The sequence below is a fragment of the Chroicocephalus ridibundus genome, chromosome 5, assembly GCF_963924245.1.
Source record: "Chroicocephalus ridibundus chromosome 5, bChrRid1.1, whole genome shotgun sequence".
Classification (NCBI taxonomy): Eukaryota; Metazoa; Chordata; class Aves; order Charadriiformes; family Laridae; genus Chroicocephalus; species Chroicocephalus ridibundus.
Window position 1 is genome coordinate 67,037,729 of NC_086288.1, and position 1,085,817 is coordinate 68,123,545.

Genomic DNA, 1,085,817 nt, shown 5'->3' on the forward strand with positions numbered 1-1,085,817 from the left:
ATGATATATTTTACAGAAAAAAATCCAAAATATTTCACTTAGTAAAAAATGTTACTGCTGTTAAAAGATTATCAGATAATACACGCATGCACATACATGCATGCACATAAATAAAAATTAAATAAAATTGAAAGGGAGCAAGAATACCAACACTGAAAATTCAGGAAAAGTGATTCAGGAGAGCCAAAACAAGAAGAGACTATCCAAATGGGATCTCACATTCCAATTTTGAATTTCTTTGAAATTTTCCCATTCAAAAAGCCAGTTGTTTTCAACACTGTGCTTCATGAAGTACATTTTGCACCCAGCAGAGCAGCATTTTCCAAAGGGAAATTTCCATTTCAAAACTTTATATCAGTTCTCTTCAGCTATTCTTCTACGAGGCAGTATCTTGGAGGAGTATGGGCTTTCTTCACTGATACAACCCTATTTTTCCTGAGCCAGGATTTTTCTTTCCTCACAATAAAGCAGTGAATTCTTCATGTTTGTTACACATTCCTGTACTGTTTTACAAAAAGACGTCTACAAATTTTAACTAACTGCCCTGTTTCTTTCCGGACCACCCTAAAAAACAACTTCTGCTTTATTTTGAGAATTAGCCTTTCTTGATGGCTTTTATTTTCCTGTGCAGCCCTAACATGATTTACTGTAATTCAGATTTAACTATTAGTTTGCTGCACCATACACCTGATGCTATGGCAAAAATAAATACCTCTTTCTCCCTCTTTCTCCGCAGGTAATTCATGTCCCTCATCACTTAGGCTATTTGAGTACCCCAAATATTGACAAACAGAAAGAAGATAAATAATGTAACTTCCTCACTTCCAAGTGAAGAGAAGAGGTAATACGATTAGCTTCCCAGCGATCCTAGCAATCGGTCCTCCCTGCATGAAAAGCTGTGACACTGTGCATTGTGTTCCTGGGTGTAAGAATATAACATTTACGGAGGTGAGTTACGGCCAAGAAAGGAGGTTTGTACTTCTAGTGGTATAAGGCACCAAAGGTCATGTTAGAAAAACTGAAAAACTCTGTATTACAAAGTTATAAGGAACCCTCATGTTTCAAGCTGACGGCAGTGAAAAATGAGACTGGGGCAACCGCACAGTTAGTGTGTGATGCAGCCATTGCTCCACAGTCGGTCAGGAAAAGGTTAAGATTTTCTGGAAGTGGCGTCTCCACAGATGGCAGATTCCTCTTTCTGTTCAAATGAGACTGTCAAAAACAAAACAACCTCTTTCCCAGAGAAAGAAAACTAATTTTCCACGAATTCAACCCTTCCTTCTTCCACCATTTCCTCTGCTGTTGGTTCACTGCCAGCTCGCTGCACCCTCAGCCCTCAGCTCCCTCTGCTTCTCCGAAAAGATCGTGTTTGCTGCTTGCTGTTGTTTCCCGGCCCCGGTTACCCTACTCTTGCCGGAGACATTACATCCCCCTTTCCCCTGCTCTCACTCCTGCTTTTCCCTCTTGCCTTTCCAGTTCCATCCCCGGTTTGCAATGTCATGTGCTGTCGGGGCAAAAGGCACCACCTCTCCCTATAAACCTGACTCATTCACACCTCTGAGCTCACAAAGTTAATTGCCTCAGGGTTTTTTTCATCTTGACAGCATCAAGCTAAGCCCATTCTCCTGATGATTCGGTTTCAGGTCTATGTATTAGCAGCTGGTTTTTTTCCAGATCTTGTTTTTCTTTGACAATCTTCATTACCTTCACCGGGATCTTCTTTAACCTCATCAGACTTCAGGAACTGTTGTTGGTGGCCTTTTTTTTTTTTTCTTCAGCCTTCCTCCAAGGCTTGAAAGGCTTCTCTTACATTCGCCCTATTTATTTATTTTTCCTGTCATGTAAGAAGAATTAACTGTACATCACAACTAGTAGGAGCTCAACCATCAGAGTTAAATGTCTTAACTAACCCCTGGATCCTTCTCTGAATGCCTCTGAACGCTCATCCCTGAGAATGTGGATGTACAAATTGGCCATTTTTATGAACTTGAAACTTTCTCAGTAGCAGGCCCATTTCTGCAGTAGGGATTCTAATTCTGTTCATATTCTTCAGCTTTGTGTCGTCAATAACTTATGCCTGCACTTCCAGTCAAAGTTTCATACTTTCACACAGTTACACGAATAGTTATTTTACATTCTAAGGAATTCTATAATTCCATCTGCGCAAGAACATGAATAGCCTTTATTAGGTGAATTTGATGTGGAGAAACACATTCATATGACAAGGCCAAATTTTCTAGGAATTTCCATGAAATTCCTGAATCTCAAACTTTTCTGTACGTCTTGGTCGCACGTGCACGCAGATGGGCACTTAGCTCACATGGACATACATGAATCAGATGGCAAAATGAATCAGAGCTGCACACTGGTGTGGCAAGGCTAGTGGCACGGCTGCCACCATTTTCAAGCAATACAACCTTGTGTAATCGCTTCGCCTTGAATACATACGAAAACTGCAGCAGAGATGAGGTAGAAGAAGGTAGAAGTTTGGCCTCTGAACAGCCAAACTCTTTGTGCAGCTGGATCCCTCCAGCTCCTGCAAAGGAGACACAGCAGACAGTAATCTACAGAGCCTTTCAACCCACCTGATGTCAGCGCTGTGCTAATCCATTGGATATGCCACTTGCAAGCATTTATTCTGCCTGTAATTCCCATGCACAACACTCACAGGGGCTCCTTTTCTAGTCTCTCTCTCTCTCCAGCTTAGTATAGTCAAATCACAGAGTCAAGGCAACTCTACTATACGAACTGCTCAATGGGTACGCACACAAACCCTTATCATTTGGTTTAGCTCTATGTCGTAGTTGCAGAAATTCAGTAATGATGAGTAACTTGGGAAAGGACGTTTAGAGAGGCTACGTGGGCTTCAGAGGTGAACCAAACAGGAGGACCTCTCCAAAAAGTTGTGCTCACAGTACCGGGGGGACCAGGGCTAGCTTTGGTCTTAGAGCACGTAAGACACTTGTAGAAGAAAGTCACACTTCTGTGAGAAGATCCTGCACAAAACACCTACATCCAGGAAAAGATAAATACTTTCCGTAGAAAAATTGTGAAAGTCTTTCGTGATGAAATATTATTTCTAAGTATACGGTACATGAAAATTATTACTTCATCACCTTTTCCTACTGTCTCTCTATGCTTTTAACTCCGCTTCCACTCCCCTCCTAATTCTCACCCTCCCTAATCAGCACCTCTCCCAAAATCAGTGACCTCTGCCGGTGCCCAACCACCCCGAGTGCTCCATGTACAGAGCCTTGGCTGACTGTTCACTGATGCCGATGATTCACGATGGGAGAGGGCTTCGTGGGCAAAAGGAATGGAAAGCGATCTCTCGTTTTGCTGATCGTAATTCCAATTATGCAAGCAGGATCCACCATCGATTTTCTTCCACCTGTTTTCATGGTAGTAGCCATGAATTTTCACATAGTCTTTGAGTAATCTGTGCTGGCTGGGTAAGTTCTTTCCTTATAAATACTACCTAGAGCTGTTGATACCTGGGCTTTCCCAACTCAATCAAGGGTGAAATCTGGCTTGCTCAGTCTCTGATAAGGAGCAACCTGTTTCTCTAGCACCCAAATGAAGTCAAGCCAGTCAGTTTTTGCATCAGGAAATCCTTACAAAATATGTCTCTAGTAATTCCAAGGGGTTTCTTGGTTGTTAAATCAAACTATGCCACGACAAACTGGCACTTTTAAACAAAATGCAGTCTCATAATTCTTGCATTTCTGTAGATAAATGTTAAATGAGAACAATGTGGCAAAATTTCAGGCAGCTTTCTGGAAAGCAGAAAGGTCAATTAATCCTCAGTGTAGTTTCAACCATGAACAAACACGAACGTTTAAAGAGCTCCAGGGTTTGTGGTTCAGCAGAGGCTGCTACGCATACAGCAAGGTTACAATATTCTTCATCAGTGTCTGGCGCTCCCCACAGATTTTTCTGTATAAGTCCCACAACTTAGGATTTGAGTTTTATTCACATAATGGGGCTTAGGCTGAATGGCTGAGAAAAGCTTACCAGGATGTCAGGGCATCCTTCTAGCTTCAGCTCCCCATTTCTTCCCTCTTTCTCCACCTCTCCAGCCTCTGATCTCTTTTCTTTTCCCTTCAGAGATCACTGCTGTCAGTCCTATGCCAGAGGCAAGCCACGACCCCCAGCCTGGCATTTCTTCCTACTGCAGACCCAAGGGTGTGCTCCATGGTAGGAATTTGCCTGTTAAACACTGTGTCCAAAGAGATCTGTGACGTGAAAAAGCCTTACTCACTCTTCTGCCATGGTTTCCCATTCTAGGCACCATATTTTCCCAAAAGTCTGACTTTTTCATTTATAGAAAAAATAATGAGGCATTTTGCTCCTTATTATAATTGGATAAACGATTAGTGAGAGATCACCATTTAAAGGAGAAGCCTGTATTGATAGTTCTGATCCTGCATCAACCAGAGGAGCTTTTTTCCCATGACTTTGGTGGGAATCAAATCAGACTCAAAACCACCTGAAAGATGCGTACGGGCAAGTCTGTATTTACTGCTGGCTCTTCTGGAGTGTGGCATATGAAAAAATCAGTCCTGCAGCTCCAGTACCGGAGACCTCAACACCGAGTACGTGATTCAAAGACTTGTGCAGCGAGCGTGACAAGCACAATGACTTACAGAACAAGGCGGCACACCCAGTATCAATGTTTAAAGAGCTGAAACCTGATCTGATCCCTTTGCAGAAGGACAGAGAGGTAAAGGACTATTAATACATATTAGGAGAGGGATGTAAATTTGAGCTGTGAAACAGTCCTTACGGAATAAAAATGTGAGAGAGGCCACAGCCAAAACCATAGATCTGAGTTTCATATTTCTCTGCTACGGGAAAATAGAACCTCAGATACAACTGCACCTAAATCCAGGGATTAGGACTTTGGACCTGGATCTAATCTTTCCATCCTCACAGGTTTTTCAAAACGATGTTCAAATATGGTCTAACATAAATTCAGAGTCAGGCCCAAAATCTCAATTCAGACTCAACTCTACTGAAAACGAGTTATCTAATTTATGCCATTCAAATCCAAATTTGTCCAAATTCCTAGGAAGTTCAGCCTCAGGTAAACTGACTCTGAAGTTCTATGGTGAAGTTCAGAATCAGATGCCTGAAACATCTGGAGAAATTAGGATACCTAGAGTAAGAGGAAAACACAAGGATTGAAATCAGAAGCAAAACAGTGAGAGGACCAGCTGGCTGCCAAGAGAGGAAAGACACACTGAGAGGGGAAAGGAGACACTGTTGCATAGCTCTGTTCACACTTCTATCAGATAGGATGTGGAAAACCAGTTCTCGTGTGGAAGCCTTGGAGATAGGTCAACATGCAATGTGTCTATTCCAATAAATCTTGCTTTTCAGGCAGACTTGCTGGAATGGGAACACTCCCGTCCTAACCAGCGATGCAGCTCTGGGACTAGAGTTGACTTGAACTTCTCTTGGAAGCAATGGCACCTGACTGCTTCCACCTTGTGAGCAGGTACTTTGTATTTTAGATAGCCGACATACTGACATGATGGTGTAGACATGACATGAGTCTGGGGTAACAGGCCCAAGCAGAAGTAACTTAAATCAGTACCAGTGACATCTCTTCAGCTGTTAAAGACCCTCATATTAAAACCAAACTCTTGGTGTAAATGTGGCACTTCCTCTAAACTGAAATGGTAAAATTCTTACTCCAGCCCTGAGAAGGTCATTTCCATAAATGGAGCCACATGTGGAATATTACTGTTGCAGCTTTGCTATTCTTGATAAAGAAGGAAACCACAAATCCTTGCTTGCTCTGTACTACAGAAAGGCAGAAGGAAAAACAAGAGGCAACTGTAAGCGACCACTTGCCGTGCAAGCACAATCTGAGGTGAATGTAAAAGCTGGTAAGAAACAAACCTGAAATAAACTCTCTTTCATCTTAGTGTCAAGGGTAGTGACGTCGCAGAAATTCTGCAAAATTGTCATGCCAAACTCAACGTGATTTTGTGGGGTTTGTCCTCTTCTATTATTTTCACATCTCTGGTTTTGTTATCACGTGCACGTGTGAAAACTGCACATACAGCCCCAGGTGCAGTTGTTGCTGTTCTGTTTTGCAGCCAGCTCCATGCAAAGCGTCGACACACGTGGGCCAAGGACAGGTTCCAGCAAGACCCACACAGAGCAGTGATGGTTGTGTGGCAGAAACACTCAGGGACAAGGGCAGGGCCGTGCGAGGAAAGGGAGCCCAGACTAAGTGCCAGAGATGCCTGCTTGATAGGGTAAAGAGGTTGGAAACTGCAGGCTGGTTCTGAAATTCAGCTAAGGCTTGCATGGGGCTGCAGTGAACAGAAAACCGGACTGAATGGGGTCTCTCAGAAAACAGAGAGGAAATCCTAGCAGTGTTTAAAAACTTCATGAAAAGGAGAAAGCAGGAGCAGGAGCTACAGAAGCAACTGAGATCAAAGATGGAGATTTTTTTTTTACAGTGGAAAAGACAAAAGCTTGCTTGCATTATGGGGCAAAAAATGGCAGAGCAAAAAGAAATGAAAGCAAATGAGAACAGGGAGAGGAGGGTTTCAGCCAGAGATAAGCCTCCAGCAGGGGTATATTCCCTGCCTCTCACCCCACACACCCCTACTACCAGCCATAGGGTGCCCACAGCTTGTGCAGCACAACCATGTTCCCTAGAGAGCAGCTTGACTGCTGCCTGATCATATTCCTCAACTAACCATTCTGGGATGCGCTTTTAGGACCTTTTTGGCTGGCCAGACCTACCTATGTGACATGGCTGCAGTGGGCCGAGGAGCTACAATGACAAATCTGAGCTGACCTCTTGCACCTATGAGCATGGGCACACATGGACTTTAGGCATGACAGCAGGCCCAGGCCTGCGCTCAAAATACACTAGATTTTTTGAAGCATTTTTGCCCAAAATTGATAGCATAGCCCAGGAAATGAAAGCCGGTCTCCAGAGCATTATGCTGGGACCTACAGCGCATTTTTGATTCCATGCCCCAGACATGGCGATTTGTGGATCTATGCATGACTGCTCACATAGTGAACTGCACGGCAACTTGACATTACCCACACAGCAAATTCTGGGAAGTGTCTTCTGAATTAAAACATTAACCAAATTCTTTGACAGGCCTGGAAGAAGTTAAGTTAAGGTGAAGCTTTCTTTTTTTTTTTTTCCTCCTTTTTGGGAGACATTCGGCCCTTGGCTCAGACCCAACATTATGTTAAATGTACTTGGTGCTCACTTGGGTATACAAGAGTTTCAGGATGTTGAGCATCTCGGAGGATGGGGGACACAAGTCCAACAATTGACTTTTCTTAGGAAATCATTTCAGGTTACCTTTAAAATTATAGGTCAAATTGCAACAATAAAACAGGTAATAAATTACTATCACAACCAGAGCCCCATATCTCCTCATAAGCAAACATCTGAACCAGACCAAACTACCAGCAGTGCAATAAAACATAAAGGGTGTGGAGTTTGTGTAACATGAACACATAATTTCTGCTTCATGAATCTACTTATAGAAAGAGGAATGAATTTCTGGGAAGTAAGCAAGTTTGTTTAAACAGAAAATAAACTTCAAAGAAAATAATAAAAAAGGGAGGGTAAATGCAGAGATGACTTTGTTTTGAACTCTGTACAATTGCTCAATAAAAATGTCTGCTATTCAGATTTCATTTTTTGGTTTAAACATTATAGGTTCTTTTGCTACTCTTGGCAAAATGCTGTCTTATCCTGGAGGCACTTCCGTCATTACTCTTTTCCTTAGGCTCTGACCTTGAGGCTCCACCAGGACACCAGAATTCATCCCCACAGATTAGCCTCCAGGACTGGGGGTTGCTTATAAAGCTTATCGGAGGGAGTGGAGTGATGTTTTTCAGATATGGACACCAAGGTTTTCCTGCAAAAAACAGTACAGGTTAGCTCAAAGCTGGAGAAACCGGGCGTGTTACTACTGTAGAAAAAAACACATAAAATCACATTCTTTGTTATTTCTTTTCAAACTGTAGCATAAATTTCAACTATAAGGAACTACTTCTGATTTTTGACTGAAAATTGCACATTTTTAGAGCACTGTGGGGGGGGGGTAGCTGGCAAGACAGCCGCTGCTTTTTCTCTGCCTCTGATCCCCGTTCCTCTTTTAAAAGACTCTTTGTGATCCTCTTCAGCGAGGTATATCAGACATTTACCAACAAAAAAAAGAGACTTAGAAGTGAAAGATGCGGTTTCTATTTACTCACATGCTGTCTTTGAGAAGGAGAAGGTGAGACTCCCTGGAAGGAGATATGCTTCAGCAATACACACTCATAAGTCCTTATTTTTAAACTGATACGATTTCAATTTTTACCAAACGCCGTAGCCGAACTCTACCCACAATTTCCTTATTCTCCTGAGAGCTGAACCAGCTGACATTTATGGCTTTAACTGTGAGCGTGCTACACGTGATATAACTGAATTCACATATGCACACTGCACACAGTGGCAAGGATTGCCAGAAGAAAAAGCAATTTTTAACAGTTAAATTTCCTATGCCTTTTAGTGGACCTAGCTCCCTTTGGGGACCTACCTGCTTTCCCTGCCTTTGAAAATCCAAACCAATATTAATATTTAACAGCTTTTATAGCAACCCTTATACCAGGCTTTTAATGTTCTTTAAACAGATTAATGAATCAAACATTCTAATACCCAAGAGAGACAAGCGGTATTTGCATACGACAGAACCCAAAGACCTCAAGAAGATAAAAATAAAACCCAAAGCCCACTGGAGCCAAAGGAAAGGCATGGGCTGACACCAGGGATGTCGGGATCATGGTTTCAGCCAGCCGCTGCGCTGAAAGCTGAGCTAAAAAAAAGGAAGTTCCCTATTTCCCCACAGGCCTGTCCTTCCCTTGTGAACATCAAACTCACTTGGAGCATGAAATGTTTCTGGAGACTATGGCATTGTTTTGGTCTGGTTAATATTTCTTTTTATAAAGCTTTTTATCACGCTTTTCAAACAGTGTTAGCACCAAGATGACCTGCCACCTTTCATTTTTAAAGAAGTATGACTGGTCAGATTCCTAGGAATAACTATAAAAGCCAGAGGGCATGTGGTAGCCAAAGATCCTCTACACTTATAACCAAGTACTTCTATAAAACATTGCTTCAAGCAGAGAAAATGCGGCAGATAAGGCGTTGCTGGATGACAGTTACATTTTCCTCAAAGTAGGAAAAACAATGTCGTAGCTCCCAAAGGCCCCATCTCTGTAGGCTTGAAATAGAGAAAAAAAAAAAAAAGGAGAAAGAAAAAAAAAAGTAACTGCTGTTTTCCATTTCTCAAGAACAGCCAGTAATAAAAAGACAATGGATAAGCCTTTCCTGCACTGCATATAATATTTTTGCATTGTCATGAATGTCATGTATACAAAGTATACATGCACACAAATACACAGAGGTGTCAAGAAAAAGAACGCCATTAATGCAAGCACAGAGCTGAGAAATCAAGCATTTCAAAGGCAGGGCAACACAGCCTTAAAACAAAATGCTCTCCCTGAATTTTACACTCCTGCACTTGTTCTAAGATATGCAACTTGTTATACAAAGAACAGGAGAAATATTGGTGATTCCAACGGCACAAACAACATAAAACCACTTTTGGTACAACTCAGCATAATATCCTCTACCAAAAGTAATGTTTGGCCTTTCCAGATCTATAGGCTGGAGAACTTCAGCTCGGCTAGTTTTCTGCAACCTTGTCATACTTGAATTGCCAAGGTCTATTAATTAAACCAACTGGTTAAACTGTCTTTTTGCTCAGCTATCCTTGCACAAAAAAATGTGTGGCTTTATGTGAGGAAAAAGTTATTTAATGCATTTGGAATGAAAAATGCAGTAAATGCATTCTCCGCGCTGCAATGGGGCAAACTATGAAATCCAATTAATTTTGGTAAAATTGTGCACGGTTGGGACAAGGATTTAGCAATCTAAACTAAAGATCTCCCTTTAGTACCCAATATTATTACTAACCCACCCAAACACTTATGCACTTATAAATTAGGCAACACACAATCTGAGTACATCCAATTTTTCTTTGTTTTATGTGAAATAAAAGTAATAATAATGAATTAATTAAATCTCTGCAGTGATGTCAAACACTGACATTTCATGAAATGCTTTCCAAATTCACCATTGAACAAAGTGTTACTGTAGGTTAAAATTAAATTAAATGCAATGTTAATTCCTGCTTCGAGGGATTAGAAACAAGAATTTTCACAGCATGGTGGAGGTTATCAGCTGAAACACAGAAGAAAAGTCTGAGGACGCCAGGATCACTGGATTCCTATTAGACCCAAATGTAATTATGAATTAAGTAACGTGGTCCTGGGATATCTCGGACAAAATGTTTCCATTAGAAATGGAATAATATTCACGGCAGTGTGCAAAGCACTGCTGCACCTTCATCTGAAATATTTTGTATACAATTCCGATCACCCATTGTTCAGGAGGGATGAATTCAGGATGCAAAGACAGTGCAGATGACTGGCATGAGCCAAAGAACGGGTAGGCTACCATGCATAAGAATACAATAGCCTCATTTGTTTAACCTCATGAAATGAAGGTCAAATAGGGATACAGCATAAACACCAGAAAGCAAAAATAACTTATTCAGCTACTGGATAATGATGACACTGACAGAAGTCAGAATTATGACATTTTCTCCATAATTTAGATTTTTAAGCAGCAAAGAAATAGAGTTCTGAAACAGACAATAGGAAAAGTGGAAATAGAAACCTAACTGGTTTTACAGAGAAAGTCGATTAACTTGTGAAAGGGACTGTATGATACAATTGTCTGCAAAAGAGAGACACAGACTTGATGATCCTAAAGGTCCTTTTGTATTGTATCATCCTACCTGACAGTTATTACTCCTATAGGGATGGTATACCCCACAGGTTTTCTGGGGTTCAGCCACCCATAGAAGACCAGGCATCACTAATGTTTCGAGGATTGCAAAAGATGACAGGAACCACCACCTCAAAATCACTTTTTAATTTAAATCGAGAGCTGTCAGGCAATGCCAACTCATGTTTACTTTTTTCCTGAAAACACTGTGGGTTGCTACAGCTACAGATGCACACCCGGGGTAGCCACTGCCGAAAGCACCGTCAAGTTCATAGGCTGTCCCAGCCCATGCTATGGGGTCTTGGCCTCATCCCTGTCCAGGCTCCTCTGCCGAGCGCTGCCCGGTGACACGTCCCTGCTGCAAACGGCCACGCGTTGAGCACGAGCACTCAGAGAGCTGGAAACCCTGCACAAAACATGCAGTAAACCCAGAGGACTGCATGAGGGACTAGCAAGCGCTCAAGCAGCCAGGATTTGGAAATTTTGGCTCTCAGCAAGAGGACAGTTTGTTAACATGAGCTGCGGATCCTGGAACGTTCCAAGCCTGGCTCTTTGACTTCAGCCTGTTTTCATCCAAGACCAACTTTTCAGATGGATGGAGTGGTCCCACCCAGGGGTTGCTTTCTGGTCCATCCGCAACCTTGTGACCGCGCATGATCTGGAAAACTGCGGCTATTGCATACCGAAAAGAGGCCTTCCCCACCTACAGCCCTCACCTGCCATTCCTCCTGCAATCTCATTAAGCCGTGTTTTGCTTTGCTGACACCAACGCTGCCAAAGAGATCGGTTGGCGAAGGAGACTGTGTTAGTAATGTGCCTGGCATTTCGCCTCCTGGAGTTGAGATCACTTCTGAGCACTGACTCTCTACTGGTCCACTCGGATGGATGGCCCAAAAACTCTCTCCCTCTCTTCAGCTTCCCAATGATGTAGTGTGCTTGCAACTGGGCTATTGCACTGCCCTTGTTCCACAGCAATGATAATATCTATAATTACTATTTTTCATGCCTTGTATCTTCCCTAGCCAGCCACCTGAGTTGTTGAAATACTTGGTGAGCCTGTGTCCCCTTTCTGTCCCTAACGCCCCAGGCAGCCCCGCAGCCCATTCATCTTAACTCATGGCAACAACTCTACTTTGCCAGAAGATTTTACTTAAAAGGTTTCTAATTTTGGGATAGAATCTTTCTTTTCCAGGTGTTCCCTCGTGAAACACTCATCCCTCTTGTTCACACAGATCTTTTAGTTTCAGAGACCAGAGATGCAAAGTGTAAACTCCATCTTCTTTGCACAGAGCATAAACGACTCTAAATGTAGCATCCAGGATGGGGTTCATTTCACCTCACCTTAGCCACCTAAAAGTCAGCCACACTCAATCATCAGATATTCCCTCTATAATGACTGGAAAGAGGAAATTTCTTTTGGAAGGAAAACTTCTCTCACGCTGACACATGGGGAGGTCTCACCCTCTGGAGAGGTCTCCCTCCACCAAATGCAGAGCATGTCTGGGACACACAATACTCAGAAAACTAAAGGTAGATGAGACTGATGATTGATGTTTCATGTCTTGACAGTATTTTGTAAACAGAAGCAAATTATTTCTGGCTCTTAAAAGCTAAGTCAAACTTTCTAGCCCATTTCAGAGAAGGTAAACAGAAGCACATAGAGGATATATGACCTGTCAAAAGACAGACTGGCAATCACTGTCAAAGCCACAGGGAGAACACAGGAGACCCTCAATCATAATCCTGTGCTAAGACCATTAAACCATACCTCTTTCAACAAACATCTTTCTACTTGTTTCCAGCAAACATCTCCATAGCAGTTTTACACGGGTTATTAATTGCTTATAGTGCCTTGCCTTTGAATAGCAATAAAAAGTAGTCACACACAAAGGATTCTCCAGAACTGGGTGGCAGGTTCATGTCTCAACCTCTTTGAGCTGGTTTGAAAAAAGAAGCCAAGTGCAGCATCCAGAGGGTTCCAAGTGATCCTTGCTGCTCTGGATTCAGCAGAATTCTAGCGGAGACAGCTGCACCAGAAAAGGGTGGTCTTTTTTCCCAGGAAAGACAGGGTATGAGCAAAAGCAATCTTTCCTCCAATCATAACTGTGGAAGGCTTGCGAGCTCCACACACATTTTCTAGCGTAGAGCAGACCTCCGGCCTTCACAGGTACTGTATCATCTCCCATCCATTAAAGCCAGGCCAATGAACCTTACAGTTCATAGGTTATCCAAGTCATTATAAATATATATATATGTGTGTTTGTATCTGTATTAATATATGTACGTTTACATATTTGGGTGTACCCAGGAGTGTTTGCATGTGCACACACACTATTTTAAATTTTTTAGGAACTAATTCTTGATATTTAAATATTTTGTCTTACTAACAATGTATACAGCTCAGCAAAAATGTGTATGTACCTATAGGGGAACCCTAGAGGGTTTTTTTGCACTTTATCAGAGCACTGAAGAGATCCACGGGACCAGGAAGGGAGAGGTATAAAGCCAGGGTGAATAATTAGTGGTGCAATGTAGTTGTAAAATCGCTGGGTAAATACATACCCGCCGTGTCTCCAGTCCATCGAGCTGCTGAACTCCCCATGGGCTGGGGAGGGCATGCCGTGGAGCAGCTCAGCTCTGTCGCAGAAGAGGCTGCATGGGAGTCCCGAATTCTTACTGCCAGCTTACCGGGAACAGTCGTAAGACAAAGAGAAGGATTTGCTCTTTTTCAAACAGTTCAGTAACTGAGGGCAGAATATAGCGGGTTTGTTTGTAGTGAAGGGAGCCCTATATCCTGCACTCGCTTTGCTGCTGTGCAGAAAGAGAAAACGTAAGAATGCAAAGCAATAGCATTTTAATTTCAGGTTGTAAATGCTATATCCTGCTCTTCACGCCCCATGCTTCACGCCGAGGAAAAGCTGCAGCATGCCAGAAAGGGGATCTTTTCAATGAGCAGAAACTAAATTGAGGAAACTGGAAATCTACATTATTTACTGCAGCTAAACCTTTTTCTTATGGTAAGCAACAGCCCCGGCCAGCAAGCCACAAACCAAAAGACACCTTAGTGGTCCAGGAAGTTCAGAGATCTTTGAGTTAAATATTGAGCAATGCAGGTGCAGGCTGCAGATGGGAGGTTTGGGTGTGAAAGCATGCCAAGTGCATAACAAAACTCGATTGAAGGAAGCCAATTTTAAGATCTCCGCCTGAATTCGTTGCACATAGATGGCAGGAATTCCACAGATACCCGGTCTGAGAAACAAGAGTTTTCAAGGTTCCTCAGTGCGCAAGACACTGGCATCAAAAGGGACTTGCTTTGTTTTGCTTTGCTTTCTCGCAATTAACAGTTATCACTAGGCACGCCCAAGTATATCTTCTGTAAAATATGCAGGGGCAAATAACTTCTTGGTGTAACTCATCTGAAATGAGCAGGGAATTTAGTCTGTATTCACAGAACCAATGCTTTTTTCAAGATTTGTGTCTAATTATTTTATAATTAAGAACTGAAGATTTTGCTGAAAGCAAGGAGGCAGGTCATCTGTATTTGAATTATTTCCACCTTACCTCTTCCACTCATCTTGTGTGCACTTTGTGTTCCCCTATTCACTGGGATATAGGAACCATTTTTAAGATTGAAAGAAATCCTGTTTTGGTGTGTTCCTCTTATCCATCTATAAAGAAACAGGAGCTCTAGTCTGTAAAATTGACAGAAGTTCAAGCAATAAATGAAATTATAAAGAAAAACAAATATATTTAAAAAAAAAAAAACAACACCAAATAAATGTTGGTAAGAAGCTATTTGGAAAGAAATCAGCTTAGCCTGAAAAGACTGGGTGCTGATGGGCAGACAGACTTTACCATGCTTTGAAGCCTTGAATTCTCACCAGCCCAATTAATAGTCCACCATCTGAGGAGACGAAGGTGTCACAAAGAAAGTACAAATGATCCTTGCTTGGCTACACAGCAACGTTCAAGTAATACCTACTGCAAGTCTTAAAACAGTGGCAACCACCCAAGAGAAATCCACCTTGCATAACACGTTCCACTGAAGGCTCAATAGGCTTTTGGTGAACCTACTGGCTTAGAGTTTCCTTGAACATGATCTTTAAAGAAAAAAATAAAATCTGGACATTTTCTTCTTCATTAGGCTTGCCACCTTCATGATGTATCTCTATTTAACATGAATTTTAAAGTGAGAAAGGTGTAACACCACCTTGCCTTACTAATGCTTGGCTACAGAGCTACATAATAATGACTTGTTTGATTCCTTAAGGTGTTTTCTCCTAGCTTTGTTGAGATGTTTATTAATACAAAAAAGAAGCAAATACCTGGTTCTTACTCTACCATGCTATTTCATCTGTAAACTATAGGTGATAATAACATAGGTGACTCTGCTGCATGTAAAGTTTAGTGATGAGCAACCCCACCACAGTAGCTCCTTGGAACTATTGACATAAATATTGGCATTTTGGATCTGGACCACTGTTCATACAGTGCTTTTGATATATAAAGCCCTGTGTGTATGCTAACTACTCTGTTACTGTTGACAGATACTTAAAAGGTCTTATGATTTCTTCTTTATGTCTTACATTTCTTTGCTTAAATCCTAATTCCACCTAACCTTTTCAGTCAGCATTTTAAGTTTACACATTATTATTTATTGTATCTGAAACATTTGCAGTGTATCAGGTAAGGCACAGACTTAAGTCTTTGCAGAATCCAGGATACTTACTAATTCACAAAGACTGAAATTCTCTCTTCTCAAGTATGTCTTTGAAACTGCTCCTAAACATTTACTCCAACTTAAAGATGTAAATGGGATTTATGCGGGAAACGGGCCGTTACTGGCTGTTTACACATGGGTGAATTTTGTCCAGTGGGTGTGTATGTTGATTTTCCATTCTACAATTTCTGATCCTTCCAATTCTTCATTACTACCTGCCAAAATCACTGTTGTTAGTTTTTGGGTTTTGTACACTTGAAGTCAGATTTATGACCTTTCTGGTCAAAATATTCCACATCTGATCCTTTTTCCATTCACCTTTAACTCTCTTCTCCAGCCCTGATCATAACTGCTTAAAAAAGTTCAAATGGATCGGTGACCTTTTTATTAACTACTCGTGTAACTAAAAGCTAGTTTGTTAACAGAGGAAGTCTTGGTTTCTGGAGTACTGTGGAAAAAGTGTGTCACTGAGGACTTCTCTAAGTCGATGCTGCCTGTATAAGAAGCTCTAACCTCCAGTGCTTATTTCTGAGAACTTCCACTCCCAAAGGACTGATGTTTATCTTTGCAAGAATTTTCTTTGGGAAGATTTGTGAGTTTAAAGACTTCAGACTTAGGGGCAAATTTTGCAGGAAGTACATGGCCCTTATTGAGAGAAGTATTCATGTGCGTTTTTAATTATATAATTATTTTTCCCAAAGCAATAAAATTCAACTGCTTTTGAATATCAATGTTATTTTACCTCTTATATATTTTTAAAATAATATTTCCTTAAAGCTTGACCCTTAAATTTAAGCAGCTTTTCTATTTTCACTTTACATCTTAAATAACTGACACTTTTAATTATCCTGTTAGAAACCCAGTAAGTAAAAAATCTTTGAGACTTCTGTATTCTGAATTTACACTTCTTACCTGCCATAAGCTCATCTCCCAGAAGAGATGTAATTTTGTGCCAGAATATAACCCTACAATTATAACACATTTTCTTTTCAAAAGTCAAGCATTCACACATGGTAGAACAACAAAAAATGTTGTAAATTGCATTAGAAGCGAGAGCCATTAGAGTTATCCTAGAAATATACATATTTTATGAACAAATCTGGAAGGCCCACAAGCCCCAAACTCTAAATTTCCCACTATTCATGGAATACATGGCTGACCAGGAGCAGTCTGTCCAGGCCTTTTATTAGAAGCATGCACAATGCATTGTCCTTTCCTGATGCTCTCTGCAAAGGCTCATAAAGAGGAGAGATGGCAACAGGCACCATGGGAACAGGCCAAAGGAGGATTTTGGATACTCTATGCCCCAAAGAGATGACAAAGGAGATTGGATGCCTGCAGAAATAAATACAGCACAAGCCCCTCGAAGTATGATCACAGAATAAGCATGAAGAAATGTGAAACGTGAATGGACACCTTTTTGTGCTCAAGAATGAACAGCAAGCATTTACAAGTACTTTAAATCAAGCTTCAGAATTGCCACAGCAGTTTTTTATGATGGTATCTCTAAGTAACTTTCACCAAAAGCAGAATTTCTCCACTGATGTGAACCTGCTTTGGCCATGCTTCACCAGAAGGTTTTCCTGAGGGAGTTCTTTTGAGAGGTGATCACCATAGGAGCAGCTTTGATGTTCATAAGGGATCCAAAGGAGCCTGAAGAAAGCATGCCTTCCGTGTAGGCAGAGGAGAATAAACTTGACTGAAAAGACATCTTCATGTTCTCCTGATCTTGGTCTTCTCAGTCCCATGTAATGCAGACATCCCAGGCAGATTCTTCAGCTGGCACGTGAGCAGCAGTGCTCTCCCAGCATCAATAAACTTTGAAGTGCAGCCATTATTAACACTCACATGGCTCTTCACACACCCATCCCTAGTAAAACCCTCTTACCAGGTTTCTGAAAGCATCTCTGGAAAGTGGCCACACGGCTGTTCTCCCCCGTTCCCGGTCCAGGTCAGTTGTCTCCTTTCTGAAGACCTCCTCATCTCTTCTGTCTCTCTTGCATACTGTGAAAGGAGACAATAGGGATAAGGATCTCATCTACGTCTTATATAGATTCATCAGCCCACATTTTGCTGCCTGTGTGACCCAGGAGAGGTAAGATCTCATTCCTGGATAGTTTTCAGCAACTTTTTCCTGTTTTGGGAACTGTTTTATTTCTGTTTAAGTGTTACTATAGATACTGGGATTCCGCCTCACAGAGTTACACAACCAGGCTCTGCAGAGGGGAGGGCAAGGATGCCAGGAGGGACGCAGCATCCTCCGGTGCGGACCCCACGCAGAGGAAAAGTCTTCGGTGCGAGAGCGCTGGGAGGGAAAGGGACCCCCGACACCTCTCCCCAGGTGCAGGAGGCTGCCTGCCTGCCTGCCCTCGGACCCACAAGGGACTGAATGCGGCCGAAGCATCTGGGAATGATTGGGTGAAACGAGTCATAGGACAGCCATTAAAAATATTTAAAGGGTAACAGCAGATTTTGTTCAGACGTCAGCAACACAAACAAGCAGACATTCCACAACTTGGAAACAGGAATGAAGGTACACTGCATTTGTCCGGACTATTCAGGACAGGGATGCACAGAGAAACCAACCCACCTTGGAAGAAGCAAACTCCAGGACCGGAGTGCCAGTGTGGCCACGCACCCAGGCTAACTAGCCCAAAAAGCAGAGCTAGCCAGCCGTGGTGTCAGCGCTGTCTCCGTGCCCGGGGCCTGCGGTGGTGGCTGGCGAAGCACAGTCCAAAAGTCACCAGCTTGCTCACAGCAAACTCTGAGCAAAGTTACCCAACCACGGCGGTATGCTCACGGCCTCAGGCGTTTTTCTGTTACTCAGGAATATTTCTTTATCATATGGTAGGGGAAAAGAAGTTTCTAAACCAACTTGTAAACGCTGAAAGGCATTTGGCTTTTTCACCAGCTCGTTCACAGTTTTGGAAATTACTTAGAAAAAGTGCACTGTCCTCAAAGCCTATCAATTCTCTATTGCTCCACAACATACAACAGAATTCCAGGTGGACACCTGCATGTAAGAAGAGGAAGACTGGTTCACGGATTTCCCAATGTTCCCCAGATTCCCAGTGTTTTCAAGAAAGCCGGGTTCAGCTCTTGACCCCTTGAAACATCAAAGTCTAAGTCCGTATTTCCAAACTGAGATAGACATTTGAACATTCAACAGAGAATCTACTGATTCCAACACTGCAATTTTCACCCTTCCCTGCTAATACTACCCGTTTTCCACGAGTGAAATGATCACGCTTCCCTATTTCACAAAAATGCAGCACAGAGAAATCCCCTCAGCCAGTATGTGATGCTTACTATCAAAGTTTGAAGAAAAAGACAGCTGAAATGGAGATTCCCTGCATCGCAGGCATATAAAACACCCAACTGCTTTTTTATTTAAACTAGTGTCAGTTGTAATCTCGCCTTTCTTGCCAACTACCACGAATGCTCCTTTTACAACCCGTACAGATGCTGCTGCTGCTGCTTCAGTGAAACAAGGAGAGAGAGCAACAAGGCAGCGACACAGGGCACAGTCGTTCAGGACCAGAAGCAAATAAGAATTAATTAACATCACAGCAATACAGGTAGGCAGATCTTGCGAACAGAAGCCCGTTTCACCTTCCCTGGTTTTTGCATCTATCTGCCACCCCAATTTTATACCTCACAGCTCCTCAAATGCTCCTCAGTGATACTGATACTGGAGGTTTTAACCCACATGCAGTTTTTAAGTAAACTAAGGTCATTTAGATACTCTTCAATGATCCAAATATTCACAAGCTGCATGTGCAGTACTGAACTTGGAACAGTCTCTGACACCATTCTAAATAAGTCTACAGTTAGTCCACTTCAGTTTGTAGTCTTCCCAAATCATGTAAAACAGGTCAGACACGGGTCCATTGCATTTGCACATTTAAAAGACAGGGTTTATGTAAATATAAAAACGGATATTAAATGATCTGGCACTGAGAAGGCAAGTAGGTGGTCACAACTCCAGTGCTTCTAGCGCATAGATATATAGAATAACATGTCAATTCTATTTCCTTTTTCTGTCACCAGCAACAAAATTAAAATAAAATTAAAAAACAAAACAAAACAAAACAAAAAAAAAAAACCACAACACAAAAAGCCCAGTTTGCCTTGAGAAATGCCAACAGAGAACTATCTCTAGGATGTACTGACTCCTCCACTTCTTGACATTCTGATTCCTTCAAAACTGTCTCAAGCTGCACATTGAAAAGCTGAGGATTTGAAAAGGACCTGGTCGTTTTTGACAATATAATTCTAACATGAAGGGTTGTAGGTTAAGGAACAGAAATGGTGAGTCTTCCCTTAAAGCTTAGACTGGAAAATGTTTTTCTGGTGCTAGCTTTATCTTATTCATGAAAAATTACGAAGGTGTTTGGCGAAACACACTGTACAAATGCTTTTCCTATTGTATTGAAAAAACTATGAGCACAACTGGAAGACTTGCACATATTGTGAAATCGTTTCTTTGCTTTCACGTCATTTTAGTGTCACTCGATATTTCTTAATGAAATCCTGAACAATAAACTGAGCTGCAGGCAGGATACCTATGTAGTACCCCCCCACACCATGCCTTTGGATGCTCTGAGTGCCACATCCCCTTCTATCCCAGTACCTTTTCTGTTACAATCCCACAGACTTTGCTTGAATTCTAATTACTATTGGAGTATTTCAAAGAAATTCAGGCCACTTTAACCGATCAGTTCACTGTGGTTCTTTGCTCAGAAATGCCAGTGTGACCTTACCATTTGCTGAATCTGTAAATAAGTAATTATTTGGCTTACTTATTAAGGTAACACACCCTAGCTAGGATGAAAAACCAGACCTACAAGATAATCCTCATCTCAAGTTCCTGCTGGCTGTACTGTCTTAAAGTATTCGCCCATACTGTATTAACAAAATTTCATCTACCCTTCATACTGTAGTTAGAAGTGTGAGGCACAGGGGGTCAAAGCAATAGCCATCTAACAGGTGATTTCTCATTAATTTATGAGCTTAGAATCCTGTTCTGCAGATACAAAAATATATTTTCCTTACTATAGAAACTGTATTGCTAAGCATGTAATTAAAACTTTCTGTCAAATCACTTTTCATTAAAATAGGTGGATCAATAATGATATTACTAGGCGTCTGTGTAGAAGGCAAACAATTACATTTCATACAAGGGTACTATAGTTCACACTATAGCTCATATCACCCAGAACATTAATCTTTTTGTTTATACATTGAAATTCTAAATAATATTGCTTTCCAAAAGTAATTTGGAGGTATCATGAAAACAGTAGTTATGTTAAAAAATTAGACATGCTGATATAAAAAAAAAATTTTTGTTTTGAAAGGATGTGAAGCTGTATTTTCCCAAACACTTGTTTTGCTTTTAATACTTAGAATATGCAGTAAAGGAAAAAACAATAAAAATTGATGGTATTCCTGGTAAAACAGCACTTGTTCTCTCTTTTTAACCAACAGATACCATTGTTGCTGGAGTATATAGTACCACACACAAGCACGGAAGATGGTAGCCACTGGCTATTCCTTTATTTTGATGTTAATGTCTGCATTATGGTAATTTTAACTTGCAATTTGTTTCCATTCAGGTTTTCTATTTAACAAGTATAACATTTTATAGGTAGTGGCTGCCATGAACAGCCTGATTTTAAAGCACATAATGATCCTTATCTTCCCCTAAAAGTGGTACTTAATGCAGAATAACAGCATTGGTCAGGTTGGAAGGGACCTTGGGATGTCATTTAGTCCAGTCCCCTGTTTCAAGTAGGTTCAGCTCTGAATTCAGAACAGATTAGTCTGGGCTTTGTCCAGTCAGATCCCAAAAACCTTTTGAAGAGATGTAAGAGCCTCTCTGGGCAACCTGCTCCAAAACTCCATGGCAAAAGCCTGCTTTTTCTTCTTTTGGCCGGACCTCCCCTCTTGCCCTCCATTCCCTCATTTTTATGACCACTGTCTCCCATTCTCACACTGTGCTCCTCAGCTTCAGCTTCACCTTCTCAGGAACCTCCCCATAGGTACTGGGGGGGCTGCTGTTAGGTCCCCCTGAAGCCATTTTTTCTCCAGGCTGTCATAGCCTTTACTGAAATATTTTTTATACATCCTGATATTTTTAATATATGGATACGTATTTTTAATATACGGATACATATTTTTAATATACAAAAAATTAGCTAAAGATGGCAGCTAGTCGAAACCAGTCAGATTCTGCAAAATCTCAGACAAAGGAATTAAATTCTATGGTTTGTCTGGTAAGTCATTTCAGGACCTCACAAATCAGTGAAGAAATGTGCTAACTTTTCAGTAGGTATTTAATGACATTAGAGTAACAGAGATACAACATTTTTCAGTCCTACATTAACTTCTCAAATTGTGCTAGTATACATTTTTCATGCAATGCCAGCTTTGCAAGAAAAAAAAAAAAAATTGTTTCCCCAAATTGCATGCTTTTGGAGGCTGTTTTTGAATATTGAGCATTATGAGTCACTTGTGACTGTGGAAATTCCAGGAACTCAATGGAGTTATGTCAGACCTGAATTGGATTCTTGAATTTCTGACAGTACATCCTAAACTACAGAAGCAAACAAACTCCCCAAATGTGAAAGGAGGGAAAAAAATGCAAAAATGGGTGTTAGCATCTTCCATGTCCTAAGACAACTCTCTCTCAATAGCCCAAATTAGATCCAAAGGTGTTCCTGCATTCTAGGAGGACACCTAAAAACCTGTGCTCTCTGGATATATGAGACCTCCAAAGGTCAATCTGTGTCCTACTCAAGTTATATAAAGATGAAACAATACATAATAAAACATGACAAAATGGGGAAAGAAATGCTTTAATTTTTAAAAAAAAAAAAAAACAGAATAACTTAAAATGTATCTATTTTCCCATCAGTCAAACAAATAAATAATATCTGGAGGTATAGCAGTCTTAACTATAGGCTACTATAGTTAGATAGCTTTAACTATCTCCTGGAAGATCCAAGATCTGCTTCTCTCCTAGGAGTAATCTGGCATTGCATCCATTGAGCTGCCCGACTGAGCAAAGTCAAAGTGACTTTTACATTATATGGACCCTCAACAGATATAAACAGATACATCTAAATTACTTTTTGCACCGCAAAGTCAACTTTCATCTGCTAACAATTCGACTTTCTGCCTAACTGGCGCATAACAAGATTTTTTGAGAATATCAAAGAGCAGAATTACTTCTCTGGACTTCCCATCCATTCAAAACTTCCACAGCGTATTTTGGAAGACAGAGCAAATCTTTATGCAGTGAAAGTCAACATCTACGTAGGCAGACTAGTTTACATTTTATATCCAGTGAGCTGAGCTGAACAGAGTAACTCACTTCTTAGCCACGTGTTTCCCATTGCTTTCTGTTGGGGAGGAACAGTGGACACAGACTAAAAGCAACACAGCTTTGATAACCAAACCACTGACTGCATATATTTTTTGTATGACCAAATCACATCATCTTTCTGTTTCCTGTTCTTCCAGTCCCAGTACGGAGGAAAATATCATTATAGGAATAAAGCTCAAGAACAGTAGTAAGAGACAGAGCACCTACACAGATGGCAAGACCGTGTTCTCAATCATGTCAACATCCACACCTCCTCTTGAGTTCATGTCCACATAGATTTGATAATTTGGTCTCCAGACCCAACAATCTTTACACGTACGTATCTGCTATTACTTCCAAAATTGCTGCTATTCTTTCTGCTGTGGAAATCTCAAGTGTCCCTCAGCTACATCTTGGACATCAGTACTTAATATAAGGATCTTTCTACACTTCAAATATTGAAATTCAAGACCCACAGCCTTCAGTAGCAATTACACCTGCAACAAAAACATGCTTGTTCTCAAAAATACCAACAGGTAACAGGAAATTCAACACACACCCACACCCAGACCCCAGATGTTGTCTCTGTAATTTTGGTTGCTGCAGTGGATGTGAGGGTTGACCCTCGGAGGGCTGGTTTTTTTATTGAAAGCACTCGTGTGCAACTTGGTGGTTTTAGCGAGAGAGAACAGCCAGCCATCCTTTCCTTGTGTGAGGCGGTGAACACAAAAGAGCCGTGTGTTGTGGTGTTTGAAATTTGCTTCTGTGCAAAATGAGAATTCATTTCAAGGGGTGAGGAACTACAAGCAATTGCCTTGGTCCTCAGGCCATGGGCAGGGGCAGGCGGGGAGGAACATGGGCCAGATCAGGCAGCAGGACTCTGTCCTCCATCCAGCGCGTGGGTAGGAGGAGGGTGGCAGGGAGGGGTTCAGGCGTTTGCCTCTGCCCCAGGCTCCATGAACCTCAACACCAGCCCTGCCCAAACTCCTCCGGTGGTTTCCTCTTGCCCGCCGCACCTGCGCGACAGAGCTGGGGAGCCTGGCTGCTCGCCGCCGCCTTGCCCTTCCTCCCAGCAAACCATAAGGTCCCAATTATGCAAACACGCTGGTTGACTCACTTGGTTGCTCACGTGCCCCAGTGGCTACAAGACGAGAGCCCACCGTTTCAATCTGGTAAGTTTCAATGCAATAAAAGCTTATCTTGTGTTGCACTGTGAGGTTTTTAATACCTGCAGAAGCCTTTCCTGGGGGACCGGTGAGTTGACGCTACCCACACAGCTCCCAGAACGGCATGGAAATCGTCTGCCAAAAGATGGGGCTGAGTCACAGAATTCACGGGAGGGTATGTCTATACGATAGTCACAACTGATGTGACTGCAATACAGTGTAAACATAGCCGGGCAAGCTGTAAATTAGCTATCCTGGGCACCAGTAGTAGTCTGGCCATAGAGTTCAGGCCAGCCTAACCACGCAAGTATTTACACAGGTTTTTGGGCATGTTTTCCAGTCGGCTACGAGTTCCACGCTGCCACAGCTGGATTGCTACCAGCTCCCCAGTCAGATAGTTTAAAACCAGCTCAGGTATGTCTGTGACTGCAGCATAGACATACCTAAGATTCTAAATCATTTAAATTCCTATTTAAACTCCTACTATCTCATCTTCCACACTTCTGAAATCTTGGAATTACAACACTGGCCTGTATCATCACTGTACTGCTGAGATTAAACATTTGGGGTGCAATAAATAAATACCATTTTTAAGTGTGAAATTTATGGTTCTTCCAAGATGTGAACTGTGTTTAACGAAAATAATGAATATTGCTGGCTATGCGACGACCTTGCTCTCATTCATTCCAGAAGCAGTTCAGTGAGTACCAGATGTATGAGGTGACTCTCTGACCTGAAACTCTGCAGAACACAGTAAGTTTATAGACAGATATCCAAATACCTCAAACACGTCTGGGCCTTACCCTGTATCTGTGGACTGAGGGAAAAGTCCACCGATTCCAGTGGACATTTTCCCTGCATAAATACCGCTCACTGACTATATAATAGCACATTTTGTTACACAGAGCACCTCGGAAGAAATGCCAGCTTAACACTTGCATTGCTTGGCACCAGCAAACCACTAGTACTTCACTCCATAACCTGAAGCTGAATTAAGGACTGAAAAGGTACACAAAATTCTCAGCTACTTCTTTTATTTTTAGCTTCTATTTTTAACTAACTTTTTTTTAAAAGGCTTTTGCCTTTAAAAGCCATAAATTTGTGTACAATTTAAGTCACACTCATCACAGTGGTAATTTAGCTGATTATAGCAAGGGTTCGTTTCACCATGGCTGGATTTAGTCTTTTATCAGACACATGAATATTTCATACCTGTTAATTTAACATTTTAATACCGATTTGTTCACGCCAAAGATCCATATGTTGCCCTCCACCCACTCTACGTACCACCTCCTGTCTCTTTATACCAGAAATTTGTATCTGCTGAATGCTTGGGAGTATGGATCCTCAAGGCCCCATCATGCCAAATGCTCCATGTCATGGCAAGGGTTCATGCCATGTGCTACAAACCAAAGGACACCCAAGCAATATTCTTTATTCTTTCAATACCAAGGACCACATACCACTGTTCCTCCTTCTGGTTTGAGAGAGAAGTCATTCAGCACATCAACGTTTGAAATGATGGGGGGATGATGGGCAGAGCAGGGATGGAGGAGGTGTTGTGCTGGAAGATGTTAAGGGCTGCCATCAGCCAGTCCTTTGATCTAGAAACACTTTCAGACCTGGTTAAAACTGCTGGGTCTGCTAACCAGATGGCAGGGACTCTCTCTGTGTTCCCAGCTTCTCCCTCCTGGTTTTTCAATTCCCATTAAAATCAATGAGATTCTGCTCCCTTCAGAATTTGAACATCCCTACAGATTTTTGGATCGTTAAAGTACGAAAACCAAACACAGGAAGGCAACGAAATGCTGACAGGTGTACAATCTTGCTCGTCACCACAAAAAGATCATTCACAATCCTCCCTCTCCTCTCATTTGCCAATACAAATCCAAAGTGACTTCACGCGAAGACAGTAACATTACAATGGATTAAAATAGGTTCATCTGAGGCCAGAACTAGATAATAGTTAGCAGGAAACCCCAGTGACTTTACTGGGAGCAGCATACTAGTTACTACCAAGTATTTTGGCATTTCTTATGATTTGACATCAAAACAGCTCTGCCTCTGACCTAAAGGTTCTATTAGCTGTGTAACCTCTGCTAGTTCCCAGAATAAAAGAATGCAAAACCAGGACACATCTACTTTACCTTCAGCATGTTCACGCAAGAAAACTACAAGTGCCTTTTCACAGCCCTAATGAAATGTTTTGTGTCCATGTGTATGTTCTAACACAGTAATTCTGTTTATTTTATAGGCTTATAATAAAAAAATGACACTTTATGAGCTACATGATAGTATTTCAACAATACCTTGTTGTGACATGATACAGTGTAATTACTTAGCAGGAGATACTACAATGTATTGTTATGTCATTGAGTCATACCCTTCAGGGCTTCAGACTGGTGTCTTAGTTTGCTTTTTAAAGCCATACAGACCAGCACATTAAGTCTGGGGATGCACTAAAACATCCTCGAAATAAAGACATGGCCTGAACATGCGCCTGCACACAGCAGCATGTTTGAGAACACTTCCCACACCTTTCCCCTTTCCCGTTTGTTTTGATTTTACAGCATTATTGACTGGGTGAACAACAATCAAAGAAAACAGAAATTTCAAGCCAAACATGCAAAAAAACAGCAGGTTACATTAGGGTCCTATTGAGGCAGTTAAATACACAGCTCCTACGGAGCTGGAGACGCTTAGCACCTACCACTGACTTTACCCACAAGATGAAGCACATAATGGGAGCCTGCAGGGTGACCTCCCCATCCACAAGAAGCATCGCTGGCTTTCTATCTGTCCACACAGTTTGTGCTGCAGCACAGGGCCTTGCTGAGCACAGCATTTGCCTCTTCCTTGGGGTCATTTTTAGGTATATCAATCCCTGGAGGTGTTCAGGGCCATGACGGATGGGTCTTTGAGCAACCTGGTCTAGTGGGAGGTATAGCTCTCTACAACTATCTGAAAGGAGGGTGTAGGCAGGTGGGGGTCGGTCTCTTCTCTCAAGTAACAGACGATAGGACAAGAGGAAACACCCTCAAGTTGTGCCAGGGGAGGTTTAGACTGGATATTAGGAAAAATTTCTTCACAGAAAGGTTTATCAAAGATTGGACCAGGCTGCCCAGGGAAGTGATGGAATCGCCATCCCTGGAAGTATTTAAAAGACAGGTAGACATGGTGCTGAGGGAGATGGTTTAGTGGTGGTTTTGTCAGTGTTAGGTTGATGGTTGGACTCAATGATCTGAAAGGTCCCTTCCAACCTGGACGATTCTATGATTCTGTGTCCCTGCCCATGGCAGGGGGGTTGGAACTAGATGATCCTTAAGGTCCCTTCCAACCCAAACCATTCTATGATTCTATCAATCAGGAAAGGACATGAATTTACACGGCACACTGTTAACAACTGCAAGCACGATACAGTGAAGTAGTGGCAGCGCCTTTCCCTGACCGATGGAGCTGAGACAGCAGGACAGGATGTATTTTTTTCTCTAAAAAGCATTGCTTTGAGTTAAGTCCCTGCTCCTGCCCCTCCAGCTTCGAGAAGCGCGCAGGCAGGGGGAGGACCGGGACACACACCCCCGCCCCGGGCCGGTGCGGGGCAGGGGGAGCCGAGGGGAGCTGGCAGCGCCTGTCCCCGCCTGCCCCTTCCCCCCCGGCGCGGAGCCGAGGCACGCCGGGACGATGTCAGCCATAAAACCACCACCCCGGCCGGGGCCTCAGGCAGCCAGCAGTCCCGGCGGCCGGGGCGGGCCAGCTGCCAAGCCGGGGCGGAGGCGGGCCGACACCTCTCGCCCCACGCCCGCCGCGCTCCGGCCCGCACCGCCGGGCCTCGCCTCGCCTCGGCCCGCCCGGCCTCGCCTCCTCCCCGGCGCGACGGGGCGCGGCGCGGGCAGCCCCGCGGCGGCAGGGCCGGGGAGAAGGGGGTGAGGAGCGGGGGGGGGGAGGTGGATCGCCGCCCGGTTCCGCGCCGCCCCGCTGCCTTTCCCAGCCCCCGCCGGCGAAGCCATCGCCCCAGAGCCAGCACCTCCCTTCCTTCCCCCCCGGGCGCTGGGTGTTGCTGTTGTTTTGCCGCCGCGGGTCGGCCGGGGTGGGCGCGGAGGGAGGGCAAGGGGGTGCGCGGCGGGGCCGGGTGCCAGGCGCACGCCTCTGCCTGACACACGGGCGGGGAAGGAGGAGCTGGACGGGCAGGTTTGTCAGCGGGGCGGCCCCGCTCCCCTCCCTTCCCTTCCCCTCCCCGGGCTGCCGGGGATAATGAGTGTCTGTGCGAGTCCGTCTGCCCCCGGGAGGCAGGGCGGGCGGCGGGGAGTCGCTGCGTGCCCGCCCGCCTGTTTGTGCGCGGTGACTCGCCCCGGCCCCCTCGGCAGAGCCTCCACCCCGCGGGCGGGGAGGACGGGGGGGGGGGAACCGCCCGGCCCGCCCGAGCCGCACTCCCCGCCGTGTGACCCTCCCACCGCCACTCACCCCGCCGGCCCGGGGAGCCGGGCAGGGCCGAGCGGCGCCGGCGTCATGTGACAGCGCGGCCCGGTGCCAGCAGCCCGGGGGGGAAGGCGAGCGGGCGGAGGGCGGGAGGCAGGGCGGCGGGCAGGGCGGGCAGCTCCTCCTCGCACACAGTACCCGCAGCCGCGGCGGAGGCGCCTCAGCCGCGGGACACGCCGGCCTCCCGCCTCGGTGCCGCCCGAGTTCCGCCCCCCCTCCTCCTCCTCCGCCACCTAGCGCGACCCCCGGCGCTGCGGGAGCCGACGAAACCTCGGCGCTCTCCGCACCGCCCGCCGAGCGTAAGTGTGAGGGCGGCACGGGGGGGGAGGGGGGGGCCGTGGGATGGCTGCGGGGTGGAGGTGCCGGAGGAGGAAAGTTTCCAGGCACTGCGAGCGACGGGACGCCACCGGCAACCGGGAGAGCGGGAGCCGCAGCCGGGGCGGCGGCGGGGCCGGGGGGTCTCCGTCGAGGGCGGAGGGAGGAGGACTCGCCTCAGGGGCTCCCCCCGCCGCGGCTGTGAAACTTCCTGCGCGGTGAGGCGGCGGGAGCGGAGCGGGGCTGTGAGGTGAGGGGGGCTGCCGCCGTCCGTCGCGCCCGCCCGAGCGGGCAAGCGCACCTGTGTGGCCGCCGGCGCCGCTCCTCCGGGCCGGGGCCGCCTCCCCCGCCGGCCGCGCTGCCTGGCGCCGGGGAGCGGAGGTGGGGGGGGGAGCGGGGGGAGCCTGGGGCCTCCCGGCCGCCTGCCCCCGGCGGGAGGGCCTGCGGGCAGCCCGCCCCTCAGCCCCCGGCCGCCCGGCGGGGCGTGACAGGCTCGGCTTCGGCGGGGGAGCGAAGTGTCACCGGATCCCGGGCGACAGCGAGGGGAAGGGGACAGCGGGTTCCCTGAGGGCGGTGGGGGTAGCGCCGGGGCCGGAGGTCGCCTCTCGGCGGTGTCCCCGCTTTAACTCCCGGAGAAGTCAGGGATGAGGCCGGCTCCCAAAAATCCATCCCTCGTGTTGCCATCAGACCGCTCAGCCCGGAGGTAGGCGAAGTTAAAACGCCTGGGACAGCACCTCGGTTACGCGTGGAGTTAGAAATTGCCACCGTAATTAGCTTCCCTTTTCTGGATGCCTGCTTGTTGGGTTGTTTTTTGGGTTTGTTTGGTTTGTTTTTTTAAGCCGAAATGGGAATAGGAGTTAGTTGCTTTGGACGTTTGTCAGGTGAGTGCCTGGCACAAAGGAAGGAAAGGAAAAAAGGAAGGTTCATCAACAGGATCCCGCGCTGGGAGATCACAGCACCTCGCCGGAGGCTGGGAGAAATAGGTCTTCTCTTTCAGAATAGCTCTGGTGGTCATTCCAGAGTTACATGAAAAAGAAAAAAATAAAGTTGCTTTGTATACTCCCCCGGTGATTTGGGTAGCGTACCTGCACTGCCTCCGGTGTGTTATTTGCTTCCTCACCTTTGAAAATTCAGGAAGTGTCACTATTTGCGGAGCTGAACTCTGAAGGTTTTATTGTTGAGTAAAGCTGAATTTGGGTGGCTGATAGGAGAGCTCAGAAGTCTTGGCTTTATTTACACTAACATCCATAAATGTTCATTACCTGTATTGAAAACAAAGGATTACACGGCTGCTCACTAGTGACTTTTCCATAGAATACTTTTAAGATACACTGTCTTGATAATCGCATGGGGAGCTATTTCTTGCGTGAGAGGAATTACATCTGGATTCGATAATCCTGCCCGACCCAGAAGAAATTTATTTCAAACTAATTTGTATTAGTTTAAATACATATTTCCCTTTGTATTTTTAAGAATATTTTGTCTAGTATCAAAATACAAAAAAACCTGAAAATGACTTGAGTGGCCTTTCTTATTTTTTCCCAAGCAGGCGATCACTTCCCCCCCCCGGCCCCGCACAGCCCTGTTATAGCTATGCTATGGACCGCAAGGGAGACTGGGGGTAAGGTCAGGAGGAAAAAAAAAAAGATACTAAATGGTCTCTCCCTTCCCTGAGAAACCATGCAAAATTTCCTCTAAGTAGCAGAGCCACGGGAGAGCCCTTAGGTACTGTGAGGATTTGACCTAGGCAACACCTGTTTAGCCAAAAGCAAAAGTCTTCAGATAAATAATGATGTAAATGCGAATGAGATTAGTCGAAGGCTCAGAGATAATAGAGGTGGGAGTTGTACAACCACCAAATTACTTACATTTCCAGATATTCAGTATGAGGAAAGTAAGGAACTGATACCATCGGCATAAAACCTACACCCACAGGTTGCTGTGTAGATGCTGTAGCAGCCAGTTGTCACCTCATGCGTGTTGTTAAACTCCAGCCGTGAAACCCCACAGTAATTATTAGTGTTACTGTGGCACTCGTCCACATAATTCGCAGTAGCACATTCTCACATTGGATGATACTAGATGTCCCACCCACAGTATATAAATAACTGATGCAAAGTATGTAAGAGAAGAGACAGTATTCAAAACCATGGCTTTGAAGGAAAACAAATGTTGAAGTTATTCTATTGCATGACATCGAGGCAAGCTAGTGCCTTTCCTCTGCCTTGTGTCGTCAGCTTATTTCATTTATTCAGCTGTATATTTGGGTGCTTCAAAAATAGAAGTACTATATCCACAGAAAATCGGGTCCTGAGATGAAGCCTGAGTGCACGTGAAGCAGGGATGTAGAAGGCTAAGCGTGCGATGGCCTAGAAAAATGTGCTTGGGTGCACTGAGTGATGTCGGTCCTCAGCTGTTGAGCAGTACTGACCAAGAGTGAGATGCTGTCCGGGACAAACCCCTTGGTTTGCGAATCGCGCCTGCAATGGCCTCATCCCCCTGGCTCTACAAAGAAGGTGGTTACTGGCAGGCTGGGCGCTGCCTCTTTGATGCCATGAAGCTGTAGCTCTGTTTCGCTCCTGGCACTCTGTAAATACAGTAATAAACCAACTGGTCCCAGGGAAGGTTTCAGCTAGTTGTCATGACCTGTGGTGTCTAAAAATCTCTCGCTCCCTGATGTTGAGGGAGCCTGTTTGTAAATAGGGCAGGTCCCCTGCATTAGGACAGTGTTTTTATTCACACCCAGTGAACAAACACCTCCACCCACTGTTGTTGTTTTAAAAGACTCCAGCTGCTCATGAATATAGGGTCAGGGAGGGCCGCCTAAATGTTTCTCTGTGCTTTCTCCCCAGCGCAGCCAGCAGAGCTGTTTCCTGTTCTTTGTTTCAAGGCTGGGGTTTGCGTCACACATTCCAAGTGGCATATGTGGTGCTCTTTCCTGTTTCAGGCTGTTTTCTGGCGGATCAGTAGCCTCGTCCAGGCCCCTTGTCACTGCCCCTCAACTCCCAATCTCCACCCAATGAGTTATCGTGTCTCTACACACTCGCGATTGCTTAAGATGCCTGTCTTATGTCATCATGAGGTTTCCAAGTTAACCTTTAACGCACGCCCTCGACTCCACAATGTAGTTTTGGGGGTGAGCTGGAGAGCTTCCCTTCCTTCACTGAAAACTTGTGCTCCAGTCCCCAGAAAGTTGTGAGCCAGTTTTCTGCTCTTGCTTGCTCAGCAGCTGACCTGGAATAGCTCCATTAAAGTCACGGAGATACACTGGTGTAAAAAAGAGCGCGAGAAGAGGATCCACATCTGTAGGCTCACACTTGTAAGAGGGTTTTGGCTTCTGCCCTTACCCAACCTGAATGGCCCACCGTAAGCATTTTGTATTTCCAGATCTCAAAAGGAATAGGTATTTTCTCCTTATACAAACTAGAAGATTCACTGTCTTCCAAATGTATTACAGAAAATGAGGCACTGCTGGCTAATTTTGCTTTGGAATAAATAGGTATGGCTGTCCTACAGTTTGCATTTTTGAAGGCATAAAAATAAATTTTTTACTCTCGTTTTTATATTTATCTTTTCCCCCCACCCTGTTGCAGGCAGACATAGAGAAACATTGAGAGGAAATTCAGAGAGAGAACATAAATCTTTCTGTTGCTTTGGATCTGACAGAAGAAGAGCTAGAGGACCCAAGCCAAAGCTCATTGAAATCAAGAGAAAGACTTGCATTAACTTCAATGGGCTTTGAATCAGTCCCTGGATGAAAATGCAAGATGGAGTGTTTATTCTTCTCTGTCACTTATGGGCCGGAATATGCATAGTTCTTGTACACACAGAAATACTTCCACCCTTTCATTTTACCCCTTTTTTTATTTCACTCATTTTTAAGTAATCTTCGCGTTCCTGACGTTGCTCTTTTGGATGCTGAAAGTTAGCTGTTTGTGATCATTGCAGGTATCTTTTAAGAAGTATCTGAAATACATGGTTTAAACTTCCTCTTTCAGGGCTAATTGTATGTGAAAAATAATTTTTACTGAATTACGTGCACATCCTTACATCAGCTTGTTTTTTGTCTGTTCAGAAATCCAGAGAACAAGAAGTATTTGGCCACACAGTTTTGGTAAGTTGTTTCTTGATTATTTTCATTTGTTACTCTCAGTTGTTTTTACTTAGTTGTTTTCCTGTTCCTTTTAGAATATCATGGATGAGTTTATCCATTAGAACCCGATCAAAAATCTTAATTCTGGTACTGTTAATTTGCACAGGATTTCAAACGTATTTGATCTTTTTTCCCATGACAGAGGAAAAGTGTTGCATTTAACTGCATTTAATATTGGAAACTGTTGTATAATAAATGCAGTCAGTTTTGTGGTTCACACCTTTTTGTAGCCAGAAGTTCTACAAAATCAGGGATGAGATTAAAATTATAATGGTTTTGTAAACCAACTTTTTAATATTAATTAACACCGCTAACAGGAGGTCTTTTAGAGTTCTTTTATGCTGTCAGCATTGAAGCTTTGTGTTTTCATTCCAAGGCTAGTTGCTTCCAATCCAGAATATGAAGTTTGGCAGAGCTGGTTTTAGGAGAGATTTAACCCTTCCCTGTTAAGCATTCACTTGATGCCGAGGCTTCTTTTGAGGGTTTTGTAGCTGTAGTTGGTATCTCCCAGGGGAAGGAAGTGTAAGTGTAGATCAAACAACTGGAAAGATAAAGTTCTAACAGGTTTTTAATAGTAAACTAAGTCAGAATGGAAAAAAAAAAAACAACACAACAAACTCATGGTCTGCCTGTCATTCAGTCAGCATGTGTTACCAACAAACTAACTTGATCCATGAAGGATGACAGACTTTTAAAGAGTCTAAGCTCCTTTGATCACTGTTTCATTTGTACCCACTACACTATCCATCTCTTCTCCCTGTTTGGTTTTTTTTTTCCACTTCCGTAGGTACATAGAAGTTCATCGACATTTGCCCTGTATTCAAATCCTCATTCAAATTAATCGTTTAGGCTATTATTCATAAATCTACACTTCTTTTCTTCAGGATTAGATTATTTTTTTCTTCTTCCCCATACTATCAAAAATGTTGAATCTCTGCTTCGTACGTTTCATGAAATAGGAGAACCCTTTACCTAAGAGAACGGTGTTTTCTGTCATTCTTCCCTCATAATAAAAGGATAGAATTTCTATTTCTCCTTTTAAATTATCTTCAAAATTAACCTCTTAAGAAAAACACAACAAAAAAACAAAAGTTCAGTTTGGAAGGGAAAGATTATCATACCATTCCACATACTTCACTTGTTTTCAAAAGTCTGATCTTTTATCCTTACTAGACTGTTTCTCCTTCTAAGAACTAGCTTGAGACAGGAAACCAGACAGCAGTCTGCCCTGATAAGGGAGAATATTGTCTAATGGAGGTGCCTCAAGAGCTTTTCTTTCTCTCCCTCTTAGGTTCAGTAAATGTAGAACTGGAGGTTGAATGGGGTTTAGATGGGCTCCATTTTTCCTTCGTAAAGAATGTATTTTCTTAATGAGCACTGCAAGAACTTTTCTGCCCAAAACTTTTACCTGCAAGAAAGCCATTTCCAGGCATGTGGCTTCAAAGAGCCTGTAACAGTATTATCGTAAATTTAATGGAAATACTGATTAGTCTGTTACACAGCTGATAAGTGATTATGTCAAAACGGTTCTGGGTCAAACGAAGTGGCATCAGCAAAGTTAGGATGCACAAGTTGTGCAAAAAACCAGATTTTTCAGCCTGCTTGCAGTTCTGACGGAAGATAAAAGATTTTTCAAGTCAGTAAAAAGAAAAAATAGTCTGAAATACTAAATAACAGAATCCTACGGAAATACTCGTTTTCTTTGTGCCTATCAAATAAAACTTCCCGCAGAAAATTTTTGCCCAGATACCGTTTTCTTTTTACATGATATCCTAACATTTTCAACAGTTATTGTTGTTTCCTGGTGGAAATGCAGTGAATAAACAAACGCAGAAGGCTGCTGATCAGTGAACCGTTTTCTTGGTATAGGAGTTCTTCACAGATTTTTCCCCCCGTGCTGTTCTTCATGGGCTGGCTGCTCTGGTCCATTCCCCCAGCACCGTGTCTGGGTCCCCTGCTCTTGCTTTGCCTGAGCCCGACGGCTGTGCTGAGCTGCAGAGTTTCTTTGCCTGCTGCTATTTTGGGGCCCAGTGCAGTTAGGCGCTTGCTTTACTTCCCATTAAAGTCAATGGAACTTTACCAACACTTTTTTTGCTGACTCAGGTCTTGATGAGCAACTGGTACAGTAAGTGTAAACACATCTCATTACTAGCCCTGGAACACTCTTTGTTTTCTAGCCTATCCAGGGAATCCTGGTCTCAGAAACTGGTTTTTCTCTGTCAAGCTCTGTTTCAAGGTTTCACTGAAGAAGACTTCTCACCCAGGTTCAGAAAACCTCCCCACCCTTTGGATTTCATCAGTGGAGAGTCTTCTGATATTATCACTTCTCCTTAGTATCAGGGGAAGTTTGACTTAAGGCTCACAGAAGTAATAGTTTCACAGCAACAGCCCAAGTCCCAAACACCAGTTGTCCCAAATTGGAATGAAGAACTTTGGCTGCATGACTTAACGTTGGCTGCTAGATACCACCAGCACTGCAAGAGCAGCCATGTCTTTGCAGAGGGCACTCTTGGCAGTGCTAATTTAGCAGATATCATTACATTATTCTGTAATTATACCAACAATAACAATCATACCTTGAAGCTTCCAGACAAAGCCTCACTGTACCTCGGGGCAGCATTCCTTGCTTCCCCCAGGCACAAAGATTGAGAAAGCAAACCCCTCGCCTGCTTCCATGTAGGGTGAAGAGCGGGAGAATTCATGGTCACCACCCCCCTGTCGGCAACAAGTCAGGCCACTGTCTGCTCTTCCTGGTATTTAATGAGAGCAAAGGCTGTATGCTAGAGGGAGGCTTTGTTGTCATTGGATGTGCGGAGTCAAAACTGGCTCTCCACCCCACCCTTTCCTTTTTCCTTTCACAGCAGGTCTGCAAAGTTGGTGGACCTCGAAGGTAGATGCACAGAGCTGCCAGGAGGAGCTGCAATGCGGCTGCTCTCCTCCAGCTGCTCTGCAGTGCAGATGTGCAGTCTGGGCGTATTCTTTAACCGCTTTGCTCGTTTCATCAGGCTAAATAATCTGTACAAGTCCTTGTTGTCAGAATACAAGTTAAGTACCTTTAAGCTTTCATTTACTCTTCATTATGTCTCTGAAACAGTAAACCGTACCTGTCAGGAAGTTAATATCAAGAAATCTTCAATCCTGACAAGGCGATGAGCTCTCCTGATGATGAACTTCCCTTCTGGAAGGGGTACTTCACTGCATCTTGGATCATAAGGGCAGAGTTTGTGTTTTTTCTGGCTTTCTGTCTTCACTGGACTTCAGATAGGAAAATACCGAGGGACTTCGCCTGGACTTTACCTTGCACCTGCCCTTATTTGCATACAAAACCCCATTGCTTCATTTGTCTTTCTGAAGTACAGGGTGTGAGCAGAATCTTATCAAAAGCCGTGTCCTGTTTGGACAAGTTGGACTGACTTGGCAGAGATCCACAGGGTGGAGTGAATGGGAGGAGGCGAGAAAGTAAAACCGGGTGGCTTGTTAGCAGAAAAAGAGAGGGAGAGAGAAAAAGAGAAAAAAAAAAAAAAGAGGGTGGAATGTTTGCCTACCGGATTGTAGTTAATTATTTAGTTTCAGATTACATGCATGTTAAATTCTTTTAACCCACATGAAAAAAACCCTTTAATGCAAAATAGTTTATCTAGTAACGTGAAAGACAAAGGCCCTTACTTTTTAATAGGCTTAATATGAATCTATTGTTGTCTTCTCACTGTTTTTCTAGTGTACCTCAGGAATGAGAGGCGGTATTTTGATTTTCCAGAAATTAGTTGTATTTACTAAACAATTTGTGGGCTTTCAAACAAGTACGTTATGAAGTCAGTGTGTAAAGTAGAACCCAACTGTTTTTTCATTCCTCTGTAATAGAAACAGATTAGGCTTTTTACCTTCCCTATTGCCCCCTTCTCAAATGTTTAGGAGAGAGAGTTTTTGAGTTAGTAGGCATGATTTTGCTAATAGACCAGGAAAAAATACTGACTTCTTACTGGAAGTAGCGTGCTTTATTTGTGTGTGAGTGTGCGTGCATTTATTTTATTTGTGAGTGTGGCCCAAGCAATCGATTTGGAGCATTTTTTTAAATACAAAGAGAATTGGTTTTTGAGTTTGTTTGCAGTCTTGGCAAAGTGTTCTTCTGCTGAATTTTAAATGCCAGACCCAAAGCTGGTTTATATTGGCTCTGTAGCAGCTCTACCCGTTTCCACCAAATGAGAATCTGACCCTCTGGTCTGGACTGACAGGACCAACCGTTACGTATTAATTAATTTTCTTGAAAATTGGTTTCCAGTCGCTATCAAATGGGGAAAAGAAACCTGCTGCTCAAGAGTCTCAAGTGATAAGTGCTCAATTTCTGTACTATGATGCGACAATAAAAGTAACGTTTTTCTCTGCTGTTCTTAGATAACTGCGCCTGATAAAGACTGGGAATTACTTTTCACTTTTATTCAGAGCATTGCACTTTTTGTTGGCTACGTGAGTCTAATTCCTGCACAGTAATTGAGAGCCTTCTCAGGAAACACTCAAATGTAGCATGACATGTGAAATGTGTATCGAGTGTCTTTCACACACTTTCTTGAGGTAAAAGGTGAAAAGGAGTAAATCGTAAACGGAAGAAATTCCTCCTTTCAAACAAGAAAAGTGACAAAACGAGTAGCCTCGGAGTGCGACTGCTTCCGTAGAACAAACTCTCTCCTCTCTCTCTCCCCCTTCCTACCCCCTTGCTCTCTTTCTTCTCTTTCTCCCTTCTGTTTGTCTCTTCTCTTTCCTTCTTTCTTTTCCTTCGTGTCAGCCTGCCTGCCTTGGTGTGTCACTTTATCTATGCACATATAAACTAAAATTTAATGCATAAATACGTGGATATATTTCCGGGAAGACGGTCTTCTGAAACATTAATTCTAGCTATGTGAAGTGTTAAAAACCTGAAAAAGATAATAATTCAAAGAAAAATAGTATAGTTAATAACGTCTTCACAGGCATACCTAAAGTATTTACAAAATTATTACAACTTTCAGCAGATAGTGCCATCTTACACAATTGCTTCTAAAATAAAACTACTTGTTAAGTTTAAACTGGAAATTGCATTGAGCTGCTCTGTTTCACTTTTTTTTTGCAATTTGGTTTTTTCAGGCCTTTGACTTCCGTAAGGAGAATTAGAATTATGAAGATACTTTAATTTACTTTTGATACTTGTTTGTTTCAATTATTCAAAATCTACACAGTTTTAATAGATTTACATAAGTCTTTAAACTTTATTCATATACCTGAATAATTAATGATAGACTTCTAAAACTCATTCTATCTTTCTCTGGCAGCTCTTAACAAATTTTTATCTATTAACACACCTGATAGTTAATTGCAAGATTGTTCATTAGTGTAGGCTTATTAGAACTGTTTTAATGTGAGCAGGTACATCTTAAAAATTTCATTTAAAGTTCTTGGAGAATTTTCCAGCCCCAACTACAAATCTGTTGTTGAGCCTTTAGCCTACTTCCGCAGGGTGAAATTCTCTGGATGGTGTAGTCTGGCTGTATTCCTTTCTTTCCAGTGCCATCTACTGGTCGAAATTGAATTTGTGTAGTTGTTTTTGGCTTGTTTTTTTTTTTTTGTCCTGGCATCTTAATAGAGGTCATGCCCCTTTCAGGCAGGGCTGTGCACTGTACAGTGTATGGTCAGAACTTCCTCCTTTAACGTCAGTCGTGTAATGTATAACCTGAAGTGATTTATCAAAGCTTGCCAACATCTAAATGTCATGGAGAACAACTTCCCTTTGCTTCTCTTGGTTTTCACCCTGTACCTTTATGGCTTACCCCAGAAGAGATAGCTCCTCCTTTCCTTCACAGCATCTTTCCAGGTTGACTATGGCAAATGTGTAGTATGGGAGTTAAGTTATGACATGCTTTATGCTAAGTACTTTTATTTCAGGCAGTTTGTGATAAGTCAGATGTGAGGTTGAACACTCTGTAGAAAGAACAACTGAAGCTGCACAGAATACAACCAGATTTTTTTGAAGAGCTTTTCTTTTGCACAGTTAGCGCAAATTGTTGTTGAATTGTCACTAAATCTATTATCTCAGGGAAATAGCTGATATATTTTTTATGTTAAGTCATTACAGCGTGTTGAATCTACCTGTCAGTTAGTCCTGGATTTTAATCTTTCTTTAGCATTGATTTCAATATCAGTGTACGTGGGTGTTTCAACTTTTCTATCAGGACAAGAAATAACCTCTCCAGAATCAGTTCACTGTATTATCAGCTAAACAAGATTATTCTGAAGTTATAATGCTGATGAGAAATACATAGTCTAAACCGTGATGTGTTCACACACTAATGACAGCTAATGAAAGTGACAACTCTGTGATCTTGGTATGCTGACATGCACAATAAAAATTCAAATTAACTTTCATTGAAGTGAGCAGATGTCCCTTCGCTTCAGTAGCAATAGGGAAAGAATAAACTTTCAATAACTGAAATATTTAAATGAAACTCAGTCAAATATTTAAGAGCTGTGTTAGAGATGGATAAATATTCACATTAATCTGACAAAATAGTAAGTTCTTTAGAGTTCTGAAAGTTGATCAGAGGGTTTTCTGCAGCTTTCTAACACCTTGTCTTTCCCTTCCAGGCCAGAACATCAGAGGCATCAGAACAGGTGAATAAAAAAGATGCTAATGTTTGACCCAGTCCCCATCAAGCAAGAAGCCATGGAGCCTGTTTCAGTGGTAAGACTTTTAAAATATTTTAGCTTTTGTGATGACTCTATAGTTTTTCCATGTTTAAATTCTTACCAAGTTTTCTCTAAACTTCGGACTAGCCTAGGGAAGGCTGTGAAGTTATAGTTGGGTTTTAGGGCAATCAAATTTACATTCTAGGAAAACTTTTTCTGTAGTATGTGAATTTATTGGCTCTAAATGACCTACCCCCTTGCCTCCGCTGGTGCTCCCATCCCCAGAGCAGAAGAGGGAACATCCAAGTACTCCCCAGCCACTATGGTGCAAATATGATCCCTGAAGCTCAGGCTGCTGATGGAGGTGGGTTGAAATTAGGTTGCCAGACTTCACAGTGAAGTGGCGAGAGCCTGTGGTTTCAGTGTTTCTGAACCTTTGAACTAAGCGAACAGCCGCTCACCATCCCCTTTTCTGTTTCTGTCTTGGTCTTGAAAACCTGTGCCTGGGGCTAACTCTGCGCTCTAAGCAGCAAAAAAAGGAGTGGCTTTTTTGCTGGGTAAGCCGGGTGCATGACCTTACCATGTGAACAGATGACAACCAGGGCAGTGGAGGAGGAATGGGGAAAAAAGGGGAAGGGGAGACTTTTTTTTTTTTTTTTTCTGATTGGCTTAGTTTTCCATCAGCTTGGTGTATAGGGTCATCTCAGAGAAGAGTCTGTTCAGCAAGAGCAGCAGGCACGTATAGCTGGGAGGGGGACAATGGGAATTGTGATGATTTAGGCTGCCAGGGACGTATGGCCTTAGGAAGCAGTTTCACGTATACTTCACCTGTGCAACTGCAGGCAGCTGCTGAAAGGGACTCTTCAGGCTTTTCTCCCTCCTTTCCAGCTTTGTGTCTCCTTCGTATGACATGAGGCAATTGTGTGGCCGCAGAACGATTTGGATCCTTTGGATCAGCTCATTGAACGGTCAGAGCTGCTAACCAATCAAAAATAACCTTATTTTTTGGTCAGGTCAAAGAGCTGATCTGACTCATTCTGCAGCTGCTAGAGCAAGGGCAGGACGGAGGGTGAGGGAATGGGACCTCCCCTTTCAGCAGTAGCCTGCAATAAGATCAGATTAAGTGTAACATGAAACCACACCCTTGGAAAAGCCGATCAATTAAAAGGGTGAAGTCAGGGTGCATAAATTAGAGTGCACTAAACTCATGCTCTGAACGGCACCTTTCAGTGAAAAGTCTGCTTGCTGTTTTATTTAAAATGTAGAACAACTGTCATCAATTTAAATGCATCTGTAAGCAGTCTGATTTCTTCAATGCTATTAATAAAACTTTTTAACAGTTACGTTTATATGCAATTCAAAATTACAGTTTGACTTTCATGGGGTTTATTTACTTGAGAGCAATGATAGAAAAATAACTGATCTGTCACTGAGGGTGTACATCTGACAAATTCCAATATCGGGGTCAAGAAAGAACCTTAGTATTGTCCAGTCTGTCTCTGTCACTTCAATCACAGTTATTGCATAACCATATTAAGATTAGTGGTGATTATCTACAATTATCTAAGGATATCTAATGGAGTCCGTCAAAGGCAGGAAATGGGCCACTTTTACAATAAAAGTGTCATTACCCGAATAACAGAAAATCCCTGTAGGGACACTGTGGGCTGTCTTTGTAGACACCTGCCTTCATCTCCCAAGGAAGGTTCTGCAGTGGCTTGGGATGATGCATGAGAGACACAAGGTCCTGCCCCAGAGAGTTGTGGGCCTCTTCAAGATGGCCAGGGTTGGTCCCTCAGCAGGCTGACCAGGAGGGGAGTGAGCGCTCTTCCCCAGGTTGGCAGCTGAAGGAAAAACTGCAATGGGAAGAACAGGAGAGCATTTTTGAGCCAAGTGCATTTCAAGACTGTGGTTCCAAATGTTGCTTATTCTATACCGTGTGCTCCTTGCAGAGGTGCAGTACCTCCCAGGCGCTGGACCTCTGGCATCATCTTGTGTGTTCTTACAACTCGGTGTCATCGCTCTGACCAGCTGTTAGAGACTATTCAGAGCATTTTACCAAATCTGTATGGTTACCTTTTCATTACTGCATAATGCAAAAAAAGAAAAAAAAAAAAAAAAAGGAAAAGCAGGAAGTCCAGAGAAAAGGACATTTTTTGAGTGAGGCTCCCCTGATGGAGATGACTCTGGTTTCCCTCAGGCTGAGGAGTGGGTGTGTTTCTGTACGCACGCAGGCTGTTCAGCCGCAAGCCCTCGAGGTCCTGGCTTCTCCAGCACTTCTTGGTCTTGCAGCTTCCTTGTAGCCCTGCCGCCATGGCTCCCCAGCAGAAACTGCTCTGGAGACACCTCTGAAGGGAGGAATCATGTATGGAGAGAACATAGGAAAGGACAGCAGCCACTGTGTTGGGTTTCTTTACCTTCTTTTGAGAAGGTGGAAGGAAAGAGAAACTATTAGTGTGATGTTTTGGAGGTGCTGAGCATAGCATTCAGTTCACTGTAGGCTGACATAAGTCTTAAATCAGGATTTATTTGTATTTTATCTGTCATTCAGCTAGTATCATTAGAGGCCAAACTAGATGAAGCCCCTTAGGGGGGTTTCCTGAACACACACTTTATATAGGTGTATGTATTTATATACCCACACACATATATAGGTATACTGTAGATATAAAGTCTGTCTTTAAAAATTCCCATTAGTTGGGCTGGGAGAAGGAAACAAATTATGGTTTTGACACCAGTATATTTCAGGGTGTGTGGCTGAAAGGATTAACTATACTTCTCAGATGACTGAAGCTCGCACCCACAGTATTTCATCACTCTACCAACAGGTCATGCTGTTTATTGAATTATTGAACACATTTTATGAGAGTTCTTAATGAACTAGTGACAAAGTCATCTGAGTCCTACCCAGATATTTGCTGTGAGAACTTTTTAAACATTCTGGACAAATACCAGTGACCATTTAGTGAAAGAAGTTGCTTTTTTATGTGTTACCATCTTTCTTTTAATTGAAATAAACTGTTTTTCTCTTCCCTTCCATCAGTCCCAAAACTACTGTTTCACCTGTTTTAAAGACAGCTATGTTACAGAAGGGGTTGAGGTCTTAAGTAGTGTACTGGAATATAAATTTCATGTGGTAAGGATGCTTTTTCGTGTATTAGCTATTATTTGATTTAAATCCTGTTCTCCTCTTACATGATACTAATTTGACAAATAGTGTAAATAGATAAGCAGGTTCTTCACTTGTTTCTGTTTTCCCAAGAGCCTGGCTAAATTTTTATGTTAAATTTATAGGGTTACGTAGTTTATAAAAGACTGGTGAATTGCTTCAAAATCTGTTCGCCTGTATAACCAAGAAGATGTTTCACTGTGGCAGCGTAACAAAATTTAGCAAATGATGTCAGATTAGTGCTTGCTAATGTCCCCTTCTGGAAGCAGCAGATTTCTGGGTGGTGATAGGTGTGCTTGTGATGTATTTCGCCAGTATTTATTCTTGATAGACTGCTAAGAGAAAAAGCATGGTGATTCTTTCTCCTTTTGGGTTTATTGACTTAATTGTGTGAGCCACATGGATATGTCTCAAGAATATTAGAAGTTCCTTTGATTTATTTTCCAGTTTCTTTGTGGCTTCAGTGCTCTGGGTTTTATTATGGACAAACAGCAAGGAAAGGTAAACTAATTGCTTTGTAAGGACAAAAGAGTGATGATATCAAGCATAAAAAAGAGCTAGAAGGACACTGTAAAGGAATATACGTTGAAATACAATCCTGCGTCTTTATAGTGATCTACGGACATACTGTTCTGCACAGGGGTGTTGTGGAAAGCAGAATTTACAGGGAAGTGGGAATTTGTTGTTTTGGTTTTTTTTAATCCAAGTCGGACCAAACTCCTGCTTAGGCTGTTAATTCCCACAGTAGAAATCCAAGGAAAGTGTATCATCTTAAACATTGCAGGGAAATGGAACAATGATAGCTAATTTTCCATTGTTCCACCAGAATACTTCACATAAGTTCTAGGACAGGTAAGAAAAGACTGATTTTATAAGCTGTGAAGTACACTCCTGCTTCCTGCAGTTGGTGGCATTTGGAAAAACAAAACACGTCTGGTTGGGCTTTTTCTTTGTTTGCCGTTGTTAATGCTCCCTGTTTACAGAGAGATACTGTGAAGTCTTCCATACTCTCCCATCCCATATTCCCCAAGGGGTTCCGTCGGCTTCCCTGGCAAAGGAAGGGAAAGTGACTTCCCAAATTCGAAAGCAGTGGTGGTTCATATCAACCTAATGGCAATTGCTGTGTCCCAGGCAGCGGGAAACTGCAACTTTGCTGTGCTAAAAGATACAGGAAGCTTAACTCCAGAACCAGGAGATAGGTCTGAGTGTGACTGACTCCAAACGAACGGGGTTTCAACCACGGTTCGTTGGTAGCGAAGCAAAAGTGTTTTCCACCAAACAGAGCATCTTGATAAACAGCAGATATTCTGCTTTTCGTTGTTGTGGCATTCTTCTCAACTTTTTCACCCTTTTTCTTCCCAACACAGATAATTTGTCGCACCACATTTTTCTATCACAACCTTATCTGCAGTTCAGATAGAAACATAGCAATTAAAATCGCAGGAGGAAGAAAAGTGTAGAAAAATGAGTCAGCTTCCCCAAACTGCCAGAAAAAATAGCTGATGTTAAATCTATGCCAGCTTAATTACAACAATGAAAACCTCCTATGCAAAATAATGCAAGGCATATGGGGTAAAATACCAAGTCCCTAAAATAATCACTTCTTAAAAACATCAGTATTTTCTTCCTAATTCTTGGAAAGTATTTCTTGCTTGTCTAAATATATTTTATTTAACTTTTCCAGTTTACAGTTCTCTGCGCAACATTTTAATAGTTTGGTATTTTTTCAACACACACACCTGGTGTTACTTGAAGAGTGGAAAGAGGATAACTGTTTATATAGAAAGGTTACAGCTTGGAGATGCTTCGTTCATTAATAGACTCATTGATGGAAAAAGATCCCTAAGATGAAAATTACAGTCTTTTTCCTTTCTAGTGTTCTTGCAATGGAGGAAATGTTTGTAGGTTGTGATCATCCCTGACAAACTTGCAGCACTGTAAATGCACTGATGCTTAGTGCTATGTTGTAGTAAAATTGATACTAACTAGAAAAATGAAATGTAATATGTAATCGGGTAAAGAACCCAGATTCGGGACAACAGGTGGAACATTTACAGTTTGTTGAAGCTGAGTAAACTTTGTACTGTAAGAAACTAGCAATTTTAGCAGAAGTACTAAATATCTCTTACGTGTTTAAATTTTGAGGTTTTGTCTATGCCCATAACTTGATCAGATTGAGTAGATATTAAATACTGCTAAATATTGAACTCTATCAATATTCAGTGGCCTTCATCACTAGAATGCTAATAGTTGTGTCACTTGGCTCCACAGAGGTGTCAGATCTGTAGAACTCGTTTTAGCCAACACTGCTTGCAATAATGGCATTTTAATAGAATTCTGAGGAACCAGTTACCATCAAAGATGAATGTTTTTATGGACTGAGTTGTAAGAACAGTCATAAAGAGAATAAATAAAGTTTCAGAGGTTTTAATGTCATATTTACTGTTTGAAGATTGATCAGCATTGTGTGTGCTGCTTTATTAGAGTATTTTATGGAACAGGTGACTCAGCTTTGTTGTGTTATCACAGTGTTGGAAGCATAGTAGGAAAATCTAATATTTTGTAAACTCACTGTTTCAAACAGTAATCGAAAAGAAGAAAAATACATTTGTGTCATTTTGCAAAAATACTTTTAGTTAACATTGACATTTAAAATCACGTAGTGTCCCTCACAGGGAAGACAGAGGTAGGAAACCAGGAAGATGTACTGCTAGAAGTTTTCACACCAGGAAAAAAAATAATTGAAATGTCATGAAAATGATTGTATAAAAATACAGTAGTTTTATACTTCTAATCTCCTTCACTTTCTACCATTCTGAATATTTTTTAATTCCACTCATCAAACTGTTTTTGGTGCCAAAGAATTCAGCAGTTTTTTAATATTAGTGTGAAACTGCTTAGCCTTAATGTGAAGCTTTACGTACCTATAATCCAAAGATAGCATTTTATTTCAAAAAATTTTACAGCATCTAAGGGCTATAAAACTGTGTAGATTGCAGTTTCTATGACTATCTGCTGTTACAACATGACATCGGCTTCCATTGTGAGTAATCTGTTAGTAAACAACCTCAGTTTCGAACACTTTTTAGATGCAAAATTGATCTGGATAGTTGTTTAATAATACAGTGAATGTTAATACTTCTCGGGTTATAAAAATTATTTCCACTAAAATGTGGAGGTCATCACATAGGTCAAGATTAGCTTTGGGGTTTGTGTGGTTTTGTAATGGGAACTGCTAGCTACCACTAACAGGAATATTCTTTCAACATGCCAAAAGTTTATCCTTGTACTAGTTTTCCAAAATCAGACTGGCTAGTTATCTGCTTTATTCCTTAAAAAAAAAAAAAAAAAAGGTTCAGAGTTTACCTTTTTGTGTTCTTGAGTTTCTCACCCATAGCTTATATAGTTCAGCTATGTATTTTTTATTGCTTGTAGGGTTCAGATGCGTAATTTCTTTCTTTTGTGGTGATTGTTTTCCAATTACTTAAGCAGTTGATCGGGACCCATTACTTGCCATTCTAAGTCCAGTTTTAACTCCCCTCTTGCTTGACTTCACGATACTCATTATAGGGTTATATGTTGGGCATAGCACCATGTATCTCCCAGCTCAGTTAAGTAATGTGCAGCTTAGTATACGAAAAGCAGTTTTTAAGGGAGAAAGAGAGTTGAGTAAGCCTTGAGGATTTGTTTTCATCATCTGTTTTACATTGCTTCTGAAATGGTTTGTGAATCTACTTGAATAACTTCCTTTGTGTGAAATCTTAGGTTTTATTTAATTCACTTTTATTTAGAAAGTACATTAAAGTGCTTTCTTGAAACTTCTTCATTTTGCCTGAATTGTATTAGCCGCCTTTCTTTTTCAGCAGTAATTGTGTGTGTGTTGATTTATTGTTTGATTTTATTATTTTTTTCCACTCCTTCTGACAGTCATACCCGTCCAATTACATGGACCAAATGAAGCCAAACAAATACAGCGTCATTTATTCTACACCGAGTATGTTGCACAACAAATTCTACTCAAACCCCGAAGGACTCTCAAATGGAATCCAGATGGAGCCAGTAGACCTTACGGTGAACAAACGAAGCTCACCACCTTCGACTGGGAGTTCTCCTTCCCCCCTAAAATTCCAGACTGTGCACAGGAGAACTTCCCCTGGATTGACTCTGTCCTCACCCAGCTCACCTCTCAGTAAATTCACCCCGTCACCCCCAGGAGTACAGCCTATTTCCATGCCAATAACGATCCCACCTGTAATGGCTGCTGCTCTTTCGCGCCACGGACTGAGAAGCCCTGGAATCCTCCCGGTTATACAGCCTGTTGTGGTCCAGCCAGTTCCTTTTATGTACGCTCCCCATCTTCAGCAGCCCATCATGGTGTCCACAGTTCTTGCTGATGAGATGGAAACTCCAAGCAGCATGCAAGGTTGGTGTTGTCAGTTTCTTTCTTATGCCGTCTCATCCTGGGAAAATAACCGCCTATCCGAGCACTTTTTTTGTGTGTTTTTTCACATTTTAGGAAATGGGACATAATTCCTGTTCTTCTACAATATGCAGGCATAGAATTTACTGTGTAAATACTTTACCCAGCTTATAAAGTCGTATTCTGTTCTGATTTATACCTGCATAAAGCTGTTTATCTACTGACATTCAGACTGATAAAAATATTGGGCTGATGAAAGTTAATAGAATTGTTTTGAATCATAGTTCATCAGGAGATAGACTAAAACTGGAAGATTTTGTATTTTAGCATAAACTGTGACACTAAAAGTAGAGTTGGGGGATATTTTTTTTGTTTTAACTGTAGATCTTTACGTATATATTTTTATTTCCATAACTTTACATATTTTTGGTGTGTTGCCTTCCCTCTCCTCCCCTCCCCCATACAGTGCCTGTCATTGAGTCTTACGAGAAGCCTACGCTGAAGAAAACAATCAAAGTAGAGCCAGGAACTGAACCATCGAAGACTGACTTCTATCCTGAACAAATGTCACCTCCGATGATGACCTCATTGTCTCCCCAGCAAGTAATGTTGCAAGAGTAAGTAGCTAACAGTAGGCCCAAGATCAGCAGAAGAATTAAAAGAAGTTCATTGCAGCAGTTACCAATTTTGAGAAGCGGGAGGGAGCATTGCTGTGCTTTAGAACGTGTGAGAAAATACAGAAAAACATCCTTCCCCCCACACACTGCCACTGTGAAATGTTATTTCAACTTTTTTTTCTAGATCTGCCATTTATATAATGCATTTTTACAGTAGTGCTAGTCCCAATCCTACAGTAGGACTCCCAATAAGCCAGTGGTACCTGTTCATGTAAAACCAGCAGCAAACTGGAAAGATACTGTAAAGACATTTCATACTGATCTCTGTATTTATGTTACCTAAACCACCTTTCTTTAAAAAGATTCTTGTGACTTTCTTTTCTTGGAGGACCGATTTGTCTTTCAAAATATTTTGGCTGCTTGGTGGAAAGAACCCTCTCAGGGCTCCAAGTTCTGTGTATCTCCAGTGAAATTCCATGTTTACCTGAGGCCATTGTTCTGTGGGTTGTTTTTTTGGCAACTCAAGTAGTGCCTGTAGCTCACTCTCCTCCCAGCCACTTGTTTCCACCCCAGTACCGACTCATTGTGCTGGTGCAACTGTTACTGGGGCCACTGCACGAACCGCTTCACAGATCTAACTGGGTTTAAAACAGTCCTGTTTGCAGAAGGCAGAGCAAGGGCTAGAAGGAAGAAGTGAGGTCTGGGGCAGAAACTTCTAAATTGGAAATGCTAAAAATTTCTCAGGAAGTACCTGAGGAGCCATAGGCACCCTTCCATTTCCCATTTTCCCAGGGAAAATTCTGTTAACTTACCAAAATCGTGGAGCGGCCCGGAGCCCGGCTCACCCTTTCAGCAGGCAGTGCTCTGTCAGGAGCTGAAGTTGGGAACTGAGCTGGGCTCAGGGTATGTAACCTCAGAGTCCATTTCTGCCCCTTCTTCCTGCTCACTATTGCCCTCGGAGCAGTTGAACGGGACCTCACCTCCTAGGATGGAGAAGGGCTCTGAGCCAGACTCCCCAAACCAGTGTGCGAGTGTGGGGTGTTTCAGAAAGAGAGGGAAAGCATGGGACGGGCAGTCTGCGTTGCCTTCAGAAGGCAGCCTCTTCCTCCTGCTCAGGACAAGTTAGAAGGCACACCGCGGCTCCAGGGCTGACTACATTCTGCACAGCCCTCTTGCAGGCACCTCTGCTCATTTTCAAGTCTCTAGCCAGCTTAGATGCAGGTTCTGGACTGCAGGCTCTTTGCAGTTAACTCGTTGCCAGCTAGCTTTTGTAAACTATCTGCTGTTTATTTAAAAATAACCTTATGTTTTATTACAATAAACATGATAAAATAGTAAACATCCATGTTTACTAGGTGGTTACTTATCTTCCACAATGGGCCTACCCCACAAGGCAGTCAGGTCTGTGTCTGCTTGTAAGTAACTCCTGCTAGCTCAGAACTATCAAATGGTTCAGTGTTCTTCGTTAGGCCTCTTTAACAAGAGCAAACCAGTAAATGCTGTTCCCGGCTGATACCACACCCTTCCTCCAGGGCCGAGACTTCTGCAGACTTGTCACCTGCATTAGTGATTTGCATTAATTATTTCTTAATGAGTCCAGTTTCCACAGGAAACCCATCCGCTGAGCAAAGAATATAAAATTTTGTATAACGTGGAGGTAGCGTTGCTACAGAAAACATTTGAACAGTCCACGTTTCCAAAGCATCTCTTCTGCATGCCCATGCAGAGCATTATGTTTATGGGGACCCTGTCCTCACATTGTAATGGCTTAAATTGCTTCCTAGCCGTCCCATAGAGCTGCAGTTCTTGCTCGTTCCTAAAGCCAGACCTTCCCAGTTCACATTCTGCTGTATCACTAGCAAGAAGCTTGTAAATGGTAGTTTTTATCTTTTTATCATTCAAAAAGAAATACATAGACAAATTATCTGAGTTACAAGACAGAGACCTAGACCTTTATAAAATTTCCTGTTGTCTCACAAGCTTCATCAGCCTCTCTCCGCTTTATGAGCTCTAGTTAGGCAATGCTTTTTTATCATTTTCCAACTGCCCAAAGTGCACTGTTCAGACACACAAGCTACATTAAAGGGGCATAGGAAACGTTCAGTCTCACTTTTGAGGGACTGATTTTGCTTTAGTGTTAGTTTTTGTCCTATACATTATATATATGTAATGTTGGTGGCATTTCTGTAGGGATTGCTGGACTTCCTGGTATGTCTGATAATTGACGTAACGCGGCCGTTATTTCTAAGATGAAACTTGAGGTAGTAATCTCTGACCAAACATAAGAAGCCTCATTAACATTGTATTTTCTTGTGACTGCAAGTCTAACTCACGCTGTCAACGTAGTGTGGTCTGTCAGTAAAAAAGGAGAAAAAGCTGTTGAAATTGTAACATGATTTTTGGAAGATGCTCTTGTCTGTTGGAGAATGATGCTGAAATGGCTGGACTTATATGAATTTGTATCTGGTTGTGTAAGAGGGAATGAAAGAATTAGGGCTGTGTATTTATTATTTGCTCTTACTTAATATTTACCTCTGATTTTTGACACCGCCTTAACCATTTTTTGAAACTGCCACACCCTACCTGATTATTGATAACATTCTGTAGTCTTGCCAGCTTCCTTTCCTCTAAAGGGAAGATGAGACAGGGACGAATTCCCCATGTTTTATTTAAACCATCTTAGATTGAAAGCCATCACAACCAGTGTACAGACAATATATCCTTTTTCTCCCTTTTTCCAGAGGTCACCATGCCCAGGACTAGCCTCCACACACAGGGATTTAAACCAAGTTTGCTTGCTGGCCCAAGCCAGAGCTTCTCCAAAAAGACTAGTGTGCAGCAGCATTAAAACTGAGCATTGCTTTAGAGAACCATTTCGTTGGAAGCTCAAAGCCTGCCTTTCTTGTTTGAGAGCATGTACAGCTGTGTCTCACATCACCATCTTGAGTTTTTCCTGCCATCACAATACTTTTAGCTAGATTTAATGTGTAGTTGACGAGTACATCACTCAACGGTCACAGAAACACCCAAGAAAGAATTTGGCTCCCAGTTTCAAGCTTGTAACTCTAATAAAAGAATTAGCAACAGAATTAAACTTTTCCCAGATCAGTAGTTCCCATCCTGCTGCTGTGGAGACTAATAGAAAATCTTTTTCTTGTTAAACCACGCACAAGATATGTTTTGCTGTGCCTGATAAGTCTTTTTTCATTTGGTTTTAACCAAAGGACCTTCAGCACATGCCCTTTATTTTGCTGAGAGAAGTAGGTAATCAGTGTTTCTGAAAATTAGGCCCTAAAGGAACTTGGTTTAAGTAACCCATATAACCTAGTGTTGTAAAATGTAATTCAGTCAGTAAAGAAATGTGAAATACAGTAACTGAGAAGAGATGGGAGTTCTAAAAAGCTTGTTTCTGTCACATGGAGGATCTGCTTTTGCAACAAGGAATGCTAATATCTGTACATTATATACTAAGTTTCAGTTAAAAGCTAAAAAATACATTAAAAGCAGTGATGCAGATCGGCTAACGGGTTGAAAAATGCAACTTTGTGAGGTGGCAAGATTTGTAATGCCACTTGCCTTTTTGACGAACTTTTCTAAATTCTGAAATTTTGATTTCCTTTTCTAACATTGACATGGAGGAAGGAATCAAGGCTGTCCCCAATTCCACAGTAGGGGTGTGACTCAAAGCTAAATATCCGCAGCCAGTGACACCTTTTTGGAAGCTCCATGTGCTTTCACGTGCCCGAATGTTTATGTTTTTGTTTGTTACCGACGGCCATATGTAGTTCGTCCACGCCTTACCTGCGCTCTACCTGTGGGCTTCAAAAGCAAAAAAACCCGATGTTTATGAAGGTGGAGGGACAACTTCAGACATCCTGTGGGTGTGCCACGCAGCCTAAACTCTACTTTTAGGAATTGACGTCAGTGGTACAGGGAGGCCGCACCCTCCTGCCAGCACCAAACAGGAAATTCTTAATTACTCTCTAAAGGAGTGGCTGGAACAATAAAGATTTGAATTCTGCTTTGAAACCCTGAAGATACAATTTCTTTAATAATATGGAATATCTGTTTCCAATTACAAGCGAATTAGTTGGCGTTTGAAGGAAGGAGAAAAATTGCAAAGGCAGGCAAGAAAAGTTCACTATGAACTCAGAGTTTCAGAAATCTGGGTTTGACTGAAAAACAGGAATTGGAAGGGGATTTTTCCTTTGTAAGTTTAAAAAAAGCTAGGGGGTAGTAAAAATGGCTACATCATGCCACAGAGTGAGTAAACATTTAAAAATATTACTGCTAGAATACACGAAGTTTGCTAAACCCTCGAATTTTTCGACATGCCTGTAATGTTGTTCTTTCTGCCAAGAGACGGAGTGGTGGTGAATAAAGGGCTCTGTCATGAATCATATTAGCTGAGGTTTGCTGTGCTAAATGTTTTTCATTTTTAACATTCAATTTGACTCTGCAGGAATCACCCTTCAGTTATAGTTCAGCCAGGAAAGAGACCTTTACCTGTGGAATCTCCGGACACACAAAGAAAACGCCGGATACATCGATGTGATTATGAAGGCTGCAACAAAGTCTACACTAAGAGCTCCCACCTGAAAGCTCACAGAAGAACCCACACAGGTCTGAGCACTGCTGTTGCTTTTCTTTCACCAAGTCTATGGTAAAATCGTAGGCTAAGCTTTTCCTTTGTGCTGGTGGCCAGGTGACCACAGGTGTAAATAACAAAATGAGAGAAGTTAGATCTGACGTTGAGTATAATCATAGGCTGAACAAAAGACAGAGGATGTAGAATAAAAAACCCCCAAGAAGAGACTTAAGGCAGAGCAGGATCCCGGTGTTTGCTATTATTCTTTACATTCACTGGCTCTTTGCTCATTTTCTGTCCAGTTGCTTGCGATTACTCATTCTGCACACCCTGTAAACACCAAATCAGTTCAAATTGCACTACCTCACCTCTTGCATCACTCTTAAATTTGACTGAGCCTTCCATGGGAGTAGCCCGTTTGCAAAAGCCTGGACTGTGTGCCAAATACAAACACCTCTCCTTCCTGTGGAGATGCTGACCACTGGTCCGATAGTCCCCTTCTCTGAGTGAGCGTTCCAGCAAACGCATCCCCACCTCTGTTCTCAGCAGAAAGGTTCAGCTTGGCATGCCGATGGAATATAGCTACATCCAAAGTTTTTACAAAGGTGCGGGACACTTTTAGGTAAAACGGAGCCCAGTTCATGTCTGTCTTGCATCTCTACACAAGTCAGCCCTTCACCCGTTGGGCAGCACAGTGGTGGTGAGGAGGATCGCATGTTAGAAAGGAATGGTTGACAGAGATTTTGAGTGATTTGTGGCAGTGGTGCCAGTTATTTATACTACAGTAACTTTAAGAGGTCAGAAGAAGATTTCTGCCTGCTGTGCTGAATGGTAACACCAGTCCTTTCCCCCAGCTAATGTAGCGTATGAGGTCCTGGTTTTGAAAATACTTGAACAAATGCCTAAACCTTCACGCTTCTGGGCTTGATGAGACAAAACAAGTGCTAATATGGCAGAGGGAGGAACAGAGAGACAATACAAAAATAAGTTGTGGCAGGAAACAATTTTTTGATCTCTTAACTTCGACTACACAGTTTCTAGCGCAGAGTACTCTGCAGCCCAGTGCTGTTTGGAGACTTTTTGAGTAAGCATTCAAGTACTCGCTGAGATTTGAGCTGAAATTTGACAAGGCAAGGGGATAAATCTGTCAGATATTTAACTGCTGTGTTTTTGTCTTAAATCCCTGCTTCTGTGTTTCTTTTTCCAGGTGAAAAACCATACAAATGCACTTGGGAGGGATGCACGTGGAAGTTTGCTCGTTCCGATGAACTAACGCGGCATTTCCGCAAGCATACAGGAATCAAACCTTTTCAGTGCCCAGACTGTGACCGTAGCTTTTCACGTTCGGACCATCTTGCTCTTCACAGAAAACGCCACATGCTAGTCTGAATGTCTTCTGTCCCTGACTCCTGTCACACATTTTTATTTTTTTTTTCACACATACATTTTAATTTGGATTCAGCTGGTCTGAATCTCTGAGTTTATACCATTAAAAGCTTACGTATGGTCAGTAACAGATGTTATCTAACCCTTCTATGTCCTTGCCACGGGTCAGACCTAAAGAATGTGAACACTTTTTTTTTTTTTTTCTCCGGGGGATGCTAAGCAAACCCTTTCTGCAGACAGTATGTTTAATGTATTCCATTGTGAATAAGGGAATTTGTAAACTAACAGCTTTTGTTGGTTTCTTCATATAATCAACCCAGCATATACTGATAAAGTAGTAAATGTTATTGAATATCCAAAATGCTAGTCCTTGCCAGAGACGTTTTATTTATGTGCCCTGTAAGGGATACACTCTCATTCTGTGCTCAACAATGCAATCAATGGACTCTCCCCGCCATCTTGGTTTCTGCAATACGGTTAATACAGCCATTTCAGAAAGGCACCTGATTCAGAAATCCCCTCTGCCCAAACATTGAATAACACCGTAGAAATAAATCTAAGCAATATAATTACTGTAAAGAAAGAGTGAGTCACAGTGTCATTTCCGCCAGTGAAGAAAAATTGGCAGGAATTGGTCTACACTTAATCTAAGCCGATGTCATCTGTCCTCTGTATTATAGTGTAGTATATACCCCTGGGTTCATTGCGTAGTGCCCTGGTGCGTTTGTTAAATGAAGCCCTTGTGTGACACTGTATGTCTGGTTTCTGTGCAAGTGTATGGATGGAACACACACGGTACTCTCCTATGACATGGCATTAAATGATATTCCTAGAAACCTACCGCACCTCATTTCAGGGATATAAACTATCCCTCTGCAATCACTCCCCTGCATTTCCTCTAAATAGTTTTTTCTCTTTGCTGTACCTCAGAAAATAGCAATTGTTAGGTTAAAAATGCTCCAAACTGTATAGTTGTGAGTGAGTGCCACTTCAATACGCTGCAATATTTAAAATTATTAATCCACGATGTTTCTATGAGAAGACGGCATCAGGTATGAAGAACTTCTGAGGACAAATTGAGTCATGTCTCTGTTTTGGATAGAAAGGTATACCGCATCATCCATTTGATAACTCTTGATTTGTGACTCTGCTAGTCTCTCAACGTTAGATAGACTGAGCTTTCCTGCGGATGAGTCTGTTGTATTAAAAAAAAAAATCGCATCAGAAGGTCTTAACTCCCATGTCAAGTTAGCAAACACAACTCCATCGATAAAATAAACTGAATTCAAGCAACCCGCAGCTGACCCCAGAAACGTTCCCATCTGTGGAAGCCCGCCGAAAGGAAAGTTTCTCTCTTCATTAGCTGGCAGGTTTTGTGGCACTGCAAGGAACCGGGATGTATTTTTCTAGGCTCTCGGCGCACCAGTGCGTTTTTCTTTTTTCCCCTGTGTAAGGTAAACACCGTTCCCTGCAATTTAAACATCCTGAAGTCAGATTTTCGTTTCTCTCGGAAAAACCCACTGGGACATGGAGGGCTGAGGTGAGGAGGAGTTTCCTAAAACTCTCCAGGAGTCGGCAGGTGGAGTGTCCATCTGCAGGTGGGTACGTGTGAGCTGCCGGAGCAGGTAGGCTGTGCTTCTACATCGTGTGGAGTGCAACGGCGAACTCAAATGCTCTTGTAGACGCAGGAGTTGGAGTGCAAAGAGCCTTCCCTCGGTGGCAGAGTTTACCAGCCGTTCTGCTGACATCCCCATACCCATAGAGCTAGAGCAGAGGATCTCTGCTTGGAGAAAAATGTTCCTACAGCGATTGCAGTGAAAGACGAAGTCTCGTTCCAGTTGTGTAACAAATCTTACATGTCAGAATATGGAATCGGCAATTTTATTTAAGGAATAGAGCCCTGAATATGCGCTCTGCAAAGGGGGTTTGCAAAGCGGGGCTGGGGGCGCTGCTGCAAAGCTGTGGTGAGGAAGATGCGTGTGCTCTGTTACGGCACCATATGTCCTCGCCACTTCGTGAGGACCGAGGGAAGTTGCACCAGATGTTTCACGCAACTGGCCCTCGTCTGCTTACCTATGGAGCTGAAAAACCCGGGAGGTGAATCGCTCTTCTTTTGGGAGGCCGGGTTGTTACTAACGTGGAGGAACTTGCAGGGAGGAGAATGGTACTCGTGAGCAGCTATTCCAGAATGGGGAGTTTTGTTGGATATTTTTGTTGTCGGCGGTAGCAGAATTGGGCGCCTTCATTCGGCTCTGGGTTTTAACGGCGGTTCCAGAAACGCGGAGGTGCCACTGGCAGCGGCTGCGTGGAGCCCCTGTCGCCTCAGTTGCAAATCTAGAGACATTTAGTATCCTGGGATGAAAGCAATTCTCTATTATATTCTAGGGAAAAAAGCAGATGGGATCCTATACTAATAAGCAGCTTAATGGCCACTGATCCCATTTTAGCTTAACAAATGCAAATGCATAAAATTTGGGATGTTTTAAGGAACATTTGCTTCCAATGCTCTGTTCTCTTTCAAGGCTTTCACAAAATGTTTTCTGGAATATTTTTTTAAACTAGAAATCTAAAATCAAGTACCCTAAAATCAGAACTTCTTTGTAACTATGAGTTACTTTGGAAATTTTCATCTAGGTTATTTACCATGTTCATTCATTAGCCTATGTACCTTTTTCCTGAAAATGTTTATGCTAATGGGGGGGACAAATACAGTGGAGATTCAATAGAACTTTAAAATACCTTTACCCATGTGCCTTGTGATTTAGAACAACAGAAATTTAAACATTAAATATAAATATTTGAGATTATTTCATGCAAATGCCTTGCTTATGGGATTTTTCACTCCTGTCTGCGGTATCTTTTTGCAGGATGTCAAAAAAGTCACAAATACGCTTTCATCTTTCAGCTGAAAATGTGAATTTACATCTTAACTGGCTCATTGATTAATTTTAGCAAATTTTTATTTGATGGCTATCTTGCAGTCTTTAAATACACGCAACTAAATACTTTTTTAAAGCCAGTCCTTCCATCTTTGCCCTAAAGAGAAGCCAGTTTAGATACAAAGCCAGAAAACCCTAATCCTGCAGAACGTGTGTGTTTAAAAACCCCACCTCTTTCCCCAGCAGTATTGCAGTCTGCAGTGTGTAGCAGCTAATACTGTTGGACTAAGATGTGCCTGTTTGAGCCATTTGAGTATAAAAAAAGACTAGTTTCTACGACAATCGCAAAAAACCAGCAGGAATTACTGTATGTGATTTTATTTAAATAAACAGCACCATTCTGCAGTGATGTTTCTAATGCCACATCTTGTCCAAACAAGCTGTTGTCTCTGTCAAGGTTAGCAACATGTAGATGAATACAAATCCTTTCTATAAAAAAATTTACAAAGCGTTTTACATATCTTGAGGGCTACAACAGTTTTCATTATATTTTACAGATATTAGCACTTTTTTTAATGTACTTCAAATATTAGAGGGTCAAAATAATCTTTCTGCTTAGCATCTCTCACCTGCAAATATAGCAGGGATGTTCTATTTACTTTAATACTTGTATAAACTATGCAGAAATTTTTTAATAAAATGTAATATATTTTATAAGCTAATAAGACTGAATGGGTAATTAAAGGTTTCTAGCGTGCATTACTATAACTTGCAAATACGGAGACATTTTGGTAATCTTTTCTTACTAAAGATGTGAATGTTTAATGTACTTTCACTGTTCCTACTTTGGTAGTCCAATGGGAATTCAGTAATGACATTTTGTCATGTCAAACTGTGAACATAAATTTGTACTGTACAGTCCTCATACTATATTTAGGAGACAATGCATATGTATTATACTTGTTAATAAAACCCTCAGAATATTGGTTGTGGTCATGTCATCGTACACTGTACGACACAGAGCAATGACAAAGGTACAGGGACCGGGGTGTGCCCAGGGATCCCCCCTGGCCCCAGGCAGCCCCGGGGTTTCCCTTGTCAGAGAGGTGCTCCAGTCCCTTCATCATCTTTGGAGCCCTCCACCGGACTCTCTCCAGCAGCTCCCTGTCCTTGAACCGGGGAGCCCAGAACTGGACACAGTACTCCAGACGCAGCCTCACCAAGGCAGAGTAGAGGGGGAGGATGACCTCCCTCGACCTGCTGGCCACACTCTTCTTGATGCACCCCAGGATGCCATTGGCCTTTTTGGCCACGAGGGCCCATTGCTGGCTCACGGTCATCCTGTTGTCCACCAGGACTCCCAGGTCTCTTTCAGCTGAGCTGCTCTCCAGCAGGTCAGCCCCCGACCTGTACTGGTGCGGGGGGTTATTCCTCCCCAGGTGCAGCACCCTACACTTGCCCTTATTGAATTTCATAAGGTTCCTCTTTGCCCAACTCTCCAGCCTGTCCCAATCTCCCTGTATGGCGGCACAGCCTTCCAGTGTGTCAGCCACTCCTCCAGCTTTGTGTCATCAAACTTGCTGAGGGTGCACTCTGTCCCCTCATCCAGGTCGTTGATGAGTGTGTTGAACAGGACTGGACCCAGTACTGACCCCTAGGGTCACTCGCATCTAATTAGGGCATTCAAATTAGTCCATTGGCGGGTCTGGAGCACCAAACGTGTGAGTTTGCGTTTTTAATCACTTTTGAAATGGCTGCCTGGGCCTGCTCCTTTAGCCGTGCTCTACCCCACAGCCCTTTCCCGGGCCGGGGTGCCAGAGCGGAGAGTGCAGGCACAGGCTGAGAACACACGGCGGGGCGCCCGCACGCATGCTGGCAGGTGACGGCGGGCAGAGCAGGGTTTATGTCTTCACACCTTTTCAGATGCCCAGAAAGAGCGAGCCCAGTTGAATTCACGATGCATCTCTCAACCCTTTCCATCCCTGCTGAGGTGATTGCGTTGTGCTGTTGGCGGACTGCTGCCCGGGACCCAGCAGGCCACCTACGCCATGTCGTGAGGACATACGGAGGGAAAGCAGGTACGGCAGGAAGGAGGCATAAAAATAAAACCCTGTGAACGGCAGACAGGATGTGAGAAAATGACCGGATTCTCCATCTTGACGTCCTGCTTGAAAATAAGGATTGCTCCCTGTAAAGCAGGAGTCAGTGCCCATATTACACTGCTGATTTTTAAGGTTAATTTGTTAGTTGAACCGGTCAGTCCCTGCGCCCCACAGCCGACTCGGCAGGAGGGACCGATGGCGTGGGGGCCCAAGTCACAGCCACTGGCCCAGCGTGGGAGCCGCCACGAGGAAGGGCTTGTCCTGACCTGTCCTCTCTAGACCACACTCACCTGCAAGAGGCTCCTGCATTCGCTGGGCTGACGCGATTATTTATTTCATTTTGCCTAAGAGGCAAAATGCCCTGTGTGTATCCTAGCATGAGCCAGCATTTTCAGGAAATACTCAATGGTAACTTAATCGGCCGCTGGGTGTCACCCTTAGTCTGAGAAAATGGCAAAAATTAAGATTACAAGTGTAATTTAAGAAAATACTTCCTTTGTCACAGTTAAGAAATGAAGCTGTTACATCGGCCTTAACCTTCTATCAGAGTCAGATCCTGCCATGCACAGAAATCTGCGCAAGGATTCCAAACTGATCTTTGTGTCTTTACTGCAACTTTTAGCCATAAAAACACTTTTAATGTATCCTCTCCAATCACAACTCCGGCCTGGCCAAACACTAAGAAAGGCGATACACAATGCTGCTTTCATGGGGGCTTGCAGGCCTGGGAGCTCAGTGAGAGCAGCACCTGACGTTGTTTTTATAAATACGGATGTTGGTATGACAGTATTTCAAGAGTTCAACCAGGTACCCGTGTCCTCTATGTCTTGCAAACTTCTTCCCAAGAACCAGCTCTATGAACACAATTTTAAGGACAAAATCTTCAACAGTGTATTGCCTCATAAAAAAAACAGTGAAAAAAAGCATTTGCTACATTTGGCCCAAATAAAAAATAATTAACACTTCGTGCACCCTCTGAACAGAAACAGAGTTTCAGGGAAGAAGAAAACGGAAGTTCCAACAGAGAAGTGATGAGAAACACTGACAAGTGCTAACTTAACAAAAAAACCCAAAATGAACCTTCCTTATTAAAGGAACTCAGAAGCGTACTGGAAGCGGCCGTAGTGTACAGTACAGTACGTAAATAACTTAAATACTTGGCATGTGGATGAAAGATTTGTGAGGTAGAGAGGGCAGCGTATAAAGGGGTGTCAGAGGTTAATATCCTAAAACAACATACTTGGCAAACTTCAGAAACTATTCTTTTCACACCTACCTACAACTTAGGTTTCAGAATAGTCTTAAAGGTGACGGACTCTTCCCCGGACCAGGCCCTGTACATTATTTAGGACATAAAACCCAGTTTGCTGATGCATCACATTTACAGAGGCCGGAAAGCCTGATTTGAGAAATTTTACTTCCTCTTTTCTCATCTAGTAAACAGGACAGACTGCGTGCCCACTGATACGTTACCACTAAGCTTGGATGCGAACCATGTCCTCAGACTGTAACGCGTGGGAGGGGGAGAAGTCTTTCAGGAAGGAGAGGCACAGGCTCTCTCCTGTAAAGCACGGAGGAGCCACGGAGAGGTAAATGCTACAAAACTCGTAACCAGCTTAATGTGCACTGGCCTCTGTGACTGAACAGTTCTTTAAGTACCCGAGAGCTGTATAGCACACAAACAGTAAATTAGAGACAGACGTAACCCTGGTCGTAGCTGAAATGAAGCCGCTAAAGCTTAGGAGGCAACTGCCTAAGAGCAGACAGAGATGTTGCGGAGAAAGTAAAGAACCTGCACCCAGAGGGATGCTGAACAGTTGGGAAAAACCTGTGATGAAGGAAACGTCACAGCTCCAGCAGCACGTTCAGGCTGCAGCCCCAGGTTTGACACCGCTACTTCTGTGGAAAGCGCCTCGCAGCTCGCTATAGCTGGCCAGCTGGCACAGGAGGTTGGCGATGCACTTTTGGCAGCACCCTGCAGTGCCTGATGCCCCTGGCCTCCATTTTGGGTTGCTATGAAGCATGAGAAAATCTCAGGGTAGGGTAAAGCCTTCCTGACTCAAACTCCTGCAGAGCCCTAACCCATCTGTGTCTTCGAACACCTCCTCTCATCATAAATAACCTGCTTTTCAAGCATGCTCCGTCCACCAGCTCCCACTGAAGTACTGCAGGTTTAGCAGCCCTTTTTAAGGTACACAAAGAAAGTTTGGTCCTGGCTTTGGAGAAGGGGAGATCTCAGTTACGTGTTATCAAAGAAGTCAGTAGCCAACTTCCCTTCACCTGCAACTAAGACTTGCTCAAGATTTTTAGTCCTTCTTTCCAAAGATCTACATTCAGAGTATCCTGCTGAGATACCCCCTTACCCTGAGCTGGTAGGTGGCTGCACAGCATTGTCTCAGCACCTCTGGCCATCAGGAAGCTCTCCTGTAGCTTCCCATCCACTGCTCCATCTGGCTACCACCACACAGGCATGGCAGGCGCTCGGTCAGCTGCTTTGGCGAGTGACAAGGATCACAACCTCTTACCAGCTTGCTCACCGTGCCTGCCACTCACGGTTGTGCTGGGAAGGGCTTTGCATTTCCATTAAGCCGTAAGGATAATTACACAACTCCTCATCACCAGTGAAATGACACCAGGAAATTTAGTAACAGATAAAAAATGAAAGGTTTATTAGATTGTCAAATTAAATCCAAGCACAGCAAATGATTGGATGTCACCTATCAACAGATACCATTAGTTTAACCAGTTTGATTGTAGCAATTTTCCCAATGAAAATTACTACTTTTTCACCTGCATGATGACCCTCAGCACCTGCTAGTAAAAGGGCAAGTAACAGAGTTCAGTGAAAGTCTGGAGATAAGAGGGGATTTACCTCCAAACATCAAGCTTCTGAGTTTAAATACTTTAAAAATGACCTAATTGAGTGACAGTTCCGGCACTGCCACTCTTTCTCAATCATTGTGCAAGTTCTGTTTCCCACTGTTCATTTGCAGCGTCGCCAATTTTCTATAAATATGAGGGGGTTTCCTGCTATTATTGCGTAAAACATATTCTAAATACCTATAACACTACATTATAATGTAGGTTACTTATTAGCTGCTGCAGAGAGATAGCAATAAAATATGTTTTATAATTTAACTGAAGAATTACACTGGCACAACTGAGGGAAATTTTTGTAATGAAATGGCAACAGATTGAGGAATCTTATTTTTCTTCTTCTTACAGTTGAAAGAGTTCATAATAAGAAAAATATTTTATTGAAATATATAACTATGCTTTAGAAAGCAGGAAAAACAGGCAACCCAATATAACTTGATATGATTACAGCAGAAAGCAGCAATATTATAACACTATAAACATTTCATAAGTTTGGATATTGACTACTATTTTGAAGCTTATGAATTCTATGAAATCATGAGTTGGTACGTAAATCTAGACAAGTGGGAATGTTTAGTACAAAAAAGGAAGAAGAATATTAAACAGGGATTAATGGCTCCAGCTTTCAGCTCTTGCCCAGGAAAGTCTCTATCTGTGATGAAGGGAAAGACTTCCAGGCAGGGAAAAGAGGCTGAAGATGTAGGGATACTGTACCCTTGACATCTACTATACCAATGTACAGGAAGGGATTTAAACAAGAGTTTTCTTCTTTTTAATTAAACCCAAGGAAGCAGACCCCTACCACCTTAACCCCACAACATCCATGTCAGAACAAAGATTAAATGCATGCCTTGACAGTCCTGATGACATTGAACCAACCACTATTTTTGTTACTGTCAAACGTGGCTTTCAACGGGAAAAGCACAAAATAAAAGCAACCCACATCAACAAAAATAAGTGCAATCCCTATGAACATTTCTCTCTCCTTCTCTTTGTTGATGATGGGCAACTACAGAAGACTTCTGACTACTTTCAGGACTAGAATAAGCAATAGCAATTTCTGTATGTATCACAATAACATTTTGCTACCAACTAGGAACACTGTAAAAAATAGAAAAAACTGATTAACACAATTTAATGCAAGACAGTCAGTTATTCACATACTCACTTATACTACTAGTAGAAGTAACATCACTCTGCTCCTCATTTGCTTCAACGAAAGTTGGCAGGTTAATGCTAATAGCTGCCCTCAGGTTAGCCCAGAAAAGGGCATGCTTGCTCCTCTCCTTCGGCCACTCCAGGTAGGTTCGCTTTGCCATGAGAGCCTTCAGCTTGTGGTACCTGGCAGGGATAATGTACGGAGGGATCGGCTCCAGTAAAATGAGGATTAAGCTGTTGGAATTCTCACTGAATAATTTGTGATGGGCAAAGTACAGCTCATAGTGACACCACTCGCTCTGCACAAAGTTGGGAGACAACACAAAGATCGACTTGTAGCTCTTCTCTATGCAGTTAATGATGTTCTCCACAATGCTCTTGCCGGGGACAAAGTTCCTCTCATGCTGGCACAGTTGTACACAGCCCTCCCCCTTCTCCAGGTTTGGGATCAGCTCGTTCTTCACCCACAATGAATCACGCTCGCTGTAGGAAATGAACGCGTGAAACTGCAGAACCCTCTCCTGCTCTTCGGGATGGTGGTGCCAAGCTCTCCGCTTCGTCTGCGTCCACTGCCACGTCATCCGTACGTACCACGGCACGTCCAGGTAGATGCACAGAAAGGCCACGACCGCCACCAGCACCAGCGTCAGCAGCAGAGCTGTCACAAGCAAGAGCGTCGTGTTGCAAGCCAGTTCGGTCAGGTGGAAGTCCTTCAGCTGCGTTCCTCGCAAGTCTTCCGGGTACTCGCACACGTACGCCGATGGCCAGCCAAACAGCTTCCCCCCAGACTGCCTCTCCAGACGGATAAAGTCCTGCAGTTCACAGGAACACTTGAATGGGTTGTGCCTGGCTTGCAGCTCCCTGACCCTTGGGCAGCTCTGGAAGAAGTCAGCAGATGGGGTGAGGATCAAATTCATCTCTATGTTCAGGAACTCCAGGGATGTAAAGCCACCGCACCCCGGCAGGTCAGCCAGCCTGTTCGATGCCAGGTTCAGCTCCTTCAAGGATTTCAGCTCAGCCATCCCCTTGGGGACACTGGTGATCTGATTGTTTTGCAGGTCCAGCTTTTTGATGTTGACTGGCACGCACTCAAACACGGACTCCGTCAACTGATTTGAGGACAGGTCCAACTCTGACAGAGACTTAGACCATTGGCATTGCACATCAGGTGCATCATGACTCAGCAAGTTGTTGCTCATGTCCAGATATTTCAGTGATTTCATACGGCTGGTCATGAAGCTTACCTTGGAAAGGCTCTCAAATTTATTCCTCTGTAAAATAAGTAATTTCAGATCTGTCAGAGTGCCACAATTCTGGAACAATTCATCCGTCAGGGCATTGTGAGAAAAATTTAAATACTGAAATGAGCTTGTCCTACTGGGGCAAAGCATGTGTGGCATATATGCATCATATATTGTCAAACTGGCAATATTCATCTCTGAAAACTGTCTGTATACAATCTCCTGGTTGAAATAATAAACCTTATTATGAACATGCTCCAAAGTCAGCACTTTCATGGAGCCATCCAAAGAGATTATTTGTTCCAGAGAACCAAATAAGGGTAGAAATTCATATTCAGTCAGCTCCCCCAGTGGTCCCTGGAAAGTCAAATTTCTCACAGTCAAATGCTCCATAGGTGAATACCAAATAAGCAGGAAAATTTGCAAAATTATAGCCCATTGTAAGTCCACAGTGTCAAGCATCAGAGCTGTTGTCTTGATTTTCTTCAGAAGCGTTAAAGGAGGAAAGGGGAAATCTTTGTAGCTCAAGGAATATCTCAAGTTAACTATACTCAAGTTTTTTGAAGTGCTCATTCCATCATACAAGAGGGAAAAACTGAAGTTTTGGTTTGCTGCAAAAACAATGTGGAGGCTCCTTGTATTCAAGGCTGTCAGACTCTGAGGCTCATACAGAGTAAAGTCTTCTAAGGTTAGGAAGACAGTGTGCAGCTGCAAATGTATGATATACCTGAAGTCTGACCTTCGCATCATCGTGGCACTTAATCCTAGGTACTCCAAATGAAACATGTTGCCAAATTCCTGACAGATGGGCAGGGCAGTAAACTTATTGAAAGAAAGATCTAAATGTCTAAGATATGCAAGAGTTTGACAGTAAACTTTCAAAATGTTATTATGAGATAAATCTAAGTATTCTAAGTCTTGATTATAAATGAAGACACTGAAGTCAAGCTCCATAATTAGATTATGAGAAAGATTTAATACTTGAAGTTTTGAAAGAGAAATAAATTCCAAGATACTAAGTCCAGAAATCCTATTATGTGATAAATCTAATACCTGAGTATGGACTGGAATGTTTTTTGGAACATTAGTTAGAAAACTGCTTGAATAATTTGCAATAAATTCATTTTCCACAGTTGGCTGGCTATTATTGCATAGCATGAATGTAAAGACACAGACAAAGACATAGATATTTGAAAGGGGTCCCATTACGCCTTCCAGGTATCTTGGTTCGTTACAGAAACGCAAAAGCATATCTTTGTTTGCTGATCAATATTTCTCAGTGATGAGTCCAGCCCTATGAAAAGAAAACACATGGAATTTGCTGAAATTGTGGAACTGTTGAATTTGCTTTTTATTGCTAAAATAAAATTCAATACAAAATTTATGTAATCAAAGCTTTATTTTCACATACTCCTCTTCTAAGTTCTTATCAAGCCTCCTCGCCCCCGTTCTTTAATTCCAATTATTGATTGTCTCAGTTAAGTACAAACTAATCTCTTTATAATGGGAGGAATACAATCTGTGGTAAGTTAAAACAACACAAAGATGTTAAGAAATACAAATTTCTCAACAATATTCAAAAATTTGAAACAAATACAGACAGACTTCGGTGCATTTAGGAGTAAAGGAGAACACAGCAAGCCTCTCACCTGCTCTTTCCCTACACACCATGTCCAGACATGTTTGGGGACAGAACTCCAAGAGCCCCATGGACTCTCACAGGAACCAGCGCAAAAGCAAACTCTTCGGTCAGAAGAGCCAAAGGATATTCCTCTTCACACCCCAAACACCCAGGACACAGCCACGCACCCCCTCAGGGTCAGCCGATCAGCGAAGCTGATCAGCTTTGTCTTTGCTATAGCACAAAGACGTAAGGGTCCATTTTTCCAGTAAGCCAAGAAGCATGAGGAGGAATTATACTGTCTCATGAATATTGTAATGCCAGTCTGTCCAAAAGCATGCAACAGGAAAACCACAGCATAACCAAACGCTACATATAAAGTAGCGGTACCCAAAAATCTGAAAGAAGACGCTCAACACCTCCAAAGACTCCTCGGACACCCAGGAAATCTCCTACATTTTCCAAATAACCCCACAGCTGCAACTTGACAAAGAACCTCTCTAGAAACAGAAAATGCTCCAGTAGAATTAATATATGGTCCTATCAATAGCCTACATAGATTTGGAGAGGCATCAGTCCTATCATGGAAAAGCATGACCTGGGCATTACTCTCTTGTCATCAAGCATTTAACACAACACACAGCCAACTGAAGCATGAGCAACTCATAAACTGTTACAGGAGACAAACAGTCCTGATTTTTTTCCTGTGCTGATTTTGTTTGGGAAAAAACAAACAAACAAACAAACAAACAAATTCTGCCCAGTGTAATCTTTTGTTAAATAAAATCAAAAAGTCTATTTTTTTCAGTTCTAGGTTATAAAGTGTGTTAGTCCCCAATAGTTTGACTGACTGATATCAAAATTCATCCCTTCCCCTCCAAGTCTCCTACCAAGCTTAATCAAGTTTTCTTTCAAATAAGTAAAGCAAAAATACGTGTAATTAAGATCACCAAAACCAATAAAAGAATAATCAGTAAAGAGTAAATTTCTACCTCAACAGAATCTAATTGAGAGGTCAAATTCTTTCAGAAAGGGTATCTATCTGAGTAGAACAGAATATGAGAATAGAAATGATGGTTGGTCAAAGTTTGAAAGCACTCACGAGAAGAACCAAGACAAGGAAATCTGACCCAGCTTCCTTCAAAGAGCAGCTGACCCTGTTTTTCAGGGTCCAGGCAGGTAAAGAACCTCTTGAATCAAATAAACTTTGACCTGGAACCATCTGGAGGAACTTTCCCAGGGCAAAAGGGATATCAGGAACAAAGCAAGAAACTTTCTGAAGGGAGAAAAAAACAACAGTCCATGCTCCATTGCCAGAGGAGTTTTAATTTACTGTTCATGCTATGATATACACTGCAAGAAGGGACGATCCACGCTGTATAGCACTGAGGAGTGCCACAGTCAAAGAATAAAGCAGATACGTCTAGCAAAGCAATATTAAGGATCAACAGTTACCCCTCCAACACTACTTTATGATGGTATTAAATTAAGAGTTCACTTAGAATGAAAATTGCCGTACCAAACATTTATTTATTTTCTTCTGTGTTGAAATTCAACATACAGATGAGCATTTTCACTGAAATTTCAAAATGCAAGAATATCTTTAAACAGTGAAGAAACACCTGAGATTTGACGGAGCCCAAAATACATATGACAAGAACAACAAAAAATGTAAACAATGAAGCAAATATAACCCACCTTTTGTGCGTGGAATTCATCTCCAATCAAAGAACAAGCAAAAGACCTCTTCATACTTGGTTAACATCCTCAAAACAGAATTTCAAACACACATAATCTTCAAGCTGGGGAATCTCACAAGACGTTAATTCCTTAATAATTACTACTTCAGGAAGTAGAAAGAACAGGGTTTTCTTATATAGGCTATATAACTCTAAGAATTAGTCAAATTTCCCTACAATGCAGGTTAAGAGCACAACGAAAGGAAACTTCTAACAGCCCAGACTCGAACAGTACTTACGTAGCAGTATGGTTTAGGAGCAAATGAGCCTATCTGCAGTACAGAATATTCACCAAGGTAAGACTGTTTAAATAATTCTGCGTTTCTAATTTCATGTCTGCTTCTGATGGTTACACAGATGTTCTAGAAATTCGTCAACTGCATCTCCTCATTCGCACACACAGAAAAGAGGAAGCAGAACTCTCACCGCCAACTCCTCTTCGTATCAAAATCTCTTGCAGAGCTCTACCCCGCTGAGCTATTTTCCTCAGCAAGCAGACTAATTAATGTAGCACATTGACAGATGGCAAAAGCTTAGATCTTAAAAGCTAGTAACAGGGGCAAACTGGCACAGTTCGAAACCTTTTACAGGTCAGTCATCTTTACACTAGAGATGCCTCAGATGGTTATCAGGGATGCCCTACATTGTAGCTTTCTTCAAAAAATTATGAAAAACGAACTATAGAGAATATTCTCTGTGATATTAAAGCTGTAAAGAAGCCATGAAGAACACAGCAATATAGGGCAATTTGAGGATGGAGGAATCCAATAAAGCAGCACTTCAATTAATGTCTTGAACAGGGACATGAGCCTAGCAAGCAGATCAACAGAGAGTGAGCACATTGTAAAAGCAGGTGTAAATAACCAAAACCAACACCTTGCTCCCATAAGCCTCCAAACTAATACAACATGCTTCAGTAAGATTAATTAGCACGGCAGAAAGAAGCAGAGATTAATAAATGAATGAAGATCTATTTAATCTTAATTAATTTTAAGATTAAATACAGGAAGTATGTAATGAATTCTTCAGGTATGCGCAAACTAGGGGGAGAGGGGGCACCCAGGCCCGTTCTGGACTCAGTCTAGAGCTCATTCCACCCCATAAAACAGCACCTTGGAGGAGAGCTGAAGGCAAGAAGGGATTGATTTAAAGAAGCTGAGAAGTATGACAATTTTTTCTGGATAGCAGTGCCAGTTATATTTCAAGCTTGCATTAGATTCCTTTGAAACTTTTCTTTTGTAATTAACTTTTCAACGTTGTAAAGAATAATTTAAGCCTTTGGTTTGCTGAAAGAAAATTTATGGGTTTCATTTTGACATTGACAAGTAAGATAGTGTGAACTGAAACTGAACTGAAACCATTCTACTTTGCTCAGTGCAGCGAATCTGAGTAGTACATTACAGAAAACTCCGAGACATCTGTGACCCAAGACAAGACCGGGGATCATGAATGTTTCTCAGTAAGCAGCAAGAGTCTGCTTCTCAGCTGATACTGTCTTGTCTTAAGGCACTTGTCGACAGAACAATAATATCACAATCAAATTGAGAACTATATGATGCAAACCAGTGGCAGTTTTACTTACAATATAATCAATGAAAAAGCCTTGTTGCATGGACAAAATCAAATACACCATCACCTTTCAGCAGAACTGACTACAGTGCACACAGAGCTGTAGAAAGCCAAAGTATCTACACCTTTAGCTGTAGTGTTTAATTTCCCTACCACGCTTCTTTATGAGACTTTAAAATACATTCAAATACACAGTTTGCCGTAAAGAAAAATTTGCAACTAGTTAAAATAAAACTCATACACATGAATACTTTTGTTAAATCGTTAGAAACATTGCATAACGTTATTTTTACTAACCAATTCATCAAAGCTGTGTTTGGGGCTCGTTTCAGTTTACTTATTAAGTCGTTCTGCGTGATACACAAAAACTAAAAAGCAGTGTATTTCTGTTCACGCATCGTAAAAGGTACCAGTTAAATACCATCCTTTCCACGGTCAGCATGTCTGTACACTCCTGCAGATACCTCATTGCATTTCTGAAGTTTATACTGCTGGGGATTTTTGCAGCTGATTCTATCAGCGAGCACCTAGCTTCACAAACAGCCTTTCCTCAAGGCACATTTCGCACTTCTGCCTGCGTGTTCCGATTACTTACCCAGCAAGGAACCGCAGCTACGCTTGGCTGGGTACCAGAAGCTATTCAGGACCAGCCCTATGCCCAAAGGTGTGAAGTATCTCTCCAACTGGAACTGCAGAAGGGAACTCGCATATGCGAAACACCAAGTTAAAACACAGCCAGAGCATTTGGACTCATCCAAGCACTCACGAAGAGTTAATACAATTATTAAAAGTTGCAAAGCCAGTATTTGGTCATATCGAGGCCCTTATCTTCAACTGCAACTCTCACCATCACCACTTAACCCTGTGTGTCACATAGGTGAAACAAGGGCTAAATGCTACCACAAGTCAAAATGAGCAGAGGCTGTATCGCATTCATGCCCAAGCCTGTTTTGCTTGGGCCCAAAAAGACAAAAGGATCAAAGCCGTGGAAATCAAAGTGCTAACAGAGAGCCACCTTGCAGAATACAGAACTTTCTCATTTATTGGTTTATCAAAGCTGCTTCCTCTTGACCGAATAGTGACTACAAATGAGATTATAGTCAATCTCAGTAAATGTTTCTGAAAGAAAAAACAGCCAGACTGAAGCCCTGAGCAAAAACACGGGTTTCACAGAGGTTTTGAACCTTCCCCTCAGCAGAATGCCTCACTTCCCACAGTCTCATTCTTTACCCTCGAGCGCCTTTCCCAGCTCTAACCCTCTGCAGTTGAGCTTCAGTGCTGACGGTTTGTAACATTTTTAAAGCTAAAAAAGAGCTGGGCTCTCAGCAGGGCAACCCACATTGCCTCAGGAGTCCCAGTCTGTCGCAGTTCAGTTTCCTTTACACCACACACTACTTAAATAGACATAAAAACATTTACACTTTCACTTCATTCTGCACAGTTTCTAGGCTTTGGAGGGTGTTTAACTCCCATGTTATCAATTTTGTATGTTGATATTATTATGTACATAAAAATAACATTCCTGCTAGTCACCAAGATGACTAGTCAAATGCCAGGAATCTGTTCTGATACGGTGTCTGACATCAGAATATATTTACACAATCCTTTTTCCTCCTATCTGGAGTGCATTAGCAGTTACAGCTCTCAGTGCAGAACCAGCTGCAGTCTCACACCACCAGGGTGCACAGAAAAGGGTAGCCACTTCACAAAATGTGCGGATAAAGTGGCTGACATGGGCGGTGAGACTAACACATGTGCCCACATATGGGAAAAGTCTTCTTGGACTAAACCTGCTTTTATAGAAAGCGTTCAGAGTATGGTGGAGGCTAAAACAATCGTTTGAAGTATTCTGATATATACTGCTTGCGAAAATCATTCTCTCCTGTGGAATCAGAGAAACTATATGTAGTAATTCACTGCATGTGTACCTGTTTTGTGAATTATCTGGCACATAGTGTGGACAAAAATCTAATACTGCGTGGGCTTCCGGTTCCAAACTACAAGTTTTAATTGCTCCCCATGCTCATTAAAAGCTTCCCTTTCCAACATTATTCACAAAAGGATTTTGGACATATACCAGAAACCTGTAATTATATATATCTGCTTATGATTGCATCAGCTACATTGCCAGAGGTCACGTAGTTCCCAAGTTTTTTCCAAAGTGGCAAGCAAACCTCTGCTAAAACCTTCCACTACTGAAAGAAATAATTAGTTTTCTGGCAACAGCTGTGTGCTCCCACCTGAGTAACAGGAAGGATTCCTGGTGCACTCTCTGCCTTTCAGGGTTTTTTTCTGTCCCCAGGCCAACAGGAGCAGCCATACGAGTTCTCAAAGCTCCACACACAACAGGGGATATTAAAGCTATTACAGAAGTTTCAAGGGCTGCTGAGATAAAACTCTGAGACTTTCAAAGAAAATTTTCAAGCAAGCCACTCTGTAACAACCCAGCTGTCCCTGGTTGTGTGAAAGGGATAGGCAAACCAAGTTAATCTGTTCATCTTCAATTTTCTAAGGGTTAAATGTTAAAACACTGAAGCATTGGTTGGAAGGGAAAGAGGAAGCACAGAAAACATTTCTTTCTGCAGTCCTGAATGAAATGCCTGCAATTTCGTAACAGGCGTGTTACATTAATTTTGAGGCTAAGTGGGATGAGAGAGCTAAAGGTGTTAAATGTGACCTCTCCCCTACAAATCATTAAACAGTTGCTCACAGTTCAAGACTTCAAGAGACCTCCGCCTGCTTAGACCTCAGGCAAAAAAAATCAAAATCATTTGTTAATAACAATGTAAGACAAGATAAAATGCAAAGATTCTATACGAAATGAGTATTTTATCTTAACGTCCCTTCTTCTCTCGTCTTCATGTTGAAATGCATTTTTGAAAGGAAAACTTCCTGCTTGCTGGTCATTTAGGTCTGGTGTTCCAGACAGCAAACACCTCCCCTTCTGGGGGCAAAGAGGAAGGTTGCTGTGATCATCTTTAGCAGTTGTGAATGTTTGTCGGAGACAAGCCATGTTTTCTGGAAACCAAAAAAGCATAAATACAGGTAATGAGGCCTGCTGTATTTCTATAAACAACAGCAAATATTGTAAATGTAGCTTGTCTTTCTGACTTTTCTGACTCCATGAATAGAGCATCTTACCTGCTGTCCCAAGACCTGGCAAATTTTTTCAGCCTCTGACTAGTTATTCCCTTTCTGATCAGAACTCGTAGCTGTGCTGCAAAAGATACTGTTTCGTCTGAAAAGGACAGATACTTTTAATAATAAGCATAAAGTAAGATACACTGGTGAGACAAAAAAAAGTAGAAAGCTAAATAAAAAGCATGATGTGGAGAAGTCAAGAGTTTCTCAAGATACAGCCAATGAGGATGAAGGCAGTTATGTTGCTGCAGATACCCTCTGTCTCTTTGGTCTGGGTATCTCTCAGGATCAAAATGGTTTCAGGACTCTACCAGAGGATGGGAATTAAAGCTCCGATTGTCAATTCTCTGCTTCACCCTCGCAACAGTGCCAAACTATGAGCCCCAAAAGGTGAAGTAGCTCATCTTTCTGTTTTCTTTTCCTTTTTTTTTTTTTTTTAAAGAAAAAAAAAAAACCCAAACCTTCCTCCCTCAGTCCTCCTTTGTGGCATGGCCATTTTTGTCCACCTGTGCTGGATGTTCACAGACTCCTGTATCTGGGTCCTATCCTTTTAAGCTTCACTGAATCTAAGAAAACACTACCCACGCTATCTCAAGCTCTGGACTTCTAGACATCCTCTCAGGATGTGTAATTTTCTTTCTTGCAAGCTAATTCTAGCAAAAGAAGTCCTGTGACCAAGCTGCCTAAGCCTTGTGATTAACACTGCTCTGCAAATTCTCCAGAAATTCAAGCATTCTTCCACATGACTATATCAACCGCTCCAGATTTTATTCTGCTGAGAAAAATTCACTACATTATTTCAAGCTGTTTTTCAAAATCCACATCCAAACTCATTTGCAATTTGATATCTCTACGTCAATCTCAAGAGACCTCCAGTAAGGCGAGTTGAATTTTGCCTACAGTTAGGGGGCAGCACAGACAACTACGCAGAAACAAGGTTCTGTAACAAAAAGTTAAATACATTAACAACCAATGGAAATCATAAAGTATTTATTGCTTCAGCAAGAAAAAAAAAAAAAAGAAACTCCATTAGAAAGATTCTTAATGCATTTCCCCACAGCTGTTTCCATCAGCCATTGGCAGGTTAATGCTAATAGCTGCCCTCAGGTTAGCCCAGAAAAGGGCATGCTTGCTCCTCTCCTTCGGCCACTCCAGGTAGGTTCGCTTTGCCATGAGAGCCTTCAGCTTGTGGTACCTGGCAGGGATAATGTACGGAGGGATCGGCTCCAGTAAAATGAGGATTAAGCTGTTGGAATTCTCACTGAATAATTTGTGATGGGCAAAGTACAGCTCATAGTGACACCACTCGCTCTGCACAAAGTTGGGAGACAACACAAAGATCGACTTGTAGCTCTTCTCTATGCAGTTAATGATGTTCTCCACAATGCTCTTGCCGGGGACAAAGTTCCTCTCGTGCTGGCACAGTTGTACACAGCCCTCCCCCTTCTCCAGGTTTGGGATCAGCTCGTTCTTCACCCACAATGAATCACGCTCGCTGTAGGAAATGAACGCGTGAAACTGCAGAACCCTCTCCTGCTCTTCGGGATGGTGGTGCCAAGCTCTCCGCTTCGTCTGCGTCCACTGCCACGTCATCCGTACGTACCACGGCACGTCCAGGTAGATGCACAGAAAGGCCACGACCGCCACCAGCACCAGCGTCAGCAGCAGAGCTGTCACAAGCAAGAGCGTCGTGTTGCAAGCCAGTTCGGTCAGGTGGAAGTCCTTCAGCTGCGTTCCTCGCAAGTCTTCCGGGTACTCGCACACGTACGCCGATGGCCAGCCAAACAGCTTCCCCCCAGACTGCCTCTCCAGACGGATAAAGTCCTGCAGTTCACAGGAACACTTGAATGGGTTCTGCCCGGCTTGCAGCTCCCTGACCCTTGGGCAGCTCTGGAAGAAGTCAGCAGATGGGGTGAGGATCAAATTCATCTCTATGTTCAGGAACTCCAGGGATGTAAAGCCACCGCACCCCGGCAGGTCAGCCAGCCTGTTCGATGCCAGGTTCAGCTCCTTCAAGGATTTCAGCTCAGCCATCCCCTTGGGGACACTGGTGATCTGATTGTTTTGCAGGTCCAGCTTTTTGATGTTGACTGGCACGCACTCAAACACGGACTCCGTCAACTGATTTGAGGACAGGTCCAACTCTGACAGAGACTTAGACCATTGGCATTGCACATCAGGTGCATCATGACTCAGCAAGTTGTTGCTCATGTCCAGATATTTCAGTGATTTCATACGGCTGGTCATGAAGCTTACCTTGGAAAGGCTCTCAAATTTATTCCTCTGTAAAATAAGTAATTTCAGATCTGTCAGAGTGCCACAATTCTGGAACAATTCATCCGTCAGGGCATTGTGAGAAAAATTTAAATACTGAAATGAGCTTGTCCTACTGGGGCAAAGCATGTGTGGCATATATGCATCATATATTGTCAAACTGGCAATATTCATCTCTGAAAACTGTCTGTATACAATCTCCTGGTTGAAATAATAAACCTTATTACGAACATGCTCCAAAGTCAGCACTTTCATGGAGCCATCCAAAGAGATTATTTGTTCCAGAGAATCAAATAAGGGTAGAAATTCATATTCAGTCAGCTCCCCCAGTGGTCCCTGGAAAGTCAAATTTCTCACAGTCAAATGCTCCATAGGTGAATACCAAATAAGCAGGAAAATTTGCAAAATTATAGCCCATTGTAAGTCCACAGTGTCAAGCATCAGAGCTGTTGTCTTGATTTTCTTCAGAAGCGTTAAAGGAGGAAAGGGGAAATCTTTGTAGCTCAAGGTATATCTCAAGTTAACTATACTCAAGTTTTTTGAAGTGCTCATTCCATCATACAAGAGGGAAAAACTGAAGTTTTGGTTTGCTGCAAAAACAATGTGGAGGCTCCTTGTATTCAAGGCCGTCAGACTCTGAGGCTCATAGAGAGTAAAGTCTTCTAAGGTTAGGAAGACAGTGTGCAGCTGCAAATGTATGATATACCTGAAGTCTGACCTTCGCATCATCGTGGCACTTAATCCTAGGTACTCCAAACGAAACATGTTGCCAAATTCCTGACAGATGGGCAGGGCAGTAAACTTATTGAAAGAAAGATCTAAATGTCTAAGATATGCAAGAGTTTGACAGTAAACTTTCAAAATGTTATTATGAGATAAATCTAAGTATTCTAAGTCTTGATTATAAATGAAGACACTGAAGTCAAGCTCCATAATTAGATTATGAGAAAGATTTAATACTTGAAGTTTTGAAAGAGAAATAAATTCCAAGATACTAAGTCCAGAGATCCTATTATGTGATAAATCTAACACCTGAGTATGGACTGGAATGTTTTTTGGAACATTAGTTAGCAAACTGCTTGAATAATTTGCAATAAATTCATTTTCCACAGTTGGCTGGCTATTATTGCATAGCATGAATGTAAAGACACAGACAAAGACATAGATATTTGAAAGGGGTCCCATTACGCCTTCCAGGTATCTTGGTTCGTTACAGAAACGCAAAAGCATATCTTTGTTTGCTGATCAATATTTCTCAGTGATGAGTCCAGCCCTATGAAAAGAAAACACATGGAATTTGCTGAAATTGTGGAACTGTTGAATTTGCTTTTTATTGCTAAAATAAAATTCAATACAAAATTTATGTAATCAAAGCTTTATTTTCACATACTCTTCTTCTAAGTTCTTATCAAGCCTCCTCGCCCCCGTTCTTTAATTCCAATTATTGATTGTCTCAGTTAAGTACAAACTAATCTCTTTATAATGGGAGGAATACAATCTGTGGTAAGTTAAAACAACACAAAGATGTTAAGAAATACAAATTTCTCAACAATATTCAAAAATTTGAAACAAATACAGACAGACTTCGGTGCATTTAGGAGTAAAGGAGAACACAGCAAGCCTCTCACCTGCTCTTTCCCTACACACCATGTCCAGACATGTTTGGGGACAGAACTCCAAGAGCCACATGGACTCTCACAGGAACCAGCGCAAAAGCAAACTCTTTGGTCAGAAGAGCCAAAGGATATTCCTCTTCACACCCCAAACACCCAGGACACGGCCACGCACCCCCTCAGGGTCAGCCGATCAGCGAAGCTGATCAGCTTTGTCTTTGCTATAGCACAAAGACGTAAGGGTCCATTTTTCCAGTAAGCCAAGAAGCATGAGGAGGAATTATACTGTCTCAAGAATATTGTAATGCCAGTCTGTCCAAAAGCATGCCAACAGGAAAACCACAGCATAACCAAACGCTACATATAAAGTAGTGGTACCCAAAAATCTGAAAGAAGACGCTCAACACCTCCAAAGACTCCTCGGACACCCAGGAAATCTCCTACATTTTCCAAATAACCCCACAGCTGCAACTTGACAAAGAACCTCTCTAGAAACAGAAAATGCTCCAGTAGAATTAATATATGGTCCTATCAATAGCCTACATAGATTTGGAGAGGCATCAGTCCTATCATGGAAAAGCATGACCTGGGCATTACTCTCTTGTCATCAAGCATTTAACACAACACACAGCCAACTGAAGCATGAGCAACTCATAAACTGTTACAGGAGACAAACAGTCCTGATTTTTTTCCTGTGCTGATTTTGTTTGGGAAAAACAAACAAACAAACAAACAAATTCTGCCCAGTGTAATCTTTTGTTAAACAAAATCAAAAAGTCTATTTTTTTCAGTTCTAGGTTATAAAGTGTGTTAGTCCCCAATAGTTTGACTGACTGATATCAAAATTCATCCCTTCCCCTCCAAGTCTCCTACCAAGCTTAATCAAGTTTTCTTTCAAATAAGTAAAGCAAAAATACGTGTAATTAAGATCACCAAAACCAATAAAAGAATAATCAGTAAAGAGTAAATTTCTACCTCAACAGAATCTAATTGAGAGGTCAAATTCTTTCAGAAAGGGTATCTATCTGAGTAGAACAGAATATGAGAATAGAAATGATGGTTGGTCAAAGTTTGAAAGCACTCACGAGAAGAACCAAGACAAGGAAATCTGACCCAGCTTCCTTCAAAGAGCAGCTGACCCTGTTTTTCAGGGTCCAGGCAGGTAAAGAACCTCTTGAATCAAATAAACTTTGACCTGGAACCATCTGGAGGAACCTTCCCAGGGCAAAAGGGATATCAGGAACAAAGCAAGAAACTTTCTGAAGGGAGAAAAAAACAACAGTCCATGCTCCATTGCCAGAGGAGTTTTAATTTACTGTTCATGCTATGATATACACTGCAAGAAGGGACGATCCACGCTGTATAGCACTGAGGAGTGCCACAGTCAAAGAATAAAGCAGATACGTCTAGCAAAGCAATATTAAGGATCAACAGTTACCCCTCCAACACTATTTTATGATGGTATTAAATTAAGAGTTCACTTAGAATGAAAATTGCCATACCAAACATTTATTTATTTTCTTCTGTGTTGAAATTCAACATACAGATGAGCATTTTCACTGAAATTTCAAAATGCAAGAATATCTTTAAACAGTGAAGAAACACCTGAGATTTGACGGAGCCCAAAATACATATGACAAGAAGAACAAAAAATGTAAACAATGAAGCAAATATAACCCACCTTTTGTGCGTGGAATTCATCTCCAGTCAAAGAACAAGCAAAAGACCTCTTCATACTTGGTTAACATCCTCAAAACAGAATTTCAAACACACATAATCTTCAAGCTGGGGAATCTCACAAGACGTTAATTCCTTAATAATTACTACTTCAGGAAGTAGAAAGAACAGGGTTTTCTTATATAGGCTATATAACTCTAAGAATTAGTCAAATTTCCCTACAATGCAGGTAAGAGCACAGCGAAAGGAAACTTCTAACAGCCCAGACTCGAACAGTACTTACGTAGCAGTATGGTTTAGGAGCAAATGAGCCTATCTGCAGTACAGAATATTCACCAAGGTAAGACTGTTTAAATAATTCTGCGTTTCTAATTTCATGTCTGCTTCTGATGGTTACACAGATGTTCTAGAAATTCGTCAACTGCATCTCCTCATTCGCACACACAGAAAAGAGGAAGCAGAACTCTCACCGCCAACTCCTCTTCGTATCAAAATCTCTTGCAGAGCTCTACCCCGCTGAGCTATTTTCCTCAGCAAGCAGACTAATTAATGTAGCACATTGACAGATGGCAAAAGCTTAGATCTTAAAAGCTAGTAACAGGGGCAAACTGGCACAGTTCGAAATCTTTTACAGGTCAGTCATCTTTACACTAGAGATGCCTCAGATGGTTATCAGGGATGCCCTACATTGTAGCTTTCTTCAAAAAATTATTAAAAACGAACTATAGAGAATATTCTCTGTGATATTAAAGCTGTAAAGAAGCCATGAAGAACACAGCAATACAGGGCAATTTGAGGATGGAGGAATCCAATAAAGCAGCACTTCAATTAATGTCTTGAACAGGGACATGAGCCTAGCAAGCAAATCAACAGAGAGTGAGCACATTGTAAAAGCAGGTGTAAATAACCAAAACCAACACCTTGCTCCCATAAGCCTCCAAACTAATACAACATGCTTCAGTAAGATTAATTAGCACGGCAGAAAGAAGCAGAGATTAATAAATGAATGAAGATTTATTTAATCTTAATTAATTTTAAGATTAAATACATGAAGTATGTAATGAATTCTTCAGGTATGCGCAAACTAGGGGGAGAGGGGGCACCCAGGCCCGTTCTGGACTCAGTCTAGAGCTCATTCCACCCCATAAAACAGCACCTTGGAGGAGAGCTGAAGGCAAGAAGGGATTGATTTAAAGAAGCTGAGAAGTATGACAATTTTTTCTGGATAGCAGTGCCAGTTATATTTCAAGCTTGCATTAGATTCCTTTGAAACTTTTCTTTTGTAATTAACTTTTCAACGTTGTAAAGAATAATTTAAGCCTTTGGTTTGCTGAAAGAAAATTTATGGGTTTCATTTTGACATTGACAAGTAAGATAGTGTGAACTGAAACTGAACTGAAACCATTCTACTTTGCTCAGTGCAGCGAATCTGAGTAGTACATTACAGAAAACTCCGAGACATCTGTGACCCAAGACAAGACCGGGGATCATGAATGTTTCTCAGTAAGCAGCAAGAGTCTGCTTCTCAGCTGATACTGTCTTGTCTTAAGGCACTTGTCGACAGAACAATAATATCACAATCAAATTGAGAACTATATGATGCAAACCAAACCAGTGGCAGTTTTACTTACAATATAATCAATGAAAAAGCCTTGTTGCATGGACAAAATCAAATACACCATCACCTTTCGGCAGAACTGACTACAGTGCACACAGAGCCGTAGAAAGCCAAAGTATCTACACCTTTAGCTGTAGTGTTTAATTTCCCTACCACGCTTCTTTATGAGACTTTAAAATACATTCAAATACACAGTTTGCCGTAAAGAAAAATTTGCAACTAGTTAAAATAAAACTCATACACATGAATACTTTTGTTAAATCGTTAGAAACATTGCATAACGTTATTTTTACTAACCAATTCATCAAAGCTGTGTTTGGGGCTCGTTTCAGTTTACTTATTAAGTCGTTCTGCGTGATACACAAAAACTAAAAAGCAGTGTATTTCTGTTCACGCATCGTAAAAGGTACCAGTTAAATACCATCCTTTCCATGGTCAGCATGTCTGTACACTCCTGCAGATACCTCATTCCATTTCTGAAGGTTATACTGCTGGGGATTTTTGCAGCTGATTCTATCAGCGAGCACCTAGCTTCACAAACAGCCTTTCCTCAAGGCACATTTCGCACTTCTGCCTGCGTGTTCCGATTACTTACCCAGCAAGGAACCGCAGCTACGCTTGGCTGGGTACCAGAAGCTATTCAGGACCAGCCCTATGCCCAAAGGTGTGAAGTATCTCTCCAACTGGAACTGCAGAAGGGAACTCGCATATGCGAAACACCAAGTTAAAACACAGCCAGAGCATTTGGACTCATCCAAGCACTCACGAAGAGTTAATACAATTATTAAAAGTTGCAAAGCCAGTATTTGGTCATATCGAGGCCCTTATCTTCAACTGCAACTCTCACCATCACCACTTAACCCTGTGTGTCACATAGGTGAAACAAGGGCTAAATGCTACCACAAGTCAAAATGAGCAGAGGCTGTATCGCATTCATGCCCAAGCCTGTTTTGCTTGGGCCCAAAAAGACAAAAGGATCAAAGCCGTGGAAATCAAAGTGCTAACAGAGAGCCACCTTGCAGAATACAGAACTTTCTCATTTATTGGTTTATCAAAGCTGCTTCCTCTTGACCGAATAGTGACTACAAATGAGATTATAGTCAATCTCAGTAAATGTTTCTGAAAGAAAAAACAGCCAGACTGAAGCCCTGAGCAAAAACACGGGTTTCACAGAGGTTTTGAACCTTCCCCTCAGCAGAATGCCTCACTTCCCACAGTCTCATTCTTTACCCTCGAGCGCCTTTCCCAGCTCTAACCCTCTGCAGTTGAGCTTCAGTGCTGACGGTTTGTAACATTTTTAAAGCTAAAAAAGAGCTGGGCTCTCAGCAGGGCAACCCACATTGCCTCAGGAGTCCCAGTCTGTCGCAGTTCAGTTTCCTTTACACCACACACTACTTAAATAGACATAAAAACATTTACACTTTCACTTCATTCCGCACAGTTTCTAGGCTTTGGAGGGTGTTTAACTCCCATGTTATCAATTTTCTATGTTGATATTATTATGTACATAAAAATAACATTCCTGCTAGTCACCAAGATGACTAGTCAAATGCCAGGAATCTGTTCTGATACGGTGTCTGACATCAGAATATATTTACACAATCCTTTTTCCTCCTATCTGGAGTGCATTAGCAGTTACAGCTCTCAGTGCAGAACCAGCTGCAGTCTCACACCACCAGGGTGCACAGAAAAGGGTAGCCACTTCACAAAATGTGCGGATAAAGTGGCTGACATGGGCGGTGAGACTAACACATGTGCCCACGTATGGGAAAAGTCTTCTTGGACTAAACCTGCTTTTATAGAAAGCGTTCAGAGTATGGTGGAGGCTAAAACAATCGTTTGAAGTATTCTGATATATACTGCTTGCGAAAATCATTCTCTCCTGTGGAATCAGAGAAACTATATGTAGTAATTCACTGCATGTGTACCTGTTTTGTGAATTATCTGGCACATAGTGTGGACAAAAATCTAATACTGCGTGGGCTTCCGGTTCCAAACGACAAGTTTTAATTGCTCCCCATGCTCATTAAAAGCTTCCCTTTCCAACATTATTCACAAAAGGATTTTGGACATATACCAGAAACCTGTAATTATATATATCTGCTTATGATTGCATCAGCTACATTGCCAGAGGTCACGTAGTTCCCAAGTTTTTTCCAAAGTGGCAAGCAAACCTCTGCTAAAACCTTCCACTACTGAAAGAAATAATTAGTTTTCTGGCAACAGCTGTGTGCTCCCACCTGAGTAACAGGAAGGATTCCTGGTGCACTCTCTGGCTTTCAGGGTTTTTTTCTGTCCCCAGGCCAACAGGAGCAGCCATACGAGTTCTCAAAGCTCCACACACAACAGGGGATATTAAAGCTATTACAGAAGTTTCAAGGGCTGCTGAGATAAAACTCTGAGACTTTCAAAGAAAATTTTCAAGCAAGCCACTCTGTAACAACCCAGCTGTCCCTGGTTGTGTGAAAGGGATAGGCAAACCAAGTTAATCTGTTCATCTTCAATTTTCTAAGGGTTAAATGTTAAAACACTGAAGCATTAGTTGGAAGGGAAAGAGGAAGCACAGAAAACATTTCTTTCTGCAGTCCTGAATGAAATGCCTGCAATTTGGTAACAGGCGTGTTACATTAATTTTGAGGCTAAGTGGGATGAGAGAGCTAAAGGTGTTAAATGTGACCTCTCCCCTACAAATCATTAAACAGTTGCTCACAGTTCAAGACTTCAAGAGACCTCCGCCTGCTTAGACTTCAGGCAAAAAAAATCAAAATCATTTGTTAATAACAATGTAAGACAAGATAAAATGCAAAGATTCTATACGAAATGAGTATTTTATCTTAACGTCCCTTCTTCTCTCGTCTTCATGTTGAAATGCATTTTTGAAAGGAAAAATTCCTGCTTGCTGGTCATTTAGGTCTGGTGTTCCAGACAGCAAACACCTCCCCTTCTGGGGGCAAAGAGGAAGGTTGCTGTGATCATCTTTAGCAGTTGTGAATGTTTGTCGGAGACAAGCCATGTTTTCTGGAAACCAAAAAAGCATAAATACAGGTAATGAGGCCTGCTGTATTTCTATAAACAACAGCAAATATTGTAAATGTAGCTTGTCTTTCTGACTTTTCTGACTCCATGAATAGAGCATCTTACCTGCTGTCCCAAGACCTGGCAAATTTTTTCAGCCTCTGACTAGTTATTCCCTTTCTGATCAGAACTCGTAGCTGTGCTGCAAAAGATACTGTTTCGTCTGAAAAGGACAGATACTTTTAATAATAAGCATAAAGTAAGATACACTGGTGAGACAAAAAAAAGTAGAAAGCTAAATAAAAAGCATGATGTGGAGAAGTCAAGAGTTTCTCAAGATACAGCCAATGAGGATGAAGGCAGTTATGTTGCTGCAGATACCCTCTGTCTCTTTGGTCTGGGTATCTCTCAGGATCAAAATGGTTTCAGGACTCTACCAGAGGATGGGAATTAAAGCTCCGATTGTCAATTCTCTGCTTCACCCTCGCAACAGTGCCAAACTATGAGCCCCAGAAGGTGAAGTAGCTCATCTTTCTGTTTTCTTTTCCTTTTTTTTTTTTTTTTAAAGAAAAAAAAAACCCCAAACCTTCCTCCCTCAGTCCTCCTTTGTGGCATGGCCATTTTTGTCCACCTGTGCTGGATGTTCACAGACTCCTGTATCTGGGTCCTATCCTTTTAAGCTTCACTGAATCTAAGAAAACACTACCCACGCTATCTCAAGCTCTGGACTTCTAGACATCCTCTCAGGATGTGTAATTTTCTTTCTTGCAAGCTAATTCTAGCAAAAGAAGTCCTGTGACCAAGCTGCCTAAGCCTTGTGATTAACACTGCTCTGCAAATTCTCCAGAAATTCAAGCATTCTTCCACATGACTATATCAACCGCTCCAGATTTTATTCTGCTGAGAAAAATTCACTACATTATTTCAAGCTGTTTTTCAAAATCCACATCCAAACTCATTTGCAATTTGATATCTCTACGTCAATCTCAAGAGACCTCCAGTAAGGCGAGTTGAATTTTGCCTACAGTTAGGGGGCAGCACAGACAACTACGCAGAAACAAGGTTCTGTAACAAAAAGTTAAATACATTAACAACCAATGGAAATCATAAAGTATTTATTGCTTCAGCAAGAAAAAAAAAAACAAAAGAAACTCCATTAGAAAGATTCTTAATGCATTTCCCCACAGCTGTTTCCATCAGCCATTGGCAGGTTAATGCTAATAGCTGCCCTCAGGTTAGCCCAGAAAAGGGCATGCTTGCTCCTCTCCTTCGGCCACTCCAGGTAGGTTCGCTTTGCCATGAGAGCCTTCAGCTTGTGGTACCTGGCAGGGATAATGTACGGAGGGATCGGCTCCAGTAAAATGAGGATTAAGCTGTTGGAATTCTCACTGAATAATTTGTGATGGGCAAAGTACAGCTCATAGTGACACCACTCGCTCTGCACAAAGTTGGGAGACAACACAAAGATCGACTTGTAGCTCTTCTCTATGCAGTTAATGATGTTCTCCACAATGCTCTTGCCGGGGACAAAGTTCCTCTCATGCTGGCACAGTTGTACACAGCCCTCCCCCTTCTCCAGGTTTGGGATCAGCTCGTTCTTCACCCACAATGAATCACGCTCGCTGTAGGAAATGAACGCGTGAAACTGCAGAACCCTCTCCTGCTCTTCGGGATGGTGGTGCCAAGCTCTCCGCTTCGTCTGCGTCCACTGCCACGTCATCCGTACGTACCACGGCACGTCCAGGTAGATGCACAGAAAGGCCACGACCGCCACCAGCACCAGCGTCAGCAGCAGAGCTGTCACAAGCAAGAGCGTCGTGTTGCAAGCCAGTTCGGTCAGGTGGAAGTCCTTCAGCTGCGTTCCTCGCAAGTCTTCCGGGTACTCGCACACGTACGCCGATGGCCAGCCAAACAGCTTCCCCCCAGACTGCCTCTCCAGACGGATAAAGTCCTGCAGTTCACAGGAACACTTGAACGGGTTGTGCCTGGCTTGCAGCTCCCTGACCCTTGGGCAGCTCTGGAAGAAGTCAGCAGATGGGGTGAGGATCAAATTCATCTCTATGTTCAGGAACTCCAGGGATGTAAAGCCACCGCACCCCGGCAGGTCAGCCAGCCTGTTCGATGCCAGGTTCAGCTCCTTCAAGGATTTCAGCTCAGCCATCCCCTTGGGGACACTGGTGATCTGATTGTTTTGCAGGTCCAGCTTTTTGATGTTGACTGGCACGCACTCGAACACGGACTCCGTCAACTGATTTGAGGACAGGTCCAACTCTGACAGAGACTTAGACCATTGGCATTGCACATCAGGTGCATCATGACTCAGCAAGTTGTTGCTCATGTCCAGATATTTCAGTGATTTCATACGGCTGGTCATGAAGCTTACCTTGGAAAGGCTCTCAAATTTATTCTTCTGCAAGTTTAATGTCTCCAGTTTAATTAATTTGTCACATTTTTGAAAAAGAAGATCTGTTAAATCATTCTTTGAAAAATTTAAGTATCTAAAGGGACTGTCAGATGAAGGACACAGCATATGTATCATCTCTGATTCAGCTATTGTTAAGGCTGCAATATTCATGTCTGCAAATATTTTGTATAGGTCATCCTGCGTGAAGTACAGATCTGTGATTAAAACTTTTTTCATTGTCAATGCTTTCATAGAGGTACCTGAATAGTCAAAGTAATAGCCTTTGATGGCCGACAATTGTGTTACACTGTTAACATTGAAGTATTCAATGGAAGAGTGCCATACAGTCTGAAAAATTTTAATAAGAAAATCCCAGTCCACTGACACGTTTGTCAGTGTCAGATTTTGTAACCTGGAGCCTTGCCTGAAATTAGATAATAAAGCTATTAATTTTTTTACATTGTCATTTGTGATTTCTGACAATGACAGGCTTTCTGTAGTATTTTGTATCACAACCCAGTCAAAATTAGCTTTGGACTGATGATTATTTGTATACAGGAGTGGCAGGCTCTTGACTTTTTTGTCAGAGCCATCTTCTGGAAAATAGTTAGAAACAGATGTAAAGAGTTCATTTTCCACAGACAGGCTGACATGGTTCCAAAACGTTAATGCAAACAGACACTTGTAAAGAAAAAAGTTTCTGAGAGATCCCATTTTTCCTGTCATTGGTTTCTGGTTCCTTGGAGATGCTCAATACTTTTCTTATCTGTCTATCTTTGTTCTAATCCTGTAGCAAAACAAACAAAAATAAAAACCAGAGTGTATCATTAAGTGGCTATGCAGGAGCTACCATACAGATTGATTTTTTAAGGTTGCAATTTCTCATCTTTCCCTTTGAGCCAAAAAAACAACAGTCACCTATTATCATTCAGGAGGGGCATTCTTTATTAAGAGAACACCACTGAAACTTCTATTTGGTAAATATGCTGTATTTAATATATAATGAGTCTGTTTCTCACAAAACATGCCTGATTTCATATGTGACTAAAATTTGCTGCATACTTACAAAATTACTGCTGTGATCCAATATATTATGAAGGCTTCCCACAACTGTATAATACGCTTTGAGCAGAAAGTACAATATCTGAGGTCAGTATGGTCGTCCTCTCCTCAGATTCTCTCTTGAAGGATGTGAACAAAACTCAGATATTTTTTTTAAATTGACTTGGGACTATAAAACCTGGACTGAAACATAGGACAGAGGTTCGAGAGAGTTAATCAAAGTCTGAATGTCTTTAGGTAGCTGAGATTGGTCATTAGTGCTCATTTTAACCGGGGAAACTGGGGCGAGAGGTAGGATGTTCTATATTTATGCTATGGGAAAGTCCATAGAAGTCTGGTTCTTGTCTGGGCTTAAGCATCTCCTGGATTTAGACTCTGAAAGTGGGGTGTCCCCGTGTCTGATTTGTTAGGTGTAACCAGAGGACACCAAATACACATTGAAAATATTTGCATGCTACACACAAAAATACCAGTTGTAGAACCTGTATACACAAAATTTAGCCCTGATATAAGGACACTGACCTCAAATGTCTCTGTTGTGAGAGACAGGCTTACTTAAACACAATTTAGAGAAAAATCATAACTGTGGCTTTGCTTTGATTTTCCCTAATGGAAGACACTTTTCCTTTCTGAATGTAGGACTTCAGGGTAGCCAGCCTCCCCTTATTTAAGTCAGCCATTGTGAATACTGCCTTAAATCTCCTTTTAGATATTGCCATAAATCCATGAGACTGCCTTTCTGAAAGAGGAACTGGTAAGAACTTAGCAAACATTTTTATAGGTGTAAATCTTTATTTAAAATTGTTTTCCAGATTTCTGAAATCTTTTTGTTTTCTTGGAACATTCTTCCCCTTTTCCTCCCATTACTTTTAAATTGTAGTTGTTGTATGAAGCTTTCCGTAGTGCTTATTCATGATTGCACTGGCTTTTGACTTTCCCTTAATATTGAAATGGCTAAATTTAGTTTATATTTCTAGTGACTCTACAATGAGACAGTAATAGCTGTCACTTGTTGGACCAAAGCTACAACCTCGAGGCCTGCATCCTCTGTACCATTAACCATTCCACAAGCTTTCTCAGAATTACATTACTGGGTCTAAAACGTACATTCTCCTTGATCTAACACAGCCTATAGAATCATAGTATCATAGAATTGCCAAGGTTGGAAGGGACCTTTCAGATCATCTAGTCCACCAATCAATCTAACTGACAAAAAACATCACTAAACTGTATCTCTAAGCACTGTATCTAGCCATCTTCTAAAAACTTCTAGGGATGGTGATTCCACCTCTTCCCTGGGCAGCCTGTTCCAATGCTTAATAACCCTTCAGGTGTAGAATTTTTTCCTAATATCCAATCTAAACCTCCCCTGGCACAACTTGAGGCTGTTTCCTCTTGTCCTATCGCCTGTTACTTGGCAGAAGAGACTGACCCCCACCTGGCTACACCCTCCTTTCAGGTAGCTGTAGAGAGCGATAAGGTCTCCCCTCAGACTCCTCTTCTCCAGGCTGAACACCCCCAGCTCCCTCAGACACTCCTCATAAGACTTGTGCTCCAGACTCCTCACCAGCTTCGTTGCCCTTCTCTGGACCCACTCCAGCACCTCAATGTCTTTCTTGTGGTGAGGGGCCCAAAACTGGACACAGCACTCGCGGTGGGGCCTCACCAGTGCCGAGTACAGGGGGACGATCACTTCCCTAGTCCTACTCACCACACTGTTCCTAATACAGGCCAGGGTGCTGTTGGCCTTCTTGGCCACCCGGACACACTGCTGGCTCATATTCAGCTGGCAGTCGACCAACACCCCCAGGTCCTTTTCTGCCAGGCAGCTCTCCAGCCACTCTGCCCCAAGCCTGTAGCGCTGTGTGGGGTTGTTGTGACCCAAGTGCAGGACCCGGCACTTGGCCTTGTAGAACCTCACACCATTGGCCTCGGCCCATCGATCCAGCCTGTACAGATCCCTCTGCAAAGCCTTTCTACCCTCAAGGAGGTTGACACTGACACCTAACTTGGTGTATGCTGGTAAATGATGGAAAGTGGCTCGGTGAGCACTTCCATCAGCTCCCTCAGTACCATTGAGTGGATTCCACCCGGCCCCACAGACTTGTGTACATCCAGGTGTTGGAGCAAGTCCCTCACCATCTCCCTTTGGATTACAGGGGCTTCATTCTGCTCCTTGCCCCTATCTACTAGCTCAGGGCTCTGGGTAGTCAGGGAACAACCAACTATTACTAAAGACTGAGGTAAAGAAGGCATTAAGTATCTCAGCCTTCTCCTCATCCTTTGTCACTATGTTACCACCTTCATCCAATAAAGGATGGAGATTCTCCCAAGTCCTCCTTTTGCTACTAAAGTATTGATAGAAACTTTTTTTATTGTTCTTAACATCCAAAGCCAGGTTAAATTCTAGTTGGCCTTTCGCCTTTCTAATTTTCTCCCTACATAGCCTTACCACATTTTTGTGGCCTTCCTGAGTGGCCTGCCCCTTTTTCCAAAGGCCATAAACTCTCCTTTTTTCCCTGAGTTGTATCCATATCTCTCTATTCAGCCAGGCTGGTCTTCTCCCCAGAGAGATCACTTTACGGCACATGGGGACAGCCTGCTCCTGCGTTTTTAAGACTTCCTTCTTGCAAAACGTCCAGCCTTCCCAGACTCCTTTGCCTTTCAGCACTGCCTCCCAAGGGACTCTTGAAAAGACCAAGTCTGCCCTCCAGAAATCATAGAATGGTTCAGGTTGGAAGGAACCTTAAAGATCATTCAGTTCCAACCCCCCTGCCATGGGCAGGGACACCTCCCACTAGACCAGGCTGCTCAAAGCCTCATCCAGCCTGGCTTTGAATGCTTAGTTCCATGTGGCAGTTCTGCTATCCCCCCCGCTTTCTTCTCTGAGAATTGGAAACTCTATCCTTTCATGCTCACTAAGCCCAAGACGGCCTCCAACTGTCACATCCCCCACAAGTCCTTCTCTATTTACAAACAGCAGATCCAGCAGGGCTCCTTCCTAGTTGGTTCCCCCACCAGCTGTGTCAGGAAGCTGACACAGCTTCCCCAACACACTCCAGGAACTTCCTAAACTGCTCTGCTCCCTCTCAGCCGTATTGTGTTCCCAGCTGATATCTGGTAGGTTGAAGTCTTCCACCAGTACAAGGGCCGGTGATCTTGAGGTTTCTCACAGCTGCTTGTAGAATATTTCATCTACCTCTACATCCCAGTTGGGCAGTCCATAACAGACTAATATCAGCCTTGTTGGCCCTCCCCCTGATTCTCGCCCATAAACACTCAACCCTATTGTTACCATCATTAAGCTCTTGACATTCATAATACTCCCTAACACACAGAGCCACCCCACCATCCTCTCCTTCCTTGCCTGTCCCTTCTGAAGAGTTTGTAGCCATACAATGCAGCACTCCAGTCATGTGAGTCATCCCACCAAATTTCCACGATGGCGAGTACATCATAGATTTCCTATATTATGAATTTGCAACAGTACAACAAAAAACAGTCCACTGAGATCTTGTTTTGTAAAGAATGCATGAAACTAGGCTTGGAAATCATCTAGAAATAGTGGGGCAACATGGCAAAACTTTTACAGTCTTTTTCCAGATTTTCATTTGGAAAAATTATATGCAGTTTTACCATCATAACCCTCAAAAGACATTTGGGCATGTGTAAAGAACAAAAGATAATCAGCATTCTCTATCTTGTTCTTCCAATTGTTTGGGCAACACCACTAATGTGTATATATTCAAACAAAATACATAGCTTCAAGAGAAACCTGAAAAAAAAAATCTACCTTCAAATCATTATTTCCTAATTTGACAAAATTTCAGCAATATCCAGGGACTAGGTGAAAGAAAGATACAATTATTCCACACATGCTTAATTTTCCTTCTCATTCCTATATCCTGGCCTTCAGTCAAATTATTTATGAGTACCTTCAAACTTTCTTTAGAATATCCTATGAACCAACAAAATTAACAGCTCTTATAACACATGACCCATGATTTGGGAGCTAACACTGGAGAAAATATCCTTTATAGTCATATCCTTTTTAATTCAGAAGTATCCTCCAGTCTTCAAACTTTACCAAAAGAGCACTATCAAGAAATAAGCAGAGAAGCAATCCAGTAGGGTAAACAAATCAAGATCATAGCAAGAAATTGTCCTGTTGTTTAAACAGTGAGAGATCAAAATTGAGATTTTAACAGTTTTTCCAATATAAACTCGATATGAACTGACTAAACTTTTATATAAGAAATGTACAGAATGCCTTGAGATAAGACGGTTCAGTATTCAGTTTTACTTGCACTTCGCAAGTTATCAGCATAATACAAAACTCTAATGTTAAAAATATGTCTTTCACATGGTCTCTACTGCTAATACAGACAGACTGCTATTTGGCCAGCTTCTTTGGATAAATTACTGACCATAAGCAACTTTACTCTAATTTCTTACCCTTACACTTGAAAGTACATCATACCACTTCCTAATAACCCTCTATAGAAAACATGGCTCATTTTCAAATAAGATGCAGAATATAAAACAATTTTAGTTAAGTAGCAGCCACATAAAATCAATAAAATGAAAAGTTTCTCACCATAAATCCCTGCTCTCCGAAAAAGCAGAGAATGTAGTCAGGAAAAGATAAAAAGAAAACTTCCTGTAACTCTATCTTACTGTGTAACAATACTTAGGAACGCCCAAACTTTTTATATAAATGTTTGCGCCACCTACTGACAATTTATGAAATGGCATTTGCTTTCCTCCAAATGTATTTTCCACATACAACATTACTGTAATTTCCCCATTATTTAATTATTATTTATATATATAATATATATTGGTACGTGTTTTCATGCTTTGCAATAGATTAAGCAGGGAAAAAAATTAATCTTTTTACCAACTTTCTGTCTCCATCAAATTAATATGAAAATAAGTACTTCTTTTGAGCAAGTTTTACACTGCTTTACCAATTCAGTTGTCAAGTTCTTATCAAGGCTCTTTTATAAAAGTACTGTTTGTCTTATTTTAATTTCCATTTAATGGGAATGGAAAAATAATCTCTCTCCTGCTCCAGCAGTGTTGTGATTGGGTTAAATAGTGGACATGGAAACAGTGGGTGTGGTCTTTTTTTCCTTTTTTTTTCCCTTCCTTTTTTTTTTTTTTTTTTTTATTAAAACAGAGGAGCGAGTTTGGTACTGAAGGCCCGAACACTTGGGTTATTGTCCTGGCAAAGACATAAACCAGTATCTCTTTATTTCTGTATAACATTGCTCAGAAATTCCATCTCAGGTGAGATCTAAACACCAAATTGTCACACTACGACCTACCTTTCTGAGTTAACATACCACAACACATTCATGATTTAACATTTCAGTGACTCAGGAAGCAGAGGAAATAATCTTAAAAATTACTTTTTCACTTTAAAGCTTATTCTGTACATTGCAATTAATTTCTCAGCTTCAAGTGAAAAGAGGTCATTCAAAAAGAAATGAAAAAACAGGACAGGTAGTAAGTGACAGAATATGGACAACTTATATTCTCCACTGTTACGCTGATGAGCCTTATGGTGGTACTCTGCATTTCTGTCAATATAGACAAGAGTATTCATGGCTGGTTTGCAAATGACACCTTATAATGTTGTTACAAACCTCACCATTGTCTGCCCTTAGCTGGAAAGATTTTGCTATCCATCCTTAGGATGAGATAAAATCCTAAGGTAAGACCGTCTACCAGACATTCATTCCCGTTTTGTAGTATAATAGTTTAACTGCTTGAATATAACCTATTAGTCTAATGAATACAGAACCAGACATACATTTGGTTAACATGTAATAACTGCCTTAAATTAGAGACTCTTATTCGAGAGTACCTCTTCAATTAAGTGACAGTGTGAGCTGGCCACTGCATAGTTTGAGGTCTCCAGTTCTGCCTACATGCTATAAAGCATACGTTAAACAGCAAAATAACCATATTACCATTAATTGCATGCCCCTAGCCTTCAGATTTACCACTCAGATTTACCAGTGGAATCACTAGAAGATGAATATACTTCTCAAATATTATGTACATTCTGTGTTTGCTAAAAGCAGCCAAATGTAGTTGTTTCCTTCCATCTTTTCTTTACATTTATTTATTTATTAAAAGGCAAGTATTTTTTTGGAAACCCATGAGGAAGGTGTTAATACTCAGAGTAATAACAAATTTCAGTGAAATTGCAGATGAGCAGAACTGTTCAATCTCTATTGCTTATTTATTCCAAAACCATTTGCAATATTACCATAGTGAGAAAATACAAGTGAAATCAATTACTGGAAAAGTGAAAGAAAATTAGAAAATGCAACTGCTAAATTCATGAAAGTAATTTAGGAACTTGGGAAACTAATACATCCTTCTATCCCAATAGACAGACATACACATTTACACACTTACAATGTTAATTTCCTCCTGAAGAAATAACTTTATATTACAATAGTGATTAATACTCTGTCTTGCAGTTCTAAAACATGCATGGCCTTGTACAGAATCTATAGTACAAGATCCACTTTACAGACAAAATTACCATCCATCATGGGGAAAACCAACCTCTGGCTATTGAGCTCCACCTATTTTAATTCTTCCTAAAACACTGCTGTTACTCCTCCACAAGCTCCACTGAAAAGCAGAGGGAAATCCTTAGGGCCGCTCTAGATTTCATTTTCAATAAACACATCTAAACATTATTAAATTAACCTAACAGATGCTAGAACTACCAGCATGCCCTGATACTTAAATTGTCATTGAAAAGCCTTCAAAATAAACTTATATACAAACATTTGTTCTGCTACCGCCTACCTTAATGGGAAACTTTAGAGTCTTTTGCCTGCTAAGTGTGCAAGTCAGGTAGTATGATCCGTGTTTGTGAAGCACCCTTCTGAGAACTAGGGTTTCATTTTGTGACCTCCTATAGCAGCTCCCCTCAGTGATTCACAAGATGTATTATTTTGCTTCCTGTGGCAACAGCATTTCTTTCTTTAGCAGAGGAAGACTAGTGATGGGAAGGATGCCGTGATGAATCATGGAACTGCCTTTTACCACAGTAAAAGGGCAGGCTTCGCCTTAAAATGAAGCAGCAAAAAGAGGAAAGGGTATGAGGAACTAGAGAGAGACAAGAACAGGTTGTTGGGCAAGAGCCTGCAATCCCCTTGTTCAACCAAGTCTGATTTCTCGCCTGGCCATGGGCGCTCGGCCCTGACACCAACTTACTGGAAATAGGTGCACACACCCCCCGGTTTATTTTAGCAGCATTTCCTGTAAACACGGATATAACGAAAGTGCAAAGCAGCACCTGAAAAACTCAATCTCAGATGTTTAATCCCGCAACCTTCAGTAGGCGGTTTGCCACCAGCTCGCTTTGAGAAAGGATTAAACTTTCTACTAAAAAAAAAAACAAAAAAAGGAAGAAATTTGACGCCAGCTCAGTAACTAGACTCCAAAACGCCTCAGTATGAACGTTATCGCAGTAGCGCTGTCAAATTTACCCCTTTTGCCGCCCCAGCGACCCCCGTGTCCCACAGGCATCTGGTCTGTCTGTCAGCGCCCGCCCCGGCCGCTGGGGGCCGTGAGGGGAGATAATGGCGGCTGGGTCGGCTCTCCGCGGCAGCTCCGCGCTGCCGCCCAGTGTCCGGGAGCGCGGGGGCGGCTGGGCAGTGGCCGGCAGCAGCCCCTTCGCAACAAGGCGTCGGCCTCAGGGAGACGGAGGGAGAGCGAGGGAAGGCGAGCCAGCCCTCCCGCCCCCTCCTCCCCCTCCTCCCCGCGGCCCGGCCGGCCGGCGGCTGCCCGCCCTACCCTGCCTCCTCCCCTCGCTGTTGCCGACGTGGCGGGGCGGGGAAGGGGAAGGAGCAGGGGGCGCGCCGGCCGGGGGACTGCGGAGCGGTAAGGAGCACGGCGATTTCTTCTTTTTCTGCCGCTTTTGAAACCGGCTGCGGGCTCCTCACTGATAACTCTGCCCCACAGGGGATTTCGAAAAGGAAAGAAAAAAAAAAAAGAAAGGAAAAGAAGGGGGAAGCTGTGGCCACTGCGGGTTTGAGGGAGCGGCGCTCCGGCTGCTCCTGCTCTGCGGGGGCAGGTGGCAGCGGGGCAGAGGGAGCTGTCGGCGGGGGCAGTCGCCCGAGGGCGCCTGGCCTCAGCTCGCCCTGCCCGCAGCGTCCCGCCGAGGGTGAGGCGACAGCGAGCGTCGAGCGAGCGGGGAGCGCCCTGCCGCCGGCCATTTAAAAAAGTTATCCCTGACGGAGGCGTTGATCCAGCGCCTGCCGGCGGCCGAGCTTTGCTTTCCAGGCGGGATGAAACTCCTCAAGCGGCGGGGCGGCAGGTGCCACAGAGCGGCGGCGGGAGCTGCCACCACCGCCGGACCCTAAGGGGAAGCCGGTCCCCGCCTCAGGGCGGCTGGTCGTTGCGGGCGGGGGGCTGGCCTGGCTGCCCGGCCCGGGGCTGGCCTTGGCGTCTCTCCCATGAACTTACCTGTAGATAGGTAATTCCCCTTGGGCTGAGTTGTCCGAGTTGATTTAGATCACTGGAGTCTCACAGATGACATTTTGAATGGCACCTTTCCCCCCCGGTCATGCATGGCTGTGGTTTCAGAGAGGTGTGGGAGTTTGCTCTTGCTCACTCCTTTGCTCCTGTGAGGACGGTTTAGCACAAAACTTAAGGCACTTTGGCCCGAGTGCTCCCCAAAGATGGCCCAGTCCTGCAAAAATTCATGTGCGCGTCTATGCGGGATCCTTTACAAATTGTACTGGTGTGGGGCATTTTCTTACCGAGGTCTAATCCCCATGCAAATTTATGATGCGGGTGTGTACAGATTTTACACATTTTGGTAGAGGATCCTCATATCTGACGATGGAATTTGGTTTACAAACACAAAAATTTTCTCCAGGTGATGCTGCCCACCACACAGTGAGTACTGTTAAAACAATGGCAAAATTTACCTACACTGATGCGTTTTATAGTATTTGCTATATTTGTAATGGAAAACTGCAAATACTTTCGGCAGATGCAAAGATTCTGACTTGTAAATGTATGTTTTCTAACGATAATTAAGTTACAGTGTAAGCTAAAGTAATGTAAGTGTCACCAAATGCTTATTTATGTATTTATGTTTCTTATTCACTGATCCCCAGTGCTGTTCTTGGAACTGTTCAAACAGCTGATCTACATTCAAGTTAGATAAACAGGCTTCTAAAGCCACTGATGTACATGATTCTATAGACTTTAATAAAATATACTAATTTAAATACATGTTTCTCAGGCAGATTTCTCCTAAATCCCAGTTATATTTTGCATTTTGCCCTCTTTTTTTTTCCACGTTCTTCAGTCTCTCTTAGAACCTCAGTCCTTCCTAACAGGTACAAAGCTTTGAACCACGTTTAATTAATATGGGAATCAATGGAAAGACAAAATCTGCAGAGAGGACTGTGTGAGTTTATTTTATGCCATGCAACTCAATATATAGTCAGGAGCTTGTAATGACAACTCCCTGTCAAGGGTTGTCTTCTAAGTAGAGTGCAGGCATACTGTTGTTGCCAGCAAGTGTGTGTTGGTAATCACTGTGCAGTAGTCCTTTTGGACTCTGCCAGTGCTGCTCCTCAATCAGCTGCAGAGCTTCCTCAATGGCCACTTCTTTCCCTTCCTGGATCCTCAGCCTGATGACCGTGCAGTGGTCTTTTTTTTCTAGAAAAAAAAAGTTACACTGGAAGGAAAGAAGTAAATAAGATAAAACTGGTTTGTAATTTACCAAAAAAAAAACCCCCAGAAATCAATAACTGTACCTCATGCAAGCTTACTTTGGCTTCAAAACTGAAGTTTAATCGCACAGCTGGAATTTAGGAGCAAGTGAGAAGCATTACACTGCCCAAACAGTGAGCCTTTCAGACAAGTGATGCAGAAGCAGTGTGAGTAATGAATGCTTCCTGTCTATGAAATGGCTACAGGGACCGTGGCCTGTCTTGTTCTCACGTTATGCCCCTTCTCCAACACATAGATATCACCACAGTTTTAGTCGCACTGTGTTTGTCATCCTCCTCTCCATCAGTCAGCAGGCTATAGGAACCCATGTGTGTGGAAATAATGAGAACAAGAGCTGCTTGGCTATCGGAGCTCAGATTATCTAGTGGTATTTCATACGCATCTGATTTGGAACACAGGGAATTAACCATGTGGAAGCTCTTACATTTGACTTCTACAGACAAATGAACACAGTTTCTCCCTCATCAAATCATATTTTGGAAAACAGTAATGCTTCTCTTCGTACTCGAGTTCTGCAAGGTGAATAGAATATTCAGAGTATCATCGTGATATCAGTGCCAGCATGATGCATGTGCCACAGAGTTCTGTACTTCAGGAGGCCTTACGTCAAGGCTGTGTTGTTTTTCAGCAACAGCTTATGGTAAATGCTGCGTATTTTATAGTCATTCAAATGTTTATGGAACCTAAAAGACTTTTATTTTATTTCTATATTCAGAATTGAAAATGTCTGAAGACATACGTGATGGCATCCCATCTGAAGAAAAACCTGAAGTAGTGGAAATGCCCAGCAATGAGGTATTGCCTCATGAGTCAGTACCACACCTCATGGAAGCTGAGATCTTGCACGAGTCTTCACAAGATGAACGTGGACAGGCCACTGAGAGTGCCAGGAATGGACAGGAAGGAGACATATTTATTAATGAAAACCCTTTGACTGAAAAAATAATTGAAACTCTGGCTGCCAGTGGAGAGGTGACCGAAGACATGCCCACTGAGTGCAATGAGACCGTAAGCCTTGATGCAGAGCCTGAATCTGAGGAAACACTGAATGAACAAAGCAGTCCAGTAAGTTATACTTTCTTTCCATAAAAGCCCTCCCTTCCCTGCTTTGTAAGGACAGAATTTTGTACAATGTACATACCGTTTTTCACAAAAGCCTTGGGAGTTATATACAGAGAACCTGCGTGGAAATAAATAAGTTAATTGCAACACCAAGCTTTTGGAAACTAGGAACAGTTGAATTTCTCTTTGCCAGTGTGATATTAATTTGGTCTGTCTAGCCTGGCTGAAATAAAACTATACCAGAGCCTAAATCTTATTAAGAATCTAGTCCATTTTGTATAGATATAATACTGCTGTGATTTTGTTATCTGGCTTTCTGTACGAATCCGCTTCATTCAGTTCACAGAGTGAACCTAGAAGAGGACAGAATTTAAGCTGCATATGCAGCACTGGATCTTGTACTTGCTAATTCTCAAGTCATTGACTTTACAAAAAAACAGAGTATGTTTCACAAGGCTTGGTGAAACAGCCAGTAGTTTTCAATTTGTTCTAGGCCAGTAGGTTTTGATTTGTGATCCGCAGACCTTTGGTAGTCCTGTGAGTAGTTGCAAGTAGTTAATAAAAGAAAACTTAAGAAAAACAAGACTTTTTTACGGCCTCTGCAACATCCAAATCCAATACACGTGACATAGCTGAGGATGTTCTCATCTCCACTGAAAAATTTTCAGACATCCACAAATTGGAAAAGGTCAAAACACATTGTTTTAGTCCTCCACCAGTGAGGGGGACATACCTCAGAGGTGACAGGGGATCTGTACACTACACAATGCAGAGCTCTCTTGGGAAACTTCAGCTTTTGGTTTTGAATTGATTGTGTAGGGATGGGGCGTTACTGGAGTCTTTCTTGAGACAACAGTTTCTTAATATGATTTAAATATAGAATACTGATAATCACTTAACACCACACATAAATGTAGAAGGTGGGCAGCACCTCCTCTGGCTGGGTTTTTATTGAACTCAGGAGTTCTCTGTGCACTTCTGGGTTACACCTCTGAGAAAACTCAGGCAGAGAAGCCTCTAACTCCAGCTCCCACTAGGAGTCAGGAAGGAGATGGGTTCCTGCCTCTCCCTGATAATAGCCCTAATAAACTTGTACGGTTTTGTAGGATCGAGTGCCTGAAGAAATAGTAGGACACCTGTAAAGACATCTCTGGAGTTTTAGGCTCTTTCAGGAATAGGGGATCTGAACTAAGCTTCCCATTCTGCTTTGTTGTGCATGGAAGCTTGAATTTCACATAATACCTAATCTAGCACTGGCCGTAAGCGTTTAGGATCCCATTAAGAATATGTTGCACTTTTAGGAATGAAAAGACCTTTAAAAATCTGGCCTTAGTGACCAAACGGTGAACATAAAGCAATATATGAATCAGTCAATATAATAAAGCTATAGAAGGGCACGTCTGCCCAGGGATACTACATGTGAAATAGGTTTTATTTTAGTATGACACCAAATTCTTAAGTAATTCTCTACATGGATGCTCTTGTTTCACATTGAAGTTGTAGTCGTGTGTTCACTGCATGGATGTGTACGCCGGTATTAGCACCTTCCCAGCCAGGTGTTACAGTTCTTTAGCTGGAAGTCACGCTCTGCAGTAGAGCCTGCAGAACCCCTTTCAGTCAAAGCCTGTGAGGTTAGTTTAACCCACTACAGAAGGCTGTTCCAATTAGCCTATCTGACTTCATATTGAAACAGTCAAATGATCAGTTTCACAGACATCAGAGTGAGGTTGATGACCTTGGTTTCCTCCTGGGGGAAGAAAGGGTGAGGTGAGACCAGTAACAACCCTGCAGTGCCATAAGAATGACACCTTTCGTGCAAGGACTACTTTGTACAAAAGCTTAAGCATCTGTCAGAGGAGCTGGCGGCAAAGCTTTTGTCAGTCATCATTCTGGGGTATTTCTCTGTATGTTCTGTCTCTTGAGAATCATTCCTCAGAAGGCATCACCATGATTAGGGAAGCCAAGTGTTATATTACAAATTGCCTATTTTCAGACTGAATACCCTTGTAAGCAATGGCACAGCCATTTTTGCTGATATCATCATTTATTAAATGCCGGATTTTGTTGCCTGAGAGGTTCTTTGTGTTTCCTCCTGCCTTTAGAAAACATGAATTTTAGACAGTGGAGTAATGTTCTTGTTCTTATAGGCTACAGACTCCTCATCTAAAGCAAGCAGATGGGGAGCTTGGGGTTCCTGGGGAAAGTCTCTCCTGTCATCAGCTTCTGCCACAGTAGGTAAGTGTTCAATCAGCAAAGTACATGGAAACAAATCATTAGACATCATTAGACACATTAATGTTGTCTCTTAAAGATTCATGGACAGTTTTGTTCTGATATGCTTGGCAGTCATGATTTTTTTTTAACAAGAGGAAGGACCTTCCTAAACTGTCAAAGCACGTAAATATTTCTTCAGGTCAGATTATGGACAAGACGCTAGGCTTTTTTGTAAAGTTAGTTAATTACCTCATTGTGGCTTCTTCACAGAAAGGATACATAATCTGATACAATTACTATTAGCCAAAGGCTTACAGTTTTTGAAGTCAAAGCACTCCAACCCAGATTCATGCACATGCATGTTTGTGGTTTATACACCATGGCTTCTATCTGAACCATATGAATTCACTTCTCATAAACCATTCCAGCTTTCACTGACACCCAGTGAAACTGTTAAGCTATCACACCAGACTTCAGAGAGTAGAACGTCACACCGGAACATGGACCCTATAATCCCTCTCCCTATACTCTCATTTCTGATAGTATGTCAGTACAACATATCCTTGCGAAGGCTTTAGGAGAACTTAATCATTACATATTGAAACCTTTCACAGAGAAAAAGTGAAGCATGCAAATACCTAGTTACCAGTGGGGAATTTCTCACAAAGCACCTACTAAGCTGTTAACTAATCAGTTCTCATAAAGGATCCACAAAACACCTTCAAAAGATGAACCTAGGAATTAAAGTTATTTACTAGTTGCTAAAAATAATGGAGTCAACAAAGATACTGGTTTTATGATCCCATATCAGGTGAAATGATTCTCCTCTTTCTCCTCCTCTGTTCCGTGAGCAATAGATTATTTCCATCTATTTCTCAGAGAAGGGGTTAATTTCCCCTATCTTCTCTTTTTTTTTCAGTAACCCACACTCAAAGGTTCATAACTACCTTTTCTTTCAGACAGTCCAACCAATTAACATATCTGATTAAACTCCGAATGGGTTTCTAAAATGTCTTTAAATTGACATAAGTGAAGGTTGCTGCTGAAAGGAGCAAGCCTGCCCTGACCCAACAATGTATTTCTTCCTTCTCTTATGCTAACTGTAGCCTTCATGTAGTGACGTGGGGAGCTGGTTTATGGGACAAAAAACTACAAATGAAGTAAGCAGGATCAGTTTGTAAGTGCCCTAATCTGGCTCACCATTTGATCACCCTAATGCTGAATGGGAAGTGATGGGAACACACAGAACATGCCGATGGGGACAAAGGCAGCTTCACTAGCTGTGGGACTGCGTGCGTTCTCAACTTGTATTTAACCTTAAAGTTTAGCACTTCTCTTTCAGACTTGAGGAAGGGCCTCTGTGTCAAAAATTCCACCCATTTATTTTCCTAACACTATTAGTAGGTCTAATAAAGGGTACTGCTTTCACAGACTTAGAATCATAGAATCATCTAGGTTAGAAGGGACCTTTAATATCATTTGGTCTAAGCATTAACCTAACACTGACAAATCCACCACTAAACCATGTCTCTAAGCACCATGTGTACCCCTCTTTTAAGTACCTTCAGAGAAGGAGGTACGTCCGCAAGCCTTGCCCCTCTTACATTCTCAGACCATCGTAACAGCATTCTGAAAAGAATTTGGCTTAGTGTAAATAACTAAAGAAGAAAGTTTATGTGCATAAAAGTAATTTTACTGTTCATCAGTTGGAATTGTAATGCTGATGAATTCTTCAGTTCATTTTTATAGTTGCAGCCATGGGTTTCTTGGAACAGAGCTCTTTCATGTCATTCAGTTTTTGACTGTGAGATAGTCATATTTATATTCTGTCTAGCTTTTGCAATAAATAATATTCTATCAAATAGATATTCTAATGTTGTTTGTGGGTAATAAGATTATTTGCTACCAAACAGTTACTGTCATTGCAGGCTTGCAGTGGCAGTCTCACTCTCAGTGTTCTGTTGCTTAGAAGTCTTGGCCTCACTAAGCAATCAGTTTAGTGTCACAAAGTGTATATGTTTTCTGTGGGCAGTATGGCCATAGATATTTTCTTGGGCAACTGATGTGAGCTTGCCTGAAAATGATGAATGCTGTTGTAAAATGTTTGGGAGACAAACAAGAATGTGTGTTGTATCCTTTGTTGGTAAACCTGGCATACCTTTTTACAGCTGTTGCTCTTGTCTATAAAACCTGCTGCCAGCATTGTGTCTCTGTGGACTTCCATGGACTTTTTAATGATATGATGTTATTTTTGTATAGGCCGTACATCATCTTGGTTCATGCTTAATTGATACTGACTTCTTAACATACTATATCAGCATCATGACTATCTTTACAGAGTGTAAATAAGTGAACAAATTTGCTGTCTAGGCAGCCTGACTTGATAAGGTTGTGTGATGTTGTCTATTTTGAATCTGTCATTCATTTCAGTGGCCAGTCTGGCCCAAACCACAACAGCATATCATCAACATGTATGTATATTGTTAGAATCAGTATTATTTAAAAGTGAGCACAGTTGGAACAGGTCAAGTTGCCTAGGCAAAGGAGCATCCACATGCAGAAAAGAAAAAAGAAAATTTTAGAATAATTTTAATTTTACATGAGAATGGTTGCACTATGGCACACTGAAGGTCCGTGTACTATCTAGTTTCTGGCAGTGATGGAGAGCAATTGGGAAAGAGCCTAAAACAAGGTGTATGTGAAGCAGCACTTCCCTTGTTTTCTCTTCCCATTTCCTGGAATCTACAACTTAGACAGAATTCCTGATCCTGGGATCAGGGTAGGATTGAGTTCCCATATTACTATCTAATAATTTTGGATCTAACTTTTTTTCTGTTAGTTTATTAAATAAAAAAAGTCTTTGAATTAAGCAGAAATCAAATGTACATTCTTCCATCCTATAGTTAGATATTTCCTATGTCAGATATTTCCTTATATGGTATCCTGAGTCTCATATTGGATCCTAAATCTTTAGGACAACATTTAAATTTATTTTCTGTGACATTATAACTGGGGATGCTAAATCAAACATTGATTTACCGAACCCAAGATAGCTTGGAAGACCACATAGATAATACTAGATTTCTTCCAGGAAATCAACGCAGCAGGTAATAGTTTATATTCCTCATATAGAGGGCTTATTTCCTAGTTGTGTGTTACATAAATTCATGCTTGATCCTGTGAAGTATTTACTGTCTGTCATTGTCATAGACAGGGTGTGGGACTGCATATACCATATATCTGCTTCAGTGTGATAATTCCTAGCAAGAGACAGAGAGAGAAAAAAATTAAAGCTATTGGGAATTTCGATAAGCTTTCTTCTTTTTATTAAATATTTATTATTCCACTTCAAGTTACTCCATTTAATATCTGAGCAGTTCAACCAACGCTTCGTCTCCTATTTTACATCAGAAAATAGGTTTGCCATTATCCAGTCCATTTTAATGTTGCTCTTTCCTTCAGTGTAGCAAATGGTATAAGTAAAGCTGCTTTCTTGGAATTAGACTTACCAATAACACCTTCGGTATGTGATTTTTCTGTTGCTCTGACATGTATGTGATTTTTCTGTTGCTCTGTCGTTATCTTTGTACAACACAGCTGCTTGTCTGGTTAAGTATGACAAATATATACTATTTCTTAGATTTTTCTTCAAAATCGTACTCTATAAAAATAGCAGAAACAGTTTGAAGTGGACTAGATAACATCTTAAACCAAATACATTCAGCTTTTGACAAATAGTGATGTAGAACAGCCCAGGTTGGAAGGGACCTCAAAAGATCATCTGGTCCAGGCTTTTGTGGGAAAGGGCGCCTAGATGAGATTATCTAGCACCTTTTTCAGTCACATCTTGGAAACTCCCAGCAATGGGGGCTCTACCATGTCCCTGGGGAGGTTGTCGCAGTGAATGATCATTCTTACTGTAAACGATTTCTTTCCTACATTATTTTCTCTTTATGACTGAGCTGAAATGATTGTTCCAAGGATCTTGGTTTCATTATCCTTCAAACCCTGATTTAGAGCTCCCAAACAGATTAGCATTTTTACTGCATGGCTATAATTTCTTCAGCCTACCCAATTTTAGTTTCTAATAATAAGGTAGTTTCCGTATAATTTGTATCTTATCTCTCTTTAACTAAGTGTGCACATATAGCCAGTGATTGTTTTGGTGATGTTTTTTGTATCCTAAATAAAATGCCTATTGTCTTTGAACTGATTTTGACATTATTTGGATCAAGGTCCCCACCACAAGGCAGATGTGATCGTCCTCTACACAACAGGATCTGTAATGCCTTTGGATTAGTAGCAGTCACTGCCTGAACCATGCTTTGTGTCTGACACTAGATGTCACACTAAGAAAAATTATTGAATCTGCCTCGTTGATGAGGTGAAGAGTTTTCTTTTGTTGTTAAAAGGTGCAAGAAGGTTGATTTCCCCCTTTGTGGGAGCACAGCGGGGTAGATCCACTGAAATAGTTGCTGGGATGATGAGATGGCAGAGAGAGGCTTACTGTGATCTGGAGACACAAGTTGTACTTATCGTCACCATTTTACCCTCTTCCTTTTAAAATGTATTTTTTAGTAAGTTACACCATCCAGTGTTTTAGTAACAGTACTGTTAAAACTCTGCTCTAACAGTGGATTACCATTGCATCTAAGCCAATGTAATGGCTAGCAGCCACTGAAATGCGTGGTCCTGCACCTCTTTTTTCCTTGCATGTTTCTTCCTCCTCCCCGTGCCAGCACTCATGCTCCTCTGAGCTCCTGGTAATCCAGTTCAGGAAGCTAAACTGACATCAGAATAACTCTAGAGGAAAGAAAAATCCATTTTCTGCCTTTTTAGTTCCTTGAACCAACTCACTGAGATAAGCGCAAGGGCAAGCAGAAGGTACAAGTATGGACCATAGGAGGAGCAGAATCTCCCATACCAGCACCAAGAAGCCATTAGGTCAGCTTAGCTGTAACAGCAAACCTTTTATCCAAAGGGCTTAAGTGAGGCAAAACATATTGTCAGTCTGTACTTGAAGCCTGTGACTTCTGTTTTTAAAAACAGCTTGTATGCTTGAAAGCTTGCCCATTTGTGGGGTTTTTTTCCAAGGAAGCTATCTGCTAGTTTAATGAAAGTTACTACCTTCTCCTACAAGCCTTGCCTTTCATATGCTGTATTGTTTTGTATCAATGAATTACGGTGTTCATTAGGTGCTTAAGTTCTGTGCTCAGCAAGCTGCATTTCCAAGCAAAGTCTGTTCTCTGTCATGCTGTATGCATGTGCTTCCATCCGTATAAGTTTGGGGGGTTTTTTAACACTAGTGCTCTTGATAAGACTAACATCTTTCAATACCTCTTACACTATAAAAGTTAAAAAAAAAAAAAGAACTCAGCTATGTAACTTACATGGTCTCTGAATTTCATAGTATAAGGCTGCTTAATGCATTAATCTCGTGCATTGCTTGTAATTAATATTCTGCTATCATGATTATTTTGTGCTTGTGTACATTCCTCACCTACTTCTTCACCTAGTAAAATGGCACACAGAAATATCAGACACCCATATGCGTTCGTATGCTGAAAAACTTTTCTTGTCACTCAGTATGACAATGAAATGTCACTTGTGATGTCACTGTGTTCATGAGCTTGGATATTATTACAGATGGGTATGTGTAATAATGTGCATTGCATATCTTAACTTGAAGTCTGTGTGGAACAGAAATGCAAATACTTCAGATAATGTGAAACTAAAGTATTGAAATGATGTAATTTCTTTTCCATTCTCTACAGATATTATTCCCCTGTTGTGAAATAAAGAATGACATAAAGAAAAAAAACCCAAAGGCTGGATATTATGCTTATACCTATGTAGTCACGAAAAGAACAGTTCATCTCTTCAGAAGACCTTTTTTTTCAATGCATAAATTCATCTGATTAAGGGAAAACTGTCTTGTGCCTGAAACCAAATGGTGGTCACAACTGTTTTGTAAATAACACATGACAGTTGCTGTAGCAGCAAACCATTCTTTCACAGTTCCTCCTTTTTAAGAATACTGAATGCAAGTATCAGATGGGAAGAACTGTGGACGTGCTTTTGGGGATGGCCATCCCGTTTTCTTTCTTTATATCTATTAACGTGGTCTTGTGGTCTAGGTGAGGTTGCGAACTAATAATCTGTTGTAGCAGCCTTTATGCCTATTGCTATTATTGAAACCTTTTGCCATTGCAATAAGGAGATCTGAAACTAGTCTTATTTACTAACTTAATTGAAGTTATTCCTGATTTACAGACTGGATAGCTTAGGTATTACCAAAGTATAGCCTGTGTTTTTGTTTTAACGACAAGGAAGAGAATTTTTCTCAAGCCTTGAAGGGAATGAAGTGTCATTAGGATAGCCTGAAAGTGAGCACAAATGGGGTCCCGCTTTTTTAGTGTACAAAACCGAAGCACAGCTGTTTTTTCCACACACCCGTACTTCATACAGATGAGTGATTCCCCTCCAGCCTTCTTCAAGTTCCTCAGTTTCTCAGTCAGTGTCAGATGGCCGCAGTCTTCATCTTTAGCTTGAACCAGATGAAGCTTCGTTCATCTTACTAGACTGAGTTTTAATCGGTTGTTCATCAGAAATGTCCCCATGGTGCAACACAGGTGACAAAGACTGGGTAGTAGCCAGGGACAAAATCTCAGACTCACCCTCCCTGTCTGTACTGCTGAAGCAGGGAGTCCGGTTGCCTGGGAGTGCTAGATTGACAAGGGACAGTGCTAGATTGACGAGGGACAGTGATTCCTACAGAGAATGGTTTAGATTTCAGATGTGCTCATCTGTGCTCCAGAGGTGTCTGCTTCTTTCAGCTCTGCAGGGAATCCAAAGCTACTAAGCTGGGAGGTGGAAGATAAGAGTGCCTAAAGTGAAGTGGGATGTTTCTGACCAAAGCATATGTAAGCGCTGTGATCTGGCCTTGGGCAGATCAGGCAAACTCAAAGGCAGGCCACATTTTTAGGCACTGCTTCCAAAACCTTTATTTTCAAGTGGAAGATTCCACCTAGCAAGATGAACAACACCATTCTGTTGAAATTGCCAGCCAATAGAAAGAAAAGAAATCACGTAGGGAAGAAAACCAAAAGCCACAACACAGGAAAAAAAGCATGCTTTCTTCAAAAAGCAAGCAGTTAACAATACTCATTGCATAGCTTTTCTGTCTCTGCTGTTTACAGATGAGTAAATGGGGGTGTCTGAGGTGTTCCCAAGTGTACAGTATCTGCTCAGTTGCATTACCAACCCACTGTAACAAAACCAGCACACCTTTATCTCTAAAATGTAGGCTCATCTCCCATAACCTCTTTTATTTCTGTGCCTCTTGAAATTACAAATAATAATTTTAATTTCCAAAGCAACGTGCTCTTCTGCCGTGTTTGTGCATGTATGTATATCTAACAGTGCTGCCTTGCTTCAGTTGTGGTCTTCTGATCTCATCCGGTTTTGTTGTAATCAAACATACACGCCAAACAGCTTAGTTCAGGAAAACCACTCCTAGTTGACCTGAAATATTTTCTTATCATTCTACTGTGTGTAACCACAGTCCTGAAAATGCTGCCTTTTATAAGTCTGTGAAAATCAGTACAGGAACTGTGTGACTCCTTTTCTTGGAAGTATAAGCTTGTCTTCAAAACTACAAGAACCAAATTACAGAATATATAATAGAAAAAAAAAAAGAAAATGCTGAGATACAGAACAAAACTGGAAAATTAATATGAAAATCTATAATGTTCGCACACAGTTAAAGGGAAATTTTTGCTTAATGTTCATAGTTATTTTTTTATATAATTACAGAACAATAATATTTTGTTAGCAAGTCAAGTCCTTAAGAAAAATTTGAGTGAATGGAAAGAAAAGAGCTCTCTTGCTCGTTTAAAAAGTTGTGAGTAGAAGAAATGGAAAGGCGTGTGACATGGAGGATCTATTACGTTAGTTTAAAAGCATAATTAATAGTTAAATAAATGAGTTCCAGGAATTTGGAGAGTAAATAAATGACTATCTATTCATGATAATATTTTAATTGAACCAATTAAAATATGGAGGAGATAGAGATTAGACAAAGTAGTACGCTGCTCCCCAGTATCTGCATTTTGCAAAAGGCAAGAAGTTTTCCAGCAATGACTTAAATCACCATAGTGCATAAGCTAGTTTGTCCTGTACTGTTGGACGTACTGCTGCATTTTGTAAGACATGAGATAAAATAGACAAAGGTCATATTTTCTTTAGACAGGTAAAAGCATTTACCTTCCTAGTCTCTCTGTTTCATGGGGTCATCAGGACCCCATGCAGCGTATGCTGTTGTACAGAAAATAACTTGTTTCTGCTTGTCTGTTCCTTAGGGGACATCTGTTCTTTGTGTTTACCTCCAGATACTCCAGTTTTCTTTGATGTGATCTTTCAGTAGTGCTGCTTCACATACGTTTTCTAGAGTGTATTTATTATTGAATTCATAGAGCATCTGATGTGCAACCCATCTGGAAATCATAGAACCATAAATCTAGGCTTTCCTTCTTCCTTCTCCATTTCAAATGGTTTTGCTGCATCTTTCTTTAGTCAGATATTCAAAAGCATATTTGTATGAGTACACACACACATATATGTATATGTCAATGTATATTCAGAACAATGCAGAGCACTGGCAAATGATATGCTATTTTGCTGTAGTTAATATAACTCAGAAAAGATGCCCTGAACTTCTCCAACAGAAAGTGCACACAATTGTGGGAAAGTATGGACAACATTTAATGAATCGTTATGCTTGACTTCATGTCTTACATGTCTAGGTATCTGCCTGAGCATCTGTATTAATAGCTTTTCTAAAATCATTTATCCATTCGCAGTTTAGTTTAAGGTACCAAAGCAAAGTATGAAATCTTCATTAATACTTTTCATAAGTAGTTAGGCAGATAGTTAAAGCACTCTGTATTTTCCTACTGGTAGAAGTGATCGGCTTTATGTGAGATGCAGTAACAGTGTACTGTGCAAAAAAAATTAAAATGGGTCACTGAAGCCATTTCATTTTGTGTTGGAAAGAATATTGCTTACCTGGTTGGTTGTTCACTTACTATGTCTCAGCTGATATGCAGAAACTTCCAGTTAAGGAAGATGTTCTAGCTGGATCATTTGTAATGAGAGAAGCATATCATGAACATACTTATGGATATATCCAGAAGCAGAATAGGCAGAGAATTTCAGGCTGGTCTTTTTTTAAGGGCACCGTTTTTCAACTACAGTTGATGCAGATTAGGAAGCTACTGCCTCCTTTTGCTGGGTACCAGGCAATCCCACCCTATCCTGTAGCGGGTTATTACCAGTCCGTGTGATCTGCTAGTGTAAGTAAATGCTGTGTAGAAAAGCAGCAAAGCAATCCCGTTCTGTCAAAATTATTCAGATAAAAACACTAATAACGTATATTCTTTACATTGTACTAGACCATTTTAATAGAACAAAGAGTTAGGGAGTCACTACGTATGCGTCAGGTAAAGATGGTAAAATCTCTGTAGGAGATCAGCTGCTACTGGAACAATAGTTCTGTCTGTGTCATCTGGCACCAACAGATTTTACAGAGTATATTTTAACAGCAGCTTTGAGGAGAGACACTTTAGAATTTAACTTCAAATGAGCAATTGAGGAGCTTAAATCCTGAAATAACTTTGAGGACCCAAGTCAGTATTTCTAAAATGCTTACCTAACATTGCACCTATGCAGCAGACTGAAGAACGGATTCCACACCTCAGCCCTGCAGCCACCCACAGTCCATTAATTGTGGGCTAATTGTTCTAGACTTCTGAAAACTATATGAGGCCAAACCCTACAGCATTAGGAGGACCATCAATTTCTGTTTAAACTGATTGTAATAGAATATTTAGCATTTTGAAAAGCAGGGAACTAAACTTATATGTGTCATTGAAACAAGTTTTACATTTCAGATCCAGAGTAATTTGTATTACACTTCAGCTTTATCATTTCTAGTCAGTTAATATACTGGATGTAGTAGGATAAGTCAATTATTAACCTAGAAAAAAATCAAGCCATTGGGGTAAGTTTAATAGTTACTTTGATTGTCATCATTTGTGGAGTATAAGAATACTATGCACTGTTAGTAATAAGTTTTCAGATCATAAATAGTCTAAATGATATAAAATATGCTTCTGCTGCAGGTCATGGAATAACAGCAGTAAAGGAAAAAGCAGGAACTACCCTAGGGATTCATAATGCAAGTTCATCATCTTCGGAAACAGCAGACCCTCCTACAGCTGAAACACCAATTATACGTAAGTTCAAGTTCACTCAGATTGGACAAAACTCTTTGACACTGCCAAATTAGTCCAATGTACAAAATTCTAAAATTTTGATCACAGAATCCAGTTCACTGTAATTTGCGACTTGAAAGTATGCGATAGCTTGCTTTTTTTCTTTTGTTAGAAGCAGAAGATTCTCTGGACCAAAGCTCTCCTGAGAATATTCCTTCTTCTCCTTCATCTGGATCTCGTGGCATGTTGTCAGCTATCACTAATGCTGTACAAAACACAGTGAGTCATTTTAGCAGGCCTCTCTGCTCTAGTTATTCTTCATCATTTTTAGGTGCAATTTCAATGTAGGTCACATTTAACAGGTAGAGTTTCTTAAGTTGTAGGTCTTCATAAAAGCAGTTTTGTTGTAACTCTGTTTGGAGTCTCTTCCATCGTAAAGTAACTATCAAATTAAAAAAAAAAGTCCAAAAAGTCAACTAATTCAGTTACTACTTTGGCATGAGCTTTTCAGTACGATATTCCCCTTGAAATTATAAGAGACTTCAAGCATCGGCTAAAAAAGCATAGTAGACTAACTCCCCATGAGCGTGTTTTACAAAGTGGCAATTCTTTTCTAGTGTATATCCAATTCACTCTGAGTGCCTCATCACTATAATATCAAAGATGAGGGGAGCAGAGGGACTATTCCTATAGTCTATTCCTAAAACTTGCTACAGAATCCGGAGCACTGTAGGGCTTGTGAGAGCTGGACACCAGTAAGATTACTTGAGCATCGTATGAGATTTTCAAATAAGAGAAATGTGCTCTTACACAAACCTAGAGGGGCTGCTGTACCATGGTGATGAATGTCACCAAACAAAAAGAATAACTTAAGGTCTCGGTGAGTTGTCTGTAATACCATTTGAGACTTTGGTAGGGTTTTCCATTATGTATCAGGTTACATCAGCATGTGAATATCTGACAGATGAATAATCCAGACTGAAATCGAAATCTTTAGCCAGTGAAAATTCTTCAGTCTACATGAAAAATTGTGAGTAAGGGCTAATGCTAATACAAAGGCACGGGAAAAACAACTGTATTTTGCTAGACAGTTCCAGAGCCATCACAAGTGTCAACATTTTAGAAGTCATTTAGGTAAGGCAGGGTCATCCTATTCATGATAGACTTTGGCTCCATATTATTCATATCTAAAATATGTTCCCATGAACTAGATGTCACTTCGGATGAAATTAAAGTGGTGTTACTCATATTTTTTTATTGGCAAGAGGTGTTACATTTCCTCCGATGTGAGCCTTTTAATTACCTAGAAATATTTGCATGGTTCATTTTTTTCTTTTTGAAAATGTGTTCAGAACAAACTAACATCATTTTATAAATGCATCAATCCTATTGTTACTTAAAGCATAGAAAATCTAGGGACCTGAATGTTCAAAAACAGTGTCAGCAAAAGCAATACTCTTTACAGTTCATATTAGCATGAAATGAAAAGAAAATAACCACATTGCATATTTTATACAGGGGAAAAGTGTATTATCTGGAGGCTTAGACGCTTTGGAATTTATTGGGAAGAAAACCATGACTGTCCTTGCAGAAAGCGATCCTGGATTTAAGAGAACCAAAACCCTGATGGAACGAACAGTTTCTCTATCTCAGGTTGGACTTTTTAAATACATCTCTGTCAATGCAGTTTCATATTCTTTTTCCAGAATTTCAGATGCCTCAGGGGGAGGCTTTATTTGTTGCAGTAGATACTGGCTAGGAAATAAATATTGCGCTTTGTATTTGCTCCACTTTCTTTTTCTTCACAGAACTACAAAAGATAATATAAAATCATCTTTTCTGCATAATCACATGTACAGTAGATGATTTTAATAAGATAGTATATGCGGGGATAAATCATTACACTCTGGAGACAGAATGAAATTGTTGGTGGTTTTGTAACAGCTGTAGATAGATGTCTTCCAGCATAAACATCACCATACTACTTTCCTTGGAAATGAGTAATACTGGAATATGACAAATGTTTCATTAGGAATTAAAGCTGTTATATCTTAATGTCTATCTAAACTAATGGTACCCTTACACAGTCATGACTCATACATTTAAAACTTCAGAGATATGATAAAAGCTGAACAGAAGTATAAGTGCTATTAGTACAAAATTATTTAGCCCTCCAGACACTGAGAGGAGGGAGGCCGTGGAAATCAATAGACATTGAAAAAAACTTTCATTTTACTACATGTTTACTTCCTTGTAGAGAGGAGTAAGGTATTTTTCTTTTAATGAGATGTTTCATCTTTAGTGTTGGTCATTTTAAGTGTAAACAGACTGATACTGTTGCAGTAGGCCGAAAGCAAGTAATTCTTGTTAAGAATAACAGCTTAAAATGAGCTTTTGAGAATACCTTAATAAACAGTATGCATGAATTCACACATAAAATCTGAGGCAGAAAGTGACATAAATCAGTTCTCATGGGTCACATAACAAAGTGCTTCCTTTTCAGTGATTTGTACATTAAACTTTGTGAGTGATCTTTTGAGGGTGGAGACTGAAAAATCTGCCATCATAAATCTTTTGTAACAAATGAATAACTGAAGACAATATCATAGAAATTTTGAATGATGCAATAGTGTAAGTGATGAGTGCTCACCTGTATTCAGAGGCTTATATATGGCTTAAGATGCAGTTCAGATGTATTTACTAGCTTTACTGTAGCAAATTCATATGAGAGGCCATTCCTTCCCGGGAAGAGAAGGAAGGAATAGAGGATCCTATTCTGTACACTATTCTTATCCTTCTTATATGCTAATAGAAGTGTATACACTTCTATTATACACTAATAGACGTGTATAAGAAAGTCACTCCAGAATATCCCCAAGTATATGGAGTATGTGGAGTTCTGCTCCACCTTTGGTAGAAGTCATACTGTATTAGGCTAATCTCTTTTGTCAGTCCTGCTGTCACAGAAACTGCCTTCAGTATCTGCTGAAAATATTTTATAGGAACTATTTATATAGGTGCATTATCTATGCAAGTACATAGGTAGGTCCTGAAAATATTCCTCCCATTTTGTGATCTGTGGAATGCACAACTCTTAAGGCTGTGTGTGAAATAGTCCTTTTTATTTTTCTTTCATCGTAATTGTTGGCTAAATTTATTATATAATATCCATAGCTGACATTGCTTTTGAGAACATAAGATTATTTGTTTCTTCATTGTTTTTTGAAAAAAGATGGTTAGCAATTACCACAGGCAAAACCATACTTAGAATACTACTTAAATATTTTATTAAAGAAGTTTATCAAAAAAGAAGTTAGATATTTCATCTCTGAAATCTCAGCTCTGCAGGTGTGATATAGTCCCAAATTTTACTACTACTGCCTCGACAAGCAGAAGCAGAAGGTAATAAATCTGTCATACCTACAGCACTACCAATAAAACAATGGAAATTATGTATATTTTTGCAGCTGTTGCGAGAAGCTAAAGAAAAAGAGAAACAGAGGCGGGCCCAGCAAGTTACAGTTGAAAGAACAGCACATTATGGACTACTTTTTGATGAGTTCCAAGGTTTGTCTCATCTTGAAGCTCTGGAAATCCTGTCGAATGAAAGTGAAGCCCAGGTACAGTATGCAGACAGCATAAATCAAAATAATGGTTAGTAAAAAATTGTTCTTTACATTAATTTCACTCTGCAGGTGCATGTGAAATGAACAGTAAATTTTTCATCAACTTCAGAGAAAGCTGGATTGGTCCCACAGGCCAGTCCTGGGCTTCAGGAAGTCAGCATCAATACGTGTAAAATTTAACTCCAAGATTTACTCAAAGCAAACAACTTCACAACTGAAAGTTATTTTTGTTTGGACCATATATCAGCTTGTGACAGTGTGCAGATGTCTTCAGAGTTTGCAAGGCTGATATCTTTTGGTTTTGTATCAGGCACTGATACTTACATTCAGGAATGCCAGACCTACCACAGCTAGAGGCTAGTGAATTAAAATGAATTCCAGATTACTTATTCAATTCCTAAGTCTTCTTTATTGTGTTAGGTTTTAAACTTACATAAAACTACCCCAAGATATCATTCCTGGGAGTATACAAATGCTAGATGTCTCTCTGAAGAGCAGGATGAAGTTACTAAGGCCTATATAATAAGTATATTTTTGAATTTCAGCTGTCAGTAGATCTCTGACAGGAAATTAATAGAACTTTTTTAGATTCCCAGCAGTGGTATTTAGTACTGAAACAGTTTTCTGAGCATATTTCTTAAAATACATTGTTTTTTTGGTTTTTGGTTTAGTAATTAGCACTCCTTGCCCTCAGGGTTATTTTTAATGAAAAATAACCAACCTATTTTTTAAAATGTTTTATTTGCTGCTACAAATAAAAGAAGCTTATCTTAATAACAGCTAGGTACATACTGTCCCTGATGGTTTTGGTTTTTGCACTTATGTCTAAATGCAAAATTATAAATTCAAAACCTACATGTGAAACAAGCTCAGGTTAATTGCATGTGTCAACATGACTTTTCTTTTACTGTTAGATACCACATGGTAAGGGAGACTTGTGCAGGTTGTTACCATGAGGTTCTGATGTGCTTCATGTTATGTCCTAGATAAACCCTGGTTCAGAGTCCTGCTCACTCCAACAGGATTGAATGCAACTTGTCTGGGTCAACAAGTCCAATTCCCTGATATATATTCCAAAAGACTAACAGAGCATCTTCCCATTGCCATACACACACATGCTCACCAAATACAGTACTGTAAGCTTGAGACCTCCGCTAACAGCCCAAAGGCCACACTCAGATGGGCCACAGGAGGAGCGCAAGAGAAACTGAAGACATTGCTAATGTCCTGTGTCCTTCTAATAGCAGGGATTTAAAGATGTTTTAAAGCTTTTATTTTATAAATTTCCATTTTAAAAAAGTCCCAGTTAATCCTATGAAATGGACAACGCTATAGAGAGGGCCAAAAAGCCCCAGGTAGTCCTTCACAACCTGAGTTGGATCTTCCGACTTTATTGTGCATTTAGCCCTGAGCATATGAGCTGAACACATCAAGGAGGAACATAAGAAAACAATGCTTTTCTCCAGTCTCTGACTGAGTCAGTCTGCATATCTATCAAGCGAGCTTAAAAAACCCCAACCTTGAAACAAACCTAAAAGTGAAATTTTGAATCAAATGGAGAGAAGGCATTTCTTTTGGCTTCCATAGGCAGAGAGTGCAATCGTGGGATTAACAGCACATAACAGTAGTGCAAACAAGCAGTGATTCAAAGAATCTGTTTCCATCCCTATTGGATATGCGGGGACTTGCAGATACCTGAGACACCCAAAGATCTGTCAATATGTTCTTCAGAATAGGTAGACTGTTAATAATTTTGCTTGCTTTTTGAAGGTGGGGAAACAGGCTTCTTTTTCTGACTCCTCCCATGTGTTCTCAGACTAAGCATGAATTCTACCTGTGCTCTTCTTTCCTGATACCTTCATCCAAGCAATCCCAAAATGCTTATTACAGTTTGCAATTAAGCCACAATTTTACAATTCAAAGCAAACGTTCTGGGAGAAGGTAGAGACCTGATGATCTGGCAAGGCTGGTGTAATTTTTGTGATACTTTGTTGATGAGAACTAAAAATGTGTCTACGTAAATTGGAAGGTTAAAGACAAGGTTCGAGCATAATGGAAGTTTCCACTTCTTAGCCTATTCTGGTATCAGGCTCAAAATTAGCAATTTTAAGAAAAAGGTTCTGTTTCGTTTAGGAATTCCTTCTGTCTTTTCTTTTACAGATTCAGTCATATTTAGCAACACTTGATGGAGAGCAGTTGGAGACTGTGAAAAATGATTTAATTGCTATAAAGGAGATTTTTGTTCCAAAGGAATCAGATGATGAAGTGGTACAGGCACAGAAAGGTAATTAGAAATACAGAGACTTAACCATATGGACAATTGTTACTTCTGCGTATAGTAATTATAAAAATTACAATCTAAACTATGATTTCTGATATTCTAATACTCTTCATAAGCAAGTGACTAAAATTAATACTCTGAAAGTTGTGGAAGCTGATCAATGCTTAATTTTGAATTTATATTGTAATTGAAGTGTGAGATAGAGAAAATATAAGGTAAGAAAGTATTGTACTATACTATATCGTCAGTGAAAGCAAAACAAAAATAAGAATAACTTTTTGGATAACTGAGGTTTGCTTACAGAATCGTTTTATGAAATTGTGTAATCTGAAACTTTAGGAGTGTTTGGCAATGCTTTTGTGTTTAGCAACTTCATCCTTACTTTGCACCCTCCCTTGCTAGATAGGGAAAAGATTAGAGTGTAATAAAGGGATTAAGAACCCTGAACTTTTTGAAGGAAAGTCACTTCAAAACATAGTGGCAAAGCTGCTTTCTAGGTATTGCTTGGCAAGATGTGGCATGTGGAGTGCGAGAAAGAAGTAGCAGAAGTGTGCCATAACTATGACATAGTGCACAGCATCAGAGAGAATGGGACAAGTGTGGCAGTCCATAGATCAGCTCACAAAAGTTACAATAAAATGGGTGGGTGCTTTGGTTCGGGGCAAAATAGGTGTCCTAAACAGGTGAGGAATTTTGGCATTCCCCAGAACAGGCTGGGAACAGAAGGATAAGAAGTTAGCTTAAGCCACCGTAGTTCATGTCTCCCATACCAAACCTCTTCCAGCTAATAGAAACAATATCTTTGACCTGACTGAGGACTGGCTCATGCCATTAAACACCATGTTGTTGAGTTTCAGAAACACAGAAATATAAAAAGATACTTCTTCCACATCCTCTTGATCTTCTCAGGGGTGCTTTGCCCATAAAACCTACATTGTGCAAGATGATGAGATAGGATTTCTGTAGCCTTCTGAAAAGTTAGAAAAATTGTCTTAACAGCCACACGTTCTAACCAGAAAGTCTTTTCTGCTCAGACTGCTCTTTCTAGCAGTGCTTACTCAGTATGCCTGATATCTCTCACAGGGAGCTTATTGTTTCTTCTCAGGGAGGACAGCAAGTGTTCAGTGTAGTCTTAGTATGGTAGAGTTTTGTACTGTTTTTTTCCCTTGTTACTTTTTTAAAAAGTGGGTTTGTGAGAAATAGAAGTCAAGGAAGTGTTATACCTACTTAAGAGTGAGGATTCATGAGATACTTGTTATTCCTTATTTTCTGCAGGAAATAGTTCTTTGCTTTGAGTCCAGCCCCCAGGAAAAGCTCTGTTTCTTGCATAAAGTGATGTTTTCGCTGTTGGTCAGAAGTTCTGTTTTTTCAGTGAAGCTCATTCCTCGAAACGTTAACTGGCCTGGCCTTCTAAATAGGCTGGGACCAAGGCAATGTGCACCTTCAAAAAAAAAAAAAAAAAAGACAAAATCAGATCATGATGCAGGTTTTCCCCTGCAAAAGCAAATCAGTCAGCAGTGAAATGTACCCTCCTCTCTCTGACAGTGGAAATAATAACCATACATGTGCTCTCTCCACCTTACAGCTGAGCAGGTGTTACTTGAGGCTGCAGTTCAAAATTACGCACGGCCTTTAGTGCACTAAGGCTCATGATTTATTAGCATTTGAACTACAGATAAATTTCATGTATCAGTATTAAGTTGGATAAATTTTAGTTCACTGGAGGACACCAAAAGAACAGAAAGGTTAATCACTTCTCAAAGTCACTTTCTGTTAGGGCTGAGCTGACAGTTCTGTAGTCAAGCTTCTAACCTGGGACTTGTGGCCTTTACTTCTTTATTCCGCCTCTCACCCATAATCCATCGTACATAAAACTCTGCCTTGAGAGTGCTCCTAACACTGTACGGTGCTTTGACACATCCCCTCTAGACAGTGCCCTAGTCCGGGTACCCTTCACAAAGATATGTTATCTTCATTAAAATCTTACTGGAGTGTGTGAAGGCTTCTTGTGATCTTCCTGAGTCAGGGAATACCAATCTTTTTCCCAAATTCATTAATGCGCAGGATGTTTTTATTATGTTTTATATGTTTTATGCAAATGCATAAAACCTTGTAAAACTTAAAGAATTCCATTAACAGGCCCTTACATGACAATTGTCTGCCATTTTTAGATAAAAACAATATCCAGCACGTTTACATGTAACGTTCTGTGTGATTTGCATCTCTGTTTGCCCTGGTGGAGCACAGTTTTGTTAAACAGTTTAATGCTTCACTCAGACTTTGGTTTGCCAATCTTTACATAATTTAAAATGGATTCCAGTGACTTTCTGTTGACTACACTTAGTGTTCTGGTCATATTTTACAAGTAAGTTTAGCTTTCCAGGGACCAGGTTTGAGTTGTTTGGCTTTATTTTTAAACTGGAATTGTTTACCTGAAATGACTTGCTGGGACCTTAAGCATATTTCTGTGGCATAATTAATGTTTACATTCAGAAAATAGTCTGTGTTTAATGTTAGCAAAAATTTTAAACGTGATTTGGCATCCAGCATAGATAAAAGACAGTACAGTTTAACAGCAGGTTGGCTGACCGGGATTAAATGTAGCTCATGACTTGCTGTAAAGAGAAGGCTTCACTCTAGTTTGTGTTCTTAGCTCAAGCTAGTTAATAAAATTAAGGTCCTGTTAAGCACATTTAATAGGTTTTACACTTCTAAAATCAAGTCAGTAAGCCATGTGCTCTTTTAATAGCGTATTTTTTATTACAGAATTATGTATTTTTACTTAAGCTAGCTAAGCTAGCAAGAGATAGCAGGCTATGTTAAATTTCGTGGAGGAATTTTGAGTTTTAATCCTGCTTGCTAACAGTTTAAAACTACAACTAACTTACCTTCAGTAGGATTTTAATTTGTGCTTCCTAGCTCAATAAAACTTTGTGTTTTCTCCTTTATGTAAGGAAGCCACCCCTCTACAAAAGACAGAGATTAACTAATGGTGTTGGAAAATGTTAAATCTTATCTAGCCACTTAGCAGTATTTGAAAACAAGTTAATTACCACTTATTGCTAATTTGTTACCACTTTCTCGTCATCAAAGTCATGTTATTTATATGGTGTCATTTGTCGGTGTTATATATATTCAGCAAAAAAAACACGCGCTGGGAGGAAAGCCAGTACTTTGCATTCAAGTGTTTGAAAAGGGTAGCTGTTTGTTTTATGTAAACTCTCAGGATCCCTTCTTATCCTAGACTCTCAGGATCTCATTCAGAGATGTTAGTGCTGCTTTCAGTTTCTACCGTAAACACTTTCATTCCTATGCAAGGAGAAATTACTGCGGTGATCTTTGGAGGACTGTTTTGGGAAAGGATTGGAGCTAGGCTTTGTTCTTGGCAACCTTGAAACTGGAATTGTAGGGGTTTTGTGTCTTTGCTTAAGTCAGATACGTGCAAAATCAATATGAAAAGAAAGGAAGGGAAAAGATACTTTCTGACACAAGTAGGAGAAAGCCAAATGCATACCCTTCACTCTAATGTTTCCTCTCACTTTGATTATGCAACCCTTTCATGTATTTTTCACTGCAGCTTCTTTTCTTTTCAGTTGTTTATGAAATAATGAGAGGAGAATATCTGAAAAAGTAGCTTTACCTACCTTTTGAAAGCCATTAACACCAAAAATTTCATGTGAGATTAAGGGAGACAGTAACCAAAGTGAGTATTGAATTGAATATGACAGTTATCAACAATTTTGGTAATATTATCCAGTGAACTGCTTATCAGTTTTCAGCATGCTGCAGTTTATAAAACAATTCGGCATTGTTTCAAGAACAAGTGAATTCAGTGTATCCAAGAGGTGCTGTATTGCAAAACCTGAAAATTCTATTGCCAAAATTTACTGATAAGGGCATTAGTGAAATGAACTCTGTGCACCTCTTTGGCTTTCAGAATACATTCTTCTCGACCTGTTCCCCAGCTGTTAAGAGGAAAGCTCAGTCTTTTGGTCATTGCAGGTGAAGAGTTCTTTGTGCTAAATACTAATTTATTTTATATCACCAAAAATGGGCACTGTCTTTACAAGCAAGGGTGAGATGTCCTTTGCTCTAGGAGATTATAACCTAATTGTCAGATTCCACTGCCGTTCCACATGTTGCAAGGTAATGGGCACAAATTTGAGCATAGGAAGTTCCACCTAAACTTGAGGAGGAACTTCTTTACTCTGAGGGTGGCAGAGCACTGGAACAGGCTGCCCAGAGAGGTGGTGGAGTCTCCATCTCTGGAGACATTCAAAACCTGCCTGGACGCGTTCCTGTGCAACCTGCTCTAAGATGACCCTGCTCTGGCAGGGGGTTGGACTAGATGATCTCCAGAGGTCCCTTCCAAGCCTATAATTCTATGATTCTATGACTGTCAACAGTTCTATCCAAATCCACAAACTCATTGGAGAGTAATGGCCCTCCACCTTTAAGCGCAGTACTGAAGGGTTGCATAAAAAATGGAAAAACTGTCCCTACCTAATAAATAAAAAAAAATGCAGGAATAGAGCAAGACTTGAAATTCATTTTTTAAGTAGCTGGACTTTTATCAGGCTTAGTATGGGGACTTTGACCTTTTAACTTAATCAGGCTAAAAAAACTGTATTTGGTATATTCCCCCAGGAAATGTTAATGAAGATTCCCAACTCAGTAAGTGCAGATGGACAGAACCAACCAAAATACCAACTTTTAGGAACTTAGAGCATGTTAGAATATGGCAACTGCAAGTAGTCAAAGGAATATATGTAATAAAGGTGAAGCTTGAATACTAGTGATATTTATCTTTGCTGATAAATCTTTTGAAATATAAGTGCAGATTCTTTAAGGCTCATTACTCCAAAGCAGAACAGAAAACGTTCTTCATTTAAGCAAAGCATAATCTTAAAACAGAAAGAAAACATACCTCTTAGCTGTGGTTTGCAGACAGAGCAATAAAGAATATATTTTCCAGTATGTTTCCTCTGAAACTTATTTGTTTCTGGCCCTGCTGCTGTTTTTAATCCTTGGTTTGAAAGATGAGGTTAGTATCTCTTCTTTGGTTATTTTGTGGGTCATGTATTTCTGTCAGATCATAGAATCGTAGAATCATAGAATGGGTTGGGTTGGGTTGGGTTGGAAGGGACCTTTAAAGGTCATCTAGTCCAACCCCCCTGCAATAAGCAGGGACATCTTTAACTAGATCAGATTGATAACTAGGGATCATTCATCTGCTTCTCCTCTTACCTGTTTTCGTGAAACTTAGTGGAATTTAGAATGGGGTGGAAAGAGTAGTTGAAGAGTCAAGCTAGCATATCTGGTTGTACAGGTATCTCTGTTGCTTTTTTTCTTCTTTCTTTGAGCATATACACACACCCACACCCACACACCCCTTTCTTGTGTCCCTGTCACTGTTTTTCAAATGCTAGAGTGCTTGGGGAAATTATTTGACTGGATGTATTTGATCATGTAAAATATTATAGTGACAACAACCTAAGAAAAATTGTCTTGTGTTTTTTTTGCAGCAGATATGGGAGAAGAGTTTGTCAGCGTGCTCACTGAACTGCTGTTTGAATTGCACGTTGCTGCTACTCCTGACAAACTTAACAAGGTTAGCACCCGTTAGTGAGCTGCCCTCTGTTTCTTGGACAAAGAGAGGGCTTTGTTCTGAAATCTGACACAGAGCAGTACCTAGCTCAGTTCAGGCAGCTAAGAAAGCAAAGTACAGGATGGTGAGACTAAAATGATGAACGTGGAAGAGGTTTCATAGAAGAAGTGAGATTAGTTAGGCAATACAGCAGTGACTAGCTAGCGCGATGGGCCATGCTAGAAAGCCTTGAACCAGGGATGTCTCAGCAGAACAGAGTTCACGAGCACAGCAGATTTGGTCTTGCATACTGGGAACAAAGCTCAAGTTCAGAATTAGTTTTCTTCCTTATGTTTATTCTTCTGAGGGATTTCTCCAGACCTCAGCTAGAAGCAAAGTCTTGGATTTATCTCACCCAGCTTCAGTCATCCAAAAGTTAGATGGCTAGAAGCTAGTCACATCACTAGTCAAGGTTTTACTATCAGGCCCCTTTAAAGGTGATTCACCTGCTGCTGATCTTAGGTTTAGATCTTAACATATTTTAATTTGACTTCATGTTAAAGAAGAGAAATCATAAATTTCCTACTAATGCTAACAATAGTCTGAAGTTTTTTCCACTTTGATCTACTTTCATGCCTGGGAAGGCATCTGAAGATACAGTGATTTTCTATTTATTTTTCCTTCAAGAGTTTAGTACATCTCTCTTACCTCTCCATTTTTTTTCTTTTTTTATACCACCTTCTTTTTTTTTATTTGGGAAAATTATTTCCATGTAAATTCCTGTGGAAGATACCTCATAAAGCTGAAATGTTACTAACTTTGCTATTAATGCCAACTCTATGTATTGCTTAGGAATATCATACCTGTGGAGGGGTTATCCCTCGCTGATCCATCTTTATGTGGTCAGAAAAGCTTCTCCCTACATTTTCTTAAATAAATGCCACCCAGAGGCTTCATATGTTTACACTTTGGATTGTAAAAAGTACTTGTTAATTAATGTTCAGGAACATCATTTGATATTCCCTATTTGAACTGAACTTTGGGGTTGTTCTTTTGTTTGGCAGGCTAGGAAAAAAGCTCATGAATGGCTTGAAGAAGCCAGTTTTTCCACCTCAGTAGACATAGAAGAGACGCTAAAAGAAAAATCTGAAGAACCTGGTGAAGAAAAGACTGAAAAAGAAGATAAAATTGGCAGTGATAAACTAGAATTAAATAAAAACAAAACTGTGGAGGTAAAATAGCTTTTGGAGGATAAGTTTCATTAAGCTAACTGTAATACTTTGTTTGATGAGATTACTTCTTTATCTTTGTGTGTTGGTTTTATATGTTGTCCGTATTTTTTAAACTCATGGAACTATTAAGAAATATTAATACATAGCTACTCACTGTAGACCCAATAGGAAACTAACTTACATAAATATTTTTACTGTTAGTCTGTTCCCATAAGTAACTTCCAAGGTAGCAGGTTTTTATTTTTATTGTTTTTATTTTTTTCTGTCTATGTTTTTGTGTGTATGCATGCATATACGCAACATACAGTGAGCCAAGGGATTCTGTGGTATAACGTTGATAGCACATTGAAAGTCGTATCTCAGTGTTCCTTGGCAGCTCTCTCTCCCAGCAACAATACATGGAAAAAAATCTCAAACTTTATTTGAACTCTTAAACAGTTTAAATCACAAACAGACAAAACAGAAATTTTATTTAGGCAGCTCACAAGTGTTAATTCTCTTTAGGAAAGATAGTACTGAAGGCTAAAAGTATTGCGTCCGTTTAGACAACCCCTCTTGTTGATAAGGTTAATTGTGATTTAATATTTTACAGCAAGCTACAGCTATATTAAATGTGGTTGGTATCTTTGTCAAGAATTTTGAATGAGTCCTAACAAAGAAATTATCTGTCATGTTTCCTTACAAAAAAGGTCCAAAGGAGAAAACAGGGTTACACTGTATATATGTGATATATTGCACATTTCCAGCTGGCATCAGCTTGTAAAAGCCGTAATGCCAGAGTGCTAGATGGAATTTTTTATCATTCTTGGTAAAACCCACTTTTTTATTAGGAGAATTATCCATTTGTACTCTGGAGATTCATCTGAGGGATGACTCAATACTTTGGGCTCCATATGAAAGTAGTTATGACTTATTCGAGAGTTAAGGGATTTTGTATTCGTTAGGATGAGGTTTAAAAGTGCTATGTTAGAAAATCTGAGAGCCTGACCTAGTTCCCATCCAAATAAATGGTAGACTTGTTCTTACTAATTTTCAAGGATGAGTATAAGGTCTGTGTTTTATAATCTGTGGATATTTCATTTTCCAGTATTGTTTGTGAGGATGATATGGCTGATATTACTTCACGATGTACGTGGTGGTATTTCCAGTTGCGGGGGGGAGGGCTCCTATGTTTCAAATCCCTTTATATGTATATGTCTATTTGTATATTTATTGCTGTTGGTGTTGATGATATTATTCCCTGGTTGTAATTTAAGGAAATCTACATGCTGTCCATTGAAAGTCTGGCTGAGGTAACTGCTCGTTGTATTGAACAGCTTCATAAAGTAGCAGAATTAATTCTACATGGGCAGGAAGTAGAAAAAACAGCTCAAGATCAAGCAAAAGTACTGACAAAGTGAGTATTATGTATTTCATATATGAACATTTGACATTTGCTTAAAACTCGTGAAGTTCTGTTCAGCTTTTGGCACTTGAAGACACAGTTAAGTTCATGGATCAGCAAACAGGATTGGCTTGAGGGGTCCTGGTGCTATATTTTCTCATGTAACCGACTTACATAGACTACCTGTCATTTTTCGACATGGCTAACCTATGTATGTTTACAAAAACATCACCGATTCATAGGCTGAAAGTTGTTTCTGCTCCAGCAAGTAAATGTGCGGGCTAATTTAGGTTGCATTTCCTGTTCCCTCTGCAAAAGTTACTGTGCTAGCATATATAGAATTTGCTTTTAGAGTGCATAATGCAGTCTTATTATCTGCCAATAGTTCCCTGCTCTAGTGTTTATCTGTCAAAAATCTACAAAAATCAACCTGTAGTTCTAAACAATAAGACCACACTTGTCAGCAACTTTGTAGTAAACAATGACAAAACATACATAAATTCAAGAAGCCGGTTTATCTAGTGGGACTCAAAATTCAGATCTCAAGCGCTCTGTAGTAATTGATTCTACTGGTTTCAGTGGTTTTTGACGTTAAGATGTCGTAAGCGCTTGAGTCCTAATTAAGTGAAGTATTAAAGCAAGTGCCTATCTTTAAGAATGCTAGTAACAATAGCAAAGTCCATAGGAACACGTCAGTCTAAAACATAGTACTTGAACAAGTATTTTTCAGAATTAGAGCTGAGGTATTGTGCACCTTGCAGGACGAGGTTCTACATGATGCGCTTGTGAAAGTTAAGCAAAACAGTGAAAGATCTAGGAATAGAACTAGATCTCCTTGTTGTCTCGTATTTTAACCACAAGGGTACTTCCTCTTTCAGTAGAGCAGAGGTTTTATTGTTTAAATAGGAAACTTCTCACTGTTCTCATTAAAGTTTGATGTATTTCCAACAGTATTATTAGGAGTTGTGTTGCTGCAGTCATCACAAAAACGATAGTTAAACTAGAAGTTTAGAATTTAAAAAATTGAAACATTGCCCTATCAAAAAAGACTAATGTTTGAGTCAACGTGACATCATCTTGCTGCTGTAGTGAACAATGGATTTTTCAGTGGAGTAATATAAAAACGGTATCAAGAAAAAAGGCAACCCCAAAATATTTAAAAAATTACTAGAAGCAAAATTGCCTTAAGAACATTCTTGGCTTCTGAGATTAAGTTTGTGCCTGGGACAGTCATAGGGTTTTTATCTGTTGACAGGACAAGGATGTATTTTTATATTTGTCTCTCTTTTTTTTGAACCAGTTTAACAAGTGCCATGTGCAATGAAGTTTCATGTTTATCAAAGAAGTTTTCCGATTCTTTAACAGCAGCTGGGGTAAGATAACAGCATTTTATGTAGCATTTGGGCTTTTTTTAACAGAATTCACTTCTTAAAACAGAAATCATTACCCAAGTCCAGTGGCCTTACATGAGGTACTAGGAAAGAGGGCACTTCTTTACTCAGATCAAGAACACAAAGCATTTTTACAGCAGATTCCCTGTTGCAGAGAAAGTTTATGAGTCTTGATAGACGGCAGTGTGTCCCCTGCTTTCTAAAATCTCTCTTTCTAAACACCATTTCCCATTTTTCCTGACTGCCACTCAGCACTCCTTTTCTTCTGATACTGAAAGGGCCCCACATTTGAAGTCCCACAACTTGGTATTTTCTTCTCCTACTCAGCCTGTCTCTTTTGAATGCATTTGTCTAAAAGTCATTAACAGATAAGACTTCCAATACCTTAAGATGGTTTCATGAGCTGTCGTCTTAGCCTTTGCTAAATCTCCTGGCCTAGGGCCACTGTCTTTGCAAAAGGTTTAAGAGATTAGAAAATCTGTTTGGTTGTCCATCTTAAAAAAAATCACTCTGACTTATATCTCAAGATATTTCATTTAGGAACATCCATTTGTCTGTGAACATCTTTGCTAAAAATAGTATCCTGCCTTTCAAGACGTTTCAAAGATGACTGGCATCTGAGTACTGTAGCAGGATCCAGAGGCAAAAATTGTGCCGTTGCTGAAATTGTTCTGTAAATGAACTGATCACTCCATGAAAAGGAGTAAGAATGGATTACTCCATGAAAGCATGAGCATACATCAAAGGAAATTTTCCCAGTTCTCCCGTGAGCTCTTCCAGCGCATCTCAGAGCAAGTCTTTTCAGAGTTATTTGTGGAGAACGCGATTTATTGGCTTGCTTTTATTCTGAATAATTTACATTCCTTCCCATTACTCTGGGAGAAACTGCTTGTTTTGCATTTTGGGATTGTATTTTAGCATATCTGTGTGTGACGCTAGCAATAAATACATGCATGGACATATAAAAATAAATTGCACATGAAATATTAAGCCAGTTCAACTCAGAAAATGGGAAACTAAAGCGTTCATAAACATTGCATTAGGATTTGTTCTTACCAACTCTGTACTGTTTTTAGGACCAGATTGCTTTCATGGACATTTGTGTGGACACGTAAGAAATTGAGCACAAAGACACATCCCATTGCCAAAATACTCTCTAGAAGAGCATTTTAGTAGGGCAGGCTGGTGATCTTTATGTGCTGTCCCATCCCTGTAGGCTTTTGGAGGAAGATACGGGCCTTTTGCTTACCATGATCAGTAGGAGAGTAAGGAGCACCTGTCACATGGGACTGTAGGAAATACACATCTTCGTCCATGTCCCAGTGGTTCAACTTCCTCCTCATCCTGCCAACAGCACCCAGGTTCACAAACACATTCCAGTATCCTGCAAAGGGCATTAACTCGTGGGAAACTGAGAAATGGCTTAGAACAGAAAATACTGATTTTTTCAAACATAATACCATCCCTCTAGTTATACCTGTATAATTCAGACGTTAGTTGTCATGCTGGCTGTACACGTAGTCTATAATGATGCTGAGTGAGCAGTAATGCAGAAGTAAGAAATAATAGCTTTGTTTGCTACGCAAGATTTCTTTAATACTTTAACTTATTGATTCATACAATCAATAGTATTTAATTGATACTGCTCTCCACCTGTTTCAGTTTATTGACAATCAACTGAACAGTGACTTTGTAATGGATTTTCTAGTAACTGACAGTAAAACTGCTCCTCCTTTGTCTAACCATCTTCTCTTTGTTCTGCCATCTTTCTCCAAACTAAAATTAAGTTGTTTATGTTTCTTTAAATCTGTAATGTGAAAGCCACAAGATTGTAAGTGGAAATCCTTGGTTAAATTAATCAGTATTGTGTTTCCTTTGTTCTAATAAGGTCCACCATTTGTTATTGAAAGAATGCAGCTCTTGCTGGAGGTTACTATCATTCTAAAAAACCACAATGCAAAAAGCAGTGAGAATAAAAAAAGGAAAGAACTCTTTTGCCATTTTAAAAAGCAGAAGAAGTGGCAAATCTTGGTTTTTAGCCTCTAGTAGTGTCACTACTCATTGTACCCATCTTTATTCCTGTCTGGGGGTTGAGAAAAATGCGATGCATGCTGAGCTGTATTTACTGGCCAGCCTGCACCGTCCAGCTCAACATGTACTGCCTCCAGACTGGGGATGTGAGTTTCACTTCTTTTTTCTGCCGCAGGGGAGCTAATCTGGGCCTTTCATTTCCTCCTAACCACAGATATTTGTGAAACTTCATTTTCCTTCTGACCTGTATTTTTCCTTCTTGTTTCCATGAAAATGAGCAAGGAGTTAAAAAATTTTGGAGGAGTTGAAAAGGGCACTGACAGACAGATGGACATACAATGTCATCACATAAATCTCACATCCATAGGAAACCAGGCAATTTGAAAATTGATGAAAAAGTAAAACCCTGGGCCTGTCTTAGTTCATTGTATTCAGTGATAGAAATATGTAGGGTCTACTGAAGTGTGTATGAAATGTAGACACAGTTATCAGGAATACTGTGAAAAACAGTCTGAATAAGAATCAAGGTGAAGCAAGACCTTTCTGGAATTCATAAAGCCGCTTCTCAGATACCAATATATTTCTGTTAAATGTATTTCTTGTCTTGGCATTTTATTCTATTTTCTGTTTTACAGAGCAGTATGAAGGCAGAGGTTCTTAACCCCATCATCGACAGCGTGCTATTAGAGGTAAGCCTTCACTTTTTTCACATTAGAAAATGTTCTAGTAAAATGATTTTGAAATGAAATAGTTGCATTTATGTCTGAAGAAAGAACTATATAAAAAGTAACGACAATATCATTCTGGCTCTTCAGTGACAGCTCACAAACCTCTCGTTTTTGTATTCAGCCTTTCCCACAACTACTATACTTGTGATATTGCATTTACTGAGGATCCTTAAGAACTGTGTGACTGAAGGGAGGCTGGCCAGCTCTTAAATTCTGCTGCTGTATAGGTCAGGGCACAGGAGACAATTCGCAACGTGCTGTTTAACCCTTTCTAACCTATACACAAGTTACCTGGGATAAGTCTATTCTTACTGTTCTGTTACCTACTTCAGATATTGCGAAGTGTTTAGAATCATAGAATCACAGAATGGTTTGTGTTAGAAGGGACCTTCAGCAAGACGGGTAGACGTGGTGCTGAGGGACGTGGGTTAGTAGTGCTTTTTGTCAGTGTTAGGTTGATGGTTGGACTCGATGATCTGAAAAGTCCCTTCCAACCTAGAAAATTCTACGATTCTATGATTCTATGGCCTTAAAGACCATCTAGTTCCAACCCCCCTGCCATGGGCAGGGACACTTCCCATTAGACCAGGTTGCTCAAAGCCTCATCCAGCCTGGCCTTGAAAACTTCCAGGGACGGGGCATCCACAACTTCCCTGGGCAACCTGTTCCAGTAGTTTCAGACTACTCTGTTCTTTAAAATTTGCAGGTATGCCACAGAGCTTCCCATCCACAGGCATTTAGATTTCTACAAAGATTCACTGTCTAGCAGCAGGCTTGGTCAGCCCATGGATAACCACGTGTCAGACTTCACCAAAATGTTCATGAGTGATCTCTTTTATTAGACGCTATTATCTATGAGTTACCTCTTCTATTAAACACCATGAGGTATTTTTCATCAGAAAAGCACAGTGAGTAAAACATGCCTCAGTTTTACTGAAAAGAGAAGAGATCAAGAGGGAGTAATACGCTCATAAAGTACTAAAATGTGTGCTATCTGCAGCACAAATTCTTTTAACTCTGTTAATTCGATCACAGTTCTCTTTAAACATAAATAAACATATAGTAGTGACTACAAATTGTCATTCTGTGTCTAATAGTTGTGTTTCCTTAAAAATGAGGAAAAGATTGTTTTACAATAAACAGTTTTGCACTCAATTAACAATACCTTTAAGGAAAATCATGGCAAGTTGACTAGAACTGTAGTAAAGATTACTATACAGTTCCTTTTGTTATAGGGTAAATTTGCTGTTGCAGCTGACGTATCTTTCTGTGCTCCAGGAATTGTAAAATCTGGGAATGTTTGGAATTGTGGAATACAATGTTTTGTACTTCTTAAATACCATATTTGTATACAAATGTGTGTTAGCGCAGCCTAGGTTTGTGGAGAATTACAAGCTGCTATACCATTCAGTATTAGAAATTCCAAAAATAGTAGTACGTGTTAAAACCTGATAATTTCAGTGACGCTTCTTCTACCTGCAGCAAATTCAGAATTAGTCTGTTGATGGAAAGACTAGCTGGTTTGTATTTAAAAAGTCAAATCTACTTCTGAACACTGTACCATTTTATTCTACGCACATTACAAACAAACCTATCCAAGAGTTCAAACTGAGGGGAAATCAGATTTCTGTATAGTGATTCAGGCTATCCCTGTTAGCTGTACACGGTTGTAATTTGTCATTTTTTTTATCTACAGATTCTAAAATCTTGTGTGAATACATATGTTAATATAGCACGATGCAGATGTTAAAAAAAAAAAAAAGTTTATTTAAAAAGTACAATGTAATTCCTGAAATACATGACAACTATACTGATGAACCCCGTGTTTTGTCTCCCCATTAGGGTTGCAACAGCACTACTTATATTCAGGATGCTTTCCAGCTATTGCTTCCAGTGCTGCAAATTTCACATATCCAGACCAGTTGTTTGAAAGCACAAGAGTGACAGTTTCCCAGCAGTTGTCACCATGGGGCTTAACAGAAACCACAGACCTGATGTCTTTGATGTATGCCGATAGAAGAGATGGTATGAGAGGTGTCTGGCCACTTGGAGTCCTCTGAAGACACTAAACGCGGTTTTGCACATACAGTATTGAACAACATTTTGAAACTCTTTCAGACTTTTAGACTTTAGAAGTAGTTAGTAACGTGAGTAATTTCTTTTCCATTAAACTATATCCTTTGCATTAATTTAAACTGAAGTTTATTGATGTTAGCATTGACTTAAATGCAGATTCTAAATGTTGACGCTTTCAGTTGTAGACGATGTATGAGGCAAATTGGAACGTGAAGTTTTTTAAAACATTTCAGCCCAAATGACCATTTCCGTTGTTTGCATCCTGTCAGTTAAAAACATATATTTCAAAAGTTGGTTCCAGTATTCAGTTTTAGCCGATGTGAACAAATTATCATAGTATTCTGCTTGTTAAATACTTTTTACGGTAGCGAATAATAACATCATCATAATTTGTACCGCTTACATAACACTTTGTGTTGAAAGAGTTGTACAGTAATAGGCATTAACTTTACTAAATTAAAATTATGGAGGATATGCACACAGAATTATACTGAAGAGAAATTTTCTGAGCCAGTTAAGAGTATGGGTAAAGCTCTACATTTGCTGACCCATAATTTTATATTCATCTATGTCTATTTCTGACTTCCAACAGCTGAACAACATTGCAGGCTAAAGTAATCTTTTTAATATGCAAGGAATAGAAAATTTCCCTTTTCTTTGGCAATTTAAACGCCCCCAAAATAATCTCCTCTCACGTGTGTTACATGTGAGAGTTTTGGGGCATAGAAAGGAAGTTGTGAAAAGAAGTTATGAGAGAATGGCTTTGGGTGGGGAGGTAGTATGTCAGAGCAATCGCCTTTTCTCTGAGGCAGTAGCTAGACAGAGCGTTAACTGAGCAGCAGGAATGACGTTTCATAATAACACTAGCAACCGTGATAATCTGTCCATAGCTTAAAATCCTGAGCTGTGAACCTCAGCGTTTATTTAGGCTAGTTTACCTCATAGACAGGAAGAACCTTCCAATATTTTATGTAGCCTGTTCTCCTGGATTTTCATTGTTTACTACGTTTCTTTACGCTATTTTGTATTTTTTCCCTCTCGATACACTCATGAATTGTATTTAAATGCTTTTTTAATTGTAGTTAACATCTGAATATGTTTAATCATAGAAGCATAGTTCATACATCATAAAAATAATGAAAGAGAGCATGAAGAAATACCATTTTTGTTAGAAAAGAGAAACCATGCATCTGCTTTGCACATGGTAACTTTTATGAGTCCAGACAAGAGAGGACAGAAAGGTCTGTTTGTGTCTTACGCTAATTGTGGTCCCTGTTCTGCTGTCACGCACATTGTGACTTTTCCGTCTTTCGTCATTTAGAGATGAAATTTTCACTATCCCTGAAATAAGGTTTATTACGCAAAATCTGTTTTCTGCCACCCTGTAATTGAACAGATTTGAAATATCTTTCTGGGTAAGTAGAAGCAGTACGGTCTTCAAATCCACTTGCACAGAATGTAAAAAAAACACGTACAGTCATGTGAACAAAAATAAGAAAGCCCCTTGGCAGCTGCAAAGGCAGGCAAAGCTTGACATTCATTGGTATTTATGCCGTAGTGAACAGCTAACGTTACCTCCACGTGGGAAAAAGAGGGACACGGGAAAATGCAAGTGGGAAGCAGACTTGCTAGCCCAAAGGTACGACACAGCTCCCACCAACCATTGGATCCACGACACTTCCGCCTGGCATTGCTTTATTTCTGAAAGCATCTTTTCAAAAGCTTATTACAAAATAATGTTTAGTGGATGCAAAACACTGCGTCATACCCAGTGCTCCTCTGGCTTTTGTACTTACTTGACCAGGGGTCGTTCTTGCATACACACTTTGATCCAGAAGAGCAGCTCCTCAGTGCAGATTACTGGGGACCATGTACTTGCTCCATACACTTGATTGTGAGCAATTATCAGTTTTAAAGACGTGGACACCAGTGAAAGCATTCAGTAAAAAAGGCCTATTTGTTTAAAGCATTTTTTTTCTGTTGTTCCGTGCTGGCAAGCAGAATATAATACCTGTCTAAAAGCTTGTTTATTTTTGGAAGAAACACTGTCAAAAAAAATCTAATGTTTTCTCCTATCAATCATTGTATCCCAGATTTTTTTTAACTTTAATTTTATCATTATTTTTCATCAAGAAGCCTTTCTGTCCACATTGGAGTAGAGCTCTGCATCAGGTATCTGTAAACGCAGTATTACTGCCAAAGGAGTCATAGAACATAGCAATAGCTGTTTGATACTGTTCCTGTGCCGAGTTAATGTTTTCAGGCATAAATGATTTTAGTGACTTTTTTGTATGGATCTTTTTTTTTTTCTCTGAAATGCAGTGCAGGCTATATAGTGTTCAACCTGTCAGAAAAACATGTTGAGTAATAGTGGTGCCTTTTAGCAGAGGCTGAACAATATAGTATTAGAAGCCTCAGGGGATAATGTCTGAAATCTTTAAGGGGCATTCTTAAGACAAAGATTGCTTGTCTGAGATACTTCTTACTAGACGTTTCACTGCCTTGCTTAAATTATGTATGTATTGAATAAAGTTCCTTACCCTAAAGTAAAAGAAGTTATAAAAAGTAACACGTGGACTTAAAGTATTTTCATCCGTACAATGTAGGAAGGGAAGTAGGACAGAATATGAGCATAGGGATACTCCATCTGGTCTCAGATGCAATCATCTTGTCCTACGAAAACTGAATATTATATTTTTAAATCAATTTTACGTCAATAATATTTCAGCAGAAAAGTACGATGTGGATGTAACCAGAATATTTTGTTTACATTGGTTTGTATTTTTCCATCAGCCAAATAAATAATTTGCGATACCAAACTGAGATGGTATACTAAAAAAGAACGTTTTGAAGAATAATGTGATGGGAGGATGTACTCAGTGAAGTCTTTCACATTCTGATTTTGTGATTTACCTTTGGAATGATGAGCGTGATTTTACCGAGTCTGACAAAAACAGATGTTGCCTTAAACTTTTAAGGGAAAATGTTCTTTCTTTCATCAGCACTTTTTTCCAGGTCAGTTGACTGAGTGTGCCTCGGCACTTGCCAAACTACTAGGTTTTAAGTATTTATTTCAAAAATAACCTAGATCATGAAAATTACCTGTTCTCTTGAGCAGATCTGTTTTTCATGGCATTCCATTCACTTCTGAGCCTGCCTTTTTATGCAGAGACAAAGGAGACAGGCTTTTGCACTAAGTTGAGAGACTTACTTATCAAGATGAAACTTAAAACGATGTCTGCACACCTCCAGCCTTGCAGATGGATTACTGTGTACGACTATTACAGGTCATCACTGAAGGATGAGCTAGCAGTAACCTATTAGACAAGCCATTTGCTGTATTTTTTAAGGTATTTGATTTTTTATTTATTTTTTTTTTAAGGCAAACCAAACAAAGCGAGCTGCAAGTTGTTTGCTGCTTTTTAGGGTATAGTCTGTTCTAGTCTATTCATGTGTAAACTTCTCTTCCCCATGATTTGCTCCTACGCTCCAGTATCCATTGCTTGAGACAGCTAAACAAAAGAACTGTCTCTTCCACTTTTTTCATGCCGCTTAGATCATCCACTGAAGCCGTTAACATCTTCCTCTAAAATGTGCCTCAATCGTATAATACAAAATCACAACCATTATAATTTGAGATGCTTTTTAATGGTATTTCCAGTGTCACCCACCAGTCGGGATTCATAACAACTTTAATGAGTCTGAAATGCCATAGTATTTTGAGTGACAAATACAGATTTTCACCTTTTTTCTGATGCACAGAAGTGTTTTTATCATAGAAGCAGTCACCCAGCTCATAGGATTATCTTTGAGACATTCCACTTCTATTTCAAATGACAGCCCTGTCCTTTCTGTTAGTCTCAAAAGAATGTAAAGAGTGGAAAAGGACTTTCCTGGGCTCTTTTTAAAGCCCATCTCGGAGCAAGGCTTAACGTGACACCATCAGCCAGTCTGACCTACTTTGAAATTCTCACAGTCTGACTGGAAAGCCCTCTGGACTTTAAACACTTTTTTTTCTGTCTCAGGTCTTTGTTGCTGAGAATATGAGGACATAACCAGCTGCTTTTAGTGTGCGACCTGTACATTTCCTGTGCTCTCCTTCTCAGCATTCATAATATTGACAACAGCGTGCAGTTTTAGAATTGAAAATAAAATGTCAAAAATTGAGCTGCGTTAACAAGATGGAAGAGGGAAAACTATTTTCAAAGATTAAAAAAAAAAAGATGTGCTTTCTGGAAATAGGAACAATTTTGAAGGTTGGATTAGAGAAAAGGCTCTCTAAAAGAATTTTTCAGCATTGTTCAAAATAAACAAGTGATGACATCTGATTAGTTCCAGCAGAACTGGAGTAACAGCACTTCTGAAGTAGAACAAAAATCTGCATGAACTTGAAAGAAGTGAAAGATAAGAACATTCAAAGAGGAAGAGCTCAAAGGAAAGAAGACAGCTAATTTGATCACTCTGGATCTGCAGTGCTTATTCTTCCTTTATTGCCTGCACCCCAAAAGTGCCTGAGCACACACCTGCTAAATGTGTCCTTATTGGTCTCCTTTCCACAGCTTGCCTTTGCAGTCCGTGGAGGACGTTCTCTGGTTGATGCAAAGCAGAGCACTAGCTCTTAATTCTGCCTTTCAAAACTTTCACCCAAGGAGTGAAAGAGTATTTCTGAGGCAACACTGCAATAATGTGCAAAAGGAATCATAGAATCGTCTAGGTTTGAAGGGACCTTTCAGATCATGGAGTCCAACCATCAACCTAACTCTGACAAAAAACATCACTAAACCACAGCACTAAGCATCATGTCTACCCATCTTTTAAATTACTGGGTAATTCAAATAACTTCTAAACACCTTCAGAAGCCTCTCAGCCCATTTTCTAGACCTGTAAAACTGCAGCCCTACTCTTCATGCCCTTGCTTGTCTCAGACACTGTATCAGCAGTTTACACAATGCCGGTATTTAAGGTGATCTGTGCCTTTCCTCCAGTTCCCTTACCAGTTCTGTCCCGTGCCCATTTTGCACGTTTCCATATGCTTTCAGTTTTGCCTTCCCCACCAGGTTTCTTCACCCCACTCTCCTCCACCTTCACATCTCTCCCCACTGGTTTCAGAGGTTCTTCCCCCCCGCCCATCATCTCGTGCTTGAGAAGCTGCACCAGGACATCCATTCTCTCCTCATGTTCAGTTTTGAAAAAGCCAGACGTGAAGACAAGGAGTTAAGAGGACATGGGAGGAGAGAAACCAAGAGGGTCTCAGGAGAAAATGGGAGGACACTAAACTGGTTGCTTTTTAGTTGTTGCCTTCCTCCTCCAGCATAAGGAGGTTGGACTAGATACTGGCTGGAGTCCCTTTCAACCTGAATTACCTTAGGATCACATTTTTTTCTTACCAGTGTCTCCCCTTTCTCCCCCGTTCCCTATAGTTTGGATCATAAGTTGCAAGACAAGGTAAACTCTACTCAACAGAGATTAAAATCTTGTAAGAGCCTCTTAGGTTGACTTGTTACTTGGTGTTTTGTAAAGGTAACTTGAAAGATGGAACCTTCCAGGGTAATAAAACCAAACACTTGGAGAGCTGTGGGATAACTGTGGGTGATAGGATAGTAAGTCACAGTTTAGCCACCCAAGGAAAAGAACAGAGGGAGGTTATAGGCAGCGAGAACAGTGGAATTAAATTATAGCAGAAAGGAAGTTAAATTGGGGTCACAAGGAGCAGGGCTGCCCCTATCAACATGGTCTCTGGATTACTGAAGGGGATGAGTGATAGATAGTGCCATCATTTGAAGCATTTAAACACTGACTAAAATGGCCTTAGAAATTCTGCAGTGATTTGAGACAGGTATGTCTCTTCATCTGTATGTTGCTGGTTTATAGTAAGAATAGAAAAACCCAACCAGAAACAAATTGTCAGAGGTTTATTTTATAGACATTATTAAAAAATCCATTCTTGAAAAGCTTCAAGTTATTACCACAGATAAGCAATAAAGCCTCAAAAGCCCCCAAATCAAGAAAGTCAGTATTTTTCTCTGATTTTTTTTTATAAGATGGTAACAAACAATAGAAACAAATGCTTCAGACTTACCCAACTAAATATAAAAAATTCCATATGGCCTCAAATCATTCAGAGGCTAATTTCACAACTATTCCTATTAAATCTGAACTGCTTGGTGCAGTATAATGACTGGAGAAGCAATTTCGGAAAGCTTCAGGAGGGAAAAGCTATATAAATGTAAGGGATGGAGGTTATGAAGTATTAACATGATGCTAAATTGCTGCATGTCGTATTTGCAATGGGCAGTTTACAATCTGTTCATCCTGATGGATTTAGCACAAGGGAGTCTGAAGTCCTGGCTCTGCAATTTCTGTCTCTGCCTAGTAATTGATGGTTAAGTTGTGCCCACAAATAACGTGTTAGCACCGAACGAGCTTGGGACCCCACTCAGCCCAAACAGCTCCATTACACTCAGAGGAGCAGTAATAAATGGGAAGTAAGGAAAAGTTCCAGGAGATAATGAGTCTGAATACTAATGGCGTAAGCTAGCATAAAAGATAGAAATGCAATTTATCAAAAAGTACGAAACCCATTTGGTGCCTTAATGAGGTATTAAAAACCAATAATGATTTCGTGGTTTGAAGCCAAATTAGTGTTTTTCCACAGTTTTTTCTTTATCCACTAAGATGTTGCAGAATTTATGAAGGTCTTCGTGGTTTACTGCAGAAATCAAAATGTACTGCAGAATTCTGTCCTGCTATGATTCTTCATCCACCTTCCTCAACAGCCAGAAATTGTATCTTTTAAGCATCTTGGTCACCTAGAGCATTACATAGGCTGAAAAATGTGCTCATCTCATGAAAGTAGAGGATCGTTTGTATCTTTAAACAGACTTTCTTATCCTATGGAGAATACAAAATAAATTTCTTCTCAGATAGAAAATGAAATTATTGCAAGGATTATCTTACATCCATATGATTAAGTATAAATCCTGAATGAACTGAAAATAGATACAAAATCTATACTATCCTACTGAAGTTGATTCTACGTGCCTGTCCATCATTCTTATTTCCTTAATACCAAATAATTCTGATGACAGATAAAGGGAGCTTCTCCACTCAAACGCATAGTTGGTATTCTCATGAAAAGACAGGTAACACAGCTCCCCAAACCAGAAATGGAGATGCTTTCTTCTGTGGTGTAGGATGTGTCTTGTTTCACCCAATGGATATCATACGTCATATGGCAACATCTGAAACTAAAGAAAACAAGATCAGAAAAAAGAGGAGGTTAAAAAGCAGTCTTTCCTAATTTATCTTAAACGTCTTCTTTTGACTTTCACAGTGATCAATTCTCCTTTTTATTGCAAACAAAACCAACATTGTAACTAAGAGGCAGACAAAATAGAAGATATACATCAGATTGGAGCAAAAGACCTCAGAATGGTACCTGCCAGCAGGATGGTGGTTTAGGCACCTGCCCCACATGAGTGTGACAGAGGAACCCAAGTGAGAAGCACGGGACCTTAGTCACTTCCAGGGAGGCTTGGCAACCTAAGTGCAGGCAGAGCCAGAGGCTGCCCTAGAGAGGATTCACCACGTCCACCTGGCTGAGGTGCTCCGGTCAAGTGTCTCAAAATGGGTTTCTGCAGAGTGTCTCCACCTACACAGGGTTCAGCCTGGAACTGTCTTTTAAAGGTAGGTGGTGATCGATCTCTTTCCTTCAAATAACTGAGCAGGCTTCACTCTCTTCTTCCCTCCTGGCTGATAGATGAGGGGAGGAGAGTTTTGTGTGAGATCTGCCTCCACTCCAGAATCTCTTGCTCTGTGTCAGCTCCTGGGCAGCTCTTCATGAACTACTCCTCCTGCAGCAGAGTGTTCAGAAGTAGATTTGGGGTATTAACAAGGTCTTACTGCAGCTGAGCCAAAATAAACTAAATTATTCTAATGGAAAAAAATAAAAATAGACCAGTCCAAACCATCAGCTGGACAGAAGAATTGTGCCCAACTATACTTCCTGTACTATACTTGTATACAGTAGGACAAACTTGGAAATAATGAAATAAGAGCAGCTTCCTAAGTGAAAAAGCGTCCTCAGCAATCATCAGTGAGACTTCTGAAATTTGGACTGCAGCTCCCAGAGTAGCACATGATGAGGAACCTTGAAATATGAAAGTGCCCGGATCCTAATCAGGGTCATCTTAGTTTTTAGGGAACTATACAATGCTGGGGCGGGGGGCGGAAAGCACAGGGTTTCTGTACTTCTTACTCTCACACAGAGTGAAAAAGCAAATGTAGCTTGTCACCCATTCTGGTAGTTCATGTAGCTGCAGGCCCAATAACAACATCTGTCTCCCTTTCCCTGTACATCATAAGATCTGGGATAAGAAGTGTTCCTTGGCTGCGAAATCACACTGGAGGCAGCAGCTGCTGAAGTGAGCTAGAAAATGACAAGTGTAGGCAGGATACAATGCATCAAAAATTGATGCCGGCTAATGGAACAAGGGGTTTAAACAGCCCGCACAGTGCCCATTACAGTCCAGTTCTGCCAGCAAGCAGGAGTGCTTCCCTTCAAAAACCTCTGGTGTCTGTTTTGGAGAGAAACACATCCTGGCATGCATTTTATGCAGAGAGCAATAATTGTGCCAAGTACCCTGGAATGTGCTCAGCAATCTGATTCTGCGAGCACTTTCGTACTGAGAGGAGTTTTCATCTTAATGTATGATTAAGACTTCAATCTATTATGGAAGCAGAAACAGAGGAGGACTTATCTTTCGTGATATTTAAAAAATAAACATGTGCTTGAGTGATTGCATACAGTCCTGAAAACAATTTAAAGCTGCATGTGGGCATAAACCTTTTTTCATAGTTATCAACAGGAAGTCATGACAGCATAAAAAACGATGTCTTACAAAAATGGCCAACTGGCAAACCCAGTATGGCAGCACTAGTACAAACTTGTGCCTTCAGCAGCACCACACCCAGTTTCATGATGACTTTGAGCACAGCACAAGCTATCGCTTCTGAGCACTGAAATGATGCTTTTCAGAAGCGGTGTCAAAAGGATCATTGGAAGGATCACAGCAATTGAAAATCACACCTACTCTTCTTTATAAATACATGCATGATTTATAAAAACAGCTTAACTGTAATCTTCCTCTGGCTGCTGAGTACGCTTGGTATGTGCCTTTGCTAGAATGTTTTGAACTATGGGTTTCACTGTTTTCCCTGCATAATTTGTATCTTCTGTTGTTTGTGTGGGCGTCTTGCTCAAAGACAGATGAGAGAGAGATTCTTTTAAATATGAAAACATTTTTGTAGAGCCACAATCACATAAGGAAAAGCAGGCAAAGAATATTTTTAGTTGCCCTTTCTGTTTGTGCTACTAAGTTCTGCAATGCCAAGTTCTGCATTTAAAGACCTCTTCAGGAAGGCAGCAGGGGCCTGAGCCAAAGCCCAGGTAATACCTTGCGTGGACCTGCATTGAATTTTCCTGGTATTAGACTGGACTCTGCAAAATTAAATTTCTAAATTATCAGGGGAGGGCATCCTTAGAAAATGACAGCAGTGATGATACTCCGAATGTAGCTGGGTAGGAATCAGCCTCTCATGCACTTAGTTACTTACTGATCTCTTGTGCCAGCCACCCCACATGGCAGGTTTTGTGTCCATGTGCTGTTAGATTTTAAGACAGGAAAGGGACCCATCAACTTCTATTTTACAATTTCTGTGGAAGAGGTTTTCACCTTTTTAGCCATACACACCCTTCCCCTGTGCATCCACCCTGTCAGTTACCTGTCATCTACCTTATGTTCCAGTTTTATAATCCATTTCACCTGAAAGTAAGATTGCGCTTTAAATGCTACATTCACTGGGAAACCAACTTGTCTTACCTAACTATGCAGCTACACTGTCACTCAGAAATAAATAGAGACGTGAAGCACCTTACGTGTTCAAGGATCTCAAAGCTCTTTGCAAAGAGAGATGGAAGTGCTGATGGCAGAAGGCAGTGTGCTAAAAATCACTGGCAATTGCTGATGTGGAACTTCCATTAGCTTTTATGCAGCCTTTGACACCTCCACCGGTTTTATTAAGAGAATTAAAGGGAGGCAGGACACTAAGATTGTTTCATCTTGTCCTTGGGGCATTGACTGTCAAAGAGATTGATGCTGTAAATAGTTGGGGGGTAATAGTGACCAGTTTGTGTGAATTTGATTAACAACAGCTCAGACCATGCCACTGGACACTTTTCACACAAAAAAAAAAAAAAAAGAAAAAAGAAACAAAAATAAGTCCACAACAGTTGGCTTTAAGACACTGAGTTTTCCTTCTTTCTTTCCTCATAAAATGGCAGCACTTCATCCAGCAACTATCAGGTCTGTATCCATCTCTAATTTCCCCAAATAAGAGAGAACACTCTTCTGTCCCTAGCCATTCATGAAATCCATTCATGTTCCTTCTGATTCAGAGAATAGAGCGTTGCCTCCCCTTAAACAGGCAGGGGACAGAAGTGCTGCAGGAGAGGGCTCACAATTACTCTTCATGTTATACACGTGGGATTTTTATTCTGCCCTGACCACTGCAAGACTGAAATGTAGCTTTGGTACGGAAGAGGCCAGCGAGACCTGCACAGCCAGCCTGCCCACGCTCCCTGTGGCCTCACCACTGGGGAAAGACAGACTGCCACAAGGGCAGGACATAGACGCAGAGAGGAGAAGTCACTCCTTGGGACAGGCTTTCTTAAGCCTCCAGGGCAAGTTTAGCTAAAACCTTCCCTACATAACAATGATTTCAGGGATAACCATCAGGAAAATCATCTTACTGAATGCTCTAATACCTTCAGATAGGCTTTCACTGTATATACAGGTGTTTTAATGGGCATGGTGATTTGGCTTCTATTTGCCCACTTTTATTTCTTACTCTAATAATTCTTTGCCCCCATTGTTTTTAGAGGACGGCCATTGAATCAAGTACGTTCAGAAATGTTAGTCCTCTTATGGTTTCACATGCTGCCTTAAGTAAAGGGAGCTAGTAGCCTTGCTTCAATACATAAATTCAGTATTTATCCTTCTGGTCTGCACTCTAGTTAAAGATACTTCTACCTAGTCAAAGATGCCCCTGCTTACTGCAGGGGGGTTGGACTAGGTGACCTTCAAAGGTCCCTTCCAACCCAACCCACTCTATGATTCTATGATTCTCAGATTTTTTGCTATCAGTCCAGCTTCTTGTTCCTGTCTTTTCATCTGTCACAGAGGAGAGTATTCACTTAAAAAAAAAAAAAAGAAAGGAGACCCAGATACACATCCCACAGCATTTACAGCATTTGAGAGCTGCTAAAAATAATAGTTGATGCCAAGTAGTGCTTTTAAAGTTAAAAGTACCAGTTGATGCAAGTAGTGCTTTGTAAGTTAAAAGCACTACACAGTCTCTGTTTTAGCTGAGGATAAACACTTATTACCACAGTGAAAATCAGTAATGAGGTATCATCCGCAGAGACAGAAAGAGTTGGGTCTCCAGAGCCTTATTCTAGCGTGCTGTCCCCTGAACAGCATTGCCTCCAAATGCAAATATTTGCCCTGAATAAAATGTTCTTGCTTCCTATCTAAATAAACAGCAGCCTTGAAATTTATAGTAATTAACGTCCCCTTCTGACGGCACTAAGGAAACACATCTACAGCTGTCATATGTAGAGGAAAGACTGTCTTAAAGCACTTGAGAGACTTGGCTCATTCATTTTTTCCAGGGCAGTTGCTAATATGGGGGTTTAATCAAAGATGGCAGAAAGAGAGGATTGTTCTGAACTTCAGCACTCAAATGTAATAATAACAGTTACCGTGAAAATACAGAGAGACATTAAGTGACCTGTGCTGAAAAGATTCCCCTTTGGCAAAGGTAGGAGTGCAGAAGTTGGTACATTTTTTTATTATCTGCGTTAGCTGTCAGTGTGACAGTAAGCAATGAACAGCAAGTACGGAGCACGTGCACGCACCTCTCTGCACGCACACACAAATTGATCTATCAATATAAACACACACGGGATATAAGTATAGTCATAAACATGACCACACACATGTGGGTGGCCATGTGTGCAGTGATATGTTTATCAATAGACTTACATTCTATGATCAACAGTATGGTCTTAGAGACATTAAAAAAACATTTAAAAAAACATAAAAAGAAACATGTCTTTTTCTGACATAAAAAGAAAAATTCATCAGAACGTAGCAATGTGTCACTGAATATTGATCTCTCTCCATCTATTAGCAAGACAAATACTTCCCTGTCGCAGATTGGAACAAGGAGCAAATAATATGCCTTATACTTTACTCTTGTGTCCGATCTGGATTTTAACTTACTAAATTCCTGTGGCTAAAAACTATGTTGTTGAGCCTTTCAGCTTTCAATGTGCTGGGTTAAGGGCCATTGCTGAGGCCATCAGCAGGTTCTGCAGCTCAGTAGCAATAATGATGGTGGTAAGAGTGAACCTTGCCTTTCCATTCCCTCCTGCTTACAGCTGCTGTTACACCTACCACACCTACTGTGTAGCTCCTTGCACAGAATTCAAACACTCTGTGCTGTGGTTAATGCTTTTTCTGAGCGCAGCTTCGGCTAGTTGGAAACCATGAAAAGCATAACTCAGAAGTGGTTTGCCCATTCCCATCTTGCCTGTTTGACCCAGGGCAGGCATCGATGTAGCTCTTGCCAACAGGACTGAAGCCAGATTTGAAGCAGAGAAGGGCAGGGGCAAGCACTTTCCCCAGAGGAGCTCTCTCCGTTCTAGCTCAGGCTAGAACCCTTCCTTGTTTGAGTCTTGTATCAGTGGTCTGAAACGCATGTGCTTCAGGGGAGCAACAGGTAGTGTGATACAAAGACGTTGCTTTTTGATCAAGAAGCTCCTGGCACACACTTCTTACCTCCACCCCACGTCCTTCTTGGAGAAAAAAAAGGTTTTATCAAGTTGATGGAGTCTATAACTGTCTTTGTCAGTTCTGGGAATTTAATCATCTTGGCGTTTTTCAGTCTCAGTGCTCAGCTGTTCATGTGCAGCACTTCTAACGCAGCCAGCTCCTCCCTGTCGAACAAACTGGTCTGTAGGAGCAGTCTAGAGACTTTGCAGAGACAGCCCACGCACTCATGAGAGAAGTAGACCGCAATCTCCTTCCACAGCCTAAGTAACCAAAGGGGCTTCTAGCTAGCAAGCTTTCCTGTAACTGCAGTGTCGTTAGCCACTGAGACACCCACAAACACAAGCAGTAATGAGTTGAATCTGACCTTATCAGATGAAGGGGAAAGAGCTGCTTTGCAGGAAGTGAAGCAAAACTAAAGCAGAAAGTGCTTTTACTATTTTCACAGAGTATTTAGCTTTGCGACAGTATTCCTTTGAGAAATGTTACTCAAAACCTGATGTGATGAAAGGTGAGATCTAGATCGAAGTTCTTGCTTCTCCATCCACACCCTTTAATAATTTTTCAACACAATGTCATGTGACATTACAATTTCATGTATTCGGCATTAATTCCACATATCGCATCCCGCTTTCACCTCACTGCCAGCAGTCCTTCTCACAGGAAGGCTGCATTACAACCAGGACAACAAGGCTGCTTCTGTACAGCGCAGCACTGCAACAAGGTATTTGGGGTTTCTCAAGATACCTAATCTTTTTCTTTCAGTCACTGACACAGAGATTAAGGAAAGGGATAACTTCATCCCAAAGTATCCTGGATCTCATATATTGCCCCACAGAGCAATCAAAGATCTGCAAAGTTGTTCCATCTCTTCTTTCTATTCTTTAATACATAACACTTAAGATAACGAAAGCAAAAGGAGTGCTAGCAGGTCAATCCCAACGGTTACTCCCACTTCTAGGAACACAAAAGTTAAATTTCCACAGGAATGAGCCATAACTTTTTTTCCCGACTTCGAAAATATGTGTTTTGGTGAACCAAACATCCCGTAAGGACAAAATGTGCTACTGAGCAGCCATAATACTGTATAAATGAAGGCACTGAATACTAGTGAGCACGCCCTTTGCAACGCATCCTATAAAAACCTTAAAAATGTCTTATTTTTAACCTGAGAGTAAATGCTCTCAAGGGAAACAATTAAGGTGGGCAGGTGGGTGGCAGACAGGGCTATGGGAAGATAAAGCTTTACATGAGAGACAGTAGGCAGGCATCAGACAAAGAAATGGTCTAGTACTAAAGTGGTTGGAGAAGTCCCTGAAGAAAGGAAGAACCTGCCCTACGGAAGGGCTGATGTGGCTCTGGGAAAGGGCCTGCTCACTCAGGAAAAGCTCATGATGTCCAAATGGCAAACAGCTGAACTCACATGTTCTGAGAACTCCTCTCATCTCTGTCACAGACTTCACAAGTCATGTTATCTTTCTCTGCCTCTTGATACTCTCATTTTAGAACAGTAATAATGACAACTTTTCATCTTTGTAGGTCCTCGTAAGACCTATGGATGGGGATCACTTAAAAAGTGGTCAGTATTTTTAATTACTATAATACGCTGTCCTGTAACTCAGCTAGTCCCTCTCAAAAGCCAAACAATAATCTAGCTCAATTATTAATTTATTATGGCAGTACCTCAACTTTTGTCAGCAATGCTGTTCAAAATTTCTTCTTTAGCTCTGCTCTCAACATACAACTTCATCGTTTATGGTTCCACATGAAGCACAAAAATCAAACCGCTCTTCAGTACATCAATTTTTTTAACACATTAAAAAGATAGCAGGACATGATACTGAGTTTTCAATAAAGCTCCATCCAATTTAAACAGATGTAAATAAGGACCTTATTAAGCTTTTAACCTAAAAAATTCACCATAAACAGTAATATAATCTTGCAAGTAGCCATAACGTTGTCTATGCAATTGATGTATTAGTCTGTATTATTTATTCGAGTAGCATCTGTTCTGTTTCTAGGCACTACGAGTATTGCCAGGAAGAGGTACCTCTTTACTGCACATTTCTTTTCAGACTTGTTTCCTTACATCTGGACTTCCTGAAACAATTTACTGGTGTACAAGGGCTGGAGAAAGTTAGAAAGGGGATACTAGTTTTAGTTACAAGCTGAAATCAGCTTCCTGTCACTCCTTCTGACTGGTGTAATAATGACAGAGCAGTCGATTTCTTTTGTTTGGGGAATTCGATCATTTCAAACACTTGATTCTCTTCAGAGATCACTTGCAAATTGCTTCTTTCCTCTTCCCGTGTCAGAAACAAATGACAGAATAATGCTGAAGTCTGGGATACAATATTCTACACCAGAAAAATAGTGTCAGACTTTGCACGGGGGCCTTCAGGGACATACAGGGTTTAAAAGGCTAACACATTAATTTATAGATGACTCTCAGTAGCAGAAGGAAAAATGATTTTTTTTCCCTGCCACCTACTTCTCACAAAAGACATTTTCCAGTTTGTCATCTCACATATTTGGCTAAAAGAAGCAGTCATTTATTTTGAGCAGATATTGCATTCTGTTAATTCTAAAAATATGCAGCAAAACAGAACAATCAGAGTTATAAGATAATTACTTACCATCTACAGTGGATGCACCCACATGACAATGCTCATGTTCAGGAATTACGGGCAGTATCTTTGTGGTCTGTGCAGTAAGTGGAATCTGTTGTTTGCCGGTTTCCTCTACTGAAAGTTAAAATCATTTTTATCCATATTATTAAACAGCAAATAAATCTGCAGAGTGTTAAACATTGAATCTGCAAGTCTGAAAATAACAGACCTATCTGAACACAAGGCAGAGGTGGACAGCCAGTTTTTCAGTGGGATTTCAGTGCCCAGAGATGCAGATACATGTCAGGAACTCCTGAAAGAACTAACCATGTTTCGTATTTAGCTTCCTCTTGATACTAGCGGGACTACGACCTGCTGATCCTAAGTCTCCCTGGGAAGCAGCTTGAAGGTAGGCAACTATGCTGCTCTTGGAAATTTTGCTAGCAGGGAAAATACAAAAAGCATGCAAATTTGGGGTTAACTAAGAGACTCTTAAATTTCAAAAACCTACAGTTGGCCAGTTAAGCAGAAACAACTGAAATTTAGGGTGCAAACTTTCTGGCTCATTTTCACAGAGGAGCAGTGCAGATTGCCATGTGTGTGACATGGCCTCAGCTAACTTGTCATAAACACAAGGAGAGCTACTGGGTATCATCCAGTTGTTAACGAAGATGACAGCGTCACTTCAGAAGCAGGGAAAGGTGTGGTGATGCCTTTAACACACTGGCAAGACAGATACTGATATGATAATCTTTCTGGGATACAGATAAAGAAATGCAGCAATAGCACTGTCAGGCTAATGAAGTCAGAGTTGTTGATATAACGCATTTTTCAAAGAACTACCATAGAACACAAATAGCATCTGAACTCCAGGTCCATCCTGTTCCTGACCATCCATAACTTCTGTGAGTCCACAAATGGGTTTTCTACTGAGTGGATAACAAGAGGATGAACCGTATCACTTATACGTAACTACATCCCTTCTCCACTTACTATACCATTTGGGCTTCTTGCTTTAAATATTCAATTAAAAAGTGGAGTTTCAACCTTGGTAATTAAGCAACTGAATATGAAAAGCAAAGTTAAAATAAAACTGGGGTAGTTTTAAAAATAGCAATTGATCTTGTTTCAGCCTCAGGACAAACCTGGAGAGAATGGGAATGTAGGCTGATTATCCCTTCAGAGCCTGTGTGTAACCCTGTTCTGCACGCACGCAAACGGAGCAGAGAAATGGCCCCTTGTGCATCAGTGCTCTACTGAAAACATACAGGGGCTATAAAAAGCTCCCTAAAACTACGTGCATCCTATAGATTTTACCCTCCTATCTGAAAAACAAACAAAAAAGACCCACAGTGGTAATAAGGCTTCACATTTTTCTCTGGAAATGTTGTGTCTCAAAACCATGAATGTCTGTGTTAAATATTGAATACTGTGACAACCTTTGCTTTTTCCCAGGATTATTAATCTAAGTTGCAGAGGAAAAGTCAACTATTCAGCTATTTCAAGAGCTAACTAAGAAGGATCAAAATCAAACAGGTGATGCTTCACTTGGCCAAGATTAAACAAATTTCTCCTTTCTTGGCTTTGCATCTATTTGACGCTGTAGAAGATGCATCCTGCCTGTCCTCTCTGCTGGAAAGAAAACGTATTGCAGAATACAAGGAGGAGTGAGTCTGAATTCACTGGGATGCCAGCTCTGACACTACGGAGCCAGTGTTTGCTTCTATTTTCAACCTGTCAGCTAACCTGAAGCTATAGCAACACATCAGAGAGATGGCAGAATTTCGCCTGTTTCCTCTAATCTTGTAGGAGAGGAACCAGTATTTTAATAGGATAGCAGAGCAAACAATACAGGAATTCAAATGACTGAGAGGAAATTTGTCTTGTTGTTTCTTATGTGCAAATTACAGCTGTCAAGCCCACCTATATCGAATGCTATGGATGTCACAAAGCCCCAACAGTCCAGAAAACAACTGCAGGCCAGAAACCCGGAGGTTTTATTCTCTGAGTCCTGTTTGTCACCGTGATCCTGCGATGTCCTTCTTTCAGGATGAGTTATAAAACTACCATCCATCAGAATTAACTTTGCATCACTGTGAGCCAGACAAGTGAGTCAAGGAATCCTGTATTTGTATCCTAAAACCAAATTGTGACTCTGTGAGCCAACAGAGTATCGCTGAAAATGAGAGAAGCATACCATTTGAGCAATGAAGAACAAGGCATTATACTTGAACTAGGGTTGTCCACATAGACTGTAGAGTAATAACACAATGATATTAATAATATGATTTCTGCCTGCATGGCTCCACTCTAGCATAGGAATGGGAACGGGCCTCTTTTCCAATAGACCTTATGCTGCTTTCAAAATAGGAAAAAAATTAAAAAGGGATGTCACTCTTACACTAGGAAAAGAAGGTCTAACTAGTAGTTTATAGTGGTAAACTTCTAGTAATATTAATTCACACTTATATATATAATAACTATACACATATAATTATATTAATGAAAATTCCAGTATGAAAAGACTCAGCTAGGCAGATTCAGTATAAGTATTAAACGCCCTGATTTATGCAATATGTTTCCTGTGCAAAGTTTTGGGTTTGGTTTTGGGTTTTTTTTAATAGTGTAGTTTATAGTTCACACACAGTGGCCTGCTCGCAACAAGTAATATTCTGTGCCATGTCCCCAGGCTTAATTTTTTTTAGGATACAGCCATGTGAGAATAACTATACTTCATCAGTTGCTAGCAGGGGAAAAGGTACTAAAGGGGTTTAGGGAAAGTAGGCTAAGGGAAAGGTGTAAGAGCAGGGTAAGTATAGCTGCCTTCCCTTCCTCTGGAGCTGAGGCTGATTTAAGCAGTAAGATGTGCATGACAGTTTAGCAGTTTCTGTCTCAGTTCTTTTAAAACACTGTGGGGAATACTATCTAGTCCTTCTAATTGCTATTATTAATTCATTAGGTTGTTCCAAAACCTCTTCTACTGCCTCTTCATTTTGAGAAAGCTCCTCAAAGAAATTCTTGCAATAAAAGTCTCTTAGATGGGAATCTCTCCTAAGATTCTCTGTCATTCTATGTCATGAGAATCCCTTTGTCACAAAGCAAGGAATTCACTTTTCTTTTATGGATTATTGTCCATGGTGCTACTCCTATCAAGTCCTATTTGATACGAAAATGTTCTGCGTCTGGAAATACTGATCAGCCACTGAAAGTATACTTCCTTCTTGCACTAAAGCACCCTATACTCTTTCCCTTTTCTTGCCTCTGCATTTAAAGGCAACTGTGTTTTGTCAACTCATACCATTCAAGGGACTGTTTCACATAAATGCAATGGCAGAAACAGATCCAAAGTCTAGAAAACACACTCTGTACAGCCCACGCTCTAGTGCATGCTTTTTTGGCTTAACAGCATACACAACATTTAGTCAACATTTATGACCAGAATGCTTTAAAGCTCCCCTGTCCTCACTATATGTGTTTTATCTTTTGTTGTACCATGATTTGGAAGAACGTAATTTTAATCCTACTCTAGAGAACATACTATGCATTTTCCCTCCTTTCCTCTGGCAACCAGACTTAACGGTAATGATTCACGGACGTAGAAGCACTAACAGTTTCACAAAACTAGCATCCACGCTGTAACTTAGGACCATGTGATATTAAGACAGTAATTTCCTGAGCCTACCTAGGAAATCATTCTCGTTCTCAAAGTACAGGCTTCCTTCTTTTCTTCCCTTATCCTTTCTGAACTTTGAATAACCTTTTAGTCATACCTATACATCTTTTCATCTACATGAGATAATGTCACATCCTCTCAGATATATAGTTACTTATTCTCATTACAGTGTTACCAGGGTGGTTGTATTGTCTTCAGTGGATCTCAATGTTTTGTTTCAAGGTTCCAAGCTATGCAGTAACGATAGCGAAAATATTATCAAGGGCTGTCGAAGAAGTCATCTATAGCTATTTATAATCCATTATCACAGTAGCAAATCTTAAACTTAGCAACTGTGGAAAAAATAAACTCTTTTCATATGGTCTTGATTTCACTTTAAATTATATTGGTACAAATCAGGAAATTGACTGGATTGACTAGAATTATGGTGTGTGAAATCAAGGAATTTCATATTAAAATAAAACCCATCACAGCAGTTCATACAACTAAGCACCTTTAACATAAAAGTAAGAATGATAAACCAGTACAGGATTCCTGTTCTCTTCAGTAAAATCTAGATTTGAATTTCCATAAAACTCCATCACCAAAAATGCCTTTGGATATACAACACTAAAAATGCCACTGTGAACACGCTGATAAAACAGGTATGGTATTAGTGAAGCTACTCAAGACAAAAGATATCAGAAAGATAATTCCTTTCCTGCGGGATGAAAATAATGAGTTCATAAATACATCTTAGAGGCAGATAGTGCTTTAAAAGCGAGGAACATAAATTGTACTCCCAGGAGAGTTCAGACAGACAGGGAGCTATTCACTCTTTCCTAGGTAAAATTGAAATGCCATGAGTTACTGAGTTGTAGAGAGAAATTATTGAGTCTCCTTTTACTCCCAAAGAACTGGAAAAACAAACAGTGAGATATCCAAGCCCGGCCAAATTTAAAGCTGTTTTTTTCATTTGCTGGTCTTGTAGTTATTCTTGTTTTGGAGGGGGGTTGGTTTGCCATTCAGAGCTATTATTCTATATGTCCATGTTAATCTTTTTAAAGATCCTTTGTGTTAATCCCTTTGTGAAACCAGAATCCATGGATTTTATTAAAGCATGTGACTCTTCCAGCAATATCAGTAACACTCAGAGCTACAGCTGCTAATTTCCCCTCACACAGAGATTTGTTACCAAATCATAATTTCTGGAACCAAAACTTTGTGTTTAGCCATGGCATTTAATTTATCTGTGCCAAACATACTACACTCTCAGAAAACCATCTTCTCTTCCTACCTGAGACTAGAAAACTGTACTTTGTGAGAAGTTTTCTCTAGAAATGGGTTACAAAGTGCCAGCAGAGTCACTCCTTGAGTCCTGCTACAGCCATCCATTCCATCCTTTGGTGGCAGATTTGTCAAGAGTCATAAATGCATACGTGTATGTACATGTCTGTATACATTTTCATACACACACAAAGCTTTCAGCTGCCAAGCCTCAAACATAGCACACAACACAATCAAAAATTAAAAGGAGGTAAAAAACCCGAAGTCGTAAATGCAACACGTTTGGAAGACTGGGAGAAGCATTCCCACATGATATACGTAAGTCTTCTTGTAGTGTCATCATCGGAATTATTTATTTATGATATAAAAATGTTTCCATAACATAAGCCAGATCAAATTTGTGTAGAATCAAGGTAACTCTGAAACAAACCCGAAGCACCCTCTGATAGGAAAGACTTAAAAGGTCTTTCTTGACCTTCTCATGCCTCAAGATTTGTTAGGGTTTTATATTACTTATATATTACTTACCAGGAAAAGGATGAATTTTAGTAGAAGATATGGTTCTTCTTGCATGTCTAGAACTCTTTCTTCTTAGAACAGTAGAAACTGCTGCTACTCTGTGTTTACTATCTGTTTTTAAAAAAAATGCATTATCCTCAGCTATTGAATTACATATGGCAATAATTACACAGAAAGCTTATTCTTAAACTGTTAAACATCTTCCATGAAAAAACAGGAAGGTTTTGAAATAAGTTGATGTGGAAAACCTAGGGCCAGATGTTTTATATTTTCCTGAATGAAATTTTCTGGAAATTCCGTTCAGGTTTGCCCTGTTCAAATTATTCCTTCCCCCCTCTATTCTGTGTACCTTGAACAAATTTTGGAAGGTTATCAAAGAAGTACATGTTCCAGTACAGGTTCAGACTCACACTGCTGACAGTAGAATAGTGAGGATGGAGTGTACTTGCATCCTAGGAAGCCGACAGACTCTTAGCAAGTGTGGGGTGTTCATCTTTGGAAGCTCAGTTTGAGAGCAAGCTCTACACCACCCAGTGAGAGAAAGACAGAGCTGGGTTGAACACCTCTGACTGTTCCTCAGCACCCAGTTCATAAACTCCTCAGTCTGTCCATCCTTCTGCTGCTCTCTCAAGACTGTGCTCTTGGTGGGGTTACTGCAGTTGACTGTGCAGCTGTTATGGTTAGCCCTGTTCCACAATGACAGCAGTTCAGGGCTCAGCCAGCTTCTGATGACAGCCTTGCTCCAATTCTACATAATAGAATTGATTTTTTTCTTTTGAGAACACTAGAAAACTTCATCTTTAAGAAATTAATTAAATTAGCATTATTTAGGTCATGAATTTTTTATGACTAGCCAGCAGAGATCTAATGCGCTGAAGCCCTGGGCATGTACTGTAACAGCTAATGTTAAAGGAAGCTCTGGAAGTGGTTGTAAGACCAGAGTAGAAGTGAAAAGGCAAAAGGACTAATTTTTAATTTAGCTCCTTTGTCATGGATTGGTAGTAATCTCCACCAAGTTTATTTGGATATTTTATTTTATGCACTCATGGAAATAACTTCATTAATGTTTCAGAGAGTCTCAAAGTCTGCCTAGCGGAATGTCTTAGAAGGTCTCACGAGGAAATGAATAATTCCATATTTCTTAACAGCTTTCAGCAGTGCTCAGAAACTGAAAGAAAAACTACTAACTGAATTATGACTGTAAAAACTCTTAGCAGCTGTTTTAGGCACATAGAAATATTCTGCTGTGTTCTTTGGGCAGAACTGAAAAAAGCAGTATGTAGAGTTTTAATTAAAGTCAGCATCATAATATATACATGTAAGGAACAGAACCCTTGAATCGGATTTTTATGTGCTTGTATTTTTGCCAGTAACATAGTGATGCTGTTTATAATGCTATATATCGTAAATTTAACTAATAAAAATGCTATTCCTCTATCAACAATTTATTCTAGAAGCCAATCAGTAATTAGAAGCCTCAAAAGAGCATCTTTTCCTCCCTGCTTGTGTCCATGACAGTTCTGAAAAACCTGCATCTAATAGAAAACTGATGTTAAGAATAAAGGCAGTAAATCATTAATCATCACTACTAACAGTTCTGCATTAAAAATAGGATGTTATGACTCAAACCTTAGAAATTCATACTCATTACATTTATAGGTAGCTTTGAAATTACAAATAGAAGTCCTTTAAATTAGAGCATTTAATAGCCCACTTATAAAGACCTAATTTACACTTTGTGGGATTTTTATATACATAAAATAGGTCTTAGAATGTGGGTCTAGCAATAAGTAAAAGATCATGTCTTTTAACTAAGATAATCTCGTAAGGAGTTTCTCTAATCATTTGGTGGGGAGGCACAGATTTGCTATTTTAAGCAACTATTTTGCTTAATCATTAAAAATATACAAATAACATTTATATTATGCAAAAAAATCACAGAAACATTTTGTGCGCCAGCACTCTTCTTCCTTCTGTTCAGTTATGATGAAAGCTAGACTCCTATTCTCTTTCATTACAAAACTGCCTGTGGATACCATAAGGATGATCAGGGGAATGGATATGGCCTATCATTTTTTTATTACCCCTGTGACCAAGGTCTCCATTCAGCAGCTCTGGACTACAAGGGGAATGGACATCTGCCCGGTAACAGCAACTAAATGCTGCTTGTCCTGAAGCATTCTGTCCACTCAGGGCTGACACAGGCAGAAAGTCTCAGGAAATTGCTGTGAAATGCATCTGAGAGCTATTATCTCAGGTAACAGGTTAAGTAACACTCTTTTCACACTGATGAAAGGGACTGTGCTCCCTGTGCCTACCTCTGACTTGGGATGAAAAACAAGGACCCGCAGCTGACAAGAGGTCAATTTCCTGCATTGTTTCTGTGCAGAGGACTTAATCTTGATTGCGCGAAAGTCTCAAGTTCAGGGTACTCCTACACTTTTATTCTTGCTTTCTTCACTGTGTATTGCTAGAAGAAGTACTGTAAATCCCAATTTCAGCCTGTATCCTAAGTGAATTGCATAGGAAGAGCCTGTCGTGGCTGGTAAAGGCATTCTGTAGAAACAATTGTTTTAGTCTCTGAACTAAGGACAAGTTCTTTCATTGCAAAGTTTTAATCGCTTGAAATAGTCACTAGTACTGATTCAGAAATCACAGCAATAATCAACAGCTTAATGGGTTTAATTCAGCTTGGGGAGTTAAGAAGATGCAGCTTGTTTGACCCATATGGGATTACACCACTGCTGAATTTAGATAACCAGTTTTTAGGACAGACTACTGAGTGTGTATTTCCTCATATCTATCCTGTATTTTTTCTTGACCATGACCTAGATCAGTCATCTTCAGGAAGGAAAGGGTATTTCAATCTGCTTATATTGGTCATTGGCATCTCTGGTTAAGACCTTCAACAAGGTTCAACTGTAATAGTTTTACCTACTGAAATCAGTCTGAAATCACAAGTTCAGATCACTAAGGATCATAGGTGACCCACCAAGCATCTATTGAAAAAAACATATTTCATTCACCATCAACAAGCTTGGATTTGCATCCACAATTCAGAGGTGAGAGGTGATAGTATCAATCATCTGAGTATTTCAGTCCCTCTATAAGAAGCTTTTACCATATTACAACTAGAATATTCGTATCTGAACCACATTAATAACCAGCAGCTTTGTTATTGTAAATTAATACATTTTTCACTGCAAAGAAATTTAAATTCATGCAGATTAACTTTTTGTTACTTACAGTTTTGTTCATTTTCTTGGACTATTTTGTAGATGACAATTGAAATAGTAAACACAAAAACTACTGGAATCATAGTGAGCCAAATGATCTTCGTCATACACATTGGATCTGTCCATAAAATGTAGAAGAGATAAAATGAAGCAGGAAATCACTGGGAGAGAAAAGCAGAACATTCAGCCTTGGTAGGTTTTTGGATCATGCCTCTGCCCACAGATGAAAATTTAAAACAAAATAGGAGATTACGCCTTTTTCTTTCAGCCTTCTTTATTTTTTTAAATTAAGTTTCCTAGCTAGAATTTAGCTTAATTTTCACCTGTATCCATCTCCCCACGTCTGAAATAGTTATATGTAGCTAAGTGAATGAAAACTTTTCCTATTTGTATAAACCGTTATATGCAACTCAGCCAGGAAAAAAATACTTTGAAGATCAACATTTACATTTAAGATAGAAGAAGGGTAATATATATCCCCTCTTTGTTTGGATGGAGCACAGAAGGAATTGGTCCACTTTCCAACACTGACCTGTACTGGCATTCTCAACCTCCTGGTCCATCTTCATATACAGGTGAAGGTAAGATTCCACATACAGAAATTTTCTTACCAAAAAGTGAGGAAATGCCACTAACAGGACCCCTCAGGGGAGTTGTTTTAACTAAAGCTGCCTTGGGTGAGAATGAACGTAGGACTGGGTGTAGGAGGTAGGCTCCTCTTTCGGACAACAGCTGCTGCAGAAATGCACCCACATTCCGCGGGGACTTAGTTCAGTAACTAGTACAAGCCAGGACTATACATCACAGAGAAAGGATGTGGAGAACTTTCTCCCCTGTTGTTCAAAAGACCTTTCAAACTTCTTTGGCAGCTGCAGGTTAATGCATACTTTAGCATTGTCAAATAACTATTTTAAAAACCAGCTATGTTACTATGACTCATATAAAATCAAATTACAGACTACAGCCAAACCACTGTTTTCCTTTCCTTGACTTAGAATAGTATAATTAGACCTACATCAACTTCCCTTGTGTACCTTCTCCATTGAGAAATCAGGAGGTAGCTGCCAATAACCCCATGGCTCTTTGAGGTAAGCACAGCTCATCCCTCCTAATTCAGAACTAAAAATATCTTTTATACAGTCATTTAGGCACTATGACTCTACCCCATCTTGCAGTGACTTGCAATGACTTGTATATCAACCTTGCCTAGTCAAAGCCCTGAGCACTTCTCTAGCTTTGTTTTGAAGTAAACAGAAAAAAACCCATGCATTGTTATTTTTTATCGTTAATCTGAGATAACTACTTCCCAGATAAATCACCATTAGCAAAAGGTGGTTAGCTCATAGTTTTAACACAACATCCTGATTTGAGCGACACAGGATTAATTTCTCTTTCAGTAAGATCTCTTCTAATGCTTGGGGAAACTGCATTTTTAGAAGACTCTAGTGTCTGCATTTGTGAAAGTATTTACTTTATAGCCAGCAATGGTGTGTGGGTTTTAAGGTCTCGGTGTTTTCGAGCCTCGCCAGGTGCGGGGATGAGGAGGAGCGAGACCCGGACACTTGACCCAAGTTGGCCAACAGGATTATTTCAAACCATGAACGTCATATTCAATATAAATTAGAGAGTTTGCTGGGGAGTTCTCTCTCTTCCTTGATGGCTGCGATCCTGAGAACTTCTTGCCCCAGCGCCAGACCCCTGAGCCCTTCCCTTCCTCCCGAAGCCGCAGCACTCACAGTGTCCCACATTTGCTGTCCTCTGCCAGGAGCGCACAGCTTCCTGCTGATGGAATGGGCTGAGTATAATCCTTGTGTATTTTGTACTGGTATCAGAATAACATTGATTCTTTAGTATTATTAGTGTTAATTATTTATTCTATTAAATCTGTTTATATTTCAACCCTTGGGTTTCCTTGTTTTTTCCCCATTCCCCTTCCCAGGTGAGGAGGGGTCATCGGGTGATAGAATAAATATCTAAACGACAATAAATTGTTCTTCAAACCATAACACACAAGTTAGCAGGGCAAGTTACAAACTATACTCCTCTCATAGCTAGACCTATTAATTTAACATAAACTAAGCTGCCCTCTCTTCTCTAGGATTTTAGTTGGACTTATTTAACATAGGTTTAGCCAACTCCAAAAATCACGCTTTTTTTCAGCAAAGGTACAGCATAAAATGCATTTGCCATACAAAACTAAATTAATATAAGAATTCAGCAATTCCCAGTGGTGAGCATTGCATATAGACGGGCTGGAAGCCCTGACCAGGGTCAGGCAATCAGCCAAAAAACTCCTGCAGCACAAAGAGAAATTTTAAAAGCTGACAGGCTGTCCTCTGGGAGAACTAAGCCTTGTTCAGCTGTATATTTCCCTTTTAAGTGCACTGTAGTAAGGCTCTATAGTAGAATATTGCGGTACAACATTAAGAAAAGTCAAACCTGTCTCCTGGTTCTTCTGTCACTGAAGTTAACAGGAATTTTTTTATTTACCTCCAAGGCAACAGTGTTATGCCATTATAAGGAAGGGGAGAGGAAAAAAGTAATTCCAGGTTTTGTCATATATGCAATTTGTGTCACCGCTAAGAAAAGAAATGTACAGACACTTACTTTGCTGTGTTGCTTCTAGGAAAAAAAAAAAAAAAAGCTACAACTAAACCTGCTTTAAATGACTACAAAAACTGTCAGTTGCCTACTAAAGATGGTATTTTTCTAAGGGATGATCAAAATTGTGTTCTCTTCTTGTGAAATACTTAAATACTTCCAAATGGTTGCTGAAAGCAGAGAACTACCTACCGGAGATTTTTTGCAAGACTGATACTGTTTCTGGTTTGATTTTCATTCTGACTCTCCTTGGTAACTTACATTCCACGTGAGACTTCAGCTGCAGTGAAGTATTTATACAGTCATTTTCGTCTTCCATCATTGCCACTAGACAGGAATGATTTAGGTATTCTTCGGCTGTATTTCTTCTTCTGACTATAGAATTGTTGATGTAGATTTCCAGCAGGTAGTAAGTATTATGCTCTACTTCTTCTTTCTCAGAAACCATAGTGAAATTAAAATATTTATAAAAATAAATACCATCTTCTGTTTTCACTTCAAGTGAGCCTTTTGCTTTTGGAACTAAAAATTAAAACAAAATTGTAATATAATATGTGGTAGACAAAGAGACAACTCTCAGAAAGAACAATAAAGTTCCCTGTCTCATTTGCAAAAACATACAGTAGGCTTTTACGTTATCGACACTGATAAAATGGACAAAAGGATACCACGTAAAATTATTCTGAACAGAACTGAAGAGTATTGATTATCTATACAAAGTGTATTTCCCCTGCAAATTATAGCCCCTTTTTTGCTTTACTACCAGCTTCTGAGCTTCTCAGTTTTTCGTTGCTTTGTGTCTGTTGTCAAAGGTAACAGAGACAAAAATAAGGCCATGAAAAAAATAAAAGTAAAAGCTGCATGATGATAGAGATTTGAAGTGTACATCTAGTCTGTCTGCTAGCAGTTGCAGAAGGTCCTTGTTTCACTTCAAACCACACAAGCTGTGAGACTTGCACAATGTCAACAAGAAATATAGGTAAGACACCGTAAAAAGTGGTAGAGTTGTATAGGTATAATCAGAGTTTGGCCATGTATTTGTTGTTTTGTTACTTTACATACTTGTTAAGACAGCTATTTTGTAACAAGAAAATGATGCTGTTGGAAAAGAAACGCATTTCTTATATTCAGGACTTGGCCCCTGTTGATGATGATGAAGGAAAGCAAAATTGAGAAGCATCCACTTCCCCAAAAGCTTCCAGATACTTTGCTAGTGTATATGGCACATCTGAAAAGATGGGGAGGTTGCTGAACTCTTCGCCATACTGCTGGGCCAGTGCTGCCTTCTATGAAACATTCTGGCCATTTCTGATACTACATACTTGTGGATATCATAGACTATAAGCACAACAATGCTTATTTCTTTTATTTCTTCAAAGTAGTTCTTCAGATACTTGCTCACAACTTATCATCATATAATATCTACTCAACATGTAGAGTTTCACAACTACAGATCAGAAACTACAACTCCCTACAAATAAATTAAATATTCTAGAAAGCTTAGCAAGAATAAAAGAATAAAGATGGGGATATAAGAGCATTCATAAAAGCCAGATGGCAGAGGTCAAATTTGCAACAGAAATACTCCAGGTGGCTGCTGGATAAGGCACTCTTTTCTCACAGCACCCTCCTTGCAGACCAATACAAAGCCCACTGAAGATAATGGCACCCCCCCACACACAATTTTATACAAGTTCCTCAAAGACAATAAATCAGCATTTTTCTACTGACGTGTTTTCACTGACAGCCAGGAATGAAAGCCACTGACAATCTGGCATAAAACCCGCATTTTCTAGCAATGCAAAGACAAACTAAAAAAAACATTGTTCACAGATTTGCTAAGACCATAGATATTATAATCATATTATAATTTTCTTTTAACTACCAAATAAAAACATGTCTTTTTTGTTGTAACTAACTACTTCAAAATTAAGTATATCTCTTCCTCTACTTACTTTTTTTAGCTACTGACTGTGATCCTTGATGATCAACATTCACACCTCTCTTGGATTCACACTCTGTGTTTTTGGTATGGGACTGTTGTTCCTTCCTGAAGGACTGGCAAACACAAGGAATATTTTGGAAATTGGAATGGTTTACAATGGCCTTCAATAAAATAGTCCGGTTTTCTCTTCTTTGTTGCACTGATCTTTTGCAAGAATTATTAAAAGTACAAAGTGGAAAAGTGGTGTTATTAGACGAACAGGTATCCACGCATGACACAAGTACAGTGTTAGCTGTGAAAGAAAAAAAGAGTACTATATTAGCAAGACAGTCTCACAGGACACACGGACAAATACGTGCATGGAAGCATCACGTAACAGATCCTTTACCCGTCTTACAATAAAATGCTCTTTCTTTCTTGAGGGTTATGGCCGCACACTGAATGCACCAACAAGTGAGAGAAAGCAAGCACAGAGCCTTCCCACAACCTCGATGCTGGATTTTATTGCTGAATGGTATGAAGTCTCTTGTAATACTAACTTGAATTTGTGGTGGTATCTAGTCACATTCCTGTTTCAAAGCTGCTCCGATTTAGATTGTACTTGAAAAGAAGATGAAAACACTTATGTCTGGAGGGGGAACTTAGCCCTGGAACTGTGCAGTTACAACGCACCAGTGCAATTATGTTGCAAAATAGCTATAATCAGAACAAAAACTTTCTTTCCAATGACATTAAAACCACACAGTGAAAATAAACAGAAACACTGCTGAATCCTCTGACCACACCCTTTACGTTCTCTTATATTCAACAAACACGAATCCTAATTATGACCATTGATTTTGGTATTCTTAGTCAAATTTCAGTATCAAATTACTGTAGCTAGAGTACATGAATGCAGTTCTGGCAAGCAGCAAAAACCACATAGAAGTAATTATTAATGAGTGTTATTTTATCTGTCTTCCACATTAAAGTAGGGCTTTATTGTACAAATTGTACATTTTCACTTGAGTTAACTTTTAAGTATTTTTTCAATATATATTAAAAAAAAAGAATAAAAAACTTCTGGGACCCCAACATGAAAGATGTATTTACGAATACAAATAACCACTTCCTGGAGTTGATGCAGCATAAACCGATAGTTTTGTAGCTGACTTTCCAATTTTAGTAGTACCCTTGCATCTCTATGAAGGGGAAGTTTTGCATCTAACACCCATTATAAGTAATTGGAGTAATCTGTTCACAAATCCTTATGTATATAGAGAAAAATATAGCCTTTAACTGCTCCAGTGCTCAGCTGCAATCTGACAGCTTCAACAGGCCACCTGTGCTCGCGTCGCAGCAGGCTGACCTCAGAAACGCTTCAGTGAAGGATTTCAGGCAGGATACAGAAATAAAATCCAAAATCCAACGCCAAAGTCAATTACCTTCACTTTACTAACACTACATCAGAGAGTCATAAACTCCTTTTAAAACACCATAAATTGAAATGTAAAATATACATCCCATGCAGGTAAGAAAATAATTCATTTTAATAGAAAAAGGAAAAATGTCAGACAAAATTTAGGGCTTGATCTTTCCCTGAGGCAACTCAGAGCATCTTCCCCGAAACGCTTACAATCTGACCCACGCAGCCTGGAGTGGAGCAGGCTCTTGAGGTCAAATTCTTCCAGCTGAAGGAGGCGTTTTGTGCAGAGCTTCTCTGTGGAGATGAGCCAGGAGCAGAAATTGAATGCTTCCTCTGCTCTCACAGCAAGGTGTGCGTGCATCTGGGCAGCCTGTCAAAAACCACCACTCCAGATGTCAAGGTCAACTAATGGTAATTCCCTACCATACCCCTTGGTGAAAGGGAGGGATATATATCCCTAGGGAGGGATATATATCGTTGAACACTGTAGGCAGGGCTGCAAAAAGACTAGACTTTCCCTGTGGATTAGACAGCAGACAGAGAGCCGTCTCCACAGGACTGGGATGCACCCTCCCAAATGTAAACATCACTAGGAACGTGGAAAGGGGTTTGTGAAATCTGAATGCAGACGGCCTGAAAAGTTAAGAGAATCAAGGCCTGAAAAGTTAAGAGATAAAACCATGCAAAGTATCTCTAGGAAACTGCTTCATATTCAAAGATCTGTTACCCGCATGCTTAAGGTTAGGAAGTTCTGTGATTAAGAAATGCCTTTATTAAGCCTATATACACAGGGTGTTTCTCCATAGAAAATCCAATTCCATTAAAATGAAATTAGTCACAGGGAAGATCTGAATTTGTAAAAAACTTGCTTCCCATTTAAGAAAATCATAAATATTTCATTTTGGATTGGCTTGACTTTTTTTTCATTTGATCTGTGGTATTCTGTTCTGAATCAATTCAGCAGTATATAAAATCGCATTCTTCATCACTTCCTTACAGAAATGACAGCCGTCACACAATACGGCAGGGATACAAGGCCTGCAGTACAAGTTGGGGAGTACACAACTGATAGATAAAAGGAGATACACTCCATCAAGTACGTGGACCCAGAGGAGAGGACTGGGATTGGGAGCATCAGACTCAAAAATGACAACCTCCTGCGCTGAATCAATGTAGTTTAAAGGTTCAATGACTCGTAACCAAACAAGCGGGTTGCTTTACAAATATAAAGGAAACATTTCACTTTTGGCCGCACCAAACTGTTATTCTTTTGATAAATTTTTAAAGGCTTGTTTTCTCGCAAATTGATTTCCCCCTAAATTTCTGTTTAATGAGAAATTTCCGTTTAATGAGAAATTTCCATTTTTATTCCCTCTCTGGAATGAAAATAAATGCTGGAACTTCCCCTGGGATAAAACATCCAAGTTTCACTTCCTTCTATCTGTATACTTTGCTTGTCTGCCATTTCAGAGGTTATATTAAAAACCTGAAGTACCCACAACGTTAATATGATTTTAGAAAAGCCTGTGGAATTAGGAGATCTCCACCACTCATTTAGGAAGCCCTGGCAGAGGAAGATGACTATGTTTCACACTGCAAAGATTTCCAACAACAACTCTGTGTGGTGAATACTCATGGGGTAACCAGCAATTTGAAACATCTAGAGCAAATTCTGTACATTTTAGGTTTGACACAAAATCTGAAATAAAACCAGTTTCCAACAGAAGGTTTTCAATGAACCGGACACCCAAATTCCTTGGAATTTTCAAAATAAGTAGTTCAACATATTGACTTTCTCATGTAATTTGGACATTGTTATATAGCCTGTTATATAGTCATATAGTTTTTAGAACATGCAAAATGTGACAATGATTCTAATTTTCCAAATATAATTCTGCGCTGTATTCTGCTTATATACTTCACAATGTTATTTTAGGCAGGCCGTGATTAAGATCGTATGTAAATACCAGAATTGCAGTGATCGTGCTATTGCAGCATAAAGCATCTCCAGTAAGAGCAATCTAGGAAAGTTACCATGGAAAAATGCAATTATTCTTTGATGTTTGACAGTAAGGTCAATGTCTTCTTCTGGTAATAGTCATGCCATTGTTTATTTGCATGGTCTGTGGTAGCAAATACTTTGATTACTTCTGCAGGGAGGTAAAACATTAATTATTCCAACATCTTAAGCTGACTCATCAATTTTATAGTATTCGAAACTTATGACAGCTTACCAAGTTTGTTCGTTTATAAACTAAAAAAAAAATCCATAAATTATATTCTAGTTACTGTCATGTTTATTCATTGTGATTAATGAAAATAGAAATGCAATATAAGTAACCTAGCCTGCATATACTTGGATATATATATTTTTTGCAGAAAATTATGCTTCATGAATAATTTATTTCATGATGTCTGGAAACACACACCATTTGTCAAAGGGATGCTTTTTATTTTAACATTTATCTATTCAAAAGCTTACTTAGGAATGGATGTGATGAAACTTATTTTAATATTAATTTATTTATGGGTTTTTAAGAAAGCACTGAATGCATTTATCCTAAATCCAGTATTATCCTAAATACAACCTTTAGGATCACCAAAATGTATTTGGGATTTATGTTAAAAGATTTGCTTCACCCTGTTATACCTATTCCGCTCTAATTTTTGTCAAGTTACCACTGCATATCCCTTTCACAGACAGCATATCATATCAGATAGTAATTGTACAAGGTTTTATAGGCATTTAAGTATAGAAGCTTAAAAAAAAATATTTTGTAAGATGTGAGTACCTGCTATAAAAGAACATACATACTTTAACTACTCTCTTCATGATGAAGAAAGTAAAAGTAGTCACATGGAAATAGTTACCACAAATTTTTTAGTGTACGTAAATGAATGACAAACTCCTTTCAAATTAACGCATGTAATTAACTCTGTTGGTTAAAAATCTAACGAAAAAAATCTACATGCTTTGCAAAGTCCAAAGAAGTACAGTATCCTAACCATCGCTTTTAGGCAAGCACGTGCCACTTTTCAATTGCAATCAGACTTCAGAATAAATAAAAGACTATTTTAAAAGCTGATCACTCACCTTCATGGATTTTGAAAAATTCAGGTAAACATAAAATAAACATGGTAATTATTCCTAGTACTAATCTGAAGATTTTTGATTTTCTCAAAAGCAAGCACATGTCACTGAAGCACTCCCACCTAGCATAGTGGTGGTAACTTCCTTCCTGGTTTAGCTTTTAACTTAGTGCAGACTTTACGCAAAACAACGTCTATTCATTTCCTTTTTCTAATATGACTTTTCTTTTTACTGCTCGTTACGTTAAGTTGTAGAGAGCCATGTTCTGTTTTTACACCGGCATAGATGAGGATGATTCAAATGAATATGCTGAAGATAAACTCATGTACCACGATGAAAATAAGAGAAAAATCAGCACAGAAGCTATTTTATTCATTTGGGGTAGTTCTGTTTCAGGAACATCACCCCCTAATGGCCACTTTCATATACCTTCTAAACAGTAAATGAATCATTTTTGTGAAGGAATTTTGTTCTCGTTTGGCCAAGAAGATTTTTAAAAAATTAGTCAGACTCTCATTATAAAAATGAGTCAGAACCACATGAGTCAGATACGGAGATTTTATTGTTTTATTTATATACATATGCATTGGAGCTGGTGGGAAGGCAATTTTTTTGTACTACAGAATCTCTAAGACTTTGATGGACTATTTATTTGATCATTACAACCTAAAGTTTCTGATCTGGCAAATAAGTGATGTACTAAGTACAATGAACTGAGTGTGAGATGATCGTATTATCATTGCTGCTGTATTCTTAAAAGACAATAGATGTGTTGGCAATCTGTAGGGTGTCTTCAGTGTGTATGCTACCACCCTTTACATCACAAAAAGACTGGATAGAGCCACTACTATTTCTATACACTGTAGTCACATTTTTTCAGCTAAACTTTCCAGTTCAAAAAGTGAAGTCTTTCATTCTGACAACCACCACGATACTCCATAAATTCTTCTTACAGATGAGACTGCAAAGAACATCTCTGAAATGTTCTGAATAAAAGAACGCTGACTAATGCATAATGCATATGTTAAAACAAACAATTTGACTCAAATACAGAGTATATACAGTATAAAGCATTTAATTAATTCAGAAAGCTCTCTTCTGATGTAGTATTTTTCCCACAACCCATTAAATATTGAGTACTACCCAAATGAAGCAATGCTGTTGCAGTCAGAATGGGAAATGTCCTACAAAGTTGAAATGCCCTTCTTGTCATCCAGTTATCTGAGAAGATGAGTAAGCCCGGTGGAAGCAAACATAGTACTCATTCTATAGAAAGACTTGATGGAGCTGTAGTGAATATAAATTTGGTAATATGATATTTTAAATGTAGCACTTTTATGCAACAAAACTAAAGCAAAATGAACTGATTTTTTTGACAGTATAGTACAACAGAAGCAATGGGACACACAAAAAAACATAGGTATGAACTTAAAAAGTAAAATACACCTTTATTTGTCATCTATATTTGTCATCGGTTAGCAAATTAGCTCTACTTTTTGAGCGACTGCATTGCCCCTCAAGTATCTTCTATATCAGTTATTTATATTTTCCTGTTTTCAAGGTTGCCTGATGTTCACCCAAGGTTTCTGCCCAGAGGGAATGGAGAGAATACTGGAAAATAACGGGAGGATTTTGTCAAGTAATATGTGTATCTGTGCCATTCTGATATGTTCAGACTTTCATCATTGTTGGCAGTGCTCAAGGTCAGAACAGAAATTGCCCTACAGGATCGGACCCACCTTCAGCCTCATATAACAACAGCCTGTGGAATGTGTTGAGTTTCAGATCCTATAGGAGGTTTCCAAGAACTCTGCAGTAAGCACATGGGGCATATTTATTTTAGGGCTATTGTGATGGTACATTTTAGTCTAGTTTCTGAGTTCAGGAGGCCCATGCATAATCTGTCCACAGATGGCCCAGGGACACCCTACGCTCTGGACACTATTATCCTTAGGCAGCTGTGTGCGTGTAAACTAACTGAATTACATGCATGTGTGCGGCCTGACCTCGGTTTTCCTTCTTGGTGAAACGCTTCCCTCCACCTAGCTAACAATTTTTACACAGCCGGAAAAATGAGAACCTTTGAAAACCCTACTCTTTGATCAAATGTAGTTAAATTTCACATTTAAAGTCAGACTGGCTGAGAAGTGTCAGGCAGATGAAGCGCGCAGCCACATAGGCCACATTTCCTTACAGAATTAGGCAAAGAAAGCACTACATCATTACAGCATCAAACTTGTACCACCACGCCTCAGCAATGATCTCGGGCGCCCTTGCATCAGTTTTATCAGTCGGAGGCACACCTGACTTGTCACACAGTCAATTAATGTGGAAAATTATTCTACCTGTGGCTGGCCGAGGTCACCGGTAAGGCGTTGCCTAGCGAGGCCGGCAAGGGCTGGAGCCTGTTTGCCTGGCGAGCACCGGCTGCCTCAGCGCCACACCGTGCCAGGTGCCTGAGGGGAGGTCAACGGCCGCCTTGTGTGTCCCCGCAGATTTATTTCACTGAAATGGGGGAGCGGGAAGCTACGGAAACGCTTAGCTTTGTGGGTGCAGAAGACGGTCGACGGTACTCAGGGGCGGGATGAAGGCCTTTTACGGGGTTAACGAAGAGAATCTCCTCAGAAGGGGACGTTCGCTGCCCCGCCGTGAGGCTCCGCCGCCTGAGGGGAGCGGCCCCGCCCCGCCCCTGGCTCTTCTTCCCCCGCCCCCCGCCTGCGCGGCCGCCCCCAGGGCCGGCGCCGCCGGAGCGCGGCGGGGAGGGGCCGGGCCGGGAGCGGGGCCCGCGGGGACCCGTTAGCGGCGGGGAAGGCTCACCCGCCGCCTCCCCCGGCAGAGCGGGGAGCGCTGGCTGCCGCCGGGGCGGAGCGGGACAGGGCGGGGGGGGTGCCGAGGCCTCCCTGTGCCGTTTGTTTTTCTTTCCCCGCCCCCTTGCCGGACGGTGCGAGGTGAGAGGGGCGGCCGGGACCGGGCGGCGAGAGGAGGGGGCCCGGGGCTGCCGGGAGGGGAGGAGAAACCCAGGAGGAGGAGGAGGAGAGGGAGGGCTAGCCGGGGGCGGGCTCCCGCCTCCCCTCCGCCTGCCCGCCGGCTGTGAGAAGCGGCGGGCGGCTGCTGCCCCGAGCAGCGTCCCCGGGGAGGGGGGGCGGTAACGGTCCCCGGGCTGAGGCGGGAGCCCGCGGCCCGCCGCCGTGGCAGCACCGCCGGGCTGAGGACGGGGCTGGCACCCGGGCGGAGAGGCGGCGGCCTGAGGCGGGACAGGGCGGGGGGGCACGGAGCTGGGAGGGGTGTCCGGCGTCCTCCGGTGGGGAGGGGGGGGGGGCACGGACACCCGTGTCCCGCCTGCGGGAGGTGTGTGTGGGGTGTCCTGCGTCCCCGTGGGCAGCTCGCTTCAAAGCTTTCAGAGCGGAGAGCCGGTAAAAGTGCACTTAACACACTGGGCTTTCAGGTATCTGCCCGTTTGTTCGTCTCTTAACCTTCACGATCATAGTATGAAATAATGAAAAAACTATTTTTTTATTTTTTTTTTGAGACGGAACAGAGCAACGACTAACCGAGTCACCGAAACGGGGAGTGGTGGTGTTACGCGCGCGGGGAGGAGGGGGGGGACAACAACAACCCAAAGTATAAGTGTTGAACATCAAACAACTGCTGTTTATATATATTATGGGTTCGTGTTTTTCCTTAAAGCCTTTTTGTGGCTTTGGGCTTTGAACTCGGGCTCGTTTGGCTGCGGGAGCAATGACGGGGCTGAGCAGTCCCGCTGAAGTCAAGCCATCCGTGGCTCCTCGCCAGGCTCTTTCAGCAGTACTGTCAGTTTTTAGCCAGTAATGTCAGAACAGTGGAAAAGGGGAGGCTTGGGTTTGTTGGTTTCTTTTACTTAAAAGTTAATTATGAAATGATACATAAGCTGAACTCCGAATGCAGTCTTATTTTCAGGTAAAAACTATCACTCAAGTCTTCTTAGGAGCATAAATAGGAATAAAAATTTGAACTTATGTCGGTGTAGCTTTTGTATCTAGACAAACTGTGTTGTGGGGATGGATCCTTTTTAAAAACAGATCACAAGATGTGTTTTCATGAGCAGGTCATTAATTTTGTCAGAAATGATCTCTGATCATTTCTCCTGAAGGTATTTTTGCATGAGAATTTTCAGAGGCATATGTGGACAAATATTTAAAAAAAGAACCAACCAAACCCCAAAACAAAAACGCGTTGTTCTTGAACTTCATCGTTCCTGATAGAGGAGATTGTGTTCCCATCTTATGTTTTTCCTGTTTTCCACTTGCTGAACAATGCTAAGGAGCATAAAGCAGGATAGAACCAAAATAATAATAACAACCCTAATCTGAGTTGGATAGCGTTTTCCTCTGCCGTGTGTCAGCTTCATTGAACCGTCCCTTATGTATGTCCTGTGGATGGGCAGGTCCACTACCAAAGCCAGCATGGTTACTCTGTGGCAGTAGATTTTAACACATTGTGTGTCATAGAAATGCAGTGGCCACAAATTAAAAAAAAAAAAAAGAATTTGAAGATGAAAAAATCTTCCACTAGACCATTATGGTCAAACAGTAGTTGCAAACTGTTGCTAACAATGACAGTTCATATTGATGAGCTTGTTCCAACTCTCTGGACTTTTTGTATCACCTGTGCTTTTAAAAACAATTGTTCTTTGGTTGTGTTGGTGTTTTGTGTTTTTGTTGATGTAATTCAGTGTTTCATGATGTGGTAAAGAAGATTTACCTAATCAGACGTAACACGACCCAATAATTAAAGTTTCTACAGCTCTTAAGAAATTACAGTGTTATTTTACATCTCATTACAAAACTCTTACAGTGGGACAGTTCGCCTCCTGCCCTATCAATTAAATTGCCTTTTTTTATAGCAATATTACTAAGTAGGGGAAATGTATTAACTACAAACCTAACTATCCACCGTCTGCTTTTTTTTATAATTCAACATTACCAACAAAGCAACTGCTGCCCATAAATACATGTATTAATTGGCTGTATTGGCCTTAACCTCATCCCTCCAATATGGTTGTTTTTTATGTGCTCCAGATGCAAGAATGAGGTGATATTACTATTCAGGCAGCTAGAAGGTTCTTGCAGCTAGTAGAAGAGATCAGACCATGAGAGGTCAAATATCAGGTATCACATTATGTAGGCAAGTGTTCTATGGGGCTGTTTTCTTTCACTTTAAAGTGCCTATAGTCAATTTATTTGGTGCCGAGACAAAAGTAGACACATACTATTTCAGCAGGCTAGGTTTTCCAAGTAGAGGTCTTACTTTGGCGGGAAAATTTTTAGTGGCTTGTAAATTGGAAAGGGTTGTTACTGTTAGTTACTGTAACAGTAAGTGTGAATTTTTATAGAAGAAAAAAATCCATTTATAGAATCCATTTATTGAAGCATGTACTTGGCTTTATTCACCAATACAGTCAATGTTACTCTTTAGCAACAGTGTTCAGTTTAAGCATTTCATGTGGCAGAGCAGTTCTTGACTGCTCTTTCCTTCATGGAATTACAGATAGCCAAAGATAGGGGTGAAAATGCACTGAGGTTATTTAATTTAAAAAAAAAAGAGATACTGTCAATGTTTCTTGAGAGTTTATGTAATCAATATTAATATTAATATTTATGTATTCATATTAATTCCCCCTCTTTCTTTGGAGTCTTTGTTAATGTGTATGTAACTTGAAGTTGTGGAAGGAACTTAGGTGACAGTTGTGCAGTGACTTCATGTTATCGCCTTCCTCTCAGAAAGTTTGGGAATCAAAGGACAAATGGCAGGAAGTTCTATTTGAATAGATTAGGCAGTCTGCTTTCATGATTTATATTTTTTTTTTCCCCAATGGCTGATTCTTATTTGTTTCCACTATAATTTTTCTACCTCTAGATTTTTGCTGCTACCTCACTCTTTTGGAAAGAGGAAGACAAATGGAACTACATGATTCTTTGAACACCTAGGGATCGTTCCTGTGTTACAGGTAATTATTGTATTTACTCAGTTCTATCAGTAAGTTATGCTACCAGGAATGTGATTCTAGCCCACAAAGGTATTGGGTCTCTCTTACACCTGAAATTTCATCTTTTTTGTGTTATACATCATGTAAGGGTTTCCTTCAGGTGAGCATACACAAAGCGGAAATTGACTTTGCTTTGTGGACTTTACATCATAGTGTTTGGAACGTTTTTATTTGAGTTCATCGCTTCTGCTCTTTATCAAAGCATATTTTATAGAAGGCTGTCAGTATTACTCTAAAGTTCAATTTTAATCTTTTAAAAATGCATGAGAAACTCCTAACTTTGAATCTTTTAATCATTATAGGAAAACCAGGAAAAGTTGATACTGAATCTGTAAGAGAAAATACTGCTTTAGAGAACTGCTTATGAATAGAGGCCCACCAACTGCACAGTCAAATCTCATTACACCAGTAATACTGACTGGCGTTCACTTTCTTTCATATTTTATTTTTTTTTAGCAGGAAAGTAGTAAGACTGTTCTAAGCTAAAGTAATTTTCAAAAGGAATAGCTTTGACATTTACACAAAGCAAAAGAATAAAGAGAATGTTGAAAACATGAATACATGCAAGAATCTAGCTTTATCTGGACTCTCTGTAAAGTAAAATCCTGCTGAAAAAATAGTGCAGTCCAATTTATTTTAGGAATGCTAGGTTTGACTAAAATGAAAAAAAATCTGCTTTCTTGACTGTGAGATATCTCTGTTTTGGGAATATTGATAAAGAAACATGCTCCTTTATTGTCCAGAATTCATTCATGTTACAAACACGGAAGAGAGACGGTCTTCCACGCTGTTCATGTCATCGTCTGTTACATCACTGGCAACCTACCATATACCTAAAATGTTTAACAGTAGATGCTTTAATTTGTTCTGTTGTATATTTTTTACCTCTCTGGTTCTTGATAAAATTTTTGGCATAGTATATTGTGTTATTAACTGTATTTTTGCAGGCTGTAACCTTTGACTAGCTTTCCAGGAGCAAGAACTCTAGAGGAATGTTGCAGTTCTCCATGCTGGAATAACAGAAAGCCTATTTCAAATAAACTTAGTCCAGAGCGACAGCTGAGCACCAGATCAGTGTCCTTCATGGCTGTCTGCTGAGATGCTTCTAGTCTAGAAGTACACAACTCTTGAGACATAATTTTCATTAGTGGTGGTGACAAAGTTCTTGAGAGTTCAGGTGTCAGTCAATCTTTCCTGAGGTGCCTTGAGATTCAGCTCTGTCTACAGAGATATTGACACCATTTGATTTATCCTCTCCCATGTCTGTTTAGAACTCTTTCCCAGACAACCTGTTAACAGCAGTGATAACCAGAAAGTGGTTATCATTGAGACATGTATGTATGGAATTAAGCAACTGGGGAGACCAATCCTTCTTGACTGCCATATTTTCTGGGAAATAGTATGCTTTATTTAATTTATGGTTGTAAAGGATTGACCTTGAGTCAGGCCTTTTCTTTTTTTTTTTTTCCCCATTTCCTTTCTTTTCCTTTTTCCATGTCTTTCCTTTCTGAGGCAGTGTATATCCTTGTTGGTATCTTCCACCATAGATGACATCAACGCTTTCTTGAGCTTTAAAAATTATTAGAACTGCGAAGGTTCCTCAGATATTACTTTAAGAACAGACTTTGTTTTCACTATTTTGCAGTAGTTCAAGATATGGTAGCTCCACTTCCCAAAATAGCTGACCTCCTCCAGATTATCAGAATTTTTAGACTGGGCCTGCATCTTTTTCTCTAGTGGTCATGGAAGTTAAAAAGAATTTGAAACAAATACCAAAACGTACACCAAAGAGAAGGAGCTGAAAAGGTGGATCACTATGGGAGAAATCCATATTCCCATCTCACTGCAAGGTAGAATGACTAATTATCAAGCAGGGCTGATGATTAATAATTATGTCTTATGGACTATGCTGGCATTTTTCCAGAGGACAAATTTCTGTAAAGTTGAGAGGGATATTGATTTCAATCTGTTCAGAGGAATACTTTGCCCATTAATTACCTCTTCTGGCAATTCTAAGTGCAACTGATGTTAAAAATCCTAATGTCTTCCATAACAACAGGACATACTTTGAGGAAGAATTTTTGATTTGTAAATTGTATTCTTCTAAGGGCATCAGTCAGATTTTCAGACTTAATGGAAAACTGTTTAAAAAACTGTACAAGATGTTTTTGTAAAACAGTGAAATTTAAGGTAGAGCACTGGCTTCATCTCTTCTGCTTTTGGCAGAAGAATTCAACTAACTTGCTTAAAATTTGTAATGCTTTCCAATTTAAGAAATTGACACTTAAATAAGCATTCTACTTTTATTTTGTGAAAACTCCTATGGTCCTGTATTATATGTTCAGTGGTGATATGGTTTGGTGGTTTTGGTTTTGTTTTTTTTTTTTCTTGAAAGGGTATATCAGTTGTTCTGGACATCTTTTTAGATATATTCTAAGTGCTTTCCTACTTAAGGGATAAACACCTTTTTAATTTTGAGAAATGTCACCCCTTACAGTTTTAAAAAACCCAAGTGTTTTGCATAATTACAGCCTTTTAAGCCTTTGAAAAACATCTTGAAAATGTAAGGTGTTTCTAATGCCTACTCTTACTGGATTTTATACGGGGGAGAGGAGGAGCAAAATGTGTCTTACCTAAAAACAAAAATGAAACCCTAAGTACCTAACCATTGCTGTGGACATCTTAATGTTTTCAGACCTGTTTCTGATAGTCTTTCCTTAATTATTTCCTGTGAGTTGTAATTAAAGGCTTTTTGTTCTGATAGATAGGCTTTGTGTCTGCAACAATAAAGCAATTCTCACCTTGGCAAAGCGTTACACCTGTAGCATTGGAAAGAACAACATTAAATGAAATATTAATTCATTTTGTGAAACGCTGGGTATTATGAGGCCAGAACAGTAATTATTTCTTTCATCACTCTCTGTTTTGTGATTACAGTAGTCTGTGTTTGGTTGAAAAGAAATTCCTCCCCTCCAGTCTCGGTTCTGATTAGAACTCAGACCTGTAAGGAGAGAGGGTCTGCAGGAAACACTTCTTTACTCACTAGTATCTGAGGTACAACTTCTGAAATGCTGTATTAATAGCAATTACCGAAAAAGAAAAGAAAAAAAAAAAAAAGACAATCTTCTGAAAAGCTAAATACAAAACATAAAAAATAATTAAATTTTGCAGTTTCGAGTTTTCTGTTGATTGAAATGATTCTATTTTTAAACTATTTCTGTTCTATCTGCTTCCTGCCAGTTTCCCTGAAGTTCTCTCTTCATCTTTTTTTAACCAGTTTAATTAATAAACAATATATTTTAAAAGCTAGACTTAGATGGAGCAGAACGTATCTCCTATTCTTCCCTCCATGTTTCACACAGTTTTTTCAGAATAAGTGAGAGTGTGGTAGTGTGATCTGCTTATGGTTTTTAACCCTTTCATTTTCAGTGTTGCTTATTGGCGGCCATATTCTCACCTGCAGGAACTGTTTACACATTTTTAATATTGACTTTGAATAGAAAGATCTTGCAGCCTATCAAACTATAAGCAATTTAACTTTCTAAGCACTCCTTTTTTTTCTTTTTTTTTTTTTTTTTTTTTTCCCCCTGGCACTCTTGAATCCATTTTCTGTCTACGTTGTCATAAAAGGGAAAGAGCAATGAAGGAAAAGAAAGAGAGAAAAGAAAAACTTGTGGTCAGGTCTTTATACCATCCTGCTCTCAAAAATCTATTTCAAAGCATGCTAAGCTATCATGCAATCATGGCTATTCAGAACCAGAAAAAGGAGAAAACTACGTAATCTCAAACCTCTTCTACGTTATTTTTTAAATTCTAGCATTTTTTCTGATGTGTCTTCCACCTCTTCCACCTCCCCTTCTTTCTGTAGCGTATTATGAAGCTGTGAGAGGAAATACTGATAACATTTTGATATGGGCTATATAGGCAAGATAATGATATAATCTGCCTAGTAGAGATTTGAGTTGATTTGGGTGGAAATAGTATCGCTCATTATTTAAAAAAAAAAAAAGTACACACCATTCTTACACATCCTGTACCCTCAATTTCAGAGCCAACAGAACTTGTCAAAATCAGGATAAAGTATAACTGTAGAAGAGATGAAATATTCACAGCACCTGGCTATGTAATATGGAACATATTCGTAGTGTACAATAAGACAAGAGTCAAGCCCAGAGAGGTTTGCTAGTCTGAGCTGTAAAGAATACAAATAGTAACATGGCTGAAGTACCAAATTAATTAAATGTTTACAAGTAGTGCATATGTGGTGAGGAGACATAGGAGAAGCTCACAGGAAGATGAGGTTTTTATAAGCGGTTGTGGTGATTGGATTGTTTGCAAGCAAGTTCTTACTTGTTACCAGAGTAGACATTTTGTGTTGATTTTTGCACAAATAAGCTATTACCCTGGCAGTTGCCTTCCAGATAAGTAAAGCATTCTATGTTGATTATTCATTATATCCATATGCATTTTTCTGGTAGGTATTCTAAAATATACTGTAATATTCTAAAAAGAAGTACTTTTGAATATTAAATGATTGCTTGGTCCTTGCCAAAGATGAAATCAAAGTTTAAATCTTGCTCTTGTACATGCAGTAAGAGAAATGGTATTTTGGATGTAAATGTAATCACAAGCTTGTGCATTCAAAGAATAATTAAAGCATTAAAAAGCAGAGCATTTAATGATGTTATCATAACTTGATAAGGCTTGGCAAGCTCTTCACCAAGAACCATAGCATTTTAAACTTGGAATTATTTTCCAAGGAAATAAAAGTACTTAACAAAAATTAATCTGTGAGTTTATAAATATGTGGGCAGATCAAGTGATAAGTAATCAAACTTCACTCTTTTGTACCTCCTCTCACTTCTTGATAGATATTTTTTTCAGTTACGAATACAAATTTAAATTGCACCTTTGCATAAGAAATTGACTGTTTTGACCAAAGAACAATTGTACTTAAAACAGATTGATAGCTTCAGTAGATATTCAAACATTATTGTTTGAAAACTTGCAAGCTCAATGAATGAGAGTACTTTTTATAAATACTGAAAACTAAATTAGTAATTCTTAGAGCTTTGAGCTAATGGGGAGGGTAGATGGACAGACCATCTAAATCTCATGAGATCTACGTGCAGTAGTACAATATGTTTACTTTGTATGTCCCTTAAGATTTAGCCAGAGTTGAAAGGACAAAAAGAAAAAAAAAACAAACCAGTTGGTAAGTGAATAATTAAAGTTTTTTCTCAATTATGCCTTCTCCTTCTGACAGTTTAGCCATCTGAGTTCAAGAGTTTTCTCTTTTTTGGGCACACTATTTTAATACCTCATGCGCCTGGGAGTGCCAACAGTTTGGATTAGTATCCTGTATTCCTCCTGGCAGTTTATTTATATTGCTGTTGTCTACATCTTACTCTCTGTGCAGAATAGGAAATGTTTTAGGATTCCTTTAAAAACAGGGGTGAGGCAGCTCAGATGGGTATCCATGTGCCTCTTAGGATAACTGAACAGTTAATTCTGCAAGTACTTTAATGACTTAAAGGTTTTATAGGTGGTCTGGATTTCTGTCATTGTTGCCTTCTTTCTCAAGGTCACTTCAGTTTTACACAATAGTGGAAGGGAAGGATCTCATAGTTGTGTTTGAACAATCTGTCAGTCAGACAGTGTGGTGATTCTGTTCTATTTTGTTTCTAAATCCTAGGCTTAGGTAATACATAGCCGTCCAAGCTAAGGCAGTTTTGCATGCTCAGAAGCAAAAGATATGCAGCTTGTGAGTCTGCAAGTTCCCTAGACGAGTTGGATTTATGTCTTTTGTTTTGTTGGTTCCTCCATTAATAACATTTCTGTCTACTTGCCAATTTCAGTCAAACTCTGACAGAATGGAGCCCTTATTGTGTTTAAATTCCTGAAAGGTTTTGAAAATATATGGGTAGGTAGGGAAGGCCGAATAAGTAGTACTACTGCCAGGTGATGAGCTTGTTCTGCTTCTGGGTCTGAATATGACAAAGGATGCCCTTATCCTGCCTGTCCTGGTGCTTAGTAGGGAGGGATATGCGTGCATGTGGGTGAGGGAGACTACGTGAGATGAAGCATATGGAGTTATTGTTAGAAGAGCTTGTAAAATAAATAATAGTGGGCAACCTGAGATTACTTCTGCATGAAACTGCAGAGACAGAATGGTGAGCCTATGAAACCAGTTTTCTGATTATATTTATAAATACATGGTGACTTGATACGTAGTTTAATCTGGGAGTTAATAATATCCGAATACAGAATTAAAGGATATTTTTTCCTTATGTGCTTCAGATACGTATTATTTTAAGCAACACTGACTCAAGGCAGAGGACTAGTTTTGGTTTAGAGTGAAGGGGATAATTAAATGTACTGTGACTTGTTCTACATGTTTTTTTCCTAATAATACTTCCTTGAGCCAAATCACTGGTAAAATCAATGGAAAGCTTTAATTAACATCTCTAATTTAATCATGTTGCTTTTACGACTTCATGAGGCTTATTGTAACACAAAAAACCTAGCATCAAGATACGATGCTTGTAATTAAAGCAAGTAATACAAGGCATTTTATTGTGTATTTATAAACAAATATATGTATGATCCAATTTAAACATTGCTGGGACTGATTATGAATACAGCTGTCTAGTATTGATCTCTCATTTCAGTGCTTAATTTCAGATTTACAGTTACTGCTCTAAATGTCACTTACTACAGAGAAAGAAGATGAAAGAGTTGGGTTTTCTATTCTACAATACTTTCTAGTAATGTATATCTCTCAGCTACTAGTGTGTCTAATTATAAACAGGATTTTTAGTAATGATTGTTGATGATTCATCTCACAAGTCCTTAATCAGAGTATGAACACTTAAAATGCTCTTTTAAAAATCTTTACGATAATACATATATTTCGTTAAGAAATAGAGATAATTTCTTTGTGTGGCATTTCTTGCGTAGTCATTGCTTCATCTGTGGTCAATGAATTGTATAAGGAGCAATCATCCCCGGCAAGCTGAATTGGAAAAAAGCTGTTCTGTACCATACTGTTGTATTAAAGTAAATCATATATATTTAGAGTTCGCATAAAAAAACCTTAATACCATAGTGGAGGGGGGAGAACATGTGCATGTACAGTATCCTTTTGATGATGTTCTAACAAAATGCTTCTAAAGTATTTCTTTAAAATGTAGGGCACTTATTACTTTTGTTTATATGTATAAAAGATGAAAGAAATATTTCATTTAGCGGGGGGATGAGAATAACCTGTTATGGTGGAGCAACATTTTCTTTCAGTGGCGTGGAACTGATGCATTGAAATTCTTTCCTCCTGTACGTCTAGTTACCATGCTTGACAGTCATCTTCTGTACTTGTAAGGATCATAACCACAAACTGGCAGTAGATCAAATTGTTTTCTTTTTTATCTGTCTAACCTTGAGTTTACCAAAATCGTCTCTTTCTATCCAGCTGTTACTTTTAAGGCTCTGATGGCATAAAGGCACTTAATCGATGTGAGTGCACAAATGGAATTAGGATGCTCATTTGATAGGTTACGTTGTTTTCATATTACTTGTATGATAAATGCAGATTATTATTATTAATTAAAAGAAGTCTTTACTTGTCACAGCAGCCATTCCTGTAAAGTCAGTTTAAGGAAGGAGCGTAAGTTTGTGAAATAAGTAGATGATCATCAAATAGATACTTGATTTCTCTTTTGCCACCTTACAAACAGATCAACATTTCACAGAATCACAGAATGGTTGAGATTGGATGGGACCTCTGGAGGTGATCTGATCCAGCCCTCTCTGCTCACGTGGGGTCACCAAAAGCGGGATGCCCAGAACCACGTCCAGGCAGCTTTGGAGTATCTCCAAGGGTGTTGACTCCACAACCTTCCCGGACAACCTGTACTTGGTCGTCCTCACACTGAAAAGATGTTTCCTTATGTGTTGGTGGAACCTCTTGTGGTTTTGTTGTTGCCTGTTTGTTGCTTCTTGTCCTGTCACTGGATGGCCCTGAAAAGAGCCTGGCTCCATCTCTTCAGATATTTGCTCACATTGATGAGACCCTCCTGAGCTTTCTCTAGGATAAACAGGCCCAGCTCACTCAGACTTTCCTCCTGTGAGAGATGCTCCAGGGCCTTCATCATCTTAGGGGCCCTTTCCTGGACTCTTTCCCTCGTACTGAGGAGCCCAGAACCGGACACAGCATTCCAGGTGTGGCCTCTCACTCCCTACTGGAGTAGAGGGGAAGGATCACCTGCCTCAACTTGCTGGCAACACTCCTCCTAATGCAGCCCAGGATACCAATATCCTTCTTTGCTGCAAGGGCAGATTGGTGGCTCATGTTCAACTTGATGACCCTCAGGTCCTTTTCTGCAAAGCTTCTTTCCAGCTGGGTGGTCCTCAGCACATAGTGGCACATGGGGTTGTTCCTCCCCTGGTGCAAGATTTTGTTACTTCCCTTTGTTGAACTTCATGAGGTTCTGAAGGCCGATCTTGCTAGTAAAGGCTGACTCAGAGGGCATTCCATACTTAAGCCTTTTCCATGTCCTGTGTCACCAGGGCCCTCCCCATTCAGCAGCAGGCCCACATTTTGCTTAGTCTTCCTTTTGTCACCTGTGTACCTGAGAAGCCCTTCTTGTTGCCTTGGATGTCCCATGTGAGATTCAACTCCAGGTGGGCATTCAGTGGTAGGGTTCTCTTTATTGCCAGGATTTTTATGAGAAGTTCTGTTTGTGATGCTATGCACAGCTGGGTTCCTAAGATGTCATAAATGTGTGTCTTGTGTAGATGTAACATTAATTCTTTAAACTAAATAAAAGTTTTGGTTTTCATATTAATGAGACATTAATATGGTTCTCATAACCGTTAATGTGTTACTTGTAAACATTGATACGATTCTTACAAGCATTCTGCCTTTTAGCGTGATGATTGTTGGTTTTATACTTCAATCACTTGTGTTGCCTTTCTGAGAGACCTGTATTCTGCAACACTATTTTTGAGTTGCAATGGTCAATTATACGCAAGGAATTCCAGTTGAGGTCAAACCATTTGTTTTATAAATTTGTAATAAAATATGATATCCTCATATATTATCCCTTATGCAGCTGAAAGTCTCAGTTCGGGGGCAGGAGGGTGTTTACTGAAGCTACTAATTAAGCAGGGGTCCTCATTGAGATAGAAATAATGAGTCTCTTGAGGTGCCGTTTGGTGTTAAATCATTCACTCAGAATGCTGGTGTCTCTATCTTGAAATACTTTGCTTCAGTAGCTGTGGCATTGTGTAGCTTGACATTTAAATACAGTGTAAACGTTTTGCCCATGGACCTCTGTGTATTTCTCTTGCCTGTTTGTAGAGTCTGGCATAGAGCACTATCTTGTATTACCTAATCACTTACAAATTTACTACTTCACTGTTGTTTTACTGTGTCATAATCTGGTAGTTTTCTATATGGGACCTCATCTAGAACTGTAAGTACCTGTAATTTTTTACCAAACAAGCATCCACTCTGCCGTTGACAATGTTGGTATTGTTGTTTTTTACCCATTTTTTCTGTGGGGTTTTGAGGAAAACTGAATGCCTCCTGGTGAAATAAAGCTGCCGCTGTCATGGAAAAATGTAAAAATATCTTCTTCGGTTTGCAAATCTGCCTACAAAGGTGACCTTGTCTGTTGTGCTTATATTATCTTCATAAAAGGAAACTACCTCTGTGTTATTTTGTTTGGATTTGCTGCAATCCTTCAACCTGTGCTATATGGCCTTTTGTAGCTTTATTAGGCAATACCTTCCTAAACTGGTTCTACAGAATGGCTTTACTTTCAGCAAGACATCTTTGAGTATCTGCAGAACAGTGTTTTTGTCACCACTCTTCCTTAACAGTGACATTTCTAGAGATGATTTGTGTTGGAGTATTACTGTCTCTAGATTGATGACTGTACCTTGTTTTCATTAGAATTGGTGGTACCAATATTCCTGGAGTGTATGAACTAGGAACCTTGTGCTTGTCTTAATCTTTGTGTGGCTACTTGAGCCTTTTGGTACAGAAAACTGGTTTTGTGATTTGGGGGACTGGCCTTTCACAGTGTTGCCCAATTTATATTATAAATGAGTTTTAACTGAAAAACAACAGCTGACCTGATGGACTTGGAGTGCAAACTTTTAAGGGTGAATAAGCTTCAGGAAGCTTGCTGCACTGTATATTCTGGAATAGCTCTGCATTACAGTTGTACTTGTAGATGGTGTAGTTCCTGATAGTGCTTGAGTATTACTTGGATAGACAAAAATCAATGATAATGTTTTAATGTTAAAGAAATGTAAATGTCTTGGATCGCAACCGTTGTTCTGTGTGAGCCAGTATGATGCCTGAGCTAAAAAACTCTAGGATCTGACAGTGTAGTCTTCTCCTACGTGTGGAAATTTTTTTAATTTTTTTTCCCCTCATCTGAATAAAATAAACAGCAAACCAGGCTGTTGCTCTGTACAGGTCTTTTCATGCTACCGTTAAGCTGAGTGCTCTAAAGTCAGTGTTTCTAAACATATGGCTTGCACCTCTCAAGGGAAATGTGCAATGCGAAGTGGCAGAAAGTTGCGATGTGGTGCCAGTAATTTGGCTGCAGCTCATTTCTGCCAGTCAGAACAATGAATTTAAGTACATACAGTCAGTAACTGTAGGGCGTTTTCCTCTTTTTCACCTGGATGAGCTTTGCTGTTGCTGCTGTAAGGGGCTTTTCACATAACCATGAACCAGAAGTGTTTCCACTTACAAAAAACTTTGGGATAGGAAGTGATTATTGGTTTATAGAATCACAGAGCACAAACATAGCTATTTTCCTGTAGTCTTTGTTGAGCTATTTCTGTAATTTTGGGGCTGGAACACAATAATAGGTAGGAAAAAAGAAAGTAAACATTTAATGTATCTTTTAAGATAAGCATAGTTATAAGCAGAACTGGAGTTCGGGGTTTGCCTATAGCAGTTTTCTTTGAACAGTTATTTTAATGCCTCAAATTAATATTTTAAAGTTTAAAAATCCCTTTTTAAAAAATGTTAAATTTTTATTGCCTTTTAATGCTGTAAGTATTTGATTAATTGATGAACATCTTACGGTCAGCGAACCTTTCTTATGCTTTAGAATACATATCTAGGATCTCTAAACATTGGCAACAATACATTACTTCATCACATCTTAATGAGTCTAGTTATATCTAAAATAGATCTTTTTGTATTTAATGCTTTTGTTAAGCAGCGAAGTATTTTTGAGGAGAGAAACAACTCTTGCAGTCAAAACAAAGACTTTATCTAATTATTTTGACATTTTCATTCTTAATTGGCACTTAAAGAGATCATTAATATCTTCTAAGGACTAGCTGAGCCTTTATGCCCCTAGATCATAAATTTAAAAATGGGTAAGTTTAAATCCATTCGACAGACTAAATTCCTTTAAAATATTATATGAGTTGCCCTGAAGTTGGGTGATGATAGTTTTTTTGAAGCCAAAATACAGCAATGATAGGAAAAATGTTACCATGAAAAGTGGTGTTCAGATTCAAATCTTAAAAGTGCCTCAGAAAAGTATTCCGTAAATATATTTATTTGAAAATGTAACTAACTTCCTAGTGAAAAGGAAAAGTCATAATGAATAAAAGCACTTAGACCTGATTATTTAAATAATATGTTTTTCCATATTTCCCAGTGATGTATGTAATAATGTTTAGAGTTTACCTTCCTTTAACATTTGTATAAATAAACGTATATAATATCAAAGAATATCAGTGTAGTAAAGTTTTTGGCAAGTAAAAAAGATTTTTATATCTCTGTGGATATAAACTGTACTGAAGATCTTGGAAAGAGCAATTTATAAAGCTGTCATGCTATGTTCTCGGTGTTACCGATTTGCTCAATTGCAGATTTAACATACAGTATACATTTAAATGTTTTCCTTTTGTTCACAAGGCAGAATCTGGGAAACTGACCTCCACTGCTAACTGCAGGAATTGATTACTTTGTGGAGCTGCTCATATGAAAGAAATTATGTACTTAAATGCTCAGGTGCTCCACTATTAGGAATATCAATCTGATCAGTCAGAATCAGAGTTCTCAAAATTGTGTTCACAGTAAGCTTACGCAACCTCATTAATGTAAACAGAATTATGTTCCCAAAGAGGACAGTGTACCTGTATTAAAAATGTTACAATTCATCACAAAATAGAAAATGGTTATTCAGCTGCAACAGTGACAAAGGTCGGAAAAAATGGGTATAAGCACTCTTCTTTTTCATTAGATGAAAACTTTTGCCTTAGTAAATTAAAAAGTATTTCAGAATCCTTGCAAAGTCTGTGTATACCTTGTTTGACTCAGATGGTACCGTTCAGCTTACCTTTTTAGAGGCTTTCTCAGAAATGTGTTAGTGCATTAGAAAGACATATGATGGGAGGCCATAGACTGGGGATGGGCATTTGGATGTGTGAGCACCAATTCCCATGCGAGATGTCAAAGATGAGGTTTGGGTGGTCCTAGTAAGTGGAAGTCCTGACAGTTTGAGATCTCCTCTCCTCAAAAGTCTGTTAACTCCCAGCAGGGGACCTAATAAAAGTTATCGCGTTATTCATAGTAAAGATTGTCCAGAGCAAGAAGAGGCCCTCGATTATTTCCGAGCAATGTTGTCAATTTAAACTGAAGAATTAAGTGGCACTTGTCTCATCTTGTCATTTGTAATACTAACTTGTATCTAATTGATATGAAACAGAAATATTTTAGATACTTATGCAGTCTATCTTAGAACTGTAATTTGGGAGAGTGTATAGAGGAGCAGGAGTTTGTATAATCTAAAAAAAGGAAAGAAAATAGGAAGTAGTTTTGTACTTTGGTCTCTTAAAACTACAGCACATTTTGTTTTCTAATCTCTGTGAGCCCACAGCTTCACAGCTGAAGAAAAGCAGTAATTAGGCTGTATTTCCCACTAAGTCATGAGAAAGTGCTGAAAAAGCACTAGAATCGGCAAATCTGCCATTGTTTTATGCCAAGTAGACTTATACTGGGACAGTTTGAATTTTAAATGAGTCTGTTATACAAGAAAGAGAATCCAGGTCAGTCCTTAATGTATAATGGATTTACCGTACCAGCAGAAATAAAAGTATTTAAAGCTTACTTTTCATAGTTAAGTGGGTAATTAAAATACTACTGCTGTGATGAATGTTAACAAATACACCAGTCGCTTGTCCTGCTTCCCCACCCTTGATGAACACCTGACACCAACACAAAACGTAAGGAAAAGATAAATAAAAAGATGCTGTTTTGTTATTACTTCTTAAGCTGTACAGTAGTGTCACCCAACTTGTAGTTACACAAATGATGGTGTTTGAATACTGCAGTTAAGCTTTTAACAATTAGCTGTACGTGTACAAGATGAGTAGGGTCTGCGTGTCATATAATTTTTGTTAAACATCCGTACAATTTTTATGCTGATATATTATATCATTATCCTTCTTAAATATTTCCCCATTTGTCTGTCTTTAAATGAAACCCCCAGCAAAGATGGTAACAACTTTGTGTGTTTACCTACTTAATCATCTCACCTTCAAAGTATCTTTAACTGTGTTCTGGACATGCTGCAAAGGCCTTGGTGTATAGCTTCTGGTAGGCCAGGATGCTGGCAAGGTACATGTTCTGAAAAGCAGCATCTCTTTGTAGAGACAGCTGGAATGCTGTTTCTATAGAAATGAGCATTGCTAGCATTTGTGAGAAGCACTTTTCATAAATAACTGTGTTCTGAGCAATGATGGGTGAGCTTTCCAGGTTAAAACTAGCCCGTTCAGCGCTGTGGTTCCCAATAAAATAGCATGATTTACTCCTGGCATTGAGTATGAAACGGAGCGTTCGTTTTTTGGGTGGTAAAATTGGGCGCTGTTTAAGTTTTCATATGGACTCTGCATATAACCCATTTAAAGGACACTGCAGGTATCCTAATTACAGTATCACATATTTTGTAGCTCATAATGTTAATCTGAGAGATAGCGACTTTCACTTTTGATGAAAACTGTAGGTAGAAAAGGAGCACTTCTGACCAATTTGTTGCATGTGTATCCTGGAAGTTGAACAGACTAACTGAACTGTGAAGATTGAAAATGTACATCTGTTTATCAAGTACTGGTAAAATCCAGTGCCTCTTTGTTGTTCGAAAATTGTTACTACTATTTGCATGTGATTGGAATGAGTCTCAGCATTTTATACCTAACTAACTCCATATGTCATAGAGGAAATAGGCTGGTTTTATAGGAAATATAAATTGGTCATTGTCTGTTTTGTCCTTTTGGCTTTTTCTTCCTCATTCAAGTAAAAACTTTTGTTGGATATTTTAATAAATTATATTACCTATTTAGAGGGAATTCTGTCTCAAAAGTATGCATATCTCTCTCTTACTGTTCCATCACAGTATTTTTAACCTGATCTAGAAGAGCTGATGGTGTATGATTAGAAAGAAGCCTTTTGAGAAGTCGTCTTTTTTTTGTTTTGCAGGGGGTGTTTCTGGTGTCTTGGATAGTGACCAGTTAGTTTTTTCTTGCTTTCTCTTTTAGCGATGCCTAAGTGAAGGGAAACCATTAGCTGATTTCAGACAGGAATTTTCAGTTACTGCAGACCTAGATTTGAATCAAAGCACATCAAGATGAAAGGCTTTATAACCCACTACTAGTCCCTTGAGCCTTCCAGGCTGTTCTTGTCCTTTTTAAGTTAGTGCATGTCCTGTAATGGCAAAAAGAATTATTTACAGTTCAGTTTCTCCCCAGCATAATCAGTTATCTCTGGATTGGTTTTAAATCTTCCCGGTAAACTTATTCTTTACCAGTGCAGGAATAATTTAATTTGCTTTTTGCAGGTTTTTTCCCCCTCTGTAGTAGCAAGAGTTAACAGAACAAGAAGCATAGAGTCGAAGATGCAGTATGTTCTCTGTCATTTGTGGTTTAAGAAAAGGGGGTGGTATTCAGCTCTTGAAAGGGCTTTAATGAATACTGCTTGGTGTTTTTGAAAGCTAATGGTCGGAGGAGAGCAACAGAAACAGCCTTGGAGCTTTTAGGGTAAACTGATTAGCATTTTTTCTGATTGAGGCGATTGTTTCACCTCCTCTTTTTATCTCGGGATTTTTCACCGTCTATTGCCTTTTGTTTATATTCAAATGACATACCGTTAAAGAAGCCTTTTTTTATGTGAATGCAATGCTTTCTCCCCTCCTTCTGTAGAAAATCTGCTTGCCACAGGCAGGCAGAGCATGTGTTTCTCTTGTCTTGGTTGGGTGCACAAATCTTCTTTTATGTGTGCTGCTTCTTACCCTGTTGCCTAGACGATCACTGGCTTTCACTAAGGATGTCTGGTTCTCGTAAAGAGTTTGACGTGAAGCAGATTTTAAAAATCAGATGGAGGTGGTTTGGTCATCAGGCGTCAGCCCCTAATTCTGCAATTGAAAACCACCAGGGAGACTTCTGGAATAGAGGGCAAAATGTAACAACTACAACTGGTGGCACAAAGTTTTTAGATTCAGGTAACCTACCTTTAACATCAGTTGGTTACAGAAGGTCCAGCCAACAGGATTTCCAGAATTCACCTCTTTGGCCAATGGCATCCACCTCAGAAATTCCTACATTTGAATTCTCAGCGGAAGATTGTGGAGGTGCACGTTGGCTTGACAGACAAGAAACAGATGATAGAGCAAGTGAAGAAGAAAATGAATCGGACAGCAGTTCGTGCAGGTTAATTATTACTTTCCTATTGTGAGCAATGTGTTTTCATTTCATGTTTATAGATCATATGCATATATAGGCTAGCCTTTACTCTAGATTAAAATGCTTCAGAAACCTTGCAGCTGCTGTGCATCAGAAACAGAAAATGATTTATAATCTGGGTTCTTTGTGTTTACTAGGACCTTTTTAAAAGGCAACTTTAGACAACTTGAATAAATAAAGCACAAATGTGGATGCACTCAGTTGTGTTTTAAATAGTATACTGAGTACATGCTGCTAATAACAAGGTAATGTCCGTTACATGGTAATGTTACAGGATGCTTTCTAAATTATTTTGAAGTTACACTGATTGTTTAGTTATGCTCAGAATTAGTCTCATGCCAGTTAATAGAAAACTATGAAAATGTAAGATTCTTGTGACTCTTATCTAATGTTTCTACATGTTTCTGTAGACAAGGGAGATGAAACTGTAAAAAATACTTTAGACTATAAAACAAAGATTTTTTTTTTTTCTCTAGTGCATATGCGACCTGAAGGAAAAAAAATATTTCATCTATTGAAAGCCAACCAATTTGTGCTTTAAAGTGGTTGCAGTTTTCTGTTCAGGTGTCTTAAACTGTGTATCTATCTTAAAAAGAAAAATGGTTTTATGGTGTCTATAAAGATGCTTTGGTGTTCTCGTACATATGAGTACTAAAGATGAAACTGTAAAATTTGTTCTTAAATGAAAGGTGTTTACCAGTTGTTTTAAATTAGGCAAGTTAATAATCTTTCTTATTAAGCATCAGTTTAATTATTTTATTTCCCTTCACCGTGTAAATCATCCATTCTTCACTGAAAGTATTTTTCCTGCTTTATAGCGCATGTAGTGCATAATAGTTAAGCTTACCATTTCAAGTAAATTTATGATGTTTGCTTTCTCACTTTTAAGATGACTTCGTGGTGATATGTCATTTTAGAAAGTATGACTATTTAAAAGGGTACACTGTTTAATAAAGCCTATTAAGGACAGATCAATCTAGTTAGAGCAGTTTCAGTGTTTTGCATTCCCTAGGAGAAGAATTAATTTAGTGCAAGGGTAAAGTAGTCCATAATATAAACACTAACTGTTTATGGTTTATATAACCTTTAAAGGTTAAAGGAAAGGACGGAGGGTAAAAAATGCTCAGGAGTCAACACAGTGTATTTGCTTTTATCACTGAATGACAAAAGTACCAGAATTACAGGGAAAGGAAATCCTGCATACGGATGCTTCATAACAGCAGTCTTACCGTGCTGCAACAACTCTATAGCTATACATAACGTATCTCTGAAGAGGTCCTATTTTAAGTGGTATTCAGGTATGAATTCTTAAATAGCTGTGTCACTGGGTAATACACATGATATAGTGTATTATAGGTAGAAGGTAACACCACCTTCTGTTTCAGCAACATCTACTGCTGATGGGAAATGTTTACGTACAACATTACCCCAAACAGGACATTCTTGCCATAGCAAAGCAATCAGTATAGAAAAAAACCATGTAATTTTAAAAGAGAAATGTGTAGATTGAAAGTACTACAACTTTGTTCTTAATTCTAGGAGAAGAATTTACATATAACAAAACTAATTTGTAACTTTGTAGAATTGGAGAACTACAGATACTTATTTAGGGAGGGTGAGAAATAGGAATGTGTTTGGGTTTTTTTCAGGCAGAGTTGTGTACTACAGGTAATGCATGTAGGATTTGAACTTAGTAAATTTGAAGTATCTTTTTAATTCTGTGCTTTATCATCTGTAGCATCTGGAGTTATTTGTAATTCCTTTATTGTCTTGTAATTCTTGCTAGTGTTTTACTTTCATGCTTTAAAATAAATATTTTAGATAAATTTTGAATTCTGTGTTGGTACAATTTAATACTTAACAAATGGTAATGTAAGAACTTGCTTTGCCTTGTTATCTGTATCTCTATTCTCATGGGGAAACTGTACTTAAAGCATGTTTTGTTCACTCCCTTTATTAAGAATGTATAAACTGTTGGGCGGACTGCATATGTTTGCCTAACATCTGGAATTTTTCTGGTGTTAAGAACTTAATTAAATTATCTTCTTTTGTTAGTCTAAAATATAGCTTATCTATTGAGTTGAGGGGGAAAAAACACAAAACAACACCTTTGTCTGTGTAGTTTTCAAAGGGGTTTTTTCCTATATGAAAACTTTTACATCTATTAGAAACAAATCATGTACATGAAAAACTGCGTTTTTAAAACTTTTTATAGAAGCTTTGGAGTTATCTTGCTACTTTGCTCCTCTGTAACTTATTGCCCAGTTACAAGCTCTAAAAGCACGAAGTAGCAGAAGCAGCTTTATTGCTTTGTGTGTATCAACCATCCTTCCTCTTTGCCATGTCATATAGCACAGGGCAGAAATGCATTTCGATCAGGTCTTTGTCATTATGAAAGCTTTAGATCATTACATGATTTGTTTAGAGGAGAGCTGCTGTAGAATTCATTTGTTAGTAGTATAGAGCTTGGTGGCATAAGAGATAAGCAAATTCCAAGTTTAGTACCATATCTTTGACAAAGGCTGAATCTGAGATGCAAACAGATCATTTGGCTTCAGGTATCTGAGCTGGTTGGCTGTAATGCTGTTCACTTCATGCTCTCATGTGGTGTTTGTAACCAGCATTAGCTTGAGTGGGTGTTTACCGGGACTGCAAGGTTTGAATCCTTTTGCTGGTTTTCATGTCCTATGTTTCCTCTACTGCTGCTGTTTGTTAACTCTCCTGCATTCCTGAGGCAATGGTCATCATTTTGTACACTTCTTAAAGTTTTCCAACAGCTGTGCAGTTTCCTGTATAGCAAATTTAAGCCTGTTAGCAATAGATCTGTTTTTCTTAACTTTTTGTGGGTGCCTTAGCAGCAATCGGCAGACCTTGAAGACACAGTGGATATCAAGCTAAAAATACCTAGAGCATACCTAGTATGCAGAGTATTGGATCTGGTTCGTTTCACCCGGGCATGCATTAAAATATTGGAATTACTCTGTTGTAGATTTAAGTACAGAAATGTAGTCAAATATAATATAAAATGTATATTTATATTTGAACATTAAATATAAGCAGTATTTCAGAATTCATCACATGTGTCCTAATCTGGAACAGTTTAGCAAGATGTCTGTAATTGATTTTAAGATGAGGTCTGAATGTACCAGATGGTAGCTACTCTGCAGTATTGCTCTGTATGAACAGTCTCGGAGTTACTACGTTGTAACTTCCAATCCAAGTCTGCCCCCCTCAACAGTTTTTCAATCTGCAGAAACCTTTGATATATCTTTTCTCTCACCTCAGTCTTACTGGCCTTTGAGGCTGTAAGTTTTTTAGGAGCCCCACTTGTGCTGTCTATTTCTGTATGTCTCCCATCACAAAATAATGCACACTGTCAAATAAGGACCGTTGATTGATTCCCTAATTGTGTCATGGTAGTATAGTATGATACTTGAAATTAACTGAAAAACTCTAAAAAGAGCATTTTTTTGCTAGATATGTGGATGAATTATATAAAAATAAGAAACTCTGTTGAAAGCCAAGTTGTTTTACAGGGGGAAAATCTCTAGCCTTCTTGTTTCTTTTCTCCCATGCTACTGCTAAAATTCTTTCATTTTCCTCTGTGCCTATTACATCTTCACTTGAGTTATGCACACTTGAAAAGAGTTGGTACACCACAATTATATAGCATATATGAGGCAGACTTAATCTAGTAATTCTGAACAGTAGATATTGTAATGAAGATAACAAGAGGCTTCAGCATAGACTTTGCAAAGCCACAGGAGATTCCAGCTATTTATTTGTATGGAATGGGCTTGCATGAAAGATCATGTATTTGCAGTGATTGTCACATGCTTTGAGTATGTTAAAGCTCAGTCAGGTATGTTTTTGTACTACTGCACTTTTTGATCACACTGCTATGTAGATGTATTGTGAGGTAGTCTAAATAGTGATGTTTTCCAGACAGAACACGTGTTACTGGTGACATCTGTGTGGGTATAAGAGTCTACTGCGCAAAATCCAAACATCTATTAGAAGTAAGACAGGAAACATCAGTGCAATAGTCAAAGGTCTAGCTGCAAAGAAACATGTCTACGTTATTTTTTTTTTCAAAATTAGAAACAAGTAAAGATGCAGTGGTATTGGCTTAGCAGGCTGTGTATTTATTGGGCTAGCATAGGTAGCGCTGGAGTCTGCGCTCCAGCTTCTCGTGCCTGTTGTTACTCACGCCTGTTAGATTAAGGTTAATGCAGATACATTTGTGTTTGCTTGAACCTGTGTCTTTTGATTGCAAGGCTGTACTTATGGCTATTGTTATAATTCTTTTCTCTAGCATAGAGTAAATGACTAGGCCTGAATGTCACATGCATTTGTAGCCTTATGTGCTCTTCAGTCTCTCCAGAGTCACTTTTGTCGTCTTTCCATTATCTTTTCTTACCTTAAATTATGATACACTATGAATTTTTAGCTGTCTCTGTTGCCATCTATGGCTTCCTCCTTTTATTTATGCTCTTCCCAGCCTTTGGAAGAGTGTCCTTATTTTTACCATTGCTTGCTTTTTCTGAGAACATTTTCAGCATCGTTCTTTTCAACAAACTCTGTTCTCTGCAGCTGAGGTTCTTGTCTTACTAACTTCGAAGACAGAAATATTTTACTCCTTACAAAGTATAATGTAAAATTATGGAAGCTGGCATAAAAGCTGGGATATTATTATTTTAGTAAGTTGTGTTCTGGTCTCCGTATACAATAAAATGTTAGCTAGCTTGGAGATAGCAGTGTAAACAACCAAGTTGTTGAAAAAATATTTTTAAAACTACTTTGAAACATTTTATTTAAAAACTGCAATGCAGGAAGCCATCTTGATGCAGCAAGGAATTTGCAAAATTAAGGTTTGTTTAAAAATGCAAAATTTGTCCAAGGGGAGACATACTTTGTCTTTTCCAATGTGTATGACCTAAACAATTGACTACCTTAGCCTAAAGATGACTTGAAATTGCAACAGAGCTTCTAATTATATTATTACCAAAAAAAATACCTTGAGATCATGGGTTTATTGTGCAGTATAGCAAGTCCGGTGTCCTGTCTCAAAGTAGACAATTAGCTTACCATTTGGCTGCATTTTACCTTTTTTTTTTTTTTAAGTTAATCTAACTACTGGAGACTTGTCTGTTCTGGTAGCAGAATAAATGCCTTCACTGGTTTTGAACAGTAGTGGAACTTACTGGTGATTTGCCAGAGTAAATTCCATACGCTTCATCTATGATTGCAGAGTTGTGCTTTGATCAGTCAAACATTGGCTTTTCATTTCCTTGACATTATTCTTGGGTTAATGCATTTTATAGTAATTTATAGTCAGAGGCATTATGTATTATTTTTCTTCCTTTTATTGTCTTCTCTAAACACAAGGCAATTGCACCCATTTTCTTGCACATACTTAATAATTTTCATCACTTATCTCTAAACCTCTTTTATTATTTTGAACCTTTCTGACATGTGAATAAACTAGTATTTTTACTATTCTTTGAAATGTCATTATACTTATTTTTTTAATATCTGTATACGTTGAGATGTCTATATTGTTTGTTGATTTTTCTGTTTATTTACATGTCATATTTTTGTGCATATGTGCACATACTTGTGCATTAATTCATATCTAAAATGTTGATGGCAGTGACTTCATTTTCTGAGAAACAAAGTGGTGTTCACTAAAAACATAGCAGTGAGGAGAAAACCACGTATTTTTCCCCATCTCTACAGTTTTGCCAGTGTTTACTGGTTCTAATGCTTTAATCTACACTCAGTTTGTGTTAAAGAAACATACGAAACAGGTTATTCTTCCTTCAGTCCCATTTTGTACCGTTTGAACCGTTTTCAGTGTATCTATGGAGGCCGTTTGGGTTGGTTTATAGTGCTGCCTGCAAATTTCAGTAGTGCAGACAGATCGTTTGCTTTTAGTTTGGTTTCCTAAAGGGACCAAGTGCATGCAGTTGTGTTCTGCATCTGCCACTTCCCTGGTAGCTTTAAAACCCATGGGCCTTTTTTATCTTAATGTGAGGGTAGGCAGAAGTCTCAAAGATAACGTCAGTCCTCACAAATGGCAGCTAGTTAGTGGAGAGAAACCCAGCTTATTGCCTTCGCTGGAAAAGGGCAGAATTCATCTGCTGCAAAGCTGGCTGCGCAGCGCAGCTTCCCATTAGTCACATTATTTGCCGTCTCTTGTCTAGTGCCTGCTGGAATTGAGGGGAAAGGAGAAGAGCTAGACTGGTGGTGATGGATGGAGTGGAAAGAGGAGACAGAGCAGAGAAATCTTTTGAAAAACAGACTTCATTTGTTGATTCTGTGAACCACTAGTAGCAGTGTATTTGGGGTATTTTCTCCATCAAGATTTTTTCAGATAGAAATCCCATTGTAATGCTGCCTGACTCCTTTGTCCAGTCAAGGCTCTTGTAAACAGCTGCACTTCAACTGTCAAAAGAAAAGTGACTTTTTAATGCAAGGAAATAAGCTGTTACTTGCTGAAAAAGGTTACAAGAGGCAAGGTGGTACATATATATAAGGGCAGCATCCATATTGTGTACCCTTGATCTAACCATGTCATTCTTACCTTGCAGTAAAACTACATTTTTGCAGTTTTGTAGGATTTCATATTATCTTGTGGAGAAGTTGACCTTTTTTCAGAAGTACAGATGAGGTTACAGCTAAATTAGGCGAACTGGTTCATGACAATAGAACAGTTTTACATATGAATGAATTTACACATCATTTTCAGGGATAATTTTTCAGACAGAATTTTACACAATTTTTCAGAAAAATTATTTTAAAACTAATTTCACATTTTTTATTTTGTTCCTCTATCTCTGTTCCAAAATCAATAGTTCGAAATGTGTATTTGATTTTTTTAGTATAATGAATTCTTTCTTGCTTCATTTTTATTTCGAAGACAAACATGCAGATGTTTAAACTAAGAGATGCCTTCCTAAAAATAATTTGAAATAATAAAATAAAATGCTTGAAAAAAGTTTTGCACACTTTGTTGTAGTCAAGGTCAATACTTATTGGAATTTGTAGGTTGTTAACTAATATGTATGATTGCTGTAAAATAACCATTGTAACTCCTCCTTTAAAATGAGTCTTAATGCTTAAAAATAATTAAAACAATGAATCCTGTTAATAGGAACAGATTGTACTCCCCCTGTAAAGTTTGAAAAACACTGATGCCTCTCTTTTGTGAGAGAGAGTCTACTAAAAGTGGGAGTTTTAGTACCAAAGAAGGTTTGTGTATGCCATGGCTTGGTTTGTTTTTGTATTGAGAACTGTGCTGTGGCTTTGTTTAAGCTACAACAATGAAGCCTGAAACAACATCAGAAGGAGAGGTGTGAATTCAGCTCTCCAGTCGTCATCATATATGCTTTTACTTTTGAAACTCTTTTATCACCACTTCACTAGCCCAGTTAATTGCTTTGCAATGAACTGTTGTATTGGACGGAGCTCCTTATTCCAAACATCCTACTTCAAGAAATAAAATCGTTTAAAAACAAATGGGTTTATAGCATGGCTTATACATAATTTTGATTTCGAAAGGCATGTTCTTACATAAATTCTTTATTAGATAGAGAGGCTGAAGAAAGCTAGCATCTTTAGTATATGAATGTTTGTCAACAGGGTAGTAAAATGTGTAGTGAGCATGGGAAAGACTTGTCTTTAGAGTAATTTATATTTTTACAATCATCCTCAAACTGCACCATGCGTAATAAAAATTGGACAGTGCTAGATAGGATCTTTCTGACATAAACAGGCAAAGAAAAGAAATACCAAGAAAAGCGTGATTGAAGTTTAAGAATACAAAAAGGAAACCCTACCAACTAATTTTCTAGATACTCATAATAATATTTTCCTTACGGAAAATGGTTTGTAAATTACTGGCTAGAGGACAGACATAGAGTTGAACTTCTTCGGGTGAGGGGAAGAACTAAGCTTGGCTCTCTGGTGTCCTGAGTAAGTGCTTTATCATGGCTAGTGGAAACACACCATTGCAATTATTTTTCCTTACTGAACAAGAGCGGTGACTGCCACTGAGTCTATGCAGAGAGAGAGTACACACGTGCACCCTGGGGCTGGCAATAGCTCTCTTGAGGCTGCAGTCCAGCAAAGTGCTGGCTTAGAAAGTTTTTTCCTTCTCCATCCCAGCTTGTTGCGCCTTCAGTTCTATCTGCCCAACTCTTTGTGAGGTTGTAATGTAAATCAAATCCCTGATATAATATAATTTATTTTTTTAATCATTATTAGTGGGGTTAACTTGAGGAATCTAGGTTAAAATATGATTCAACCAAAAAAATCCAACCTGTACCACCACAATTGAGGATGTGATCAATTGTGATAGGGAACAAGAATTTCTTAAGCATTTTCTTGTTGTCCCTGTCCTGTCCTGTCCACTTCTGTTTCTTTTACAGGGTTGGTGGTTTAAGAGTTGCCTTCCCTGAGTAATTCTTGCTCATTCACTGTGAGAATGCCACCCAGTTTTGACAACATAGTATTTTCACATACATGAGTTCCTTGATTCAGTTTCCCACATGGCCACAAAGAATATTTGTTCCAGCTTGTCAGAGGGCCAGTGTTGGAGCAAAACAAGTGACTCATGGAGGGTGAGAAGTTGACACAGCTTAAATAAATGGCTAACCAGCTTCAGAGAGCACAATTTAAGATAAAATCCTCCAAGGGAAGTAGGTAGGCATCTCATTTTTGATCCGTTATTAGATTTAGGTTTGAATTAAGTGGCAAATTTCTTGGCCTTTTTAGCTATCTGGGCACATGCAAAAAAAAAAAAAAAACCAAACCAAAAAACCACCAAAACCTGAACAGAATATTTTCTGCTGAAAATTTAGACTTTGATTTTGAGAAGCTCTACCTTGAAATGAATATCCTAGGCTAAGGACTGATCTATATCCTTTGGTGGATTTAGCCCTAAGCAATCTGTCTGAGTTCATGATATTTTTGTGAAAGCACGTGTCTAGGTGCAGATCTTGTGAATCCATGTCCTTCCAAACATTATGGTAGGTTCAGAGTATTTTACAAGTTGCCTGTATTGTGGCAAAGTAAGTAGTAGTCAGTTAAAGAACTGAGCAAGAAAAGGTGCTTCCCTCAGTGTACATAATTAGGATTCATCTCCTTTATGTCCCAGGCCCATTAATTCCTTTTACGTTTTCTCTGTTCCTCTTTTCTCCCAAGCTGCTGTGTGTATGGACTGGCATAATTTTCTTCCCCATCCACCCTTGTTTTTCCCCTGTGTTGGCTTCTACTATGCTAGATTTCATTTCAGACACATAAGGCTTCATGCAGTAGGAGTGGTGGTGTGCTCATGTGTTTCTTGATGGGGTTTTTTCCCTTGCATGCCCACACTCTTTCACTAGCTCCATACATGTTGAGTTTTGTTCTAGACACCTTAGGCTAAGTATGAGGCAAGACTTCTAACATACTTGTGAAGTAAGACTTCAACGTACGTGGCAGGTAACATATGTGGCAGGGAGAGGTTTGATTCCTTATTGCATCCTTCCATTGCTTTTTTGGTTTGCAGAGGCTTGGTAGATGTCTGTTCTTCCTTAACCATCTGACAATGCCATAGATATGATTGCTGGACTGATCTTTGTGTGTTTGTTAGTTGAAGAGTGTAACACTAAATGATCATACCCTTTTCATAAAGGTTTAGACTAGGTTTGGAGGAAGAGAAAAAGTATGAATATGAAGAGAAAGAAAATAGCAGGGGAATATATATTAAAATGCGTATGTCAATTTTAAAATCACATGTGACTTCTATTTTATCATCTGTAGATAAAATTGCTGCACCTTAATATTGCGTGAACTAAGGTTTCTGTTATTGTCTTCAGCAGAACCTCCAACAGCAGTCATACCTTATCATCTTGTCAAACTATGGAGCCCTGCACCTCAGATGAATTTTTTCAGGCTCTCAACCACGCTGAACAAACTTTTAAGAAGATGGAGAATTATCTCAGACACAAACAGCTATGTGATGTGGTGTTAGTTGCTGGTGATCGCAGAATTCCAGCTCACAGGTAAGTTTATTATAATTTCAAGTTACTTCATATTAATTTACAAATGCACCTTCAAAGTGTGTCCTGTGTTTTGTTTAAAAAAGGTCAGAACATCCTAAACAATTTAGAATACTTTAGACACGCTTCTGGTTTTTAACATTCATTTGGGAACTAAAAGTTATTTTCTGTCTGCTGTACGCAATACAGCATCAAAAATAACGTTTTCACATTCTACTTTTTGTCTTCAAGGGTATAGTAAAATATTTGCATTAAAAAAAAAAAAACCAACAACCCAGAAGTCCCAAATGTACCCTCAGAATTGTATTAGTAGTGGTTTCTGTACCATAGAATGTTATACAAAATCTTTCTTAGATTTAATTTTTTCTTTGTACTAACAAGTTGTTGGAGTCATAATTAGCAATACGGACAGTATTCTGTCCTTTAGGTTTTTTGCTCCCATAGTGAGAAGAGTCCTTTGATAGGAGACTACTGAACACTGACAGTAAGTGTTAGAGGGTTAAATTAGATCAAACATTACCCTACCTGCAATCTGTGTAACTAACAGATCATGTACCATGCCACTTAAAAACTAGGAAAATAGCAAAGTGTGAATGACTGAAGCACTTAATGCACAGTACTAATAATTCAAATAGGAACCTAAGTTTAATTAAGATAAGGTTCCATAAGATTAGGTCTACAACAGAAATAGCAGCCTAAAGCATTCCTGTTTTCCATTGCTCATTCCTACCCCCACAGTGAAACTACAGCTTAATACTGTAATAGTAATAAAAAGACGGGGAGAGGTTGCTGGTTTGGATTTGGTATTTTTCTTAGAAAGCCAGATCTCTGCTTTTATTCTGATATCATACATGCTGTTGTGCTGATAAAACCGAGGGAGCGATAGCGATTCGAGGAGCAGGGAGGCACCATAACTTGCTATTGCTCGCAGAGACTTCATGTTAATGAAACTTTGTTTTAAAACAGTCAAGACTATCCCTGATTTTTCCAAGTTGATATACGCAAATCTTACTGCAGTCACTGCTAAAATGGGTGGTCCTGCTCTCCACCCAACCCCTGACCTGAATTCCTTTGTAAGCACTTATGGCCACGTAGCATGTAGTGGTGGATGATGATGAATCCTTGTTGGAGGGACAATAGGGTGAGCAAGATGATTTGGCTTTCCCCAGGGGCTACAGAGTTGCTCAAGATTGGCCTTCAGTTTGTTCAAATTAGTTGCAAAACTGCATTGTCCTGTGGAAAGAGTGAATCAGATGAAAACAGGGAATGTACACGCCCACAGTGGATTTGCCCCCGCTAAAGTCATTTAGAAGTCAAAGACATTTGGAGTGCTGTAAACAGGAAAAACGGTGATTATAATGAAATAATTTTACTTCCTTATGTGGCCAAGGTAGCACCTTTGCAGTACACAGTTCTGGAGAATTGTTTATGTAATAGTTAAAAAAGTGTAGAAAGGGTGCAAGAGGACAGCTGTGAATATCTTGTAAGGACTGGAAGATTATTGGTTTTTTTGCAACAAGATAAACAGAAAGACAACATGCTAAAAAATTCTTTGATGTGGTTCCTACCTGTTTCTCATTTATTTAGAGAACTGACTTTGCTCCTCTGGTTTCTGCTACTGTATCTATTTCTGTAGAACATTAGGCATATGCTGCCATCTGTTATTTCCTCTGGTTTTCTCTTCTTAAGAGGAGAAACATCTTGCTGTAGTTGTTATATTGTGTTTTAAATATACATGAAAGTTAAAGCCAAAGAAGCACACCTTGTGCTCGTAGCAGAACGTTGGAGGATTACGACTGTCCTTAGTTTGCTTCGTAATGTTGGAGCAACTTAGCAAGGAGCTTTGCCTTTTGCACAGTAAGTTCTTTCTCTTACTGTTTTGTTTTTACAGAGAAACATAGCAATAACTACAGTCTTCATCTCAGTACATCCAAAGTCCCTTGCTGAAAATTGAACTTTTCCATTGTGGGAAAGATGAAGATGGAAATCTTAAATTTGGTTCAGAATTTTATAGAAATTCAGTAAGAAGGCTGGCTTTATGTACTTGTACTAGCCTATGTTATAAGAAAAATATTCTGTAGAATTTTTTACTGCCAGCATCCAAGTTTTGCCTTCTTTAGTATTGACTGCAGGCTGGAGCAGTCAGTGTATTTCAGAACACTAGTGATAATTTTATCTTAAGACTTAATAAGTAACAAAATATGTATTAAACAGGTATTAGCTTAATGGCTTGGCATTCTAAGATACATAAAAAAATAGAAAGTTCACTTACACTGGACAACTTTTTTCCCTTTTTTTTTTTCCTTAAGAAAGATAAAAGGGTTTTTCTTAACAAGTGGTTACATAAAATTGGTAAGAAAGAACATTTTTCATTATTATTATAATTAATCATGCTTATGTAGAGAGAAGAGTTTTCAGATTTTCTGTTTTGAACCTGATATTTTTAGTAGTTCATGTATTTTTTCTTAATTCTCCATTTCTACTTTTGACGATACTTGAATGTTCTGAGGTGTATGATGTATATTTTTAGAGAAAAGAGCAGTGTTTGGTGTCTGCAAGAGTAATAAGCACAGATAATACATTACTGTAAAATTCTGAAGGGCTTTGGTTTGTATCCAATTACAAATAAGATTATCACATATAGTCATGATTTTTCTAAGTCTGTTTGTCTTCTCATTCTGTGCTGAAATTATAGCTAAGAACTTATTTAGGAGATCAAGAAGCAACTAGGAAAGGAGATGGTTCTCCACAAGGAAAAAATGCATTACACTCCCACTCCCTTAGCCTGCAGTTCCATAAAGAAATTTTGCCAGACTTTTAATTAAATTAAATTTAATTTAATTAAGTTTTTCATATCAGGTGCTTTTTCTCTGTCCCCTGCAATTTTTAGATATTTGAGTCATTTATTACATTCTTATCTGTTACATTCGGCTAACTGCTATATCCATAATAAAAGTTTGTTGTGTAATAACTGCTGATCAGAACATTCACATAAGAAAAGGGAGGTCTGTGTAAATTCCTGGCCAGAGGGGATATAAAGCCTGCTCTGCATCTTTTAACCAGCAATCTGAAAATCTGTGCAGAGTCATTTTCTTTATTCCTGTTGACACTGAAAGATGGAAATACAAAAGACATGGGACTGTAGGAAAGCAGGCAAATGGAAGCTTATATACTCCAGGGGTTAGGAAGCTTGTTTGGAAGAGCACAAATCCTGGTTTGCAGACATATGGGGTTTATTTTATCTTAAGGCTTATTTATCTCTACTATTTTTCCATACAAGTTAATAGTATTTATTTTCTTTCACAGTCTGTATTGCCTTAGTTTGTAAATCTTTCACTGCAGGGTTTTTTTTTTTTGTTTTAGTTACGTTTCTAAAAGTGAAACACAACATGTCTTTTTAGAAAAGTCAAAGTACGTAAAAAAAGTAGTTCTGTGATAGCTTTGTGTTAAAACGATACTACTGCTAGTAAAGTGTGGTGGTTTTGAAAAATTTTACAAAAGGGTTTATTGTAATCATCATTTCAGTGTCAAACGCAGCAAACAAATTTTGAAAGGTTTGATTTCCCTGGAAGAGAGCTATAATTGGAAGTCATTTTGACATAAACATACTGCATGTATTTTTAGGTATTGCTTGCTTTTTAACAAATTTAATTTAAATAAATATGGATATATTAGTAGTGTGGGATAGTACCACTTCTATATATTCTTTTTATTACTGACATGCATTGTTATCAAGAATAGAAGCAAGCTGAAGCCACCAGTCTATGAGACACTTTATACTGGGATGCGTGAACTATTCAGCATCATAACTTCAGTGAATGCTATTAGTGAGTTCCCTGGGACTATTTTCAGCTGTTAGACAGCCACAAACAAGGAGTTGCCTAGGCAGTATCTCTTTTATCTTTAAGATGTTAAGAAGCTTCACTTCATTCTGTCAGGTGAGTCAGGTTGGGAGATACTAAATCTGTAAATTGCCAGGTTTGACAGCTATCATCATTTTACGTAATAATTGCTTTGAAGACCTAGAAAACTGTCTAAATGATGCAGCTTGTGGCAATTCCAACAAGAAGTACAATTTAATTCAGGTGTGCTACCCTGCCTACACATACTTTACTGTCTCTCAGTAAATAACAGTGAAATTATAAAACTCTTCAAAATAAGTTAAGCCGTCATGGTGTACTTTCTGGTTTTGGATCACTACAAACCACAGAAATTAAAGACATTGGTCGCATTGGAACCTCCTGTAAGAACAGGGAAACATACTGAAATGCACAGAACTTGTCAGTATTTAGCCCATAGCTGTTGAGTGTTTTTTACGGAGAGCTTAATTGTTCCAGACATTTTATGATCTCCCACGTGAAAAATTTTGGTATTTGCATGTTCTTTTTTCTCTACATTTTTCCTGTGTGCTGAAAAAGAGCAGCCAACCTACTGCATATAATTCAGTAGCCAAATTCTTGTAATCTTATTTATGCAGAATTGAGTATTTGGCAGTAGCTCAGTAGCTGAGGGAGCTGGGCATGTTTAGCTTGGAGAAGAGGAGGCTGAAGGGAGACCTCATTGCCCTCTACAACTGCCTGGAAGGAGGTTGTAGAGAGGTGGGTGTTGGCCTCTTCTCCCAGGTGAATAATGACAGGACCAGAGGAAATGGTCTGAAGTTGCGGCAGGGGAGGTTTAGATTAGATATTAGGAAGAATGACTTTACTGCAAGAGTGGTGAGGCACTGGAACAGCCTGCCCAGGGAGGTGGTTGAGTCACCATCCCTAGAGGCGTTTAACAAACGTCTAGATGTGGCACTTCAGGGCATGCTCTGGTGGCAGAGATTGTAGGTTGTTGGAGTCTTTTTTGTTATTGGGTTTTTGGGTTTTTTTGTGTATGGTTGGACTCAATAATCTCAAAGGTCCTTTCCAACCATGAAGATTCTATGATTCTAATGATGTAAGGAGGAGAGTAAATGGGAATATGTTCAACATCAACAGTCGAACAACACAATGCCAACTGCATTAAGACTGCCTCTTGATTTTTATTTTTTTTTTACTGTTAAGAGGCCTCTCTAATGTCAGTCTATACTGATTTCGTAGGCATTTTCATTGAGCGAATTATGAAAGATATATTAGTCCTAGGGGGAAAAAAGACTACGAATTCAGAATACAAAACCATAGCTTTCTTTAATTTCTAAACTTAGGAAAGGCAGTATTTTGTAGCATCACTTGTTCCCAGTGAACTCTTGAGATGGATGAATATGTTAATTTTAATGATTAATAAATAACACAGAGAGTCTCTTCATGTTAAATACTAACAGAGCCATGATGGCTTTATTTAATGAGGAGATTGTGAATATAAATGTAGTTTTTGTAGTCATTGTACAGATTTTTATTTTGAAAAATCATACTTGTCACTTAGCTCTTTTAGAGTTTTTTTTAGCAAAAAGGTGAAATATGAATGGGGAAAGTCTTCTGTGGATTATTCAGTTATATAAAGGTATCAGCTGCTTCGTGTTGTTTAATCTGTATGTTGGAATGCATTTTAATTTCAGACAATCCAAAAAAAAGGTTGAAATAAAAATCAGTTACTAGCTATGAGATTAAAAGATCAATGAACAAGTGGGTGTCAAATGGCATGAGTAAAGTCGTAATTGATTTTTATTGACTGGTGGGAAAAACATAGGACAAGAAAAGGCCAGTTGGCTGAAAGTCTGCCTTTGTTTTCTTTTGCACTAGCTCAGTCTCACCTTGAGGCATTGTCACTGTATCTTTTAATCCCCTTTCTTTCTTCGAAAGAACTTTTTTCTAAATTAGTTGAATTAAGAGAGAAGTATGGATACCTGTTCTAAGGCTTCTCATTGTGAACATGCTTCTTGGCTAAAACTATTACAAAATTGTTATCAGTATAATTTATGCTTTGGCATATTACTTGTATTAACCTACTCCTGGGCTGCACATCCTGTTTCAGCGTATGCAAGTCACTCTCTGGAAAGCACTTAACGCTGTGAAGCATGTATACCTCCTCATGAATCCCAACGCAAGTTTGCAAAAGTAGTAAAAGGATTGAATTTTACATTTCTAATAATTGCTTTTCATAGAATCATAGAGCAGTTAGAGTTGGAAGGGACCTTAAAGATCGTCTTGCTCCAACCCCCCCTGCCATGGGCAGGGACACTTTCCATTAGACCAGGTTGCTCAAAGCCCCATCCAGCCTGGCTTTGAACACCTCCAAGGACGGGGCATCCACAACGTCTCTCAACCTGTTCCAGTGTCTCACCACCCTCAGAGTAAAGAATTTCTTCCTAATATCTAATGTAAATCTACCCTCTTTCAGTTTAAAACTGTTACCCCTCATTACCAGAGAGGGCCCTTTTGGAGGACTTTGAGACTGGAAATTACAGGGAGGAATTTGCTGATATCACTCAGCTGGTAGAAGGTGTTTGTCTGGAGCCTCCGGTTATTATTTGGCATTTCTTCAACAAGCTATGTACAGTCCAGCCATTTTCTAAATAATGGTGCAGCTAATTAAACCAGTTGCACTGTTAGGGGAAAGAAAAAAAAAATCCCCAAAAAAACACAACACCACAAAAACCCAAACTGTTAAGATCAGGTTTTAGGTTCTCTTTCCCGTTGCAGAGACTTCTCTTTTTCAAGTTCTGTTCTGTGTAGAAGTTCAAGTCGGTATTGGTGGAGGTGAATACCTTCAGTTGTTTGTTTTACTCTTTTTTTTTTTTATTCTAAATTGGGCTTGCAGAGATGCTTGGGTTATTCAAATCTGTCCATCTACACACTCTCCCTTCCAATGAGAATCCCTATTTTGTACTTACAAATCAGATTTTGTCATCTCATTTTAACATCAAAAGCAGTTGCAGAAACTCTGTCTTGATGCTTACATGAATGTACTCTCTAATTTGACCAAACTGCTACAGATCTCTAGGAGGCAGTATTTTCATTTAACTGTCATTAAACCTGAGGTTAAAATGCTTGGAAGTGATGCCTGGGCCTTACCTTGGTAGAATGTTCTAATTTTTCTCAGCAAGTCAGACACAGAATAAATCTCATATTTCAAGAACAATATGTTCTTTAAAAGAACAGAACTTTATTTCTCACTACAAAACTTCAATCATACAGGATGCTAAAATAAAATTAATCTTTTCCCCATACGCTCTTAACACAACTCTGCTTCTCAGCAGCTAGAAAAAGAGATTACCCTGCTGTAGGCCTGACTAAATGGTCAATGGTCAGAAAATCAGCAAGAAAAATATAGTTGAAATTGGTCAACTGTTTATTACTTTGCAGTTAATTAGCTAAGAGACAGTTCTTTGTAGTTCATGACTTTGTGTGTGTATCTGCAAATCCTCCCCATTAATACAGGTTTAGACTTATTCCTAAGCACTGGTGCTCACCTTTTCAATTAGTTTTGCTCTGTCTGTGGTTCCTGACCTCTGGCATCTTAACAAGCCAATATAATGATTCAACACAGAATAAACTGACATTTTGTGAAGTATTAGATTCGTTGAATGTATGCAAATGGACTGTGTAGTGTATTTGCGGTAGGTTTGGATCTTGAGCTTGCTGTTTGTATAGCTCGGTACATGGGCAAGTGTATTTATATTTGAATTCCCTGTGAGCAAGGCAACAGTGAACTGCTGCAGCACAAAAAATGATCCAACCCACAAGGCTGTTCGTGGAGGTCTTAGGAAAGAGACCAGCAGACCTCATGAATAGTTAATAGTAGGTGTCATACAACAGAACAATGGGATGAATGTTCCTGCTCAACATGATTTCCTTTCTCTTTCACCCTAGTCCTGTGAACACATACTGAGAAATCTAAATTCTTGCACATTTTGTGGAGTGGCACTGTTATAGGTACTCAGTGTTTGACTCTTCAGAGAAATGTCTGTTGAGCAGTAACATGTTTACTTACTCACTATCTTAAAATAGTCTTAAAATATCTAAAATATCTAACAAAATCAGAATTGTTAACAAAAGCTAAATATGCACCCACAAAAGAGATTACTCTGTCTGTACCATCTCCGTGTTTACCGTGCTTAGTTCTGTCATCAGTATTAGCAAATGAATGCATATGTGTGCACCAAGAATAAAAGCATTTTAAAGCACTTTGAAAAGGACTAGTAAGTCATTCTTCCACATTTAAAAAAGTAACTGACATTATATAAATGGAAGTAAATTCAATTTTTTTTTTTAATCCCCATAATGCACATTTATAGTCCATTTCCAATTTATGTGTTTTTGTGGGTTGTTTCTGTGTTGGCTATTAAAACTCATTGAGCTTTGAAAGGGTAATCCATTTACTTCAGCAGCAAATGTAGATTTGGTAACAGTACTTCATTATTCATAGAGGGGAACTAGAGCATGGAGCAGTTTGTCAATTTTAAAATGTTTTTCTCACTACAGTGTTTCTTCAAAGGGCAAAGTAATGAATCATAAATTAAGAAACATCAGGTTAACTAAGTTTTTTTCACTCTCTCCCTTTGTCTCTCTACTTTTCCCCTGCACAATGTACTCAGATTGGTTCTCTCCTCTGTTTCGGACTACTTTGCGGCAATGTTCACTAATGACGTAAGGGAAGCAAGACAGGAAGAAATCAAGATGGAAGGTGTGGAGCCAAATGCTTTGTGGGCTCTGGTTCAGTATGCATATACAGGTAATTAGAATGAAAACGAGAATTTCATGTAACGAACTGTCCTTCTGTGAGCATTATATATTCCATTACTAGGTTTCAAATGCTCTTTAGAAATTATTATTCACATTATTTAATTCCTTATAAATAAATAAAAAGAAATCATTGCTGTTACCTGAGGCAACCTGGTATGATGTAGTTTCTCTGATGATACCGTATGCTGTTAGTTAACAAATTATGTGACTATTTTAAATGTGTCATGACTGACAAAAAAGGAATCTTACTAGGATTCCCTTTCCTTACATCATTATGGGTACTTATTTTGAAAAGCTGGTTATCTGTTGCTGAGGATGATGTTTCCTAAGCTTTATATTCTGTCATGCAATCTGTAAATAATGCTGTTGTTTCTGATTTTTAGGGAATTTAACAAATAAGAGCAAAATTATGTGATCTACTTTTTACTAGGTCGCCTTGAATTAAAAGAAGATAACATTGAGTGCCTGTTGTCTACAGCTTGCCTTCTTCAGCTCTCTCAGGTTGTAGAAGCATGCTGTAAATTCCTAATGAAGCAGCTTCACCCATCCAATTGCCTTGGAATCCGATCTTTCGCTGATGCGCAGGGTTGCACTGACCTGCACAAGGTGGCTCACAATTACACTATGGTATGTTGTTATTTTAAGTCTCATCTGCTTTATTTAGTAAGGAAAATACAGAATGTTTGCCTGAATAAAATACTCATGTTTTTCCCCCCAGAAGGCCTTGATCATTTTCCAAGCAAGAATGCACATATGTTCCCATGATGAGAAATGACAAAATAACTATAAAGTTGCTGGTTTAGAGTTGGAAGGAAAGAGGCAAGCATTAACGGTTCCCCTGTAAGAGTAATGGGATTGTGTGATGTTCATTCAATAAAATCATTCAAAAGCTTGTTCTTATTTCTGTCAGTCAAAAACTGCATGCTTAACAGTAGGCAAGCTGCCATCATCTAGTCCAAAATAACACCTTACTAAATGAAACTGTAGAATTCTTGTTTTGTAATGAGATGGAGAAATCGGGTTCTAAGTAATACCTGGGGTATGAATGTGGGCATTCATCAATATAGATTCTGCGTTATCCTTAATTTCTTAGTAATGGGATGTCAGGATGGCATCAAACAATTTGATCTTAGGCTAGGCGATATGTGGCCAAATACAAATTTGCCATTGATATTTTCAGAGTTAATTTATAGAAAGACTGACCTGCCAACATAATTAAACTTCATCATCTTAATAGTCATCCTTCATTTTAATGTAAAATGTTCTTCTCCGTCTTACAAGCGTATTTTGGTAATGTTATCAGCAGAAGAAGGCAGGAGAATTATCTCTGAGGCAAGTCAGTTCATCTGTTCTTTGCAGTTTCGTGAGACACTTTTCTCTCTTCTTGATGAAATTTCGCCTATATAAGCTCTTGGGACTTGAATGTGGGCATGTACATACCGCATAAGGGATGTGGGAATGAAGATAGTACTTAATTGCTTGTGTGGCATGACATTGCATTGCCATTAAGATATTGGCTTGCATCCAAGAGGAGTAATTTCTGTCTTGTAATTAGTATTAGAAATCCATGGCTTTTATTCTTGCTGCCTTAGGTTTTGCTGGTTTAGAAACTTCTTTTTTTATTATTATTTCTTCTTGACTTAAAATAATTTAGTATGTATAGTGTTTAAAATAGCTCTTTTTTTATATCACACAATTTTCCTCAGTGAGTGGCTCTCTAATCTGTTTTAAATTATGTACACATTGAAATTTACCAAAACAGGTGAATAAATAGTGTGCAGATTGCAACTTACATGTTTCTAGTCTTGATCCTCATTATTACTCAAACAAAAATAAGGGGTCTGCAATTAGGTAGACAGTCACATAAAACAGTAAAGATAAATGTGGCTTATGCCTTTGAGGAATATTAGAATTAATGGTGACTGAGACAGCAATGTAAAACGTGCAAAAAGAGAACCTCCCTCCTCTGACCTATTTGTTCTTTTTCCAAATAAGCATATATTTTTGTCTGCACTGTTGTCATGTCCCTTATAAGTGGACTGCCAAGATCAGGATGGTAATAAATGTTAGACTAACGCATCTTTAAAGATGAATGTTAGGGACTATAGTCTTACTGTTTTGACTGGCAATTCATGACTTGTCACGGAAAGAGGCTGTGAACTTTCTAAAAGCCATTCTTTTACAGCACCTATCTTTCTTTTGTTCAGACCACAGGAAAATAGTTGTATGCCTTTTGGCCATTGTTTACTTCAGTGTCAAAATTGTTGCTTTTGAGGCTTCGATGTGGGTGAAATTTAAATTAGGTGGATTTTAAAAAGCCATTTTCAAAACTAATTAGTTGTGCTAGATGGATTCTTCCCAAGGCCTCTTTTAATGTTGTTTAGTTCCAACAGAGACATGAAATTGAATTTTAGTAATAATGAGTAATAGAGAAGCAGCAGCTTTAGTTTGAAATGAGTGTTGCTATGGAAACTGCATAGAAATGTATAGTCCAATTGAATCTTCAATTAAAATAAATCCCCAAGTAATTTCATTTGTTTAAAAGCTGTTTGAAAAAATAAAATGTTCAACAGTAGTAAGTGCTAGCCACTTGATGCTCTTTCCATTAAGAAGTATTAGAGTATAAGGGTTAAGTGCACCTGTAGTACCTGGAAATTCTGTTTGTCAAAACAACAAATTATTTTTATGCTGCAGTGGGCAGCATAGAACAATGGGGGATTATACTGAGTATTGTATATACTTCTGGCTTTTCCATGTAATTTTGGTTCTTTTGAAGCACTTGAAGTAAAGGTAATGAATAATATGAAATACTTAAATTTTAGTTTATATACATTATTTCCTATGAGGTTTTTTTTCTTCCTTTGACAGAAAAAAAACCAAACCAGACTGCCATATAAATGGTTTTCTGCAATTAAAACAAATTCTCGGTTTTAAAGGTTTTTATGATACATACTATAATTTGATGAGCGTCTTACCTGCTTCATTAAAATAATTCTTTTCATGAAGACTAGAAATTCAGATGAAATAAGCGTTTGGTTAAACTGAAGGACCAATCAGTGAGTTATCCTAGTAGACCTACCTCTGTTAATAGACCTGCTTTGTCTGTATAATGTTCATTAGTATCATTGCAAAGCATTAGCATCATTTTATGGCATGATTTTAATCACGTAATACAGTGAAATTAAAAAAAAAAAGAATAAGAAGGGCTGATAGGTTTTTTCAGAGGAGAATCCTTTTTAAGATTACCATCAAAACAGGTCAATTTTTGGACACTGCAAACTAAAGCTTGAAAAATCCTCAGGAGGCATTAAGTAAAACATAATAAACTGAAGTGATCAGTTGTGGATTTTAATGCTGTGTAAAGAGCAACTCTGATTTTTATGCATCAGGGATTTAAAATAAGTTGACAGAATCATGAGATGTATCTGGATAAAGGTATCTTTTGTACACAGGTTATCCTGTTTTGCTGTGGTTTATATATAGTACTGGGGTCATACAATTAGAGATTTAGGATTTTTAATAGGCTAGCCAGTAGTGTATCTGTTCAATTCGTAAAGCCTTTTCACACAGAGTGCCTTCTGTGCATTTTTCTTGCTGTCTTCACAAAGTCAAAAGAAACGCCCCTTTTGTCACCTTGTTTGTTTGAAGCAGTTGATAGTGTATCCTGAATTAAAACCAATAGCTCCTCTGTCACAAAACAGTAAACCAAAGGGAAGCTGAGGAAAAGATAGCCTGTGTTACTGCCAGAACATGAAATATCTATGGTGAGTAGTGAGGTGTTCTTAGGTAAGTGTCAGTAGCCAGATTTTAACTTTCTTAAAAAAAAAAAAAAGCAGACATTATAAACACTATAAGTGATAGTGCCTTAGTCAATCCCTGTGTAGACAGCTTTGTAATCTTTGTTGCTCAGCTTTGCACGCTTAAAGCAGAGTGAAAGGTCATGCTGATTTTCATCAGAAGTATGTGAGCAGTGATCAAATGTTACAAGATTCAGATGAAGTTAAGTTTGGAGTTTGCATGATTTCTGAGCACAGCCAATGCCTGTTTATAAGAAGGAAAAACTTGGAGAGTAACAGAGTAAGGCCAAGCATAGAAGCTAGGAATTTTGCAGAAGAATTGATGTGGGACACTTAGACATGCTTCCTCTTTTAAATCAGGAGTCGGTTAACAAAAAAATCATTGCAATATAGTTTATGATTTGGGAGGAGGAAGAAGAGAGGTATAATTTCTCTCTTTTTCTTGCAACGGCAGGTACAGTTTGCCCTCTTGGTAGGGGGGAGCATGAAAAGGGGAGAAATGTCAAGGTTTTTTTGTCAGACCCAAAGATTGCCTAAAATAAGGCAATAGTTTAGGCAATAATTGCCTAAAATAAGGATTTTATATTCTTGTGCCTGAAATTGCAGTCCAAAACATCCTGCTGGGTAATCACCTGACTTTGCAAATACTCGTTCACTTCTTTTCATCTGTGAAAACCCAACATATTTCTGTCTTTCAAGTACCCTAATTTCAGCCTAGCAAAATAGATGAGTACTGCCTTGGCAAGACTAAATAGTTTTCTGCGTGCTCCCCAGCCTGTTTTGGAATCCAGAAACTCCGCAGAGAGGTGTCAAGCTGCAATAGTTGTACCCTAAACACACCCTGGGCACACCGAAAGCATCAGGTTGGTTTAGCACTTACCACAGCAATCAGAGCGGACTGAAAGGAAAGCAGCTGCTATCTGACATCTATCTGACTGTGAATAGTTTATCAGAAGGGTCAGATAGCTCAGTTTTTGTGAGCTCCTACCTCAGCTGATGGGAGCAGCCAGTAGACAAAATTATGTTCCCTGTTTGTTCTCAGTCAGATCCTGCGACTCAAGCACCTCTTGCTTTTCGGCTGCCCAGGTTCAGAGTTTAAAGAGAGCCCTGTGGTTAGAGCTGCCTGGTGGGCCATCTCGGTGTACGTCCTTCTCAGCCTGCAGGTGTCCTGTTGCTCTCTGAAGTTCTAATCCTCCTTGACACAGTGTAGAGGGAGCCTAACCATGTCACTAGATCCCACTCTGGGGATTAAGCACCACTTAGAAATAAGTAATGTGACCTCTTCTCTTTTATGTGCTTCTAATATTTTTGTGCTCTGTACCGAGACAGACCTGAGGTTAAGAATATCAGTATTATTCACTCTGCGTTTGCTGAAGTGTGAATTTAAGGTTATGATGTGAATGAGCAATGCCCAGCATTGAGCACGGGGACTGCGTGTCCCTGCTTTAGCTGGTACATAAACCTCAGGCTATTCATTTGATAAAGTTTCCAAGCTCTTTGAGGAGCTAATTTTGAGGGTGGGAAATTCTTTTTCTACTTTCAGGACCAGAAAGCAAGGGACTGAAACTGCAGACCGTTTGTTCTCTGAAATATCCTGTTCTTCCACAGAGAGTTGCCATAAGAAGAAAGAAAGAAAAGACTAATGAGGAGGTTAAGAATGCTAGGAGATACACTGGCTCCTCCTTTTTGTCTTCAGAATCTCTGTCTGTAGAGGAAGAGGAATTGTCAGATTCAGATCATAAAAAGCCCCAGACGTAGGGCAGAGTGGCTGTATTCCCAGTGGAATGCTTTGATACTATGCTCAAAAGGAGTCTCTGCTTTAAAAATAGAATGGGAGCAAGAGGAAGTTGAATCTGTTCCCATCAGAAATCAATTGTCTGCAAGCAACAAGAAGGAAAATCAGGCTTTTTACACACGACAGCTGTTGAAGTGATTAAATCCAGTTGGAAAAAAGCTTTCCAAAGAAGATTCTTGACTGACTTATGCAAGAGCAGCTTGTCATTGCCTTCAGAGACAAAGGAAACTTTCCATGCAGGTGCTTTCCCTTTCCTCTTCCTGTGATCCGGATAGACAATACGGAAAGTTTAAGGTAGTAAGTGTTGGCTTTTCTCTTTGTCAGTGCTCACTGCCTGTTTATTCAGCAAAACTAAAGCACAGCTCCAACTTAGGACAGAGAATCAACCAAAAAACAGCAGTGGAAAAAAAATTAACTCAGTGGAATGTGAATTTTTGTGAACTGCATGTTTAAACTCTGGAAATAATTTTGATCGGTTTTCAGCTTCAATTTTACTCCCAAGCATTTGATATCAGAGTAAAATAAATATAAGTGCATGTGTAGTGCTACTAAATACTCGTGTAGTCCTTTCACTGTTTTTAATTCCTGTATTTGCTCATTTTCTTAACTTTCATTTTGTAATACAGAGACCTAAACTAATTAAAGAGGAAAAGACGGTTCTATCTCCCTTTTAATCTACAGTTTTCACTTGGAAGCACTACTTTTGTGTAGCCAATTGGATATCTAGTAGGAAAGCTTTTCAGATATTGAATGTAAAATTTTCCTTTCCAAATTCTATCCGGGAATACAGAATTGTTATGTGCACAGGTAACACTTTAAATTCTTGTCCTAATTTCAACTCCAGAGCTGCCTGTAGAGTGGAGTCACTTTGATCTTTCCCCTTAGACACTTGTAGCCATCTTACATATGTGTGGCTTTCATCTAAGGTGGACTGGTTTACTCCATATTAGTTTTTTCCTCTTTGCTCAGCATTCTTTAATTAGTTAATATTTTTAGAGTACTGAGGTGTAGCTTTGAAATTATTAGACTAAGAAATAAAAAGGAAGAAGTGTTACCTTTTTCACTTTGTTGTTGCGATGTCCTTTGCATATGCAATGCCAAACTGTACTGTATGTTTTTGTTGCCATTTTATATGGTAACTGCTTCTGCTCACAAACTTCTCCAGTTCTTTGACCTAAAAATCCTGGTTTTTTCCTAACTAGTATGTGCTTCTAATCCAGAGTTTTTTTCATTAGTGTGCAATTCTTTCTTTTTAAATCATTAAACAAGATACTAAGTAAGGCTAATTTTTGCTATGAGGCACAGTTAGACTTCCCTGACTGTGGATCTAATGTACTTTATCCTCCAGGTGTTTTGGAGGTATATGTGATGGCAGAGCAAAACCAGCATCCCCTTGGCTACCTATCTAGCAATCAACAGCACATTTACTACATGGATTGTAGTACTATTTCATTGTCATGAAGTTACTCTCAGTTTGGAGAGTGAGGTTAACTGGGTTTTGAGCTACCAAAATATAAGACTGTGTGATTCATACACTGCTTTTACTTTTCTTTCCTTTGCTGCCTTGTAAAGGTGCCTGGGGAAAGAGGATAGACATGATCTCACCCTTTTCTGTCACTTTCAGGTTTCTTACTGTAAGTTCCCAGTGCTGATTGTGTTTTCTGCTATTTCTGCCTAACTTCATGAGAATCCTTACAAATCATGAGAATCCTTATTCTGCAAGTCCTAGTATTCTGAATAATAGGATATCAATGTCAGGAATTATACATATTGTGACTTTTCTATTTTGAAGTAAGGATTTGTTGCTGGAAATGACAGAATGAAAGTTAGAAAACTGAATCCTATCAAAGTAAATATTGTTAATAAAGCAAGGAGTGTACAATATTGTGGATTCTTTGTGTGTTTTTTCTCCCCATTCAGTCAGATCGGCTGTATAAAACCTACAAACCTGTAAAATAAACTTAAAATGATCCATTTAAAATCAACAATAAAATTGTTAGTGGTATTTATTTGCGCTGAAAACTTAACACCATAGTTTAATCTAGCAGTAATGAAAAGTTACAGATGTGCCCAGTAGTCGTAGCATCTTGTGCTCTTCCCTTGACAAAGCATCTTACACTGTATTCTGTATTGTTAAAAAGAACAAACAGCACCTTTTATTTTTTTTTATACTGTACTTTAGAAAGTATTTCTTCAATTTGCAGTGCCAAGACAGTAAACCCCACACACGGCCCATTGCTCGTTTCTGTCCTTGCACTTCCCCCTCAGTTGTTTCAGCACATCTGTCTGTGGGACTGAATGATACAGTTGGGAAAATGATCGGGGGTCAAAATAACTCAGTACGCTTTTATGCTTTTATTTTACTTTTTTTTTCCTCCTAGGTCAGTTCTCCAGTTGTACTTACTGGCACAAGTGAGAGATGGCATGAAGGGAGGGAAAAGGGGGGGAAGATATAGTAGGAGTTCCATAAAAAAGTCTTCAAAGTATGATGTCATCTGTATTAAAAATACTTTTCTTTTTCCTTTTCAGGAAAACTTCATGGAAGTAATTAGAAACCAGGAATTTCTATTATTGCCAGCCACTGAAATTGCAAAGCTTTTAGCAAGTGATGACATGAATATTCCTAATGAAGAAACTATACTGAATGCACTACTTACGTGGGTTCGACATGACTTGGAACAGAGAAGGAAAGATCTCAGTAAACTCCTGGCTTACATTAGACTGCCTCTGCTTGCTCCACAAGTAAACTGTTCAATTCCGCTCTAGTTTGTACCTTGGTTACTATGGGCATAATGACTACAGCATTGATATATTAATAGTGACAAATCATAAAAGCTTCAGGGTTCTTAATGACTTGGATTCTTAGAGTTGCATATAAGGACTTAGCATGTTGTATAGGCATGACAGTTTGTGTCTGTGAACTGCAGTATATTCAGGTCCTAACCTGTGATCAGTCAGGACACAAGAAGGGGTGGAGCTGCTAGGAAAAAATCACTTCTGTTGCCTAGAAAAATGCTTATCAAGGATATGTTTGTCACTAGAAGGTGTGTCCTTTTTAAATTTCTTCATGGAACTTGCACAATTTCTTTGGATCATTACACTTTCTTCATATAATTATAGCTGTCCTTGAGATTTAGGAAATACAATTTGAACAGATTATTAGGAGTGACTTTTCTTCCATTAACTCTTGATAAACCATCTGTGTGTACTTTTTGTCCTTCCCAATCAATACTCTTTCTCCTTCTTGGACACTTACACGCAAAGCTGAAGAAGACTTGAGCTCAGTTTGTTGAAATAGTTGTGAATTACAGTTTTCCTAGTCCTGTAGGAATGACTGCTCTTGTTAGTGTTTTGAGTAGCTTTGTATTCGTTATCTGATAGCATGCATGAGTTGGTTTGGTGTTTTTCCCCTTCTTTCTTTTCCTGTGCTAGCCTTCCTCGCTGGACCTTCATTAGTAATATTTAACACTTACAGTACAATCAAAGGATTTTGCTCTACAGTTTTCAGTCAGTTTAGTGACAATTATCTCTATTATGGATTTTTATGGAACCTGAATAATAAGTAGAATTCACTAACACAACAAAAACTGAGTTTGATTCATCCATAGTGATAAATCACATACACAACATTCTGTGTGTTACCTCTAATCTGGTATCCTCTTGCTCGATAGTAAGATTCACTAGCAAACATTTTAGTATTAGTATTTCTATAGCGATTAATATATATGCAGTGAGAGGGTTTTCTCAGTTGTGGCCTCAACTGTGTAATTCACTTTTTCAAGAAATACAATACAGTGTAAGCCAGTTGACCTAGTGGAAATCATTCTTTTCTTGAGCATTTAATTAATTGATAATTAAGTAACCACTGCTGTATTCTTTTTCTTAATTCACTGTAATTGAAGCATCTTTAGAAATTGAAAGTACAGAATTTATCCCAGAAATATGTACTGAAATCAAATTATGTCCACTCAGTAACTAATTAGGAAAACAACAGAATGAAATGCAAAAGCAATGTCATATTTATTATTTTATCTTTAATTTTTCATGTCTTCTCCAAATATATACGTATATTTCTAATAACATAATTTTCTGATGCCTTTTTATTTATTACTTTCTTTAACAAATTAAAGTGTTAGAGCTGTGATTTTAATATGACAACAACTAGTGCATTGAGTAAATTGGTTTAAAGTGCCTAAAACAGTCTTAACATTTTCAGAATTATGTTTTGCTTCATGATCACATGACATTAGGTAATCTGATAGCAAACATAACATAATGAAAAGGTTTCCAATTTTACGGTTGAAGGGTTAAAGCTGTTTGAAAGAAATGAAATTAGAAAATTGAACGACTTGCTGAAATCAATAGCGTTGCAAGCAGAGATGCAAAGAATATTAGATTCATACAGTTTAAAAAAAACACTTTGGGAAATACTGTGAAACTGCAGCACTGGATGCAAAATATCATAATGAATTTTCAGTTTTGTTGGTTGTGTTTTTATGTATCTCTTTGCACATAGCATTCTGTCATCTTTTTGGTTAATGCAAGCAGTCTCCTAAGTACTCGTAAGTCTCTTTTAGCTCTTACAAAGGCTAGAGATGAATATTTGTCAGCTTCTTAAGCTGTAAGGTGGCAAGTATTCCATCTCTGATAAATTAATGAAAAAGATGATTAAGCAATTTCTGAGTTACAAAGTGGGTTCAGCTTCCTTTTAGACAGAAATTCTTGTTACTTCAGTATCTGCACTACCTTTCTCTTCATCAGGTTACCAATGACTCTAATTTCCTGCTAGCATGTAATTTGTAACTGCTCAGTTATGCTTTTAGTACAAGCAGCTATGTAAGTAATAAAAATTGGAAAAATTTGCTTTAAGTACACCCATTCCAAGTTCTTTGAGTGAACAACATTTACAGAAAATTGTAATACAGTAGGCTTAGTTTCAAGAGCATGGAGATTTTTTTGGGTACCAAAACAATCTTAGATTGCATTTATTTTTAACTGAGATGAAGTTGCTTTCAGAGATTGAGACTGTGCTGTAGATAACTTCTTCATAGGCTGGGGGGGTGAGAGAAACTGGAGAAAATGTAGGTTGCATCTTGTTGCAAAACTCATATATACACACATGGAGTTGCTTTAAATATTAAATGCTGTTTGTCTATCAGAAAAAAATACATTGGCGGCCTGAATTGGTCATGTTGTCCACGAGCCTTAGTTTTCATGCATGCAACTATGACAATGTCCAATAGGACAGTAGTAATTCATTGATTTTTTAAAATTTTTTAAAACCATGTGCAATTTTATAGCATTGCATGGTGGCAGTTAAAAGATGGCTTTTACTTTACTATTTTATAATCACAAAGTGTTCGTGTGAAGTCATAGAATGATAAATGGTGCTTTGGGTGGAGAGAAGAAACAATGGGAAGTACTGAAAGTTAAAGAATGAAAATTTAGTCCCTTTGCCAATTTACACGAGAACATTTTAATTTGCTATTTTAAATAGAATGAGAACATTAGCCAGTTAGAGAAATACTGCAAAAGTCAGGCTCAGTTTTCTGAAATGTTGCAGTTGAAGGGCTTTGAAAGTTTGTAGGTTTTTTTAATTTTTATTCTCTGTGTATGTTAATTATGTTTTCTGTCATAGTTTCTGTTGATTTGCCTGATTCAGAAGTGTTTAGGCTTTGCAGCCTGTACTTATCTGTATCTCTTCTGCAGCCGTGGATGTCACATTTGCCGCTTTGCAGTCCTAAGGCAGCTTTAAGCCAGGGATACTCATACCATATTATGCATAACTATTTCGTAACGAGATCCTTTACTATTCCTCATTACTAATTTCACAGCAGTTTTGTACCTGTTACGGGTTGGCTGTCAACAGCTCAACAATCTGGCATCTCATTCTGGTTTGTGGACTTACATTTCTAATAGTCACAAAGTGTTCGGATTTTGTGGTGGCAGTTCAGAGGCATCTGCCTTTTTCTCGTTGTTCTGACAACTGTCCAAGTCTCAGTGGGGCACTTTACTTACTTTTTTCTCTGTTACCCAGGCCATGTCTTGCAGCTCAGAAAAATGCCAGTTGTCTAGACTTCTAATAATTACAGTTAGGACACTCAACCTACTAATATATTTCTCCTGCAGTCTGACAAACATGGAGTACAAAAGACTCCAGAATCTTTAAACTTAATAACTTTTATTAGTAGTCTTTATTTAACTTGAATTTTATTTAAGTCAGGTTTAAAATTTAACACTTTTTAAATTTACGTGCACTCTTGATCTTAATTGATATACTGTGATCTGGGTCACTGTCATAATAGAATAATAGAGTAATAGAATATATATTAAAATATTCAACCTGTGCCTGAAGCAGCTTTTAGAGACCTCTGGACTGGGTAGATTCAGAAGTAAGAGTGTGAAGTTAAACTAACATACTCAGAGTCTGATTCCATGTCCTTGAACATACTTGTAGTAGCACTGGAACACAAGTAGATTTATTTTTTTTCTTCCTTGGGATCATCAAGCTTAAATCATCCATTAATATCCTTCCTTTTTTTGGTACTTAGTTTAAGATGTGAATGTGTTGCTTATTACAAGTTTATATTTACCTTAGTCTTTTTTTTTATATATATGACCATTTTGAAAATATGCAGATTTTAAATCAGGCAGTGGAAGTCTTTGGATAAAATGTTTTCTTGTAATCTTGTTTTTATTCTTCATGTGGCTTTTAGCAATACAGCTTGTTTGATTTTTCTTTCTTTTTCACAGTTTCTGGCAGATATGGAAAATAATGCACTCTTTCGGGATGACATTGAATGTCAAAAACTCATTATGGAAGCAATGAAGTACCATCTGTTGCCAGAGAGACGACCTATGTTGCAAAGTCCTCGCACCAAACCTAGAAAATCTACAGTGGGCGTGTTGTTTGCAGTTGGAGGAATGGATGCAACAAAAGGTATTGGCACATATAATGATCAGTTGATGAGCTGTTTTGGTTCTTTTTAAAAGAAATGCTTGATAGATGTTTTTGCAACGTGTTAATTCTGAAATTCAACTATTCTGCAGTATAGAACATGAAATGTCTTAATTGTACACTGTTTATTGGGTAAAAAAAACCCCAAACCTGTGTAGTTTTGTGTCCTGGTTTGATATATTGATAATAGTGTAAGCATTCTGGAAGTTACAGTTACGATTGATTTGAAGTTATCAAGGGAATATCTGATTTCTGAGTAGTGAAGTGCTGAAATGAGTGAAAACTGATCTTTATTTGCTTGAGTGGGAAGTAATTTGGAAAAGGAAGAAAGTGACAAAAAGGGCACGAAGGTGACCTGCACATGCATGAAAAACAAAAAAAAATATGCTTTCTGACTAATTGCTGAAAGGTTCTGTCAGAGCTACTTGGATTTTCTTTTTTATAGACACTTCCATGCTGTTTAATGGTAGTTAGAAGGAATCTGGCAAGTTAGAGAAGTTATGGCAAAGAAAGTGTTTTCTTTCACTCGTCATTTTAAAGTTAGCACTTTAGTACTTCATGTCACACAGCTTCAGATTTTTTTCTAATATTACAAACCAGTTGATTTCAATATATAATTGCATTTCACCAGGGTTGGTTTATATTCCTAACATTTGTATTTCTAGAGGCTTGATTCTGCAAAGCAGTTAGGAATCTGTTTTTTATCTTGATAAGCACTGAGAAAGTCCTCCTTTATAATGATGCAGTTAATTCCTGAGGAAGTCAGAAAAGACTATTTGTGTAAATAGAATTAAGAACACGCTGCAGGATGTCATGTTGTCTTGTAGGATCAGTGTATTGCTAAAATAAAAGCTATCCTAATAATTCAGATTTCTTTTTAAAAATTTCCATATGTTGTCATTCAGGAGCTACAAGCATTGAAAAGTATGAACTTCGTACCAATATGTGGACTCCTGTAGCAAACATGAATGGACGAAGGTTACAGTTTGGAGTTGCAGTCTTAGATGATAAATTGTACGTTGTTGGTGGCAGAGATGGGCTGAAAACATTGAATACTGTGGAGTGCTACAACCCTAGAACGAAAACTTGGAGCGTAATGCCACCTATGTCCACTCATCGTCATGGTCTTGGTATGTAGAGTTCTGTAAAGGCTGAATGCATCTTTTTAAAAGGTTATCTGTTTTAGGATTGGTCAAGAAAACATTCAGAAAACAAGTTTAGGGGGGTGGAAACTTTGTTTTAATGCCAACTGCTTATTGAACGTCTTTTCTCCTTCAGATTATATCTAGCAGGGGCTACCAAAAGGAAATTTCTTTTTATTTGTTTTTAAATATTTCTTGGTGCACGCTGGACTGTCACTAGGAAAATGTGATTTTTTTTCCCCTTATCTAGAAGTGATTGTTTTTCATATCTGTTTTTTTAGGAGTAGCTGTATTGGAAGGTCCCATGTACGCTGTAGGAGGACATGATGGCTGGAGCTACCTGAATACAGTAGAAAGATGGGATCCACAGGCTCGTCAGTGGAACTTTGTAGCTAGTATGTCAACTCCAAGGAGCACTGTTGGTGTAGCAATATTAAATGGAAAGTACGTGAAGGCAACTTCTGTTTTCTATCTCATTATTTTAATGTAATTAGAGGACCATCCTAAATTACTATTATTTCTCTTGATACATACATACCTGTTGATAGCCTTAAGAACCAAATTTCTTCATTCACAGAAAAGATACTGTGTTGGGTCAAGCAAGCTTCCCAACAGCATCACAGTGCCCCTCAGGATCATTTGTGAGACACCATCTCTTTGGGCAAATAAGTAGTTACCATCTCCTTAATCGAGAACGGAGCAAAGGGTTGTTCTCTTTCACAGAGACAGAATTAATCTAATCTAGAGTGGAATCTGAAATTTCTAAAGCTGTTTTTCAGTGAAAATATGCCTAATTCCTAATAGAAAGCGTATTCAGACAACTAGGTCACTTTATGTTGCAGTCACAGGAAATGGTTGGAATTGACCTGAAAGAGCTCTGCAGTACATTCTGCTACCCCAAAGCTGAATCAACTATATGTAAAACGCTCATAGCCAGAGTGATCTTGTTCTTAACCTTCAGTGGTAAATTCTCCCTAACTTCCCTAAGCAATTTGCTTAACTATTAACACATCTGTGAAGTTCTCCTCATGTCAAGTCTTAAATACCTTTTGCTGATTTATTATTGTTTGTACTATTCAAAGTGACCATGGAAAATGCATTTTTCTTTCCTATTTGCAACAGCCTTTTGCAGTTAAAGACACATGTCCCCTCAGTATTCTGTCATGAGAACAGAATAATTCCAGCTCCTTCAGTCTTTGTTTGTAGGCCATGACTCCTAGACTGAAAATCCTAGATTTTCACTGTTTTCCTAAGTGTAATTGTTCTATAGCATCCCAAAATACAAGTGGTACTTGAATCAAGCTATTACAAAAATAAAGATCAGTTGGTATCACAGAATCATAGAATAATTTGGATTGGAAGGCACCTCTGGAGTCATCTGGTCTAACACCAACTCAAAACCGGGTCGACCTTAAAGCTGGATCTAGTTTCAAATTTAACTGAGGTAGCTCAGGTCATATTTGACTTCTGAGTATCTCCAACGATGGAGATTGAACAGCCTCTCTGGGCAACCTGTTCTGATGTTTGACCACCGTTTTACCGAACATTTTTCTTCTAATATCCAATTGAAATTTCCCATGTTTCATCTTGTCTGTTGTTCTTCCTCCTTTCACTGCATACCTCTGAGAATGATCCATCTTCTATATAACCTCCCAGTAGGTGGCTGAAGACAGCAGTAAGATGCCTCCTTAGCTGTCTCAAGAATACTAAAGACTGCACAAAGGCAGCTCTCAGCCTCTCGTCACGTGTTCTAGCTCCCTCACCATCTTGGTGACCATCAGCTGGACTTGCTCCAGTCTTGTACTGAAAGCCCAAAGCTGGACACAGTATCTGGAAGCAGTTTTCTATGTACTGAACAAAGGGGATCAACTGTCATTACGTTAAGGGCATACTGATGACTTGTCTGCCAGGACTTCCAAGTCTTTTTGCTAAACTGCCTCCTTTCCTGTCAGCTCCCAGCCTATACTATTGCATGGGAATATGCCATCCCAGGTACAGGACTTTGTGTTTGCCTTTGCTGAAATTCATGAGACTACAGTCAGCCCATTTTTCCAGCCTGTCTATGCCTCTCCGAATAGTAACCAAGCCCCTCAGCGTATCAGCAACTCCCTTTAATCTGATATTATCAGTAAACTTGCTAAGGCTGATTTCCGTTACATTTTTCAGATAACTAATAAAGACATTGAGCAGTATCAGCCACAGTATCAGCCTGGGAGGAACAGCACTAGTAACCAGCTGCCAGCTGGACTTCATACTGCTGATCGCAGCCCTTTGAGCCCAGTAGCCCTTCCAGTTTTCCACCAGCCTTGTAGCTGGCTTATCAAAACCATAATTTGCCAGGGTGGCTACAGAAACACCATAGGAGACAGAGGTAACCTGATTTGCTGGGTAGTATTGTGGTTGTGGCAGAATATTTACACTCTCCTGACCACAAATTTTCGCTTCCTGCTTATGTAACATCTGACACATCTCCCTTGAGCAGTTTGAGTATTGTAAGGGAGCAGAAAGCTTTTCACAATTTTTTATTTTTTTTTGGGGGGGGGGGGGAGGTGGGGCGTGAAGGTTAGTGTCCTGCTAAGGGTCCTGTAAGATTTGGAACAAGTGCAGGAAAGAATGGAAATAAATGCTCACTGTGTGCAGGAGGGAGAGAACTTGAACAACCAGCAAGCAGAGTGCCTTGGGCTGCCTTGGAGCTGCAGTCTCACATGCTTAAGTTAGGTCTGAAGCTTCCTATACATTCATCAGAGAGTCCCAGGTGCAGTGAAAAGCATCAGAATTAGAGCCTTATATTTCTCTATTATAGAACATTGCCTAGACTCTTAATGTAGGTAGCAACACTAGATGGCTATAGCTGAAAAGCATAAAGTACATGCAAATTTATTGCATTTCAGCGAGGGAGCAGTAACTTCTGCACTTTCTAGTAGTATCTATCTGTAACGAGACATTTCAGATGATTTGCTCAAAACCTTCATATAGAGAAATTAATATATCTTTCTCCGTGTCCTAAATGTGAAATCACGGCATAAGTGATCCAAACTCTCTCATGTTTTGTGGGGAGGTAAAGTGGGAGGCCTCATTTAAATGCTGTATTGCATTGATTTTTAGTCATGAACCTTTTGGAACTGCAACTTGATTTTTCAGTATCCTTCAGTACATTCCTTACCTTAAACAAGTTGTGTTATTAAACATGGGAACTTCCATGGAAATGTATTTTTTTTTTAAAGGGTATTAAAATTATTACTGAGAACTACGAGGTCAACTATATTTACAAGATGTTTGTATTTAAGTTTGTTGGCCGGTGTATTTAAAAAAATGAACAATGGTGTTTCCCAAAATGAGGACATCTTGAATAGTGCTTCATAGTAACTGTTGTAAATTGTTCACACTATCATTGTATATAGTATCTAATGTTTATTTGATTATTTAACCATGCTATAATGTGCATTAGGCTATGAAAGACTTTCATTCATGATATCTCAGGTCTGAACTTTACTTCTGATGCATTGCTTCCTTTTTAGAACAGCTTCTGAGTTCCTACCTTTCCAAATAACGGTGCTGGGCATTTCTGCTTCTAAGCACAGATTACTCATAAACTCTGTGCATAAATTCTCTATCTAGTCTGATTATTTGATTACTTTTAAAGATCCATCAGTGATAGAGTGCTCCTAAAACAAACCTTATCCTTCTAGGCTTTCCAAAAGGTTGAAATGCTTTGTAATGTCAAACGCTAGAAACCTTTTTGTTAGAACTGAGCAAACTAGGCCACCTAGTGGGTGTGAGGGACTTAATGTAGTGCTGCCATTCGTAAACTAAAGCCCAGGTCCAGAAAAATCCTTGAATGCCGAAGATGATCCAGGGCAGAGTTGTTCCATGCACACATCCACTACTGAATTTGTCCTCCTGACTCTGCTAGAAGTGGGCCCTTTGTCTGCCAAGTCACATAAGTAATTTTGAAAATGTTAGATACGTGCATAGGTTAGAACATAAATGCTGTGTTTTAGATACCAGTTTTCTGTAAATTATTGTTACTATGCATTGATCATGACAATAGGAAAAGACTGGAGCAAACGCTTACCTGATTTTTCACAACAGAACATTCTATTGAAAGTTGAAAATCTCCTTCCAAACTGCCCTTTTTAAAATACATGAAAGTCTTTCATACACCACTAGAAACTTTGTCTTGTTCAGACAATATTTACTTTTTTTTTTTTTTTTTTACTTTGCAGGCTTTATGCAGTTGGTGGTCGAGATGGAAGTTCTTGTCTTAAGTCAGTAGAATGTTTTGATCCTCATACAAACAAGTGGACCCTCTGTGCTCAGATGTCAAAAAGAAGAGGTGGTGTAGGAGTAACCACCTGGAACGGGTTCTTGTATGCAATAGGCGGTCACGATGCCCCAGCATCAAACTTAACATCCAGGCTGTCAGACTGCGTAGAAAGGTAATACCCTGACAAAGGCATATCCTGATAGTAATTCTAATAGTGCTAGTCTATCCAGTGATTTATGGAGAGAGTTGTAAGTAGAAACCCAATAAAATACTCATGTTATTTTTTGCATGAGCAGAGGAAACTTACATATAAAAACATAACTGTGTAGTTGTAATACAGTTCAAAATGTTGCCAAGACAGATGATTTACAGCGAATTCTCCCTAATGCACTTCATCTAGAAATATTTTTTTTTCTAACAGTCTCATTGAATGAATTATGATTGATTACTGAGAACAATTTGGAATTGAATGCTTTTAAAGAACTAATTTCACATGAGAAGTCTGTATCATTCGTATTATAACTTTTAAAGGAGTTAACAGTCAGGGTTTGTGGATCCTTAAATATCCTATTCTTTCTTGTATCCCCTGATGACACTGGGAAACGGCATGTCATTCAGTCTTTCCAAAGTTGGTACGTCTTTACAATAGTTACTAATGAATGAACGAATGAATGTATTACAAATTGCAGAAGCATGTGTGATCCATAAAATAATTTAAAAGGACAGTACATATTTCATAATGTACTGCATTATTAAGTCTTCGCTGGCATTTCAAGTATTTCTAAAATATGCTTTAATTCTCCCCCCCCCCCCCCCCCCCCCCCCCCCGCCCCAATAGTAAAACTTCTCTTCTTTCCTGTTATCTCCCAACTCTTAGAGTGATTCTTCATCACCCATCTTCTCCGTTTACTAAATTTCTTTATGCTGGAAGATGTGACTCAGCCTCTACCAAAAAAAAAAAAGAAAGAAAGAAGAAAAACCAAAACACCACAAAAAAGAGATGTAATTTTTAAACTTTCAGTGTCCTAATAGACCCCAAAATACATGGGGGGTCCGTGTAAGTGTGGCCCATACCACTTAACATATGGACGCTGCACTAAAAAGACCCCAGAAAGGTTTGCAGATAGGAAGCTATTTATATAGCAATTAGCAAATTTTTTGAGGAATACAGATAATTAGAAGCACAAGAGAAAACAATAGGTCCCTGTATTTTTCTCCATCAATATTCTCTGAAAAAGTTATTCTCTGAATAAAGTTACAGAACATATGACTTCAATAAATCAGAATAATTTTGTAATGCATTTTGTCCTTGGTCTTTGAGAGGTGAAATTGAGTATCATCAGCTTCATGGAAATAGTTCCTTTAAAAAAATTACCAATTTCATAAAACCACACTAAGCTTTTGAGTATTTGTTTACCACTATATTTTTGCAATAAAAGTTGCTTTTCCCAGATAAATACATTGGTTTATAAATTAATTATGAAATAACTTAAATTGAAAAGTAAATTCTGTATGTAGCTCACTAATCACCCTCTTTCACTACATTATGCTTCTATTTGCAGCATGTGCTTCAGCCAGTATTTTTGTGTTACGATGATGCTTGCATGCATTTCTGTAGTACTTTGGCTAGAGAACTGCAGATAAAATTGTTAGAGCTCTTTATATCTGCGCTCTTCATGCAAACAAATTAAGACTAGTATCTTCCAAACTTGCTTTCAGCAAGTGTGATCTTAGGATAGTCTCTTAGCCAAATAAATATTTTATTTGTATAGGTCTACAGAGCCCTTCAAAGCTCTGTGATGACATCATTTCTGCCACAAGTTCTGCCACGTTTTCAGTCAGGTTAAAATATGTTCCCTGACATAAGAACAGCATGAACTCTCCTATGTAGTTCTCAGTTTGACTTGTAAAGAATGTTGGTATTGTTCTAGAATCACATTTAATGTTTTTCATTAAACACTCTTTTACTGTGCTGATGCTTCTGATGATATGGAGCTATGATTAAATGAAGTGCTGTAAATTGTCTTAAGGGTTTTGCATTTCTTGCAGAATTTTCCCAAACTGTTTTTTGGGTTCAGTTTGGGTTTTTTTGTGTGTGGTTTTGGTGTTTGTTTGTTGGTTTTTTTTTTAATGGTAGTCTTTCATGGCAAGTAACTCTATAGTACCACACTCAACTTGAATAGCCTGTGCTTTGACATGTAGCATTTACCACTTAGAGCAAGCACTTGCTCTACTACCGTGTCGCAGCAGAACAGTTTCAGGAATGGTATATTTAGACATACAATAAGAAATGTAGTAAGAGCAGCTGCCTGTTTATGCATGTATTACTATATGGAAAGCAGCACAAAGTAGATATGTAGCTAGTACTGACTGTCTTACTAGATGACTAAAGAAACATTTTCAAAGAGAATACTTTTGGGGAAAAAGTCCTTTGAAATTAACACCCAAATCTGTGCTGTACTAATACCTGTTTTTTACTACCCTAAGAGGGTCAATTTGTGTACATTTTTTTCTGTTGAATTTTGGCAACAGTTTTGGAGCATAACACAAATTATCTTTTAGGTATGATCCAAAAACAGATATGTGGACTGCTGTGGCCTCTATGAGCATTAGCAGAGATGCAGTGGGAGTATGTCTTCTTGGTGACAAGTTGTATGCTGTTGGAGGATACGATGGTCAAACATACCTTAATACAGTGGAGTCTTACGATCCCCAGACAAATGAATGGACACAGGTACAGTTTCTGATCAGACCATATGCTACTATTTATCTTGTTATTTCAAGTGTGCCTCTTCATAAAAGGAGAATTCAAATACTTCTCCAAGAAGCACTTTCTCACTCGTCTATTGTAAGTCTTTCTTTTTCTTTGTCTGCCATCTTGGGATTGTTAACTTCCAATAAACTGGCCTTCTTTCTTTGGCAACAGGATAGCTATTTTCTTTGACAATTTCAACTATTGTTAATAAAATGAATTGGCATGTTCCCCAAACTGTCATAAATGGTTCTGTTTACATGACTTCCTATTCTGAAGATAAATGCTAAATGTAGGTTAGTTTTAGCTCTAATGTGTGTCTCAGCAAGTTTATCAATTTCTTCAAGGTTTTGATCATCTTTTCATAAATAATCCCTTCCTGATGTGAATGCTATGTACGGTGTGTGCAACTTTCAGGAAGCCTGTTCCCATTTCTCTTCACCCAACTCAAAAAACCAAACCAAACCAAAAACAAACAAACAAAAAAACAACAAAAAACCAACCCAAAAACCATTCAATTCATGATTAGAAACGATTACTGTCAATTCAATGCTTGGTTACTTTTACTTTTTTATACCTCCAGGAATGTGTGTCTCCGTGGGAAGAGCACACACAGGGACTTTCTGTGTAGGCTGTCCTTAGGTATCTGCTGCCATTTGAGATACCCTGAGGTGTCTATCAGTGTCCAAGGTCATCTAGAATAGCATCAGACACCAATACTTAGGTAGCTGTTTTCTGACCTCCTTAATATGCTATCCCAGTAATAGCCCCAAACTGCGAATTCCAAAAGAGAACTGATCTCTCTGTAACACAGAAAACAGAGCTGTCCATTTCCCCTACTTCATACTGCTGCAAGATCTTAAAACATAAGTCGCCAAGGAGCCTCACCAGAGCTTGGGGCCTTCAGTGGCTGTACTGGTAATGATAACCCATGGCATTACCTGGCCTGCTAAAGAAAAAACTCAACAAACAAACAAAAAAAAAACAAAAAAAAACCCAAACAATGTGTACAAGAGGAGAGGCTTCTCACCGTTGCATCTAAATGAATCTCACATGATGTCTAGGTGGTGACCATCTGTATGTATTTTTGTATCCTTAGCCTTCACCCTCCATAGCTCACTGAATCCCATGATCCCAGTATATAGTACAGTTTTGAACCCTTCCTAGAGGGATTTGGAAGTGTCTGTGTACCTTCCTTCACTCTTGTTATGTCAGCAGTCTGCCACTCATACACAACTCAAAAGAGGGTAGTGGAATTTTCTCAGCTGAAGTTTGTCAGAGCCACAGACGGTGCAGGATAAGCCTGTTGTTCCTGGGGAAAAAAAGAAATAGGGGATTTGGCATAAACACCCCTTTTGTCTTCAGGGTAATCTCTGTAGAACTTAGTGTGCTATTCACACGCACTCCAATAATATGAAGTTTAAAAGGGGAAGCTAAAGTGAGTTTTAGAAACTACTTTCCTCTTCAAGTTCAACAGAATCTCAGCATAAATGGGTCTTGCCAGAAGTAACTTCTGTATACAAAAATCAGAGACCTGGAAATGATTCTGATATCAAGAACTCTTAAAACAGAATTTTATCAAATATTCAAGTAAAAAGGAGACATCGCCCCTGTCATGTTTGGCATTTTCTGTTTGAGAGAAAAATGTATCGTTTTGCCAACCATTACTTAGTTGTCAGACTGTCTAGCTCAGGTGTCCAGTTTGTATCATAAAAAAAGATTATTTTTCCTGTAATACCAAGTAATTGAAATTATCAATAATAATTGTTTCATATTCTTGGGGTTTGCTATTGCTTTCAAAGTGCTTCACTCTATCATATAAAATATCTTCCCCTTTTCTGTGGGTTTTTGTCCAAGTTTTGGACCAATTTGCTATTTGTTTTTAAGTCACATTAAGAGAATGGGGTGATACTGCCACTCTGCTGCAGCTGTACAATTGTTACTACAAGCATTAACTAAACAGTTTTAGGAAATAAGAAAACCATGACTTAATGCTGACTGCTTTTATCTTATGGATGTATTTATTATTTTTTTTTGCTTACAGGTTGCACCATTGTGCTTAGGAAGAGCTGGAGCATGTGTGGTGACTGTGAAACTGTAGATTGTCTTCTCTATGAAGGTGACATTCTCCTCCATAGACTCAGATGATTTTTTTCCTCAAGAAAACTACCAGTGCACCAGTAAACAGGAGGTGCAGACAATCTGCCACCGCAAAGTGTTTGGTCTCAAGCTAACATGTACATGTTGTTCTTACGGACCAGTATTAAGCACTTTTTTCAAAAAGTCATCTTTGTTATCCGTATGTTACAAGAATTCTATTTGTAAGAAAATCAGCTGCAACCAGTCAGTTGCCAGCAGAGGACTTCTGTTTAGGAAGTGCTGAGAAATGAGTGAACTCATTAGTGAAGTCACTATAATAATCAAGTGTTACAGATCTAGGACCTTGATCCACCAAACATGCAGAGGAGTGATACTATAAATGATATAATTTGAGTCTATATCTGGGTGAAACAAGTTATAGCATTGGACCCCATATATTTAATTTGCCTATAATAAACATGTTTGGCTAGAGCTGTCTGAGCTGTTACGACGCAGGCTGACATACCAATGCAAGCCATTGTAAATGGTAGGCGTAATGCCTGCCTTGGAAATGAAGTTGTGTATTTGGTGAATCTTTTGCACTTTTATCATCATTCCTAGTTTAGCAAACTTTTTATTTAACCAAAGCCTTATTTTAAATATTGTCTTATTATGCTAACAGAAATCTGCTATTTAATAATTTCTGCTGGAGATTTTTGACATCCAGTGTACTTTTTGGATTTTCTAAGTTTTTACATGAGATGCAGAACATGGTAACTTTTTCTCTACTTTGATTCTTATATTTACTTTGCTATTTTTAAGGAAAAATCTATAAGCATGAATTATTGGAAGAATTCTAAAGTGTGATTAAAAGCTAACCAATTTAAGTTTAATATTTGCACTTTGGAATTTTTTAAGCATTCCATTACATCTAGGCTAATTACATTTTTACATGAGGCTTTGCACTGATTTGAAAAGTATAATTTTCTAGGATGAAGCGATTGTCTATCTTTCCAGTAAGGTTACTTCCAAACGTAAAGGGCCGAGTCCTGCAAGATGCTTAACTGCCACCAGTTAAGCATGTTCAGCATTTTACAGGAGAGTTATGTGTGCCTCGCAGGATTACATCAAATTAGTTACCTTATTTAAGTTACCTAATTTGTTAATTTTAAATTTTTATAATTTGCCTTTCGTGAGCCCTATGCTGTTACACAGAATTGCTTTGAACGCTCAGAATGTTCTCAGAAAGTCTTTTTGTATTTGCTTTTCTGTGCCTTGTTCCTTACGTTTTCCGAACAGTAGGTAATACCTGTGTGTTTGTAACAGAAAATGGGAAGATGTGAGCTCATCGAATGTTTTTTTTTCAAAAGTTTGAAGCGTCTGATACCCAAAGTCTTTGTACATTTGTAATTTTAAATGTATTAATGCTCTCAGTGAACTATTTATTGTTTTAAAAGAAATTACTAAGAAGTGAAACTTTGTGATGAAACTTGCACTGTTTGCAACTGAATACAGCTGAACTTGAACGCAGCATTGCCGGGTTAGCGCCGTTTTTCTCTAGCTTATAGAAAATGGAGGGCACCCGTATCCCCCACTTCACAGGTCCCATTAAGAAATGGGATTTTTACTGCTCCTCTTGCTGGACTTCTAGCTTTTCCTTTCAATTCTTACTATCTTTAGTAAGATTCTACTAAGATTCCATTCTTTACTATCTTTTCCTTTCAATTCTTCAAATACAAGCACTTATCTTTTCTGGAGGCGGTGGCGTTACACACCTCTCCCTCAGGGCTCCTCCCCCCCCCTCCCCGAGGCTCCTCCGGCCTCGGCGCCGGAGGGCGGGGCCTGTTGCGGCCCGGCGCCTGGGCGTCGTCTCCCCATTGGTTGCGGGGCGGGGGTCCGCCCCCTAGCGCTCATGGCACTGCCTTTGCTCCGCCGTCGCCGGGGTGACGGCCACGCCGCGGGCGGGCGGGGTCTGTGGGGGCCGCGCATGCGCTGTGGGGCGCTGCGCAGCGAGCGGTGGGCGCGATGAAGGTGAGTCCCTTCGGCCGCCGTACGCGGGTGGAAGGCGGGGGGGGGTGGCGCGCCGGGAAGCTGCGGCCCCGGGGCGGCGGGCCGTCGTGGCCGTGGTCCCCCTCCGCCCTGCATCATCCGGGTCAGGGGCGTCGAGTGGGGCTCGCGACGGGCGGGCCGTGCGTGCGGCCTGGGGAGGGGATCGCGGCGGGAAGCGCCCGAGGGTGCCGGCCTCCTCAGGGGAACCACGGCCCCGCGAGGCTCTGGCCGGGCTGGTTCTTCCCGCGACAGTTACCTGAGGCGTTGCCTCGCCCCAGGCCGTTATTGCCGGGTCTCTTGCCTGCTCTGCGCCTTCACGCCGGCCCTAGTAGTGGAGAGGGGTGCGAGGAGCCCTCCTGCCTCGGGCAATGGCTGGATGGTTGGGCCAAAAATAAAGTTTTCTGCTCAGACCGCTTGCGGGGGTGTTAGTTTATGCGTTACTGTACAGGGGGAGTGTGAAGAGCTGGAGCTTGCCTGCCCTCCCACAATGATTTTCTTTATTGTTGATTTATCACAGATTTTATTAAATTTTTTTTCAAAATCAAACATAATTGTCAGGTGGTTTTTGTGCCTTTGTCACGTGGTGCTCATAATTTTACACTCTCTGTGAGTAAAATACTAATTCAATGCGAAGAATGCCTCAGTTAAGGTTCACCCAGAAGGTCTGGGAACCTTTGGTGAAGAGTTGAGTGAGCCTGCCAGGTGTTTGGTGACACCAGGTGCTGGTGTTTATCTGATGACATGGGAGGGAAAACATCACCATATCAAGCTGTGAAACAAAGTTGTGGGCTTTATCTTACACCTAAATTCCAGAAAAATCTGTGCAGGTAGTGTGCAAGGAAAAGGAATTTGAGACACTTTCTTAGACAGAAGTTGGAATCTCTCTTTACAGTTGAGTAGTTTTGAGGACTTAGCTGTTAAGACCCAAAATAGTTACATATCTTTTAAAGAGTAGATGTTGACCCTGCTGGTTTCACAAGCTAAGGATGCTTTCTGGTCCCAGAGTTTTCCATGATATTTAGAGAACTGAACATTCTGGTCTTTGGACATAAAGGGGAGAGTCTCTTGCAATTTTTCCAGTAACTCTGTAAGAGAAAAAACAATAGTTGTGATGGAGTCACATTAGTTCTCAATGCAGACACCCAGCACCAGAAACTTAGATTTTTCTGGCACAAACCAGAAGATTTTTCTGTGGAATTTTGGTACTTTGGTGCATTAGAATCCCCCAGAAGTTGTGTTTGAGGGAAGAAGTTGTTAGAGGAAGAGAAGTTGTGTTTTTCCTCACAGTACTCACAGTTGCTAACATGTTAGGAAGTTGTTTATTGTTAAATGCTTATGATTTTAAGATATATAATTTCCTGTTCTTTTTTGTCCCCCAGCAAGTATTCAGTCTATTAGAAAAATCTTGGTCTGGTTCCCCTGTGCAGTTTGCTTGGCAGAAAACTTTGGGAAATTTCCTTGCTGTAACAGGGTAAGATTACAAATATTTACTGCATTTGTCTATAGAAATCACTGATGAAGACAGGGAATTATTCCATATGTTAATCTTTTTTAGAGGTGATCGTGCCGTGAAAATTTTTGATCGTCATGGTCAGAAAAGAAATGAAATCAGCTTACCAGGGTAGGTACTAAGATGGGTTTAAATTATTTTCTTTGTTGTTTTCTTTAAAATGCTTCTCTTCTGGTGAGGTGCTTATACAATGTGAGAACTTTGTAGGAAGAGATACCATCTCCAGTGAACATACCTGGAGAAGAAGACAAACTGGCGAGCATGTATGGAATCTCAGACAGTAAAAGCTGAACTCATAGTACAAGCTATCAAGAATAGTCAGAAAAATATATTCTCCTATCCAAAGCACTCATTATTAGTAGGAGTTATTATCTGCTTCATTAAAATGTTAGAAAAATATCTACCATATTAAGAAAGAACATAATGAGGTTGTATACGATGTATCTGCATCATGCTTGTTGAAACAGCATTCTTGCTACTGTCAGTTTTCTAGTAATTAGTTATTGTAGCCTCATGAGGAAAGAAGATACGCGTTTGGTTTAGTGCTTTTGCTTATGTCACTGGCATAACGTATACATTGGCATTTTTACTTTAGGCCACGAGTCTACTTCTGAAGTGAATCTCACTGTTTTTCCTGCTTATCACACTTTGGTTCGCATCACAGAGTGGTGTTGGAGTGTACAAACTGGATTCCTTCCAGATGATATTTTAAAAGTGGAGTACTTTAGAAGATGCAGTCTAACTGCTAAAAGGCAATCAGTTCATAGGAACAGGCCAGATATGGCCTGGATATGGTTCTCCCCCTCAGGCCAAACTTTGCTTCTTTATTTGTTGGTTAACTGTTAACCAACTGCAGTTGTTAACTGCTAGACCTTTCTTGCATAAGAATGGAGTTCAGAATGTCAAATATTCTCTGCTATAATCATTGATGTTATAAGCATCCTCTTACCATTATGTTGATAGAACTTTCGTTTACTACTTATCAATCTGTGTTTTTCCCTATTTCTTTATTTTTGTCTTTGTTATTCCTGCTCTGGAGGTTCTGATTGACTGTTATATATTCCTGAATGTGTTTTGGGAATAGACCATATTTATTCTCTAGTATAAACTGCTAAGGTTTTAAAAAGAAAGAGAGGAGAAACTGGAACTGAAGGCTTACTGAATTAGTTTATAGTAATGTATATTTCAGTAGGACACTTTTGAAATTGCTTGCATTAGGAGTTTTCATTTGAGTGGTAATGAGAGTGAATTCTTTTCATAGAGATATCTTTTTAACCATAAACTATCAACGTATTTATTTAGAAAGAAAAGAGTGGTCTCAGATGGCATAGGTTCTTAGTCTGCAGTATATGGTGCTTTAAATAGGTGTTGTAAACAACGCTGTTTCCAATTCACAAGAGACTTGTGGGTGTCTCTGCTGTCCTCTTGGTTCAGGGAACTATTTGCAAGTAGAGGTTTTTCCTGCTTCTGCACAGGTTTCTCGTCCAGGTTCGTTATGCTTGTTGAACGGAGAGAAAAATAATTCCAACATTGAATAGCCTCTGACAAAGTAGAACCTTACAAGGGATTTTCACTGTCTCTTGAAAATCAAGGTGACAGTATTTCCAGTACTAGAATGTGGGTAGCAGTCTGTTTTTTATGACCTTCCTTTCAGCCTCTGTCATTTAGATGAGATTTGAGTAAGGGTGTGGTTGCTATAAAAGTCATTTTACTTGACAGATAAATCTGCAATCTGTCATGGGTTTGGGAGGAAAAAGAAAGGACAGGGACTGGCTGTTTCTGTACACTTACAAACATATTCTAACATTATTAGTGAAAGTCTTTTTTTTTTTTTTTTCCTTCAGTAACTGTGTTGCTATGGACTGGGATAAGGATGGAGATACTTTAGCAATAATCACAGACAAATCTAGTGCTGTATTTCTGTGGGATGCGAACACAAACAAAACAAGCCAAGTAGACAGTGGCATGAGGTAAGAAAGTTTATTTTAAAGTGTGCATTTGAAGACTTGGACCACCGTGGCTTGTTGTTTTGGAGGCTATATTGCAAACACCATCTTTTTATTGGAGCCTTCCATAGCACACATACTGTTAAACTAACGTGCTGCAGTTTGTTGCTAAATTCTTTTTGGTATGATTTGTTGGTTTTGAAACATTTGTTGTGGGTGGAGATTTTGGGGTTGGTTGGGTTTTGTTTCTTTTTTAATTGTCAATAATGCCCAAGTCCCCAGAGAGCTCCTCTTCAATGTTTCCACTTTGTGGTAGCAACAAGGGTGGGTGAATTTTTTGTGTATATGCACCAGCTACACTTTCTCCAAAGTATTTCACACAAGTAAAAGGGAGCTTAAAAGTAAGGGAAGTGATTTTAGTGGTCCTAGGACTTTTTCCCCTTAGATTTATAAGGGGACGAATATGCTATTCACAAAGCAGACTGGTTTAGGGTGGGAGGAGATACTTAAGGTGATCCTACTCTAAGGTTCAAATCCGTACCTTTCTGAATTTGGCCACAGACTTAAAACTCTCCTGAGGCCTATGTAACAATCAAGCGTTGGGTTAACAAATAAGTTTGGCTTAACAATTAAACTTTTAGTTTCTCTGAATCTGTTCCACTAAACTATTGCGCTCTACATAAACGTTCTGTCTGTAGGAAAGAGAGCGGAACTGAATCTGTCCCATGTTTGTTAGGGCACTCACCTGAGCAGAAAAACAGCTAATTTGGGATACTGCCACTATTTTATTTTCTTGAATTGAGACAAACACTCCTTCTGATTTAACCTTTCATTTCTAAATTTCCTTTGTGTATATTTTGGGTGGGGTTTTGGTGTTTTGTTTTTTGGGTTTTTTTAAGTAGTCAAAGGTACTAAAATTGGAGTGGTTTATCCATTAAATAAAATTATTTATGTTATGGGGCTATGTTTGTTTCGCAAGGGTGGTTTTTTCCAGATTTAGATTGAAAACTCCATGTCTTGAAGATGGAAATACTCCATCTTTCCATAATTTGTGCTTTGTAAAATTAATTTGGAATATTGGATATTTGGTTATGGGATATTTCCATATGTTACAGCCTGTTATCCTGTAAGTGTATATTGAAACTGAACTTAAACTGTACTGAAACAAAAAATAACTTCTGTGCAATTTATTCCACTCCTGCAAAAGTAAAAGATTTGCCACTTTGCACAAAATACACAATGACTTAACCTATACGTGATTTAATGAAGTTATGTTTTGAAGATTGTTTGTCGGTAGAACGTTAAGTCACATGTTGGAAAACAGTTTCAAAACAAGCAAATGATTGTACATACAAATGAGAAATTTAAAGTGGTTACTTCTTTCTACTGTCTAAATTTATATATACCATTATATAGGCATCCTGTTTAGGTATTTGTGGAGTACTCGCTTATTTCTTAGTCGTTACATTTTTGTCATTATTTATTAGTTATTATATATTATCAACAATATGACTTTTTAGCGTAGAAGTTGTAATGATTATTGTTTATAATCTTCTTTTCTGGTGGAATACATCAACTTTGGCATTAAATTTTTGGTAAAAGTTTTAAGTTTTTCCAAGTAGTGGTTTGGGGTTTTTTTGACAGGTCAGTTTTAAACTATAGCTATTTATATAATCAAAGTAATTTATGAAGATGTCTATACGCATTATGTTGTGTGAAGGAATAGACCATGTTGTACCTCCTTTTCATGTGTGAACAAATATTTTGGGAGGAAGAGTAACTTGCCAGTATGCAAGCAAAAAAGAGCATAGAAGGTACTTATCAGAATGGAGTATGTGGTTATTGCAGTTGCTTCATGATCTTTCTCTCTAATATCTGAGGTAAATTGCTTACTGGAGGCAATCTCGCTAGAACAGTATTTATCAATTTAAGTACCTAATCCTTCTTTTGTCACAGTGTTACTGCTTGAGCACTAAGACATATAAACTAAGACATAAAATCAGGCTTTTATGGTATCTTCCTCTTTCTGAAATTGGAAAAGCACAAACAAAACTCCTCACATGCAAACCAAATATATATTGGAGGTCATTTCATGTGTCAGTTAATATCTGAAATGTGTTTCAAATTGCTATTGCATGCTTACAGTAAAATTTAAAAGGATGGGAGAGGCATTGATGGAAATAACTGCACTAATTAGAAAATTCTAATTAAAATTATTTTGCTTAAGAGGCTTTTTTTTTTAAATGCGGGTTATAGTACTTATCTGTATAACCTTAAATATACACCAGAATAGGCCTTGCTGTATCTGAAACTTCAAGTTAAAATGTCTAACTTTCTTATTACATTGACTAGAACTAGACCTATTCACTTGCATTTGACTGAATTCATAGGATTATTGAAGTACAAAAATGAAATGCAGAAAGTGATTGGAAAATTTCACATACCTTGGTGGTATCTTTGAGATTTTTTTAAAGCTGTGTATTTGTCCAAATTACCCATGATTCCATTGAAGACTGTTGATGTTTGCAGACACATTTCCATTTGTACAAGTCTTATTACATTACCTTATACAACTTTTTGTTACTTTCACTATTTTGTGCACACTTAAATAATTCTGATACTCATTGTAGAGAACATTTGCTTAATTTAAAAATTCTGCTTCTGTATTCATAGAACTTCAAAACAAATACGCAAAACGTTTTTATATGTAAGCACATGAAAGGAATCTCTACTATACAAAGTAAAATTTTTCTTTATTTTAGGGATGCAATGTCTTTCTTATTATGGTCTCGAGTTGGAACTTTACTTGCTGTTGGAACAACAAAGGGAAACTTACTTATATATAACCGGCAGACTTCTCGCAAGATTCCTGTTCTTGGTATGCATTGGTTCGAAACTAAGCTTGCACATGTGAAAGTGGAATTCTGCTAATATACTTAAATTCCTTTTAGTTCTGTGTATGAACATTGAAGTCAAAAACATGCTTATACTCAACTTGCACCTTCTGTTTTGTTGTACTTACCAGAGTAAGCTAAAAATATATGTACACGTACCTGATACTGCCTCGTGGGAAACTTGCGTTACCTTTCTTGCTTTACAGCTTGCAAAGGATTTGTGTGGTTGTTCTTGTTTCTAAATTACTTTTTCGTACTGGCTTAGAGTACCTCTGGGCAGAAAGATTTAGGATATAGCAGAGTCCCCAGAAATTTGATGCAAAGACATGGAAGAACAGGGGTTGTGCAAGTTCCTTTAAGGTCAGAAGACTTCCATCTGGGAGTAGTAGATTTAGAAAAAAAAAAATTACTCTTGAATTTGTAACTGCTCTGATAAATTGTTCCACATTCTGACAGTCTGTCTTTGAGTGGCCAAATAGAGCATATTTCCATCCCAGATTTTTTTTGTGGTTCTGTTCGTTTGTGTTCTATAGGTTTCTTTCTTTTTCAGGTAAGCACACTAAGCGGATTACTTGTGGTTGTTGGAGTACTGAAAACCTTCTGGCTCTAGGCGGCGAAGACAAAATGATTACTATAAGCAATCAGGAAGGGGATACTATAAGACAGGTAGTATTTATAACCCCCATTTCATTTTAAGGCGTACATGAATACCCCTGGTTCCCAAGTGACCAGGAGCTTATGCCTTTTCAGTCCTACTGCTTTCAAGGACAAGGGGTCTTTGGGAAAACTCATGTAGGATGAGGGCACATCTAACCATCTGAGCCTCTCTGTTATGCAATGGGATGTATGATATTAGAGTCTCTGCAATTCTGCTGTGGTCCTGCCTAAACATGCTTCTCTCTCATCCTTCATCCTGATCTGTAACTGTTACAAGAGGATCCTATGAGTGCAGTCTTATGTTGACTTCCCCAGTAGCAGCACAGGACCGCTCTCGCATGACTTTATAAGATCTTCATGATACACTTTTAGTGTTGGTTTTGCTTTAGGTTGGTTAAACAAAGATCTTGCCTCTGATGCGCAAAAATTACTGCTAGGCTGGACCTCCGTTGCATTCTTGAGAAGATGATTCCAGTGCTTCCTCCAAGTACACTCAGACTGTCTAATCAAGCATTCTGTTTGTTTACACACATCACAGTCCTTCCAAGAAATGACAGTTGCTGCATAATATGCAAAATAATATAATTCACTTTTTTAACAATGAACAGTTTTTTACTCATGATTTTCAAAGAACAAGTCTTTCATAGTTCATTTCATATGCTTCCATCTGTATGTTTGAGGATCACCATTGGAGAAGAATACCCTAGTAAATCTATTAGGGTTTGTCTGTGCTTTAAACTAGCTGGCTTAGGTAGTAGAAGTAATGTAGCTGAGACAGCAGACACCTAAGCAAGGCTTATTTAAATTATATGCCTTATTCTTGCTTTTCCTTCTTTGAATTTGCATTGGAGTGACCTTGTTTGTACTGCTTCAGTTAGTACTGTCTGTATAATCAAGTTTGCTGATGACACAAAGCTGGGGGGGGTGGCTGACACACCGGAAGGCTGTGCCGCCATACAGAGACCTGGATAGGCTGGAGAGTTGGGCAAAGAGGAACCTTATGAAATTCAACAAGGGCAAGTGTAGGGTGTTGCACCTGGGGAGGAATAACCCCCCGCACCAGTACAGGTTGGGGGCTGACCTGCTGGAGAGCAGCTCAGCTGAAAGAGACCTGGGAGTCCTGGTGGACAACAGGATGACCATGACCCAGCAATGGGCCCTTGTGGCCAAAAAGGCCAATGGCATCCTGGGGTGCATCAAGAAGAGTTTGGCCAGCAGGTCGAGGGAGGTCATCCTCCCCCTCTACTCTGCCTTGGTGAGGCCGCACCTGGAGTACTGTGTCCAGTTCTGGGCTCCCTGGTTCAAGAAGGACAGGGAACTGCTGGAGAGGGTGCAGCAGAGGGCTACCAAGATGATTAGGGGACTGGAACACCTCTCTGATGAAGAAAGGCTGAGGGAATTGGGTCTCTTCAGTCTGGAAAAAAGACGGCTGAGGGGGGATCTTATCAACGCTTATAAATACTTAAAGGGTGGGTGTCAGGAGGATAGGGCCAGGCTCTTTTCAGTGGTGCCCGGGGGCAGGACAAGAGGTAATGGGCACAAACTTGAGCATAGGAAGTTCCACCTAAACATGAGGAGGAACTTCTTTACTTTGAGGGTGGCAGAGCCCTGGAACAGGCTGCCCAGAGAGGTGGTGGAGTCTCCGTCTCTGGAGACATTCAAAACCTGCCTGGACGCGTTCCTGTGCAACCTGCTCTAGGTGACCCTGCTCTGGCAGGAGGGTTGGACTAGATGATTTCCAGAGGTCCCTTCCAACCCTATGATTCTATGATAATATCATCTTGCAAGTCGTCTTCCTCATCTGGATCTGTCATCCTCTATTTGGATTTATGTTTCTAACTGTTTTCTAGATATTTTTTCCAGTATATTCTGTGATAACATGTCATTATGATCCAAACTGTTTTCTCCAACTTTTTCCTTAGTTTTGGTACTAAACGCAATAACAACTCTGTCTGTCTGTCTGTCTGTCTATCTATCTATCTATCTATCTATCCTTAACACTAAAATATACAGGGCAGGAATAATGCAATTATTTATCATCAATATTTGCTACGTTAACTGTTGATTTCTCAATCCGAACTTCTTTTTTCAGACCTCAGTGAGCTCAGATCCCAGTGATATGCAGTTCTCAGTTATGAAGACTGATGAAAGAATATCAACCAGGGAAAGCACAGTAAGAAGTCAATACAAAATATTGCAAAAAGCATTAAGCTGATGTTTTAGGGTTTCTGATGGCAACCCTGGCGGTGGCAGGGTGGTCCAGGAAGCCATTTTTCCCTCCTAGACTTAACATTGGGTGTTCAAGATTATTTCTTTCGTTTCCAAAATTTCCTTTAAAGTAAAGCCATACCCCTTTGTTCATTAATGATGTGTTCATGAAAAGTGCAGTGGTTAGCGATACGACAGATAACAGAGCAGTTTTGCAGTGGTAGTCAAAATAATAGATGGAGATGTGTGTAGGGACTTAAAAAAATACATACAATATAAATATAGAACAGTATAGGCAATGTGGCAGATGGAAACGGAGCACTTATACAACATAGTTAAATTCTCACAGTCAGGTTTAATCTGTGGAGTATAGGTGTCAAGAAAGAATTTTTCCCCATGTTTACATTGTCAAGGACCTGTAGGAGTTTTTTGCCTCTCTGCACGGAGCGTAATGTTTTCTGCTTCCTAGGGAAATCTAATTAACATATTTTGAAAATGCAGGGACTGAGGACTTCAGCCATGATTTCTGCTGCTGCTTCCTGGGGTATGCGATAGCCTAGCCTTTGCAGGTTTTTTATTACAGCTCTCAAGTTTGCTGTAAAAATCTTAGGGAACACTCTGTAATTGTGCAGTTCTGAGTGTTTGTGCTTGGATTGTCTGTCAGCAGCTCTAAACCACATAGCATTTATTGTCTAGGTGTCTGTTGTGGAGGGGCTTGGCTTGATAACGATCACTTCCAGGCTGTTAGTTATGACATCAGAGGAAAAAAACCAACCCTGCAAATTGGATCAAAATAAGTAATCAAAATAAGTTCTAGAGTTAACATCTTGCACTGCAACATAAAATAATTCCTGTAATTTCTTAGAATAGTTTAAGAAATAGCATTTCTTAAATACTTCATCATGAAGCTTCAATGGAATTATAAGCAAACTGTTTTAAAAGGCAGAAAACATTGGGGGTAAATTTAGGTATTATAGATCAAAATTTGAGTTTATAATTCTGGATCAATGGATTTTTAGGTCAACATATGCCTTTTTTTTTCCTCAGTTTGAAAATACCAGCTTTGTATTTAATTCTTCCAGCTCTTATTTTAGGAATAAACCATTGTCTGCTTTTCAGACAAGGAGAGCTGGAACAGAAGGTACTGTAAAATCAATTTGTAAATAGTCCTTCAGAGTACATTTGTCAAAGAATATGGTGAAACAAGCTGCTCCTCCTTGCTTTTTGTAAAATGAGTGTTTTACTTTTGCTTGACAATAACACACATTCTAGTAACAAAAATAGTCTTCTAAAAAAACCCCCAAAGTTCAGCCTGTCTTCCACTATGAAGTCCAACATCTTTATGGGATTAATCAAATAAAATACACTCACCTAGGCTGATATCGAACTGTAAATATTGCATGTTTATTATACACTGAACAGGCTGTTTCTTTTGGAATTATCTTTCTGTCTGAAATCTCAGCAAGTTACTTGAGATAGCAGCATTGTGTGTTAGTCTTTCCTTCAGCCTCCTGGATAAAAATTCTGTGGATCAGAAAAGACATAGTTTGAGTGAGAGTAGTCGAACAGGATAACTCCATGTTACCTGCTGCCTTTTCCTCTGAGGAAATGGAACTGACTTAATGCTGCTTTAGGGAAAAGTCTTGAATTTAAGGTATGTGTTCTGCTGGGCTTCCATTTAGATCCGTGAACCTCTGGCTCACAAGGGGAATATCCTGAAAATCTCTTCCACTGTTGATAAAGATTCAGAATTCAGATCCATGGAATTCTTAAGTATTTTCGAAAATCCTAAATCTCATCTTTTAGTGAAGAGGTAGGGCCTTACTTTAAAGTGGTGCCATTCTTATCAAGTTAATTTTCCTTTTCATTCATTGGCAGGTAAGTGTAGTGGTTGGCAAGAAGACTCTCTTTCTTTTTAATTTGAATGATCCTGATAACCCGATTGATCTGAAATTTCAGCAGCCTTACGGCAGTATTGTAACCTACAGATGGTGAGCAGAATTTCTTAATGAACCATTGTAGTATTAACAAGCTGAAGATTTTACCGGTAGTTCTGATAAATGCTGGAAATGAAATCATATATCCCTTGCTTACACTGGATTTTTCTTGGATGTATTGTAGAGTTTTTAATAATTCTTTTCCAAACACAAAGAAGCCTACGTTTTGTAATTGCTTTACTTGACAATTCAATGGCTATAAAAAAGCAGTATTCTCAAATATAATCGCTGCTGGTATGCCCAGCTTTAGAACACTTAATACTGTTGCTGTCCTGACAGTCGATTAAACTGAGGGTTTTATAGGTTGTTTTTTGTTTGGCTGAGTAACTGATGAAAGAGCTAGGGATGGAGATGTATCCTTCAGCTAGTTGGTTTACAAAGTTGTGCAAAGTTCTGGTAGCCTCCCTGCTATGTAATCCAATTGGTAATGTTCCTTTGAGGCAATCCCAATCTAGAAGTTTCAACTCTGTACCCAAAAAATAGCTGTACTGTTTGTATATCTTTGAATCATGACACCTTGTCTTTAAATGTCCTTTCCGTCAATGTGGAATTGACATTTATACCCATACGCTACAACTGTGTAAGAAAATCCATAACATGTCCAACAAGACATACTTGGGCTGTTTTCCTTGCAATTATTTTTTTGCAACTAAGCTGATGAGATATTGTTTGAGTTCATCCTTACGCGCTGTAACTCTTTCTGCCTGAACCTCGTTACTTCTGGTTGACACTATGAAAAGTAAACAAACTATCTGTTCACAAATACAGGTTATAGCTTTGGTAAATCCACTGTGTTTGCTGTAGTATGCCTTAAGTACTGCCATTATTATTTTTAGCATAGCTTTGATGGGACCATGTCAGCCAGAAACTTGAAATGGAAGTTTCCATCTTCTGTCATACTTATGCCAATGAAGATATCAGAGGTCTTTCACCTGGCATCACTGCCATATATTCAGCTTGCTGAAAGTGGTATTATGGAATGCAGAAGAGAGAATATACACAACTTATGAGTAAACTCTGGGCACAAACATGTTTTTATCTTTTAAGAATCTTTGATTGTTCAAACATGTTTTTATCTTTAAGAATCTTTGATTGTTCAAACATGTTTTTATCTTTAAGAATCTTTGATTGTTCAAACATGTTTTTATCTTTAAGAATCTTTGATTGTTTTTCCCTTAATCTATTTGATACTATATTGTTCTACATTATTTGTAAATTCCCATTATTTGATTATTTTTCCAATTAAAGGGTGACATTGACAGTTACTCCAGTAGTCTGAAAGAAATGCGTTTTGCATATTGCATAAATAGATCTCTTTTCTTAATTTTGCTTTTTTTGTAACAGGTATGGTGATGGCTACATTATGATTGGTTTCTCACGAGGGTGTTTTGTGGTCATTTCTACACACATTCGTGAGATAGGTCAAGAAATCTTTCAAGCGCATAATCATAAGGATAATCTAAGCAGCATTGCTATATCACAGTCATTAAACAAAGCTGCATCATGTGGAGACAATTGGTAAGTGGTAATTTTGTACGTAGAGAATGGAATTCATCTCGCATAACTTTAGCTGTTAGGCATTAAAGCTAGGCTCCCTGAGAAGTCAACGCAGAGAAGTTGAGATGAACTGCTGTGTGGAACTGCCTCTCTGCCTAAAGTTAGGAGGAGCTAATTTTGACCAAAATGTCTGCAATTTTAATTAACTTTATTGTAAATAATTGTAAACAAGCAAATAATTAAACTCTAGTATAGTTTATTCCTTTTGATTCTTTCTTTTTCTGCTATGTTACTTGGCTACAAAAATGACCAAATTTCTTTACTGTGATTTATTGATTGGACATAACCATCTGCTTAGCAATAGGAGAACAGTTCATTTAAAGCTGTACTGAGTGTGCTGATGTCCTAATATCCTCTTCCCTGGTGTTCGTTCTTACCTGCAATCTAGACAAAAGTATAAATGTGTAAGCAATTAAGGAAAAAAATATTTAGAGAGACTGGACTTTTTCCAAAGTGTGTTGTGCATACAATAGAGTATCTCCTTTAGCTCCTCATCTTCTACTCCCTGATTCTGTAATGTTTGAATTCTCCAGCGAAAAAGGAGCTGAGTGATGGTAGGAGACTGTTCTGTGTGTCCTCAGTTCTATGACCTTCACAGGCTGCTTGTTTATGACACTTGCACATCAAGAGTGGTATAACTGAGCAAAACACGGTGCAACTTGAAGCACTTCAGCTATTGTACAATAAGTATTATCTCTTTAAGGGGTTCATTAGCATATATTGAGTAACATGACAGCATAAGTAAACTCTCACTCCGTCCCTTTTTATGTGAAGCAGGATTGAAAGCTATTTTTTTGCATCTGTGTTTCAAGCAGTGTTTGTCCACCGGGAATGTGTTTTTAACCTAATCTGTGTTGTAACAGTGGGAATAACATTGCAAGTTTCCCAGCCCTGAGTTCTTTCAAATTGGATGAATTGTGCCTTTTCCTCAAATTTTAGTTCTCTGAGCAAATCTTTTTGTACAGTCATAGTGATAAATTGTTTAGAGTGATGGATAACAATGAGCATGTGTTGCTTTTCAGGAAATGGAAAGCATTTTGGATTTGCGCTCTGTTTTTTGCTCCACTAGGCTGTCTTGGTTGGCTTGGGTTGGGTTTCTTACAGTTTATGATGACTGAGATTTATATTAGTGAGAATGACTGTTTATTTTGTTTTAGCATTAAAATCCATGATCTGTCAGACCTGAGAGAAATGTATGCCATAATAAATTTGGATGATGAAAACAGAGGTACGTTAACAGTCTCCATGAGGATAGAAATTTTTACAAAATAAGTAAAACAGAATTTTGATGGTGACTTTACATGACTGAAAGTATTGGTGTTGGAAAACCTGTGTAAATATAAAATTTATCATAAACTCCTCCTTTCCAAACTTGTGTTTATAAGGTGACCCATAGCAAAATGGCAACATATTTTTTTTTTTCCGTTCAGAGAAGAACGGCTCTCAGAATATTTGGTATTTTGGTTTTTTGAATCTGTAATACAGTATATTCAGATTACTAAAATAATATACTGAACTGGTTTCTTCTTCTTTCCATGTTTTTTTTTTGGTGGGTGAGGGGTTTTTGTGCTTTTCAGCATCTCTTGTGCTAACAGACGATACCTAATCTGTTCTCATCCTGATATACAGGATTTGTGCCTGTGGCTTCCAGAACATTGTTACAAGACTATGTTCTTGGGTAATGAGTTACCACCATTATCTCCTCTTGCAGTGTCTGTAAATACTTCAGTTATTTTCAAGTCTTCACTCTTAGGAAGATGCTAAATTAGTAAATTACGGGTTTGGTTTGAGTGATTCCAGTTAATCTCGGAATTATATTAATTGTTTCTTGGTTTTAGTAGTTAAAAAAAGGAATGATTTTTTAAAAAAAAAAACTTGTGAATGTTTTAGGTGTAGATCAGCTGGCTTGGACAGATGATGGACAGTTGTTGGCAGTATCTACACGAAGAGGTTCCCTCCATGTCTTCTTGACGAAGCTTCCAGTCCTTGGAGATGCTTGCAGTACTCGGATTGCATACCTCACTTCGCTTCTTGAAGTTACGATAGCAAATCACGTGGAGAGAGTATGATAACCTCTTCCTTTTAAACTTCATTAGATATAAGTAAAGTAAGTATTAATAGTGGAGGAAAATTGTTTTATTTTGTTTTGTTTTCTTACAGGAGCTACCAGTCACAGTCTCTGTTGAAGTAGAGCCCAGTTTTGTTGCTATTGGTGTTTATCATTTGGCTGTAGGAATGAACAATCGGGCTTGGTTTTATGCACTTGGAGAGAATAGTAAGCATAAATTTAGTTCTCTTAAAACTACTGCATCATTGTGCCTTGTTTTATGAATTCAGTATTGTGTTTAGCAGTTCTGGACGTTTCCCATTGTACAATAATAACCTGAATTACCATATGGTCCTGTTAAGACCAGATAATAATTTTCACAAACTGAAGCAGTTATGACTACGCATAGTAAATAATAGAAGTAAAACTTCAGGTTCAAGGTATTGGTAATGAAACGTAGAATGTTTCTTTTTTGTTTTTTTTCAGATCACGTTGTTAACCAATGAAGGACCTTTAGGGTTTAGAGATGTTATTTGACCGTGTCTTTAAATACTAATTTTGGCAAAGTACCTTGTGACTATATGAGGGTTTAAATTCTAAGTTTGGTAGATGTTCATGTTCTTTGCATGGGGTAAGGTAAAATTGGTTATGCTACGTCCAAATTTTAGACAGTGGACTTAAAGGTTTCCTGTCTCTCTAAGCATCATCTTTTTTGACTAATAATAAATTAATCAAAACTGTGAAAACACAAGAGTTTCTCTTGTACTTTCTAACCAGTTTTCTGACTGCTAAGAAAGTCTCTTAAGCATGACTTGTCCCCTCTCTGCTTAGTTATGAGTTTTTCACATCTGATTAGTCAACTGCAAATTTAGATGGTGATGAGTGAAGGCCTACACAAAATCAAAATATTTTTACCTTTTCTTTTCTGTTTGTATCCTTTAGATGTTAAAAAGCTTAAAGATGTGGAGTACCTGGGGACAGTAGCAAGTATGCACCTTAATTCCGATTATGCCGCTGCTCTCTTTGAGGGTAAAGTCCAGTTGCATATGGTAAGAGCTCTGGCAATTTGGAGTGCTGAACTAATGAGTTGATCTAAGCTGAACAAGTTAATGTAATTTTAAAAATGAGAGAAAATGGAGTGATCTCTAGTTAACAGAGGTAAAAATTAGAAATTCTTTAGAAATTTTTTGCTGCCTAATTAAAATATAAAGCTGAGTTCCTGTAAACTTTAGAAATACAACCTAGTCTACAACAGATGAAGTAAAAGTGTTTCCTGAGTGAGCTGTTTAACAAGTTTTATTTTAAAAGTCTCTGTGGGAACATGACAGAAACAGGTACTGGGCTTTTAAAAGATGCATGTGCAGTTTGTTTTCATTCATTTCCTCACAGTTTGATACAGGCAAAACTGTGATACGTGATTGTTAACAATGAAGTTTTTCAGTTCATTCTCTTCTTTATTATTTAGATAGAAAGTGGAGGTTTGGATGCTCAGGAAGAACGAGAAACTCGACTCTTCCCAGCAGATGATGATAAATACCGAATTTTGTGCCATGCTTTAACTAGTGACTTCCTCATATATGGTACAGATGTGAGTATTACTTCTGTTTTTAAGGATCTTTTTAGATGAAATATTTTTTTATCTTAATTATTTGGATTATTACTCATGTTTTTAGCAAAAAAATTGTGCTTCCGAGAAGTTTAGAGTGGATTATTTTCTATGCAAGAACTTTGAGCAAATACAGCCAAAATTGCATTCAATTACCTTTACTGTTGCATTTGTATGAGATACGTTGGCAGGAAGATTAAGTTTTGCTTTTACTAGCATTTGTTGCAAAACACTGATTTTAATAGCAGAATTTAATTCTGTCACAGTAGTGAGAGGGTTGACCATCAAACTGTCTTCCAGATATAAGAAAAAAATATAACACTTGCCTTGCAAATTTGTTAGTTTAGGTGATGTGATTGATGTGGACAAAAAGGTAATGAGGTAAACAAGTATGATAGCATAAAGTCTTGACTTACTATTGGAAGCCTTTACCCAAAGAGAATTTTTCTTAGGTGTTTCAACAAAGATAGGAATTAGGAGGGCACTGAAGAAGGATCTGAATATGCGTATGGATTTTTCCGGAGATTTTCCTATGCCTGAGGGGTAGCTTCTTTGCTTTTAGTATTTTCTGGCCCTGGGAATACAGGACACATTTGGCATTGTAGTATTGTGCTCTTTATGGCACAGACTGAAGTATTCCAGAGGAAAGGCAGAATCACTATTTCTGGTGTTATCACTGGCTTAATAACTTCAGTGGTTTTGCAGCAGTTGAGCACTCAGTACCTAAACTGGTACTGATAAATTTGAAGTACTAAATTTGCAACTGACCAATTTGATGTGTCCGAATTTTACAATTGAATTCAAAAGCCGCCTTTTACTTTCAGTGTTCTTTGTGCAACACTGATCAAAAGGTAGTGTTAATCATAAAACAGTTTGATTGGGTTTTCCTCCCGAATTAGGTATATCTGTTCTTAAGAATTGGTGGTTCTTCCTTGGAGGCAGCTTTGAACGTTTAGCTTCGCTCAGCAGCAATGCAGGCATTTCCCCTGTTTAGAGAACTGCACAGTAAATGCAGCTTGTCTCCACAAAGCAGAGTGAGATAAACAACAAAAACAATAGAAACCCCCTCAAAACTCCAGCTTCTTTCCTCACCCTCCAGAAAGCCTCAAGTTTTCCTGTCCTGTCCAAAACCAAAACCATCTGTGAATGAAGAAGGAAGCCAAAAAAACAGCTGGAAGTATTTTTCTGTAAACAGTCTTTATGCTCAGCACCCTAAAATGGGAGAAACTACAACCAATTTAATTATCTACTTGCCATTTACTGATGTCATTATTAGCCGTTTCTGTTATTTCTCATTAGACTGGAGTTATTCATTATTTCTACGTTGAAGACTGGCAATATGTGAATGAATATCGGCATCCTGTCAGTGTGAGAAAAATTTTTCCAGATCCCAATGGAACCAGATTGGCTTTCATAGATGACAAAAGTGATGGCTTTGTCTATTGTCCAGTAAGTTTGTGTGGGATACACATACAATTATATTTACAAGCAGGCTCCTCAACTGTATAGTATTTTTAATAAAGAACGAAGGTTTTGTCACTCCAAGGTGTATGCTGGTAGAAGTTGCCAAGAAGGCTTGAAGATAACTTAATGGTAATGTAAGGAAATAAAATCTGTCATACTAGATCAGGACAATTTCATTATGCTAAATTCCTGATCAGTCATTTTCAGAAATGTGTGTGTTTGTGTATTCAAATACAGATATTTTTAGCCCGTTAACAAGCACTGACAGTTTTTCACTGCCTGTCCCCATACCTTTTTCTATGAAAAGTAAATAACATTCATCTAATGTGCTTTTTCACCATTTACTTCCCTTATGAATTAAATTATTATGTTATTCAGAGTCACTGTTTATAAGAAAACTTTTTCTTAATACAATTTTCATATTTCTGCACTACTTCTATTCTTTTTTTGTTTTTAATCATAATTGGTATTAATATTTAGTCTATCCCCTTAGCCACTTGCTAGTAATCTTACTTTTGCATTATTTGTAGGTAAATGATAGATTATATGAGATTCCAAATTTCTCACCAACTATTAAAGGAATCTTGTGGGAAAACTGGCCAATGGATAAAGGCGTTTTTGTTGCTTTTGATGATGATAAAGTGTACACTTATGTTTTTCATAAGGATGCCATTCAAGGTACTGTAAACGATTTTTAAAACTTATTCACTATTTTAGTTAATAACGTAAAACATATTCTGAGTCTGTTTGTCTTAATTATGTTCATAACTGCATATAAAAATAAATAGTACTCCAGAAGTTTTTAAGTGTAACTGATGAATAGAAAACTAGTTGCTTTGTAAGCCTCTGTAACGCTTCAACAAGGCATTTTGATCATAACTCCCTAAGTTTCTTGCTATTATAATCTTTTGCCTGAAATTTACACATTGTGCTGCAATTGTATTTTGAAATGCTCATGAGAAAATCTTAGGATCAGGGTGACAAAACTTGTATTCACTTAACCCTGTTAACCAAATTTGTAATAATAGCAATTTCTATATTTGTGACAGAGAAGCATTAGGGAATTTACCTACAAACATTTGGAGAATTACCTTAATAGTTTCGAAGATTTAAGTTATGTATGTTTACTTTACTAAAAAATACGCGCCGTACAGTCAACGGTGCCTACTGGAATTAGAGACCTTGAATTAATGCCCTGCAAATCTACATTATTTCAGCTGTCACTGCTTGCTACGCTTTTTACCATGTAGGGTTTTTTTAAATTATGTCTTCTTTTCTTCCTAATCTTTGAATCTAGGATCCAAGATTATTTTGGCAGGTGGCACAGAGGTCCCCTTTTCCTATAAACCTTTGTTGTTGTATAATGGAGAATTAACTTGTCAGACTCAGAGTGGGAAAACAAACAATATCTATCTAAGCACTCACAGTTTCCTTGGCAATTTGAAAGACCTTGGACCTAATGAGCTGACACAAATGCTTACTCAGACTTTAATGTTGAAAAGGTACATCTGTGTTTTAATTATATTGTGTAAATTGTTTTCTTCTTTCTCAATACAGCATATCCTGGTGATTTGAAAATGTCATGCTGAATATTGATAAATTAGATTGATCCAGGAGTCCATGTAGCTGTGTACGCAGACCAAGCGAAATAAGTGACCCAGTGGTGCTTTATTTGTTTTCCACTGTCAAGTAAAAGCTAAACTAATTTTTTTCAAGAGTGATTCAGGGTTCTATGACAGTGGCTCCCTTCCAAAACTGGCTAAAGGTGCCTCTTGCATACTCCTCTCCTGCTGTAATGGAGAATGCAAAATCAGTATAATGGAAAGAATGCCAGAGTAGGGAAAGGAGATGGTTTCCTGAAAAAGTGTCGTAGAAACAGGAGAAACAGAACAGAACCCTAAGTTATGCATTTGTATTTCTCCTTTCTTCCTGACACATCTTTCTCTCCATGGCTTAGAAGTAAATGCATTTTATGTTTTCCCTACCATAGTATTAGTAAAAAAGTGTTGAGAGGGAATTTTAGGTATGAGTAATACTAGTTTTAAATGTGTTTTACCTTCTGTAGGTTTTCTGAAGCATGGGAGGTGTGCAGGCTTCTGAATGACCAGTCTAGTTGGAATGAGCTGGCCAAAGCTTGCTTACATCATATGGAGGTGGATTTTGCAATACGTGTTTATAGGACATTTGGTAATGCTGGGATGGTGATGTCACTAGAGCAAATAAAGGTAAAATGTAAAATCCCTTTTAGAGAAGAAATATGGTGATTTAATTCTTCTTTAAGAATTGCCAAATTCTTATCTTTGTGGGGATTTTTTTTTTTTTTAAAATAGAAGGTGAATTATTTTCAAGAGAGTTAATAGTTATAGAGGAGAAAGTGTCCAAACCACTTAAGTCTTGGTTGTTTTTCTCCTGAAGTGGTTGCAGTCTCTACTGGAATGCACAACTTTGCTTGAGAGCAGCAGAATATACTCATGTCTCAGGCATCTGGAGGCTATTTTTCCTTTTTATTTTTGAGAAAATGTTTAATGCCCTGTTATTATTAAAAAAAAACAAACAAACAAACATCCAAATTGCAATTATACATCTGAAAGTGGGCGCGAAATAGTGCCTTAAAAATATACTTCTGCAAATTGCTGATTTTAGACAGCGTTAGCCCTAGTGGCTTTGAGCTCCAATAAGAAAGTGAGGGCTTTTTCTGGTTTGTAGAATCCAATATACATGGTTGTAAAATGTCAGGATATTTTGTTTCACTGTGCTTACTAGATTATGTTACTTACAACAATATTTTTTTTTCTTGTGGACTACATTTGCATCTATTACATCTTTTTACAGGGAATAGAAGACCACAACCTTTTAGCAGGACATCTTGCCATGTTTACCAGTGATTTTAATCTGGCTCAGGATTTATATCTGGCATCCTCCTGTCCTATTGCTGCACTTGAGGTAGTCATTTAAGATGTGTAAATTTTTTTTCTGTTGTTTTCATCTCCACCTTAGTGTTGGAATATCTTACCTTCTGATAATTCTGCCCTTTTATGGTTATGTTCTTGCTATTGTGTGGCCGACAGACACTCTTTTAGGATGAATGTCTCTCTCTCAAATTGTCTGAATCTTTCTAGAACACTAGCTCTATGTTTATATTTAGAATAATAAAAGTCCATATTAGAATTCAGAATTTGATAGTTGCATCAGAAAATGTTACTATTCTTTGTTAATAGATGCGAAAAGATTTGCAACACTGGGACAGTGCACTTCAGCTGGCTAAGCGCTTGGCCCCAGACCAAATCCCTTTCATATCGAAGGAATACGCAATGCAGCTTGAATTCACGTAAGTTCTTCTGTAAAGTTGCAGTATAAGAATAAACCAATACTCATGCTAACTGGAAGAACATAGAATTGAGCTAATTCAGCTGACTGCATCACTGAGAGAGGATTCTGTGAGGTCTTCAGCTATAGTATGAAGAGTAGTTTTGTAAAGAATACTTCATGCTAGAGACATATGTTAGCAAATAATAGTTACTTTTGATTAATTTCAGGGTATCTGGGTTCTTTGCAACTGGTAGGTCCGCTATATAATAATATTATCTACTAAATAAATACTTTGTTGCAGGCAAGTGCTTGGAAAATAGAGAAAGTTCGTGCCATTTATCGCTTCTTGCATCAGACGAGGACCTTGCCTTTTGTCTGTCTTTAAATACCCAGTAGGCTTCATTTTCATTACATATTTTAGGTAGAGGAGTCTTAAATTTCAAGGCTGCCAGTCCCTGGAAGAGAGAAGGTTTTAACCGTTAGCCATGATTTTAAAGTCTATTTTATAGCTAATTCTTCCCAGATGAAACCTGGTCTGCTTAATGTCTAAACCAAGAGGGAAAACTCTTATCTATTAATAGCGTTTTTAGAGAACTCCTCTCCCCTGGCAGTGCCCCAGCACTGAGAGAGGACACTTGCTGGTCACAGAAAGGAGGGAACAGAGGCAGCTGAAGCACTGCAACCATCTGTAACTTGAGTTCTGAATGTACTTAGGGAGAAAAAATTGCCTTCGTTTTTATGTTGCAAAAATTCTAAATAATTTTAGAAGGTTAGTTTCATTTATCTTCCAGAAAAATGTGGAAGTAGAGATGAAATTATTGAGGTGTATTGTACAGACAGATTTGTTGCCTGTCTTTCAACGGAGGTTGATTGGTCTCAGTATAACGAAACTGAGAGATGGACTGCCTCTTTGACTAACAGCTTGATAAAATGCACGGGAAGTGCTGTGACATACTGTGTACCTGTCCATCTTTTGCATACTTCACATCCTTTTATGGAGTCATTATGCCTAAAGCAAGACAGATATGTGCATAATCTGTGTGGTAGGAAGGTAACCATCTCTTCCCATTACAAATATTCTTCCATATAACTTCCATTTTTCTTTTAGGGGTGATTATGTTAACGCTCTGGCACATTATGAGAAGGGAATCACTGGAAACAATAAGGTAATTCCTTTTTAGTAATGATACTGTTTGTACTATCATACTGCACGTTAAAGTTGTCATGTTTCAGACTCATTTGAATTCAGATTTTTTTATTCATTGCTTTTGGGATAGTAGTCTTTGCACTTCTTTTATTTTTAATATACAGAATGATGCTTTCTCTAGGTATAAAGCAGAATAGCCGTATATTAACATGGCATAACTAGACTTAGATTTTTATGATTTGAGCAGTTTCATAATAGACATGCAAATGTCAGAGAAAACACTGCTAGGATTTTCGTTGTTATAACAAAAGACTTAATTATTCCTTCTGTTCTTCTTTACTGAATTGTTATCTGTATAAAGGCAGGCAAGGATTGTGTTAGAAAATAAATATTCAGTAGATACTCCCTTATTCTGGCATTATTTCCTGTAATATTTGCAAAATGTCTATTGTGAAGCAGCTTAAATGATAATAGGGGAACATAATAGGGGAAATAGCAGTACTTTCTCAATTCAAGCCATTTGACTTGATGAAACATCAGTGGCCTTACCACCTTTAAAAAAAAACACACAAAAAAAACCACCAAAGGAATTATCCTGCTTCTGTTCTCTTTTTCTCTACTGTTGGTTTTGGAGGAAAGAGGAGAGTAGAATTGAGCTGTCTGTAAAACAGGTTCTTCTCTTGTATGCTTGGTCTGGACAAATCTTGTAAGTGAAATGTAAAAATTAAAGGCGACTCTAAGAAAGAAACTATAAGTGACAGCTGCAGCCAGGCAAGAATTTTGAGGCAAAAATTGATTTAACTAAGTCCATGTAATGTTTTGTTAATTTGTTTCAATGGTTGGTTACTGTGGCTTTTCTGACCGGGTATTTCTGATGTATAACCTATGGTTACTGCTTTTCATTTGATTGCCAGTACCAGGAACATGATGAAGCTTGCCTTGCTGGAGTGGCTCAAATGTCCATTCGAATGGGAGATATCCGTCGAGGGGTAAACCAGGCCATTAAACATTCCAGTAGGTTATTAAAAAGAGACTGTGGAGCTATTCTGGAGAGTATGAAGGTATTCAAAAGCATTAAAAGCTAAACCCGAATATGTGAATTCCTTAAGCTATTTATTTGCAATCTTAATTTAGAAATAATATTTTAATGATTTTCAATATCGTAGCAATTTTCAGAAGCTGCTCAGCTGTATGAAAAAGGACAATATTATGACAAGGCAGCATCAGTATACATCCGGTGTAAAAACTGGTAAGTACAGGTTTCAGGGAAGTGTCGTATTTCAGAGGACTTGCTGTGGTGCTCTTTGGAAATGAACGATTCTCTGAATACCACAAATGTCTCATTAATTATGTTTCATTGATTTCATTGTTCCCTCCCCCAAGGTTAAACAAGAACAGAGTTCTCTCGGAAGCTTTTGTTGTTTTAAAGATAGTCTTGTCGTAAAAGGGAGATAGTCCTCATTTTTTCTTTTTTTTTTTGTATTATGTTTGAAGTTACCTGCAGTTTTGAGTTCTTTGTGTGCGTGTACATGTGCACATGCATGCACTGAATTTAGTAATTTTATTTGTGTAGTTACTGTTTAGTTCATTAATTTTCTTCAGTTATAAAATACATAGCTGAGACTGAATATTCAGGCAGTTGGAAATGAATCTAAGTTACTGGTTCAAATGGAGTCTGTATCATGAGTAGTCAAAATTGCTGGCATTATGTTCAATACATTTTTCATTTTTTTAAGGAAATCTTATTATTGTCAAGTTTCCAGTGAAAAAGTACAGTTTACTGAGACTTAAGGGCTTAATTCTTGCCTAATCACATTTTATGGACTTCTGATATTAAGAACTGATTGGAGCAGAAAGACCCCTCCGCTTTCATACAAGTGCTCTAAAAATTTCATTGGAATATTATGTTCATTACAAAGGAAAATTTGATTCCACCATAGAAGTGCCAGTGGCATGAGAACGGACAAAAGAACACTTTAAGTAGGGTAGCTTGCATATAATGATAGCCTTGATTTGGAAAGTGGGAGGTACAAGCCTTGTTCACTGTAGCAGGAGGAAGTTCAGTTTGGAGAGTGCTCTATCTTTTAAGCAGAGAGGTGAGATTTAAGGTCAGCCTCTCATATCCCTTGTCTTCTAAGGCCCACTGCTGAGTTTGCTGGCTTTTACTGTGTGCAACTCCTGAAGCGAGATTTATGGGAGGACTGACATATTTCTGTGTTCCTCCACACTCTGCTGTTATGGATGTTGTCGCTCAGAGAATCTGATTCTAATGGCCTGGAATCCTCTGTACAACCTATGGCCTTAAGCACGCCATCATGGGAGTTATCACAACTGCACCTCTTCTGGTGGTCTTTTGTACTTTTTTGCACATTCTCTCAGGTTACGGTTTTAATACTGTGCTTCTTCTATAGATTAATTAGAGAATTGTTGGTCTAGCACTTCTTACGCTTGTACATCTCAAAGGAGATACTGTACTTCTTTAAGCAGCACTTCTTAAGTGCAGCTTTTTGAAAATATTAAAGTGCCTTCAAAGCTTATACATTATGTTCAGTTACTTCTTTTTTAGCCTCCTTTTCAGTGTTGATGTAAATATGCCTGTTTTACTGGAGAAAATTTGAAGCCAGATACATTGGTTAAATAACTATTGTCTTGTCTTTCCAGGGCAAAGGTTGGTGAACTTCTTGCTTACGTTTCCTCTCCAAAAATTCACCTACAATATGCAAAAGCCAAGGAAGCAGATGGCAGGTGCGTTTGAATGCTTGTATTTTTTTATAAATCATGGTATTATTATTGTTGTTGTTATTATTATTATGCATTAATTTTTTTGTAAAATAAGTTAGAGAGACTTTAAATTTTGCATCAAATAGCCTTGTGAAAATGGGTTCTGAAATACATAAACTTAAGGTGTTGTGTAAAGATTTTAAACGTAATCCAAGGACCTTCCACTGGTGTCAGAGATGTGTTTCTAATTTTTCCTGTCTAAGCATTAATATCTTTTTAACAAAAATCATTGAAAGTTTAAAGTACTGCACCCAATGCAATATTGCACTTAGCAGAGCATTGAAGTTCAGTTGTTTTCTAACGACTCCTTAGCTTTTTAAAGGTCATTCAAAGGGATAGTAATCATGAAAGAAATATTTTCATTCTAGAACCAAATTACTACATCTTAATGGCTGCACTTGCAAAATATTGAATAATGTGAAATTATTGGCTGAAATTAAAGCCCAAAATTTATATTTAATCACAGAATGTAGTTTCTATTAGTCCTTACCTGTAAGTAAACGTGCTTCAGAATAATGATACTTTCTAATATGAAACAGCGCCAAAGCTAAATATTTGCACTGATGAGAACAGAAAAGTACTCTTTGTGTCAATTGCATCATGTAGGAATGTGTCTTCACATCATATTATAAAGAGTTATTTAAAAGTTAGAAAAACTGACATAGAACCATTATTTTGCAGGTACAAGGAAGCTGTGGTAGCTTATGAGCATGCAAAGCAATGGGACTGTGTAATCCGGCTATATTTGGATCACCTTAATAATCCTGAAAAGGCTGTTAATATTGTGAGAGAAACACAGTCTCTTGATGGAGCAAAGATGGTGGCCAGGTAACAATCACATTTTGCAGGTTAAAAATAAGGGTGAAAGAGGCCATACCTGTTGGAAATTGGTAAAGCTTGCTAACGTATCAGAGACTGGTTATTGGTACTTGGCCAGTGACAATATATTTCAGTCTATTGGTCTGAATTCTTTAAAATTTGGACAGCTGAGCAGGTACTGATTTATTTTTTTTTAAACTTTCTGATTAAAGTAATGTTAATCTGAAATAATAAGTTTAAACGATGATAAAAGTTGCCATGCTTTATTATTTACACCAAGTTAATTTTAGCAACCTATTTAAAATAATTGAGATATAAAATAAATTTGAAATCATATTTGTATACAACAAAATATAATATGTCCCTAAAACATTTAGTGTATTCATTATGCTAATTAGTACTAAGGTATTAATTTGTTCATTCTGATTAGATTCTTTCTGCAGCTTGGTGACTATGGTTCTGCCATCCAGTTTCTGGTCATGTCCAAGTGCAATAATGAAGCTTTCACATTAGCTCAACAACACAACAAGATGGAGATTTATGCTGATATCATCAGTGAGTATTCCAGGTTAATAGTTTGCTTGCAATACATTTTGCTGTTCTTTTAATTGCTTTAGACCAATTTGAAATTATAAGACAAGGAGTGTGAAGTTCTGTTTCCCAGCCTTCTCCATTTCCAGTCACCACGGACAGATTTGGCAACCTTTGTCTAATTCAGGCCTACAAACTAGGCTTGGCGTTCAGCTTAAGTATCTCCCATGGTCTTCAGTCTAGGTCGTTTTCAAATCTTACCTGTGCTAGAGCTTTTTCTGTTTATCCATAGAGATAAAGCATTTGTCTAGACTATTTTCTTGTGTTGAGGAATCTGTTTCTTGTGTTGAGGAACAACCTTGATATATGTAATAGTGCTTTTCCAAAACTGAGAATTTTACTGGTACAGTTCTTGGGGTTTATCCCCTTTTTTCCTTTTTTCATGGTTCCAGCTCTTTTCTTACATGTGTATGTCACTTGTCTTTCCTTTTTTCCCTTTAAGGCCCTTCGTGACCTCCTCTTGTCTCAGTGAAAGACAAAAAGGAGGTCTTACTGAGAAACTGAGTTTTACCTCAGACCATCAAGTCAGTCAGTGGCCAGCTTGTCAATTTGCAATAAATTTTATATGTTTCACCTGTGTCAGGCACCATTCTTTGTGTAAACAGTTCCACAAAGGTGTCTACCAAATTGTGTCATATTTTTAATTAATCTCTTCCTTTAAAAAATATATTCTTGTTATGAAGGTTATAAAAACTTGGCAACAGCTAGCTTGGTGATACACTGGTGCGGCTGCTTGGCAAGGTGGCCACAATACCCAGTAGTTTTACTATTCTTTATGCTTTCTTCCTTCTCTCCTACCCAAAATAGGATGTCTCAAATTGCAATTTAAGTGGGTGGAAAAAGGGTTTAAAACTAACTTTGGAGTAGTGGCTGTCTTTGTTTTAGATGCGTACAGTAAAATGGAGTCTTGGTTAGAAGACTAAGTGGTATTCCCTGCTACCACATGGTTACATTGGTCCTGGTAGTCTTGCTCTGTGTGATACAGATATACTGGCACATTCTTAAACTGTGAAAATAATTCAGGTGATAATCTCATAACCATTTGCTCTGTTTTATTGTTGCCAAGACATAATGGGAAAATTCGTTAGTAGGTCATAGTTACATCATTTTATTATGTCTGTTAAAAAAACCAGAAGTCCCATTATGGTGCAAAACCTATGAAAACAATTATTTCACTGCATTATTAGCTCCTAATGTCTGACATTTAGTCTGATTAAGTAGGAAAAAAAAACATATAAGACATAATCTGAGTCAAGCTGGCTTTTGTTTTCTTTGAATGTCAGTGGAAAAAAACAAAAGTAGAATAGGAATTTGTTCCTTCAGCAGGGCCTTTATCTTACTTAACAAGAATACTCTATTGTCATTGCTATCTATCTGTTGCAGGTTCTGAAAGTACTACCAATGAAGATTATCAGAGCATCGCACTGTATTTTGAAGGAGAAAAGAAGCATTTTCAGGCGGGAAAATTTTTCTTGCTGTGCGGTCAATACGGACGGGTCAGTACTTAAAGATTAAAACAGTGATAGTTAAACGTTCATAGAAACTGTTCAAAATTCAACAATACTTCAAAATCAGGGAGGTTCATAGTAGACTTTAGCTGCTTTAACTGATGACATACTTATATTTTTTAAAAAGTATAAAAACATAAGTAAACTATTTATATTTACAGTTATCTACATTGTATTTTGTGAATTATACACTGCCATGCATGTAACTTTTTCATGGCAGTAGAGGCTCCAGGTGGATCAATGATATGCTATTCTCAATGAATCTCTAAATGTCATGAACATAGAAGCAGAATTTATTTATATTTTATTAGCTTGATCCATGACAACTTGGTTGCTGACTAATTAATTCATTTAATACTACAGCATCCCCTAACTTAAAGCTTTTTTTTAAAAAAGGAAATATGTTAATTGAAGTATGTCAATTGGCACACTTCCTTTTGATCAGTTACAAATCAGTGAATTGACACTTATTAAATGTTTGACTTTTGCATACTGAACACATACCAGAAAAATAATTCTGATTTTGCAAATTAGAGCCATTGTAGGTGGCTGCTCCTTCAACTGGGGTGTAGAGGGGGGAAAGGTCCAATGTCACATGAATCATTAATTTCTTCTCACCGTATTGCTGTGAACATCTTTCACAGTTAGATGAAGGTATACACCAGGATTTGGCAAAGACTCAATGCTTCTTTCTTGCAGGAGTATCTGTAAGAGCAGCTGCTACCTCTGTACTGTATGTGGTTATCCTTATGGCCATAAAGTACAGCCAAGATAAGCATGCAGCGTGCCACTTGTCTGTCAAAATGCAGAGAGAAATAACTTGATAAAAATTAGGAAAATATTAATTTCATATGTCTGAGTTTTAACTTTTCTTTTATATCATTTTAGGCTTTAAAGCACTTTATGAAAAGTCCAAACACGGAAGATAACTTGGCTATAGAAATGGCAATTGAAACAGTAAGCAACTTTGATTAAACAAAAAATTATTTGTCTTTTCAAGAAGTTTACCTTCAGTGTTGTGACATTTTCCTAGTGTGAGTGTGTTTGGACAGATTGCAAATAGAAGGAAAACTGCCAGTAAAGGTGATATCTAAACATTAAAAAAGTAAAATAAGTTAATACTGACACCAGAGGAAAAAGCATTTTCAGTCTTCAAAGGAGAGTTTGTGAATTCATTCAGATTTTTGTGGTTGTGTGTCAAAGACACTTAAGCTTTTCCATATACGATTTTTCAGTTTTGCTGATTTTTTCCAGTCTGCACACCATGGTTAGAGGTGTCAGTATGCCTCCATTCGCGCTCTTTACCACAGAATCATGGAAGGGTTGAGATTGGAAAGAACTTCTGGAGGTCATCTGATCCAACACCTTTGCTCAGGCAGGGCCACCTAGAGCCGGTTTCCCAAGATCATGTCCAGACGGCTTTTGAATCTCACAACCTCCCTGGGCAGATCTGTGTTAGTGCTTGGTCACCCTCACAGCAAAAAAGTGTTTCACGGTGTTCAGATGGAACTTCCTGTGTTTCAGCTTGTGCCCATTGCCTCTCATCCTGTCACTGGGCACCACTAAAGAGAAACTGTCTCCTTCCTCTTGGCGCCCTCCCTTGAAGTACTTTTATAATTAACTTCCCCCCACGCCTTCTGCTCTCCAGCCTCAGTAGTCCCAGCTCTCTCAGCCTTTCCTCCTGTGAGAGATGCTCCAGGCTCTTCATCAGCTTAGTGGCCCTTTGCTGGACTCTCCAGTATGTCTTTCTCTCCCTTGTACCGAGGAGCCCAGAACCGGACACAGCATTCCAGGTGCGGCCTCTCACTCCCTACTGGAGTAGAGGGGAAGGATCACCTGCCTCAACTTGCTGGCAACACTCCTCCTAATGCAGCCCAGGATACCAATATCCTTCTTTGCTGCAAGGGCAGATTGGTAACTCATGCTCAACTTAATGACCCTCGGGTCCTTTTCTGCAAAGCTTCTTTCCAGCTGGGTGGCCCCCAGCGTGTACTGGCACGTGGGGTTGTTCCTCCCATGGTGCAGGATTTTACACTTCCCTTTATTGAACTTCATGACTTTTCTGTCCATCCGTTTCTTCAGTCTGTCGGAGACTCTTCGGATGGCAGCACAGCCCTCTGGTGTATCAGCCACTCCACCCAGTTTTGTATCATCAGCAGTCTTGCTAAGGGTGTGCTCTGCCCCATCATCCAGATCAGATTGGACCCAGTATTGACCCCTGGGGTACACTGCTAGATACTGGCCTTCAACTAGGCTTTGTATTATTAATCACAACCCCCTGGGCCTGGCCATTCGGCCAGTTTTCAGTCCACCTCACTGTCTGCTCATCCAACCTATACTTCATCATCTTCTCTATGAGGATGTTACGGGAGATGGAGTCAAAAGCCTTTCTGAAGTCAAGGCAGACAATAGCCACTGCTCACTGCTCTCAGCTTCCACTATCAGACAGAAGACTAGCTGCAGCATCAGTCCTACTAACACCTTTTGGTTTTTATCATTATTATCTCTAAAAATCTCTTTTCCATCCCTAAAAAAAAAAAATTGGGGATGAAGCAATCTTTGTGTAGTTATTTTGCTCATGATCTCCAAAATTTGGTAGTCATCAGGTCTCCAGCTCACGCTGCACCTCAGTACCTGTGAACCTACTCTGTTTCTTGAGGTTCCCTCCTAGAAAATACACGCTGGAAACCTGCCTAAGGAGGCCCATTGCCAGCTTCCATCTGCATCCATCAGCAGATCCATCATCCATCTTCCATCCAGCATCCACTGCGCCTTTCACTTCCTGTCATCCAAACCATGCTCAGACTGCCTCCATTCCCTTGAAGAACCCACAGCTTTGAAAATCTTGTTAGGTGTCACTAGAGTTTTTTTAGACTCTTAAACGGTAGACCTGACTCTGCTTAGAGCTACCACAGCCGCTCTTGAGGCCTTCCATCTCACAGAGCTGTTGGCAGGGCTTGTTTGAGCTGTTGGCAGGGCTTGTTTGAGCTGTCTAATGTTTTCACAGAATCACAGAATCGTAGGGTTGGAAGGGACCCCTGGAGATCATCTAGTCCAACCCTCCTGCCAGAGCAGGGTCACCTACAGCAGGTTGCACAGGAACGTGTCCAGGCAGGTTTTGAATGTCTCCAGAGATGGAGACTCCACCACCTCTCTGGGCAGCCTCTTCCAGTGCTCTGCCACCCTCAAAGTAAAGAAGTTCCTCCTCAAGTTTAGGTGGAACTTCCTATGTGCAAGTTTGTGCCCGTTACCTCTTGTCCTGTTGCCAGGTACCACTGAAAAGAGCCTGGCCTCATCCTCCAGATCCAGATGTTTCAGCCCAAATGAATAAAACAAAGGCTATGAAACAGCCCAAAGACTATTGCCGCGGGTGTACTGTATGTATCCTGTGGAATCTCATCATCTCAGCCATGTTTTTGAGACTGTCTGTTCAACTGGCCAGATAGTGCTGGCTCTATTCTAGTGACCAGGGCCGAATATTCCTCTGAGATGCAAATTGTGCTGGGTTGACAGGCATAGCTTTGTGACTGCAGGCTTCAGCTCATGGTGCCTAAATTCCGACGCCTTCCCAACACTAAAGGAGAGGAACAGTTCATGCTGGTAGAGACCTATTTAATTATAATCCCCTACCATAACACAATAGAAAACAATTATGAACTACTGTGTGTCAAAGCTGATGAAGCAAGTAATCATCTAGCTTGACCACACAGACTAAAAAATAAATCCTGTTTTAAATAATCTAGTTTCAGTGTTTTTGTGGAAGGCCTCTTTATGAGTAAGTATTTTTCCTTTCTCTTTCATATCATAATTTCTTCTGTCTTTATTTAATAGGTGGGACGGGCAAAAGATGAAGCCCTAACAAATCAGCTGATAGACTATCTTATGGGAGAGAGTGATGGCATGCCCAAGGTATTGTAGTTTTGTCACTGCTATTGTGTCATATTGCTGTGGTGCAAATCTTTTGAGCTTATTTTGTCCTAAAATTTTTGGTAGACATAGGTACTGTTTTAGCTTGGTTTCATGTAAGCAGCAAGACTTCTGTGATAACTCTGAGTCACTCAGCCAGTAACTTCAGTTTTAGACTTATAAGAAAGGCAGTAACTATCTTAGATATAATCATCTTTCTCCAAGCTTTATAAAAGTGGGTGGTTGGACAGAGGAGATTCAAATTAATGCTTATGCTGAGGATGGTCAGCACGTGTGTGTCTCAAGACTAACTACAGCACTGATCTCTTCTCGCAGTGTGGGGAGTTGGTCTAACTGTTGCAGTGGAAGAAAGTAAGATAGTAAATAGGAGATGAAGAACAAAAAGCCAAAGATGATCAGGCTACGTTAGTTCCTGTTTTCCCACATCAACATAAGACATAAAAAGTTGTGCACAGATTTTCAAAATTGCCAGCTCCCTGTTGATTTCTGAAGTGATGAATGACCGTGTTTTCAAAACTAGCTTAGCTCAGAGCAACTCAAAAATTTACTGAAATCACTGGAAAATGTAACAGCTTCGTGTGGATGTGCATATGAACAGTTAAACAATGTTTAAAAACCAATTATCTTTATTTTTTGATTTCTTATTAATTAGAAGTATTTAGTTTAAAGTTTGAATTAATTGTTCATAGAGTCAGTTTCATCTGCAGATATAGGCTGTAGTTCTGTAAACTAAAACACAGAGTTTCTGTTCTGTGCTGGAGAATAAAATTGCATATTTAATTTACAATAGAAAATTTAAAAAAACAGGAAGCACATTTAAAGATTTTTGGTGACAGACCTTCCTAACATGGAAGTTTGATTAACAGTGGGAGAATAAAGTCCTGTGGACACTGATTTTTATGTTTTCACTCATCATTGTCATAGAAAGTCTTCTTTATATCTTTAGAACCTTACATTTTTTTCTTTTATGCTATTTAGGAGGTGCTTTGTGAGATAAGAGGTGCTGTGTGCTATGAGGCTTCTTTTAATGTCATGTGATCAATTAGTAAAATATAGATAGGACCATTACCCTTTCTTCCAGGTTTCCTGCTCCTTTATTAAAAGCAAACCATTCACTGGGTGTGCTAAAAGGCTTTTGGCAGACTGGTAGACTATTTCATCTTTTTCTCTCTTGTATATACCAATTTGGGAGTTGGAAGATACTTGCTGACAGATTTTTGTGTATTGTTTGCCATAGGTTTGGTAATAAAAGAAGAGGATCATTCACAAACTAAGTAGAACATATATTAGATCTGTGCTATATATACAATACAAGAAGTAGATTTTGACCATATGCCATTGGTATGATTTTTTTTCCAGGACAGTTTAAAAGTGTCCACTGTAAACGTGATGTTAGACATCAGAACAGCAGCACTTGAGGTTAAGATGCCAAACAGCTCTCTTGCAAGTAACTGCCGATGGGCTGTCTGCTTTCTCTGAGTTTGAGCTATAGAAAAACAAGCTTCAGAGTCCATTTTTGGCTTTGATGTCCATAGAATTTATGGTACATTCAATTGTATTTAGTCTTGAGTTCATGGAACTAAGTGGCTGAGCCACTTCAAGTTTTACTGCCTGTTACAGCAGAGCTTGAATGTGAGCTAAATGGCGCTGCACACATGTTTTTCTGCTATGACCACCAGACCTCAGGTACAGACATTGCAGTCTGCAATTAATTCCATAGTCAAGGAATTTAGTGTCATGCAAACTCACAGTAAATACATTCAGGTGCAGAATGATATGTATGGAAGAATAGATTCTGCCTTACTGAGGGGGGTACGGTTTGGTAATGACGGAGGTGTCATGGTCTTGGTGCAGTAAGTTTATTTCACCCCTAATACTATCTCATTGTTATTATTTACCTCATTATTTACCCATAATTTGTAATGTGAACATTAATAAAACTATGAGAGAAGCAAAACATAGTGAAACAAACGAAATCCAACTGCAAGAGACCAGAAGAGAATGAAGCTGCTGAGGCATTAGATGAAAATTAGATGCATAAGCAAATGTAATTTCACATTTATGCTGCAAGTTGGTTGGACAGAAACTGTCGCATCCAGTCTCTTTTCTAAGAGCAGCAGCCTAGCCGTCTGCATGGGACTGGATAAGGGAAGTGAGCTACATTATGATCTCCGTAGTGAAGAGATTCTGAAGATCTTGGAACACACTTAGGAATTTTGTGAATGCTGTAATTGCCATAATTAACCTTGTTTTGAACGTCAATGTAGAGCTTTCTTTTCCTTGTTTAAAAGCTCTCTCTTGTTCTTCTGAATGCTTTAATCCAATCTGCCATAGTCTCTCTCAGTGAGTAACATAATTTTACTTTATCAAATCATACGTATTTGTTTTAAAAATCTGCTTTAAAAACAGTTCATCTTTATCCTTATTATGCTATGGAGACAGTGGGTTTGAAATGATCAAGCAAATGGGGTTGGTTTTAGAGAATAGCAGCTTTTATGTGGTGTTATTTTTGTAAAGCTGAAAGTAAGAGTGAACTTAAGTAGCCACGCAGCAGAAACTTGCTAATCCTTTCAGTGTTGAACTTCAAACCAGATCATTGCTCACAGCAGCCTGGTTGCTTTAAATCTTCTGCAGCCAACAATTATGTGGGATTTTAATGAAGTACCATATTACCAAAATTATTATGCTTGCCAAAATTTTTCTACACTATTGTCTGACTAATTATGAACTATTTCTTAAATGTGGTATGTCAACTATTGTATTTGTTAACTCTAACATGTAAAAATTCTTAATTTGTCATGTGTGTTCATTAGTAATTTTTCAGGGAGTATTAACTAGCAAGGTTCTGCTGCATTCTGTGTGCCTATTTTCTAAATGCATGTGTTTTAAAAAGCAAAACTAAATTAAAATCATGGCTCTCTAATATTAAGATCAGTTAGATGCGATAATAAATTTTTTCAAAGACCTTAGGAAAGGCGTTGTCAATTGAAAATTTCTTCCTGCATTTTTTGCTTTTAAAATGGCTAACTTTAAACATAAGAATATGAAAGTAAAACATAAGGCTAATTTTCTTAAATGCCTTCTACTTTTATATTTTTCTACATATGGCTGCCATGTGAGTAATTTAAATATGTTATTTAAGTAAAATTAAATTAGGGATATGACAAACACCATGTAAGACCACTAGTCTGTGCTGGGGCAGGAGAAAAGGGAGAAGCATCCCGGATGGGGGAGAGGTGCAGCCTTCTGCTGTCGCCAGTGGAACGACCATCTGTGGTCATAAGGAGGTGTCAGAAGTTGGGAAGAATTATATCATAACCTACCATTCATAATAATTTTTATTTTACCCCACTTAGGGAATAGCAGTTTTCCTTTTTAAGGCAGTTTACCGTGGATAAATAATATGCATTAATTTAAGTAGTTGTGGTTACTTTATTATCCAGATAACTATTTCATTATTGTTAAATTATGGTTCTTATGGTGTTCGACCTTGTGATCATGCATTACTTAAAATCCTGCTCCATTGTTAGTTTAAAAGTAATTACTTTTGGTCACTTAATATTTTTCTTTATATTGCAAGTTAAAAAGAAGAATTTGACTTGCCTTTTTTCTTTCTGTATGCCAGTCTTTCTCTCTTGCTTTTATTTCTGTGATTTTTCATTGTTTTTTTTCCTTGCTTCTCAAGTAGAGAGTTAATCTTTGCAGTCATCTTCTTTATAAGGAAACGTCTTTATATCTTTCATATTTCTGTTCCTTTGCATTTCTGGGGTTTTTGCTATGTGTTTGAGACTTACATATAAAACTCACACAGTATTCCAAAGAACAGCACAACGTTGATTAATGCAATTCTTTTTAATTTTTATTTGTGTTTGTTTTTACTACTAATATTGCAGAATTAGTTGGTTTGGGTTTTTTTTGCTAAGCTGTCTCTATAAAGCGAGCGGTGTCTTTTTTTTTTTTCTGATTTGTATATTTAAGTTAGAACCATACCATTATATACAATATTTCATCTTAATTTAATCTGGATTTACTAGTTAAAAGGTGATAATGTACAGACTTTATTTTCTTATTGATCCCATTTTAGAAATCACTGCTAAAGTTAAAATAGTGGCACTAGCCCAGGTGGTGTTTTCACTTATTACTTCCTTTTCATTATAAGCAAGGTCATTTTATTTTGTGTTTTAGCTATGTTTTTAGGAATGACCTCTTTTTTTCTCAAAATCCTTATGAAAGACCAATTGTCTTTTCTCGTGTTGATTTCTTTTTTTCTTTTATCTAGTCTGCTAGAAATTTAAGTACACTTCACAAAACTAGAACTCATTTGTTTTCTCCAATAGTGACATCTTGTTTATTTAAAGCTTTGTTTTTAAGTTATTTCACTAATTCTCCTGCTGTTGAATTGTTTGTTCTTGGGTGAACCCGTTGCTACATTTGCCCTTCATATAATGTATCAAAAGTACATAGTATAGCAAATTATAAATTTTATGCATTTTGTTAGCTGATTGAAAATCAGCTTTGAATTTTGATATTGTTTATTTTGTTTATGCATTTTGTTAGCAGCTTGAAAATCCCCTTAATTTTAAATTTTTTAGCTGTCTTGGATGTCTACCATCTGGTTGCAGAACAATACACTCTTTATTGGCCAGATTTTGTCATCCTTATCCACACTAAGCAATGTTTGCATCTAGATCCATAACACAATTTAAGCATTTCTAGGAAAATTTGTATTTCTAAAAGGAGTCCTTTGGTTCTTTTCTGACACCATAAATGCCTACCTGCCCAAAGTTGTTGGGTTTCCACCCGTATGACAATCTGTGTGCCCAACGGTCTGCGGCTTTCTGCGTCCATATTGACAGGGCTTGGCAACTAACTGCCACAACTCAGTCAGGGTCCTCAACGTGGGTTTTTATCCCACTGTCCTAATGGCCAAAACTTGGAGGGGAACGTAGCACAGCTAAAGCGTGTTGATGTGAAGAGCTCTTCATGAAACAAGCCAGCGTGTCCGCTTTCCATGAAGAATGTGGTGGTGGGATAGGCAAGTAAAGAAAGGGATTCAGCAGTATGTATTCGGTATTAATTCCTTTTGTGTTATTTAATTAAGGATGCCAAGTACCTATTCCGCTTATACATGGCACTAAAGCAATACAGAGAAGCTGCCAGAACTGCTATAATAATCGCCAGGGAGGAGCAGTGTTCAGGTAAGTCCGTTTTCCCTGATATGACTTTTCTGACACTACATCCTTGCAGTACTTAGGGTACCATTATTTATTCAGGATTATACTTAAAAAAAGACATGTATCAGTTCCTTTAATTATATTCAAGTTTAATTTTGAATTTGAAGTAGCCTTTGTGAAAAGGTTGGGACTCATACCTATATATTAAATATTGGGGGGAAAAAAATTGTGGGAAATATCTGCGTTCCTTATTACATTCTAGTAAACACAGAGATTAAGATTGTTTGCTGCTTTACTTTTTTGTATATCACAGATCTTAGAATTGCAGTTTCTACATGCAGTTTCTGACTTGGATACTGATCCTTTAGTCTTTGCAAATGATTTTTTTCAGTGGGAGATGTGCACAGATGATTTCCATTGAAGGATCAGTACTGCTTACTTAGGCCTTGTTTTCCCCTGTAGTAGGTAGCTGAAGTTAGAAACAGAAAAATGTGATAAGAAGAGACAGGGCTAGAAGCAGAATAGCTATTGCCTCCATTATTTGCTCTCCTCTGTAGCCATGGCAACCGCCCTACCATAACACTGCTTGCTTTTCATTTCAAGTAAGTTAAAATCTCTGTAAAGGAAAAGTAGAGGACTCGGGAACAGCCCAGGCAAATTGACATTTATGGGCTGCTGCTCAGCGTTGGGCTAAGGAGTGGAAAATCACTTAAACCCTTGGCCAGCATCATCACCCAATTCATTGTAGCAGTGAATATTTATAGAATCATACGATCGTTTAGGTTGGAAAAGACCTTAAAGATCATAGAGTCCAACCACAAATCTAATACTGCCAAGTTTACCACTGAACCGTGTCCCTCAGCACCACATCTGCCCGTCTTTTAAATACCTCCAGGGAAGGCGACTCCACCACTTCCCTGGGCAGCCTGCTCCAATGCTTGGTAACCCTTCCGGTGTAGAACTTTTTTCTAATATCCAGTCTAAGCCTCCCCTGGTGCAATTTGAAACCGTTTCCTCTTGTCCTATCGCCTGTTAGTTGGCAGAAGAGACCGACCCCCGCCTCCCTACACCCTCCTTTCAGGGAGCTGTAGAGAGCGATAAGGTCTCCCCTCAGCCTCCTTTTCTCCAGGCTGAACACCCCCAGCTCCCTCAGCTGCTCCTCATGAGACTTGTGCTCCAGACCCCTCACCAGCTTCGTTGCCCTTCTCTGGACACGCTCCAACACCTCAATGTCTTTTTTGTGGTGAGGGGCCCAAAACTGGACACAGCACTCGCAGTGGGGCCTCACCAGTGCCGAGTACAGGGGGACGATCACTTCCCTAGTCCTACTCGCCACACTGTTCCTAATACAGGCCAGGATGCTGTTGGCCTTCTTGGCCACCCGGACACACTGCTGGCTCATATTCAGCTGGCAGTCGACCAACACCCCCAGGTCCTTTTCTGCCAGGCAGCTCTCCAGCCACTCTGCCCCAAGCCTGTAGCGCTGTGTGGGGTGGTTGTGACCCAAGTGCAGGACCCAGCAAGTGGCCCTGCATTTGTGCTAATTATGTATGCAGGAAATGTAAAGGCTCAAGGGTTTAATTATTTACTAGCTTCTCTGAATCTGAGAACTTCTATCTAGAATGCAGTATCCCATGCTACATTTCATATTCCCTAATAGTATAGATGTGTTGTGCAACACTGTAATAATAAGCACGATGTTTTTCTCATTAAAAAGCACCAATCTTGCAGTAATTGTTTCCTCCGCAGAGGCACAGTTTTAGATTGTCCCCCTCTTCCTTCAAGAGATTTCAGTGAGTTTGATTATGAAGTTTACACCAATAAAGTTTATTCTTTCCTTAAAAGTCAAACTGTTTGGTATTTTCCTTTGGGTATGGCGTTTTATGCGCAATTTTCCTTTAAGTTGTTTTTATGTAAGCACACGATTTTAAGACTGATCCTATTATACTCAGAGTCAGTATAACAACCTTGAAAAATTAATGTTGTTTTCCAGCAACTAGTTCTGGAGTGGTATTGAGCTGCCTCACACAAATTCCACTGTTTGATTCAATTGCAGCGTGTAACAACACATAACAAATTGCTCTATAGAGTAAAAACGTTTGCTGATAGAGAAAATTTGAAAGCTGGAGGAAAAAGGTCTGATGACATAACTGAATCTGAAATTTTCTTTAAATGCCTCCAACTGCAAAGAGTATGACTTCCTTATACTCTAATAATGAAAAAAAAAGCAAACAAAACCCAAAACAACGTAAACCAAAGCAAGAATGAACAGCAAGCTTAGACTAACCATGCTAAGCACTGGTCATTTTCAGCTAGGTTGATAATTTAATGAAATTCTAAAGTTTCTAGACAATGCTTGATAGTGACCTTGAAGCAGTATAATCTAGTGAATTAACGTTCAAATTTTAATTGTCTCTGTGAAAGGTTTGGGGTTTGGTTGCAGAGGCAAGGAGATGCCAAAGCAAATGATAAAGTAAAAATATGTTAAATTAACATTTAAACAGCTTTTGAATATTTGATATTGAAGAACAAAAAGAGGTAACATCTCCAAATGCTCTAAAAATACCTCATCTCCTCTTTATTGTGGAAGCAATCTATTGGCTACAGCATCTTCCACTTTTTAAATTTCATTCTATGCAATTGTCATCCACAAATGCCTTTTGCTACTGTTCAGATGACTTCTCCAAGTGTAGTTTTTCTTCTTACTTAACTCCCTGTCTGACATCATGTAGGGTACGGCGACAAGCAACTGCTTGTGACTTTCCAAAGAAATTGTCATGCAAATGTTTTGCTCTAAGAATCGATATAACTTCCATAGATGTCATTAGTAAAGAAATTGTTACAAAAAATTAAATTCACTGTTCAGTGTTGTTTGTTTTTAAGGAAACTACCGAAATGCACATGATGTTCTTTTCAGTATGTATTCAGAGTTAAAGACCCAGAAGATTAAAATTCCTTCTGAGATGGCTACAAACCTTATGATTCTACACAGCTATATTTTAGTGAAGGTAATGAATTGAGAAACTGAATTTATGCATGAATTGCACAGTCTAATTTATTGAACTGTATATGTGGATGCTCTCTATACGTAAATTACTTTGTCATATAAGTTGTGTGTGAGAATCCAAGTGTTTGCTAACAGGGACAGTCCATACCCTTTGGTTGTTTCTGCCTCTTTGATTAGCATATTCTTTTTTAAATGACGAATAATTAAAAACCTGCATCTGGCTTCCTTTATTTCTTTTGCATTCATACTTACAAATACGTTATGCTGCTAGTACTATTATACGTTGTTATTCATAAGCAGATCGCTGCTTTTCTGTAAATGAGATGAAGCAGGGGGGGCTCAAATGATTTCTAGTAGTTAACCCCTGGCCCATCAGGATGTCTGTTCAGCTCCAGCCAGCTTCTGCCCTCCCTCCCTACCAGCAGTGAGGCAAGAGCGGGCAAATGGTGGGCTGGAGGCCAGAAAGACACTTCTGGGAAAGAGCCACTATCAAGTCTCTGGTCCTTTCTCTGGCGCAAGATACGCCTCTGCTCGGTTTCATGAAAGAGCCGTGGGCGTTCAGCTCCCAGAAGGATGAATGCCAAGAGCAGGCTGCAGGAATTACTCTCTAAAGGCTCCAGATAATTTGATACGTTTGTTGTATTCCAGACGCACGTGAAACGTGGTGACCACATGAAGGGAGCACGTATGCTTATCCGGGTAGCCAACAACATCAGCAAGTTCCCGTCACGTAAGTGCTGGCAGCAGAGGAGCGTGCTGTGCTCTACAGGACAATTCATTAATCGTTGCGTTAGAAGGTACATTCTCCTCCTACGATCCCGTAGGGCACACGACAAAGTGTAAATGCAGAGTGTGCTCTGCTGTCCTCCGCAGGGTAGCGCTTTGATATATACGGCCTCCAGGATGGGTTCCTCACCAGCAGTTTCATCTGTCCTCTCCCACCATAACCAGTACTGAGCTGCCTGAACCACACAGAGGCTCAGGATCGTATGTAATGAACTGATTGGTTCTGCAACTTCATCACAAAATTCTGATCCATCTTCTTTTGAAAATACCGTTTGGGTACCTGGAAAATGTAGTCTAAAATGTAGACTTTAAACAGGGCAGACTGGATTAGGGAGAAATGGTTATAATCCAAACATGCCTGCTGCCATGCTGGGCTTCAGAAACACAAGGCAGTGAGAGGTGGAACCATGATTTTCTTATGTTTGGTTACAGGAATTGCACAAATGGCGCAACTGTGTACCATGAGGAAGAAGTAAAATACCCTCATTTTTCATCAGTACATTTTTAGCCATATTAGCTCAAAGGCTTTCAACGTGAATATAGGTAAATAAATATTTCACATCATTGTTTCATTCTCTTACAGACATTGTGCCAATTTTGACTTCAACTGTAATCGAGTGTCATAGAGCAGGATTGAAGAATTCAGCCTTCAATTTTGCTGCGATGTTGATGAGACCCGAGTATCGTAATAAAATAGATCTTAAATACAAAAAGAAAATTGAAGCAATGGTCAGGTGAGTGATGTTAATCTGTACTTTCAAATGTACACAGTATCAAGGCTTTATTTGTTATTTTTGTTCATAAAGCCTATGAGCTTGATCCTGATTTCTTATTATTTCACTGTCTGAAATTTGGAAGGCTAAGAACCATTTCCCCCCTTCTCTCAAAATTAAAGGCTCTTCTGTTCCCTTGGATGCGATAAACCTTAAATGCCATGTGTATGTACAATGCTTCCTAACCAGCAGCAACGTTTTCCATCTCATCCATGCAGACGTGAGTGCAGCCTTACAGCTTTAGTTGTTCTCTGGTTAGGAATGTCCATGTAGACTTGGTCGCTGCTGCAGCATGAGCAGTGTCCTCTTCTGTGATTCAGGCGACTGAGTAAATGGCTGAGCATTCTAAAGAATGGAAGGGCAAGTAAAATAGATGGAATCTTGACATTTTCTTCCTTATCTGAAGTTCTGTTTTGACAGATCCTAGACAATATTTTCTGCCAAAGGAGGACGCGTAGGTGAGCCTATAAGAGCAGGGCAAGCATATATAATGCTTTTCTTACTTATTCTAACAGGCTCTAACCATTTTGAGGCTTAGGGACTTGCTGAGCCCCTGGGGGTGTTTTAGGTATTTATTAAGTCTCTAAGTTCTCCATGAGCTTCTCCAGTCTCTCTGCTTGAAGCCATGTAAATTTTTAGCAGCACGTGACTCCTGTGACAAGAAGGTCCATTGCGCCCAGACTGGTCCCTAGCTACTTTAACGTGATGCCTCGTAGTTTTCCTGTTGGGAGAGATCTAGCCTTTTGTGTGTCACTTATGATTTTATAGCCCTCTATTTTTGCTTATTTCCCCTCTACCAGTTGTATTTTTTCACGACCTGGAGTGTTTCAGCTTACGTAGCTATTTTAGCTCACAGCCTTTCTGTGATACTCTTTCACAACCTTTCTGGAGGAGGCAGGGCCAAAACTACACTGAATTTAAGATTCAGTTCAATTTAAGATAAGAGCAACCCATGGACTGATGTAGCAGCAGAATGAGTCGCTGTTCCAGCCTACTTCATTTGCTTTGACTGTTTTTAAAGTTCTTTGAAGCTGGCTCTGGCCTATATCCACCTGAATACTACGTACAAGCTGTGTCATCGCCTTGTTTTCATGCATAAGCATGCAGAACAGCAGTAGGTTACCACAGATGAGCACTGCGACAACTGTTTGTCTTATTCTGTTCCATGTCTTTTAACCACTTTTTTGAAAGTCATGCGAAGTTCTTCCCCATTGCCTGCTTGTTAATATTTCTAGAACATTCCAGTATGTTCCATCACTGTTAAAAGCCATTCCTAATCTAGCATGTTTATTCATACCGCAGGTTTCTTGAGACAAAGGAACAGGCCGTTTTGTGAGGGAAACATACATGCCCAGGCTAGTAAACTGAGAAACCAGGCTTTCTCATTAGGCTAAGTACTGAAATAACGAAGGAAGCCATCTAATTGTCTCCAAGGTTACTAGGGTAAACATTAGAAAAGACGCATCCTCTTCATTGGAAAACATGCTAAAAGCGAATCCAAGCTCTTTATCTATAACAACTGTTCCATGGAAGATTAAACGTCACACAAGAAACCTGAAAAAAGGTCTCCCCCTGCCCCCCCACCTGCCCCCAGGTGCCATGATGGCTGGATCAGGACCACCATTCTGACCCACACTTGGCTGAAACAAGCCCCAAACTCTGCGAAAGGCAGTTATGAGCTGTAGAGTCCTACCAGGATGCCACTTTCATGGCTCATTACTTCAGTTCTTTGTGGTCACTCCTGTCACAGAAAAACACTGAAACAGAGAAGCCATAGCTTTATATTCTATACATATAGGTCATGAGTTTTGAAAGATTTCAAAGTATTCTGATCTGTTACAGATTTAAAAAGGTTGTACTGTTTCAAATTAAATGGTAAAAATAACCTATTTGAGTTTACATAATTGTGATGAAGCTTGGTTGATAGTTAAAAGGAATTATCTGGTAGAATATAAAATGGCAACGGGAAACTATGAAAATAACTCACAGAAAAAAGCCCTTGCTAAACATCAAAGGCATTGTAAACCACCTCCGGTCAAGTTCAACGTGCTTGAGGTTTTTATTCACGTTTGTATCTTACTTCTAGACGCCCAGACACAACAGAGGCAGAGGAGCCAACAACAGCCTGTCCCTATTGTGCGTTCCAGCTCCCAGAGTGCGAACTTCTGTGTCCCGGCTGTAAAAACAACCTCCCGTACTGTATTGCAACTGTGAGTGGCTGCGGCACCAGAACGAACACAAAGCTTTTCTTGCCTTTTAAAAATAAGTTCATCTGAACAGCTTTGGTTTGCCAGTAGCTTCAAGCTAAACGTTTTTGTGGGTTGGTTTGCTGGGGGTTTTTCCCAGGCAGTTACCAAATCAGTGAAAAAACATTTTTGTTGTCTTTACCTATCGTAGGGTGTCCTTATTTGTCACCTACAACAGCGTTGGGTGCAGCAGGTGCCCAGCAGAGACAGGACTGTGGGGTTGGTGCCTGCCCAGCCCTTTGCTGAGGTGCAGTCACGGCCGAGATGGACGTCTCCGTCTCTTCTTCCATGTGCAGGAGCTTGTGGAGAGCACAGCTCTCCCCCCATAAACCCCACGCTGCCAAGACTTCAAATAATTAAAAAAAACAGCCCAACCCACACCACTTCAAAAATCTGGTTTGGGCATTGCCCAGAATTTTTAGGCACTTCCTGGGTTAAGTAACGTTCAGCCAGTGACCTCAGGATGTTACATTACCGAGCCTAACAGAAATGAGAAGTTTTAACGTTTTTGTCTCAGGCTATACTTGAGACCGTACTGAAAAGGTATGGATGGGGTAGAGCCCAGGGGAAGAGCCCTGCCTCCCACTGCTAACCAGCATCAGTACAAAATCCTCACACCTCATTTTAACTAGGCTCAAGTGATTTATCACACTAGAACTACAGAAAAATCAACATTTACATGAACAGGAATCAAATGTTGGAGTTAGCATTCTTTATTAAAACTAAAGAATTACATTTTACAAAAAAAATATTTATAGCAATTATCTATTTTTTTAACTTTATTGGTTTAGCAGAATAAGATGACCAGTATATTTTAAAGTATTATCTTAACAAAAAACCACAAGGCTTTAAAATATAGCTTTACAGGCCAAAGGTAAAGTACAGATTCACGTATATTTCAAGTTATATTTATTAAGCTCTGTCTTGGTTATAGTTCATTTACATCACCGGTATTTGTAACATCATTAGAAATACAGCATTTTCAAATATCTTATGAGAGTCAGTGTCAAAAGAGTCTACTGGATTAGAACATAAATCTCTCAGTATAGTTCAAGGTGCTGTTGCGTTTTATAGTAGTGAAAAAGTTTATATGAATTCTTTGTATCAAAAGCAAATTAGTAAACCACACCGGAACGGAGGAAATAATTTCTGATTGAAGAGGCGAGTGCCAGGCAGCCGCTATGTCACAGACTTGATGGCATTGAATGCGACCTCTTGGGTTCAGGTGACGTGGCTTTGGGGGCATTTTTTGAACGTCACTGCACCACCAAAAATCGCAGTTGACTTACATACATCTTGAGATACAGGTCTACAGCCAGCATTCTAGAATTACCAAACTAAAAGAATTTTTAAAAGGTTTAACTCCACACGTTCTTAGATTTCTTTTTTTAAAAGAGAAATGAGAATTAGAATGAAAACACTGCATCTCGCAGAGAGCTCCTTTTCTAGTTACAGAATTTTTACAGCGAGGCTATTACGGGTTTGGTTTTTTGATTCCTCAGGATCTGTAGAACGCGGTTGCTGAGACTTTTTCACAATCACGGGTACAAATCTCAATGCCCCGTGTACCAGGACGGCACATGCCCTTTAATGACTTGTGGCTGTTGCGCGCAGGGTCGGCACATGCTGCGAGATGACTGGACAGTCTGCCCCCACTGTGACTTTCCTGCCCTGTACTCAGAATTCAAGAAGTAAGTTGGGATTTGTTTTCTGTTGCAGGATTCCAATGTTTGTTCACATTTTAGCAAACTCCTCCATTTGGTACTAAGAACATGTAACAGCTTGCAGGGGGGAGGGTGCAGAAGAGGAATATCCCTTACTTGGTAGTCTCGTCTAACGTACTCACACCTCACTTCACTTCAAAGCCAACCAAAAACTATGATAAGAATGAACTCAGCTGGCGCTGCTGGGCTCCAACAACAGGAGCAGTACTGAAGATGGAGGGGAGGGGGCTTGGGTAGGTTTCTCAGCTCCTTGCCCGAAGGCGGCCTGAGAGGAGGGGCAGGGGGAACACAGGCACAGCGAGTCACCAAAACAAACAAAACACAGACAGAACGGGGTGTTAGATTATCGTCCCCAGGAATCGTCTGTGTGAGAGGGGGACGGGAGAGCTCTGTTCAGGTGTCGGGCACTGTGAAGCTGCAGAAGCATCATGTTCTAGCCCAAGCTCCTTTGCATATGTTTTAGTTGCCAAGTTTTCCTCATGCCCAAGCAAACCTCCGCAGCGTTCCTCTCAGGATGTTAGTTCTCAAATGTTAAAAATGAACAAACCAAACTTTGCTACGCCTAGACGGAAGCGGCCATTGCTCTGGCCTGTATTTGTTACACAGCACAGGTCAGAACATACTCTATGCTCTCTGCCTCAGGCCCAGCCCTTCATCTGAAAAATGTTAGAATTATCATTTGACCAGTCACCCTTCTTTTGAAACAGCATGTTACAGACCGAAAACGTATGTCCAATGTGTTCTGAAAGGATTAACATTGTTCATCTTAAGAAAATAAACGACTGCACACAGTACCTCAAACCAGAAGATGGGGACCAATAAATTCAGGTATGTGCTAGAGCCTGTGTTTTTTTACTTAACGGGGCTCATTCGAGAGGACATGGGGAGTTTTTCCCAGCAAGGGAAATACAGCGTTCAAAAATGCAACTTACAGCCTAGGGCTGTCCCTCGGGTAACTGAAGCCCAGCTGTATCGCCTGTCTGCCCTCAGACGTACAAACACCAGTACCTTCTGCAACTGCAACTAACCTGGTTATTAAATCATTCCAGTTGGGAGGCTTTAAACCAGCTTACCTCTGTGATCACGTTACCATCTGCAACATGTTCTGTTTGGAACATGTTCCTGAACGCCAGTTGTGCTCCAGTAGCGCAGAGAACAGTTTGAAGATCTCGGCATCATCAAATGCGTCTAGAGATCTACCAACAAGCCAAGGAGCAAAACAGCAACATGGTGTTGGCTTGAAAGACTCATATTTCAAAGAACGAGACAACTGCTCTGTCTGTACCACACACTCGGCTACAAGACTTCAGTTTTGTTAAAGGAATGGTAACTGAAAAGGAGTTAACAAAGAAGTTCCTCATTAATTTTGACATTTGAAGGCAGATTTCCTCGTGCAAACCTGATGTGAAAACTTAAGTTATAGGTCATAGTAATGCACAAGTGATAATATAAGTTATATACACCAAAATAACCTCATTTTTGTTAATTTCCTTTTTTCTTTCAGTCTGAGAAAACCTCGTTGTTTGCTATCACAGTCTTTGTATCTTGGGATATGACTAACCGCCTCTTTTTATTTTCAGAACTGCACGCGTTGGCTGGCAAGCGGCGGGGAAAGCTCTATCACTACATTACGCATCTTTTCCCCACTGGGATTTAATAACAACAACCAAGCCACTTCTATTTTGTGATAGCCTGTAAATATTTATTTAGCTTTTGATAAATTTTGTACTTTGATTTATTATAGTAATAAAACTGATTGATGATTCTTCTTACCAAGTAAAATTTGCATTTTATCTGCACCAAAGACAAACCAAGGGACATTCTGTGTTACATGAGTGGCAAAAAAAACCCCTAGTGTTCTCTTTTTCAACATCAGTTCTGAACTTTTATGAGTATTTTCTATTAAACATTTCTTACTTTAAGTATTCCTTTCTGGTTTTGATTAAAGATACAACTCATACAAGCACAGGCTCCTCAAGTTTTGGAACCAAACCCCTCACTGCTTTTCTCTATCTTTAACTGAACAAAAGGGAAGTTGTAGGAAGAGAATAACGCCACGTCCTGTACATGAAGGGAAGCCAAAACCTTGGAAGAAAAGAGGGGGGGGAGGAGAGACAGAACACTCCATGAACTTAACCAAAACTTTAAAAGACTCCTGTGAAACCTTTTATTGTAAATTTATACACTGCTTAATTCCTGTAATGTACAAATACGCAATTTAGATTGGGGGCAGGGGACTTGCATCATGTACTATTTACAAGAGTAAATTCACCACATAATGTCAGGGGACTTATAAAAAAAAAAAAAGAGTAAAGTCCTAGGAAGACTTAGCGTAACTGCCAGGTAACTAAGGATCATATTTTCATTGTGTTTACGCACCCCAGTGTTTGTGGCACAAGGGCACTCCTCACTTGTAACGTCGCAGCACGTCAGGAGTCAGTACCGCGCTGCACAGAGCGCGCAGTGGCTCCACCGCCTCTATAAGAGGAGCAGTTCCAAGGCGCTGGGTCTGCTTCCCCAGCTCCGTCGCTGGATCGGTTTTATGTTCCTGCCAGAAGTTAGATAAGCAAAGCTGCATCCAGAGCAAGACTTTATTTTGTTTAATGTCTTGTCTTCTCTTTTCTTTTCCCTTCTTTTTTTGTTGTTTCTTCATTTTTCTCTCTTTTTGGCAACTTGGAAGACTTCGGCTTTTTTTGCTACAAACAGAATACACAGTTTCAAATCCAACTGCACCCTGACAAATAGCATTTTGACTTACGCTTAAGCGTTAAAAGAAAAAGCTGTCTCTTCCCCTCCCCTTTTGGGTATCAAGGAGAGCACAGACTCTACAACACTCAGTCTTAACGGCCGAGCACAGTTCCCCGATTTGGCGATGCAGACAAAGGGCATTGCTGGCATCGCCATCTGGGATAACCACATGCCAAGGCCTGCGGCTGCTCCTCACCAATGGCACCCTCCCCACCAGCACCGAAAATACTACTAAGTTTTGGAATCGGATGCCATATTCACAAATTTACAGTGATGCCTCGCTTGGATCCACCGTTCAAGCAGAAGTCAGTGGATGGAAATAACAGACTTTTTCACACCACTACTAGTTAAGAATTCAAAAGTTGAGAGATGACATATTCAGTAGCTACTATCAAATACTTTTTTTTCATTCAGAAAGGTACCCAGAAAGGTAACTAAAACCAAGAAAACAGTTTAGCATGGTAATTTAACACTGAGGAAACTAAGTCACCTTAATCATTGCATCACTTTCAACAGTATCTTCCTCATCCTCATCAGACTGGATCTCTTCCACATTCAAGCCTTCGTTCAGTTCTAAGGTCACCGCAGATCCCGACTGCCTTTTAGGTGTCTTGACTGAATGAAGTGAATATGGAGTGAGATGTGCCTCTTTGTTGTAGGCACGTGTAAAAGCTGCTTTGACCTGTCAGGGTGGAAGGAAACACCATAAGCATCGGCTTAGGAAGTGCTGGTTGTTAGCTGACCAACTCTTAGCTAGGGATTCCACATCATCTTTCCTTTGGGAAGATGGGACCAAAAATTTGTAGAGGAGGACACTGTCTCAAAAGGACAGAGAAAGCAGCTAAGAGCTGTATGGTGAAGGCGCATTTTAAATGAGTCCTGCACAATTCTCAGACTGTGCATCTCCAGATGCTTCTTGCTTAGGCCTCCAATAATTTCAGCACTGTTCTGCTGCCACCTAATCCAAGTCCACCCTCAGCAGCACTGAAGACCCAGAGCAGCCTCTTCAGACCAGGTGTAAACACCCAATAGTGTAAGTTTAGGTATCAGCAGAAAAGATTCTTCTCTTCCCCGAGCATCCACCCTGAGATGGGGGAAATGATGGTCCAGATCTCGCACCTGCCCAGTTTGTGGCAGGGACTTGAGCTTAAGCTCACCTTGTGCCAGGTGAGAGTCCCACCCACAGAAGGGGACTAGCTGGAAGCACCACACAAAGTTCCCCCAGGTCCGGCAGTTCAGCCTAACTAGACTGCAGAAGGTGGAAGCTGCAAGCCAGCCTTGTAATTCAGTGCCCGCACTGCAACAAATAGAGTTGCGTCCCTCCTCCTTTGTACAGTGGTAAGAAAGGCCTGAAGGTGATAGAGCTTCGACCAGGAGCTTGCTGCTGGAAAGGTACTGGCTTTGCCTGTCCCTTCTACGTTCCACTGCTGTGCCCCAGACACGGCCGACTCCCAGCAACCCTTTACACCGGGAAGATCAGGTGTAAGACTCCTGAATGAAGCACAGCCTGGTTATCTTTTAAGACATACCCCAGAACCTTTGGTAGCATGTCTGACAGCTGATCTTGCAAAGACTACCATGAATTAAATTACAGATAATAAGCAGCTGCACCAGCTTCAGCCTTTCATCAGCACATCTGTATCTCACCTTTTATTCTAGGCATTTCTTTTTAAAGATACAGAAGAAAAGGAAAAAATTCCCTAGTGAATTTTACCTTGGGATCCAGCTTTGAAAAAGGACTGGGTTTGCCTCCCCATGTGCTTATTTCCATGATGTTTTCAATATCTTCTTTCATCAAGCAGTAAGAGTCCATGAACGTTATAGTTTCTTGTACGCCATCTGCTCCAAGGTCTTTCAAGGGCTGGACAAGCGCATCCCGCAAACAGGGCAAATACTCCATGTTTACTGTCCTCTTGCACGCCTGGGTTCTTTGTCAAATTGAAAGTAGTAAGTAAATCTGTACAACCACCACCACTCACTTCGAAACACAGGCAGCCTGTAGGTAAGGCCCTCAGCAAATCGAAAATCATCTGCCTGAAGAGTTAACTGTAAGTTGTAGCGTGCCATTCCTTTTGCTATACCTGCATCCGGGATAACCGATGCAAGGCATTCAGACACTGTTTGGTTGGACTCGATGATCTTAAGGGTCCTTTCCAACCATGAAGATTCTGTGATTCTGTGACACCGAACAGTCTGGGGAAACACATCCCTAACTGAGAAACAACAGCTTCGCGGGGGAGGGGGAAGGTTACAGTACTGCTGAGTACACTAGAAGTGTTTGCAGTCCGACAGATTAAGTGCCAATAAAGTGTCACCAACAACGTAAAGCATATTGACAGGATATACACTTCAGTCTGTACCCAGCACAGCAAGGAGTTAACAGTAAGTAATGAACTACACGAGAACTAAATATCCGTGTCGATATGAGGAAGGAGAATGAAGAGGAGGAATGTTGGTACTACCTGAGACTCATGTGCATTGCCAGTTCTTGAATGATACGATCATGTTTGCCCGTGGATGAAAATTTCCCCAGCCAGCTGGGAAAGACAGGAAACTGGGACATGTAACCTCTCATCAGCTCCCCCGGGAGAACGCTTGCATAAATAGCCTGAAAAAGTAACACACGTGCCAAACTCAAATCACAAGGGATCAGTCTCACTGACACCGTGACGTACTACCCTACTTGTCCGCACGAAGGGGGATAGTGAATACAGTTCCACAGGGCAAATGGCTCGTTTTAAGAGAGCTCTTTCTTGGTTGCTTGTTTCTGTTCAACCCCTGTTAAGTTACAGCTTCATCTCTTGTACCACCCTATTTGCTACCATGTTCTAAAAATATCTGTGAGATTATCTGTGTTTTAAAAGCCATTTAAAAAAAGGAAAGAATAAAAGCCTGTTCATATCCCATTTTAGAGTGCAGTCAGACAGCTGACTTCACACAAATACACGCTGCAGTCGCCAGCAGATGGACACCGTGAAGGAGACATTTCCAAAGAACACCACGGATCTACATAAACTCAGCCAGGCAAGTTCCTGAGCAACTCATCTTTTTGGACCTCCACTAAGCAGAGGGGGGGACTAGATGACCTCCAGAGGCCCCTTCCAACTTAACCTATGACAGATTCTCTGACAACAGTCAGAATCCCTTAAGCACAAGTCTTGTCAATGTTTCAGCGATTGTTAAAAGTAGTACAGTGATGAAGCTTCAGTCCTCCGTGCTTTGGAGAAATACTGGCCCGGCGAGAGGCTGGGAGAGGACGCATATAAATCAGACCGAGTAGGCTTGTGACTGCACGTCAGAAGTGACGTGTGCCATGTGCTCCTATGCTCCATGAAGAAGCTTCAAACACTTCCAAGTTTCAGAAGACTTAATTTCATAATACGGTGTGGGTTCAACAATACGAATATGGGAAACAGCTCTACTCACCAGCAGAGCAGAGAATACTACATGAAGCATACATTAAAATTATACTGAAACACCAGGTTTTTTACTTTTACACTGAACTCCCAAAAAAGCACATAAAATAAGTGTTAAATGCTCACCTGTGTTGGAAGAAGATTCCAGTTTTGCTTGCTACGAATCTGCTTGTCCACTATATCACCATCACATATACTATCAGCTGCTCTACTCAAAAGCACCAAGTGCTTCTTCAGATTTCCTCTGGGGAAAAAAAAAAAAGCAAAGTTGACTGTATTACAAAGCAGAAATATCCAGGTGTAGGTTTTAGTCTAGTTTTACTCCCTGACACAAAAGCCTATGTCAGTTTAGGGTATGCAATAACTCACCCAGCAGCGGCTGGTTTCACATGTACATAGTTCTCTTGAACAAAGAGAGGTGCCAGGGAATAATCATGGAAGAACAGATCCGATTTGTCTATAAGAGACATACGAGAAGCCTCCTCTCCTGTTGCAAAAACCTTCCGGACAACATCAAAAGGGCCCTAAGTAAATGATATTTCAAGAAGTCAGTGGGCTGCAGGTCCACTCAAACAGTAACACACAGCACAATGTCAACAAAATTACTTTAGTGATGGTACCCAACAATATCTGGTTGGGTCCAGTGTTCAGTATTTCCTTCCTAGCACTTTGCCAGTTTTGAGAATTGTGTTTTACCTCTGAAATTAAGAGAATTTTCTCCTAAATAGAGGACTTGGGATGAGAAGTATGAGCTTCATGATTGCATCTTACATCAAAATATATACTCAGTCCTGGATTTATTGCTCTTCAAATATTTGTGGCAAGTTTGACAGCTCCCTGCATCTGGGCTGTCGGAGTCTTACTTCACAAGTTGCTTACAAAGCCTAGTGATTATATCACAATGACAGTAAAAGCCAATCCAGTATTTTACACTTACCAGTTTGATATCCTTTTTGGCTCTGCCGGCATCCGTTTTAGCCTCATCATAGGTCAATGATTTATCTTTTGCACACCACATATTAAGGTTATGTAAAACCTAAAGAACAAGATTGACAATTTGGTAGAATAAGAGCATTTAAATGGAAGACTTGAGCAGAAAACAGCCTGATCTCCATATATAAAAATAATAACACTGTTCAAATACCAAATTGAAGTCAAGGACTTGTAAACACCATGCTCTCTGAATGGACACTGATAGTGAATTGGTACTGACCTGTCTGATGTCCTGATTTGCTGCCAGGATTATCTCTTGCATAGCAGGTGGTGGAATTTTTAAACCTTCTTTAAATGCAATAGACATCATGGCACCCTGTAACGCACACAATTGAGAAATTGTCACCAGAGAATTCCTACCCCTACAGAACACATTGACACATCTATGGAAGAGTGTTAGTGTGTTTTTATAGGTTTTTAAAGGACATAAAATTTAAATTTTCTCCCATAAACATATGTTATCCTTTGTCATTGATATAAAAAAAGAGTGCATGATTGTTTAAAAAAATATTTGTATATATTTAAGATAGACTTCTAAATCTGAAAGGCTTTGGGATGCTTCATTCTTTGGGAAGAAAAACTCAGACAACCCACTTTGAAAAGCAGAGTTACTCACTGAGGTGATTCATTAAGTTTTAAGTGGTGTTTCCAATTCCATATACTTTCTGCCACACGAAGAGAGAAGTTACTGATGGTAATTCAGTGCAGCCCGTACAGCCACAGCCTTCTTACCTTGATCTGTTCTAGACGAGGTCTCTGAAAACGAAGATCAAAACAGTAGTGGACCAAGGAACGAATTTTAGGATGGTTGCGGTCATTACACATACAGATGATGGGTATCTTTGTGTGTCTAATCAAACCAATCAACTCCTGTGATTTAAACACATTACAATTATTACATCAGATAATTCAGAGAATGATTCAAGTGTCATACCAAGCAGCATTAATCCCCGCCTTAAATCAGATCCTTAACTAATGCAAGTCTATAAAACTCTTCCTACTGTAACCATGTTTCCACACAGTGAAAACCGAGTCCCTCTCCTGCTTTTTCCACTTACTATTCTATTCAGCTGCAATAAATCTGCTGTCTACCCACTTCCAGCAACCATGTTTAGACTGTTCTTCCTGAAGCAATTAAGATCACTAGCCCAGAGGAGAGCTGTCACGTGCAGAACTAGATTCAGTTCAACCTGTGGCCTACGCCCAGAGGGAGCACACATTTTTCTGACTGCACCCTGCCGCAAGCACTGAAGGAGCAGGAAGTAAAAAGATCATCTCTTCCTGCCCAAAGAGCTCAACCCTGAGGCTTCAGCATCATTAGGCTTACCAGAACAGACTTTTTGCCTGCTGTAATGAAAGTGAGATTCAGTTCAATTTCATATTCCTGCAATGTAAATGTCTGCATCCGAGCTAAAGATCTGTGTGCCTTTATTGTGAAAGGATTGTATGTGACCACAGGAAATCTTCAGAAGTTAGAACTGGAGCTGCTAAGGAGAACAAAGGGTAATACTGCCTATGCTCCATTATTTATTCAGTGTTACTGCCTACTGAAGACAGCAACTGTCACAGCCAGACTACAAACCTCCCACTGCAGGTAGATGTCAGCTGCAGAGACCTGAGGATAAATTCACTTGTCCAGGAACAAACATCTAAAGCACATGCACCCAAGTGCATCGCTCCAGGTTTCTCTTACAGAAGCATTTTTCCCCCCCTCTACCAATGCATAGTTATCCTTACACAAAGAGACTTCTAAAATAGGTCAGATAAACTGTATGCTACAGCAACTCTCTATGGACCATGGGTTAAGGACAACAGACTGGCCTGAAATATTTTGTGCTGTATCTAGTATGAACTCTTAGCAATGGCATACGCTAGTAACTATAGCAGTTTCACCTGAATCCCTCCTCTGTCTTCATTGCCTGCCATACCATCCACTTCATCCATGATCAATACATGTTTCCCGCTAACTGATGAGGATGTGCCTGAAAATGAATATGGACAAGAAAATGAGATGGGAATAAAATAGGGTCTTGCTCAGAGTTTTCCCCAATGCTTTACAGGTTAGGTAAGCCCATCCTAGACAACTGAGGTGGTGGTGAACCTCTTGCTCCACCGCTTGATCACATGAATCTATGTTCACAGAATAGAACTGACCGTAGTCTTGTGTCATCTTCCAAGACATGCAACAGAAGAGCAACTGCAGAGTTCTTGAATAGTTTGCACAGGTTAACAACTGATTCTACTAATTGCAGGATTTAATTCTACAATTGAAGATGAAATACTAAATGAAGCCATCCCTATTAGAGCTGGATCCCTCCACGTGATAAGCAAGTTAAATTCCTAATGCTGTTGTGTAATGAGGAAGCTCCATCCCTCCTGTAACCAGACTCTTAACACAACAAGAATCCGCCTTCAAACAATAGACGTACCAGAACAGAAGTCTTTGATGCTGGTGTTGTTAAGCGATTCAGCAACTACTTCCTTTAGACTGTTCTTACTGCGAGTGTCACTGGCATTCAGCTCCACATAGCTATACCCCAGTTCCTAGTCCAAACACACAAACCACACAAAAAATGAGAAAGATCAGTGAAAGAGCACACACATACTCATAATTAGAAACAGTTATTTCAGAGTTCCAGAAGAAAGCTCTTACAACATGGTTTCACATATAATTTGTGGCTTTAATTCCTTTCTTCCCTTATACTCATTTTCTCTAACACTCCAAAAATATTTATAACCTGACAAGGAACAGATATGCCCAGAAGAGAACCAGGGGAGGGGGGGGAGGGGAAGAATTCTCAAAAACTGTCAGTGGCACAGATTTAGTTCTGAAGGATTAACAGAACTGCCACCAGGGATAGAACCAGAACTACGAGCCAAGGCTGGCTAAGCTCCATGGTATTTCCAGCTGCATATCAAAGTCTTAAAAACGTCAGGACAAGAAATGTGCCACATCCCTCTGGGAGGTGAAGGAAAGAGAAGCTTTTAACTATTCAAAGGGCTAGGAAACATGGCTGCCCCAGCAGTCCTAACACTTCAGAACAGGGCAGGGCTGCATGTCAGTGCCTGGAAGAATTTAACCCAGCTGCTCCTTTATCAGCAAACTCCCCTGCCAGGGGCACGCAGGCACAGCAGTGAGCTGCACACAGCTTGGTTCCTGCAGCTTGAACCACCCTGTTTTATGTGGTACTCCTGTGGAGCACCATGAAACGCTCTGCAGACCTGAAGAAGCTGTGAACAAGCTGAGCTGGAAGCTAGAAGCAAGAAAAGACCATGCCAGCGCACAAGCGAGCCCAAGTCAGCACATCCAGCTTTTCTGCAGGTCTGGTTTTGGGTGCAGCATCAGCTTGTTGGCACAAAGCTCTAAGGCGGGGGGGGAGATTAGGAGTCACTCTATACAAGTCAAATATTGAGGTAAAAAATCATTTCTTCCCAGCACAAAGATGAGATAGCTGACAATAGTTCTCAACCCTTCTAAGCTGGTAGTATCACATTCTAAGAAAATTCTTGCAAGTCAGAGGAACAAAAATAATCTGGAACTTGATACAACGCTACTGTTAATAAGTTCCCAGCTGATTCTCAGGACACAGTAAGTGGAACACAGTGTCCCAGCTAAGTTAGGAAAAAAATAATTTCTAAATTCAGATTTACAAATGGACACATAGCCCTGTCAACTTATCTCATCCTAAAGTAGTACCGGAATTTAGAATGAGTCTGGGAAAAATATCTTTGTTAGATATATAAAAAACACAACAGAGTCTGTCATCAAACTTTCAAAAAGCTTGCCAGAATTCAACCCCCACTAAATTTAGTGCAAATATTCTCCGACTTGTTCAACTACTGTTAAAACACTCACGATTTTTGAAAAATCATTTCCAGTGGCCCAACATACTGTGATATGTTTCCTTCGCAATACAACAGAAAGAAATGCAGACACCCTTTGCTATCTAAACATCCACATATTTTCACCTGTAACCCTGTTCTCAGCAAGCAGAATTAGGCTGGGAGCAGACCCTGGTAATTCAGGGATATCTACCTGCACAATGTATCTGTATCCAGATACAGCATCAATATATTACAAATGGTGCTGGGAACAACTGTTAATAACAACTCACCTTACAAACCAAAGAAGCTGTAGTAGTTTTACCAACTCCAGGTGGACCAGAAAGTAATGCTGCTTTAAAACCAGTACCATCATCTTTGCCTCCAGTTTTATTGGTCTTTGCTATAAAAGAAGATTCCAGGTTTTACCTAGGTATGTATTACAAAACAAACTGCATACTTCATGTAAATCTTTAAAGATATCATGCATCACTAGAGTTTTTCCTCATCTAAGGCTTGATATGAAAAATACATACACATCTGCATCCTAACCATTTGGGGAAAAGTTGTTTAAACCATCTTAGTTTAAGACTTGCAGTGATTCTAAACTGAAAAACAGCCAAAGTGCTACTCATGTAATATAACCATTTCTGCATTTTTCTCACAACCACTTCATTAAAAAAAACAGCAAAAAAACCAACAAACCAAACACACACCCCCCCAGGGAAAAACCCCACTCCGATAGCAGTGAAGCTTGAACACTATTTTAACCACAGAAAAAAACCAACCGTCTACAGGACGACACGCTACACATGACACAGGACGCTTGTCAGGCAGAACCAGGACCTTAATGATTCATCTCTTCCCCATGCATAATGCTATCCCATATTTTCCCCGTACGTACAGACAGGTTAGCACTGGCCAACATTTCTCTTGGCGAGAAAGAATTCACTAGGCTGAATATGAGGCCAATTTTATATACGTTACTGCAAAGTTATTTTGGTCTCTTCTGGAAAAAAATTCAAGTTTAAGAGAATACCACAAGATTTAAAACCTATCCTAACAGTTTGTTTTTCTAGGTTTGGAGGGAGAGCGGGTGGTAAGTGAACAACTGATTAAAAGAAAAAACGCAACAAACAACCACACACACAACACAAAAAAAACCCACAACACACACATACACCATACTCAGGCTCAACTGCTGCTATGAAAAAATGCATCTGACTTCAGCCTCTTTCCTGTTCTAGAGCTGCTCTAGCATCTCAAAGGCCCTTATCGGTCCAGGGAACCAAGCAGTGTGACTGGCATGGAAGAACACAGAGAGAAGTTAACGGCACTGGTCACCTTGTCCATCTTCCGAGGTACTCTTGTTCCAGTTTCGGAGCCATCGGAGCAGTTTATTGGCACAGCTTTGCTCACCCTGCTGTCCAATTATTGCCTTAAGAGATACAGGCTTGTATTTATCTACCCATAGCAATCTCTCCGTTCCATCTTCGTTAGTCTCAGAAATGAAGTTCTCCTTAGGTTTTGGGGTTTCTTTCTTCTCTACAGTTTGCCGTTTAAAGTCCATAAGCTTTCGAACAGCAGTGGTTTCTTTCTTAACAGATTTGACAGAATCTCCTTTTTCAGGAGTAGACTTATATTTTTTATTATCAGCTTCCCTTTTGATGGGGCTAAAATTCCTTTTTTCAGCTTTCTGTGGTGTCCTTTTAGGCCTTGAATCCGCTTTCTTTGCCTTAGGAAAACAAAGGTAAGAAAGTTAAAGGGAAATTTCAAAAAAACTCATGCAGTAAGTAAACATGCTGTCTTTGAATACCTGTACAGGAGTGCTTACAAAAGTAACAAAGCTTAGGTATTGATAAAAAGCCTTCAAGAGTAGATAAAGAAGTATTCCTCTCTGAAAAATAAACTACTGTTAACATGATGCCAACCAGTTCTGTAGCGCAACCCATGCATGAGGCAGGAAATATTCTGGTCATTGCAAAAGCTATAAGCCCCCTTATGTGCTGAGCTTGATACATCATTAAAAAAAAAATAATGCAAAACTGATGATTGTCAGGTTGGAATAAACGGGTCATCAGACACCCATGAAGCTGAAGCACAGCTCTCACAAAACAACACTTACAAGCTTGAACACTAAAAAAACCAAACAAACCAACCCCCCAAAAAAACCCACACAACACTAGGAACACGTGGATAAAGGAGGAGGAACAGGGAATAACCCTGTTTCTAGTAAGGGAACACTCCTCTCAAATACACATTTAAGAGAACTACAGTTATTTAACAACAACACAAAAAGAAACAAACAACAAAAAAAAACCCTCACCCAAAAAAAAAACACAACCCCGGAAAGCATTCACTCCAAAACAATTCAAAGGGAGTGAAATCAGCTAGTAAGCTTAGAGTTGCTTTTCCTTAAGACCCCAATAGTATCTTTCCATGTAATAATTAATGTCTAGCCACATCAGAACTGCCAAAGCAACAGCTATACTGAATGCACAACATGCTAGAGCTAACGGAGATTTTAGTAACGTTTTATCAGCTACTACAGACTAAATTTAAAAGTGCATAAAAAAAACTTGTTACTGTTTTCACAGTATTGCCTGAAAAATTTACCTTTACCATTATTACTTCAAGTACCACATAAAGACAAAATCTGTTGTGTATTCACATGGTTTATGTATAGTTGTCCCATGTTTAGAGTATGATTTTTATATTGGGCCTGTCTGGGTACCAGAAAGTATCAGCCACAATTAGTTATTTCAAGTAATAAACAAATACTCAGAGTTTAAAACTGAAACCATCTAAGGAGATAAAATTACCCCCTTAGTCAGATACCTAAAATACAGAATAATGTCAGAATATAAAATGAAAGGTGGGAAAAAACCCTGTAGCTCCCAAGCAGAAGTCTTAAACACAAACGTGAAATTTTCAGATTCAATACTTTCAACCTAGAAGGTCAAACTGACAATTGTAGGGTTACTGTTACTGGAACAGAAGACCAAAACCAAAATTAAAATCAAACCAAAAAAAAAAACAAAAAACCAAACAAAAGCTCAGTAAGTTCATAATAAACAAACCTCTGTTTCAGCCGCCAGCTCATATTTGGACTTTTTGCCTGGCATAGTTCGAATAAGATCAAACAGGCCATCCTCATCGATAACTTTCGTCCCTAAAGTCGACGCCTGGAGCCAAAGAAAGAATTAAAAGTAAGCTCAAGTAGAGTAAGGAGTTACATACTTCACTTCAAAGTGCTTTCCAGTAAAGACTAGGCTAAGGAACACAATAACCACAGGTTTGTTTCTTTATATGTGTGCATGTATGTATATATATAAAAACAAAAACAAAACAAAGCCCTAAAACTTTAGGCAACTTTTCTTTTTCAACATGCACTTTATTTGTAGTACTGCCTCCTTTTGTCAGAGATACTGAAAACCAATGCAGTTAGATAACAATTCACAGTTTCACTTCTACTTCGCTCAGGCACAGAAACGCTCACCTTTTCACATTTAGATTGGCCACAGTCTCTCCCCATAACCAGATAGTTTGTCTTCTTGCTGACATTGCCAGTTACTTTTCCTCCGTAACGTTCAATCAGAGACTTGGCCTCATCTCTTTCAATAGACTCCAAAACGCCTGTAATTACGAATGTCAGGCCTTCCAAGCAGTTTTCAGCTCCCTGAGAACCAGAGCATTGCAGAAAATGCCATTACCTGATGCAATCCTACCAAATATCTCTTCACCATAAATTTTTTAACCCCCTACCATATCAAGTACCCTATGAAACTTTAAAAATACGCCTAGGTTACCCTAGCTAGGTAGTAGTTCTAAAAGTTCAAAAGCCATTAAAAGGACTAGCTACAGACAAAATTTTGTACATGGTTCACCTGCTCAATCATACTTGTAACACACTGTGCTTCAAGCACGTCACTCAAATGAGTAACAGCAATCTTCAACTTTAGGAGCAGTAACTATTTTTCATCATCATGACTTCATAAATCAAGTACTGAATTTAATTTCTTTGTATATTTCCTTACATTTAGTCACTGCTTTGCATTACAGTTTAGCTTTTTCCAATACATACTTCCCATCTGAAGGTTTTTAAATAGTTTAGTTGATATTTGTTAGATGACTTATAACAGTAAGTCTATGACACACCCACTTCTACATACTGACTTCTGCTGTAGCCAAACTCACCTGAGGTATCTCTTTGGAACCCAGTGCTTTCGGACCCTCACGATTAAGGAAGCTTCGGTAGGCTTGATAATTGGTTCTCCTCTTCTCAGAGTCCTCAGGACTTACAGACTTGGGCAGCGGGGAGGGGGAGGAAAAAAAGAAAATATTAATACACATATTACATATATAAAAAACCCAACAAAATAAACTCAAGTATCCCAGTTTAAGACATTTTTATGCACCAAAGGAGAATTAAGTTCTAACACTTGTTTTTAATCTATTAACATGCAATACCGAAGCTTATTCTGGTTTTGGTGCTTGTGTTTTGAGGTATTTTTTTGTTGTTCTTTTTAAAAAGATTTCCAAAACTCACCTGAGAGTTTTTTAAAAAAAAGTGTAGCTATTGTTTATTGTGAAGTTTCTGTAGATTCATCTGTATTCCACATGTACATGCTCACTTAATTGGTGCTTTAAATTCACATCCTATTTTATTTCAGAATTATGATCAGGTATAGACAAGATCTACAGTTACAGAAAGCCTACTTGATAGTATTTGTATTTTTAAGAAACATTTAAGCTTTTTAATTAGCAAAAAAATATTTAAAATTCACCCCCAAAAAGTTGCAAGCTCTCCCTCCCAATTATAACTGTTATTTAAGTGTGAAAATTGTGTGTGAAAATTTGTACTTTATGATTAAAAAGTATGGTTTGAGGATGCCAATAACTGCCAGTGTTCAATAGTTGCAGTTGCTGTATCAGACAGTTAGAAGAAAACTATATTATACTCCTACCATAAGAAATACACTTCAGAAACAGGAGATCTAGGAAGGAGAAGGAAGGGGGGGAAAAAAAAAAAAAAACCAAACAAAACCAAACCCAAAACCCATTTATCATTCTAATAGCAGTATAGATCCACAAGATCACCACACTCACATAAACAGCTCACTAGGTAAGTGTAAGAATTCTGCATTTTTTCAGGAAAGTTGAACGTGAAAAAAACACTGAACTGATTTTGCAGTGTATATGCATACCTTAACGAGCATTAAAGAATTTTCAGTTCCTTCATACATTTAATTTACATTTTTCTAGCTAATTTTTTTCCTATATTTTTTACAATTGCTAGGAACTTAAAGCCTTACCAGACTTTGAAGTTTTAAAAAGATTCAAAGTACCAAGCTACAACAGTGACACACAAACAATAATAAACAGAAACAGTTTTCCTGCAAACTCCACCAAGCCAACTGAATTAATTTTGATAGCTCCTACCTCACTCTTCTTGGGGGAAATTTTCTCCTTCTTTGGTGTTGTCTTCTCTTCTTTCCTTGAAGCAATTTTTTCTTTTGATACTAAACTTTGAGCACCTCTTCCCTTTTCAGCAACCTCTTCTTTTTGTTTGAGAGATACAAGCTTAGAGCTAGGTCTCAAAGGCAATGTCTTATCCGTCAACTCTCTTGCTGTTTTACCATCAGATGACTGTGGGGATGAAGGAGACCCTTTTGAACGTTCAGATTTAGTTTGCTGCTTTGCAGCGTAATTCTTTGCTTCACCTGTCGAATTTGTTGCTTTCACTTGAAAGGAGGCAGGGGAAAGAGAGCACACACGTAAGAATGTATCTCATTAATATTATAAATTGGTGAAATGTTTTCTATGTTCCATGTCCTACCTCTTTCCGACTGCTTATATCTTTCCACCACATTAGGACTGGTCTTGGTGCTCAATACTGTTTGTTCTCCTCCTGAATCTTTACGAGCCTAAATAAACAAACAATGCCAAAGTCAGAGGTCCTGAGCTACCATTAAGTCCAGATCCCCGAGTTTCCCTACTGTTAAGTACAACAGACTGAATAACATCTAACAAAGCTGATCCCTACCACAAGTCAGAACACAATCTCCATCAAAAGCAGACAAGCAAATTCTGCACTCAGCAATGCACATTATCGCTCCTTAAGTCAAAGGCCAGACAGATTTCCAGGTTACAGTAAATTTTGATCCAAATCAGTTTACTTATTAGTGTAGAAGTACTAATACTTCCTATGTTAAAATCAGCAATCCTAAATTCTGAGAGACTTGATGTACAACCCAGAAAATATTTGATTGTGCTTTACACTGCAAGCTATGAGAACTGGGAAGACTCCCACTACTGGGGTTAGTCTCAAAACTCTCAACATCCCTGGCTTGCCCCTTCTCTCAAAGCAAGGAGAGTATTCTCTTCCTTGATCTGGTCCTCCCAAACCAACAGAGCTATAGCTAATCTAAAGTATGAGTCTTCAGAAGCACACTTCACTCAATTAGAACTAGAACTTAAAAATCCCGTTTCAACAGAAACGGAGAGCACAAAGATGCAACGGTGTCTGCTGTCTGATTATGAAGGACACTTATTTACCGCGTGAGGAAAATCCAGAAGGAAAGTATGAAAAGTACGTTATTTTTACACTAACACTTTCTTGCTGTTTTTAACACATTTTTATGAAGTCTCAAAACAAAGGTTAGGTGTCTAAGTAAGAACACTCCCAGCAACGCAACTTCTAAAAATTAAAGTTTACAAAGAACCCACCTTTTTCTTCTGTGGTGTTTCATCCAACATGGCCAAAGTTTTAGCAAATTCTTCATCTTCATGCAGCTGTCTCTCCAGCTGAAAGGAAAAAAAAAAAACCCACAAAACAAAAGAGATTTTCAGGCTCACGTCTGACAAGTTTTAACTCTACTGCATTTTTTTAAAACTCAAGACAAAAAGTTTATCTAAAATAAGACAGCTGGAAAAAATGCATCCTACCAGAGGCAGAAGAATTTCTGAAAGCGGCACTGAAGAATTACTTGTGTCGCCCAAAAAGAGAGACTGAAATCTAGCGAGAAAAGTAGAGTTTGGATTTGTTGCACTAGAAACATTAATAAACTGTATAACCTGTTTTCCAAGAGATTTTCTGTCCCTTCATATTTTCTATTGTTGTGTATCCTTTTCATTTAATAAACAATCAAAATTTGAAGGCAGGATCTCACAACAATCAGCTTGCACCATGATGCAACCTGTTGGCTTCAGAAAACTTCCAAAAGCAGTCCCAAAACACAACTAGGAACAATGTCTGTTAAGTATTACGTCTCAATAATGAATGTTTTATTCTCATTTACTGCCAGCAACATATCATATGAAAAAATTATGGCAGTTTGGAGAATTTAGCTATTGCCCTTAGTCCCAGCTCTTGTTGCCAGTTCTGTTTACTTTATGGAAACAAATATACTTTAACTTTTTAATATTTCTACTTACACAACTGGTTTTCTTTGACAGAAGAACCAGTAAGAACAAATACTGCACAAGGAATTTGAGAAAGTTATTTATTAATCGTAAAACATCTTTCTAATAGATGAAAAGCAGATTCATCACACCTCTGCAGCGGTCAAGGATGAAATTAAGTTTTGCATGTTCAATATATTTCTTTCAAAGGATATTCAATATTACCAGTACACAGGAAATTAACTGATTTTCCCATAATAAGTAAATATGTATGACAAGTGTAGCTTTCACTCATATTAGCACCAGTTCAAACAAGAGAGTTTAAGACACACATGTAAGGGTTATTCACATTTTTCTCCACTGTAAGAAAACTGGTATGACAACAAGCAAAACAACCATGGATGGCACTTCACTCCAGGGAACGAAAAACAACAAAACAAAACAAAAACACAAGGAGACAGAAACTGAATTCTCTGTGAAAAGCAAAATTATTAAGACACATCAACTGCACAGGTAGAGAAAGTCTGAAAAGACAAAAAATAGATTAAGTGAGATGTTCTATTTACGTAACTGAAATAATGCCCATAAAAATAACTGCACGACTAGGTTTGCACATATGTGCCAAAGTTAAGTATACAGATGAATTTTATTACACTTATGTATAGAATACATGGAAAGTCCATCTTCATTTCTTAAGGAAAAACAATTTTAAGTTAAACAAACTGCTCTTGGCATACAGCAACAAATTTATAGAGCTTTTACCTCTGAATCTTCTTCAAGCTGCAGTTGCTTAGCAATGGCCTCATCATCTACTGTGCTGTCTCTGCTTGGTGAAGGCTACATTTAAGAAAAAAGATCAACAGTTCAGTTTCTCTAATATTGTGTAAATTAGAATAATTTAATCTGGACAATTCATTTTGTTTACTTCTAGAAAAGGACTGGGAATAAGACATGCAGCATTTTATTCCTAGCTCTCTAACCTAAACACTATTAAACAAGGCTGTTTTCAAGATATTTTACTATTCAAAACAAAACTGTGCTATAATATAAATATTTCTTTAAACAACGCTGAACACCTCTGAAGCTATCACAATTGGACAGCTTGAAAGAGAAATCAACAACTACATTGCAAACTTTTAGTTTCCCCCACTCTTTATTTGGTCCTTTGTTATTCCACAAAGGTATGTGCCATAAAGCTTGAGAAAACAACCTCCTTCCTCTCCCTCCTACCCTCCACCCCCAACTATAAGCTATCCCACCCACTTGCTCATCTCAGAAAACTACTTAATTTTAAGAGAAGTCACTTGAGAAGCAGCAATAGAGAAAATACTATTTTCAACTTTGTGCTATCTTCTCAAAGATGGAAATGCTGCTCTAACCTTGCGTTGGAGGACTTGATATGCTCACACATACCATCAGAATTGAACTTGAGTGGTCATTAAAAAGCAACACTAAGTAGGACAAGCAGTTAAGTACCTCCTCGCAGTCATTAAACCAGCCATTTTGATCTGAGACACGCGAGCAGTCTAAAGGAACATCATCAGTACTCACTTCTTTCCTTTTACTTGCTACCAGTTTCTTTTCTGATCGCTGGACACTACTTGTCCCAAAATAATCAAGTGCCGAGGTGGGAGTCTGTTTCACTGGAGATAATGGTTTGCTTTTAGGTCGTGGTTTTACATCTTCCTTTTTCACTGTAGTTGTTCCTGGACAACCGATAGTTGACGTCCCATTCTCCTTTGGTTTCAGGGAAATTCTTTTATTGACAAAGTCATCTTCTTCATCTAAACATGAAGAGTATTCTATTACTTCTGGTACATGGAACTTAAGTTCTTATAATGGAACTGTCAAGAGAACTATTTTGGCAGATTACATCAACTCAGATCCTAAAAAAAATTATTACAGGTGTTTGGAACTTATTTGGAAAAAAAGGCTGAGTTGAATAACACATAGTATTTAGCATTTTTAATAGCATAGCTCAAGTCTGAATAGATTGAGTACTGAAATAAAACACAAAGTTTGTTACTTGTGTTCATACGTTACCTCCCATTTACAGAAGTTCACAAAGAACACCCTTCCTTCTTACATAGGGAAGATGTATTATAGGGAAGAATATTTAGGTCACTGAAATTTAAGCCCTCTCCTTAATTAATGTGACATCAAATTGAACAGCACAACTCTTCCTCCACATAAAATGTGAAGTACAAAGCTACATTTATTTCATTACTTCATAGTATTCATTAACAGAGCAGCTAATACAGGCTTTGTAGACTTGAATATTCTTAAGAATCTCTCAATAGTACACTGTAAACCAGGGAATATTAGAACATTGTATTTACAAAAAGCTTCTTGAATAAGCTTACCAGTTATTTGTAAAGTACTGCTCATAGCTTACGAATGTTTTAGCAGAAACAGTTTAACTCCATTTTTTACTTTTTCCCCTCTTAGCCAGAGATTCTATGAGCTATTCTACATCCTCTACGTTTCTGCACTTAAACACCCTCTCCTTTCACTACAGACAAAACCATTCTCAAAGAAATGCAGCCATTTCACAGAACACAGAAATCAGACAAGAGGTCAACATACAAAATAGATTTTTCAGTTTAAAAGGAGAAGAAAAAGTGGCATACACAGTATCATTAAGAATTAGCCCACAGACCACTGAACAAAAACTCAATCTTTCCTTTTAGGACTATTCTGTAATAGCCAGGACACGGTCTTTCCAGCAATGAAAGACAGAAAGAGGATCTGATGGCCATTTATTCGCTCTGGACCCAAACTCTTCATCTAGTCAATCAATCAACAAAACAGATTACCAAGGACTTCAAAGAGTTTTGCGTCACGTCATGAAGTCTCAGTGACAGTTACACAAATGAAACCCTATCACTGGAGCATACAAAAACCTACAGATATCATTGCCAAAGGATTAGATTAATATGACAGCACAGAAGACAAACATCGCTGGACAAACTTCTCGACTGGCGATAAAAGCACTTTCTTTGTGAACTCTTCTAAAAACTCAAAGTGCGCAAGTGCAAGACTTCAAGAAAATCCCCCAAATGAACATTAGACACAGAAGGAATGAAGTGCAAAGTCTTGAGAGGAACAGAAACAGAGGCTGTCTCATTTGCATGCCGCTAACTGAAGTCTGGTTTTACTTTTCTCAAAATAAAGATGTTTCAGGCACACCCCTCAATATATGATAAACACAGAAATTCTAAACGTCTGTTTTATAATGGAACTTAAATTGACAGTATTATTACAAAAATATGTTCATTTTCCAGTTCTCGCTAATTTAAGCCCCCGTATTTCTTTTCATACAAAATTTTGGTTTTTTAATCACTTCCCTAAGTTTAGATGAAGTCATATGTCTAACATCTATAATATTTGTTATATACCGGACAGAGGCAGAGGGAAACAGGTGGGATTTTTTTGTTTCACCTTTTCTCAGTAAATGGAGTAACAAGCATTTTCGGCATCAGCTGTAACTTTATGGTACTGAACCCTTACTAAGCAGAATATAACACGTACAAAAGGGGATCCTGACTATTCCTGGGAGAGAAAGTTCAGAGAGAAAGAGAAATAAAATAAAGATACATCTGTAAGGGAGGAATTGGTTCAGCGGTTTAATCAAGAATGCCTAAAGATAAGAATTTATCTATGAAAAAGTTCAATTCAATTCACAAAGCAATATGAGAGAAAGTTCAAGCCCAGGTCCCCCAGTTGACAGCAGCGAGTTTTAGCACAAACCTAAAAGCCTTACTATTCTCAACACAATTTACTTTCCCCAGGCAACAGTAAATCTCTTACTGCCATTTAGCTCAATTTAACAAACTATTACATGTCCAGGAGATTTGGACACTAGCTCCTAATTTTCAGTAGTTTGAGGTCTGAATAGGAGCCTGCTTATCTCAAACTTAATTTCAGAAATATTTTTGCTTCTTTTAAATTTTTTAGTTTAACAAGAAAATGCATTTGCAGGAGTAAAATGTACCTATTGCTAGTAATTAACAGTTAATGTAGATGGAATTACATTTATTTGTCTTGAAAAGAAGATACACATCCTGTTCTGCGCCCCCTGCTCCCAGCTTTTCTTAAGCTAAGGACTGCTCCATGCTAGAAAAGAATCTTTACTCAACACTATTGTTATCAGAAGATCTGCATGCAATATTGATTTTTTTCATTATTCACTCATAACTATTTAAATAACAAAGAAACAACAGGATATTGCTTTCTCTCAAGCAGAAAGAAGCAGAGTAAACATGATTAGGTTTTAATTAAAAAGGATGGGGAATTGAGTCATTTATGATACCAGTACTAAGCATTACCAATAATTACAGCTTTGCTTTAATTATGTCCTTCCTAGAAACGACAGGATTAGAAGCATTTATTGACTGCAGGCGGTGTCTGAAGGAGGACAAGAGACTCACAGCACTTACGAACAGTCGTCTATAGAAGTAAATAAAGAAAAGGCAGAATGAGAACATGAAAGTGGTCATTAGGAAACAAAACCACCCCGATTCTATAAAGTGGGTTTCAAAAAATGCTTTAGGGGACAAATATTCAGGCTACAGTTTCATCCCAGGTTCAGGAAATTCATAAGTACATCACAAATTCGTCTGATCTCTGGGCACTCCCCTTATTTCAAGTACTTAAGAACATCAACTTTTTCTGTAAAACCCTTAACGCTTCTTCCTTGCAACAAACTGCTCGTGCATGCCTACTGCTACAGCAGTGAACAGCAAAGTTCATCAGTTGCACACTTCCAGTTTCCTCACAAGCTTGAGGGTGACTTCATTTACAACTCTGAAAAAATCAAGAGTCCTAGTATTGCTGCTGGACTATTCAGGTCAGTGTTTCTCAACACATGACCTGTAAAAGATGAGAGACATTCTCATTCATACAAGCCAGACAATAATTTGTGGGAAAATAAAAGTGAAAATTCAAGATTTTAGCTTATAAAAACTGTAGATTAATTGCATTCATATAGCCATTGCTAGGTGAACAGTTGAGATAGCCTCACATGGGGGCACAGACTTCACAAAGTAGGAAAAAGGAATCCATTTTATCATCAACTAGATTACTTTTATGTTGCTCAATCTTTGTATAGCATAACAAGACTACTCCAAGAACAGTATTTCCTGTTTATATTGACATATTTTTTTTGTCTGTGCTATACCATGAAAAAATGCCCTGAGCATACATTTGGGTTTTTTTTTCAGGATTAGCTCTGAATTACAAACCCAAGTCAAGACCATATATTCTAGTCTAGTTTTCTGGGAATTAAGTAGATGTTACAAAGAGAAAGCTAATCATGTGATTAATGGAACAGACAGGCATGATAACCAGGAGATTGTGTTTAATTATTTTGGATGCAAACACTATACATGAAGCAGGGACCTATTATGCCAGGCAATGTACAAGGCCCAACTTCCCTAGCAACAAACAACTGTTAAATCCCGGGGGTTTAAAGAACTATTTCATGGTATTAAAGTGCATCTGGCTTTCATTTTATACACTCTTCTAACAGTAGCACAATTAGGTTAATAAACTAACACCTGCAACCAACCTGTAACTGTTTGTTATTCCTCTTCCTCTTTCCTACCCTCACCCTTTTTCAGTAGGCTTTCACCTGCTGATTACAGAGCAACACCTGCAGTCATTCCCTAACCGGGCGCTATCAAAATTATCTAGGCTGTTTTAAACATTTGTTTAAATTCAGATCATTTTAAAAGGCTCAGGTTCAGCCAACCTAAAAAGGGAGCAGTCTATTGCGGGAAGGGACAATGGCAACAAGCAGCATAGGACAGATCCTCAGGCAGCCTTCAGAACATATTTCATTCACTTCTGTACTGTCGAGTTCCTCATCAGTATAGAGCATATTCCCTGGTTCTTATTCTGTTTAGAATGCAAAAATTTAAGGCAGAGGCAAAAATTTAAGGTAGAGACAACCTCTTACTATGATGTTATAAAACCAACCCTAAATATAGGCAGGGCATCTACAGGTTCCAAGTAACTCATTATGATAAATGTATGTTAAATTGATGTTTGTAAATAAGGATTTCTATAGGGAGCTAAAGGACTATATCCTATGCAAAAGTCATGAAGTCTACATTACTTGTATAAAGTGACAATATTCCAGACATTCTTCAGTTTCAATGGCACCATGTCTGCACAAGTAATTAAACCAGCTCCTGTCCTAGCGAACTTGAAGTCTAGAGCAGTAAGTATTGCTGTCCAAGCTAAAGTTAGGGGTGGGGAAAATAGCGCATGTATGAAAAGAAGTCATTGTATCAAGTTTTGATTATTTTGAATATGCACTGGTCAGCACTCGACAGTCCCAACAGTTGGTAGGACTGAGTTCTGTATTCACCTTTTGCTTAAAGTAAATCTTTAAGAAGATTATCTTTAAGATAACCACAGCTTCTGAAAAATGCCAGCAAGACTATTCAAACTCAACCCCTGTAACTCTTTCCAAAAAGAACCGATGCTATGTGTGACTAGCAAAGTTCCTATCTTCCTCCACATTTTAAAACACAGTAATTGCAACCTACATTCCAAACTGGTCTGTACAGTCATTTAGATTTTTTAAGTCATTTCTCAGCAAGCTGTTTGATTTTAGATGTACTACAAACATGCACTTTAAACCACAATTGTGAGCGCTTTGCCTGTATCGACATGTCAAGGTTCCATGCTGTTATAAAAATATAAAGCTTATCAGAACCATTCCAGCTTTACTCCCCTGAAATCAAATTTACATTTTGATTTTCCAAATGTAAATTTCAAAAAATTTACTCTCAAAGATAATTTCAAGAAGTTGCCTCTGTCATTTTTTACTTTGAGGGGAAAAAGGTTCTGGGATCCAAGACCACAACGCAGTAACTGCCACGTCTAATTGTAATTATATACTTTAGTGCGAAACTACGTACCTTTTGATGGAATTTTATTTGTTACGTACTGGACAAAAGGGTTAGTCAAACATGTATACTTATCTTTTAAAAATATCTTTAGAAAGAAGTTTTGGGAGCATTAAGATATATGAGAAAGCTGAATATATTTAAAGTTAATTAAGTGATCTTTATCTGCAAAACCCTCAGTTACAGCAGCTCCTTCCAAATGAAATGCTCACATTTGGCATAGAAACTGCTGTGTGTATTACCTTGGCATGCGATTAGAAATTATGAGTCCATTAACCCCTTCCAGTTTATTCTAGAGAGTTTTATTCACTTGAACTGGTTACTTTTACCATAATAGCAGCTTTATCATTTCACAAAAGCAGATATGAATCCTCACCATACAATGAAACTTCATGTCCTGGTTTAGCTGCTGAAAGTTTACTGCATGATAGCGATATTCAGTAATGCCAAACGAATAATTAGGAAAAAGGAAAAAAAGTAACTTGAAAAAAATCCAACCAAGTATAAATGCGCTCATTTTTTACAGCTTCAGCTCAAGTTACTGAGCTACTTAGGACACAGTGTTCTGTTTCACACAAAATGAACTAGTCTAGCAAAAAGAGAGTCCTCTTCTGCATTTTAAACTAATCCAGCAGATTACCCAAGTGCTTTCTAAATAAATAAATAAATAAAAATCAAGTATTTCAGTCACAGAAAGTTCATACAGGTAAGTGGGAACTAGGGAACTTTCACCTGCCCAATTTTATCATTCAAATGCAATATACTGAGTGATTACAATAATTTTATGGTATTTCTAAGAAAAAGATCATTTGTGCGAGTATTGAAAAAAAAAATAAACGGAGAAGCTCTACAGCAAACATGAACCGCAAGAGCTTTTAAAATTCTACTTTTTATCGTCTGAAAACATTATATATACTTAAGTGCAAAAATTTGCCATCTATCTTCACATGCTTTGTGAAATAATTAAAAACCTGCAAGAAATATGTAAAAAAAATAAGTCTCCTACATTTTAAGATTTTTAACTACTGAAAAATTACAAAGCAAGTTATAACATTTTAGGTGCACCACAAAACACCTATACCATTAAAAAAAAAAAACAAATTAATGGGAACTCTGAACCATAAGAAAAAAAAGCTACCTGCAAATAAGGTACTTGTATCCATACCAGTTAAATGCCTACAATAATGGTATATGAATTACTGATGTAGTAAAGAACAAGACATTGTTTTTTTTAATGGCATAGCAACTTTGTAAACAGAAATAATCTGCATGAGTCAGTTATAAAGTTTTACTCCAAACTTTACTACGTACTACCTCTGTGTTATAATCTTAGGTCCTACCTTAAAAAAGTGCTGTCTTATGTAGGACACACAGCACAGAAGAAACAATATTCATTTGCACTTACAGGACTAGAAACATTAAAATCTGGTTAAGTATTAAAAAATTAATTAGCTTATCTTCAGCTGGGTTCACAAGTCATGCTGGAGATGAAAAGGAAAACAGACATGGATTGAAAAGAAAAAGGCCGTTCCCTACACTATGGCTTCCACTATTCTAAATGCTTTCCTTTTCAGATATCAGTTTCTACTTCACTGTACTACCTACAGTGTCGGGACCACTAATGTCACCTTGCTCTGATGTGCATATAAACACCCAGCAAAACACACCTCTTGTGTTTCACCACATTGATGGCATAAGGAGCCAAACAAAGTATCAGTGTGAGAGAAATAAAGTCAGGACTCAGCTGGAAAATAACACAGATGAACAACATCATAGATAATGCACACATTGAAGACACACAATTAAGTTCCAAAAAGTGCAAAATGTAAAAACTCAAGGTACTTAATATATTTACAATGCATACACATTTGCCTGTATTCCTGTAATAAAAGAAAAACAAGCCTGCATATGTGTAATTCGCTGCTAGGTCTCAGCAAGAAGGACATTCAGTTTTTTCACTGTACTGTTACAAGTATGCAAAAATTCAACTGGACCATTAAAGGGAAAGAAAACCCAATAAAAATGCTTTTTGCAGTCATGGAAGAGCATAATGCTTACAAGAACAGGTATCTCCACAGACAGAACTATCAGGCAATCAGATTAACACTGGATTAAGGATACCATCTCAGATCCCTAATTTAAAATAGATTTATGACACTTATCCGAGTTAACTTCTGCATTCAGCTACCAGAAAAAGAATTCACTTCTACTGCTTTCCAGAGGAAGAAAGGGATTAAAACGCGTTAACTATGGCATCGAAATTTAATGACAAAATTATTAATTTAACCTTAAATTATAATTTAGAGTAACAGCACATGGAGATGCCAGTGCCTCTGTTCAAGAGTATCATGAGTCCAGTCTGCTACATGCCTAAAGTTGTGGAGTATTTTATAAAAAGTGATATTTTATGCCATTATATTTCCCATTAATATCAATACACATTAACAACCCAAACACCGAAAATTCTATTAAAAAAAACCACAAAAATCTCCCACAAAAACATGGTGGGAAAATAAACACGTTTCCTTTTCTAAACAGATTAAAAAATAGTTTGGGCTTTAAAACATTGAAAACAGCCTACAGAATCAGTAGCTTTCACACAGAAGCCATTTTTTAAAGAAGGAACAAGCATGAAGTACACATGAAAGATATTTTTCGAGAAAGTTTCCTCAAAAGAAATTGACAATTAAAACAACCATTTTGCAGTCCAAACATAAGAAGTGAACAGCACAGTACTACAGCTAGCCAGCTGCTTGACCAGGACATCTTTTAACACACCTCCAGAACGCAGTAAAAGATGACCACATACTTGTAAAAATAAGTGCAATAACACGCCCATTTTTAAAAACTTAAAATCTAACAGCAATTGTTACAGAGATTAAAACTGTAATAAATTTATTTCATGTCCTGCCACATTTGAAATACAGGCTGACAAAATAACCACTCCGTCTTCTGATAAGTTAATCCTATAAATTTTTTATTCAAAGTTACCATATTAATTTCTCAATATTGCCATTATCCTAGATTCTGCAGAGAAAAGAAAAAAGATCACCTCTTTAAGAATAAGATGAAATTTTACTTCATCCACACTTCTAGCTTCCACTTCCATATCTCAGGGCAGCAACTCCAGGTCAAAGCAGCCAGATACTATCATAGGTTTACTATGTTTATACAACACTCCTCTTGCCACTTAAGTCTCAACTGACCTTTCATAAAGCACTTTAAAAGCTGGTACACAGAGAGCTATTTATCACCTTCACACATTTTCTCATGACTACAGTGATTTTTGTAAGTACATACAATGTTAGTATCGCCCAGGAAGTAACAGTGACAATTTCTTATTCCCTTACAAAACACTTCAGTGTAAGACATGCTTATTCACTAACAATCTGCTGCTCATTTGAACCAGTGTTTGGATGTGGGGACTTTTCTTTTTGGCCATTAGTTCTAACACTTATGTGATTTTTTTTCTGTGGGTTTTGTGGGGTTTTTTTTGTTTGTTTGTTTCCCCACACCCCCAATATTCTCTATATTAAAAGAGTCTATATTCTGCAAGCACATTCACAAACTATTATTCTTCTCCTATCTTCTAAGCTCTCAAGGGACAGTTTTCCAGTAACCTACAACCCTACTCAGTTTCTACCACTTTGTTTTTTCTAGCTTTATAAATAATTCAGCCTACCATTACAACATGGGGTTTTTTTTATTTTAAAAGTTATATTTTGCAGTATTCAAGCGATGAAGGTGATTGCTACATATGCAAAATTACCTCTACATTATATATGTGAAAGATTAAGTATTCACTAAACGTGAAGTCGCAATTCCTGACAAATAACTACCTGTGATGAAACCAGATGAGGTTCAACACGTCATAATAACAGGTCATCTTCCACAAACAAAGCTCAAGGTTCCATACTTCACTAAACAGTCAAACAGTGGTATTTTAACAAGTACAACAAACATTTGGATTTTTTCCCAATCCACTAAGACTGTTTTATCAACTAAAAAAGGCTCTTTTTTTTTTTTCCCCTTGCTACCTGCTAGAACAACTTCACTTCATCTTTGGCCATCAGTAAACTAAATATTTATTTAAGTTAAATTTGTTTCTATAATAGTAAAGTATTTCTTATAGACTACAAAGAGCTACTATTCTTGATTTTTTTGTGTTTTTGAAAGAGGAAAAGGCAACTTCACAAGCTAATAAGAAACATAAGCAACACAATAATCTCATCAATTCACTCTTACACAAACCAAAAAGTTAATTCCCCCCAACATTTTTCAAGAAAGCTGTATCCCACATAGTTGGGTAGAAGAGCTGAAAAGAATTTCGAGAAACGAATGAAACTGAAAAATAGGTTGAGGCAATTTAGCTACCAAGCGTCTACTGACTACTTGATGCCAAAAGGCTCTTTCAAACACATTGCCATGGACAGAGCCCTTGAGAATGATATTCTGACTTTTTAGCAAGTCCAACAAGCATCATATTTTGATTTTTCAGCTGCATAACGCTAAAAACAAGAAAAGGACAAATGCCTACAAATTTCATTAGGATCTTTTCTATCTGCTATTTCTATATGCCTATTCTTGAAAAACATGTTTATCTCAAGACAATAGCTGTATCAATACCTTTAAAACACACTCAGCCTGACAGCTCCATTAAGCTGAAGAAAAAATTTATACAGATTAAACGTAAACAAAATTCAAGTGTTAAGTCTCAAGGTTATAAAGGCATTGTTTTAGTCGTAGACTATTAAGTCAACCTTGTGTGTACTTAAGACTCTTTAGATAAGAGTAACCTTGAGCTGTGGTTTTCAGGGATTTCATCAATAACCTTGACCAGTGTTCCCATTGTATCCCTATGCAGAAAAACTTGATTACACCACCTTGAATTGCATAATGAACCTAAATATGTACCGTTTATTCCCCAGGAATCTGATCGTTTATCTACTCTGGGATCAATGCTATTAAAGAGCCTTTTTAATTAGGAAAGAGTTGTTGGCAAAACTGTCAAAGGAAACAATGTTTTGAGTAAAAAGACAAACAAGATAGATAAATTGTTCAGGATACTTTGGCAAATTGAGCTCATTTGAATACGTGACAGAGTACAGCTAAATGCCAAGTCAAATATCTAGGACAAGTAAAGTAAGCACAATCCATCTTCAAAACAGTGATTCTTGAAAAGAGCCTGTGAGGGACGAAGGTATAGAAAAAAGCCATCTGAGAGACACTTCTAATGGGATACTGCAGCAAACAATTATTTTTTGGTTTAAAAATACATGGTACAATTATAGGGAGGCAATGTTTATGCTCAGCAATGATCTTACCAAAAAAATGCTATACCCAAGGACTGCGGACAGTTTTCCAAATATATATCCTAAAACTCAAAGAGGAATCACAGAACTCCTGGAATTCTAACACTTAAAACACATGTTTTATCAAAATAGATTTGGATGCAAGTCTGCTAATTTAACCACAGTTTCTGAGAATCCATACAAGGGATGCCCTGTGGTTAGTGGAGAACTCCACCTCTAGGAGACAAATACAGAAGACCTGATAGTTACAGCCACAGCTGACCTCAGAACAGATGTTGTAAGTACACAGCAGCAACTGACAAAAAGCCTAAGTCTTTCTCGCTTCAAGCCTAAGTGATAGTAACTAGAGAGAGATGCATCACAAACTATAAGAAATACTTTTGTGACCAAGATGTGCCCACCTAGTGTTGCAACGCTCAGGAAATTCTACAGCTTGTGTTGCACACGTGATCAGAGTATAGTAACCAGTATCCGATATCAAAATACCTAAGTTTATCTGCATTATAACAAATCAATGTGAAATTACGATAGATCCAGTCCGGAAAGAGACCTTGATGTTTGAAAAGCAAATCAGAAGAGAATCAACATAACATGACGAGATTTAAGTTGGGAAGCTATCACCTCTTCACAGTAGACCATTCAAAAAGCTTCTCATGTATCAAATTAACTAAGTGAAATTTGAGATGCTTCCAATCTATGCTTTTCAGTAAGTCAGGAATCAACTTCATCCTGTTATCAGAATCCTAATAAGTGAATTGTTTCTGTCCACATTGAGTCTTAATCTTTGCTTAAGTGCCACTACCAGATCTCTTAGTTAAATTGGAGTAAGTGTTAAAGTCAATCTTCCAGTAGTACTGAAATATTAAGCTAAATACTAGAAACTCTGTTAATTTTCTTCCACAGATACTCAGGTTTTGTGAATTTTGTAAAAATGTATTTTCCTCTATGCTGGTGGCATACCTTTAAGGATGCTTAATTCTTAAATAAGACTGAGTCTACATAAACTGATGTTCACCTATCAAACAACAGTAGCTAATGCCACTGAAACTTTTCCATAACATCTCAAATTTAATATAGGAAAGTGCACAATATGAAGCAAATAACTGGAAGCAAAACTGCTTCATGATAGAATTAAGAACATAGCGGGGGGGGGGGGGGGGGCGGGCGCAGCAGAAAAATCACTATAAAGCTTTTTGGTTTGAAGCTGGGAAAGAAACAGGTTTAATGATAATTCTGCAGGATGAAACTTCCGCAACAGTAGACAAACACCTCCTGCTAATTTACAGTCAAATTCCTCTTCAGAGCACCAAGGTCAAGAATCACACAAAGAGCAACGCTGAAAGCAGTACTAAGGAACAACCACCACACAAACAATGAAAACAAATTAACACACAAGACTCTTAAATCAAACTTGATAGAATTTGCCCTTATCTGTTCAACTGAACGGTACTTACAGCTTGCCTTAACATTGTGTTTTCAGTTTAACTGCACAGATTCTAAAGAAGAAACTAAAGGCAAACAAAACTCTGAGGAGCACTTAGCAGCTAATCACTGTCACGATTTTTTCAGAAGGCTACAGAAGACCTGAAAATGATCAAGAACGGCTAATTACACTCACCCCTTTACCCAAGAGCAGAAATAGCTCCAGAATTCTGAAATCTGAGAAGTATGGCATAGCATGGTATGTACAAGATATAATGCAATTTTGTTACCATTGTTTTTTCCAATTTCTAGTTCTTCATAGAAGTCTAATATACAAATACCGTTGGTTTGGTTTTTTTCTTTCAAAAAAATTGTTTGTGTTGATAAGGAAGTAAATGCAGTCACCTAACATAGTAGTCAGAGATTAAAGACATGGAAAGTCATGTATCAAGTAAAATGAAAATCCAGGTTTTCAAACCTATTTATGGTAACCAGCAATCACTTCACAAAGTTTGCTAGTGAGCAGTTTAACTATATTAAAAATACTTCCTTTACTTAACTCCTTCCCCTAAATCTATGGAATACTCTTAAGCAGGGAAGTGTTAGCTCATGAAATTATATGCCTATTTAAATCAACCTAAGCCACTACCCAACATCAGGTCAGTTTTACCCTGCTCCTGACTTTATTTGAGGCTAAACTTCTGAAGTGCTTTTGGTTACCTGGTTTAAGGAAAACATAATTTGTCTTCCTCAACATCACACTTCATGGCAATATTTAAGAATGTATCAGTCAAACAATCCATACCATTTGTAACATAATCCACCCCACTACAACTGAAAATATAATGATGTATTTCTTCCATTACCTGTCTCTGAAATATAAACAACAGGATCCTGCTTTAGAACTTTACCAAGTTTTGAAGTAGCTGCTTTTTTCTCAGATGGCTTCTTGGATTTTTTCACTGACTGCACCTCCTCTTCCGAATCTGTATTTTGACCACAACATAAATGTAGATTTCCTCCACACACATACAGGCTTTAAGTAATAGATCACATAACATCACTTAACATGTGTTCACATATATTCAACTGAGTGAGAAAAAGATATCATATGCAACATCAGAGCACAGCTTCATTTTTCTCCATCAGCTAATAGCCTAGCCATCATTTATTCCAGCACATACACGATTAAATGGAAATTTGGTCAGAACTCATTCTAGAGAGTGGGTTTTGTTTACATGACAAGAAATATTTTGCTCCTATTCCAAGAACTGATATGCCTGTATAAAAAACCTTTCCAAAAAGGAATGCAACTGTCAAAGTACACCAGTTTACTTAAAAACACCCAAAAACAAAACACCAACATAGCTTAATTAGCCTGATTAAATTTATATGGCATTATGTTATGCTGGTGTTATAACATATATTTTTATATATAAAATATATAAAATTATATATATTGTTTTATATACTTATTATTCTATTTATATATTTATTATTATTATATAAATAATATATAAAATAAGCGGTGACACTTATTCCAAAAGCTAGCAACAGGCTAAAAGAGATCACTGAGGTTGTTGTACTCCGATTTTTCAGAACACTACTAGACTGCCACTCACCTCACCAACCATTCTCCATATCCCAAAAAAAGCCATCAACATGACAAACTTACATCGCTGTGGATTATGTATCCCAACATCCATATGACTAAGCACAACAAACTGAAGAGACAACTAGGCAAGGGTAACAGAGGACTACCCTTCAGAGCCTACTTTTTTCCATGATAAGCACTAATACATATTGTAATTATTAAAACAAACAAAAAAAGCGGCTATGGTCAATTGACTTTTGACTTCAGTGCACCCCCCAAAAAAAAAAAAAAAAGCACTATTTCTCTTTTCCTCTCCTGCTGCTAATGGGCTAGAACTTGCAAAATCTCCAGACAGTATCAGCACTTTAAAAGTAGCAGCTGAGTTATCTGTTAATGGTACTTTTGTACTCCACCTTTTAATGCAGAAATATTTCTACTTCTGTCCCGCACTGCGGAACAGGAACTGCTTATAGAACAGTTTAACTGGAGGTTTGAACACATTTTTCTATGTACAATAGCATTACTCTGACAGATGTTTGGGTGATCATTTTTCTGCTACAGGTGAAGCACTCTTCTATTGTTAAGGAGACTGCTTCTAAAAACTCAAGCTGAAGTCTTCAGTAGAAGTCAAAAACTGTAGAAATTCCTGCAGTCTTTTCTACAGTTTCACAACTGTTCAAGATTCAGAATTGAATCAGAGGATTACATGATGTAACATCTCAGAAAGATTAAACTAGAAATTTCAAGCTTTTAAGTTAAACTAACTTAACTTGGCAGGCAAGGGTTTGGTGGTTTTTTTTGTTTGGGGGTGGGTGGGTGCGCACACTTTTTCTTGTTTGGTTTAAGTGCTATAAAAGGGGTTTCCCATATTATAATATTCCAAAGAATATTTCTGGAATGTGATAGCAATGCTTTAAATAGTTTTCTGTGTGTTCCATACTGTAAGTTTAAAACTGCGGGATGAACGTTTAGTAGATTTTTTTAATAGAGAAAGACACATACAGAAACACAAGTTAGCCTTTTAAATCAATATGCTATATTATGTTAACACAATGCACAGAAATGTGAAATTATAGTATATGATCAGCCTCCTGCACCCAGCATAGGATGTTATTTATCCTTAACAGAACAGGGAACCTAAAATTCCCTGCAATTTATATACATCTTCATAACAACAAAAAAAAAAAAATCTGGAGTTTTGATAGAATTTACTATCTGAACTTTTGGGGGAGGGGGGGCTGCTGTTTGTTCATTTGATTTTTGGGTTGTTTTTTTTTTTTTTTAAACAGAGGTTACTTTGCACGGTATATTACCTGCATGGCATACAGTGCTCTTAACAAATATATTTAGATATCCATCAATAATTACTGTGCAAAATGTTTTTAATTGCATTTACTTAAAAAAAAAAAAAAAAACACAAACAAACCACAGCTCTCTTTCAGATGTACCATTTACCAATTGGCCTTGAACACTGATGCAAAAAATACAAAGGAGCATTCAAAAACAACTGTGAACACTACCTGAATCGTAGATTATTCTTTTTTTCTTGTTTGTCCGCTTTTGTTTGTAATCATCGTCACTGGGTGAATTATTCACCTAGGGGTAACAGTCCATTAGTCCAACCAGTAAACGGTCATTCCAGCTTTACTCAGTTACACATACGAATTTATGAGTGTCAAACAAATTCTAAAGGAAATTATTTATTTCCCGATATTACATTTACAAACAATCTTGTGCTAACTCACGAGTGGGAGGGGGAAAGGTGCAGGGCAGAGGAAGAAACTGCAGTAATAACGCAAAACATGGCCCAAGCAAACCATAGATTATTATGTTGAGAATAAATATTCAAGTTTAATGCCAAAGTAAATCAAACAGATTTTCAAGCACTTCCAACTATTAATCCATGGTCCCACCAGAAACAGAAGTCACAAAGGCCAATAAGTTACTTGTATAGAATTCAGCTTTCACTTTATGTTCCATTCTGGGTATAGCTTTGCTGTAACCACCACAATTTGATGCAACTTCAGAATAATATATAGCCACTTGAAAAAGCAAAAAAACATACACAACAGGTGAAGCTAGACTGATTTCCTATTCTGCATCCTAGTTGCTTGCAGCTTCTCCTCTGACTCGTTAAGCAGTGCAATTACCGTAACAGACTGCACCAACGATCACAGTAAACAAACATGTCCTATCTAACACCAGCTAGTAGTAAACTGTCTGAAGGAATTTTACTTTTTTTTTTTAAAGCACTGACACGTTTTAGACATTTAGAAAAATCTCAAGCTGCACAGCTAGGAAGTTTCCTGGGCCTACCAAACTACCAACTATGTTGTTTTGTAGTCGTGCACAGCTGTAAATGCTTCAAAAAAATATAATTCTAGATGAACATAACTGTGCATGCTTTATAATCCACATTCAATTCTAATCCAAAACCTGTTAAATCCTTTATATAATTGTAGAATTGCAAAGTAAAAATAATAGATCATCTAAGATAATTGTTATGTCTTTCAGTTCCACAGAATGGTTCTTTATTTTTACATGGAGACAATGATGTTACACAGCCAAAATATTTTTTTTAAATAACATCTTATTTATTCATTGTGACGCTTCACCTTAGGCATTCCATCCTATTAGAAATCCTTCCATTCTCTAAGTGATTTTAAAGCCCTTTTTAGCCACTCCTTTCTTTTTTCATACCAGTTCAGATGATTAACATGAGAAATCCTCTGAGACTAGAGCCTAATCTAATTTTAACCTGTCATTTTACAGAATTTGGTCTTTGCAGCAAGTTTACGTAAGTCATTACATCCAAGAAAGGCAGCACTGTTTACCCCACAGGTGTTTAAAAAAAAAAATGGTTAAAAAACCTGGTCAGAGGACACCTACATCACAGACCTTTTCCTTACTTGAAAGCATGACATCTTTATGATATGTCTACATCTACTGTGCGTAAGACTCAGTCTTGATGAAATTAAAAATCAAATAAGCAGAGCTACTTAAAAGAAACGTGGGCCATAGCTAAAATAACTTCAAAGACATTAGATTGTGCCTACATTAGCATATAATCATTATATAACTTCTACCTACCCTCTCCTCTGCCCTACAACACAAATGTTTTGAAAATTAGCAGTTTTATTCACCACTTAACACGGTTTTGCTTCTAGAAGTTGATATTAAGTGGTAGTTTCCTCCCACGCCTATAAAAACAACTGACATATACTCTGGTTTTTGAGTACACGAGAAGAACTATGACTTTAAAAAACAGTAGAGATACAAGCAATCCTACATCAGAGAAACCAAGCACTTCACAAATAAGAACGGCAAAACAAACCTTAGTCTCCTTTCCCCTTTTCTTCCCACTTGATGGTCCTTGACCATTTGTAATTTTTTCACTCTTTTTTACAGTCTCACATTCTTGTCGCTTTCCAGGAGGTACAACGCCAAAGAATTTCCGGATATCCTAGTAAAAGGGAAAACAGACGTATAAGTTTTTAAATACAGATAGCTCTTAGAAGTTTCACACTACAAAACAGCAATACACTTAAACTACTTTCTCGGTAGCTCCTCTGTTACAGTATTTGTTGATCTAGAAATTTTGTTTACAATTGAGGAAACAAAGCCCAGCTAGTTAAACATAGCTGCTTAGTGCACTATCTTTCTCTTGTCTTTGAATCATAAAAAAGAGTTACTTTCTCCCTTAGTTGGGTATCTTCACCAATACACACTTCAAAACAAACTTCCACTAGTAACAAAATACAGTGACTTAAGACAGATGTATAATTAGGATTTTTTTTTCCCCAATTAATCATCACAAACCTCATCATCATCAAATAATCATACTCATTAAACTTCACAAAGTATTTCTACAGATAAAATGATCAACTTGGCTATGAAGCAGTGTCCAATGTAGAAAGACAGAAAAGCACCAAGAGCTAGAAAGCAATCGAGTAGTGGGACGTATTACACCCTCCACCTTCTCATAAATTTAGGATAGTAACTCTCATCTCACTCACTCAAAAAAAAAAAAAAAAAACCAAACCACCAAACAGTCAAAAAAGACCACAGTCAGCAAGAAACAGATTAAAATTTAAACAAAGAGAAACAACTTAATACAAAGAGCTCTAAAAGGTCTATTTTGCAATCTTATTTTATTATCTGACCACAGTACAACCATAAAAAGCTTTTTTTAATACATAAAATCATCAGCTGAAGTTTGAGTTTAAAAAACACCATTGTACCCACAAAGTAGACAAAAAAAGTCTAACTCATATTGAAAAAAACAGTATTTCAGTTTTATTAACAAGACATTGAGGAAATATGTACCTGTTTGGTATTGCTACCTCCAGGGGCAGCAGCCATTTTAAGGAAAGAAAATGCCTCGTATGGCCTAAATATATAGCAGCTAAAGACTGTGGCTCAGCCAGCTGAGAGCTATTCCCCATCATAGAGTTCACCTGGGTAGTTTCTGATTATTATAGGGGACTACAAGTAAAGTGGTAAATTCTTAAGAAATTTTCCTAGAAGTCTGACTGACATAAAGAGGCATTTCAGGCTCCTTTTCTCTTACCACTCAGTTCCCTGGCAGTTTGCATGTAGATTATCAGAGTGCATAGGGCTTCAAATCAATTAAATATGTAATTTGAAAGCATACACAAAATATGGGACACATATAGATTTATTTAGTATATTTAGCTTAAAACAATTTTCTAGAATCAGAAGTGTTGTTTCCTGTAAAAATGTAGACTCTTTATGTTTTACCTGCGTATAATAATAAGGATTCAGCAAACAGACTAATGGTAGACTGGGAAGCATTCCTCCTCAATGAGACTTCACACGTTTCCATCTATGGAATTTATGCCTCAAGGCATAAATTCTCAACACTCTCCTATTTTACATGTACTCCTACAATATAAATGCAGTACCATATAAGCTCTGAAACGTTGACTGCCAATACCTATAGTGAACAGGCTTGAAGAAAGCATCTACTTAAAAAGTCTGGAAGTAGATTCGTGGACTCGATCACTCAGTCATTATTACTGACTTCTTTTTAAATTTAAGGTAACATAGGCAACAGAAAAATTGCTTACAAGTCTCATTAAATCTTTTATGTAATAAAATAATTTAAATACTTAGTACAACACTGCAAAATAAAGTGACTTTAAAGTTTTTTTCCATTTTTTATAGTTGTTACTTTTCCACTTAAAATAGTTGGAGAATAATTAATATTAGATCAATAGTAATGCTCTATTCATTCTAGTATTTAAACTAAAAATGTTAACTAATAAGTGAGCTGCTCTGCAAACACCAAATGCAATAAGGTTAGATTTTTATTATGGACTTATACAGAGAAATACCGTCATATCCTGGTTTATGAATCGCAGACTTAATAAAGAAGATATATGAAATTGACCTGTCTGGCCCAGCTTCTTCCACTATTTCAATATCACAGTTCCTGAACTGCTAAGGCCCAAACTATAACATGCAAATTATTATTTTCTGCCTCACCAGTTCTCATAAGATATAAAGTTAGCTCTTCATAAATACCTTTAATTCACAAAATTAATGCCATAGCTATAACCCCTGCTACGTTTAACATGCTATAAAGAGGACTTAAACTGCCACTTCAAACTTTTACAAAATAGTATCTAATCAGGGTCAACTTTACAAGCTATTTTCCCCAAAATCATTTCACAAACAACTAAAATAAACAGGTGACAGTCAACTGCTACGATCTTTTATAATGAGGTAGTATTTCATTAGATTAACAGGTCAAATGAGAATAATTTTTTTTTGGGTTTCCTTCAAAGCAGCATCTTCTAGCCATTTATTAAGAAAGCATCATCCATACAAATACTATTTTTTCTTTGAAAATACTGTGGTGATACAGCAGCTACATAGTCCAAAATTGCCTCGCTATGTTAATACAACTCATTCTATTCCCTTCACGCAAACTGCATTTCAGTCCTCAAGAAAAGGCTGCCTCTTCCTTTTCTTTTATTGTTACATGCCTGTGTTAAGGTGTTTTTCAGAAAACACTATGAATATTAAAGCACACAAGCCACCTAGAGGTTTCTGAATAAAAGTTTGTATTTGGGTAGTAAATCTTAATTTCCCATAGTGACCATGTACTTCTGCGTGACTAAACTACATAGCCCTAAGCTACAAAGGAAAACTGACATGCATGTACAATCTTCTTCAATCTTCAGTGTTATAAATCCTCCAATCTTATTCAGCGATCCTGCTCTTCAGAAGAAAAGATAACCTTGTTAGCCACTGCTGGACTGTGGATGGTGAATTCAGAATTGCTTGGGAGAAAAGTGTGTCATAATGCAACAAAAAAATTATCTTACAGTGAAGCTTTCATCCAAGCATCATAAGATACAGAACTTTTGTGCCATTTATTAGGAGATGCTAGATAAATCCTTAATTCATTGCATAACTAATTGCAGAAATGAAGCAATTTAAGTACGTATCGGACTGATTCCCATCCTACAAGTCTGAAGACTATTTATGCAGTATTATATAAGCCTAGATCCCAGATAGGATCGCTTGCCTCCATTCTGGGTTTATCTATTTAACATACTCTAACTGACCATCCTATTGGTGTATCATGCCATGCGTATATACGAGTTCACCAGGTGGCAAAACTGGTATACGTTTAGCTTTTATCTGTGCTCGTTCAAATGAGGCAAAGCGTGTACCAGTGTAACTGGCAAGCTTCCTTCCGGGACATTCCCCCAAAAACCACAGGAGTCAACAGCCTTGGGTATCCTGGAGATACACTCACCAGCATGGCTGTCCCAGGAGGTGCCCTTGCCCAGAAAGCTAAAATTGAAGAGGCGAGGCTATATTAGTGTGGTTCCCCACGGCGCTTCAGCGGCAGCAACAAGACGTGCAACTTTGAGCAGTTCCACCTAAGTAAGAGGTGGAATTAAGAATTTCTGATCGCTTGTGCTAAACTGGGGGGGGGGGGGGGGGGGATGTGGGTGTGGGTAAATGACACAGCTTCTGAACAGCCTAAAAAGCTGTGTTCGGGTGCACTGCTTCCTGCTGAGCTACCTTAGTAATTGTATGATCTCAGTAATGGCTGTGCTCTAGTTCTTGCCAGTTTTGACTACTGCTTCAATTCCTCCATCTTATGCAATCATAGTAGACCACAGCAATTAATCATGTCAGGTTGCAGGTTTTCTTCTGAAGGATTTGTATCTGTCTGTTATACTGAGAAGTAACACGAATAGAAACTGAAACCTACTTGTTAGGTAGTACAAAGACTGGTTACTCAAAAAGTTTGTCAGGGTGACTTTTAAGACTTCAGTAAATACCCTGCTCAAAAAAGTCAGTTATAAGAGTCATAAAGGCTGCATACTGTTTTTTCCTGTGTTTCAAAAGCATCCTAAACCAAAGATCAACTACTCCAACACTTTGATGATAGAACCATCTCACTCTAACCATAATAAAACCCACTGTTTTTAGAAGACTAGAGTCCAGTAAGGCAAAATAACATCATATAATTCAGTTTGCACCTCAAAATACAATATGAGATAGGAAACTGAATTTCACCAGCCTAGTTCAATGACTGCAATAGAAAGTAATGCACCTTATTTCAGGTATTCTGAAGTGTGTCCATAAGGGCCTTGGATCAAAAGAATCATTTATTTACAGTCTGCCTATTTCAGTGCAAGTTTTGTGCAAGCATCAGCTCTGACATCCAGAAAAATTGTACTAACTAAAATCAAATTTATGGTATCACCTCAGTGAAACCAGTCATATCTGCTTGGATAACTATATGTAATGTTTACTAATAGTGGCAACTGAAACACAGATAATATACAGTATTTTTTGAGCAGTATCACAGTTCTAAGTACACACGAGCTGATGCTACAGCTTTGGCTGTATGAGTCTGTCTCTCTCAGCTAGAGGCAGCTCAAGTAGCCCCCGCTCCCAGTCATGTGTTCCCTCAGTTGTACCAGTATAGCACTCTGCTTGGGAACCGGGTCAGGCCACTAAGCTGGGGAAAAAAATAAATCCCTTCTAAGACAAATCAGTTCACTGTGTAACTCTAAACATGCCAGTTCAGCACAGCTGAAAAGATACTGCAGAACCAATTCGAAGGGGGGCACATGTATGATATTTAATTCCAATACACTTGTGCTGTCACTGCACACACAGACCAGGCTACACGGTTACTAACATCACTGTATTTTCGCCTCCATGTCCACAGCTGCAGCAGTGATGGTTGTACAGCCTCTTCAGCACTGAAATGGGAATGGGCTGAGGCAACTCATCCTCTCCCCAAAACGATGGCTGTCATCCTTCCCTCTAGCAAACTGCCAGACATTGTGTGCTGTGTGACATTCAGTAGGACACTACATTGAGGGAGAAAGCCTTTGTCCCAGGAAGATGGGAAAAGAGGAAGCAAGACTTCCAGTAAGATGCGTTTTCTGAAGAGGGGCAGGGATCAGGAGAGGCAAACTTGTCCTCATACATCAATTTAAAGTCATCAGCCATCCCCAACAAACTATGAAGACATCACAGTTTAATAGTTTCAGGTTTCTTAGTGGTGGCAGACCTCCATCAGTACTGTGAAAGACTCAGATGGTATTGCCCATCATTGCTGAGCATCATGTGTGAGATAAAAAAGAGGCTAAACTCTATGGAGAGTCCAAAACCAAAGTGGAACCTAACTGGCTTTGAATGGCATTTGTAGCTGAGCCAATAAAACATCTGCACAGAGACACCGCCTGAGTAGAAGCAAATTTATCTGAGCAGAGGCAAAGAGGGGACACCACCTTATAATGGCTGCACCAGCGAGCAGCACTTTGGAAAGTACACACACAAAACAGGTATGTATTTCTATTTACAAACTTTTTACACCCTATTTAGGATTGCATGCTTCACTATTTGTAATCAAGTGTCGCACTTCCAGACTTTTTAAAGTTCTTTTTTCCTGCTACTTAAAACTGTTTTTCTGCAAATATTGCACACTGTCCAACTGGCCAGCAGAAACGCCCTCGCGGTGTGCTTTTACTGAAATTAAAGGCAGAGTTAAAACTTCGTCAGACTGCGTTCAGAGAGGGGTTAGCCCGACCACCTCCCCCCACCCCGACAAGCCCCCATCACCCGTTCTCGGCAGGGCGGCCGGAGCGTCTCAGACCTTACCCCTCGGGGCAAGGCCACAACCGGGGGCACTTCCTCGGCCGCGGGGTTTATTTCCATGGCACACCGCAGGAGCCGGGCCTCGGCGGCCCCTCAGGGCGGGAAGCGCGGGAGGAACGCCTCTCCCCCGCCGCCTCACGGCGCTCCCGCCGCGGCCGTCCTCAGAAGACAGGCCCCCGGCCGGGCAGGGCTCGGCCCACTGCGGGCCCCAAGGGCCGGGGGTCCGCGGGACGCTTTCTCCCCTCCCTCCTTCCCTCCCCCGGTGTGGGGAACCGCGGTGCGGCGTGCTCACCATGGCGGCGGTTTATCTCGTTTAGCGGGATGCCTCCATGCCACCCACCCCCCCGCCTTCGCGCCAACTCCGGCAGGCCGGCGCGCGGCGCTGCCGTCACAGCCGCGACGGGCGGGGCGGCGGCTTCGTCCCTCCTTGTCCCACAGAAACACACAACTCCCACTCCTGCGGGCGTCAAGGACTGTCCCCGCCCTGCAGCGGGGGTTTAACCGCCATAAACCGCTCCGCTGAAGCGCGGCGGGAGGCGCGGGCAGGCCCTGGCCTGCGGGGAGAGGGAACGGGCAGGGGAGGTCGCGTCAAAATGGTGAGCGCGTGTCTGCGGCAGCTCTGAGGGGGAATAGGTGCGTCCGCGGTCACGGCTGGCAGCCTCAACTGTCCTAACAGACCACTGAACAGTGCCGGGCCTGCCATCGTTTTTATCACTTTTTAATGCACTGAGGCAAACGAAGCATCCTAAATACGTGGACAGCTTGTAGCACAGTAGTGCAGGCCCCGCGAGTCAGGTCTGAGTCAGCATAGCACATACCGACATTTCCCTGTAATAAACCTCTGTTGGTCCCTTCTTTTGTCGTCCCTGGTGGTGCAGGAGTCGTTAGACTTTGTTTATGGTGTGTTGTCCCATGCATTAAGGTTGAGGCGAGCTCGCAGGCTACAGCTGAGGAGTCCTGAGAGGCACTGGAGAGTTACGCTCCATCTTCACCAACGAATGTTTGATTTCTAATCAATTTCTAATGAAATCTTGCATGTTTTCTTCCATATTTTTTTCTTCTACTTGCTGAACACTGGGAGGGAATAAACATGGGCAAACAAAAAAAAAAAACACTGTTCCCCTCTCAGTAATTACTTGTCTGGTGTTTAGATTCTGCCAACCTACTGAATCTCTAATTATTGCTAGTCTTGGAGAAGAAAAGGGGGGACAAACATAATTTGCGACATTAAAAATATTGCCATTGATTTAGAAAGCCATTCTAAAAAAAAAAAAAAAAAAAAAAAACCAGGCAAGAGAGTACATGCTCAATTTGTACTTGTCTCGGTGCAATTTCTAGTGCTATCATTTTATACCTTCTGTATTTAATTCAGTTTCTTCCTCTTTTTTTTTTTTCTTCAAGAACAAGAGACTGTCTGTTTGATAGCATGGTCAAACTCCAGCAAAGATAATTACGTAGAGATAAAAGTCAGATCTTTTTATCCAATCCGAGAAAACATGAAAGTTAATGGTACCTATTGCCATTCCTGTTTAGTTCTTTAAATTGCACTTCAAGTAATCGTAAGACCCTCTTTGTATAGAATTTGCTGTTGTTCTTTTATGAATGCACATGCTCAAGTGGACTCATATTTTCAACATTAGCGTAGCTTGTGAATTGGTATTTCTGTATAAGAAACGCATGACAGCAAGCAAGCAAACGCAGACCCACAGCACAGGCTGTGCTTTTCGGCCTGTTTTGCAAGGTATTCCATATGCACTCAACTATAATGGCTATGCAAACAAAGCCGGTATCACTTTAGAAAAACATCTCCAGTGATATGTTTGTAGTTACGTATTGAATTCTATTATGTAATTTTTAAAGCCGTGCGTATTCCTGGTATCAGAACTAAAGAGTAGTTAAAATGGCTGATGTTTGTAAGAGCCAGACAAACTGTTTAAATAATGCTAAAAGAATTATTGCAGGTGGTTATCTCTATTTGTAGTTGATAAAGCTACCGACAATAACATCCAGCAGAGCAGTATCTGCTTGTGGGCTTGTGACATGTTCATCTTTCTTGGAAGGTAGGAGTTTAACCCTTTATGAAGAGATCAGACTGAATACCTGGAAGGACTATAATTCACTCCTGGGTGTAGTGGGGAGACAGGGGATACCTCTGTTCCTACGTTCACGGCTGTGAAATCACTGTAAGTGGGAAAAACCTTGCTCTGCCACGGGAAACCAAACTGAATGCTCATTGTATTGTGATGCGCTTTGCAAGATAAAATGAAGGCAATATCTCTTTTGAGTCTATAATTGATCATGGGTCATGTTTTAAAGGCATATTACCCAACTAAAAGTACAGCTTTTTAAAAAGCAGCTAAAGTACACTTAATATCATTACACAGTTTACAACTAAGACATATAATTTAAAAAAAAATAGACTTGTTTTCTACCTTTATGAAAATCACAGACTGTTTGGCTTTTTATGTTAATATTTTCCAAAATACACTTAAAAATGAAATATTAACTCTTGAGCTTGTGATACTTTCCTCTATTGAACAAAATCCATCCTACTGTTATTATTAGTGAAGGCTTTGTCTTGCTTATTGAGAGAGGAGGTTGTTCATAAGAAAAATACATTTTCTTATGTTGAGAAATAAAAAATAGATTAGTCTGTTTTCTTTTTGTTAATATTTTCTTGTTTATTTTCAGATTTTTATTTATCGACATGTTCATACAATTTTGGAATTGAAGTCAACTTTTATGGCAACTTTTGAAGCAATGTTTTATTTACTGCTGTGCACGGCATATTTTGAATTATTTCAAATGTAATTGAAGTATAAAGCAGATATGTGTAACTTAACACTGACATACTTTTGAAGTCCATAAGGCGTGTTTCTCACATTTTTTATGGGACAATACACTTTGATCATTTAAGAATTTATAACCGAGGAGAGAGGTTCTGAGCTTCTTATGTGTCCAAAGGACCTCTGAGGTTAGGGATTGCCCTAAAGAAATACAGTATGGTCATGCTGAGATGATTAGGAAAACACAACAAAAATATGTTTCCTGAAATTGAAGTTTCAGGTTAAATTCTGTATTTTTTCATAGCATTAATAGACATTAAAATACTCATTTGCTAGATGGTAGGCTCTATTTTGGAGGAATCCTGTAGGGGATATTATGCTTACTAGAGTCTCTAGTAAAGAAATCAAATTTCTCTCACATTGTAGAAACAGGAATTAGCATTTTGTTGCAGACCAAAAATTCCCAAAATTCTTTGTAAGTCTGTGGTCTAGTTTCTATGTACATTAGGCTTTCTATAGTATCCATCACAATTATGTGTCTTTAGCAAAGACTTGATCCCATCTCAAACAGGTTTTGCTGTATAAGGTAAAGGTATAAGGTTAAGATAAGTGTTTGGTTTGCATCACACTGTTGAGGGCAATTACATAAGTTGTGCTTTTTTTGAGCACCTACCACTAGTAGATCTGAACAGCTGATGTTAATGTAAACATTACTCTTTTTTTGAACGAACTTTGTCTTTAGGTCTTTTCTCTCTCTTCATTTGCATATCTAGGCAGAATGAATGTGTCTTAACTGGGATACTCAGCCTAACATTGCAGACATTCGAAACTCTGCTCCTTTCCACCGAGGTCTCAAGCAGATCAAACCCCAGGTTTTCAAGCTGAGCTGCTAAAACAAGGAGAATACATACTCAATGGTCGAGTGAAAAGTTGGTTTCATAGTTTGAATCACTTGCGTTGGCAGAGGCAAGGATAAAAAACAAAATTTGGTAGCTAAGAATTGAACTGCATAAACATTAGTCTTCCCAACTACCATGACAGTAATGGCAAGCACCCTGGAGACCTCAGTCTCTCCCAGCCTTGCTTCGTTCTGAAATCAGATTAATTAAGTGCATGGCTGGAGGCAGGAAATCATACTGACGTCCACGTACAGCATCAGGGTTGGAGCCTGTCCCAACTCTGCTGCTTGAGCTAGTGGAATAATGAATTCCTCCTCCTTCCCTCGCTTCTCAGCAGTCCCTGATCACATCTCACTCGTCTGTGCTAATTGTTTTCCAAATTAACAGTCACAGTGTTTCCGCAGTTCTGCTCAGCTAATCAAAACCTCCTTCCAAATTCACGTCACTATACGACTCTCATCAGTTAAATTGTTTCCTCTTTAACTTTATCAAGTATCTTTATAGCCCAAATAGTTAAATATGACAAAGCAGTAAGAAACTGGGTTCAGAGTCTTGTACTGGAAAACATTTTCAAACCTTGATTATAGCATGCTCCCAGTCACATCAGTAATAACGAAAGAAATCCAGTTTATAACTTTGTCCAGATCGAGCATCTGGGAGCACAAGTGTCTGCTGCACCTTTCACATCTCATGCAGGTGCAACACATTGTCTGCAATAAGATGCCCGTGGTACTAACTCTGCTGTAGCTGGTGGGGAGAAGCCTGTTGTCTTTACCTTGTCAATACATAGCCCTGGTGTTACGGAGCTGTTGTGGGTGCTTTGAACTCAGACTTCCAGTAATCATGGTAACTAACTACTTTAGAAGCATAGCGGCATCCTTAATGACTCATATTTGGGTTTTGTTTCATAAAGTACGATACATAACAATCAAAGCTTTTAAATGTTAAAATAGAGGGATTATGTTAATGCAGTAACTATCCCAATTACCATTTAAAAATGCTGTTCCCTAGAATAAAATGGAACATGAGCGTACATACTGCAGACCAACTTGGTACAGTCCCTGTCTACGCCTGTCTTTCCCAAACTGCCTTTGGTAGGATCTTTACTGAGAAGTATGGATCAGTTATACCAGGTACTTGAGGGAGTGCTGGATTAGTTATCTTGGGCAGATTCATTTTAGATGTGTGGCTGCCCCACCAGCAGAGATCTGCAGTGCAGAACAACATAGAATCATAAAATAGTTTGGGTTGGAAGGGACCTTTAAAGGTCATCTAGTCCATCCTCCCCTACAATGAGCAGGGACATCTTCAACTAGTTCTGTTGCTGAGAGCCCCACCAAACCTGGCATAGAATGTTTCCAGGGATGGGACATTTACCACCTGTCAGTGGGAGGTTTCCTCTTCATCTGTGGTGAAACTGTTTCTTGTAAAGGCGCTGCAGAGAAATGCTGCAGACATGCATTCAGGTAGATGTTTTGTTGTTTATCATAGAAACAAATATATAAAATGTCTTTCATCTTCCGTTGCCTTAATCAACTTCATTGTTATATAAAGGTGTGACGGAATGGCGTTGTGCAGTGTTGGGTAAGGACACTCAGGCAGCCTGCAGGCAGGTTCTCATAGGTAGCAGGAGCAGTAAGGCGGTGGTAGCCCAGCAGTCCACCTGGACTTTCATGTCATACATGCCAGCAGGGCTAATTCATCCAGGCAGAGTGCTATACTTAGGTGTTAAGTTATTCCCATGTTCAGATTTCAGTGCGTATCTTTCTTGCATGTGAAGGTACTGCACATTGCTGTCGTGTCCCATGAATCTCTTCAGCAACTGTCATCTAAGTGTGGATACACTTTATACTACTGTACCTCAAGAAAAGCAAAAATGGCAGGCATCAGTCTTCCTGTATTTAGTAAATTTACCGTTATGTCAACATGTGTAGTTTTGCTGTAATTTCAAGTATGTTCAAAGATGAAATTATATTGTGTAACTGCTCTGTAAGATATTCACGGTGCTGATGCCCCAGATGTGTATATACCAAGATTGTTAAATTAATCAATACTGAAATAGCATCTTTCAGGGCTAATTATCTGTGCTAATTGTTTTTATTTGAAGAAATCCAGGGAAATTGCTTAAGGACTGGAACAGACCCCTGTTAATTTTGTACTGCTGCTGTACAGCAGACTTTTATATAGGATAGAAAAACAGTTGCATGTATTTGAAAGAAATATTGACTTGGATTGTGGTTTTATGTAATCAGTGGGATTTGCATATCTCTCTTATCCGCAACAAAATTTCCCATGGGTCCAGGGAGAATTTTTCAGCAGGAGTAGGATATTTGAGCAGGACAGGACTGAGGAATGGCACACTGGCCTTCCAGCCACCCAATTATACAGAAGGATAAATCGCCTTTTAATTGGAGACTGTGTAGTCTGAATGATTTTTCAGCCATGTTTCCTCAAAATACACCTGTATGAGGAATTAAGGATGTGATAGCTTCTTAGCACCCTCTGGCACCTGTATTCTCCCACCTGAATGGCCAAGCTTTAAATAATGATGAATTTGTTACTAGCATTGATATTGTTCAGGCAACCTATTTTCCTGCAATAAGAAGCCAGCTAGGTTGTCTCAGTGGTCATACAGAGGCCACCTCCCTAAAAATTACGCCGTTCTCTGACTCGTTCTAGGTCTCACAGTTCAGGCTAATCATTGACAGGGCTTTTACGATCACAAGGTTTTAGTGAAGCTCTGATAAGACACTCCAGCAGTTCGTAGCAAATGAAGACAGTGTGCACGGCGGGGACTCCAGCAAATGAATGGATTTTTTTCACCATCATTGAAGGAAATCTGACTTTTAACACTGATGCTATAAACCGGCATTATGTGTGGCCGACGACTGGAGAGGTTTGTTGCATTTTGGACGTTAGTTTTTATAAGGATGGTTTCTGGGCTTGCTGGAGAAGGAAGATCTGTGTGGAAAAAGGACCCCAACTTCAGCCCTGTGAGTGAAACACAGATGTTTTTGTATGACACGTTCCCCAAAGAGTTTCTCTGGGGTGTAGGGACGGGGGCTTTCCAGGTGGAAGGCAGCTGGAGGAAGGACGGGAAAGGCTCCTCCATCTGGGACCGCTTCGTCCACTCGGAGTTCAGGGATGCTGACAGCACAGATGCCTCCAGTGACAGTTATACCTTCATGGACAAAGATCTGTCTGCTCTGGAATTTTTGGGAGTTTCTTTTTACCAGTTTTCAATTTCATGGTCAAGGCTTTTTCCCACTGGAGTGGTAGCAGCTCCCAATGCAAAAGGACTCCAGTATTATAACACCCTTATTGACTCTCTGCTCTACAGAAATATTGATCCTGTGGTTACACTGTACCACTGGGACCTGCCCTTGATGCTGCAAGAAAAATATGGGGGATGGAAAAACGAATCAGTAATTGATATCTTCAATGACTATGCCACCTTTTGCTTCCAGACCTTTGGGGATCGTGTTAAGTATTGGATTACAATCCACAATCCGTATTTAGTTGCTTGGCATGGGTATGGCACAGGTATTCATGCTCCTGGAGAGAGAGGAAAAATAACAACTGTCTACTCTGTAGGACACAATTTGATCAAGGTACGGTATAGTAAGATTTTACACTGATCTTGCACGGCCACGGGAAATGATGGGAGAAATCAATCTGGAAAAAAAAACATCAAGGAATGTGAAAACACCGAGAGATAACCCTCAACTAAGGCAGTCTTTTTTTTTTAATCCTTGTATTGATTTTATTGTTGTTGTCACAACACCTGACTCAGTAATTACTTCTTTTAAAGTTCTTGTTTATTATTTTATTTAAATTTGATTTTGCCTATTATTTTATTTAAATTTGATTTTGCCTACAAAATCTGGCTACTAAAGAGCATTATTGTCCTTCTTTATTCTTTTCATTTAGTTATCAGCTGTTTTCTACAGAATTACAAAACAAAAAGGCTTGATCTCATGATCAGTAGCTTCAACAGCTGCAGTACTGGGTCCTAAATTCGTGGTATTCTTTCTATGGGAAGGCCAAAAAGAGAAATCTGAAGTGAGTCATATTTTTTAAGGAAAAAGTGCAGATGTTGTTCCTGGTATTCTCAACATCATTACAGAGATTACAGCGTCTCCTCTGATCGATTATGAATTTCATTCTACAGAGTAGCTAGTTCCTATGCATAGGAGATTATATTCTTATTTTCTCTTGCGATAACTTAAAACAATTTCCAATAACAGCAGCTTAAGGTAAGAATTAACAATATCAATAAAGCATATTTTTTTTCATCTGTAGCCCTCAAAGTACTTTACAGATCAGGTCACTATCCTATCTCTGTTTGATAGAGCAGCTAGTATAATTCCTCCTGCTCACACTATTCCTATCTGTCACAAAGAGAATTTTTCTAAGTACCTACCATACATTATAAATGCAATTAACAAATAAATCAGAATGTATTTGTCCTACAGAATGCAGTATGCATGTGGGAAAAAATTAATTGCCAGAGTAGTTAAAAATATTCTGCAACCAACCATTTGTATTTCTTATTTTTGCTTCTGGGCTTGAACCTGCAGAACCTCCTTTTTCAGAAAATTCACACTGCAGTCAATAGAAGTTTTACACACAGAAAAGTCATCGAGCATCCTGAGTTATTAACTGATGTCAGACGTAGCACAAGAATGATTTAACTGTAGAAATTTGTGAAGCATCTCAACGAGAACTGATGCTCAATCTTTCTTTTTATTTTCAAGTGCTACATAAAGTAATATATGTAAAAGATACAACTTAAGTTTGCAGCATTGCTTGCCTGCGTTTCTGAGTGGCACAATCAAATCTAGGGTACGAACTAGGCAGTCTCTGCATTTTCCCACTCTGTAAAATCCGTGTGAGTGGCACACAGTACATAGGGAGCAACGACTCTGCTGAAGAGTTCCAGGAAGCCAAGCACAGCTGGGTCTGATATACAAATTACTCACCAAATTCCTTGGTCAATATTAATTAAATCTGAGACCTGATCTAATAGTTCATTCTAGCTTTAAAGTCTGTGAATCTGAGTATAAAATCAATCACTTCAATGAAAGAGTTATGAGACTCTCAGCAACACACAATCCATTAACTAGTTTTATATTATTTTGGGGTAGAAATTATTTTCATGTTGTATCTTTCTTACAGCCCCATGAATGTTACCTAATGTATTAGCAGTTCTTTCCTGTGGTGCTGTAAAATTTCTGGAGACTTTAGGTCTTCATGAAGAATCTCAAATTTGTAGTAATGTATTTGAGGAACTGGAGTTTGATGTTTGAGATTGGAGGTAGAATGGAAGCTCTTGAGGTACCAGTCGACATGAGTCAACTCTTCTGAGATATGTGTGTGTATGTATATATAAAATTATTTTTTTTTCTTAATAAAATGTAATTAAAGCCAGTAATTCCACAAAGCTATAGGTGGTATTATACGTTTCAAGCCAACTAGCCAGAATCTTTCTCAAAGGTTTCTGTGGGTATCTGAATGTTCAGTGTTTTTAGTATTGTTGACAATACTGTATTAATATAATGTATTGATGCACAATCAGGATTCATGTGTTGTGAAATGGCTCACTTTTGAGAGGCAGGGAATGTTAGAAGAATCTCTCTTTAAAGAGATTTAACATGGCTTTTTATTTCAGGACTGACATATGCAAATCTGTTTCTCAGACATTGTATTATGGCTACCTTCTAATTTACCACAGCAAACCAAAAATATCCTCCCAAAAATAAAAAAAAAAAAAAACCAACAAAAACATGAGGTTTTGGCAGTGTGAGGCAGACCCTGTTAAAGCTGTTGAAAAGATTCCCATTTATGTCAGCGGCTTTAGGAAGAGTCACTTTCTTGTCCATGTCAGGGGCGTCATTTTTGGACAGTCTGTTGAAAGACAATATTCTCCGTGTTGCCCTGTGTACGTTACCAGGTCCACCCACGAAATATGCTGAGCAGGAAAAACAGGTCTGTAATGCTCAGAAGAAACTAATCTGGGCACCACGCTGTTACATCGCAAATTGCTGAGTAATCATTCTCAACCGTTTTTGTAGTATCTTTGGATAAAGCAAATGAGGCGCTCTCATGAGTCCTACTTGTAGTTTCCTTTACCAGTGTGCTGTTGCAGTTGCGGTGTCGTGAGAACTAGTCACCATTTATGTAAAGGAGTGCTTTTATGTGAAACATCAGTCATAAACTGAAGCTAAGTTCCATAGAATCACAAAAACAATACAACAAACCATAAACCTCTCCTTTTTTGGACTTTGGATTATTTTATTGTAAGTACAGTTTCCAAGTTGCTGGAGATTTTTGCGTCTCTAGAAGAGGGCTGATGAAATTTCTCTTAATTTTAAACTACCAATTTTAGTAGACTAAAGAAATCCAACATCTTAAAACTCAAATAATTGGCTGGCGTAAGCAAAAAGTCCATGCATTTTAGAACTGATTAAAAAATATCTGGTTCCGTGAATGAATTCAGGCAGGTAATTAGGTAGATAATTGTCTTATTAAGACTTTTCAACAAAAGTAGGATTGTTCTGTCTTCACCAGGCCCCAGAGCCCTATGGTGTTGGCCAGCACAAGGCATTGCAGGTGTTGTATCGCCTAATACACGTGCTTTCCTTCTGTGCCTTGCATTCTTCTAAGGGAATGCCCCAGATACATCTGCTTAAGAGACAATCCTGCCTTTAACATGGGTCTTGCTATTGAAGACCCATAAAGAGGGCTAGTGAATGCGGCAGCAAAGGCTGCTGAGCAGGGTGCTTAGCAGATCCGCGTGGGGAAAATAATCCACACAAGAACTCCTCAAAATTTCAATTAAAAAAACATATTTGCATGTTACTATATACGCTCTTCATACACAGAGGGTAGTAATTGCTATTGATCGTTTTAAAGGACCTGACACTACTTCCATGGAAATTAATAGGAAATTTGAAGTTTGATGCTTATGAATTATAAATTGCTAAGGGGTTCACTTAGATAGATCTCCATTCAATTGTATGATCATTATGGCTAACACGAGGAGCCTGTGGAACCTTATACCAGATGGAGAGTGGCCATCAAAAGTGTATCTCCTGTATTCATTACAGGAGACTGTACTCCACAGAAGCAACATTGGAAAACAATTAGCGACAACATGTAAATTGCCATGCAACATTTGAAAAAGGCATCCAAGAAGGTGCAAAACCTACAGGCTTGCTCTTGAGGCAGTTGTCATACTGAGGCAGAAGAGAAAATAACTGCACGCAGAAAAGTTAGCTGGATTTCTTTGATTTAACAGTGAATAAATCTGACAAGAAGCAAGAAAATATAAAGCAGATGAATCGTTGTGGATGGAGCTAAATGAGATGTATACCCGATATATTATTACCATTTTGTCTGGGTCTAGTTATGTTCTTTTATACTTAGATTAAGGTTTGCAAAGATCACAAACTGCAGACCAAGCTGTCTTCTTTTCGTCCTCTGTATCAGTGCTCTCCAGGCAGTTCTGCCTTTGCTATGTAACAGGCAGAAAGGGGATTTTTTTGTTTTTTCCTGTTAAAGATCATTCACACTCCTTTCCATCTGGCAGAAAACCCCAGGAGAAAACTGCCAGAGTAACATCTCCCTAAAAATTTTCTTCATGAGCACACCTTCATATCACATACCGGGAAAAGGCAATAAATTGCCTTTCAGACATGGTGTCTCCATATAGATCCGTCACGGATCAGGTTCATCTCTGTGTCCAGCTCTTCGGTAGCTCTTGCTGTGCCAGGATCTCTGCATGGACACTGCTGTCTTTGCGGTCTTGGGATGAGCATGTCGCAGAGAAGTCCCATAATTCATTCTCCTCAAAAACAAATTTCTGCGGAATGAATGGAGAATAATTCTTATCTCTACATCCAATCAGACCCTTTCTTCTCTTCCTCCAAAGAGGTCTACGTTCTTCAGCATCTACAAAGATGAAGCTACAGCAGTGATGATGTAAAATTCAGCACTGATTTGCACTTTCTTTGTATGATTTGTCATTTTCAGGTTAGCTTTCTTACATTTCTTGGAAATCATCAGGAAAAATACAATCCAAATGCAAGATGGTTAGCATACAACAAATTTGTTAGTAAGGCCTCACTCCTTCAAACCACCCTCTTAGAAATTTAGTTGCCTACATCTCAAGAGCCCTTTTTCCTTCACAAGGATTGAGCTTCAGAGTCAGTCTGCAAAGTGAGGGCTTTAGCTCTACTAACTACGTGGCACCTTTACCACAGACCAAAAGGGCCTTGAACTGAAATATACTCTCCAAATCAGCCAGACAAACCTGCCCTTTGTCTAAAGTGATGTTTAACACCATCATCAGCAGAAGTCTCTATTCTGACTCTTCATGGTTTAAAAGCCAAACAGTTAAACACAAAACCAGAATCATTTTATTAGCGTTTTTTACATCCTCGTTTTCCTAAATGTTCTTGCTCTCCAGCATGCAAAAATAACTCCATATACCCCTGACATTGTTTTGTGTGCTTATTGCTGAGACTTTCAAGGAAAATTGCTTGACTTCAGCGTATCTTAAGAATGTGAAAGTACTGGCTTTTTAACAGTAAATTCTTTGTGTATGTACATGATAAATTACAGGATCAGAGTTCAAGGAGTATGAGAATATTTCCAGAAGAGAGGAGGACAATACATTGTCTTGATTTTATTACATTGACTTATTTATCCTTTTACAGGGTTAATACTAACTAACTTAGCACTCTCTGTGACTTTCAAGTCTATGGAATAATTTCTATATTAATACCAGGAAAATATGCTGAAATTAATGTGTCATACGTATCTAGAATAAATACACAATATTGATCCTGCTTTCACTGTGTACTTAGCCTTGACATTTGTCCTTGATCTGACAAGGAAAGTGAAAGATTAGGGATTAAACTCTAACTGAAAAAAAGATTAGTCAAGATTTACTCAAAATAGCCAAACTGATGTATGATACAGCTTTTAAATTGATGCCTGTTTCATATGTGGTCTAACAAAACAGATTATATTAATCAGTTCGTTCCATCAACAGTAGTTTGCACTTAGTGAACACCTTCCATCTGAGAATCTTCAGCTGCTTTACAGATAATTAACAACTCAAAACAGAATTATAGGCAAGCAAATGCTATTGTTTCTACTACCTCTGTAAAAACCCTCCCAATTCTCTACTGTAGACAATATTTTTAACAGTAACTTTACTTTTTTCTAATCAACCTCTTGAAGGTGCATATGAATACAGTGAGTTGTCCCTGATTGTCTTTTACCTGTCGATATTGCATTCTAATTAGATGCGGTTTTTTGGCAAAGCCATTTTTCTCCGCTTCACCTAGAAATGTGTGATTGCTGAGGTTTACCTGGTGCTGTTTGTCATGCGACTCGCCACTGTGCACAATACAGCTGACCTCAGCAGGGTTTTTCTTGTTGAGCCAACACAACCATATACCTTTCATTAAACAGTGGAGTTAGTAGCCTGTGTCTGGGGAAAAAAAATATACTAACCGGGTGAGAAATCACCAAAGGCTGAGAACAAAGCAAGCCCCAGCGCCCACCCCAGGCTAGACCTTCGGGAGAGGACAGTGAGGGTAACTGACGGGATGGCACCGGCCACTTACATTTTCTGATGAGACTGGTAAGAAATCCGTTTTATAATATTTTAACTGTATCTTGCAGTTTGCCTCATGAGTAGAATTTTGCTGACTTCCCTTTTCAGCTACAGAACCTGCATTTCAAAGGTTAATGTTACTTTATCAGTATTTTCAGACAGACCTTGAACAAATGTTACGAGCGTGACCTTAGAAACCATAAACAACTGATACATAAAATTTCACAAACTGTAATTCTTCGGTACTCCCTAGCTTAACCAAATACCTACCTGACATCAGGTCTTTTGTTTTTTTTAAACTGTCAAGGCTGTGTGTTTCTAGATAAATTAACCGAAATTATTGGCAAAGATAAGCAATGCTGTTTGGCTTGGTAAATGATGGCAGTCTAACTCGGCGCTCCGAGTGTTTCACAATGCTTCTCAATGTTTTTTCTGGGTGCAAACAGTTATTTTCTTTCCAGAGTATAAAGCCACACTTCAGGAATAAGGTAAACCCTGAGTTACTTGACAACTCCTCAGCTGGGAGAGCTCAGCTCCCCTCCCCTGTGCCACATCCTCTGGCATGACTCCCGCTGCGATCCAGAGTCCCCCTTCTCTGACATCCCAACTCTCCCCTTTTCCTATGGGACTCTGACAATGCTAATGGTTCCTCAATCTCCCATGTGTTCCTTTTTTTTTGTGTGCAAATTTTGACTGCTGTATTCTCTTATTTAAGTAATTAACATGACATTTGAAGGTAATTCTGGTGTGTGACAATGTTACACTTTCTAAAACATGATGATAATCAGAAAAATGGAATTAAATCGTGATACAAGGTATGCTTTCATTGTCGCTAACACAAGTAACAAAACTTCTGTCTGTCCTGGGCAGGCATTATTTGGCGGATTATGAGTACTAAAACATGCCATACCCGATAGAACTTCTGAGGTACTGCTGCCAAATTTCCTTTTAAGACCAAACTGTTGTTGCTCTCTCCTTAATACGAATAAGCTGCATTCTGTGCTGTTGCATGTACTGTCAGAAAAGTTGTTATTATTATAGCAGCTTCAAAGAAGAAATGAACTAAAATTCTGGATCAAAATTCTCACACAGAACTGTGAAACTTGACATTTGGGTTCAAACTTTGCAGCTGGGTCCTTTCTCCAAGGTCTTACATTTAGGGACTCTGCAAATACCAACAGTTGAACGCTTACTCATATGATCAGGCCAGACTAAACCACATGGAAGTGTATCCCAAGAAGAGGTGGATATGGTTTGATCAGAGTAAATATAGGTGACCCCATGGCACAGAGCAGTTAACAGCACAGGGCCAACACTGACAAAGGAAACATCATTTGAGATGCGGAATTTATGGAATAATTGTCAAGGCGGTTTAAAATTTTAACCGTACCAGCAATCACTGCTTGACAAAGAATGACCTAGATGGGACTGTCTAGATCGCAGGGTTCAGATCCCACCATTAACAGCTGTTTAGTCCCAAAGCATCCATGTAACAGCTATTCACATCCCTCTGGGGACCTCTCATGAAATTTACACCTATGTTAAAAGGCAAAAAGCCGCAGCTCTGATGTGTCATAAGAACAGCCCGCATGAGATACTAAGCAATACCATCATCTTGAGGTACCTTGCAGTATGACAGTAATTGCCCATTAGAACTGTGCAGGGTAATTAGCATGCCTCAACTGTTTGTTAATATTTCCGTAGTAGCCTGCAGTGAATCAGATACAGCTCCCTGCCTGTGGAGCTGCTGACACACACAAAGATTTATTTCAGAGCTACAATTAAATGCTATTTTTCTCTCATCAGGCTCATGCAAAAGTTTGGCATAACTACAAAGAACGCTTTCAACCATATCAGAAGGGGATGATGTCCATAGTATTGGGATCCCACTGGATCGAACCTAACAAATCGGAAGATGCTTTGGACATTTCTAAATGTCAGCAGTCTATGGAGAGAGTTCTCGGGTGGTTTGCTAAACCCATCCATGGGGACGGCGATTATCCAGAAGAACTGAAAAATGAATTCTTGTTTTTGCCACGCTTCACTGAGGATGAGAAAAAATACATAAAGGGAACAGCAGACTTCTTTGCATTTTCCTTTGGTCCAAATAACTTTAAACCTCCAAACACTCTGCCAAAAATGGGACAAAATTTGTCGCTCAATTTGAGAGAAGTACTGAACTGGATTAAACTGGAGTACAACAGTCCTCGAATCTTGATTGCAGAGAATGGCTGGTTCACGGACAGCCATGTGAAAACAGATGACACCACAGCCATCTACATGATGAAAAACTTCATTAACAAGGTTTTACAAGGTTTGTACACTAGTTGTTCGATTTTCAGAGAGCTTTTAAAGATCATTTGATGTTTAGCTCTGTAATGATTTAATCGTTTTTTGAAAGAGATAATGGCAACTAAGTTAATTATTAATTATTTATACTGCATGAGTACAAGTCATGGATCATGATCTACTGGTGCTAGGTGTTGTACAAACACAGAAAAAAACCATAGTCGCTGTCCCAGAAAGCTAAAGTCCAACATCTGCATTGGATTTTAAAACTAAGTGCACAACTGTGTCAGAAATTAATGAAAGCAAATCTATTGGATATCACTTTTCACTGCTGGCAGCCCAACTGTAAAACCTTTGTGCAGGTACATACCTTGACAGCAGGAAAACAAGACAGTGACTACAGACTGTCATTGCCATGCTGGGGTCCTGCTCCAACGGAAAATGCGCGAAGGAAATCAGCAGGAGAAGAGGCAATCATTCTTCAGGATTATTGCATGCCAAACAGAGATAATATGTTTTAATAACACACTTCTAATCTTAGTATTTGCCCTTCATAAAGCCAGTGTACAGGGGTGCTCTCTGAAGGCAATGAAATACATATATAAACGCTGCTAGTACCTAAAGCCCCTGGAAAAACAGTATTTCTTTTCCTCCTCGCCCAGTTTGTAGGTTCGGTGCTGGGAGAGGGACGGCAGCTGCTCCCGAGAGCCATCCTGCCAGCAGGCTGCCCCGCTGGCACACTGCAGTGATGGGGTGGCTCAGATCCCTTTACAAAAACCTTTCTTATCCTCAGAAAAGGGAAAACATGAGTAATCATTTACTTGGACACCAAGTCAGGGAGTACTGTGTCACCAAAAAAGTTAATTAAGCTTCTAATGAAGACTTTCCAGATATATTTAAAGTTGGCTCAAATTGTAAACTTCACATAGCACATCTGTGTGATATGCCCTGCCTTTTCCAGATGTTGAGGAAGTTACATGCCAGTATTTGGTCTATGATATTTTAAATACTGCCTTGACACAGCAGGAAAGTCTAGATGCAGGCCTGGATTTGGAGGTGTGGAACAGGGAGATTTCTGGACACACATGAAAGAAAATCCATAGCATCTTCTTTTTTTGAATCGTCTACAGCAGACCGGGCTGTAATAACCATCCATGGATTCAAACTTCTGAAATACTTGGTCAATGTTCAACCAATGGCTACTTCTCAAGAATTGCCATCTACATTTTTATGTATGCAGATGCTTCAACCTCTGCTTCAAAATACAGGATTACCTCTTAACTAATGCATTTTTTTGTGAAGCAAACTTTAATTTGTCTGATCAGGAATAGTATTTGGAACATCCTTTCGTATTTTTACTTACAGATAAGTCAGGTATAAATTTGCTGTTTGCAGCAAAATCTATTAGGTCATGTTAACCTCAAAACATCATTTATACGGGCCAAATTGTGATGGGATGGTGGCTAAGACAGCACGTAACAGGCTATAAGGAGCTATACTCTTGTGTGTGTACAAGCAGAGTGCTGTAAACTTTGCACTTTATGTCTGTAACTCACGGCGCTGTGAGTCACGAAAATATGTGATGTATAACATCACTGTCGCAGTGAACTGACGCTGATTACGATATAAGGATGCAGTTTAAACTACAGCTCCCGAGTGGCACACGCATATGCCTGTCCATACTGAAACCATTCTGCAGAAGGACTCCAAGGCTCCCCCTATAGCAGACACACAAATGCCTTGAGATCTCCTTCTGTGGATGTCACCTCTGGTGACACAGGCAGCTTAATTAACTCCTGACCTCGTCTACCTTCAGCCCCGTGTTCTTGCCCCCAGCCGTCGCCTTGGGTTTTAGGATGATTTTCTCATCCCCACTCCAACACTCAGTGAGGATCCTGACTTCTCTTTCTGCCCTCTCCTTTCGCTGTCACTGCAGACATACTCTCACGCTGATCCAGAGGATCTCTGCCTATTACCCACCTATTAATTCTTCTTACCACAAAATATGCATAAAATAGTGCTTTTTTACCTACCCATTTAAACAGCCAAAAATTCTCATCTAGGCACGCGCTGTCTCAAGTAACACGGCATCTTTTGCTCTGGCAATCAAACTTAGCCGCCATCCATTTAGTATGCTTCCAGAAAAAGATATTTTTCTCAGTTGTCACTTATGCTGTCCCAATACATCTACTTCCATTTGTTCCACCTTCCTCATTGCAGGCATGAAGTACTCATCTTTACTTGCAAGGCCCTTCTGGCCTATCTCTTTATCCTCTACATCATTCTCCACCTCTGCATTTTGCATTTGATATTTTCAGACATTTTTGTACTTTCTCCCATGGTATCCCTGATATTTAGGAGTTGCTTTTCTTGATAATACATGCCACTTTATTGCTTCGTCACATTCCCTCATCTCCTTACCAGATAGAATCATAGAATCATTCAGGTTGGAGAAGACCCTTGGGATCATCGAGTCCAACTATCAACTCTAGTCCACAAAGTTCTCCCTTACACCATATCCCTTAACACCACATCTAAACGAGTCTTAAACACATTCAGGGATGGTGACTCCACCACCTCCCTGGGCAGCCTATTCCAGTGTCTGACCACACTTTCTGTGAAGAATTTTTTCCTAATGTCCAGCCTAAACCTACCCTGCTGCAGCTTGAACCCATTCCCTCTTGTTCTATCGCTAATTACCTGTGAGAAGAGACCAGCACCAACCTGTCTACAGTGTCCTTTCAAGTAGTTGTAGAGAGTGATGAGGTCTCCCCTCAGCCTCCTCTTCCTCAAACTAAACAGTCCCAGCTCCTTCAATCGCTCCTCATAAGATTTATTCTCCAGGCCCTTCACCAGCTTCGTTGCCCTCCTCTGCACTCGCTCCAGCACTTCGACATCTCTCTCATATTGAGGTGCCCAGAACTGGCCTTGTCTGTTAGCTTCTCATATACTTACATTGCAAGCTCGTGGGCTTTCTGATTTCTTCATCCAGCCGCTAGTAAAATATCACGCTTGATGAAGACAGTACTGCTGGGCACCTCGTTACTCTGCTGCGTGAACACAAGCCCTGTGCCAAACTGCCTCCTGCTGAAGTTGCAGCGTGGTGTGACTAAGGCAGAGAAGTTCAGTGGAAATATAAAATGATGCAAAGCGAAATGTTCTGAGAAAATAAGGCAAAGCAATGCTGGGTGAGAAGAGAGCTTTAAATCAGAATACTTCGTCTTTATTCCTTGGCTCGCTCTTAGTGGGCTGCAGGTAAAATTCGGCTGTCCATCTGGCTGTGTCACAACCCTCAGTGACCCCACTTGGTCACTGCTTTGCCCTTGATACTCCAGCCCTTATAAGGTTAACATGAGGACTTATCCGGCGTTCTTTCCTAGCTTAAAGCTGGCGACAGGCAGCTAACATGACTGAGCATGGAGTTTGGACTTTTTCTTCCAGGCTGCCAGCTGGCACATGCTGTAAGTGGGTAACGAACGTTGTTGTTAGTTGGGGTCCAGTGAGAAGCTGCTTTGGAAGTTCTGCTGGTGAATCGGGTTCCATGTCCAAGAAAGCAGCCATTTTGTCATCTTTCTTGTATATTGTATGTAAAAGATTATATGTATACTCCTTTGCAAGATGGAGGGACGTTAAGATTGCCTGAAGAAACACACATGTGCTGCACCCATTCTGTGAATAAATCAAGCACTTCAATCTCTGGGTTGATCAGCCCAGCTTCTTCTGAAGTCATTATGTGTCCCATACCGACACATTTAATTTTTCAAATTAGAAGGCTGAATAGACATTCCTAAATGTTAGAGCTTGCAGAGGTCTTTCAAATAAAGGTAGAGCAATAAAAGAGCGTTTCAGCTTCATGACAAATACAAAGGCACAAACTAGATCAGCTGTTGCACCCTTCATTTTTACTCATGATTCTCTAATTTTATTGATATTACTTGAAATCATCAAATGCAACTTAAAATCCGGATGTGGCATAATATTTCATGTTTCCTCAAAGCACAAATAAAACATCCTACAGTAACTTAATTTAAGGAACCAGTGATGTACCTATTTTTAATGAATAAGGACTAAGATATATAACACCTATCACAGCTTTGCAATGAATTACAATGGCCGATAACCCTATGAGCGTTGAGAAAACCCTCAAGATTTTAAAGTGAATAGACCTTTCTCATAAATATCCCTTATATATGTTAGAGTCCTAAATATAAGACTCATGGATTTTACTTTCTCTTACGCAGCTATTAAATACGACAACATCGATGTGTTTGGTTACACAGCCTGGTCACTCCTTGATGGCTTCGAATGGCAACATGCTTACAACATTCGGCGTGGATTATTTTATGTAGATTTCAAAAGCGAAAAAAAGGAAAGGGTTCCCAAGTCATCTGCACTTTATTATAAACAAATCATACAAGAAAATGGCTTCTTCCCAAAGGAGTCTACCCCGAGCTTGCAAGCTCAGTTCTCCTGTGACTTCTCCTGGGGTATCACCGAGTCTGTTCTTAAGGTAAGTGTGAATTATTGGAAAGATGGCTGGAGGCAGAGCGATCAACAACTTTACTTTGTGAATAAATGACTGTGTACAGCACCTTGCGTTCAGGAATCTCGGTGCACACTGCAAACAAGTTAAGCCTAGCCATAATTGCATAGGTTCAGTTCTGTGTACTTCACAGGTTTTCAGGTGAGCTAGTCACGGAGTGCTGGGTGCTCCTGCAGGAGCCGTTCCAATTCTGGCCCTCCCTCTGCTTGCATCTCCATGTGGCAGATCAGATCAGGAAATTTCAGACCAAGAAGTTGACCCCAACCGATTGTTCCCGGGTTATTTTTCAACCAGGGGAGTTTCCCAATACAGCTCGCAGTGTGGCCATAGGGATGCCTACGACAGCGTGACAGAGAGGGTGGCACAGGGCAGGGTGGTTATGCTGGTGGCAGCAGAGCAACCCGCAGGGTCAAGGTCTCGTCTGAAGCTACTGAACAAGGCAGGAACAGATTCCTGGGTTGAGGCTGCCTCTAAGTGCCACTTGCACAAGTAGTAACAAGCCATTCTTTAAAAAGACTTATACCACAGGTGAAAATAAACATCAGCACACATGGCTTTTATCACCTGAGCTCAATTTGAAAACAGATCATACCACCTTTTTTCCAGATTGCTTCCTACAGTATCTATTTCTACTTTAAATGTGGTAGATAAGCTAACCGTAACTGGTGAGGCCACATCCAAAGTACTGTGTCCAGTTCTGGGCCACCCAGCTCACGAAGGACAGGGAACTGATGGAGAGTCCAGTGGAGGGCTACAGAGATGATCAGGGGACTGGAGCACCTCTCTCATCAGGAAGGGCTGAGGGACCTGGGGCTGTTTAGCCTGGAGAAGAAAAGACTGAGAGGGGATCTTATCTATATCTAAAGGGCAGGTGTCAAGAGGATGGGGTCCAACTCTTCTCAGTGGTGCCTGGTGACAGGACAAGGGGCAACAGGCACAAGCTGGAACACATCTCAACATGAGGAGAAACTTCTTTACCCTGAGGGTGGCAGAGCACTGGAACAGGCTGCCCAGAGAGGTGGTGGAGTCTCCTTCTCTGGGGATATTCAAAACCTGCCTGGACACATTTCTGTCCAACCTGCTCTAGGTGACCCTGCTCTGGCAGGGGGGTTGGACTAGATGATCTCCAGAGGTCCCTTCTAACCCCTGCCAGTGTATGATTCTGTATGTATGGCTAGTGCTGGGATACTCTTTTTGCCATCACGTAAAGATAGACAAACATCAGCCTCAACAAAATAACAGCAAAACTCCATAATTTAAGCTATTCACTAACAACCATAGGAAAAAAAAAAAAAAAAAAAAAAAAGGTAAAGCTTCTATATACTTTGCTAATCATTCTGAGGAAAAATACATAATGGAAAAGTGCATTTTCTTTAAAAAATTCAGATTTAATCTAAATATTTTGAACTTCACTATATTGTATTAAGAATCCTACAAAAAATCTTTTCAAAAATTACCCGGTGCTACACAGGATACACTCTGTGCTAGCCTTGTTTACTAGTAGATGATAGTAAAGATAGAAATAATATTAAAGGCTACCAACCGTTTATGTCAGATGTTTGCTTAGGCAGAAGGACTGCCAGTAAAACCAGGGAACAGCGTGCCACAGTTTCACAAGGCTGATCTCAGCAGCAGTGCCAGAATAATCCGTGCCTGCCTCACATACTCCCCCGCGGCTTGTTCTCACCACCCAGCTGCCTGAGAACTGCTCTTTGCATGACCACGGAGTGAACTCAACCCAGGAGATCAGGGCAAACGCCAGCGTGTAGCTGAATAGAGAGTGCGATTTTAATGTTTTCCGTAGATGAAGGAACAGAACGAGTAGGATGACCACTAGCACAGACAAAGCCTGTATAGTCCAGCCTGTTATCCTCTTCCCCTTGGAGCATCTAAGCGGGACCTCCTGACATCCAGCACTACTCCTACAGCCGAACACAGGCAGAAGTGCAGACTACAAGCAGGCATTTGTTGAATTAAACCCCGTTCTAACATACCGTTTTTATTTTCACAGGCAGAATCCATGGCTTCCTCACCGCAGTTCTGCGATTCCAGCCTGTACCTCTGGAACATCACAGGAGATGGGCTCCTGCACAAAGTTAAAGGGGTGAAGCTAAAAACCCGACCGGCACAGTGCACGGATTTTGTCAGTATTAAAAAGCAACTCGACCTCCTGGAAAAAATGAAAGTCACCCATTACAGATTTGCACTTGACTGGTCGCTAATTTTACCCAATGGAGATTTGTCAGTGGTCAACAGGCAAGTTCTGAGGTATTACAGGTGCGTGATTAGCGAAGTACTGAAGCTCAACATTCAGTCCATGGTCACCTTATATTATCCGACTCACGCCTACCTGGGCCTGCCGGCTCCTTTGCTGCAGACAGGAGGATGGCTGAACAAGTCTACCGCCTACGCTTTTCAAGACTATGCAGCTTTGTGTTTTCGGGAACTTGGCGATTTGGTCAAACTTTGGATTACAATAAACGAGCCTAACCGGCTAAGCGATGTCTACAATAGGAGCAGCAACGATGCATACCGGGCAGCACACAATTTATTAATAGCACACGCCATGGCCTGGAGAATATACGATGAGCAGTACCGGTCCTTGCAGTACGGCAAAGTGTCCCTGTCCCTGCACTCGGACTGGGCTGAGCCTGCCAACCCCTACTTTGAATCGCATTCAAAAGCTGCCAACAGGTTTCTTCAGTTTGAAATAGGCTGGTTTGCTGACCCCATATTTAAGACTGGGGACTATCCAGCTACCATGAGGGAATACATTGGCTTTAAAAACAGAAAAGGCCTCTCGTACTCTTCGTTGCCATCTTTCACAAGCGAGGAAAAGCAGCTCATCAAAGGTGCAGCTGACTTTTACGCGCTGAATCATTTCACCACCAGATTTGTGATTCACGAACCTCAGAATGGGAGCCAGTATGAATTTGATCGTGACATCCAGTTTCTGCAGGATATCACCCGCCTGAGCTCCCCTTCCCGTTTGGCTGTGGTGCCTTGGGGAGTGCGCAAAGTTCTCAAGTGGATTAAAAAAACCTACGGTGACATCGATATTTACATCACAGCAAACGGAATAGATGACCAGTCCTTAGACAATGATGAACTTAGACATTATTACTTGGGAAAATACATACAAGAGGTTTTAAAAGGTGAGTATATGATAGATTCAGGTTCTTCAGAGCCATTTCCATGGCACAGAGCCAGGCATTCCGTAAGCAAGCACCTCAGACTTGCCCCAGAGAGAGCAAGCAGCTCTGGTTGAGATGCAGGATCCGGCCTCCTGAGGGGCCTGATTCTTCAGGTACGCTGGGGCAGATACAACACAAAGCAACAGCATCAAGCCCTCACATGAAACGCAGCCACAGCTGCTTCCAGTTGAAACCATGTGAGAAGTCATCTGGGCATGCATGTACAACAGAGTAGTTCTTCAGAAGTTAGTAGGAGATGGCACTTCAGACCAACAACTCCCAAGAGACAACTCTAGTTTCTACTGTACAAAGAAAGGCAGGAGCCTCTTTACTTGCTGCTGAACTAGAGTCACTGGACAGGAAAGCACAAGCAAGTCCAAGGAGACCTGGAGGGACAAACAGAAGAAATACGGCAGGTCACCAGATTTTTAAGCAGCTGCTGTTGAAGGGAGAGTCAAACTCTAGTTTCTGTTCCACTATTTGCTTTCTCCTGTGCACCTACAGAAATCTAGTTCTTCAGGGACAAATCAATAGCAGTTATGGGGGTAGAGGACAAAAACGTTCAAGGCAATGATCTTCAGCAATAATTTAGCGTATGAGAAATACTGCAGGGGCCTCACCCTTCCCATCCCTCTTCCTCCAACCAAATGTTAGAAGGAAAGCAGCAAGCCACAGGAGACCAGAAAGGCCTCGGTACCTGAACCACGCAGCCAAAAGGAGAGGTGCAATACATCCCTGCCCTCACCGCTCCCTATCCGTGAGCACTAGTGACCTCCCCGACCAGGACGTGGGGTGCCTCAAAGCTCTTCTGAAGCGCCTGTCCCCAAACATAGTCTACGTATCCTGGTTTCTCCTCTCCAGGAGCTAGCTACAGAGAAAATGAGACAGGTCTTACTCATGGCTAAAGCATGGCTTTGGATCACTTTTAGACACCAACAAGAAACAGAGCATTCCTCCTCCAGTGCTTACTTAGCTCTTTCTCTATTACTATGGGACTAATGAGCATTTGCCGATTTATTTTCTGTGCTGATTTCACATTGCAAACAAAGGAACAGTAAGTTGTTAAAGGAAGTAAATTATTGAAGGAAAAGGTTGTTTAAAGGGCACTCATGACAGTATTCCCATTTTAATTTTCAGGCAGCGTGATGCTTTACAGTACTCATGGAAAGATCCCCCCAGTTTACAACTTTCTTGCTTAATCTGGGTCACACACATCCCTGACTATTCTGCTTACACATGAATCGGAGAGATGTTTGCTCACCAAGGACTGCTATTTATGATTTAATTTTCACCCAGCGCTTGGGTGCAGCAGTATAACCCAGAGTCATGCGTGCTGCGGGGCTGAGCAGCTGGGTTTGGAGCAGGGCAGGAATTTTTGGGAAGCTCCTCTCATGGCACAGATGAGCCGCTGCTGCCCTCGAGTCGCTGCAGCTGGATTTAGCCAAGAACAGTGTCCGGCTTTTCCCAGCAAAGCAAGTTCCCAAGATCTAACGCTCTTCAAATCCGTATTTCACAGCGTAGGTCCTGAAAATTCCCAAATTCTAACTTTTATTAAAACAATGATGCATTCTTTCTACTTAATTAACACAGTGGGAGCCAAGTACTGTTAGAAGGAGTAAGTAAATATTTTATGGTGCAATTATGCTTTTTAAATTGATAGATTAATCATTTGAAATCTGAACTTATTACCAGAAGGTCAGCAGGTCATGCAAGGTTTTATTAACAACATTTCTTCTTTTTTTTTTCTCTCCTTTGCAGCATACTACATTGATAAAGTCAAGATTAAAGGCTACTATGCATTTAAGCTGACTGAAGAAAAATCTAAGCCCAGATTTGGGTTCTTCACTTCAGATTCAAAAGTCAAGCCTTCAATAAAATTTTACAATAACCTGATAAGCAACAATGGCTTTCCTGCTGACTATTCAGTCTGCGACCCCCCCAACCAAGAGAGGCAGTGTAGCTTCTGCTTGTTTATTTCTCAGAAGAAACCATTAATCTTCTTTGCCTGCTGCCTTTTCTCCACCCTTATCTTGCTTTTAACCATTATTGTTTTTCACAAAAGAAAAAGAAGAAAACGTTTTAAGGCAAAAAGCATCCAGCACATCTGTTTTGTGTTCTAAAAAGGGGGCACAAGCCCACTTTCAGCGAGATCCATCACCGTTTGCATTCTACAGAGGACGATGCAGATCAGACAACTGTAGAAAAGCACTACGCGAGTCACTCCAGTCACACACACCAAGCGTTTTGTTGGAAAACACAAAGTAATTGTATGGACAGGAAGAAGAGCTGCGACGACATTTCTTTCTGGTGAAATTACTTTTACCCACCTTCTGTATGTAAAATTTGTCTATTTAAAAAAAAAAAAGGAAAAAAGAAAATTTTATGACTCTCCTGTGCGTTGGAATAACCTTTCAAACAGTTTGACTTGAAAAGAGATATTAAGCTGTGAGAACTGAGATGCACTTTTCTATGGACCTCTTTGGACCAAAGCGTCTTGTGATGCATATTCATGTTATAAACGTTGTTGAGCATGAAACTGCAGTTGTTAGGGTTTACGAATAAAAGTGTTATTAAAACCCACAAACTTTCAGCTAGGTACAACACCAAGAATGAAATGTGCTGGGCCAGTTTCTGAAAATACCTCTAACTAAAAGAATGAATCCAAGTTAACTCCACTATCGACCAACATACCTGTCTCTCTTACACACTGGATGAAGTAGAGATCAGATGTTAACATTTTAAACAAATGGAACTGGACCCACAGGAGACAAGTGAAATTAATACACAATCACTATTTTTCATCTGCAAAATGGGGCAGCCATAAAAATTTTTACTAGCAGAGAACATCAATGTAAATAGTAACTATTAAGTAACTATTCGAGAGCACGATACATAATTCTAAATTGCACTTCTTCATAGAAATAAATATATATTATCATCTTAGCTCTGGTAAAGTGCCAGGGCAAGCCATGGGTGGGAAAAAAACGTAAGAGTTTATTGCTATTAAAACATAAAAACTGTATTAAACAAAAGCTACCAACCCAGGCATAATGGTCCGAAAGGATAAATGAACATGCTAATGTCGTCTGAACTTTTCAGGGACCAAACCCAGAGGGGTTTACCCTTGGTCTGGTTTTGGCCATCTCTAAATAAGCCCAACAAGTTTTTCCTGTGATCTGCACCATCATTTTAAATCTACGTTGCCCAGCCTTTTCAGTCACCACATCAAATGGCACGCTCAGACCATCCCTGCCCAGACAGGTACCACACTCCTCTGGAGAGAAGCAGAGAAGCTGCTCTAGAAATCAGAGGGCAAAAAGAGCTATCAGTTAAATTCTCACTGCCTCCCTCCACTTTACAACCTCCTTTCCCAGTGGCTAGTACCATTTTCAAGACACAGTGAAACCCCCAACCTGTTCCCACTAGAAGCTGGTTACCTCAATCTTAAAGTCCCCAAAACAGACAGACGCACTTTATCTGTACCCCAGTGCTTCTGAAGAGTCATATAAACACATTGTCTTTTCCAACTGCAGCTGAACACACAAGATAGCATCAAACACAAGGTAAATAACAGTGTATTATCATAAAGTAAACAACAACATAAAGTATTATGGCCACTTACAGACTACTAGAAACTTCGTTGAAGTGCTACTTTGAGGATACGTGCAATTGACTGAACCCCAAACTCCCCATACTTGGCACAAACTTGAATCTCAGTTCATAAACACACAAGACCATTAAATTTCAAGTATTGGTCAACATCACAGAAGGTTCATTAATTAAAAAGGTAAGTACTAGTAAATGGCCCATTTCACACCATAAAACCAGCACAGGTGTCCCTCCATCACCCGCAGACACTGACTAGTTCTCACAAACAGCAACCGGGCAATCACACTGAACACAGGGAAACTCCTCTTGAATTCCACGTGCATCATGGCTGCACACAGAATTTTGGGACTCTTTTACCTGCGCAATTCGGACAGTGCAAGAACCCATCTTAAAAATGTTAAGCAGGCCACGTACAACGTCCACATCTGCAGTTTAGTACCACTACTTTTCTAGGCTCAGAGATGCTGGTACTGTGCACCCCTGTTGAACTCCATAAAATCATGCAAGTGGGCGGTTTGGGCAATTTCCTGAATTACTTTAGCACACATAGATGCTTTCCTCAATTATAAGCTTTAGCAACTTGTTGCCAAGTACGTTTCTGCACTATCCCAGTGTTCTCTGTGAATGTTAACAAGTGACAATGTGGTGAAACTCAACAATAAGCTCTGCCTGAACTCTGAGGTCACGTTCTTGGTTTTCTTAATTGAGCAATACAGCTAAAGCAGCATATTTTCAGACTACTTCTTCCATCTCTGTATTCAGTTTAAAGTCTTATAAATTTGGTTCCACCGATTCCAGTCTTGGTTTTAATCTACTTCAGATTCTGTCGTCACAAGTCTGAACTTCCCTCCAGAAAACAGAGGAAATCAGTTTTTGCAGTCATTGGTTTGAGGTTCTGAAATAACGTGGAAGAACACTAGTCTCCTTTCTGTGAGAAAAATGCTTTTGCTATTCCTTGATACTATGATTTAAAACTATCATTTCATGGTTCACACTCCACCAGCATGAGGTTTCCAAACCATCAGACTTCTTTCAGTCTGAATGTTCTCAGAGGCCCATAAACAACATGTACACAGCATTAACATCATCTTGCATTACCCTGTGACAATTTATCCAAAAGCCAAAGATCTTGAAGAGGAATGCAATCACCATTTAGATCAAAAAAAAAAAGAAAAAAAAAAAGAGGCCAAGATATGAAATAAGTTTTATTTTATTAAACCTCTCATGGTACTTGGGTTTTGTATCAGATTCTTCAATCTGGTACTTGCTGGTACAATGTCTCATGATGGTTTGTTTCAGGATCCAGACAACTGTAAATAAAAAGAGCTTTTAGAAAGGTCTTAACACTGCAAATGTGAAACAGACTTTATAGACGTATGACAAGTTAATTTATGTGATAGTTTTAATGCAAGACAGCCATTAATATCTCAAAGAATTTGCTTAGTTTTATTCAAAGGAGATTACTTAAAGATGCCTTCAAACACAACAGCCCACGACTGCTTAGCATGCAGTAACAAGGAACTCAGAACAACACTAAAAACCATTTTTTCAGTAGCTTGTGAGTGTCTTGTACCTGGCTGGTGAAAAAAGAAATTTTAGTTTATGAAACACTTCATCTGCATCTTCTGTCTCAAGCTTAGGTTCAGAAGGTACACAACATTTACTTTATTTGCAAGTCAGCCTGTCTCCTCCTGCAGTGTCCTGTACTCCTTTAGCAGTTAAAATTCTTAAATTATCCCAACATCCTTGTACTCAACTTCAGAAACAAACCTATGTACACAATGTTAAATAGTTGCCCTTGTTAAACTGACTTTTGTTTACAAGCATTTACACACAAACTACACAGAAGACCTTTATATATAAATTAAGTGCTGATCACTGTTTTTTAGTGAAGTCAGTGTCCAACCAGGAGGAACATTAAGTCTAAGAAAGTCTTCTCCGTAAATAGCTGTAAACCAGTCTGTCATGCTAGGTCAGTTGGTTTTAAATTCTCAGACACTATAATAAGTAGCACGCACAGCGTAGAATACAGCACTTAAGTATTTCTCCATACAGTAGCATAATACCAACTTGGTGAGAAATGGAAAGTGGCTGTCAAGAGACCTAACCCAACTTCAGTTTTACGATACCTCTAATGATGCCTTTCACAAGCACAACTGCATGCCGGTTGGGAACCTGCTTAACCACAGCCTTGTTAAAGTAGATAAACCTTGTCAAGTCCCCAGACCGAGTGACCATCTCTACACGGAAGATGTACAATCTGTGTAAGATGATACCAACCTATTAAGAGTTTTACTCATCTGCCTGCTGTACTGTTCCTTTCTCGGAGACATAGATACCATCCAAGAATTTCCTGATATCCTTGTTCTTGACCGTAGTGGCTTGCTGGATCAAGGCAGCTACAGACAAAGCAAGACCATTAGCACAAAGCAAGAGGTCCAAGCCAACACATCGCCTTTGTTTTAACTAACAAATGAAACTGTTCTAACAGTTCTAACGAAAACAGAACGCATTTCACTGAGCCCATCTTGGCAACTCAGGGCAGTGGCAGTTTATCACTGCACACTCATACAACTGAAAAGCTGAAAAGTTTGGTGCCAAAGAGGCCATCGACACTGACACACACAAAAAAAAAGCTTCTATGGACTTATATCTTTAAGTTTAGAAAAAGCATAAGAAACTACGAAAAGCAATTACAGGGACCAGAGAAAAAAAACCTGAGCTGTCATTTACCTCAGGGTTTGAGAAAAAAAAAAAAAAAGACAGTTTGCTAAGCTGACATCTTCAGATAAAAGCAGCCATATCATTGCATCTTCCCACACATCTATGTCACAAACCTGAATTGGAGACCAATTCAATGTCATTCCCTTCAAGGATCAGCTCATCTTTCTGGGCTTGAGACACTGCACAGGAAACACCTACAAAAGGAAAACGCACAGTCTTCATCATTGGTGAAGACACTAAGCATACCAAAAAAGACCCCACCAGTATTCATGTCCCGTCCCAATTTACAGAACTAGAAAGTAGTATTCCAGGCAATAATTAGCTTCCATGATTTTAAAAAGAGTCTCCTAAATCCCTTCCAGGATTGTCCTCCCTCGCACAGCTTCAGAAACCAATGATTAGTGCAAGTCATGCTCCAGACTGAAAGCAACTAAGTGATACTCCTACTTAAATGTTACTACATTACAGCATTAATCACTATCACTGTGTGCAAGTCAAAGATTTTGCCAGCATGGCTTTGTCAGCTAGGTGGTGCCATTTTCCACATTCTTACATTCATTAAGACAAAACTGGATTCACCCTAATCAAGAGTCATTAAAAAACATCACTGCTCCCTGGTATGTCAAGAACCATATTTATACTAGCAACACTAGGACCTTCAAGGGTCTATCTAGAAACTTGCGTTTGCAAGGAGAACAACACAAGTAAGCATCTACAGTTTGATCTATTTAGTCAATAGATTTTAAGCAAGCACTTCGCTATCTTTGAAGTAAATTCTGACTCATGAAAATAAAATACAATAATCAAACCCACCCTTAATATCCCACAGTAAATCAAAGTCAAAGCCACCATAAGAAACCCCACACTTTATCTACGAGTGTTTTTGGACAAGTCAGATGCTTTCATCTAAAGCCACCCCAAAATACCATCAGTCACAATAAACATCCTTACCCATACCTTCATCAGAAGTGGAACTGACAAAAAAATTGATATGGAAAGTGTTTCCTACAATCTCAAGGTAACCATTTATGACATGTTTCATCTTCTCCTTTTGAAGTTTAACAAGCTCCACCAAATGCCTATCCTGCTAGATATCTTGCTAAAACTCTCAAGTATGCAAGACATAAACCCAACAACTAAGATAATAATTTCAAAGTTTATCATATGTGCTCCTAGACAATGAGGAAATTCAAAATACGAGAACATTTCAAAGACCAAAAATAAGATGTGGTGTAAGACTAGCTCATGTACAATGTTTAAAACAGAAACACAAATCTAAAATTAAGCACCTGCAGTTTACCAGCTATGGACACTGTTGGGATCTCACTATGACAAAAGTAAACACTGGGCCCCTTGTAACTCATATTAAAATAACAAGCTCTAAACTAGTTATTGGCTAGCTCTCATCACAAAAAATAAAGTACAAAAGCACTATTAATTATAATTCTAAACAGTGGCAAAGGTACCATAAGATCACATAAATTCATGAAAGGCAAATGCTGCTTCAACAATCATTCACCACCTCCTGTATCAGCGGCAGTACCCAAAGAAAACAGTTTAGAAACCCAAGTTAGAAATAGTAAAGTACATCTCCAGATATGCTCACCTGGCCTCATACGCACTCTGCGAATGTACTTCTCTCCCAAGAAGTTTCGGATTTCCACAAGTGAGCCATTATCCTGTATAACTACGTTGATTGGGAAGTGAGCGTACACTGACCTCATCTTGTAACGAAAGCCCTATGATAAAGGACATCATCAGATATTGAAAGCAGAACACGTCCATAAGGTAGAACAGATGCAATAAGCTTACTGGAGCAATCTAAACCCAAGATATATTGAAAATAGTTTCTTAACAAGGGCAAGACACTAAGCCCAAGAGACATTCATGCTTTCTTCCACCCACAGAGCATATTTGACAGCCAGTGCAAGAAAAAAAACATAAAAAGAAAGAGAGAAAGCAAGCTACATCTTGGATGCTCAGAAAAGCTCTCACTGAAGTAAAAGTTTGCTTAGTAACAAAAATGACAGGAGTTATCCTATTTCAAAACAAAACTCACCAGTGTAACACCCTTTATCATGTTCTGTACATGGCTGCAAATTGTGCGAACTGTTGCCAGCTCCTTTCTGTTACCCCACCACTTGTCCACACGTAGCTGCGTAAAAAAATAAAATAAAATAAACAAAGTTTTCTGCTACACTTCAAAACTAAAAATGAAACATTTTTGTGACAAACTTAAGAGTGAAAAGTTCAGATGAACTACTTAAAAGCCCACCTAACAAAAGCACATAAATACTTTGTTTCTTTGAAAGACTACTAAAAGCCCACATAGGTCAAGTCTTTTACGTCCTAACCCCCAGAGGTGTGAGAAATGTTTCTTTTCTTCATGTCTTGCTACTAATAAATCTCTAAAGAAGTTGGGATAGATATTCTGACATCTTAAGCTGAAGAATGCGTTATCAAATGCTAAACACTGAACAAGTTGTTCCAAAGTCAGTCTCCTACATATAACATATCAACTATTTAATGAAACGACGTGTGCGTCCCCAGTGTTTTAATGAAACATGAAATGCTTGTGAAAAAGCAGCTGACATCTGCCATTCTCTCCTTTTTTTTGTAGTTTTTTAAGGCCATACAAAACATTATGCATGTATTTAGAAAATATCTGCTCTCCTGATACAACTTGCCAATTCTAGAAATGTAGAAATCTTGTTTTAACTAGTTAAAAATTAGCCAGTTTATAAAACATAGATCACAATGATCAACGCCTTTCCCAATAACTATCTGACTGTAACAACAAAAATCAATCAATTAATCACTTCAAGTGAACAAATTCACTCCAACGCATCACAGAACTGCAAGACTTCCATAGTGCCCGACCAGGTCCCAAGATTCCATGAGACCTGCCTCTTTCAGAAAACACAAAAGTAAGTTAAAAATTAAATAACATACCCGCAGCTAAACTTTTTGGCTCAATCTCCTACACTAAGAAGTTGTTTTTAAGCTAATTGAGAGTTGGGGTTGCTCAGCCTGAAGAAGAGAAGGCTCTGGGGAGACCTTATAGCGGCCTTTCAGTACCTAAAGGGGCCTACAGGAAAGATGGGGAGGGACTCTTTCCCAGGGACTGTAGTGACAGGACAAGGAATAACTGTTTTAAACTGAGAGTAGTTTTACATAAGATATTAAAAAGAAATTCTTTACTGGGAGGGCGGTGATGCACTGGAACAGGTTGCCTAGAGAAGCTGTGGATACCCCATCCCTGGAAGTGTTCAAGGCCAGGCTGGATGGGGCTTTGATAAACCTGGTCTAGTGGGAGGCGTCCCTGCCCATGGCAGGGGATTTGAAACTAGAGCATCTTCCAGCCCAAACCATTCTATGATTTTATGGTAACGACCATAAAATCATAAACTCAACCATAAAATCAGAAGCGACCACTGCAACACTCACCTTCTTGTGTTTCTTTCCCAGGAGGGAGAGCTCCACATTGATGTGGTTAAAATCCCGTCGCAAGGTTCCTCTGGGGCCTTTTACAATGACCGTCCGGCCCTTCAGTGAAACACTGACTGCAAAGCAAAGACAAACGCACGTCAATCAGCTGCAGGCTCAGCACCGCGAAACAAACGCCTCCCGAACGCAGACCTACCTTGCTCGGGGATGTCAACGGTCTGGTTACTGAGAATGGTCTTCATCCTACAAAGCACAACCGAGAGAAGCTGCAGACTCGCAAAGGAAAGCCCTTTCCTAGTCCCCTTCCCGCTCCTCCCCATGGGAACACCCAGCTACGGAGAGCCCCCCCACGCCCTCTGGCACCCCCAGGCCGCCCGGGCGCCGGGCTCCGCTGCCAGCACCCAGACATCCCGCCCGGGCGGCCGAAGGGCGGCGGCCTCAGCGCCAACGCCACAGCGGGGCCCAGCCCGGGCCTAGAACCGCCGGGGATGGGAGGGGAGCTGGGGCAGGCGCCATCCCGGGGGCTCCCCCGTCGCAGACGGTGGCAGGAAGCGGCGGGCGGTCCCGGCGGCGCCCCGGGAGGCTGCCCGGTGCCCGGCGGGGCGCTGAGGGGGCCGCCCGCGGCCGATGGCTCCGGATGGCGCCGCCGGCCCGGCCTCACCTGGCAGCAGGCAGCGGGGAAAGAGACAGCGTCTGACGTCATCGCGTACTTGTAGTCACCTCAACGTCATGACGCCGGGGTAGCCGTCCAGGAGGCAAGGGTAGCTGAGGCCCGACGCGCGTGAACAGAGTGAGGCGGGTAGGGCCGAGCGCCGAGAGGATCGATCGGACCGGTGCAGTGGGCGCCGCCATGTCGCTGCTGCCGCGGGGCCGCTGCGGCGGGGCCGCCGCCGCCGCCACCGCCGCCCGGCGGCTGCTGCTGGGGCCCCAGGGACGGGTGAGTGGGCGCCGCGTCAGGGTCGTGTGCCGCAGCATAGGGGGGTGGACGGCGGGCTGCCGAGCGGGCGTCGCGGCCCGGCGGAAGGGAGACCTGGGGACGGTCCCCCGGTGATGGGACGGGGGGATCGCGGCGGCTGAAGGCGGTGCCGTTGTCCGAGCGCGTCTCTTGATGGCTGCGGGTCGTGGGGCGTGACGGCCGTGGTGGTTCCCCGCGGACAGCGCCCAGGAAAGGCTGTCCCCAGCAGGGCACCGGCTGTGTCGGGGCGTGAGGCGGCCGGGGGCTGCTGTGCCGCACACACACACGGGAGGGGGCGCGGGGGAGAAAAAGTAATAGAAAACTGAGGCAGGGATCCCATCCGCTTCAGACCCCGCCTCTGAGAGCCCGACTGGTGCTGCCTTTGCGTCGAAATAACATCATAGAATCATAGAATCGTCTAGGTTGGAAGGGACCTTTCAGATCATCTAGTTCAACCATCAACTTAACACTGACAAAACCACCGCTAAACCGTGTCCCTCAGCACCACGTCGGCCCGTCTTTTAAATACCTCCAGGGATGGTGATTCCACCACTTTGGTGGAATCAAATCAATCCGCCAGCATTGGGCAGCCTGCTCCAATGCTTGATAACCCTTTCCATGACGAATTTTTTCCTAATATCCAATCTAAACCTCCCCTGGCACAACTTGAGGCCGTTTCCTCTTGTCCTATCGCCTGTTACTTGGGAGAAGAGACCGACCCCCACCTGGCTACACCCTCCTTTCAGGGAGCTGTAGAGAGCGATAAGGTCTCCCCTCAGCCTCCTTTTCTCCAGGCTGAACACCCCCAGCTCCCTCAGCCGCTCCTCATAAGACTTGTGCTCCAGACCCCTCACCAGCTTCGTTGCCCTTCTCTGGACACGCTCCAACACCTCAATGTCTTTTTTGTGGTGAGGGGCCCAAAACTGGACACAGCACTCGCAGTGGGGCCTCACCAGTGCCGAGTACAGGGGGACGATCACTTCCCTAGTCCTACTCACCACACTGTTCCTGATACAGGCCAGGATGCTGTTGGCCTTCTTGGCCACCTGGGCACACTGCTGGCTCATATTCAGCTGGCAGTCGACCAACACCCCCAGGTCCTTTTCTGCCAGGCAGCTCTCCAGCCACTCTGCCCCAAGCCTGTAGCGCTGCGTGGGGTGGTTGTGACCCAAGTGCAGGACCCGGCACTTGGCCGTGCTGAACCTCACACCATTGGCCTCGGCCCATCGATCCAGCCTGTACAGATCCCTCTGTAGAGCCTTCCTACCCTCAAGCAGGTCAACACTCCCACCTAACTTGGTGTCATCTGCAAACTTACTGAGGGTGCACTGGATCCTCTTGTCCAGATCATTGATAAAGATATTAAACAGAACAAAAAGTCTGTTAGTTACTGACTTGGCAGCGTACCGTTAATCGTTTCAACCTCCTGTTTTTCAGCCCCAAAATCTCAATCCATAGAGTGTTATTTATATACAAAAACTATATAACTTAGTTTGATGTCAAGATATTTTGGAAGAGATCATGCTTTTTCTCTGTTTCACGTGACTTAAAATGAAAAAGAGCATTCATTATGTATTGAACATAAAGGCAATTGTGAAAAAGCTTACGCAAACTCTATAAAGTGTACACTAACTATCAAAAGGACAAGCACTTACTTAGAATATAATACCAGTTCATTTATAATTCAATAAATTAGTGTTGCTTCTTTTAGGTGTCTGGGAGCCATGTGTGTAATCAGTACAGAATGTCCAGTTCTTTGCCAGAGGAAAAAAAAGACTTACTGCAAAATGGACCAGACTTGCAAGACTTTGTATCTGGAGATTTGTCAGACAAGAGCACATGGGCTGAATATAAAGGCAATTTAAAGCGTCAGAAAGGAGAAAGGTAATTGTGATTTTAAACAACTGTAGTTGCTCCCGTGCAGTATCTTGCATGTCTACTACAAAATGTCTACAGTGTATTTTTATTAAAATGTGTTGTACTGGCTTGCCAATTTTGCAATTTTTCAAGAAAGAACAAACACATTATTAACTTAAAATATGTAAGAAACATGAAGACGTGGTATTTTCTCATTTGAGTGCCTGTGCTGTGGCTTGTATTAAATTACAAATACACATCAGTAGGTGAGTGTACCTTACTTTGGTGTTGAAAAAATATTATTGATAGAGCAAAACAAACAAATGAAGATTAAATTAAAAAAAATGCTTAAACGTCCATATTTCCAGTTATAAAGTTGATCAGACTTTATGATAGCTGTGCGACATACGCTGCCATTAATTGTTGCTGTCTCCAGTGTGGCACTATTAAATCCCATTGGTACAGTTAACAATTTCAAACCTTCCAATGACAACAAACTCCTACTCTTGAAACCACATCTTACTCTTTGGGATGATGATAAACATGGAAGAGAGAAGTCTATTATGACTATGAATGATGTTAATAGTGTTTGCTAGTTTCAAGGAACCTTTCCTAGTTGGCATCTGTAACAAATTAAAGTGGATCTATGAAATTAATGGAAGCTTACCATGTAATTTATTAATCTTTATGTTTGCTTGATGTTATTCAGGCTGCGACTTCCTCCATGGCTGAAAACAAAGATTCCCATGGGAAAGAACTACAATAAACTAAAGAATACCTTGAGAAGTTTAAATCTTCATACGGTAAATCTAGTTTTCCTGTAGAAATAAGGCATGTTTTACACATAAAAAATTATTTCTCTGTAGAGGACAGGTAGAAATCACACCTTGCATGATCTTCAACACTGAAACCAAGCCCAATGCTGATCCTTGTTGCCAGAGGTGAATTTTATCCATAAAGAATGAAGACAAATCCAGCAAAGTATTTCATGTTTTTCCTGCTGAGATTTTAAATACTAGGGTTTACTACTTGCATCTCCAAAGAGATCAGAAGATGCTATGTGTGACTGCTTTTAATGGAAATACAGACGATTTCAGAGTTATGTACATGTTTTGCATGAAAAGAAATTCTAGGAATATATGTATTTCATTAAATATACCTTCCAGGTGGTAAAAAGTGGTGGGTATACATGGAGAGCTTTTTTCCTTTTTTTTTCCAGACTAAGATCATGCTTTGATGAATCATAGACGTTGTGAACATTTTATCAATTTTTAAATTTAAAATGTTAATGACAATCTGTGCTAATTAATAAGGCAGTTACATGACTGAGGAGTTTCTGGAGTTGTGAAGTAGAGGAAGAGAAGGGCAGTGGACGTCGGGAAACAGTTCTTCTCTTCCTAGCTATTCTACTGACTTCTTGTAGAACAACATGTAACTCTTTTTAATCTCCTCATTTATCGCGGAAGGAATTATGTTTTGTTTGTAGGCTACTGTTGAAATTGTTTATTAATATACTTTGCTGTAATAATACAGAAAAAAAGACAGGTACATTACTGTCTTTTAGGTATGTGAAGAAGCACGTTGTCCCAACATTGGAGAATGCTGGGGAGGTGGTGAATATGCTACGGCTACAGCTACTATTATGGTAAGCCATTAACCATTTCTTAAATATTCTAGCAATGTTTGATCTCTACTGTAGTGGTGTGGGTTTATTACAAGAAATTTAGAGTAAATCACTGTCATTATTTTGCTTAGTATTGGGATTTATCTGATCTAGCGTACGCAGCTGAGCAGTAGTGATGTGTGCAATGTAAAGGTAGGAATGTCTTTCTTATTTCAGCTGATGGGTGACACATGCACTAGAGGTTGCAGATTTTGTTCAGTCAAGACAGCAAAAAATCCACCTCCACTGGATCCCGAGGAGCCTTACAACACAGCAAAGGCTATCGCTGAGTGGGGCTTGGATTATGTGGTATTGACCTCTGTGGACAGAGATGGTTAGTACCTTGTCTCTCATCTTCAGCCTAAGCTCTCGTACACGTTACATGGGGTAAACACAGATAAACATTTATCACTCAGCACAATTGTTGGGGATTACCATTTTAAAGGAGTCAACAATGCTGAAACTTTGGAAAGTTTCTACATATTCTTAGTATTTCTCTATGTCTGGTGAAATATGACAGTGAAATGTAACACTTATTAAATATTAAGATATCGCAGTACTTTATTTTAACTTTTTTTTTCTCAAAATACATACATATAGACCATGTTCTATTATTTGATCAGAAAAAACCCCAAACCACAGATATTCATATACAATACCATTACAGAACTTCCTTCCAAAAACTAAACCTGGAATAAATTACACTTAACAAAACTGAAAGTTGCCTTTTTCTAAGGATGTAGTAGCTGCTTTGTGGTGACATCACATAGGTGGGGAAAGCCATTGTAAAGGTTACTCAGTATACTTTGGTGGAAAGTCCAGTAGCTTCAAAGTGGCTTAGAGTACAAAAGCAATACTATCTATATATTTCAATTTTTGAAGAACTGTTTCTCAGACCAAAACCATAACCAGATAGAGCCATTCTGTGCTCAAGCTGACAGCGAACCTAGAGACAGATAAAATTCGGAGTAAACATTTGAAGTCTGCCCTAAACAATCACAGACTTTGTGCAGGACAAGGCTTGGTGGAGTATCTGTTGTAAACCTTTGGCATAAGTGGTAAGATAAGACTGGGGTTTGGCTAACATCTGCTTTATTAGTTTGCGTTTAAATTTGACTCTGCAGTTATTTTGTGGCTTTGCTGATAAGTAAATACACTTCTTGAACAGAAAGGTTAACTGAATAATTGAAATGCTTCTAGATATGCCTGATGGTGGTGCAGAACACTTTGCAAAGACAGTCTCTCATCTGAAAGAAAGGTATATTTTTAATGTATTACTATTATTATTACGACTTTAGAATGTGGTACTGCATATAGGTCAAAACTACCTTTAGCTGGATTATTCCAGGGGCCCTGCAAATACAAAAATCTGCTCTTAGGCTATCTATGTCCTTTTTTTCTTTTTCCCCCTCCTGTTTTTCATCTTTCTCATATAATGGCCCCCAAAACTATTTTGAATTTGGATGCATTTCCCATTTAGCCCAGGCTTATTTAAAGCTAAGCGCTGCATTATTTCTTTGACCGTGTGGCTCGTTTACTAGGAAATGAGCACATACTCCTGAGGTATGTTTCTTCTTGAAGCTTGGGGCTCAGACGCGTTGGATTTAGGTAACGGTGTCACCGCGTGACAGAAGCAGCCATGTTTCTCTTTCGGTGGTGATGAGGTTGCTGGGCATTTTCCCACCATGGCCATCTTTGCGATGGTGCTTTCCCGACCTGTTCCGCCTTCCCTCTCTGCCTCGGTGCCCTCTACGCCGTTTGACAGCGTATTTGTCTACCTGCAGGTTTAATTCGTAGAACCTCAGGGAAGCCTTTATCCGGTGTATCTTGGGGCTCCAAAGGCTCCTGCAGTTTTCCCCACCTGCCTTTCTGAGCCGAAATCTGGCTCCTGGACATCAAAATGAGATTCCAGGGCAATAACACAGAGTTTTCTTATCCCCGTAGGCAGGATCATAGCTCTTCTGTATTTTGGATATTAAACTTAAGTTAACCTGCCACCAAGACACGTGAAAAATGACGTATGAACAGTGAATGTGGATGATTTGGAGGCTGTTGGAATCGCTTTTATATTTATTATTTGGCTTTCATTCTGTTTCAGCTCGCACCAGTGAAATCAGGCATCAAACACGTGACACGTTGTTTGAATTGTGATACAAGTATTTGCAGAAATCAGTTGTTTTAGAAGCGTATCCCGAATTAACTTTTCTTATCAGAGCATCATTTATTTAACAGCTAGGACTCGATGATCTTCAAGGTCCCTTCCAACCTCGATAATTCTGTGAAGTAATGTTTGGGGTTTTTTTTTTGCTCTATTGATCGCTATATTGACGCAAACCCCGCAGCCGTGTTTATTTTCGGCCTCTCCTTTTCCAGGAACCCGAAGATCCTGGTGGAATGCCTGACTCCCGATTTCCGAGGGGACCTTGCGGCCGTGGAGAAAGTGGCGTTGTCGGGGCTGGACGTGTACGCCCACAACGTGGAGACGGTGCCGCAGTTACAGCGGTGAGCACCGGCGGGGCGAGAGGGGGGACAGGGACAGGCGGGAACGGCTCCACGCACACCGGCCCCGCCGCCGGGGCCTTCCCTCTCGGGGACAGGGCCGCAGCCCGAAATGGCGGGGGGCGCGCGCTCCCAGCCTGCCGCGCGCCACGCCGCGCCCGCCCGCCCGCCGCCAGAGGGCGCCCTCTCCCCGCGCCGCGCCCCGTCCCCGCGGTCGGCGGGCAGGGGGGGCCGCGCCCCGGCCCCGGTCCTCGCACGCACCCCCAACCCCCCCCCACGGCGGGGGCCGCGGGGGTGGCAGCCTTGGGGACGGGGAGCACGGCTTTGGGACTCAAACCAGCGGGAAACGCCCGGTCAGCGTCACGCCAAACGTCTTAAGTTGCCATTTTCGCTCTGTAGACGCAGAAGGCTGTTTTCTCCGCGTCTCTAACTTCTCTGCACCCCTTCCCCCCACCCCCCACCCCCCCCACCTTGTGCTGAAAATACGCAAAGGACGGTGCGTGATCCCCGAGCCAACTTTGAGCAGTCCCTACGGGTGCTGAAGCATGCTAAAGAGGTCCAGCCCGGCGTCATTTCGAAAACCTCCCTAATGCTGGGGCTAGGCGAGACAGATGAACAAGTATATTCCACAATGAAATGTAAGTTGGTGTGGAAATATATGCCAAAATTCACAGGTATGAATTTTATTGCATCAGAAAAAAATTGTGAGCATCTTTGCCTCTATGTGCAAATTGGTTTGTTGGTGCAGGAAATGTTTTCTAAGCTTTATGGGGGTGGGGGGGAAGTTCGGTTAAAAAAGATTGAACTTCTGAAATATTTTGTCTTCATACGGCTTTCAGATTCAATTTGACAGGTAGATCCAGTTCATGTTGATTTCAATGGAAGTGGAAGCGATCTTTGTGTGACTATATTAACGTTCTTATCTTTGCAATACTTAAATAATGGGCTTGCAACATAGTTGCCTTATGGTGCATTCCATTTTAGAAATAGCAGACCTGATTGTTTAAAATAGTTTATTTCAGCTTACTTAGGTGCAAAAATAGTTATTGTCCTTGGAGCTGTAGCATGTTCTTATGTCTTCATGTAAATGTATATTTAAGAGGAGAAAATTTCACAGTGGTAAGTGAATGCAATGCGCTTGCAAGAAGAAATTCATAAATCCTTGGGCATTTCTCCCATATCCCGAAAGAATGTCTACCTGGGACTTTATTTTGTGTACAGCAACCCATATTAGAATGTATTGATGTAGTCTAGTTCTGCAGCTGTCCCACAGTCTGCACCGTAAAATTACGGTTCCTGCTTTTCCCACTCTTCCGGCCTGGCATTTCCTAGCCACAAGAGTCTGAAAGTTCAGATTTGGTGCTATTTGTTTTCAGGTCACTTTCATGGATGTATTCGGAGCCAAGCTTTACCCACCACATCCGTTCGGTTACTCTAATTTTGTTCCCTTTCCCTTCTCTGGGTACGAGTTAAAGAACACATAAATGTGCTGATATCGAACCAGTTTCTTTACAGGACCGTGTCAATCTAAACAGAGATTCCAGGGTAGCAGTGAGTGTAATGCTGTAGTCTTTTCTTCCTACGTGACGTGGGGCAACCAGCCCAAGTAGACAGAAAATATGTGGAGATAGATATTCATGCAAAATCTGATTCCTCAGCCATCCCTTTGTTCAGAATACCCCGCTACCAACTGCAGTGAATGTAATTCTTCAGGCTAGCTGAGTATCAGGTGTCTGGATTTCCCTCTGTAAGTAGACTACCTGAGCTCATTTGCTGTATATTGATTCTAGTACATAAGCAAATTTTAGCAGGCAAAGTTTATGAGATTCTGCAGGCATCAAAACTAACATCCATCCTAAGGGTGTCAAACTGGCAAAAGATGTTGGCATTTTCCCCTGATTTATAGCTCTTTAGAATTGCCCACATCTTTTCAGCACAAAATCTCTTGAAACAGTGGAGAGGTGCCAACTGGATGTGCACGCGTCCATTTTTTTGTCAAACGAAGGCTCTGACCTGAAGACAGAATGAAAAGCAGCAAGATAAAAAAGATGAGAGCACGTCATCTCTGCAGCGAGACACGCGACTGCAGAGAGTGCAGCGCAGTGGTGTTCTCTCTAGCTTTAAACTAGACAGCTCAGGCCTTGCAGCAGCGTGGAGCTCACCATGTGAGACGTGGCTACGGCTCGTGGAGGTTGCAAGGTCCCTTTGCTGCGGAGCAGAAGGTACCCCCCGCGGGCTACTGCAGAGTGACTTTGTTCAGACTTGAAAGGAGGGTGTTTTCTAATTGCTGACGATCCCTTGTGATCCTTCTGCCACTAACAGGGAATTTTGGTTTCACAGTATTGCGGGAAGCAGACGTAGATTGTTTGACCCTAGGACAGTACATGCAACCAACAAAACGTCACCTAAAGGTAAAAATGCCTTTAATTTACAGGCGATGTTACGGTCTGTACCTTGCATAGTCGAGTTTCCTCTTTCTAAGTTGAGGCTTGATACGCATCCTTACCTTAACTGTGGATGTTGGGAAAAATTTCGTTCCTTGTTTAACCCGATCTTCATCTGTTGTGTCCTCTTCACTAAAAGCTGACCCTTCACTCAGCTGTCTAATCCCTTCCATCTTCTGCAGACTTCCTACTGCTACTTGCTGCCGTTAGCTGGGGAGGCAGCTAGAGCTGAAGCTCAGTTCTGGAAAACGAGAATCTCAGTGTGTCTCAAACATAATGGCTCGAGCCAGCTCCCCTTCGCTATCTCATAGGCCCTCCCTTAATGGTGCCACTTCAGCTGGGGGAAATGAGCATTTTCTCCTTCTGTAATCTGTCCGGAGCTTGAGTCTCTGTCCTGTTCCTGTCTTTCACCAAAATAACTGTGAGTGAAGAGATTTGTAGGACTATTGTATTTTTTTTTTTACTAACTTTGACATAAAAAAGGTTTGCTCGAACGGACCATTCAAAAACTGAGTGAAGAAAATGATAAAGCAACAATTAGAAATTAAATTCTAAACTTTTCAGCTGAATATGAAAAGGAAATAAAATTCATTCTTTTGGTAGAAAGCAGAGAGAAAATTAAGTTTGTGACTTGACTGCTGAAATTTTTGGAGTGTAAAATTTTGAACTTGCGATATAACTGTGTTTCATGTCACTACATGCTAGCTATAGCCATTTCCTTTGCATTAATACCTGCTCAAAATGAATTCTTTTCACCCAGGTTGAGGAGTACGTAACTCCTGAAAAATTTAAGTACTGGGAAAAAGTAGGAAATGATCTTGGATTCCATTACACTGCTAGCGGGCCTCTAGTGCGCTCCTCCTATAAAGCAGGTAAATTACTGAAAAACATTAGATTCTTTAGCACGTAACATTTTAATACATAAAATTAAAACGTTGACATAATACACAACAAAGCTCACCTTAGCTCAAGGACAGCTCATATTGTCGTCCTTTCCTTTTTTTTTAATTATTTACACTTACTATCATCTATAGCTCATCTAAATACATCAGTATGACAGTAATTGGTATTTGTCCAATTGCTGTGCTTCTTAAGCTAATTTTCTGCCAAACCTGGTTTGTACTCTACGTAATGGGTGAGGCAGGAGAAGGGGTACCCAATTTGCAAGTTTTCCTTTACATTCTGCCTCTTGGACACTTCAGGGTTTCATGGGGCCCTTTGTGGTTTGTGATGTAATTTTGTTGCTTTAGGCAGAATTTATTTACAGTCCCCTAGAAATAATTAGATACGTTTATGGCAGTGCTTTTCCTGACAAAGCACGGGGTATGAAGTAGCAGCTGATATTAATAGAACTATTGTGTAGGTCCAACATCCTGCAAAACATCCTCTGCCCCAGAGAAGACTCACCTGGGGCACCTTGCTTCTCAGCCTGCTTTAACGCCAGCTCAAACGAGACTTATAGCAGGTCTCACAAGTTGCTGATACTTTATGAAACAGGAATTAATTTTTAATTGAATCACTCCACTTTTGCCTGTTGGAGAGCACAGAGAAGCAGAGCTATTTCATAAAACTGGGTATGAGGAAAATCAGGATTTTGGGGTTGAAGGGGTTGTTTGGTGGGTTATGGGTTTTATTTGGGTTTTGGGTTTTTTTACATCCCTGCTGTATTGAAAGTGCTGTTATATAGAATTGAATTACTATAGAATACTAGTAAGAACAATGGTTTTGTAGAATAGAATACTCGCGTTAAATGAGAATGCGTATTGTTTTGCTTTATTTCATTGAAATATGTACAAACCATTTTGGTGCTTTTTTTTGCCTTTTAATTAGGTGAATTCTTCTTGAAGAACTTGGTAGAAAAAAGAAAGACAAAAGCCATCTGAAAATGAGAGTGAACCTATTTAAAGCAGCCAGTTTTAAGGATCCCTTTTTTCAGCATATAATTATACTCGGTTCCAGAAATGCAGAAGACCAGATGGTGGATGTATGAGTAAACTTACTGTCTGTCCAGAACACTTTTCTCTCACCGAAACACTTCACAGTATTTTACCTAATTCCTCCTGGCAGGGCTACAACTACTTCTGGTGTTCAGCAGAAAGTGAGAAGATAGAACTGATTTTGAAAGAGTGATGGAACCGAGGTGGAAGAAATGTAAGCTGAAAAAAAAAGAATGGACAGATTTAAGTAAACGGGTTTGATACTACCACCAATATTAGTGCAGCTGGGTACTTGTGAAGATTGCTGATAACTGGTAATTTGAAAGGTACTGGTATTTTGGTGTATCTTACCATTATGTAACACAAGTTTGCAGGGAATCTGGGAAATAGAGTTCTGAAGATTGTGTACACGATGAAGGACCATATTAGGGCTGTCTTGAACCACACCAGAGAAAATATCAGTAATGCTCTTTCAAGAGATGGTATCTCTTATACCTGCACCTTAAGAAAATGAGCTACGCCATTCTGATCGCTGATGCTTTCCAGGTGCTTGCATGTGTGAGCCTTGGTCAACGCAAGGTATCAAGTTGAAGAAAACAAGAGCCCTTTCTGGCAGGACAGTTAACCTTGTGTAGATACCATATAATTTAAACCATATGGGAAATCAACGTTGGCATAACAGCATAAATAGAGCCACCCCCAGTTTGGGTACCTGACTATAACAAACCCCACTGAGTTGCGCAGGTGCTTCTTTGGTGTTGGGTACACGAGCTGCTGCTGTTCTGTACTGTGCTTCTACTCCACGGGTATCCTCTTCCCGTTAAAGGGAAGTTAAATGCCCCGTCTGAGGGTGGTTGTGCTTGATTGGTCTGGTTACCTGCCCCCTGGAGACCCGGTCTGGCTGTTAAACCGGAATGCAGAGAAGTGAACGCATCATAGATGAAATGGGGAATCCGTTCCGTATCGTACTGAGCTCAAGCAGAAATAAAAGCATGGCTTATGGTATACTAGCAGGTGGAAATTTGTATTCTCTTCACAATCATGATAGTTCGAAGTGCATCTCTAATAATTCTCAGTTGTCTGCTGTGGACATCAGGTACAGTTTTTGAACTGGCTTAAGCTGTATCTTCATGGAGTTATTTGGGAAACATGCTGGGAATTTGTTATCTGGTCCCAGTCTCTCACCATGCAGGTAATCCTAGTGCTGGCTGTAGTACTTGTCTAAATTAGTCTATACAAAGAGTGGACCCTCGGCCCACCCCATACTTGGCAAGATGTTAGAAGTAAGGCAGCTAATTAGCAAGTTAATATATAGGAGAAACTTGGTATTGTCATGAACAACAAAAATCAGATTATGCCACTGAGGCCAGTGATGCACAATTGACACTTGACAAAATGAAATACTGCAGTTGGCTAATGTAGCCAAGCCTATAGAGACAAATAGCCTTAAACTAGAAGGAATGTACTAATTCAACAGTATAATGGAAGCGTAAATTAGGGGAAGAGAAACCTGAGCCATGAAGAACAGAGAAACAGAAATCTTAATAGCTGTACTTTTTAAAGGCAGAGATAAAGGCAAGGCTTCTTTTTATTTTAAAAAAACCCCACTCTAAATATTAAATAATAATAATTTTTAAAATTTTGATTAAAACAAAAAAGTCTGACCACTAGTCTTGGAAAGACCAGGCATATTGGGAGCCAAAACTGCCCTGCTTCAGCTGAAGCATGCTGAATACCAGAGCAGTGGAAGGTTATCAGCTACCCTATGGAAATCCAACACTCCCTCCACAGCAGCGGGCAGGGAGGGGCACAACATTAACTCCCCGATACCCACACATTTAACAGCTGCCAGCCTTTATTAGAGGTTGCTGCTATAAATAACGGTTCTGATTTAACAGAATATTACTGTAGCTTTTGCCAAGTTACTGCTCTTTCAGCATAGCAACACCAGAAATGGGGGAAAAGGAATTCTGAGCCATACAATTATCAAACTCTGACAAGAGGACATTGCACAGTAATTGTCCGTGACTTCTTTACAGTGAGAGAAATAACACTTCTGGAAACACAGTCCAATGTTATTTCACGTTAGAATTTTATGAATTGCTGCTGGGGAATGGTTTGGGTGATGATCTCACACTTTTACACAACTGTCTGCCAGCTGGTACCAAGTTTCGGAAGCTATGTAAGCTATTTTCTAACTGCATGTTTTGCTGCAGTTTCTGAGGAAAGCAGTCACAGTGTGACTTCACAGATAGTTTTGTTTGTTTGTTTGTTTGAAGAGTCTTTGAGGATCTCTCACAATTTGTACTGTAAAAATTACCAGTCTTGAAGTGTTTTTCCTAGTTAAGAAGTCCTGCTTTTACAGCCATCCTCCTTCCCTATTGCCCGTTCAGTTTGTCCTGGTTTGAGGTAAAACAGAACTAATTTTCTGATTTGTAATTTTACTTTTTAGCTGGGCCTCTTCTAACTGACTAAAGCCTGAAATTAACAGCATATTGTTCAGAAACTGTTCACTCTCAGAGTGATAAGACCTGATTATACCAGGGAACGGTATGCACAGAGGCTCTTGCTTATACTTATTGCTATAACAACCAAGGTCAGGTAACTTCGCTGCTTGCCCCGTTAGAGGGTCGGAAGCGGAGAAGCGTAGAGGGGTCCCACCTGCAGGGAGGAGCAGACGGGACAGGTGACCCAAAACTGACCAACAGGGTATTCCATGCCATCTGCATCATGCTCAGTATAAGAGCTGAGGGATCAAAGGGGCAAGGCTGCTCTGGCTTGGTCTTTCTTCAATGGCCGACATTGGAGGAGGACCCTGTCTGTTTGTCTGTCTTTGATCCCGATCCGAGCATTCCTGACTCTAGTTCTGGAATTCAGCTCCTGTCCGTCGCTGACTGCAGTCTGGGACTTTCCCTGTGTCTGCTGGTGACGCGATCGTCATCCTGGGAGCTGGATACAGTTTTGTACATATTGTATACTTTTTTTCTCCTTTAATTTTTATTATTCTATTATTATTTACTCTTTTCTTATTTATTATTATTTTAATTAAAGTAGTTTAGTTCTTTTTCTAAACTTGTAAATCTCCTTATCTCTTCCTCTCCTCTCTGAGGAGAGAGGGAAGGGGAGGGCCATCTGTCGTTCTGATTGGCCAATCCGGCCGAACCCACGACAGTTTGTTTGAAGAGTCTTTGAGGATCTCTCACAATTTGTACTGTAAAAATTACCAGTCTGGAAGTGTTTTTCCTAGTTAAGAAGTCCTGCTTTTACAGCCATATTCCTTCCCTATTATCCGTTCTGTTTTTCCATGTCTATTTGCTAAAGCATCAAACTCTCACACAACTCCTAGTTACAAATGCAGCACAGCTTTCATGACTATCTCAGTTTTGTTTCTGATGAAGTTTTATGTTTAGTGACATTTTCTTTAATGTACATCAATCACTTCATTCCATCAGTTTGTTTCACAAAGCAGCCATAAAATATTTTAAGAAACATTAATCTTCCTTGCAATCAGGAAAACATCAAACTGAGTTTTGGGAATACGATTTCAAGTTGACACAGACACTTTAGAAGAACGACTAGTCTTTTTCAGCATCATTACATCCATCTACTACACTGGGGTGAAGCATAATTAAATGTTATGCAGCTGACAAGGGAACTGCTGCATCTTCCAGCGACTTTAAGTCTTTAGGTTAAATCGACAAAGGCAGAGTGTTCATTTAAAGATAGCTTTGTTTGGGTTGTTTTTTTTTTCCTACTTGAGCAATAATTCATAGTGGTGTCCCTCTTCATTTAAAGGAAAGATGTCAACTATTTATGCTTCTTCACTACGTGTTGCAACTTAACAGCAGTTGTTTAACTTAATAGAACTTCTCAGCACGGAACAGAAAAAGCAAGTAATGAAAACTGACTCCAGTATTCTTAAAGCAATCGTAGGTAACCCGTTATGCTTTCCTGCATTGTTTTACAATTCGTTTCAAACTTTAACTGTTGAGCAAGATTATAGCACTACTGCAAATTCCAGATCAACAGGAGAACCTCATGTGATAGAAGTGTAAATTTGTTGGCCAGTACAAAATCTCACCACTAACTGCTCCTATACTGACTAGTCTTGGTCAAAAATGTGTCTGTTCTATTCACTTGCAATATTCTTGGCTGTAACCAGACTGGTTTTAGCTGCACAAAGGGTTGAACGCGTACACAAAAGAAAAACAGTGCATCATGCCTGGCACTTAGAATTTGTCTACACGCATCTTAATTTATGCCGTCTGTATCATACTAGTCATAGGTTTGTGTTAAAGATGGATTTGCTTCAGCTGTTGTGTTCACATTGTTGCAGTGAAAAGCAGTATTACTGTGGGATTGCATTCTATTAAGAACCCTATTAAAAAAGGGGTGTCAGAGCACAGGAGTCCATCACTCGTATTACGCAATTCTCATCAAGAATTACACGCTGTAAGATCCCATAGACAAAGACTCAGTAACACTAAAAGCCATCCCTTACACGCACTACTGAAGCCTTCAAAGCAGGAATGCAAGTCATCTCCAATTCTTATTTCCCTGGCAACTGTAGTCTGAAGATGATGGTTTATGATTCGCAGTGCTGCAAAAGCTTCTGAAGCTCACTTTTTTAGCCTGTGATGAGGTTCTCCAGCATATATGCAAGGTAAATATTGCATTATCCTGGAAGCATGGTTCACTAGCAGCTGTTCAGGCTGGATTCATCCCACAATTCACATCCCACCAAAAGAACGTAGCCACCAAGAAACTAAATAAGCTGACCCTCCAAGAAAGCATAGGAAGTGCCAGTACCAGCTTTACCCCTTGTTGCTCTTCAGAAAGGGGAATTAGAGTGATCCCACTATAATGAACTTTCCCATTCTTTACCATCTTTATGATTAAGCTCCAAGTCACTCCCCAGGCTTTAACTAAGTCTGCACGAGAAACAGGGTAGGAATAGGGGTGTAGCACCAAGTTCCTCTGTCTCCTTGTGAAAAGCCCCTGGAAGCCTCAGGGACAGACCAGCCTTACAGCTCTTCCACATTCCTAACAGGAGCAACGCTTTGCACAAGAGTTTAATGGTTCATCCATCTGCTTTGACCTGATGAGGACAGGTCCCACACAGAGGCACTAGTATTAACAGCTCTGTGCAAGTTTCCGAAAAGCATCCTGATTCTCTGAAGCTTCTGCTCAGCCTCCCTGTTAAGCTGAGCCCTGAAGCAGTGCTGTGCTACCCCAAACACAGTTCAGGACAAGAGATCCTTCAAGCACAACTTCTCAGTACCCTCTTCTTCCTCCCTAAGGAGAAGGGACCAGCTTGCCCTCTCAGGTGCTCCGGTAATCAAGAGGATGCCTACCTGCAGAGACAGGGTGATGTCCCAGTTGCGTTACAATGCTTACAAACACAACTGTGTCACAGGGTTGTCCCTGCTCTGCGGGTGTTCTATGAAAGCGGCGCTAGTGAAGCGGGAAGAGGAGATGGCATAATGAAAGATGACAGCTTGATTTTAAGCCCCCATAATTCCCACTCCCTTTGAGTGGCTTCTGATGTGCTCCTCACAGAAGAATCCTATGACAGGACAAAAAGCCCAAGGCATATTTGCCCAGAGTGTTGAGTGATTGCTGCATAGTAAGTCCCTATGTGGAAGCCATTAACCGCAGAACCTGAAAGCATCTGATTCAAGGATACAGCTATTTCAGTCAGATAACGCTGTCTTGTATTGTCTACCCAAACTGTTAGACAAGTTCCTTAAATCTTCAAGTATGTGTCCTAAACCTTAAATTGCAGCTACATTTCTGTGGGTAAATGGTTATGATAATTACACTCATTACCAAGACGACACCGATCTTATGCTCTGTTTAACTATTGATACAGCATACTCGAAGGCACACATGTTGAATAAATTCAGAAGGTATTATGTGACTACTTACAGGATAATTCTCTAACATCTCAACACCACTATTTTTCAACTAAGACATCTATGTCTTCTAGTCTGAGACTTGCTCACGGTCACCCTTCTCTATGCTCCCCTCCATTTCACAACGCCCAATGCAACAAGCCAAACGCAAACTTTGTCATCTCAAGGATTTTAATAGCACTGGCCAATTGATAATAATAAAAACAAGTAGAAATTAGGTAATAATAGTAAAAGCAAAAATATCAAAATAACATAGGACATATTCATTCATGCTAATTAAATGAGGTAGCAAGCTGACTAACTTGTGGGGCTGAATTTTTGTTTTCAATAATTTAACAGCAGAGAATAAATTCCTGCAAATTCATTAAGAAAGCTGCTTTCAGAACAAGTATGTAAGCAGAAAGGAAGGAAAAAGATAACCATCATATAGCTTTGAAGCCAATATTTGCTTTCTACTTGGACTGATACCAAATTAGGGTAATTCTGCTTAAATTCAATGTTCAAACAAGCAGAATGCTCCTCTGCTGAAGATGGGTTGTATCGCTGTAACTTAGGAAAAACTTGCCCCAGGAATCTGATTAGATCAATAATTTACATGGCTGCACATGGAATGTAGGCAAGACAACCAAAGAATCAGAAGTAAAGATCTGCCAGTGGATCAGTTGATAGCTGCTAGTCCACTGTCGTTAGTTACATGACAAACACCTGCAGGACTATCTGGCCTCCCAACGGACACAGTTTAGACCGCACCAGTACCCACTGATCCCAAGCAGGATCGGGGTATTATTGTTGTGGTCAGCTCTATTTCCAGGCTCAACCCAAATCCTACCAAATTCACTTAGAACTTCTCTTTTGACTTCAATGCCAGTTAGGACAAACATTCAACTGGGCAAAGAATTACCCTAAAAGAAAATGAACAATCAGCGAGATTAAAATTCCTGATCACTGTCCATAACTGGACTTATGTAAAAAGATGTTCTATTTCTTTTGCTTTGATATCACTTGAAATATTTAAAGTGCAGGTTAGGAACATTTCTGGAAGCAGAAGTCCGCAGTTTGAAGGTAACTTTTCCACTTAAAAGATGATTCATTATTAAAAACAGGTCTGTACCATCTTCAGTAACCAAAAAAAATTGCTATAAAAATAGAGATTTGAAAATAGACTGAATTCACATGTACCAGGTACCATTTCTAGTGTAAAATTGGTTTTTAGTTTATGAAAAATATCTTTCCTTAAAAAAAGCATAGGGTTACAGTTATTATCACTAAGAAGGTCCACAGAATTCCTTCAGTACCTATTAAACATTATACTCTAGGCTTTTTGACCGGTGGGTCCTGCAGGCTGAACTTAGGAATCTCACATGAAGAAGCAAAAGGAATTCTTTTGGCTGACACCTTCTTCCCAATTGTTTCAATCTGAAAGAGAAAGGACATTCAGAAGTCAGTGTGGCAAATTAACAGAATCATGTCAGCCTATGAGGCATCTACAACCTAAATCCAGGACCACGACTACATTTCACGAACACTAGAATAATACAAGTCACAAAGCACAGTGTGCCCAGGGACAGTTTCTGGGATTGGAACTGCAAAGAGTTTTTTAAAACCATCCTTTCACAGGTGCCTGCTTTGCATATTTCAAGCTGCATCTTGCTAATTTGAACATTCATGTGACTCAGCTTTCATAGGACCATCGGTGCAAATATCAAAGTGTTTCAGGGTATTCAGAAAGTGTGGGTTTGGCCTCCTTTGTCTAGAGATTTATATCCAGTAAATTAGGATAGAAGAAGCTTTTTCCCCTTCTTAATGCAGTGGCATGTTTTTGAAACAGACTCTGCAAGGTTAAAGGCAGCCAACTCTGTAAAAGGAAGCATGTAACAAAGCTGGCACACACATAAGCCAGGTACTGCAAAACTCAAACAGTGAGACAGGTTCCCCTAATTTGTAGGTCAGACTAACGTAAATCACTAAGGAGAGAACTTGTAGAGGACAAAACACCAGCTAGTAAAATAGTTCAGGTGCCCAGTAAGTGAGGAGAGCTGTAGCTTTCCTCTTAAGTAGTACAGGTAAGATGCAAAGCACCAAAAGACAAAATACTTCAAACTATCTTAAGTAATAATTTAAGAAAATTTTTAATGAATATATTCTAGACATACATCTGAACTGACTGTTTAAACAGCTCTTTTCTGAGTGTGATGATGTAATCAAGTAGTTACGTTAGCTATATGTACCATATTTGCTCATAACAGCTTCAATTGACTGATTAAAGCAATTTCTACATGCCTGTTCACAAACAGTGTAATAATCACGTGTAGTTTAAGCACAGGAAAAACAGCAAGAGAGTCTATGTCCATGATGCAAGTGATCACAGTACTCAGGAGTACACAGAATGAAGCACAGCCAAAACATGCAACTGATCTGGCTTGTAGATTTTGTTCTGATTGTGCCTGGCTTGAATGCTTCTATCCAATTATTCGGGTGATTTTAGTAGTAGTCAAATTCTCTCTCCACTAGAAGCGCTTCAAGGCATGCCTACACCGCTGAATGTTGATGGCATAGGCTGATGCAGCTTTTGATTTTAACAAAGCATCGGTCGATAAAAATAGGAAGGTACTGGACGAAGAAAGCACTAGTGAAGAGACTTAAGTACAGGTGGTTTTAGATTTAAATCCTCACCTCAAGAGGGTTTTTTTGCCTTGCTACTCAGTCATTGCAGAGCAAAAGTTAAAGGGAACAGAGAGCAGAACGAAAGGAACATAAGAAGCAGCATCAGCCAGTTGATTACCTGGAAGCCAATGACTTGTAGCTCGTTGTGGAGATCATCTAGAACTCTCCGGCCATCAAAGATAAATGCAGGCTTCAGCATCTTCTTATGAATACGTTCATAATCCAACTCCTGTAAAGGGCAATCAAAGTAGCCAGAGTAGATAAATAGCATAATGATCACCTCTTTTTATTTCAGTTTAATTTGAAAATAACATTTTTACCTTAAACATGTCCCATTCAGTGCAAATTACAAGGGCATGAGCTCCATCACAGGCTTCATAGGGATCTTTACTTATAGTGACCAACCGAGACACTGTAACAGAAGGAAAACGAGGTTTTATTCTGCACACATCTTCAGCATCACCCTAGCGCACTCCTGGCAAACTAGTCTCCTTCCTTGCCCTACTCAAACAAGGAGAGCTTCAGGTCACTCATCTAGAAATGTCTTTTGTCAAAACATTTGTCACTCTGATTTCACTTATTTAAATGAAAGCAGCTTGTACCTGGCATCTAAGTGCCCTGACTTCATTTAGATGTTTGAAGTTAAGCATTCAAGTTTGATTTAAACAGTCAAGAGCATCACTAGAATTCAAAGTTACTGTGGAGCATTCAAATGCCAGCTCTCACAAAGGTCATTGCCTGTACAACAGCAGCACATCACGGCTCACACTAAAGATACACGTCTCACTAGGTGCTGCCTTCATCCTTTGACTGCCTCAGCAGATGCCTAGAGACAACGCTCCCATTCCCCTCTCATTCAAGGGCAAATAAGGTACACCCTTCACTCCATCACAGCTCATTCCTCCATTGTCTTCACCTCTAGAAGTCTGATCTACCATCTCCAGTCTTCCCCTCACAATACAGAAAGAAAACAAAGATCCGAAATACCCCCTGCTTCTCCACAAGAAATTTCTAGTCACCAATGATTACTTCAAAGTGTTCCTGAATTTAAGTGAATGTGAATTTGGAAGTGATATGGGGGAGGGGAGAATGCTCTATAGTGAATTCCAGAATTATTTCTTTATTTCTACTTCACATATGCAAGCAAGAACTAAGGCAAGATAGGACTCAGGACACAAAGGAGCTGACAGAGCAACACTAGTCTTTTCTACTTCTGATGTTCTTCTTTCTCTTCCTTTTAATTATGCAGAAAGAAAATTCTTTGCATGGATTCAAATGAATATTTATCAAAAGAAAGATACAATAGCACAGAATTAGCATTTATCTATAAAAGCTGTAGGGAAAGGGGAAGGAGTCACAGTACTCCTCTAGTAAATGTAGCCAGCAGCACATCATTGCCATGGTGAAAATGAGAAGATGAATTTATAGTATTTAAGACCTTGTGTATTTTGAGAATAGGGTGGGGTTTTTCTTTGGAGGGTGTGGGGAATAGGCTTTACATGAACATTCTTACCTTGGTTATCTTCTGAAACACCTGGATGTGAGAGATCCAAGATGATTTGTTCCTTAGGTACTTTAGGATCATAGATATGGAGCTTTGCTCCTTCATCCATTAAATACTTGCTAATGTAGATACTGGATGACTCTCTAGGGAAGAGAATCAATCAGTTAGAGAACCAGATGGCATGTTCTAAGCAACGAAAGTCTCCAAGTGTCATGATATGCCTTGCCAGAGCTTTTATACCAGCTTTATGTTAAACATCTTAGTGGTAATCCATGCCAGCAGCAAACTTGAAGTCTTGAGGGACGCCAAGGAAAATAATATGAAAAACAAGTTTACATCTCTCTTGCTGAATCATGCAAGAGAGATACTAAGCCCCAGGACTCCTATAGACCATAATTAGCAAGGCATCAATCATATAAGCATTCCCCATAAACTGCAGTTGGAGAGAGTCGTACAAAGTTTGAGCCTTACAGGAAAGGAGAATTAATCACCTTTGGGAAATAAAGCTGAAACTTTGGCTTCACATAACAATTTAGAGTCAGTTGCAAAAATGTTTGCATTCTTCTCTGTGGAAAATGGAAGGACTCTGTCAAAAACCTGTCTTTGCTTATGCAAGTTAATAAGGACTTAATTGACGCCCCAAGCCTGCCAGTGTTTAAGACACATTTGGACAATGCCTTTAGTAATGTGCTTTAACTTTTGGTCAGGCCTAAAGTGGTCAAGCACTTCCAACTGAAAACATTCTATTCTACTAGAGTTATTTGCTCCAGCTTCTGAATCATGCAGGTATGTTATAGAGATGAAGATCAATTGTCTCATCCATTTAAGAAATACTAATCCTCGTTACACATCAATTCAATCACAAGAGATTAAGGGTCCTATATCTGATCTGGTTTTATTAGCAGAGTTGAATGGGGATGTTTAGCTGCATAGCTGGTGAGAAGTACAGGGAACCCATGTTAGTGAACTGAGTTTGCTTTCTTACCTTGTGTCCCCAGTATCCTTTTTGAAGGCAAACCCTAAAATAGCAATCTTCTTATCAGTGACAGTATTGAACAAGCTGTCAATAATGCGGGAAGCAAATCTTCTTCTCTGATAATCATTCATGTCTATTACCTGAAATTATATAAAACGAGGGCGCAGAAGGGCACCATTTTAAACTATAAGCAGATTCTATTAACAATCAAGCCAAGCTACCCACGCATAAGTTTAACAGAGGCTTAAAGAAAGTTAAGTATTTTTACTTAGTATCATAAGTAATCCAAAGATAAATTTAGTTAATTTATCAAGTTCTGAGACAAATCCTGTTTTAATCAGTGACTGCAGATGCATATACACACATACTATCTTGCATTACCTAGTTCAAAGGCTAGGATTTTTTCAGATTGCCTTTTTTTTTAAAAAAAAAAAAAAGCAGCTTATTGTATTCTAGGCAGACACATGGAAAGTGGTTTCAGTGTTAGAGTACTTGATATCACATAGACATCCCATTGCCAGACCTCCGCTGGCATGTAGAATAACTGTGAAAATATTTTTAGCCTTTTTAATCCAAACTAACAGATTTCAGTGCACAAATCTAGTGTGATTAAACCAGATTGAGTGCTCCACTTCTGTCATTGCATGAAAGTGGGTCCACTCTCTCCGATTGCTCCTGTACTTTCCTCCCAGCCTGCTTTACACTTTGAACTCCAGCCCTTAACACACACTCAGGCCACCAGATCACTAGTAGAACAGGAGAGGTAGCTTCCCCCACTCCAGTGTTCTGTGTGGACTGGAAGATAACTCTACTTCCCTCTGTTCTGAGGCTTTCAACCCAAATCAAGAATTACCAGCAGCAGCCTATGAAACATGAGGTATAAGCTATACAGTAGAAGGATATTGGTGAATCAGGTTTATTTGAGGGGAAGAAATAAAAGCAGTGGGATTTATGCAATTCAACAGGGTGCTGATAGGGAACAAAGGTTAACAATTGACTGGGTAAGAGAGACATTTCTTTCTGCAGGTATGTTTTCAAGTAATGAAAATTCTCAGAATTAGAGAGTCCTGTCCTGTCTAAACACCAGAGCAAACAAAAGTTAGGATTCTGGCGCTACTCTGATCAACGTATCCTCCAGAATTTGCGTCCTGGCCTCAGACTGGTCTGAGGTCTCCCATGTGTGCGCACTGGGATGAGCTGCTGAGTGCAGTGCATGCAACAAAGAAGGGTTTCACCCAGTTGCTTAATATGCATTACATGACTTGACCAGTGCGGGCTGGGGCAGACAGACCTCTGCAAGATGACAGTAATGAAGCAGGAGGTGCAGGTAAGGGGTTGCACTACATGAACACAACACTCTTTCCTTTCAACTCTCATCCTAACCCTGCAGCACCTGTTCTTACTATCTGATTTGTCCACAGCTTAATAAGCTACATGGAAACACTGCAAAGAGTTGCTCTTAAAACAGAATCAGAGAGCATAAAAGCATTAAAAGCACTTTCAAGTAGCTTGTTTACATGAGCAATGCAACCTTTTAGGCTTTTGTTAAACAAAAAAACCACATCCACATAGAGTAAAGCTTAAGTGTTCTTATGGCTTTGGGTTGCCAAGTTACCAAGTAGGTTGCATTTGGAGAAGGAACCTTGTGATCTCAGAGGAAAAAACCAAACCAATTTGTTTCTTTCAAGATGGTATTTTTTCCCTATTCATCAGATTATCACTGAAGTTACAAGGTTAGTTCCTGCAGCTCCAGGGATTGCCTGTTGTCTGCATACATCTTATACTGAGTAAAAGCAGTAGTTCTTAAAGCAAATATCAGAACCCAGGGCTCCTTCTCTTTCCTGCTGTGCCAGTGTGCCAAGCCCTACACTGAACCAATGCTTTCCTGGATGCTTGCACAAGGTTCATGCAGTAGTTAGTCTCAGCTTCACTGATGCGGTTGCAAGCCTCTCCGTCATGGACTAGACTATCCTAGTGAGGTGCACTTTCTAAGGAAGATGTCAATCTGAACCTCTTCAGAGGCAGGCAGCATAAACCCCATACCTTCCTTGTCCCAAGCAACTGATATAAGAGTTATAGTTGCAAGAAACTAGGCTGCTGCCTAGCCCCTGGCTGGAGGCTATGCTACCTGAACAGGATGTAGGAAGCCATTGGACATCACAGATAACATAAGAAGCTGACAAAAGTCACCAATAGCACCGTGAGGGATGACTGAGTTTTACAGGCGGTTATGGAGGAGCTGTTAGCGAGATCCAGCCAAGCTTCAGATAATTGGAATAGACACCTTTTGGGGAATAGAACCTTGCAAAGCCAACAGAGCCTAGATAACCCTGCCAACAGTACCATGTGGCCACAACAACCTAGGTAATGGTAGAAGAAATACTGAACTTCGGTACGGATGTGGCACAACTGACCAATGATGAAAAAATAATTAGGGGTAGTTGTTTATTTGGCAGCAGACTGGGATGAAGAAAAGTAATGGGAAAGAAGGCTAGCCAAAAGGAAGATCGGAAAAAGGGAAAGCTGCTAATAAGTTAGGCAAATCATGCACTTGGTATTCTGGGGGCATCCGCTAGGCAGCATTGTACTTGATCGCCACAGCCTAAATCAGGATAATAAAGCTGTTCTTTTGATCATTCTCAGTCAGGACTGGGAAGAGGGGTGAGGTGCTTCCACTGGTTAGTAGGGAAACACTTGCTAGGACAGACTGAGCATCCCAGTACTGCTGCATTGGTGCTAGGCCTGAGAGCACCCACATCTTCCCAACTGTTCCTAACATTAACCAGGCAACAGCAGCAACTATGTTTATTTAGAAGAATAGCAAGTTCTGCCGAGTTCTTTCAGAAAAGGAACTCAAAGCCTAAGCACCCGCAAATATCTACTGCCAGTGTTAGGCTGAGGGCCCTAAGATGTAAAGATTAACGTTAAGGTATCTGCTTCTTAAAGCTGAAAGACAGATTATACACGGAGAGCCCTGAAAAGCTCAATGGCTGAAAGCTGAATGCTGAAGAAACAGGAACTCCTCAAAATAGTTAGTGAAGAACTTGTACCTGTTGCCAGTAGCGGGCTACTTCAGGCAAGTTCAGTGCCTCACAGAGGTACACTAAATTCAAGACATCCTTCTGAAAACAGCTACCTCCAAACCCTGAAAGAGAAAATAATTATTTTTACAGGCAACTAAGGTACTATCCTAACTCAGTCTTTGCAATCAAGTAGTTTTTGGCAATCATTGAAAAAACAATAATTGATGTTATAATTATCAGTGAGCATTATAACTTTCCCCAGTATTTCACTGTTAGCAAATTAAAACCTTAAGAATCTCTCAAAATTGAACTCCTGGGCCTGCCTACTTTGTCAGTTACAGAAGCCCTAGAATCTGCTTCAGGTCCCGCTGAAGTCAGTGGAAGTTTTAAACCAGTCTCAGGGAAACATATAAGATAGCTCCTAGTTTTTTTATTATTACAAGTGAGTGGACAAGTTCCTAGGTTTGCTCTCCCCCCACCTAGAGATTTAGATGAATACTTCTTCGAACAAGTATGTTAAGATTAGGTTCTCTCCTCCTGCATGCAGAAATGGATACCTAATCATTGCCAAGAACCAGAGATCACCATGGCTGACTAAGGCAGAACTGAGATAATTAATAGAGGGATCTTTGACCCCTAGAACTTTACTCAGGATCCCAGAAGCAACACACTGTAGAAGGAATTATAATAACAATAGCTTTTCAACATATTACCAAAATTCCTATCTGTTTTCACTCTTGCATAGACTCTAGGAGAGGTTATATTTATTAAATTATTTTAAAGTCACACTTTATTTTCCTGGCATGAAGACTGTAGCCATATAGGTAGGCTTTTTTCTTGTTCAGTAAGCTTGAAAGTTTGTCATACTGATCACCACTTTATCACATCTTACTTGTTAGTAAATCTTAACAACTGAATTCATCCTACAAATTAAAAGTTGCTGTCACACATTCTGACCTAGAGGCATCCTCTTCCGCAGGACACTGGCAGCACCTCCTGAACCGAATTGCAGCAGTTACAATTGAGAAGACATCTTAGAGAGCACTATCATCAGTGATGCTTCAGAAAATTAAAGTTGCAACTTCTCCTTCCGGTGTTCCAGGCAGGATAAACCACGCACTCTGAACCCTCAGGTTTCAGACTGACAGGGTCTAGAGCAACCTCAGTCCTAGCCATTTTACCAGGAAAACTGATTCTGCTAGTACTCTACAGCAATATTTTTTTTTTTTTTTTTTTTTTTTTTTACACACTCATGCTGTAGAAGATTTTAGAGTATCAAATCACTTCAAAACACTACTAGAAGACCCATTGCACTATTAAACAGAAGCCCAGAAGAAAAAGGAAGAGGATTTTTCATTTACCAACACTGGCTTTGAGAAACTTATTTCCAATTCTTTGGTCTGTTCCAATAGCTCTTGCTACTTCTTCAACATCTGCTCCTGTAGCTTCACATAGAGCACTGATCGAGTTAATGCTGCTGATTCTTTGGGCAAGGAAGGCATTAGCTGCCTGTAAACAAAAAACATAGTAAAGAGAGCTTGATTCTTCCAGAAACCAAGATGTGCACAGACTGAAGAGAGTTACTACTAGAAGGATTACTTTAGTATCTATGTAACACTGTTGAGATACAAAGTGATAACATAACTAGTTTAATACATAAATAACAGTTAATGGGATCTAAGCAAAATCATGTAATGCTTAACTTGCAGATTTTGAAACGTTTTATGACAGTAACCAGTTTCTGCAGCACTGGAGGTTTATTAATAAATAACACAGCAATAAAAGTGAGAAAAGGATTTCATGGAAAGCCAATACCACCTATTGGCTCAATTAAGATAATTGGAAAAGATTAATATCCTTTGACATATCTATTAAGTCCTCCCAGCCTTGTCTGTCTGTCTTAGCTGCATCACTCAGTGTCAGTGAACTTATGCTTCTGAGTTTTGTTTCACTTACATCCTTTGCTCATTGCAGACAACAGCAGTAAGTAACACTAACCAGTTTAGAAAGTTCTGATGACCAGGTATTGGTTGTGAGGATTTTTTCTTTGGGCACCCAGTGCTCATAAACAGCACAAAGAGCACGGACAGCTTTCTGTCCCTCTGGAGAATCATCTCCCCCGATAAGCACTCGGTCTGGGTTCTTCAGGTCCTTGATGGCTGTTCCTTCTGCGAGGAACTCTGGGTTAGACAGCACCTACAGGCACAGAAACAAAGAACAGATAAAAGCCAAACGCAACAACCAGCCTTTAAATACACAACTCAAAGATTATGCTTACCTGCAAATCCAAGTTAGGCTTGGTATTAGCATCAAATATTCGACGAATGCTCTCCGCAGCACGTACTGGAACTGTGCTTTTCTCAGTGACAATTTTATAGCCATTTGAGTTTTGTACAATTCGCCTAGCACAAGCTTCAATGTATTTCAGATCAGCTGCTCGGCCTTTTCCCATGCCATAGGTCTTTGTTGGAGTGTTAACCTAGTTAAATACACAGAGGAGAAAGAAATGTTACAGCTCTCAACACAAAAGCTAGTGACAAGGTGAAATTGTTAAGAGTTACAGACATTTCCCTTCCCAGAGTCCAGCTTGCTTCTACCCCAGAATTATTCTAGTTACCATATCAGATGAACAGCGATTAGCTTTCTCAATTACCCATTTTGTCTTCTAAAGAAAGCTCATTGGCCTCTATTCAAAGAGAATTTAAACAAAAGCAATTCATAGCAGCTCTACATGCTTCGGTGAAACTTAGTCCTTATTCTGGAAACACCAGTAATTTCTTCATGATTACAGACAGACAGGTGTTCCCCCCCACCCCCATTCCACGTTAGGAGTGCAAAAATTCACATTATAAGAATCTTGCAGCTTGTAAGGCAGTTATTGTTTAAACCAACTTTGCAGTGAAACCTAAGTGTGGAGCTACTGAAAGTTGCTATGCTGAAGTACACAGAAAAGGCAACATGAGGGAAAACACGTCATTTAGATTAAGACAGAGGGTCCTTTTCATTACAGACTGAAAGAAGAAACAGCAACAACATGTAAAACACAACAGCATGTTTTAAGCCAAGGACAGGTGGCAATATATGGCCTGCATTAGTGGCAGTCATCCAGGCAAGTAGCATTAATTTTAGACTTAATGAATGGAGAAAAATACTATCAGAAAGAGAGGTCTGTACTAAGGTGCTCTAACAAAGAGGAGCTCTCAAGGAAAGAGGACATAAGTAACAAAAATAACTCAACTGTGGCCTACCAAGATGAATAGCAATCAGTTCTTTTGGATTCTGCATTAGGAACAACCTTCTAGATCACCAAAGGTCACACTCTTTATGTTTGACTGGATCCTCTTCCTAGTGGTGTCAACAGCTTAGAAATATTGAAGCTAGAAAATATTAAAGCCAGCCTGTCTTCTCTTACTACACTGTTCTTTAAAAGCTTCTAGAAACAAGTTATCTTTGTAACCCAATAATCAGTATATGATTTTGCCTCCCTATCTAGGAACTGTATTAATATTACTGGAGTCCCATGGATTTCAGTAGTACACTGCAATGACAGATCTACACTATATCCTGCTCTGAGACCCCATACATCTAACCAAGCTAAACATCAACGTTATCATTTTGACTTAGAGCCTATTAATTTGTCAAACATTCCACTGGCTATAAGGAACAGATAAAAATAAAATGCTTACTTAACACTTTTCCCACAGTTCAGAGAAAGACAAGGAAAAAAAACCTGACACATGATATGACGTTGTTAACTGAATCTATATGACAAAACAAAGGCCTCTTCCCAACATAAGAGGAACATAATGATTTGATAAGAAAGAAAAAAAATCCAACACACACAACCACCTTCTCCCACTAAACTTACAGAAATAAATACAAGATCTGCTTCTCTAATGGCATCATCAATACTGGTGGAAAAGAAGAGGTTTCTTCCTCGACAGGATTCTACCACTTCTTTTAACCCTGGCTGAAAAAAAAGCAGAAAAAAAAGCAGTTAAGGTTAATGCAGTTAGAAGACCAGTAAACTGCATGCCCAAACAGTCAGCATAACATTTCACATACAAAAAGACTTTTCTTTTTCCCCAGTGTGCCATGTTTTCAGTCTGCCAGATGTGAAGTAAAGCTTCTGTAGATTAAATAGTAAAAAAATAAAGCCCTTTCTTATTCAAAACACTCAAAATGCTGTCTTGAAATTTCCAGCCACACTGAATTGTCATTTGCACAACTAGATTTTAGGCTCCAGTTATTCCAATGCTCACTTCTATTACCACGAGCAACAATTGAAGAAATACCTGTAGAGTGACATGAAGTAGATTCAAGAAGTAAAGTCTTACAATATTCCCTAGGCTACAAACAAAAAAGGAGAGTTGGGACCACCTCTTCCCTCAGCTACACATTCCATGATCTCCCCAACATCAGATACAAAACTGATTCAGCACCAAAAAGCCCCAACCATAAAGGAGTATTCCAACAAATTAGCAAGCCCAGATCCAGTGAAAGAAAGGCAGCGGAGAGATAGACCACTCCTTTAACAAGTACTCATATTTGGATCAGATTAAACTTATCACGGAACTGCACCTGCAGCATGGAAGAATCACAAGCACAGCTTGATGAGATTTTTTTCCAGAGACACATACTATACCAGAACACTTTCTCTTCCTTTAACACCTCCGCTCAGACAAGAGGAACGGGAGGCCATGTGTACATGAGCAATCCTCTGTATTAGAATGGTCTACAAAAGAAATCAACTAAGATACAGTTGTCATAGATAAAAGAAGCCTTTACTTTTTGTTTGAAAAGCAAAGTAATACACTGTAACCTGGCAATCGGACCTTCAACTTGAGAAACGCCTATCATGACATGAAATATTTGAGTTAGTACCAGAAAGGCAAAGGTTCACCAAAGGGAGAGAGAGGAAAACAGGCAGAGGGGGAAACCTTTCTTATGCAAGACATTTTTGCTGTGTCACTTTACACCAAATACCTACTTAAAGTAAAACAAAGGTCAGCGCAGGCAGAATAATGTGTTACAACCCATCTAATGCCCTAACTATGGTCTTACCGGGACACAAACAGAAGAGCAGCCCACCAGACAATTTCTGACACTGGGAAAAAAAAAACCCAAACCAAAAAATACAAAAACCTCACTGTGCAATGACTCAATTTTACAACTGTCTGAACTAATTCTTGGCAGTTTTTGTACGTCTTTTGTAAGCAAAGGACACCATTCCAGGAAACAGATGTTGTGAGTTGGTGTGGTTTTTTTTTTTTTTTTTTAAAAAAAACATGCCAAGACTAACTCTACTTTAACTCATTCGGTCTCAGTGTTTATAAAAACAAAGTACTTGGTTTCATGATCTTTATTCATGTCTCACCTGCTAATCTGAGCATTATGCACATTTTTCTTTGTATATGTATCACAAAGGAGGTCTATTCATCCTCACTTAAAAAGTCACAGTATAGGTTTGGTTTTAAGGGGGGAAAGCCACATTAGTATTACAGCACAGACAGGATTCATAAGACTTCTTACAGCAAAAGAGTAACTGTTAGTACCAGACAACATGCCTTGCCTTTGGGAGCCGAGTGAAGATAAGTTTTCACTTCCATTAAAGAAAAGAACTCAAACCTATAAAGACTACATCTCACAAAAGATGGAAGGAACGAAAAAGAGAGACATATTCTTTAAGGGTGAAAAAGAGTGAAAAATAACAAGCATTAAGAGAAACAAGATAGAAGAGTGCTTTACATGTCTTCAAATTAAAGTAATTCTGTAATGACAGAGCGACGGTGTGATACATTTAAAAATAATTTTTATCCAGATTAGTCTTCCCAGGGCAGATTGGAGCTTTATGGTACAAGTGAATCATAAACATATCATGAACATGACTGTCCCCATCTTACAACATGGTTAAGATGGGCAGCACAGATTGGATTTTGGCAGTATTCAGAATGGGAATAAAGTTTACCACTCAGTATTACACATGCATACTGTGCTACAATACAGCATATATCTATAACTGAGTAAGAGGACTACGTTATAATTAAATTAGATCCTAGAAGAAAGTCAGCATGATCTAGCACAATTAATTATTTTTCCTTACTAGGCCTTTCATATATAATCCTTAAATACCTGCCTGCACTGGACATATTAAGCTATTTAGAAAATCTGGTTTAATGAGCACTAGTAACGAGCAGCTGTCCCAGAATACTCTTTTTGAAGGACATCACTGTGCTATACTTATTAAGCTTCAGAAGCAGGCCATGTGGAAATGCCATGTGGTGGGAGGGAAGCAAATGCAACACAGGCTGGAAGAAGAGACAGTGAGACACAATCACCTCATAGATCGGGAGCGTATCCGAATTCCAGGCATTGATCCTGGCCTCGTTGACATCCACAACAGTAACTTTGATGTTGGGACACATCTGTGCAATAACGCTACAGGTTGGCCCACCAACATAGCCAGCACCGATGCAGCAAATCTTCTTAATTTCAAACATGGTTGCTCTAGTCAGAGGAGGAGGAAAAAGGAGAAACAGGAGTTATAAATGAAAATACTGGCCAACAATTTAAGGGAATTTGTATTATGCTGCCACAGAGAGAAACGTTTTCTTACAGCTGATCTCTTGACGTGAACGGTAACCACTCTCTTCTGCCCGGGAGGGCTTTGGAGCCTGCCCCGCTCCAGGAGCGCCAGCACACACACAGACACCACAGAGGAAGCGTTGTCTGTGGTGGCTCTGGACCGTGCCAGCGTAAATACCCCCCCTCCGCCCCCGGCAGGGGGGGGACCGCTGCCGCAGGCGCCGCACAGCCCGGGGGAGGGACGGCCGCAGCCCCCACGGCCGGCAGGGCCCCGCCAGGCCGCGACCCCCGGGCTGGGCCCAGCCCCCGCCCTCTCCCCAGAGCCCCTCGGCCGGGAAAGCGCGGAGGCCGCGGCCCCCGCCTCCTCCTCCTCGGTAGAGGGAGCGGGCCGCCAGCCGACCCCGCTCCCCCTCTCCTCAGGGTCGACCCCCGCGGGCTCTGTCCCCAGCAGCGCCTCCCCACCCACGACCCGGCCCCGCGCTACGAGGGGAGGCGGGAAAGGCCGCCACCACCCCGGGCAGCCCCCCGGGAAGGCACAGCGGCCGGCACCGAAGCCACAACCCGGACACTTACCGCGGGGAAGGCGCAGTGCTGCCCCGCCGCCGCGGATCGAGCTGGAGACGAGGATGCTCGGCGGGCTCAGGGCGACGCTCCGCTACCAGCGAGGCGGTGGCGGCTATTTAAAGGGCCGCCCCGGGGCTGAGGCGGCTGTTTCATCCCGCGGACGCCGAGCGAGGCCGGCCCCGGCTCCTCCCTTCCCCTAGGGGGTGGAGGCCGGCGCGGAGCCCGCCTCCCCGCCCCGCCGCCTCCCCGCCCCGCCGGCGAATGGGCGCCGGACACCTCAGGCGCCGCCGCCACCGGCCGCGCAGGCCCGGCCCGGTCCTGCTAGCGTAGGGGAGGCTGAGGGGCCGCAGGGCCGCCGGGCCCGGATGGGGCCTCCGCGGCCTGGGCTGGGGCTGGGGCTGGGCAGGCCCTACCGCTGTGGCTTCTTCCCTCAGCCCCAAGGGAGGGAGAGCGGCGCCTCTCGGGTTCTCGCCGCCCGCGGCGGGACTGTTCCGCTTTTTGGGTGTTTTTCATTCCTTACCTTTGCTCCTCCGGGTCCCCCCCACCACTGCCGGTGTCCCCCGGTGTCAGGGCCGGGCTACCGGGGGAGGTAAGCCACCGCCAGCGGGGTAAGGGAACGATCTGTCCCCTCTTCTCCCACCTCAGGGTGTTTTTATAAAATAAATGCATTTTTGGTGGTTGAACACGGCCATGAATAGTTTTTGCTCCCTCAGGTATGCCTACTGTGAAACACAAACCTCAACGTGCATTCTGTCTCCCGTAGTCCAGCACCGTCTCAGCAATGATTCGTGAATAGAAAGATGTATAGGTAACGGTGAGATACAGTGTCTAAAGTCCAGATGGCAGACATTGCCAGAGCAAGGAAATTACAAGCGGGCGCTCTCTCGCCCTTGTGACCTCGGCGCTGCCCCGGGATCTCTTGCTGACTTGTGTTAAAGGTCTCGGGTACTACCCTTGCCTTTTGCATAGATGCGATATGTTGTTGGTATACTCCGTCTGACTCGGGGAGCGGAAAGACTGTGGGAAATCTCCCACCTTTTCTCCCTCGCATTCGCCTTCACGCTGCACCTCCTAGAAGCTGTGAATTTTTTTTCTGCCTCTGCAATACTGCAGTCATTTATGCTTTTAATAGATTACTACTTCTATGTTAAACGTTGTCAAGTTAGGTGGATAATACGTGTATGTCCTTGTTAATGATGCAAATAAAGCATTGCCTTGTTCTCAAGTGGCATTTTCGTCCCTAGGTGTTAAAGCGTATAAAAAAGAAACTGGAATCATTGTTTCTGTTTTACACTTTACTCTGTTACTATTTTACTCTGGAGGATCTGATCTTTCCCTAGAAGAATCGGTGTCCACCTAAGTGAGTACACGCTGTAACTCGCTGGTCCTTTAGAAATGGTACCATAAAATATGTGCGTTTCTACTGAAAGAGCCCGCTGAGGTTTGCGGTCTCAGTGCGGGATCCTGACAGAGTCGGTGTGGGTAGCCAAAGAGCTGCCTGGCAAAGGTGCAGGGTTCACAGTGTTTATCCTGAAGTAGAAACAAGTAATGCCTTGTCTCATAGCTCATTTGCACAGATGTCTCAATTTTGAGCACATCCTTTTTTCCAGGGAAGCCTAGGCAAAGCAAATAGAAGCTCGCTGAGCTCTCACTACCAAGTCAGTCTTATCTACATGGTCATCTTCAAAACCCCCCTTTCAAGACGTCCTTAGGTCTTGGCTTAGGCATAAACACACATTTGTACCATGAAGAACTTGATCTGGTCCCTCTGTACATGCCTGTTGCTCTCTTGGCAAGGCCAAATCCGCTTCAGATCCTTCACGTGGTCCCCGGAGGGTGCTGGTATGGAAGGTGAGCTTAGTATGTGCCTGACAAACAAGGAACGGATTTTCTAAATACAGCAGTGGTCACCTTGTGCAAGGCCACGTTTGTGAGAAGGAGCTCCCTTCTGTATGTATGTGTTGCTGTATGTATGGGTAGTTAGTAGTCAGCTAATAGCTCCTAGATACTGTGTTTGCTAAGAGTGAGGGCAGGAGCTTCAGAGCCTTCCTCAGCTGGGGGCGTTCATACGTATCTCAGGAGAGAGCTGCGTCTGGTGGGTTATAAAGAAACCTGGGGATCTAATTTTCCACCTGCATCTATGCTGAGTTTGCCAAGGAGATAGAAAGGAAATAGTTTTCCGGTCTGGTAATGATGGCCCTTTCCTGAGAGGAGAAAGGTCTGGGTTGTAGTCTATGATTTGAGAGCTGTTTCAGATGTTTGAACCGTCCTCGGAGTGGGCAATGGACCTCAGTCTCTTTTCTCTCAGCAAAGGGCCTTCGCTGACAGACTACACTGTCCCCCCCGCCCTGGCCTGGGACGTGCATCTTGAGTTCCCTCTTGCAGAATGGCACGACTTCCCCAGAAAGGATGACAAGTGCTGCTTTTGTTTCCCTGTAGCCTACGGTCTGGTGGTGAGGGCACTGCTGGCAGGGGAAAAATGCCGGCTTCAAAGTCACAGCAATGAAAAGGGCAAGGAGTCTGGGTCACCCTTCTCATTATTGATTAAATTCTGGATTTCTCTGGGTTTTTTTTCTGTTCAGACAGACCCATCGTTTACCAGTAGGTAGAATTTTTTGCAATGCTGCACAGAGGCAATAAATCTTGTGTAAGGCTTCAGGGCACACCACTAAATCTCCTGAAGCACACTGCTTGGGAAACGCAGCCCTGGGCTGCTACAAAGGAGATGAGGCCGGTCCACCACCTGCCACATTTTTAAATAAAAGAAGTGTGACTTCTGCTCCATTTTTTTGAAGGCTCAGTGTAGGCTGTGAATCCTTTTGCAGTGCAGGGGCAGTAACTTAAACTACACGAGGAATGGGATTGCAGGCGTATGTTTTTCTTCAGCATTGCCAGTTGACTAAATCAGATGGATCCCTCTGCCAGCGTATCAGCCACTCTGGACCTCGCTCCAAGATAGCCTTTCCTTCCCACTGCGTGGGGTGTTTGTGGATCTAACTTGGGGCTATAGAGTCCCTTCTGGGAGGCAATGCCTGAAAATCAGTTTTGCAATGCCCGTTACTTGCAGCAACAGAAATTTGATAAGCCTTCCTTCAAATTAACAAAATATAATGTATAAAAACGGAAGCTTAACCAGGATAGATGTTTTCTAATAGGGAAGATAAGTAACCATTGAAACAATTCAGAGATGGTCCATCTCTGGAAAGTTTTTCTAGAAGATATTTTCTAGTGCAAAAACGAATAATGCAAATCCCACAGATGTCAAAACAGATGTTCATAGTCCAGTTCGGCCTTATGATTTATGAGTTTAATAGGTATATTAGCAAGATTTTAACTAAAATACTCCCTTAGCTGGTTGCTGAAAGTTATCTTAGCAGGGCATCTGTTCAGGTAAACAGCATCATCAATGAAGGATTGCCACTCTCCAAACTAAGTTTCACGTGTTGCAGCCTGGGTCAGAAGTCTCCTGACAGGGTTCACTTCCGTGTTCATTTTTTTTTCAGGTACCTTCCTATGCGTGTTATTTTGGAAAGAAAATTGAGGGAGCTGCTGTTCCATTCATCCAGAATTTTACATTTTAAAGATTGTCGTTTGCACAATAATTTACCTGTAAGTAATCGATGCTTCTGAGAGCACTGCTCACTTACACATCCTGCTAGGAGACTGTCTTTTCAGATCCTGATATTAAACAGCCTGAACTGTAATTCATGGAAGCATCCATGTCCAAGAAAGGTGATTATCATTCACCTGCTTGAGGAGAATAGGCATTTTAGAGATATTTGTAAATTTTAGGCTACAGATACACATAGGACAGGGTTAACAACCTACTCAATAACCTAGTCTTAAAAGCTGGACTCCAAAAGGTATATAAAATCAAAACACACTCAAGTTTCAACAACACATTTCCTTAGGTACCTAAAGGTACATCTTCTGCCTCAGTCTAATCTGGCCTGAGCAGTGCTGCTGGCTGCCTCGTATCTAAACTTCATCTGATCCTGAAAACGAGCAATGCCTTTGCTATATGCTCTCACAGACCTGAACTTAACGTGTGCTCAGGCAAATGCCAGCAGGATCAAGCAGCGTGCAGTCCAAAGATTTAAGACTGCTTCATTCAAAAAGCTTGGCCAAGGAAAGCCATAATGTCTGTTTAATGTAACAGCTTAATGGCTGGAGCATGTACCAGCGTGAGATTGGATCCTGTGTTCTCCTCTCCGTGTGGAAAATAGAGGAGCGGGCTCAAGGCCTTAACTCCGCCTTTCCGGAAACGACCGAGCCAAGGGCGATGTGAATGCCAAAGGCGGGTGGAGGGGGCACTGTTCACCTCTCATGTACGAGCTGTTCCATTATGCAAAGGAGAAACCATGATTTATGAAGGATTTGGGGGATAACAGGAAGGCAAGGGAAGGAAAGAAAAGAAAGGGCAAGTGAGTGTATGATAGCATAATCTCCTGGCTGGCACCCTGATGCTGGAGGTGAGAGGACAAGCCAGCAAGGAACCCTGGATATGAAAGAAGTTTTGTATCCTATCTAGGGAGTGTTTAATGTCAGACTAATTCCCCAGCAGATTTAGCTGATCATTAACTAAAGGCAGCTGTATTTGTGTAATCAGTTTGTGACACTGACATCTGACACAGATACAACCACCACCATTTGTCCATCAAGCCTTTCTTTAACTTTTGACACAGCACAACCAGGAGGCAACCCTGCGCGTAACAGGGAAATCTGAGCTACTTGACAACTGTCCCAGGCCGAGGCACAAAAGTGCCCAGAGGACTCGCTTGCAGACCAGTTGGATCAGTACGTGAATCCATGCTTTGTATTTTACAACGCCAAGAGGAAGGAAGGGGACACAGCTAGAGAGATTACACAGGGACGTATGCGACTGGGCATGCGTGTTCCTCTGGAAAAGGCTCCAACAGCTGCATAAAGCAAGCTGTAGACTGGTTTTGGACACAGGCAGCCGAGTGCCTGAGCTCCTATGTGTGCTCAGAGCCAACCATAACAGTGAACTGCACAGAGCCAGCCTTACGAGTTGTTACAAGAGACATTTTCTGCCTGGCATGTCCCTACAAATGCCTTCTCCTCACCTCCACCTCTCCGGCTCACCAGAAGTTCCACTTTGCTGTTTGGTCTGACGGTTTGCCCAAACAGCTCACAATTGATCTAATACAATATTTTTGTTAGTGACAACCAGCACCCCAAGCTGCAATTATTGGTAAAATCTGTCTCAAAATGCAGTGAGTTTCTGGACAGGGTCAACGTGCCTGTTTGTGTAGGGCCCAGAACATCTAGACAATAATTTCAGCTGGACTCGTGGACAACATTGCAATATAAATAAAACCCAAAAGCCATGCGGGATTAAAACAACATTTAAAAATCAGAGGAAGGCCACCCTGAAAACTGTGATGAGAATGTCCTCTCAAACCCTCTTCTTTTAGCTCCTGCACAACAATGTTTTGTTTTCCAGTATGTGACCTTCCTCTAGTTAGATTATTTAAATCTCTCAATATACACAGAAATTATTCACACTTCCTCCCAGGCATGATTACATTTGACGGCCTTATCTATTGTTTAGTAAATATGTCTTTCTTTTTTTTTTCTTTTCTTTTTTTTTTTTTCTCTTCTGATGTTCTGGAAGCCACACACATTAGACCAGACATCAAAGCTGTTCCTTCAGCAGCAGTGCTTTGCTGAACATGGAGCATACTAAATCTCCCGACCAGAGAGCCGTTTCAGGGGTAACAGCCATTTCAATAAAACAATAAGGAAACCTTAAATGCCCCAAACTAATGCAACGGAAGTAAGAACAGCCAGATAAGGCACTGCTTGTCATCACAGCCCCATCGGAGAGAAATGTAGCATGACTTCTTTGAAGGGTTTTACTCAGCTGAGTTGTCCCATTGCCTTAACACTTGTTCACATAAAATAAGGTGAAGACTTGATCCGCTGTTACAGTACAGCTAAAAGCAAATTAGGCTTAATCTCTTCCCCCCACACACTGAAGCCCTAAAAGAAGCATACAGCCAGAGGGGGTGTCAGAGACAAGATGCACTTGTGATTCAAATTGCAAGCTAATATTTGATGAAGCGGGAAAAGTGATTATTTGGATTTTCTATCTCATCTATGTGAAACTGAGGATGGAAAACAAGGCTGCATGAAATCACTAGGAGAGCTGAAGAAACTGATTTTTACTCACCATCGCCACAACAACAAAGCAGATTTTGATGTGTTACGGGCAATGCCTGGTGTAGTGTCCAGCCCTGTGGGGGCTTCTGTGGATCACTTTCTTGCCAGTCATACTCAGTTTATCATTTATCATTTCGTCTACAAGTTCGGCTCTAAACTGGGCTCCCATATCTTTTAAAAAATTTACTTTTTATATCAAAGCACTGGCTCTGACCTTTAGAATGTTGTATAATGGTGGGGTTTTTTTGTTGGTCTGCTTAAGAAATGTATTTTCTTGGCTCTAGTATCTTCTGTTACATTTTAAGAGTATTTTTTGCATCAGAAGATAATAGCCTTCAAGAATTTTAAAAAAGGTGTAAGTCTGAAAACTACAGTCAGATGAAATTATTCGTCTATTTCATCATTTATAGCTTGGGGGATGTAATAACAAAACCCATAAATGCAAGATTTTTTTTTTTAAAGCTTGCTACTTGTGATCTTTGGTTAGAAATTACTACTGTATTTTCAATTAACATTGTATAAAATATTTTATAATATCACTTTCCATGCAAGCAAGAAGAGTGAAACTTTTAAAAAGCTGGATATATACGATGAATTAATATTTATTGTCATGTATTGAAATATATGTCTTTCAGACACCCTCTTTGACCAACACTCTTATCTGCAGATATTTAAAAAGGTAATGCGGAAGCCAGATTCTTCTAGCTACTATATTTAACTACAAAGTACCTGCTATGGGAGCTGGCAATAATTTTGGTACAAGATCAAGTAACGTAGGTTCAGTTATTCTTCTTGTATGAAGAGAGACAAATCTTCAGCTGACGTCCAGTGTAGCTCCCTGGAAGCCAACGGAGTTGTGCTGTTTTACACGTGAGGATGTGGCTCGCCATGGGACAGTCCACTTCTTCCCCCAACCCAAGGTCCAAGTCTTTGCTGTGAATTGCACCATAGGCTGCTGGCTGGTACTGAACAAGCAGAAGGAGAAAAGAATGTAAGTTGTCCATTTTCACAAGGAATGCACTTCATGTTCACGGAATGTTTTGCTGCAATGATTTGATGTATTTCTCCCAAACATCCTAGATAGGATGCTATTTTTTTTTCAGGCTTTGGGGCACAGTAATTGTCTCTACTTACCTGGTGGTCTTGAACAGCCAGGCCTCACACAGATCCATTCAACATAGTTAATTTAAATTTGTGGTAATTTCCTTTCTGCATCACTTTTCATAATAGGCGTGTGCATCCTTGGCCAACATTTTAACAACTGCACTTATAAGTAAGTACTGTCTCTGAATAGCTGTGTATTACTTTAAACCCTAATGCTCCCCTGGCGTTTTCCTTTTTTTCTTGGATTGACACAGGAATCCCTAACGTGGGATCTCAGCTGCTGCCGAGGCAGCGCTCAGCATTTCATGCTCTGCTGTTGGAGGAAGAAGAGTGTGATGCACTCCATGGGAACAGTGAGGAAGCAGCAGGTCTCTACTACTTCTATATGCTGCCTCGGATCCACTGGAGCATCTTCCTCAGCGCAGCTCTGGGTCCAACACTGCCAAGAACTGGGACTAGAAAATAGACTGCAAATCCCAAAGTAGTGGGATCTGATCTAAAATGGAGTAACATAATTGGCATACTTGGCCTCTGTCATTACTTTTCTTACTGCAGTATTTCTGACTTCCTAGGTTGCACAACTGCTTTGAAGAGCAAAAGGCAGAGACACCTGTGTTGGTCATCAATGTATCTTAAACCCTGGAAACCGCTTATAATTCGTTCTGACTTGCTTGAGATACACACAGAAGGCAAGTGTCTACTGCTGCAGTCCTACATCTTCTGTAAAGACTAAGAGACAAAGACAAAAGGTTACTAATGATTGCTATTTATTTTGTTAAGTCAATAAAAAGTGCATAGTACAAGCCCTTTATCCCAATCCAAGTACTCAGTAAAAGATTACTAGGAAACCGCAAATGGCACAGATGATTTTTCGTTTGGCATAATTCAGACATTTTAAACCACCGATTTACATTAGGTACATCACATCATCACTCCTCCTTTTTCAATCATGAACGTTACAAGGCTAAGTGATCTGCAGACAATACATGAATACATATGATTTCTCATTTCAGAGTATAATAATTGTGTTAAGCAGACTCTAAAAATACTATTGTTTTAACAAAGTTCTAAGCTAAGGTATAATTGTAAACTTCCCTCCATATTTCCCAAGTTGCCACAACTTGCATCTCTTATTAACCAAGCTTAAAACCCTCATTACAGAATTAATCATATCCTGAAGCTTCACACACCACTAATCTCTTCCACATTTCTTCTCAAAATTTACCATAAACATCTGTAACCATGACACAATGATTTAATCGCAAACTACATCACTAAAGGCCAGATTTCTGCCACCCTTACTAAAGCTGCTACTAGTACATTATCTCAGAGTAGTCCCACAAACTTCAGTGCAACTACTTGATGAGTAAGGCACTATTTAACATGAATAAGAGTGGCAAAATACAGTCCTACAATTAGTTACTTTTGTTTTAATTAAGAGTGGTGATCTGAAGGTTATACCTTGGAGAGAGTATCTGAATTTAGAAGGCATACATTTTGACGTGGGATAGTGGCCTGGCTCTTTAGTAAAACATTTTACAATAAAATATTTCCAATCTTTCTTCTTTTACATAGAAAATTTAAAATAGCAATTTACATGAGGAAAGCATACATGTATAAAATCACTGGGACAATTACTTGGAGGAATTTTGAGCAAAGACAGTTCATTTAAATGTAAAACCCAACATTACTCTGAACAAAAAGTTCATTTGCCAAGACTGTTGGAGCTGGGTGCACATGGCGAGGTTTTTAAATCCATACACAGACATTTAAGTAAAGCAAGACTGATCCTCACACGTGAGGAGCATCTGCTGTACGTCTCACCAGCTTCCAGTAGGATGAGGAGTGGTGCTGTCTGAAATGAAGCCTTTTTCTGTTGGCTTTTTAATCAACTGGAAGCCTGTTTTATGCATCCAATAATGAAGCAGTCTGGCCAAAAATTCTTGGAGAAAAGGTCATTGTAGTGGATTTATATATATTTTTTCTCGCTGGTTCAACAAAATGATGCTGTATTACTTGTTCTGTTCAAAACAGTATCCCAAACATAAAGGTACACGGAAGGCAAATAGCAAGCACAGTCAGATTGCTTGTCCCAGTGACATCTTTACACAGTGTTTGTGGCCTGTACACCATTAGACGCAACAGGACAAATTCTCTCAGCTTCTCTGCTGCAGCTCCGCTGCTTTACATGGTACTGCGCTGACGTCACTGAGAGCACCTGGCCCAATCTTCTTCATTTTTTTCTTTCCTTTTTTTTTTTTTTTTTACACATGCTCCTATGCTTGGGAGCACACTATTCCACAGAAATTCAAAGGGCAGTTACATCAAATTACAGAAGCCTTTCTTCAGGTCTACGCTGTACCTTTACAAGGAGGCTTAGCTGGCCCGCCGTTAACCCTGAGGAGGAAAACCCTGCGTCTGTCAACCATGGGATCTGATGTGAGATTTTTGTTAGAGCCTGTTAATACAAACCTTTATGCATCTTAACAGTTAGTCCCTTGAGCTCCATAACTCAAGTCCTCAAGAAATAAAGGTTTGTAGAGTAAGGCTTTGAATTCCCATATGTCTGTTCTACTGACCTTTACGGAAAGAAGCTTCATGTTGGTAACATAAAAATGTTCTTTACATTATTCTCATCAATTTTTCAAATTGATCAAGAAAAATATACAGTGTTGCTTTTCTGTACATCTTTAAAATGTTCTTAAATTAATGTACATAAAAAAGTCATTCCCATTTGCTACAATGGGAGATGTGCACAGGTACGTGCACAGCCACACATACGCACACCTAAAGACACCACACATACACACAAATATCAGAGGGAAAAGACATGCCGTATGTAGTCACCTGCAAGTTTGTTATTCTACAATTACAACCAGCAGTTAAGGATGAAATGTTAAGAATTGCTGATAACACACATAACCTGAATATCCAGTATACGTCATATACTGAAAGTTGGTAACCTCGGTAACCTCTTGGTATGATTTCATCCTGTCCAAGATACATTACACCATGGCTAAAAACTTGTCAAGATACCGATTATTAAAAGATTATACCAGGACAGAAAATTCTACCAAGGTCTTCTCACTAAATTTCTCTTTTCTTAAAAGTCCGTAAGTAAACAAATCCAGTTTTGGAATACATTTTTTGGAAAATGTATCGAATAAGATCTATCACTTATTATTGAACAAGATTAATTCCTTTTTTGGTGGTATAATCTCTTGTGTAAAGTTCCCAAGATATATTTCAAAGCTCTGACAGTGGCAATTATCACATTCACTTCTTTGCACACACACACAAACACACACACATAGTATAATTCTAGTGGACAATCCGTGCTTTTGCCAACAACCCTGAAAACTATGTTAGTGGTCCAAAGACCAGACTAAAAGCTGCTCTGAACCCAGGGCAAATATAAAATAATTTCAATTTTTCACCACATGACTAAGCTAATAGTTGCAACCATAATATAACTCTCAAAAGCATACTGGAGAAAAAATATGGATTAATCTGAAGAAAGGTCAGTAACCTTCCATTATTATAGGTGCACAGGGATTTTTGTTTTCTTTCAATGCATATCAGAAATCACCGCAAAGAAATTAAGATCACTGTAACAGAAAGAGACTGAGTGGAATGTCCACAGTAACAGTAACAATCAAAAAACCCCTGCAACACCTTATCATTATTCAGATTACAATCTACTAGGAACTGTAATAACATACAAAGCAAAAATTAACTTAAAATGGAAGTCGCTAAGTTATGTTCATGAACACAACTGCTGACTGATAATTCTGCTCTATATAAATGAGAAAAGAAGAGAGTATTGAATGGAGTTTAGGAGTAATCTGGTCACTTCGTTCATTTGGTCGTGCAAGGTTTTAGCTGCTGAACTTTTCCCATACTGAATGCTCTAGTCCACTGGTGGGGCTGGTGGTTCCTGTCCCTAGGGGGAAGGAAGGAGGAAAAGAAAAAAAACAACACAACACATAGAGGATTAGAAACAGTGCTTCACATAAGAGGATTTAGCAATTAAAGACGAACTCAGAAGAGTTACATTGTGCTTTCTTATAAGGTCTTTCAGTATCTCTGTATTCAGAGCACATGAGCACCAAAGAACAATACTGTTTCCTGCATCAATAGGGATTTTTCCATCATCCCACATCTAGGACAAAGATGCTGTAATTTTGTCTACTGACTTCTCTAAAAGCTGTGATTTTCCCGTTGTACATAAGAAGGCAGGAGGCAGTTCCATCTAGGGACAGCCGGTGTCCAGAGGACATTATGTCCCACACTCTGTTACCCGTGCCTTCTCCATCCCATGGCAGGCCTCACGGTTGGCCTTCATGATTCTACTTTCACTTTGGTTTTACTCATTTGCATTGTTAATGGAGTTCCAAGAAAATACAGGGAAAAAAATGTAATGAAAAAATGACCGTAAGATAGTTTGTATTAAAACCAAATACATATAAGCTATTGTGGAGTCTCTCTGCAGGGCGCTTTAAGACGCACTTACGTTATGTGGGCTGCTTGGCTTTCCGGCTGTGTTGGATCCTCTCAGATTACTAGGTCTCAGTAAGAACAAGACAAGTGCAATCACCACCCAGGCCATCATTATCATGGCAAAGCTGATGCCATTGTCACTGGAGGAATTTGGTCCTGGCACTACAGACAAGGAAAATTCAAGTCATTACACAGACCAACAGCAGAGTTCTTTCCCCAAAATGAAAACAAAAATGCAATAAAAGTCTCAGAAAAAAAAAAAAGAGAAACATTTTTCAGTTGAGTTTTCTGATTAGTCCTTCCTTTTGGCTTTGAGATAAGTAATTCTTAGTTAATTTTACACTGTTTTTTAATCACATTTCTTATCCCTTTGAAAAGATAATCTATTTCATAAGATTTCGCTGGAATTCTCACAATTATGAATATTTCTTAGTTCACATTAACTTATAACGAACTGGAAATGACAAACACACACTTTGTATTTAACAAATCAAACTTGATTTTTAAGAAATCAAACTTGATGCAAAATATATTTATATGGAAAACCCCCTCATCTGTATGCTGGTGCTTGTTTGTTGCCTCAAACAAATAAAAGAATAATTCTAAAGACATGAGAGCTCGGACTCCATTGTTAAGCCCTGCACAGAGAACACGCCAATTCTAGTCAGAAGGGAGCAAACTAATGGTTATAATTTTGTTGGTTACTGTAAGTTACTTATTGAGAGTTTGTTCGAACAAGTGTCAGTGTCAATATGCCAGATCTCCATGACTGATCAGCCGGGTCATTTGGTACTTCTGATAGCATCAAGAATCACAGAATGGTTTGGGTTGGATGGGACCTTAAAGATCATCTAGTTCCAACCCCCCTGCCCTGGGCAGGGACACCTCCCACCAGACCAGGCTGCTCAAAGCCCCATCCAGCCTGGTCTTGAACACTTCCACGGATGGGGCACCCACAGTTTCCCTGGGCAACCTGTTCCAGTGTCTCACCACCCTCACTGTAATGAAAAACGTATCTGTCAGGAGGGGAAAAAATGCTGAGGAGATACATGAAAAAGTGAAGCCCAGGAATACAAGGTAAAAATTTTACACCTAATTTTCATACGGAACATCTGAGATATCAAAGCATGGAAATAAAACTGAGAAAATCCCCTCAGACTGGAGATGGCTGGTTAGTCTCTTTTGGATCAAGAAACTCTTGCAAATACCTGCACAACTGAAAATAAAAAACTTTTGTCCTCTGAAACATAATTTCAAATAATCAAACTGTAACTAATGTCAGCGGAAGTGTAAACCAATGTACAGTTAATTACCTATGGTACTCACATGGCTCATCAATTAATACAGAGCAATTAATACAAAGCTATAATGAATAACCTCAGAAAGAGAAGAGCTATTCTATTTTATTACTCAAGTTGACAGCTTTAACATTTGGGGAAATTCCACGGAGACACCCGTATCCATCAGATTTTTCAGTTAATTCATTTGGACCATCTCAGTATTCAGTCAAGTCTGGATTCAGTGTGAGTTGGAAGTTGTTCTTACTTAATGTTTGCTGGATACCCAGTGAACTGCTGGAGTCACTTATTTCCTTGAAGGCTAAGGCTGATGCCAAAGAACCATCCTCATCACTGTCATGCTGGGGTAGCACTTTTAACGGAGGCTCTTCTGTGGCAGTGGTTTCTTCATAACACAGCTCAGACCCAGCAGAGAGGCAGGCACTGCGGGGAAGCTTGCAGCCATGCCATTCACAATGCCTCTCTTCTGTGAATAACGCTTCTTGGGTCGGGGCTGTTGGACTGATGTCCTTTATCGACATCAGGTGCACTCAAAAACGTTGAAAAAGAAAAAACCCCCCACACTACAGAAGTTCATGCTTCTCAAAGCACGAACAACACCATTAACTTGTATGAGCAAATGAAACTGCCATACAGCTCTTGCCTTTTAAATGTCCAAAATATAGACATTGCGAAACTCCAGAAGTTGCTAATGTAAAGGAATCGTATGATTAGAAGTATATACAATTACAAGTGACAATTCTTTTGGAGATCTGAGTGAACAAAGGGCGCTGTACATGAGGAGAAGTTAGAGTGTAAAGAAAATAAATGAGAATGCTGCAGGTTCTAATTCATTAAACTCTAACACATAATTGATTCAGAAAGCATATGGAATAAGAGTTTAGACCTGCAGTTGTGTCACAGGAAAATATTATTCTTATCAACAAGATATATCAATATTTTAAATCTTGGATGACCCTTATATATGCAATCCAGTAAACTAGCATATAATTTGGCATGAAAAGAACAACTGCTTTATTCCGGGGCTTCCAGACAACATTAATAGCCACCCTGAGACTACCTTCAGCAGCACATAAGACAGCCGTAGGTACCTGCTTTGGCACACATTGAAAACTCAGATCACCTGTTAGGCTGGACTCCCCATACAGTGCAGAGAAAGGGGGACCAGTTAGGCTGCTTTCTGGAACTCTTGCTGAACCATAGCATATTTAGGATCCGTGGTTAAACAAGAGTTGGGGTAAGTAAATGCTGCTAAGTCAGCTCATGCTACAGGTCAAGGAAGGCAGCAGGAGGAACCACAGAGGGAAACCACAGGCATTCCTCCAAAACATAATTTCTAACCAGCCTGCGTTGTAATACGGTTTGGATGGAACCAAATGTGCTGAAACATGTTCTAAACTAAGTTAAGCAAGACAACAGCTTGGCCCTGTACTACCTACTCAAAGGATGCCAGATACTAAAACAGCCACAACACTGTTTATGCTATTCAAGTACCATTAAACCCACATCTCTCACAAATGACCATGTGTTTTAATAAGGACTGGAGATATTTCAGAATCTGTTACTTTAATCTCTTAACACAAGGTCATGAGGATAAGCAAAATCTCACATAGCCGGGGTGAATCACACTTTTCAAAGCTTTGCATCGCCAATCAAGAGAACAGACAAGAAGCTGTTTCAGCTACTGGGAGCAATAGTATGTAGAAGACGACAATCTTTTGCTACAAAGACCTCCATCACTGAGATCACAAAATAATCAGATAAAACCAGCTTATGGATAAAGAACAGTTGAATGAATCTGAAACCAAGTAGGATGGAATTTATGCTGATGGGCAGAAGAAAAAACCTTATTTTTAAGAGTTCACAGCTGCAGTGCTTTACCTATAATTGATATTTTTGCAGGTATTTTAGAAGTGGTTTTTTGACTCCTTAAAGAATAAAGGCTATCCTACTAGAGCACTTGTGAATGATATTTTTTAATATTTCCAGATGGCTGGAAGATCGTCCTGTTTTGACCTCACAGATGAATGTCCCTGCCATCCATTTTGATGGATGGGTCTGGTTATTAATCTCCAGTGCCTGGGAGACACCAACCAGTACAGAATGTAGCAGTACATATTCACGTGTCACCAAGTGACATGAAACTTACAGTCTCTAAACTGCCTTTCCATGCAACACCGAATCCAGCCCAAAGTCTTTACTTTCAGAGTATCGGGTCCCCTGGGCTCAGCATACCTGTATATCCACACACTTCTGAGTGAAGCCTGTGAGCAGTTCCGCCCCTCTGGTTACCTGCAATTTTTTTTTACATCATGGCTGAATTTTCTCTGTGCAGGAGACAGCTTTATGAGGGACTAGTCTGAGACTGTGGGGTAAACTCCCACGGGAGCTAATGACTATGGTGAATCCTACCTGTTGCTCCACATATAACATACAGTTCTTTGGCTTCTTTTTTCCTATAGAAACAGAGACTAGGTCATGTAAACCTCAGAGAGAAATGGGAAGGGAAAAAAAAATCTTCTGTGACAGATGTTTGCCATCTCATTTAATGTTCTACTAAAAGGCAGTGAAAGCTACTAAAATGATGAGTTTGGTGAAAATAATTTCTAAAGAGTAAAGGTCAACAACACCCTGATTGTACAACTGAAATCTCAAGAATACAATATTAAAATTAATAAACACTCCTGTTAAATACTCCTTACATGAACTTAGTTCTCCTCTTAAAGTGCTATTTTGCATTCAAAGTGAGGTTGTACTCTAAAGAGAAAGAGGAAAGATTGCATTTCTTTTACTGTTAAATTATATTCCCTGTAGTGCTTTTTGTCTGCCCTCTCATGGTAGAAATATCTCCTTTTGGATCTTTAGCTTTTGACTGTTTAACATCTGCATGGGGGAAGACAGAAGATGCACTCTGACTTGTGCCGCCTTCTTTTCATGGTGTTTTTAGCCTTGCCTGTTCTGTGAAAGAAAGGCAGGAAACCATATGAAGAAAGGTATCTTACAGATGAATCATCAGGGAAGACAAAGAGCCTGTGGGACCTCCAGCAGATAATCAAAGGCAAGGATTAGGAAACCGAAGAAAGCAAAAAAGGGCTGGAGTGGAGGAAGGGAGAAGGGAATTACCAGAAAAGGGAGGGAAGAGTTGGCAGACATTTCACGCCATCAGGTTAGGCTGCTGTGATTCCCCCAGATGAGTACAACCCAAGATGAATCACAGATATGCATTCACTTTAAAATACATTGAAATCTGGGAGTAGAGTAGACAGCATTTCAGACAGTCATCTCTGAGCACATGACAAGCTAGTAGAGCACTGAGAATAACGTTGAAAATATGAATGTGGTAAATCCAGGTCACAACATCTGGGAATTGCTAGAACACAGACAAAAAACTCAGGCGGTGGCCCTCATTTCCTTTGACATGGAAAGCTGACTGTGATGGGCCATGAGCCATCAGAGCCACTCAGTACCAGCCGCGGATCCTCCCTGGGCTGGATGAACCGCTGATGTTGCAACTGCAACACGCTTCAGAGAAATATTCCCTGCTCCACTTGCATTAGACACAATTCAGAAAAGAATTATTGCTCTTATTCCTTATTTCAAGGGAAACTCTAAGATCTTCTGATTTGCTGAGCATAAACACTCCCAACAGAATATTAAATGTGCTGCATATTCAAAACATGCAGCCTTTTTTCTCCAAGGCACCCACTGAAATGGAGGGAACAGTCATCAGACTCTGATACACACTTTACCGTCGTAGCAGATACTCTGATGGAGAATCAGCAGAGGAACAGCCATCAAGCAGAGTGCCCAAATGCTCCCTGAAGCGGTGCTCATATCCTTCTGCATGTAGGAGTACAAATCCAAAAGCACTGGACCTGACCCTGGCAGGAAACTCTCTGCAGGGCAGTCATTGCAATATAATGCTGCCAACAACCATAAATAAGAATTTAGAGCTAATAACGCAAAAATGAGAATGCAGGAGCCTTGGGGCTACTGCTTTGATCTGTCTCCAAAAAAATCTAAAAAAGATCTGATATCAGGGGTTGAAAAACAAAGTGTGCTCAGGAAGAATCAACGCAGGGTGTTTCTGAGAACTTCCAGCTGGTAGCAACAGCACAACACATGACGCTGCTGTGACACTGGCTGAACCACAGCCCTGACGTTTCCCAAAACAAAACCACATACATCTCATCAGTTATTCCACAACCTTGCAACTTAAGAATCTGTGTATGACAACATTCCCAGCTGCGCTTCCAGAAGGAAGAACAAATCCTGGGAATGAGCAAACGGGTGGGAGTGAAACAAGTGTCTTCATATCGAGGTCCCGAAATGAGGAATCGAAGTCAGCAAGTTACAGGAAATGGAGCTGTGGGACCTAGGGAAGAGGAGACCCACCTCAAAAATAAGCTCATCATGGTATAGCTCATCAGAACAGGATGAAGCAATGGACAGAAGACTGGCCCAGAGTTGTTTTAATCTGTCTCTGAAAACATCTCTAGAAGCTTCTCCAGGCTCAATCTGTTTGTTTTTGTCTTTCGACTCCTGGGAGTCTTACAGAGCTCATGTCGGCCCAAGCACAGAATCACAGAAGCATCACAAAATAGTCTGACAAATAAGCAGTCAGTGTCATTGCCTCAGCAGAAAAATACCTTTGCTGGAACTAAATTTAAGGCAATATAATAATGTAGGAGAGGATTTACTCTATAATTTTTGCTTTGGTTTTTGAAACAAACCACTGGTTTGGAACAATTGCTGCCAAATTGCTTGCATCTGCACAGACAGTTATTGCAAGGATCTCTTTCAGGATGGAAAGCTATTTGCTGCAAACCGTTCACATCCGCACTGTACTATAGCTTGGTAGCATGAAAGCCATCCCACAAGCTTTGTGCCCACACATAACAGAACTCACTCATTTATACGGTCTTTAGCCTAAGAGCTTCATAAATATTGAGGAGCCAAGACTCCCAAGGCTTGAGTGAGAATGACCTACCATCGCTTGGTGTTGACTGTGGACTAAAGCTCAGAAAGTTGCACAGCCTGGCTAATACAGAAAATATTCTGTCACCTGCCTCTTTCCCTCTCCTACATGCCTGTGATTTTTTTAAAAAATACATGTAGAAGTCTAAGGTGTGGGAGACGAAAAAGTCCACCCTAGGACAGGTGCTTTTGGGAGAGGAGGAGTGCTGGAAGTCACAGACACACAGCGGAACTTAGAAAGCCTGTAAAGAAAGAGGAAAGCCAGCAGCACTGCTATGGCACATGTGCGCCCCACTATTTTTTCAGGCGTTATCTGGGAGAATTTACAGCTTTTTCCCTTCAAGCCAACATGGCAATGATTCTGGGATTGTTTCCCACTGGGAGGGCACAGTGCAAATCCAAGCTAGATGCCCATCTCTAAATGGGTTTTAGTGGGGAGTGAAGAGGGAGGAACATGAGAGTGAATGAAGGCATGCCGTATCCCCAAGGCCCTGGAAACCTTGACTGCCCTGCTCCTAGACCCACAGAAGACACAGGCACCGGCAGTTCTTGCTTCCAGGAACACTGCTGAGGTGCTCCCTGCTCCCTCCAAGCATTACAGTAGTCCTGATGCAGGCTAATTGTGTGAGTTCATACGCTCAATTGGTAAAGCAATACAGGAAAACCAGATCCACTTCATTTTTATTTATAAGCATTTGGCAATGTTCCCTCTAGACCATGAAAAGTGTAAACAGAGCACCTCAGGGCAAGCTTACATTACTGCATAACCTCTGCACAGCTACGCTTCCCTGCAGATGCTGCTAACGTTTGACTGTCCTTGTTATGTTCACTGTTTGGGAGAGGTTTTTGGATATATTTCACAGCGAATTTCAAAGAAGCGTACACATCAGTACTCTGCTTCATTAACTACGCAGATGCCGAGACAAACAGAAACGCAGTCATGGTGTGTGTCAGCTTATCAGTCAGAGCTGGTGGGGAAGCTCCTCTCCCTCACGCTGGAGCAGAGGGTTCACCGTACTGACAGTAAGTCTTTCAGCCCCATCCGTGAACACGTCCACGTGTGGGGGTCCATGCTGAATACCCAGTCTTCACTGGTTAGGCTGCTATGGCTGTAAGGAGGACAAATAAAGCCCCCTCCAAATTTTTTCCTCAGGGAAAAATTGAAATCATCCCATTTGGAGGCTAATGGTAATATTCAGTAATGCGTGGGACCCGACGGATGGTCATGCTGGTGTACTGGTACCTCCAGCCTTCTCACCATTGCTGCTTCCATACAGTGCTTCCAATGTACAAATTATCATCACAGATTCTCAAAAATTACCTCCCCCACATAACTGTAGTACTGTAACATTTGAGTCAATGTAATATGTTCCTATAACATTAAAGCAACTGCTGCGTTTTAAAGACCAGTCAGACTGTATTTTAATTACAACTGTTTATTTTACTTCCATGCACCTGATCCTGATAGTTACTCACATTCCTGAAGGCATTCTGTGTCTGTGCAGTACGACTGGGATTGTCTCAGCTGAAACAGAGAAAAAGAAAGGCATCACACTTAGCAATGAGACTTGGTCAGCTTTTACCGAAATCATGATTTAGTATGTCAGAACACAAGCTCAAGATAAGATTATAACTGATCCTTTACTGCATCGCACTTGGCTTATGGTGCGTGAAGAACCCCAGGTACGGATGTAGTTTCTGAACACTATTTACACAACACCTTTAAATCACCTGACTAAAGTGTTATCGCTTCCACACAGGTTGCAGCCACTGAATGCCTTTTAAAATTCAAGTTAAAAATCTATAGTGATACAGATATGCTCTCTACACGCATTTTGGGATTTATAATGGATAGGTGTTACTACTGTTATCTAGATCAAGTAACATTAAACCACTCTGTGATTACATAGCAATAAATGATCAGACTGCGATAACAGTTATGCACAGAGAAGTCGAATTAAAATTGCATATTTACACTTGGCACTTGCTGTTTTTTCCACCTAGGATCTTTTTTTAAAAGCTGATTTTAATATGTATTGTACTGTTTTTTCTCTTTAGTGATGGGTAAAATTTAAAGCGCTTTTGGCAACTGTAATGACTATTTGCATTTACAGACGAGGTAAGCTTGCTAACTGCAAGAAAAGTCAACGCTGGCTAACCTGCAAATCAGTATAACTATTTTACAGATGACAGAGTCGAAAAAGAAAGACAAATATCACATTCTTTAACAGGCACAGAGAAGTTAAATGGATGGGATTTAATCTGCTGTATTATGGAAATAGGTTCTATCCTCTGATTAGGTAAACTACCTGGATTAATAATAAAAGTTTTTAAAAGTACAGAATCGTTACAATGCCTTGGTTAGAACTGACATTTGCTTTTTGACAGGTTTTATGTCACAGTAGTGTCACAAATCCCAACACTTCCTGTCACAACAGGCTAATCTGTTTATTATCAGCGTAAATATACAAATGTAAAAAAAAAAAGAAAATATGATGTTCTTTATGAAAGAAATACATGAATAATTTCTACAAACCCAATTTCCCCTTGCATTGGCATAAGTGATTTGCTGTATGCAGTCATAATATTATGCAAAGCACATCAAGGAAACAGATGAGCGACCGAAGGAGGAAGACATTTGGAAAAGACTAAGCTCCTTCCTTTATCATCATGATTTTCAATGACTGACGCATTTGAGAAATAATTAAAAAAAAAAAGTAATTGGAGATTGATCACATTCATTCTTTCATTAACATATTAAGATCTGCTAGCAAATTTACTGAGACTACGAAGAAGTTCCTTAGGAAGTACTGGGAAGGCTGGATTTAACCTTTCAGCTATTTCTATAGTTAAAAACAACAGCAGGAGAAATTCAAACAAAAGACTTCTACTTACATTATTAAAAAAAATAATCTATCAAACTATGCATATTTCCTGTCTTTCTTTTATAAAAGTAAAAGCTCATTTTATGTTCAAACTTTGGAAGACATTCTCAAAGGGGAGGTTTTACAATAGCAATAGTACCTATCTGGAATATCTGACACCGAGAGACTCCTGAACTGGGAAAACTGGGTATCACTATACCCACATTTTAAAGAGATCAGCAACATAATTTTCTTCTGTTTGTATAAGGATTTAATTCTGGAGGGGGCTTAGTTTATAATCCCTACTCTGTAAAGCACAGTTTAAAAGTATTCTTCAACACAGAACGATGCCCAGGATTAAAATGGGTCATAGGTATATGATTAGAAACATCGTACAGGTCAACAAGCACATAGCACTGAGTTATCCCTCTGTCCCCAGGGTGGTTAGTGCTCATACAGCGCATCTCGTTTGCCCAGGCAGGCAGCACCTTTGGGTGATCTAGCCACAATATTAGTTATCTCCCATTCTAAGTGTTACACTCTGTCCAAATACTTCTTTTTTAAACCATGCAATTAACGTTTCTATACAAGCCACCTCAAAAATGGTGCATGTACTTTTTGTTGCCATTAACATCCTTCACTGGCCTACCAGACGGGCTTCCACTGCCACCACAGAAGACAGCTGATGGAGCTCCAGCTTTGACTGACATGAACATGTTAACCACTACGTTTAACAACAACAGAAAGATATTCTGGCTACAGCCGTGCCTTTCTTGAAGAGGGGTCTCAGCAGTGACCATGATCACACCATGCTTTGTCCGTCACCGTTCCCTTGACCATTTCTTCAAGAAAAGACTCCACACTATCTGGAAGTGTCTGTTGATGTAGTAGGCCACCTGATTAAGACACAGTAAGTATTAAACACCTGAGATTTTGCGCACCCAGATGGTGCATTCAGATACTGACTTTTATCCTACAGGCATCCTTGGTGACTTCTCAAAAGACGTGACAGGCTCCAAGACCTTAGAATGAAAAGTACTGCTGGAAACCCCAATGACAGAAATATTACAGTAAGCAAGCAGCCTTAAGAAAAATAACATTAGCAGTTGCTCTACAGATCTCTGCTGAAAAAATGCTCTTAGATTATACCCTGCCAATAAGGAAAAAAGTCTGCTTATGTACGGAGGAACGATGTACAGAGGAACATTTACAAACTACAGAGCCATCTGTACTTTGTCTGATAATAGGGCTGTGCTTTCCAGAGGGGTTGGACAACAAATATTCCATTTTTTTCCTAGGGATTTAGAAACTAACTGTACAAGGTAGGTTTAGAAACCTCAAAATCTGTTGTGAAACAGTTACAAGAGAAAAGTATGAAAAATCTGCGTTTTAAAAAATAATTTGTATGAAATTCCTTTAAACTGAAAACAATACATAATCATACTAGCATGCAGATTTAAAGATCCACCTAAAAAAAAATACACTTCAATGTCTCTGCTGCATTTGTATCCAGCAATACAAATATTTCTTAGAAATATTTCTCAAACATTTCAGGTAATACAAAATTTCCTTATAAAAACTACTTGCGCTGGAGAAGATTTGGGCAGAATAGAACCACCCATAGACTCACATAGGTTTTAAGAAGCCATCGATCACATGATGAAAAACACACTCAAATATCTTCTCATGCTCAGTTCCCCTCCTGACTACAAGCACGGGCAAAATCTCAGTAACCCACAAGCAGAAGCTCTAGGAGGGCTCTGTAAGCCGGGGAGCCAGGTAACAAATCCGTTTTTAACAGCTCAGTGATGGGCTGCCTATTGTTCTCTTGGGATGAAACACGGCAGATGATGGAAAACGAGCAGCAGTAAAACTAGGTTTTTCTCAGTTCTCTCCTAACTCTGTAATCCAATGCAAATCTGATCCCCTGTGGTCACTCAATTAGTCAAAAGACGAGAAGCGATTCTGGCACATGTATGAAATGCTTACGCAAGTTGAATCGCTGGGAAAGGTAGTGTTTTTCGCTGAAACAAGAATGTTCCTTCTACCAATTAGCTCTCTCTTGATAACTACACCCTTAAGGGACATAGCAACTGTTGAAAAAAAAATTGAATGTGAGACATTTCAATCAGCAGGTAATTGAAAAAAAAGCAATTATCAGGGAGTGGAAATAAACAGTCCTTTTTATTCAGATTTTGGAGAGGGAGTTTGGATAAAAGTTTGTGGAATAATAGTAAGAAGTTGAACCAGACCTTCCCTCTTCTCAACAAAACCCTCAAAAAGACTTCTCAAATACACTCAATGTCTTTCAGAGTGGGAATAGTACAAAGTTTATGAGAAAAAATCTGAATAGAGAAGTAATTATTATAGTACATTAACTTGTACATACTTAAAGGCAATATTATTAATGGTGGTTTTGGTTTTATTCGTATTCAGAGATCCTTGTGTTGTCAAAAATGTGAATTTAGTGGAAGATTAACAGCTGGCTGCCTGATCTGATACCTGCTAAAGTCAGCAACAGCTTTTCCATGTTTTTCAGTATATTCTGGAACAGGGCCTTAAAAAGAACACTGAAATTAGGTGAGTGAAACATCAGGGCTTATTCAACAAAAGGATAGAGTGAAAAATGTTACAAAACTAAATATTTATAGAAATTATTATTTTCTTCCAATTTAAATGAAGAGGATTATAGCTGAATTTTAACATTCTGTGTGCAGTTTGTCATCCAAATACAATAAATGACTTAGTGCATGTGAGCCAAAAAATGAACTAATTTATCTTTTATTGTCCAAAATGAAGTAAACACAAATTGTAAACAGCATGAAAGCTAAAAAGGAGCTAAAAAGGCTCAAAAATTTTCAGTTTTAATGCAGCGCAAACTTGCAGGCAATACAAGTAAAAATACTAATTACAAACGCAGATTATCTAAAATACAACTCTGAACCTTAAATCACTCCAAGTATATTTAAAAACTTGTATAGCTTAAGTTAAAATAATTTAAATTCATAATCCCCACACCACAAGAACTCTTGGTCAATATGAGTATTTGGTTTCTATGAAGTCCCTCATAAATTCTTGAAACTGGGAGGCATCATGGCTGAATTACAGCAAATCAGTGTCCACTCACCGACATATTTTGAATGTAAACCCAACACGATGCTGAGATAAGAAGAAATTGAGTTACTTGTGCTGGTAAGAGGGAAAAAGGCTTTTCCTCACTCTTTCCCCATGACACTGAAATTTAGGATTGCAAAAATAAAAAGAGACATTTAAAATGGCTCCCAGTTCAAATTTGAAATAGCTCTTCCTTTAGTTTTTTTTGTTTGTTTTGGTTTTGGTTTTTTTTACAAAAGACACAGCTTTTAGCCCCAGTTCACACTAACACAACAGCTTTTAGATCCTGCTCCTTTCACACTACATATAAAGTACAGTTTTAACATGCCATCTTGTGGATCAGCAGCATCTACCCTGAAACCGGACTATGTCCCGCTGCTACTCTTAGAACGGGTGCCATGTTCTGAGAGAAGTCTGCACCGTTTTGAGCAATGAGAGCCACCCCTTTTCACAGTCCCCAGCTGTGAACAAAACATGAACAGTCACAGTAAAGGGACACCGCTATCGGGCCCTGGAAGCTTTTTTGTGAAGTCACTATATTAAGTAAAGTCTCTATTTTTTTATGTGCAAACCTACTATGGGCACACAAACATGCCACTGTGTGGTGGAAGCAGGGTGTGAACTTTCACTACATGTTGGCTGCTCCACAAAATCACTGAAGTCCAAGTGAAATAGTAAGCCCAGTGAAACAGCTTCATCTAACTAAACAGAGAACTTGTTTTTTTCCAATACAGTGACCTCAGCCACTGGGATCATTTCAGTCTTCCCATGAAAGAAGTGAGGCTACTTTGCATTTACTGCTCATGACAGATAGCTACTGTGGAGAAGGAAAGCCAGACTTCTGCCTACCTTCACAGTAACTCCTTCTTGTGTCAATTCCCTTGCTTCCTCTTCAGAGGAGTTTTCTGAAACTCTTTAGATGAGTTTTCAGAATTTGCTACCTCAGAGTTCAACAGTCTCACAAACCCTGTGACTGGTCCTGCAATCTCTGCTCAGACAAATTTATTTTTTTTTTAAATCAAAGTCAATAGCATCTTGCCTGAAAAAAAGATTAAGAGTTCCTACTCAGTATGAACACTTTTTCTTTTTAAGTGTATTTCAGAGCTAAAAAAAACCAACCCCCCCCAAGCATACTAATATCAGGAAGATAGCAATGATCGGCAGCTCACCACTTCATCATTTTTCAGACAAAATGATGGCATAATCCCTGTCCAAAAGCACTTTCAACTCTGGTAGTAACAAGGTAACAAAACAAGAAGAACAGGACTAGTGGCAGGAACACAGTACAATAATCAATGAAGTCTAGTGTGAATGGCAGATGAGATTAAAGTAAATTATTTATGCAAGGATAATTAAAAGAATTGTCCTTTAGAGTAACTTTTGAGACAGCTCAAAGCAGAAATAAGTCCTCAGAAAAGACATGAATGAAAAATTAGCAAGTTCATGAGCCAGGTCAGGAAAAGACCTCCATACAAAAAATTGTGATGGAAGAAAGCCCAGAGAGATGTATGAAAGAAACAGATAAATTAGGTACAAAGGTAAGAGAGCAAAAACAGATAATGGTGGCAATGAAAAGAAAAGGATAGATAAGTAGGAAAGCAAGGACAAATAACTAACGTGATATGGTCATTTATCCCACAAATAAAAGTAAATTTAAAACGGAGTTGTAAAGACTGTTGATAGTAAATTTTATGCGATAACAAGGGCAAAATATCATCCCTTGTGAAAATACTTTTTTGCAATTTAGACCAGTTGTAAGCTCTGCTTTTTCTCTCCAATGATGCCAGAAGATGACAACACCATGGCATACTCCCGATTGTGTTCTCATGCTTCTGGATAATGAAATAACTGTTTAAGCTTTGTTGGCAGACACGTCTGTTCTGTCCAAAGTATATAAACGATTTAGTAAACAACACAATAATTAAACTGTTGTGGTAGGATAGGCCAGTCCTGAATACCAGCCAGGTTGCAAATTGACTTGTAGCATTATCCATAGAGTTCAGATTTAAAGATGCAAAAAATGACACCTACATGCATTATTCTGCTACAAGCTGGCCAAGAGAAATAAGAGAAAAATAAGGGGAAAAGAAGGGCAAACTGATGGAATTATATTGTCTCTTAAACTACATTAGCTTCTCTTAGATGAACAAACTAGGAAAAAGGGAACATTGCCTTCCCACTCCTGCATTTTCTATGAGCATATGCAGAATTAAAATAAAATAAATGATTGTTCATACAAGGACAGAACACCAGCCTGCAATAAAAATATGGGATTTGGTCCTGTGAGGTGACAAGTAATTTTCTCTCCCATGGCAAATGAGAGAGAAGGATGGCTGGTACCTTTCAGAATAGTATTACAAGATTACAAAGCCACCCTTAAGACCCAGAATCATCAGCCAGTTATGACAGAGGGAGAACATTAACTCTCATATTGAAAGATACGAAATTTGATGGAGGGAGATGCAGTGGATAAACAAGTCAGAGGGATCACCATGCAAACAGCAGCCCTGATTTGGGTATGAACTCACTCTTCCCGTTATTTTCTCATTTCTCCTGCGATTGCTGTTTCACCTTGGTGTCACATAGATCCCCCTTTTCCACACTTCCCTCACTTTCCTACAATTGCATGACTTCTATTGGTATCTCATTTTATAATTTTGCTGGCCTTGAGGACCTGGGATATTACTGGCATCCTACTTTTGTGAATGCAAAGCAGAATGAATTAGCAGAACAGGGAGAATCAAGGAAAAGAAGACGAAGCAGTGTGACAGTCAGGATCATTACAAGGAGCTCACAGCACCTCTGACTACATGAAATACTAGACAACAAATGGATGAGATATAGAGTATTACCCAGTATTACTACAGAGGCATCTGAACACGTTCATGAACAACATACACAGATTTCCCAAGAGGCCATGAGCAAACTTATATCTAAAATACAAAAGCAGAATACATGTGCGCATTTTGACCAAACACTTGAGTATCTTCTGCAAAATGATGCATATTAGCAAATGAAAAGGGTACTCCCACATAGACAGCCTTGAGGAAAAGGCTTAGAACTAGGAGTTCCAAGAGATAAGTACAGTTTGCTCTAAGTGTTGATTACATCCACATGCGGCCTGAGAGAAAAAGCACAATTTTCTCCTTTTTCCTCAAATGAGACAGCTACAACCCAACTCTGATCATCACAGTTCAGCCATTCATAATACAGGTTATAGCTATTAATTACTTCTGGAATATCAAGCTGACAGAATTTTCAATGTACAATTTTCTACACTGCTTGCAATTCTGTCACACTACGCACGCTTTAAGGTAGTCATGAGTCTTGACTGAGGTTTTTTTATAATTTTTTTAAAATATGTACATACTGGTTAAGAAGCAGCAGCTTCCATCATACTACAAAGCTCAGGAATGGGAAATGCAAAAAATGACAGGCACCTTCAACTTTCAGTAAAGTCCTGATACTTAATCCCTTATATGAAAAAATGGTCTCCATGGGACATAGACCCGAACGGACACCATTTTTCATGGCTTTTTTTTCTATTTTTTTGAACATCCACTTACCTGTCTAGAAAATAGTCTCCATTTATACTGACTGCTTGGTCTAGAACTAGTTGCTAGGTTAAAGACCACTAGCAATGCATGAATTCTGTGATACAGGTTTGGGGCCTTAACGTGTGGAACACCAGCACCTTGAGCTCACCCCCCCAGAAGCAGGGGAAATGGAAGTCAGTGGAGCAAGAGTGCTCAGGAACAGCCTCACACCCTGCCACTCCAACCCTGAGTTATATTCTTTCGGCTCAGTGCCTCAGGAGGTTCATCAAGTCTTTTCCCCCGTATCTCAGAAGGATGGTAGCTTCTCTGTCCTAATGAGCAATCTAATGTTCAGCTGTTGGGAAAGGTCCTTTTTGAACCAGCTTGAACACCAACAAATTGGGAACTGAAGGTGCAGGTCTGGAAAAAAAAGGCACAAGTAAGAGCAAAATGCAATTTCCTGCTCTTGGGGTGGTTGGCTAAGAAGGGTTATAGACTAAAAGTGGTAGCAACTGCTATTTAAAAAAAAATAATTAGAAAGCAAACGCCACAGAACATGTGTAAGAAGTCTCCAGTGCAACCTCCATATTTAGAAGGTCACTTGAAATTATCACACACGTATTCAGTATAGTTCTGCTGTGCTTTCAGTAGAAGGCCACGTCAGTAGGGTTACTCACTTTTGCTGGTTGCCTGAGGGACTATTTAGGTTGGGCTTAGCTGTGCTGACATCTTCAGAGGTTTTCAACCATTTGCAGCACACAACGCTGATCTATTTTAGTCATCTGTGTTTATTCTGTGCTGTTTGCACAAGGTCTCCCCCAGCCAAGGCTCTGTTGGATACTATTTCAGACTATGCCAGTAAGACTCTAAAATGACCTGGCCAAGAGAATTATTTGGAAACTTGGTTGACAAAAGAGCGTTGGAATAAACTGTGTTGAAATAGATCAAGAATTTGCAACTTCTATAAAAATCTAGTGACACCTCAAAATACAAGAGAGATTAAAATAAAGAACCATTTGCTGTGTATCCCCAGAGTTTTCGAGACATTCAAGCCTTCTGGTATAGCAACATAACTAGACATGGGCCATTACTTTGCAATTAGCTACAGAAGAACAAAACACAAGGTTGAAATTCCCACAGAGATCTGTAAGGCCATCAAATCTCTACAGTACAGCTGCTGGCAGTTCATCAAAATGGATCCTCATGTATTACAGAATTAGAAGTGTTTTGGGTTAAAGAACATATTGTTTGTTTTCATAGAAATTAGTATGAGAGAATTCTGAAGTCACACTTTCTATAAAGCAAATAACACTGTATCAGAAGGGGAAAAAAAAAGGATGTTTACATCATACAAAGTTAACGTGTGTTACTGGCTTGCTTTGACATTTCTGGCGCCTCATGGTAGTCATACACAGGTCTCAGGCTTCATGGAAGATGCTCTACGTGTAATTATCCCCTGCGAACACGTACACTCTGTTTTCAGTCTAGTTTTCAGACTTGAACTGAGCCTTGGGCTAAGATACTCCATGAATCAGCCATGCTTACTCAGAGAGCATCGAAGTCTGGAGGAATAACGTAGTGCAATCAGATTTTTATTTTACAAAAGAATTGGGAAAAAAAGGAAATAAAAGGGTTTAAATATAACGTCATTCTTATCCAGAGATTTGCTATCTTCTGCCACAACTAAGACAGGAACCATTTCCTCTGGATACCACAGAACGTCCTTCACCATGACTCTTTCAAACAACTGTCCCCTTGTCTGACAGAGTCCCCCCATTAAAGTACTTGATGTTGTTTGTTGTTCTTCATTCTTGAACTTTAGCTCTTCTTGTCAAAATAAGTTTTGCAGATGGAGTAGACTGAGCAGGAGATAAAGTCATACAAGCTAACAGACCTGTCATTGTCTTTAGACAACTCTTGCATATCTGCAGAGGATGGAAAGTCTTGTGATGTTTTTCTTCTATGCTTACTTCCTCCTATGAAAGTTCCCAATCATCTGCTATATCCACAGAGTAAATAGTGAGCCCAACGTACAATAGTCAAATTGTTACACAACACCACCAAAGGATAACAGATGTTGCCATGGGTATTACATACTGGAAATGATATTCATGAAGTCACAGACAAAGACTCTAGATTTCTATTCTCTCCTAGGAATATTTGGAATTCATAATATTTGCTTATTATCTACAGTGGCCATACTACAGAAGTTTACCATGTGTGAAATTTTCTTGTTTTGACACCAAGGAGAACCCTGAAAAATCTACTTCATGAAAATGATACAACATTCAGCGTAAGAGAATTCAATGCCATTGAAGTATGTATATATAAGAACTGTGGGTATGAACATTATCTCCCAGTTAACCTAATAAGCAGCAAAAAATCTTCTAAAAATATCATATGCATTAAAGATGTACAGTCCACTGTCTATAAAATCTTCATGGTATCATGAATTAAGAAGAAAAAAACCTCAACAAAATAAACCCCTGCTTAGCCAAGCAAAATGAACAGAAAAATAATCAAGCCACGTAGCTTAGTAAGAGTTAGGCTTTTTAAAAACAAAGAGCTTGTTTGTAATTTTCTGTGGTGTTGCTAATAGCAGAAAGGAAGAAGAGTTTAAATGACAATAGCTTTTTTTTTCATTACATAAGCATTAATTGTAATGACAAGATGAACTGAAGTCTGCATTTCAAGTAGAGATTTAAACTATAGGCTATATATAAAAAATACAATGTATTCATCCACAAATTGTACTTTGAATACCAAATACATTTTCTAAGAATTTCAAAGTAAATACACCAATTAAATTAGAAATTTAAAAGTAACACTTCGGGAATTAAAACGAGAACTTCAGGTTGTAGAATCAAGACTTTTTGACCTCCCTCTAACCTTGGCATAGCAGCATCATTCAAATTTCCCATACAGTTAACTCTAACAGAAATTCTGTGCATTTGAATATGTATTTTTAACTCTACATGTAATAGTCATAATTGAATACATCATGCCTTCTTCATTAGCAGAAGCCTTAATTCTTATCAGTATTGTTCTATGCAGGTATAAACAAGTTAGTCTGTAAAAATTAGTTTACTTTAACCCAAATGCAAGTTATTATAGTCTACATCAATCACAGGATTCTTTGCACAATGTCATTACTGGACTGAAGAATCCAGAAAGTGCATTTCCACACTTGGGCATCTCTTATAATTACATTGTTATTCTGTTAAATTTGATCTTAACTCCGAACTTCTGGATTTACAATGCTTGGTCTGGAGAGAATTACAACCACCTTGTTATACAATTTGCTCCCAAATCCTGACAAGTACTCCCAGCTGTAACAGCATTCGAATGTGCTCTGGATGTGTTCTATACCTATCTAGGTTAAAAAGAATGAACAATTAAGTAGGCATAGGGAACATGGGTATTCTGGGTACACAGCATGTTTGGATATTTTTCACAGCCCCAGGCTGAACAACTACAGATTGCCTAGCTTGCTTGTATCGCAATGGTTTTGGAGTGAAGGTTTTGAGGATCCAGCTTTTAGACGTAGTGGGCACTGACACTTGTGGGGTTCCGCAGCTTTGAGAACCAATGCCCAAGGGTTCCTTTTAAAACAAATAGTAAAATTCCCATTTGCTTATGTTGTGTAAGATTGAGTGACAAAAGGGCATCTCAGAAAGCAAACTCTTATTGAAGCGTAAAAGTTACAGATGCAATAATGAAGGTTTAGCAAGTCTCCTGCTGTAATCATGTAACAGGTTACTTGAGGATAGTCTGGCTGCTGACTGAGGCTTCTGAGACTTTTCCTTTCTAGATTCCACTGAATTATCCCAGCTAGTGATTTGCTCTTATAAATATTTAGGAGCATCTGGTTTGCTTTTTAGGATAGATGAAATCTGACATTTCCTCTTACTCCTCACAGTTTCCAGTGCTAATTGGTATGGTCTTTTTGGAAGCTGGACACTGAGCAATAAAGTACATTCCTGCAGCTACAGAGGAACACTGTTAGATTGGCCTTGGTGACTGCCCAAGAGGGTGCACCTATGATGTGCTCTGTTTACACTCACAACGCAGGAACTAGCGTGCCTCCAGAAGATCTATTTGGACTCACCTTACACTGCATGGAGCATCCAGGAACAAAATCTCATAAACCTTTGTGGCACTTCTTCTGACTTTGGACACAACTCACCTACATCGTTCATACCTAGAATCCTCCAGCCACAACACAAAGATAACCGTCTGACTGGTACCATTGCCTGACGGTATCTTCTAGCAAAAAATGAAAAGATAAAAAATGCTGAATAAGGGTCAAAAGTCTGAACCATACCGATTCAGATTTGCATCTGACAAGCCTCAGAGGACAGAGTAGCCAATACGCATCCTCCTTTCTCCCTCCCAACTTCCTGAAGCCTGTTCTTGGGGATTCCTTTGTCACCACTGTAGCATGTGTACGAAAGCCTCAAGGTCCAGAATCAACACAACTGTGGGATATGGCACAAATTTCATGTTAAGGACAAGAGGAAAATCCTTCTTGGGACAGAACATAGGTATGAGCATCCATATGGGGGGAGCGGGGAGAGCTCACAATATTTTGAAATTGTGCCTCTAACTGGGAAGAAGGAGCTGGGATGGCTGGGCCCTGACGTAAAGGCTCCACAGAACAGACAACTGTTCTCCACAGAAGCTTCAATTTTCTACGCCCTTGTGCCAACAGCATTGACCTTTAAACATAAGTAGACTGAAGGATGCGATTACACACCCCTGTATTCAGCACTTTAAACCTGTATCTGGAATGCTGCATCCAGTCTCCATCTCCCCTCCACAAGACATATTTACAGATTGAATTTAATTCAGTAGAGGGTCACCAGGGGCTGTGGTGACCTTGTAAGTGAGAGGCTGAGGGAGCTGGGCTTGTTCAGCCCAAAGAAGAGATGGTTTTGTGTGGATCTAACGGCAGCCCCCCAGTACTTACAAGGAGGTTACTGAGAGGACAGAGACAGGCTCTTCACAGCGCTGTACGGCAGAGGGTACAATACATTCAACTAAAACAGTGGGTGGAAAAAATTCTCTACCACAAGGACTGTCAAACATCGGAGCAGGTTGCTCCAAGAGGCTGCAGAAGTGTTATCCTTGAAGGTTTCCAAGACTCAGCTGGAATAAAAACCCTGAACGACCTGGTCCAAATTCACTGTTGACCCTGCTTTGAGCAGGAGGTCAGCCTAGATGACCTCCTGAAATCCCTTCCACCCTGAACAATTCTGAAAACACCAGCAAATGAGCACACAGCCCTTTCACTTCTTGCACCTCCATCCCCCAAACAAGCCTGTTGCCTGTTCAGCAACAAGAAAGTGAGTCAACCTCTAGTGACTTGTGAGACTCAAGAGAGCACGGGCTGCACCATGCTTGGGAACTACCAAAGGGACATTATGTCAGGCCCATAAACCACATGGAACTGGCTAAGCAGACATGCTCTATTTGTCTGGTGTCATTTTGGACTTTGGTGCAGCTGGCCACTACACTGATCTGGGCTGTTTGGCAACTCCAGCTTTGATGCTTAGCCCAAGGGTCTCATGGTCTGTGAAATGACAAGTGCTCATCATTTCCTCTTGTGCTTGTGGGGGATCATTTTGTCTTCTGCCACAGCCACGGATGTAGCCCTACCACTGAGAAAGCCTGGTGTGGGGTGTTTTGGCTCAGTGTGGCCTGTGTGTTTTTGAGGAGGCATTCTGTGTGCATAGGCCCAGGGGCACAACGTGAGAACACGACCGCACAGGTTCTGCAGTGCTGTGTTACGGACATGCGTGGTAATCTCTGCTTACTCTGAGCAGAGTCGTTCTGGAAAATGGGGTCACCCAAGCTCCCAGAAAGCACACACAGGTACAGCATCTGCATGGCTTTAGGTTCTTCCCTGGCATTTCAGATGAGAGTGTAACAATGCATTCCAAGGCCAAGAAAGTGTGAACATTCAGTATTTCATGCTCAGGGTGAAGCAGGGCTACATTAGTGCAACCCACACATTTGCAAGAACAACCTATATATAGTTCTTGCAAAGCACAGTTTAACACAAGTTTGTTATTTTGTGGATGTATGCATGTGGAAGTGGTTTTATTTTAAGGGCAAGCACACAAATTGATTCCTTATTCCCAGACATATATTATCTGGGGACACATTAGCCCTACTCTTATCATAGGCTAGTGGATGCCATATTTTCCTGATAATCTTCCAAAAATACTGACAAGAAACCTCTTGAAGAAGGGCCTGATCCTAGAGAGGATGCTCTTCACACATACTGCCTTGAGCAGTTGATGTACTCAGTAACTTAAAAGGACATTAATTTAGGCCCCAAGAAAGAAAATGGGATAAAAAAAATCTATGAAAATCAACAAGGGGAAGTACATCAAATGAAGCTGATGTACAATGTGATCTTAAAAAACATTTTAACCGAATTAGAGTTGTAGTCAAGTTCACCTAATTGCTCACAGTTCATAACTGTTAGTGTTGATTTTAAAAAATATATACTTTTAGTTAGAAGGAAAAAGCACTTTGTAGCTTTTTCTTCAATGGACAGTGAACAAAGTTCCATACAGAAGCAAAGAATCATTGCTATTTTACAGGTCACAGTTACAGCAATGTAAAATAACTTGCTTGAAGGTGCTCAACCATATCAACGACATAGCAAGAAACAGAACTCAGAACTCAAAATCTCTGGGTTCTCGACTTCAGAGTTTTTTAAAGGTTAGTTTTAAAAAATTTAGACAATGTTATCTTGCCATATGAGCACGTGGAGCTTCCTATGGGTGGTTTCACTTTGAAATCAAAGAGTTTGCAGCGTAGTTTCTTTGGGTTTATGCAGACTTAAAAAGGGTTACAAAGAAACACTTCAATAAAAACACTGTCAATGCTGTCAAAATGCAGCCCAGGAAACAAACAGAAAGCTATCATTTGTATTAACTATTCAAGAGCTCATCAGAAAGTCAGATACAGAGATTCTAACTGTAGAGGCAACTGAATAAGCAGAACCAAAAGCATCAGTAACTGCAAATCTGCATGAGCTGAAGTAATGTCTGAATAACCACCCTTCCAAATATCTTCTTGTTATCCTTACCAGATTAATCAGTCTTCTCATTGCATGTTCATGTGAGCAAATGCATTCACAAGGATCAAATCCACCTTCTGCCATGGTTCTCTGGATAAACCTGAACTTGTCTGTGAACACCTAAGAAGAATAAGAATAAAAGGACAATGAATTCTTTTTCAACTGACCTTATTTTCCAGAGACTCACACATCAAGTTTCAGTTCATTTAATGCCAGGGTGAAAAAGCAAAACAAAGCAGGGTAATCCTATTATTCCTTTGGCAGCATGAATGAAGAAGTCTGGTATGTGCAGTTACATTTCGATGTTGCTGAAAGCAGTATCTCACACAGGCTTCCTTAGAGAGCCAAATCATTTTTTTGCAAGAATTTGTGTGTGTCCCCTGGGTTTTCCCACGTACCACTGTGAAATACATCCTAATAAACAAGAACTACAAAGATTAAATTCTGGTCTCTCATCTGCTTAGTGGGACTCTTAGGTGTATGAATACAATTGGAAAAGTCAGGGAAACTTGTACTCCTAAAACCCTAACAAACTGCTGGCATTCTCCCTCTGGATCAATGTACAGGAAAATAATTTAAAACACAGTAACTTCTTTGCTACAGGGAGAAACAATCATCCTTGTTGTATAATGAAAGCAAGCAGCAGGGGTGTAAAAGTGGTTATACTTGGAAGCACTTTAAAAATGGAGCTACACACACTAATTTTAGATCAAAGCAATAGGTCATTCAGTTAGCAACACTGAAAGTTCAAAGAAGCTGAAATGGACATGGTGGGGAATCAATTCCAGGTTGTTCATCTGCTAAAACCACTTACACCAGACATGTCAAGCATATACAAGCGTATCTTCACTATTTACCAATAGCTTTCTCAGTGACTTAATTGATGGTCAAAATGGGTAGCAGACTGCAAGGCATTTCTACCCTTCAGGGATTGATTTCTCTCAAATGAGGACTCTTATGATGTTCTGCATAATTACACTTTCAAAATATTTTTGTTAACTTGGCATCAATAAAGCTGGATTCAGATTGTGTTTGTGTTGCACGCACTGGGGCTCTAATGTTGGATAACTGGCAAGCTTAATAAATGCAGCAGCATAGAGCAGATACATCCTCTCAATTTCCTAAAACAAGTAGTTTATGAAGGTGCCAGCCATTTGGCATGGGTGTGCTGAATCAACAGATGTGCTCTGCCGTCATCACCTATAAAAACTTACAGCCTTGATCACACATAAGCATTTTAATGTTTTAACCTCACTAGGAGAAAGAGGAATAACCCATATGGCTAGAAGATATGTTCACTCAACAGAATGTATCACCACAGTAGTTATTCCCTCCTGGGGAAAGAAAGAGGTGGAAAAAAGAAAACGCATTTCAGAAGTCCTTCCTCTGTCAATGCCTACCACTCTTCTCTATTATCCACTGCCACGGTGGAGAGAGACAGATAGTAAAAGAAGGTAAGAGATATCCGTATCTTCATTACGGAGTCTGAGCATGAGTGCCCTTAATCTGCTACAATCTCCACTTTTTAGAAAGAATACTGAAAACTGAAGAAGAGCAAACAAAAAAATATTGAAGGGATAGAAGAAAGCCTTTTTGCCTAGACACTAAGAAAGAGTAATCTGGCAATGTACTGAGAAGATGACTGAGAGATGACTTGATTATGTAGCATACAAGTACCTTTTGCATACAAAACCAAACCTGAGTATTAGGAAGTTCTTCAAGAACCAATGACTGGAAGCTATAATTAACCAAATTCAAAAGAGAAGCAAGGCATACATTTTTACCATTAGAGTAACTGACCAGTGCAACAAACTGCCAAGAAGGGCTGGAATTCCCATCTCTCAGTGCATTCACATGTGCTTCAGCCACATACAGGTGATTGCGTAAAGTACAGAAGCACCCAAGTTCAGATATAATGTTCTCCAATATACAGGAGATCAAAGCAGATGATCTAATGATTCTTTCTTAAAATTAATTATAAAGCTACTACACTAACTTTTGTAAAATTATCTCAGAAAAACTGCATGACAGCAATAGAAGAAATTTTTTAACTACATGAGCTCCCTGCATGATATGTCACGTCAGCCTTTCTAAAACTATTTTAGCACAAAGAACAGGTAAAAGCACTGATTGCTAAATAGCGCAAAATGGTTTCTCTGGACATAATGCTGACATCCAAAAGAAGGTATTTGAACCAGTAAAGTTGCAAAACAATATTTAATTGTAGCTTGAAAGAATTTAGGAGTCAGTAACACACAGCAATGTCACAGCAATTAATAGAGGAATGTTAATCTATATTTGACCACAAGAAATCAAAACATCAGATAAAAGTCATCACGAATGAAATAAGGATAATGTTCTTTGTAGAGCATACAACTGAAAAAGATTAGACAATAAACGGGGAAGATTAACCTGTCACATAACATCATAAATTCAAGTGGAGGTGCGCTAGAAAGGAATTTTCCCCAAGGCATCTGAATTGCACATGATGAATTACCTTAATGAGATAAAATAAAGCAGAACACATGTCACCAAGTGAAATGCTATCCAAGCTTTCAACAGAAGATCCCTTACAAGCTTTCTCACCTTCACATGATGCTGAAAGGAATCATCCTTTATCTTTCCTTCTTCCAAGCCTATAACAAGCTCTTTCATCGGCAAAGAACCGAAGACAGACCACCTATTTTGGGAACAGCACTAGGTTTTGCCCTGATAAAGATGGCAAATTTGAGGGGTTTCTATTACTTTAAAAAAAAAAAACCAAACAAAAAAACCCAACAAAACAACAGGTAACTAATCCCCCTTTATGCAATTATTTTTTGCTGTGAACTGGACGAAACACAGATTTTATATGTGGCTGACCAGTTACACAGAAGAGAGAATCACTCTATGATCTTTTTCACTTGTAAAATGACACTCTCATATCTGTATTCCTCACTAAAACATTCTTGGCTTAATAATTGTATTATTTGTAACACACTTCGAATGCATAAAGTACGAAATAGCAGCTAAACTTTGCAATCAGATCCTTGAGTTTATTAATGTTTTGTGACCCTGTGTAAGATTTGGTAACAAGAGACTAGTATTTTTATGTATCACGGAGCAGGATTCCTTGGCTTCACTGCATGCTCTTAGGCAGCCCGTTCGTATCAAAATCCTGTTCCAGAATTGCAATGTGCTTCCTGCCTGTCTCCCGGTACTTGCAATTGTCTGATCTCACGTCAGCGGCTAACTTGTTCTGCCCAGCTCTGACCTCTTTGCTGTGAGTCACACCAGCTCTCCACCTTTTGCAAATACAGTTCTTCTACATACTATCTATCACAGCAAAAAGGGAGGATATCCTCCATTCTTCTCCTCATGACCTGGAGAAAGAAAACAAAGCTTGTACTTTTATTTTATTTTACTTTACTTCTTTTTCTGTGTGTTTTCCTGTTTATCGTTACCTTCTTTTTCTTGGAGTAACTGGTAAGACCACAGTAAGCAGTAAGGCTATGATGTCAAATACTTCCACGTATACTGAAGGAGTTACTTTTACTCTACTTCAAATTACTGTATTTTGGTTTGGCTGTATTACTGCTAGCACAGTATTTAACTCACAGGGTTTACAAACAGCTGGAAGACACATTTGGTAAATATGCCAAAACTCTCACTGATAACAGCTGAGAAGGTATATATTATGGCCTCTAGACTAAGCAAACTGACAGAGAGCATAATAAAGGAGAGTATTAGTAAATGTGGACAAATATGATGTACCATCAAAGAGTCAATATGACCTATCCAGTGTAAAGAGGCCCACAGAGGCAGTCATAAACAGCACTACTGAAATTAAAATACTGTAGTCAGAGCTGGAATTACTATAATTTGGGAGCAAAGTGGAGGATGATCTCTGATGATTTAAGACAGAAATAAAAGCCTACCATTACCTTTTGATGTGAGCATCTATTTGAAATTGTAGGTAATGAAGCCATATTGAAAAATATTTCTAGTCCCTCGTGATCTAAAAAATAGCATCCTCAGTTATAGTGATTATTATAAATTGTTTCTTCTTTTATTATCTTCCCCAATCCCAGCCCTATAGCTGTATATTATATTTTATACACCCTACTATCAAAAAAAGCAATCTTTATGACTACAATCTGATTGGTTTTTTGTACCTGGAGACTCTTGTGTATTTTAAATTGTTGCAATGACTATACATTACTTCCCAATTCAGCAACACCTCTCCTGAGTAAATAGCATACAGCTGGTGAGCTCTGGGAGAGAGATATTATACTCTGCCTCTCTCCACCCTAATCATTACAAAACTGAATTCCTTTCTAGCATGAAGGCAAACAAGAAGTTTTGTCAATTTTCCATGTGTTGGACACCCTCCAATGTTACTCCAATAAAATGCTGATTAACAAGACTGTCAAAGTGCACATATTGGTGATCTCTCCTCCTTGGTATAAAGGAGTGTGTAAAAATATATGTAATTCTAGTATTCAAAGAAACACTCACTCTGTATGATACATAAATCAGAGTCACTACAGATTTATCAGGGACTAAACCTGGCATCTTCAGCACCAAAACTCTAAGGCCATTAACTCTTATCTTTCCTGGATCCAGGCACTTTTAAAATGTAGACTGTCACCCACACACAATACATACAATGGCTGAAGATTTCCTCTGCTAAGAACTCTTTTTGCTGTGTTGCTATTTTCTTAGAGATTGAAGGTAAGAAATCCTTGGGAGCAAAATACCTCACAGTACAGCAGACAACTAACAGAATCTTTCCACATTACTTTAAAGAGGAACAAAATCCTGTTCAGCTCCTCATTACTGCTTTTCAGCCAACTGCAATAACTCAAAGCTCAATTGTCAAATATGTCTAACAAGCCATAAAGTCAATTTTGCTTCTGAGTTCAGTTTGAGAGAAGTGTGGCAGAACAAATGAAAATATCTATAAAATTTAAAATAAAAATGTAGAAAGAAAGCAAATGACTTGTTATGCCTCTGCAGGCATTCTGATAAAGGGCTAAAATAGCAAAAGCCATACACAAAGCATGAACAACTCACTGTCTCAAAGATAAAATGTTCTTTATTATCTGACTGTCAGAGGCAGAAACCCTGTCTCCTATACTCTTCCACAATCTTCTAAAGGATCCAGGTTTCCATAAAAAGGACTTGTTCTCTTGCCTTTTTACCAGCACCTAAGCCATCTTAGTATCCATGTTTTCTTACAACACTTGACTCTTTCTGTAATTATTTTCTTCACAGCACACCCCAACTTTTGTTCTTCTGTATCATCTTACCCATCTCCGAATGACCTCCAAGTATCCTCTTTAGCATCTAAAACATCCTGTACATTGGCCTCGTGTAGCATAACACCCTTGCAATCCTGCATATGAAGTCCTGTCCCAGGGAAACTACCAGGCACAGGGGCTGTGTGACCCTACTACCCCCTAACCCAGGGGGTGGAAATTTGCTTCAGTTAAAGAAAGAAGAGATTACTGTGATCAGCTCCTCATAAACCTCCTGATCACTGCTTTTATAGGATTCTCTCTTCTCCTCCTTGATCACTGTGTCCTCCTGGGTACTGTCAGTGCTCCAGGGGCAATTGGCACCTCAGCAGACTCATTACTGGGCACTTCAAAATGCCTCTGGTACAAGTGGTTACTCCAAAATCCGTTTCTGATCTTGCCTCTTCTAGGGACTGGACTCACTGAACGCCGTCTGGTGACAAAAAGTGCAATTCAACATTAATTAGGCATACAGTGGAATAATAGATAAAGGTATTTCAGGGGGGCAATATTGCCTACCAATGACCAACCAACCAAGGGGAGCCTAAACATTCAAATCCAGTGAATCCCAGCCAAACTTAGATTTTTCTGTATTTGTTATATAACGGATTTTCCTCTTGATTTCCATCTTCTACAATATTTGTACTTCATGCACATCCACCATCCCACACTCATGCATGTTTTGTTAGTCTTTTGACGAACTACCTATATCCAACTCACTAGTTTATTATTTAACTTCCTATCATTTCAGTTGTACAGCTAAACTACGCGAGTAAGATGGTCCAGGGAATTTTATCCATTAATTTCTGCGTCAAGGTTCTCTTCAGACTGGGTTAAAGGACAGAGGGGAAAAATAAACATGGATATGAGGTTTCTCTCTTAAAAAAACAAACCAGAGAGATGTATAGATAGGACTGTCTGATTTTACCCGCAAAGATCTTTATGAAATTTCTGTTTTTTTCATTTGCTACTACCAGAAATGCAGCACATTTCCTATCACCAGAGCAATATAAAGGAGGAACAAAGCAGAAATGATAACAGAGCCACTAAAAAAGCAAAGGAAGGGAATAACTAAACACAGGATAAAACTACAGGACAGTGTAAAAAAACCAAAAGCGTTTGTAGTTGAATAGGGAAGAAAGATCACAAAAAGAACTAGAGAAATAGGGAGAAAATAAAGAGAAAAATAAGCAATACTTTAAAATAAATATATGCTATTCTGCCTGAAGTTAATGGATGCATGATCCCAAGGAAATCCCAAGGAGGGCACGGCACTAAATTAAAATTAATCCAGAAGCCAAGGGGCTGGCATAAGTATCCAGTGCAGGTGGTCTGCATTTTTTTGTGCAAGAGTTTTAAATTGTTGGGGTTATAGAACTGGCAAAAATAAGCTCGAGGATTTCTAAGGAAGCTTCCTTTATAAAGCAACTTCCTCTGTTCAAACAAGGCTAAAAATAGGTACTGTAAAAAAGAAGAATCTTGTATACATATTGATACTAATTAAAACATTCCAAGGGTCTGTTCCCCTCTATTATTGTAACTCAGATAATTGAAGTAAATATTCCCTCACAGAACTTAAGTCTGAAATACTGCAACATTACACTTGTCTTTTTTATAACGGTAATTTTTAATCCCTTTTATTGACAATGCAAGAGAAGCTCTCTCTCCCATCATCTCTTCCACACTTACAGCTCCATCCTGCTTTGCTGAAACAAATACCAGCATTCCCATTGGCTTCAGTGGACCAGGATCTAGTAGCTCTGCAAGGTCACAGATCTCTAGAGGACTATTGATGATCTTTTTCTACCAGGCCTCCTCCTGGGCATTAAATTGAGTTTTCAGGACTAAAGAAAACCAACTGGCTGACTGGGCAGCAAAAGCAAAACAGCAGGATATAAATGCGGGCCCTGCCAGGAGGAGCGCTGCCACAGTAAAGTGTGGCTCCAATTACAGCTTTCTCCAACTAATTGTCCCGGTTCAGATCATCCATTTAGCTTTTCTAGCGAAAAGAGCTGCAATGATTTCGATGGCTGATACAATGACCAAAAAGAGTTCCTAGACATAGCAACACTTCCAGAGTATAAAGCAATCCTCCCCACCCTCTTTCCTTATAATTCCAGGAGAGGGAGGGAGGGAGGGGAAGCAGCTGATTTTGTACTTGAAAGCATCAGCATGTCTCCCTGGACTTCCAGCTGTAGCCTAATGAGTTGGCAAGTTTATTTTTGCTCTGCAACTTTTATCAGGATAATTACCAAGATCCAAGATGAACTTTTCAATGCAGATAAAGCTAAGCCAGTTCCTTTCCTCATGGAAAAGTCAGTGCTTAACCATGCCACACAGACGTATGCAACTGGTGCTGTTGTTGGTTTCAACAGAGACATCAAGACCAGAAGGAGCTCCACAAGAGAACTGCTCACCCAGCCACATCCTGCTCAAGGCATACTAGTGGGTAACTTTGCGACCGTCTCACAAATCATTTGGTAACTAAATTATGAATTAATTTTCCAGTGTCATCCATCTGGTGCTTCTTAGAAATGCTAATTTAATACAAACCAAGGCCTTAAAAATAGAATCAAAACCAAAGAAACTAAGAAATGCTGAGCCAGCCACTGAAGGATACTACAGTGACACGCCAAAATCAGGGAAGGAGCTTTTGAGCAGGGACAGGCTCACAACTAAGAAGTAAGTGCTAAGGATCTTCTTGATGTTTTTTGTCTGATGGTCTCACAAGACTACTGCAGCACTGGTACATCCCTTGTCCCCACAGCACGAGTCCACCACTGTGTGACCACCACAACGTTGTGACCATTGCTGGGCCACTAGCGTTTGGACTTGCTCTGAGTGGGTCAGGAAACTTCTGGCGACTCTGCCAACAGTGCTAGCACCTGCAGCGGTGAAGCAGGAGCTAGAGCATGAAAACTTAAAAGACTTATAATTATGGTCAAAGCCCTTTCACAGACGAGCATCACAGCTTTTCTCTCACTGAAGTATGTAAAAAAGTTCACACCGCTTTAAAAGGTGGCAGGATCTAGTAGGAACCTGGTAGGAAACTTACTATTTGTGGACAAGGCTACCCAAGGCCACAGGTATGCTTAGGTGCATCAGTTCAATACAGAATGGTGTCTCAGGGAAAGTACAGAAGATGACACAGATGTTTCTTTCAGTTTAATTAAGGCTTGTCAGTGTCAAGTACAACTCTCAGAGGACAAGAACCCACATATTAAAACCCTCCACTGTTCCAGTACTGTTTCCCACCTTCCTTTTCATGGCCAGTCCCCAATATGTGAGAAGAGAGATTTCAGGCTTTAAGGCTATACGACTGATGTCAGTGATCAAAACTGAACTCGCCAAGGGAGCTAAATAAGACCCACCAAGATTAAAAAAAGCTATTTACTTATTCCCATGCAGGTGGCTTAACATTTCTTCTGGGCAAAACACTTGAAAAGGAGCTAATTACGCACATCCAGTCATGGACCAAAAAAGCAGTCCGGCTATTTTAGAATTCATTTACTGATATTTGATACAGAATGTTATTGCCAAACTCCAGCTGTCAGCATTTGGTCACCCTTTTGTTAAAATGACGACATTTTTCTGAAAGAAATCTCTTGGAATATGAAAGCTAATTAAGAGAAGATGTCAATGACACAGAACATTGTCCAAAAATAATACCCTCTTTCTGTTAAGTAAATGCTTCAGTTTCACTTTAATATTTATTTCTAGTGTAGGAGACTATGACAATGGTCTAGGACAACAAAATTATTCTTATTGCACTAAATGGCTATTTAATCACTTTGTCTTACATATGTTAATGCAAAAGGGTGGGCTATCCTCTGTAAAATTACTAACGTTGTATTTCAACCAGTTCACAGAGGAAACTGGGAGCCCTCTCCTGTGGTCTTCAGTAAGGCAAGAACTCTGACTTTAACAGGATTTTCTGCTTGAGTGATAAGTAGAAGAGCCAGCTCCTAGGCAAATTTGCTTACTCTCCTGCTTTTGGTTAATGTCTCCAGCAGTACAGACTGCCCCACCACTTGTGTCAACACTCCTCTTCCCATTCCCCAGCAACAATTGCCAATCTCCTGAATTCAGCACCTCTGCAGCTGTACGAGCGATGTACTACTGCCGGAAGCAACACATCCTGAATCTGAAACCCCTGCCAAGGGCACTTCTGCACCAGCACCAAGAGGACATCCATGCTGTGCCACGCCAACCAGAGCTACAGACTTGGCTTGCAATGTTTTGGCAGGCCAGATTCTGAATAAGTGGCTACACATGAAAGAGGAGCTGGCCTTCCAGGCAGCAGACCTTTGCAGGGAAGCAAGAATAAAGGGTACCCCCTGAAGATGGAAAATGGCACAGGTGAGCGCCTTGCACCAGCCACCCCATGGGAGCAGAACAGGGAAATGACTTTGCTGTCAGTTACCCCACCCAAGAGATGTTTTGCACTTAACTTTCAGGCTTCATAATACAAAACTAATCACTTATTTTAAAAGACTATGCTATGAGGACAGGCTGAGAGAGTTGAGGTTGTTCAGCCTAGAAAAGGCTCCGGGGAGACCTTATAGCGGCCTTCCAGTACCTAAAGGGGGCCCACAAGAAAGATGGGGAGGGACTCTTCATCAGGGAGTGTACGATAGGACAAGAGGTAATAGTTTTAAACTGAAAAAGGGTAGATTTAGATTAGATATTAGAAAGAAATTTTTTACTGTGAGGGTGGTGAGGCACTGGAACAGGTTGTCCAGGGAAGTTGTGGGGGTCCCTTCCCTGGAAGTGTTCAAGGCCAGGCTGGATGGGGCTTTGAGCAATGTGATCTAGTGAGAGGTGTCCCTGCCCATAGCAGGGCGGTTGGAACTAGATGATCTTTTAGGTCCCTTCTAACCTGAACCATTCTATGATTCTATGATATGTTCCTATAACAAACTATGTAACCTATCCATAAAAGATTTATAAATCAAAATTATGATTAATATGCTCAAAATGTACCAAAGCAACTTGAGAGCTCAAAGCAGATCCAACTTTAAAGCTCACCCAGTGAGGCTCAGGACTCAAACTAATGAGCAAATTACCACGGTGTAACAAAGCCACTGCATGGCAGCTGAGCTGTGGCAACCGTCCCCGCAGACGCTCTTAGCCCACGGGAACTGTGAGTGAAAGTGGCTTTGCTTAGTCTGTGTCCTGACTGTGACAGTCTGTAGGAGAAAAAAGTTAAGCTGAGACACTTCAGAGCTGCCCTGAGCTAACCGTAAGCACCCAGGCAGTTACCGCAGCTCAGGTGGCCTGCAATAACTCACTATTTTGAAGTAATTTTTTTTGGAGGGTCAGTCATTCAGATATTTTTAGACATTTCATCTCTTTGCAAAAAATAAACAGAAAAAAAAAAATCTTATTCACTCCTTTACAAAAATGTGCTTTTACTTGTTTCAAAACAAGTAAAAATGAAAGTTTTTCCAGTGTATTGAGCCAACAAGTGCAGCCCTGAACCATGAGCTATGAAGTTTTTTGAGACTCCTGTATTAAAAGTACAATTCTTTAGATGACAAAATACCTTACTAAATCCTTAAGACTGTAAAAGTACACTATTCCTTAATGCTACTCCAATCACATACAAACACAAAATTATACTGAAATTCTTTGGAATATTTTCATTATTTTTTTCTCCAGGGATGACATATGTTTCTAATAACTTGCCACTGAGCAAACAGATTTAGCAGGGTAGCAGCATGCTGAGAAAGATAGCAGGATTTTCAATTTTCAGATGAAAGCAGCTCTATTCCCTGGCAGCCCTACTCCTAACCCCTTTAGGCCAGATCAAATTTTATCTGAAGCTAGCGGGTGCCTGTCTTCGACTTCAAGGGAAGTTGAATCAGGTTTTCTACATACCTGCAGTAAACAATTTGAAGCTTATCAATTAGAATATTTTTAATCAGTACTCATACCAGAGGGAATCTGTAGCAATTAACAGGATTTCTGGGCTTGGTTATTTACATATGTTTAGCTAAAAGATGACCCAGTTTTTACCAGAGAGTAACAACCATCTAATTCAGCAGACTCACAGACTAGTTTAGGTTATCAAAAGGAAAGTGCTATGCAAATTATACAAGTCCCCCCTGCACCTACTAACAATGGATTTTTAAATCTATTACATTAATTTGCACAAGGAAAATCTGTGGTACTATTTCATGAGATCAGGATTAGTTTGCAACACACATCTCACCTTTGGCTCCACAGTTTTCCCATGGAAAAGAAGGAATTTTTCATCTCTAGACACTTTTGTTCTACGTACTAACTTGAAACTGAAGCTCTGACAATCTCCATGGGTCAGGAGAAGTCTATGTACAAAAATATTTCTACGTTTCATGGACCTCTGCAATAAAAGCTTTATCTCGTATTTTCAAAAAGAGGCGCTTAATGACAGGTGCCATCTAATCAGTCTCACCTAGATAGGAAAGTGTTGAGCTTCTAACAATACCATAACCACTTGCACAGGAATTCTTGTTAAACTAAGGCCACTCACACCAGGAAGCTTTGTTTCACACTTGATTCAGTACAAGTATTTGAAGAGCTAATCCCCAACTTTTCTTCACATCTTCATGTAATTTCATTCCGACAGCTGTTTCTTCCCTAAACTAAGTTTTTTATGTACAAAAACTGACATAAACTAGTTCATCAAGTTCTCTAAAAATACTGCCTTACTAAAAATAAAGCTTTTATGATTAACTAACAGGAAATATATGAATATATATACGTGAAGATATGAATAAAAAAGACCAAAGCTCTATTACTAGTCGTCTGTATTTGACACAGATTCGACAAACAAAGCATTGCAGCTGCTTATATCACGTAAATGATTGGTGCTACATTTTTGTACAGCTTTTCTGTTCTTTCTGATAAAAATCTTTTCTTTCCTAGGAGAACTCAGTGCTTTGGATCTGACATTTGTCTAGCAGTTTTATAAAGTAAGAATGAAACTGTATTTAGCTCCAGAAAGCCATGGTTTTTAATACATGTAAAGCTGCAGAAGAATCAGAACTAATCTTAATGAGGAAAACTTTTATCAAGTGTAATTCTATCTGTTCCCACCCAATGGGGACTAATTTGTTTCATTATCTACAAAAATACCAGCTAGACACTTTGACTAAAGCCTCTGAAGCATATTTGTTCAATTAATAACCATGCAAATGTACAACCACTCGGTCATGCCAGAGGCTGCTCCCCAAGCATCTTCAAATCTTTCACGAAAAGCCGTATCAATCATCACTAAGGGACCTTTTCTTGTCCCAGCCAATATTGTGGAATAGGTGACGGAAAGAGGCGCATGGGACCATACATCTCCATGGTACTGCTAGTAAAGGCCAGCAGAAATAAGACTAACACAGCTAACACTGACTGATCCTTCTCGCATCGCTGACTGTATTCCTTCCTAATGAGAAGCTAAGGACTCTTTCTTCAAATGAGGCACCTTGGGACCTGGGGAAGCTAGCTGTTGGTGAGTCAAGGCATACAAGCTGAAGGAGCTATTCTGGGAAAATAATTCCTTTTTCTTTTCTTTTTTTTTTGTTTTACCTGAGCAAGGACTGCAAGATTTGGCTCTGTGGTCTATAACCTTGCAAAGTTTTCTTAGCTTCCAATGTACTTATAGAAGACTTGGGAGCACTTGGATCTTCCAAGAAGTACTCAGCACCTTGCAAAATCAGATGCCTCGTTAACAACTATATAGGTCTTTATGTATTAATAAACTGAATCTATAACCTAGGAAGTTAAAACGGAAAGCATGCTTAACGTCACGCGTAATAGCATGTATGCAAAGCATGTGTGTAATAGCATGTATGCAAAGCAGGCTTACAGGCTCTCTGATTTGCTTCCCGCGCAGAATATGGGCAGATGACATCAATTTTTCTATGTATGAATGCATCTGCCAAAATATTTTTGTATTTGTTGTGATGAGTAATCTGGTAAATGTTCAAAACATACTGAGTAAGAATCTGATACTTGGTACTGTCAGGGCATTACACCTTCTCCATTCACGTGTGCTTATAAGACGAGAAAGAGGGTCTTGGTACTTTCACTGTACTGCCCCTGTGAAGATTCATGATGCTCTTAGGCCAAATTCTGCTATGACGAACTTCACCAAAAGTAAAATTTGGTCTTTAAGAACATACGTCAAGTACCTAAAATATCTAGGAGGGAAAATTCCGAAACATGAACATAGACTTTGTTTCACTACACATCTGTTATGCAAATAACATTCACACATCACTAATTCTGAAGTCTAAATATATGAAAGTAGAAAATGAGACATTAATAACAAAACAAGAAGTCAATAGAAGCTAACTTTCTCTAAAACCAAATACCAACCTTTTGAAAGCAGGTACAACAGTTACAAAATAATTAAAATTTTGAAGTTGTTTTAAGTAGATTACTTCTTTAACAAGTGTATTATTCTTATTTTTCCCTTAGAACAAGGGAAGAACCCAGGCTGCAGAATGTTGTCCATATCACTGGGCCACGCTCTTCGGACTTAATGGGTTTCATTGTGGTTTGGGTAAGGTCCTGCAAAACCATCACAATGTGCATGGCGTAAGGAATTTCACAGAACCTTGTTCATTATATTTTTACCTATAGTGAGCAAAATAACATGCAGCTAGGCTAAAATAAGATCCACCCAGAGCTACAGAATGGCTGCTAGCACCATCTCCGTTCTAAAGCAGACCTTCCTGGCTTATGGTCCTGAGTGCATGAGGGATGTCCCTGCCTGTCAGGACGCACACGTGACAATACTTTGTGGAATGACCAATAACACATCCAGTATGGCTTTGAACTTGTTTAGCACCTTATACAAAATGATCTTAAGCCACTTAAAATACAGAATTCTATACCACTCTGGAGCTTGGCAAAAATTCTAGATCTTGTATTTTACAAAACAGGGCAAAAGAAAAACCAAAGAGGTTGGACTCACCCACCTCAGTGGCAGGGGAAGGAACAGCACTCAAGACTGAACTGACTAACGGACTGCTAACATTATAATCACTTTTATTTTGCCAACTGCTTCTGCCATTTCGAGTCACGCTGCCAGTGACAGGGTCACTTTTTAAAATCAATGATCAACAACAATAGCTTGACTTTTCACCTCAACAGGTCACAAGAATTAGATGGAATTATCAAGAATTTGTTCTCTCCCACTGTATATAGGAAGAAATCAAAAGTAAGATTGATTTTTTTTTCTCATTTTGATTTTTTTGAGCTGATGTCTGCTTTAGGAAAGTAACAGAAATGAATAAAGATGGATAGCACTCTAACAGCTAAGCATATAAATGCTCCTAAGACGTAACCTGCTAACGCTTGCTGCAGATACATACCTTCCCCAGTAGGCACGCTAATCGTATTAATGAGCTATCAAGACTAAAAAAGTTAGATGTCCTCACCTCTAGAAACTGGAGATGATTTTCAAGACTTGTCTATATGCATAGACATGGATGCGCAGCCAGTATACAACACAAACAGTCCCTACAGCAAAAAATCTACAATCTAAAAGACAACCCTGCAGACTTGACTAGACAAACAGGTGTTTGCCAGGAAACAAAAGTTTTTGATGCAGATCACGTGCCCCATTCACATAGGAGCAGTGGTTAGCTGAGGCCTCGGAACTGCCACGGAAGGCAGCGGCTGAGCAGCAGGGCAGGAGATCTGGGGAACCCGGCATGGTGACATCTGTGGAGGAATGACCATGGGCAGTATCTTGTGTTCTCCAAGGCTGGTATAACCCTTCCCCACTGTAATCTGCTATGAATCACACTGCAGAGCACACATATGAAGAGTTCCTGGCAGGAATCCTATCTTTGATAAATTAATGGCAGTGTGACACTGTCCTTTTCCTGACATTATCTTTCATGAGACGTTGTTCAATTTCTCCCGCTTTAGTTGCATGGGCTTTCCCCAAAGCGGGGAGCAGCCTGGGAGCGCACACCCTGGTGTCAGCATGCAAATTCCAGCTCCTTTAAAGAGAGAAAACTAAAACATTTTGGCTCAAAGTATCAGACTGAGATCCTTTTTAAAAAAAAAAAAAAATATCGACAGAAGGGTGCCACTTTGCGCTAAAACCCCCCAACATCCAGAAAACAACCGAACGAGACCGGCTGTAAAGGAGAGGAGGGGACGTTTCACAGGTTCGGAGACGACGAGCGCTGCCTGACACCGAGGGGAACGGCTCCGGCTCTCCCGCTGTTTACCTTCCCGGGGAGCCGCCGAAGCCCCCGGCAGCGGGGACACGTCTCGGCACTTCAACAGGCTCGAAGTGACCCCCGCAGCCCCCACCGGGGGCTCGGCGGCCGGGCGGAGGGAGGGACGGGGGGTGTCCGCCGAAACCCGCCCGGCTCCGCCCGCTGCCGCCGGCCCTCCCCTCCCTCCCCTTCCCCGCCGCGGCGCCCCCCGCCCGCCGTCACCCCGTTGCCCCGCTGCTCACCGTGCGCTGGCCGCCCTGGCGGGGGGGGAGCTGCGGCGGGGACGGGGCTGAGGGGCGGCCGGGCTGGGCTGAGGCGGCCCCGCGGCTCGGCCCCGCTGCTTCGGGCCGGCTCACACGTCAGCCCGCGCCACGAGACCCGGATCTGCCGGCTCCCGGCGGCGGCGGCGGGGCCGGGGCGGTGCCGCCGAGCGGCTCCCGCCTCCCGCTCCCGCCTCCCGCTCCCGCCCCTCTGCTGCCCGGCCCGGCCCGGCCCTCTGGGCGGCTGTCCCTACCCGACTGCCGCCGCCGGCCGCCGCCGCCCGGCCGAGGCAGCGCGGGGCGGGCAGTGGGGTACGAGGCCGCGGTAGGCCGGCGGCCTTGTCAAGCAAGGCCTCGGCCTTTAAGATGAAGCCGCGGTAAAGGCGGCGCTGAGGAGTCGCGAAGGGAAGCTGCTCCTCCGAGGCCGGGCCGGTTCTGCCGCAGCCTCGGCGCCCCGTACGGGAATACAGCCACCTCGGCGGCTTGGCCACCAGCCACCGCCTGCCAAGTGCGAGGGAATTTACAGGGGTTTCTCAGCTAGAAATCTAAAGGCTGTTTAGGAGCTCCTGACTCACAAGGCTTCCCTGCAATTAAAGCATCCCTCAAAATATGCATTTAGGTGCTGTGGAATGAAGTTAGAAAGGAAAGTTTCAGGTCATGGCTGGTCACGTCAGCCAGCTGGGTTTACCTGTGGGGTGTCATGCTGCCATACGGGAAGATGGACCACATCCTGTCCTGGGGACAGCGATACCATACCATAATGCAATGGGGATCGCGCAGGAAAGAAAATCTTGTCCTCCAGTATTTCCAAGGGTGGCTTACCTCCTCCAAGCCAGCAAGCAAGGAAGATGCTGCAATCACAGTGAGAAAGGAAATTTGGACAGTTGTGAGTTCTCACAAGCCAGTACCTCCTCATGGCATCAGGGCCTCATACAGTCAGATATGGCCCACCTATGGGGACAGCCTTGGCTGTTCTCACCACCCTTTGCTGTTGTCACAGAGCTTTCAAAGCTCCTTTCATGGCTACAGTTTTAATCTGAAAGTTTTTCTCTAGCCTTGGGTGTCAAGCCTATGCTCCTCTGCCAAGTCTCAGTTGTGTTGCCAGTTGGCAGCCTTGCACGTCCAGCCATCGTTGGTGTTCAGAGACACCTCTCCCTGCAAGACGCAGCTAGGCTAACTCTGCTCATTCAGGGCTGGCCCTGGACATAACGTTCTCCTTCCTGAGAGGCAGCAGACAGGCTACCTGTGTCCAGCCATGCCACGCAGTCCTGGCTTGCTGCAGATCTTGCCTCTCCTTTCCCATGTTTCAGCCCTTTCTCTTGGGTTAGTGCCCAACTTAGCAGTGGCAATACTGAAAAGTGAGGTGAGGTACTGACACAAAGCCAGGCCATCACACAAAGAAGCTAAGCTATGTGGAGCTCGTGTCGTCTTGTCTTCCTCAACCAAGGGAACTGAACCTCTGGTGAGGCACTAAGGATCTACAATTTATCTTTGTTTTGGAAATACGAAACTACATGCCTACAATGTTTCCTGGGAGAACATGTTTCTTAACAGTCTGTCCAGGAGTTTAGAGTGCCATAGGAACCATGAACATCAGCAACATCAAGATACGCCTGGCTTGAAGTATACTTTGGCTGATCTGGCCAAACACAAAGCTATCCCAGACAACAGTGTCAGAGGGTGGTCATAAGCAGAATGATCAACCGTAGCTGCATCCTTCCTCCCACCTCTCCCTCAGCCATGTTCCTAACCCTTCATCAAGGAACCAGCCATCCTAGAAGAGACAACTTCCCAACATCTTTATGCAGCCTTGCCTATCTGTCTCCCCTTCCACACTTGGCACCTAGGGCTAGTCATTGTTCTAGAAAATGGATCTGAGATCCTGAAATCCCAAAACCAGACACAGCTTACCATGCTAGTCCTGGCTCAAACAAGAGAGGAGAGCAACAGCAACCACACAATAGTGGAGAGGAAGGTTCTTTCTGTCAGGCAGATGCAAGAACACTGAACACTTCTATTTTCTTGCCTGTGGGTAAAGCCGAACAGCCTGCTGTTGCTAAAAGGATGGCAAGCATACTTGAGGCAATTGTTGCAATTGGAAAGAGAGCCTTATAGTGATTGATTCTTGGAGAATTGAATTTGTACAATCCCAGAACTGGAAGGGCAAGACTAAGTGATCCAGACAGGCAGTCTCAGATGCCTTGTCAGAAATAATAGGAACCTGCAAAGAGACTGTAAAGGAGAGGCAGGAGATGATGACTGAATGATCTGCGGGAAAGCAGTATGCAATGATGGCACTTACAGCTAGAGCTGTGACGTCTTCCTTTCTTACTTTGAATCAAATGCAGCCTCCTCAAAATTCGGTGCGTTGCATCTTTCCGGCTCATTTCTCACATCGACCCATCCAGGAACTCACATCGTGTCTGGTAATCTCTTGAAATTGTCCCTTGATGAGGCGTGCAAGCAGCACTATCTGGCTGGCCTGCCAGCCCTCTGGGTGAGATGCAAGCACTCACAGCAAGCAGCTCCCCCTCCCTACTCTTGTTTCATCCCCACATGTTGTTATTGCAAAGTTCTGTGTATCTGTAAATAGTTTTACATAACTGGTCTCAGTAAAAAGCTGAGCTTTTTTCAGTATTGTATTCTGCATTATTTGCACTGCCTTTCTGACAGCAAAATATCAATTATTTTTCTGATTATTTTTCTTTGTTCAACATATATGTTTCCATTGGCATTCTTGGAAATATGGGAAGCTGATGGGCCTCATGAAGGATGGATTTGTGAAAGGGTGATCATCATGAATGAAACTTGAGTATGAACTGTCAAGGAAGAGGGGCAGGCAATAGGAGCTAGTGAAAGTAGAGACCAGGAACAAGAGAAACAATGTGTAAGCTTATTGCTTTCGAATCAGCAATTACATATCTATAAGCAGAAAGTAGCTAGGTATTTTGCATAAAACATTCTGCCAGAGCATCCCGCAGAATTTGTCCCCCCTGGTTCCCACGGGCAAATGAACAAGCCATAGCAGGCACTGATTCTATCTCAGCTTCCCACTCCCAGGCTTCAGCCATCTGCTCCCCTTACACTCACAAATTTAGTGCACAATACAGCAGTAAAACGAGATCCCGATACAGAGGCTGTTTTCAGACTCACTCTATGAAGTCTCCTTTCTGGCAGTCAAACTATGATGAAAACAGTGATGATGACTTAGGCTACTTTATGAACAAAGGCACGAGATGCATTCAAGATCAGCTAGTAACAAGGACAGAATAGTAAATCCATTGATTTTGGCACACTAAAAAGAATTGGGCTGCCCACTGCCAAGCTAAAACTATGAAAACAACTCTGCTTGAAGGGCAGGAGATGGTAATGTTCCTTCCACCAATAGCCCTGTACAATGGAGGAGGGTGGGAGCAGAGCAAAACTTACTGTGACACTCTCTACATCTGCCATCTGAAGGTAGTGTGGATTGGGCACTTTGTAAAGCAACAGGCAGATGTCACATTCCACATCACAGTGCTAGCTTTCAACTTTCCTACCCTCGCAGGCAATGGAAAAGCAGGAGTCACATCAATGATCTAACTTGCCAAATAATGGTTGAGCTTGTTTACAGATACCCAAGAACGTTACATTTCTCATTCTGAATTTCTCTTTCTGCTGATGTTCATCTTTGCTGCACAACTCATGCCACTAGGCATCGTATTGCTTATGTCCAGGTACTTTGTGGAGTGAAAATTCTTCATCTGCAATTCAGACAATTTCATCAGATCTGAAAAATGACCTAGAAATGGGGCAAATCCTCTTCCTGTAACTCCTTCTCTGTCTGCTCCCTCTTTTCTTGTATGCAGTCCATCATGAGTAGATCCCAGAAGGATCTACATGAGTAGTTCCCAGAAGGAACCTACATGAAACTCTATTGTAAACTTTGATACTGAAGAGCCACTTAGAAGACGTCTGCAGCGTGGTCTGAAAATGGCATCCAGGAAGTGGAAAGGAAAAGACTATAAAGTACCCTTGCAGTAGCAAGGTAGGAGTGGCCTTGTGGCAGCAATACTGGGTTTTTGGAAAGAGGGATCTAAATTTGGAAAAAGAAGCCAACTCCTTAGAAAAGTTGCTCACAAACATTCCTACAATTCAGCTGGGCTGGCGTCTCACAAAGCACTGGAGAATTGCAAAGCACTTTGGGATACTAGGCAGCAAGCCTGTGAATTAGCAGACACAAAGACTGTATTGTGTACTTAGGTTAATTTAACAGAAATTTAGTCATGTGATCACCACTGACCAAATTTATACTGCCAGATTTTCTGTCAATGTACAAATACAAGCTTAATGAACATCCAACCACAACCTAAGCTGTCAGGACTCACAGAAAAAACATGGCTCGGTGGAAAGAAGAAACTCAACTGAAATTGTCAGAGGATCTACGGAGGACTTTTGTACTCCTGAGGCATCAACACACCAACACAGACTTTGAGATAAATTAGCCACAGTCTGGGGGAAATGATCACAAAGGATTACTGCAATGCTGCCAGATTGCAGCTGCCCAATGAAGTTTTCCAAACTAGGAAGTGGAGGAAGGAAATCTGAAGTCAAGGGGATGACAAGGATTATTCTAAAATTATCTAGAATATCGGCTAGTAACTTACAGTAACTGTGAAATGTAAGCAGGCCAACTGGGACACTTACAACATCAGGCTTGCAAAAACCATTTAAAAATAGAGGATTAAGATCTGAGCCACCAAATTGTTAACAATAACACTCACTGGTAAAGATATACCATCTGAGCTGGGCTGACATGGATCTGTAGAATTAGAATAGTAAATTCTCAGTAACCACACAAGTTAATGAGACAAATGTCCACTAAATTTCATTGTGATTGATAATTACGCAATCAGTGTCAGGAACATATTTTGCAAATGCTTTGGGAAATCCCCTCTAAAAATGTGGTCTAAGTGAACCAACACTTGTATAACCTTAACAAATTGTTTTTCCTCTGGGGCAGAAACCATAATAGCAGCTGCATGATTGTGGTGGCTTTTTTGCAAAGAAAAGATGAGAAACAGCGTGAACTGCTTCTTAAGCAACTGTAGTTCACAACCATAAGCTACCTGGAGCCATAAACTTACCAGCAGCTAAAATGGCTATATTCATCTGAAAATTGCTGCCACTCGGGAAAAACACATCTCATTGTCACCCTTTCTCTGTGTTCAGAGCCATTTCAGCATCCAGTCTGAAACTGCCTCTGAACATGAGTCAGAGCCCTCAACTGTTACAGTTCTCACGGACTTGAAATAAAAATGAATCCCTGTTCATTTTCCAAGTGAACATCTAATAGAAGAAGCCGTATTTAATAGACGAACCACAGGCACAAAATGCAAGCCAGTAGATTTGATGAATGTTAGAGCAGAAGAAAATGTGAGAGAAGGAAATGAAAATAAGATCCCAAAGGATTTTTTTTGGTAACACTTTACTACATCTAACTAAGAAGCAACAAAGAGTGACATTTTTCTGGTCAGGGAATTACTCTGATCTAAAATGGATATATGCAGTTTTGCGGTTGGTATTAAGCACTCAGTATATGACTGAAATTTAAGATTAACCATCCATTAAAAAGCAAGGCATTATTTACCCAAAAAAAACCCCAAAAAACAGAGAACAAAGAGAGAAGACCTTTCAAGCATCATTAAGAAGGTGTATCAAAAGGCATAACTCTGCCAGTCAGTCCTTGGAGATCAGTATTCCATCACATAAAACACAGCAGCATCTCTGTATGGACTACAGAGAACTAAATCAAATTGTTGGAAAAGAATCTGATCTGTTAGCACTGTGATACTCTGGTTTCTGTAGCACATTCAACCATGCTTTTCACTTTGGATCTTAGAACCCAAGTATTGACAAATGAACTAAAAATGACTGCTTTCTCAGCTGGCCAAGATCTGTGTGAACATAATGCAAGGGTTTTAGCTTGTGCACATTTGCTGTTTGAGGATGTGGTGTGATGCAGCTGGATGTTTGCTGCAGTATGTCAAACCTGTTGGACAGGAGCTGTAAAACCCACAAGAGATTTGGTATAAGAAAGAAAACTAAGATTTACAGAACTTGATAACATTGTCAGGTCAGGGAAAAAAAAAAAAGAATTCTGTAGTATTCAGCTCACACTTAACATTTTACAAGTTTTGCAAAAACACTGCATTGATAAAAGGAACCCATTTCAGCATTCAAAAGTGTGACTTTACATTTTCAGTGTTTAAATGGGTTCTTGTGGTTACTTTGTGTTAAGCTACTAATGTCAAAATTGGACATAGGTGTTACCTCTAAAACTGGAGGTAATTACTGAAAAAAAGGTGGAAAGATTTGAAGTCAGTGCCATATTATAGCAGAAGTCCAACTCCTCTGCAGAGAAACTACTGAGGGAGCCAGACTCTTCTCAGTGATGGCCAACGACAGGGTAAGAGCACTGGGCACAAACTGAAATACATGACGTTCCAGCTGAACATAAGAAAATATTTCTTTACTCTGATGGTGGCTGAGCACTGGCAGAGCTTGCCCAGAAAGGCACTGGTGTCTCCAACCTCAGAGATATTCAAAACCCAAATGGACATGGTCCTGCTGGGCAACCTGCTCTAACAGGGGGGTGGACTAGATGATCTCAAGAGGTTCCTTCCAGCCTTGACCATGCCATGGTTCTGTGATACTGTGCGACTCAGGAGGGAACCCAGGAGAAGGTACATCTGCAGAGCAATTTCACCACAATTTCAGAGGGAGTAAAATTATTTGGGATCAACAGGGTAACATCACAACATTCATAGGACTAACAGTTAGGATCTGGAAAATCCTGAGAGACAATCATACAGCATGACTGAACATCTTACAGCATGACTAACCTCTAATCAGGGAAAGAAAGATACAGTCTAGACTACTGGGCCTTTTAAAAGGTGATGACTTCCAGTTTACCATGTGATCTTTTTGCACGCTGTCAGGAAGATGGGAAAGCTGTAACAGGGAATTTTATGAGATGGGTTATACTTCACTGAAACTGCTATAATTGCCACCCCTCACTTGAGGAAAATGTACAAGACAAGAAACTCCTTACACCTAAACTAGATCTTCCACCTAAACATAGGCATATGCTACCACTGAAAAGAAAGACACACAGAAGAGCAGGGATTTTCTAGATACTATTCTGTGAAACTTTGTGTGCCTGACAGAGATCCAAACAACAGAGAAATTGCTTACCTCTGCTGCATTCAGCGAAACCACATTACCCAATGCATGAACAGAACACCATTCGAGTCTTGTTTGTTTAACCTGACTTTATCCTCAATGTTCTCCTCTAATAACTTGCCATATCCTATGTTCCTGCTAGACACATGGCCAAACTGGAGACAATCAGATTAGGAAAACAACAAAATCATCTTCTCTTAATTTGTATTCTTGAATTGGTCCTTACTGGTTTCTACGACTTCAAATGCAGTTCAATTAACTTTTTACACAACTATGGTCTAAACAATGACTGCTGCTTTAGACTTAATGATTTAGCCTTAAATTAGTATTCCACTGTAGTTGTAAGATCAATAGAAAAGTGGGGTTTTTTCCTGATACAAAGTTGTTCTAGTCTCCAAAATGCAGATATTTTAGGATGGTATCAACAGCAATACAGCTTGATAAATTACCCATCTGTCATGGCTGATCTCTTTCTGGATGATCTCTGAAAAACTTCACTATTTTGTAAATTTTTATTGCAGACAGTTCCAAAAGACTTCCATCAGTTGTGGATTTGGCGCACATCGTAACACAGTATACTGTAGTTTAGCAAGACTTTAGCATTCTTTTTAGGATGTCAGGTAATGGCAGGACTAGAGGGAACGGATTAAAACTAGAGATGGGTCGATTCAGATTGGAAGTTAGGAAGAAGTTCTTCACCATGAGGGTGGTGAGACACTGGAACAGCTTGCCCAGAGAGGTGGTGGAAGCCCCATCCCCGGAAGGCCAGGCTGGATGGGGTTCTGAGCAATGTGATCTAGTGGGAGGTGGCCCTGCCCATGGCAGTGGCGTTGGAACTAGATGATCTTTAAGGTCCCTTCCAACCCTAACAATTCGATGATTCTAAGACGGCCATCATTAGAAATAAGTTCAAATTCTAGTTAGAATTTTCAAAAAGCCTCAGAATCCTGAAATTGCTAGATCAAGCAATAATAGCTGAATTCAAGAGCTCCAGATTTCTTCTTTATTAAAGGAATGATATTTTCCCACCTTTCAGGATCCCTAAAAACTCCCATGCTTTACAAAACAGAGACATCATTGAAGAGATTCATAACAATTGATGATGCAAAATATACTAGAGTATGGTCTCTCTGTGGTTTGGCTTCTAGTAGATTTCTGATTTTACTGCATATATTCTTGTATTATACCATGGTTATTCATACTTCTTTAATCCATATTCTCTTATAGCTTGAGACCTTTTTTCGAGTTGTAACCATGTGTACTGTGTAACGCAGTTGCCTGCAGGATTTTGATTCCCATTTTGCATGCACCTCTTTGCAGCCTGTGTTGACAGCTCTATGTCTCAGGTTACACACATGAAGAGGAAAAGGTGTCCAGTCACATCCTTTTCTCCTGAGAAGATACAGCAGTGACGTAGGACCACTTTGTACACAATGAGCTTTCCAGCAGTTAGCTTATCTAGACCATCAGCAACGTGAAAATACTTTAGCAGTTAAAGACCGCTACCAATGCTGTGCAATTAGGCTGTGACTGCATTTACTTTTCCTCTAACAGAAAGTGTTTTTCTTTTTTATTTATTCTGGATTCCCATATTCATTCAATTAATGTTTCACAATAATTTGCAGTTCCAGTTCTAATTCTCAACTCAACTCTTCTAATGAGAGACTCTAACTCCACCCCCAAGCAATCATTCCAAAATATTAATGCTGTTTTGTCTTCTCTCTTACTTATACACGGCGTTTAGGTACTTCCCTGGCTATCACTGCACTGAAGAACAAATTTAAGCTTCCAGCTTCAAGGTGCTATATACTTCAGTCCTGATGACATTTATGAAATGGAGGTTTTCTGAGCATCAGCCTGAATCTGATTTCAATCCCTATAGTTATTAAAATAGCAGGGATTGTTATTGAGTCACAAATCCTAAGGATATGAGGAGAAGATGATGCCCAGCTGGTCAGGAAAAGCTGTCCAGATGCTCTTTTAAGGCAGCTCTAAGTCCCTTATGTACCTATCTATGAAAAGAAGACAGCCATATTTAATTAAATAAAGTTACATAGATTTGATAGTGTACTATAAGTTATTACATTAATAGATGGTAATACAAAATGCTTAAAATGCTACAAATAATTCACTCAGGGTAGAAGATGTTTCTGAGTGGACTACAATATACCAGCAATGTAGTGTGGTGACTATATGCTTTATATTATTGGCCAAATCCTCTCTTGCTTTAGAACTCTAATACTTATAAAATTAATAGTAATAGCCACGTTAAGTTGTCAAATCTATCTCTGTCTTCCCAGCTCGCTTTAATTTTGAAAAGACCCTCAAAAAGATTGCTATCTTCTTTTTATAATTGGAAGAAAGGAGTACAGCTTTACACCTTTTCCTTTATAAGAAATGCTTTTAGTTCCCAGTGGTCAATTTGTTGGTTCGCTGATGCCAAATTTTTCAAGGTAGATGCCCGCTCATTAAGAATATTAATGAACTTGGGACCTCCTACAGAATTACAAGAACCATCTCACAGCTGAACCTGCTATTTTTTTTTTCTTCTTTTTTTTTTGCCTTTCATGAACCCACACGAAATGCCCCTTAGACCCCAAGGTGTAGGTACCACCAGTTGAAAATCACTCCTTCACAAAGAAGCGGAAGTTTAAAAAAAAACCGCTTTTATAACAGACTTAAAAGCATTGGGACTGTTTGTATCTAGGTTGTCCTACCAAAAACATGAGGCTCAGATGTAACATTAATTCAGAAGATATTGCCAAATTAATGAAAAGTCCAGGGTTTCCTGTCAATATCTAATCAAAACCCTTAACAAGTGAAGAACAATAGGGTGTTGTTATTAAACTACCAAAAATTCCTACATGTGCATTATTTAATGAAAACTTTGCTAAATCTTGTTTGAGCCATAGATTGATTGTTGTAAAATCAATAGCTGAATTAATTTCTGATCTAACTCCACTAAGTCAGATGAATTGCATCATATGAATTCAAGCTGAATGACTTAAGAGGACTCTGATGTTTAGTTGTTACACTTACTGCTTTTTAAAGCCTATACGTTTAAGCCACTAATGACATGAAAAATACAATTTGGAAAGCGCAGACTTCATGAGCGAATACTGCCTCTCTCTCTACCAGGAACACCAAACAATTTCTGTCCTACCGTTTCAAGCATTTCTGCATGCAGAATTCCTACAAGTTCTTCCTCAACACTTTGAGAGGAAAGACTGGGCAAGGCAGCAGCGGTGCCATGAGCTCTTTGTAAGGCAAAGAGCTCCCCAAGAGGGATCTGTCTCACACGAGGAAAGAAGCCAGTCCGCCCTGTTCCACCCAGGAGAGGGCACTCTTACACCTGGCCACACCACCGGACGTGGACACGTCTAGGAGGAACAGGAAAGTTAAGATGACAACTTAAAACTCGGTCAACTTGCACAACCAGTTAGTTATTTTTATGATAAAGCTAATCTTCGGAATGATTTGAGTCACCCAGACGCTGCCACAACAGGAACACAATATGACAGACAATAAACGTGCAGGCTAAATTTATTTTCGTAGTCTCTGAAATGTGCTAAATGATATGCAGATAAAAAAGACAACTTCCGGCATGTAGGCCTCCCTGTTAAGAGCTGGGATGACAGAAAGAGAGCTGTAGGTGTAAGTTTGGTGGAAAATGAGCGTTAAATTTAAAAATAGACTAGTTTTATGAATATAATTTGTTGCTGATTTTTTTTAAATACAGCATTATTATAAATGAGTATATGAACATTTAAACACAAAGTGCATACCTTCTAATACTAATACAGCCTGTAAAGTTCATCCTCATATGGATGCCTCATGAAATAAACAAAATAAGAATTAAAAATATGTTACAGGCTCAACCCCTGTTTCTAAAGTGTTTGAAATCAATATACAGATCTCTTGAGACAGCTCTCCTCTCCAATAAGAAATCCTCCAGCAACAATGGGAGAAGATCAAGCTTGACATTTTTGATTTTCCTAAACTAGAGAGGCCAAGATGAGGAGGGGGGAAGACTTGTCATGCAAGACACAAAGCAGCAACAGAGGAACATTATGTTGCATGCTGAAAAGTTACAGTTTCAAAAATGGCATTTTCTTCTAATCACAGGGAACGATCTCAGTAATTCCAAATTCTGAGTAATTCTACTAGAGAAGTATCCTATTGATATGAACACAATAAAATTAGGAAAATAGGAAATGAGAAAAAGATCACCAAGAATCTTAACTTGAAGAAAAGAAATTTAATCATACTTAGTGTTGTCATAAGCACCTTGGAGTCCCCAGGCAGTATACTGGGGCTGGGGGGCATCCATAGTCTCAGACAGATGACCCATGCACACGGTGACTGCACTGCATGTACAGAAAGTGAGTCCAACATGCACAATTCATGCATGAACAATAGCCACTTTTCCATTAAAGTGTGGGTAACTCTTTCCTGTATATAAGTTTTAGGATAGATAATATTTCCCATATTAAACGGGAAATGATAGTGTGTTTAGGATGTTTGCTTATCCTAGCATCAGCTAATGAATATTGGCAGCCTTTGCATATTGAGAGCTTGGGTGAGGTCTTACCATCACTGATCTTACTTTATAGGCACTGATCCTATAAACTTTCCTCCTGCAGTAATCTTACAAGTTTGAACTTCATTTAATACACCCTGTGTCCTGCTCCCACTTCCATAAGTATTTCAAAGCAATATGACAAACATGCTAAACCATGCGTGGATACCCAGAATTGTATCTTCCACTCTATTAGTTATGATCAACACCAACGGGCAAAAGTTGCAGCCAGTCTATACAAGCTGCTGTTGAAAGAACTGTTTGGTATAAGGCTAAATTGAAGATGAGATCAATGAAAGAACTATCTGCTGAAATCAGATATACTACAAAATTTTGTAATTTAAAAAGTGAGCTGACTATGTTCAACCGACTACAGTTTTCCATTTTGTGCATGGATTTTTCTAAGGGCAAAAGACTAATGAGAACTTAATTCAGAAGACAGACACAAGATACTATAAAATATATTATGAAGTCAGACATGGAAGTCACTGGAATCACACAAAGAGGCTATGTTGTCATTTTTTCTAAGCATTTTATTATTTCACAAAAAAACCCAAAACAAAAAATCAAAACACCTATTCAAAGACTGCTAGTCTATGGTCCTGTTCTTGCTTAAAACCCTACAGAGTCTTCTGTAAAATGGTAAACTATAGTAAAGTGTAAAACAGCATAGGAGGTATACAATGATAACCCTAGCACGCTGATTACATAAGGTACTGGTTTTTATGCAGTATTTTAATCCTGGCAAAGCTCACTACTACTCTGTTCTACCCTCCCAAAAGCCTTTCTACATCTATCTTTCACCAAAGAGAAAATTAACACACTATATGGTGAATATGAAGCAGCTGTGAGGTAAGTGAAAGACGACTATTTAAGGATAAGGGAAAGGAGAGGGGTAGACTAAGGAAAAGAGATACAATAATTCATATTAATTTGATTTGCTTTTTGCAGTAACAGACTGACATTTGTAATCCAAATGAGCACACGAAAATGAACCTAGATACAAACCAGGCAAAATCATTGCCCTTTACTGTGGCTGTTATTGGATGTCTACTACCTATAACATACAAGCATATTCACAGGAACGCAAAGGATTCTGACACTTGATAAAGGTCATGTTTTCTACTCCATTCAGAGCAAAACCTGAATATTAGGAGCTCAGCTTCTTTCTATGAGACGTCTGAAAATACATGAGGCATTTAACCCAGAGATTTTATGTACTACCTTTATAATTTTTGTCTATAGTACTCAAAAGGAGCTCAGCACACCATAAACCTAACTTTCATCTATGAGCTCTAAGAGGCAAATAAGAGTTATTACCCTTATTTTACAGGTGAGAGCCTAAGGCAGAGGGAATTCATGGCCTACCTTCTCAAAAGGAACTTGAGACACATCAGTGGGACTTAGACATCTAAATTATGCTGAAGATGAAGGCCCAAGATCACAGGAGAAGTCATTAAAAAGAAATCATGCCTAATGCAAAAAGATCCTTCTCAAAAAGGTACTAAAATCCTCATCTGAAAAGCTGCACTGTTTATTGCATTAAAAACAAGTTTCAGTCTGAAGAAGACCTAATCTGATGAACAGATGCACATGGTACAACATGCCTGCAGGAAAATGGACTTTTTCCAGTCAAACCACAGAGGAAGAGTTAAAACACACACAAAAAAAGAACTATATGCATCTGTATATAGTTTCCAGATTTATTTTTATCGGTTGGGCCTATACTTTCTTCACTATGTATATAATAGTCAAAATGCTGTGTATACTAATGGAGATAAATAAGCAGCGCTTGCAGATGACAGCTATACCAGAAGCAGACATTTGTTGAGATAAATGTCTATGTTGTACATTGTCCTCCACTGCACCATTAGGAGAAGGCACTATAAAATCTTTCTATAGACCTTAATGTCTTAAAAGCCTCGAGTTCCTAAATAAACAACAGTTGTAAATGCCATCTCATGTTCCCCTCTGAAAAATCTATCTACGCTCTTCCATACCATACCCTATTTTGCGCACCTCAGGCTAGCAGGGATGGTTACTGCCACCCAATTTCAATTTTCTAGACAGAGCATCTGTGGCTTCTGCGATAAAATGTAACAGTTCATTAGACAGGACTGAGGTTCACCTTTTTACTCTACTTTTAAAATCTTGTAGCAGAATTCATAAAAAGTAACAGTTCTTACACTGCCTTCTCAGAGTAGCCTGCTCCTGGGCCTGCCTGGCCTGGAAGTTTGTCCTGTCCTGTCCTCTCCGGCGGGAGGAGGAGGCAGCAGCGTCTCCAAGGGAAGGGCCAGGGTGGGAAGAGGGCAAGGAGCTGGGCCAGGGGAAAGATCTGTAAGAAACTGCCGTTTTCTCCCGAAAAAAAAAGAAAAAAAAGATGGGAACTGCTGTACGGGCAGGTTGAGCAGATTCTCAAGGCACGGGAAGCCCCCCTGATTGTTTTTCCTCAGAGACTTCACCAGAAACCGTGTCAGCTGCTCCTTCAGCCAGCTGTTTCCTCAGGGACACCTCAGACTCTTCCCCTGCCACCTCGGACTCCCCCATCCCGGCCCAGCCGCCGCCTCAGGCCTCCCGAGAGCACCCCATCACCCGGCCCGGTGCCTCAGGCCTCCCCCCAGGCCAGGCGGGCCGCGCTGCCCGCGGCGGGAGCCATGACAACACAACCGCCAGAGCTCTGCCCCAGGGCCCGCCGGCGGCAGCGGGCGGGCGAGCGGGCGGGCGGCGGCGGGACCCTGCCCGCAGACGGTTCTCCTCACGCTCTGGCCCGGCGAGCGGCGGCAGGCAGGTGTCTCCCGGGGCGGGCGGGCCCCTGTGCCTCCTCAGGAGACAGCGACATCATCCTTCCCCCGGGGGCAGCGGAGAGGAGAAGGCCGACAGGGAAGGAGGGCACACCGTCACCGCCGCCGACCATCACTCAGCCCCCACCGTCGGGGAGCCCCAATACCCGCTCCGCTCGGCGCACACGGCGGCCCCTCCTGAGCAGCGGCGGCTGGGCCAGCTGCCCTAGCGCGCATGCTCGGCGCCGGCGCCATTTTGGTGGGGCCGGGAGTTATCCAGCGAGAGCGGCGGCGGAGCTCGCTGGGCCCGGCTCGGAGGTGGCGGCGAGTGGGTGCCGGCTGCGGAGATGGCTAACATCGCGGTGCAAAGGATCAAGCGGGAGTTCAAGGAGGTGCTGAAGAGCGAGGAGGTTAGAGCCTCTTCCCCTGCCTGCCACCGCCCTCCCCCGTGTCTGTCTCTGTGTGTTTGTGTGTGTGTGTGTGTGGGCAGCGGGGGAAGGTGCGGGCGCCCCGCCGGCCTGCGCGGGGACCCCGCTTCCCCCTCAGCCCCACCTCCCCGCGCTGGGGGTGGGCCCGTCCCACGGCCTCGGGGAGGGGAATGGCGATTCCCGGGGAGACGGGACCCGCCAGCCGCCGGGAGAGCGGGGGGGGAGGAGGGGGCCGCGGAGCCCCTCCCCCAGCGGGAGCCGCCGGCGGCCCGAGGGGGAGCGGGGCCGGCGGGCCGGGCCCAGGAAGCGCGGCGGTGGCGGGGGGGGAGGAGGCTGGGCAGGCCGGCCCCCGGTGTGGGTCCCCGCCGGCGGCCGGTGCCCGCTGCCAGGCCGGAGGCGGCGGGGCGGGGCCTGCCCGGTGCGGAGCTCCCCCGGTTCCCGGGCCCGCGCTCTCCCGCCTCCCTCCACCGGCGCGGGAGGGCCCAGGTGCGGCCGGGCCCGGCGTGGGGAGGCCGGTCGGCGCGATGCGGGCCGGGAGGCGGTGAGGTGGAGCGGAGAGCCTGAGGTAGGGGTAGAGAGTCTCACAGGTCCCCTGTAACCCACCCCGCTGGTCAGCCAGGGCTTGAGGCTGCGGAGTGTGGCTTCAATTATTATTATTTTTAAAAAGGTTTGCAAGTAAATCCCTATTTATTTAGGCTACTTTAATACAGAACTTCCTTTATCCCACTGCAGGGCTTACTCACCTTCAGGTGGATGCTTTTAAAGCCTCACTCATTTCAATCATGTTACCCCGTTTCCTGAACAGTATGTTCTGAAGTATGTGGTGGTCAGCAAGAGAAGCTGGCTACTTTAAGGGGCACATTAAACAAGTTCCAGTCAGTTTTTGGGGGAATATACAGCAGCGTTTGCAGGGCTGCATCAGTACAGCTTTTGCTGTGTCTGTATCTGAGTTGGTGGACGTCAGCCAGATAGGTTTTAATGATTGTGTCGTCATTGTCGTCCTACTTGGGATGATGTTGCAGGTTAGGTGCTTGTGAAATATTAATGTGAACGTGTAACTCTTAAAGCTGGTGTTTTAGAAATCTGGACCTGTTCACAGAGGAAAAATCAAGATGATAATTTTTGGAAGGTACTAGTGACTTAAGGAAAATGTGTTTAGGGTAGCAGTAGTTGATGTGCTTTTAAATTAAGTGTGCTAACAGCATTGTTGCTATGCAGCTTGAACTAGCCCCTAGAAAAATGTAAGGGCCTTTTTTTACAGCTGCCTTCAGAGCCCAGGCTGATTTCCCCAAGCTATTGCACAGCAAATACAGAATTCCGTGTAAACTAAGAGAAATTTCTAGGTGGATACCTTTATACCAAAGCTGGAAGATCTAGACCTTATACCCCATATAACCAGCTGATATTGTGGGAACAAAGAAGCCTTTATTTGAAAGTGCTGTCTAAGGGCTTCAAGACCCTTTCCCTTTGCTTTATATAGGAAAAAAGAAACCTTACTTAAGTAGGTTTTGGGGGAGATCCGTGCTAAATTTTCTTACTGTAAAGGCTGGATCTAGTGAGCACGTTTTTCACTATTTCTGTTTGTTTAGTCTGTGCATTGAAGGGCCCAGTACAGAATGTTGGAAACAAATAATATTATGACATAGCCTTTAAGCTGTCTAAAGCTTCCCAGAAATATGACCACATTTCTTATGAAACTAAAATTAGGGAATTTTAAAATTACAATAGTGTCTGATAGTCTTTTTCCTGCCATTAGCAAGCTACATAGAGTGCTATAGTGATATAGTAATATGTAAAACTGCTGTTTACAAAATATACCAACGCCTCTGTCTTGAATGCAAAATTTCAGCATTACTTGATGGTTGTCTAAGTTGCAAGCAAAGTTTTTTGTGAATGTTTGTACATTCAAAGGCAGTTAAGCTATGGCATGAGTACCACTGAGCAAGAAAACATATGGAGTGAGATGGGGAATGGAGGTATAACTAAATACTACAAATCACAGGTGAAAAAAATGTGGGTTTTTTTCTACATGATTTGTGTACTAAAAGGATTATTAAACCTTGTTTCTTTAAAAAAAAGCCAAACATTTTCACAGATGGTGATGCTAAATTTGTTATTTAGAAGTTTTACGTTCTTCTCTGAAGGCAAAGTGGCTCATGTTGTCTGCACTTAAATTATTCTTGATTTGGTGCTTTGAGCTACACCTGAACATGAAGAGCAGCCCGCTGTTTCCTTGCAGGTGCAGTATAAGCACAAATGCCTGGAGGAAGGGGCAGGCACGCTTAGAAAAAGTACATAGGAAGTTTGTTCTCTGTCTTCTTCTAGTACTCACCTTTGGGCTGAAACACAGTGGTGAAACCAGAAGTGTTTTTAAAAGGGAGCAGCTGGATCACAATTAATTCCTTCTGCATTTGAAATATGTATTGGAAGCACCAAATTTCACATTTGAATTATCAGTAAGAAAGTGTTGTGAAAAGTGTGTTTATCCTTGCTATAGATAAGGATCTATGGATCCTTGGACAAGGATGCTATGGATCTTTGCTATTCATATGACTAAATATACTTTTCGTATGCTTAGCACTTTCTGTTTCCTTGACTTAAATGGCATTTCTGGGAAATCACGAAAATGGGAATTTTAGACTTTATCTTGCTCTCTGGTTTACAGATAAGAGATGAAGGATTTTTAGTTGTTTGGTTTTTTTTTAAATTCAGTCTAGGGCTTCTTGCCTATTTTGAAAAAGCATTTAAAGTCTTTTCACACTTGAGCAACAAAAGTGTTTTTGTTCAACTTGCTTTGTTATTTCTAGTTTTATTATAAGCCCTACACATTAACTTAAGAAATGGGATATTGTGTATTTAAGAGAGATCCTTGTAACTTTGCATCTCTTTAATACTTGAATTAAATAGATGAAACTAACAACAATTTCTTTGTCAGGAGTTGCCTCCAAAGTAGGCTTTAAATAAAACTTTTTAGCTTTGTGTGTGGGGAAGAAGCTTTAAAATTCTCAGTTAGATGAGGTACTCCATCTTTAACAAAGATGAAGCTGTTAAGTTAGTGTAGGTAGTAACTTGTTTGGTTAAATATGTGTTAAGGGTACTGTACTATGCTTGTATTAAAATTCTAAAATGAGTAAGCACTACATTAAATCAGACCATACTCCAAATCCTAGTCTAGGGAAGACATCAGTTGCTCAACTTTATCTCTCTTCTTGTTCTCTCATTTCATTAATCTGTTGCCTTGGTGGTTTTATGGGCTGAAATTCTAAAACCGCAAAACATTTTGAATGAAAGCATGAGGCTACAGCATGATGGAGAAACCAATAAATAGGTGGAGGGAGTATAATATCCCACTTTTGATAAGTGGGAGAAGGCTTTGGTGAAGGTTAGCTGGTATTATTTCAGAATAGTTACTGAAATACTGCAGTGGGTAGCCAGATCCTTACCTGCTCTCTGTTTATAAGCTACTGCCTTATGAGAGGAAGAATCTGTCACTTAACAGTGAATAGAAACATGTTGAAAAATCTTGTGGTCACTTAAAGACTGATGCTGAGAAGTGGTTGTAGTTCATCTAGTGTGTTAAACAATGTGTGACTTGTTTTCATATTTTAATCGAGCATTGGAGTGGCACTTTAAAGAAATCATATTATGCTAGCATTGAAGGATTCAGTGTTTAATTGACCCTCCAGTTTATTTTATTGTGTAGAAATGTAAGGTGTTTTCTGGACATCTGTAAGTCAGAGTGAAACCACTACTCTGGTACTGAAGGTAACACATTGGGAAACACAGCGTCCTCCTAGCACGAAGTGAGTTGCTGATATCTCTTCCACAAAATGTTCTTCTCTTAGGAATATCAAGTGGCAGGGGGTTTATCTGCATGGGAGGTAAACCCAGATAGAGCTGGAAATGAATTAAACTCAACTGCAGTTAGGAATATGAATATCTGCATGAGCAGATATCTGAAGTAGCAGTTAAAATTTGTAACTTGCTTGAATCCAAAATAGCTTTCAAGTGGAGACAGTAGGTTAATGGCGAAATTTGAAGTACTTAATTTCTAGTTAGGAAGTAGACATTTGTTTTGGAGTCCACTATGTGTTTTTGTCACTTACAGGAGAAAGGTAGAAGGCAAAGGTAACGGTAGTCTGCCGTACCGTGTCCCTTTTTAGGCGTTTAGAGTTTTAGTGAGTTGCTCTGCTGTTTGCTTTTATTATTGCCTGTAGTGGTCTTGTGGTTTGTGTCAGTATGTAGTAAGATGCTACGTGGCACCTCTGAGATTTTCTTGCTAGTTGGAAAAGTCATAAGCATTTAATCTTCAGGCTCAGAAAAACTTCATTACTTTGGTTTGTTTATATTTGGGCAGTCTTGGGTGCTAGAAGTTGAATTCATTGAGATGGAAACTTATAGTAGTAATTGTGCTTTAGCGTTACTAGAAGGGCCTGTTGGAAATTGTGTATGCTTGTCTGTCTTCCCATTTATCATGTAGAACCAATCCAGATATATAAAAATGAGATGTATTCTATTATGGCTCCTGAATCAGCAACAGATTTATTTTTTTTTTTTTAAACAGTGTTCATTTTCTGCTAGTACTTATGCTTAACTTTTGATTCGTAAGAAGAGTCTCATTGAACTCAGTTGAGGTGTAGCAGGTGCAGTGGGACTGTTTGGATGAATGAAGCTAGAGAGTGCCTAATTAATTAAAAAGCTTAAAGATGAGAACTTTTAAACTGACGTTATTATCATAGAATCATAGAATGGTTTGGGTTAGAAAGGACCTTAAAGATCATCTAGTTCTAACCCCCTGCCATGGGAAGGGACATCACTCACTAGATCACATTGCTCAAAGCCCTATCCAGCCTGGTCTTGAACATTTCCAGGGATGGGGCATCCCTGGAATAGTACCAGAGAATTGGTACCAGTCACTGTTCGTATGATGGCTTGCATATGATGAAGTGGTGGTGGTGTGTCAGTGTGTTGAAGTGAAGGTACTATGCGAAGGGATCTTATTAGGCTGGAGAAACAAAGGAGCTAACAGAAACCTTTTGAAGTTCAGCAGAGGTAGGTACCAAGTCCTGCATCTGGGAGGAAATAACCCCATACATCAGTACATACACACTGAGTACTGGAGACCAACTGGAAACAAAGTAGGCTAGCAGAAAAAGACCTGCATGACCTAGTGGAGAGCAAGTCGAACATGATTCATCAGTGCTCTTGTGGCAAAGAAGCGTAACCACGTACTGGGTTGCATTAGCAAGAATGTAGTCAGTGTGTTGTGAGAAGTGATTCTTCACTTCTGTTCTGTGTTTATGAGACAGTATCTGGTGTACTGTGTCCAGTTTGGGGCTTTCCCCGGTATAGGACATTGATATACTGGAGTGAGCCCAGCAGGACACTGTGAAGGTGCTTAAGGGGCTGGAGCACGTGATGTGTAAAGAGAGGGTGAGAAAATAGAAGTTGTTGAGAGAACTGTTCAAAGGGACATCTCCCTGTCATCCTCTAATACCTAATGAGAGGCTGTGGAGAAGAACCAGACTCATCTCAGAAGTGCAGAGGGATAGAATGAGAGCCAACAGACACAAGCTGGAACATGGGAAATTCTGACTAGACACCGGGGGAGAAAATTTACCATGATAGTAGTCAAACATTTCAACAGATTGACCAGCGAGACTGCAATCTCTATCCTTGGAGATGTTCAAAACTTGACTAGACAGGTTCTTGAGCAGCCTGCTCTCTTTGGACCTGCTTTGAGCAGGAGGTAGGACTAGAAGCTACCCAGGTGTCTCTTCCTACATGATTCTATATTTCTAGTATAAGTTTGGTTTTTTAATTACTGTGTTTTTTCTGTTTGTGAAAGAAAACATATGGACAGGGGCTCCAACTCTGTTGCCCCACCTGGTAAAACTTTCCATTGTAAACAAATTGAAGAATTTTAAAATAGACTTTTTCTTTTTAGTTCAGAAGTTTCCACTATTGTAAGACAATAAAGAATCCTCTTCAAATCAGAGGCTAGGCTTTTCTGGTAGATGCAAAGCTGTCAGGGTTTTTAGGTTGAACAAGTTCTGGGCTGGAACCCTGAAGATTGAGCAGGTATATGGGATCCATAATGCTTCTTTAAGCGGCATTGGTCCAAAATGTGAATTTCTTCTTAACTTCAAAATAATGGTTTGTGAGATCCTTTGTATGTTGCCAAAAAGAATTTCGTCTACTATGTATTCAAGCCATGCCTATGATTTTCAGCAAGGCAGGGTTTAGACCCGTTCTCTGTAATTATATAAAAGGGATACTGAAATGCCATTACTGTGCGTCTTTGGTTTTCTTAATTCTGTCTGTGGTGTGTTTGGTTATATCTTCCAGTTTGTACTGGAAAATAATGCAGAATGGATCTGTAGATCTTTGCCTTCAAAGGAGTTCATCCGTAAGTCACGTTTTAGGTAACTAAAGAATAGTTGTCTCAAACCAAAATGCATTTACTAGTATGGTTTAAGAAAGCTACTTATTATTCTGACTTCTAAGGTGATCTTCCTGAATTATTAGTTTACTTGTAGTTTTACATCTGTTTATCTGAACTATGTAACTGTTTTTCAAGTTCTGTGAATATAATCCATTGACTTGTCAGATCAGTATTATGTAGATACTAATAAGTACTAGTATTATGAATATTATTAAATCCGTGATTCAAAATACTTAGCATATAATGTTAATGATCATTTGACCAGACCTATGAATTGGCCAAGTATTAGTAAGGGGAATATTTGTGCAGGGGAAGCAAGATCTATCACTTGTTCCTATGTTCAGCTAATGGCATTTTTTCATGTTAATGTGTATCCATTTGAGTCCAAATTTCTAGTGAATGGTCTACTTATTAGTTGACAGAATCCTGAAGATTTTGGGAGTAAGTGGAAAACAGAAAAAAAACTTGGTCTCCATTGGAGTCAGGCTCATCTGGTTGTCTTTGGTAATCTCTTAAAAACCTGAGGAAAGAGAGCAGTCGCTGGTTACAGGACTGGGCTAGTCAGTTTAGGATTAAGGGTTAGGCTGCAGCTACCAGATGGTACTGTCTGACCACAACTCTTTGTGGACCTAAGGGATAGTAGGAATTAGCCAATCCTTTAACCTTCCCAGTCTCCCATTCATTCTTCTGTGCTTGTTTCCAGGAGTTTGGCTTTAATAGGAATGAAGTGTACGAGTCTTAAGGTTAGTTCACTTTACTTAGTATGAAATTTAAAGTTAACATTTTATCATAGTAAATTTGTGTGACTATAAACTGCAAGAAAGTGCTGGTTAACAGTCCAATCTTGAGTTGTCTAATGGTCTTTCAGTTGCATTAAACTTGTTAAACTAGTCTAAATACTTAGTGCAGTTCTTAAATTATTTACCTGTTAAGTGGTTTCTAGCTTGTTTCATAATCCTAGTAAGGGTTGTTTTCATTGCTGTACTTCATCACTTTTACACTAATAATTGCTGCTGGTATTAAATTGAGAAAATGCTTTTGGTTAAACTTTATCATTAATATGCAGGCTATCTTTTTGTTTCTGACAAACTAGGTAAAACTTTGCTGCAATTTAGATAAGGAAAATAAGCAATTTAGTTCTTTTATAGCAAAGAGTGTGACTTTTGAGAGAGAGTATTCTATAAGGCACTCTAGGGATGTAGTCCACTTGCACTACTGACTTATCTAATGTTTTCCCTTCAGATTATATCAGTGTTAATACTTGTAATATTTGAATTGGGAGCACTTGAATGTGCGTGCCTTGAGTATTTCATAAAATGGTATCTGCATATTAAAGTAAGTACCTCTGTAAGCAGCAAAAATAACGTCGTTTGAGGACCGAATCCATGTCTGTTTTTCTGGTTTGTTGTAACAGAATTGTGTTAAGGCCATGGATTGCTCCTCTCTAGTCTTCGAAGTGTTTGCACAGGAGAGCGATGTTGTGAATACCCCTAGCTACAGAAGAAGCTTTATTCGGCACTCATGCTTTAGTTGACACCATAAAACTCAGTCAGTCATATGGTATAATTACAATTTGGCTATGCTTATATCGAAGAGAGCCGAGCTTGTACTGTGTATCATTCTTCTGTTGGAATGTTAATAGGGGTTACCCTGTCTACCTTTGTCTGTTGTCACAGGACACATAGGAAGCTAATTTGTGTTCATTATTTCATCACTTCTGTTCAATATTAGCCAGTAAGATCAACAGTTCATTGGGAAAGGAATGACTAATGATTGTGTATGTCTAGTTACTTTTGAAAATCAAGGTTTAAGGTGATGTGACTTCAGATTCTAAAATACATTTGTGCAGTGTTTAATGAAGGGGAGAAAAAAACCCCAAACCCACAAATGCATTAGTCCGTGTTCCAGTTTAGTTCAAGCCATATGTATATATATTGCTTTTTATTTTTAGCTGAAAGTGAACTGTGAGAAAGTCTTTTTAAGTTTTTGCTATATTAGGATGTGTTCAAGTACAGAAGGCTACTGTGAAATAAGATAGTGTATACAAATGGAAATCATGGGAGCTGTGTTGTATTTGCTGCCTTTCTGGAAACTCTTAGAGCTCAGAGAGTGTTTAGGTAAGCCCTTCTACTTTGGAATAAGGGTGTCCATATGGGAAACTGGTACAGAATAACTGTTCTGAGCTATTTCTACATGTCTTCAAACTGTGGGACTGCGAGTGAATTAGCATACTCAATTTAAAATGAGCTGAATCCTGCGATTCCTTTATATATAGAATTACTAGCAAGTGAAGTAGGGTAGGTGGACTTACAGAATTGACTGTAGAATCTGCCTCAAATGGGTTTGTGTGTTCATAGAATGCCTAATTCAAAGTACAGGTCAAACTGATTATTAAAGCATAATTTATCTGCAAGGTTTTTCAGTTGGTTTGCATCAGACAGAACTGTGCGTAAAAAGATAAGGAAAATGCATCTAGCATTCCTGCAAAATTGGTTGTTCATTTAGGCTTTCCTGAACTGGATTATCCAAAACAGGAATCCCTTGCACTGTGCCCGTTCTGATGTTTAGTATCTCAGTGGCATTCAGGTTCAGGCAACTCCTGCCCATGATTAATGCTCCTGGGTACTGTAAATATCTTGCATAGTTAAACATAGACATAGCTTATGACTGTGTAGGGGCCTTTACACCAGTACAGGAGTGTGAGTATGCTGTTATGTACACTGTTTTTGTGGCATAGCTTTACCAGTTTAACCGCACTATCCCTTAGTGAGACAAGCAATGATTGTATAACTGCACTTCGGGCTTATGCCAGCAGAGCTGTGTCAGTTACACCTCTGCATGCCCGTGACTGACGCAACCATTTTGTCAGAAATAGTTTAGACAGGCACTAGAGCTGAAGTTTCAAAATTCTTTTAAGTTGTCCTAAGGCAGTGCCAAGAAGCAGTGTCACATTCCTCTTGCAGCCTGGTCACCTCTTCCCACTTCTGTGCTCCTTCTTTTACTTGCAGTGTTTGTGGTGAATCAAATCATGGTGTTGGGTTAAAATGAAAGAACTCTCTTACTAAGATAGTTTTAATTCATATGTTTTCTGTGCAGTTGTATGAACACTTGCACAAAATCTTGCCCCCTCCTTTACACTAATTCTACCAGGACCAGGAGGAAAGTAGGACCTTGGCAGCTGTTAGACTGGCTTAAGTTGCCATGGAAGTACAGTCTTGTCCTGGTTTGAGGTAAAACAGAACCAATTTTCTGATTTGTAATTTTACTTCTTAGCTGGGCCTCTTCTAACTGACTAAAGCCTGAAATTAACAGCATATTGTTCAGAAACTGTTCACTCTCAGAGTGATAAGACCTGATTATACCAGGGAACGGTATGCACAGAGGCTCTTGCTTATACTTATTGCTATAACAGCCAAGGTCAGGTAACTTCGCTGCTTGCCCCGTTAGAGGGTCGGAAGCGGAGAAGCGTAGAGGGGTCCCACCTGCAGGGAGGAGCAGACAGGACAGGTGACCCAAAACTGACCAACAGGGTATTCCATGCCATCTGCACCATGCTCAGTATAAAAGCTGAGGGATCAAAGGGGCAAGGCTGCTCTGGCTTGCTCTTTCTTCAATGGCTGACGTCGGAGGAGGACCCTGTCTGTTTGTCTGTCTTTGATCCCGATCCGAGCATTCCTGACTCTAGTTCTGGAATTCAGCTCCTGTCCGTCGCTGACTGCAGTCTGGGACTTTCCCTGTGTCTGCTGGTGACGCGATCGTCATCCTGGGAGCTGGATACAGTTTTGTATACATTGTATACTTTTTTTCTCCTTTAATTTTTATTATTCTATTATTATTTACTATTTTCTTATTTATTATTATTTTCATTAAAGTAGTTCAGTTATTTTTCTAAACTTGTAAATCTCCTTATCTCTTCCTCTCCTCTCTGAGGAGAGAGGGAAGGGGAGGGCCATCTGTCGTTCTGATTGGCCAATCCGGCCAAAACCATGACAAGTCTTCTCTTTTGTTTTTTTGGTCAAGTGATGTTTTAACAGCTGAACATCAGCAAGAATACGTATTTAGATACCTTAAATGTAAATAGTTTTACTAAAACTTGTTGATAGTCCAGGTCTAACTCTTGCAGAATGAAGATGGTTTTAATATTTGAGATGTTTTGGGCAGGAAAAAAAAATCCGTCTCGTTATTGTTCTTGTATGTGAACATGTGTAATAGTACAGAATTTTAAGGTTGTTGCAAGTTTAGTCTCTTGTCAAGACATTTTATTAAAGAATCTTATCAAGATGCATTTAATAAATAAAATGGTGATAAATATGAAAATTCTAGTTTGAGTCTATTACCAGTACTGCAGAATTCACACAGTATTCATATTTGTAGCTCCTTAGATATAATACAAGTTATTTGTTAGTAACATGGCATATTGCTCAGTAAATAAAAAAAATAATTAGTATGCACAAATAATCTTATATTTTTACTAAAACAGCCATAACTCTAGGAGATACATGTGAATACAGTGAGGTGAAATGTGGGAAAACTTAAAGACTGAAAGTGATATAAGGTCAAAGAACATAAGAGCGTTTTAAGAAAATGCATTTCTTTGTATTGACCTTTCCTTATCTAGGAAAGCTGCTCTTGAATGTGCTTTAGACAGACTTGTTTCTTCTCTTCTCCTTGTCCTGCCCCAAACATTTGATTGTCTCACAGATGAGAGTTTCTCTGTGCTTTGAAGGTCAGCAAGAGCTCTCTGAGAATGCGAATGTGATCTGCTGATCTCAACTGATAGTGCAATGCATATACTTTGTAGCCATGACTGTGGTAATTATGTGGCATTTCTGCTTCTCTTAATAATAACAAGCTTCAGCTTTTTATGGTTCTGGAAATGCACTTGATTCTGGCTTTTAAACTGGAGTGTGTCTGAAGGAATACTTCCAAAGTATTGAACCTATTCCCTCTTGCTTTGATAGCTCTTTGTGACTAGGGAAAAAAATCGGCAATTTTACAGACCTCAATATTTTTGAAGTTGAGTTTGCCATTTTGCTGCAGGACAGTGTCCTGCTCTTTGCTTCCTAGTAGAGTGATAGATCCTGCCTTTTTACTGGTTTCCCATTTCTTGCGAAAGGGTAAGCTAAGTGGATCCAATGCATTTATCCTGAGATACTCTGTGGTAGCAAAGGTTTAAGAAGGTAGAGTGTTGCTTTGACAAGAATTATGGCCAGGGAGGTGAGAGGAGAGAGAGGCTGGTGGTGATGACTTAGACAGCAGCTGAAGAGGTGAGCTTCTCTTAGGATCCTCCTCTTCTGACACGCCAGTGAAGTGGAGAGAGCCAAATCATTTGGACTAAGTTGAAAGTTAATGATATAGTAGCAAAAGGGTGTAAGAAAATAACATGGCAATTATGGCAAAACAAAATTTGAATACTTATCCACAAATTTGCAAGGGGTTGGTAAATAGGATAAGAATAAACTTGGATTTGGTTTTGAAGTTATTAATTTAAATAATTGTTTAATGGAGTAAACTGTTACTGAAAGTTTGGAGTTTTCTGCTCAACACTTATGTTGACTCAGAGAATTCACAGCCTTTTGCAAAAATAGCATTATATGGATTTCATTATGATAGTTAATCAGATGATCTTTTTCTATAACTCTCTTGGGATATGTTCATGCCAGATTTTGGTGTAGAGTAGGACTGTTGTGGTAGAATATAAAATGGGGGGAAGGGTAAGAAGAGTTTTATGAGACACTAGTAAATTTATAGTACCATAAATTAATTTTGCTAGCATGGCTTCACACTAGGCCGAAGTATTTCTTACTTAATTTGGCTTATTAAATATTGATCCTTATAGCGTCAGTATAAAATGTTTGGATGTTCAAAAGTACCTACTTTTTTACATTTGTAAGTCGTAGCTGTATTAAAGAAGTAACTAAAATTTGGTTAGATTTTAGGTAGGTTAAAAAATATTGCCAGTTTATTTCATAGAGGAATCAAACAGTAATATAAAAATTCCATCTGAAAGAAATATAAATAAAAAAGTAATTTTTTTGTCTGTGCTATTCAGAAATGATTAGTGCTGTAAAACATTGTTTTAAATGCACACCCTCTCTCGCAAGCTAGTGGTCTTTGTCCTTGATTGAGAAAACTCTGGAGAAATTTTTCTGATTTATTCCTTAATCTTTGCTGAAATCTTGGCATGTACATTGTTCAACATTTTTGTCACTTCTTAAAACTTCTCCTTAATGTGTAAGTTGCTAGTCTTAAAGCACTAAATAGTTACAGAGTTTTAATACTTAGGTGCTTTTATTGCAACTAGGCTTGTTTATCTCTACACATCACTTATATGTGTGTCTTTGCAGGTTAGGGTTTTTCTGTTTTGTTGTTTTTGTTTTTTGTTTTTGTTTTTTTTTAACATACGTATGTTTCTAGAGTTTTCTATGAGTTATTTTATGTAAAAACAAAGTAGATTAGAAGAGTAGTACTTTACCTGATATAGAGTATATTCCCCTTAAGATGGAGAAAAATCATGATACAGGACCTATAAAAATCACAGATTGCAGATAGTGAATTGCTCTGTGGAATAGTGGGATTTTGTTTCGGTTTTTTTTGCACACAGAATTATTCAGAAGTAACCATTGGATTTTAAATTCCAAATCTAATTCTGTTTGAATTAGGGTGTTCTTTTGTTTTGTGTGTGGTGTTTTTTGATTTTAAAAATCCTTATTTACCATCTCAGCATTTACACCCAAAGATATTTGATAGGAATTTTGCACATGGTATCAGAATATGTAAGGTGAGACAGATACACTTAGAACACACAAGTAATAATTCATTTTGACATTATTTTATTCTTTTTAAGAATGTAACATGCTGAATTGAAGATAGTAATATTGCTAATAAGCATAATTTCTCTTCCTTTTCTGTTCTGAACACAACATTTTAAAACGTAGAATGGATGCATAGTGGAGAATTTGGCCTGTTATATTTCTTTAGAGTAATTTTATTGTGCATAATATTTTTATTACAATTTTATTATTTTTATTAATTACTATGATGTTAATGTCATGGGGGGAGTAAGTAGAGCTGGTTGGTTTTAGAATAACCTCACTCAAAATTTCTTTGTTGTATGTCATCATCACCTGGTATTAAGTTTACAATGTGTTTTGTAGCCATGGCTGACATGGAAGTGTGAGGGATTTTTGAGGGGGTTTTTTTGGTGGTTTTTTTTCCTTCTACTCTAGAAGTTTCAATACAGATGTCAAAAACTGCTGGCCATGTAATGAAAAAGAAACTAAAATCATCTTATTCCTGCATTTTTGGTTAAGCCTACCAGTATCCATCTGTCCATTGCCAGCTCTGACACTACTTGAGGTTAACTTTTTTTCTGATAGCCTACTTATCAAAATAACTGTAGAATTTGGAGGCTTTTTGGATAAAAAATTCCCATGCGCTTGTAACTCCTAATTCTAAAAAAAGAAAAAAGTCATTTCATTGACCTTCAGTCTTCAGGAAGTAGGCTTACCTGAAGATTGAACTTGGAATATATATATTGTAATTTTTTTTGTAAATGTAGTAAATAGTATTTTGTATGTGGGAAAGAATTGTTTAGAAGAACAATGCAATTTTTATCGTCTTGTCTTAATGTGTTCCTGTAATGTTTCTGTGATATAGTTTTGTCTTGGTTCTCTCTTTGCTTTTTATCTTCTGTGAAGGAAAACTTTAATTTTTAAGAGTGGAGGTACTGGACTAGTGAAGAGGCTAATAGGCCATGAATAACGCATAAATAAAAGAGTTTTTTACGGGCAGATTGGAGAAGAGAGAAGGAGATACTGTGGAAGGCTCAGGAAAAAGGGTGGATTAACCACAGAAAGAAGGCAGGCCTCTCTAATGAGGGACTCCTTGTTAAGGCCTGTAGACTATGGTGAATAAAAAGAACAGAAGAGCTTGTTGTCTGCTGAGAGTAATATTACAAGGTCCAGAGCTGCTCTCTAAAAGGATTTTAGTAGAATTGGAGAAGACCTGTGTAATAAGTCTTCATGGTGGCAGAACTTACTCTTCAAAGTTTCTGCTGGAGTGGATTGTGTGTTCTATGAAAGAAAGATACTCAGATGTAAAATTAGACAGTGTAATTCTCAGTATTTTTTTAAAGAGGAGGCAGACAAAGACAAGTCAAAATATTATCGATCAGTAGCTACTGTGATAAATATGATTGAGTATCCAATCTTCAGGAGATGCTCACAGAATGACTTTTTATGAAGGATTGATTCCTTTGGGTTTCTTTATAGATATGCGTTTTGTAATGGATGAAAGTGCCTCATATGAGTCTTTCCCAACTTTTCTGCCTCCTGCTTTTAGTTTAATCTCCATACTTGGGTTTAATCTCCACAAGACAGTATAAAATTGGGTAAACATGACTGTAGCAATGCATAAATGAGTCTCAGCAGTTGGGGTGATCTAAAAGACAAAAAATCTTTTGACTAGAGCCCTAGTGTGAAGCAGGGGATGTGTTTAAAAAGAAAAAAAGACTATGCATAATCCAACTAGAATATGAAGAATAAAAGATGAGAGAATGACATCATGCATTGTGTAATATGTTGCATTAACACTCCTTTCTCTTTTTTGTTGGTCTTGAGCAAAATAACTTTCAGGTGTGATGATGGGAAGTTCTGCTGGTTTAGTGTTGGACTTGTAGATTCCTAGAAAAGGATTTTGGTGTTGGTGGCATGTTTTCATGCTGGTGAGAAATGCTAGTGGGAATTGTATTGTTAGAGAATTTAACTTCTCTGAGATTATGGAAATAAATGCCGCTAGTGATGGCATGGCTCAGATATTTTGGGAATTGCTAGCCCAGTGATTTAGTCACCAAATTATTACTGAATTAACAGGAGGTGATGCTATTTTAGACTTGGTATGGAAGCGTAATGAGGTCTTTGTGGAGCAACTGCTTCTGGAAAATCAACTTGTGTTGTGAGATCACAAGTTGATTCATAAGTTCTGTGCTAAGGTCATTGTTGTCAGAGGCACGCTTTTGGAGAACACTGCTGTTGGTAACATTTTAGAGACAGTTCAGATGATTACAGTGGAGGCCAGGGGTTTATTCCGAGAGAGCTGCTAAAATTAAGTAATTTTATCCTATGTGATCCTCATTAATGTGAAATATTGTAGGAAAACACTCCAGATTTAATTGGATGAATAATCACTTCAGTAGAGTTAAATATTAGTTATTACTCTAGGGATGAAGGAAAAAGCAAGAGCTGGCAAGGTCAAGCTGAGTTGAACCTTAAAAAGTCTATCAGAATAGCATGAAAAAGGTTCTTCAGCTATGTAAATAAAAAAAATGCATTTGTTGTATTGAGGGCATGGTAGAATTTAAACATGAACCGGAATTTAAATTAATCTTTACACTGAAACAGTGTAGGGTAGCCTGCTGCTTTTCCTCAAGGTTCTGTACAAAGGAAATAAGGGTATGGAGGTAGCTACAGCTGTAGTAATAAAAGCAGTCATCTCAAATGGGGGGACCAGGATTGCTGACTCTTCAAAGAAACAGAGTTTAGGAATAGGATGGATGTTTGGCTTTTACCAAATTTATGGATTCAGGAAGGACTTGTGAAAACCAGCTAGTGTGATAACTAATTGAAATGGAATATGAAGGTGAATATCCAGGCTGCTACATCAGTGTGCAGGGCACTGAAGAAAAGTGAAATGCTAAGTAGAAAACTAAGCACGTTGCAGCATGGGTTAACCATAGATGGATTGTATCATTGAAATTCACCCCTTTTGCTACTGATTCTGTCCTCAAGATTGAAAGTTACAGGTTTACTTGCAGAGAACAAGGACTCCTGCTGTCAACTTGGAGCTTGCTAGGTGAAGTTGACAGGAGCTTACTGGTTGACAGAGGGGGAGCAGGAGAACCTGAGTAGACCTTGGAATGACTGCATTACCAGAGCAGGTAGTTTTAGTGACTTGTTAACTGTTTCGGTTATTTAAACCAATGTGCTGTGTTGTGATCTAATAGGTTCAGGGGCAGCGCTGCTGAAAGCACAGTGCAGTCACTGAAGAGGACAAAAACTTCCAAAGGAAGCCTTGCTGGGACTCTGTCACTTGATCTGAGTGTCTTGTCATGCTGCCACCTAAGAAGGCAAATTTGATCTTAGGCTATGCTGGTTGTGATGTATTTTCAGTGGGTGCAACAGAGTATTTGTGGCACTGATTCTGAGACTTCATATAAATTCCTTTATGCAGGGCTAGTTCGGTGATCATGGGACACAGAGTGGAGAAAGTAATAATAAAAAAAATCAGTATGGCGAGAATAAAATTTTAGCTTGTTTAGAGCAAAACTAAGGCTGAAAAGGGAAGCTGGTATATATACCATATATTTTGCAAGGGGAATAAATACTAGAGATGCGAAGAAACTTGTTGAAGCTGGGAAACAATGCTCTCACAGGTGGGTGTAAATAGATTACAACTTTACCTAAATTGTAGTTTAGAAAGCTTTTAACAGTTGTGAGGTTGTGAAATGAGCTGCCAGTTGGAACAGTGAGAGCAAAAATACTTAAAAAGGGGGTTGGAAAGCTTGCAAGAGAAACTTGTTGCCTGTGATTGAGTTTGGATTCAGAGAGGGAGTTTCTTTGCAAGAAAAAAAATAAATTTAAAATACGCTTAAAAATCATTTCATCAGTTCTCTTAATAAATTCCTTTCTCTGATGTCTTAGCTAAGGTCATGAAAGACAACGCAAGATCTGATGGTGACCTTAAACCAAAAAGCTAGCTTATAGATATAAATCAGTAAAACAGAACCATTACTAAATACCAGCTTTCAATTATGGAAGTGCATGGTGCATTCTTAATTTGTAGCATGTTTGAATCTGGTTTTTTTGAAGTGCAGTACTTGGCGTCAGCTCTGCAGTCGTGGGTGTTGCTTCGTTTGTGTGGGCTGAAGGTTTTTTTTGCTTAAGTTTTAAGGGCAGATGTAAAAAGCTCCCAAATCACCACTGGATCAATTTAGTGAAACTTTTAATTAGAGTCTTATACATGGTGACACTTACTTAAACTTTGATTTTTGGTTGTATCTGTGAACCTCTCTGGTCAGAAGAGCACTCTTTTTGGTGGGGGGACTGAATCTATAGAATCTTTACAGGAAGGAAATAGAGATAATTTCCCAGCTGTTGTTCAGTGGATTCTGCATCCTTAAGGGTTCATTCACATCATTGGTAGATCCACGAACCAGGTGATGTCAACCATCAGCTTTATCTGTCTTAACTCTTCTCTCATAGCTGTCAGCAACCAGGTTTACTCTGAGGGAGAAGTGCAGCTGCATGGGGCTTTTTGGCGTAAAACTATTTGGAACAATTTTAAAGGATCTGGGAAGGTGATACGATTTCTCGGGGCGGGTAAGAGGATTCAGGAAATCTATGTTGCATGGTATACAGAAGTAAGCATGGTATACAGAAGCAGCAGAATAGACAAACCTGTAATTACTTACCTCTAAAATCTCCCTGGTATGTCTTTCTAAAAGGAGATTCTGCTCTGCATCTCCCCAGAGAAGTTTCTGGCTGGAGGATTTGTATGAATTTCACTAACGCTGCTCTCTGGACTTGGAAAGCAAAGTCAATGGGATGAGTAGCTCTGGCTACACACTTCTGAGAATCATTGTCTGGAAAACATATGGGTTTTTTCAGTATCAAAATACAGTGTTTTTATTTTGTAGGCAAGTTGATACAGGGTGTGAAAATGTTGAGGAGGTGACAATGAAATTCAAGTGTATAAATAAATTGTGCCTTACGCCTAAATATTAAAGATAAACATGATCTTAAACAAGACTACAGCATTCTGTTTAGATCATTGTATTGTTTAAAAATAGTGAGCACTCCATTTGGGGAAGTCTTTCTGTATTCCAGTGAAAGCGATGATCTTGTCTATTATTAATTAACTTGCTCTAAACAAGGAAAAAACCCAATGTGTAACTTGGTCAATTTAGTTTTATAGTTTAAGATATATAGAATTAATAGCTGATTTGAAAGATCGTGGTCTTAAAATGTAATCAACTAAAAAATATAACTTTAGATATTACATTGCTGGGTTGCTTTGCTTACTTTAGTGATAGGATAAATAAAATTGAGATTTGTAATCCTTCACAAATAATCTATTTTTAATGAAGTAAAATTCCAACTGGAAGATAGCTATTCACTTTAGGTTACTATTTTTTAAAATTTTTATTTATATATTTTAACAAACTACTATTCTAAAAACTTAAAACACCATCTTTTGGGGGAAATCTGTATGTCAAATGCTTACTTATGACTCTTTGTTTCTCTGTTTATTTTTAAGACGAGCAAAAATCAAATTAAAGTAGATCTTGTAGATGAGAATTTTACAGAATTAAGAGGAGAAATAGCAGGACCTCCGGACACACCATATGAAGGCAAGTAATGTTTTTGTGTATGCAGTCTTTGTACACTTCAAATCATGTGTCTTGAGATGCTTTGTTTGTAAAATTAATTTACACCATAAAAATGTAGAGCTACGTGTTTTAAAATAGTCTGATTTTTTTAAAAAAAAATACAAGTTTTAAATTTGAAAAATATTTAAGTTCAACTTCTGTGCTGCCAGAAGACAAATCTTTTCTATAGTAGAACAGACTATTCCATATAAAAGGTTAATTTACAGGTTTAAGCTGTGCATTGTAACTTGTATAATGCTGACTTTTACTTGTTTACAGGCTCGACAGTTTAAGCTCCTTAGCCTTGAAGCATCAAGGAAAGGCTTCGGAATCTAATGTAACTGTGTGTGTATTTCTGTAATTTAAGGTGGTGGTCATTCAAAAAAATGTTGCATTTTTCGATCTCAAGGAGAGATGCCGTTTCAAGTTAAATTTGGGATTAATCTCGGGCGTCCATGGGTCCTGATACTTAATTTATGCTGGAGTGGGGGGCTCTGCAGTAGAACTTCATGTCTATAGCTCTCTTAAGCCAATAAGGTGTAATTTTTTTCTTGTTTATTAAAGCTGGTATCAGTAATTGTGCATCTCTTCAATCTGGAAAAAGCAAGATAACTTACTACATTTAGAAGCTTTAACAGAAGCTAATATTTCATCAGAGATACCAAGTTACTCAGTGGTGCTGGTACTTGTAAACTTTCTGTTTGTGTATAATATATATGGAGCTGGCAGACACACCTTCTGTTAAAGTTTCTTGATGATAAATGAGGATTTTATTTTTTTTTTAACTTTTGGTTACTTTTAAATGGTGTTTATGCAAATTTTCCATGCCAGATATCTACTTTGATATGAAATTGAACTTCCAGTAAACAAAAATGTCTCAAGGGATGTTACAGGCAAATAATTTTTTTTGTTGGAAATTAGAACAATTTTCCAAGTTTTCAGTTGCTCTAGTTGCTCCATGCATTGGAGCTAAGAGTGGGACTTGAGTATTGTCCAGAGATGAGACATGTGCTGTTTGTCATTGTTTTGAAAAATAAATCCTCATCAAGTGGGAAAAATACCTGAAAATTATTGTGATAGATATAGGTGTATATGCACTTGAAAGCATTAGATGTTACTGATGAAAATCCGGTTGTTTCATCTTCCCTAAGGAGGACATCCCTTGTGATTGGTTCTCCTGGCCAGGAGCTGCTGGTGCAGCAGCATTGGACTGGAGAGCAGGGAGAGTCTCCCCAGTGCCCACCCACCTCCCCGCTGGGGCCCAGGGCAGATAAAGGAGGAGGAAACAGCCTAACAGAGACTGACACTGGAGAATATTGAGCAGGAGCAGGAGGTGTCAGAAGCTGAGGAGAAAGGAAATGAGCCTGGAAGGGAGAGAGTAAAAAAGTAGAAGCATCTGTGATGGTAGGGATGCTCCCCTTCAGAACTTGAGTCCCAAGTTCCTCTGTCTAGCAAATCATGGTGATTTCCCTGTCCCTTCCGTGTTTCACTATACGCATCAGCCACTAGTGTTTAGATGACAGAAGATAATGTCTGGAAAGAAGATAATTTCCTGGTTGTAACTTGTGCCTTCACTTTAAAAGGAGAACTACACTGTAGACCTAAAATATGTAGTCGTGCTGGTGACCTGTTTGGAAGCGGATCATTCTGTTTAGTGTAATAGTTTTTTTGCAAATAGAGTTGGTCTTGTAAAACCAAGTCTTAATGTACCAATGTTAAGATGTTACAAAATTAAATAATTAGATTTGAGAAAACATCTGAATGGTGGGGGAAGAGTGTTGTTTTGAAGGGGTTTGGTGTTGCTTTTTTTCCATTCAGACAGAATCAATCTTCCTTGGGTGAGTTGGTTTGTCGTGGCTTGCCTTTTTTTGTGTGGTTCCCCCCCCCCCCCCCCCCTCCAGACCAGTGTTACCTTGTCTCTCTCCCCCCCCACCCCCCCCCCCCCGAGGCCAGCATTATAAAATGGACCTTTTTTGGAGAATGCATTGAGAGTTATTTGAAATGAAAGACTTATTCATGTGTCACAAAAGTTAAAAACTGTATAGCAGTTCATGAAGAGGGTAAAAAGAGATGCAAATGCTTGTCTGCAGAACTGAGTTCTGTGTGTTGTTGGATAATTCAGTTAGACCAAAATTTCAAAAGCTGAGCACTGTGTATTCACATACTCAGCATAATTCTGCTAATGAAAGTCAGCAATATGTATTTAGTGTGGAATCTGTTGATGTGAAATGCACACATACTTAAGTACATATGAGTACATTTAGTGAAGAAGATATAGTAAATGTCCCTTTTGGGGGGCTAAAACTATTATGTAGTCTGATTATGACAGGGATCTCATAGAAAAGTAATGTGATTGTGTGCTTGCTTTAATCTAGAAGGCATGTGCACCAAGAAGCAAAATGAAAGTTACCGGCAGCCCAATTTCTGGTGTTTCCTGACACTTGTGTAATTTACTTTGGAATGCTAATATTTTTGTAACATAGTTTTATACATTTATTCCCTTAGGTAATTGTGAAGGGCTTGCCAGTGTGTGTAGTTTACATTTTGTGACTAACACAGTAATGCATGCTGCATAATTACTGACTGACCTCCTGTCATCTATAGTCTGAACAATGACACAGCAAGAAGTGCTTTATGATGAAAAGCTAATTAATGCAGTGGTTCAGGTCAGACAATTCTGTGATACAGGAGGGAATTCTAGGACCATTGTGAAGTGAAAGAATAAAGTAATATTTATTGTTTACCACAGTTGGTAAGGTATCTGAAAACAAAGTGCTGCTGCAAAATTCTTTTATAGGTGATGTTGGAACATTGATTTAAGTATGACTGAGAGGAAGAATGCCATCTATTGTTGACAAATCTTACAGCTTTTACTTTTCTGTCAGTAGCGTCAGCTCATATTGATCAATTATCAAAATATTTTAAGACAACTTCAGTTGAAACATATTTGCATCCTTATGTTAAAACATGTATGTTTGGGGAGAGGACCTTTGAAAGTCTAGATGAATGGCTGCTGGGTTTTACTTGAGTCAAGAGCTTTTCAATAAATAGGTTGGAGTTTGGTTTTTTGTACTATTTCTTTTTTTTAAACCCTGTGTAACCATAGTATTAATTTCAAGCCAAGTTTGCATGTAAGCTACAATAACTGCAAAATTTATAATAGGATGTTTCTTCAAGGGAAATAGTTAAAACTTGCTTTAACTCTATTGTGAGACATATGCTCCAGTAGGAGTACAGAAGGAATATTCTGCCATTACTGTTTAATTTGATCTCAAGTATTAAATAGCTATGAAAAAGACATGTATGTGTATACTCCTTTAAAAAAAAAAATCCACAGAAATATTGGCATGCAGAAGTTAGTATGTTAGTCACTTGCTTTTTAAATGTAGTATTAAAGAAATTAACATTCAGGCTTGTTCAGTTTAAGTCTTCAAGCCTATATTTTTAACTGCAAACCTCAGTGCATGAGAACAATAACGTATAAATAATATTACCAACTCATTAGTCTCTGCAGTTTCCAGGTGGAAAAAAATGGTGTCTGAATAGCCTGTTACACAGAAGACTGTATTAGTCTGTCTTTTAATGGCAGGTTTTAATGGTAAGCAGAAGATATGGTTATACCTGAGGACAGGTTTTTATATTACCTTACAAAATGGTGTGGCAATAAAATCGTACAGGGACTGATGAATTTTTGCAGTCCAGGAGCAGTGTAATTGTTCTGTTTCTTAGGAAAAAATTGCTGCTGAATTATGCTTCAATTCAGACAAAAGGAAAAGCAAACTTACGTAAGGTCTGTTGCTGATGTACATGTCTTCAAAAAGAGTTTGCCTGTGCTGTCCTGTAAGCAAACAAGCAGTCAACTTAGACATTAACTGTTATAATTTTGGATTTATTAGCCTTTCGTCTGTTGTATTTTCTGTTAAATCTTCTGAAGCTACTGTAGTATTAAGTGAGGAAAAACCAGCTGTGGAAAGTAGTGTAAAATACCAAACAGTTTCAGGTGTAGTGTATTACATTTTAAAAGTGAGAGGTGTTATTAGCTTCTAACTGCATTGTGGCACAGATAAAAAGGTGCCATAGACTATAACTGTTCAGAATATTCCTTTGAGTTTTTTCCCTGCACGTGAATCTTGCTGCCTCTATTAAGACTACTTGAGAGCTGTTTTTTTATAGAGCTATTTGCAACAGAGTAAATCTCTCTTGAAATCCCAAAGAAAACAGATTGCAGATACTTCAACTTTAATTCAAGGAAATTTATAAATTGTAACAAAGTGTACTGAGGGAGGGAAAAGTCTGCTTTCAGAAAGAGCAGCAGTAGGATGAGAAAAAAACGGCAAGTGAGGAGAAACGTTTTCAGTTTCTATGAAAACTAAATGTCTAAATTGGTGTATATGTTTTGTTGTACTCTGTTCTTTTTGTCATTAAAATCTGGCTGGCAAATGATCTTCAGTGGGCAGGCAGAGATAGTTTGAGATTGCTCCAGAAGACCTAAGTATTGATAGTAAACTTGAATGTTAACAGAACTCTAATTGAAATAGACATAGGTAGTGATACTGTAAAAGGGAGAGAAAAATGAGAAATGTTTAGAAAAGGGTGGTAGAAGGTGGTTCTGTCCACCAAGCTCAAACTATCCTTTATTGCATGCTGTAATCCTGCAAACTGTAGTACTAGTACCAGGGTGTCAAAGCGTTTGCAGAATCAGAAGTAACTACTTCAGACAGTAATGTAGAACATAGTGGAAATAACATTGGAGCCTCCTTTATTATTTTTTTTTCTCCACAGTGTGGGCACGTTTCATAAATGACTTAGTCAAACATTCTTCAGTTCCAGAAAGTTTAAAATGAAATACAGTTAATTTCAATTGTGTTATTTGAAGAAAATTTATTGGCATGAGGTATCAGAAAAAAGTCAAAGTAATGTAATATCCCATGTTCAGCTTGAACATTCCTGTGGCCTATTCTTTCATGTTTGAGGTGCATTTGGTTTATGTTTTGGGATATTTTAGTAAAATAGAGCATGGAAATTACAACATTGGAAACAAGAAACTACAGGAGAATGTACACATTAAATATACCTAAGAAATACAGATTCTGATTGGCATAAGCAAATATGACTTTATTAGATTGACTTTTATATGCATTTATTTATAAAATATGTGAAATTTAGAAGGATCCTCTAGCTAATACTTCTGAGTAAATTTAAATTACTTTAAAGCTTATGTTTCTAAATGGACAGGTTTTCTTGTCATGAAAGACTAAGCTTGAGTAATGTTCTTTTAATTTCTAACTTGTTCTTGTCTTTTGCAGGTGGAAGGTATCAACTAGAGATAAAAATTCCAGAAACATATCCGTTTAATCCTCCTAAGGTATTGTAAACACTTTTTTGGCTAAAATAATTTGGATAACAAGTTGTTTTTGAGTAGTCTTATTTATTTGCTTATGTATGTAGTCTCTTTGTAGTACCCATCTTCTTTTTTTTTTTTATTTTTTTTTTTTATTCTCCTCTAGACGGGCATTGGAGCTGTTGTCTTTGGGTAGAAATAATGCAGGATGCATAGCTGTATCCAATCAGAAGTACAATCTGATTGTTCCTTAAAGTACAAACTGGCAAATTCTGGCGAGGAGCTTGTGCCTTATTATTGATCCTCACGTGATTTCTTTTTGGCAAGATAAATAGTTTTCAGACAGTTTTACTTGATGTAGAGAGTATGGCTATCATTCCTCCCCCTCAGTATCATTGAAGAAATGCTGTAATAGATAATGACTTATTCTTTTAATTTCTTTGGCTCCATAAATTATATTTAGTAGAGTCTTGGATCTAATCTACCAAGTTTCTAGTAATAATTAGATAGTGAGGTGTACAGTTGCGTGACTCGAAGAACCAATAGAGAAATGTAATGGTCTTACTGCAGCTCTGTTGAAGGAATGCATAAAACATCTGCATGTGGATGAGAGACAAGAGAAATGGTTGTGTTACAGGCTGTCCTGCCCTTTCAACTTTACTGTATCTTTCTAGATACTTTAGATATTTCTAGGTACTGTATCTAAACCTTAAATTTGTGACTCCACTTCCCTCCTAAATGGATCAGTCTGAATAGTGTTCTCTCCAGCCATGTGCAACTGTATATTCCTGTGCCCTGATTTAGCCCCTTCTTCAGTGGCTTCTGATGAATCAGCAGACTCCTTCCTGAGTTGTCTGACTCAGCTTCTTGATTGGTTTTCTGTTTGTCTCAAAGATGTCTTTGAACTAACAACACGTCCTAGATCCTGATTATTTTCACCCTGCTATGTAATACTGGGGAGGAACTGGGGAAGTGGAGGAAAGGAGAAGTGCCAGGAGCTCTTAGGTCCTTGGCTTTTGTCCTTTGAATGAGTTCCTTGAGGCTGGAGTGAAAGACACAGAAAGTCTTAATGAAATGTCTGTTGGTTTCAGTTCTTTCATCTGCATGTGTTCTGGCAGGAGCTAAAATAAGGAGAGCCGAAACAGGTCATGGACACTGAAAGATGAGTGTATGGACCATGGTTTAATTGCTGCTTTAGGGCTCTGTGGTTTCCATTGCCAAAGCTTATAGACAGCTGTTAGAATCTCAGTGCACTGTAGCACAGTACTGCTTATTCTGGAGTCTGCAGTCTTGAATTGGAGGCCTTTTTGCTTGTGTCTAGCCCTGCCTTTCATCTGAAATAGTTCTTTATCTTGTTCAGTATGTGCTTTGACAGCCATTGTTAGCCTTCATCCGCTGTGAGAAATTACCTAGTATTTACATGGCTTTTTACATTTTCAAAGTGATTTAGAGGGTTGAGCTAGTTAATAAGTGGCTCAGCTGACATGATCTCTTATTTTCTGTCCTGGAAAGCAGAACTGTTATGGTCTTACCTATTTATACACCGTGATTGCACTGATTTTATTATAGCCCTGTATGTACAGTCTTTGGCTGTAGTGCCTGACAAATAACATGTTCTCTGCATTGATTTGCTTGCAGATCAGGAACAGAAGTTGAAACATCTGTGCTATTCGTAAAAAGTTTGTCATGAGTTTGGGGTGAGGAGGTAGAGATGAGAAACAGAGAGAGAGGTCAAAGTCACTAGGAGGTAGTTAAAGTGCAACCTGAAATAAAGGGTTTGAAGAAAATGAAGGAGAAATTTGAGACGTATATATTCTTTTCAGAGGACAGCTTTTGGTTTTGAGACTTTTAGAAGAAAATGCTGCTTTTAACTTTCTCAGTATCTAAAAAAAAAAAAGAAACCAAACTAATTTTATTTATATTTTGTGAGCATAAATACACTTTATTATAGTGTAAAATATGGACATGATCAATGAATGAGTGCTGGAACTAGATCTTTCAACAGCAAAGAAAAATAATTGTAATCTAGTTAGCTAATCTAGCTCTGAAGAACTTTGTGCGTATGGGTAATGAGAGTGGATGGTTGTAGAAGTAATAGCATCCACCAAGGAAACTTATATAATACTTCCGTAGCAACCAACAATTTAGCTGAACAGTGAGATCCCATGCCTACGTTAAGATTTCAGGGACTTGTTTACTTTTTATTAAGAGTGGATGTTCTAGCATTTACGACACTGGAAGTTTTAAGTCTGTATTTGACCATCTGCTTATGTTGAAATACTGATACTGCTGGAGGATATTTCTAAATGGCTTTATGTGAAGCAGGGATGTGCACACATGACAGTGTATGGGAAAGCAGTTAGGGATGAGTTTGGTGTCCTCAAACAGACAGTACTCTGTTTTAGAGTAAAGCCAAGGCTCTGTCTAACTTGAACTCTTGCAAACTTGAAGCCTCCTGAAATAAGTGGTATCACAGGTCTTAGTTCTGGTATTTCAGAACTAAGCTTGATATTTCCTAAATTAGCATTTCTTTATATTATTATTAGAAGCGATGCATATAAAATGCTTATTTAATATGCTGTATTTAATAACCGTTTTTGTTTTTTAAAATTGTCTTGTCTTCTAGGTGCGGTTTATCACCAAAATATGGCATCCTAATATTAGCTCAGTCACTGGGGCTATTTGTTTGGATATTCTGAAAGATCAATGGTAAGATTCCATACGGATTTAAATGTGCAAAATCAAATATACCAGTGTCCTGGTTAGGAGGCAACAGCTCATGTTGCTTTTCACTTTGTATTTGTAATTCAAAATCCTGAAAGCTTACAATATTTCAGTATAGTATTTTGAGTTGAAAAGACGCAAATAAAATGATTGGGTGGTAATTTTGGGAAGTACTAAGTAGATATTATATGCATAGAGAGCCTTTGTAAAAATTTTTGCACTAGGGTTAGGGTGAACATTTCATTGTTGTTGATGTTTTGTGTATTTTTGTCGGAGTTAGTTTCTTTATTTAGTTAGTTGTTTTTCATTAACAAATGCTACCTATTGCTTCCTGAATCCTGTCCTTTCAGCATCCTGAGGTATATGCAGAAAAAAAGCAAGTGCTTATCTTCATTCTGATTCTTGACTTCTACTTCCAAATAAAAATTAGTTCTGACAGAGCTAAAAAAATGTATGAAGGGAGTCTGGGAGTATAAAAGGTAACAGGTCAGCAATAGGAAAGAGAAAATAAGAGACTGACTATCCTGATTCTGTCTCACAGTTATCACTGGTAATATTTATGATTTGCACCTCTGTAAACCATTTGCCTTTTAGTTGTTGGTGAGTTGCTGACTTTTGATTACTTAATGTTACTGTAAAAGTTTTAATAGCCAAAATCTGTGGAATAGACCTGTAAGTGGCCAAACTGTAACAGCTGAACTCATTGTTCATTTGTTATTTCAAGTGATACATTTGATGTGGTTTAAAGATCGTATGTACCAATAGATATGATATCTAACCTGAATGGAATTAATCTTTGTTATTTTCCTCTCGTCTGCCCCAAAAGAACAGGACTGTAATTCCCCAGCAGATAATATCTAATCCATATAAGCTTCAAATGCTTGTGAATTCAACAACTTCTTCAAGACTGCTATTGGCCAAGTAGACATCAGTGGGGTTTGAAAGAGAAACTCTAGAGCAGAAAGCTTGAGTTAAAGTCTTGCAGGTTACACATCTAGTGTATTCATCATTTACAGAGTGAGAAGATTATGCAAATCATGTGGCACAGGATAGTGTAAATTACTAAAATGAAATAATCATAAGCTGTTGTCTTTTTCATTTCTGGAACTGCGTATGTTTTCCTTACAGCCTCAGAGCACTTGATGTTCTTTCAGGCAGTAGAATCTTTCAACATACGTGCCATGGTACACGGCATAATTTTTTCATCAGTAAAGCCAGTGCACTTTTGTACCTGCATCTAGTTATTCATACCATCCTACGATTACACTGCAGATTAATGGCTCTCTAACTGTGCAAATACCATTTCCTGAGAGATCGTACTCTAAACCAGATTAATGAATGGGCATGAGGTTGACTGATTCGTTTGTGTGTTGGGATTTTTTTTTTTTAAATTTTTGTTTGCTTGGTTTTGGCTCATTTTGATTTTTTGGCAAAACAAATTTTGGAGGGTGTTTTTAACAGGGATCACCTCACTGCTTTGAGCACATAAGCCTGCTCTCCCAGCTAGGCTTATTTCACTCAGGATAAGGTTTAAGTAGTAAAGATATATGCTCGGGGTTTGGGTTTTTAATTCCATCTTATGGTATTCTTTTATGTATTGTCTAGTTGCTTTACTCATAGTATCAAGGTCTGTGACTTTTAACAGGTATTTTCAAGGCTAATCTTTCCCTACTGAGGCCCCTAAACATCATGTTGCTCAAAAACAACGCTTAACTAGCATTCTCCCCTGGAAATGTTGAGGAAGGACAGTCCCTAGCAGAAGTCATGCTTATTTATTGCATTCTGAATTAAAACCAAAGTAATGTAATAGATTTTTTTTTTTAACATTTTCTTGTTATCTTCATATTACTTCAATATGTTCCCTAATTAGTGTTTTCTTTGGAGGGGGATGGATGATCTTGCTTCTGTAGTGACAGACTGGGATTCAGGAGACCACAATTTGCTTTCTGGCTCTGGAACAGGTGGTCTGTTGCCTTTCAGCGTTGCCAAACATTGTGATTTGAAACAGTGTCACAAAATTCAGTGTTGTGCCAAAATTGCTGCATTAAGAGTGAAGCAGTCAATAGCTTTAAGATGAAAGTTTCTGGCCTTTTCAGTGCCTGATCAAGCTAAAAAATACCAAATACCAAAAGGCAGCAAAGACCTAAAGAAATCATGAACTTCAACTTAATTTAATTTTTTTTTTAGTCAAAACAATGGAAATTTGGAAAGGAAGAACAAGAGAGATTTGACTTGTGTTCTTGTTATCTTTGAAAGTTATGTCTTGCACAGATAACTTAATCTGTGTCTTAGTTCTAAAGACATCAAAATACATCAATACCTTCCTTCACCAAGACGTGTACAAAGTAGGAGTATTGGAACAAGAACTTGCCTTCTCTGTATTTAAACCATCTGGCCCAGGGAGCACCAATATTATGCCACTTATACTCTTAAACTCTTCCTTTGAAGCACCAAGGAAAGAATTTCATAGGCTGTGGTGGTGGTGGGAGGAGGCTTCCTATATACTATAATCCCTTTTCAAATTATTCTTAATGTAGCAATCACTTCATTTTCTAGTGGTGTTCTTTGTAGGTTTTGTTTTTTAATCACAGAATGGTAAATGAAAGTCGCTTGAGCATTGTTGAAGCGCTTGTCAAAGCCTCTGGTCCTTTGGAGAAGAGGAAACTATTGTGGCTCCCTCCATCTTTTCTTGTTTGAAGGATTTCAGAATTGTGGTAGATAACACTTTTTTTTCTGAGTATCTTCTTAAAACTTCCTAAGCCATATGAATAGTCAATATTATTTAAATAAGTTGTTTATTGTTCTTCAGTATAGGCTGTTTTAGCTATTTAAACTGAGAAAAGCCCACATCACCATGTTTAAGTTTTCTGTACGTGTAGGTTGAACAATGGTTTGAATAAATTCATAGCTTCATTAGAAAACAAACAAACAGAAAAATCCAAGCAACACTCCCTCAGCCTTGATAATTTAACATCTAATGGATTTCACCAGATATTCAAAGGTAAATGGGACAAATGCAATTCTGAAATATTCTAATGGCTGTGTTCTAGAAAATATATTTAGTTCCACAGTCTCTCTTGTCAAATCTTTTAGCAACGAGCTCTGTTTTTGAAGTGCCACTTCATTGACTTGTAATGCTCTTAACTGAATAATGCTGCTTTTGTTGCTGTATTTAAACGTAAGTCTCAAATTCCAGTGCATATCTGTTTTTCAGTGGGAATCGAAGGACAGAATTTGGGCCTATGGGATGTAGTAGGGTTTCATAAAGAGTTAATAAATTGATTTAATACTCATTTATATATGGTGAATACAAATACGAAGACTTGAATGTGTTGTGTTTTTTTTTTTTTTTTTAAAAAAAAAGTCTCTTCCCTACTTAGCTGTCCCATGATAATAGTTTTCTATTCTAATGAGCATAGTTGACGTATTGTTCTGTATATTGGCAGGTGGTTTTATCGGTTTGCAATGTCTTTAAATGACTTTTTTAATGAGTTTAATGAAATTCTTTCTCCACAATACATGCTTGATGCTGAAATTCTTTGCAGCTGTGGATTTTAGTCATGGTTAGATTTATAAATACCTGTTATGCCAGTTTGTTTGCCGTACAGCTACTATTTGCTGGTAGGATTAAAATTGGAATATGATTTTGTAGAAGGAATATTGTTTATGCTGATCTGATATGACTTTTGTTATGTGGTTTCACTTACTGTAGCCTATATTTATCTTCCAGACTGGTATTCTGTCTCAAAATCGTATTCTTAAATATAAAATGTATCTAATACTGTTCATTGAAACCTGAGAACTAAATTACTTGAAAGCTGTTCTGCATAAATCCCTTGAGCAGTGATTATCAAACAAATGTGTGGTGGCAGCGTGTATGGCTACAAAAAACTCTTGGCTGTTGTAGTTTTGACAGTTGAAATAAAAATGAATAATAAGAATACTTTTTTCCTAGTGGCTGTACTGGAGGATTCACAGTTCAGTTCTAGTTGAGATGCAGAGATCATTATTATAAGAGATAATACAATTTCAATAGATACGTAAGCAACAGCCAGCTCGTCGTAATCATCTTCTCCGGTATCTAAAACTGATGGGTTTTGTTCAGGGTGTTTGAGGAGCACTGAGCCTCTCTAAAGCTTTGAGAAAAATGCAGAGAATATTGACATTGTTTGAAGGAACTCTTCAGCAAGCAGGCTGTCTCCCCCCTCCCCTACACTATGTCAAAGCTATTCTATTATTCTCTTTTTTTTTTTTCTTTCACTAATGGGTGCCCAGTCTTGTATTTCTCCTGTAAATAGTGACTATACAACAGGCTTCACTCAAAGGCCTTATTCATTTCCTCCCTCCTTCCAGATTCCATAAGGCCTTGGTACAAGTTCCCAGAGCTTTTCTCTTGGATTAACAAGCTTAGTTATTTCACAAATGGAATAAATATTGCAGATTACTTTTTAAAAAAAATAAAAAATGTTCCCAGTAGCTACATTTGGTTGACGGAGTGGAGCAGCAATCTGCTGGCTGCAGCTGTTCTGTTGTTCTGCTGGGTTACCTCTCGAAGTAACTAGAGAGAGATTGTTTCCAGAGAGGAATATACAGAACATAAGTAAAAACTTCCTAAATGGAAAATTACTTAGCCTTTAAAAATGGAGAAGAAAAAGAAAAACTGGCAGTGTTTCATAATCCTCGTAGGACTCTCTTCAGCTCATCGAAAGGTAAGAGATTTCTTACCTCAGGCATGCTGGGCACAGCTGGCTTGCTGTGCTTTTTAATATTATCACTGCATTCACCTGAACTAGGGGTGCTCTTTTTTTTTTTTAATGGAAATGCCCCAAGATATTAAAAAAAAAAAAGTGTAAGTGAATAAAATGTATATCAGCTTTCTTTGTTCTGATTCACTCCACGTTTCCCTTGCCGTTCAACAAATGTAATGCCAATAGAAAGCCTGGTTTTTGGTTAGGATGTCCTGAGTGCAGGCTTTTAGTTCTCAGAGGGACAGTGCTTCCCTGTGGTGAGCTCTCTCCAGCTCACTGGTAGATGTTACTGGCCTTTCCTCCCAGTTTGTAATGTCAAACTCGCAAGCCTGCATAGCAAACTTTAGGAGAAAACAGGAGATAGTAATGCCATGGGACAAAGGCAATATAATGTGACGTGCAAGGTGAATAGATGCTGGAATGTAGGAAGTTTTACTTGCAAAATGCATGATATAAGCTGCCTACTTCTTACTCATGATTGTTCAGGCTTCTTTTGGAGTAGTATACCCACTTCGAGCATTGTATGCCCAAAAAGTTGGGAACCGTAGGAAAAATCCAAAGTAAAGTAACAAGAATAATGGTCTAAGCAAATACAACCTACAATGAAAGATTGGAAAGCCATTTTAGCATGCAGAATATCAAGCATGGTAAAGCATTGAAGTAAATTTTTCCAAGAAACTTTTGAGGCTCCAGTTAAGAACAGATTAGATGGAAGTCTGTCAGGAGGGATACAAAATCTTGCCTTTGGCAAGGAGAAGAGAAAAAACCTAAACCCCAAGCATGTAGCTAGCTTGAGTTACCAGAGGGAATTGCTTGAACTCCATGAGATGTTGCGCATATCCACACCTAGGAATAAACTTTAAATATAAGAAGAGTTGGAAATACCTTCTTTTTCAGGATTCTATTCTGGAAAAATAAATTCTTGAGGAGCACTGGAAAATGCAGAAGACTGTGTATCTTTCCACTTGAAGTTCATGTTAAGGAAAATACAATTTTATTCCCAGCACATTCTTCTGTAGCTTGTGGGGATGTCGTGTTGGGGGTGTGTGTTGGGTTTTTTAGTTTTATGCCACTACCAGCATAAAATTTCCTCCAGAACTGATGATGAGAATTGTTTTTGCTCTTTGCTGGTGAGGAACAGGTCCTGCCTTACTAGTGTCTGTAAATGTAGTTCTGGGCAGTCATCTCCATTCACTTTATTCTCCCAAAAGAAGGTAATGGGAAGGAAGAAGAGCTTTTAAAGTACTTGGGAAATGAGAGTCTATTTTTAGTTGTCCCTCCAGTTTCTTCTGGGAATCTTAATTTATGTCTGAAAAATTAAGACTAAGCTACATAAAAAATGACAAGATTTTTTTTTTACTTTCTTTGATCAGGAAAGTTAATTGGTGTCCTAAAGGTAGAAAGTGTTACATGAGTATACAATAGTTACACAAAATATGTCAGATTTTCTTTGCTGTTAATCACAAAATTTAATTTCCTTTCTTTTAATACAAACAGCAGCTGAAGCTGTAACAGGTTTTATTTTATGATTTAAGGATACTTACTTCTTTAAACGTTTGTGTCCAATGAGGACTTTGTCGTCTTATGCATGAGATGTGAAAGCCATTTTGAGACATGAGACTTGAAAATACGTTGTAAACTACATTTTTAAACCTTTTTACATATGTAGCTAAACTAGTCTAGTCTATAAACTTATTATTTTAGAGTTTGAGTTCTCTGAGCATATAGCCATCTGTATATCCAAATGGGTAAGATATTTATTTTTATTACTCATTTTGAAATTGGTGTGTCAGAACAGACGTTCAAGTCCCAGTATGCTTTATGTACAAATCTACTAACATAACAGATGATCGGGGACTGAAAAGGCCTAGCAGTCTTGAAAGCCAGAGGCGGCTGGAGCCAGCACAGAAGTTGTTCTAGATGTCCATGTCACCTTTGGTCCTTAGCAATGCCTCCTGCTCCCCAAGGGATATTTTATACTCCCAGAAGGTACCATGTAAATGGAAGTAAATTGCACATAAATGTGGCACAAGTGTCCATGACCCATTTCATGTAGTCTTCTTTATTTTAAATAATGGCAGTATTTTCGGTTGTCTCTAGAGTAGAAGGATTTCTGTAAAGGAAAGTGTGGAACGGCTTTTATTTGGTGCAAGTAACTACAGTATCGGTTACAGTTGATAGATCTTTCATGTGAAGTCTAGCTTTAAAACTATGCTAAATAGAGTAATAAAATTACTTAACTGGGAAAAAAGACTTCAGGTTTTATAGCATGTGTATGGATGTGGTAGCTCCTGAAATTCACTGCGTAAAAATAAAAATGGTGAAATCCATTTGAGCATAGTAAGGCCTGAAAGACTTAGTATTCTGTGACACCTGAATGCTGGAATAGTAAACATGTTGCATTACGTCTATTTAATGCTAGCATAGCAGGTACCGCTGTGAATTACGGCATCAACGCGTACATTAAATAGATTAATTTCAAGACAGTATAAACCAGTAGAGATCACAAAGAATAGGAAATTATAAGAGTAAAATAGCATAGGTACATGTAAAGCAAAAATATTTCTATGTTCTTTCGCTTCTTGCTTTCGTGTGTGTGATTTAGGTGTGGAAAAACAAGATGCTTTGTACTTTTGAGTTATGTCTTAGCTAGGCTCTCATCATGCAACTGAGGGTATGTTTCAGTAACTAGGTGTTCTTTATCTGATTAAATATAATCTTGCTAGTTAATCCCCAGCTTTGTTTGTAATTTAAAGAAACGTTCTTTGGCTTGGAAGAAGCATTCAGCTTGGAACCTGAAATACTTGCATTTAACTAGAAGAGAATCTGAAATTCTGTGAAAAAAATTCACATTCTGTAATAGCTGAAACTTTTTATTATTATAGTAGTAATTCATCATGTAAATTGTTAAACGTTAAAGTGAGTATTAAAACCGATGCAATGCAAAAGATATGTAATGTGTAAAATTCCTTATCTGTTACAAGTATTTAAAATGCAGGTCACTATTTCTGTATATGCTATTTCGCTATGAAGAGTGCCAGCAGAGGGAGCACACATGGGCTGCCAGTTCAGTACCTAGACCTTGCGCAAGGTGCTGTTACTGGGAGTAAGGAAGGAAGACACAAACTTCAAATTGGCTTTTTTTTTTTTTTTTTTTCTTTTGGATGAAGTTAATTCTGAAGTTAATTCTGTTTAGTGGGCATGATCAAATGTCTAGGTCAAAGACTGTGTTTTCCAAAAGCTTAAGAAAGCATTGTTAATAAGAAAGTCCACGTTTAAAACCTTATTTGGATATATGTATTGAATGGTATTCTAATACCTATAAGCTGCAGTGGTTTAAAATTATGATTCTTAGACTTAGAATCTGTACACATACTCTTATGTCCTCTGTGATACTAGTACAGCAGAAAAGGTGAGTACAGGCATGGGAGTTTGTAAAGTCATTTTCAAATTTTTAATTTTAGGGCAGCAGCAATGACTCTAAGAACAGTGTTGTTATCGCTGCAAGCGTTGTTGGCAGCTGCAGAACCAGATGATCCACAAGATGCAGTAGTGGCAAACCAGGTAAGGTACTCAGTTGGCTGTGAATTTGTAACACTTCTGTAACCTTTGCTAACTCCGATTGCGTCCCAAACCTTGGGGGAGATAAAGATTTTAAAGGATTTTTTGGAATATTACCTTACAGTAAGTGTGAGTTACTGTGGTGTTTTGTGTTCTTCACTCTTTGGATTCCAGAGTAAGTAGCAGTACAGTGTCAGGAGGTTTTTGTTAGTTTTATTCCTTATTTAGCTTGTCAGAAATGTCAAGAGATAACAGCATAGTTAAATGAATTCCAGTATAACTTGCCTTTTAAAATCTAAGGCTTCTAATATAAGAAAACCAATGTTGTATTGATTTGAAATGAGTTTTAACTTGATGGTGTTCATTGGATTTGGCTTGGTGTGTAGCTCCTCTTCCAGATTACTATGAATATTGTTGAGCATTGTATTTGTTTAATGTCAAAATTTTATGAATAGTGACGTCAGGTGAATTACTGTTGTGTTTAATCCTGAGGAGCAGTTTATCTGAATGGAGCATCCTATGTATTTTACCTTTGCAAGTACTTGGGTTAACTATTAAAAATCACTGGTTGTGTTGGTATCAGCAGAATTCTATAATCAACAGGGTTTGTTACTTTTCAGACAGTGGCAATAACTTATAAAAAAAAATAGTAACAATAAAATGTCAACTGGATCTTAGGCCATACCAGGACTGACATGGTTCTACTTAAGGTATGGATGAAAGATAGGAACAGTCATTCCATAACTTCATAATCTGACAATTTTCAACAAAGTCCCGAGAGAGAGAGGCAGCCTGGCTTCCCTGCTGACTGGTAGTAAGGGTACATTTCAGTAACAAAAGAACAAAGAAAGTAGAAGGTTCTTTCAACATCAGTCTCATCTATTATCTCCTGTAAGTCAGGACCCTCCAGGATAGGGTGACAAAGTGTGTGTTTCTTCCCTATAAAATATGCGTAGGGTGATAGATCAGCAGTTTATCAAATCTGTCAGGATTTGGAGGGAAACCCGGAGCTTGGAGGCAGCCCATTGCACCACTGGGTTGGGGAGAGCTGTTTGCTGCTGCTGGGCTCGGCAGTAAGCGCGGAAGGCTTGCGTGTGGGGTTCTGCAGTGCTCTAAACCTGCTCTGAGCAAATGTCCCTGAACAGCTCTGTCAGACTGAATTGCTTTACGCAGGGAGAATTGTTGCGCAGGCCGGCAAGGCCACCAGGCATGTCCCTGCACCAGTTTTTCCTTGCCGGATGCACGCCCTTGCTGTCACACTCCCTCTTTATTAAAAAAAAACCCCACTTTTTCCTTTTTTTACAAAGAACAAGAATAGTGTTTACCATTTGGGCCCCGATGGTAGAATTTTGTGTGGGAATCATAACCGTCTTGTAGAAGGACTTGAGCTGGAAAGAGGTTTTTGTGTTTTTTTTTTTTTTTCTCAGGCAGAAAACTTCCTGAAACTTCCTAGATTATGAAGAGCGATTTTTCAGGCCGCCTCTTGGGCGCCTGTGGGGATGTGTCCAGCAGGACTGATGCGGGGAGGGTTCAGTTTCTCCTGTTCCCTGTAAACACCCGCATGCAAACTATACTGGGGTTTGGCCTTGAGTTAGAATCATGTATATGTAAGTAGAAAGTGATTATAATGTCTCTGAGGGATGTGGTGGTAAACACCCAGTTCCCTCATGTGTTTTATCTGGTCGTGAGGTCTTTTTTTAGTTTGTTTTGGGGTTTTTTGTTTGTGGGTTTTTTGTTGTTTTTTTTTTTTAAAAACAAAAATTCTCAAGGAGTTGGTTATCTTCCACACTCCTTTTTCATTACGTTAATTTACTAAACTATGTGTTAGACTACTAAGCCGTCCAGGTAAATGGCAGTGTCCTACAAGCTCTGGAGCTGAATCCCAGGGAGCACACAGGGAGAGTTCCTGTTTGAATAATGGCAGTATTTTCAGACACCTGCCACCTTTCAGACACCAGCTGTCTGGTGTGAAAACTACTTCAACTGGTTGCTGTTTTTTTTAAGTACAGCAACATTAATTGCCTCAGATTCCTGATATAGCGGCATCAGTAAAAGGTGCCTTTAGGCTTTTCTCAATTCAGTGAGAAGCTAGATTATTTACGGATACCTAAGTAAAGGAATTTTATTTATAGAACACTAAAAGCTAGTTCTGAATAAAATGCAGTTATGACTAATCCATTGCATTTCAGCTAGTGCTTTCTAGGCTTGGCAGTGTTCTCAAAAATATTTAAAAAAATTGGGAGAAGATCACTTCAGAACAGAAGAATATAGTAGTTCAGGATGATACTGATGCTTAGCTTAATCCTTCCCTTTTCTAGTCATTACAACCAAAGCAATTTATTACAGACCACTGTATTTATAACAGTGAGTTATTTCTGACAATAGATTGTCTTCCATGTTCTAATGCCATTAATAATCAAATGTAAATATACAGATCACTTCCTGTGGAGCAGAATTAGTGGGAGGCGTACAACGCATGCAGTGCAGTGTAGTTTGTGTTGCTGTAGGAGAGATAAAATGAAATGTACATCGGTTAAAAAAAAGATGTACTGTATTCACTTTGACAGTGCTTTATAGATTTAATGATTGTTTTATGTATGAATAAAATGCTTAGAATGATAATCAGCCATGTTTCTGTCCTTAAAATGCATCTAAATATTTGAATAATATATTTCGCAATATCTTGTCTTATTATTTAGTGCTAAAATGCATTATATCTGAAGATGGGAATACTTACTTTTTTTAATAAGTGTAATGATCAAGGGAAAGAGTCTTTTTTAAATACAAAAACCAAACTTGATATTACATAGAAAAGTTGCTAAAATAGGAAGCTTGTCTTGCTCTTCTGAGTACAGTTTATGACAGATGACCTACTTTCTTGGCTTTTGAGTTCTTAGTGCAGGCTGAAAACTCTCTGTGATAAGGTCCATTCTGTTGTTTATTAGAAAACTTGTTAGTGACGAGATTAGTGCAAAGCAATATTTACATATCCCGTGTGAGATTTTTTTTTTTCCTGGTAAACAATAGCTTGCATGAAAAGAGTTGTCGCTTCCTAGCTTTTTACACACGCTTACCCATTTTTCAGCCCTTCTTTTGTCACATACGCTATCAATATCCTTATTCTCAGGAGGAAGCCTGGTAGTAAAATGTCAGCCCTGACTGAAAAACTGCAGACCTACTTGCGGTGTATAAAACCAGGCACATTTTTAAGTGATGAGAGAAACTCATTAGAGTAGTATGCAGTATGTACTTTCAGGAGATGTTAACATAGGGATAACTTGTGCTCTGCCACACTGAATATAAATTCTCGGTAGCTGTGCTAAATATAGCTACTTTGCTTTTGATCAGTGCGATTGAGAGCAGTACCTGATTGGACACATGAAATACCTATAGTGTGTAATTAAACCTATAGGCAAATTCATTAGATGAACTGCTTGCGTAAGTTTACTCTGTCTAATCCTCACCTCCAAATTTCATTTCCAAAATAGCAGTATGATCAGTGTGAAACACACTGTTGAAGGTACTGTAGAAAGAACGACGGATTGGAATCTGCCATATCATCTTGCTTTTTGGTTGGATTGCTGAGTTGATTTAACTTTCCCCTTCTCCCCCCTCTCTCTTTTGTGTAGTACAAACAAAATCCAGAAATGTTTAAACAGACAGCTCGACTTTGGGCACATGTGTATGCTGGAGCACCAGTTTCTAGTCCAGAATACACCAAAAAAATAGAAAACCTTTGTGCTATGGGCTTTGATAGGGTAAGTATATATAACTTAAATATTTTTCAGTGGGGGCAGAGCAAGTATATGTGTATAAAACCAAGGAGTCATTAGTATACTAAAGTAGATTTGCTACTTCCATGACCTTTTGTAGGTCTAATAATTCTGTTTTACTAATTATTTTTAAGAATCAGAGTTTTAAAATACTGTGTTATTAGTAAATCTTGTGAACTACCCTTGCCTTTTTTGAAACACTTTTTTTCTGTAAATTATTAGTTAGGATTTAACTAATGGTAAACTAACATGTTCTGATTAATCTGTGAACTTTTCATTCCGCTTCTCAGAGCTGCAGGTTCGCACACTGAAAATGTTATTGCTTTTGTTTTCTCATTGCAGAATGCAGTAATAGTGGCCTTGTCTTCAAAATCATGGGATGTAGAGACTGCAACAGAATTACTCCTGAGTAACTGAGCCATGTAGAGAGAGCTGCTTCAGTAGTCCAGCTTGCCCCTTCTGGAGGAGCATCACCATCTGTTATTTTTAGGATTCTATATAGATTCTCTTTTAAAACTGGCACTCTTGCCTGATGATGCTATCTAGGCACTATTGGAGACTGAAAAAAAAACCGCTCTGTAAATAAAGCTAATTAAACGTCTGTGTAAATTTAAAAAGGGGAAATACTTTAATTTTTTTTCTTACTAAATATTGTAAAAATTCTTTGAGCTCAGCTACAATAATAGGGGAAAAACATGCCTACTTTAGTGTTTAGCAGCGTGACGAAGACTAGCAGGAACTTGCTTCAGGATTTTGATTTAGTAATTCAGAAAGCAACGTTTTTGAGTGTTAGTCATCAGAATTGTTGGTGCCACTCATCACAGCTATCTTACTGTTTTTAACATGGATCCTATGTGCCTGTGGATTGACCTATATTTGCATGCTTGTACTTAATAGACATATTAGTAGGGTCGCTGAAGAGAGCACCATTGAAATACTCGAGTGTTCTTGTAACTTTTTTTCCTGAAAGACTTTGAAGACTTACCCAAAGTTCCAAATGGTGACCTGTTCAGAACCGGTTTCTTTCTAACTTATGAATTGGGAAACCTGATTCTCCTCTCCCTTACATCATGCAGCTAAAAATCCTCGCTAGATTATGTTTCATCATCCGTGGGTATTACATGTGCCATTTACAGTAGTCTAGGCTCCCCTTTAAAGAATATATTTTGAATTATCAGTAACGATTTTCATTCATCGTGTTTTCTACACAATCTCATAAGGAGTATGCTTCGATACAGCACAAAAAGATGGAGCTGGTTTATTTCCTTTTTTTGGTCTTAAATAGATGTAAAATGTTCTTCAGTACATTCTGGATAATACGATTTCACTGGGTTTGAAGGAGGAAAAAGCTGATTCTCTAGCCTACTGAGAATTAAAGAAATTTTTCTTTGAGTACTTGATATGATGCAATCAGCTGTTCTTTTGCAGCGGTTTTCTAGCTTTATTTCTGGCTTCAATTTAGGGATTGCTTACCAGGTACTTTAAAATTCATCCTTGCTTGCGTTTTTCTCTAGTTGACACATGGAGGCTGTGTTGGTGTTTTTACTGTACATACTTCAAATGCACATAGAAGTAGAATTGTGTTCTCAATTTAGCTTTCTTTTTGGATTGATGTTTCTGATAAACGAGAACTGAAATCTTACCTTGGCTTGTACATACAGTCAGTCTTTTTATTCGTATTAAAATGACATTTCATCCTGAGTGCAAAAGCTTGAAAATTATTAGTTTTGCAACTTCAAACACTAGTACATCTATTTAAAGAGAGCGGTAATGTCTCTGTGAATATGATGCTAACTTTTGAGAATATATCTGACAAGGAAGCTCAGAGAAATCCTGAGACTAGAGAGTGGGGATCGTGGATAATGGAGTACTGTATAAATCATCTTTTCCATGACACTTTTTTTTTTTTTTTAATCCTAAACAGTGGACTAATGGGGTGGGGAAATAGATGTCTGTTTGGGATTTTTCTGTAGCTATGAAGTACAAGTTGAAATAGTTTCACACTTCATAGGCAGTCTGTTTATAAATCGTACTGGAGGAAATCAGGAACATTCTTGTTGTATCTGTTCAATACTTGGAGCATAGTGGTAGGGGAACAGAACCAGAAAATAGAGCTGTAGAGACCTGGCTAGTTCAGGGATCTTCCCTCTACCGCTCTGTCTCACGTGTCCAAACTTTAAATATTGCAGGGCACAGACAGTAAATACTTTGAACTCATATCGGTGCAATACTAAATGCATTTGCTTAGTCTTTTTGCTTACTGCTTTTTAAGGTGTAGTCAGTGATCAGTTTTCTTGGGTTTTCTTGAGTTAATGTAAGTCATTTGCAATGATGCCAAAGGAAATGAGTTGTTTTGTCTTTCCTTATATTTATTTATTTTTTTTTAACAAGAAGCTGCTACTGTTCAGCTGGTTTGTTAGGTGAAAACCAGGGACGGTAGGAAACTACGGCAAAATGCCACTCGTGATAATCTCAAGTTGCTGTCTTTTCTGTTATACAAGCTAAGAACTTCTTGATTACATCAACACTTTTTTTTTTTTTTTTACCCTGGTGGTAATTATAAATTGCTGACTGACTTTCCCTTGTTCTTCGCTGCTATTTATCAAAAGAAAGAACTTGGAAATCATTGTCGGGGACATAAAACTTCTCAGTTATGGGCTTCTTGAACGTGTCTTTTGATACAATTAGTCTCCTAAGAACAGCAGGGTTTTCCAACAGTACATGAAGGCACAAAGGAAGCCAGGGAAAGGGGGAGGGGGAGAAAAGAGGAGATGGTTCTTAGGTGAGCATGGTCACCTCTGAAACTGCCTTGTTAAGTTTTATTTCTCTCATGAAGTTACCTCATTTTCTTCTCTACTGCAAAACGCTCGTCTTCCCCTTTCCCCTGTCGTATAGATGTTGGATACTGGTTGTTGCCCTCCATCCATGGGCTTGGTAGCAAAGATATTTTGACGCTAGCTCAGATGCTGGCCAGGAGGGAAGCTTCTCAAGAGCTGAGCTGGGAAGGAAACGTGACCCGGCATTAAGGAGACATCTGTGGTCTGAAGTCCCTCTGAATTTTGACGTGTGAGTCATTTCTGAGGAATCTTTTTGTATTCTTGGTAATTATCAGAGTTGAATATAGGGATAATGTTGTACCAGGTTAGTTTAACTGCAGCTGGGGCTGAGCCCTAGGGATTTTGCTGTTAGTGTTCAGTTTATCATTGTGAGTTTGTACATACAGAATGGTCGTTCTGGTCTCTGTGTGACTGAACGTTGCTGTATTCAGGGCCCTGTGCATTCACAGAGGTGGGGTTGCCCCGCAGCCCACTCCGGCTGCACATTTACCACTTTCTTACAACAAGAACGTAAAACATGGGTACAGTTGCTTTCTAAGTACAAATAAGTCTTGCATTGTCTTCCTCTCTTGTGTAAGACGACAGCTTGAAACAGTAATTTGGAAGTCTAAATGGCCTGGTTTTTCTAAACAAGGTATTGGTAATGAAGCTTACTGATTGCCAGGGCATCGATCGGATTTCACTGCTGAAGGTTTTAACATGCATCGAGCAAAGCAGTTTTACCGCTTGTTTGTTTTGTTGGTGGGGAACAAGAAACTCCTTTTCTCGTCCAGTTCCTCGAAAAGTAAACTGCGGCTTTGTTCAAAGGTGGAGAAATGCCCTTTCCTGTTGCCAAAAGCCTCCGTTTTCCCAGGAGTGCCAAAAGCCCTGACGATATCCCACCCCCACTCGCCAAATTCACAGCTTCCTCCCATTGCTTCTGCGAACAAGCTGTGTTCTCAGTGTGACAAACTGGTACGTTTAGGAGACAAGAAACTTAGGAACATATCCTTCTGGAAAAATGCGGCACTCAGTGCTATTCGTTCTGCATATTCCAACCTTAATTTTTATTTAAAAAAAAAAAAAAACTTGCCACAGAGTACACGGGGCCTTGACTGTAATTGGTTTGGTAGTATTTATCTGAGCAATTAGGTACTAATGGTGTAGGAATATGTCTTGGTTTTTTTTTAAATTATCATTGTATTTAACTGTTTTCCAAGTAAATTAGTATTGGAACACTGACATAAGGAATACAGGATCTTTTTTGTTGTTGTTGTCTGAAAGGAGGAATTAAATAGCCAGAAAGAAGCTTACCTTGTAACGCCAAATCTGCGTTATATGGTGTGGGTAACAGAAACATTTAAACTATGCAAATTTAAGCTGAACAGCTGTGAATCAGACTAGGCACTTCAGAGCATACGGATTGCTTCCTTAATTGGGGAAAGGAGAAAGGAGAAGGCGGGGCGGGGGGGTCAAAACACAGTTTCAAGCAGGAGTTCTCACTTACTGCATTGGTCACATACTATGAAGGTGAAGGGTTCCATTTTCGGCGCGAGGGGAAACCCAACTGTGTGCAGCGCCCTTGTTTCCTTCCTAAATACCGACAAAAGCTAGCTTAGGCTTGGAGGCTTGCCCAAAGGGGGAAATGTTAAATAATTTAGCAGTGAAAGTTCGTTTTACTTCATGCCTGCTGGTGAGCAGATGCGAGGAGAAGACGAGGTGGCCTCTCCTGCTGTGTGTTGTTGCTAGAGTTGATGGGAGCCATCGCCGTGAGCGTGGCCACTGGTTTGCCATCAGGCGGTGGGTTTTCCATGGTTTGATGTGCAATTGATTCAACGATAGCGAAAGCGTGTTTCATCATGCTGTCTGTTGGGTCACAGAACTGAAGCATGAAAGTCCAGATGCTCGTTGGGTGCCTAAAGCTTTTTCTGGAAAGACCACGTAGCTGTTTTCATTGTTGCCGTCCTCGTTTTCCAGGCACAGCTTTCTCCTAGGGCCAGGCAACGGGGCAAGCGCTGCTTCTTCCTTGATATTCCAAAGCCATGGGTGAATTGCGTAGCTTGCTCTTCCCGTTTGTGGTGTTAGTGTCATCAGCTGATTCATCGTTAGACTCACGAGACCAGCTGTCCTCGACGCGTTTTGCTTCTTGTGTGGTTATGCGGCCGCGGGGCTCCCTGTAGGCAGCAGCTCGACTTCAGATTTGGTCTGGCTGGACAAACTCCTGCGAATCACTTGCGCTGTACTGTGACGCAATGTTCCTTCTCTGCTGTTACCTGCTTTGTAGGCATCAAAATAGCTAGCCCATCGCTTACGGTGCTGAGCCATTCATTGGTAATGTAAGTTAAGATTTATGACTCAACAGACGAGGAAATGTACTGTGAAAATGCTGTTACTTGTCCATCTCTTACGGTTTGCGGCAACTGCTGGTGCTCTGTTGTGGTGTCTGAAGGAGGCTGCCATCATACGAATGCTGATGTCAACCGGTGAAGAACCCTGCTTTTCACTTACCTTTTCCATCCTAAATTCCTGACTTTTCTAATTTAAAAAAAAAAAAAAAAAATTACCAATAAAAAATACGGCAGGAGGTTGGTTCCTGAGCATCAGCCTCCCTGTGCAGGAGGAGCGGGTGGGCTGGAACTCGCAGCATCAGTGTTTGGTTTGTTTTTTTTTCCTTGAAAATAAAAACTACACAAACACTTTTGTACACAAATGATTTTTTAATAAACACATTTTAAAAGATGTTGATTTTCACTGGGAATGCTTAACAATAAATGCATGTTTCCCTGAAAGCGGTTTTCATTTTATTTCTGGTAATTGAAGTTGTGCTGAGATGACAGGGTGTGCTGCCTCCATGTCGGTGACGAGGGAGAAAGGGAGGATGAGTTTCATGATGCACATGAAAAATTTTTGAAGGAAAAAATTGTGTAAATATAAGCTGTGTCATGAAAGCGTGTGTTACTTCAACTACGCCTGCCCTCATGTCAGAGCCTCAGACAGACGCGTATGTCTACACCACCTCCTCTCTCCTTTCAAAGGCTGTGTCTGAAGAAACAAAGTCGGTAACTCACAGAGGAACGAGTTGTCTTTTGGATTTTCCAGCGCTGCTCGTGCTCCTCTCACCTCTCTGCGTTATTTTAAACCGCCTTCTTTATCCATACAGTCGGTTCTTATGGGGGGAGGTGGCGGCCTGTTGGGTGGTGACACTGCCCTGTGCCCCAGCTGTAGGGAGAAGGGGGTGGTGAGGATGACTATGGATTTGTTTGCCACCAGTATGTCCTATTCACTTTATTTGGGGCGTATTTGTTAGCTGGAGAAAAGCAGTTTGAAGGAGAGCGTGTGCCCAGCTGAGATGCTGAGCAGGGAGGGGGCTGTGAAGGTGGTTGCCATACTCTGTGTCAGACCTTCCTCCCATCTTTGGGGGTGCGCGTGCCCCTGGGGGGGTTTGCGGGTTTCCGGGCAGGCTCTACCAGCTGTGATAGCGCTGCACGGTTTTATGGTGTTAAAGCAGTGGTGTAAGGGGGATCTTTTTGTTTGTTTGTTTAAATTTACTATTATCATGAGCTGTGTTGTATTGTGGTACCTCATTCTTAAGAGGGGGGAGGGAGAGGGAGCGCTCCCCAGCCCCTCTGCTGCAGGTGGGGGCTGCTTCTCTTAGCCTGGCTATTAATTTAGAAATTTATTTTTTTTTTAAATCCATATTCCCTTGTTCTTGTAGTTAGATGCTGCTCTGACTTGAGTAAGCGAGAGCTGCCACATACTGAAATACTCGCAAAGTTCTCCGACAGCTTTGTCGCTTCTCCCAGCTCCCCAAAACCGGGAGGGAGTGGGCAGCTGAGCTGGACGATGGCGCTGGCTCGGCTCCTCCTGCGCTTCCTTCTCTCTTGCGATGGCTGTGACGCTGCCAGGGCCAGCTCTCCAGCAGGGAGCCCCTGTGCTGCCAACACGGCAAAGCCAGGGTTTTAAATTGTTTTCTAAGGTCAAGTCTGGGTCTGGATCTGGCGCATCCGTGTCTGGTATGATGTCAAATAAATTACGTTGCTTCACTTAGTGGCTGCTTTGTGTTGAAATGCATAAAGTCTTTTGGGTGGGTCTGTCACAGCCTGGTGTAAAATAAAGGGTGATGGGCTGGCATGGTGGCGGAAAACGGAGTCTGGTGTTGCTGGGGGGAAGGTGGGAGAGAAGCTGGTTTGTGCTGATGTTACCTGAGCCACCAGATCCTTCCACCACTGGAGTCCCTGGCATGGAGCTGCCTTTGCTCACGGGACAGGGGCTCGTGGTCCCCCCTCTGCTGGGTGGGAATAGGGACTCTGCGCAGCCGCGGCCTTGCTTTCCCTGCCCTGCTCCCCTCCATCTCTCCCAAAACACCCCTTCTCCCAGCTGGCAGTTTAAGAAGGTGGTAGGTGGCGAGTAGTCGAGGCTCCTGCTGATCCTGTCAGAGAGGTTTGGGAAGTTCCCTGCAGCCAAGTGGCATTCCTGGATCAGGGGAGCAGCCCTTGCTTGTTTCAGGGCAAAGCCAGCTGTCCCCAGTTTAAACATCTCTCCAGGGCCAGGGTGGGGAGCTGGGTGTGAGGGTGGCTTCCTTGAAGCAGGAACACCTCAGTGGTCACAGCTCAAAAAGCAAGAGCCAGGTCTGCTCCCAGGTGGATTTTGGTTCCAAAAGCAGACCTGAACTCCCCTTTCAGGCTCCAGTCGGGACCAGCCTGGCAGATGAGCCTGTTCCGTAGCAAAGGGACAGCGCGAGGAAGTCATGGTGTTGCCACGGGTTTAAATTTCCCTAAATGTAAGGCTGAGGAACAAACACCAGCCACAGAGCAGGGCCCAGGTCTTCTGGAAATGGTGACCAACACGTCTTCACCTCACAGCAAGAAGCTGCGTTGGACGTGAGGTGGTTTATCTGTGTAGAAAGTGGTGCCGAGGAGCTGCACCCATCACTTCAAACGGCGTGAAGCCCCTGGCGTTTATGGCTGCCACTGTCAAAGGGACAAACGCTGAGAAATGAAGCCTGTGTAGGAACTTCCCCGAGGTGAATGCCCTGCTGGGATGGGGGTGTGGGGAGGGATGTTCTCCCTCTTCTGCTTGGCGTGCACATTCCCCACTGTAGCATCTTCCACATTCAAGTCCTGCAATGATCTGCACCACATCAAAAATGCCAGGAGTAAACTGTCTCTAGGCCATGCTTGGCAGAAGAGAGAGCAATTTGGAAGCAGACACGTCAGAACAAAGTAGCTACCAAAAGTTCACCGAGTCAGATGATGCAGAGGTGGGGAAAAAAAAAAAAAAACAAAACGAAAACCACCACCACAAAAGCCTAAAAAGGTTCTAAGGTTCTTAAGAACAAAGAGGGAAAGAGCTGTTCCTCATATTGTTCACGTGCTGTTCTCTGTTCTCCTCACCTGTGAATGGTCCTCACCTGCGAGCAGTTCAGCAGTGGGAAGCACAGAGGAACTTGTGGCAGAACAACCCCCCGCACCAGTACGTGCTGGGGCAACTGGAAAGCAGCTGGGCGGAACAGGACCTGGGGGGGGTCGTGGTGGACACCAAGTTGACCGTGAGCCAGCAAGGTGCGCGTGTGGCAAAGGCAGCAAATGGTGTCCCGGGCTGCGGTAAGCAGAGGGTTGCCAGCAGGTCCGGGGCCGGTGGGGGGGCTGGGGGTGGGTGGGTGATCCTGCCCCTCTGCTCAGCACTGGGGAGGCCACAGCTGGAGCGGTGGGTCCAGATGTGGGCCAGAGGCAGCCTGCTCTCTGCCCAGCCGATGGGGGACTCGGGGGTGGGGGGTCTGTGTCTGTCACGGTCTCTGCAGAAGCAGCAAATAAATGCACAGAAAAGGGCTACATCCTCTAGCTGTGCAATGGCAAAGTCCTCTTGAGAGTGAAAAGGTTTTGTTTGGTTGGGTTTGGTTTTTTTTTTTTAAAAAAGACATTTTGGCTTAAAGGTATGATATTTTGGAAAGAAAGTAGCTCAATGATGCTGAGTCAAATGAAATTTCTTCCTAATGTCCAATCTAAATCTCCCCTCTTTCAGTTTTAAACCGTTACCCTGTGTCCTATCGCTACACTCCCTGATAAGGAGTCCCTCCCCACCTTTCCTGTGGGCCCCCTCTAAGTACTGGAAGGGGTTCTAAGATCTCCCTGGAGCTTTCTCTTCTCCAGGCTGAACAACCCCAACTCCCTCAGCCTGTCTTCACAGGAGAGGTGCTCCATCCTCTGATCATCTTCACGGCCCTCCTCTGGACCTGCTCCAACAGGTCCATGTCTTTCTAGTGCTGAGGGCCCCACAGCTGGACGCAGCACTCCAGGTGGGGTCTCACCAGAGACGAGATGGGGAGTCTGTCCTGGTAAATTGACTAGGCAGGCACCTACCCCTGTGATGGTGGCTCCGGGGTGGGGGGTGTCAAGGCTGGGGAGGGCACAGCACCCCTCAAAATGGCCAAGCAGGAGCTACTGCCTGATGGTTACATGGGAAAGGGTTGTGTTGGTCAGACACAACCTGCAGCATCCCCCCACCTCAGCTCTGGTCCCCTGGCTTCCTCCACACTCGCAACCGCTTGGATGTTAAGGAAGTTGCTGCCAGCCTGACCTGCAATAAAATAAAAATATATTGTTTTAATTATTTTTTTTAAAGTAGGTCGAAGCTCCCTCCATTATCCTGCTTAGAAGGATTTCGGTAACATCTGCTGCGTCAGTGCACTGGCAGGGTCGGTGCCTGAAGGTTGCAGGAGATTACACCAAAAAAGCCCTTGCGTTACTCCCACACGCCGTCCTTACTGGATCCGCGCACCACCGACATCTTCAACTCGGTGTTACGACCCACTGTTGTGGCAAAAAACCCCAGGATCAGCAGGAAGAGAAAATAAGAGGGAAAAGCTCCCCCTGCGAGGTGAAGCTACTGACACAACTTTGTGGATGGAAGACCCAAGCTCAAGTAATGCTTGATGGAAACAATCGTCACGGTTTTTGAGGACTCGGAGCCAAATGCTCAAATAAATACAGCACGTGTGTTCATTGAGAAGAGCCTGGCCCCATTTGTTTATACTCTCCCATTTAGGCATTTATAGACTTTGATAAGCTCTGATGGAGGATTTTGCCAAGAAGATGTCTTTGAAACCTGGAAAGCCAGAGAGATGACCGTGTCTACCTCATGGTCAACACAACAGGAGTGTAAATGCCACCACGATCTGGTATGTACAGTCTCTGAGGGTTCGGTGTTTCATACCCCTGTGGAAACCAGAAAAGGCGGCCTTGAAGAACAGCTGGGAAGCAACACACTGTGGCAGGAAGGCTGGGAAAAGAGGATGGGAAAAGGCACTAAGGAAAGGTACAGAGCTATTGCAGTCATGTCCGCTCCTGGGGTCTGCAGAGTGGCTTCCTTGTCCCATGCCCCATTCTGGTGTAATGGCACGAGGAAGGATGAACAGTGATCGCTGCTACCACATTCCAGAATAATTTACCCAGGCTACAGATTGCTCTCTCCCTTCCTGGGAACACTCAGGGACGGAAGCAGCCAAGAGGTGATGGCATGAATTACTTGGGCAGTGACAACCTCTCCGAATTTCGCAGGAAGCAGAGAAGATCCTACCTGTGGGGCAGCGCAGTGTCCGTGCCGGGACACCTCCTCTCCGGAGAGGAGACGATGGCTCACACCTCTGACATTGGTGTAAACCCACCCCATTTAATCCCGAGATGGATGATGCCGCGGCACCTGAATGTATAGCAAAGCGCATGGTATTTTGAGCCTTGATTTGTACCGCAGGGCAAAATACTCGGAAGGTCCCACTTTCCCTGGGGTAGGGTGCCAGCCAGGCGCTGGCTGCTGCAACCCTGCCACGCCGAGGTAAGAAATGGGATTATCGCCTATGAAGTTTCTAGTGCATGCAGAAGTAACCCGCCTGCCTTACAGCAGCCGGACCCAACACCAAAGCAACTCTGCTCCTGCCTGGGACTGCCGTCATCACCCCCCACCTCTTGCTTCAGAAGCTTTGGTGCATCGGGGTCAACATACCTCCATCGCCGCGTCCAGGGCAACGAGAGGAGAATTAAATGCCTGGACTTAAGGAGCAAAACGTGTATTTCTTGTTCTGGAGCACGCCCGCCTTGCAGCGTTATGAACACACATCTGAGCTCTTGTGGCTGTTGAAATAACAGTCTCGTCGTGGGAGGAAGACGCTCGGGGTACACAAAGTTATTTGGTCGCACTTCTTGCCTCAGCTGACACACTGCTGAGATGACGCTGCTGCCAGCAGGACTTCAGCGAGTTACAAATTACCTCGGATAACCTCTGTGCTCCTGCTGAAGAGCAGATGTGTCTCCTGATGGCCGTCCCTCCCATCAAGTAACACAGGACCCATCTGCATGGCCCACAGAGGTCTCGGTTCTGCTGCCCGTGGATCTAGGTGCGCTGATAAATCCACCAGGTTCCAAGCTGAACAGCTTCTTGCCAAAGCTGAAGGGGTTCACGAGTCCTGACTCTGCCTCCTGTTGGCTCACAACACCCAGCCCTTGCACTGACAGTTCCCTGATAAAAGTTTGCCATGACTTTCGCTGGGCAGAAACAGAGAAGATGCTCTCTGGTGGGTCAGAAGGTCTTCCCACCAGGAGGGACTCCCCAGCAGGAGGACTTCCCCCCAGGCGATGGTACGCTCACCGTACGCTGCCTGTTGTGGGCAGTAATTCCAGTAACATGCAGTTTGTGTCAAGCACCTGTGAGTGACACCGAGGCTCCGAGGGACGCGCTCGCAGCATCTTTAGGCACGTGTGACGCCGGCTGGGCTCGGGTGCAACGCTGCTCCTACCAGCTGCTGGAGTCAGTGTGGCTGCTGCTTCAGCTTTTGTAGCCCCGGTCCGGGGGAAGGTTATCTGAACTGGAACAAGCCTGAACCGACCTCTTGCTGTGGTCCCACTCATTTCTTTACAAGCAGCTGCAAACGTCCAAAAGTTGCTCGTTTCCTTTTGAAAATAAGGCTGGGAACTTGCACAGGAGTGAGAGACGTTCCTGCTCTGAATTCGAAGCATTTCTCGTGAGTCAGATTTGTGGAAGTGGCCGTCCTGTGGGTCACCACAGTGACGCGGTGCTAAGGAATCTATTGGGATTGGCCACCTTCAGTTAGAAACAGTTCATGGGGTGTGAGATCGAAGGCAGAAACGGGGGCGCTCGCCCCCTTTGGTCTCTCATGTGGTAAAACTACAGGAATAAGACAATTGGAATCCACTCTCCTGACCCAGGCTGTGCAGCAGGGAAGGGAAAGGCTGTTGGCCACTGCCTCTGCTGCTCCACCAGGACTTCCAAGTTCTGCTCCCGAGGAAGTCCTGTCTTGTTTGCTGCCTTCCAGGAACTGAGGCAAATGGATCCAGGGAAGGTCAGGCTTACAGACTCTTCAAGGAATGGAAGCTGCTGTTGGTCTTTGAAGCTTAGGAGTATTTTATTTTGGGATTTGAGCTTCCCTCTGACCGTTTGAGCACCTGGTGTACTCATCGGCAGGATGAGTCCCTCCTTGTCAGAGATCTAAGCAGGGGCAGGCTTCAAGGGACATATCAAGTGCTGCTGTACAGAAGGACTTCGTTAGCTGCTATTTAACACCTTGCCATTCCCTATGCAAACCTGTTTCTGCACCGAGACACAATTCCTTGGGCTGCGACCAGCTACTCCGCTCTGTGACTAATGCTTGGTTATCAGCTGCGCACACCTGCAGCCTGGCCGGCAAGTAGACCTCACAGTCCAGCTTCTTCAGTTTGGGCTGTTGCCTTCAGCGCCCATTTGGGACTTTATTTCCGTGCACAAACCAACCTATTGCTGCTGATAAATACAATCGCGGGGCACACACATGCGAGCGAACGAGGATCCACGTGCATGATTTCTCAAAGGAGCAGATTTCCTGTGTATTGCCAATGTTTCATGGTCCCAAATCTTTTCAGATCTTTAAAGGAGATGGTCCAGCTGTGACAGCCCCAGCGTTAACTTGGAACTCAAGAGCCAGTCTGATGTTGAACGTGGTCCAACAACGTGCGCTACGTATCTATTGCCTGGAAGTACGTTTTAGATAAGGATTTGTTATTTATCAGCTCTAAAAGGCTTGTCAGCATGTGCGGAAAAGATTTGTAATGCATATTATTTTTCTTGTTTAAGATTGCTCTAGAAAACGTTATTTGTCTTGTCTAGAACAACTATTCAGATTTAATTTCGTTAAGTGGTAGAGGTTTAATTTAGTACGTTACAAAGTATGTCTCAGAACAGCCTTCCTGTCTTGCTGCTGTGAAAGCCATGCGGTCCAGGCATCAGAGGACACAAAGAAACAGAAATAAAATGTATGTCCGCTAAGAAACAAAGCCACACTTCTATGAAGATGGGAACTTAAAAGACAAGAAGAACTTGGCTCTAATTATGTAACTGAACGTGAAACCTCAGCACCCTGAAATCCTACACTGGATAAAAGCCGTAAAGACTGGGTTTTATCAGGTTTCCTTTTATTCTTTATCACACGTTAAAAGTGAAAACCTCTGAGTATCAGTTTTCTTGTTACAATGAGAGAATCCCATTCTTATGTAGAATATTTAAAACCTCATATGTGGCCAAGTACAAAACCCCCACCTCTTTCTTTGGAATAATTTACCTTCAATTCCAGTTTTAAACCGACTACTCTTGAATAGCTTTTATTTTTAAAGCATCAGAAGTATTAGCAAGGCATAATTTATGTATGTATAAAAATGGTGCTTGTACTTCCCTGTATGTTATAAAGGCTGACGGTTCCAACTACTTGCTATCAGAAGCTGTACGTGTGATGTGCAGACTGCTGGAATGACCCCTGGCCTTAGGGGATATTGTCCATCCTTAGGGAAAGATGTCCATCGCTGAGGCAGCTCCGAACCGGACCACGTGCTCTGCTCTCTCTGGACTCTGGTGAAGGATTAGCTGGGGGCAGGCAGAGAAATTCTCTACGTAGCCTCATCTGGGGCAAGTTCTGAAAAGAAAACAGTGGCCACCAGTAGACCTTTCCTACTTTATGCTGCATTTTTGCTCAGCCAGTTGTGCCCAGCATAATTTGCTGCATGATTGTACCGATTTTCTTTGACTATACTGATAATCAACAGATGGAAGTAACTCAAATGTCCCCTTAAAGAAAACAGAAGAAATGTAACTGTTTGCAGAAAGACAACTGAAAACCCTGCTCTGAGCCATGGCACTGAACCTCCAGAAACCCCTTCTAACCTAAATTATTCTCTGGTGATTGCTTGAGTAACTTGACATTTGAACTGATTTTAAAAAGGGGGGGAAAAAAAAAAAAAGGAAAAAACCCCACCCAACAATTATCCACTTCACAAAACCCAAAGCTTCTGGAAACAATTCTGAATATTTGCAAGATTTGTCAAGTCCAGATTTCAAATCATCATTAGAGGCACAACGCTACGTACTAGAGCTCATTTTTAAAAGAGAGTTCTTTTTTTAGGTAGCACCTAAAAACGTCATTGTTTTAAGCCACAATACTGTAACTTTTGCACGAGGGAAGGATTAGACCAGCACACTACAAAGCAACTGCATTGTGAGCAGTAAATCCATCTTGTGGAATTACTTCAGTTTTAGGAATCCAAACCCTGATGGATGTGCAATTCAGTGCTTTTAGACTCTCCCAGTCTCTCTCTGCCAAAAGCACTGCAAATCCTTCAAATCAAAGCATCGCAGATCGCTTCAGAAAAAAAAAAAGAGTGGCATGTGCCGCTTTGTGAAAAGAGCCCGATTTTCTCTGTTACAGAGCAAAAATAACTGTAACGCCAGTTAAAGACTGGGTAGGGAGACCTCGCCATTGTTTAAGAGCACACAACCGCGCCCCAGACGTTTTAGGAGAGCAAGTAATCCTTAACTAATGTCAACAGTAGCCAGCTCTTCTACGCGGCGTCAAGGGATTTCAAAACCATTTGCAGAAGAGAAATGGGGAACTGAAGCGCCGGGAAACACAGCGAACTGCTCACTGCCGCTCTGCAGAGCAGCCCCCTTCTCCCCATACAACTTCACGGGATAAAGCACCGTAACTTCACCCAAACAACTTTTAAACTACGTAGCTTCCTGCATTACAGCTTCTTTGCTCAATACGATATTTCTATGAACATCCAAGAGCATGCACAGATACGGCAAGTAGTTTTCTGTGAAAGAAAATTAAAAAAAATGAAATAAGAAAATAAAAGACTGCCACATGACACCTAGAAGCGTTTATTTTATGCAACAAACTTAAATATGATCATGTGTACATAAAAGTGTACACCGTATCTATGCTGAACAATGCCAGGAAACATAATATTGATGCAACAATCTTCTAAAATAAACATTAAAAAATGAGCCTGGACAGGAAGACAAAATGCAAAACAGACTTACTTCCAATCAGCACAATGCTTAAAATTGAGAGCAATCCTAAACATTTCCAACTTTCCTTACAAAGCTGCCAAAGTCCAACTATTTTTAAAAATTGATTTTTTTTTTCTTTACATCAATAATAAAAATCTGGTGACAAACATTATAAAATCAAATGCTGGACTGTCTTTACTCCTTTAAAATTTAGAATATTCCAACAGAACCGCAGGAGTAAAAACACTTAAAAGTGATATATGTTTTTATAAAACAAACATCAATATGTACATTTATTGCAAATTATATTAAACTAAAATGGAGGGAAAATTAAAAAATGAAATGTCTACTTGCGAATTAATAATAATTTTAAGTGATTACTTTCCCACTCTGATAAAAATCAGAAAGCAACATTTATAAAATTGCCACCACATGACTTTTCATAGCAGGGAACTGAAATCTGTACATCTTATTTTTGCAGAAAAGTAGGCAGGCAGAAAGAATTATACATAAAACAGTCTCCAAAAGTAAAGCAAAAAAATTTTTTTGTTATTTTTTTTTTTCCTCTAGTCTTATTTAAAATCCATTCAGTAGGCTTCTACTTTTCCTGTGAAACATGGGAATACCTGGCTCTGGGACCATGAATTTTCAATGTCAGTGTAAGGACCTCCTCTGACTTTCTTTAAAAAAAAATGCAGCATGAAAATTAATGGTGTAAATACACTTTTAAACTCCAGAATGCAGGAACTGGAACCAAGTGTTAAGCAATTTGCTTAATTATTGACTTTTCATAAAAAAAGTCTCTGGGGAAATAAGTACAGATGCTTTTAGCCTCTTTCTCAAGAGTTTCTGCTTTACATTTCCATTGAGAAGGATTAATTTCATGTGAAAGGGAAGCATAGTTTTCCTTCTGGTTTCAGAGCTGAAAGCTGTGTGTTTTGAAGTAATTTCAGTTCCTGTACAGGAAATTTCTGAATCCTAATTTTTGCAGAAGCTTGGAGCATGCCTTTTATTTGGCCTTCATTTCCTCCCTTTTTCGAGCGAGTTTTCTTTTTACCTTTTTGGGGGGAGAAAAGGAAATAAAAGTTAATCGTAAGGACACAGAAATTACAATTGATTCTGAATCAAAACACTACCTATATCATTTACATTTTAGCTTTTACACTCTTTATATTGTGATTTTTCCAGCTCCATCTCATATCTTCTCAATGACTATGTAATTAATGGAATATAACTAAATTTCCTTATTGTATAGCACAACTTCCTGATAAACTTGGAAATACACAAGTTGAATAACAGTAATTCCATAGCTGAGTAATGTTTTTTCAGCATAAACAGAAATACATTTATCCATAGCTTTTACTGGAATCAGAGAATAAGAATGGTAACTTGTTCTAATTAACTGTATTTAATTACACAGATTTATAAAAATAACCTGTCTTTCTTAAGAATAAGCACTACTTCAAATGTTTTTCAAATATTTACAGTAACTTGTACGTGTCTACTTGAAGGAAAAAAAAAAAACCAACCCTCATCGTACACAGCTATTTTTACATACATTTTTCTAGAAGACAGACAAATTTCTTTTTCCTTGCTGTATAAGCTACAATAAAACACCCAGAATTGTCCTATATAAGATGCCTGCTACACCTTAAGGAAGCCTCCCTCTGCTATCTCTGTATCCTCAGTATCTTCCTGGCTGCTCCCACAGGCCTTAAAAAGATCCATTGCATTTTGGGAATATTCTGGACTCGAGTCTATCTCCAACAGTGAATCTCCATCACTTCCAAGCACCTGGCTTCTGAAAAACGTTTAACAATGTTTTGGTGTTTTTTTCCAAGAAACACTAAGGTATCACATATTTTAAAGAAGCTATCTGATACAGGTGGCTTATTAAAGACTATAGATAGTGCAATTTGTTATGAAGACTTACAGAAATATGATGTATAAAACAAGCACTGCAAGGCAGTACACAAATATCACTCTCTTGAAAGACCGAACAATTTACTAGTGTGTGAACCTTGCTGTGAGAGGAAAAGGTAATTCTTTTTGATCGAGGTTCTCTGTAAGATCTTCAATTTACAAAATGTCTAGAAAGAAACCGTTACAATCATTCTTTCTTCCATTAGATTAATTTGAGATTTCTTCCAGCACACTGGTTTGCTGACCTTATGTTATTGCTCTACAACCTTGTCCACTTTTGCATTAGAATTATTATTGTATCAGATTCAGCTAAACAAATTTCTTAATGTTTACGTGCATTTGTAGTTTGTTTATACTGGAAATCAATCAACACATTTAAACACTAGGGTATAGAAAAATAAATTATCATCCAAGAGCTGGTTTGCAGTTTACAGTTCCAAATTCTGCTTTTGATTTACTTAAAGTATGTATTGAAATATTATTAATATTAAACACAGATCCAAAATATCAGAAAATAATTACAGTTAGAATTACAATTTGCTCTGTTCATTAAAGATGGTCGGTTTTCAAGCCTTTGTTATCAATGAACTGAAGCAGAGCACCCGAATTCCTGCGTACACGGCATTAATGAATGCACTGAAACACCCTCAACTTTTAGTTCTTTTATGTAAAAGTGGAACAGACAAAAAATTAAATTTGGTGAAAACAGTTTAGATTACCCTGTTCTGACCAAACAACAAATTCATTTTTCCAATTCCAGCTGCCCTGGTACTTACTTTGAAAAACAGAACACACACAACGCGATATATGTTGGACAATGGTGTTTATAAATCATCGTGGTTTAGTTGTACCCTTTAACTATGCTAGATCTGTTTAATTATAAATTAATCAGGATCTACCTGGAAACAGGAAAGGCCCACCCCACCCATGTATTTTATTATTTATTTCTTTTTACCTTTGTAGATCAATTTGTCTCTGTGCTGCTGCTGGCTTTTTTGCTGTGTCTTGCTGTTTTGGGGCTTTGGCGTTACCTGCCTCTAAACTCCCTGGACTTTCTTGACTGACTGCTGCCCTTTTCCTTCCCCTGACAGGTGGTTTATTTGTTTCCTCGTTTTTTGCAGTGGTACCCTGAGGTTCAGGTTTGGGTGGACGCCCTCTCCTGGTTTTTGCTGCGAGTGATGGTCCTGTTTCATCTACATTTTTTTCTTCCGGTTTTTGATGAATATTCTCAGTTCCGGATGCTGTTGCTGTTCTTTTTTTCCCACGTTCAGTGCTGTTTCCTTGTGTAGCCTGATCAGAATTAATCTCCTAGAAAATAAAAATCATGAATGTGAAGAAAAACAAAGATTCCCAAAGGCAAACTCAAATTGTTACCTCCCTCTGACAGAAACATGAGTTTATAAAAGAGAAGTGTTCTTATAAAAACACATCACATGGGCTGAGACCTAGTAAAAAGTTTTACTAAATGGGATTTCGGACATTAACTTTGCAAAAATATTTTCTACACGGTGTGTAACATTAGTATCTGCAAGCAACGTATCTTCCAGTTGCTTGGAAGTGAAATTACAGTAAGACTAACAGTCTTAGCTCCTCCCATGATGGTTCTTCTGGACAAGCTCCTTTTACCGCCTCTTTGCCAACTGGCAGGAGAGAACGGAGGAGCAAGAGTAATGATTCCGGTACAGCAAATGATATTTACTTAACATATAACGCAAATTTTGAGACCAACATCCAGTAAAGGTACAGATTACTAAAACCCTAAATACAAGTGAAAGGGAAAAATAACAAGGCTTGCAGGGAATAAAAGGAAGTAAGACCTAGTCACAAATGAAACTCGCTGTCTTTGTTAACTCTTTGTCGTGTCTGAATAGGTATGGCCTACATGCATGTTTTTTTCATTACACTGAAGAAGGTAATGGCAGTGATTAAATTTCATGAAGCGGTGTCTGTATATGCGAAACAGAAAGGCAATGTAGGTCTCTACGCAGGAAAGTATTCATATGGAAACAAAAAGGAAGCAACTGGATGATGGACTTCCATTTGAACACCGGCTTCCGAAACAGCTAGGAGGAGGGGCAGAGAAAAGGGCAGAGAAGAAGTAGGGCTGGACTGACTTAGCAATTGCAAACACACCAATTATAACAGTGAGCGGCCTTAAGTGCTGCGTTGGAACCAAGGAATTTTTTGTTAAATAGTCTTCCACTATTTCTTAAATGTTTAAATAAGTCAAGCAGTTGCTGCAGTCTTTATTACTGTTCTAGAAACTGCATAGCAGTCATTTACAACTTCTATTCCTAAGAACTTTACAGACAACTACTCTTTGAAAATTTCAACTAAACTCAGGTTTCAAGAACCTCAAAAGTATATTTTAAGATTTATTTCATAAATGCTTTGCCTAACTTCTCTAACTTTTCAGAAGAACCCTATTTTGGGGGAAAAGAAATAAAAAAAAAAAAAGGAACCACATGTTGAAATTTGGGGAAGATTTTTTTCTTCTTCTTTAGCTCATGGGTGCGAATATCACATGGATATTACTTTAAAAGATTAAAAAAAAATAATTTTTCTATGTGATGATACAAATCCAAAACACTTGCTTATTACTCTGATTTCATCTAATCAAAAAAGACTGGGTAGATATATAACTTATTAAAATGCATACATTATGAACCATCTATGTATCCCTACATTATTACAAAAATCTATTTTGATTTTAGAATCACAGAATCATCCAGTTTGGAAGCGACTTCTGGAAATTATCTGGTCAAACCTTCTGTTGAAAGCAGGGCCTCAGGGGTTATTCAGGGCCCTTGACAAGCCAAGCCATGAACAGCAACATTCCACCACTTTTCTGGGCAACCCAGTCCAGTGTTTTCCATGTTCCTCACAACGTAGATTTTTATTTCTTTTTTTTTTGGCTTGCATCCAGATGGAATTTACCCTGAAGCAACTTCTGCCTATAGCGTTTTGTCCTGTCACCATGCAGCCTTGAGAAGAGAGTACTTTCATCTTCTCCATAAATACCTTGTAGATATTGAAAGACTGACTGGATCCCCCCGAGGCTTCTCTTCCCTACGTTGCACAAACCCAACACTTTTAACCTTTCTTCACACGACAACTTCTCCAAACCTTTATCATCTTGGTGGCCCTCTGCCAAGCACTCTCCAGTTTTTCAATATCTCCGTTAAACTGGGGAGGACAACAGTATTCTGGACCCAGTATTCCAGGTGTGGCCTAATGAATGCCAAATAGGGTGGAATAATCACATCCCTCAACCTGCTTGCTATACTCTTGATGATGCAGACAGGACCCAGCTTGCCTGGACTTCACTGCTGCCAAGGCACACCGCCAACTCATGCTCCGCTGGCTGTCCACTGGGACGGTCCCCCACGTCCTTCTTGGCCAAGCTACACCCCAGCCAGGCAGATCCCAGAGTGTTGTACTGCTGCTTGAGTTTAATCTATCCCAGGTGCAGGACTTCACATTTACCTTTATTAAACTTCATGCAACTGTATGTTTTATAAGTTAAAAAATCATTACGATTTAGGCATGATCTTCTCTATCTAATGGAAGGGGTGGAAAGCGTTAAAAATCTTTAAAGTTTAAATAATATTTTAGTTGTGATACAATCCAAAAGTTAGATGTTTATGTCGTCCTAGAGGACCACTTGACATTTTCCTGGCAATATCTTCAGTTAAAGCTACAGGTGTCAACCTTCACTCAGAATCACAGCCTTACTGTTAATTATACTGGAAAACACAGAATAAAGGTGGGAATCTTTTGGAATTTTAGAGAAAAAAAAAAGAAGGAAATCCCTTCTGATTTGCCTGTGCTATTTTTGAGCACATGAGCTCTATTGATTAGTCTGGATAAAATAAATAGTAGTTTTGAAAGTAAGGGGTTTTCTATTGGGCTAGAAAAGTGATAGAACTACATGAAATGAAATTGGACATTACCAATTCCTCAGAGACCACCTGCAGTGATGTGTATGGAATAAACCCCTAATGGCAAGCTTATTATAGAGATACAGTCCACAAAATCCCCAGACATACCTTGTTTTTCACAGGTTCTGTCTTTGCTGGTGTGACTGAAATAATCCTCACGGGATTTTCATCGTTTTCACTGACCCCAGTTTCTGATATATCCGAACTTTGTTCCCTGGTAGCATAATTGAAGACAAAATAAAACCAAAATATACAAAACAAAAGAAGAAAAATGTTTTCAGTTATTTTAAAAAATTAATTATAATAATAATAATCATCATCATCAGTGCAGACAGGCTAAATTAGTTTAAAAGAGCTGGATGTGCCTGAGTCCACACTCACATTTTCTTTCCCAGAACTGGGAAACCTCTGCAAGTGACTGGCTAGTCACTGAGCTGAATCCCTTATCACAGATACAGTACCGTATAATTCTTTTTGCAAACCTAGACCAATGCTCTAATCGAGGCCGTGTTCTTTTTACAGACAGAAAAAGCCAATACTGGCAAAGGTAGTGAAAAAAAAATAAAATCAAAGACCAGCAATGCTCAAACTTCAAGTTAATTTACACGAACATACAGTAATTTTAAATACAAAATAGTTTAAAAAAAAAAATCAAGATTATTACAGCATATATCAAGCACACTTACAGATGAAAATCTGAACTGAGTTATATTTCCCTTTGGCCTTATGAAATGCAGCAACTAGAGTTGACTTTCTCTACTTTCTTTAACCCTTTATCTTAGCCAGTTAATCAATTCCAAAACAAATTAAACAATCTTAAAATTTGAAAGCGTAAACTGTTTCTCCAGATTCATGACAAATTTATTAACTCTGGATCCACATAAAAATTACACTTACTACAAAAAAGCCCAAATATTACAATCATATGCTGCATCTTTCCACTGAGAACCTGATCCTCTCCAGCAAGCTCTTTTTAATTGTTCCTAATCTTAACTAGATCTGAATATTTCATCTACATAAAAAATATTTCTTGCTACCAATCAGGATTAATCCTAATTTATACGTCAAAAATGTGTGAGTTGCAAAATCTGTTTAGTATTAATTCTGGCTGTTATCTTCAATTAATATATTTGCTGATGTAAAAATATTGTTAATATTAACCACCGAAATTTCAGACAGTATAATGGCTCTTCTGCTGCATTATATGTAATTACAGGCAGGCCACACCTAAACACTGTACTGAGTTTTTCTCTACTAGAAAAAAGTCTCCAAACAAAAAGCAAAGATGGAGATTTTACCTATAGAGAACTCTGGTATTTTTTAAAACTGGACAAGTTAAAGACGCTCTTCAAACATACAAGCACACACACCAAATCATCTCCTGTTCTAAAACATGCAAGCACACTGGAGAACATGAAGTAAAAACGGTTGATGGAAGAAATTTCACACTCCTGTACCTTGATCTGTTTCCTGCAGAAGAGCTCAGCTCAGAGTTTACACTGATATTGCTTCCAGTCTCTGATCCTGTAGTTCTAATATACGGTCTCCTTCCAGTTGCAGATAATGGTTTGTTTACTGTACCTAATACAGCAGTTGGTTTTGGCTAAAAGAAAATTTTTCACCTTAAAAATGGTAACTTCAGATACATATTTAAAATATTTTCTTGGGTATTTTAAAATACTTTTTTCTGGATTAACACTCTTAATCACGATGGTATCAGTTTAGAGCTACAGACCTCATCTTCACTTAAAAACCATTGTCTATCCTGCTTTTATTTCTCATCATTTAACAGATCCATCAATTGCCTGGCTTTCTCTCACGCTTTGAAGGGACGGCAGATAGAGAAGACCCAGTGAAACCCAGAATGTTAGGTAATATTAGAGGACTGAAATGGTGTGTCGATATCCTATATTTGCAAAGCTCAGCAGCTCTGGGGAAAGCTTTCCAAAATGCAACGCTGAATGAGGTTCACTACAACAGCAGAAAATGTATACGCTTACTATACAGAAAGCCAATGTAAAAATATTTAACGCTATCTATCTGTTCTGGGCTTCCCCGGTGCAGTGATGGTATTTTAGATCTTGCTACGGCTGGTGTCTGTTGACTGATTTGGTCAAGCTGGGTAGGCAGTACGGAGTTTTTTTTTTTATTTTGTCTCTGGAGAAAACTCAAGGAAGTTTTCATAACTGGCATGTCACATTCTTCACGTAATTTTACATTTCCTCAGAGACCAAGTTAATTTATTAAGACGTTCTCACAAGAAAAATTAATTCCCACGTGTTGAAGTTATGAGGAAGCAGGCAGGAGAGAGATGCCACAGATGCTGGAAAACATTTGGCCAGCAAAAAAGGCAACACTCTCTGCAGAAACAACCTGTTACTGCGCACATGTTCAGTAGCTGCATTGTCCTAGTGCTAATACTGCACAACATTTACTTAAATATATTATTCTTACAATGTTTTATTTGCTCTGTTTACTGAGTATTTTATAAAAAGTAGGAAGCATTTGGTGCAACTAACAGGAGAGAGAAAATGTTTAAGGGAGAAAAGAAAGTGCTTCTGCGCAACCAGCAGGTTGCAAATCTCTGGCACCTCCTGCCACAAGATGTTCTGATGGCAGAGCATGGGGAGGTTCAAAACCAGAGAAGACACATTGGTCACCAAGTCCATAAGATGACATCAAAACCAGGAGGCACAGATGCAGAGTCCAGCATCCCATTATAAAAATTATAAATGCCGGGGGAGTACAAGGGGGAACGTACTGCAGAAAGTGGCTAGGCTTGCATGCTCTCCCTAATCGTGCTGTTTTGGTCCCTCTCGGGGACCAAAACCAGGCCAAAAAGGATCATCCATCTGAGTCAGTGGGATATCCTTATACATCTGTCTTTTCCAAAATGGAAGTAGTCAGAAAAAGAAGCAAGTGTTTGCGCGTTCTATCGGAGCATGGAATAAATATCCACTTTCCTAGAACACTAAAAATTGCCTAAATAATACTATCTTGATACTGGCCATCCCTCTTCTCCCTCCCCCCTCCCCGCCCCCCCCCCCCCCAACTTGCAGTTATGGGAAAAACTGTAGTTAATCCAGAACTTATGCCTCAGTGTGAAGGTAACAATCTTGATGTTGTGTACTCACCAGGTAGGACATTAAAGGCGTTAATTACGCCATCAAATAAAAGAATCACAAAGTATTGTAAACAAATTCTTAATACAATTTTTGAACTAACAGCAGTCCAGGACATTTAAAAAAAATCACAAGTAATAGTAAAAGAAAAGTAACTTCTCAAAATACAGTACCTTTCCTGTCAAAAGAAGAACCCTTGTCTCTTCTGAAATGTAATTCCTGTCATTGCAGAAATCCTATATAAAAATAAAATAAAAATTAGTTTGTGTTTGATCTCTCAATCTTGCTGTTGTTTTTAATATATACACAACGGACTTCTCAAAATTAGATGCTACTGTCAAGTGCTACAGATAGTTCACACCATGCAACATGCTAACAAATTAATCAATCTCATAAAGATAGGTCAAACTAGTATTTTGAAGGAGATCTGTAGCGAGCATTACTGACAGTATGCCACACTTGAAGTTGGGATTAACATTTTTTCTTCTTGAATGACATGAATCATTTGAAGTGAAGCAAAACCGCCCTCCCTCTTTTTTCACTTGTGTCTATTTAACGGGAAGTCCAAAGAGAAGAAAAGAGGTGCCGTCTTCTCTAAACAAGTTGAAAGCTGCTACCTTTGTCACTCTGACTACAGTTGACACAGACCAAACCACTAAATCTGAATGCAGGTAACTATCACAGACACCAGCTCCCTGTCACCATGGCATCTGCCATCTCACAGTTAAATAAGCAAACTCAATTTTGAAATGATCTGGCAAAACATGCTAACATATCCAGTATTTATTCCAATTAGCTCTCACCTGGTTACAAACACTGCTGGTACACATTTACAAGACACAGATAGCATAGCGTAGAGCCGATGGTTAAGAAATTTAGTTGCTAAGGGTAAAATATACATGCATTTTCCCACACAGGATATTATGTTATGGAGATAAACAGCTCTAAACTATAAAAATAAAAGTATTTTCCCTTATTACTTTGGAAATTAAATTAACAAGTTTACCTTTTCAGGTTGTGTAAAAAATTTGGTTGGCAATACAGGGTCCTTCGGTGAATCTGCATTGCACAAAGCACTTTTGCTGTTGATTACACATAGTGCTACGTCACATACTGTATAAAGTTTCTGAAGAAAAAAAGAAAAGTATGCTTTAGAAATTACTTACTGTTTTTACAGTGTACACAGAACATAGTTCTTTGAAAAGTTTAATCTATGTGCTAAAATAACCACCACTAAGGACGTATTTTGTAATTACATCATTAACCATACCGTTGGCTCTTCAAACACATACAGAAGTCCCCATTTTTCATATGATACTACTTAATGAAAATTAGTAATACTTTACATGTCTATGCTGTACAACAGAAGCTCTTGCTCAATCAAATCACCATAAATTGTTTCTCATCTCTGCTAGAAACTAGCAGGTTGTAACAGTAGCCATATAATACACTATTTCCCCCAACAGCAGAAGATACTTATGTCAGGAAACTAGGCAGCAGGAGTTAAAATAAGGCAGGCAGGCAGTAACAGGAATATTTTACACACTTTGTTTATTAACTTCATTAGGCATTGTGTGCTGGGCAAGGTCAGCAAGGTTCTGAAAGAATGAGATTGGCAACATACAGACAATGCTCGCAATTAACACTCTCTCTAAAAGACCATAAAAATGTCTGAGCTAGTGCTTTCAGATTTCCTGCAGATCCTGTTCATCAACTGCTTGTGAAACTCTCAGCCCATCACCCAACACTTATCTGAACTGCATTTCTTACTTCATTGGCCTTTGGCTCATCAGGAGACTGAGCATCTCGGGTAAGCTTGATGTTTTCTGCCATCTTTTTCATGAAAGCATGGCTATTGTTCTCATTCTTTGTCATTAAAACTTCAAGCATGAACCACAGGCACCTAAAAAGCCATAAAACCACAAGCAATTACATTCCAGCTTTTATACTGCAGCTCCCACATATAGCAATGTCTTAAATTTTTTTGTCAGCTGTACTTGCTTTTCCTTAAGAAACTGCAATCATTTTGAAGATATCATGAACAGATAACATCATCTGAAGGTGTAAATAGAGCACAGACCTTTAACACACAGAGTCTTAATCGTACTCTTTGGAATAAATCTGCCAAATTAGTGTGCTTTTCTATTACATCTGTAAACACTGAGCAACCAATCAACTCTTGCAAGAAGCAAGAATTCTGGTGCTACCATCACCTAGATGAAATTCTCTAATCACTATCTTGGGCTATGTCTATGTTCCCATCAACAATGTACCATGACCACACTCAAAACAGGCTTAAATAAATCATACTGCTGCTAGACAGTTACCCACACTACGTGGTTTAATACAAAATTCACACAGGAGAGAAGATCCAAATCCGAACAGGTCAGATTTTTGCTAATGTTCCATATGGGAGGAAAAGGAATCCTTACAGATAGACATAATGGAATTAACTTTCCAAGTTTTCTTTCTTTAAATCTAGTTTATTTATAGGGAGAACCCATTATATTTTGACTAAAAGTTTGTTTTAAGAACTTTTCAATTATGATATAAAGCACAACGAGTCCGTCCATGCAATCATTTGCTATCAAACTTCAGAGCTGCACGTGGCAAGAGGGTCAACAACAGTCATAATATGGTAAAATAATACTAAGTTGGGAAAGACATATGGGTGGGTCTGAGAAATGCAAACTTTGCCAGTAGCTAATTTAATTCTGAAGCTCTGGAAGAGAGATTACCTTGTAGAAAGAGGCTAATAAAAAAACTAGAAAAACAGGATGACTGAACATTAGAATTCCCTATCCACGAAAGCCCCAATCTTCTTAACTGATACAAATTAAAGATTGTAACGCAAGAGATGAAGGAACATAAAATAAGACATCTATATTCTGACTTGCAGGCTATAAGTAAATACATGTGTTGGATACTTTTACATCCATCTATTCACTATTCTCAAGAACTTAAATGGGATGAATACCAGACCGATAACATACCACACTGACCCAGCTTCTCCAAAACACTGTATTGTCCAAAGATTACTGTTGAGGACAAATTTTACTCTGGTATTCCCAGTTAACACATGTCAACTTCAATAGCTTGATTTCCACACTAAGTCAACAAATTAAATAAATCTTCATCAACCCTGAACAAGACCTTTCCAGAACAACAGTGGGATTTCATGTAGGAAAATATGCACCTAGAAGAACACAGTCACATAAAATAAGTTCATTTTCTGCATCCATTTCAGTACTTTTGAAATACGAATTCAGAAGACAAAGACATCGTCTCAAGATAGAAACGAAACTCAAACCAAATATACCTCTGTAAGACAAGCTTAAAAAACTGCGTAAGAATAGATATGATAGATTATGGTTAAGGAACTTGCTAGGCACATATTTACTTTACATGACTGTATTTAGGCCATGTAAAACCAAGACAAACTAGGGAGACAATTACAAAACACACTGCCAGCCTGATTTTCCAAGTTTGCAAGCATCTATGTCAACACTTTAAAGTGAACACTACAACTCTCAGAACTCCTGAAAGAAACAGTGTATTACATTATATGAGAAAAATGTTTTGCATTTATCTCAGGAGACTCTTCAGAGAAGTATTCCTGCCAAAATTCCTGTACAGAGTATTTCTTTGTTTGGAGCAGTCCTCTCTGGCTAGTTCAGCCAGCCTGTGACTAACATGAGGGAGGAAATTTGACAACAAAGGAGAGCTATACAAGGGGTGTCCAGAAAAGCTCTGTGCACTAGAAAGCACTTCTCAGAGAAAGGATTAACAACTGCGAATCAGAACTTGTTCCATGCGTTTTGGACAAAGTACACGCTGGAGAGTGCTTTCAGAGGTTGCCAGGAACAGGGAGTCCTGGGACAAAATGTAGACTTGATGATTAGGTAAGAAATCTTCCCTGACTCCAGTTTCTGACCAGGTGTGAGTCAAGTAACTCAGAAATCAGAACAAATTAAGTCTCTAATTTAAAGGAAGAATCAGACTTTGACTCTCACAGGTGAAGGTGCAAAAAGAATTACGATGTGAACTGGTCTATTTATGCCAAGAATGATCTGCTTTTCTGATAATGTATATTGTAGTATGTGGTTATAAATGCCTTTGTAATACCAAAACAACACAGCTCACAGTTCCACCAAAAATAAATATAAGAAAAAACCAAAACACTAAAACTAAAGCTGGGGAGGACCCTTTAACAATTTTTAAAAAGTGTTAAAATTTACGTATTTTTTAAAAATTCATTACAAGATATAAAGGAATACAAAAGTTATACTTAGGTATGTAAGATTATTTGAGGCATACAAGAAGGTCTCAAACTGGAAAGAGTACAGAACAAGCTTCTGTATGACAGGCCTGTGTACAGTAATCTCTGCAGAATACATTAAGAAGCGCTAAGCCTGCACCGTAGACGTATAGTGCAAATGATAAGTCAGCAGCAAACTTTGCATGAATTCTAGTAGGTCGGCATAGGGGGCAAAATAAAAGTTTCCAATGAAGTAGGACTCTGACCCAGCATCGGTGGCACTACATTTTCAAGTCTTGGAGAAGCTCTGTATTTTAGAAGTTCCAAGATATTTGAACTGACATTATTTGGCATCTCTTTAAGTGTGCTGGGAAATTCCAGAGGTATTCCTAGGCACAAATACAAGAATCTCAAATCATTACTTCAGTTTAAAAGAAGCCTAGGCAACTCACTGATTTGGTATACTATGGTGCGACCTATAGGCTACCATTTGGACTTTCAGAATATGCTACTACGCAGTTGTTGATGTCTTCTTCCCTCGGTTAAAGTGTGACACTCTTCCAAGATTGTCCTTTTGCAAAATACTGTCGATAAAGCAGTTCCTTTTCCTAATCAGTTTTTTCCAAGCACAGAAAAATTCTCAGCATAACAACTCTAGAATCATTTGACACTTACTCTTTGACATCACGAAGCTGATCAACATCCTGAGGTTTTGTGAAATCTGGATCATGTGCCAGTAAGTGAATCATATATGGTACCACATATTCAGGCAGCAAGGATAGCAATTTTTCTACAGTAACAAAAAAGTCATAAATAACCTCTATATTAAACACACCCCACAAGAAACACTTTTTCAAAGTATTACTTTTCCAAATATGGAATGTAAAATTTTGATTTGCATTTTCTTCCTACATATTTTACTTTTAATAAATCATTAAAAATAAATGAACGAGTTTTACTACTACAAAACTACTTGATCTTACTTCAGGAAGAAGGTCATAAAGCCTAAAATATCAGAAAACAAAATTTATTTTTTGAGCAAACCAACTACCCCAATAACAGCGTTGTATTTTACATGCATAATTCTCAGCAATGTACAAGAGAAGTATTTCCTGGTTTATGCTAATGCTTAGCTAAGTAAATTTAGATTTGAATGTGTCTAATATAAACAGGAAGGAACACATTAAACTTATCCAGTGCTTCTTTAAAAAAGCAAATTGCTTAAGTTTTAATGAATACTCCTTCCAGTTCAGGATTTGACTATTGTATTCTTAACAATTTTACCAAAATACTAACCGTTAGCCATAGGATTCTGCTTAATATATTCTCTTCGTATACTGATGTTTTTGAGCAAGCACTGTCTGGCATGTGCTCTTCTCTCTTTCACAGGGTCTTTGGCACACAAAGCAAAGATTGCCATATATTCCAAAGGGAGCAGTAATTTCACAAGTGCCTTATGCAGTTTCTGGGCAAATATCTGCCTCACTTGGTAGCACTCATCCTATAGTAACATAAAACGTTAACAGTGCAACCATAAAAATCTTGGTTGTAAGAAAAAAAAAAAAGAAAAACATTCAAGGTGGAATTATGAGGAAAGACATTTTAAAAATATGAACAGGTGCAGCACAATAAATATTTGAAATTTCAAGAACTCTTTTGAAAGCTGCAATGAGGAATAGAAAATACTCAGTGCAGCAGCAACAAAAGCTCAGATGTAAGGACTCTGAACTCAATTAATTAAGAGCCACTTCAATTCAAATGCAGTTACTTACATTAATGACAAGTGCACAGAGCTGGAACTGTTCTGGGGTAATTATTTCATGGTAACAGGGTTCCTGTGCAAGCTTCATTATTGCACTACCAGCAGCTAATCGCAGTCGAGACATATCCGATTTACTATAAAAAATGAGGGAAAAAAAGAAAAAAAAAACCCCACAACTCACCACAACTATTCTTAAATTACTTGTATGTCATGATTTCTTCTTTTTACAAGATCAATGAGCAATTAAGGTTTTTCTCTGTCCGATCTGATCACAGTTCTATAGCTTCAGATCAAGCTAAATTAACCCAAGCAAATTTGTGAAAATAAGGTGCTCCACTTTCCCCACAAAAAAACTTAACTCCAGTAAAATAGTGGAACGAGAAGAGTCAAGTTTATTGTTTTCATATTACTGTCTAAATGAAAGCAACGCTTTTGCCATAGATTTTCTTTTTCCTTCCTTCACCCTCAGAATGAAGATGAGGTGCAAAGTTACCTCACTGTTGGAATGAAGAAGCTCCACCCAACATCACCTAACTCTTAAGTGTGGTAAATCTCATCACTCAACTGTTTTCAAAGATACTCCTGGCAGGTCTTTTACTCTCTAGAATGTCTTTTACTATCAAGATGCCTACAGGGTTCTGAGTTAGATTAGTAAATTACAAGAAAGAGGGAGTTCCACTCCTAATATTAAAACTCCAATCAGATCTGTTTTCTATCATCCCATTGTCCAACGCTGCGCTCACCTTCAAATTCTAAAAAAAGCTTCAAAAGAATTAATATTCTTTGAAATTCTACAAAATTGATGGAGGCCTGAAAGGAACAAAATCTGACCTGATGCGCTTCTGTTCTGTCAAGTCTCCTTCACTGACGAGCATAGCTGATAATAACCGGAGTGTGGAATTTGCGGATTTCGACTGGTTGTTTTTCATACCCAACAGCCAGCGTACCAAAAGTTTAATTGCTTGCACCTATCAAATGCAAACAAATCAACAATGAACTTTCCTCCTAACATGGATAAGGCACTAAAACCTACTGCTGTCAAACTGAAACTTCCATAGACTCCTATTTATTAGAGCTGACAAATTTTTAAAGGAACAGAATGAAGCAGTAAATATTTACAGAGTGAAGAAGGAAGTAGCAGTCTTTGTGACATCGGGACATTTCAATTACGGTTCAGTGTCTTCTCACAAGTGCATCTAGAGGATGCAGGATACTTGCTACATGATTAAAAATAAGAGCAACTAGATAAACATTTCTAGAAATGGCCATAATGAGATTCACAGTAAATAGCCTATAAAGATGAATGAATAAAACTCATCAGGGTCTCAATTTATTTCAAATCTGTTTACAGTCAGTAAAGTCAAAGTACCTTTCTTGTAAGGAAAACCAAAACTTTTGAATCCCTTAGTTTTCTCAACATAATTAACATCAGTAAGTGAAGACACCAAAATGCACGGTTTCTACCAGTTTTATAACTGTGTGCATAATTCACACAAACTCTAGAACACTGCATATTCTAAGGAGACTAATACAAAAGTACTCGAAGGGATTTATTCTAATACTTTCCACTGCACAACTTGGAAAAAAAGTATATTTTTTTATCTCAAATATACACATTATTACTGACAGCAGATCATTCACCTTCGCTAGTACTTCTGGAGAAACCTCTTCATCTGGAGACCACAATTTTCCATTTTTCTCACCTGTTGACTACAGAGATTCATGTAAGTTTAAGAACTGGTCCAACCCATACAGAAAATGCAGAAGTGAAAATGGAAAAGAAGTCATTGACTAAGCTTTCTTTCACACAAAGATCTTTTCTACTGCAATTATCACTATAATAGCCATTTATAGAACATTCCTTTATTGACCCATTTAACAAAAAAGCTCTATTCCCCACAGAGTTAATAACAGGCAAACAACAGTAAGGACTTACCAAAAAAGAAAATCTTACCCTGTCATTCATTAGGAGATCTTTCACAATGAAATTTGCAACAACAGATTTCATTGGAGAAGCAAACTGGTCTGGAGCCAACATAGAAATATGACCCAATGAGACTAATGGAGTTATAAGTTGTTCTGGTACATCAGCATTCAAACTTCTACTAAGAGGCTGAGGAAGAGGAAAAAAAAAATAAATTCACAATTCAACTATACAAGTAAGCTCGCAAGCCCAAAAATCATTTATTTTACTGCTGGATTGCTGATGAGTTTCACAGTTTTTCCCTAAGAATTATTAAAGTTAGAAAATCAAAATGGAGAAAGAATGCGATTTCCTAATTAGCAGGGCAACCAAAAATCTCACATGAGATAAGGGGAAAACAAATTTTATATTGTTTTAACAGTGAAACACATTCAGACCTGGGAGACATGGGAAAAGACCCTGACTCAATTCTATTCAGGAGCTGTGAAAACTTGAATCATAACTGCAAATGGCAGAAAATAATAGCCGGTAAAAAAACCTTGGAAACCACCGGGGACATTTCTATCAGTGATCAGCATTCCCCTTCCCGGTAACAGTCACCAGGATAATTCCATGCTGCTGTATCACCCTCACATCGTACTCTTGTATTAGGGAGGGAACATGCACTCTCACAGAAGCCTAAACAGAGATCAAACTCTGAAGCTTAATTCAAAGCTTTTCACACTTCTGAATTATGCATAGGTTCAAAGACAGCCAAGATTAAGAACCTAAGATATTTTACAAGTGCAGATTAACAATGTTATTATTTAAGAGATTATAGTGAAAAGTAATAACCTCTCTTCTCTGCATAAGGTGACTTTTTGCTTTACAACTTGTCTAAGCAAGCAGTAAGCTAACGTCTGAGCTTATAGTCAAGTAGTTATTCTGCACTAACTTCCTCAGTGAGGAAGTGCTGTATGTGCAAAGACCTTAAAGCGTGGTAATTTAATACATTTTGAAAGTAGAGGATGTTATCTCTCATTTAGTATCTGCTAAATGTTTCCTCATGGCGTTTAGTGTGGATCATTCCAGCATATTTAGCTTATTTTCCCCCTAACTTTTCCCGTGTAATCAAAAAGGAATACCTGTGCTATCAGACATCGCATTACAAAATCATAACTGTAAAACACAAACGTCAATAATTTGTTATTGTAAAATTAATGACTTATCTCAACTACCACATACCTGCCGGCTCATAAATTGTTATCTGTTAATAAACAGTATGAATTAAATTTATGTTTATTACTAGTTTCAACTAAGAACAACAGAAACATCTTAAAAACCGAAAAGCAAGACATACCTCAAAGATCTGCGCAAGTTGCACTTCTTTATTTGAAAATATGGCATGTATACAGTGAACAGCTTGTTTTGCCTGATGAGGAGTGCCTCTTTTTGCTTTCTGATGCAAAATCGGAATTAGTGTTCTGTGAACATTAAACAAAATACTTCAAAATGCAATTTGCAATCTACAAAAAATAAAGCTCTTCACCTATACAAATCTATCTTCACAATCTTATAAATCAAGCATTCCTTTGAAGTCTGTTCAGGAAAGATCATAATCATAAAGTGAAAAGCAGGACGGAATTGTATTTAGTAATACTTGTTGAACACCTGACTGTATGCAGTTAAGCAGAAAAAAGCCCACAGGGAAAAAAATCAAACATGAAAGAAAATAATGATCAAAATAAGGCTGTTTAGGAACCTAAATATAAGATGGGGGGAACCCAACAGGTTCAGCTAGGGTAAACTCCTGGGCTTCTTATCCAAGCTTGGAAGTGACAGGGCTGAAGAAAATTTATGAAAGCTAGGAATAACCATTAAACATCAGTATTTTTACAAGCCTTTACTGCTTTAACTTTGGTCTTTAGTCGCAGTGTATACTCAAGTGAACAACTGCTTCGTTCTGAGCTTTTGCATTTGAATCCCCCAAAGTCGATCTGCTGATCAGAGGCCACTGAAGGAAAGAGCAGGGCAGAAGCCACCCCAGAGACCAGGTCGAGGTTGGTCACACTGTTCAGTTCCACCCTTGAGAGCACACTGGAAAGCTGGCCTGTCCCCTGAGAGCTCATCGCCTGAGACGCTAACTCATGAGACTTACCACACAACTCACCCAGCAACTGACACAAGAAAACAAACTTGCCTAGAAAGCACCTGACACGGAAACATCTTAAAAAAAAAAAAAAAGTTCCTTGTTTTCTTGAAAGGCTCAGTAACAATACAGCATTTAGTACATGGATTATTTAGCACCCAGCCTTCACTGACACGTTCTACATAATCAAAATCAGCAACAAGACGTGCAAGAGGAGCTTGAAGGGTTGAAAGAATGAAGTCTCAAACGCTTTCCTCAAAAACCACACAAAACCCAAAACCAAACCAAAGACCTCCAGAAAAATGTGAACAGTATTTAAAGTAGGAGAATGCCTCTTCTCAACTTGGTAAGATTCCACAAGTTGGATTAAATAAGAACCAAAATAGCAAATAATTCAGTAAAACCTGCAGTTAAAACAAGCTTCAACGCCTAACCTACAGTTTTCATGGGGTAAGTACGTGCATATTAAAGAACCTTTGCCAAGCGTTGGTGCATCAGTTACAAACTATACCTCATCACGCCCCAACTGACAAAATTCTGCAAAAACGTGAAACCTGACGTGTTTACATGCACCTTTACACGTTTACATGCTGTCCCATGGCTGCTCTCTTTGAGCATGGCCAATGCTTCCATCAGACTCTAAGGCCATACGGCAGTCCTTGCCTATGAAAGCAGCCTGGTCTAGTGGGAGGTGTCCCTGCCCATGGCAGGGGGGTTGGAACTAGATGATCTTTAAGGTCCCTTCCAACCCGGATCATTCTATGATTCTATGAATGGTGCACAAAAATATTAATTTTCCATCCGAGGAAGAACTTGGACTACTGCTGCTGAGCACTACTTCAACAGAGAGCAGACAGCCTGCTCACACAAGGGGTTTAAAAAAAACCCAAAAAAAATCCCCAAAACAGGTCACCTGAAACAAGCTACCTTTTGTTTATGATAAAGATTTCTGAACATATGAAATCTGGAACATCTGCTTGTCCTCAGATTTCTTTTTCTTTGTGTCAGCGTAAATACTGACCTGGTTTTGGCATTCAGAACATTCACCTGACTTGCTTGCAAACCATGCCAAAGGGCTAGACCTCCATTTTGACAGAAAGCAATGTCAGCAATACCAGCTCCTTTGACAGAAGATGACATACCCCAGCAATGTCAGTCTTGACTACAGCCTAGTAAGGAACTATACTGACAATGGGGATTGCTGGGCTTTTCCTTCTCTTCACCCCTACGAACACCTTAAAAGGCATCTCATATGTGAACTTGTAACATTTTTCTTTTTGCCCAAAATCTGATTCAAATCCATAAGAATCGCTGAGGTTACACCTTCAATTTACTGAGAACTTAAGGTGTACATTGGTATATATCTTAGCATGGTAATACCTGAGATGCTATTTCAATATATGAGAACTTGAAACCTGTGCTTTATAATCTGGATTAGTTAGTTACTAACAGGCTAATTTTAAGGTTTTAGATGTTATTCACAAGGTTTTAAATAGTCTGTGAATACCTAGTAGATTATGCAGCTTTAATCAGCAGTTAAAGCATGAATTGCATAATGACGACTTATAGACAGCCAATTATTCTTTGTTAGAAATTCATGCCTGCTTTTGGATCTTGTTTCCCAACTTGTTTCATAACAAACAGAGCTGTTAACCACCAGAGATTATATTTTCGTTCCTTACAAAGATAGAAAAGTTGTGTGAAGGACAGATATAAGTAGAAATGATGCCAAGGAATTACATCTTTGCCATATTCTTGCTGTTGCTTATTTCGTAACCTGGGAAACATGCTACACGCTATTAAATCTGAGTACCTAACACCTTCAATAGATACACAAAAATTGTGAGAATGCAGAATTTAAAAATGAAGAGATAGAAGCAGAAAGGTAGCAAAGGAATACAAAATGATGGAGGAGAAGCTGTTCACATTTAACTAGACTATAAAGTAATTTTAGGGGCAACATATTAAGTAAACTATCAAGAGGCAGAATTCCAGTTATGAAAAGCTGTGTGTAAAGAAATACACTCACGATCTTATCTGTGGCAGGTCTGTTTCTATTTTGTGACCCGTGTTTCTGAAAATCTGTATGGCTGCCTCAGCTACCTTATCATCTTCCATCCTGAGGCACTGCAGCAGAGACTCATAGGTCTCTGCAGAGTGGAACGAGGTAGGATGTGTAAAGGACAGAACCTGTAGATACAAATTTAAACAAAGATACATTTAATCATGGAAAATGAATCATCAGCAAAATAAAATTATGGCTGTTTATGAGCATTACCATCAACATAACTAGTTATTACACGCTCATATGAGATTACGTTCAATAACTTCAATAACTGCATTTTGGAGAAGGTGATATAGGCATTTTCAAATAAATTCATCTGTGCTTTGTTCTTCAGGTCCTCCAAATATCTGGTAAAATACTACATTATTTGAATATGTAAACTTATTTACTGAAAGGAACACTTATTCAAGAGTATTCATTTATATTCCAATCTACTTAAGAACACTTTTATTCAACTTAACAGAACTGAAATCTTAATTTCTCCAGAATCCCTGAGCAGAAAAGATATCAAGAAAGTTAAGACATCTACAAACAAAACATAGATTACTATCCTTTTAATCTAAAGCTAATGACATGTACCACATTCTGTTAAATAGGGGAAACGTCAAATAAGAAACTAAGCATGCAGGGATTCAAGGCAGGACAAGAGAGAACAAAAGGTTATCCCAAAGCAAAGCTATATTAAGTATAGTAAAGTTCAGACAACATAAGGTAGGGAGAACAATGAAAACTTGCATGTATTTTGTGTATTCTTTGGATTTGTCTTATCTTGGTTTCTTTCTCAGAGTTACCTACTTGCATGAGTATCAGTGAGTGAAATAACGTTCTCAAAGATATCCATGTCACAGCAACAAAATTTTCAACCTTGGCAGATTACTTTTCTGAGCTACATTCGCAAACAGATATTACTTCCTTGCATACTTCCGTATAACTATTTCTATCATGGTTGCCATTACCAAATTTGGTGTGATATGTCTCCATAAACTCCACCTCGTTCATTCACACTTCTGAAAAGTCTCACAATAATTACATAACCTTCCCCTCTGTTCCCTCCTATATGTTATACTGCTCTTTGTTAAGATGTTAAAAATAAAGGCTCATTAGTGAACTGCCGAATCCATCACAGATTTTTTCCAGAAATTTCAAATCCTTCTTTCTCCCCCAGCCATTTCTCATCACCAGTGAGAACACAAGTTTCCCGACCCCTTTTTGTCCTCTCCATAACTTGGCTCTTGAATTTATTCCTTGCTTTCCTTCCAGTATCATACAGGTCCCGAAGAACGTGCCTCACCTAATTTCTCCATTTATCTTCCTCTCACTTTACCTCTGCACCTTCTTCTATATGGCTTCCCTGAGCAGAAACCAATTTCTGGTTTAATATGCGTATTTCAACTCTTGGAACCCTTTTCAAAACATATTTCCTCCAAAACCCCATCTCTTTCATTATTCTTTTCCCAAGTGAGTATTAATAACCAAACAATTTCATACATTAAAAAAGTAATTATCTAAATAATAACTATTAAAACCACGCTAAGATTAATTTACTAGTCATTCCACTTTTGTCGCTTCATTACGAACTACAGTTGCTTTAATGTAGATTACCTTGAGAAGTTCAAGTCCTGCACGAATAGCAGTATCAGGACTTACACCCTCCTCTTCATCATCAGCTGTCCCCTCTATGGATTTATTCATTAGTTTTACTAGTGCACTGAAATAAGAGATACAAAAAGAAAAAAGCAAATGAATGTGACAGTGTACAATGATGAAGACTGGGGATAGCAGCAAGATTACTTGTTTGGCAATATTTGACAATAAATAAAGGGAAAGCAATAGTCCATTGCGGGGGGAGGCGTTGAGGTGTTTGGTTTTTGGTTGTGGTGTTTGGTTTTAGGTTTTGTGGGGTTTTTTGTTTTGTTTTGTTTTAAATCAAGCTATTCCATTATTCCTTTTCCTTCTGACTTAGCTTTCTGCAAAATTAATTCCTTAGGAGAAAAACCCAAACCAGCAAAAAACCCCACCACACTGGAAGCATTCAGATCAACACACAGTTGCGTGAGTTTCAAAATGTAATTAGGTTGCCAGACAAGTCTCAAAAGAAATCCAAACATTCTCTTACACAATCCCACAAAAGATAATTAATTCAACTGCTATATGGAAGACTGTGTTGCAGTTAACTATGTGAAAATAATGATCATCATTTTCACCTTAAGCCCCACAAAGAGCAGTTTCACTGGGAACAACTACTATATTTTTAAAATCATTTACAGATGTAAATGAAAATGAAGACATTTACAGAATTATTTAACAACAACAAAAAAGCATATTACCCTATTTACTGCTAGGACAGACTTAAGAGAAATTCCAAGAAAAAAAAATTATTTTTTTTGTCATTTAAATCATCTTAGTATGATCTTTCAAACTTACCTAATGGCTTCTGAGTCAATATGTACAGGGGCAATTCTTTCCAAAAGAAATTTGACCATTTCCAGAAAAGGATTTGTTGGCTGCTTAGGATTTGCAAGTTTCCGGGCTATCTCTCTCTACAAGAATGTTAGATACAAACATGAATTATACTCATTTTACTTACTACTTAAGCATGTTGAATAAGCTGAATATAGGCACTTTTAACCACAGAGGTTGTCTATATAACCAGTGAAATGTATTTGGGGGGGGGGGGGGGGGGCTGATTTTATCTCCAAATCTTTCTTTATCTCAATATACTGAAAGCAGACACACTTTACCAAATTTTATTTACATGTAAGAGGTATTTAGGTTTCTAGTGAAAGTTCTTCAGAGCTTCCTAAGGAATTGCAGGCCAGAACCAAAACAGAATCGAGGGAGAGCTAAGTGCAATGTAAATGGAATTTAAGTATCTGTGTCGTCAAGAGTAATCCATAAATCTGTAGGTAATCCTGTTGTATGTATGAGATTTCATAAGCAACAACAAAAAAAACCTGCAGTAAAAGCTACACTACTGCAGATGTGCAGAAGCACTACACTACCTTGAACAACAGATGTTTGGATCCTATGTACTTGCCTTTGAATATTTTGGATCCAAAAATCTGGTTTTCCCCTCTGAATACCCCAAATGTCAAGAACATTACATTCAGCTGCAAATCCAGGTGGAAAAGAAGACATTTTTTGTTTTGAACAGAAGTCTAAAAATCTCTCTAAGAAAATGACTTCTTGACCTTCTCTCTCCTAAGGGTTGGACGCTGCAGACATGACAAACTAGGAAATTGTTCTGTTATGCTAATTTACCTTCAGGAAGAGGGAAGAAACCTTGGCTCTTGCAGCTGCATCACTGCATTCCCAAAGTGCAAAATTTACTAGTTTAGAAGGAGACATACTCTCTATATCAAGCAGTTAGGACATAATTCTGAAGGTCATTCTGTTCTCTTCCCTGGACAATTTCAAAGTCATTAGACAAACCCCAAGAAGCCTATGTTTGTTTGTTGATGCTCTCTATTGTAATTTCTGTCAATGAAATTGCTTACTTTATTTTGGGACCACAATGAAACAAAATCTGTGATTGTTGGCACAATCTGTAAATCTCTGGAAAAGCCTGATTTAATATTAAGGTGTGCATCTTCATCAAAGAGATTAAATAGATGAGAGAGATGGAAAGACTGATCTCAAAATAATGTTCTAGGAAGAAAAATAAATTAATAATATGCAGATAGTATAATATTTGTCTTGCTGGTACTCAGAACAAGTTTCATCAGTGTCAGAAAACAGTTTAGGAACCTTACCAGAAAAGAGACACTTGAAATAAAATATTTAAAAAACAATTAAATTAGTCTTTCAGACTCCATGCTCGATGCTTATAATCCCAGGAAGGAATAAAGCTAATGTTTCCTTAGAAAGCAAAATAATCACCAAAATTATATTTTCCATAATCTCTACAGGTTAACCAAAAAAGTATTTTATGAAAACCGGAAATATATAAAATTCATGTTAAGGTACCAAAGGAGACCATTAACTCCAAATAACTGTTTTAAGAACAAATATTTAAGGTATAAAAGTTTGCTTTTCCATTTCCTTACCACACAGACATCTGCCTGTTTACAAGAACATGTAGGGCTAATTAACAGTTCAAGCTGGGACCGAAGTTTCTCATCATCACCCAGAACCTGATTGAATTTCTTCACAAAATCTTGTGCTTTTCCAGGATCTGGAAGATTTTCTGTATGATTAAACACAATTTAACATGAGATAAATACACTTCTGTGAAACTTGGGATACTGAAATCGTATAATTTCCAGGAATACTGTAATAACAGTTTATAGAACTTATTAATACTTACTTGCTATGGTCATCAGCTTTCCAAACATGGCAGCACTGTTTGCTTCTGACTGAGGACAACAGCAAAAACAAACAAACAAATCAGTGATATCTCCTTTATAAAATCTACCTTTAAGCTGACCTGTTAGTTCTTCTGCAGCGCTTTATTCTACTCTGGAATCTTATGCTTTATGTTTTTGTTTTAAGAATAAACACTAGAATAGCATAACAGTATCATTAGCAGCTACTACACACAGAAAAAGGGGAAAAAATATTCTTGCAATATCAAAGAACCAGAGAAATTCACTAATTCACATAACAGATCAAAATCAATTGTTGAAAAAAGACCTAAAAAAACCCCTCCAAACAATTCCCCCCTAGTCCACCCCCCCCACAAAGCCCCAAAGCAATGCCCTTCTAGTTAAAGTTTCTGCTAGTTTGAAAATGTGCTTGTAAGTAAAATTCCAGTATAAATACTTAAAAACTTGTTTTCAAACAATCATTACGTTATGTTACAACATATTTCATTCTCAAAATATGTTATAAATAATATGTTATAAAATGATATGTTATAAAATGAGAAACAAAAAAGTTGGAATTTTTTTTTTTTTTTAATTTTTTCCAAAGTTATTGACCAGTAATATAAAATAATGGTAAGCATAAGGAGGCCACATACCTTTAAGCATTACTGAAAGCAACTTTACTTAATGAGAAAAGAACATTGTCTGCATATGGAAATCAACAGAATAATAAAGTCACACTGAACATATGATATTTTAAAAAACCCAGTAAATTAGTCTAACAGGTCCATTGGACAAAGTATTAATATTTTCAAAACCGTACAGTGGGCTGCTTATGCAAGTCTAGTAATTCTCGTACGTGACTCCTTAGCATGTTCTGGCACTTCCACATCTCATTCAGTGCTCTGCAAAAGCGCAAAACAAGAAAAGAAAGGCTTACCAATTTGTTCATGACAAAAACATGCTGGATGTATTGGTAAACAAGATTGTTTATTTATTTCTCTTATAAGTGCAACATCTGCTAGGTACAATCGAAACCTACCAAGTATTAAAAATAACCATTCCAAATAAGGTGGTACTGATTTTCTTTTTTTTTTTTTTTCACAGAACACCACCTCTCTTATTATTCTACTTGGAACAATTTCACGTATGCAGGACAGCCACAGTATATCTTATAACCACCCAAACGATCTTGAAAATAACATTTTCAAAATAAAAAACAGGCCACTATCAACCAGCATTCAGTTATAGATATCTTCATCATGGACCTAACATAGAGCAAATCTAGAAGTCATTACTTGAGCACTTTTAACTCTGCATTGTTCTCACTGGATGAAAATGAATGGATAAAACCACTCTTCTCAAATTTCAAGGTATCTTTTTGTCTAATTGACATGTAACGTTTGTATGTAAAAGGGAAATGTTTTTAAATTCTACTTGCAAATAATGCTAAGCATCAATTACTTACATTTTTATTTAAATCCTGACAATACAAGATGATACAGACGTTGGAAAAGCCTGAGAAAGCAAGTGTTTGCTGAATACAAGCTATACTCACTTGACAGCATTTGGATCCAAGCTAGCATACAAATAGTACAAGCACTTCATTCGCTCTTCCGTTTCCAAATTGTGTGGAACGAGATACTGAGCAAAGATTTTCTCTACCAGTAATCTGCAGAAAACAAGGAGATAAAAAACTGTACTTTTACAAAAATGGTGATACCTTTCAGACAAGCTGAAGGAACAAGAAATATCGGAAGTCATTGAAACTACATTTTTCGACAGAGAAGAAAAAATAGTGCTCTTTCTCATCTGTAAAGATCTGTTCCGCTGTTGATACAAAGATTAACAAGAACTGCTTCTTGAGAGCTTTTCCATGTTCTTTCATTTTCACCTCTAAGAAGGAGTAATTGCTTTATTTGTCACCATCCAAATTCTCCTTTTTCTTTAGGCTCTGAGAATCTCCCTTTGTTCACACTTATACATAAACGAGGGGGATATAGACAGTAAAAAGCCCAAATAAAGGAGAAAGAATACAAGAATATATCTCAAGAAGAGGGAAAAGTAAAAATCTGGGAATGCCATATACAAAGAGCATAGAAGGCAGCACAGGTCAAACACACCATATTTTTGCTCAAAGAAAATTCCACGAGACATGGTGGCAAGGCACAGGAGTAAAAGGATGATCATGAACATGACTACAACTATGTCAAGGCCCACGATAACATTAAAGAAAACTTGGCTTTCTCCCTTTGAATGTACATTTTACTACTGATGACTCCAAGAAGTAAGTTACTTGGGGTACAAGATCTTCAGATCTCATTGGAAACCACCTCTGTTTAACATACTAGGAGGTTGGAGGCATCAGAGTTATCTTACTAATTCATGAACATTGGTCTAGCCCATGTCTCTACAGATACATGTTCTAGTAAATCTGTCAATACAAATGGTGAGACTACATCACGCCTTCCCTGGTCCATGTTGGTTAGGGTGAAGATTTACAGAAATACAGAATATCTCTGGGACACACTTTTACCCTGTGGGGAAAGTCAATGGCTAGCATATCAAGAGTGGGTAACAGGGCAATGTTTAAGATGTGGTTATTTTACCCCTTTCCCTATGCATTTGTTGCAAAACAAGGAAGCCCAGAGCACACAGGTGATAAGCAGTTCTTACAGTCAGAAGTTCTCAGCCTTGAGTAGACAACGCACATCAATAGTCAAGTACCATCAAAAATATTATCAAGTGACTGAGTTAAGGATGTGTGGAGGAAATTTGTTCTATTCCACTTCATGCCTGAATACTGTGTGATACTGTGCTATTATCCTTTGAAAGAACTAGTGTTAATCCTGTGTACACAATGGAAAATACTCCACATCTCAGACAGCTGTTCACTGTTACTTTTTATCCTCCTCCCTCATTACAGAAAGAAAACAGGCCAGAGTTGGCTAATTTTGACCTCTGCTTCTGTGCTTAGATGACTGATGGACTCTGTCTTAAAAGATTATAGCATTTCTACTGCTCTTCAGGTGCTAAAAGTATTAACTTTCTAATTCTGACAATGGTAACATTGAAACCCATTTATTCCTTCACTCTGAGATGAGGAAACCAACCCAATGGTGAGACTAAGCCAGAACTTCACTGTCAGCCTTAAAAACTACCAGAATTTGAATTAAAATTGAACTAGAGAAAATCAAACCATCAATCTTTCGGAGTGGACACCCAGAAAACAAACAGCATACAATCCATGCCTACTCATGAAAAGACAGTTTCAATGGCTTAATCAGACTTTCAGAAGAAATCACTTCAGAGGAAGAAACTCAGCTTTGATGACACAGTCTTTCCTTAAAATTCCTTGCCTCATTTCCCTGACTGCATTTCCTGTGAGCAGGAATATGGAAAACATCTGTCCCATTCACTGTAGAACTTCGATTCATTCCCTGGTCACTATCAAACCTGCGTACTGACAGTGAGATGTGAACGTGCTAGAAAAAACATGAATGAACCTCTCAATGCAAATTAAAGCATAATTGATGCACAAACATATGCAGAATTAGCTTTGTACAATCTACGTGCAGATCTCCTAATTTTTCACTATTTAATACTTCTACCTCAGCAGACTTTCAGTGTAATTTCTGCATGTCAATCTCATAACCATATCTTTCTTCTTCTTAAAAAAAGAATTACGTCAACTAATCGAATACGTAACTCTGTCCCACTTATGATCAGCCAGATGAACAAAGTGAGAACCTTCACCACGGCAGCAGTAAGAATTTACTGTCATAATCAGCAACTGAAGGAGGTTATTAGCCCATTCCAACTAGTCACTAAGATCACGCGCCCTACTGAGGTAGCAGACTGTATAAGCAAGATGCTAAGAAACATTACGAAGAAATGGCTGGCTTGTGAGTCTGCTGAATTAAAAAATCTAGGCTGAAATTCTATCTTTGTGTGATCTCATAGTTTGGCTTTCCTTGTGAAAGACAAAGAATTAATAATGAGAGTTGAAAACTATCTTCCAAACCCTTGGCCAAAATACTTTTCTCTAATCCCAAATGGTATTTCCAAAATTAAAGGGACTGAGTGACAAAACAGGGGAGACCAGACAACAGTGGAGGCACCCACAACATTTCTGCAGCTTTTATGTAGAAATTAACCTTTTAGGTAGAACAACATACCAAAAGGAGATGTCTGTGCGTGTACTGTGGTGCATACATGCACGATGCTCACAGACCATGGATTTTAACACGCTAGCCTCTGGAATGTTGTATGGCAAACATGAACTGCGTACAGCATATGCACAATTTGACAAATTTTCCTATGCAGTGGTTAGTTAACAACAATCTACTATCATCACAGATCTAGTTCCATCAGTAAATAGAATGAATACATGAATAGACAATGCGACCACCCTGAGTATCTTAGTACATGTCTTAATGATTATTAATTAAATCTATCATACTTAAAATCACAAATACAGAATGTAATATAACAGCTTTCTCAGGATAAGCACATATTTTCAGAGTATCTCTTATGACTATACAATTAAATTAGGAAGGCTTAGGTTGACTCACTTGTCATCAATGCTATTTTGATAATATATGTGCAAAAGCTTATCCTTTATCCAGCTCACTTTCTCTGCAGCATCTTTTCCAGCCTCGGCATGAAGACAATACTTCTTGTATAGCTGGGCAAGACCCATCATAGCTTCTTTTCTTACTCGCCACTGGAGGAGGAAAAAAAAAATGAAAAGGAAGTGGGGAAGTGGTTTTGGTAAATAAATGTCAAACATATACAAAATATAGTAAACATGTAGAAGCGTGAAAGATAAAACGGCCACACTCTGATCTCCTACATTTAGAAACTTCAAAAGCTGAAAATTGCTCTTTAGAATGTCTAAAATGAGAATTTGTAAAGCCTACATAAGGGATTACTTCTCTGTAGTATGCAGATTAAGTATTGTCTGTGCAGAGGAATCCAGTACTCCTCTGGGTTGAGCGAAGAAAGTCCAGGAGCTAGTCAGTATAAAAAAAAGTTAAGTACAGCTTAACATGTATGCCTGAATAAGTGCCTTCTTGAGCCAGGATTTGGAAGACTTATCTATTCAGAGACAGGCGGCAATCAGAGGTGGCAGCATTTTATCTCCCCATAGTCTTACACGGTCTTACAACACGCTTGTCTAGAAATGGGAGATCCGGAGCTTAGGCCTAGCTAAACCTGCCAAGGCTTGAACTCTTAGGCCACTCTCCAGGACAGTGGGAGAGGCTCTTCTTGCTGAAGCCTTTAAGTAATCACTGTAAGACTCCAGGGACCCAGAAAAAAGCGAGACTACAACATCCGCAGATGGAGTTCCTGGGTTTTCATCCATGCTTTTGGTGGTCACTACTTTATCCCCTCATGTAAACAGGAAACGTCCCACTATTAAACACTTTAACAGACAAGATCTGTAAGCTCTCCTACGCTGACTCGTGGAAGGAATCACACCAGAACAGGCTGAGGATTAATTTAGAGAGAATAGTTAGCATCTCCCACTTAGAATGATTTGCACAGTAAGCCCCAGAAGAAACTTGTTTTGCCTCACCATTTAAAAAAAATGCATGAATTTCAAACTGAAAGAGATAATCTCTTCCAGAACACGCTAGATGTCAATTTTGGCCTTGAACTCCAAGGACTAACTGCTCAAATCATTTCACTCTATCAAGCATAAATGTAGATACAATCATTCACACTGTGCATAACTTCTTCAATCTTGTTAAACTGAAGGCTTGCTTTAATAACAGTAAGTGAGATATTGCACATTTGATTTCTTAATAGTTTTACTGAGTGACTTCCTTTACTTGAAGGGCAAAGAAAAGAAAAATCTTGAAGATAATATGTCTTATGTCAGCACAACAACCTTAGACACCACAAGTAGTTGGAACAAGTTATATCAAGAAGATGGAAAAAATAAAACTATATTTTCTTACATATTTCTTAAATATTAAAAACACAAGTAACAGGTCAAGATAGTAATGACTTTGATAGTATATACTATAATACTTTGTTTTCACAAAAGAGAAAAATTTTAGATATAAATTGACGTTATTGTTTAACTTCTCTGCAGGAATTTGTTCACACCCATTGCAATCTAAAGCACATTTGAAAGAAAATAAAGGTCTGAAAGAGAAACATTTTCAGAAAAGTATTCATTAGATCTCCTATATGAGACAGGAAAGATAGCAAAAGTATCGTCAGAACACAGTGAAGAAGGATTGCAAGAAATGATTCTAAAAACTTTAAGCCTAAAATGAAAGCAGAGTACTTAACAAGGGGTTATAAGGAAAGGAGGTTTGGATTGTCAATAGATTTCTGATCATTGAAATTGCTGTAGAGAATAAAAGTCAGAGCACACGGTTTCAGGCAGAAGATGGGAGACACCCTTAGATGGAAATCCCTTAAAGAATGCTTTGAGACATCCTGGAAGCAACTCAGTGAACAGGAGATACAGGTTAAAAAAAAAAAAAAAAAAAAAAAAAAAAAAAAGAGTAAGGTGTTACTGAGAATTAAAGCTCGAAGAGCATAAAGTAAAAGATGAAGACAAAGGAAAATAAAGGGGAACGTAGTAATCAATTTCAAAGGGAGCAGATCAATAAACACAGCTAACAGAATTACTACCCTGACTGAATTAACAGAAGAATTTTGAGTGTCTTATCTTCCTTGGTTAACCAGCATAATTAAACTCCTTCACTGAAGACTGCTGAGCTGAGTTAGAAAACCTGTTATTGAAAATTCAAGACAACCCCTTACCTGTCGGAATAGCTAACCTATTCCTTCCATAGAGTTAAGAATATTAAAATCTTAAAAATCTTTCTCCTTCATCTGGAAAAAGCCACAATGGGTTTTAGTACACACAGAGAAGGAAGAGTTAAAACTAACACGTGAAGTAAAATATGTAAAGAGAAACAGAAAACGGGAGTCTGTTCTATGGCTCCTCATTCTATAGCTTTTGACTTCAAGCTGATGATGTGAAAGTCTGTTCTTATGACAGGACTGAGACTCTAGACCACAAAGGCTGTTAGGAGAAATGGGAACAGAAGTCAGCTGTCAAAACCCTTCTCTAACTTTTCAGGTTGTTAAGTTTACCCCAGTATAAAAGAAAAGTAGCTGAACCATTTTTAGAAGCTTTTAAAAAAATTGGGTCTCCTGAAACTAATGATTATGAAAAGTGAAGACACTGCAAAGACCCTAGAGACAGTGGTCCAATGGAAAATTCCTCAGAACAATTCTTACCAAAGACTGGATTCCAGTTTTTGGCATGCCTCTGTTTCCAGAGTTACTTTTCCAACTGGACCAATAAAAATGGATTTGAAAACTACAGGGGTGTGTGTGGGGTTGTTTGGAGGTTTTTTGGTTGGTTTTTTAATAGCTGTAATCATTGTACGGATGTGCATACAGATTGAGTTAGCTAAGGATTTTTTTAAAAAAATAAATGAAGTACTGTCTTTTAGCCAAAACCTTTTACCCTAAAAAAGTCATTAGGCTATCTTTACTAATACTGTGCCAGTGAGAATATGGTCAGGAGAAAAAACAGACCACATAAATGACATAACAGCATGATTTAAATTTGAAGTTTTCTAGATTCCACTTTGTTTTATAAAGAAAAAAGGCAGAATTGAAATGACAGACTAGTGCGTTTAAACAATCAGCATTTTACTTCAGCCTGCTGGACAAGTGTTCTTTTTATAGTAATATCTATACTCATTTGATAGATGATTGCAGGCCTAAAAAGAATTACATGAAGTCAAACTGACAAATAATCACTTAGGAGTCTGCAGTAGATTTGTCCAACAGCAATCTGGCTACAAGGAGTAAATGCAGTCAGCAGAAGATAATAGAGTCCTTTAAAGCAAAAGAATAACTAAAATAGGTATAATGCACTATGTCTGGAACTGAAAAAATCCTACATAGAAAATATAAAGACAGTTACATGAACCTATCAATGCTCCTCTCCCAAACTGGACGAAAATCCTAAAAAAAAAAAAAAAAATACTGAAACTTTACAAGTCCTTGATATTCACTTTATAACACTGATTATATTTAGAAAGACATGCTATATAGTTACGGTCTCCTTCAAATGCTAAGTATTTTTTGTAGGCATTTCTAGTCAATCCTCAATTTTAATTTCTTCTCAGGATGTACTTTCATTAAAGCTCTCTCCAGAGATTTTTGTAAGAGAAACATAATCTAGAGATAAAGTTATTCTTCTCTGATGAATGCCTGAAAAGGCACCTAACCTTGAAGTGTAATATATCAGCAAACCCCTGACTGGTGTGAAATCACAGAGTCAAACATATTAGGAACATTTAACTACCACCACACGGGGTCTAAGGCTACACCAACTGAAAATTCCTAGCGTAGTGGAAATGACTACTACAGCTGTACAACTGATTGCCTCTTGCTGATGGCGACATGCTAAAGGAGAACAGAGACACTATGCAGAATCACAGAATCACAGGGTTGGAAGGGACCTCTGGAGATCATCTAGTCCAACCCCCCTGCCAGAGCAGGGTCATCCAGAGCAGGTTGCACAGGAACACATCCAGGCAGGTTTTGAATGTCTCCAGAGACGGAGACTCCACCACCTCTCTGGGCAGCCTGTTCCAGGGCTCTGCCACCCTCAGAGTAAAGAAGTTTTTCCTCGTGTTTAGGTGGAACTTCCTATGCTCAAGTTTGTGCCCATTACCCCTTGTCCTGTTGCCAGGCACCACTGAAAAGAGCCTGGCCCCATCCTCCTGACACCCACCCTTTAAGTATTTATAAGTGTTGATAAGGTCCCCCCTCAGCCATCTTTTTTTCAGACTGAAGAGACCCAATTCCCTCAGCCTTTCTTCATAAGAGAGGTGTTCCAGTCCCCTAATCATCTTGGTAGCCCTCTGCTGCACCCTCTCCAGCAGTTCCCTGTCCTTGAACTGGGCAGCCCAGAACTGGACACAGTACTCCAGGTGCGGCCTCACCAAGGCAGAGTAGAGGGGGAGGATGACCTCCCTCGACCTGCTGGCCACACTCTTCTTGATGCACCCCAGGATGCCATTGGCCTTTTTGGCCACAAGGGCCCATTGCTGGCTCATGGTCATCCTGTTGTCCACCAGGACTCCCAGGTCTCTTTCAGCTGAGCTGCTCTCCAGCAGGTCAGCCCCCAACCTGTACTGGTGCGGGGGGTTATTCCTCCCCAGGTGCAGCACCCTACACTTGCCCTTATTGAATTTCATAAGGTTCCTCTTTGCCCGAAGACACAATAACAATCATCCCATTCTGACTAGGTGGAAGTCCCAGTGGGAAGTGGTGGCTACACTAAAAATTTTTGTATCTCACAAAATGACTTTCTGGGCTTGTTTCTTTAATGGCTGAAAAAGGAGGAAGGTGGTCTTAATCACTCCTGCGAAACGTGCGAGGTCAAGCTGCAGGTACAACTAATTGAAGAGCTGCTTTATAATAGTGAACTTACTCAAAATCAGTATTTCTCATTGTGCAAAGAGGACATCCTTTTGTCAAAATCCATTACATTAACATTAAAAAGGGGAACATAAAAAAGAGAAATTATTTCAAAAGAATTAAAGTAACTAGCTAGTGTGACATAAGGAATAGAAAGGATGCCCCTACCAAAAAGGAACAATAACCAAAAAAAAAAAAAAAAAAATCAACACGGCTACACAGCACAGTGATGCCTGCTATTAAAAGATCATCCTCTGAAGAGCACAGAGCCACATCTGAAAGAGTGTAAACAGGAAAAAGTATAAGCTCTGGCAAGTTGAAGGTAAATCCTTGATGAAGCATGGCAAAAGTTTCAGAACCAAATTATTAAAAGCATATTAATTAAATATCTTCACCAAAGTCTCCGAAGCAGGAAGCCTTCCAGACCCTTGTAGGGCTGAAAGACAAACAAGATTTATTCCAGGAGGGAGGTCTGAAGAGGTTTCTTAAAGTGTCATTAGAAGACATTTTAAAACAAATTAATAAAACAAGTAGTAACAAAATCAGTAAGACCAGGTGGTATCCCATCCATGACTTCTTCAGGAATTTAGAATTGATACACCAAATACTAACTATTCTGTTATTGCAATCTGTCAATGAACAGATTGAACACAGCAAATGTGAAAGAAACCGAAGGGTCCCAAGAGAACAGAGTGCCACTCACCAGAATATCTGATTTTGAATGGGCAAACAGGTTGAAACAGAACAGTAACAACTACAAAGAGCAGGCACTGCTGAAAAATGAAGTCATGGGACTCGGTCATTAAATTTTACATAACGGGAAGTTTTGACCAAGAAAAAATAAATTTCAACAGACTCACAAATATACCAGTAAAATGCACCAAGGATCCCAAAAAGCATTCCAAAGTCTCACACCAGAGGATCTTAAAATAAAAATCCCATTGTGAATTAATTATTAACTAAAACATAGGAGACGATGAGTGGAAATAAATGACTGGTCTTCACAATGAAGGGAATGAAGGGAACCTACTGATGGATTCAGAAGGGAATCCGTGACAGAACACAAGAAAAATTATTAGACAATGAACTGAACAACGTGCATAAAATTTACTGAGGCAGTTGGATCTATCATTATAATGAGGAACTGCAGAAAAATGTTACACTACTCAGTTGTTACAATATGAAATGAAAGAAACTCAAAATAAGGTCAGATTTTTCCCATCTGCATTAACTCCGCATATAGAGTACTGGGCAATGCATCATCTAAAATTATTCAGGGAAAATACTCAAGTCAACATAGATGTTTTCCAAAATAGTCAGCTCAGTGCTCAGAAATAGCATAAAAGACAGAGAGAATAAGAGAAAAAAAATTATCATGAAGTATGTACACAATATGGTGCACACCTTGAATGCCATGGCCGAGTCTGGTCACCTTGGTTCCAATAGGATATAGAACAACCAGACAAGAATGATCAGAAGTATGCAATAATCAATTTGTGTGGAAGTTCATGAGGTGATTATTTAGCTTGAAAAGTAGAGGAGTGGAGAAGATATGGTATACGTATTTATTAATTGTAAGTGTGTCGAAGAATATTTATTATTTTACATAATGCAAGAACGATGAGATACCCAGTGAAATTATCAGACAAGTTCAAAACAAACAAGTGAAGTTACTTTTTCCACACATGCATTAAACTTGAATTTACTGATGCACATGCCATGGATGCTTATAAATAAGTTCAAGAAAGAACTTGACAAATTCATGGAATAAAGTTCCATCGAAAGCTGTGATGAACATGATCATGCAGATTTAAAAATCCTTAAAAGACAAATTGCTGGAAGCCAAAACTGACGACTATGAGAATTAAACTGCGCTATAGGGACCTTTGGCCTAAACATATGCAGCAATTCTTATACTGTTCCAATACGACTGCGTTCCTCACAAGTCAATGACCTTATTTGCTTGACAACACTTGATTGGTGCCTCTGTAACATGGAATCTACATTAAGATGTTCTGGTAAGAAAATTATTTTTTCCCCCACAGTATTCTAAGTTGATAGTCAACTCTAAAATTCTCTATTTATGTGGCTTTGTTTTTTTTGGTTTTACTTTTACCAAATTACATTAGAAGCAATATTCCTGAAAATAAAATATTAACACTTACCCGTTTGTCTAGCGTTCTTTCCCTTACAAAGCCAAGCAGCTGATCATTGACTAAAGAAAGATCTCTCTTGCCCGCAGTAATAATTGTAACAATAACATCATGTCGAATGGCTTCTTCTGGGTCATGTGATCTAACCTTCAAATATTCTGTTATGATCAGAAACAATGAAAAGCTTCGCTTTTTTATGTACATATGACGTATTCTGATTTGTTAATAATGTCGGAACAATTAAATGTCAGTCACACATAATCAACCATATAATCTATTAAACATGTAACTGCCTACAGGAAACATCTGTTCCATCATTTTCTACGTTAAATACAAAACAATTACATACTTATAAATATCAGAAGAATATAAAAGTGAATCGCTTTTACAATAGCCTCATTTGCAACAAGCGATGAAGTGAAATAAAGCTGATTAGAATATACTGATAATAAAGGGGAGTGGGGAGGTGGGAAGAATGCCATAAGAAATAGAAATTCTGCTCATAGTTAAAACGATGCTGAAGCGAAAAAAAGAAAATTCATTGTTTAGATCAGCACAATGGCATTTTCTGAACTCAGTGGAAGAGAGTACTGGGGAACACGCTGACTGTTCTTGAAAATAAATCAAGATGTTCATCAATATTTGCTTTGACTTGTTAAAGTTTCACTAGAATCTGAAATTACTTTAAAACTCATTCTGCAATGGGTAGCTTTGTAACGACTCCCTCTGACAAAGCCCACACATCGTCACACACCCCTCTCTAATAACTAGCACTTGTCTTCAGCAGAAAGCAATTATTCAGTAGTGAACTCTTCCATCCAACATTGGACTTGATACATTTTAGAACTATACTGCTATGTACAGAAATAATTACATTCTTCCTTGCTCATTTCTTAAATTATTCTAAACCTCTGTATGAGCATCTCACCAGTGAGGTCTTTTGCTAAGTCTGGATGGTTCATTAAACAATGACTGGCGAATTTCACACTCTCTAATCTCACAGGGACATGGATATCATTGAACCTAGAGGGACAGAAGATGATGAATGTTAATTTTTAATTAGCCTTGCAAATCAAGATTATTCTCTATGTAGTAACATATGTTGATTGCATGTTCCATTAACTATTAGAATCCTTTTATATGGCAAAATAATACAATAGAAATATTTTGAATTTATCTCCATAATGTACCTCATACAAATTTTATGTTATTTCTTGTGAAATTGTCAGGACTAAAATTAAAGGATGAAGAGACTATATGCGGATGAAATGTTGACCCAATGGATTTTGTCCATTGACTTTTGAACATAATTCTCCATACACTGTCAACCATGTGTGTTCGTCTCTCTCCCTCTCTCTCTATATATATATATGAAATTATAAAAATATAAATTGCCATATAACATGTAGCATTTGAAAACATTCACTTTTTAAAAAATAATACATTTCTATATTTACTTAAAATGAATTATTTCTTCACTCAAAAAGGTAAATGCCAATAAAACACATATAGCTGCAGATAAAGCTGAACAATATGAAATCTCAAACAATGCTGGCGTATCTATTCTGTAATTTTTGCTATGTATGCAATGTGCTGTCTACCTAACCTATATTGTCATAGCAGACATCAATATAGCAGCAGTACTTCAGGCTTCTTCATTCTAAAATATAACTGTATGCAATTCTCTGCTTCGAAGATTTAACAAAAGAACTTGTTCAAATACAAGCAAACAGTTATATCCTATGAAAAACGCAATACTATCACAAAATTCAGAACCATAAAAACAGAAATTCAGAATTTTTTCCCCGTTTCTCTTACCGCCCAAGAAAGCACTGCCAAAGAGGACGATTTTGTGTGGCCAGATCAGAATCTTTGGAGCCAAAGAGTTTAGCCAGAAGTCGAACGACAGCCAAACGTTCTTCTCCATCATTGCTCTAAAAATCAAAACATGAAAAACGCACTGTAAATCATTATCTGTAATATCTTAATAACAATTTCTGGCTTCCTTTTCCTTCTACTTTTATAAATTAGATTAGAAAGTGAGTTTGACATTATTTCTGATAATCCTCAGTCTCCCTAATTAGATGAATATAGTAAAAATACACAAATAGCTATTAAGGTAACATATACAGCCACTGACTAGATGGCTGTGCTTTGAAAACTCCTTCTCTTTCAGGAATAAAAACCCCCACACAGTAATTTTTATAACATATATCCCTAACAATTTCAACAATGAACAATCTTATTTTTGTTTTAAAATAGAGTTTAAGACTATTTTACGTGTGTGGAAAATTAAACCGAAAATTAAGATGTTATAAAATAGATGTGCATGATAAAAGATATATGCAATTTCACCAAATACCTATTTCTTGATTATTTTTGTTTATCGTCACCTTACCCTGTATGCATACCCTGTATGCACACACATAAAATTACTTCTCTTGTCCATTTACAATCTTATGAAAGACAAATAGCTTTTTAATTAAAAAAACCCAAGCCCCCACATCAGGATGAATTAGCTATTTCCAAGGATTCAAAAGAAGTCAGCTGTCTTATTATCTGATTATGACAAATCTGAGAAAATATTTGGAGATGCTTCTTCTCTTATTAAAACATTATTTCGGAAAAGAAAATTCTGCAAATCAATACTGAATCTGACATACCTGCATTTCATGAGATAAGCCAACCACAACCTAATTACTTTATAAAATTTCCGCTGAAATCCAAAGATTAAGTACATATAACTTTTGTATTAGATATAATGATTATATATTTTGTGTGCATAATACACCTTTGCCAGCACAGAAAGCACACAGCTATGTACAACTTTCCTGTGTCCTTCCTTCAATATTACATTTCTCTTTATTTTAAAGTGATAAATATTAAATTTTTATCCCTCCAGTAGAACACTTATTAAATCTACAGCTCTGCACTCTTAATATCCACACAACTTTTATTACTCGTCCAAAGCATCATTGTCACCTACCTTCAGCTTGAATTCAAGCTGTGGCATGACAGATAGCAGTAAGTGAGGATCTATGGCAAAAAGCTCTTGTATCAAGTCAAACACGTGTTCTGATAAGTCACTTACTGAAGACTTTCCCAGTACCAGAACCTGGTTAAAAAACTAGAATACAAACAATATTATTTAGCAGATTTTCCTTCATTAATGCAAACACTATTTTAAAAAAATATTTTAACATAGTATCATTAATGCTTTATTTCTAATGGAAGGCACTCAATACATATTTTTTTTCTTTACATCAAAGCATTTCAGCCTTACAGTTTTGGCTCAAGCAAATTACCAAACAAACATCCTTCATAATTCAGTTCTATCACTTCTTTTAGGAATGATTCATTCATGGTAATTTGATAATTTATAATATCAATAACCATCTTGTCAGCAAAATTAACACGTAATAACAGAATTGTTAATTTAAAATGCATATCGTCCACTAGAAGTTGAGAAACAAATTTTGTATTTTATTTTTAATTTTCTTATCATTTAAAACCAATCCAAATTGAAGATCACCAAATGTTGAAAAAGAAGCTTCTCTACTTCTACTTTTAATCCATTTTAAAGAATGTCAGATGACTTTACGATGTGTCTTGTGATATTTGACGGTAATGTATCAAGGTTGTTAGTGATCTAACAGAAAAAAAAAAAGTAGCTTAAAATATGAATGATTTCTTTTGGATTTGTTAAATTTTAATATGCTTAATATACTTCCTATTAGATACTGTGGGTTAATATTAATATTATTTGAGCAGTGCAAATGCTACAAAGCTATTACACACTTGAATAAGAAAGTAAGAATAATAATATTAAATCAACTCAAAGGTCACTCTATGCACTATCCTGTTTCCAGCTATGACTAATTACAAAAGCTTAAAGAAACAGGGGAGTTGGAAAGTGGTACTTGTTAGTGAGACTCCTTGAGCTTTCAAATACTTACTGATTAATCTTTTATGAATTTGCCTAATTCCCTTTATAAACTACTCCGGCTTTTAACAATTCTATGGGCTTCAGCGCCAAGGGAAGGCAACAGAATGGACCAGGCTACATCCCCCACAAGACTGCAGTAGCTATTTTAATAGGCAGAACATACAACATTGACATTCAACAACAGGTATTACAGTAGAAGGAAGCCTTGTAAGAAACTCCATTCTTTTAGTCTTTACAACTAAAACACATTTATGATGGGGAAAAAAAGCATCTAGTAAAGAGCTGGTAGTTTGAAATGCTTCATCCTAGAGCTTGGTATGAAATTAGGCTGCCTGGTTGCTGGACATATGAAGTACTAACAATTCCGTTTATTGCAACAGGGTATTTTGGTGGTCACCTGTTTTCACAGCCTAGATTTAAGCTTAACTTCAGACTGAGATGGGTAAAAATTAATTTCCTCTTCCCTTATTTGAAACATCTGACATACTTCTTTAACAATTGAGCTAATAATATCCTATTTGGAAAATTATATTCTCTTAGCTGCATTACAAAATGTGCCTTTTATAAACAATATTTTTAAACAAACAAACAAATCTTCAACAAATCAAGACAGTAACAGGAACACTCGTTACTTGTAGCTAACATGGATTAATTAATTTACATACATTGGCAATACACGGTTCAATGGTCTGGACGGTCCTTTTCAACAGGACTTTTGCAAGATCAAATGCTTGTTTATTAAGGTTCTGAAATAAAGAAAAAATAATAATAATAATAAAATTTTAAAGAGACAAACTATTTCAGATGACTTTATTTTTCTCTCCCAACCTTAAAAGATCATGACTTTAGAAAGGTATGTTTTACCACCAATCTATTTGTTTTCAAAGCTATCTAAATTCAGTTCTGTTAATTCCAAAACTACAGACAAATCTTAAATCTAGTTTTCCACACACTAGAATGATCTAACCCAAAACCATCACTTCTTGCACATTCTTCTAAGACTTTGTCACTCTGGTTGTTACCTCTAGCATTACATTCATATCTATAAGAAGTTTTCACATGCAATCACATTAAAAATTTTGAAGAAACAATATTACACCTTCATACTTTGATAATTAACACGCACCAAATTTTTCCAATGAAAAATGAACTAGTCTAACTTACATATTCCTTAAAGACCCACCCTGTAGCAAAGTTCAGCCATGTCTAGAAGGTAAAACTGTGCACTGACTTCTCCATGGGCTGTACTGTGTGCTCTGAGATAGCCCACAGAAAGCACCTACACTTCAGCAGAGGCAGCTACAAACTTTCCAAGTAAACATTTGATTGCAACATGACAAATCTGAACATTGTTTTTATTACTCTCGGGCAAGATAAGGAATGTAGCTGCACATCTGAAAAATGTGGCTGTCTAAATCTGCACAAAACCCAATATGCAGTATCTCATCTCGTCTAGGGATTAATGCAGCTTGGAGGTGGGGGGGGAAGGAAAAAAAAAAAAAGGAAGATGGATTAGCTGATTGCCGTGAAAATTACAAATGACTGCAGACAAAATACAGGCAAAACCTAAGGACGACTGATTCTTGGAAAGACAGCATTTGGCAAGTCTACACTGAGAATGACTCCCTCGTGTTCTTTTAGCTGATGAGATGACAAACCGAAAAACAGTTCATCAACTGATAGTAAAGAGAAACAAACGGCCAAAGGCGCAAACAAGTATTTCCTCAGTCACCATAGCACTAAACTGATATCTCTTTATAGAAGAGAGACAGATACGTATAAACTCTTCTCAAATTCAAAACAAAACAGTTTCTCTCCAGACCACGATAAAAATCTTGTTGGCAGGTACGTCTGTATTAAACTAAAGGACTACCAATCTCCTACAGAAAATGTATTTTATTTGGATCTTCGATACAGCTTCAAAGATTCCTTGCAATGAAGCTGTGTTGGGGTTTTTTCCCCTAGACAAACTCTCCAGAGATAAAAAAATACCCCAAACCAACAAACCAACAGCAACCCAAACAAAAAAACCCCAAACCAAACCCGAAAACCCCCCAAAGAACCAAACACCAAAACAGCCTAGAAGAGAAAAAAAACCCAACCACGAAACAACAAAAACAAAACAACCCCACCAAAATGGAACAGAATACATTATCCCAAACACATATTTCAGCTCCTTTACAAAGACGAACTTCCATTAAGTGTAACAGTCTAGCCACACTGGTACTTTTTTTAATGTCGTAGCAGAGAATAACTAGTACTCAATTGCTTTGCACAGACATAAAAGTATTGTTATTATATGTTCTCTACAAAAAAACCCAAACTGTGCTTTTAAAGCTATGGTGCTTCTCATTTACATACCTAAGAACAAACAATTAATACAATCACAGAATTTCCTAGGAGAAGTGTTCACGAAAGTACATAATTACTGCAGTCAAACTCTGCTAGGCAGAGCAGACTAAAGAACTTTCTGTTGTTTGTTTGTTTTGTTGTTGGGTTTTTTTTTTGTAACTGCCATGGTAAAGAACAGTTTAAGTTCTATTGTTACAGGAAACAAACAAATTAAAACAGACCAAAATACTGACCAAAGTATGATAGCGAGCACTGACTACAGCTTATTATTTCCTAAGTCATGATGGCCAAGAGCCAGCAAGGACTGGCCACCAGCCTAGAGGCCAACATACTCAATGCAGCACAACCCAATATTTACACCAAGTTTACCTCCCTCTTTATCAGACCCTTGCTTGAGAATTTCCTCCATTAGGCAAAATTAGCTAACCATGTTAATGCCAAAGGACCATATTCACTTCTATTTTGCCTACACCGAGTAGTCACAACACGTTGCTCCATTGTACAAGGTTTACCAGGTCTTTGCACCCTCAGAGCAACGCCCACCATCATTAATAGCATCACCCAGCACCTGACATACACATCTCCACTCCTCTATTTCCACTCCTGATCTCTACTGCCTATAATTGATTAGAAACAACTTAGAAGGAACGGCATATTTCAAAGGACTCTTTTTCTATTGTTATAAGAGGCCTCCCTTCTTGTTAACAGTTTTAATAAGATATCATCTTGTTGCTGTCAATAAAAATTAGCTGGCAGAACGATATTCCCATCTCATGGTCACGACAGAAGGAATGTAAACTGACCTCAGCTGACAGATACTTTTATACACCCATTGCTAAGATTTCACAGGTGAATGACAATGGCCATGGCTTAGTCACTCCTGTGCTATACATTTCTATGAATTCTCCCTCTTCAGGTAACCAAAGGAAAACCCCCTACTTTTATGCGCTAATTTAACTTTAATTATGTAGTCATGGATGGAGCTGCCTTAATATTGTCACTATTTTAAATTAATAAATGAACAAACAGAAACACATACTCGGTAATCAGAGTACAGTTCATTTACTCATAATTGAAACTTACTGTTCTCCATACAGTTTTCAGTAAGAAGCACAAGTGTTTTAGCAAGGAAATTTCCTTGGTCAATGCAAGGCAACACCAGCCTGGCATCTCACTTTCCCTGATTTCATGGCTAAGGGAGTTCGGTTTATTATCCTTTCAACTTTATTTTAGCCATTATGGTAAAGGTACTTCAAAAGCTCAACTGCAGACCCAGTGACGAGATAATAAGTCACACGATGAAACCGGAAGGAAAGCATCAGTGACAGTTCATGAAGCTGACTGTAAAGGGTGAATCTCTGAAAAACCTGCTGAAGCAGCTGTGTAGTTGGGCTAAGACAACACCTGCATGACAGCAGCAATCTGCCAGGAGAGGCTCACATAAGACTCCTCTAGGAAGAAGCGGGGGGTGACTTCTAGTGAGTTAAAGGGATGCTGAAGTCTGCAAAGGGCAGGATGATTACGGAACTCGCAAAAGAATAGGGAGCACTAAAACCAACCAACCAACTAACTAAAAAAAAAAAAAAAAAAAAAAGTACACCACTTCAGGCAATAATTAGGTTTTATTAAAAGGGAAGGACAGTGGGCAGGGTGGAACACAACTAGGGAGGTGGAGGGGAGTCTGACTGGCAAGCTGAGGCAAGCAGCAGGTCACCACAGAAATCTTGGGGAAGTTTCTCCCCCCCCCCCTTCTTTTTTTTATTTTAAATAAAAAAATACTTCACATCTTTTCAATTAAAAAAAAAAAACAAAAAAGCCAAAAACCAAAACAACCAACAACCCACAGCCCTTAAGATGTAATGTCTTCCTTATTGCATATTACATTTGCTTGAAAATATTTTATTTCTGTTTCAGTAGAGAGTTCCTGAGGTGGCAAGTAGCAGAATCTCTTGATACTGAATAATCTAAACATAGCTAATGAACAGCATCAAATAATTCCCAAAGGAAATTTTCAATCCACTGTTACAAGGCTGGGGGCGGGGGGAAGGTGGTGTGATGGCTAAAGTGTGTGGAGAGATAAACAAGCAAAAATAAATAAAAATTATTGTTACAATGTTATGCTACTATAATATTTTACTTTGCAGACCTTGTGTGCAGGAATGAGGTTAATCAAAATGGAGTCCAGCAGCTCCTGAGTTACTCCATCGCCTTCCATGATGATAGAACTCATCAAATCCAGCATGTGCATTTGTACCTTCTGGTTGTGGCTATTACTAAGATGATAAAGAATATTATCAATAGAAAATTTTCAGACCCTGACAAATATTAACAGTACTGTTAAGAAACAATGTCTAATGCTGTCCAGCTTGTGCTCCCTTACACTCTCCACATCTCAAAACTCCAAGTTATTTTATGTGCCTTTCCTCTCTTACAGAAATCTTCAAAACCCTACAACACCCTAGCTTTGCATTAAGAAGTGAAACAAAACAAAATAAAAGAAAATCACAACCATGGAAATACAAATGTAGATAAATGAGTCAGAATGAAGTATATTCTTGTAACATGGACAAGAAGTTTTAAAACACATCTACTTTTAGAAATACACCCCTCCATATCGTCAGTAATTAACATTCAGTTGCTTTCCCTTTATCTCCTTGTTTGGAAGAACAGTTCTATTCAGACGTATTTATTTGTGCAAGGATTCAGTCTAACCCCAAAACTGATGATATTTTGACAGTTTAATATAATTGAGGCAATTCGACTTACTTGATAACTGAAAAAAGAGTCCTAAAAAGCTGAATAAAAATTTCATTGCAATCTTCCAACTCAAAGCAGATGTTGTAAGATTTAACCCAAGCTAAATTCTAAAACAAAAATAGGATATTCAGGATATTACAACTTCACATTAAGTCACATAAATATAATCATGTTAGTTACATTTTTTCTATTTAAGGAAAAACATTATACAATAGATTGTAAACCCTTTGGGGAAAGAGACTGGATATTTGCTTTGAATATAAAGAGCTCTTAACACAAAGGGGCTTTGCAACACACATCCAGAAAAAAACTAAATATAGGATAACCTGATTTCTTATGAATAAAAGCTGATTGGCAGAAATTGTTAATAAGTCCACGTTTCTAGACTTTTTTTTCTTCATGCTATGAAACAATACAGTTTTAAACATCAATAAAAGGTTTACAAACAAGATACTGTTTCTAAACACACACCGATAAATCACCCACATTTCTTGTCAAGAGTAGATTTTTCTAATTTTTTTAAACAAAAATCTTATATTCCTCCCATCATCAATATAAGCAGATTTGCATTTTAATCAGCATTTGAAATTCTCTCTTGATGAGGTAATACAACCTTAAGGGTGCACGATATGAAAAACAATGTATAGAACTGTAAGACAAAGGCTAAATGTTAATAAACACCAATCGTTTTAATGTTTCCTCAACTATAGGCTGCATGAACTTATTAAATGCAAACAGAATTATAACTGCTAAAAGGAGCAATGCATTGAACTTTAATGAGTTGGTGTGATTTACAGAATAAAAAAAATTTCCCAGGCATTCTGGCACATTTGGAGAAAGACTGATTACATTTCTTAGGCTTACAGAGCAAATACCACCTACTGAAAGTTACAATTATTGTGTTACCTCTAACAAGTAAAAGTATCTGTTAAATTGAGGGCTCTTCGTGTCCTCCAAGCCTTTTAATTGTCTTGTAATAAACAAGAATATGTCCTGTCAAAAAACGATAAAGTGTTTACAAGCTTGATTCATAAGAGAGTAAAAATACCACACTTTAGAAGTGACACCTACCCACATTTACAAACTTATGATACTGAGAACATTAAATTGTCTTTTTTGGCACTGACAGAAAGCTATCACCGATACGGATACTGGTTATCTAGTGTTCTTTAACACATCTCTGGCCCTTAAAGTACTACACTGATTCACAGCAACATCTCATTCAAAGCAACACTCATTCAAAGCAACATCTCTTCAATAAAACTGAGCAACAGTATAAATGCAAGTAAACAAAAAAATTTCTCAGTTTTTTGTTTTGTTTGGTTTTGGGGGTTTTTGGGGGGAGGGGGGAGTGGTGGTGGTTGGTTTTTTTTTTTCCCCTCAATAAGAGAATGAAGTAGGAAGAAAGCCTTTATTTTATAAAGCATTTTTACCTTAAGTTTGTCATGGGAAGTATATGGAGCTTCAGGAGCATAGATACGAAAGATATCAGCCAAGCAACATGCTACAAGGAGGCGCACATCTTTATTGGGATTCCTGAGGAAGAATTCAGATGCAAGGTGCAAGGCTAATGGGAGATACTGCTGCTTCTCATCTTCTGAGTCCTGGTCCATATCCATGAAAGTTTTTACCACCATCTGAAAAACACAGGAAAAATGAAACATTCAAGTGCTTTCTGCTTTTGTTCCTGATTACTAAACAATACGTTCTAAAAAGATGCAATGCTATCAATATGCATTCCATTGCATAATCACAGTACTAGAATTTTTTTGTTAGGACAAACATCAGAAAAAGAGACGTGTTAATCTGGTACTTAAAGGCTTACTGAACTCAGTATTTTAAATTAAGACACTGAAAAATGCTTTTGCAGCTCTCCTTATTTTGCCAATCTTAACCTGAGGTGCAGCACAGAAACTGGGGCACACCAGTGAAGTCGGAGACAGCAGCAATTCTTCATCAAAGCTGTCCCAGACCACTTCAAAGTGAGAGCTTGCCTCAGTACGGACAGTGCGAGCGGCTGCAGGCCATCTGGCCTAACGTATGGGCCATATATGATGCAGCTGCTTTAAGAGCTCTGCCAAGACTCGAGAGGAGCCTAAGAGGCCAGTATTATGCTCTGCCTGTATCAAGGCACAGAGCTCAAGAACTACTTTACATATGCACAATCCTTTTATTTAGTTCAAATAAACTAGATACCACATAAGAATTTAATCCCTCATGTAAAATATGTCTAACACTGCAGATCTATTCTTTATGCATATCCCAAACTGCATCTATAGCCTTATCCGTATAATGAAAAAAAAATAAATAAATAAACTACGTGGTCTCCTTGTTTCTTCTAGTGCAGCTAAGAACTACTAATTCCGATGAAATGCCACCAAGATTGCTTATTTTTATTTATTACACAACCCCAGTCAAATGAAACATATCAACATAATGATTTGAGAAAACTTACGTGAAAATTTAGTTTGAAGAAATAAAAAGTTGCCAGTTTAACTTTTGGAATAGGGTTTGTTAAAGGATGAGGATGACTTCTAGGATGTAAGCACAGAACCAGGAGGTGTGCCACAGGTTCTTAGTATGACCTTAGTCAAATCAGACTTTGTGTCCCATTCCTCCATGTCACTCGAGAATCTTTAGAGTTAAAACTGTGACAGACAGCCACATTGCATACCAGTTGGACTTAGTATACCCATTACACACATGCACTATACACAGTACTATACACAGTACACGCATTAAAGAGATGTAAAAGAAAACACAGAATTATAGATCTTGATGGGTCAAATTTGCCTCTAGACTATTAACACTAAAACACAAAAGGAGACTGAGCTCACGCAGCTAATAAACATTATTTTTTTTTATAAAACATTATAAACATAATAAACAAATAATAATTTGCTCTTACCACAATTCTTTTGTTATCATGTCATTCAAATGATACTAAGGTTGCTCCTCCATTACTAAGCATGCTCCTGCTGCCAACATGAAAACACTGCCTTTCAGCTTTACCTCCTTCCTGAGTTTTGGAACTCAGTTTAAACTCAGTAGATCTTATAAATTAAAAAAAAAGGTTTGACAGCAAACTCTTCTACATTGTGTTACTTAAAACTCCTCCATTTCTCTAAATGTACAAGTACATTCCTTCCTGAAGCAACTTATAGCAAACCCAAAAATCAGGAAAGAAACAAGAGAGAAGAACAAACAAACAAACAAACAACAGAATAAAAGAGAACTTTACAGCCACAGACCATAAAAATCCAAATTCTACCTGCACTGGCCTGTTTCTCTGAACATATTCTTAAGTTATATTTTGAAGCACTAGCTGAGAGGACAAAACTATCCTTCTAGTGACAGTACAGGTCTGTCTGTTACAGTGTCACACATCATCTGTCCTTCCTAGCTGCCAGAATTAAAAAAAAAAAAACAAACCAGGCAACCCAGCCTTCAAAACCTACCAATTCTTTCAATAAGGCTTAAAAAACAAACAAACAAAAATAACTAAACACAAAACAAACCACACTACCAAACCAAAACCCAACATGATGCAAAGCCAAAAAACCCAAAACCACACCATGCTCTCTCTGCTGATGGCAGGACAAAGAGTAACAGCCTTGGCTTTCAGCATGGGATTCAGATAAGTGTTACTAAAGGCCTTAAGAACAGGGCAGAAAGGACTAAAAGAGCTGTGGATCCTACCCTGGAGACTGATGATAAACTCTGTCTGTACCATATAAACTCATACCACTAAAGTTCCTTTCAGTCTTTCTACTAATGGTAAAGACAACATATATAAGCGATGTTTTGCTCTTTCTCATAAGCCCGATCTCCTTTCTCCCTATGCAAATCGTCAGCTTCATAACCAGAATACCCTCCTATACCCTCTCTCTCTTCGGGTTCTCATAGTCATATGACAACATGCATAAATCCTGCATATATCCCTTCTCTGATACGTCAAAAACAGGCAAGGGGTTAGGCACCATGGTGCTGTGAAAACTCACACAACTTTCCCATTCAGTAACAAAATGTTAAGATATTCTGTCATTAAAGTAATGAAACTAGTCTTTGGCACTGTCTTCCCTGTTTGAAAACACACCAGCCTGACAGATTTTCCTATGTTGGTCTTGTATTCAGAAGGAACTGCCAACAAGTATCCATAAAACCTTGTTCTATTTCCCTGCAAAGCACTCCTTGATGTTTCTTTTCTATTACAAAATAACACTTGGTCAGTAATTGGGCCATTGGCAAGCTGCAACTGCCATTTAACTTACTGATCTATGTTTCCTCCATTGCTTCTTTATAGTCCTTTACCTGCATGTATTTGTGTGTTCTCTTTTGTTTTCTAATAAAGTCTTCATCCATGACGTTCTGTTTATAGCACCCACAAAAAAGGAAGAGAACACTGTCTTCATCTTTAACTAGGATCTCAGATACCAAAGCAATACAAATAATGAATAATATGTATGGGGTACACAAAATATATAGTATAATGCAAATCATGAAACTAGTACATAAAGAAACTATAGAGGGCTATACCATGGTTAAAAAGCATGATGTAAATTCCTGCTAGCGGCAGGACACATATAAGATTTGGGGGAAAGGGAATTAATAAAGACTTCCATTTAAGTACAATCCATAATTCTGTTGGACTGTCACCACAGTTCAACAAAATAATTCTATAAATTCCTTGAATATATACAATTAACTATATCTGAAATCCTACAGCCGGGGAGTAGTCTCTACAGCCAAGCAACTACTGGCACTGATTAAGGTATTACGCAATAAAATTATTTCCAAATGCTTGCTAATCTACATATGAGATTAATTGTTTAAGCACAAGAAAAGGGAAAAAAATCCAGACATTAAATACAATATGTACTTGGCTCTTCACACTTGCTAGAAAGCCAAGAACTCGCTCAGCATTTCACCAGTTACAGGATTGGTGCTCTGATAGCACGACTGAAAAATTAGTTATCAAGCAACAACCAAGTCTTTAGAAGTACAAGTTATTGTATGTTTGATGAAATCACTTATTTGTTATAGAACCACATATCCTTGAGTACAACACACCAATCAACAACTGTTCCATGATTTCCTGGGGTACTTCCTTCTTTCTCTCCACAGCCATCACTTGTCTTGTTTCCTCTAAGACAGGAACTACCTTCCCTTCCTCCCCCCATGTTTATACGAAGTCTTGCTCTAGGACTACAGTTCACAAATACATACATAATACAAAGAAACGAAACTACAACATACTGCAAGTTCTTCTCTGTGTTAAGGTCTGAAAAAGCAAAGTCACTTCTAATCACCTGGGACCGGTATTGCTTTGGATACACAGAACCAATAGAAATATTAACATGTAAAGTTAAGCATGCTTATCCAGCCCTTCCCAAAAATCTGTCTTAAATTGTATTGTAGTCACAGTTCCCACTCTTTGTACATTTCCTACAACTCCATTAAATTTCCTGGTACAAATTAGGGGCTATCAGGGAAATTTAAGGGAGAGAGGAAAAAAAAAGCAGTATGCAAGTTGCATGATGCCTAATAAATATTGATAACATCTTATGAAGAACTGCTCATAATTGCTTCAGAAAGATTTTCATAGTTAAAATTGTTTAGCCATACCACTGCAATACCGGTATTAATTATGACAGGTAGAAATTGATCTGTTAAAAGAATCTGCTAAGGAAACAGAAAACCTGAAATAAACTCTACATATACAAAAGACTAAAGGTCCAAATACTTTAAAATTTTTATTTTTTTTAAACCCAAACTGGAAGCCACTCATAAAACTAGTGACATATGTAAACACAACAATGAGGGAATATGACAAAGCAAGTAAGGCCCAAAAAATTCAAGGCTGTGGTTAATATTTTATTGAACCAGGGGGAAGAAAAAATACAACTGCAGAGATGAGACGTGAATTGCTACCGCCAGACAGATTTTAGTACAAATATTTTTTCCAGGAACCTGCATGTTAAGAAAATCCTTACCAAAGTTATACATCACAATATATGTGTGTGAATAGGTGCTCTATTAAAGCAAATTACATCCAAGACGTGATCCAAGCTATCCCTCCTTCTAATTGCAAAAAAAGCCCAAAACAAACAAAACCCCACTCCAGTTCCTTTTTGTATTGAAGTTTTCATTTTAGGTCTAAAAGGAGTCTCAATTTCCCAATGTTTCAATTCAACCATTAAATACATATTTCTCTAGCAGAATTAAGTAGGTATTTCAGAGTTAGGTATTAATCATTATCACGATAAACCAGTTTTTATTTCAGGAAAAAGTGATTTTCAAGTTACAGTACTATTGTCTAACTGAAGTCTTCCTGTACAGTCAAAACAACCCCAGCTAGAGCATTTATATAAAACCCTACAGATAGTTTCCACCACAAAAAATTCTTACTGTCTTCTGTGCAAAAAGTAGGAGACAGAACAGTATTATTTAAATGTATTAATGTAACATCATCCATTATTTTCCAAACAATTAAGCACTCAATTTAAACAATAATTGCTAGCAAATGTAAACAAAATACAGCTATTCACATTTACTATTAAATTCATTCTGCATTGGTTTTGATTTAATGCATCTCCATTAAGTTATCACATACTGGTACTTCAGTTACCGTGCAAAAATAAAAGTGTTAGAACTCTTCTAGAAATTTTCATTATTGCCATTTCTACCATACTACCTTGAAATTCTAATTATCAGACCAAGATTTCACTTGCCCAGGCTCTGCAAACATGTACGTTAACTGCTCTGATTATAACATTGGAGATGGTACAGAAATGCAAATGCCTTCATTCAAACTAGCAAGAACAACGGCTAAATTAAGACTGATAACTCACTCTCAGCACATTATAAGCGTATTGAAAATTAAAGAATTTAAAGGTTTCTGGGAGGCGTTCACCTGACTGCACAAAACACGCACTGCGCAAGCCAGTCACTCTGGGCTACCCTTTCATCTGTCAGAGAGAAATGCACAGACTGGGACTGAACTGAAGGACAGATGTCTATGACGTTACAGACCTCAGCTCAGTTTTGCCCTGGAATTCTCCGTGCTGTCCATGAAAGCGGTCAGTGTGACTAGATGCCTGAAATGAAGTGAGATGAACTCCACCTGCAGCTTCTTCTGAGACTGTCAGCCTTTCAATTGCATTGAAACATACACCAGAGGTTGCCAAAGCGTTGTTCACAGCCTGCCCACACCTCGTACACAGTTTGCATGTGGCCTGTTTTCAGAGACAGTAAATCAGCACGGTCGCTTGCCCTTATGTGACTCAGCTGCATGTGGCTCTTGTGCAAGACCTGTGCCTCAGTCAGGAATACTAAACTTTTGCTCTTCGAATCCTGGTTTGCATTTATTGACCACGCAAGATTTAGGTGTATGGTTTGTTGGATCAGAAAGCTCAGCTACTGTGGAAACATACTGAAGGTCCCAGTATTACAGGGAGGAGAGCTATACAAACACAAAGAGAGGACAGGGTAATTGGTGTAGACAAAGACTCCAAACAGTGCTTGCAGAGAGGAAGAAGCAGCCAGATCTAGGAAAGCCTTGCTGCAGGTGGCAGGACAAACACAAACCTCCAAGCTAGTCACAGAATGCGGAAGGTGTGTGCAGGTTGCATCTGTTCTTACAGCAGCTTATTCATAGCATTCCAAAGAAGTAACACTGAACCACCCTTGGCTTGAAAAAAGACCAGGGAAGGATACTCAGTATCTAAAAATCCACCTTGCAATCATCAAAACATTAAATTTGACAGCTGAGAGAATTTGATACCATCTACTGTTACAGGCATAATATTAGAAGTTAACTTCAGTATTGAGATTAAATACAAAAGATATTTAGAAGTAAAACTTCCCGAAATTGATGAGAGTCCAGATGACTCTTCCGGAGCTTGGGCAGCTCAGGGAAAGATGTTGAGTGAAGGCTGAAATCAAAGTATACCCAAATGCTGCAATTTTCAACAGAGCATTTCTACTTTTTTCCCCTCTCATGGTTTCAGTAGTATTATGGGTGACCCTTACCATTAGTTATTAACAATAAATTATGTTGTTTAACTAAGACCTAATTGTAAAACATAGGAAAATTCACAAACATGCGTATCTGGAAAAAAATACTTCTACACGGTGCAGATTTAAGACAAGAAGTCTTGGTCTCCCTCAGATGTAGTCCTGTCTATCAGCCAGAACCACCAAACATGGAAAAATGTAAATTATTGTGTGGACAGAAACAAAATTAAAGATGTCAAAATATTCAAATCAGGAGGACCAGATGATTCTTATTTTGGAATCTTTAAATACCTGACAAATGGAATCACAAAACTTGGAACACAGGTTTTGTTTGCTTTTCTTAAAAAAAAAAAAAGAAAACAAAAACAAAACACCAAAATCAAACAAAAAAAGCCAACAACAACAAAACCACCACACACAAACTAACACCCGAAGGGCACCAACTGGCCAGAAATTGGCAACTGTTAACCTAATTATCAAGAAGAAGATCCTGCCAACACATCCAACAGGCTGACATCGACAAACCTTTATAATACAAACCTAATTTGGAAAGGCTAAACAAACACAGAAGTTAAGAAAAACAAGGCAACACGCAAAAAAGGAATTACTTTGCTAGCCTGATACACTTCCTTTGATAAGATAATCAACTCTCTAGACAGGGAAGAACATGACAGGCAATTTGTCTGAGTGTCAAGCGCAGCATCACACTGAGCCATGTGGAAACTGGAGATGTTGGAAAAGAGGACACTTAGCCCAACGATGTCTCCTTAGCCCCCTCCTAAAGTGTTAAACTGAAAGCACCTTTTGGATCTGAATGAATTTATTGGTGGAGAACGGTGTTATAATTGACCCTATTTGCTGTTTCCATAAACAACTGTGGTACAAGAAGTAGGAATGGAGTGTAATGACAACAGTTAGGGACTGGCAGTAGAGGACAGGATATGATATGAGAAGAACAGAAATACCAAAAAGTAATCATTGCGAAATGATCATATGCTTAGTGCTTAAAAGCAAGAACTTGCGCTATTAAGAGCTTATCAACTGGAAACAACAGGAGAAGAGAAAGATGGATATTTATTAAGCAACTGTAAAGAGATTAAGAGCCAACAACTGGCTATGTGCATGAAAACAATGAAAATGCAATTGCAGGATATGACAGAATAAGTACTTCCAGTCGAGGAAAGGAAAAAACAGCAATATAACCCATGGAATGCTAAAAATACTAAATGCTGATTTGAAACACATCACTTAGGTCTCATTACCCTCAGTGATGTACAAGAAGAATTCAAAATGGGAAAGGTACAGAAGGTAGCTACTAACGGAGTCTCAAAAGCCTTTTCTTATAAGAGGACATTATGAGACTTCAATTTGCTTAATCTACCAAAACAACAGCAAAAGGTCTCTCTTTTAACATGCTTTAAATACAGGAGTGACATTTATGCACTGGAAAGAGATTGCAAGTAGAAGCGAGTAGAAACGGGCCAGCAGCACCTCCAGCCTGAGAACTGGGGCTGCTTTCTGACTGTGGAAGCATACGCTCTGGAGCACCGTCACCTTGCAGGGTGTTGCTTCATGGCAAACAATTCCTTTTCAGGGTCCACATTTATTGAGAGTCATAGCTAGACAGAAGCAGACGCACAAATCAAGTAAGGGGCATATGTGAATCATAGAAACAATGAACTGTAAAGAAGTTGATGGATTTTTGAGAAGTTTTGCTGTCGTCAATAATGAAACAAAAAGTATCACTGCCTTCCTGATATTGTTAGTAACTCCTGAAAAGTAAGTTTTATTGCCCAAATTCCTCTAAAAATTCTGTATCTATTTTATACTCTCTGACAGGACATTTAACTGGCTCAGAATAACTCAGAGAAAAAAAAAACCCAAAAGAGTATGCAAAGCATATTGTACGCTCTTTGGGGCAAAGGCTGTTTGCTTCCTCCTTTATACCCTGCTCACCAAGTGAAGGCAACGACCAGGGTTTCTAGATGTGACTGCAGATGTATTGTAAGAGATGTAAAGCTTATGCAGGAACAGCAATGGTAGCCTGCACAGTGATACTCCTCTAGGCAAACAGTTGAAGCGGCTGTTCTACCCCTTGGGACTAACCTACACTAGGCTTTCCTTTGGAGGTTTGGCCAATGAGCCAAAGAAGTCTTAGACTTGTAATTTACCACTATCTTCACACTGGTAAAACAGCATATTCTGTATTATTTCACTTACATTGAGCGACTCAGAATATTTTCCAGGAGCCCAGATGTTAAATTAATCTGACATATGAAAAAAGCAGAGAAACTGACTACTACTTATAATAAAAACACCATACTGAGCAGTTCCTGAATTATTTGAAGCAGCTTTCTTGATACACACATTTTTAAGTAACTACATAATGAATATAAACATCACACACATACAGTATCATAATCAAAACAAGACAAGTATTGTCACCAATTTGGGAGAGAGGTTGTACAATTACCCGCATGTTGTATCTCCATAACCAATGCACATCAGAATTCCAGTTCTGCTATAAATCTAGAAGATTCCTCAAGTAACATAGATGCAACAGATGCGGGCGGGAAGGCGAATAAAACGAGAAAAATCAGATACCTTAATATAAAATGTCTTTCACAGCACAAATTAGAAAATGCTATTTAAATAGTGGTGGAATATTTTGCCGTGCTATATCAGTCATGTAACGTTGACATCTTGATTACAATAACTTGTACAGACGGCTGCAAAGAAAGGTTGCAAAAAAGTATGCTTCCCAAGATCACAACAGCACAAAAGGAAGTACAACGGTGTTCTTCCTGTCCAGCAGAAGATAATTCTAATACGTTATCGCTTCATGTGATAAATCTTGTACTCTTTGGCCATGAACAAGCCCATCAGAAAAATCAGATTCATGATGTGCAAAGAAAATACTACATGCCTGTCCTTATGACTCAAATTTTGACAAAATACAACATCTTATTCAAAACTGAGTCTTTTAGATGGTATCACTGACTTTAAATTTGTACTGTAGTAAGACTGGAAGATTCAAAACCATTTTTATAGAACCCCAATTCCTTCACTACTATATCTAACAGTGAGGAGCTTTCTTCCCACCAAGACAAATGACAATTCAAAGCCAAATTTCTTTATTTCTTTTTTTTTTTTTTTTTTTTTTGGTCTTTAAGCAGGTATCACTATGCTTCATGTAAGAACATCCTGTAAGTTCATTTATGTCCACTGTTGTCACAATATGAGACACTTCTCATCTCTCCTCTCCTTTGAAACAGGGAGTATTTTAAGCTGTTAGAATAAAGTTTAAAAAACCCCACTCCTATCAAAACAGGCTGTGCTTCTGTTTGTTCTGAGGACATTAAAAATTGTCATTAAGGAGTAAACAGATTATAATCAGCTTTAATGGCCAGGAATTTAACAGAACTTCCCTTGTAACCCACTGGCTGGAGTACTATCTTTCTTACAGTTCCGTACACACTGACAGGGCAAGAAATACCAGAGGAAGATGAAGCACAGGCAGAAATTCAGACCTGTTTGCCAACCAGGAGTCACAGCAATACATAGTTCAAGTCCCTCTCCCAGTAGCTATGGTTTTGGTTCCACATAACATGGAGATCCAGTTGAACCACTCACTGCCACCATCTCCTTCTCCCTTTCCCATTACTCACCCTGTCCTGCTTCCGGCCATGAAGTGCCACCACATATTTTGCACTAGCCCCAACACTTGTTGAATAAGTCCATGAGTCAACTTAACCTACTAATCTGTCTGAAAACCTCCTCAGAAAAAGTCACAGATAGTTTTTTGACAGGCACAGTCAGATCATAGACAGATCTGGTATGTTCCAGAGCCAGAGAAGGGAAGGCAGATAGAATCCAATGGTCGAGACCAGGGAGAAAAGAAGAATTTAGCTTTCTGGTACATAAACACTTAACGAACAACCTAATAGTGATGCAAATTCTTAACCTTAATACTGACAAGCACGTGAAGCCTAAAAAAGGCAGCTATATCCAAATCCTACTGGACCTCCAGAAAATTTACCTTTACCTCTACTCATCAGAAACTGGCATAAGATATGATCACTGATCATTTTAAATTCAAGGTCTCAGAAACATGTTGTTAATAGTAATTTCCAAAACTTGTACCCAATGTATCAATTCATTTATTCATTTTAATTTAATGATATATTTCCTGGTTTTGTATTATGATCTGAGACAGCAGAGGTTCCCCGTTTACCCTTCTAGAACATCACTTTTACTTTGCCTTCCCGCGTCCTATTATTCTCATCATGTCCTCATCTCATACCTTTGAAGGCAAAGGTTCACTAGAACTGCAGTATTGCACAGAGCACATTCACACAGTATTCAAATGAGCACACTTGCCTAATGTATATAAGCGAAGCATAATATCCATAGTGTTTACCATCTGGCTCCTTACCCAGCATTAAGTTCTATTAGATTTTTTGACAGAAGCTGTTCAGTGACCGATTTCACTGGGCAGACTAGACTGATACACCAGTCTTCCCTTAGTCCTTTACAACTTCATAAAGACAGCAAATAGTTCTGTTTTCTCTCACTATTCCTCACCTTGCTTTTATTGTCAGTAAGCCTAAAAGCTCCCACTGGACTCACCCCATTCACTTAGATTATTTGACTTAATAGCAATTCTGTGAAATCCTCCTTGCTTGTGATCAACCAACCAACTCACCTCATCGTGTTTCCTGTTTCCCAAGCAGCCTAAAGGTTTCCAAGTGTGCAGAGTACTAGCTAACCTTAGTTCACTGTACGGTTTGTCATTAACAAAAATTATTTCTTTAAATCTACTTTTTGTTTACTATCAGCTTTTGATGCATGACAATACATGGCTACTCAAGACCTTTTAAAATAATTTTACTGTAAGAAAGGTTGAGAAATATCGCTAATTTGGCCTTGCCATATTGAAAACCTTTAAGTAATTTTTTATCCTAGTTTTATATTTTCATTGAGGTTTTATGACAGAAGCTATAACACTGTGGATCAAATAAAATGTTTTAACAATGTATGTCTATTTCTTCTCAAATAACAAGAAGTAAGAGACAGTGCACGTATTTATCGTCACATTATCTCTTCGTACTCACGCTACTCATCACCTTTTACACATCCAAGATTTGAGTGTGGTGCCACAGCACCAATTTTTATTTTATTTTTTCAAAGAAATCCAGTCTTCGGCAGTATCTAGTCTTTATTACTGGAAAGATTTGTAATGGGATCCTTTCCGATTTTCCTGCCAAAGTCTAACAATTGTTTAAGTACTCTAAAGAAAGTTCATAAATTAAAAAAACTGAAAGTCTTCGAAGTTCCCAGAAACTTTGCTTCCACATATACAGATACATCACAAAATAGTATTTGCAGAGGGACTAAAAAGAGCTTATTCTTTAAACATTCTAATGATAATTCAAGACATCATCAGTAGAAGCATTTCATTAAATGGTCCTTCTCCCTTAGGTATACTAGCAAGTGTTATATACGGCTGGGGCAAAACCGAAAAATTCTTAACAGAGTATTCCCCACAGTGCAGGAGTTTCTATTTCCATATGAAGTTTCCCAAGTACTTTGGTAATAGCCTCCAGATGTGAGAGAGAGGATTCCTTATAACCAGCTCACTGCTGTGTGATAATTCATTTCCTCTTCCAAAGAGAAGGTGGTGCTGGACAAGAACAACAATGGCATTTTTATTTCTACTGTGAACTGACCATAAGGGTTCATTTTGAAGTGAATATTTAGGCTCAATTCTCACAACAAAATCATGTATTAGAGTTTCACATTAAAACACAACTAGAGGGCTATGCTTCCAGCAATACTGATGCTTTAAAGACTACCTCCGTGTCTATTTCTACACAGCGGAGCAGGTGCATCCCATCTTACAGTCTTCCCGACTTAGTCATCCAGAAGGGGAGGTACATAAAGCACATCATGCTCTCTTTCCTGCTTGTCTTCCAACACACCAATAAATGTGACCAAAACCAGGGATATTTTTTTTTTAAGAAAATACACTTTTTCTATTTCAACAATCTTGTAAATTGTGGTGAGTTGAAAACTTGCTATACCTACTGAAACAGAAAATTATTCAAAATACTTGTACCTTGATCTTTAGCTCTGATTGCATAGTCTGTGACAGTAAGAGAAGAAATTAAAATTTCTTTCACGGAACTCGTTCAATGACTGGCAATTACACATATTACCATCATACTCACAAGAAGGTCTCAAGGTGAACAACAAAATACTCTTCAGCCACGGCATTCATTTTCTGGTTTCTTTAGGAGCCAGACTGCACTGAGCCTTAGGACTGAACATTAGAAGGCAAATCATGTGAAACCCTACTGTGAACCCATATGTAATGATAAAACTGCATTGAAGAATTTTGTCTGTGTGCCTGTCATCTACTGGAGCCTTAATACAGGACTATCATATTAACGATGATTACCTAGAACGCAGAAGACGCGGGTTTCTATTCCCCTGTGAAAGGCTGGACAAAAATCAGAACTGTCAAACTGCAAAAACTTGATATTTCACAATCAAAACTAATACTACCAACCAGCAACAACAATAAAAAACCCTAACCAACGCCACATCAAACCAGAACCTGCTCCCCAGAAGGCCCTGGCTGACATGGACATTCCTGTTCATCTCACTGCAGTAAACTCCAGCCAGCAGCTGCTGGTGCACCAGCTACTGCACCTACCAGACCAGATACAGTTCTGCAAAGGACTTCTATTCAGACAAATTAACTTTCTCCAGTAAAGCACTATTTTACCAGAAAATTTTGCTACCTGTTGGGCACTATTATCTATATTATTAAACAAAAGTTTACTCTTTAGACAGCTACCAATCTCAAAAATAGGGCACCCTAGAATGGACTGAAGGCAAGACGCAGAAATTTGCTTACTCTGTGCATGGCTGGTGGTTTCATTTTATTTTTAAGTAGCCCCATTAAAAACAAAGTTTCTAGAAATTTTTAAAGCACAGGAGAAAATTGGTGCATGAAAAATTGGACCTGAAACATATCTGGAGTGATTTCCTGGCTATAAGTCTTATTTAATTCTTTAATATGGAGGAAGAAAATGATGTATAATTAGTGCATGGAAAGTACTGTATTGGTAGAATTCATTTAATAAGTTTAAATTATTTTACTCTGAACAATGACAAGTATCCCTACTAATAAAGATTGATTTTGGATATATGTTAATAAAAAACTATTTTTTAGAAATGTCCCCTTTTTAAAGTTTTCTTTAAAATGGGGTGGGAAACTAAAGGAAAAACAAAAGGCACCAATATCGCTGACGTAAGGATATGAAAATCAAATCCACAGTGCTCAGCAACAGGATGGTGCTAAAGACTTACTGATTATATGTAGGATATTCAGTTTCTGAGAAATAAGCCTGGAAAATTAATACCACAAGCCGATGTATTTTATTATAATGTAAGTAGCAAAGAATAATATGAAAAGTCTTCAATAAATTGATCTTGTAATATTGCCATCATAATTGCCAATATGAAAATTGTGGAAATATTTCAAATTGAATATATTATTTACAGAAAGCATTTTGGAGGACTTCAGATAACAACATTTAAAATGTTATTTTTTATGATTTTACTGTTCATTCTGCGATACAGTATTTCACACAAGAATATAAACGTTTCAGTTTTGGGTACAGCAGTGAGGTGCATTTGCATGTCCAAAGAAAAAGTAAAAATAAAAAAGGAAAAGGCAAAGGCAGGAGACTGAGGAAAAGAAAGGAAGACAGAAAACACCAGAGTTTTTCCCATTCATCTTTCTATCTCAGAATCTTTTTATTTGTTGGATCTTGATGTTTACACCCAATCACCAGTCCCATGACTATGTTTTCACTTGGTTCTAATTTTGCTAAACATTTTAATATCTTTTTCAAGCCATATAGCTATGTTGAGCTGACCAAAAATTATGCCCCATCCAAAATATGTATTGTATTTCCAAAACCAAGACCTTTTTTTTGCCTAATTAAAGAAACAAAATCAAACGACTGCTTTTACAGAGCTCTACTATACCTTTCTGGATTAGCAATGCTATGTTAGGGGACATGTCACCCCCCAGAGTTGTGGTGATTTTGTTAATTTTCTGCAGTTATGTTAATTTCACCTAATAAAGCCTTGTCTGGGAATTCTCCTCTAATATTTTGAGAACTTTAAGTAACTCTGATTTCCTACACAAGAGTTCTGCAACCATTTTTCCTATCAGTTCCATCAAATTTTTGCCTTGTGGATAGCTAGAATATGCCCGTAACTGCTGCACCTGTCCCTCAACATTCCTCATATGTAATCACACAGTTTTATAGCTACTGATTTTGCTAAGATAAGAAACAGGCAATATATCAGATATAAAGTGTTATTGCAAGGTTTACTAAGGTTTACTTTTTTTTTTTAAGAATGTTTTCAAAAAGGCTATGCCTGACTTTTTTTAAATAGTTCCAATAAGGAGAGTTCTTGTACTAAGACTTCCGCAGTGAAATATGTAAAGATTGCCAATGTCCCAAAGACCAGGGCACTGCAGTGTCCTTTCTTTGCTAAAACCAGACTTCAGATGAAGACTTCATGGTATGACCATTCCCACTATAGACATCAGCCTCCCACCATTAGACAGATTCCCCAGACCACCCTTGGTGACATCACCTGCGTTGTGCAGCGTTTTCCCATTTTACCTTCTACATTCAATTCTGCTATATTTTGAAGCTCTCCAATTAGTATAACAATTTCATTATCTAAGAAAAAATATGATATTTTCTGGAAAAAAAATAATCATGTAACTATGCAAGGAAGAACTCAAATCAGGCAGACTTCTCAAAGGCTGAAAAGTTGCTGTACAAAACTTTTATTAAAAAATACACTATTGATCTATTTAAAATATTTCATTTATATATTTAAATACATTATTTAAGTTCAGTCTCAGAATTAACCGTGCTAAGTTTAGCTTCAAATAACATTTCACTAAACCATTCTGCTGAAACCAGCAACCTGCAAGTACTAAATATCATTTAAATAGCTGCCAGCAACATTCTCATAAAGAATGCCTAAAATAGGAATCCCAGAAGATTTTTAAAGGTCCGATGTACTTATAAAAAGCACTTGAGGCATAGTAGCTCTGTATTTGCAGACTTTGTCGTGTTCACTCAGAAAATCACTTATCCTCTCCATGACAAAATTGGAGAAATTTCAATCCCCAAACTACAAAACAAAATAAGATTCAAATCACTTCTTGAGGTTATGCCCCTGAAGATTATTTTAACACGTAGTTTAATACTTTATTAGAAATAAAGTATTGTTACCCACTAAATTTTACAGTTTCTAAGAGTCTCGTAGTACAGTTATTTAAACTTATTCAATAAATGCTACCAATGCAACAGTACCACTGTCTCAAGACAGAGCACACACTGCAGCAGTGAGGAACTTTTGCCTTCGCTTGAAACAGCTGGAAGATGCAGCTGATTCCCTTTGTAAGATGAGACACCTGAAACAATACTAACCTATACCCCAAGCATGAACATAAATTTGGTACCCATTGGCAGAGATTTTGGTCATTTCACAAATGTCTGCATCTGTGACAAAGAAACATCTGAGAAGCTTAGAGAAGGCAGCAAGCCTCAGCCTAAAAAATTATGATTGCCCAAAACACCTAAGAAAGTGCACACTTCATCAAGAGTACTGGATTGAAGTGGCCGGAAACCACAAGCAAAAATAACACCTTGTTGTTTAAAAAATTATCTTTGTTTTTGTTTCTCTGACTCAAAAACTGAACAGAGACTGAACTTCACTTGCTCAGCTGAAGCGTCCTGAGAACAGTAGTCCACAAGGACGTGCTGGATACTTAAAAAACAGCTAAAACATAAAAAAAAAAAATAAAAAAACTATTGGGAAATTGAAAAAAGGAGTGCAAACCTTACCTGGAAAAGAACACAATAGATCTCTCTCACATATAAATTCTGCAGGAGAATGACAACTAGCTCACCAGGTGATTGTCAAAATAAGCCAATTGATCTTTCTTAAGCATATGCGAGACACTAAGCATAAAATTTAACCTTCCTTATCTAAAAACATTCTAGACTGTATAGTTACTACCTTCAGGTCCTGAACCTCATATAAATTTGTTTGTCTTAAGCTTGCATATAACAAGACTTAAAATACATAAGGTTTCATTGCTTTTACACTTCAAAAGCAAAAACAGGATGAAAACTCAGTTTTTGGGTTGTTTTACTGTTTGATTTTTTTGTGTGTGTCTGTGTTGATATGGCTTTTATTTTTTTTTTATTTTTTTTTTAAAATCACCCTCATGATCATAGCATGCAGGTCCGTAGCATACTGAAATGGTTTACAAAAAAACCCTGTGGAACGTATCTTGCTGTGTCTGTTTTCTCACCTTTCCATCCTAAAAAGAAAAATGTAACAGTGCAATATTTTATTCAGGTTGAATTTGTGTTGTTGGTTTTGGGTTTTTTTCTGCCTTTTTTTTTCTTTTTTTTTTTTTTTTTTTTTTTTTTAGTTTCAAATCAAACATTCCACAATGCGTCTTCATAGCGAGAAAGGAAGACTTCAGAAGTGCACTTTGGCCTACAGACTGTGGAGGCTTGCAACAGCCTTCAAGAGCTGCAGGACTTAATTGAACATCCTAATAATGCTGCCGGCAAAGATTTATGATCAGGAAACAAAAGCAGTCAACAATAATCTTTAAGGCCTAAAATTCAGGCATTAAACTGAAGCCATTTAGCACCTTAAAGAAAAGGTCTGAGACCTAATATTTTGACTACGAATTTTATGGGAAATTAGTGTAGGAAAAGAAAACGGTAAGTTGCTGCCCAAGTAACGTATATTGAGGAAAATGCTTCAGTATTTACATTAGATAGTTCCAAAATACTGACAGATTCATGACAAGATTAATCACAGAATTCTATTCCAGATGTTGAGAGTAAAGTAAATAACTATAAGATAGGGCTGAAATTCCTAGCCAAGTAGAGAGCCAGACGGTGTAACTCCCAGATGCTACTACTGGCAGTTTCCTCACTACAGGTAAATACAGCCCCGTACTAAGGACCAAAAAGAAGTAAGTACTAAAGGAAAACATCCAGGAAAAGAAACTGAAGGATGAAGAAAGATACTTCCTGCTGCCCGCTTGAAACCACGGCCTTGCTCAGCTTTAACTTCAAACATCTGCCTTTTGCCAGAGCTCTAACACAGGGCGTTACCTTGGCAGTGGTGAAATTATGGGGTAACATACACATCGGGTAGTGGCCACCTGCACTGGCTGACACTCTTATCTTCAACATTTGCTTGGAATTTGCTTAGGAGCTGCATCCAGATGTCAAAAGGAGGACTTCAGAAGACAGTTGATTCTTGTGAGAGTCAGGTATTGAGAGGCCAAGTGGCAGAAAAGTAGGTTTCCATCACTGAATATATTCTTCCAACTTAAGCATTTTGTATCCTATATGCTTATCACTTCTCTTGGGTGAGAAAGCAGGATCTCCCAGTCAGCAAACTCAGAGAAGCCCAGGAAAACCAGAACATCTTCCCCCCTCATCTTCAATGTGAAAGTTTTGTGTGCATTCTGGTCTGAATTAAGACAGTGCAAAGTCAGTTTATAGTAAAATTGATACTAGCCTCCATCTAGCTTCCCTTTGCAACGTGATTATTATCTAGAATCAATGTACCCAAGTTTCTTTGTGTTGGTCAAGCCTCTGAACATTTGATCCATCGGTCACGAATGGTTCAGTCACTCACATTTTTTTTCATATACCATCAAAGACTTGAAAGATAATTAGAGATTTTGAATCAAGACTCACTTAAGGTCTCCAGAATTTATTTACAAATGAAAAGACTGAACCCCAGGAATCCCAATGTACTACTGACTGGTGAATATATGCAAAGCATATCCACACATTCATTCCTTAAACATTATTTTGAAGCTTTCTGAATTGAAGATTACAAATAAAGATTTGCTTTAATAATAATACAAAATGAAACAACAAAAAACAACAAGCCACAAACCCACTCAATAATACGAGATGAAATCAAATTATTTCAAAGTGAGGATTTGTATAATCAAAATTGTCCATACAACTTCATCCAAGAGTTTCTGGCAACATTCCCATGCAGCTATTTTCATAGAAGTTTCCAAATACAAACAAATTACTACTAGAAAAACAGGCAAAATTCATTTCTAAGGCTGGGTGAAGTTTGGCAACTACAGAATTTCAATGCACACACCATCACAGAAGTGCAAGCTCCTTGTAAACACCGTCTCTTTTAAGAATAAACAAAAGTATGTTCAAACATTTTGCAACAGCAGTCAGATTTTTGGCTTATCAAGGAGTCCTTAATAATATATTCTGCACAACTCTTAGGCCCTGAAATGTAAAAAATATGAGTTGAATGAGTAACTCAAAGAAGAAGGGTTTTCACTTTCTATGAATAATTCTGGAAGAGCTTCACGTGCAACAGTAAACTCGTGGCCTGTCCCTGCTATGAGCTCTGTGGAGTGTTAACAATGCTGGCTTTGGGATGACACAAAAAAAGATTCTACTACTTGCAATTTATCGGTTCGTGCTTGGGGGGAGGAGAAAGCTATGTATGGTCTCTATCTGCTGCGTAGTACAGTTTTTTTTTGAATGTGTGATTACTTGGAAATAAAAGATTAATTTCTGTCTATGTGTACATATGCACACACCTATTCCCCTACAGACAGATATACATCCTGTAAGTTAGCGCAAGTCTTTGTTTGAAGAACAATCAACTACAGCAGGCGTTGGGGGGGGGGGGGGATAATGAAAGCTGGCATGAAGACAAATCTGTTTGCAAGCACTGGCCTGTACCGCCTACTCTAGTTCAAGTCACAGCACAAGACTCAGTAGTTTGGACTGCAGAACAGGAAAAGACCAGTCTAAACATCAAAGACCACATCTCATAACCATAATACTAGTACAGGACTGTGAGACATTGGGCTTAGGGAGGCCTGAAAAACACTGAAACCTCAAATTCCTTCTTTTGTACAAATGGGAAAGACAATGAAGGGGAAAAAGAGGAAACCAAACATTTGTAGAGAAAGGAGATGTGTATCCAAGTACCTCTCCCTAAATATTACCACACCAATTCTGAATTACAATATAAAATCCATTTATTTTGAAAGCAATCGTGTACTAGGGTGAATGGTATGATCTATTACAGCAGCCAGTCAGCTAAAACATTAGAAAATTCATCGTGGATTCTACAACATTCACGTTAGTTCAAAAGTACTGGCACCAGCACAATCCCCACATTTGGGTATAATCGCAGCACTGATTTCAATTGTTTCTAACCAGAGACCATTCTCCTCTATATCTCAGTTTCTTTTTCAGACGCGGAAGGGTAGCGCATCATTCGCTGCAAATACACGTGCAGCTCTCCAAAACAAGGGACACACTTCATTTTGTACACAGATGCTGCCTCGCCACATTGAAGGGGTAGGGGACGTTTGGAGACTTTCTTACGGTGCAGTTTTACGGCAGCATGAGTCAACCAAAATCTGTCAGACCTGTCCCTCCATTACTCCAGCACACATGCAACTTGATGAGGGACACTACTGAAAAATTGCTTTTTCTGGCCAGGTTACTTTTCAGACAGATATGATTCTTGAACCAGCTCACAACATGGCTGAAAAAAAACACACAGGGGAGAGTGGGACTGCTTCAGCTGAATCTTAGGGGGCAGTTTAATGAATCTTTAAGTTGATTTAATAAGGTCAAACGCAAGGAACACAATGTTCCCAACTAAGCTGTCATTGCAAGTAACAGTTCTGTCACCCCAAGATTGTCATACAGCTTCTGCCAGCACAAGGAGGGGGACTGCGTAAGTCACATTGATCCAAATGAAAACCAACCTGGGGGGGGGAAAAAAGTGGTTTTGAATAGGATCACTTCCACCAGCCAGTGTCCTGCAGCCCACAGGCACACCTGGGCTGGCATGTGGAAAAGGATGGCCCACAAGCAAGCGTCTTTCACCGGCTCCAAGGGCTGGCTTTGGTGTTTGTGCTTCCACACATTCCAGCTGAACGAGGCACACCAGGGTTTGATTCAGGGCAACCCTCCAGCTACTGGTCGAGCAACTCCATCCTTTCCAACTACACTACTTTCCCCCTCCTTGCCTACACTCACTACGTGCCTCTGTTTTTCACTTTTCTCCTCTTACTCTTCACAAACCTGATTTGCTTCTATACCTTGAGAGTGCTGCTGACTCAAATAAGGCAAACAACTTTGAACTGTTGCTCTCCCTGACCAGCTATGGCAGCACGGCTGAGGATGAGTAACTGTTTCCTTCAGCAAGTAGTCAGGTACAACAGTGTCAGGATGACAAGCTTCCAAAACACAATTCTGGCACTCCATAAAGAGGACTTGCATTTATTTTATTTTTAGATAAACTTAACTTGCTTTTCACTATGTTAAAATACCCGCTGTGCAGGTCAGCTCAGATTACTAAGCCGACTCGAAATACTCTGCAGAACTAACCTGTAATTACTTACCCCTCCACCTTTTCACCTTCCTGATGACATGATTTTTGCCAATAGTTTTGTTTTCAAGCAGAAGATTGATAAAGATGATGAAAAGCAGTATGAAAACCCTCAAGAAATCTTCTAAAAATGCTAGTGATTAACATTTTCCTCATTTATAAAGCTCTCAGGTGATCGGCTAGTTTTAAAATTAATTTTATGAGGATGTTGCATGATTGCCAGGCTTTTAACCGAAGTGTTGACAGGAGTTAAATCAGATAGGATACAGAAACTTAAACTCATCACAGCCCACATACAGACTTGAAGTCAGAGTGACTCTGAGGAATCTCAAGACGGTGTGAATTAGGGCACAGCTCCACAGTATGATTTCTCAGGAGGCAGAGCCAGTGCGAGAGAGTCCCTGGAGATGTCTCTCAAACCAGCTTCACTGCCAGATAAAACGTAGTGGAGAACTCCACCCTCACAGATGCATAGGGGTATCAAAAACCAATTTTAGCATCAGAAGCGGAGTGGCACACAGAGCTGCAGCTCTAGCCATGAGTATGCTTTAATCTACACAACAAACTCAACTCAGTCAGAATGTTCCAGTTTGCACAAGAACCGAAACTAAGAACAACAGGCAAAGATGTCAAAATGAAACAAAATTAAATGGCAGCCTTTTTACTTTGTAATCTGACTGAAGGTGTTTTAACCTTTAAAGGGAAAAAAGGCTAGGACTGAAAAGATCGTAACTTTGGAAAACATTACACGCCACCCCCACTTTCCCAGCTGAGGTTTAGAAACATAGCCTTTAACTTGGTTTTCACTCCCAGCTCAAAGAGATTTTTTTAACAACTTATGAGGCCTTCTACTGACCTACTTCCAGTTGTGCCATCGCATATACGTTGTACAAAGATATAGTTTTAGTACTTGGTGAACCCTCCCACTTCCCAAAGCAAAATTCTCATGATTTTACAGCAGTCTAGACTACAAGTTCCAACTGGGACAAAGCTGAAATCTTATTTCCAGATTTTGCACTTTCCCTTAGGCTGCAGAGTTATGCCCACTTTCATATTCTACATACATTTTCTAAGAAAGAACGTCACTAACAGCTCACAAATACAACTCCTAGATCTTCATTTACTGACTTCACACAAGAAAAAATAGTACTTTTCTTGCCACTGGAATTTTACTGGTGATAGCAGAAGTGGAAGCTTTAGAGAAGAGATGGATTAGAAGTTTTTCAGAAACAGTGACACATGCCAACTACACTTACAAAGGATGACTGAATAAGGTATTGAAATAAATATGTATTTTCAGTAAAAAGCTTTAAAAGTTGCCTTCCATTTCTTTGTTTTGCTTTGTAAGTGAATGAATGTTAACTCTGCAGCAATTCAGTGCTGAGAAAGAACCACCTATCAAAACCCAAAGATACAGGGTAATCTTTCCTGCCTCCCCCCAGAATGCTGAATTCCGTTTCTACCATCAAAGTAAGCACCGAGTTTACTTTATTTCATTTTTATTACTGCAACAGCTTAAGAATTAAACTTCCCTTCACTTAGCCTACAATACATTGTGCCATTGAGGGAACAAAGGGGCGTAATTTCTGAATGATTCGTCTTCACTGTTTCATGTAAACAAAGTTTTTAGAGAAAAATTATATCCTTTCTCACTGACTAGGACATCAAAGGCACTGCAGCCAGCGAGACTGTGACTGAGTATCAGGTTTTACTCTTTTAAATCACAAGAAAAGAGCAATTTTTAAAATCCTCAAGATTTAATTTCAAATAATTCCCTATTAAATTATGAATATGGTTTGATTAAATTTCAATAATGAGCTTATTATGGAGAACCATTACTGCATTTTGGATAATTAAGTACACGCATATGTTTTCAAATAGCAGCAGCAGAAGAACATAGTTAAAACACAAAATGATACTAAAATAACAGGACTTACCCTTCTTTGACTACTCTATCTGAAGGCAGACTAAAAATTCTAAGGGGAAACATCCAACAGCATTTTCCTTTCATTAAATTGGTAACACAAAGTCAATCAATTTATTTTTTTTAAGGAACAACTTATTGTAACCAACTTATTATCACATCCACACTATAGCATCATCATAAGGCTCAAACTGCGAATTTTCTTTATATTAAGCACTTTGTAAGTTCAACTCTACTTTCACTGCACACATTTTGCTTCAGCATTTGCACCTCTGTGATTCTCAGCAGCCAAAATAAACAGAAAAAACAAATTATGTTAAGAAAAATACTATAGAAAACAGTAACTTAAGAGCTCAGTGCTCATCTTTTGAGATTTCTAGCTACTTTTGAGTGTGTTTTTTTCATTTTTGCTTCACCCTTTCTGTAATAGCATATTGCATAACCAACTTTCATCAGGATGATCAAGGAACACAGATATCATTTTTAGCTGTTAAAAAAACACCACTCAAAAGTTAAAAAATTAGTAATAAAACAAAAAGTTTTTTGTGCTTTATTTTAGCTGTTTACCTCCTTTACTGCTGCTATATTTTTAAATGAGTTTTATCATAAGGAGCAAAAATTAACGATGGCTGGTTTCCAACAGGTCTGTTCCCCATCACTCTCCTCCAAGAGGGCTGCCAACTCACTCGCTTCTTCATCTCTCACTCCCACCCTCCTGCGCTACCTGCCCACTCCCCTCTGGGTGCCCTGCCTGGAGAGCTGGGGGGGAGACAGCACATCCCCTACAACATTTGTAATACCCGTGTGGGAATCAGTTGAATTTATTCCAGATAGCACATGGGCTGCTGCCTCTTGAAACATTTAACAGTGCCGGTCCATTTTCCTTTATATAAACTGAATTCGGATGTCTTTCTTCTGCTCAGCACCGATTAGAATTACACAAATCTTGCATCTCTGAAACCTTTGCCCAGCTGCCAGCAAGTTTTGAACTAATGTAACTTCAGGGAAGATCAGTAATAAAGAAATTAGACTGGCTGATCAGATAAAAACCTTATTTCATTAGAAAAGCAAGCTAAAAACATTTGTCCAGATGAAGCACTATCAAATATACAAAGTAAACTGAAAAACACAAATATGTTTTCTTTCAACTTTTGAGACTAATTCTCAGGCACTTAAAACTACAGTAATAAGATTTTCATAATAAGTACAAGTTTGATCTTTTGATGGTCTCTCATGTTACATGCAGTAATAAAAATAGTTTAAAGATCAGCAGTTACACAATATTAAAAAAAAAAAATACTGTAAACCTACAGATCTCAAGCTATTCCCTGATGGTCAATCTGGTTATTTCCATAGAAAGCCATAAGACAGACAGAGACTAAAATTGCCGGGAATTCTTTAATGACTGCAAGCAAATGCTAACACTACTACACACTAACATAACTACTTTTTTTTTTTTAAGCATGTGAGTTTTTCAGGTGCTGTAGCCAGCAAAGTAAGGGGTGGAGGAAGACTCCAGAAATACTCGATTTCTCCAAACTCCTTTCAAAATGTTTTCTCCTTTTCTTTAATCTTCAATATATCTATCAGTTCAAGAAGTTAATTGTAAATAGAAAAGGTAAGTCTCTTTAATGTTTATGAATGTATTTTGCCAGTACAAAACTTTTTCTCTGCTTCAACAATTTAGAAAGTGTTGATAAATCTCCTGGAGACAGATGTCATAATTTCTACCATAAGGAATTAAAATACAACACTAAAACCATAGCATAAGGCCTAAAATTGCTAATGACTACACCAAACAGTGTTTCAGCAAAAGGTGACATTCATGGAAGACAACAAGAGTACCATGGAGATTAGGTAATGTTACTGAACAAGAAGAAAGAAATAGGAACTCACTATTAAAAAGACATTAAAAAGGCTGACCAGTCATCACAGTAAACTTGAATGGATTTTTCCCTCACTGTGGCTGCAAAACTGATCCTAACACCACAAGCTCTGACATCTCCATCAGATAACCATGTATCATCTGTCTCGTATAAATAAAACATACATTTAGGATAACCCATGCTATCTAGGTACCACGAAGTTTTCAACCTTCCTTTCTAAGCAGGAACATACTTTGTGCCAATTTTATCTTTGTTTACGTTTAACAGTACTTCATCATGCTTAAGTTATCTTTGCAAGAACCAAATTCTGATGTCAGCACAGCAGTGGGAATACAGTTCATTAGTTTACTGCAGCTGCAGAGCCAGCAAACACACATTGCTTTGAGTGACACCAATAATAAGCATGTGTTTTAGATTTCTAGGTAACAATGGTCATTAAGAAGATATTGCAGTCTGGAAGAATTTCATATACAAAGAATGTTTAACATAGATCGGGGACTAGACGAAAGTTTGGTTTAACTACCAAAATGGCTATAATATGTACTGTAAACGAATCATCTGCTAATTATTTTGTCTGTTGTTTTTCTTTTTGGTAGCAAAAGATGCACATAGGCATTAAGCAGCCAAAATAATATGAACTGATTCAAGTAGACAAGGAAGAAAAGTAACCTCAGATGATGTTTGATTTCTCTTCCCATCAATCATCTCCATATTACTGTCTGCAAACCAAGGGATAATTTTTCTTTCACTTCATAGCGCTGTTGTGAGATTAACACTTCATTTATGAGTCTTTGACCATAGCTACGGCTCCTGCTGTTTTGCAAACTTATGCATACAAACTCCTCATAAGAATGCAGTGATCTGTCAAGGATTTTGTATACAAACTTTATTTACAATATTTGAATACACAAGAAGTCTCCTACATTATACCATAAAAAAACCCTTTATACCATAAAAAAAACAGGCACACCCACCAAAAGCCAGTGATTTATGATTAAAACACATCACTTATACTAAATACAACATCAGTTCAGCTCTGCTCTGCCACAACCTTCCAGTGTAACCCTAAGAAATATTTAGCCTTCAACAATTTTTTAAGTTTCAATTTCAACGAATGCTCTTTCTTCAGGAGAGAGGGGCAAACTATCTGTGATTCGTTATTTTGTATGCTTTTATCACAACAACTCTTATTCACCCCCTTTCCACGGTAAACAATCCTATAATTCTCAAACATCTAGTCAGTCTCCTCAACCCTAATGTTAATAGGGTATTTGGTAAGTGATTACATCCCTTTTTCTTTTTCCTTAAAAAACAAAAACAAACAAAAAACCAAAAAAAAAAACCAAAACCAAACAAAAAACCTAAAAAAGCCCCCAAAAACCCAATAACAACAACAAAACCCAAACAAAAACTTGAAACCATTACTTTGTTCAGTCCACAGAAAAGATTTGTTCTGGCGTTAATCAAGGTTCTTTGGTAGAGGAGCACATCACCCAAAGGCCACCTTTCTGTGCCATGTTTTAAAACAGTTAAGCCTGAAGACTTGCATGCTAGCCTCCCACCTATTGCAAAGTTTCTATACGATGCCTGTTAAACAGCCTATAACAAAGTTTTCACAGAAAATGTTTGTCATTTTCTGGGTTCTTGAGCAGAGAGGATGAGGCCTCCTTTACAGAAGTGCTAGGCACTCAGAAATATAACTGAAATCAAAGGAACTTGTGGTCTGAACATGTAAAGTGCAACAGAATGCACAGTCAGTTCAGAACTCACATTTTAGAAATGCTAAATCAGGCATAAGAAGCCAGCTTGTCTTTCTTGTGTTTGGGTTTGTTGTTTTTTTTCTTTTCAGGAGCTCTTCAGTTCCCCATCTTTTAAACTGTGATTAACATCATGCCTTCACCTCACAAAAAAGCATTAGCACAAGAATAAATTAATAATTCTTCAAGGTTTATAATAGAATAAATGAGGGCATAAGGACTTATCAACTAGTCTGTCCATTTCGGTGGCTAATCAGCAGAAGTTATCATTCTTAATTCAGCAACCTCTATTTTTCCCCCTTTCAAATTGGGGCTTCTTTTCTTTCACAATATATTTATCTTCTTGTTGCCAGGAAACCATTGGAATAATATTGTACATGTGAAATTGCCATTAATTACTAATGCACTTGTAACAAAAGAAAATTATCAGATACAAAAACAAAGGACCTCATCATCAATCATTTTGAAATGAAGTAACATCTGGGTGAACTGGGTGAGCCTACATGGTCTATTTCTCTAAGGGTTGATCAAATCGGGACATTTACAAAGAAAACAGCTATTATACCATTGGAAAAAAAAATCAGAACAAGATTTCTTGTTCTCTGACTAGTGGCCTGTCCTAGTTAATGAAAAACTTGATTGTTACAAGAGTCAAACTAATTAAAAAGATTAAACTATGAGCAAAATCAAATTAGAAATTTGGCTTTAGGCTTGCGTGGCCAGCAATAGCTCAAGAACATTGCAAACTGCAGTCTGCAGTTAAATACAATTAATGGAAGTTTTAAAATTGTTAGAATAATTAACTGCGGATCATTTCTGTAACCCGGCTATATGACCTCCACAAAACTACTTATAATTCTTAAATGTAAGCATGTAAGCACACGCAAGTCGGAGGTTGAAGCCATGAAAATGCCCATGCTATCTAGGTCTTGCCAGCAAATAGTATTTATTAACTAGTAGTAGAATCCAACATACTTAATACGTATACCTTTTCCCCTCAAGCATACCAAATTCTAGTGCATGACACAACATAAAATAGATTTTCTTCTCTGTGATGATACTCTAATTTATATTTTTTAAGTTTCCTTCAAAATAACTACCTAAGCATAGCCAGGTCAGATCAAAGGTCCACCTAACTACACAATCTCAGAGAGTGGCCATTAACTTATGTAGAAATACCAGGGTGAGTAAAGAACAACTTTTTTTTTTTCCTCTCATGTACCTCCAGCCTACTCTAAAACATTTCAGTAGCAAAAAAGCAACCTTTCTCAATTTTAACTTTACGTCACAGATGCCTAAAAGCCACCTGGGCATAATATGATAAATTATTAGCATTAACTATTTCTAGTGATATGAGGATAATCTTCCAAAGATAAATACACCACAGGCCCAACTACAAAGAGGCGAACATCTACTAAACCAGAGGAAGGGGCAGAAAGACAATAGGAAGAAGGAGAGGGAGTGTTTGTTTCACTCTGGCACAAATACATATCAGATAACTAAGAAATGCCATGAGACAAGATAAGGAAGACTTCAAGGCATACTAGGAGTGCTAACTTCTGCAGAGGACCACAAGCTAGGCCTTGGGGTGGGGTGGCAGGAGGCGGAATTGGGGAGGGGGTGGAAGTGGTGTGGAAATCAAAAGAAACTTTCACAGAAAATGCCTTGTCGGACTGTCACCACAGGAAAAGCAACACGACTACTGGACTGATTGAAAAACAAAAGGGGAAAAAAAAAAATCACTCCCCAAAACAAAAAAAACCCTCAGAAAACAGAATACTAACCCCAGCTATAATGAACAAGAACTACAACACTCTCATTAAATTCTAACCTATAAAACTCTGAATTTCACAAAGACAGGTTTTTACACTGCCTTAAACCTTTGCTAAAAATCTCTATGGTGAAACTAATTTATCACTCCTTTTACTTTGGAAGGTTTCAGAAACTTCCTTTTTTTTCTACTTTTGTACCTTAAGTGTCCAACCAAATGTTCTTTTTACAGATTTTATGAATTAGCATTGCTTACACTGATAGCTATAGCTAAAATAAAACACTGCACTATAAATGCTTTCCTTTTTTTCCACAGACTTGTCACACACTTTACCAAACTGCATAGTTGTTGGTACAAAGCTATATCTGAACTTGTCATTGCACATTATTTCTTTTACTCAAATAATCTAGCAGGTGAGATAGAGATGGGGACTTCTGCGTTGTTTCTGCAAAATTATCTCAAAAGATAACATTTGCAAACTTTCAGATTCAAATCAACTCTGAAGTTCCTTCAACACTCTAAGGTAGGACTGCCGCAGAAAGAAGTTGCTTTTTCCCCTATACCAGCACAATCATTTGTAAGCTCTTACGATAAGTCAGGCAATAAAATGATTCAGGATAAAATTATACAGGTCTGGGGTTTTTTTTCCTCACAAGTTTTCACCCAGATCTGCTCACCCACCCGTTTTGGCACGCAGCAAAACAAAATGCTTGTAGAGAGGGTACAGAACAGAGGTTGGGACAAGCAGCAGAGCGCGCCACTTCTTTCAGTAGCAGTTATGGCTTTGCCTACAAAATCAGTCTCAGACAAACTCCATGCATTTTGGATTGATGGGGCTATTTTTAGTATATCTGACAATTAAGTACAGTACTATTAATCTTACTCATAATGATGACAAGGTTATATATAAATGACATCAAAATATTCTCTTGTGACCAAAGAAGATTGTATCTGAGATGTAATAGTTTACTGACAACAATATACATGTATGGAGTTTGACAAGTCAGTAACACACAGTCAATTTTGAAAAAATGTCAATAGTCATAGAGAAGCTTTGCAGCGAAGCAAATGCTGAGTTTCTAAAACTTCTTTCAACCTTCAACTATCTCATGATAAGACCATTGTTCTCAACTTGTATTCAGTTGCTGGCTTGATTTTGGAACTTAAGGACTACTTGGGTGCCTTAAAATTGTTTGTCATTTTCCACTTCTATCACTTGGTTAAATAAGAGTTATCACCTCTCTGCACAAACCTTACTAAATTGACAAGCATTTGACTTACAGCCCTGAAACCAATCATTGAGTAACTTGAACAGCTGCACTGTAAAGAGGAACATTAGCCAAAAAAAAATTAAAATCATTTTGTAGTAAGTCTCAACTCTCTGCTAGATGCCAGCTGCCTAGTTTAGTTAAACTTAATTGGATCTATTAAACAGACACTTGTCCCCAGCCATAGCACGCCACAGTTAAAATCACTTCTTCAACAGCTGAAATTAAACATCACATACTGTCACACTCCAAGAAGGCACTGACCCGTCAATGTAACCTAACACACCAGAAAGCACCTTTGCCTCCATCAAGCACCTGAACTGGTGTTTCATTCATCATGCATATGCAATCCAGAGGCTTTTTCTTTCCACTTTACTCAGAAGGTTGATTTTAAAATTCTCAATACTTCCATTTTCAGGACAGTGCTAATGTTATCGTACAGATATATCAAAACACTGTAAATGAATCTGGCCTACATTTTATTACCCACAACCCCAAGCAGAAGGAGGGAAAGGACAGAAAAACATTCTTTTTAAAAGTCCTTGGCACAAAAGCTGCTGCTCAGGCACTCTGGGACAGGTGCCCAGAACGTCTCAAGTTCCAATAATAAGAAAAGCCTTCATTACGAGAAGAGGTCTGGACACAAAAATACGGATGTGATATCAGAAAAGTTGCTAATAAGCACACAAATTTGCAACCAATTAAGTTGACCATGACTTCAAGAAGCTAAAAAAAGAAAAATTTGCAGGAACTGACCCAAAGTGGTGGTCAAAACACCAAGTCACACACGCATCTTCTGTAAGAGACACACAGAGCATCTTTAGATCATGCATGACCAAGAAGGCGGCAAAAAGCCTACAGTTTCAAGGCTTGATTCATGCCTGAATTTGTACATTCTGCAAAAGCTGGTTTTTAACATCAAGTCATATTTAAAGTTGTGGAAAGTTATCTTTTAATTGAACAAAGCTTTTTCAAGCATTTCCATCCCATGCACTGCACCATCATTATATTCCACATGCCAAAGTGAGTGGTTTTTTATAAATCAAGTTGATATAAAGATTTTGATTTCATAAATAAAGATTATATGTATGTCTATGCAAAAACATAAGGACAAAAATACTTGTTGGTTTAGTTCTAAAGTGTACAGTACTTCCCAATTTTCTTGATGCTTCAGTAAAGCCAGTATCTGACCAAAAACATTCCTCAAATTCAGCTTAAGCAGTACCAATAAGATAAGAAAAGTCTTCCTCTGTTGTTTCAGTGATGACAGGTCCACTAGGCAAAGTATTTGTTTCCATTTAGTCTATGGTCTTGAGGTCATGTGAATTCCTTAACAGTAGTTCATTAAAAAAAATGACAGAAAGAAAAAAATCTGCTCTTAGCCTGAAAATTATGTCCACCACACACATGTGAATTTGGCAAAACATGTATGTATGTATGACTTTGAAATTCTTTTACTCCTATTTTCTAGGAATGGCAAGCTCACCACTGCAAGCTCTTCAACTGGGACAAAATAAAATACCCGTTTCAATGAGCACCTCAAAACTGCTCTCTTCCCCCATTCCACACAGACTTTGATTCAAGGTCTCCATCCAAATGATGAAAACTCTAGGATCTTCTCCTGTAACTGGCAATATTCCACTGGAGTTTTGAAAATACTATGCTGGACTTGTCCATTCAGTAATTTTCAAAACTGTAATCAGACAACAAGGCTTGTTTTCAAAGAAACAACCGACACGTGCCTTGCTGCTTTGAAAGCAAAGCATAAAGCCTACATTCTCTTCACATCTATAGGTAAAACATTTTTCGATGTACTAACTGACTAGCCAAGACCATGATTTCTATTTTTCTGTCTTTGTGAGGTCACTGTTATGATGGCAAACAGATCATCAGATGAGAGAGTATTTCCGATCTCTAAAAAATTATCACTACATCTCCACCCTGGGCACAGGACCAAATCCCAGGTTACGACAACTTTCTGGTCCAAAGACCATGGTGTTAACTAATGAGCTGTGCCAATATTTGATCAATGCTCCACTTTATTCTCTATTTTCAGCATAGAGTTAAGAAATAACACTATTGTATCACAGTAGCATCTCATGTTTCCAGTGAAAAAAGGGATTAAAAAAGTAAAAAACAGAGATAAGCCTCCCAGTCCCCCAGGATGCTGTCAAGCGAGCAGAGAAGACGCTTTTGTAACAGTCCCTTTTCCTTATGAAAATTTAGCAACTTTGCCAAGCACCAGTTGTACCGAATAGGAAAGAAACAGTATGCATTATATCAAATTGCAAAATCTGAGGCAGGTTTTACATACAAAGCAATTAAAAACTTCCATCTATAAGCTCCAGAAATTAATCTTCACTGTTTATGAACGGTGCTATCTTTTCAGTCAAGAAAGATCTAGATCTACTTGTTTCCCCCACTCAACTACGCTTGCTCGAAGTGCTGGCACCCACAAAAAAATTCTAGCTTACCAACAAAAATTTTCACTAAGATATCCTGCAATTGTTGCTTATGATTCCACTTCAGACCTTTCCCCAAAACTGTGGATGTATCTCACGCACAAATTAGCAGTTTAATGTATTAAACTCCAGCTTTGAGAAAACTCACAAGAGTGCAGTCACATATTACAAAAACGACTCCTCCTCTTTTATGGAAAAGCAAGGAAGTGGTATTCCCATAAAGGTCTGCAGGCAAGGAAGAGACATTTCAACTATGACAAGGAAACAGTTCTCTGGCAGTTCTCCTTTCCCGTGATGAAATGTTTACCTTAAGAAGCAAAAGTTGCAGGGAAGGGGATGGTGGTCAGGACTGCTCACCTTTAACCGTTTAACCACCTCATCGTTGGTAATTTTGTCCGTAATCTCCTTCACTCCGGGAGGGTAGTAGATGACTTTACCATCGGCAGCAGGTTTTGGTTGGGTAGCAGGGAAGTCCATCCTGGCGCTGCTGGTGATAAACTTTCCTTCTCCACAGTCCTCTACCGGCCTCTATCGGTCAGAAAACAAAAGTTCAGCAGAATGGAAACGACTTTCTAACCCCTCTTTTTTTTTCCCATTTCTCACCCTCAATTCGCAGAAGGCCCCGCTGATCGTCCGTCCCCCCCACCCGCCGCCGCCGCATCCCCCCGCCCCGCGGCCCGGCCCGCAGCCGCCGCCGCTCCCCGCAACTCCGGCCCCCTCCATTCCCCCCCCTCCGCTGCCTCCTTTCATTGCGGGGCTGCTCCAGCCCCAACACTGTTAGTTCGGAGCCGACGGGATTTTTTTACAATGAAATTTCGGGCTCCATCGAAGGATGCCCCGCGGCCGAGGGCACGTTACGGCCCGCGGGGTGCAATTCCCGGCCCCGGGGGGTGCGGGGGGGTTTGAAGCCGGCACGCCGGCCCCGGAGCCGGGAGACGAGGCCTAAACAGTTAGGCCTCAAAACTATCAGGAGGCAGAGAAACCAACAGGAGAGGGGGAGGGAGGGAAGGAGGGAGGGAGGCGGTGGCGAGCACAAACAAAACACCCCCGCCGCCCCCCCCCCTCAGCCCGGCGCCGGGCCCCCCGCCCGCCCCCCCCGTGGCGGCGGGAGCCCCCCCGGGGAGGGGGCCAGGCCACTCTCCACTTTCCATTTGTTTCCCGCAACTTCATGTCCCTTCGCCCCGCAGCCCCCTGCCTCGCCCCGCACCCGGCCTGGCCCACAAAGAGCCCCCCGCCACCCTCCGTCTCGGCGCACGCACCCCCCCGGCGGGCAACGGGGAAGGGGGTTGGAGGTGGGGGGGGGGGGGTGGAGCGGGGACGGAGGGAAGCGGGACCCGGAGCCGCCTTTACCTCATGCAGCTCCGGAAGGTGCAGCATTGAGTAGCCTCCGTGCCGGGTGGTCCTCGCCGCTCCGCCGCCACCCCCGCCGGCCACTGCCCTGGCTGCTCCCACCGCCTCCCTGCTCCGCGGTGCGGCGGCGGCTCCTGCTCGGGGAGGGAGGGCCGGGGGGAGGAGGGGGAGGCTGCTCGGTGGCGGCAGCGGCGGCCGGGGAGAGGGGGAGGCTCCGGCGGAGCGTGCGCCGCGGGGACACAGTGCCGCTCTCCGTCCGGCCGGGGAAGAACAGCCCGGGAGGAGGCTCCGCTCGGCGCCGCGCCGCCCTCCTCCCCCCGGCCCGCCCGCCCGCCCTCAGGCCTGGGGCCGGGCCCGCAGCGCCGCCCAGCCAGGATCCCCCAGCCCCAGCCGCGGGGCAAGGGGCGAGGCCGGCCAGTAAGTCTCGTAGCCCGCCGAGCCCCGCGCAGGGCGGCGGCGGCGGGCAGTACCGGCCACGGCCGCCGCAGCGCTGCCTCCCGCTTGGCGCCAAAACCCCCGGAGCGGCCGGGCCGCGGCCTGAGGGGGATCGTTCGCCGGCCGGGCCCCGACCCCGTGGCGCTCTCTCCTAATGGGGCAACGTCCGGCGGCCACGGCGAGGCCTGGGCGGTGTGCGGGAGACATGTGGGGCCGGCTAGCGGGGAGGGGGCCGGCGGCAGGGCGGTGTGCGGGAGGCGCCGGGGGGAGACATGTTCGTGCTTCTGAGGGAGCCGGGCTGCTCATGGCTGCGCCGTCTCGGTCGGTTCCTCAGGCAGCTGGTGCCGGCGGTGGGGCCTGGTCGGCGCGATGAATAAGAAAATGGGGGGGAAACGGTGCGTGGGGTGGTCGAAGGGTGCTATGGAAGGTAGGAGTAAATAGCCCGTCCTCAGAGAGATGGGGGGGGAAGAGCAGCATCAACGTCCAAATTTTTCTTCTTCCCTGTTAGCAGATGAGTTTCTCAAACGCTAATTTAGTTATAAATCTTCAGGAGCAACTCGAATATGCAGACCGAAGGAGCCCTCGCCAGCCGACTCAGGAAATCCTTCCATGCAAAATGTCTTTGTAATTTAATATTCTTTTACATTTTCAAGAGATGGGGTATGTCTGGAAAATCAGTGGCAAAGTGGGATATATCTGTCTGTTCTGAAGCTGCATTATGTGCCCTGCGTGTCTTAAGTATAGGTGGCTGGAAAGGGTTTTCCAGATGCCCACCCTGCTCAGAGAAGATGGGTGACAACTGAAAGATGACTTTTAACCGATCAAGACTAATTTAGGCTCTTCAGCTGCTTGTTCTTGATTACTCGAACTGGCTAGAAGCACCATTCTTCTTACTTTGGCTAGAAGTATCATTCTCCTCAGTTCTGGAAATCTCTAATGCATTTTCCGTAGAGCAAATTAAAGGCTGGGACCAGTCTGCATGGAGGGATGGGTTTCTCCACAGGGGTGTGTGACTGGGGCCTTGCTGGGCACAGCAGAGGGGCCAGCATGGCCTGCCAGCCACGCAGGAGGGAGGCAGGAGAGTGAGGGGATGGAGAGGGGTAGGTAAGTGAGATTATGGTGAAGTATGACAAATTGTGGATTTACACGGTGTGGGAGGAAAACGTATAAATACTGAAGAGCTCTCAGGTACTTCTGGTGTAATAGCATGTGGGTGGGACATCTCTCCTACACCTGTGTTCATTATCTCCCTGTCGTGTTGTCCTAGGGGAGTTAAAGCCTTCAATGTCCATAACCTGCATGAAACCAGCTCAGAAGGATTATAGTGAATATGAATTAGAGTTGCAAGGAGCACTTAGGAGATCTCAGACGCTGATTTGGAATCTAGAAGGCAGACAAGGCATTTAAATCTGGCTGTGAGTCCTTGCTTAGATAAAATTATTCTCTTCAGGCTTAAGGATGGATGGATTGGGGCATTCATGATGGACAGGGGACCCAGGGAGTGGGATACACGATTCAGTTTTAACAAGGTTGTACTGATTTAATAAACAAATAAAGCCAACACCAAGTGTTTAATCTTTTTCCTAATCTAAACTTCAGTTGCTGTTTAGATTTGCCTTAGAGCTGAAGTACTCAGACTAGCTATCAACTCTTATTTGTGTCAGTAAAATAATATGTACTGTCAGAACTATTATACTTTGAACAAATTTGGTTTTTTTTATCCTTACATTTGTTACATTAGGTATTTTGCTTCCCAAATCAAATGACTAATATAAGCATTTAATTTGGTGTAGATTCCTTATTTTTAATACACTTGTATTAACACAATAAATCAGAAACAAATCCTGTAACTAAAAAAAGGAAAGTACATATCAAAAACCTATAGGAGCTGTCTTCAATTTAAAGAGGAAAAAGAGAGAATGTAAGTTAGTAAAAATGATACAAGAAATAAATTTGAAGTGACCTTTGCTGAGGTTTTTTTATGACCCAAGCATAAAGCTAGGAAGTTGTTAGGCAGGCTTCTCTTTGGGCAGAATTGAAGTATTATGGGTGTCATATTCTAGAAATTTCACCTAAGTCTCTCAGCTTCCTGGGTTTTAATGTTTATTTTCAAGTAATTTTTTATTTTTTATTGAAAAGCGGTGTTTTAGGTCTGTCATTAATGTGACCTACAATGTCATAATGTTTCCTTGTAATCTTGTGGTTATGAGTTTTTCAGAAAGTGACACCATCTTTACCTAGGCGTTTTTATACAACAGACCATGAAGTAGGAATAAGAATGAAAAGGAAGAGGGCTACTCTCCCACAACTTGTTTTTAGCCTAAGTTAAGGACAAACACAGTGCAGAGCCACTAGCATGCACTTGTACTCACTTTTATTTTCCACTGAAGAATAAGATAAATTTTTGCATTCTAAGGCATATGTACACTGTAACTAACATGTAGTTAGATGTGGCAGTTCAAAGATTTCACTTGAAAGTGCCAGGCAAAGTTTGCTCATTTAATTAAAATTTTATTTCACCTTGAGCAAGTTGTTTGTCAAACCCTACACTGGAGTACCCTTGGTTGTGGACCAAGATCTCTATCTTCTTGCAGACTTCAGATAAATAGTGAAGTTAGCAATTACTGTGGAGTAATGTTTGAATATTTTTAATTCTCAGGATTTTGTATCTGTAGTATAACGCAGAAAAAGTCCCGAAATACATCAGTGGAAAGCTGAGTATCTAGGATAGATTCACACTATATTTCTGCTTTCACAGGTAGTGATTAGTCAGCAGTATGAAAACTGACCACCCCTCAGCATCAATGTTGTTAGGAGTCCTTAGCCATTAAATGTAGGTGCAGTTTCTACCGGTAGACTCTTCCATTTCTGGTATAATTTGCTGTCTGACTGTAGGTTCTGGTATAAACACAACTTTGCTGACATACCCTAGGTCTGCAGCTGGAGTATTTTGCCAGCATGCTCATGTAAAACTGTCAGAGCACTCTTAGGATAGACATTAATTTAGATGCTGTTAGTCAGATATATGGTGTTTTGAATGAGTCTTGGGCAAATCATGATCAGCGCAGTGGTTGAGAGAGTAGGAGCAAATTCCGTAATCATGGGATGATCAAGCAATGGTCCGTTTTTTCTCAGAAGAGAAGCAGCGGGATTGGTACTTCTGCACCATTTGAAATTCTAAAGGGCTAAAACAAAGCGTGTGGTTCTGATATCACACCCAATTAAGGGAAGTATGAATGAACACTTAACTGCCAATTAGCTTGAATATATGCATGGCATTTTCAGAATGTGCAAACATAAAAGCTTCAGATAATCTGACCTGTGGTACTCTTAATCTGAATAGTCCTGAAATCTGCTGGCAGATATGATTACAGCTGCTAGTGTCTGGTTTGTTGCTTTTGCTTGCTTGACCTTCACCCTTCTAATTTCAGCAAGCAGCTGAGATCTGACTTGGACTCTGCTTCTTGTACAGCTGTAGCCAGGTTCACATGATCCCTTGGATTTTAATGGATGACTCTGTCTAATAATAAAACACAGTCCTTTTAGTATTTACAGATTTTATTGAGTCCCTACTTGGACAAATTTATGTTGGAATTTATTTACTTTTGCTCCCATTATTTTTATTGGAATGTATTTACTCCAATCCGTTTGTTGCTTGTTTGTTTATTAATATATTTTAGACTACCACTGCAAGTATAATTTATAAGCAGACTGAAATAAAGGGTGCTGAGCAGTCTTATGGGGCAGTCTTGTGGGGTGCTTTTTTTGCTCTATCATGCCAGGAGAGGTTAGAGGAAAGTACCAAGAAGAATGTGGTATTTTTACTGGTAGGAGAAATAACGCAGCACAGAATTTTCGGAACAAAACGGCTTTCAGGTGAAACAGAAGAGAGTACGGAGTGATTACTCTAAGCACAGAAAATCCCTTAATTCATGTTGATTAAATTAAGCTATGCGCATGTTTCCAGGAACAGCTTAATGTCTGTCCTCAGGTCTTTGTGAGTACAATAAACATGGATAGTAATAATGATCAAGAACTAGTCATATCAAGACACAACAGCGTGTCATGAACTGCAGAATAAGTCATATCTGTCAGTCAACTGGGCAGACATGTAAGAAATCCTATCTGGTGGGTTAGGAAAGCACTAAAGCACTTGTCTTCCTAATAATAGCTATGCTCTTGAAAGCTCCTGCTTTGCAGAACCAGGTGGTGGAGTGTGGTCCTTCACTATGAAGTTTTTTTAGTCACAGTCAAATAGGTCAAGGGGTGGGGGGAAGCTTAATTACTTGTTTTCAACTCGAGCATTTAGCCAGTTTTTGGTATCTAGCAGGTTGCTTTCTGGCAGGTTTCTTCCTGGCAGGTTGCTTCCTGCTCCCCCCCCCCCCCCCCATGGAAACCTTTTTTTCCTGCAATATAATACCAGTTCCTCTGAACTCAGTAAAAATCAAACCATGGAAAATAGTTTTTTGTCCTCAGTTTTGCAAAAAAAAAGCTTTCTCTCTCAGCTTTTTGACTCTGATATTAGCCCTTATTTCTGGTCATCTTTCCTCTTTGTCCATCTGTTGTTTGCTCCACGTGTGCAGTCACACACAGCTACTCCAGGTATAATTATAACCTCAATGTTTGCTGCACTGGACCTTCAGAGATATCCCTGAGGTTTCTAATTAAGCTTTGCAGTGTATAACAGCATCTGATTGTTTGAACTGCCTATTTTTATAAAAGAACTGATGTTTTTTTACATCCTCTGTAAATTGAGAATAGTGGTTACATTCACCTGAGTCAAAGGTGGGTTTCTTTGCAATGTGCGTTGCCATAATGAAAGACCTCCAAAAGGTGTCCCATTCCAGAAGGTATTTGCAGTGAAATTACTCCCATCTAAGAATAGACCAGGAAGCACGTTTTGTCCTGAAAACGGGGACTTATGTGTGTCTCCCATGATCTACACTGACAAAGCAAAATCCGTAAAAAGGTGGAGGAGGACTTGTGTATATGTATTATCTCATGAAGACAATCATCTGGAGGCAAAGAGCTTCCTTAGAACAGAGGGGAGTCGCACAACTCACTGACTTTTCATGGAGTGCCACCAGTTCTGAATAAAGGGAAGGACTAAATACTATGTGGATGATACACTCTTTTGAAACTGATCCCTATCCATAATCTGTCTAAATGTTATTTTGCTCTGGTTTTGGTGAGGAGGGCTTTTTCCTGTGCTGTCTGAAAATGTCTTTATTCTGAGTCATACTTGGAGATAGGGCAGTTATACTTGCCACTGGACTTTTGTGGGATCAAGGCACGTTGAGAAATGACAAGGATTGTCATTGTCAATACATTTAAGCCATTGTGAAAAAGTGTATACTTGCAAATACACTTGTAATTTGCAAAGTACCGTGTTGACAGAACAATTGCACTTGTTTCCTTTGCTTGCAAAGGAAGTAAAATGATTTTATTGGCACCTGCCTATTGGTGATTTCATAGGAGAATTTTTAGAAGCCTCCTTGATCCGTTGCTAGTTTTGAGCAGTCAGAAACTGAAGTCACAGCAGCCTACTGCGTGTCATCTATCCACCTCCTTTCTAGCTGCTCGCTATTATGATGACTTGTCACCATTCACTCCATAATTACATTCTCAAGGTTATTTCCATCTCTACTCCTGATGTGTCCAAAGCACGTACATTTACACCTATTCATTTCTGACAACCAAGTCTACTTTTCTCCAATAATATATTTAATATGAGCATTTATCATCTTTTCTGTCCAGGAGATATGCAAGAGTCTTTGCTTGCACCACATCTCAAAAGCTTCAATTTTCTTTCTGTCACTATCAATAATTTCTCAGAAGTCACATTCATAAGTTGCTACCAGCAAAAAATTAAGCATTTCCCCAGTCAAATCTTTCTACTTTTTGAGGTGGAATGGTTTTTTTTTCAGGCTTTTATAAGGGAAGCCATGGATGGATCAACTGTTCTTCAAATTTTTCCAATTTCTATTGGACAGGTTCTGATTGGATAGATTTGATGCCAGGTAACTGAATTTATGAACAATTTCTGTAGCTAGCCCATTAAGCGTGAAGTTAGCTTATACTCTATTTTTATTAATTAATAAAGTTATTTTATTTATGGCACACTCAAGAATAGCCTGTATTTTTCATTAGCCTTTTATTGTCTCTCTAATACTTGCTGCACAGCAGAAGCAGTTGTGGTGAAGAGCATTATGTTGTCAGCCTAAGGTCACTTAAAATGAGTCTGTTTCAAATTCAACTTTTCCATTCTGTAAAGTCCTTCACAGATTTTTTTTTTCTCCATCCAGCCTGCAAGGAAATCTGTAGTTACCTGCAGTTGTAGTAGTAGTGTATGGCTCTTTATGTTTGCCTGATGTTTTTTCAAATAAAAAGGCAGATTTGGGGAATTTCTGAGTGTATGGGACTGCTTAGAGGAAATACCACTGAGGAAATTGAGAAAGTTTGGTAATATATTTAGCCCATGGCAGCTAACTCTTCCCTCCAGCCACCTGGAGGGAAGACAGTATGAGCAGAGTCTCTCCCTCTGCCCCGTAAGATGAGAACTGTCCTGCAATCTGTTAAAAAATGAGAATATGTGTGGTACTAACAAATTCTGATTGAGAGGCTCCTTTGTGAAAAGTATCGATTGTATTTGTGATGCTGCTGTTCTTAATTCTTTCACAGATACATTGTCTGCTGCTTGCAGTAAAGAAAAGTATTATATGAAAATTTACAAATGAATATGAACTTGGAATTTACCATTACGGTCAAAGAAAGATGTTTGATGAATGGATGTGCAATCTCAGACCTGTACTGTAATGATGGGGTCATTTCATGATGATGGATAGGTATGAGGTACACTATTCAAAGCCTTAAAAAGGGGTTGCGTTTGTCAAACTCAGGGAAGCATCAAAGTGTTTGGGTATGACTCTGTGAGCAATAGAATCATTGCAATTTGCCTTTGAACAAAGTCATGAAATATATTGATCATATAGCTTTATGCTGCTAGGAAAGCAACTAATGATGATTCAATCGAAGTGTACTGTGAATGGCTTGAGGGGATAATCATTAAAATATTACACCACTACGCCATTTGGGAACTTGAATATGAAAGTTGGAATCTCAGACCCTTGTAAAGAACAATCTTGTGTTTGAATTTACAAAATAAAATTACTTCTTTGGATTGTGCAGCTCTGGTCACTTCATCCTTACGATTCTACTTCAGTAAACTCGCTGGATGTTTGCGTCCATGCAGGTCCTCAGGCAGCACAACAGAGGAGCACACTGACAACACAGTGAGCAAGCAGCAGGGAATACTCGGTGTCAGTGGAAGACGATTCACCTAAATTCAGGATATGTGGCAGCAGAGAAGGTAACTAAGGTTATTTGAGCCAGTACTCGAATGAGTATTTAACAAAGTGGACAAGGAATTGGTGTCTAAAGAGAGGACAGAATATCAGGTATTGAATAGACAAAGCCAGAAGTAGGCTAGACAAGGCAAGAGCAAATACAGAAATTAGAAAAGCGTAGTCTTGACAAAAACGGAACGCTTAGTAATACAAAAGCTGTTGGATTTCTAACCAAAAATTCTCCATGATGGAGCGTGAAAAAGTCCATGATGGTAGAGTGATTGCTGAAGGTGGCGATATTAAATGCCAGCAGAGGGATTACAGCTTGTAAAGTAGACTGATATGTATCCACTTACAATTTCACCAACATCTAATACCACTATTTATATCCTATCTGAATTTGGCAAAGCAGCTCATGTGTACTCTGTGTAATATACTATAACTACACTGTATCAAGCGTATAAACACTTGCTTTCTTAAGTATATGTCTGTACTGTTCTTTTTATCTTCCAGACACTGCATACTTATACCTAATAATTTATGTTTTCAGGGAACCGCATACTAAAATTGTAAACTTCCTTTATCTGAGACCATTAAAAAAAGCAGACAAAGACTTTTAGCCAGCATGTGAACATTTAAGTCACTACTTTAGATGTACTCCAGTTTTTGCTTATGGAATGCCATTGATCGATATTTAATCAATATTTTAAAAATTTCCTTCAAGATCTGCTTGGCAGCCACCTCTAATCCAGCACATGGGGATGAAAACTCGAGTGAACCATTTTTTTCATTCATTTTCAGTATCATTTAGCTTGACACTGCCTGGATGGGCTCTGTTAGGCTTGTATCCTTGCTTGAAAAACTGTAACAGCATGTTCTCTCACACAGCTTCATAGTAAAAAAGATATAAATGAAAAAATATCTTGACAAGTCTATCAGATTCTGAATATAATTAGAGAGAACAGAACGATGTTACTTCTAGGGGAGAAAAACTTTATCTAGCAACAGGTCCTTAAATCCCCTAAGGAAGCAGCTTATTATAGCAAGTAAGAAGAAACACTAAAGAAAGTACATGGATTCTGACATCATCTATGAATAAAAAAAACCCCAAGGGCTTTATAGTTTCCTGAATTTAAGCAAATTTGCAGTAATATTTAGTCTGTTTAACCAAACCCTTTATTTTGGTGTTTGTGTTCCTTTCTAAAAGGTTTGTCCCTTGGCCTGTTGCTGGATAGGAGAAATGGGAACACAAGAAAAGGTATGAATGAACAGGAGAAATGGGAAGGGGCAAAGATGAATACGTGTGGTAGAGAATCTGCAGCTGGCCAAGCATTAGGGAGTTTCATGTCAGCAAACAAAAAACGAAGAGATACAAGGTGAAATAAATATCCCTGAGTGAATTGCAAGTATATTTTAAATATAATGATTTGTCATCAGTAAGTACAATTTTGCCAAATTCAAGCTGAATTGGAGAAGCAAAATTCTGAGAACAATATGATTAAATCTTCTGTTACATATCTTAAAACTAGTTACACCTACAGTTCATATTTACTTAATATAAAGGCTCCTTTTGAATTAGATTTCAGCTTTGCATATTTGGAAGCTACAAAAATAAACTTTTCTAAAACTAGCTGAACAAACTTGTGAGAAGATTTTTAAAAAACAGAGCATACTATTAAAACTAAAAATGAGGTTGTCGATTTCTTTTGACCCTGTTTACATAGGAAGGGAGTTCCAGGTCAACTGGAGAACTACATCAGAATATATTGGGAGCTTTTGTTTCTGTGTGCTTATGTCCTGCCTGCTCTTTTGATGCTGCTATGGTTAGTAAATGTCTTCTTGCTGAGCCCAGGGAAGAATATATATGTGACAGTGGCTGCAGTCGCACTCCTGAGTGACACAACCTGCCATCCACGAAGGGGTGAAGCTGAGTGTTGACAGGTAAATGAAACAAATTTAAATTATGGAAGTGCTTTTTGTTTTCTATTTTCATCCTAATAACAGGTTTAAACATAATCCACATAGGGATTTACTTGTATGTGCCTTTGATCACTGGTGAATTTGAAAAGTAGATGTATAACCAGCAACAATTCAGAGAGTCCCAAAACATTTGCCTTTAAGAGTCATCAGAGTCACAAATTGCATAATGTTGCTGAGGAAAATAATTACCAACATGTGTATGGATGAGGGGAAAATTGGCAATTTGGTCTTCTGCTGAGTATTTAACCTTTTCACTTTCTACTCTTCAGCACTGTCTAGAAAATACAGTTCATTTTTTGCATGTGGAAAATAGGCAAGTTCATAACAAATACTGATGTAAAGATAAAATTCTTACTGGTTTTGAGGTACACGTTGTTCTCTTCTAATCATCACCACTGCACAGAAGAAGAAATCATAGCTCAGAAGTTGAAGAACTCCATAGAAAATATGAACTACTCACGTTTCAATGTTTTTTTGAGTTAGTGTGTTCTTTCTTCCAGGTTTTGGGGAATGTAAACAGAGGAATAAAGTAATTGAAAGAGTTCAGTGTTTGATCATCTATTTGAAGAAAGCTTAAATATGTTTTCATGTTGGTTGTATCAGCTGTTTTGGTTGTTGTTTTTTTTTAGTAAGTTGTCTATTACAGATGGGCCCAGATCCAAATTACACCACCTCTCCTCCATCCTGAATTGTGTGTGAGCTACATCTGGTTACAGATACCAATCTGAATATCATGAGCTAAGGCAGGGTGGAGTGGAGCTTGTCTTTAGATCTGACTCTCTCGTTCTCTGGACCTGGAATTGGCATGAATTTGGCAGGTCCGAGCTACCTGATTTTTACCTAGTCCTCAAATAAATAAATCAAACTGTAGACTGCCCTGTTACAAGGAGCGACTGTCATGTCATGTCTCTGAAGCCCTAAAGTGGTCCTTAGCTGCCTGCGGCTTTATAAATTTGAGTTTCTTTTGTTGCTAGTGTTATTCACTGGGAAAGAATGTGACCCCATTTACAGTGACAGAGGGTGTGAAATCTTAAAAAGTCTTAAAATCTTAAAAATCTTAAAAAAAAGATAGGTAGATTTTAAATCTAAAAAAAAAAAAAAAAAAAAAAAAGAGAGGTCAGAATTTACAGGGAAGCAAAAGAAGGCCCCTTTCCCTGTTCATCAGGGACCAAATAGCCACGGAGTTGATTTCCTATCTAAATAATTAGGTTCTATCATGTGGCAGTTACAAAGAATCACATACTGAACAAAGGATTTCCTTTTTTTAAAAAAAATAAATTAGTCTATACAGCTGTTTTTAAATGCACATCACTCACTGCTCCCTTCCCCCATCTCCTTGGCTTCTTGTTTCAGCATAAGACACGCATCATACAAGTTATTCAAGTTGAGAAACTAGTTAGTGAAATGTAATTTATAAATGAGTGCTAGTGGGTTTAGATCATAACCTCCCTAATTTATTTTTATAAGCAGCTGGAGTAATTTGCAGACATTCGTGACAGAGGTCAAGCGCAAGGGTTGCTGTAGCTAACCACTTTTTGTGTAACAAATGGCGAGTGAGCAAAATTGACACTAAGCAGGATAACTGTGAGATACTTACATATCGTAGAACTTTGAAGCCATTGACTTGTGGTATCAGAAAATTTCGTAAAATACACAGGTCTGGATAGGGTCTGTACTTGGAAATAAAGCGTCTATGAAACTCTTGGGGAAAGAAATAAAATAGATTTTTGTATTTTTTAAAATCTTCTATTAATTGAAGGTCAGTCACCCGTGAGGAAAATGGATTCGTAAATCACTTATGATTGGCAAGCAATTAACTTCTGGTAAATGAATCGTACAGACAATGGAGTAGAGTCTGTCTTGACAGGTAAAAGCATTTGTTCGTTCAAGTGACATTAATAGATGATTGAAACTTCCCTAAAATTCAGGCTCTTACTTAACATTAAATCTACTTAGAAATTCCATTCTGCATCAAGGTCCTATGTTTTAACATTTAAACATTTCTGAATTGGAGCAAACAACAGACAACCCAAAACTTCCAGTAGAATGGAAATACTGGGTTTTATTTAGAGTCACTGAAAAGTTTTAATGACTTTTTTCCCCCAGTATTTTAGTAAGGTGAACTGGACTGATAACCTTTAACATCACAAAAACCATAAAATATGAACATACATCAACTAAAAGAAGCCAAAATTTTCATTGAAATAATATTACATAGTCAAAAGAAAACAGTAACTGATAGCTTTTTTTTACTTTTCTTTATAATGTCAAATTGACTTTTTCAATAAATGGTTTGTTTTCAAATGTTTAATTCTGCATCTCAGCATGACTTGGTCACATTAAGTAAACTTCGGCATTAATATATTTGAGGAAATGCATCTGTTTTTCTTGAAGGAGAACAGTTAACTGTAGGCGATACAGAATACTTTAATGTGATAAAATCCTAATACGAGCAAGGTAGTTTGTAGTTTTTACATGCTATTGTGGTGAAGGTAAATAGATAGGAACACAAGATTATTTTAACCCCCTAATACTTGTAATATGATATTGTTCCAGCTGAAAGAAACAAACTTCTTTCCCTTTCTGCCTCTGCTCCATTTTTTCCACAGTGAAGATAAAGTCCAAAATAGGATGATTCGGATTCAGTAGCTATCACTTACATTAGGGACTTGGCTCTGGGTAAGATATCCTGGGAGAAGCTCATCTGCCCAAGGAAATAATTCTGGATACTCACTGCAAATTCTTGAATTATGTTAGTTCTGTCTTAACCTAGAAAATTGTAGCCCAGTTCAATACCAGTGCAATTTCTCCTGCAGCTGTGGCTGTCGAGCTCTTAACCACTGCTTGATGGCAGTTACCTTGCAGATTGGAAACCTGGAGATTTTCTGTCCTGGCGCAGCTTTGTTCTTACAGCTTCGGCTTTACCAATGAATGGAGGCCATTAATGATACTGTTCCTTGGAAACGTTCTCTTTCTTGATCACCATACAACAATTGTTTTATAAAAACCAGTTAAGTAAACTTTCACATCCTGGTCAAATTCCAGTTCAGATAACAGCATGCTGCTTACAGAGTTCCTGCAGTTCCAACTGGACAGTATGTTGATGTCTGTTAACCTACTCTGTGGTATTGCATGGCACAGTTCAACAGCTGCTGCATTTTGTTTGAGAGGTGTTTTCAGCTAATTGATGTATAAAGTGGATCCCCCCATGGTTCTTTGGTTTTTTTTTTTTTTTTTTTTTTCCAAAACATTTTGGGGATGCTAAAAGTTACAGAAGTGTCAAACATTATTTTTTTTTGCTGTTAAGCTTGGTCTAATTACTGCAGTGATATAACTGAAGTTGGATTTTTAAAAATAATATAGATTTGCAGTTTTACCGCTAGCCTTTTTCTTAGACCATGTCTTAAATAAATACACTGACCTCTAAGATCTTTGATATTAAATTTGCTATGGGATAGGATCAATGCAGTTTTTAAAAACAAAGGCAGTGATATTCATCAGATAAGAACATGACAGTTACAATGAAAGTCAGCTTATTACTTTTTATCATGTGCCAAGGAGGCATATTAAGCATCGTTTGTTTTTCCTTTCTGCAGTTTAAACAGATCAGGATGGATTTTTGATATTCATGAAATTTGACATTTCAGACTGATAAAAGCAGCATAGCAGAGAACATCCAATACAGGAATCAGATTCAGCACAAATCAAAACTGAAGTGTGAGCTTATTCCAAATTCAGAAGGTCCTTGGAGCAATGAGGCTTCTGTCAGCTATATAAGCATGACCTCATTCTGTGCCTGCAGAGAAGATACAATTAAGTATAATTCTTTACTTCTTGGATTACAGTATTTGTTGTCATCATGCCTCTGCATCTCCTTTCCAAAAACCCAGCCATCTTTGTAGTTCTACATTCTGGTGATCTTTAGTATATCAGGTATAACAAGCAAATTTATTATTTCTGTTCTGCAGTATATCTGGAGTATATGATTAAAGTACAAGTATGCTGCTTTAGAATGGCTTTAAACAATAATTTGAAACTTTACAACTAGTAACTTTCAGCATAATCTTATAAACTCCTTTGACCGTTTACTGATGGGTAGGTGAAGCATATACTGATTTGTTAAGTAACTTGTCAATTCATTACTGATAATGCTGGAATTGGTGTGACCTGCTCACCTAAAAATGTGATCCTGTTGAAACCAGCAGAATTTTTGCTGTTGTCTTTAGTGGGCCAAAAATTGCCCCATGATCTAGTTTTTCTTCCTGCTTCTAAATACTATTTTTTCCCCATTTAAAATAATGCTGAAATAGAACCCCATATAAAGGCAATGAAGTCATTATTTTAATATAGGCATAGTAAAAATGTACTATTTGGAATGAAAAAATATATATGTGAATTAACTAACATTACTGCAGGGATACCAACCTGGCAGTTTCTACAGTTAACTACGGAATCCATAACTACATGGAACAGAAGATCAATATACTTCAAGTATAAGAAGCCAGACGTGGAGCTCCTTTACGGAGATTAACCACCACAATTCACTATGCATTTGACTTAAATCTGGAGAGGGGTGGAGGAGAAGAGACAGTTTTGTGACTTATTCTGCAAACATTTATTTTTATAAAGCTTCTATCCTTCCCAACCTGCCTTTTTTTTTTTTTTTTTTTTTTTTTTTTTTTTTTTTTTTACTGAAGGAATTAGATTTCTACTTCGGAAATCAAATTCTGGCTGAGGAAAGAGTTATCTTCTGTAGGAACACAAACTCCAAGATCATGGACAAAGTATTGTTAACTGGAGACAGACATTCCAAGAAGCCAAGTTAAACATCTTAAATCAGCATTAAGGTAAATCCATTAGGAAAAAAAATAAAAGGGGGGAAAGCTAACACTTTTTATTTCCCCCAATGGTAAATGAAACCTAAAGCGGGCAACAGAATGTGAAAGGCTCCTTGGGAAGAGGAAGGGTTATAGCATGGAATCAACTTTTATGAAAATGTTTTCTGCAGGAACTAGATGGGGGCTCTTTTCATCTCTCCTTTCTTAAGGATGGAAAACCCCACGATAATTCGGGGCTTTGATTGTATATATTAATGGTCCAAAGTAAAATTCTGAATAGTGACAAAAAATATACCTTAAATTCCTGGAAAGATAACTTATTTCAGATTTACTGCAGGCAGGCATGAATTTTTAACGCACCCTAATCTCTCAGGCATTTTCCTACAGTATTTATTATTGTATATTCAACATGTTGCTGGAAGTCTTTAAAATGTCTTTCTTGCCACACTAGAATGTTCTTCAAACCAAAAGTTTAGCTGCAAATTGTTCTTGCAAATCAAAATCTAATCTAATCTTTTTTAACTATAGACCCACAAAGACAATTTGAGCATAGAAGAAAGGAAATTTGCTGAGTGGACTTAGGCTGTATATAATCAGAAACATTAAAAGAGTCGGGCATTTCCTTGTTTTCATAGCCCAACTCTGGTAATAATACTATTTTAATGTGAGTTATAACATAAGCAAGAACATAGTGAAGTATTTTTACTTTGAGAAGGCAGCATTGTAGAAACTGAAATGGAAAATCTGTTGTTAAAGCATTCAGTGAAGACCAGACTAAACACTTGAGCCAAACAGCACAGATTACATGCTGTATGTTCAAGCCACTCCAAGTAAAAACAAGCTGACTGTAGACACAAGGAGAGACAATGGAATGAACAAGACCCCCAAAACAATAGCAGATAATTGGCGATTATTATGTTTGAAAAAGTTGTGTGAAAACTCAAAAAAAAAGGACACACATACTTAAAAGAACCTCTATTACAGTGATTATAATTATTTAGATACCAAAATCCCTCCTGTTTAAAGTGTTAACTGTGGTATCGAGAAATCTGCCAGCACCCAAGTTAGTCTGGCATTTTCATGGTGTCAAATACTGTACAAATACTGTAATATGTACAACTGGCGAAGAACAACATAGCTTCATGCATCAAGTGCCAGCAGCAACACCCCACTAGCAATGCCGCTTAATGGAGGCTGTCAGGCTCGAGTGTACTGAAAACCTCTCTCTTCCTCTTTTTTGGCAACCTTAAAAATATAAAGACACAGTCATTAGACTGGAATTTACATGACCTATTTTTCCAAACGTATGATTAACACATTAGCAGCATCACACCCTTAAAGAAAAACGATTTTGTTCCAAATGCTTGTCCAGACACTGAACGCATGAAGTGAGGAAACTGTTCCTGGTACAGGCATGAAACCACCACTTGACACCACCACACGCACACACAAATTCTGATCAAGGCTTTTCCTCCAGATTTTGGGACATATACAGTATCAGTTTATTGAGTCATGGCAAGAGACAGCTTTTTTGAAACTTAACAGCACATCCTGTGGATGAGTATGTATATGCTTTACGTATTGTATTAGAAATGTAAACGTTTGTCCTTGTTTATTTAAATATCACACACCATATAACTACAAGATAAACACTGAAATAGCAAAGTGACAGGCAAATTAGCAATGCCTAAATCAATTTAATTGCTAAACTATTAAATGCTTTGAGTACTAATTTCAAAATTTCTAACATTACTTTTATTGTGAAATATATACAATCACACATAAAAATTATTTGCTTTTCTGTTGCTGTGCAATCAAGTAGGCAGCACTTTGGGACTGCGATCTCCACAAGCTCTAGAGAAATTACTCTGAGCGCACTTCTGCAGTTTTCACAAGACAACTATAGTGAGCTACCCGTGTATAATTAGTTCACCTTAAATTAAGCTTATTATTTCTGCACTTGCTTATTCGTTATTGGCATTAAAACTAGTTACATCTCTAATGCAACAGGTTGGTGCTGGTGGAAGAGGGAAGGAGCCTCCAGGCCCCAGAGGGAAGCAGCAGAGGAGTAGGAGTGACCAGTGACCGAGACATAAAGCTGGCCGGGACTTCTTGGGTCTTTCTTGTGAAACATGTAACACTAGCTGCTAAATAAGCAGCGCTTTAGTAGTCTGCTAAAGGCTGCTTCTCGTTTCCCTCTTTGAAGGAAAATGAAGGACAAATGAGGCTCAGGGATGCCACCTCGTCCTTGAATGGGATGAATCACAATGTGAGGAACCCTCGGGCTGGGGCACAATCATACTTCCCTCGGGGGGGAAATGCTCTTCCTCTTTCAGAGCAGCGCCATCACTTCTGTTCCCTAGGAAGATCCCAGTGGGACACCTCCAGTCAACGTCCTCCAGAGGCATTGTGCCCTGATGGGAGGCAGTTGAATACAGATGGTGGGGTGGTATCTCCAGACAATGGTGTGTGAGAAGGCACCCATCTCCTGGCAATCAGATGAACAAGCAGGAAGTTGAGACCCAGCCTATTATCTTGCTCGGGCAGGCAGGGAGACAGAGCTGACAAGGATGCCTGTGGCTATGTAATGAAGTCCTATTCTTAGAAATCAGTAATGGGTAAACCTCATCAGTAATTTTCCAATTATATGTTAATGCCCATTTGTTGACCGTGAAATTTCTCAGATCGACAAACTTCTATAAAACTACAGAGAAGTTTCCCAGTAGAACCCCCTCATCTTGAGTGTTTGGTTTTGGGTTTGTTTTTTTTTTTTTTTCATTTTAAGAGCTTTGCCCTTTGTTTTGTGTTGATAAATTCAAACCTCGTTTTCAGGTGCCTAGTTCCCTTCATGGTGGCTTCACAGCCGTTTTAATTTAAGAGCTGCTTATAGTCATCTCAGTCTGTCAGAAGCACATCTCTCTTCCCTTTCATCTTTCCACAACCCCTTGCTTGATGCAGATAACGAAGCCCTCTCCTGATCAGTTGCTCCGCTGTTCTCCTGTTGCAGTTCACACTCTCCACTGCAACCGCTGATGCCAGATCCCACCAAACTCTCCTCAGATTCCTTAAAAAGTCTCGATTTCTCGTCTGCCGCTGACAAATCATTTCTCCTCCCACCTGAGCTCGCAAATCCACCACATCATTCTGGACCGCAGGAGCCTTCTCTTCTGCTGCAACGTTAGAAATTGCTAGGTAAAAGAGGGCAGCGGCACCAGAAGTTAAACATTCATCCTTTTTGTTACAAACTTGAAGCCTGCCAGTACACGCCCGACAGATTTAACTATACTCTCAGCCTCTCATCTCCAGTCATTCGCTGAACTCGCCTACGCCCTGCAGCCATCAAGATGGCCTCTACGGGCGAGGCCGGTCCTTCCACACCGCCTTTCCCCGCACCGGTAGAGCACACCGTTTCCCTTTTCACAGGTGAACGCTATGGGCGGTCAGTTTTATCAAATAACCCCTGGAAAAGGTGGCGAGGTCCTCCCCAGGCGGGGAGCTGCCCTCAGCCGGTGGGAGGCGACCCCCCCCCCCCCCGCCACTCCCGGGTCTCTTCTCCTTTTCCTTCAGAAACGGCCCCTTGGCAGCAGGGGGGAAGGTGTCGGGCAGCACCCGGAGGACGCCAGAGTGGCCGGGTCCAGACACCCGGGCCACCAGCCCGGCCTCCGCGGCGGCCCCTCGGGGCGGGCCGGGGGGAGGAGGGCGGCGCGGCGCCGAGCGGAGCCTCCTCCCGGGCTGTTCTTCCCCGGCCGGACGGAGAGCGGCACTGTGTCCCCGCGGCGCACGCTCCGCCGGAGCCTCCCCCTCTCCTCGGCCGCCAAGCAGCTCCCCAGCCCTGCGTCCGCCGCCGGCGGAAGCCAGCGAGCCGAGCGGCGGGAGGTAAAGGCCGGCGGGGTCTGGGCGCGGAGCGGCAGGACCGGGGAGGAGCCTCGCCCTCCCCCCGCTCGCCGTAGCGTCGCGGCCTCCGCCATCTCGGGGGTGGCTGTGGGCCGTGCGGCGGCCCCGGTGGCACGGAGGGGCCCGTCCCCCGGCGTCACTGGAGAGGAGTTGCCGGCGGGTGGGAGGGGAGGCAGCGGGGCGGGTGCTGTGCTGCGGGCCCGCCCGCCAGCCGGGGGCTCGGCCGCGGGTCGCGGGCCCCCGCTAGCGGCTCCGCTAGCGCAGCGAAGGGGCCGGGGAAGCGGCGGATGGGTCCCGTCGCCGCTGGGGCCTGCTGGCCCCAGGGTGGGCCTTGCGGATGGAGCGGCCGCCGGGTCGCCGCTCGCCGCCGTTGTGGTGAGGGCTGCGGGCGCTCCGCGGCGTGAGGCGCTGGCTGCTTCCCCTGCTCCACCTTCCTCGCCCCTCAGCGTGAAAGGCGGCCTTTCCTCTCAAGAAACACCCACTGCCGCCCCCGGCAGCCCCGGGGAGGGCGACGGAGGCCCCGGCCTGCCCTGCCCTGCCGTCGGCCGCGGCCTGTGCGGCGGCCCCGGGCGCTGGAGGAAGGGACGGGGCTGGCGAGGCCGTGTAAACGCTTCGCCTCCCGGTCCCGAGCAAACGGTGCGGAGTGCCAGGGAGCTTTAAAAGCGTGTCCCGAAGGGCAAAGCCCCGCAAGATAAATCCACCCCCCGCAAAACGAAATCAAAGGGGTTTTAGTACTTGAAGGGGTTGTTTGGTTTTGAACGGTCGAACGCTGAAATGTGTTTATCGTGCGGTTATTTGTGTCCTTCGTGGCGTAATGTTCCCACGTGCTGATCGAGAGCCATAAGGTCACTGGGGCTTTGGAGGACCCTGACTTCAAAGGAGAGGGAAAAAAAATAATATGTATTTATTTTTCTTAACTCTTGTGCTAAATAACTAAGACCAATTTGACTGTTAAGAGACCCTTAAAATGTTTTTATACAGCGTCTTGACAAAGTTTAGTATGCATCGCATCTTTCAGTAGGACCTTGCAGTGAAAAGATGAGAATAATTCATATAGGACTTATCCAAAATACTTTTGGAGTTTTTCTGCTTATTTCAGGTAAAGCAAAAGAACAGAGAAGGTAACAGAGTTGCTTTTCATCCATTTCACCTTCACTGGAATAAAAGCTTAAGTTAATATGTCTTGGGATGTGATTAGAGAGCCAAAGGTTGAGATGCAAACCTGAAGAAAATTACAGAAGGGCAGAAAAAATTAGGTATGGTACATGTTTGTTAGCATGAGAGTTTTAGCCCTGATTCATACGGGTACAGTCACCATGACTAGGGCAGGGCTCGCTTGTGTCATGTGCTTACAGCACTTTCAAGTTGCAATAGTTTGTGTTCCTATAGATCATGTGAAGAGCTTGTGAAGGAAATTTAACAGCATCAAAGCACACCTTAAAAATCCTTTAATTTCTTCTTTATAGGCTTTCTCCTGTGGTGTTTTGTTTTTAACTGTGGAATTACGCTATTTTTTGTGGTCTTGTTTACACTTTTTTTTTTTAAGAACTCTATCGTATTAACATTAAGGCATTTCAGATGGGGAACGCACTGATGCAGAGGGAAGCAAGGTTCTTAGTGTTACCAGTGTGAAAGTCCAGTAGTACCTGGCAAAAATGTTAGCCTAGGCATGGTGTTAAGAAACATTCATGGTATACTTACAGCTCTTTCACTTTATGGTGTAGGTGGACTGTTACCTGTGACTTTGTCCATTTTACAAAAGAAAATTACGTTGTCTTGGAATTCGTGTATATGTTGTAATAGGGACTTCATGGGGATGTAGTTCTGAAGTGTTGCATGGTTTCTTGTCTTTCACTCCTACCTGTGTATTGATCTGTACTTTGTGCTAAATGGCTGACATAATCAGTATAATTATTATTTTATATAGAGTTCTTCTGCATGTGAATTTAGCTCTGAGTTTAGCTCTGAAGTTCCTGAATTACTAATCCTTGAGTTTTAGGAAGTTGCTGCCTTTGTTTTTCTTACAGAGGCTTTGCTATTATAAAAATGTCAGTAGGGCATTAATTAGCTGTCAGTTACACCGCCTCAGAACTAGGTAAAGCTGTACATTGATATTTTCTCCTGAATTCAGCTGTGGTTATGGAAAAGGTTAAGTTTTCCAGCTGTTGCTTCTTGCAACTCCACTGGGGTTTTTTGATCTCCTGGTGGGTTGGTTTATGTAACTGATCTGTGTTCCATCTCAAAAATTGCCTGTGTTAACTTGAACCGCCATTATAACCATTTAAGTGGACCTGGCTGATGTTTTTTTTCAAGTCATCTAAGGTGAACTACTTTCTGAAGGTAAATGACAGGTTTGAGTCTCTATGAAGTAAGTAATGACAGTCATTTGGAGACTGTGAGCTTTTTGTTGATACACAAATCAGGATGAGGTCATCTATCTGTGGTTTATATTAAGCTGAAAATAGTTTTTATCTTTTTAATAGCTGTGTAATGGCTGTGTGTGTGTGCTATGTTCAACAGGCCTAGTGGCTTCAGCAATGGAAGTGCATTTGAATGTATGAAGTAGATATAATTGCCCGGATAGGTTTGTGTAATGTAGTTTCCAGCCTAGGACCTGATATGTGATATTTTTTGTTTGTTTTTCCCCAGAAAATATTTAGGATGTCTATATGAATAAGCTATTCTTATTCCTGTCTTGCTTTCTTCATGTGATTTGGTTTCTTGCCTTTTTTTTTTAAGTTATAATTGTATCATGCAACTTGAATAGGTGTGAGTTGTCTAACTGTATTATGTGTCACTATGGTATGTTCCTGTTTGTGAAACCCTGGAGCGGTTCCCATGTTGCTGGTGTGGGTGGACCACCAGCAAAGTTTACAAACTGCTTTATGTCTCTTTCCAACCTGACTCCTTAGCTTCATGATGTGGCTGCTACTGTTCTGAGGTTACTGCTTAATAGATAACACCTTGGTAAAAAATCTGGCTTATGTTCCAGTGCACCTTGTGCTCTGATGCTCCGGCAGTCACAATCTTGCAAGTCTCCTGTTCTTGCACGTGCTTTCTGCAGACCTGAACACATCTTCATTTTGTTTTTGTGTTTGAGCCCGTGCTGAAGTCCAGAAATTTCTTGTGCTTCAGCTTTGTCCCAGTGTGCAACAAACGTTAATTTAGAATCACAGAACTGAAAACTGTGTGAGGCAGTTAGGAGGGAAGTGGCAGCTGGGGATCACCAGAGTGCAGCACTGTGTACATCACAGACTCAAGATCTTCAGCAGACCTTCAGGAAGAGATTATACTGCACAAAGCTGGCCAGACAGTGCTGCCTTTGAGTTGTTTTGATATCACATGCAAGGGAAAGCTGTGGAGCTGAGAAGCCTTTGTCTGTGGAAGCAGCAGAACCAAGACCTGGTCACATGGCAGAAGCCCTGTTAGATGTCTACATAGGTCTGAAGATTCGTGCTCTGGAGTCTGAGTCTTTGACAGCCACTTCCCTTTGTTCCCAGACGCGTTAGAGTTGTGGCATCATCTATAAGAAGGAAGTTAATCTGTCTTCATTTGCATCAACAGCTAAAGCAAGCCAAGATTTGGGGAAGTAGCATTTGCATTTATTGCCAGTCCTGACTGCTGCCATTGCAGAAAACTCTAAATAAAGTATTCTTTTGATTTTCCACTTTTCCTTCCTCTATAATGCCACCTGCATTTGCGTGCCCATAATAATAAGCCTCACCTGTGATCTTCAGTAATACTTCTCTTTTACAGTATCTTCTCATCTTGATGGAACCAGTCCTCACTCACTCTTGCTGTTGCCCTTTTGCTGGCTTTCCAAGCACTAAAATAAGTGCTCATTCTTTGGCCAGGTCTCAGTCACAGAAACAAAATAAAAATAAATTCTTAAGAGACAGGAAACAGTAATATAGCAGAATACAGCAGTATTAAAATTAACCTCACTAGGAGAGTTTTGCTCAGCTTTATAATGTTATATTTTCCTTTTTTTCAATCAGACTCAAATATTTTGTGCATCAGACTATATTGTAGCTTAGCTAGGTGTTGTCAGAGTTGCAATTTATAAAAGGTTACAAGCTATTTCCAGCAACTCAGAGAGGCACCAAGTCTTGAATTACAAGATCCAAGCGCTGCTGTCTGTTTGAAGGCTTTTTGGACACAGGTATGAAAGTTCACCTGGAGAGGATGTAAAAGGAAATTCTGTTGTGCTGAGGAACTGTAATTCTGCAGAGACGTGTTACTCTTATTCACTGCCCTTCAGCCTGACTTTCGGACAGAGTCTCTGGAAACATGATGGGGGCAAGTTGCAGCTCCATCTGGCAGGAGTTCTCTTTTTCTCTTTCCAAATCTTTCTCTCTTGCTGTTTTATAATATGGAACAGGAATACAATCTTAAGCAGTAGCACTGATTACAGATGTGAAACTGCAGAAGCACCACTGCAAAAAAAATAATCCTCTAAACCAACCAACAACCCTCTCCACCCAAACAAGGAAAACAACTGCTTGTTGATTATTTTTTTTTTTCTAGCTTGTCAGGCTGCATATCTGTGTGCTCCGTAATCCCAAGACCAGTTGGTTTTTTTGCCACCTCCCAGGCTTTGACCTTCAGCAGACAGCAAAAGGAGGATGAGTGCAAAAGTAGTTCTTACCAAGCAGACCTGGTGCTGGGGAACTTGCTTACTGGTGGCTCTCCTCCTGCCTCACTGCTTTAGTCGTGTGCACCCAGCAGGAGATCCGCCTGTCTTTTAGAAAGCACCGTTCTGGGAGCTTGCGCTCACCTGTACGGAGGGCCTCTAGCAAGAGCAGCTGCCCGGCTTAAAAGGAAACTGCGTGATGTGGAGTTCTGGAGTTTGACAGCTTCTGTCACCTGTCAAATACCATCTGACTGTCACTGCAGGTTGACTTCTCTTGATGTGGCCCGTGGAGAAAAGCCTTTGAGTCCTTCCTAGCGAACAGCGCTCTGCTCTTCCTGAAAGTTGCATTTACTTCCTAAGCATCTACTTCGGATGAGGTTGGGCTGGTTTTGTACTCTTGAACTGTGTACTTGATGGACAAAGCTTTTGTTCTGAACTCAAAGCAAGATTTATTTTCTGCTGCTGCCTCAAAAGAATCTGGCAGTCTGGTCCAGGCCATACGCAGGGCTTAAAAATCACAACTGGAAAAAAAAGCCCTAGCAGAGCAGACTGCATAAAGCAAGTGTATTGAGACATGGGCGTCAGTGTCTTGCACTTTGACAGAATTTGATGTGAAAAAGAGTAGCTTAGTTAAAACTGTTGTAATAGCCAAAGCCCTTGGAACGACCAGTAGGAATAACACTGAGTGAGAGAAGGAAAAGACCAGAAAAGATGCTTGAAGTGTTTTTAAAAGCGCTTTGTTTCTAGCTGGGTATAGATTTTCACATTAAGTAACAAAGCGGTTAGGTGGGGTGTGCTGTTGCTGACTGCTGTCAGAAATGGAAGCACACAAAAGGTTCCCAAGCTGTCTCCTTTGCTACTCTTAATGCTTATTGAGAAAAATCTGCTGGAAGGCATTTCCTTTTTTTCTTCCCCTTTTTACCTTGTGTTTTTTAGAGAGGGGACTAGAATGTTTTTCAAAAAGAAAAGCTTGTGTGAATACAACTAGAGTACAATGATTGGGTCTCAGTTTGATTTCATTGGATGTTTTTTCTCTATTTATTTTTTTTCTCTGTTTCTATTTACATACTTACTTGTTTTACTCCATTTATGAGACTTCAAAGTGCAAGTGAAAAAATGTGGAGATAACCTTTGTGTTTTAATGCATGCATTCGTAGAGCTTGATTCAGAAAGCAGAAATCTGAGTAGTGGAAATAATGTAGCATTACGCTGTTATCAGGTACGCTTCAGCCTTTTCATTCTGTTCTAGTCTGAATTTATATTCAGAAATGAAATGTTCTGTAAAATTGAGCCTTTCCTGGTGTATTTTTTGTGAAACCATGTGTTTGAGAGTGGGGTGAATAGTGTTCTCTGCCTGCAGCCTGTCCTTTACTTTGTAAATTTGGATCCTCATGATCAAGTTCTTGCTTATGTGAAGTGCTGTGTATGTTTCGATGACAATTCTTAACTCTTTAGAGCGGTGGAGTGAGATTAGGTGCAAAACAGGAGCTGGGTTTCTCCATCTCTTGTGAAGAGTGTTACAAGGTAGTTGAGTCCTCAGCCTGCTGTATTAGGTGTGCGACAGAATGTTTGTTCCAAATTCTTTACTTGATTTAGGTGTGTATGCTCGTAGGTGTGGTTTGGTTTGCCTTTTTTTTTTTAAGCTGATTTTAATTTGATTGAAAGCATAAGACTGTTGTCAGGAAAGTGAGCTCTAGGCTGATTAGGCTAATATGTACACTGGAATTAAATCGGGCTTTGAGTACATCTGAAATCTTTGGTGTGTACACAGTGGATTAGGAGTTTGCAGGCTCTTCGATGAACAGAAGTGCAGTGTTTTAGCATTGGTAGGGCATTGCAAGTTAGTGGTATATCTGTCAATAACGTATTCTGACTTTGATGTTCCAGGTTTTCTTTGCCTAATCCACCACACGATGGAACAAATCATTTCTTGACCAGCATAGATACGTAAACATCTTCAGGATGGTTAAGAACTGTGGTGAAGAACCAAGTGGAATGACAAGTGAGGAAACTTACTTTTATTCCTAATTCTGCTGCCATTATGTTTTTTCTTTACCTGATGTAAGTCAGCTTTTTTAGATGACAAATCAGTAGCTGAAATCAAGTAGGTATTCTTATCCTTAGGAAAAGTTACATTTGAGCTCAACTTGGCATGTTGTGTACTTTGTCAGTAAAATATTAATTGTTTTTAGTAGACTAAGCACAGCTATGTGTATTGCTCATTGTTAAATCCCTACTTTGTTCTATGGTCTGTGAGCAAAATATCAATTTTAATTTGTGTTCTGATCATTCCTTTGCCAGGAGGGAGTATCCACTTCTGCTGACATCTAATTTTTTATGTTTGAAAGTATGGTTTCCTGACAGAAGAGTGCATTATATTTTTTAACAGCAGATTTTTATTAAATGTGGCATCAGTGTTGGTTTTGGAAAGATGAGAAGGGACCTACTGTGGGGCAACTCAGTGAAGCTGAAAATGTAAGTTCTATGCAATTACTGTTCTATTTGAATTACAAATGTAGATTTATTTTTTTTCAGTGTCCAGCATGTCCGTATATATACATGTGACTGTTTTTTAAAAGCCAAAAGATGCAAATAAAATATTTATCATGTAATGTTAATGTAGTTTGAAATTGAAAAATTCTTTAAAAACCCCAAAACCAACCAAAAAAACCCAACCCCTAAACCAACCTCTTTTATATGTGAGTTAAAGTCCTTAAATTGATCAGACAAATTTAAAAATATATACAAATCAGGCAGCTTTCGTCATATTGATTGAGTATTACATTGTGTCAAGGCTGGAGACTTTCTTTGTCCTTAAGAAAGGAAGAGAAGTAATACTGATAGCTTATTTGTCATTTGAACTTGATTACAGGTAAACCTGAAATGTCCCATGCTGCTGAATGCTTTTAGTAAACTTCAAATAGTGGTTAGAATATTTTTCTTGTTTGCTTGAAAAATAAGTTCTCATAATGACTTTGAAAAATTATGTTTACTGGTGATTATTTCCTGATTGCAATATCTCTGATTTAAAGAGCTTTGTCAATACTTTGGTATCAACTAACTCACTTAAAGTAGTTTAGTATATTTCTTCCTTTATTACATGTGTTCTCTCTCTTTTGAATACTACCTGTTTCCTTCTCTTACTGTACTTGAGGTGTATGTGTAATACGACTTGCAGTCAGTCCAGTCTACTCAAGAATTTTGACAGATCTTGAAAACGCAAGCTACTACGTGTGGTTTCTAAGATATCCCAGTGTAAAAGACGTATGAGATGTGTCAGGCCTTAATCAGATCTTTATTCAGCAACTGCATATGCATTTTCATACTACACTGAAAATGAAACAATAATGCACGTCTCAAGCCTGAGACATATTGCTTTTCCAGAAATTTTATGATGGTCAGGTGGTGCCTAATATTGTTTTATAATAGCTTTTGTTTGATTTTGTAAAAATCCAGTTCTTCAACAATATATAGCAGTTCTTAGGAAGCAAGGGGGAAGTTCTAGCTTTTGCTATGGAAAACAAAAGATGTTTAACTGGACAAATGTAATGTAGCCTCAGTGTAAACATGACTCATGCCTTTTAGCTTAATTTTAGAAAATGCATTTGTAACCTTATGTTTTTTTTTTTTTTTACATTTGTTCAAAGTTCTATGAGAATTCTTTACAGCAAGTCTGTGGATTCAACAGTACCGCTTAGCAATGTGAAGGCTTGTGTATGACAAATCTGTTAGCACTTACTTCCTAACAGAAATGAAATCTTAGCTCTTCTAAAAATAATAAAATAACACATTTGGTTTTGGAGGGTGTTGGGGATGCCCCCTCCCCTGCCTTAGATTTTCATTTGGATGGTTTAGTTTAAATGTTTTGAATTCTTTATATTATTATATTATGTGTCATAAGAAAGAGTACCATTTTATTTTTTTATCCCCCGCCCCCCCCCCCCCCCCCCCCCCCCCCAAGATAAGTTACATGTAAGTTGCAGTTAAGTTACAATTTGCTTTACCTATGTTGGGGCCTGGAAGGGTTGGTTTGTCTTTTTTTTGACATTTTTTCCCCCTTAATGTGAGGAGTCTGATCAGGATGACTATTATACTGCTGCTATTTTAGATTAATTTCTTCTGTGGGCAATTGTATTAATGGAAATAAAATGGAACATTTTGGATCATGTGTCTGCAAGGGAATTCCTTTGCAGCAAGTACGGTGATTTAAATTCACTCCATGCTTTATGGAAGATTTTTTAATATATTTTCCTAAGACCGTAATGCTTCATCAATTAGTTTATCAGTTTAGGTATGAGAGCGCAAAAAAACAGAGAGGGAGGGGGGAAAAAAAACTTGCATATTTCTTCTCTTCTGTATAACTGACAGACACTTCATATTTACTGGGAACATTGGTCATCTTTAATTCTTTCCCCTAGGGAATTATAAACACATTCTTAGAACTAGTTTATGAAATTATTTGTTTTCCTTTCACTGCAAAGTGAAGTTGAATGCTGTTAGTAAGGTGCTGAGATCTCAAGTAAGACTTGAGATCTTGTTCCCTCCTCTTGTTGTGCCAGGTTGGCCACTTGTCTATGCTTCAATTGTTCTGTCTGTCAAACAGGAAAGAAAAATGTGTTGTGTTAGGTTGATTACGTTGGTACCTGCCTGTTTCTGTAGTGACTGGCTTGCCTGTTATGGATGCTGATCTCTGGCTACGTGTGTCTGCGCCTACAGAATGTCTGTGATGCATCCATCCAGCTCCTTAGGGGTAGCAGTACTGCCTGAGGCTCGTAATCTACCATCAGAAATAAACTCTGCCCAGCTAGAAAGATGATGACATTAAAGTGCCCTGACCTGACAAGTCTACTTTTTCTCTTGTAGGTTAGTAGGGTTTGAAAATTACATTATTTTGTGAGAATGCTGATATCTTAATATCTCTTATTTGTAAGATTGCTTAATTTGGAAGGTAATTCTCATACGGGCAGATTTTTGTACATATGTTTGTTTGGGAGGAGATCCTTAATATCATGAGATGCGTATTTCTCAAGAACTATGAGTGAGGAGGTGCTCGTGGGTTTTGTTTTGCTTTGTTTTGCTTTGTTTTTAAAGGTGAAGTTGAGACTGCCACAAGAGTATTGTTTTTCATCAGTGCTAAAATGAAACAGCTGTTTCTTCTAATTGGATGTGTGTCAAACAGCGTACCCAGAACTGACTAGAGAACCTCCAAGCATATTGCAGCCTCTGGCTAATTGTCTAGAATTCCCTTTCAGTGTGTTCAGCACAGCCCTGCTCTTCTAAATCATTATGTTATTACAACGCCATTTTCATCTGTGAGGGGAAAAAACCCACCCTCATCTACAGCAAACTACAGACTGATTCATATTATGTTATCCAGAACCAATAAATATAGCTGACCTGCAAGTCTGGCTATTGGGTTATTCAAAATTATTTCCTCCTTCATAGTAAACTGATTTTCAAAAAGAGAAACTTGACTATCTGAAAAGGCAAGTCCCTAGATAAAATCCTCTGTAAAGTTCGAGTTTGCTCTTAAAAGCAAGTGAAAATTCTTCCTTTCAGTTGAGCATGTTAATGTTATGTCTTATGTAATACAGTAGGGTGTGCTTTGCATGTACGCAGGCATCTATTTTTATATACTTTTATTGTGCTTGGTAATATCAACAGAAGATACTACCCAGGAATCTGTCCAGGAATTTCATTGTGAATATTGTGGTAAACAAAGCAGATTGTGTCAAAATATCTGTCTGTGATACTGGCCATGGTAAATGCCTTATTTTAAGTGAAATCCTGGGCAATGCTGATCTATCTTTTTGATAGGTCTTAAAATTTCTACAATCTTACTAACACTTTAGATGAGATGAGACAAAATGTTGATCTGTGTATTGCCTTAGGATACGTGGATGTAATTCTGAATAATTATTTGTAAAAATGAATTAGTTTATTATGAGCATCCCTAGAATACAACAGAGCTTTGATACTATTTGATATAAAGAAAAAAGTGAGATCTCACCATATTCTGGTAGTTACTCTGTGCTTGTACTTCAATTAATAATCGCTTTGCTTTTCTAGACAAGATTAATGCAGTAATTGCAGTTATTAGAGATGCCATAATGTTTTAACTAGACTTATTCAAAGGCTTTATGGCAGGAGGGGGGGGGTGGGCAGACAGAAGCCTTGTCTTGCTTTATGGCTTATAAAGCTGTAAAATGTTTTTAACAATTAAAAAAAAAAACCCACACAGGCTGAGGTTGGAAGGCACTTCTGGATGTCATCTGGTTCAACCCACCTGCTCAAGCAGGGTCACCTCAAGCAGGTTGCTCAGGGCCATGTTCGGTCAGGTTTTGCGAATCTGCATGGTTGGAGACTCCACAGCCTCTCTGCGCAACCTACGCTAGTGTTTGAACGTTGAAGAACCCCAACTATTTAGTTGTAAAAAATCAAGTGTGAGGAAGATTTGGAGATGTCTCTTACATTTTCCAATACTTTCGTAAGGGGAGCAAAATTTGTGAATTTTAACAGAGAATATAAGTGTTCCATAATGTTAACTGGTCATCAGTAGGTGTTAGCAGGGGAATATTTGTGAATTGGCTGCCTTGTATTGCTTCCTTTACTCTTATGGATTATTCTTTTAAGCTCCATTTTATTTGTTCTCTCTTCCAGACGCAGATTCAGTATCTAGTTAGTTGAAAAATAAGGCTGCTATTTAGCTGTCAGGCATTTGAAAAGAAGAAAGGCAGCCTTCTAGAAAATGCTTTCCTGGATGCGGATGTATTTTTTTGATCTTCTAGCTATCTAAATAGGAGACATGGAAATGTGACTGTGTATTTCAATAAAATTTCTCTGTTCTCTTTTTTTCCAGGTCTGCTATTTCTGTTATCCGTATCCCAGTTACGAGAGGTTTTTTGTGATTTCTGAGCTTGGTGCTGTCAGCCTCATGTGAAGAAACTAAATCGAAAAGCAAGCTGATTTTTAGAAAATAAAATGCCGCGGAGAAGGAAGACTGGTGGGAGTCCTTCTCGGAAGAATGGCAATTCTGACAGAACTGCTTTTGGTGTATCCCAAGGGGACCCAGGCCACTCAGTGTCACAAGCAGTGCATAGTGTCAATAAGGAAGAGCTCTTCAACAGCATGTCAGAGATGTTTTCTGATCTAGATCCTAGTGTGGTTTATATGGTTCTGTCTGAATGTGATTTTAAAGGTAAATAATGCACAGTTGGCGTTACAGTTTTGTTCCATATGCAGACAGCTCTTAACTAGGGTGACTCCAGAAAATTTGATGTGGGTGTTGCAAGCGTATTTGTGAGTTTAGTTTTTAATGAATAGGTGAGTCATAATATTTTGAAATTTTATAGCTCTTTCAATGCAAGATTCTCCAAGTTTGACAATGTTTCTGTGAGGCTGGTAATTTGCAGTAGCAGTGTGCTTCATACATGGAGGTACAGTTTAAGTGGCTCGTTCTGTGACACAGAGCAGGCAGTGGTAGAGTTGTGAGGAGAATCTGTTTTTTCCAATTAGTTCCTGTGCCATATCTGCGAGATGCATAAACTGTTTCTGCAGGAGGGGTATTTTATGTTGTAGATCATCATTTTTTAAGACAATGGTACACAGTATGTGGTCCTGGCAGCGTTTGCTTTTCCTTAAATACTTGAATTGAGATTTTAATTTACTTTGTTTTGCACTGTCATCTTGTCATCTCCACTGAGGATTAGTTTTTGCAGGATAAATTCTGTTTGTCATGTTGAATTCTCTGCAGTCTTGCTTGGACTGTGTTTCTTCCCTTGTGTTCTGCCAAGCTACGTACCCACCTCTCCTGGCAGACTATTTTCATGCCTGTGCCCAGTCGTTTCCATGCTTTTGTGGCTTTGAAATTCTTCTATATAGAAGTTTATTCACTTATTATAAAAGTAATGGATGAGATGCTGCATAGCAACGTCTGAGGAGTTATTTAGCAGGAGAATAAGTCATATATGGAGCATTTTAATTAATCTGTTCATGTGATCAGATGTGATTAGCTGAGATTTTTCGAAGACTATTTGCAAAGAAGGCAGAGTTTGGCATTTTTTTTGTGTGTATGAAAACTAGGTAGCCATTAAAAAGGCTGCTTTTATTGCTGTTTTTGCCTTACCTAAATTGTATGGAGTTTATAACTCTCACATTTGTTGCTATCATTGTTATTCCTTCTAAAATTTAAATTGATGGTATTACTGATTCATGCTTTGAACTCTTAATAAGATTTACCTTTATCAAAATCACAGATTTATCTAGAAGCTTATTGGAGAATTCAGTAAATATGCTAATTTCATTATTGTGTTATACTATTAACAATAGTTTAAAAATTGAAAGATTAGCATCTTTTTCATATGAGTAATAAGTTGCTCTCAGAAAGCAGAGAAGATGGAAGGACAAGGAAGATTTTATTTAACACGTTTGCAGAAAGAGTTGCACTTCAATGGACTTAGGCTTTTTGGTAAACTGTCTTTCAGAAAAACAGAAGCTTAGATTTAGGGCTCAGATGATACTTGTGTCAGGGCAACCTATACTCCATTTAGTCGCTTTACAAAGAATTAGTGCAGATACTGAATTTTTCAGACTATATAAGGTATGATATTTTCAATTGGGCCTAGCCATTTTGCATACTTTAATCTTTTTAGTCCCCAGTAGTGTTTTTCAGTTCATTTTACACTATTTTGCCTATATGAGTTAGGTTAGAAATGAGTATCCATTTAAATACCCAGTTCTGATTTTTTTTTTCCCAGTTAAAATTAATAATTTTGGGGCAATATTTACTTAGTAATTTTCATGCTTATTAGGTTGTTATTTTGCAATATGTCTGCATTGAGTTCTGCCTTTACCTCGAATGAGAAACAGGTCAAGGGAGTTGCAGAAGGTGTATTAAAAGATGATTTGGTGAACTGCTTTTGGTTGTCTCTCTAGTTGTGATAAATACTCCTTCAAGTAAAAAAAATGCATTCACATCAGCTTGTGTTTGTTCAGCTGACTGTTGCTTTATTCTCTTTACCTTATTCAACAGTAGAAAATGCTATGGATTATCTGCTAGAGCTGTCCACCCATGCCAAAGGAGTAGCATCTTCAAAAACCTTGGGTTTTGATTCAGTGGCATCATCACTAGCTCTTGTTAATCAGCAAAGATCTGTTGCAAATGAAAGAATGGGGGAAAGTACTGCAGAACAAAGTAATTCTGAAGAAGAAAAAGAAAAGGTACTATCACCTGATGTGCAGCTGACTGAAGAACTGGATTCCTTAATAGAAAACGCCATTCAGAGATACAGCTCAAGTGATGAATTGCCTAATTCTGCAAATGACCAAATAGTACATGAGCACTCTGTGGAACACGATGGTTTTAATGAATTCCCTGAGTGGGAAAAGTCTGATTCAGCGTGCGATGTCCTACTTCTTCCGCAGCAAACAGGGATGAGTAATGAGTTTTTAGAAAACTTCTGCTGTCCTCAGCCACCAGTGAGTCAGCTGAGCATCCAGACAAGCTCACCAGCTGCACCAGACACTTTTGCACAGATATTGGAAGAGTCTGATTTGTCAGAAATACATGTTCAGCATGATGTAGCTTCAGAAGTCTGTAAACAATCGAATGGAGAAGTATCATGTGGAAATTCTGAACAGACACAAGATACTGTTTTGGATCAAAAAAGTCTAGCTGCTGCTTCTGGTGAATCCTCTCAAAGACCTCTGGAACTTGGAGTAGCTGTCACTGGAAATCCTAATTCAGGGTGCCTGGAACAGCATGAAGAGGTAGTGACTGCCTTTAACAGCCACCAGAGCATTTGTCTTCCTGAGGCATATGTCTCACTTGAAACATCCAGTTTGAAAACACCAAAACCTGCAGATTTTCATCAAACTCAGCAGGGTTATGACTTAAATTGTTCTACATCATCCTGTCAACCTCAACAACACTGGAATCTCATGGCTCCCGTGTTTTATCCATCCAGTGGAAGTCACAGCTTTCTAACTCCTGTGGTTGTTAGTCCAGGGCAGTGGAGACCTGTTTCAGACTATAGGACTTCGGAAAAAGGACTTTTTTTTTCCTCTCCAGTGGTTTCAAATGCCTGGGATAGCAACCCTTCTCTGAAGGTATGGGGAAATCAAGATAGAAACTCAAAATTGAACCTCTCGCAAGCACAGCAGCCACCTGTTTGTCACATGATGAGAAAAAAGATGCAACTTATAGGTCAAGTACTTGTTCTTCTCAGAGGTGTTCCAGGATCAGGAAAATCATATTTGGCAAGGTAGAACATCTATATTGTGAGCTTCTAAAAGAAATTGCTTAATTGTGTGCAGGATTTAGTGCAGACAGAGACAATTTTCTGACATTTGTAAATAGTTACGCTTATGCCCTAATTGCCAGCTACATGATACACGCAGCAAGATGAGTAATAATAATTGTGCAGAGCTGAGTTGCTTTCAGCTCCTTCACCTTTAGTGGAAATTGAAGTAGGAGGGGTTAGCTTTAACTTCTGTCACTGACCGAAGGAGCGTATGTCAGCAGAGGATCATTGCAGTTGTATTAGGTCTGCTGTGTTCTTCTAGTCACTGTTTGGTTTGGGTGTTTCCTTCCAATAAGATGGATGGAAATACACCAGCTCTTTATAGGCAGAAATTTCCCTTCCACTGTTGGAATTCTTCTGTGTAAGTAGTACGTGTGGAGCTTCTTGGGTTGAATTCTTGATTTCTCTTTTAACTCTCCAAAAGCCTAGATTAAGCTTAGACTCCTTTGGCTGGCAGCTGAAATATTTGGTGCAATTAAGACTGTATGTGTATTTGTCAGTGTGAAAGTATGTCACTCGATGTAGACGGAAAAATACCTCCCTTGTTTTTTTGAAATGAGACTTGTAGGGAACCTTTGTCAGCTCTTTCCCCCAGATATCCTCAGTCTTTGGGAACAGAGGGAAATTATTATAGATCATCTTTACCTGGATTTAAGATGATTTTTTTTTTCCCTTACCTGGATTTGCTACTTCCATTCCAAATAATCCCTTTGTGCAAGAGCCTAAATACACATATATATGGCAGCAGATATCAGGGCTGGGGAGGAAAAGGGGGAAAAGCTATTTACTTCTTGGTCTTTCACAGGATTTTGCTTGAGGATAACCCGGGTGGAATCATTCTTAGTACTGATGAATACTTTTATAAACATGGACAATACCATTATGATCCCGATTGCTTAGGGGAAGCACATGACTGGAACAGGAAACGAGGTGAGAAATAAGGGATTAGCTTGCTTGTTTACAGTTCAATGCTTGTGTGCCATTTAAAAAGCTGCCTGTCTTGTAATATCCGTGTCACAGGACAAGCATTTATCCCATCATAGAAATATTTTTTAATATATGTGTGGAAAAAGAATATGAGCACAAACTCGGAAGTCATCTGTCCATTGTGTCTTTTGCAATTAACTATGCCAGTGTCTTTTTTAAAAGATTGTTTTGTCCTCAAGATTTCGTCATGGTATGTATTTTGGGTTGTCTCCTGTTTCTGGAGTGGTAATCTGCACCATCTCCCAGAAATATTTCCTCTGAGATGAGCCATTATATATGCATATGCAATAAGTAATGAGGATGTTGCTACAGATAACACTTACATAGATATTTTCTTGCTCTTGATTATTTTTTCTCTTGAGCATTACATTCTTGGCAAACTTAAAATTATAAAAGCAAGACAGAAGAAATTATTTATTTTTTTCCATAATTAGTGGTTTTTTTTGATAGTGGCTTTCTCTAAGCTCACCATAGAACAACTCTTTTTAAACTTTTATTTGCTAAATTTGAACCATGATCACTTTTCTGCTACCACATTTCTCATCAGTGGAGAAATGGGTTAATAAGAAACGTGTTATTCAACGGTAAGTTCGATTGTTCAGATGCATTGTAACATAGCTACAAAAACACTGTATCTCAAAGCTAGTGATTCTAAACACTTCATTACTGTGTATTTAAGTTACAATAACTTTTCATATTTTATACAGTTTACAGAGTGGACTAATCTTAAGACTGTTATAAAGCCAAGAATTTTGTACGCAACAAAGAAGTCCACTTTAAGGTGATCATGTAGTTGTTTGGTTTTTTTTTTAGTTTCATTTACTGGTTGATTAGCCATCTTTGTGCATTTTACATCTGCATTTTCGTTCCTTGATTATCATATATACGTTAATTCAAAAGAATAATGCCATATCTCAGTAGCTTTACATGTGAAGGGGGGATTTCTAAAATGAAAGAGGACCCTGAAACAGATCAAGTTGTGGCAAGAGTTCTTTACGCAGTAGTTAAAATATTACAAATTTAGAAAATCAGTATAAATGTTACATGTACACCCTATTATAACAAAATTAACTGTATCACATTCTATTGCACACGTGTGTCTTTCAGCCAAAGAAGCATTTGAAATGAGAATCTCTCCTATAATAATAGACAACACAAACATACAAGCATGGGAGATGAAGCCTTATGTTACTTTGGTTAGTATTACAATTTGATCGATTTAAAAAGGGATTATTGACCAGCATGGCAACAACACATGTTTTAAAATGAGATTGTCTTTCTCAGTGTAGCTGTTATTCCACAAGGAAGTCTGGACTTAAAAGAAAAGTGTTACAATGGAATCGTGTTACTCAGTGTCATATTCTGTGCACATCTGAGTGTTGACCTGGCCTAGTTTCCAAGTGACAAAGCCAACTGCATTGCATTTGGGAGCAAAAATAAATATTGTTGAGGAAACTGAATACTGTTCCTCTTTTTTATGATCAGTAAAATTCTAAGCTACTTCTAAAATATAATTAGCACTAATTAATAACACTGATGTTTGATGCTCCATGAAACTTGAAAACTCAGTCTTAGTCTTAGTTTCATCCTAAATATGACCTAGAGGCAGACAGCACATGACCAGTTGCAGGGCTACCAAATGTTGCTAGCTTGCTTGAAGTTGTACATATTTGCTTAATAATTTTTATTGAAGTGATGTAATCAAAATAATGCAACTGCACTATTTTGTTAGTAGTGTAGTGCTTTTATTTAGTGACTAAAAGTGACCATCTTATATTTAGTGCTAAATAAAAGCAATCTACATTCAACTTCCAAAGTTCTCTTTAATGATTTAAGTAACTTGGTGAACTCTTCTGTAGGTTTCTCATACTCCAGTTTTCTGGAGCTTCTCACCTTTTGCATAATTGTTTCTGAATGGGCATCAGCACGTTTCGACTCTAGCTTTTATTTTGCTGTTGATCATTTGTCATTTTGGTTGGTAGTTTTAATAATTTTTTTTATGCTTACGGAACTGCATTATTTTATAAAATTAGTTCTGATTAACAGAAATAATATATTGGAAGAAATATCATAAAGTAGATTTGGGATTTCTCCTACCTTGGTATAGAAACACATCAGAGTGTAGTACATAGAACTGACGGCTTTTGAGCAGCTACCCTACATGTGCTGCATGTGGTAATAGATCAGTGAACAGTGGGACTTAATACAGATAATTTTTATTAATAAAAGTTTTATTTTATTATCCTTGCATTTATTAGCAATTGTCAGATTAACAGTTCTTTCATAAATTAAGTCCTTGATGATGTATACTGAAATAAAGATACAACAAAAGTTCTTCCAGGAAACGCAGCGTTTGGTACGGTGATAAGAATTTTTTTGAAAACAGGAACAAGGAGAAATGGCACAGTTACTCCCAGTGTTTCTCCTGATTAGACTTTGGGCTCCTTTTCTGTCATGATGAGACTAGACCGTAGAAGGACTATTGACTTGGAGCATGCTCAGGTTTCTCATAGGCTGCCCACAATAGCTGTGTTAATGCAGCTGCGTTGCTTGTTTTGAAACGGGCTCACATCTGGTCAGCTCTAAATGTAAGCAGTAGGCTTTTCTCTGGCTTGGAGAGGCTGCATAGACATGTGCATGCTATACCTGGAAAGAGGAGCTGTTCTGCGGTCTTGACTCGGAGGTAGAATATTTAAAGGGATGATATGAAATAGTGATTTTATCCCCCCTCCCCCCCCACCCCGTGATCATGGCACACATCTAATTTTACAGTAAGAGATGCATATACATGATTTTAAAAATCTCCATTTATCTATAATAAAAAGTGAAACACTGAACAAAGTATGTTATTCCAAATGTTCGGTTGGTTTCAAAAAATACAAAAAATATCTTTAAAGAAGCAGGCTGTATGTGTGCTTTTTTGTAGAAATAAGAAATGGATCATATGGCTTTGTTTTATACCTGTTTTATTCAGGCTCAGCAGTTCAAATACAAAGTCATATTCCGAGAACCAGACACTTGGTGGAAGTTTAAACCAAAAGAACTTGAAAGGTAAGAATGTAAAGGAAAATTTCATATTAGATTGTATATCTTTCACAGTTTATGAAGTATTATTTTTAAAAAGGTATCAGTTACTACAGTGGCTGGTGAAAGTAGCAAGATAACAGTCAAGATTTTTGCGGTAATAAGTAGCTTTTTAGTATTTTTTTCCCTATTTTATATGTATTAAGATATTTTTTTCCTGTTACTTTATTGTAGTTACATACAAAAGATACTATTAGCATTAGATATTATGTAACGTTTTTATGATTGCAATTCTTTTGCATTTAAGGTATAGTGACTGCTCCTTTCGTTTCCTGAAGTTGCAAAAATAATGTCAGGTTGGGGCTGTTTTTGCATCTGGCTGGTCTGTTGCCTTACTTGAAATGTTTCTGCTGTCAGTGAGCTTAAGGCAATCAGCACCTTGTGGCCTGAGAGGGACAAGCCCCTGTGCATCACCATTGTTGTTTGCCTCTTCTTTAGCAGGACCTTCTACACAGTCATAGAGCCATTACTTAGAGCCAAAAATAGGCAAGACTTAAACCCTATGTAAGGGAATAATAAGGTAACTAGAAAACTGGCTAGATGACAGGTTCAAAGGATACGATCGGTGGTTCAAAGTCCAAGAGGAGGCTGGTGTCCCTCTAGGATGAATACTAGGGCCACTACTATTTAATGTCCTTTTTATGACTTGGATGTTGGGACGGAGTCCACTCTTAGCAGATCTGCAGATGATACTGAATTGAGCTAGAGTAGTTTGCTCAGTCTTAAGAAGAGAACATTAAGGAAGGATCGTATTGTTGTCTTCAGCTACCTTTTGGGAGCTTATAGAGAAGACTGAAAAGATTTCTTCTCACAATCATGCAGAGATATGACAAAACAAACATAAGCAAGTTGGAACTTTGAAAATTTTGATTACATAAAAGAAAAAATGCCAAAACTTACTTCGATGGTCATCAGGCACTGAAAAAGTTTGCCCAGAGAGTTTATAGACTTTCAGTCATTGGGGATATTCAAAATTTGACAAGAAAAAGCTCTGGGCAACCTGATCTAGCCGTACCTCCTCTGAGTAGGAGGTTGGACTATGTGACCTCCAGAGGTGCCTTTCAGTGTAGGTTATTTTGTGATTTCATAATATCTGTTGTTGTCTGAGTTTGCACGCTTAGCTTAAGGTTGGCCACTTTGCAAATCAGGTAAGGAAGATTGTTTTCTTTCCTAAAATAGAATTTAAACATTTTCTCCTAATACCTGTTTTGCCGCCATTGGCAGGTTCACTTGTTCTAGGTGGAACTGACGCAGAGCACATTGCTAGTTGGTGTTTTAACAGAGTCAGTGACAATTTCTAGCCAAAGGGTGTCCAAAATAATAGGTGAATAGGTTTTCCTCAAGGCTCGAGAAGTTCTTAGTTTAGCAAAACCAGAGAAGGAAAACTGAATTCAGAAATCTTCTGTACCCAGTTTGATATCCTGCATCACTGTCAGGATCTGATATAGTGTGTTTCTGATACTTATATGAAGATGCATTATTGGTGAGGTTTTAGATTTTAGTATTATGCAAAACATCTTATTGCAGAACAGGGCCACCAGGTGGGGTGGAGAAGTCAAGTAGAGCAGCGATTTTTCTGAGATACCCTGTTTGGAATGCCTTAGTGCACTGATAGAGAAAGAATTGCTGTTTCACAGCTTTTGCCCTGGCCCCCTGAATTCTCTGGTTAGTCTTGCTGTAAACTTATTATCATTAAGTTATTATTAAATTATTCTCTTCTTTCATTGTAGTATACAAATCTGAAATGTTTCTTTTTAAATTATTTTTTTTTTAATTCATAGGCGAAACATTCATGGTGTATCTAAAGAAAAGATCAAAAGAATGTTGGAACGGTATGAACGCTGCCTTACTGTTAGTTCAATATTGGATTCTTCAGTCCCAGACAAATCAGAAGCTGCAGGCTGGAGTGAAGATCCTTGTCAGGAGGAAAGCCATAGGTTAGATTGCCTTACTAGCTTTGTAGTCTCAAAAAAAGGCTAAAAATTCAAACTTCATAGCAATAGAATCTGGATACCTGGATAATGCTGTTGAACAGTGAATGCGTTAAAAAAAATTAGTTAAATTATAAAAAGAAATACACTATATAGTTTTCTTAATTTTTAAGAGTTTCAGGATTTCTAGAAATGAGCAGTCAAAGGATCTAGTCAACTTTGGTGCTTTTTGAAAACCTCCCGGTATGGCTGTGTGTTACTTTTCAATAAGCCAATCTTGATTGACTTTCTCTTATCTTAGAAATGTGCAGTTGGATGTATGTTGTAGATACAAAACACTTAAAATCTGTAGAATGCTTTTCAAAAGAATGTAGCCCCAAATATGAGCAAATTACTATTTCTGAGTCTGTGTGTTGGTATTAGATGATGTCTTTGTGGTAGAAGGTGGAATCTTCGTGCAGTATTAACGAGTTATCTACTTGAGTATATTTAGTTTAGATTTATCTAAATTTATGTTGGTTGTATACATGAGTGTTTTGTAGTGGCTAATCTGAATAATGCTGTATATGCAATATAATAATGCATAGGAAATCAGATTTTATTGTGGTTATTATTTCATTTGGGTTTTGCATACCTAATGTATTTGAAATGAAGTGGGCTCTGATAATTAATGGAATGTAGCTGATTGTGAAAAATGGTGTGACAAGAAAAGGCCCATCCTCTCCTAGTTAACTTCTAGACTTGCTTTAGCATCGGGCTATTGGGAGAAAGCAACAGTCATTAAATAAAAGCCTGTTTACCAGGTTTGCTGATCTGAAGGAGGAGATGTCTGGTAGCAGAGTGCTTCAGTACGAAACTGAATGCTGGGAATGGGGGGAAAATAGAGTTCTGAGAAAGTATTCTTAGCCCCATGCTGAAGTGAAAAAGGGATACTTACCAAGGAAAGTTCTGCTTTTCTTAGCTCCTTCTTTTTTATAAAGGAGTGTTGAGGTTAGGACTAAGTTGTCATAAATTTGTTTTCCTCTCACTAGAGTTCTCCAGCTGGATGATTAGTTTCCTAAAAGGTAGTTTCTGGTCTGTAATTTGAAAATACTAAATAGCCAAGCCAAAATTAAAAATGTGGATAAGAGCTTAAAGAAGGTTTTAAATGGGTTTACCTTTCATTCCCATTTGTATTTCAGAAAGAGACAGGCATATTCTGATGTAAAGGAAGAAAAACCTTTTGCTTCTGACGTGAAACCTCTTGAATTAGCTGAAGATGATAAAACTTTTCCCAATACTTCTCTACCATTAGAAAGTAACTGCGATCCTGAACATTTTCAGAAAGAGGAAAAAGAAATGGAAAATAACTCAGTGGAACACAATTCCGAGAACAGCACTGTTCAAGATGACTTGGATGTTTGTTTATCAGGTTGTGTAGAAAAAGAACTGCCCTTGGAGAAGAAAGAAGAAAATGGAGAAAAAACAGAAAAAAATACTGAAACAGAAGTGGAAGAGGTTGCTGTGACCACGACTGAAGAAACTGTGTACTTGCATACAGGGGGAGTTGAGGAACACAGTGATAATGACATTCTCAAAGTTCAAACTGAAGTTGAACAATCTGGCGAAATATGTATGGAACCAGAATCAACACTGAGTAGTAACATAGTAGAACCAAGCAGTTCAGCTTTTGACGCACCAGGAAAACCAGAACCACTGAACTTTCTAGGTGACTGGCCTGTAGAACAAACAATGGGACAGCGAGTCAAAAGAAGTAGAAGACTAGAAAAATCTTCTCTGAAGAGCGATAAGGAAGTTAAAACTCCTGGTCAGCAGCACCCTGGGTTAGGTAAAGAGCAAGCGGGCCTGCCTGGGACCTGTAATGTTGAAAAAGGACATGAGGAAGAAAATTTAGCCTCTAGCTGTTCCTCTCTTAGTTCAGATAAAGTTACACCGGAATTGCAAATGATAGGACATTGGCCTGTCTCAGGCTCATTAGAGCAGAGACAGCAAAGGTCAAGGAGAATGAGAAAGGCAAGTCCAAATCCATCTGATGAAGCTAGAAATACCGAGAGTGACACTAATAGAAATGCTCTTGAGACCGTAGATGTGCTTCGTGGGACACCTGTGAACACTGCAGAGCAACCAGATACAAAGAGTTTGCATACGCACCAACCTGAACCAGTAGCTAGCGAAACAGTAGGTGAGAAAAAAACCCAGCAAAATAAGAGAATGAGGAAACATCACAAATTGGCCCTCACTTTCACAAACAACAATTTTCCCCATCCCAAAGAGGAGGAACATTTGCCTATGCTTAATGCAGCAGAAGAGAAATATGACGCGTGCTCATGTAGACAGAAAAGTAGCCATTCACAGACTGAATCACAGGACTTTGCTCTCTTGTGGAGATTAGAAAAGAAAATGCTTTTTCCCGAGACTGCCAAAGTGTTGCATGGCAGACTAGATGGCTTCAAACCCAAAGACGTAGACAATGCCTCAGATTCTCAGGAAAAAATACCCTATCGAGTTATGTATGATAAAAGTACGTTTGTGGAAGAAAGCGAACTTATCAATATTGATGAGTCTGAAAAGCTAAATATGCTGTGTAAGCTCTTTGAGTCTGTTTCATTTGAAGCTCTGAAAGATCTTTATGAAAGATGTAACAAAGACATAGACTGGGCCACAGGTCTGCTGTTAGACTCTGATGAAAAGTTATGCAAAGATGTTGATACTGAATCCTTTCAAGTAAGAGAAGCTGAGCCAGTTGTTGCAGACCTTGATTTCAAGGCAAGTATAAACTATAGTGAGAATCTCAAAGACTGCGAACAAATGCCACAAGTAACTGGGGCTTGTGATATCTCTGAGCCTTCAGAAGACAAGAACTCATCACTCAGTGTTGCAGAAAGTAGGGCTACCAAGGCAACTGTGACAGATGCTGATGTGTCTGACTCATTGACTGCTACCTCATTGAATGATTCGGCGGAATTGAAAAATTCTGGAGATGCAGCGCCTAGCAGTGATGCAGGTAGCATTGAGCCATCCATTTCAGGAAAGCAGAAGGTAGAGTCTGAGAGTCCTGTTGAAGAAAATATAAATAAGCCATCAGTTTCACAACTTGATGCAGGTTTATGTATACCCATGACTTTGCCTCATGGTCCTAACACAACATCTACCAATTTGGAAATTGAATTAAATAGCAAAAGTGACAGCAATCTTTCAGAAAGTAATGCAGAGGACTCCAAATTGACTACTTCATTACTGGAAATGGATCATGCACCTCTGATGGGTACTAGGAGCGATAAAGAACTGGAGACAGATAAAGAAACGCAGGGGAGTTCCAGGGAGATACGTGGTAAAGAAGAAATTGAAACTCTAAGCGGGGATGAAAATAAAGCCAAGATACAAAACCGTCTACCAGCATCAAGTGCAGCCTTCAATATAGATTGCCTAGAACTAACATTACCTCCTGAACTGGCACTCCAATTGAAGGAAATATTTGGGCCTGTTGGCATTGATGCAGGTATGACCATAATTATATCCATATTTTTATGAAAAAACTCAGTTTGTGTAAGAAAACCTTTCTTCCTTTGCCTGTGCCTTTTTGCTTCATGTTTGATTTTTAGGGAACAGATTTGCACAATTCCTCATTATACTGTTGTTTGCTGTTGTTAATCCAAAAACGGAACTGAATTAAGGGTGGCAAAAAGTACAAATACAGTAGTGCTACCTTCTGCCTTGCTTTTTTGTACATGCGTGTGCTTTAAAAGCAGAAGAAAATATATTGGCTTATTTGCATTTTGAGCAACAGGCCTTTGAGCCTATATTCAAACTCTGAAGGAATATTAAGATGATGAGGAAAATGCAAATTATGACTGGTTAGGAAGAAAGAAAAGAAAAAGAAAGCTTTAGGCACCAGTAAAATTGTGGAAGGAGAAGATGAATGGTTTAGAGAATATAAAGTGTGGCTATACTTCAAAGATGAAAACAGACTAGTCTGCTGAGACACTATGATGAAGGAAGCCATAAGCAGCTTGAACGTGCATCACAAAAGTTAAAACTGATAGAAAAATGAAGAAAAGAAAACACAAGGACACAAGGAATATATAGCTTGTTTGTTTTCTTTTTTTTTATTTTTTAAATTTTTTCTCATTTCTCCTGAAGATTACTTGATGCGAAGCTCTGGATATCTGATTTATTGGTGGGTTTGACTGCTGGCCTCTTTGCCTTCCATGCCTACCTCCTTGATAGCAGAAAGGGGTTTGTCATGTCTGAAATATACCCTTTCTTTTTATTTGATACATACATACTTCTTGCCCATTTGTTTTTGAAAGGGTAAGAAATAATATCAGAAAGATCTTTTAGGGAAAAGATGTATCATTATGATACCATGATAATTCCTGCAGTTTCCTTTAGAGTTAGAGGGGATACTTGGAGTTTGCTTCTCTGAGTTTGTGTATTGGAAAGTAGGGATGTGACTGCTGTTGGGCAGTGGCGAGTATGTTGTATTACATAAAAGCAGTTGCCTGTGGAATAGGGGGAATCACAGTTTCATGGATGAAACTCTGCTTGTAAATTAACAGTGGCTTTTTTCTAATTCTAGAAGGTTCTGGAAAAAAGAAGGAAAAATGTAGTTGTTCCAGGTAGTCATATTTCAACAACATAGAATTAATGTTAACTTTTTTTCCTACCCTTTCTGAGTTTTTGAACACCAGATAATGAATTCCGTGTGGAATGCTTTTTTTCAACTTGGCAGTTGCTGAAGTTTTTTTTCAGGCGTGACAGTTTGTGCAGAATCTCCAGAATTCCAATTAATAAGTCTAGGTTACTGTACTTTAATTGCTTTTTTTTTTTATAGAATGCTTTAATGAATATAATTTCTTTCTTCCATAAGGATCACTAACTGTTGAGGACTGTGTGGTTCATATTGATCTGAATTTGGCAAGAGTGATTCATGAAAAATGGAAAGAATCTATTCTGGTTAGTAGATTTCTTGCTTATGATACGGTATGGCATGCTTGTGCTTTGTCAGACCATTTGTCTCCATATGTGTTGGTATAAATGTGTAAGATGGAAGTATCTTTGCGAGAACAATGATAAAATACAGTAGTAGTTTGTAAAATATGTGGCGTATATCAGCATGTTGTAATCATCAGAGCTGTTGAAAGAGAATTCAAGGGATGAAGAAACGGCATGTCATGAGTGCTTCTTCATGAAACGAAGATTCTTAAAAAAGAACGATTGTAATGCACAATTTCATTACAAAATTGACCGAAAATTTCACTGGCCAAAAATTATTATTGGCTTTTACACATGGAAGAAGAGTTCTTTTATGAATAATTACGTATACAAAACATCTCCATGTACATTAATTGAGAAGAGTCTTCTAACTTCTGTTCCTTTATAGCCATATGAAACACAGAATACTTTTTGGGAAAATTTTTGTTCGGTTTATTTAATTAAGGTTATGAAATTCTAGCAGCAGGGCATGTTCCTCCAGTTTGATGTGTTTTCGGAAAGATAGTTCTATCTTTTAAACTTAACTTCGTAATTTTTCTTAAATATATTTCTTTTAAAATGATCCAAACTTTGAGAAATACCGTGAGACATTATTTTGAAGCTGGTTTACTTAGAAGCTAACACTTGTGAAGTTTCACTGCAAAATTTATAGCTTACATTATGGTTTTACTATTTTTATTTAGAAGCGTCAGAGGAGAGATGAATCATGTAAGTTGTTTGCAGAAGGTATGTTCTGTATGTCTCTTAATTGTAAAAATACTTAATTGTCATTATAAAAAATATTTAATTCTTTGAAACTTCAGTAAGGTTGCAAATATTCTGTCTATTGAAAAATTATGGATTCATTTAGTAAGATAAGCCTTTATGTATTGCCCTTGGTTCCGTTTATCATTTTCTTGTGGAGGAAAAAAATAAGTTAATTATAAGCAGAATCACTGGTCCCAGGTAGATGCAAGGAGAAAGCTTATAATTTTGTGTACTTCAGAGCTTAAAGGGAAGCTCTGGCTGGATCAGACAGCTATTTGGTACAACTTCTGTAATCTCTGTGGCAAGAAAAGGTGTGGCCAGAGAATTATTAGCTGAATAAGATTTCTGCAGGTGAGGGAAGGAGGTCGGGAATATAGCATTCACACATTGTTGTCAGAGGAACTGATTGTAGCAGGAGGATGTACGTCCTTGTTCAAAAAGTGTTAAAATCTCTAGCAATCTAGTTTTCATGCAGGTCCCAGAATAAATGGCCTTCTGCAGTAGAATCCTCCTACTCTTGCATGGGACCTGGGTGAAGACTTGGATTGCGGTGTGGGTGCAAATGCTCCTCTCAAATGACTAAACAGTGCTGTTAGCATTAACTCAGAAACGTAAAATCAGATTGTTAAGCGTTTGTCCTTAAGTTGTAGAGGAAAGGCAGGTATACATGTAAACACATGAGTCAATAATTCTCTTATAAAAGCAAACAAACCTCCCCACTTAAGGTATGTGGAAGGTAATTTACAGCTGCAAGATATGTCTTGGCACTGGAAAATTTGGTGAGAGAGTCTAATGGTTTTGCTTTTGATTTACAAAATAAATAGAGATGATCAGACAGTCTTTGGAAAATAGAAGTGATGAAGGTGAAAACAACACAGACCATCTAGGTTGAAAAACTTAATTATTTTGACTTTGCTTGTATAAATAAGCTAATAATTGTTTTATTTGTCACCTCATTTTTATTGCTTTTGAAGGTCCTACTGTGATTCAACAGATAGATACAGATGACTCAGAAATGCTGTTATCTCAGAACGCAGACAGCAAAATACAGAAGAAAAAAATGGGCTGGGTTTCAGGCTCATCTAATGACATACAGACTAAAAAACCAGCAACATCCGATGTTTTTCCTTTTATGGATCACTGGAACGCTCAGATTCAGAAAGTTTCTCTCAGACAAATAATTTCCGAAGAAATAGCTATGCAGGAGAAACAGGACCTGGTATGGATAGCACCGCTTTTAAATGTAGTTTAAATTCATTACTATTAATGAAGCAGAGTATGTCTTATCTGGTGACTCATCTTTGTGCTGCTGATTACAGCCTGAATTCATGAGACAAATGCATGCTAATTAGTATTGTTGATTACTATGATACAGGGGTTTGCTTGTGGTAGGTGTTTCTGTTTGAAAAATATGAATCTTATTTTTAAAAGTAATATTTTGATTGCTTCACAAACAGATCATGGTGCATTTCACTATACAGGTTAGCATTTCTGTTTGGTTGAATTGTTTTTTGGTTGCTCACCTGAAAACAAAGATCAGTGTGATTTCCCACACCTTTATTGGGAAAGCAATATAAAAAAAAGTTCTTAATTAGCTCCATGCCTTGTTTGTTTAGAAGTGGATTGAATTGATTTTAATATTTTTTTGTAAGGAGAACCCACAACATTCCTCACAGATGAGACATTAAAAGAAGTACTTGAGGTTAATCTCAAACAGGTTTCTGTACCCACTTGTCAGAAAATACTCATTTTTAAAAGATTTTTATTAATTCTGTATCTTCCACGCAGTTAGCATACCCTTTCTGGTCGGTGTGTGCATAACACTGCCCTCTACTGCCCAGCAGTTGTTCAGAACAGGCATTTTTATTTGTAATTATCTCTCATAAGTAGCTGTGCTAAAACAGAGGAACTTTGCTTCTACTGGTATAGAAAGTTGTATGGATTAGCCTGTACTTTGAAAGAATGGCTTGTGGATTCTTTCTTTGAACTACATGCATGTGGCTTACTGATAATAACAACTGTGATGTCTGCAGCTTTATTTTCAGTTCGGATTCATGGAGCTTGGCTTTGTTTTGACAATTTTTTTTTTTTTCTTTAAAATCTGAGTATTGGAATGATCAGTCCGATTTATTCTGAGCTGTAATTGTGTTTTCTTCTCAGCATGACTTCACAAATATGAATACTTATTATGGTACAGCTTCAGATACAAGAAAACAAAATTGTTTATGCTGTTTAATAATGTTGTTTCAACCACAGGCCCTCAGTATAAAGTAGAGAGGTGGACTTTGCACAAGCTTAGCATTGGACTAGATAGACTAGCAAAATTCCTCCTAAAAATCCTCGTTTTCCTTTGTCCAAGTTATGAGGGAGCTGCAGCTGAGTCACTTCAAATGACTGCAGAGGTGTATAATACAACTCACCTGTCCCTACTTTATTCCTGTCAAATCAGTGTGGCAGGCTGATATTGGCATGTTGTCACTGCTGTGGGTGCACACCTACTGAGTAGATATTTTTTTTTTTTTTTTAATCTTGACAAATAATAGTAAAGTTGGCTTGGCTTTGTTGTTACTATATTTTATTCTAATTGAGAACTTGTAATATTTTTCCTTTGTCTTATGGGTAGAATCGTGTTCCTTCTATGGCTAGAAAAGACTGTGCCGCTAAACTAAAGGAGAAGCAACTTTTTGAGATGTTTCCAACTATTAATCAAAATTTCTTAATGGATGTCTTCAGGGACAACAAGTAAGAAATCTTTACAGTTCTGTGTAAAAATGGTACTCAGTTACACTCTATAGTAGTGCACAGCTACTGTCTTAAACATTAGTTAAGATACTGCTAAAGAATGGCTTTTTCCAAACTAGCACACTTTTTGTAGATCTATATAAAGGCAAAACCAGCTGGTCTTAAAAGAAAAAAGGGCATAAAATCTTTATGTGTAGGCTTGTTTCTTTTTTTTGGGAGTAGACAGGTTAACTCATTGGCAGAAGAATGTCTCTGGCTATTGACCTCTGTCTGACTGTCAGTGGAACTGCGTATTTGCTCTAAAGATGAGGTTTAAATCAAGTGGGAGAAATTAGTGGGGGTGGGAATAGTGGGTTCACAAAAAATGGCATCCGCCCAAGAGGAAAACTGCCATCACTTGATGTTAGCTGCAAGTACTTTCCTGGTTACTACAGCAGCTCTGAAGGAATGAGCCATCTCTCTGTCTCTTCCTGCTGACATTCTTTTCTGCATTATATTTCTGGGTTATGTGGCTACCTTCTTAAATCCAAGTTCCTGAGAACTGAACTTTTTTTCAGGAGAAACTTCTTTTATCATCCTTGGCCAGTTGAATGTCTGTCTGTACATATGGGTTTGCATGCTGACTTGTCAGTCTTTCTGCTTGTCCAGGTTGTTATCAAAGCCTTTCCTTGTGGGACGTTTAAAATATGTCCTTCATCCATCTCTATAGCTCAAACATTTCACCATCCCTCATTTTTCACGTTCTAAATTCTCTGCATAGTGTTGTCTTTCCCAAAATCTATCTTTACTTTTGATCAGTCTTCCTCTTGTCTGCTTACTGAACAGCAAGAAGAATAAAGAAGAAAGAGGGCTTATTAGAAATCTGATGGCAACTGATGATCCTATTCCTATTTCGTTAAATTTAATAACAAATCTTGACTGGAAATACAAGGATTTTCCTGCATAGCAGTTTCAGAAAACTGAGCTAGTTTTAAACTAGTTTGTACTATCTAACCCTGACCAGAGAAGATTTAAGATGAAGTAACTTATCCAGCCCAAAAAGCAGTGTGTACTGCTAAACTAATGTCTGTTTGATTAAGGTAGGATGCAATTTACTTTAGTATTTCATTGTCCTTTTAATATTCAAGTGCTCCTCAATTACGTTTCAGTCAATCAAGACTGCATGTGTGTTGATGCCAGTAATGCAGTACAGTGAGTCTGCAAGCCTTTTTGTAATAAGGTGGAAAATTCCATTCTAGTGCTTTATTTCTATTGTCATCTATTTCTGTAACGATATCAAGGTTTGTAATATGCATTTTAATAAACGTAGCAGCTATTAATGTGTTTGTAAAGTCACAGATTTACTTATCCTTTACAGCTACTCTTTAGAACAAACTGAACAGTTTCTGAACTGTGTTCTGGAGGCAGATCCTGTAAAAACAGTTATAGCTCAAGAAAGTGTTCAGCAAAATGAAATTGTTTCTTCTTACAGTGCTGCAAAGAACCGGGATAAGAAGGTATTTTTATTTTTTTTAGTAGTAGTTACATATCCAAAGCTATGTTAATGAAAACACCCTACAATGCATACTTAGCTTCAACATTGCAAATTCCTACAGGCAAAAAAAAGTAAGGAAGATGATGATCCTCTGAGTGAAGTATTTCAAGAATTTGAGTATCCACAATATGATGATTTAAGAGCAGAAGCTTTTTGTCACCAGCAGAAGAGACAGGAATGTTTGAAAAAGGCTGGGGAGGCCTATCGCATGGGTATGAAGCCTGTGGCAGCATTTTATGCACATCAGGTAAATGTAAATATGGTGCGCTTTTTGCCTGAATTTAGAGAGGTACTTAAATACTGAATTGGAAGTGATAAGAATAACATTGTGCCTACTACAGTTGATAAACTTGCTCAGTTACTGTTGTCTGTATGTTATATTGAGAATCACCTTACAAGTAAACTTCCTTTCACTAGTAATGATACTGATACAGGAAGCTAACGTACCCAAATTCAGTGCGAGACCTCGTGAAAGATGGTATTTAGTGCTTAGTCACACAAACTCATTTTCTCATAGATCCCACTGTTGCATCCAGATACTTGTAAGCACCGAGATTTGTGTCCATGTGGTCTGGCCAGGTTCACTCATGTGTGATATGGACTGCAGCAAACATCAATTTTCGAATCCTCTGTATGTCCCTTGGGTTTCTCTTAATTGATGATGAACTGGTTTTAGACATATCTTTCGCACTTTTATTTAAGAGTCAGATAGGTATTAAGTTGTGACCTTTTGCGTCAGAATCTTGTTTGCTTCATCCTCCATAAATCTCGGGCAAGATTGCTGCCTGCTGTCTTTGCCTCCTCGTTCTGACTGTCTTTATGGCTGCAGTCTGTCTTGGGTCAGGATGAACATGGTGTGGTATGCCGTGCTAGATCTGCTGCTGATCAGTCTTGTGTGCTCTGGCCGTGGAGCACAGGCTTTCTGGTCTTGATTCAAGCACATTTCTCAGTATATACCCATTGGTTACTGTTGATCATTGCTGTTGATCATATTCCTGATTCGAAGTATCAGCTGTTCCTGTAGATTGGTTTCCTGGTGCCTTCACATGAGACCCTTCCATTCATGCTTCATTCAGACCACTCTTTAAAAAATTCTGTGACAAATACCTTCAAAGGCTGTTGCTTTTTCACTGATCTAATAGCACATAAAAATTCAGTAAGAATTCACATTATAGAAGCATTTAATTCTAAACTATGAATTGCATTATGACAGAACAAAAATGTAATAATGAATTACTTGAATTTGCTATTATCTTAAATCTTTCATGCAATTGGTATAATGTATCACTCTAAACGTTTAGATTTTTACTGTGCATGCAGGAAATACTCATTATCGTCCTTTATAATGAACTCTTTATGTTCTTTGTTTATATATCCTTGAAGTTTGGAGAGATTCTAAACAAAGGTCTGAATGATTTTAAGTAGAAATGTAATTTCAAGTCCTATCTTACTTTTGTTCTTAGTCATAATGACAAGTACAATCTACAAATTTATTATATACTTTCTTTTAGGTAATAAAAAGGCAAACTAAGCTACCTTTATTCATACCAAATGCTTATGCTTGGTGGCCTTAGCCTATCTTGAGAATCCTCTGCAAGTGAGAGTTAAAGGGCTGGTGTCTCTGGTCTGACGCTAATGCACTTCAGATGATCCATTTTAAGAAAGTGTAAGACAGACTGTCACTTCTGTTCGCTTGAGCCCTTGTCAGTCCAATACCTGGTGTTAAATCTTCCTTCCCTTCTCCATCCCTTCTCAGCTGTGCCTACAGATATTAACACTGCAAGGTTCATGTGTTCACTGTGTAATGTGAATAACCCTAATTCCAACAGAGACTGTATTGACCTTGTCAGTCATAAAAGATCTGTCAAAAATATTACGTAGATAACAGGCAACTACTTAAAAAAAAAAAAAAAAAAAAAGGAAAAAAGTTTAAAAAAAAAAAAAGTGTTTGCCCTTGACTTGTCTGATTTTTAGGGAATGTGTTCAGAAGAATTAACCTCAGCTATAACACTCAGCAGGTTTTTCCTGGCCTGTTGGGAAGATTCTCTAACATTGTTTCATTAAATGTTGAGCAAAATAATTTCAGAAAGTAAAATTCTATTGTTAGGATAATAAATCGGAAAACCATCATGGAGTATAACTTTTTAGCTTATGTAAAGACCTTATGATTTTGTGCCTTTTCTGGCTTTTTTTTTCTTGTAAGGCTTTTGTTATAATTTCTTCTTTGTGCCAGCTTTGAATAGTTTCCTAAGAACAGATTTCATGAAATCTCCTTGTGAGTAGGTCTCACTGAGCCTCTTCCAGAAGTTCTGTTGTGATTATAAATTTTACTGCTTCAAACTGTGAGCGAAAAGCACCCTGCCAGTACTGTCATTTTGTACCCAACGACCAGTGTGGAGCTTAGATTATATCTCAGCGTGTAATAGTTGCTGTGCTTATGAATAAAGGGTCGTCTTCATGAGCAAAAGATGAAAGAAGCCAACCATGCTGCTGCTGTGCAAATCTTTGAGAAAGTAAATACTTCCTTGCTGCCTATGAACGTGTTGGATCTGCATGGTCTCCATGTGGATGAAGCTGTGAATCACTTGTCCAGAGTCCTGCAGGAAAAAAGTGAAGGTAGGAATAAACTAATAGTTCCTGCCCCCTAAAAGTTATTCTCGTTTTCTACTAAGAAATCACAATATATGGCAATATCAGGGGGAATTAATCTAATTTAATAACATGTAAAACCAACCGGCTTTTGGGTGGTTTTATTTTCAAAGTTCCCCCATGGATTTTTTTATTTTCTTTGACATGGCAATGATTCTTTTTGCTCTCTGTTTTGCCCTGCCCCTCCGCGCCCCCGCCCTGCCCCTCTGCGCCCCCGCCCCATGCTTCTTTGTATATCTTCCTTTTCCTTTTGCTTTATCCTTCGCTTTTATTTTTTTATTGAAGATTTGATCTGTCCTTCCTGGCATTTTTAACAGAGATGGTAATACAAACATTTGTGTCATGTTTGCATTGCTTTGTCAGAACTATGTTACTTATTTAATCTTTAAAGAAAAATCATTATGTTGGGATTCTGAGCACAATGGTTATATTGTCTTCAACTTTTACATGAAATTGTGTGATTTGAGCTATCTTTCAGTAGCTTCCATATCTATTTTTCAGCAGGATCTCTTGAGATGGGAACACTGCTACTTCCATGAATGTCATTTTGTGCAGCTTTGCTTGAGGGCTTGTTTTTTCTCCCAGTGAAGTGTTCAAGTACTTTATGAGTGTTCTTGCTGTAAAAAGATATATTTTCTGCCTTATTAGTTTACCCTATAAATTTAAACACACTGGGAATGCTTTTATAAGAAATATTTCTTATGCGAGGTACCACTGCTCAAACCGAATTTTTCGAAGCAGCTAATCCACACAGTAGAAACAAAAGTGTTCAGTGGGGCCTTCATCCTTTTCTTGCAATATACATCAGAGATAATTTAATTGCATTATCTTGTGCTATTCCTAAAATGACATTTGTATACTTTAAGCTGCAACCTAATGCTTTTTAGAGCTATATTTCCTGATCTGTGCTGGAATGATGGTAGGGACTCTCTTTTCAGTCCATTCACCTAAATCTACAAAAAATTCATTTCAGTGTGCATACATGGGAAAGGGATCAATAACAGCCACTAAATGCTTGCAGAATTAACAGTAAACTAATATAAAACCCAAATAAAGTTAAGTGAGAGAGAGAGGGTAGTTGAGGAAAGATGTCATCTGAACTGATAATCTTGAACTGGCAAATCTTGTCTTGTTTTGAGAATCCAGTTTAATTTATATTTTTCCTCTTTTTTTTTTTAAACTCTTAATCAATTTAGGTTGCTGTTACCTCTGGTAGAAGAGCAATTTATTTTGTTATCAGGGCTAGATGCCCTGATAAAGCTCATGTGATGTGTTGATCTGTTGATTCACATGCTCCACCATAGCAGAAGTTAGTCAAAATAAGTGTAATTTAAATGTCAAAAACCGTGTGGATTTATATTTTCCTTCTTCCTTTCTTTATCTAATAAAATTTTATTTCATTAGTCACATTAATTTAAGATAAAATGTGAAGCAATAGAGAGAAGTGTTGCTTAAAAATTAACTAAATCACACCCGCTTCTTTTAATTTTGCAGTTTTAATTTACATCACAGGATGTAAATTCCAAGCAAAGATTAAATGGTAGAAACAGTAAAACTGTATGAAATTAGAAGGATTTTGTGATGATCACAACATGTGTACTGCAAGCAATCCAGATTTAAAAAGCTTGCCTATATTTTTTCAGAATATATTTCTCAGAAGAGGGGAAAAATGCCTGCGTTTACGTAAAAGATACATAGCCAGCATGGGAGAGCAAAGTTCTAAATCACTAGTGAGAGTTTTCAGAAGAATGGATGGAAAGGTTATACTGAATGCCAAGTCTCTGCTGAGGGAAGATTTTAACCGTTACAATCCCTGCTGTTACAGAGTACCAGCAGACTGGTGGTAAACCATACCTCTGTGTTATCACGGGAAGAGGAAGCCATAGTCAGGGAGGAGTTGCTCGCATCAGACCAGCAGCTATCAGATACCTCACAAGCCACAACTTCAGGTGAGTTTAGATTTTTGTTACTGATACGTTTTTTTCTTAGCCCACATTTAACTAACTGAAAATTGTAGTTAGTTTTAGAATACTGTTAAACTACTAAACAGATTAAAGTAGGTCTGCTGTTTCATAAATCCAGTGCGATTGTGTGACACACAGCCATCTTATATGGAGCATCTATTATGTGTTAGATCCTTTCCTCTGGGATAGATGAAAACACTATGAATTAAACTTATCTAGTATAGTTTAATTACATATTTCCATTCAATGTTGTTAGCTTTACTGTGAAAAGTTGTTAATCCTGCTTTTTATAGGTCTCCAATAACCTGCTTTAGTGCTCAGCATCTTATGCGGGACAGCAATTGAGCAAGTCTGGGCTGGCATCAGTGTGTTTGCTGCTTTTTCTTTACAGGAGCATGTGAAGGTGGGACTCAGAAATAGCAAAGACTTCCCATTTCCTTCTTATTTTCTACAGAAGACAAGGGAGAAAATCTGTTTTGAAAGAAGAGGGAATGAAAGGGGAGCAGGAAAAGAGGAGCAGAATGAATATAACTGGGAATATTGGGCAACTTTTTTTTTTTTTAAAACTTTCCTCTTAGTTCCTGCTGTTTCCAGCTCATCACCTCTCCAGACCCTGTAAAATCCTCCTTCACTGTCACATCCAGAGGACGTGATGCTGATTTGCTGACTCTCACAGGCATGCATACTTGACTGAAAGCCTTATCACTTTCCGTATGTTAGATAAGGGCTGAAGGATATGGCATTGCACGTAGCTTTCATGTTGAAGCTTCATCTTTTCTTGTTTCACAGGTTCACAGAAGTAAAACCAGGCTGCCTGAGAGTCATGCTGAGTTGAAGGGTTGTCAAGAAGAGAAGAGGAATATAGAAACTGAGGTGTTAGATTACAGCTAAAAACTTTTTGAACAACTGCAATAGTATTTTGTAATCTGTTTTAAAGGATGCTATTTTATTAGAAATGGTTTCAATTTACAGCAAGTGGTTTTGTCAGTATGTTTTCAAGAAAATTTTTTTGTGGAATGGATCCTATTTTGAACCTGCAAAAAGAAGACACAGTATTTGAAGTCACAGAAATGCATATTAAGAATTCTGCTGAGCAGTGTATGCTGTTTTAAAGGGAAGTTAAGGTACAATTTTTAAATATAACTGTCTTCTCAGCATACCCAGTCTGTGTCTTTTGACCCTCACACATTTTAACTGCTGTGGATTCTGTGCTTCTGAAATGTCATACCTTGTACAAAGTTATTTTGTGATTCAGAACTTTGTGCTAAAACCTTCAGAAGAGCACAGGGGAGGTGGGAACACAACAACTACTAATACTTCAAATCCAGTTACAGCTGGGTGCTAAATATTTCCAGGTTTCTTCAAAAGTCTAATGTAGTCTTTTTTAGTGGTGGTTTTGTGATGGGTTGACCGGTTCTGTCGTCCTTATTCTATTCTAAACTTCTTCTGATACTGATGGAGGTTGTATATAAAGGACTGTGCATTAAGACAAGCTGTGTGTTTGGTAATTCTGCAAACGTTTGACTGTGATCTATTAAAGTGAAAAATACGATGCTATAGTTCAATCTCTACTTACACATAGCTAACACTGTAATTTTGCAGGAAATGCCCATACTCTTTTCAACATCCACTGGATTAAAAGTGTTTCTTCCTTTATGACTTTTTGAATGGAGCGAAGCGAGTACTGTTTCACTTTACAGGTGTCTAATAGTGGTGTGTCTTCATTCTGTCTGTATTAAACTTGGTGATGTCCTTGTAGAAAGTATGATTGTCTGTGAGACATTTTAAATGTATTTTTAACGTCAAAGAGAATGCTAATACTACAGTAGTAATTGCCGAACTGGAAAGTCTGAGAGTACGAAAGTTATTCTGTTGTTGGTGGTGTTGCATCAGCATCTAGAAATACCTGTGGAAAAAACCCAAAACAACAAAAAGCCCCAAACGAACCCCTGCAAATTAAATATAAACATCTATATACATCTATACTTTGGCAAATATTTCCAGTAAGCAATCAGAATGTATTTTTAATAGAAACATCTTCTAGAATGCATTACTACTTTTGTTTACATCTTTGCCTCTTGAAAGGCATATGAATTTTTGTTGTAAGGCTTTTTCAGAACAGGTATGAGTTCTGTATTAGGAATAATACTAATAGGTTAAGGATTAGTGGGAGGGTGTTTTTCTTTCATTTTAAACCACTTTTGCTCTAAATTTTACCCAGGAACTACATGCGCATAGAATTTGTGTATGAATCCATATGTGTGTGCAAGTTCTGCCATTTGCGTGCATGGGTAGTAATAAGCAAGGAACTTCTGTGAGAAAAGCTGTGCACAGAAATAGGTTTCACTTGAAAATGTGTCTGTTTAAGTTGCTGACAAACTGAAAGACATGATGTCTCCTGAATATCCATATTTACTGTAATATATACACAGTGAATGCAATGTACGGTAGACTTAAAAATTTGAGTTTGTCATGCTTCAACAGATACTGTAATCTTTCCATGGTGATTTCAAGTGGAAGAATAGCTTGAACAATATTTAATCAAAGTGACTCTTACTGGAATAATAGGCTGTCATAATAAGTTTTATACTTTTTGTGGGTACTTAGTTCACCTGAATTGCATCCCTTCTCTTTTTCTTTCTCTCTGGGCTGCTCTGGTAACCAGTAGGTGAAACACAGAAGATCTGTGCTCCCCAGACAGCACTAGCACAGCTGTTTCTGCCACCACACAACGTCCTGTGCGGTGAAGCCCATGCTTCATCCTCTGTGACAGTGCCTAAAACGGACTGAGATGTTATTCAGGCACTTGGACTCGAGACAGCAGTTCAGACTATCAGCTGTCCAGGGTTGCAGATGCTAGAATGCTTCAGCAGAGCTAGGATCTTTCTTTTGGACCAAGGAGCTTCCTTCTGTGCCTGAACAGGTTTTCCTTAGTGCTACTGTTTACAACGAATGGAGCGCAGCTCTTTAAAGCGTGGTCCCTGTTGTATGGCCTGGGTGTCTGAGTTGCCCAGTGTGTGCTCAGAAGTGTTGCCTGTTGAGCTGCTGGGTGCCCAAGCCCTACAGTGATGTGCTCATAAACAGGGAAGTGCCAACGCTTCTGGTTGTTCTGGGAAGTGGCCTGATTCACTCAGCATGTTTGCACTGTTCCTGACATGGGCAAAGGCAGCTTAGATTTCAGTTCAAAAGATGAGCAGAAAAAGTTATGGTCTTGCCCCATCTGTTCATCATAATGTAGTTGTTGACAAGTTTACCCTGGAGGTGAGAAACACAGCTCCTGTCTTAGCAAGGGGGTGATGATTGCACTTGACTTTCACTTCCCCAGAAAATACTGACCAGTGCGCTCAGGAGTATTCTTGAATTTGCCACATCCTGAGCCTCTTTCAAAATAGCAACTGTAAGCTAAAAATGCAAGGTCAAGGGGACAAAAGCGATTAAAGAATATAAAATGCATAAAACGGCCTCTGGAAGAGGGCTAAGACTCTTCAGAAAAGAAGCTGTTCCCACTGAGCTTCAACATCCTTCCGCATTATTTTTTCGTCTCTTAGTCCTGTTTGGATAAATGCATAAAAAAAATGTTCAGGGCAAAACCTCAGCTCCAGTCTTTACTAGGAGAGTTTGCTTTCTCCAGTCTGTCAAAGTCAGCAGAGGAGTGCATAGCTTAGGAGCCATTTGGAGTACTTCTCTCTCTCCCTCTCTCCATTGTCCCTTTGGGTAGATGTTGAGGTTCACGAAGGTGCTCTGAATACCCTATGTGGTTATAGGTTGATCATTTGGCTAGTATCTGCCATTTGATTACAGGCTGAACTTTGATGGAAAACGATGGTTTAAAATCATAACGTGGGCGGAATTGGTCTTACTGTTACTAAAGTTATTGACAGAGCCTTCAGCAGCTCGGGGTGAGCCGTTGCAGTTGCAACTCAGAAAATATGATGAGCTCAGCCTTTTTCTTCCATAGGAGCTTAAGCGTGTGCTTAGAAGCTGTGCTGAGCTGGGTACAGAATGGAGCAGAAGATCAGTGCACAGAGAGAAAGAAAGTAGACTTTTATTAGTAAGTGTCTCCATGCTTTTAGCTACTTGCCAAACTGTCCAGAAAAAAACACACTGGACTACTTGTATTTCTTTGACTGTTTTTATAATGTATAGTGGGATGAATTACATCAAATATAATTGTTTCAAAATAGGTTATATTTCAGAACTTCCATCTTTTCTGATGTCTTTTGCAGTTACATCAGTGAGAATCCTGAGGTATCTTGTAAATTCTGTATCATCTTACACTTTTGATTAAAGTAGCGCTTAGCAGTATTGCCACCAGCACTCTGAAATAATGTGCAACTGTTAAAATACCAATTTTGTGTACCACTTTTTATTCTAGTCTTCAACAGCATGTGGTTGTGATGACTGGTATTCTTTAATATGTGACTTTTGCTTTCTTTTTTACAAAACATTTTAACATTTATCCCAGTTTTTAATTTAGGAAAACTATTTTTAATACAAAACCTGATGCTTGTGCTAGCATTGATGAGTATTCTTACAGTAAAGAAAAAAAAAGGCTCAGGGGTGCAATGAAGAAAGTTGCTCATAAGTAATGTGAGTGTTTAAAAATATATTTCAGTTGATTGTGAAAGTGTTAGGGCAAAAGTGACTTTTAAAAAAAAAAAAAATTTCAAGATACCTTGATAATATTTTAACAACTTTGGATTTTGCTTTTGTGGTAGAACTTTATTTAAACTTAATGTTTTCATAGGCCTGTTGAAGGACACCTCAGGCAAAGTTTAACTGGTGTTTCTTTGTGGCTGTTGGAAACACATTGTGACTTGGGAATCCCCATTTAAACAATGTCCAGATGCTCTAGTCGTAACCTAGAACATCACTAGAACATCTGGAATGTGACTGTTGTGAATACATGCAGTGTCAGGGAAGATCTTTACATGCTTACCAGAACATGCATTCTAGAAGGTTTAACTTGAGGAGGTGAAATGTAACCAAATTGTTATTTAATCTTGCCACAAAACATGGTGGGTAGACAAGAGAATAATTTTATTTTTGATAATGGCAAAGAAGGATCGTCATAAATGTAATATGAGAAATTATACATAGACTTTATGTTACTGATGCTTATGTCTTCAAGTGCAATTCACATTTCCAGTACAATATTGCCCTCTTCGCAGAGCTGAGAGGATAGAGCGTGAACGCTGTAACAAAGGAGTTCATTGACTTACCACAATTTCCAAGTATCATGTTCTCTTTAAAAAAAAAAAACAACAAAGCAACACACAAAACCCAACCAAAGCCCAACGGTTCATGCTATTTCAGCTAAATAAACTGTGCAGAGGATTAAATGACTATATGTGAATATGCATGTGAAAAGACCTAGTATTGCAGCTACCAGTTGTAAAAGCTCTTAGGACCATACAGTGGAAGATATCAAAGTCTATTTTTAAATTAAAATTAAAAAATGATTTTTTTATTTGTATAAAGTTGTAATTTTGCTGTTAACTATAACTTTCATTTTTTACTGAAATACAGTTTTGTAATTTGCATTTAGAATTTCTAATATGAAAAGGAATTTACAAAATCTAGTTTAATAAAGGATTTTTGCCACAAGTATAGCCTTCTGTCTTTCCTTGGAAGATTGCATTTCAGCTTGTATCAGATTTTGTCAAGTAGTCGTCTTGGAGTTCTGCATGAAAGCCACTTGCCTTGACTTGAGGATACCGTCTGTAGGGAGATGAAGCGACCATCTGCGGGTGTAAAAAGGAACAGATTTGTGGCCTGATTTTAAGTGTTGTGAGTGGGAGCTGAATGCTCACATTACTGAAAATAAGGGTCATGGTTTCAGATTTTTTTGGCCTGAAGTAGCTGAAGAGATGCTTGTTCAGGCCTGGCTTATTTTGTGGGAGGGTGAGGGCAGTGGTGTATGTCTCAGGGGGAGGGCAGGTATAACCACTGTAAAGGTGAGAGGTTGGGGTAGGGAAGTGTTCTGGATAGACCTCATTTAGCATGACCCCTTAGATCAGGGGCAGTGACAGGTCACATCCCGAGGAAGCACAATCGCTGTATTGTCATGGATTCAGAGCTAGTAAGTCTGGCTTTTCCCAAACCTGGCTTTTCCCAGACAAGCCTGCTCTGTGCAGCTATTCCTGTGTTATGTTCCTGTAAGTGTGGAAAGACACCTGAGAGCAAAGTGCTGGCCAGAGCCCAGGCTATTTTATTAGCTCAGGTTGAGGACAACTGGCTTCAATCCGAGTTAACTCCTGCAGAGTTGTTCCTATGACTTCATTGCCTTGTAGCTCAGATAGACTGCTGAAATAAGCCAGGTTTGTGCATTTGCACAGCAAAGCTCTAGCTAATAAGGTTTTGGGAACACATAAAAGCTTGGCAGATGCTGGCTTGGATCCGATACGGCTGCTTCTGAGCCACAGCGACTAGACCACAGAACGGGTGAATGTCTGGTCGGTTGTGTGCTCCTTATTTAAAGGACTCTCTGCTCTGGCAGCGTGGCTCAAGGTCAAGCTTGGGGACTCTCAAACTATCATGTTTTATAGTGGAGGAACTGCTTCTGGACTTGCCTCCTCTCTGGAGGCAGGATGGCGGCTCAACGTGGAGACCCAGCTTGACTCCTGCGCTTGTTGAACAGTCCATCCTTCTCTTTCACTTCATGCTTTTCTTTCCTCTGTGTGCTGGGCTGGCTCTGAGCTCTTCTCTGCTTGCAGCTGGAACTTTGCTCCGCGATGGCACTCTGGGCATTTCTGAGAGTCCTCCTCTCAGTTTAGATATGAGAAGTGTAGTATTTCAGTCTGTCCTTGCTTATGGAAATCGTTTGAACTTTTAAGGCTGAAAATTGAAGTGTGGTAAAATAAAAATATTGCTTGAGGTGAACAGAAATTTTCAGCCTAGATCCTTGAAGTACGATTAAATGTTGTGTCCGCTGGTGGAATGCATCGGGCAGCTCGACAATAGGTGGTGCCCTTGCTAATGGCATAGAGTGATGGTGGCAGCAGCTTTTACTGTGCCCTTGCCGGAGCTGTTGTTTCTCTGTATGATGTGCTCTAAAGGATGTTATTACACATCACACGCTGCTCGTTTCTTCCTCAGAGGGAGAATACTGTATTCAGAGTATTGTTTTGGTGACTTTTTTTTTCTTCTTTACAGATGGGTGGGGTAGAGTTTGTTTTCAAAATACACTTGCTGCTCTGTACTAAAGATGGGGAAGACAAGTTCGTTTTTGCACTCAGATTTGAAGATGATAACGTTGGGGTTTCTCCTTTAGCTATTCTGCATTGGTTTTTGTAGGTTAGTTGCCTGAGTGTGTGGACAAATCAGTCTGTTCAGAGACTGACACAAAGACATTGTGCTATCTCGTAAAGTCTATGCCACTGTGGGTGTTGCTGGTGGTCATCTTGCATCTTCTTAAAATCCCTCATGGGGAAGGACCCTCTTGATGTTGCTTGACTTCTTGCATTAGGAGGCCTGGCTGGGCTAGCAATGGCTTCTCATTAGTTGCCATCGTTAATTCTGTAGGATATGTCAGGAGATGAAGTTTGCTTTTTCCTATAGCCTGAGTGGCTTCTACACGGCATGTAGCTGGGAGGTGTTGTCTTTTGAGGATTAGCTCAGAGAGCCTTTCCCATAAACAGGGCCTGTGTTTGTCCCGAATGACAGTTGGGAGCTTTGGAGGATCCAGGAATCCTTACCATCCCCTGGGCTGGTCTGCTCTGTGTCCCTAAGTGCTGGAGACCCCTTGGGATGCTGAATAGGGGGGTCTGCAGCCTTTCTCTCTCACATCTCAATGGAAAATACAACAGGCAGATGGTGAGGGAAATGGTGGGGCACGGAGATGCCCTGTAGGCTGGAAGAATCTCGTAGGGAAGGAAGATCTGTGGTGGCCTGTGGATGGGCCACGACTGAGGGGACATGTTGCCGGGTGCAGGCACAAGCCCTGAAGAGCAGTGGGGAAGGGTGGCTACTGGATTCAGATCAGCGCAAAGAGACTGCTGTGATGAAGGAGAAAGGCCTGTTATAGCATGAGGGGCTTTATGGCGGAGGATGGATGTTGGCGTGGAGTAGGGGCATGCCAGTGAATTGACACTAGGAAGGATCTGGAAAAGATGATAGGGCAAGGTCTTGTGTGGCAGGTGGGCAGTGCAGAGGTGTCTGGGACACCCTGGAGCACCGCAGGACCGTTGCAGTAAGGTAATGTCCTGGTTTGAGAGACACAGGATTCATTTCTCTTTCAGTAATTTTGGGTAGGGTCTCTTCTAATGCTTGGGAAGACTGCATTTTTAGAAGACTCTAGTGTCTGAATTTGTGAAAATATTTACTTTATAGCCAGCAATGGTGTGTGGGTTTCAAGGTCTCAGTGTTTTTGGGCCTTGCCAAGCGCGGGGACAAGGAGGAGCACAGCTTCCAACTGATATAAGTGTCTGAGTATAACCCTTGCATGTTTTATATTGGTATTGGGATCAATATTGGTTCTTTAGTGTTATTAATGTTAATTATTTAGTCTTATTCTATTAAATCTGTTTATATTTCAGCCTTCAGGTTTCCTTGTTTTTTCAGATTCCCCTTCCCAGGTTGGGAGGTGTCATCGGGGGATAGAATAATTGTCTAAATGACAATAAATTGTTGTGGGTTCTTCAAACTGTAACAGGTACCATGTGTGGATGGGGCACTACTGCTAGGGCAGCCCATTTCCTCCAGCAGAGCAGTGCTGATGTGTCCAAACCAGCATCTCAAAGCAGACTGTTGCTGGGATGCCCCATTCTTGCTGAATTAAGTGTAGTAGATGGGGCTCCACATCCTGTGAGTGACTTGTTTTGTACTGTGTTCAGGTTTGGGGTTTTCTTTTAGCTTTATTTATGTAGCTTTCAGATTTTAAGAATGCCTCAGATCTCTGTCTTGACTGAGACAAAAACTGTGTTGCAGACTTTGGGGTGGGGTGGGAAGCACTTGCAGTTTTGGTAGCTTTTTGGCAAAAACATGGGGCTTTTGTCATCTGTTCCATGATGGACATTTAGGCAATCCCTGCTACTTCAGGGTTTGAAAAAGGCAGCCATGTATCTATCCCCAGTGCCACCAGAGGTCCCTATGGCCCGAGACCCTTGTGCTGTGTGATCTTTAACTCAAGTTGCGGAAACAGAAAGGACTGAGGGGGAGCACAGGATAAAAGTCACCATCTTGCTTTCCTCCTCCTTGTCCTAAGCTGTTTTGTGTCCTCTGCCATGGCATTGGGTCTAAAACTATATTTGTGCACTCCTTGTGAGTAGGGAACGTTTTTTTCGTATGGCTCGGGAGACATGTTACATGACTTGGGGAATGCTAAAATAATAGTAAAAATATTAAACACTGATGCATTTCCTCTGTATGGTCGGGATGTGCTATCTGTGACTTTCTTTGGGCAGTAGGACATTGAAGTGTGGCAGTGCTGCTGTGACGACTGCTCTTTCTACAAGCTTGGTAAGCAACTGCATAGATCATTATTATTTTTGTGTTACCCTGAGAAACAGGACCCTCCTCCTTCTTACACATCCTGCCTGCACCACAAATTTAATCAATTTGGTCTGTAAGTAGAGGAGTGGTAGTCCTGTCAAGCTGGGCTGTGCGAGCTCTGCATCGGCTAACTCACAAGGCATTGCCTTGGATTCCCACCTCTAAGTGAGGGTAAAAGTAGTCTTCCTCACCTCTGTGTCCATCTTGCCTTTCCAGATTATCCCCTTTTACTGTCTTGCAGTGCCATATAGGCAACCCATGGGTGACTGGGAGCTTCAGCTTTTCGGCATTTACCAAGATAGCCATGTTCAGTAGCTATCTTGATGTACTGCAGAGAGAACAGAACGTCCCAGGAGGGGTGGTGCACCCTGGCTGGCAGGGGGGCTTCTCCCAGAGAGGGCTTTGTGAGCAATTCAGGGCACCTTCCTCTGGGGAGACATCTCCATGTTCATGGACTAGAAACTGGCTGGTGAAAAGGGGAGCCTGAGACTGCTGGGTATGACCATCCCCATCTCCTCCTTCAAAACAGGAGGAAGTGGGGAAAAGCACATTCAAAATAAAAACAGCTGCTGCCTTCATCTTCCTGATTTTCCCAAGAGGAACTCCGATGGCTCCTGAGTTTGGCAGGGCAGGAGGCCTAGTTTGTGCTGGCATTTCTTTCCCTGCCAAGGCTGATGAGGAGGCTGCGGAAATAAGGAGACAGGGCAGCGCTGTGGGGCAGGAAGGTGTGCGAGTGGAGTGGGGCCGGGGCAGGAGCAGCCCTGGGGGAGAAGGGGGAGAGGAGCACTTGGTCCCGTCTCGCTCGGCATGGGCGGATGGGCTGGGGAAGCTGTGTGGTCAGCATCTACATTTCTGGTGGTTCCCCCGGGGCCTGGGAGCCGAGCTGCCCTCAGCTGCGGTTTCCTGGGCTGCTGGGGAGGCAGGGAAGGGGGAGCCCCAGGACAGGATGGCCGCCAGGGCCTGGCCTGGGGCCGCCTCACAGCAGGGCTGGTGAGAAAAGCTGCTTCCTCTGACACTTCCCTGCTGTGACGGAGGTCAGCTCTTCACCCTTCTGGGCAGGGTGAAAGGAGGAACCAGCGTTTCCTCAGCGTTTCTGGCCTCCCTCGTTGTTTTCTCGCCTGGGCAGTGGCACTGGGGACGACCTCAGCTGCTCTGAGCCTTGGGCAAGGCCAGGGGTGAGTCAGGGAAGCTGACCTGGCCCTGAAGGCCGTGGAGTGGCCTCACCTCGGGTGCAATTTCACAGAGAAAACCACTACAGCCGCCTCCACGGCTTCAGCAAAGCTGCTGGGATTAATTTTGCATTGAATCCAGATGGGCGAAGGAAGTGTGAATGTCCCCGGGGAGAGAGAAAATTGCAAAAGTCAGACAATTTACAGGAACAGATGTGGGCTTGCACACTATGCATGTGGAAGTGTTTGCGGGCAGGAGAGGGCTGCCCCTCAGACCCTGGGGCTGCCAAGCAGACCCTGCCCACCCCGCCGGCCCCTGCCAGGGCTCTCCTCTGCCTGCCCTGCCACCCTGGCCACCATCTGTCCCCCTGCCACAGGCAGCCTGCCTGCTCAGCTGCTCTTGCCCTCTCCCTGCCAGCTGTGTGGCCACTCTGTGCCCCTCCAGGCTGCAAATATCTCCTAAGAGCTACACCAGAAAAACAACAGTGGGCAAACTGCATGGATGGCCACACTCAAAGAGTTGCAGTCAATGGCTCAATGTCCAAGTGGCGAGCAGTGACGAGTGGCATTCCTCAGGGGTCGGTACTGGGACCAGTGCTGTTTAACATCTTTGTTGGTGACATGGACAGTGGGATTGAGTGCACCCTCAGCAAATTTGCTGATGACACCAAACTGTGTGGAGCGGTCAGCGCACTGGAGGGAAGGGATGCCATCCAGAGGGACCTGGGCAGGCTTGAGAGGTGGGCCCATGCGAACCTCATGAAGTTCAACAAGACCAACTACAAGGTCCTGCACCTGGGTCAGGGCAATCCCAAGCACAAATACAGGCTGAGTGGAGAATGGATTGAGAGCAGCCCTGAGGAGAAGGACTTGGGGTTGTTGGATGATGAGAAGCTCAACATGAGCCAACAATGTGTGCTCACAGCCCAGAAATCCAACTGCATCATGGGCTGCATCAAAAGAAGCGTGGCCAGCAGGGCAAGGGAGGTGATTCTGACCCTCTACTCTGCTCTGGTGAGACCCCACCTGGAGTACTGCATCCAGCTCTGGGCATGACAACATAAGAACAAGGGCATGGACCTGTTGAAGCAAGTCCAGAGGAGGGCCACAAAGGTGATCAGAGGGCTGGAGCACCTCTCCCATGAAGACAGGCTGAGAGAGTTGGGGTTGCTCAGCCTGGAGAAGAGAAGGCTCCAGGGAGACCTTATGGCAGCCTTCTGGTACATAGAGGGGGCCTACAGGAAAGATGGGGAGGGACTCTTTATCAGGGAGTGTAGTGATAGGATGAGGGGTAATAATAGTCTTAAACTGAAGGAGGGTAGATTTAGATTAGATATTAGGAAGAAATTCTTTACTGTGAGGGTAGTGAGACACTGGAACAGGTTGCCCAGAGAAGTTGTGGATGCCCCATCCCTGGAAGTGTTCAAGGCCAGGCTGGATGGCCAAAATCAACCTGGTCTAGTGGGAGGTGTCCTTGCCCATGGCAGGGGAGTTGGAACTAGATGATCTTTAAGGTCCCTTTCAACTCCAAGCATTCTACGAAACGCAGAAGACATCTTGCTCCCTCAATAGGGTAGATAGGTATTTTGGGAATTAGTAACTGATTTTGGGGGAAGAAGATTGAATTTATTCACAGTAGCGTGACTTCTTTTATGCTAGACTGTCTAAGAATGAAACGGAGGAATTAAGTAACCCTCAGAGCAGTTCCTAAGCACGTTTCCCTTTCATGAAAGGGGAAGTAGGTTTTCATGTTGCCCTGGAGGAAAGCACTTCCCATATATTGTCCTGACAGCCCATTCTGCACTGGCGTCATGGGAGGAATTGTGCTAGGAAGTTAGCACACTGGTTTCTGCTCATCAGATACCAAGAAAAAAGAAGTGTGTAAATGTTAGTTTTGTCACACAACCCAATCTCAAGAGGAATATCCCAGAGAAATGGCTAGTCAGTAATCTGTACCCAGCAGGAAAACATATAAAAGTAGCAAAGGGTAGTTAAGTAGTTAAGACTGCAGAAGGTTGTGGTCTCAGAAAGTGGGGAGATCTCTCCCTTCTTGTCTGCACAAGTGTATGGGTTTAATGTATGGAACAGAGCTATATCAGTCTTGAAAAGAGGCTGGATAAATGTAGATGCCCACATACAAATGTTAGCACCAAAACCAAATGTAGTCATCATTTGCACAATTCAGGGTCCTCTGTTTTGGGCCTGAGAGGTCTGTGCTGCTTAGATGTGCCCAGGTCTGAGTCACTCAATGCCTTGCACCCATCTCAGCGCTGTTTGCACCCAGAAAGTGGGTGGCTTGGGGCCAAATCCCCCGGAGCACGGGTAGCTGGAGGGATGCTCTGTGGCCACCTGAAGCACAGGGCAAGCCTGTCACTGACGGCAGCTCCATTTCTGCGTTACAGAGAACACAGATCTGCTTTTGCAGGGCAGATGGAGGTGCTCGTTGGCCATCTCTACCTGCTAGGTATGCCAGTGGTGCCCAGGCTGTGGCTGCTCCACGCTGCCCCTCTGCCTCCTGCTGGGCCTCCTTTCATGGTCCTGCCAGGTGCAGGATGGCAACCAGCAGGAAAGGTGGCTGGAGGTGGTACCTCGCTGGCATGGAGCCCCTGCCCACAACAGTGGGGACCTGCAGCTGTGGTGCCGGCTCCCCGCTAGCCGCACACCACCTCTCCCTCTGCACCAGGGCTGTGTCGGCTCCTTTGTCATTGCTCAAGGAAGAGGCAAGGCCTTGGGAAGGGGCTCAAGAGCTGAGTTGAGGGTTGAACTTTGAAACTTGCTCTGTAACTCAGGAAGGAGGGTCCACTCAGGAAGGAGGGGGTGGCATTGCAGGTATACTCCTGCATTTAGACTTCTCTGTCAGGAATGGTCCAGCCCCAGTGTGCTGGAGGGCTTTGACTCACCCTCTGAAGAACTCTAGTCCTCCTCACATGATGTGTGAGGAACTCACCTCATGCTAGGTTTTGGATTCTGTTTTATCACCATGTGCTTCACTACAGTACCAAAACTGAGGGGTGTCTAACCACTGTGTTAGCTTGCTGAGGAACCACAGCCTAAATTCATCAAGGCACAGGAATGAATAGTGTGCAAGTTCTAGCAAAATCCATGTAGGAACTGCTTGTGAAACTGCATTTTCATTTCCTCTTTCAGATTTGTTTCTCTGACAGTGAGTAATGCTTCAGAAGTTGCTGTGCCTGGTCTGCTTTAGAGACTTTAGCGATGCTCTCCACTGTGCTGCGAGGAAGCCTCCCTTTCTCTGAGGTATCTATCCCTGGGAAGGGAGTGCTTTCACCCCCAGGCTGATATGGGTCTGGGCAACCTACCTGATTTCCCCCGTACTGCCCCAGGAACCCAAGGGAAAGCAAATAGCCACATCCCAGTTTTCCCAACACACAGCTGGCATTTTGACCACATACATTTCTCCTCCCTTCCTTTGAAAATGTTAACAACAACAAAAACAAATTAGGCTCTTTTTTAACCAAATAAGCACGCTTCTTGTGTGTTGTTTATACCTCTGGTGCAGTGCCTAGACATAAGCAACAATTAGCTTTATTTTGTATTATATAGTGATCATCTAGGACAGAAGAAGGGCTTGAAAGGCTAAATACAATGTGTATCAAGAGTGTCAGGATTTACTTCCCGAGCATTGCAATACCATACTATTGGAGGCAGACCAAAACCAGAGCTGAGCAAATCTGAGAAGAAAAAGGCAATCAGGTAGTGGGGACAGGGATAGCTTCTTTCCTTATTTCAACCCCCTCCCTAACATCAATTTTCTCCAAGTGAGACAGAAATCAGTGGATTAAGAGACAAATGCGACCTTTCCTTGTAAACTGGCCCATGTCTTTACATGACAAAACCCTGGATAATGTTATTTTACATAATTGGTCATAAACCCTTAGTTACTTGAGGTTTAAGACTTTAATTTTTACTGTCAACTTACTTTTCAATGCAAAGATAATTTGCAACCCTCCACTGCACCCCCATAAATATTTTCCACAACAAAGTGTTTGTTTCTGAAAGTCCCAGATAATGACTCATACCGAGTTTAAAAAAAAAGGAGAAGCAACGTATTTTAGAATGTATTAACAATATTCTCTCACAGCCAGATGTTCCCCTTCATTGCACACCATGAAGAGGTGAAAAAGAGCAGAAAAACTGTAGTAAGAAAGAAAAAGAAAAAAAAAAAGCAAGGATCAAGATAAACTTGTCAGGCTGCAGTGTTACATCTAACTTTGGAATTGCCTGCATGTTGTGCAGGGAGTGTGGAGCTGAGGGTCTCTTCCAGGTCACTTAGGAAGTGAAGTCATGGAGCAAGTGCATGAAGCATGTGCATCCCTAAGAAAGGTCTCAAATTTTTATCCACAAAACCCCAAAAGAATGGAAGAAACAAAAATAAATCTGACATTCAACTATTTTTAGCAAATTATTGGGTCAAGATGCTCCAGGAAGCACAGTGGAGGGAAATGAGTGGACATCAAGATACGTTAGAACACATTTCTTATTCTACAGTCTTGGTTTTTCGCTGAGCTCACTTGATTCAAAAGTTGTTTATGAAGTATTTTACAGATGGATGCGCTCTTTATCCAAAATGCAAACTGCTTAGCCAGATGGCCTCACATCTGGATTAGTCTACAGCGCAAAACAGAAAAGAATAGTTGCATTTTTAAGCAGTTGCTATCTGTAGCGGACCTAAAATGGGTGATGATCACTGAAGACATTTATATCAGTATAAATTGCGAATGGTATTTATTTCTCTACTTCTGACAAGCCACAGCGTTCTGGTGGAAACATTTCAGGATGTTTGGGTGTCTGATTTTCTTTATCACGATCGCAATGGAAACTTATTGCCTGATTGCATGCACTGGTATTGGGAAACCCAAACCCGGTTAAAAACAGAATAGATGTTTAATGTGAAAACTAAGTAACACAAGTTCTCACGTAAACTGGTAATGCACTGAAGCCCCTTATCAAAAGTCTTGTCTCAAACTAAAAGGAAGATTGAAGCTTTTAAGAAGACAGTATTCCAAAAATGCCTTCTGTGAGCCACCCTTCCTTGCCTTCATCCCTGTTGATAATTAACTAAATTAATTTAATTTAATAAGGAAAAGAAACAAATTGATTCTCCAGCCTAACTGTGCAGCACTGTTCCGCAAGCTTTGAATCGGCACGTTTACAGCATGTTTACACAGGTTATATTCTTGCAGCAACTACTTATATTTTTGGCACAAACTGCCTTTCATCTACATATAAATTATCATTTTGTTTCCTTTTTGCTTTATCTTGTAATTTATTTGGTCGGTTTGTAATCATTCTTGGAAGCGGTATGACTTTATCTTGGAATGCATTGTACTGTCATAATGTTAATGTGGACAATTTCGTTATCTGTCTTCAGAGAGATCCCATCCTGCAAGGAACACAAAATGCATGGCTTTAGATCTGGATCAAGCAGCCTGTTCCTATGGCTTCATGGATAGAGATGGTCTGAAAAGGCTTCACTGAACACAAAATGTTTTCTGAAAAGGACTTTGGTTCTATTTCTCTGTCTCTGGGGCCAGTTTCGAGGCTGCTGGGAAACCCACTGCTCATGCCTCCAATGGAGGTGTAGCCAGCCCACTGTGCTGGTCATCGAGCTCCTCGTGTTCAGCTCTGGGGCAGCTCCCCATCCGTGCCAGGGGTCTTGGGCTGCTTTGGGATTATGGGACAGGAATGTCCTCCTTGCTGTCTGATTGCCAAAGTGGACAACCTCTTGTACTCACAGCTCCTGAAACATAGACCATAGACCTGGCACTTGAAATCATCAGAGATGGAGACTCCACCACCTCTCTGGGCAGCCTGTTCCAGTGCTCTGTCACCCACAAAGTAAAGAAATTCCTCCTTATGTTTAGATGGAACTCCCTCTGTTCAAGTTTGTGCCCTTTACCTCTTGTCCTGTCCCTGGGCACCACTGAAAAGAGCCTGGCCCCATCCTCCTGACACTCACCCTTTAAGTATTTATAAGCATTGATAAGATCCCCCCTCAGTCTTCTCTTCTCACACTAAAAAGACGCAAATCCCTCAGCCTTTCCTCTTAAGAGAAATGTTCCAGTCCCCTAATCATCTTGGTAACCCTTTGCTGTACCCTCTCCAGCAGTTCCCTGTCCTTCTTGAACCACGGAGCCCAGAACTGAACACAGTACTCCAGAAGCGGCCTCACCAGGGCGGAGTAGAGAGGGAGGATGACCTCCCTCGACCTGCTGGCCACACTCTTCTTGATGCACCCCAGGATGTTTTGGTCACAACAACCCCAAGCAACGCTACATGCTTGGGGAAGAGTGGCTGGAAAGCTGCCCGTCAGAAAAGGACCTGGGGGTGCTGGTGGACGGCCAGCTTAACATGAGCCAGCAGTGTGCCCAGGTGGCCAAGAAGGCCAACAGCATTCTGGCCTGTATCAGGAATAGCGTGGCCAGCAGGAGCAGGGAAGTGATGGTGCCTCTGGACTTGGCACTGGTGAGGCCTCACCTCGAGTGCTGTGTTCAGTTCTGGGCCCCTCTGTACAAGAGGGACCTTGAAGTGCTGGAGCGTGTCCAGAGGAGAGCTACCAGGCTGGTGTGAGGGGTCTGGAGACCAGGTCATATGAGGAGAGGCTGAGGGAGCTGGGCATGTTTAGCTTGGAGAAGAGGAGGCTGAGGGGAGACCTCATTGCCCTCTACAACTACCTGGAAGGAGGTTGGAGAGAGATGGGTGTTGGCCTCTTCTCCCGGGTGAATAATGACAGGACCAGAGGAAATGGTCTGAAGTTGCGGCAGGGGAGGTTTAGATTAGATATTAGGAAGAATTACTTTACTGCAAGAGTGGTCAGGCACTGGAACAGCCTGCCCAGGGAGGTGGTTGAGTCACCATCCCTAGAGGCGTTTAAGAAACGTCTAGATGTGGCACTTCAGGGTATGCTCTAGTGACAGAGATTGTAGGTTGTTTGGTTGGACTCGATGATCTTAAGGGTCCTTTCCAACCATGAAGATTCTATGATTCTATGAAGATTCTATGCCATTGGCCTTCTTGGCCACGAGGGCACATTGCTGGCTCATGGTCATCCTGTTGTCCTGGAACTATCATCAGAGCTATGCTTTCAGTGTTGTGGTAGGAAAGCTGGAAGTGATGACAGCCTGGCCAGCTCAAGTTGTTGATGCTGGGAAAGGTGGGAGTCTCCATGCCTGTCGTTGCTCCTCCTGCTCAGCCTCCGTGTGCTGGCAGAAGAGAGGACATGTATGTTATTAAAATGATACTGGTCAATCCTAAACAATGCTACTGGGGAATCCTCAATGAATTATGACAAATCCCTATAAACCAATGTTGAAACAGCCCAAAAGTACCTGCCTTCAGTTTTGCAAAAGATCAACTAAACACGTATACTCCCTTTTTTTTTTTTAAAGGCAGGGCCATGTTCCGGCTTGTATAAAAATATCCCAAGTCTTGTCCATGCTACTGGAGTGTGACTCGCACATAGCACTGGCGGGCAGTTGTCGATCTGCTCCTTTTCTCCTGGCAGGTACCGGAGCTGCTGGGCTGCCTATGCCATTCACCGCTGTGGCAGAGAGGAGGCGGCTGTAGGAGCAGCAGAGTGCACAGAGAAAGCTTTCAGCAGCCTGGAGGTTTTGCCCCCCCTCCCCCATCTTCAGGGTTTTTACATCTGCTCCCATAGTCACCAAAGAGAGAAAGACATATACACTCATGTACCAACCCACAACAAAACCCACACAGGCAGAGCTGAGGAGCTCTCACCAGGAAGCTGACTTACCCTAAACCACGCCGCTATTTCTCGTCACACTACATTTGGGTCTGCTGTCACTGCTGCCTCCGGATGAGATAGACCCAGTTGCCACGACTAATTTGGCCTGTACGTGCAGTGGTCTCAGGTCACCTCTTGAAGTTTGGTTTTTGTTGGTTTTTTTTTTCATCTCAGTAACATCAGTGTTCTAATCTACTAAAATAGAAGTCCATCTGAAAAAGCCAAGAGAACAGAACGCCACTCTTCTATTTTTCTTCTCCTGTCTCGTCTAGAGTAGTTGACTTCCGTAACGTTTATTTCCAACAGCCGCTTTCAGCTTCCTGCGCCTGGTGAGTTCTTTGCGTTTTCCTTTTTTTTCCCCAAAATGTCTAAATGTGAATTGATATTCTGAATCAAATTCACTATCTTTAGTTTTACTTTTATTAATAAGTTTGTGAAATTGATTCACATAATCAGTTTTACTTTTAATACCATCTCTTAAATACTCAGTATTGTGATATCCTATTAAACAGTGGTCTAATCCTGCCTCAGGTTGTGCATCTTCTAGATTTTCATTTGTTCCAGAGTTTGTTTCCACTTCAGCATAAAAAGGCCATGTATAAAAGCAGAAAAAAGGGGAGCGATGGGCTGTGCCTTGCCAGTATTTTCCACGTTAACTGGTAGAAGAAAAAAGAGAGAAAATGGGAATTACTCTAAAAATGGTGGGCTTGATTCTGATGCCCTGTGCTGTTGTAGGAACTATGAACCCAGGAGAGAAAGGCATGTGTAAACTTGCAACACCTCACAGGACGGCTTTCTTCCCCATTTGTGAAGTACGTCATGGTTATGAGAAAACTGTTCTGCTTCATCTTAAATGTTTCCAAGCAAATTTAGGTGAAGATTTTACTGTAAGGATTTGAGAAAGGTGAAATTTAGGTTCTTAGGACTGTGAGGTTCTTAGGAAGTGAGATTCAAAGTATTTTTAATTTGTCACTGGCTCTGGTTCCAGGGGCTCTCTGGCCCCGCTGGGTCTAAGCACAGCCTCTGCTGCCTTCTGAGATGGAAGGGCTTCCTTTGCTGTCTAAATGGCCGCGGCTGTAACTCTTTGCTTTCATCTCACCCCCATGGCTTCTTCCCCTCTGCTTTCTGAGCCAACTGTGGCATCCTCATAGTGTGGGATTCCTTTAGAGAGCAGTGCGTGTGTGTGTGTGTGCATGTGTGCATATCTGTGCACACCATTTCTAGATTCTGCTTACAAAAACCTGCATCTTACAATGGTCTAGCGGTGGTGGGATGGTCTTGTCACATTGCCAGGGAGAGGCAGTTAATCTAAAAGGTGAATGAGGAGGAAGCATGCAGAGGCTGGAACCAGCCCTCTGACACAGGTCCCTGCAAAAAATCTGAATGTAGCTTTAAGGCTTTCTAACTGCTTCTTTCAGCCATTGTTTCCAGCTGTGGATGGTGTGGGAGTGCAGCTGTGGCATCTGGAGGAAGCCAGCTTTAACACGGGATCTATCGTGAAGAAAATACTTGCAGAGGAAAAAGGTAGGATGAATGAGATTATAAAGTTGTTAGCAAGCAGATCTGTCAACATTTTTGTGGTGTCAGTACACGCCTGTCTACTGCTGCTGTCACAATAAAGTGGGATTGGGCATTGCATTGGGCTGCTTTGTATTGCACATTTCCAAAACTCACCATTTAGAATCAGTGGATGTTTACAAATGTTCTGATAGAAAAGACCGTATGTGTAGACTCACTTGACTTTAGAACAGGATTTGATCTCATTTTTCTAAAACAGCTCTGAAGATGTATCACAGAGTGATGTCCAGTTTGCCAGAGAAAGTGTGTACAGGCTTGATGTGAATACCGTGTTTGAGACTTGGGCAGTAACCACAGGGTAGAAAAGCCCCACGTGCACTTGCTTCCTGCGAAATTGAGAGAGCAGACCTTGGTGAGGCATAATACCTCATTCACTAGATTAGGTGCACCAAACCAGGAAAACCAGAAGTTTTGTATTTGTAGAGAAACTATGTTTTTATAAGTAATCTGTAATTGCTATCTAAATGCCAGAGCAAAGAATTAAAATTTAAAAAATGGATTTGATTCTCATGTATAGCAAGACACAAATTCATAGTCCATCAGCAGGTCAAAGTGTCTGCAAATTACTACCATTTAATCCAATTTTAAGGGAATTTTACCGTGACACAGCAGTGTGTGATGGCCTCACAGCCTCACATTATTGCCTATATCAGAATATATCAGATACAGTCCCTGTATCTACATGCGGCACAGTAAAACCATGAAGTTGGAGCTATACTTCCAGAAAGTTACTAGAAATACTTTTGCAGCCTGGTGACCAGCTTTCTCAAGAAAATTTTTATATGTACAAGTTTAGCAGATTCTGGCTCAGCTGCTGCATTGTGAGTGTGAATTTGGGGACGAAATTAAAATACTCTCCCTGATGCATAAACCCAGCCACCAAGAGACTGATGCAAAAGTCGCATCAGCCGGTAACAGCTGCCAGTGCCTGTGAGATGAGGGAGGCAATCTCTTGTAAAGCGAGGGGCAAGCCATATACATCCTTAAAGATGTAAGTGGACGCTTTGCCGTATACCCAGAGCACACAGGAAATGAGCAGAAACTGCGGTGGCGGCCTTGCAGGCTGCACCTCTGGCCCGTCTTGTAGAGCAGTGGGGCCACAGCAGCGGAAGCTCCCGAGGAGCTTTTCTTGGTGACACTTTCTGATAACCAGCCATGGGGACGCCCAGGCAGGGACACGAAATTCTGCTGTTTCTCCTCTTGCTTTTGCTGTGCAGCTTGAGATGCAGAGCAGCAGCTGGGTTAGGAGCTTTAAATGAAAAGTATTTTCGATGAAAAATACCTCTTTTCTCTAAAGCAAACACCCCCCTGTTTTCTTTGTAAAATGTTGGTGCTGTGATTCTATAGTTTTCATTAAGAAAAAGTTGAATGTTCCTGAATGCACTGTTCAAGTGATTCGTTCGATCTGACATTGACCATACAATGAAAAATTTCATATTTTTTTACAATGCTTTTAATTATGGTTTGAAAAGAAATAAAAAAAGTAACTCGCCTTTTTGAAAGTCCTAATGTGGCACTTCAGGCATCACGCTACACAGCTTAACATAACTTCCAAATTAGGTTGTTACTTTTTGGCCAGCGGTGTGTGGTTTTATTAAATCAGCATTTTTCAAATGTTTCCACACTATGAGTACAGCTTACAGCTGAAAAATGGGATAACCCCAGCCTAGTAATTAAGAAAGGAAGTTGGCTGCAGTTGTCTCAAGCCTGCTATTAAAGTATGACAGCTTTAAAATACTGGACAGGATCACACAAATACAACAAAGTGATGTTAACAACAAAATTTTGGGGCTGTAGCTCACCATTAGCTCTTCTCCACAAAACCAAATACAGTTTCATATGAGCTTAGCAGAATTTAGTTGTGCTTTAATTCTTATGTCAGTGAAGAACTGGAAAACCTTCCTAATCCACCAAAAGCGTCAGTCTAGAGTGGAAGGGGAGATATTTGGAGCCAGCAAAACCTCTGTAATGCAACAGCGAGCGTAAGCACTGGAAGTCACAGGTACAAAACCTTGGTGTGTCGGGTCTAAAATGCGCAGCTGACAAAGTAACATGGAGCAATAGTCCCGGCAGGCCACGTTCTGCCGGAGGCGGTGTCAGAGGATTGCCTTCACTGCTGGCACGGCAGCTGGAGGATAGCTGGGAACATGGTCTGAATACTTACTAATACTTACTCTGGGTGTGTGTTCCTCGCAGGGTAGGTACGGGAGCATTAGCTTGTGCCCAGCCCCGCTCGTGGCTGTGACCTGTGTTTGTTGCAGATTCTTTCATCTTTCCCACCCTGCACAATCACTCGCTGATGTGTTTGCGTCCTATTTGTTTTGCACAAGGAATCACATTTAGTCTTTGTTTACAGAAGCCAAGGAGAAGAGTAAATTCCTAAGGGATGAGGGTGGGGCTGAACTTGACATGCTTGTCTTTACCTGTCGAAATGTACGAACCTGCTGGAAACCACACGTGGGTTCTGCTATGGTTTGGGGGTTTCCCCAGCGGGGGTACGTGGTGATCTATCGCATAGGAAAGACCCAGCATGTGCCGGAAAGGGAACGAACACCTCTCCTGGCAGAAGCCAGCACGAAGGGCTGTGGTTATGTACTGTAACAAGTGTGAGCATGGAGTACCAAGTCCTAATAACTTACACTCGCTCAGCTTGAGGTTGTTGTACAACCTGGTGATACCTCTTTTTCTCACAAGTGACAGGGAATTTCTTTTGAAGGTTATCCTGGTTTATGTCAAACTACAGATAAGACTGGTTGTCCTAGTATAAAAGTATAAGACCAAGACCCCTACGTAGTTAGGGGTCTGTTTTGATTGTCTCCTGCGCACACAGTTGTTGAAAGAATACGAAACCTCTCACTCTAGCAAGAAAACCGTTCTTTCCTTTTGTTGATAGGCATGCCAGTGGACACACAGTTTGCAGCTTGCCTTCTTTTTTCATTAAATGGCTGCGCTTAAAAACTGGTAAAGTTTTTAGAGTTCAAAGTTATTGAATTAATGACATACCGAATTATCTACTAACTTCCTCTCATCATCTGCGTGCTTGCATTTTTCTCATTACAAAAATATATTATAAAACATCTGTCTTAAAACCCCCTCATGTAATTTCCTTTGTTTCCATCAATTTAAATGCAGGTTTTAAAATTCATGTATCTTTCAGTGGAGTTTTAATTCTGGATGAAAAGCCTTTGGGTAAAATATCTCTGAGTTTGAATCAAGTCCACCGGGATTCAAAAATAAAGCATGGGAAATGTTCTCATAATGTTCAAACATAGCTTTCCTAAAATATCTCCCTTTTCATATATGTGATCATTTTCATGCAAAATATGTAAAAATAAAGAATATCAAGGAAAACTTTCTATGCTTCCCACTGAAAAACAGACATTCTGTGTTAAGATTTAGTGTAGCGTGGAGATTTGCATGATCTTTAAACCAACTGAAAGCCAAATAGATGTCAGCTTTACGTGTCTGAAATGGCTTCTCAAAATACTGAACTGAAGAATGCGTGAGAAGGATTTTTAAATTACATTTGGTAGTACATAGTAGAGGCTTTTCGTCTCGTAACTTATTCCATATGACCCAGTGATGTCTGCAGTATTACATGTTTTGTATAAAAGTGACAAGAGATTAAGGTTATACCAGCATCAGAGAAACGTAAAGGAAAACAGGCCCTGAAATATATATTCTGCTCTGTCATATGGTTGGTGTAAGGTACAAATCGATGTAAAATCTGTACTACCAGGTATAACTTATGCTAATTCCAGAAAAAAAAAGAAATCTTGACAGCATGTTCATTTGAAATTGGGCTTTAATCATAACTATGCATAGGATGTAGGCAATTTGATGTAGGCAAGCAGGCATGCCCATTTATTGTGTTTAATTTAATTTACTACAATTAAGGAATTCTAGGGAGGCTGCATAGTGAGTAAAAATATTTTCCTAACTGTCCTGTAAATACATATTAACCCTTATTTTATTGTTGTGCTGGGTATGGTGCATGAATACTGAGTTGCGGGATAGATCGTGGAAGGCAACTCCTTTTTTAGTTTATAAAACAAATTAAAAGATAAAGACCTTAAATCAACTAATGCAGGAAAAGTTATGACAATTGTATGTTCTGTATTGCACCTCCTACTTGCAAAGTGATTGAAATTATTTCCAAGTAAGCCCTCCAAATTTTTAACATTTTAATGTACATGTGTGCACACGTGAAATTTAAGAATGAACGTAAAAAGACAGCAATTTCCCTCTGGCTGAAATCTAGACTATGATTTTAAACAGTCTAATATATACAGACACAAGAAAAATATTTTTGTTGCTGGCAATTCTAAAGGGAAAAGCTGAAATTGTCAGCCAGTTTCTCAGTGTAATAAAATAAATAACCAACCAAGTTATCATTGCTGACTTTACTAGCTTTGCTCATTAATTCGAGAAGTTTAACATACATCACAGCAAAACTGAGCCGTGACATACAGTAAATATGCTTTTTTCCCGAAGAAAAAAAATCAGTATGTTTTGGCAAGAAGTCATTATTCTGAATTGCTTGATCAACTGAAGCACCATTATTTGCTGCTCAGAACAGCTACACATTCAACACATTTTATTCTTATCACAAAATATGCAAAAATAATCTTCCATCGAACATTGGATAATTCTGTTCTAACTAACATTTTCCTCTTCCACCTTTACCTCCCACCGAAATTAAACTCATGCAAATACATAACTTAATGAACATGGAGAACGTCCTTCTCCTCACCATGAGGTGAGGGGGAGAAGATCTGGGCTTATTTTGTGGTAGGCATTTTATAAAACCAGAGCAAAGTTAAACCTGAATAGACCTCTGAAAGTGACCTTGGAGATCTTGCATGGGATCTGTGGAAGGCAGCAGAGAAATGGTAGGACAATTTTTTTTAAGACTTTTTAACATCGATTAGGATGTTACATCACCTGCATCGTTTCTATATTAGCTATACTGTTAATATTGGTTACTTGTTAGCGTTTAAGGGACCCAGTCAGGAAGATGAGGTACTGTGCAAACAAGGGAGAGGAGCGCAGTCCTACCCCAGGTTAGAGCCCAAACACCCCGCAGTCGGCCCGCTCCACTGCAGCGGGTTCGGCACAGGCTCCGAAAGAGACAAAGCCCTTTTGCCAGTAAATGCAAGTGTGTACGTGGAGTTGCCAGGTAGTTAGTTTTAACATTTTACCAAGTTACACATCTGTGGGATTTAATATAAATCCATCTCCTTAAAAAGAAATTATTGTAACATATCGTAAATATGTGCCTAAAAAATTTAATGGCTGCATACGCAGTAGAAATGTAATTGTTTACATTGTGTGACTATGTAATTTATGTGTAACACTATTATCTATCAGTTATATACCTATGGTATTGCAAATCTCAATGTAGCACAGCAGTCGTTTCTGCTCATGTGTATGCAAATACACATGTGTACCTATATGTAGAAATAAAGTAATTTAAAGACCACAGTCATTTCAATAATGCATCCATTCTTTGATGCAAAATATGTATGCAGGTTTTCAAATGACGGTAAGGTATCTTACACTGAATATGCATCTGTTTTGTTTAGCAATCTGTAGCAGTCTTCTGCAAATGAATGAGTATCAGTTTATGTATATATATACCTGTCTATATATGTATATAGACATACAAACACATGCACGTACTTATGGATGTCATACTTTTTGTACATGGATGTATAGATTCATTATTGCAATAGTTATGTTTTGAAATACACACTGATTTATTTTCAATATTTTTGACATATTGAAATAGATACACACTTCTATGCAGCCAGTCTAGCAAATAATGCATAATTCTACAAGAAATTTAAAAAGCTTATTTAAAACTAACACATATTAGTTGTATATGAGAGCAAAATAGATACTTCATGATGATTAAGCCTGTATCTGCAGATGGTCAAAAAAGCCCCGAACAGAAATAGGGAAAGGGCCAGGCTTTCCAGAAAGAGAACACAATCATTGTTGGAGGTTGTAAATAAAAGAGGACTTCATGTTTTATGAGCCAAAAAAATTCGAGGAGATTTTGAAGAGTTAAACCTGTAAAAGAAAAAATCCGCAAAAATATTTGTAAGTGCCTTTTTGATTCGTTTCAAACTTCAAGAAAGGTGAACTGTGTTAAAAGAGGATGTGGCATGAGAAATTTGAAGTGGTTTGGGGCCTAAAGCTGCAAACGTTTCCACATGTGAATAATTCTACATACGCAGTAGTATCGTTGAAGTCAATTACTTAAATATCATGCATTTTATAATGTCAGTCCTTCAGTTTGGCTACAATGCAGTTAGACTTAGGTGGAAATTTGCTTTTTAACTGTGAGTCCAGTGTGATAGAGTAACTTTTCTTAGATACATGTGACAGCGCTATAGTCAGTGCGTAGCGCTTTATCCATGTTCACCTGCAAGCCTATCTGTATCCGCATCTGGACCCAAAGTAGTTCTATGTCAGTGGTGAATATATATACACATATATATATATATGCATGTGCGTGTGTACAAAAACAGAGACTATGAGGGAACGCAGACGGACAGATGGTTGGCGAACTTCTGTGCTCGAACATAAACATGTGTGACATTTGCACACCAGCTGCTCCATGAACGGCTGTGTCTGTGGTGAGATTCATGAAGAATTTCTTCTCTGTTTAAGAGCAGAGCAGAAAAATCGTCACAGGGAAGGGTGGGAAAGGCAGGTGACATACCCAGTATCTTGCAGAAGGGAAGCACTTGGTAAGCGCAAGGGCACATGCCACGCTTTGGGCACGACAGGCCGCTCCATTTCTCCCGACTTTGGAGGATATTGGATCAGACTGAGAACAACACATGAGCCGGTCCTCTGTGAAGGGGTTACTTTCCCCCACTCGATTTACCCAAATTTTAGTTTGGAGAGGATGCAACATTTACACTGAAAATGGGTCACTTTTGAAAGTGCCCTACAGTGCCATGAATACCCCATAGTCCGTAATTTACCATGTCATGCCATAAACTTGTGGAGAAAAATGACTTCAGACTCATGGCTTGGAATTTGAAGCAGGTACTTAGCACTCTCAGGTCTCGTTGACTTCAATTGAATTTTGGATCTTGGATCAATACATGAGAGTCTTACAGACTTTTTGTTAATTTTTGGAGTCGTTCTAATCATTTGTGTTCATGTTTAATTTGTAAGTAGCTGAATCAAGGTGTGATTAGTCACAGCTAAAGTGTTCTCGAGGATAAAATAAATATTTCTGTTGTCTAATTGGGTAATTAAAATGAGAGTTAAATAGTTTTTCCCAGTGACTGTAGTGAACCAAACAGATCTTTAGACATGTCATTATCCATTGCTTATATATATTAATTATAGCTCCTATTACTAAAGTTATGAACTAGCGATTTTTAATTTAAGGTATCTCATTATACAGCATCATATCTATGTGCAGTGTGTAAGCACGTGTGTAAATATGTACATGTTCTTATACGGAAAGCTTTCATCCCTTTAGGACTTAAAGTCTAACTTCATCTTCTAAATAACATTGGTCTGTATTTGTCATTATTTTATAGCAAGATTCCCCAGTCTCAGTATGAGGGAATTTCCTTTAAATCTGATGACTTGAGTTCCCTTGCTAATAATAAGGTTGGCAAGATGACTGAATATTTGATCATAAATCCTTTTCTTTAGTTTCAGTTGTTAAAACTGCCAAAGAAAGAAACTGGTGTTTAAATTTTCAGGTGTTGTCTTGATCCAGAAGTGATTTTTTTGCAAAGACTCCTAAGAAAGTGGTTTTCCATTTTCTTTAAATTTCATAAATTAGAAATGTAAAAAAAAAATAAATTAGTTTCATATTTTTTCAAAACAAAGCACTGAAATTTGAAAACAGGAACAGGATTTCGGTTTGATGAATAAGGGAGTGAAAGAAAAATTTCTAGGTTTTTATGTCTGCATTTTTTTTTAATGCTGGAAGCAGATTGTTTCTGAGACGACAAGACATCCTGGCTTTGAATATATGGATTCATTGCATGTTGCTCGCTCTTCTAACTTTAGGAAGCCATTGCAGATACGATTGTACGTAAGGGTAAAGTATCTGTATAAGAGCTCTCATCCAAGCTTCTAGGCATCCCCTCAAATCTTTAAAATATAAGAACACATTAAGAGGTATTCTGGCAATTAACCCATCAGTATCATAAATATGCCAGACAGCTGAAGCATTCTGCCAATGAAATAACCTGTCATCTTGCTCTTGGGCCAGGGAATAAAGGTGGTCCCTGTGGTAGCCTGCTTGGAGAGTGAATGAGTTGAATATTGATTTTTTGGTGGAGTAGTTTGGGGAAAAGATGCAGCGCCTTGCAAAGGTACGGGCTGTGAGCCAGTTCTCCTTCACGGCAGTGGTACCGCCACTGAATGCCACTACGGACTGAAACGCTGACACTGCGTGAGGCAGCGGGAGGCTGTTTCCTAGGCTGGCAAGACCAGGGCCACTTAGTGCTATAGATCAAAGTCGTCTTAAAATGAGTTTACAAACCAGGAGGCAGCTAATGCAAATGTCAGAGCATGAGCTTAATGAATGCGTGACAGGAAACTTCGCAGCAAGGGGACTTTTGCTTTCAGACCAGCTGCAGTCTCCAGACGGACTACAGCTGGCGTATTCGTTTCCAGCAGCCCCGTGCTGTGGCAGCAAAGGCCCGTGCAGCAGTCTGACAGTTTGTATCTGAATGGAGCAAGTACAGCGCACCCACGGAGTTGAAAACAAGGTAGCATGACCTTGGCAACCTGGTCATCCAGCTGAGCATCCAGACTGGATCCACAATGGCCGCGGTGTCTCCGTCATGGAGGCCAGTCATCTCCCCGCTGAATCTTCTGGGTGCTGCCCCTAACCAGGCAACAGGATCTCTGGCCTGTCTCGATTTCCTGCCAGCCTTCCTCCTCCTCCTCCTCCTCGCAGGAGTTGCTCTCAGGCCCCGTCCATGCCCTGCAGTGCCCACTGCACCCACGGAGGTGAAGGCGTAAAGCTGCACGCTGTTCCGGTCAGTGAGGGTATTCTCCATGTCTCCTTCCTCTCCTCGAGAGCCTCCATGTAAGAGGTGCAAGGAGAGTTTTTATTCATCTGTTGCGCAGTTAGGAGGAGCAGTGTTTACAATCAACGCGATAGAGAAGAACTGTAGACACTGTTTTGCAGACCCCACGTCTGTGTGAGGTGGGAGTTACAGGAGTAATGTGGGCAGGCAAAGACAATATGTGTATTCAAACATCGCATAGCAAGTGGAAGTCTCTCCAGTGGTTTTCAGCTTTTTTTATTAGTATAAATGTTTTAATTTCCTCACGACATCAGGTCTCTTCAAGAGCTAGCGTACACAGTGCTCAAACTGAAAAATTAGCCTGCTCTTATCCTGATATCAACAGGAACTGCACTGACATGTAATTGTGGTAGGGACCGGATAATGGCAGTAATAGTTAGCATGTTAATTGCTTTACTCTCTGAAGCATTTTGTGACTGTCTGATCTAAAAGCCCTGTTGTCTTGTGTGTGTCATTTGTTTACTTATGAGCTAATTCCTTCCAAATCCCAGCCTACTTGAGGGTGCACTATCAATATCCAAGATAGGTTTTGAAATTAGGAGTTCCTGACTCTTTTTAGTTGCCCCTATCATAAGACACTGTCCATCTCCTGCAGCCGTTTAGCTATAGTGAGCCGTGTTCACAATGATATTATAGTAGATGCCAGCGGCATTCCTGCTGTAAATGAAAATCCCATTTGGTTCAGTTGATAAATATACCCCTTCAGATACAAGCAGTCCTGCTTTCCTTTGTTGGTAGAATTGTTTCAACGAATATTAGATTAGTTTTTCATGGGATGTGTATTCAAGAGAATACTCCACCTGCAAAGACCTTGGTGCTGCTGTGCTCCTCTTCCCATCCCCTCGCATTACAGGTTGATAACACCGCTCACCTTGTCCATATGATATTCTGCCGTGATCAAGTGTGAGGCATTACTTGCATGAAATCGCTGAGGTGCAGGACAGGCAGCGCCTGGGGAGCGGTTCTTGTACAGCTTTTTTTGCTCACATCGTTACTGAGGTCTGAGTGCTCTATAACCACACACCAGTGCCAAGGTTCTGTGTTCCAAAGACAGAGGGAACAAAAATAGGAAAGCAAAGAAAGTAAATGTTGCATTCGTTACCTAGACAATACGATACAGTTGAAAAAACCGTGCTCTGTCTAAAACTGTGCAAAAATTTTCTTTGAGGCTAATCTCAAAGTTTATTAAAGGTCACCATTCAGAATGACTGCAGTAGAATTAGACATATAGTCTTAATAATATTGTAAAACCTCTCACCTTATTGTTCAAATAAAATCTTCTATTGTTACAAGTGATGAAAGCATAAAGCAAAGTAGTGTAATAGAAGATACAGGTTTATACCTGGAATTCCAGATCTAAAATGGACTTGGTAAAGTTAGTAAGATTTGGAAAACCAAATCGTTGGGAAAAAGAAATAATCCATCAGCAGCTTAGACTCAACCATCTGTGATGAGAAGATTTTGCGTGGTCTTTTAATTGGCATAGCATGCTGTGCTATCAGACCAAGACCATAGTATATAGTACGAGAGAAAGGAACCAAGGCTTTTGCAAATATTTACACAACTGGTTGTATACTGAGGTGTAGAGGTCCCCAGTACTGACATGTCCTTTAAAGGACATTGTTTTCTGTTTATGTTTAATCTAAAGAGTTTTCCATTAATTAGGGTCAACTTGCTTAATTATTTTAATACTTTAGTACTGCTCTTACCCTGAGGCTGCATCAAGGACAGGCTATGTACATAATTAAAAATATATTTTCAACATGCTCAAATGTTGTCCCAACTATATATGGAGGCACATGAACTCCAAATGGCTGTGAACAAAAGCAAGGTCAGGATCACTGACAGCAATCTGTCCACAGGACCAGAATGTGGAGCTTGTTATATACTGTTCATTTTTATTCATCGATGGACTGTAGAACATTCGCTTTGAAAACAGTTCCGCAGTGTCGTGGTGGAATATTTCAGCTTTTCCTATTGTGTGTGTCGACTAGCCATATTCACTAGTTCTTGATACCTTTTTCAGTCTTTAATCATTTATATACTTTCTTTCGAAATAGCCAGCATAATCAGACCTGGTAATCAACAAGCTGAGTAACAGAACAATCATGAAATATTTATGAAATAGCAAAAGTCATGCTTTGGACATCCTTATTTTCCGCCACATTCAAATATAGACAAAATAATGAGCCTGAAGGCATTAAGGACTTCTTGCACCAAGGAAATGTTTGTTCTGAAAAGGAGACTTGGTAGATGCTGGCTTTCTCCTGGGAGCGTGCAGCTTTGTCTGAATCACACGCTACTGCTTGTGGTGAATTGTGGTGTTTTCAAACTGTACCGCTGACACAATTTTGAAGTAGAATACCCTGAAGAAAAGATGATGATGCATTTAAGTAATTGGACTGTGTATCCTGCATATACTTTTTGAATTTTTTCATAGGTATATTTTGTAAATGTCTTGTTTAATTCCCTTGAGAGCTTGTTTGGGGAACAGAGAAGGCAAGACAGTGGAGTTAGACTTACTGAAATCTTTAAAAGTAAGTTTCCAACTGCTGCCACCAAAACTTAAATTCACGAAGCAGCTTGTTTCCCGGCAGCCAGGAATGCTGTGAAGCAGCCTCGGCCTCCATCCCACTTCCTAGAAGCGAGCTGAGATGGCGAGAGCATGGTCGCGCTGGCAGACCAGGAAGTGAGGTCTGTTGCAATGACTCTCCTGGGTACCGGTAACTCAAATACGCATGAGGACTGCGCCGCAGGCTTGGTGCCTCCTCTATAAAGCAATGTGCTCCAGCCAAGCCGCTGGCACATCTTCTTGCGGCCGGTGCATCGGGTGGGAGAGTTGCAGGTGTGCCGGCAGCACGCGAGGAGGTAGGGCACTGCCTCACTACAAAATGAAAGCGGGGGAGTTGCCAGTAGCAGCTGTCAGTGCCTGTGAAATGTTCTTTCTAAACTCGTCTGGCGCTTTTCTTTTCCTTTGTTTTTCCCCTTCGTGGAGTCCGCCAAAGCTTAGAGCGTACTAGAAATGTGGGTGGGGGGTGGTGGTGGGGGTTAGGGTACTGAAACTGGAGAGCGTTATGGTAATGTAGAGTATATGCTTTTTGTGGCCAACATTCGTTTCTGTGTAAATAACCTTAAGCTGTGACTTCTCTCTTCATATACGAAGGAGACAGAAATATATTATTTGTGTAACATACACAGGACATTTTGAAATTATGCAGTGATACTTTTTTTAATTACTTCTGTTGAGCAGAACTAATTTGCCTTCAGTTTTGCAGTTAGTGATTTTCATAGCATCTTGTGTGTCGCCCTGTGTGAGCAGTGAATCTTGCACACAGCTAGTGGGGAAGAGGCAAACGCTTTCAAAATAGGAAAATTTGACTGAATGCTGGCAGAAGCTCAAAAGCAATTACATATTCTGAAGAGTTACTCTCAGTTCAGTTTTACAACAGAGTAAATGTCAGGGCAGCTGTATCCCCTTCAAACGAAATTGCTTGACTGGGGCAAGCATTGGTGGTGTGGCTTTCTTTGGCTTGTGCTTCTGGCTTGTTGAAAGTGATTTGTAAGAAAAATTTGGAACTTTTTCGTATTTTTGCCATGAATTCTTCATTGCTTTTGAAAACTGTTAAGGTTTATGTTGCTTGAAATTCATACCTGAAGTCTTTTCTTCCTCATTGTCAGAAGTGGTTCCATTTTACTGTTCATCATAGGATTGCTTAAATAGTCAAATTAGTTAGCGCAGTTTTTTCTCTTGAGTACCTCTAGAGAGCACGGGTACATTTTCAAGGGAATCTGAACTGATCAGTTAAGAGGGATCAGGATTCTGCCAGTCTTGGTGAAAGTCAGAGGCAGGAAATATCTCACTAAAAGCAGGTTAGTAGCAGTTATACCAAAGATAAGTTGGTTTTATTCATTTTTTTAGACAATTGGAAGGAAAAAATAGTTGGTGTCAGTGGAGAATGGCAGAGGTGATAGCACTGTTAGTCCCCGTGGAGCAGCACGAAGGTTATTTACATGAATGGCTGTTGCACACGCAGCCGGCTGGGAGGGAACAGCAAGGTTCAGCATCCTCAATGTGGGGTACTTCCCATAGCTGTCCAAAGACGTGTCCAGGCATCTTTATCTTGATGGATAATGGTCTGTTGTCTGAGGGTTATAAACATTACATTTTATTTTTACTCTTCCAGAAAAGTCATTTGACTCACTGAAGAATTAAAACCGACAGCACCACAGAGCCGTGTGGGAGAAAAGGGGATTTTGGACTCAAGTGACACAATCAAGTCTTGAGAAGTAAAGAGATTTGGATGGTTTCTCACCAAATGGAAGTTATCTAGAAAGCCTCAGAGACCACTGCATCTCTCCATCCCACTCCTGCTGCGCCAAGACAGTGCTTTTGGCCCTGGACATTAATAAAATGCTGGATTCAATCAAGTGTGTCCTGGTGGGAGACTCCGCAGTGGGGAAAACATCTCTCTTGGTACGTTTCACCTCTGAGACTTTTCCAGATGACTACAGACCCACTGTATATGAAAATACCGGAGTGGACGTCTTCATGGATGGTGTACAGATTAGCCTAGGTCTTTGGGACACATCTGGCAGCGATGCCTTCAAAGGCATTCGCCCCCTCTCATACCAACAGGCAGACGTGGTATTAATGTGCTACTCGGTGGCGAACCACAATTCCTTTCTAAACCTGAGGAACAAATGGATCGGCGAGATCCGCAGCCATTTGCCCCGCATCCCCGTTTTGGTAGTGGCTACTCAGACTGACCAGCGCGAGACGGGGCCTTACCGTTCCTCCTGCATCAACTCAATAGACGGGAAGCGTCTTGCCCAGGACGTGCGAGCCAAAGGCTACTTGGAGTGCTCTGCCCTCAGCAACCGAGGGGTGCAGCAGGTGTTTGAGTACGCCGTGCGGACAGCAGTCAATCAAGCCAAAAGGCAGAACAGGCGGAAGCTGTTCTCCATTAACGAGTGCAAGATCTTTTGAGGACCGTTGGCAGCGGGTTTGCTCGTGTTCGTTCTTTCTGTCTTTGCACAAAGATACTGTGGCAGAGAGGATGGGAGGTGAATCAAAGGAGGACTCCTGGCTGGACCACAGTGCAGGTGCCCCCATTGAGACAGATGTGCACTCTATCTGATCTGCTCCCCCAGCACACATGGGCACAATCTTTAAAAACAAAAGGTGCAGGTACATACCCTTATTCACAAACTTGTGTTTGGACTTTGCTAGCCTGGACTGGAGCAGGCCTAGTCTGGAGATCTTCAGATAATAGCTGTACTGATTTTGTTGTTGTTGATGATGATGTTCCTCAGTTGTTGGTTTGTCTGCACTTATTTAATAACAAACTTCTGCCTGGATCAACCCCCACCTCTTGACATGTCTGTCCATGTGGATATTTTTTTTTTTTACTTTAAGAACTTTTTGTATAAAATCTGACCACTGTGTGTTCTATTTAAAAGGCTTTTGTATACGTTGTTGTAAAATCCTAACGTTTTTTTTCATGTTTTGGAGGTTCTTCCTTTAGCTAACCACAGAAATAAATTGTCCTATCCATATAATAAATGGCCTGCAGGCAAGCTGAGCACTTCTTACACATGCCTGAGTCACTGCATAACAGTAATCAAATCCAGTACGTCCAGTATAGGAGTGATCAGAACTTAGTGACATTTGACAGCTGTCCTGTGGCTTTGTGAGATTTGTTATCTTAGTCTTGTTCCTCAGCAATATGGTCAAATATGGGACAAACCAGGAGGAAACTAGCCTGATTCTTTCTAGACCTCACCTGGTTACAACCCCAGAAGGGCTGGCTTGCAGTCAGGGCTGGTTTAGACATATGGTTTGGGTGGCAGAGATGAATCTGTGCTATCATCATCTCTGTTGTCCCTTCTGTAATTCTGGAGGCAAAAGGTTTCAGTCTGCAGGGATGAAAGGTATTTTTTCGTGAGCACTAAAATTCTTACATACTTTTAGTACACTTCTTTGAAACAATGGTTTTAGTGAAACCAGTCACCCACTATAGTAAAAGAATTAAGTACATGGCAAAGTTGAATGTGCTTATTTAGAATGGCTAAATAACAATTTTTTTTGAGTTTGCATACTAAGTATAACTGCCTGAGTCGTATCAAAATAAGACTGAAACAGGCTTTGCATCCTGGGGAGCCTGGCAAGTCTAAGAGTCAAATCCTGACGTACCTACTTGGGCCATGTTGCCCTCATGCATAGAAAACCAGGCTAAGGAGGTGGAAACTCCAGGTGTGTAAGAGACCTCTGCTGTAAGATGTAGAGGGGTTAACACGCACTGCTGTACTTTCCTCCTGAGTTGTGGTGTTCCCCTCCTCGTCAGGTTATCTGTCCCCTCTGTCCCGCACCATCTTAGATCTTGCAGATCTGTCTCATCCCAAGGTTTCTGCTGCCCGTAGAAGAAAGCCCCTGGGGGATTTCTTAGTGCAACAAGATTTTTATTCTTCTATTCCCTGTCCTTCAGCTAGCTCAGAACTGACCTTTGAGAGGCTTATAGCATGGTGCCATAAAAGATGGTACATAGCACAGTAGGATGATTCTCTCTCCTCATGGATCCTAAGAGAATGACCTCTGTCTGTTTTGACTGAGCTCCAACTCATGTGTTTCAACAGGATGCAGCAGCTTGTCTCATTCAAATCCAAGGTGGGACTTCAGGAGTTACCCTACTAAGCAAGTGAGCTATAGATCAGACCTCATCTATCTATAGTTTGTTCCTGAAAGACTTGTTGGGTGCTCTTCTCCATCCTCTGTTCTAGCTCTGAGCTCCTCTATAAAGAGACATTCCAAATGAAATCATTCCCCTCCTTTGAATCCCGGAGATGATCTCACTTGTGAGGTAGGTGAGCGAGTATTTGCATTGCGAGCACCTTGAATAGCAGTGGTGCATGGGACACTCGATGTTGTGATCATTCCTCCAGCTCCCAGGCTGGTGAATATTTACCACTCATCAACCTGACTCTAAGGGAGGCTTCTGGTCATAAAAACAGACTAGTCTCATGTGAGGTTTTCATATCAGCTTTAAATCTTCACAAGCTTCTGCACCCGAGCACACGAGCCGAGGGCTCCCATCACCGCCCATCTTTTCTGTACTCTTCTCTTTCCTGCTTCTCTTTCTCTCCACGCGTTGGTTGCAAATCCTTTGCCCCCTGGAACACTAAACCCGACATATTTGTAAAAGAACCTGAATGGCGTGATACTTATGCGGAGTTATACAAGTGAAAAACCTTTTGGCTTTTGGAAGAAATACGTTTCTACATCTCAACTCTTGCAATGCCTCTTCACTGAAAGTTCTGGTTTTTTGTAACCCTAATTTAAAAGTAGCCGTTGTTACTGTTTGAACATTAAAGATCACATGCAAAATGTCACGTTGTGAATCTTCAAATCTGTTACAATTGTGGGCATTTTTCTTATGGTCCCCACTCCACTAATGGGTTTAATACCTGGTTTCAATTTTTCTTTTAAACATATTTTTGCCAGTGTGTTCTATTAAATGGCCTTTTTTTTCTCTGTGAATTAAGCTTAGTTTACAACATTTCGTACTGCTGTTTTTATGTGTTGAAGAGCAGTAACTGCTAGGCCAGGATGCTGTGTTGTGGTATCTGCCACGGGATACTGGTGTTCAAGGACCAGAAGGCTCCAGAGAGCTGTTTTATCAGACAAAGCCAGATGAAGACGAGCTCCAGAATCACACCATAACTGAAAATCCCATCTCAGCTGTGTTTGTTTCGCAAGGCTTGTTACAGTGTGTTACAAATGAAGAATGCAAGGTTTGCTTGCAATTCAGCAAAGCAAAGCGGGTCGGCTTCCTCGAGATGCCTGAGATGACAATATGGGATGCAAAGGCAATTTGAAGGTTGCTTGATATACTCTTGACTGTGCATCCTAGAGCCAGTGCAAGGTGTGAGGCCACCGAAAGCTGTCAGGTTTTTAAAGTCAAATTAAGAGACTGTAAAGTAACTGGGGGATTTTGGTTTGGTGCTATGTGAAAAAAAAAACCCAACAGTTCCAATTTTCACAGCCTGGTTATTTTCAGACTCTCAAAGCTAAAAGGCACTTTTCACTGGGAACAAACTGCAAAGCACATTATTTTCGTGTCTGTAATTATGCAGCTTTGCCTGAGTTATAAAACCGGTGTGCTCAAGAAGCGTGACAACTCAAATGCAGAGAGTGAAATCTGGATGTGTCGGAACTGAGAACTGGACGTATCAGAATTTGGCCAAATGGCTGATCGCTGTGGGGCTTGCACAACTGCAGCTGTCCTGCCCGCAGAACCCTACCGAGGTGGTTTTGCTAGCGTTACCTGGGCCACAGGGTCGCTGGGTACGGCTCGGTGGTAAAAACCTGGCTCTGATATTCAAAATACATTCAAATGACAGCTGGGCACACATGCTAAGTTTTGACTTCTTTTGCTCTGAAAAACAGCAGTTTGAGGGAGACTGAGACAATGTGGCGTCTCGCCTCAGCCGGGTCGGGCTGTTCAGCTGAGGGAAGAGACCTTGCCCAAATGTTCCCTTTCTATCTTCTCAAACCGACCCCTTTCAGTTTGTTATTTCGTTGCTAATTCTACTTTCACTTGCTATTAAAATAGGTTAAAAGAAAAAAAAAAAAAGAGAAAATACTTGGAACTTAAAATGAGAACAGCAATAGCGCCGTTATTTTCGTCAGCGTCTGACTTCTCATTTTCGACAGAAGAAGTCGTTTTGGGTCACTAATTGTTTTATGGAATTCTGCAAGTCGGATAAGAAGTTGAATAGATATGCAATTCTGAATAAATTGGAAACTGTTCTTTTAGCAGAAAAGAAGAAGTATTTTCCTTTAGTAATTTGCAAAATGTGGTGAGTACACATTACATTATTTAAAATACAGATTTCCCAGCCTTTTTATACTTACTTGGTCTGCAATATACAATATAAATATTTTCTAAGAATAAATAATAAAAATGTGTTTCAGATCTTCCCCCCCACTCCCTGATTTTTCATATAGGAAATTATTCAAGCTTGTTAGATCTAATTGATACTGTTTTGCTTGCAAATATTTGTGCAATTTTTGTGGGTGCTCTGCGATTGCGAAGGTGTGTGAACACACACTAGCTGATGCTTGCCTTGATACAGAAAATGCATTTAAAACAGTCTTTTTATACGTGGCACCACTGTGAAATAAATCACCACAGGGATTAGACGCAAAGAAAAAAGAAATGTTGGCACTCTGACATGTCAGCCTTTCCTGTATTACTATTGCAGTCGAGTGAATACAGCCATTAAAATAATTTCCAATAAATAGGGCAATTCATGTCTCTTAGCACTTTCTCCTAATGCCTCTGCTACGCAGGGCTCAGGTTAATATACAAAGAATAAAAAGCTTCGTTTCAGAACATCAGAACGGCTTGTCTACTCTTGCCTCTGCCAGCAAGTTAACTACCTGGACTTAATTAAAAGTCAGTTCAGCTGCTGAAAAAAGCCAGATACGAGCACAATCGGGTTAGCCAAACTCCCCTGTTAGAAAGCGCTCTGAAACAACAGTAATGAGCTTTTGTCTCTGGCTGTGAGGAAGCAGATTTTATGTCTCGGAGTTTTTCCTTCGCAGCTGTAAGTGCAAAAAATCCTGACGGTTTATTGGTGTGTGGCTGCCCTAGCTGTCCTGCGCGCCTCTCGTGTCATTCTCCGAGCGGCCAGCTGTTGAAAACAAAATTCAGGGAGAAAACAACCTTTGTGCGTACCTAGATGTTTATGGTGCTGTAACTGCTTAACTGGAGCTATGGTGGCCTATCCCCTGCCTTGGACCTCTCGCTCCATGGTGGTGGGACCACGCAGCTGCTGTGTGCCAGCGTGGTCTGTGTTCCTCAGGAGGTAGGAAGAGAGCGTGGGCCACCAGGCAGCCCTGCCCACCCAGCCCCGAGGGAGACAGGTTCTGAGTGGGAGAGAAGAGATTCTCCTCAGGGCTCCCCTCTACCAGGCTTCACAGGCAATTGGGACTCTCAAAGGAATCTTTGATGGGGGAATCTCAAAGCACCGAGCCCAACTCTGTGGCACATCCCTTCCCGAGCGCGGGGAGCTGGCCTCCAGCCTTGCATCAGCCGCGAATTAGTTATTAGCAAAGAAAATGACAGCTGTTGCTGCCTTTATGGTTGTGAAGAAGAAGTGAAGGAGCGATGTGCCCCTCTCAGGTCTTTCACAACCGCCTGACATCGGGCTGGCCGGGGGGATTTCTGCCGTGACTCCTCTCACCTTGGGCAGCCATCGGTATGATTCATGCCGGGGCGGAGGAGAAGGGCACAGGCCTGCGTGTGGCGGGTGGTTGTTTCTGTCTCTGGAAAAGAGGAAGGAAACGACGACTGATGCCTCTGCACGGTGTGAGGTGCTGGCTCGCCTGCGTCGGCAGTGTTTCCAAGAAGCCTCCGGCGAGTGCCGGCTCCTGCAGGTGCCCCAGCAGCTCCCGGCCGTGCTTCGGAGAACCGAGCCCATCTGGTCTCCCATGCCGAGACCCAGGAGTCTCCCCCACCCCCTGGGCTGCCTTCCCTAAAGGCTTCATCACTGTTCAGGTACTGCAAAAAGGTGAGATTTTTGAAAGAGCAGGCTCTGCTTTGAGAATCAAGATCCCTTGCAAATGCTGACAGCCCCGGAGGTGGTGGAGTGTGTCTGCTAGCCACAGGCAGGGTCATGGTAGCCAAAGGCTCACAGCCAGCCCCAGGGTGAGGGGAGAGACCCAAGACTGATGCTCCTCAACTTCGTTGATGAATTAATTATGTAGAAGCAGCTGGAGGGGGACTTATGTGTCTTACATGCCAAATCTCTGGTAACACGTAAGCAACTGCTGAATTTTCTCTTTCTCAGAAAACATTTTTTTTTTAATACATGAAATTCTAAGTGATTTTCTGTCTATTATCTTGACAAAATGCTTGTGTTTATCTGCCACCGTGACACCAAATCTGCTGCTTAAAAGCCAGTGTCCTGCTGTGAACGACACAGCGTTCAACACAGCACGCACCTGAGTAATGGTTAAATGTCCCAGGATTTTGTAAGAGACTGGTCTTCTAACGGATCTTCTGATGTCTTCTAATGGATATTGGGTATTAAAATACATACATGTATTTTAAACTATTACGTAGTACATGGAATTTGGGATGGTATCTGATGCGTCATAGAATTATTGACCAGCTAAACCAGAGGTGCAGCCTTGGGTCATGATCAGGGCTTTGGCTTAGACAGTGAACGTTGCTGTTTAATCCCTCTCCCATCACGCAGAGCTTGGCCAAAGCCAGGTCAGGTCAATGCGGAGCTTTTACATTTAGAATCATAGAATCATTTTGGTTGGAAGAGACCTTTAAGATCATCAAGTCCATGGATTCACCTTGTTTTCTGTGGCTGGCTGGTGAATGGCGGGAGGATGAATTGCAGACGTGAAACGCCACTGCACAGACACCTTGGCTGTCCCAGGCCTCGCTGCCACAGCTGAGTGACACCAGGCGAGCCACGGCTCCGCCTGCGCCCCACGTGAAATGGGGAGATGGCAGTGACCTTTTTTTTAAAGTATTTTCAGATTCGTCATGAAAGATCTTGGTGCTGGTAGATACTTCTGACTTCGCCAGGTCCTACCTCCCCTTCTGAGAAATGTTTCTGATGATGGGTTTGACCTGCAGAATTTGCTCTGAAGGGATTTGTAATACCACTTTATGGGATTAGGGCTTTCCAGCGTTTCAATTATCTGAAGGCATAGGGAGTAGGTAAGCACAAGGGACAGAAAGAGAAAGGACAATATATAACAATGCATTAATTACTATTTTAACAGATTGTAATCATGACTATCAACATAATGCCCTTTTTTAACTGTACATAACATGGGTACGGGCTGAGCTAACACCTGATTCATCAGTGACATGTGCCAGGAGGGTAAAGCAGCGGGAAGGTCCCTCCGTACTTTCTGCCCGCTCTTTCTGGAGCACACTCTTGCATCCCCTGTAGTGACTGGACTCTGGGCTGGACTGATCTCAATGTGTGCAGTAGGGACATTCTTACACTAAGGACTTAGTGCCCAAGAGACAGATCTCACTGAAATGTCATCACCTTGAAAACGTTCCTGTTTCCTTTAAGGGTGAAGAGAAGAGACTTGAAGACAACCTGAGCAAGCATTTGGGTTTAGCACAACCAGGGAGAGCAGCCACGAGGTAAGCAACCAAAGTCTTTGCACCCTTAGAATTTCACCCTTCCATGATAAAATACTGGGGAGAAATGACCGATGTTACCCAAATTGTTCCTTTGTGATGGGAAGGATTTTATTTTCTGCAGTGGGAACAGACAGACATGCCCATACGGAGTCTCAGGCTCCTGATGCAGTACAAGACATAACCCAAGGAGATTAACCCAAGGAGGGGCCTCTGACTCTGCTCCACATCTTCCACAACTTTCCACCTGGCTGCCAAGAAAGCTGATGCACTGCCCTTGCTCTGGACCATCCTCAAGTTTTTGGTTCTAATGTGCAGGGCCGTATTTATCCGGAGGCACTTAAAGAAAATGAGGCAACCTTACCCAAGAAATTCCCCTCCTGCTTTCAAAACTGACACAGGCTTTTGAACCCCACTACAGAGATGTCACAACTTAACTTTTAATTTACGGATGAAAGAAAACTTATGAGCCTTGCCTAGCAAAAAGATTGGTTGGGAAGTTGCTGTTCCCCCCTGAGAACTGCTAGTTCTGATGGAGTCAATCTTTGTGGTAGGTGCCAGCCAACCCCGACGGAGTTAACGCTCTGTGAAACTGCACAGCAGAGGCTGGAGGGATATCACGGCATTGCATATTAAATACATGAGTGATACGGCTTTAAGGAGACTACAAATAGCGTATGAAAACAGAGATGGGTTCTGGAAAGATCTGAGGCAGAAGGGGTTGATTAAGCGGGTTCCTGAAAAAAGACTAATTTCTAATTGGGATTTGGGACAAATTGCTCAGGGATGCTATTGAACTACCCAGAATTAACGGGGCATTGGCTGAGCACAGGAGCTTAGATGTCTGCAGGGTGGTGCTCTGACGCTGTGCATATGACAGAAGAATGAAAACAGTGGGAAAACTGTAACCTGAGGCAGGGTGGCATGAAAAAACCCTGCCTTTAACTCCACAAAATCAGTCTGCCGAGCTGCGTGTGCTGTGACGAACAAAAGAAGCTACGAGTGTGGCTGGCAGGAGGAGTGAGATGCAGAAGGAGCAGCGGATGCATCATTGTCTGCAAGGGGTCTGCAAGCACCAGGAGAAGACACCCGGGGCAAGGAGAGAAGAGAAAAGCCTGGGAGCTCGGAGGTGCGCTTCACAGGAGCAGTGGACGAAGCAGCGGCAGATGGGCAGAGTCAGCATGAATGTGAATGGAAATTACATTCATTTCTGTACGGGGCAGAGGTACGTAAGCAGCTGCGGCGCTACAGATAATTATGTAACGCTTACGAAAATCCCTGGGCTGTGGACAAAAAGCTGCGCCAGGGCCTCTGAGGACCTGCAGGTACATGACAAGATAGGGAAATAAAAGCCTTGGATTGGACCTGGGGCTCCCACAGCTGCTACTGCTTTGGGAAGGTGATGCTGCGCTTTTCTGGTGGGAAACATGGACTATGGGGACTATGAAACACGGTCACGTGCTGGTTTTGCCCTGGCAGGTACATATTACAGAGAAACGAGCCACGCTTTCTCTGAAGCCTGGAGGGAAGGCGGCGATGAATCAGCCATTTTGCTGAAAAGGTCTCCGAGAGGCAGCAGCCTGAGAACGCTGAGCCACAACCGAATCACAGAGAGGAGCCATGTCGATATCTGTGATGGGTCCACAAGGTCATATGGACATCCTGGGGGCTGTGGCAGGACCATGTCTGATGACAAGGCAGAGTCTAACTCTTACCATCCCCTGGCTTGGCTGGGCTGGGAACAAAAGACGTAGGAGACAGGCCTCTGAGGGACATCTGTAGCCCACATGGCTAGCAGCATGCAGACATGCCTGAGCTAAAGCCACTAGTCCCTGGAGCGGGAAGCATGTGCCTATGTTGATGTGGCACTAAGAGGTGGCTTCATAACAACACCAGGTCCCACTTTGACCTGGGTTTAACAGGGTGCAATGGGCTTCAGGACTGGGCTGCAAGACACTGGGAATGGTTGGAGCACCAGAATTTTCAAGAGCAGCTTGCCAGGATAACACAGCAATCACAGCAAGAGGTGCAAAAGAAATCAAAGTAAAAAAAATGACAAGTTCATTGTGTGCCTCCGGTGTGTGCACAGCTTTACATGACAGCACGCAGCTGTGAGGGACTTCACATCCCTGCAAGCATCTCATGATTTGGTGCTCCCAGTGGGATGTGAGTGAAGGGGCCACAGCTGGATCAGGCAGTGACTGTGGCGGGCTGACGTCTGCTTGTCCTTGATTGCAGAAATATTGTGCAGGACACAGAGGGCAAACAGGAGACAGAATCGGAATCGAGCAGGGTCAGACTCAGGTTTTCTGTCAGTACTTCTTATGGACAGTCACTGGCCATACAGAAGTAATCGAAGGGATCTGGTAATGGCTTCAAAACATCAGCTCGGAAGGTAGGACTGCCACTTATGGAGGGTGGTGCAGAAGCTCCATTTTTCTCAGTGGATTGAAGATCAGGGGTCAGGGCTGGGGCCAGACCTATTTGAACTCAACAAAGAGGCAGGAGATGTGGAAAGTACGGTTGTCATGTGCCTCATCAGACCAACTGGAGGTGTAAAGTATCCGTGATATTTGACAATGCACTCATATTTCTGTTTCCTCATGAGGAATTGAGCTTGGCCAAGGGAGCCAGCCTGTAGGATCATGTTTCCCATTGACCACACCAAATGCTCAGGGAGCAAAACTCCCCTGTGAATTCCTCTGCATCCGTCTTCTGCAGGTTGTTTGGGACAAGACCTGCAGGAATGGAAATGTCACCTCCTGGTGCAGTGATCATATTCTCAGGTTTGAATCTACTGAACAGTGAAGGAGAGGCTTCCAGCTGCCAGATGTCAGAAAACCAATATGTGTCTCTCAAAAGACCAAATGCTCCCCATTTTAGCACAGCAGGTTCCCATCTTCTTCAGTCCAGAGGCCTCCTCTATTGATCTTCCCACGTGTGCAGTATGACCTTTGCAAAATCATTTTCCTTTCACAGGCTGAGGGCATACATGGAACAGATCATTAAGAAGCAGGTCTGCATCTTGTGCCTCCCTCCAGCGTGGTCCTGGGTCAATGAGGAAAGCTGTCTCTTCATGTAGCAAATGTTGATCAAGCTGCAAAAGCTCTTGAACGGGACAGAGATGCTGCTTGGACATAGCAAGGAAACTCCCCCCAAACAAAAATAAACCCAAATATTTCTACATCGCAAAGAGGGTTGGGGTCACAGAACGAAAAATACTGGCAAGCCAGGGGATGGAGATGATGCAGTCTGCAAGAGCTGGCCCCAGCTGGGTTTCGTGGTCACTGCTCCATGCTCTTCACAGGTAAGTGCGAACACTGCCAGCGGTGCACTGAGAATTCAGCCGTGTACCTGCGCTTCGGTTAGCTCAGGTCTGAGTCAAGCACTGAGTGATCCAACAATGCACAGATTTGGCATTAATGGCCACAAAGTTAAGCCCTCGGTCAACGGCACAAACAGGAATCACCTTTTTTCTTTCTTTCTCTGAAGTGTCCAGCAGTTTGTTTAGCAAGCTGTTTTCACAGGAACAAAAACCTGCCCTGAGTTTCGACTTCATGGAGAGCCTGCACTTATTGCAAGGAATAATTTACAGCTTTGAGGTGTATACGACACGGTTAAGGGGAACTTAGTTCAAACGTGTAAAATACAGCTTACTGGGGTGGTCTGCGCACCTGCAGATGGGAACATCTGAAGAGCAGTTTGGGTTCAGAGCTGCGCTAGACCATTTGATCAAAAAGTAGAGCTGTAACAGCAGCGACAGTGGAGGCTCTAACAATGAGAGGAGCGTAAGGATGTGGTTTGCTCTCATGAAGGTCTTGAAAGAAGGTAGGAGGGGGAAGGAGGATAGAGAGGTGGGCTGCTGTAAGCAGAACGGTAGGAGCTCAAGCGTAGTAAAAGGAAATAGCTGAGGCTGTAAAAAGTGAAAAAGGTTACTGAGAATCAAAGAAATTAGAGAAGAGAAAATGTGGCTGAAGGGAGCTTTTCCTTAGCTCCCCGCTCCTGTTTTCAAAAGCTGTTCTCTCAGGGTGGTTTGCAGCACAAGGCGGGATTCAGACAATTTGCTCTGATTCTTCTGCCGACAGAAGAGCAACAAAGGTGACGTCTCAAACCAGGAATTCATTGATGAACAGGCGACATGAGGAATGACCTCATGCAAATGAGTCAAATTCAAGGGCTCTCCTGCGAGATCAGCCTCTGCCACGCAGGAAAGTGTGGAAGGGCAGCTAAGTCCACCCCCAACCCAGTGCTCTCAGGCAGAATTAGAGGCAAAGCCTAATACACTCCCTTAAAAAAGCAAATTCGCTTTGTGCCTGCACTGCAGCAGGCTGTGACACCTGTGTGTGGCCCCACACGTGCCTCCCTGGTTGCCTGCTCCTCTCCCACACCCTGCCCGGGGCTCAGGGGACTGTGGCACAGGGGACGGGGGGGCTGTCCCTTGGCCAGCACAGCTCTGCCAAGGACCAGGAGCTTGGTGCTGCGCCCACGGGAGGACGTCTGAGGTCAAAAGTGAGTAGGGTGGCTATTTCGGAGGTGCTGGGTGGTTGTGGCCAAGGGGGTTGTGGAGAGAGGACAGAGCACCTGTAAATGCCCCAGGGTGTGGGGAGACACTGGGTCTGTGACACACGGTGACACCAAGTGGTAGCAGTCAGGGTGCAGTAGTGTTTGTGGCAATGAAACCTAGGGCTGATATTTTCCTTGGTACCCACATACTTACTACAAACATCATGAAACTGGTAGAGAAACCCAAGGCTTAGTGCCCTTGGGTTGCTAAAGGAAAGTAGAAATCTGTTTTCTAGATTTGGCCTCACCCTAAACAAGTTTTGCATCTGACTTGGGAGCTTTTCACTCTGCTGGGACTCAAGTTGTGCCACCGATTCTGCCCAGGTTTGCTGCAGACGTGGGGAGCAGCCTGCCAAGCATCCAGCAGGTTTCACAAGCAAGTCTCATTTGCCAGGTGAGCGATTGGGGTAAAAAAATCAGCTTGTGCCTAAGATGAAGCGACACAGAAAGCCTTCAGAGCACGTGCTGTGGGACTGGTGCTCTGCTGCAAAGTCCTGCAGATGCTTGAGAGACCAGGTGGCTCGTGATGATGCACGGTCCTCTTGGGATATGAGCTCTACATGCCGGTGGGTTTTGGCAGGGTTTGCTTTTGGAACAACATAACTACTCTGGGTATAGCTCAGAGCAGAGCTGCTGGCCCAACAGCTGGTATTTCGAAGTGTTTCAGATCCACGTGTCCATCTGCACGGCACTTCAGAAGAATTGTCAGGGAAGGAGCATTCGCAGAATTGAACAGAGACGAAAGATTACTAATCAGCAGCTGCAGGTAATGTGGTTGTGGGCTGTATTCTTCTTCTCTCCTTGCCTTGCAAGAGCTTGCTCACAGGCTCTGTTGGTGCCAGCCATTCCCAGATGCAACGGCGTGGGCAGGGGTCTGCTCCTGCCTCCCACCCACTCTCCCCAAAACCAAACCCAGAAGTTTAACAGAGATAAATAGGTACTTTCGACGTACAATTCACTTGGTCTATTCCAGACGTTGGTGAGGTGGTCTGTGCCCCAGAAAAGCACGTTTCTCTCTCTCAGCTGTAAAAGGAGTCTAAACAACCCACTCTGCCGTAGGTGTCTATGCTGGGGCAACTGAAGATGCGGGGATTCATTCCACCCTTGTCTACAGCCACTGTGCACAGACCAGTTAGCACAGCTTCTGGGAGCTTTCTGTGCCCTGTCTGATACTGGTCTGGGGAGTCCTGCCGCAGCTGTCACCACTGCGGTGCCTGAACGTCGCAGCAGAAGGGGTGAAGCTGTCTTTCCCAGAGACGTGTATCTCAAAGGTGGGTGAGTTCAGCTCAGATCACAGCGTTTTCACTTCATTTGTTTCAATATTTCCATGACATTTTTAAGAAATAAGTCTCTCTGAGGTTTTTTTGCTCCTCCATTGAATTTAATTGAAATTTACCAGTGCATTAACAAGTTGTTGGAGAGGAGAGACAAGCAGACAGCAATCGCATAATCCTTGTTTTCTTACGAATTCAGGTGACTAGAGTGATCACCTCATGTCTGATCCCAAGGGAAAATGCTTTCCAAACATATGCACATGATCACGATGCTGCTGTTGAAACTGTGGGCAGAGGTATAACAAAACAGATTTCTACTTGCATTTAAACCTTATTTTATATTACAACGCCATTGAGAGGGATGGAGGCACTTGCCACAGTTATTGTTTGTCTTTCTGAAGTTAACTGCACTTTAAAGGTGGGTTTTTTTCTCCCGCCTGTCACTCCAGGGGCGGAACGAGAAACTGCCAGGAACGACTTTGTGCAACAAAGCAGCATAAAGGTACGATCATCTATATTTGATGTAGAATCAAACAAAACTCAGAGGAATTAGAGACAAAAGTAAAGCTTACGGGCCTAAATGTTTGAAGTTCAACTTCTGCATCAAGATCAAGACAGGCTTATTCCGCTCTGTAGATTTGGGGCATTTAATCTCACAGCAGCCACTTCAGGGGCTTCCCGTGGGATGGGGTACAAAGTCAGCTCAGACGGGTTGATGTCAGACCTAGGATTTTTTGGGACAGGGATGGACACCGATGGGGTGTGAGGGATGTGCAGCGTGAAGGCACGGCCTGATGCTTGTGCAATGGGTACAGCCCTCCCTCTTTAGCCATCCTCGCTCACAAAACGGTCCCCGTCAACTTTGCAGCTGGAATTAAATCCAGAAGGGAATCCAGAGTTCATTTTGGCACTGGATTAACAGTGAAGCTTCTCTGTTCTTGGATTTTTAGCCATGAGGTTTTCTGCCAAAGCAGATGTGTGTTAAATCTAACAATTTAAATGAAGTATTGTTCACCGATTACACACTAAGGTTAAGACCTTCAGGTCTTTCACTACATGGTGGAGAGTGTTTGGGCGATCACCCAGCATGAAGATGGCCCTCTGTCCTGAAGGGAATGGAAATTATTAAACTCGATGCAGGTTTAGTGAGCTGCAGCATGGAAAGAGAGAGGCTCTGACTCATCTACTCTGCAAACGACCGCATGAGACTGCAGTTTCACTTTTTGATGTGGTCTCCTTACAGAAGTGTATGCCAGCTGAATTATTACAACGAAATACTATTCCTTCCACCTGGCTAAGCACTCGGTAATTTTACTCGGGGTTCTGGGGGAGGAGAGCTGAAGCTACTTCAGTGGGCGTTGTACCAACAGTTGAAGCAATAATTCAGTCTTTAATGCCTTCAGGGAGGAGCTGAGCTCTCCCACCCACTCTCGTTATCTCCTTCGTGGAGGAGAAAAGGGAGGTGCATGCAGAAAGGACGAGGTCTCGTCCCTGAGGTCCACGCACATGAGAAACTGTTCAAGGAGACTGCAGTGGAATAAGGAGGCCTCTGCTGCCCGCGTGCCAGACAATGTTTGGTGAGATTAGGACACGTTCCTGTGTTTTTTTCAGAGAGATGCAATGAGAGAAGAGGGGGAAGCTCCCAGATGTACATCTTTGGTATCAGACGAACCTCCCTCTCCCTTACTGAGTGCACCTGTAGATCTCTGCGCTGTGCAGCCGCTATGGTTTGGGAATGCTTTTAATTATAAAGTGCATCCAGTATGCAGTTACAAATTCTATTAATTTTGGCTTCCTTATTAGCTATACCAAGAACCAACTAATGACAGTCACTGGGCTCTGCCTACTGGACGCCTCCCCTGTCCTGTGGTCTCCAGCTCCGTCGGGAGGGCATGCAGCATACCCTCCTACAGCAAACAGTATTCTCTCCCTTTAACATTCACTAGCTCTTAAATAACACTTCTCATGGAGTATTCCTTCGACAGAGATTTTAGGAGAAAAAATACTTCACTGAAAAGTTTGCCACCAGCATTCCCAGCATTTGTCACCCCCTCTCCACAGATAATTGCCATTGGGAAGCTGGTGAGATGCTATTGGGCTCAAGGTGACCAAAAATTGGCTGTTCCACATAAATTAAAGTGACCGGGAAGTTTTCGACTCAGACAGCCTGATCAATTGCAAGGTGTACAACTCCAAGTCTGAAGATAAGACGAGAGCTCTTGGCCGTGTAATCTCATTCCTCTTCTGAATTTTAAATGCTGGTTCCTACCTACGATGAGGAGAAACACCATCACATAAATAAAACGACTTGATAACTCTGTGAAAATCTGAGTCCTGCACTAACAAGTGTTTGGCTACTGGGTCCCTTATCTCCCACTTAACGGGAGATAACAACTCCCCTTCAATGGGAACCTGACCACACTCCCATTTAAAAGGAGGTAAGGTCTTCCTTATCCTGTACCCCAGAACACAAATAGGGACACATAATTTGGTTAAAGGAACACTTTTATGTTTGCCAGGGAGCTAATTGCCTGAAACAAAGAGACGAAGTGATGCACACTGGGCTGGATTAGGCCAGAAGTAAGGCAAAGCTTACTGTGGAGTGAGCTGCTTGGGTAAAATACCTCTGGGTGATTGCTCTTGCTCTTTGATGAAACGTGAAGTCATTTACACCTTTTTTTACCTTGTGTTTTGATGAGTAGGAGTGTGTACGCATGGGTAGTTACCATGGAATAAATGACATGCTGTAAATTCACACCGTCAATTAATTTCTTCATGTGCCCATGCTCTTAGACAGAGGAACACCCTGTTTCTGGATGGTGGGTGAGGAGAGGTGTGAGGAAGATAGGCTGTCAAAACAAAGCTGCTTCTGTGTGTATGTAGTAGGAAAATTAAGTAGCTGAGAAACCTTATGGCCACAAACTGTGTGCCTGCAGGCATTCCCATGGTCCTGGCTGTCTCAGGCTGACCCAAGGCAGCACACTGGGTCTGCCCTGGAGAAACACAAGGGGAAGGGACCTCTGGCAGAAATGGGAGCTGGAGTGTTCAAAGTGGCATCTTCAACTCAGGTGCCAACAGCCCAACTGAAATTGGTGGGCACCCAAACACTTCAGAGGCTTGAGAAGAACAAGAAAAGAAGAACAAGAAAAAAAGATTATTGCTTGCTTCTGCAGGACCAGGTTGGGAAATTTTGTGGAAGAAGAAAAAAGCTGAGCTTGCTTCAGGGCTTATTGTATGGCTGGAGGTGTAGCGATAGGCATGCCTCCAAATCTTTGGCCCAGGAAGCCTTTCTTTGCCTCCTGCACTCACGCTGGGCTTGGCTGTGCTCTGCCCATGGGAGGATTACCACATATTCCATCACTGCATTTTTCGGCCTAATTTTGCTCCTTAACTTTCCTTCGGGAGCCTTCAGAGGTCTTTATTCTTCCTCAGTCTCCCTGGTGGAAAGGAGACAGGTAAGCCACACTTCCATTCAGGTTGGGATGAGCCAGTCCAGGGATGGGGATGCGCGACAGGGACTGGGGGAGGCCGGGAAGCTTCTCCTGGGCATGGGAACCACTGTCAGCATCCACCACACCGCTGCCCGAGCCCAGCTTTTGCAGCCACTGTTGCAGAAAACGAAGTAAATTGTTTTGTTTTGTTTTCCTTTTTAAAGTTACTTTCTTGGTGTAACATTAGATTATTGAGGTTAGTGCTGGGTGTTAAAATGTTCTCCTGGCTCTGGAGTTTTTTCGCAGGGGCTCAGATAAAGGTGGGGGAGCCGCCGGGGCCGGGCGCCGATTGGCGAGCGAGCTGAAGCAAACTGCGCCGCTTAACCACAGGGGCCTGTTTTCTCTCTGCACCGGAAACACCTGCCAAAAAGCCTGCCTTCACTCAGGCTGTACAAAGAAAAGCCCCAAATTAAACTTCCAGCCGTATAGCAGCAGGTCAGGCGGTGATGTTCGGTACACCGGCTTGAATTCAAGGCAGCTCACTGGGTCGTTTCACCAGGTGCATGGCAGGCTTCTGTTGGAACGCGTTTTTTTCTCGCAACGGGCTGTGCGCTGGGAGGTGCGTTTTGCCTCCCGACTAGAAAGAATTTGGATAAAATAAATTGTCACAGAATGATTGTATGTGATTCACACCCCACGCCACAAGGCACTGGCCGTGGAGCTGCCGGCCCCGGTGTGGAGGCACGGTGCTGTGGTCCAACCAGCCCAGGACGTGATGTGTGTGACCGCCGCCACCGTGGAGGGGGTGGTGGGTCCACACCCACCCCTCTCCCAGCAACAGAGGTGCTGCAGCCCTGAACTCTCTGTGCCCCAAAAAAGGGCATACAAGGTCCTCGGCCACAAGGGTGACCTTGCATTTCCGACCTTGCATTTCCGCAATCTGAAGGGATAGCTTGGTGGGTGCTTCCTGAGGAGGAGCAGTTGGCCGCTTTTGTCCCCTCTGAACTCTTTGAAGAGTGGTTTGCAGGAGAAAAGCCCAGGGCAGGTCACAGCCCCGAGCGCAGGAAGGTACAAGCCCTGCCACCCATGCCTGGTGAAGTGCAGCCCGTCGAGGAGGGGCAGCCGAAATGCCTGATCGGATCAGCAGTTAAACGTTTTTGCCTCCTCCTCCTCCTTTTGGCAGCTACCCACTGCGCACGATTCACTGCCTCTGCCCCGCTCGTCAGCATTTCTCCTCCAACAAAATGGAGGCTTGCCAAGCCAGGGCACATCTAAATGTCAAGATCTGGGAAAAAGTCATCCTGTCTCTTTTAAACTTTGCTAAAACGGGCCCAGCAAAAGCACAGGCAGCTTTTGGCAAGCTGCCTAAATCTGGTGCATTTTCCATGCGTACTGTTTGTCCAAGAAGCTAGTCTAAGTTCTAGCACTGGGGACCCTAGTGGGGACAATATCTGTGGCCCATGAAAGCCATCCCTTGGGTCTTGCAAGCCCAGCTGGGTCTGACAGCTCTTAACCTTTCAAGTGTCATTTACCCACACCTCTGGGTGGATGCATGGATGCATGGATGAACGAATGGATGGATGAACACATACGTGAATGCATGTACGGATGCATGGGTGGACATTGTTCTGCAGTGCACTGAGCCTACCGATTCCTTCCTGACCATGAAAGCAGCAGGTGATCTGTGTGGGTGCAGTGGGGTCTGGAGTGCTATGCACTGTCACTTGGTCTCACTCCTAGGTCCCTTCAGGTGTCTCTACGGGTGACTGCAGTTACCAAGTCTTGCGGAAAGTGATGGCCCTGAGGGCTGAGCGTGCTTGAGGCAGGAGGATGGCATCTGCTTACCAGCTACTCTGGCTTGTTGTGAGCACCACCCAGTGCAGAGCAGGTCTCAGGACATGGTGGATGCGTCTCCTAAATTTCTTTTAGCGTTTTGGTTTGTAGTAGGTGGGCTTTTGTGAAACTGCCAAAGCATGCCAAGAGGCTGAGATCTGGGCACTTGCAGAACCCACTTTGTGAACTACGTGGTAAGGGCCAGAAATGCTTGTGGAAGAACCAGCCTTTGGCAATCATCTCGTGTCCAGGCATGAAAAGACCAGGGATCAGCTGAGGGTTAAAACTTAAATATCTATTGAATGAAGAATATATTTATTTAAAAAAAAGGAAAAAGAAAAAAAGCCAACAGAAAATGCCCTGACACTAATGTGACCTCAGTGGCAGAAAGATAGCCGTGTCCATACATTCAGAGTTGCAGAGACACTGCAGCAGGAACAAGATGCTTGAGTGGGACGCCAAAGCTCTACAGACAACATGCATTGCCTCTGTTCCTCCCACGCTTATTGTTAAATTTATCTCAGACATCACACGCAGGGTATACTGGTCACTAATATTACACGCGCTGGTTTATTCTATTGCATGACCACCAACAGTGCATTTTCAGTAAAATCCTCTATGATTTTTGCTGTTTAACCCCCTAAAGGCTTTCATTCCAAAGGTTAGTAGCAAAGAAACTGTACAACATGGCTGTAGCATGAGGATGTGAGAGCTCACGCTGCCGAGCGGCTGGGGGCGAGAGGATGGGGTGTGCCATGAAGTGACCAGGCAGCTAAAACTACAGCGTGCTGTCAGGAAAGCCAAGCTGGGATGCAAGACCTGGTTCCAAATTGACCTAGTCTTAAAGTAAATCTGAGTTTCTGAAGGAATGAGGGCGATGTGCCATGAAGTAAAGAGCTGAGTAAATCTAAGTGAGTGGCTTGTACTGGACATTGGGGTCCAGCCTGCATAACGCCGTGGGAATTTGTGGCTAAAGCGTATCAGGTATCTTTATAAATACTAAATGCAGAATGGGTGTGTGAAACCACACAAAAGGCTTTAATAATTTTAAGGTCTGAGCTCTCCAATTTCTAGAACATGGTGTCTAAGGCTTGAGCTCCATAAGGAGTTTGTGTGCTACCTCCAGCCTTTACATTAATTTACCTTGACTTTTTCAGGACCGTGTTTACATATGATTTTGCCCCACTGTGCTACAGACTGAGCCTGGAAAGAAGAAACAAGTGTCTATCAGTGACATATTTATCTACAAATATGTGGTCACATTGCTAGGGTAAAATAGGGTTAAATTTGTCTGTTTAATTTGTCAATCAATTCCCCTTTTTTAGGAAGTGGCTGCATTTCAGTACTGTTGTGCCCAATGGATTACAGAATTTTTTACTCTGTGAAGCAAAGCTTCCCCCCTGTGATGTGCACAAGGCTTAGCAACCCGGCAGGGAAAGCTCCTTGGAAGTTTTAACAATACATCAGTTAAATTGGTGTAATTTCCTTTCCCTTGCCTGGCTTTGCTATCCAGGAGTTGTTGCTGCAGTAACTTAGCCTCAGGACAGGCAACAATTAAAACTCTGGGTGGTTGCAGTGTAGGAAGATAGCGCCCCAGGAAGACTACTTCACAGAGGTGTTTTCAGGATGTAATTTGGTGAAAACTTTTTGGCAGGAGAACCAACCCGTGCCATTTTCTTACTTGGCCTCAGTACAGCTTTTTGTAGATCTACATGATAAACTTAATCTGATTATTTTTAATCTGTTTGTTTTTAGATTTGCTTCAAGTTCAGCCAAGTGAAGTGTACTAGCTGAGGGGGGTGGTACAGGGAGGGAATCAACAGCGGTGGATGAGAAAGGGCTTACGGCAGCTGCTGCTGAAACACTTGTGAGCCTGTAGGTGCAGCACAGCCTTAAGCATTTGCTCAGGAACCCTTTTCCCTGTTGGGAGAAAAATAACCATCGCCATTTGGAACTGCTTACAGAGATGAGGAGGAACCACTGTGGGATGGCTGCTCTGCACAGCGGCATTCAGACAATTTTTGTGAGTTCCTCCTCCCTTGCCATTCTTCCCTGCTTGCTTGGCATCACGGAGATCATCACCGGGGACACCCAGAGAGGCTTTCCTGGCTTTGAGTCGGCTATAGTGAGCTCTACATCCCTTCTTGTCCCATCTCTTAGGTGAACTGTAATGACATGAGTATGGAGATACAGCCCATTTCTTTGAGATTCTTAGTGTGAAGCCCTCACTGTTACTATCACGAATACCCTGGTTTCTGAGACAGGCCAGCATCCCCTTCCCTCTCAGGAAATTAAAGAACAGTAAAATGAGAGCATTTACCATCATTGTAGCTGAAAGCACTCTTCTTATGGCCTTGAAAAGATTATCAATTTGCACTTGGATCTTAACAGAGACCTGCTGGGTAGGGACAGGATGAGCGTTCAACTGAACGCCCAAGGACAGCCTCAAGGTTGCTGTTCCCTGTGCTGTCTTGGTTTCTGCAGCCTGCGACGCTTCCGTGACGTACATCAGCACTTTTCTGGTAGCACAAGGGTCAGTGAAACAGGTTCTCCAACCTGTCCTTGCCACATGCCAGCTCGAGTTTCAGGCTGAAAGAGCAATCCAGGACTCCATGTGAGATCACACAACATAAGGCTGAGCAGCCATGCCCACAAACGCTTGGGCCTGTGCAGTCACTTCCACCCCCACCATCATGCACAAAGCAGCATCCTACTTCTCCTTCCCTAACAAATCCCCTTTTCCCTCTTGAGTCCAGTATTTGTGATCCAGAGAAACCACTTGCATTCTCACAATAAACGGAAGTGTTCCCCTCACTGCCGAAGCAAGCCTTCACCCTGCTCCCCTCGATAACCAAGGCTGGAAAGCCAAACTCTTCCTTCTCCCTCTCATCCCCTAGCCTAAGACTTCTGCTTCCTCTGGCACACTTTGCACATGGATATTTTAACTAAACCCATTACCTGCAGTCACAGAGAGTGCTCTAGCCACTCTGACATACCACTTCACGCTCCTGAGTACGAGGCAGGATGATGGGGATGCAGCCTCAGCACCACAGTGTGCCAATTCAGAAACAGCTTGGAGTAATGCCGTGGAAGGAGAGCTACCAAATATACGCCAAGGAGTTAACAGACAGTTGTCTGCTACCACATCTCCATCTTTGCAGTGTGCTCTGCATGAAGAGCAGAGCAAGAGCTTTCTGTAACTAAAGATCCTCTTAGAAACTTGACTGGGTATTGAAAAGTGCAGTATAACGCTGGTTGTCTTCTGTAGACCTAGTTGTCACCTAAGCAGCTCCTGAACATGCAGCTGTGATGCACTACAGGGGATGTCATGACTTCAAACACCCTCGTTATGAAAGGTGACACTCAACCTGCTTATGATCCTGCTTCTCAGACACTAGTTATTTAATCTGCATTAAGTCTTTCTTTAACAAGTGCTCCAATTACAGAATGAGGGTTTTTTGTGTTAGCTAGCTCTTAACTTATGTTCTCTGCTACAAAGGGTCCTTTAAACCAAGCAGGATCATCTTTGATGTTAGCCACATTTCAATTAAAGGCTGCTTTTGGTCTGTACCCAGGTTTGATATGTCCTTTGAAGAGGACTCAGTGAAGGATCGTAAGAATCACCACAGGGAACACGTTCTGGGTGCGGAGACTGAGATTGCAGCTGCTGTGGAACTGCAACTTGGACAACAGGGTCCCTGCTAGTGACACATCAGTTCACAGCTAAATTCCCTTCACACACACAGCTTCCAATCACCAACTATCAGCTAGCTTCACTTCTCATTATATGAAGTTATTTTGTCACCACTATGATCAACAGCCTTTGACGAGGGCGTAACAGAAAGAACAGAGAAGTTATTGAGAGAAAGTGCAGTTTAATATAACCTTACACAAGGTCAAAATACAATTAGAACAAACATGCCAAATAGCGTGCACACAGACCCACAAGTCACAGCAGTTTTAAAACTGCTGACACTCCATTCTCAAAACTGTCCCAGGTGGGAAAAGTCACCTTGTACTAGTTACTCCCCTTCTCTGTAACTTTACAGAGCACCAAAAGTTTATTCTGTATAAAGCACAAGATTTCTGCATTGCAGAAGATACCCCTTTACTGTGAAAGATAGACGGAACCAGGTCTTCTTCAGGATCTTCACCACCACCTTGCTATTCTCTTAACAGCTTCATCAGAATACCCGTGAGATACTGCTGTTACAGCAGTCCCCAACCAGAAGGAATGCACACCATACTGGTTTGGAGGAAGTCCAACAAGCCCAAGAGCACAGCGGAAGATGGTTAGGAACTCCCTTTTTGTCACAGCCATACTGTCAGAGTGCACAAAGAGAGGGCCCTCTCCTTGCGGCCGTGCTGCCACATAGATACGGAGAGCTTCAACAGGACATACCCACATCTCTCTAGATAATCTCAGTTGGATCAAAAACCTCTCCTGGCCCATATGAGATGTATGCAAGCAAAGGTTGGCACTCCCTTCAGTCAGCTGGAGGTCACTCAGGTACAGCAGCTCCGGCTGTGCTGTATTTTGGTGATTTGCCACCATCTCTTCTATACGGAGTGCACCAAAAAAAGCTACAGTAAACATGGCACGGAACAATATGCACTCATAGGGACAGCTACACACAGATTCCAGAGTCCCCAGGAGAGACCTTAACACTTCAATGGTTACAGGAGAGTATTTATCATTTGAAGGACCAGTCCTATGTTTCAACCTTGATATCATGTGGCAGATAACAGGATCTTGAAGTGGATCAGGAAGATCTACCATTCTGGAGATGAAGGACAGTCCCTCCATATACATTATTATTTTTGTGGGAGGCAGATCCTGGGACTCCATGACGACCAAGAACTCTCTCACTTGATCCACTGGAATTGGCCAGACTGCAGACAGAAACATGCCTTCTCTAAAGGCAAGGAAATTCTTCAGGCCCTCATAGTAGACCTGCCATAAGCAGCTATCTCTTGAGTCCTCCAGTAACAGCAGAGACTTCAGGGGCCAAGGGCCCAAGGGATGCTTCTCAGGAACCTGGCTGAGTTCACCTGCTGAGGAAAATGCGCATTAGCAGTGGCAAGCAAGGCAGTCTCATATACAGTAAAGCAGACAGAAGTTTCCTCCCTTTCAACACATTTCAGCTTCTGCTTGAACTTCTCTGAAAAATCCCAGCGCATGCATTCTTACAAGTCTCCTCTGCACAGCTTTCAAGAACCAGAGTACAGGAGAAGGATTAAAATCTCAAAAAAACCAATGAAACCCAGTGATTTTTCTCTTTAAAGCAACACCTCAAGCCTGCCGACAGTCCCGGCACACTACTGCAAGGTTTCTGCAACCCCAGACCTCCATCAATGGGCAACAAGGGGTTGGGAGTAACAAAGCCACCACAAACTAGCAGTAGATTCGGCAGTGCACGCAGGTCCCCTAAGTCTTCTACCCACCTCCCCCACCACACAGCCAGCCGACCCCCCCAGGGCTGCACTCACCAGCTCCCTCCCTGCTGGCAGCGTCCACTCCACCGGCACCCCTCGATCCTCTGCAGCCACCCAGGCCGCATGGCAGCCATCCCATACCGGGCTCCCGCCGCAGCAAGGCCAGCAGCGCCCAGAAGGGAGAAGAGGCAACAAGCGGCTCGTCTACCCCTCTCTGCATCACCAACAAAATGCCGTCCACGCTTCAGACGTGCGAAGAGGACAGTCCTCAGGGGCGCCTCCGCGCTGCCCTTTTATACCCTGCTCCTTAACGCTGACCAATCGGAGCGATCCCCGCGCGCCCTGCGCTCCTCTCTTACCCAATGGGGGAGCACGCCGCGCGGCTCTGCGCCCCGCCCCTCCCTGTGCTTGACGGACGGTGCCTCTGCGGGGTCCCACCGCCCCCGCTGGGCCGGGAGGCGCCCGCAGGGTGGGATTTGGCTGCCCGGGCCTAAATGGCCCATTATCGCCTTCGCTGCGCTGCAACTGAGGAGGTGCCGGCGGGGACAGAGGGTGCGCCCCCGGGTGCGCCTCCGCTGCGTGACTCATACGGGAGAACAATGGGTTGATAACGGCAAGCGCTCCTCTCTCCTTTTAGCCTTATCAGTAAACCTGTCCGTATTTCAGGTTTCAGCAGAAAAAAGCATGGGAAACACCCATACATTTCACGCCCTCCAGCCCTCAGGCCGGGCCCGGCTCCTCGCCCCTCGCTATCGGCCGCTCGGAGCAACCAATCGGAGGAGGGCGTTGCGAGCCGCCCCGCCACTATAACAGGGCCCGTGGGGGGCTGTTGTGACAGTTGCCGTGCTGTGTGGCGGGCGGAGCGTTGGTCCTCCGGCCATGTCCCGCAGCGCTCTGGCCGGGCCCGCCGTCGCGCCCTTCTGGGAGATGCTGTCGTTGCTGGCCCGGGAGCCGGGGATGGAGTGGCTGGAGCTGGGCCTCGCTGGGCAAGCAGCCACCTTCCCGCGTGGCAGCCGAGGAGCAGCGTGTCGGACCCAGGCGGTGGCGCATCCCGGCGCCTCCCGGCGGTGCGGGGAGCGCGGCGCGGGGGTGCCTGGTAAGTGCGGGCCGTGCTGCGCCGTGGGGCTGGCAGTGCGTGCGGCGGTGGTAACTCGGTGGGGCTGGCATCTGACTCCGGGCGGGGGGCGAGCGGGTCGCTGGCAGCCGTGGCTCCCGCCAGGCAGCGTGTCCTTCGTTGTGCTCGCGTTCTTGTGCAAGGCCGGAGCTTTTGGAGGCCTCGAGGGAGTTCACCTTCCTGCGGTGGAAAACATGTTGTCTTCTGGTGGGAGTGTGCTCTGTGCCCTTTGCAGTCATAATCTGTGTAAGCCATGCTAAAAAGCTTTAAACTTCGTTTTAAACGTTCTTTTTTTTGCTTCTCTTCTCTGTTACTACTCCCCAAACTTGTAAATTCCCAGAGGGTTACCAGATCTATTGCTTGAAATGTGCCTGGTATGTTGCTTGATGTTTCTTGTTTGAAAAAATAGCTCTCTAACAGCTCTGGGTGTGGATGTGTGTGATTTATCGGATAGACCGCCAGAGCGTTGTCTAGAGGTACATTGCACTGAGGAATGCTTTCTTTATTGCTCTGAGTGGCATATGTGTGCTAATGAGGATCCTCTCTTGTAGGACAGGAGTTTAGTTGTCCTCGGAAACATTCTTTGGGACCTTGGCCTCTGAAGACTTTGTCGTTGTTGGAGTGCTCGGGGGATAGTAGGCTTTGGCAAGCCTACCTCGAAGGACTGAAGAAATTCCTTGTCTTTAGGAAAAGCATGGGGATGCCTGCAGCCTGGCCAATTCCAGAGGAGCAAGTTAGAGGGTTCTTGGCCATGGAATCTCTTAATTCATCCTCAAAGACACTGGTGTATGTGTCAGCACTTTCTTATTTATCAAAATTGACTGGTAACCCCGATCCTCTGGTAGATCCTATAACCCATTGCATGATGATAGGATTGAAACGTCGAGCAGGCATCCTGCGGGATAAATACTTGCCTATAACAATTGAGGTCTTGCGATCTCTCTTAGGAGCTCTGGAGTCTGTATGCGTAACTCATTATGAATGCTTACTGTTCCGTGCATTATTTACTGTAGCTTTTTTTGGGGCACTTCGAATAGGAGAGATGGTGGCAAAGCACCATGATGTACAGCAGCCTGAGCTGCTGTACCTGAGTGACCTCCAGCTGACGGAGAGGAGAGTGGCGATTTGTCTGCATAACTCTTCTGTGGGTCAGGAGAGACATGTCATCAGCCTTGGGCTGTCTGGAGAGCCGTGGGTGTGCCCTGTTCTGGCGCTCCGGAGCTATGTGACAGTTCGTTCGCCGCTGGAAGGGCCACTCTTCATGCACTCAGATGATAGGACCGTAACAAAGAGGGAGTTCCTGACTGTTCTCCGATGGGCCCTGCGGCTGCTGGGGCTGTGCCCGGAGCAGTATGGCGTGCATTCCTTCCGTCTGGGGACTGCCATCACTGCTGCACGCTGCGGTTATGCTGGGGAAGACATCACTCGCCTGGCAAGATGGCCCTGTGTGATCCCAGAGAGATCATAGCCATGGAGACCAACAGGGAAAGAAGAAGCTAATGAATTACCTTCTTTCTGTAGAGTTGGCTTTTAACTGTATAGTTTCTAGTCTTTGGCAGTAATTTAATATTAACACCTGTAATTAATTTTCTACCTCACAGTGGGATGGTCTCTGAAGTTCACTCACTTGTTGCTGCTTGTGCAGTCTGTGGTGTTGAGGGTGGGGGTGTCAAACCTGCTGTGTGTGGACCTTGTCTGTCGGTCTTGGCAGAGCAAGTCTGCAGGCACTTTTGTCTTGTATAGTGTGAGTTAATAAATGTTTCCTTTTTTAAAAAAAGTCTCTGCCTACTAGTAATATTGTTGCTCTTTACTGAAATTGTGGTCTTGGCTTTGAGAGCAAGGAATGACAGACTGAAGTTTTGAAGGAAAGCTCTTGAGACTCTAAGGTAATCATTGTAAGCCAGGAGGCAGTTAAATTGTAATGCCTTTTGGCATAGCTGTACACTTTTTAACACTAACATATGGACTCGATGATCTCTGAAGGTCCCTTCCAACCCCTACGATTCTGTGATACGCCACTAAGGTCAAAAGCTCCGTTATTAGCCCAATAACAGACACCAAAGGATGAGCTTTTTAAAGCATTTATATTCATAAGATGTTCAAAGTGATATCTTGTCCTGTTTAAATGGGAGACAGGAGCTTTTCTATTCATCAAACTCTGCCTCTGAAAATATTTAATTTAATCCTCTAGACCCAATTCCCTCTGAGCATAATTAGCCTAATCAGTATTTTAAATAACAAAAATGGCACATGGTTCACTTAACAGTTAATGATTTCCTTATGATAATGATTTGTGGTACTTGCTGTCCTTAATTCAACCTGTTCTTTTTTTGCCTGAGTTTTAAGTTACTTTTTAAAATTGAGTTTTCAACCATAATCATAAAGTACAATAGCTCGAATACTTCTAATTTTGTAATCATAGCATTTGTAGTACTGTGATAGCATGTGGTGGAATATATTTTTTCACCATATGGCTGGACTGGGAAGGGAGTTGGTGAGTCAGACTGTCCGCTGGCTGAGAACTGCGGTGAGCAAGACTTTCGATCACCCTTATTACTATCACTGCTCCAAACCTGGGCCATGACTACTGCTAAGCAGGCTAGTTTTCTATCTTACTCTGCCCTTTTCTAAAAAAAACCCCAAAACCTATGGGTTACAGAATTGTGGGAGCTAGCTGAAGTTTAATGCTGGCTTGATCTCCATGTGGATAGTTAGCCGTGATTTCTGAGACTTCCGGTTAGTAGAAATTAATGCTGTCTACGTAGAGCAGCACCAGTCTGCTGCTCTTTACTGTGAGAGTGTTGTTGTGTTCACTGTGGGAATTAACTAAAGTGTGGCAAGACTTCCACGATTATGACCATATCTGAGATCTTTAACTTCAGCTAAAAGCTGTCTTTTTCATTGTGTGGCTTTATTCACTAGAAATGTTTATTTATATCGCAATTTCTGTGCCTGAAATCTAAATGTAAATAGAGCTAAGGTGATGCAGATGTAGCATCTGCACAGGAACTTATCCTGAGGTGCCCACCAGCTGCTGTTGCTGCCAGTCAGGCTGAGCAGACGCTTGGAACATACCTGGATAAGGAACTGCTTTGTGCTCTGTGTAAGCTGTGATGGATTTTTTTTTTTTTTTGCTGTCCTGTGCGTACGCGATGTGTCTGCTCACTGGCCTGTGCTGTACCCAGGCATGCCAGCTTCTAGTACCGTCTGTTGCCTTGGTGTGAAAGGTCTGTGTATTGGCTAAATGGGGCATGGTTTTGGTAGAGGGGCGGGAGGGGGATGGACTGCAGGGGTGGCCTCTGTAGCAAGAGGTAAGAGGCTGCCCAGTTCATATTTTTGTTTCCCAGTACCCAAATATTTTAATTGGCAATAAATTATTTTTTCCCAAGTTGAGTCTGTTTTACCTGTGACAGTAATTAAGTGATCTCCCTGTCTTTAACCCTCTATGCAAGTAGATCAAAGTAGCCGCACCAGACCTATTGTAAGAAAGGCAGGTATTGTTTTTGCAACAGGAGAAAAGCCATTTCCATCAGAGGTGACGTGATAAGGGAATGACTAAGACAAAGAGACTCCAGCAAAGGCTTGTAGAACATCTCTTATCACACAGACAAAAGGACAAACTGATTCTTACCGGATTAGTGACTAGAAGGGTAGTCAAACATTTAACCAGTGCTAATGACATTGAGCAATTTTACCAAAAAGAAAAGAAATAAACTAGTCAGACAATCCCTTTAGGTGTAGCATAAGGAGAAGTAAACAGAGGGAGGACATCTGGGAAGGATTTTAGGCACCTCGGACAGACTGTGGACCCTGGAGTACCTAACCAGTGGGAAACAGGGGAAGGAAAATTCGGCCGGGGATTAGGAAATAAAAAGGTGTGTTTCAAGAACCAAAAGTGTGCCTACTTGCTAGGTCACCCGCTCTTGCAAGAACGTGAATAAAAATGTGCTTCACAGAGGATTCTGCCTGAGCCTATTTCATTCGGACCGGAACTTATTTCTTACACTACCAAAATGAACTTGGTCTAAAACCAAGTCAGTGACCATTTAACTCTGTGCTAGGACTCTCCCATTTAATTGATTTCCCAAATGGGAAGACAGGAAACCTTGCAAATATTTTTAGAGTGTAAGTGGATGTTCTAGTAAGACAGGAATGGCCGTATTAATGCTAGCACCTTTAATATATGTGTTGTTTTTAAACCTTAGAGAGAGGTAAGTCTGTCTTCCAGAGAACCTAGTGTTTGGCAAATAAATGCCGTGATAATTGCTCTACAATACTGGGAAAATGAATGTCTGTCTTAGCTGTAATTTCTATGTCTGTGTGATACATGAAGCAGAAGAGAAAATCATCTTTGTTCTTATTTCTACCTACATTCTCTAGCTGTAGCCAGAGATTTTGATCTTGTACCCCACTAAGAGGAAGTGAAATCTAGCAAATAGCTGGAGAGATAACGGACAATCAACTATAATTATCAACTCCACTGAGTTCTGATCCCAGCATTGAGTAAAAGAGAAATTTGTTTTTGAGGAACAGCCATCACAGAGGTAATTAGCTTTTTAAAGAGCCCTGTTTTGATAGGCTGGCATATTTTCAGATAACAGGGTTATAAATGCAGTGCTTGATCTATAATTACTTGTTGGAGCTATAGGTCTCTCTTTACATGACAAATGCATAACTGAGACAGTTGGTAAGTAAATGAGACCCGTTTTCTCCTGAATGTTAGGAGGTTCGCATCATCAGCTCAGAATCCTGAAATGGTTCTCTCTACAACAAATTAACATTTGCAAGGTTTTTCCATTTAGCTGTTCTAAAGACCCTGAATAGAAGCAGAAGGGGATATAAGAAAGGTATTTACTTTGAGAAGTGAAATGGGGAGTTATTTCAACCAGCAATTCTTTCTTACAATGTTAATTACTGATTTCACACATTTTTATCATGTTAAGGGTGAAAGGCTGAGCATACTGACTAGAAAGAGCTAAATTACTTTTGTACTGGGGATCGCTGTCTGCTGTGGGAATTCACTGTATTATGTGGAGATATTGGTGAATCATTCATGTGGAAGCCTGAACACTTACAATTTCTATAATTTCTAATTGTTGAATTTAACTAATAAGACTCTTCAAGAATAAAGGGGAAGTGATCAGTAGTATTTTTTTTATTAAAAAAAAGCCCCGAACTTTCTCTGTACACCTGGTTGGTATGCATTCGATTCTATTCTGATTGTAATGCTTATATCAAATACATATTCCTTAGAATAACAGAAATAATGTTACCCATTAATCACTGTGGTACTAATTAATCAAGTATCAAGTGTATGTTCTTACACAGCTAAAACTTCTGTTGTTGAACCTGTACCTCCGAGTTCATTCATGTTCCTGAAATGGATGAGATTTGAAAAAAAAAAATGGTTTCTTTCCATATCTCCTGGAAATGAAGTAGGTAACTAAATCAGATATTTGTCCGGTTTCACACCGAGATCCATGAGTACTCCATGCTTTTGCATGTAGAATGAAAGCATCCCCTGCTAATATAGCACTCAGTGTTCTTTGATAGTGAAGACCCAAGTCCAGAAAGCTAGGGATAAACAGGCAAATGCCTTCAAACCTCTTGGGGTTTTCTTTTCAGTGGTTATACAGAGAATTATTTGCACTATAAAAAGCGCAGAGGAAGCTTTTTGAGGCAATCTGCAAATGCAAGCAATTGCATCTCCCATATTTTTGTTTCTTGTTTGCAACCAGCACCTGGAAGGGAAGTAGCTAGCAAAAGACGGTAAAGATTGAGGAGTTACATTGATTTGTTACCTGAAACATCCCTAAAGTGCCTTTTGGGTATCTAGAAGTCTTTTGTCACCTTGACTTCTTCCTTCTACTTACTTTAACATACATATATCCATTAGTTGTAATGTTTACTTGTAAATTGAAGAGACTTAATCATTCTACTCCATATAGCAAAGAGGACATTGACATTCTGCATCAGCTCTAATAGCAGCACACTGGGCACGACATGCCAGCGCTCTCTTTACCCTGCTTTGGCTTTCTGTTGAAGATGTTTCATTTCATATTGTTAAGTCATACCTCCTCAGGAGATTTGTAATTGCTAATGTTGCAAACTTGGAAGCTGTATAGGCATTAAAAGTGCATTTATTTTAAGATACCTAAAGGAAAAGCATGTTTTTCAATCAAGGTAAGTGAAGAAGGCTCTGCTTTATGTGTTGTGATGCAAGTTTGGCCAGAAGCATTGGTATAGTGCCGAATGCACCAATTGCTACTGACTCATTGAATCATCTCTTCCAATGAGGTGTCATAATGTGTTGCCATCTCATTCTCTGAGGCTGGCTGTGCATTCACTGCAACGGGTTGCTTAACCATACCTGTGTCTTATTTGCTGCTTACGTTGCCTTGAAGTACTGGCAGAAGGGAAAGAGTTTAGAGAACACGCATACCACATATCCTATGCTTTTTTCCTTACGTGTAGCTTCCCACCAAGAACAAATCAATTATCCATCAGAGTCCAGACCTGACCATACCTCAGTCATTGGATTAGGAGCAGCTCTCTGAAATGGGAATGTAATATGCTGCTTTCGCTAGAGCCCAGGAGTAAAGCCAATATGGAATTTGTTGCTAAAATTGTTCCAAGCAATGTTCTTGTGCTACCTCTTTTATACTAATTTGAGGAACTGTCTTTTGCACTTTTATATACACTTCGCAAAAGCTATAACCATGGGATGATTGTAGGGTAGTCTGTCTTCTCATAGCTCTGCTATAGCTGTAAACTGTGCACTAATCCCTCTTGTCTGTTCCCCAACATCTTGGTTCTGTTTCAGAATGAAACGCCTTTCATGCCCTTCTTTAAGCTAAAGGCAGCTGAGCAATTGGCAAAGATACTTCACAGCCCCCTGCCAGTTGTTGGCAGGCGAGCAGCAAATGTTTTCCAAAGCACACAAACCAACCAGGTATAATATGTGGTTATAGTAGCATTTTACTGTTAGAGCACAATTTTTTTTGACCTTAACAGCTTTTATACCTCATATCACCTTCCACAGAACTTGAAAAACAGCAGTTATTCAGCCTGTAAGATTCAAATCAGTGTTGTAGGCTAACACTTCTAGATGGCAAATCCTTTGTCTTTATGGGCAAAATAAGTTTTCTTCAGCCCAGTTAACCAAGGAAAAGGATGTTCCTTGGTGCTGATACCCTGTATTAACACTTGAACTTTTTTCCCATGGAAGTACTAAGCCTTCATTTCAATGCATTTATTGTGGTTCGAAAAGAAGGAACTGTGCTTTTGCCAAGAAAGTTAGACCAGGTAATCCTTACAGTCCCTTCCAACCTGGTATTCTATGATTCAGTATCTTGGCACTGGACAATTTCTTAAAACTTCTCAGATAAAACCCAATGGTATGAATACAGCCTCCCTTAACTGATCTGCAGCCCCTGTGCTCAGAGATGCTGAAGGCAAGGGATGTTGTGTTCATCTGAGATGGTGGTGCTTTGTCCCCAAGATCTAAATGAAATGACTCTTGTGACAGAACAAGCATAGTTGGGAGAGTTTGAATAAAACTGCATGTTTACTACCATATTTTGCTCAAGGACGTTTTTTTTTTTGCTCAGTCAATAGCGTAATGTAGCTGTCTTCATGCTAGATAATTCTAAAGCATGTCAGTACCCACGTACCATGAGATGTTTCAGTAGCTAAACCCACCATTTATTAGAAGTTCTTTTCCCTCAAAGAGTTGAGTAGCTGCTGCTCCTTGCCTTATCCTGCAGGGAGGTTTGTTCAGGCGTAAACACATTGTGATAATTTAGACTTGTGTCCTCCCCCAAGTAATTGCTCTGATATTTTTAAAGTGGGCAGCTCTGCAATATTTGTAAGCTTGGAAACTGATTTATTTTGTTAACGAAAACCTTGCTCTTGGAGTGATTTGCCAAGGTGGGTATTTTGCACTCGGAATGAAGCAGTATTTTTGTTTTCTTCCTGTAAATTCTGGGAACATGGATGAATCCCCTGGGTGGATTGATGTGTGTGATTAGATGGAGCAGAAACAATTAGATAATGCCAAATGTTGCAATATAAATGTTTGCTTAGTGTCTTTTTCCAAGAGATTTGTATCACAATGTAAGTAAAATTGTATACAACACTGGTCAAGTAGCATGTATTAATACTGAGTTCTGTGAATTCCTTGAAAACACAGTTAAAGTTTAGGTTGATACTTTATGGTCTGCATTTTTTTTTCTTGTCTTCATCTTTTGGCATCCTGCCTTTTCAGCCAGCTGCACTGTATTAGTGCACAGCATTAGTCTGAGCTCTTTGTGGGGAACACTTACATTCTAAGCAACTCAGATAATGACAAAGAAGTTTGGATGTACGATTTTCTGCATTGCAAGGTGATTGTGAGCTTATCAGGAAGGCAGATGTTTTCAGGGGATGCTGGATCCTCTATACAGATACTCTTGTGAACATGGTGAGTTTCAGCAGTGTTTTAAAGGGATGTCCTCCCCACTTTGAATTTTGGAGAGAGTGAAACTTGTTCTGAGTAGGTATCTAAACTGTTGCCCTTCCAGTCTTTCTTCTTCAGATAGCGGTTCAATCTCAGTTTTTTTGTGATGTGCACACAAGCTGAAGGAATTGTCTTCAGCCTGCACTGGTAGCTGTAGGGCTTCCCTCTACTTCTGAAAGTTGAGATTGTGTGCTGTCTTCCATGGCTCAAGAGTGATCATGCAGAGGAAGACGCTTGAGTCTGCCTACACCCTTGTAAAAGGGTAGAAGTATTTCTGCCTGTCAGAGCAAACCTGTGATCTGGAACAGTGTCTAGGCCCAGAGGTTGTCTTTGTGTAGAGCACAGATCCTGTGGTCAGCCATTCAGAGGCATGGTACGAAGCTGGAAATGATCCCAATGAGAAAGAGCTGTATATAAAATAGCTTTCTGATAGCTAAAATTATAAAATAGCTTTGCTCTTAACCCTGCCAGATACTGAATGCTTCTTAAGGAAGGACAAAATACCAGTCAGCTTGCAAGCAGTCTCATGAAAAAGGATGAATGTGCTGCATTTTAGATCACACTAAATTATACAAGGCTTCTAGGGGTGAAAGGTTTCTGTGCTTCAGGTGCTGGGAGGTGGTCAGCAGAGCTGCCTGTGTAAGTGGACCCAAATAAAATTTATATTCTGAAAAACTCACAACTGTAACCTGTAAGTTAGGATTTTCCACGTCTAGAAAATATGGCGAATATTCTGCATTATCTCATGACCTGACATTGTGAACGCTTCCTAATGTATTTCCTGTCTTCCATGTGTACAACAGGGTGGAAGAAAATATGAATGAGTATGTTGGCTTCAGGTGGTAGGGGATTTTTAGAGAGAAGGAAGGAGGAGGCAGTAGGTGGGTGAGAAAAAAATGAGGCGGACAGAAACACACTGCGTCTAAATGAAGTGCTGTATTCTCCTTCTCCAGAGCAGGCACAGGGAGGCTATTCTGCTGGCAAGAAGAGCTGTTGTTACCCATGCTGTTAAGACTTCAGTTAGGCTAAGGAGAGAAGTCTGACTCTGAAGAGTTAGTGTGCTGCTTGACCCCATCACAAGATAATATTCTGTTGCAAATGCTCCGAAGAATGTGAACGCAACAGCTTCTGGGGAGAAAAATTGGCAGGAAGGCAAGGAGGAGCAGACTGTGAGACACTTCTTACAAACTGTGCTTAGAAACCAATCTGTTCTTCTTTATTGTTCTCTGATGAAGGGATGGATTATAAATGGTGCAGACAGCCTTGAGGCCTGTGATAATACAATATCTGTAGCTTTTCCAGTTGGAGGCTTAAAAACTCTTACTGCTTTTTATGCAAAAAAGGATAAGAATCCATTAAAAAAAATTTCTGAAAATGTACGGGTCAAAACTTGAGCCTCAGGAGCAAATTGTTGTTTTAGACAGGAGAGGAAAGACTTGCTTAATTGAAAGAACAAAATTTTAAATGTTTTTAGACTTCTTTCCTGATTTGCTTATAGTTTGGCTAAGATAAATATCTAAAGTTGGATCCCTCCAATGTCATCTCCACTTCAGTCTGTCCTTAAAGCGCATGCAAAATCAAACTTCCCTTACATGGCAGTACACTGAATTCAGTTTTTTTTGGCTATTGTCTTGATAGCAGCACGTGTGTTTGTCTAGAACCATAAAAAGTTACATGTGTCATGAGTGTCGTACAAGCTCAGTGCACCAATGAATGGTACACTCTTGTCCCACTGAATGTGAGCACGAACACAATGTTCTGCTCCGTTAATAGCCCATGCACGTTCTCACAAAGTCAAATGTTTGAATAAAATATGTGAAGCAGGGCTGGGTATTGTGCCATCGGCCTTAACCACTCTCTGCATCAGCAGAAGCGGCCTGTGCTCTAAATATGGTTTTGTATCGTACAGTTGTTGACAATGATATATATTTGCTCTCCCTGAAACCCTCTCGTGACTGGTCTCATGTATGGTAAGCACAGCCGAGAGCCGGCTTCAGCCACTAAGCGGTTTTGCTCCTTCTGCTTATCTTTTTTCTTCAGAAGAACATCTTGTCTCTGCTTGTCTTATATCAAACGTAAGGCAAATAATCAGTGAAATCAATCGAAGTATATTAAAATGAGATGTGATTTCTGTGTGATAAACAAAAACCGTCTCGAATATCTGGGTAGAGCAGTAGGCTGGCTAACAGGGCCATCTGCTGGCAGATGCGCTCTAACAGGATAACTTTGAATTTCCCTGGGAACGAGTCTAGTTCCGGGAGAGGTTAATGGCGTGATTCTAACTTGCAAACACCCGTGACTCTTCTTAAATTATCTTCGTAAGCTGCTTCGTACTTTATATTAATTCCTGACTTCCTAGCAGAACTTCATACTGTAAAAATGGAGAACTGCTTAACTATAAATTTGAGCTCCATTCAAATGTTAAATGGGATGTTTGATCTGGGAGTAGTACTGCCGTAGATTATGCCACAATTCAAAACTATATTCCGAGGAAACATGGGTTTGTAGATGAATCTCTCAGACCAATGAACAACGATTAATGTTAATACTCACTCTTCACACAAAATGTCTTGATTAAAATTACAGATCATATTTCTTGTGAGCAAATGTAAAAGAGCCAAATGCTCTGGCATACTAAGATTGAGGTTCTTGAATCTGTAATACTGAAGGCCTTTGGGTGTATTTTATTTTTAAAGCACTGTATAATCAATGCAGCATCTCAAACATAACAAATGCGTTCTTGTACATGTGTGCTTGTGTTTGCCTGTCTGTATGTCCAATATATGGCAACTATTGGATATATTTGATGACTGAAAACATGATAGATCGTAACCTCCCAGTTGTGATCTATCCCTTTGCAAGTTTATAATGAATAACATATGGAATATATGTACGTATAAGAATAAATTGAGTAAATAACGCATGTAAGCATGCTTCTTGGTTTTGTCTTTCCAGAACCTGTGGTTTCCCTTTAAGAAGATGTCACTACAATAAAGGTGCGGGGTTCTTTAATATACATGATCTTATGCAAATTAAAGTACATCAGTCTGCACTACTTGGCAGATACGTAATGCTGGTGTAACAGGTCACAAGATTGTCTCAAGCCTGTGGCAAAGCAAGCTCAGTCTTGGTTCCAGCAGTATTTACAGGAGCACACTTAAAGCAGTGCCCCTGGTCACTCTTGTAATTACAGTGAGAGAAGCAAAGCGATAGCTACTTGCTGACATAATGGCAAATGTACTGTAGACTAAAGGTATCCCCTGAGAATGCGCTGATCTGACTGTATCCAAAAATCTTTCATCTTCCGTCTCTGATTTTTGTTGCCCTTAACAATATATACCTTCTTCCCACAGAAAAAGCAGGTTGTTACATACTGCCTGTGGGCTGCTCTGACCTTGTGACTTCTAAACTGTTTTCCACTTTTTTTTTCCCCTTTGACAGTTCAGCAAATGAAGTGACAGAGATGAATTTCATTATGGGTGCTTTGACTGAAATTATTTATTGCTTACCTATTAAACCTGGCCATAAATGTCATTGATTTATAGACCCCACAAAAGCACAAGCATTAGCCAGTGAGTGCCAGGAGTGCTACTATGTAGAAATTACATGTGTGGAGGGATCAGCTTCCTTCTAGCCAAAAGATTATATGCTTTGTATTTGTATTTTGTGTGGATCAGAACTATTCTGGGCCAATTCTTTTTGCTGGTAGGTCATTGTGCGTTTTCACCATTTTATTTTAGTGACTCTCTTGTGTTCTGTAAGGATGGTAAAATGGACTGCCGTATATCATGAAGGATGGATTGGACTGTGGAAAGGAAGAAGTCATCTCCTCTTCTCTGTGAGAAACTTGTAAGAAACTGCTTGCAGTACTAGGAAACTAACTAGGCAACATGAGTAATATAAACAGAGCTAATGAAGATTTGACCATTGGGGTAGACGGGAGGCCAGGTGTGGTATTGTTTCATGTTCATATTTCTCTCCTGTAAATCTTTGGCTAAATGCAAGAGCTGTCCAGTAACTCTAATTTTTTGTAAAATCTTGCCAAGTCCAGCTGGGAAAAACTGTGCTTTATTGGGATGTGGTAGTTTATCTGCAGAGTCCAGTTTTGCTCCTGATTTACTGTGCTGAGTACCGGTCTCAGAATTGTCAACACCCGTGTAAGTTCTTGTTTGCACAGCGATACTAGGCTGCTGCAAATATTGCCTGTGTTGTCCAACTTGGTGTAGCTGCATTTCTTCCATGTGGCATCACTTTGTTAGGTAAAAACATTGTTTTGTCAGCATGGGAGTATGTAGGCTGCTTTTTTTTTTTTTTTTGACATACTGGATGTGTGAGTGTGACTATACCAATTAAAGTACTGAGGCAGATGACTTTTTTGTGAGGGTACACGAGTTCCACAGAACTGGTTCTGAGCAAGCTACTGCTGAACGTAGGGGCAGCAAAAACGTGGCCCACCAAAGAACTCTAAAAGGGCTCTTCATAAATTGGACAAAATCTCATATTTGTAGTAAAAAAATGCAATGGAATACAATTTTCCTACTGATATCCCATCCGTTTGTCTTCTCTCTCAGCATTAGCTTCAGAGCAGGCAGCTCTCAAGTTACGAGGGAGGGTTGATCACAGCCCCAGGTGGTGGCAGGGACAAAGACCATCCATCACTCTAGGACTCTGACAGCTGCTGAGGGAGGACTGAGTTGCTTCTAGCAGCTCATCAGTGCCTCAGCATCTTTATATTGCTGTGCAGCTTGATTATTTTTTTTGTTAGTTTTGGATAGTGATAAACATTTTTGTGCCCTTGGGTGAACAGTTTTATTTAAGGTCCAGAAATGAAGAGAAATGGCCTGCCCTCTTACATCTCTCTGTGGTTGCTGTTTGCAGCAGCGATACTGCAAGGTGAGAATACTGCTCGATAGCTAAAGGTTGCGTTGAGGTTTGTTTTATTCAGGAGCTGGTGTCCTGGTGTGTCTTACACAGTTGAGCTCTGGAAGTCTTTCATCTGTTTTGTTTTACTTTGTCTTAGTGATGCATAGACAAAAAGAATGATTATGTACATACAGAACTTAATTGCTCTTTGCGACTCTTTGATTTGTTAGGATTTCTTTTTAATCAGAAGGGTTTGCTTTGAACTCTGATTAGTCCAGGAAGTCACTGTGAGTCACCTGAGAGTGATGTGTGCCAAAGCACTTGCTTCCTACGTAGTGCCAGATGGCATTTGTGCAAGTCTTGTGTTACTGTCCTTGCCCTTTGCTTGCAAGAATGTGTGAATCTATATAAAGGTAACATAGACACTGCCTAGAGAAACTGTAATGCACAAAACAGTGTGGAACAGCAAAAGTGTCAGTTAAAATCTAAAGTTTCAGCGGATTATCCTTAGTGGTTAAGTCTGGATAGCAAGAAGCATCCCCAAATACATGGTTTGGGGAAGGTGTTAGTCCAAGGATGTGTTCAGACAACATGCAATTGCTGGTTTGTGAAGAAAAGCAGCTCAGGCTTTTTCCAAGTGGTAGTTTAAAAAAAAAAAAAAAGGGTGGGGGTAAATTCTGAAAGTAGCAGGAATCAGTGCTGCATTTAGGGAGATATCGCCAGTCGCTAGCCCGGGAGCAGGCTTGACTTCAGACTTCGCTTCTAATTTTAGCATGGCAGTTGTGTGACTGTAAGTCAATAATCTCTGTGCCTATGTAAAAGATCAGTAAAATAAAGATAATGATATTTACATTCAAAAAAAGGCAGGAATCTCTGGATGCAGAGTGTTGGTTTTTTTTCAGTGGGTGTGAAAAGCTAGGCTTAGCTATTCATTTACTACAGATGAAAGCTGTCTTCATTTAAATAGCTTCATCAGGTTTACTTCTTCTCCACACTAAATGATGTTCTAGTATGCGAATGATAAATACAGTTATGGCAAATACTACTTGAAGGTGTGGAAAGAGGATGTCTTCTGATACTGCTCAGTGCTTAATCTGATGTGCTGAACAAATCTGTGTTATCTAGCAGTAGAATCAGCCAAAGGAAAATATGCTCACATGCTGTTTAATGAACTGTTTGAAGACTACTCAAATGCGCTAAGACCAGTGGAAGACACAGATAAAGTACTGAATGTCACCCTTCAGATCACATTGTCCCAAATTAAAGACATGGTGAGTAAGAGTACAGTTCTGTTTTTCTAAAGATGTGCAGAAATGCACTAGCTGTAAGCCTTTTGCTTGGAGTAGGAAAAACAACTTGCATTTTGTTGTGACAACTTCAGTAATGGTTCCTCAGGAGGGTCATGTTCTCCAGTTCTTTGTAGATTCTTGTCTGATTGCAACACTAAGACTTCCATTATAAGCCTGCAAACTTAGAGCTGCTGAATTGTTAAGACTTCTTTTGTAGTTAGGTGTTGGTATCACACCCTCCAGGCAATTTTTACCGAGTTTCAAATAAAAAGAGCAAATGTGTTTTCTGAGATGCAATTAATTTCTACATAAACTCCCTGTTTTAGCCGCCAGTGACTTTTTTTTTTATACATTTCTTTCAGCCAGATACGCTTTTAAGGCAAAATAAAATGTGTCGGGAAGGAGGATGGAAAATCACTTTTGTGATTTCTAAATTACAACTTCAAGGCCTCACCAAGCTTTCAGAGAATGGCGTTAGACTGAATCCATTAGCTGTTTGGTGTTCTGAAGCTCACAAAAGGAAATTCTTAAGATACTGGGAGCCTCAGACAACTGTGATTAAAGCTAAGGGAGGGTGCAGGGGGGAAGAAAGTTTGGACTAGAGAAAGTCCAAACAAATAACTTCCCCATACAGTGTATGGGCATATGTACCTGTCTGAGGGGTACTCTTGTGGCCTGTGAGCATTCTGGCCTGCTTTGGGCACTACTTTAAAGCTATACAACAACTGCCGTCTGCATCTAGGATGTGCTTTTGTCACCTTCAGCTAGAAATATTTCTATGTTTTTGTGCAGGATGAAAGGAACCAAATTTTGTCAGCTTACTTATGGATTCGACAAAGCTGGTATGATGCGTACCTCAAATGGGACAAAGATAAATACGATGGGTTGGATTCCATCAGGATTCCAAGCGATTTGGTTTGGAGACCAGATATTGTCCTGTATAACAAGTGAGTGTTGCTGGAGAAAATCAGCTTGAATTATCTGTCTGAGGGAGGGAGGGGGTAGAAGGAGGAATTGACCCACAGAGTCTGAACTTGCATCACTTTACCTTACCTTAGCAAGGGGTTGGTTTGTTGTTTTAACATTTGTTGTTGATCGTCTAAATATTTTGCAATAAAGCCATAGATAGGATTTGGCAATTGATTATGCTACGCAGCAAAGCTCTTCTGAATTTCTCTGCGCTGAGAATTGAATACCCTGGCCGTCTGAAGTGCTTTCTGCTGAGGCTGCTGAAGAGCTCTGGAAGATTGTGTGTCCACAAAAGGGTGGTACACAAAGCCTACGCTCCTTGACTGCTCTCCCAGGCCAGTAGTGACTGGAAGGTTATTTTCATCTTTGAATGGATTCTTATCCTACTGTATCCTGTTCGTAGTCAAGTTTGAAGAAGCCATGGCCAACAAATAACAACATAATTTAGCAGCACTGATGTTTGGCATTAATGGGCACTGGTACCTGTAAATAATAGTTAATAGTAAGTTCCTAATAAAATTCAGGATAAATTAATACATGATTTCAGAAGCATGCTTTTAAAGGTGTGAAACAAGGGACTTCCTCCCCTTTCCCCTTAGCACATTAAGTTCTTGACGGTTGATCTTGACTGTTACTTTTCTGTCTTTTAGGGCTGATGATGACTTTTCAGAACCAGTGAATACTAATGTTGTGTTGAGATATGATGGAAAAATCACTTGGGATGCACCTGCTATCACAAAGAGCTCATGTGTAGTGGATGTATCTTATTTCCCTTTTGACAGCCAGCAGTGCAACCTTACCTTTGGGTCCTGGACCTATAATGGTAATCAGGTAGACATCATCAATTCTCTTGATAGTGGTGACCTCTCTGACTTCATAGAAGATGTGGAATGGGAGATTCATGGTATGCCAGCGGTTAAGAATGTCATCACTTACGGCTGCTGCTCTGAGCCTTATCCAGATGTGACCTTCACACTGATTTTGAAAAGGAAGTCTTCATTCTACATATTTAATCTGTTGCTTCCTTGCATTCTGATCTCTTTCCTGGCCCCACTGGGATTCTATCTCCCTGCAGACTCTGGGGAAAAAGTGTCTCTGGGTGTTACAGTCCTGCTTGCTCTGACTGTGTTTCAGCTGATGGTTGCAGAGATCATGCCTCCCTCTGAAAACGTGCCTTTGATAGGTGAGCTTTACACACTTTAAACGTGGCTTATTAATAGCAGGGCTGTATGTCAGGGAGACCATACATAATTTATGGCTTCTGGGAAGATAAAGGTGCTGCTTTTTTAAAACATAGTGAAATACTTAACATGTGTGTGGAATTTCTACAGGTATGCTGAAGCTTTTAAAGTTTATTTTGTGTTTATTTTAAATTATGTATTACCTATCTATTTCTATTTATCAAATATAGTTAGAAATGTAAAACTATTTTATCACATATTGTAATAAAGCTAGTAATGGAAAACAATGTTAGAACAGGGTACAAAGTGTAAACAAGAGCTGTATGCATAAGACTAGACTGTTTCAAGATATGTTTCTGTCAGATCCAGATGACTGGGTGGCCTGGCTGGGGCACTCAGACTTAATATCCAACTGACTTAATACCCAACACAATCCTGACTTAATATCCAACTGATTACATATCCAACAATTGTTACATTGAACTGTAATGCCTGGCAATCCATTATGCTGAATTTTAATTTACGTCTGAGAGTTCAGAAGAGCTGATGTGTAGTGAAAAGGGTGGTGTTCAGCACCGTCCCATCTGCCTTTTGCCAGGACCCACCTCCTGCTCCTGGATGCTCCATCTCTTGCGGCAGTAGGCTTCCCAGCTGCCCCGGTGGGATTTCTGGAGGACTAGGAACACAGTTGCCTCCGTGCTGGCTCCCAGCTTCATTAAGATAATTCATATCTCATTATTTTTATTCTTGTTAGTACTGTTTATATGAGAAACTGCATGGCTTAACCAAGACAGAACACTGGTCAATGAACAGGAGGGCTGAATGCTTTTCCAATACCCAGCAGCAACTATTCCTGCCTAGAATATGGACTTGCTGTTCTGGAGTACTTTCCCTACCCTCCTATCACGCTGTCTAATTTAAGGAGCCCCAGGATCTAGCCTCAGTCTGCTTTCTCTATTCCCTCACCATCCTTTCCCAACCCCCTTGAAAACTGGGATCAAAAATCCAGCCAACACATCTCAACAGGCAACAGGGCCACCCCTCAGCTCTGTGCCTGGCCCCAGCTGTCAGCAAGGGAGTTGTGGACACCAGCAAGGTCTGGGTGTTCACCGGCCTGTGTGAACGCGAAGGAATCCATCTGCTGGTGTGGGGTAGCTCCAACAAAGCGTTATCACCACTTTTGTTAATACATCGGGAAGTGGGATTTCTAATGTGCCACGTGAAGACGTCAACATTGGGGTTTTACAGACACCAGGAAAAGAGCAAGGCTCCTGATAAACATTTTTAAGCTGTTTTTTAAATGGGTGTATTTCAAGAAATCAGAGGTTTTGGCTTGCAAATATTTACAATGCTAATACAATAGTCACTTACTCATCTGATAAAGGCATGCCAGTAATGACTGTGAGGTTTTACTTTAATGGTTTTAATCTTTGTTTTTAAATGGTAAATTAAGTGTTGATCTAAGTATCTAGAGAATCAGGGTGATTTAAAAAATGGTTTTTCTTGCACTTATGTTTAGCACTATGTTGTCACATTGTTATTTCTGCATTGATTTTTTTTTTATTAGGGTAGCATTTTTAATATGATTTTATTTTGTGTTTCAGGAAAGTATTACATAGCGACTATGACCATGATCACAGCTTCCACTGCATTGACAATCATTATAATGAATCTCCATCACTGTGGCTCAGAAGCAAAGCCTGTTCCACAATGGGCCAAGGTGATTATTTTGGACTACATGTCAAAAATCTTTTTTGTTTATGATGTGGGTGAAAATTGCACAAGTCCGAAAAGAGAGAAGGAAGAAGAACGTAAGTTAGAGGGGGACGATGGGTGTCAGAGGAGGCACAAAGAGGTAAGGAGTCACCATTCCAATAGGAAGGATGACCGTGATCTCAAGGAGAAGCTCAATGGAAATTTGAATAAAAGCTATGGAGTTAATGGTGAAAATGTTAGGGAGACTGTTAATTGCTGTTCCTGTTACAAAACGCTGATTAAAAATATCGAATATATTGCTAATTGTGTTAGAGACCATAAAGCAAACCGGGCCAAAGGAATTGAGTGGAAAAAAGTCGCAAAAGTGATGGACAGGTTTTTCATGTGGATTTTCTTTATTATGGTGTTTTTTATGAGCGTGCTGATCATTGGAAAAGCACCTTAGCCGAAGGTGAACACATTCCTTCTGTAAATCTGTATATACTGGGTTAGCTTGTTTTGGTGGAGCTCTGGAACAGGAGTGCTTTTGAGATCTTTGTCTTGCATTCTGTAACAATAAACAAATTGATTCTGTAGGCTGTGACAGCATGTTGGGACATTGCGCGGCTGAGGGCTTTGTTAGTGACTGTCCTTGCCTTTTAGTACAGGAGTGCGGCCCTGATGGGGTTGGTGGGTGAGCACTCTGGGCTCCATCTTGATGGGTGGTGGCCATGACTTGGGGATGGACAGGGCGGAGCATTGCAGCGATGGAGCAGACAGCCTAGCAGGGAGCACTGTATTCACAGGGCTGCACCTCTGCACCTTGTAACTTGAGCAGCCTTTTCTCTCCCCTGGAAAAACAAATGTGTATTTGACCTGGGAGTCAGTTCAGGCAGTTCCTGGAAATCATCCCTTCATGGCATTGGCTTTTTTCCTTTTTTTTTTTTTAGCTCATCTTCCTAACTTACCTTTTTGCTATGGCCTTTCTGATCACTGTTCCTGTCATTTCATAGGCTTTGCATGTCTATCTGCTGTGCTTTTCACTTCTAATGCCATTGAGCTTACTGAATATGATGGTTACCTTGATCTTGCTCTTTATCATTTCCTGCTGCTGAATATTACCCTATTGTAACTGTGGCTCCAGTAAGCCAGATTCCCAGGGCTTCTTCCTCACCAAGTTGGAGGGCAAATCTTCCATTCTCTTTCTCTTGAGCCTAATAGGAAGGACTTCGCCTGTCCTTCCTAGATGTCTCATTCCCCTGGGCGTTTTTGCAAGGTGGGCCTTTAAATGCCACTTGAGATTGCTAAAATAGGAGGCTGTGACTTTTGTCTCTGCTCGTTTTATTGACCTTCACTGGTGTTCACCCCACGTGTCCCTTGTTCACTCTTGCATCCTCTTAAATACTTAAATTTTAAACTGTTCACAGGAATGCTGAGTTTGCTCTGTGCATTACTTAGCACAAAAGCATGATCTTACAGGCTCTTAAAGTAGTGCCATAATCAACACTCCTTGCTCAACACCTTAGTACTTAAGTGTATGTGAATGCGTTTGTCACTGACAACACCAAAACCCCCTTTTCTATGCCTTAATTCCTGTTAACTCTCTCAGGCTAATAGAGCTCTGGAAGATGTCTCGTGTAGTAAAGTGAGAAGCTAGTACCCCAAGCACGCCTGCAGGCAGATAAATTGCTTTTACAAAGCACCCTGAACTTTGAAACCATGATATTTTAGATGCAGTGGGAGAGGCAGAATGACACTGTAATGGATCCCAGTCAAAAGTTCATGTGATAAAACTCATTTTCATAATTGTTGCAGTTAATAGGAGCATACCTGTAGAGCTGTAACTTAAGAGCAATGAGTCAAAATGACAAAGTGATGCAGTAGTTATGCCAAAATTTATTGGAAGAAAGGGAATTGTAATTATGATGATGATGACGATGTAAATGATGTATTGAATTGCTAATGGCAGGTTTTCTTTTGTGTGGAATAATTAATGCTGTAAACTTATCTGGATTCTCATACATAATGCAAGCCTTAAAGTCCAGGCTCTAATGTAAAGCTAAAGTGGGTGGCTAGCCAAGAATAAACTCAGTATGTGGAAAAAGTCTCAAGTGTGTTCCCTGTACATTATCAGTTCCCAGTCAACCGGGGTAACTTTGAATAGCTCCTTTAGAAGACAAACTGTTTCACCGTGCAGAAAAATGGTTGCACCCATTTGCCATGGGGTTCAGGGTTTGGCACTTACACTGCCTGTTTGAGGAAACTGATGTGTTCTTTGTTGTGGAAAAAAAATATTGTCCCAAAAGCTGAGGGAGCAAAGTATTTAAAGATTAAGGTAAAATTTTCAGAACACGGGTCTTCAGAATGGAAAACTGATGACCAAGGGTTTGTCCAAGGCTTAGGGGTGGCATACAGAAATTAGAGAGTTACTGTTCACTGTGTCTTCCCATATAGGAACTGGGTACATCAAGTATATACAGTGTGTGACAGGGGAGGAGTCTGTACAACATGTGAGAAGGCTGAGGAACTCCTTGCAACAGGTTTTGTGAGATTTGTGAATGATGAAATATGTGGATTTAAAGAGTCGGGGAAAAAACATGGAAGAAAAATATATCAGCATACTACTAAATACAGTCATGAAGTTTTGAAAGGTAGAGCAATATCTTAGGGATTCATGACTGCGTGTTGTTCTTCGGTGCCCTTCATCCCACTGGTGGCACCCATTGGAGACAGCTTCCAGGCTTAGACAGACCTTTAGTCTGACTCAGAATATCTTTCTTAAAAATTCAGATTGTGCCCATGCCATTCTGTTCCAAACAAACTGCTGTAGCTGTCGGCTAGTAAGGGAAACTTTGCAATCATGGGTGGATCCCAGATGTTTTTATTGTGCTGGTGCTCCTCAGTATGCTGCATGCTTGGATGATGGTGTTGATCTCATACTTTGCATTTCCCTAGCGTGTTTTATGTGAAGATATGATAGTACTAAAGAATTCTCTTCCTTTCAAGAATATGATTTGAAAGTTATTCATAGCAATTTGAATTTATTAACTATTACATTTTGGTTTTAATTATTTTCTGTTATCCTTTTCTTTGGATCACCAGTGACTCTCAAGTGTTTCTCTTCCTTTATTTACATATCGTGGATATGGATTGATGGGCCAAGGCCAACTGTATGAGGTTTAATAAGGCCAAGTGCCGGTTCCTGCATTTCAGTCACAACAACCCCAAGCAACGCTACAGGCTTGGGGAAGAGTGGCTGGAAGAGTGGCCGGGCAGAAAAGGACCTGGGGATGCTGGTGGACGGCCAGCTTAACATGAGCCAGCAGTGTGCCCAGGTGGCCAAGAAGGCCAACAGCATCCTGGCTTGCATCAGGAATAGCGTGGCCAGCAGGAGTAGGGAAGTGATGGTGCCTCTGTACTCGGCACTGGTGAGGCCTCACCTCGAGTGCTGTGTTCAGTTCTGGGCCCCTCTGTACAAGAGGGACCTTGAAGTGCTGGAGCGTGTCCAGAGGAGAGCTACCAGGCTGGTGTGAGGGGTCTGGAGACCAGGTCATATGAGGAGAGGCTGAGGGAGCTGGGCATGTTTAGCTTGGAGAAGAGGAGGCTGAGGGGAGACCTCATTGCCCTCTACAACTACCTGGAAGGAGGTTGTAGAGAGGTGGGTGTTGGCCTCTTCTCCCAGGTGAATAATGACAGGACCAGAGGAAATGGTCTGAAGTTGCGTCAGGGGAGGTTTAGATTAGATATTAGGAAGAATTACTTTACTGCAAGAGTGGTCAGGCACTGGAACAGCCTGCCCAGGGAGGTGGTTGAGTCACCATCCCTGGGAGGTGTTTAAGAAGCGTCTAGATGTGGCACTTCAGGGCATGCTCTAGTGACAGAGATTGTAGGTTGTTTGGTTGGACTTGATGATCTCAAGGGTCCTTTCCAACCATGAAGATTCTATGATTCTATGATATTATTCTTGCTCTTGTAACAAACACTTCTCTGGTTGTAGTTCGTAAGAGCCCTGGATTCAAATAAAGAATGTGAGCAGCAGATGGTGTGTGCTGATAGAAATTGATACCTGAATTGTAACTGTGAAGCCTCATGCTGGGGCCCTCAGAGTCACATCTTTGGACTTGATAATTTTCCAGGGTAAAAACAAAGTGTTGCTGCAGAGCCATGCTTTTGATGACAAGGCTGACCCAAGGTCCATGCTATTGCAGCCATACCTGGGCTAGCTGGTTTAAAGCTAGCTTAGGAGTCCCTAACTAAACTGTAGGGACTGAAGTTTGTGTTCCTCCAAGGTCTTACGTTTAGTTTGTATATCTCTGTATTTAGCTATTTCAGTAAGAAAAAACCTGCTCTAAATCAACCAAGTGTGTTAGCAGTCAGAACTGTATGTGACAACCCCAGTGCTGAGTGGAGACAGGAGTGTGTGATCTAATTCTGTCTGTCCTGGTCTTTTCCTCTTTCCTTTGTGTGTCTCATGCTTAGATCCAGTAATCTTTGAGGAAGATTAAATCTGGAGATGACGAATGGCTATGATTATAGTAACAGAAAAATAACTATTTATGCACTTGTCTGAGTAACTCTGCAGGCTTAACATGAAGGCAGAGGGGTGACTTTATATTTACTGAGGAGGACAATGATGCTCTAAAAATACTGTTTGAGATCTATATGCTGCAGAGGCCTTTGGGGAATGAGCTGACAGGTTTTTTTTGTTACCATCTCTTGGCAGAGAGATCACCTCTCCCCTCTTACATTGAGTCATTGCAATGTTAAAATAAGGAGAAATATAAGCTGTCTCCTGTGATGCCTTCACTGTGCTCTCTTCCACGATCAGGATTACAGAACTGAAGATGAAGTGTCATGGGATATTGGGGTGTTGAGTTTCCAACAGTGCAGAAAGGGAGGAGATGCCGTTAGCTACCCCAGGAAATCTGTTTCTGTTTGTGGCAATTGCAGCCTGAGAATTCAGGCTAAACTCAAAAGGACCATCCTGGACAGTAAATGATATCTTGAAATAGAGAATTGGGTTTTACCATGTTCGGGAATTCAGATGTTACATCGTAAGCTATCTGCGTGTTTCGTCCTCTGGTTAACAAAGCTTTGTTCTCTGACCCTGCCAGAAGTATGGGAAGTGTCTGAGAGCTGTTTCTGAAGAAGTGCAGGAGTGGGGCAAATTGTGCACCTCTGTCCCAATTTGAGAAATGGAAGACCTGTAAAGTGATTGTTTAGGAGACGGGAAAAGGAGTGTGTGGGGTGAGAGGGAATTCCTTTCATTCTGTTTATAAAACTGGTAAGAATCCATCTTTTCTTCTTACAAACGTCTGTTACCCGTTGAAGAAAAGAATACGTCAACTTTTGTTTTCATTCTTAAAATCTTTTCATCAGTGACAGGATATAGGGCCAAAGGTGGCCTCTGGAGTTTGTGTGCAACCACCTCTTTTGTACTTGCAGACAGAGTAACCTAGAGCTCAATTAAAAGAGGAAGGCAAGCTGAAGGTCTCTTTTCTCACTCTTTCTGAAGTCCACTAAAAAGGAGAAATCTTCTTTGTTAGAGACAAGTCCAGCTGTGTGGAAGGGACAAGAAGTAGCTGGGGATTTTGTACCTAGTTTGTGTTGTGCAAATTAGAGCTTCATTGTCTCCAGACACCTTTCAAGAACTCCAGTCTGCAAGATGACAGTGAACAATACTGTTTTTACATTGCTTGCAGCAAGGAATAACAAATTGCAATTACCCAGCTCGGGTATGTTCTTACTCCTTTCTTTCTAAATACTTGTGTGCATTTGATTCCTAGTCAGTATTCCACAGACCAGTGAAGGTCTGCAAGGCCACCAGGAATACACTGCAATTGTTCTGTCAAGCTGCACTAGTTTAACCCATCCTTCCACGTGGCTACACGAGGGGATTTGTGAGATTGTATGAACTCCAAAAGTTGTCCAACTCAGCCACAAAGGCGAGTCCCACAGGCGGTGCAGTCAGCTTTCTGCTTACCTGACCTTGCAGCAGGATCGTGGTGAACTAAGTCATGCCTGTTCTTGGCCTTGTGGGGTCCTGAGATGCTTCGGCTGGCCTTGACAGTGCTGCGTCTCCAGGTGTAGTTCTAGCCATTGTGTTTGAGAAGGCAACCCAGGGGCACCTTTGCAACAGGATGAAATACAAATATAGCTGTTGGGGGAGGTATGTCAGTTGACGGGTGGAGAATGTGGTCTGTGCTTAGTTCCAGATGCAGTTTTTGCTCAGAACTTGCCTTGGGCTCTTCTTGGGCACTCCTGCTTCACAGTAGATGTCAATATAGTATACATCCAGAACACCCAAATCAAGATTAAGAAATGGCAGCTACAGTTTTAAAGAGGGTTTTTCAATCTAGTTGCTGAAAACATTTATTTAAAAAGTGATTTGGTACTACCTTCTATGTAACCCACCTAGATTTATGGATTTTTCCGGGGAACAGGTATTGCTATTTGCTTCTTCTGCCATTCTGAGCATTTATCTTTACCAGGTTCTTCACACAGCTACTTGCAATAAATTTTTGCCTCTGTTTTAAAAGAATTTGAAACAGATTTTTTTATATGCCATTATTTTTATTCATATCACTCTTCATCAAACAAGATTTTCTCTATGGTGTTGGGAGTTGCTGGGGATGGCACTCCACAAAGTCTGTCCTGCATTATCCTTTCGTTTGAAGAATGCACTGGTTTCCGTTAATCTGAATGCAATGACAGAGCTGGCAAAGGAAGAGCGGACCAAAAAATAACATGGTTCTTAAAATTGCATAAACCTAACCCAGATTATTGTAGGCAGAGCGTTACAGTGAATAAAATGAGTAAATTGGGATTCACTTGGTATTTGCTTGCTATGTGTCACCACTAAAATATAACTTTGATTAATAGTGGTCTTAAATACTGTATAATAACATCATATTCTGGTTTTGTTTGCTTGTGAATTCTTCATTAGCATGCTTCAGAACATGCTAGCAGGAAATTTTTGAGCCAATATAATGTGAACAAATAAAGAATGATACTGACTAATGGATGTACCTGTATGGTTCTGTTGTTAGTCTGCCATAGGGAAGTAACAGACCTGACTCTTATTCTGTACTTTCAGTTTGAGCTGAATGCTGCCAAGCTCCTCACTACATTGCAGTGGCAGGGAGTGCCTTTTGTTAGTGTTTCACTGTAGCAAAAATGGACTCTAACAATAAAGTTAAATAAATGGTAATGTCATCTGGAGTAGCCAGTAGAAAGTAGGGTTAGGGCTCCAGAAAAGCCCTTCGCAGATAAAGCATTTGGCTAGAATGTGGAGTCCCTGTTCAATGGTGATGAAAGTGATGGTGTGACCTCCACAGGGCAAAGTTGTTTAGAGGATGGCAGCAGACACATCTGCGTTGCAAAAAATACGCTACGTGATGTTTGCAAAATGAGGATGAGGAAAAAGAGGGGGAAAACTAACTACAAATGAGGTGAAAGATGTAAAATTACTGAGACTATTGTTCAGCACTGGTGAGTTTACCAGACCAGATTCTTGCTGTGGTATAGCTACTTCCATTTCACACCCCATTCACTGGCCAGCCTGTGTCCAGGGGTGGGCTACCAGCAAGTCAAACCCAGCTCCTACCCTGGGGCTGTGTTGCAGCAGCAGGTCTGTTCTGGGGTAGGGGCAAAGGTCCCAGCTTACCCAGAGTGCTGCTGGTAAACCAGTCCTGTCTCACCCTTCTGGTCAGTTCTCAAATGTGTCTGGTGGCCCTCAGTATGGAGATTATCACTTAGGTGGTCTGGAAGGTTGGCTTCCTCTAGGCTACTTTATGGTAGCCTTTAAAGTAAGTTCCTTCTGGCTCTCATGTGTATTCAAATCACCTTCTGTTCAGCTCACCTACTTTCTCACAGGAAGTTGATTGATAGATGCACTTCTGACATGGTTCAGAGCTGTTTAAATGTGGTGTTGTGTCCTACGGGTTGTCCCCCATTTTGTTCAGTGTGTTAATGCTCTAGATGACTGCCAGGAAGATATCTGCGGTGAGTGAAACTTGTGTTGCTTTTATTCTAGTGTTTTTAGCATAGTTGGAAACAGAACGGTGATCATGAGACTATCTCGTTCCTCATAGCTAAAGGATGGGAATTTTTCCTAAAGTCTTAACACTAACGTCGCAAACCCAAGGGTAAACTGGCCCCTCACCCCCTTGCACTGAACCGGTAGTGTGGTGCAAGTGAGCTCAGCGGCCTGGTGTGCAGATACGGGCAAAACTTAGTCACCTTCAGGTACACCATGCCTTAGTTCTGCTTTCAAATGCCATGTTCACTATCCTGCAGAGGTTGTTTGAACTATAACAAAGAGCATTTCCCAACACCATGGTTCCAAGTGAAGTGGGCTGGACAAGTGCTTATTTGGCACAGCGCCCTTGAGCTGCATGAATTCTCAGCAGTGCTTCAAGCCAGTGAGTTTTGTGTCGTTAGGAGCATTACACCTCGGTTCCTGAGGCATCAGCAGCAAACCAGCCTGGAGGTCCTGCCCCAGGGAAGGGGAGGAGAGCTGTGAAGGGTGGTGGTGAGAATGAGTCCAGGGCCCAGGTGTCTCTGCTGTGAAAGTCAGCAACTTGCAAAAGCTCCTCCTGTGGAGACAGTTTCTCACCTAAATCCTGGGACCTCTAGGGGTCATACAAGTGCCGTTCTAGTTGCCTGGGTGCTTCAAGGCAGGGCTTCTTAGGCAATCTTTTAATGATTACAACAAAAAAAAAGCTGCTCTTAACCCTAAATATTCTGTTCTCTCCCAGATGCAACAAGTGATCGAGACTTTTTGCCCTGTTAGCATGGTTGTTCCTGCTAACCTTTTATTAAGGTCTAGGTAAATAAAGAATTGTATGCCATGGGCAAGTGCAAAGACTGCTGTTCTGAAAGGCTGTTTCATGGCTTCCTCAGGAGCCATGCTTAAATTTATAGTGTGACCTGGGGGCTAATAGTCTTATGAACAGAACGGATTTGAGGTAGGCTGTTAGTCCTCAAAGTACTGCAGATTGAAGGCTTCATGAGCAGTGGAGACATATTGCTGAGACCAAGAGAAAATGCCCACTGAAGGCATTGGGCACTGCAGCAGGAGGGACTTTAGCCCTTAGCCAGTTCACTAGAGATGTGTCAACTTGGGGTTTCTGACCAACTTCAAATTACAGACTTCGTGCAAGTGGCTTTCTTCCATTGATCCCACTCTTCTCTGAGTTGCTTCTGAGTTCTTCAGCCCGTTTACTCCTCTAGTCTGTATGCTCTGTTCTGAGAGTAGTATGAATCCTGTTATACCCTACATTATGACCATACCCCTATAAGAAACAACTTTAGCATCATGGTACTGTTCCCTGTGTCCCACAAATGTGTCTCCTTGAGTTCAGTAGCCGCAGATGTTGACTGGATAGGACAGCATCCCTGACATAATGTTGACTGGGTGGGGCAACACCCCTTACGTTGAAGAAAGAAGGGATCATTTGCTCTCTTACTTTACAATTAATCTTATACCCTGCTCACTGCAAACACATAGTATTAGTGTTAAAGGGGGTCCTCTCTATGTATCAGACTGTCCCTACAGCCAGCTAGATTGAGGGGGGGGAAATCATTGAAGCAGTTCCATAGATGGCTTTCACTTCAAAAGGTGGACACATTGATAAATGCAGTTTTTAACACTTCTGAAGAAGGCAGAAGAAACTGTTCTGGTTGGTTCATTGTTGCAATCCAAGCCTGCGCTTGTTCCTGAAGATGATGGTTCTTCTCAAAATGCCAACTTAAACTTCCACTGTCACATCAGATTGCAATCCTCTGGAGGATTCCTCAAGTGTGGGGACTGTGCAACTCGTATGAGGTAACAGATGAACTAAGACAGGGCCGGAGGTAATTTGGTCCAGTTCCAGTGACCCACAGCACTTAAATTGCAGCCTGGTCCTTGCCTATGCTCTAACCTTCCCCCAGCACCTGTTTCCATTGCATCTGATCTGTCCCTTGGAGGTGGTCCTCCTGAGCCCAACTAGGTGGGTGACTCCTTCCCCTTCCTTCTCCATCCCAGTGGGATTTGCACCTGAAGCTCTCCCTGCCTGTGGCAGAGGGGAGGAGGCTATGTTGCTGAGAAGGGAGAATGGCTGCAGACACTACCAGACTCTGTCGTTGATCTGGGTGTACTTGCTTGAATGGTGATGTGGTCAGTTTGGGGAGCTGGACTTCATCTTTGTGTAGCAGCAAAACATAAGTCATCACTCATTTCTATTGCACTGAATTTGTGACTGTTACATTGCTATTTCATAGCATGTGCTTTCTTTAAAAAAACCCAAACAAACGCAAACCCCAGCCAGAAGAAGGTAATTATTAACCAGATTTGTCATGAGTATTGGCTTAAATCCATTAAATACGTCAAGCCCTGCCTATAGTGAAGGAGCATGGGACAATTATTGATTTCAGGATATCTGAAAAGTTTTAAGTGATGAACTCAAAGGAAAGAAGCCTTGCAGGGTTGCGGTGGGACCTAAAATTGCAGGTTTTGCACATGGATGGTGGGGCTTTATCACAGACCAGGGAGCACCAATGGGGAGATTTGTGGTGGGGTGGTTAGGCATCTAGTTTCAATGAGACGCTTTAGGACGTTAAAAACGAAGCACTGAAATATCATTGGAGCTCTGGGACATGGTCCTGCTGCTGATGGTCTTACTGTTGTGATTGCACCCCATGGTTTTCTTGCAGGGTGTGTGACTAAATCACTCTAGATGGGGGTGAATACAAGATGCAACAGAGCGGTACTGTTTTTTTCCGTTGCCTGATATGTTTAGAAGGGATACTTAGCTAGGACAGTGTGTCTTGTTAGTAATTTCATAGAATCATAGAATCATAGAATTGTTGAGGTTGGAAGGGACCTTTAAGATCATTGAGTCCAACCTTTAGCCTACCCTGACAAGAGCCACTTCTAAACCATGTCCCTCAGTGCCCCATCTACCCTTTTTTTAAACACCTCCGGAGATGGTGAATCCACCACCTCCCTGGGCAGCCTATTCCAATGTTTAATAACCCTTTCAGTGAAAAAATGTCTCCTAATATCTAATCTAAACCTCCCCTGACGTAACTTGAACCCGTTTCCCCTCGTCCTATCACTTGTCACCAGGGAGAAGAGGTCAGCCCCCATCTCTCTACAACCTCCTTTCAGGTAGCTGTAGAGGGTGATAAGGTCTCCCCTCAGCCTCCTCTTTTCCAGGCTAAACAACCCCAGCTCCCTCAGTCGTTCTTCATAAGGTTTGTCCTCCAGGCCCCTCACCAGCTTTGTAGCCCTTCTCTGGACACGCTCCAACACCTCAATGTCCCTCTTGTAGCGAGGGGCCCAAAACTGAACGCAGTACTCGAGGTGGGGCCTCACCAGTGCCGAGTACAGGGGGATGATCACTTCCCTAGTCCGGCTCACCACACTATTCCTGATACAGGCTAGGATGCTGTTGGCCTTCTTGGCCACCTGGGCACACTGCTGGCTCATATTCAGCCGGCTGTCAACCAACACTCCCAAGTCCTTTTCTGTCGAGCTGCTTTCAAGCCATTCTGCCCCAATCCTGTAGTGCTGCATGGGGTTGTTGTGACCCAAGTGCAGGACCCGGCACTTGGCCTTGTTGAACCTCATACCATTGGTCTCAGCCCATCGGTCCAGCCTGTCCAGATCCCTCTGCAGAACCAACCTACCCTCAAGCGGATCAACACGCCCGCCCAGTTTAGTGTCATCTGCGAACTTACTGAGGGTGCATTCAATCCCTTCATCCAGATCATTGACAAAGATATTAAAGAGAACCGGCCCCAGCACCGAGCCCTGGGGGACACCACTTGTGACTGGACACCAACTGGATTTAACTCCATTTACCACCACTCTCTGGGCACGGCCATCCAGCCAGTTTTTTACCCAGCAAAGAGTACACCTGTCATTTCCCTATTCCTTCTACTTACCACTCTAGCTTTTTTCCAAAATAAAGCATTTCTTGACAAATTTAGAGTGGGAATTGTAGAAATAGTGCTAGAATAGCTGCTTTGACTAAGTTCTGGATCCAGACTAGGCTGCTGGCATCTGCGGGTGCTTCGTGCCCTGGGAGCAGGACCATGGCTTTGGAGGTGTCCCGAAGGTGTGTTGGGCTTACCTACAGCTCTGCAGTTCTCGGGTGTTGACCCTTCATGTGCACCCAGGCATTACTACTGAATAAACAAACACAGGCAATTTGTATTACAGCAATAAAGATTTATCTTAAAATGGATTAAATCTGCAGGGAAGGGGAATAAAGAATTACTTTAATCCAGGAAGAGCTGTGGTGGGGGAGGGTGTGCCCAACAAACCCCAGCTTTGTTAGAATTTTGTTACTCTTTACCTGGTATGTGAACCTCCCCTCTTTTTATCACTCCTGTGGATTGTGCTGTCTCACTGTAAGTAATATCTCTCCAAAGAGCAACTTTATCTATACCAAGTAATTCACCTAATTGCGTGCTATTGAGAGAAAAGGGTTCACTCTGGTACCAAGCTAGAAGTTCCAAGGTTCACCGCGAAATGGGGTGAAAAAGTATCTTATCAGGGATCTATATAGTCACTTGTAGTTTGCTCTTGTTCCATTAAATACTGTCCAACAACTCTATATCCCGCATGAAATAAGTGGGTTCATTTTTATGACCTCAGTATATAACAACTGGGTGATGTTTTGCGAATCTCCCATGAGACGATCAATGCTAATTCCCTTCGCTGCAGATGGTGGCTGTAGCGCAGCTTGGCCTTTCTGCTTTAACTTCACTGAGTTAAATGCCAGAGGTTTATTACATGCTCTCTATCTGGGTTAATTTTTTCGGCCTCCGAATCTACTAATTGCTGTTTGTAAATTTTCCTGGTGGTAAAGGTCACAAAGATAACTTGGCCCCTATGGCTTAACCTCTTGGTGCATCTCAGGTTATGAAAGGCGGTGTTGAAGTCTGCTGATTAAATTAATTACTCCTCTGAGGTTTCATCATAAAGGAAGACTATTTTGCCTTTGTAGTTCACTTCCATCCAATTTTTTGCATGACATCTCAGAGGTGGGTTAGGAACCTCTAATTTTACTGGGGCGCAATCAGATGGTAGAAACAGCTTTGTCAGACATAAACCTGATCCTGAGCCGTCTGTTTCACAGGCGCCTTTCCCTGCTTCATGGGACTGGGAACCAGGCTGGTGCTTTTGTTTTCCCCCTAAGCTCTCTGCCTTTGCTAGGAACATCTGCAGGCTGATGAAATTGGAGCAAAGCCTGAGAATGAGACAAGGGTGTTTTGGTACCTACAGCTGCACCCGCCAGTGCTCAGCGTTCACTCTCTATCCCCTGCAGACAACTCACTCGTGGAAGGGGTTGTTTGTGAGGGTCAGGTTTGCTTTCTGAAATCCCACCTGTGTACAAATTGGGGATCCAGTGCCCCAAAACCAACGTGTTCACCTTTGAGGGAACCACACCAGCGTGTCTTCATAGAAACCTGGGGTCGCCCTGGTCCTTCCATCTGGCACTCCTGGTTAGCCTTTGCTCCCTCGCACTGAAAGGCATGGGGCCAGCTCCGCTGATCTTCCTGGAAGTCACACTGACAGAAACCAGCAGGGCAAGTAGAGCTGAGTCAATCCCAAATCCTGCAGAATGGTCTTTTGTGTGAGCCGCTGGAAGCACGTGTAGGGGGAGGATGTGCAGAAGCGGATGCCCCTGTACTTCCTGCATGCTGTCCCCTTCAGCTCATCTTTGCCGAGGTGGTCCTACTGTGTTTTATCACCGGGGACTGCATCGCAAAGGTGGCATCGCAGCTCTTTTGGAGCTGGTTGTGGTGGGGTGCTAGACACTTGCTGAACTTCAGAAAGGTCTCCAGAGCAGCTGTAGCGGAGAAGACCTCTACCTGCAGAGACAGTCAGCCCAGGGACATGCACAAATCTCAGCTGTCTCCTCTTTACGCTCCAGGGTCCCTATGGATCAGTATCACAGCCTTGCCATTCCTGCCAGGAGCATCTCCGCGGCAGCTGCAGCAAAAGCACCATGCTACCTGTAAAATGTAGCTTATGAGTTTAAAACTGGGCAGTAAAGTACAGTTATGGCTGTATGAGTCACGAGGCAAGATGCAATCCATTACATTAAATGGGAGAATCCTGAAATGCTGATGAGGATTCATCAAAAATAAGTAACAATGTGAATTTTTTTCATCTTCAAAGCAGCACTTTGTAAGTACTTACGTACTTGCACTAGTGAATCAGCTAGATGCCGATCTGTATCCCAGTACCGTACGCCGGCTCAGGGCCTTTGGGTGTGCTCTGCCAGGGTGGGTGCCGCGGCTGCAGCCCAGGGCCTGGGGGGGGTCACCTCAGGTCTCCTCTCTTGCAGAGAAGTCTCCTCTTTGCGAGTCCAGGCCTGCAGGGGTTATGCGGAGCGTATGGAGGAGGAACGGTATGCTGTAATATCTGTGTCCTGCCGTACTGGGGAAAGGCTGGTTTGAGCTGTCTCCAGCCCTCTCGCTGGATTACGTTTTAGCACAGAATATGAATGCAATGATCAAATGTACCTTAAAACACCTTTTCAGGCAGCATGTGGTAGAAGCTAGGGCAGCTTTAGAAAAAAAAGGGTCTCCACACAAGATTTAAAGGCAACACTCAAAATTATGCTTTTAAAAAAAATGCATTTACCTACCTCCCCTTTCCAGAATATCCAGTCCTCACATCTTCTCCTTTTTTACTCACTCACTGCATATAATTTTTCCGAAGCCCAATTTCACAGCTTCTCTGTGCCGTCATTTCCTAACTTGGAAATCTTTTGCAGCATGTCCTCGGTACTTGATCTCAGACAGATGAGGTTCCCAGCTGAAGCCAGCCTTTGTTTCACCTTGTGCACAGGACATACTGGATATGCGAGCAGTACTATGCCCAGTATGTCCATTACATCTGCTCCATTTCTGCCAGCTGTCAGGCTATATTCCTAACCAGCGCAGTGTTCAGGCATGATCTGAATACCCTGAACACCTATGGCAACCTCTGGCATCGAAGCTGCCATCTACCTGCCAATATGAATCGCTTTCTGCAAGAGTGGGTATGTTGTAAGCTTTAATTGTTCCTGTGGGCAGAGTGTGGTTGCTATTTCTCCATAGGCTAATCTTGAATTGCCTTGTGGAAAGTAGCTCTTTCATCCATAACTCCTTCCTTAAAATCAATGGCAACAAACACCAACATTTTCAGAAGTGATCAAGACGAGATTTTTCAAGGGCACATCGCTCTAAACTGTGTTTAGGGTCTCAAAAACAATGTTTTTGCTTAAACACCAGAATGAGGGCTAAATCTTCAGAACTGCAGAGCAGCCACTGCTGCTGGGTCAGCGTGTCAGGGTGAAACACCGATCCTCTACCGCACTGTCTCCAAAGGGGAATGCTCCTTCCCGTGTTCCCCACAATGAGATATTGTTCTCCTTCTACGTTTCAGGCCCAGGAAAGTCACGTATAGTTTAAATGGAAGCGATTGCGTGACAGACAGTAAGGGCAGTGTACAAAGTACCTGCACAAAATAAAAAGGAAGGATGGCAGATTGAGCTGCCTTCAGTTTGATTTGAGAGAGAGAGAACTTGGTAGAGATGTCTGTTAACAGTTAATAAATAAGCAGAAAATGTGTTCGCCTGCAGAAATGCCCTGAGCTGAAAGTGCCCGGAGGCTGGAGGAGTGCTTGGACACAGTAGATAAACTTGCCCTGTTCTTTTTCTTCCCTGGCTATTGACTTCTGCCATTGCTGGAGACTAAATTTTGGGCTAAATGGATCCTGCATCAGGCTCGGCGCAGTTGCCCATTAGTTCTGACTGTGCTGCTGCTAAAGAGATGGAACGATCTTCCTGGGGAATTAATGAATTCTCTGTTAGGCTGTAAGTAGTGTGGAAGCTGCTTCTACACCATTCGTCTTCAGTACCTAAAGGGGGCCTACAGGAAAGATGGGGAGGGACTCTTTATCAGCGAATGTTATGATAGGACGAGGGGTAACGGTTTCAAACTGAAGGAGGGTAGATTTAGATTGGATATCAGGAAGTTCTTTACTGTGGTGTTGGTGAGGCACTGGAACAGATTGCCCAGAGAAGCTGTGGATGCCCCATCCCTGGAGGTGTTCAAGGCCAGGCTGGATGGGGCTTTGAGCAACCTGATCTAGTGGGAGGTGTCCCTGCCCAGGGCACCGGGGTTGGAACTAGATGATCTTTTAGGTCCCTTCTAACCCGAACCATTCTGTGATCTTTAAGGTCCCTTCCAACCCAAACCATTCTATGATTCTGTGATCTTGGGCTACTTTGAAATACCATCTTCTCACTTAGCATTCCTTGTAGTAGCAAGCAAGTTAGGTAAATTCAAGCTACTTTGCAGTTTGGGCTGAGCAAGCATAGAAAGGAACGAGTTTAAAGCAGGCACAGTTGTCTCTCTTCTGGCCAAAAAACCTGCATACTCTGTTGGACCAGAACAGCCATCGCACGAGGCTCCTTATAGTGGGAGTGTCCAACCAAAAATAAAAATTTCACGCCGGCAGTCGCTTTGGCAGCAGACCGCTAGCAAGCTGTCACCCAGTGAGCTGCCAGGGTAACTCTTCCTACCAAGTGGGGAGGTGTTGGCAGCTCGAACCGGTGAGACCCATCCTGCCGGAGCAGAAGTGAGGGGCCAGGGCTGCAGCTGCCCGACGCCGCGCTGAGTGTGTGTGTCCTGCTTGGGATGCAGCTCAAGCGGATGCCTCTGAACAGCTTTTTGGCAGGAATCTTATCGTGATTTGCCCAGCCTTATCATTCGCTGGTTCCTGTATCAGTTCATCCTTGACACTGATCCTTTTATGTCTATTTCAACGGATCTATTTCTAGCTTTCATCAGTTTGAGCCTCACGTTTCTGAAAAAAAACCAAACCAAATGTGCTTTCTTATGCCAGTTACTGGTTGTCCAAAAGTTGCTTTCTTATAAAAAAATTGCAATCTGCTTTATTTACCCTTCAGTTAGAGATATTATCTCATTTGGGCCTGGCTTTCATTTTTGATCAATAGATCCTATAACAGTCATCAAAAGCTTTTGTTCTGCCTGATCAAAGCAGAAAAGTAAAATGCAGAGAATCACCTCAATTTTCCTTAGTAGTCCTTTGCTTTTTGAGGAGGAGAACCCTGTTCCTTGTCTGTTCTCTCTTCTCCATCCTCCCAGGCCTCATCTACTATTAAATCTTATCATCTGGGTTGCCATTATCTTCTTGGTACAAGCAAAGCCCTAATTACACTGAATTTCTGTATTAAAAACAGGGGGCAGCAGTGCCTTAAGCCAACCCTGCCATTTCTGGAGTGAAATAGCTGCTTGCATAAAGCTGCCCTTTGTTTCCCGTGTTGACCTCTTACAGGTTTTTCTTCTCTACCTTCGCTTTTTTTCTTCCCCCTTCTGGTTTCGTTAAAAGAGTAGCTTTCGTCTTTTGCTTCGGGAGGTGCGCGTTCCCGTGCCAGCCCTTTTGTACTGCTTTCACGTCAAACTCGGCAGAAGTGGAAAACTTGCAGGGAACAAGACCTGAGACCGCTAAGCCACGTCTGACCCCGTGACATTGTCCTGCCCATCACACCGGGGTTGTAACGTCAGACTCCAAGGAAAAACATTTTGGAAGTGCACATAGATGCGATTTTGTCAGATAATGAGTATGTTCCCACCCCTTCTACTCACTATGGGATTTAAACCTTTTGGGGCTTATGGATTGACCCAAATAATGAATAGACAGGTAAAAATTAACTTTAAAGAAAAAAGACTGTTCTGGTAAGACGGGAATTAACAGCTGGAAAATACAGAGGGGCTCTAGGAAAGCTTGCCAAGCATAATTTATAATAATGCTTTTAAGTTTGTAATGAACTATCAGAAGGGCATTCTGAAATAATCTTTCTTGCAGGCATCTTCTCTTTTTTTTTTTCCCCAGCATAATGTGTGGTGCCAGGATGTTTTAGTAGTCTCTTCTTAAAGACTTGTCTTGAAATATCCAAAGTTATTGAGTTATGAGCATTTAAGACTGTATTATATGTGATCGCTCATCCTATACAGGCTATTTCAGGGTGTCCCTAAGTTTTGTCAAAGTCAAATTTTAAAATGTTCCTTGGTAGGAATTTTCCGTGGGCATGGTAAGATGAGAAAGGCAGAGGAGTGATGCCACGGGAAACTTGTTCACCTTTTGGGTTTCATTAATTTTTTTTTTGCCCGTTCCTTATTCAAAGGTGATGTAACCTCTGCGATTCGCAATGGCCAGGTCTGCTTTCCCCACAGCTTTCTCCGTTTGCAAACCGTGAAAACCCATTAGTAAACTGGGCTCAAACCTCTTGAAAGGCGAGGGGGTGACTGCGGGGTGTGCGGGAGCGCTGCCATGGCTCGGAGCCCAAGACAATGGCAGGAGAAACCCGGGGCGGGGATCGGCGGCGGGGGCAGCGCTGGAGCTTCCCCAGGAAGGGAAAGGGGTAGAACAATTTTATTTGCTGCCCTGACGTGAGAAAGAGCTGTCAGTGCTTGATTCCCCCTCTTGTTGATGGCGCTCTCTGTGCCCTGAGGATATGTGGATGGCCATTTCGCAAGCGTCGGGAGAGCAGATGAGCAGAGGCTGGTGGGGCTGCCCCCGGGGGAGACACAGCCGCCCTGCTGGCAGGGAGCACGGGGCCGCGCTGGGCACAGCAGTTATCTTGGGGAAAAGCCTACTGACATGAATAAATGGGAGCAGGAGAGCTGCCGGTTAATAAAAATGGCTCATAGCAGGAAACACTGGGGCTGAGCGTTGGCAGCCTCACGGGAAGAGTCACATCACAGTCGTAAGAAGTGGCATTGCCCAATCTCATCTGCAAGATGTTTTCTGTGCCGCCGGTGGGGCTTTCGCATCGCTCAGCCACGCTCACCTGCCCAGGGCACCGCTAGCTGCGTGTTTTCCGTGTGTTCCTGCCACTGTGCCCTCGCCCCATGGATGGAGGCAAGCTGAGACGGGCGCAGGCGCCGGGCTGGTCCTGGGGAGCTCCCTTGAGCTGCAGGGGCTCTCCCCTCCACCTCCCGCCTGCGCCCGTGCTCTGGTTCATGTGGGGACGTGGCAGACCACACCAGGAAGCTGAGCCTGGTTGAACACAAGCCCTTGCATCTCCTGTTCAGCCGGCAGTGGCTGGTGGATGCAGCACCGGGGCCGGCAGCAGCGGTTCCCCGAGGATGGTGGTGGGCGCTTGGAGCGCATGGCTCACCTGCTCTTGGTCTGGGCTGGTCAAAGCTGAGCCAGCTCCGGTCTGGAAACCTGGCTGTCATGCTCTCATAGCACCTGAGATGAAACCCCCTGCTGAGCCTGTGCCGATGCACAGCTGGCACGTCCCAGGGGCCAGCAGCACCACCTTCACAAAGGTACTTTTCAGCTTTAGCTGTTATCTTGCTTAGGCCAACGTTTCCACGGATTGAACAGACTGTAGCAGAAAGTTGTTTAAATAGTCAGACTAATGTTGCCCTAAAGAAAGTACTGGTATGTTAGCAGGTGGGAGTGCAGCCAAACAGAAAAAAACAATAGCAAAAAGCCACGGTTCTCAGAAATCTACGAGCACGCCACCCTCAGTGCTGGAGAAGACAACCTCCAGCGACTGGCACCCTGACAACGGCTGTCACATTCATCAGTCGTTTGTGGGTGACGGTTTCCTCTGCGCTAACAGGAAAATGGCAGCAGGACAGACCACGCCGGGGGCAACTCACAGGCACGGTCTGCAGAGTTTCTTGCACACCTTCTGTTTCCATTAACGTTTTTTCCAGCCTGCGTCCTCAGCTGGCAACACTGACTAACCAGTGCCTCACCAAGGATGCTGCCCCACTCGTACCCCAGCCTCAAGTGTCTCAGAGCCGTGGGCTGCCCTTGTCACTCTGGGGGCTGCGTGGTGGTCCCTGGGGATGCTCCGGCAGGAGGGAGGTGCTGAGTTCACCCCGGCCTCTCCACGCCGGGGACATGATTCACCCTGCCCATAAAATAGTGGGATCATGTTCCTGGTGCGGGGTGATGGCAGCCCTGGCTGTTGGACTGAATGGGGTTTCTCTGTCCTGGTACGCCTGGCTTTCATTTCAAAAGTTGATGGTATTCTGGAGGTGAAGCAGAAGTTGTGAAGCTTGCTGCTTTCCAGGGTGATGCCGTGTTAAATAACTTCCCCATGACTTGCATGTGGGTAATTGCTGCTGCTTTAGCTCCAAAAACAGTTGGCTTTTGGAAAATTTTTATTCGTACTCTGGTTGCAAAAGCAAATGGTGGGGAATCCTCACCTACAATGGGTTGATGTGTCCTTAAATGCCACAGCCAGGGAGAAACGGTGATGCTCACTGACAGGTTTCAAGCAAGGGAAGGGTATTTGGTGACAACCAGCTACCCTGTCCCAGCCTCCCCTATGTTAAACCACTCGGTTGGTTGTTTTTTTTTTTCCTCTTGTGGGCAAATCATTTACTGTAATTTAATGATCACAACCACATAAAATTCACTTCCTTGTGGTAAAAAAAAAAAAAAGAAAAAAGGATTAAATGTCTCAGTTTATCTTTCCGTGTAGGTCACATGGCCAGAGCTGGTTGTAAAATGTTGAAAAACTAGTTTGAGGTGTACCCGGTGCCAAGTGCTGTACATTTCCGTATTCTCCCTCCCCTCCTATCGCTCACAAAGACGCCACAGAAAGACAAGGAAGTTTGCTTTCTCAAAGAGTGGATTTTTTTTTTTTTTAAATGAATTTGAAGCAGCATGTATTATGCTTAAATCTTATCCTTTAAGACCTCGGTGCTGCCCGAGTCCCAACCCCAAAAGGAACAGCCTGAGAAGAACTTATACAAAAGCCAAAATGTGGAACAAAGTCGCTTAAAACAATCAGAGTGTCTCAAAAACCCTCTGCAGGGACGGGGTCCAGGTCTCTGTCACCCCGGTGAAATCAAGAAATGCGAGGTGAGCTGGGCAGGAGACCCTTGTGCAGCCTCTTGTGCAAATAGCGATGCTCTTCCCTGTGGTTTTGGGGTACATACGCACCCCTTGGAGCCGGGCTGGGGGCTCACGCAATGGCGAGGTGGCTGAACCTGGCGAAAACCCACCTGCCAGGGACGGTGAGGAGGTTGGTGGGTTGGATCTGCAACTGGGAATTTGGTTCCTGAGTAAAGGGTGATGGGCGTAAAGGAGTTTGAGACTCTGAAACAGCACAGTGCAGAACAGGACTTGGTTTTTCTTCCCAACTGCAAATTATAGCGGATTTCCATGATTTCTTTTTTCTGCAAGCAGCAGGCTCGTGTCGGTCATGTTCGAAGCAGCTCCGGGAGTTTCACCAACTCTGTCTGGAGCTGAGCCTGGCAGCTGGCGAGTCCTCGTCCACTGCTCCCGGGCGGTGGCAGTGCCGGTGAGTGCTGAAGGCGTGCTGGCACCTTGCTCAGATGAAGTCTTTGTTATGGGTAACTTACTCGTGGGTGAAACTCAACCCTCTTGTGGGACCCGGCCTGAGGTCTGTGCTCTGCTGAAATCCTCTTCTGCTTGGTGTGAGAAAAGAGCGAAACCACAGGAAAAGCACATTGCTAATTAGAGTGTAACTGCTTTATTTAAAGTACGGTTGACAACGTCTTTGTCAGGCAGAGTATGGATGCTGTGTGGTTGCAGGGAAAACAAGTGGTAGGTTCTGAATGATCTTCCCGTAGTGCCTATGGGAAAAAAGGAACCTTTTCCCTAAGCTGAGATGCACTTAATATTGCACCTTTGATGCCTACCGTAATGACGTCTGTCATCACACAGGAGTTGATGATAGTGGTCACCTTGCTGGTACGGGATTGCTCAGCATCAGAGGCATTTAAAAAGCATCCCTCTTTCTTCAATATCGAATACAAAACCACAATTTGATTTCCAGTCACTTTGCATGTGTGTATTTGACTATTTCTGCCCCTTGCAGAGAATCAGCTTTTCTTTGCCGCATATCGTATTCAGTATATTCCCCACCAAAAGAGAAATAAGCTGTGAGACCCAAACAGACTGACAGAATTATTTCTTCCATTTATTCCTGTTTTGTAGGACCATGAGAAAGAAATCCTGATTGGGATGGAGTGGGAGGTCTCAGCTGGGTCAGCTCTGCTTACCATCCCCACCGTCTGTGTGAGAGCAGGCACAGGGCTGGGGGATCAGCTCTGGTTGTTTCCCTTTCCAGCCCACTCTCTTCCCCCGTCTGCACTCTGGGGAGGGCTGGCTTGAAGGTGAATGCAGTATCTGCCAGCAGAAGCAAGACCAGCCTCTCTGGGCATGTCCCTTCAGAAGTGCTAGGAGGGGAGATGGGGTGCGTAGCCACCGCACTCGTGTCACTACAATTCTGGGTGCGCAAAAGAGAAAAGCAGACAAGACAGCTACAGGTATTTTTTTATGCCTTTTCTGGGTGTTGCCTAATGTACCCAGCCAACGTCCTCAGTTTGACAGGCCACTAGTGGGGAAAACCCCTGAATGTGGCCAGATACATCACTGGGGGGACCACCTCCGTGGAGGGGACTCCAGTGGGGAGAGATGTGCATCCAAATCAAGGACACAAAACAGTTTCTTCCCTGCCACCTATCCTCTCTCACCAGCTTTCCCACAGGCCAGGGCCTCAGGATACCACCGCATCATCGCAGTTTCCCAGTCTGTCTGGATGATGCTTTCTCCAGGTATGTCTCCATCATCAAACACCTCATGACTCAGGCTGAAAGTCCGAGTCAGACATAATACTCTTCCTCATCTTTCATTTTTGACATGTATGCCAAGCCTGAAGTACTTCACCTCGTGCTTCTCGGGGCTCATCTTTCAACATGAGAGCCTTTGGGTGTGCTCCAGGGCCTGCTGCAGCACTGTGGCATCAGGGCATGGCCAACAGCATTGCCAGGACACCGCAGGAGGAGGTATGTCTGCATGGAGCGTGGGGCGTGCCACAGCGCTCTCAGCCTGTAGCACTCCATCCTGTGGATGCAGGGATGGACGGTCTTTCTTTGGGAAGAGTTTACTGCAATGCTTTGGGTGGTAGCAAGAAACTGCCCAGCTGGTGGTAGTGGAGGGTTAGTGGAAGGGAAGCCTGGACTGCTTACATGATGCTATTGCATGTTTTCTTGCTTGGATATGTCCTTGGTGACCTGATCGTTGATGAGGTGCTGGTGGTCCCCAGCGTTTTGTCTGCCAGAGCCCTCCTGAGTGCTCTGCCAAGCTCTCGGCAGCTGCACCATTGCTGCTTGTTGGACTGCAGGGTGCCAAGTGCCTCCACGGCGCTGCCTGGATGCCAGCATTGCAGCTGCTCACTAGGATTGTGTCCCTCTGCATCCTGCACAAAGGCTGGTGAGCCAAAGGATCTGCCTGCCTGGAGAGAAGCCAAGCCTTGAGGGAATCCTTAACTCATCCACATGGCTGGAAAGCTCTCCTGCGAGGGACAGCAGCCGAAAAGTCAAAAGCTAGAGAAACTAAGGATGCCTCGTTTGTGTACAGCCAGCGCATGCAGAACAAGTTTAATGAGTAGTCCCTTGTCATTGCGTGCCCCGTTGAGTGACTGCAGGACACCCTGGTCCATATCCTACAGGTTTGCGACAGGAGTGAGAATTGCTCATTGTAATTATTGCTTCAAAGCTTTGGAACAAAGGAACTGCTCTAAACGTAGGCTGGTTTACCTCTGACCAATTTAAATGCATCTCTCTCTCTCTGCTGGTTAGCTTGAGGTCACTCCTGTGGCTTGTGTAGGCTGTTTGCAGGTTTTTTTTTTCATGCTTCAGGAAGATCTTCTGGGTTACCTGTGGCTTCCTGCTTCCCACCAGCGTGCAGATCGCAGGCAGCGGCTGAGCTGACGCTGAACTCCAGCGACATTGCAAGAACGTGCAAGGACAGGCTCAAAGTGCAGCCTGGCTGGGCAAAAATTACACGTGTGTGTTTGGAAAGAGGTAATAAAAAATTAACAAGTGCATATCTGGCTTCAAAGTAAAGCTACAACTGTGGGCAACCAGACCATGAAAAGTGACACAGCTTCCTTCGGCGTGGCGACCGGCTGCATGCAGAAGTGCGGGAACAGTTATGGTGGGCACAAGCCCACAACCCACGTTTGTGATCCTGCCTCTCCAAATGCCCTGGGGAAAGGTGGCTGTGGGGACCTCCGGGCAGACGGAGGTGAAGCTCCGGGGCCGGCCATGGGGCAGAGCATCGACCGGCACAGCCTGTTTAGATGGAGGCATCTGTCACTGCCTTGGGAAGACGCGGCCGTTTGGTGCACGTGGGACAAACCTGAGGACGTCTGAGCATTTTTCCCCATGAAGTTTTCTGGTGAAGATGGAGTCCGTGACCTCTCGCCTCCCACGTGCAGGATCCGCAGTTTGGCCTGAGCGAGGACTGCGAGGCAGAGCTTCTGTCTTCTTTGATTAGGAAACCAGTGAACTCCAGTCCTGGTTCTTCTGGCGGGAGGAAAAAAAAGTAAATAGTCTGATCTAATTCATCTGCTCGACAGGGAATACTTCATATGGAAGTACTTCTACAGTACCAAATTTCTAAAAATTTCCATGGTCTCTTTGCTATCTTGAATGACCATCATTGCAGGGCACAGCCTGCCTTTGTGCCAGGAGGGAAGGATTTGGTGCCACAAAACAGCCTTTTTTCTTATTCCCTAACTTGCAGCTTCTCCCTGCAGCACCCCTCCGACCACTTTGTTGCCAGGCAGGACTTGGCCCTGAAACTCAGTCAAGTGTGATTCAGCATTTAATTGACACACCTGAGCATAAAACCTGACTTTGCTGGCTTTTAGATGCCCAGCAGAGGTAGATTCTCTTGTTACAAGGTCGATCTGGGGTATATTTATTTTACAGGTCAGCACGATGGGCCAGTTTGGTGGCTGGTGGCACACAGGGAGCAGAGAGCTCAGTGGGTGCTCAGGACCCAGCCAGACCAGAGACGTTAGGGGGGTAACACCAGCCACAGGGAAGGAGATGGGGTACCACATATACCTTTTCAGACATATCAAAAAATGCATTTTGCATATACTTTGAGCTCCAGTGCTTGCATAAAATGAGATGTTGCAATATCAGAGTGGTGTTAATCCACTTGAATTTCTTGTTAATCTGTTTGTATAGTAGCTGTATCACAGTTGTGTTAATGGGTGGTGTTTCCTGAAGAAAGTCAAAGCTGGTTTTTAGCGATTTAGGTCAATACCAGCCAGGGAAGTGCACCTCTGCCCTGCAAGATCATCAAGAAAGACGTTCAGAAAGGGAATGGGATCGACTTGGCAGTGCGGGGAGTTGTCACAGTGCCCAAGGGCTCAGCAGAGCTCCTGACATTCCCAAGGCAGCAAGGTCATCTTGAAAGCATAATTGCATTTCTCTGACGTTGTTTATGTTAATATCCTGAGAATGACTTGCATATTTCAACCTTACGATGGGTTAATCATTAATTAAGATCTGACAAAACTGAAGTCACAAACCAGCAGTCCAGGAAGATAAAAAAAATTCTCTTATAAAGTGTCCGTTTAGAAAAAGCTGTGTAGATTCATTTTAATTGTGGGCAGCTTGGATAAAGGGAAAGGGGAAAGAGCCAGAAACACGTGTCAGTGTGGCACAGTTCTTCACCTCACTTGGAAAACGTTGTTTTTTGTGAAGGGCATGTCTCATGTCTGAACACCTGAAAAGGGCCATGGTTTGCTGGTGGTTTCTTTCTCATCCAAGTAAACGTAGGTGGACCTCTGGTGAGTGGAAAGGTCAGCAACGAGTTGCTGGGAAGATGTTAGTCTTCTTGTTTGACTTGATGATTTGTCTGAGAGGGGAGGTCCTAATGTGGCCATATCTCCCTGAAAGCTGTTTTTAGCATCATGTTGATCACCCATTCCCTGAGCAAGATAGATTGACCTGTTGGTGGGAATGATTTCTGGGACACACAGGCTCCTACACCAAACCTGCAATGTTTATACAGGGAAAACAGGCAAAATTAGGTGATTCCATCCCTTACCCCCAAATCCTACCAAAAAAAAAAAAAATTAAAAATGTATTTTCTTTCCATTTTCTTGCACAAAAAAAAAAAGACTAGGGAAACCTCTCATGATTAGTGTCCTTCGGGAAATCCAAGGCATGTTGGTGTGAAGTGCCTCGTCCTAATTGCATTATGAGAAGTGATGCTAGAGGTAGGACGTTGCAGACCCTTTTTCTTTCTTATGAGGGATGTAGAAGCTTATGCAGTATTTATTCTGGTCTCCTTCCCTTTCGGGTTATTCACCCTGAATAGAGGTGGCCAACACCTCTCCCATCTCTGCTCTGCCTCAGTTTACCTCTGCTCCCTCACACCGCTCTTCTCCCCAGATTTGGAATTTGCACCAAGTTTTCTCCGGCTGGACTTACAGAAAGAGCCAGGATTCTGGAGGGATTTTTGGACTGCAAATACTGCCAAGAGGTGCAGCTTAGCTTTCTGTGCGTTTGCAGGATGGAGCACGCCGAGATGATAAACCACATCCCAGTCCACAGCGCTTCTGCCCCGCCGCGAGGACGTGCAACAGAGCCACAGGGGTTTTGTGCGCTGGGTGGGTGGAAAGCACGGAGGGATGCCAGCTTCAGCTCCATCCGCATCCAGGCACCGCCTCCAAACTGGATGTGAAGAGATTTAGGCCGATCAGAGGCTGCTGGAAGAATGGGGAGATGCCCAGTATGCCTGCTGGGAAGGTCACTGTCCTCTGCAGGCGGTGGGACGGGGGAGCCGGTGGGACGGTGCATCTCCCCTCCCCGCTCCCTCCTGCCCCCAGCACCCTCGCCTCAGCTCGGGGTGGGGGCACAGCCTTGGCAGAGTGGCTAAACCTGGCAGTGGGATGTTGCAATGAAGTGACAGTCTCCATTTTTGAAGAATGCTTTATTCACTACATCCTAGAAATGTACCGTAAATGGAGCAAGAACTAAATAAACTCAGAGGCTTCCAACAGTACAGAGAACAGAGATACAATAAAACACCTAAAATATCAGCTCTTTTGAGACTAAGGCACACTAGTTTTGTTTGTTGTTTTTTTTTTTCAAATATATTTTTTTTTTCTTTGAATAGTTTGTTCTTAACCTAAAGATGTTCACATTTCAAGTTACCAGACTTACCTCAGTAGTAGTGTACATGAAATGGTTTAGAAGCAAGTGTAAAAGACAGGCAGGGGCGGGAGGCTCAGCGTGACCTGGCTGCCTGCGTCCCCACGTCCTGCCTGCGTCCCCACGTCCTGCCTGTGTCCCCAGGTCCTGCTTGCGTCTCCTGCTCCTGCCCCGGCTCAGGCAGCACCCACCGGTGGCCTGGGGTGCCTCGGGATTTGCCCTCCTTGGCTTCTTTCTCTCCCTGCCACCTCTGCCAGCGGCGGGACCCTCGTCCTACCATGGGAAGAGGGTGAGTGGGAAGGGAGCCATCACCCTTCATCCCTCCTCTGTGGGTCAGCCATGGTGTGGGGCTGGAAAGGGGCCGGCGGAGACCCAAATCACTGGACTGCCTTTTCCCCACCCCGGGGGTGTTTGTGCAGAGCCCACGGACCCATGGCGGTTTTTAGTGTCGAGCCTTCGCCGGAGTGCTGGCTGGGGGCTTCCCCCTGTCGGGGCTTTGTCCAAATCCCCTCCTCAGGGTGAAGGTCCGGGAGCGCTTTCAGAAGCAATAAAAATCTGCCTGGAAGGGGCCAGAGGGGCAGAGTCCGACCTAATGGTTAACCTCCTCACAGGGCTTTCGCTAAGGGGGCGACAGGGTTAAGGAGAGCTCAGCTGGGCCGAGCAAGAGCACCTAGAACAACAACCGCTCCCTCCATTTTGAGGCAAGGAAAGAAAAAAAAAAAAAGCGTATTAATTAAAAGGTCACTTCACTGAGCTGGACGTGGTCTGGAAGTGGTTCAGTTGTCAAAATATACCCAATAGGAAACCCCTTCGGTTGGTACCTACACCACAGAAAGCAAAGGAACGCTGTTTACTTGCTCCCTGATTCACACCTCCTGCCACTGGAGCTGTGTTTGCAGGGCTGATGCACTTCATACAATGGGCAAGATATTTCTATACCGGTTTACTACAGTTTCATTCACCGCACTACTAAATAAAAGCCTTTAAACAGGCCACAAAACACTGCAATAATATATTTACTTCTTAATAAAACAAACTTCTTAATAACATCGCAATAAAAGGTTTTTGTTTTGTGGCAAACCACATACCATGTAAATTTGCAACATAAAATGACTTTAAAAATGTATATTAAAAGATATTTACAAGCTCTATGTCTTAAAATCATCGGGTCTAATCGCTCCCACCCCTGATGTGCATGTACAACTCCAGTCGCGGAGACGAGGAATTAAGCGTGGAAGGGAGGCCGGGAGGGAGGCTAGCCCCGTTTCACTAATTCCAGTATCACTACCACCCCTAGTACCTGGGAAATTTCTCTCGGAACATGATGGAGCGATGGGTAAGGAACGCTGCGCATCCTCTGGGCGAGAGCGCGCCTGCTCTCGCCGACAGCAGCATACATTCTCAGTCACTACAACACATACTTCAAGGAAGAAAATAAAGAGCGTTGGAAAAGAGCCTAGGCTTTATACTGGATGAAGATCTAAGTCAAGACGTCTCGCGCGAAAATAGCGGCTACTCGTTTCTGCACGTGCTTCAACTATGAGTAGCTTCAATAAATAGAAAATCCAGTTGTTAAGGAAAACTCTGAGCCTTTCCTTTACTGCACACAAGCCTGCAGGTCACACCGTGAAGATGTTTGTGTGAGGAGGCTTTTTGGTTTTTTTTTTAACCTCTTTCTCCCAAGCAGGCAATATTAGTTACTTCTGATTTCAAATAAGAACAAGCAGACTGTATTAATGCCAGCACAAAAATGCAGAGGTCTCGCACATTTTTCAAATTGCACTTTCCAGTATAATTTTTTAAATAAGATACTTGTTGGTTTTTTCCTTAAAAAAAAAATTCTAAAGTATGTATTCTTTAAATATTGAATATATTCTTCAAAATATATTGTTAAAACTTTCCCTAGCTGCTCAGGTGTGCTTTTTAATATATAGCTGATATATTATTAAGGGCACTACAAAATAGACATCTCTGGAGTGCAGAAGTTACTAAAAAATAACCTTCATACCACAAATATATTGAAAATATAACTGCTAAAAAAAAAAAAAAGACCCTATGCAACCCCACTAGGATGCGTATAAATGCACGTCAGCGGTGGGCTGGATGCATCGAGGTCCTTTAGAAATGTATGAATACAGGCACGTTAAATTTTAAAAATAGCCTAAAAAAGTTAGTGAAAACTTCAAGCGTAGAAAATATTTCAAACACGTTTTTTTTTCTATGACATTCTTCACTTTCTGCCTCAGTTTACCGAGCCCAAACGTTTACTCTTTCGCAGTCGGTTCTTTCTTCATAAATAGTAAAGTGTTCCTTCAGTGTGTGTTTCTCCGCCGCCCTCCTCTGCCGACAGTCTCAGTACGTCTGGTAGACGTCATGGATGGGGACCTGGATGGTGGCGGCCGGGAACGCCGGAGGGATGTAGCCGGCGTATCCCCCATAGGCAGCAGCAGCGGCGGCGGCGGCAGCGGCATTCTTCTGTAGCGTGGCTATCGTCGCTGTCGCCGCGGCGGGCGCTGCAAATGGCACGTAACTTGTCCCGTAAATCCCGGCGGCGGGGATTCGCTGCACGTTGGGAGCCATGGTGTACACCGGCGTGATGGGGCGGCCCTGGAAGGAAAGCGTTGGGTTCAGACCTCAAAAAAAAAAAGTCCTTAAATGCTGTACTATCCTGTTTCCACCCCCTGAATTGTGAACCCCCCCAGAAGGGGAGGTGATAACGGGAGGGTATGAGAGCTAGGCCATCACGGGGGGATGTTCCCTCCCTCCCAGATTTGGGTCCCCCATAGCGGGAGAGCAACTGTCCAAAGTGCAGATGTCTAAGAGAGGTCAGATGAACTGCAGGGCTGCTGGGCACCGTAACATCCTTGGCAGCATCTCCTGAACAGGAGCAGGGCAAGAGGCCAGGCTTTCCCCCCAGTCCAGGGATGCAGAGCAGGACGTATGGGAAGCAGGACGTATGGGAAGTGGGACGTACGGAAAGCAGGACATATGGGAAGCAGGACTCGTGTGCTGAACTCACCTGGAAGGGGGGAGGCGTTGAGACGGCCGGTATTACAGCTGCGGCGGCGGCTGCCGCAGCGGCTGCCGCGCTAGCCGGATCCTGCTGGACGGCTATAGGGTTAATGATGTGCTCGACAGTGTGGATTTTGCCATCTTCCATCATCTTGGCCGGTGGAGCAGCCTGAAACATGGAGTACTGGGCGCCGATGGCAGGGATGGCCACTAGGAGAGACCAGACACATCAGGTGTGTTGGGAGTGGCTTTCTAGGACCATCTCAAAGAGCCCTCCCTCCTGGCTGCGCAGGCTCTCCCACAGCGGTCCCGCACTGCTCTCATCAGGGCAGGTAGCCCCGTGTGCTGGCGGGGGACCTGGAGCACCTCTGTCCTCCCCACGGGTGGGAGCACCGTGGCTGATGCACAGTGAGGGGCTCGGTGCTGCCTGCTCTGCCCAGCATTTCCCCTCATGCTCCTGGCACGGATGTCCCAGGGCCAGAGCCCTGCTGGGGACTGGGAGCTGCGACCTGGATTTACACAGCCCCTTCTGACCACGGCTGTCCTCCGCCCTGGCCAAGAGTGTGCCCTGAGCACAGGGACAGGTGGGAGCGCGTACTGTCCTGGTGGGGTCCCTGCTCCAGCTGTTGAGATCAAGGGAGACGTGTAGCTGCCATAGGCAGAGCTGCTCCAGGAAAGTATGGTTTGTACTGCAGAAGTTTCAGGCAGCAACTAGTCCAGCCTATATGCTGTCTTTTGGCCAACCCTGCAAAATACCAGCTCATTTACTACCATGCATTTCCCAGGACTAACTTGGCTAAGTATGTTTTATCCCATTTTTCTGCTGCAGGATCAGTCTGTTTAATGACACTAAAAAGAAATTGCTCTTAAGAGAATTCTCCCTCATGCCAAAATTGTACAACACAGAATAATTAGAGCTATGGTCTTTCAGACAAAGGGAAAACACTCTGGTCAGATGGATGGTGTTCAGAGATGGTGAGTTTGATCCAAAATGGAGCTTCATGACAGTGCTTAGGGAAGAAATGTGCTTTGCTGAACATTCCCAATAACCATGATAATTGGATATGAGCCGGCAATGTTCGCTCGCAGCCCAGAAAGCCAATCGCATCCTGGGCCACATCAAAAGAAGCGTGGCCAGTAGGTCAAGGGAGGGGATTCTGTCCCTCTACTCTGCTCTGGTGAGACCCCACCAGGAGTACTGCATCCAGCTCTGGGGCTCCCAGAAGGACATAAGAAGGACATGGACCTGTTGGAGGGAGTCCAGAGGAAGGCTACAAAGATGATCAGAGGGCTGGAGCACCTCTCCTTTGAGGACAGGCTGAGAGAGTTGGAGTTGTTCAGCCTGGAGAAGACAAGGCTCCGGGGAGACTTCATTGTGGCCATTGAGTACTTAAAGACGGCTTATAAGAAAGATGGGGACAGACTTTTTAGTAAGGCCTGTTGCAATAGGACAACCGGTAACAGTTTTAGACTGAAAGAAGGTAGATTTGGTTTGGACATAAGGAAGGAATACTCTATGATGATGGTGATAAGACACTGGAACAGGTTGCCCAGAGAAGTTGTGGATGCCCCATCATTGGAAGTGTTCAAGTTCAGGTTGGAAGGGGCTTTGAGCAACCTGACCTAGTGGAAGATGTCCCTGCCCAGGACAGTGGGGTTGGAAGTAGATGATCTTTAAAGGTCCGTTCCAACACAAACTTCTATGATGCTATGCTTTCCATCATAGTGCACGCTTCAGCATTCAGCTTGCGAGCCTTTCAGCAGTGAGGTTATTCACCAGGAAAACAGAGTAATCAATAAATGATGGACTAAGAGGTGATGTGACATCTACGGGAGGTGCAGCCAGTAAGTCAGAAATGAAGCCGTGTTTCTTTCACTGGGATGAAACTTTGCAATGTGGAAGTGTGCAATTCTGCCTGTGGGAAGGAGAGGTGCCGGCAAGCAGTGCTCTCATTCGGATCCTGGAGACTGCGGTAGGGGATCTGATCAGCTGTCTTTCAGGCAGAGATGTTTACACCACCAGTGGACTACCACTGTTTCCTTAAGCAGAGACCTCCACCCATGAGCTTTTCCAGTTCTCCTTCTACACCAAGTCCACCTGGTCAGCTCAAACCAGTTTTATCACTGGTTTAAATAACCTGGCTAATTTCTCACCGAAGCAAAGGCAGAGAGCTCACGTGCTCCAGTCTGTGGTAACTTCTGGCAGAAAAGCAGTAACAGGCAGCTGGGGTGTCGGGGTGACCTCTCAGAAGCTTTCTAACCATTTGCAAAGAAATGAGCTTTAAGGTTGTTCTAAATGGTAGGAAACTTTGCAGAGTTGGTACATCTCTGCTCTTTCATTCTGGTAATGTGCTTTCAGAGTCATACCCTTTTAATAACAGAGGTAAGTCTTGCATGTGGTACCTCTTACTAGATCATCTGATCTGGTTGGGGAAAACAGACCGGGTGCTTCTGTGCTCAGAGGCTGTGCTGAAACAATACGAAGGGGAAGACCTAATAAATCTGAATCTCAGCATGCTTCAAGTGTAGAAATATTTAGACTTGAGCTTCAGGGTTGTGTTTGGCAGTTGAATGAATTACAGACACCACTAATAGGCCTGCATTTCAAAGCCCTCTTTTCAAGCATCCTTTAGTAATACCTGGAATTCCTGAAGTATCTTTACAAACACACATAGCGGTAATATTTTCTGATTGTGAGTGGCTAGTTTTCTCAGGAAGTCTGATCTTCCTTTGGAAATGGCTCTAATCTTGACAGCCTTCCTTTGCCTCTAGGCCTCTTCTCACATTGTCTCATCCAGCTGCTATGAAGAACTCTTTACAGCCTTCATTAGATGCAAGCTGTAGTTTCCACCGACAGTATGGAGCATGTTCTGGGAAACCACTGCAGCTCTATTATTAAATACCACTTAGGTCCTGCAGTTACAGTTTACTTTGAGAGAGGAATGAGGAGAAGACCTGAGGACTTTTGCAAGAGGACTTGACCCCGTCACCTGCAAGGACCTTCTTCCTCAGGCTGCTTTTCTAAATAAAAATATCTCCGAACAGGATCTTGAGGAATTGCAGCCTTCAAACTTCATCCTGATGGATGCTCAACTGAGGATGTGGTGGAAGGCGGCAAACCCTGCCCCAGCCCTCGGGCCCTTGGGCCGGCTCCCTGCAGCCCAGCAGAGCTGAGAACTCTCCTGTAGGTGCTGCATCGCTGCAAGCTGGACCCTGAGGGCTCCCTGCATTGCTCCTTCCCCATGCTGCTGAAGGTGATAGAGGAGCTTGCCTCAGCCGCGGACTTTCCTGCAATGGGAAAGCCCCAGGTCCTTTTCCCAGCCCTGTAGCACTGGAGAAGTCTGAACTAAGCAAGGGAGAGCTCTGGCCTGGCTGGAAATCTGGGGTGGGAATCTCCCAGGGTGAAGTTAGCATTGAAGAAATTAAAAGAGAAGAAGATTGCTCTTAGTCACCATGCTCTAGTGTACATGACTAGATGGAGAAGAAAGTCCGCTTCCTCCTGAGGAGGTGCAAAAGGGGACAGGCAGGGTGGGTGCAGCTTCAGCCCTTTTTTCTTTGGCCTGAAGAGCTCCCAGATGGTCACGTCCCCTGTCCCTCCGTGTGCCTCTTGTTTGCAGAAAGCCTGGCCTGGGCCAGGAGGGATCTGGCGCAGGGGAGTGCTAAGCCCCAGCCCTGGGGCTGTCCCCATGGCTGCAGCTGTGGGCTGGCCCTGGAGATGTCCCCATGTGCCCGACATGGGGCTCGGAGTGGGGGCTCCCCCACCACCTCTGCTTTCCTCCCCTCATTGCACATACTAACCTGCACCAGGCTTAATGGCCACCGGATTGACCGCAGGTAACTCCAAGTTGGGTACCAGCTCGTATCCTTTCTCTTGCTGTTTTCCTTTGCCTTCGTGGTACCTGCTGTAGATGCCACGGCCGGCGGAGTATCCCCCCAGGTAGGAGCCCCTGGGGCCCGGGGCTCTGTTGCCAGCTGCACCTCGCCCTCTGCCTCGTATGCTGCCTGCTTATGATAACAACATAGAACAGGATGGTGAATAACGGAGAGCAACAGCCCCACGGGGAGCACGAACGGCCCCAGGCTGAGATCGGGAGGCCTGTGCTTACAAACGAGGCTGCTGAAGTTTGATCTGAGCCCTGGTGACCTCGCGTAGGAAAACAGAAGAGTTTTGCCTTAGAAGCACCCAGTAAGCCTATGCAAGTTTTGCTCTTGATGTTTCTGACCATATATTAACTGCTTATTTATACTGATACAAGCCTCATGGCCAGTGTTGTGGGTATAATGCGCTCAGCAGAGTGAGAGGGGCTCCTCCAGAGTGATTTCTATGCAGCAGGAACAGCTTCTGCTCTCAGCTGTCCTCCAGAGGAGACCCAGCCTCTCAGCTGGCCGCAATGGGATCCTGCAGAGATGGCCTGAAGCTGTACCTGGCCTTCAACCAGCTTTGTCCCACCATTGCATATATTTTTACTAGTGTTGTTTGTTTTCTCTGCTATTCTATTAGCGATGTGAATATAGCCTATCCCCAAAAATATTTCCTTTATTTATTTTAGTGACTTCACGCACGTTATGACAGTACTTTGGACACTGGGGTATTAATGTGCTCTATGATGGCCTAACTGAATATTTAGACAGTCAGTTAACTTCTTTGTAGTTCATTGCAAATACAAATCTGGAAACTGAGAAGAAGCTGAAATTCTTGATCAACTAGGGTTAAGAATATTTCTTGGTTTACATGGGTGCTTTAAGAATATATTCATGCTAAACTGCCTGTTATATGGAAATACACATTAAGTTTCAGGAAACTATAATTCCTGTAAGTAGGCAATAATTGTAATTATAACACCAGTTATAGCTGCTAGGTTTTTTATGAATAACTGATTTTTGGTTAATTTTTAATGACTAACTGATAACTCATTAAAGTATACATAATAAAAGAATTATTCTGCGCTCAGACAATTCCTTCTGCTCATAGTTCTCAAATGACTTCATGAAGGACATAGCACTACTGTCATTTTAATGCAGAGGGCAAATGACACCTGGAGAGCTCCCAGCTGAGGCTTTCCCTGACATCCCTCCCTTTGAATGACCAGGTCACTGTACCCACACCCCAGGAGAAGGCAAAAGGAACACTCTGTCACGATCTCTAATACTTAGGAACGGTCTCTTTGGAAGGAGGCACCAGAAGCTGGAGTCCTTGGACTTGTTCAGACTTAGTACAGCACTCATAAAAAACATATCCCTCTCTTCCCCATTCTGTGCTTGGCTCCTTAGCTCATTCTTAATCATAGTTTTGATGCCTCCCTCATACTAGCCTGTACACTAGCAATTATTTATAGATAAATACACTCTGCATAGTCATAAATTAAAATGAAACAGAACATAAACATGGCAAAAAGACCTACAAAAGAGTGTTTCAGAGAGAAGTGCATACCACCAGCTGGCCTTTGGCTCTGGCAGACCCTGGGTGACACCAGCCTGAGCCCAAACCTGCCCATCACATCCCCTAATCGTGCTTACTAACCTTTCACAAAGTAATCTCTGTTGGGCCCGATCAAGGCATTGTATGGATATCCATAATATGCTAGTGTGTACGGATCACAAGAGTAAACATAATTAGGTTGCTGAGTTACTTCAGGCGTTGCTGCGGCCCCTCCTTTTGCTGCTTTCTGGTAGCGAGTGTATTGCTCCTTGTCTACCGGCTTGGCCAAGGTAACCTCCAGGCACGAGCCTTCCAGTTCGACACCATTAAGGTTGTTCATGGCGTGAATGGCATCTTCCCTGGTTGTAAAGTGCACAAAGGCGTAATCACGTATTTTTTTCACCCGCTCTACACAGCCAGGGTTAAACTGCCCAAAGACCTTTTTAATGGTGTCCTCTGTGGTCTCAATCATTAAATTCCTCACATAGAGGATTTTAACAGTCTCCATGACATCTTCATCCACATCTATCTCTGGTTCTGCCCAGTCAACAGCAATCTGGTGTCCCCACAGCTGGATCCTTCCCGGCATGAGTTTCCTCCTGGCCATTGCCGCTGCTCGGTGGCTCTCATACTCCACGAAGGCGAAGCCTCTGTTCTTCATCTTGTCTGCGGCGCTGGCATACACGATGACATCCAGCACGCCTTCTGTCACCTTGGCGATCTCTTCCAGGATCTCCTCTCTCTTCTTCATCTTGGGAATGCCTCCAATGAAGAGCCGGCAGTTATCCACACTGCAGCAGACACCCAGCAGCCTGCCGGGGCGGATTTCATAATTGTTCAGCTCCCTGACGGCACGCTTCGCCTCATGCTTCTGTGTGTACATGACGAAGGCGTAGCCACGGTTCTTCCCATCAAAGTCCATCATCAGGCGCATTTCATAGATGCGGCCAACAGACTCGAACACAGGGACGAGCTCATCTTCATAGACATCACGGGGGATTTTGCCCACAAAGACTTCACAGCCACGAGGAGGGTGCAGGCCCTCCCAGCCGGGAGGAGGGCCGCCGTACTTGCGTTGCCCATTCTCCTGGATCATGCTATATCCCGTGCGCTCCATGAGGGCCAGCAGAGCCGCCTCATTGGGTGCACCGGCAACGCCTTCAGGGACTTTCGTGGTAGCCACGTTGGAGGAATCGTTGCTCATCCTTGCAGTGGAGTCCTCAGCGGTCATTGTGTCAAACTCATTCACAGCCTGATAAAACCTGGGCAAAGGAAGAAGGAGGGCACTCATTAGAAGCTGTTAGCTACCACCAGAATCCCACTCCTTTCTTTTGTCTTCCTGCACTTGTTCTGCAAGTTCATTTTTCAAAATGTGACGAAGGCTGCAGAAAAGCAGATGAATGAGCCACACTAGCCTGAGCATTTATATTTGAGGGGGAGCGCAGCCTGGATGTAGGCACATCCCTTCTCTGAGGGACATGTGAGGATCTCCTGCCTGTATCACCCCAGCAATGAAAGCTGCTGCCACAGGAGGCAGAAGACACACAAAGGGATGCCACCAAGCAACTCGAGACCCTAGAGAGGCTCGTCTCCTCTTTGAATGGGTAAGAAGGAGCTGGCATGGGACTGGAAAAGGGAAGACACTGCTATGGAGCAAGTGGTTCCCACCTCCAGAGCCCTCTCCTCCCTCTCAGTCATTACTTAGTTAATCCATCTACTCCTGAACAGCTCAAGTGCCAGGTGCCAGTGAAAGACGGCAAATGCATGAGACGCACCAGGCATGGTTCCCATTTGATAACAACCCCTTGATCCTCTAGGCCTTCACAATAACAGTTGAGTAGGAAATAATAAATATGCTTTAGCATTGGAGGACAAATTCTTGTTCTCCCATACAAAGGGTGATCCAGCAAGCTTCTGAGTTGCCTGCTCCTTGTGGTACAATGTCTGGCATGTTTGTCTCTTCTGTTATTACAACAGCACTTCAAAAAAGCTGAGGAGAATCACTCCCTTATGACAGGCAACTTGCTTTAGAGCAATGGGCCTGCACAGCCCTGCAAGCCAGCAAGAGGAAGGCAAATCACAGAAACCTCATTCTGCATTTGAACACAGGTGGAAAACAGGAAATGCAGGACATACGGGAGGAGATGACCATGCTAAGGACCACAACTGCAAGACAGTGGGCTTCCTCCTGAACACAGTAAAGTAAGACACTTTGGGACTCTGAGAGTAGTTAATTCATTGACTTTTAAAGCTGGAAAGGTCCATCAATCCATTTAATATGAGTGATTGTATATGACACAGACCATTACATTTTATTGTTATTTGCACATTCAGTCCTATAACATTTATCTGAGTAAATCGTATCTTCCAGAAGGACATTGGTTTTAAGGAATCAAAGAGCCGTAGACGCCACCACTTCCCTTTATGTCTTGTTTGCTAATCAATTCCTCAGGCAAGCAAGCGTGCTGTGTTTCTCGTGAGAATTTGTCTAGCTTTTGCTTCCAGCTAGGATTACCTGTTAAACCTTTCAAGACCTCTGCTTTTGCCTTATGATGAAATTTCAAGTCATATAATCAAGCCACAACTCTGTCTTATTAATAAAACTTGCAGGCTGAACTCCTGAATTCATCCACAATCAGTCATTTCTTCACCTAAAATTGTTTTTGTGGCTTTTTTGACAGTTCTGTAGGCTTTCAGCCTTTTTCACCCTTGCTATACACAGACGTGAAGATCATCCCTCTTTCTTCTCCCCAAGTCTCCGTATCGCCAAAGCCTGTTTCTCCACACCTTCTCACTAGCAAACCATGTAGAGGTTCTTTGTCATTCTTAACCCCAAATCCTTTCCAGAAGTAGCACTTGCTGGGGTTATGTCCCATGCGGCAGGCATGCCTTGTGTTTGTTACTCCCAGATGCCACAACCTTCTGTTCAACCCTATCCCAACTGCCTTTTGAGTAGATCCCACCTACTGAGTGCTACACCATTGGCTCCTCCTCATTGTTTTTTACAACTCTATCAGCCTTTGCATCATACACCGATTTATTTGCCATGATTTGCATTCATGACCACTTTGTTGATGGAGCTGTCAAAGAACACTGGCCCCTGTAGGAAACTCTGCAAACCACCATAAGAAATGCTCCCTATCTGGGTTTGACAGGATTATTTTCCAAAAAAAAAGGACAAAGCTTCAGACAGATTTATTCACTCTATGTAGTCGTGTTATTCAGTGGGACACAGGTTTCTCTCTGTCCCACAAGGACTCCGATATATACCCTTCGTTAGAGCGATTTGGCCATTTTCAGTGCGTTGGTTACCTTGCAGACAGGTCTTTCACTAGTACAGTAGGCCCAAGTCCACAGGAATATGGGCAGAAAATTTACGCACCTAAGTCTGATTTGTGTGGTCCAAAAAACCTGTGTAAACCCTAGTAACGTTAGCACATTGGATATTTTGCAGTAAAGCTCCTGAGCTGCCCAGAATTATGCTGGGCTGTATCTAGAGGTGCCTTTGCGCCAGCCAGGGCAAACACCACTGTGCCTGGTTCAGCTCCTAAATGGGTTTGGGACTGGGAAACCAGACCTCTGAGCCTCGGTCTGTGGTAGGACCTGATCCTGCAAGTGTTTGGGCCACGGGTGTTACACGCTGCCACTTCTGAGCCACTTCCCTTTAAAAATATGGAGATCAGAGAGGGAGGCAGAGAAGATGGAGGGCAGTAATAGTGATGCTGATGCCTAGGCAATACTTTAGAAAACATAATTTCTTTGAAGCCAGGTCTTTCATGGAAGTGCATCAGTTTTCATAGCTTCTTGCTTTAAAATGTTGTTGATAAACATGTTTTGTCAGATTCAAATGTTCACCCTTTTCAATGTGTCACAGTCAGACATTTTCACTTTACTCCTGGGAATTATTTGATATAATTAAAAAAAATTAAGGCAGATGATAAAAACATTTTCAGTTTTCACTTGCCAATTTGTTCCTAAAAATGGGATTTCACCTTTCCCTGAATGAAAGCAAAGCTTGTTAAACAAACACCTTACTGGGGAATAATAGAGTTACCTTTACATGGGCCACCTGTTGGCAAGTGAACTGCTTATCGCCCCAGGTTTGGGTGAGTTTAGAAATGAGTCAGTACCGTCAGTTTTAGGTCAACTTACAAAATAAAAGTCTCTGTATTCCGTTATCTGCAGGGCTCAGTCGCTGGGGCTAGAGTCTGGAAAGCTACAAATGGACACCGGGACTGTGGAGAGAGGAGAGGTAGAGAAAGCCTCCCCTGCCCACCAGAAACCAGCAGGTAATTTGGTGGCCGTCCAGGAATTGGCATGTTCTCCAGCACTTTGCGTGGCACCATCAGGATGATTTTTAGTACTGGAAGTTGTACTTGACGCTGCTGCTAAGTGCTGATGGCCACCTTTGCTGCAACCACTACCATACATGGTTTGTGATAGTGAATAATTAGAAACTCTTTGTGAACCTAAAATGCATTTTATCCCTATGTGATTTATTGCAAATCACGGTTCATGATCAAATGTGTTTAACTTTTTCTGTGCAGCTCCACAGAGCTAGGTTTCATAAGTATATACTACCTAAGACAATTATAGAGCCCATGTAGTCCTACTTGATGCACCTAAATACACACTTAACAACATTCATTGCCACATGACACAATCAACACCTTCACCAAGTTCAGATATCATCTACCTTGATGAGAAAAAAAACACAGGCATGTCTGGTCTGAGATCTCTCTTCTCCTGTTGTTACTGCCTTACAAAACGGGCTGCCAGCACAACCAAATCTATTCACGTCAAAACACAATCACTGTCAAGAAAATTGTTTTCAAAATTACCTATTTCCAAAGTGTTCAGTCCTAGTGGTGCATTTTTTCAGCCCACAATAAACTGGTTATGAAAACGTCCTACCATGTTTTGTAGGTGCCCGTGGGGCACGAGCTAATAACTGTGGGTTTAGTGGGCTTAATAAAGCCAGACTGATTTCAGTACATCCAACAAGTGCGATTAATGCTAGAAGAGGCAACAGATTAAGCTACACTAAAATGTAGTGTCTTGTGAAATATAAGTGCTTGATTTGTAGTCTCTGAGGAGGAAGGTACACCTGATCTTCATGACAAAGATTCATAAAAAAAGAAAAGAAAATTATTAATAATTTTCTTAATAATAATAAAAAGAAAATTAATAATAATATTAATAAAAGAAAAATATTAATTCCTAATGAGAAAGGTTGTGCTTTGGAGACAACTAGGTTTTAAATGACTAATTATCAGGAGTGAAACAAGACTGGCTTCTTTTCTTTTCAGAAAAAGGTAAAGCCTGCTTGATTTTTCAGCGGCCCGTTAGATGGATGCCTCCTGCTGCCGGCCCACCGGGAGCCAGGCTCGCGAGCCCTTCGGTTCAGCGTCTCTGCTCCAGGGACTCTCCCTTGCGCAGGTGAACCCTCAGAGGGACACGTTTCACTGAAACCATTCAAAATTTCACTTCCCCTTTCTTACGAAACTCCTTCCCTGCTGCCAATGGGGTGGGTGTAAATAGTTCTTGCCCTAAATATTAATTACCTTCTTTTTAATGTATCTTTTTTTTTTTTTTTGCATCGCAGCTCAGAATATTAAGTGGAAAACTTACTGTGTTGGCCGTGACTGACCTAAAGCACACTGTGAGCAGGCTGATTAACTGGGGCAGATCTTTTATTAAACAGAAGTACCACACCTTGATTAACAACAATGTGGGGCAAAACGCCGATGTCCCTCGTGCCAGGGCAAAGGCAGCTCGGGGCCCCGGGGTGAACGCAATGCCCGCAGTCCATGTACATCTTATCCCTGGGCTGGTCCAGCGCTAGGCAGGCTTTTACAAACACAGGGACACAGCCGGTGTCCTTGTGGTGGCAACCGCGTGTCCACTCCACTCACGTGCTCCTATAAAATGGGTTTGTTTATGTTTGTGCTTAATTCATCCCTCCAAGTTTTGTGTTACATGGGCTTAGAGGCATCATGTGTCCTTCTGCGGGTGACACAGCCACTGGCAGTCCCATAGCACGGGGATGGGTGCCGGCACCGCGGCAGGCAGCAGGAGAGCCCAGGGACACCGGCACCCCAGCTGCAGACCCTGGGCCATACAAACTCCTGCTGAGCTGTCACAGCGTCCCCCCACCGACACCACACCGCCTGCTTGCTTCAAGAAACCACCACAGTTTTGCATTTTAAGCCACAGCTGCTGCAGAGGTCGCTGAAATTTTAACTAAATACACCCTGTCGACAGAGGGGAATAACAGCTACTGGTTTAAATGTGACCTTCCTAGTTTTTTAGTTGAAATAATAAGGGCAAATGGTAATCCTGCTGCTGACGTCGAGCAGGTTGCCGTTAAAGGTCTTTATTTTTAAAAGCTGATTCTTTTCTCACGGCAACTTTAGACACATAAAATGTATACAACAACAACAGCAGCTTACTAATAACAACTGTATAACTTTATCACAAACATCAGATATCCACAGAAGCGCTCCTGCTGAAAACCCAGTTTGCCTGTTTACAGATTTATCGTTTGAGCAGGAAAATGCAGTGGCCACGTCCATTCGAAATAAGGTAGCTTCAAGTGTAATGTGCAAGTTACCTCCCCTTTTAGAGGTAACTACGGTACCATTACACATCCGTTTTCTTTTTCTTGGCAAGGCTGTCACACCTTTCTTACGATTTATTTGCATAAATGAGATGAACAAAGCCAGTGTCTTTGGGGCTGTTTACTCCTTCCCAAACTAATGGCGGAACAGAAAGTCCCACCTCTTTTACGAAAGTGCATAACGTAGACACCAGTCCCGCAAGTGTTCGCTGCCATCCCCATGTGCTTCCTGGCCAAAGGCTTCACCCTCTGTTTGCAATCAGCTCAGGGGACATCCTGCTGGAAGTGTTGCCCTTGGCTCCTCTCCGTGCACAGCACGGGCAGAGGCCAGGCAGGCAGCAGGTGCGGTGGAAAAAAGGATCTGATCTTTGGGGAAAAATCCATGCAAAGGCTTTGCCTGGCTCCAAATTAATTTATATTTCAAGTGTCAAAGGCTAGCTTGTTTTTCAACAGTGTGGTTTTCGACAGGAGATGGACCACAGCTTGGTTCCCAACCTGTTGTCACTACCGAAACGCAAACATCTGAAGTTGGATGTTGTGGTGGGTCAGTGCAGGAGAGAGCGCAGCGTTCCCACACGGCTTTTCGGCCAGGGACCTTTTCTGAAAGCCTTTCACACAGGAAAGGGAAAGTTACTAGGGATGGATGATGTCATCAGACTTTTAACAAAGAAAGCAATACTTGAGGCCAACAGACCATGCAAATGTCTGCAGTGTGTCAGACACTCCACTTTACCTGCAGCTGAACTGGGCAAAGAAGTTGCCCCAGGCTGGGTTAAACGATTTGAAAAGGTGTATTTTCTTAATCGGTATCGTTTTTGGCAAAACTCTGTGGAGAAAGTGGTGAACTGCGTCAGCAGATCAGAAGGGACAGGAACGTACGGCTGGCAAGAGACTTGATCACTAGCTTATGATGAGCAGCTCAGGAGAGTAATCTCATAGATCAGATCAGCACTCACTATTGGCAACGACATGTCTGTCTGCTCTGCAAGCCACCCTGCTGCCAGCACTGCTAAAGCACTGCATATTCTCATCATCATGCATGTGCCTGAAATAATGCAATCAAACTTGTCCATCTCCAGCTTAGGGTCACCTGGGAGAAACCTTTTGGCTCAGGTGCTGCATGGTGCCCAAGAAGACGCATATGCAGCAGCATTTGCAGCCCAGAAAGCCAACTGCATCCTGGGCTGCATCAAAAGACGCGTGGCCAGCAGGGCGAGGGAGGGCATTCTGCCCCTCTACTCTGCTCTGGTGAGACCCCACCTGGAGTACTGCGTCCAGCTCTGGAGTCCTCAGCCCTAGAAGGACATGGACCTGTTGGAACGGGTCCAGCGGAGGGCCATGAAGGTGATCGGAGGGCTGGAACACCTCTGCTATGAGGACAGGCTAAGAGAGCTGGGGTTGTTCAGCCTGGAGAAGAGAAGGCTCCAGGGAGACCTTATAGCGGCCTTCCAGTACCTAAAGGGGGCCTACAGGAAGGATGGGGAGGGACTCTTTATCAGGGAGCGTAGTGATAGGACAAGGGGTAATGGTTTCAAACTGAAAGAGGGGAGATTTAGATTAGATATTAGGAAGAAATTCTTTACTGTGAGGTTGGTGAGGCACTGGCACAGGTTGCCCAGAGAAATTGTGGATGCCCCATCCCTGGAAGTGTTCAAGGCCAGGCTGGATGGGGCTTTGAGCAACCTGGTCTAGTGGGAGGTGTCCCTGCCCGCGGCAGGCGGTTTAGAACTAGATGATCTTTGTGGTCCCTTCCAACCCAAACCATTCTGTGATTCTATGATTTCCCACGTATGTTCAGGCATGAACACGTACAACGGTGGCTCTCTGCCCACTAGAAGTACTACGCTTAAATGCAAAGAGAAACAGCATAAAGTACCTAAGGGGTAGGACAAGACCGACCTACTAAATCCCCAAGCTAGCTGCTGAAATTCCCACTTCTGCTAATGGTGACCCTCGGGATCCTAACCTATCATCAGGGGTCTGGCCACTGATTTCGGTGGGAGAGTTCATATTTCAAGCTTAAACTTCAATTTTATTCTGGTCAGTGAGTCATGTTCCCCTTGTATGGGACAAATTAATGCTCTGGGCCTGAAAAGCAGTTTTCAGGGTGAAGCTACTGCAGAGAGGGTCCGTGCACAATTCTCAGCTGCTTGAATTCTTCCTAAGTGGCCTAAGCACATTAAAAATGGTCGGTTCCATTTAAAACACACCAAAAACTGTTGGCTTCATTTTTTGGTTGTGTTCTCTTCAAAGAAGGAATATGAGGAAACAGAAAATTAAGGGCGATATTTCCAACAGTATTCAGCATCTACCACTACTCCCCCTGACATCAGTTATAGGACTCTAATGGCTTCTATAGGGATATATTTAAGAAAGTGATGAGCATTACTGAAAATCCTGCCTTAAAAGTTTTGCAGGGACTGGTTACGTCCTCCACGCACCAATCAAAAGTAGTATTTGGCTTAAAAAGCTGTAACAAAATTACTATAAATCTGTTCTTTTACTCCTTGCTCCTTTTTAGGAGGAAAACACCTGAAATTATTCTGTAAATCAACATCCTGGAATTTCCCAGGTTAAAACTTGAATGCTAATGAGATAACTGAACAGTGAATTTGTACAGTCAACAATTGGCTACAACTTCAGACTAGGATTTGAAGGTTAAACTTCTTAATTTCATCTTAATATCATTAAGAACAATAACAACCACCGATCTAATTCTCTTAGCCATATTATACCAGTTCCCTTAGCCATATTAATCTTACCTCACAAGAATTTTATAGACAATTTAAAAAATGGAGCTGAAATTATGATCTCCCTACAAAATAAAGTCACCTTGTATTGTGCAAACTTCCTGCCTATTTTGTTATCAACCCTCTCGGCATCCTTCTAAGGCGTATTTAACTTGGAGTGTGATCCTGCAAAGGCTGTCAAAGTATTATCCATAAGCACTACCAGTGCCCAGCAGTGAACGTTCCCAGGACGGAGGTCCCTCAACGACCTGACCTCCTGGCCTAGAAACTGCAAAGACAGTATTCAATGATGATGATATCTCAAATAATAAAGTGAGAAAACTTTCCTGAGCCTGGCACTTTACTTCTTGCCATTGCATTTTTGATGATCACAAGTGAAAATTTCATCCATGCATATCTGAGTTTCCCATGTCGAGAATGAAGTGATGCTGATGAAAAAGTTAGTGATGTGACAAAGCACCACCAACACCTAAAGCATCCTACCAATGTGGTTGCTATTTTCGCTGCTTCTGCAATGTGAATTCTGTCAATGAAATGTGTGTTTCTTGAGTGTTTTTACACTACTGCAGTGCCAAACCAGCCACCTTGGCTTAAACCACTTCTGAAGGAAGTTTGGGTAAGTGAAACCCAGTCTCCTCCCTTATTTTATCATGCACTTTGCTGCGAGTCATTAGGAACTTTGTCCCAACAAGTTGTGTAACCCGTGTGTTGCACCATTTGCCCCAGCTCCATCTTTTACCCAGTCGAACTCAAAGTAATCCTGTAACTCAGCTATTTTGATAGAACCGGTTGCTGGTTGAGGCTGAAGTTATTATCCTGCAAGATATTGAAGCCACATGTTGAGGAAAGCTGAGAAGATGAGAGATGACTTGTGTAATCATGCTTATCAGCTTTCAAATCAGGAAACAACACAACTCTTCTCTCCAGATTCCCATATTTCAATCTTGTCAACAAAGTCTATTATTACCACGGTCAGACAGGAAAATGTGTGACATATAAATAAAGTGCAATGTAGTGACTCGGTATGTAACAAGTCCTTCCTATTCTGGATGAGCTGTACTTGATGGGAAACTTTTTGCTGCATTTGTTTACCATGAATGCAATTAAACAGTGTTCTCTGCAGACATGCTGGTAGTGACAAGTGTGTCCTCCTCATTAACTGTCAGCTTTAACAAGTATTCTTTCTAGGAAAGCAAGAAGTCTTCAATTCAGTGTGGACTAGGAGCTCGCAAGCTTTTGCCAGAAGAAAGACAGGAAAAACTATCTTCTGCAACTGAAAAACAAAACCACGACTAGACTCACCTGTTAATTATTACACAAGAAAGATAAGATGTTCACCTATTTCACTTGCCTCTTCGAAGAAAAACCTTATATATGAACATGGTGATTTAATTTGATCATTGAAAATGTCTGTGAAAGGCTTTGCTGAACTCTGTGGAGTCGGGATATGCATTCATGTGCTTGTGATTTTTCTTTGTTATTGTAATGCAGAGCACTCTGTCCATCCATCCGTCTATGTAAACATTACAGCAACACGTTCCACTCTACAGTGCAACCCAGAGTATCTAAAAAAGTTCATAAACTACAGCTTCTTTCAGCCTTTCTGATCTAACTTTTTCAGGTAACTCTTCTGGAGATCCCAGAGTGAAATGTAACACATCCTGCCTGTTCATACAAAGTCTACTCGCTTAGTTAATTTCATAAAAATAGCTTCAGACTTTTCAGCTCACCCTAATCTTATGCACTATTTTCATTGCAACATTGTCAGTTTTGTGTCCACCACGTGAATGCTGCACCAACGGGGGCCCAACCTGCTTTCAGCAGGAGGCAGAGATTTCAGGGAAGCCTGAAAGTGGCCCAACGTGTTCCCTCCCCCTCAGGTCACAGAAATGAAAACCGGCATAAAGCAAACCGCAGTTGGGATGTGAATGTTCGCTGCTGAAAGTACATTAAACTCAAAGCATTTGGCTTAGTCAGTGACTGGGTGTTGTTTTTTTTTTTTTCTCTTTGTGCACTGACATTTGACCCCTTTTATAATATGCACCTTGCACCACTGAAACCCAGTTAGTTATTTATTAAACTCAGGTACCAATGGCTGACTTGTACATATCACTCTTTTAACTGCCTGGCGTTGCCCGTGTGCGGAGGAGAGGGGGATGAAAGGCAATCGTCTTTGCTGTGAAATTCTGTCATATCGGCAGAAAGGAGCTGCAAAGTGCAGCAAATTGTACCTGACCTCTGATCGAAGAAGTTTGTACAAACCTATGAACCTTGGATTGAAATTGAGAAACGAGGTGTACAAGTACAAGGAAGAGATTTATCCAGCACTTGTTACCTGTGCCTAGGTTTAATATTATAAATTAAAAAAAAAATGTTTAACCAAGGCAGGGACTCTCTCAGGAGGCACCATTCCTGTGCTGGGTTAATTCAAGATAATTTAAGTCTACTGAAATTACAGCTCAGTTGGAAATACCTATGGTTTGGAAATGAAATTTCTGTGCATTTCAGAAAAGGAGTGGCTTTTGAGACAGATGTCATTTGAAATTCAGCTTTTGCTGACCTTAACGGGATTATTATTTTTTTTTTTTAATTAAAAGCTGAAGAAAGAAGACAAGCAACATTTGATTCAGTATCATTTCTTCAGCAAATAATGGAGTTGAAATGCAGAGTTGAATAAGAGAGTAGCAAAATGGCTCCTCCTTTGTTAACTTTATTCATTTTTATCCAACACATTATCGAATCTCAGTTATACAGTGCAGAGCTATATGAGAAACCCATGGAAAAATAATCAAACCAACAACATTACAACCAGCTCTTGATAGACAGTCATATAGCCTTGTCTTGACGAGCAAAAAGGACATGTTTTGCAGTTCTGTTAGACTAATTGTGTTCATTTAACTAAAAAGCTCTCTCAACTCTTTCAGACACTGTCAAGGTCTTTGGTGCAACATCATCAGCTAACACTAACATGCCCCACCATGGACTGTGTCGGGTGTGAAGGCCTCCAGAGATCAGCTGTGATAATACGATCGACAAAGACGCCCTTTCTGCAGCCCAGCCTGTCAGGCCATGGAGCGTTGCAAGTGATGGCAGTAACCTTGTGCGGTGACATCCCTCACACAAGCACTGGCTGTCATCCATGGCAAGCCTGGGTGTGCAAAGGAGCACTTTACACACACATTTTGAAGCATGGCTTCAATCCCACCTAGCTCAGGACAAGACACCATTATACACAACTGCTGCATCTGGTATCTGGTCCAACATGTGAATGGACCACTTTGTAATTGGTTTTAATTGAATCTTACTTACAACAACTACATGTCCTTTTTTTTTTTTAAAGTTTTAGATTCAACTGATTTTTTCCAGATTTAAGTTCAAACTTCACTGTTGTTATCAGCACTGACCCCAATAAAGCAATAAATGAATAAATAAATAAGGGTGAAGAGATTAACATCACGTGTCCTATGTCATATACAAGCCTTAAATGTTTCACATGCTACTTTAAAAGAATGTGAATAGAATAATATCAGAACTTGATTCTCTGAAAAGGCTATCAAATATTCAGTATGCAGAACAAGTTATACAGATTCATTTGTATTAATAATAATTGCATATATATTGCTCAACCTTCCTAGCCACTGTCAATCTACAGGCCCCAAATTCTATACCTAAAGCTGACAACACACTTATTAAAGCTTGGTTTTTATGTCAATCTCTTGAAAAAACAGAGCAAAATACCAGCCAGCACAAACAGAAAATGGCAGAGACAACCCAATTGAAAACACAACATAAGGACGTTGTACATGGCTGCCTTTAACTTCATTAATTTAAGATAGTAGAAAAAATATCTCTGAGACACAATTTTATTTGTTTTCCTCTTTTTAAAATATCAAAGGTTTAGTTTTCACTGTTCTGACATTTGCTTTGCTATTTGCTACGCAAATTCTTTTAAATATTCACATGTCGAACTCGTAGTTCAAGCATAGAAGTAGTTGCTTCCTTCTCAAGCAACCCTTCAGGACCCTCTAAAGGAAGGCAAAACCCAAACCCGGCACCTTGACAATGACATACTTTCGGTCTCAACTCCCTGATAAATGAAGACCAGATAAAAATCCCTACAGAGCAAACAAGATTTCCCTTACCTCTCTGGTCCCGCGATCGAAGTGCAACAGGTTAAGAGGACTCACGCCTTTGCCCGACCAACCTTTCTTCCTAATGGCAAGAGCCGTGTAACCTGGTTATAGAGTTTATGCATCTCTTTATTGGCCAGCGAGCGTTAGCCATTTAAATTCCTTGGGAGTCATTTGTTAAGGGCTCTTAGGCTGAGGCTAAGTGGGTGGGACGGGAGGGAGAGGGGATGTTAGAGCTGCCAGACGCAGAGAGCTCTCCAAAGCGGTTTGAAGATTAATAGAAAACCATCTGCAATGAAGGGATCGTTGGAGGGAGGGCTGGGTCCAACCTTCAGGGAAGCACAGGAAAGAGAAACCGTGACATTTTTGCAGGGAGGAGGAATTTGGAGAGAAAGATTTCATTCAAAATTCAAAACTTGGAAAAAAGGGAGTGAAACATGTACAAACAACTCTTTCCTAGCACAAGGCGTTGTGCAAATATCTTGAGTTACTCACAACAGATAAGATAAGAAAAGGGCATATTTTGCTTGACGGCATGAGGTTTTTACCAGTGAAACCTCTTTTTTTTTTTTCATTATATGCACCCGACAAAATTATTTCAGGCTGTGCTGAATCAATTTACCTTTAGTTGTACAAAATGAGAGCGAGCGAGAGGTAGGTTTACTGATCTCGGGACGGTATGAATAACTCAGCCTGCGCTGTGTACCCGGCGTGCACCGTTTCAGCGGCAAACACGGAAACTCAAACGTGTTTGCTTGAAAGAAAAAAAAAAAAAAGAGCCTGGTGCAGGAGTAAAAGCACAGGGGTGGTAAAACATGATTCATGACAGCAGAAATGGTCTGTACATAACAACGGAGCATTAGGCCCCGGGAGCACTTAGGCAAAGCAAACAACACACCTTCTCGAGCAGCCAAGAGGAGGAACTGCACCGAAACACTCTTTGGATGATGGATTTCCCGGTCAGCAAGCAGCGTGAACAAATGGCCGGTGGGAGAAGAGGGAGCAGGGCGTGCCTTGGGGAAATAACTAATTTCTGGGAAAAGACACTGCCCGGAGAAGGTGAAAAGAAAACAGCGTATTGCAGAAGCAAAACAACTACAGCTTTCAGTCCTTTCACAGTTTTCTATTTTTTTTTTTCTACTGGCATAGCCGTTCCTTTCTTCTTTCTCGTTTTTTTCCAAAAAGTGAAGCCTGGTCCACAAGCAGCACACAGGCAGCAACTTCAGGGCACCCTAGCGTGGATGAAGTGTCATCACCTCTTCATGACAAAGTGTGCAGAGGGCTGGATTCTGCAGAGGAAGCACTGTCAGTTTGTACCAGATGGTGCTTCATAATCATTTGTTCTTGCCCTCCGACTGGTTTAATCTGGGCATGTAGAACTTAGAGACATCCTTGTACTGCAGAGTCAGCGGCTGGTCAATAGAGAAGAGGGGTAGGGGAGTCAACGGGTGTAGAGATAAGAGCTCTAAAATTAGAAGGCTCCAAGTTAGAGAGAGAAATGTGGAGGATGGCAAAGACAGGCAAAAGAAGCGTCTTTTTGGCGGTTTCTGAGAGCAAACAGGAAGGATAGCCGTTCTACTTATACCACAAACCCAAAGGGTGATGGCAATCACCCTGTTCTGGCTTTTTACACTTGTTTATCCACAGTACTGTGGCCGTGGTGTGTTAGGCGCTGTACAAACACACCTGCAGCCCGGATCCTTATCCCAAAATGCCTGCAGCCCAACTACTGTACAAGTCTTTCATCTTCAGAACTCCTCTCTGCAAATGTTAACTCATGCAGAGAAGCAGGTACGGCTCTGCTGGCAAGGAAGTTGCAGCATGGAAATTAGGTGGGGTTTGCCCAAGACTATGGAAGGAATCAGTCTCAAATCCGGTAAGAAAATCTAGGAGATTCTGCCAAAATCAGATCCGTGCCTCAATGCTGCTGATTTACATAGGGAAGTAAGTATAAAGTATTTAGCTGCTATAAGCTCGCAAACCCCCCCTCCACCAGATTAATTTTTTTAAGTCAGTATCCTTCTCTTTACTTTGCATTTTTCTGTTGGAAAACAAACTAAACTTTTAACCATAAGCCTTGTAAAGCCAATCCTATCAGCTGCAATCGTGTATGCACTTGAATGCACAGGGAAGACTATTCTGGTGTAAGCGGAATGAAAAAGCACCGATGCTAGTGAGCCAATGGGCTCAACTTTTGAAGGCTCTTCAGTATACCATGTCAATTAGGCTCATGTAGGGGGGCCATTCAAACGCTTGACTTTCATTTTATACTTTCACTTTTAGCTCCAGCTTGTTATTGGTTTCCAAGCTATGCCACCGTTATCGTTTAGGGCAATGAACATCAGCACATCAAGCCGCTGCAGGTTATTCTGAGGCGTTAGCATCCCCAGCGGCAGAATTTGAAAACTCGTTATTTGTCCCGCAGGCTGTGCTTTTGTAGGGAACCTAACAAAGTTGGGCAGAATACTGCAAGCGTGTCCCCAAGCCTTCCCTTGCAATAGGCACCTGCTTCCCGTCAGCTTCAAGCGCACCGCGTTCATAACGATTACATGACTTTTTATATGCCTCTTTATGATGACTCTGGCATCAGGAGAGGGATACACCTACGGCAGAGTGGGAAAGTGCTAAGGGCAGAGTCATCTGAGCAGCAGGGAAGACGGGTTCTGTACACGCACACACACTCCTCTCCTCATGCAGCATCCACAGCGCTGGTGGAAGGATACAAACACATCTCTCCTAACGTACAGCTTGACTGCAACAATGGAGTGTCACCATCTGTTACAATAATACCATAAGTATTTAGTTGTTTCCTCCGTTTGATGATTGACAGCTAAGCAGGGCACAGATGCTAAGAGATGTGAAAGACGACGGCGCAGGGTCCATCCAGACCAGTCCATGCCTGTGTTTCCTACAGACCTTCCATTTCACAGAATCACAGAATGGTTTGGGTTAGAAGGGACCTTAAAGATCACCTAGTTCCAACCCCCCTGCCATGGGCAGGGACACCTCCCACTAGACCAGGCTGCTCAAAGCCTCATCCAGCCTGGATCCAGCCTCTTATTCTGTCCTGTAGTGGGATTACACATGTAAGGTTTTTCCTAAATAACTGTTTTCCTGAATACAGTGATAGAAAAGGCTGGACATTTGAAGAAAAAGAGTGAGATTCACTGGAACGTGCTAATACCTATTGGACGGGGACCTGCTCCCTGACACAGAATAGGCCTCCAAGGAGATGAAGTGCTTCCCCTCGGCTGGCTGTCTTCTACACACAGACACACAATCTGGCCTCTGCTGATCGGGTGCACTGGGCTCCTCCACGCGAGGACAAGCACCAATAAAGCGTTGGTTCTGCTCTCCGAGATTTTGACAAAGATCAAATCCAAATGCTTTGGGAAATCCAGAGGCTGATCACAGGCTCATCATTTTATTGGGGTGGGGTTATTCTCTGGAGGAGACTGAGTATTTTTGACGATCGTGGTAGGAAACTGGCTTTCAGGAGGTATTTCAAGTCAGCTTGGCATCTTGTGACAGTGCAGACACGAGAGCAAGTGAAAGGGAGAGTAAGGACTGAGTGGTGGGTTGGCTTTTACTGTTATATTTGGTCTTCAAAAACTACTGAGAGATTGTAGCGGAATGAGAAGGGAATCTGCCAAGTAAAATATTTCACCAAAAAGGACACATTAATTTAAGAGTGTCCTGCAAGGTCCCTGATCTTAATCTCAGAAAGTCTTTACAGTTTATCAGCATATTCACATATAGGCCTGTCCTCAGCCACAATACAGCCACAAAAATTAGAATCTCATAATGTAACAAACAGCCTTTTTTCCCCTTTTCTTTCTTTTCCTTCTCTTTTTAACAAAACCACTTTCTGTTTGGTGGAACAGGTTCCCACATGTTTGTAGAACCATTTTATTGCCTATTTGAATGTTTAAAGAGACAACACCACTTTATTTAAATGAATAACATGTCATTTTACACCTGTTCTTACACAACGTGAGTTAATACAGCACAATTCGTCATTTCCTGACTTTCATAAGTTATTGCAGACCAAAAACCAGAGAGATCCTTCAGAGAACATACAGTCTGTACCACAAAACTCTTGTTTCTTCACGGATGGATAGTATACAACAAACACACATATAATTATGTATCTCAAAATGGCTTTACTGTGTCGTCTCAAGAGATGTCTCAGAGGTATTCAGGCACCCAGGTAGACACTTGGAGGCAACAGCTTTCCAGGTACTCTCACACCGAAGCCTTTTCCATGCATAACCTGCGTCAGTGCTTTGATGGAGGATTCCCAATCAACGCCCTTGCAAAGGTGGACTCCCTTTCTGCTCCACCAGCCTCAGCTGCATCTCCCATCCCAGCATGGAGAGGACAAAGTCACAGCCCTGAAGGTGGAGTCCCACCAGGGGGAAATTTGGCCAAGGACACCCTGGGCTTTCCCCTTTTGCTTTTTTTTTTTTTTTTTTTTTAATCTTAGGCTTCTCTGGTTAACGGGCAGCAAGAGTTGCCCTGATAACCTTAATGGTCACTAGACAAAATTTTTGTTTTATTTTTAGCAAACACTTTAATTGTCATTCTGCAATGAAAGTCAGCACAGATGACCACCCTGGAGAGTAGGCTCAGTTTCCCCACGTGTAATTTTGTGCTTTCATTTAAACCTGAAAGCAGGTTTTAGGTTCCAAAATGTGAGAAGATGGATCCTAAATAAACCCATGGAGTGCAACAGATTTTAATTTGCACGTAAAAAAAGGGAGGAAACCAGCAAAACCTAAGGGTTTTTTATATAGCCACAACCATTACCATTACATTTCTGTGGCATGTTTGCTTTCCATTAAAATAAATACAGGGTGGGTTCTGGATAGACATATCTACAAGGGAGGTTAATACGATGATTGCTTTCTAGTCCATGGGTAAATAAAACACTATGGGAAAAAGGTTTAGCCCTGACTAGGCTGATGCAGCTACTCAAGATCAGTGTTTCACACCACGGACTCACAGACATGTTAGGCTGGTGCTGCCAACGTAAGGTCCCACTCCATCCTTCCCACAGCCACCCTGTGCAGCCTCCTCTCGTGCTGCCACAAGCCTTTCTGTGGCTGCACCCTGCGCACACGCTACCGAACACCTGGGCTGGCAGAGGGGAAGAAGAAGGTGGGACCTGTCCATCTGCCAGCATTGCTGGCTTAAAGCACTTGTCAAATCGCCAGCGTTGAGCAAATTCATGGGAAAACAGGGGAAAGATTTCTTTTGAAGCCTGCAGAAGCTAGTTTCACAGCACAGCTCCCGCTCTGGAGAAGCTGATGAGAATTCGCAGTGGGGTAGACAAGAACCTTTCTGTATCACCAAGGAGCTCACCGACCCATCCAGAGAGATCAGAGGGTAGAATAGCAAACTGTTACTCTTTATAAGTTTGGATGCAGCCAGTGAATTTTAGTGCTGCAGGTACTGAAAGGCTGAAGGTACTGGGGGACCCACGGAGGGAGGCCCAGCGTGGTAGTGGGAGCTCCATGGGTCACTGAAAGGCACCCGGTGGCCACCGTGTGTGGCTAGCAGGGACATGCAGCCAGCACAAGCTAACCATGCACCAAACAATTTTGATAGTTAAAAGGTTCCCAGCAAATAATATTTTTGCTGGTTCCCTCTGGGGCCTTTTTGCAAAGGAGAGAATCACAGCATTTTGTGATACATGTTCACAAGAGGGAGGATTAAGACCTCCAAACCTATATATAGGCTTCCAGAATCAAGGTATGAAACCGAGCGTGGTCAGCACACCTAACCGTCTCTTCCAGCAATTGCTCTGCCTTTTCACAGGTCACAGTAGAATATAAGAATATTAAGTGAAAGACCTTGTCCTCCAGCCAACAGGCATCATCTCTGGTTGGGGCAGAAGTTTTTCTATTTTAGTTCTTCATGTCTTATTGAGGATAAGACAGTAAGCGTCACTCGGAAACTGTTTGTAAAAAGAAGTTATCAGATAAGGGACATGACACAGTTTCCTTCAGGAAGACAAATTTATTTTTCTGCCTCCCACTAACATGAAGGAAAAATTTAGAGACTGAATGAGCTGCAGGGGAGTGTACTGTATCCATTAACCCTGGTGTCTCTTACATTATGTTTTATTACACGTTCACAACTTCCATGTCTCAGAACACTGATTTATCATCAGGATTAGAAAAAGCAGCTTCTGATGGTGTCGGCAGAGTCTGACCCGCCATGCACAGAAAAGGCGTCATTACCAAAGAAGTCCCTGTTAAGCAGATGAAGCTTTATACCAGTCCTATGCTGCCAGAATACCTGGGACGGGACTTCACCTGTGAAAAGCTGCTGTGACCGAGTCACCCCTCGGTGGTGAGTGCTGCTGTGAGTCGGGAGCGGGGTCACACCTCTTGGCCCATTGCCCTGCCTCGGCTTGGCGCACTTTGTCCCCGCGGGCCAGCGCGGATTTGCCTGTGCCATCACATGCTCTCGCCTTACTTAACCTCAGCCCAGCGCCCTGGCTCCTCCTCCGCTGGGGTTTGCATCCTCTCTGCTCCCCTCCCCTGCCAACCTTCGCTACGGGCAGGAAGGATTTGGGCTGCAAACCTGCCTTTTGCCGAGTTTGCTTCTCAGCGGCCGGTGTTGTATTCTGGTACACGCTGCTCCCGAGCCACTGCGGCTTGCTCTGGTTTGGGGCCGATTTAAACTATGCTGCCAGTCTAAGATGTGCTTCTACAGCAGGGGAAACGGGATGGATTTCCCTGTTATTCCACCAGACGTTATCTACAGCACAGGCAAGCCCTAGAGCTATGTCTATACCCGGCCACTTGCACGGTGCAGAAACACAAATGTAACATAAGCCGCTCTTGGTATGAATTTTGCAACCCTGTGGTTAAATCACCCACCGTAACCAAACACGCTCAAATAGTAAAAAGGCACTTTCACCTCTACGGATGCACCTGGGCTGGGGCTCACCACCGGTGCGGGGCTCTGGGGCATCGTCCCCTTGATGGCCAGGGCTGCTCCAGGTCACCCTGTCGGGGTAGAGGCAGCCTAATTAAACTTGAAAGTGCTCAAGGGCTGTGTTAATGGGCAGCTCTCTGTAATCACAGGAAGGTGATTTTTTTTTTTACTGGACTACACTTCTGCTATAAAACACTTCTCTCTCAAAGAAAGACCTCAGAGCGCTGTTGACATAATTTACCTCTACAGATATCTGACAAGGCAAAGTGTCTGTGATTTCAAGGACCATAATAGCTGAAATGTTTAGGAATGAGAAGAATGGTCTGAATGGCTGCGATTATTAAATCCATTAGTTAAATTGCTCTTTCCCTTCCTCGGGAAAGAAAATGTTTCTGCAATGACCTAGGATCCGTCACTCTTGAGCCACTCACAAAGCCTAAGCAGGAGATATATCTCATTCAGGACACACCTAAGCCCCACGCCTCCTACTTCTAGGGGAAGGTTGGTATTCTCAAGAGGACATTTCCAAACTGGCAATAATCAAATCCTTGAGTTCAGACTCAGAATCTGCATGAAAAGGTCCCGAGACATGAAGATCCTTTTACTTTGGCTAAAGGAGGGGTTGGAGACACAAGAATGAGCTCTTCTGAGCGGTATCCACGCTCTCAGCTCTGCCCTATTTATCTCTCACATTTCTTCTCTTCTGCAGGGTGGATGCATGTAGACCCTGGGACCGCCCAGGGTAGGCACTATTGGCAAGACCATCTTGTTTTGGAGGGGGAAGGAGAAGAATTCAGATAAAACATCGTCTGCTGTGCTGCCTTTGGGTGCAGGGAAGAGACCTCAGCATGTTGTATTTGTTAGCAGAGATGTAACCGATGGGAACTACTGTCCTCAACTGTTGGGCATAAATAATGCTCACATGCACCTGAGACGTTATCTGTTTGCAAGGAGGCATCTGCAATTAAACAGGAAATTGCAGCTTGTCAGTGGGTTAACCAGGTGACAAATGACCGTAATCCTGCAGAAATACTCCCTTTTTTTGTAAAAAACAGTTAAAGTCGTCTCAGGAACTTTGAAAGGTTGGTGACTTTACCCTTCTCAAAAAATGCAAGGTAAACTCCTAATGGAAGCGCATTTAATTGGTGGGGATACATATAGGTTGCGTTTTAATGGTAATATCCAAATTACCAAATATCCAGAGAAAAAGCTTCTACAGTCTCCGTGCAGCTAAAATGGTTGAAATCTGACCTTTCTAGGGTTCTGTGCTGTCTCCAGAGCACCAGTGGAGGTATGCAGAGACCTACGTTTGAGGACATTGCCCTTCCTGCTGCCTTGCTGGAGATTATTCCAAAAGAAAAAGGAAGACATTTTTGTGCCGTCTGTCACAGCCTAACCCCATTTGACTCAACAGTACATATTTAGCACAGACTCTCTGAATATGAAAAGGTAATATATTGCTGTCTAGTACGCAGATTAATATGGCAACAACCAGGTTGTCACCTGTCCTTCACCTGTCCAAATACTTAGACTTCCACAGCACCCCTGAGGTCTGAATATTCTATCTGTATAAGGAATTATTTGCTCTGTTTATATTTAGGGGCGTATGTGAAGAGACGATTGAAATTTTGTGGCTGTACAAGTTTATCTGAAAGAAGTTAATTCACTCGTGGTGCCACATCATCATGTTTGACACGAACAATGTTACACCAGGGATTTAATTTGACTTCTCATATGATTCACGGGATGAAACTGGTGGTATGTACAAGACAGCACATCCCAGAAAATACAAATTAAGCATCAGGCAGTGAGGGTTCCCTTGTTTTGATCTTTGGCCTTTGTAAATGAATAAAATCTTTTTCTGAAGATGTGCCACATGACCAATGAAGAGTAGTAAGGTTATACTGAGGCTTTAGACTGCTTTGCTTTGGAAACTCTCAATACTTTTGGGAAAAATTATTGTGAAAAATGAAACCTAAGCATATTCAAAGTGCCTTGCACATAATTTCCTAAGTACACTGATGATTCCAACAAAGCAAAAGTCATTTCCTCATGCAGTCACTGAGCTACATCATTTCAGAGAGGAAAAAAATTGACATTTTGAGTTTGTGCATTTACTCCCCAAAAGATCATTTTATACATGTGAAAAGATTTACTTCTGGTCTGTTATTGATCGCCTCAGAAGATTAAATATAACATTAAAAGAACAATCGTGGAGTACAGCGTGACGGTTGCTGTGCATGCCGTGTACACCTCGGTGGCGCAGGAGGACACTTGCAACCTGGAAGAACAGAAGCCTCGGCAATGAGTGCCCGTTTCTAGCAGAGACACTCAGTTGTACTCCGAGCCCAGTCAGCACCATGAAAGAACAACCTTCACATCTAAGGCATAAGACAGCCTCTTGCATTTAGTGACTAGGAAGACAGATTTCTCTGAAACAAAGCTTTTCCATCACCACCACCTCTGTAACTGCCTACACTGTGTTTTGGGGCACCTGCCAAGAGGTAGATGCCTGCTGGTAAATGCCCAGGAGACTGAAACTGGTGCCTCACTGACCAGGCTCCCTCCGACACAGCCTGCATCCCTGCTAAATACCATAGGAAATATAACCACAATCACAATACCGCCGCAGGGCAGGGTTACTAACCTACAGATGGCTCCTCAGCTGGCCAGCTGCAGTAGGCTTGTGCCTCACTAAGCCGTCTCGTGCCTGGTGTCACCGTCGCGTCCCCAGCACCCAGCTGCCTGCTGCTCCGAGACCTCAGCCGGGGACTTGGTAGGTCACGGAGAAACAGCAGGACAGACCTTGTGCTCTTTTACTGAAACTTTCACCAGAGCCTAAACCATTACAACCCCTAACGACGACTGGAGCTGGTTAAAGGGCACTTTACGAAAGGTTCCTCCCTGGGTACACTGTGATCGTGTTTCGCCAAGAGCAACCAGCTTCTCTCCTACCTCCTCTGGCCAAAGGTCAGCACGTCAAAGCGAACAAAGTCCAGCAGTAGCTCATGGTTCAACGGCTAAAGCCACTCCAGTTTAGCCACAGGTGCTCCAGAAGCAAAGCTGCTGTGACACTCACAACTCACAGGTATAAACTACTGTAAAATTTGGAAAGGGAGGGCGTGCATTTCAGCACAGAAGACAAACAGCATTTGCCGCTGTAACTGAGCAAACAGGCAATAAATAGACTCTTTGTCTTTGCCCGGGAGTTGATTTCCCTGTTTGCACATCCTAGCACTTGCACACTCTTCCTGGTTTTGCTGAACGCGCGGTGTTCCCAGCCTGGTTTCCTAAAAAACGGCCCCATGCCCCACCCCGGGTGTCCGAACCCCTGCTGCGTCTGCCAGCCCCCTTCTCCCTGTCCACCACTTCTGGAGCTGCTGGCCTGGAGAGAGGTCTCAGAGCTCACGTAGCTTTAGGAAAGTCAGGGCTAACTCTCAGAGATTAAATTTGTATGTAACCAAGGCAGAGGCAGTTAGAGCCGAGTTTTCCACCCCTTCCCCGCTGAGAAGCAGTGTCCAGCAGGGCTGTGTGACCTGCGGGTGAGGGCATCCATGGTCCCCAGCAGCCACCCAGCCTGCAGGAAGGGGGTGCAGAAACAAGCAATGGAAGAATGCAAAGGGTGGGAGGATGGGAGAGGCTGGGGACATGGGATGGAGCTGGAATCGCTCTGCATTCCTATGGCGATACTATAGAAAGCCAGACTTAATAAGTTCTGCTATTCATAGATCAGCCGGTTATAATGATGTTAGATCCTCCAGCCCTTGTCTGTCAAATTCACACTGAGATAAGTAGGAACTAGGCATGTTCAAGAGCCTTTGAAGACTGTATAAGTGCCCAGATATTGGCCTGGGGAGGTCTGACTTTAAATAACCCTTGTCTTAAAATGACAATATACAAAAAAAAAATTTCTGTCAGACACAAACTTTAATCATTATATGGCCAACTCACAGAAACCTTATAAAAAAATTATGCAAAACATACACAGTTACATTCTAACGCTGAGTAAATATCAAATTTCTGAGACTATGCTACGCTTTCATTTCATTAAGCATATAACATTTTTAAATTAACCTAGTCCCTAAACCAGTCCTACTGTCATCAAAACCACTAAATTTAGGCTTCCTTACATACACTACAGATAGAAATGTAAAGTTACGGGAATGTCAGAGGAGAAGGAATGAAAACATCTAAAAGTGTGGCCTACAGCAGAGAGAGAAAAAAATGGATTTTTGGAGTTGTGGAATGGGGAGATGTGTGGAAAATCCTGGCTGCTGGTTTTGCTATTTTCAGTTCATTAGTAGAAGCGTTGTCTCCAGAGAGAGCTGCTTTCCTTCCTTCTCTAGAAAGAGGACAATGCACAGAGGAACATAATGGTTTGAAGGATAAATTGTTTTTCTCTTATCTTTTTCCATCTTTCAGTTGCTCTTTATAACAGTGCTTAATTTTAAGGCAACAGTAACAAAGGAGACATATTCAGAAAGAGCTGACCTTCTAATAAAACAAGCAAGAAACACCTAGGACAGGCAGAAATCTGAAGACTAGACAATGCCCTTTAATAAGGATGTATAAGGGAACAATCCCACTAGTTGTATGCCTGGTGGTTTGGAAACCCCTGACAGCTAACATACTGCATACTACTGTGCATTTATTTCAGCGAAGGGAAAACCCAGTTTATTTATTATCCCATTACAGGGCTTTGTTTCTGATGTTCTTACTCTCAAAAGCAGCAAAAGCACCAAAACAACCGTGTCATTTAATACCAAACAATGCTCTTATTTCTCATCAGAACAGGGAAATCCAGCCTTGCTCAACCGCACAGACAGAAAAGACCATAACTACACATTTAGAGGGGCTTATCAAAGAAAATAGGGAACAGCATGAAAGCAGGGAAAATTTATAATAGGAGCAAAGGGAACCCATCACTACCTGTCAGGAGTGCCTGTCAAGCTGGGAGGACAATGTTTTACAAACCCTGGTGTCAGTTCTTAGCTCAGAAAGAGGAACCAACAGCCAGAGATGTGGTTTGGGGAAAATGAGTACATTGCAGTTAGGTGGCAGAGTGGCATGCAAGAGCTCCAGCTGATATAGCCAGGGCACAGGTTGCTCCTGGGGGTCTCACATCTCAGGTGGGTTCTCTGCCCTCCTGTCTGCTTTGGAGCATTTTTTTTCTCTTGGTTTGGCCCAGAAATCACATCCTGGACATGAAAGTTTAACTGAAACTGTGAGATCTCCATCAAAACTATGTTGTGTTTAAAAAAAACCCTCAAAAAGCCATAACATAAGCACATAACCCCCTACTTAGCACTTCTCTCTTGTGGACAAGCTGCAGACACTCCCTTCTGAAGGAGAATCACATTTATTCCTGAGAATTACATTTATTCCTACAAGGGGAAGGTGGAGGAGATTCACAGTGGAGGAAGGGCTGGACCACTGCCTGCGCTGCACCTCCCTTCAGCCTGCGAGAGAGCAGAAGAGGGCACGTGTATCCTTTCCATTGCCCCAGCTGGTAACACCCTCTGCCCACTTTGATGCCTGGAGCAGCTCAGGGCAGTCCCATGCGCTCTGCACCATGTGACAGCGCAGTTCCCCAGGTCATCCTCTGTCCTGGTCTGCTGAGCATCCGCACCACATCAATGCTTGCTTTTGGGTCCTCTTTTGGACAGAACCAAACAGCTATTCCTGAACAAAGCCCAGATGTGGCTCCAGGCACAGACAAAATGGACTAGCCCGTGCCAGGTGTGGTGGCCTGGGATGATGCAGCGCAGCCTTCCAAGAGGATCCCTGCACCCACAGGTGTCCCTGTGTGACTCCACGCTTCAGCCAAACGCACGCCCTCAGTTTCATCACACCCCTCTGCTACACTTCAGGAGCTCACAGCTAACAAAAATCATATGAGAAATCATAATCATGCCTTCGGACTAGGGGGGTCATCACAGGTGCTAAAGACGACCTGGGACACATGTTGTGTGGACGAGCCAACCTGCTCCAGAAGCGTTAGCAGAGAATCGCAACTTCTGATATAAATAATAAAATTATATTAATTTAAATGAACAAATTGTCTGCTACCTACTTTTTGTTTTGTTTTGTTTTCCCCTAAGCACCACAGCATAGTTAGTAAATGTAAGTGAAAACTGCTGGTTACAGAAATTACTCTGAACAAAAACAATGTCCAGTAGGCTAAATAAACTTGGAAATCTGAGGCGCAAGCTGCAAATATTTGGTGTCATACCACCAAAAGACTTCGTGTGATTCTACTGAAACCTGCCAGGAAAAAAATAACCTGGGCTCAGGTGAGACAAAACTTCTTTTCCTTCTGGTTCCTTGTAAGTGGAGCAGTTACATGAAACGGAGGCCTACAGCTAAGAGGTTATTTCGTTTATAAATGTGAAGAAACTCGCATCTAGCATTGGAGCATTTTGAGGGAGGTATAAATATTAATATACACATCCCCACGCCTGCCCACCTCACACGGCCATTTGCAGTGCAAGTGGTCAAAAAAACCCACTCTAAACAAATGTAAATGGCACCTTCCCCTGGGAAGAGACAGGCAAGCAGAGGAGACAGAGACACCTCACGGCAGTGTCAATTCTCCGAACACCACAAATGAAATACTGTGCTTTTACACCCGTCTCATACAGAGAGCATCCCGCTGCTAGCAGGTGAACAGGAAAGTCTTATTTCACAATCAGATTTCAACAAGGGGGTCATGCCTTGGAGATGAGAAACTGCACAAAAGAAACAGGCTATTTTTAAAAGTCAAGCCAAATGCTTGGAGAAAAACCTTCTAAAAAGCAGCCGCCAGCACAGCTGTGTTTATGGGTCTATTCAACCGGCGAGTAGCTGGCTCATAGATTTTGAGTGCAAGTAATGATTTAACATCATGACCCAAGCAAGAAACTGGAACACCCTGAGAAACGATTTTGGCAAGGCTATATTTAATGAGTCAGAGTGTCCTGTTAACTGATGGCGCGTTTTTACATGGTGGGAGATATTTTAATTGCCATATTAAAGAACCTGCAGAGGGTTGAATGCTTCCCCCTTCAGTACCAGCCCAGTCAATACTGGTCATGTTTTTGCGCGACGCCCCCATCAGCAAGGCAAAATTGCCATCTCTCCACTGGACCTATCTGGTGCTGGACCTGGGTAGGGAGCCACCGTGAACGTGCTGGGACTGTGAGCCAACCTGCAGCTCTCCTGCCCTTTGCTGGGCATTTGCCTTGATTTTCGGCCCAGGGAAGGGGTCACATCTTCCCAGTATTTGTGTCTGTTCTTTTTCACATGAGCAGCCAGAGGAATAAATGAGAAATAGAGCGTGCTCGTGAATCAGAAATAAATCCTGTTTGAAAGCCAACTTGAAGAGATGATCCAGACGGGTACATTTGTTCTGGTGATGGTTTTCTTAAAAAAAAAAAAAAAAAAAAAAAAAAAGGCAACTCCCAGCCTTTTTACTCAACCCCACATTAATTTTCTAAAAAAGCCCCCAAATATTTGACCCTATCCATCTCTTACTGACAGAGCTGACAGGCGACTTATACACACTTATACACACTATAAATTAGCTATATGACTAAAAACTGCTACTCCCAAATATTTTTATAAGCAAACAGGAAAATCTATTGCACATAAAAATACCACTGATGTAATATGCTCATATGAGGTCTCAAAAAGCTGCCCTCACAGCTGAAAATATTTAGCATTTATAAAGTTGCTTAGTTAAAAAAGTAGTGGGCTTTTTGTATGTGCGTTGTTTTTTTTTAATCAGATGAAAGTTAGATCTGGAACAGCCAAATGCTAGTTGCTGAGTTACGTGCGATGGCTCCTCTGTCGGGAGCTGCCGTCATCTCTAATACCCAGACTCCACCTGCAGATATTGGAGTATGGAGCATTAACTGTCTTCCAGAGTCAAGGTGGTCGCCCGCATTAAAGAGGAGAAGCAGAGGGAGGTTGAACTCATTGACGCGCTTGCAAATCTGTTTGTCAGATCCTTGCAGATGCCCCCCCCCGCCCCTTACACAAACTCGCAGATCTTGCATGCTAACAGTCTGAGGGACACAAATCAGACATGTTTTCAATTTTTCACTTCCCTTAAGAAAGATATGCCTACTGTCTTAACCCAGAAACTAGTCTATAAGAATAACCCTTTTCTTAATTACTTGGACTTCACTCACAAAAACATAACACTAACTATAAGTAATTTACATAATTACAACTCTGGAAAACCTGAGTTTAAACAAAACAGCAAACTCCCTAGAACTGGATTGGACAAGCAGAAAAACAAAAGGGAAGACGCAGATCCTATCTCCCATAGCCTGGCATGTTAGCACAACTCTATTCCCAAAACACTATCAAAATCTGACTTCCTAAAACACTGCAAAATGTGAATTCTTCAAAACAATCTTTTCCCCCCCTTTTATTAAAAAAAAAACAACAAACACAACACACATCTTCAGTATATTCAAGAACAAAACCATCAGGCCTTAAAGTTCAGCAGCATGATAAACTTAAGTGCCAGTTAATAACTTGCCAGGCAGCGCAATCATGGACTCTGGACACAAAGTCTAGTGAGGTCTCTGGAGAGAGCGACATGCCCAGGGCTAATGGAGATGTGCTGCACCATGAAGTGCTGTTACGGCGTGCTAACACAGAACCCCTTGCCATCATCAGGTGGGATTTTAAGAAGGCTGCTTGCCTCCATGCGGGAAGAAAGGGGAGAAGTCATGAAAGCGTGAGTTTGTCAGTTCTGCTAGCGTCCATCAGAAAGTCTAAGATTTGACTAAGAATGATTATTACGCATGTTTTTGAGATTATTCCTTCTTGACTTCTTTTTAACCTAGTTCTTCAGTTTTCCGTAAGACAAACCTCTAATTAGACTCCCAATGCAGCGAAATATCGAAGCAATTGAAAACAGTTTAAATCTCACCTACATTGACACAATTGCAATGTGGACCCTACCTGTCTCTCCCAAAATGCAGCCAGAGGTCTCAGTAACCTCCCTTCCACTCCAGTTAATGCAAGGAAGAGCTTTCATGTGTTTTCACACTGCCGTGAAGACACTCCCAAGTAATTCAACAATTTCTTTATTGAAACTTCCTTGTTTGAATGCAAATGAAGAGCAGAGCTGAGCCTACAGTGTTGAACGAGCGTAAATTGAAATGCCTTAACCGGATTTCGTTTCCATGCCTTCCCTCTTTTCTTCCATAGGGGAAATGTGTCATCATGAAATTTAAAAGAAAGCTCTCTATGTCTCCTGCTTCCATTTGCAAAAGGCTGCTCACCTTTCTATTTGCCATTTTAAAAACTAACTGAAAAGAAACACACTCTTCAATGAAAAAAAGTCCTTTACATCCGTGCAGAAAGCAGTCACTTTGAAAAATGCTCTGTTGTGTAGACATGTACATAACTCCAGCTAGTGAGAGTCATAATATTTGTATCCAACACCTGCATTAACTGACCAGCCGTTTACATCAAAATATTCCGCAGCAGAAAATAGATTACTACCTAGAGCGAAAAAACTTAGCATATAGAACAGCACCATATTAAACAGCTGCACGTGACTCTGGTTTTAATGGTGGCTATCTGTAATTATGGCGCTAGTACAGAATCACAATGATGGTTTTCACCCTGAGAAATTCTTCTCTTCAGCCTCATTAGAGCAACTGCACAGCACAAAATGGACCAGGAGGGGCTTAGTTCACTTTAGTCAAGGGTCAAACCCCGCTAGGGGTTTGCCAAAGAGGACTGTAGCCTGTTGAGCCTGTCAAAATACATTTCTGTTGGATTTATTGGCTATTTCCCTTATCTCCAGATTGTGAAAAGGAGAGACCGTATTGCCTGTAAACCTCTAGAAATCCTGCCCCCTCGGGTGTGGTACGTCTGGTATTTTGGTGTACGGAGGATACCACAGGACAACAAAGCTTAAGCCTTTCAGAAGTAGAAAGATGAAGAAAAGGCAGAAATCAAGACGACAGGCTCATTTAGGCCCTTTTACCTGTTCCTTAGCACTGTTGTCTCAGATTTACACCCAGATGACCCTGCTCTGCTACAGTGTGTGATACGCCCCCTGAGACAAGCAGCTCCTTCGACGTCCAGACGGCTGGACGTCGACAGTTCTTGATGCTCTCCCACTCCCTTCACACACCACTCTCCCCATTTGTTTCTGTGATATTGCTCCCCTCCACAGGATTTTTTTCACAGGGTTGTGTTGAGATACCGGGTGCCCAGAGCTCCTTCCCTGCCTTCCAGCCCTCCTCGTGGCAGAAGGCAGCAGGGCTCCCCCACGCCCGCCCCCCATTTCATGCCCTCTCCACAGAGAGTTCTGGGATTGGTGATGCTCCTCATTGGGGTAGATGTGCTTGATCCTGTCGTGCTCCTACCCACGATACTGTTTTTGCAGCCACTGTGATTATGCCTGTACTTACAGCACACAGTTTTAAACAACGTCCCCCTTGCTAAGGGATTCCCACCTGACTGCCAACGCAGAGATAAGCTTTGTGCTTCACAACTGATTGACAAAAAGTTTGAAGTAAAAAGGAAGTAGTGGTAACGCTACTTCCACAGTAGCTTTCACTGTACCTAATCCCTACCATCCGTGCCAATGGTACCCACTACCAAGGCAAACAAGCTTCCCATGCAGTAATCCCCGGCACTCTTCCTACATTTTCATGCACATGTAGTGCCTGAAGAGACTTGTAAAGGTCCATAGGCACCTCTACAAGGTTAGTACTGCAGAGGAGTTTTGCCCTGGAACTCCATTCAGAGCCTTCCTTGTTGTTATGTCTATTTAACGGCCCAGGCAGGCACAGTCCAATCAGATACAGCATTTACTCATACGCATAGCCTGGTGAAGCCCCTTTGGTATGCAGTACATAATGGAAATGTAGTTCCCAAACATAACACTAGCAGGGATAAACTCAATACTGGGTAGGAAAGGGTTTGCAGAATTGAGATTTTAGCTATCAATCCTACCGATTGACACCAGCGGACTGAGAATTCCATTAAACTCAACCTGTAGCTGCCTATCCATGAATTTTCTATTGTCAAATCCTCAGTTTCAGCTTTATAAAGTTGTCTGCCCACTACAGCTGTGGTTTGAGCATCTCTGGGAGCCATTCAAGTGGAAGAGCTTCACGATAGAGTGGCTGCCCTGAGTATGGCTTGGAAAAGCATTAGCAACAGTGCCATAAACCAGGTTAGAAAAAGCTATTTCTGTGCATTGCAGAATGTTTACATAGCAATTTTCCCTTTAAAGCATCCCAAATTTTTCAGGTGAAAGCATTCAGTTCAGTAAAGCTTAGCATGATCCCAGCTGACAGTCTGTCTCAGGGCTGCTGCTGGGGCTGCTTTCAGTTGCAATTATAAAAACTGCCCAGAGGAAAGAAGATCCAAGCAAGATGTGTGTTTTTTTTCTGGAGACCATTAAAAAAATACATCACTGCTATAGTGCCACAGCATTTGTCTGATAATATCTTTGCCGGAGGTAGGAAAGACTGGAATAATGACTGTTCTCTGCAGCTCTTCAGAAAGGGTGAAAAGTCCGTAGAGGCTTCCCATCTGCAAAACATGACTTCCTTCACGCAGCAACCAAAAGGTTTTGATTTGAACAATGCGTTTTCGTTTTTAAGCCAAATACTCATTAGATACAAGAGAGGCAATCTGACGACCTCTCAAACTTGATTCCTTCCAAATACGAAGGTTAAATGGCACTGCAGCTTTTGCTCAGTGTCTTTTGTATTCACTCTCATAGCTTGGGAGATGCAGAGAAGATGACCAGTAAATCCACATGAGTCAGGATACTGTAGTATGAGAAGTAAGCCCTTGTTTAGACAGCCATTAAAAAAATTATTTCTGCTAAAATTGTTGGTTATTGTTTCTACTTGTGCCTTCCAGCGTGTAAGCAAATACTGTTTGATATTGACAGCTGCTGTTAAATATTGGAAGTAAAGGGAAACATTGTGACCCAGGAATGGGGAGGGGAGGGCAGGGCTGCCATTCATTTGGATAGATATCTTCAATCATCAGCTATATGCTGCCCTCTGATCTGTGTGACACCTGACTTCCGATGAGAACAAAAGTTCTGAAAGTTATTACTGAAAGCAACAAATTGCATAACGAAGTATTCTCACTGAAAGTACACGCTGCAAAGAAGAAAAAACTAAACCAAGATCTAAGCATTCATTTCTCATTGACATCACTGGGAACTGCATATACATGCATCCAGCACAAAATAATTTTGGTAATTAAAATAATTAAAGTTACTTCATTTCGCAGAAATTATACTTCATGTTCAGCTGCAATTCATGGGTTAACACTTTATGTTATTTTAGCAAAATTGAAAAGGTGGGGTTTCAATGCATTACTAGTACTTATGCTCAGCAGGAAATGTGCAAGGGTAAGTTTGCTTGTCTCTAATCACTGTCCTTTAAGGTTTGTATTTTACCTGATCGTTTCATTCACTGCAACAGAACGAGGAAAAACAGGTTATTGTCACAAAAATGTGCTTCTGCAACTGGCTCTGAAAAGGTAAATTGTTTCCCTCAGAAAACTCTTACTCCTATAAAAGGCAAAAATCCCCCAATAAAGTCACACTTTTGCCTTAAGATAGTAAACTAATTAAATGCTAATGTTTTAAATTGCTCCCAAAGTCACACAAAGGAGATATTCTGGTCACGTGGGTGTTGTACAAGTGGACAGCTATGGAAAAGATTTTCCAATATTCAGAGAGAGAAACGCAGGGAGCTGCATAGCCATGGAAAGAACGAGACTCCTGCCAGAGACCGCACAGCGCTTGTTCTTCTGCCTCAAGCCCAAAGCATCTGCAACAGCCTTACCCAGGTGCCATGTGTCTGCTGGGACAGGGGAAAAAAATGACTGTGAAGGTCTCCACTTGGGGTATGTCCTTAAACAAAGAGGTCCAGCACAGCAAACCCCACTTAACCTGCCCGACACAGGTGATCTGTTGTGAACATCTTTGTAATGGAGAATCAAGGAAAGCGACTGCAACATCTCGCTGGTGGTGTGATGGCTGCTACACAAACAAGCACAACAAACAAATGAAAGCTGCCGGAGCGAGCGCTGGAGTGCAGGAGGTCACTGGGGCACAGCCTGGATGCTCCTTGTGGCACCCTCCTGGTGACAGCCCTGTCACCCGCCCATGGAGAGCAGGGCCGAAGGCTCCCCCTGCCCCTGCCCGGGCTCTGCTCGGCATGTGGGGCCCTGGCACCGCAGGAAAGTGGGTATCCCAGGCCCTATCTGGGGAAGAGACGGCAGAGCTTTGCCACGTCCCTGCTCATCTTGTGTAATTCTGGTCACCTGTGGGTTTTTGTTTGGCAGCGTTTCCTTTTTTTGCCATCTGAATAATCAGCATCTCTGCTGACCAAGTATCACTCCTTTCCGAAGTATCTGTAGGGATTATTCACATTTTAATATATCCCTTTACTATGGGCATTTCTAGTTCAAATATAAATCTTTCTGCTTTCCCATGAAGGGAAATTTGGAAAAGTGTCACTGTAAGATCTCTGTGGGATCCATTATATTTTATTTTGCATAGGTCTAGCAGTAACACCTGTGTCACAGGAATGGCCTTCAAGGGTGACGACACACTTCTTTTTAACTAGCGACTGTGTAACCAGCCCAGGCGAAGCATTATTCTTTATCTTTTCCACCTTGTATGTCCCGAAAAAGATTTTGCAGACCAGGCTGTCCTCGTGACCCCTGTGTAGCCCGGCTCCTTTCAGCATATGTACACAGGTTTAACCAACTGAAACTTGGTAAACAGCTGTGCTGAAAACGCAGCTCATGAAATGAAATCTCCCTGCTTCGTTTTAGCGCATAACAATATGTTATGATTTACTGAAACAATTTAAGTCGCTCATAGTTTACAGATAGTTATGGCCCCCTTGTCCTGAAACCTTGTCTATTGGTAATGTTTTTCCTCGATTCCTTGATCCAGAGATGGAAAGGGGTTGGAGTTGCTCCAAAAGAAGTCCTCCGCAGTGCAAACAGGACTCGAAGACTGAACAGATTTTGTCAACAGTCCTATTCCTTCCATTTAAGCCATATAATCTCCCTTATAGTCACCAGCTAGAACCTTAGCTTTGTATGAAAATAGACAAGATAACATTGTCATCACTGTCTTTTGTTTTAGATATTTGGTTTATTTAAATTCAGTCTCTGTGAGCTCTGCGATAAGATTTGAACTCTTTCTTTAGTTACTGCAAAGGAAACTTCTGCATCAGTCCAGTTAAGTACCAAATACTGGAACCACCATTCCTGGGAGGAGAGGGCAAGAATCACACATCAGCTATGACACACAAGAAAATCACACGCTTTAATCATAGTCATGCTTTACGTCTACAAATTCACCGACCGACTGAAACTGCCGTGCAGCCTTTACCAAAATTTGTCTTGAATTACATTTCAATCCTTTAAAGCAGACTTGTGGGAAATCCAGTATCTTTGTTCTCCAGTAATTTTTTTCATGTGCTTTGCTCTAGGACTTTTAGTACTGCTAAAAACTGAAGCCACACTTAGGCTACTTCTAATAAAGTAAATGTGTTACCACACTTCAGTACCGCCTAACACCACTGAGCATTTACTAAACATAAATAGCATGTCATGTGCAAGCCCAGTTAACAAACACACCAACAAAATCTGTCACATCAGGGAGGACTGAAGCAAGCAGCAAGCACAGCTAGGGCCCGACACTGATAAACTGGAAGCAACAATTTAAAAAAAAAAATATATCTATTTCTTGCATTTTGCTTTGTACACAAACCCCACTGTAAATAAACTGTGAATACTGACTACGCTTCAGGCACTTCACACCGAACCCTCTGTGAAAACTCCCCTCTCAGGATTACTTGACAGTCACCTAGGGTGTAAAAGGTGGTTATTTCTGGGGAGTCACCATATGTACTTATATAAAGACACATCCAGACCAGCAATGCACACATGGAGGATGGTTCCTGCACGAACAAGTCAGCTTCCGTGGTGTGGTAGAAACTTTCAGTCACTGAGCAAACTTAAAACAATTACTTGAATCTATTCAGCTTCACCTCTCTCAAAGGCACATGAGTACTAGGAACTTAAATCCTGATATTTTTTCCTGTGTCTACTGGCTTGGAACATGGAAATAATCTTGAAAAAAAATTAGTCACTTTGCCTATTTTTGCAAAGCTTGTTCAAAAATCAGCAAGTATTTTTCAGCATGAGTCACTACCCACATCCCTGTTGCAATAATTAGACTGCACATTTTCATTAGAAACTCTGACTCCTGTTCCTACTCTTCAGTTAGAAGATGAGCAGAAGCCAGCTGTTTTGAGTTTTATTAGAAAACCATGAAGTTTACAAATGCAACCGTGCATTAATTTCATTTGTTTGTTTTTTTAACTGAAGATATGCCAAAAATCAAAACAACTTGCTAATCAAGCATGGGTTAATCAACCCGTGCTTTAGATGACACCATGCAGTCAACTACAGTTGACGCAAGCAAACCACAAAATAACAACGCTAACTCTTCTTCCGACTTCTAGGGAGCGAACCTTTGGCAAACCTGACGACCAAGCACCCTTGCCCTTCTACCTCCCAAAGCGAGGAAAAATGGAAGTAGGAAATGGTACCTGGGGAGAAGCCGGTGTGCTCCCGTGGGTGCTGGCCGCCGCCGGGCTCCTGCCGCCTGCTTCCCCCGGCACCTCCGTGGCCACGGCTGCCTGTGCCGGTCAATGTTTTACCAGGCAGCAAGCAGCTCGTTGTCCCACCCTCCCTGCAAACACCCCGTGGGGAAGGCAGCACCGGGGACACGGGGGCAGAGCCAGCGATGAAAAGGTCGCCTCTTTTCTACCTGCCCTGTCCTCCACACAAAGCACACAAAAATGGGGAAAACTGCTAAGAGGGGGACGTAGGGAAAGCATGCCACGAAGAGAAAAAAAAAAAGTACATAAATGGTGCTATTAATAGACAATTTGTGGCAGGTAAGTCATGATAACCTTTCTCCGTATTGTTCTAAGGTTGCGTGCAAGCCTAGGCGTGCCTGGCTGAAAGCTGAGAGGGAACGCTTAATTTATGGGAGTACATAAATTTCCAAATAAATCTTTGGCATAAGAGAGCAGCCATTCAAATGACAGCTAAAATTTCAAAAACCAAAAACGACAACAGAAAGACCTGAAACGGCATGATAAAAGAATGCAAAGGGAGCCTAAACGCAAAGATGGGGGAAAGAAAGGGCCGAGGCAACCTGCGACGGTTTACCTTGCAGGTAGAGGCCCTGCTCCTGCGTCTCGGCTTCTCGGGAGCGCCTCAGAGTTAGAGCTCTACCCACGCTAGCCGGAGCTTTCCCACTCCCAGCAAGTTAACAATTACAAGCAGAGGGCAGCCGAAACGGGCTGGCAACCAAGCGCGGCGCTGACAAGGTGCCGCTGCCACTCCCCGCAGAGGAGAGGACCACTGCCGAGCTTGGGAAGGACTTGGAGGCTGGGACTTGGTGGCTGCTCTCAACCTGGGAGATCCTTTCCAGGCCTGGTAAGCAGATGTGTGCTCACGGAGGAGCAATGGGAAAAATCTAGGCTACATTGTGTGTCCTGGTTTTGTGATACTGCCTCATCTGTCATGGTCCTTCAGCCCTGTTTTGGTGAGGAGTGATTCATTTTGTCTAATCTAGAATCCCTAGAGCAGTGTGTTTTAATGCATGTGTTTAAGGAGAAAATCTACATCACTAGCTCTAGCTAGTCAGATTAACTACTAAAACCTGCCACATAGTGCAACAAGGAGTGTGTCCATGTGCTGGATTTGCTGTTGATCTGGATCTGTATGGCCTCGCACAGGGATGGGGCTGTCCGCACTCAGTGATGCTGGGCAAAGGGACACCAGCCAAGTCTGGTCAGGTTGGATGGAGAGGCTTTCTCTACCTGCTGAGCACACTGCAGTGTTCTTACGGGTGGCCAGGGGCACAGCTGCGTCCAGCTCACCAGCCAGCATGCACGTGTGGCACTGTCAGTGCAGCAACTGTGGCTGGACTTGCGCAGATGTATCACCAAAAGCAGGAGTTCCTTCCCTGAGCCTGGGCTCCTGAAAGGGGCTCCTCAGAGCCCAGGTCCTGGGGCAAGCCCACAGGGGCCAATGCGTGGCCAGCTGCTGTGGCAAGGCGAGCCCTGTGGCTGCAGCCCATGCTGCATGACCAGTGCACCCGATGCACATCAGCCTGCTCAGCTCACCAAGGTGCCACCATTTGCTGTGGGTGCTTTCAGGTGTGATGTTCCCTCCTGCCAGTCTGCACTCCCCTCCCCTTTTGCCTGGAAAAGGAGAGGCAGAAAGGAAATCTCTCACAAATTTGGTATTTAAGGCCACTATGGCGGCAGCCTGTGACAGCTGCTAGACACAATCATGCTGCTGTAGGACAACCTGCAAGATCTGGCCATCTCTTTTGCATAAGCCTTATTAATTCTCAACCGTCAACCTGTAATCCCTCTAGTTAAAAAGCCTTCACAGCTGCTTTACAGCATCTACACCCAACCTGTGAGGAAGAGCACTGACAAACGCACAGGGGAGGGAGAGACCCATCCTCTTCTGCCAGCTTCTCAGTTTCACAGCAGGACCCTTGCCACATCACATTAGCCTCTCGGTGCCTTGCTGATCCCCCAGCTGTAAGTGGAAACAACAACAACAACCTGCCCTTCCACAGAGCTGCTTGGAGTCTCAGCTGTGGCGATCACCTCTGAGATCTGCAGGCAGAAAGAGGGGTCTTATCTGAAAGAGCTTCTCTGCACTTAAGACCTTAACCAGCTCCAGGGAGCAGGAGCTGCTTGTAGCAGTCTTGCTCCACCTGGCATGGAGAGCTGCTTCCAGAAAGGTGCCCTAGGTGGGCAAGGGGGGAGGTCCAGCCATGCTGTTTTTCTCTCCTGCTTGGATAAGCACTCCACTCAAGATCTCTCAGATCTTCCCTGACAAAATCTGGGGGGAAGAGACCACGTTTCTGTGAAAAGGTTTTCTTTTGGCAACTTGGTGTTTCCTGGTTGCAGAAGCATTTCAGCAGAAGACTCCGGAGCAGCACTGCCCACTCCTCTGGATCAGATCTAGATTTTATCACCATCGCATTTCATGTCATGACACTGCCAGTCCGGTCTTTAGCAAGGTTGGAAACTAAGGCTGGAGTGCTGAGATTTGGAAGCAGAAGAGCAGCACAATGGTACTCCAGTTATGGAGCCAGCTTGAATTTAGTTTGCCTGCCAGCATAGACAAGGTCACTGCCTTGAGAAGGTTGTACAAATACTCACATTTCCATGGTCCTAATACTTCTGCAAAGCATGTTAACCCAGCACAGGGCTCAGAGAGTCAAACTGTGTGCAGTATTGACCCACTGAGGCCAAAGGACTTCAGAGAAACTCATAGTTTCTCTATGTCAGGTCATAGCTGCCAGGTGTAGCTACCACAGAAAAATGATGGCTCTACTATGGTACAGCTAAAGTTGTCACCCTGGACAAATTGAACAGTGGACAATTTGATGGGTCCTCCCACTAAATCTGCTCTTATATAATGCAATGGGAAGCAAACATTTTTTTCATTGTTGCACAAGCAATAAGAAAAAAAATACACATCTTCCCTACATACCTCTGTATGGCTACCTTGTGAAAACTCAGCCTTTCATTCACACAAGCTCGTGCAACTTTTTATCTGGTTTTCAGAGATTAACCTCTACATGTAAATCATCCAAAACCAATGAGTTTTGCCTTTCTTTGTAAGAAAGTGACAGCAGTGGTAATTTTTATAGGGTGTTACATCTGAAAGCAAGTTGCGGCCATGAACGACTGGATTAAGTACCGTTGTGAAGCATTTCCCTGAAGTGTTGATGCCTTTGGCTCTTCAGCAGGTTGGGGTAGGCTGAGATAAAGTAATTTCCCAAAGGTCATGCAGCAAGACCGCACCGCGCCTGCAGTCAGCTCTGCAGGGATCATAACCTGTGTTCCCGAAACGAGCGCGGCCGGCTTCTGGCCAACCCGAGTTTAACATGCTTCTCCTTATTTTCAGAACTGAGGGCTCAGAGAGAGGTGGATGCTTCTCAGGAGGCCAAGTCTGCCCCTGTGTCACCTGGTCCAAAGTTCCCCGTGCCACGCTTTTGCAGATAACCGGGGTGGGTTTCTGATTAACGTGCTGCTGACAGGAGAGGCTGTGACCCACGGAAACTTGGCTTTTCAGGCTCTTCTCAGCGTACAACCTTTGTCACAGAGCACAGGCTTCAAGGGCAACGTAACACTTGCATATTTACTTACTGCAAATGGAGGAGGTGCTGGGTTGTACAGCACACAGACTATAAAGTCAAACATTAATTTAGTATGGACACCGTATAACCTCAGGCTGGATTAGGAGCAAGTAAAGTAAAAGATACGGATATTAAAAGTGAAAAAGCACCTAAAATTCACAGACTTTTGGGCAAAGCGCTTTCAATGAAACACCAATTTACTTACAAAGTGCTAGCAGCCTTAGCAACACATAGATCAAACACCAAAACTAAAACATAGGGATCAGGTGACAGAAGGGGAATTTTCTGTGAATCTTAAGTGGGATTTAATTTTGTTCCAGTTCTCTTTCAACAGATGCATTTGTATTTCATCCTGCGTGGCAACACTTGCTTTGGAAAACAGTACAGGCAGACTCAGAGGGGCTACTGCCGAGGCTTTGAAAACCTTACATTCCCAGTAAAGAACCTCCTGTATCTGAGCACACGGTGCTGTCAGGACTATGTTCAGACCCATCCCTAAGCCGCGTGTTGAAACCACCTCCCCAGGAAATACTGGTACAGCATTGATGGCCTCCAACAGCAGCTACATCCCCTCCTCTGGAGCAGAAGGACTAGCAACTACCTGCTGCAACAGAAACAGGTGGGAGGGGGAGAATAATCTCTGTGAGCCATGGAAGATCGTTATCGTACAGGAAAATAGCAGAGACATGAAGCATGAACTGAGAGGGCTCTTCAGCCGTGGCCTGAAGGTGGCACGCATAGAGACACCTCTCCAGCTGTGGGTTTGACTGGGTGTCTGGGCTCTTGGAAATCTTACCTGGCCATGCCAGCAGTACAAGAATTACAGCCTTGCCGTACCTATTCTTCCCTTCCGTCCATAATTTAGTATCTTGTGCTGAGATTTCAGAGATAAATGCCCTGTAGATCTTCATCTACTGCAGAACAAGTCCTCAGCACTGGACAGCCAAAGCACTCCTCTGGCTGATAAGTGGAAAGAGATAGCAAGGGAATTATTTACAAACCGCCTCTACTAGCTGATCCCAGAGCTGTTTTGCTAGTGGTTTCACTGGGTAGAGTTTCAGTCATGTCTATTCCCTTGGAGGGAACAGACCTTGCAAAATACATGAGATATGTAAGAAAAGGTGCTCATGATTCAGAGAGAAACTGGATGTTGATGGAAAAGAATATTTGCAAGCAACTGCTGTAGAGCTGATTTGTTAAACACCTGGCTAGCAAAGAGTGGGCAACACTGGTAGAAAATCATATAATGCCAGACTATAAACTCCCTAAAAGAAGAGGTTTTATTCAAAAACCAAACATCCCCATCGCACCTTTCTTGTTCACTCCCTTGTTTGCAGCTTTTTTTTTTTTTTGGCAAAAATAGTATTTCAAAACCTTAAAAAGCTTTCTTGAGAACTACTTATTTTGACTTTATTTGTCTTTTGTAGGACCACACTATGCTGGTGATTTAGCAACTTCACACTGCAGACAAATATTTCAAAATACTCCCTTCTTTGTAGCTGTTCAACCACTTTTACGTGTATTGCTTCATTGCATGATGCCACCCACAGTCACACTTAGGAAAGGATCATGTTGGAAATGCGATGGTTTAAAATCACAGATGTGCATTACCCACAGGTTTGATTTTAGTGCAAAAGTCCCAGAAGCAGCTTAGCTGAGGGATTTTCCTGATGTGACAATTACTGAACAGGGAGAATCTCAGGCTCAGGCTTCAACAGTGCTGGTTTAGTCAAGATCCTCACCAGGCAGTCGGGGGTCTGTGTGGTTTGGGTGTTGAGCAATGTCCTTGTCACATTCCTGGTCCCTCATGCCCGCCTGTGCAGACTGGGAGCAGAGGAGCAAACAGGCAGGTTGGTAGTGGTCTGGGGGTAGATGCCCCCAGGAGCACCCATGGCACCAGGAGTGCCTGGCAGGTACATCTGCTCTTGACCACCATCAGGATGGCACTGGGTGCATGTAACAGTGTCCATAGCACAACGGGGAATGCAACAGAAAGGTAGCCTGGCAAAGCCTGAGAGCTTTTCAGCTGCAGCAGAAGACTACTACTACTTCAGGGGAAAAAAAGAGCACATTGAACCACATTTTTCATAGAATCGTAGAATGGTTTGGGTTGGAAGGGACCTTAAAGATCATCTTGTTCCAACCCCTCTGCCACATGCAGGGACACCTCCCACTAGACCAGATTGCTCAAAGCCCCATCCAGTCTGGTCTTGAACACCTCCAGGGATGGGGCATCCACAGCTTCTCTGGGCAACCTGTTCCAGTGCCTCACTACCGTTACAGTAAAGAATTTCTTCCTAATAACCAATCTAAATCTCCCCTTTCAGTTTGAAACCATTACCCCTTGTCCTATCACTACACTCCCTGATAAAGAGTCCCTCCCCACCTTTCCTGTAAGGCCCCTTTAGGTACCAGAAGACTGCTATAAGGTCTCCCTGAGCCTTCTCTTCTCCAGGCTGAACAACCCCAACTCTCTCAGCCTGTCTTCACAGGAGAGGTGCTCCAACCCTCTGATCATCTTTGTGGCCCTCCTCTGGACTTGCTCCAACAGGTCTATGCCCTTCTTATGTCGTGGTCACAAGAACTGGATGCAGGACTCCACGTGGGGTCTCAGCGGAGCAGAGGGGCAGAGTCCCCTCCCTCCCCCTGCTGGCCACGCTTCTTTTGATGCAGCCCAGGATGCAGTTGGCTTTCTGGGCTGCGAGCACACACTGGCAGCTCATGTTGAGCTTCTCATCATCCAACAACCCCAAGTCCTTCTCCTCAGGGCTGCTGCCAATCCATTCTCCACTCAGCCTGTGTTTGTGCTTGGGATTACCTTGACCCAGGTGCAGGACCTTGTAGTTGGTCTTGTTGAACCTCATGAGGTTCACATGGGCCCACCTCTCAAGCCTGCCCAGTCCCTCTGTTACAGCATCCCTTCCCTCCAGTGTGTCAACACATTTTTAGAAGAACCCGCCTCTCGTTTAGGCACCAAAATAAGCCTGAGCGGAAAACAGAGCCCCACAGACTATCTGGGCACAGGTGTCACAAGAGGAGTTGCAAACAGTGGAGAAATTGGAGAAATTTTATAAATCAGACCTTTTCTCAGAGAGGTTGGTGTGGCAGCTGCTGCCTCTCAGGCCATGCTCAAGCACTGCAGACACCAACCCAGGGCACTGGGCTTCCCAAACACCAAGTGACCTGCTGCAGCCGGGCAGGATCTGCAGGGAATCCCTCGCAGCAGGTGCTGTTTGCCACAAAAATGTGCTACCAGATGCGAAAGACAGGTAGAAAAAAGTGCTTCAGGGCTAAAGTATTTATAAATTTCTCTGACTGTTGCTTGCAAAATGTAAAAGTTTGAAAAACTAAAGAACCCTAATAGCAGTATAGTGTTTTTACTAATTTTCTCCTTTAAAAGGGTACTACTAGGAAGAGAGATTTCTTTCACTTACATTTCAGTTTGCCTATCTCTGTATATCTATTTATCTATTATCTCTCTTTCTATCAAGACACATTAGGTTTTAAAATACTTTGGGAGATCAGACTGGGTATGTGGAACTATAAAAAGTAAGAATTTCTAATAAAAGAGAATAAATGTGTTGCTAACAATGCCTTGATTCTACTTACTTGGGCTTTAACATTGGAACTGAAACTAGCCATTTTAGCAATGAGCAGTCTTCTTCACACTGTCCTTAGTGCCTTACGTTAAATTTGGGCAAATATTTGCCATCTAATTCAGTGCCTAACATTTGATGACATGAAGCATCTTCATCAGACTCCACGAGTGCAGCTAGTTGCTTTGAATGAACCCCAGGAGATAAATAACATTTCTATTTTAAAATAATGCTTAAGAAGATAGTGCATACAGAGATTTTATAACTGAATGGAAAGGCTGGGACTGAATCAGCCTTTCCAGCAGATACTGCCAAGCAGATGAATGAAATATTTTTGTTCTTATTTGATTTGCTGAGAATCTCAGATGAGATATTGATAGGGAACTCTATGAGGCCAGTTCCTGAGGACTGTACTTAAATATTTGGAAACTATTATTTACTGCTTACTTATCTCCATGCAACCAAAACCGCCTTTTACAGCACATCACCAAATTCAAGGCACAAGGAAATTACATTTGTATATGAGTGGGATGAAGGTCTGAAGGGCCGATCCACACAGTGGACCTCTTGCTTTGTGGTTTTCCTATCATCTGCCCATGAGAGGTGCCCGGCTGCCTCTCGCTCCTTGACAAAAATGCAAAGAAGATTGAAGGTGCTTAGGATGGAGTCAGGGACTAGATAATTGTCTGGAAGGAAGTTAATAGTGAATCACAGAGATTAACAGGCATGATTCAGGAGGAACAGGAGTTGTGAACTGCTTACAGGGTGGGTGATAGCTGGAAAGGAAGGTGGGGCAGAGCTGGAAGGCATCTGGCATGTAGAAGAGATGAGAGGAAAACCATGATTTCTGAAGGGAAAGAAAAAATTAGGATGGAGCAACCCAGCTGCTGGGGTGAGGTAAGGTGTTTTGGAGGGAACACTGATGAGAAATAGTAATGCTTGTGAGAAGGAAGAATATGTATGACCTGCAAGGAGAAAAGGAGGGTTGAATTGGAAAGAGGAAGCGGTAAATACAGAATTTACAGATGCTGATTCTAAAGAAATGCAAAAGAATCAGGTAAAATAATAGCGTACTGAAAGAATATAACCAAAAGGACAGCTAGTCCCCAGGTGAAGGAAGAATTGGTGGGCCATGTGCTTTCAACCCAAGCATTTGGCAGCCCTGTACTGGGTGCTGGAAGCCACACCGGCACAGAGGGGAAAGGGATGGAGTCTACCTAGAGAGAGAAGGGGAAAAGAGCCGGAGGTGACAGTGCAAGAGCTGCTGACTGCAGAAAAACAGGGAGATTAGGGCCAAAATTCCTTGTGTGGCAGAGCTGGTCCTGGGGCAGGGGTGAAAGGAGGAGCAGGAACTGGAGGGGTAATGGTTCAGAAAGAAAAATGAAACAATGAACCTTTTTCCTGTTCATGATAAAAATAGCCTCAAGCAGATTTTCGTACTTATTAAAAATCTTCACATAAAAAGAGACTAGGAAAACCAGCAATACCCTCTCTACAGTAGCTACATCACATGTGCATATAAAATATGTTGCTAAACTTGGTTTTTTTTCCTATGTAAGGACTAAAACCAGATATCATTTACTCCCATGCACACACAACCAGTAATACTTTATGCTCGTAGTGCTTCTGTTCATTATATGAAAGCTGGAGAATTGAGTAACACAATGTTCTGTACCAGAAAACCGCAGCATTTAGCCAGTGTATCAGTTTCCCAGAGTAGTTTTATGGTATTTCTATTTTTTAGATCTTCCATTAATGCTCAAAGTAGATCTGTTTTTCCATGCAAAGGAATGATTAAGATAAAAATCTGTAGTGCCTACTCTGGCAAGCACATTGATGCATTTTCTGAGATCAGTGGCAAATTGAGCTGCAATCTGGCTGTCCTGAGGCTCGCAGCACGGCTAGTGGGAAAATCCTGATTCAAACCCCCAAGTTATAAAATCCATCTTGTTCCTACACATTTTTATAATTCAAAAACCTTTCACCGCATTCTACAAAATTCACATTGTAACTTTGCAGCTTTGGCAGACGCTGTATTTTGAGAGCTGACACACAGAACCCTGATCTGCTCACTACTATGAAATTGGGAGCTGTTGGCTACATGTATTTCAGTGAAAAAAAGTGGTTTCTATTTTTAAGCACAGGCACAGCTATTTGTGGTTGGCTGGGTCTCAGTCCAGCTTACCTGCAGGCTACAATTCAGATTTGAGGCTTGGACTCGATTTATGTTAAAACTGGAATTACACGGTCCGCTCTCGCTAACTTTTGCACAAGATTGAGGGACTCTCAGGACCAGCTTGCTATTACAAGACTTCTGCTTAGAGCAAAACTTCTCTGAGGACAACAGTTTGCATTTGAGTTGAGCCCCATCTGCACTAGAGCCAGATCTTTGGCTGTGTAGATTCAAAATTGTCCGCTAACCGATCAGAATTTAGACACTTGAAGTGAAGGGATGCATTTGAATCAACACAGCTCCCTTTATTCTATGTGGATATTGAAGGGTATTGAAGTTTTGCCTGTGTTGTGAACTCCTAGTTGGGTCATTTTTATGGTACTGCACATCAGTCATGGACGGCTAGATTATTTTGTTTTTGTAAACACAGGGGAATAGATGTACAGAAACCGTTGTTCTGAAATAACATACATTCAGAGAACTAAATGGATGTTACAGACCATTGTGAAGGGAGATGACAAATCATATTTTAATGATTACCAACGCTCCGGGCATCACCAGATTATGGGAAAGGTGTTAGAAGATGCCTTAGGAAAGATTGCTAGGTGGTTGTCTAAAAGTCACCCAACACTAATAAAATACCAGATGCCGAAACCAAACAAACCATTAGCAGTCTGGCAATGTCGAGAAGTGTAAGACTGGTATTGCAAACCTGAAAACAGGATTTTTTCGTGATTGATCGTACTGTCCTTTTTCTTTTGCAACTTATCGCCTGAATCTAAACCCAAACTGGATTGGTATTTTGGAATAATCCTGAAGTATTGTGCAGTGATAGACAGTATTTCTTATTACAGTTACATACTTGTGGGCTTTTAAACACTATTAGTGGCTTACACTTGCACAGCCTTTCCCTTGAAGGAATCCCATCTCCCTTGCTGAAGTATTTTCACATATTGTTTTCACCTCCTTTGATATACTGTCAGCTCTGAAGGAGAACACAGTGTGAAATGATTAAAGTTAGAAATTAAAAAAAAATACTTGGTTTCACTAAGGTTACTGGGACATTTTGAGAGATAGAACACATTTATCTGATCTCACGCATTAGCTGGCTACTCATTAAAAATGCAGGGATGGCTATGCTTTGGAAACTAAGCATCTTGGCCACTTCTAAAGATTTTCTTCTTACTGAAGTACAGCATTGGCTCCAAGAGTACTAGCAGCAAGCACCATTCATCCTAGGAAAAGTCAAAACCCTCTCATCTATTTAATTATTAAAATTAAAAAAGCCAGGCTGGATGAGGCTTTGAGCAACCTGGTCTACTGAAAGTTGTCCCTGCCTGTGGCAGGGCTGTTGGAACTAGCTGATCTTTAAGATCCGTTACAACCCAAATCATTCTATGATTCTAAAAAAGGATCTAGATCACGAATAGTGTTTCCATACCTTCACCCGTTGCTCAAGTAGGAAGTAGGGATACATGACTGCTTGAAAGTGAAGAACTGCGGAGGATGAAAGCAGGTCCAACACAACAAACAGCAACATCTCTGGTTCGGGGACAGCCAAGGCTGCGTCTGCAAATTTCCTATTTGCTACTTACATTTGCTTCACTAAAGATAATAAATTATCTCCTGCTAGACACCAGGTCTGTCTGAGCCGAGGTGAGAAGTGCTATTGCAGTGAATTTTGCAGAGGAACGGCACACAGCCGGTGAGAGCCTGCCCTACCAGCCAGCACCACCTCCCACCAGCCTCGTTCCTCTCTGCAAGCTCATTTCTGGGTCGGGGCACCGGTTCAAGAGTCGGACTTGAGAGCCTGCCACCAGGGCGGATCTCCTGCGGTCCTCCCCCTGCTCTGGTGTTGGCTTCCAGGGTGGCCGGGAGGATGATGGGAGCGTCCCACCGCCCTGGCCAGGCTGAGCTGAGCTGTAACCCCAGCACATTTAGGGGAAAGGTAAGGTGTTTCTTCACGCCAGGCTTCTCTCAGGAATGAAGGCAATGGCATGTTGGAACAATGTCACTCCTAGATACAAACAAGTGAGGGCAACTCAGCCAGTACAAATAAACAAATAGAGGCACAGAGGGATGAAAAATTGCGCCTTTTGGATTTGCTGCTAGTCTTCACATGTGCATTTGACATGTAGATGCTATTATGATGGATGCTATTGATTAAATCCCAGTTATTGAGCCCATTGGCTGACGCCACTTCATTGATAGGTTGAATACAATTTCATTTGCTTGCAGTTAAGTAAATCATCAGTGTCAATCAACATTTTTTTAGGGTGCTAAGCCCACAAAAAATGTGCAGTGGGCAGAGCAGTGATGAATACAAGCCTGTGGGATCACACTGCGTATGAGCCTGAAATTCCAGGCTATGAATCAGTCTGAGGACTGTGTGGCAGAGCTTGCCGTGATCTTTTGCAGAAACTAGCACATGGATTAACACTTTTCATCAGGGAGTTAGTCAACATTTTGCACGTTAGCATCTTCCTGATTGCATTCTTTGTTAAGGAACAGAGAAGTAAGTGGTAGCTCACAGCTTCTTTGGCATGCAGATCTTCCACCCGTGATATTGTGGGAGAAATGAAGGAGAGATGGGTTTAAAATCCCAGAGCTGTACTGAGGAATTTCCACTGTTTAAACAAAGACCCCTCCATCCCTGTGCCACTTGTGATGCTGCTGGTTGTCAGGAACTCTGCAGCCTCTGGGGGTTTTGCAGCCAGCAGAGCTGCTGGTGGGTATTCTGAGCGAATTTATTTCTAGCGAGCAAACAGTCTAGCGTGTCCCATGCCCAAGGCTAGCATCCCTTGGGTGCCGTACAGGACAAGCCAACACATGTCTGTTTAGTCCTGGAGGCTCTGTTCCTTCCACGCTGTAACTGAAAATGGAGGCAAGGGGGTTGTATTGCCTTAATTCTGCTAAAATCCCTCCCTTGCCATCTGTAGGCCCATATGAAGTACTATATGCAAGGAAGGAAAGAAGATAAATGATGTTCCAGAGAAGGTAAAAGAAATTCTGCATGGCCTCATTAAAAATGCATATCCCTGGGAAACAGATTCCTAGAAACTACATTTTCTACTGATTTCATTCCAGTTGAGTGAAGAAGGAAATGGTGGGACTACGGCAGTTGCTCAAAAGGAGGTTTCACCCCTTTCATGTTATTGGTGATATTCTTTTAGAAACCTGTGTCCCCAAGGTCTTTTTTGCCTTGTGACCAAGATGAAGAAGCAATATCCAACTTAAATGCCCACATTTCTAACCTAAAGAAAAACGACACAGTGCTCAGTCATGCAAATTAACGTATCAGTCAGAATCCACCAACTTGTCTGGGATATCAGATTATGATTTGAGACAACTTCTCTTAACCTAATGAGTCTGCATTCTTCGTTAAAGCAATTTAGCATAATTACACTACAGTCAAGGTAGCTATATTATTTCAGATATGTTCTTATACCATGATTATCATCTGAGGGCTTTACAGCAGAGCTTTAAGCAACGTGACTAATATCAGCAATAAGTTACTTTATGCCCTCTGAGACAAAAGCTAAAAATGCTATAGCGGCGAATACAACTTAAAAAACGCAGATACCGTTTATAAACCTTTTTATAAAAGCCTGTATCCCAGGCAGTACAGATATGTACAGATCTCCAAAAAAAAACAGTCCATAGGAAAACACAGCCTAACTCCCTGCAGCCACAGAAAAGAAACTCGGAGCTTACGATGATGTGCATTTGCATGCACGTGACAATTCTCATGCTTTTGTGCATGTATTTGGGCACAAAGTCTGCAGTATCACTTTTGTTGCTTTTAAAAAAAATATGAAAAATATTTTTTAGATTATTTATGATTTTTTTAAATGAAAAACTTGTTTATTTAAATAATTTAAAAAAAAATCCTAAGCAATAAGAATATCAGGGTGATTTTTTTCTGATTCCATCACATATATTGCTTGTCCTGTGCCACATGGGCACTCAGATTATAAACCTACAAAACAGTGGGCCAGAAAGAGCTGGTCAGTCTCCTTTCCTCACAGCTTCAGACTTTAAGGCAATGGAATTGCACTGATGTAATATGCTTTGACAAAGTGCTCATCACTGCAGTATAAAAGAGGGGAATAAATAATGCCTTTTTTTTTTTCTGGTGGTCTGAAGATAAGCAAGTTAATTTAAACTACTGAATATAATGTTTCCTGCTATATGTTCTCAAGCACAAGGGCAATCCAAGTTTTGCTGTATTGCTGTGATGGACGTTTTACTTATTTAGAGGATAAAGAAAGAACTTGGGGTCATTTGTTAATCCACAAACTTTGCAAAAATTATTTTAGTTTCATAAAAGAAGACACAGAGCTCAACTCTGAGTCTTCCTATGCACAGAAAGAGGGACACAGAGAAGAAGGTGCTTTTGGCCAAGTAAATCTTGTCAGGCCAGTTTAACAGGGTTAAAAACCCATCCTAGCGTAAATAACTGGGAGCGCTACAGCGCATGTGGGTAGCATGGCTTCAGAGAGCTTAGCCTGCCTCTTACTGGACCCCCAGCCAACATATACCACCATGCAATGCTCCTGCCGCTGACCCCTACTGTCTTCTTCTGCCTCTGGTACCTTCAGCCATGGTACATCTGAGGGAGCGACCTACTGCCCCACAGGTACTGTGGTACCCCTGCTCCCTGCAGCGCTCTCCTCTCCAGCTCAGGCACAGATGGGAAGGCAGACCACCTTGAATTCCTCTACACATCAGAAAATCAGCACAAAATGCGGTTACCTTCCAAACAAAAAACATTGCAAACGCTGTTGTCATCTCAGATTTTTGGGGCCCCTGTAGCACAGTAACCTATCTGCAGCAGTGACCACAAACTGACCCCTACAGAAGAGCCAGAGCAGTACAAGCATATGTGATCTCTCCTGTGAGTCCTTTTCCAGCCTCTGACCACTTTCAGCTCAGGGGACTCCTTGAGCCTGATGTAGTTTGCCCAGAGGTGGGCCTCTCTTCCAAGTACTTGCCCAGACTTCCCTTGAACGCCTCAAAAACTTCTGCAATTATCACACCCTTTGGCAAAGAGCTTCACAGATCTGATATTTGCTGCATGAAGAAATATTTCCTTTTGTTCTGAAAATGGCTTCTACAGATTCATTTAACAGTTGAGAGATGCCGAGCAGCCCACCTCCACCCACCCTCTCCACACCACCTGGGATTTTATAGACCTGAATCAAAGAGACCCCCACGGTGACCTCTGAGCCTGAGCCTACTCACCCAGAAGCTGAGTATCACGCAAATGTTTTGGCTGCTCCTTTCCAAAGGATTAGGGAATTTACTAAAACATTCTTGTTGCCCAGGCTCCCTGCACAGCCTTGCTGCAAAACTTCACCCCACACTCATGGGGACAGACACTGACCGCACCGAATGACACAGTCACGCAAAGCGCAGTGTGGGCCAAAGATCCCACTGAATTCCCACAATTGCTGCTATCTTGGTACTCAGTGAAGTAGCAAAGATTCTGCTTTACTTGATATACTAAACTTGGGCTATTAAAGCTAAGATCCTCTCATTATTTAGATGCACTCACTGCCTTTTAATTATACTACCTAACTCAAGTCTCCTACCATATCGTTCTGCTGTATTTTCATTTGGACTGGACTCCGTGAGCTTTTCAGTTGCCCTCTGAAAGCTGAAAGTTCAGGATGAGCTCAGACAGTGCATTTTTTTTTTTAAAGCTGGCTACTTAAGGAACAATTTGTAATACTTCATGGTTTTGCTGTTTTAACTTCTCTCAGTAAGTGGTTCATAATGGAAATTCTGCCTGATCATGCAGGTCTTGTTCAGGCAATACACTTTCAATTGATTTTACATTCATTTTTCTGAATGATTGGCTTTAAAACCTGATCTTTACATTTAAGTAAAACATGACCAAATACATTTAAACCAGGCACCCTGCATTTACACATGAACCATACGGCTACCTGGTTTTCCTCCCCTACTGGAATGGGAGGGCATTTTCAATTGTTTACAGCAGGGGTAGCTCATCATAACCACATCTGTAAGAAACAGCTTGGCCAGCTGTACTCCTCACAGGTCTGAGTGTGCTAAGGCAGCCCAAGAGCATGTGTTGCCCTACTCACCAGGCAGATCTTTCAGGCATCTGCTCCCCTGCTGAGGCACGGCTACCTGGCTCTGAGAGTCAGCACTGGCATCCTAAGGAGAAGCAGCTAGAACCAGGAACAAATATGTGGAGAAAGTGGGGACAAATGTGTCAAATACCTCAGGTTAATTGGCAATCACTTAAAGCTGTTGTCTAGGCAAGCTCTGAGTATGTTGCAAAGTCAGGGCTTAAAGTAGTAGATGCTGAGGGCTCACCTCTCTGCAAATTTAAAGTTGAAGAGAAGATGCTGATGTTATTTCTCAATTATTTACTTATTTGTTTCTACTATGTTGTGAGATGTTCCAAAACAACCTTAAGATGAGAATAGAGGCCAAAAATAACTCCATAGCAGCACCCTTGATGGGGGTGCCTTGCTCCTCGAGCAACCTGATCTGCTTGAAGATGTTCATGGCAGGGGGACTGGGCCTTTAAAGGTCCCTTCCAACAGATACCATTCTGTGATTTTCTGCTCAGTGTTACTCCTACTGGCATGAGTGTTTTGAAATCTCTGTGGTGACAGACACAGCAGAGGAAGATTTTACAGCTGGAAAAGTGCAATGAAGCGATACCCCTGCTAGCAACCGCTCGCAGTCTTCCCCTCCAGTCTCAGCTGATCACAATATTGCTCTTGTTTCCCCCAGAGACCTGCCTGAGGGGCAGTGCTAAGTGCTCCACATAGCTTCACAGGATCCCTGCTGAGAGACACTGCTGGAGAAACAGCCTGGATCGGAGAATCGCTATGTACACTCACCCGTGGGCTTTGCATGGCCATGGCCCTGGTCCTGCGGCAGAGCTAGTCTCAAGTTAATAATTAAACGTTTAGCATATTACACAAGCATTCCCTCCTGCATTTTCACTGTTGTCCGTTCTTCCGCTTTGTGTTGGCCACTCCTGCCGTCATTTGATTTCACGCGCCGCAGGAGCACGGGTCCCACGGGCATCAGTGTCCCCTCCCCAGCCTCGCCTGCCCCACAGCAATGACCCCGTGCTTCCTGGGTTAGGACCCCTATGCTGCTCCAGCAAACTTTCTTCTGGATTCAAATTACTGAGATCAAAAAGTTCAGCTGGCACAATCCTCGCTCCGTCTGCTCACATATTTATTTGTTCCAGTGACCTGTCAGGTCTTCAGCAGTCCTACCAAACCCATGAGAAGATGCTCTGTTCTCTTCAGAGCTGGACTGACTTGTGCAAAGTCAAACCAAGGGGCTCCTTTGGAGGTAGAGTAGAGACTAGGGGCTATTGAAGGATCACAAAACCATATTTGGAGCCGGCAAGTTACCATTAAAGAATGCTGCCCACTTATGCAGAAAAACTGGGTGCCAGCTGCTCACCAACCCTGTTATTCAAGTTCTGCAGCTTGCAGCACGGGGCTCCTAGAATTAGCTCTCCCAATCTGGTGGTGAGACAACTCTGATGTCTGAAAAGGGTTTGCCTTGGGGTTGTTAAATACCTGCTCCATGTGATTGGGCTAATTAAAAGTTTTTAGCCAAACAAATCCCTGTTTGTGAAGGTATAAAAGCTAAGAGGATTAGATGTTAGTTAAACTAGACATAACTGAGAAACAAAGTTGTTGCTGTTAATTCTTCAAAATGCTACCCTAGTGCGTGCGGGTGAGAGAGGTGGATAACAAAATTAATCTGTGAAACAGAAGTCCCAGATAACAGTTAAATCAGGTATATTCTGTAGAAAAGAAGTGTCTCCCTTGAATTCAATATTGCCTTGTAACAGGGGGAGACTTTGTTCTACATGGCAAAATAAGCTTCAATTAAAATTGTTTGATCTCCAGTATTCTTCTTGTAAAGGAAATGGAGGTATTTTCTGTTATGCTATAGGCTTATTACCATAAGCCCATTGAGTATACAGGTATCTACAAATAGCGGCATAAGCTGGCTAAGGACAACGTACCTCCAAACCCTCATCAGCAGGATTCTCTGCTCTTAAACTGAGAAAGCAGCTGACTCTCATTCCTGTTGTACTGACCAGCTGGGAAGTCAGTGGCTCTCAATGACTTTCCACCCTGTCCCTTTATGGGGTCTTGGTTACAAAGAATTATGTTCTTTTGTGTTTCCACGGGATTCCGAAGTCAACTGTTTTCTTCCACCGATAAGGAACTGCTTGCAATAGCATCGCCAGTAAGGAGAGATTAAGGAAAATGGAATTTAGACCCACAGCATATTTGTGCTGAACAAATGTTTCCTCCCTACCAAAAAAAACCCACCAAAAATAGGCCATTAGAGCCTCCAGACTCCTCCTCCCCCTCTGAAAACACACTCTTGTCTTATGCCTGCTCAGAAATTCTTGACTTCATTCCCAGCGAGACTGTTCGGTTCGGCAGCAGCCAGCAGCCCATCAGCATCTGCTGCTACCTGTCATTTTCCCTTGTTTTACTGCTTCTTCCTGGGCAGACATCCCACGGATCCCAGGGTTTTATCTTGATGGCTCCGTTCTCTCCTACCAGCCTCATTCTAGAACACTTGCTAATGCTGGTAGCACTAATTGCACTTTTATTTGAATGTAAATACTTTGCTTGGGGACATAATAAGTATACACCTGATTTTGGAGCCTCTGAAAGAAGGCTGTTGTGCTGATCAGGGCCAATAAGGAAGGGGGAGATGTAAGAACTACCTCTAACGAAGTAAATTAAGTTAAATCATGTCTGCAAGCCTTCCTGGGCGCTGGAAACCAACAGGACTCTTTAAGGGCCAGAACAGCCCCTGAGACACTTTTGGGCCCATGTCATTTAAATACCAGTTGTCCAAACCAGGAGGCAGATACCGCTCTCCCAGGCACACACTGGGGTTAGGATGAGCTCTGGCTTGTTCCCAGCACCCAGTTTGGGTGCAGCCGTTCGGTTTTGGTGGGCGAGACAGCATCCTCCTCTGGAGGCAATCGGCCTCCCTGCCAGGGAGCAATTCTGGGCACGTTTAATTTACTAGCAGAGATGTAGCTAATGGGGAGCAGAGATAGAAAACCAAACCCCTTCTTGAACAAGCAAAACAAAGAAATCTTTTACATCTGGAAATATTGGGGCAGATGATCAAATAATTAGCACTGCAGCAAGTTTGTACTGCCTGCAGCTAGAAGAACTGCTTTCTATGGAAGCAGGAATGTGGTTGAGCCTGCAAAAACGCGATAAGGGATCTATACCTAATATTTTTGGATGGTCTGCCTATGTCACAGGTAAGTTTCCACGGAACTGAAGGAGCAGAGAACTGAATTCCCATGTAAAAACTCCCTACTCAAACCAGCTGAGGGCGGCTTGGCCGTCAAGTGCCAGTGACACATCGTCACTCCCTCTGGGAAGGTGAAAGTATCAGAAGTAGAGGTGTGTAAACAACCTTTTTTCTTTCTATCACAAGCTGACGCTGGAAACAACACAGACTGTTTTTCCTTGCTTTTCTCAACAAAATTTAAAAAATCCATTTCAGTTCAGTTTATTTTTTTCTGTAGTGCTTCTTTAAAATTTCTTACGCTTTCCACATAAGGGGCTTCAAATAGAAAAGCGGAAATATTTTCCATGGAATTTTCATTTTTACACAGATAAGATTGTTTTGCAAACTTGAGCCAAACTTACAAATAGTTTTCTTTTTACAAAATCTTCACTTTTTGGTAAGTGTGTTGTTTACACAATTTTTTTTTCCCCAGCTGGAATCCTGAGGAGCTTGCATATTGTAAGGAAAAAAAGTACAGGTATGGATTTCTATGCTGATGTTTCATCACATGTGTGGGCTGCTGCTGGCTGTAGGTATGAAATAGAAATTTAGTATACACAGATCTTGCTGATCTAGTAGAAGGATTAAATAACACATCTGCTGGCCCTTTTACAGAAGGATGATTCAAGCAATCCGTAGGTTCCTGGGCTGCTGCACAAGATCACAGCCTGATCACACGTGTATGATGGCATAAATAGATGAATAATAGCAACTGCATTTTCAGTCCCACCCACATTTCATCTTATTTTTTTTTAATCACATAACACCTACACACAATGCTTGGCTAAGACTGACGAACACAAAGTACAAGAAAATCAATATATTGTTTTCTGTGTGTCTCAGGAGGAAATAATAGCTGGTTGGGGTTTTTTTCCTTTTTTTTCTCTCTTTTTTTTTTCTTTTAAGGAAATAAATCTGAGGAAACAGCAGGGAAGTGGCGATAGCCATTAGTTGCCACGGGGTTTCAAAAGGTAAGTCCTTGCACAAGTGCAGGTGGGATTAGACTGGAGTGGAAGACAGCTGACCTGCTCCGAAATACTGCTGCCTGGCTTCCCAGTCGGCTGCGGTCATCTCCGGCGCACACCATGACCTTGCCTCTTTTGAGAGCTGGAAGAGTATTGCCCTTGACTTGAATGGAAGCAGGACCAAGCCCTACCCAGAAAGTTTCGTATGCTACGTGTCGTATGTGCGTGCCAGCATTATGCAACGGCGTGAAAAATGAAAACCTGTCAGGCACAGAACTGGTGCACTCAAGGACATATTGTTATTTGTTTTGCAGCTTTGCCACTCTAACAGGGATTAACAATGTGCCATTGGTAGCTGCCATGATATAGGCAACCAAAGCGCCTCATTTTTTAGCTTTCAGAACATGATCTAAACTTTTGAGGGAAATGGCTTGCTTGGCCTCAAGGTTTTATTTTAAAAAAAAAAAAAGAATTAAACTGAGAAAGCATTTACTTTTTCCAGCCTTCTCTCTTCACTTTCCCCCACCTTTGTCCCCCAGCTAACACAGGAGCAGACTGAATTCACCTCCCTGTTCCTTTATTATTTATTTTTTCAACCAAGTCGGTAGGTATTGTAAGTCGCCAACCTTTGGTTTCTGGAAATTCTTTGGTGTATTACTGCATAGCAGAGTGGTGTGACAAGGATAAAGAGATTAGAAGTAATTTCATATAACTCCTTCTTCTGTCAAAATCTGCAGAGGGCTTTTACTGGTAACTCAGAGTGTTGCTGAAATTCTTCATTAAAAGCTTTCAATATACGGGTAGGAAATCTCTGAGCACTAAGACACAGAGTAACCAAAACAGAGGGAGGGAAGGAATATTAAATCAAAGTCTGAATGGAGAGAGAATACAAAGGGAAAAAACCTGCTCAAGTACACCAATAATAACGCAGGTTATCTCCAAGGGGGTTGACGCCAATTCAGCTTTGAAAGCCAGGAAACCATGTGCTGATTTTCACCACTTTCAATTAATTAGGCATAACCAGAGCAGACGCAGGCTCTCTTTGCCACCATTAGACAGCCAAGGTGGCGGCGAGCTGCTGCTGGGTGGTCACTGCTGCAAGCTGCCAAGGCTCACACAAAATTCAGGCTGTGTTCTCCCTCTACGTAGTACCAGCACACTGCACATACAGCCCATACGGGCAAAATCTGGCCAGCAGATGAGGAGCTTTTCCTGGTAAAGTGGTCAGGTATGACCCCTAGTTTTGTCGGTGTGGGAAAGCAGCAGGGAAGCACATGGAGAAGGAATTCAATATGGTCTGGCCAACACTGCTGGGCCAGCCAACGCTTGTACTGCAGACCTGACCAAAGCTTTGAAGACGAAAAGAGGGTGGCCTGCATTCTCTATGATCGTCTCATTAAATGAACAGAAGAATGGGCAGACATGAAATGATAACATCAGTCCTGTACTTTTTGAAAAGTTACCATCACGTGTTACAAAGCTATCGCCATGCATTGCAGGTCCTCCTCAAAGCTGGTGACCTTGCAGAAAAAGAGAAAGTGCCAATGAGCTTGGGCGCATGTGCGTGAAAGGGAATATACTGCTGCCACACCGGCTTAGGAGAAGACTTTAAACGCTGTGTCCCCTATTAGAGGGTTGCAAACTCTTCTTCTGCTTTTTTTTTTTGGTCCTTTTCTCTGTTTGTGAATCATCCACCCACTAGTTTTCATAAGCATCTTCACAACTCAAGCTTGCCTAATGAAGGCTGCAGCATGACCTGCTGTGTTTCAGCCCACTCAGGACAGGAGGTTTCGTTCATATCTTCAGCCATTTGCTACGTGTGAGGGAAGTTCCTCTGCATGCTTGGTTTCTGACTCTGGATTTCAAGCTGGTTGACATGGGGCTGTCTTTCTGTCTGGTATCTGCAGTACCTAGTGCAACCAACATCTTTATCTGCTTCTGCTTCAGAACAATGCATTAGAAGAACCAAATCTTTGCCAGTTCATGCTGGCTGGGATGTTTAATGCATTCAGGCTCTGATCCTGCACCTTTCCAGTCACAGAGGCTTTTGGGATGGCTCTGGGATGGAGGGGAAGCAGCCCCCTTGCATGGCTGAGCCTTAGCCCTAGCCTGTCTGAAGGCAAAGTGCAAAGTGCAGAGACAGGACTGTGTGGTGGGCTGCTCTGAGCCCACAGTCCCCTCATCTCAGTCTCCTACCAATCTCCCATTCCTCACCTGAAAACAGCTTAACATCAGGTAACTATCACTTGCAATTACCACCCACCAGGAAAAGGAGAGCCAAACACCCTGGCAGTACAGTGTGGATTGCTAGAACTGGACTCTTGCTTTTACAAACCACTTTTTATTAAGCAGATCTCTAGAAGAAGTGTGATGTGGTGGTCAGAGCCGTTCTGGACATATTCTCTAAGTGAGTAAATGTCTAATGCTAGGAGACCTAGCAAGGGCAATACCCCAGTCCTTAGCACTCTTCTCACTATTTGTCTTCCATAATCTCTTCCTTCTTTATCCTCCTATCTTTTCTTATCATGCTAACGACACCAGCCTCATTTATATTTTCCACAGGCTGGTTTTCCAGCTGTGACAATGTCAGTGAAAGAGGCTAGCCCTGCAAGATGCTGTTCACCTGCCCTGTGGAGCCAGGCTCACCAGCCTGCCAGCGGGGATGCCTGTGGGACCATTGCATCCAGAACCATCCTGAAACCAGCCCCTAAACCAGCACAATTCAGAGTGTGAGTGACCCCCGCCCATGAGAAGCTGGCATTTGCTCCCACCTCTTTTACCCAACGGATGTGCAGGAATGTGGATAAAACACAGAAATGAGCCATGGTACAGACACAACACCCTGGGATTCCCTCTTCCCAACCCAAAACCTAATTAGCCTTTGGTGGTGAGGATGTCTCTTCTTGTGGTTTCTCCACCCAGCCCCGCAGCTTCCCAGCCATGCAGCAGCAAGGGAGGATGGTGCCACCCCACTCCAGCTGCTTGCCCCTGGGCACACACCCTGACGTAGGCTCTCTGGCTCAGAAGGGACTGAAGCATTGTGGTGCTTTCCCTGGGCACCCTCCATCCTGACAAGAAGTACCACTGCCCTCAACCCTGTGTTTCACTGGGGGAAGGTGCCAGCCTAGGTCTGGAAGAATGCTGCAGACCTGTGCAGGGGAAAGCGAGGGCTGCAATGTGCTGCTCCTCCCTGAGAAGGGTCAGAGGTCCCCTGGAGCACCCAATATTTGGAAGCTGGGTGCTGTAAAAATGGATCCCGCACTGCTCCGAACCCTCACGGGAGATGGTGGCCTCCTTCACTCACTGTGCAGGGCAGAGGGTGTCCCTGCTCCAGAAGAGAAGCTGGATTTGGGCAATGACGGTGGCTGCTGCCCCCACAACTCTCCCAGAGACATCAGAGGGAACGTGGCGCCTGATGCACTGCGAGAAAGGGGAACTTGTAGCTAAGGCAGATAAACAGGCTCTTGACTACTGCTTTCTGTCCTCATTCTGCACATGGATCCTGTGTATCACTGGCCAAGTCATTTAAACCAAGCTTTGTACAGATGGTCACCAACGGCATGTTCCTTATTTTGGGGTGGGAACATTTTCTGAGATGCAATTTGCTTGCAGAAGCAGAGTGCTTCGAGCTGCAAGTGATCTTGCTGGGAAATGCACTTCGAACATGTGGATCTTAAGCAAAACTAAGTTTTCTGGAAAATAGAGTCATAAGGCAAGCACTGTGACTGACTCATACCGCTAGCTGAAGTGCAATTGAAAAAAAAAAAGGAGGCAATTTATTTTTTCCTTTCTGGATTCTCTACCCTATTTTTATTGTTAAGTTTGGTCAAATTTTTAAATGAAATGCCATCCTAATGCAAGAAAATGTAGTTGCATTATTTGGAAAATGCATAGATAGCACTTCAACTTATTTGCATATGCTTATTTCTGCTCACCCAAAATAACACGCTAAGCTTGACACAAATCTACAGCTAGAGCTTGTTAATCCTAAAGCATATTTTTCAGTGAAGATGACCTTTAACTAAAAAAGTTCACTTGTGCCTGGCCCTGACTTCCTAAATTGTACACTCAAAACTATGGTAAACTTCTTAATTTACATTCTGTGTCCCTACGTTTTTAGTAAATGAGTATCAAATGCTTCTTGTGCCAATTATCTCATTATTGCTTGTGAAATGTTTAAATACTATAGCTGAACACCATTAAAAAGCCAAAGAGTAGTAAATCTCTCTTCAGAGCAAAAAAATGCAAGAGCATGAACCATTTACATCCTGAACAGCAGGAGAAAAAAAAATACCTAAAGTGAATTGCTCACTGACCACCTTCCTCTTCATACATGGTATAAGGGAAGGATCCTACAAAAAAACCCAACTGTACAAAAAACCAGGATCGTACTATAATAAAACTACCAGAAGAAAAATTAGGATTGTGCAGACTATAAATCTGGCACTATCTGAATTACTCACTTTATATTTTTTCTGAGTCTGTCCACTCTTTCCTAAGCTTTTATGTTTATTTTGGTTTTGGATGCAAGCTGGAACCCAACCCCAAATTCCATCATGTGGCATCCTACTGACCGGTGTGTCACTCGGAGGGGTGGCAGATGAGATTGACCAAACAGACTTCTGCTCCACAAAGGAACTGAGCAAATCACAGAGGCGGGACAGCAGTCCAGCCCGGCGTTTGCTGGCAGCAGCAGCAGGAGAGGGAAGAGGCAGGAGCAAGGGGCTCCTTCCAGCCTCCCGAGGGAAAGGTTTTGCTGGGAAACGCCCTGGATTCACATTCCCAAGTGCTCTGGCTTGGGCTCCATCCAGGATCCTTGGATGACCTGCCCCATTTCCCCTTTCCCACCCTTGTCCGATACCAGTGCCCCAGGCTCACACCATCACCTCCCTCCAGTCATTACCTCTCACTCTGAGTTCCCCTGCCCGGACGGCTCCCTTTGCAGCCCCCCCATGTCAGACCCTGCTGTCTCCCTGCCCAGCCACCAGCTCTCAGTCCCTTCCATTTGGGCTATCCCCTCAAGTCCCTCTTTCCATCAGCCTTCTGACTCTCCATCAGCTTTTCCAGGCAGATAGTTGTATTCCCTCTCCCACCTCCTTGTCCCTTTTCTCTCTCTTCTTCCCTTGCTCCTAGATCCAGCCTGCTCTTCACAGCCCCAAGCCCCAGTACCTGTCCCTTTGCTTCCTTAACCTTTAGATGCCCTACACCCTGCTATTGCACCCCGGGGCAGAGAGCCCAGCAGCCTTGCACCAGCCCTGCAACTAAACTCTTCCTCAGACTGGAGATATGCAGCGTGAACAGTGGTTTCTCGGACTTGGATGTTAAAAGCTGGAGTCTCCACTAAGCGCATAGAAACTGTGATTTTCAAAGGTTTATATCCTGCTTAAACCTGGGTACCTCTGCGCAAGCCCCACTTCCCTGCTAAAGGTCAAGTCACAGCCCCAAGAAGACATTGCAAAAATTTGAAAAGAGCAAATTCTCCACTTTGATTTTCAGAAACGGTCTAATCATTTTAGGTTAAGCGACTCTCGGGCCTCTACCCAGGCAAATGCAGAAAAATTCACAGGCCTCAGGCAGACATTTTGCCCTTCAATGTTTCAATCCAGGGACTTAAAGCTTTGCAAAATTACAAGCAAATGAAAATAGTCTCCTACTAGAAAATGCAGGGCATCCCTATTAATGAGAACTGAAAACAGTCTCCTACTAGAAAATGCAAGGCATCCTTATTAACCAGAGCTGCTCTGCCTTCTTCCTTTTACATCTGCTTGTACAATGGGAACTTTTGGATGTAAAGTTTCATGCACTTGAAGCAGATCTCTGTAGGTAAGATTGTGTGCACAGTTTTTTTCTGGAGTGGGCTACAACAGTTCTATCTATTTATTAATACTAAAGCTACAGGCCCTTTAGCGGCGCATTTCAAACTGCTTTTCCAAAAGCAGTGATCTGAAGCAGAAACGCAGGACTTATCCCACCCAGCCCCTCGGAAGGGGAGCTGAGGCGGGGAGCCCAGGGGCTGGCGGAGGTTTGGGTTAGGTGTCCAGCCCACTGGCACCTTCCCTCATCCCTCCCTGGGGCTCTCCCTGAACAACTGCCCAACACTGTCAAAATGGAGGTGTAAACCAAACATGCAGAAAACCCCCTGAGATGTGCCATAGCTCCCCAAAGATGGGCCACAGCAGATCCTGCTGCAAGAACTCACAACCCGATGGGATGTTCAGCTGTACCGGCAGAGACCAGGAACCACAGAACAGATATCCACAGCAACCACAAACGACCCGCTCAACTGTGCTGTTGTTAACTCATCTGTGCCATTTTCTGTGGCAAGGCAGGGACATGAACCCAGGTTTCCTAAGCTTTATACTGATGTCTTTTCTGCAAAACCAGTCATTTGTATACTTCTTGCTTCTTGCCTAGCTTGTTCTACACCCTATTGCACGTATACATGCAATAGTGTGTGTGAACTCAGAAGAAACTTTTATTTAGCAGTGACTGATGTTTGCAAGAGCTTTAAGAATGCAATGATTTTGGCATCGGTTACTTTCCAGGTAAGGATTAACAAACCCATGAGTTAGCAACTAACTGATGTTCTTTGTTTAAAACAGGCCACACTTCAAAATGGAGGCATCTGTCGAGTTTTTTTTTGCAGAAAGATTGTGCTTTGATTTGGAAATAGGGAAGCACAGCAAGGATTGCAACACGAAACAGATAAGATTAGATGAAGAGGAAATGTGGTAGAAATGGTTTGGATGTGTAGAAGGAGCAATAAAATGCTGCTCATCTCACATCGTTCATGTTACAGTGCTTGTTTTAGGAGCCACAGAGACCTTGTCAGAGGTAAGGCAGAAACTAAGACTTTCATGCATTTTGGCTGGAACCCAGATTTGAAGAATGTAGAAATGCAGTGAAAATTAAAACCTTGTTCCTTCCCCTTGCATGTCATTCACAGCTCCTGATGTTGGTGGAGGGGGGGTTCATCTCTTCTGCTTTTCCATGGTACTGGCATCTCTGCAGCCAGTTGTGCTGCACTCTGAAGAGGGTTGTGTATGCCCTGGTGCTCCACAGACTCCTTGCTCAGCAACCCCTCACTTTGCATCCTTCCAAACACGCATCCCACTCCTGGATCCCCGGCCATGGCCCCAGACTCACTGATGGACACAGGCAGAGCAAGCGGAGAGCATGGAGGCCCCAGACACTGTCACCCGAGCTGGAAGGCTGAGGCAGAGATGGTAGGATGGGGAAACAGTGAGTCAGCAGTAGGCGCTGCACAATGACTGCCGTATCGCACTGTATGGATAGAGGGAGTCCGGCCACCGAGGAGTTTCAATCCTGTGATTTTGGCCGAGTTTTGCTTTGAACCCAGAACTCAGAAAGAAACTTGCACAACAACGACTAGGAAGCTTATCTAATCCTCTTTGCACCAGCTTTAGCTCTAGAAAGGGTTTGTCCAACCCGTTTGTGGGTATTCCTAGGGCATGACTGCACACACAGGGATAGATAGGCTCCTATCAGCTGTGTGATAGCACGATTACAGCTCCCAAACTGCAGCAGGATCCTTTCTGATTACTTTGGAGTACAAGAAAAAAAGAACATACAGTTGCCTACATATTAAAAACACAAAGGTGTGTCCAAAGATACTATAAACTTACACCCCAGCTTACAACTCCCCTGTACACTTTGTGCCTTGCGTACCCGCAGCATTCACAGAGAGCTGTGGTCTTTAACTGATTTCCACTATTACCAGTGTGAAGCTTTATTGCAAATATAACCTTCTAGGCTTGCGGATACATGGTATTTTTCATAAAACTAAGTTTATTACACTGGCCATAGGTAAGTAGATTGCACTGTCAGCAGTTTTGCTTTAATTTTCTTTGGAGACCCTATATTTTTTTACACAACTTATTTATTTAGAAAAAAACTGTTGTGTCTATTGGAAAATAAAAAGAGGGAGACATGCTTCATACTAGAAGCAAGTGCATCCCTATCACTTTTTATATATACGCAATATGTTCTTTAACAGCCTATGTCCTATGGCACTCCTCAAAGTGAGTTTCTACTGTTTCACAAGAGGAGAGGAAAAAAACATGTATTTCCCATCTATTGGTGGGGAAACTATGGCACAGAGGGAAAATGATCCCATCAAGATCATCACCCTAAACCAGAGACAAAGATGGTAACTAAACACTGACAGCTGACTGAGTGCTTTGGGAATGAAAAATCCAGCACGGACACTGATTTGTGTTGATACCTGCTGTGCATATACAGAGAAGCCTACATCTGTTTAGAAGCACCAAGGTATTCCCCAAACAGCTGCAAAGTTAAACTTACCAAAGCCTTGTTCTCTGCCCTTACAGAAGTACAGAGCACTTTTACTGACTTCACTGAAGTCAGTGGTCACCGACACCACTGTAGAAGAAAGGCTACTATTTGCACAAGGAGTGCAATAACATATACATACATAAAATAAAAAAATATAATTTTTTTTTTATTTTTTCTTTTTGTTTTAAAAAAGGTTCAGTGATCTACAGATGAAAATGCCAGGATCTGGCTCAGGTCTCAGCCTCCTCAGGAAAGTCACAAGCTGAGGCTGGTCGAACAGGCTCAGCCCTCTGCTGTGTTGCTCTACCAATGGGATGGACACCACAACAGTGCCAACAGCCCGCTCACAGCAGCCCCACAGCCCAGGGGCTAGCAGGATCGCAAGTAACACACCTCTCTCCAATCCGTGACGTGTTTTAATGGTGCCTCTCTTCCTGCTAGCACATCACCGCAAACCCAACTTTGGGAGATGACAGGAATCAAAAAGCCCCCAGCTAATGCTGTAGCTAGAGGAAAAAAAGCCCTGGAACTGCTCTGTGAGCAAGAGTCGTTTGCCCTGGGCTTCTCTTATTCTGATGAGAAAGCCAACAGCTAAGGCCACCAGCACCTCCAGTTCAGCAATACGTAACTGCGCTTGCTCAGGGCTTCTGGCAGTTCATTTCACATCCCTCAGAACTGTAGGTTTTATACAGTGCCCCATATATCAAACAGACAGTGAGCTGATAAAGTTTCCCGAGGCAGGTGGCCATTGGAATGGCCAGGAATTTGCACAGGAATTCCGACAGGAATTTTCTTACTTAGACTCATAAGGTCAGCAGACAGTAAAAACTAAAATTGTTTGTCAGTCTGTCTTGCTGCTTGCAGACGAATACCTGCAGAAAACCAGGATTTTCGAGAGAAACAAAAATTGAACATGGGAAGACATGGTCTCTGATCTTCTCAGCACCTCGAATAAGGACCTGTAAATACCCATGGTAAAACACAGGTCAGAGAAGAGACTTTCCAATATCAGTAAGGACTCCAGGGGCTGCAGGCTAGCATGTTACAAGGCAGTGAGGAAGAGAGAAGCCACAGATATGTTCAGGAGCTGCTGCCCATCTCAGACCGCGTTCCCAGCGATCACTTGCCGCAGGAGGCAGAGCACCCTCCCCATGTACCAGACACCCCTCACCACCCCTGTGGCCCTTGGGAATATTTCTCCTGCACACGTACAATCTGACCTGTGACTCACACAGGTAAGACGAGACTTGGGACTTCAGTATGTGGAAAAGGCACGTAGAAGCCTTTTTGTTTATAATTGCTCAATACAATTAGCTTCTATGAAAACAACTTTTTTTTTTTTTTTCCCTTGCAGGACAACTGTGGCGTGCTTGGACGGTGACCAGGTTGAATCTTCCTCCTGGGTCCTGGGGCTGTGCAGCACTGCTGGGTACATCTGCAGCTGCCCTGGGCCTGGGTGCTCAGGGTGAGCAAACAACCTTGCCATCAGCATCTCCTCACGCTGTTTACTTCATAAACACTGAGTAAGACACCACAGGCAGGAACAGTGGGCACATTCAGATCTCCTTGATCCAGCCTGAGGTGCCTCCAGCTTCCCATCCATCAAACGTGTGCATTCAGCAAGTCAGATAAGATGGGTCTTTTGTCCACTTCATGAAGCCAAGAAGCCAAGGACAGAGTCAATCTTCAAGACCCACAGACTGTACTGCAGTCCCAGAAGTTTGAATACACTCACCCACGAAATCTTTCTCTGCTTGCAACTTTACTATGCTCCTGTGAGCTTCAGGCACCTTATTAGTGCTATCTTTAATGGGAGTAGTAATGAGAGTGAAACGCTCCCCATGAGGAGTAGCACTCACAGTAGGATGTGGGTACCAGTGCATGAACTCTGGTGAAATTGCAGCACCCACAGCCAACAGAAATTTTACAGCCAGAAGTATGCACATGACGTGGACATGGCCTAAAGTCATGTTAATAATGTGAATATTTTATTAAGGTGAGCTGAACGTGCTCTTTTGTTGTAAAAACATCTCGAGGACATGTCCCTGCGTGCACGTTCGTGTTTGACTGTACCTTCCCTCCTTGCCTTTGGTGCCTTTTTTCCCAGCTCCGGCTCTTCCTCCCTCCCCAACCTTGAGAGCTCCCACAGTCTCACCCTGCATGCCGCCTGCCCAGTCCTCACACCCTCTGTTTCTCACCCCAGCACACACTTCAGCTATAAGGACCTCAGTTAGCCACAGTCTCTTCACACTTCCCCCTCCCCGGGTCCTGAAACTTTGTTGCCTCAACAGCAAGGCTTTCAAACCCTGATGAAGCATCTCTGTCTCAGATTTTCCCTAACTGGGATCAGACTATACTCCATGAGTGGATCTTTCCCCCCTGCCTTCTCCTTCCTCCTCCTCTTTACAAGGATCCCTCATTTCTCATTTGCTCCCTTCCCTTTCCAGCCCTGCAGACACCTCCCCTTCATGCATGTCCACCACCTTCCTCCTCCAGTTTTGTTTCTCTATTTTTCTCTTCTCGCTGTTGCTGATTTATGCTGATGACCCATACCACCCCCTTGTCATGCTGTGTCCATCTCACCCATTCCTTTCCTCTGCTGCCCTGATCCTTCTCTGTTACTCATAAAAAAAAGACCATTTATTCAGCAAGCACTGCTCAAACTGCAGGCTCTCTAATGCTGAATTTTCCCTGCACTAACCTTCAAGTGCTCCCATTCACCACCATCCATTAGCCTCCCCCATTATGTCCCACCATTCAGCCTTTCTGTGATTTCCACTCCATCAACCCTGATGACTTCTCTTTTGCTTTTAAGCCTCGTCTTGGTATTTACCGAGTTCAATTGCAAATTCTCCCTATACTTCGATTTCCTTCAATTTGCTTTCCCATAATATCCAGTCTAGCTGGTGACTCTCAGCCACTTTTTCTGTCTTCTGAAAGCCTGGCTGATGAAAGCCTAGCCATCGATTCCAGCTCAACGTGGATAAAACAGAGTCCCTAATAACCCTACTCTCAGGGGATACCCGAAATGTCTTTTCTCTCCTTTCCGCAGTGACAATTCTGGCTCTGTTTGCAGGCGGGGCACAGTTTGTATTTGGGCAGCCTTGCTCTCAAGATACAGCTAAGATCTGTTGATGCTTTCCACTTACACGTCAGAGACATTGCCTATTCTATCTGCCCTCACAGCTAAAACACTTCTCCAGGGCCTCACCGTTGCATTAGCTCAGTAAAGGTGACATCCTTTTCTCTGCTTTCATAATTGCAATCTTGATCTGCTGTTTCATCTTCCAAATACTAATACAAGGATCATTTTCATAGCCTGATGTTTTGAGTGTGCTGCTCCTTTTTGTGCTTCTGTTGACCAGCTCTCCATTCTCTAACAAATAAAATAAAAGGCGTCCTTATGCACGGCGCTCGCGCAGGCAGGTGGAGCTGCGTGGCAAATGGGTGACTTTTGCACCTTTTGAACACCCACTTTATGCTTCCCATCAAGTACCTTTCTGCTTTCCCTTGTAACGCCTCCATGGAACTACCTCCCTGGTCATAACTGCAGAGAAGCTTTGCTCATCTCTCCTAAATTCCTTCTAAAATCTCTCCCTTGCGGCTGGAATAGTGCAACAGCAGCAGGGCTGCCGGAATAGTGCAACGGCAGCAGGGCTGCCAGCGTGCTGTGCCTGCTCTGTACCCAGCTGACCCCTCTCACCATTTCCTGGTGCTCCACCCCACGTCTGACCCATCTCTTGCCTCTCGTTGGGTATTTCATGCATATACTCTGCACAGCAGTGACAGTCCTTGCCCTCCGCCTGCCGAGCAGGTACACACGCAGCAGCAACACCCCGGTCAGGAATCCCAGGTCTATGACAGTGCAATAATTAATGACGTCTTTAATGTTACTGAGAACTCAACTTGCTGAGGCTGAACCTACATGCTGGCTTGCGGTGGAGTTTACTAAGTTTCTCTGATAAAAGAAAGAAATGCAGAGACAGTGTTTCAGTCTATTTCAAAGGTAGAACTCAAGCATGTCCACTGGGTACTCAAAAGGCCAAAACATGAATGCAAATCCTGAGCTACATCATTTGGGGTGGTGCTTCTCCAGAGTAAATCTCCCAATGGCTCTCCCATTGGCAACTAGGACAGAGAGCATTCCAGTGGTCAGTGGCCGGCTAAACCATGCCCACTTTGGAAATAGCTGAAAGTTACTGGTGTCTCATCATACTTGGTCAAGAATTCTCGTGCATTTCTAGTTTCTATCCATCTTATGCCAAACAAGCCCATCTGTGCTGATTTAGTCTCAGCTTTATGACCTAGCTAGGTAAAAGATAACATCCAGCCTCTAAGTATATTTTGTAAGACACGCTCTTAAAAAATATCCAAAACCTCTCTCTTCTTTTCAAATGAACTCTTACTTGTGATCATGGCAAATGAAAGATTGGAAAGGACAAAAATGCCCTCAAATATCAGGTAGGCAGCTTTGCAGTTACTAAGAAGTTGCTTTGCTCTGTTGAGTTTACTGTGTCACCAAAACCCCACCAGCCATAGCTATACAAAGCCTGCATTGTCTCAGCAAGGCTACTGAGATGTTCCTGATCTTGGCAAGAGCTAGGTGTACCCAGAAGCATTTTATTGGAAAAAAAAAAAAACAACAGCAGAAAGAAATATTATTTTAGGCCTCTTACTGGAAAGACAAAGGTCGGAGTCTTTCCTGCTGCTAAAGCAGAACACAAAAATATCCTGTTCACAGGATCCATTTTACAACCTTGAAAATGGCACCTAAAAATCCCCATATGAAACAAATTTCAAAGTGACTCAACTACAATATAAGGACAGATTTGTGGGTTTAGGTCATTGGTAATTTGCAGATCTGAACTTGCTGACGAAAGAAACGACTACATACACCCGTCCACAGGCATAGAGATAGTCCCTTCAGAGTCAGTCTGTCAGATTTGCTTCTTGGCCACAAAGCAAACCTGTTCTTTACGTTCATCCAAGTCATTGATTTCTTATTTTCAACAGGAATAGGATCTGGCAACATTTCTTCACAAAGAGCACATATTTTCCCCTATTACATTTCTCAATAAATCAGAGCATTGTTGATTTGGGAAACCATGCACAGGTGATCAGGGCCAGCGGTTTAAATGAAAAAGCCAAGATTATATTATTGCTTCACCTATAAATGTAGTATAATATCCACTGGAGTTTGTCACTCTAATACTGCTGTGGGCTCCTACAGTAAACCAACAGGTGCTTGCATACCCACTCCAGAGTAACCCCTGGATCTTCTCTAGCTGTAGGATATTAATACATTTTGAATATATCATTGCCAACCCAATGAATAGGACTTCAATATACACTTAAAACCATAAGAACCAGTTTCTCTTGTAGTCAGAGACAACAATAAGTCTATGATTTGCCATCATAGACTTACACGTTAGAATTGCCATCTATGTTGCTAGGATTAAATATTTTTTAATCAGCTACCAAAAAAGCATCATTTCCAACTTTTTTTTACCGGTCTTAATTTTCACAGGGGGAAACAGCTGACAGTGGAAAAAATACATCCTAACAAGCAAAATCAAACCCCTCCGCCTTCTGTTGGGTGTTCTCACGGTTTCTGCAGGTGTAGCATTTCACAGAGTGGTAGCAAAGGAGCAAGGGGGCTCTGCCATGTGGAAGAAGCTAAGACCCCAAAATTTGGGCAGACCCCAAAGCAGATCCTAGTGCCAGGGAGAGCCCTGCCAAAGCCAGCCAGGTGTGGGCCGTGCAAGGTCAAGGTTTCAGACCAAACTTCCACGGAAACAGTATTCCCTGAAGGCTCTGCCATCTTCACTGCTTATATGAAACACTTTTGTTCCAAAGTTTTTCAAATTTTTTTTTTAATCTGGTGTATTTGAGGCAGCACATTCCTTTACTTTCACAAACTTCAAACAAAGGTTTCGCATCCCGGGCCACCGCAGGGACGCACGGAAATGACTAGCAACCGTATTTACATGCCAGCCAGCTCTAGGTATTTCCCTAACACCACCGAGGGCACAGAGCCCGTGTCTCAGAAGAGGCTGGTATCCAAAAACAGGGGAGGGAGCTGGGGTCTCCCTAGGTGGGGAGGCAAGGTGGGAGCACCTGCCCTCAGCTCCATCAGGATGCATGGCTCTAAAACAAGCCAGGAGAGAAACCTCTCCCGGGATGGGAATTTGCAGGGGAGTAGGGGGGAGAGAGAACAAATGCTCAAGAAAAGTGTTTGTCTCTTCATTTATCTCCCAGACAGCAGTTTGTTACCCTTTAGCACTCGTGCTACGAGCCTGCCGGACACCCAACAGCGGCGTATTCCTGGCGTTATCTCTGTTTCCTCTCCCAGAGCACGCGTTGCCTTCCAGTTTTCCAGCTGTATACCAGGCTCTGCTTAACACGGCGGGCGACCTCTCGCCCCCGCGGCCTGGCACCTGCAGCGCGCCAGCAATCAATCCCCCCGGCAATCAATCCCACCGGCATTCCCGCTGGCATTCCCGCTGGCAGCCGCTGGCTGCCTCCCTGGTTGCAAAAGACGCCCCAGTTCCCCCTCTCGCATCATGTGAACTTGGCTCGACTGGTGAAGAATAATTGCCGGCTTGTCCAAATTATCGTTTGCAAAGTCTAGGAGGCACACAAAGGCACCGATATTCAATTTGTGTTAGCCTCAGGCGGCTCATTTCAGCCCGGTCTGATGCTTCTGCCCTCTACCAGGTCAGCCCACTTGAGCTGATAAAATTTAGGAGGGATTTTGTGACCTTATAGGTCCCAGTGATCTTTAACTATTAGAATACTTTGGCTGTAGCTCAAAGTTTTATTTTAAATTCCTAAGAAGAAAAGAGCTGTGGAGCTTTCCCTCTAAAAGAAAAATAAATCAGTTATTTCTTTTAACATGAATACGGAGTCCCTGGTATTTCTCATCTAATCACACATACCTCAGAGTGACGGAGATGCCTGACCTCCTGATCGATACATGTATTTTAAATGGTCATCAGAAACTTTTCCCAGATAAGATCCCATTCTTATGCTAATGTCTATAACAAACTGGCAGACGGCAGCCTATCTCAGAGCCCTCTTGTCACCTCTCTGTCACTTGTGCCCCAACTCCACCTTCTACATGAACTACAATACTTTAAATGTTGAAAAAGAAGAAACAGCCATACAAACAAAATACTCTTTCCAAAATTTCCTCTGAAGACATTAGGCATGTCACGCTGTGGCTTCTCTTTGCCATGGAGAAACATACATCGTTTAATTTAAAACTTTCAGATCTGCAGATCACTTCTCTCTCTGTCCTTATTTAATACCTGCTTCTGCCTCTCATCTGTCATCTTTCCTCAGAATCACCAGGAATCTGTCACTTGGAAAGAGTCACCGAAACTCCACCGAGAATCTCTGCAGTCCTCTCCGTTTGCCTGTTCCCCCTAAAAATATTTTTAAATGTATTTTCTGAGCGAACTTCTGCCCTCTTATGTTGTCAACCCAATCACAGAAGAGTGAAGCCTCAGGTAAGGACACAGGAAGAGCAGAGCAAACCAAAAAGTGACGGTACCTACCTGGAGCCTGCCTCAGCGCCCAGCACCATTCGCAGCAGCAGCAACGTTTCGGGGCAGCAACCTAATGCATTTTCCTTTCTACCCCGCTGCTAAACGAGAGTTGAGCAACTCCTCACGCTGCTGCTTGGAGCAACAGCTCTCCCAGCCTTAACTCCCTCTCTTGGCTCTTTGCTCTTTTCTTTTTTTTTTTTTTTTTTTTTTTAAACAGAGTTTTTGAGCACTAAAACTTGCAATTAGTACCAGCTAAGCTAAAGCCCCTGCTCGCCCCTGCCCTAAGCTGCACATTCCAGGGCGCTGAGCGGGACGCTGAGCTCCTGGCCAGCAGTACACGGCTCTTCCACTCCCAGACCCGACTTTCTGCCTACAAACTTGATAAGGTCTAAGAGCTCAGGAACATGCACTGAAACTCGGACAAGGGAAAAATTGGTCTCTCATCCACAGCCTGGGTGTGTGTGGTTTTTTTATCCCCCCCCTTTCCTCCTCCCTTTCTCTCCGCACTCACAGTAGCAAGGTTGTCTTTTGACTACTCCCTGCCTTAAACTCACCAAACCAGATTTTTACTCCCAACACCTTCCCGTAAATCTGAACTGAAATTTTACCCTGCTCACTGAGCCTTGGCTGGCTGAGGGCCAGTGCAGCATTCCTGTTGTTTTAAGAGGGCAGATAAAAAAAAAAAAAAAAAAGAAAAAAAAAAGAGAGAGAGAGAAAGAAAGGAAGAAAAGAGAGGGAAACCTGGAGAGATGCAAAGGCTGGAGGGAAGAAAACTTTTAGAGCAGCTTTAGTAAAAATGCTGTGGGAGGGAGTGATTCCGTTTTATCTTTAAAGGGCTAAACCAGTGATTTTTTTTTGGCAGTGTCAGTCATGAGAAAATACCCTCCTCAGGCATCTGCATCCTTCGGGTGGATGGAGATTTGAAAAGAAATAAACCGCTGGTACTCACCTGAAGTACCGCATTGCCGGCGTTAGCATAGCAGGGAGAGGAGCCTACACCTTTGCCTGATCCGGTTACCCCAAGGCAGCGGTAATGCTGGTTGAAGAAGTGCCACATTTTACCCTTTTCTGACCTAAAGTTACATGCGGTTTCTAGAAAAGGAACAAAAGAGAAACCAGTTTATAAAAAAAAAAAAAAAAACAACCAACAGCCAAGCCTTCTTTTAACCTCCGGGTGATCCCTCCGACCGTTGTCTGGAAGGCTTAAAGAAACAATGAAGCAAGACTGTAAACTTTCTCACCCCCTTTTACATTACCTGTCTGTGCCTGGCTATGGGCTTTGATGTATCGAAACAAAGCACAAGACCTGTTTATAGTAATGAAACCAACCAACAGAGAGATCTAATTCAGACTTGTGACTAAACAAACTGGAACAGGAAACACACACCAGCAGATTTTTTTTTTATTTATTTTTTTTTAAGTAGTAATTCCTGTTGCATTGTCATGCAACAGAAAAAAAAAAAAAAAAGAAAAAAAAGGCGGGGGGGAAGTTTTCAGCTTCTCCCTTCAGTCACTTTTGTTCAAATGCAGTTCTTTTTTTGCTGGAAAGCTTAATACAGGCAATGTTTCATCACATATATGCAGATACTTAACCACTAGTAGTGATCTAAAGATCTTATTCATCTGTTTGTTTCCTTGTGCAGGACGTCTCTGCAATGGATTAGTTTCCCTGCTCTCCAATTAACATCTGTAATTGATGACTAGACAGAGGATCTTCATCTAGGGTAGCTGGACAAAGCAAGCCCCCAACGAACAACAGATTAGCAGTCCTGCAAGTTAAATCTTTAAAGAATAAATAATATCAGAGGTTAAAGCTAGTGAGAGAAATCAATTCTTCATAATTCTTCCTAATTTTTTAAATAATTCTTTTTATTCTTAATTAATTCTTAGAGATTCCTAATTAAGAATTCTTCTTAATGCTTCTTAATTTTTAAAAAGAAATTTTCAGAGTTCAGTACACGCTACACTGCTTTGTTAATGTTACATTACCTGTGCTTTTTGAAAGCAGTTTGTCCTTCTACACACATATGTATCTAGTTGTATTCATTTTCCAACAGAGAATAATCCCACAGGTTTCACCTGAGCAAATCCACCTTGACTTCCTAAGAGAGTTTTGCTTTAGGCAGAAACTGATGAATCAAACTACTATTGGGATAACAACGTAAAGCCAGAGAGCCAAATATTGCAAAGTTCAAGTTAGCAGCGTGTTCTCTTCAAACTATCCTAATTCAAAAGTTGATAAAGGGGGGTGATTCCAGTTTTAGCGAATGCATCAAGCATAAACAACATCTTTCAGAACTTACCAGTATTAATGAGCAAATAAGCATGGGGAAAATTGTCATCAAATACTTGAACTGAGAATTCAGCATGAGCTGCAAACATTTTATGCAGTTAAATCCTTTAAGGAAAAATAGTCCAGAAAAGAAAATAATGAAGGTCTTTCTTAGTGGTACGAAAATCTCTTAAATATTTGAGCATTGTCTTCCTTAAAAACACGGCCCATTTGTCCTAAAGCAAAGCTTTTCCATAGTGTCTTCATCCGATAAGTTTGCCGTCAAAGTCCCCAGGAAGTCCATCTCATGTAGAGAGAGCTTATGCTCCATTTGCTCTGTTTAGAGGAACAAAATAGGTATTACTGGCAGAAGTCCTTCTTTGCCAACATGTACAGATTACTCCTTCTAAATGACACTCTCTGTAATACAATGAATAACACAGAAAATGGAAAGACATACAAATATACTGCCCAGTGTGTCCAGGACACAGCTATAGTACCAAGAGCTGTGGTTGCACCAGTGCGGTATAGCCAACTATTTTAAGGTATGCTGCTAAAAGGGTAGCTCTGCTTGTTTTACTGACTCTTCGTGTGTGCTTGTGGGTCTCACCTCTGACTGACATATCTCTGAAAAACAAATAATTCCTCGTATTGTAACAGCCGTACCAGTTATGCTACCACAAGACGTTCTTGTCAGTGCTTGGTCAGACTGGATTCGACATCCTCTCTGAAAGCCAGTTCATGCCTTCTTTTTTGGTGGAGGACTCAAACAGGTTTGCTTTGAAGATACCAAAGATAAGGAAGGGTTAGACATTTTTCTCAGGGCAGTTCAGCTGCAGGTGAAGAGCGTTACAGCACACGGGGCATCTAGTTAGAGCTAATGCCAGGCAACAGCTCATCCAGCAATTAAAATATCCGTTACTGCTCACTGTCTGTGTGTGACAAAACACTTTCCATGGGCCCAGGTGAGACTGAAAGGTACCACATCTGTCTGCACATGCCTGCAGGTATAGGGATGACCATGACACATCCGCTCATAGCCTTTTAATGGATTTCCAAACTTCGGCGAGGACAGTGATTTCTACACTGCACAGTAGTGCAAAACCTACACCATTTATTGCTTGTGGCAATAAACGGAGTATTTCCGACTGTACTCTGATTCACAGATTCCAGTTCAAATAGCAGGTAAATGTTGCCATGTATGTCCTAAAGTGCACTTTCCTTTCTCAGTGTGCAGCAGCCATTCAGATGACAGTGGCAATTCAGAAAAGTCTCTTCTTGACCCCCAAATGCTGGATCTATCGCAAGCTCAGGTGGGATGAAAGCATCCTTGAAAATTTATCATCATTCGTAGGGATTGTTGCCATCAGGGGTTCAGGTCATCTAAAATTAAACGTTAGAACTAATTGATCTAATGGCAGTCTAAGCCATTTTTGACATCAGAATAATTTTTCTCCCTCTGTAAGTCCCAATTGTTCAGCTGACAAAGTGTTTTAAGGCATTGTGAGATCCTTACATAGGAAGGAAAGAGTGACCCAGCCATAATTCGCTGGAGCACCCTCCAGTCTATGGGTTAAAATGAAAGAGCAGACACAACACTGTAGCACCAAGCAGAGATTTCCTGTTCCTCTGCCAACCCATGGCAGGGTTTCTGACCAAAAGAAAAGAATTTAATGAGTCCATAGCAAAGCAAATTAAGCTAAATGCAGCATGATTAGACTGTGAACACTAATCTCTAAAGGCAACCGTATTTGATTAAGGAAGGCATCCTCCAAAACTGATCTTAAAATTGCAATAAGAAATGTCTGGCTATGAACACTGAGTGTTGGGGGGCTTGGGGTTTTTTTTGGGGGTGTGTCTCCCAGTTTGTAACGCTTCCTTCTAAATATGGCTTATTGTGGTGTCGATTGTGCAATACCTACTGTACAGTTTATCACTACTGCCAAGTACTGACTTTACTGCAGCAAGAAACTGCATGTTCAAAGTTTGGTGACTGCGTTTCATTCAGGAGATTACGAAAAACCTTTTTTTTTCTGTTCCACCCTAATTGGGAAACTACAAAAAACACAAGTGAGAAAGTGTGTTACTCAGGAATGAAATGTTTCTAAATATCAGTAAACTAATTGGAGAAGTAGAGTACTTCTTACTTCTGTAAAAAGAAGAGTTAAAAAGCCTCTATTTCAACTCTGAATTTTTGTTTAAGCTTTCTAACACAGAATGTTTCCTAGTACAGTCTGCAATTAAGTCAGTCATCTTAACACTGTTTGATTTTTTCCCAGTTGAAGTTGAAGCTTGGAGAGTGAACATTTCTAAGAGTGGGCTATGAAGTATGTCATTTCTTATGTAGAAGTTCTCAGTATACTTCATCTGCTCCAGAGAGGTTTTGTGGGGAGCGGATCTGGGACCCCATTTCTTGGGAAGAGGGGATAAGACGGATGGGGCAGCTAATGAGGAGGGCAGGGGAAGGAAAGAGAGAGCCCAGCAAAATCCTTGCAGATCTTCGGTCTCCCAGGACCACCCTGTCTTCTGGCCCATCCACTCTCCTGGGAGCTGGCTGGGGCCAGCGTAGCATCAGGGCAGAAAAAACATCCCTTTGTCAGCACAGCTGAGAGCATCAGAGCTGGCTCTGTCTATAGGTTTAAATGCCAATAAATACCAACAAAACTCCCCATATTGCAAACACTCAGCTTTGCCTCAGAATACATTTACAGGTATTTTGCTACTGGTATCAGTGCAGAGTTATTAAACTAACTCCTGTCACTTGGGATGCACACAGAGATCCTGTGGCTTGGATAGAATGCCTTTTACCACCAAAACTGGCTTCGTTCAAGATCAGTCTCCACCAAGACCAAAAGAGTGTAATGTAAGAGAATGAAATTCCTTTCAAAGATCAAATCCAGACACATAACTTCATGAAAGGCATCACAGACTTTTACAGAAGAATTTGCTCAGAATTTTTTTATGGGTGGGGGAAAAACCTTGTCTCTTTTCCTCACGTGGTTGTGAAAACACCTCACAACATTGAATACAGAAGTTTAATGGAATAGCTCAAGTTATTGATAATCTGCATTATAAAGATTATAATTTGAATTATTAAGAAATGGTAGCAGCTGACATGATTTTACCCATCCTCTTGTCCTCTCATATTTTCTCACCTGTGCTGTTTTCTCTCTGATGCTTCCATGCAGGCTGACTGCAACCTCTGCCTCTATGACTTCCCTCCCTCCCCACCGTCTCCTCCCAGACTGTACGTCTTGCCTTCCTACTTGGTGGTTTGACCATCCTACTCCTCTCAACAGCCTCGTCTTCTATCTACACGCTTTCAGATTCAGGCTTTCATTTAAACCCTTCATATCTCAGCCCTTCTCATTCTTGTCTCCATCTCAGCACTTTGCCTCTGCCTTGCCGTGACTCCAGCAGTGCCAGCCCAGGTCACGCTAATATTTGCTTTTCTACAAGTAACCTCATCTGTTCTTCCATGCTGCCCTCACACCAAATAAAATTCCCAAGATAAAAGAAGCAGGTAAGGCCACCACTGCTTTTTCCTCATTAAGACAGAGGTCTGTTGTGACAGTTGTGAGAGATTCCTAGTTTTGGGATGCAGATGACAAGCCAGGAGGGGTGTCCTCACCTGGCACTGGCAGAAGCTATGCAGCCTGCCTGGCTGCACTGCAGCTTGCTGTCCTCTTTTTGCCTTTTGCAATAACTGTCCTCCACCTCTAAGTCCCGGCTTTCCACCACTACGCACCCTGTTACGCCTGTGGGAGGCGGGTACAAAGCAGCCTGTGGATTTTGAGGTTTGCATTCGCTCTGCGCAGGAGCCCCTGGCCATGGAGGGGCAGCCACAGCAGCTCCACGGGCTGTCCCCTCCGCCCAGGGGCTCTGCTCCCCAACAAGCCCCAGTGCCGGGATGTCACAGCATCGCCTGGCTTTGATAGCAGTGGCTCGATTTTATCTTTGATGGAAACCCTTTAGTCTGGGGAGTGGGCATGCTTGGTACGCCCTGTGCTCCTGCTGCGTTTGGCCTGGAAATACTCCTTGGGGGCTCCTGGAGCCAGAGAGGTCCATTGGGATGCTGTAGTTCAGGGGTGTCTGCACAACGCACCTTGGCTGCATGTTGACATGCCCTTGGATAACCCTTGCTGCACCTCCAACCAAACCCACAGCTTGCAGGGTGCTGCAACAAGCTCCTGCTCCTCCTCTTCCCCCTTGATTTCATTAAAGCTCTGTAGGGAAGAGAGCTCTGCACTTTCACATAGCCACGGGCAGCACCTCCTCCAGCACAGAAATAATAATAGCAATGTCGTTTCTGTTATTATGTTGAGCTCTCTCACACATACAAAGTGGTTTTCCAGTCCTCATAATAAAATGAGGACCTGAAAATGCTAGGGTAAAACCCTCTGAATGTGGTATGGCTCTTCTCTCTTAATTTCTCAGCTCAGACGAGTGGGTAGTTTGCACAGGGGATCTCGGAGACAACTTCTTCCGTGTGGATGGTTGAGAACTCACAGGTGAAAACGTGGCGCTCTCTTCATAGCAAACATACATTTCTCTAGCTCAAAACCAGAAGCCGTTGCTGGTGAAATCAGGAGCTGGGTAAAATCACAAGGCTATGTGGTCACATTCAACCCTGGCTAGGACACACACCGCGTGCTGGTCTGGTATTTACTCTGAAGTCGCTTCTCTTGGAAGGGAAGTGAAACAGGCAAAGTGCAGCAGAAGCAGTTCAGCAGGAAATTATCGCTATGTACTGAAGCAAGCTCTGAGAGCAGAACAAAAAATCAAGCCAAGTAGAATTCAGCTATTTATTAATCCTTGTAGAGAAGGAAAAGAAAACAAAAGAAGTTGCCTAAATTCACAAATTCTGTTTCTCAGCGTACAGAAGCAGCAAGGTCTGCGAGGCCGCCAGGACAACATCAGATATCACCGCAGCACATGCAGACACTTGCGTGCTTGGCTGGGTGCGATCTTGCGTAGAGGTCAGGGGAACAGCTAGGAAGGTTTATGCCTGTGGGAGGGAGGGGGTGTTCACACACATCCCATAATAGTCATGGGTGGTTACCAGAAAAAAAAAATGTACTCAAATGACTCAGTGACTCGAAAATAATGGTGAAAGCTGAACCCCCTCCGCTCTCCAATGACAGAAGTACTCCAGCAGGACACGGGACACAGGCTGTGTGACTGTAACACAGAAAAAGGAACCCATCATACAGGAAGGTCACCCAGATAGCTGAGATCTCTGTCCCACATAAGCCTCATGTTAATAAACAGTGATAGGTTTTTTTGACCTAAATAGCTGGGTAAAATTAAAAGGCTTTTTTTTTTTAATTAGCAATTTGCAAGAAAACCAGGAACATTTATCGCAATTCAGACTGCTTGCAAAAATATTTAAGTGCATGATTTCTTGGACACAGGAAAAATCAAATAATCATGAAATAGTTTATGTGCAGCAACAGATGACTCTAAACCAGAAGTCCCCTCTGTGGGCTTTTGGTAGGACTGTCCACCTGCACTGCTGTACGCTTCCAGCTTCTTCTCTGTTCTGTGCATTAGCTCGCAGCTTCTGACCCCTCAGTTGTCTCCAGTCTACCCACCCACCCAAAAGTGGTGTTCTTGACCTACTAACCTTAAAAGGATGTATGCACAAAGATGAATTTCAGCAGGAAATCATGGTTATCTTTGCACTTGCCTTGGCTTTCAGCAAAGCTCTGTGTCTATACTCAAATTTCAAAACTGTTCTTGTTTCTTGTTCTGGTACAGGAGCTTGAAAGCCTCTAGCAACTACCTTCAATAATGGGTGGCAGATGTCACAAACCAAGTTCCATGAGATCTAACTCATTTTCTAAGTAATTCCTTAAAATACTCCCATGGGGCCACGATATGGTAAAAAGAAAAGTAAGATTGGGCCCTTGACCACATTTGATCAAACACGACTCATGTTCCCTCACCCCAGGCTTAAGGAACTACTGCCTGCCCCCACTGGTGAAGAAATCCCAAACTCCAAGGCTGGGCAAGCACCAGCATCTGGCTGTGTGTCTCTCACCCTCGAAAGGGGACACAGAAATCAATAATTGTTGATGCAAAAGGAAAAAACTACTAGGAGAGTAAAGACAACTGCATCCTGGGCTGCATCAAAAGAAGCGTGGCCAGTAGGTCAAGGGAGGTGACTGTGCCCCTCTACTCCGCTCTGGTGAGACCCCACCTGGAGTACTGCATCCAGCTCTGGAGCCCCCAACATAAGAAGGACATGGATCTGTCGGAGCAAATCCAGAGAAGGGCCACAAAGATGATCAGAGGGCTGGAGCACCTCTCCTGTGAAGACAGGCTGAGAGAGTTGGGGTTGTTCAGCCTGGAGAAGAGAAGGCTCCAGGGAGACCTTATGGCAGCCTTCTGGTACATAGAGGGGGCCTACAGGAAAGATGGGGAGGGACTCTTTATCAGGGAGTATAGTGATAGGACAAGGCATAACAGTATAAAACTCAAAGAGGGGGGATTTAGATTAGATATTAGGAAGAAATTCATTGAGGGTGGTGAGGCACTGGAACAGGCTGCCCAGGGAAGTTGTGGATGCCCCATCCCTGGAAGTGTTCAAGGCCAGGCTGGATGGGGCTTTGAGCAGCCTGGTCTAGTGGGAGGTGTCCCTGCTCATGGCAGGGAGGTTGAAGTAGATGATCTTTAAAGTCCCTTTCAACTCTAACCATGCTATGATTCTATGAGAGCCAAGCATCAGCAATGGGAATGGAAGGAGTAATTAAACATTACAAAATATCCACACACCTTGCTGGTAAATAGGGGCAGAAAGCTATGTTACAGGGAAATTTTTCAGCTCATGATATTTTCTCTGTTCTCTTTTTTTAAAAAAAAGCCAAGAACCACAAAAGGAATACAGGTGATACTGAAGAGCAGATTGCACTGCAAGGCAGTATGAGAGTTGGATTTGCGCAGAATATGTGTGCAGTTTCAGATCAGGTATAGGAAAGTTAAAAACACTCTGCCTGCCTGTCAAACCAGCTTGAAACATAGAGAGAGCGACCAGCTCTGGCAGGAATAATCTAAGGTGTACTCAAGTCCAGTTTTGATCATTTCTATTATAATTATTTTACAACTGAGCATGTGAGACAATGCTGGTGACAATGATATAACAGCAGCACAGTGTTTCTTGCTCCAATGTTTGAAGAGGATCCCTACCCTTGCCAGCACCTGGAGATTCATGGCAGCATGATGAACAGTGCAACACAGATTTGTGATTTTCTACAAAAACCATATTTATCACTTCAGTTCACTTACCTGTAGTGCCCTGCAGTTAGCTAATGATAAACATCTGTATGTTTCTAGTTTTTCCTCTTTTTCAGTATTTCACAGCATCTTTTCAGCCTACTCTGATGGTCCAACCAAGATAATTCTAAAGAGGAATTAAATCCTCCCTAGCTGAAAATTTATTAAAATGTATGGTATAAAAGTGAAATTCACCCAGCCTATGTGAAAACTGCAGACTGTATGTACATGAATAAAAGACGTGGTGACCATTTGAGGATAGGTCTCTACGAAAGCTAAAGCTTTAAGCAGGAGAGTGAAAAGGAAGGAAGTAAGGAACACTTAGTGCAAATGGATGGTGAAAATGTGTCCTGCCCAGCTGAGAATCATAGAATCATAGAATCTTCATGGTTGGAAAGGACCTTTGAGATCATCCAGTCCAACCATACACACACAAAAAACCCCCCTACAATCTCTGTCACTAGAGCATGCCCTGAAGTGCCAAATCTAGATGTTTCTTAAATACCTCTAGGGATGGTGACTCAACCACCTCCCTGGGCAGGCTGTTCCTGTGGTGGCAGGAAGCAGACATGGAGAAGATGATGAAGCCAAGGGCTTTTCATTCAACCTATAAGTTCAAAGATAAACCCGTACTAACTCATCTGGTTGTTTACTAGATTAGCATTTCTCTTTGTTAATTAAATTAACCAGAAAGAAACCTAGATCGGAAGTAATTGCTTCAGCTTAATTGTTGCAGAGCTATTACTAAGCAATCAATAGTTGAACATTCCTCCACCTAGGAATCAAATACAAATTCAAAACTAGCTTTTATTATCTTGCAATATGCAGTTTTCCAGATCCCCTCCCACCTCTGCTGAGAAGTACGAGTTGCCACAGACCTGATGACTTACACTGCCTGGAAGCCAGCTGGGACTTACCTTCAGCGCTGTGCAATGGACTCTACCATCCTTGCCAGACCACTCCTACAAAAGCAGAGAGTTTATATGAATTTTATAGGCCTTAATTGCTTTTTTTTTAAAAAAAACTATTAGCTTAGTAATTAGTGGTTTGTTAATAATAACCTCGACAAAGCCAAAATATCTACTGGCATTAAAGCCAGAATTGTTTTAAGCAAGAGAGACAGAGAGGAACGCAGTGCACTGAGTGAGAAACGTCTCCCCTCTAGCCGGTGCTGAGACAGCTGTGCTGTTAGCAGCACTTTCTACTGCCATGGCCAAAGTGCTTTTGGGGCTTTGTTTTGCATTTCTCCTGAGTAGTACCCTAATTTCTTCTAATTCTTTTTTCTTCTACTTCCATAGTCTTTACTACAGTTCACTTTCTTTTTTTCTTTTTCCCAGACGTACCCATTTATCACAGTTTATCTCAAAATTCACCAGCTTAACTTGCAGGTAGCAAAAATCATAGACCCTACCCAGTGAGATGAGTGACAGGCAATGTGCAGGAGCAACTGGAGAAAACTAGAACTAGGCTTTTGAGCACCTGTGGAAAGATTGCAGGCAGACACCATGCAAAAACCTATGGGGCTCTGAGAAGTACCTGTTCCCTCCCATCTGCTACCACTCTTTTAGTACAAGCTGAAGTTGAGCCGACAGAGAAAATCCTGTAAGCACTCCCAAATGTAGTTCAGGACAAGTCACCTAACTCAGCAGAAACAGCCCCCGAGCTACTGGCTGCTGGGGCAGCGGGGAAGGCATTGCCTAATTATCTAGGAGCAGCCACCACCTGGGAACAAACCTGATCACGCACATGATCTGTTGCAGTGGCACCAGCTTCATGCCACTGCATTTCTGTTCACACCTTCATCAAACAAAGTTTCACCAGTTGAAATACTTCTCCCCTTTAGAAATTAGGATCTTTATTTAAAATAAAATGATATTTTTATTAAAGTGTGCTCTTGTTCTTTGTTTTCTTGTGGAAGATAGGAAGAATGGCTTTACAAAAAGCTAAATCTCCGAGATATGTCGTCTTCATTCATTCTTCTCTAACATAAACCTCTTTCCATTGAAGCAGATAAGAAAACAGTAGTTGTATGATGCATTGTTGGGTTGAATTCTCTAACTACTGCAATCCATGCTCGAGTTCCAGGCTTATACATTACAGACATGACTAAAAGCACCACTTTGAATGGGAAGCCTGTCATGGGCAGGTAGTATCATAGTACAAGTAAAGTGTCGTAATACTTTGAAGAAAATCATTAATGGTTTTAAACTGAAATAGTTTTAAAATGTAACAGTTTTAAACTGAAAGAGGGGAGATTTAGATTAGGTATTAGGAAGAAATTCTTTACTCTGAGGACGGTGAGGCACTGGAACAGGTTGCCCAGGGAAGCTGTGGATGCCTCATTCCTGGAGGTGTTCAAGGCCAAACTGGATGGGGCTTTGAGCAATCTGGTCTAGTGGGAGGTGTCTCTGCCCATGTCAGGTTGGAACTACATGATCTTTGAGGTCCCTTCCAACTCTAACCATTCTATGATTCTATGATCAAAAATTCCTGAAAATTTTACATGTCACGAGAAGTTTGCACGCCTAGCAATGAGCTCTGCTTGCGGACGTAAGGATGCTTTTTTTTCTAGCTGATAGTTGCTGCCCCACAAACATCTCACTATTCGAAAATCAAGAATGGAGTCCTTTTCGGCTCATGTTATCACAGAGTCATGGTGCTGGAAGAGACTTTGCAAGGTCATCCAGTGCATCCCCCTGCCTAAAGGGATGATCAGTTATTCCCACGCTGTTTCTGACAGATATTTATCCATTAATCATCACTGTTAATAATGATCCTGGGCACTATGTTGTGCACAAGGTGCTTGTACTGGGGGCTGTACAGGTGCATGCAATTAGGATATATTAAGCTCCTGCTGATGTACAGTATTGTAGGAAAGGGATCCAACTCCCTGTTCTTTACCTGTGTTGGCTTAGAGGAACACAGAAATCCAAAGGAAAGGGGAAGGAAATAACCACTTAGGCTAGCAAAGAGCCAGGATTCCGAATACAAAGGTACTTTTTGTTTGGTTTTTTTTTTTTCTAATTAGGATCATACTTTGTAATAGTGATCATGGGAGCAATGCATGACACTTCCTAGCAGAAATCACTCAAATTCCTGCAAGAATTTTTGCAGTATGCAGCACTTTCAAGCATAATGGGCTTAAGTCCACAAATTTACTGCTTGTAAACTATCAAGACTATAGTGGAGAGATTCAGAATCCCAGAAAGAAAATTCACTTTCTGTCGTTTCAGCTTCTGTTTCTGTGGCACCGTGTGTGTGTGATGGATCCAAGCAGAAGGCTTTGCCGTGCCCATTGATGCAAGGTAGGAGCCAAACCAAGAGGTGTCCACCATTTTGAATAGTTCCAGGAGCTGACCATGCAGGAGAATAAGTCGCAAATACATATGCTAGATGGGATGTCAAGTGGTTGAAGAAATGTTCTTTGCAGAGGCAGACGGCCTAGAGAGGGAAGAGAGGAAAGGAAGGAAGGTGAAGTGGCTTATTCAGCTGCTTCTGACATTTTGGATAAGAAAAATATTTTCTTCACACCAAGTCAGCAAAAGCATTTCCTGACGTCTTGATCTCTTCGCTGCTTCCCCCTGCCCCCCCCCCCCCCCCCCCAGCAAAAGCAGCTTTCTAAAAGGCATTGAAAAATGTGGGTGCTGGTCAAGGGAATGTATTTAACTGTCTTGTCTCCAGGCTTCACGCTGACTCTGTTGCCAGAGCACCCAGGCACTTTCCATCAGGGATGCTCCTGTGCTGAGGGTGAGCTGCACTGAAAGCACCATTGCGCAGAGCAGTCAGAGTGTGCAGGGGCCGAAGCAGCATGGATTGAAACCAAACCCTCAGACAGCTTTCCATCAAGTATTCCCATCTGCAAGGTGCTGTCCCGTTTCCCTTCTCTCCTCCAGGCAAGTCTGTAGCCGGGTACAGCTCGGGGCTGTGCTCTCACCACTGCTCAGCTGCTGTTAACCCACCGGGTTTTAAACTCATTAGCGCTGCATCAAACAGCAGCAAAAATATTTCTCTGAGTAAATCAAGCAGCAAAGGGGACCCAGGGCAGGATTTGCCTCTGCTGCTTCTGAAACCTAAGAGGTAAAAGGGGGACTTCACTCTGCATAGAAAATCTTACCCAGGTAGAGCTGATTTTACTTTTATGGGACTAGCTGTTAATCATTTAAAATCTTTCCTACTTATGCCCTTCATTTTGTTTTCAGTGAGAACAGGTGAAGTTTTGCAGTGCAGTTGCCTAAACTGCAAAAATCTGTTTGCATGATTTGTAGAACTCTGGGAAAACAAGCTTTAGAAAAAACTGTAAATATTTTTAATTAATGTAAACTACTCCACTCCCTGGTAAGGTTCAGGCCTACATTTCACCCTTGCTTGCGAAGCTTCACCCTGAAGCGATCGATGAGAACAGCGTGGGGAGGGGAAAGAGCAGTGGGTGCCCAGGGAGGGGATAACAGCAGGGCAGGAGCTCTGCTGGCAGAGGAAGGGGACACAGGGTGGCTTTGTGGAGGGGTGGCTGCTGCATGGCCACCCTGTGCCCTCCTCCTCACTGTGCTGTTTGGAAATGGCTAGTGTCGGTGTGAAACACAGGCTGCACCTTTCCAAACCTGTGGTGAACCCGAGACAGCAGTAATTCTCGTCCGGATTGCTAAGTGGTGACCATCCTCCTTACCTCCCCCACACAGTGATTTATGCAATTATGTCCTATTAGGACACTCCAAACAGACAATTATTACGAGCACACGCAGTGCCCTGGATGACCTGAGTGATATCATCACAGCAGACTTATGGTTTCTTTTTCAGAGGTGTAGAGTCCTTCCAAGATGGAGACAGCAAATGGCAGCTGCAGTAGTTTTTACCCTGCCGTTGAAGTACAGTATTGTTAATGCGTGTCTTGCCAGACAAACTTTACCAGGCTGATTCTGAACTTGAAGTGAACCTGGGCCAACTGCACCTTCGTACTTCGTGTTATAAACAACTGCAAGGCAGTGGCACGCCATGACCTGGTGTTGCAGGGAGATGGCCATCAATGAAAAAATCTAACGAAGAAAACAGCTTCCACCAAATCTCTCCATTATGTGCTAATTCTTTTTTATGTTCTCAAACTAGTTTTTTTTCCTTCTTCTTCTTCCCCGCCCCCCCCTCCCCCCCCCCCGTTGCTAATGAGCACTTGAGAATTTGATTTAGCTCCTTGGAATGACTGCCACTTACTGCTAGAATGTTAATCTGTCTAAACCCATTCAGCTCCTCTTACTTGGAAGTCAATCACCTGAAGCCTGCATTTCAAAGAGATGCTGGCTAAGGCAGCCACAACAGCAGAGATGTTTTGGGACAACTCCCACACTTGGGAGTAATCTCGGGAAACTCAGAGCTACTAGACTGCAAACAGATTTGTGTTGATTCCCCGAGATAAACAGAACTGGAGTCACCTCTGAGAAGAGACCAAGAGTGCAAATGTGGGGGAGACAGGAGGCTGCTGAGCTGCAAACACAAGGCTGCAGGTCACACAAGGGATGCTGCACTGGCATCTTCCATCAGCTCCTCCAGGGGACAATCTTTAGTTAATGGTGAAAATAGACCCAGGGAGGACGTAGGCAAACAAGCACACACGGGAGATATGCCAGGACACAGCCGGAGCTAAAGCTTTAAAGTACCAGAGGAGGAGTCTGGCTTTCCAGAAGTAATTAGAGAGCTGATTTATTTTGTCTTGTACTGGCCATTTTTTTAACCCCTGTTTGGAGGGGGAGAAAATGCATAAAATCCCATACTAAATATAGGAGACATGGGTGTCACCTGAGGATGGTGGTGTACAGGAACTGTGTATCTATGAATCGTCCCACCGTGCTCTTCTGGAAATATTTCTGTTTTAGCATCCTCAGCATGCTCAGAAACCCCCGGCTCTCAGATCGTGCTGCCCAGTCAGACGAGTGTGAGAGCTGGGATCACTGAGCCCTGCCTGCGAGCAGAGGGGACTACAAAGTTCCGAACTACCAGAATTGCTCCTGGGTATTGCTCTGCCTTTGTAGTTCTAAAACGGGAGAACATAGAAAATTAAAAGTAAAAAACACCATTATTATTATTATTGATTTATAAGCAAAATGGAAGATTATGTCCATAAGGCTTAGAAGTAGCACCGATGCTGAGACCTCATGTTAGAATTTCTTAAGAAGGAACTTGAAAAAGAAACATGAGAAACATTAAAGAGTATGATCAAAAGTATATTTTAGCTGTAGCATATAAGCCTGGAGTATGCAGGCACTGTAATAACCTAGTACCTAAGTTCTGAAGTAAGCTTTCTTAAAATTGCTTATTAGTTAGTAAAAGTGATCCGAAGGATTAAATGCAGCAATAACAACATGGTTTCAAATTCTACTGTAAACGATTTTTGTTGTTCACTCTGAAAGAGCTACATTTGTGAACGTACTTCTAATTTTCCATCAACTTCAAGAGGAAAAACTGGGAGAAGAGCAATATTTTTCCCCTCTGAAAATCTCAGAAAAAAGTGACAGATTCAAACCTCTGTAGTTACCAACAGCACACCCATTGCCAAGTCCCTTGGCGGAAGGTCTGGTAGCACTGGCAGTGTGCTACGCCTAAAACCATGGGTGAAAAGCATCCAAAAAATGGCCATTTTTGTCTCTCTGACTGCCAGGATTATTCCAAGAACAAGATGTTTCGAGGAATGAACTTTTGCTGGAAAACAGAAAGAGCACAAAGTTCGGCCAGGATGCTGAGCTAATGTGGACAGCTGGCTTTGTTTTGTGAAGCCAGAAAAATCTGCCCCTGGTAATTTTCTGACCATACAGCAAAGAAAGCGGTTTTCATGTGTGAAGAAATGAATGCCTTCTCCATATATTTACATTAATGCTTGGTGAAGGGACAGAGATTGTAGGTACCTGTATAAACGTACAACCTTTTTAAACTTCTGCCAACTGGAGAAGCCATTTTTTAAATGAATATGTCCCCATCTTATCTTCAGCCCACAGGTTTTAAGCTTTTTTTTTAAAGTTGTAACAATTTCTGTTTGATTTTAATTATCTGAGGTCTAAAGCAAAGCTGTTTTTTGACACAGGAGAGTATTCAGAGCTTTTGGCAGTGATGGGAAGATGGTAAAGCAAAGCTTTTTAATGTCTGGATGAAATACCCACACCTGCCAAAAGATTCCTTTGGGAGGTGGAGAGTGGTGGAGGAAGAGCAATCTTCAGGCTGGTCTCCGTCTGTCATTGTGTCTGAGTGACAGATAAGCACCTTGCACCAGTGAACTGATGCCTGCGTGACGGCCACCTCCCATCCCTCTGCACAGGGACAGCCACCTGAGGCTCTAAGCGTAGAGGGGATGCAGGTCTCCCTGGCTGCTGCTAGTGCGGCCCTGCCATCACAGGTGGATTAAAAGACCTTTTATATTTGGATTACCCAAAACACGGCCATCCTACAGCCTGCTTCAGCCAAGCCATTTGCTTTCAGGAGAAAATGAGGCCCATGTACCTACATTTTGTATACAAATGCTTGGAACAAAGATTGGCTTTGAGGGAAGGCACACTGGTGAAAAGCATGGGGAGTATGATTAGATATTTTGAATCATACCTGCATTGCTTTGTTTTGCTTTTTTTCAGATTCTCAGAATTTTCTGATGCTTCTACTTTATCTGTTAAATAAGCACAGGCACAGATGGTGCTTAAACCTCTTGCCAGCTTAGCTATGTTGAAAGAAGTGCAAAATTAATGATTTAGCCTGTGCAAGAAAAAGCCAGTGGCTTGGCAATTAGACCATCAATTAGACCACCAATTAGACCACCACCAATTCTTTGCTCTCTGTTAGGCCATATACTCTCAATAGACTATTTTCCTTAGGTACTACTGTTACAAACTATGCTGGTAAAGAAATGCTACAAACTACCTCGGTAAGAGGCTCTGCCACTCAACAAATGACTCCTTGCTAATGAAAGCAAGGAGCTGTTTAAACTGTCACTCTGCAAGGATATTTGAGGTACCTAATTTTTAAGATCTTAAAAAGTATGTCAGCCACAGGCTTGACCTTTCAATATTTTGCACAGTCCCATTCCCTGAAAAGTAGAGGTTTGTTGTTAAAGATGGTTGTCAATGACTGGGGTTAAGCTGTAAGCTGATCTGGAATTTTTTTAATAAAGTGCCTATTACTTGCAGAAAACTGCTGAGTAAAGCCGTTCATTTATATAATACCACCCTATATTTAAAAACATCATAATAATGTGGAGTTAGGCATACATTTAACTGTGAGGTCTCGCAAAAGACATGCGCCAGTCAAACTCCAGTGTACAGCAGTGGTACAAGTTATAGTCCATTTGTATGCGTGGTTGTTAGAACTGAAACCCCAGTGCAGTCAAACATGACTGCCTGCAATTTGAAGGTATATTCTGCAACCCCAAGTAGTTTCAGATGTCCTGAAGAACAAGATCCAGCAGTACTATCAGAGGTTAAGAGTCTCAAAGGCTTTGCACTGGGAAATTGTCTTCCTGGGTTTCAGCTGACTGAAAACATCCAGATACAAACTCCTTCCAGCTGAACTTGACGTCTCCAGCACAAACTCCTCAGCTGGACTGGTTGTATTCTGCTTATACAAACCTCATGTCTGAAAGCTGACATCACTTGTGTTACCTAAAGAGAAAGGCATTCTGGAAAAAAAACCTGCTGCTATGATTTTCTTCCATGTGTTCCAGCCTGGATTTTTTAAACCACAGGCCAAATCTCAGCCATTATCACTGTCAGGAAAACCCAGAAAACCACTGCCTATGTGAAAATTCCTATGTTCTTTCCCACACTGCTCACCAAACAGTCACTAACAGACAGAAATCACACTTGTATAGGGATGTAAAACTTCTGACAGACAGAACTATTGAGTGTCAAAAAAGCAATATAAACAGAAACTGGTAAAATCAAGAGAAAGGGAAAAACATGGCTGTAGGAGGAAAATAAAAGCCTGGGAATACTCTTAGCCTATATGCCCCCTTGCTGGTGGCACACAAAGTGAGGTCTGGACTCGAATCTAACCTGGTGAAGGAGGAACAGCAGGCACAGCCCAGCCATTTTCTTCCCTCTCCATTGGAGCAAGCAGAGCTCCCACCCCTCCGGCCTGATGAGACACTTGAGACTTTTTACCACACCCTGGTCTCCTGCCACCCCCAGGAGCCCAGCACCTTATCTCAGGGCAGGTCAGACCTCTTGGGTCACAGCCGAGCTCCCAAGTTCTCCAAGTAACCATTGGGTGCACTCAGGTCACCTCACCCTCAGGAAAACTCACCCTATCTGTTCCTGGCTTTAATGAAACCTTCAATCCATTCACAGAAAGGGAAAGGCCTTTAAAAAAAACAAAAGAGAGAGAGAAAAATTAAACTTCGGAAGAAAAATAACTGATTCCAGAGGACAACAAATAAAAAAAAAATAAATGGAAAGGGTGCAAAAGTTACAAGCTTGAAAATGGATCTGAAGAGGACTGGAGGGAGATATCAAGCAGAGCATCCCTGATAGCATCCGCCACCCTTTGAAGCTGTCCAGAGAGACAGTAAACACCACCTAGGAGTGCTCTGCACTGGGATGTGGGAGGACAAGGTGTGGACACAGGCCCACAGCCACCAAGGTGACCCACACAGCTCCCTCTTCCTGGTGGCATGTGTGACCAGCCTGGCCAGGGCCAGGAGGAGGCTGATGAGGAGCTCCTGTGATGTTACTGCTGCCAGATTCTGGCTCCCTCAATCCCTTACACCAGGATGTGGAAGCTTTTTTGTTATTAAGGGCCTAAATACCCCTTCAAACCCTTTGGCAGGCCACACAGCAGCCCTTCTGCTCTGGTGTTATCCCAGGTGCACCCCTGAACGCCCGTGGTGTCACCCCCTGAACTCTGTGGTGTGGCTGTATGAAAAGGTAGGACAGGCCTCCTATTTTCCTCCTCTGAGTTGGAAAAAGCTGTCTGGGAAGAACTGGAAGAGGCAGATACAAAGTTAAAAGCCCTCTTTTCCTACTCCCTTCCCCATCTGATCCTGAGAGTGAATATCAGCATTGTTTTATTACCTTGATGGCAATGCAGAGCCGCTCAGAAGCAGCAGCTGCCTTTGAATATGAACTTTTCAGCAGACTATGAACTCTGACAATGTAATGCTGACGACAGAGAACACCCTTTGAATTTAAACCCTTTGTATTTAACAGAAAACTGTTAAAAACCCCTATTTGCATGGCTATTTAAGGCAAGCCTATTAAGTTGGACTTCATAGTGCTGTGCAAAAACAATATAACTCACAGACCTCAGGTTACAGGGAAATAACCTTGTCTTCCTCATAATGAGTCATATCATATAATAGTGATATAACTCATTTGGGTGACACGGCAATGAAACCGAGAGTGCTGCGCTCCTGTGCCATTGCAGGTGTTGTGCTGTATATGCAAATTGTGCTTACAGGGTTCGGCTTTTCTGCAAGACTCCTGTGGTTAGTTACTGCTGGTAAATGCTAGTCCCTGGGACCGAGCAAGGGTGGAACAGACGGAACTGCAAGCACTCGAGCCTTTGTGCCTTCCCTGAACACCTCAGGAACAGCACAGGATGCACTGAGCCTCAAGTTCCAAATACCAAGGATTGCTATCAACTAGGACTAGATCTCAGAAAAAAAAGCTTAGTATTTCCTCTACAAAAGGCTTTAAATTCATTACTTTTTGCTTTTTCTGCAAGCACTCTGTATACCCTGCTACATACATTCAGTAAAATCAGCTAGCCATTCACATAAAATACATGCACAACAGAATTCAGAAATATGGCTCTCATGAAAGGATTTAGACAAACCAAACGTGAACAAAAGCTCAGTAAGACCCTCTTTGGCCTGATAGCTCTCTTCATAGATAGACAGGGTTTTGTTTAGGTTCTTGGCATTTTGTAAGGGAATAAAAGGGATCTAATATATAGGAAATCTAGAAGATGGAGTTCTATTTCTTTTTTTAAAAACATTGTTTAAAGCATTCCAAAGCATTGACTGGGTATAGATCACCTCACCCACATCAAAGAATGGAAACACAACTATGCAAAAAAATCCTTCCACTGTAGCAAAACATTACTTTCCAGTGTTGCAAACACATCATTGTACTAAACAATAGTGTCAAATTCACCAGCTAGAGCAAGCATTTGTAAAGTATTTGGGGAAACTTCAGTGAAAGGAAAACATAAGATGTACAAGACCTAGGGCACCTCTCTTAAATTACTTCTGAGGGCTGTAAAAAATTACACTCTCAAAGCTTTTTTTTGGCCTTTTTTTTTATTTTGAAGCTGGGGTTTTGCAGAGTGTATCCACTCTCCTCAGAACCCCCAGCTGGCTTTAAGCTAATGATGTGCTTATTTTTGGTGAACAATAGGGGAAACTTCTAACCAGCAGCATTACTTGGCTCCTTTTCTTTTGTGCTGGTTGTTGAAAGATAGATTGTGAATGTGGACAAGTGAGCTATTCAAAGTCAGCTCCAGTACAGATTCCACAGATCCAGCAGAGTACCAAAGGCCTTATAACAAATCCTGCAATATCCTATACAAAAGTTGAGAAGGTAAATAAAGGTAGTGTTGTAGTCTAATGGAAAAAAATCACGTGATGAGTCTATCAATGTCAGGTGAAACAAGTCCAGAAATTCTGCGCCTTTCCTCCACAAATACAGTGAAATAGGTAAACCATAAAGTGGAAGGTTTTGGAAGTCTTGAGCAGAAAAACACGTTGGTAACCCAAAAAATGGCATATGCTGCAGTGTGAGGGTCTCACACACAATTCTTTGGGAACTTTGTCATCTGCTCAGAATAGGATGCTTTTCCTGGAAATTGTTGTTTTGGTTCCAGCTTGGGCAGCAGCTGTCAGTCAGCTTTGGCAGTTCAGCCACTGCGACCTACCAGAGGAGATGTCCGGACAGAGGAGGGGACACCCTCCAGGATAGAAACCGAGTGCTGGGGGAGCCTCCATAGTAACCCAGAACTTCAGCATTGTCCCTGTTGTATATTATAGCCCATTGTTGTACATTACAGCCCATTGCAAAGGCCATATGGATTCTCCTGCTAAACCACATCTTCCATGTGAGACCAGTTTTAGAAAACAGGGTGTAAGCATATCAAATATAGGCAAACATAGAGAGGTGAGAGTCCTTCCCTGCCTCAAGGTATCGCTCCTAGTCACACACAGTCAGTGGGAGCTTTGCTAAATAAGTGCCTCCACAGATCGTCCAGCGAGTCAGGTAAGCTACCATTTCTCATTTTTTCATCTACGTGCTGGCATAATAATAGATTAATTAGTAGTATAACAGTCTTCCCTTGCTTAAGGGGCTGTTATGTGATCCAACATGGCAAAATTCTGTCATATTATAATGCTGACTGAATATTCCTGAATTTTGACTTAAAGTGGCTTAATTATTTTCAAGAACTGGCCAGCTTTTGATGAGCTATAAAGTAACAAGCACTTATATATTTCTGAGTGTTATGTGAAAGACTTGTTTGGGGCTTCAAATTTGCATCATTGTGTTCCTGAGATGGTGTAAAGCAATCAGAAAATCCTCTGGAAGAGGCAGCCAAATATTCATGCACAAGGAATTAAAATAAAGTTATTTGGGACCCCAATAACTGGAAGAAATGTCCTATGAGGAGTGGCTAAGAACTTTGAGTTTGTCTACTTTGGAGAAAAGGAGGCTGAGGGGCGACCTCATTGCTCTCTACAGCTTCCTGAGGAGGGGAAGCGCTGAGCTCTTCTCCCTGGTATCCAGTGATAGGACACATGGCAACGGTTCAAAGCTGCGCCAGTGGGGGTTTAGACTGGACATTAGGAAACACTTCTTTACCGAGAGGGGCATCAAACACTGGAACAGGTTTCCTAGAAAGGTGGTCAACACCACAAGCCTGTCAATGTTTAAGAGGCATTTGGACAATGCCCTTAATAACATGCTTTAACTTGGTTAGTCGTGAATTGGTCAGGCAGTTGGACTACATGATCATCGTAGGTCCCTTCCAACTGAAATATTCTTTTCCATTCCATTCCATTCCATTCTATTCACAGCTATGGGTGAACACAGGAATACAGTTTAGTTTTCTAATATTCCACTGCATGCATAGGAGCAGGCAGATATATTTATTAACTAATTGGGATGTTCCTGGGTCTACTTTAGTGATAGTTTCAAATTCACCATGCATTGACGCAGAAAAAGGTCACAAGGCACAACTTTCATTTATGTCATGGAATAAAGGTCTGGAGAACAGAACAGCAAGTTCTAGATTGCCTGAACGTTACGAGCAGTGAAGAGCTTGAGCCCTTCATTGAAGCTGGCCCAAGGAAGCACAAACATTACGTCTTCTACTAGCAAAGCCTCTGCTGGCCTGTGCGACTTTCAGCTCTGAAACTGCTGAGCTTGCTGCTTCTGCCACCTTGATTGTGTATGGCCCCAATAGGGGGCATAGAGGGTATATAGCTGCTCAGACAGTTCTGGAGGAGATAAATATGGATCATTCTTTCTTTTCCTTTTTTTTTTTTTGCAAACCTTTCCCCCTGAGTGGCTCTGGACACTGTCAATGGTTTCCTGAACCCTCTGCTCTTCAGCAGACGGGGGTTATAGCTGGTTTACAGTTTTGCAACTTCTAAGTAATTTCTACCTGCCTCCCCTTGAACTGGAAAGGAATATATTAGGAAGGTGTGCTGCCTCTGCCTCTGAGGAATTTGGGAGAGGATTTGCACCTATGGATACCTCCACCTATAATGCCACCATCATTGGGGACCTTCAAAGTTATAAGCCCAAACTACTACAGCGATGCCAATGGGACCATCTGTATACTGGTATATTTTTGCCATGACACACACAGAGGGAAATATATGTTTTACTCATTGACCCAGCACAGTGGGTCTGACTACCAGTGGCTGCTTTGTAAAACACCTCTGAACCCTGCCTTTTCTGCCACATCCAGGTTGCACTCTCCTATATTAAAAGCCATCACAAAGAAGTCTCCAAAGCAGCGGCGTCCAATGTTGTGCCTCTTACACAACCTAGATGGTTTGAATATGAAAAGTGAGGAGCTGCTGGCACACTCACTGCCTTACTATCAGAGGAGAAAGGGGACCTACAGGATTTTCTGAAGGGCAGCGAGTTGCGTGGCAACACACAGCACATGTTACCTGTAAACAAAAGCAATCAGTAGCAGGGGCAGGCACCAGGCTCTGTGGCATGGGGATAAAAATGGAGAACAGGGACAACAGCAGGAAGCCAGAACACTCTGTGCAGCACAACAGGCGGGAAAGAAACTAACATATATCAAGTACCTCTATGGATTTGCTTTGTGAGAATGTGAAACAAAGGGAAATGCTTTGATACTCAGCTTTCTGGATCACTAAAAGCATCCTGGGAGTCATTGTAATTGTTATCCCCAAGTTTCACCTGAACAATTAATGCTCTGCCTTCTCTTCATGATAGAAAGGAGTGGTTTGCTAGTTTTGTGGCAAAAAAAATGAGGAGGCATGTCAATACAAATGATGCACAAAAAGAGCAGCTGAAAGTTCAGTAGAGATTATTGTTGATAGGTGCATTTTAAGGTTTGACTTAATAACAAGCAGCACCTTGATGACTTCTACTAAACTAGCAAAGTCTTAACCCTCATGAATGTGTGCATGTGTGCATGCACGTGTGTCTGTCATGATTTAAGGAATGCATAATCAATTTTAATCGTTTTGAAGGACGTGACTATACTTTTGACAAAGCCAGCATTGTACTGCTCATGGTGTCAGAGCAAAAGCGAAAGGTTATGAGGCCATATCAGGAAACTACCTTTCTTGGTTAGCTACTTGGGTACCCATCCAAACACAATTAAAATAAAAAAATGACACGCTAGCAGGGAAGCAGGGATTTCAATTGTGGTTGTTACTTTGAAAACATTAATGCCTGACTTGGCTTAAGAAGTCTGAAGAATAATAACTTTGCTCTTAAGAAAAACTTGAAAAATGAGGTCCAGATTGGTTATGGTTCACCCAGGGGTATTACTACAAATAAAAATAACCCCAAGCCCAAATACGTTATTAATTACCTATCAGGGAGCTAAAAGGCACATAGTAAATGAAGATAATGAAAAACTATAGTAAATACACAGCAGTGATCTATCATTTTCAAGGGGAAAAAAAGGATTAGGGAATCTCTATCATTGAGTAGACCTTTGTATAGAGATACTCCATTGAACGTACTAATCTTTCTTACTCTAGAAGAACAAGACTCCACTCCTGATGGAGATACCCATTCACTATAAAAATCTATGTCAAACGGAATACTTTTGCTATTCTTTCGCTCAGTATTAAAACCAAGCAGTTCTGGTTAGATCTACCCAGTTTGTTACAAGTTTGGGGAACATAACAACAGACATACATATGAGGCAACATTTATTCAGAAATTAGAGTGCTAGTTCTCCCTCTCCAACTCTAGCACAAAAAGATACAGGAATTATTTCCTCAATGTTATTCATCAACTATGATAATTTAAAATGTTAGTGCATGAACATATATTTTATTACCTTTAATTTGTGAAATTGAGCTAGAATCAAGCCAAACTCAGAGTTTATCTGACATATGATGATACATTACTTATTTTTTAAAATCAAACACTATATTATACTTATTTATATCTACTTATATTTTTATTAGCTGTGAAAAAAATATTTTCTGTTTACATCCATATCTGTTTTTATATAATTAGAACATCAGTGATGAAAATATTTGTCCAAGCCATAGACATATGTAGAGAGCAAATTTGGGATCCTTATTCTTGATTAGAATCCAATAAATAATTATGTTACAGAGATGGACAATTACTGATTGCAGACCTTTCAAATCTACATATATTAAAGCTAAATCCATGGAGCAGGATCACTGCTCTTAACAGATGCTAAAGCATGGTCTGTAATGTTTTAAGTGGAAGCCTGGAGCTAAACTCAAATGAAGACACAACTTATCCCACCTTTCAGGCTAGAGATAAGGTGATAGTTGAAAAAATACAAGTGATGAAAGGGGAAGGAAAATCACTTCCTTTGTAGTTGGAACAGGGTGGCAGATAAGTTTTGTTTCAGGAGAGAGTAAACAAAGGAAGGGCTCACAGAAAAATCAGTGTGAGGAAGATAATGGTGCACATTCATCCCCGGGTCTCAACTGGACTTTGAAGTAGGACTGAGTCCCTGCATCTCCTGATGGCACATTAGCTCAGGTGGAGAACCTGGAAAAAGTCAAGCTGCCCTGACTTTCAGAAAGTGCAGATACAAGGGGATCTTCAGAAGCAGTGCAACTCCTTCCCAATCGTATCAAATGTAGATTCACATTTTCTTTCCTCATATTTCCAAATGCCTGCATTTCAATGCCCAGCTTGTGTGTGTGTATGCAGTTATCAGGGTGCAACTCTACCAGATTTATGCCTCAAGCTCCACCTTTCTGTTTCCAGCCTGAGATTCTTTCTTGAAGGTTATCAGAAAAGTTATGAAAAAAAGATGCCAAAACCACTGGATCTTCAGTTTCCTACTTAAATGCAAATATCCACAATAATTTACATTCATCAGGATCTTGGGCAGGCAGACGTGGGGGAGTTCCTAGATACCCCCAGCAAGGCGTATGTACAGCCACAGTCTCCTTACATCATCTCCTCATAGAAAAGCGTGGTGATCCTGCCTGGTGAGGCAGAGGTAGAGACAGCCCAGCCTCCTATTTTCTTCCTTTTCAGTTCAAGACTTGCACAGCTCCATAGGCACTGCTCCCAGCCTGGCTCCTCTGTGGTTATCCCACTGTGTGACTGTGTCCCATTTCCACCTGATCAAGTAGCTCTAAAGAAATAAACATGTTCACAGTGACACATGCTAGAAGTTCACCCTTTTGATTAAAGGAAGGAGAGGATCTGACATTATCACCTAGTCTGGCACGGAAAGCTTCCAGAATAAGCTCTGTCTTCGCCTCACCCGTTCTTTGAAAAGGAGATTTCTCTGTCCCAATCTAAATGAAACAATTCCTGACTGTAACAACTCAGTGTGTGGCAAGACCTACATAAACTTATCCCAGGTGAAGTGGTTGCTAATGCATCCTTTGACCATGTGATGAAGTAGGCAGATAAGAAGACAACCTTCATTTCACTAAAGTTCTGTTACTTTTTTGTCTGATTCACGAGCATATCAAGCTGATGTTACCGGTAGGCAGAAGTGCAGAAGGGGAGTACGGCTGGAATTTAATATATTCTGCAAATTGTCACATTGACTCTCATGACCATGGCCGTGGCACTTTGAGCAAATCACCTGAAAAAGCCTATTTAAGAGGCAGCACTAGCTGTGAAATTCTGGATCCATATCTAAACCCAAACTTCGCTAAAGTATAGATTTGGGTATTTTCTACTGGCCTGGGGGCTGCTTCTGCCCTACAGTTTAGATGCACACCTAATGAAGGAGGTATAACAGCCTATCCCAGAATGGGAAACTCTACTAGAGCTGCACATCGCATGTTTATAAAAGGCAATAAGGCAAAAAGCACAGTATAAGTATCCAGTTATTGGGGTCCCAAATAACTTTATATAAATTCCTCATGTATGAATGTCAAATGCTTTTAGGATCTGGCCAGTTTTTTTCTGTTTATTACGGTGCCCAGCTTCGTGAATGAAAGATAATATGTCTTGGTCTAACAAATGCCTAATGAGAGGGGAAAAAAGATCACTGTGACACTGCAGGGTTTGAGGAAGAGCCATGAGGACCAAAGATAATGACCAAACCGTCCAGCAAAACCTAACCAGAGGGAAGTTATTGGATAAACCTGATAAGAATAAGGCCCACATCCTACAGAGAGCTTTGCACTTGCTTAACTTAGAGCGTGTAAGTTGTCTATTTGCTGTTCCCTGGGTCTACTTGCATTCCTACCACCCCAAGAGTACAAAAGTGTTTGTGGGCACAGGGATAGGAATGAAATGAATCCCCTACACCCACCCCGAGAACTTGTCACAGGATCTGATCCTGACAGAGTACTATGGTAAGATAAATGAACAGTAAGAAACAAACTGCCCTGAAAAAGAGCAAGGATATAGACCAAGATATGACAGTAGGATGAATGCCTTTTAGTAATGAAATGGATCAATATACAGGTAAGATAAGGGAAAAATTGTATGCTGAATAGATGTATAAACTTCTTTTATCCATAGTTAAATATCTATTATCATGCACAGCTCATAAGTTTAGGCTTCCATTTGCATTTCCTTTGCTTATGTCGCACTATTGTTTGTTTAAAAATACTGCACTAAATAATAAAAAGCTAAACAAACCTATACCTTCCCTTTCAACCATATTCTTGTCTCTTCTACCTAGATTGCACAGCTGTCATGTACTCAGTTGCTAATGACTGACAGCCAAAACTCAGAAAATTTAGTATTTGTGAGTACCCAACATCAGGGCCTGGAAAACGCTGTCTAATTACGTGATGGACCTTCTACTCCTCTGCAAAACTGGGAATAAATCCGTAGATAGTCATGATTATCTCATAAATGTCTTATATTTGACCTGTTGTATAGTAGACAAAGGGGAACTTGCCTTACTAGTGATAACAGGTATTTTTCTTCAGGATTAAATTTGAGAGAAATTGGCTGCATTGTTCCTACAACTCCCCTTGCTGGACGAGCGGTAGAGATGCAGGGGAAAAAAGGTAGGAGAGAGCAGCTCCTTGCTCTCTGTGCTGTAAGCAATTGCCAAGACCACTCATTTTCCCGAGCTGAATGAAACCTTTCATCATGTAATAAAGGGAAATGTCTGAAAATATCTGCAGCCATAACGCAGAACTAAAATAGTGTGATTATATGCCACCAGTCCTTATGGAAGAAAAAACGTTGCCTTCTGGCTTGCATGCTTGTTAAATACTCTGAGATGATCCTATAGGGAGAAAAAAAACAACCAAATGCACTGATAATTACAGTGATATACATATTAGTCAGTGCCAGCCCAGCACTCAGATGACCGTTGAAAAAAACAACTCAAAAATCAGCATCCATATTACAGCTATTGACCTCCCAATAATGTTACCATGATCAGTGGGACCCCAAATGTTGACCCTTTTACCCAGTCAGCTCTTTGAATCTAGTTAAATTTCAGTTCATGACCCTCATTGAAGGAAGAAACAATGTCTGAGAATTTTGCCTCTCAATTAGTATTGTGATTTCTGCTCTATTTCAGAAACAGCAGACCCGTGAGCTTTTTTTTTTTTTAAAAACATTTAAAGTGTTCTTTATGGAAGGGTGATGAAAAGTGCTGAGCTGCCAGTCCTGAAGACTGGCATGTACTATTTACCCAGAGGATAAAAGCCTCCAAACCCGAGCCTTAGCTTTGCTATACTACTTTAAAAAACCCTCAGCAAATTAGTTTTTCCTTTGGAAAATTGTATATAAAGCTACTGATGCAGGAATTCCAAACCACTGCTGTTAGTTCAGGTCTCCCTCTATCTTGGTATGTTTTCCTGAGGTGTTCAAATACGTAGAGACCCTCTGCACACCTGCTAGTTTGAAGTCCTCACATAAGCACTCTTTCTGTGATAAAGCTCACAACGCTTTCTTTTTCAGTGTGGTCAGGCTAGAGAACGTTATCTTCTTTACCAGGATGCTGCTGGCTCATGATGAGTTTCTCTGCAGTCAGTGGTATCTTTTGGCCTATATTTGCTTTTTTCTTCATAGGTCTACAAAATCTAATTTAAAAATCTAATTAAAATGGCTTCTCTGCTGCTGTAAAGCTGGGCATATTCATCCCACTAGAGGCACATAAGAAAGGCTATATAATGCTAACCATAGTATTTTTCTACTGTTATTGTTGCACTTATTACCTACTCAGTAATTTAATGTTTAGATATATTTCAGAGATCTAAATAGAAAATGCATCTGTAAAACTGTGCATTTTCTAAATTTAATGTTAAAATGTTTCATACCCAGCAAGTTGAGGAATAACTTAAATGAAATGATGAGTCTCTTATTCTAGTTTAAATAAGACCAAGGTCTATGTGTACTTTTGTTAAAAGCCCCCAGTGAAAGACATGGTAGAAATCAGACACAAAATATTCACAGAAAAAAATACCAGAGATTCACAATGCTACGGCTCCCAGCTGTATGTTACCCACTCTGGATGTGTGGCCCTCTCAGTTCCGCTGATGGAAGAGAATATGTGGACATTTTCTATGGTCCATGGAAAACCCTGCAGCTTAGCTTGAACGGCGTTGCACAACAGCAAAACTTACACCATCAGACTTTGCACTGATGTAGGTGAGGAGCATTCGTGTGTGCCATTCCAACAGTGATATCGGGCAGAGAGGCGATAACAAATCCCAGGGGGAGAGGTGTGGTAAGAAGGCATTAACTCTAAGTCATTTGTTAAATGAATGTATGTCTAAGCCTAGCTTTACTTTTGTGATGGACACGTGACGTGTCTCTACCAAATGTTGTGTATAGGACATTGAGATAAATGGAGAAGCAAAGGCAAGAAGAATGATGTTGTAGTCCACTTCCCATTTGTCCTGGGTACTAGTAAAGAAATACTGAACTTTGCCCAAAAGTGAGCCAGCAACATTTAGAGCTAACGAGGCGGATGGGTGAGGATGTCTCTCATGCAATGATGTGTCCTCAGCCTACCTTAGTGTCATACTTCCAATCTACACGTCATGTACACTGAAACACCATTATATGGTCACACACGGGCTCACGTACAATGCACGCAGTGGTCCCAGTGCCTTTGTGCCCCATCTTTCGTTGTTCACCTCTAAGGATTTAGAGGGCCAGAGTAAGGCAAAAACCCCACAGCAACACCGCGGGGAGACTGGAAATGCCCGTTACCTTGCCCACACTGGGGCTGGTTTGGAAATGAAGAAGGAACGGCTGTCCCAGCACCAGCCCAGGCCTCTTGCTATGGCAGAGCCTCCCAGACCGACGTGCTGGGACTTGGCCGGGAGGTGGCAATGCAGAACTGGAGACCAGGGTCTCTGGCCCATGCACGCTCCTGAGGACAGGACAGAGCTTTCCTATGGATGACAGCTCTCAGTCTGCATCCAAGCTGATTACAGCTCCTGCATGCCCAAGTGTATGTAGAGTGATTTATTCTTTGCATTTTGTGATGCATGATGCTATACATGACAACGGGGTTTTTTCCAGCTTCACAACAGTCTTATTGACCCAATTAACACTGAGTACTTAGCTACCCTGCAGACTCAATACCTGAGAAGTTTCCTGAACCAGTTAAAGATGCTGTTCCATTTGAATAGAGGTGATACTTTTTCACAGCCACTGAAGTGATAGCAATGGATCAGAAATCCAGCAGGAAAAAAAGCAGATTGGCATGTGGGGCTCGGAGAGGCTCTGATTAAATTTAGTTATGAGATAAGCTTAATGATTTTTATCATATTTAAACTTTATGTTCCAAACATGAAAAAGTTGGATCTGCAGTTTTAAGTGTGGGGCTGAATCCAAACAATAACACCAAGAATCACAACTCGGTTGCAGATGAAGTTTGAGCTCTGGACTTCGCAAGTTGGCCTGAGCTCCACTTTAACCACGTGCTGTGTCTCCAGTCACAGTTTCTTAACAGTGAGCGAGATTTTACCAAAGTGCGTGCTTTTCTATTCTTAGAGATCAGAGCTGTCATTCATTCCTTTGATCCAAGACTTTCAAAGAGATGGGGAAATTTTCTTATTTGACTCCAGGGCTTGGATTCCAACAGGGAGCGATATAAAGACAGAACAAGGAGAATTTGGATATGTAGCATTAATGCAATCAGATAACTGAGCTGTCTGATCAAACATTGCCAAATTGACCATGTCATCTATTGAATTCGTATACATCTTTTGTGTAGTAAATTTAATGTAATGTTGCAGAATTTCACTGTAATGTTTAATAAAAAAAATAATTTTTATTCTGGCAAAATTCTGTTTGGGAATATTGTTTTTCCTCTGGAATGTCTTTTTATGCTAAAAAATAGCAGGCAGAATATTTCTGTTTACAAATGCTTCAATTCAGGTATCAGGATGTAAGTGTGACCCGAGTTCTGGAAAGGTAAGCTTAAAGAGTCTGAATGCTGCCAGAAAATACTAGAAACAGGAAATTCAGCACCAGAATCAGATCAGGTTTTAACTACTGTAACGATTCTCTTGGTTGTAGTGAAATTATAACACAACTCACTACTAGAAATCTTTTGGATCAGAAAAGTAGCCCCTTACCCCACAGCTGTCTTTTCCACGCATCCTGGGAGCTTTCACATCATGGGGGGTTTATTGCCAAGCAGAAGCAGCCAAGTATCAGAGCTGAAATCTGTAAAAGAAATACGAGATTTTTGCTGTAAATTCTGAATGTGTTGTTGGACTTCATGCTGTGAACTTGAAAGACAAACTTGACAGACTAAACTTCTCAAGAGTAACCTGATGCCTGTTTGGGCTCATCATTGGAATATCACTGAAATTAACTTCATTATAATTATTTCTTGTTTCCACTGGTATACCTCAAGTCACTAATTAAGTGGCATGGAACTGCTGGGTGAACATCTTCAGGCAAAAGTAAAATATTTATCATTTGTTCTAGCAACCTTTATTAGTTTTCCTAACTGTCAGTCACCTGAATGAGTAAATTAAGAAAGGATGCAATTCCACGTAACGAGGGCATGTTTAATTCAAACCTTTAGTTCATACAGTTTTAACTTAAGCTGGGTGAGCTAACGTAGTATTTTGCTTGTCCAGGGCTTGCTATGATCAGTAATAAACTGCCGACACCAAGGGGAGTTGATCTGAATGAACAAGACAGATACTTAATAAATTAGAAAAGAAAGATTAAATAATTGAGGACACTTTCTGTAATTTAAATATAAATCTATTTGAGATCTTAGTTCCAAAAAAGGTATTTAGACTTTCAGCCCTTTATTTTCCTGTCATTGATACTTCTACAGATTAAAGGGAATTCAGAGGCACAAATGAAACTGCTGTCAGGAAGAACAAAACCCCCAAATTAACAATAAATACATTGATATCAAACAATCAGTGTTTCATTCATCTGTTTAATAAGATGAAAATTCAGGGCCCTGCAGTCCTTCTGTTATGATTAATACTATCACTAAAGGCTTTAACAACTGAAAGACTAGAGCAGCAACAAACTTTTCTGTCATTTTATGACTTAATGTTACGATATCCTTTGCTGGCAGAATAGAATGAATGATTCACAAAGAATTTATTAAGTGTAAAGCTTTGGAAAAAGAAGATGGAGGATAAATGTGAAAATATTCTGTCTTTTATTTTCTCATTCTTTTCTTAGTACTTTCCTGTTAGTTTCCTTGTGGTATTTTAAATAAAAATGGTTTTTCTCCTATGAAAAGCATCACATCTAATCCCAACAGTCTCTCTGGGAACCCATAATGTTTGAAACTGATTACTAAATTGTGAAATACTAATGTACACAGTGTTCTTTGGCTTGAACCAGATCGGCATACAGATGCAGAATCAGTGAAATTTTAAATGGAAGCCTGATGGCTGTTTTGATTTAGGACAGATAAGCACACTGCTATTTCTGTTCAGGAAAGTTTTGCTCAATATGATCACAATAGAGCGCAATGGGATTCAACAGCCGTAGCTATTAATGTTAATGAATTTAACCACTCAGAAAATGCAACCTTATCACCAGCATCCACTGAGTAATGCAAAAAAGCAAATAAACCATGAAGTCAAGTGCAAGATATACTCAAGCCAGTCCTCAATAAGAACAGTAAGAACTGCGTAAATGTTTTTATGCTGAAACCACAGGGAAGAAAATTGTCTTCTTCACCCTGTGTTGGCCATCCCAATATTGAATTGATGCCTGAGGCCTGCATGGAAAGAACCAAAACCTATCAGCAGCTTGTAAAACTAGTTTTTTTGAGGTTGTAGCTTGTATGTCTCTGTCTACTTTGACAGTATCATTGCTTACATGAGGCACATGCACTGTTCCTCACCTATGAGGCTATTATTAGATGCATGAAATCAGTTGCAAGGCTGTGTTTTTCTAAAGCCAACTCCATTTTATACAGTACTTAAACACTGCAGGGTAGAGGCTAGGGAAGTGCCAGACTTTGTATCAGGTCACTGCTGTTCTTCACTCCCTGAAGGAAACCAGGGGTATATAGAGAGGAAAGGTAGGCACTGTGAGGACAGGCTCCAAGCCTCATCAGTACCTGTCCTATTACACAACAAAAAGCCAAGTTTGAAAGTCACTGGAGTATGCAGGTTACCTGTTTTACAGACAATAGGTCAAAAAAAAGCCACTAATCTGAGATGTGTCACAAGACACCCAGGGCCATATTCTTCTAATTTCAGGTTTTGTCCCAAGCAACGTTTAACTCCAGCAAAAGACCAGAGTACGAACTGCGATCCAAAACCACTATGCCTCCTCTTTATCCTCCTAGCTTTGATGAATACTCTTATGTTGCCTCTGCTTGTTGAGTGAACCAAATTCTTTTAATCTCTGGTTGGGAGAACTGTTTCATTTCTGTTTGTTCAAGAATATGAAAATGCAACTGTGACTTGTCAGGACAAAGAATGTGCCTTTTCATTATCTCTGATTGCTAGGTATTGCTGAGAATGCAATGGTCATACTAAAAAACTTGTCAGTTCATGTTATTAACAGACTATTTTGTTATTATTGCTGGAAAATTGCGACAAAGTGCTCAGAACGGAAAATGGACAATTTCATGCAGGGGCACTTATCAAGTGAGCTGCAAATGTTAAAAAACGATAAATAGGAGCACAGTGTGTTTCTTATTCCTATGACTGCATAATAGATCAAGCAACCACATCCGCAGCCAACAATTTGATGATGCATATGCATTGCCACAATAGCTGCATTGAAATTCTATTGCTTAAGAAACACTTTTCACAAATTTGTTTCATGTAAAATATATTTGAGAGGGAACTGATTGATCTTGTGAATAGGGCTGAGTTAAGTTAATTTTGAGACTTAAAATGCCTGGTGGCATTCCAAGGAGAGTTAGACTCATGGCTTTCTCTGCAATATTCTTATCTGCAGAGTAATGCCAGAGATTTCTGAAACAGGACTCAGCTTCATCAGCAGAGAAAAATATGTACAGGCACCGTGATGAATGCTCTTAATCAGAAAGATGTCCTGTAACAAACAGGTGTATCTTAAATTGCAAAGTCAGCGTGTTGACATTCAATTGAGACTTAGCTCTTAGATGAATAATTTCCAGTAGGCAAAGAAAGCAGGAAAATCATGACAAAGATGCTCTTTTTCTGCCTTGCTTTATAGTTAATAGCCTGATCCTGTAAAATCTACTGGATTGTAATAGGATTTCTTAGAGTACGTGCCTCGGTTGCTGAGGGTTTGAGCCCTGGAAGTAGGAATTTCCATCTTTTTAAGCTTTACAGTTTTTTTTATAACTCTGCCTAACACATATTACAAACTTTTGAGACATGGGAAAATAGCCTTGGCTGAAAATTATGCTGTTAGATGATAGTGAGTCACAGAGAAGACTACTGGAATGCACAGCTTGTCTGCTAAATCACCCCAACAACAGGCGTGGGTACCCGGTATAAGCAGGCAGAGCTGTAAGAGCGGTTCGATCTGGCTGACAGGCCCCCTTAGTTTTCTAAGCCAGGGGCTGGAGCTTCAGTTGAAGATGGAAGGAATATGAAAACTGGAATTCCCCTCCAGAAAAAAGGAGGAAAATTTAACCAAGCTCAGGAGGATTCTTGGGCATATCATTGTGCTAACAATAAAACTAAACACGGTAAAGTGGGTGTGTGTGGACATTAGCAACATGTGTGTTCACTTGGTTTAGACACACAGATATCTTAATGTCTCATTTAGAGCTTACCTTGGCCTTGACATGTGACTCTCATAGAAGAGGCAAGATCAGAAGAGAGATAGGACAGCAGTGAATTTGGATTTAAGGTAGAACTAGCATGCACAGATTTGTGGTCTCTGCAACCGACACTTTGTGTTACACTCTGTAACTGACACTTTGCCAGCATAATAAGAGAGAGATCAGCAACAGAGTGGAAAGCCAGAGTGGGGAAGGCCACATGCACGACCCCACACCACCAGTCCTCCCATGCAACTGGAAGATTACAATTTCCTTGAGAATGGAACGAAAATTATTGGAAACAATTGGCATAATGAACTAAGGATCTCAAAGCTGACACCACTGGTGGATATTACCTGGGCAGAAGCATGGGGCAACAAAGCCTGATCCTGTATCACTGAACTCAGCAGGAGTGTTTAAATTTAGTTCAGTGGGTGCAGGTGGCGACAGGGAAGGCTGCTGGGGCCCCAGGAGCCGAAATCTGTCCTGATGTCTAGCATTACCTGTGCAGGGCTGCTGGAGAAGAACAGAGGGTCTCACTTCTTCACATCTGCTCAAGTTGTCCTAGACATTCAGACTGTCTCTGAACCTAAGTTACAGGAGAAAGGAGGAAAACAGAAAAAGTGTTGTGCACCACTTTAGACATGTTCCACGAAAAATGTACTAACAAGGCAGGTTATAATTTTATTTGCAACTGTAGTGACACCAACAAATCTTTTCAGCTTCAGTTCATTATGCATTTATAGCTTCAGGGCTTTCCATTCTGTATAGATGTGCTTACCTTTGTACAAGATGAAAATTAAATGAGTTATGTCACTAAAACCTGAACATGTTGTCCCTGACAGGTGAAAGAATGTTCTCTCTTGTACCTCGCCAAACCGCACGACTACTGCTTTTTGGTGTCAAATTATCTGACTATGCTTTACTTCATGTACTGTATCTCCTTTATCTTCCTGGCAGGCATCTTTGCAATTTTATTAGTGTACACATAAATCCACATTGTCTTGCACAAATGGCTTCTATGGAATGTATGCAGTACTTTTGTTTTTCTTGATAAACTATAAACATTGGCAACTGAGGTGACTTATATGTTAAATCCTTACATTTGAGCTGTAATTATATTAAACAAGGAAATATTTGTACTGGTAATTGTTCTCCCGTTCTTAACTTCAGGAATAATATTATAAATGTATCTACATTTATTTTAACATCTGAAAGATTTTTTTGTATGGATATGTCAAACTTTAGATTTGCTAAACAATATTATTTTGATAATTGTCCATTTATGCCAACAGGAATTTCTGCCTGTGTTGGAAATTGCTGTGAAAAGCATTTGTGAATAGAAAATCACTGTTGAATCCTAACGTTAGCAGCAATGATTACTATATTAGCTAAAGGTCATAACCATCAGAAAAAAGGAACTCAGCTTTGCATTTTTTCTGGTAAGTAAACAACAGAAATGCATTTATAGAACCTATAAACCAATGAAACTGAAGAGGAACGTATTATTAATCCCCTGACTGCTGTGTCTTAATCATACTATTTGAAAAGAAAGATAAGGTAACGAGTGCCAAAAGATGTTAATTACTGCTGCAGTGATGGCCATTTCATCTTGCTTCTGTGTGACTGGAAGGTCCACTATTCTTCTTTGCTCCTTCTTCTCTGATAGTCTCTGGCTGGAAACTTTGGCTCTGTTTCCTGTGTTTCTTACTCCTTTTGTCCCTAAAGAAGCTCACTGTCCTCCAGACCTTTTCCAAGCCTCTACCCATCTTATTAACAGCTGTTGTTCTGGTGTCTGACATCCAGTTTTATTCCTCAGACCTCACAGGCAGCTTTCCCTTGTCCTCCACACTTCAAATTGATAAAATAATGTTTTATTTATCCTACTGTTTTCTACCAAGCCAATTCCTGTTAGTTGTTCTCTGCTGTTTTGAGTTACAGTCATGGTCCTCCAACCTGTAAAATAAATGGTCAGAAGAGTGAACAGGGAAAAATTATAACATTCCAGATCAAACCAAACTTGTTTTTTTCCTTTATTATAAAGCATAATCCAAGATTTCTTGACATTGTTGTTAACAGAAAATTAAATAAAAGCACAGTTGTTGACTAAAGAACATACCTGGGTAACCTTTCCAGTGAACAGGTGATCATTCTGAATCTATTAGTAATTTTTTGGACTTATTTGGCCATTATATTTTAAAATAAATAAAAAAATCCAAAAAAACTGAATGTCAAAAATTGTTTTTGAATGAACCCCTTACATTTTTGGCTGCATTTGCAAGTAGACTAGAAAAGCAAAGGAAGCTTTGTTTTATCACCTTGATTTCCTCAGTGCTACACTCTAAGCTTACAGTAGAATCCAGGAAGCGTTTTGTGTATGGTTAAATGGTATTTAAGGTTGAAGTTGTTATACTGTGTTCAGATTAACTTCTAATGAAAGACTCTCTGCTCTATTAACTTAAATCTTCCACTTCTGAGGTAGGAGAGCTGACCCTAACCAACAAAGATTTCAGAAATTTATGGTAAGTGTAACACTTCAACAAAAAGGAATGGCATAAAAGAAAAAAAAAGAATTCAAGGTAAGATCTCATATGTCTTTCACCACTATAGCTCCCTAAAGGCTTTAAATTTAAGACACATTACTTGTTAAATGGTTTGAAAAGAAAAAAAAAAGACATATTTGTGTCAAACAAAATATTACAGTGACTCTCAGTTTTGAACCATCAAATTTCTGAAAATTTCTGCAACACAAATTATTTTCGGTTTGACTTATAACACGGTTACTTACAGAGTGCTTAAAGGAGAGAAAATAAGTCTTTGTTCTGTTACCAACTCCTAGTTGCTATATAATAGATCTGTTTACACATTAATTTTGTAACTTGTGTTGGGTCAAATAAAAATGGCATCCTTCCTCATATATTTAATCTATTATGTCTGAAAGAGCTATCAAAACAGAGCAACACAGAAGGGTTAGGTTCCATAGCCACCAAGAACAACACGATGCTAAATACAGACATGCCTGTTACACACGGCATCCTGGTAAATAATATTAACTTCTTATTTACTTTAAGTAAGTTATTTACTGATCTTTCATTATGAAGAACTAGTAAGCCCAAGTTCCTGCGGATGAAATGAGTAATGAAAACTTCTACAGGATGAAAGACCTGGATGAACTGAAACTCATATGAACTGATCAACCAGGTTTTGATATACCTTGTCAGTACTGGCCTCTTCATTTGAAAAATCAAATATTTGGTGTTTCTTGACTTTTTGAGAAATTCAGCATTTCAGAAATCAGCACTGACAATATCAGCAGGTAAGATTTTTATGGGCATGACCAGTTTGGCAGATTTTGGTTTTGGTTATTGGCATAATTTATTATACTTGGATTGTAATTGCAAAATTAGAAGGATAAGAAAGAATGTCCTTGCATGCAAGAATAACTGGTGAAAAGACAGGAAGGGAAGATGTGAAGGGAAGTCATCAGTAGAGTTCTGTAGTAATTCTTACTGGGATTTTTTTTGTCCAGCAACAACCTGGAAAGGGAGGGGAGCAATGAGATGTGATAGTTTGCCGATATATGAAAGTATTCAGAGTAGTGAGGATGAGGGAAGGTGTTAGAAATGAGGTCAGAAAGACCGAATCAGTGGTCAATAAAATGACGGAGAAAAATCAGATAACAACATACAGAGGAAAAAAAAGACTCCTGGCGTCAAATACAGGCAGGTGAACTCCAAGCTGGAAGTTGCCACCATAGACGGTTCCATAAAAGCACCAACTCAATGCACTGTACCATCTTTGAGCCACCAAATTCAGGTTTTACCACATCCAGTCCTTGAGTACTACTACATATAGTTTAAACCAACAGCTTACATACAAAAGCCTAATGGCTTCCTAATACTCATCTTGAATGAAACAAGTTCATATAACAAATTTGACATGATTTAGCCTAACAAACACACTCAAGTATTATAGCTTGTGCAGGAAGGAAATGAGATTTAACCTTTTATTCTCATTCTTAATGTTCTGCTCTAACTCTGTCAGCAGTTCATTCATGCACCAATTAGGGGGCTGAGCCTGCAAACTGGTGAGCCACTTTAGCTCCCACCGAGTTAACCTTAATGAGATTACTCTGCTTCCAGGACATGCTAAGCTCCATGAAGAACGGGCTCAGAAGAAAACAGAATAATATTTCCTTTTTTTTCCCTCTCCATGAATCAGTTGAAAATATCCAGGCTAAAGAGTCTAACTTAAGATATGAAGGAGTTTTAAAGGGGATTTCAGTGAGGGGACAGTAGCTAATAATGTCACAGACAAAAAGGAGATGAGATGGTCATGCTAATATATATTTTTTTCTTTCAAAAGACAAATGGTTGCAGGTACTGAAAATTCTTAGCAGAACTCTTAGCAAAATAAACAGTTTCTACATTAGCAAATGAATGAAATGAAGTAAACTTTCCAGGGTTTGTTTCATTTTGTGGCTCTGATAACTTTTTTCTCAACAATTCATGAGAAAAACTTTTATTAATGAGTATGAATTAATCCAATGGACAAAATGATTGAAAAATTAACAGGAAAACAATGCCCTCAGTTACACATGCAGCAACTACTTGCCAGATAACATAGACTCACACTTCCCCAAATAACAGCAGAATCTGACCTTGGTCTCGGTGTCCCTACAGTTCAGAATATCCTAAGACAGTCATAGTGGATGAGCTCCACTAAATTAACACACCAACCAATCAGTCACCTACTGCACGCACCTCTACTGTTATATAGTGCTGTAACTTCCAGTCGGGTCTTTTAAAAAGAAGTGCCATATCTACTTGGAGAAAATGAAATAAACAGCACAAAAAATTCCTTTCCATCTACACTGCAGCTAGTATAGTGCCCTATTGATCCACACAACCTATTAATCATGTATTCCTCCTCTTCATCAGGAAGGATTCAAGATTTGTTTGAACTACTATATGCAGAGTTTACCCAGCCTACTTGGCTTGCTTTGTAATTAATTGCTGCTGTCGCAATTGCAGCAGCATTGCCAGAGCACGTAGCAGATCCGGACCAGAAAGGTGTCTTTGTCCTATCAGCAAACTAAGGATTGTTTTTAACTCTCCAAATTTTCTAGTCCTGATGCACGCCGATTGCATAGAGTCACAGGTTGGTTGCACAGAGTTGCAGATTGGTTTGATTAGATATCTGATAATATTGATACCAGAAAGGGATCTGGCTAACATCCAAGTTTCGTCAGGGATAACAAGCGCTGGCTTGTGTGCTTCAATGGAGCTTTTTCCCAAAAAACTCTGGGACCTCGCAATTTGTAAAAACGCGGATGTGCTCAGATTTGTACTGAGACTTACTAAATGTACAGCCAGCCTAGACCAAAGCCCTGGTTACTTTGTTTTTCTGCAGTCCTGCTGCAGAATTGAGTCTGAACTTCTAACTTCCCCAAGTAAGAGCACTTGTACCTGTGGCAGACGCTTGTGCGAGGTGCCAGGCAGGACTGCATGGGAGAAATGACACACCAAAGGTCATCGCAGATCTTAACTGAATCATGGGGGTTTTTTACCATTTTCCCTTATTAAGGAGAATTTAAAGATTGCCCATAACTGCACTGATGTAACAGGAACTAAGTTTAGGGAGAAAAAGCTAGATTTCTGACAAGGTTATGGCTGTTTTATTGGTTGATGATCAGAGAAATTTCAAGATTTTTTTTTTTTTTAATAAAAATTCTGGAAACAATTTAAAAGCCTGATGCAATTATGTGTTTCAAGACTCTGAATAAAAGCTGAGGTGGAAGCAGCTAAAACATTACGAGAGCATCATGTACAGTAATACTATCCTGCTAATTTCAACTGCAAATGAAAACCCAGCACCTTATCTGGGGCGATTCTTGTATTTTTGGGATTTCCAGTCCTATAACTGGTGGTGTTTTGATGCAGTCTGAGACATGAGTGTAGCTAAGACCTGTTTTTTAAAGTCATCATGGAGTTTACACAAATTAATGCTGCTTGGGGAATTAAAAAAGTTTTCTTTAAAAACAAAACAAAGCTAGAGCAGGAACGTGCAAACACTTTTGCTCCCCAGAGGCAGGGATTTGTGTCCAGTCAGGGCAACCCTGGGGAAACACATCTCTCACACACACCTGCCGTTGCCAGGGTGGATCTTGGCGTTTTGTTGTGGCTTGTTCGTTACTCATGCAGCCCTTGGAGAACCCCGGGAGGGCTGCCGATGGATCCCAGACCTCCTAGTCCCGGCCCGCCGGGACCAACGGCCAGCGGCGCCTCACAGCCCGTCACAGGGCCTCGCCCTCCCGCCCGCCGCGGCCCGAACCAACCGCCCACGGCCCGCAGGGGGGGCTGCAGGCGGGAGGCGGGGGCAGGCGGGGGAGCGGGGGGACCGGACGCCCCCGCCGGAGGTCAGAGGGTGGCGGCGTCCCATTCCGAACCCAACGGTCCCCTCCGCGGCGCGGCCCGGCAGGTGGCCTGTGGGCGAGGAGCCGTAGTTGTCTGGGGCCGCGGCCCGGTAGAGCCGCTCGCTGGCGGGTAAGGGCTAGCGGGGCGGGCGGTGGTGGGGGTCCCGCTCCCCTGCCCGGCACGGGTAACTCCAGCCGCGGCAGCGGGGTTGTAGCGGCCGGGCTGCCCCGGGAGAGCCCCTCAGGGCCGGCGGGAGAAGCGAGCGGGAGAAACCCTGTGAGGAAAGAAAGGGCCCTCCGGTTACCGCTGAGGGGAAGGGGGTTAGAAGTCGCCCCGTCCCTGCCTGCGTGGATTCGGTGGGTGTTGGTTGTTTTTTAAGGTCCAGCAGCCCAGTGTTTCAGGAAACCCTTTGCACGTTTATACAAAGAAGTATCTTTTTTATGTATGACTGTACTGTGGAATCATAAAATCATCTAGGTTGGAAGGGACCTTTGAGATCATCGAGTCCAACCATCAACCTAACACTAACAAAGCCACCACTAAACCATGTCCCTCAGCACCACGTCAGCATGTCTTTTAAATACTTCTGGAGATGGTGATTCCACCACTTCCCTGGGCAGCCTGTTCCAATGTGTGATAACCCTTATGGTGTAGAAATTTTTCCCAATATCCAATCTAAACCTCCCTTGGCTCAACTTGAGGCCATTTCCTCTTGTCCCATCACCTGTTACTTGGGAGAAGAGACCGACCCCCACCTGGCTACACCCTCCTTTCAGGGAGCTGTAGAGAGCGATAAGGTCTCCCCTCAGCCTCCTTTTGAGTTGACGTTGACTGTTTCTTGTAAATAAAGCGGAGCTGGGGAATGATCTCATGGCTGACTTCTCCCAGCTTTCACTAATCTTCCCTTCCCTCTAGACTAATCAGCTGAAGTTGTGGACAGTAGAAGCTTTGCGATCCATTGAAGCTCTGTATCAGACAGCTGCAGTTGATGTTAGAAAGCAGATATGGTCATGTATACCCGTAAAATTAGTAAGACAAAAACTACAGTATATGGCTGTCAAGGTTTCCTGTTGGTGTATGAGGAACCATGTCCCTGCTTACAGAGCCACTTGTCACAAATTCCTGTTAATGTGAATTAGTACTGGGTGGCCAGGCTGCCTGCCCTACTTGATACAACACAAATGCTGTGGGGTTGTTTATTGTTTATCTCTTTTCCTGAACTGATAATGGTAGAGGCTACTGAAAAAGGTGATAGCTGAAGATACAGGAAAGATACATGTATTGGTATATAAACAGAGGAATCAGTGACTTTGATGGGCGTGTGTGTGTGAAAATCAAACTTTACTATGCTGTGTAGTGAATAAATGTCATAATTCTATTCACCTGAGTTCATTAAGTCAAAGGTGGAACCATCCTTCAAGTTGAGTGTTTATGATACACTGGTTAACTTCCATTTTAAATGAAATTACATATAAACTGGAAACATGTATTTGCTATTCATATTGATCTATGTTGTGTGCCACAAATACTCTGTCTAGTGCTGTTAGTTCATAATGGCGAAACTGTATGGTCTATGGACAGCTTCACTTGAAACTGAGAATATTCAAATAAATGAATCCAATTTTTCTTCAGTTCCATTGGCAAACATACTGGCTAAAATGGTAGTATACCTCTGGTATTGGGAAGCAATGATTAAAACTGTCTTACAGATTTAAACCTGCTGGTCTCAAGACAGTTCTGTTTGATTGGCATCCTGTGAGGGTACCTGACAGATACCTCATGTATTACTCTTTCCCAAATGGCTTAGGGAGTGAGAAGAAGGTGACCTCAAACATTTAGTTCAAGAGCTTTCTCAGAGCATGAGCATAAACTCTTTCTTCTCTCTCACCCATGTTCTCTTTGGGTGCTCCTCCCGTGGCTTTCCTGTGGGCTTAGTCTTAAAAGTGTTGAATGCTTCAAATACAGAGCCTGCCAGAGCAGCAGAGAGCTCTGCTTGGTCTTTGGAAAAAAGACAGGAAAAAACATTGTTCCTCCACTGTGAGTGCCTCCAGACCTCTTACCTTGCACTGCCTGGCTGTCAGGCAGTATAATTCCGTTCAGTTCCCCAGCCTCCTCTCTAGTTTCCACTCTACTATTTGAAATGTGCAATCTTATTATTTTTATTGCTGCTGTTTGTATTTGAATGACAGCAACTTGTGTTAGAGGAGTCTGTTTGCTTCTGTAATACAGATGTTTTTAGAAGAGAGATTTTTACATCCCTTTGCACCCTCTTTCCCTTGTAATGCTGCTGGTATTGCTTGTTGAACTGTTGTGCTAACAGTGAGTTGTCCTGATCCTTCTCACCAGTACAGTATTTACGATGTGTTTGCAGAAGTGTGGAGATACTTTCTTGCCTATTTTCTGTGCTTTCACAACCAGTGTTGTCCTGAGATAGATGCTTGCTGTTTACAACACAAACTCAAGGTGTCGTGGAGAACAGCTGTCCGCTAGCTGTCTATTAAATTTTAGTCACAGGTGTCTTTACCTTCTTCTGCATACTCTGTTACTACTCTTAACTTGTAAATCTGATCAAGCTTAAGTGTGAAAGTATATTGGCAAGAACTTGGAAGCTTAATTGCAACAGGAAGTTTCTGCTTTGCAGGTGGGGCAGTTGTACCTCTAGTCAGTCAGATCACTGACAGTATCTATCTGTTTTTAATGTAGAATCAGTGTACTAAGACTGTATGGAGAGATGCTGGATTTGGGTCTGGATCAGATTTGTTTAGCATTTGTAGGACTCAAGAATATTATAAACTATGTTGTTTCGTAGAATCATAGGGTTGGAAGGGACCTCTGGAGATCATCTAGTCCAACCCTCCTGCCAGAGCAGGTTGCACAGGAACGCATCCAGGTGGGTTTTGAATGTCTCCAGAGATGAAGACTCCACCACCTCTCTGGGCAGCCTGTTCCAGTGCTCTAACACCCTCAAAGTAAAGAAGTTCCTCCTCATGTTTAGGTGGAACTTCCTATGCTCAAGTTTGTGCCCATTACCTCTTGTCCTGTCCCTGGGCACCACTGAAAAGAGCCTGGCCCCACCCTCCTGACACCCATCCTTTAAGTATTGATAAGCGTTGATAAGATCCCCCCTCAGCTGTCTTTTTTCCAGACTGAAGAGACCCAATTCCCTCAGCCTTTCTTCATAAGAGAGGTGTTCCAGTCCCCTAATCATCTTGATAGCTCTCTGCTGCACCCTCTCCAGCAGCTCCCTGTCCTTGAACTGGGGAGCCCAGAACTGGACACAGTACTCCAGACGCGGCCTCACCAAGGCAGAGTAGAGGGGGAGGATGACCTCCCTCGACCTGCTGGCCACACTCTTCTTGATGCACCCCAGGATGCCATTGGCCTTTTTGGCCACAAGGGCCCATTGCTGGCTCACGGTCATCCTGTTGTCCACCAGGACTCCCAGGTCTCTTTCAGCTGAGCTGCTCTCCAGCAGGTCAGCCCCCGACCTGTACTGGTGCGGGGGGTTATTCCTCCCCAGGTGCAGCACCCTACACTTGCCCTTGTTGAATTTCATAAGGTTCCTCTTTGCCCAACTCTCCAGCCTGTCCAGGTCTCTCTGTATGGTGGCACAGCCTTCCGGTGTGTCAGCCACCCCCCCCCCCAGCTTTGTGTTTGTTTATTATTTTTTTCTTCTATCCTCACATTCTTTCATCTCTCTTCAGCCCTAACACAACAAATTAATGTTTCATTTGAAGATTTTGTTAAATACGCAATGAAAGAAAATCTTTCTCAACTTTGAAGGCCATTCCCTCTTTTAGGAGAATCTTGGCCTTCTTGGGAGCTTGAGGGTTTTTTTCCCCTCAGCTGTGTAATCTGCTTGATATTCAGCTCATTTCTTCCATGGACAAAGGCAGAATGTTTTCTCCCTTCTCTAGTTCTTCCCAGCTGAGCTTCGTATTAATCAAGCTTGGTGTTCTCTGCTTGGCAGAGAGTTCAGTAATCCAAGCTATGATTTACAGTGTTGCAGCCATGCAGTGTGTCTGCACAGGGCAGAGCGCTGTCATCTCATCTTTATTAAATGACATTTGTCTTTGTGGAAAGTGTATTCATCAATTCGTCTCAACAGCAGGGTGTCTTGCGGGTCAGCAAAAAACGGCTTTGGCAAAGAAGTCACAAACAGTAATCGGGAACCCTACAAGACTTGAAAGTTGTGACACCACAGGCATTCATTCACTTGCTACACGTTCTGAAAAAGAATATTTTGTGTTCAGCTGGAAAAGGAGTTTGAGTTCTAGGTTCCTCTGAGATGCCGTCCTTGTTTCTGTGAAGTCATACACGTCTTCTGGTCAAATTAGTGTAAGACATCCTGAAGCATTTATGATTTTTTCCTTTCTAAGCACAAGAGTTTCGGTTTGGTTTAGGTAATCTGGTGCTTTATTCTAGTGAAGAATAGTGCTTTCTTTGATAGCGCTGCTTGTTCTGTTTCAATATGGCTTCATAAAATAAATTTTCATTTGCTCCAGGGATCCATCAGTGCTGTATCTAACACTAGGAATGTTGGTGCTTGACTCCCACCAGAAGAAGTCTGAGGCCCAGGACCTCTGTAAAGAGACAGTAAAAATTGCTTCTACAGCATTAGCAGTGCTCAGCTTTGGGGAGAAAATCCTGGGAAAGGAGAATGAGATGTGGCCGCCTCCAGATGAGCTGCCAGAATTCAGGAAGCAATGCTGGTCGATTGTCTGGAGCAGACACTGACTTGGTGCCAGTCTTGGAGAGGCGAGGAATGGGCTGAGTGTGACCCACGTTGGGGTTGGAGTTTGAACGGGGCAATGCTGGCCCAGCATGGGGCATTTTGTGGCTGCCTGCTGGAGAAGTAACAGCTTGTGTTCCTCCTTTCCCCTCCAGCCCTGTGTGCTGCCATCCTCCTTCGCCATTGTGTTTTGTGTGATGGGGACAGGAAAGCAGAGAGGAAAAAGGATGCTGAGCGAGTGCGTCTAATCTGGGGTGAAGAGGTATATAATTTATCCTGAGGAATGTGGGGGAGCGCAGGGAAAGAGAATGGTTGTACTGAACTAAATTATGTAGCAAAAGAGAAGATGCCTTCTGTTTGGTCAGAGTATCACCTTTTTTTTTTTTGATTATTAGACTGCCAAAAAGAACAAATTCTGCTATTCTCTACTGTTAATCCAAAAATATCGAGAACTATTTGTCAGCACCAGATCCATCCCTGTCTTTCTGCAGTACAATTGCTAAATTCCTCGTGGTTCTCTTGTATTATTCTTCCCCAAACAGGAAAATTAGTTTGCAGTTGTTGTTTTTTTTTAAATTCTTTCTTCTGTGATTAAATTTGTCTTTGCTTCGATAGCCCTCTTCTGAACGTTTAACCTGACTTCTAAGCCTCCAAGCATTGTCATAAATGCATGTTACAGCAACCAGAGCAAGTAGGGTAAATCAAAGCACAGTACGTATATTTTAGGTGGAACTTAAGCAAATGTTTTTGGATTGAACTAACACTGGGGCTTTGTATTTTTTTTTTCTTGAAGCCCTATTCCATCTCTGAGGAAGGTAATTTTTATTTAGGGAGAAAACTATTCAGGGAGCTGGCGGGAGACCTCACCAAGCCTCTCTCCATCATTTATCAACAATCTTAGTCAACAGGGGAGGTACCAGATGACTGGAGGGTGGCTAATGTGATGCCCATCTACAAGAAGGGTCGGAAGGAGGATCTGGGAAACTACAGGCCTGTCAGCCTGACCTCGGTACCAGGACAGATCATGGAGAGGATCATCTTGAATGAGCTCTCATGGCAAGTGCAGGGCAGCCAAGGGATCAGGGCTAGCCAGCATGGGTTTAGGAAGGGGAGGTCCTGCTTAACCAACCTGATCTCTTTCTGTGACCATGTGACCCGCCTTCTGGATGCGGGGAAGGCTGTGGACGTTGTCTGTCTGGACTTTGGTAAGGCCTTTGACACCGTCCCCCACAGCATTCTCCTGGAGAAGCTGGCGAATCATGGCATAGACAAGTGTACTCTTCGCTGGGTTAAAAACTGGCTGGATGGCTGTGCCCAGAGAGTTGTGATTAATGGGGTGAAATCCTCTCGGCGGCAGGTCACCAGTGGTGTCCCTCAGGGCTCAGTTTTGGGGCCAGTTTTGTTTGATATCTTTATCAATGATCTGGATGAGGGGATTGAGTGCACCCTCGGTAAGTTTGCAGATGACACCAGACTAGGTGGGAGTGTTGATCTGCTTGAGGGTAGGAAGGCTCTACAGAGGGACCTGGACAGGCTGGATTGATGGGCCAAGGCCAACTGTATGAGGTTTAATAAGGCCAAGTGCCGGGTCCTGCATTTTGGTCACAACAACCCCAAGCAACGCTGCAGGCTTGGGGAAGAGTGGCTGGAGAGCTGCCTGGCAGAAAAGGACCTGGGGATGCTGGTGGACGGCCAGCTTAACATGAGCCAGCAGTGTGCCCAGGTGGCCAAGAAGGCCAACAGCATCCTGGCTTGCATCAGGAATAGCGTGGCCAGCAGGAGTAGGGAAGTGATGGTGCCTCTGTACTCGGCACTGGTGAGGCCTCACCTCGAGTGCTGTGTTCAGTTCTGGCCCCTCTGTACAAGAGGGACCTTGAAGTGCTGGAGCGTGTCCAGAGGAGAGCTACCAGGCTGGTGAGGGGTCTGGAGACCAGGTCATATGAGGAGAGGCTGAGGGAGCTGGGCATGTTTAGTTTGGAGAAGAGGAGGCTGAGGGGAGACCTCATTGCCCCCTACAACTACCTGGAAGGAGGTTGTAGAGAGGTGGGTGTTGGCCTCTTCTCCCGGGTGAATAATGACAGGACCAGAGGAAATGGTCTGAAGTTGCGGCAGGGGAGGTTTAGATTAGATATTAGGAAGAATTACTTTACTGCAAGAGTGGTCAGGCACTGGAACAGCCTGCCCAGGGAGGTGGTTGAGTCACCATCCCTAGAGTTGTTTAAGAAGCGTCTAGATGTGGCACTTCAGGGCATGCTCTAGTGACAGAGATTGTAGGTTGTTTGGTTGGACTCGATGATCTCAAAGGTCCTTTCCAACCATGAAGATTCTATGATTCTATTTTATTGTTAATGTAAGACATGTAGAAAATTTAAGAAATGCACATGGGCTTATGGAGAGTTGGATAATGTCATCAGAGACTGTCAGAATGGATTTCCTGCTTTTAAAATTGTGGTGTTCAGGTAATACCTTAAATACATTAACACTTAGTTGATCTTTATTATCCATTTTTAGGAACAGATATGCAGTATAGTTGACAAGCATGTGGAATTCACTGCAACTCTTTTCAAGATGGTTCTTTGGAAGAGACAATGTCTGCTTTGAAATTTCTGTAGTGTCTTTTTATTAAAGGAGAATTCCTAGTAAGAGATACAATTCTGTCTGCAATAATAATGCTTCTTACTAGACACAGAGAATCAAATCTCTGCATATAGCCTGCTTTGGATCATTTATTGTAAAGCAGTGGCCTCTTTTAAACAAGTGACCAGTCTTTGTATCTGCATTATTGAAAATAGATAAGGTAAGAAAACTATTAAAAATACTCCTCTACTATATGTAAGATGATAGGCTTGTAGAAGTATCGATGGTATAAGTATATATGTATTTGCAGGACTAGAGATTAAAAAAGAAAATAAATTCTATTGAAAACCTGAAAATGAAGGGAAAAGTATATTCTAGCGAAAGAAAAAGTCATAATTCAATACAAACTTTGTTTTTTGCAGAGGCAGCAGGAGTGTGACTTGCACTTACACAATCAGCACCTGGAAAAATGCTAGGTTCTAAAAGTAACTTGGTGTCTTTACATGAGGATGTTACAAATGATACTTCAGACTTGAGTGAAAAGAAAATTTCAGATGAAAAAGGATCTGTTGAGAAAAGAACAATGACTCTGATTGAGAAGAATGGCTATCACGACTCCGTATACATAAACGCAGCTAAGATTTTTCAAGGCATTCATACTAAAAAGCATAAGGATAGAATACTGGTGCGGTATGGGGATGACTCAGTATCTCCCATGCTGACTTTTAAAGATGAGTATTTCCAGCGTGTATCTTACGAACTGGCGTTCAATGCTCTAAAATGTAAGTACAAAACTTTTCCAAGAATTGCCAACAGAAATGATGCGGCAGAGAAAATATGGAAAACCAAAATGTTTAGTTTCTGCCTGACAGCAGAGATCTGGGGAATTTTTTGTTAAACCACAGGTTACTACTAGACTACTTGTATTCCTCAAATATTTAAATATATCTAAGTGTTGTTAGCATTTTGTGAAATCAAACATTTAAAGTCTATACTTTTTCATGTAAAGGAATTATGCTTGTTTGGAGTTGCTAGTGTTTGTGATTGAATTTGCCCTAAATTTTCATGATGTTTAAACTTTCAGCTTTTTCTTTGGTGGTTTATAAGTTTTGGTTTTTTTACTTCCGTAGATTTCATAGTGCAACTTGTCGATATTTTCTTTTTTTGCAGATCAAGATCTTCTTGAAGAAATATTGTTAGATAGTTGTGTTTACCCGTGCCACTCAATAGTAAGTGAGGACTTTTGTGAGGAAATAAATTCTGTATTTTCTGAGTTGATGTAATTAGAATCTTTTCTGAGGATTCAAAGAAAGAAGGTAGGAGAGTGAACTGCTTACTGCAGTGTAATACTGGATGTTATGTTGTCCATGAGCCTTTCCATGTCCATGTGCTTTTCGTCCCAGCTGTGTCCCCGTGTGAGTGGGGGAAAAAGTCATGTTCCGTGTTCCCTTCTCGTCCCTGGGAGTTGTAGAACGTGGAGTGAACCCCATCAGACAAAAGAATGCATTGAACCCGTGTTTCATTTCCTGGGCAAACTGTATTATGTACAAATATTGTACTGTACTGGCAAAAATTGGTGCAGCTTACTCTCTCAACATGCTTTCCTGCTTTGCCGTGAAAAGAAAATCTAGAGCTGGCAGAGTAGTCTGCTGTTCTTTCCAGTTTAGTCTTTCATGCCTTTGAAAATTACAAAATGAATTTGAGCTGATGTTATTTGTGGAGATTGATGTGAGCAGGCAAATGATCTAACAGATTTGATTTTTGGCTTGTTTTCGTAAGGAAGTAAGACTTATGTGCTGTCTTTTTGTGTTTGGTGGTATTTCCCCAATAATTTGAGTTTTCTAGCTAATTTCAGTCATATTTGTGAGAAAGGTAAGAATTTTCGAAGGCATAAGAACTGTAGGAATTTCATGAAAAGAGGTAGACAAAAGTAACCAAAGTGCTGTTAATTACTGTCCCTAAGAAGGAGATGGTCCATCTTTTAAAACATTTAGACACGGGAAGAAGATTTTACATATGTCTTAACTGCAGAATGGTTATTATAACTGAGCTTATCAGTTGTTATATACCGAAGAATCCCACAGGAGACAAATTGGTAGACAAGAAGTTTTTGTTAGCTTAGCTATTCAAGGAACTACTTTATGAGGAGAAAATAATTTCAAAGTTTAAATTCTGATAACATTAAAAGTTGTTAAGATACAGTATGTTATCTGTGTGTCTGGAGAATGTTTTAGATTTTGATAAGCTAAAGAACTTTTAAGTTGTGTATCTGAGTTTTTAAAAAACTCCTCAGTGTTTTACTAACTCTCTGTGAGGAATTACTTTCATATTCTTACAAATCAGCATTTCAGTCGTTTTAATGCCTCTTAATGGGAGACTGCTGTTTTTGCAGAATTAAGGCATGCTTTGTGTCACTTTGTCTATCCAGTTGCTTTTGTGTTGCAGCCAGATGAATTAACCTGCTTGCTTGTTGTGATGCTTTATGACCTACAAGAGCGAAAATTTCAAGCACGAGAGATTTTTGATGAAGAGGAACCTGTAGCAGAAGTTCGGAAAATAGAGCATTATTTATACAGGTACACATGCTGAGAACTTTTTGTTGATATATATTAGCAAAAATACAGATTTGTATAACCGGTGCCTTTTTTTTTATAATTGTCAACATTACAGATGTCTTTCACCTTCAAATTTTGTGGGCTTTGTTTTTATTTTTAATGAGAACCTAGTTTGAAGGGAAACTTCCATATTCCTATAGTTAAAAATACAGATAACAAACCGTCTTTATATTGTGGATCGTTTTGCTAGAAAAATGTGTCTTCTTTTGGACTTGTTGAAGCTTTTTCCGTACAATTTTACAAAAGAAATGAAATACTCAATAAACATTCATAAATATGAGTGTAACAGAGTCAAGAGGTCATGGAATGGAATAATATCAAGTTAATTATCAATACTACAATTATGGAACTTCGTTAAACATTATTTTAAATAATGAGAAGAAAAAAAGAGGATATGTAAAATAATAATTTTACATATTATTCAAGTATTTATTTAGTCAGTCTGTTGATGAACTCAGCAGGCATTTGTTGGACGAAATTGTGTTGCTGCTGGATTTAGAATAACCCAAAAAGTTAATGAATATCATAAGTGCAAGGTTTTCCTGGAGGGCAGTAAGTAATATACCTTGACACCTGAAGTAGCTCACCAGCAACTTTTACTTGCTTTGAAGTATCACGTATCAAGATTACGCATAAAGCTTGTGGGACGAAAAGACTGGGAATATTTCCTCTGAGATCTTCAGGTAATAAGAATAAAACTGACTCCTGGTTGCCATCATGCTTGTGTTGTTGCTGTACACGTTTAGAGGTCAGCTTTCATCAAACGCTCATTCTGCACATATATGTATTTATATCTTCAAACACACAAAACCCCCTGATGATTGTATTCTGCAAGTCACAGCTGCAAAACATATTTGCTTCTTTTTTAGCTGTCTGAGAAAATTGATGTATTTGAGAGTCATCCGTCATAATTCCAGTCCCATGTGCATTTAAATGAAACAATCTTAACTTTGTACTACTACCTTGCATCTGCTGTTGTCTGGGGTAGAAAATGTCCTGTAACTGTGTATTTTCTGTAGCAGCTTGCAAAATCAGGCCTCACTTTTGGTTTTGGTTTTGGTTTCTGAGCAAGAGTGTGTTGTAATATAAATGTTTATTGCAATAGTTCTATGCAGTATTTCTAAAACTTACTGAACTTGTGACTATGTTTTTGTAGTTTTCGGACCAAGTTGGCAGCTGCGCTAGCAAGATGTCGCATCAAACACGATGCTCTTTCAATTGAATGCTTTCTACCAGAAACCATACGGAAGCAGGCACAAAGGGCTTCTGCCTTACCTTTATGTGTTTGGATAAACACATTTAAAATCAGGTAAGGTCTTTAAAGTATCATCTAATATTGACGGTTTTACCTATGAAGTGATGTAGTTTACTACACACTTGTTTTAGAGTTTCCAGGTGGTATTATTACCAGTAATTTAAGTTTCTTATAGTAAATTCTGCTTATCCAGTGACATGCGTTATGTTTGTTTGTAGTTTTTATATATCGCAGTGATGCTATTCATAAACTGTAAAAAAGTTGTGAAACAGTTTTTCTTCCTATTCTCTTGCTTTTGTGGGTCTTTCACCAAATAAATGAGGAAATAAAGTTAGAAGAAACTATATGAGTAAAATTGTGACGAAAAATAACAGATTATCCTGTTACCTATTTTGTTACACAGGTAATCCATTCTGTTATGTTTTTAAGAATTTTGTTTTCATATTCTTGTTTTGGATCAGTGTTCTGTGCTTAGTTTATAGGCCCTTCAAGATATCCTCTGGTTGTGATTTTGCAACCCTTAAATAAGACTGAACTAAAAGCCGCAGTATTACATTTAATGTACCACATAAGCTTATGGCACTGTCTGCAACTGTATTTCAAGACACAAGTCTTCATGTATATACCTTTAAATCTTTATGACATTTGAATTGCAAGCCTCAGCATTTATGCTTTCATTACATTTACACAAGGATTATTTCAGTTATCAGACATAAATTAATTGGTGAGCTGGGGTAGATTGGAAGCAATTGAAAGAATTAACCTATTTCAGCAGTAAATTTGCTACAGTGTCTCCTGAGCACATGGACATTTATGTTTTGATGCTTTGAATCATCCTCTGGAGATGCATGCCTCTTTCTTAATTTATTTTATCAGACTTATTAACTTAATTGTTTCAAACCAGAACTTATATGCCTAAAATAGAGTGAATTCCCCTCCTGTCTTTGGCAGTATTGCATTTTATATACAACTACGTATACACACACTAATAAAATAGAAGGCAAAAATCCATATAATCAATGTGGACTATATTGCTTAAGTAACTGTTGTATAGTTAATGGTCGGAATTATATTTTAACAGCCTTCAAGATGTTTTTGGAGATTTGAAGAAGAAGGGATTCACAAGAGTTGAATCTGTGTCAGACTTAGACCGTTATACGTACTGTATGGACCAACATTGCAACGATGTCTTGGTTTTTCCTTCCTCTCTTAAAGAAGAACTGCTTAATTTAGATCTTTTTGCAGATTGCAAACTCGTACTGCAGGTGAGTGATGTCACCCTTGAGTAATACTGAAATATTCAGCAAACTGAAATAACGCTTTGCACTAGAATGAGGTCAATGTATTGTGTGACTGTCCTATTAAATCAGTCAGGCAGCAACATACACTCAAAAGGTTTTGGATGTTTTTAATAATCAGGTTAGAAACTCATTCGCTTAATAAATTTACCTTGCAAATGTTAATGCTTATAGTTGGTATCTATAATTAAATTAGTAAAATGTATTAAATTTAATCTTAAAACTGTTGGAATAAACATCAAAAGTGGTCAAAGAGGCAGTCTGAAGACATGAGGAAAGCTTCTATGTAACTCTACATGCATTACCCCCAGTTAGTAGATAATGGTATGCTGATATTATAACATCTCTTCCTCCTCAGCTGCATATTTGTGATGGAGTGATGGCGCTTCTTTGTATTTTGCGCAGTGCGGTTCCTAAATCTCCATAAACCCCACTGTTTTTTTCCTGACTTGACATCATTAGCCTCTCCAGGCAAGGTTGGTCGGAGGTTCCTGTTGTAGGGCGGTGGTTTGGAGCCACCCTGCAACAACACACAACCACAAATTACCTAAAGTGCCTGATGGTTCTTGAGCGCTTAGCATAAACATTTCAAAGGGCATTTTCACTTGATGCGTAGCATTTTCTGGCAATTTTAGCCTGAAAATTTATTACCCAACTTACAAAGTAAATCTGAATATCTCATTTCAATGTGTATATTTTGAATGGAAGACTTACAGAAAAGAAGCATAGATGACAACCCCATAGGTCACCAGAACAAATTCTGAGTATTACTGTTTAAGCATATTCAAAGTTAGGAAACGGAACCGTCAAAAACTCTGTCTCTGTGTGGTGGGGTAGGGTGGTACTTGAATGGCATAACTAGATAACGTGGACATTAATGTGAACTTCAGGGTTTAGCTTTCTTTTTTTTTTCCTTAACACCAGTATTTGACAGATTTGGTGCAAGACTTGGTACCCATGGTCCACATCTTCACTCTTTGCCTCTTTGAGTAATTTGATGGAGATAATGTTTGATATGTATCTATCTCTCTCTTCAGCATCTGTAGTGTGAGATTACTTACTCTTGTAAATGCGCTTTCTGTATTCAGATCTGCCTCAGTGTTCAAATTTCAGCAAAATCTTAGTTTTTGATCTGTAAGGGCTTAATTTCTCCTATAATTATCAAGAGCTGTGTGAATAGTTCTGCGTTTCTCTCTCGAGCTGAGGATGAATTTTGCATATTGTGGCCTATATTTGTCTTTTCTGGAATTGGCAGTCATTGAGAGTTCCTCCTTATGGGGATGATAGGCGCTTAACATTTCTTTTCACCTATAGATATTATGCTTTTCGTATGCATTAGTCAGAATTAAATTATTTAAATTTAGTGAGTTTAACTTAATAAGATGCTTGGTTTTGTACTTTATTTAATTCTGTATTAGCAGCTATCCATGATTTGTTTTTCTCCTCCCCTCTTTATAGTTTGTTGTGGAAACAATGAAATTCTTTCCTAGTTTGGAAAGGAAAATTGGCACTCACAGAAACCAGACTAGTTGGTCAGATTTAATTTTGTGTCATTATTTTCTAGGATAAGTCTCGCAGCCTTGCTGTACACTCTGCGCAGGCACTGTTGAATACGGACGATGACATTATAGTGGCTCACGTAGGTTCCCATCTGACCATTGCCCATATGTCAGCGCTGACAATTCACAGCACATCCAGAATTTTTGTTTGTGGTGTAAAATCTTCAGCAAAAGCAGCTGAACTGAGGAACTTGTTCAGTCCCATGGGATGTGAAAGTAGGTGTTAAAACAGTTGGTATGCATGAAGTATTGTAATGTAGATGTTTGTGATATCTACAAATATGACATACTTCTGTCGGGATTCAGAGATCTCTTGTTTGAGGATTTGGGGAGGGCAGTAACAACTTATTTTTTCGACAGGGTAAACTGACAGCTCCTCAGCTATAATCACGTTAATGAAAGGTTGCAGACTAACCGTCAGATATGCAGGCTCCTGAAGTGTCAGTGAAGTTTTCCATATAAGTAGTAACTGTACAGTGGTTGGTGTAGCTGGGAATTTTTGGGTCCATTTACTTGGTGTCCTGGCTGTTGCTTTCAGTCTGATTTTCACCTGTTTAATCAAATTGAGTGTTAATCAAAACCACATGCACTTATCTGGTTTACCTGGAGGACACAATCAGAACAGAATACAAGAGGACTTTGGAATCCCGTTAGCAGACTTTTCAGTGGAATGAAAGTCTAGTCCTTCAGTCCCTTTGAAATCAGTGGGACGTACTTTTGGAGTATCTAGCTTTATGGAAGTCTGTGTAACACTGCAGTCTTGTGAGTTTTTCCCTTTTTTTCAGATATTCAGTTGTTACATGAAGACTTCACTGAGATTGAACCAACAGACTCGAGACTTCAAAATGCGAAAGTTGTTTTGCTGCTACCACGATGCTCTGGGATGGGTGTTGGCAATCCAATAGACTTTATTGTAAATGAACACGGAGGTAACCTTTGACACAATAGCTACCTTATACTTTCTGCTAGAAATAGTATTCAAGTCTTGTGGTCTGGACTTCATAGCTGCTTCAGTAAATCATATAATTTTATAAAATACTCTTCCTTTTACATTTTTAACTACTATAAAACATATATATTAAATAACTTGCATAATTCTGTATGTGTAATGTATATGCAGGCTACTATGGAAATATAAAAGAAGAAATAAATTACACACATGATTTTTCCACAAAAAGCGAGCAAGAATGTATTTGGCCTAAAACAAAATCTTTCTAGGTGGCACTGAAGGATTAAGAGTGTTTTGTAAAGGCGATTTCAAGTCGATAGTATGAAGTTTGAGGGTTATTCTGGGGAGCAGAGCATGTATAGTTTTTCTTTTAAAGTAAAAAGAGTATAGGTAGAACAGTTATTTCAAGATACCAATGAGTATATATAATTTTCCCTTGTTACATTCCTTTATTATATAGTGTATAAGTACACTGTACAATTTTCATTAAATAGAAACAAGTAAGAGGCAGTAGTAAAGTAAAGGTAAAGAAGGAAAGAACCATTTAGGCATTCCTTGGTATTCTAATTCATAAAACCTGCCTTCCCACTGCTCCAGGAATAAAGAGGTCTGTTACCAAAGCGTTTTCTACAAACAGAGGAATTTTAAGACACTAATACAAGTTGCATTAATAAATTTACAACTCTTTGCATTTAGATGCAGGATTGCTAAGAGACCTTTTCCAAGGATCTGTATCTGAGGATAAACTCAATACTCTTGCTGAGCGGCAGCTTAATGAGTTGATGCACGCAATGAAATGTAAGTGTGCGAGCTCTTGGATTTCTGGGAACATCTTGTGCTGTCAAGTCCACTGTACTGCCACCGGTTTTCATATAGTTAAAAATACACTGGTTGCTCTATTAGTTATCCGTAAGTGTGTAACCAAACCCCCTAAATAATGATCTCCTCAAGTTTAAAGGTATATTTGTGTCCTAGTATTCACCATCCATTAATACAATAATCTTCAGCGTTGTGTAGAGAACTGGCTTAGTCACACTCTGCCTTGGAAAAGTAAACGTAGCCTGACACCACTGCCATGCTGCCACTTTCTTCCCCCCTCCTTTGGCAGCTGTGTGAAAGGACTGGATACAGCCCTGAATTTCTGCTGAAATCGGCAAATATTTGAAAAGGTTTTAATTATTAAAAAACAGTAGAGATGGAATGCTAATGTGTGCAGGAGGATATATTTTATTGGTAAAAACGACGTCCAAGCATAATTCTTATGCTGGTTTCAGTCCTTATTAAACCTCTGCATGTATGAAGAATTTGAACAGTAGAAAATTTTTTTTTCTTTGTTTTGTAGTTACCAAAGTACAAGCTATTGTTTACTGCACTTGTTCGGTGTACCCAGAAGAAAACGAACTAGTAGTGAAAAAAGCACTGGAATCTGGAGTGGAAGGAAACAAACTGCAACCATATAGGTATGGAATAAGTAGTTTTGTCTATGGAAAAATTAAGTATAACTTTAAATTGTAGCATAATTCTTATCCTAGGCTGATCTGTGTCTTGCATTAGATGTTTAACATTTAAAATAGTTTTTTGCCTCCTCTCATTCCCTTCCTTTTGACGTTAGGAGAGTACTAAGTAGCATCCTCTTGACTCTTTCATCTAATATTTTTGTTCCCATCTGAAATTGAGATGGGAGGAAAGCATCACTGGTTGGAAATAACATTGTGGTGAGCTTCTGATAGAGCTATTGCTCTCATCCCATTGGTATTCAGAGAACGAAGCTAGTTTAGGATAAAAAGGAGACTAGAACTTGCTAGCATCCCCTCAGCTTCTCACCTGGAACAACCAGTTTCAAAGGAAAAAGAAACCAAGTCTTAAAATAATACAGAAGAATAAGAACCTCTGCTGTAGGATTGCTCGTCCCTGTATTCAGAAGAATGACTTTTGGGGGGGGACAGGTTACAGTAAGAGAACATCCTGTGCAATCATGACAAATACAAATATGTATGAAAAAATTATGTGTGTTGTACACTTTATATGTAGTTCAAACCTGTCAGCTGTCACCCCCGTCAGCTGGAACAATTGTTAAAAGACTGATGGGTACTTTTCTGGATTTTCCTTTCAGTCATAGCAGACAAATGCAAACAGTTGGCACTTGCTTGCACAGAGATATAATAGTTGATTACAGGATGCAGGTTAAAAGAGTTTATGTTGCCAAAAGCACAGGAGAATGATACTGTATTTTTAAATTTTTATATTATCTTAGTTTATGTTAATAACTTGGCCAGCGTGGGGAAAGGTACTGTGGCTCAAGATATCATAGAATCACAGAATAGTTTGGGTTGGAAGGGACCTTTAAAGGTCATCTAGTCCAACCTCCCCTGCGACGAGCAGGGACATCTTCAACTAGATCAGGTGGCTCAGAGCCCCGTCCAACCTGACCTTGAGTGTTTCCAGGGATGGGGCATCTACCACCTCTCTGGGCAGCCTGGGCCGGTGTTCCACCACCTTCATTGTAATTCAGTGTGGTTAAATTTTGCGTGATTAAAATGGTGTTAACTGGGGCCGTTCCAAAGACTTTTAAAAATAGGTATCATCTTATGCACAACGTTAAGATACAGTACAACAAAATGCATCTTCTTGCAAATCACCAGTAGAAAAGAGCAGCCTGCTTGAATTTTTATGCTAAATGGGATGAAATCAAGGTATGTCATGCCGATGATGCTCTGCTAGTCCAAAAGCATTTTGGGTTTTAAATTTGTGAAGTCTGCCGTGCCTTGACCTCTATGCGGCTGTTACTCTATGGGGAGAACTAGGGGGACCTTGGAACATAATGGTCTCTGAATTATTTAAACGTGAATAGTACATACATTCATGATACATATAACAGAATTTGTGTTAAAAAAAATTCTGAGATTTTTTTTTTTTTTCTGGAGCTTTAATTTTTTCAGGAAAAAAATCCCCCCTTGTCTAAAACACCTCCCCTCCCCCTGAAGCCAAAACAAAATCTGTTGTGTTTTGCAGAAATGTGAGTCTTGTCGTACCACCAAATTATACTTTTACTTTCAAATACAAGGCAATCTCCGATGGTAAGAAAGGGACAAAAAAATTACATTAGGATTTTTGCAGGCCTGAGCAAATTTGTGACTGAAGACTGATTGAACTTCGTAACTGACAATTCCGGAATCGGTTTCTCCTTCACTGTCACACGCGTATCTTGGATGTTTTCATGCATAGTTCTTGCTACAATAAAGCTGCTGGAAACCAGCATAAACAGAGCAGTAATAGAACACCATAAATAAAATATATAGTGCGATTATGGTTGTCTTAAGATGAAAGCTCAAGCCATTTAAGATGCACGTACAACTTTTACAGTTTGCGGTACGCTTTCCTTAGAATGAATTAGGTAACTTACTTGACTAAAAGGATGCAGGATAGAATGAAAAAACGTGTTGCAGAATTACTAGCCCCTGTGTTCACAGTAGTGGTTTTGAGAGGCAAGTTCTACTAATAAAACATCCTGTGTGATCATCACATCTACTTAATATTAATTTCCTTTTCCAAGAAAATAGGGGCTTTCAGGAAACTCTTATGCCAGTTGTGTTCATGTGTGTTGTATCTTTTGGGATTACTCTGCACTGCTGGAGTGTTGCCTGACAAAATAAGGCCATACTGGAGTTTGGCGGCATAGAGCTGCTCTTAGGGCTGTGACATCGTAAAGGTGATTTCAAACATGTACCCACTGTCTAAGCTGAGTTTACCTTGAGGATGCGACAGAGTTTATAGCAAAGGCTTTACCTTACGTGAGGGTACACATGGCAAATGGGTGGGTATAGATGAGAATCTAAACCATTCATGTGTGATAGGCCCTTTGGCCTATGAAATTTGAGTTAATTTCTGCATCAATTTTGAGGGTCAGACCATCTGTTAAAGAGATTCCTGGTAAAAGTAATCTGTATACATCAATCAAGATAAAGATTGTCTTTTTTTTGTATTGAATGACCTGATCTAAAAGCAAAAATCTCCTATGTCATAGGACATAGAGTTTTATTTACTAATGCAAGGAGGATGTGGGCCTTGTAGTCTGTTTTACCAGGTTTCAGGGGACATAACAAAAAAAATCCAGAGAGGGACATACAAAAAAAAAATCCAGATTACAGTGAAAACTTGGGAAGAAACAGTTTTGCGGACTTTCCATTAGAAATGGGAAAGCCAGCCAAACCAGGATATTGCTTACAAATATTGAATGTATTTCTCCGTAACCATCTTGGAGCAAAGCTGTGTTTCAAGAGGATCAGCGGACCACTGAGGACGGGCTGTATCTTACAGTCCGCAGCAAGGTGAAGAGGAGGGGGTAAAAGATGCTTAAGGACATTTTGATAGTATTTTTCTGTACTGAAACAGCTTGGCAGGAATTTAGCAACTTTATGAGCCAAGTCCTTGAGGCCTGATAACAACAGGTAGGGATTACTGGAATACAGGGAGAACGTGAGAAAAGGCTGGTTCTTCCTTCCTTCCTTCCTTCCTGATGCATTGCAGAACTGTAAATTTGAAAAACAGCATTCAATTATTACAAATAGGCAAATTTTTCTAACCTACGATTTTTAGCTTAGATTGATATATTATTTATTATGAGCATATCGTTAATAACTCAAAGTCAGCACTTCTGCAATTTCTGTGTACTGCTCAGTGTTTTCAGAGCATTCCCCAACTTCATGGACAACTTGATAATCCAGGAATAACAGACCTGCAAAAGAACATAGTTAATTAGGTTCCCACATATTTATTATCTGGTGGCTAATTATTGGAAAAAATGGAAAAACCAGAATAAATTCTAAAAAGCTGAATTCTCATGTCTTCTTGAATTGCAGTTTTCTAAAATTAAGATAAGCCTCTATAAGACTACCATTAAAAGACATAATTTGGAAGTTACTGTTAATATATCCTTGTTTATTTCCTTTTATATTCTTAAAATGTTATTCTTCTGGTCATTTGTTTATTTTTTACAGGCTTATTCCTCCTGTTTTTTCTACTTGCAAGAATTCAGAGCCTTCCACTGAAACCTTTTTCAAGATGGAGCCATCAGAAATTTCCAGTGGCTGTTTTCTAGCTATTCTAGCAAGAAAGGTAAGCTAAGAAAACGACCATTTAAAAACATTTCACAGAAAAAGAGTATCGCCATTTTTCCATAAAGGAATATATGAAATTAAAGATTTAAAAAAAAATAAAAATCCTGGCTGTTCTTTAGTTGTCTTAAGAACAAAGGAGAGGTGAGCAATCGAAATGTGCCACCTCCAGAGTTTTATGCGGAGTGCAGGCTTCCGACATGTGCCTTTTCTTCTGGAGCTGGTTGTGATCAGAGCAGTTTCTTGATCCGCGCCGGTGCTAGGAACGTCTAGGGGAAACATATTGTGGCCGTCACACCTCGGAGTGAAGTACGCAGCTTGATTAGACTCCTGATAAGTAGTGTTCAGTCGCGTTAGTTGTTATGTCTGTGTGTGTCACCAGGATTTGCCAGTATCCAAGCAGACAGTGTCACCTGGAGGGATTAAAACCTCATTATAATTTGACTAAAATAGGTATGAATATGTTTCCTTCCAAAACTAAGGCATATGCAAATCTGGCTTGAAAGGCAGGGGGCTTTCGCTGAGTAAACGGGAAAGTCTTGGCATGATTCCTGAGGAAAGGCCTTAAAGGGCTAGTTTGCATCTCTGAGCATCAACATTTTCCTGGGGCGCCTGAGAAAAGTAGGGCTTTTTTCACAAGAGGAAAGGGGGGAGCTAATTAGAATTTCATTGAAAATTAAAGATAGGAGTTTTGGTTATTGTACCACTTTCTGTCATACTGCAATTACAGCGCTTGAAAGAAGCTTGTGTCATGGGGAGAATTAGAAGAGGAAGATTTTATTAGAGTAAGAGAATCACAAAGGAAACGCCTTTCAAGTTACCTATTATTGACTTCTTCTCAATGTAGAATATTTTTTAGGCTGGCTGCCTGAGCTAGTAAGTTTTAGTTATATCTGCCATATTCTCTCCCTCCACAGAAACACTTTTGTTTTGGTTAGTTGATTTGAATAATTTTTGAGTCAAATTCTAACACACAGAAACAATTGCTCCTCATGGCATCAAAGGCCATTTTTTAGGTGGCTCTGGAAAGAAGCATTTTCTGTGAGGCATAAAATGTGTACTGTGAAGCATATTTTCAACTGAAATTTCTGGTTTTCAGGTACCTACCCCTCTTCTTGGCTAGTTGTAAATAGTTTCTTCCCCATTGCTTCTCTTTACATCTTTGGATACTGACGTGGTTCCCAGGCAGTCTGGTTTGAGAGTTCTTTGTTTGTGTATCATGAAAAAGGATTTTCATTATCATGAAAAATATTCCTGTTTAATGTTGTTGATAATATTTCAGTATTTTAGTAATTATTTCTGATACACACCCGGGTGCTATTACAGATGAGTTAGAGCGCGCGTCAGCGTGGGAGCTGTGTACTACTGTAGAGGGCAAAGTCAAAGCAAATGCTCAGCTACCATTTCTCACAGCACTCACGTTCTTAATGTCTTGAAGAAATAGTTTGGTGAGCATTTATCACGTGTGACTTAAGTCTTTCGGCTAGATTCTGCCATAGATTTCTCATGGATTAAATTCTGAGGAATTTTGGGATTACAGTATCGAGTTTGCAGCTCTGTGTTGTGGCTTAGATTTATTGTTTTTTCCTTGGAAATTTTCAGAAAGATTCTTCTGAAAATGTGTCTGTTAAAGACATTTTGGCTCGTGCTGCATCAAAAGGACTACTAGAAGGCCTTCTTGCAGAAAAATCAAAGGAAGAGGAGACAAAGCAACCGAAAGTAACACAACGCAGAAATAACGTTACTGCTGGTGGTATGAAGCTGAAGATTGCAGAGTTCCTTCACCGTCAAACTGTATCTAATACTAAGGCTGAAGTTTCCCTGCCTAAAGCAGTCAGTGACATACAACAAAAGAACGTCAACCTAACAAGCAGCTACTCTCAGCTGAAGAAACCCTTCAACCCCGTCTCAGACACAGCTTTGCCTAGAGCGCGGAAGCAAACATCTCCCGTGGCACCTACGGGCAAGGCCTGTCAGAGACAGACACTGGCTAGAAAGGCACACGCAGAACGGAAGAGGCTTGTGTTGAAGACCGTGGAGATTGTTTTGCCTCCAGTGATGACGCCATACATAAGTCAGCAAGAAAACAAACCCAGGACATCAACTCATCCCTGCTTTCATGGCTGGACTGGAGCAAAGGGTGGTCGGGTACCTCCGCCGCCTTCGGGTGGGAGGGTACTTCCACCACCTCTGGCCAGAGCGGTCAAGCCAACGGTGCTCAGCCGGCCTCGACCATGGCTGTAAGACTCTTCAGACTTCGTCCCTACCTTTACAGAAAGGGTAAAGATTCCTGTATATATTAATACACTTAGATTACAGTATATCTGTATGCAGGATAATCTTGCTGTGCAAAATCGATATATTTTGGGATATTTGCACGGAAATACCCATGTTAGCAATTTTAAACTGGTAACTACACTTAAAGGGAATGCAGCACAGTGGCATTAGGCTGACAGACCATTAGGGGGTGAGATCAAAAAAACTACAGCTTCTTGCTGTGCACTTTTAAGTGACAAAGTATACAGTTGGTTTTTTTTCCCCTTGTGACCTGCGTAGATGTGTAGGAATACTCAATTTCAATTTGATGGGGCTATTTCTCTTTACAAGTGCTAGATACCATTTCTGTAAGTTACTATTTAGACTGTGACACGTGGAAAGTAAGTCCCGCACAGAAAGCCAGTTAGCTCACCTTTATTTCTAAAAGTAGATGTGCACTTTTGTACAGACAGCTGGCCGAGGATGCGAGAGCCCTGGCACAGGCTTTCTGGTACTTGCTCCTTTGGTTTCTACTCAGGTGTGCTTCAAAATAGTAACAATGAAAACTATATTCTCATGCTAAAAATACTGAATTGTCAACATAATGGTCATATCAGCCCACGTCACGGGTCATGACTGCTTTGCACCAACTTGCTTAACGCAAGCAGTCTTAGTTGAAAAGAGCTGCGACGGGCGAAGTAAGTAAGTTATTTTTATAAATGGTATTGCTAGTCAGCCGGATAGTGACTGAACACAGAGTACTCTGTCGAAATAGCTGTAGACTTCTAACCTCTCTTTTGCTAGCAAATAAATATAAAATAAAATAATTGTTTAAGTATCTACAGTTGTATTGTAATCTGAGCAGAGGATAAAAGGGACACATAGTGATACTTTTAACAAGAACCTGATTTAGTGTTAAATATGGACAGTATAAAGAAGGAAAATGGCAAACAATGATGGAATGACTGTAAGAGGAACCCGAAGAGTTGTATTTATTTAGGTTTTACTGTTGCAGAAGTGAAACAAAGGCAGCATAGCAATACAGAACGGCAGACGCAGCCGTGGCCCAGAAGAGAAGTTTTCCTCTAGGCAATCATTTAAGATATTTGGCAAGAGCGTTGCCAGTAGTGTCAACAATATGGTATGGAATCTTAACCTACTTGAGACTGGATGTAGACCCATGCGGAGAAAACGTTTTAACATCTCTTTTTCTCCTCACCCACCCCAGTCAATGCAGCTGGCTCAGCGCTTCCTTTAGAAGAAGGGGTGCGAGTGATGCTACACCAGCAGCGCAGACAGCTGGCTCTTGTTCGTCAGACAAATGTTGCTGCTTCACTGAATTACTGAAAATTTCTTCTGGCGTTTCAATCTGAGCCAGCTGCCCTGTTCAAAGGCATCGCTCACCTGCTGTACGTCCCTGCGAGTAACCCCTCCTCCTTTCCTGTTCCAGTAACAGGATGAACTCCCTCCACTCTTGTTTCTGAGACCAACTCGTAGGGATAAATCTAGACCTACGTCTAGACCTATGCATGCAATGTATAGAACTGAAAAAAAAATAAAAATCCCCATTTTTATTTCAAAACCATCTTGGAGGAGAAGATATTCTACATGTTAGATGAAAGGAACGGGCAGTAAGGAGATCTGTGGTTTTTTCAATAAGATTGCTAAGTGCTTAAAATAGAGATTCTGCAGTTAGAGAACTAAACTCTATTTTTTAAATCAAAATCTGTATCATTCATTTATTAAACGTAATTAAAAATACTTCTAAATGAACATACATGTGTCTTATGTTAGAAGTTCTGCACTACTTAACGTAATACGCACCGTCATGTCCCACAGTTGGCCTGGTCTTGCTTTCAGGAGTCGTACAGAGGCTACACCAGTCCAAATCTCCCTGTCTTGCCAAGAACAGCGACGAGCTGGTTGTGAAGAAGTTGGCTGTGCAGGTCAGCAGAACAACACCTGGTGGCAACGCCGGGGGCTGACTGCAGGCGGTTTGTAGGTAGAAGCCTGTGCGCTCGGTTCAATGGCTGAGTCAGCTCAATGACTTTTTACAGTAAACCTGTATCTTATGTAAGTAATTTGCTGTACTCCAGCGAGGTACTTGTAATTTTCAACTCAAACCCGCTGATGCAGCTTTACAGATAAGAAGAGTCCATTGTACTGCTGTTGCCTCTCAACAACCCGTCTGTTTTTCCCTCCCCTCCACCACAATTCGGAACAAAAGAAATAATCTCCCACTTTCATGGACTTCATGGACCAGTAACAGTTGAGACAGTCATTTTATGCAGCTAAATTTATTCTCAGAACAGATTACATTTAAATGTGGAGAAGTGGTCAACAGCAGGGAAAGGCTGTCCTTTTCGGGGTCAGTCAGGTGCTTGCCGTGAGACCGAGCTCTGCTAATAACCGGTGGGTGTTTCCTTCTTCCTGCTCTTAAATCAAACCTGCTTTTGCTGACTGCACAGCCCAAGTTTTAGCAATGTATTAATTAACCTGCCCGAGAAAGGAGTAATGGGGTTAATGGTAATGCTGTAAAGGCTGAGCCCATATTAGCTGTTGAAATAAGAAAGTTCTCTTTTCCATGGGTGATTTACTAACAATTTCAGATCCCCAGTTAAATGATCTATGAAAGTTTGCTAAAATTAAAAGAAAAGGGATGTAGAACTCTTGATGACCCAGAAGTGGGGTAAGCCATGAGATGCTCCGCAGCTTTTCTTCCTCTGTCGGGAAAGGGCAGGTGACGGCAGCAGGCAGAGGTGACTACGAGCTCCTTTTGCTGTGAATGGATTCCCTGCCCTTCCACGCAGCTTTTGTGACTCCTGTTTAAGCGCCCTGCAGGTGGCCCCGCCAGCCTTGTGTCTCCCCCACCCCGCTGCTCCCCTCCAGCTGGAACAGCTTAAATAAAACCTACAGCCAGCACTGCAGATTGCGAAAGAAAGGCTTTTTTTTTATCTGTTAGTTGCTGACCGTGAATATAAGTCTCCTTGCTTCCGCAAGGGAGCGTACTAATGACATGACTGACATTGTGATACTTACCTCTAACTTACTACTCACATTGAAAAAAAAATTAAGAAATTAGCTTTGCTTTACATGGTTTTTCTACAGACGTCAATAAAAATGTGACTACAAATAATTACAAAGCCCGCCTTTTTTGAGGCAACCTATAGTGTACAGAGTGGAGAATGTTACAAGAGCACGTCCAGTAAAGACAATACATCAACATAATAATGCAGGATATTTCAGTAAAAATAGAATAAATAAAATAAAAATATTTTAAGCTGTATTTAACAGGTTAATTTAAAATATGGCATCAGACATACAAGGCATAGTGAACATGGCTGCCTGCCTACAGAATCACTAGGTATTATAAAAAAATGCATAGATAACTGAAGGGTCGCGATAACATCAACTAAAACAGCGGCAGTTGCTCCAACACACACACGTACCCCATACATACTTTTTTGGCCATGGGGAAAAAAAGTGTCTTAATATATTGTTTAACAAAAGATAACTGGCTTTGCAATATTAGGCTCTGATTCCGCAAACACCTGGGTGTATTTTTAATCTTTTGGAGAAGAAGGAGCTCTACTGAAGCAAAAAGGCCACATATAGCCAAGACCATTAAGCGCACCACTTCAATATTTGCAAAAGTCAACAGCATTTTTGTTAACAGACACCAAACTCTAAAAACATATCTTGGGAAGCGACCTACGGCTTTGCAAACACCTTTCTGTCTTCTCCTCAGCCCGTCCTGCAATTGCACGCCCTTTGCTAGTGAAAGGTCACTAGATGTTCACAGCCTTGACACCACCCATGTAGGAGAACCTGCACGTTGCTGCTTGCCAAGCGCTGCCTTAGTTTTAAAGGCTGCGGCTCTCTCCTGGGGAGAATGAGCACCGCGCAGATGCAGCTACAAAATTTAATTCTACTGTTTAGAATTCACTGTCGTTGAACAGCTGCAAAGCCCAAATCCTGGCGCTTCCAGCTGGAACTTTTAAAATGACTCTGTCAAAAGTATTTTCTGTAATTTAAAACAAAATAAAGTTTGACTCGCTAGCATGATGATGGATAAGGAAGCTTTTCTCTCTCAACCTCACGATTCTACCAAAAGCCACCCATTTTGACAGCAGCCATGGCAGGAAGTGAGTTTTCCTGCTGCTCCCAGCAGAGGTCGCAGGGATCAATGCTGAACTAACCAAGCACCTACGCACGCTGCCCTCTCCACGCCCCGAGATCTGGCCCCGTGGGCGGCTCAAACCATTGGTAGTGCCAGAAGGAGCGGGTTTGTTGGCATCCCCACGCCTGCCCGCTCTCCTGCCTACCTGCCGTGAGCAGCTTCTCCTCCAGCTGGCCAAAGGAGGTGGTGCACAGCAGATGAGTAGGTGGTGAGCCTTGGGAGGGGAAACCATTGCTTCGGTGCAGAATCACGGTCAGAGAGAGACGCGAGATCGGTGGAGGATCCACTCTTCAGAGGGTATTCTACAGAGCTAAATTTAATGACAACAGTTGCATAGCTAGCACTCGGCTGACACCTGCTCATACAGCAGGCCGACTTTAGCGTAATGATTTCTCTGCATTTTTCAATGCAGAAATTTCTGGAATCCTCATTCTTTTCCCCTTGTGTTCCTAACTTGCTTTGCCCAGGTGCTGCTGTTAATTCCTTTAAACAAGGAAATAAAAAGATAATAGTTTGTTTGTAACAGTCTCTCACACAGTAAAATAAAAGAGTTCTTGTAATAACAACCTTGACGATGTTCTTTTAAAATTACAGTTATGACCAGATCTGCAGTCTTGGGAGACAGTTCAGAATTTGGAACACATCTATAAACGGAGGCAAAACATTTTTAACACTAGTTAAAAATATCTTTACCGTTCCATTTCCAAGATGCGTACCAATCTGCAGGTCTAGACAGAAGACGGCAGAGGGAGAGACTGCAGACGGGTAACTGCGTTTGAACGTGAGCCTGAGGCACAATTTTAAGGGGCAGCACCGGGCTGGCTTTGTCAGGGGCTGCGGGAAGCGGCGTGGGGATCAGAGCAATTGGATGACGCCTTTGGAGCAAAAGCACTAAAACTGGGTTGTACCACCTGAAGCACTATCCCGGGAGAAAACAGCCCTCTTATTTTGTCACAAGAGCATTAAAAGTAATGAAATTTCAGGGAATTTTGTAAATAACGAGGAACATGATAGTTCTTTCTGTGGCATGTTAAGTATTCAGCAACAAACTCTGAGGGGAAGGGGGAACGGTGCAAGCAGACGCTAAATCGAACATTTCATCAAACACTCGTATGGATCGGGTATGGAACAGTTTAGTCTCAGTAAAAGTTTTAAGATAGTAAAATTACTGACTAGTTCCTTCTTGCTCCTGATTGGTATGAGCCCTGCGTGAAACAAATGGTATTTTTGATGAACTAATGACAGATTTAGGAGAATAAATTTAACAGCCAACAGGTGCGCTTGTAGACGTAAAGCTGAAAAGCTTCAGTGGCTCACCCTGCAACTCAATCGCTGAAAACACCTCTGAGATTTTTCAGCGTTGGTTTCATATTAAACACGATTCTTCTCTAAGACCATAATGTATAACCAGGAGACGAAATGATGACACCGTGATTCAAAAGCATGTCAGGGAGACGTCAAAGTGGTTGCTAGACCAATGCTGACGAACAATTTAAAACTAACAGGTGTAGTTCTGTAAAAAATAAAACTTGGTATTTAATCTACAGTAATTCGATGGTAGCTAATACTTGGTACCTACACTCCAGTGTTGAAAACAGAGCCAAGTGCTGTAGGATTTAAGATTGGTTTGTGACAAATCCAGCTCAAGACGGTGAAACTATCAACTCAGGCATCATTCACTCCAAGGACTTTAGCACGAGTTCACTGGGAGGGATGTGGCCATATTCTTTTTTTGTGTGTGTGTGTTTGTGAGTTTAGGCAATGTTCATGTATTTACAAACAAACAGACCTTCCATTGCTCATGATGTAACTCACTGACAGCAAAAAAAATTATTCATGCTTCTTTTCATATCACACGATGGTGGCAAGAACGAGAGAACATGCTTGTCTAACATTGTTTCGATAAGGGTAAATTCTCTGAAGACCAAGCATCAGCAATTTGAAATGGAAGGCCAGACATCGTCAGTTCATTTTCCTTAGTGTAGCTACTGTTATCTTCAGTTAAACGTCAGGAGAATCTTCCCTCTTACGCAGCTATGGCATCTCGGTGACCGGGCGTTTCTGTTTCAAAGTGTCAATGAGGGACAAGACTCCTCTTTTTACGTTGGTCGTAACTCTTCTGGTCACCGAGTCTGCAGGAGGTGGGGGCGGTCGGACTTTCTGGGAAGGAGGTCTGGCCACTAAGCACTTCTGATACCGCAACTGCAACAAAGCAAAACCAGTCTGCAGTCCTTACTGTATCCAATGCTTTCACGGAGCATTTTAAATACGCTCTTAATACTTTCTCATGAAATACAGTCAAAATTCCATTTTGGCCGTGACAAACAGCCCAGCTGAAGTTAATGGGACACCGGTCTGTCAATTTGTGGGCAGAAACTGTTCATTAGCACTAAATTACATACTGAATCATATGAACAGCCCTTTGAAAACTAAAAAAATAAGTTTTCTGGTTTCAGCTGTTCCTGAACAAGGGTTATTTTCGCTACATTGTCACTGGTTTGGATAACACAACTCCCAGCAAAATGTTTTTCCAGCGTTAGGTAACTTGTGTAGCGAAAGAAAAGATTTCTGACTTAAAACAGATGTTGCAGAGGTTAGGAGGGGACATGATTAAAGGGGCCTTGTTCACTAAATTGACATTTCAAACTTAAAAACTTTGTGTTTTAATTAATACAATATATCAGAATCCCAATTCCTAGTTTTGTCTGCTTTTTCTTTTTCTGTATTGAAATTAATGTAATTGCAAATTTGGAAAGAGGATTATTTATGGAGGCAGTGAAAAATCTAAGTGCTATTAGGTGCCTTTGAAGAAGGTCACTTACCATACAAGCAGCCTGAACAGCTTCTGACACGTTGCCTGCATTTGGTTCGCACCAGAAAACGTGGCACTCAAAATGTTGGTTTCCTGTGTCCATAATGAAGGCGAACGTGTGAACGTCCTTGCCTACTCCCATGAAGGACAGGAACCGCACACGACACTCCACCATGATTTCCTCTTCATTCTGGTTACGAATCAAAGGATTGATCATTACTATTGGATATTCTGTGGAACTTCCAAGTTTAAGTTGATTAAACGGGGAGAGACTGATGCAGTATTGTGGAATTCCTTTGTATCTATCGGCACGTAGCCAGGGTGCTCGGGCCGGGGCCGGACGTGCCCTGCTTGGCTGCCAGCAGAAGACCAAGGCTTTGAGCGTCAGCAGTGGGCACAGCGAGCATTTCAAGCACTGCTTGTTTTGTGAAGAAATATATGGCTATTAGGACTCCAAAGGATACTGCCCCGGCACAGAGGTGTTGGTTTAAGACCTCATCAACAGATGTTCTTTCAAAGTTTCATCGTATTAATCTCTACAGAAAATGCTCTACAAAAGGAGAGCAATGTGAAACACAGAGTTTAATATTACTCTTCGCTTCCATGCCAAGAATCAAGTAAGTACAGTTTAGAATTTAGGATTGCTACTTAAGGCTTAGCCTATGATGTTTCAGGCTCAAAACTCCTAGAAAGTATAACACTGAACTTGTTATAATTATCCAGTGAATACTTATAGTAATTTATATTTTTGAGAACATGCTTGGAATGGTAAATAAAGCTGAAGCTGATACGAGCAGTAAGAGCCTCTGCAGATTCACAGCCCTGGAAAGAAATAAAATGGAAGATATGCAAATGAATTCTAGTACAAATGAACTCTTTCTACTAGTGTTTATGTGTTCCTGGTTTTCAACACTCGCATTAGGTTAGGCGTGTTCTAAACGAGACAGTCTGCCTTACTCGTTCATTGATGACTGTGACAGTAGCATCAGCAACATTCATGGTAACTGGCATCCAGTCTTCTTTGCTCGAGGAAGCCATCAGACTTTCAATGGCACTATTCAGAGTATCCATTCCTAAAACAGAAGAAAATGTGATAATGAAAAATAAATATATAGGTAAAACAAGAACAAAATATTTATTTTCACATAGCAGTACGGAAAACAGATTGTTTTGGACTCCTTATTAAAATGAATTTGATGATGGAAGGAAGGGTTGTGAAGCTGGTTTTCTTCAACTGCAGAAACAAAACAGGTGCCTCTGGCTCAAAACAAACAGGATTGCGTCTTGTTTAGCTGCTGCACCATTTCAATTCTCTAGGGCCCTTCTCATTAGCAGCAGGGTTCATATTCAGAGAAAACAGCAGAAAAAACCCTCTGCCTTCTTGGCAGCTCCCGAAATATCCTGGTTGCAAAACACATGTTCAAATGAGGCCCTGAATACTAGATGTCTTCATGTCTCACCCTTCGAAAATCATGCATTTACACTTGGCAAGCAGCGTCCTGCCCTTGGAGTTTATGCAGGGTACTTTGGAAGTCACTTGAGAATAAGTGTTACATACCCACAGGTTTAGCTACAGGTAACATGCCCAGGTACTGGACGTGGAACTTCTGCACCAGTTCCGTCTTTGGTGTTGGGAAATCTACTGCATGGGAACAAAAATCCATTTCTGTTTATCAGCATTCACAGCAGGGAAAACCACTTTTATTTCATCAATAACATAAAACAGTTTACCCAGTAATTGTACTCTGAAGGTGTTGTATTGATTAAAACAATTTTTCACTCCCTTTGACAAGAAAAATGCTCAATAACTTCTAAAGGAATCAGGAATAACTTTGCATCACCTAATTCTTGATCGAAGCTAAGAATAAGGTCATGTTATATTGCTGTCATATTCAAAACCAGAAAATATAGATGAATGCGTCTCCGAGACATACAGATCTAAATTTCACTGGATAGCTATGTAAAATCTGGGGTCTGTTTTTAATACCATCCTGGTTAATATGCTAAACACGGTCTACAAGTAATCGATACTACTGTCTGAGCAGACAATTACACAAGTTGATGTACGGATTAGGAGTAAGATATTCAGTATAAAGTAGTGGATCTAGAAGTGTGTAATTTCTCATAAAGCTAACACAGAGTGTGTTTGTTCTCCTGGAATGCTTTCAAAATAGCAGCTCTCAAGCTATGACTAATAAAGACAGGCAAGGGCAACTTTCTTTTACCATGCAGTTGAGTGTGCAAAAGACCCTTAAGTTGGATGACAATCCACTTGCACATCTTGCCTTGGAAGTTGCTACAATTGCTGCTGAAACCTAGGAGTTGTCCTCCTACAACTCCCCTGAATCCAAGGGATTAACTGGAGTATATTCTGTTTTTAAGGAAGATTTGGCCAGTTTGTGCAGTCTCAAGTCATGAGGTGTTCTGATGCGAACAAGGCAATCCGTGCAAGCAGCCACAAATAAGTAAGACTGCGTCTGCAAAATCGCTATTTCAAAATGAAAGAGGAAACGCACAAGTTGACGTAACTGAGCAACTGTCAACACAACCAATAAAAATGGTAATGGTCATGTAATAGAGTCACATACAGAAATTAAAAGACAGGATTACACTCCTGACCTCTCCACCCAACATGCTCCATTTTTGGTCAAAAGCAGCATCAGAAACCAAACAAATCTAAAATAGGACCATGCCAAGGATACTCTCTGTAACACACAGTACCTTGCAGAGGAACATCAAGGGTGACATTTGTCCTGTCTTGCAATGAGCTGCAAGCCATAGCTTTAGCATTCTTCCGTTCGGCCATAATCTGAAGAAGATAGTGATAATACAACCTTTTTTAAAAAAAATAATATTGTACAGTAGCAACTACATGTAAAAATTTACTCCTATTACAAGCCCAATTTCTGAAATCTGAAATACGTCAGAAACTACATGACTAAACAGGTTATTCTATTTAAATAACAACTTTAATTTTCCTCCAGTTTATTCACCATACCTTAACTACATGAAGAACTGAAGTGGTATCCAAGCCAAGATAAAAGATAGATGGAGGAGGAAAAAAAAACTTCTAGACATTTTTATCAACAGCAAAATTGCAGTGAGGAGTAATATAGCAAGAAATATAAATATTTAACACACAGAGAAGAGTGTTCATTATTCATGTTCCTCTCTGATCTATCTTCTGCTGTGTATAATTTTTTCCTCCATTTTTATGTTTCTTCTTGAATTAAAAATCCCATGCAAAATACAACCTGTTCTTCCCCCAAAATGTATAATACTAGCAAAAGAGGGGGAAAAAACCCCTCAAAATATATGATTGAGAAGGGATCCAGGGAAACAGCGGTTTTCCAAAGCTCACGTATGAAGCGTTGCTATCTGCTTCTTTACACTATGACTGTTAATTGTAATTAGGCTACAAAGATAACTGGTGTCCCAACAGATGACACTTCATCCGAAGATGCTTCTAGCAAATTCCTTTTTTTTCTCTCTCTTTTTTTTTTTTTTTTTTTTTTTTGCAGGGACACGTGATAATTTTCCCTCCTGCAGATGAAAAATGATACACGCTAGCTTAGGAAGAAGCCCCGACTCAGCAAAGAGGTCCAGTGTGTCAGCACATGCCAAGTGCTTCCCTGAATCAGAATTACATCTATTGCTTAATTACGAAGGAACAAGCTCTACTTAACAACACTATCCTATTTTATTGTATTACTATTAGCTAACGTTTTAAATGCTTCGTTGCTCTCTTATCTAAAATTGATGTCACAGTTACATGCGTGACAGCTCTACTGCCTTTCTGGTACCCCTGTGTATAGCTCCTGTAGCATCTACTTGATGCTGACCCTACCGGACAACAGCAGCTGTAGTAGGGCCTGTGTACCGTACTTTTCCCTGCGGGACTTGCTGGAAACCTCTGTGAGAACTGAGAGTTGGAGGAGAAAGCCGAGGGACATGCCAAGTCCAGGCTTCTCCAGCCAGCCACTGCTGCAGTCCCCGGTGTCAAACCACCAAGCACAGCCTGCAGCTCCCTGGCCAACCTTGAGCAGCTCCCTGGCCAACCTTGAGCAGCTCCCTGGCCAACCTTGAGCAGCTCCCTGGCCAACCTTGAGCAGCTCCCTGGCCAACCTTGAGCAGCTCCCTGCGCCCTGCCACCTGCATTTCCTCAGGTGCCCAAGCCCAGACAGACCTGCCAGGCTTTGCATAGTTGCTGAGGGACCTTCTGCCTCTGCCTTGGGCAAAACTCTGCTGCCCAGAAGGTTAGAGAAATACACGCTGTGTAAATGCTCACACTGTCTGTGTGAAACATCACAAGTTCAGTAGACACATCTGCAGTGTTGCAAAAATGAAAAATATTTAGACTATATGACTGGCTACAGAGGAGAATTTGACAGCACCGATTCCATTCACTAACGTGAAATGTAAAAAGCTAAAGAGAGGGATACAGTAAATCAGCCGAATTTTAAAACCTGAAGGTTTCCTAACTAGCTTTTCTAGAAGAGCTGTGACTCACGAGGAGGGACAAGTCACACAGGGATAACTGATAAGATTATTCATCCCCACGGTCCACTTTTCCTGTGGTGCAAACTGACATGTTTTAAGGAAAACCAGAATGAGCAGCATAATATTTTTAAAAAGGGGGATGCAGCCTCAGATCCACCATAGCTCAATAAAAGAAGAAAAATGAGTTTCAAGTAGATTGGTTTAACCGCCTCTCTAGAAAGTGCTTCAATCAGATTTGCCGACTGCAAAGGATGTGCTGCCTTGCTACTGCTGGATGAAAGGACCATGCAGAGGATACGCGTGAACTGATCAGGCAAGAAGACCAAAATTAATGACCAGGGAACGGTGTCAAATCTGTAACATAAAATGACTGAAAGGAAGAGTCCTCTCGGTATTACAGACAAAGCAGGAACTAAGATCCTTTAGTACTTGTAACTAAAGTAGCTTAAATCCCCTCTTCTCCCTGATTTTATTTTAAGTGGGCAGTAACATTAGCAACTGTTTCCCTGCAGGATAATACCACTGAATAATACCATTCAAACAAGGTCTGATTTATTTACAGAGTTCAACATCACCATCTATTATTAACTGAAGCTGTGTGTTCTTTTCCCATTTTGAACCCGCAGCTTCTTTGTTATTCAAGAAAACCTTCAGTCTCTATACACGCTTCTCAAATCAGAGGCACTCACCATCCTCCTCAGATCTACATGCTCACCCTCCCGTTACTCCCATCCATTCCCATCCTTTCCTGTACAAATTCTCTACCCTGTTTCTCGTTGCCAGTGATATAAACTAACGCTGCACACAATTGCTGATAGCATGTACTAGGCTCAGGGGCCTCTAAACAGACGAACCCAGCTGACTTTAAATCCACCTACCTTTGAGCAGATTTCGTGTAAACTTGTGGCGATGGCTTTTGCGGGTGTGTCACATCGAAACACATGACATTTCAGAATTCTTGTATCTTTGTCTCTTGCCACATAAGCAAAGTCTCTGCGTAAACAAAATGAATCGACAAGTTGCAAACAAGCAAAACAAATTAAGGCATTAGAATCAGTAGTATCTCCAAAACAGCAAGTCCTACTTCAATTTAACAGGTTGTTAATTCTCAGCTGTCAAAGAATGACACATGCCTTAGACAAAGCAGATCTACAAATGTAATAAACTGCATCCCAATGAAACACATACCTAAAGTTTGGTGCTCAATCTATATAATTAAAGAGCTCACTAGTTTCCTAACCCTGGCAACTTACTGAACTTACAGCCCATATCTCCAATTGCAATGGTAGATACATGGGAAAATTTACTCAACTATTTTACTGAAGATGAAGTGTGGTCAGAATTATAGATTACGACAGAAAACATATGCAGCTCTTAAATCCTAAAAAATCCGAGAAACAGCATACAAGATTCTAGTCAGAGAAAAATCGCATTTCAAAGGACTGCATAAAGTGTTTAAAATATGCAGATAGTAATTAGAGATCTGCTTGCATAAGGGAGATGTGAACCTGCTGAGCTTTGCTCACACTAATTGGCCTAAATTTCTGACCTTATTTTTTCAAAAGTTAAATAAAGCTGCCCTACAAAAGAGATTTTTGCACCATACTGACTAGTCACCACGACGTAGTATAGCTTTTTAGCATGGGTGATGGAAATGCCAGGATTACGTTTTTTTGTTCTCAGGCTGTTTAAGATCTGGAGCTCTTCTGAAAAAGTCTAAGTGGGCGCATGGTGTAAAGAAAGCATCAGAGTTTGGACACATCCCAATTTTCTGGATACCAAGTTATGGACTGCCCCTGCTCCAAGACCCCATCACCATGGTCCCATAGAGCTAATTCGCCTTCGTGATCCTCTTGGACAAAGACATCCATTAACCCGTCCACAGGTGGGGACCTGGAGCTGGTTCTGCAGCAGGGAGGGCGTGTTAAGGATGGCAGCCAGGCAAAGCCAGGCTTCTTCCCGACTCAGTTATCTTCTTGCTGTACCAGACTGCACTCCTCGCTCTTGCACTTCTGCCTTTCCAAGCAACCACAGCCCAGTCCTACTTTGCAACCCTCCTGCTATCTCCAGATTTCTTTGGGACTTTGTGTCCCCAGCAGAGCTACGCTCAGTGGCTTACTAGAACGAGACCAAACCAGGGAAGCTGGAGCTCCCAACAGCCTCTTCTGCCTGAAGTCACTTTTCAGTGCCTTCTCTCTTTACCTATAACCAATTACGAGCAAGATCCCAGCTGATGAAGAGATAGGAGGGATATTCCAGGTGGACAAAACCCCATATTGTCCCTCCCCTCTTAAACCACAGGTTTTATATACATGAACACTTCAGTTTATATTCCAAGCAGAGTTTAATGTAGCATGGATTGCCAATTTCTTCATTCATTGTAGATGCCCAGTGAACTGAAGAATTTTGTACTGAAGTTATCCAGGGAGAGCCGGCAACTGTGGCAGATGGATAGTTGGATTTCCAGCTCTGTATGAGATATGAAGGTTGTCCTGCAGTTAAGTAACTTATCTATATTTAATTTGGCAGCATTAGGAACTACTGTAGAGAGTCTGGCGGAGGGCTACAAAGATGATCACAGGAATGGAGCACCTCTCGGATGAGGAAAGGCCGAGACCTGGGTCTGTTTAGCCTGGAGAAGACTGAGAGGGGACCTCATCAATGCTTATAAGTATCTAAAGGGTGGGTGCCAAGAGGACGGGGCCAGACTCTTTTCAGTGGTGCCCGGTGACAGGACAAGGGGTAATGGGCACAAGCTGGAACACAGGAAATTCCATCTCAACATGAGGAAAGACTTCTTTACTCTGAGGGTGGCAGAGCCCTGGCACAGGCTGCCCAGAGAGGTGGTGGAGTCTCCTTCTCTGGAGATATTCAAAACCCACCTGGATGCGTTTCTGTCCAACCTGCTCTGGGTGACCCTGCTCTGGCAGGGGGGGTTGGACTAGATGATCTCCAGAGGTCCCTTCCAACCCCTACCATTCTGTGATTTTGTCATGAATGAGCCCTCGCAACGAAAGGGGCAGTTGCTCACAGTCTGGGATGCTCAGTGACAGGCACAGGCTGCTCCTCCGTTTAACTGCCTTGCAACCTAAAGCCTGAGGAATAATACTTAAACAAAACCCCAAACCAAACTACTGGGAGCTGACATTCAGAAACAATTGCACATAACAGAACCATGCAGAAACACAGGGAAGCTGGAGGGATCTCTCCATTTCACTGCATCCCAACATGTGATGGCATGCAATAGGGCACAGCTGAGACAGGAGGCAGCGGGGCAGCACATGGAGCACGTTGCCACCTCAACCTCTCCTGCACGAGGAATGCAGCCCATGGGCTGCATCGGCTGTCACCCTGCCAGCATGTGCGACACCCTAGGGAGGGACAGTGTGTCACCCAATTGCTCATGACCTGCAGGAAAAAATCACAAAGCAATAATCCAGGAAGGCGCTGGCTATTACGGAAGATGCCCTGAGGCTTCCTAGCTCCAGCCTGACGCCCAAGCACCTCGGCCACAATCTGCAAGAGTCTTTTGGCACGTTGATCACTTTTGCTGCACCGCAAGTTCACGGAGGTGCCAAGTTCCAGCCAAAATCTTGGTCCTGGAAAAAAGCCGATACTTTTTGGCTCATCTGTGTATGTGTCAAGCCTTGCTTTTGAAGGGTTTTCTCCTGCCTTAACATTTCAAAAGCAAATTGAAGACTCCTAGCCAGACTGTAGTAGTAAGTCTAAGAGAAGGGGATATGGCTCAGCTATGGCCTATGAAAAATTAGCAGCTATGGGGAAAAATGAAACCAAGCACCACGTAAAAAACCTTAAGAGATTTTTGTCTTTTGAAGTAAGCTTTCAACATTACTGATGCTCCTGAATGATCTGCAGAGCAGGTAGTTGGAAATGCTCAGGCGCACAGAAGTCCCACATACAATAAATACCCTGAAGCTCTGAAGAGACCTTGCCTGGTTCAAGAGCTGTAAACGAGGAATTTCCAGACATTCTAAGTATTTGGGATTTTTATTTTCTATGTTTGGCTTTAGCTGCCATCTTTTAAATGCCTTAACTTTCAGAATTCACATTTTTGAGTCCAAATACCTTCCCTTACAAATATCTTAACTGCAATACGAAAACGTTGTTCAGTCAACAGACACAGATTTCCTACCATTTCCCCCCTTTTACATGCAAGAAAAACTTGCTGGTAGTGACCATCACTGCAGGGTTGCAAAGCTGCATGAACAAGCAGATTGCTGTGCACACCTCACTATTGGATCAAGGTCTATTCTTTTGGCGTGCAGACATAACAGCTGAAACATGTGTCTGCATTAACGTAAAATAACATTGAAAGGCATCTATGTGATTGGCCATTACATGGCTATTTATTACCATTGACAAGCATTTACTTCAAATCAATATTACTCCTTTGAGGACTGGAAAACATTCCTTTACAAGATGATCCTGGGAGGAGCATCCTGTGTTGTTTTGCCAAATCGCCTGCACTGCGCAGAAGCCTGTTTGAATAAACAGAAATCCGCACAGCCCCAGCAGCACTTCCATACCAGAATTTCTAATTATAAGACCACCACCTTCAAAGAGTTGCACACAGAAGATAACCTGCCCCTTCTGTTAGCCATACAGCTATCTGTTAGAACCATCTTTTATTGTTAATAAAAACTAACATGGGACAAGGCCACCAAAGCAAGTCATCGGGACTTGGAGGACACAACACATTGACAGCAAAACCCATTTGCAGCAGCCCAGGAAATTGTGGTCCAACCTTTGATCAGTAGCTCTGGCAATGCCCTGGCACACCGCAACTGCCCCAACAGAACTACTGTGCTTTGCTGTAGAAGACCATGCCAGCCAGGACACCTCCACTGCCCTGCCAAGTCCCTGATGCATGGACAACCCCTGAGGCCACATTAAATCTCACCCTGCAGAGAGTTAATCTGAGACCAAAGCTCAACTGCAAGGATTTCCAGTCTTAAGGGAACCTGTAAGATAATACTAAATGCACTTAGTCAGCACGTTATCTCCCAGTGGAGGCAGGACTCAAAGGACTGCAGAGATAAAAATGAGTCAAACAATTAAAACTGTGTTAAACTAAAGACTGAATTCTACCAGGATCAAAGATTTTGGTCATAAAAGAATACAAGTCATAATTATGCCTCATAGGTGGGAAACACCTTAGATGAGAGCATTTTCAACAGCATTTTAAAGGCAGAGAGGTGGACTGGGGGCAGCCTGCTGAGTCTCATTTCTCTCACAAGCATGAATTTACTTTTCTGATCAAAGATGACCAATGTGGAGGGCAGCGCTGACATTTAATGAGTTCATGAGTTTTTTTGGTAAGAACGCTTCTCTGTTCCTGGGAGGCTAATGACAGCCAAATGAACGAGCCACCACGCAGAGCCTGGCTCAGTAACTTCTGTGACTGTTAAGACCTGTGGTGAGGGCAGGGAGGAGTCTGGTGAGTGTTATGGATGTGGTATCTGTAGTGGGATGCTCCAGGTGACAAGGGGCTTACCTGACACTTTAGTCCTGCCACAGAAGTGCCTGCAACCCTGTTGTCCCTGCAAGAGGAGGGTAACAACAGTCCTGATGACACAGACCTGCTCTGCACTTGCCAAAGGGCAGATGCTACCCACAAAGACGTTAGTTTTAGTCAAAATGCAACGTGTTGATTTTCTGACGGAGCTGGTAATGACCCTATGTATAGGCCACCTAACGCTCTCCTCCACGAACTGCTGCAGGACTCTTTTTTTTTTTTCCCTAATGGTTTGGGTTGGAAGGAACCTCTAAAGATCCAGCCTCCCTGCAATAAGCAGGCAGATCTTCAACTAGATCAGGTTGCTCAAAGCCCCACCCAACCTGATCTTGAATGTTTCCAGGTATGGGTCATCTACAACCTCTCTGGGCAACCTGTGCCAGTGTATAACCATCCTCATCATAAAAAATTTCTTCCTTCTATTTAGTCGAAATCTACCCTCTTTTAGTTTAAAACCATTACCCCTTGTCCTATTGCAACAGGCCCTGCTAAGAAGTCTGTCCCCATCTTTCCTGTAGGCCCCTTTAGATACTGAAAGGCCACAATAAGGTCTCTCTGGAGCCTTCTCTTCTCCAGGCTGAACAACCCCAACTCTCTCAGCCTGTCCTCAGAGGAGAGATGCTCCAGCCCTCTGACCATTTTTCTGGCCTGGTCCAACAGGTCCATGTCTTTTCTGTGCTGAGGACTCCAGAGCTGGACACAGGACTCCAGGTGGCGTCTCACTAGAGCAGAGCAGAGGGGCAGAATCCCCTCCCTCGCCCTGCTGACCACGCTGCTTTTGATGCAGCCCAGGATGCGGCTGGCTTTCTGGGCTGCAAGCGCACATTGCCTGCTCATGTCCAGTACCCCAAGGTCCTTCTTGGCAGGGCTGCTCTCAATCCCTTCATACCCCAACCTGTATTGATACCAGGGGTTCTTCTTGAAGAAATGTTGACACCTCTACTGTTTGCAGCAAGTCTCCACCGTGTGGCCTGGAAGGACCCCAAGGCTGGGAGAAACATCTCATCTTTGTCCTGTGAAATTCCACTTGAAGAAGTGCCAAAAAGCCACTTCCCACCCGCAGGGGTGTTGGTGGGTGCCAGCAAAGCGCTGCTGGTGGCACCTGGCCCGCTCCTCAGCTCAGCAAGCCCTGCCTCAGTACTGCAGTGGTGCACGTAATGCTTCCATTGAGCCTCTCCAGCACTTGGTCCTGCAGCTTCTGTAAATATTTCTGCTTGCAAGGCATGCATTCATAAGCAAGGCAGTGTAGCACAACCACAGGAGAAAATGAAACAGCAGCCAGTACATCAGTTTCAGCTACTGAGAGACAATAAAACCCTCCTGATGGTGTTTCAGGCTCGCACACCAGTGTTTCCCTTTAAGTACCTGAACAGCTTGAACAAAGTAAATCGGCTAATTACATGCACGGATCGTGAATATGCATAAACCTTTAGATGATCAGGGCCCGTCTCTGTAAATCTGCTGAGACTGAGGAGGAAATCCGAGTTCTTCAAAACCTGTGGTACTGCATCACGCATAACCCTGCCAGCACCATCTGTTTTCAAATCATCAATCAAAATTAGCACATGAACCTTCCTTCTCCCTTCTGACAGTGCACAAACAATACTACTGATTTCATTAATTCATGAAGTCACCTAGATGCCCACGAGCTCACACAACCAGTCCTACACAGCAGGCCAGTAGCCGGGACCTGGAGATGGTGGTCCAGGCTGGTGGCAGTCAGCTCCTCCAAGGCCAGCGGGAACCTTGCAGCCTTGCTTTGGGCATTTGTTGGGAAAACCGAACTCTGTGCTTCCTCTTGGAGAAGAAAGGTATGGCTTTGGGGATTCCTGAGTATCTGCTCCCTGCAGCATCAATAACAAAGTAAAACGTGGGAAAAGCTTTGTGTTACCCAACACAGGAGAGAAGGCAACAGCTGCTTGTTTGACCAAAGCCTTGAATACCAAGTAAGCCAGAAGACTGCTCTCTGATTCATCTTTCACTTTGGATCCCTTCTGGGTCACTTCACCTGAAAGCCTTCATTCGACTGCAGCTCACTTGAAGCTGATTAACATTTAAGTGAGATTTATGTGCAACAGGCCCCGTTTGATAATGAAGAAGTGCCGAGTAACGTGTTTACAATAGAAATTTATGGAAAAAGGCAGATGTCTCCTCTTACCATTCCCCTGTCTTTACACCTTGCTGGGAAAACAAGGGGAAAAAGAAAGTCAAAAGCCTTTACAAAACCCATGGCTGGATACAGAGGTAGCACAAGATTAACAGATCGCATCCCATTCAGCTGGGGTTGTCTGTCTCAATATGGTACGTGCGCACATGGAATCTGTGGGATTTGAACCACAGCTCCTGGTAAAAGTCCCTTCCATGTCAGTCCCCCTCCAGTCAGCCGGGAGAGCAGCAAGGTGTTTACTGGGAGAATGGTGTATTTCACTGCAGAAAAAAAGCTGTATATTCTCAAAACTCTACAACACAAGCACACTACTTCTGTTCATTCAGGATTATAGAGAAGGGGTACTGCATAGTAGGTAATTTTTTTTTTAAATCATTTGTGCAGGTACTACATGATCCACTAGTACCTTTCCAGTTATAGGAACTGTATATAAATCAGTACTCTGGGAAAAAGCCAGAAAAGCAGAAAAATAGGTAAGAAAATTATTTTGCTGCACAAGTAGGTAAAACTGGTTCTGTTCAACAGTTATAGATTCAGTAGAAATTTCTTTATTTTGAAAGAGTACCAGAATAGAGACATTTTAAAATGCAATTTAGAGAATTGCAAAGACAATATAAGGTGCTAAGTAGAAAGGAATTTCATTTTTATTTGCTCTTTTACCCTCTTTAATTGGCAAATGTCTACAGTAATTGACTAAACCTTAGATAGCCATACCTATTTAACACCTGGCTAAGCATCACTTAGCTGTTCAACCTTGGATGAATATAATCACATTAAATGCAATTTATGCTAATACTGTCCTGTTTGAGCAGCAGTCATAGCCATTTGCCACTATTAGGCTAAAGTCCTCGGAGACATCCCAATTAAGTACAGCCTGAAAGAGCAGCACATCCTCCATTACCTTCTCACTATAAACTTATTTCTTCAAAGGAGTGTAGAACTGCATTAACCCTTTGCTTTTTTTTTTTTGTTAAAAAAGCCCAACAACCTAGCCTTGAAGTCTGAAGTAAAATTTTTTACTCTTATGAATCAAAATTAGATTGCCGCTATTTGAAACAACTATATTAAAATGATACACATGCGGGAAAATGTAAATTGCTTTCCAGATTTATGTACTACAAATTGTAACAAGAATCCTTGAACCAGAAAATGATATCCTCCGGGCTTGGCTTAAAATTGATTGAAATTCATCCAGAATAGCCTACAGAAGATGACTCTTGATTCCTACGCACTGGTGTGACCGTACAGAGTCCTGCGAATGCGGGGTCACAGAGCACATGCTGCCGGGCCGCAGGGAAACCATCTCCTGGGTCCGTAACCTTCAGGCTCCGCTTTGCTCTCCGCTGAGCAGCGAGTTGTGACAGCAGGAAGAGAAAAGGGGAGAGCCGCCACCACTACGGCAGGGGGGGGTGTCAGAAGGCACCTGGTAGGAGGCTGCCATTCTCTGGTGAGACATGAACATCCATGGGAGCAGAGCGAAGGAGCGGAGAAGGAGGAAAGCAAGTCAAGTGAGAGTGAACTCAGAAGAAAAGCGGATAAATATAATACCAACAGGACCATGCTCTGATGGGGTCTTTCCACGACATGCCAATATTCTAGTATCACAAACGGCAAGAGAAGATGAGGTGCAAGAAACCCTGCAGTAATACGTATGACAGAAATTACAGACCTTCTGGATTAACACTTTAAATCCTTTACTGAGACTGCTCTTTTACATAGGAGGAAGGGAAATGATTTATAGCTGAAATGAAGTCTGGGACTCTGTTCAGTTCACTTACCTTTTTATTAGGATCACGTCAAGGAGTTTGCGAAGTTAGGGAGAAAAACCTGAAGGTAAGAAACCAGAACCAGTCGAAACAAATACCATTCACACACGCTGCAAAATCTGTTTGTAGAAGGTTTACTGGGGACTTTTCAACTTCCATTTCACCTACCAGATATCAGACAGACACTGAACGAAACCACTGCTTCCCTTCCACACTCTCCAAAGGAAACCCACAGCCCCTTCTCCAGGTGACTACACCAACCACTTTGGAATCAAATCCTGCAGGAGGAGGAAGAAAAGTAACTACTCCCATGTGTCTTCTCCTTCCCATTTTCCACAAATAGTCATGGTGTGTGTACTCCTCTCTCTCCTTAGTGATATAGTTGGAAGAGATGTCAGCGAGCAGAAGCTTCCCTATGTTTCAGACAGTTGCTGGCAATCCTAAAAACATAGAAAAGCCTTGCAGTTTTTCTTCGCTCCACCCCACAGAGCTCCTGCACCTCTCTGGCTGCTCCCCAGCTACAACACAGAATGGCAGACTTGCCCACCGGCTACATTATCCTGGTCATTAATTTTTAACCCAAGTAGTTAAGATGCCCTCTCAAGTGGAGTCTTGTGGGAGACTTTTCTTATTTCGGTTCTCACACAACTTAAAAACGGGTTTTCCTTGCAGCAAAACACCCGTTCTGCATTTATGAAATTCTCCTCAAATGGTCTGGCATTGACACAGCCAGCGCAGCTTGTTTTTCTAATTCATGCATAAAGTTTGTAGGGCAAATTATCCCCTGCTGAAAGGCTGTTTGCTTCATTCCTTGATAACGTCACTTGCTAACTCTCAAGGAGGAGCTACGGCTACTTTGTGCAATACTCAGAGGCTTTAATCTGGCAGCCCTGCAACACACACAGCCTGCCAGTTTTTTCTTTGATGTCTTATCATTGCCACAGTTCCGCGTGCTTCCAAAATTTGCTAAAACCCTCACACAGCTGATACTTCCGATACCCAGCTCAGCCCTTCCGAGCACAGCGCTTCCAAGCCTAAAAGCTTGCACGACTTTCACTCCAATTTCCTTGCCGTGGCCTGATCCTCACGAAGCGGTGGAAGCCGTTCACCCAGATGTGCTTCCCACCATCTCCTCTTGCAGGGGAGAGGACAGAACTCCCGTCAGCATTGCCACCACTGCCTCTGAGATGTTATAAATCGTTTCCCTTTCTACTACCAAGGGCCTATATTCCAACCTAGCAAAGGGCCACAGATGTACACAGATGGAGTCACGTCAAAGCGTGACTCAGTATCTAAACTCTCCAGATCCATAAGCTGAGTCAACACAGTGATAACAGCACAGACTGTACAGCTGAGATTTACATTCCATGCTGGTCTTCCTTCCCAACCTCACCGCATGATAAGGGTGGAGTACTACTGTCAGGGCAAGGAGGACAGTCTATCACAAATGCTGTGGTCACCACTAAGACTGCCCTGGAGACTGCGCTCTTGCAGCACCGGCAGCAGGAGGGGGCCCAGATAACAGTATGCCACATCCAGCTGGTGCTTGGGGATCAGATGGGGCTTCCTGCAGCTCACCAAATGCTAGGCAGACATGGCAAGTTGAGAGGTCAAGCAGCAGCTTAGACCTCAGCTTGTTTTATAAATGGACTTAAAGGAAGACAGAATTTCCAGGACAGATCCCAGGAAAACCACAGAACACTGACTTTATTGCCACAAATTTTTCATGGTGGATTCCCCCCCCCCCCCCGCCCCTTAATTGCTTCACAACATTTATGAAATGTGCACAGGCAGGGGGGGCTGCCCTCCCGTAGTAGTTTTCAAGGAGAAGGCACACAAATGAGGTAGGTTGTCAAGGCCATTGTAATTGCTGCTTGTCCTTTGTAGCATCGCAAAGTAGTGGTTTAACTCTTTAGGATGGCCAGTCTAGCATTTTTGATGAATGCTGAATTTCCTTTAAGTGAGTGAATGTATTATTATGCCTGTGAACCTCTGAACAGCCTCTTTGCAGCAGATCCTCCACAATTTAATTTTGACAAATGAGTATTTAGATTTTTTGATAATGCTTCTATCTTCCAGGTCTAATTGGAAGACGTGGGCCTTTGTTTATAAGGAATATTTAAAGATTTAATAAAGAAATACATCAAGTTGAGATGCTCAAAGCACTACTATAGATTTAACTGAAGACGACAGCAGATGACAGTAGAACAGTTCGTCTCTCTAGTGTGATTTGTTTTATAAGCACTGCTTACTAGTTCTCCTTTGTTCTTTATTATTCAGACAGAGAACACAGCAATCGTGCACAGACACTACCCGCAGATCTGCCTGCAGCACGCTTTTGCCAGTGTTAGTCTGGGAGGATCATCGCTTCCCACGTGCATGAAATCTACATTAGATTGCAAAGCCATAATCAAGAAAGTTCAAACATTTCCCTAGGCCAACGCCGCCTAAAGAATTGATTAAAAACCAGTCAAGCCTGGAAACCGTTCTATTATATTCCACAAAGCAAACGCGAGGAACGGTCCTGCATCTCCAAACTGCATTCCTTCCACCCAGTCCCAGTATCAAGTCCTTGCAATTTAGAAGAGCAAACAAACCCCAAATCTCAATGGAGGGATGCAATTCTATCAGTAAGAGCCTCTGGAGTGGCTGCAGCCCTTGTGCTGCAAAGCACCTGACTACAATGCCTTACTGTCTGCGCTCCCATTAAACGGGAAGCATTGTAGAGAATCCCAAACGATGCCTTTGTACGCTGAAACAAATCAAACATACTGGGGACAACTTTTCTTCGAACTTGAAAGAGAAGCGACAAACCCAGCTGGATCCAAAACAAATGCCAAAAATAGGAAATAAGCATTGTTTCCAATTCTTGCTAAACTTAGCTCTTGAATTCCCTGCTCTATGCATCATGGTATTTTTTTTTTATTTTTTTAAAATAAAAGATGGGATTTTAATACCACTTTCCTGCATTTTAGATTACAGAGAACAACGACGTCTAAATTTTAAACCCAAACCACCAGAAGCAAATATCAAATCCCTGCATAGCATGATTTTAAACTGTTCTAGCACTTGAGGGTTTAGGACCTGGAAAAAAACAAAACCCAACAGGCAATATCAACTTACAATACTGTTAATAGCAAGGTGAAAAGGTGACAGAGGTACACGAATTTACTTGCTGACGTTTAGTTTCTGTTCACTGATACAAGCAAACTGATACAAGCATTATTTGGTGCATGCTGGAAGGATAAACACAGAGAATAATGGAAAAACGAAAATCATTTACCTCTCTCTGAATCCAGGGAAGCATGAAGAAACAGAAAGAGCAAGTTAGAAAGCACTCGCGCAGACAGAGCTCCAGCATACGATGAGACAGGGTAGCCGAAAAAAGTGCTGTACATATAACATTTGATGTTTGTTTGTAGCGCAGCGTTATCTCAGCGTACTGCCACTATTTCCTTTTGACACTTATTTTGGCTGAATCCTGTTGCTCTGAAGTTTGTATTTTTGGAAACATGCGATGAAGCCAACAGGCATCAGCTGAATTTAGAGAGGCAGCACAGACATATCAACACTGGGAGGTAATCAACCTTAAAATACCACACACAAGTCCGGGAAGTAGTATGCAGAAAGCATAAACAGACATACAAAGTGCACAAACCTTCCTTTGTTCAGAATAACGGTATTTAAAGCAGACAGTGGCAAACAAGAATAATTCCTCAGGCTGTGAAAACTTTACATTGTTTAAACTGAAAGAGCAGAAAGAGCGTCGTGAGGGGTTTTTTTTAATGCCTCTTCCAAAAGCTCACGCCCCAAGGTCACTTGGGCTCCTCTGACAGTTGTGCCCTGAAGAAGTGCCAGCCTGGGTAACGACCTCACGCGAGCTGAAGCCAGGACGTATAAAATCACTACACGCCTTCGTCTCTGAAGCACTTCAGCAACCACTAAACTCTTGGTACCAACACCACTTTCCCAAAGGCGAAGGTGGTCAAGTAGAGGCACAAGCTGGGCTGTCTGAGGGCTGCCCTTCTCCCCCTTCCCGCAGAGCTGGCCCAGTTCCCTCCCTGAGCCCCGGGGAGGGCTCGCTGCAGGCCCCCAGCACCCACTGCAGCTGCCTGCTTGCTAGGACACCACTTTATGTGTCTCTACAGGGATAATTACCATTCTCCAGAAAAGAGCTGCTTAGTCCTGCTCTCCCGCCCCTGCCTCCTGTGTGCATGTCACAACTCCCCTCTTTGGAGAAGGGCTCATCTCCAGGGAGCATCCGAGCAAGGTTCATGCCCTGTGCACAAAAATGTGCGACCCTACATCGTCCGAGTTTGTAATTTGCTCTGAGAAAATAGTAATGGAGTGGAAAAATTATCCCATCTCAAGCAATAAGGGCAGGATTAAAGACAGAGCTTTAGCAAGCTTGCAGGGATTGATCTGTTGCTTAGAAATCATAGAATCATTCAGGTTGGAAAAGACCCTTGGGAACATCAAGTCCAGCCACCAACCCCACTCTACAAAGTTCTCCCGTACACCATATCCCCCAACACCACAGCTAAACGACTCAAACACATTCAGGGATGGTGACTCCACCACCTCCCTGGGCTGCCTATTCCAGTGTCTGACCACTCTTTCTGTGAACAACTTCTGGGATAAACACAGGCTTTCTAAGCCAGGTTTTCACTAAATGTGCATATGGTTAGCTAATGGATCTGTCCAACGCAGGAGTGTAAGTCACGTAGGGATGCATACGTACATAGCTAGAGGTTTCATTTCTTTCTTATGTCAAGATGAAACTTGTACCTGGTATAACTTGTACCCATTGCCCCTTGTAATCTCCATGTGGCTCCTTGTGAAGAACAAACATTCACCAGAACGACCTCTCCAGGGACATTGGTATAGTCCCCATCATAGGAGGTTTTCAAGATGTGACTGGACAGGGGGATAGACAATCTCATCTAGGCTCCCCTTCCCGTGAAAGGCTGAATCAGATGGTCTTCCGATATTCCTTCCAACCTGGGCTATTATATGATTCTATGAAAGCAGCAAAGTTGGAAAGAAGATCCACATTCACAAATGTAATAGACGTTCCCAGAAATTTTACAACGGAAGTGTGAGACTTCGCCTCATCATAAAGAAGAAACATGGGGCTTTGCTCCACTTGCTTCCATGTAGTGAACTGTGAGTTTCCCCTTTTCAATATCCAGGGGTGACCCGTGTTGATCTCTCCAAACAAAACCCCTCTCATTCCCTTGGTTCAGCTACATGGGCTTTCTACCGAGCTTTGCAGGATCAGGAAGGACTTCACCATGGCTATTGCTAACTTTGTTTAAATTAAGTGGTTAAAATTTGACCTCGGTATTGCAAATATTGTAAGTTCTTCAAGCTGAACAGCCCTTGATACCATACTTCAGCGCCAACTTGAAAACTGGAACTGAAAAAGTAGTATCACTTTCACTTTCCCAGAAAATACAGTCAATGTTTCTAAGTAGTATGAGAAGGAAAATATATACAATTTCAGTGCATTAGTCACTGGCTTTATTATGGAAGTGGACAGAGATTATCTCTCAGAAAAAGCTTTACATTGGAAAAATCTTCCAGCAATTTAGATACAACGTACTAAGGAGGGGAAAAAAAAAAAAAAAAGAAAAGAAATGTCTTGGATCTAGCAGTATTTGAACACAGTACAATTAGAGGCAAGACATGACCTGCTGGTGCAAACTCTTAAAGGGAGATCTGTTAATTCCCGTATTGTTATGCAAGATATAATTGTACAGAACAATCAGCATTGCAGCTGCCGGCACAGACAAAATAAAAAGCACTGGAGGAAATTCAGGAAGGTGAGACAAAACTGAAGCAGTTGGGCTGCTGGACTTCCCCGGGCAGCGAGGAACGAGCTGGGCTCAGGCTGAGGGACTCCCGCACCACGGGATGCATGTGGATCAAGGCGGGCTGTATCCTGCTTCTAACTAGTTAATTACAGCTTTCCAATTAACCCAGTATCTCCTCATAGGGTGTCTTGCAATTTATGAATTAATTTCACACAAAAGACTATTTGCCTGTATTCCCTTCACATTCTGGTAGCTCAAATATGGTCAAATGATTTACCTTCAAACTTAAAATGAATAAGTAAGTATATTAATCACCCCAAGGCTAAAAAACAGTTATGTCAGTTCAAATGGCAGATTTTGTTGATGGCTCTAAGTGCCAGAAATGCTGCAAGAGCAGCTGTGTGAGAGCTTCGGTATGGTGCTCTACATATCCTTTTTCCAAGCTGACTGAACTAAAAGGGGTCAAGCCAGAGCCTGCCAATAACGTGGGAAGACGATACCTAGAAACTGTGTCAGGGCTGCTACGCAGGATTTCGGATTCATTTCTGAGGGGAAAAGGCCAAGACCTCCGAGGAAAACAGCCCACGACCTTCCAGCCTGCAGAGGCATGAGAAAGAAGCCCCACCTCCAAAGCCAGCCCCGATGGGACGCTGCCTCCCCGGGGAGGGGATGATAGTCTTCTCCTCCCCACCACTTCTGCCAGGCCCATTTACTCCAGACTGTTTTCCAACTAGTGCCTTTGAAGGCAGCGCATTACGGTATTGCAGGGTGCCTGCCTCCCTGATCACCCCCTTTCCTCCCCACTCCTCTCACAGAGGGTCGTACCCAGCCCAGGGACACAGCAGAGGCAAGATAGTTGTGGAGAACGGTATTATTGATGGGACACCATCCTGGGGGAGAGATCTGTGACTGTGCTTGAGTAGAAGACAATTTTGCCTTCCAGCCCTGGGTTCTGCAGATCAGTGTCTGATGCAAGTTGCACCCTGGAGGCTGATCGTTGATATACACCCCACAAGCTGGAGGACAATGGAGGTTTCACTGGGAGGTGAATACATCGACGAGCAAAACCTTTGTACCCCTCAAAACACACTCCATTTGGCACTTGTGAGGCCATATCTGGGCTTTTGCATCTAGGTTTGGGCACACCAATACACAGGAGGGACTGACAAACTGGCATGAGTCCAGCTGAGGGCCACCAGAGCTGCAGGAACCACACTTGTTTAGCTTGGAGGCGGGCTTGTTTAGCTTGGAGACAAGGTGGGCTTATTTAGCCTGGGGATGAGGTAATGGGGCAAGGATCTAATTAGTGTCTCCCACTCATTCATGGGAAGGTTTAAAAACAATAGAACAAACCCAAGCTTCTTTGCCAAGAGAGCGGGTAAGCCCAGAGAGATACCCTGAGAGGCCGCACAATCTCTGTTCTTGGAGGTTTTTAAAAATAATAATCCTGAACTCTGCCTGGCTTTGGGCAGGAGGCTCGTCTAGGTGACCTGCTGCGGTCCTTTCCAGGGTAACTTTTTCCCTGTGACTCTGTAACAGAAACCCCTCAACCCCCAGGACAGAGACATGCCGTGCAGATGGACATGGTGATGCTGTGCTTACACAGACAACCAGTCTATGGGCCCATCTCAGTGGTGGGCAGAGGAAGGCTGGCAGGGGTGAAATGACATGCCCGAGAGCCCCAGCGGCTCAGGTCCCCATGCACCCATCCATCCCTGTGATGGGGACAGACATCCTGGACTCCAAATACTCCACGATTGCTACTGTTGTGTCTTCAACAAGGGCCATGGTAAGACTACAATGTGACGGAGAGCAAACCACACCAACAAACCCAACAGGTTTTGTTCTTGTAGGCATCTCCAATAAGGTATTTAAGGATGAAGATGATGCCCCCATGTTCGGCTAATGTTTTAGTGGAGCACCACACTGCACATGAGCCTGAGAAAAGTGTTAGGAATCTACTCCCCTGTACCTGGCAGAGTTAATTTAAGTCTACAGCCCAACCATTTCTGTGACTGATGCATTCAGTGAACAGGGTGAAGAGGTTAACACTTCACACACCTTCATTCCTGGAGCTTCCCCCGGAGTCTGGCTGACTGCAACTTCCCCAGTTGTCTTTTTTGAGCAGATCAGAAAAAATACGGCTGCCATGTGTCACCTACACCCTGAGTGAGTACAGAGGTTGCCCTCCAACCTCTGCAGTCCTTATGCGTTTTCATGTGGGACTACACCCAGCAGCAGCAGCAGCCCTGACCATCTTTCTTCCTAAGAGATAACGACCAGCTGACTTGTCTTTGCTGTCAATTAGTGTAGAGTTTTAGTGGAGTAAAACACATTTTACTTAATTAAAAATAATGATGCATGGCACGAGCCTTTTGTCTGTATTTGCAGTTATAAGTACTTGCCCAAGCATATCCTCTGAGGCACGGAAGAGGCCCTACTCTGGTTTTCTAATTTGTAATTACAAAGTCTAGTAGCACTTAATGCAGCAAACTGTTTATGTAAAATGTATTTACACCTCAACTACATAACATGCACAAATAAAGTAAACAACCTTAATTTCTGTGCATTTGGAAGTTTCTCTGTTGCTTAAAGAATGATTATGTCTTTCACTTGTGTATGCCATTAGAGAAATATAGTTACTTTCACTGAAAGGAAAATAGCTGTGGTTTAAAATTTTTCTATGAGTTTCGTAGCTTTTTAAGCCCCCCCGCCTTTTTTTTTTTTTTTTTACATAGTTCTTAAACCTTTTGTCTTCCAAGTATCAAACTATTCCAGCAGACTGGCCTTGAGTTTCTGGGACGCTGCCATCCCCAGGATGGAGACTGAGTAGAAGTACAACTAACGCTTTCTGCAGAAATCCCCTGTTCACGGTGGGCCAGACTGTGCCATCAATTTTTAAGCAATTCTCCACTGGTAGGAAAGTAGATTTCTGCTTAAAAATTGATGGCTTGATCTAGCCTCCTGTTGCTGATCATATATTATGAAGACTACTATAACCTAGTCAGATTCTATTTTTAAAACAAAAAGAAAATACGAGGGAGCCTGACACATTGTATGGATCTAGATTTTGTAAAGACTAAATTGGGCTCTTCAGACCAGAGGGTCTGAATCAGTAAGTCCCACTGGTAGTCTGGGTGCTAGACATCACATCGATATCTGACAGGCAAGCTGGTTCCTTGTTATTCCTCAAGTCCTCTCCATAAATAAGCAACCTCAGGTCACTCTACCATTTCTTCAGGGTTTTCCTCATCTCCATGCACTAAATGACCGTGACTGAAGACGCGAGATGAAAGAGTGGGTGCAGTTACAGCTCCCTGAAGCACATGGCCACCCCAGGCACCTCCTCTCCTGATGTGAGCCGGGGCATCTCTCATAACCCACTGCAGACCATTTCCCTCTCCTTAGAAAATGTTATGTTCGGCTTGTTAGGGAAAACAAACACATTTCTGGATGCATGAAAAGAACTTCGAACAGCAGGCCACTTTTTCCCCAAATCACTAGACCACCATTTTAGATGGATCAGTTGGATACGAGATTTTTCTGTTTTAACTTTTTAAAGAATTACTAAATTCAGCCATAAAGATATTTCCAATTTAGAAATGTCTTAAAACATATAGAGAAGGCTTTAATGTCACATCAAAATATAATGACAACAACAACAAAAGGATATCGTTTTCTTTAGCAGATACCAAACCAAATTCAGGGACACGCCAGTTATTTTCTAATAAGAGGAAATGAAATTTAACACTTCTGACTGACTTGATGGTCCCTGTTTTAGAATTCTTAAATTTCAAGTTTTGACCTGGATTAACTTTACCCAGACAATAAGGTCATCTCAGCCTATCACAAACTACAATGAAGCAAAAAGTCTGCATTCTAACACAAATTAAAACTATACAGAGCATTCGAATCAATACTAGCACTCTAATATCAATTAGATCAGAACTTTTTCCCCAGTAACAAGAGTTTTACTTCATGTCACAAAAGACAGGGAACTCCAACAGGATACCCAACAGACTGCAATACAAGAAACACCATGGCCCGTCAATATATGCCTTAATTATCTAAAATACTAATTCACACAGTTTGATCCTCATCTGTATTCCAACTGATCAGTGTTCAAAATATCTACGTAGACTGGATTAGTTTATTTATAGACATCCACTGCTGTAGAAGGGAAAACTAACCTGTACTTTTTTTAAAAAAAATAAAAATTCTAACTGGTATTACATAATAAAACCCCACTGTCTTTCTCTCTTTTAACTCCTTATGAAAATAAGTAAGTCAATTTTTACTGAGAAATGCTCCAGGGCTAAATAATATCCTTTTTCTCGCTCACAAGTTGTTATAGTTACATTAACTGCAAGGCAACAGCTACAAAAGCATAATTAAAGCCATAGTTTTAAGAGATGAAACACTTCATATATTTCCCTGATAGAGATCAAGACTCAGCAATGTTTGCTATCTTTTAAAAAGGCAAAAATTACTGCACAGAACAGGGAGAGCAATGAGGTTCCACAACATGCAAACAACCTAATTTAAGAGAGAAGCTGCTGAGTTTAAAGAAAAAGATAAAGCTCGTCTCTCTTCCCTCCTCTCTGCACCCAGCGTAATGAGGATTCAAAGCTATATATCAATTAACAAATCAATGAAATTTCTCCTGCTGCAAATTCTTTATGAATACAGATAGGATTAAGCACGCACAGAGATCTCAAGGCAATATATTACGTTTAAATCATGAAGTTTCCTCTTCTGTCAAAAGAGCCATTAACCATTTCAACTAAATCTATTTTTACATGCATGTATCCCCTCCAGTGTAATACTTCTACCTTTAAATGTGTTTACTTCTTTTGGAGCTCTACAAAGATTTCAAATTGCATAATCTCCATTGTCAATTATGGGCTGAAAGAAGAACTGGCTAGGTTGAAGTTAGCTGGGCATTACACATAAATAATTATACAGGTGCTGTATGTTTGGGGGGAAACACAGGGAAGTTTTTCCTCTTCAGTAAAAGAGGTTTCTGCTGTTCTTAACTACAACAGCTTTTTATCCATTAACACAGCATTACCAGTAAAAGCAAATTATGATCATCCTCTACAGAATCAGGCTGGTGAATAGGCAGCCAGTAACTGCAGCCAGTTTAGGAACATGTAATTCCGAGCTGAACACAGACCCCCCAAACCCATTAATCATCAGGACCCATTAGTTAGCTTACTGCTCAAATGAGCAACATCTGAAGGGATAAAGGAGAGGGAGAACAGCATCAAATACTCACCGCCCAGCAGACAGTCCAGCATTTCTGCTACAGCGCTCTCCTGAAGGTTGTTAAGTGTCAGCTCTTGGAGAAAAGAAATCTGACTTGCCTTTGTCACACTAGGAGCTGTAATTTGCCTTGCAGGCATCCACACAGAAGCTTTAGACTAATGGACCATAGCTTTGAAAACACAACTCGAGACAAAGGCTACTCCTAACATGAGACTGTTGTCTGGAGGGGGGCTGAGGTTTTTTTCTTGTCACTTTTGAAGTTTCCTACCTTTTTGTTGCAGCAAACAGGAATTTAATGCCAAGCACGTCATACACAAACACCCAACTCAACGCTCCGCCTGGTCCCCGTCTCCGTTAGCGTGTATCTAGGCACCAGATGATGCAAAGTGCACTTGCTGCAGCCATGTAACTTGTACTTCAATGACGGGGGCCGAATACCCCCGAGAACAGCAGCTCATTCATTTTGCATCGAGTTGAAGCACATCATGTCAGCTTCCCACTCTCCTCACGGACTGTGCACGCTTGTGTTTGCCGGCTCCAGCTGTGAGACAGTGGGTGCTGCTCCCTGGAAGGCACTGCTCCATCAGGGGTGGGTCTCTTCCTCCCTTCCCATCGCTTTTCCCATTTACCTGCTCCCCCCGCTCTGACCCGCAGAAGAGGAGGCCCCTCTCCTCCCCCTTTAAACAAATCTTCACCACCATGCGTTGTGTTTCTAGCCCGTAAACTTCCAGGATTAATCTGCTGTGACAGAAGCAATCTTTTGGGGAAAGCTGAAGCATGTGGGGAGTGTTTCCCCTCCCAATTTTCCAAAACCAGTGCAAAGCTTTCACAGCCTGACTCCGAACAGAATGCAACAGAGAACAAAAGTCTCTTTAAAAGGCAGCAAAGATTTACGGCCAAATCCAAAAATTCAGACAGAAGTACAACTGCATTTAGTTCAATGAAATTACACCTGCTTATGCCAGAAGTGAGATTTATCCTTGAGCTGTAAAAACAAACACACCAAATAATCTGATTTTCCAGAACTGACACACGCAATAACAGTAAATCGAATTTAGAGGTGTTGCTTCCTCTAAAGGTGACAGTGAAAACAACGTTCCTGGAGCTCCAGTTTTTATTCGGCAAAACTCCCCATCAAATGTGCTCAACCAGCAATAAAGAGACGCTTCCCCAGGGACCGGACTCAAAATGTGGCAGGGCTTAAACCCCATCCTGGGGCGTTTGGCATTCACAGCTACCCGTGGCATGGCACATTGCTCCTCCTCGATGCAGGGGAGGACTGGGAGGAGGCAAACACCGACCGAGGAATAACCGCAATGGGGCGAGGACATGGGCCACCACCCTGCATGTCACTTTTCTCCATCCCAGGGACTCGCTCCTTCAAACAAGCTGGCAGAGCTGCTCGTGGGATCACACCCTGCCCTCCTCAAGGAAAACCAGCCAACATGGCAAGCGCCCATCACCCAGCCTCTTTAAACCAGCTGAGCTCAATCGGAGTGAAAGCAGGGCAGAGAACATGACCACGGTTATTGTCCACCAGCAGACCTGAGAGGATGAAAAGCAGCTAAGGACAGTTTTCTGTCAGTCACTTCTTCCAGCCGCACAGACGCGTTGGGAGCAGGATGTTTGTTCACAGCCTAAATATACCCTGCGAGTCTAGTGAGGTTCCTTCCTTCCTTCCCTCCTGCCTATCGCAAACAAGGTTTGGCAGGACCAGTTACGCTCAAGAGACAACCTGTGCCATCCCGAAAGCTTTCCGCTGATTTCCACGGGAGTAACAGGTTGGAATTTAGTAAACAAATCTGTTGATGCTGCCTAAGAAGAAATAGATCCAACAACTCCTTTCTTGGATGTTCTGGATGCCCAACGCTAAGAAGAATTCCAGGCCAGATAATAATTTTTGCACTGAAGCAAACAAATAAATTCTTGGAAGTCTTGACACAAGTGTGGAACTCACTTGTGGGTGAGTTCACAAGTGGGAACTCACTTGTCAATTTTTGTGGACAAGTGAAACGGCGCCTGAAACCGGTTAAATGGTGTAAGATATACATGCGCTACATTTTTAATCCAAGTTCCCATACGCATTCGACATAATTTGTTTAAACTTGCAAATGAAGACAGAATTAATTTGATAACTATGACAACTGCCCTCTCCATTGCCATTCTCCTTTTTCACTCTCGGCAAGTAGCATACAACAGGATATGGTAGTTTTCCAGCTGGCCAAACGACAGCACTCGTGAGAACAATGTCAGACTCCGACTTAAAAGGCTTCTAAGGAGAGAAGCCAAACTTTGCCATTTTAATATGCTGGAACAGTTTGTGGGAGAGAACCACTCTTCCCTGAACCTCTTTTCAGTACAAGAAAAGAGATTCAGCAGAACTTGGGAAACCCATAGAAATAAGTATAATTAAAACTACATCCCAGTCTTCGAGATTTTAGCTGGCTATCTAGTAAATGAACTGGGACTGAATTCTAATCCTGTGTTGGTTTTGATGTTTTGGTAAGTGATACATATAATACTTACATATAATACTTTCAGTAACAGCATGGCTAGATACAAACATGCTGGCTCTGGTGTTGAGAAATAACTTGCCCTGGTATCAGCATTTCGGTTTTCTTTTCCCTTGCCCCACGCTCTCTGCTCCGAGTTTACTGCTTCTAGTTGGGCTTGGCCAGCAGGTAGTTTCTGAAAATGAAAAAACAATTTGGGCCCAATGCCCTCCTGTTTGTGCACGTGCAACTTGCTTAATAACTACAGCTGTGCCTCTCGTGTTTGTTGTTCTGGCAAAACTTAGCTTTAGCAACCCCAATACCATAAAAAAAAGATGAGGTGACTAACTTTAAACATTAATTTATAATTTTATATATAGGCTGTGGGAGGTGGTGGTGTCCGACTTCCGATTCCTTAGCACTTACTTTGCCAATAGATGTATTCTGAAAATGAAAGGCGAAAACAATATAAAAGTCTTCTTTCATGAGCTGGGTTTTAAAGAATTATCATCAGTAATGCAAGTTTTGAGACAAGTCATGGAAGTTGCAGCACTTGGCATCAGCTGCTGAGTTTGGCTGACGGTCATCCATGGATGGGCATGGATGCGCTGGATGGGCATCCAGCGCTCTGAGCTTCAGCCAAATCACTCGGCAGGAGGGATCGTTTTACTGCACTTTACCTACAGGCTGCAAAAGAAATGAGCTTGCAGCAGGTAATGGGTCAAATTCACACCGACAAAAACACGACAAGCAGTCAGCCCTGTCTGGCTGCAGTGAAAACCGCCCAGGAGAGCTCTCAGCTGATGAAGATCCAACAAATTCAACTCCTGCACTGCCAAAAATGCTGAATTCAAGGCATCGGCAGTGTTTTGGGGCACGCCTGGTATATAAATATAACATGTGTTGTTCGGCCTCTCCCAGCTATCATGTGCTGCCCTCTCACGGGACCCCAGCTGGGTTCCTTCCCCCAAGCTGCTGTGCTCCTCGCTGGAGATAAGGTTCAGCCAAGCTCATAGTCAGGGAGTGAATATTTAGCACCATAAAGAATCTGGGCTGATCTCCATGCACTTGGTAATGCACAATGATCTCCATTGCACTTGGCAATGACGATGCGCCCAACTCTCTGGTTAAACTGCCAGTGAACAGCAGGGCATCCAAGTGAAAGAAATTAGCTTACACTCTAGACACAGAGGTGGGACCACAATATCCCCAAATTGATCAAATACTCCTATTGCACGGCCAGAAGCTATTTACCTTAGAGCAAGATACAGAGTAACCCATCACACGCAGCCCTGGTAATACCAGCAGAGCTGCGGCTGAACTAAAGAAACAAAACCACGATCAGCGGCTCAGATCTTCCTACCCACCCTATGCACGTGCAGGGACTGGATCCAAGGGTTTCCCATGCAGAAAATTTTGAGCAAAAAAGGAAAATGAGTTTATGAGTAAGGCACCAGGATTCAGGTTGCAGTTTTATTTCAGTTTGAACATAAGGAAAGTGATACTATAGTGACAAATTCATGGTGTGAGGCCAAGGGTGTAATTTTTGAAGGTGGGGAGGTAGTTCGCCCTAGCAGCTGCACTCACTCTGCTGGCTCACGCCTGTAGACCAGTAGACTTGCCCTACACTTGAGATAAAAGCAGAAGCAGGTTTATATCCCAGCTCCCGCACCATTCAAAGCTCCACTTCTGCCCTACAGGAAGAGGACCAAATGTTTCCCAAACTTGATGTGCCTTTTGCTATTCTAAGGCACCCATCCTATCTTGAAGCAAAACATTTTGATGTTTTTAAGAGAAAAAAATTCGTCCTTTTTTTTAAAAACTCAGAGCACGACAATAATTTTGTTTAATCTTTAACAACCTAGAAGCTTAAAACCTCCCACCCCATCGTTGTGATCATCTGCTTTTGTCACAAATTATTGAGCAGTGTGCAACCTTGTAATTTATCTGAAATTTCCTATTATTTTCACAAAGAGGGGGGAGAAGGGGAGGGGCAAGTGAGGAAACACTTTGTAACGTTTAAATCCTGGATTCAGGCAGGGATATGACTATCTCCATAACACAGCACAAACCAAGTTTCCAACATCCATGGATGGATGAGGAAAGTTTGAAATATTACCTTGAATCCAAAAGGCTCAAAAGTGACAGACTGAATACCATTTCTGAATGCCTGGGTTGGCAATCTCCCAGAAGGGCTTTGTTTGTGTTTTACACTAAGGCCCTTGAAGCCACATATGTACTTCATAAATGAATAGAGGGCACGAGCAATTGCTCAGTTTGCTTTGTCTAATTCATCTCATTATGTTCCTGACGGTAGCTGAGCAAAAGCAGAGCTGAAAAGCAATTTTCTTAATAAAATACACTCGTGTGTGTGTGTGTGTACCCTGCAAAGATTAAAAACAAACAAACAAACAAAACCCCCCACTTCCTTAGTGCATCAGTTTTCTTGTGGGTTTGGCTACTTTTTATCTTAAATGTATATGTACATTGTTGGGGATATACATGTATCTTTAGATACATATACATGTTTCTTTAGATTCTTTAAACACCCCCAAAAGGCACAGAGAGATAATAAAGTTCTTAATGAATGAAGAAAGACTGAAGATAAACAGCTACAAAGCAAAAGCAATTCAATAAATCCCTTAGCAAAGTGAACTAGACCTGCTGTCAGCTTGCCAAAAGAAGGACCTTAACGACTATGAGATTGTGTCTGCAATCACAGAGCACAGGCCATGAGGACCCAGGTGAACCTTTCCAGTCTGAGCTACTGAAAAATTGTTCTGTAAGTAATCTACAGCTCCTCTTTCTGTGTCTTCATGGCAAACTCAGCATCATCCCAAGCACTGCCACATGTCAGGTACCCCAGGGCACAGGCAAGCTCACTTTCACAGGTGCTTTTCTGAAAAAGAAAAATTAATTTACTTCATCGTTGTTAAACATAAGATCAGCAGGATACCAGGTCAAATACTGAAGCCAGCCACCTTGCCTGCCCCTGCAGACCTCAAACCCTTCCACACTGTTCTAAAATTCATACTCCTTACTTTTCCACCTGCTATTTCGTTCTCTACAAGAACCACCCTAACCCTGCTAAGAACACTTAAACCATCCTGCCACTCCCAGAAGTATTACACTGATTTTGCCAAGCAGTATCCAGGTTTTCCAGGTCCGCATCTGTAAGTTCATGGACTAACCCAACATGAAGTTAATAAAAAAATTCCCAGCAATTATAAGGGGAATTTGGTCAGGCTCAGGGTGCACACAAGCGTACGTCCAGCCAGCTTTGAAATTAATCAAGGTGGGGAGAGGGGAACTTCAAGCAGTAAAATATTTAAATTCTAGAGAAAATTAAGTTCTATGTTTAATGCATCATTCAAACTATAAATTGAAATTATTTTTATGGCATTAAGATGAACAGCATTTTTGTGAAGGAGACCATCACCAGAAGAGATATAAGGCACATGGATTTTTCAATGTCATTAAACACAAATTTCTTCTCACAAAAATAAAGATGTTTCTAAATACAAAAACAACCCACTAAAAAAACCTTAAATGTTTAAGACACTTGAATTATCTGTTGAAAAAAATATATCTTTTAGTTTGCTCAAATTAGTGTTCAAGTTTCTGCTAATCAATCTGCACGTATCAAAAAGACTTTAGTAGGCGATCTACCTCCACTGCCCGAAGGCAAATTGTGCTGAATCCCACTGACAAACAAAGGCCCTTTTCCCTGGCGGAGCCAATGTTAGGAATCAAGCCAAAATACCATCCTCAGAATTAAATGCCTGAAGTGAAAATGCTTTCTAAATACATGTAATGGATAAGACGGTATATGCTACGATTTACATAAAGATGTATCACACATCAATATTTGAATTGCAATCAGCTAGTAGGAAACATGGGGAAGCATCCCAAGGCAGATACCATTTCAATTATTTAAATGTGGCAAGTTCATAGCAAGAGCATCCTCTTATATTTTAGAGGCACATTCCAAATTATTATTTGTGACTGTGACTTAGAGAGACACACATGACTGTGACAAAACTGGCACCTTATTTTACTATAGCACATAGCAAATTCCAGAACACCTTACCTTCAGTGGTCTACAAATACACAGGCGCGTCAAAAGTTCCCTTGATATCAGGAGTATAACACTGATGCAAACATGAGAAGTACGTTTTATGTGGGTGGACATAAATATTTACACAGTAAAGGCACATATAGAAACATCCTACCTCTCTAACCCACTGGTACAGTATGGGCATAAACTGGACAGGAAGAAGAACTAGAGACGGGTCATTTTCTGGGTGCACTTTTGCTTTTTGACTTGCTATATTAGAAACTGTGAATGCCCCACGTTTCATTAAATAGCATAACATGGAGATAATTGAATGAAACCCCTTCCCCTGTACGGTAAGTTTTCTCCTCTGGATTACTTTTTCAGAAATTATTTGCCTGGTACAGTAACAATTTTTAGGAAATCAAATTTTCGCCTATGACAGAAAACACTAAGTATAGTAAATATATGTCTTGCAAAAGACCTTTTCAAGTAAGCCACCAAACCAGAGAAAATCTGTTACTGCTCATACAAACATACTATAATCAAAGTAACAAAGAGCTGTACTAAACATCTCAGCCAGCATGGCACGTCTAAGTATTCTTAGCACAATTTTTTTCTTAAAACGCTGCTCTTCTCTTCAGTGGTCTATGCTCTCTGTGGCTTTTCTCCTCAGAAGGTTTTTCATATGCTCACCTTATTAGTAACGAACAGCTTCAATATATATTAGACTCGAAAGGGAAATCGCTAGCAGACTAGTTTGGTTTTCTCTCACCTGCTACAGAGACCTTAGACTAGACAAGGTCTTGAGATGAGAACAAAAGAATACAGTAAAGTTTCTTTTGTTTTTGTTTTTTTTTAAGAAAAGTGTTACTGATTTGGTATTATTTGACAGCCTTCATAAGGCAGTCAAAGTCTAATTCTCTTGTGAAAACTTATTCCATTGGTGGCTCCCACTATACACAGTCCCTGCTGTTGACGTATCATCCGAGAGATGTGTAACTAAGAGTCTAACCTCAGTGCTGCCGAAGATGAAGGGGGTTAAACACAGGTGCCTTCAATTATCTCTGACTGGTTTGGGAAAGAGGATGCTATTTTTTGTTAGCATAGCCTTGTGTATCACCCAAGCGCAAGACCAGAAGAAGTAAATAAGGTAAGTTTAAACCGCCTTTGATTGTCACTTAAGGCCAAAGTTTCTAACTGGGTGTTGAAAACAAGGCGGGCTGCGGAGAGGCTGGGAGCGGGATATTTTCTGTTCACAGCTACGGAGCCGGAGAGCAGCTGCCTTCTGCATCACTGGCTTGGCACAGAGTTAAAGAAGAGTTAAATGCAGGAATTCAGCCTGGATGTAGCATCTGCTTGATTAACATACAGTGAAAAGAATAACAGAAGAAAGCATGGGATTTCCACCCCAAACCGGCAGTCGGTAGCTCTCCTGAGCTGCAGACACTTTCAGAGGTGGCTCAGGCTATTCTCGAGGGACCTGTGTGACAGCCACCGAAGTTCTCTGATTACCCCAGTGGGATCCTAAAGCATTTGAGTTTAATAGCTGGAATCATAGGAATGTGTGGAGATTTTCTAGCACAAATCTGTAGAAAGACTTTAAGCCAGGGACTCAGTCAACATGCCATCTTTTTTATTAACTGAGACAACCAGAATACATCGCAGTGGTTATTTGTAGTCCAGGCTTAGACATACCATTTGTCTTAACTGAAAGCTTTACAGCTGAGCAATTCCAACTAGTATTTAAAAAGCCTGCCTCCCAAAAGAAACACCAGATACAAATCCAAAATTATATGCAATATTTTCCATTGTTTCCTGAAAACCAATAGTAAAGACATTCTACAATAAAATACTTTAAACAGGGTTCTGTTTAAGGTGACTAAGCATTCATGGCCACGCTCAAGCCGCTAGCAGAGCAAGTCACACATTTCAAATGGTTGTCTGGTTGTTTTTCCAAGTAAGAAGGGAAGCCTCCTGACATTTTCCCCACTTCTTTACAAGCAACTGCCACAGCACTACCCTGAGCTCTCCTTCAGGGGCTTCTCTGTTCCTGTCCCCCTCTCCTAGAGAAATCCTTACAGTTCTTCTGTGTTTGTCCCAATTCCCTTGCTCCGTGAGACTCCTCCACGCTTGTGCTAATCCTACTGCTACTGTGCTTCTCTGCTGCTGTTTCTGCATTATTATAAGCTTTTCAAAGGTTACCAAATATCTATAGCTCCATGGCCAAGATTCTCCCTAGGCATACCCTTTTTTCTCAGCTGCTCTTAAAGGGCGAATCCACTGCTTGTAAGCACCTGAGCTGCTCACAAGCCTCATCTGTAAAAATCGAAAAATCCCTCACTGTCACATGTAACCATTTTTCATCTCATTAGTGGCATTAGGCAGAAAGGACTGAGGGATGTTGCCCTAACACAGCTGAAGCCACTATTGATACAAAACCATACATTGGTGCAAATCTCTGGGTGCTTATTTCAAGTTAATATTTCAGTGCCTTCAGTCTACCGTGTCTTTCATGTTAAATCCCAAAACTAGAGTAAACCAGTTTCATTAATCAAAGTAAGAATGCACGCACACAGCTTTTTGCACCCATTTAACTACATTTGTTTGAAAACACATTAATTCTGTAAGCTTGGCTGGATTTCCCCTTTCACAGCTGTATTGTTTCATTATCCCCTCCTAGAACATGCTGCACTTGCAAACAATAATGTCAGGCCTTATGGATATAAATGGGAAGTTTTATATAAATAATCACCTAAACTGTGTCTTAGTGAGCGGGTAAAATGCTATCAAAACACACAGAAAAGGATATTCAGGTGCAGTTGGTTTAGAGAAAAGGAGAAAGGAAAAGATTACTCTAAAATAACTGCTAGGAATATGGGTGAGAAAAGCCAGTAAAATCCTTTTCCTCCAGTGTAATCCCTCACCTATGCCCTATTTACATGATTCCTAACAATATGTTTTGTCCTTATTCCAAGGTTACGGTGAGGGGAACAGGCGATATTGATTAATGGTGTCTCAGAGTTTGAAGAGTTCAGCTGGAATTATGCGTTCTTTGAAGGGTGTTATCTTTTCAGAAGAGCAGGTGCAAAACCCATCTCAGTTTTAATTTATTTTATTTTCTGCTTTTCTTGACCACATCTCTTTAGTGCAGAAGAGAAAGTTTATTATTCATTATCTCATACAGCTTGATAAGCTTCTCTCACGAAATTGGAGAAAGACTCCCTCTCAGAGCAGAGTCAATCATCACCTCAAATGGAAGGCAAACCCAGAGGACCGTAAGCACCCCCCGGAATGATGCAGGTATAAGCTAAGTGTAGCTTATAGCATCACCGAAGCCTGATGTTGTACTGCTTGTATGCAAAATATTTTAGAATTATATAATCATTTTGGTTGGAAAAGATCTTTAAGATCACTGAGTCCAACCATCAACCTAACACCGACAAAACCACCACTAAACCATGTCCCTCAGCACCATGTCTACCCATCTTTTAAATACCTCCAGGGATGGCGATTCCACCAGCCTGTTCCAATGCTTAATAACCCTTTCAGTGAAGAAATTTTTCCTAATATCCAATCTAAACCTCCCCTGGTGCAACTTGAGGCCATTTCCTCTTGTCCTATCGCCTGTTACGTGGGAGAAGAGACCGACCCCCACCTGCCTACACCCTCCTTTCAGGTAGCTGTAGAGAGCGATAAGGTCTCCCCTCAGCCTGAACACCCCCAGCTCCCTCAGCCGCTCCTCATAAGGCTTGTGCTCCAGACCTCTCACCAGCTTCGTTGCCCTTCTCTGGACACGCTCCAGCATGCTCTGAAAGGGGGAATGAGAAATTACAGATACAACAGTATACTCTAACCACACTAAACTTGTATTTATTGTCTTTAATTCTCTTAGCTTTTAATTCTCTGATTAAAGCCAGGTAACCCTCCTAAAATCTCATGTCCATATGATAGATGTGCACTGGAGCTCAAGGCAGGTAATATCTGCATATACACAGTTTTTAGCTAGGAAATACGAATCATAACCCCATGAGACAGGCACTCGACCTGCAGCACAACTTCCACATTCCCCACTCACCCTTTTTTCTGCCCTCTAACAAACCAGTTCTCGCTCAGACATGTCCCTACCCCTCTTAGCTTGACACTAAAAAGAAACCATTTAACCTGCTGTAGCATTGTTGCTCAAGTGAAAACTTCCGATTCTGGATGTCTAGAGAAAGGTTCCTAAGTCTCTATTTAGACATTGGATTTTTGAAGACAGTGAATATACGGAGATCCTACTGAAGTCAGCAGACAGCGCAGGTGTTAAACACCTCTAAAACCAGGCCATTTTTATTTAGCTGTCCAAACAGCAAGACAGGATACTATTTTTAATTCCCGATATTTTGAGGAATCTAAGCCATCACTTTTACACCACTTCTTCCTCATTTTCCACAGATTTGTCCCGTTTTCTCACCCGCATCATCCCAATAGTTTTCTCAGCTCTTGCCCTAACAACTCTTGAGATAACGGAGCTGTTTTGTTGTTAGGACTTTCTTCTCTTCCAGCATTACAGGATTACATCCATCTCACCTAGGGTGTCTACCCATTTATCTGTTTGCCCTCCCTTTTTGAGGCAGCTTGATCCTCATCTTTGGCGTGTGCATCATCCTACTCTCTTCAGCCCAGTTGTTCTTTCCGCCTTTCTCCCCCTTTTGATTCTCAGCCTCATTTTATTCCCTGATATCCAGGCAGCAGAAAACCAGGAGTGGTTCGAAGAACCAGGGCAACGGACATCCACACGGATGAAGAGATCCCCACCACCATCACCTGCCAAAACGGGCATTATTAGGGCAGAGGAGGGAGCACAGTGCTTCCACCCTGTCTAGTCAGAGACAGGAAAACCGCGGTACTGGAGAATCTGCCTCTCCGCCACTGAAGAAGCAAGAGCAACCCCGCTCCCTCCTCAGCCCGCCAGGGAAATGCACAATAGAAAGAGAAACAAAACCGGGCTATGTGATGACAACGCTAGTGGATGAACAAAGCAACATACCACGTGTTTTGTCCAACATGCCAGGTGCCCACACCGTCCAGCAACCAGGTCCATATTCAGCTGCACCAAAGCTGTGTCCTGAACCCACCCTCAACTCTCCTGGCCAGCGTGACAGAAGGAACCATGATCTTTCAGGCAACAAAGGTCCCACAGAGGTTTTAAAAGCGGAGGCGCACTTTGGGTTGGTGGAAGAGCAATGAAGATAAAGGAGGATTCAGGGAAATGTGCTAACAGAAACTCTTCTACAAAATTGATGGGCCATTACCTTTTCTCTCGTCCTTGTCAGGGAGCTGCTCAGGAAGCAAAGGCCACGCACCAGCAGCTGAGAAGGGGAGACAAAACCCAGCCTGAGGAATGATTAACGTCCTGCAGCTCACAAGTGAAAAGAACAACTCTTTTATAGCTTCACTACACTAATATTTTCCAACATGTTTTTAAAGCCCAGAAAAACCCCCACATGTCATGGGTGGCTTGTTAAGAAGCAAACACAGCACTGGCAATTATTCACTGATACACTGTCTTTGTTGCCGGCTGGGGCTGAACCACGACATACACCTGTGATACCACAAATCCTCCAGGTGCCAATGACCTTACTGATCTTGAAATCAAACTATTTAAGCAAGGGCGAGGACTTTTCTTATTTACAAATAATATAAATGAATCATCATGGCTCTGTTTTCAGCACAGCAGGAGAGGAAGACTGTACAGAGCACAGTGGCTTTTACTTCTAAAAATCACACAATACCACCTAAGAAACCCAAGTCTGCCGAAAGGACGGACAGATACAGTATGTTTATTTTCCTTTAATGCCCATATATACATACCAAACATCAGAGCTCACAGTCTACGCATATACATACACACACATACATGCATAACTACCCATTTGTGGGAACCTGCTTTTGTTCATGATTTTACAAAGGTGTTCCAGCCTTTCTTAAGGTCAAACATATTTTGCTGGCTGATTAATCGAAAACAAGGGATGCCACCTTTCAAAACAGCAAATCGCCTCACAGCCTAAGTCAACAAAAGGATGAAGCCTTTGCTTATCACAGAACTGTTAAAAAAAAAAAAGGAACTCTAGAGGTCAGGATAATAGTGTAACGTGTGGAGAGAGTGATTGCAGTCTCCCTGAAGATGTTTCTGCCTGAGGTGAGTTAGCAGACACATCCTCGGATTAAACTTTCATCAGCAGATCTCTGTATTTCATCAATCTTTCATTACGGCATAGCTTAGAAAATCATCTGGTCAGGTGTTACTAGAAAACCTCTTCATCTTCCAAAGCAAAATCTACCCAAATAAATTACTACAAGCAAAAGAGAGTTAAAAAGGAGGGCCTGCAGATCGTTATGGGGTTCAAATAGCTCAAAATAGATGAAAATATACATTTCTACAATATTTTAAAATTGAAACACTGCCTTTCACAAGAAATGCAATCTATTTTATTATAGGGTCCTGGACCAGAAAATGTAACTTATAAACAAAATTCACGTCAAGTAACTTCTGGAAGGGCTTCATCCCAGAAACTGGGATTTCATCAACTTCCTGGACAATTAATCCACCAAAAGCAGCAATGCAATCCCCTCACGTTTCTCTGATGATGGCAAAGTCACATCAGGGAGAGTTGCTTTTGCAGTCAGTGAATGGCTCTGGTGTTTCTCACCTCAGGACCAGTACTATTACCAGGATGAGCCCAAGGACTGCGTGCTAACGTGTGCGTGAAGACAGATGCACTGCAATTTCCACCTCAACAATATGGTTTTCTCAGCGTGGGTTCTCCTGTCACCACATGCTTTTTTCTGGTGTGGTAGTGTTTCTTCAGTAAAAGCTACATCATTTATGCTACCCTTCAAAGCGTGTTTCCTGTAGTGAACCTCTCTATGCCCAAAACACACTGTACATCTGACTATTCGGTCATGAGTTTCTTCTTTTTGTTTGTCTTTGGGATCTTCTGCTATTTAACATCACATGCAGTCTGAATTTACTTACAAACAATGGCTACACTGCTTTCCTTACAATCTTATTTTTTTAAACGGGTCAATAAAATTAAATTTCAGAAAGAGTGGGCTCCAGTCCTGAAAGTCACACTGGACACAAAATTTCTGCAGAAGCATATATTAAAATTCTTATGAAGGGCTAAAAATAAGAAAGCTCTGAAATCAAACCTCTTATGATGAAAAAAAACAGATTCCAATAAAAGTGGCTAAGAACATTGCTGTGCCAGCAAATGAAATATTAAGGCTGGTTTTGATTGCGTGTTTATACATTAAACCTTCAATAAACTATTTCTTGCTGTTATTTACAGCAACCAACCAAGAAAAGTCATGTTCTCTAGAAACAGGAAATGTTCACTTGCAACGCAGATAGGCCAACTCCCACTTCTGACAGTAGGAACATGAGAAAACATTAGCTGCTTTACTCTGCCATGTTCTCTGTATTGTCAGTGTCACAAACAAAATCTCATTTCACGAAAACAGCAGAGGAAGCTTCTACCTTTTATGACCAAGAGAGAGAACACTGGATTTATTTGGTTGGGTTTTTATTGCTTTTGTTTGTTTGTTTATTTGTTTTCAACTTGGATGTGTACTTCTCCCACATATTCCATAACTTTTTTTTTTTCCCCCTTAACAGAAACATGGATTTCTGCGGAAGTCTCAACAAAACTGTAATTCATCTTCAGTCCCCAGATATGGCTCAAAAAATGGCTGGAGTGGGATCAGAGATGGTACTTCCTCTGCCTTTTATGTAGCTTTTAGTAAATGCGGGATACCACAGCAGACCCGTAGGTCAGAGCAGACACAATGACCTGCGCACACACAACCTTTTACACCAACTCTTGTCCTACTGATGGGGCTTATATTCATCTAGGAGAGTTTGCTATTGTCTCCCACCCTCAAATACATTTCACCAAAAGCTCGCAACATTCTCGGTGCCACATGATTGCAAAAGGCACACTTCTCTTAAATGTCCTTTTTCAACTTCAATGTTTCTATGACCAGTTCTGTCTTTAGGAGAAGCAGGTAGCCAGCCTGGAGAAATGTGACTCGTGATTTTATAAACAACATAATGGAATGATTTTATTTTCCGAAGAAATTTAAATATTTGAAAGAACTACTGTAAATGCTTCGGAAAACCTAACAAAAAGCAAAGCTGGCTTCCTTTAGTTTGTAAAGCTGCATCACATTGAGGTGCCCCTTAAGATGCTCTATTTATTTCCTGACCAAAAGGAGCTACTACAAAACCTGACTTTAAGCGAAATGTCCAATGCACTCATTTTCTAAGGCAAACAAAGCACTGTAATGGTTTATTCATAAGAAGTTAAAACCTTTTTACTTCCCACCATTTCAAACTGGATTTGCCCCTTTTAGATGTCAAAAATCTGCATCAATAGAAGTGAAAAACGCTAAAAAAACCAACCCCAACCATCAGTCATTTATAGAAGTAAAAAATTTAGAAAGATGGAATTGGGTCACAGAAACACTTATCTCAGAATCACAGAATAGTTTGGGTTGGAAGGGACCTTTAAAGGCCATCCAGTCCAACCCCGCTGCCATGAGCAGGGACATCTTCAACTAGATCAGGTTGCTCAGAGCCCCGTCCAACCTGACCCTGAGTGTTTCTGGGGATGGGTCATCTACCACCTCTCTGGGCAACCTGGGCCAGCGTTTCACCATCCTTATTGTAAAAAATTTCTTCCTTCTGTCTAGTCTAAATCTTCCCTCTTTCAGTTTAAAGCCATTATCCCTTGTCCTATCACAACAGGCCCTGATAAAAGGTTTGTCCCCATCTCTCCTGTAGGACCCCTTTAGGTATTGAAAGGCCACAATAAGGTCTCGCCATTCCTTTTGGAAATTTAGCCAGAGACAATCAGAAACTTTGGGAGGGATTAAAAAAGTTTCAGAAAATCTTTTCCTGGGAAAGATTTTTTCAGGTCCAAAATGACATTTCCCATCAAAAGCCAAAAAACCCAAACAACCGTACTATTGCAAATATCTCAATAATCAAACATGGACACAAAAAGCAGCAGCTCATTAACATTATTCAATCCATACTACCCATGTGTGAAGATGGGTACTGTCCAAAGATCCTGGAATTTCTCAGTGTGAATGGCGATGTTTTTGATACATCAAAATGCTCAAGGGCACAGGGAGACAGCTCGCGGTCCTGCTCTAAGTTACCTTCACAACCCTGTTCCCACAGCAATGATACATGACAAAGAAAGATGCTACCAAAAGAAGACCAGTCAGGAATGAAGGAAAGACTGGCTCCAGGGCAGGAAGGCCTTTAGCATGCACTCACAGTTGCTCCCTATGGCAAGGAAGGACTTCAGCTCACAATAGTCAGGTTTCAAGGACAAACCTCAGTTTTCTGCAAAACACTTATGAATTTTCTTGCATCAAGATCCTTAAGTAGTTGTACTGGCTTAAAACCATTACTCTTCCCTCAATCCAACTTTTTTCTCCATCAAATCAAGTATATCAAGAAAGTGTACATACATGCATACAGTAAGCATTAAGCAGCGCACTTAACTTGAACCATCAGGAAGACATGCTTTCACATAGCCAGGAGAAACAGGACACATTTGAAAATACAGTTTTACATTAAAAAGTATTATATATAATCTGAAGCAAAATAATGCTGCGTGTGCAGTTTTATGCACCTGGCTGAATTCACCTGAAAGGTTTGCTCAATACAGGTTTAGCAAAACAGCATGTAAGTGATAAACTACAACAAGCAGAGATTTTAAAAAGTAACACCAGCAAGAAAAAGAAGAATCTATCCATCCTCTCATAGCCCCTGGGACACAATTACTCAATCAAATAAATAGCTTGATACCAAACTTGCTCCAGGCATACATGTACTTTGTATCAGCAGACAGAAATAGCACCAAGTCAAGAGGGATAAGGAGAGCGAAGACTCACCGGCCGTTGTCACGCCCCACGCCCCAGACTCGGATGCTCACAATGGGCTGCGAATGGAGAACTGTGCGGTCCATGGGGTCAATCAGGTTCAGCATGTCATTTTCCAGTATAAGGTACATGTCTTTGCCCTGCAACTCCAGACAAAATACAGTTACACAGTACATCTCCCTCTCAAACTGCCTGCGATCAAGGTGTTATCCCTGTGCTGTTCAGACTTGCATCCTCTTAATTTACTCAAAGTTTCAGTTTGTTCCAAGAACAATCGAAAACAAGTTCATTTACTTCTGGTGTGAAAAAGATCTAAGACAGTATAAGATAGTATCTTACTACTACTATATTTTTAAATGATCCCAATCACAAAAAGCTTTGATGTCTTTTAAATGCAACTGTTTGACTCATTCAACCCCAAGCTACTGAGTTATTCAACAAATGACGTGTTTATCCTTTCTCAAGTAAATCCTTCCAAACATAATAGAAGTCAAGAACTGTCTTAATAGTAAAGGCTTACATCAAAACCTGTACTCTTAAGGAAGAGTTTCTTCCTTCAAACAACATGCTTTGTTTCCATAAACTTTAATCAGAGGGTCATGGGAACAGACAGCAATTTGTAAGCGTCAAAGGATTTACAGGATTCTCTGAAGAAAGATTAATTAAAGGGGAAAACCTAGCATTAAGACATGAACGTGAATTCTGCCAGTGACTGCAGAATCCTGGAGCCAGGATTCCTCCCTAATTCTTCTGGCATGTAAGAACAAGGAGAATGCTTTTTTTCCCCTTAGAAGAAAGAAATTTAGAGGCAATTTTCCTTTTGATGCTAATTCTCAAATGCTAATCTTCCTCCTATGGTTAGCATTTGCAAAAGGTCTGCTGCCTCTTCTGTCAGTTACCAGCTCTCTTCTCAGAGGCTGTACACCTACCCTGCAGACCGTGGGATCCCATGGAAATGGTCATGGACGTATTGCCAAGAGGTAAGACAAGCCCCTGCTGATAATAATAATAAGAAGGTGGAAGCTAAAAGCTAAATATAGAGTAATTTGTTTCCTCTCTATTGTGCCAGAATCTATAAATGAACAGAAAGAATGGAAAGGGGCTGACTTCCTACTGACACATGTTTCAAAAATGACCTTTTTCTTCACCTCAGTGTCACAGAAACCCTCTTCCCGCTTGGTTACAATGGCTCAGATCTTAATGATGTTAATTTTGTGTCTAGGACATACACTCCTGTCACCCTGGGAGGGCCTACTTTCAGGGTTTCCAGGCTAGGCAGCACGGGGCAGGTGGTCCTGACCGCCTCTCTCCCCCCTGCCAAATCTCCTAACAGGGACTCAAAGGGGAGCTGTGACCCAGAGCTGGAACCAAGAGGGGTGTGGGAGAGGAAGGGGACACAGGCTAGTGTATGCGATGCCAACACAGGAACATTTTTGCCCGATGAAAAAAGTACAGCTGCAGCGGAGACGCAATGCTGGAGATACACAGGCTGCTCCTTGAGAAGCAGAAACAGATGTAGCTGCCATCACCATGCGTGTCAATGGGGTGCATCAGCGGCATTGCACTGCTTGTGGCACGCACGAAAAGAAACATGGGAAACAAAACACAGAAGCCAGGATGGCATGAGGCAGACCAGGACGATGAAGGAAATCAAACAGAAAAGAGTCATTGCAAAGAAAAAGGGTGAGAAATTTGCTTGGAGGTCAGAAGCAGTAAACAGATTGTGTGAAGAACATTACCAAGTGTCACAAAGATTGCTTTTTGGACCCATTTTCTACTTATATATTTATTCCAGAAGAAAATTATTACACGAAGGTAAAATCTGTTCATCATGCAAAACAGACTGGAATTAGGGTAATAAAACTGAATCCAAATTAGCTGGAAAAGATTGGAGAATGGGCAGATAAGCAACGTAAGTCACAGGAAATTATCCTTGCAATGCTCAAGGGATAGCATGGCTGCAGCCAGAAGCAATATATTTTGCTAAGCTTTGTTGCCTTATTATACAAAAGCTATTTTAGAGATGAAAACACCTCATAGGGCAAGAAAAAATGATTTGGACAGACTGGGAGCTTGAAGATAGACCTCACTATCTCTGCTGAAGAGTGGCAGAGACCTGATGGTCCAAGATGAAGGTGGCTCTCGCTGGAAGAGCCATGCAGGGAAAGTGAATAAAGGAAAGATGGGCGCAGTCCCAGCAGTGTTATATACTCAGGGAAGTGTTACATACTGTGCAATATAGGTCAATGGCAACAACCTGTCTTTCTCATGTAAGTGATTTTGTAACGTACAGGAATATAATGCACGGCAAAGTAGCAACACAAACAGATGAGTCGTATTTTTCTTCCTAGATTTTATAGAGCCGTGTAAGTTAGAAACTTACAGGGAATTTCTTTTGGGGAGGAGCGGAGGGCATGAAATCCCACATTAAAGCCAGTGACAAAGCTTCTGCAGGGTCAGGATTTTACCCAGAGTGTGTGGGGTTTTTGTGTTTTGTTTTATTAAATCATGAAAACTTGGGGCCGGTCCTACTCCCAATTTCACTTTCATTACATTCTAGCTAAAATAAATCTTTAGGCTATCTTAAAACCTCTATCTGCAGTCATCAGTTCTAGCTTCATAACAGATTTCTGCCGTATGTGCTCCATCTGATATGTCAGTGAATAGAACACTTTTTTCAGATTCCTCTCTAAAACATGCCTCTTGCAATCACTCTCGAAGCATCACGTTGCCAGCAGAAAAATGCGGTTATAATGATTTCTTTTAAAATCAAGAAGACAATTTACTTCAGGGGCCACCTATTCAAGTACAGTGTCTCTCTTGTTTTGTCAGGCTGATTTTTTTAATATTTTTTTATGAATAGCACTCTTAATTAAAACTTCCTTTCAAGAGGACCAAAACTTTTCACCAGTTTGGCTTGAAAACCTGCACGGTTTTCCAACACAGAACAATGGGACTGGCAGAGAGAAATATGGAAAAATGTGAACGTTAACTCTTAAACTAAAATAAAGCATATGATTTCAAAGTAAAGGATATATTTCAAGTTGATCAAAATTCTGTCACCTGAAAAACGCATGGGATTACACACACGTAAAGAGAGTGGGTTTTCCCCTCCCAGGGTCATCAGTAAATCCAAAGCCCATGACTGACACATCTCTAATTGCTTGTCTAGCCATATTAACTAAATAAAACTGTTCCCAGAAATAAGGAAAAGGGAAACTAAGGTTATCTTGTTCATTTATATGTACAGCATACATTTCTTACATAAAAAGCCCTTATGAAATTACTTTAAAACATCACTTTCATTTTTAGACAGGCACTTTTCCCCAGCTGCTCCTCTGAAGTGTGTCTGCATTGTTGTGGTCACAGCCGGGACACTGAACACAAGCCTTAGACTGTAACAATAACTTGGGAGACTGAAGGATATTTTTCCTAAAATTTTTACTGAAACAGACAAGTCTTTCTTTTAATTCCTCATTGGTTTGGCAATGCTGATCACACAAATACCAGCAAAGGTAACAACATTCACTCTTACGTCAGTTTTGCATCCAGATCTTGGGTAGTAAATCCACATTAGTGTAACCCTCCTCAAAACAGGTCAGGAGACAGATAGAAGATTTGGCTGAAGTTTAAGTTGCTCCATGATCAATCAAATAATGAAGATGTTTTCCTACGGGTTTGTCTCCTACGTCCTCTGTACATCCCACAGCTATAACTCCTTTCTTCTTGTTTCACTTACTGATCCCTCCACACCACCTACTTCATCTGTCCCCAGCTCACCTCTGTCCACACCACGTTTCTCCCTTCACGCTTCTCTCTGCACTCCCCCAGCGGTATCCTGTTTTGCTGCCAATTTAGAGAGAAGCACAGAGCTCGCACAGTTCAGCTGATGAAGGTGTACTGACCCACCACCAAACCAAGACAGCGGAGAGCTGAGCTCTCTGTTTTTCCCCTCAGTGTGTGGAAATTTGACATCCTTCAATATTGGATGACACTGGTGAACAGATTCAAGTTACTGGACAGGAACCAACAGACAGACTGATGACATAAAATTAATTTCCTTCTGAAACACTGATAAAATAATCATCTTAAAATAAGCCATCTGTCCATCAGTCTCAATCCTCTCAAACATTTTAAAAGCACAGGTCACAGCAGTCCAGGTTTCCTTGAAGCCCTTTCGTCACTGGGAAACGTGTGAAAATGCTGTTCCAAAGCACCACTCTCAAACCTCTGGGTCAGGAGAAAGACTTCCAATGACTGTAACAGTTTATCCCAACGCTATTGCACAGGTGTGTACTAGTATGGATGCAAATGGCAAAGATAATGTCTTTGTGGCACCGGCTATCCTGAAAAGTTTGGAACGCTTCCCGTCAACACTTTCCTTAACCCTTTTATATTTTCTAGCAGTGCCAGCTGGGATAGGGAAGTCCCAAATACACAGCATGGACCTATTTGCCTACAGAGTTGTTCTTTCAAGATGTTTTATGACATGAGAGGGATGTTCCATGGGGAGGAGAAGTTCACTCCATTCTTACCTCTCCCCAAATGCCGACAGTATCTCTGATGTCGTTTTTACAGTAAGAGAGTTGTCTGATGCAATTGTTCACAGCAACACTACTTTTTCCAGGAGCAAGATCTTCTTCTGCCATTTCTACCCAGCCCAGAGATCGCACAGCAAAGCACTAAAAAGAAAACAGAAAATATCTGAACATGTATCAGAGCACACAACACACTGCTGTATCCAGCTATGGAAATCTTGTCATGCAACACCAAATAGTCAGTTAAAGATCCCCGACTAGGAGGAGAACAAAATCAAGGCCTTGTAGATGATCTTATGCTCAAAGATAAATAAATTAAAATATAATTTGAGAATGGCAAAGTGAAAACATTCAAAGGAACAAGGAAGAATACATGACTTGCCAGGGAAGGTAGCTGTGGAGGCAAGAAATTCTTTACAGTAAAATACTTTTGTTAGTATAAAGGAGGAAACAAGGCAGCAGTAAATAATAGGACACACAACCACAGAGACATAAAGGAAAAAGCACAAATACGGATACAGTAGAACTGAAATTTTAGCTAGTATCTAGAGCTCTAATTGAAGAGAAAGAAAATACAATTGGATTACATCTATGTCTATTGTGAGATTCACACTAACTTGGTATATCTCACTTCCTGGCTTTTAACCAGAAAATTAAATTTTTTTGTGGATTACAGCAATCATTTCTACAGAAAGTTTAACTGAGGTAGCAAACAATAGCAAATGCAAAGCACTAATAAAAAGATAAGCTATCATAAGAGGAAAGCAGGCTTTTTTCTAGAAGAAATTAAAAATGACCTTTAAAATAAAACAATCTTATTATACATTTTTTTAGCAGAAGGATGTTTAGCCAACCAGAGCACTCAGTTGGCAGAACAAGCCAAGACGACATTACTTTCCACATATGGTGCTTTTTGCAAACAAAACAAAATGGAAGAAATTGAGTGGCATCACCTCTACCCTACATTTACCAGGGTAGAGAATAAAAAAGTTTAATTCTGAAAAAAACCCACATTCCTAGAAGCGTTCAAGGCCAGGCTGGATGGGGCTTTGAGCAACCTGGTCTAGTGGGAGGTGTCCCTGCCCACGGCAGGGGGGTTGGAACTAGATGGTCTTCAAGGTCCCTTCCAACCCAAACCATTCTATGATTCAATGATTTGCTCTTAGGCTTTACAGTGGGTGAAATACAGACCTCACACTAAGTCAATGGGAGTCTTTCTATGAGACCAGGATTTCCTCCAGAGAACACTATGTGTATCTCACATTCTCAAGTTGCAATGCACTGCCAGAGAAGGATGCACAACAGACTTAACTGGTGTGGCTCCTTAATAGACACACCATACACTTATGATGGTCCCTAAAGGTTCAGCAATAATAGTTCCTGAACGACCCCATACCAAATTCCTGCTCTCTTGTAAGTATTTAACATAGCAACAGACGCCACCACTGAACAATGCCAACTCAAATGCCGTCCCATCTCTGAGCTTGGTTTCCTTGCAACTTTTTGCTTAAGTCAGTGATCAGACAGTGCACCAGCTCTAACATCCAAGTCTTACACCCAAATCCCCTTGCTAGCCACGATGCCTCCTAGAGAGGTGCAGGACTAGGCAGGCACAAGTTCCAAAAGTAGAAATGAGAAAATTTACAATTAATAACTGAACATCTGCCACTGTATAGCACTGCCTGCACCCCAAGCTTCCCCTTGCCAAGATGGATCAAGTGTTGACGTCAATTAGTGCTCAGTCCTTGGTACCCTGCTTGCTTCAGTGTTACTCATGCATTTCTTCTGAAATGTTATGCTGTCCTGAAATGCTGTGTTGTTCTGGTGAACTGATGTGCAATTGTCTCCATCATTCCAGTTCCCTGTTAGGTAGTCAGTGCAATTCTGACCTTGCAAAGGCCAACACTGATTGGCCAGCGCTGCCGCCTTGTGCCACAGAGCTTTCTTTGCTGTCAGCAGCATCCCGTGGCTCTCAGGAAGGCAGGCAAGGATCGTGGGAGCTGCTCGAAGGAAGCAGGCACCAGTGACCGCTGGGAACCCCGCTGACTCCAGTGGGACCCTGCCCAGATGGGTACACAGCCCAGGAGCAGCAACAGCAAGCAGGTCCACCCTGGAGTTACCAATTAATCCCTCTTCTTGAGATACAGTAAATAAATAATCTTCAGAGTTTAAAAGCAGACACTGAATATTCATTTGCCGCCTTCTAAAAACGGCTGTGAAGTCAGTGAGTAGATCAAGCTCATGCACCACCACTGGTGTGCCATTTGGGAACCACCGTCCTCCAAAAAAGACCCCAAAACACCAAGGTATTTTAAATATGTATAATATGTCAACTTTGGCAAACTAAAGGAGGAATAAAATTCACCAGTGGGTAAAAAGATTAATGAGTTTCTTCTTCCTTCCCTTTAAAACCTCCCTCTTCCTTCAGCCTTCTTTCAGCTTGCACAACAGACTCATCCAGCCTCCTTCGCCAAGCAGAGAACCCAGCTAAAGAGTCTGCCTCTTGTTCCTCTGGTATGTAACGAGTCACTAATGACACATCTCATCTAAGGCATCAGACAGCAAATACACTCTGCAAATTGTGCAGAGCCCTTCAGCGAGTGTGGGTAAAAAATTAAAGCCTCTCAAGCCTCCAGATTTTTTTGTGGAAGCGTTATTGGATTTTTATTTTTTTTTTTGCTTTGCAAGCAAGGAAACCAATATGCAAATTCTTCTGCACTGCTGCTTCCTGACCCAGCTCTGCTGGAAACCCACAAAAGCACTGACTTTCAAGATTTTAAAGGGAGATGAAGGAGAAGGTGAAAGAGGAAACAAAGGAGGGGTCACCACTCAGGGGTGTGCTTCACTTCAGGGCTACACGAGATACTAAAATATCCATTTTTTAGCAATTATTAAGGTCATCTAATCTCAAGATTGTAGAATTGTTTTTGGCACATCAGATGCTCATGAATCTTGCTGAAAGTGCTGCGATGCCCATTGGGGTATTAAATATTTATCTTTGCCAGCTTTTAAAATACAGATTTTTTACTGTGCCAGAAGAAAGGATGTTTTTACAAGTACTTCAATATTAAATTGAATAACAGAATACTAGCAGAGAGAAAGATTTTCTAAATCATCTTAAGAGAGGTGAAGAACTAAATATATACAACAAGCATATCGTTTCCTCATTACTCTGCATATCTCAACCACACCTGCAATTTGTTAGCTGCTTTCCGAACACAAAGATAAATGCAGTCCTTGCACTGAACAGAGTATATCTTAAGAAGGCAAAAAACTGGTGAAAGACAATCAGTTCTAGCTGGCAGCAGGTGAATCTCTTATTAGTAAAGATGGTGAACTGTTTTGTTATTTTTTTTTGCTGGCCATTTTTAGTCTATGTTTAAAATTCTCCAGTGGAGGCATCCATTGTATTTCTTTCCCCTCCCAGTCCGCTGTCCTGACAGAAGGGCGAGTTGAAAGGGACACTCTTGTCCATCCCGTGTATTTCCCTCCATGGAAGGGCTTGGCTTCCTTCCCTGCTTTCTTCCCCTCTCAGTGCTTCCAAGCCAGGTAGACGTGAGAAACCCCGTTGGGTTCTAGCACCTGGCAAGTTTTTGTGTGTGTTTTACAAGAACCCTTACCATAACTCACATAAAATGCTTCACAACAGCTTCATCAAAACAAACTGATTTCCCAAAGACTCACTGCAAACAAAAAACCTCTCAATAAACCCCAGAAAGACTCAACACCCCACTCACGAGGCAACGCATATACCTGAGCATACACATACAAGAAACATTCTTTTGCTCAAAACACACATAAAGGCCAAAAGCCTTCTACTTCTTGGTTAACTGACTATAGGTGCTGGCATGCCTCGGAAGTGACGGCAGACGTGACGGCAGACTTTCATGCAGATATCAGCACGAGAAAATATGAAGATTCAGAGTAACATTTGATACATACTCCGGTTCATTCATCATCAGAGTAACAGCAGTATACTGTTGGTGGGTTTCCCCCCCCTTAATTATTTGACTCAGAGGTTCTTTTTAAAACAAAAGAGCACAAAACCCATCAGAAACAAACACCTAGTGTCTTTAATCAGGTATGACCTAATTCTTAAACCTGGGCTAGCTGAATTAGCCATGACAGCAGAATTCCTTAGTCCTCTAGCACACTAATACAGCATCATGGTTCCCCGGCTCCCACCCACGACACCTACCAAGAGACAAAGCGCTCTCTTTGACCTGAAAGAACTGTGCTAATGCACCCTCTTTTCTCCTGGAACTAACATCTAGAGTCAAAACAAGCCAAGCTGAAAACCAGAGTGCGGCTCTCCCTGACTAAGAGTCTATGAGCTCAGTAAAACAGACATTCCTGGTAACGCCAGTTGGTTAAGTACCTCTACTTGAGGCTCATCATTATTGGCCCATCATAATTTCAAAGTAATCCAGATGCTAAGTTTTGGCTTACAGTAGTCTACCTGATTTTTTTTTCTCCATTAGAGAATAAACAAATAACCCTTGTATCATGTTATACATTATTAGTACTATCTTACAAAAGAAAATCTTACAGTTTTCTGTCCTGGTTAGGCCTTCTGCTTTATCTTTAAATCAAAACTCTAAATGAATGATTTAAAAAACCTTATCTGAAGAAAGATATGTGAAACACAATTTTCCTATCTGCTTGTTCCCAGCTGGCAAAGAAAAACAGGTTTGAAGAAAAACAAAGGAAGCTGATAAATACAGCAACATAAAAGATATTTAGGAATTGTATACTGTATTTGGATCACTGTTGTTTGGGATTGGGAAGATCAAAGATACTACCACAAACACTGGGTGTCTGAGAGAAGTGAATGAAAAAATGTTTTTTAAACCATGGTATGTCAATAATCTTATATTTTCATCTCCACTGGAGACTTCACATTTCCTGCAAGGCTACACAGGACAACGTGCAAAGAAAATACACAGGGGAAAAAAGGCCCCCTTATCACACACTGCCCCATGAAAAGGCAGGTGAACAGAAATGAAAACACAGCTACCAGCACTCAGTTTTGCAGTTCTGGGGAACATATGTTTGCATGGCTGCAAATCCAATTAATATTTCAAGCTTAATGATCTGTAGCCAAAGAACCAAACTCATAAATGCTGTAATGCAAACTCTGTAAAAAGCTGTAAACCTCCCCGCACAGTGCAGTTCTGATCTAAAACATCGCCTAAAGCCAGAGAGCTTTAAGTTTGAAGGAATGAATGAACTGTAGATCACACTTCTGCTCTTTGGCATCACTAAACCTTCATCACAGGGTAGGGTTCTGCTCTGCAGCAGCTTTTCCAAGAGGAACTCTGGAAGGAGCTTTGACAGGAACACAGAACCGAGACAAATCTCGGCACATAAGCAAATGCCACACTCTAGCTGTTGCCTCATGTAGTACTAAGCATGTACCTTTAAAAAATATATAAATAAAATACTCAGGAAAACCAAAGCAAATACAACCCCCTACTAGACAGAGGACAAGAGATCAATTACACATGACTGATGGCAGAGTGGTATTGGAAAGTGGATGGATCATAAGAGCATGGGTAGAAAAGATCCCATTACAGGGAGAAAACGGATTAGCACATCAGTTTGAACAACAAACTAATGTACATTACAAAACCACAGACTAATCGTTTTTCAGATCACACAGCTGTTGGTAGCCACCATGAACATCTACATTAGGGTATGTTTGCCTTGATGATTTAAATCTGTGCTACTAATTTCTTCCCTACTTCTGAGCCTACAGGACTTGGTTTTGAGCAGTTTCCCTTTGCTTCCCTTTATGTTTTTCCTTTTTAAAGGTTATATCTGTCTGCAGACATACATAAATCATTACAGTATTTAATAAGGTCTTTTATCACAGGCCACTGAGCAGGCTTGTGTCTGAGACACAGCATGTAGGTCACAGAATTAACTGTTTCTTATGCAGCCAACACAATCTTGGAAATCCCCCTTAGATTTTCTTTCACGGTTTTAAAATAAAACAAACTATCATATTATTTTATGCTTTGGAAGACCAAGTACCATAAAATATAGCCACTCTTTTCTGAGAAAGAAGTATGTTCCAGTATATATACCTGCTATACATCAAGCAAGAAAGCTTGCATTGGTTCCAGATGAAAATACGGGAGATGATCAAAGCTAAACTGAGTAACAAAAGAATAAAGAGATCTTATGCAATTAATGAACAAGCACACACTTTCATTTAATTGACATGAATAGACTGTGATGTATCCATTTTCTCAGAGAAATACTGACAGTTGTCACAAAAAAATCCTTAATTACAAAAATTCAAAATGCAGAATCAAAAAAGGACTAATCAGATTTTTCAACATTTCCAGCTTTCTGTTGCAGTTTGTGTTGTATTATTTGAATTGCTGAAAATGTGCATGCAGTACAAAAATAAGCACACAGATATTCAGGTCACAATGGAATTCAGAAATCCACTAATGATCACTATTTCAAGTAGATGATTATAACCTAAACGTCTGTGGAATAAAATACGAGGGCTTTACAAATACTGGAAAATAACCTTTATAACAAATTACTGGTCTAGAGCAGGTCAATATTGAACTTTCTGCTCTTACAGTCCCTCGCTCATTCTCCAAGACACTACAGTCTCATTTTTTCCAGACTTGCAGACTCCAATGCATTGGATGACAAAAGTCCCTCTCTTGTTTTGAGTTTAATACGTCTGTCTCGGTGGTTCCTGCTGGCTCACAGCCAGAGGTCAAATCTGCTTTATCAAGGCAAGAAAATGTTGCAGGTCCGTTGTGCTAGTTCAAGATTTTTTTAATCCAAAGTTCTCATTCATCACTGTATTTCTGAATCAAGTAAAAAAAAAAACAAACTGGTCAGCTGAGCAAAAAATTGAATGGACGCAATTGTTCTCCACTAATACCCTTTGCTATATGTATTGCTAAAGAAAAAAATAAAATCACCTTATTCTTTTCTCCAGTCTTCTCAGTAAAGAACAGGCTTTGATTTTAGAGGCTTTGCAGATACCTTGACTTCACATCCTAAAGGGATTGGTTTATGGACTTTGCTTTCAGCTATTTAGGGTGTTTTGGGTTTAACACAGTGAAATAAAAAACATGCTTCCTCAGTGAAGAAAGGGCAGTCATATTTTTCACCAGAAACTAATAAAGGCTAATTGTTCCAATGATGCTCAAATTAGGGTCTCTCTGTTAGGGTAACTCAAGCAGGTTTCAATTATGCTGCAAGACACAAAAAAAACCCCAACACACACACACACATACGCTTTGTCAGTAAAGACAAGCCCTGCAGGAGCTTACAGGGCATGAAAGAATGTGTGCATTTATTTCTTAAAAACTAACGCTCTGCCGTTGTTATCTTTAACCTTAAATGTTGCATTTTTCTGATGAGGGCTCTTCTGCAGGCTGACAGATGTAAATGGCTCCAATGCAGCCAGCAGCACTTTATTTAGTACTGTGGTGCATCATTTCAAACATAATATGCATGACATACAACTTCAAAAAAAAAAAAAAAAAAAAAAAAGGCCTTTAGGTAAACTCTCGACCTTACTGAATCAATGCAGGAAAACCTTCTGTCTTCACTAGCGTCAGGATTTCAGGTCTCCTTAGAAGTAACATTGTTAAGAGGAATTTTTTTTCCGCAGAAATTGTTTACAACAGGATTCAAAGCCAATGAAGTGAAATCACTTTTGATCGATTCTCATCCTTTAAAGAAGACTCAAACGAACATGAATCCTGAGTCCAGAAATCTTGAGCCCTGGTGGGACTCCCATGTTTGAGGACCCACTTACTGTCACGCTGCCTTCCTGCAGTACTGCAGAGCGATCGTCTTCAAGCATATGGAATAATGCGTACCCGTGTAGGAGGAACACGACATTATGATGTACTGCATATCTCATGTTTTTAAAACTCTGAAGAGGTAAATGCTACCTCCCAGTCCCTTTTCTCTTTGATGAAATGCAGGAAATTTTGCCAAGCAAGACCTCTCTTCCTCTAAAGTGGAATTTAGAGCTAGAACTCATACCAAAATAAATATACATGCTGGCTAGAGCTATCTAAATATTGCTCTGTCATTCAACACAATGTTCCATTTTAATTGATTTTTTTTAAAAAAATAACTTTCTCAAAAAATGTACCTTTCAGCAGGTCTACAATGGAGAAATAATCCGTCAAGGTTGTACCACATTGTTTTCAAACTGTGTATATATTATATATAATATAACATACATAAAATATACATTATACATATATACATCCACATAAGTAAGCACCGAGCTTTTTTTCATTAAAAATACATCTGTGCAACAGAACGGTAAACTTTGTGACATTGCAGACTAGAACTAGCCATCTGAAACTGGCAAGCTAATGTAAATAATTGAAGAGAAATACAAAAAATATCATGTGAGCAGATTATTTTGTAGCAGCTAGGAGATGACCAGAGATTCAAGAGGCAGTTTACAATCACGAGCCTGCTCTACAGTTGGAGTGGACAGAGGCTATATGTTGTTTTAAAGGTGAAATGGTTGGTCTCCAGTGGGGAGTATGAAGGCCTGTAGGCTGTGATTCCCTTTGCAGTGTATTAGCAAAGATGCCGGTGAGCTGATGGGGAGGTCTGCCAGCAACATCAGCAGAGGCTGAGCTAAACTGGGAGCTGCCTGTGCACGAAATCCACTGGTCTGCAGAACTGCAACAGGAGCTTTTTGCCTATGGGACATGGGTGTGATGCAGACTGCTTCTTCCCCTGGTTTCTGTCCACTCCTGAGAGCTCCTTCATCAGTCATACACAAAGTGCCGCTGGCCCACAAAGTTTACTGGGCTGCACCACAGAGCAGCGAATCAACTGTGATTAAAACCACTTAAATAGAAGAAACATTAAAATATTAGGTAGTGCAGATTCTTCCAAAAGAATGTCTCTAAGAGCAGCAACTAGGTTTCTTTTGAGTTCTGCACAGCAGCCAGGTTTGTTAAGGGGTTTATACAGCGAGATGCTGTATACATACCCCAGCCAAGAAAAACTGCACTGTGCATCTCCATGAGAAACGGTACTGAAGGCAACACAGGCACTTTCACCTGCTGAAGCAACAGAAAACCCTTCTTAAACATCCACCACTGGAAGAAACAGCATCACGACAGCTGTCAGTACTGGAACTTTACAGGCCAAGAAGATATTTTGGTCTGATCTGAAACAAAAGTGTTCTTCTATTTTATCTTCTCTTTTCCCAATCCTGCAGAAATCCGGCAGTCCAATGCAAATCTTTTATACAGTATATCTTAAGAAATAAAATACTGATAATGCCCCCAAATTCAAGACATAATTATTGCATTACAAACCTGGAAATTAATGGTAAATTTTGAAGCAGCTTCCATTCTCTTTCACGTGAGGAATGGCTTTGTGGTGTATTTTTCCAAGGAAAGCTACAATCTCCCTCTACATCTCTCCTGCTGTTCAGTCACCCTGATCCTGCACAGAAGGTTCATATCTAATTAGATCCCAGAGATATGTGGTATTTCTAAGAGTGAAAGACATGTAACGTTTCAGAGGACCTAATTATAAATCTTGAAGGGCTCAAGAAATTAAACTACATTATCCCAGATACTTATACCTATAACAATTAAACATATTTTAATTCTGTATACTGTTAGAAAAATTGCTTAGATTTGGGAAAAATACTAGGCCTTCCTCTGCCCTGGACTAATCTTCATATTTGACTAAACAAGACTCCATTTAGGGACAAGGCAGAAGCAAATATCCTCTAGATGGAGGTCTGTGTTATGACGTACTTCACATCATGACATTATCAATTATAACATCGCCTAATGATACAACAGATGTCAACAGCAGTAAGTATCAATCAAAGAGAGAGAATGAACAAGCCAACACACTCTCCAAAAGTTCTAATGTACAAAATCAAAAACATAAAAAAAAAAAAAGCTGTTGAGGAGATGTGTTTTAGTGCTTTAGTCTGCTATTTCTAAAACTGCTGTCAAAGCAGAATGTTTTCCAGCACCTGCATCATCTCCTTAATGCTGCTAATGGCAGACAGCCAGATTCAGAACCAACCAACCAGCGCAGAAACTGCTGTCCCCCGTATCACTCACCACTGCTACCCAGAAGCTGCAAGGATGGGAAGACAGTTAAACATTTGCTATTCTATAGTTATTGTCAAGAGTTTTCTACTGGCAGTAGCTTAGTGTTAAAAGAACTACATACATACTGTTTAGGCTAATCCCCAAAATACAGAATTATGCTGTTCACAAGAAACTTTCAGATACAGCAAGAAGATTCTTTGAAAAAAATGAAACAAAACAACTCCCCCGCCTTGATGAAGGTGCTATGCAAATTGTTGAGATGAAAACTGAAACTTTTCTTCTGCTCACTCTTACAAACACTGGTGGTAATTATGGCTTAAGTTGTAACTAAAATGATTACCTGCAGGAGTTGAAAAAGTAAATGAAATTATGTGTCAAGAACTTTCCAATAGAGAATAAGGACATTTTCAAGCTACCCTACAAGACACTAGAAAAACTCCACCCAGAGAAAAAAATCTGATTGCCCATATTTAAAAATTAACGACAGGAAACATGGAGTTGCTACAACAGTTAGGGAAACAGACTCATAAGAAGATGGCAACACTCCTAGCCTCATTATGAATAATTAAAAGCACTTGGCTTGTTTACTGTAACAAAACTAAGCTGAAGAAGAGACATAATTGCCTGCTATAAACGCACTAGAAGGTGGCTAAATAGAATAAGATAAAAAATGGCCTCAAAAAGTTTAGGTTAAAAAGGTTTTGACCATCAAAGGAAGGTAATGCTTGACTCAGTTTGTCAGTAAGACTAGTCAAGGCAAAAAAAAAAAACCCAAACCAACCCAAAAACATTGAAGAAGAAACTTGAAATTAATACATTGGATTATATATTCTGGTTCCCTATAAGGGTAAAGTAATGGGTTGAAGATTTCTTCTAGTCCTCTACTCTAGAACAGGTTCCATTTTGCAGGGAATGAAAACCAAGGAATGTTTTTGAAAGAAACAAATTCCTACTCCAAAAACAAGCAGAAGTATCATTTTAGAAGAAAAACTGTTGAAGATGCCCCATTTTTCTTTTAGATTTAATCTTTTTTTTTGTAAGGAGATTTAAGATGGAATAAACTCCTCAGATTTAATTAATTGAATTGAATCCATTAATTGAAATGAATTGAACTGAGGCTGTTTGTTTCATGTGCTCATGAGAAGATTATATGCTGCACGAAGTGGACTGTGAAACTGCTGGAAAATGTTGAATATTCCCTATTTGGACCAATAATTTTAGAAGCTACTCTGACTGTGAGAGAGACTTCAGCGTGAAAAGATTTTCTTGGAATTACTAGACATGGCAAAAACTCCCCTCTGGTTAAATCTTCACTTGCATCAGAAATCAGACTCATCTCTATCACCAAGGAGACACACTGGTTATTTACCAACGGTCCTGTCTCTAGCCAGGATATTCACTTCTGGAGAAGACCAGAAACAAGCAAACGTAGGATGTCTCCAAAACACACATACCTGCCTTCATAGCAAGAAAAGCAGCAGCAAGATGGATAATAAGTCTTTGGGGGGCAGCCAGTATTTTGTAAAATTATTTTGATAGTGCTATTTACAGGCCATTTTCATGAGAGCCAGAAGTGAACTGACAAATCAGCTTGTCAGAAACATCCCTCACATCACTCCAAAAAGCCCAACTGGTTAATCCCTAACACCCAGGTAATCCAAAGGAATTCATCACCAACTCATTTCCCGTGTTTCCAACTGTGTTTTCGTTCACATACAGTTAAATAATTAAATTTAAATACCTGGTATCAGCAGCTCCTACCTCTACCCCTCTTGGAAAGAGTCTCCTCCTCTTCCTCTCTTTTGAGATCTTGAGCACTTACTGGCTTCTAAAGTATAAAACAACTGCCTAGTACTTCTGCAGGTATAGAGCTTTCCCATTCTTAGACACCAATATATAGCCGAAACTACTCTATAAAATGGCAAGGCTGGAAAGTGAAACTCTGCTGAACAGGCTAATGTGGTCAGGAAATTTGAAAATCCATGCTTAACACAGAAAGACTAAATTAAGCCTTATCAGAAAACCACATTTAAAAGGGGAGAATAAAGGCAAGCCCAAACATCAGGCCAAACAGGCCAATTCTGAAAAGATTTTGGAAAAATTGGGTCACATAAGCTTTCTATTTTTCATCCCATTCCTAGGGACAGAGACGGGTTTCTCAGGAGGTTCAGTTTCTATGCATGACAGCAAGGAAAAAATTTAGCATCTTTCTATACTTTTAGACATGGCCTTCGTATTTTACAACAATGTGAAAAGATGAACTTACAGTCCAGGATTGATAAAAGCATCTGTTTACCTCCCTTGAAACTCAATTAGGAAGGCGCAGGTTGCTCTATAAATTAACCAGGAAGGTTATGATCTGTCTCCTGGGAAATACCAATTCAAAACTCATTTCCACCTGTGCATGTTTCACATGCAGAATTAGGATCCTTGTCAAGTGCAATGAGCCATCTATTCAAGAAATTCCTACCAAAATAAATCACAGAAATCAAAAAGCTGGATGTAATCATGCTCCCCTTTCTCCCCCTTCCTCTTATCTTTTATGGCCTCGTGCAGACAACCTGTACCAAGATGCCAAGGATATGAAGCTCTGAACTGCATCTTAAGCGCATGATGTATAGAGAAAAATTTGTTTTTCACTGACAATTCTGAATGCTTAACTGTGTTGCTGCATAAATCTCTTTTCTTACAAGAATTAAATTAATTATATGACACACTTTTCCCAAAACTGACATTTTTGCGGTACTACAATCTTTGCAGAAGTTGACAGACTCTGGGGGAAGACAACTACTTCAGCTTTCCACAAGGTGGCATGGTTCCCTTTGCTGAAAGATGGCATTACTCGGTGCCATTGAGGAAATTTAATTTTTTAATTTAATTTTTTTCAAATGTACTGGCCGCTGTCATGAATAGGTTTAAATAGGTTTCAGATCTCTAAAATATCTCTATCAAGGTTCATTTTAACAAATTCTTCCAACAGAGAGTTTAATGAGTTAAAAAAGCTTCCTTCTATTACACTGAAATGAAGAAAAAGTATCTGTTCTTGCTGCCACACAAAAGCAAGCTTCAATCAAATATAGTTAAGGTACGTCATGTGGCAGAGGAGAGCCTAAGGGGCTAAAAAAAAATAATCTAATTTTTCAAGTCTCAGGTGGTCAGTTTCAAATGCTATCAAACTTACTTCAGTCTCACAATATTTTGGGTAAAATGGGCTAGCAAGGAATACACCTCCCACACCCCCTTCCCATCCACATGAGAATTGAAGATCCCAAACCATTTTCCATGGGTGAAGATTTTCCCTGCTGTTTCCGGACCGCTTTCCACCCCTGCGAGGTAGGGTCATGCAGCAGCTGCTTGTGCGGTCCTCGGGGCAGAGGCAGATGCGCTGAGCAGCTCTGCCCACAGCCTCTCCTGCTGCAGAGCACCATCAGCGCTGCTCAGCTTCACCCGCAGGACCACCGTCCTTCACCACCGCAGTCACCCACAGTCACTACAAAAGCCCCATCAGGCAGTGACAGACAGCAGGTAAGGTGCTTTCACTCAACTGATTTAAATAAACAAAACCCAAACATGTATAGTTTCTCCTCTATTTCTTATCTTGCTCCTCTCAGTCACTTCTGTGAATGTTTCCGCGCTCGGTTTTGATTACCTGTTTAAGCATCATCAGCATGATTTTGTCTAAACAGGAGAAATAAAACCAGCTGTGATAGACAAAAGAGGACAGGCTTTTGGCATTGACCCATTTCCCTGATGCTGGATGGGTATCATTTCCATAAATTTTGAAGTTTAAACAGCAAGCCAGAGAGGGAAGGGAGATGATGACACACGAGTTACTCATCCACACAAATACTGACATGGTTCTCCGTGCAGGAAGGGCTCCCAATTCTACCCAGTGCAGGGCACCTGGGAAAGTCAGACATAACAAAATACTGCCTCCCTATAATGCTTTCCACACCGTAAGGCTTATCTTGAAAGGAACAGCTTTCTGGTTCAGAGGACTGGTACCTAATGCTCATCACTCTTCCAACTCCATTTAGTGTGCTCGGTATTTAGCGCCTGTCATTGTAACGAGTGCAGCTGAAACCCTTGCTTTTTAACTGCCAGCCTGCCAAGCAAAACACATTTATTCACATCTGATTTAAATATCACAAGCCAAATAATCAAGATGACAAAGAAGTTTAAGTACCCTGATCAGTATGTTTTCTCTCCTAAAATATATCATTAATGCTATTATAATTATTAACTCTGTTACCTACTGTCTTCCTGCATGTAAGTAGCTTCTGATCCTGTCAGTCACTGCAGGTGTACGGCACAGCCAAAACACTTATGTAAATTACTTGGATTTCCAATTACAGAGATTCACACACATCCTTAAAAATGGATGCAAGCACAAGGCAAAACCATCAGCAAGACAATCTGGAGATATATATACAAGCATTCCAAACCTTCTGCTGCTTCTTTCTCCTCAAAAACCTTAGATTACAACAGTAAAGGCTCTGATTTAATTACGGTGCTTGTTCACATAATGGTCTCATTTTGCTCTATAAATTTTATCCTCAAACTAGGTTGCATTCTCTGTTCTAAAATACGAAGTTCCTTGTTCTAAAAAGTAACTTCCTTGTTACTAGCTGCAAGGTTCAAGCAACCACATAAACAAGGAAAAAAGGAACAAACTTGAGAATAAAGAGCAAATTCTGCCACCAAATGCCCCAGGAAGCTATCCAGCCATGACAAACAACAGAACCCTCTCTCACTCAGGACAGAAAACCCATTTAGTTGTGCAAGGGGTCAGTTGCTACAGTTGGACAGTAGAATCTTGAGATGTAACATTCAATTCCTTGGCTTATGTGATTTCAAAATAAGTCACACTTTCCTGAACAAACTGAATGAAGCTTTAAATCTACAAATTCCTTTGATGGAATTAGTCTTGCACGGTCAATCTACATTGTGCCAAGAGGAGGCGTACAGTTAATTTCAAAGCCTAGGAGGCACTCTGCACCTTGCAAGTTATGTTTACAATTGCAAATTTTTAATTGTTATCCCATTGTGGATCTTCTTACAGACCTTGGCTTCTGGATCACTGTTGATGCTACAAGAATCATCATCATCAGATTGCTGACCATTTCTGTTACAGAAAAAAAAAAAAAGAGACAAAAATCAATCTTAAAATCACATAAAAATTACTACACAGTCCAAAAGGGAGATGGGTCATTCCACAGAGACTTCTGAAGTCATTGTACCTGAGCTTCAAAGAGGCATAGCGTAACGTTGCTCCTTCAAACTCTTTCAGACTTGGGTCTGGGTTCACAGTGGCTGCATGCAGATCCTAGAGATAAAGGCAGCACTATTAATATGGCATTAATTGCTATGAATATAGTATTAAGTACACCACCGTGTTATTTCTTATTTCAAAGGGAAATTAAATCCTCCCTGCAAAGAAGCGATAGTATTTCTGGCTGAAGTTGAGAAGAGGCATGCATATATTCTCAAGCTGCATTTCATTCAGTGCAGGCATCTCATTCGTTACGTCATGGCAGTTGTCCTGCTAGTTTAGACTGAATCCATTCCAAGTGGAAAGATCAGAAAAGGCAGCATGTTTGTGAGCTAGACATCCCTAGCAGTACCCCCGTTCACTTTGGCCTAGGTTATGAATGACATTCATGGAAAAATAAAAAGGGAAAAAAACCAGCCACTGCCATGCAAAAAACAAGGGTAATAGTATTAAAGGTTCTAAAATCTGACAATATACTTGCCTTCCAAATGTCACTATTAATCTTTCCCCCATTCAGTACAGCAAAATCACTCCATGGCTGTTTCTAGACACATAATTATTCACACAGGAAGAAGCACATTGATAAAAAAAAAAAAAAAAAAGAAAAAGAAAAAAAACACAAGACACTGTTGTTAGCATTGATATTTACAGGATGGGTTAGGGAACAGATCACCTCAAACTTCAACTAATTACTCCACTATACCATGGCATTTGGAGGAAAGGGGAGAGTAGACATGCCTCTAACAGTTACTTACCAAAACAAATGATTGAAACAAGGATAGTTAATATAAATTAGGAACAGACAATGAAATTACTCTTTAACTATGATCTTAAAAGCAAGCAAAATGAATCTGAATATGAATGTTGGCCACAGCTGCTACAGCCTTTGATAAACAGCAATTAAGTGGAAACATTAGGATTGGCATTTGATTGGCATTTTTGTTGAAAGACCCTAACACTACGGGAGCTAGAAATACTAAACCACAGTGATATATACAAGGATAAGATACATACAAGGTAAAAATTAAATATTTCTAGAGAGAAAGCACAAGAAAAGGACAGTGAAGGGAAGGAGTACGGAGTGCAGAGAGATTTCTTGCTGAAAAGTAGTTTTGTAAAGTCTAGCAGTTTTTTAAAAAACAGAACAAAACCAAGAAAACCACCAAACAAAACACCCACCCTCTCATATTCCATTCTCAAAATTTTCAGAGGCGTTCACTGCTACAATCAAACAAGGAGCAGTGCATTTAGCGCTACAGCAACCTGAGGTTCACCCTCCTCTGTAAAGGCTGGGAGGAGCAGCTGGTGTTGGAGATGCCCCTCTACTCTTCCCCACAAGGACAGGAATCCCACGGGCCAGGTGGGACAGCAGATTTGGTTGCTGAGAGACCCAGAGCCACGTCTTTGTAGCTTTACCAAATCATGTGTTCCTGTAATTAGTGTCCCCTTTTAAGATGAACTCTGCCAGGTTGTCCAGCTCAGCACCAAGATGAAGTGGTACCTATTAATATGGCCCAATACATGAATTTGCAGGGTGGACCTCTCACTTCAGAAGTGTTCTCAGTATATCCCCACTGGAGGAGTTATTTGTGAGAAACAACTTCCAGCAATAACTCTTCCCTAACATGCCTTTGAATTAATTTTAAACTGAAAGAGGGGAGATTTAGATTCGGTATTAGGAAGAAATTCTTTACTGTGAGGTTGGTGAGGCACTGGAACAGGTTGCCCAGGGAGGCTGTGGATGCCCCATCCCTGGAAGTGTTCAAGGCCAGGCTGGATGGGGCTTTGAGCAGCCTGGTCTAGTGGGAGGTGTCCCTGCCCAGGGCAGGGGGTTGGAACTAGGTGAGATCTTTAAGGTCCCTTCCAACCCGAACCATTCTATGACTCTAATTGAGTTGTTAGCTTTTCCTACTAAGCTCCTTCTCTTTAATCATTAGCTGCTAGTGGTTATGTTACCTACAGAAGAACATCTAGAGGTGATCCAGGCCTGGGATGAGTCAGGCTATAAGAAGACACAACTACCACCACCAAATTCTGCCATGACCTCAAAGAAGCTCTTATTGAAAATTAAACCCTACAGCTTTTTCTCTGCACAGGAAATAGGAAAGAGGCAGCAAAATCCCTAGAATTTGGAACGGAATGTTGCAAAAGACGAGGATTCACAAAGGAAGTCATTCGGCAACACACAGGAGAAAAAAATCTATCTAAAACTAAGTCAAATTTAACCAGCTGTGCAAAACCAAAATACATTGTCATGCTTTTGAGGGGGAGGAAGGGAAGGAATGTTAGGTTATTAATATTTAGCATTTATTAGCTTTTTATTTTTTTAGATCTGCAGGATTTTTGCACAATGCTTAACTCATAATTGCTTCGGACTGAAATTTACTGATTATCTTGTGAAAGAAAAATTGCCTTGCAGCCTGCGCAAAAGTAAAACATTTTCGCATTTTTTTCCTTTTTAAAACCCTTTTGCCATTTGTATGCATTACGGCATCATTCCTCCCTATCTGTTGGGTTTTTTTGCTGATTCTCTGTTCAACAATAGTAAGTAACTGCTTTTCTTTATGCTAAATATCCAGAGCAAGCTACAACATAAAAATGGCTGACTTGATCTGTTCTTTGTTGACTGCCCTCAGCTGTGAGCCACATTCTATCAAATGAAGCAAAGCTTCTGTGTATCACATCGTTTAAGAGACAGGGACACAAAATAATTTAAAAAAGAAAAAAAGAAGGAAACAAGACAAAGGGTAAAAAGGCATTACCCTGGGGGGGGGGAAAGATGTTTCTAAATGCTTATTTGACAAACTCAAAAGCTGTAAGAGCCCAAATAAATTCATCTCAAGACTAGCACACAATGCTTCACAGACAAACGTGATAAAGATAAAAAGTATTTTTTATGGACTCACAGAAGCCTATTGGGACAGATATGAATTGCTACCCATGCCAGTCTTCAGTCCCAGATTATATTCTTTCATCTGCCTAAAACCTATATATCCCCCAAGCTTTTCAGAAGCAAGCGATACAAATTCCAGCACATGGGAATGAGCTAAACCAGCCCTCCCAAACCAGATTATCTGGGAGCACAGGCTTCTGAAGAGCACCGAGGGAACCAGCAGTACGCAGCTCACACATGGTCCAATGTGGAGCTGGAAGCTCGCCACCACAACTGCTGCTGCCAACGGTAGTGCCAGGATAAAGGCATTTGGGAGCCCTTATTCTAGATCGAATTCCACATCTTTTGTGAAGTGATTGACCGTATCACAGACATTCAGGTTAATCCTTCATGGGAAGAGGGAGGGGGAGCACCTGGAGTAGGCTGCAGGGCAGTGAACAGGGACAGAACCCAGTACCACCTGTAAGTGACCTGGAGATGATTAGGTGCTGGCAAGTATTGATTGCAGAAAGATAAAAAACCAAAGATTCACAATAGCTGACACTTAAATCTAGATTACAAATTATTTCATTATCTACCCCTATCTCTTAACCCCACACCATGGCTTATTTCCCTCTTACTGCCCTGGCACAGGGTTCTGCTCAGAACCAGCTGAATCCCAAAGGATTCTTTCTCCAGTTCTGTCTTAATAAAGCTCCACCTCTGTCGTTTCAAGAAATGCAAGGCTTTTCTTAACAGTTCTCATTATAACTCCAGCTATGCCCCTTCTTTGTAGCAGTTTCAGAATCTGTCAGTGTACAAAGTCCTGAGCCTAGTTCAGACTCTTGTTTTGAACTCCATTACTGTAAGTCTGCTGATATCGTATTGCAATACTATCTTAATAACCGAGTCAAAAAATCAGTGTTGTTTAAATAATGGTATGTAAGATGCTTATCAATGAATACAGATACCTTCAGAGACAAATGCCTTCATCTATACCTACAGTTAAAATAACCATATAATATCATACTAATAGAAATTTTGGAAACTCGCTTATTTCTGTATCATCTTTTATACTACAGTATATGGTCTTGATGCTGCCAAAGAACTGTATGTGTATAAATCTTTGCTGGATCAAATTCCTTGCTGAATTAGAACTGCCATATCAAAACCTAGATGAGCCTACTATGTACTCACGTACATGGCATTTTAGAACGACTCCTCAAATGTCTTATTTAATACATCTGCACTGTATTAAAATCTGTGTTGTTATAATTCATACATTTCATATTCTACATGATGATGCTAAGAATTAATGATCATTCTTTGTAACTGCAAACTATTCTTCATTTAAAGCAAACAAAATTGTGAAAAGTTAAAAGGTACATCTGCCACATCACCAGCAGGTCTGAGATTTTCATTGTAAAGGCATTTTAAACAAAGGTAGAAAAATACTTGGAATGAATAGACGCATATTCTCTTTGCAGTTTACCAACCATACTGACTTCTGGGTTTTTGTGAAAGGTATCTATAAGTTACTAATTAAAGTCTTGTTCTCCATGTTTTAGAGCAAGAAAAATACTTAATGGTGAAGTTGTATCACTCACACGTACATTACAGGAATTTACACTGGAAGCAAGTGCAGCACTTTACTTTCTGCATTTCCGGATTATTTTTTTATGATAACAATTGCTGTTCTTTCTCCATGAACCCTCTCAGAAAGAACTGCCAGTGTGCTTGGTGCACAGTACATTCCAGCGGAGCTTGACTGATGCAAACCGTAATTGAAATGTTGTGATCAAGTTTGCAAACCTTACGAGCAGCATTTTTGAACATGTAGGAGCAATCTTTCTAAAACAATTAATAAGAGTGTGCATGTTTAAGCCTACTCAGGATAAAAGTTTCAGGGTCAAGATGGTAATACATCCTCAAATGTCCTTAACTCCTCTTAACTTTCATTTAAGTTGATTTGGTGCATATATCAACAAAAATCAAGAACAGAAAAAATGTCGTATCTAAATACATTTAAAAAAACCCCAAAAAAATCTAAAAACCTAAGGATTGCCTGATCCAAAACTCAAAGCTAGTACAAGGACTCTCCTTGATTTCATAAAACTGTGGACCTTCTTCTGAAAAGTTAGTGTGAAAAAGAATTCATTTCAAAAGAATTTGATTCTATATTAGTATTTCATTCTGTAGAAGTCCTCCTAGCATACCAAAACAAAGTGATTGCATTTTTTGAAGCATACTCTTCTTTCTGATAATTTATTTTATTTTTCTACTTACATGACATCAGTCGCCTCCCTGGATTTGTATCCCATATTGCTCTTTCAGCGCATGTGGAAGAGTGCATTTCTTTCTGTTTCTAATTAAAGATTGACTGCAACATAGTGATCCACTTGTGCAGGTATTTTGTACTGGCAGGATGTTAAAAGACTTACACTTGAAAATACTTGATGTTTATTCACTAGAAACTACCCTGTAAAAGAACTAGTCTCCCAAATGAAGACTCATATGTCTTTGTGTGATAATCGTACCGAGTGAACCCAAAAGAAAGAAGATGCAAACAAAGAGTCCGACCAAAAGACTGCTATAATGTGCAAAAATACTATGTATCCTGTATCCATACAATGCAGCAACGCTTCAGCACATGCTACAGAACCGCAGTAGTTTCATATTTATCAGGCACTGGCTGTCTAACTCATCTGAGACATGTCTGATTTCATCCTACGAATCCAAAGCTTAGGATGTTTCACGAGGCACAACCATTAGAAAATGCACATAGAAAATAGATACTTACGACATATTATCAACAAATAGCTACACTTTAGAACATTGTCAGACCCCATATTCTAAAGCTTAGTTTAGATAATGGTTAAACCTGCAAGTTCAAAAAGTTATTTCAATTTTTTTTACACTATGCAGCCCACAAGACACAGTATGTTACCTCAGTTTCTGGAGTAGGAGATGGAGTAATGGAACCAAGTGATCCTTTTCGTGAACCCTGGAGATCTGTTGGGATGGACTCGGGACGTTGCCATTGAGTTGTTCCTGTTGGTATGTGCCAGTAGTAGATCCCAGCAATGTCATTGATTTTTTTCCAGCCAGGTGGTAAGTCTGGGTCTGTCTGAAATGAATGATCACTCCATATATCTGCTGGGAACAGAAAAAAAAAGAAAAAGAAAATGAATCAGTGTTCCTACGACACAAACAGTTCTTCCACGGGTTTGCCCTGATGCGAGTGATGCACAGCTGGTTCTGCTGTTGTACAGTTCCTGTGTAAATGAACACCAGAAAAACATACTGAATTATTAAAGCTCAAAGTAAGGTGACAAAGCGTGGTTTGACTTGGCCTATATAGAAAGGACAAAAACAAACTACTTACTAAAGAGCTGTTCTAATATGGCAGCTATCTAATACCATCAGATAAACTATCTCTTCTAATCAGGTTTAGCTTCTAGTCTATTAAATCACAGCACACAAAGAAATACTTGGAGTTGTTGTGTACTCTGTCCTCTTCATCACAGCACCTTCCCTTCTCAGTGCATGATTTCTGCAAATCAAAGTCAGCTTATCAAAACAGCCCCGCTCCCAACCAAACAACCCACATCGGGTTTACTTACAACATCTAACAGACTACTTGTTTAAAATTATGAGAACAAAAGAACTGAGCGATGATTTTACACACACCCTGACTGCCACAAACGTACTGTTTTCAATAGGTTTTATAATGGGGTAGGGAAAAAAAAAATCAAAAACTCATCCACAGTGCACAGAGATGAAATACTGGCTCTACCAACAAACCTACTAACTTAAGAATGCGCCAGCAGTTATGTATTGTAACTACAGACTAGGTGCATATAGGAGATGCCTGAGGCAGTGAGAAAAAACCCCAAGAATAAAGGAAGCACCATAGCAATGAGCTGTGGATCATCTAGTCTGGCAACTTCTTTCCAACCTTCAAAGACAGTTCTCAAAACACCTTCAGTGGATGACAGATGAACAACCTGTTGTTACATCGCTCTTCTTAACCTCTATTTTGAATTAAAAGTTTCTTGTTAGTCTATACTCAAGCCTCTTACTAGGTGTTTTATCACAGTTGCTTATTTCCGAATCTCTCTCATTTCTGCTACTCACATTTATACACATACACACACACGAGTGTCATGACAACTTGAAGTAACTCTTACACTCCATGGCACAAACCAGCCTGTTTCTTCCCCAGCGCCACTTAGAGTTCTTAAATTACTGATTTACCACTTGAGGACTAATCTGAGCACATTCCGCAGAAGTAAAACCAGACAACATTGTTACACTTAAATTCAATAAAGAGCCTCACCCACGGCTCAATATCTGAAATCAGCAACATTCATATAATCAGTTTCAGAAACTCACAAGTATGAAAACACCCACCTCTAAAAGTCCCCCTAAACGTAGCCTCCACTGCATTCAAGTGTACGTAGTTCCTGACTCCAAAGCCTTACATGTTTTAAAGCCCATTTGTCTTCAGCCTTGCCCATTTTTATTCTCCAACTGAACAACTCAGCTGCATTCCTCTCAACCATATAAAGGAAAATAAAAGCGAAACACTTCCAATAATTTGACCGCATCATGCAGAAAGTGAGGTTTAGATCAAATATCTAAGCAGCACACCGAAGTACACGTGCCAACATCTGCAAGTCCAGATACACATGGGTAAGTCTAAATAACTGGTTCATAAAACTCCAAAATATCACAATAATGTCAGCATTCATAAAACTTACATATTGTGCCTTTCAAATCATGCTGGAATAGGAAAATAATAAGATTTTACTATGCAGAGAGGCAAAGCTTCAGATCAGATCAGGTTCATCCAGCGTACAGAACTAAACAACCACATTTCCACATTGCCAGGACATGAAATGTTATTCTGTTATTCTCTTCGCTTCTGTCCTTGCTACACATACATATGCATATGTACACATGATTTAAATACACAGTTAGCAGAATGTTAGGCTATGGCTACATTAAATTACTCCTTTCAAACGAATCAACCAAATACGCAGAGGAACAAGAGATGCAGAGGAACCAACACACTTTTTTTTATTGTTGTAATGACACGTAGTACCAAAAAGAGATAAACAGAAACGACTTCGAAGTAAAAGCAGACAAAACTCACAGCAGAAAGAAAATTGTTAACCCAGAGACTTAGCAACATTCCTGCAACATTTAGTTAGAATAGAAGAAATTATCTTGTATGTGAATGAAAACTTGGAAGGAAATCACGTAAAACAGCTGGGAGAACTGTGGGATAAGAAAATGTCACCTATCTGAGTAACGTTAATTTACTTTGAAAATGTATCACTAACTTATCAGCAAAACCAAATACACCAAAATACGTTCGCATATGCTCAGAGATACAACAGGAATTATAAATTTCAGAATTTTTTTTCAATTAATACAGCTCAGGACTTTCAAAGAATTGCATTTTCCACTCAGAACGACTATGATTTGTCTGTTCATGAGATGCACGTTGCTGGTGCCCGGGTACTCCTTGCACAGAGGTACCGACCTCGGACCATCTGATAAGGATGGCTGAAGAGGACCGCGTCAGATCTCACGTGTTCTTACCGAAACACCATTCCTCGTGTTAGCCATGCAAATCTACTCGGAAAAAAATGAAACACGTGTATCCCCCTAGCCTATTTGCAAACACACCTCAGGATCGGACAGACTGGCAGGCGTAACCTTCTCACAAGCTGTGATTTCCTACTGGCGTGAATTGGAAAACCTCCCTAATTCGCTGGCTGTTCTAACAGATGAAAGCACCTGGCATGCAAGTCAAAGGTAATGAACCATCGCTAGAGATAACTGCACAAGAAAGACAAATAAAGTAAGAGTCAGCATACAAAATCTGACAGGACAGATGAATGCACTTGCAGGGTGAGAGACTACTGCAGGACATTGATATCTTTTCTTTATTTGAATGTGGAATTACAGGTAGTAATTTTCCTCTGAATTGGAAAGACCCCATTCCATGGCACAACACTGAGTCAAAGCATCTAATTTTTGTTTCATGGGCCAGTGTAAGAATGGTCCCTTATCAGGCCAGTGTTTGGTGCCCAGAACAAAATGAAGGCACCGTGCTGACAGATACATCCTGTTGCACTCAGGCCTTTTCAATTCCAATCTTCTTGTAGACGGAAAAGTGACAGCCACAAGACAGGAGAGAAAAGCAGCAGGTATCTGTACGTCAATGCAATTCTGTTGACGTGGCATCAAACAACTTGCATGAAATATTTTGGAAATAGGAGGAAACAGAACTGACCACATCGGACTTCTTCATCTGAAACTGAGAACCTCTGCAAGGTTTTAGAGGTAAAAACTTTACAGACAAGTGGTTCCTTCTAGTCTGTGGATGACTAAGTCCTTAGATGATTTATGGTGACCAGGAACTTTTCTCCGATTCCCTCCCAGTCATCCACAGGAAGCGAAGTTCTACCTGGCATCTCTTGGCCTTTTCTGTGCTCTTCTTTACTGGTTTGTTGATGAAAGGTCAATGAACCAGGACTGCGTGGCTGCTCACAGAACTTCTGAGTTTGAAAGTATTGCTCTGATAATATGGAAAGCATGGCTTATTACAGAAATTTATAGTATGATTCACAAAAATAACGTATTCTTTTGTATTGGGGTTGGTTTACCTACCATGTGTATTACAGTAAACCATAATCTCCTGAGAGGCTATACTGTAAGACGTTTCTTACATAAAATGCATAAAGCAACAGGAATAAGAAAAACAATACTGAACTAGAATAAAAGAGCCACTGTAGCTAAATTGCACGAGAAAGCAGACACTGGGTTTCTGTAAGAAACCTGGATTCATATTATCTATATAACTTGTCTTTCTACAGCAAGAAAGAGTCAACCTCTTATTAGTGGAAAGGCTATTTTAGGATGTAACCAATTCAAAACTCTGCACAGGAACAAGGTATATCTTTACCCAGGCATCACGCAGATTCACACAGAACTGCAGACCTTTGAAAGCCATCTCTTTTTCTGGAGAACGACCTTACTGCACAGGGTGGCTCCACTGCCTACATACACTCTAGAGATGCAGTCCAAAGTCAGCCTTCATCACAGGAGATTGGGCAGCCAGCTTACAGCTTTCTAACATGGGGTGCATAAGCTATCACTAGCGAGGCAGGCCGGCTCTCATCCCAGATCTGCCCACACTGGCATGGACATATCGGCGAGTCCTCATGGGCAAGCTTCTACCTGGAAATCTGCCTAAGACAAGTGTGAGCTGTCACCACCCCACTTCTGAAACGCAGAGCTGCCAGCTTAAAGGTCGACATAGTTAGAAGTTCACAGCTGGTCTTCTGCAGACAGTCACATGAAAGGAGAGGTCGCAGAGAGAGGACTGATATTTTCCAGTTGGAGTTTTGTCTTGCCAAAGACAGATGATTAAAGCCTTGCCCATACAGGGAAGATCCCCAAACTGACTATTCGTAGGGATGTTACTATGGAAGAAGCATGGGCTAATTCTGGCAAAAAAAACATAAGAGTAAGAGAGACATGGTAGAGGATTTTTAGGACTAAAATGGAAGATTCCATAAAAACATGAAAGGTGTGATTTAAGACAAGAAGCTAACTTCATCTAAGGAAAACCAAAAAACACAGAATGGACTTCACTGGGCTTTCCTGCCTCCACCACCTTCCTGCAGCAGGACCTGACAAGTTCCTGAGGAAACCAGATCTTTCCCTTCTACCTAAAGCTTGCTTGGAGTTGGCACCATAGTCCCATTTATGGGGTCCAACATGACAAGGAACGGGGCTGCTCCCCAAAAACCTTTGGCACTGGTCTTTGCAGAACTCAGAGTTGAGCTTGCTGCGTCCCACCACGCAGTCTCCATCTCTTCAGGGACTCAGCAACACAGCAATGATAGGAATGTTTTTAAAAGAATGGGAAAATGATGAAAAAGATGAAATAATCAGAAGTGAGAGGCCGAGGGGAGGGCAGCGCCTGCAATGCCTTACCATTCCCTTTTAAAACCAAAGAGAGAATTTATGTTAGTCATTTCTCTTTAAAAGTTAAAATAAAGAGAAAGAATTAACTCACAAAAGCCAGTGAGTCTTAGGAAAGTACCAAAGAAATGTTTAATTTGTTTTTAAAAGGAATAAATATAGTTGTCTTGATTTTTAATAAATGTACAAAGGAATAAAACAGTCTGAAGAGACTCCCACTTGCTGAAATTGTCTGGTCAAGCTTCACTCAGAAATAAATGCCTGTGTCTGAATTTTTGTCTGAATGGCTGAAACACGAAGCCTGTATTAGAAAAAAAAAATGAATAAAGCCTTCATCCTGGTATCACTATAACTGAGGAGAGCAGTTAAAACCCCAAAAATAAAGGAAAAATGAAGTCTGCTACACAAAATGAAACTATTAATTCACTCTTTTGAAACAACTAGCAACAGAGATGTACCTCCACAAAGACCATAAACACAGCCGTATTTAACTGGTAATTCTGGCTAGGAGAGCTTTGTGAACGCATTTTGTATTCTAAAGAAGACAGGATAAAGTCCATATGATGTAATATATTGCTATTTGTAACTGCCTTCTCCAAATGTCAGCCTCTGCCAATTACCTGATACAGAGCAGCGATAAATGCCACGCTGTAACTATAGTTCAGATACTAAGTTTGGCACAGTAATTAGAAATTTTAGTAATTCGTTTTTAATTTCAAGTTAAAATTATTTAGCTATCTGAGGCTGATCTACGAAAACAGTGTTACGATACTGAAAAGAGATGATAATAAACAATATAAATAATTCACTGAAGAGCACATGTAATTGGTGACCAAGCTCATTGGCAAAATTGGTATTTTTACCACTTATTTTATTGCTCTTTCAGGGGAAAGGATAGCAATCAAATTGCTGCCATTATGAATCACTCTTTAGCCCTTGTTCAATTAAATAGAAATTAAAAGTACAGTATTCAGCAGGATCTGTCAAAGCAGACAAACTTGTGCAGTAAAACGGAGACTGTTTATTTTTCCAGCATTTTGCAATGCCACAAAGTGTTCCCTCGTAACAGGCATCCTGCATAAGGCAAGGCCGTATCGGTGGCATCACAACAGATGCAAATGGTAGGCCCTGCATCTAAATGCAGTGCAGCTTTCCAGCTGCTGCTCCCGACTATGTTGGCCCCATTCTGTGCTGATGTAATTTGTGGATATTTCGTAACTAGAGAGACTAAATGCCATGAAGCTGCAGCAGCTTTTATCTAGTTCAGGGTTTCTTCTGCAGGCGCAGCTATAAATCCCTTTCACTGAATACCAAAGGTAGTCATTTTGAAATAAATACAGCTGGAAAGAGAACGGCAGGGACTTCGGAGGCACATTCTGGAAGAGTGGGAATGCAAAGGTATGGCACAATATACTTCACTTTAACAACAAGTTGTGTTAAAGTTTTAGACAATAATTACTCTTTTTTTTTTTTTTTTTTTTGAAAGAACTACACTGAAGTAAAATATTCAATCAGGGAATGGAATGGAAGAATATTGGCAAGGCGCATAATTTCCTATAGACCAAATTTTGTTACGTTGAAACCCAGTTTCTCCACCATCTTTAGCAAAGTCTGTATTTTTCAGCATAAAACAAACCAAATACTTCACTCACCATTGTCACAAGTTGGTTTATCACCAGTCTAGTACTAAAATCTAGCTGTATGACATTGTGCTTGTGCTAAATGAAATAAATCAGGATCTTTTCTTGATGATGACTAGAAATATGCCATATCATTTCAACAACAAATCTCAGTGCTCCTGTCTGGAAGGAAGACAATCTATCTCCTTCCCTTTCTGTAGGTAAGGTAGTGGAAGACACCTAGCATATTTACATGTTACTTAGGACCAGAAGAAAAAGATCACCTTATGCCATATAAAGAAAAGCTAGATACCTCAGGAACAGAAGCCTCAAGGAAAAATGCACCAGCAAGGGAACTATTGGGAACATAAAACAGAATTTAAAATAGACTGTAATAAACAAACTTTCTGCTTTCCTTTAGACAAACTAAACAAAAACGGATAAAAGCAGCAACTAGGTGTTATCTCCACTTCAAAGGGAACTTGGTGGTGACGATAAGCAAGGTGCTGGGGATGGAGCTTAAACTGTACGTGCCTCCCTGCTTAACTCCTTGCGCATGAGGGAACTAAAGACTCAAACCTAGTTCACTAAACACTAAGCAGACCTACTTCCTGAACAAAATACTCTTAAGCAAGGCAACAGGGCTAATGCAATAAATTTTGTATTGAACTGGAAGATTTACTTGGGGGAGGGGGGGAGGGGAGAAAGAGAAAAAAAATATTCTGTATTTTGGATGCACAGCTCTTCTTTAGGTAAAAACAAATCCCACTAAGCAGCATAGCTGGGGCATCAAATTATGGCCAAGAAGAGTACTCTTGAATACAAGGAACTGCAGGTTAGGAAATAAATACTCTAAAGATGAGGTAACTCACTTTTTTGTACTCCTAGCTTAGTTATCCCAATTCTTAGAACTGTTTTCTAACAGTTTTTCTCCTGCAAAGATCCTCTATCCAGAAGAAAAGGGATACATCCAAACACAGGATTTGATCTAGACTTTGATTATCTACTACCATTTCAAAAGTATATTTCCACAGTGAAAAATTAACTGAAAATGAGTGTTCAGTGTCCCAGCTGGAAGCATGATGGTCCAAAACAGAGACACATTCAGAGTTTTCCAAATCTAGAAAATCTGGCCTATAATAAATCTGTAAATCTACTTGTCAGTCTCTGGCTCTCCCATTGCTCACATTCCAGCAGTGGCACAATGTAAATGAATGATTTCAAACTGCAAAGCGCCTTGTTTGTAAATAAGGGATCTGCAAAGTTTTCTATGCCAAAAATTGCCAAGAATGGGATGGCGACAGGATCCAACACCACCTTGTCCTAGTGTTCAGGCAGCAATGGGAAGCCACTTGCTTCAAACCTGATGGCTTTCTTCATTGCCCACAATGGCCTGTGTGCATTACTGATGCCATCCTTCTGGGCACACAAGGGGAAGCACAAGAAAGGAGGTGGGAAGAGAGGAGGATAAAAAGCTTTTATTTAAAATGAAAGGGATGGGGGAGAATGTTTTCTTCCTCTTCTGAACTTTCAAAATCTTGAGATAAAAATGTCTTCTTTCTGGGTCTAAATAAAAGCAAAACCAAAGGATAAGAAAGCCACAGAAACTTAGTCTTCTTGAGAAGACGCCAATAACTTCAGCAGATCCAGGATTTGATCCTACAGGGAGCATGTTCCTCCCCCACCCCATATGCACACAGACATTGGAAGGGAGGCGAAGACCTGTCGTATTAATAGTGAAGGCAAACAAAATTAAAGGAACACTCTCCATTAAACAGCACAATAGAAGGAACACAGGCCCTGAATGTTTTTATCCTATTTATTCCTGTAGTGAGCTCAACGTGCAAGTTTAAGTTGCTCTGGTTTAACAAAAAAAGACCCCAAAGACAAATGTTTTCCTCACTTTGCACACACTACAGCATAATCAACAGTAACACCTACTCTCATAATTCACAACAATGGTGGTCAGCAGGTAGTCTCGCCTAAGCATCACTGCAAGAAGCATGAATGCTATCTCAGAAACAAATGCAGCAAAAATGCAAGCCACTAGGACAAGTAATTATAAATCAGACAAGCCTGTCTAATTTGGGGAACATTACTCAACGAGGAGTGATAAACAGCCAGAAGCTGGTCATTTGGCATCATCTTCTCTCACAGCATGCAACTGGTTGTCATGACAACCCTGTCGTCCTCCTTGCCGAATCGCTGAACCAGCCACATGCACTTGGGGAGTGGAAAATTCTCAAACAGGTTCCTGGAAAAAATGCTGAAATGGGAGATTTACAGGCACACATACAACCATACAAACCAATCACAATCTGTGCCAAAAATGAATGGCTGTTTTGATCAACTGTAACATAAACCATAATCAGAAAAGACTAACTTCTTAAAAATCCTAAGGAAGCTTGGGATGAATCACCTGTGCTATTTTTTTCATGTGATGTGATCTTCACCCTGCTGTATAAATCATGAGTTACTACAGGCATACAAGGTGTTCAAGCAGAGATGACTAATCTTAAGGAAGAGAGAGGAAAGCAGATTTGTCAACATTCAGGAAAAAAACCACACTACTAAACCTACTTGTTTTGAAGTCCTGGCTTCTTCTCCCTTTCAACCACCAAACCCCAAGCTGTTGACATAAGGACCAAAACACTAGCACAATAGCCAAAAAAAACCCAAAGGCAAGTGACTTCAGAAGAATTGTGGATGACAGCCCTGGACGAGTAATTAGGATGGCACTACCCATCCTGCTTAAGTGGGAGAATTTCGGGGCTCTGAGAGGTGTTTGCTCAGGGCCAGCACGGCCTGAGGTCCAGAGCTGAAGCTGTGAGACAGCTTCAATTTACAACAGTTGATACTAATAGTAGCAGCAGTGGGGAAAAGTACCATAGGAGATCATGAGTAAAGATCCATATGTTCTTTCCTTGAAAATGGGCCAAAAATAGCCTATTCGCCAACCAAAAACATCCAGCCATGAAAGTCTGACAACAGAAGGAAGGAAGACTTGGAGCTGACCTGAACTGCTGCCTCAAGGGGGCTGTTGTGGCAGAAGCTGTGGACCAGGAAAAAGCCAGGTACTGGGAAGATCCGTCCCACCTGGAGGAGGGTGGCTGCTAGGCCAGGTGGAGCAGTAGTGGCAAGATGAAATGACAGAGATAGAGGAAGGACAACCTCAGCTAAAGCAAAGGCTAATGAAACACTACCTGAAAGTACTGTAGTGGAGGCACATCCTACAGCTCTTGCACAAACTTTACTGTGTGACGAGATCCCCATCTCTTGATTAAGGGATTGATGAACATTAGAAGGGTTGGACAATTAAGAAGCTCTACTGGATCTTGTTGGGATGAGGTTAAATTTTCTTCACAGCAGCCTGTAAGGTGCTGTGTTTTACATTTGTGACCAAAACAATTGTTGGACCAAAACTATTGCTGAGCAGTGCCTGCATAGGGCCAAGACCTTCTCTGTTTCTCACTCTGCCCCCAGCCAGAGATTGGCTGGGCATCAGTCTGCTGGTGGGAGGTCGTCAGTGATTGTGTTTGCATCACTTGTTTTTTATTATCTTTTTTTTTTTCCAGTTATTAAGGTGTCTTTATCTTGACTGATGAATTTTTCTCACTTTTGCCCTTCCAATTCTCTTCCCCATCCCACTGGTGGGGGGAGTGAGCCACCACAGAGGCATTCGAAGCATGCAGACCAAGCCCGGGATCCAGGGAGAAGCAGGCAGGTACCCTCCAGGGTGGAACAAAAAGGAGTCCTAAAGCAAGCGAGAGCAGCCCTGTTCACCAACTTTGTGCTTAAATGAGATAATCTCAAATACTATGTGAACAAAACGCACCATTACCTCAGAAGATTTCTACTAACTAATTTCCACAGAAGTCAGAATAATTTGCTACTGTTCTAGCAAGTGAGTTATTCCTCCTTATAAATAACACTTTGTATATGACCCTTATTAGTGGGTTTCCTGCTTATCTGAAATGCTAGTTCTCTATTCTTTCCACTAGATGGCGGAAGCTTTTACTTAAAAATAATAATAGTCCAACATACAGCAGAGTGTACCTCTAACTTGGTCTAAATCCACTGTGAGCACGCATTGTGGGATTGTGGTGAGGAGGTCCCTTGGGGTGCAGAGGACTTTAAGGAACAAATAATTCATCCAGAGCAGGATCTTCCTCTTCATTAAAAAAATCACTAAAATCGGTCTTGTGAGTTAGCTTTCAGAGCTAAAACAGTCCAGCAGCAATCTGCATCTGCTTTTCTGGTATTTTGTTTGGCATAGTATTTCTTCTTCCCCTGCCTTTCCCCACAGAGAGCAGGACTGTAGCATATGATCTTTTGTTTTGGGTTCATACCGCATTTAACTATTTTGCAGTGTATTAGAAGGGAGGGTTTGCCTGGTCTAAAGAAGAAAAATTAAAAGGACATCTCAGCCAAGGGGCCGCTGGACTCCCACAGCAAGGTCCGCACATGCATTGTTGCACAGCACTCTCAGCAAAAGCAGTTTGTACATGTGGAGTCCAGCCTTCCTTACCCCCACAAAATCTATGTGTCTCAGCAACAGCAGCCAACCATTTGACAGAAAAACAGGGAAAACCACTTTGGTGGCAGCTCTGAATTTATGTATTTCTCTACTAGAATAAAGAGCCTTGATCCTCCTGTCTCCTCAAAGCAAATTGATATGTTAGTGTCAAACCATCCACAGGAGAGACAGTTAACCATTTCATTTTGGGCAATGAACAAATATAATCTGGAATAAATCACACAAAACAGAAAGACTCAGTCTATAAATACTGACACAAAAAGCAGTTAAACACAGATGTCCTTCTTAGTTCAAGACGCAAGGTGCCTGCAGAGAGGGAGGAGACACTGCACCAACGTACGCCACACAGCAGTATGGTCACCTCAACAGCCTCAGCTCTCCACACAGAAACCGCTGCGCGATAGTGCTTTATTTCCAAGTAAAACTCCATTTTACAAGCATCAGACATTACACCGTTCGGTATCTTCTGACCTGTAACTCTCCACTTTCCTGGGACTGTCTGTAGACACAAGTGAGTCCCATCTCCCTTAGACCTTCTGCCAGGAGCTGGTGTGACTTAACTTGACACGCGCCAGAAGACACAGATGGGCAGATCTTATTGCCTTACTTAGCTACGATACACTTGCTGTCAAGTCCTAGAGCTAAAGAGCAGCAACAGGCTTGGACTCCACACCTTCTATCAGATTTGTTTCTACTGAAGAATAGGAAGAGCCTCAATAGTTTAAATTTGGCAACATTAGTGAAGGTACCTTTAATCTGAACGACAGAATTAGTAAACTAGAGCATGGACAAAGGACTCTGACTAGCAGGCACTATTTTCTTCTCCCTTTAGATTAGGAACTGCAGAAAAAAGAAATTTGCATTAAAAGTCAGGGAAGGTACTAGGCAAAGGATAATTTTCTTCATCTAAAATATGAAATCTACTGACTTCAGGAGAGAACACAGTAGAGAAAGGAGGCACTGTACTTCTCTGGAGAACATAATGCATAAATATATTGCCATAGTCTGAAATTTTATAGAGATACCCGTTAGTGGGTTTTGTGCATATAATTGCCTAATTAAAAGCCAGTAAAGTTGGCCAGTGGCACAGACATGCAATTCAAATCGTGGCTTGACTAAAGCTGCTTTTCTTTGACAGTTTCATTTACAGCACTCTGCAAATGCATTAGAAAAACTCTTGTCTGAATTTAATGATTCAATGAAAACAAGCATAAAATAGAATTACAATGGAGTTACTCTCTGAAATTAAATGTTGTGCTGCAAGAAAAAGCAAAACCTGCAAGAACAGCCATTTTCCATCTCAGATGCAAGCAACGTGCATCCCTTAGTCCATGTGGACACACGGATCAACACACGGCGTGGCAAATGCTCTAAGACGCCATGAAAATGATGACAACGACTTCTTCACACCAACCTTGTGAGGCAGGAGAGTGCAAGCCTGTTTTAAACAAAGCCGGGCAGAGGTAGGAGGAGAGGTCTGAAATGCATTAAATAATAAGTTACCCGGACTCTGCGTACTCCCTGGGATCTGTGCAGGCTCCCTGCACCCAAACACCAACCACAAGACCAAGGTGCACAGACAGAGACCAGCCATGGTCCTCCGGTGTGTCCAAGTGACAGAGTCCTCTTCCATCCCACACAAGGGGCTGCTCTTCCTGATGTGGCTAAAAAAGTAATTCCTACCCCATCCTACCCAATTTAGACAGGTTAGTACTACCAGTAAAAGCCAGAATGTTACTTTTAATGATCTATATAACGGATTAGTTTCACGGAATCACGGAATTTTTCAGAGTTGGAAGGGACCTCTAGAGATCATCTAGTCCAACTCCCCTGCCAGAGCAGGATTGCCTAGAGCACATCACTCAGGACTGCATCCAGGTGGGTCTTGAAAGTCTCCAGAGAAGGGGACCCCACAACCTCCCTGGGCAGCCTGTGCCAGTGCTCTGTCACCCTCACCGTAAAGAAGTTTTTTCTCATATTTGATCAGAACTTCCCATGTTCCAGCTTGTGCCCACTACCCCTCGTCCTGTTACTGGGAACCACTGAAAAGAGTCTGGCTCCTTCCTCCTTAAACCCACCCTTTAGATACTTGTAAATGTTAATAAGGTCTCCCCTCAGCCTTCTCTTCTCCAGACTAAAGAGTCCCAGTTGCCTCTTTAAAGCTGTAGTCAAACGTGCATTAGAGAACAAACTGAAGGCTCCTTTTTTCCCCAACACGGAGGCCAAAGACCTAACGTTCCCCCACCTCCAAATTCGTTTCACGTTGCTACAGTACTGAAGGGATGGGAGAAGAAGTTATTATGGCGAAAATCCTCTCTTTTACCATTAGAGGTGCATAAGCATGAAACATTGCAGACGCATAAGAAGCAACACATTGTCTCTGAGGGCCTACAGTTTGCCTGCAATGAAAGACATTAAAGGGAGAAGCTCGGGCACATCAGGCAGCTAAAGGCTGTGTTGAGGTGCTGTGACATGTGAACTCAGCTCCACTTCCCAGCCTTCGAGCTTTGGGACTCTTTTTTTTTTTTAATAAAAAAAAAAAAAAAAGAAAACTTTAACCTTTTCAAAAGTAATCTTGCTTTAGTTGAACTAAGTCTTCTCCTGCACAATGCATACAGCCATATATATGAAACGCAACATATAGCATCTACACTGGGAAGGCTTTATGAAGAGGGGCTTCTGATGGCAGATGCTCAGGGGAGCTGGTTGTATTTCACCCCCCATGGCAGCGGGAAGCCTGCTGAGAGAGCACACTGGGCTCTCGTAGCCCAGAAGTTTATTTAAGTATTTCACATCACTACATAGGTATAAATTTTCTATTAAATCTTTATTCATACTGTTCAGGTATCTTCTGCTATTGAGCAAACTCAGAGATGTTAATCGTCTTTGAAAGCACCCATCTAGCACTAGAGACATCATTATTTTCATTCTCGCATCTACTTCATGACTTTCCAGCACTTCAATTTTGTATTTATTTTTCAGAGATGGATTTATACATATAACTGAAGCTAGATTCAAAAATCTATGTTTAAGGAGATAGAAATGCTATCTCTGACGTAACAACTAACAAGAATTAGAAGAAAATTCAGAAAAATAACCACATCACTGATCATCCTGGTAAGTTTAACTTAGCAAACAGCAACCAGAAACAAACCTAACACACAACTACTGGAGTCCTATGCCAGACAAGCATTTGAGAGAGAAAAAAGGAGGGATTAATTTTACAATTCATCACCTTTGATTCAAAGTATATTACCAAAATAGCTACTTGCTTTGAAAACTTGAGAACAACCTCTCCTTAAAGCTGCATATGCCCAGAATATAACAACTTCAAAAGTTTCCTTTACTACGAAACCAGAGCTAGAGTCTCCCTCAAAACAACCACATGCTTGCTAAGAATGTAAACATGACAAAGCACAATAAAAAAAAAATACATAAAAGATCTCCAGTATATGATGGACCACAAGCCATTAAGTTCTATTAGCACTATGGAAAAGACACAGCTGATTGTCATCACAAGCTGTACCAAACAGCAAAACAAGAGATGCACAAGCAACAGCATGGTCCTTCCCCCAGCTGAAAACAGTATCTAATCTTTGGTGAAAACCTTACAATTTGTGGGCATGCCAAAGGGCTGCAGACAGTCTTGGGAAGCAGGAAAATCACAGTTACATAAGACAACAAGATTTTCCTTTCTGGATTTACATTTACCTTCATTGCTGTGCAAAAACAAAAGGCTGCAAATAGGTCCTACAGGATTAGGACACACGTAGGTTCAAGAGCTGGATTTCTAATGCACAGCTTTCACTTTTCAGTTTCTTGATCACACAGATGTCCAAATCCTGGGTTTTACTAATTTCTTAAGAGTTCCTTTACTGTTACTTTTCTGTTCTGCTCATAAAATAAAATGCTCATATACAATGGCAGGCAATTCCTCTGGAAGGATCAAGGTCACTGAATTATTTGAAAATAGCAGCGAGTATTCACTGGCAGTTGAAAAAGTTGTATGTTAGGAACTAACACCAAGACAGAAATCCCTTTGCCTACAGTTTTCATGTAGTGTTGAACTATCACAGGACTAGTGCGTGCACTTCCACATGCCCTATTATAAAATGTCGTAGCAGAACTAGAAAAGACATGAAGACAGATAAAACAGCTTCTGCAGGCAGAGACGTTGAATGCTGTAGGACTCTCGAGCTTGGAAAAGGAATAACAGAGAAGAGGGAAGGATGTCACAGAAATCTGTAAAATCATGAATGGTGGGAAGGCGGCAAGGATGGAAAGGAAATGATCATTCACTGTTATTTACTGGTTCCTGTAACAGAAAAGCCATGGGCACCTAATGAAATTATTGGAGAGCAATTTTATAACAAAGGGAAGTACTTTTTCATACAACACGTAATTAAATTATGGAGCTCATGGTCACAGGATGTTATGGATGCCAGAAATACAAATGAGACCAAAAATGATTAAATAAATTCATGTTAGTAAAGTCTATCAAGAGCAATTAAAGAAGATAACATGAATGACATACCAAGTCTGAAAGCCCTAAAACCACCAACAGCTGAAAGCGAAAAAGATCTAATAGAGGGAGGACCACTTTATGCTAGCACTGGTTTTTGGTTTCATTGCTCCTCTAAGTTTCTGCTACTGACTGCAGTCAGAGGCGACCCATAAAGAATTATGTGAGCTTAAGGTCTGCTGGATACAGCCATTCTTATAAGCTCATGTACTATCTGGTGACGTAAGAAGTGGAACTGTAACATCTGTAACTCTTGTAAAAGCGAGCTCTAGCTTCCAGTCAGTATATTAGTTTGCAATGGAAATACTGGAATTAACAACATTATTGAAAGACCTTGATAAAAGCAACGACAGCAATTATATTGCGTGTGATTAAAAAGTTGTATTTGATATGAGAACCCTTAAATCGATATATCCAAGCTTCCTTTAAGGGAGATATTTATATTCCCAGAAGGAAAATCCACAATAAATCTATTCTCAAAAGTACAAAGGTACAGAGTTTCCTACTCTGAGATACACAATAACCTCATATGACAACAGCAATGCAGGAGTTATGGGGCTGAATGTCACTATCCTTACACATTTGTCACCTCCAATTTTATGTTAACATGCATCTAAAAGGAAGATATCACTACTTTTATACTAAATTGTACGGAGCCATCTAAGAGATAAAAATTTCTTTAGAGGCAAGTAATTTATCAGGCTTAAATATCTTTACGAATAAGGAAAGAGGAACATATTCAAACTACCATGAAGAGCAGTAACTAAAAGCATGTCTCATCTAGTGATTACTGCAGAACCCACTGCTCTTGGGAGGTAATTAACACCACTTAAACTACAGGCTTTTACATATGACAATTATCACAGTTCAAAAAAGCTCTTATGTCAGTAAATGTTTACAGTCTTATATTCCCTTATATTATTTGCATTCCAGAAAAAATCAGAAATAGACAGAAGAGATTACAGCAACATACTGGATGTGAGATGCTAGTTAGAAAGTCACTGTTTCTGCACTGATAACAAATTCTCAGTGAATCCTGCTACCTTCTGAAAGCAGAATTAGCCCAGACAAAAGACTGTGGCCAGCACAACATAAAATCCTGACGTAGCATCTGTAAAGTGATAAACCAAAAGAAAAATAACTAAGTCAAAATAACCTGATCTGGTGGCCTTTACACTGACTCTTTTGCAGGAGAAAACAAAGAGAGCTTTCTCTTTATTCTAATAAATAGAATAAACCTTAGCCATCAGCAAGTCATAAAATAACAAAGCACATCCCACCAAAAGATCTTTAGGGTATTACCAAATAAGGTAGTAGATTTGTTCAGCATTGCAGAATTCAACCTGCAAGGCTCATTCCTTTCAAAAAGTTTACTTTTAAAACACTAGAGAAATGGAATACTACTCTTGTGAACTTACACTGGTTTTCAGCATTTTTTACAGAAATTTTTACAATTTTGTATTGTGTCTTGTGATATCTAGTACTTTTAAAATCCCCAACTCCTGAAATCATAAGAAAATTGCAGCTTGTCCATTAAAAACAAACAAAAAACCCAACAAAAAACCCTCTCTCTGCAACCCGCAGAATCTCCCATGTTTCCCCCTCCAAAAAAAGCCGAAAATAAAATTAGAATGAAAGCTTAACCCTAAAAGATAAACAATGACTAATACCGATTCTTGGTTTTGAAGACACATTCTTTTTAGACTCCCGTTCGGAGACAAGGTGTATTTGTTTCAAGAAAAATTTATAACTTTGTTTTCATTTAGTTTTTAATTGGCTTCTTGGTGTAAATTGAAGCATTTATTCTTGCTCATCAGTACTATAGCCTTTACAGTTGCATGTTATCTATAAGCATTCTTGTGTAATTAAGAAGAGGATGTAAAATAAACGTGTTAATATTAAAAGAGCAAGATCGGAAAACTCACTCCCCTCCCTTCTGAAGAGCCTTTCTGATTCCAGTGCTCAGTGTATCCATTTGCCCTGTCTGCAAAAGGGGTGGTTTAGCAGAGGAAAATAAGAGAGATGTACCGTGCAAATGCTAAATATGTTCCCTCACCTACACTAAAGCTTCTGTTGTATAGCTGAATACATACAAAGAAAGGTTAAAAAAATACAACCAGTAATCCCTATTACTAGAGTATTTCAAGTCTGGTCTGCAGGGAGCCCAACTTTCAAATCAGTAGATGTTGTCTTTTTTTTTTTTTTAAATACCGTCAAATAGTTATTACACTGATGTTAGCAAAATTTAGAAGCAGTGAACCTGAAACATTGGTCAAACACATAGACAGCATCTCTACCTGCTCCTGTCAGAGAGACAATCCACCCCTCTGCATCATTCCTAGAAAACCACAACTCAGTTCCTGAGTCGCAGCTCAATTGATTTTATGTTGGGACAGCTGAAGCTTGTCCCACATTAACAGCAGTCTCTCTCAAGTTAGAGACACCTGAGCACCCAAAAAAGGCAGGTTTCCTCTGGGAAGTGTTAAGCACTATGGACCATGCATCACTGTTTTCTGGACCAGCTTCTTGAAACTAAAAACAAAGTGGATGTGGACAGAAGCCACTTGGAGGAACAGAGAATGGGGTGATTTCCATGTCACCGTACTCCCAGAGCAGCTTATTTTAAGAAACTGCGTTTTCCCTGGGAAGTAACTGTAGGATTAGATAACCTTAGGAAAGGGAAGCTTCCCATAAAGAAGTACAATTGCTGTATTTGAAGTACAGGAATCCGGAGTACAGTTATGAAAGTGACAATTCAACTATGACATGAAATCAAGAGAAATATAGAAAAATTATATTCTGTTAATGAGCACACATTCATTTTGATGGTTGTATAAGGGCCTTATTTCCTATACGTATCCTGAATGCGCATAGGCAATATAATTTTACAAAGCCCAACACACACATTTTAGTAAAAAAAACATCAGTCCTGTAAGAAAAAGTCAAATAAACTTCTATGCTACACCAGTGGAAGATCAGCCCTGTAATGTCTATTTTTCTGATGTCTTCTTTCTACTTTTCAAATCTCTTTGTTAAAAAAAGTGTTGGTTATGTTTCAGAACAATTAACCATGGGAAATTAACGTAGTCAGCAGACTACAAACTTCCTGAGTCGATCTGCTGACAGGCTCCAGTGGCAAAAAAGGGAGACTCATTATTCTGGTTTAGTTAAGCACAAAAGAAAATATGGTAATTTGAGTTTAACATGAAATGTTATCTTGAAAGCCTGCTACAGAGTGTGACAAATGATGTTGGATTGCCTACAAAAGGAAAAAAAAAATTATTGAAACAAATTTCAAATAATTTTACAAAAGCCAAACCAGATCCACTATTTTTTATTACTAGTTTTTGTAGGGAGCAAATACAGTTAATGCTATTTCATTACAAATCTGCAAATGAAGACAAAAAGTTATGTAAAGGTTTTGCATGAACCAGGTTTCCAACAAAAGATCATTTTTCTGACCTGGCCAAATTGATTGATTTAAGGCTGGCCAAAGGAACAAAAAAAAAAAAAGTCCAAGATATTAGACAATATTCTTTGATAGATCCTAAGCAAATACTGGCTATAAACCACCTCACATCTCTAACCCCCAAAAGGTCACTCACTATCTCAAATGTTGCTTTACCTTGAACTTTAGGGAATGACATGGGGTACTGCGCTTATATTATTGAGACAGACTTTTTTCTTCCCTTTGCCTGCAAGGAAAATAAAGCAATCCCAGGGGAGGGGATTTGTGACGTCTGAAGGAAAAACTAGAAGTCCAGTTCACAATGTATTTTAAACCTATGTAAAAACCTTTGAGCTTTATGGATCACAAGTCTAAAACATCACTTGTCAATTCACTACGGAAGAGATGAGCATTCAGACAGATACCTCTACAGTATTAACTGCACACCATGCACTCTGCAACTTAAGCTGATCTTCCACTGAGCAGAATTTTTCTTAACAGATAAAATAATTGCATTAAATATCCAGAGCTCTGACATTGTCAACCAGAGCTACAAAAAAGTAAAACAGAAAAAAAGTGTTACTTACAGTTACTAGATGCTCCTGTATAGTTCAACATGTACCGATCTGCTACTAGCATCCTTTAAGTTTGCTATATACATGTCCCAACAGCTTCATATTCTCCTTCTGTGTAGCATCTCCAACTCATATATGGGAAAATACACTGCTGTGTTTAAACAGACACTTACTTAATTAATCTAATGAGGAATGGTGTTTTGGGTGGGAGAAGAGAAAAGCCACCCCTTTTCAAGAGGAAACACCACATGTTGACCATATAAATGACTGCGTTTTCTAATAAGCCAGGAAAAAATGAGAGGGATGGCTATACAGGAATTACAGCAGCGTGTGCATACAGTGCGTTCTCTACTGAATTGATTCCAGCTTGCAAGACATTGATGTATTTTCTGACTGACTCTGCTCAGGAGACAAGCTTTTGAAACAGTACTTTCAGCCCACAAGCCTTTAGATATCAATCACATCAAGATTTAATCAGTTCAACTTTGGACCAGAACAGCCCCTCGCCCTGCAAATCAACCCCTGGAAATATATTTATGTTGGTTTTTTCTCCTTAGCTGCCTGTATAAACACGAAAAGAAAAGGCTTAGAAAAATGTACGGCAAAGATCCATTCTTTGAAGACAAGATTCTTCTTACGGCTGCTAACCTCTAACTCCCCGAAGGTGCATTGCAGCAATGGTAGAAATTGATTTAGTGAAAGGCTTCTATTAGTGAGAGCGCTGTTCTCATCGCAAAGTCCCTCCCCTTGCTATAATCAATAATTTAAGCAAAGCCAAGAATCATGTCAGCCAAAATGACCAGGGTAACTGACTGTCTCTTTCTTGCAGAGCAGAAATAAAATTAAATTAAGGTCTGAATGGGTATGTATTCTAATTTAAAAATTAATTTGGCCAATCCGAGTTGTGCGTTTTGGCTTTCATTTTGAGAAGGGAAGGAGGGAAAGGCTCCTTTGTTTCTTAATGAAAACTTCCCAGGTTCAGGCAAGAGCCAAAAATCCACTTCTAAAAAGTAAAAGAAGCCATAACCTTAGATTTAGAGCATTTTATCAGTTATGCACAAACAAGAAACGCACTCTACAGAGTTACAACTCCTGAGTATTACCACGGTGGTACTATACCTATCTCTCAGCACACTGCAACTATCACTTTGAGTTAATAACTGAAGAAGTGTTTCACGTTTCAATTTAGCCCCGCAGAATGTCAACTGAAAAGCAATTAAAAACAAAATAATAGGAAAAATTAGTTTAGTTAATGTTAAATTATGCTACTGTTTAGGAAAAAAAATAGTTTCATTAAGGAACGGCTTCATGAATAGTTCTGAGACTGGCTATTTCAAGGCTTTCGCTTGAAAATCATATTAGGTAATAAATTAGTCCACTGTATCAAATGATGTACGTATAAAATGATAAACATAAACAGTGGTTAAAAGCAGTTCCTGTAACATAACACCATATAAAAATGGATTAAAATGTCCCAGACACACTATAAGCAGGGAGGAAAAAAAATATAAGCTTCAGATCTGGGGCTGTCCTCTCCCTCTCCCCCTGAGGATTTCTCATCACTGAAGTATCATGGATAAATCTACCGTACAAACCAAAGGACACGCACTGCTAGGCTTTAGAAATCCGCATCTCAGACACTACAGGAAACCCACTTAATGTCATTATCTTGAGCTCTGTGACATCCTGATATTGGACATTTACGACCTAATGCTGACTACCCAGGGGCTCCATACCTCTCCAAATGAAGCAACTGAGCCTTAATGGCAAATATATATGCTTCCATGGGATTGCTTAAAAAAGGCTCCATGTCCCTTAAGGCAGGGACCATACATCCAACTCCCAAGCAAGGACTGAGTTCAGAGCAAGGTCTCTGCAGCATGCCAAGGCCCATCACGCAAGACCTCTCCTGGCCCACGGAGATCCTCGGTGCTGCCCTGAATTTGCCCACCTTCTCTTGATGCATCAGCAACGAACCCAAGGCTGCCTGCAGCTCCATCTAGGTGGTACATGCTATAGGTGGCTGCGTGTTTAATACCACAGTTGTGACTCAAGGGACCCACAACCCCACTCCAGCCAATCCCATGTCATTAATTAAAGCTGAACTGAATTTCAATCAGCTAAAGCTGGCCTGTGAGAGAGTTAAGCGCGTGATAAACCAGTGCACTGAGACACCAGGGTCTAAAGGAGCCACTAACCTGGGGATATTAAAAGAAATACCTACAGGTGCAAATATACCAGGGCGGGAACTTGAGGGAAATTTAGGTCTGTCCCCCTCACTGCACAGACATCTCCTTCCACCAAGGCCTGAACTCGCTCCTGAGCAAGGATTTGATTTTCTCTTAGTAGTACTTCAGGATTAAATAACTTTCACCTAGAGCTTCCTTGGTTTCGCCTGCTGTAAGTTTTCAGAACTTCTGTGAAATAACATCCCAGCCTCAAACTCCCCACAGCCGGGGAGTTTCTCGCTTCTGCTGTTTTACTCTCACTCTTAGTCCGTCCTGATTATTGTTGCTGTCTTTGTGCTGGTCCTGCTTGCCTAACCTACTCACTACGAACACCCCTACTTGCTTCCAGCTTTTGCTTATTCCACCTTCCCCCCAGTTTGTGCCAAGTTCTCATTTATCTCCACAGTTGCAGCTACTCTCTTTTTGCTTCCCCCTCCAGTAGGTCCCTCCTCTCAACAATCCTCCAGGTTACACTCCCATCTTCCAACCCTTCCCTAACTTCCTCCCCACTCCACAACTTTTGTTCCTCCATCAAGCTTTCTCCTCTGCTGAGAGCAGAGGTGAGACAAGTTCACCACTGGTACTGGGGCCTGGTGCTGGTATCACTGCAGATGCTCAGAGAAACAACAGCAGCAGCTCAGGCTTGGGGCTTCCACTCTGCAGGGGATTTAGCTGCAAAGAGGCAGGAATGACTTGTAGGCAGGAAACTCCTCAAATTATACCAGCCATCCCCAGCATTGTACACCTAGGCGAATCACTGCTATACCAGCAACTGTGCAATCCTCCAAAAGCTCAGAGGCCACTGTATAGACTAGAAACTCAGTCTGATGATCAGCAATAACATTCCTCTACCACACCTCCCCTGCGGCTGAGATACAGGAGCACAGAAGGTGACAAACAAGCAGGCTGCAAAGAGCTCCGGAGCACACAGAACCCACCTAACTGAATATACTCCTGTTCTCAGCTTGCCTTAATGAACAGGGGCTGCAGGTTAAGAGTCCACCCAAAGGTAACACTGGTTTTTCCTTCTCTTCCCCAGAGATTTCTATACCCATTTCAAAGCATCAATCAGGTGGACTGGAGTTTGGCCTGAGTTCTATGCAGCATTCAGAAGTGCTGAGGCAGAGGTTTACTGGATCGATTTTGGTTGTAATTTGTTATTACTCGCACAGTTTTATGAACTGGGATCTTTTTTTTTTTTAAAGAAGTTTTAAAGGCAGTTAGTCTGATATCAGTTGATGGTGGCTTTTCTTCCGTGCAACTTCTTGCCTTACCATCCCTCTGGAAGAGCTATCAGGATCCTGACTTTTCCCCATTACCTTCTCTGGTTTCTCTTCCCTTCCTTTTTGCTTGGTCCCGCATCTGACTGGACCTGAGCTCTTTCCATGGTCTCAGGAGAGACCTGTGAAAACACACTATCCCAGGCACAGAAGAGCTTTTTCAGCAAGATGCATTCAACCTCAAAGAGGACATGCAGGATCCAGAACTACATCTGTCCACCCCTGAAACAACAGAAGCTTGAAAAGGTTCCAAAAATAGTTTGTCAAGTAAAGTACCAGACATGATTAAGCTGTTCACCACTTCTGAAATTTGGAGTTTTCCGTACAGATCCTTACAAGTCTTCCATTCTGCTACAACACACAACGAACCCTGTATAAAAAGCACATCCTAATATCTCTTAACATCACACATTAATGTAAACTGCACTACAGAGTTAGGGGAAACTTGTGGTGCTCTGAAGATCTTGTGAACTACTCTATAGCTTCCACCCAGGTGGTAGTATGACACTGGCATTCAGTTTTCACTGTTGTCTTGCCACAACCTCTATTCCCTGATGTCGCCTTTCACTTTCCCTCTCCAGCATTCCACATTTTCCAGCAGGTCCCATCAAGTGACCAGGAGTTCAGCTGGAATAATGTCAAAATTAATGAAGCTATATCAGTTAGGACAGGGACAGTTTGACACTATTTTAGCCGAAGCACTGGTCAAGGCACAGCAATGCTTTGGTAGTCAGGGCACAGCCACTTGAAGGCAACTGTCTTTGAACTCAACCTCCCCCGGCTCTGGAACACCCAGGGAGAGATGTCACGCTGGGAAAGAGCTGTGTTCGGAAAGAATATGACAAACCATCCTAGACCCTTTAGGCACAATATAGCAGAGATTTACCAAGGAGTGATTTTTAAAGCAAAGCCAGACCCAGAAAAGGAACAGATTTTGTTTCTGCACTGCAGGGTAGATGTTGCAGGCTCTATCCAGCTGGTTAATTGATTTGTGAGAGTTACTTGATGTGTGTCCCACTTGGCCTGCGGCTGCTCCTCTACAATGCACGTCCTAGTTCTTGCCTCCTCTCTGCCGCCTGTCTTGGACACTACCAGGCACCTCAAGGGACACCAGGCAGGCAGTTGAATCAAGCCCTCCCTAGGGAGGAAAACAAATGGCTCTGACGAAATAAAGAATAGTTCTTTATCTTTTTGGTAAACAGTAAGCATGAAACTGCAACTGTGACCACACAACATGTCCTGGAAAGCCTGTTCCATAGTCCCAAATTCTGGTAATTACAAACAGATATTGGGAGAAGACGCTAATCACTATTGTATAAAACATCTATGTTCCCATTCCTGAATTTAAGCACGTTAATTCACTTTTGTGTACCTATTTTTACTGACTATCCCAATTCAAAAGGGTGCAGATCACCTCTCTTTACCATGGAAGTTTTGGGTTTCTAGTCAGAGCACTATCCAAGCACTCAGGATATGGATTTAGGTAGTTCCACTGAGAACCACAGAGTAAAACTGACCTGACTGCCCAAACACAGCAATCAGCCTCCCTGTGCAACTGATAGCAGCAGCGTGTACTCAAAAGAGTGGTATTTCAAGTTCAATTTACTATCAATTTCAATTTATTTTATGGCCTTCTACCAGCAGACCCTGAATGCTGATCATTACTTTGAACACTGTGTAACTGTGCGGTCTTCTAGGTTTTATTTCTTTTTAACTGTCTTACTTTTTCTTACCTAAAATCCTCTTACAGGGGTAGCTAAAAGGAAGATAAACATGGAGTTAGTTACTCCACATACAGAGCGTTACCTATACAAACACTGGGGATACACACCAACAGTCACCTTTCCTATTTCCTAAGCAGTCAGTAAATGGTCAAGTCTGAGACTATAAAACATGCACTGTTCTTGATACATGGTTATCAGTAAACATGCAGGATTAAAAAAAGCAGCTCAATATAAAGTTGCAGACCTTTAGGATACATAGCAGGTGTAAACTAGAGCCTCTTATTCCCCAAAACCTAAGAACTGGATGTTCACCTAGAACTCTACAATTGTACAGATGATGATATATTCTTTCTCTAGTATTACAGGACTTGTGTTTATCTGCAGTGTAATTGAAAGTATTTCAACTACCATAAATCTTTTTGCACACACAGAACACAGAAAACATGTTCTGTGGTAAATAACGTACTTCTTGTCTGTATCAGATAGGTACTGCAAAGGAAAAATGGTGCTTTTAAGAGGACATCCATTTTAATTTTGTCAAAGATGCTGGTTACAATCAGAGGCAGAACTGACCATTGGTATAAGTCTGACTAGTTCATGATTTGCTGTAATTTTTATTGTATTAGAGGGCTATTCTACCCAGACATACTATTATTTCAGAATACCTGGCTCTATTTACGAGAGTGACTCTCCGGATCCTCAGGGCCAGTCTCATCGTTGTCATTTCTGCACTGGGTTGAACTCGTTTATTCGTAACCAGCTATTAAACTGCCCTCCCGGATTTGCTCAGAGACCAGCAGCAGACAGGCATTTGGTATACGACAGTCACATAAAGTGGCAGCACTCCCTGAAAAAGAGGGCACTTGTACTTTTGATACCCCTGTAAATGACATTTTCAACCAGGGAGAAACAAAGCGCTGTGCAAGCCAAAGGCTGCGGAGAGCCGGAGGAGGCTGCTGCCCCTGCGGAGCCTCCCACAGCTCTGAAGGGAGCAAGGAGGGCGACTGTCCCACAGCAAGAAAACCTGCAGCTCTAGCACCAAGTGCCCCACATCTCAGAGACCTTCCTAATTATGGGGCAATTCCCTGCTCTGGAAAGAGGGGGTTTTGTTCACATTAAGATAAAACAAGAAGCAAAAGCAAATTCCAGTATTTTTCTTGGTTTTGAGGCACATGAAATTCCCTTTCTTTTTTTTTTTTCCTAGAGAATTCTCATTCCTAGTTCTTTAGAGATTATCACATAGAGAGCTGCGCTTTACTAAGGGGGGATAACTTTCCACTGAAACTGTTTTTCAGATAAGAAGCTTAAGAAATATGCCTGCCTTCTACAGATGTTCTGGTGAGCTTCCTAAAACAAAACAAAACAAAACAAAAAAACCCCCACAAAACAAAAAAAAAACCACCACCCTCATCCTCCACGAGGTTTGGGCTCTGGGGCATACGCTTGACTCCTGCTGTTTGCACCACAGATTCATAAAATGTAGGTGAAACTGGTGAATACATAGAGACAGGGAGAAAGAACAGGTAGATGGTGTAATAACAAAAGAGGTGTTTCCTCTCAAAATTAGACTGAGGAAATTTTCTGGAGAGAAGAGGTGGAAGCATTCCCCATGATTTAAAACCAGTTCTGGGCCACTTGCAGTGTTAAAGACATCTGGAGCTGGTGTTTGGTTACCCAAACAGCAGCAGATTCAGCTGGATGGGTACAGTAGGTCCCGGAGGAGATGTGGTGCCTGAGGCCAACGGAGACAATCTTGCTTGTCTGGGGAGGACCGCCTGTAGTGCTGGGTGTCAATCGGCTCCAGTGGCAAGCCCCTGCCTGCCTCTAGGAACGGCTGCCTGAAACCCATTAGATTAGGGCTTGACACATGCGTCTCGATGACACCCTACTGCTTTGCTGTCTACAAGTCTTTTCTGCTTCTCAAGTCACCCCAGACACTTTATTTTTTGAAGCACTGAATCTCAGAAAGTTAGTTAGAAAGCTAAAAGTGCTCATAAAAGTCTCCGAAAGTTGAAGTCAATGTAGTCCTTTGTCAAAAAGCGGATACAGATAATTTCTCTGGAGGAGAAAGAAGAGTTTTCTCAAAACACAATTCTTATACTGTACTGTGTTTGTTGTGTTAGGTTCCTCCATTATTAATGGACTCTATTCTATTTGTTCAGCAACATTACTGATCAGCAACATTAACATTTGTTTAATAACCAGCCAGTTGTTTTGCATCTTTAAATTGCATTGTCTTATTTTTGCCTCCTCGTTCAGAGAGAAGGTCAAGCCTCTTGAAAACACCTTTTCATGAGACCACAAGTAAAAGTATCCTGCCCTAGGGAGAGTTCAGGAGGATTTTGTCTAAACAATGATGCACCCTCAGTGCAAACAATTAACAGTGGATTTTTCAGGGCCTTTGAATTACATACCTCCAAAACAAAACACATGAAAACAAAACAAACCCCACAAAACAACATTCAGTTTTCCAGGATTTGAATAATGAATTGTGTTAACAGAGGGAAGAGGAAGACAAAAAAAACAAAGAGAAGCCCTGAAAGAAGTGTATTGTTATTTTTAACCTCGTACTCCTGTGTATACTAAAGGGCTAAATATAATCTCTGTATGGAACCTTAATAATTCTCCAGGTATCTGCTGGGATTACACTCTTTAATGGACTAAGTGTTCTCAAAACTGATAGGGTTTTTTTCCTCTTACAGGAGTCGAACGACTAAAACTGTCTGCTTTTGCAGATTTTTCTCCCAGATGCCTTTCTCCCTTTGATCCTTAACATTTATTACCGGAGCATAAACACCAGGGTTGGAGAGCACTGAGCCGCGAAGACCCCACGCGATGCTCTCCTTCCACCCAGATGCAGTGGCAGTGAGGAGCCCTGGCCGTGCCCAACACCTCAGACCTCCAAGATGGCCATCAGCAGGGCTCACTGCACAACTCTGCAGTCAGGAGGGCTCACCTTCACCTATGCTGGCACACAGGGACAACAAGGAATGAAAGATTATGCTAAAAAGACCGGAAAGATCTACTGCAGGGAAAAGCACCACATGCCTCCAGAGCAGACAGCCTGAGCAGGTTGGGGCAACACCACCACTGAAGGGATGCTTAAAACCAGATCAGACAATCGCAAGTGAGCCGAGATACCACCAATCCTCACTTTCTGAAGTTTCTTCTTCTTGCCTGCTCCTAAACGTGGGCTCTCACATCTACTTTGTGGCCTCAGAGGGTCTAGATAACGGCCCCCTGGGAATCTCTCAGACTTTCAGTCAACCACCACTGACAAAAATGCATCGGATGTGTATTCTGCTTGAAGGAAACTACTTCTCTGTCCCCAGCATGGCAGAAGGGTGCAAGGGGTTTCGGGAAGCAGCAAGTGGTACTTGATTTCCTTCAGTGCTTCCAATTCCACCCACTGCTGTACCACCCAAGTTATTTGGCAAGTGAGGTAACTTAAGGAACTCTTGGAGGAGATGGAAAATGCACAGGATTACAATGCAAAACATTGAACTGTTCTTGACCCTGCCTCAAAAAAGAAAGTTCAGTTCATTTACTCAACTTCTATTTCACCTCCTATTTTATTACCCTTCAGACATCCTTGGAGATACATGAACTTTCCCAGGGATGGCACATTACTCAAATCTAAAAGGCCGGAGCTCCTGAGAACAGCTAGAAAATCTTCCCCCAGCTGAGTAAGTCTGGAGATATTTGCACCAGTTGTGATTTCTGCTTTTTCTACACCAGCTGCATTGCTTTTTGCACGCCCCTTCTCAGCCTCCCAGAAGGAGCTGCAGGGAAGCCTTAGAAACTGGCCCGTTTTATCATGTCCAAAAGCTGTCCTGGCATCCATGGCAACTCAACATTTTATTTCTTAGCTCTCTTCTGCATCAATTGACAGTCCATTTTGGAAAGAAACTGGAAGCGCTTAATGAAACAATTTTATCAAACTGGAAGTAAATTCAAGATAGCAAATAATCCCAAGAGATGGATGTCTGTAAGTTGCAAGCTACAACAGTTGAATGTTTTTAGAGTCTATGAATACTTATATATACAGGCATCTTAAAACCAGTGATCCAATCCCCTATGACAGGTCCTATGTCCTACTTGGTGCTCTGACAGTGACCACAGAGATGAGAAAGAAACACCTCTACTACTTTGATCCTGAAAGGCAGTGTTGAGGTTTTCTAGGGCTTTCTGTTTATTTTTACTCTTTTCTTAGAGAGACTGAACTCAGATATCTGGACATCCACTTTTCTATAACTGTCTGTTTTTAATACACTGGTTGCTAGTATGGTGAAGGTAGCAGAGGTTTTTTTTAAGTCCTTTATTCTCTTTAGAAGAGTGGTGAGCTCGGAGGGCTTTATTAATTGATATTTTTTAATTTTTTTTTTTTTAAATGGGGAAACTCCCCATACTCAGCAGAGGAAACTTTCCCTTTATTTCCATAGTGCAAACAAACAACAGCTCAGCTAACACTTGGTTACTTAAATAAGCAAGCTTGCCAACGCCTCAAAAGAGCTCAGAAAATCCCCCTTCCCGAGTGCGAAAAGAACTCATATGCCATACAGTGGCAATACACGTGTAGGAAGAAAATTTTAAACATATTATTTAAAAAGAAACAAAACTTACGCTAGCTCTTAGCATCTTAGGCCACCCTTATTTAATTATACTATTTGGAATTACTCTAATTTAGTTTTCAGTGAATATAAATTTTCTATCCAGTTTCTCATATCTAAATATCTTCTATTGATAGTTTCTCCAGAAAATGTTTCACACACATCACATCAAGTATCCCGAGAAATAATATTAACTCAAACCTCAATTTTAGTAAACTGAAAACTTTTCCATTTTGCATGTGAAGAGGTGAATTCACAAAAATTTCCTCTCTTAACAGCCAAGGTTTGTTACATATCAAAAAGAAGATCAGAATATCCATTATACATCACGCGGGTATTTCTGGTTGTGATTTTTAAAAATCCTATACGTTAAAATAAAAACCACTATTGTCATATCATGCATGACCGACATGTAATGCAGCTGTGGATTTGGATCATGCTGGCCTCCAAACAGTATATAGTCTTTGTGAAGTAATAAAGAAATCACTTAAAATACAAATAATATGACAAACTTCTTTAGCCCCATGTCACTCTGAAGAATCGGATTGCCTCCCCTCATTTTCATGAAGTTGCACCTTTATATATTGACTTGTATACAAAAAAAGCAACAAAGTCCATTAACTAGAGTAAATGAGATCTCTAGAGTTTTAAAATAATACAGATGTGTTGTAAATCACAACAGAGCCAGTGCAGAAGTCATCATTACTGTTCAAATAATTAATGAGCCCAGGCTTCCAAAATATGAAATGCCATGGTTTCAGCTTCTGAATTACTGTATGGAACTGCCATGCAGAGAAAACAAAACACAGAAATTAAATTACCCAAGGTTTGGCAGGACTTTTTTTAAAATAAAAGAATACCATCAAATGACTGGGAGCGGAGGGGGGACACTCACAAAGATTTCAATTAGAAAAGTAAAAATCTCTGCTGAACCTGAAAACCATCGCTCAGAAAAGTTTGTTGTGTGCAGGCACCTATCAGTAGTTCAGCAACTCCAGACAACCTCACGCTCACTTCTCACAACATGGACCCATTGATTAGAGAAAAACAATTATTTATAAGCTAGCGAAAGGTGCGGTTAGCATATTTTTAGGACCTTGCCTATAGCATTCACTGGTGCCTTTCCTAAAGCAGCAGCAAAGTGACTAGAACCGAGCGGGAGGCTGCCAAGCATTCCCAAGCAGATAAGGAGCTCCGTGCAAGCCCAGCGCTTGTGTTTTGATGCAATCCACTTCCCCACTGAAAGCACCACTAAATCATCTCTCTCCTTCCAGCCACCAGCTGAGAAGGGTTAAGCAACACATTTCTAAACGAGTGGCCACAAGCAGCCTTTACTTGCATACCTGTTTCGTCAGGCGAGCTCGGCGAGGCGCTGTCCTGGGACAACGTAGTCCAGCTGGAGTCCTCATCGCTTGGGGCCAGGTTTTGAATTCTGTGGAGGGCGCAATCTGTTTTGGCCCCAGTTTTTGGGTGGTCTTTCTTAGTCTCAGGGCTTGACGACACCGTGGCAACTTGGCCATCCTCTGGGCTCGACATCTTGTTTTGTTTCCGGGGCAGGACTTCGCCATTGACAATAACGGTAGAAGCCTGGCTGTTGCTTTGTGCAGATTTATCTTCCATTGCAACAAAACTCTGCTCTAGCTCTCTAGCAGATGTCTCTAGATCCGCATAGTAATTCAGGAAGCTCTTGGTCCTCCTTGGCTGCGAAGGTAGTATTTCAGAGCCAGAGGAATCCTGTGGGATCGGCTCTTTCCCTTCAAACTTCTCAGAAGTTACGTTTACGCCCGCAGTGGTACTGAGGTTTTTGTTGGGATCCTGCTGTCCCTGTTCGGCGGCTTTCCTGAGCTGGTTTTCTCCATTCTTCACCAGCTTTATATTGGCAGAGCTGTTCCCCAGAAGGGGCTGCGCCGCAGGGTCGGAAAGACCCATGGCTGTCTGAATGTTAGTCAGCGCGTATTTTTTCCTGCATTTCGGAGGAGTGCTGTTCTTGGTCTCTGTGTGCCTAATTTCCGCATTCAGAAGTTCGTTATGAGAGGAGCGCAGGTTAAGGGTGTTCGGTGGGGTGGCGGGGTTGTTGCGGTTCACAACATCTGTCGTGCTGCTGCTTGCCATAAACACTGCCAATGCGTCCACGCCGGAATCGACTAGAAAAGCAAAAGAAACAGTCGTGAAACACATTCACTATACACACTATTCTGCTAGGGCTTCTGGTCAAGGGATGCGGCACTTTACATAATTGTTTTACAGCATGAAAATTACGACAACCTAAGTGGGCAAGAGAACAGACAAAAGCTTAGCTTATTTAATAAGGAAAAAGAGAGGCAGAAAAAAACCACAGAGAGATCATCAGGACCGCAAAGCTGAGAAAAAGCAGAAAGCTTGACCCTGTACAAGGCAGTTTCAGGGCAGTTTTTTCATGTCTGTTTCTGTAGCACACAGGCTTGGGGACAGGAATGGTGCCTTTTGCAAATGCGTGGGAGTCCAGAAGTCATCCTTACCATCGTTTCATTTTAGCATTCCACCTCTACCTCCAACAAGGAGGGGAAGATCTCCTCAAGTGCTCATCACTAGGAGGCAGAAAATCTGAGAAATTTCTAAACAGACCGCAGGCAGATGCTGCTCCTTTTTCATCTAGGGTAGAACTCAAGCACTGTTCATTTTAAGCCTGACCAGCCAGTCAGCTGTTGCCTCTTCACACCTGCATTTTCTCTGCTCTTTGTCTGTCTTTCTCTCCCCTCCCATTTCTTTGGTTTTGTTTATTTTCTGCCCCCCTTTTTTTTGTAGGGGGAAGTAGAGGCTCAGAACATAGGGAATACAAGAAGTAGATTGCTTTGCAATAGTGGATTTGATTGGGGGGGGGGGGGGTGGTGTGGGGGGAAATTGCTTGACAAAATATCCTGCTCTAATTCGATCAACTTTTAAAAAGGGGCTGCTCCGTACACAAAGATGGCTCACTATTCCTACAGCTCAAACTTAAGGATAAAACATACATTCTAGGGCAGAGTACACAAATTCCACCGTTACATAAAACCATCCTTTTGTCTACTTGTAGACATGTTTATGGTTTTTGTTAGCCAGGGCTGCAGCTCACGTTTGAAAAAAAATATTAAGTTTGTTGAGGGAACAGATTTTTAGACTATGAAAAATTATCAAAAATATATTTATTCAAAACTATAATTTATTCCTGTACTATTTATGGCTCCCACTAATCTGCACAAATACTTCATGAACACCTCAATTTACATACTGTAGTTGTCACTGTTGTTTGACACCTGGCAACCGAATTAGAGGCCAATTAATAAATCACTCCCATGTGCCACAGCATGAAACACCCTTTCTGTTGTTCCTAATTCTCCAATATCACTGACTGCTTATATTGTACATAAAAATGTGTCTGGGGCTTATCCAGGAATGAAAAGCTATAATTTCAGCTAGCCGATGACAGATCATTCCAGATGAGTTGTGCTGCATCCTTGTATATTTGATATATGATAGAAATGGCTGCTGTACAGATTTACAAGAGATTAAATATATGGGTTTTAAAAGAACATATACATAAACACACAAGTGAAAAGGAGCACTTCACAACCTTCCCTCCTCTGATGTGCTGTCAAAGCCGCACACTTCCAACCATCCCTCCAGTTCATTTAAAAGCAAGCAGAGCAAGTATACTCTTTGTTCCCTGAATCACCCACCTAGAACAACTTCTAGAACTTGTTCAAATAAGAATTTAAACTAAGTTTTACAAATTTTCATGTCTGCCATTTCCTCAAGCACCACTCAGTCTAGACCAACTGCAAATTCTTCAGAAGATCACTCCACGCACACCGTGCAAAAGCCATCAGCTTAGGTAACAGTTAACAAACATTCTACAGAGAATTTCAGCTTTAGCCACAAAAGACTTCTAAAACACAACCATCACATAATTTAAAGGAACTTTGTAAATGTACTTCCCATATAAATACATCAATGAATGTTGCTTTCTGCACCTTACCTAAAACCAATCAAGTCTAAGGCAAGCAAGGTCACATCTGATCCTATGTAATGTTACCAAAGTACACACTTTAATCTAAAAACATGAAATGGCTTGTGTTTATGGACTGGCTGACTTGTATTTTTTCTGAATCAGTTAAAAGTCTGACAATCCAGAAGTCACATAAGAAATAAATTAATAGAGCAGGATAATTTTGACCCACTGCCTGACCTATAGATCTTATGGAATTGTACAGTCATCTACGGATTTCACTAGATTATATTTTATTTTATGCTTCAATAGATTAAAACAAGCATTTTTTCTCATCAATAAATACAACTCCCACAATCTGGAACAAGACCGAAATTTATTCTTGTTCTGTGATACAAATGAGTTGCTTCGTGCAACGTTTACTGCTATTTTTACCACTGAACAAATTTCTTAAAAAATAATCTTCCCAGATAGAGCTTAAGTATCTGCCTGCCAGATTATCTTTAGCCAGTCTCCTGCCGTTAGCATTTCGCTTATCAAAAATACTGTAAGAATAAGCACAAAGAAACCATTATTATGTTTTACTACTATGCTTGATAAAGGTCCCTGTTGCCTAGACCACGCTTTTGCCAAGGAAGGTTGGACCCGATGATCCTTCAGGTCCCTTCCAACCTGGTATTCTGTGATCCTATGAACAAGGCTACACTGCTTAATGACTGAGCCAAAGCCTCCAGAAGTCTTTGCAACCCAAACAGCGTTTGTAAGTTGGGTGCTAAGTCAGGTTGGTATATGATCACAAGCAGAAAAACGTCAAAATGAACCTTGCACTAGACACCGCCTCCCCTCCTGAACCCCTTTTTCAAATGATCCATTGATCAAATTGTCACGATCAAATGATCAATGAACATGCAAGCAGTACTAGGAGGTGCACGCAGAGCGGAGCAGGCTCTCCTCTCAAAGACAGGCACCTGCTCGCTGGCCATCACCCTGCAATCCCCAGCCAGGCTCCAGGATACGCACAGCCGGCACCCCTTCGCTCTTGGAAACAGATAAAAAGGTGGGAAAAAGGGAAGCAACAAAAAAGGCGAAAAGAGAGTAAGAAATTCAGATGGGAAAGGAAAGGTCTTGCATCTCAAGGGCAGAAGTTGCTACCAAATCAGGACTAACTAAAGTCCTGGAAAACATCTGAATGCAAGGAAATGCTTAAATGCACTGAAGAAACCCTAGCTTGCACAGCAGAACAGCACAAGCAAGAAGAGCAATAGCCTGTCCCTCCTCCTTTGTACAGGACATGGTGATTCTCGAGACACGTCACTTTTCCCAGAGGAAGCACATCCCAACTTTGTAATTAAAAACATAAAGGAAATACAGCTTCTTCACATGCCTGTAATTTCAAGACCGAAATTCCAAGTGCCGACTTCCCATAGGTTTTATTTTGTCTCTCCTACCGACCCTGACCCCCTGTCCCCAGGGGTGCCCAACCCAGGCTGGTGCTGTGCCCCTCTCACCAGCTAACCAGGACCCTGTGCCAGGGGTCCTGCACTCAGGGACCCTGCCACAGGCAGTCCCTGTCCCCCCTGCTCGGGCAGCTCCTCGCGCTGCCTGGCCACAGGCAAGGACAATGCTACTGGCACGGGGCACCCTTTTTTTCAACTCCTCTGCCTTCTGCTGAAAAGCAAACACAAATGGACAAACAGACCAGGAATCACTGGGTTGATACATGTATTTCAGCTAAAGTAGGTGAACAGTGGTAAGTTCTAAGTGAGTAAAAAATAGAGTACCATAAAAAAAAAATAAAATTGGACTCTGGTGAAAAACTAAAAATAACTAGGACATTACTGAGAATAATTATGATATTATTAAATTGTGCTTAAAGACAGCACTTAGGTAGTTAGCAAAGCCATCAGCAATTCATTAATGATTTTAGCTTGCTTTTTAAAACAAAACACAGTCTCAACTGCATACTTTCTAATGTTTAGAAACATACCTACAGATACAGATTAATACACTTTCACTACTATAATGTGTTTAACACAAAGTAGTCTCAATTTTCTAAGCATCATAATAATACAAATAACACTATTACTTGAATGGCTTTTATTGACGTTTTTCAATCTTATCATAAGCCTTACAGAGACGGAAGAAGGAGAGAGAAAATGCCATTGCAAACAGAAAATAGCGTGTGACCGATTTGTCTTTACCTCTAACAAGACTTTTTTGCATTGTATTCTCTATAGGAACAGGTTTTAAAAAGCAGAATCAAGAGTTTATTCCAAAAGGCACCGTTAAAAAGAAATGAAAGTGCTTGCTCTTTTTCATGTATAAGTGTAAAATGAAAGCGAAATATGGGCCTGAGAGGTAATAGAAGGAAAAGAAGAGGAAAGTTTCACATATTTGCATAGCAGAATCTTTTAAAGGGCATCTGACCTGGAAGTACTTCTGACATGGCTCACGGGGCGTCAGCAATGCATCAGGAAATAGATTATAATTTGAAATCTGAAAAGAGGGATCATTTAAGAATTAAAACCAAAGAAAAACACAAAATAAAAATACCACATTTCAGAAGCTCCTGAAAGACGTTACGCATTCTAAACAAACCCTGGAATGTAACTAACAGTGAGGATCTTTTGAGCTTTCAATCATATTTGACAGTCATTAAAGTATGGGAGAGGCTAGCCTACAGCAATGAGAACAAGTAATTAAAAACAACTATGACATTTTTCTTAATGTATGCTTTATGAGGACCTCAAGTTCAACAATATTCTCCAGTTTTAATTGACATACTTTAGCAAAAACTTCATGACATTAGAAAATCTGGGGGATTCCCCCAATTACCCAAATATAGCTTACTTGGGAAGCTACAGCAGCGTTGGTAAAAACAAGCACAGCAGCAAGGCATGTTCACATGAAAATTTGCAGAATGAGATCCAGCATATAAAACTAAGAAGCACAGTCTGCAGGGCTGATCCCACAGGAAGGAAACATAAAAATCAAGCTAGGCGGCAAGCTCCTGTATGGGACCCTTTCCTGGCCATCTTCTCTTAAATAAACCGTTTTGCCTTAAAGTCTCTGGTTTAGATACGAATGACACATACACCGGGAGCCAAGGTATTTCTATGCACTTATGACTGTTCTGCTGTTGTGTCTAGGAAACATAGGAAAGAAATAATACAGACCTTTTCATAAAGCAGATTTCCTTTCTGCAAGGATATCTGTTGAATACAAAATGTTTAATGACAAACTCACGCCATGGGGCTACAGCCTCAGGTCCTGTACACTTTGGCTCTAGTTAAAGCCTAAGCAGCTCGAGAGAACGGCTCCGTTATACAATGATTGCAACTCAACACTAACTCCCCTCACTTCAAAGGGTGCATTCCAATGTTAAAACATTAATTCTTAATTAAGTATCCTAACACAGTTTTCTCACATCTGCATTCATTCTTCAACTAGGACCAGATAAATGGTAACAGTTAAACAGATGTCAGCCAAAAGCATCCTAATGAAGTCTAGATTTACATTAATGTAGTTGAAATCAGAATTGAGACTAGAAGCTTTCTTAGTGTCAAGTGTCATTGTGTTCCTTCTTGCCTACGTATCTACACAAATTCCAAGTGATGTTAAACACTTCCATAAGGGAAAAGGAAGGAAAACACTTGAATGAAGTGCTGTGGCAGACCAGAGCAACTGGTGATGTTCCTACAGCCAGTGGTTTTCTTCTCGCTGCTCCGTCCAGCAATGACATCTCTGCTGCACTGAGCCTGGAAGCTGGAGAAAGAAAGCTCAGCAAAAGCGAGGAAAGCAAATTCCAGGGGTGGGCAGAGCAAATCTGGGGAACGCAACAGCAGGAAAGGAGCAGGGCTGCAAGCAGCTTGCGCATGTGCTCTCAAACCTATCTGCAGACCCCTCCACACAAACCTCAGAGCTGCTGAGGATGGGAAGGAGCTCTTGAGATCATCTAGTCCAATGCCCCTGCCCAAGCAGGGAATCACTGCTGCCCTCTCCACTCCACCTTGACTCTGTCCTCACACCAGAACAAAATCACTGCTTCGACCTGCTTGCTAAATGCAGCTTCTCCCATTTCCAGCTTTTTCTGCTTCACCTAGTCCTACTGAAATCACCACCTGGTAACCAGCTTTCTGCTCCGGCTCCTCCTTCCCCTAGAGGCACCCTGCCAGCTCCTGCTGCCACAATAATTACATTTTTCCTTTTAGAGCTAATCATGCTGCCAACCGACTGCAACAGCCTAGCAGCAGTGCTGTCTCTGTTCTAGTGATGCTCTTATTACTGGAAATCCATAATGCTGATCTGTCTTTAAATAACATTATTAAGGAAAAAAAACACTTCAGATCTTGCAATGAGTTCTGGCACTCAAGTGGAGTATGCCTTCTCATTTGCCATTTTTTCCCCTCCTCCTTCCTACGCAGCCAGTCAAATTCTTCATCCATCAAAAATTCGGAGACAAGATGCCTCTCAGAATCAGATTCTAACAGCTACAAAGGAAAAACAATAAAAATAAAAATGAAAAAAGAAACAGGCTAAATCCATTCCTCCTTTACTTATAATTTTATTAAGATAGATACATCTAAATAATCAGTGTGTATTTGACTGAGTGAAACTATGTTGCAGAAAACCTGGGTCACCTTAGAGCCTACTAGAGCATTCTTAAATCGAGTGATCACTTGGAGAAATAAAGAGGAATTCTTTCATTTACATAAGGCATAACCATGACATGCAATCACGACTAATCCTGCATTTAGTAAGGGGAAAAACAAGATGGCATACTAAGTCTTTTCCAAATTCAATTTTCCACCTTTAATTGGATTTTTCCCCCCTGTACAGAATGGAACAGTCTGTCAGGCAAAAACAGTCTTGTGACGGCAAGAAGATGGAGTGTGTTTTATCTATCGGCTACTTGCAAGCACAGATAATGAGACCTTCTGTCATCAGATCTATACATTCACAGCGATATTTGCTAAGTAAAGCTCAGTCATTTTTTTTAATCCTGTTGTATAAATTGAATTACTGAGCTTTAAATGTTGGGGTTGTTTTTTTAAAAAATCTAAGTGTAAATTACTCAGTCTCTAAAACAAAGATCATACTTCAGACTTATTTGTTAATTAAAAACAACTCAACTTTAAATGCATGTGTTAATATAGGGCACAAGCATAAACTTAATTCTAACACAGAGACACTGACTCAGAAACTGTAACTTAAATTTCTGCAACTGAAATGACCAATAAAGCAAGAAGGACTTGGTCTTCCATATCTTGCAACTTGAAGCTCAAGTGCCATTCAAAAATAACTCTTACCAAGTCTGAAGGTAAACAATGTGTAATCAAACCTGATAAGAATTACCAAAACCAAAGCATGATGCCATATGACAAAGGGATCTAGGACAAGCTGTATCAGGGGAAAAAAAGGCCACCCAAATGCTTTGTAGGACACGCAACCTATATGCTACGTATAGGCATACCCATATGAAAGAAATCAATGGCCATGGATTTGGCACATAAAATGACTTGAGTGATTCAGACTGAGTTCAAACCAGGGATTTTTCAGCCCCACATAAATTTAACTTAGACCATCCAACAGCTCCTAAATCAGGAAGAAGAACCATTCAAAAGATGATCAATTCCTGAATAGGGTTAAACAAACCCGCAGGGTCCAGCACCAGCTTTCCAGCTGTTCGTGATGGCACGAGCCCAACACCAAGCTCTTTGATCAGGGGACACAGGCAGCAGAAGAGGAAAGAGATTAAATGCAGGTCACAGCATTATTAAGAGGAGGAGCAAAAATGTTAACTGAGCCTGTCAAATGCAACGGATGAGTTAAGTTCCAGCACCGCATCTGTGCTGGACAGGAAAAAAAAAAAAAAAAATTAAGGAGATGATTATCATTAACCACCTCCCACACATCTTGTCTGCGGCCCTGATATTTGCAACTTGCAAACACTCGACTGCTCCTGCAAAGCCTAGAAACAACACTGCATACTCCCGAGCACCATCCGCTTCTCCAAGAACAACTGACTGCATGCACAGGAATGCAGACATTTCAGCTTCTGTTTTTAAACTAATATATTTTAACAATTAAACTTCTGTTTGTTTGGCATCATGATTTCACCTGCTACAACTTCATTTGCCCTCTGAATTACAGATAATAAATTTATGGCTCGTTACACATTACGCTCTTATCAAGGTTATCCAGAAATGTTTTTACCCTCAAATTACCCGGACATGTAGCAACAGTGTTGAGCCACCTATTATCACTGCCCCATAGCTGAGATCTTAAAATGCATTTAAAAGAGCATAATACACCAAAATTATCATCTTCTTACTATATGATCGTACTTAGTGTCAAATTGGGCTCTAGAGATGAAAAGCTGATTATTAAATAAATGGGAAAAATCTTTCAGTAGACTCTCTGCAACTCTATATGAAAAGAAATAAAGAATAAAAATACATGTATATCAAAATTCTCAATACAATTATAACGTCCAATTTCATTAATTCAGAAGTCTTTGCAAATAATTTGAAATTGCTAACAGTTAAGTTGAGATCTGTGAGCAGAAACAAAAAAGTCCAAGTCTTAGTCTCAGAACAGAGCATTAGATTAATTGCCAGGTTTTGCAAAATGCAACTATCGGGGCCCTCAAGGAAGAGGAAATTAAGATTCTGCACTTTGACAAGATTGTTTCTGCTCCACATACATTAAAAATATTCTGTATCTCACCTAGGTAAGGTTATTGTATGTGCACTTTTAACTACATTTGCTAAAACTGTCTTGAAGTTGGACTCTCATGTCCTACCCACATATCCCTTGCTCCCAGTAACGGAACAGGATGTATTTCAGAGAACAGGATGCATCAAACCAGAAAAGATCTCCGCACTTCCAGTCGGTTTTTCCATTAAAAGCTGAACTGAAATAAGGCTCAATACACAAAAGAGCTACATCTCAGCATGGCTGAAAGTTGCCTGCCAAGCTATGTATTTTCTTCAAACAAACTTTAATGGGAAAAATCAGAAATACTTCAAAACACACAGTTTATAAACCAAGTGTTGCAGTACTGCTTAAGCTGACAGAATGCCGAGAGATGACAAAAATGGCCATGCGCTGCAGTAACTCTCTCGATGTAATTATGGTACCATAACACAGGAATAACTTCAATCTTTGCCTGCTGTAGCAAGTAGAGATCCTCGAGAATGCTGTTGTACTACGCTGAGAAACTTCTACCCGTAGTGCTCATATATAAAACAAAACCACATGCTCATAAATAAAAATCAAAGTATCGTATTTGCTTTATGGTCCCCATAAACTAAACAGATCAATCCATAATAAAGTGGAAGGAGAACATAACAAAAAAGCAACTGCACTTACTGGCATTTATGTTACACTGAAGTGCGGCTGAGAGTGGGCTCAGTTTCAACAAGCAGCAAACTTGGCTGTAGATGACATTGAACAAGTGGAAAAGAACAAGCTAGTAGTATTACTGGCCTGAATTTCAACAAGGAGTCTTCAGTTGTTGACATGCTAGCCAACATCCTCTACTCCTTTTTCTTATCTACAAGCTCATAGATCTTCACAAGGCACTTTAACACCAAAGGAACTCGGTTTCCTTTCAAAGGGCACAAACTTAACGCAAATCCAGTACCATGGCAGTTCTCCATGAACATCCACAACCTCAAGCTCAGTCACCAGGAAACCCTCAGCTTCAGAGCACTCTTCCTTTGGTTTCACCATGAAGAAGAAATGGACCTGTCAGGGTTCTGTGATAGGGGTACTCTTTAACTATGCTAATAAAACCAGACACGACAGTGTGTATTCAGAGCAATACACGGTTCTTAAAGGAAACTTTTTATCTGCAGGCTCCAAATCATCTCCTATCTGTGGAAACCAGCATGAGTTTTGGTGCTTCACCAGGATCACCCAAGAGGCCTTGATGAAGTTGCTGTGCAAGTCTCCACACAACTTCCTAGGAAAGGTAGAAAACTAAACAAGAGAGGCTTTAACAGGGAGAGTAATGTATGTGTCATTGGGTGCTTTTACAATTCTCACTCCACAAATCATCTGTATTCCCACCTTTTCCTCAGCTAAGGAATGATTACGTGGAGTTTTTAAGAAACTTTACGTGAAACTGTCCTCCCTAAGCACAACCTGAGCAGCGCTAAAGCTTGAGCCTCATTTACACTAAGACATCTTTCTCTGGAAAGAAAAGGTCAGGAGATACCAGGCAGGATTTTGCGGATACAGAATTTTACTGGGACACTTCTACCAAGAGTTCCACAGTGGATACACTCCTCCTTGGGGTCAGTGTGCCTCTTTGGGTGAGTTTTTTGTTACTCTGGAAGCGGCTCCAAGCCAAGCCTACAGAACCACTCCACGGTATGCTTTCACAACAACTCATCTTGGGCTAATGATAGCAATGGAATTACTGGCACTGGCTGCAAGACCGGAAATTTGGGGTTTTTTTCAGGGGTTTGTTATTTATAATATCACCATTCCCACATTTGTTTTTGCAATGAAGCTAAGACTTTCCAGCAGTCTTACTAAGCAACAACCCCCTTGCAAGACCAGCAGCGGGGGACTGCCCCAATGCAAAGAAGGTTGCAGCTGGGCACTCCTTGAGAAGCTGGAGAGAGACAGGCAGAGCAGGAATTCGAGTGTTCCTGCAAGGAAATCAAACCCCAAGTTCATAAAATCAACCCTATTCTCTCTGCCCTCAAGTATATCGAATAATTTATCAGAGCAGCTCTAGCATGGGAAATAATCAGGAATAACCAAGACCCAAACCTCTCCCCTCCACAGTCCAGGGGAGTGCCTTCCCGCGAGGGATATTTCCTCTCGTCCTTATCCTTGATTTATGAACGTTTCATCAAAACGGTATTTCCGCAAAAAGGTTTGCTTGGGGAAAAAAGAAAAAAAAAAAAATCGCCCTCCATCAGAAGTTTCTGAAATAAAACTCCAGTCAGCTCTAATAATTATATTGGCAGAATTATATCAATAAAGCATTCCATATGGACCATATCTGAGTTGTTTTTAAATAAGAGAGGCCTAATAGTGCAAAAAAACCCAAAAGTCCACCTCTGCCTCTCACAAATCAAGAGGATGACTTAAGGGTGGGAGACGTGGTCCTGTCTTCCATGGGCAACGAGGGCTGGTCATGGAGCTCCAGGCGCCAGTGGGTCTCTTCCTCCCAGTGAATGGTGACGTGCCACCACAGGACTGCACCTCCGCCCCGGCACACTCCAAAGGTCAACGAGCGACGAAAACTACCACCCACTAAGTCCCACATTTCCTCACTTCTGATGCCCTCTGAAAAAAGAGTGCACTTTTTTCTATTTGTTGTTGTTTTTTTTTTTAAAAAAAAGCACTCTTACAAAACTGCATTTTTTTATTATTATTGTTTAAACTTCCTGAGAATTTCATGCCAGCAGAATGCCACTGGAACCAATTCCATTTTCGCCAAAACACTTTGCTCAGATTTCAGTATTATGCAAAACACTGCAACTAACTAAAATAAAGGTGGTATTATGCAGGGATGGGATATGCATGGACACCCATTAAAAAGTTTTTTTCCCCAACATACAAAAGCCTTTTACTCTGTGCCCAGAACAAAAATTATTTTAGTGTGAAAGAAAATTTGAGGCTACATAAACAACACAAACAATATCATGTTTTCAGGATAGCCGCTGCAGCTAATGGAGAAAATTGGGATTTATGAGCAAATATTAGAAAAATATAAACAAAGCTCAGGGGAAATTCAGGAAAGAAGTCTGTTTACAAAAACTTGCTTCTCAGTAGCTGGAGACTGCACATCCTTAGTCCTTATTTTTCACAAGAAAAGCACAGAAAAGAAAAAATAAAACCCAACGAAACAGCACACAAGGGAGCGTTAAGTCAGGACAAGCAGTGCTAGACTGAGACAGGGATACACCCAAGACTGCTTTGGTTATTGTCAGCAATCAAGGGAGATCATTGCTCTTTAATTACACTTTTTAAAAGTCTAAACTAGCATGAACCTGTAAATTCACAGCTTTCAATTTTACATTTTAAACATCTTGCTGTTTCTTCTATCTTCAGCGCCTGTATTTCAAATAGATTTCCTAGCACTGGGCTTCAAACAGGCTGCTTTCTATTTAAACTGTTATGTGTTACCTTGAATATAAAACATTTTCCTATTCTCCTAAGACCGCACCCTATTATATTCATTAAATTTATTCAATCATTCAACAAAACACTCAATGTCATAAACGGATCAAATACTATCTCACCACCAAAGAAGCAATACAACTGCCATACTCCACACAGACCTAATTCTTCCCTTCGTAAACTTCATTTAGGTATATACGTATGTTCAGACAGAAGATAAAAAGCCAGGGACTGAGGCTTAACGCTGCACCAAGTCCTTAATGGTACAACATTAAGGTTGCAACCACTGTGAATGTGAAATACAATAGCTGAGAAATTACTCGTTATTTATGCAAAGGAAACAAAAGCAAAATGATGTATTTCACCAGGACTTTCTATGAGATCTAATCTGCTATCAGAGATCGCATTATGATCCGCATTTCCCAAAGACTGGGCAATTTCAATGCCACTATTGTTGAATGCCCAACGCACTTATTATGTTAGGCACCGGGAAGTTGCACAAATCACGCAGTAACAAAACCAAAAAATAAAGCAAGTTTCCTGGCTTAGAAACCCTGACAGGTTAAAGAAAGAGAAAACTTGGCTTAACAACAGCATATAGCAGTCTTGAAGTAGATATTTTGATATCTCTGTCCTTAGAGGGAGCTCTGGCGCCAAGTGATTCTGACGCAAGTTTTGGCCCTGGCAGATGATGGGAATTTCAGCGCTTCCCCAAGTCAACAATTCCACTTCTTCACTGTCTGCAACAGTGACGACAGGAACAGACAGACAACAGGAAAACATCCTAGGCTCTTCTGGTAAGAATTTAATGCCCATTACTTTCTCTCTCTAAGTAGAAATGGAAAAAGCTTGACTACCTCTACACTAGACCACTTTAAAGCTCTGAGCTTTAAGCCTAGGCGTGAGCTTTGGACATCATGCCCTGCAGTGCATCAAGAGGACACGTTTGAAGGCTAATGTCTAGATTTAATGTCAAGTGATTCAAATTCAAGCAGATCAGTCCAATTCTGTACTCCAGCACTTGACCACCAGACACCTGTCAAAACTGTAACAACCATTTATTTCCTCCATTCTAGTATAGACAATATCTCCGACATTAATACCCAAGACAAACTCTTTGGAAAAGTAGTAACTAAATTGGCTATAATGCATCGTTTTAACACACATCTTCATGACACCTATAACTAGTCCACAGCAGAGAGTAAACATGCTTTACTGCTTCCTAGGATTTAGCCTTGGGGCTAAGGAAAACCCCACAAAGTTCTGAATACAGGACCTCACCATGCAGTTCCTCATATCTGATGGCAAAGCCACCCTAGGAAGTCCCTGTCCTGCCAAAGCTGTACGTTCTTCACTGCAGTTTACTACTTCCATCAGCCAACACAAGTATGTGTGGAGCTGCATGCCTGAAGTGATGGAGGCTTTTGAAGAAGTCTTTAAAGGAACAGAAAGACTAGTACAGAAGTGAGAGCTTCTTAAGCTAGCTTTGATGCCAAGAAAAGCCACATGGGACCATGTTCTTCTGCTACAGCAGAAAGAAGAGCAAATATAAAAGTTAACCTATCAAGGCTTCACCTCAGCAGCCTGAGGGATCAACAAAAAGGGGAGCAGGATCAGCAACAGCCTTCTGGAGTCCAGGTGCGACCCCCCCAGCTCTCCAGGAAGGTCACATCAGCTCTGCACTGTGGGACCACTGCGGCGCAGTGGCTGCCATCTGCACCAGCATGGGAGGCATCTGCTTACTCAATGGAAGGTGCAGGTCATAAATTTTGGGAGTTGCCTTTGCACTTTTAGGGAAGACAACCTTCAGTAAGAGATAATGTAATGTATCCAGTAGGATACAATTCAGAGGAAAAAACGATGTGAATAATATTGAACTCAAGCATATAAATAATCTGAACTGGAGCTGTTCGTTGCAGTTGTGAGTAATTAAAGCTATAGTGTACAGTGACATTTTGGGATAACCTCAAATAGTTTGCTAATTTGAAGGTATCTGGCACTAAAAACATGGGATGGGCGTGAAGAGGAATAGCAACTAAACTTTTGAACCCTATAATAAATGAAGTTGGAGACCTTGAACACAAAACACAGCACACTGCAGTAGACTTGGTCAAGTCACACCACTAGCTGCTTTTTAGAGTTCTAGAAAACACCTTTACGATTTAAACATAAATCAATATACTTACCATTTGGGTACACACACAGGAGAGCTGGCATCGATTAGAATATATCATCATGCTTTATAAATACTATTTCAAAATTTATAAACTTAGCAGCCTTCAAAAGTAATAAAGCGACAAATAAATTAGACCAATTGCGTACATACATGAGCTGCTTGGCCGATAGTGAGCCCCCGGGTACCGCCTGCCCATAGTGCCAGTCAGCACATTACCGCACGCTGTCAGCTGCTTTCAAAGTACGGATCGAAATGCTTAACTGAGGGAAAAGAAAAAAAAAAAAAAAGCGAAGATTTAGTACAACAGCTGTATCTTTTTCATTAAAATGCTAATGACCCCTACAAATTTCAGGATAACTACAACTATAAATTATTCATAGTCATGTTGTCAGAGGAGACGAACTGTTGTGCTATACGTGCAAGCACAAATTTATTATTAGTGGTTGGCCTCCATTAATAAGCTCACATAAATTTTAAGGCATAAAGAAGTCTCAGGTCATACAGTAGCTTCTTTTGGCCCATGATACAGACAGAACAACAAACACTGAAGAAAGAGTTTGCTTTTGGCTTTAAAATACAGTTAGCCAGCAGGTGAGATTTAATAACATTGTCATCTTACATTTTGTGAAGCAATCATTAAGCAACAAGTTTATGAACAGTTTGCTGTAGAAGCTAAACTTATCCGTGCTACAGAACATTGATCATTTTGAATCTGTCCCTAAAAACCAAAGTGTCTTTACAGGAATGCAGGCTATTTACTATACTAGTATATCAGTTTTCTTGAAGTATCAAAAACTCAAGCAAACAAGAGAAGCATGGCCCACCTTACAGTCAGTCTGGAGTAACAAATCACAAATCCAAAATCTTAACTGAAATGCTACTGAATCTGTCGGATAACTAGCATAAAATCTTTTATTCTAAAAACAAGTGCCATCGTTTCTTTCTTTGGCATAAGATTTTGTACTAAAATACAGCTTTCAGCTGATTTTCAGCTTTATCTTTTTTATCTTTATCTTGTCCCAGATGTCTTCCAATACACACTGCATGTCAACCATGCAATTTATAAAGATACATTTCCTTTTATTTCATTCTCTCCCTTGCTGGAAGGGACAAAAAAGCAACAAATCCTGAGGAGTGTTTTTCCTAATTCATTAAGGATTTTTATCGTCTCAGCTACAAGCAAAAGCTCGTTCCATCCAGGAAATAGAGAGAAATATCAAGACATCGATGAAATAGCACTGCACCAAAACTGGGAGATTTCCACAAATCTTCAGATAAGTCAGTTCTCTGATTGAGTAGAACATCAGCTTACTCCTGAATTAGATAAGTCTTTTATATATATCGACATCCATGCAATTCTCTGGTGAGCTGGTTTGTGAGCCAACACAGATGAAAACTCAAAACTCCACATAAAGATTATTTTCAGCTGGATAAGGCTCCTGAGCCGTCTCACGGTGATTGCACTAGTATTGGCAGCTAGTGAGGGCAAGTGGAAAGAACAGGACCATGGCAGCCTGTGCTTAAAATGACTTAAAATGCAATCACATAACATTGCTACAGCCTCTGTGGGTTACTTCTGAAATACAGACGCCTACATGGCTGCATATCTGACAGTGCAAAAAACAGGTAAAGATCTCCATTATTTCCCAAATCAGTGCTGACAAAGCGTGTCCTGTTCAACTCTCCTCAATGGAGAAAGTTCAGTGAATCAATGAGACGGCATTCTCTTGCAACAAAAAGGAAAATTCTGGCTGTTAAGATGAAAAACAAGTAGTAAGCAGTAAAATTAACATTCAATCAAAACCCCTGTATTTCTTTTACAAAGCAATATGGGACAACAACTTGCTATGGGCCAAACAGACCTTAACAAAATTACTAAGAGGAAACAAAAATTTTAACCAGATGACAGTATTTACAATTCTTTTCCATAGCTTGTGAAAGAATTTGATCAGTATCTATGGAGCAGCAAGATTATTCATTTTTCATAAACGCATTCTTGTCTTTCTAGAAGGTGTACACTTTTCTAAAGCAATAACACTCACTAAATTATATCAAATGTTTACACTTGAGACAGACTATTCCGTCCCTACCTAGCAGCACAGCATTGGAGGGAGACTTTGCGCCGTACCATAATAAAAAAACCTAACAGATACAAATTTAAAATTCCAAACCCCACAGTTGTGTTCTCAAACAGTTGAATTAAACTACAGTACAATTTTCCTAAAGAAGCCTGCCCATTGTGGGAATAAACCACTATTAGGAGAGGCCAGATGGGGACTCAAAGGTATGACCATTTTACATATCACATTTTGAAACCCCAGAAATCTCAGTGTAAAAGACAACATAAAGATATATTCTCATTATAGTAAAAGTTTCATCAGTTACTGTGTAAAATGGCAACTGCAAAGATTTACAACCTGCATTAAAGCCAACTATCAAAAGTCAATTTAGAAGCAAGTGAAGTTAAAGTGCCCGGCAAAACAACAGTGATACTGGATTGTACGCACCAGCAGGGACATACCCAGATCAAGACAAATGAGGATGCTGCTTAGGTTTGTTTTTTTTCAAGAACCATTTTTGAATTGTGACCAGAATAGCCAAAGCAACTTGCCTCTTAAACACATTCACTCACCCTGGTGAATCTCAGAGAGACTCTTGAGCTTCAGCAAGCTCAGGGAACACCCACGGAAATGTAAGTGACATTGTTGGTATCTAAATGCCATTGCTAAAGCATCTGAAACTAGCGCTTATTTTCCATATACACCCATGAGAATAGTAAACAAGGCAGAAGGAGGTCTCAAATATTCCTTTCAAAAGGCCCAAGTATAATGTATGTACAGGTTTGGGTTTTCATTTGTTTTTAGATGTACAGAACTTAGATGTCCACAACCACACATAAATCTGAATTAAACCTGAATGTACCTAATGTGTCAGATCAGGTCTTTTAGTATTAGTTTTTAACCTTCTCAACTCACATTTATTTTGTAACAAATGTGGTTTGTAAGATTATTATTATTGATTATTATTCTACTGCAAAATGGCTTTAAAATGTTTTATAGTGATTTTTACATCGTTATAGTTAAATTAAAAGCTATATATACACAAACAAACATGTAGCCTTATGGTTTCTCTTCAATAAATGTTTTGATTTGGCTCTGCCTGAAGATTTATTTTTTTGTCTTTTCTTGCTGACCTTCCCTATTTGTTTCAGGTGGCCGGTCCCATGCTGCAAGCAATTACAGGCAACCATGGAAAGAAAACCTGAGCACTGTCACTGCATACCTGCCCCCCAGGGGAGCACTGGAAAGCACGATCCACTTCACCTCATGCCAAGTCCTTTCTAGGAGCTATAGTGTCAGAGCTAGCAGCTACTCATCATCACACATAATGAGGGCATAAATCATCTTGCAGAGAGGCCTGCCTTGACTTTCAGCTGAGGCTGTCATCTTCCTAAGCCATTTTCTTTACAGAGCTTCTTTTGTTGGGGCTCTTCTACATTTCTTCGTTTTTATAACTGCTACATAAGAGTTTCATTTTACTTGGATTAATGTTCTGACACTATTGAAAAAAAAACCTAAAATCAGGTGCTTTTTTCTTTTTTTTTTTTTTTTTTTTTTTTTAAATGAGAGCGTCAAACCAAAAGTCCATACGGCATACACATAAGATCATATTTGCTTGAACTAATTCCATTATCTTTTGTATGAGGACGAACAACTCATAGTCCAGCCTCCGTACTTTTAATCAACATTAAACCTTTTTTGGGTTTCACCCAAATTTATTTGTTCATGCATGCTGCTGCTTATGAGGGCATTAAATGGCCATCTGACTCCTTGACCTCCCTTGGTTCTCTACAAGCAACTTTTTGCTATAAATACGTCTGTGTTCAAATATAGTTATAAATACATTCATGCTGGCTGCTATAACCTCATACAATAAGATTGCCAGCAGACCTATGCTCACATGCCCAAGAAAAAGGATACGAAAAAGAGAGATGACTGCAAACTATCCACAGAAGTCATTCAAGTGTGACTGACTACGTCATTCATCGCTTGCAAGGAACAGCTACACATAGCGGGGAAAGAAGAAAGCTTATTGCATTTGGTTTCTCAAGGGACACCTACTCAAGAAATTACATTCCAGGACTCTATGGGTGAAATTCTGACAAACAACACAATCCCACCTTTAAAGTCTTGCTTTGAATACCAGGAAATAGCCCTGCTGGGGAATGGGTAAGAGGAATGCCTTGCATTGTTTTAAAAACACACAGGAGCCACGGGACCTACACAATATAGGCCCACTATAGCAAAGGGTTCAGGCACTGAAAGCAGCTGATTTAAAAAAAGAACTCAAAAAAAAATAATCAGGCTATAAAGCTAGTAGATGGCTCATTTTGAGATAAGAAAGTATATTTGTATATACACATAAATTTTGTATATGTATGTACTTATTTGCATATACAATGCAAATATTCTTCCCCTAGTCAACGGCTTCTCCCTTTGCCTGCATTCAGAGCAGCCACTCAGAGCATCACCTGGAGGACAACACTAGGGAAACACAATTTAAACAAGCAAGCACAGTGCACAGCCAAGCCATTAGGAAATTGTGCCGCCGAGTTCTGGAGGCACGTACAAAGACAGCACATTCATTTTCTGTGCTGGGAACAGCTATCAGATGCAGATCTGCCAGACCAAACTGCCCACTTCCTACATTACTGGAGAAAGCATAATGCTGTCTACTAGCCAAATACCTTCTGTCACTGCAAATGTGACCTTTTTTGAGGTCATTAATGATTCATAACCATTATTCTTTATCTAATAACTACCACCTTTTTTTAAAAAGGGTATTGTCATTTCAGGGATTTGTTTGTTTGGGTTTTTTTGTTTTGTTTTTAAAGTCTTCTGTTACCCAAGAGACCTATCTGCCTTTCCAGCTTTGTCTGGGAGCGCTCACATCCAGAGGTCACGCTCTCCCACCACCTGCCTTTGCCGAGAGGCAGGAAGCCGCCCTGCTTACCGAAGGACTCGCTCCGCGTCATCCCCCTTCGCTGGCACAGGATAAAAGCCTTCCAGGAGCCGGAAAGACAACCATAACGCCATGGGCAAGGGGATGTCCTGCCTGCGCTCCAGCCCTGACGCACTTGCCATGAGTTTACCACGCTTGAACCTGTCTGGGATGCAGCGTGAACCAGACACCAGACATACTCACAGACCTGGAAAGTTCTGTCCTGCCCAAAAAACCTGGCGATTCCAACGTTTCTCCTTCTAACAAATTCACACTACTCAAATTCTGGTTTCTTGTAATCATTCTCGATTGCAATTCTCTGTCCTGTATACTTTTCGCTTGCCTTTGTGCTTCTAACTTCCCCTCTAGCAAGTTGCTATTTGGATGCTTTTCCTCTTATCCATTTTTGAGAATTCCTTCATCATGGCTTTTCTTATTCTTGGTCGTCTTCTCCAGGTACTGTTTTGCCTGCCCGTTTAGTTGAGGTTCCCATACGCTATGTGGGGATGGATGGTACAATTTCCCACTCTATTCTGGGGGATATCATCAGTGTTAGTCACTTGGACAAAATTCCTATGATGTCCCTAATTCATGTTTTGTCATAGAGGCCCTAACTCATCAAAACCGTGTTTTTCTCAAATTTAGCGTTTCAGTACTTCTGCACCCAGATCGCATAGAGCAAGCTGAATTCAAATCACTCATGGGCCCCTACCACTAATCCCCTGCACAGATGATATATACTTTCTCAGTAAAACACACCTGCTTTTTTCATGTATTTATTCTATATTAAGTTATCTTAATGCAGATTTTATTCAACCAAACAGTAAAAGAAAGCATCAGGACATTTTATGTGCAATTATACAGTCCATATATATTAACACAAAGAAAAACACTGTCTATAATATTGACATTTGTTTATAAATCAAGATAGCTTCACTCACTCCAGGGCAGCTAGCTGAACTGATATCAGCTAACAATCTCAATTTTACTTTTGTGGGGGATTTGTTAAGTTAGAAGTAAAGTTGCACATGAAAAAAAAAAAAAGAAAAAGAAGAAAAAGTTCAAGTTTAAGGCTGAAAAGACCATTGCGGCCATGCTTTGAGCCTCTGGGGCTGCAGCGAGGCCGGGCTGCGTGCCAGAAGGAAGCCTGGCAAGCCACAGAGCTGGGCTGGAGCGTAAAGGCATTGCACGATCAAAGCAATCATCGCCAGGTAATGCGGATCTTCCCATAAAGCCTAAAACAAGAGGGCAATGTTTAGGGTGGCAGTGATGCATACTGAATTTTGTTTACAGCGAGACCAGTGAAAAGCATTTTTCAAAGCTGACTGTCAGGTAACAGCAGTAATTCGGAATGAGAAGGTGCTTATTTCTTCCAAAGTTAGAGATGCCCCTGTGCTTTTGTTTTCTGTGGAAAGCTTTTCAAGCACAGCTAGGTTTTCTGTTACAGCATTTTGTCACTACCCTCCACTTTTCCCCGCCTGGTATCTTGTAGGAATGAACACAACGTTGCTGCTGTCCTTCCAAGAATGGATGCAAAGCTTTGACGCTGAGACAAAACAGAAACCAAAACTCCAGAAAAATGTCATAATTTCTATGTTTGCCAGCTCTCAATTAACCAACAGGATGAGCTACAGCTTTCTGTCTCCAAACTGGTGTATCTGCTAAACCAAAAACATTCATCAACTGTTCAGACAGAAAAACAAAAACAAAACCACCACCACCTTCATCTTGCTGGTATCCTCCGTTAAACACTGAAATGAAATAAAGAGAATGGCCTCATTTAATTACTTAAGACAAAAATTCCCAGTTTACCCATCTTGCCCATTTGCATCTAAGTGATCTTATCTGCAGTGCCTGTGTTTTACCCTTCCACAGGAGCAGGGAGCACAGCAGAACCCACCTACTGCCAGAAGAACAGGATTTCAAGCCAAGGCTGGTTCTAACTCCCACGGTTACTAGAAAGCCCTCGAAAGACAAGCTGAGCTCAGCTGGTTTTCAGGGTGTGTGGACAGAAGAAGAGAACTGTAAAGCAATACCAAAAAAACTGCATTGACATTTCTTTAAACAGTTCCTTCTAGAACAGTTGTTCCACCACCAGCAGATGCCTTCTGTGACTTTCCTTATCACTGTCCCAAGCAGCCTCCACGCTTTCTATCTTGAAAGCAAAATACCACAACAAAATCACAACAATTCTGTTTGTGTCTTATTAGTCATTCCTCCTGTCATCAGGATTTCCTATTTTTATTTAGCTCAAGAGCATTATATCCCCAGTCTGCAATGCAACAGTCACAGCATTTGCTGTTGCTGCTTCTCAGGGACTTGGTGGTAGCAAATGCGGTAACAGACGTAGTGCGGGTTGTATTTTGAAAATTCAAGGTAGAGATTCTTCTAAAAAATTTACCCTATCATTTACAGATATATAAATGTATATAAATATCTATTTATTATATAAGTAGATATATTATATATATGTTTTATATATAAATATATAAAGCTTTATATATATTTGTGTGTGTGCGCATGCGTAACTGTTTCCCAGCCATTGGACAACCAGCTAAAATACACTTTACAATTCACAGTAAAAGAACAACACTGAAGCAAACTGTTACTTTAACAAAATGTTATTGTACCTGTGGCAATGGAAGGCTGTAAGACACTAACACAGGCTTCCTCCGTGCTTGATTTTGATCTCAGACGCAGCACACAAACTTCAGCAGCCCAGACAAGCCCAAGCACCCTCGAGTATTTTTCAGAGACTGTAAAACCAGGAAGGCTTGTAGAACGGACAAGTATCAAAGCTACTGTACACGAGCTTTGATGCACTGAGGGAAGCACAAAATGTTTACCTCAGAGGAGTTAACAAGAGGGAACACAAAGAAAGGTCCAAAATAAATGGTTCAGTGGAAGCAAACTTGGAAAATTTCCTTTTGACAGAGTAAGAGGAGAAAGAAAATACAAATTAACCAAATGAGTGGAAAATATTGGATGATAACAGAAAACTGCAATTAATGTTATCATTAATGATCTTGTCACAAAAAGTCTTAGCAAAATCTTCTGGTGACACATAATTTGGACGCTCTGCTGCAAGGAGAAAGATGGAATCACCAAAAGGAAAATTGGATGTAGAGAAGGAACATAATAGAAACGTAATGAAGTGAAGTAACACAGAGCACAAGGTCATTCATTCAGGGAATCACTAAGAAATTCTGCTGTCAGCATCAGGCCATGATGCAAATGTTCGGAAGCGATGGGAGAAAGAGACCCAGCTACACCAGCAGGGCACTGACCTGCTCTGAGCTTCCAGGAAAGGCAAAAACCTTCCGGGGAAGGCAAAAACGTTCTCTGGTTACAGCCTTTCCTGCTGAGAGCGAGCTGGGAAAACACTGACACCATCGTGCGAGGTAATGCCCAGACCTCATCTGAAACAGCCGGGTAGCATCTGGTCCTTCACACACCAGGGATTAATGGAAAACGCAGGAAATTGGAAGATAATCAAGGTACCAGATTTTTCTCTTGTACAAGGATATTATGGGTTTGGCTTACAGGAAGACGAAGGCTGACAGAAGCAACAAAAAGTTTAAAGTGTAATGTCGGCACAAGAAACCAGTGCGTGTAAAGCAGTCATTGCTAAATTTAGGCTGGAAATTAGAACATACCTAATATCAGAGAAAGGTGTCCAAGAACAGCCTTCCAAAGGGATATAAAATCATCAAACAAAATCATCTTAAAATTTAGGAATTGTGCAATATGATGGGGGTAAGCATCTGAATGGGAGATAGTTTCCTCTGATGTGATTTACTTCTTTTTAATTTAAAAAAAGAGCATTGACAATTTTTTTTGTGGAATTCACTGAGAGGTTAACAAGAATCTAAACAATGACCTCTAGACAAAAATCCAGCAGGTTTATGAAACAGCATCGTTAGTGAATAACAGGAACATCCAGAGTACAAAGGTTTTCTAAAAATAAACAAAACAAAAACGACTAAAAAAAAACCCTACCTAAGATTTGAGGTATCAAGTTTCAAAGGATAAGATGTCTTTCATATAATAAGATTTGGAAGAAACTTTGTGAACAGATTTTTCACTCTGCCTCCTGCACAATTTCTTGGCCTTCTTAACTTCTCTGAAGCAGTCGAAACCAGGAATGACGGAAAGCAGATGAATTATTTCTGAGGCATGATTCAGGATTTTAAATTTCTGCAACTTTTTTTTTTTTTTCCCCTTAAAAAGCCCCTTTTTCTAGGTGCAGTTACCAAGCACATGTCTGAGCATCTCAATTTGCCATAAACTGGACAACAGCTACAGCTCTAGCAACACAAGCAACATTTCTTTTGCTGCTGAACTGAAAGAAGGACTAGAGTCTTGTATTTAGGAAGCAAGCAACTAATCTACATTTTTAACACAAAAACAATTCAGACCTCTGTGGTTTTTTCATTTTGTTTTTTAACCCACAGGGACAATGAAGGAAAAATAAATTGAAAGTCATCAGGAACTCCTATGGACAACAATGCTGTAGTATCCAAATAGAGTACACAAAATAAAGCTCTCCATTGTTTCCAGTTTTGGCAGGTTTTATGGCAGAGCCACAAGATACAGAGAACTCTCGTACAACACCTCTATCAATTAAACTGTTGTTCATCAGCCATACAAAAAACCCCTCAGCATTTTAGTAATTAAAGAAGCGTCGGAAAGAGTAATTTCTGCAGCATCATAGGAAAAGAAAATAAAATAGTACTTTAAGATCAGTTAAGGAAATAAGGAAATAAAAAGCCAGGGTTTTTTTAGTATCTTTTTAGAAGGAAGCTACACAAACTACCTCTATAGCTCTATAACAAAACCTCATGATTAATGTATCGGTGTCGTAGTGAAATACTTCTGAAAAAGATAATGAAGTAGTAATTACACTGAAAATTATATTTCAGTTTCTGCCAAAGTACTTGTTTAGCCTTGCCTTCCCTCAAAAATAATGGCTACAAGAGGCAGCCAAATCGTAAAATGTGAGGTTTATAGTTTTATTTAACCAAAAGAGTATTTGAAACCCGTGTCTAGCATACTGAGATAAAACTTTGGTGAGCCTTTTTGGATGTCGAATGGACATCCTGTGGACGTGATCCACCCTGCATCTGGATCCAGTTTTATACTAGTGTCAGTCACCAAAACCACTTGCATAAACAACAGAAGAGTAGTTATGAGACTGGCTCTCGTTGGGCCTCTTTGATTCTTTCCTCAAAGCTAACGATGACATACATTTAGAATAATATAAGCATATCCCTGGGTACCTCCTTCCCTCTCCATTCACAATCCATCTTGCATTGACAACTGCTGCAATACAGCGTAAATTGTTCCTAAGCTGACATGTCACGTGCCGTGTTTTTCTGCAACAACGCGGTGGAAAGGATCCTCAGCATCCAAAAGGAAAAAAATATTAACTGCGTCACAAGTCAAGATATGGTTCATTATCTGCAGTTATCACGTGAGAGTTCCACCTTTCCTGATGGAAGAACTTATTCTTAGGAAAAAACAATTTTTAAAATAATTAACATCTGTCAGAAAAATTGGAGTAGAGTTTCATGTGGCTGATGCTTCCCAATCCTAACTGAACCATGCATAATCACGTTAAATATTGCAATACTCCACTAAAAAAGCAATTTTATTTAACATTTTCTAAAATACTGCTAATTTCTACCTCATGGTATCATTTTCCACTGTTTGACAAATAAGATGAGTCTGGGGACGATAAACTACCAGCTCAACACAACCAACCAGCTGAGATCCAATTATTTCTTTTCAGGTCTCTCCTCCCCACAACACCCTCCCCCCAAGGCAAGAGCTGTGTCCTTGGTTTTGTAAGGACAATTGCTATCAATATAGCAAGAAATTTATTTCTTTTTGAAAGTATGATATACTAAGGTAGTAAAAAAGGCTGAACCATGTCCTACACTACCCAGTACTACATCTTCTGCTGCTGTTACCCGTGGCAAAAGGTGATGATGAACGATGACAACATTGGGAGCAGAAGCACCAGCTATTCCATTCACCTGCTGCAAGTTGCGAAGTTCCCCCAGGGTTTCCTTCACAGCCTATTACTATTATTAACCAAATCAGGCACCAGAGAATTAGCCTGATTTTGTGAATAACATCTTCCACAAACAAGCAGCTATTCTCCCCAGTCCTATATGATGATAACATAGCAGGAACTTTCTGATAGCCTCTGCTGAGATCCTGCAGCACACTACTGGGGAGCTACCATGGAGGTACTGCAACCACGTTTGCCAAGCAACAAATAATATAGATAATCTCATATGATTTCAGCACCAAAACAGGCTGAATTGAGGTCAATTAGAATGGGATCCATTAAACTAATCTCCTACAGGCTCCCTACAAAATATCATAGAATATTGTCTTTTGGACAACACTTGGACCTGAAGTTCAGGTTCAACCAACTTCGTTGTTTTGTAGTCAACAGTTTTAAATGACTCTTAATAAGGAGATGTTTAACTAAGGAGGGGTCACCAATACAAGTATATCCTGAGGTGGGAGCAACCACGGATTTTCTATTAGTCTATGAAACAAATTGTTGATTCTGAATCAACCCCTAACAGAGGCACACACACTACAGAAGTTACTGTCTCAACAGAAATACTGGAAGAGCTGTGGAAACTGAACTCTCTTGCTATTAGCAGCAGAGATCCCACTGGGGCATGGAGGAAGATACTGATGTGGCTTGAAGGACAACCTGAGCCATTGCTGTGTCCACATGGAGTTTGTTCTTGGCATGGACTTCCACGTTTAAAATGTATTCTGTAGACATGTTAAACATATAAGCGTTAATCCAGTGAAGTCCAGAAAAGAGTTAGTACCTGTGGTCTCAGAGACAATGTGCTGAGCACCAGCCCCACTGTAAGCATGACGCCTATGCCTTTTCTGCAAGGCTTGCCTAAAAGGCTCTGAAAAGCAGTGACAGCTGCTCAGATAGTTGAACCCACACCAACTCCATTACCTTCAAAACCCACTGTTATCACAAAATGAGTAACCTTTCCTTTTAATTTGAAATGCTAGGATCTGACAAGCTGTATCCTCCCTGAGCAGCTAGGGTGAGGAGTTTCAGTTGCCCCAAACAATGACTACAGCACTGCTTCCCTCAGCTTGCCATACAAGCAGTCTGCCATGAGAAGCACACAATGCCAATCAAAGATTAGCAGGGGTGGTCTCACAAAGCTGCCTGTGAGACACGTAGCTAAGGCCAGGCCAATGGCTGCACCACGCCCTGGCAGAGTGCTTCCTGACCATAAAAAGAGAGGCCAGCCAAGTGTCACGCAGCAAGCAATTCCCCTAAAGATGCTCTGATGGGTAGCCCTGTGGGGAACTGGACATGGCTGCAAAGAGGAGCAAGATGAGTTAAGGTGACTAGTCCTATTAAGGTGAATGTCCTCAACCCAATAGCTTCCTCCCCAGGGAAAAGACTGGGAACTTATTAAGGGAAATTATGAAACTCTCTTACTGATACACACAATTATAAGGACCGCAAGAGGACTTATAGGTTCTTCCCGTGAAAGGGAGAGGACCAAGAGGGAAGAAAAAAAGAAAGAAGAAGAGAGACATAAGAGTAACCTAGTATGAGATACAAATCAATAATTTGCATGGCAACCCTATGTTTTAGAAGAATACTGCTCTGTTCCCATGTAAGAATCGAGGCTCTGTCAAGTAGGTATAGAGACTACAGTAAAACAACTTGGAAATAGAAGTTGCATCATTAGCCTGGCCTCCTGTGTATTACAGGCCACTAAGGCTGCTTGATTAACATACACAAAAAGCATGAAGGCCAAGAGTAACCCTGAACCCTTACGTGAGCCCCTCAGAGCCATCAAACTGCGCTGGCTAAAGCATTTGTGTCTCATGCAGCTGCGTACCAACATGAGATTAGCCCTGGCTGCAGTCCCCTCATTCACTCTGTGCAAAGACTGTTTTAATATGAAATACCTTGTCTCACAGGAGCATAGCTTTATCTAAGGGCAAAAAAAAGAAAACCCAAACCCATGAAATCTCAGAAATTCACCAGGATGAGAAGTCAAGTAAATAAGATATTCTTTGGGAAAAGTAAAACGCAGCATGAAAAATCATTTTCTAAATCCATGTCTCAGCCAGGTGCTAGTATTGAGCTCCTCTCTACATTTTAACTAACCAGCTAAAGAGGAAGGTTAGAGGATAAGAGTTTGTGGCTGTGCACCCCACAAGTAAAGCAAGAACTTGAGAGGCATGCATAAGATTTGCTCAGTGGCTACAAGGCTGGCGTACATCTGACAGCTCTGCCACCTCACCTCCAGCAGTTTGGACTGTATAAAATAACACCCTTGTAAGGATCACATCAGAAAAAGCTCACAGGAGTGCTGCTGCATTTCAGAAAGGTGAAACAGCAATCCTGATGGAAAAAGCTTCCTCCCTCCGGCAGCAAAAGGTGGAGTTTCTCCCTGGTGCTCTGCCAGTACAAACCTACAGACGTGCGTAGCCCAAGTCTTCCAGCTAACAGCACTTTCTTTGTGGGCAGACAATGCCAGACCTCTCACATATCTTATTTCTGAAGATGAAAAGCCCCGTGGCTTGCCAGGTACTGGGAAGTATGTCCTCAGCTTGTCAGGTCGCATGAGAAGGAATGGAAAGCCAGAGCGCCAGAGGCTGCTGGAGAACATGCCACCAGATAAGCCCTCCACATAAATGGCCTCAGCTGGTGACACGAAGCATCTGCTACCGTGGGTCTCCATCCCACGCCTAGACCCACACAAAATCATTTGAACACATCGCAGGAGACTGCACTTCTGCTGCACAGTACCTTGAAGTCCAAAACAAGTTTCTGCATTAACAGATGGTATTACTGACATCACAGAGGAACAGCAGTACTATGAAACACCTCTGTTGCGTACAGCCTCTTCTCACATGAGGCAGCAGAGCAAGTTGTAGCATTCTGTTGTACAAATACAGCTAATCTGCAAGGATGGGTAAACCAAGAACTGCTCTTGCTGGAGTACTAGAAGAGCTGGAGCATCTTTGCTAACAAACATCATGATAAACAACATAAATGTTGCCTACAAATACAGGTACCTCTGGTCTCTGTGCTGGGAGAAATGTGATACTTCAGTGTTTGAGACATGGGACAAGAAAAGTGCAGGAAGAAGCGCCCGCCCCAGAGGATGCCCAGGCACGGAGCAGGTTACTTACTCTCCCCAGCGCGTTGGTGGCAAGTCCGTACCAGAGCACCAGCACCCCCTCAGGTCACTGCAGAAATTGGGAAAGCTGCAAAACAAAAACAAGTCACATATTAAGAGTTTTTCTTTATGAAGAGTCAAGGAGGGATTAATTGAAACTACTGAGCTCACAAAGGTGCAGGTTACCAGAAGAAACACACAGGGCCACGCTCTGCAGCAGTGGGTTCCAGCAAGACAGCGGGAGCCTGGGAATCAGACAAGCAGTGCAAATGACTGAGTAACCCAAACAGCCACTTTCAGCTTAAATCCTTAAAAAACATCTGCATTCACAACAATGCATTTGCAGAAGTAGAAGCGGAACAGAGGATCTACATATTACAGTGCAGGGATCTTCCCAAAGCGGGGAGGTGTCGCAAGCTGCTGTCAGACCATGACAGCTTGGGCACGTCAGAGACAGGCTGCAAAGCTCTCTTGCTGCACTGCATTATAGACCTGCAGATTTCCCCATGCACAATGACTATCACACAGAAAGTGAATTCAGATGATTTCTCAAGTCTGAAAGAAGCAGCAAAAAGTCACCACTAAACAGCACATTCCTAACATAATTTAGAAAAAGTAAAAAAGCGGCACCTTTTCAATTACGCTCATGTTCAGAAGACATGAAGTATATAATTTATTTTTGCAAAGTCTTCATGCTGTATCACAGTCAGTCCCCAGCCATTCTGCCCCCAGTAAATGATTGCATTAATGCCATGGATTTTAGTACCGAAAAAATATATTGGGATTGTTGCCATATAATGACAAAAGCGAGGTTATCTCCCCATCAGAAGATAGTCGGTGGCAGCAGATCTGTCAGTCAAACAGTGTTCTAGGATTCGAGGTATTATTCAACTTTGTATTTGTTCTCCCATCTGGAGAAACTAAATATGCAAGACCGAAGATACAAATCTCATTTGCTGTAGAGCTTAAAATTATTTTTTTTTTCTTGTTAAAGCAAAACCCAGGCTAAATCAAGCCAACTTATATTCCATTTTAAAGAGAGATTTATTTTTTCCTGCCCTCGGTCTAACAAAAATCCAAGAACTATAAATCCTAGAAAGTACTGAGACAGAAAAGATCATTTAAGAGAGATAAAAATGTTCTCATTAAAAATCGTTATTTGTCATTTGGAAACTTGAAAAGGGACCTTTTTAAAAACCAGATGAAAAATAATTTCAAGATCTAGAGCTTTTTTTAAGAAATCAAGAAAATACACTAATTTTTATTTTTATAATGAAATTGCACTTCTAAAACACTCTTCAAGGCTGCGGGAAGAAAACAGAAAAATGCTCATTTAACCCATATTCTAACCCAATTTAGCAGGCACATTTGCGGACTTTTGTATCAGATGATAAGATTTCAGTATTCAAGAGAACCAGTAAAGCCAAGAAACTAGTGATTTTCTTCTGTTTGAAATTCACAGGTTTTATATAAACAAAACTTTCTGGGGTAAGTGTTGAGACCCCAACCTTCTCAGCAGACTGAGCATACATGCTAGCTTTTTTCCAAATTATTTTAAGGGGTTTCTTCCTGAGATAAACAAACAGATGCATCCATCTGAGCTGGCATGGGCATTTTTATAATTAACCCTCTTCATCCTATATATGAAACCTAATTTGCTCTAGGCCAAACCTAGTCTAACTGCAACACCAACAGTGGTTAATTCAATAAAAAAATAGGCAACAGCTCAAAAAGCATTTTATGTCTGGAGCAAGACAATTTTTCAATCTGAACTAAAACAGGGTCAGCTGCCGGTTCAGAGATCAGAGGAAAGCCTGAAATACAAAACACAGCTCCTGAAGGCAGGAATGACCAAGCCCTCCAAGAAAACAGCGGATAGGAAATTGCAAAACAAAGTTTCAACATGAGACATCTGACCTCGGATCCAAAGGGATATTAACACTGATGACAAATTCCTGAAACCGTGCTACCGCACACCCAACATTTTATATTTCCCAGTTGAGAATCTCTCCCCGACCCTGACCGTCCTTCCCTTTTTTCCCCGTGTCCTGCTGAACATGTCCACCTCTCCACCCACATTTTAACCATGTTGCCTGCTTTGAAAATTGGCAGACTTGAAAACAACAACTCGGAGATGAAGAGAGGCATTTTATTATTTTTTCCTGTTTATAAATCTTAATATTTCAAAAGAAAAGCTCAGCCAGCCAACAGTGCAGCAAGTTCAGTCTCCCAGACCTATCCAAGCCATAATAACTCATTTAGGAATTTATTAAAAACAGTAAATTGGAAGGCAGATAGCATGCAGGCACTGATACCCTTCTTAGAAAATGAATTACAAATGTTTAACGCCCACAGATGACAAAGTAGGAACATACTGTTACAGTTAATGAAATAAACAACTGGCCGGTTGAGGTAATAGTAGGTGCAAATTTAAGAAATTAAATAGTCCCTATTGTCTTCTTTTACGGAGATGTGGCAACAGCTACATATACGTAAACGGGATTAGATATTCCTGGATACTTGGATTTCCCTGGGACACGGATCTGCAATCCAGTTCTCAGCTACCCTCAGAAACGAGGGATCTCACAGGTGACAGCATGATCTTGGGCACATCACAGAACTTCAGTTCAAAATAATAAAACCGAATAGAAGACACCAGCCAGCAAAGAAGAAATCTGAGAGTTATCACTCCTGTTGAGATGCTAGACCAAAACTTATTCAAAAGAGAGAGACATCTACCTGATAGAGACTCCCCATGGATTTGTAACGTCTAAACTCAGACCAAAGCTACTCCCTTGAGGTTTAACAGGAATTTACTGAGCTAGGAATCACTGCAGATTTCTTCCTCCTGCTCCACTGCAGACTGCGCTTGTGCCTGGTGGCTTCCTGCCAAGAGCTAAGAAGGTCAGCAGGTTTGATTGCTCCCCTTTCCAACCCTCTTACTTTTAGTAGGGAACTTTAAAGTTTAGCTTAAGTATACAGGAGGCAGATTTTCAATTGCCAAACTTAAACTGGTGCCATTCAGTACCAAAACAGGTTTTATACTTCAGTAACTCTCTTTCCTTGACGCACGTTATACAAATGGTGTGTTTCTCAGCAATGGAATTGCGTTTTTGTTGTCACCTTTAACTTAGAAAACAAAACAAAAAAAAAAATACTGCACCAGTGAGGCTCTCAGATGCTTCTGTTGACTTAAACTAAGCTACTCTGATTTAAAACCACTTAATCTAAAAACTGACACGGAAAAATAAAAAGATTCACCAACTCTTCTCCCTTCCCCACCAGCCAGCCACTTCTTGGGCCCCAGAAGAGAGCAGCCAGCCTGGGCTTGGGGGTGGCACGTCTCTTCATGGCGAGCAACAGACAGTCTTCCACTTCTTCACCTTCCAAGCTTGTTTTGTAGGAAAATATACCCAACTAATATACCCAGGAATATAAATTTTAAGGATTACATCGCTCTGGAGCACTCCTCCTGTATTCTTTGTAGTAATGGCTATATATTGCTAACGGCCTGCAAACCTGCCTGTGTTGGGCAGGGTCCAAGGGCACAAAATCAGTAACATGCCAATTGGCAGGGATCCAGACGCTCTGGGAAAAATAACTATAGATTTCCGAAGTTTTAGAACGGAAGCACAGTTAGGAACTTATGCATGAGGCTGAGGATATTACGTATGTACAAGTGAATTGATATCAGTACGAAACTGGTGGCAGTTTTCATACAGCAGTTTTCTCTTGGCACACACAGGTGCGGGCATGCTGCATTTACGTATTCAGACTGGGGACTCTGCCTTAAACATGAATCACAGGATCCCACCTACCCCTCCATTGAAATTTCCACCTCTTCCTCCAGTTTAAAAATAGAAGAAAGTAGTCGTCCAACTTAACATCAATAATTAATAAGTACAGCATGGTCATCTATTTTAGGGACAATGTTTTCTCTTTCCTTCTGGAAAGCACGTTACCAGTTTCTAACTGCAGTCCATCAGTGTCTCCCAGTGAGCCTCGTGCAATGGCTCTGAGAACCCAGGCTGCTGGGGTTGGTTTCTGAAAGGAGGAGGAGAGAAGGAAGAGCTGAGTTTTGCTCTGACATTTCTAGAGGCCTTACTTTGGAAATAATTTAAAAGAAAAAAAGAAAACCCCAAACAACAAATGATGATTTTCTTAAAAAACAAAGAAAAAAGAAACCTGCCAAGTGGATTAACGAGTTGCACTTCACATTGACAGATGTGGAGAACTCTCATAACATAGCGACAGGTAAAAGACTCATTAAAGGTGGGGTGGGGGAGAAGGATGCTGTCACCGCCTCAAGAATCCCCTGATATTTTTAGCATCTACCTTTCTTTGTCTGCACCTTACCTTCTTTGACAGCAGTTTTCGCCAAATCCATAGAAGGAAGCATCTTACACATTAATTCACTTTTACTGCCCTGGAGGGCCAAAAGGAAAATAGCATCACTTAGATGGTATTTTACCTTTCCAAATTTTTGAAGGACAAGTTTTTTTGAAGGTCAAGAAGAAGCATTTCATTCACAATTAGTGGCTAAAACACTGAAATGCACATGACGCTTTTATTTATGAACTTTGAGAATTCCAACAAAACCAAAGAGATCTGGTTATCCATGATTTCCAGGAGGGGTCCCACTCTTCCCCTTCCAGGTTAAAAAGCATATTTTGGACACCTTCCTGGAAGGGGCAGAAGATGGGTCAGGTTCTCCTAAGCCAAAAAGGAATGTGGGCATGGGTCTTCTGCCTCCCCATGATCTGCGCTGATCACGAGGTCACTACAGAAGAGGCTGTGTGGAGGGAAAGTCTTGGTTTTTTTTTTGTTCCCTTCTTTTTAGTGATTCTTTTTATTAAAAATGTCTAAAGTGGATATTGGAAGGTGGGTTTTGTTTTTTCTTTTAAAGTTTTGCACAGAAGAGGGCAGGGGTGAGGAGGGAGGAATGCAGGGAAGGATGAAAATGAAGAGCTAAGAAACTTGCCTTTCATGCCACTTTGGACTAAATCTGTATTTTCATTTTAACTAATCCTTCCCACCATCACCCCCAGATTATTTATACGGACCTCCACGTTGCCAGTGAGTGCTCCCAAACACCAAGCCGTTACTTTAGTCCTCTGGATGCACGACTTACTGCTTTTCTCAACTCTTCCTGCTGACTGAGCTGTGCTGCAGAGACACCAAAGCAGAAGGCAGCAAAGCACTGAGTCGACACTGGAGCAGAATTCATCTTCAGCCTCAGAGAGGCTGACATCTCCCACTACACTGTGCTGGCTCCAGCTCACCTGGTCCTGTCAGATTGCGCACCCCAAAAAAACATGCTTTGATTCATGTTCTGCTTCTATAGTTACCCATAAATCATAATATCCTACTAGTAAAAACTTCTGTGGAAGTACCCTACCCTTATAGCCTGAAGAAGCGAGTATTCCCACTGGTAATTCAGCTTCCCAAGGCTGAACCAGCCAGCCAGGGCAAGGAGCTGTTGCAGAAAGACAGATGCTGTTCTGGTGCTAGGTCTCAGCATATGTACATCCGATGTGCAAAAGCCAAAGGAAGAGAGCACAGAAACATCCTGAACACAGCTCCCACACTCTGGGGCAGGTGGTTTACAGCACGCTAACCATTCCCCCAGCTGCACAACTAAGCCTTGTGTCCTCCCTTTCCGTCCCCAAGCCCACCCCCTCTCTCCAGCTTTCAGCATCACTGTCATCCTGAACACTGCTGAACTCGCAGCAACAACCAGGCAAGCAGCTGCTATTACAAAACCGTCTGAGCAAACATCTGGGCTGAGACTGACAGATTCTGGGTTATTATGCCAAAAGCACAGCACGATGCACAGAGGGGCAAATATCATCCAGCAGCAACTCTTCCAGCACAGTTCGAGTACCACTGCAGCACGTTTTCCCCCCAGCGGATGGCAACCAAGCCATATTTTCTGTTTGCTCATCCCTCCTGACCCCAGCTTTAGAGCTCACAAAAGCCCAACACATGATTTGCTGTTAGCACTTCAGCAGCAAAACAAGCATGCTCTGAAAACGCTCAAGGAGTTAAGTTAAAAAGAATTTTTAAAAGAGTGGAAAGAAAAAAACTTGAATAAATATTTGAAAACAAAGCAGCCTGGAGTTTGTCTCAAAAAAATTAAATCTTATTCTTAGCACACTGGGATGCAACTTAGCTAGCTGAACAATTTTCCAAATACATGTTAAGAATAAAACTTACTTTCACACAGGCATCAAATTTTAAGGAAGGAATTGAAAGCCTGGGAATTCATGCTGATACATGTCACAGAGACCGAGCATGAGGGTTAGAAGCAACTAAAGATGCTCATCCACAAGCTGTCTGAGAGAAAAGTATCTCCAAATGATTTGACTTCTTAGCAGACATACCATACTTGAGACCAGGTTTTATCTGTCACTTAGAGAAAGACCTGTGGGTGATGAGTATTCAGGTCACACACACCTTTTCTGCAGCAACCCACAGCACTACTATTCATGTGATAAACACCCACGGCACAGCAGAAGCCAGTGGCAATGAATAATGCAGGAGATCCAGTCACTCTACCACATACCATACCCATGGGATATGGAGGCAGCATTTTAGCTTAAGTCATCCTTCCCCCTCCAGGGCGCAAGCATGCTCTTCGCTTATTTTCTCTCCGCCTCCTGTTCTGCACATACATTAACAGGTCAAACCCAGAAAAATGTGATGAGTCGCTGCGGAAGAAAAACGGACACAAACAGAAACACAATACACCCTCTCACAAGGTGATGTTAAAATATTACATCATCTGCTCAACTCAAGAGCTCCACAAACCAGAGACACAGTTTTCCCAACAAGGTAGTCCTTTGTTCACGTTTCCCAAGAGATGTACTTTCCCAACATTAAGACAATAATTTCACAAAGCATTAGCTACACCAGGATAAATTAAAATGGTGCCACACTCAGCCTTAGCTTGTAACCCTGCCTGAATGAAGGCAGGTTATTAAAAGTGCACTGCAAAATTGAAGTGAAATCTGAATTTGTAAGTCAGCTCATTTTTAAAAAGGCATTATTACTTGTCCTTTAAGTAAAAACTCTCCCAGTAACAGGCTTCAGTTATTCATTCCTATTCTGTGTACTATTATCAAGGTATAATTCTCCCCAACTTCTCCTGATGTCCTCCAGTACTTTCCGGCTTATGCTGCACACAATGGGGTGCTCTAACTTAGAGCATCCTTGATACCCGCTGTGCCGGGGCAAGGCACAGAGCTTACGGCACCATGAGACAAGGCACCCGGTGATGCCAGCTTGGCTTCTCTGACACTCTCTGCCTTTCAGCATCCTGCTTAGCCAACCACCCTGCCAGCACTGCTGGCCTTCACGCAGCTTCAGCATTAGCCTGGGCATCCACTCACACAGCAGATTTATTATGCCATTAGAAGGGTGTCTTTGTCTCCCATCTGCATTGCTTCACGCTATTTCTTTTACATTATTTTCATATATACAAGAAAATCTATATAGGAAAATTTGTCCAGCAGGAGACCAAACTGCATTTCACTAAAGCTCAGGCAGAATCTCAGACTGCATGCTTAAAATGAGTGCACGAAAAAAACCAAGGCAGAATAAAAGGCTCAAGTCTCTCTCCAGTTTTAGTCATAATCAATTTTAGTGATGCTGTTACAAGTCCTCATAATTTTGGCTTCAAAGGCAGCTAACAGACAATGAAGAACCTTTAACTTAGGTAACATTTATTAACAGAAATCATACTGATTCTGCACACCAGGACAACCTACTCAAAACTTTTTCCACAATAGCTGCTTAGCTGCAAAAAGGGATCACCTCCTCGACCTTAAAAGCCCCTGTTGTTCCAATGGGAGGTGGGGGGGGCAGTGGGAGGTAGGAAAGTGGAGAATAAAGTTAAAAAAAATATCACAGCACATTTTTTTCCCCACACTAGAAGATCTTATGCAAGCCTATGAACGGGAACCACTGTTAGAAGTAACTGCCAGACCTGTCCCACCTCTGTCACCTCAAATATAACAACTGTTGGGGTTTTGGGTGGTTTTTTGTTTCGTTGGGGGTTTTTTGGGGGTTGGTTTTTTTTTGTTTTTTTTTTTTTTGTTTTTTTTTTTTTTTTAAACAGGGTCAGCAAGTACTTGGAATATTTCTTGCTCAGAATAGCTGGTGGTTAATAGAAAGAAATCCCTATTTAGCTTATTCCTTTATTAATCATCTTTGCTGGCTAGCTGACTCACCATCTAGGGCTGATCTCCTAAGGAACTAAAGCGGATGAAAATACAGCAGCTATAGTCTCACAATTCTCACCAAAAGAAAGATATTTAGATCAATATATTTTTTTACTTAAGATTGCAATTCCAGAATTTTCTCAATTCCCTACGTTTGATAGGGAGATCTATTAACAGTGCAATAACCTGATGAAAAGAATGATATTAGTTTTCTGATCATCTTCAAAAAACAAGCGTACATCCTCCTGTTGTGTCATAAAAATCTGCTATCAGGCTAAAACCTCTTACCTAATCCATGTACTTTTCATATTTGGGGTGTGGTGAGTGGGCGTTGGTGTTCGGGGGTTTTTTTAAACCAATTTGAGGACACTGGTAGAAGAGATCCTAATGATGATTAACTATTCTAGCAACAACAGGAAAAAAAATACGCTTTCCACAGAAGAGAAATTAGAAAGATAAAAGATACAAAATCATCAGCTATAGAAAGGTCACGAGAACCACTACCTAAAGAGCAAACTCCAAGGATGGCTGTCAGATGACAAGAAATTTGGTACCATACACTAGAGATGTTACTCCCGTATCATACGTTTGCTTCCTGCCTTGGACCAATGACTTTCCCATTGTTCTTGATATAACATCTGACTTAAGGCAAAGATATAGTCAACACTGTTCTAAAGTCATATAAAGCTTTCCTTAACCATAATATAGGCTTCAAAACTTTATTCCCCTAAGTTTAACCATATTCTACCCTGCAACACACAAGCATATTCCTGTGCAACCTGCTCTAGGTGACCCTGCTCTCGCAGGGGGGTTGGACTAGATGATCTCCAGAGGTCCCTTCCGACCCCTACCATTCTGTGATTCTGTGAACCATCCATGCCAGTAAGAAACTGAGGGGCATCACACATAACCACAGTGATTTAATCTCTCAACGCTGGTGCTCACAAACTGAATGTAACATAGAATAACACTCTTTTTCTCTCTTTTTTTTTTTTCCCCCCAAATAAGAGATTGCCCTGGATACGCACTGCAGTGCTTTGTCCTAGCGCCCCCGAATTCTCAGCACGCCCACTCTTGCCATACCAAGAATGCCAGCTATGTTTAGCATTTTGGTTGGAGGTACTACAGGAATCTAAGGTCAGCAAGTAGCCACAGGCGGTCAAATTAACTCAAAACAGTTAAGTTAATCAATACAGGAAAAAAAAAAAAGGAACCTCCTCACTAGAGACAGAGGGACTTGATAGTTTCTTAAATGAATACTGATAATGATTAGAAGCACGAGAGCAAAGCTGGCTTGGACAGGAAAGTTCTGGAGCTATCTGCGTATTGATCCTCTCCGGCTAAACTGGAACAAAAGATGCAAAGTACTATGAAATTAAAAATTAAAAAATTAAAAAGAAGGTGCTCTACAACAAGAAGCAAAGCATGTAATAGACAGAACAAACTGAGCTGAAATACTAATGGAGAGATCTTGAGGAAGCCTCCAGTAAGTCAATGAGAACTTAGCCACTTGTGCTGGTTTTGGCTGGGACAGAGTTAATTTCCTTCACAGTAGCTAGTATGCTCTGCATTTTGGATTTGTGCTGGAAACAGTGTTGATAATACAGGGATAGTTTAGTTACTGATGAGCAGTGCTTACACAGAGTCAAGGCCTTTTCTGCTCCTCACACCACCTCACCAGCCAGCAGGCTAGGGGTTCACAAGACCTTAGGAGAGGACAGCTGACCTCAACTGACCCAAGGGCTATTCCATACCATGTGCTGTCATGCTCACCATATAAAGCTGGGAGAAGAAGGAAGGGGGGACATTCAGAGTTACGGTATTTTGTCTCCCTAAGTAACCACCGTGCGTGATGGAGCCTTGCTGTCCTGGAGATGGCTGAACACCTGCCTGCCCATGGGAAGCGGTGAATGAGTTTCTTGTTTTGCTCTGCTCGCGTGCACAGCTTTTGCTTTACCGGTTAAACTGTCTTTATCTCAACCCACCAGTTTTAGCACTTTTACTCTTCTGATTCTCTCCCCCATTCCACTAAGGTCTGTGTCACAACTGAAAAGTAAAATTCAAAGCTCTTTCGGAGTTTACAAGTATATTTGCTCACACATGCCACCTTCAGGAGCTCTCAGAACCCGTTAGAGTACAAGTGCAGAGTTTTAGCTCTAGAAACAAACTCACCAACCAGTCACACCAAGGTTGAACACAGACGGCTAGAGTGGCACCACCTGAAAGTCAAAACATTAAAACTCTCTACCAGACCCTTCAAAGCCAAAATGGTGCCAGAATTTTCTAGAAAGCGCTATGATAAGTAAGCACCTACAACCTCAGCTGAAGGCCACAGAAGCCAAAAGGAAGAATTCCCATTGTTTCTAGTTTACCCACCTAGGAAGCTGGCTGTGCTCAGAGCTACTGAGAGAGAATCAGTGTCTCCCTGACTTCCTGTTAGAGATGTAAGTGTGTGTGTATATGCATATACACATGTATATAAGTATGCATGTGGATGGACACGAGCACACATTTTAGATGCCTGCAAGGCCAGCCAACTCAGAGTCTTCATTTAAAAGCAAGTTATGCCCACAGTCAAAAGCAACAGTGAAATTTAGTATTGCCATTAAGTACAGTATAAACTCAAGTTATGCATAAACAAGAGCTGGAACTGTCTTTAACTTCATGCAGGCAGAACTTAAATGGAATACAGAGTCCTGGGCTCAGGTTAAACTCTGAGTATGAACAGGCAGTGCTCACCTCAGCTTAAGGAATCATTTCATGTGCATTCAGCTGCAGAAAGTACAAGTCAAAGCTGCTGTTCCACAGCCAGCAGAGTGAAATGCCTCACGTAACAGTACAGTTTTACATCAGCAGTGATTTAAGCCAACTGTCCCTTTCAGCCACAATTGGCCTTTAGACTGGCTCAGCCCCCTCATCACAGTGACACTGTCACAAGGGTGCATCTTCTTTGATGCGTTAGTTTTCATCTGGGTCCTCAAATCAAACAGCCTGGACAGGGGGCAACAAGAGTACCAGGGAGGAGTAAAAGGCGTGTTGTAATAGCTTGAAGAAGATGGACAAACACCCTTTAATAGCTGTTGTCAGCAACAGCTCTTAAAACGTTAATTTTGTAGCAGTCCAAAGTGATGTGAAACTGTGCCCGTAACCTTTCACCACACCTTTAAACTTCACTGAAAGATATCACATCTGGCACATGCGACAGGCCAGGAGCACTGCCAGCACTAATGACTCAGATGACAACCGTAACCTCACCGGTGTGCTCGACGCTTATCCTGCCCACTCTGTGTTTTCAGTGTTGTTTAAAAATAGGGGGGGGGGGGGGGGAAGTAGTGTCATTGGGGTCACATCTGAAGCTTACAGAAATCCACACATGGGTTCATAAAAATTTCATATGGGAGCCTGATCTAATTTCAGCTCAGACAAACAGGTCCTCCCCCTTCTCTGAAGTCCAGAGGGAAGATGCAGAAGCTGACACAGGGACAGCCCTGCTCTCTCCTTGCCACCAGGAAAAGGAAGGGAAGGGTGACCTCAACATCAGCCAAGCAAATGCCCCGCCAAAACAGAGATGCCAGTGCTCCTGCAAGTCAAACAGTTCATGCAACAGTCACAGCAGTATTAGAGAAAAGGTAAAGATAAAGCTTGAGAAAGCACCAACACTATAGTTCAAAGGCAGCTGGAGTTTAGAAAATATAATAGAAACCTGGGAAGCGTTCTGCATCCCTTCCTAAGGGAGACAGGCAACGCCACAGGCAAAGGTACTTTCAATCACAGTAATTTAAGCATGGTCTTAAATCAATGGAGAATGCTTTGGTGTAAGTGAGGGCAGAACCTTGTTTCATAGCAGTAATTAGCAGACAAAACCTGTTCCCAGTGACATCAGTGGGGCTAGGATTCTGCACCCTGTTTCCATAATTAACACTTTTTCAATTACATATACATTTGGACAGCTCTCTAGCTAATCCTTACAGAAATCAATGCATTAAATAAATAATTTTAAACCACCACACGTCTTCCAACATGCCAAGACACATGTGTGTTTAAAAAACTGATTTGAGAGGACACCTCAAAATTCTCAGTTCATTCGTGCCAGCCATCACCTGGTGTCCTCCTGGGGTATTTACTACTGATCATCTTTCCAATTAATCCTGATTCTGTCTGTACTTCTAACAAGCACCTTCTGAACTCCCCTAAAGATAATATACTAAAAGAAATCAAAAATCAAATCTATTTCTAGTTACCAAAAAAAAATATAAAATCCATAATTAGTGTTTAAACCGTAACACAGAGGATTATTAAAAAAAAAAGTCACTGCCATTCAGCAAGTATTCCTAGGAGACAAGCTTTACTCCTCACTTTTTTGCAAAATCACCATATCAAACCAGTGGAAAATACGTAATACTTTTAAAAGCTTACCATACTCAATGAACTACTACTCTAGAAGATAAAGTCCTAATTAGATATACTTGTATACAAAATGTACACTGCAGAGGGCATTGACTAGCATTGGACCACTAGATTATGCACTACATCCTTCTGAGTTGGTCGTTGTTCAGGCACGTGAAGGTTTATGTTTAAATTTAACGCTATCTCAACATGGCTGGAAGAGTCAGCAAAACCAGAGCTTTCAAACCTAAGGGCACAGGATAGTTAAGTTACAGCATGAGCAAGTTATTTGACTACAGCACTGCATTAGCTGAGGAGAGGGTAGTCCACCTCACACCTAAAACTGGACACAGCAGCCTGAAGATGCACTTCCAGAGGGCTGACAGACCAAGAAGCAGCAGCAGCTTCTGGTCCCACTTCCATATAAGAAATTGGCCATAAGGAAAAGGAGAACAGTTAAAAACCCTTCAAGCAGTTGCTGCCTTTTCACAAGGCTTTCAAAATCCTACGAAGCTCCCCCCCGCAAAAAAAAAAATAATGTAACCAGGCTAATTCCATGAATCCTGACCATCAGGAAAGGAAGTGACTGTGCTTTGTGTAAGTCCTGCATAGATTTCTATTATGATAGCTTAAGCAAAACAGATCCCAAGAGGAGAGGGAATAAACGTTACCCAAGTCATCTGGCATGTCCACCCATCTCAGGTGTGACGGACACCAACCCTCCCAGAGCAGGGACAGCCTTTCCTTGCCAGGGTCATGTCCTCTTCCCTCTTGGGAAAGAACACTTTTAAATAATTTCAGTTCTGCCATGTGGGTTCTGATGGTTTAATTGTAATTGCTTATGCTTCTCAAAAAAAAAAAAAAAAGGGGAGGGGGCTGTCAGGTAAAATAATGACTCCAAACCATCTCTTCACTTTAGTAATTTTGGGACAGAACAATGCTGACATTAAAACAGACAAAAAGGCTTCTGAAGGGATACCTTTTAAAGGTGCAACATTCCTCTTTTTCTTCAAATTAGCCTGGTTTTCCCAAAGCTGTGTGACAAAAGCCCCTTAGGCCCAGGAGCCCTAGGCCTCCCAGCGCCATGTTTGCCTTCTCCTGCCCTTCCCCAACTCCAGCCCCTCTCAACAAGTTACAAACCAAACTGCATTTATACTGACAACAGTATAACCAGCTACTTCAAAACTTCGTTCTTTGGGAGTTTAACCTACACATCAGACTGAAACAGAGGGCATCTGCCTGTAAATACACACCACGGCCGTCTATCTTCCAAACATACGCTGTGTTTTCTCACCAGCCAGGAGGAAAGGTTTCGTCTTAAATAGCAACTAAAAATTCTGTTGTCTACAATTTATCATTAAAAAAGCACAACTTCAAAATTAACATCAATTTTCTGATGCACAAGACAGGATGGTATAATTTAACCCAACTTAGACAAAGCCTGTCTTCTGATGAAGATCCAAGGCACCATCAAAGTTTAAAACACTATATTGCCTTCGCGTATTTACAACAAATGCAATTCCTTTAAAACTAACTGTGAAAACACTTTTCTTCTAATTTGTCTATTACACAAGCAAAGCCTTTTCTAAGGTTTACCAAATAAAATAAAAAATAGAAACTATTTTACTGCAGACCCTCCCTGTGACACAGAATTTAGCTTATTCACCTGTATATAGGTACAATAGGGCCCTGTTCAGAGTAAAGGTGGCAGTCAAGCGTTACGCAAAAAGAAAAAAAGCAATCGTGATTACTGAAGGTAATAAAAAAATAGAAGAAGAGATTATAGTCCAAAAAAAAGACACACAGATACTATAGAGTTTTTACGTGATAGTGTTAAAAGATCAGGTTCTTCTTTTGCACTTAAAACTTGTTTCTCAAGCCTCCATCTCTTCAGCGATGCAGTTTAGCAAGGATAATGTTTCCTTTATTTGCACAGTAAGAGAGCACACCTGGAATGCCAGTAAACCTCAGACTTCCTTAGGCTGAATCACTATCTCAAGTACAGTAAAGTTAAATATCTGCAGCCATGCAGCTGTGTGAGGTGCACTCCTGTTAGTTATCTACAACTTACCTAGTATTTACAGGCATCTGTAATTTTTTTGAATGTGTAAGTTGAACCAGTGTCAGTCATGAGATTTCTTTAAATACTAAGCTAATGAAAATCATAGGTGAGCCTAAACAAAGAGTAACAGCTCAGAGAATGAAGACCAAGGATTTAATTTTACTATTAACAGTGAAAAGGGCCTTGAACAAATCTCTTAAGTTCACTGTAGGATGGTTTGCAAGCCTACTAAAAAACCACAGCCATCGCAAGTAGCACCTGTGGCTTCAGGTGCGTTAAAACATCCTGGAAGAGATAACCCATAACAGCCTTTACAAGTGTATTAATAACTCGTTTTGACACTGCTTAGAGACTCTCCATTTAGGTACATCCTATGCACAAAACACAGAGTCAGAGGAGTTCTCCTCTCCACAATTTCCAAACCAGAGAACCACAGCAAGGTACAAGAAAGTGATAAAGCAGTAAACGAGACATGATAAGAGCCGTACAAAACCAACATCATCTATTACTCACAAATAAGAATATCCCAACAGTCAGAACAGACTCAGAGTAACCATTCTAACACCAAAGCCCCTGCAAGATAAGGCGGATCTTCAGGAATTCAGCCAAACACAAGGCAGGCAAGATGAGCGAAGAGCCTACTGTCACCTACTGCTGTAATGCAGCTTGCTACCCAGAATCACCTATCTTCTGATCTTCTTACCTCCTAATTTCCAGGACAGGAGAGGCTTGCTGAAAGTTTGCAAAACACCTCCAGAGCCTCTGACCAGAGACAATATGCAAGTACACGTTATTACCAGTAAACCTAAGCTATGCTGTTATTTGGTGCTCTTACGGTTTCCTTCATTTCAGATAAAGGTAAGGCACTTTATAAACACACACACCAAAAAAATTAAGGTAGCTATATAAAGATTGTTTGTTTTAAGTGATAAATGAAGCAGCAATTTATGCTAGCTAATTAAAGACAGATCTACTGTATCAGTTTAATATTCCGAGGGATACTAATAAACAGGTAATAAATAACCACATTTAAGTGAGGCACAAAGTTAAAGTTACGATTAATCTTAACTCATAGAAAACCCAAGAGTCTAAGTGGTCCCGAGCCAATAACATTTCTTCTAAAGCAACTCATTTAGATGCTCTGTTTGGTGGAATGTAGCTGTGAACAACAATAAACCCAAGACTGAACAACTTACAAGCTACAGGATAATGTATATATCTGAGCCCATGACTGGAGCGTGCAAAGAGCTATTGCTTTCCTAACAGAGCTGGTCTTTCGAGTAACTCAACTTCTTGCTCGAGTAAAGTAAACTTCTTGCTTTAGATCAAGAAATCGTAAAAACAGCTCAAGACCAATCAATTGTTAAGGTGTCATGAATCACAGTTTTCCCTTAGCAATTGCAGGAGATAATGCTCAGTGTCTTACAGGATATAACCAGATGCTTACAGGACAACATCTACGACAACTAAATAAGATTATCAAAATGCATCCGCTTACACAGGCTTTTCCAAAGCATCTAACACTGATGCAAAGTTCCATGAAAGGATAAACCTTTCCCGGTGAAAGGGAGCACCCTGAGCTCACGCACATCTTCGCTCTCCCTAGAGATGCTGCCACTGCAGCACACCCAGCTGTGAGTACCGGCTGTCAGAATGGCTGTCAAATGCAATGACTGGTTTAAGACTGATAACAGCTGCAGCAGCCTTCCACAGCACAAAAGCTTTATACTGCTGATGCTTAGTGAGAGAAGTATTAGAAACATTTATTCTCAAAGTCCGTTCACATTTTGCAGCACTTTCTTTTCTGACAGACTACTGCAGTATAGTATGTATCAGATGTCTGCAAAACGCAAGGCCAAAGCTTGGGTCAAAGCTCCTTAAGCTGGCAGTGGCACAGAACTGCTGCAATTTAAAATGAACAAGGAAATTGCACCATGTAATGAAGATGATAATTAGCGTATATTTACTTCGTCAGAGAAAGACAAACAAGGGGAGTAAAAAAGGCTCAGTAACCACTCTGCTGCTGGAGGAGAGGCCAGGTTCTGTACAGGCAAGAGGCAATTTCTCACAGTACTATTTTGCAGGAGCATGTGACAGAGGTCAGCCTCCTCCTCATCACACCTGGAAGGAAAAATCAAGAGACGAATACATCTGGCAATTCACACCTGCAACACGGGCATAAAACAAGCAACAGGATTACCAGCCAATTGACAACACAATTTGGAAACAGCAGCAACAGTGATATATGGCAAGATACTGAGGATTCGAGTAGAAAGCTTTATTTTTGCCTACTGTAAAGAGCTGAATGGAGGTGAATACCCACTGCATTTCAATGTCTGTGTTCAATTTGGGTAGTTCCAGTTTTCAAGAGCCCTGACAGATTATCTCTCCCCTATTCTAAGAAACTTGTGATATTTTTGGAAAAAATAAACCAAATGCACACAAAATCTGACACCCGTGTGGCCAGTGAAGTGACAGAACCATGCAACAGTTTTGCTTCTTTGCAACAAGTCCTCCTCCCCTTTCACACGGAGTGTTTTACTTGGATTTCCAGAGTGTTTCTGTTCAGTGGGGTTCCCACTTACCTGGTGGGCTCAGCATGCCCTGAGCCACGCTTCACTCCCCCCCCCCAAGTCCTTCTGTGCCCATTCCAGCACCCATTTAATTAGGCAGGGAGCCCATGCAGGGAATTAACCCAGCAAGAGACAGAGGGGACAGAGGGAGTAGGATGAACCCAGGAGTGTATTTAACACCTAGTGATGGATATAAAAAAAGCCCCAGAGCTGGCTGAAACAAGGGTGCAGGGCCACAACACACAATGTGTGAAAAAAAGGAATAAGGATAGCCCCTTTGAGCAGTAACTCGCTGGCTTAGCTGTAATATTAGTTTTCATTCTACTCAAAGCCATTTAGCTAAAAGGATGCTCTTCATTCTGTTAAAACTCCTCTCCCAGAAAACCTCCTGTACCCATATGCACTCATCCTCTCTCCCTTTCAATAACTGAAGCAATTCAGTTGAAACCCTTACTTCTGCAGGGCTCAAAACCAAATGGCTAACACACCCACATGCAGTTCTTAAAACCACAGGGCTGCAAAGTTCGGTGATTTCAGTTGACACTCCAAATTATGATCATTAAAAATATAAGCAAAACCAGAAAAAAGCAGTATTGTTTCTCTGAAAGTGGCAAAACTCCACCTCTCCATTCATCACCATGCTAAAGCATTTTCTCTGTACCTGGACATGACGCATAAGTTTTGCGGGTAGATCTTGCATTGAAATCCCTGCTCCCTTTGAAGTCAGAAGCTAGGGACTTCTAAAATATCCACCTTTATTTTCTAACCTTTTTTTTAGCAATTCTGTGCTGCTTTGTGAATCTCAGTCCTTTGAACACAGAACACGGAAGAGCCCTTGACCTAAGAAACATTTGATTTTTGGTAACTCTAGAAGAAACTGAAAGAGAAATAAGTTTATTAAATAATTAAATGATACATTTCTTTATTGTGAGGACAGAAAGAAAAAGAGCCAACAGCCACAAACAATCAAACACCATGTGTAAACTGTAAGTCAAAAAAAAAAATACTACTGGTTTGCAGATGAAATTGTTTCAAATGCAATTAAGTGTATTTCAGGCTCTATTTATATTAGTGCACTAGCATATAACTGCTTGGCAGTGGTGCATCTCAACTCAACTTTTCTCTATCATCTTACACCTCAGTGAGAACTGCCTTCAATTTTAATGATGTAGTGGAGGAGAAGAAATGCAACACCATATTAGCATAGATCTAAAGAGAGAATTGCTTAGCTAAAATTCCGCCATTGCTATTTTTGCAAGAATCTAAAAACACAACCAATAGTCAACTGATATAATAGTTGCTAGATTTGCTGAGTAGGTTTTTTAGAAAGCAGGACACAGGAAAAGACAGAGCAAAATTGCAGATCCGTTTAAAAAAAACACTTTGAGTTCAGCTCAGTTTCTTATCACAGAAGTCTGGTAAAATTGCTACTGAAACAACTGTTTCTCTTTCGGCAGGACATCAAGAAAACAGACTGGAAATATTATCAAATACCTGTTAAATAATAAATATGTCCCCCAGATCCTTTTGACCTCAAGAAGAAATGGTCTCAGCCATGGTAAATGATGCCTGTATTAGTCCTCCTCACTTTCAGAGGTACATTCAGGCACCAATCCTCCATGGAAAGGGATCTGGTTTCCCTATGGAGGCACCCTGAGCTAGGCACGTTGGTCAGACCAGACCAGAGGGAGGTGAAGGTGAACCTCCATGGTCATTCCTGCAGCACGCACAGTGCGGAGCCAGAGGACAGCAACAGACTAGCACCAATCCCATCAAACAGTGACACAGTTACTGAGAAAGAAGAGTGCATCTCCCAGTACTGTCCTCACGCAACATTAAAAAGGTGCCTGCATTTTCTGGACAAAGACAGCACAACTGGCAACATCTACAAAAGCCTCAGCTCTCCACAGATAAGAAGTGGCAATCACCTCACCCAGTCAGAGCTGCTGGGGCAAGATGAGAAGTTGGAGCAGCAAGAAGGAAAAAAAACAAAACAAAACCCCAAAACCATACACAAAAGAGTTCATGAAAGTGGCATTACTCTTCCCAGCCAGAGCTGCTGCCTAGTTTTCTCCAAACCTGCACCAGCTATTGGAATGCCAATGCCCACAGAAGTCCTGCACAGAATTATCCAGTCCAACACCTGAATGTGATGTAAACATGGGAATTGTATTTGGTTTAATTAGAGATAACTGGTAGAGCTAACTGAGAAGATTCCAAAAGCACAGCATCTGAGGAGCATAGCTACATTGCTTCGAGAGCTGTTGGGAAGCCTTACCAGCTCAGATTTGCCCATAAAAATCTCAAGTTTACCCATCTGTCACGTGGTGCAAAAGCTTTTTCGTTTCCCTCAGCTGTGTGCCAGTTAAGGGCACAGCTCAGTGACCTGGCTCTGGAAATCTGTAAATTTCCATTTTGCTTTTTACATTCAGTTTTTCATTATCAGGAGAAAAAAAAAAAAAATCCTCTACTTCGTAAAAATGCAAAACATTTTTATTCCTGTTACCAAGCCAAAAACAACACCATATGGAAATGCATTTAAAATTCTTACATGCTAAGCTTTCTGTAAGCAAGGAGGTTACTACTACCAGCCAGCCAGGCCTAGGAAAAAAAAATAACTAAAAAATTCAATGGAATATGAAAGTGATTTACATTATATGAGATGACTGGAAACAGATGAAAACTGATGAAACCACAGCGACTGTTTAAAAAAAAAAAAAGCCTTAATATTGACTTTCAAAACAATGAAAAGTGGCAAAAATCCCACCAGGTCCCACCAGATAAGACATGCATAACGTGTTCCTAAAGGCAGAGGGGAAAACCTGAAACATCTTCACTCTGCAACAACTCTCATCCCCTAGAAGAGTCTTAGGGCACAAACCAAACTGCCTTAAGTCCAACCACGCCACTTGCAGATGCCAAAGCCACCCAAAAATCCAACTCACCTCCATTTCCCCTTCAGGAGCTATGCAATGAGTTGGGGAGGGTCTCAGCAGTCCCCAGAAGGGCACAACATTTCCAGACAAGACACCTTGTAGCTTCCTGAGCTTCTAGCTGCAGCTTTAAGCTGACTGCTCTGCATGTCAGTGGGTCGCATTTCCTGCTGGAATTACAGTTTGGTAGGTGACTCATAATCCATAAAAAAATTGAGTATTTTGCAGCTCTTAAAAAAGAGTCCAAATCAGCTTTTTCTGGTCTCATTTACCACAGCCCATTACAACAACAAACTAATGTTAAAAATCAGTAACGGGAAAGTTCTGAGAATACTTTACAAACAGTATAAATACAGCACTTTTATTCAGACTATGTGCAGCAGCCCTTAACTGATCAGTTACTACAGAATCTGAACAATGGCATGTCTTTTTAAGAAAGTGAGAGCTGTGAAAGTTAAGCGCTATATTTACGCTATTTGCAGAGCATTCTTTATTTAGATTTCTATGGTAACCGGTAAGTAAAAGGACCACAGTTCATATTTTGAATGTTTTTATTCCCCATGGTCCGAGACTGCAGGATCGCTACAACGCTTTTTTAAGTAGGAAGAAACGATAAGTAAGCACACTGCTGACTTAAATAATCTTTACTGATGAACTTGAGATGGAGTTCTTCTCCAACACCACCACCAGACATCCTTTTAAGTTACCCCATTCAATATGACGTAGTAACAGAACCAGAGACAGGTATGCCTTACACACCAGGCAAAACTTGTCAAAAATGCATTTCTGCTGTTTTGCCACCTTACCTGTCTGTCAAAAAAAACAGCTTGCACAGAGAAAACAGGCACAACTTTCTTCTCCCTCTGACCTTTAAGGAATCAGGGACTGGATACGTTGCGGGAATCGCTACCTGCTGCAGGAGTACAGTACTGTTACCACAGGAGGTAGCGCTGTTCATTATTAAACCCCACCAATTAATTTGGAAAAACAAAACAAAACAAAACAAAACGCCATCAGACAGTGTATAGAGTCACCCTACACCTCCAGAACAGCCTAGAGCTGGGCTGGTCCCACCACAACTTCTGCTTGCTGTAAACACTACAGGGCCAGCGTGAGCCATGCCAGCTCCCCCCATCCACGCTGCCTGTTTACGAGTTTCCCATCAAGTCCTCCTACATATGTGCCTCTGGACTAATTTGGGATAATAAACATCAGGGAGGACAACATAATTGCTCTGTTTTGCAAATAATCAGAGCTCACAGAAAGGGAGAACTGCAAAACAGAACAAAAAAAAAAACCCTACCTCTCTCACAACGTACCAAATACGTCTATTTTAACATCAGAAATGCATGTAATCTCACTTTCCTCCTTTTGCTAGTCAGTCTTTGTGAAGAGGACACCAAGCAGAGACATCAGTTAGTCTTTAGCCCCAAATATCCAAGACTAATTTCCCAAGCTCTCAGAGAAATTAATCCACAGCCAACGACAACTGATTTCTACAGAACACTCCTCTCACCTTGGGCTGCTCTCTCAGCGTTTCAGCTGCCCGAGGTGGTACCACACATCTGCCCTCCAGGACATCGGGAGCAAGTCTCCAGCAAGCCCTTTCCAGCAGCCCAGTTTTCCCCAGTGCATTGAGTTAAGCTTCTGGGAATCGTGACTCCTCCTTAGCTAAAGACTATTTTTATCAAAGGAGAGAGGAAATCCTCCCCCTGTCTGTTGTGACTTTTATCATACATCCACAATTCCCAAGTGAAACTGCACAACACTATTGAGAACTACTGCATTCCAGCAAGCCTACTGGGGGTTTAGTAGCGAGGCAGCCCAGAAATACCTAGAGGAAAGCAAATGCTGAATGCAGCACAGCAAAAGCCCTCCACTGCCATGTTCCCCTTCCTGTTGCCCAGATGCAGCAGAAGACAGACAAGGCAATCACGCTGTGCCTACCCAGAGCCACAGCCGAGGACTGCTCAGTCTCCAAAGTCATCTTCTGCTAAACCTATTTACCACGAGACCCAAGGCTCCTACCACAACAGCCTGATGAGCACAGGGTAAGCCTGGATTCAGCAACGCTTGTGATGGGACTGTGGTGGTGCAGCCTCCCTTCCCCCTTTAGGCCACTCAGTACTTGGCATGGTTTCCTCCCTACCTGGGCCACATAATAACACAACGGACCAGAACATTACATGGTGGTCCAACATGAAAGAAAAGGTAGAGAGTAAGGGGTTCCCACAGTGTTCTGGTCCCTTAATGTGCCTGGCTCCCATGAGTCCTACTGTTTGAAAATAATAACTATAATTGATCACTGACAATATATGGATCATGGCCAAAGGGGGGGGGGATACCAGGACCCCAAGATCTAGCAAGTTCTAGGCTGGCATAACCGGTGGAAAGTACCAGAATATCCCATTATCTGAGCTGGGCCAGGGTGGAAAAGTACCTGATGAAAGTCAGTTATCTCAGATCCTATAAGCAGTGATTCTAGTAAGACCCTTTGAGCTCTTCTGGAGGGACACCGCTCAAGCTGACACCTCGAGGATTAGAAGCCCAGAGTGAGTCAACCCCTCTCAAGTCTCAATTACTGCCCGTTGAGGAATGCTGACACATTGTGAGTATTTACTCAAAAAATTGGGAAAAGGGAAATTTTTAACTATAGGCTAGCCTCTCTTTCATCTACATCTACACCTACATGTTTCTGACATATATAGTAACTTTTACAGAGGTGGATGTTCTTCCATTCGTCCATGCACATGTAGGAGTCAAAAGGGGTACCCGTTGGCTCATTAAGAGTCACCCGTTACTAAGGGATTTTTGATTCCAGCAATTAAAAACCCACGTGTATATGTGCTTACATGTATTAATTTGAGATCTGTGCTTTTGGTCATATGTGTATGTATTGATTTGGGATACCTTATAGTTAGATAGTGTGAATCTTGTAATCTTTGAATCTGTAATTAAGTCGCTGTTCAATTATTTTGTTAAATCACGTAGCAAATCTTTAAATCAATTAATGATTAAATGCTGCTAAAATTCAACCTCTTGATCTACCTCAAATCATTAATAAATTTTGAATCGCTGCTAAATCACAACCATGTCAAATTATTTCCATCTGCAACAGGGACAAACAGGACTTTGTCGGCAGCCCCACAGCACAGGACAGCCATGCCCACCGCTGCCCAGAGACCGCAGGGAAGATGGTGGAGGCATTCCACCTTCAGCTACCCAAAATATCCTTGAGCACTGTGAGCCAGGAGCTCCTCACGGCGAGGGTGATTCACAGAGCCAAGTAAAACAGCAGGGAAACACTAGGGAAGGTGTATTTTACTACTAGGGCCCTGTGAATGGGCACCATTTTGCCCGGTTCCTCCAGGGGCTCGTGAACACCAGCCACCTGCTTCTCCCCACCAACTCCCCCCCCTCAAACCGCCAGCGCCTCAGCACAGACAAAGCCATCCTGTTTTAATGCACCACTTTATGGCAAGAGCATGAATTGGCAACACTAGGCAACAGTCCAAAAAAAAAAATTAAAAAAAAAAATAAGGAAACATAAGTTCTGTGGAACAGAAAGCACTTGCAAAGCACCGAGTTTCAGCAGGATGTGGAAGCACAGTGAATGAGCACTCAGTTTCACTAAAATACTTACTTCAGACTAGCAAAGCATAACATTACAGTGTGTATTAAGTTTGAAAAATAAGAGCTTGTTAGACACAGCGAAACTGAGTACATTTTCTACCTGTTGCTGACATTCCTCCCTTGATGTCATAAATCCAATTAATTTCAACATCACAAAAGGAAAATGGAGTACTTCATCTTCCTCCCTGCCAATCTAACCAAGTAAACTAGTTTAAAGAGGGAGAAATCACAAATGCCCAAGGTGAGACACATGCCAACCAGAGGCATGCTCCTTGCAAATCAAACTGCAGCACGTTCGTCTCAGCGCCTCCAAAATAAACTTCCTAGAATATTCTTCACACCAAGTCTTTGCTTAGACATTTCTTAGCATAAGGCTAGCTGAAATAACTACACTATCTTCTTGCACACAGCAAAGCTCTCAAATATTCCCTTCCTCTGCCCTTGGACATGTTAAGTCACATCTGGAAGAACCACAACAACCCACTATAGTTTAGGTGCTAACACTTCACTGCATTCGCTCTAGAGAAGTTACTCTGAGGCATCCCCCTGCACTCGAACTACTTCTCTGCTCAGTTATGCTAGCTTAAAAACGCATCTCCCGTGCACTCACCGTGCGGCATGCTGACTAAGGTTTCAAAGCAATAGCAAACTTCAGTCCACAAGCACTTTTATGTATGCTTAGACAAACATCTGTAGGGAGGAAGGCTAACTCCTTTTTGCACTTACTGAGTGATTCCCAGCCTGCCTCACTGACCTTGGCTACAGCATCCTCAAGAAACGTGCCACGATAGGAACATCTGTTCACCCCGTACTTGTTGACTGGACCCAGACTGTCCCTACTGGAGCTCAGAAAAGGCAGGAGCAGCAGGGAGATGAAGAACTGAAAGAGGCATTAAGAAACTTCAAAAAAGAAAGAGATATACCCAAATGCTTAACCGTATTTTGATCCAAAACACAGAAGCCAGCAGCCATCTCACAGTGAAGAAAGCAGATCCTTCTAGACAGCTGATCTATCCGTCCCACTTCAGCAACAACAGTCCCAAGGACAACAACCAAGAGAAGTAGTTTGGAGAGCTACTACACAGTGGGACATAAGGCCACACTAGTGCCTCACACCTTTGGTTTTTTGTTATAAACACCAAGGCTCTGTTTTGTGAAAGCCCAGACCAACATCCATCACAAGAATGACAGGAATCCTCTAGAGCATTAGCACCCTTCCCATTAACAGATAAGGCAACCCAAAATAGCACACTGGTCAGCTATGCTATGCTGTCTGGGCAGGTCCAAGAAAGTTAACGCTGTTTTGCTCCAACCAAGTAGAACAGCCCTAACCCAGCAGTAGATGGTCATTGGGTCTCCGAGAACCACAGCAGCATAAAAGTCACCATCAGTGATGACAACAGCCAGGACAGGATCTCCCTGCTTTCAGCCCTTGCTCCAGTCTTCATGAAAACAGTTTCCAAACCACAAATCTATGATACTTCCTTTCCACATACTACAGCACAGAAACAGAGTTCTCCATAAGACGAAGCATTGCATGTGCATAACAGAAGAACTGTCATCCTAGCCACCTTCAGAAGTTCTTACATGTTGGTAGGTAGCCCTGTAATCCATGGGTGCTCTGCTACTGAAAGAAACACAGCCAGCTGCAGAGCAAACTGCTCAGAAAACAAAGGAACAAGGAGGCAGGATTCTGGATGGCTTTTGCTCTAAATGCTTCTAAAAGGACTAAGCCCTTTAAAACAACTCACTTCATTTTCTTCCATTTGCAGCATATTTTAGCTAAGCTTTTCTATTTGTTTTGATTGAGCTGATGTTCCTGCTGTTCACCGAAGTAACCCAACAACTTGAGACCTGAACTGCTCAGTACTCCTTCTAACATGGAGTTAACATGTCACTGATCGAACATGGAGTTAACAAGTCGCTGATAATCAGTTGCTTAGAGTGCACAGCACCAAAGCATGTTCCAATGTCTTCACACCACAGATGTGGAATGTACAGTTCCAATGGCTACACACCACAGAAGGCTCCAAAAGTCCCCGGAAAAATACCTCTACCTTCCAGGTACAATGAAAGAAGAGCACATGTGTACACAGTTCATCTGACCCTGCTAAGAAATGACAGGGTTCTCTAAGTGGAAAAAAAGTAAAGCCAGATTTAGTTAACCATAGAAAACTCAGGCTAGGAGTGGGGAAAAAAAAACACCCAAAAACACCCAAACACCCTAAAAAACCCAAACCAATCAAACAAAAAAGCCGAAAACAAAACCCAAAATCCCACATGAACACAGCCATTCACCATCAGAATGTTTTACTACATTGTTCTCTGCTAAACGTTTGCATTTTGAGGTTGTACATAACCATCCACAAAGTCTCCTGATGAAACTGGAACAAAACGCCAGCAATGGTCCTTCTGTGCTTAGACTAGCTTTAAAAATCAAACAAAACCAATCAGTTGTAGGCAGCAAGAAGGCAATACAATTATATATTAGCATTAAATACATTTAGATTTTTCTACAGTTTGAGGTATCTTTAAAGTATTACTATTCCTTTCAGCACCTGTGCAGCACCGTAGCTAGAGAGAAATATCCATCCATTGCTAGGGAAGGGCCAGTTGGGAAATGCAGCAACAAGCCCAAGATCAGCGGCTTGGTCTGATGTTCTGCAGGGAAGCAAACTGAGCTGAGGAGAAGACGCTCAGCAGCACCCCACAAGCCACACAGCTGAGGTGCCCAAGGCACCTCTTCAAGTCACAAGGGGGAAAAGGGAGCCCTGCTTGCTTCGCAGCACCAACCTGAACAGCAAGGCACTATTTTCTATTATTAGCTAAGAGATGGCTTTTAGAAAGCGAAGAGTCTGACAGCTAATCAAGGGAATTCACCCCAGGGAACTGAATGCTTATGTTCTCCAGAAGTCATGAAACACATCCAGTTGCTTCTAATATAAAAGTCCAATTACGCAGCAATCCGTACTGCTAACACTGCAGTCTAATGCCTGAAGCTTGCCTACAAAGGCATCACCGCCAAAACCACCAGCTGGCTTAAGCTGTTGTACAACAGCAGCATAAGAGCATATCGTAGTCATATTTTTCTTTATATTAAAAACTACAGAGCATAGAAATATGTCTAATACACACTTTGAAAAGGTAGTCGGGTACTTTCTTCTAGACACAGCTTTCAAACAACAGATCATTGACAAAAGAGACAACCTAGGAATACCACAGGGGTGTGTTCTCCAAGTATTTTGTTCATAGGGTTACCACAAGAATTGCAAGAGACCTCCAAAAAAAACCCCTACTTGGATCTAGCCAGAAACGCATACCACACAAGCACAGTCCTTCCATTAACAAAGCAGCCTTTGGGGTGGTTTTGTTTATGCACTGATTAGGCTGTTAAAAGCATTCAAAGGTACCCCACCTACAAGCAAGCACATTCCTCAGGGTGTGCAAAAACAAAAAAGTCCTCTTTTTTCACTGAAGATCTCTAAAACTGTAACAGAGAACAGATTGTTTCCTAACATCTTTCATACAAGCCTGTTTGTGTTTCTGCAATTCAAACACACATTTCACAGTATTTAACTTCCTCCTCATCTTAATCCCTTAAATTTGATGAATGTATCAGCACTGTTTTCCCCACAGAAACCCAAAGCCAATTTATAACACAGTAAGACTTAAAGACCTTCAGTTATACTGCTGTAAAATAACATTATAGTAAAGTCTAAGTGTTGCTGTTTACTTATATCGTAACTTTATTCACATTACAAAGTAAAGATGCAAAGGACAGAATGCCTGGACACGTAACTATTGTCACAAGTGATAAATGGGAGGTTTTTAACCTATAGAGCCATTTTTTTTAAATATAGTCTTGCAAATGTAAAAACAAGTAACACAAGTCACAGCAAGTAAGGTACAGGAGCACATTAGAAACATCAGCCATGCTGATTCTAAAACACAGAGATCCATCCCTGAGATGGCACCAGCCCCGAACTGCCAAGGCTGCACGTTGCTGCCCAAGCTCAACCACGTTGCTGCTGGCCCTGAGCTAGATCGCACGAGACAAGCTCAGACATCCTCTGCAGCCACAGCACGTCGATGTGCAGTGTGGATAATCCTCCCGCGATAACCAAGTGCAGGGGGACTATTCAAGACAAAAAGAATTCCAACAACACTTGACTGAACAAGACAGAGCAGTCAAGGAGCATGTGCAATCCTGACCTGAAATGTCCTGCCTGGGTAGGTATCGGGTACCACATAAGCAAAAGAAAGCTGCAAATTCCTCATTCTTATTTCAGTATACGAGCTTTATGAAACAAAACATACTCTTTAGCAAGGTAAAGGATGTGAAGCCATACAAGCAGCATCACCTGCCCAGCACCACTGGAAACTCCATGTTAGAGCCTGACTCCACTGAGGTCAGCTGGAATTGAGCAGAGCAGAGACAGGGTTTCTCCGGCTTAGGTGCCCTAATATAGTTCTCTGTTTACTACATTACACTGCTCTTCAATTCTTCTAAACGATACTTGCCAGAGCACTAACTTTAAAAAAAAAAAAAAAAAAAAAAAAAAGAGAGAGAGAGAGAGAGAGAGAAGAACTGTGTTCTGAAACCCTGATCTCAGGAGAAGATACCGGACCAGATTCAGATGAGGCTTATGCAGATGCAGGACAAGAGTAACTGTTCTTGCTTCCAATAGGGCGAAATTCCAAATGCTGTTTGGAAGTGTTATACAACTCTAATAATCTCACTCAGGGGGTTACAGCTATACTGCCTCATATCCAGACTGAAAAACAAAAAAAAAAAAAAAAAAAAGACAGGAAAACCATTTACTTGCTTTATTGCATTTTTATCTTGCCATAAACACCACTGTCTAAAGTCAGCTTGCTTCCAAGTTTTAAACTTCACAGATAGAACCTACTTGAGAAATTATACTCATTTCAATATCCAATACTAATGACCACTTTATTTTTTTTTTTAACCCTTTCCTTTTTCCTTCACTGCTGTAAAAACTTGAGTTTAATTTCTTCCTGCCCATGCTTTTGCTTCATGTTGGCTACAATTTTGCAGAAACTTATCCTACCATAGGATTGTAGCCTTGGGTTTGGGGAGACTCTAGAAGTTGAGCTGCTTCTTTTCAAGAGTACAGTGCAGGCTGGACTTCAGACTTGAAAACTCAGACCAAAGATACTGCAGAGCAAGGGTTTGCTTGCAGGACTCCACTTTCTCCTCATTTAGCATATACAACGCAAAATTGAAGTGATCCTTTTTTTCCGGACACCTTCATCTTCACTACAACCCAACACTAAATGCCAAACGTGATGTAGCAATTTCTTGAAGCACACTATAAAGGAAAGAAATAACTATATTGTCCTAAATGAACACCACTTGGGCATCTCTGCACCTAAGACATATGGGGAGGATCACAAATATAATCCAGAATGAATTCAATGCAACACATCAAGTTTTCAATGCTTCTAAAGTAATTGAAATTTCTTGGCGGGGGGGGCGGGGGTGGGGGATGCTGCAGAGGGGAGAGAATAAAGAAGACTACTTAAATTAGGAAGAAAGCAGCTACAATCTTGGACAAGAAAAATAATGGGTACCATCAGCACACTATATACAGAAAACAATTAAGAGCTGGAAAATATCTGACCCACATGTATAGAATTATTGACTAACGCTCAATCACCATTTGATCTCAGTGGCTGGGCTTGCATTGGGAACAGCAAGGCAGCATTCGCACACTGCTTGATAAATTTCCCCAAAGTAACATACACACTATTATCTGCTCTAATCTTCCAGTTGTTCCTCAAGGTAAGCAATTTTTACAGAGAATTTGTCTTTATCCATCTGCTTGTTTTTTGTTATAAACTCATTTTCCCCCCACTCTCTCTGTATTTATGTGCTGGCGAGACCTTATTGCTCTCTACAACTACCTGAAAGGAGGTTGTAGAGAGGTGGGGGTCGGTCTCTTCTCACAAGTAACAGGCAATAGGACAAGAGGAAACAGCCTCAAGTTGTGCCAGGGGAGGTTTGCATTAGATATTAGGAAAAATTTTTTACATTGAAAGTGTTACCAAGCATTGGAACAGGCTGCTCAGGGAAGTGGTGGAATCGCCATCCCTGGAGGTATTTAAAAGACAGGTAGACACAGTGCTTAGAGACATGGTTTAGGGATGGTTTCTGTCAGTGTTCGGATGATGATTGGACTTGGTGATCTGCAAGGTCCCTTCCAACCTAGACAATGGTATGATTCTATGAGATCTCAATACGTGGAAATATACACAGGCATAGAGAACCTTTTATATAAAAACAATGTCAGAAACCTGAAGCTCTGACCATTGTCATTTGACTACAAAGTGATCATGATGAATTTTTAAAAATTTATTTATTTATTACTCTTACAGTGCTTCCTTGCTTTCACATTCTGGCTAAAATCAGAAGTGGAAATGACAGAAGAAAGGGTGTTTTTTTACCACCATTAATTTTAAGCCAGAACAGAAGCAGGAAGTACTGGAAGTTTCACAGGAAAGCTGGTCAGTTTAGTTTTACTGCCGGAAGCTACCCCAACATTTCTTTTAACATTTGAATACAGAACTGATATGAATCTCTAGAAGTTAAGGTTCATGTGGAGCAAAGCCAGAGCAACACGTGAATCGGTGCTGTTATCAAACTGAACTTTAACTGTCATTACACAAAGTTCACCACACTTATGTATTCTGTTGTGATGTTTTATTTAACAAAACAATAAAGCCTCGGTTCCTTAGGATAGGGACTACACATTTTGAGCTAAAAGAGCCACCACAGGTCATTACAAATTAATACAGAACTATCACCTCAGTGCTCATGAAAAGTTTGACTACTACTACACAGAAATCCTTGGAAGGATGAAAGGAAATGGAGTTCTCATGTCTGAGTCATTAGAGTTGGTGTGTTTCTTGGCATAAAGCTAAATAAGGAGGGGAAAGAAACAAGAAAGGCTGGAAGATGAGGCTGGAACACATCCAAATTTTTAATGCTTCTAAAGCAATTGACATTTACTGGCCAAAGAAGAAAACACTTCATACTATTTCAGCCAAAACAATTTTTTCTTTCCCCTAATTCTCAAATAGCTGTAGTTACTAAGGCAAGGCTCTGCCTCATTCACCTGAGCTACCCTTCATTCTTTGAACTAGCTCATCAATGGGGATGTATTCTACAACATGAATTCAATGCAAAAAAGAACCCATACTGGACCGCTCTGTGAAAGCCACCAGTAACTGCCACGCAAGCCCAAACTTCTCATCACAGCGCAAAGAAACCCCGGCCAACCATGACACGCGCACAAGCACCTGAGACAGGAGTTTGACATTCAGTAGTTCCTGAAGTTCAGAAGTTCCTGAAGTGCTCTGCATTGCCTACCCACCCCAGAAGGGGGGAAACAAGGACTGCCAGGCAGCACGGGCTTGCCAAGATAAGCAGGCGATGGGATGCACACATACCAAACCCTCATTAGGAGGCCAACGGCAAAGGTGAGCGTAAGGGCTCAACATGCACAACAGCAAAGGTGAGCAGCAGGCTGTCTCCCACGTCCTTGTGTTTTAACGTATTTCATAGTCCAACAAACTGAAAGGTAAGCTGCAGCAGGAGGAGATGAAAGCAGATGACAGTTTCTGACGTAAAGCAGTATCTGAGAGGAGTTTGCAGGGAGAACTAAGTGACCCGGATGGACAACGAATATAACAACAATAGAATTCAGTACTAACAAATGCACACTGAATGCAAACTTTTCAAGGATTTTTAACTAAACCATTACTTAATGGCTCTAGAAAGGGACTTACAACAGCTCAGCAAAAGTCTGCTCGACAAACAACTGTGGTTTAAAAAAAATAATAAAAAAAATTACAGAACCACAAATTCCATAGCCTTGCATGAACAGAATTGAGATGATGAATAATGTTAGTCTAAATAAACATCTTCTGGAAGACAATAGTGCAGACTCCTCTAGAATAACATGCTGTGCTAGTCACCCCAAAATGTGCTGCTAGACCAGCCAGGGCTACCTCTTTCAGAAAGAGGTAACATGTCTGCCTCCGGGAATGGAAAAACCCTTAAAACAGATTGTCTTTCTGCACAATCCCAACCTGCTGAAATACACCCAAGTACAATAAGACAGAAAATTATTTGGAAAAGGAAGTTGGTCTGTTCTGTCTGCATATACAAGACTCTGTTTGCGTGTGTGTGCATAAATACAAACTAAAATTAATTCCTGCAGGAAGTCACGTAAGTCAGGTATGGCATGTTTTATGTGAGGACCACGAGCAGGCACAGTTGTTCCATTTACGCAAGGTTCATTACTAAGATTCATTTATCAACAACCTTGAAGGTGTAAGTCTACCTCTAGCTATTGCAGACCATGATAAAACAACAGTGGGAGAGATTACCCCATAAAAAACAGAGATGCTCCTACTTTTTCCTCTGGAAACATACAGCACTGACACCTTGTAGATGAGACCTTGGAAAGAGAAGGACACAGGATCTGATCCACCCTGACAATCCCCACAGCATGCAGCACACCATCTATCTGGCACAGATGAAGCTCACTCCACATTGGGTCTGGCTCCAGTAGCAGGCAAAAGGATCCCTGCAGAGAAGCAGCAGTGCCTGCTGAAGACGGACCAGGCTTTAAACTGGAAGAAGGTGGATTTATATTGGATGTAAGGATGAAATTTTTTCTGATGAGGGTGGTGAGACACTGGAACAGGTTTCCCAGAGAAGTTGTGGATGCTCCATCATTGGAAGTGTTCAAGGTCTGCTTGGATGGAGCTTTGAGCAACCTGATCGAGTGAAAGATGTCCCTGCCAGATGTCCCCCCTGGCAGGGGGTTTGTTGGACTAGATGATCTTTAAAGGTCCCTTCCAACCCAATTCAAACCATCCTATAGTTCCATGATTCTGCTTGCCCTATAATTTCATCTCTGCCTTTCCTGGCTATCAGCCACACAAAGCCAGCTGAGTTGGGAAAACAAGGAAGCACCAACCCCATAGTGCCAAGAGGCAAAAAGATGCAAGATACAGAAAGACAACCATACAGGCAACCATAAGGCCCCGCACATGGGAGCCTCTGATCCTCACGCAAGCAGCAATGACAGCCCTGCATGAGTAGTATGCAAGAGCCACTCAGAGAAAGGCTTAACTTTTGCAGAGATGGCTACTGCTCAGGGAGAGAAGTTGCCACTGAATGCTCTGATCTCAGACTCACCTCTTACGTAGCTGTAGAATATTGACTTTGATGACACTTTGGTGCATTTTCCATCCGGAGATTTGACAAACCTTTTTGGAGCCATCTACCCCAGCCACAGAGGCCTCCTCCTCCTCTCATCGCTCCACGCAGAAATAGATAGAACAGGACTCTCTACATAAATTGCGCAAAGTTTAAATTGTTTCAGAAACTGCATACTCAGCATCTGGGAACGTACACATTCCTTAACGATTTTCTCCGTACTGTGTATGCTGCTAAAGACTTTTCAACCCCTTCACCTCGGAAAGCATATATTTAGTCATGTGTGGGCAAAGATCTATTTTCTCAGAGAGCTAATGTCCTAGCTTGAAGCTCAGATAAATCAATAGCCCTTAGATTAAAGCATCTTGCTGCCCTCAAGACAAGTTCAGAAGAATTTCTTTCCAACTGAAGAAAAATAAGTTTTATGCCTTTTTCTGCCATTTTGTAAGCCAGGCAAACGTGATTAATTTCTTTGTGTTCAGAGTTAATTAAGTGGTTTTTGGAGATCATCAAGATTTGTCACGTCACCTGCCTTTCTATGCTAGGAGAGCAACCAGTATTGGCGTCCAGGTCCTTGTTTTACCAGGATGTTAGCTCCTCCAGTGGGTAACCCCTTCCAGCTCATCCAAACCCTGTCTTCTTCACAGGGTCTCCTTTTAAAAGCCCCTTCTGCCCAAGACACAGGCCCAGGAAAAGTAGCCCAATCCTAGTATGCATGGGCCCATTCACTTTCTCTCCCTACTGAAGGCCCTGTCATCATCTCTACCCCAACGGAAGATGAGGACCAGGTTCTCTCGCTCTCCTGATATCATTATCATTGAAATTAAGTCCTTAAATGTGATGAAAGCCACCCCATACTTGGGAAAAAGCTCAATGGTTACCTTCCAATTATCCACTAAACTGTGTTCAGATAATCCCCAGTGAGGGATGGAATAACAATAATTACAATAACTTATCAATAATTATTTCAGTAAAGGTGCTACAGGAGTGCCGTGCCAATGACAGAGCTGCATACAGATGTAAAATACTTACGGCAATGTGGCCTGTAATTTCCTTCCTTCTTTCCTACCTGTTCCCACAGAACAATGGATTACCAATGCTTAATAAGTCTCCCTAGTTGGAAAATATGACTGTCCTCAATGAAGGAGATGCAACTGAAAGTCCTCCACTGTCTCCCCTAGAAACTTGTCAATTCCAGTTGCAGAAAGGACATTTCGGTCCTTGCTGCTCCCTTCTACCTTCACCTCTATGCTGTATATAAATTTTACTCTCTAGCAGACCACCTCACTTCAGTGAACAGCTTGCAGAAAAACATGGCTTGTCCAGATCTAAGAGTTTCACAGGTATATCAAAAGTCACCACTTAAGACTTACAAAGATAAGAGCAACATAAAGACTTGAGGGGAGCAGTGAATGTGTAAAGAGACCAGTTCCCCAACAACAGCAATCTGTACTCCAACATACAATGGAGCTGCTCATCACATAAGCCTAAGATTAGTGGTCTCTTGATGAAAACAGTAACCTTTCAATTCAATTTCAATTCTTCCAGAACAGCCAAAGGCCTGTCTATATTTTCAGGATGTCATTCAGATGTCTATGTACTTTTACACAGCCTGAAACAGAGAACAAGCACTTGCAAGGAAAGGACAGAAAAGCACAATGTACAGACTGAGCACAAAACCTACACTTCAGCTGTAATGAAAGGATGTTCCTGCAAGAAGCAGGGTGATGTGAAACCGAGCAGCACACCAAGTCGAAAACAAGTACCCAACTTCTGTGGCAAATTGTACATCACTTTATTCAACATTTCACTGTGGACAGCATCCTAGAAGGAAGGGGTGTGTGGGGGAGGAAAAATGGGAGGGAAAAGCACCGAAAATGAGAACATTTGGACTTGCCTGAAATTCCACTCACTGCAAGGACCCAAGATGCCCACCAGCCAAACGCACTCCATGGAGGTGTCTGGTTAATCCTTTCCAGAAACAACATGGAAGTTTGCTCTCTCCATTACAACGGGGTGAAAGCTCCCTTAACACAGCAACACTGCAGCAGCAGTGCTTGCACTGAAAGTGGAGGGAACTGGGACCACTTGCCTCCTTGCATGAAGATGCTGAGAGCCCAACCTCTCAGAGGAAAGCCCCAGACATGAAGCAGCTGCCTTCTGCAGATGCTAGGAGCCAATGCTCCGCTTCAGACATGAGCTATGTTGTGCACATAGGGCTCCACGAGAGAAGGTTAATAGGCAGGGATTGCATTAGGTGTTAGTATACAAACGTATACTAACCCAGTAAGTCAAAACCAGATGATTTTTCCCAACTGTGCCTTCCAGCACTTTTTGCTCAATGAAAAGAAAACTAAAATCTAGAGGAGTTGCTGCATTTATTAACCTCTGCAGACTCACAGCAATCATAATTGGGCAGCCTAACTGCTTAGAAGATTATTCCATTGATTTGATTGCACCGCAATACAAATAAAGATATCGGTATAAAGTGGGCTGCAAAGTACTAAAAATTAAGACCTAATTAAGTTATACATTTATGCATCATTGCCCTCACTATTAGAGTTAGGAAAATGGAAGGCAACATGCTATTATACATCATGTGCTATTATTCACATAAGTGCCTAAATTACAGTTTGGGAGATACTAGTTATGGGCTTATTAAAAAGCCATTTAATTCATCATATAATACACAGACTTCTTTCGAGATTGAAATAGGAAACATGAAAGCAGCATCTGAATAGTAAGTTTCAATCAAAAAATTATTTCTGCTGCCATAACAACAGTTTTTTCCCCTCCAGATTTCGGTTTCCCCTCTCACGCTGAGCCACAGCAGGGGTTGGAGAAGAGTTTCTGAAGTCTGATTCATGCAGATCATGTTTACCTTATTTTTTTTTTTAAAAAAAAAAAAAAGGCATGCTGACTACAAACTGCGAGAAGAGTTTACAACTCCTCAGAAAGTGTATAAAATTGCTGATATAAACCAAATAAGAACAAAGTTAAAAGACCTGGATAAATCAGGTTTAGCCTGAATGTTTAGACCAGAAGGTCTTGGAGGGGTGAAGGGGAGGTAAACATCCACATTGGGTAGAGCAGTGCTACAAGACTGGTTATTTTCGAAGCAGGGGACATCCTCAGATATGCAAAAAATGGTTAGACATGGGGATATAACCAGCTTAGCCTTTGCAGCAGATGCAATGGAAACCTTGGCCCAGCTTGTGCAGACGAAGATGTAGCTGTCAATCATATGGCCCTTAATGAAGCCCTGCTGATCTCTCACACCCAGCTATCGCCTTTTTGTTTCTTTTCCTTATCCTTTTCACCTTGTGCCTAATTGATTACAAGCTTGGCTGGCACTGGAATTTGTTCAGCTTCACAGCACGCCAGCTAGGAGGGGAGTCCTGAAGAGGGTCTCCGGCAGTGACAGCAGCTGTGCTGAATGGTGGGTCCCTAGCTGGGGCAGCAGCACCCCACCAGCCCCATCTCCGTCAGCAGAGTGTGCCCGGGGACCCGTGCCAGAGCCCCAAGGGCACCCCAGGGCAGCTGACCTCTGGCCCTGCACAATCAGCCGCTTTTCAATAAAATTCTTCCCATCCTGTGAACCTAAATTTGGGGCTTTATCAGCTTAGCTTTTCAGAAGCCATTTAACATCAAAAAAAGCTTTCTAACCACTCCCTACTTTCTCCCTCAAAGGATTTCACAGAGCATCAGGGAGACAGAAGAAAACTTCCTCCCAGAATTTAAAGTATTTTTAAATATAAATATGTATTCAAAACAGGATAAAACATTTAAAAGAATTCCTAAACTGCGGTTTGTTTCATGTGGAGGAATTTATGTGTCTTTATCATAGAAACCACAGCTGTGAAGTTAAAATGGTGTCTGATATTCCATTTTTCATCTCATCATTATTCCTTCAACAGTAATTCAGATTAACCACAGTGTATCTTTTATCTTAACAGTTGATAAGAACTTCTGAAGTACTAATTTATACAACTTCTACTTGAGTTAAGAAGGCTATTACCATCTTCACGTCAGAGACAGATAAACTGCAGCTGCCCCAACACTGCATGATACTGAAGTCACATAAGCGACATCTTTCCCAAATTGCTCTTTTAACCATTAAAGGTGTGTCCTCAGTTAGAAACCACCAAGCAGAATGGAGTTCTCCTCCACAACCAGCTTTAACAACCAAGGATGCCACACACAGCTTTTGTAATGTAAGAGATAGCACCAACTGACAGCGTGACTGGCTCCAGCAAGATGCACATTATCCTTCATTTGAATTCTCCACATAGTCTTACTGCTTGCTCTCAGTGACGTGGGCCTCCAGATCTTGAAAAAGAGCAGAAATCTAAAACTACATACTGCATTTAGCCTGAACGGGGTCTTTCAAGGTTCCCAAGTCAGACTGCCTTTGGATTCTATGACCAGCTCTTGGAAGAGCTGACAGCAGCACTGTTCTTGTATCCTTGCAGATGGGATGGTCATACCTACAGCTAATCCCCAAACCATCACTGTATAATCTCCCCAAGCTTCTCTGCATTATATCTTCATCAGAGGAATTTAAAAAGAAAAGAGCCTGGAAAGAAATGGAACAGGAAAAAAAAAGCTAAAAATTCCTTTCCATTTTTTTTTCCTTTTGTTTTGACCTGTCTTACTGGAAGTTAATTTAAAACTAAGACTGCAATTTTCAAGGTAAAAAAAAACCACAGGATAAACAAAAAGAACTTCTACATGAAGGAAGAGAAAGAAGTTGGAACAAAATATTTCAATATTAATGCTTTTAAAGAACTGAACAGGAAATTCACAAAAAGCAATCCTTAGCCACAAACATTTGGTGGTTTTCATTTAAATGTGCTGCTATATCACAACTTTGACCAAACTTCTAACCACGCATATTTCAGGGCATCAGGTAAGTTTAGAAAAGAAGCTTCTTTTTACTCAAGAACACCCAGAAACTTACATTTTCAAGACAGTCTCCTCATTTCAACTGAGAGAGCCCCCACGCAGCACCAGGGAACACTTCTCCAGCACAGCGCAGCCCCTCGTGTTGATAACAAGCTGGTGGGCTTTCTCCTTCTCACTGGCCAAAGCAATCCCTGCTGGGAAAACAGGATGATGAAACACATAAGTAACTTCAAGCAGGGTCCAGATAGCTACTTTCTATGCAACTCTTTCTGGTTTTCACCCCACGGTAAGGCAGCTAAAGGCACTCTAGGAAAACAAAACATCCCAGCAACAGGGAGTCAGGAGCCCAACGCAACTGGATACGTTTGCAAATCCTGCCAGGAGCATAATGCCTGTTGTAAAACATGGCTACCCTGACAAGGAAAAGCAGAAGTGTTCCTGAGCACGTGTTATTCAGAGACTGTGTCAGCTTAGGCTGCCAGGATGCTGATTCTTGTTTTTATAAGTTTTTAAACAATCTGTTGGCTAGTCTTTCAAGGAGAAACAGCCTGGCACTGACTCGAGGTCATTTATGAAGTCTTTTCTTGTCTTAACCACTTATAATAAAAGAAGAGCTGAGCTGCAAGCAAACAAACAACCAGACAGACGAATTTCCCTCATGCCAATTCCTGGATGTCACACGATCCCTACAGATGTATCTGCCATGTAGTTGTCATCTACATGACCAAACGCTAGCTTGCAGCTGGCACTCAGAACACGAGTGCTAACAACCGAGGTGGAGAAATCTCCCCAGGGGCTATGAAAATTGATGACTTAGGGACACCTACATCTCAAATCTATGATTCAGTAAGAAGAGACAGATGCGTATCTATTTCACTGTCAACAGCACAACATTACTCAAGCCACCACCCTCCACTTTTTCCCCCAAAAATCCATTAGCACAGTTACCAAATATTTAATATATGCAGGAATCCTTACATAAACTAGACATTAGAGCACATCTTAAAATTCCCCAGCACTGCCAATGCAGACAGATCCTTTCGTGATGAAGCTCAATGGAACTGAAGGCAGGCACCTTCATGGCACAAATCCTCAACACCCATACTCCCTTGTTCTGACATCTTGCAACACAGTTGCCTTAGCAACACAAATCATCTTATTGGTCATTAAATACTATTTTTTCATATAATTTTAAAACTGTTCCACAGTAAAGTGTTTTTCTAAATATGTTTTCCCCAAACAACGGCAAAAACACTACTTAAGTTCGGCAGTTTGATATGACCAGAAGGTTTAAAAAGAAAATGAAGATAATTTAGCAGCAACCTTGAATTACTTGTTTTGAAAAAAAAAAAAAAAAAAAAAAACATAACTCATCAGCCACTTTGAGTTTTCCCATCCATTTGAATTTAGAGGAAACAGTTGTACAGCAGGAAAGGTTTTATTAATCTTTCTCTGTATTTCTGGTCACCCGGGGACACGAGCAATGCTACTACAGGTTACCCATGGGGGAAGGAGGTGTTCTGTCCTGACTGCAGTTAAAAGGTATGCCTGTACAGAAAAACCTCAAATAACGCTGCAAGTTTACATTTTCCTTGGCAGGCAGCAACACACAAAAAGGGAGATGGAGGAGAGATGTTTATGGCCCAACCCGCCAAGGCAGACTGAAACAGGGCCAAATGGCACCATGTGCCTACGCCTCCTCTGCTCTGTGCCGCAGCTTCCCTGCCTCTACCCCTCTTTAATCATGTACAAAACCCACTCGCAATCTTCCACTGCTGTGCTCCTGCCTTCAACACAAAGCCATGCATTTCCCAAACACTGCTCTGTATCAAACCCCTTGCAGTCAGTAAGTGATTGCTAAACACTTCTGAGTCCAAACACAGCTACTCTCCTCCACAATATACTGCAGCCTGTTTGGGGAAGAAAAAAAAATAGCAAAGTCAACAAATCTTTAGCTTTGGGTAGGTTTGCTTCATGTTTCACAGCTTCTTTTTATATATATATACACATACACACACACACAAAGATGCACTACTTGTCAAGAGCAAATGTTTTCAACTAAAGAATATCTTGACCTCAATATTTCACCAGTCTAATTTAGCCTCCAGTTTTGTCTCCTCAGACAAGTAGTTTTTCTTGGTTTTTGGATATATATCAATTTTAAAGAAGTACCATCTGAACCATTAGGACTAAAAGCGTACATCTGAAAAACAATATCCTGAAACTACAAGGGTCACACCGTCTGCCAGGAAAGAGCATCAGAAACGCGCTCCAACTTGGTTGGTCCTTAGCCTAAAGCCAGACCAGTTCAGGGCCAGATACTTCAGGCAAAAGCAAAGCTGTCTCTTGAGGATGCGAATGACCCAATGTCAAAACATTGTAGTATTTGGGGAGGGAGAAGGCATAAAAAGTAACATGCCTTTTAAACATGATTCAGGCCTCACTTATATCAGAGGGAAGTACCCCAGCTCATTTATCTCATTAATATCAGCAGGCCAAAATCAAAGTTCTGCAGGCATTAAAGTACTGCTTAAAATAAAAAAGCAAAGCTGAAGAGTCAGACATTGCTAAGCGAAAGGAACAAAATACTTTCCTGGCAGGTAAAAATGTTTTCCCAGAACATCAAAATCCCTGTCACAACTTAACAGTAGCATCCCAAGCCATTCAGATCCAAAGGTCTTTGAGGATCTTGGAAACAACATCTTTTATGGAATTAAGCATGCACAATGCCATATTTAAGTCCTAACCACAAGTGATCCAAAGTTAGCACTCCTCGTCAGAGTCAGTCCTATCTTACTCACCCCGATTCCAACAGGTTACTTAGAAGTAGCATACCATCATTAACAAGGGGGGCAAACGCCTTCCTTTAGAGAAGAGCAGCTTCTTTCCTACACTGCTCTTTGAGGCTAACCCAGAACAGAGCTTACCGCCTGAATAAAAGGTTCACCAATGACTCTATATATAAAATCTGAAATTGCTGCCATGAAGATTTTCAATGCAGTAGTGTATTTAGGGAGGCCATCCCTCATCCCTGCTCTAATATCCTCCCTGTCTACCCTACAGAGCTGCCTTCATTTGCTATGCAGGTCTGCAAGGAACGAGAACAGACGCTGCTTGGATCATCGCTCCCTGTCTTTATGGGATGGAGATGGAATAGGCAGCTCCTAACTTACTGACCACAAATTTGTGAAGGCTGGTAAGCAGGAAACTCCAAACACTGCACCTAGGACTGCTCACCCTTCCCCAGCACTACATTCAAAGATACAATCACTTACCCACAGTAGGGCTACACTAACTTTTTAAAAAAAATCAGGGATGGGAGACAGTGTTTGGTTTTTTTTATTAAGGAAGACAACTACAAAACACAAACTAAGGCCCAAACCTGGGGGGGCTTCAGGTTACACGCAACTTGACTACGAACGAAATCCAGATAACGATAGCATTTAATTAATAGAAATATATTATGCAACTTTCTGTATTTAACATACTGTTATTATAATTATGTATGCAGTAAAATCCTTGCCAAAGGCTTTGCAGCAGGCAGAGAAAAAAAAAATATCAAAACTCTGACGATGCTTTTTGAATCCACCTCCTGGTAAGATCCAAGAAACCAAATAAGAAGCTGCACCCGCAGCCTGGGAAGCTGCACAGCCACGAGTGGTCCAAATCCCCGGAACTACAGAGCACTTTTCCCCTTTCCCAGGCTGAGTAAGCCAGTCCAGTCATCCTTAGTGCCATTTCCAAAGACAATTAGCAAAGTCTTGTTTCAATTAGCTTTTCCAGAGCCATGAGCACATAGAAAAGTACTGTACAACTTCAGAAAGAAAAAGTGTGATAAAAAAAGGCAAACTGAGGTGGAGATGAAAAGGAAACTGGGAAAGACCAGAGAAAATGAGAGATAAGAAATCCCAGAGCATCTCCCCGCAAAATGCTGGGTACTACTTGGAGCAAAGCCAACGCACGTGTTCAGAATGAGGAGCCTTCTTATACCAAGCTGGGTTTAAAATTATCTTTCTCACTTCTCATTATCAAAATGATTCACTTGTTCATAGACAAGACTTCTACCATACACTGCATAATGGCTTGCTATATCTACACGTATACAACATCTCATTAACACCAGCAACGTTACCAGGTCCTTTGCACATTCCTAACTTCTGGTTGTCAAAGGTGGTGTGGCAATATCCCACCACCAGCCTTCCCCAGCCTCGGGGTCTCCCTTGCTCTTCTGTTATTTCCCCTTTAGCCAGACCTTTAACTGCTTTGTAACTCTAGTGACCTGCTCCTCCAGTTTAGTTTCTCACTTCATGCCACAATAAGTGTTTTATTAAAGACCAAATAAAATCAATATATTTATCCTAACTCACATTTTAAGATGGAAAAAAAAAAAAAAAGGTCATTTACTCTGTCAAAGTCTACGTACAGATAAACTTATGCTGTATTTGGTCCCATTTTCCATTCATGGTTTTAATTACTCGTTCCTTTTAGTATTTTTTTTAAAAACTTTACATATCAAAAGACTGACTGTTTCTTCTGTAAATACACAAGACTGTGCTTCAAATGCACCAGGGCTGTTACAGCTTAGGAAAATAAATAGCTTTTGCACATGTTCATATTCTAATAGAACCAAACCCAAGAAATATGCAAAGAATGAAAACACAGTACTTCAGTGCTCAGGGTAGAAGTTTAAAATCTGTTCTAACAACAACAACAAAAAAAATAAAACAAAAACCAACCACTCAAAACCCCATAAAGTTCTCTTTCACTACAAACAGGGCTCATATGTATGTGGAAAATAAATAATATGTTTAGTCACCCAAGAAAGTAAAAGCTTTTTCTACAGCTTCTGGTTCACTTGCTCCAAGAAGTAACAGTCTGCTGAGAAACAGAAATTCAGAGTTTGTGTTTTCCCCCAATAGGAAAAACAACCCCAAGAAAACCCACATTTTCCTTAACAAAACATACTCATTAATTTCTCTTTATCCAGTACCTAATCCAGAGCAATGGCATTTCTATCCCTGCAACCAACACCGGCACCCACCAACGCTGGGAATTAGCCAAGTGACTAATTGCAGGGAAGCGTGATTGTGTCACAAGCCTTGGGAGAAGGTGTTAAGCCGCTCCGTGCTGGGGAAGGGACACGTGAGACCTTCCAGCTCACGTTAGCGGCACGCAGGGCTCTTCCTCAGCAACCCCACACAGCTGTCCCGAATCACACAAGCATACGTTTGTACAAAGGGGCCACCAACATGAAATTAAGCCACCAAATTCAAGATATCTGAGAGCATGAGAATGAATTCAGCAGGGTAAAGCTCTACTGGTTACATATTCCAAGTTTATTTGGAGCAGCAACTAATGCTCTGTATGCTGAAGACTTCTGCATACATGCCAGTCTTAATAGCAGTCACTCAAGAAGTGACAGAAAAAATCCCAAGTATTATTCTCACTACAGCCGCTGGGATGCCCAGGGAGCATGTTACATCCCTTTCATACCGCTCAGAAGTGCGGCACACATGTAATTAAAGCACCAGAGCTCCTTAATAACAACACTATTATGATCCCAAATCTGGTGACTGGCCACAGCCTGACAAAACAAAAGAACAATTAGTGATTTACACAAAACCGGGATGCAGGCTAAAAGTGAGATTTGTTTTCTCTAGAGAAAAGGACAGAAAAACGTAAGTTATAACAATTACAGTGAATATTCAGGCAAACAGATCCCTTCTGATAAAAGCAACCTGGAAGAATCTGGTATACCATCATCACTCCTAGCTCCTATTTTTACCCTACAAAAAAAAAAAAAATTGACCAGTGGCTTTTGTATCGCCAAGGGCCCTACTCAGAAAATGAAAATTGTAATTATTCCTCATTAAAAAAAAAAACAAAAAACAAAAACAACAAAAAAAAACCCAAAAACCCCACACACTCTTGTTTTTACTTTAGGGACGGATCAACAACTAGAAACAGGCTGTTTCTCACCTTTCTTTTAAAGGTATTTTGGGATGACAATCCTTTTGATTCAGGAGGGGCACCAGACACCCATGGAAGCAAACAAGGTACGCACTCCCATGCCCCAAAGGTTGGGCATCCCAGATGAAACACACCTAGTGCAAGTTTCACTGAAATACCTTTTTCTGCTCTCGTGATGGGAGCCAGCGGTCAATCATCATCTCACAGGAGTAAAATCCAAAATGTGCCGCTTGCCTGAAAAGTGGCAACAACAGGCCTCCCTGGCAACACTTATCACCACTAACGTGCAACTTGCATCCAAAGTTTTCAGTTCAAAAAAATTAATACAGTTAAAGAAATTCACATCTCACAATCAGTATTTTGGGGGAATATTGCCTGTCCTTTGTGCCTCTCATGCAACATCTCCTCAGGCATAAAGCCAGCCTTGTTGTCACCCAAGAGAGGACACCTCCTCACCAGAGGACCGTACGACTTCATCTGTGAGGCCGGGGAGAGCATCTAACATCACATGCCAGCTACCTCATTATAGCATGAGGCACCTTAAGAGACAAGGGAGCCGAGGACATCAGGTAGACATCTGGGCAGCTCTGACCTCGGCTAGCCCACTCCTAAGCCCATTTCTGCACCTCTCCATTCTGCAAGTTGCTTGGTGCCCATAAGCTTTTATCATTGTAGGTCACACCCCTGAGCAACCTAACTGTGATCATTACAATACACCGTGGAAGTCATGAAGGTTTCTTCAGGGACAGCTTGAGGACAGTGTAAACCCCATCACAGCAGCAGGACCCAAATACAGCATCTGCTTACACAATTTCATTTAAGATGCAGGACAAAAAAGTCAAGACAATTCTTGTTGATCTCCTTTCTCTCCTACACTGGCCTGCGACTCATTTCTGAAGACAAAACTTACTGTTTCTAGTACACATGAAATGTTTATGCTTGCCTGACTTGATGTGGAAAGGACAGCATAAAAAGCTTAACTGGGTCAGGGAAGCAATTATCAAAAGTTAGATTAACATGAAGAAATCCATGTGACAACAGGAAAACCAGTAGATTTTAAAATTCCTGTTGGCATGCCACTTCTTAACTTTGGATTTAAAGCATCTAATTAAAAGCTGCCAACCCCATGCTAACATTGTAAATACTTTGCTCTATCTTTTAAGAAAAAGGTTGTTTTAAACACAGAAATTTTTATACCATGAAACAGCAACGAGCATACGAAGGAGGTCAGCATGTAAGAGCCTCCTAAGAGCGCTCTTGTTCAGAAGCAAAAAGCAAGTTTCTGACCTCTGTTCTTACAATGAGCTGCCTTTTCTACAATGACAGTTCAATTTCTGAAGCCATCTCTGGTGCCTCTTAAGAGAGCAGCTCTAGAGTTAGACTTTCCAATAGAGTGGCCTTTTGTTTTTTTAAATACCTGTTCCCCATCAGAGGGGATCAAACCCACACTGTTATTTCACTACAGTGCTTTTCCTCTTGTCACTCTTCAGTGGCCACTTAGTAAAACCGATCTGCTCCAGCTGCATTACTCTCACCTTGGAAAAGGGAGAGGTTCTCCATGACTGAAGTTACTTTAAAGGAACCGTTTTGCTTTAGGTTTAAGCATTTTATTAAGCTTAAGATATGTGGTGCTTTTTAGTTATGGCTAACAACTATGAAAACATCCATTTCGAAAGCACTAATAATTTTAGTACCATTTTCCATTTGATGTCTACCTCTGATTATACCAGCCTCAAGAAGAGCCAAGCGTTCATACGTGCACTGCTCTGCTTGGAAGAAAAGGTTCTTTCATCCACAGCTTTTGAGAGAGGCAGCAAAACATCCATGAGCCTGCCACATCCAACTAACAACCCTCTGGAAAACGCTATTTTTTAATCGTCCATTTTTACCAACAAGCCATGGCCATTTGACAAGCTTCGCATGGGGTCTCTCAAGGCCTTTTAAAATTTCCTGTTGCACTGTGAAAGCATTTGAGTTGCTTCTGAGCTAGAAATAATAAGAGCTACAGACATTACTACATTAGGAATGGCCAGGAAAATACAAAGGAACACAGGCTGTGTGTGAAATTCCTAGACCTAGGCTTCAGTTTCTGTGAAACAAAACATGTTTATTCTCAACTTGAGGTATTTTCAGACTCTTTCAGGACAAACCCAGGCCTGTCCTTAAAACAGACAAGGGGAGTAAAAAAAGAAACCTAGAAAACATTTTTAAGTGCGTTTATATTGTGCTTGGTACAGAGTATGCCTCCCCACTGCTCCACAGAGGAGTTTTATTTCAAGGTTAGTGCCTAATTCCATCAAAGTGATTTAGGCTTATTTTACTGCTGCATTTTGCAGCCCAATTCATCATCTAACTCCTCTGTGTAATTAAAATTCTTCTTCATCTATTTATGTGCTGGCTCCTGCCTCCACCTGAGCCCTCTGGCAAGTGCTTTTCCCGAGCCAGCCTTTAGAAGCATCAGTATCTTCATTTTGCAATCACAGGCTATGTGCGTCACTCTCCTTAGAGCATCTCCTCCATCAGTTTTGAGAATCTACACAAATTCGGCTAAATCCTCTACCATGATGGATCTAGAATTTACACACCTCCTTTTAGCTCACCTTCTGCCAACAGGCTTCATACCCTGCCGTATCAGCACACTGCTTTTACCCACACCAAAAACATTTTCTTGCAATCTCAGTTCAAAGAGCAACCTCAAAACGAGGAAAAGCCCGGTTCCCAACTTGATCGCCGGCTGCTTGAGGAAGTTCTCAAGCATTCACATTCAGCAGCAGGGAAAACTCAGCACATGCTAATAACTATGGGCCAATCAAGAATGCCTTACCACAGCCCTGTGCTGCAGGTACCAAGGGAACATAGCGGGCCAGCATCCACCCCTTCAGTTCAAGAAAACTAATGATACCAGTACAAACATCAGCATCCCATAAATCTTCCATCCCTGTACAGCAGCAAAAGCCATACAGGCAGCAGGAGCTAAAGCTCAACACTAGCTAGGTTTGAAGTTGGATCAGTCATTCGCTGTCTCCTAAATCAGCTCCACACCATCCACTCCTGGTTTTACCACCAGCGTGTTGTGTGGGTTAGCAGTCTTATTTTAAACCTTGGCACATGCGTTACTTAAATAATCCACAGATTTAAAACATCCTCAGGACTTACAGAGATGAACCTTAACAGCTTTCTGGGAGTAACAGGATTTATCGGGCCAAAAATTAAGGGGCTACAAACTCAAACTTCTGATTTATAGCAGAAGTTCTTATTTCTTAATTTAAGTCCTAGTGCAAGCTGGAATACTGTCAACGAGATAGAGTGTTATTTTTTCCAGCTCTATATTTACACTTCAAGGATTATGCAGAAGCACAGAGCAGAAGCAGAGAAGCAGGCCAAATGCCTCAACATAAACCTTTTGGGGAAGGTTCAGAGAAGTTTGGGTTATCTGTCTTCAAATGGGTTTTCAAAGTGGTATAGATCTAGACATCCAGGAGAACTCAAGGAAGAAGGATCCAAGCTTTAAATTCAGGAAAATAATCATTTTACCTCGCACACGCACAAAAACTCAGAACAGCATTGCCAGGAAGGCAAACTTCTCTTCTGCCGTGGAAGGAGGCGCAGCCAAAGAATTTCAGCCTCACCCATGTAAAATTAGCTATTTATTTTGCATAAAAAAAACCAACTTTTTGCACCCAGCTAGTGCTCCTACCTGCTCATTTAGCAGCAGCAGACTCAAAGGCTGTGCTGCAGGATGGCAAACGGCCAGCTGCCAACTCCTGTGTCTCTTCAGAGACCGGGATGGTAGGTCTGCTCATTAAAGCCTACAGGTTACCACAAGGCAAGGACAAAAGCAGCTCTCGGCTGTCACAACTCTGTGGCTCCCAGTGTCAGCAGAGCCACTGCTACGAGGGAAATGCCTTCACACAATTCTTACCAGCAAGGTCTGTTGTAAATTTAGGGATGCACCTCGCCATGTCCTGCCTGTCAACCATTCCCATCACTGCAACATGTGCACACATGTCAGAAAGGAGAGAGAAGAAAGAGCATCACCTCCTGACTTGCTGGCTTGGGAAAGCACCGAGGGAACCCCCTTTTTCTGCCCAAAAATGAATAAGTAAAACCACATCACACCATTACATCTATTGCTATACACTAGCTGGCCAAAACCAGAACGTGGAGACTGTATTTCAGAACCAGCATGTGGTAGTGCTGGCTGATTTTTAGCCCAAAACAGGATAGGAAACAACTGAAACATGACTCCTGCCTGAGGTACGAAGCTTTAACAATGCTCTGAGGGTCCCACCACTCCAGGACATCCTTGGCATCAAGCCTCACTGACATCCCTGGGAGCCTCCTAATCATCCCTCTTGATCCCCCTTCCCCGGGAATACCTGAATTTTCTGTGGTCTTCCACTAGAGTTACACTTTGGGGCAAGGACATCGCAATATCAATATGCGGTTAGGCTGCAAAGACACATTTCCCAGGGACCATTTATGCAGTTTCCCTAACAAACAGCACCATCTTTATCACATTAGGACATATCTATATTGATTTTCAAAAAAGACTTACTGGTCCCTAAACGCCCATATGCCTCTACCAGAGAGCTTCATCTATTTTGGCATATATAGGACCATTATGTTTACTCAAGTTTAAATCCATACTTGCATCACAGCAATACATACAGGCTATTTTACTGAAAAAGTTTAGAGATGCCAAGAATTGGCAAAAAACACAGCTAGATGGATGCTGATGTAATGGCATGCAAAGATTATAAAAATAAGGTTAAAAAACATTTATATAGTCAAGCGTGGCTTGCTAACAGCTCTTGCATGTGCTTAAATAACAACACATGTTTAAAGGCAACATTGCTTTGTCACCAAGTTATTTCAATATCCTTGGGTAGTCATCTTAGCAGCCTACAAACTTACCTAACGATAAGTCCGATCTCAAACATTTCTGACAAGCAAACATCAAATAATTAAAAGCTTCTCTTTTCAAACACATAGGTATCGTCAAACATTTTTCCTATATCTGAAAAATTTTTAAGCTAACAAACGTCAAACTCCTCAAAAGTCTCATTTGCCTGAATACATACAGCTTTTTATATACAGATGTTCGTTAAACCATTCTCTTTACTGATAGTTCTCATGTTGTTTCACTGTTTTCCTGAAGTGTGGTGGAAAAAAACAAGAGGGAAGAAGGGAGGGAAAAAAAAAAAAAAAAAGGCCAAGCAGGCTCCCACAGGACTCTAAAAATATAAGTTACTTCCCAAGCAAGCAATTCTATCTTTCAGAGTCAATTGAAATTATCTTTATAACCTTTCCCTTTCTCTTTACCCATCACTATATCTTCCATTTCTGTCATATTTTTAAGCTGAGTTTTACATCTATACTCTTGGGAAAAAATAGTATCAGAGTAAAACTTAATTCCTTAAAGAGTGAAGATTATTTTTAACATTTCAATTTCTTCTAAAAATCTCACATCATAACAAGAATTTAACAGTAAGTAATGGATAATACAATGCCATTTTGTTAGCCTGGATTAACAGAAAAGCTGGGTGCAGTAATGGCATTTTACACAAGCACACACCCACCGCACAGTGCTATCTTGTGAAATTATATATCGAGACAGGGTTTTAATTTGTCAACATTTACAATAGGCTTCAAAGCCTGTGCAAGAGCAGTACAGCTTCACAACCCGCATCCTCCATGGCTGGGGCAAACCCTCCTCTCCTGGACACCAGCACTTTCCTTCAGCAGCAAGGTTGAAGCAACATGGGACCGTTACGGGACATAAACACCAGCATACGCAGGTCCCTGCGGTATAGCAGAGGAGAGGGCAGAGCTGCAGCAAGAAGAGGAAGGAGATGAAGGCAGGACGAGGGCCAGTACCATGGTACGGTCCCTCTGCTAGCACTGGATCTCCTTTTCCAAGCCACATCAGCTCCACACCACCCCTCTGCCTCCCTGGAGATCAGGTACCCACTTCATCACTGCAGCGCTGGACTCCCTCTATCCCAGCAGCAGGGCTTCTCCCTAGATATTTTAAGGCATTAAAACTGACGTCAGACTCTCCTGGTATGGCAACATAGACTTCATTTGTTGCCTATTCCCTACATTTTCCCGTGTCAGAGGAAAACAGCTTTATATACCCAGGAAAAATGGCCATTTAACCTTTCAAGAGGGAAGAAAAAACAGCAAGAAACTTTTGCATAAATTACTTTCATTCCTATGAAATACTTTACATCATTCTATTAAAGGGAGTTACCAAAATTTAACTCTGTCGTAATACTTCTACCCTTGTGCCTCTTTCTGCTGACCAGCGTCACCACAGGGATGCAGACAGCATGCATCCAGCGCCAGCCATTTCACTGGCAAACAGAAGCTTCCCATGACACCGCTGGCGTGCCGCTCCCCTGCTCCCCAAAGAGCACCGTTTTACACTCAGATGGGTACCAGGGAAACGATCACATGGAGATCCAACCTCTCCTGCTCACACACAAGGCACGCAGGATGCTAATGAGACGTGGTCGTCACGCAGCGCTGGAGGCTTCCTTAATACCCTGTGTATCAAACACCCAGGTTTCCTACTGTATTTACTTCCAGATGAAACTTTCCATAAGTTCATAGATTGTACCCTATATGTGTATATATATCTTCAACTCACTTACACAACCTAATTAAACTATCTTTCCATTATGCTGCATTTAAGTCCCAATTTAATCCAGCAAGCGCTGAATTCTCCATGCGAGAGCAGCCCTCCTCCTTATTTCTCTTCCTTCCAGCTCCCTTTCATCTTTCATGCTGGTTCCCTGCACAGCTTCCTCTACAGCTACAGAACTCAATACTTTGCTAAGAAACATCCTTTCCTAGCAATAATCCGCTTTGCAAATAGAATTAACAAGGCAAATGCAAACATGAGAGCAATGAATTAGTTGTCATATTTACCCAAACTACTGCTTCCAGTTCCTTATAATGAAATTCTATATTAAATACATAGGATGGCTTAATGTCAAGCTCCTCATTCGCTGAACTAGGCAGCTGGCCAGTAACACCCTGCAGCATCTCCCTCCAACCCATCTGAGAAATTATACTTACGAGGTTTCCAATAAAGGCTTAACTAATTTGTGCCAATATTAGTCACACCAAATTACTCTCACTTAATAACTGTTTGGAGGGCTTTCTACCCCAAGAACGCTGCAAAGGAATGACATGTTTCTACAACAGACAACAACAAAACATGTAAAGTTTATGGCAGTTTCTTCTGTTCAAACAAGTTAATTCACAAAGGTAGGGAACATTTAGTGCCTGCCAGCTTCCTTCCCTTTGGAATCTATCCTTTATACACAATAAGTATACCAGGAAACTTCCCTCCATAACCAGCTAATAGACATAAGAAAAAAAATCATTTGTGACTAACAGAGTCCTGCACGAAACACATTTCAGCACTGATACCAAACCCAAGGGGGCACATATTCTACACTCGAAATCTGCAGAAGTAGTTTAGAAATGCCTTTGAAAATTAAACTACACTTGCACTAAAGGAAAAAAAAAAAAAAAAAAAAAAAAAAACAAAACCCAAACCAAACCCACCAACCTTCAACAAAAGAACTAAACACACTACAAAACTGCTTAAAAGCATATCACAGCAAAGCATGTCTACTGCTTCCAGGAGGGCTTTCCCAAGGGCAGGCAGAGCTGATGCTTGCCTGATGGGATATATTACCTGGGGTGCAATATAATCTGGCAAGGAAGACAAAGGAAAGAGAGAAAGATTTCTTTTAGATTTCTACATAAAAAAAGGACAGCCAAACAGTAAGAACTAGACGACTAAATCAGTGGGTTACAACTCTATTTTGGCATGGCTACAGGAGGACACCACCGACATTTTAGCAGAGGATTTTAAATTGTGAAGTCCAAAAGATTAAACTGTCAAATGTAAGTCTGGCAGGAGTTGACTTTACAGTACTTTACAGCAGCAGCACTATTCAAAACAAACCAAAATTACGGACACTGGCTATCTTATATTGAGATCAGAAGCAAAAATGTATGTATTTTATTTCGTAGCAAACCTTACTCTGTCACATATTATTACTGTTAATGCACTACTACTCGTTAGTAGTTTACATTCACAAATATCCTAGAGTAACCTGCATCTGACTTCACTCCTCTGAGATCAGTGTTGAGTATCAAATGCAGCGCAGACTACTGATAAAGGCAGAAATCTGCATCTAGTTAATCATCCTAATTGTTATGCAGACCACTTTAGAAGGCACTAATCAGTGTTATACACAGATGTAAAGTGTGTTCAGCAGTAAAAAAATCACCATCTAAATGCTTACCCAAACAAATTTCACGTTTTCAGGGGAGACCAAAGCTCAGCACATTTTAGTTAAAAAAAGAAAATGGAATTTGATGGTAGGAGAATGATGGTAGTAGCAGAACTTAAAGATTCACCTTAGATCTTAGCTAAATCCAATTTGATCTTTTAAAGCATAGAAATACCACCACACAAGGTCTACTCATCATCCTGCAGGTGACGGATGCCAAGTGCCTGCTGTCTTTGTCAGGGCAGGCTCCTACACTCACTTCCAGTGACCTCGCTGCGGGGTCTGCCCTTGTCCCTTTGGTGACAGGCTTACACAACCATGACCCCTCTGAGGAGGCACAGCTAAACCAGCGTCCATTAGCAATCCCAGGGCACCCTCCGCAATGCTTCCGCCAGAGCTCTGCAACCTCCCGCCTGAAACATCCTCTGTGGAAGGTGAATGGAAAGTAGCAAAGGAGACAACAATCTCAGTAGGGATCCAGGGAAGTACAAAGCTGCAAAGCCAACACCTCTACCAGGCTAATAATTAACTCAACTGATGCTAATGATAAAAGGAGAGAAGTTGATCACCTGGATAAATAGTCTGCTGGAGAAGAGTCAGTACGGTTTGTATGGAGAGAAACCCTGCCTAACAAACCTTTCTGAGTTCTTCAAAGGTGCCAAACATGGACAACACACACCCATTCCTTCTGACCTGTCTGAATTTCCAAAAGGACTTCAACCAAGTCCCTTACCAAAAACTAAGGGCTTTCATAAGGAAACTAGGCAGAAAGAGGTAAGAAGAAAGGTCCTACGTGGAGAGATAGCTGGTTGAAAAATAGAAACAGGCTAAGGATAAGAGTAAACAGTTTCTTCTTGGAGCGAACAGAAGTCACCAATGAAGTTCACCAGAGACCCATGCTCAGACTTTGTCCATTTGACACATTCATGTGAGTCAAGGAAAGGTGAATAAACAGCAAGTTGAAGTTTGCTGACGATAAAAAAAAAAAAAAATGGATTGTGGTAGCAAGGCCAGGATGCGAGGAATTCCAGACCATCCAGGGAGACTGAATCAATAACATTGCAGAGGAAAGTTAATGCAAATAAAGACAAAAAATGTACGACAATGCACATGGGAAAGACACAAGCATGGCTATACGTAACTGAAGGATTCCAAACTGGCCATACCCCCGAGCAACATCTTGACACTACGACTTCACAGAGTCATGAAATTAACTCACTAGCAGTCCAAAATGCAAATGAAACATCGTAAATCATTAAGAAAGAAAACAAAACACAGTTATGCCATTGTATAGCCCCAAAGCTTCCCTACATGTTGAAAACTGTACACAGCCCGGATCCTCTCATCCTAAAAGGGCATGTAGAACCAGGAGACTCCTGGAAAGGGATGCTGGCGGTCAGGAATGGTTTCCATACAAAGAATATCTGAATAGACAACTCTCCAGGCAGGTCAAAAGCCAACTTAATGAGGAAGACAGAGGCTTACAAAATCATGAGTGGCACAACACAGGATCAGTAACCATCTCTGTCCAACAAGAGCTAACAGCCGCCAAATGAAGGAAGCCAGCTGAGAACGAGCAGGAGGAGGGAATTCTTACACAGCCAGCAGCAGACCCAGAGACAAGCAGCAATCCTGGCCAAAGGCCATGGAGGCTGCAATGAAGTCCCAGAGGGCTGCAGACAGACCAGACAAGCATTTGGAATGAAAAAACACCAAATGTTTTGAAACAGTGAAAGGTTGCACCCAGCTCTGGCAACCTCAAGCTGAGAACAGGATCTAGAGATGCTCAGAGAACACCAGAGAGCACCAATAGAGGAGCTTTTGAATAAGGTCATCCTGTTCATATTTTTCCTTGTGCATCTGTTTACAAGGAGAGAAAAAAAAAAAGAAAAAAAAAAGGAAAGGTTGCAGAAGACAACAGATCAAAAAGGGAGCAGACTGAAGGTGAAGGGTTAAAAAAAACTAGAAAAATAAAGCAGGACAGCACACAGAGCATCCCAACAACACCCTCCACTCTTTAAAGCCCTGGGGCAGCAGCAATTAGTCCTCTGCCCAGACCCATGATGAGACAAGGAAAGACAGACAGGCACAGAGGTGCTGGGATCCTGCCCATCAAGTCTGGAGTCCATCAGCCCACGGAGCTGAGGCCAGCTCAGACAGCGGCAGGAGGAAGCTGGCAAAAGGATCTTTCATAAGGTTGCAGATAGGAAAGCTACAAATCAAAAAACCACCCATAAGCTCGGTAAGAGGCTTTGGAGGAGCCAGAAGAGGAACTGCAGCCTCATGCATCAGAGGTACATGTCTCAAGGTCTCCTTTTCCCTGCAAAAGGGATGTGAGTCACAGAGTCAACGAACCACATCATAAATGCAGCCGTTTTCACCTCTCCTCAATTCATTTTCTCACATTTGATTTCAGTGGGCAATAGACTAAGTCAGCCTGCAAGAGTTCCTCACCCCTCTTAATGGGAAGAGACCACTTTCTGCCTCAGGGCAAGGAAACTACACAGAAACACTGAGAGGCATCTTAGAGGTGCTGCTTGGAGGTGAAACCAGCCACCACGTGGCTTGCTCAAGCAAGCTGTGTAGTATACTGGGCTAGAGAGGTGAACCCTTGGTTTGGCCCATCACTGCTGCTCTTTTATTTCTATACTTACTACATTTCCTAGAAACGGTCAGGTACTGCTGACAATCATAGGACCCATTATGTAGCATCTACAGCTGGCTGTATTCTGTGTTTTTAGATAGATAGATATCAATATTTTTAGAACCGACTACCGACTTCTGTACCAGTTCAACTACTGCAACCACCACATTGGGTAACTCCCAGCTGTTCTGCATAACAGCCAATGAGATAAACCCCATGTACAACCAGCTCAACTAGACTTTTTTTCAAATTTGCTTTAAAATTAATCTAATCCAGTCCTCCAGTGACGGTGTAGTTTGGAGCACTGCTCTCAGTTCACACTCTGGGTCTGCTGTACAGTCCCCCCAAAAACCACCTTTTTTGAGAAGATTTATGAACTACTTCAATAGAAAAAAAAAAAAAGAAAGAAAAAGGTGTTCTGCAGTTCATTTTTTTAACCTGAAGGATAACCTCAAACAGCTCACACACACATACATTATAGTCTCCTTTTGCACAGTTTTGACTTCAAGAAAAAGGAATTTCCACACGATTAGATGCAGCTGTAAGCCAACACTTACTATTTTGGAGGGGAAAAAAACTAACTTGCAAAACATTTCAGGAAGTGGCACTTTCTGGCACTAAGCACATCACAGCCCTTTCTAAGTAGCAATACAAGTTGTACAGCAAGCACTCGTTTTTTATGCCAGTTTTGAATGTCAGATTTTAAAAATACGAAACATTAGCGCAGAAAATCTATATTCTGTTAACTCAGATGTACGGAAAAGCTTTTCCTGAGTCACCAAGCCTCATCTCCTACTGCCACAGCCGAGCACGTGATATAAACTTCCCCAGTATATCCTGAAGATCCAGTTAGGGGGCTTGCTCCCACTTCCCCCATTTTAAGTTTGTTCGAGAACCTCACTCCATTTAGGGAAGAAACTGTCTAAATTCCAGCTTAAGTTTATTTGTGCCAGTTTATATCTGTCTGTTCTCATGCCAACATTGTTCTTTAGGTTAAATAGCTCCTCTCCTCTTCTAGTGTTTATATCCCTGCTGTACATGCAGATGGCAATCGTATCCCCTCTCAGGCCTTATTTGCTACACTAAACAAGCCAGAATTTCCTCATCTCCTCCAGAAAACTGGCATTTCTGTTCCCCAGCCCCTCTTTGCACCTGTCTGACCCATGTCTGGCACTCCCCAGGAGCTCGCACCCATCCCACCACCCTTCCTGCCCATGTCCTGGCCTAACACGCTCCACCATCACCTTTACTTTCTCCATGGCGGCAGGACAGCAGCAGCCCGGTGGGAAACAAGCTAACACACCCAGCACATCTCCTGCTCTGCTGTTCCCAGCAGCAGAGCTCCTCACTCACAGCAGCGAACAAAGGCAAGACCTCATCTTCTACTAGCAAGGGGTGTACATATGGTATAGTTTGTTTTCAGCATGGATGATTTGTTCAAGTGTGACCACACATCCCGTAGATCTGTCATCTGGCAGATGACAGAGATGCAATCAGTTGATTATCTACCAACTATCAGGATTCATTTTATTTTTTCACAGCCTCTGCTAAAAAAATCCATGCAGTAGGCATTCTCAAGTACTCCCTTTCCTTCCTAACTAGCTCCCCAAGTCACCCCTCTCTTTAGCTCAAACCCTGCAGGAGCCCTCTCTACATTCCTCAGGAGTTTCCTAAGGAAGCCACCATCCCTTCTTACCGAGGGCACAGCAGAGTCCACCCAAAGCCCCACCAAAAATGACCATTTTTGTCACTGTTCACGACTCAGCTGCAGAACTGAAAAACAAAAGAAATGATCCAGGTTTCCATGCCACACATCCCCTCTCCTAGAAAATTATTCCCACGCTGTTGTGATCTACTGCTTAGATGCCTCCTTCACCGGGAAGGGCACATTCACTTGTGCTGCTTCATAGCCAAGAATCTTCCTCCCTGTTACAACCAAGTAATATATTCTTCGTAATACATGATAAAACTATTCTTCCTCCCAACGAGTCCTCTCCAAATCTCAGTTTCCCATAAGTTGCCAAAAACCCCAAAAATACAAGCCAAAAAGTATTCGATCAAACACTCATCGCTGTAAAGGAAGAACAAAAATACCCACACTCAGCATGGCTGTTCCAGGCAAGGAAGTTAATCAGCCAAGATTTTGTCCCAAGGTCACCGTAAGAGGATGTCTCTCCCTTTAAGTGCCAGGACATCTGCACGCTTATTTTAACCAAATGCAATTATGCAGGCAGAAAATAGTTTTAAACACAAGACAGACAACTCACTCAAGCTTTCAGAGCGTACCAGAGCCTGAGATGGCAGGATGAGGAGGTGTCAGACCTAGAACGAGCTGGAGGAACATGCCAGAGGACACGGCGAGCCTGCAGCAGCTCAGCAGCAACTCGCACCTCGGCTTCTGGGGCGATACGGCAGATCTTCGGCAAAGCACAGAACCTTGCTGCAGATCCTGCTGTCCTGCACAACTTACTGCAGATCCTGTTACCCTGCGCGGCTACCAACAGCATCCACAATGCACAAAGCCTACCAGTCCATCACCACTGCAGGCTTTGGGGCTGTTTTTCCTTAGGTTTAGTCATTTTGCGTTGAAAGTACAGAACTGCACTTAACCTCTCTAGCAAGTAAGAGCCCACCCAATAATTATAAAACGCTGCAAACAAGCAGGCAAAGCAATGAAGTATGAATACAAACAATTGCACTTTCCACCTTATCTGTCCCAATTCATTCTCTCTCGAGCCGCAACCAGAAGCGGCTCCATTGTCACCATGGGACCCAAGTGATTTCCCCTAGAAACTTCATATGGGATTAAATGGGGTTTTGTTCCCAGCACTGTATTTTTGCACACTCCCATCTGCAACCCCCAAGTACGATTTAATCACAGCGCTGAACTCGCACAGCCCCCTCTAATACCCACCAAAGAAAAATAACAATAATAAAAAAGGTACTTCTACAGACACTTTTGCCGATTTTCATGCTTTTTTACCTCACACACCGCCCGCCCCCATCCCCAGCAGACCCAACCCGGCCGCCGTTCTCCCCCGCGGGGTGGAAGCCCCCGCCGGCTCCCGCCAGCTCCCCTCAGCGGCGGCGGCACCTCTGTGAGCCGGGGGGAAGAAGGCGGCGGCGACGGGGATGCGCCTCAGCCGCCCCCGGGCAAGGGCGGCGGGACGCCCCGCCGGCAGCGGGCGGGCCGACACGGCGGGCGGCCGCGCACCAGGAGCCCCGCCGCCGCCGCGGGGCAGGCTGCGCTGCCTTGCCCGCCCGCCCGCCCTTCCCTCCCTCTCTCCCGGCCGCGGAGCGCACCTGCCCGCCTCACCGCTCAGCCGCCCGCCCCGGAGGCGCCGGTAGCCCGCTGCGGGATGCGGCCAGCCTTCCGGAAACGCTTCCCAGCCCGCTGCGCTTTACCCAGGAAACGATTCCGACCGCCGCCGCCGGCCGCCGCCGCCGCCCCTCCTCTCCCTCCGCCCCGGCCGCCGCCCAGCGCCGCGGCCCGCAGGGGGCCGGGCGAGGCGAGTGGGGGGGGCGCTGGGCGCGGCGGCGCCATATTATGTGCCCGCCGGCCGGCCGGGGCGTGAGGCGCGGCCCGCTACCTCCGCTGCCGCCCCGATCCACCCCCGGGACGCCGCCGGTGCCCCCCTCACGGACGGGCTTTTAGTCAGGGGCTCCAGGGTGGCTTCCAGAGCAGATGGTCTTCCGTTGCAGGGGGTTTTCTGCCAGGGGGCAGGTGTACAGAATTGTGCAGGTTGGAAGGGACCTTTCAGGTCATCGAGTCCAACCATCAGCCTGACACTGACAAAAACCATCATTAAACCATGTCACAAAGCGCTAAGTCTGCCTGTCTTTTAAATACCTCCAGGGATGGTGACTCAACCGCTTCCATGGGCAGCCTGGTCCAATGCTTAATAACCCTTTCAGTGAAGAAATTTTTCCTAACATCCAATCTAAACCTCCCCTGGTGCAACTTGAGGCCATTTCCTCTTGTCCCATCACCTGTTACTTGGGAGAAAAGACCGACCCCCACCTGGCTACACCCTCCTTTCAGGGAGCTGTAGAGAGCAATAAGGTCTCCCCTCAGCCTCCTTTTCTCCAGGCTGAACACCCCCAGCTCCCTCAGCCGCTCCTCGTAAGACTTGTGCTCCAGACCCCTCACCAGCTTCGTTGCCCTTCTCTGGACATGCTCCAGCACCTCAATGTCTTTTTTGTGGTGAGGGGCCCAAAACTGGACACAGCACTGGCCGTGGGGCCTCACCAGTGCCGAGTACAGGGGGACGATCACTTCCCAAGTCCTACTCACCACACTATTAATGAAAAATAATTTTTTCTCCTTGAGGAGGGGAAAACAAGAGTCAGGCTCGTGTTGGCCAATGTAATAATACCCTGATCAAGGTGAGGCAGTAGCAGTTATACTCCTGAAATGCTACCTGCTGTATCCCAGCAATAAGGAGATCCAAGGAGCATGTTTGGAAGCCCACCTAGAAGGATGGGTGGTTTTTCACACTGGATATGGACTCCAGTAGCAACACAGAGCCACCCACATGGCTGATGAACATCAGCAAACCCTTCTAGTCATGGACTACTGGGGGGTGCTTGGCTCCAGCATTGTGCTCCAGACAGTGGTGTTCTGGTGGGTCTCCAAAGTTACGTGCCCACCATGGACAGAAGGAAACAGGGTGTTCTCAAGTGCAGAAAACAACCAAGTGAAGGGACCAATCTTGGAAACCTCACACTTGCAGTAGCACAGAGTAAGGCCAAGAGTGAATCCTTAGGCAGATCTTGAGATGAATGAGTGGAGAATCACAGTAACATCCTGGACAGCAGGAAACAGGGTGTTCTCAAGTGCAGAAAACAACCAAGTGAAGGGACCAATCTTGGAAACCTCACACTTGCAGTAGCACAGAGTAAGGCCAAGAGTGAATCCTTAGGCAGATCTTGAGATGAATGAGTGGAGAATCACAGTAACATCCTGGACAGCAGCAAGGTTTCAAAGAATGCATTCATGGGAAGATAATTCTGTTTAAAGCCTTCCAAGTATGCGGGATTTTCTCTGTTTCTTACACACCTCTCATTCCTGCACCTCCTAATAATCTTAGGAAGTCCCTGGAATAGCAGATGCAAAACAATCAGCAGTAAAATACAGTGTTGTATTCAGTGACCATGGACATACAAGAAGGTCAAAGAAGACTATTACAATAATGAAATGGCCAGTCTCATTTTCTCTTAAATAAAAACACATTTAGCAGTCCTACTGAAGTGCCCAAGTCTACTTTAAAATTTGTCACGCCATTTATAATGGCAAATCTGTTTATCTGGAAGGGATGAATTTTCCTATGCATTCCAGAATCTTATTCAGTAATTTGTTCCTTGGCTTTACACCTATGCTCCTGATAACAGCAGAACAATCATGAACTTAGCACAATTCAAGGGATCATTACGATGAACAGGAATACAGCATCTTTAATTAGAAATATTTCTGGTTTTAGAAGATCATATTGACATCCACCAGCCTAAAGAACAGGAAAACATTTGCAATTATAAGCACTACAGTGATGAACAAGAAGAAGGAACAATTAGGCAAAGATGTAATAATTCAAAGCAAAAGCACCTGGAAATTATACTTTAATACTTAATAGCTTACTCGTAAATGTGTTGTTTTTGTTTGTAGTGGTACCAACATTTTTTCCATTTGTCTTAAAATTGAACATGATTTAATCCTCTAATTTGTGTAAAAAGAGCAGTGCTTTTATAAGGTAAAACTTAAATTTTACTTGATATTTTTAGATCCAGAACGATGCTGAAGTTCAAAAAAAAGCTCCCAAATAGTTCTAATGATCTGTAATAGAAATGTGTCATCATAATCAGTTCCGGAAGGACCCAGGACCTCCTGAGACATCCAAAGGTGATTCATCAAATTCCAGCATTTGCAAATCAGGGTGCTTCCCTCTCCAGCAAAGCGCATCATGCAGCAGGAGGGAAAGCTTTTACGCTTTGAGGGCATACTGGAGCAGAACTCTCCCTGGAATTTGCACTTTATCTATTGGAGAGATGCAAGACAACTATCAGGTTACCCAAGATTATAAGTGAATAGCCTATTAATATATCTCCCTGACAGAAACGGCCAAGCAAGATGATCATAAATTTATGTTCCTTTGATGAGAAGTGTAAAAGCATTGCATTGTGGTTTTCGCTATGTGGTTAAAATTATGATTAACATTTAGTTGCATAGTCTATATAATGCACTTTGGATTGCAGTGTAGTAAGCGGAGTCATAAAAATGAAGTGTTGGGAAAACGAAATAAGGAATTTCATATACATCCTAAATGGACAGACGCTCAATACACTCAGACTTCTCAGAAACGTTTGCAGGTGGATGTACTGCTTGCATAGGCTCAGCCAGTCTCATCAAATATAGATCTCTTGGTTTAGACTGATCTGATGTGTTAACTTTCCAAGTACAATGAAATAGTTCCTATGGTTGTGGCCTTCAGGAATTGATACAGAGCACTTACTGCCTCTATAGCTAAGACACAAACATCTCATGAAACAGTGTTTATAAACGTAACAGGAACAAAAAAAAAAAAAAAGAGGCCTTTCTATATTATCAGCTCATACCAAAATCGTTTCATCATCATCTTGCTGTTTCTATGTTTGAACTATGACTGCAAATTTATTTTGGTCAAAGTCCACCCAACTTTGCCCATTGGCAAGTAACACTCTGTACCCGACCTTCCTCGGTATGGCACGGGTCTGCAGACCCCGTTCGGGGGCTGACTGTGCCCCCGAATGGTCTCTCAGAAGTTCATAGTTTCTTTCATATACCAGCTTTTTACTTAAGGGTGAGTCCACGTAAGCGGATAGTTAAAGTACACAATGATCCCATCTCTTGAGAAACAGTTTCTTGCTGCAGAGGAAAGTAGGAAAGAGGTGACTATGAAATAAGCAAGGATACCATCTAGTGGTGCAACTGTACTCGCATATTTCAGAGGAACCTACACCATCAAATAACCTTTTGCTGAATATATTGATCTTAAACCCGAGTTTAAGATAGAAAATTAATTAGGAAAATTCAGTTATAGCAGAAGGGTAATTTTCTTTGGAACTGTTTCTCTGACATAGTCACAGAACTCACTGTGACATTAAGTCTCCATCTTAAAATAATACACCAAATATTTTCTGGAAAGAATGAAAACCACCATGCATTTCACACACACAGCTGGGATATTTAAGAATTAAATTTGCAGCATACAATTTTTCGTTACAAGTTTGAATATACTCTTGCTTACGTAGAGAACACTCTTCAGTCCCCGGACACCTTGTTTCCCAGGTCATGTATTGCTCTTGTTGAGTTCCTGTCTCATTAGTGCTCCCTGGGCAAGCATATAGATTATTTCTGCCATGGAAGAACTTCCCTGTGTTATTTACAGAGAAGCAAAGACCACAAGACGCCAGAGTCTCAGATAAGATTACTCCAGTAGTTCAATCAAGCCAGGAACTAAATCAAGGCCTCCTGTGATACTCATGGAGCCCCCTCCTGTCCGCTGCATTAGCTACCTCGGGCATGTTACCATGGCATTAATGAAGGCTGTGTGGGAACAAGCGCAATCTGAAGCAATTTACAGGCCAGCAGTTTGCTGATTTCTTGACATAACAAGCAAGGCAGAGTGATAATTTTGAAGTTTCTTTCTAGCTCTTCAGGAGTGCAAAGCCTTGCATCCAGGAATGGTTGTCAAGTAAGTTATAAATGATCTCTTAGACATCTGACTAGATGTAATTCTCTGATCTCTCCTTTCCCTGCCTGTTATACAGTGGTATACGGAGGTTTTCTGAGGGTGGGATGAAGAAAAAGTGGCCTGGCCTGGCCCCTAGTCATATAAACTCCCTGGTTACATGATGCACTTACCCAGCCCACCCACTCATCCAAACACCAGCAGCTCCATTTTTTTTATCATTACAGGCAAGTTCTGGGGGAGGCAAGCAGCGTGACTGTGTTAGCTTGCAAACAATCACAATATTTGAAATAGGAGAACATACCAAGTGTCCACTGCAAAAAACCAATCCATTTTGGAGTTCATTCTAGCTGGAGGGGCCAAGGCGAGGGAAAGCTGCTCTTTGTAAGAAAAATTTGCTATTAATGCAGAGTTTCTAAATCCTACAGCCGCTGCTTAGGCACTCTGCTAGAAGGCAAATAGGTGCGTTCAGAGCTGACTTTTCAGCAAACTCCATTTACTGTTTTATGTGGCTCTGACAGACAAAAATACTCAAAAGTTGCCACCAAGCAAGGTTTGTAATAAAAAATAAAGATAAGAGCTCACACTTGCAAAGCTAAGGTGTAGCTAGATTTTCTTGCCTTGGGTGCTTAAAATGGGAAGTATAACCCTGCTTTCTGATGGCTACTGAAAGATATGATCGCCAATATTTTTCTACATCTGAGAAATAGGAATGTGGAACAGAGATTTTGGAATGCCGCTTGCCTTTGAGGCTACAATTTTTCCATATTTTGAGAAGGCAGTTGTTCAAACAGCACAAAACAAAGCACAGCTTAGAATTTTAGGCCAACACCTCTCCACTGCCGACAGTTGCTGTGTTTCAGCCCTGGTCCTCTCACAGCTTTGGGCTTTCCGTGGAAGTGCTGTGCTGCCAGTTCTGGTTCCCACCGGGCAGCTGAGGATGGTGCAGCAGCACAGCTCCTGGTGAGGCCATCAGGAAACACACGTCTCGGGACAGAATGGCTAAGCCACTCATGTTATACATGCATATATACACATTCACGTCCACACACATTAATAAAGAGGTGTAGAAAGCTAAGATAAAGTTGGAAATGCTAGGTTTACTAAAAACAGAAGGCCAGTGCTTTGTCTCTGAAACAAGAGAGACAAAAGTCCTGTATCTAATGTCCAGCTAGAAAAGCCCACGCTGCAAATGCACTCAATGGGAATTTTGCCCTACGTGTTTAAACGTACACTGGAAAGAGCAGCATGTTTTGTGCTTATATTTGCAGCTGCAGAATGTGATACAGTCCCATTGTTTTTCGGATCCATAGTGTAGTTCCCCTCGCCATCTAAATATTTCTCTCCACCGAGTCAGGGATTTGTTTCAGCGTGCACATGCATAAGTTGAACACCTCCACTACAACAGTAATGCTCAAGGGCCAAACGATGGTGTTCTTCGTACCCACATATGCTTTGGATAAACACTTCAAAACAATTCTTGTTAAACCGATCTTCAGAAAAACAGTCTCTCCATCAGTGACAAATACTGTGTAAATTTTCTCTGAAGGTGGGGGGTTGAAAATACTCTCCTTGAATAGCGAGGAAAAAATCCTGGAGCAGAGAGGGAGAAAAGCACCCCTTTCTCCCCGCTGCTGGTGTTCTGAGACTAGCCTCTAAAGACGCACAGGAGGCACTATAGAATTAGGCTGTGAGAGCGGGCTGGGGCGAAGGCAAGCCTGGAAGGGGTGATGTTTCCCAACAGGCCTTGTTTCACTGTGGTTTTAATGTTATTTGCTTGCAGTTGAGCCAAGGCTAATAACCTTCCACTGGCAGCGACATCCACAGCAGTGTCAGAGCAGTTGAGCCCCTGCACTGCTGTTTCCCCCAGCTAAAAGCAGTGCGTACGACACAACTGCTTTGCATTAGCCATACGCTGGGTGGTCACCACATGTAAAATGCCTTGTGACAGAATTAAAATTTAGCTGAGGGTTTTATGTTCTGCCAGATGTACTTCTGGAAAGTGGTTATTAATGTGGGGTTAAGTCTCTCATCTTTACACATTTTCAAATCAAAGCCTTGTCTTGTAAGTACAAGTGAATAGCTACTGTTAATTTGTAATTAACATAGGAATTGGTACAGGCAAGACTTTGGAGGTCTCAACAGCTAAAAGGCACAAACTGAATTCCACTAGCACGTCTAAAGGATCCATTTAATGTTTCTATGTGCTGTTACAGAGTAGAGAAGCAAGAGCAGCTCAGATCTGTGAGGCTTTCTATCTACCATGGTCACACTGAGAAAGTGAAGGAGCTGTGCTGCTCTGAGTCACTTCTGAGTCACCAGCTTGCCAAAGCTCCACACCAAACACCTCCTATGAAAGCTTTATTCAACTAGGTACAAAATGGGGTGCTCTGCTATTGTGGCTAGGAACTCTAAGATATGCCATAGACTTAGGTGTGATGAAGAGGAGGTAGTTTGGGACTGGCTCAGATGCAGAAAATGTCTTTCCCATGCAGTCCCGCACAGACAGCCCACTTCAGGACAGGACGAGATAGGCAGGCAGGTCTCGGGGCAATCCAAGGCTCTTGGCTTCACTCACTTGACTGGCAGCAGCTCTGTGCCAACGTTGCTCCCCAGGTGAAAAGTAGCTCTAACAGAAGAACCATCCTTGAACTTCTCACAGACTGTCAGTGGCTGAGGCTTTACTTCAGGACTCTTCTCTAATTAAAACCCAAATCCCCACACTTCTCAAGAGTGTGCACATGTCGGTGACGAAGTAAATCCTTTAACACAAGTTGGTGTAAATATTGTGGTACGCATGTCCCTGTTGATGTATAGAAGTTCATGGTAGCTTGTACTACCTAAGACATTTTTGTTATGGAACTAAGAGTTTTCAGAGAACATGCTGAGCTGAGCACATCTTATTTCAGAATTTATACAGGTGGGGGTGAATATGTGTATAAAAATTAGATGGAAAGATTTCACTGAAGACTACGCATAAGATACAGCAGGAGTACAGGACCACATCAGATGTATGGAACAAAGCAAACATCTTCCAGGATTCTGTGACTGAGGTAACTAAACCACCTTTTTTTTTTTATGATGGGGCTTTGTTGTTCACTGATTTCAAGTGTCAACTACTTTAAATTATG

General features: G+C 40.9%; 24 protein-coding genes, 1 long non-coding RNA gene and 1 pseudogene across 82 annotated transcripts; 12 read left to right on the plus strand and 14 right to left on the minus strand.

Annotated features, from left to right (window-relative positions):
• Window positions 1–7,805: 7,805 nt before the first annotated feature.
• Window positions 7,806–30,846, minus strand: LOC134516715 (uncharacterized). Its single transcript, XM_063337220.1, has 4 exons — window positions 30,803–30,846; window positions 28,605–28,965; window positions 17,500–17,615; window positions 7,806–7,910 (listed from the first exon to the last, which is right to left on the minus strand). The coding sequence occupies exons 1-4, from the start codon at window positions 30,844–30,846 to the stop codon at window positions 7,814–7,816; spliced, it is 618 nt and encodes a 205-aa protein (XP_063193290.1). The 3' UTR covers window positions 7,806–7,813.
• Window positions 28,779–58,013, plus strand: KLF3 (KLF transcription factor 3). 2 transcript variants are annotated; one of them, XM_063336047.1, is made up of 7 exons: window positions 28,779–28,918; window positions 33,010–33,048; window positions 39,700–39,796; window positions 46,838–47,333; window positions 47,797–47,947; window positions 52,410–52,570; window positions 53,743–58,013. In XM_063336047.1, exons 3-7 carry the CDS (start codon window positions 39,740–39,742, stop codon window positions 53,922–53,924), a joined length of 1,047 nt encoding a protein of 348 aa, XP_063192117.1. In that variant the 5' UTR covers window positions 28,779–28,918; window positions 33,010–33,048; window positions 39,700–39,739; the 3' UTR covers window positions 53,925–58,013. The 2 variants fall into 2 exon arrangements, with proteins under 2 accessions (XP_063192117.1, XP_063192118.1); XM_063336048.1 differs by lacking the exon at window positions 28,779–28,918 and adding an exon at window positions 28,963–29,637.
• Window positions 58,014–58,250: 237 nt separating this feature from the next.
• LOC134516614 (toll-like receptor 1) lies at window positions 58,251–65,491 on the minus strand (annotated as a pseudogene).
• A 7,790-nt stretch (window positions 65,492–73,281) lies between these two features.
• LOC134516644 (toll-like receptor 1) lies at window positions 73,282–78,292 on the minus strand. Of its 2 annotated transcripts, XM_063337056.1 has the most exons (3): window positions 78,096–78,106; window positions 77,817–77,884; window positions 73,282–75,795 (listed from the first exon to the last, which is right to left on the minus strand). In XM_063337056.1, the coding sequence occupies exon 3, from the start codon at window positions 75,750–75,752 to the stop codon at window positions 73,290–73,292; it is 2,463 nt and encodes an 820-aa protein (XP_063193126.1). In that variant the 5' UTR covers window positions 75,753–75,795; window positions 77,817–77,884; window positions 78,096–78,106; the 3' UTR covers window positions 73,282–73,289. The 2 variants fall into 2 exon arrangements, with proteins under 2 accessions (XP_063193126.1, XP_063193125.1); XM_063337055.1 differs by lacking the exon at window positions 77,817–77,884 and having other exon boundaries at window positions 78,096–78,292.
• A 5,184-nt stretch (window positions 78,293–83,476) lies between these two features.
• On the minus strand, window positions 83,477–94,497 carry LOC134516153 (toll-like receptor 1). 7 transcript variants are annotated; one of them, XM_063336072.1, is made up of 3 exons: window positions 94,411–94,497; window positions 85,916–86,094; window positions 83,477–85,636 (listed from the first exon to the last, which is right to left on the minus strand). In XM_063336072.1, exon 3 carries the CDS (start codon window positions 85,573–85,575, stop codon window positions 83,614–83,616), a length of 1,962 nt encoding a protein of 653 aa, XP_063192142.1. In that variant the 5' UTR covers window positions 85,576–85,636; window positions 85,916–86,094; window positions 94,411–94,497; the 3' UTR covers window positions 83,477–83,613. The 7 variants fall into 7 exon arrangements, with proteins under 7 accessions (XP_063192142.1, XP_063192138.1, XP_063192140.1 ...); XM_063336068.1 differs by lacking the exon at window positions 94,411–94,497 and adding an exon at window positions 93,432–93,580; XM_063336070.1 differs by lacking the exon at window positions 94,411–94,497 and adding an exon at window positions 92,746–92,862.
• Window positions 93,738–130,807, plus strand: FAM114A1 (family with sequence similarity 114 member A1). 3 transcript variants are annotated; one of them, XM_063336074.1, is made up of 14 exons: window positions 93,738–93,825; window positions 96,410–96,759; window positions 98,904–98,991; window positions 109,152–109,265; window positions 109,417–109,523; window positions 110,763–110,897; window positions 112,712–112,864; window positions 115,031–115,154; window positions 120,677–120,762; window positions 121,803–121,970; window positions 123,227–123,366; window positions 124,655–124,727; window positions 127,412–127,465; window positions 129,347–130,807. In XM_063336074.1, the coding sequence occupies exons 2-14, from the start codon at window positions 96,418–96,420 to the stop codon at window positions 129,446–129,448; spliced, it is 1,686 nt and encodes a 561-aa protein (XP_063192144.1). In that variant the 5' UTR covers window positions 93,738–93,825; window positions 96,410–96,417; the 3' UTR covers window positions 129,449–130,807. The 3 variants fall into 3 exon arrangements, with proteins under 3 accessions (XP_063192144.1, XP_063192145.1, XP_063192146.1); XM_063336075.1 differs by having other exon boundaries at window positions 120,680–120,762; XM_063336076.1 differs by lacking the exon at window positions 124,655–124,727 and having other exon boundaries at window positions 129,347–129,440.
• RPL9 (ribosomal protein L9) lies at window positions 130,798–350,488 on the minus strand. Of its 2 annotated transcripts, none has more exons than XM_063336085.1 (8): window positions 350,411–350,488; window positions 349,946–349,992; window positions 349,750–349,865; window positions 348,362–348,457; window positions 347,909–348,041; window positions 346,416–346,496; window positions 345,859–345,977; window positions 130,798–130,807 (listed from the first exon to the last, which is right to left on the minus strand). In XM_063336085.1, exons 2-7 carry the CDS (start codon window positions 349,989–349,991, stop codon window positions 345,871–345,873), a joined length of 579 nt encoding a protein of 192 aa, XP_063192155.1. In that variant the 5' UTR covers window position 349,992; window positions 350,411–350,488; the 3' UTR covers window positions 130,798–130,807; window positions 345,859–345,870. The 2 variants fall into 2 exon arrangements, with proteins under 2 accessions (XP_063192155.1, XP_063192154.1); XM_063336084.1 differs by lacking the exon at window positions 130,798–130,807 and adding an exon at window positions 344,773–344,888.
• TMEM156 (transmembrane protein 156) lies at window positions 135,515–162,935 on the minus strand. 3 transcript variants are annotated; one of them, XM_063336141.1, is made up of 7 exons: window positions 162,822–162,935; window positions 158,333–158,614; window positions 156,639–156,899; window positions 153,787–153,894; window positions 150,550–150,651; window positions 145,110–145,217; window positions 135,515–136,827 (listed from the first exon to the last, which is right to left on the minus strand). In XM_063336141.1, exons 1-7 carry the CDS (start codon window positions 162,919–162,921, stop codon window positions 136,808–136,810), a joined length of 981 nt encoding a protein of 326 aa, XP_063192211.1. In that variant the 5' UTR covers window positions 162,922–162,935; the 3' UTR covers window positions 135,515–136,807. The 3 variants fall into 3 exon arrangements, with proteins under 3 accessions (XP_063192211.1, XP_063192210.1, XP_063192212.1); XM_063336140.1 differs by having other exon boundaries at window positions 156,570–156,899; XM_063336142.1 differs by lacking the exon at window positions 145,110–145,217 and having other exon boundaries at window positions 156,570–156,899.
• Window positions 165,524–227,643, plus strand: KLHL5 (kelch like family member 5). 6 transcript variants are annotated; one of them, XM_063335900.1, is made up of 12 exons: window positions 165,524–165,766; window positions 168,714–168,804; window positions 194,481–194,666; window positions 203,179–203,315; window positions 203,757–203,953; window positions 211,448–211,660; window positions 215,672–215,858; window positions 216,782–217,006; window positions 217,300–217,462; window positions 221,245–221,457; window positions 223,848–224,019; window positions 226,082–227,643. In XM_063335900.1, exons 3-12 carry the CDS (start codon window positions 194,524–194,526, stop codon window positions 226,136–226,138), a joined length of 1,707 nt encoding a protein of 568 aa, XP_063191970.1. In that variant the 5' UTR covers window positions 165,524–165,766; window positions 168,714–168,804; window positions 194,481–194,523; the 3' UTR covers window positions 226,139–227,643. The 6 variants fall into 6 exon arrangements, with proteins under 6 accessions (XP_063191970.1, XP_063191971.1, XP_063191972.1 ...); XM_063335901.1 differs by having other exon boundaries at window positions 194,484–194,666; XM_063335902.1 differs by lacking the exon at window positions 165,524–165,766 and adding an exon at window positions 166,159–166,263.
• On the plus strand, window positions 228,097–275,555 carry WDR19 (WD repeat domain 19). 5 transcript variants are annotated; one of them, XM_063337077.1, is made up of 37 exons: window positions 228,097–228,147; window positions 229,545–229,636; window positions 229,721–229,786; window positions 231,520–231,645; window positions 234,384–234,499; window positions 235,066–235,181; window positions 237,265–237,345; window positions 239,259–239,371; window positions 240,722–240,895; window positions 242,092–242,162; window positions 242,825–242,997; window positions 243,095–243,209; window positions 243,924–244,030; window positions 244,447–244,569; window positions 245,887–246,036; window positions 246,582–246,729; window positions 247,349–247,553; window positions 248,117–248,276; window positions 248,884–248,994; window positions 249,270–249,379; window positions 250,469–250,526; window positions 251,422–251,568; window positions 251,674–251,756; window positions 253,169–253,252; window positions 253,970–254,116; window positions 254,538–254,662; window positions 256,082–256,194; window positions 257,095–257,163; window positions 260,038–260,115; window positions 265,235–265,331; window positions 268,191–268,315; window positions 268,963–269,044; window positions 269,684–269,834; window positions 271,960–272,083; window positions 273,734–273,810; window positions 274,551–274,671; window positions 275,424–275,555. In XM_063337077.1, exons 1-36 carry the CDS (start codon window positions 228,142–228,144, stop codon window positions 274,663–274,665), a joined length of 4,038 nt encoding a protein of 1,345 aa, XP_063193147.1. In that variant the 5' UTR covers window positions 228,097–228,141; the 3' UTR covers window positions 274,666–274,671; window positions 275,424–275,555. The 5 variants fall into 5 exon arrangements, with proteins under 5 accessions (XP_063193147.1, XP_063193146.1, XP_063193148.1 ...); XM_063337076.1 differs by lacking the exon at window positions 275,424–275,555 and having other exon boundaries at window positions 274,551–274,734; XM_063337078.1 differs by lacking the exons at window positions 229,721–229,786; window positions 275,424–275,555 and having other exon boundaries at window positions 274,551–274,734.
• On the minus strand, window positions 275,549–317,031 carry RFC1 (replication factor C subunit 1). 3 transcript variants are annotated; one of them, XM_063337082.1, is made up of 25 exons: window positions 316,923–317,031; window positions 310,806–310,934; window positions 308,992–309,067; window positions 306,744–306,863; window positions 293,778–294,010; window positions 292,989–293,063; window positions 291,552–291,629; window positions 290,662–290,749; window positions 290,265–290,566; window positions 289,020–289,127; window positions 288,322–288,501; window positions 287,903–288,007; window positions 286,167–286,557; window positions 285,116–285,225; window positions 283,430–283,544; window positions 282,894–282,982; window positions 281,733–281,870; window positions 281,221–281,316; window positions 280,945–281,043; window positions 280,377–280,531; window positions 280,134–280,251; window positions 279,054–279,199; window positions 278,306–278,519; window positions 277,082–277,273; window positions 275,549–276,539 (listed from the first exon to the last, which is right to left on the minus strand). In XM_063337082.1, the coding sequence occupies exons 1-25, from the start codon at window positions 316,923–316,925 to the stop codon at window positions 276,444–276,446; spliced, it is 3,456 nt and encodes a 1,151-aa protein (XP_063193152.1). In that variant the 5' UTR covers window positions 316,926–317,031; the 3' UTR covers window positions 275,549–276,443. The 3 variants fall into 3 exon arrangements, with proteins under 3 accessions (XP_063193152.1, XP_063193151.1, XP_063193153.1); XM_063337081.1 differs by lacking the exon at window positions 316,923–317,031 and adding an exon at window positions 314,262–314,343; XM_063337083.1 differs by lacking the exons at window positions 306,744–306,863; window positions 316,923–317,031 and adding an exon at window positions 314,262–314,342.
• On the plus strand, window positions 316,260–342,721 carry KLB (klotho beta). 2 transcript variants are annotated; one of them, XM_063337085.1, is made up of 5 exons: window positions 316,260–316,317; window positions 331,750–332,257; window positions 336,474–336,742; window positions 338,787–339,930; window positions 341,728–342,721. In XM_063337085.1, exons 1-5 carry the CDS (start codon window positions 316,270–316,272, stop codon window positions 342,087–342,089), a joined length of 2,331 nt encoding a protein of 776 aa, XP_063193155.1. In that variant the 5' UTR covers window positions 316,260–316,269; the 3' UTR covers window positions 342,090–342,721. The 2 variants fall into 2 exon arrangements, with proteins under 2 accessions (XP_063193155.1, XP_063193154.1); XM_063337084.1 differs by lacking the exon at window positions 316,260–316,317 and adding an exon at window positions 323,091–323,926.
• Window positions 350,489–350,530: 42 nt separating the features above from the next.
• On the plus strand, window positions 350,531–364,176 carry LIAS (lipoic acid synthetase). 2 transcript variants are annotated; one of them, XM_063336081.1, is made up of 11 exons: window positions 350,531–350,686; window positions 352,416–352,588; window positions 353,271–353,364; window positions 354,126–354,206; window positions 354,402–354,558; window positions 355,425–355,482; window positions 356,598–356,726; window positions 357,216–357,361; window positions 359,064–359,134; window positions 359,928–360,039; window positions 360,998–364,176. In XM_063336081.1, exons 1-11 carry the CDS (start codon window positions 350,600–350,602, stop codon window positions 361,048–361,050), a joined length of 1,161 nt encoding a protein of 386 aa, XP_063192151.1. In that variant the 5' UTR covers window positions 350,531–350,599; the 3' UTR covers window positions 361,051–364,176. The 2 variants fall into 2 exon arrangements, with proteins under 2 accessions (XP_063192151.1, XP_063192152.1); XM_063336082.1 differs by having other exon boundaries at window positions 350,563–350,686; window positions 352,401–352,588.
• Window positions 364,177–367,153: 2,977 nt separating this feature from the next.
• Window positions 367,154–382,538, minus strand: UGDH (UDP-glucose 6-dehydrogenase). 2 transcript variants are annotated; one of them, XM_063336079.1, is made up of 12 exons: window positions 382,345–382,538; window positions 381,525–381,693; window positions 379,055–379,156; window positions 377,465–377,665; window positions 377,185–377,382; window positions 376,548–376,695; window positions 375,214–375,308; window positions 372,173–372,303; window positions 371,197–371,330; window positions 370,004–370,095; window positions 369,802–369,912; window positions 367,154–368,435 (listed from the first exon to the last, which is right to left on the minus strand). In XM_063336079.1, the coding sequence occupies exons 2-12, from the start codon at window positions 381,684–381,686 to the stop codon at window positions 368,325–368,327; spliced, it is 1,485 nt and encodes a 494-aa protein (XP_063192149.1). In that variant the 5' UTR covers window positions 381,687–381,693; window positions 382,345–382,538; the 3' UTR covers window positions 367,154–368,324. The 2 variants fall into 2 exon arrangements, with proteins under 2 accessions (XP_063192149.1, XP_063192150.1); XM_063336080.1 differs by lacking the exon at window positions 382,345–382,538 and adding an exon at window positions 381,803–381,894.
• A 7,837-nt stretch (window positions 382,539–390,375) lies between these two features.
• SMIM14 (small integral membrane protein 14) lies at window positions 390,376–432,953 on the minus strand. Its single transcript, XM_063336553.1, has 5 exons — window positions 432,746–432,953; window positions 417,017–417,127; window positions 401,877–401,925; window positions 394,139–394,287; window positions 390,376–393,568 (listed from the first exon to the last, which is right to left on the minus strand). Exons 2-5 carry the CDS (start codon window positions 417,089–417,091, stop codon window positions 393,536–393,538), a joined length of 306 nt encoding a protein of 101 aa, XP_063192623.1. The 5' UTR covers window positions 417,092–417,127; window positions 432,746–432,953; the 3' UTR covers window positions 390,376–393,535.
• A 14,285-nt stretch (window positions 432,954–447,238) lies between these two features.
• Window positions 447,239–488,494, plus strand: UBE2K (ubiquitin conjugating enzyme E2 K). Of its 2 annotated transcripts, XM_063335510.1 has the most exons (8): window positions 447,239–447,756; window positions 454,923–454,962; window positions 466,535–466,628; window positions 471,953–472,011; window positions 474,614–474,696; window positions 482,924–483,023; window positions 486,650–486,778; window positions 487,136–488,494. In XM_063335510.1, exons 2-8 carry the CDS (start codon window positions 454,942–454,944, stop codon window positions 487,208–487,210), a joined length of 561 nt encoding a protein of 186 aa, XP_063191580.1. In that variant the 5' UTR covers window positions 447,239–447,756; window positions 454,923–454,941; the 3' UTR covers window positions 487,211–488,494. The 2 variants fall into 2 exon arrangements, with proteins under 2 accessions (XP_063191580.1, XP_063191579.1); XM_063335509.1 differs by lacking the exon at window positions 454,923–454,962 and having other exon boundaries at window positions 447,256–447,756.
• Window positions 488,495–501,788: 13,294 nt separating this feature from the next.
• On the minus strand, window positions 501,789–583,170 carry PDS5A (PDS5 cohesin associated factor A). 2 transcript variants are annotated; one of them, XM_063335672.1, is made up of 33 exons: window positions 583,015–583,169; window positions 582,022–582,192; window positions 549,476–549,679; window positions 548,949–549,035; window positions 548,052–548,149; window positions 547,432–547,558; window positions 543,599–543,679; window positions 541,974–542,114; window positions 540,806–540,921; window positions 539,916–540,010; window positions 539,000–539,145; window positions 531,938–532,089; window positions 528,922–529,035; window positions 528,187–528,268; window positions 527,366–527,414; window positions 527,106–527,245; window positions 525,484–525,599; window positions 524,662–524,767; window positions 523,024–523,184; window positions 520,206–520,329; window positions 518,897–519,055; window positions 518,584–518,652; window positions 517,774–517,910; window positions 516,953–517,076; window positions 516,477–516,681; window positions 515,856–515,970; window positions 512,693–512,825; window positions 511,929–512,048; window positions 511,096–511,158; window positions 509,258–509,403; window positions 507,909–508,014; window positions 504,815–505,167; window positions 501,789–502,993 (listed from the first exon to the last, which is right to left on the minus strand). In XM_063335672.1, exons 1-33 carry the CDS (start codon window positions 583,039–583,041, stop codon window positions 502,990–502,992), a joined length of 4,071 nt encoding a protein of 1,356 aa, XP_063191742.1. In that variant the 5' UTR covers window positions 583,042–583,169; the 3' UTR covers window positions 501,789–502,989. The 2 variants fall into 2 exon arrangements, with proteins under 2 accessions (XP_063191742.1, XP_063191743.1); XM_063335673.1 differs by lacking the exon at window positions 501,789–502,993 and adding an exon at window positions 503,024–503,737 and having other exon boundaries at window positions 583,015–583,170.
• An 18,195-nt stretch (window positions 583,171–601,365) lies between these two features.
• N4BP2 (NEDD4 binding protein 2) lies at window positions 601,366–642,686 on the plus strand. Its single transcript, XM_063335733.1, has 19 exons — window positions 601,366–601,489; window positions 608,028–608,142; window positions 608,442–608,615; window positions 613,000–613,338; window positions 615,172–616,402; window positions 617,247–617,371; window positions 618,536–618,624; window positions 620,403–620,479; window positions 622,294–622,449; window positions 623,625–625,942; window positions 627,314–627,399; window positions 628,122–628,164; window positions 629,160–629,404; window positions 630,809–630,927; window positions 632,285–632,423; window positions 632,523–632,708; window positions 634,909–635,077; window positions 636,936–637,059; window positions 637,864–642,686. The coding sequence occupies exons 4-19, from the start codon at window positions 613,122–613,124 to the stop codon at window positions 637,907–637,909; spliced, it is 5,370 nt and encodes a 1,789-aa protein (XP_063191803.1). The 5' UTR covers window positions 601,366–601,489; window positions 608,028–608,142; window positions 608,442–608,615; window positions 613,000–613,121; the 3' UTR covers window positions 637,910–642,686.
• Window positions 642,687–655,475: 12,789 nt separating this feature from the next.
• On the plus strand, window positions 655,476–674,905 carry RHOH (ras homolog family member H). 3 transcript variants are annotated; one of them, XM_063337057.1, is made up of 3 exons: window positions 655,476–655,829; window positions 656,919–657,024; window positions 670,343–674,905. In XM_063337057.1, the coding sequence occupies exon 3, from the start codon at window positions 670,570–670,572 to the stop codon at window positions 671,143–671,145; it is 576 nt and encodes a 191-aa protein (XP_063193127.1). In that variant the 5' UTR covers window positions 655,476–655,829; window positions 656,919–657,024; window positions 670,343–670,569; the 3' UTR covers window positions 671,146–674,905. The 3 variants fall into 3 exon arrangements, with proteins under 3 accessions (XP_063193127.1, XP_063193129.1, XP_063193130.1); XM_063337059.1 differs by lacking the exon at window positions 655,476–655,829 and adding an exon at window positions 656,222–656,312; XM_063337060.1 differs by lacking the exons at window positions 655,476–655,829; window positions 656,919–657,024 and adding an exon at window positions 668,924–669,026.
• An 18,518-nt stretch (window positions 674,906–693,423) lies between these two features.
• LOC134516188 (uncharacterized) lies at window positions 693,424–695,344 on the minus strand. 2 transcript variants are annotated; one of them, XM_063336128.1, is made up of 2 exons: window positions 694,929–695,344; window positions 693,424–694,490 (listed from the first exon to the last, which is right to left on the minus strand). In XM_063336128.1, the coding sequence occupies exons 1-2, from the start codon at window positions 695,092–695,094 to the stop codon at window positions 693,589–693,591; spliced, it is 1,068 nt and encodes a 355-aa protein (XP_063192198.1). In that variant the 5' UTR covers window positions 695,095–695,344; the 3' UTR covers window positions 693,424–693,588. The 2 variants fall into 2 exon arrangements, with proteins under 2 accessions (XP_063192198.1, XP_063192197.1); XM_063336127.1 differs by having other exon boundaries at window positions 693,424–694,493.
• A 5-nt stretch (window positions 695,345–695,349) lies between these two features.
• LOC134516187 (uncharacterized) lies at window positions 695,350–697,547 on the plus strand. The gene is made up of 2 exons (XM_063336126.1): window positions 695,350–695,970; window positions 696,540–697,547. The coding sequence occupies exons 1-2, from the start codon at window positions 695,754–695,756 to the stop codon at window positions 697,454–697,456; spliced, it is 1,134 nt and encodes a 377-aa protein (XP_063192196.1). The 5' UTR covers window positions 695,350–695,753; the 3' UTR covers window positions 697,457–697,547.
• An 11,764-nt stretch (window positions 697,548–709,311) lies between these two features.
• On the plus strand, window positions 709,312–715,051 carry CHRNA9 (cholinergic receptor nicotinic alpha 9 subunit). The gene is made up of 5 exons (XM_063336466.1): window positions 709,312–709,378; window positions 710,474–710,619; window positions 711,430–711,584; window positions 712,257–712,789; window positions 714,392–715,051. The coding sequence occupies exons 1-5, from the start codon at window positions 709,312–709,314 to the stop codon at window positions 714,946–714,948; spliced, it is 1,458 nt and encodes a 485-aa protein (XP_063192536.1). The 3' UTR covers window positions 714,949–715,051.
• Window positions 715,052–726,763: 11,712 nt separating this feature from the next.
• LOC134516419 (uncharacterized) lies at window positions 726,764–729,477 on the minus strand. Its single transcript, XR_010071321.1, has 3 exons — window positions 729,134–729,477; window positions 728,687–728,857; window positions 726,764–728,351 (listed from the first exon to the last, which is right to left on the minus strand). It is a non-coding gene; the product is annotated as an uncharacterized LOC134516419 (long non-coding RNA).
• Window positions 729,478–741,274: 11,797 nt separating this feature from the next.
• On the minus strand, window positions 741,275–822,949 carry RBM47 (RNA binding motif protein 47). 7 transcript variants are annotated; one of them, XM_063336579.1, is made up of 6 exons: window positions 822,841–822,949; window positions 822,534–822,676; window positions 750,046–751,205; window positions 748,323–748,529; window positions 744,532–744,734; window positions 741,275–744,119 (listed from the first exon to the last, which is right to left on the minus strand). In XM_063336579.1, exons 2-6 carry the CDS (start codon window positions 822,560–822,562, stop codon window positions 743,865–743,867), a joined length of 1,854 nt encoding a protein of 617 aa, XP_063192649.1. In that variant the 5' UTR covers window positions 822,563–822,676; window positions 822,841–822,949; the 3' UTR covers window positions 741,275–743,864. The 7 variants fall into 7 exon arrangements, with proteins under 7 accessions (XP_063192649.1, XP_063192651.1, XP_063192650.1 ...); XM_063336581.1 differs by having other exon boundaries at window positions 748,323–748,526; window positions 822,841–822,948; XM_063336580.1 differs by lacking the exons at window positions 822,534–822,676; window positions 822,841–822,949 and adding an exon at window positions 821,594–821,949.
• Window positions 822,950–863,393: 40,444 nt separating this feature from the next.
• NSUN7 (NOP2/Sun RNA methyltransferase family member 7) lies at window positions 863,394–887,303 on the plus strand. The gene is made up of 14 exons (XM_063336986.1): window positions 863,394–863,491; window positions 870,606–870,891; window positions 871,094–871,453; window positions 871,842–871,900; window positions 873,117–873,247; window positions 874,443–874,595; window positions 875,623–875,806; window positions 877,404–877,614; window positions 878,184–878,327; window positions 879,044–879,145; window positions 879,690–879,807; window positions 883,345–883,462; window positions 885,064–885,741; window positions 886,946–887,303. Exons 3-13 carry the CDS (start codon window positions 871,141–871,143, stop codon window positions 885,703–885,705), a joined length of 2,175 nt encoding a protein of 724 aa, XP_063193056.1. The 5' UTR covers window positions 863,394–863,491; window positions 870,606–870,891; window positions 871,094–871,140; the 3' UTR covers window positions 885,706–885,741; window positions 886,946–887,303.
• Window positions 887,304–887,553: 250 nt separating this feature from the next.
• APBB2 (amyloid beta precursor protein binding family B member 2) lies at window positions 887,554–1,078,411 on the minus strand. 20 transcript variants are annotated; one of them, XM_063336967.1, is made up of 17 exons: window positions 1,078,279–1,078,411; window positions 1,058,086–1,058,221; window positions 1,020,077–1,020,151; window positions 1,006,013–1,006,122; window positions 990,920–991,720; window positions 959,977–960,185; window positions 954,639–954,701; window positions 954,126–954,211; window positions 953,950–954,010; window positions 938,786–938,932; window positions 934,263–934,396; window positions 898,088–898,202; window positions 895,431–895,518; window positions 894,268–894,351; window positions 893,667–893,782; window positions 892,720–892,899; window positions 887,554–892,099 (listed from the first exon to the last, which is right to left on the minus strand). In XM_063336967.1, exons 4-17 carry the CDS (start codon window positions 1,006,056–1,006,058, stop codon window positions 891,932–891,934), a joined length of 2,298 nt encoding a protein of 765 aa, XP_063193037.1. In that variant the 5' UTR covers window positions 1,006,059–1,006,122; window positions 1,020,077–1,020,151; window positions 1,058,086–1,058,221; window positions 1,078,279–1,078,411; the 3' UTR covers window positions 887,554–891,931. The 20 variants fall into 20 exon arrangements, with proteins under 20 accessions (XP_063193037.1, XP_063193038.1, XP_063193036.1 ...); XM_063336968.1 differs by having other exon boundaries at window positions 1,058,086–1,058,224; XM_063336966.1 differs by having other exon boundaries at window positions 1,058,086–1,058,224; window positions 1,078,266–1,078,404.
• Between the last annotated feature and the right edge of the window lie 7,406 nt (window positions 1,078,412–1,085,817).

Excerpts from the sequence above, each read along its gene's own strand:
- LOC134516715 (XM_063337220.1), bottom strand. The coding sequence starts at position 30,846 with ATGGTATCAGTTCCTTACTTTCCTCATACTGAATATCTGGAAAT. Across the intron at positions 28,966-30,802 it reads CATACTGAATATCTGGAAAT|CCATCCCACGGCCCCCCCCT; the intron begins GTAAGTAATTTG and ends TCCACCCCGCAG. Across the intron at positions 17,616-28,604 it reads CGGCTCCCCGGGCCGGCGGG|TATGCAAGAGAGACAGAAGA; the intron begins GTGAGTGGCGGT and ends CTCCTTTCACAG.
- KLF3 (XM_063336047.1), top strand. The coding sequence starts at position 39,740 with ATGCTAATGTTTGACCCAGTCCCCATCAAGCAAGAAGCCATGGAGCCT. Across the intron at positions 39,797-46,837 it reads CCATGGAGCCTGTTTCAGTG|TCATACCCGTCCAATTACAT; the intron begins GTAAGACTTTTA and ends TCCTTCTGACAG. Across the intron at positions 47,334-47,796 it reads AACTCCAAGCAGCATGCAAG|TGCCTGTCATTGAGTCTTAC; the intron begins GTTGGTGTTGTC and ends TCCCCCATACAG.
- LOC134516644 (XM_063337055.1), bottom strand. The coding sequence starts at position 75,752 with ATGCTTTTGCGTTTCTGTAACGAACCAAGATACCTGGAAGGCGTAATG.
- LOC134516153 (XM_063336072.1), bottom strand. The coding sequence starts at position 85,575 with ATGACAGGAAAAATGGGATCTCTCAGAAACTTTTTTCTTTACAAGTGT.
- FAM114A1 (XM_063336074.1), top strand. The coding sequence starts at position 96,418 with ATGTCTGAAGACATACGTGATGGCATCCCATCTGAAGAAAAACCTGAA. Across the intron at positions 98,992-109,151 it reads ATCAGCTTCTGCCACAGTAG|GTCATGGAATAACAGCAGTA; the intron begins GTAAGTGTTCAA and ends CTTCTGCTGCAG. Across the intron at positions 123,367-124,654 it reads CAAGCAAAAGTACTGACAAA|TTTAACAAGTGCCATGTGCA; the intron begins GTGAGTATTATG and ends TTTTTGAACCAG.
- TMEM156 (XM_063336140.1), bottom strand. The coding sequence starts at position 162,921 with ATGTGCTTGCTTTTGAGAAAATCAAAAATCTTCAGATTAGTACTAGGA. Across the intron at positions 158,615-162,821 it reads ATTTTTCAAAATCCATGAAG|CTAACACTGTACTTGTGTCA; the intron begins GTGAGTGATCAG and ends TTTCTTTCACAG. Across the intron at positions 136,828-145,109 it reads GGGTGCATCCACTGTAGATG|TTTCAGATGTTGCCATATGA; the intron begins GTAAGTAATTAT and ends TGTTTTCTTTAG.
- KLHL5 (XM_063335898.1), top strand. The coding sequence starts at position 184,049 with ATGCAATGCTTTCTCCCCTCCTTCTGTAGAAAATCTGCTTGCCACAGG. Across the intron at positions 194,667-203,178 it reads CGCAGAATTCCAGCTCACAG|ATTGGTTCTCTCCTCTGTTT; the intron begins GTAAGTTTATTA and ends CAATGTACTCAG. Across the intron at positions 203,954-211,447 it reads TGGCTCACAATTACACTATG|GAAAACTTCATGGAAGTAAT; the intron begins GTATGTTGTTAT and ends TTTCCTTTTCAG.
- WDR19 (XM_063337077.1), top strand. Across the intron at positions 234,500-235,065 it reads TCGCAAGATTCCTGTTCTTG|GTAAGCACACTAAGCGGATT; the intron begins GTATGCATTGGT and ends TTTCTTTTTCAG. Across the intron at positions 251,757-253,168 it reads TACATCCGGTGTAAAAACTG|GGCAAAGGTTGGTGAACTTC; the intron begins GTAAGTACAGGT and ends TTGTCTTTCCAG.
- RFC1 (XM_063337081.1), bottom strand. Across the intron at positions 290,750-291,551 it reads AAACACCACAGAAGAAAAAG|GCTCGTAAAGATTCAGGAGG; the intron begins GTGGGTTCTTTG and ends TTGTTTATTTAG. Across the intron at positions 283,545-285,115 it reads CAGCTTCTTTGGTTTGTAAG|GAACTGGGGTATAGCTATGT; the intron begins GTGAGTTGTTAT and ends TGTTTGGACTAG.
- KLB (XM_063337084.1), top strand. The coding sequence starts at position 323,189 with ATGTGTGGCCGACGACTGGAGAGGTTTGTTGCATTTTGGACGTTAGTT. Across the intron at positions 336,743-338,786 it reads TCACCGAGTCTGTTCTTAAG|GCAGAATCCATGGCTTCCTC; the intron begins GTAAGTGTGAAT and ends TTATTTTCACAG. Across the intron at positions 339,931-341,727 it reads CATACAAGAGGTTTTAAAAG|CATACTACATTGATAAAGTC; the intron begins GTGAGTATATGA and ends TCTCCTTTGCAG.
- RPL9 (XM_063336085.1), bottom strand. The coding sequence starts at position 349,991 with ATGAAGACCATTCTCAGTAACCAGACCGTTGACATCCCCGAGCAAG. Across the intron at positions 348,458-349,749 it reads TGGGAAAGAAACACAAGAAG|CTACGTGTGGACAAGTGGTG; the intron begins GTGAGTGTTGCA and ends TTTTTTACGCAG. Across the intron at positions 345,978-346,415 it reads TGAATTGGTCTCCAATTCAG|CTGCCTTGATCCAGCAAGCC; the intron begins GTTTGTGACATA and ends CTTTGTCTGTAG.
- LIAS (XM_063336081.1), top strand. The coding sequence starts at position 350,600 with ATGTCGCTGCTGCCGCGGGGCCGCTGCGGCGGGGCCGCCGCCGCCGCC. Across the intron at positions 357,362-359,063 it reads AGTATATTCCACAATGAAAT|TATTGCGGGAAGCAGACGTA; the intron begins GTAAGTTGGTGT and ends TTGGTTTCACAG. Across the intron at positions 359,135-359,927 it reads CAACAAAACGTCACCTAAAG|GTTGAGGAGTACGTAACTCC; the intron begins GTAAAAATGCCT and ends CTTTTCACCCAG.
- UGDH (XM_063336079.1), bottom strand. The coding sequence starts at position 381,686 with ATGTTTGAAATTAAGAAGATTTGCTGCATCGGTGCTGGCTATGTTGGT. Across the intron at positions 371,331-372,172 it reads AAGGATACTGGGGACACAAG|AGAGTCATCCAGTATCTACA; the intron begins GTAAGAAAGCAA and ends TCTCTTCCCTAG. Across the intron at positions 368,436-369,801 it reads TACAAGTCATTGGCTTCCAG|ATTGAAACAATTGGGAAGAA; the intron begins GTAATCAACTGG and ends TTTCTCTTTCAG.
- SMIM14 (XM_063336553.1), bottom strand. The coding sequence starts at position 417,091 with ATGGCAGAAGGTGGATTTGATCCTTGTGAATGCATTTGCTCACATGAA. Across the intron at positions 394,288-401,876 it reads CACAGAATGCCTTCAGGAAT|TGCCAGGACCAAATTCCTCC; the intron begins GTGAGTAACTAT and ends CCTTGTCTGTAG. Across the intron at positions 393,569-394,138 it reads AGCCAAGCAGCCCACATAAC|GGACAGGAACCACCAGCCCC; the intron begins GTAAGTGCGTCT and ends CCTTCCCCCTAG.
- UBE2K (XM_063335509.1), top strand. The coding sequence starts at position 447,694 with ATGGCTAACATCGCGGTGCAAAGGATCAAGCGGGAGTTCAAGGAGGTG. Across the intron at positions 447,757-466,534 it reads AGGTGCTGAAGAGCGAGGAG|ACGAGCAAAAATCAAATTAA; the intron begins GTTAGAGCCTCT and ends TTTATTTTTAAG. Across the intron at positions 474,697-482,923 it reads GATATTCTGAAAGATCAATG|GGCAGCAGCAATGACTCTAA; the intron begins GTAAGATTCCAT and ends TTTTAATTTTAG.
- PDS5A (XM_063335673.1), bottom strand. The coding sequence starts at position 583,041 with ATGCTGCACCTTCCGGAGCTGCATGAG. Across the intron at positions 517,077-517,773 it reads ACAGAACAGAAGCGCATCAG|TAAATCGGATATGTCTCGAC; the intron begins GTCAGATTTTGT and ends CATTTTTTATAG. Across the intron at positions 516,682-516,952 it reads TCTGTGCACTTGTCATTAAT|GATGAGTGCTACCAAGTGAG; the intron begins GTAAGTAACTGC and ends ATGTTACTATAG.
- N4BP2 (XM_063335733.1), top strand. The coding sequence starts at position 613,122 with ATGCCGCGGAGAAGGAAGACTGGTGGGAGTCCTTCTCGGAAGAATGGC. Across the intron at positions 627,400-628,121 it reads AATGGAAAGAATCTATTCTG|AAGCGTCAGAGGAGAGATGA; the intron begins GTTAGTAGATTT and ends ATTTTTATTTAG. Across the intron at positions 635,078-636,935 it reads CCTGCAGGAAAAAAGTGAAG|AGTACCAGCAGACTGGTGGT; the intron begins GTAGGAATAAAC and ends CTGCTGTTACAG.
- RHOH (XM_063337057.1), top strand. The coding sequence starts at position 670,570 with ATGCTGGATTCAATCAAGTGTGTCCTGGTGGGAGACTCCGCAGTGGGG.
- LOC134516188 (XM_063336127.1), bottom strand. The coding sequence starts at position 695,094 with ATGCAGAGAGGGGTAGACGAGCCGCTTGTTGCCTCTTCTCCCTTCTGG. Across the intron at positions 694,494-694,928 it reads TGCCAGCAGGGAGGGAGCTG|CAGGTGAACTCAGCCAGGTT; the intron begins GTGAGTGCAGCC and ends CATTTTCCTCAG.
- LOC134516187 (XM_063336126.1), top strand. The coding sequence starts at position 695,754 with ATGTCCCGCAGCGCTCTGGCCGGGCCCGCCGTCGCGCCCTTCTGGGAG. Across the intron at positions 695,971-696,539 it reads GCGCGGCGCGGGGGTGCCTG|GACAGGAGTTTAGTTGTCCT; the intron begins GTAAGTGCGGGC and ends CCTCTCTTGTAG.
- CHRNA9 (XM_063336466.1), top strand. The coding sequence starts at position 709,312 with ATGAAGAGAAATGGCCTGCCCTCTTACATCTCTCTGTGGTTGCTGTTT. Across the intron at positions 710,620-711,429 it reads TGTCCCAAATTAAAGACATG|GATGAAAGGAACCAAATTTT; the intron begins GTGAGTAAGAGT and ends GTTTTTGTGCAG. Across the intron at positions 711,585-712,256 it reads GATATTGTCCTGTATAACAA|GGCTGATGATGACTTTTCAG; the intron begins GTGAGTGTTGCT and ends TCTGTCTTTTAG.
- RBM47 (XM_063336579.1), bottom strand. The coding sequence starts at position 822,562 with ATGCTAACGCCGGCAATGCGGTACTTCAG. Across the intron at positions 748,530-750,045 it reads CAGAGATTACTTTGTGAAAG|CAGGCAGCATACGAGGCAGA; the intron begins GTTAGTAAGCAC and ends TGTTATCATAAG. Across the intron at positions 744,735-748,322 it reads GGCCATTAAGCCTGGTGCAG|TGGCCATCCCTGCCATCGGC; the intron begins GTTAGTATGTGC and ends GGTCTCTCCTAG.
- NSUN7 (XM_063336986.1), top strand. The coding sequence starts at position 871,141 with ATGCTAGGTTCTAAAAGTAACTTGGTGTCTTTACATGAGGATGTTACA. Across the intron at positions 878,328-879,043 it reads TATTGTAAATGAACACGGAG|ATGCAGGATTGCTAAGAGAC; the intron begins GTAACCTTTGAC and ends CTTTGCATTTAG. Across the intron at positions 883,463-885,063 it reads TAGCTATTCTAGCAAGAAAG|AAAGATTCTTCTGAAAATGT; the intron begins GTAAGCTAAGAA and ends GGAAATTTTCAG.
- APBB2 (XM_063336967.1), bottom strand. The coding sequence starts at position 1,006,058 with ATGGGCAGGCGGTACCCGGGGGCTCACTATCGGCCAAGCAGCTCAT. Across the intron at positions 934,397-938,785 it reads CTGTCGGCATTTGGGGAGAG|TTGCAGGGCAAAGACATGTA; the intron begins GTAAGAATGGAG and ends TTTTGTCTGGAG. Across the intron at positions 898,203-934,262 it reads GTGGGGCGTGACAACGGCCG|AGACTTTGCTTATGTGGCAA; the intron begins GTGAGTCTTCGC and ends TTGTTTACGCAG.